Source organism: Aedes aegypti, chromosome 1 (assembly GCF_002204515.2).
Source record: "Aedes aegypti strain LVP_AGWG chromosome 1, AaegL5.0 Primary Assembly, whole genome shotgun sequence".
NCBI lineage: Eukaryota > Metazoa > Arthropoda > Insecta > Diptera > Culicidae > Aedes > Aedes aegypti.
In genome coordinates, this window is record NC_035107.1 from 62387606 (window position 1) to 63541038 (window position 1153433).

Here is a 1153433-nt window from a genome sequence, read left to right on the forward strand (position 1 = left end):
TGCACTCTGTCTCGAAAAACACCCAGAATCCGTGTATAAATTTCTCAAATTGAGTAATATTTCCATATGCATTTTGATGAGTCTGGAAAGCGTGTGCAAGTTTCTTTGAGGAAAACAAAAACAAACTGTGTATGACGAGCGTATGCTAGTCTACGTGTGTTCAAATGTCACTAAGCTCTGTAGCTGTGGTATGGTTTTCAATGCCCCACAGTTATGAATCAACGCTTCTGGGAACACGGTTAGCATTTTATTTCCTACGGTCGGAAAAAATATGTTTAAGCATATTATAATTTATTGCGATGCTGTACATGGTTCACATAGGTAAAATGCGTTCTCCATAATTGCAACTATATTTGATGAGATATTCCTGTTTCAATCCAACTCTGATCCATATGTGTGTGCTAATAGCACACTGTGCTATCCATAACTGTGGGGTGACTGTACGGTGATTACTGATAGGTTAATGTAATTTTTTATTCGTGTATGAAATGAAATGCTAAGCAGGTAGTGAATTTTAGACGAAAAGTACATAGAGAATAATCTCTCTACCACCACTTACCAAAATCAACAGAAACTTAGAGTTGTCCTATTGTCACTTCCTGATTGTGTGAAAAGACAAAACAAAATTCGATCGTTGTGGGAAACTACACATCCACTGTGTGAACTGTTTTAACAGTGCAATGTGAAACGTCAGTTACTGGGAAAGTCCGGAAAATCGGAGAGAGCAGCATATGCATGGGATCGGTGAGTGCGTTGTTTACGACTCTCCCGCCGCTTGTGGGTGGTGATTGGGTGAACGGGCGGGAAGCTCCTATGATGCTCTTGCGCGCCTGCATGTATGCGTGTTTCGTTTTCGAGTGAAGCCACGTGCGCGTTGCCGTGCGATATGATTCGCGCCATCACGTGGCTGCCAGTGTGTGTTGGATGGAATGCGTGCTTCGGCCCCGGAGACGATTGTTTGTTGATATGGTTTGGCGCTCATCTCTCACGACATTGCTGGTTGGTCCATGTGTAAGTGCAGCTGAGATGAGAAGATGCTGTGCTGCTGGATGCTGCATTTAAATGTTGTGGGGTACATTAGGGTTCAGTTCCGTTCGTCGTCATTATTCTCGGAAGGGAGCGGTTCGGTGAAGGTTGTTTCGATTGTTGCTGACATTTGGGCGCTTGGTTGGTTAGTGCGCGCCCTTCCCTGTATGAGTTAGGACCGCGTTCGGTACGTCGGATGCTGCATTTCGGGAAGTTTACTCTCCCTCTCGCTAGATGACGCTGCTAGCGATACTTTAGAGTTACATAATTTATATTTTTGCTTCGGTGAAGGATCTGCTCCTCGCACTGCCAGACGGAGGTTGTGCGTCAAATAAAGGCAACGACGAGAGACGCTGGCCGTTCTCAGCCGTTCATCACGGTCGGTGCTATACGACTTGGTTCGTCCTAGAGGAAAGACATTTTTGACAGTCAACTGATAAGGGAGAGGCCGTCATTGTCGTTCGACGACGATACAACGGAACTGTGTATATGCAAGTACATCTCTTTACACGGGGACGACGAGTGTGTCTGGTATAGTTTGAGGCGTTTGCACAGTGTCTTTTCTCAAGGCAGCAGCATTTTGGGCGAAGAAGAGCAGGTGACTTTGCGGAGCCGAGAAACACGACTGGATATCGAAGTATAGGGAGGGACACGAACGCGCAACCAAAGGCACAAGGAAACTCGAGAAGGGCAAACGAGAAGGAGAAATTTTCGCCTTTCAACTTTCTTTTCTCAAGTATACAAAAGAAGATTTTCCTTTTCTCGTGCGAAATCGTGCAGAAAATCTCGAAAAGAAGCATTTTTGTCGTTCCGTTCACGCCTGGAGCCATCGGGGAGTGTGATTTAACAGAGTGCGGTTAGTGCAAAATGGTTGTGAAAAACGTAATCACCGTGTAGAGAAATTCGTCGTCAACAGCAGTAGCAAATAGTCTTGTTTCGAGGGCAGGGGGAGCGCCAGCCAAGATGAATTTATAAGTGAAAAAGGAAATACGCCCATTTCTGATATTTCCGTTTTTTGCCTATCTCCTGACGGGGCGGATGCTGGATGCTGGTGTCGGATGCAAATCTAGGTGCCGTTGTGTTGTGTATCGGTGAAAATTGGAATCAAATTAGCAGGGAAAATGAATTTATTGGTTGCTTCCGTGCTGTTGCTGTTTGGTTGCCTAATATCGGGCGTAGAGCTGAAAAGCTACAAATCGACAAACCGAGGCAGTGGTATCAGCATAGGTGGCAGCAGCAGCAAAGGCGCTGCCGATAGTAAAGGCAGTGGTGGCAGTGGGACCACTTCCGGTACCAGTCCGACCCGTGTCACACGGAATCAGCTGAACGTCGGCCTGCTGGTTCCGCACACAAATTTCGGTCGACGGGACTATCTGCGTTCGATCAATACCGCTGTCATTGGTTTGCAGAAGGGGCGTGGACCAAAGCTGACCTTCCTGAAGGACCATGAATTTCAAACAAGCAACATACACTTTGACATGATGTCGCTCACGCCAAGCCCCACAGGTAGGCCATTTAAGCGTTCAACCGAAGGTTGAAGGTTGCACTTTTACATGCTTCATTAACCACCATTATTCCCCACCCCTGACCACTCCAACCCCACCTTCGTCACTTGCACTTCCCTCCCAAGTGCATCTGTCTTCCACGTAACTTGTCAACACACATACACACCTCAACCCCTCTCCAATAACCGCTCCTTGCTCATCGTCCCCCAGTTCCTTTTTGGTCCCTCATCTGGATTCCATCTCCGCTCATCACAAACATAATTACTCTAATTTAACCCCACCTCGTTCGTTGTTCCCCTGTCTCTCTCTCCGGTGCAACCCTTATCAATCTGCGCCTCCCTTTCATCGCGATCGTAGCAAATTTATGAAAGATTATTAAAAACAGCAGAAAAAAAGTACAGGTGCAAACCGAGCTACCTATGGGACACATGGATGTAGGTCTCCCCTGCCTGCCTATAGTGTGTTTGCTATGTTGTCATAGAGGGTTCAGTGAGCCATGGGGTTCTGTGGATAATAACGGCGATTCGACATTGATTGTTCAGTAAGCTGCGGTTAATCGTAGTGGATCAGCCACTTAGTTAAGTTTTACTAACGTTGACACGGTAGTATATACCTAGAAATATGACGGGATGAGCTTCATATTGCGATGGTGTATTCCTATGTTACTCTGCATCAGATAAAATCCTGAAATAGGGGCCATGCACAAATTGTGTCACGCTCCACGGGGGGAGGGGGTAAAGCCAGGTGTGAAAGCCTTTCAATATTCTCGAAACACATAAATAGTATGGCAATTTTCAGCTTTTTCGGTGGTGGTTTATAAGGAAATTACTATGGAGGCATTTTGAAAAATGTTCCAAACACTTTACTACTGGAATGTAAATGCAAACTTATCATCTCATGGTTAAAACTCATTCTTCAAATCTCAATGAAGAATGTTGCCATTGGCGTAGCTAGGATTTTTTTTTCTGGAGGGGGCCTAGGGGGGGCCTAGCATATACCTGTTTTACAGATGTATTATTAGTATTATCTCTATTAGGGAGATTTTCAGCCCTAGGCTGATTGATCTCCAATTTACAGATGTAATGTAGGTCGCAATAATCACGATTATCACAAATTTCGTATATTTAACAGATTTGTATTGATTTTAATAATTTGTGATTTTGTCTCATTTCGCAGCACATCAGTATCAACCCCCCCGCGAAGTGACAGATAACGCAATTTTCACGTACCTACTTTCAACGTAAACAATGGGGCCATCCACCGCTGCCGGCACAATTTTTCACTATGCAGGGTGTCGACTACCTGGAAAAACCTGGAAAGTCAGGGAATGTCAGGGAATTTATTTTTGACCTGGAAAGTCAGGGAAAATCAGGGAATTTCACTTGAGGTCAGGGAAAAAATATCAATACTACAACATCAAACGAGTTTATTGTCTGCAAAGTAATTGATTATGCTAAATCAATACACCTTCAGCATGGCTTTGATTTGCAGCCGTGGACTTTAACCACTCGACCAGGACCAGGAACCAGGACCCAGAAAATTCTGAGGATGATTCTCAAAGTTCCTCGATTATTTTTAGTAATCCAGAAAATCATTGAAAAGCAGAAATTTCAGGAATATCATTTGAAATAGTCTTGATAACCTATTGGACCAGTACTGGGAATGGTAATAGTAGTAGGCTTGAATTTCACGAAAATCACGTGGCTCTTCCCAGCTCTTCCATGGTCACATAAATAAGACGGCACCGCTAAAACGTCAAATAGTGAACTCGTGCATTGGTCCATTGCGGAAAATGCAGCGGAAAATAGAACATTTTTCTAAAGTAATTTTGGATGGCCCTTAGCAATGCGTGTTATGCAAATTTCAAGGCTTTTTGCCTACAGCAGCGATGGGCGTGAGTTTCACTGGCTTCGCTGACTGTGATTGGCTTTGTTTGGCTACTGTAGAGTGAATTTCAGAATTTTTCCCAGCCCTGCTATTGACAATTTTTTATATTACTTAGAGATACTCGTAGATGAGTTCTTAGAAGAGTTCCTCGGAGCATTGCTGAAGGTACGACAAGTACAAGAGAAACATTAGAAACCTACTAATCAGCGCATTGTTCAAGCCCAGAATGCATTCCGTAAGGAATATTTAGATATTGCTGTTTGCGTTTGACGTGCAAATCTAGTCTAACTGAGCTTGAAATGCGGTAACACAAAGTAACCAAAGGATACTTAGCAACCATGGTGCATATCACCGCCAACCTAGCATAGAAAATCAAATTTTGACTTCGCCTTCCTTGTTGAAAATCTTACCGCATTTGGTGTTCCCGCATTTGATATTTGCAATTCAAACGCACACAGCAATATTTTTTCCGTGGAGAGAAGCTAGGGGTACTTCATATCGAAATCCTAAAATATTAACTGTAACTAATCATCGTGAAGAATTATCAAAGATATTCTAAGGAAAAAATAAATAAAAACAATTTGGAATAAAATATGTTATCCTGAAACATATTTTTAAAAGCATTCCTGGAATAGTTCTAGGAAATCAAAATACTATTTTTAGAAATATTTAAGACTGAAAGAAATTCTCTAACAATTTTTAGAGAATCTTGGAGATGAGGAGCTTCTGGAGGAAATCTTTCAAGAGTTCATTGAGAAGTATTGAAGGAATATCTGGAAAAAAATCTTAAGAATTTCTGAGCAATCTATGTGGAATTTCTTGAAGCAATTCTCCAAGAAAGTTTTATGGCAATGGCTAGAATTTTGCCTGGAAGAAGCCAAATTTTTGGATAGCTTTCTTCCAATAAAAAATGATGATGAATGATCGTAATAGCATCATGTACGCCCAATGCTAAAAACACTGTAGTTGGCCGATGGACCAAATGTGGCGGTAGTGTGTAAACGTCAAACACGAACAAAAACGATGAGAGCGCTGCGGGTGGTCGATTGACCACCTACCCAATATTTGAATCGATCGTTAAAAAGTTGGTCGATGGACAGCGATGAGAGTGTGACGTCTGTTTGTCTGTGGTAATAGTGTTGCCTCTTGTATAAAAAAGGAAGGAGGACCAAACTTTTAGGCATAATTTTAAATTAGGTCTGAGGTAGTTCACTACACGCAGAAAATTCTTGCACGATTGACATAACTTTTCCGATAATTGCTTTAACATGCCTGGATACAATAATTGTTACAAGCATATTATCGGTGCTTCTAAACTAACAGTATGGTTTGTCCAATCGTTTTTGCTTTTGTTTCTGTCTTCCATCACATGATTATTTCAATTATATTATTGTTGAATTAGCTTTCCGCACATTTTTACCTTGAAACGTTATGAGCTGTACCGCGAAAAACCGCTGTTTACCAACAAGCGATGTTTAAGTAGATGTAAATTAATGCGCTCTCACTCTCAAGAGCTTCTGCTCGCATATTTATTTACATTTTGTCGCATTTTTGCAATGTCGATAAAGAAGATTCGTGCCGGTTTTGACAACACAACATCAACAATAATACCATTGTCATGATTGTATATATTGAGTCAATCATATCTATGGTTGATTCAATTATTTTGTGTAGTTGAACCAATCATACCAAATAGTTAAACCTAGCATAGATATTGTTGAATCAATTTTAATGTATGGTTGACTGAAATCCAATGTCAAATATGATTGATCTACCAGCAAATATAATATAATGACTGGACAACTATTTTTTCTCCGTAATAGCCGAGAACATCATTGTTCATACAGATCTTTAAGTTTGAAATGTAAATAGATTCTCAATTGTTCAGTTTTATCATATCAACTTGAATAAACATTCAAGAATGTCATCTGGCAGGTACATACATCTCAATAAAGCAAAAGCTTTTGATCAGTTTATTCATACGACCTATAACATAACGAATATGTATCTTCTTGTAAAAATCTTTCTTATTTCGGTTCAAATTAACCAACTCAGTGGTCTGAAACTTTTCTGGAAAATGACTGGAAGGTCAGGGAAAGTCAGGGAATTATATTTTCAAAATTGAGTCGACACCCTGCTATGGCAGATCGGAATTTTGTTTCGTTGTTGACGGGTGCAAAACAACGAATGGAATGAAATGAAATAAGGGCGAGTCTGATATTTTAATCTGCCAATGGAAATAAATTTAATAAAATCATCAAGTTTAAGCACCAAATGAACTTAAGAGCGTACCAATTCGTTCGGTGAAAAGATTAAATGACGTGTTAGTGCTTTGTTTTACGGAAAAGTAACAGCCTGATTTTTGGATCGCTTTTATGCCCTCAAAAGAAAGTGCTGGCCGTAACATAAAATAAAATAAGATATTGTGGGCCTCGTGGCCGTGCGGTTAGTGTCGTTAGGCATTTAAGCGCATCGTGTCATTGGGTGTGGGTTCGATTTCGGCTTCAGCCATTGAAAATTTTCGTCAGGAATGTTTCTCAACTGTGCCACTGGAGCATCCTTATCCATTGTCTAGTGTAAAGAAGACCGTGGATAAGTCCATTGGATGAACTATCCAGCTTTTTAAAAGCGGTAATGGCCGTAAAAAGTTAGCTTACTTTCTGGTAGGGATCCAACATATTGACGTTTGGCTTTGGTCCGGTCAATTGACTTGTCCACCGGTGTGATAAATTCACTCGGTTAACCCGTATAGGCCTGAGTGAAAGAAAAATTACTAAAACTCTCACCGCTCAGCGAATACTTAACGGATTTCAATTATGTTTTGGCAGTATTCTCGTACATATATCTAGTTTATAAAAGTGGTCAAAGAATCTCGGGAATGTTCCTGTGGCTGGAGTTATTGCGGTGAATCTCTGGGTCAGGTCGGATGACAAGGGTTTTGTGCTTCTGTGCCCCTGGAGGAAGGCAAATTTCAAGTCACAGATAATTTCTAGAATCGGCCACTATATCAAGAAGTTTTAAGAAAAACGCATCAGCGTAAACCTTCTGATAATCGATTTAATTTATTAATTATGTCAACTGCATTTGATTGATCCTACATTCGGGTCCTCGGGATGCCTAAAATTTATGATAAAGTGCACAACTTGTATCTTAACATCTGTGTCAAGCTTATGGGAATGCATTTGAGTGAACTGTTATGTTCGATCTATTCTTTTAGAGATTTGAAACGGTTTAATACCTAACAAATCTAGAGCCGGTTCTTCAGGACATTAAGCCCGAGTGGCCGCATCTGGTTCACTCTAAATGGTGCAGAACTATTTTTTTTTATTTTGAATATCAGATCTTAATGATTTATGCAAAATAAAATAAATGTAATTGGAAATAAATAATGATAATTTAGAATGTCCCAAAAAATCGCCTTTTTCTACCCGACTTGACCCAGTGACCCACCGCAATAACTCCGGCTACAGGAGTATTCTCGAATTTCCCCGGCCATTTCTAGAATTTAGATATGTGGGCCAGTATACTGACAAAAAAATATTTAAATCTGTTAAGTATTCGCTGAGTGTTAAGGGTTTTAGTATTTTTTCTTTCACTCAGGCCTATACGGGTTAAAGAATTTTGACACTTTAACGGGTCACGTAGATGCTTTCCACGTGTTTCACTCAAGTGTCAAAATTCTTGGACTGAGTAAATTTAGTGCACCGGTGGATAAGTCCATATTAAGCGACCCAAGTCAAACGTCAGATCACTAGATCCCTTTTTGTAAAAGTGGGCTAATTTTTGGTGATATTAGCGTTCGTAAAAGCGGGATACTTCATCCAATAAGCTTATCTGATTGAAACTTAGACATCTGGTGGTGAGTATGAGAAAAAAAGTGTTCAAATCCGCAAAAGAAAATGTACTGCGAGTTTATATGATCTCAGATTGATTTCAAGCTTATAACTACAGTCAATTTCCCATAAATTAATGATTATCGTAAATATCTAAGGGATGATTCAAATATTACGTAACGAAGAAATTTGCCAATTTTATCCCCCTTTCTCCCTGAGGTAACAGGTTTTATATGAAAAATTTCAATTTATTGTATAGATCGAAACACTACAAAATATCCCTTACCTCCCCTTGTTGTGTTACGTAATATTTGAACGATCCCTAACAAATTTATCTTGCTTTGAATTGACAAGTGGTCAAAAAATAATTTCGTAGACAAAGGAACGGTTACTATAAGCACCTTCAGCATGCGGACCACATCACACCACTATTCAAAACTCGCTCGTGGGCCATACAAAATCTTCCCGATGACCATACAAATCCTTTTAAAAGAATCGCTATTTGGTGATCACTCGTTTATAATGATGTTACACATGCCAAACAAAATGTAAAACTATTTTTATGTCAATCAAGCATAATTCTAGTTTACGCCCTATTTTGAGCACACTCCATGATTTCATTGAGTTTGACAGTACCACGGACCAAAATTTTTCGGTACATTGACGTTGTACTGCAGCTGTCATGATGCTCCCGGGTTGATCAGTATTAAAATATACAAATTCATTCTTTTTGTAATCCTTCAAGACTACTAGCGTAAAAATCACAAGGAATGTCCTTTGTGATTCTTCCACATTTTTTTTCAAGTATTCAGTCATGTTCTTTGAAGAGATTCTTCTTAGAATTCCTACGGAAATTTCTTTATGAATTATTTTCATAATTTTCAGTGCTTTCATCAAGAACTCTTTTACCAGTTTTCACGAAGTTCGTCCTGGGCTTTCCACAGAAAATCATTCCCAGACTTTCTGTTCTCACCAGAAAAATTCTCGAAGAATCTGTATCGAATTGCTTAAGGTGAGTATAAAACGAAACCAAACTTTGAATTTTAAATTGCACAAGACGAGATTATCTGACAACAACGGGTTCATTTACAAACTCCATTACGTTGATGGGGGTGGGTGTCTTTAAGATGTAACAGCTCATAAAAATAGTGGAAAATTCACACAAAAAGCGATATGAGGGGGTGGGTTAATTGGTTGATTATAAATTGCAATTTCCGGTGTTATGAAATTTGACAATGAATCGATTATCGCAAGATATGGAAGGTGATTGTTATCATGGTCATTTTAAAGTCCAGTTCAATCCATTTTGTAAGTATCCATTGTTATTTGCAATGTGCAAGTGTTATTTATTTCTAGGGATGTTTAGTTTGGTGAGTATACGCCATTTTTTACATTTCTCTTACATATATGCGTTAATTCTAAAGAATTACATATAATTATTAGTACTTATAATGCAAATAATTAACTTGAAGACAGCAATCTAGGGTCAAGCGAAAAATTCATGTTATGATAGGAGACATTATCTTCAACAATAATATTCTGGTAGTGTGACGCCAATAAGCGCGTTACATTCCCACTCCGAGTCTGCTCGTTAATTTAATGTGGTGAAAACAGTTCTTTTGCATCTTCTGCCAACAATTTTCGATGGGTTTCAAACAATTTTGATCAGCCACGTTTGAAATCATTGCCAAAAGCACCTTGGAAATATTTGAAATTCGTCGCTTTCAGCATTAAGCATGGCGTTCATTCTTTAATGGAAATATTTACATCTACAATTCCAATAACTATTAGAACAGAAAGAATCCACAAAACAGCACACTATTGGAAGAAGGTGTCTTTCTTACAGTCATTAAATTGACCGTGAAAGTATAAAGAACAGCCTATGATTAAAAGAAGGGAAAATGTATGATGAAAGTAATAAGAGCAATAGTGATAATAATTTTTGAATAAGTTAGTCTCGAAAGAACAGTTCAATTATAAAAGAAGAAAAATTTCCTGATTTAAACATTAGCAGCACTAACTCCAATAATTTTGTCGACAGTATAACTATAAAGAACAGCCTCCAATTTAAAGAAGGGATAATCTCTGATGAACACGTGTGCACTTCATGGCCAAGGACAGGGATCGACTTGAAACTGAACTAAAATACCTTCAGCATAGCTTTACTCTATGGTCACAAAAGATACCACAAAGCTAATGAAGGCAATTCACAGCATTTTCATGCTAATCATTTTATCAAGTTTTCTTCTAAAAATTGACCTTAAAGGATTCACAATTATAGGACGACTGCAAGGCAATCGTATTTCAAAGGACACAATTTTGATCTTTGAAGCCCTCCACAATTACCAAAAAAAAATTAGCTCACTTTTCACACAAAGAATTTCATTTTTTGTATTTAGAGAATTATGCCTATCGTCCATTATGCCTAATATCCATTAGGCCAAACATCCATTATGCCAAACGTCCATTATGCCTATCGTATTTATGCCTATCGTATTTATGCCTATCGTACTTATGCCTAACGCCGTGCACCCGCTTGCTGGTTGTGACCAGATTTTCAACGCGGAACGCTGTTTGGTTATCAAGTCTTGTGCTCTTGAAAATTTGAGGTGTGGCTTCGTTCTATAATCACCTTAAACAATCTCTTGAAGAATTCGGCCAGAAAATGCATTAGAAATTCATCATTTCTCCTGGAAGGTCCTCTACGTACTTATTATATATAAACTGTTAGTTTAAAGTGTCCTCCAGCTGCTCAATAATAATTTGTTCAAAATTTTAATCAATTACTGTGTATTTCTCAAAAAAATAGCATAGAAAAATCACCAAAAATGTCTTCAAGATCACCAAGCATGGATTCATTCCACGAATTCCTCAGAACAGTTCGCTTTTGAAGCTCTACAGTAGACTGATGCAAATTTTGAAGTTTTTGCTCCCCTATGCTTAAACGGTGTCAATTATGATGAAAATCATTCTCCCAAAACTTGAAGTGATTTGGAAGAAATTTGGTTGTGCACACGCCATTTGAAGTTTATATGGAAATTACTATGGAAAAGCCAAACCTTTTGTGTTCAGTCCTTTATCTGCTCGTCATAATAATATATGAAAAAGCGAACACACTCTTCCCATGTAATTTCTTCCCAGCTACAACTTTGCCGAAGACCACATTTTGTTGGGACGTAAGGATAATTAGTTATTCTTGATTCCAAAGTCTAAACCATGCTGAGATGATCATTCAATTACTTTCAGAGCAACACTGCTTTTTTGCTGTAGAACATAGTAGCCTGGATTACTTTGATCTATTCTTCCCGCCAGGAGCAGCACTGTTGCCTGCCGAATAGTTGGTGAAGCTTACTGAAGGCAAACCCACTTTATGATGATGAATAACAATTTTTCCTGACATCCAATCAAAATGTGGTCTTCGGCAAAGTTGTAGCTAGAAGAATTTCACATGAGAAGAGTGTATTCACTTTTCCATAAAATATTATAACAAAGAGATAGAGGGCTGAACACAAAAGGTTGGCGATTTCCATAGTAATCTCCATATAAACTTCAAATGGCGTGTGCACAGTCAAATTTCTTTCAAATCATTTAAAATATTGGGAGGATGCTTTTTACCATAATTTAAATCGTTTAAGCATAGGGGAGCAAGAATTTCGAAATTTGCATCACTCTAACTCTACAGTACTATCTGAAAAATATCACAACAAAAATTATCCAGACTTCCCACAAAAAAATCTTCTGCGTGTTCCTAAATATTCCTCGTAATATTCCACAAAAATGTCATGAACAATCAAAAATAATTCAATTGGGAAATTGTTATTCTCATGATTTCTCAAAGTAGTTCTCCGCAGATCTATCTGGAAGCAAGAACTGTTAAAAGTCAAGACTGAAAAGCCAATCTATCATTAACGCAGATCTACCTGCATTTTTTTTATATTTCTCTAAAATCAAAGAGCAACATCCCTCAACTTCCTCGGCATTTTTGTTTTATTTTCTTTGCTTTGCTTATCTAAGAAATGTATAAAAAAATCTAACATTATAATAAAGTTCCTAGCGGAAACCGTTGAACTGTTCGTTCAAAAACTCTTCCACGAAAATACTCAAATATTTCCCGAGTAATTTGTTCAGGGATGTTTTAGAGAATTAAATTGTTGTTTCCCTAAGATTCTCCCGAACAAAATACCAGAGATTCATCTTAATATTTTCCAAACATTTTTTTTTCTTCAAACCACACTAACGAAATTCCCAAAAGAAAATCCTCCAAAAGAATATCTTTGAAGAAATTTTTCATCGATTTACTAAAATTATGCAATTCATTCTTGAACTTCTCAAAAAATCTCCAGAAATTCCATCAAGTATTATTTTAGGATCTAGAAATAATTCCATTTTTATTGGTGATCTCATGATTCTTTCATAAATAACATTTAAAAATTTATCTTCTCTCCATATTTTGGTCCAAAAACTACTTTCTGAATATCTCAATACTTTTAGGAATTGCTTTACAAATTCCTTATCGAATCACTCCATATTAGATATCAAGAGAAACACATACAAAAAAGGTTTGAAAGAACTTTGCAGGTATTTTTTTTTAATAATTGCAGCTGACATTTAATTCGGAAAAATTTACTACATTCGTGTCGTAAAATTCATAATCGTTTTTCAAAACTCCTATAATTTACCTTTTTACGATTCCATCAGAATCATCTTTAGAAATTATCCTTGAAATCTAACTTTCCTTGACTTCTGGTATGGTAGAATTCCACCAGAAAGCCTCTAGAAATTCCGGCCTCGTATTGCCAAAAAAATATAGGAATTTGGAATCAAACAATAATTGGAAAACTATTTCTAAGGAAGTGTTTTAGGAAAGAACAATACAAATTTCTTCATGAATATCTTAAAACATCCTTTCGTCCTTCCCAGTTATTTTGCTACATGTTTCTCTACAAATTCCTTTTCCGCTGTGCTAACTTTGGGAGCAAAAGTTTTTCTGGGGTATTTCAACAAATTTCTTTTGAAGATTCGAAGGCAAGAGATGTTTCAAAAACAATTGTCTTTCAATTCATGAATCTACCGGGGATTTGAAGCAAAATATCTAGAAAAAAAGCGAAGAAGAATTTGACGCAACTTGTGATGTATTTTGGAAACATTTATTAAGGATCATTGATGAGCGACGCAGAAGAATTTGCAATAAAATTTTTGAAAAAAATATTGAAAGAAATTCATAGTAGAACTTTCAGTGAAAATCCCAGCATTAGATTTGACATAAGTAACATTTTTTTTGGCAAATTCGGGAATGTACTCCGAAATCAACTTTATTGTGGTGGGGAAGATTCTTCAGCTTCTTAACAGCAAACCGAATACCAGTATCTTGGTGAGAGTAAGCTTTAAGCTAAAACGATCCTTTGATTAATATTGTTTGGAGAAATCGAGCTAATTGTGACTTACATTTTTAGCTGACCCTTGGATCTCAAGATTGTATCACGACTTGTCGGTCAACTGGTTTGGATCACTATATCAATTGAAGTTCTTTTAACTATGGTTATTACAAGAATTTTATCGTACTTTCAACTCGATTTCCTGTGTACACGAATGGGTAGTCAACTTAAGTTTTAATTTGTAGCTTTGTATGTCCTCCCTTGTAGCCTAAAGTTAAGAATACATAAGATCATAGTTTTTTTTCATTGATTTCACTATTGCATGTATAACAACCGTACTATTTCAATAAATTCGTTTGTGTCTTGTCACTAATTCAACTTTAGGCACAAATAGATGTAGTATAAGCTTACGAATATTAACTTTTAGGCTTTAATTCAACAGATAATAATCGATGTGAATATCAAAAATGCATGATCTTTGTTGTTGGTTTATAACTAGGTATTGTTCAACAGACGTTTCCTCGAACAAGGTGATATTCGCTTTGAAGATATGAACAAGTCCCACAATATTATTTGAATAATTTCCACGAGATTTGCAAGAGTTCTGAAGCCACCCTTCAATATTCCTTAAGGAATTTGATAATACTAAAAATCTATATCGAAAAGTGGATGATTGTGGAGGGGGCCAGGGGGGCCTACGCCAATGAATGTTGCTGAAGAAACAAATCCCATTTGAACTAATTTTGTTTGGGATTTGTGCAGATGTTGGCAGGGCTATACTACCGTGAATCGCAAGTCAGTCCCATCTGCATTTTCGTCAAAATTAAAATGAGTTCAGTTTTCAGCATATCTTCCAATGCTCTCTCAACTACACAAATGAGATAATATGATTTGTTCGGAAAAAAATTGAAAAAAAAAACACCAAGTCAAATTGTCCCATAATGCAAAGTAACCGCATATCGGTCCCACTACAGATTTTCGCACCGTGTAACACGAAAAAGAACAGTGTTTTGATCATCTTTATTTTTTTTCTCGGAATGATATGGTAGTGAAAGGCAAATTGTGAAAGCTTCATTAGGATTTGAACATGTTTCAATCGTATGGAATTTTTGAATTTTTTTTTTATGGAAAACGAGTTTGGAAACATCATAGCCCGTTTTCTCAATGCCTACCTTTGACAGATGGGACTGACTTTCGATTCACGGCAGCACAATCCAATATTAAGCAAAATAATGGCAATCAAACTCATAAATAACTCTTCTCCCATTCGTCGAATTGAATGGCTCTCTTCAGCGAATTTCTTTATTATTTCTTTATTGGATCGGGTAACCAACCCTGGTGGGACCTTGGTCGTATGCTGACAGGGAAAGGGGGGCTCCTCTCTTCTGAGGGTGTAGCTTATCAGAGCGTCTGTTCTCCATGTTAGGGGCGGCTCAAAACAGCGTCTGTTCTCCATGTTAGGAGCGGCTGATCATCGTCGTAGTGCCTGCGTGGGACTCTAAACAGTGCTGTGCACGATGATCCTCCGACGAGACAGGGGGTTGGTGCAGGCCTTACAAGCCAGCCGTAAAAATCATCAGTACAGGAAGCATACAATGTAAATTCGGACCGGAACAATCGGCATAGAACCAGGCATCGAAAACGGACTAACGATTGGAAACTCCGATCATGGAACTGTAAGTCCCTTAATTTCTTGGGAAGTACCCGCATTCTTTCCGAATTATTGAGGGTCCGCAAGTTCGACATCGTAGCGCTGCAGGAGGTTTGCTGGAAAGGGTCGACGGTACATACGTATAGGGATGGTTATACCATTTACCAGAGCTGCGGCAACAGACATGAGCTGGGCACAGCTTTTATCGTGATAGGCGAAATGCAGAGGCGCGTGATTGGGTGGTGGCCAATCGACAACAGAATGTGCAAGTTGAGGATCAAAGGCCGTTTCTTCAATATCAGCATAATCAACGTGCACAGCCCTCACCTAGCAAGTGACGATGATGATTTCTACGCGCAGCTGGAACGTGAATACGACGGCTGCCCAAGCCATGATGTCAAAATCGTTATCGGAGATCTCAACGCTCAGGTTGGCCAGGAGGAGGAATTTAGACCGATTATAGGGAAGTTCAGCGTTCACCAGCTTACGAACGAAAACGGCCTTAGACTGATTGATTTCGCCGCCTCCAAAAACATGGCCATACGTAGTACCTACTTCCAGCACAGCCTCCCGTATCGGTATACCTGTAGAGCACTCCAACAAACTGAATCGCAAATCGACCACGTTTTGATTGATGAACGACACTTCTCGGACATTATCGACGTCAGAACTTATCGCGGCGCAAACATCGATTCGGACCACTACCTAGTGACGGTTAAAGTGCGCCAACGACTCTCCAACAACATTCGGTACCGACGCCCGCCACGATACAATCTGGATCGACTTAAGCTACCCGAAGTCGCAACTGATTACACGCAAAGCCTTGAAGCAGCGTTGCCGGAAGAGGGAGAGCTCACCGAAGCCCCTCTTGAGGACTGCTGGAGTAGTCTCAAAGCAGCCATAAACAAAGCAGCGGAAGGTGCCATTGGGTTCGTGGAAGCAAATCGACGGAACGGTTGGTTCGACGAGGAGTGTCAGACGGTTTTGGACGAGAAGAATGCAGCGCGGGCGATTATGCTGAAGCAAGGCACCCGTCAAAACGTGGAACGATACAAACAGAAGCGAAGACAGCAAACCCATCTATTCCGGGATAAAAAGCGCCGCCTGGAAGAGTTGGAGTGCGAAGAGATGGAGCAGCTGTATCGTTCTCAAGAAACACGAAAGTTCTACAAGAAACTAAATGCATCCCGCAAAGGCTTTGTGCCGCGAGTCGAAATGTGCCGGAATAAGTATGGAGGTATCTTGACGGACGAACGTGAGGTGATTGAAAGGTGAAGATATCGGGTGCATTATCGGATCAAGACAGCAGGAGGAATGGCTTCATCAGTACGGCGGATGAGGGAGACGTGCCAACTCCCACAATAGGTGAAGTTAAGGATGCTATCAAACAGCTCAAGAACAACAAAGCAGTTGGAAAGGATGGTATTGGAGCGGAACTTATTTAAATGGGCCCGGACAGGTTGGCCACTTGTCTGCACCGATTGATAGCCAGGATTTGGGATACAGAACAGCTACCGGAGGAGTGGAAGGAAGGAATAATATACCCAATATACAAAAAGGGTGACAAGTTAGAATGTGAGAACTATCGAGCGATCACCATTCTTAATGCAGCCTATAAAGTGCTTTCCCAAATCATCTTCCGCCGTCTATCGCCACTGGCAAGTAGATTTGTGGGAAGTTATCAAGCCGGTTTTGTGGACGGGCGAACAATCATCGAGGAGTATATTTTTTTTATGAAAAGTGTTCCTTGTGTTCATCTAAAAATTCTTCATAAAAATGTTCAATAGCATGGCTAATGGAAATAAATTTTAAGGATGGATTTTGAAAATATGGCCTCCAGCTTTTAAGTTATGAAAAAGATAAAATGTAGAATTGCGCCAGGATAAACTTTTTGGATAATTTTTAGAGACCAAAAAAATCAGATTCCAGCCAAAGATCTTACCAAAAATCATTGAAAAGATATATCAATAGTCCGTAATGGATATTGTGAAGATTCTGCCAAAATTTTGTTATGGAATTCAAACAGTTTTTGATAAGCATCTTGAAGTATCTTGAAGCAAGTGTGAAGCAAGTATCTTTCATATCTCACATACCGTGGATTCGGGTGAAATTGATCAGTAGGGTGAAATTGATCACTGTGTCACACGATTTTATTTCCCTCTAATAGAGCACAGAATGCAATGCAACCTATGTAAACGAACGTTGTTTGTCTAAACTATTGTCGAATTGCATGTTGTGAAGCTTTTTGTGTTAAGGAATGTTTATTTCTATGAAAATAATAGAAAATTCCATAATCGTGTTCTGTGTGGTATTGGCAGACATCAATTAACTTATTGTTTTAAACAAGAATTTGGACATGGTGTCAACCTGAAAATTTGTAAGGATGTTTGAAATATATCCCCAAAACGAATTTTATTTTCAAATTTCGTACCAATTAGTTCATTTTGTTGTAATAATTGATTTTTTTATAGATATCAGAAGATTCCTTCGGAAATTGCCTACATTTAGGCATTTTCTGCGGTATTGTTGAAAAGTAATTGTTTATTATTTCCACGAAATTTGCATTGTTAAGAATTTGGCAAGCATATTTGGATTCAGGAGGCCCAAATTAAATAAGTAAAGTTGTTTTCAAAACTAACAGTAATTGTTTTGACAGTTGATCAATTTCACCCCGAAATGGAATTTTAAATTCTGAGATCACCATCAGAAAGCTGAGGAAAAATTGCGTAAGATAGGCTACAGAAACTAGGTGAGCGATGGTATTTACCCTATGAAATGAACGATTTTCTAAATCATGTTCTACGATTTTAACGTATATGGCGAGTGCAATCGATGAAAACATTATTTTTTGTACAACAAAGAAACAAGTTTTCAATCGTTGGTGTTTTATTCGAGTCGAGTGAAGAAAAGATTATTATTTTGAGTGAAAAAATCTGGCGGCCATCTTGGTTTTGACGCCATCTTGGTTTTAAGTAGTAGAATGAATTTTTTACCTTGATAGCACATGTAGCATGTCGAATTCAGCGGCTACCAATAAAAACAAGGTTACATATACTCTTCTTCTTATTACTCTTTATTTTCCTGACGTTACGTCCCTACCAGATCCGAGCCTGATACTAAGCTTTATTAGTTATAAATACAGATTATACAATAAGAATTCTCTTTTAAAATGCGATTTTTAAAATCAGAATAATAATTCTTCGGCAATTTTTTTTTTTGAATTCAGTAATCTATATAAATAAAAATGGAGTGGTGTTTGTATGTCACGAAATGGCTTGAGAACGGGTCAACGTATTCGAATGATAATTGCTCCGTTTTGTTCCACAAGAATTCCGACGTGTTTGCATGTATAAAAATCCCAGGATATTCACCGGAAAAGTAGGGAAAACGGGAGTGAACGGAACTGCCATTTTGTATGGAACGATCCATAGCGTTTTTCAACAGCCTACTTGATGGCAAGACGAAGTTTGCCGGGACCACTAGTAATAAATAAATAATTTCATTGAATAGAAACCGTCCCAAAACACTGATTGAAATAAACAAACATTTTTATCCCATATGCATTTTTGTCATTGAATGAAGTTTATAAATTGCGTGTTTGGACATTAGCAGGTTTTATGGTAATATCTGTAGTTTTAACGTAAAACGTTGCCAAAAGTGCATTAATTAAGAATAGATATCTTAAATTTTTAAGCAAAAAATAATCCTTGATTTTCTGAACCATATAGTTCGTTTTTACTACCGTCCAACATGCATGTAAAAAATAGCGAAATTGAAAGATGAGAATCAGGCTTTGTTCTAATGTGGACGTAATGCCGAAACGCAGGTGTATCATCTTGAGGTTGGGAAATATGGCGGCCATCTTGGATTTAGACGCCATCTTAGTTTTTAGCAGTTGAATGATTTTTACCATCTCAATTAATTAAATTATTAGGCCTCCGTTAAGAAAAAATCAGATTCTTTATTTCATAGATTTTAGACAAAATAAATGAAAGAATTAATGCTGTTTTTCAAATCGAAGATATGCAGAATAATCATTCAGATAGCAAATAAGCATTAAAAAATCCTTCTTGATAATTTGCTAGTTAAGCTGAGGGGCTGGCTCTGTTCCAGTAGGGACGTAATGTCAGGAAAAAGAAGAACAAGAAGAAGAGTAAGTGTAACGGTAGCATTAAAATTCAACATGATGAGTGCTAACAAGGTGCAATCTCATTCTACTACTTAAAACCAAGATGGCCGCCAGATTTATTCATTCAAAATAATACTTTTATTCTTCACTCGACTTGAATGAAACACCAACGATTGAAAACTTGTTTCTCTGTTGTTCAAACAATAATGTTTGCATTGATTGCACTCACCATATACGTCAAAATCGTAGAACATGATTTAGAAAATCGTTCATTTCATAGGGCAAATACCATTGCTCACCTAGTTTCTGTAGCATATCTCACGCAATTTTTCCTCAGCTTTCTGATGGTGATCTCAGAATTCAAAACGAGCGGTGCGCTAATGGTGAAAAAACGATTTTTCTAACAAAATTCAAGATGGCGACCAAATTCAAAATGGCCGCCAACATTTTTTTAACTTTAAATGAAAGTTATATCCTTTCTCTATACGATGCCACTAAGTTTGCTATGTGTTCCAAGCGAAAAAGGAGACATATCACGTGAAGAAATACCCTGTATATATTAAAAATGGGATTTTTCCCAAACTGTTTAGCTAGCTGGCGTACGAGGGGTCCACCAATTTGAGAAAACAAAAAGGACCACCCTTAAGTTTTATCGAAAACTAGCGATCAGTGACATAAAATTGGAATTCTAACGATGGGTGCCGATGGCGGCCTGGTTTCAGCGAGAATTGCTCCTATATATTTTTAGAAATTTTCTTCGTGGATTCCCTCTTCAATTTGATCTGAAATTAAAACCATAATTACGCTTTTATATATTTTCAACACTTTTTTTGTCCATTGTAAAATTCGTCCATTCTTTTAGAAATCTGTCTTGATAATTCTATCGGGATTTTATTTTTAATTGTTTCTTTATTAAGGTAAATTTTAGCACATTGACGAATGGCTAGTTCTTCACCTGACTGGGAATGCCAGATGGGCATCCCACGAAAAATGAGTAAAGAAGGATGGTCAGAGGGGCCAGCCTTTGGGTCCAACCATGGGGTCTCACCATACGTGCGCCTTTGCTGGGCCAACGTCTTCTGCAGCTGAGAAAAAGAGAAAGGATCGTTGGCGTGGTTGCGATTGATGACTTTGTTGTTGGGTCTTATCCCCGAAAACGGATTCTTCCGGGGAGCCCACCGGTCGCGGCGGTGTGAAGATTCTTGCAGGTTCATTGAAATGATGGTGCGGCTGCGTTAGGAGTTACCTTGGTTGGATGGGACTTACCACCGAAGGAGAGGTCTTCAGGGAGCCCAAATCGGGATTTTAGTCTTAATGCATCCCTTCAAAGATCGCTTCCTTAACATTTCCTTAAAATATTCTTTGGAAATCCAAGATGGAATGCAATTTTAGGCTATTCAAAAAGTTTGTTCAATTCTTCCCGAAATTACATTTCCCTTTTGGAACTAGTACAGAATTCATACCAAACGAGTGTGAGATCCAAACAGTGCATTGTTCGTTAGGCACGTTAGGCACCCAGACAACCAATATGTACGTATAATGAAATCACCTGGAGGCTTCGTATGTGCAACATTTCACTTAAAAGATGTCGCGAAAAGGCGTTCTACGTACAAAAGTGGATATTTATAATAATATAATACTTTATATTTATATAAAGTGATATGCGTGCATATATTATGTAATACTTTATATTTAGAATAATATAATACTTTATATTTATATAAAGTGATATGCGTGCATATATTATGTGATGAATGATGGCATACAATGCGAGTGTATACATTTTCCACCGAACTAACCTGTGATCTTATGCGACTTACCTTATGATAACAAATGTAGATTTGACAGCTGCTACGGATTGATTCGACTTACTTTGTACGAGTGTACAGGACGAAACAAAATGTACAAATGAACTCAGAAAAAAGCGTTTTATGCGAGGAAACTTATCAATCTGACGATTTTATCCACCGTGTTTTGCGGGTTTGATGTGATTTGCATCAATAAACGAGTTATTACGTGAACTTTTTTGCGACTTCTAGTTGTCTGGGCAGGGATTCCCCAAGAAATTGCTTCTCGGGATATTCTAGAAAGTACTCCAGCTATCACATAAATAGGATTTTGTACAGGTTTCTGCAAGAATTTCTAAAGAACTCTTTTCTCTTTGATTCCAACGTTGGTTTTCCAGAAATTATCACGGATTTATCCCTGGACATATTTTCGGCATTACTTAAAAAAGTCTTCAAAAATTCATATTGATATTTCTGGAATTTAAAGGTCTCCAAGAGTTCCAAGAATTTAACCAGAAGTATTTAAAGTGTTATGTTTTGATTTTCTCCAGATATTGTAACAAAGATTATCTAAAACATCTTGCATTGATTTCGCCAGGGAATTTAAACGCCCTCAATTGTCTATCATTTCCTAACCGCTGAGCCTTGATGTCCACTATCTTTTGTATATAATTCACCTCGCTTGTTTTCTAAAGGGAAGGTTTTCCGCCATCACCCAATTTCCTCACCGGAGTTATTTTGAACGACCCTGAGTCTCTAAGAAGGCCACATTAGGCTGGCCCAAAAAGAGTAATTCTAACACGGTTCATATAAGTACGTTGCGAAAAGAACATAACTCGTCATCTAGAGATATAAATTCTGCACTGGGCACTGTAGCATTTCTGAAAATGTTCTGATTGCATTCCTGAACCGAATGTATTTAGTTCACGCGTAGAAGTCAATTATGTTAGGGCTAATTCACAAACTTTATCACGCTGAAGAGGGTGGAAGGAGGGCTTTCGGATGTTACAGCTCATACAAAATTTGTAAAACATTTATTCAAAAAGCGTTACATGGAGGTGCGTAGGTGTAATTTTCAGCGCATAATCAAAACAAAAGCGAAAAAAGATAGTTTCAAAGCATGTTGTCGTACTCAAGGTTTTTATAATGACAGGTTTACCGATCAAAGCACTCAGTAGGGGCGCGATGTGATTGGTTGCGGGGAAGGTGGAAGTGACAGCTGGCGAGTTGGCTAGCTGGCGGGTTTCAGTACACTGTTTTTCACTCTACTGTTTCTATGGGGATGTTGGGGAATGTTTACACATGAATGTTTACAGTGAAGTGAAAATTTTCCAGCATTGATGAGTTGTTTAGTCGCGAATCTAATTTTCGTTGTTAATGTAGTATTCCGGTATTTTGAGTCGCAGAAAACTTTATTACAAACTTGAAAAGTTGGTTAACAATTGCATGTAATGCATGTAATGTGAAAATTTCGAATTGTTCTGTGGGTGAGAGCGATCCCCTACCGACAGTCCACCAATGAAATAAAAGATGTGCCCACGGTGTTGCCGTCTGACGGTGACGGTTGTATTATAACTTTAACTCGTAAGTTCATAGTCATTCTATTATCAGTGAATTACACAGTAAAGGAAATTCAGATACTTTGCGCGTATACTACACAGATGTGGGTGTGAAGGAAACATTATACCTACTTTGTCACACCATGCACCTGAACCAAACAACCAAAACAAACTCGCCAGCTATCAATTGCCATTTCAAAATGGCGTAATGCGAAAACTGATACATTAGGCTACCTCCCTTCTAGATACCTTGGTCGTACTGATGTTTGAGGTGAGCAAATCTCGCGAAACATTACTAAAGGACCTATGTACAAATCTCTTCTCTCTCGCTCTCTTTCGATTATAACAGTGGAATACCAAAGCTTTTGGGATTTTTTTTCACTACAGATCGAAAGGCAATTTCCTTGACTAGCGTTTCATACAAAAAACGCAATAGAAGAGGTTAATGTGACTCAGTTATTGATCAAAGAGAAAGTAAACAAAGAGAGCCTCTCATTTGTACATAGGTCCTTTAGTAATGTTTCGCGAGAAATGTTCACTGTGCATAAATTTTCTGCACAGTAGGCTAATAAGGTGCAAACAGCTCAATATTAAGCCATTTTTTTCTTAAATACAGTCGACACTCCACATCTCGATGTTCTACATCTCGATATCTCTCCCTATGTCGATGATTTCATAAGTCCCTTCAGTCTGCATACATTTTCACTCTCCAAATCTCGATATCCTCCTTATCTCGATATCTCCATATCTCGATGTGTTACTGTTGATCTTTCGTTCTCAATTTTCTCTCCGTATGTCGATATGACCAATATCGAAGGTTACTAGACCAAAGTTTTGGGATTCAAAACAAATTAGGAGCGCAAAATGACGTCTGTTTGTGTATTACTTTCTTGGCAACGGAGTGTTTTTCAATCTAGTATTCATCAAAAACTTGTTCTTTGTCTCGATCTCTCCCTATCTCGATGATCCCTTCGATATCGAGATGTGGAGAGGCGACTGTATATAGGATAACACGGAATACTGAATTCTGCATATAATTCATAGACCAAATATTTAATATCGAGATGTGGAGAGTCTTAATTATTTTTCCAATGCTTTTCTTCATAAATTGCTCCATAAAAACTTGCAAGATTGTATTTCCATTAAATGTAGCAGCTCTGCTTCATTCACGAATTAAACCTGAATTTCTATCGTTAATGCTTCAAAATTGTTGTTGTGTGGTACCATGTTGATTTATTATCCGTTATTTCATATGGTACGGTCACAGACAATCGGATGGATACATCACTTTCGTTACATTTTGATATAAAGAGAATCTTTAATGCCACCTAAGGTCAGAAGCGTTATTAGAACAGGTTTACTCATGGTCGATGTTTTCTATACAAACTTCAAGCTCATTGGCCCCTCTTTTGCTTTGATGGATTCTGCTCAAACTTTCACAGTAGCATGAACAATTTTGGAGGGTGTAACATAAAATTTATATAATTAGCTTTTCTCCATATAAAAAGGATCGTGTCCAGAGCCGTAGCGTGGCCTCATGGCGCCCTTGGCGAACCAACATTTGGGCGCCCCTTTAAAGCTCAGTTTTTTTTTTCATTATACTGCATTATATTATAATTTTTTTAAGTAGTTTCTCTTTGGTAATTTCCCTTTTATGTTTCATGCTTAATGTTCTGAATAAAGTTTCAATTACCAGAAGTTAGGTTTAAACTGCTTTAAAAACCATCAGAAGCGCAAGTTGGGATCAATGGATGTAAGTGACCAAAACTTGCTTTCCAGGAAATCAGTTTTAAAGTTTTCAGCAATATTTTACTTTGTACAAATTGTATGGGATCTGTAAAAAAAAAACAAGTCAATCTTCTACGATTTATGATATATTTTGAGATGGAAATACCACTCAAAATTACTGTTGGAAAGCTTGAAAAAAGTACAATATTTCACCTAACATAATATCTATCGAAATGTAAATTTCACTAACATTGGACTCCTCAATTGTAATTCAATGTTACTTATTTTATATATATATATATATATCAAATAAATGTTGGATTTCCTTACTTTTTGACGTACGTACCCCCGCTAATTTGAACGATACCTCATGCAAACCGTCGGGCTTTATTTTTAATTTGAACTTTTAGTCACCTTACGAACAGTAGAAAAATGTGTTTCTGATTACTTTTTAGCCTAGTTTGTTTCGATTCTGAGTTTTATTTCACAACGTTACATTATGTTTTACTTCGTTCCACGAGCTGAATGACGTTTGAACCATTTTTAATTTGTGCAGACTAGCGGGGTTCAAATGAAAAAGTGTTCAAATTAAAAGTGGTCAAACCACTTGCCCTGTACCTGTTCTCTACAATTCAAGAAATGGGTTACCGCAGTGATCCAACATTATTTTTAATTTACATTTATTTTTAGATACATTTGAAAAAAGTACCAGACAAATCTTTTAGAAACAAACAAAAACTGAAACTTAGATCCAAAACAGTAGGGCGAATGTACTGCACACTACAGACAAGCCCAAAAATCATTTAGATTGCAAGTCAAAGGATTATAGGTACTCTAATTTAAAATTAGAAACTTTGAAATTTTCAAATTTTTCGATGTGATTCAATATATAGGCACCATTTATCGCTTTCTATAGTTATTCTTAAATGTTCAATAGTTATCAATTGAGTCGTACTTTGTGGGGGCCCCTTGGACCTTGGACCCCCTGTAAATACCGCCCTGCTTAGGAGGACTGTCTGATAGCTCGGAGGTTATTGAATTTTCTAAAACATTTCCTGTTTATATTGCCAGGGATGAATCTGTAGAACCTACTGGGAGCTATCAATTTTTTTTAAATTTTAGTGTAGTGCCTTTTCTTAAAAAAAATGCTAGACAATTGTTTAGATTTTCAAATAAATGCCATCAATACAATGAACAAGCCATATTTTGGTAATTAAAAAATGCGAGAACAACTGCTGAAGAATATGTCAACTATTCCTTCCAAAAATTTTTCGTATATTTTCGCCTAGAAATATCTAACAATTTGAAGAATATGTGTCGAAGTAGCTCGAAAAATTTATGTTGAAAATTAAAAAAAAAACTTTTTAGAACATTCTCAAAGTGATTAACAGGTCACTTCAAAGTCACTTTTGCTAGAGATCCCCTTGCAGTCTCTAGAAAAATGGTAGCATAAATTTAATTGGCTCATTATATTATAATTCAATAAAAGCTTCCTTGAAATATTATTAAAAATTCGTTTTAGTTTATATTTTTGTTGAATTAAATTCATGTAAGTGAGTAAGAATCATAATTGAAAGTATTGCTCATGTAACGAATAATATTTAGTATTATGGCTTTTAACCTACCGTTTTGATTCATATTACGGACACTTAAGGCCTCAGTGAAGTATAACCCAGCTTGGACCATACAAAATAAATCATTTTGTATGATTTTTTAGCGTTATCGAGCGTCGGAAGCCGTTAACTTTCGGATGGTGGGTAAAGAATACGCGTCCGCAACTTGAATAATTTTAAATAAATCAAAACGTGTGGCCTTTTCATGATTCTTATTCCGGACGCTCCCTCACTTTTGCCTCATATTCCGGACGCTTTGATTGGAATTACGGACAGCTCATGATAATCATTAATGGAACAGTCAAATCATCAATTGCAATCTTTCAACCACTTAAGAGACATCTAAGGTAGTTGGGCATTATAAATTTGCAATGATATTTATGGAAAAAACCTAATAAAACGAGCCTCGAAAATGAGAACTTTTGGACGGCAAAAATTGAAACATTTCGTGTGAAATGTTACCCATACAAACGAGAGTGTCCGGAATTTGAAGCTGTCCGTAATATGAATCAAAACGGTACATTGTTATTTTTTTTTTAAATTTTATCATCAAATAATTCTTTAATGACCTAGCGTGGAGTTTTTTGAGAATTTTTATTGGGATTCTATGAAAATTCGTCAAGTGAAAACACCGTCCAAAGCCACGTGATGGCACCGTCCCTAAAATTCTGTCAAAACATTTCTGGTATGACTATTTGGAAATTTTGACCAAAATTTTCTAGTAGGGATTAAATTTTACTAAAATATTACTGATTGTTCTGTGAAATCCTGTTCTTTTAATGCGAATCATCTCAGAATCCAATTATGGCCGACATCTACCCAAATCACCGTTGGGGTGCAAATGCATTTAACGGAAGAAATAGTTGATTAACAATCCAAATTTTCTTATTTTAATCTAGTGCACAAATCTCTCAAATGAAAACTTTTATTGTGTGTAGCTTATTTTTGACGACTTAAATAATATATACTCTAAGCTGATTCACCTAAACTTCGAACTGCTGATGCTTTATCTTTGTGTTTTCTAGATAATGATGAAGTATTCTACAAATCATTGCAAGTATTGCATATTTTTTAATTATGCATGGTGATAAGTCTGAGATTTCTCACTGGAGGTTTAAATTACCGAACTAATTTTTCAGTATCTTTCAAGATATTGTGTTGCAAATAATTCAATGGTGAATCGAGAAAATTTCCAACCCAAAATGTTTCTCGATCGGCAGGTTTTGAACCTGTGACCCTCGTTATGCCTATCTAGAGCCCGCAATCATGATTTTTATATTTATGTTTTTTCAGGAGCACCAGTTTTAAATATGTATCTTCTAAAATTTTACCAAGTATGTCACGCATTTTGGCGCCCCCTGAAGGCTGGCGCCCTTGGCGGGTGCCAACCTGGCCAACCGCACGCTACGGCACTGATCGTGTCACTGAACATGTTAGAAATGATTGTGTGGCAACGAATCGGGTAAAATTTATCCTCAAAACGCGGTTGGTGAAAATTTCACCAGTGGAATTCTGCACTGTTCTATTTTATCATACCGTTCCTTATACCTCAGCGATAACCCAGTCATAATTATTCTCCACTAATTCCAGCGATCCTCAACACCTTGTGCAAGGAATTCCTGCACGCAAACGTGACCGCCATCCTGTACATGATGAACTACGAATCGTACGGCCGTAGCACGGCCTCGGCCCAGTACTTCCTGCAGCTGGCCGGTTACCTTGGCATTCCGGTTATCTCCTGGAATGCCGACAACTCGGGCCTGGAACGGAGAGCTTCTCAATCTACACTTCAACTACAGCTGGCACCCAGCATCGAACACCAGGTAATGTTGTCTCAAAAATTCACAGTCGAGTACCATTTCATCTTGAAAAATCTCTCGTTTTAGAGCGCTGCCATGCTGAGCATCCTGGAACGGTACAAGTGGCACCAGTTCTCGGTGGTAACATCGCAAATTGCCGGACACGATGACTTTGTGCAGGCCGTACGAGAACACGTGGCCGCAATGGTAAGTCCTAAAATTTCCCATGCAGGCAGACAGACGAGTGCCTCCGTTATGACAATGAGGGCAATTCGCATAGAAGAGTGGGAGCTTATCGCCGGCGGCGGCACTGCTGCTTACAGTGCAGGGTTTCCCAACCGGTGATTCCTTGTGCGATTCTTGAAATGTTTTCTGGAAGTTCTTTGGAGGAGAATTAAAAAACTTTGGAATTCTTCAGCTAGACGCAAGAAATTTGTAATTTTTCATCGATTTCAATCAAACCATTGAGTATCACTGCTGCTTATGCTGCTTTCCCAACCGGTATTTCCTTGTGTGGTTGTGTTTGGCAAACAACTAAAAAACTTTGAAATATTCAAGATTTGTTTTTAATTTCAATCATACCATTGAGCGGCACTGCTGCAGAATTTCCCAACTAGTAGTTCCTTGTGCGAAATGTTTGCTAGGAGTTCTTTGATGAAAATTTGAAATACTTTGCAATTTTCCAGCTATATTCAAGAAATCTGAAGTTGTTCATTAATATCAATTGAACTATTGAACCATTAATAACTGATTTCTGACAAGATAACAGTCGAAAGTTCGTTATGGTTGAGAACTACCTTTATAGTGGTTCTTCCTATGCTTTTACGTATACCACTCTGTATATGCTTATTTGCATTATAAGTGAAGCATTGTACATATTGCATTGACTAGAAGAGGAGAAGACACACAAGCATAAGAAGTGGAGGGTGAAGCTTCCCTTGTCACAACCTTGGTAGGTCCTTTCTTATTAAATGAAGGCTGCCGAATGCCGATGTAACTATACGAGTTACCTCCACCCCACAGCACAAAAGATTCTTTCCGAGAATAAAAGCTCGACCTCGGAGGACAATCGTTTGCGGGTTTTCGGTTTGAGGTTTGACACATCACACAGTTCTGTGTGATTTGAATTTTCGGGATTGTAACAAGGTAAATGCACTAGTGGGTTACATTGTGGTTTGCGGTGAGATACTTATGAAAGGATTTTTCTTTTGCTTTTTTTTTGTACCGATCGGACCAGTATGCTGCCCGTATTTACATATCTGTCGCATATGCATTTTCGTCATTATCGAATTAAAGTTGGCTTTTGGACATTTATCGATTCGAGTTGTTATAAAACAAAATGTACTTACTTACTTGCAATCTAGGTTATCAGGTATCGGTAGGTATCCTGAGGCAAGCCAGTTGATCGTTGCGTTCTCAACAATTTTCTGGGAATTTTGCGGCGCTGAAACGCTGAATTTGAACTACTTACTTATGTAACTTACATGTACATATTTCAACTTAAATGTCGAGTATTGAACAATATAGGCATATTTAGTCGAGAATCCATTCTATCCTAAATCCAACACAAAGGAAACAAAAACAAAACAAAAACTGGAGAAGACAAGCGAATGGAATCGTAAATGATGACCAATAAACGTATCTTTAGATTTTTTTTGGAATCAATCACGTTGAAAATCAGAAAAAAACATCAATATTCAAAACATTATAAAAATGTCATTAGCAGATATGAAAAATGTTAAGAAACGTGGAAATTTTTTATTACAGGTGTTTGTCTTCCGACGAAAAACATAAAATATGGATGTTATATATGTAGCTATTGCTTTGTTCTTGAAACTAAATTAAAAAAGAGATGAATTTACATACGGCGTTTTTTCCGAAAGCTATCCGTTTAAGGCCAATAGCTATTTTTTTTCTTTATTAGTATCATTCCAAACATTACATTCATTTCTTAAATCTAGGTGTTCTGTGTTATTAGACAACACTATCATCCTAATTTGGTAAAACAAATTTAAGATTTTATTAACATTTTGTTAACAACATATTACATTTCATTTGCCGTAGCAGTTCAGATTTTTTACAGGTGAGTTGATTTCACCTGCTTATAAGAGAAAAAAAACGCTTTGAATATACTTAACCTAACTTAACCTAAACATATAACGCATTAATCGTGGCAATAGAAGATTGTAACGATTTTTGCCTGAAATTATTAATTATTTTATTTGACATTTGTCCCAATGTTTCAACATTGGATATTCTATGTAACTCATTGGTACTATACCAGAGAGGAAGCTTCAGAATCATTTTCAAAATTTTATTTTGAATTCTCTGCAGAGCTTTCTTCCTGGTATTACAACAGCTAGTCCATATTGGTACAGCATACAACATGCCTGAAAATTTGTTTGAATATCAAAAGCTTGTTCTTAAGACAAAGTTTTGATTTTCTATTAATAAGTGGATAGAGACATTTTACATATTTATTACATTTGGCTTGAATGCCCTCAATGTGATTTTTGAAAGTTAAATTCTTATCTAGCATGAGCCCTAGATACTTAACTTCATCTGACCAATTTATTGGAACCCCTCTCATCGTGACAACATGTCTACTTGAAGGTTTCAAATAAAGAGCTTTTGGTTTATGTGGGAATATTATTAGTTGAGTTTTAGAAGCATTAGGGTAAATCTTCCATTTTTGCAAGTATGAAGAAAAAATATCCAAACTTTTTTGCAATCGACTACAGATGACACGCAAGCTTCGTCCTTTGGCGGAGAGGCCTGTGTCATCCGCAAACAAAGATTTTTGACATCCCTGAGGTAACTCAGGTAAGTCAGATGTGAAAATATTGTATAATATTGGTCTCCCCCCCCCCTGCCTTGAGGAACACCAGCTCTTACAGGAAGTCTTTCAGATCTGGAGTTCTGATAATTAACCTGAAGTGTACGATTTGACAGATAACTTTGAATTATTCTAACAATGTATGTTGGAAAATTAAAGTTTTTTAATTTTACAATCAAACCTTCATGCCAAACACTGTCGAATGCTTTTTCTATGTCTAGAAGAGCAAGACCAGTAGAGTAGCCTTCAGATTTGTTGGAACGGATCAAATTTGTTACACGTAAAAGTGGATGAGAGTTCGAATGTCCATGGCGGAATCCGAACTGTTCATTGGCAAAAATTGAATTTTCGTTGATGTGGGCCATCATTCTGTTCAAAATAACCTTTTCAAAAAGTTTACTGATGGAGGAAAGCAAACTGATTGGACGATAGCTAGAAGCTTCTGCAGGATTTTTGTCTGGTTTTAGAATTGGAACAACCTTAGCATTTTTCTATTTGTAAGGAAAATATGCTAATTGAAAACATTTGTTAAATATATCAACTAAAAATGATAAGCTACTTTCTGGAAGTTTCTTGATGAGGATGTAGAAAATTCCATCATCGCCAGGAGCTTTCATATTTTTGATTTTTTTAATAATAGTTCTCACTTCTTCCAAATCAGTCTCCCAGGCATTTTCGAAAACGTTCTCTTGATTGAGAATATTTTCGAACTCCTGAGTAACTTGATTTTCAATTGGACTAGTAAGTCGTAAATTAAAAATGTGCGCGCTTTCAAACTGCATAGCAAGTTTTTGAGCTTTTTCGCAATTATTTAGTAATAATTTGTTTTCCTCTTTGAATGCCGGTATTGGCTTCTAAGGTTTTTTCAAGATTTTAGATAATTTCCAAAAGGGCTTAGAGCCAGGGTCCAATTGAGAAATCTTATTTTCAAAATTTTTGTTTCTTAATTGAGCAAAACGTTTCTTGATTTCTTTCTGCAAATCCTGCCATATAATTTTCATAGCAGGATCGCGAGTGCGTTGAAATTGCCTTCTCCTCACGTTTTTAAGACGGATCAAGAGTTTAAGATCATCGTCTATAGTCACGGATTCAAATTTTACTTCACATTTTGGAACTGCAATGCTCCGGGCTTCAACAATGGAATTTGTTAAAGTTTCAAGAGCATTGTCAATATCAAGTTTAGTATCTAAAGAAATGTTAACATCAAGATTAGAGTCAACATACGTTTTATATATATTCCAGTCGACTCGTAAATAATTGAAAGTGGAGCTGATAGGATTGAGAATCGCTTCTTGGGATATTTGAAATGTAACAGGGACATGATCAGAATCAAAATCAGCATGAGCAATCAGTTGGCTACAAAGATGACTAGAGTCGGTTAAGACCAAGTCCATCGTAGATGGATTTGGAGAAGAGAAAAAACATGTAGGGCTATCAGGGTATTCAATTGAGAAATATCCTGAAGAGCACTCATCAAATAAAATTCTGCCGTTGGAATTACTTTCAGAATTATTCCATGACCGATGTTTGGCATTAAAGCCATCAATGACAAAAAAAAATTGACTTATTGCGAGTCAATTTTCGCAAGTCAGTTTGGAGCAAATTAACTTGCTGTCCAGAGCATTGAAAAGACAAATAGGCAGCTATGAAAGCATATTTACCAAACTGTGTTTCAACAGAAACACCTAAAGTTTCAAAAACTTTAGTTTCAAATGATGAAAACAGTTGATGTTTTATACGCCTATGAATGATGATTGCAACTCCCCCACATGCCTCATCAAGTCGATCATTACGATAAACAAAAAAGTTCGTAACGGATATTATCTTTCATCTGCCTGGCACGAGCCTCAATGACTCTTTTGCGTGAAGGGCAATTCCAAAAATTTGACTTGTGATTAGCTCCGCAATTACAGCATATGAACTTGGTGGTATCTTCCTTCACTGGACAGACGTCCTTGGCGTGAGAAGAACCTCCGCAAATCATGCATTTAGCATCCATGCGACAATTTTTTGTACCATGACCCCACTTTTGGCACCGACGGCACTGAGTGGGGTTCTGGTTTAAAACCCACTTTTTAGGAAGGAAGTAGTGAATTAAGAGATTCACCCTTCCTTTTGTTTGTTGTTGATACCATGTTAAATTAATAAACGAAAGAAGACGTGACCTTCGAGAGGTTTTTTTTCCCAAGACGGTGTCCAAGAAGGATTACCACCGCTAGCTTTCGCCAACGGGTCTAACGAAAAATCGAAGACACGGGTCCAAACAAGGATCGTAAAGGGATCAATAGTAGAAAATAGTACTGAAAAGTACTGTTTTGCAATCAACTTTTCATTGAGAAGATGATCAACATAACGGCCTACTTTCCCTATCGAAAAAAGCAGTGCTGAAAAGTGCTACTTTTCAGCACTCTTTTCGGTGCTGAAAAGTGCTACTTTTCAGCACTCTTTTCGGTGCTGAAAAGTGCTACTTTTCAGCACTCTTTTCGGTGCTGAAAAGTAGCACTTTTCAGTACTGTTTTGATAGGCGTCAACTGAATAACCCAGTCTCTTCATGCCATATGTGTTTATTCTGCGCAGCGTGAGAGTCGAGATCTGTCAAGATGAGTCGTTCTCACCTCGGGTGACTTGAGGTGACTAATGTTAATCAAACGGGAGTGAGTCGACAATTGTCACTTCATGCGATTCATCTCACCTAACACTGCGCACAGTATAAGCACAATTGCATCTGATTCATGGATTTATTCTACGTCTGGCGTCAAATGCTGGACGATCCGATCCCACATAAGAATCGCCAGCCTGTGTCGGAACCAGACCGCACAACGGATATAAATGGGTTTATTCTACGAACGGCTTTAAGTCAGAATTGTCAGTCTCTTATAGCTAGGTGACAATTCTCGACTCTAGTGAAGTGACTTTCCTTTTGGTTTACACGGCAAATCACTTCACTCGAGTCGAGAATTGTCACTTCGCTATACGAGACCGACAATTCTGAGCTCAAGCCGTTCGTAGAATAAACTAATCTATATCCGTTGTGCGATCTGGTTCTGACACTGGCTAGCGATTCTGACGTGGGATCGGATCATCCAGCATTTGTAGTCAGCTACTGATGGGAGCGAGAAAATTTGTGACATTCATTGGTACTACTGTATCACAGCCTACGTGATTGAAAAATACTGAATTGAAAGAACGAATGGCTGTATGACCATGTGGGTTCTCTTGAAATGTTTGTTTGTGATTTTAAAGTTCATCCAGCTGAAACGGCATTTTTCGAAATAGCAAAAAATGTTGTATGCAACTCGTTGCAAAACTCGATTTTTTCAGCACTCGTTTATATTTTACTTTATTCTAACTGGCGCCCTGTTTGATTGAACAGTGATTTGTGAAAATAAGTCATCAATTAATCATTTGGAAAAAAAAACTGGGGTGGGTAATGTCTGTTACATTACCGCGGGGTTGACGTAGAACTACTATGGACACAACTTCGATCAATTCTGGGTCAGACTCTTACAACAGTGCGGTAGCTTTTTGCAGGTGATGGGATGCTTGATGATAGGTGCTGTGATTGTGAATATTCAATAAGGGAGATCTGTCATTTGGTTTGGAAGCTTTTTCAGAGTTTAGGATTTCAAATTTCGGATTTTAAAAATAATTTGATTTGATTATGATGTTTGAATGATACTGAAGTTTGAGTATGAGTGTATTGAAAGATTATTAATAATTTGTCATGTATATGAATTTGTATTTTGAAACTATACTAGTTTTGTGTTGTTATTGGTCGGAAGAAGTTTTCAGAAATTAACTCTTTTTTGACTCATTTTGGTGGTCCTGAAAAGGACCATTTGTCGTTCTGTGGTTCCGAGAACCAGTGTTTGGTGTTCCAGGTATAATCCAGTGTTGTACCAGATGATTGAGTTTGTTTGTTTGGTCGTCGCTTCCTTGTGTTGTTTGGTTGGGTGACCGGATTCAGATCTAGCTCCAGCTATAGTTCGCCAAACTCCTCCAGTAGATTAGATGTTTGATAGCTCGGGTGCTTTGATCGTGATAATCGGTCTATGCTACGAAAAGTATGATCAATATCGACTGCACCCTACACTTATATTTTTAATAAACATTAAATCGTACAAGAACCAGCTAATGTGGTCGCTTCATTTGGACGATTTGCCAACTTCAAATTTATGAAATAGACAAATTTAATATTTTCTTGTTTGGAAACGTCAATATTAAAGTAACCGGTGACTACAATAGGAGTATCTTGTTTTACATAATTGAATAAATTACGGGTCATGAACATTTTCGTATCTTGCACAGTATGTTGAAAGCCGTATCCTTCTGGTAAATCGCCACACCTTCAGCTCTTATGCCTGAGCGTTTGAACTGGTTCTGCCAAAAATTGGCCAAAAAATGTTGTGGGCTTCGTGGCTTTGCGGTTAGCGGCGTCAGTCGTTTAGGCGTATTGTGCCATGAAGTGTGGGTTCGATTCCCGCTCCAGTCGGTGGAAACTTTTCGTCAAACGAAAAATTCATCACTGGGCTACTGGGTGTTCTGTGTTGTCCGTTGCCTAATGTTCGTGATTGTTCAGTCTGTGCAGCTTTTGGCTGAAGACGGTGTAAAATGTCTCTTAAATTGTCTCTTTAAAAAATGCTAGGTCCAGACGCTGCCTTGGGAGAATTGCTGCCTTTGGCGTGATGGAACTTGAAAGAATTGGTAGAGTTTGTCAAAAATAGTCCTTGCAGTGAAGTGACCCGCGACACACCAACATATACCAATTGCTGATCCTGGCTTTTGTCATAGGCGTACACGACTTCGGGGAAAGTTCCACCTTGGGACTTATGAACAATAAAAGCACAGGCACTAACCACCGGAAACTGAATGCGTTTGCATTTGATTATGCCGCGCAGTTTGATACTCAAATAATAATTCTCTATACAGAAGTGGAATTGGAATTTCAAAACCAAGAGCGTTACGTTGGCATACGTTTATATCTTTTTGCTGGCTTAACGAAGTTCCTTGATAAGCACCTCAATCGAAACACAAGGCAAGGTCGTTTACTTACTGAATCCAGTTTATATATAGTTTAATAACTGTTTTAAAAGAGAACGTTGATTTCAAGCAAATCTATAAATAGGGGTGCTAGAGAAAAGTTGACGTCTTTTACATTTCACTCTCCGCTGATCGCGTCTCAGCAGGCAACAGATCGGCTTGCTCTGACCAGGCGTGCTTCTCAGACACAGACATCGATAGCAAAGGACCCCCCGTTTGTCGTGCTTCGCCTCAAATCAAACTGCCGTACGAGAGAGAGAAGATGCCGTCCGAAGCCAAAGCCATCACCGCTGCCGCCGCCAAGAAGAAGAAGAGGAAGCAGTTCACAGGAGAATGAAATGGTTGTGACCGCCATCGCAGTTCTAAACTGTGATTGTGGCTGAGAAGAAGGAGGAGAAAAAGAAGGCAATTCCTAAGCAAAACCCCTTTAAGTTTCAAAGACCGCCGTGATGAAGAAGACCCCGGAGAAGCCGCCACCGCAAACCTCATCGGGCGAGAAGGATTTCAACCAGTGCGCCAATCAATAAATGTGTCCGTGTGACTCGAATTCAACAATTCAATCGGCCCTTTTCAGAGCCAACAAATGTGTTCTAAAGGGTTATTTGTGCAATATTTCCTAATATGTTTACCACATGCTTGCTATAATCTCTTAATTCATCACGTAGCATCACACAATATCTGATTCATTACGAATAATTGACAATACGATAATTTGAGGATGTTTCCGAGGACGATGCTGCAGTGCCGTCGGAATGCAATAACAGCATGATACTCATCTTGTAGATCCCTTGCCAAGACATGAATTTCATATAGCTTATTTCCTATTTGGGCGGCATCCATTTATTACGTAACGCTGAAATTGAAAATTTTTGAACCCCTCTCTCCCCTCCGTAACGCTTTTTGTATGAATTTTTTTAATTTTTTGTATGAGCCGTAACGCTTGAGCCTAATTTCCCCTCCCTCAAGAGCGTTACGTAATTTGTGGACGGCGCCTTAGCCTATTTCTTCGCTTCCTGATCTGCGAAGTAGACTATATGACAACCACAGGGATTAAGTCGAAATCTGACGTAGCTTAATCTTGAGCAATTCCACATATCCGAAGATTGCCAGCTTTTCAGATCAGCCGATCATAAGGCTTCTTGTAGTGGTGCCTAATGGGATACTGTACCGATGCTGCAACTTTCACGAGGAGCTCTTACTAGCTCGGAAGTTTAAATGAAATGACCCGAATCAGTCGAAAGTAGTATGTTTTACACAATTTGAATAGCAGATTCTTCGCCTTCTTCTGATCGTCCAATCTGGGACATGGTATATAAAGTTGATGTCTTGGTTAGGGATTCACATATCTTTGAAAATTCATGGACGCGTTCGGATGAACAATAAAACATTATTTCAATAGTTAACAATAAATAAAAAACACGAATGTTTATCCTTCGAGCAAATTTTAAATATTTCTGATAAATTCTGATAAATATTCTGATTTGTAAAAGTTATGGAAATCGGAATTCGAAACCCAATACAAGCGTTAATATGAGTGCTCTGCTTAATATAATATGACATTTGCAATGCATTTCTTCATTGAAACTAACATTCAGATCAATAGATGCTTATTACAACTGGTCAAGAATCAGTTTAGTGAACAGTATTGAAAAACTGTTGCAATTTTAATACATTTCCGAATTTTCGTACTCGAGAATTTAGGAAGTGTTTCCCCATTATATGATAAATCAACGATGCTGTTAGAAATGCCATACAATGCTGAGTACTATGATATTCCCAACAAACATTTTTGCTGAACAAGAGTTTGGCAAATGACTCTCAAGCGTACTTCAGCTGAATAAACTATTATTCAGCTATTAATGTTTCTTGGGTTATTACGGTCCGACGGCGCTGCAGCGGCGTCCTTTGATGTCTTGGCTTTCGATTGAGGTGCTAATCAAGGAATTTCGTTAATCCACCAAAAAGTTATAAGCGTTTAAAATATTTCATGCCAACGTAACGCTCTGGGTTTCGAAATTCCAATTTCACTCCTGTATAGAGAAGAAAGACGTAGTTGTACGTCAAAATCTAGTCGTAAACTGATAAATCCATTTCTTGCTCTCTCTCTTCATCAGGACCACTTTAAGTTCACCATCCTGAACTCGGTCATCGTGTCCCGGCCGATCAATCTGGTCGAGCTGGTCAACAGCGAAGCGCGCGTAATGCTCCTCTACTGCACCAAGGATGAAGCCGTGGACATCCTGAAGGCAGCCGAAGACCTCAACATTGTCGGCGAGAACTACGTCTGGGTGGTGACACAGAGTGTCATCGAGAACATGCAGGCGCCGTCGCAGTTCCCGATGGGCATGCTGGGGGTTCATTTCGACACCTCGTCCAGTGCGCTGTTGAATGAGATATCCAACGCTATTCGGGTGTACGCATATGGGGTGGAGTATTATCTGAGTGATCCGAAGAACGCCGGACGGGGTCTGGATACGCATCAGCTGTCCTGTGAGGACGAGGGGAGAGGCCGCTGGGACAGTGGAGAGATGTTTTTCAAGTACTTGAGGAATGTGTCGCTGGAGGGTGAGCCGAACAGGCCAAATATTGAGTTTACCACCGACGGGGATCTGAAGTGGGCTGAGCTGAAGATTATGAATTTGCGACCCAGTGTGAACAGCAAGGGACTGGTGTGGGAAGAAATTGGAATGTGGAAATCGTGGCAACAGCAGAAGCTCGATATTAGGGACATTGCGTGGCCGGGGAATTCACATACGCCACCGCAGGGCGTGCCGGAGAAGTTCCATCTGAAGATTACGTTTTTGGAGGAGGCGCCGTACATAAACTTGTCACCGGCGGACCCCGTTAGTGGAAAGTGTCTGATGGATCGGGGAGTGCTGTGTCGGGTTGCGGCAGATCACGAAATGACCGATATCGATATGGGCCAGGCGCACAAGAATGGATCGTTCTATCAGTGTTGTAGTGGATTCTGCATCGATCTGTTGGAGAAGTTTGCGGAAGAGTTGGGTTTTACGTACGAGCTGGTGAGGGTTGAGGACGGAAAGTGGGGAACGCTGGAGAATGGGAAGTGGAACGGATTGATACATGAGTTGGTGAACAGAAAGACCGACATGGTGCTAACGTCGTTGATGATCAATGCGGAGAGGGAGGCAGTGGTAGATTTTAGCGAACCGTTCATGGAGACAGGCATTGCGATTGTGGTGGCAAAGAGAACGGGTATTATTTCGCCGACGGCGTTCTTGGAGCCGTTCGACACGGCTTCGTGGATGTTGGTGGGAATCTTCGCCATCCAGGCGGCAACGTTTATGATATTCCTGTTCGAATGGCTTTCGCCGAGCGGATACGACATGAAGACGGTGCTGCAGAATGCGAACAATACTCCGTACAGGTTTTCGCTGTTCAGAACGTACTGGCTGGTATGGGCAGTTCTGTTTCAAGCCGCGGTACACGTGGATTCACCACGTGGTTTTACGTCTCGCTTCATGACCAACGTTTGGGCCATGTTTGCTGTAGTGTTTCTTGCTATCTACACTGCCAACCTTGCGGCGTTCATGATAACCAGAGAAGAGTTCCATGAGTTTACCGGCCTTGATGATACGCGATTGTCGCATCCGTTCTCACACAAACCCACCATCAAGTTTGGCACGATTCCCTGGAGTCACACGGATTCCACCATTTCCAAGTACTTCAAGGAGATGCACTACTACATGAAGCAGTACAACAAGTCCAGCGTAGCGGACGGAGTGGCTGCGGTACTGAACGGTCAGATGGATGCTTTTATCTACGATGGAACGGTTTTGGATTACCTGGTTCAACAGGATGAAGATTGCCGGCTTCTTACCGTTGGTCAGTGGTATGCTATGACTGGCTATGGCCTGGCGTTCAGCCGTAATTCCAAATACGTCCAAATGTTTAACAAGCGGCTGCTGGAGTTTCGTGCAAACGGTGACCTGGAGCGGCTTCGTCGATACTGGATGACTGGAACGTGTCGCCCGGGTAAGCAAGAACACAAATCCTCCGATCCGCTTGCCTTGGAACAGTTCTTATCGGCATTTCTGCTACTGATGGCCGGAATACTGCTCGCAGCTTTACTCCTTCTGCTGGAACACCTCTATTTCAAGTACTTCCGCAAACGACTAGCGAAAAAGGATCACGGCGGATGCTGTGCTCTGATTTCGCTGTCCATGGGCAAGTCTTTGACTTTCCGGGGAGCCGTCTACGAGGCAACAGAAATTCTTCGACGACATCGATGCAACGACCCTATCTGCGATACGCACCTGTGGAAGGTAAAGCACGAACTGGACATGAGCCGACTGCGGAACACTCAGCTGGAGAAGGCACTGGACGCACACGGAATTAAGCCACCGCAGATTAGGATCGCTTCGACAAACGACATCATCGGAGCGGGACGGCGAGAGAACCTCAACCAACGGCCGACCATTCTCGGCAATCTGAGTCTGGGCGGCAGTGCGCAGGACTTGTATCGCTGGTCGTACAAGACGGAGATTGCTGAAATGGAAACGGTTCTGTAAGAAGAGCGTGGAGCAGGCGGAGATACCACGACGACGAACACGGAATTGTGTGGCAAGCCACCCAAATGTGAGTACTAATACGTGAATACTGAATCTACCAACTATAAATACTACACTCTACCACTTACAACCACCAATTGACTAAGAAGAGAAAATACTAAAGAAACCCACCCCGACCAGTTGTGTGCAAAGTCGAATGGCTATTTAAAAACGCGCAAAACTAAAAAAATAATTGCGATTAAACTTAGGAACAGGTGTGAGGTCGTAACTAGAAACACACTACTCATTCAATAATGGTCAATGTCATCCGCGGTTTACCAGTTGTTCAGGAAACCTATATCGCCGCTGGTGCACAACGTATAGAACTGAGGTAGATAGGATAATAGGAAGGAGAATCAATAGTGAAGAAAACTGCCAGACTGGTCAGCAAATGTTCGCAAGGGTATAGGAACAAGATTGATTACGTTTGGTTGATGTTGAACAAATCCCTTCGCAATTCCACAGTTATTCCTTTCGCAATTTTGTGGAATCTCTCACAATAATAATCTCAAGAATCTTCGAAAATGGCTCAGAAATTGCTAGAGATATGTTCCTCGGAATCTTTGTAGCGAGTTTTTTCTTCGGAATTTCGTGGGATTCTGAAGAAATCACTTCACTATTCTTCCTAATGTCTCCTTCGCTCACACACTATACATTCTCTCCCGAAATTCTCTCATTGTTCTCACCAACCCTCTCACGAGTTTTCGAACATTTTCTCGCGAATATTTACGAATGAATTATAATAATCCCTCTAGTGATTCTTCGGAATCACAAGTTGTTTGTTTGAAGTAGATGCTTCCAAAGTCTTTCATGATTCTTCCGTAAACCTTCTTGCTATTCTTCAATAGAAAGAATGTGAGATTGTGGGGATTATTTTAATTCACTCAATTATCCTAAAGATTGTTTCGCAATAAGCATTCTTCTGAAATCTCTCCTAGCAATTTCATAGAAATCCCACCATAGTTTCTCCTGTAATTGCCAACACTTTTTTTTTTTTCATCTTTATTAACGTGTTTTTTAACATTATGCTAGTTCAACACGAGTTGCCAACACTTCTCTCCCACAAACCATCAAAGATCTTTCAATGATGCTTCCAGTATCTTTCCAAAATGCTTCTGAAATCCTTCCAGACTACATCCCATCTAAAATACTTCCTGAATGCTTTCAAAATCCTGCCTTCGGTATGCTTTCGGGATGCTTCCTCAATACTTATGAGATGCTTCCGGAATCCTTTCGTGATACTTCCAAAGTAGGTTTTGAATACTTCCAGAATACTCGCTAAATGCTTTTATAATGCTTACGGAATCTTTCAGAAATCTTCAAGAATCCTTCAAATGGTTCCAAATCTTCACGAAATAGTTCGGAATCTTTCCGAAATGCTTCCGAAACCCTTCAAGTGTACTTCATAAATCTTTCTGGGATGCTCCCAAAAACCTTCCGGGATGTTTCGAGGATCCCCAGGTAACATCAGTAGCTGAATAACAGTTTATTCAGCTAAACTATGCTACAGGATGATTTGTTCAACTCTTATTCAGCAAAAATGTTTGTTGGAAGGCCATACTTTATGAATCCTTCCGGAATACTTCCAGAACCCTTACTGGGTGCATCTACAACCCTTCCGGGATGTCCCAGAATCCTTTCTTAATAGTTCCTGAAACCTTCTGAGATGCTTCCAAAATCCTTCCTGGATGACCTGCAGAATCTCTTTGGGATACTTGCAGAATCCCTCGGGGATGCTTGTAGAAATCCTTCAAGATGTTTGCGGAATCCCTCCAGGATGCTTGCAAAACCCATCTGGGAGACTTGCAGAATCCCTTCGGGGAGGGCTAGTAGAATCTCTCCAGGATGCTTGCAGAATCCCTCCGAAATGCTTGACGAATACTTTCAGAATACTCGCTAAATGCTTTTAGAATGCTTACGGAATCTTTCAGAAATCTTCAAGAATCCTTCAAATGGTTCCAAATCTTCACGAAATAGTTCGGCATCTTTCCGAAATGCTTCCGAAACCCTTCAAGTGTACTTCATAAATCTTTCTGGGATGCTCCCCAAACTTTCCGGGATGTTTTGAGAATCCCCAAGTAACATCAGTAGCTGAATAACAGTTTATTCAGCAAAACTATGCTACAGGATGATTTGTTCAACTCTTATTCAGCAAAAATGTTTGTTGGAAGGCCATACTTTATGAATCCTTCCGGAATACTTCCAGAACCCTTACTGGGTGCATCTACAACCCTTCCGGGATGATCCAGAATCCTTTCTTAATAGTTCTAGAAACCTTCTGAGATGCTTCCAAAATCCTTCCTCCGGGAGGCTTGCAGAATCCCTTCGGGGGGGGCTTATAGAATCTCTCCAGGATGCTTGCAGAATTCCTCCGGGACGCTTGCACAATCTGTAGAATATCTCCGGGATACTTTCAAAATTCCTTTGAGATGTTTGCAGAATCTATCTGGATGACCTGCAGAATCTCTCTGGGATACTTGCAGAATCCCTCGGGGATGCTTGTAGAAATCCTTCAAGATGCTTGCAAAACCCATCTGGGAGGCTTGCAGAATCCCTCTGGGAGGCTTGCAGAATCCGTTCGGGGAGGGCTAGTAGAATCTCTCCAGGATGCTTGCAGAATCCCTCCGGAATGATTTCAGAATCCCTCCGAAATGCTTGTCGAAATCCTTCAGGATGCTTGCAGAATCTTTCCGCGATGCTTGTAGAATCTCTCGGAATGCTTGCCAAATCTCTCCGGGATGCTTGCAGAATCTCTCCGGGACGCTTGCAGAATCCCTACGAGATGATTGTAGAATCTCTCCGGGATGCTTGCAGAATCCCTTTGAGATGTTTGCAGAATCCTTATGAATGACCTGCAGAACCCCTCTGGGATACTTGCAGAATCCCTCGGAGTGTAAAAATCCTACAAGATGTTTGCTGAATCACTCCAAAATGCTTGCAAAACCGATCTGGGATGCCCGCCGAATCCCTCCGGAATAATTTCAGAACCTTTCCGAAAAGCTTGTAGAAATCCTTCAGGATGCTTGCGAAATTCCTCTGGGATGCTTTCAGAATATCTCCGGAATGCTTGCCGAATCTCTTCAGGATGCTTGCCGAATCTCTCCGGGATACTTGCAGAATCCCTCCTGGATGCATGCAGAATCCCTCCGGGATGCTGCAGAATCCTTCAGGGATGCTTGCTCTTATTACTTGTTCATCACAACCAAACGTAATCAGGATCTATGTCTACAACTATACTCGCATGGTATGTTACAAACACAAGCAAACACAAATTGAGCCACAATGATGGAAGACACATCCACTGTTCACTGTTTTACACAGATAAAACCCAAACTGTCCAAACCGCGAAAGCAAATGCAAAGCGAAGGAAATGTGCTAGTAGTGAAATAACCAGAAGGATAACGTTGTTATATTTATTTACCAATTTTACTATTTACCGTTGTTGTCATAAGGAGGAAAAGAAAAGTTTATTATACCAATATACGTAGGAAATATTTGAGTGACATACCGACAAACATGAAAAAAAGATAAATTCAAAACAGTAACCACTCAATTTTAAAAACGAGAAAATACAAAAGCATTGCTTGAAATCACAAAAAATACAGTTGTCCCATCGGAAGAGACTCAACTCTTGACAAATATTTTTTACTTTCTATTTTACCAATGAAGCATTTATTTTAACGAAAGTATTTATTTTTATACAGACCGAATTTTGATAACCGAAAACAAAGAAAATCAGGTTTTGCACTTTCGACTATCGCAGTAACCACATTGGAAAACCCATTCGCGCCAATCTTCGATCGATTTGTCACAGCACACTATGTTCATGTTCATGTTTTAGGACACAGCCGAAGCACAATAATCGCCCGAAATGGCACCACTCTGAGTTGGAATGTTATAAGAAATGAAATCCGAAAAAAGGGAATGGAAGCAAACGGGTGTGCCAAAAATGGAATGCAAAAGCTAACTATCGATGAAATAAATAATACTTTGACGTTTTACGCTTATTACATATATAGAGAAAGAAGTCGGAAACGGAGAAGGAAGTGAGGTTAGGAACTTACACAAGACACATTGCGAGCAAAATCCATAGGCAGGCATACATAGAAAAGGCGAATTCAGAAGCATTACTAACATTTAAAGTTTGAAATCTACACTACAGAAACAGAAGAGAACCTAAATCATTGCATTGTAATTTACTAAACTAACAAACAACATCACACTCAAAAACACACACACACACACACACATACAGAGAGACAAACAGAAAGTACTAAACTGATATAATTGAGTGGTTTTTAATAAGAGGTAAAAAAATGAAAATAAACAGTTAACTTTATAGAAAACGTATAAATAATTGAGCAAAAAAAAAAAAAGAATCGACGAAACACTAATCTGGATTGCGTTCAAGCATTTTGAAGATTTCAATAAACGTACACAGGTTATGTTTAGCAAAACAAGGAAAAATACTAACTGTAGCGATAATGTGCAAGTGGGAGAAAATTAATTATTACAAAAAAGGCCTAATAATTACAGAGAAGAGGATATAAGCCAAAGAACATTTTTTTAACCAAAAGTAAGAAAAAAAAACTAAGTAAGCAACAAAAAAATAAGACACATAAAACAAAACAAAGACGAGCTGACGTAGGAAGATAAACGACTCGGACAACGGACTGGGGAAATGGAACGATGGAAATCGGTGCAACTGAAATCAAAATCATAATAAAAAAAAAGAAACAACAACAAAAACTAATAAGACCTGAACGGGAAAGTGGGAATGCGACTGCTGTAGATGACGGAGGAACAGAATACTACTTTTCAACCTAGAACGAAATAAAAAAAAAAACTTTATGGGAGGATTTTCCTGAGCAGAATTTGTTTCCTCAGTGTTGTGTACGTGAAATTGTTACGTTACTAAATAGCGAAATGGGTTAACATGTTTTTAGGAAGCTACAACCATTATCAATGGCAGTGTCAAGCGTGTTGTTCTTTGGGTTAATTATCGGGTGCATGTTGTGAAAGTGTGAGTGCGAGCGAGAGAGACATACAATTAATTATGAGCATGTCATTGATTGAACATATATTGTTATTACAAAAGTGTAGGAATTGCAGGAAAACAGTAGTGAAACGGATTAACAAGAAAATGGAAACTATATTGCTCGTTGACATATACACGTGCCAAACAGCGTAGCTGCACTGTATAAGTAAACATTGGTATTAGAGAAAAGAAGGTTAACATGACACAAAACGTAAAACAGCAAGAAATGTAGTGTTTGCAAAATCACACAACGTCGTCGTACACACAACACATAAACACAAACTTGGCAGCACAGGGCAACACGAAAATACACACAGGCGTTTAATTGACAGCTTCGGTTTCATAAGTGTGTTCATGTAGCGATATATGTGTGCGATATATATGATGTGAAAGATGGCAACGATAACAGCAACAAAAGGAACAAAACAATACCGCAGTGTGGCACAGTAACCCATTGTGTTTAGTAGATTAAAATTTCGTAAATGTGGTTGGAGCGCGCAGATAATCGCAATCAGTACGCTTTTCAGTGTCATGATGCTTTAATTGTTTTGAAAGTTTGTGCTAGGGGACTAGTTTGAAGGGCAATGTCATATCTAAGTAGGCTTATGTTTGGCATAGGATTATTCGATTACAATTTCTCAATTCAGGTCAAAATCAGCATAACCATTTCGATGAAATTCAATGTTAATTTAAGTTATAGAATCTCCCAATTTTTGAACATAGATACTTTAGACAAGGAAATGTGCGAACCGTATCCGAGGTAACCTTTATCAGTTTTTTTATCTCTCTTGAATTATTTATTTGTAATTACAAACATTCGATAGAATGGAAAACAATTTTACCGCAGACTAACAGGCGTAACACTCAAACGTAAAGCCTGACTTGCTGCTGATAAGTAATTCCTTGGCATATCTTGATGCATGACAAATTACTGCAAGGAATCGACATGCTTTTTTATGATCGCAGTAAGCAGCTGAAAAGAAATGTGAGTTGAAACGGTAGGCTCTGTAAAAAAAATCTGCAAAGACGCTGAGAAATTTCATCAGCGGTTCCTTTTCAGCAGCAAATTAGGCTTAAAGCCTAAACATTAGCTAATTTTGTCAGTATAACGTCTGCTTATCTGTGGAAATTCGTCAGTTGCAAAGCAAACATGTTGCACTTACAGGGATCCTACTGCATTCTTAGCACAGTACGCATATGATAATTGGAATCCTTGTTAGATATGTACTTCTAGAATCCTGCAAGATTGGTATTGGAATTCTTCCAGGGTGTTTCTGAAATCTTTCCAAGTTGATTTTGGAATCCTTCCCGGATGCTTGCAGAATCGTTCACGAATGTTCGTAGAATCCTACCTGGATGGTTGCAGAATCCTTCCCAGATGCTGGCAGAATTCTTCTTGGATGCTTGCAGAAACCTTCCCTGATACTTTCAGAATCTCTCTCGGATGCTCGCAGAAATTTGAATCGGATGCTTGCAGAATCCTTCCCGAATGCTTGCAGCATCCTTCCCAGATGCTTGCAGAATCGTTCACGAATGTTCGTAGAATCCTAACTGGATGGTTGCAGAATCCTTCCCAGATGCTGGCAGAATCCTTCCCGGATGCTTGCAGAATCCTTCCAGGATGATTTTGGAATCATTCCAAAATACCTCTGGAATACTTCCCGGATTCCTGCAAAATGGTAGAATCCTTCCTGGATGCTTGCAGAATCCCTCCTGCATGCTTGTAGAATTCTTCCATGGATGCTTGCAGAATCCATCTCGAATGCTTTCAGAATCCTTCCCGAATGCTTGTAGAATCCTTCTCGGATGCTTGCAGAAATTTTCCCGAATGGTTGCAGAATCCTTCCCGGATACATGCAGAATGCTTCTTGGATGCTTGCAGAATCCTTCCCGGATGCTTGCAGAATCCTTCCCGGATGCTTGCAAATCTTTCTAGGATGCTTGCAAATCTTTCTCGGATGCTTGCAGAGTCCTTCTCAGATGCTTGCAGATTCTTCTCGGATTCTTGCAGAATTCTGCTCGAATGTTTGCAGTATACTTCCCAAATGCTTGTAGAATCCTTCCCGGATGCTTGCAAAATCCTTCATGAATTCTTGCAGAATCCTTCCCGAATGCTTGCAGAATCCATCCGGGATGCTTTTGGAATATTTCCAAGATGCTTCTGGGATTCTTTCCTGATGCTTGCAGAATCGTTCCCAGATGCTGGCAGAATTTTTCCCGGATGCTTGCAAAATCTTCCCCGGAAGCTTGCAGAATCCATCAAGGATGCTTGCAGAATCCTTCCCGGATGCTTGCAGAATCTTTTCAGGATGCTCGCAGAATCCTTCCCGGATTCTTGCAAAATCCTTCCCGGATTCTTGCAAAATCCTTCCAGGATCGTAGAATCCTTCCTAGATGCTTGCAGAATCCTTCCTGCATGCTTGCAGAACTTTTCCCTGAATGCTTGTAGAATCCATCTCGAATGCTTGTAGAATCCATCTCGAATGCTTGCAGAATCCTCCCCGGATGCTTGCAGAATCCATCCGGGATGCTTTTGGAATATTTACAAGATGCTTCTGGAATTCTTTTTTGATGCTTGCAGAATCCTCCCCAGATGCAGGCAGAATTTTTCCCGAATGCTTGAAAAATCCTCCCCGGATGCTTGCAGAATCCTTTCAGGATGCTCGCAGAATCCTTCCCGGATTCTTGCAAAATCCTTCCAAGATAGTAGGATCCTTCCTGGATGCTTGCAGAATCCTTCCTGAATGCTTTCGAGATGCTTCCCGGATGCTTGCAGCATCCATCTCAAATGCTTGCAGAACTCTCCCCAGATACTTGTAGAATCCTTCCCTGATGCTTGCAGAATCATCCCCAGATACTTGTGGAATCCTTCCCTGATGCTTGCAGAGTCCTTCCCGGATGCTTGCATTATCCTTCCCGGATGTATGCAGAATCCTTCCCGGATACTTGCAGAATGCTTCTTGGATGCTTGCAGAATCCTTCCCGGATGCTTGCAGAATCCTTCCAGGATGCTCGCAGAATCCATTCCGGATTCTTGCAAAATCCTTCCTGCAAGCTTGCAGAATTTTTCCCTGGATGCTTGTAGAATCCATCTCGAATGCTTTCAGAGTCCTTCCCGGATGCTTGCAGAACTCTTCCCGGATACTTGCAGAATGCTTTTTGGATGCTTGCAGAATCCTTCCCGGATGCTTGCAATATCCTTCACGGATGTTTGCTGAATGCTTCCCGGATGCTTGCAGAATCCTTTCAGGATGCTTGCAGAATCCTTCCTGAATGCTTGCAGAATCCTTCAGAAGCTGAGAAATAGCTTTCAATAACTAAATAGATAATGCACCGCATTCCCAATACCAACTTTTAAGTGCTTTTAACCTTCCGTAAAACATTGATAAATGTTTTGAGACAAGATAAGACTGTTTATTTGAGTATCTGTAAAACGGATTTTTTGTTTCCAAAACTTCGAGCATATTTCGGTAACAGGAGAGAAATTAGACATATATTACGAAAAATCTGGTCACAACTTCTAAGGAGAGAGAAAGAATAATACGAAAAAACAGAACGGTTGTCAATTTAGTAGAAATTTTGTTTAGATTCGATTTTTATACGAGTATTTTTCTTAGGTAGCATCTTTTTCTCGGTTCTTTACCCACCAAGAACTTGCGTAGCATGATATTATAAGTAGACAAAGAAGGACTGGTTTCGTACATAAAATTTGCTCATTACCACCTTAGAAGGTAGAAAGAGATCGATTGACTGCAAGCAACAGTATGAGTGAGCATTAGGACCCAACGCGGACTTACTTTGACATTGTTTCACGAGACAATAGATGTTAAATTTGGCATATAATTCCCATAGCGTCACACCTTGCGTTGTCTTTTGCGAAGGGTGAGATCATTCCATTCCAAGCTTTTATGTTTTCACGGATTCAACTAACGAAATGTAGTATGATAGCAAGAATGAATGCGAAGTGTGAATACCCTTTGACCGTATTGTCGAAAAAAAAATGTATTTTTGACTTATTTCAAATAAAATACTTTCTAAAGTTGAGAAGCAACACAAAAGCGATAACTAGAAGGAAATATTTAGCAAGTGGCGTAACGTTGTTATTAGATTTATACAAAATATCATTCAATTGCTCATAATTAGTGTGGCCATCTTTTGTATTCTGTTAAGTTTAATCGCTCCCATCAAGCAGACAAAAAATGAACAAACAAGAAGTAATAAGAAAAGAATTGTATAGACAAAAAAGCACTTGGAACCTTATAATAAATGTTAACATTATTAGAATAAAGTAACATTATTATTGAAATTGAATTAAAGAAGCATATATTGAACATAGGATAATTTAAATAACTAATTTAAATACAAATAAAAAAAGGAAAGGTGTCTACCGCCGAGAAACCAAGACAGAAAGGAACGAAAAAGGGGAAGGGAAATGTCACAGGAAGCAGAGGAAAGTAGGTGTAATAGTTTGATAAATTGTATTTAAACCAATGAACGAAAACGTCGTCAACTAAATAAAAAGAAACATTGAGAATATAAATTAACGTAAACAAAGCATGGCCTGCTGTTGTCCCCGTTGGCAACGGTGGGCTACTAATAACCGAAAAATAAAGATAAACTATGTTTGTGTATTTAATTAAACCCAAACTTAATAAACAAAACGAACGAACCCGAACGGTTGGAAAATGTTACGTGACGTGTACAGAACGGAAACCTTTTTCTACACGCTCTCAACACCGCAGAAGAATGTTTAAAAGAAAACACAAAATTTCCGAGTTCCATCAACCATAGCTCAAAGCATGTATCTGGTCTAAGAGATGGGAATAAAACAAACAGATCTCATGCGTAGTTGAAAAAGCAATTTGCAAAGAGGAAAGTTACACGAAATTATATACATAAAAAAAACTTTCCCTCAGATGGAACGAACCAGAGTGGGAAAATAAGTGAGGAAAATGAACGCCATCTCCCCCTCCGAAGAAGAACTCGAGGAAAATGTACACCCGAAAACGAAAACATACACACACTACAATGAAACAACAACACATTTGAGATGAAATAAATGAAAAATAACATATAAATGTTAATATTTTGGGCGGTTGGTTGTGTTTCGATTCTAGAGAAAGAAATGAACCTTTTTTTCCTGTTGAACCTCAAGTTCTTTGGTCGAAGAGACAATAAGAAAAAAATAATTAAATAAGTAGATTAGGGTGACCTAGCCCCGGGTAAACTAAGTACCGTAAAATGGGGTTACATTAATCAGAATGTCCCTCCTAGTAAAAAGTTGGAATCAACATTTGTCGATGGAATATTTTCAATGCATGAATAGTGCTTCTGCTTTGTATATTCGAAGAAATTGAGTTTGGCTCATGCGTAAACTTTTAAACTTTTTGAAACAATGATTTTTATCATTATGGATTAAACATTAGCGAAGATTCAGCTTTGCCAATGATTTAATGATTTTATTCGCTGAACTAATTTAATGTTCAGCCTACGGAGTTGTGTCAAGATACAACTGTATCACGAAACCCGATCACACTGAATATTATGGTGATATTGTTGGACAGCAGATATTGTTACTTAGCTTCTTCATATTCTGACCTGATTTTATACCATTATATTAGCTAAAATCTTACAGCTTCGGAAGTTCCTCTAGGAAGTTTTTTTTTCTAAAATTTTCCACCTCAAGATGTTTATCGGAAAAGTTTGTACCGTAATCCGGGGGCTTATTGATCACTGGGGCGAATTTGATCAGATCGGTACCAAAAAATATTTCCTCCCAAATGTTTTCTAGTTCATAAATGTTTCATGATGATTTTGAACTATTTCATTTTTATTAGGGTCAGTTTTGCATTGAAATATTCACACTTTTTGAAGGTGTAAGCAATACAGTTGGAAATGTCGGTGCTGAACAATCCACTGGTGCTATGCCTACATCTCAACTTTGAGTGTTTAAAATGGATTGTACGCTTAAGTATGAACTACTGAACTTATTTTTGATACCATACAGCATAGCAAGTATAGTTTTTTGTTCGTGAAACCGTTTATTCTCAAATAATGTGTTGGTTTCAAGGAAAATTGCCTACAATTAGGCGTATTAGGCAGATTTTCAAAGTTTAATTTTGCAATAAAATGATCAAATACTCGAGCTGTAAGAAATTTGACCCAAATTTAGTAGTAGGTTTTTTTTTATTTTTCAACCTGCTTTGTTATATGGTGATCAATTTCGCCCCAATGTATCATTTTAATTTTTTGATAATAAAACTATTTGTATGATATGTTAAATATTATTTCATGAAAAGTCGATTACATAAGCTGAAAAAGATCAGTGGAGTACTAATTTTGTCGAAATTTATTTGACAATATTTGAATTCCGAAACACAACAAAAAGTTGTAAAATAGTGATCAATTTGCCCCCGGATTACGGTACTGGTAGTTTCATCAGGAAGTTCCTCCGGAAGTTCTTCTGGTAGTGTTTCTATCTCTGTTCTCTGAAAGTTCTTGAAGGAAATTCCTTCGGGAAGTTTTTTTGGTATGTTCCTTCGGAATTTCCTTTGTAATTTCCTTCGGAGTTCCCTGTGGAAGTTCTTTCAGAATTTCCATTAGATATCACTGCATAACACGTTTTTGTCTCGAGCACCAAAATACCGCTATTTGTTCAATAAAGGGTTGCAGAAGCCATAACCGTTTTCTAAAATATCATAGCACGTCTAGTTTTTGAGATATTGACTGTTGAAAATGCAAAATTTGACTATTTCAGCAAGTTTGCCAGCTTGTATGGCAATTTATTAGCTTAATTTGTCACAGAATAGGGTCCTAAAGCCCTGTCCCAATTTTAGTGCCAAACGCTTAAGTTTAGGCCAATAACACATGTTTACTCAATTTTCTAATGTCTTCCGTTGGTTTGAGTCCAAAAAACATTTTTTTAGATTTTGTCACACTCCTTGGCTTAAACACAAATTTTGGGTGTATTTTGTTTTCCGTGTCCCTTCCGAAATGTCAGATAGGAACAACCCCAGTGGTAAAACTAAAACCCCTGTGGTGTTTTTGTCGACTAAGAGAGGCATGTCCAAAGATATAGCCGTTATTTGAGCGGGAAATATTGCTAAAGTAGTTGCAGTAAGATGCTCTTTCGTGTTATTGAATAAAAACAAGATTTCATTAAAAATTTTAGGACCCAATTTAAACTTAATTATTATTATTTATCTTTATTAGAGAGATTTTCAGCCAGAGGCTGGTTCATTTCTTAAACTTAATGTGTGAAACAAAACTTATCAACAAAGTTTGTAATGCTTTTGATGGTAAAATGTATTTTTTTGGTGGTTTTGAAAAGTATTGTATTTTGCCATATAAGAGAAATAAAGCATTTTATATGGAAGCTGCATGCATGTTGAAAAAATCGTTTTAAATTAAATTTCATCGTGAAATTTCAATTAAATTACATCTAAATTGGAAGTTTAAATCCTATTTTGCATGCTTGGTGAATTATGTCACTAAAAAGTTTCATACATAAAATCTTATGTAAACATCAATGAAACCAGTGTTTTATACAAATTTGGCGACCTGTAGCTAAAGAACACTAAGCTGAGAAGCAGGCTTTGTCCCAGTTGGGACATAACGCCAGAGAGAAGAGAAGAAGCTAAAAATTGTGACGTGCTGGAACATTTCTAAAAACGGCATCAGATTCAGTGACCCAAAATATACTACACACACATAATTTGATCCTTGAGACACGCAAAAATGTCATTTTTATTGCGCTGTGTATTCGTTGGGAATTCATTGTGGAATTTATTTCAGAAATTTCCTACTGAATTTCTTTCGAATTTTCCTTTGGAATTTCCTCCGAAATTTATTTGGAAATTCCTTTAAAATTTTCTTTGAAATTTCTTAAGGAATTTCCTTTAAATTTTCCTCCGGCATTTCCTTCAGAATTCCTTTGGGATTTCCTTCGGAATTAACTTTGAAATTTACTTCGGAATTACCTCTGAAATTTTCATCGAAATTTCCTTTGAAACATCCTTCAACACTTCCATCGGAACTTCTTTCGGAATTTTCTACGGAATTTCCTCAGGGGTTTGATTCGGCATGTCCATCATTTCCTTGGGAACATCCATCGGAATTTCCTTTCTTTTGGAATTGCCTTCGTCATTTCCATCGTAATCCATTGGGATTTCCTATGGAATTTTCTTTGAAATTTCCTTCGGAATTTCTGTTGGACTTGCCTCTGGAATTTCCTTTGGAATTCCTTTTAGGATTTCCTTCGGAATTTCTTTTGCCTTTGGAATTTTCCTCGGAACTACCTTCTTCATTTCCTTTGGATTTGTTTTGCCTGTGGAATTTCCTTCAAAATTTTCTTTGGAATTTCCTTTAAAATTTATTTGGATTTCCTCCAAAATTTTCTTTGAAATTTCCTTAGGAATTTCCTTTGGATTTTCCTCCGGCATTTCCATCGGAATTGCTTTGGATTTCATTCGGAATTTTCTTCGGAATTAACTTTGGAATTTTATCTTTGGAACTTTAACATCAGGAATTTTCATCGGAATTTCCTTTGAAACATCCTTCAACATTTCCATCGGAATTTCTTTCGGAATTTTCTTCGAAATTTCCTCTGGATTTGCTTCAGCATATCCATCCCAATTTCCTTGGGAACATCCATCGGAATTTCCTTCAAAGTTTGTGGATTATTTTTCGGAATTTTCTTTGGACATGCCTTTAAATGTTTTTTTGGAATTTCCTTTGGGATTTCCTTCGACATTTCCACCGTAATGTCCTTTGGGATTTCCTATGGAATTTTCTTTGAAATTTCCTTCGGAATTTCTTTTGGACTTGCCTTTGGAATTCCCTTTAGGATTTCCTTCGGAGTTTCTTTTGCCTTTGGAATTTTCTTCGGAACTACCTTCTTAATTTCCTTTGAAATTTCCTTCAAAATTATCTTTGAAATTTCCTTTAAAATTTATTTGGAATTTCCTCCAGAATTTTCTTTGAAATTTCTTTAGGAATTTCCTTTGGATTTTTCTCCGACATTTCCATCGGAATTCCTTTGGGATTTCCTTCGGAATTAACTTTCGAATTTTAGGGGCCTATTTTTCAATCGAACAGATTCATGTGACTCGTCTGTATTCATTGTCGATCAAAGCAAGCATGCATATTTCAGAAGTCACCTGTCGACTACCATAGTGATCCTGTCACATGGAGTGACAGCTGTCGAAAAATTCGAATGACAGAGTCGTGTCGAGTGAAATTTTTGGTCGACAGTGACTCGAGTCGAGTCGTTTTTGATCGACTCGACTTATAAAATAGACCCCTTAACTTTGAAAATTTTACCTCAGGAATTTTCATCGGAATTTCCTTTAAAACATTCTTCAACATTTCCTTCGGAACATCCTTCGGAATTTCTCTCGGAATTTTCTTCAGATTTTCCTCTGGATTTTGCTTCGGCATATCTATCTCAACTTCCTTTGAAATTTCCTTGGGAACTTCCATCGGAATTTCCTTCAGAATTTGTGGATTTTTTTTCGGAATTTTCTTTGGACATGCCTTTAAAATTTCTTTTGGAATTGCCTTCGTCGTTTCCATCGTAATTTCCTTTGGGATTTCCTATGGAATTTCTTTTGGACATGCCTTTGGAGTTTCCTTTGAAATTCCCTTTAGGATTTCCTTCGGAGTTTCGCAAGAACTACTCTTGAATTTATGCTCTTGTGACTATGACATCGTAGTACTCACCGAAACTTGGCTACGCCCAGATATTTCTAATGACGAATTCGCCTCAAGCTACAACGTATTTCGATGCGATCGGAGCTCGGCTACTAGCAGCCTTCAACGTGGTGGAGGAGTGCTAATTGCAGTTAAGGCGGAATTGAATTGCAGATCGGTGGAACTAGAAAACTGCGAATCCCTCGAATAAGCCGTCGTTCAGATCAAGCTTCAAAGTTTTCAGTTTACGTTTGTGGAATATATCTACGACAAAACTCGCAGCCCGCGCTTTATTACTCACATTCCATGGCAGTGCAACAATTATGTGAACGAACTGCGAGTGCCGGCAAGGTTATCGTCATGGGAGACTACAATCTTCCCCAGTTGATCTGGCAGAACGACGAAGATATTGACGGTCTACTGCCTTGTAATGCATCATCCGAACAAGAAATCGCCTTGGTCGAAACAATGGTTGCTTCAGGACTGCGTCAGATCAATTGCCTACGAAACTTGAACGGCCGCTTACTGGACCTTGTTTTTGTCAATGAAGCAAGGGACATTGAGGTAATCGAACCACCGTCACCGCTCCTCAAAATTGATTATCACCATAATCCGCTGGTTCTTCGTATGGACTTAAACGATGCTCGTATGCAGTTTGCCGAGGATTCGAGCCAACAGCGTGACTTCTATTTTCAACGCTGTGATTTTGCGGAGTTGAACGATGCTATTTCAGCCATTGACTGGGAGATAGCGTTTGACGGTAGGGGCACCGACGAGACGGTATGTATTTTTTACGACATTCTGTACGGAATTTTGGACGAGCACGTCCCTCGTAGACGACGCACGCGTTGTTCTTACAAACATCCTTGGTGGACATCCGAGCTGCAACATCTTCGCAATGTTGTTCGCAAATCTCGAAGACGTTATTTTCGAGCGCGAACTGATGAAAATCGAAACAATTTACGTCTTATCGAAACCAGTTATAATGAGTGTCAAACTGCTGCATTTCGAAGCTACGTCGCTCGTTTGGAGACGACCGCTAAGCACGATCCCACAGCCTTTTGGAATTTTATTCGAAATCGCAAACACTCAACTCGATTTCCTGCTGAAATGACTTACAAAAAAACTATCGCTAGCTGCCCTGAAGATGTTGCTAATATGTTTGCCGACTGCTTTAAGAACGTGTACAGTTCGAATCCACCAACGTTTTCATCGGACAACCTCAGAAATTGCCCAACTTACGATCTGAATCTCGCGCCTTTTGATATTTCGCGGCAAGATGTATATTCAGCTTTGAAAAATCTGGACGTAACCAAAGGAGCTGGTACTGACAATTTGCCGCCGTTAGTCTTAAAAGAATGTGCAGAATCGTTGCAAATGCCGCTGGAGATTATCTATAATAAGTCGCTTCGTAATAGCACTTTTCCGTCGATATGGAAGAAAGCCTCAATCACTCCTATCTTCAAAGCTGGTTCTTCTCATGCTGTCGAAAACTACCGTGGCGTTTCAATTTTATGCTCCGTAGCTAAAGTTTTTGAAGGTTTAGTACACAATGTTCTCTACGCTGCATCTACCCCAATAATTTCGGAACTCCAGCACGGCTTCGTCAAAAAGCGATCAACGACAACTAACCTTATGATGTTCACTAACTTCCTATCGACAGAAATCGAAAAAAGGAGCCAAGTAGATGCCATATACTTTGATTTCTCCAAAGCGTTCGACAAAGTGCCACACCAACTAGCAATAGCGAAGCTAAGACACTTGGGCTTTCCGGATTGGATAACGGAGTGGTTGCGATCGTATCTGACGCAACGCGTAGCATTCGTCAACATTAATGGCACACACTCTAGCGTTTTCTCCATTGCTTCTGGTGTTCCTCAGGGAAGCGTTCTGGGGCCACTGATTTTCATATTGTTTATAAACGACCTGTGCTTCCGACTGAAATCGGGAAAGCTGTTCTACGCTGACGATTTAAAAATATACAGAACTATAGCATCTCATCTGGATTGCTGTGCGCTACAAGCAGATATAATGGAACTCGAGCTGTGGTGCATGGAAAACGGCATGGAGTTGAACATCAAAAAGTGTAAGTCCGTTGTATTTTCCCGTCGACAATCGTGCATCGAATTTGGATATTCGATTGGATCAGAACCATTGGAACGCGTGGAGTCAATCCGAGACTTAGGTGTTATTCTGGACAGTAAACTGCGGTTTAATGAACACGTCAATGCTACAACTGCGAAGGCGTTTGGATTTGTTCGACGAAATGCTAGCTGCTTCAAGGACATCTATGCTCTCAAGGCGTTATATTGCTCGCTTGTTCGTAGTATTTTGGAGTATGCTGTATGTGTATGGTCTCCACAACATACTACCCACATTATCCGGATTGAAAAGGTCCAGCGTAGCTTCATCCGCTTCGCCCTTCGTCAGCTGCCATGGTCGGATTCGTTTAACTTGCCTGATTACACGTCACGCTGCAGACTCATTGCTTTGCAAACACTTTCTTCGAGACGCAGTAACCTACAAAGGCTTTTTATGTTTGACTTGATCAGAGGAAATCTTGACTGTCCATCGCTCCTGCAAAATGTTTCGTTCTACGCACCAAACCGACATCTGCGACAACGTGATTTGCTGCTCATCAGACGGCATAGAACTTCCTATGGTTTCAACAATCCGTTATGTGTATGTTCTCGATTATTCAATAGTGTGAGTGACTTGTTTGACTTTAATGTATCCAAATCTGTGTTTAAAAGTAGAATTAGAGTTTTAGAATAAGAGACAGTCTGAGGAATCGTACTAGATTCAAGACAGTGAATAAATAAATAAATAAAAATAAATAAATAATTTCCTTTAAAATTTATTTGGAATTTCCTCCAAAATTTTCTTTGAAATTTCTTTAGGAATTTCGCTTGGATTTTCTTTTGGCATTTCCATCGGAATTCCTCTGGGATTTGCTTCGGAATTAACTTTGGATTTTTCTTCGGAATTGCCTCTGGAATTTTCATCGCAATTTCCTTTAAAACATCCTTTAACATTTCCATCGGAATGTCCTTCAAAACATCCTTCGAAATTTCTTTCGGAATTTTCTTCGGAGTTTCCTTTGGATTTTGCTTCGGCATATCCATCTCAATTTTCTTTGGGATTTGTTTGGAAACTTTGATCGGAATTTCCTTCAGAATTTGTGGATTTTTCTTTCGAAATTTTCTTTGGACATGCCTTTGGAATTCCCTTTAGGATTTCCTTCGGAGTTTCTTTTGTCTTTGGAATTTTCTTCGGAATTACCGTCATTATTTCCTTTGGAATTTTTTGCTTTTGGAATTTCCTTCAAAATTTTCTTTGAAATTTCCTTCGGAATTTCTTTGGAATTTTATTTAAAATTTATTTGGAATTTCCTCCAAAATTTTCTTTGAAATTTCTCTTGGAATTTCCTTTGGATTTTCCTCCGGCATTTCCATCGTAATTCCTTTGGGATTTCCTTCGGAATTTTCTTCGGAATTATCTTTGAATTTTCTTCGGAATTAACTTTGCAATTTTCTTCGGAATTACTTCTGGAATTTTCATCGGAATATCCTTTGAAACATTCTTCAACAATTTTCTTGGAATCTCCTCTGGATTTTGCTTCGGCATATCCATCTATTTGAATTTCCTTTGGGATTTCCTTGGGAACTTCCATCAGAATTTTTTTTGGAATTTTCTTTGCAATTCCCTTCAGAATTCGGAACATTATGTGTTTTTTTTTTGATTTCACTTTGGAATTTTCATCGACATATCCTTTGAAATTTTCTTCGGAATTTCCTTTAGAATTTTCCTTTGGCATTTCCATCGGAATTCCCTTTGGAATTTTCTTCGGAATTCGCTTTGGCATTCCCATAGGAATTTCCATTGGAATTTTTTTCGGCATAACCTTGAATTTTTATCAGAATTTCTTTTGGAATTCCCTTTGTATTTTCCTTTGCCATTTCCATCGGAATTTTCTTTGGAACATCCATAGAAATTTCCTTCAGAATATTATTTGAATTAAACTCTTGTGAATCAATAATCCGGAGTTCTTACGGAATTTCCTTTGAAATTTTCCATTCCTTTGTAATATCCTGCGGAATTTCTTTTTCCTTCGGCATTTCCATTGACATTTCCTTCGTGATTAACTCCATTAGAACTTCCATCGGAACTCGCATGATTCCCTTCAAAATATTTTTTGGGTTTCCCTTTGGAAAAAAATAAATTCCGAAAAAAAAACCTAAGGAAATTTCAATGAAAATTCCAAAGGATATTTCAATAGAAATTTTAAAGGAAATTCCAAAAAAAAATTCCAAAGGAAATTCCAATGTAAATACCAAATCAAATTTCTAAGGAAACTCCAAAACAAATTTCCGATAAAAATGCCGAAGGAACTTTGGAAGGTAATCCAAGAAAATTCGAAAAAAAAATCCTCAATGAAAATTTCGAAGGAAATTGCAAAGCAAACACCGAACGAAATTTCAAACAAATTTCTGAACGAAATTTCAAAGGAATTTCCGAACGAAATTGCAAAGGAAATTCCTGTGTTAATTTTAAAGAAAATTTCCTATGTTAATTTCAAAGAAAATTTCTTAGGAAATTCCATAGGAAATTCCTAAGATATTCAAAAAATTAAAAAAAAATCCGTTGCAAATTCATAAGGATTAATTTTAATGAAAATTAAAAAAGAAATTTCAATGGAAATTCTATGAGGAATTGCGAAATTCTGGACATTCTGAAGAGACTTCCAAAGGAAATTTCGAAGAATGTTTCAAAAGAAGAATCCAAAAGAAACTGCGTAAAATTCCAATGAAGATTCAAAGAAATTTCCTCAGTGAATTCGGATAAAATTCTCCCAGTTCCATTCTCATTAATTGAAAAACATCCTGAAGAATACGCGCTTACGTTGACTATGCGAACATGAGTAGTTATGCAGTGCTCTTTCATACCTTATTCAGGTGATTAGTATTTAAAATTATCTGGTATGCGTATGGAATACCTTAGTTTAGTATTCTGCAGCAATTTTCTTCTCCAGTATTCACAGCTTAAATGTCAGTTTAAATAAATAGCTTTGATTCTGAAGATAAAAATCACATTTGAAAAAAAAAACATCTGAAAAAAAAACTTCCAAATACCAAAAAGCTATATCTGTCAGTGTGTATTGGTTAACGTTTCGTTTAATCAAATCAAATAAAATTAACATAACATTAACATTTTACTTTTTTAAATCAATTGGCACTCTTGCATTGCTATCAAGTAGACAATTTACGATTAACGAATGTATTCATTGAACAAACTATCTATAAACGATCATCCACTTTCCAACGACCAGTCAGTTGCTTTTCCGTTCGTAAAACTTCTTCTTGGCTGAAAGAAAAACAAAACAAACCGCACATTTAGACACCACACTCATCGTAGTACTATTACGTCACCCAAAACCAATCCACCCACCTGTGATCAACGTGTCCGGATCTTCTTGGACGCGAGCCGCTGCTCCCGCGTCAGCTTCCGATCCCTTCCCTGGCACAGTCTTCAACTTGACCTTACCGTTGTTGGCGGCCGCCGACAGTTGCTGGTGTCTCAGGTATGCCCTCCGGTACTCATCCCCGGTCAGCAGAGAGCCCTGCTCGCCACCTCCACTCACACTCACGCGGTATTCGGCCAGCGGTATGACCGTCGATGACACCGGCACCCAATCTGCGCAGTTCGATACGAGATGATGAGTCAACTTTTACCTTAAGACTGGCGTCTCAACAAAGACGAAATAGAGACATAGTGTTCGGGCTCAGAACAGGCATTATTTCTAGTACTACACTTGGTGCCAAAGATCGACAGATCGTAGTACACTGCTTTACTACCTCATGTGCCATAAAATCTTGGGCAACTGCAAGGGACATGTACGTCTTTATTTCGTCTTTGGTCTCAATCCAACTTACCAGGTTCGTACTTTTGTCCGGAGACCTTCTTGTAGTACATTGGACCTGCATCGACGGTGACCAGCAGCACTAACGCCACCAGTAGTGCAATGGCCAGCACTTTCAAACCCATTATCGCCAATTCGGCAGTCACACGTTGCCAGGTTCACGCGATGTCGAAAGAGGCGCCAAAAAGCAGCGATGATGTCGTCAAGAAGAGAGCACAAGTGAAACTACCTCGCTGGCGGCTTGGAATGAACTCCGAAGACCAGTTTTCTCCATACGCGTGGAGGTGGAACCACGCTATAACTACAGTTGTTGATCGTGCGGGAGGTTTCTCTCTGCCGCATGATGAATGGCGACACCTGATGCGGAGAAGAAAGATCGTGCGAACTCTCCTAGACTCCCATAAGTCGTGGACATGAATGGTGAAGTGATCGACCTTTGCGGTGTGGAGACACACTTTCGGTGGACCACTACTGAACCGATCCAAAAATGGTAAAAACGTGACCATTCGGAACGATAGGCTTAGAGGGGCCTAAAGACAATAATGTCACAATTCTTCGGAGGATTGATCTCTAGAAGCTGGCAGCACTGTCGCCATTTAAATAAAGAATCACAATCATCGTAATGTTTGTGGTTTACAATGCGCTTCTTCGGACAACAATGTTGCAATGTGAGAGAGCTATCACCACTTTGCGTATATTTAAGCGCAAAATTATGAAAATTATCCCTCATTTGCATTTGTTTACATTTGAAATCGAATAGTGAGCGTTGGTGCTTGGATGGAAGGCTCTGATCCCCGAAGAGCACGCAGCTTCTTGGAGACGCATTATGCTGCATTAATTGGTATGGGAAAAAAAACATAATGAATGGCTTATTAAACTGTTTGATTGGCAGCCAAGAGGGCAAGACGTGAGGTAATATCAACGGGTTGGCAATTTAGTGAAGTGTATGTGTATCGAATGGCGGTCATATGCAAATGTGTTTTTTTTTTTGGATCAAATTAGGACTGCCAAACGTTTACAACTTTATTTTGTGCGACCCGTGAAGAATTCTGAGACTCTAATCATGTCGTGCCCGTTGATTTTTCTACCAATCAGAGCGTTAATGATTAACGAGTACCGTAAAACTAGGTAACTTTTCCTAGTTTTTTTCAAAGAAAACTTGAATATTTATGCTGTTTCAAATAATTATGATTTATATTTTTAAAACAAGTACTGGCAACCTAGCTATCGATTGCAGTAGATAGATTGCCAAAAGATTTATTTTGAATGGATATATATTGTTTCATATAATCGAAAGTCGGTTTTCTGTGTTGGGGTTACTTTGATAATGGAGTATGGATCGAACAAAATTGAATGAATTACGATTGTCTTGGGGTACAAAAAATTGGCCACATCATCCATTCAACGGATATCTCAAGACCCAGATGAGCTAGAAGGTTGGTGTCTTCGGCAAAGTTGTTTAGCAAATCAAGGACTGCCTGGCAGTAACAAATCTAATCGGGAATTTATCCGCTAGATGGCGTTAGTAACAAATTATCTTTAGTCTTATGTATCCCGACCCGAGATACTGATAAACTAGTCTTTGGCAAAGTTATTCAGCAGATCAAAAGTTAACAGGCAGTTCAATGCTAGGTGGCACCAGTTTGTCTTCGGCAAAATTGTTCACAAAGTTGCGAAAATTTTAAATTCTCATATCTCGAGATTTTACACGCTTGGGTTGCACCCTGTCGATATACGAATACAAAAATGGCAACTTTGGCTAAGAAAGCTCTCAGTTAATAACTGTGGAAGTGCTCATTGAACCCCGAGAACGAGATTTTTAGCTATGGGCTAGTTCATCTCGGGACTTACGACTTTACTTCCTTTCAGAAGTAAGTCGTCACTGAAATTTTTAGTGACTATCTCGAGGATGGGTCCGATCCCAGGTCCTCGACGTGAGAGGCATATGTTCTAACCACTACATCAGGTCCGTCCCCGCATAAAGGCCTTATTGTTTGATTTTATGCTAGAATTATAACGAACTGTTCTAATATAAACAATAACGTACAGCAGATCTCAAATGATCAGTTTTTCGGCAAATAATTTTGGATGGCTCAAATCTTCCTAATAGTGATCAAGTTGGTTTGAGTTTTAGTGGCTCTTCCGTATTTTTTTTAAGAAGTATTTTATCCCAAGACCCTCGTACGCTATAATTTCGGTCTTTTAGGCATTTTTTTTCAGGCAACAATAATCTTTCTTATAACAATCCAACCGAAATGTTATAGACGACGGTTGAGATGCAATTGATTTCACAAATTTTCGGTGTAAGTGATGACATTTTGAGTTTCTCCGTACTGTATGTTAAGATTTTACAGAATTTTGTAATATTGTTACCTTTATCCGGTAAAGGTGAATTTTTGACAGCTATGTGTGAAACTGTTTTGTTTCACAGAAAAATCTGTGAAATAATGTTTCACAATTTAAATTCTGTGAATTTTTTTTACAGAATTTTGTGTCTTTGAGGAAACAGGAAATATTGTAAAATTTGTTGAATTTTGATTTCAATTCAATTGATGATTGATATAATATGTTAAACTTATGATTAACGTTCAGGAATCCGTCATCAAAATCGAAAAAGTTAACATGAAAACTGCCCTCTTAAGGTTATGATTACTGAATAATATTAGCAATCTTTATGATTAGCGTGTTGACATTGTCACCTCATTCGACTCGTCTCACCTCACAAGCCACGCAGAAAAAGCACAAATGAATAAATATTGATTTAAACATAATATTGCATTGATTATGATACATTTTCGGGCCCGATGACAAATTTGGGGGCCATGCACTGCACAGCCGTATGGTATCGTAGGGGATGTCCATTGAACACGTGATAATTTTTATTTTCCAGATTTGCTGACCTCCCCTATCGTGGTCTTTTGTCCATACAAAAAAATAAATTTTGCTTGGTCTTTGGCTAGTCAATGTTGTGTTTTTTATGTTATTCTACCTGTCAATCAAGATTAAATCCTTGAAGGTATAGTTGATTTTATGAGATATCCCCAGTGATACTCATAGAGGTATTATAAGAGGATCGTTGGTCAAATTCTGTAAGGAATTCTAAAACAATATCTGCTGGAAGAAACTTCGAAATAAAACTCACTGAGAAGTAAATATATATTTTTTGGAACACTAGGAATTCCCTAATTTCTTAGAATATTTTCTTGTCAAACTTCTGGGCTTTTGAAAGGACCCCTGCATTAATATTAAAAATGAAAATCTGGTGGAATCACTCAGAAAAATCTGAAGAAAATAATCTGTATGTACCGCTTGAAGAACTGATCCTAATAATGCCTGAAATAAGTCCAGGACTCAAGAAGGACTGTCTGGAAAAAATAAAATACAGATTCAAAAAGATTTTCAATGGCCTGAAGATATAATCGCACACTACTAAAATAAACCAGTGCGAAATCTTCAGACAAATCTGATGGGTCATATTTAAAACAACAAACAAATCGTGAGAGAATCCCTGGCGTTGTTTGTGAAGGAATAGTTGGGAAAACTCCTGAAGGGATTTCTTAGCGTAACCTTTGGGGCAAAATGTTTGGAGGTCTCTTCAGAGGGATTTTTGGTTCAACCTTTGAAAGGTTTCCTGTAGAAATTCTTGAAGAACAAATATTTTCTGAATCTCTGCTGTAATTTCTCGAAAAATCGTTTAAGGAATTGATGAGCTTTCCATACAGAAACGCCAGATAGATAATTACACGAACTAAGATGAACTGAATGGCTAAAGTAGTTGTTTACTTAGGTGAATTTAGAGTTATAATAACATAAATTGGCTCTCGAACAAACATGATTATGTTAATGGTAGTTTCTTTTTTCTAACAAATCAACAACTCGGAGTTATTGGTTTGTCGCATTGTCGCATTTAAGTGTCTGTATATGGAACAAATGTGCATGTATATGTAGGAATCATGACGATTTACTCTCCAGATGCGTGAGTCTAGAGCATTTTTACCAGCTGTCAGTCGTTGCAACTAACGGGTCGGATTCGCTAGCTGGAAGGCAGTCGTGTTCCAATCAGCGAATCCCCACTGTATTAACTTTTATTTTAACTATCCAGCTTTTTAAAAGCGCTAATGGCTGCCGCAAACGGCCTCGCTTTCTGGTAGGGATAAGTCGATTCGACGTTCGGCTTGGGTCGTTTTATATTCAACGGACCAAAGCCAAACGTCATATCGACTGATCCCTACCAGAAAGCGAGCCTACTTGCGGCAGCCATTAACGCTCGTATGCTAAGTATGCTGTTTCGCTCAAGAAAAGTAAAGAAATTCCTTGACGAAATGGGTCAAGAAATTTCCTACAGAGAGCCCCATTTGAAATGACATTTCTTCTCAACTGCGTATTGTGCTCTGCAAGATAAATCCACGTAATGCGATTATCTGAAAATGTCGATATACCGTCGCAGTGATAATGAAAATCACCAAATGTTTCAGATTGGGCAAATTTGAAACATTTGTGTCCTTGAAGGACGAAAAAATCCAAGCCTACTTGAATTTTGACGTTGCGTTTAAATTGCGCGCATATCTTCTGCGCGTTACCGCCGCCGCTGGATGTGGATTTAATATAAGCGCCGCAATACTGCGATCAGAAAAATGTGATTTTCTGGACCATTTCTGGGAAGAAATTTTCCACGCATCGAGATAGGCGATTCCTTTTCTAGACAGTAGCAAACCAGCCTTTAGGCTAGGTATGCTGTTCTGCTCAAGAAAAGTAAAAATTTCTTCTCAAGAAATGGTCAAGAAATTTCCTACAGTGAGCTCCATTTGAATTGACATTTTTTTTCAACTGCGTACTGCGATCAAAGAAAAATGCTTTTCTTGAGCCTTTCTTGCAAGAAATTTCCCACGCATCGAGACAGGCGATTACTTTTCTGTTGAAGTGCATACTTCGCTTTACAGTGAACCATGGAGCAAAAGAGATAGTCAGGGATGACAGAACATGGAGAAGTCTATATCTAGCTATTGACTGCTTAACGATAAACTTGCGACGATCGACGCGCCACCATGTTTCATATAACGGAAATTATTAGAAATAACTTGGAGGTGATGTTTTGGAGGTTATTTGGCAATTTGGAGGTTAAAATCACCTCCAAACACTAGCGATTTTGCGGTGGGATGTTGACGTTTGATCACGAATATGAATATAAAAAAACAACTTAAGTATCATTCGCACTTCCAACTATCAAATAAAACGAATTGTTTAATCAAAATTCTATATATTTTTGTTTTGTTCTTTTCTATTTAACTAAATTAGAGTTCTAAAACTCTATGCAGATCCACTCAATCAAATAAAAGTGTCGGCAGCTCAGTGATATAGAAGCGTTCCACCAAAGACAAATTAAAGACCACCATGTCCCTTGCAGTTGCTCAAAATTTTATGGCTCATAAGGTGATCTAGAATGCCGTGAAAGGTGTACTGCGATTTGTCAAACTTTGGTACCTTTTGCCAGGGTCGGGAAAAAATCTGAAATTCACTCTACAGTAGCCAATTAAAGCCAATCACAGTCAGCGAAGCCAGTGAAACTCACGCCCATCGCTGCTGTAGGCAAAATGCCTTGAAAATAGCAAAACACCCGTTGCTAAGGGCAACCCAAAACTACTGTAGAAAAATGTTCTATTTCCCGCTGCATTTCCCGAATTTAGAGCGTTAAATGACACTCATGATTTAGAAAATTCGTGCACCCAACATAGGCTACTTGATAAGATTCACGTTTTTGAACTACTGTACTGGGAGAGCCACGTGATTTTCGCGAAAATTCAAGCCTACTACTATTACCATTCCCAGCACTGCCTTTTGCACTACCGAGGGACAAAATGCAGTACTAGAAGTGGTACCCAATCTGAGCTCGAGTGGGACGGACCTGGTTCCACCTTCAGTAGGGCGATCAAACTTCACATACTGTTGGCTTGCCAAGGAGATTCTATCTACCCCTGCTTGCAAGTAGTTCCGTTTTCTACATGGACGCAGAACATCACTTATGGCAAAAATATTCCTCAACATAATGCTTCGAAGATCCGTTGGAAATCCTTTTTGGATAAACTGAAATAAACAACTAAAAAAGGGAATGAATTAAAAAGAACAAACCATTTCAAAATATTCACAATAAACAACGCGTTGCTATAGATTCGTTGATAAGGTGGTGTTGTTAATGCCTAAGCTATGTTGATTCGAACGCCGAAAAAATGCATTTGATGCAAATGGATGTACATCCGATGTACATTGAACAAGTGATCCACCCCTTGGATCATGCACAAATTACATCACGGTCCAAGGGGGGAGGGGGTCGAGCCAAGCGTGACAAGCCTTACAAAATTTTCGGAGGGGGGGAGGGGGTCGGAAAAGTTGAAATTTAGCGGGACATAATTTGTGTACCATCTCCTAGGTGATGAGAAGCTACTTTGAAAAAAAAAAATCAAATCGGTTAAGTATTCTAGGAGATATCTGAAAATTATGACATGATGTTTTTTGAAGTTTTAAAGGTCTTTATTTGGCTAACGTTGTACCAGACACATGAATGCTCATTACTAAAAGACGGCTACACCAGATTGCTTAATTTTTTCATAACGTACTCTCATTAATGTATTGTTTTGAAGAGTGAATATCCGAATACGATAAAAAATCCGTAGTCTGAGATATTTACGTGGGTTATAGCTACGCGTCAATCCCCCGATGAATTTCGGAATATCTCGGGATTCAGTTGACCAATGAACAATATTTACACAGATTCTAAAACTAGAAGAGTTTTTTGAGAACTAGTGAAATAATGGTGCAAAAATATCGAGAAACAAAAAAGTTATCGAAGTTTGAATATTTTTATTGCGGTAACATATGAAGATGCCAGTAGAGGGGTTAACGTTCAGGTTCCGGGCCAATGGTGGATATTTAGTAATATTCCTAGCCATAATCTTTCAAGTTCAAAATCGCCTCATTCTAAACCAGATGAACATTTTTAGCGTGTGGACGCCGAGAGCTTTTCGTGTGCTTTTAAGATTTTTTTTCCGAGATGGCGCGCTTGCGTCCACTGCCGGTGTTCGAATTTCGAACATAATTTTCGAATCACCCATCCACCCACTTTCAAACGTCAGTGTAGTTATCAACAAACCGCATCGCAGTGTTTACGAGAGTGATTATAAATTTGGTTCATCTCCGCTCGAGATTGTTTTGTAAAAGAAATTCCTGTGTCTAGATAGCCATGTCCATTCCGAACGATTCCCTGGACGACGACGATCTGTTGGCCAATTTGGATCTCCCGTCGCCACCGAAAAAGCCATCGTTAGTGAGTGAAACCTCCGAAGCTACCGGCAGTACATCCACCGCAACCGTCGTCCGTTCCGTCAACAAAGGCAACTGCGTCCTGGTGAACCCGAAACAGCGCGGGAATCCCCTACTCAAATCCATCCAGAACATCCCGTGGGAATACGACGACATCGTGCCGGACTATGTGGTCGGGGCAACGTCCTGCATTCTGTACATCTCGCTGCGGTATCACAATCTCAACCCGGACTACATCCATGGCCGGTTGAAGCAGCTGGGCAAGATGTACGAGTTGCGGGTGCTACTGGTCCAGGTGGACATCCAGGAGCCGCACAACGCCCTGAAGCACCTGACGCGCATCTGTCTGCTGGCCGATTTGACGCTGATGTTGGCGTGGAACGCGGAGGAAGCCGGGAAGATCGTCGAGACGTACAAGATGTTCGAGAATAAGCCGCCGGACTTGATCATGGAACGGGCCGAGCAGTATCCGTATCAGAAGGTAAGATTCGTGTCGCAGGGCTGGTAGCAGGTCTCTTTTTAGAGACTTGGTCTCTTATTTTAATGCAAGAATCTAGAAAGCCTCTATTCTCATAGTTTTTGAAGAAAGTCTTTAAAAGATTTTTACAGGAAATCTTCTAAAAATTATTCGTTTCTTGCCGTTTTTTTCAGTTTTTCTTCAGCAATTTTCTTTTGGATGAGGGCAACTTTAAACTTATAGCAGTTTTCTGATGAAATTCCTGGTAAAATCTTGCGCAAATGCATATGGCAATAATTCCATAAAGAGGTGTCTGACCGGCTTACCTAAAAAAAAAACATATAAAAATCTTATCTTACAGTTCTTTTATGGTCTCTATTTGGTTTCAGTTCGGTCTCTTTTTTCAAGCATTAGGTTTCTAGAGTTCCTATTTTTATGACACTGAGTCGATACCAGCCCTGATTTGCACGGTAAAAGGATTTCAATAACGTCACTTTCTCATTTGCAGCTCGTGAGTGCCCTGACCAACATCAAGCCGGTCAACAAGACGGATGCGATGACGTTGATACAGAACTACGGCACCCTGGCCAATATGATCAACAGCAGCGAGGAGAAACTGTCGCTTTGTTCGGGGCTGGGCCCTCGCAAGGCGAAAAAGTTGCACAAGACGTTCAATGAGAACTTCCTGAAGTCGTGATTTGCGAATGAATTGTTATAGTTAAGATTATTGTATAAGTTGTCTATAATATTGTTACGATAAAGACATCGCTGTTCCAATCAAATTTGCTCACCGCTACCATTTAATTCGAGATGTTCTTCGTGTTTTCACCTTTGTGATCATTGTGAAAAAATCGCTGTTTAAAATTAACGGTAATTTTCCTTCAACTCGTATATCATTTCGCAAAACGAACACTGTTCGCAGATTCTCGCTACTGATAGGTCCATCATGTCCGCTGATTCCCAACGTTCGGAAAAGTGGAGTTATTTCGTTTGCATGTTGGTCGTTCAGTATTTCCTTGGTGGTTGGAAAATGACCTAAGGGCACCACTTTTTCTTTGATTCCATTGATCTCGGATGCTAATTTCACATTGCTGATATACAAACGAGGAAAAGTTAGTTTCGCAGGCTTCGGCAATTTTCGATAAGCGATCCCAGTTGCTCACTTCCTCCTTGATGTCGTCCAAGGTCGAGTCTTTGGCGATATCGGAAATATCTTAAATCCTTCGTGTTCGTTTAAAAATGATGTGCCGGTTGGAACCCAATAATAAAATGGCAAAGAAAAAAACCGGAAAAAGGAGAAATCCGATGGTGGACAACGGGACGATGTTTTGTTGAAAAGTGTTATTATTGTTTCTCGTTTCGTTCTCGAATTATCAGCGGATAACACTCAACGACTTCAGGTGTACATTACTACACTCAGGCAACTGGCCTAGCGAAATTCATAGTTTTTGCCTTATGAAGCTGTAGAATAACTCAAAATCTGAACTTCATAACACAACTATGATTTTCATACGTTACTTATGATTGTGTTCGGTATGACGTAAGAATTGCTTACGTCATACATTCGATTTTCATAACCTCGCCTTAAGAAATTCAACATTGTCACTTGTGCGAAAAAGTCATACCGCAAACTTATGAAAAAGTAAATATGGCGCCTATCGTGGTGGACGAATTGAAACTTATCGCAGATTTTTTGAACGGTGTGCCGGGATTCGATCTCAATATATTCCGACGTAAGTAATAATTAATTTAACTACAATTATTGACCGGCAACAGACCCGGCAACGAATAAAGGACAACGATTGGAAAGTTGGATCTTGGAACGTGAGAACGTTGAATGAACCCGCGCGTGTTGGGCTCCTGGCGCGTGAACTGCGGAATGTCGGCGTGAACGTGGCAGCTATCTAGGAAATACGCTGGCCGAGAACCGGAGAACGCGAATTCCGAGCGGTGGACCCCATCGCCAACACTTCATTCAAGTACCACATCTACTACAGCGGTGGCGACAGAGCAGAACGTGGAGTTGGCTTCATAGTGATTGGGAAGCAGATGAAGCGAATTATTCGGTGGAAACCAATAAACGACCGAATCTGTGTGTTGAGAATGAAGGGCAAGTTCTTCAACTACAGCCTGATCAGCATATATGCGCCAACGAACGATAAGCCCGATGACATGAAGGATGAGTTCTATGAAAGCCTGGATAAGGCCTACGGAGAGTGCCCAAAACAAGACGTCAAGATAGTCATCGGCGACGCAAATGCGCAGATGGGGAAAGAAGATTTCTTCCGACCCGTCATTGGAACGGAAAGCGTTCATTCCGTTACCAATGATAATGGCCTGCGGCTAGTAACCTTCGCTGCTGCTAGAGGGATGGCAATCAGCAGTACCTACTTCGCACGAAAGAATATCCGCAAACACACCTGGCGACACCCGAGTGGCGATGCCTGTTCCCAAATAGACCACGTGCTGGTTGATGGGCGACATTTCTCAGATGTCATTGATGTCAGGACCTTCCGAGGCCCTAATATCGACTCGGATCATTATCTCGTTGTAGCTAAAATTCGGGCGCGGTTATCCAGCGTCACGAGTTCCGCAACACACAGAACGCTACGCTTCAATATACAACGCTTGTCGACTGATGGAGTAGCTGCGCAGTACCGTCAGCAACTAGACGAGCAGTTGGGAAGAGTCAACGTTGCTGGAGACGTCGACAGCCTGTGGAACCCTATCCACGAAGCTGTGACAACAACGGCGCGGGAAGTGATTGGCACTGGTCAACGACGAAGACGGAACGACTGGTTCGATGAAGAGTGCCAGAGGGTGACAGACATGAAGAATGTCCCCAGAAGCCGTATGCTTGTGGCCGGTACCCGACAGAACAGAGAGCGGTACAGGGCAGCGAGAGCCGAAGAAAAGCGAATCCACCGCAGAAAGAAAAGGCAACACGAAGAAAGTGTGGTAGCTGACGCACAAGAAAGCATGAACCGGAATGATATGCGGAGATTTTATGCAACGGTCAATGGTGCGCGGCACAATACCGTACCAGTGCCCGCCATGTGCAATGACCGAGAAGGGAATTTGCTGACCGATAAAACGGCGGTGGCTGCCAGGTGGAAGGAGCACTTTCAGCAATTGTTGAACGGTGAGAATGGAAATGTAGCGAGGAACAGGATGAACATAGATGATGACGATCAAGCTGTGGACCCATCGACCATAGGAGAGGTTAAAAAGGCTATCAGCGAGCTGAAGAACTGTAAGGCTGCTGGGAAGGACGAGATCCCGGTCGAGCTTCTCAAGCACGGAAGCGAGCAGCTTTACCAGTCGATCCACCGAGTACTTCTGAAGGTATGGGAGGACGAAGAATTGCCCACCGACTGGTTGGATGGTCTCATCCGCCCTATCTACAAGAAAGGGCACAGACTGGAGTGTGCCAATTACAGAGGAATTACCCTGCTGAATTCGGCGTACAAAATTCTGTCGCGCATCCTGTTTAACAAACTGAGACCGCTCGAGGAGTCCTTTGTCGGCGAATACCAAGCTGGTTTTCGTGAGGGCCGTTCGACAACGGACCAGATGTTTAGCTTGCGAATGATCCTAGACAAATTCCGGGAGTATAACTTGCAGACTCACCATCTGTTTATTGATTTCAAGGCGGCGTACGACTCAGTGAAAAGAAATGAGCTTTGGCAGATAATGTCTGAAAATGGTTTTCCGGCGAAACTAATTAGGCTGATACGTGCTACGCTGGATGGTTCGAAAACAAGTGTTCGGATCGCAGACGAGGTGTCAACCTCGTTCGTGACGTTAGACGGATTGAAGCAGGGAGACGCACTTTCGAATTTACTGTTCAACATTGCACTCGAGGGTGCTATTAGGAGATCTGGCGTGCAGAGAAATTGCACTATTATCACAAGGTCGCACATGCTCCTTGGCTTTGCGGACGATATAGACCTGATTGGAATCAATCGCAGGTCAGTGGAAGAGGCCTTCGTGCCTCTGAAGAGGGAGACAGCGAGGATAGGCCTGACCATCAATTCTACCAAGACGAAGTACATGGTTGCAGGTAGAGATAGAGTCAGGCATGGTGGTGTAAGTTCTGAGATAGTGTTTGATGGGGATGTGTTTGAAGTTGTTGAAGAATTTGTTTACCTTGGAACACTTGTGACATGTGACAACGACGTTTCCCGCGAAGTGAAAAGACGTGTTGCGGCTGCGAATAGGGCCTTTTACGGACTACGTAACCAGCTTAGGTCCCGCAACTTGCAAACCGAAACAAAATTCGCCCTGTATAAAACATTGATTCTTCCGGTGGCTCTCTACGGGCACGAAGCGTAGACGTTAAAAGAGTCAGACCGGAAAGCTCTCGGTGTTTTCGAGCGTAAAGTGCTGCGGACAATACTCGGTGGGAAACTCGAAAATGGTGTGTGGCGCAGACGCATGAATCACGAGTTGTATCAAGTGTACAAAGATGCGAATATTATCAATCGTGTAAAATACGGCAGACTTCAGTGGGCTGGTCACTTAGTGCGAATATCGGAAGAAAGAATTGCGAAAATAATATTCAGCAGGGAACCAGGTAGAGGTCGGCGGCTTCGGGGAAGACCACGAATACGCTGGCTGTACGCAGTGGAAGAGGACCTGGCGACCCTAAACGTTCGGGGCAACTGGAGAAGTTTCGCCCAAGACCGACGAAGATGGAGCTCTACAATACGCCCGGCAATGGCGTGATGCTACGCTGTAGCCATCAAGGTATCAAGGTAGGTACAATTATTGATTGAACTACATAAAACTGAACCAAAATAACGACCATCCAGCTGCTGGTGTTAAATGAAGACAAATTGTCGGCAGCAATCAGAGCGGTTCATCCAAATTTCGACACCAAGAAGCTTTGGACTTGGATAGTACTTTGGCGAAAGAAAAACGTAAGAATTTTCATTTAATTTCAAAGGGAAGAAACAACTAATTTAGATGTATTCCATAGGGCCTCGAAAACGTAACTTTGTCAGCAAAACCAGCAGTAGGCGTACCAGATTTTCAGCAAAGTAAATTCCCCCAAACTAATCAAACATCTTTTAAAGAGGTTTGTTTTATATGTTGTCAAATCGTAGCATTTGATTTATTTCTCTGTTTTGCTAGGAGACAACTTCAGACGTATCTCCGGATGAAAGCTCTGATGCTGATAACAGCCAACCGATTGATGAAACCGTGAATGAGCATGAAACGCCATTAAATTTGAAATTGGTAAGTTCCGCACGAGCGGAAGTATTTATTGAGGTATTTGCACTAAACTTCACACGATTTTCCCTGGAGAGAACGAAGCGCCGCACTTTTTGCACCCTGTTTACTTGATTCTTATGGGAGAATAGCATTGCGGTGCATCCTCAAGTGCGGCGCTTCGTTCACTCAGAGGAAGGCCGACTGAAATTTTGCAAGTGCCCTATGGGGAGCAAACCAATCACCTCGGGGTGTTTACTGTCCAAGGAATCCAACAATATCATTGTCGCTTTACAAATTGTATCTTTACAGAATCCTCTGACATATGATCTGACTCAAGGTATCGTCGAACAACAACCGACTTGTAGCAAACTATTAGATCTGAAAGAAGTACCGACTGTAGACATCCGTGCATCATATTACGGTGAAAATGTAATAGTTCAGCATCAGGTATATATAAACACAACTCAATAATACAATAATGCAAACACAATATTTTTTCTAATAATTTTTAATATATTCCGTTGTTAGTAACCAACTGAACAAAACGCGGAAGACAAAGTTGACATCACGCCACCAAAGTGCGACGCTCCGGCTACTGAACAAGCAAGTTCATCTCGTTTATCTCCAAATGTGCTGAAAGAACTTTTGCAACGAACTATATACGGAAAACAGCTGCTGCAGACCGCTGATACGCATTGCTTGTCGGATTCAGGAAGGAAGTTAGTCGTAGATACCGTAGCCAGGTACCATCTGACTCTGAACCGCAAAACCTCGGCCGAAGCTGTGGAAGATCTAAGCGAAGTCATTGTAGGATTGTTTACGAAGGAAAAAAAGGTAGTGAATAATATGTGCTAATGCCCGTATCATATAATATCTGACAAACACAAACACACCTCATTTCACCTCAGAAAATTAATCAATATACAGTGACCATTTTCGTCACTGCATAATGGTTCAAATCGACAATTTAGCAGGAAAAACTTTTTTCTCTTTTCTCGTTGATTCTAGACTATGTTGTCCTAAGTGAAGTTATTCTTAATTGAGATTTGTATCTTCTTAGAAGAAAGTTGAATAGGCTGATCCTCATTAGGTTTTAATTTTGAACCACTTTGTTTTTGTTCGAGAAAATTTGTGGTTGCGTTTTTTGGTAAATTTTTAGAAAATGTTATTTTGAACAACTTTGCTGAAGACACTTTTTATCTAACTCTTCATTTGAGCTTAGTAATTCAATTTTAAAAGTTTTAACTTTGGGCGAATCCAAATAATCAGATTTGTTGTCTAAACTTTAAGGGCCGATTTCTTCACCTTCGCTTAACCCGTAAACCACGTTTACCCATACGATTAAACCAGGTTTAAGACCTAAGCGGTGGTGAAGAAACCGCTTATAAGTGAATGTGGTCTTCAGAAGAGTTGTAGAAAAAGTAATGATAGGGGTGATCGGGGCAATATGGGCCGCCTAAGGAAAACGTCATGGAATGCATAGAAAAACAGCAAAAAATATGGTTTAAATGCAAGTGACTTGTACTATAAAATGTTATCTTCCATGTTACGTCGATAAATAATGTTAACATCAACTTGCAAATTATTTCAGGAACTTTTTGGAAAACCATGTTTTTCTACGTAGTCACCAACCATATGGGGCATTATGAGCCACCCTACGGGGCAGTATGAGCCACCTCATTGAATCGAATGATTTTTATTTGAAACAGTATAGAGAAGAGTTAGTGGTGAAGAGTACATCATTGGAAAGGAAATTGTATTAGCTTTGCTTAAAATTATTGATTCTAGCGGCTTATTTTTTAAAGATAAATAATACATAGTAAACAGACCATGTTGTACTAGTACTAAATTGCGCTACTTGGTTCAACGTGTTTTCTAGCAAAGTGTTCCACTTGTAATGGTGCATAAAGATGACTATGCAGTAAAAAAAATAATCTGGTATATTTAGGCAATGCATTTTTATGTTCAAAACATCGCTTGTTTTGCTTAAATCTAGGTGGCTCATTTTGCCCCGCCCCTTCATCTTGAAAATAATATATTGTTTTTCAATAATTTTGTTTACGAACAAATCTAATTTCGCTCACGAACTGTTCATTATGATCAGAAGTTTCAATGGATTGGTAAAATTTACCAGAATTATAAATATAATTGTCTTATAGGCTTAATTAAAAACTGCCAAAATTATAAGCTTTTCATGACGAAGAACAAATTCGTACATTTTTGTAAATATCTTGAGTGTTTAAACGAATATTCTTACGGTTTTTATTGTGGTGGCTATTTGAGGCATCCTTTAGCAGATCGTAACGACACTAGACATTAAAAAACTGTTTTTGAGGTCAAAACCGGGGTGGCTCATATTGCCCCGTATGTTCATATTGCCCCCATTGCCCCTACACATTTTTTCTATACATTTCAAGTTTGTAATTCTTGTCATTTTGTAGTATTAAGCAAAATTAAGTGAACTCGTTATCAAACCAACTCAATAAGTTATGTTTCATAAATTTTCACTCAATATTGCTTTCAAAACGGCAAGAATTGCAAACTTGAAATGTTAAAAATATACTTCTCTACCTCCTCTACAACTCTTCTGAAGACCATATTCACGTAAAACAGAAAACAAAAAAAGTTAAACAGTACAAAACTGATTATTTGGGTCCATTCTAAGTTAAAACATTCAGGATTAATTTACTAAGCTCATATGATGACTTAGATCAAAAGTAAATTAATCAAAGTTGTTCATAATAAAATTTTAACAATTTTCTTCACACAAAACAGTTTGGTTCGAAATTGAAACCTGAACACGGAGCAGCCTATTAACTTTTAATTAAGCCTAACTTTTTTTCTAGGAAGATGCAAAACTCAATTAAAAACAACTTCTCTGAAATCAGCATTACGTCTAAAATCTACGCGAACAGAGAAACACCTTTTTTCCTGCTAAATTGGTTCGAGTAAAAATGTTTCTAAGTGTCATATGTCTGTTTGTCTGTACTAAATTTCGCTCACATGTTCTTGGTGGTTGTACTGATGACATTTTTTGTCTTCTATAGGAAACGTATTACATTCCAAAGGCCAAAAATCGTGGCAATCCCGCTGGAAAATTATACAGTCGTATAAATTACATTAAGCAGTCTGAGCGTAAGCGCGACCAGAAGGAAAAACAGCACACAGCTCCGAACAGCAAGGATTGTGATAGCGCAGATGTTTTGCCTGAGGTAGCGTCATCATTAGCTTGGTTGGAGCTTAACAGTAGTCCTTGGGCGACTGTTCTGACACAGTGGGAAATTAGTTTTCCTGCTCGAAAGTTTTCTCTACGACAGTTTTCCAAGTCCAGTCAACTCACCAATAGCTATCCGCATCTGAAAACCAAATGTGGATATCAACTGGTAATATATTTTGTCTAATTATATTTATAGATTGTTATTTATTAAACTGTTTATAATGAATTCCAGCTGGATATTGATTACAGACTGCTGAGGCTGGGGAGTCCAGGAGAGTTACTCAAGAAGTGAGACTCATTGTTCGAGCCAATTGCAAGATACGTTAATAAAAATGCTAAAGACCCATCGGCCAAGGATTTGAGTCTTGCTCTTAGAGATAACACGCTTTCTATCGGTAATATATTAACAATGTCATGCATCGTAGAAAATATTAAACAACATTTATTTTTAGGTTGTCGGTTGTTGCACTTACTCAGAACGTTGAATACTGTACTGATTCCTGTTAAAGCATCGACGGGATTTAAACCAACCGTAGCAACAGGTCAGCAAGATACGTTTCTGTTGGTCGAAAGCAAAGATCGCGCTCTCGTTGAGTTGCACAAGGTGGTTCAAATATACGAGGAGCAACACTTTGCCGTACCACCAAAGCTAATAGTTATTGGAAATAGTTTGACCACCGCTGCTGAGGAATGCATGGTAGCGTACAAGGACATACTTTACATTCTTCCAACCATTGTGCGAGGCATTGACGTTTTGGCGAAACTTCAAATAGTCTTGGGATTACCCGTTTATTTGTTTATTTGTGTACGTCAAATCAACAGGCTCTTTTGGCCCCAATGATTGAATCTTATATCTAGTTAACAAAAAAAAAAGGTCTATGACAAACAACAACAAAACATAAGTAAAAACAATCGAACTTCTACTGCGTTTTCATAATTAACATTGAATTTTAAGTGCACTCTCAATTTTGTCCATTCCTAAGGGCTCCATACAATCCTTTGCTGGTTGATGAATTCGCGGCATTTCACTTCGCGTGGCCAAGTATCGGTGCTTATTGCTGCCTTTCTCCACCTCTCGTCGAGATCTACTTTGAATGATATGTAGTCTAGCTCCTCGTATGCCTTCCATTTCGGTACAAGTTTCGTAACTTTGAAACATTCATCGTTTGAAATACCGAGCCGCTCAAACACAAGCCTATCAATGTCTTGTTCCGTTACTCGTCGATCGACATTAGACAACAGTAATGAGAAAGAATGATCTCTGCCATGATCGCGACACGAGCGATTCACATAGCTAGTACTATTGTTCGCTGAGTTGGTTGCGCCATCGCATTCAGGAGATGATATCGGTGTTGAAGACTGTTTCGGCGGTGTTGACTTCTGCAATCCATCAGCAAGCGATAATATTTTAACTATCTCAGCCACTTGTGCTTTCAATTCGTCCACATCCTTCATGATTTTAGCTTCACGATCTTCAGTTTGGACCTCTACGGTCTGTTGTGGAGCATCCATTAAGTCACGAAAACAATCGTTACAGAACATTTGTAAGCAATCATCGCAGAGCCAGATTATGTTTTTGGATAACACTCTCAGTGCATTTTCTTTCAAGCCTACACAGCCGGCGTGGAATGCATTGCAACATTTACCGCATACGACGAACAATTCTTGTTTTACAGTGATAGAATTTGAGCAGCTTTCACAGTACATGTTTTGTCCGAGATTACAAAGAACAATGGTGTCGATGATTGAAGCAGACTCGAGTCTTTTAGTTTTGCAGTAGTTAATCGGTTAACTTGCGATGTTTATTACGGTTTAATCACTCAATTTAAAGCGGATAGTACTGATTAATATGAATAGCCGGAAGATAGAATTTTTTCTTCGATTTTTCAACAATTTTCAACGAAAAACTTGAGAGCAACAATATGCGTATTCAATGCGTACACAATCACCTTCAACTCAACGTTTCTAAGTATTCCAAGTTGGTGTGGATATTCATCGAGCAATTCGTGTACGGCGTGGCATCTGATCACGGGGGCTATTTGTGCATTAACAAGTTAATTCAGTTCTTGAATGCCCAGCCAAGATAATCGCGTGTTGCATAACAGAATGTTCTTCAAACTTCAAGACAGCTGATGAACTGATAGAACATGTAAAAGTACATAATCCGCCCGTTGAATATTTATATAAATGTACATTTCCAGGATGCGTACAAATATTTTCTAAAATGTATGGTTTTAAAAGGCATTTGAAAAATCACATTTTTTTATTATTGTATTATGTTATTTTATTATAGTATTGAATATTTTATACCTAAACTGGATAATCCTAAAAATTCTTCGGCTAAGCTGATATAATCTGTACAAGATTCCTCTAAGCAATCTATGTATTGATCATAACAGCATATACGACGGATAAGAATTTTTCAGTATAAAATCCGAATCACTAGGGTGATCAAAGTATTTTGGACAGACCGTTACGCGTATATAGTTTGGCCATTTACGACTAAATCAAATAGAGGTGGCCAAATTATATACACGTAACGCTATGTCCAAAATACATAAAACACCCTATTGTCCCTATAGTCCGAGACAAGATTATAGTTTAAAATATTGAATTCCATTAGAGATCACTAAGAAGTTCATAAGGCCATTTTTCACTTTTCATTATACAGTAATACCTCCATGAGTCGATGTTCCATGACTCGATATCGACTCATGGAACCATACTAAAAACATAATTTCATGGTTACTATGATGGTCCCTAGAAGCAGCTTTCCAAAGAATTGCTGTTCCATGACTCGATATTTCCATGAGTCGATGGTCCCTTCAATATCGACTCATGGAGGTTTCACTGTATCAAAATTAAAAATTTCTCAAGGCTGCTCTATGAAATGCATAAGAAATCAATTTATTATTATTTTCATCAGTTTCATAAGGCATCTGTATGAAATTCAAACTGATTTCTTGTGGCTAATATTCATAAGGCTTTTTAGTGAATTTCGCTGGTACAGTTTCCTCGGTGATACAATAACTACAGCAATCAGGGAGTGGGAGTGGAGATAGATCGATCACATCATCGAAGGGGCGGAAACGAACTCTTCATGCAAGCGTTGCACTGGAACGCAGGAGGACATCTTTTGCTGTGGCATACATAGTGAACATGGTTTTCCGGTGAAACTAATTAAACTGACACGTGTTAACGATAAATCAAGCTTTCGGATTACAGTCGAGAGCACAACTTTTTTGTGACGCTAGAAAGATTGGAAAAAAGCTATGCACTTTAGAAGTTACTGTTCATAAATGCATTCAATATGACATGGATTTTAAAGCGAAGTACGGACTTCAAAAGTAAAGCACTCAAATAAAATTTCTCCTTTTTACCAAAGTAATTTTGACAGCTGATCCAGTATGAGCGAAATGTCACTTGCGGAATAATTGAGCGGCACATTTTTCGTACCGATGTGACAGCGCCATTTCATTTGCATGGCAGGCGTTACGGACGTGATAAAATCAGCTCTACATCTCAACAACGTATACAGCTCAAGTTAGGGTGCTGCCATAGTAAACGCGTCATGCGAGACCGCAAAGCAGAATATCAACAATAAGAAATCCTTCGATCGCAACGCGTTCGTGCACGCACACGTGTTACGAATTCTTTGACCGTTTCTTGTCCTATTCGTTTGCAATATCCCGTTGTTTTGATGAAGCTACAAATAATGACACACAAGCCTTTTTGTGCCATACTGGAATAGCGAATATTTATTAAAGCAATAATTTTACTTTACATAAAAATAATGTATCAACAAACTAGTCAATTCCAACAAAAATAATATAAGTATTATTATATTATGCTTAGCCAATTCAATATTACGAAACGAAAAAAAGTAAAATAAATCTACGGCAATGGTATCTGCTTAAATACATGCGCTAATTGCTTGGTCAACATGCAATGCTTGAAGTCAACGTAGTTAAATATTGTAAAAGACTGTAAAACCAACCAAAACCAGAATACGCTGCGTTACTTCCCCTACAGGAAGTAGAGCTTCTTCTCGAGCAGATTGCTCGGCGCCTGGTGGATAAACTGCCCGATCAGGAAGGACAGTTTGTGGGCGTACTGGCAAACCGCTGGTACCCGCGTTGTTCCGGACCAGTTGTAGTACAGATGGCACTGCTTGTAGGACAACATCTGCAGGTGGTCCACTTTCAGCCCGGACGTGTCGTAGAGAACGTTGTACGCCGTGGGGGAAACCGTTCCCTGGCGGACCGACTGCGAAACAATGTAGAAATCGGTACTGAAAGTAATCGAACGAGTTATTACAACAGAGCTGATTGGGTTGAGGACATCAATCACTTACCGTTCCGGGTTTGTCACCACATCATCGACCACCGTTCCTGGCCTTGGATTCTGTTTGCGATCGAAGAATCTCGTATTGATGCGCTTGCTCACGATGATGAAGGTGAACATGACGTCCTGCTCGGCTCCGGCGGATTTGTAGATCTCGTTCAGCTTGTCCACGATCGATTTGACCTCGTGTTCGTACACGTAGTGCAGTTGACCCTCTCCGACACCATCCCGGTAGAAGAAGATACGCTTCGGCAGTTCGTTGTACTCCTTGCGATACTCGTTCAGAGCCTTGATCGTGTTCAGAGGAAGATAGTTGCATATTTCTTCCCCGTGTCTGTGCTGACTCACGGTTGAAAAGAACTTGGGAGTACCTCGGTTATCGTGATCGAACGTGGCCACCATCGCTCCGTAAGATTTCGACTTATCGTTCGTGTCGTGACACACATCGAAACCGATGGTCATCATGCCGCTGAGCGGAATCTTCACCTTCCACGGTACTCCGCCCAGTTTGCAATTCATCTGGATGACAACCTTGGTGGCAACGGACATCAGCGTCCGCACATTGCCTCCCTTCGGTGTGATGGTCTTCTGGCAAATGACCTGCGTTGGAACGGCGCGATCAACGCAGCACTTCTTTTTGATGGCCGTGTACCGATCGGCCTTTTGATTCGTCACAACGCACATGATCAGTTGGGGATCTTTGTTCACAACATTGTCCAACATTCGGACATAGGTTCCGGGACTGTCGTCCGGGATGGTAACAAACTCACATCGTTTGACATCAAATCGCATTCCCTGGGCAGCCTGCATCAAGCAGCCAAGGAATTCGTTGGCTTCTCGCTGGGCCCGACTCGGTACAATAATGTACCAATGGTCTAACCGAACGGTTGACAGCATCGGATTGTTGCGGAAGTGCATGGTCCAATCTGCATTATCACCCGCTGGGACCCCTCTAGAATAATCAATCGATAACTTGAGAAAATGTCATCGTACAAACCAAAAGGTCAAAAGCACTTACGTCGATGTCGTGGAAAACTGGATCATTTCCTGGGGCAGCAGTCGGCCCGGGAGTTCAACCAGACGTTTGTCCAGCTCCATCTGCCATACCTTGAACACTTCCATGCTCTCCGGTGTGGTCTGAAGACGGCGGTTGAACGTTTCCAGCCGCTCAATGCGCCGATCCGGGTTGAGGCGAGTGTAGTCGGACATGGCGCGCATCATTCTGTAAAGTTCACAGATGTTATTTTATTCAGAATTTGAATGAGGTATTTGCCCAAAGTTTCCTTCAGACATTACTACGACAATTTCTCCAGGAGACCATTTGTTGAGTGATTCTTTCACAAACTTTCTTCTCTCCAAAAATTTCGACTCAGATACCTTCAAAAATTCAACATCGGTTTTATCTTAAAATATCTCAAGATTTCAAATATTTTATTCCAAACATTTATTCTCAAATGTTTTAAGAAAGTTGTGTAAGTACTCCATGAATTCATTCAGTGATTCTTCCAGCGATTTCTCAAAGATTTTAAGAGTAAATTTAGTTGTGCTTCAAATCAATTATGTGTTTTTGGGCTATTTTCAAGCTTTCAAAAATCATAACTACCCAACGAAACATCAAAATTTATCAGAAATACTTCTACATAGTAGTTTATCCAATTCTACGAACTTTTGCCGAACACAATTTTATGATTGGAGCAAGTTTTAACATAGTTTGGTTGAGGTTTGTATCTCGAGGTTCTTGAAAATCTCTTTTTTCGGGAATTGTTTTCACTGAACTGCATGAAAATTTCGGATTTTTAATTTCCAGACATGATGACAATGCATATCTAAAAGTCAATCCCGTTCAAAGTAACCATTTATCTTACGAAAATAAATTGTAAAAAATAGGTAATTATGAAGCACATTTGTAAATTCACTGTGGGTGAGCCAAGAGCACCACCGTGAGCTTCAGTGAATACAAAAAATGAACACGTTGCCTTTTCTCAGTCGATGATGATGATTGTTTTCAAATCGTTCTAAATGATCAGTGAAATGCGATCAAAACAATCATCACTCGGAAAGAAAAAGCAATGCTAACTTGTTCAATTCATTCGTTTCCGGTACATGTGTCATGCATGATTTAACTATCATCAGGTTGCGATGCGGTGCTCGATCTTTGGGCATTTATTATAATTTATTGCCTTTAGCAACATGTAATCTGTTGATGGTCAATGAATTCATAAATGTATTATATTTGATTCCCGTTGACTAGGGGCTGAACAAATAATACCACTGCATGCTTTATATACCATGTATATTGAGAAAACTGTAATTTCTGGGTACAGCGGAGTACAAATTTGGATCAAACAATGTTAAAACTCACTTTAATCACAATAGCGTGTTCGACAAACTTTAACAGAATAGAATTAGCTTTCAAATAGTGGTAAAAGCAAGTGTGTGTTTTGATTTTCCACATGCTAGTTATGATTTTTCAAACCTTGAAATAAGCCCAAAAACACATTTTCAACTTGAAGCATACTAAAATCTTTATCAAATGAGCTGAAAATTTGACCAGACATTGTTCTTAGCATGAGAATTCCGAATACTGCTAGACCGGTAGATTTCCAGACATTTTTTTTAAATACGAACAGGTCTAGTGCATAGTGGAATGAAAATTTGATTTCACGTCTAATTCCCATGGCTTACTACAGATAGTTTTCTTAAACGTGGATTACTTCGATCCATTACTCCGCCTTAATGCTAGATGCCTATTAGTAGCTTCATCGTCTTCAAGTTCAGGTGCGTCAAAGGTTTGGTGAAACCACCGGCAGCTTGTTGTTTGGTATTAACGTACTTTAGCTCGATCAGACAATTTTTCAGCGAATCGTGCACGAAGTGGTATCGTAAATTCACGTGCTTCGTTGGAGGATTATACGATCCGTTCTTGGTAACGCAGATTGATTGTCGCACAGGATATTCATCTCCCGCTGGCCGAAAATCCATCATACCGTGCCACCACAACGCTTCTTGAGTGGTCTTCGTCATTGTCATGAACTCGGCCTCGCATGACGATAACGCAACGGACGTTCCAGGAAATGGCCCCACCCTGCAACAAAAACACGCAGCTTGTCGTTGATTTCCTGGTGTCGACGTCTCCTCTCCAATCTGCATTGTGGAGCCAACTATTTCTTGATTTTCATCCTTCTGGTAGCACAAACGATTGCCAGCGGTGCCTCGAAGATATCGGAAGATTCGTTTTACCGCCTCCCACACACTTAAACGGATTCGCCGAGCTGATATCTCGGTAATAATTTGACGATTCTCGGTAAAAAATTTACCGAGATCTCGGTAAACGTTTACCGAATCTCAGTAACGTTTGCCGAGATGTCGGCGAAAAATTTGGGTTGCCGAAATCTCGGTAAAATATGTACCGAGATTCAGCATTGAATATTACCGAATTCTCAGCTGTTGAGTTCTCGGCGAAAAGTTTTACTGAGGTCGGTGAAATAATTTAAGTGTGCAGTGCTTCCGTCCAGGATTGCTGCTGTACTGGCTTGCTGCATTTGCCGCGAAGCTGACGTCGGGTCTCAAAACCTTGGAAAGGTACATCAAACTTCCGATGGCTTCCTTGTTCCGTACATTCTTCATGTCAAGTCGATGTGTCCAACAGGTCTTAGTCCGGGTTCAAACGGCGTAGCCATGGCATAGTAATTCGCCAGCTCCAGCATCGCTTCTATATAATTTTCTTGGTCAAGATACAACTCACCTTTAACTCGATCTCTTCTAATCCGCAGGCCCAAGCAGTACTTCGCCTCGCCAAGGTCCTGCATACGGAATTGTCCACATAGACACAGGAACTTCTTCAAGTACACGTACACAGTCAATAAAATCATTGTGTCGTCTTCAATATTTAAGTAAAGGCACGCATCCACTTTCGACCATTCAAGACCGAATTCTCGTAGGGCTTTATGAAGCACTGCCCAGCAAAACACGCGAAACGAAACCAAACTCCCGGCGCCCCGAAAACGAACCGTCTTGCTTGGGCTTTTCGAAGCACTCTATAAGCATCCCTTGGAAATATACTGAAACAATTTCTGGGAAAATCTCTAAAGGAATTTCTGAAGGCGTCCCTGAAACTAGAAAACATCTGCCAACGTGCCAATCTGCTAATATCAACGCATCCCCGAGAATTCCAAAAGACATATCTGGAGAAATCATTACCCCGTTGGTTTGACTACATTTAATCTGTACCGTAAAGTGCCCTAATTCAGCGCATTCCCTAGTTCCGCGTATTTCATACAAAACGATTTATATATGGAAATACACATCAATATTGCAATAACTTTCAATGCCATTTGATGCTACTACTATTTAGAATAAGTTCGAATCATCAATAAAAGCAAATAAGGCATTTTTCGCGGCGTAAAAAAATAATCAGTGGAGGCCCGTCGAAGTTGACGCCATTTTTCTAATTTCCTTAGCGTCCGTGCTAAGACTGTAGGACAAAAACAAAAACGATTTTTTTATTGAAAATGTTTTATTTTTTGTGCAATTTTCTATGGAACTACTTGCTACAGATGTGTTTCATGGTGCTTCTATGAAATCTTATCAAATATTAGCATAATTATTGAGTCTCATCCCAAAAAGTAATGCACGGAATTAGATCACGTTTTTTTTATAATGCCGTAATTCCGCGCACTATTCTTCGCTGAACAATAAACAAGTTAAACATGCTATATTCGTCTTCACATCTAACTATTTCAATGAAAAGTCTCTTCATGCATAAATACGTTTCACGGGCAAGCAGAATCTCGGGAAAGCTCACTTACAGGGAAACTAAAAGCGACAGTCCAGAAACCACGTGGTCATTCATGGTGAGAGGAAAAGTTTATCCAAAGACCAAAGCCCATAAAAATTTTAAAATTGTTGTCTGAACAATATACCACAAGAGGAGAGAATCTATACATCTGTGCACACAAAATTTACTTACCTTTATGAACCACAAATAACAAAAAGTATGATATACGGGGAAGAGAGATTGCAAATGGCCATATTTTGTGAGACGTAATATATGGATAAACTTTATGGATCTTCTGAGGTTTCTAGTTTGCTTAACAGATTTAAGTTTCAGGTACCCGTGGCATTAGCGGATACAATTGATTGAATGTTTTAAGACATATCGATTCCAAGCAATAATGCGAAGTGGTTCTTGTGTTGTATGAACAATGCAGAATACAAATACCTATAGGGATAGTCGGGGCGGTTTCGCCAATGGATTGGAATGAGCACCTCTTGAAAACTGCATAAATTTTTGAAATATCAACTGAAGTAAAATGCAACTCCAAAGCTGGCAAGGTAATTAAGCAATATGTATGTTATAAGTCAGTTTTCTAAAGTAATAGAAAAATGAATAAATTATACTCGAAATACCATCAACGTATTTACCAGTATCCGCTCATGTTCCAGTAGTCCGCTCACGAGTTCAAAAAGTAAGGTAATTTGAGTGAATACACAAAAAAATGTCCACAGTATGATTCTATTTGTCGATTTCAATTGTATAGCGGCTAAAGTTTTCAAATTGACGTTGTGTAAACTTATCATTTTTCAGTGTGAACGGGCTACTGGAACATGAGCGGAAACTGGTGCACTGATGGTAGAATGTTGATGATTGATTGTTACAATGTTCTTTAAAATTTAATCTTTTTGCAAAAAGTGTTTTTAAACACTAATTACTTTCCAGTTGAGTGAACAAAATAATAAATTACATGATTCTATGAGATAATTTCACTAAAATAGGGTGCTCATATCATCCCATCATTAAAAAATCGACACGAAAAATTACAAATTTTGAAAAATCATTCATTCATTCGTAAACTTTATAGGACAACGGAAATCGTGCGGATCTAAAAATTGTTGGAAATAGTACAAAGAACTGATAATTCTATAATATTTTCTGCACTTCTATCGAATTTCTTTAAGGTCTCCAAACTGCCCCACATTCCCCTATACGAAATTCACAAGTATCAATGCCACGGTAATAAAAAGACCATAACAAATGTTTATCTTTGTTTCATGTGATAGTCATAAAACTAAACGGCTCATACAAAAATTTACTTTTTTGGAGACGCATTATTAAGCGGAAATTCGTCCATTATCGAAGCAGTTGATTGAGATTTGCCTCAGAAAAAGATCACTCATGAAACCGAAGCGGTATGCAATGTCAAGGTCAAACGAAAAAGGAATATCTAAACACTAACTTATACATTACAAATACATCAATGGTCTAAGTTCAGTAGATAATGTAATTAAGAAGAAAAAGAAAACTCAAATTTCAACTTCAAAGAAGCCAAAACTAGAACTATCTCAACCACCATCAGCGTAACAAATATTGTGAATGATAATAGCATAGCATAGCATAGACTGACTGTACATGTCAATGGTTGCTACTCCGTGATTGATCGGAACTGGTAAGAATTGCACTTCGATCCAAATGAATAAGGAATGGGAGTTTCCGCTTACTCTCGAAGTGCAATTTTAGCAGATCTAATATTATTGATCAATAACGGCGCCGGCCAAGTCCTTACAGTCAGTTGGGATGGGGAAGGAATGTTAGGGTGTAATGATTGTTGCTTCTAGAGACCGAGAATACCTCTGCATCTCCACAATCACCACGGGAAGGGTGTTTATTAGTGAGGGAGGAAAAGATCTGGGAGTCACCTTTGGTCGGTGATGCGATCCATGGACAAGGGGGAAATAGACGACTTATATTTAATGCTAGTTTTGTATTTTTTGTCTCGAGAAGTTTTTGGTAGAAGATTTATAAATTACGTCAACATGTATAATGTCGAACAATTCAAAAGAATGAAAAATGAAGAAATTACATGTATATATTTCAAATTTTATGAAACAGGAATAATGCCAACACTTGTAGTGACGAACCATACATAATTTGTTCTCGAACAATTCAAAAGATATTTTTAATAATGTCAAAAAGAGAAAAATATATGTATATTGAAATTGTATAAAACAAGCATAATGCTGACAATCATAGTGACGAACCATACCAAGTTTGTTTTGATATTACATAAAAGTTACGCTTTCAAGAAACATGTGTTGTCATAAGCATGAAACGAACTCACCAGTTTTTTCATCCATCCTCGACTGAACACAAATATCTCTTCGCACTCACACAGTGCGGACAGCAAAACTTCTTGGCTTCCCGAAAACAAACCGTCTTGCGCGAAAACAGGAAAAAAAAGGAGTTCTCCGGCGACGAAAACACGCGCAACACCGAGAACAAAACCTCTCCGACAACAGCAACAAAAGTAACAGGCCCCAATGGTAGCTCCAACAACAGCAACAGCAAAATCCGTGGTCCGTGGTTTTTCAACAGCTGACTTTTAGGAGTGGATGGACTCAATAGAGCTTAGTGACATTTGAACACACGTAGACTAGCATACGCTCGTCATACACAGTTTGTTTTTGTTTTCCTCAAAGAAACTTGCACACGCTTTCCAGACTCATCAAAATGCATATGGAAATATTACCCAATTTGAAAAAATTATACACGGATTCTGGGTGTTTTTCGAGACTGAGTGCATATTGTTTTCCTCTAAGGTTCACAACTACATCTACACTAGGTCACCCATACCATCGGGCGTGAAAACCACTATGGGATAAATTAAGGAGGGAAGCACGGATGAGCTTAGGCAGGAGAGAGAGCGAATTGTGGGTAAGTTCATTTGATCAACGGTTTGAAGCTATCTTTCAGGAGCGGATGGAAGCACGGAACCAGTTTAAGGAAGGCTGCAGGAAGGAGAAGAGAAGCTATGAGGAAAGGTTTGATGAGAATTCAGCTCTAAGGTGACTGATGTCGTTGATCGGCTCGGCTGCAGATCCTTCTCTACGCAGAACTCCATTCTTTTTCATTTTGATTGCTTCTGTTCGTATGGCTCTGGCTTGCAGTGTTAGGCTCTCGTTGACGTAAACTCTCTGGTCGCTGTCGAATCCAACGGTGCGAAGGGTCATGTTTCTTGTTTTGAGGTACGGCTTGTAGAATTCTTCTCTGGCATTTCTGAAGGCGAACTGGCAGACAATCGGTAGAGAGTATCCAACTGTGATGGGAGGGCGCATCAGTCTCTTGAGGTCCACTAGGGGCATATTTGAATCTGTGTATGCTAGACTAGCAGCAATGTTTCGGAATAATTGATGTAGGTTTTCGTTGACAACATAAGGTACTCCAGAAATGAGCAGATCGTTGGATTTTTCAAACATGTCAATACGTTGCGTCGTATTATTGATCAAAAACGGCGCCGACAGTCCCCAAAGTCAGTTGGAATGGGGAAGGAATGTTAGTGTTGTGTAATGATAGTTGCTTCTAGAGACCAAGAACACCTCTGCATCTCCACATAATCCGTCATGAGGAGGGTGTTTATCAGTGAGGGAGGAAAAAAAACTGTGAGTCATCTTTGGTCGGGAATACGAGTACGTCAAAATTCATAATGATAAACCGTTCAAATTATTTAGGGATTATGCCAACACTTGTAGTGACGAACCATCCAAACTTTGTTTGAAAACTACATACTTATGACATTGCCACGACAAAAATGTGTTATCATAAGCATGAAACGAGCTCACCAGCGGGTAATCCATCCTCGTCTGAACAGGAATGCAAAATATTCTAGAACATTTCTAGAGGACCCTCATGAGGAATCCCTGTTGATTTTTTTTTAATTCTTGAAATAGTTCTTTTCAAAGATTTCTTGGGATAATCCCTGTAGTAATTGTTAAGGCAATTAAAAGGAAAACGTCTTCAAAAATCGACACAGAAACACATTTTTTTTGGTTTCCTTAAAAAATTCTTAAACCAACTGGCGCAAAAGTCATCCAATGACAAAAAGTGTTAGTTTGTGTACTCACCGAAAATCGTTTCTCATCTGGTCGGTAAGCCCCGTCATCTGGCACAGTTCCGGAACGAGTGCCATCAGTTCGTTGCCCCCTGCTCGCAGATCCCGCTTCTTCGCTCGGGACAGCAACATCGGCTGGTTCGGATCCCGGATCCGAATGTTGTACTTCTGCTGGTAGTACTCGACGAAGGAAATTTTCCCATTCTTGGTCTCGAAAGTGCTGGACGGCGTCGTTTCAAACGACACGTCATGAATCGTGTAGGTCTTATTGTTGTAACCGGTCAAAACGACGACCCCCAAGACGGATCGGGTGAAAGCATCCTTATAGTTTCGATCATTGTTCCGACAATCCCGCAGAACGTCGTAGCAGGTTTGCATCCGCATGGTCTTGTGAGCAATTTCACAGCACACCAGAATGTCCTGCTCGTGCTGACGGATGCTGGTAACGTAACCCGGCCACAGTTCAATGTGAAAGTCGCGGATAGCGATTTTGGCGGCCGCATCGTACAAGTTTCGGCCGACCAGTTGAAGATTCAGTCCTCCCATGGCGCGACGAAGGATCAAATTCAGTACCTGGATGCCGGTTTCGTTGGTCATGTCGACGGTTCCGGTGTGGACGATTTTTACCTGATAAACCTCCCCTGTCCGCTCGTGGCGACATTCCAGGGACAGCTGCTCGCTCCTCAGTTTGTTCACCATAAAGAGCTGCGTTCCGTCGAACAGATATCCTCCGAAGGTCTTCTTGTGCTGACTAATCAGCCCTTGCATCAACCGGATACTGTCACAGGCCGGAGCGAAATCTACCCGATACTGGTACAGTGTCCATTCGATGTGCTTGAGCAGCTTGAAGTAGTTCGCTTGCAGCTGAAGCGGTTGGCCAGCGGTTCCATGTTTTGAAGGAGCATCCAGAGCACGAGTGCGAAGGGTATCTCCAACGGGACGTCGACCTCGCATTGCCCCGCGGCTAGCCACTGCAGCCGCTCCATTTCCGTTACCATCCCCACCGTTACCGTTGCCGTTCCCTCCACCACTAGTGGAAGCACTAACGGCGCCACGTCCGGCGGAACCTTCGTGGTAAGTTACGGCACGTCCCTCGGCTCCAGGATGTTGAAACGATGGGCGTGGCTGAAAATGAAAACATAAGCATTATCACCTGCTACCAGCCCTGTTATTCCTTCGTCTGTCGTTTCCGATTTTAGTAACTGGGTTGAGGTTGAAACTGTGATACAGACCGGGTTTCGCCAGTTCCGAAATCGAAATCGACATAATAATGCCTTCTACTTACCCCGGACACTGCAACGCCACTTCCCCGGACAGGGGGTTGACCACGACCTTGTCGGGACTCATGAGACACGCTAACGGCCGTGTATCCACGAGCTCGAGCTCGCCTTACCGGTTGTCGATCGGCCATTATTCTGAAAGAGGAAAATTCGCATAATTACCATCGACTTCGAAATAACTGTCGAAAATTATTGTTGAATATCAGGATATCGCACAGAAAAGGAATTCTAAATTAAATTTCACCGCCGACGCTTACTTCTTAAGGTTTTTTTTTCACAACTGGAATGACTTTTTTCCGACGTCTGCAAGTCGAGTCGCGTTTTCGATCCACTCTCAGTGTTGCCACAATATGAGAAACAAAACAACCGGAAATGCAGCAAGTGAAACCATGATTGAAACATTTCACGGCAGACACTCTCGAAAAAATCTATTCGGATGTGCACAGTTGTGAATCAATTCAAATCAATCAAGAGTAGCTTTTCAAAAGGACTCAAACTAATAAAATTCGCATGGTAATAGAAATTATTTCGGGAGTTCTATTGAAACTATTTAACTATGGTGAAGATAGCCCCTATAAATGTCAACGCGAAAATGTTTGCAGTTTGACACTTATGTACCCATGCGAGAATGTATTGTAATCTCAACAATAAAAATAATATTGGTTAGTAATGTATAATCTTCCACATCAGGAGCTTTATTTATCAAATCGGTGGATGTGATCGAGTAGAGTGCGCATTGAATAAAGTGAAAGCGTTTGAGATGCTGACGCCATCAGAATCGTTACTTTCAATGTTATTCGGTTTGATACTAGGTATCGAGTTTATACCTCTTATTTGCCCACCTTGTTGATTGAGTGAATATGTTACAGCTGGAATAAACCAACCCACGATGAAACCCAAAGTCAAAGTCATCATTAACACTTGAGCCACATAGAGCGGAGAATAACATTCATCGGTAAACGATAGAAGTTAACATGATCCTTCAAAGTGTTTCTTCGGAAACCTTTGAACGAACACCACATTGTAATCCACAGGCACAGTGACATGAGAAGGGAATAGATCCATACATTCTCGCAGACTGACTTTTAGCCGACTTCAAGATATTCATAAACACACTTTGAGAAAGTCATGTGAACTAGAACGCATTCAAGCTCTCCAGAGAGAGAACAGAGAGCGAAATTGAATAAACAGAGAATAAAAGTGACGTTTGAAGGACTAATACGGCAAAGGGTTCATTCATTTATTTCATAACGCCAAAAATGGCCATTTTCGACACCCACTCACCCCCTCGTAACGCTTTTTGTATAAACTTTCTACAAATTTTGTATGAGCCGTAACAGATTGAGGACACCCACCTACACTGAAATCAAATCTCCATTATATTTTATGTGCAGAAATCAGATAGATGCAAATTTTTTACCTCGCAGTAGATTTTATGTGCCGCATATCAATCTTATTTGATACCAATGAAATAAAATGTTCATGCACATATTTTTCACTTGCATTGTAATGCATTTTGAAGGTCACGTTGTTACAACCTATTAAGGTTGCAAATTGAATTCAAGAATAGAAACTCGTAGAGCAACGGACACAACAATATGACGCCTTCTTGTTGGAGGCTGGTTGGAGGTAATCCCATTTTTATTATAAGTTACTAAGCATTTATGGTTCCCGTTTTTCAACAGATTCCGAGAAGTAATAGGACTGCATCGGATTAAACTCTACGATGGTGAATGCCATGAACTGCCATGGAATCAGTGCCACGTTCCTAAGAATTAACAAGATTCTGCGACTCGGGACAAATTCTAGCGCAAACACCTATCGCTAATCCCACCTACAGCATACAGTTCATTTCATCACTATTAAGATCACAAAAATGCAGCCGAGAGTTCAATAAACGCAAATGAGCCTTCTATTAGCTTTTGATTTATTTTTTTATCTAAAGAAATGGTGAAAAATAAACATTTTGGTCACAGATTATTTATATTGGCGTGATTACTTAAAATTATGTGCAATCGCATTTATTTTATAAAGGCACTGCATTTAAAAGCTAAGCGTTACCGAGTCGTAACTTTTATGTGCAGAATTAATAAAGTGCAAATGCGAAGCTTGATTGCAAAAATATATGTGCGCGGCACATACAATCTAGATGCAGTTTCAGCTCAGTGTACCCCCTTTAGCGTTATGACATTTGTGAATGAGCCCAAACCCAATTCATAACAAGAAACATGTTTCAAGATTTGCTTGAAAATACAAAGGGATTTAGTTCACAGCACCCAGGTATTGAGCTTCTCGAGAAATTTTAACATTTCGATCACTTCCTCTATACTTCGTGTGTTACGCGTCACGGTCTGGTATTAGTTGGGCACTTTGCGAATCTTTTCTCAAAACCGCAGACCACCAAATAAGTTGCGCGCCGATCGGTTATGCGCCGAGTTGTGGGTCATGAAAACGATTTAAATTGAAAGCAAGAATGTGCGAACAATTTTATTCCAAACGTTTTTTATCTATTAAAAAATTATGCTCACTCTTCAGTTTAGGACTCGAGCCCTAAAAGTGATTCACTTACACGGCGAGATATTTTGACACTTCTTCATTTACTTTTTGGCTGGCGCACAACTCGGCGCATGGGCCACCGGCGCGCAACTTGTTGGACAGTCTGCAGATTTAAATAAAGATTCGCAATAAAAACCTCTGCAACAGTCCAGTGGTGAAAGAAATGCGTAATAACAAGCCAATTGGGTCCTAAAATTTGTAATGAAATTTTGTTGTTATTCAATAACACGAAAGAGCATCTTACTGCAACTAATTTAGCAATATTTCCCGCTCAAATAACGGCTGTATCATGTTTAAACTTTAATTTAAAAATTGGGTCCTTAAATGAACCTTGACACTTAAGATCATGTTTGACGTTCGCTTAGTCGACAAAAACACCACAGGGGTTTTAGTTTTACCACTGAGGTTGTTCCTATCTGACATTTCGGAAGGGACACGGAAAACAAAATACACCCAAAATTTGAGTTTAAGCCAAGGAGTGTGACAAAATCTAAAAAAATGTTTTTTGGACTCAAACCAACGGAAAACATTAGAAAATTGAGTAAACATGTGTTATTGGTCTAAACTTAAGCGTTTGGCACTAAAATTAGGACAGGGCTTTAGGACCCTATTTTGGATTTAAAAGCCTCATTTTTGGAGTTACTCATTTTTTACGTGTGGAGAATCGCGTTCCGTGCACGCTAGCATAAAAGTACCCATTAATGGGTAAAATAATACCCATTTCCAAGAAAAGTGGCTTAACTCATTAAAAGAGTAAAATCGATTTACTCATTAAAGAGTATTCGCATTGAACTGCAAAAAATGGGTATTTTTCACTCTTGACCTTTTATGTGAACATGGGTAATAAAAACCTATTATCACAGACAAACAGACGTCACACTCTCATCATTGGCCATCGACCACCTTTTTAACGGTCGAATCAAAAATACAGTAGGTGGCCAATCGACCACACGCAGCGCTCGCATCGTTTCTGTTCGCGTTTGACGTTTACACACTAACGCCATCTGTTGGTTTGTCGGCCAAACACACTAATTTTAGCATTGGGCGTACATGTCCTCGTGACTATGATTTTCATCGAAATTTGTTCTAAGTGTTACGTCTGTTTGTCTGTGCTATTATTTTAAGAGCGATGCTGACGATTGAGGTTATGGCAAAGGTATTGAATTGAAAAGTTCTGTATAATGATGAAAAGCAAAAGAGACTTAATAAAACACAACGTATTGACCACCCGCATAGAAAATTACGGTTTGTCATACATTTAAAACAACAAATATCTTGTATTGGTTAAGGTTAACGTTCCATGAACAGTTTTTAATATGTTGAACAATATGAAAGTTACAGACTTATACCACAGACAAACAGACGTCACACTCTCATCGCTGTTCATCGACCAACTTTTTAACGATCGATTCGAATATCTTGTAGGTGGTCAATCGACCACCCGCAGCGCTCGCATCGTTTTTGTTCGTGTTTGACGTTTACACACTACCGCCACCTGTTGGTCCATCGGCCAACTACAGTGTTTTTAGCATTGGGCGTACATGTTTTCGCAACTATGATTTTGATCGCGATTTGTTCTAAGTGTTACGTCTGTTTCTCTGTGCTTATACTATAAAGAATGGTATGAATAACCTACAGCAAACTGTAACAATATATTTAAGTGTTCAGATATTGCAAAACATTTTGAGGAGGGAATTGGTCTCACAATTTATTACTTATTTTCAACAGTTTGGCGAACGGTTGAACGCATTCGTTCGTGAGCCGATGGAAATTGAACACACTTAAGAAATAATCAACACAGAAGCTGTGTACAAGTTGCAAATCCGTGATGAAATGTTTCTGTTTTTTTCAACATAAGGTCTGAATTTATAACTTCCAATACTTTCTGAATCGCAAAATTAATATCATCGACATTTGTTGATCAAGTTATGTGAAAATACTATGGTCGCGACTTAAAGATTTGGACTATCTTTTGTGCTACTTTTTTCTAGCGTGCAGGTTGTTGTGTTTATTTTGCTAGAGAAAAAAAGTAAAAAAAACTTCCAAACTGCCTATTTTTTGGTTCCCGTTTTATCGTCGTCGGACAAAAACCAGCCGAAAGTTATATTAAACATTGTTTAATTGCGTTTTCGTTCCGGTAGTGTACCCAAGTAACCAGTAAGCACGATAATGCGGCACGGTAACAGCATTATATGCGCATATAGGGTAATCATTTGATGCTTGTCAGTTTTATATACGCATATAATGCTATTATAATGCCAGAAAAGGCGAAATAGCGTGCCATTATAGTGCCAAGATATAACCGTGCTTCTAGGCATCACTAGTGCTGATATAAGACCACGTGAGAAACGTCAGTTGTTTTCGCCAGGTTTTTCGGGCGAATATTTTGTGCTTTCGCGTACGCAGCCAGAGAGCTTTCGCGTATGCGGCCAAGCAGCTGGTACACGAGGTAAATAAATAAATGAATGAAAATGGAAACCTCGAATAGTATGCAAAATGTAATAAAATGATTGAGATAGTACTTCTTCGTATCAGACTTATTCATTTTGGTGGTTTTCATCCTTTTGAGGACTTGAAATTGCCACATATTGATCCTTGTTTTATGATGATGAAATTCCTAATTTTGCGTCTCGAACCTGCGACACCTGTATTGTTGAGTTGTTGAAGTTCTGCTCCTTTGCTCCTTCGCCCATATAAGATGAATAGTATTGGAAAGAAAAGTGACCAATTTAAACCACCACTTTTCCTTGTCATAAAACCTGCAATTGTAGTAGTGAGAAGACTTATGTTTGACTCCCTCTCACCACTATATGTAAACACAAAGCACGTGGTATATCTGTCAAAACACTGGATGGCATTTAAACAGGCCCTGTATGCGAATATAGAGCCAATATAGTGCTTATTTAATGCCCGTATGCATCAGGCTTAGAAGCATTAATGATGCTGTAATAGGGTTTCTATGCAGCGGAAGTGCTGTTATAAGGTGTGTAAGCATTTGTGGTGCTATTATAATGCATGTACGCATTTATGATGCTGATTAAGGGCTTATTATTAGTGCTAATGGTTACTTGGGTAGTGTGTTTTAGTCAATGTGGCTTTCCGGTCTTTTGGATTACCTGTCCTCCAGCAGTCGGATCCTGACGGATCGATTCTGATGAAAGGAAGTGTGTAATCTTGAAGTTCCTTGGTTCCTTCATATTAACAGAATGTATTCTTAGATTAGCGGAAACCGAAGACGAGGTGTAAAAAGCCATCCGTGAGCGGATGAAGAAGCGCCAAAGTCACCGAATGTCGTTCCACGAGCGACAAACAAGTTCCGATGTTAGTTCGGACGAAAGCGACGGCGACAATAAGAAAGGGGAGAAAGTCCCGATTGCAAGTAACGGGGACACAAACGAGGAGGAAATAAAAGATGAAAGTCGGGCCATGTCTCCGGCCAATCGTTTAAGCCTATCCGGAATTGCCCCGAAAGATCTCAACGAAGATGATGATTATGAAGATGTGGTTCTGGTGGGAAATTATTTGAAAAAGTGGACGATACTTTCAAAGATCCACAGAGGCACAATGTCTGATGGCCCAACACCGGTGAAAAGACGAGGCCATTTAAGAATAACATTAGTGTTCTGAAGGTGATTATAAAACGAAGCCAAACTTTGATTTTTCAAGTGCACAAGACGAGAGAATCTGACTACAGTTCACGTTGAAAACCAATCAAATTGCTTGCTTGATGGTGGTGACCAATTAGATAAATTTCCAACGCGGTACGCTGTTTGGTTCTCAAGTCTTGTGTTCTTGAAAATTTGAGGTGTGGCTTCGTTCTATAATCACCTGAACGTAGCTCTGACATAATAAATTGATACGATCTACGAATCAATCCGTTTGTTAGTGCATAAATAGTTTTTTTTTTTAGAAGAAATACAATAAAAGATAAAATTATAACATTGTGTAATTTTTTTTATTGAGAATGATTTGCAAAAAGTGCGTTTAAAATACATAAGGTACAAGCATAACATTACAATATAGCGTAGGGTTTAAAAACCATAACACACCGTAAATGAGTCATTATACATACATTACTAGTTTTATGCCATTTTTATTGGTCAACAATTTCACTACTGTTTCCGATACGGTGAATTGGGTATAACATGGATAATATATCGACCGTTCCACATACTATCATTGAAAAAATTTGTTCGAAAAAATCGGCGTTTTCAAATGGTGACATTACTTAACCGCCTATTCCCCACATTGTTATTTGTTCAATTACAATTCGCCAAACTGTCAAAATTGTTCCGGGTAAGGTTGATTTATTGTTACTTTGGATGTTGTACGAAACTGTGTATAAATTGTCGCAAACAGTTGCGGATAGTTTGGGAAACAGTAGCTGTATTGTTCCGGTTTATGCGGGCATTGCATGAATTTTTAGATTCTAGTGAAATTGTTCATTTGCTAGATACAATTTGCACACTCACTAACGCCAGTAGGCGTTGGCTTTGAAAGCTGTGACGTTTCAAAACAATTCAAATAGCAATGAGATTGATTTCATCAAAACTTTTTTATTTCCGTGCACGTTTTATTGTATCGACCTCATAATTGGCCAAAATATGTATTGTAATAAGATTGATATATTACGATTGTTAAGAAAATTTTCCGTTTTGCGGTAGCCGCCGAGTTCTACCGCAGCTGTCAAAGTTCTACCACAGGCTTCGGAATCATTCTATCATTGAAGCAAACTATTCAATCATAGTATGCTTGAAAGAGAAAGCGCTATGAAAAACACCATCAAACAACAATCATCAATACGGTATCCAAGGTATCATTGAAGCCTGCTGATGCTTTACCAGTGCAAAACAGTGATGTGATAGCTGCGGTAGTTTTCCTTTGAATTGTAAAACGGAAAGTTTTCTCTGAAATTGCAATATGCTGGGAATGTCGTACTTTTGGTATCTCGTGGCGGCATTTCTGGCAATATTTGGATCGCGTTCCGGAATTTGATTATGATGATGGCTAAAACAAAATGATTTGTGAGAGTCAGAAATCGCGTTTGATCACTCAAAACACTTCAAATTTCAAACGAAACACTTACCAGGGATAAGTGGTGGACAAGCCACTTTATTCTTGATGGAAATCCTAAGTACTTCACTAGTTTTGACAAAAAACAATGTCTTCTTTAAGCCTGATTCGCTGCTGACAAGTAATTTCTCGGCCTATCTTGATGCATGGGAAATTTCTGCAAGGAATCGATCAAGAATGCGCTTTTTTCTGATCGCAGTACGCAGTTGAAAAGAACTGTCAGTTCAAATGGGAGTCGCTGTAGAAAATTTCTGCAAGGAATCGGCGAGACATTTCTTTAGCGATTCCATTTCAGTAGCAAATCAGGCTCTAAGCTAAGTATGCTGTTTCGCTCAAGAAAAGTAAAGAAATTCCTTGACTGAAAGGGTCAAGAAATTTCCTACAGAGAGCCCCCTTTGAAGTGACATTTCTTCTCAACTGCGTACTGCGATCAGAAAAAAGTGATGTTCTTGACCATTTCTTGGGAGAAATTTTACACGCATCGAGATAGGCGATTCCTTTTCTTGTCAGTAGCAAACCGGCCTTTATGTGGTAAAAATCGTTCACACAAAGAAAAACAAAAACAGAGACGGAAATCGATGGTATCGAAGAAGCTGTCAAACTATCACGCAAGTGTATGTGTGAGGTGTGAAAATATTCACTGTGCCAAAATTTTTTGCACAGTAGTCTAATAAGGTGCAAATTGCTCAATACATTCATTCCATAGTTTAACAAACAAATTCTACATCTTTGTGATCATTTCAGTGAATATTTAATAGACAAACCAGGCGCTACGGGAATAGGGTCGTAAAGACCTGTCCCAATTTTAGTGCCAAACGCATAAGTTTAGGCCAAAAATACATGTTTACTCAATTTTCTAATGTTTTCCGTTGGTTTAAGTCCAAAAAACCTTTTTTTATGTTTTTTTAGATTTTGTCACACCCCGTGTCCCTTCCGAAATGTCAGATAGGAACAACCCCAGTGTTAAAACTAAAACCCCTGTGGTGTTTTTGTCGACTAAGCGAACGTCAAACATGATCTCAAGTGTCAAGGTTCATTTATGGACTTTACCGGTCGGCCAAAAAAAATAATTTAATTTTAAAATTAAAGTTAAAACATGATATAGCCGTTATTTGAGCGGGAAAAAATGCTAAAGTACTTGAAGTAACATGCTCTTTCGTGTTGTTAAATAAAAACTAGATTTTATTAAAAATTTTAGGACCCAATTGCTGCAGTCGGCAGTGAAATCAACTGCAGTCGTCCAAAATTCTGCAATCAGAAAAACAATTAATAATGGATCATCTTCTTCTTTCTGGCTTTACGTCCCAACTGGGACAGATCCTGCTTATCAGATTAAAGTTCTTATGAGCACTTCTACAGTTATGAAAGCTTTCTTTGCCGATTGACCATTTTTGCATGTGTATATCACAGACAAACAGACGTAACACATAGAACAAATCTCGTTAAAAATCATAGTCACGATGACATGTACGCCCAACGCTAAAATCGGTGTGTTTGGCCGACAGGCCAACAGATGGCGGTAGTGTGTAAACGTCAAACACGAACAAAAACGATGCAAGCGCTGTGGGTGGTGGATTAGCCACCTATCATATTTTTGAATCGACCGTTAAAAAGGTGGTCGATTGACAATGATGAGAGTGTGACGTCTGTTTGTCTGTGTGTATATCGTGTGCCAGGTACGAAGATACTTCTATGCCCTGGGAAACGAGAAAATTTACTTTACGAAAAGATCCTTGACCAGCGGGATTCGAACCCACAACCCTCAGCATGGTCATGCTGAATAGCTGCGCGTTTACCGCTACGGCTATCTGGGCCCCTCTGGATCCACTTACCGGAAAGTATCCACTGATGTTACTTAGGGCCTGTTCACAAATTTCATAAAGCTGGAGGGGGTAAGTTTTATGTCCTTAAAATGTTACAGCTCATAAAAAATTTGTAAAACATTCATACAAAAAGCGTTACGAGGGGGAGGGTGGGTATCCAAAATGCTCATTTTTGGCGTTATGAAATTTGTGAATACGTGTCAGAAAATGGCACGTGCAATATTTTCTTCCATAATTGATATCGAATAAATAAAAACTATATGAGTTTTTCACAACACCGAGCGGTAAACAAACTAAATGGATCGTTGAAGGTAGTTTTTGCAAGTGCTTACCGCTTCAAAACAAAGGTGCCACTGTATATGGGATTTAGCATTGTGACAGCATTGCTGTTCTGTCAAACACACAAGGCTACGGTGGCGCTATCTATGCTTTCCATAGCGGCCGTTTTGGTTAATTTAATGATCCATTGGAAAATGGCGCTATTGACTATCATGTGCACTATTTACCCATTTATATTGCCAAGAAGGATACTTCATAATGAGGTTAAAATACCCCTATTTATGTCACTGAAAAGTACCCCTTTCCTGACATTTCCACTGTCCATAAAAATGGGTACAAGAAACCCATTTAATGAGTACTTTCAAGTTAGCGTTTGTGCACGTGTTTCACCTCCTTGAAATATTTCGCGTCTGCTCGAATTAATTGCTCAAGCTCGCTGGGCATTTTACCGCGCGGTCGCCGCGACGCGACGCATCGCACAACCTCTTGTGCGTGCTACTTCCGGTTACAGTTGTGATGAATCGCCGCACTCGAATGGAGGCTTGGCCTAAGGTTGCGATAAAAATTGTTAAATATATGCCAGTTTGAGGAAATAATTTACGATTGTGAAAAAGTTTTGTTTATAGTGTTTCTGGTCTTTAGTATCTGGGTAAGTAAAATTTATGGTTTGCTACTCTACATATTATTAATATCATTGGTTTGGAATGGAGAAATTGAAATTTTGAATTTATCGATACGATGGGGCGGAGTCCCTTCACATAACCTCAATGATCATATTTTGATACGCAAGTCCAAGGTACAGGTATACCTTGCTAGTATGTACAACTTTGTGAACCATCACTAACAAGATCGCTTTTGTACTTACGTTTAGTATGTTCAGGGTCTCCAACTATCAATAATTATTAACTCACATTTTCAAAGATATCCTGTTTGCAGTACTCTTTTTCCTTTTGTCTTTTCCATTGATCTAATTGATAGATGATTCTAAAATAGAATTTCAAAAACAAAATTTTCAGAATCATGTCCGACCGTCAATCGCAGGGACGCGCCCGTGCCCGCGGGTACACCGCCGTCAACTTGTCACATGAAAGCCGGGAAGGTCGCGGCCACGCTCCGGTCAGAGGAAGCGGCGTCGGTATCTCAGGGGTAATATAAAATGAGTCTTTGATATTGCGGAACTAACTAGCTCATTGTCCACTTTTAGCCCCGTCCCACTTTCCAGCACCCGGGAGCCGAAGGGCGCGCCATGACCCATCGTGATGCCTCTGCCGGTCGCGGGGCATCGAGTTCGACCAGCGGCAACGGAAATGGCAATGGTAGCAGCGGATCAGCTGCAGGGACAAGCCGTGGAGCGATGCGTGGCCGTCGTGGCGTTGCAGATACGCTTCGCACTCGGGCTCTGGACGCTCCATCGAAACACGGAACCACGGGGCAACCGCTGCAGCTTCATGCCAACTACTTCCGGCTGCGGAAGCACATCGAATGGACACTGTATCAGTATCGTGTGGACTTTGCCCCGACCTGTGACAGCATCCGGTTGATGCAGGGATTGATCAGTCAGCACAAGAAGATCTTTGGCGGATATCTGTTCGACGGAACGCAGCTCTTCATGGTGAACAAACTAAAGAGCGAGCAATTGTCCCTGGAGTGCCGCCATGAACGAACCGGGGAGGTGTACCAGATCAAGATCGCCCACACCGGAACCGTTGACATGACCAACGAAACCGGTATTCAAGTGCTAAATCTGATCCTTCGTCGCGCCATGGGAGGACTGAATCTTCAGCTGGTAGGCCGAAACTTGTTCGATGCGGCCGCCAAGATTGCCATTCGGGACTATCAGATTGAACTGTGGCCGGGATACGTGACCAGCATCCGTCAGCACGAGCAGGACATTTTGGTGTGCTGTGAAATCGCTCACAAGACCATGCGGATGCAAACCTGCTACGATATCCTTCGAGAATGTCAGAGACACGACCGAAGCTACAAGGACGCCTTCACCCGATCCGTCCTGGGAGTCGTTGTTCTGACCGGGTACAACAACAAAACCTACACCATCCATGACGTTTCGTTCGACACGACGCCGTCCAGCACATTTGAAACCAAAAACGGGAAAATCTCCTTCATCGACTACTATCAGCAGAAGTACAACATTCGGATCCGGGATCCGAATCAGCCTATGTTGCTGTCCCGAGCGAAGAAGCGCGATCTGCGAGCAGGTGGTAACGAACTGATGGCCCTGGTTCCGGAACTGTGCCAGATGACGGGACTAACCGAACAGATGAGAAGCGATTTCCGGTAGGTATCGTAGGGAGCGGGTCATTTGGCAAAAGGTTGTTGATAATGATGTTATTTGGCATAATCCACGTTTGGTATAATGGACTTCGACAAAATGATCTTCGTCATCCTTTGTCGGTATCCATAAATTATGTAACGCTCTAAGGGGAGGGGGAGTAGGCTCAAGCGTTACGTTACGGCTCACACTAAAATTTTAAATTTTTCATACAAAAAGCGTTACGAAGGGAGGAAGGGGGTCAAACAAATTCAATTTCAGCGTTACGTACCGTAAAATGGGGCGAATAGAAACACTTTCCGACATGTTTGAATGTGTACAACTTAAACCGTGTGGATAAAATCCAATTTTATTAGTCTTAAATATGGGTCGCGTCTTCCTTTGCTAAGACCCCAATCGCTGTTAAAAAATAAAAATTATATCGTACAAAGATTTTTGAAAATGTTGTATGTTTCTATTCACCCCGCAATGGGGCGAATAGAAACATTGTTCAGTAAATATCAATACTTTTTTATTTAAATGGGAAAATAAACACATTTTTAACTACATCTTGAAGAAATATCAACATGTATTTACTTAGTGAAGAAAAAAATTGAAAATTTTGAAACCAAGTTTAGATCATTTTTGAAATCAGCCAAAATGGCGGATGTTTCAAGCTATCAAAAATGATTGAGATTTCAATATTTTCTTCTCAAATTTTTAATGAGAAATGTAGCAAAATTTTTAATTTGAAAATAGTTTAGCGATACTCTGTTGTTATTGAACTAATGGAAAAAATATATTTCAGTAGGTTTCTAAACTTTAGCATTGCATAATAGTGCATTTTTAACTAAAGGTCGCTTTGTTTCTATTCGCCCCACTTTTTCTATTCGCCCCGTTTTACGGTAATAAATGGACGTAGCAGGTCTCTTTTAAGTGACTTGGTCTCTATTTCATTCCCTTAGCTTTGTGTTTAATGGGGTAGGCGGTAGGGTATTTTTTTTCTCGTTTCGGAGAGCGAGTAATGGCGCTAAGTGTCCATATGTCAAGAAATAACTCAAACCTTGTATCAAACGAACTAATAGTTTTCATTTCTTAATCTAATGATATGTACGAACTTTTCAGAATGATGCGCGCCATGTCCGACTACACTCGTCTCAATCCGGATCGGCGCATTGAACGGCTGGAAACGTTCAACCGTCGTCTTCAGACCACACCGGAGAGCATGGAAGTGTTCAAGGTATGGCAGATGGAACTGGACAAGCGTCTGGTTGAACTTCCGGGTCGGCTGCTGCCCCAGGAGACGATCTTCTTTTCAACGACGGCGGCGTAAGTTCCTTTTTGACGCTTTTGGCTTTGATGATGACCCAGATAACATGTTTGTTTCATTGTTCTCCAGGGGAGTTCCAGCAGGTGACAATGCAGATTGGACGATGCACTTCCGCAATAATCCCATGTTTGCCACGATTCGGTTGGACCACTGGTTTGTGGTGGTTCCGAACAGAGTACAGCGAGAGGCAAACGATTTCCTCGGCTGTTTGATGCAGGCTGCACGGGGAATGCGGTTTGAGATTCGGCAGTGTGAGTTTGTTGCCATCCCGGACGACAATCCTGGCACTTATGTTCGGATGCTGGACAACCTGGTGAACAAAGACCCGCAGCTGATCATGTGCGTTGTGACGAATCAGAAGGCCGATCGGTACACGGCCATTAAGAAGAAATGCTGTGTTGATCGCGCCGTTCCAACGCAGGTCATTTGCCAGAAGACCATCACCCCGAAGGGAGGCAATGTGCGGACGCTGATGTCCGTTGCAACCAAGGTCGTCATCCAAATGAACTGCAAACTGGGCGGAGTGCCGTGGAAGGTCAAGATTCCTCTCAACGGACTGATGACGGTAGGATTCGATGTGTGTCACGATACGAACGATAAGTCGAAATCCTACGGAGCAATGGTGGCCACGTTTGACCACGACAATCGAGGAACCCCGAAGTTCTTCTCCACCGTGAGTCAGCATGGCCACGGCGAAGAAATTTGCAACTACCTGCCCCTGAACACTGTCAAGGCTCTGAACGAGTATCGCAAGGAGTACAACGAACTGCCAAAGCGTATCTTCTTCTACCGTGATGGTGTCGGAGAGGGCCAGCTGCACTACGTGTACGAACACGAGGTCAAGGCCATTGTGGACAAGCTGAACGAGATCTACAAATCCGCCGGTGCCGAGCAGGACGTCATGTTCACCTTTTTCATAGTGAACAAGCGCATCAACACGAGATTTTTCGATCGCAAACAGAATCCAAGGCCAGGAACGGTAGTCGATGACGTGGTTACGCTTCCGGAACGGTAAGTAACTTTAATTTGTCCAAATCCTTCGTGCTAACATGATCCATTTATTTCAGTACCGATTTCTACATCGTATCGCAATCGGTCCGCCAGGGAACGGTTTCCCCCACGGCTTACAACGTCATCTACGACACGTCCGGACTGAAAGTGGACCATCTGCAGATGTTGTCCTACAAGCAGTGCCATCTGTACTACAACTGGTCCGGAACGACGAGGGTGCCAGCGGTTTGCCAGTACGCCCACAAACTGTCTTTTCTGGTCGGGCAGTTTATCCATCAGGCTCCGAGCAACCTGCTCGAGAAGAAACTTTACTTCCTGTAGCGAAGTATCCCATCTGTGTTGGAACCGCTCCTCCCTGGAGCAGCGCTTCCGTGGAACGATATTTATTATTTTGTTTTTTGACTGGTTAACAGCCTGAGAGGAATTATTACTGAGTATTTATGTGTGCGTTTTGGATTTACCAATTGATCCAATTGCCAAGGTTTTACGTTTTTATATATCTGACTTATGATATGTTCCTACCGCGTCGTATGAATTATATAAACATTGGAACAACATATTTTTACGTTTCGCAATGTTATGATAATGTAAATAGAGACAATAAAATTATCATTGTTACCTTAAATTGATTTTCGGAAATCTTTTGATTTTCCTTTCTGGATGATGTACTTACATGCTTAAACGAAGTTACACGAAATTTACTATGTCTCGCTCAAAATCGAACTTTTCTGGACCAACACATTAGGTGAAAAGATTCAAATATGATGTCCATCCTTTTGCAGGATTCATAGATCTCCTGATCATCGATAAAACACATCCAACAACAACCATATAGTAGTCACCCCACAGTAATGGATCAACTAAGGGTCGTTTTTCAGAACAAAAGATGATTAAAAATGATGGTGACGCTATAGAAACACTTGGCACTGCAGAATATAGTTGTTTCCGAGAATACACTTCTGAATTTGCGAATATTCATGTAAATTTCTGTCTATTCGCATAAAAATTTCAAACGTTGCTCATTCCACAGATGTGTGATCAGTAGGAGAGAATAGGGTCCTAAAGTCCTGTCCCAATTTTAGTATCAAACGCTTAAGTTTAGGGCAGAAACAAATGTTTACTCAATTTTTAAATGATTTTCATTGATTTAAGTACAAAAAACATTTTTCTATGATTTTCGAGATTTTGTCACGCCCCTTGGTTTAAACTCAAATTTTGGGTATATTTTCGTGCTTATTCTGCGCGGCGTGTGAGTCGAGAGGAGTCGCTCTCACCGCGAGTGACGTGAGACGACTAATGTTAATCAAATGGAAGCGAGTCGACAATTGTCACCTCATTCGACTCGTGTCACCTCACACGCCGCGCAGAATAAGCACATTTGTTTTCCGTGTCCCTTCCGAAATGTCAGATAGGAACAACCCCAGTGTTAAAACTATAAGCCCTGTGGCAATTTTGTCGAAAAAGTGAATGTCAAACATGATCACAAGTGTCAAGGTTCATCTTTGGAACTATTTTTAAAATTAAATTTAAAAACCTGACTTAATCCACCGATGGTGAGACTGAACCCTTCTTACATTTCCATACAGGTATGAGATAATTATTATTCATCATTCATTTGGAACCTTGTACCAGTACAGTGGGGATTCGCTCGTTGGGGTTCCGCTACATGGAATGACTCGATGGTTGGATGTTCGCTGGTTGGAAAATATTCCAACTAAAAGCACTCAAATGTCAACAGAAAATGTCAAACTGACTTTGACGTCTGAGTTTCGTCGCTTTGAAGTCTCCATATATAGAACAAATGCGTATGTATATGTGCGTTTTGTGGCGATTTGCTGTCCAGATGCGTTCGTGTGGAGCATTTCCACCTGCTGTCAGTCTTTCCTACTAACGGGTCGGATTCGCTAGATTGAAGGCAGTCGTGTTCCAACCAGCGAATCCCCGGTGTATAACTAAACTTTAGGATGTTGTGACTATGTTCTATCTGCCCTAATAGTTTAATGGTTTGCGAAAAAGTCCAGGAAACTGCACGTCAAAAGGCGGATATCGAACTTTATTAGTTTTCATACGCTTATTATCATAGTTTAAGAGGGTCTACAAACCCATGTTGCCATCCTGTAAAAAATATCGAGAAATGAAAAATTGATGTCCTAAAATGATTTTGCCAGTGATTTTTTTAAGATTAATGTGCAGGTTTAAATTAAAAAAAGGGGAATTTTAGAGATTTTTGAAAATAATGATTTTTATCTCTGTAATTTATAATTCGATTGCAATATGGTTGTGAATGATATTCGAGCTTTCAATCGACGAAAAAGAGCTTAAATTGGATTTAAAATAGCTGAGAAATTGATCAAAATGTAAAAAAATGAATATTTCAGAGAATTTTTTTTTCCAGTACAGTGGGATTCCGTTTTTGGCAACAAAATCGAAATTTTCAGTTGCCAAAAACGGAACCGTGCCAAAATCGGAACCCTTTTTTTTCAATTTCAAGAATAGCATTTGGACGTAATTACATCATGATTGTAGACCCCAATGATGGCCCGACTTCTAAACGGTCCATTTCGAAACGGATTTCCGTAGGAAACCTGTCATATTAATTATGACAAATGCTCCACACACTTTTGATTGCTGAAATAGCTTCAATGATGTTTCATAAGCTGCATGTATACTATTTGTATACATAAGCCGTGTAAAACAATAATCGCATAAGTGACCTTTATTCTAGAACTGGACAACTCCACAAAGCAGTGAAAAGATACAGAAATACAATACTTTTTATTAGCAACGTATCTACAAAAAAAAGTTCTAGGTGTTACAAAACATAATGATTTTTATAATTCAATGAACAATAACAATAACAGTTCATCTTTTAAATCTAAGCGTCAAATTTTACATTGACGGAGTTGGTGGTCTAATGGCTAGCGCTTCTATTGCCAAATTTGACAAAATTCGATCATTGGCTCTTCAAAATTATGTTCTTTGCATAGTATGGCATCTTATATAAAATGCTTTATTGCAGTCAAAAAGACACAGAAACAGTTGAAATCAATCGGAATATACGAAAACTATAATATTTTTGAAACAGAATATTGACTAAGCATTCATTTGGATTTTTCATTGAAATATGGATGAAAAATTCCTCTAGAAATAATGGAAAAATGGTAAAAAACCGTGATGCTCAACATGCGACCCACAAGTCGCATGAGAACCCCAAGATCCATAACTATGGCCCACAATTTTGTAAAATACATAAATAAGCTTCTCATCACTTTATTTTGAAATGAGTTTCGATTGTGCTTTAGAAGTTAAGCTTTCATATTATAAATCAATCATATGAATTTAACAGATATTCGCAGGATCCCGCTATGGAACCTTAACAGCCCGATAAGAATCTTCAAGTGTCCGTTAAGAATCCACAGAAATCTACTAGAACTCTGAAGTAGTCTACCCTTGAGCTTGCTAGGAGTTTTGAGGATATTGCTTAGAATGATTTCTAAGATTCCGCTGCGATATTGCTGAAAACTCTCAAAAGTTCATAAGGACTTCCCAGACTAACAATAGGAATCTCCATATTCCGCTGGAAACCTATCCAAAATCCTCAAAATTCTGCTAGAACTATTCAGAATATAACTAATCAATCACAGCTTTCAGGACGCCTGAGACCTTAAGAACTTACAAAGAATCGATAGATTTTGCACGGCATATCAAGTAACTAATTATATCTCTTCAGAATCCCGCAAAAAAACACTTATGTCCGACAGGAATGCCCAGATTTTGCTCGGTATCTTCAAGAATCCATTGAAAATTCTCAGAAGCTCACCATTAGAATATAGGATCCTATAAAGATTCTCCAGAATCCAGTTTGAAAACATCTAGACCTAGCTAAGTATTACCAGAATAAAGTCGTTAGGAAAATTTTGATTTACCATGCCTAATTAAAAGCTTTATATTGTACTCACTATACTCCAGCCCGAGCAACATTGGATCGTTTCTTCAAATGTCAAACATTATTGAAAATAAAGTGTAGTTTCGACTGTGTTTGCATTTGTCATGGTGGCGAAACAGCGTATAGAAACAGCTTTCATTAATTTATCTAAGTATTGTCAAAATTATGGATTATATGTTGACACTGTACTTAAATAAAAAATTGCTTGGAATACGTAATTTATTTTATGAATTGCTATAAAAGGCTAAGATACCTGACATTTGGCTTGGTTTGTTTATATTGTTATGGTATGCTTTTACATACGCTATGTATTAATAAAAGGAACAGGGAGCTGAATAGGCGAGACGAAATCAATGATAGCAACTTTGTTCAAACGAGCTTTTCCAAATTCGAAGAAAAATGTGTATCAATGTGTCAATTTTACCGGCATACTCAAGTGGGCTGGCTATACAGCGTGAATGCCTGAAAAAATATATTGGAACTCTAGTTGAGATACTCATAGAGATTAATTATTTTATGAAACGTTGCAAACACACGACCATTTAGAAGTAAATAGGCGTGTACGTTAATACTAGCAGTTGGTGCAGTTTGGGGGAATAGAAACGAAAATTTAGGTCTGGAATGCGGTAAGCGTGAAGCTGAATTGCTTTTCAAATGACTAAAACAAAACACACACAGATATATACAAAAATTTACAAATTTTAATGGTTTCCCAAAATGTTGCCAAAAACGGATCCATTTTGTTGCCAAAATCGGGGGGTGCCAAAAATGGAGCATGCCAAAAACGGAGCATGCCAAAAACGGAATCCCACTGTACTTTAGAAAATTCTTCCAATGATATCTCTGAAACTAGTAATCCGATTTCAATGAAAATGTGAAGGCTTATGATTGAATTTCAGAGTTTTCATTAGCCGATAAAAGAACTTAAATCGGTTCAAAAATGGCTGAGATATCGATCAAAATGCAGACAGTTGAAAATATTAGAATATGCTTTTTCTAGTACTTCACGATACTGTTTGAATCATAACTCTGTAACGAAATGTCCGATCGCAATGAAATTCAATAGCGTTCTATGGGAATGTTGTAGCTTTCTTTTAGAGCTAAAAGTGTTTAAATCGGTTGACAAACGGCTGAGATAATTGAGTGACATTTTTTGTAACACACACACACACACATACACACACACATACGCACACACATACACACACACGGACATGTGCTCAGTTCGTCGAGCTCTATCGATTGGTATATGAGACTTGGCCCTCCGGGCCTCGGATCAAAAGTCGGTTTTTCAAGCGATCTTTATACCCTTCTTATGGTTGTAAGAAGGGTAAAAAGGTTATAGTTATTATTTGAGCTAGAAAATTGCTTAAGTAGTTGCAAGAACATGCTCTTTCGTATTATTAAATAAAAACAAGAATTCATTAAACATTTTAGCACCCAATTAAGGATCCTTATAATAGAAGATTTAAGGTGAAACAGTTTGGAATCAACTTCTAAGATTGCACTGAAACTTCAAAGGCACAAATCTCGCGAAGAAAGCATCCATCAGCAGTGAACTTTTTATTTTGGCTTTGTGCACTAGCAGAAAGCTTAAAATAAGAATATCAGACATGTTCGCCAATTATTTTTCCAATTTTGTGCCTTTGAAAACGTGAGTAGGGGCACAAGTCGGCCATTGTGACGGCCATCTTTGGATTCCGAGATGTTTCACCTTAAACAATAAGGTTTGCCAGGAGGAGGACTTCCAGGACTTCAGGCCGACGATAGGAAAGTTCAGCGCAGATCACAAATCGACCACGTTTTGATTGTGAACGGCACTTCTCTGACATTATCGACGTCAGGACCTATCGCTGCTCTAACATCGATTTTGACCACTATCTGGTGATGAATTGGATAGACTCCCCCTCTGGGCTCCACGGGCACTTCAACCCGTGTGATAAGTCCCCCTCCATCATTAGCGGTCTGACAACCAGGCCTTCCGAAACTGCCTGCTTGGCCACCTATGTTGCAGCGGCAGCTCATTCTCAGCACACCAACCTGGCTGACAGATCCTTTCCACGGCTAACGTCTCAGAACTCCAGCGGAACCTCATCGATTTCCCGAAATTCTTTTCCCATGCCAACTCTGCCAAAACCAATTACCTTTCTTCTTCAATGGAACATGATTGGTTTCTATAATAACCTCGCAAACCTCGAACTTCTAGTTCATGACACTGCACCGTGGTGCTTAGCTCTGCAGGAAGTGAACAGGGTATCGGTTGAGCAGCTCAACCGCTCGCTTCGTGGCCAATATCGTTGGACTATGTTCCGTGGCAGTAACTTGAGACACTCAGTCGCCCTGGGTGTATTAACGTCGATCCCTTTTGAGGTCCTCAGGCTCGACTCAGACCTACCCGTTGTCGGAATACGCCTTAATGGGCCTATCAGGATTTCCGTTTTAAACGTCTATCTCCTCTGCGGAACCTTACCCAACCTGCGTGAGCGGATTGATCGAATACTTGAGGTGATATCCGGACCTACCCTTTTCGTTGGCGACATGAACGCTCATCACCCTAGTTGGGGCGGGCACCGCTCTGATGCCAGAGGAATCGCCCTCCAAAATATTTTCGAGGAACATGACCTTATTGTCCTTAACAACGGTGCAAATACCTTCTTTAACGGGCATACCTCCTCAGCCATCGACGTAGCTGCAGTAAGTCGCTCCTTCGTTAACCGTCTTCAGTGGAGTGTGGACTCCGATATGTACGGCAGCGATCACCATCCTATTCGAATAGGCTCATTTGCCTCTCCGCCGGCTTTGGCCCGTCGGCCTAGATGGATGTACGAGAAGGCAGACTGGAACGAATACACTCAAAGCTTTCGCTATCTTTCCCGAAATCGCGCACCCACCAATTTAACCGATTTGGCCAAAGTGATCCACAATGCCGCGGAATCATCCATACCTCGTACTAGCAATCGACCGGGCAGGAAGGCTCTACACTGGTGGACGGATGACACCAGAAAAGCAGTCAAATCTAGGAGGAAAGCACTACGCACGGTCAAGCGTATTCCCTTTGGCCACCCTAACAAGGAAAATGCACTGAACCTATATCGGCGGCGACATATGGAATGCAAAAGGATAATCGCGGACGCCAAGCGCGCCAGCTGGGAAAATTTCCTGGACAGCATCAATCCAACACAAACTTCCTTTGACCTCTGGAGCAAGATAAATGCGTAAAGCAACACCACTTACACTTCAAATTCAAGGCTCTGATATTTCGGATCCTCCAGCAGTAGCAATGGCTCTAGGCGAATATTTCGCAAAGCTAGCAGCCATCGACAGCTACAGCGATTTCTTCAAACGCCGTATTCAACCAATTCTCAGTTCTGTGGCTGATTTTTCCGTTCCTGATGATCATGATAACGCGCCAATCAACAATCCATTCACTCTCAGTGAGCTAATATTCGCAATCAAATGTAGTACCGGTAAATCTGCTGGCCCAGATGGCATCGGTTATCCTCTCATAAAAAATCTTCCTCCTTCCGGCAAACTACAACTCTTGGATCTCATCAACAAAACATGGCTCACGGGCTGTTTTCCGTCAGAATGGAGCGAAAGCCTTATCATCCCCATACCGAAGACTAACAGTGACTCTCGTGGCCCATCCAAATTCCGGCCAGTAGCACTCACGTGCTGTATGTCAAAGGTGATGGAGCGGATGGTGAACCGTCGACTTAAACAGTTCATGGAATCTCATGACCTCTTGGACCATAGACAACACGCCTTTAGAGCAGGGCACGGGACTGCAACCTATTTTTCTCAACTTGGTGATGTCCTACATACGGCTTACTCTAGTGGCATGCATACTGAGATCGTTTCCCTAGATCTATCGAAGGCGTTCAACCGGACATGGGGTCCATTAGTTCTCCGTCAACTAGTTCAATGGAATCTGTCGGGGCACATCATGCGTTTCGTGCAGAATTTTTTACAACAGCGTTCCTTCCGAGTCCTTGTTGGTGACTTCCTATCCGACTCATATCGGGAAGAGACCGGCGTTCCACAGGGTTCCGTGTAGCAGTCACCTTATTTCTGGTGGCAATGAACGGAGTGTTTAGCTACCTTCCCAGTGGCATATATGTATTTGTATACGCTGACGACATCCTTCTTGTCGTTAGCGGTAAAACACCAGTTCGTGTCAGAATTAAAACCCAAGCAGCTGTCAACGCGGTATATACACGCTCGTTCAAATCTACTCAAAAGAGATTAACTTTGACTCACTTTTGAAGTTTCAAGTTAGCTGTCAAAAGTGAGTAACATTATTTTATCAAAGTGAGTAACTTTTTACTCAACCATGAAAGAAAACGACCTTACTCACTTTTGAGTAAACACAAACATATTCGACTCACTTTGTAAACGTCAGACTTGTGAAAATTTCGCGCGCTCGAACTGACAAATCCTCCGTTGTGGTGAAAATTTTTCCGTCGACGTGATGTCGGACTGTTTTCAAAAACAGTCGAGACAAAAGCCGATCCGGCAGAGCAATGGCAGTTAGTTTGCTTGAAACTTCGCTTCGGAAGTCCAACCGGCGAATTCCAGATTAGTGCTGCGAAGTCAATAATCCTGATATCAAGTGAAGCGAGGTAGAAGTGAAAATGACCAAGTCCTGGTTTTGATCGAACAACCACAAGAAAAAAATATAAACAGTAAGTTTTACCGTCGTACTTTTTATTGGGCTAATTATCAATTCTTTACAGTTCAACCGGGAAGGCTACTGGCACGGTCAAACTACATCCTCCATGGTTTCATCAATCCCCCAGAGATTTATAACATCCGGGGATCCATTCCAGAGCAGCGAAATTTTCAACACAAATATCATTTTTTTTACTTGTTTTACTTTTATCATGTATTATTCATATAGTAATGTAAGGGATAATAAATAAATGTTATGTTTTTTGTATATTTCTCCTGATTTTATGAATAACATAATAAATTTACTTCCAAAAATATTATTTCCTGAAGTGAGTGACATCTACTCACTTTCGCAAATTTCAGATCAAACGAAGTGAGTAAGTGTTACTCCCATATTGACATTTGACAATGTTACTCTAAAGTGAGTAACGATGGTGTTACTCACTTTTGAGTAGTTCCACTTTGTTCCGAAGTGAGTCGAAATCTACTCACTTGTGAGTAGATCTGAACGAGCGTGTAAGTGGGCCTCTGCAGTCGGCTTCGAGCTGTCCGCATCGAAAAGCGTTAGATGTCATGTGTGCCCATCTAATCATCGTAACCCCGTCCCAATTATGGTCAATGGGGCAGTTATTCCTAACAAAAAAACCGTCAAGGTGCTTGGAGTCACTGTTGACCATGGGCTCACCTTCCGGCATCACTTTGACTCGGTGAAGCAGAGTTGTCAAACCCGCCTAAATATAATCCGGACGATCTCACGCCCCCACCGAACGAACAATCGGGCAGTGCGCTTCCGGGTTGCGCAAGCCATAATCGATAGCAGGCTAACATACGGGTTAGAACTCACCTGTATAGCGTTAGATCGACTCGTTAGCACTCTCGCTCCCGTATACTACGGGTATATACGCATAATATCAGGGTTGCTCCCTTCAACTCCGGCGGACATAAGCTGCGTCGAAGCAGGTCTTCTACCCTTCCGTTTTTTTCATTTACACGGCCGTCTGCAGAAAAGCTGCCGCTATTACCGAAAAAACATCCGGAGACGACAGGATTTTTATCCTATCTGAAGGGTGCAGAATCCTCCAGTCGGCCGCCAACGTGGACCTCCCCCCAGTGGCCAAGGTTCACTGGTACGGAGATATTTGTTGGCACTCATCGAAACCAAACATAGACAACGCAATTGCAAATCAGTTTCGCGCAGGTGACAATTCATCGTTTCTTAGAGCTACCGTCCTCGATTGGCTACATAACAAGTATCCCAGTCATGAAAAACGCTACACCGATGGGTCACTATCGAACCTTGGCGTCGGTTTGGGAGTTTCGGCCTCCGACATTTCACTAAGCCTTAGTCTTCCTCCTACATGCTCCGTTTTTTCCGCGGAAGCCGCTGCTATTTTCATAGCAGCCACCATACCATCCGACCGACCAGTATTAATCTTACAGATTCAGCAAGCGTGGTTTCTGCCTTGCAATCTGAAAGGCCCACACATCCATGGATTCAGGGGACGCTGGCGAATGCTCTGCCGAACACAACCTACGCATGGATTCCCGGACATTGTGGGATACCCGGAAATGTAGCTGCCGATAACCTCGCCGGGACCGGCCATTCTTCTCCTCGTTTCGAAGAAACGGTTCCTTTCGATGATGTGAAAAATGGATTTCGAAAACCTTCAAGAACGTATGGGGTACTGAATGGGCTCAGTCTTACTCCCCGCACCTGCGAAAAATCAAACTCTCAACCGAAAACTGGATCGATTGTCCTCTTCTCCACGATCAACGAGTCATCTCCCGTTTAAGAACCGGGCATACGCGGGTTTCTCATAACATGGATGGACGTGGTCCTTTCAGACGGATGTGTTCAATCTGCGGCGTTCAGAACTCCGTCGAGCATTTTATATGTACATGTCCGCAATACGAATCAGCCCGGAGATCCTTCGGAATTTCGGGAAGTATCCGCAGCGCCCTAGGAAACGATGCGGCCACCGTGTCAACTTTAATAGGGTTCCTAAAAGCTATCAACCTGTACGGACAAATTTGACCCAACACTACAAGCCATCTTAGTCCGGCTAAGTAGATGTCCACCGACAAAGTCGGCGGCTATAAGCAATTAGGTTATCAAATTTTTCAAAATAAGGAAGTTCCGCATTATGCGGTGCGCATTTACAATTAGGATATTTCAAATCAAGACTGTCTGTGGGTGTTACATGTAAAACAACGACAGGTCGACTGTCCAGTGAGTCATCTACAATAGCGTTACTCTGTGTTTGGCGAGACCCCTTGGTTGGGCTCGAACGAGGCACCCCTTAAGGGTCCTCTTCCTCTTTTTTGAGGCACCATTTCGGTGACCTCTTCTGACGAGTGTTGAATTAGCTTTAAGTTAAAAAACACTAATATAAAGAAAGAAAAAAAAAAGATGAATTGCGACCAAAACTATCCGTCATCAACCATATTCGGTACGGACGGTCGTCTCGGTATACCTAGCGGCTAAAGCAATCGGATGTCGCATCTGCATACGCGCAGCATCTCGAGGCTGCCTCACTGGAAGATGATGAGCTTGATAAATCTCCTCTTGAGGACTGTCGGAGTACAGTGGAAGCAGCCATCAACGATGCAGCTGAGAGCATATGATATGGATATGACGGAACGATTGGTTCGACGATTCTGGAGGGTAAGAATGCAGCGCGGACCCGACAGAACTTGGAACGTTATAGACGGAAACGGCAACAGCAGACCCGCCTCTTTCGGGAGAAAAAACGTCGGCTGAAGGAGACGGCGTGCGATGAGATGGAAAAGCTGTGCCGGTCTTAAGAAACGCGGAAGTTCTATCAATGCATCCCACAATGAATTCGTGCCGCGAGCTGAAATGTACGGGGTTAAGCATGGGAGCATCTCGACTGGCGAACGTTAGGTAATCGAAAGGTGGAAACAGCACTTCAATGAACTCTTAAATGGTGCTGAGAGCGTAGTCAAAGAGAGTCAAGACAAAAGAGGAAATGTTTTCGTTAGTACTGCGGACGATGGAAATTGACCACCTCATACTTTGAGGGAGTTCGCCTGGATTCCGTCTCAGCTGAATAAGAAATTAGATTCCAAAAGTAGAATGGCAATAATGATCGGACATGCACCAAGTGGTTACCGGTTGTGGGATATCGAAAGAAGGCAACTATTTATCGCAAGAGATGTCAAGTTTAATGAAAACTGTTTTCCGTTTGCTGAAGTACAAGATGTCCAGTCGGCAGTTCCATTGGTTTTCGTACCTTACGATCTTGAAGTCAATTCAGATGCTAATGAAAATCGTGTTCTCCAATGTATCGAACAAGAGGGGGAAGATCAAACTGGTGACGTCGAACCTGTTCAAGAAAATGAGATACCTTTAAAAATTGAAAGCAGCATCACACCAGCGCTCCCTTCGCATTTAGAACACGGTTCCAATCATGATGAAGAATCCGTGAGGCGTAGCTAACGGGAGCGCAGACCTCCGGGTAAGTGGAAAGACTATCTTGTTGGGACAATCGTTACTGCCGTGCAATATTCTTCAGATAATAACTTGTTGCCTGATCCACCTGAGACGTTTCGAGATGTATCTGGGCGCCCCGATGAGGAACACTGGATGAAAGCGATTCAAGAAGAATTGATGTCGCTTCGTACGAACAACGTTTGGAAATTTGTGAAATGTCCCAGTAGCGTTACTCCGTTGAAGTCGAAGTGGATCTTTCGTGTAAAAAAGGATGCAAATGGAAACCCCGTTCGTTATAAAGCCCGCTTAGTTGCAAAAGGATTTCTACAGCAGGCTGGCGTTGATTATGAAGAAACTTATGCACCAGTCGCGAAATTGGCTACCATCCGTACGGTGTTGGCAGTTGCGGTTTATAGGAAAATGCACATCCACCAGCTTTATGTAAAAACAGCGTTTCTATATGGTGACCTGAAAGAAGACGTATATCTAGCAGTTCCTGACGGTGTGTTAGCCAATTCAAATGTAGTCTGCAAGTTGGAGAAGTCATTATATGGATTAAAACAAAGCCCAAGATGCTGGAATGAAAAACTGAATGAACTACTAATCAAAAATGGGTTCACTCGATCAAGACATGATTATTGCCTCTACACTAGAAGTACAAGCAATCGAAGAATTTACGTAATTATATATGTTGACGATTTTTGTTGTTGGTAGGAAACGATCTTTTGCAAATTGATGAAATCAAGAAAATTTTATCGCAGACATTTGAAATGTCGGACTGTGGTGAAATCAAACATTTTCTCGGAATCAAGATATCTTACAAGAGAGAAGACCGCACTATGGAGTTATCGCAAGTAGCAGGAATCAATCGAGTGTTGGAGAAATTTGGACTGAAGGATTGCAATCCCGTCAAGAATGCAATTGAGAAGGATACTACTCTGGTAACTGAATCAAGAGATTGTCCTGGTCATCCATATCGCGAACTGTTGGGAAGTTTAATGTACTTGATGCTTTGCGTAAGACCTGACATTTGTTATGCAGTTGGTTACCTGGGCAGATTCCAGCAGAAACCACAAGACGTACATTGGCAGATGCTAAAAAGAATTGTTCGTTATTTGAAGGGAACAAAAGCTCTAGTACTCATTCAAGCCAAGAAACAATGAGGTTCCATTAACAGGTAACGCTGATGCTGATTGGGCGTCGGATAAAACAGATCGAAAATCTGTAAGCGGTTATGTATTTGAAGTATACGGTTCTGTAGTGTCCTGGAGCAGCAAAAAGCAGAAGACCGTTGCAACATCATCGAGTGAAGCTGAGTATATAGCTTTAAGTGCTGCTACATCTGAAGGCCTGTGGCTGAAGGGAATTTTAGAAGATTTAAAGGAGATCGATGAAAAAGATTCGTTTGTTATTTTTGAAGACAATCAAGGTTGTATAGCAATGTCCAAGAATACCGAGTGTAAACGTGTCAAGCATATAGACATTAAGCATAATTTTATTAGAGATCATATAAACAACGGTACACTGAAGGTTGAACCTATTGGGACCACCGATCAATTAGCAGATATCTTCACTAAAGGTTTGGATGCTGGACGCTTCAAGATTCTGAGGTCCCGTTTAGAATTGGCCGATTAAGAGGGGGTGTTGGTAATCGTAGTAATCGGCGAAAAACTGACACAACCCTTACAACTACTTTTTCTTTTTATTCGTTCTCTGACTCTCAACCAATAAGGAAGTCAATAAAGCTCATTAGTCGTTAACCCTCAAGTTATTTTTATTACAAAAGATAATATCGACCGCGTGAGCTATGGGATGAACGAGAATAGCTTTCCCGGGAGGATCACAAAACTGACAAGAGTAACGATGGAAGGTGTGCAATGTTGGAACTACAATAAGGTGAAAAACTTTTGTGCCTGTTGTTCAATATTGCGCTAGAAGGTGTTATGCGGAGAGCCAGGCTTAACAGCCGGGGTACGATTTTCACGAGATCGGGTCAATTTGTTTGCTTCACGGATGATATGGACATTGTTGGCCGAACATTTGAAAAGGTGGCAGATCTGTACACCCGCCTGAAACGCGAAGCAGCAAAAGACTGTGGTGAATGCGACCAAAACAAAGTACATGCTAGCTGGTGGGGCCGAGCGCGACAGGGCTCGCCTAGGTAGCAGTGTTACGATAGACGGGGATACGTTCAAGGTGGTCGAGTTAGTCTACCTTGGATTCTTGCTGACGGCTGACAATAACGTTAGCCGTGAAATACGGTGGCGCATCATCAGTGGAAGTCGGGACTACTATGGCCTCCACAAGAAGCTGCGGTCAAAAAAGATTCACACCCGCACCAAATGTACCATGTACAAAACGCTCATAAGGCCGGTCGTCCTCTACGGGCATGAAACGTGGACGATGCTCGAGATGGATTTCCTTATTTTTTTAAAACACATCAACAGGTAAATTGTAGCCCCAATGATGTCTGAAATATATGTAAAACAATCAGAAGACAAAAACTTAACAAAAGCACTAAACAGTCAAGAGATAAAACTTAAACTCTTCGTTTGTGAAAAAATGATAAAAAACCTTCGGCGAAGCATCTCTCGGGTGGTATTGAAGTCGAACATTGATGCGACTTCATTGAATACTCGCTGCAACCCACTAAGTGCTCCGTGAAGTCCCTAGTTTGTTCGAGTTAGAGGCAATCTCAGCATGACACTGTTCCGGTGGGAGCGTGGACGGGCAATTAGATGGACCTGCTCCAGGATTGTCCCACAGTCGATACGACCCAGTAAAACGTCTGCAATAGTTAAAGCTCTGATTGGATCTTTTCTGTTCCGGAGGAGGTCTATCAGGAGTCTATCAGTCTATCATCGACTCTCATAGCTCGGCAAGTGGAATGGATCTCTCCAAGGTAGCTTACGGAGTGCGAATCGGAGAAATCGGCGTTGAACAGATTCGATCCTTTCTGATGAATCCCAAAGTCGTTGACGCTTTACTGACGGTATACGAGATATGCTGTTTATACGTTAACTGTGAATCAAGGAACACGCCCAAATCCTTGATGTGTTTCACACGTTCAATTTTCGTGCCAAGCAAACTATAATCGAACGTGATTGGTTGCTTTTTTTCTGGAATACGTGATGATGGAGCAATTTGTAGGGTTATCAACCATTCCAACGGGATTGGCGGCTTCCATTGCAGTGATTGACTGACTGAGTCACAGTGCGCCTCTATGAGCTCATTATCACGAACTCGATCAGGAGCAATGTAGAGCGGGCACAACCAAAGAGATCGATCGCCAAGCTTGATGCACACTCAAACTTGTTCCAGACATTTCCACGATTCTTTTTCGATTATCTTCGCTTTCAATCTGGAACGAACAGCTACGAGTACGCCGCCTCCCGTGAACTTCCTGTTGTTGTTAGGATTACGATCGCAGCGAAACACTTCGTAATCAGTTCAAAACACCTGACTAGATAGCGTTCGCGAGTCAAGCTAAGTTTCTGTCAGGACGATAATGTCGAAACAGGAGTCCGACACGGCCATTCGGTAGTCGTTTACGCGCGAGTTCATACCGCCGACGTTCTGGTAGTAGATAACGATGTCTTCTTTCCGCCACACTTTGGAGACGCCAATATTTCTGGAAGGCGCGTGTGCATCAGGCATTGATTGAGATCTAACATAAGTGGAGTGCCACTTGGGGCCTTTAATATTTCTGCTTTTCTTACACCGTCAGATAGAGGTCCCCCGGTTGTCTTATGCAGACGATCTTAAGATTTTTCTTGAAATCCACTCAATCGAGGATTGCGACCTTCTCCAACAACAACTCTCTAGTTTTGCAGATTGGTGTACTATCAATCGCATGATTGTTTTTTTTTTTTTTTTTTTTTAATTTCTTTATTAGTATCATTCCAAACATTACATTCATTTCTTATATCTAGGTGTTCTGTGTTATTAGAAAACACTATCATCCTAATTTGGTAAAACAAATTTAAGATTTAATTAACATTTTGTTAACAACATATTACATTGCATTTGCCGTAGCAGTTCAGATTTTTTACAGGTGAGTTGATTTCACCTGTTTATAAGAGAAAAAGAAACGCTTTGAATATACTTAACCTAAACATATAATGTATTAATCGCGGCAATAGAAGATTGCAACGATTTTTGCCTGAAATTATTTATTATTTTATTTGACATTTGTTCCAATGTTTCAACATTGGATATTCTATGTAACTCATTGGTACTATACCAGGGAGGAAGTCTCAGAATCATTTTCAAAATTTTATTTTGAATTCTCTGCAGAGCTTTCTTCCTGGTATTACAACAGCTAGTCCATATTGGTACAGCATACAACATGGCTGGCCTGAAAATTTGTTTGAATATCAAAAGCTTGTTCTTAAGACAAAGTTTTGATTTTCTATTAATAAGGGGATTAATAGAACATATTTATTACATTTGGCTTAAATGCCCTCAATGTGATTTTTGAAAGTTAAATTCTTATCTAGCATGAGCCCTAGATACTTAACTTCATCTGACCAATTTATTGGAACCCCTCTCATCGTGACAACATGTCTACTTGAAGGTTTCAAATAAAGAGCTTTTGGTTTATGTGGGAATCTTCCATTTTTGCAAGTATGAAGAAAAAATATCCAAACTTTTTTGCAATCGACTACAGATGACACGCAGGCTTCGTCCTTTGGCGGAGAGGCCTGTGTCATCCGCAAACAAGGATTTTTGACATCCCTGAGGTAACTCAGGTAAGTCAGATGTGAAAATATTGTATAATATTGGTCCCAAAATGCTGCCTTGAGGGACACCAGCTCTTACAGGAAGTCTTTCAGATCTGGAGTTCTGATAATTAACCTGAAGTGTACGATTAGACAGATAACTTTGAATTATTCTAACAATGTATGTTGGAAAATTAAAGTTTTTCAATTTTACAATCAAACCTTCATGCCAAACACTGTCGAATGCTTTTTCTATGTCTAGAAGAGCAAGACCAGTAGAATAGCCTTCAGATTTGTTGGAACGGATCAAATTTGTTACACGTAAAAGTTGATGAGTGGTCGAATGTCCATGGCGGAATCCGAACTGTTCATTGGCAAAAATTGAATTTTCGTTGATGTGGGCCATCATTCTGTTCAAAATAACCTTTTCAAAAAGTTTACTGATGGAGGAAAGCAAACTGATTGGACGATAGCTAGAAGCTTCTGCAGGATTTTTGTCTGGTTTTAAAATTGGAACAACCTTAGCATTTTTCCATTTGTCAGGAAAATATGCTAATTGAAAACATTTGTTAAATATATCAACTAAAAATGATAAGCTACTTTCTGGAAGTTTCTTGATGAGGATGTAGAAAATTCCATCATCGCCAGGAGCTTTCATGTTTTTGAATTTTTTAATAATAGTTCTCACTTCTTCCAAATCAGTCTCCCAGGCATTTTCGAAAACGTTCTCTTGATTGAGAATATTTTCGAACTCCTGAGTAACTTCATTTTCAATTGGACTAGTAAGTCCTAAATTAAAATTGTGCGCACTTTCAAACTGCATAGCAAGTTTTTGAGCTTTTTCGCAATTAGTTAGTAATAATTTGTTTTCCTCTTTCAATGCCGGTATTGGCTTCTGAGGTTTTTTCAAGATTTTAGATAATTTCCAAAATGGCTTAGAGCCAGGGTCCAATTGAGAAATTTTATTTTCAAAATTTTTGTTTCTTAATTGAGCAAAACGTTTCTTGATTTCTTTCTGCAAATCCTGCCATATAATTTTCATAGCAGGATCGCGAGTGCGTTGAAATTGCCTTCTCCTCACGTTTTTAAGACGGATCAAGAGTTTAAGATCATCGTCTATAATCACGGATTCAAATTTTACTTCACATTTTGGAATTGCAACGCTCCTGGCTTCAACAATGGAATTTGTTAAAGTTTCAAGAGCATTGTCAATATCAATTTTAGTTTCTAAAGAAATGTTAACATCAAGATTAGAGTCAACATACGTTTCATATATATTCCAGTCGGCTCGTAAATAATTGAAAGTGGAGCTGATAGGATTGAGAATCGCTTCTTGGGATATTTGAAATGTAACAGGGACATGATCAGAATCAAAATCAGCATGAGTAATCATTTGGCTACAAAGATGACTAGAGTCGGTTAAGACCAAATCAATCGTAGATGGATTTCTAGAAGAGGAAAAACATGTGGGGCTATCAGGGTATTGAATTGAGAAATATCCTGAAGAGCACTCATCAAATAAAATTCTGCCGTTGGAATTACTTTGAGAATTATTCCATGACCGATGTTTGGCATTAAAGTCACCAATGACAAAAAAATTTGACTTATTGCGAGTCAATTTACGCAAGTCAGTTTGAAGCCAATTAACTTGCTGTCCAGAGCATTGAAAAGGCAAATAGGCAGCTATGAAAGTATATTTACCAAACTGTGTTTCAACAGAAACACCTAAAGTTTCAAAAACTTTAGTTTCAAATGACGAAAACAGTTGATGTTTTATACGCCTATGAATGATGATTGCAACTCCCCCACATGCCCCATCAAGTCGATCATTACGATAAACAAAAAAGTTAGGATCTCTTTTGAGTTTAGATCCAGGTTTTAAATACGTTTCGGTAACAACTGCTATATGCACGTTATTAACCGTAAGAAAATTAAACAGCTCGTCCTCTTTACCATTCAGAGAACGAGCATTCCAATTTAAAATATTTAAATTATTATTTGGATCCATTAGAAAAACGTAATCCAATAACAATTTGATTAGTAAATTTTACACCTACTTGGACTGCTTCAGTCATAGTGGTGGCTTTGAACATTGCATCAATCATTAGATTCAATTGTTCAGTTAGAAAATTAAAATCAGAGGCAGACATGTCATGTGATTTCCCATTAGAATTTTCGGTAGACGAAGATGCGGAGTTACCTGTGGCGGTAGGGTTATTTCCATTTGATTTGAAACAAGTAGAATGGGTACCCATGGATCGAACAGGGGAGGAGTTCGAATTTCCTGCTACGATATCGGCAAAGGATTTACCGTGGGTAGATACATTCGAAATTGAAAGATTCGAACGGCTACCCGACGGATTAAAATTAGTTTGTGAATGAGCATGATTATGATCTTCCTGGTGGGTATGATTCATGATCAAGCGATCGTTAACTGAAAAATGAGAATTGTTCGATACTCTACCAGGCAAATTCCGGAAACGACCGTTATCGTAACGGATATTATCTTTCATCTGCCTGGCACGAGCATAATGATAATGATTACTTGAACTGGGGAAAATCCAAGTAAATCATTTATTCCATTTTTGATCTCTTCAGGTGACTTATAGTCACTTGAGAGACCTTTCAAGACAACTTTGAAAAAAACGTTCAGTTTTGTAGTCATAAGTAAAAAAATTGTGCTTCTTCTCTTCAAGATGTTTGAGAAGAAGTTCGCGATCTTTAAGAGTTTCCGGCAAAACGCGACAGTCTCCTTTCTTTGCGATTTGGAAGGAAACCTTGATTCCCCTAATGGAGTTCAAGATCTCCTGCCTAAATCCCGCAAATTCGGAACAACTGACCACGATAGGCGGCACTCTTTGCTTCCTCACTTGAATCAAAGAGCCTGGGCTAGAGGCTGCTTCGATTTGGTGTTCGGAAAATTTGTCTAGTGCATCGAACTGATTGCTCATTTCAATACAATTATTCATTTCACCCTTGGAAGAAAGTTCGCATTCCGGAGAAACGTCCTTTCTTCCATTCTTGCCACGTTTAGTGACAGTTTTAAATCCCACTTTTTTGGAAGGAAGTTGTGAATTCAGAGATTCACCCTTCCTTTTATTTGTTGTTGCAACCATGTTTAGTGAATAAGAAGACGTGACCTTCGAGAGGTTTTTTCCCAAGACGGTGTCCAAGAAGGATTACCACCGTTAGCTTTCGCCAACGGGTCCAACGAAAAATCGAAGGCACGGGTCCAAACAAGGATCGTAAAGGGATCAATAGTAGAAAAATAGTACTGAAAAGTACTGTTTTAGTAGCACTGAAAAGTACTGTTTTGAATTTTAGCACTGAAAAGTACTGTTTTTGTAGCACTGAAAAGTACTGTTTTATTGCTTTAGGTAGTTTTTAAGAAAACTTCCAAGAGCAGAGAGAATTCGTGTACGCACAGCACGAAGGTACGATGCGCACTGATCGCATGATTGTTAATCCCACGAAGTGCTCTGTGATCACTTTTTCCAGAAGGAGAAGTCCAATCCATTTCAGTTATCAGCTCATGGGTGCTGAAATCGAACGTGTCGACCACGTGAAGGATTTGGGAGTGGTCTTAGACACGACCTTAACTTTTAATCAACATGTGTCTTACGTGGTTGGTAAAGCGTCACGTGTTCTAGGATGCATTTTTAGGATAGCTAAAAACTTTACTGATGTGTATTGTCTTAAATCACTGTACTGTTTCTTGTCACGTTCTATTCTAGAATACTGCTCGGAGGTTTGGAGTCCAAACTACTCCAATGGAGTCGAGCGTATTGAGTCTGTGCAACGGCGATTCTTACGCTTCGCCCTCCGTAGGCTACCGTGGAGAGACCCTTTCCGCCTCCCCAGATACGAGAACCGTTGCCGATTGATCGATCTTGAACCCTTGCACGTTAGACGCAATACTGCCAGAGCTTTATTTATCGCTGACTCTCTGCAAGGCCGACTTGATTGCCCCACTATTTTGGAGCAAATCAACATAAACGTTGCACCCCGTCCACTGCGTAACAACCTCATGCTCCGCTTACCTTCGAGACGAACCAATTATAGCATGCACGGAGCTATTAATGGTCTGCAAAGAACATTTAATCGGATAGCCTCAGAATTTGACTTTGACACTCCCCGAAGCACCCTCCGCCGACGTTTTTCAAGTTTTTTTTGCAAACGCCGCTGGTGATAGTTGAATGTTTTGTGTAGTATTGACTTGTGTTCACTTTAAGTTTAATTTTGACCTTTTGTTAGTATTAAGACTAGAATTAAGTTGACATCATTGGGGCTGTTGATTGCCTGTTGATGTATTAAAGAATAAAGAATAAAGAATTGGAGTACTCGCCGTTGTTAAGTGGTTGGAAGACCCTCGCCCCACTTCCGACAGCAGGGCCGGAACGCCTATGGAGAACGACGGCGACAGGGGGCTGGAGGGCTTCCATATGGCTTTCTACGGTGCGTTCCGGGTGTCCGTGAGTAAGTGTTGAAGAAGCATCACTAGCGTCTGTCGAGTCCAAAATACTGAAATTTGGAATCGCATCAGGCATCGGGAAAGCGGACACTTGAGTGTACTTGCCTAGCAGAGCAGACTAGGATTTGCAAGCTCTTGGGGTTTTCGAACGTCGGGTGCTTAAGACGATCTTCGGTGGTGTACTGAAGAATGGTGTGTGGCGGCGAAGGATGAACCACGAACTCGCCCAACTCTACGATAAACCCAGTATCCAAACAGTAGCCAAAGCTGGAAGGATACGATGGGCAGGACATGTTGCAAGAATTCCGGACAACAAGCCTGAAAGTTGGAGTTCGCCTCGAGTCCAGTTGGTACAAGAAGACATGGAGCACTGCGAGCTTGGTGATTTATTTCGCAAGTGCACAACGTTTCAGTTTTCAGCTTGAGCGGCTATCTGGCTCTCTAGATTTGTGCTCTTGGATATTTCAGGTGTGGCTTTCATCCATCTTCACTCCATTTTTCTGGCATTACGTCCTTACTGGGACAGAGCCTGCTTCTCAATTAAGTGTTATTAGCAGTGAATCAAATTGTCATCAGAATAGACGAAAAACAAACAAAAAAGCAAGCTCACTCACAACCGTTTGTCACAACTGATGCGGATAAGGACACAATCAAATGCAAAATTGTCATGACAATATCAGAGCGCAACAATGTTGCAACCTATTCAACTCGCAATTAATCAGTTATTTTAAACATAAAACCAAATTTGTTTATAGATGCTGTGTGATAATGTGTCAATGTTTACCAACACGGAGAAAGTTCTCGAAAACTGCAATGCGAAGCCCAGAAAATCGCTGCGCACGTGGTGATTGATCTTTGTCATATTCTGTTCAAGTGATGACAAACTGATGTTGCGGAATAAAATTGTTGCAACAAGAATAGGAGGTGACAATGTCTTTGTAGCTGCGTGTTGGGTGACAATTGATTCACTGGTTATTAGCACTTCCACAGTTATGAACTATCAGCTTTCTTTGCCAAAAGTGATCATATTTTTTTTTGCGTTCGTATATCGATAGGCAGGTACAAAGATAATCTACACTCTGGCCAGTCGAGAAAATTTCAATTACGAATAAATCCTCGACCTGCGGGATTTGAAGCAGCTAGGTCTTGCTGAATAGCTGCGTGTTTACCGCTACGGCTATTTGGGTCTCATTTTAATATTCCTTCTCAAATGGCCTTAAAATTCAGAAAGCTTCCCCTCTGGTTTATTTTCCGCCTTTCGGTCTTTTCTGCGTTTTGGTAATTTTGCCGCCGGGTATTTTCGATCTTGTGATTTTTCAGTCTTGTAGTATTTCCGATCTTTTAGAATTCCGTCTAGAGACATTCTTCCTTTGCTATTAAGTTTTTTTTAAATTTTAGATTCCTAAAGTGAATTATGTACATGTTTCTCAAATTTCCTTCTACTTGAAGGTCTCTGTTTTATAATTGCAATGGTGGGTTAACACAAAGTAGCGATTATCATCAACCAGTGACTAAGTCGCGCCGTTGAAAGTGTTGATCTACGATAAATATGTAAGGTTCTGACGTGGTACTGTGCTAGGAAAAGGGAAAGGAAAGAATTTCCCCGTTAACAACTGTAAGTATACTTTGTCGATACCGTTTTCATAATAAATTATGTTTATATATCAATCTTTTCATAAATATGATCGGTATGGAATGAAACAATGTGTACAGAAAGCCTGCGGCGACCCCCACCATCATCTCCACGGCTAACAATCAGGCGGAAAGAAAGAGGGACTTGTCCATGGATGAATGGAAATTAATTATACGTAATTCATTGTGGTTTCAAGTGTGCAATGAATGACTGGCTGCGATGGTATGCTCATCATTTATATGAAACTGTATGTGTGGATTGTAATTATTTATATTTACTGACCGACCAATCGTTCAATTCAGACTCGACGTAATTAATGAATATTGTTGAAATACATTCGATTACTTTCCTAGCAGGGTCGACTTTTCTGGTGTCTTTGTTTCTCTGGCGATATTTCAACCATTTATTTCGTTGTAATTGTAACGAACAACTGGACTAATAAATAATTCGAAAACATTTCAATGGCTTATCCTGATCGGAATGTGTGCCTGAATGAGTATTTGTTTTATGGTAATTGGTTAATCAATAATTTGAATGATGGTTTACGGTAAACCGTTAACCATCCACAAATAAATTTGCTGTTTGAATTTTGATGAGCTTCCGATGATGGTCTAGATAGAGTGCGATTTATCGACTAATCGCCTAACACAATTTAAATTGTTCTTTTTTTTAGGCCTTACGTCCTCACTGGGACAGAGTCCGCTTCTTAGCTTAGTGTTCTATGGCCACTTCCACAGTTGCATTCTTTGTCAAAGTTATTTTTTTCGCATTCGTATATCGTGTGGGGCAGGTACGATGATATTCTATGGCCAGGGAAGTCGAGGAAATTTCCAGCACGAAAAGATCCTGGACCGATCGGGAATCGAACCCAGACACCTTCAGCATGGCTTGCTTTGTAGCCTCGAACCACTTTGCTAAGGAAGCCACTGGTACGTGTGTTCTGCATATTAGAAGTGGCTTACAGCAGCGTCATGCTGATCATCGTTCGAGTGCCAGCGTACGACTCTAAGCTAAACTGTGTACTATGGTCCTGTGGAAATCTAGAGGGTTTGTGTCAGGTGTCAAGAACGTCAACGAGAATAAACGAACCGGAACAATTGGTGAAAATCACAACAACAAAAATGGATTAGCGACTGGAAACTCGGTACGTGGAACTGTATATCTCTCAATTTCATCGAGAGAACAGGATGACGATGATGAAGAAGCCCAGGTATTGAACGATGAGTTGATCGCGGTGGCGGAAGCCTTAAAAACCAGGAAGACTCTGGGACCAGACGGTATCCCCAACGTAGCTCCGAAAGCAGGCCCTGTTCAGACGTTGTAAGTCGATGTTGGCGGCCAAGCAGAACCATGCTGAACTCATGGCGACTGTGGCAGCGGCAGAACCCGTGGAATTGAAGGTGCAGAAGTCCACCCAGACGGAGCCCTTCGTTTTCGCGCTTAGCCCCAAAAGTGCGGAAGCGAATGCTTACAACAAGCAATCGCAGAAGCGTGCGAGGCAGCCGTCAGGGGAGGAGCTACCCGGTGGCGCTCGCAAGGCCAGGCGGATATTAACCCAGAATGTGGGCAGAAGTGCCGGAAAATCGGACCCCAGCTAGGCGTCCCGGAAAGCCGAGAAGGGTGGGCCCGAAAAGGCTGGCCCCTCACGGAGTGATGGGAACAGGGGGTTGCGACCTTTAAGAGGTCCTCAATCACCACAGGTTAGGGCGGATCAGGGGGGGGGGGACGCCCCCTGGACAACCGTAGAGAGAAAGAAGAAAAAGAAGCAGGAAGTGCAGGAGCGCAGGGATACCAGGCCTAAGAAAGGTAGGAGGTAGGTGCGAAAAGGGTGATGCGATCATCATCAAGACGGAAGAGTCCAAGTACTCGGAAGTCCTGAAGGCGATACGCAGTGACGCGAAGCTCGCAGATCTAGGAGCCGACGTACGCAGTGTCAGACGCACTCGTACAGGTGAAATGATCCTCGAGCTTAAGCGCGACAAGGAGCGCAAGGGCGTCGCCTACAAAAGTTTGGCGGAAGAGGTCCTTGGCGATGGTGTCGAGGTGAGGGCTCTGACGCAATCAGTGACTCTGAAGGTGATGAACCTGGACGAGATCACCAACGCAGAAGAGCTCGTCACGGCACTGCGGTAACAGTGCGAGATTCAGGTGCCCACCGCTGCCGTTCAGCTACGGAAAGGTCCGGCAGGTACTCAGGTGGCCTTAGTACACCTACCTGTGGCGGACGCAAATAAGTCCGCTAAGGTAGGTAAGACCAAGGTTGGTTGAACAGTATGCTCACTGAACATACATGAGCAACCGGTGATCTGCTTTAGGTGTAGGGAACCACAAGTCCTGGGGCTGTAAAGGCCCTGATAAGACCAAGTTGTGTAGGCGTTGTGGTGAGGATAGTCATAAGTGCTTGATTTGTTCCGGGAAGTCCGTGAACAACATGGATGCTCAAGGTGCCTGACCTTCAAAAGAGCCATAAACGAAAAGTCACAGTGCAGGTAACGCAGCTGAACCTGAACCACTGTGACGCAGCTTAGCAACTGCTGTATCAGGCAGTTGCTGAGTGGGGGACGGATATCGCCATCATATCGGACCCATACCGAGTACCCGCCAGCAACGGCAACTGGGTCGTGGATGGATCCGGAAAATGGCTGCGATATGGACAACGGGTAAATACCCTGTCCAGCAGTTGGTGTCTACTATCTACGAGGGCTTCGTGATCGCCAAGGTAAACGGGGTCCTCTTCTGTAGCTGCTATGCGCCTCCGAGTTGGTCGACCGAGCGGTTCACGCAGATGCTGGACTGTATGACGACCGTGCTGACAGGGCGAAGGCCAGTAGTAATAGCGGGTGACTTCAATGCCTGGGCCGTGGAATGGGGAAGCCGTAACACGAATCAGCGAGGTCAAATCCTTCTAGAGGCACTGGCCGTGCCAAATGTCGATCTGGCTAATGTTGGTACCAAAAGTACCTTCAGCCGAAAAGGAGTGGAGTCGATTATCGACGTTACTTTTTGTAGTCCTGGCCTAACTAGTAGTTCGAACTGTAGGGTAGACAATGCCTACACTCACAGCGACCACCTGGCGGTTTGCTACAGTATCGACTACAACAACAGCAGGCAGCGGGTTGAGGAAGTGGCTAGGTCAAGGCCAAGCCCTCGTAGGTGGAAGACATCGTACTTCAATGACGAAGTACTTAGAGAGGCGCTCCGCCGTGACCGTAACCTACTCGGCCTAAGCGGGGACGAACTGGTAGCGGTGCTTTCGCGTGCATGCGATGCGACCATGCCTAGAAAAGTCCACCCTAGGAATGGGAGACCACCGACGTACTGGTGGACTCAAGCAATTGCGAACCTGCGCCGTGCCTGCCTACCCTACGGGCCAGGAGACGGATGTAGCGAGCATGTACCGAGTAGGAGCGTGAAGAACGACGGGCGGTGTTCACCGCTGCAAAAGTCGCGCTGAAGTCCGAGATAAGGGCAAGCGAAAAGGTCTGCTTTGAGGGACTCTGTCAGAGTGCCAACGCGAATCCGTGGGGTGATGCCTATAGGATCGTTATGGCATCATCCGTGGGGTGGTGCCTATAGGATCGGCAATGGCTCCTACAGAGCAATCTCCAGAGATGCTGGAGGGGATCATCGAGGGGCTCTTTCCGCGCCACAACCCTAGCCTATGGCCTCCTTTCGTAGGACAGCCGGGGATTGGGGCTGGCGATGAGGATAGGGTAACCGATGAGGAACTTGTAGGGATTGCAAAATCCCTAAGCATAGGGAAGGCACCAGGTCCGGACGAAGTTCCAAACGTGGCCCTCAAAGTCGCAATCTTGGAGGCTCCCGGTATGTTCCGATCTGCTATGCAGATATGCCTGGACGAGGGAGTATTTCCAGATGTGTGGAAGAGGCAGAGCCTGGTACTATTGCCAAAGGCGGAGAAACCACCCGGTGATCCGTCGGCGTATAGACAATATGCTTGATTGACACGGTGGGGAAGGTGCTCGAGAAATTCATCCTCAACAGACTGTTGAGGTACACTGAGGGTGTAAATGGTCTCTCAAGCAACCAGTTCGGCTTCCGGAAAGGGAGGGCGAGTTTGGCGAGTGGACTCGAGGAGTGACTAGTGCAGACGCTAAACAACAAGTGGTCCAAGGGTTCGCAGTCGGCTACGTAGGTCATACCGGTGCCCTACGGTCGAAATCGACCCTAACAGCGATTAAGTGGCCGCGGGGAGAACATCCTGGTAGTGCTGCTGTCGTGGCGCCGGCCTACTGGATGTATACGAGCCTCTGGTTGTTCGGGGCAGGTGGAGGCCCCTTCGTCAGCAATCCCAGCTGGTGCTAGCTGATAGGGCCTGAGCCTTCAGTAGGTCAAATTGCGAAACCAGCAGTATCAGTTCTTCAGCGAACAATGGGAGGTGAGGACCACCTGGGAAGCTGGCAATGCGCCAGCATGCTACCTTGGTGGACCCCCATAAGCGTGTCATCGATGTTCGTTGCTGCATGGCTACGCAGCTAACCTGGAGGATGCGATGTGCAATAGCCCCTCTCCTTCTCCTTCAATGCCTTCTTGGTGGTCCCGGAGAGGCGAAGGGTTTGGCGGCAATGGAAATGGTTTAGTGGGTCGGGGGTGTAGTCCTGTTTACTGCTTGCATGTAGTAAATGGTCCCCAACCCCACACTCCCGGACCTAGGTCCGGAGTCTGTTGAGCAGATTATCCCCCCATTGCTTAGAAGGAAAAAAAAATCGTGGAAGCTATGAAGACGGCGCGGAAGCAAAAGAGGAGAGGTAATCGGTACTGCGGAGTGGTCACTCTGGACGTAAAATGCCTTCAACAGTTCTAGTTGAGCTGTGATCGCCGAATTGCTGCACATATTGGAGGTCCCCGAGAATCTGTGTAAGATTTTGAGGAGCTACTTTCAGAATCGTACACTGATCTACGAAACAGACGCTGGAAAAATGTGCACGACAATTACGTCGGGCGTCCCATAGGGTTCTATTCTTCGTCCGACTCTGTGACGCTTGTATGACGGAGTGTTGAAGCTGAGCTTCTCCCGATGAATCGATGGCTTCGCGGATGACGTGGTGCTCGTAGTCATCGGCGAATCACTAGAGGAAGTAGAGATACTCGCTACTGATACAGTAGACGCCTTTAAAGTGTGGATGCGAGAGAAGAAGCTTGTGTTAGCCCACCACAATACCGAAATAGTGATGATTAGCAACCGAAAAACAGTGCAGCATATGAGAATCTCGGTTGGACATTGTACCATGGATTCATAGCGGGAAGTCAGACACCTAGGAGTGATGATCGTTGATCGGTTGAGCTTCAACAGCCATGTCGATTATGCATGTGAGAATGCCATGAAGGTGATATTAGCTCTATCCCGGATTCAGTGATCAGCAGCAGCAAGAAGCGACTACTGACGAGCGTGTCAACATCGATACGCTGGCCCCGTGTGGCTGACAGCACTGCAGACGAAGAGATATCGCTCTAAATGGCGAACACGAATTGGGTAAAAATAAACCAAATTTTGCGCACTTTCTCATTGATGTGTATTGTTTACATGCTGTCAATCTCGAAGTCGTGTTTTTCGATTCATCGAAAACGGAGGTGAACCAACGGGAGTCCAATCACCTGGAATTTCCTGACCTGTCGCACCGGCAGTTGGGAAAAATGTTTAAGATTCAACCGTCTTCATAGTGTTGAAGCGGTTCCAGGAGCGGTTGATGTTGGACCACGGCAAAGTAGCTGGAAGAAATCCGGGACCGGAGAACAAAAAGACGGAGGGAAAGGTGAAGCGGATGATTAAAGCAAATCCCAACGTCTCAAGCCGTGATTTGGCTAACAAGATCGGCATGTCGCAGAGCTACGTCCAGAATGAAAAGAAGAGAGCTGGACTACATACATACAAGGTACAGAACTTCCCAAACCGCGATGAGCGGCAACAGTCGACGGCTAAAACTCGGGCACGGAAGCTCTACGAGAAGATGCTGACAAAATATGGCTACTGTGTGATGGACGACGAAACGTATATAAAAGCCGATTTTAAGTAAATTTCGGAGTTGGAGTTTTTCACCGGCAAGAGCAAGTTTGATGTGGACGACAAATTTAAGAAGTTGAAAATGTTGAAGTTCGCCTCCAAATATCTCATGTGGCAGGCCATCTGCTCTTGCGGAGTGAGCCTTTCGTGACAAAGGGCACAGTAAATGGCGAGATCTACAAATCTGAGTGCCTCGAGCAGCGCCATTTGCCGTTCTTGCAGCAGCACGACGAAGCTCCGCTATTTTAGCCAGATTTGACATCATGCCACTATTTTAAAAGTGTCCTGGAGTGGTATGAGGCCAATTCTGTCCATTTTGTTCCAAAGGACATGAATCCGCCAAACTGTCCGAAGCTGCGCCCGGTGGAGCAGTACTGGGCAATAATGAAGCGGGAACTTTGGAAGAGCAAGAAAACAGTCAAAGACGAGAAGAACATGTTCAGAAAATGAAAAAAAAAAAACTGAGAAACTGGTACCGGATGACACTGTAAAGACTTTAATGAAGGACATCAATCCAAATAAAAACCTTCAATTTTACACTCAAGGCTCCATCGATTAACTTTTGTTTTGATTTTTGAAGTAAATATATGTATAAAACTACCCTAAAATTTTGGTTTGATTCTAAACATTACAGGGTGTCGACTACCTGGAAAGTCAGGGAATTCAATTTTTGACCTGGAAAGTCGGGGAATTTCACTTGAGGTCAGGGAAAAATATCAATACTACAACATGAAAAGACAGATATTAGTTAGTAATCATTCCGAGATATGGAAAAATGTGCAATCAATCTTTTTAAAATAGCAGTTCACCGTTGAGAAAATGCTCTTATGCGTATTAGAGTATTGCGGCGCTTATATTAAATCCACATCCAGCAGCGGCGGTAACGCGCAGAAGATATACGCGCAATTTAAACGCAACGTCAAAATTCAAGTAGGCTTGGATTTTTTCGTCCTTCAAGGACACAAATGTTTCAAATTTGCCCAATCTGAAACATTTGGTGATTTTCATTATCACTGCGACGGTATATCGACATTTTCAGATAATCTCATTACGTGGATTTATCTTGCAGAGCACAATACCCAATTTTAGCGCTATAAGCCAAGATTATTTGCTTTGTGCTGTATAACAGTTGAATTGAAGCAGCGAACGCAGCTGAAAGCTGTCAAAAATTGAACGATTAGCGTTAATACAGCTGTAACGCAAACGTTTTGCAGCTACAAATCTTAGCTGAATAAATTTCGTCAGTTATCGCTTTTGCTGCTTTCACTAAGCTGTAACTCAACACCGTAAAAGATAGCAACCCAATGATGTAGAATAAAACTTGCCAGCATCAATCCGGCTGCTTCTATACAATATGATTTGTTATGCTGCTCAATATATTGTCTGTCTCAAGATAAATCCAATTATGGCGATAATCTGCCCATGTCTTCAAATATAAGCGCAGCAGTCACTGATCATACAGAACCTCCAACTTCCAAACACGGTACATGCACTAGACAGTAAGCACACTCATCGTGTTCAGTTGCTCCTGATATTTATCACTAATACATAGATACACTTCTGTCATTTTGCGAAAACCACGTGCTTTCAATTTGGGTGGGAAAATTTTTCCATTCATTTCACCCTGCGGGTGTCAGTTCGCTGTAACGGCTGCGGGCGTACGACCGCCGCCGGACTCTAAAAAAACATAAGATGATCAATATATTTAAGAAGCGCTTTGTCGTCAGTTATACAGCGAGCATACAGCAGTAAGCTGTAAAACAACAACTTGATGCGCGTCTACACAGCCTGTTGGATGCAAACATTACGTTTGATGTTTCACACCCTTTTGAAGCCTGATGAAGTGCTGTAAGCATGTCTATAACATCTTTTACCATCATTATAAAGTATTGTGTGAACCGTTTTTGATGTTGAACAAAACGGTGTGTTTACTTCGCCTTCGATATATACTGTGGTGGAATTAAGGACAGCGTCGAGATTTGCGGATGCAGAGATCGTGAGTTCGATCCCAAGCGGTGACAGGTACTTTAATTGTGTAACGTTGGGAACATCCCAAGTAACCAGTAAGCACGATAATGCGGCACGGTAACAGCATTATATGCGCATATGCGCATTTGATGCATGTCAGTTTTATATACGCATATAATGCTATTATAATGCCAGAAAAGGCGAAATAGCGTGCCATTATAGTGCCAAGATATAACCGTGCTTCTCTGCACCACTAATGCTGATATAAGACCACGTGAGAAACGTCAGTTGTTTTCGCCAGGTTTTTAGGGCGAATATTTTGTGCTTTCGCGTACGCAGCCAGAGAGCTGCGGCCAAGCAACTGGTACACGAGGTAAATAAATGAATGAATGAAAACGGAAACCTTTAATAGTATGCAAAAAATGTAATAAAATGATACAGATAGTACTTCTCCGTATCAGACATATTCGTTTTGGTAGTTTTCATCCTTTTGAGGACTTGCAATTTCCACATTTTTATCCTCGTTATGATAATGAAATTCCTCATTTTGCGTCTCGAACCTGCGGCACCCGTATTGTTGAGTTGTTGTCCTGCTCCTTTGCTCCTACGGCCACATAAGATGAATAGAATTGGAAAGAAAAGTGACCAATTTAAACCATCACTTTTCCCCGTCATAAAACCTGCAATTGTAGTAGTGAGAAGATTTATGTTTGACTCCCTCTTACCACTATATGCAAACACAAAGCACGTGGTTAATCTGTTAACACTGGATGGCATTTAAACATGCCCTGTTTTCGAATATAAAGCCAATATAGTGCTTATTTAATGCCTGTATGCATCAGGCTTAGAAGCATTAATGATGCTGTAATAGGGTTTCTATGCAGCGGAAGTGCTGTTATAAGGTGTGTAAGCATTTGTGGTGCTATTATAATGCATGTACGCATCTATGATGCTGATTAAGGGCTTATTATTAGTGCTTATGGTTACTTGGGATTAAATTCAGATACTCATGATATGAATTCCGGAAGCTGTGAAACAGCTTGGAAATAATATTTAATCGATGATACATTATTCAACAGTTGCGAAATGGTTGAGAAAGCGCCTTCCAAAGATGTTACACAGCTATTTGTCGTGCAGTGCGCATCGTACCTTCGTGCTGTGCGTACACGAATTCTCTCTGCTCTTGGAAGTTTTCTTAAAAACTACCTAAAGCAATAAAACAGTACTTTTCAGTGCTACAAAAACAGTACTTTTCAGTGCTAAAATTAAAAACGGTACTTTTCAGTGCTACTAAAACAGTACTTTTCAGTACTATTTTTTCTACTATTGATCCCTTTACGATCCTTGTTTGGACCCGTGCCTTCGATTTTTCGTTGGACCCGTTGGCGAAAGCTAGCGGTGGTAATCCTTCTTGGACACCGTCTTGGGAAAAAACCTTTCGAAGGTCACGTCTTCTTTCGTTTATTAATTAAACGTGGTATCAACAACTAACAAAAGGAAGGGTGAATCTCTGAATTCACTACTTCCTTCCAAAAAAGTGGGGTTTAAAACTGTCACTACACGTGGCAAGAATGGAAGAAAGGACGCTTCCCCGGAATGCGAACTTTCTTCCAAGGGTGAAATGAATAATTGTATCGAAATGAGCAATCAGTTCGATGCTCTAGACAAATTTTCCGAACACCAAATCGAATCAGCCTCTAGCCCAGGCTCTTTGATTCAAGTGAGGAAGCAAAGAGTGCCGCCTATCGTGGTCAGTTGTTCCGAATTTGGGGGATTTAGGCAGGAGATCTTGAACTCCATTAGGGGAATCAAGGTTTCCTTCCAAATCGCAAAGAAAGGAGACTGTCGCGTTTTGCCGGAAACTCTTAAAGATCGTGAGCTTCTTCTCAAACATCTTGAAGAGAAGAAGCACAAATTTTTTACTTATGACGACAAAACTGAACGTTTGTTCAAAGTTGTCTTGAAAGGTCTCTCAAGTGACTATAAATCACCTGAAGAGATCAAAAATGGAATAAATGATTTACTTGGATTTTCCCCAGTCCAAGTAATCATTATGAAAAAGAGAACCCAATCAGGCATTGTTTGGAAAGGGCTTTCTCAAGAATTTTATTTAGTTCACTTTAACAAAAAAGAACTAAATAATATTAAAGCTTTAGAAAAAGCAAAACTTTTGTTTGATGTCCGTGTGACATGGGAACATTTCCAGAAACCTGGAGGAAATTACCAGAACCCCACTCAGTGCCGTCGGTGCCAAAAGTGGGGTCATGGTACAAAAAATTGTCGCATGGATGCTAAATGCATGATTTGCGGAGGTTCTTCTTACGCCAAAGACGTCTGTCCAGTGAAGGAAGATACCACCAAATTCATATGTTGTAATTGCGGGGCTAACCATAAGTCCAATTTTTGGAATTGTCCTTCACGCAAAAAGGTCATTGAGGCTCGTGCCAGGCAGATGAAAGATAATATCCGTTACGATAACGGTCGTTTCCGGAATTTGCCTGGTAGAGTATCGAACAATGCTCATTTTTCAGTTAACGATCGCTTGATCATGAATCATACCCATCAGGAAGATCATAATCATGCTCATTCACAAACTAATTTTATTCCGTCGGGTAGCCGTTCGAATCTTTCTATTTCGAATGTATCTACCCACGGTAAATCCTTTGCCGATATCGTAGCAGGAAATTCGAACTCCTCCCCTGTTCGATCCATGGGTACCCATTCTACTTGTTTCAAATCAAATGGAAAAAACCCTACCGCCACAGGTAACTCCGCTTCTTCGTCTATCGGAAATTCCAATGGGAAATCACATGACATGTCTGCCTCTGATTTTAATTTTCTAACTGAACAATTGAATCTAATGATTGATGCAATGTTCAAAGCCACCACTATGACTGAAGCAGTCCAAGTAGGTGTAAAATTTACAAATCAAATTGTTATTGGATTACGTTTTTCTAATGGATCCAAATAATAATTTAAATATTTTAAATTGGAATGCTCGTTCTCTGAATGGTAAAGAGGACGAGCTGTTTAATTTTCTTACGGTTAATAACGTGCATATAGCAGTTGTTACCGAAACGTATTTAAAACCTGGATCTAAACTCAAAAGAGATCCTAACTTTTTTGTTTATCGTAATGATCGACTTGATGGGGCATGTGGGGGAGTTGCAATCATCATTCATAGGCGTATAAAACATCAACTGTTTTCGTCATTTGAAACTAAAGTTTTTGAAACTTTAGGTGTTTCTGTTGAAACACAGTTTGGTAAATATACTTTCATAGCTGCCTATTTGCCTTTTCAATGCTCTGGACAGCAAGTTGATTGGCTTCAAACTGACTTGCGTAAATTGACTCGCAATAAGTCAAATTTTTTTGTCATTGGTGACTTTAATGCCAAACATCGGTCATGGAATAATTCTCAAAGTAATTCCAACGGCAGAATTTTATTTGATGAGTGCTCTTCAGGATATTTCTCAATTCAATACCCTGATAGCCCCACATGTTTTTCCTCTTCTAGAAATCCACCTACGATTGATTTGGTCTTAACCGACTCTACCCAACAAACATTTTTGCTGAATAAGAGCTGATCAAATCAATCTAAAGTTCATTTCAGTTTGATAAACTATTGTTCATCTACTAATGTTACTTGGGTAGTCATCTTTGTAGCCAAATGATTACTCATGCTGATTTTGATTCTGATCATGTCCCTGTTACATTTCAAATATCCCAAGAAGCGATTCTCAATCCTATCAGCTCCACTTTCAATTATTTAAGAGCCGACTGGAATATATATAAAACGTATGTTGACTCCAATCTTGATGTTAACATTTCTTTAGAAACTAAACTTGATATTGACAATGCTCTTGAAACTTTAACAAATTCCATTGTTGGACCCCATTGCAATTCCAAAATGTGAAGTAAAATTTGAATCCGTGATTATAGACGATGATCTTAAACTCTTGATCCGTCTTAAAAACGTGAGGAGAAGGCAATTTCAACGCACTCGCGATCCTGTTATGAAAATTATATGGCAGGATTTGCAGAAAGAAATCAAGAAACGTTTTGCTCAATTAAGAAACAAAAATTTTGAAAATAAAATTTCTCAATTGGACCCTGGCTCTAAGCCCTTTTGGAAATTATCGAAAATCTTGAAAAAACCTCAGAAGCCAATACCGGCATTGAAAGAGGAAAACAAATTATTACTAACTAATTGCGAAAAAGCTCAAAAACTTGCTATGCAGTTTGAAACGCACAATTTTAATTTAGGACTTACTAGTCCAATTGAAAATGAAGTTACTCAGGAGTTCGAAAATATTCTCAATCAAGAGAACGTTTTCGAAAATGCCTGGGAGACTGATTTGGAAGAAGTGAGAACTATTATTAAAAAATTCAAAAACATGAAAGCTCCTGGCGATGATGGAATTTTCTACATCCTCATCAAGAAACTTCCAGAAAGTAGCTTATCATTTTTAGTTGATATATTTAACAAATATTTTCAATTAGCATATTTTCCTGACAAATGGAAAAATGCTAAGGTTGTTCCAATTTTAAAACCAGACAAAAATCCTGCAGAAGCTTCTAGCTATCGTCCAATCAGTTTGCTTTCCTCCATCAGTAAACTTTTTGAAAAGGTTATTTTGAACAGAATGATGGCCCACATCAACGAAAATTCAATTTTTGCCAATGAACAGTTCGGATTCCGCCATGGACATTCGACCACTCATCAACTTTTACGTGTAACAAATTTGATCCGTTCCAACAAATCTGAAGGCTATTCTACTGGTCTTGCTCTTCTAGACATACAAAAAGCATTCGACAGTGTTTGGCATGAAGGTTTGATTGTAAAATTGAAAAACTTTAATTTTCCAACATACATTGTTAGAATAATTCAAAGTTATCTGTCAAATCGTACACTTCAGGTTAATTATCAAAACTCCAGATCTGAAAGACTTCCTGTAAGAGCTGGTGTTCCTCAAGGCAGCATTTTGGGACCAATATTATACAATATTTTCACATCTGACTTACCTGAGTTACCTCAGGGATGTCAAAAATCATTATTTGCGGATGACACAGGCCTCTCCGCCAAAGGACGAAGCCTGCGTGTCATCTGTAGTCGATTGCAAAAAAGTTTGGATATTTTTTCTTCATACTTGCAAAAATGGAAGATTTCTCCTAATGCTTCCAAAACTCAACTAATAATATTCCCACATAAACCAAAAGCTCTTTATTTGAAACCTTCAAGTAGACATGTTGTCACGATGAGAGGGGTTCCAATAAATTGGTCAGATGAAGTTAAGTATCTAGGGCTCATGCTAGATAAGAATTTAACTTTCAAAAATCACATTGAGGGCATTCAAGCCAAATGTAATAAATATGTAAAATGTCTCTATCCCCTTATTAATAGAAAATCAAAACTTTGTCTTAAGAACAAGCTTTTGATATTCAAACAAATTTTCAGACCAGCCATGTTGTATGCTGTACCAATATGGACTAGCTGTTGTAATACCAGGAAGAAAGCTCTGCAGAGAATTCAAAATAAAATTTTGAAAATGATTCTGAGGCTTCCTCCCTGGTATAGTACCAATGAGTTACATAGAATATCCAATGTTGAAACATTGGAACAAATGTCAAATACAATCATTAATAATTTCAGGCAAAAATCGTTACAATCTTCTATTGCCACGATAAATGCGTTATATGTTTAGGTTAAGTTAGGTTAAGTATATTAAAAACGTTTTTTTTTCTCTTATAAGCAGGTGAAATCAACTCACCTGTAAAAAAAAACTGAACTGCTACGGCAAATGAAATGTAATATGTTGTTAACAAAATGTTAATTAAATCTTAAATTTGTTTTACCAAATTAGGATGATAGTGTTTTCAAATAACACAGAACACCTAGATATAAGAAATGAATGTAATGTTTGGACTGATACTAATAAAGAAATTAAAAAAAAAAAAAGCTATTTGTCGTATAACTGTCGAGATAGAACAATGATCGGTATGAATAAGAGCTGCTATCACAGCGCAAAAATAGCTGAGTAGATTCTCCAGATTTGTTGGTAAAATAATCTCATGGATGCTTTCGTTTGTATGTACAGCGCCTTTACTCAGCATAAAGTCGTATAAAGAGGGCTTAGAGAATGTTTACATTTGCACTAAATGTTAGTTGGGTAGGTTATTTTACGATGAAGAATATTGCCGAAGACCGCAAAGCAATTCGGCACTAATGAACCCTGGCGAACACTCCAATTCGCTCGAATCTCGCCAGAGACCATTATAGGGCGATGGACTTTTTTGCCTGTTTTTGCGCTTGAAAGTGTCATGCGGAGAGTCGGGCTCAATAGTCAAGGTACGATTTTCACAAGATCCAGTCAGTTTGTCTGCTTCGCGAACGCAATGGTTATTATTAGGAGAATATACGAACCAGTGGGACTCAGATAGCCGTAGCGATAAACGCGCAACTATTCAGCAACACCAAGCTGAGGGTCGTGAGCCGAATCCCGCCAATCAAGGATCTTTTTTCTAAAGGAAATTTTCTCGACTTCAGGGAGTACATAGAGTGTCTTTGTATCTGCCACACACATATATACACATGATAAAATGGCCAATTAACAAAGAAAGCTGTCAGGTAATAACTGTGGAAGTACTCTTAAGAACACGGCTAGCTAAGAAGCAGGATCTGTCCCAGTTGGGACGTAACGCCAAGAAGGAAGAAAGGAATAAGCAACATTTTGCAGCGAGAAAAATGCGCTCATAAATTTCCCATCGAGTTCTCGCATCTGCTTCACCGTTAAAAGTTATTGACCGTTCCCAAGAGCGTTTCGCTTGAATCAAACATCCACATGTTGCTTCCGACCGAAACGGTCCCCACGCGATAGTATCCGGAACAAATGCTTTCTGCACTCTCTCTCTCTCGTCTCTGTGTTTTGCTCGAGCTGGTCGTATATTTCCACGCAAACCGGCGTTTTTCCGTAGCAGTTCAGCAGCTGATTTTCCCGAACGTTTGCATTTTCCGTCCCGAACCCGACCACCAGGTTTTCCGAGTTCCGAAGGGCCTCTACTGTCGTCGTCTCGTCTCGTGCCGTGCCAACGCAGTCAAAACAAGCTTCCGCTGGCCACTTTGTCAACAGTCTAGCGAGTAGAGTTGAACCGTTCGGAACGCGGGAAGGCTTCGCTTTCGTTCGTCGGGTTGGTCAATCGCTGTTTGGTGGATAGTGCGTCTCCATCGATTAACTCGAGCGCTCGGTCCGGTGGATAGAGAGCTTTCGGTCTTCATAAGTGGAGCAGTTTGGATAGACACAACATTCGCTTGTTGAACGTGACCGCGAACGGATGTGTCCTGGTGAGCTTTTCGTCTTCGCCTGGAAGTTGTGTGTTGTGACGAGGGCCACGTTAGAGAATTCAAGCGCGGATATGGAACAACCTGTTGGCCGTTAGAATGTGGCACTTTTGTTGTGGATTATAGTTGCTACCGTGGTTACCAATACCGTCGAATACCTACATCGGCTTGAGGGAGGATAATTGCATCGGTAAGCACCGTTTAGTGAAAAGCTGGTGCCCTTCAAAGGAGTTCCTATCTAAGAAGATTTTTTGCATTGGGGAAGCAGAAAGTCAGTGAAGTGTAGCACCACAAACGGAAGTGTTGTGTCGGTATCGCGAAAAAATGGGGAAACCACATATTGCACAGTGAGCATACTCGGTGCCGATGAATAAGAATCTTGAAGTGACGCATTTTTCATGGAAAAATGCTCAATAAATCAATTGCAGGGTGTCCATCCATCCAGGAAAAGCAGGAAAACCCGGGAATTACAAATGACCGGAAAAACACTGTAAATACTCGGAAAATTATAGAACACACAGGGAAAAAGCGCTACAATATTTTGACAAGAGATGCACGACTGAGTTGCTAGAGAGATAATCAAAAGTAGATAGTAAATTTCAAGGCGAATTTTTATTCACAATTGTTAATAATTTCTTGTAAAATGCTTTGTGAATTTCTGGCTGAAGATATAAATCCTTGAAAAGTACTTAAGTTATTAAAGATTGTTAGCAAGGTTCTAGACGAGATTTTTTATGAATTTCTATTAATATCAATGGCACATTTCTCAAGAAATTTTTTCAGGAGTCCTCAATGGAATCGAAGCGATAATTGAATAGTTACTCTGGAAAATCACTAAAAACAATTAGTGCAATGCAAACAAGATTTTTAAGTAAATTCTTTAAAAGAAATTTGGCGGATTTTTCTTGAAATTTTGGACTTATTCCTAGCCGTTAGTACCGTAAAGTACCCATATTTCGCGCGGGCTCCTTACTTCGCTTACTGACACTGTAGTCCAATTTGTATCAAGAAATATGAAGAAAATGACAGTGAGCGAAATTAGGAGCGTGCGCGAAATATGGTAGCTTTACAATAAAAAGTAACAGATTTTTGGAAAATTCGTGCAATGAAATTCTGCACTCATCCATGAATAACTGATTTGGGCTGATTATCGCAGGAACTGATTCGGATTCTTGAAGAAGTGTTATTTGGATTATTAGCTTGAATCCGTGATTTACGACCATGATATATCTATCAGTCCTCGTGAGGTTCCTGGCGAAATTTTGAAGGGAATTTTTCAGATTTACAGCGGATTCTTGCAGCCATTCTCAGCGTATTAATTGAGAGATGTTCGTGTAGTTTTTTTATGGATAAATAAATGGCAAGGTCGATTTGGCTTTCTTGGACAGATTTTGGCAAAATCTTTGATGGATTCCTGGGAAGATGCTTGTTTGGAGTTATGTCATATATTTTTGCAAGCAATCAATCAAATGCTTTTGGCGAGAGCTAGTTTCTGTTGGAGTAAATCGGTAACGCAGTGTGCTGATGACCTCCTTGGAGACCGATGGTCTCCCTAGCAACCGAAGTTTTCGTTAATAAACAACGGTGCATTTTTTTTTATTCCTGTTCAAGTCTCCACTCAAGCTAGTTAAATAAAATTCCTTTCTACTCTTAAAACTTTGTTCCGGTTATTTCCAACCATCAAGAGGTTATGGGCGACTCACGCAAGGATTCGGTCCACGGGATTCCGCTATTCTCGGGCACCGGTTTCGATAACTGGCGTTTTCGAGTGGAGAAATATTTGAAGTCCGTGAAGCTTTTGGATGTACTCAAGAACGATCCTCCGGCGGAAGTGGCCGAGCTCACGAAGTTCCAGGAAGATGACGGTAAGGCGGCGTACCTGCTGATCTCATTCATCCATGACGATCTGCTGGATCTGGTGCGGGACAAGGAGACGTCCAAGGAGATTTGGAATAGCCTTGAAACCGTTTACGCTAAGAAGTCCGTCTCATCGCAAACGTTCGTCAGGAAGCAACTTGCGAAGCTGCGGATGTTGGAAGGTGCGTCCGTGAAAGATCACCTGAAAACCTTCGAAGAGCTGATCCGGCAACTGAAGCTGGCTGGAGCGAAGCTTGAAGAAAACGATATTGTGTCCCAGCTGTTTGCTACCCTTCCCGAGTCGTTCGATCCGTTAGTAACGGCGTTGGAAAATCTAGGTGAGGAAAATCTCAAGCTGGATGTTGTTCGCGAGCGACTTCTTGCCGAGGAGCTCAAGAAAACCGACCGGGCGGATTCCTACCAAGAAAAACCTGCAGCATTTCAAGGATCAAAGCAAAAGTCTGGTAAGTTCACCGGAAAGTGCAATCGTTGCCAGAGGAAGGGACACAAGGCAAAGGACTGCCGTGTGAAATTAAAGACGGATAGGCACGCTGAAGCTAACGCTGCTTCTGGAGGTAAGGCGGTGGCTTTCATGACCGGAAGATGTTCCCAAACGCAAGACAAGAATGTGGTTTCCTTCAAGCTGGATTCCGGAGCATCAGACCACATTGTAAATGTGAAGCATTGTTTCGCCGACCTCACGAAGCTGAAGCAACCTGTCGTCATTAACGTGGCAAAGGACGATCAATCCCTGATTTCCTGGCACCGAGGCACGATCAAAGGCGTCAACAGGGAAGGTAACTATATCAGCCTGAATGATGTCCTTTTCGTACCTGATCTTCGAGCGAACCTGATATCTGTAAAGAAGATGGCAAAAGCGGATCTGGATGTCACATTCACGAAAAAGGAAGCAATCCTCAAGCACGGTCGTGATCTGATTGCGAGATGTCCTATGCGGGGAGACTTCTACGAGCTCGATCTCCGCGTCAATACTGTGGCGGCCAACATGTGTGGAGCTGTGAACGGTAATCTGTGGCATCGTCGACTGGCCCATTTGGGGAGCAAGAACTTGCAGGCACTCGTCAAGCATGACATGGTAACAGGTATTCCTGAGGATCCAGGTAAATTTGATTTTTGCGATGTTTGTGTTCTCGGAAAGCAGTGCCGAGAACCATTCACGGGTACTAGAGTGCGTGCTGCAAGACCTCTAGAACGAGTGCACTCCGATGTGTGCGGTCCAATCACACCAGCGGCTTGGGATGGTTCTCGGTACTTTGTCACCTTTATTGATGATTACACGCACTTCGCAGTAGCATATCCCATCAAGAAGAAGTCTGAGGTGTTCCAGAAGTTCCGAGAGTATGAGGCCATGGCTAGTGCTGCTCTGGGGCATTCGATTTCGAAGTTGACTGTCGATCAAGGGCGCGAGTATTGCTCCAACGCTCAACGGGATTTCTACGTTTCCAAGGGGATCCAAATCGAGCCAACCGCAGCGTACACTCCACAGCAAAACGGGGTATCCGAACGGTTCAATCGGACAATTGTCGAGAAGGTGCGTGCGATGCTGATTGAAGCCAAAGTTCCGAAAAATTTGTGGAACGAAGCGGTCTTAGCGGCGGTATACCTGACAAACAGGAGTCCAACGAACGCGGTATCATGTTGGAAGACTCCTGCGGAAATGTGGACTGGTCACAAGCCGGACGTGAGCAAATTACGTGTTTTCGGCTGTAAAGCGTTTGCTTGGGTGTCCACGGCAAAGAGAGGCAAACTGGACCCGAAGAGTAAGCCTGCTGTGATGATCGGCTATGCGCCGAATGCCTATCGCCTGTGGGACAAAGAGAAGAAGTTATTCTTGGCCAGAGATGTCAAGTTTGATGAGAGCAATTTTCCGTTTGCCACTGAGATGCGTGACGAAATTCCTTTGGTTGTGGCTCCGTACGATTTCGAGGATCAAAATGATGTGGAATGCGTGCAACCCTCTGAACAGTCCGTTCAATCCGATGAGCCGCTGGTGGCTCAATATAATGACATCCTGACTGACGATGAAGAAAGCGAGGTTGAAGACGACGGAGTTGAAGCGACCGGAGCGCTCCCTTCGCAAATAGACCGTGGTTCAAACCTCGAAATGGAAACCCCGAGGCGCAGCGAACGGGAGCGCAGACTCCCCGGTAAGTTGAAAGAATTTCTGGTTGGAAAAATTTTCACTGCCGCGCAGTGCCATTCTACAGATAAAGTCCGAAACCTTCCTGATGTGCCATTCGACGGTTCTGTGGGACAAGATGAGGCCGAGCGTTTTATCTTCGATGTGCCTGAGGCGTACAAGGAGATCGCTGGACGGGCCGACGAAGCCCTTTGGCAACAAGCGGTCGGTGAAGAACTGCAGTCGCTAGCGGACAACCATGTTTGGCGATTGGTAAGATGTCCTGCTGGTGTGGTTCCGCTTAAATCGAAATGGGTCTTCCGAATCAAGCCGGACGAGCATGGCGAACCAGTTCGTTACAAAGCGCGCTTGGTAGCGAAGGGGTTCCAGCAGAAGCCCGGAGTCGACTACAACGAAACGTATTCCCCCGTAGCGAAGTTGCCCACGATACGTGTCGTTCTTGCTGTAGCAACCCACCGAAGGATGCACGTTCACCAACTCGATGTGAAGACCGCATTCCTGTACGGTGAGCTTGAAGAAGATGTCTACATGGCCGTACCCGAAGGAGTCACGGCCCCTCCGAATCTCGTCTGCAAGCTGGAGCGATCACTGTATGGACTTAAGCAAAGCCCTCGCTGTTGGAATAATAAGCTGAACGACCTTCTGCTAAATTTCGGTTTTACCCGTTCCCGGCATGACTACTGTCTGTATACCAGGATCGACGATCGAGGGGGGGTATACATCATCATCTACGTAGACGATTTGCTCATCGCTAGCGATCGGCTGGACCTGCTAAAGGAGATCAAGCGTGCTCTTTCCAAGAAGCTCCGGATGACGGATTGCGGCGTTGTTAATCATTTTCTCGGAATCAAGATCCGATACGATCACGCTACTGGATGTATGTACCTGACACAAGAAGCTGCTGTGGACCGTGTTCTGACGAAGTTTGGGATGCAAACCAGCAATCCCGTCAAGACCCCGATGGAGAAAGGCTGCTTACTGCCCGTACGAGCTGCGAATCCTGTGTCGCATCCCTATCGTCAATTGCTGGGCAGCCTCATGTACACGATGCTGTGTGTCCGACCCGACATATGTTATGCGGTTGGATACCTGGGTCGTTTCCAAGTTCAACCTGGTGAAGCCCATTGGCAAGCGCTGAAAAGAGTAGTCCGTTACATGCAGGGTACGAAGAAGCTGAAACTCAAATACAAGTTGAACGACGACGCTGAGGCACTGGTCGGTTATGCGGACGCCGACTGGGCATCGGATGCTGAGGATAGAAAATCCGTTAGCGGTTACATCTTTAAGGTTTTTGGGAACACCGTGTCCTGGGCCAGCCGCAAGCAACAAACCGTTGCACTGTCGTCATGCGAAGCTGAGTATGCAGCTTTAAGCGCCGCGGCCTCCGAAGGGCTATGGCTGCATGGAATCCTCGAAGACCTGAAGCAAGTCCGACCAGGCACGGCATTCAAGTTGTTCGAAGATAACCTTGGGTGTATTGCGATGGCCACAAACACTGAAAGCAAGCGTGTGAAGCACATTGATGTGAAACACCATTTTCTACGCGATCATGTGGCTCAAGGACGACTTAAAATCGAAGCAATTGGTACCGCAAACCAGATAGCGGACACGTTCACCAAGGCCCTGGAACCTGGACGTTTCCGCGAACTGAGGACCCTCCTAGGACTTACCGATTCAGAGGGGGTGTTGGAGTAAATCGGTAACGCAGTGTGCTGATGACCTCCTTGGAGACCGATGGTCTCCCTAGCAACCGAAGTTTTCGTTAATAAACAACGGTGCATTTTTTTTTATTCCTGTTCAAGTCTCCACTCAAGCTAGTTAAATAAAATTCCTTTCTACTCTTAAAACTTTGTTCCGGTTATTTCCAACCATCAAGAGTTTCTAACATAAATATCTGCTCGGATCCAACGAGAGTTGCACCAGATCAAGAATTTCCCCAGGACCAAGTCTAACGTATAATTTTGAATGAATTGTTAGTAGGAGATGGATTAGCTATAAGAAACATTGTTTATTTATGATCTGAATCAAGATACACTTTGTAGATTTTGTTGATACAATTCCAAAATTCCTCCGGATTTCCTACGAGTTCTAATGAGTGCACGGTGTTTTTCTAATTTTGGCCCTTCCGATTGAAAATAAATAACAAAAGGTTATTTCTACCATGCCAAATAAATCAAAATCATTCAAATGAAATCTGAGTTAATTTTGTTTTGATTATTCAAAAACGATGATCGTAGTAACCCGCGTGTAGATACGGATGTCAAAAATTTTCGCTCGCTTTTTTTTCTGCTGATTTCGATAAATATTTTAATAAATTTAGGCCGACTGAGCAGGAATAAAACCAAATTAACCAAACCATCCTAGTATGAAACACGCTCTTCAAAGATTTTGTGAAAATCTGTAGGATTGGTTTTAATATATTGCTAAATGTTAAAAAATATTGTTTGGATGCTCTGTTTGAGAGTAAAAATTTATAATACTTATCATAGAATTATCATGACTTTTTTCAAATTAAATCTTTAAAAATGACCGGATGGACCTTAACTAAAAACTGGAACGCGCAAAAATTGGTCAACTTCAAATTGATCTATTGAAAATGCATTTGAAAGCATGCAGCATTTGAAAGTTGAGTGTAATACGATGGTTGCTATGATGAGTTCTCACCTTTTGCTCTCCAGTTTTCAAAAAGGCTACCAAGTAAGAGGAGCAGCGTGTCAAAATTTTGCTCGGGCAGCAAGAGAATCCAACGTTCTCGCTCGAAATTTATGTGAAGGTGGATTTCAAGCAGCTTCCTGAACTGAAGGTTTATAACGTATCAGGAAAAGGGAAGGTAGCCGAAATTTTAAAAACCATCAATGCCATATACACATATGGTCTAGAAAGTGACATTTTTATCACTTTGGGAACCATCAATGAAGAGATCTACGTCTAGGAGTGTCTCGAAAAGCGGTTGCTACCATTCTGAAGTAACATAATAGACCTGTGCTGTTCTGGCCATACTTGGCAAGCTGTCAGTGCCACTATGGGATAAAAGTAATCGAGTGGTACGATGCGATCAACGTAGTTTTTGTACCCAAAGACCACAGCCCTCTCAACAGCCCAGAACTCCGCCCTATTGAACGGTATTGGGCCTTGGTCTGATGTAATTTTAAAAAATCTAATAAATCCATTGAAAATGAGCAGCAGTTAAATCAGCGTTCGGCAGCGAATTAGGTCGATCAGGTCGATGAGACCACTGTGCAACATTTTGTGGAAGCGGTTAACTTGATGGCACGTCAATTCAAATTTGGTAAACCAAAATAATGAATGAACATTTTTTTCCTTTATACAGTGGGATTCCGTTTTTGGCAACAAAGTTGAAATTTTCAGTTGCCAAAAACGGAACCGTGCCAAAATCGGAACCCATATTTCAAATTTTATTTTTCAACTATTGGTTTTGAAAGCATAATTGCAATGTTAATAAGGTACAGTGGGGGAAGTGTATCAGTGGGGTAAGTGGATCATTTGTCAATATTAAGCATAAATACTTGAATATGTTGAATGTTTTCGCACCATTGCTTCGTTTTAGGTTATATTCTTATGTCCACACTGATACTATTGCAAAACTGGTACTACACGCACACTAACACAAGCAAACTTGTTAGTTGCAAAAATTGATTAATTTCAAAATTGTTTTCCATCAATCAAAAATCCATTGTATCTCTGTCTAAAATCGAATTCTATTAGTTTTTTCGACACATTGTGAGCATTTAAGTTCTATTTGAATGAATCACAATGAAAAATATGTGATTTTTATAAATAAATACAGATATATTGTAGATGGTACACTTACCCCTACTTTTTAATGGGGAGGGGTAAGTGGATCAAGTATTATAATCATTTATTGGCAAATTGCTTACGAGAATTTTAATAAGTTTTAATATTCGAAAATGTTGTTTTCCTTTATTTTTTTCATTCCTAGCTTAAATTTGTCAAATTGACCATAGAGAATTCGAATCAATCTACCCAAAAGTTTTTTTTAAACTTTCTGGTATAAAAAAATAAATAAAATAATAATAATTACAAAACTCACACACAACTTTTCGTGGTTTATCTGAGCTGAGTTGCAAAAGTGCTTAATATACTAATTCTCCAATTGAAAACATATTGTCGTACCTTATCTGACCATATACATTATTCTAGACAGATGATACAAACGAATTCATAAATAGAATAAAAAGATTTCAGTTTGTTATTCAAAAATAATTGCAACTAATATGTTCAAACTACGAGTGTTCATCGAAAACATCGTCAGGAATAATCCTACAATGCTTCTGTATAACTTATATGTATAAGTGGATGAATTTTCTCCAAATTATTCTAGTTACAATGTTTTTTTGTTGTGCGAATTAGTGTAAACTAATATATACATATTTTTTTATATATTTTGATCAAATAAAGATACTTTTTAATTTTAAAGTATTGAAATGTATCATTACTAGCACTAACAATAAGAACGAGAGTAATATCATTCTTACTATACATAACTACATTACATTTGTTTTGAGAACAGATTTTTTTCTTTTGGTGATCCACTTACCCCACCATGGTGGAGCAAGTGGATCATTTGGCGCAAATTTTTAAGTCCCTCATACTCAATACATAACAATCAGAAAAATCGAAATAATCAATGATTTGAAGTATATTAGTCCCTCATTTGTTATCCACAGAAAAAAGTTTGAATTACATTATTCACGTTAGCTGTACATAACAATGAAGTTGACTATTGATTTTTCTGTATCCACTTACCCCACGGTACCTTACATCATTTTTATGGAATCATAAGGCGTTGAGACTTCGAAAAGGTTCACTTCAAAGCATTTTTCCGAAGGGTTATACTATGCTATGAATCTATCCAGCTTTTTACGCTAGCTTGCTATAAACTTTGAATCACCCCCTGCTGACATTTCTTGCCTGCACTATAATTTTTATAGCTGGGTCGCAGTAAGCTTTGCGATTTCCGATTATTGTTATGTTGTCAAGGAAACGTTAATGTTGTTACGTTGCTGTCTTAGGTTGTTAGCTTCGTTTGAAGAAAATTGCAAACATATTTTCTGTTTTCTTATTGTATACTAATGGTTCTTTTCTTTCAGGTGTGGTGAACACTTATGAGCTAACAATGCCGCTGAAAAAAATATTACTGAGATTGATAAACGCGGCCGTGACGATTACAGACAGCGCTCGAAACTGAGACGTATTATGACCCTGGAAAAATTATAGTGCGGGATTACGTTTGATCGATTTAGTATCTTCACCGTACTTGTTCGGCATGAAATGACATATAAATGCGGCGACATCTCGTCAAAATGGAATCATTCTGGCCAAAATGGCTGTTCTCATGTGTAGCATAATGCACGCTATGCGGAGAAAATCAATGCGAATGAGTGAGGATGGGCTTAACGACCCTTGGAGGAAACATAACTCGGCCGGGGCTGTTTTGTTTGGGCCGTTCCAAATATTTAAGTTTACTATGGGGCGCAAATTAATATACATATATCAAATATGCCAACATTCTCATTGAATTCTTTCTGATTCCTACTGATCTATGCATTTCGCCGAAGTTGGATATTTCTCGGAATCCATGCAAGATACCCTACTTCGGAAGTAAGGCGCATTCGAACGCATCCAGATTTCTAACCATTTCTAACTTTTTACTGCGCCTACAATAAAGGTTCTCCAATGGTTACTGAAAAAAAGTTAATCTTTAATTTAATTGATTTTTAATAAGTACAAGGAAATTAGAAATTCCAAAACAAATAAAGTGAAAATTATTGACAGTTCAATCAACATTAAGAAGGCATTGCCTACTAAGATCATGGTATAAAATGTGTATCCAAGAAATGTCAAAATCGATTCACCCCTCACAGTTTTATAGCCAGCGTAAAAAGCTGGATAGCTCCGTAATATTAAATCTGGCAAACGATTTTCTGGTCGCGTTTTTACGCCTCAACGTCTTCAATTATTTTTTAGAAGCTTTATGTATAATTTTTGTATAAGAGGGCCTTGTAAAACCAATAATCGCATAAGTGACTTTTATTGAAGAACTGGACATTTTCTTAAAACTATGAGATAAAACCAAAACAAAAATGTTTTCTTTTAAAAACGTATTTGCGAATCCAAAGCACTGGGTATTGCAAAACGGCATGACCTTTTTTTCTAATTAAATGAACATTAAAAATCTGTTTAACTTGTAACCTTGATTTTATGACCCAAAAGACGAAAAGAGAACCTAACCAACGTAAATGGTTACTCGTAGACAGTGACTTAAGCGCCACCTTCGGAAGAAGGGTCACTGTCACCGTTGAAATCCGGCTAGAGTTTTTAAACAGGGTAGGTTTTCCCAAATACGTAGTAAACCTCGACCAATCGAATTCAAGTCAACCAATCAATTATACTCATCGAAACCTAATCGAACCATAATAATTAGCAATTATAAACGACTACTCGAAACTGCTCGATGATGAAATTCGAGTTAATGGTGGAGACGCCTGGTCTTTCACGGTTGTTCGAAAGTAGACCGCTAAGTAGATGTAATTCAATTCAAAATACTTACTTTTATCAAACCTAATTCTAAAAAAATATCCAAAATAAATCAAATAATTCTCACGAATTCACGTTCTAATGATTTAATTATCGAAAGAGTGTGAAACAAAACTTATGAACTATTGGTACCTAACAACTATCTTTTTACGATATTTACAGGCCTCTTGAGCTCGAATCATGGAGTGCACTTAGGACAAGCTTACTTGGTCGCCAGAGGGCGTATGGCTTAGATTTCCAACGTAGGAAGCGCTTCAGGGACGGTGAGGGCTTGAAATACGGTCTTGGTTCCTATCGCCGTAGTCTAAGATGGCCGCACAGCGTATTCACGGGTTGTTTGGCGTCCCGGAATTATCATGCGGTGGAGTAGCTGCTTGCCATCTAGCGGCGACCGAGTGTCCCGACGGTATGGATCTTGGCAATCCAGTCCAAACACCCACGTTGAATGGGATTGTCACCTTATAGTCCAACCGATTTTGCCTGACACTCTTATTTTGACGTGAATGAACCACAAACCGAAAAACTAGCCAAATAGATTGCACCGTATTTCAGATGTCACATGCATGTACTTTGCTGTCGACACTTAGAACCACCTTTACTCAACAACGGTTTCCACCAGAATCAACTCAAATTTCATCAACAAGTCAATCCAACCCCCTTTTAGTGGAGCCAATGCCTATTGTTTTAATTATCTTAATTTTGATTGGTTCGATTTTGGTTTCCGGTTTTCTGTTCAGATTGGTGTTGAATTTTCATTGGTGGAAAAGGGTTTCCTGTTTAAGGATTTCAAATTTCTCAAATTGTCGAGCTGAACTTAAGTCGAGCTGAGTGGAGTACGCCTTTAGGTATGCAATCTGCAATCGTTTGAGTGATAGTTCTCAAACTCACCAGTAGGGAACCTATTCACATTGAACGGCAAGTTCAACATATGAGCCACATAATTAAGGACGGTATGCATCGTCTTGTCCGATATAACGAACAAATATAAAACACATATATTTTTGTTTTTAACATATAAACTGTGTTTACATTTATTACACAAATTCAACTCATGTAACGAAGACAATCGTTACAAACTGTAGCATAAAATCTGAAAAATTCGGAAGTTTAGAATTGCTTCTTCAATTTATGTTTCTGATAAAGTAAAGCATTTTATAATGAATGGTTGACTGTATCAAAAGGGCAAACATAAACATGAGAAGATGCATAAATGTCTTGTAATTGAGTAGAATTTAATTTTTACATTTTAAAATAAAAGTATATTATTATTAGGCTACCACTAGCACACCTTAAATTCCTCTGGGAACCTTTTCAAAATCCTCAAGCTTTCGCCGAAAATATTAAAAATATTACTAGAAATTCACATTATCCCGCTTAAAATTTACAAGACGCCCTAGAGTTTATTAGGAATCACCAGATTTTGGACATAATCCTCTACAGCCAGTTATACACTCTAACGATCCCTCAAGAAGCTCTCAGTGTCCATTTGGAATCTGCAGATATCCTCATGAATTCGTTAAAATTTCTGAAAAGTCCCACAAGAACGAAGAATCCCTTAAGGATTCGCCAGGGTACAGTTAGGAAACTCATAGACTCTGCTCGTAAGGAACATTTTGATGATGTTGAGACCCGTATCTTTAATTAACAATTTTGTACAGAATTCTGGATCGTCTCTTAACAAACCTAACGCCTTATAGAGTCTATCGAAAAGAGAGAACGTAGCTTTAAATAGTTGACGCAGAAAGATCAATATACACACCAATACCACAGACAAAAAGTAAAAACACTCTCAGTCGTATTCATCGCACGCTCCAATGGTATTATTGACAATAAATTGTAGTTTGGACTGTAGTCGCATTTGTCATGTTATTTAATAAAATTCAAAAAAAGTTATGATACACGACATTTTGCTGTACTTATTTGTATCTATTATTGCGGTGTGTTTTTACATACCGTAATTTCGGGTGAAATTGATCAATTTTTAACGGTTTTTCTAGTCTGTTTTCTATAATGTTAACAATGCCAAACAACTAAATGCAGGAAAACAAGTACGAAGGTGAACCTCATCGACTCATATACCGGAATTTTCTAACAAATGTCATTTTAGTGTTAACAAATATCTCTAAAATAAAAAATCAGGGGATCTCATTTCGGACAAAAATTGATCACTTGTCAATGCCATTATTGTTAGTTTTCAAAACAACTCTACATGATAAATTTGAGCTCCCTGAATCCGAATATGCTTGTCAAATTCTTAACAAAGCAATATTTATTTAAATAACGTATAGTCAAATATCAAGAATTACGCGGAAAACGCCTAAATGTATGCAATTTCCTAAGGAATTCTATGATATCTAACAGAAATTCAATTATTTCAACCATATGAGCTAATTGGTACGAGTTTTGGTGATGAAATCTGGTTTGGGGATATATCTCAAGCATCCTCACAAACTTTCAGGTTTATACCATGTTCAAATCCTTGCTTAGAAATAGAAGTTCATAGGTGTTTGTCGATACTGCAACGTGCATGATTTTGAAATTTTACATTATTTTCGTAGTTATAAACATTCTTTAACGCAAAAAACTTCACAATACACAATGCGACAATAGTTACGACAAACAATGTTCATTTACTGCAGCTTACATTGATATTTGTGCTCCATTACGCATAAATAAAATCGTGTGATACGATGATCAATTTCACCCTTCTGATCAATTACACCCGATTTTACGGTACCAAGGGACCAAATGCAGTACTACAAGTAGTACCCAATCTGAGCTCGAGTGGAATGGACCTGGTTTAACTCTAAAGAACAACCTATTAGGCCTATCATCTCCATGCTAAATGTCTATTCTGCCAAACGTACCTCCCATTCATAAAACAGACTGATGCAAAATTTCGATTTTACTCAGGTTAATTCAGCGATTTGCTTTCCCTTAATCGGCGTTCGAAGGAGGCGTCTATGGTACATTGGTTTTAAGAAGTATTTTAGTCATATTCGATCTTCTATCATTTAATTCGAATTATAGAATAACTACCAAATTTACATTTTCCGTAATCTTGATCTGATTACACAAAATATTGGCCTTATTAGGTAGAAGCGTTAATTGAGCAAGAACTTTTTAAGAGAATCTAATGAAGTTCTTGATGTTCTTAGTTTTAACTCCAATTCAGCTATTCAGCATGACCAAGCTGAGGGTCGTGGGTTCGAATCCCACCGGTCGAGGATCTTTTCGGGTTGGAAATTTTCTCGACTTCCCAGGGCATAGAGTATCTTCGTACCTGCCACATGATATACACATACAAAAATGGTCATTGGCATAGTAAGCTCTCAGTTAATAACTGTGGAAGTGCTCATAAGAACACTAAGCTGAGAAGCAGGCTCACTAATCTGCTAAATAATTATTTACTTTTTATTTGATTTATTTATTTATTTATTTATGATCTTTTTAAAAACAAACTTTGAAAATATTGTAAATCGGTAAAAAATATTAAATATTCACGAGAATATTCATTTATTTATTTATTTAGTTGGTGTTACATCAATTAATTTGATAAAACCTCGTTAACGATGTTACGCCAATTTACTCGGTCCAAGGCTGTGTCTCTCCAACCTCGATTTTGGCCCACGTTCTCCAGATCTTGTTGCACCTGATCAAGCCACCTCGCTCGCTGTGCTCCCCGCCTTCTTGTGCCAACCGGATTCGACGCGAACACCATCTTTGCAGGATTGTTGTCCGGTAGTCTTGCAACATGCCCTGCCCAGCGCACCCTTCCGGCTTTCGCAACTTTCTGGATACTTGGTTCGCCGTAGAGCCTAGCGAGCTCGTGGTTCATTCTCCGCCGCCACACACCGTTCTCCTGCACTCCGCCAAAGATCGTCCTAAGCACCCTTCGTTCGAACACTCCAAGTGCTTGCAGGTCCTCTTCCAGCATGGTCCATGCTTCATGTCCATAGAGGACCACCGGTCTTATAAGCGTTTTGTACATGGTACATTTGGTGCGGGGATGAATCTTTCTCGACCGCAGCTTCATCTGGAGCCCATAGTAGGCACGACTTCCACTGATGGTGCGTCTCCGTATTTCACGACTAACGTTGTTATCAGCCGTTAACAAGGATCCGAGGTAGACGAACTCATCAACCACCTCAAAAGTATCCCCGTCTATCGTAACACTGCTTCCCAGGCGGGCTCTGTCGCGCTCGGTTCCGCCTATCAGCATGTACTTTGTTTTTGACGCATTCACCACCAGGCCGATTTTTGTTGCTTCACGTTTCAGGCGGGTGTAGAGGTCTGCCACCGTTCCAAATGTTCTGCCGACAACATCCATATCATCCGCGAAGCAAACAAATTGGCTGGATCTTGTGAAAATCGTACCTCGGTTATTGAACCCGGCTCTCCGCATGACACCTTCTAGCGCGATGTTGAACAGCAGGCACGAAAGTCCATCACCCTGTCGAAGTCCCCGGCGGGATTCGAACGAACTGGAATGTTCGCCCGAAATCTTCACGTTATTCTGCACACCGTCCATCGTTGCTCTTATTAGTCTTGTGAGCTTCCCGGGAAAGCTGTACTCGTCCATGATTTTACATAGCTCTTCGCGGTCGATGCTATCATAAGCCGCTTTGAAATCGATGAACAGGTGATGCGTTGGGACTTGGTATTCACGGCATTTCTGGAGGATTTGCCGTACAGTGAAGATTTGGTCCGTTGTCGAGCGGTCGTTGATGAAACCAGCTTGATAACTTCCCACAAACTCATTTGTTATTGGTGATAGACGACGGAAGATAATCTGGGATAGCACTTTGTAGGCGGCATTCAGGATAGTGATCGCACGATAGTTTTCACATTCCAGTTTGTCGCCCTTCTTGTAGATGGGGCATATGACCCCTTGCTTCCACTCCTCCGGCAGCTGTTCGGTTTCCCAGATTCTGACAATCAGCCGGTGCAGACAGGCGGCCAACCTCTCCGGGCCCATTTTGATGAGTTCAGCTCCAATACCATCTTTACCAGCGGCCTTATTATTCTTGAGCTGGCTGATGGCATCCTTAACTTCCCTCAATGTGGGGGCAGGTTGGTTTCCTTCATCCGCCGTGCTGACGTAGTCACTTCCTCCGCTGTCGTGACCCTCGTCACCTGTGTTCCTCGTGCCATTCAGGTGTTCATCGTAGTGCTGCTTCCACCTTTCAATCACCTCACGTCCGTCCGTCAAGATGCTTCCGTCCTTATCCCTACACATTTCGGCTCGCGGCACGAAGCCTTTTCGGGATGCGTTGAGCTTCTCGTAGAACTTTCGCGTTTCTTGAGAACGATGCAGCTGGTCCATTTCTTCACATTCCGCTTCTTCCAGGCGGCGCTTTTTGTCCCGGAATAGGCGGGTTTGCTGCTTCCGTTTTCTTTTATATCGCTCCACGTTTTGTCGCGTTCCTTGCTGCAGCATTGCAGCCCGCGCTGCATCCTTCTCCTCCAAAACCTGCCTGCATTCTTCGTCGAACCAATCGTTACATGTCCTCGTTTCCACGTACCCGACGATGCTCTCGGCTGCGTTGTTGATGGCTGCTTTTATGTTGCTCCAGCAGTCCTCAAGAGGGGCTTCGTCAAGCTCGCCCTCTTCCGGCAACGCTACCTCGAGATGATGCGCGTATGCGACAGCGACGTTCGGTTGGGCCAGTCGCGCTAGGTTATACCGAGGCGGGCGTCGATACCGTACATTGTTGATGACGGATAGTTTTTGGCGCAGTTTCACCATCACTAGATAGTGATCAGAGTCGATGTTAGCGCCACGATAGGTTCTGACGTCGGTAATATCGGAGAAGTGCCGTCCATCGATCAAAACGTGGTCGATTTGTGATTCCGTCTGCAGTGGTGATCTCCAGGTGTATCGATACGGGAGGCTGTGCTGGAAGTAGGTGCTGCGAATGGCCATGTTCTTGGAGGCGGCAAAATCTATCAGTCGTAGGCCGTTCTCGTTCGTCAGCCGGTGGGCGCTGAACCTTCCAATCGTCGGTCTGAATTCCTCCTCCTGGCCAACCTGAGCGTTCAAATCACCTATGATGATCTTGACGTCGTGGCTTGGGCAGCGATCGTACTCGCGTTCGAGCTGCGCGTAAAATGCGTCCTTGTCATCATCAGTGCTTCCGGAGTGAGGGCTATGCACGTTTATGATGCTGAAGTTGAAGAACCGGCCTTTGAGCCTCAACTTGCACATTCTTTCGTTGATCGGCCACCACCCGATCACACGCCTTTGCATATCACCCATCACTATAAAAGCTGTTCCCAGCTCACGTGTGTTGCCGCAGCTCTGGTAGATGGTATGATTACCTCTAAACGTTCGCACCATCGAACCTGTCCAGCACACCTCCTGCAGCGCTACGATGTCGAAACCGCGGATCTTCAGTACATCGGAGAGTATGCGTGTGCTTCCGATGAAGTTGAGAGATTTGCAGTTCCACGTACCGAGTTTCCAATCGCTAGTCCATTTCCGTCGCTGTGGTCTTTGCCGATTGTTCCGGTCCGTATTCTCTCGTTGACGTTCCTGTGCTGATGTGTTTTTACGGCTGGCTTGCAGGGCCTGACACCAACCCCCTAGATTTCCGGAGGACCATTCCCCCTAAATGTTCGGAGGGCCATAGTGCGCAGTTTAGCTTAGAGTCCTTCTCTGGCACTCGGACGATGATCAGCCGCCCCTGACATGGGGAACAGACGCTGTTGTGAGCCGCTCCTAGCAAACCCCCCCTTCCCTGTCAGCATACGACCAAAGTTCCCACCGGGGGTTGGTTACCCGATCTTCCCTAAGGTTACTCGTACCCCGGTCAGGACCGCGAGGAGGTAGGGATAGGGGCTAAGAGGCTAAGGATCGCACAGAGGGGTCTATTTTATTCCTTCAGGTACGCGAGGTACCAATGGTACGCCATGCCCAGCCATTTACCAACGAGAATATTCATCTTTCTGTTATTTTTTTTAATCTGATTTTTTCTTAATATCTTGACATTTTGGAACACAGTTAATTCTCCCTTACTCGATATTCCGTATCTCGATATCGAGTAAGACAACCATAGTAAAAGTTAGTTTCCATGACTAACTCGATGGTCCCTTGGATTGCAGCTGCATTGGTTTTGTGTTCTGTAACTCGATACCTCCCTAACTCGATAGTCCCTTCAATATCTTGCCAAATAAACAAAATATGCAAAAAAAAATATTTTTGGCACAACTTTTTGCTACCAGCCCTGAGTATGTTTTATTACTGCATTCTTTCATCAGCAATCAGGTTTATCCGATCAATGAAAAAGGTGATTGCTTCTTCATATTGTGTTAAATTTTACCCTCTGTCTGGCATTTTATATTCTTTTTTAGATTTTTTCAACTACCGTAGGTTTATTCAGTTTCAAACGGGACTGTCCAAAATCCAATAAAAATGAAACCTTAAACATAATCATGTTGGTATCATGAAGTTCCAAGTCCAGTAAGTGCACGTTTTGCCATATTTTACCCTGTAGGGTGAAGAGCTACTTGGGCATCTCCATGATTCCCTTTCACGTGTGATATTTTACACAAAACATCTGAAAACTCACATATTTGGGGGAAAATTGTGAAAAATGAACCACTTCCAGAGGTCTACCCCGCGGATGGAACCGACACCAATCGATTTATTGATATGTTTTTCATCGAAAATGCGTCAATTCAAGATTCTAATTCAGCGGATTCTAAGCCAGATTAATCAAAGACGTCTTGCCTAGAATACGAAATCCGTCTTGAGGAAAAGGATATTTGCATCGATGAGCGCTGTTTAATCGAAAGCTGTTACCCTTAAAAGCAGCGTCCATTGAAAAAGAAATTTGCATTCGGAAAGGAGAAAATCAGTGAAGTGTAGCAAACGGAAGTGCTGTATCGTGAAAAAGGGGCGAGACACCCAAAGGCTTCAGTTTAATGGTTCTCTTCGTGTTTTTGAATCATGCTTTGAATGTGGTGTTGAATACAGCCGCAAGGCAAATCGGAGAATAAATCTGGGTCGGTGAGATCGAAGTGCTCTGTTGGTGGATTGCGATGAGAGCCGAAGCGGCGGAAGTCGATGGGAGCTCTAATCTGGGATAATGATTCCGCTGTTTCCGCGGGCGGTTCCCAAGAAAAGGAAGAATGCCGAAGTCTTGGCGGAAATTCCAAGTAAAAGTGATTACGGAAGTGTATTCTGATTGAAAAAAAAGTAGGCCGCGAAGGCTCAGTAGGTCGGTCGGTCAAGGCAGTGAAGACGTGATGCGGTCGTTTTTTTGGCGGTGGTGAATTTTTAAGCAAGGAAAAGAATAAAACAAGCAATAAAGCTGGAAATTGGCGGGAAAAAGTAGCCCCCCAGGTAAGGAGGCGCCAAAGTTAAAGTGTTTGTTCCGAGGACGAAACGCATCGCAGCGAAGCGAAAGCACTCCACGTGGAATAAACAAAACAAATAGGTGAGTTGTTTTAAAGGTTGTTGTTGGAGGTTGTGGTGTCTGATGATTGATTGCTGTGGGATGACTGCTGGAAGTCTCGTGAGAACCTGAAATTATGGGATAAGGGAATAGATGTCAAATGAGTCGTCAGAGTGAGTCGCCACTGCAATCTGTCCAAGATTAAATATATTTTAGTTACACAAAATTATTTTCCATCAATTCAATAACTGGTTCTAGAAATTGCGAGCTTATTTATGCGACATTCCTTGATTGATTGATTGATTTGACTTTATTTACGAGATATTTAGCCCTGGGCTAGTTCATCTCGGGACCAACGGCTTTACTTCCCTTCCGAAGGAAGTCGTCACTATAACTTTTTACGTCATAAGTGACTATGTCGGGGATGGGATTCGATCCCAGGTCCTCGGCGTGAGAGGCGAGTGTTCTAACCACTACACCAGGTCCGTCCCCATGCGACATTCCTGTAAACCCTACTAGAATAAAGTTTTCGAAGAAATTCACAGTTAAAATTGAGTGTTTCCTTAGGCGATGCATAATACCCCGTCTTCCGTTACGTAAATTGGGCGAATTGTTTCTTGGAATGGATGACGCAACGTTGTCGGTGTGGTATTGTGGCTTTCTTTGAAATTTCGATTAACAAGGTAAGGTAGGCAGCCGGATACACCTGTTCTACGAACAGGAGCTTGCAATTTTGAGTAGTAATCGACTATTAAGTGATTCATTTTATACGTCGATAATTTTGATTGACAATTTCAAAATCGGAATTCGAAATTGATGCTATAATTGTTTTTACTTCATTTTTGTTTCAAACTGCAACTTAGATGTGTGTCATAATGGTAAAAATGTCAATCTCACTACTTGTTCTGTTTGCAAAGATGGCAATCTCATATCGATTGAATTCTTTTCCGAAGAAACAGAGCTCATGGTAAAACTCATTATTGCAAAGCAAAAAAAGTGATCCTTCGTGAAGGTTTTCCTACATTAACGCTTAGATATCTAAGCCGGAAGATAAATGTTTACTATTGCTAGATGTCATTGCAAGCTTGACAGTGAACCGTAAAGCTCATCGCACGATTCGAACATATCGTATGACCGACCGACCAGTACATCCTTTATATAAACGAGTGAAGCGCACTTTGCGGAGATAGGGTAACCAATATATTTTGGACCTCCTGGGCCATTTTCCTGCAAATTTCCCAGTTTAAATCGAAAGACCAACTCAATTTGCATGCCATTTGGATAGATAGGACAACTCCGCACTTGCATCAACCGTTTGTACATAGAAAATGTGTTTATTTTATCAGAAATTAATTTAATTTAATCGGTTCATCCATGCAACCGTTACAACACGTTACACACAGAAATTTAAGCCGTCAGAAATTTTTCAGATGTAAACAAAAACTTTTTTCAAATTTCTGAACTAGTAGCGTAGAATTTCTTCGGTTTTCCATTGTCAATCGATTGATTAGACTTTGAGCAAGCATATTATACAACCAGTATCGCGGACTTTGTTGCCAAACGATAAAAAATGCCGGGGGTCCAAATTATATACTTTGAGGGTCAAAAATGTATTGGTGTGTCCAAAATAATGAAAAACAGTGCTTCATAATTCAATTATTGTCGACGTTTTTTGAATCCTACATGGCCGTATGGGCATTTTTATCTCGTAGAGGAAGTTTTTCTCTACATTTTGGCATGTTCTTTGACTTGATTACGCTGTGCAATTATTTAATTGGAATAAAAAACTAAAATCACGTCCTTAGGGGGTCCAAAATACGACCGTTACCCTATGTAGGTACTTGTGCTGATTGGGTATACCCGATATTGACAGCAACAAAAAAAAAGTAAAACTCAAGTAACAACACCGATGCATGTGACCACCAGCGCGTATGTTAGGGATAGAGAATGGATAGGGTAAGGTGGGGCCAAAGTTCGGCCTTTGTGGAAGAATCAACTTTTTCAGGAAAGCTGTAACAGTTGAAAATAAATTTATAGAATATAATGGAACTTTAACTTGTTGGCTATAATTTTGCTGAAAATGTCAGAACATTTATTACTAACTAAAAATTGAATTTATAACAGTTTTAAATTTGTTTTCCTCATTGATTTCTAAAACTAAAGGGTTAAAAACAGTGGAGCAGAAATTCGAAACTTGTGTGGTCCCCCACACTAGTAAAATAAGAAATATTGATGTTTTTATGACAGGAATATTTTGTACTAGCCATGGAATGATATTTGCATTGGAACTAAAATTTGATCGTAAATTTATCCAAAATAGGGTTACCAAAATGGAATGGAATGAACTTTAACTTTTTTCCAGTTTCATGTAATGGTGGAAATAATATAGAAAATGACAATTTTCACGTCAAAAACAACAAAAAGCCATACTTTCTTTTAAGTCCTAATGGATTTTTATAACATTTGTAGTAAAAATCTGTTACTTATAGAGCATTGGAGGCACAGTGACATTCATGACATTTGTTTTGCAATGATCTCTAATAGGCCTCTAAGAGAAACTTTTGCTTCAATTTACTTTATGATTCCAGTAAAACCTTATTTTTCTCGAACCCTCGTCATTGCCATCATCGTGGCCGATATATACGCGAAGCATGACGATGACGACAACGACAGGCATCCGATAAGTCCTCTTGAGTTATGAATTTTACGCTAGAAAGAGTCGTCCGCTTGTGCCAGACACCGCACCGGTCCCAAGAGCTAGGTTAGGTATCTTTAGCTGGTTGGGGATCTAATCAATCGAAGCCTGCTTGCTGCTCCTCATATGTATGGCTTACCGCAAACTCGTGCGGAAAACCGTTATGATGATATCATGCAGGGGATGATGATGATGGTGCCTTATCGATCGTGTGTGAGTGTTTTACGTACATAGAGGAGCGGAACAGTGCAATCTTTTCAAGTGTTTCGATGGATCAGCATGGTTACCGACGATGTTGGAAGTGTGCAAACTGAGTTTTTCTGATTAGTTTTCCGATTGGTAGCCTAACTGAGTACTATCTGGCTGGGGAAAATGCGGGAAATATGCGATTGCTGGGTCTTCCTTAGCCGAGTGGTTAGCGTTCGCGGCAAAGCCATGCTGAAGGTGTCTGGGTTCGTTTCCCGGTCGGTCCAGGATTTTTTCCCAAACATCAATATTATACAATGTATTTTGCACTAATAGAAATAATTTATTTAACATATCATCAGCAAATTGATAAAATTGTCAACCATTTGGAATGACAGTAGAAATATTACTCGTAAATAAATTTTATAAAAAAGGACTCAAATAAGAACCTAGGGGAAGTCCAGAATAACTATGTCGTATGAGCCATCGTGAAAAAAATGCATTATTTTAAAAGAGAATCCATTATATTAAAAAAATAGTAATAAAATTTGGAATTTTGAAACTATTAAGTTTATTAAACAGTATATCAACCAAACAAAATCATAAGCCCCAGAAAGCTACTGATTTATTTTTAAGTGCTAATGAACAATCATTATTCCACTAAAATGAAGGACGTCGATTTTTAATGCGAGAATTTGGAATGTTTTTAAATTTTTGATATTTAATTAAACAATGATTTAATAATGCAGGAAATTGCTCACAATTTTCAAGTGGAGGTGAAGAATTATCAAAATTAATTAATGAAAAATAAATGAGATCAGAAAACTTTATCCAGTCCACAATTTTTATATAAATCGGCAACAAATGGCTCGATAGATATATGACCATAATTAGAACGAGCAAATTCGATCAAAATAGGTAAATGATCACTACAATTAGGATCATTGATAATTTTTCAAAAAGAAATAAATGACAAGGAATTGGAGCAAAAAAATAAATCAATACATGAATGATGGGCAGGTGGAACACCAATTCTAGTGAATGAACCATCATTAAGAATATTCAAATTAATTCCATAGTCAAATTGTGTGCTAAAATCTCCTAATATATAAAATGGAGAAGGAACTCTATCCAAAATTTTTCTTATTTGTGTTAAAGAAAAAACAGTATTGGGAGAAATATAAAAACAAACAATCGAAAATTCCTTATTATATTCTTTAATAGTAACAGCAATATATGATGAATCAAGAGGTAAATCTAAATATTTATACTAAATACTATTACAAGGCCCAGATAGCCGTAGCGGTAAACGCGCAGCTATTCAGCATGACCAAGCTGAGGGTTGTGGGTTCGAATCCCACCGGTCGAGGATCTTTTCGGGTTGGAAATTTTCTTGACTTCCCAGGGCATAGAGTATCTTCGTACCTGCCACACGATATACACATGCAAAAATGGTCATTGGCATAGTAAGCTCTCAGTGAATAACTGTGGAAGTGCTCATAAGAACACTAAGCTAAGAAGCAGGCTCTGTTCCAGTGGGGACGTAATGCCAGAAAGAAGAAGAAGAACTATTACAAATATCAATAAGAACCCCTGTAGATGGAGTACGAATAATATTATATGAAGAAATATGCAATGTTTTACATTCAACTATGTTTCGTTTCAACAAATTATCCGTACAAACTTTGAAGACATGGCTCTATACAATCAAGCATAATAAATTCAATATTCTTGCATGGTTTTAAACATTGGTTAATTATATTCTTAAGAAGTAAGTTTGACACATTTCCGATTTCAAATATTTGCAAAACCAAGCCAAATGTATTGAGGTGTCTTAAAGGGAGCTGTTTTTCGAGCTTTATGACGGAAGAGAAATTTCCATAGAACTCACTGGATTTGAATCTTATAATTTTCTATTTCCAGTCTAACTTGAAGCCACTAAACTGTAGGTTCATCAAATAATAATAGTACATTTGGATTCATCTTTTTTAGATTTTAGAGATAACATATTTCCTGTGTAACTAGCGGCCCTCAGGAAACACGTCTTCGAAAAATTTAAATTCAGTCGAGTCTTCGGCAAAGCTGTTCAGAAGGTCAAGGACATCCGGAAAGCAAACAGATTAGTTCGCGATTTTGCCGCTAGGTGACGCGAATGTGAAATTGAGCATTTCAAACTAGTTCTAGCTTGTGATTCACAAGAGATAGAAAGTTAGAGTCTTCAGCAAAGTTGCTCAGGGGTTCAAGGACATCCGGAAAACAAACAGTTTAGTTCGCGATTTTGTCGCTTGGTGGCGCTAGTGAGCATGTGAAATTGAGCATTTCAAACTAGTTCTAGCTTGTGATCTGTAAGAGATAAAAAGTTCGAGTCTTCGGCAAAGTTGTTCAGAAGGTCAAGGACACCCAGGAAACAGTTTACATTGGGTCTGGAGGGATGACTGTACGTATTTTTTTATTTTTTCTTTCTGATTCCATCTAAATTCTCTTATGCTTTTTTTAAATACAAACAGGCTCATATTTGGATGTTTCTGTATACAGAATGCAATATAATGTACTGCTAACCAAGACACTGTTTTCTGACGAGGACACTCTAAATCAAAATTCCATATTCAAGTAATTTAGGTTTGACTTGAATATGGAGTAAAAAAAATCATGTCAAACTCACTCCATGTTCAAGTGACTCAGGATTGATTTTTTTTTTTCAAAAGATTCAAGATTATTCTTAAGTTAAGATTAAGATTAGGATTAGTATTAAGTGATTCAGAATTGATTCATTTCATATTCAAGTGATTCAGTTCGCTCCATATATTAGTGATTCTTATCTGATTCACTCATATTCGACTGTTTCAGGTTTGATTCACTTAATGTTAAAATGATTTCAAGTGATTCATGCTTGATTCACTTCATTTTCGAATGATTCAAGTTTGATTCAATTTGTGTACAAGTGATTCAGGTCTAATTGATTTCATATACAAGAAATTTAGGATTTATTTCCAGTAATTTATGTTTGATTCGCTTTATATTCAAGTGCTGCAGGTCTGAAGCACTTCATATTCACCTATTTCAAGTACGAATCCTCTCTTTTGAGGGTGTAGCTTATCAGAGCGTCTGTTCTCCATGTTAGGGGCGGCTCAAAACAGCGTCTGTTCTCCATGTTAGGAGCGGCTGATCATCGTCCTAGTGCCAGCGTGGGACTCTAAACAGTGCTGTGCACGATGATCCTCCGGCGAGACAGGGGGTTGGTGCAGGCCTTACAAGCCAGCCGTAAAAATCATCAGTACAGGAAGCATACAATGTAAATTCGGACCGGAACAATCGGCATAGACCCAGGCATCGAAAACGGACTAACGATTGGAAACTCGGATCATGGAACTGTAAGTCTCTCAATTTCTTGGGAAGTACCCGCATTCTTTCCGAATTATTGAGGGTCCACAAGTTCGACATCGTAGCGCTGCAGGAGGTTTGCTGGAAAGGGTCGACGGTACATACGTATCTACCAGAGCTGCGGCAACAGACATGAGCTGGGCACAGCTTTTATCGTGATGGGCGAAATGCAGAGGCGCGTGATTGGGTGGTGGCCAATCGACAACAGAATGTGCAAGTTGAGGATCAAAGGCCGTTTCTTCAATATCAGTATAATCAACGTGCACAGCCCTCACCTAGCAAGTGACGATGACGATAAGGACGCTTTCTACGCGCAGCTGGAACGTGAATACGACGGCTGCCCAAGCCATGATGTCAAAATCGTTATCGGAGATCTCAACGCTCAGGTTGACCAGGAGGAGGAATTTAGACCGATTATAGGGAAGTTCAGCGCTCACCAGCTTACGAACGAAAACGGCCTTAGACTGATTGATTTCGCCGCCTCCAAAAACATGGCCATACGTAGTACCTACTTCCAGCACAGCCTCCCGTATCGGTACACCTGGAGATCACCCCAACAGACTGAATCACAAATCGACCACGTTTTGATTGATGGAAGGCACTTCTCGGACATCATCGACGTCAGAACCTATCGCGGTGCAAACATCGATTCGGACCACTACCTTGTGACGGTTTAAGTGCGCCAACGTCTCTCCGTTGTGAACAACATTCGGTACCGACGCCCGCCCCGGTACAATCTGGAGCGACTCAAGCAACCCGAAGTCGCAACTGAATACGCGCAAAGCCTTGAGGCAGCGTTGCCGGAAGAGGGAGAGCTCACCGAAGCCCCTCTTGAGGACTGCTGGAGTAGTCTCAAAGCAGCCATAAACAACGCAGCGAAAGGTGCCATTGGGTTCGTGGAAGCAAATCGACGGAACGGTTGGTTCGACGATGAGTGTCAGACGGTTTTGGACGAGAAGAATGCAGCGCGGGCGATGATGCTGCAGCAAGGCACCCGTCAAAACGTGGAACGATACAAACAGAAGCGAAGACAGCAAACCCATTTATTCCGGGATAAAAAGCGGCGCCTGGAAGAGTTGGAGTGCGAAGAGATGGAACAGTTGTATCGTTCTCAAGAAACACGTAAGTTCTACAAGAAACTAAATGCATCCCGCAAAGGCTTTGTGCCGCGAGCCGAAATGTGCCGGGATAAGGATGGTGGTATCTTGACGGACGAACGTGAGGTGATTGAAAGGTGGAAGCAGCACTACGATGAACACCTAAACGGCGCAGAGGAGGAAGATCAAGACAGCAGGAGGAATGGCTTCATCAGTACGGCGAATGAGGGAGACGTGCCAACTCCCACAATAGGTGAAATTAAGGATGCTATCAAACAGCTCAAGAACAACAAAGCAGCTGGAAAGGATGGTATTGGAGCGGAACTTATTAAAATGGGCCCGGACAGGTTGGCCACTTGTCTGCACCGATTGATAGCCAGGATCTGGGATACAGAACAGCTACCGGAGGAGTGGAAGGAAGGAATAATATACCCAATATACAAAAAGGGTGATAAGTTAGAATGTGAGAACTATCGAGCGATCACCATTCTTAATGCAGCCTATAAAGTGCTTTCCCAGATCATCTTCCGCCGTCTATCGCCACTGGCAAGCAGATTTGTTGGAAGTTATCAAGCCGGATTTGTGGACGGTCGATCGACGACAGACCAAATCTTTATGTTGCGGCAGATCCTCCAAAAGTGTCGCGAATATCAAGTCCCTACGCACCACCTATTCATCGATTTCAAAGCGGCCTATGATACCATCGACCGCGAAGAGCTATGGAAGATTATGGACGAGAACGGTTTTCCCGGGAAACTGACTAGACTGATCAAAGCTACGATGGATAGTGTACAGTGCTGTGTGAAGATATCGGGTGCTTTATCGGACCCGTTTGAAACACGCAAAGGACTTCGACAAGGCGATGGTCTTTCCTGCCTCCTGTTCAATATTGCGCTAGAAGGTGTTATGAAACGGGCGGGCTTCAACATGCGGGGCACGATCTTCAATAAATCCAGCCAGTTCATTTGTTTCGCTGACGACGTGGACATTGTCGGAAGAACGTTCCAGGTGGTTGCTGAACAGTATACCAGGCTGAAACGTGAAGCAGATCGGGTTGGATTGAAGGTAAATACGTCGAAGACGAAATATCTGCTGGCTGCAGGAACCGAGCGCGATAGAGCTCGCATAGGCAGACGCGTGACGATCGACGGGGATGAGCTCGAGGTTGTGGACGAATTCGTCTATCTCGGATCATTGATAACGTCGGATAACAACTGCAGCAGAGAAATTCGAAGACGTATCATCGCCGGAAGTCGTGCTTACTATGGACTCCACAAGACCTTGCGGTCTGGTAAACTTCACTTCCGTACTAAGTGTACCATGTACAAGACGCTAATAAGACCGGTAGTCCTCTACGGGCATGAGACGTGGACAATGCTCGAAGAGGACCTGCAAGCGCTAGGAGTTTTTGAACGACGTGTGCTTAGGACGATCTTCGGCGGAGTATGTGAGAACGGCGTATGGAGGAGAAGAATGAACCACGAGCTTGCGCAACTCTACGGTGAACCCAGTATCACGAAAGTCGTCAAAGCTGGAAGGGTACGATGGGCGGGACACGTTGTGAGAATGTCGGACAACAATCCCGCAAAAATGGTGTTCAACTCAAATCCGGCCGGTACAAAACGAAGGGGAGCGCAACGAGCTAGGTGGTTTGACCAAGTGGAGCAGGATCTTGGAAGTGTGGGGCGATCGAGGAATTGGAGGTTAGCAGCCATGGACCGAGTTAGTTGGCGTAACATTGTGGCGCAGGTCATGTCTTGAAGGACGTAGCGCCAGCAAAAGTAAAGTAAGTAAGTACGAATTACTTGATATTTAAGTGATTCAGGTTTGATTTAAGCTGATTCACTTCATTTTCAAGTGATTCATGCTTGAATCACTCTACGTACGTGTTTCAGGTTTGATTAGTTCAATATCCAAGTGATTGATGTTCGATTTTTTAAGTAAATTTAAGGCATTTAGGTCTCATTCTCTTTATATTCAAGTGTTTCAGATTTGATTAGCTTCATATCCAAGTGACTCATGTCCAATTCACTTCATAGTCAAGTGTTTAAGGTAATATTCACTTCATATACAAGTAATTCAGGACCGATTGACTTCTTGTTCAATTTATTCAGATATGATTCGCTTTATATCCAAATGACAAAAATCATTTTTGTAGAATGCAGTACTGATTCATTTTATACTCAAGTGATTCAGGTCCGATTCACTTCATTTTCAAATGTTTCAGTTTTGATAAGCTCATAAGATTGGATAAGTGATTCTCATCTATCAATGCATACCTATTCAAGGGTTTTAGATCTAGTTTACTTCATATTCAAATGTTTCAGGGATAATTAGTTCCATATCGATTCATCCGACATCAAGATTCATCTTCATATTTTAGTGAATCGTGTCTGAGTTACTTCATATTCAATTGATTCAGGTGTCATACACCCAGACTACAGTTATTCTGGTTTGTTTCATCTCGTTATTCAATTATTAAGGTTTATTTTAATTCACGTCTCAGTACTTCAGACCTTTTCATTTCATATTCAAGTGTTTCAAGTTTGATTCACTTATTATTCAAGTGATTCAGGCCTGATTCACTTAATGTTTAACTAATGCTCAATTTAACGTGCTCACTAGCGCCACCTAGTGGCAAAATCGCGAACCAAACTGTTTGCTTTCCGGATGTCCTTGAACTCCTGAACAACTTTGCTGAAGAGCAATGTGAATTTACCTGTTTTGAGGTGATGCTAAATTTTTCAGGGTAATTCAATATTCAGCTGAGTGTTGCAATACTTATTTTAGTGAGTCCGTATTTATGACGGGTAGTGTACATACATCAGAATGTTTTTCACAATCTGATGAAAGATGGGGGTCTCCACATTTAGAACATTTAGATTTATTAGAACAATAACTTAAAGTATGCCCATTTTAACATCCTCTTTAGAATTAGGCGAATCCCCTTCGGTTTCTATAATTGGAAAACAACGGGGAAAACTAAGACACAATGAAGAGAGAACACCTACTAATAAGCAAAGCTAAGAAAATTATAGAGATAGAGGAAACAAAAACAATGTACTCAGCTGAATCCAAATGAAAATAAAAAAAAATGCAGAGGAAATTTCAAAGGTTTACTGCTTAGATATTCTTCAGGCTTAAAAATCGACCTGTCTGAATGAAACGCTTCACAAGGATCTCTCCACCTTAGATTTGAGATTTGACAAGTCGAGTCTAGTACACGACACTGAAGACGGCCTTACAGTTGAGGTCGAAATACGCGTATCTGTCAAAGGATACAAACTCTAGTGGAATTAAATGGTATAGTACTAAATTCGGTTTTTTCATCTACTTATAGGTATTTTACTAAACAGCTCGAAGATTTATTATCAAAAATTATAACCTTGAACACAATTCACGTTTTGGAGTTGCTATTTGGATTGAAAGTTCATATAGAGACTGTTATGCCTTTATTTTTCAATATGGGACTGCATCAGGCTCATATTTTTCCGAAACATTTTCAAATAATGTATATACATTTTGATATGCATAGTAAAGAATATATTAAACCATACATGTTACGATGAAAAAAGGTGTTGGTTCGAAAATCTAAATGGGACAGTTATGCTTTTATGGCAGTATGCACCTGAAAAAAAATTAGTAGTCTATCTCGATGCATGGGGAATTTCTTGCAAGAAATGGTCAAGAAAAGCATTTTTCTAAAGAGGGTGGCAGCCGATTAACGGAAGGATGTGCAAAATGAGGATGAAAGACAGTTTCTTCAACTACAGCTTTGTCAACGTACACTGTCCACACGAAGAGAAATTGTTGCCAACGATGCATCATCTTTGCAGCCTCTCTTGGTATGGGATTCCGAAGGCCCTCTTTCCTCGCAATCCTGGAGATCACTCGATAATCAAATCGACCACGTTCTAATCGACGGAAATGTTTTCCGTCATCACCAATGTCCGCACATCCCGACCAACCAGTCTTCATAATTCCTTATAGATCTTTGACCAACGATGGCGATCGCTAACGGTTCAAAACGAATCTATATCGATCGCTATCGAAAATCACTGACTGGTTGACCGGGATACCTCAGAGCGAATATTGATTCTGTTGCTGTATGTATACGCTCAAAACTTTCGATGGTGACCAAACCGCGTCGAAGCTGAACGTCGCGGCTCAACATCGAGCGGCTACGGGACTCAGAAGTAGCCCAAGAATATGCGCAGCAATAGGGTAATGACTGTTTATTTTGTTCTCAAACGCTAACAGTTGGCGCCAGCGGCATAAAGTACAGGCAACAACCTTTCGAACATTCAGTTTCTTTCACTGACCGCCGAGTGACGACACTGTTGTTTGTATTTCACCCACTGATCACGCTACGCTGGATTCTCAAATTTCTCAAACTTTCAACACAAGCGCATGGAAGAATGGTAGTTGGAGAACTGTCAAAACGTATGGAAAATGATGAAAATCGTGAGTTACTTGCAATTAGGAAACTGGATCGAAAAAGTAGTGATTAGAAATCAAGTGTAAAGTGAATACATAACTTTTTGTGTTTAGTTCATCTTCCGTGGTGCTTATTTTGCTTCAGGATTTCGTTTTTACTACCATTGAAAAAGAGCCATCTATTGCCTTTTCAGTTTTGAAGAGCAGCTTGGCGCCGCCTCTCTTGAAGATGACTGGAAGCACGTCCGATCCACCATAGGTAGCTGGTAAAGACCAATGGAGTACTGATGTTGTCGAATTTTTTTTTTGACAATATTTGAATTCCGATGGATAACACAACAAAAAATTGTAGAATAGTGGTCAATTTGCCCCCTGATTACGGTACTTGGAAATCGTGCCTACTTTGGACTCCGCAAAACTCTTCGATTGAGCATATAATTGTTAAATTGTAGAAAATTGATGACATTTTGTAAAACTTTGACGATATTGAATGTGTATAACCTGACGAAGAACGACCTTTTTCTGTAAGTTTTTCATTTCTTGTTTGTACATCTTTGTGACCTTTTTAATGTATAAATTTGTTTTCAATTCGTTAATAGAACCCTTGAGAAAGATGGCATAGACCATTGAAACGTCGGGCATAGAACAAATTTTGTCGTTTTAATTGCTCCTAAGACTGCATTGCCGAAAAAATCCCCCAGTGCGTTTATAACAACCTTATAACATAATACCATGTGCTGATATAATTTTGTTATGTATCCTTAGTCGGGATGAATTGCATGTCACTAGAATGCCGTATAACAACCCGGTGAAAATGGTTTTGCCACCGTGCAGCGAGCAAGATGGTTCGATCAAATTGAAGACCATCTGCGGACCCTTCGCGGAATGCGTGGCTGGCGACTTTCCAGTCATGGACCGAGTCGTCTCCTATGTACAGCAAAGGCCATCCAGACCTTAGCCTGACTGGTAAGATAAGTAGTCTTAGCATCATTATCATCGCGCTGTCTTCTTCTCCAGAATCATTCTACACTCAGTGCGCATCGTACCTTCGTGCTGTGCGTACACGAATTCTCTCTGCTCTTGGAAGTTTTTTTTTTTAAACTACCTAAAGCAATAAAACAGTACTTTCCAGTGCTACAAAAACAGTACTTTTCAGTGCTAAAATTAAAAACGGTACTAAACAGTACTATTCAGTACTATTTTTTCTACTATTGATCCCTTAACGAGGGTCTTTGGATCCGTGCCTTCGATTTTTCGTTGGACCCGTTGGCGAAAGCTAGCGGTGGTAATCCTTCTTGGACACCGTCTTGGAAAAAACATCTCGAAGGTCACGTCTTCTTATTCACTAAACATGGTTGCAACAACAAACAAAAGGAAGGGTGAATCTCTGGATTCACAACTTCCTTCCAAAAAAATGGGTTTTAAAACTGTCACACAACGTGGCAAGAATGGAAGAAAGGACGTTTCTCCGGAATGCGAACTTTCTTTCAAGGGTGAAATGAATAATTGTATCGAAATGAGCAATCAGTTCGATGCTCTAGACAAATTTTCCGAACACCAAATCGAAGCAGCCTCTAGCCCAGGCTCTTTGATTCAAGTGAGGAAGCGAAGAGTGCTGCCTATCGTGGTCAGTTGTTCCGAATTTGCGGGATTTAGGCAGGAGATCGTGAACTCCATTAGGGGAATCAAGGTTTCCTTCTAAATCGCAAAGAAAGGAGACTGTCGCGTTTTGCCGGAAACTGTTAATGAACGCGAACTTCTTCTCAAACATCTTGAAGAGAAGAAGCACAATTTTTTTACTTATGACGACAAAACTGAACGTTTGTTCAAAGTTGTCTTGAAAGGTCTCTCAAGTGACTATAAGTCACCTGAAGAGATCAAAAATGGAATAAATGATATACTTGGATTTTCCCCAGTCCAAGTAATCATTATGAAAAAGAGAACCCAATCTGACATTGTTCGGAAAGGGCTTTCTCAAGAATATTATTTAGTTCACTTCAACAAAAAAGAACTAAGTAATATTGAAGCTTTACAAAAAGCAAAACTTATGTTCGATGTCCGTGTGACGTGGGAACATTTCCAGAAACCTGGAGGAGATTACCAGAAACCTACTCAGTGCCGTCGGTGCCAAAAGTGGGGTCATGGTACAAAAAATTGTCGCATGGATGCTAAATGCATGATTTGCGGAGGTTATTCTCACGCTAAGGACGTCTGTCCAGTGAAGGAAGATACCACCAAGTTTATATGCTTGTTTCAAATCAAATGGAAAAAAACCCTGCTGCCACAGGTAACTCCTACTCCGCTTCTTCGTCTACCTAAAGTTCTAATGGGAAATCATCAGATGTACCCTCTTCAAGTGATATGTCTGCCTCTGATTTTAATTTTCTAACTGAACAATTGAATCTAATGATTGATGAAATGTTCAAAGCCACCACTATGACTGAAGCAGTCCAAGTTGGTGTAAAATTTACAAATCAAATTGTTATTGGATTACGTTTTTCTAATGGATCCAAATAATAATTTAAATATTTTAAATTGGAATGCTCGTTCTCTGAATGGTAAAGAGGACGAGCTGTTTAATTTTCTTACAGCTAATAGCGTGCATATAGCAGTTATTACCGAAACTTATTTAAAACCTGGATCCAAACTTAAAAAGATCCTAACTTTTTTGTTTATTGTAATGATTGACTTGATGGGGCATTTGGGGGAGTTGCAATCATCATTTATAGGCGTATAAAACATCAACTATTTTCGTCATTTGAAACTAAAGTTATTGAAACTTTAGGTGATTCTGTTGAAATACAGCTTGGTAAATATACTTTCATAGCTGCCTATTTGTCTTTTCAATGCTCTGGACAGCAAGTTAATTTGCTCCAAACTGACTTGCGAAAATTGACTCGCAATAAGTCAAAAAATTTTGTCATTGGTGTCTTTAATGCCAAACATCGGTCATGGAATAATTATCAAAGTAATTCCAACGGCAGAATTTTATTTGATGAGTGCTCTTCAGGATATTTCTCAATTCAATACCCTGATAGCCCTACATGTTTTCCTCTTCTAGAAATCCATCCACGATTGACTTGATCTTAACCGACTCTAGTCATCTTTGTAGCCAATTAGTTACTCATGCTGATTTTGGTTCTGACCATGTCCCTGTTACATTTCAAATATCCCATGAAGCGATTCTCAATCCTATCAGCTCCACTTTCAATTATTTTCGAGCCGACTGGAATATATATGAAACGTATGTTGACTCTAATCTTGATGTGACCATTTCTTTAGAAACTAAACTTGATATTGACAATGCTCTTGAAACTTTAACAAATTCAATTGTTGAAGCCCGGAGCATTGCAATTCCAAAATGTGAAGTAAAATTTGAATCCGTGATTATAGACGATGATCTTAAACTCTTGATCCGTCTTAAGAACGTGAGGAGATGGCGATTTCAACGCACTCGTGAACCTGCTATAAAAATTATATGGCAGAATTTGCAGAAAGAAATCAAGAAACGTTTTGCTCAATTAAGAAACAAAAATATTGAAAATAAAATTTCTTAATTGGACCCTGGCTCTAAGCTCTTTTGGATATTATCTAAAATCTTGAAAAAACCTCAGAAGCCAATACCGGCATTGAAAGAGGAAAACAAATTATTACTAACCAATTGCGAAAAAGCTCAAAAACTTGCTATGCAGTTTGAAAGTGCGCACAATTTTAATTTAGGACTTACTAGTCCAATTGAAAATCAAGTTACTCAGGACTTTGAAAATATTCTAAATCGAGAGAACGTTTTCGAAAATACCTGGGAGACTGATTTGGAAGAAGTGAGAACTATTATTAAAAAAAATCAAAAATATGAAAGCTCCTGGCGATGATAGAATTTTCTACATCCTCATCAAGAAACTTAAAGAAAGTAGCTTATCATTTGAGTTGATATAGTTAACAAATGTTTTCAATTAGCATATTTTCCTGACAAATGGAAAAATGCTAAGGTTGTTCCAATTTTAAAACCAGACAAAAATCCTGCAGAAGCTTCTAGTTATCGTCCAATCAGTTTGCTTTCCTCCATCAGTAATCTTTTTGAAAAGGTCATTTTGAACAGAATGATGGTCTACATCAACGAAAATTCATTTTTTGCCAATGAACAGTTCGGATTCCGCCATGGACATTCGACCACTCATCAACTTTTACGTGTTACAAATCTGATCCGTTCCAACAAATCTGAAGGTACTGGTCTTGCTCTTCTAGACATGGAAAAAGCATTCGACAGTGTTTGGCATGAAGGTTTGATTGTAAAATTGAAGAACTTTAATTTTCCAACATACATTGTTAGAATAATTCAAAGTTATCTGTCAAATCGTACACTTCAGGTTAATTATCAGAACTCCTGTAAGACCTGGTGTTCCCCAAGGCAGCATTTTGGGACCAATATTATACAATATTGTCACATCTGACTTACCTGAGTTACCTCAGGGATGTCAAAAATTGACAGATAGGCCTATTTCGTCTGCGACTTACAGACTTCTTCAGTGTCGAGTGCTCGACTTGAAGAGAACATCGCATGGATCTATTATTTATACTAGAAAAAGTGTGTGGGTATGTTAGAACTAGATTCTACCTGTAATCGTATACAGGAGGTCATTTTTTAATTGTGTACCTAATCAAATGAAAGGATTGTCAAAATTACAAATTCCTGCTTGTTTTGGCAGGTGGTCAATCAATGTGTTTATGTATTGTGTGTGTGAAGGTTAGGTATAAGTCTAAACAGCCAAGAGTACCCATTTCCTTGATCTTTGTTTAGTAATTTATTGTGGTTTTGTTTGAAAATTTCTATGCTTTCCGCTACGTCAAGCTTCCAAGGATTTGAAATATGTCGTAAGAGTTTGATATTTTTTGTGTTAAGGAAATGTTGTTCATTGTAAATATGTTCTGCAACTTTTGATTTGAAATGGTGTACATGTCCTTTTTCTGTGTCTTTGTGTGCTTTAGTAACTTCTGCTATGTGTTCTTTAAAACGTGTATTGAGAGTCCGTTTTGTTTGTCCTATGTAAATTTTATTGCAGTGGTCGCATGTAATTTGGTAAACGCCTGATTTATATAAACTGTCAATTGAGTCTTTTGTTGAACCTAGGAGAGTTTGGAGTTGGTTGTTTCTACTAGTAAAAACTAACTCGAAACCAAACTTTCGTAGGATTGGGCGTAGTTTTTTTTGTTTCATCGTTGTAATTGACGGCTATATGTTTGAGTGTTGGTTGTTCTTGTGTCAGAGTAGTAAGTGAACGTTTGTATTGTTCTCGTGTTCTTTTGTCGATGAGTTGTTGTATTGTTTGTCTTGTGTAACCGTTTAATTGTCCTGTTTCAAAAATATAGTTAAGTTCCTTTCTTCTACCAGTTTCACTGAGGGGGATTGTTAGCATTCGATGTATCATGTGATTGAAGGAAAACATTTTGTGTTGGTGTGAGTGATTTGATGTGTTTGGAATAATACGTTGAGTGTTAGTTGGTTTTCTATAGATTTCAAATGTAAGTGATGAGTGTTCCTTTACAATAAGTAAGTCCAAGAAAGGCAATTTGTTATCCTGTTCCACTTCGTAAGTAAATTCAATGTTTTTGTGAGCCTTATTAATTGTTTCTAAAGTTTGGGGTAAGATGTGTTTTTTAACTATGCTGAAAACATCATCAACGTAACGCCACCAGATTTCAGGGAGCTGGTTGTTATCTTCTAATCGTTTCTCTAAATTTGCCATAAAAATCTCACTTAAAAATGGAGAAAGAGGGTTTTCCATTGGGGCTCCATTTAACTGTTTATATGTTTCATCTCTAAAGGAAAAATAGTTTTCTTCCATGCAAAGTTTAGTTAATTTAATGTATGTACGTACTTGTTTTATCCAAATTGTGCCTTCATATTGACTAAGTAGCCAATCTTCTAATAGGCTTATGGCCTCTTTAACAGGAATGCTAGGGAATAAAGATTTGACATCGAAAGAAATCAAAACTTCATAATCGGCTATTTTTAAATTTTCAATTACTTCTGTAAAATGTTTGGAATTTTTAACTGTTTTACTATAAAACAGTTTTGGAAAAATTTGGAATTTCTGGACTAAATACTTTGCAATCTTGTGGGTGGGTGATCTAATAGCTGAAACAATCTCACGCATTTCATTACCAGGTTTATGAACTTTAGGAAGTCCTTTAATTCTTGGTAATGAAGGGTTAGATTCTTTCAGAGAGTTTACAACATTACCCAAAACCGGTTTTGCTTCTTTTAACGCTTTGTCAACACGTCTTATCATTCCTGGAAGAGGCCAGGATTGAGCAGGAATTTGTAATTTTGACAATCCTTTCATTTGATTAGGCACACAATTAAAAAATGACCTCCTGTATACGAGTACAGGTAGAATCTATTTATAACATACCCACACACTTTTTTCTAGTATAAATAATAGATCCATGCGATGTTCTCTTCAAGTCGAGCACTCGACACTGAAGAAGTCTGTAAGTCGCAGACGAAATAGGCCTATCTGTCAAGATGAGCAACACATATTAGAGTTTAAAGGTATTTGCTCACCTTAGTGATATTTTTTTTGCAAAAAGTGAAGTGTTAAAGTTCATTTGTAGTTTTAAGCATACTCTAATAATCCCTCTCAAAGTTTAATATAAAAAAGTGTACTGTCTAATTGATCTAATCCACCAAGCATGCAATACCGGGTACCCCCGTTGGTTTGACCACATTTAATCTGAACACTTTTTAATTTGTACCCCGCCCATCGTTCAGATTAAAAATGGTTCAAACGTCATTCAGCTTATGGAACGGAGTAAAGTGGAATGGAACGCTATGGAACGAAACGTAGAATCAAAACAAAACAGCGAAAGAGGTAACCAGAAACTCGTTTCTAGGATGACTAGATGTTCAAATTAAAAATGAACCCCGATGGTTTGCATGGGGTACCGTTCAAATTAACGGGGGTGTACGGTATATGGCTTCATCTTTCATTTCAGATGTAATTTGGTTGAAGTTGCATGATTGAAATTAAATTAAATTGATTTTTCTTACATGCTTGCAGTCTCCATACAATATGGAACAATACAAAACATTTCGAAACCATCTACAAATAACTTTTGAGCTTCGAAAATCTTATGAATTTTGTTGATGTTAGTTGCTATACACATGACGTTTGAATTCTGTGGCAAATTAGGCACATAAATTGCCATATAAGCTGGCAAACTTGCATGCAATTTGACTGAAATAGTCAAATTTTGCATTTGCAACAGTCAATACCTCAAAAATTAGACGGGCTATGATATTTTTTAAATGGATTCAGTAACTCTTATTTTAGTAAATAACGGTATGTTGGTGCTTGACACAAAAACGTGTTCCGCAGTAATATCAGAATAATGTTTAATAATCGAACAATTAGGATTGTTACCCAAGTGAAAGTTTTAATTCTATAGTATTTAACTGGTTACACCTTTTATTAAAGTAGGTATAATACATATCTACTTCACAATTCCTTCTGCTCGATGCAAAGATCTTCCACCGAACAACAACGCACCATCTTGATATGGCAAATTTCAAGCACAGGCAGTTTCCAAGCTTTGAGTCGCGCAAACAAGCACCGTGACAGTATCAAGAGATTATGGTACAAGCGTTTTTTTTCCTCTTTGGATTTCACCACGCACTTGGCTAACGAAGGCAGTAAGCACCAAATGTGGGCGACATATCTACAAAAATAGATCTTCCCAAATGTGTAGGTGGGTGGGTGTGTACTTCACCGTTGAGGCAGCTCAATGTTTGTTTGGTCGGTGGTTTTCGTCGGTAGGATTGGCATACAACAACCACCAACCACTCCACACCGCACCAAACATTGCTTCGGATAATCCAACCAGATTTGTAGTACTACATGTCAGGTTTAAGAGCTTTACGCGGAGGGTTGTGTCGTGTCTACTCTCGAGAATGACAACAGTCAGTAGCGACAATAATGGCAGCCGACCCAAAACCGAAAGGTGTGGTTTCACTTGGCTTTTGTCATTGAGCCGGGCCCCAATAATGTGTACATGGAGCGGATCGTTATAGTTCTCGAACGGGGGCGGAAGCAATCATGGTGGATTCCGGGGGTGGCAATCGGGTAAATTTGCGGTTTCAAGGGTTTAGTGTTGAGTGATGATGGGAACCCCAGGCCGAGGCTCTAGAAATTAACTATCTCAATGAATCGGCTTATTTTGTGGGTTGTGGGATTAGTATAATGTGGAAGTTTATCTCAACCATTCAGAGCTGAACCATTCAATGTCATAAAGTGGTGCTGCATTTGTTGGATAGTTGCTTTCTGCAGACGTAATATAGTTTTTATTTTCATGAAAAGCGAGGTTTCTGGTTCATTGGACATTGTTCATTTAACTAAAATGTATTTTTCCAGATCACTAACCTTGAACCTCTTAGAAATCTTCCGTGCACATCCCTTCCCAATTGGGTCCTAAAATGTTTAATGAAATCTTGTTGTTATTTAATGACACGAAAGAGCATGTTACTGCAACTATTTTAGCAATTTTTCCCGCTCAAATAACGGCTACATCATATTTAAACTTTGACGTTCGCTTAATCGACAAAAACACCACAGGGCATTTAGTTTTAACACTGGGGTTGTTCCTATCTGACATTTCGGAAGGGACACGGAAAGCAAAATACACCCAAAATTTGAGTTTAAGCTAAGGAGTGTGACAAAATTTAAAAAAATGTTTTTTGAACTTAAACAAAAGAAAAACATTAAAAAATTGAGTAAACATGTGTTTTTAGCCTAAACTTAAGCGTTTGGCATTAAAATTGGGACAGGCCTTTAGGACCCTATTACCCTGCTCCTTTGATCTTGCTATTGATTGATCCTTGAACGCCTCGTTTGAGTTAGATTTTCCGAATGGCATTTCATGCTTTTGGCATCTTTCTCAATAGTCATTTATTGTTGTCATGTTATGTCGACGTCATGCAGCTTTTAAGAAACATAGTTCCACAACATTACTTCAACTCTTCCTTTTTTATAATCTTTTATCGGTATCATTTCAAAAATTACATTCATTTGTAATATCCAGGTGCTCTGTGCTATCCTATCCTTATTTAGTAAAACTAAAATAACTTTTAATAACATTTTGTTAACAATAGTTAAAATCTCATTTACCATAGCACTTATGACCTTTACTGGTGATTTGAATTCACATGCTTATAAGAGAACCTTTTAATAGAAAAAACCTAAATATCTAAAGCAATTCTGTCTTCTTCTTTGTGGCTTTACGTCCCAACTGGTTTTCAGCTTACTGGTCTTAGAGCTTCTTTGATAATTGACAATTTTCGCATTCGTATATCATGTGGCAAGCACGAAAATACTCTATGTCCTAGGAAATCGAGAACATTTCCTTTATGAAAACCGGCAGGAATCGAACTTACGACCCTCTTGCTGAATAGCTGCGCGTTTACCGCTTATACACTACATTCAAAATATCGTGATATCTTCGAATACGTATAATACGAATAAGCCTTAAGGCCTATACTTTAGGATTTTTTGGACTATTGAATTCAATGCTTCATGCAACTAATTTCATGCAAGTAATTTACATAAGGTCAGAAAACAGATATGTGCGGATGTAATTTTCCGTATATAATGGGGATATTGGATATTTTCATTAGCAAATAATATTCATGACACTTAAAAGTGCCCGATACATTAATCGACCTCGGTTCTGTAATATTCACTTTATTTTTTTGTCTTCTATTTCCAGATTCAAATCAACAGCAACAGTGATTGAATTACAAAGCTCCGAGATTTCCATTATCGAAATGGAGTTACTATATATGTGAAAATTGTGTTCGTTTCCTGTTCCTTGTTTTTGTGCGTGTATATTCGCGTAGGAAGTGTTGCCATCGATTATTACAAGTTCCGTATACTACCACCGGCACAATGGGTGTCAACTCGTCGTCCCGGCAGGATGCCAGCTTGCTATCGGATGAAGACGGTGAGTATTGTTCTATTAAGGTGCGGTTAACCCTGCAAAAAATCTAGGATTGCTGTTTTTAGATTTTCTAGCTCTATGGTTTTCTTCATTAAAAATTATTGAAAGTTTTTGGACTTTACTAGTTTGCAGAGTACAACATGTTTTCAAAACTTTCGAGGTTATTTGTGACTATATTAAGGTTTCACAATGATCCACAACGTAAAATATATGTATTACAAGCACTACACTAGGTCCATCCAATTTGGGTTGCCATCAGAGGGTAGAGATGTATCATCGGCGTACGACTAGGTATACACAATCTCAGTCCATGATACTCGTAATCAGATTAATCGAAACCATATATCCAGACCTTTGGGTTATTTATTTAGGTTACGCACCACTTCTACTGTGTGTTGCCGCTGGGATGCATTGGAAGTAATATCTTTTGGAATAAGGTTATTTGATATAATTTTGACTGTTGAAGAGTGGACTTATTCGATTTCATTGCATGCTGCTGTAGGGAGTGCGACGGAATCGAGACCAATCGTGTTCGGTCCGCGTTGTACGAGTGCTAAAAAATAATTGCGTTTCTCAGGTAGTCTGTATGCTTCAAGTGAAGCTGAAAGTGGATTGTGGCTGCTCAATTAAGGATTCAGGATCAATTGATGAGCTCGTTTCATTCTTTTATTTTAAATCTGTAAAATATGTATGACTGCACATTTAATCTTTGCGACGGTGAGACGTAAATGAGATTTTCCAAGAAACTATGAACGGTTCGTCACTGTGAGTGTCGGCATAAACTCTTATTCATAAATAATTTATGCTTTACATTTTTTTCATAACGACACTTCCTTTTACCTTTATTTCTGCAATTTAAAAACAATCTACACTATAGTGTAGACTTGCAAAACGTTCACTTTATTCAACAAACTTTGAATGGTTCACCAATTCAAGTGTTGACATTATTTTCTTCTACTTGGAAATTTTTCGTACCTATTGAACATATTAAAATTTTAAGCATATTTATATCTCACAAATAATTGTTTATCATGGTCTAATCGCTCATCAAACTGAATCATGTGACCCAACGATCCTCCCCATTAACAAACATCTCTCCCAGTAAACTTTGGGGAGATGTAAAGGTGCAGAGTATTAGCACGGACAAACAGACGTAACACTGAGAACAAATTTCTTCAAAATTCATCGCCCAGTTTACACCACCATCATCTGGTGAGCATGATGCACGAAAAGGTGTTTCGTGCAACAAGACCGGCAGATGGCGATAGTGTGAAACGTCAAACGCAAAGAAAAGCGATGCGCGTGCCTCTGGTTGTGAGATTTGTAACATAGCGAATTTGAAATGATCGTTAAATGAGTGGTCGATGGAAATTTCGTCAGTGTTACGTCTGTTTGTCCGTGGTATTAGCTTACTCTACATGGTTTTGGAAATAAGTAAATAAACACGATCTCAAAATAGCAAAGGTTACACACTAACGTTCCTACCCCCAATCCTACCTGACTGCAAGGACGTAGCCGGCGCTGTTATTGACCCTGTATAAATAAAGGCACTGAATTATGCACACTGAAGAAGATAATGGCCAATCCCAGCCGCACTTCTAGTTGATTCTTTGTGCATCTTCACTGACTTCGGTCAATCGTGGAACAGCAACCATTGATAATGTGTAGTCAGTCTAAGCTAAGCTAAGGTTTTTTGACATCATTTTGACTCAATGAACATTTCAACATAGAGTATATCAAGAAAAATATGTTTTTAACTCTAGTATTTCGAACATTAATTACTCATCGATGCGGACTATGGATCAGAGTTAAGTCATACGCAAATTTTCATGCAAAACATGATTGATACCTATCTGTTTTAGCTCAAACGCCATAGACGTTTTTCTAATAAAAATGAATTTCATTGGAAATAGATAAATTAGATATATTCTAAACTAGTGGTCCCGGCAAACTTCGTCTTGCCATCAAGTAGGCTGTTGGAAAACGTCAAGAAATCCCCTATACAAAATGATACCATAGTCTTCTCCCGTTTTTCCCATTATTCCGGAGACTTTCCTGATCTTTTTCCTCGCACGAACACGTCGCATCCCTTATGGAGGGCAACAGTGAAAAACTTGCGTCAATCCGTTGACTCGTTCTCGAGCCATTTCGTGCAACACGTTATACGCGGAAATTGAAGACGTATGAATATTTTCGAATGTAAACAAAAACTTTTTTCAAATGTTTGTTCCAAAAGCGTAAAATTTCTTCGATTTTCCTCTGTTTTTCGATTGATTTCATTGAACTATGCACATGTATATTAAACAGGGTGTCTACTACCTGGAAAACCTGGAATTATCAGGGAATTTTATTCAACCTGGAAAAAAGCTGGAATTCTCAGGGATTTTTGGCCGTTATCAGGGAAATTATTTTGAATTAGTAATACATGGTAGAATATGTTCTCTTTGTAACACAGCAACTTTTCGGCTGCGCCGCTATTACAACGATGTTCTGTAGTTTAGTTTTATAGTCATTTTTTATTTATTCAACATAAAACATTTTTAAACAATGAAGTAGAACTTAAGATTTCCAAGTTGGAAAATGCAAGTACAGTTCTCAGTTCCAACAAGTTGTCGTTCATGTGCTTTTGAAACATCATTGAGAACATTCTACAAAAATAATAAACTTTGTGGAAAACATCAAAAATTTCAACAGGTACGAAATATTGTACTTTTCTTAGTCTCTATTTTAATCAAATTTTTTTTTAAGTTTTGCCTTAATCTGCTTGCAGTGTATTCTATCCTGGTGTAAAATTCTAGTGGCTCCGACAATCCTTCAAACACTATTACGCCACTATTCGTTCTCAATTTTTCCAGGAATTTCTACAGGAATGCTACCAGCGAACTCTCAAGTGATGCCTAGAGGAAATTCTTTGAAATTTGGTCCAGAAAATCCTATACTCTGAACTAAATTTCTGAATTACTCTGAAAAAAATCCTAGTGATTATCCAACGTTTTCTTGCATATAGTTCTTTCACCGATTTCTCCAGTTGTTACTTCTAGGAGATTTTCCACAGATCCTTTAGGAGTTCTTACACAAAGGTTTATTCCAATGTTTTGGAAAAAAAAAATGTTTGGATATTATTTTCTTCGATTATTTTTTCTTTGATGTCAGGCATTTTCATGAAAATTATTTTTAAAATTCATCTACGATTACTCTCAAGAATTGCTCCAAAAATCGGCATTTCTCCAGCATTTCATTGAAATATTATTGCTGCGATTCGAATATTTCTCAAATAATGTTTCAAATAAAATTTTCAAATCTCCATGGTTCTTAACAACTTAATTTAAGGATCCACACCCGGAACTACGTCAATTATTACGATCATCGATAAATGAATTTCTTCAGTGATTCTGTCAGAATTAAAAACAAAAAATCTTGTGCTACATTATTCAGAGATTCGATGTTAATTTATCAACAAAATCCAGAGAGATTTTAATTTATCAAGAAAATCATGGAAAGAATTTTATCAAGGAGTTCAGAGATCATCGTAAAAATTCATCAAGGCATATTCAGAACTTACACAAGTTTAATCAGCGATTACTCTAGAGTTTTTCTAAACAATTCCTTACGATTTCGTTTTTCAAAATTGTCGCCCGAAAATCCTGGAAAATTTCCCTGGAAACATCCCTTGATGAACGATTGGAAATTTTTCTTTGAAGACTTCCTCAGAAAAATCAATAAAACGGAGGAAGTTGAATTTTGAAAGATGCTCTAAACGAGAATATTAGAGAACATCCTAGGAAAACCAATGGAATAAAATTTCTTAAGAGCTTAGAATTTTCTTGAAGAATGTAATGAACTTTGAAGGGATCCTGATTCCTAGAAAAAATCCAGATTGAATCTGTGCAGGTATCTAAAGGGAAAATCATTGGAGAATTACTTAAAAACTCGCGAGAGACCTTTGGAGTAATATTTGAAAGCAATGTACAGCAAAACGAGCAGTTATACTTGTCGTTATGTCAGGAAGGATTCTAAAAATAGTCTTAGAAATATTCTTAAAGGATTGCCTCAAATAAGGAATCAAACTTTCATGTCGTGGTTCCTATAAGGTTTCTTTTTGTTTGTTCATTTTTTTCAGCTAAGAAGTCTTCAAAGTTGTTTTTTTTTCAAGACGGCCAGTCACTGTAAAGCCCTGATTACAGAGAAATTTTCTGGGTGCGATACTGATGTCCATAAATCTGAATCCTTCTTTAAGGAGAAAGCTATTTTATTTTATAAATTTCAAATAGACTTCTTCTTTTTTCTGACGTTACGTCCCCACTGGGACAGAGCCTGCTTCTCAGCTTCTTATGAGCACTTCCACAGTTATTAACTGAGAGCCTGCCAATGACCATTTTTGCATGTGTATATCGTGTGGCAGGTACGAAGATACTCTATGCCCTGAGAGTCGAGAAAATTTCCAACCCGAAAAGATCCTCGACCGGTGGGATTCGAACCCACGACCCTCAGCATGGTCTTGCTGAATAGCTGCGCGTTTACCGCTACGGCTATCTGGGCCCTAGACTATTTACTTCATATCTGACTTCGATTATTAAAGTCACTTTTAGATCATTTGATAAACACTCTTGGATTTCGGGGAAATCGCCATTTTTTTCTTAAGTTGTTTACACATTGAAAACAAACAAACAGTTTATTTTGATTGCAGTGAAAAATATTTTGAAATTATCATTCGATTTTTTGATTAAGTGTTTCAAGCTTACCCTGTAAGAACGACTTTGTCTCCAATCAAATGTAAATGCCGATGGTTCAAAATATATCCTTTGAGGGTCCAACATTTATTAGTGTGTCCAAAATGATGAAAAACAGTGCTTTTCAATTGCCATATTTTCGACGTATTTTGGACTATGCATGACCATGTGGGCATTTGTATCTTACAGAGGAAGTTTTCTTAGAGGGTTCAAAATACGACCGTTACTCTAGTCATACGCAAACAAAAAAAAAATTGATAATTGTTTTAGCTCTAAAGTTATTGAAGTTTTTCTGATCAAAGTTTTGTATGTTTGCCCCAATTCTTAAATCCTAATAATGTATTTTCAATACAAAAACAACAATAACTACCAAACGGAAAGGCAGCGTCCATTTATTACGTAATGGTAAAGAGATACCGAGTTTTTTTTTCTCACGCGTTTTCGGAGCTCTAAAAGTGCGCCAGTTCTAGACTACTTCGATGAGAAATTAGAACTGAAAACGATGGAACCAGAAAATTAGTTTTCTATGGACCGCCCTACACACTTAAATTATTTCACGACCTCAGCAAAACGTTTCGCCGAGAACCCTACAGCTGCGATTTCGGTAATTTTCAATACAGAATCTCGGTTCTTATTTTACCAAGATTTCGGCAACCCTATTTTTTCCGAGATCTCGGCGAACGTTACCAAGATTCGGTAGACGTGTCGACATAGAAAAAATGCTATAAATCGTTAGAAAAAAACTGTTTTTTTTAACAAAGTTGCTTGAACTATTCAATCTACAATTTTACTATAGCATGTATTTCTACAAAAAATATAGTAGGCTATTCCATTTCTATTAAAATGGGGCCCACCCAGTTTTAGTGAACCAATTTTGAATAACACCAAATAATGGACCTAACTAATACAAACAACTTCGAAGAAGATATTTTCGTCTAAAGTTTAATTCTAAATCTATAAATGCATCTTTCCGCGTACATCTGCTCTCTGAACTACTGAACTGAGTTACTAAAATAATCAGAAATTTCGAGAGAATGACTCTACAGGAATATTGTTGGTCGTACTTAGTTATGCTTTAACTAATACTATTTCATGAATGTTAAATGTCTGGGCGAGTGTGTTTGTGTCGTTTCGGGTCGATCGTTGCTCACCGATCAATCAGTCATAGTGGAGTAGATTACAAAGGAAGACGTGTATTGTAAAGTATTTGAGCAGCGTCCATTTATTACCTAACGCTAGCCTCATGTAACGCTTTTTGTACGGAACAGCCGTAACGCTTGAGCCTACTACCCAGGTGTGATTTGTGGACGACGCCTTAATGCGTGGTATGCACCTGAAACGTGGCGCTCAAATAAAATTTCTCTTATTTATCAAAGTAATTTTGACAGCTGATTTTTGTTTTTTTTTGTTTTTTTACAAGGGGGAAATCTGCAAACAGATCCCCTGAGAAGGTAACTCAGGGAATGCGGGGATGACGCACCAACGACGACCCGCTAAAACCAGCCTATGCACTGTGCTTGAGCAATTCTTTTAGAATTGCTCAAGCGGTGAACAGTGCATCGACATTACCCTTGGCCTCAGACTCTTATCCCCCCGGAACCACCTTACGGTATTTCTACGGGGAGGGGCCTGTGCATATAGCACAACACGTGTAGCAGAAGTAGCCTAGGCAAACTGCTACTCCTAGCCGACTTAAACAATGTTACAAGGGACCAGCCTCGGCAGGGCTAATCCTCTTCAGCCAACTCTTGGTCGGCGCGCCATAGGCGCTGCAATTCTAACATAATGTGAGTGACAGCCGTAGTTACTGCATTCCAGCACTCGGCATTCTCTCAATTATATTATCGGGGCACGTGTTCCCTCCGCATGTAGCGAGCATGCGACCTCTCACAACAATGAAACGGGGGCAATCGAACACGACATGCTCCGCTGTTTCCTCCACACCAGCACAATTGGGGCACGTAGAAGATTCTGAATGCCCGCACCTATGCAGGTACTGTCTATAGCAACCATGTCCTGACAGAAACTGCGTCAGGTGGAAGTTCACTTCCCCTTGGTTTCTACCATACCAATCTGACACATTTGGTATTAGCCGATGGGTCCATCTGCCCTTAGTGGAGTTATCCCATTCCTGCAGCCAGCTTCTAAGCGTTTCCTCTTTACACGTGTCGCGGACTCCTCTGGTACCCCTTTGGTTGAAGCATTGAACATCTTCCTTGATGATGAGCCCGATGGGCGTCATCCCGGCTATGATGCACACGGCCTCTTTAGATACCGTCCAGTATGCACTTGCTACTCTTAAGCACATTATCCTGTACGTGCTTTCCAACCGCTTTAGGTTTCTTCTCGTTCTAAGCGCTTTTGATGCCCTTTTACAGGCATATTCAACGTGGGTAGCGAAGCTGAGCTTGTCATCGATCATTACCCCAAGATGCCTAAGGGATCGCTTGGACTCTATGGTGCAATTACCTACCGAGATAAGCGCCCGTTGCTCGGACTTGCGGTTGTTGACCACCACCACCTCAGTCTTGTGACGGGCCAGTCCCAGTTTCCTAGACTTCATCCATTCCTCAACTAGGGAAATAGAGTGCGCTGCTGTCAACTCTACTTCCTCCATCGATTCACCATAGACCACTAGAGTGATATCGTCGGCGAAGCCAACAATCTTAACGCCCGTCGGAAGGGGCAGCCTCAGTACGTCATCGTACATCGCATTCCATAACAGCGGGCCCAGGATTGAACCTTGAGGTACTCCCGCGGTAATTCGAACGCTTTTCTGCCCCTCCTCTGTGTCATACAGTAGAATCCTACCATCAAAATAGCTTTCTAGAAGCTTACACAACTGCACCGGTACCTTGAGGCGATGAAGCGCGTGTGCTATTGCTTCCCAGCTTGCGCTGTTGAACGCATTCTTCACATTCAGAGTGACAACCGCGCAGTAACGGATGCCGCTCCATTTATGCTCGATTGCCACCTCGGCTGTCTGAACGACCGACTGGATGGCGTCCAGAGTAGATTTACCTTTTCTGAATCCAAACTGGTTGTTGGACAGGCCGTCCGCACTCTTTGTATACGGTACTAGTCTGTTGAGAATCAACCTCTCCAATAACTTGCCCGTCGTATCTAGTAGACAGATAGGTCTATACGCCAACGGGTTACCTGGTGGTTTCCCCGCCTTTGGTAGTAGCACCAATTTCTGTCGCTTCCATACATCCGGGAAGATTCCTTGATCAATGCAGCGTTGCATCGTGGTTCTGAACATGTCCGGATCCGTGTTCACTGCCGCTTTTAAGGCAACATTCGGGATACCATCGGGTCCCGGTGCCTTGTTTGACGCGAATGATTTCACGACTTCTGCCAGCTCTTCGTTCGTTACTCTCGCCACTTCTTCTCCTTCATCTACCGCATACGGCGCTGGGGGCCATGGGCTTATGGGATGGTGCGGGAAGAGTATATCGGTTATCGATCGCAGCAACTCGGGCGACTTCTCTTGGGGCGCTATGGCTCCTTTGGTCTTAGCCATTACCACTCTGTAGGCGTCACCCCATGGACTAGAATTGGCACTCTCGCATAGACTTTCGACCGTTTTCGCACATTTGCCAGCTCTACATTTAATGCGGCCAGGGATTCCAACAATAGCTGGCCTCTTTGATTGGTGCAGCGGCTACCCCACTCCACTGCCCATGCATTAAAGTCGCCAGCTATCACTACTGGCTGCCGATTAGCTAGTTCGGCTATCATCCTGTCGACCCTGTGGGAAAATTCCTCAATCGAGCTCCTTGGGAGCGCGTAACAACTGCAATAGAACACGCCGTTGATTTTTGCTATCGCAAAACCGTCATTTGAGCTAGAGATTACTTCTTGGATTGGGTATCGTCCAGTCGTCCCTATAGCTGCTAACTGTTGAGACCTATCCGCCACCCAGTTCCCGTTGTTGGCTGGTATGCGGTATGGGTCCGATAGTAACACCACGTCAGTCTTGGTTTCCGAGACTGACTGCCAAAGCAGCTGCTGGGCTGCATCACAGTGGTTTAAATTTAACTGTGTTACTTCCGTTTTGGCTGCTTCGATACTCCGCTTGTGCCCGGACATTTGGGTCCGCCCGTTAAGTGTCCGTTGTCTGCTCTGTCGACACATATTAGGCACTTAGCGATTTGCTTACAATCGCTTGCCCTATGGCCTTCGGTGCCGCATTTTCTGCACATCTTACTTCTGTCGGGACCATTGCAATTCCACGACTTATGGCCCTTCCCGAAACACTTGAAGCAAACTTCAGGAGGCTGTTGTATGCTCAGCCGGCAAACCGACCAGCCTACCTTGAGTATGCCCAAGTTCTTCGCTTTGTTGGCCTCTGCGACCGGCAGCCTGATCGCCGCCACCTGGGTGCCCTGCGGGCCCTTTCTAAGGTGGATGGCCTTACTCAGGCACTAGACATGCCCTATATCAACTGCAGCGATTTGCAGTAGACAGGATGTCCCGGGCCCGATCTATCTGACAAGCCAATCGAGCCCTCTGTCACCATAGAAGATGGTGTCTCCATCATGTCGATAGCCTGGCCTTACTGGATACGTCGATGTCACACTGCTCTTTGACAGCAGCCGAGACTTCCGCTGCGTCGGTGACCTCATCCAGATTTTTACACTGGAGAGTCGCTTCAGCAGTAAGGGATCTTACATCAACCTCGTCGCCAAGTACTTCTTGTGCCAGTTGTTTATAGACTGCACCCTTTTCCTTGGCGTCCTTCTTTAAGACTAGGATCATTTCGCCAATCCTAGTTCGCCTTATGCTCCGCACGTCGGCGCCCAATGGCGATAGCTTCTCTGTGCTTCGCATCGCTTTCAGAACTTCGGCGTATTTCGCTTCCTCCGTTTTGATAACGAGGGCTTCGCCTAAATTTCTACGTTTCGCTGTTTTCTGTTTAGCGCTTGGGCTTGGGCTCCGTTTTCGGTTTCCTCTGTTTTTTCTTATTTCCAACTCGTATCCACGGGTTGCTGTTGCCTTGCGCCCGTGGTTCCTGTGGATGCACTGCCTGGTTCGGGTTAACCCGTGGCTCCTTTTTCTTGGTTTTCTTGGCCTTAGGCTTGGTGATGGCTTCTCCTTTGTAACCATGTCCTCTTGATCGCGGGGCTTGGCTCGTGCCAGCTTTTCCGCGCTGGAGGATGGCCGCGTAGGTCACTTTTCCCTTAGCAAACATACGTTTTTTCGCCACATATTCATCCCCGGAAGCTCCCCTCTTCCGCATCGCGTATCGAATAATATCATCAGATATATTCGCGTTGCCTGTGAAGAAAAACACTTCGGCCTGACACGACCTAGTGTCTTTTTGGCCTTCTACCTTGCCAAGTTGTTCCTTGGCTTTCTCATAGTCCTGCTTTGCAGCTAGGACTGATTGTTGCAATTTCAGTAGACTTGTTTTCAAGTCTTTGTTGATATTGCTTTTGCTCTTAACAAACTCGATAATGACTTAGCCGGTTACTGATAGGTCCAGAAGCCTCTCCTCAAAAAAAAAATGTCACTTTTACTTGCGGAATAATTGAGCGGCACATTTTTCCGTACGGAAAAGTGACAGCTCCATTTTATTTGTACAGCAGGCGTTACCGACGTTATGATATCAGCTCTACTTCTCAGCATCGTACAGCTCAAGTAATTTCGGTAGTGAAATCATTCCTTGACCGTTTCTTGTCCTATCCTTTTGCACAGTACTTATGATCAGCGTACCGGCCATAATGCGTGGTATGCACCTGAAACGTAAGGCGCTCAAGTAAAATGTCTCCTTTTTACCGAAGTAATTTTGACAGCTGATCCAATATGAGCAAAATGTCACTTTTACTTGCGGAATAATTCGGAATAATTGAGCGGCACATTTTTCCGTACGGAAAAGTGACTGCTCCATTTGACTTGTACGGCAGGCGTTACCGATGTTACGAAATCAGTTCTACTTCTCAGCAGCGTACAGCTCAAGTTATTGCGGTAGCGGAAACATTCCTTGACCGTTTCTTGTCCTATCCTTTTGCACAGTACTTATATGATTAGCGTACCAGCCAGAAGGGTCAAACACAATGCAGTGGCATTACGACAAAACGGAAACACTGATTAAAATGACAGGTCAATGTTTTGATCAATATCGATACAATCAGAGTCAACATGGACTTGACAAGTAGAATGTAACGGGTGTTCAGTAAAAAATGATGATGATTTCAATACCTTTCTGTAATTAAGGCGAAGTAGGCCGTCATTGCAATTTATACGCGTCGTTGATGATTGTTGCTAATTCATCTCACGATTTCGAATTAAAGAAAATCAGTTAGTTTTGCACTGACACAGCTGATAAAGTATCAGCATACTTTATGCATGTTAGCGCGTACAGTGATATTTTTCAAATCAATATAAACTATCAAGACTGAGTTTTATCACTTTGAAATGCAAGCTGTAAAGTAATCATTGATGGCAAAACGAATGACGGGCTACTTAGGCTTAAAGTAAAGAGCATAATTGTTTTTCTCTACAAGAAAGATTGTTCTCTAAATTTTCTAAAAATGAGTGTCATGTTTCTTTTCATACGGGTGCTGTCAATTCTATTGAAGATGGCGTTGAAACAGCAAGCACTCCGCGAGCAAATTCACTCTACAGTAGCCAAGCAAAGCAAATCACAGTCAGTGAAGCCAGTGAAACTCATGCCCATCGCTGCTGTAGGTAAAAAGCCTTGAAAATAGCTAAACACCCGTTGCTAAGGGCAACCCAAAATTGCTGTAGAAAAATGTTCGATTTTCCGCTGCATTTCCCGCATTTAGAGCCTTCAATGACACAAATGATTTAGAAAATTCATGCACCCAACATAGGCTACTTGATGAGATTCACGTTTTTGAACTACTGTACTTGGAAGAGCTATGTGAATTTCTCGAAATTCAAGCCTACTACTACCGTTTTGATTCATATTACGGATAGCTTCAAATTCCGAACACTCTACTTTGTATGGGAAACATTTCACGCGAAATGTTTCAATTTTTGCTGCTCAAAAGTTCTCAATTTCAAGGCTCGATTTAGTAAACTTTTTCCATAAATATCTTTGAAAATTTATAATGCCCAACTACCTTAGATGTCTCTTTGGTGGTTTAACTATTTCGATTGATGATTTGACTGTTCCATTAATGATTATCAAGAGCTGTCCGGAATTCGATTCAAAATGTCCGGAATATGAGACAAAAGTGAGGAAGCGTCCGGAATAAGAATCATGAAAAGGCCACACATTTTCATTTATTTAAAATTATTGAAGTTGCGGAAGCGTATTCTTCACCCACCATTCGAAAGTAAAGGGCTTCCGACGCTCGATAGCGCTAAGGAATCATACAGAATGATTTATTTTGTATGCTCTATACTGGGTTATATTTCCCTGAGTCCTTAAGTGTCCGTAATATGAATCAAAACGGTATTACCATTACCAGCATTGACCGTACGTGCCGAAAGAAAGGAACCTGACCAACTTTCCCCAGTGCCGTTCCATTGAGGAGTTGACCACGAGGCTCCGGATTTGTATCCGGAAATGTACGACAGTGCCGTCCAGCGCTCTTGTGAGAGTATTGCGACTTAGTTGCGTCATACGGCTGATCAGATCAGATTTTCAATAAATAATACTTACTATACTATTTTTTTTGCTATATGACTGAACAAAAAAAAATCATTTTCATTGAACACCCGTTACTGTATAGAAATTTTAGGATTATTTCTTACGACTCTATACCAATCGGCTTTTACCGGACAAATCCAACGGTGTGATGGCCGACCAGTGGATCGTGCCCGGGATGCGTTGCTTGTGTATCAAAACGCGACGATTAGAGGTCTAGTCCCTCGAACTGGGGGTGTTTCACACAATTCCACAACCTGTGCCGCGAACATTGAGCTGAACATCGCACAGTCCATTGTCGTCCTGGTTTGCGGTTCGCTCTTTGTGGATTTTGGACCAGGTGGATATTGCAGTACATTCGGCGATGTGGAACGATTAGTTCTCTGTTGAGGAGCGATGCCCGCGATAGCATATTGGTAACGATGTACCATTTTGGGAGTGTGTGGTTGGGCACCAATTTCTGGGAATCTGTCAAACCACAACTTGCGCTGCTGTGTTTAGATTAATTGAAATTATTTATATGCGGTTGTAACTGTTCCGATATGAGGTTGCTGCTATTAATAGTTATGAAAATGTTAACTAATATAATTTGAGGAAATTCATCTCAAAATTTTGGTTGAATTAATTCATTATTCCGATTGAGTTGTACTTATGGTATCCTAATGTCTAACTTGGTTACTGTTACATAGTAATTTACATATAAACCTACTTTGTCTTTGGACCACTTTTAAATCACCACAGGAAAAGCTGAGCTGGGATTAAAAAAAAATTGTGATCTGAACCGCCCTGATGAGAAAACAAAGTTTCGCTTAAACTATTTTTAGAAATCTGCACCCAAAGCAAGACTGCCACCAAAGCACACGACAGTCTCAACAAGTATTAACCTACATGCAATTTACGTCACTCTAAGAAGTTTTGCAATGTCTACACATAAATTAGAGTCAGCATAAGTGTCAGTGACATACGACCTGTTGGAGCATTATTGCTGTCACAAGTTCCTCCAGAGCCATAAACACTGCAAAATTACAGCAAAACAAGGCCCTCACAGCTGCTTAGGTGTAAGTAGTACAAGTGTGCTGTTTTTCCGGAAATGACACTCGACGACAGCCTCCACTGAAAGACCCCATCATCAACAACGAAGGCAATCATATCGACGACGACACATGCTGCACTCTGCACACGTACCCAGCCCACGACCTTTGCCTCGAAAGCACTTTCACCACCACCACCGCCATCATCTTCACAAGAAGAAGAGAAACGTGTGTGTCACATGATACTCGGGGTGCCGTCATCATTGTCATCGGCAAGAGTTGCTGCACGTAAATAACTTTATTTACTAATTTATCAAAGTGATATCAGCCCTCTTCGGAACGTCACCACTTTGGCTCGGGCCGTAATTCTTTGCTGCTGCAGGGCGGTGTTGGGAACGTGACCTGAATCCGAGGATGCCCCCATCCCCATCCCACTAAAGTGTGATTCTTTTCGGAAAACGATGTCATGTGGTGACAAAAACATAATTGTTCCTTGTTCAACGAGTACTGATGGGAAGTGGGTGAAAGAGGTTTATTGTCATCAATTTCGAAGAATTTTATACTCAGAAATGCTGACGAACAAGAGAACTCCATTATTGCCATGAATTATCAAATAGACGGAAGACAGGGTGATCAGTAAGGCCAAAGCATTAAAAAGCGAATATTACGAACAAAATTAACTGCAGAATGAATAACATAATGAAAAACAGAACAACAAAACAAAATGTACAACAGAGTGAACAACATAACGAAATACAGAACAAAACTCAGACATAACGAAAAATCAAATGTAAAACTGAAGAAAATACAATGTGAACATCAGAGCAAACAACAGAACGAACAGAACAGCAAGCAGAGCAAGCAGAGCAAGCAGAGCAAGCAGAGCAAGCAGAGCAAGCAGAGCAAACAGTTGAAGCTAGCAGAGCAAATAGTTGAAGCTAGCAGAGCAAACAGTTGAAGCTAGCAAAGCAAACAGTTGAAGCTAGCAGAGCAAGCAGATGAAGCTAGCAGAGTAAGCAGATGAAGCTAGCAGAGCAAGCAGATGAAGCTAGCAGAGCAAGCAAATGAAGCTAGCAGAGCAAGCAGATGAAGCTAACAGAGCAAGCAGATGAAGCTAACAGAGCAAGCAGATGAAGCTAACAGAGCAAGCAGATGAAGCTAGCAGAGCAAGCAGTTGAAGCTAGCAGAGCAAGCAGTTGCAGTTAGCAGAGCAAGCAGTTGAAGCTAGCAGAGCAAACAGTTGAAACTAGCAGAGCAAGCAGTTGAAGTTTTGTTTTCGAATGGAAATATTTCATTATCTTAAATCGATATAAATGCATTTCACGTATTGATTGCTTTATATTCGTTATTTTTTAACTTTTAACATTTTGTTCCATATTTTCTTGATAGGTACATCAAAATATCACAATGTTGAATGTTGAAGTTGTGTTTCGTTAAAAAAATAAATAAATCATTTTTACAGGGCACATTTTTTATTTCGCCTCATACCATGAAAAATTACCAAATCAATATTTTTTCAAACATTTTAGTCAAAAATTATCTACTCTTTCAGGCAATGAACAAATTTCTAGGCTTATGAGCCTCGAAAAACATTCGAAAATGACCGAAAATTGAAAATTATATCATAATTTTGTATTAAAGTCGCTGTATCTTTAAAACGGTAGAAGTTAGACTGATGATACTGATCTCGTATACCTTTTTTGTTGTAAATTTTACGTGAAAGTACGTATCGAGTTGAAAAATATTTAAAAAGTTTATTATGACCATTTTCAAAAATTCACCTTTTTTTAAATCATAACTTTTTTGTCCATGATTTCTCCATCTAGATTCACTGTGCAAAAGACTTCATATTTTGTCTACTTTAACATATAAAAAAATAAAACAAAATCAGAAATACGATTTTTGAGAAAATTGATTTTAAGCTTTATTTTCGAAATATAAAAATTCAGCCATTCCATGAAAACCCGATCTAGTGGGTCACCGAATTCCGTGAAAATTTGCTATTTTGTTCCTTATCCGAAATAAAGATACACGCATTTTTTGATTTTTTGATTAGGGTGACCATTTCCAAAATAGGGTGACCAGAAAAATCGCGATTTAGCAAAATTTTTATTTTTAAAATAATTATAACTTTTGAACCGTTCGACCGATTTTCAATCTTTTTGGACGAAATGAATGCTAGAGATTTTGACTTTTCAGGAAAAATATAAAATTTCACAAAAATTGTGTTTTTTACATGAAAAAACTCTATAGTTTCCTTCTGTGGAACCGCTCAGTATAGAAATACGCATCTTTTTACTTTTATCAATAAAAATGAAAACTAAGTACACAGCCCATTTCCATGTTTGTCCGCCTCTGATTTGCTGCTGAAAAGAAATCGCTAAAGTTATTTTTTGCCAATTCCTTGTAGATTTTTTTTTCAACTGTGTATTTCGATCAGAAAAAAAAGCGCGTTCTTGATATATTCCTTGCAGGAATTTCCCATGCATCAAAAAATAAACTTTTCATCAGCGAATCAGGCTGAAAGATCGAAGGTACACGATAAAAGAAAACTATAGATTTTCATGAAGTCTGCCTTGATTGTCTTTGACAAACCTGAAGTTGTCTTGCAGTTGGGTTTCATATTTCAAGTGTCGTAGGGGGAGATCCCCCAGTGCCGGACAGCACCCAATACCGGACAAAGTCGAAACATTGAGAAATCACGGTCCAATCAAGATGGTGTATTAGTAGAAAAGAAAGCTATTATGTAGACTAATGTTTGCGTAGAATAACACATCCTTGAAATATGCATGCCTTTTTAAAAAAGTAGAAATGTTTGAAAATCTTTAAAAAATTGACGTATTCTCTTAATTTTGAGCCTATTTAGTAATTATTTTGAATATGAAAAAATACTTTGGATCACGCAAGCATGATCGAACATAATCCTTATTTGATAGCATGAATGTATTTTGTACCATAATTGAACTAAATATGGACAAATTACAATTTTCGTTGAGCACCTTCTGTCCCTCAGTATCGGACAGCTTGATTTGTTATATGATATATTTGTAATTAGTGCACCAGTGTCTCAAAATACTTTCATTTTTCATGGGTTCCGTCGATTATGGTATCAAACAGGAAATTAAATTAAGAAGAATGAACATTCAGAACAACATCGTAAAATGTGCTATTTTTCATCATATATGGAAGAGGTATTTGATAGGCATCTTTCAAACTAAGAAAAACGCAAATTATTATTGTAAATGTTGCAAATGCATTGAACTGGTAATTATAAACTATTCCTATAGTGTACACATTCAATAATGTTCATATTTGCAGAATTCGAGGCATTTCCAGATCGTGTCCGGTATTGGGTGCCACCTTTCAAGATCGATCAATTTGGTACTAAAATACATCATCAAAATGCATTGTCATAATTCGTAATTATATTTTCAAATTTATTTTTGTATACTATAAAAATGATAATATTTATCATAAATGGGTAACACGAGCCCATAAAATCAATATTTTTCGAATTATGAATTTAGTGGCTTAAGTGTCCGGTACTGGGGGATCTCCCCCTATATGTGCTTCCCTCCCAGGGTTTTATCATCGCTCTCTCTTCGTTCACTGCTGCCATTTATCAAGCTTGTTCCAACTTGCGAAACATTACATACAGATAGATAAAGATGGGATGTTTTTCTTCGCTTGCTTTGATCGTACTTCGAAATCAAATGAGAACGAATGGATCATTGCAGGTAACTCTTTCGGCACTCACTGTATCAAAATAGCGGCACCACCGTACGTGGGATTTAACATTGCGACAGCATTGCTGTAATGTCAAACACACAAGACGGTGGCGCTATCTATGCTTCTCTTCTTCTTCTTCTTTCTGGCGTTACGTCCCCACTGGGACAGAGCCTGCTTCTCAGCTTAGTGTTCTTATGAGCACTTCCACAGTTTTTAACTGAGAGCTTACTATGCCAATGACCATTTTTGCATGCGTATATCGTGTGGCAGGTACGAAGATACTTTATGCCCTGGGAAGTCGAGAAAATTTCCAACCCGAAAAGATCCTCGACCGGTGGGATTCGAACCCACGACCCTCAGCATGGTCTTGCTGAATAGCTGCGCGTTTACCGCTACGGCTATCTGGGCCCCTTCTATGCTTCTCATAGCGGCCGTTTTGATTATGTTAATGATCCATTCTGCAGATTCGATAAATGAAGAGTTGCGCAAATAATGAAACCAAATCCACTTACCGTGTACTTACCGGGCATACCAGCAAAATGGATAGTGACTATTTTGAAAGACGAAAGAGAACAAACATTCCAAGAAGTGTCTTCGCACAACTCTGTGTATATAGACTCTGGAATTCTGCAATGCCTTGTGTCTTGTGAAATTTACTTAGGAATGTAAGTTAGACTTCCAATGTTACTAGAGATCGAATATCTGTAGTAATCCCTAGAGAGTTTCTGTAAAGATCTATAACGATTTTCAGGTAAAAGTTTTACGAATTTTTGCCAAGAATGGAGGTTGACAGATTTCGAAGAGGGCCTTCCTTAGCCGAGTAGTTAGAGTCTGCGGCTACAAAGCAAAGCCATACTAAAGGTGTCTGGGTTCGATTCCCGGTCGGTCCAGGATCTTTTCGTAATGGAAATGTCCTTGACTTCCCTGGGCATAAAGTACCATCGTACCGGCCACACGATGTACGAATGCAAAAATGGCAACTTCGGCAAAGAAAGCTCTCAGTTAATAACTGTACAAAGTTGTTAGAACACTAAGCTGAGAAGCAGGCTTTGTCCCAGTGAGGACGTAATGCCAAAAAGAAGAAGTAGAAGCCAGCAAAATAGGACCTAAAATTTGTATGAGACATAGTTTGATTGAAATTGCACGATTTAATATAGATTTAATCGAATTTATGGACATGCTCCATAAAAATTTCGCCCTCTCTTTTATATGACCAGATACAATACTTTTAAAAAATCATCAAGAAGTACCTTTTCAATGACAAAAGTATTACAAACTTTGTTGATACGTATTTTTAGAACCTAAAAACTGATTTCTGCTGTAAATTATTCACATAAATCTGAATACAAGCTAGTAAACTTGCATGCAAGTCGACTTGCATGCAAGTCGACTGAAATTGATTGAAATCAATAAATAATGAATTTTCAACCATTAATATCTCTAAAACCAGCCGTGCTATGACATTTTTCAAATCAGCAATGGGCTCAGCGAGCCCTAATTAAGTTGATAGTGACGTGTTAGCGCTTGAAGCAAGAACTTTTTCCGCTATGTAGACATGATTGGGTTCTCTTCGAAAAATTGCGAACAAATGGAGACGCATTGTCCTTAATTTTGATTTTATTGGGCGTAATGCATATAAGTTTATAATGTGTGTTTATTCCATAGGATATACTGATCAAATTCTTGTGTGCTGTGCAATTTTCACTTCCTCGGAAAAATAAAGGATACTACCTCTCACCAGCCTTCGGTCAATCGCTCACAACGACGAAAAAAGTATTTTTTAAACAGTTAAATATCCTGAAAAACATTCATCCTACCATAAGCGATAAAAGCTTACCCCTAGCCTTGAGCAACGGTTAAAACCACCATCAACTTTTGCGGCTTTTTATTTGTACCGCCCGGCACCGGTTACTGTCAATTTCCGAGCTCGATTAATCCTTTTATCATGCTATTAACAATTAATTTATACGCAGACCTCATCCCGCATTTTGATTCTTATTCAACTTAAGCGGCGAAACAATTCGGCGGATTACAGCGGAAAAAACTGGCATTCCATTAAACGAGAAACCACACATTTCGCTTGTCTTGTTGAATTTCGGGGGCGATTTTTTGTTTTGCTCCGAGTATACCAGCATAAATCATCCGGCCAAATTGGCCAAATGGGGTCTGCCTCCGAAGTGTGTGTGTGCGGATGAACACCGAACGCCAAAAAAAGAAAACTTTGCCACGATCTGCGGCTGGCCGTGACTTGAACAGGGAGGATGCTGTTCCGTTTTTCCGGCGAATACTAATGGGAGCAGGGAATTATCATAAAATTTAATGTTCTTCCGTAACACGTGGTTTGGCGGGAAAAGGCTGAGTAACCAAACAGAGAGAGTCCGTCCAGGCCGGGAAACTGCGATGTAAATTAGGTGCTATCCTGGAAGCAGCTTTATGGTGATGAATGCTGAAATGGGGATGGTTGAAGTTGAAGGATGATACTGAATTCAGGCTAATTTTCACACGTCCTGCCTTCTACTGCTATCCGCCTCTGGTCCTCTCGGTTGACATGAAATGTAATCAAGCTCATAGCTGATTTATTCATGAGACCGCACCTGAAAGCTACCGACGAACGCTCTGCCGCACAGTAAACCATACTAAATAGAGTTCTCCCGGAACTGAATATGAAAGGATTTAGCCGGAAATAGAGTTACATAATTGCATACCTGTCGGACGCCATTTTCGTCGTCGTCGTCGAACAGCAGAAGAACGCTACTGTTAGATATAGTGTTGCTGTTTATTCGAGACTTAGTTACCGAACTAATTTTACTCTCTAATTGGATTAACCTATTCGAGACAATTTCTGGACCGGACCAAACGAACGAACGAAGCCAGGGCACAAATTGACTTCGTTGACCGACGTTTACTCGATGCAGTTGAATTATTTACTAGCAGCACTCACTCAAATTGTAATTGCTTATCATCACCGTCCGTTTTGGCTTCATCGTTTCCATCGCTCGGAATGGTCTTCGGTCTCAACTTGAATCTGCCGAGATTGGATCCGGAACGGTACAGTTTTGAGAAATCCCATCATAGAACAAAGTAATTGCATCTGCATTCATTAGATTAAATGTACGGTGCCGGAAGAGCAGAGTTCAATTCGTCTCGAGTTTGCATTGTGAGCATCCAAATGTTGAGCGAAAGAATTAAATTGCTGTTCAAGTGAAAGTGTTACGTTGATTTGCTCTCATTGTAATAATTGATCTTCTATTAATCGTTATTTACCTTATTTTTTCTTTACTCTTCAATTTGTTAGTTTTTTCTTATTTTCAAGTTTTTTTTATTGATCACTTAGTTCTACTTCTTTTCTTTGGCCACTTTTCTTCTGTTTGTTTCAAATTCTTCGTTTTATTTCTCTTCTTTTGCTCTGTTTTTGCTCTGTTTTTGCTCTGCTACTTGCTCTGCTAGCTTCAACTGTTTGCTCTGCTAGCTTCAACTGTTTGCTCTGCTAGCTTCAACTGTTTGCTCTCCTAGCTTCAACTGTATGCTCTGCTAGCTTCAACTGCTTGCTCTGCTAGCTTCAACTGTTTGCTCTGCTAGCTTCAACTGTTTGCTCTGCTAGCTTCAACTGTTTGCTCTGCTAGCTTCAACTGCTTGCTCTGCTAGCTTCAACTGTTTGCTCTGCTAGCTTCAACTGTTTGCTCTGCTAGCTTCAACTGCTTGCTCTGCTTGCTCTGCTAGCTTCAACTGCTTGCTCTGCTAACTTCAACTGCTTGCTCTGCTAGCTTCAACTGCTTGCTCTGCTAGCTTCAACTGCTTGCTCTGCTAGCTTCAACTGCTTGCTCTGCTAGCTTCAACTGTTTGCTCTGCTAGCTTCAACTGTTTGCTCTGCTAGCTTCAACTGTTTGCTCTGCTAGCTTCAACTGTTTGCTCTGCTAGCTTCAACTGTTTGCTCTGCTAGCTTCAACTGTTTGCTCTCCTAGCTTCAACTGTTTGCTCTGCTAGCTTCAACTGTTTGCTCTGATTGCTTCAACTGTTTGCTCTGCTAGCTTCAACTGTTTGCTCTGCTAGCTTCAACTGTTTGCTCTGCTAGCTTCAACTGCTTGCTCTGCTTGCTCTGCTAGCTTCAACTGTTTGCTCTGCTAGCTTCAACTGCTTGCTCTGCTAGCTTCAACTGCTTGCTCTGCTTGCTCTGCTAGCTTCAACTGCTTGCTCTGCTTGCTCTGCTAGCTTCAACTGCTTGCTCTGCTAGCTTCAACTGCTTGCTCTGCTAGCTTCAACTGCTTGCTCTGCTAGCTTCAACTGCTTGCTCTGCTAGCTTCAACTGATTGCTCTGCTAGCTTCAACTGCTTGCTCTGCTAGCTTCAACTGTTTGCTCTGCTTGCTCTGCTAGCTTCAACTGCTTGCTCTGCTAGCTACAACTGCTTGCTCTGCTTGCTCTGCTAGCTTCAACTGCTTGCTGTGCTAACTTCAACTGCTTGCTCTGCTAGCTTCAACTGCTTGCTCTGCTTGCTCTGCTAGCTTCAACTGCTTGCTCTGCTAGCTTCAACTGTTTGCTCTGCTAGCTTCAACTGTTTGCTCTGCTAGCTTCAACTGTTTGCTCTGCTAGCTTCAACTGTTTGCTCTGCTAGCTTCAACTGCTTGCTCTGCTTGCTCTGCTAGCTTCAACTGTTTGCTCTGCTAGCTTCAACTGCTTGCTCTGCTAGCTTCAACTGCTTGCTCTGCTTGCTCTGCTAGCTTCAACTGCTTGCTCTGCTTGCTCTGCTAGCTTCAACTGCTTGCTCTGCTAGCTTCAACTGCTTGCTCTGCTAGCTTCAACTGCTTGCTCTGCTAGCTTCAACTGCTTGCTCTGCTAGCTTCAACTGATTGCTCTGCTAGCTTCAACTGCTTGCTCTGCTAGCTTCAACTGTTTGCTCTGCTTGCTCTGCTAGCTTCAACTGCTTGCTCTGCTAGCTACAACTGCTTGCTCTGCTTGCTCTGCTAGCTTCAACTGCTTGCTGTGCTAACTTCAACTGCTTGCTCTGCTAGCTTCAACTGTTTGCTCTGCTTGCTCTGCTAGCTTCAACTACTTGCTCTGCTTGCTCTGCTAGCTTCAACTGCTTGCTCTGCTAGCTTCAACTGCTTGCTCTGCTAGCGTCAAGTGCTTGCTCTGCTACTTTCAACTGCTTGCTTCAACTGCTTGCTCTGCTAGCTTCAACTGCTTGCTCTGCTTGCTCTGCTAGCTTCAACTGCTTGCTCTGCTAGCTTCAACTGCTTGCTCTGCTAGCTCCAACTGCTTGCTCTGCTAGCTTCAACTGCTTGCTCTGCTAGCTTCAACTGCTTGCTCTGCTAGCTTCAACTGCTTGCTCTGCTAGCTTCAACTGCTTGCTCTGCTAGCTTCAACTGCTTGCTCTGCTAGCTCCAACTGCTTGCTCTGCTAGCTTCAACTGCTTGCTCTGCTAGCTTCAACTGCTTGCTCTGCTAGCTTCAACTGCTTGCTCTGCCAGCTTCAACTGCTTGCTCTGCTAGCTTCAACTGCTTACTCTGCTAGCTTCATCTGCTTGCTCTGCTAGCTTCATCTACTTGCTCTGCTAGCTTCATCTGCTTGCTCTGCTAGCTTCAACTGCTTGCTCTGCTAGCTCCAACTGCTTGCTCTGCTAGCTTCAACTGCTTGCTCTGCTAGCTCCAACTGCTTGCTCTGCTAGCTTCAACTGCTTGCTCTGCTAGCTTCAACTGCTTGCTCTGCTAGCTTCAACTGCTTGCTCTGCTAGCTTCAACTGCTTGCTCTGCTAGCTTCAACTGCTTGCTCTGCTAGCTCCAACTGCTTGCTCTGCTAGCTTCAACTGCTTGCTCTGCTAGCTTCAACTGCTTGCTCTGCTAGCTTCAACTGCTTGCTCTGCCAGCTTCAACTGCTTGCTCTGCTAGCTTCAACTGCTTACTCTGCTAGCTTCATCTGCTTGCTCTGCTAGCTTCATCTACTTGCTCTGCTAGCTTCATCTGCTTGCTCTGCTAGCTTCAACTGCTTGCTCTGCTAGCTCCAACTGCTTGCTCTGCTAGCTTCATCTGCTTGCTCTGCTAGCTTCATCTGCTTGCACTGCTAGTTTCATCTGCTTACTCTGCTAGCTTCAGGCTCGAGCGTGTTAACATTATCAGAATTCGGTGACACATTCTAGAGCAGCATACTGTCTTTGTCTCTTTGCGAGGGAGCGAACACTAAGCAGAGAAGCAACACGCTAAACTTCATCCGCTTTGAGTGCCGAGTACACAAAATCGGCCTCTCTTCATACAGCACAGATTCTGTGCAAAGGGGGCTGTACACAGTTTTGTGCAAACGATGATAAACAAACCAAATGAGTGAAATGCGCACAGAGGAGGAACGCTTGGAATGCGGAATTCACTTCCATGTTTGTTTTGCTTCTGAAAACATTAAAAAAAACTTTCTGATTTTAAAGTTTTTCCGAGATTTTTTCATTCGAATAGCCGAAGCGGAAGAAAATGGGGGAAAAACTTTCTCAAAGCCGGAATTTCGCTGGAAAAAATCCCTGAAAACTCCCCATCTTACCAACGGCCAACTGTTTGCTGCCGCGCGGGAGATGACTGACAGTTCCATTTCCATCGATCCGCGCACAGCCAATGGCCAACACATCGGTTTCACATAGCATGAGTGCGACTTACACAGAATTTTCACTCAGCCAGAGAGTCCTGCATTGTTTGCCTCATTCTGTGTAGTTTTAACACATGCGCTGCGTTGAGCAGGCTTAGCGTGTAGAAAAAAATCTCGCATCTTCGCATGAACGACGCTGTCATACACCTTTGGGACGGCCTCTACCTGGTATATGCAGATGATTTGAAGCTTTACATCCTGATAAATGGTATTGGAGACTGTCATAAGCTCCAAACTCTGCTTAACAAGTTCGCAACGTGGTGGCATGCCAATAGGATGCAGATTAGTATTTCCAAGTGCTTCGTTGTTAGCTTCCATCGAAAAATTAATCACGTGCTTTTTTGAATACACTATCGACGAACTCGAACTTTTTGACTACACTATGAACAGAACTCGAACTATTCGAGACCTCTTTCATTCAAGAATCACCATGAAGAGATCATCGACAAAGTACGTCGCCAACTAGTAAATTGAGTAAAGAGTTTATAGACCTGTACACACTCAAATCATTGTACGTTAGTCTTGTTCGACCGATCCTTGAAATCGCTTCAATTGTTTGAGATGCTTACCACAGCACTGTAGCAGCGTATAGAATCCATCCAAAGAAGGTTCATTAAATTTGCGCTACGGAACTTGACATGGAGAGACCCAGTAAATCTGATGCCGTTCGAGAGCCGCTGTCTTCTGATAGGACTAGAAACGGTGGAGCAAAGAAGAAAACGAGCTAAATCTCTTTTGCGTTGCGTAGTAACGTAGTATTTCATAGATTGCATACTGAAAACTGTCATGCTATTAACTTTACCATTCTTATTCCAATTACTTATGGAAAACAATTTTGGAAGAAATAGTTGTCCAATCGGAAGTCAGAGATGGAAAGACATGAGAATTTCCATTGCAGGCCTCGCCCATATTCTCCGTTACGAGGAAAGGAAAGAATGATGATGATATCACACTAGACTGGCCCAGATCAGTATGGGAGAAAAATGAAGTTGTATAATTCCACGGGGCACCCCCCAGAATTATTCCTTAGGCTTAGAGGAAGGCTTCCTGAAAATTTCAGCTCATTTGGTCGTTCCATGAGCTGGCGCATTTGAATTGAAGTTAATATGGGATTTCTAGCTCAAACATATGAAAAACAGTACATCATCTACTGTTTGATTCAATATAATTGTTGATCGCGTTCAATTGAACCCAGAATGTCAAAAACCCTACTTGATACCATAGCGAACAATATTGTAGAAGGTTGTATCATGATTAAAATTGATCAAGTTGGTGTTTTAACTATCTGAAGTAGATCTGCAATACAGCTCTGTATTTCTTCAACATAGCATGATGGTTACCTGAGAGAGACTCGCGAAGAGGAAAAATATCAACGTCATATGTAGCCCAGATTCCGCTGTCACGAAACGTCAAATGCTGCCCGCCGTTTTTACGGCTGCAAAAGTGAAAAGTATTGTATTAACAATAATCTGTTATTAAAAACCACAGTCGACGGAGCAGTTTTTTTTTCCAAAGTTGCTGATAAATCCTAACATAAGGTTAGTTATTTGTGTTTTTGTCATTCTAGGCCCAATTGAACACGATCAATTAGTATACAGAACAAAACCGTGACAAAGGGTCAATTTTCAATATTTTTGAAACGAATATCCCATACAAACTTCGAATTGAATGCGCCAGCTGGTGGCGCAACCAAATGAGTTGAAATTGTGAGAGACCGTTTTTCTTACCCTAAGGCACGGCACATATCTAGGGGTGCCCCGTTGAGTTTTACAATATCACACCTACTTCAAGAGAGGCCAGCGCCCCTTTTTGAAACATAGCGCTCAAATGGAGACGCATGGTGTATAATGTTGACATGTGAAACATAATGAAGAGCATATGGAGTAACCAGTATATTTTGGACCCCCTGGGCCATTTTGCTGCAAATTTCCTAGTTTAAGGACATATCCCCTTGAGTACCAAAATGGCCTTTATTATGGCACCTTACTTCCCCCTTCACTTTCCGCTCCCTGCTGCCATGCTTCTTACAGTGTTTTCGAGAGTGATCACAAAAAATGATTATTTGTTATAAAAAGATGGAAATTTAGGGGATTATGGGGCCAAATGTACAATGAAATATTTTTGAAGAGAAATTTTTGTTTTTAATTTTTTCAACGTGTTTTTATATTGAAATAAATTTTAAAATAGTCAAATAATCATGAATATAGCTTGCAGAAATAAGTTGTATTAAAATTTATAGAATATGTATGATCATTATTTATGCTCTATGCAAAATATTGTGAATAATTTACCTTCTTATGTCACAAATTCCAAACATTTCCAAACGATATGCGATAGTTTGGGTAAACGATATTGATCTAAATGATCGATTGCCGTTAGCCTCATTGATAGGAGATAGTGGGAGCATATAGTTTTTTGGCTATGTTTGCCCCAATTCCCCTAAAAACGATTTCTTTCATAATTAATTGAACAGATATCTCCGAATCAAATTTATTATGTACTAAATTGTTTATTCAGTAGTTGATACAGTATTTAAATCCTAAAACATAGGAGATTATGGGGATCTTTTACACATAAATAAAAAAAAAAACAAACAAATAAAAAAACTCAAAAATGGATCCATTAAGTAACCATCTGCAATTTTTTTTCTGATTGAAACAAATCTTTCAGAATTAAATTAGTTACACAATCATACCTGAAGAAATTTCATGAGAATAAAATTGCATTTTGAAGAAATTTCATGATAATAATATTGCGTGGAAGTGCCCAAGTAGCTCTGCCTGCACCCTACTACTGAAAAAGTGATCATAAACAAACAAAGTCTCATTACGCGTGGTAAAGATGGACAAATTATGGGTGAAATTATGAAAAAAATCCACGTGCTCGGCTGGGATTTGAACCCAGGACTCTTGTATGCTAGACGAGCGCTTTACCAACTAAGCTACCGAGCCACTTGGTGACCCAATAACTGAGTTGGTTACAAGTTCAGAATTCAAATCCCTACAGACCACGCGGACCCCTTTCACAACCAATATCCATCCATCTCATGTACCTACACACGCGGAACGAGCGAGTGCGATTTATTTAGTGTTGAAACTGTTTGCCTATCGTACCTACATCGCTTCCACAACAACTGTATTGTGGAAGAGTAAAGATGTGGGAAGGCTATCAACGTGTCGTTCTCACTCAAGTGACGACATGACTACTACAGAGCGGATTGGATTACCGAACAGCTCAATATAAGTGTCAATTTATATTAGAGTGTTACTACCTCTCTGTAGTAGTCATGTCGTCACTTGAGTGAGAACGACACGTTGATAGCCTTCCCACATCTTTACTCTTCCACAATACAGTTGTTGTGGAAGCGATGTAGGTACGATAGGCAAACAGTTTCAACACTAAATAAATCGCACTCGCTCGTTCCGCGTGTGTAGGTACATGAGATGGATGGATATTGGTTGTGAAAGGGGTCCGCGTGGTCTGTAGGGATTTGAATTCTGAACTTGTAACCAACTCAGTTATTGGGTCACCAAGTGGCTCGGTAGCTTAGTTGGTAAAGCGCTCGTCTAGCATACAAGAGTCCTGGGTTCAAATCCCAGCCGAGCACGTGGATTTTTTTCATAATTTCACCCATAATTTGTCCATCTTTACCACGCGTAATGAGTTAATTAATTTAATAACCATGCGGATTGGATTACCGAACAGCTCAATATAAGTGTCAATTTAAACAAAGTCTTCCATATGTTTCAATATGGTACATTTTGATTGAAGATGTAGTAGTTAATAATGCTTAACTCAAAATATTTTTCGATATCAGATATGCATTTTATAAGTATATTTTTTTGTTATTATGTTTGTTATGTTGGCTGCTTATTCAACCAAAATGAAAACAAATTAAGATATAACATGCTTGCTATCTGATGACGTTTATCTTTTTGTTATTAAAGTTTGCTCGGGCTTTTTTATGGAAATATATAAAATAAGAAAATAATTTCTTTATGAATTGACTCTTATATTGAGCTGTTCGGCAATCCAATCCGCATGTACGGTGCTTCTCTGACCGTTATTATCAGAAAAAAATCTCCATCAAATATGTGCTCAGCAGTCGTTTTCTACACTCAGGCAAATGGACTATCGATAAACATAGGAACCCCTTATGAAAATTCGCCACAAGGAATCGGGTTGAAATTCATAAATTTGCCTTATGAAACCGAAATTTGAAAACAAAAATAGTTTTCGCGGCAACCTGGAATCGAACCAAGGACCTTGCTATCGATAGACTCGTACGTACACCCCGCGCCTATCGACGCCTTGGTGTGGAGTGATGTTAAAACGATACATAAAGCGTTCGTATTGCGATAATCGTTCCATCTTTCATAAGGCAAAAAGTATGAATTTCGATAGTCCAGTTCGCTGCGTGTATAGTTAAGCTGCATGTCTGGGCAAAGTTCTAAAAAAATCGTAGAGCTCGTTTTGAAGTTACGCCATTTAGATGTATAAGTTCACAAATACAAAAAAAGTGGGATATTTCATCGGATTTGGTTCGAATTTGGTGTTTTTAGTTTTTTTGCAACTTCTAGGTGGAGGGTTGAATGAGAAGATCAACATAACATGGAGTTACGCCCTTTTGGAGGTGTTGAAGATACTAATTTTCAATATATTAGTTATGCATTATAATACCGCTAAGCATGTTCAAATGTTTTCAATGACACATAGATCTTACATGCCGCAAAAATCTTTCACAATTAACTGATTTTTCATAGGCTCAAGTGCTATAAGGCATTACGGAGACAATTTCATTATGTAACCAAATTAGTTTTTATACAACAATATTCTGAATAGTTTGATAAAGCAATGAACTCACGAACGAATACTTTCGAACTTGAGTTTTCGGTTATGGATAGCAGGGTATGGAATAAAATCAAATTAAAGATGTAGGAAGTAGCGATACAAAATGAAAAAAAAAATAATGCAAAGTTTAGAACATTCGTTATAATTTTGTTTATTGGAATTTTAAATCGTAGCAGCTTAATTCTAAATGTTTGTCTTTGTCACCTATGAACCTAACAAACTTAGCAAAGTATGATTTATTTTCGTTTGTCTTCACTGATTATAGCAGCGGGTGAGACATTACTTTACAGGCACAGTTTCCGAAAAAAAAAAATGAAAATTTACAGATATAACATCAGTTTCTGTAGGATTCAAACCCTGTCATGGTACATAGATTAGCAGGTCCAACAAGGCCACGAGCAATTTAATATTTTCCGGTAACAAAAACATGATGTGAAGTCTTTTTAAAACTATACCCCTTTGAATTTCATTACCCCGAATACCATGAACCTGAAGACCTCGTGTTCCAGTTCTTAGAATGGTATTACTACGAATTCCATTATCACGGGGTTATGTCATTCAAGGTAATTTGTGGGCAATATTCACCAACATTCACCATTATTATGCGTTCATGATGATGACTCTCGGAATATGACATTCGGGGTTATAAGGTAGAATCTTTTCAAGAGAGGTTTGATTTTTGTTTGGAGTTTTAAGGAAGATCTGTAAAATAAATTTAAAATCTTTGAATTCAAAAAATACCACATATTTATTACTAAGTTAAGTTCTGGGATAGTACAAAGTTGGGTTATAACAATATTTTATGACTAACAATAACATTACAAAATCGGCTCCGTAATGCCTTATTTCGCTTGAGCCTAATAAAAAACAGTCAATTGTGGAAGACATTGACGGCATGTAAGTGCAATGTGTCATTGAAAACATTTAAACATGCTTACTGGTATTAGAATGCCCAACTAATCTATTTAAAATTAGTGATTTTAACAGCTACACTTCAAAAAGGATGTAACTCAAAATTTCGATGATCATCTTCAAAACTCCGCCCAGAGGTTACAAATAACTGAAAACATCTACTTTGAACCTATTTTTCATGGTTTATTTCTTCTGATAATTAATGACATAAAAATTCGTTTAAATATCTCAGAATTTCTTTGAATTTGTGGACTTATACAATCAAAGGGCGTAACTTCAAAACGAGCCCAACGATTTTTTTTTAAATTTTGTCCAGACTTGCAGCTTAACTATACAAAACGACTGGTGAGCACAAATTCGATGGAGATTTTTTTCTTATAATAACGGTCAGGGGAACACCCCTGTCCTTTGGTTCCGAAAGGGGTATGGGCGCGTTCTGCCAACTCGGTCGAGGCAGATTTCTTGTGTGAACAAGTTACAACATGGTAGTTTTAAAGTGCCAGAATGAAGTGTTGTGCTTGTGGGGAGCACTTGAAGATGGGATGGAAGGTCATTACTTCGCGTTCGTGCTTTACTCCTGCTTATCTTAAAAGTTATATACAATAACCGACCCTAAGTTTAACTATCGAAATTAACAGTTGCAAATACAATAATCGTTCTGAGTTCACTAACATGTCGTCGCGTTAATTTTATCATAATGATCTTTTATCTACATCCGTCGAACCATTCTGAATGGCCGTTGTGAGAATATCACCAAGAACTTCTCACATGCATTAAAGCTGAATTGTCCTACATTGAAACATTGAGGTTTTCGCTCTTTTGGATTCATATTTTGTTGTTCGTCCTCAGTATTGTTGAGATGTCCTGAATGCCGCACATGGCGTACAGTGATCATTGCCATGGAGTTTCTCGTAAGCTGCATGGGGTTTGTTATCATGGGAACCCAAAGAGCGAATTTTCTATAATTTCATTGTAGGCCAATACAGCAATAAAGCATGTAACAATCACTCACATTTCTTCTCTCTTTATCCTTGTTTTCATATTTAACCCGCCATTACAACGAGGAAAAATCCATTGGAGAAAAAAGACATGGCAGTGTATTGGCCGAGAAAAGATAAGTATCATGTTTTTGTAAATATTATTACAGGTCGGACTCGATTATCCGGAGACTCGATTATCCGGGGACTCGATTATCCGGGATTCGATTATCCGGAATTTTAGACTCGATTATCCGGAATTTGTTTTTTGATGTTCTTGTTTTTCAATTTTTATGCATAAATCTGAGATAATTTGGTATTGCAATATACAATATGAATGTTTTTGCAGTTTAGAACATATTTGAGAAAAGGGGGTTTGAAAAAGTGTTTTTTTTGTATGCTGGACAACATTTTTTTTTTCTTGTATTGACCCCTACTGTTCCTAGAAAATATTTCTGGCTACGCCACCACATCATATAAATAAAATAACGAAAAAAGATAATATTTAAGTTCTTTTATACAAGATTTCAATATTTTTCTTAGTGATTCGATTATCCGGAGTGAAAAAAAAATTGATACTCCGGATAATCGAGTCCGACCTGTATTACTGATTGCAAGGTGAATCAGATTAACTAAATTTTTAACTAATAACAAACTTGTTCAACCGAGCTATTTACAAAACATCACCCAAAATCCCTCCTTTCCCATATCCTTAGGCAAAACACTTCACTACCGTTATATGTATGACTGATTCATGTTCTTCTGACCTTGTATCATTCATACGTGCATTGGAAGTCAAAAGTAGAAGCAAAACTTGAAGAACCTTCTGGTCAAAGATGTTGCGTTGCCTACTTCCCAAACTCCAAAACCCCACGGTGTATTATGGACGGTGTGAGTTTTCAAACTTATGCTGGAGACTTGGCCCCTGACCGCCTTGTACATCAATAAAATAAAATAAAATAAAATAAAATAAAATAAAATAAAATAAAATAAAATAAAATAAAATAAAATAAAATAAAATAAAATAAAATAAAATAAAATAAAATAAAATAAAATAAAATAAAATAAAATAAAATAAAATAAAATAAAATAAAATAAAATAAAATAAAATAAAATAAAATAAAATAAAATAAAATAAAATAAAATAAAATAAAATAAAATAAAATAAAATAAAATAAAATAAAATAAAATAAAATAAAATAAAATAAAATAAATAAAATAAAATAAAATAAAATAAAATAAAATAAAATAAAATAAAATAAAATAAAATAAAATAAAATAAAATAAAATAAAATAAAATAAAATAAAATAAAATAAAATAAAATAAAATAAAATAAAATAAATAAAATAAAATAAAATAAAATAAAATAAAATAAAATAAAATAAAATAAAATAAAATAAAATAAAATAAAATAAAATAAAATAAAATAAAATAAAATAAAATAAAATAAAATAAAATAAAATAAAATAAAATAAAATAAAATAAAATAAAATAAAATAAAATAAAATAAAATAAAATAAAATAAAATAAAATAAAATAAAATAAAATAAAATAAAATAAAATAAAATAAAATAAAATAAAATAAAATAAAATAAAATAAAATAAAATAAAATAAAATAAATAAAATAAAATAAAATAAAATAAAATAAAATAAAATAAAATAAAATAAAATAAAATAAAATAAAATAAAATAAAATAAAATAAAATAAAATAAAATAAAATAAAATAAAATAAAATAAAATAAAATAAAATAAAATAAAATAAAATAAAATAAAATAAAATAAAATAAATAAAATAAAATAAAATAAAATAAAATAAAATAAAATAAAATAAAATAAAATAAAATAAATAAAATAAAATAAAATAAAATAAAATAAAATAAAATAAAATAAAATAAAATAAAATAAAATAAAATAAAATAAAATAAAATAAAATAAAATAAAATAAAATAAAGTAAAATAAAATAAAATAAAATAAAATAGAATAAAATAAAATAAAATAAAATAAAATAAAATCAAATCAAATCAAATCAAATCAAATCAAATCAAATCAAATCAAATCAAATAAAATAAAATAAAATAAAATAAAATAAAATAAAATAACGGTCAGGGGAACACCGTGGCATGGTTATTAAATTAATTAACTCATTACGCGTGGTAAAGATGGACAAATCGTGGGTGAAATTATGAAAAAAATCCACGTGCTCGGATGGGATTTGAACCCAGGACTCTTGTAGCCAAGCACGTGGATTTTTTTCATAATTTCACCCATGATTTGTCCATCTTTACCACGTGTAATGAGTTAATTAATTTAAATTTCTTCATGTTATGCATTTTAGAAGGCTCTTGAAAATGCTTGAAATTCAGTCAAACAGGTGTAACCATAATTACTGTTTACAATATTAACAAAGTATGGTTCACCATGAGGAACATTGATGTCAACCAACAAGCAATCTGTTAACAGCAAATGTAGAGGCAACATAACAAACATAGTAACAATAAATTCTACTAATGAAATGAACGACCGATTTTGGAAAAATCTAGAATTGAGCATTAATAACAACTGCATTTTCATTTTTATGATAACTTTTTCTGTAGTGTATGATGGCAATTGGAATATTGTAATACCAAATATCCATAAAGAGATAAAATTATTTCCCGAATAATTTCTTGTAAAATGCAATTTGACTCTCACGAAATTGCTACAGTAATGATTAAGTAGCAAACCGCAATCAGAAGCAATCAGAAAAAAAACGGCTGATGGTTTCTTGATAGATTCATTTTTGATTTTTTATTTAGTTTTTTTTGTTTTTGTTTAAAAGTTCCCCAAAATCTCCTATGTTTTATGATTTAAATATTGTATCAGATACAGAATAAACAATTCAGTACATAATAAATTTGATTCGGAAAAAAAAGTTCAATTAATTACGAAAGAAATCGTGTTTAGGGGAATTGGGGCAAACTAGCCAAAAAACTATATGCTCCCACGCAGTGACCCCCAAAACCCCCCCCAGAGCCGAAAAATTATAAAGCTTGCCAAGTATATTTTTGAAATTCAACATTACACATTATACAACTACAGAGTAGTAGCTTAGTTAGACTCGTGTTATCACTAGGAATGTCTGTGGTTTTTCAAGTGAATTCTTCTAAGTTGTGTTTTTAACTCTTATACTCTTCAGGGAGTTTGATAAATATGAAATATTACTACAACAAGCTTATAAATAATCAAAATTACTAGCCTCTAAACGTGTTGTCTCAACAGTTTGGCTGCCTGTGGAAGTATTGCGGCCTCACTAGTAATTTCAAAAATTTTGAGATTTTGTAGGTGTGGATCATGAATTAAAATTCTGAAAAACCTTTTTTTGTGGATAATTCATGAAAACAGGGTGCTCATCTAAAAATGTAGGAAATGTTGTTGTGACTCGGATTTGTCCATTAGAAATATGAACGCATTAGCATTCCACTACAAAAGTAAAACGATAGGATTCCAAATTCATCCAAAAACAAAATTTAATGACCATTTTGGAAACTTCAAGGTGTCATCACATATTTTGTCATAAAATCTTTACAATGAAAGCAGAACTCACTTTTTAATTTTGGACTCGATTAACTAGATTGTAATATGTGACAATTACAAAGTTTTACATGAGTTTTCCAATGCTGATCTACTTTCGACCTACTGCAACAATAGTGGCAATGATTTCTATAGCAAATTGCTGCGCCTAAAGATTATTCCTGAAACCATTTTCATTGTTGAAGAACTCGAAAACATGATACAACACAGCAGAAGAACCATTCACGGCATCACACTAATAGAATGTAATATTACTTAATTCATTTTACTATGCAAAAAACAAAGCATATATTAATTTTGAACTAGATGTTTTTTGTATTAAAAATATCTTCTGACAAAGTATTTTGAAATTGGCAAAACCCCCCCCTAGAACTAAATCCTGGTTGCGCTACTGCTCCCACTATCTCAATGAGGCTAACGGCAATCGATCATTCAGATCAATATCGTTTACCCAAACTATCGCACATCGTTTGGAAATGTTCTTTTTTTTTTTTTTTTTTTTTTTTTTTTTTTTTTTTTTTTTTTTTTTTTTTTTTTTTTTTTTTTTTTTTTTTTTTTAATTTCTTTATTAGTATCATTCCAAACATTACATTCATTTCTTATATCTAGGTGTTCTGTGTTATTTGACAACACTATCATCCTAATTTGGTAAAACAAATTTAAGATTAATTAACATTTTGTTAACAACGTATTACATTTCATTTGCCGTAGCAGTTCAGTTTTTTTACAGGTGAGTTGATTTCACCTGCTTATAAGAGAAAAAAAAAACGTTTTTAATATACTTAACCTAACTTAACCTAAACATATAACGCATTAATCGTGGCAATAGAAGATTGTAACGATTTTTTAAATTTGGAAATGTTTGGAATTTGTGATGTAAGAAGGTAAATTATTCACAATATGTTGCATAGAGCATACATATTGATCATACATATTCTACATATTTTATACAGCTTATTTCTGCAAGCTATATTCATGATTATTTGACTATTTTTGAATTTATTTCAATATAAAAACACGTTGAAAATCTTTAAAACAAAAATTCCTCTTCAAAAATATTTCATTTGGCCCCATAATCCCCTAAATTTTCATCTTTTTAACGTTCTCTGTGAAACATTGTTGAATGGACTAGAAATGATGGGTTTCATGGGAATTCTCCACAATAAAATAGTTTTACTCAAAACAACATGGAAATCTAAAATTTTCAAGGAATTGGGGCAAAACGGGCACCATAGCTTATCTCAGAGTGGTCCCACATTCATAAAACAATCGCCAATTGAAAAAATCTTCTTTCGAATGAGCTATAAAACTTATTTTTTATCTTTCTATTGTGAAAGTTATCGATTTTTTCCACCTTTGGGTTTGGAATTCCCCAATGTGTCGTGGACTTTGTCGCCAAACGATGAAAAACGCTGGGTGTCCAAAATATGTACTTTGAGGTTCCAAAATATATTGGTGTGTCCAAAATAATGGAAAAAAGTGCTTCACACTTCAGTTATTTTCGGCGTTTTTTTTTTTTTTTTTTTGGATCCTACATGACCGCTTGGGCATTTTTATCTCGTAGAGGAAGTTTTTCTCTACATGTTGGCATGTTCTTTGACTTGGTTACGCTGTGCAATTAATCAATTGGAACTAAAAACTGAAATCCTTTCTTTAGGGGGTCCAAAATACGTCCGTTACCCTAAACTGTAGAGATGTAAAGAAATGTAGCTACTGAATCGTTATCAAGAACATCAAAACGTGCAGGAACAGAAAAGAAAACGTTTAATCGAATAAACCGTGAAGTGATCGAACGGTGGAAGCAGCACTACGACGAACAAATGAATGGCGCTGAGTTCATAGACACGGAGGTAAATACAGCGCAGCGGGAGAAATGATTACGTCGTAATATGGGAAAATAACAATCAAACAGTTTGATACGCGATCGATATGGTCTAGGTATTCCTGCGAGGTCCTAAACCGGGATTGGCCCAAGCCCCAAATTGGTGGTTTTGAGTCAACGGCAACTCCAGAGGCTTTTTTTGTGAACCTAAATCTCAGGATTGATTCACGTTACCACAGCTATACGGTAATCTGGGAATGGAATGATTATTAGTTAAACAACCATTGTTACAATACCTCTGCATCTCCACAGTTGTCATGGAAAGGATAGTGGGTTAGTGAGACAAGGTAAGGATATGGGAGTCGTCTTTGGTAGATATATTCACATCAAACCATTTTCACGATATTACTCGAGAAATGCATTGTATGCTTAACGAGTGTGATCTCGACTCCATCGCCATCCATTGTAAGAGCAAGCAACAGAATCAAACGATCAATAACTACTCGAACTACTTCTATCTGCTCGAATCTGCTAAAGAGGAAGTGTTAGATATAAGGATCTGCTCGAATAGAATCAGTCACTTTATACAATATTTTCATCATTTTGGCTCGTTTTAGCGATAGTTTTTTATACCGAGATTCAGCAAATAATTACCAAGATATCCGCTGTTGAACTCTCGAAAACTTTAATTTCTAGTTCTATATAACTTTTGTAAGTTGTGGCATATTCAATTTATTAGTTGTAGCATATTTTAACATTTCATTAAATTCACATTCGGAATCCCTTTTCATTCAATTCGCCATTTCAGTCCATCCATACCACATGCGATAAAAATGATGATCACAGAAAAAATATGATGTATTCCCGTTCAAACTTCCACCAGTTTATCACAATCGTTCCATCATCCGGCAGAAGACAGCAGAAAAAGAATTTTATGTCTATCCTAATCGCATTTTAATATTTTCCTTCCGCACGTTCCTCGAAGCATGGATGGCTCGAGGACAAATCCGGCGGAAACGCAACACATGACCGGCAGCCGATCCCCCAATCAATTTCGCCATTCATCCCATCTCGACGACAAGACTAAGCCAACAATGCTCCAGTTCGCCTGATAGTCAGTGTAGTAAAAGCGACTCCTCCTGCACTCGAGGGTACATTTATTAGCTTTGGGTCCATCTGTTCCCTCCCGGAGCTGACCCGACCCGTCTCTGGCCTCGATTCCACAAAGCGGTCCTGTTGCTCGGGGACGGCTGGCACAGTCGTAAATTCTCAGCTGTACACTGCTTTGATATGCTGTCTTCTTGTGCCACATCTACATAACTGAACCTACTTATACTCGGGGCGATTTCGCTTCCTACGCCATTGGCTTTATCCGGAGGACCTTTCCTGAAGGCGAAGCGGTCCATTTGCCCGTCACCGAAATGACATGGGTCGTATTTCCTCGGTTCTTCTAGTGGAGACGTTCCATTTTTAGTAACAGCCGGTAGGAAGCCGGCTGGGTATGGTAACTACGGGGAGGTCCAATTGTGAGACCCGAACGACGACCCCGGTGCTTGTGGTACGATTGGTCGACTGCTGGAGAGTTTTATGAAATCTTTTCGATGTTATGTCAACAATCGGCCCCCTCTTTCACTTGGCGGTTGGAATCCCTGTGGCTAGATTTCATTCGTTTGGGAAGTTTTCGTCCGCATGGGGTGTTTCATCTTTTCAGGGAGAGATTATTAGGGTGAGGAATTAATTTTGGTTCAAAATCGATACAAAGTAATGTTTTTTTTTTCAGTATTTTAAAACGATAACTTCGATAAAGCAAGACCCACAGCATACTAAATAAAGTAACATGTTTTTTGTTAATCGGATAACCAAAACGAATGCAAAATTAAAGAGTTTTAACATGATACCTCATGCTAGAGCTAGTTTTGTTAGAATCGGGAACATTTGTGGCTCATCACTTATCCTTGGCAGTCTCTTAGTGAAAAGCATTTTAAAAATTGGGGTCATTTTTGCAATACAAGTCAAAAACTTCCATGTAATCTTAAACGCCTAGAGGTATGCAACGCCCCATGAACCATGAATTATGTTGATTTTGTTCGAAATACATTTATTTATAATGCAAAAACGATTGATATATGTCGAATTCATTATTCTGCGCGGCGTGTGAGGTGAGACGAGTCGAATGAGGTGACAGTTCTCGACTCGCTCCTATTTGATTAACATTAGTCGTCTCACGTCACTCGAGGTGAGAGTGAATCGTCTCGACTCACACGCCGCGCAGAATAAGCACAAATGTCGAAACATGAGAATCAACCGATATCTATCCAGAGACAAAATTTGATACGCATTATTTTGTTTGTTTCAACTTAACCCCTCTACCAGCAGCTTCATTTATACACACAAAAAAATATATTCAAATCACGATAGGTTTTTTTTTCATATTTTTGCACTATTTTTTCACACGGACGGGGGGACGGACACTTGTTATTTAAAATTTCTTTGGTCATCATTTTGGTTTTAGCCAATTTATCAAAGAACTGAAACGTGGGCTATACAACCCAAGTAACATTGGTGACTGAATAGCAGCTTATTCAGCTAAAATGTTGTTTATACAGCCTCGTTTCGGCTGAATAAGTTGTTATTCAGCTACTAACACAGATAATAGACGTTGAAGTCCGATTGTTAAACTGTGTAAGACAACTAGCGGTAATTTTCAATGGCAACACAAGAAGCAACACTGTTGTGGAACTATCATCGCTAAGTTCCCATGACGATGTCAGTGTTGAATATGGAACATTTCAAGATACTGATATTCACCACTGATTGACGCAATTCGTTGTGTGGCAGCGCTAGTGATTGCAAGTAGTTTCAATTTGAATATTTACACAGGTTTTCAGAAAATGTTTGTTCCAGCATAAACATCTGTTATCTGTGCTATTAATGTTACCTGGGAATGTCAAGCAATAAGGGGTCTTCTGAAAATATCATTCGAATCGGTTGTGTTGTCTCTAAGAGATCTTTAAATTTCATTGCGATGTTTTGGAAGCGTTCAAGATCTTTTTACGGCCGGAGGGGTACCAGAAACATAACTGCCTATAAACGCATGTCAGTCCCATGTTTGCTGGATTTCCTATTCACATGGGACAATTATGCGTTTATGGGCAGATAAATACTCATTACTTAAAAATGGTTGCACCAATATGTTTCATCACTAATGTGAAAAAATCTGTAGCCTGAGATATTTACGTGAAATATGGTTATGCGCTGGTCCCTCAAGGAATTTCAGAATACCTTTGGATCCAGACGACCAATGATCAAAACCAACATAGATATCAAACTTCTACTTTTTTGAGAACTTGTGAAAAAATGGTGAAAACATATTTAAAAATAAATTTTATTGCGATGTCAATAATTTTAGTAGTGAAAAATTGATACTGATAGTAGAAGGGTTAAAACGCTTTTTTTTCATAAATTCTGTACTTTAATGCATATTCCTTATTAGGTTTTTCTTATCTAGTCCCAACCAAGATTTATTGAAGGGAGGTACAGCAATCAAAGCAGTCAGTGGGTGCCAGATGAGGTCAGCTACGGGGGAGGTGGAAGCTGGCGAGCTGACTAGCTGGCGAGTATGCAGTAGCGTAGCTAGGGGGGTGCGGTGGGTGCGGTCCGCACCGTGCCCCGAGCTCATAGGGGCCCCACAATTGCAGTGCGGATTTCTCATTGTATTGAAAGTTCGACCTAGCTTATAGGAAATTGACAATTTGTATGATCACAAACTAAAAATTTGTATAATAAGCACAGGTTTTGGAGGAGATTTGGATTAGCTAGCCCCTATACGCCCCTTGATTATCCATTACTTTAATATTAATATTACTTTCAATACTTTAGGGCTACATTTAGAACCAGCAGAGAGGCCCAGGGGGATCGTCACTTCGGGCCCCCACATTTTAGGGGCCTCCACAAATATTTGTTTAGCAAGTTATTTTCCTTGTTGTTGTTCAATCAATTGGGCGCATGAAAGAACTGAGCCTTCGAAAAAAGCCACGTTCAGCTAAACCTCATATGGAAACATAAGTAGGCTCAGATACTTTTTTTTTTAAATGTCGAGTCTAATCACGGCTTTGGATTTGTAAAAAAATAATTCATGAATTTTGATTTCCAATTAAATGAACCTTCATTTGTTGGCCTTCAAAAATATGGAGCGTTGGTGAGCTTTGAGCTTGAGGTAATCAAAATTCCTTATTTTGTTATCATCCAAAAATACTTATCAAAAATCATCTGAATTTATTCTCGGGTGGCCTTAAATAATAATTCAGGATATTTCTTTAAAAAATTCGCCTGGTAATTTATAATTTTTGTTAATCTTGTTTTGAGATTCTTCCAAGGTTTCGTTTAAAAAAAGGGAAGATTCTTTCAAGAATTCGTTTAGAAATTTCATGATTTTTTGCAGAAATCTTTATTGGATTTCTTCAGAATAAACAATTAATGAATTTCTGAAAGAATTGCTTCGGGCGTAAAACCGCTATAAAATAGCTAGTAATACTCGTTTTGACATTCCGATATGGACGGGTTTAAAAAAAAATGCCACAGATATTCCGACAATGATTATCCTGATTTGTTTCAACGATGCTTGAAGATTGCATACAAGAATCGTTCTAGGAATTTATCAAGGTTTCAAGCGAGAATTTCATTGAGGGGACTTCTCAAAATTTACCCTGAAAACCACTGAAGGGATTTCTTGGCGTACCCTTGGTCGAGTCCGACATTTTCCCAAGTATTCCTTTACCAATGCAATGACTCCAGGGATTCTTCCACGAATTATACCTTTTCAAATATACCCCTTGAGATTTATCTGAGGACTTTTTTCTGGTATTCGTTTTAGAACTTTGCGAGAATTTCTCAGATAATTGGAAATTTTTTTGGGTTCGTCCTTAATTTTTCACTGGGAGCCCTTCTTAAATTTGTTCATTACCACAGGATGTCCGTAAATTACAAAACAACAAAATTTGTGAAAGATTATCTCTCATTTAAAACAATAAAAAATCTATGTAGATGTATGGTTTTTTATACATCTATGAAATAGCGAAAGATACAATGATTGATAATTTCAAAATCAATGCTTCTTACTGAGATAATTCAATTTAAATTTATTTGAGACGTTTTCTTCTGAGGGGCGCTACCCATATTAGATATAATTTCTATAAGATGAATTCAAATATTCTATTTATTTTTGAAATTATCTACAGAATACTGGCTTTAAGATTGACTGGAAACAGAATATTATTCAGTTCAAATCCATTGAGTTCGAAGGGCATTTCTCTTCCATCATAAAGCTCGAAAAACGGCGTTCGTTAAGACAGTCCAACGCCATTGGGATGGATGTCACAAATATTTGACATCAAAAATTTGTTGCTTGAGAATATAATATTAAGCCATGTAGGAATGCTCAATGTATCTATTTCGGTTGCATAGAGGCATGTCTTCAAATTTAAGCGAAGTATGCACTTCAACAGAAAAGTAATCGCCTATCTCGATACGTGGAAAGTTTCTTGCAAGAAATGGTCAAGAAAAGCATTTTTCTTTGATCGCAATACGCAGTTGAAAAGAAATGTCATTTCAAATGGAGCTTACTGTAGAAAATTTCTTGACCATTTCTTGCGCAGAAATTTTTACTTTTCTTGAGCGGAACAGCATACTTAGCTTTAGTACGGATAACACTGCGGAACACGTTTTTGTCTCAAGCATCAAAATACCGCTATTCACTCATTTAAAGTGTAACGGTTCGTAGTACCCCCTCAGCATGTTATCGAGGTTTTGTCGCGGTTAGTGTAGTTTTCGTGTCATTTGAATGTTGATAATTCAGGAAAGTGTTTGTGTTGTGTGTTTCTGCTCTACACTGAGAACAGCGTTGCGGTTGAAAATACTATATCAGAGGGTTAAATTAAATACACAACGCCACTTGATTTGTGCAGACTAAATTCGCATTTATTTAGAATATTTTGTGCATTCAATTTTACCATGGCACCATTTCGACAGTAAATATTACTATATCATGTTTAAAAACTTGCAGCAGACCAGAATCGAACCGAGGATCTGGCGATTACCAAGCGCGAACGCTAGCCGCTCGGCTATCGACGCGGTTGGATTGAGAGGGAACAAAACGCAAATAAAAAGCGTTCATGATAGCTCAACCGTGGTTGGAATAGTAAATTTAAAAACACGTTCATGGTTCTCATTACTGCAACGCTTGTTTCAGTGTATGTTTGGTCACCCGATCGATCGGTACGCAGCCTGCCAAATGCTACCATAACTTGAAGCCACCGACCAATAGAGGACTCTGCCTAAATCCCATGGGAGCAACCATTGGTAGCAGGCCATGATGAATATTCTGGAGCTCCGCAGTAGCTAAGATCGGCCATTTGCCCAAGTATTCCCACCAGTGATAGAGGTGGGACAGTGAGTGTGGTGTAAGGGACACTGGTAAAAGTTGGAGCCCTAAGGCCAATACCGGAATTAACACCTGTACACCCCCCCCCCCTCTTCTACAGAACCCCGTGGTTATACCACAGAGCCGTGGTTTACCCCAAATGGGCAACAGATCCGGCCAATCGCTACAACAGGCCGAAGACCAGGAGTCAATCTCAGGCGCTCATCTCGTGGTCCAGCAATGGCGGCAAAGGTCGCAGGGAAGCCATGGATCGAGTAGCAACAGCGAGGACATCGGTAGAGGGGCCCCAAAGAAGAAAAGAAATGTGATAAGGTCAGACTAGTCTTAAGAAAGTGGTTGAAGTAGGGGGAAGGTAGCTAGCAAGGAGTATGAAAAGCCAACCCAAGTGTTTTCCTGAATCCGCGAAACAGCAAAGGATAAGCGTGCCGACCCTAGAGATGAGGGACGAATACAGAGTCTCGTTAGCCGCTAGGAAGGGTTACCTTCTGTGAACCCTCCCTAAGCTGACTGTAGCTGCCGGTGATGAGCCGTGAGTTCCAAAAGGTTGCTGAATCCATTGCCGTTGTCAAAAATATCATAGCACGTCTAGTTTTTGAGATATTGGCTGCTGAAAATGCAAAAAAATGACTATTTTAGCCAACTTGCATGCAAGTTTGCCAGCTTGTATGGCAATTTATTCGCTTTATTTGCCACAGAATTCAAACTTTATGCGTATAACAATAAATATCAACAAAGTTTATAATACTTTCGATGCGGAAATAGTTATTTATGTAACAAGTTGCAAAATGATGATTTTTTTTAGCACGAGTTGTACATTTATCCAACGAGGCTTGCCGAGTTGAATAAATACGACGAGTGCTGAAAAAATTGAGTTTTGCAACGCGTTGCATACAACATTTTTTGAAATTACGAAAAATGCCGTTCTAGTTGGATTATTTCTAGAAATAGAAGGCAACCCTCATGGACAAACATCCACGTGTAGTATCGACTCATAGTTTTCAATCACGTAGGCTATGATACTGTTCGCACAAGACTGTCACAAATTTTCACTCTCCCATCGGTATCACATTTAAGCTACACTCGGAACAGGTAAGACGCCGAATTCACATGCAATTTTCAGCCATATTTTACCCACAGTTGTTTCTCATGATGGCAGATGAGGTCCGCACGAGCCGCCGTAGGGAGATCCGGATTTTTTGTGAGCTTGACTTGCCAACTTTACTACATCTTCTACGTCCGCTAAACGATCCGAATTTTATTTAGAACAGCTCACCTGAGTCTGATTTGGTTCGCCCAATGGATGTGGAATAAGAAACTAGCTGAATGAGTTTTCAATAATTCAGAGCGATTAGAGAAGAGACGTGTGATAAGATTTATTCAATAGTTGACGACACCAAAAACAGTGTTGAAAAGTGTTACTTTTCAGCACCGTTAACAGTACTGAAAAGTAGAGCTTTTCAGCACTGTTTCATCTAGTAGGAAAAGTAGGCCATTACATTGTTCATTTCTTAGATGAAAAGTAGGCTCATATAGTACGGAATAGCAAAAAGTTATTTTTTGATGTTTCAAAAAAGTTTTGTATTTTCCCATATAAGAGAAACGAAGAATTTTGTATGTAGACAGCAAGCATGTTGAAAAAATAGGTTTAATCTAAATTTAATCGTGCGATTTCAACCAAATTATGTCTAAAATGAAAGTTTATGTGCAAAATGGCATGCTTGGTGGATAAGATCACAAAAAAGTTTGATAAATTATACCTTAAATTTTTTGTAAACATCGATAAAACCAGTGTTTTATACAACTTTGGCGACCTGTAGCTAAAAATTGTGACGTGCTGGAACATTTCTGAAAATGGCATCAGATTCAGCAACCCCAAATCTTCTCGAGACACATAATTTAATCCTTGAGACACGCGAAAATGTCATTTTTGTTACGTTTTGTAATATGCGGATACCCTGTACGAGAAGTTCTTCAAGTGATAAAATCAAAAATTTCCCTAGTAACTTCTGCCAGTTTTTTTTATCAAGAATTCTTTCAAATATTCCTGCAAAATGTCTTCTAAGACTTCTTTCCAAGGACTTTTTTATCCAAGAATTTAGAGAATTTCGGTAGAGTTCCAGCAGTTCCAGAAGCTCCAGAGTTTTACTTCAATCTGTTCTTTTTTTTTCTTCAAGGGCGATCCATTGATTACGTAAGACAATTTTCGGGATTTTCACCTCCGTCTTAAATATTAGCTGTATGGCGCGTAAGAATTCTTGAATCCAAAACCCCCCCCTCCCGCCATAACCCCTTACGTTATTAATGGTTGGCGCCCAAGGTATATTCTTAACATTTCTCTTAGGGTACCTCTATGAACTTTGCTGGGAGTTCGTCATAAAAAAAAAAACACATAAAAAATCAAGCACATTATCTTGATTGCCTCCTGGATCTGCACAAAAACCCACAACAAAGAATTTTTCAGTGATTTGCGCAATACTAGAATTTGTCCAGTGATTGCACCATGTATTTACCTATGAATTGTTCCATTTTTTCACGAGTTTTCAAAGAAATCAAATAGGAATAACCGTAAACATACTACTAAATACCGTACAACATACAGGAAGGTATCCAAGAATATCTTTAAAGATCTTTTTAATAGAAACATATAGAAGCTTTTGAAGCAATCGCTTCATATACACATAAATTATTTTGTCAACCTCAGCAAAATGAATAGCCGAGAATCCAACAGTTGAGAATTTGGTTATTTTCAATACAGAATCTCGGTTATTAGTTTACTTATATTTCCGCAATACAAGTTTTTTATCGAGATTTCGGCAATCGCTACCGATATTCGGTAAACATTTACGAGATCTCGGTAAAAAATATATTTTTTAGGTTCCACTAGAGTAGCAACAAAAGTATTTCTTGGCGGAAATTATTTTTTGAGCTTTTAATCACGATTTATCTTAACAAATACTGTAGGTACGTGTGAACTCGCTAATAAAAGACATATTTTGCAAACCTCTTTACGAGGGGTCCTCAAATCTACCTCCGCACCGGGCCCCCAAAACTCTAGCTACGCCACTGTGAGTATGTTTGAATGTATCGTTTCTATGGGGTTGTTGGGGATTGTTTACCACAGAAAACAAATCCTACCGGCAATGTGAACATTTTCTCCCACAATTCTGTGGAGCGGCCTCCACCATTTCTATTAGCACGTGGACAGGCCACGTGTGAAGCTTCCGACGATCCCCACCGTCGTCAACGGCGTCATATGTCACCGACGTATGTGATTACCAGCGTGCGAAACATCATTGTCTGGTAACACCAAAAGGCGCATTTTGTTTGCTGTATTTGGAATGCTAGTCACAATACCACCCGCGTCAATGCGTTAAAGGTGGAATTCTGCTTTGCCGTCTTATTCATCGTTCGGCGCTTCTGTTTTATCGTCGCTTTCATCACCGTCGCTTCTGCTTTGCCAACGGCATTCATCGCAGCTTTAGAAGATAGAAGTAAATTACAATCCGCACACACGTTGAGGAAAGCTAGGAATAATGAAGAGGAAAGGAACATGACACATGAATAAAAAAAACATACACACTTAAATTATTTAACCGTTATCCGTGAATTTCACCGTAATCTCAACAGCTTAATAGTTTGGTGGAATAAATTAAAGGAGTACGGTAAATTTTTACAGTTTTCGGTAAAATTTCACCGGAATCCGTTGAATTTTGACGGCATTACGATGTTGTATTTTACCGAACTGTTCAGCTGTTGAGATCACGGTGAAATTCACGGATTACGGTAAAATAATTTAAGTTTGTAGGTTATAACATTTTAATAAACTTCTAATATGTTAATGCTTTCCCTGTAACAGTTTTTTGGACTTCAAGATTACTCACGTTCGCGTCGTTTTACCTGTTTCTTTTTTTTTTGTACGCCAGGGTAGACTGTCTGGGAAATCAGTCTCTCACATGTAGTGGTGGAAATGTTCGCATCACGAAGCAACTCACACGAGAGTAAACCAACGCAAAACAAACATGACAGACTCGCAAACAAGCTTGGTGTGAGTACGGTCGTACCGGTCTGCTCGAGAGAGTATACCAAAACGAATAGCAAAAAGTTCGCGAATTTCTACTCGTGAGTAACTGAATCAGGTTTAATTTATTGTAGTTTTGCCAGACAAATCAATCATCAAATCGACAGTAAACTATCAATTTGTAGTCAAAAACCAAAACTCTTGGAGAAGAAATAGCTTTTTTTCCCCCGAAAGCGCAATTGATTCTGAACAGCTCTGAACACACTCACGAACAGCTTTAGCTTCGTTTACTCGCGAGCACGATAGACGCGAGTAAATCTGTAGTCTGATGCTCGCGAGCATTTTGTTTTGTTTTTGTTCCAGTTCAGCAAACATGTTCGCTACTCTCCATCACTGCTTACGTGTCTAGAGTGGACAGGGATACTTGAATTAGTTTTTCCAGTGATGATACTCGTGAGTGGTGTCTGTGTGTGTCGGTAGAACGACGGTCAGCATCAACTATTTTTGGGAATCGCTTAAGGCGACCTCTATATCTGAGAAATCTCGATCCACCATACCGCATGAGTTTTCTGTATCGGTTCCTAAACTGCTATTTGGATTCTTATAAAACAAACCCGCCCTGAGGTTGGGCCGCCAAGAAGCCCAAACATAACTCGACAGACAGTCCTCTTCGGAGGTGGCGCTCAAGCCGTCTGTTTTCGAGCCAGGGAACGGAGCAGGAGACGGAAAACCTTTAGCTGTATTTTGCGCGCTACGGAATGGGTTCCGTTCATATCAAATCTTTCAACGGATTCCATCTGTTAAAAATCCCTGAACAAGTTTCGTGCAAACGTAATCCTTGAAAGGATTCCGCCCGTAAAGAGTATCCCATCTGAAAGAAGTTCCTGAACGAATTCTGCGTAAAGATAATCCATGAACGGATTTCTGCTGAAGGGAATTCGGATTAAAAGAACTAAAAGAAATCCTTGAACAGATTCCATACGAAAAGAATCTTTTAATAGATTTCGTCCGAAACTTTGAATAGATTTCGTTAAGAAAGGAATTTTTGATTGGATTCTTATCGAAGGTAATCTTTGAATAGATTCCGTTAGAACCATTATAAAGGAAATCTTTGAATAGATTCCATTTAAAGGAATTACTTAAACGCATTCAATCCTTCTAGCATTCTTGAAGTGCAACCTAAAACGTATTCCATCTTATGGAAATCCCTGAACACATTGCGTCCGAAGGGAATGCTTCATCGAATTCTATCCGATGGAGATTCTTGACAAGGTTTTATTCGAAGAGAACCCTTGAATTAAAGGGATTTCATAAAAAAATCTCCATCGGACTTCGCCGAAAATTCTCAAAAATATTTGAAATGATGATCCTCTAATCTCCAGCGGATTTCGAAGGATTTCCTTGAACGGATATCAAAGGGAAATGGCGAACACATTTTGAAGAGAATCTTCTAAAGATCTTCGAATCTTTCAATGGATTTTTCGCGGAAATTTTCGAACGGATTTTGAAACTAATCTTCCTACGAATTTCGGTGGGAATCCTCTAAAATATTTCGAAAAAAACCTGTAACGGTTTTCGAAGGAAACTTTCTAAAAGGTGTCGTAGGGAATCAGTCTTCTTAGGGAAATCCTTCATCAGCTATAACGGATTTCAATGAAACATATTCTATAGTTTTCAAATTGAATTCTCTAACGGATTTCATAGTGAGTATTGGAATAAATTTCAAAGAGAATCTTTAAACGCGATTCGAAAAGAAATCCTTCAAAGGATTTCGAAGGATATATTCGAATGAATTTCAAATGGAATCCTCCAATCATAGCTGCAAAATTTCGAAAGTACTTTTGTGACGGCGAATATTTTTTTTTTCATTTTCCACATTCTTTCTGATTGTGTGTGTCTTTCATTCGCAAGAGCGGGAGAGAGGAAAACAAGAACACTAACTCACTTGATGCTGATGTTTGAAAGCTCTAAATTTCCTCTCAGTTTTCTGTGATTGATAGAAATTATCTCGGTTCAATATAGGATGCTCACTTTTAACAGCAAACGCTTGACACAAGTAGCTTGTCAGTGCGGCACTCAGTCTCTGACAGTTCTCAAACCGTGGAATGCTGTAGTCGTTCAGTTTCGCGTGAAATTTGGGCACTGAAATTCAAACATGTCAGTACTGCTTCTAATGGAATGCATAGAAAATCCGCGAATAGATTTCATTGAGAATCTTCTAGCGAGCTTCAAATTGAAATCCTTCAAAGAATTTCAAAGGTAATTTTTCAAAAATAATCTTCCAACGGATTTTAAAAGAAACTCTCTAAAAGATTTTGAAGAAAATAATCTTACGGATTTCGAAAAGAATTTTCGAATGAATTTCGAAGGATAATTTCGAATAGATTTCGTAGGGAATTCAACGGATTTCGAAGCCAATTCCCGAAAAGGTGTCGTAGGGAATCTTCAAACGGACTTCGTAGGGAAATTTTCTAAAGAGAAATTCCAAGTGAATCTTCAAACCGATTTCGAAGAATGTCTTCAAATGAGACGGATTTTGAAAGGAAATCCACGAAAAGATTTCGTAGGGAATCATCGGACGGATCTCGTTCGTAAAGGAATCTTCGACAGATTTAAAACCTTCAAATCCTCCAACAGATTTCATAGCGAATCTTTGAATAGATCTCCCAACAAAATTCGAAAACAGTCTAATGAATTTCAAAACGGAATTTTTGGACTTATTTTGTAGGGAATCCCCCAACGGATTTCGAAGGGAATTCTCCATAGGACTTTGAAAGTGGAAAGACTCTTTAGAATTCTAAAGGAAATTTTCAAAACTGCCTCTTAATGCGAAATGTTCCAATTCATCCAATTCTGCACCACCCTTACGATGGAGAACTTCATCAACATACCGTGTTCTAAATCCTCAGGTCTGGATGTCGGTACCGTAATCCGGGGGCAAATTGATCACTGGGGCGAATTTGATCAGGTCAGTACCAAAAAACATTTCCTTTTAAGGATGCTGAAAATTTCGTTGGCGCCACAGACATTCAATGTTTTCTAGTTTATAGATGTCTAATGATGATTTTAAACTATTTCATTTTTAGTAGGGTCAGTTTTGCATAGAAATATTCACACTTTTTGAAGGTGTAAGCAATACAGTCGGAAATGTTGGTGCCAAACAATCCACTGGTGCTATACCTTCAGGTCAATTTTGAGTGTTCAAAATGTTGTGTAAGCTTAAGTACGAACTACTAAACTCATTTTTGATATCATACAGCATAGTAAGTATAGTTTTTTGCTCAAAACCCCGTTTTTTCGTAAATAATGTGCTTATTTCAAGCGAAATTGCCTACATTTAGGCGTATTGGGCAGTTTTCCTAAGTTTAATTTTGCAATAAAATGATTAAATATTCGAGTTGTAAGAATTTTCACATCATTTTCAGATTCAGGAGACCCAAATTTAGTAGATAAGGGATTTTTTTAAATTCTTAAATCTGCCTCGTTATATGGTGATCAATTTCACCCCAAAATGACATTTTAATTTTTGGATAATAAAACTATTTTTATGATATGTTAAATATGTTAAATGAATATCATGAAAAGTCAATTACATAAACTGATAAAGATTAGTGGAGTACTGATTTTGTCGAAATTTATTTGACAATATTTGAATTCCGAAGGACAACACAGCCGAAAGTTGTGAAATAGTGATCAATTTGCCCCCGGATTACGGTACCTAGGTACATTCTCCTATGGAATGGCATTTTATTTGCAACTCATGCCGGGAGAGAAAATTAAATCAGGAATCTGGAAGTGGATGGATCAGAACCATATGCCGTCGTCGCCGTGCTTGAAGGGAAATTTTAAATGAATTCCACTTCCCCGGAAAAACATATAAATTGCAAAGTTCACCCCCCCCCCAGGAGGGAAATCTATCCGATGGAAAATTAATGTGTCGTACAACTTTTAACAGAGCCTAGCATGGATCGATTTCCCGTTGAATGCTTATTTCTAATTATAAATTCTCTTCTCCCTCTCTTTGCAGTCAATTTCGATCATTTCCAAATACTGAGAAACATCGGCAAAGGAAGCTTCGGAAAGGTAAGAAGAAATTCATTCAAGCATATACACTTACTCCCATTAGCATAGCAGCAAGCGTCCTAAATGTTATATAGGTTGATGCAGTAATGTGAACGTTTGTTCGTTATCCTAATTGAACCATCGACAACCCGGGACTGTGTGCCACCGTCAGTTATCGTCATCATCCGGGACGGTCGATGTCGTCTTGGTCCTTAATAATAGTGATCCGGTGTAGCGGAGACGACATAGGGGTTCCCGAACAACAAAACTGTAGAATAACCATATTGACTGTTGGAATATATGTACCATAGAAATTTTGGTGCATATAACGATAGAAAAACCATTAAAAAAAACGTTTTCAACCGTACAGAAAATATATAATGAAGATACGTTCTATGGTACCTATCACATTATATGGTTACGCAATGGTTGTTACTGAACCTCCAATGGTTTATTTTTACTCGGGTCAAAATGGAGCAAAATTCGTACGGCAAAGCGACGAACAATGAGAGTCGAGAGCTGCTTACATGTGTAGGTGTTTAATTTCCGGTGAAAAGCTGCCGGAAATCTGGAGAATGAACACCAGAAACGCTTGTCATAATTTGTATCCAGTTCGATCAGACAGACTGTCATATAGTGACAGCCAAGTTTACCCGAATGACATTACCCCGAAAAATCCATTACCCCGAATGACCCGTTATCCTGAATTCCATTAACTCGATATATTGATGTTAATATTAAAATTGACTTCGAAGGCGCTAGCATGGATAATTTCGAGCACAATTCGACTTAATGACTTGTAAGCTGTTAGCTTCCTTTTGTTTTGGCACTCGTTTGGGCCCCAATCCAAAAGATCGACTTGTTTACTCGGCACAAATCAAAGAACGTTAATTAATCTCTTTCAATCAACCATCCGACGACGCAACGAACTGAGATTCCTATTTCCCAGACGGATTCCTACCCCAAATGTAAATCCTTTTCATTGAAGTGCTGAGCTGATCCTAGGAAGCCTAACCCTCCATATTTCTCCCATCGCCTCCAGCAAACGGAATGGGTTATTTACCGTTATGGGAAAAAACGGGGAACGGGGATGCCGTCGAAAAGATGTATAATTAATAATCTTAATGAGATGGTTAGGCAACAAAATGAGCATTTTGCACTGTTTTTGGGGTGAAAGTTTTCTGCCACAATAGATTGGCTCTTTTGGGAGCGAAGACGAAACGCGTCGCTGGTGCCGAAAGTTGCCGTTAATACAATGTGAAATATTGCTGAAGTTTGATAACAAGCAACCGATGGGGTGTACTCTGAAAAGGATTAATTGGGAGTTTTTCGCGAAATATTTAGCTTAATTAACTCTCTTTTTTTGCTGTCAGTGCTCATCGTTTCCTTTGCGTTTACAGATTAATTAGTGCCTGCTTCTGTACAGCCACTGCGTATTGTTCAATCAAAGATAATGAGTCTCTCTAGTTACCATCAAACGCTACAGATAGTTAGGATTGAGGACTATTATAGATTGGTTCGGTTCTAGAACAATTATCTTGATAAATGTTCTTCATCCATAATATTCACGTTACGCGGGAAGCAAACAAATTGATTGGATCTTGTTAAAAATTTCCTTAGTAGTCAACTCTTTGTATGACACCTCCTATCGCAGTTTCGAATAGTGCGTAGGTTGCCACCACCTTGCGGCAGTCTTCGGTTAGAGCCATACAAAAACTGTCCATCGTAGATTTTTCAATCTTGTGCTCATCACATGGGAATCTTACTCATCCATAATCTTTCAGGGTCGTAAGCCACCAATCGTTGAACTGGTGATGAGTTGGGACCTGATATTTACGGCATTTTTTGACGATGAGATCTGACTTCGAACTTTTTTTCTTAGTCTACCTGCAGAAATTACTCTAGAAGCTTCTTCAAGAACCACTGTAATAAAGTAAATAATTCCTGCAAGAATTCAACTTGTAATTTCTATAACAATATTTCCAGAAATAACTTTCCATCGGGGTTTTTTTTTTCTAGGAGCCATCAAGGTCAAATTTTCCAGATATTCTACGAGGATTTTCTCCATAAATTTGTTCCGAAATTCATTAGGATTTGCATCTAAATTATCGTTCGCGATTAATTAAGGATTTTAACCATATTTTATTCAAGGATACGTCTAGTAATTACTCTAAGGATCACTTGTATGATGCTTTCAAGAATTATCCCAGATTTTCCAAAATCTATTACAAACATTCCTGTGTTGAGCGTACCCTAGAGTAATGACACTCCTAGAGAAATACCTAAAGAACTCCTGAAGAAGGCAACATCTACTACGATTACTAAAGGAACTACTGGTCGCTCAAGGAAGTATTGGCGAACTCACTGAATAAATGAGTTGATTTTTTGTATGTTCTTAGGATTTCGTCTCAAATTTTCCTTTTTGTAATACTCTATAAAAGGATAGGAAATCGTGAACATCCTACCCATTTCACAAAAATAAAACTCAGGATTTCTCCTATAAGGATACCTTTAGAAATTGTTTTTACTATTCTTCCAGGAATTTCTCAAGTAATTTGGCGATTCTTGCATGTATTTTCATAGGATTTATTTCTGGAGTTCAAACTGTAATTTCGACTCTATGACACTACCCTGAATGCTATTAACCCGAACGTCACAACCCCGAACGTCACTACCCCGAACAACATTACCCCGAATACACACACTTAAAATATATTCACGAGCTCGGCATTTGAAAGTGCTGAACTCTCTCGGCATTCAGATTGTTTGCTGATAAATCAGTTAAATAACAATCATAACTGAGTCTCGGCTTATTTTTAAACTGAAATCTCGGATAACATTATTTTTTACCCGAAACTCGGCATACCCGTGTGCCGAGCACCAACGTTTACAATATTTTCGCCGACTTCAGTTGTCTAAGATGCTGACATATCGGTTTATCACTGAGCGATGCCGAGATTTTCAGCATTTTGTTCTATCCGCCATACTGTTTTCATTTACAAGTGGAACATTCGTTAGTCGTGTGTTCTTATGTTAAAAGTGTAAATAATATTGTTGGTAAGGTTTTTAAAATGAAACAATTACTGAAACGAAAGAAAATATGTCAGCAGTGATTATGTTACAGTTTTTCTCTTCGTTCAGTGATTAATATTGAGTACAACTTGTTTCTTTCTTCACATCCGCCACAGGAACTTCGATCCGGTATCAAAACTCGGCTTTAGGAAAAATCATGACAAGCCTTCGAAACGACATCCTTAAGGATTGTCCAATTGTCCACTTCCTACTGAGCAACCGGAGTCGAGAACTACACTGAAATAACTTGTAAAAGACTCCAAAAAATCAACCGCGTGTAGAACGACAAACTCCAAATTGGACATCGTACCCTTTGACCAAATCAGGAGATATTTTGCAGATTGACAATAGTGGTTTTACTGCCACGGACATGCTAAAAATCGAAGCTTTAGAATTGAAGTATGACTGGATTTTTTTGTATCTAGTGATCCGGAATTCCGAAATTCATTACTTTCAAATAAAGGTTGGTTGTAACAGTAAAAATGTGAATTAAAGCATTATTTATTACAATCGTCGAAATTGCGTTAAAAGTTTCTTTGGCTCGCCAACAAAAACCAAATTTGAAAATATCTTTACCACATAAATAAGCCGAATACTCGGTATCGTCTAAAATGATTGTTTTGATTTTTTGCTGATATTTCAGTTTTAATTAACCGAGAATTTCAGTTAAACACATCAGATGACAGTTCTTGAACAAACCGAGTTTATCAGTTACAAATGGTAAACCGAGATCAATGCCGAGCGCTCGGTTTCCGAAAGCTGAGCTTCGGCATTTGATTCTAAGTGTGCATAACATTTTGAGATTATTTCTGATTAGTAGGTCAGCCATTCCAGGAAAAAACCGATCTAGTGGGTCTCCAAATTCCGTGAAAATTTGCTTTTTTGTTCCTTATCCGAAATAAGGATACACGTATTTTTGGATTTTATGATTAGGGTGACCATTTCCAAAATAAAGTGACCAGAAAAATCGCGATTTTGCAAAATTTTTATTTTTAAAAATATATAGCTTTTGAACCGTTTGACCGATTTTCAATCTTTTTGGTCGAAATGAAGGCTAAAGATTTTGACTTTTCAGGAAAAATATAAAATTTCACAAAAATTGTGTTTTTACATGAAAAAACTCAATAGTTTCCGTTTTTTCGTGTTTTGAAGGCCTCGGGACCAAAGGGGCTATCACTGTTCTCATTTTTTATTGATAGTTCAGAAAATTTTACGTATACTGTCAAATTTTCAGCGATGTATGTGTTTTAGTTTTTGAGATATATTTTTTTGAAAACAAAAAATCAGTCATTTTTATCGGCACACACTGTAGGTCTCAGCGCATTAGATTTGTAATGTTTAAAAAAAACTATAACTTTTGAACAGCTTAACCGATTTCCAATCTTTTTGTATGGAATGAAAGCTTAAAATTTCAACTATCCAGACAAAATTGAAAAATCTGATAAAAATATGTTTAAACGTGAAAAAATATAAAAATTCCTAGTTTTTTTTAGAAATTTTCATATATTTTAATGTGAAAAATTTTTTTTTTCAAAGTTTTCTATTTTTTTCTATTTATTTTGAACTGTTGAGACCTTGAGCTTTCATTGCATAAAAAAAGACAAATCTACATGCGCTGAGATCTACAGTGTGTGCCGATGAAAAATGACTGATTTTTTATTTAAAAAAAAATGTATCTCAAAAACTAAAAAACATTCATCGCTGAAAATTTGACAGTTTACGTAAAATTTTCTGAACTTTTAAGAATCTCCCCGCTTTCCCCTCCCCTAAATTCTTATGTAATTATTTATCGAACTCTAAAATGCAATTACTACATCTACATACGACGACTAATTAGCTCCAATTGTGATAACAATGCTTCAGTTTGACTGAAAATTTATGAAATCCATTACACACATTATCAATCATTATTGGAAAATAACGTTATTTTTATGGAAAGTTTACTTAAATATTGGAATTTTCTACAACATTTTCATGTATTGATTGGCATTTTGAATTGCTCAGCTGGGTTTGTTTATTGCAACTTTGCATTTACTGCTATTGCTCTTTTTGATTTTTTGAATAGAAATTTTTGATTTATTATGGGCGAAGTATTATTTATTTATTGCAAATTTTGGCTTTTTTGTGGAAAATTTATAATTATTTCTTGCTTTTTGTGAAGAAAATAGGGACATTTTGAGGTTTTTAAATGTAAAATTCGATATTTTTTAGTGAGATTATTGTCGATTCTACTGCATTTTTGAATCTATTTATTGCTCAAAATTTATTTATTTATGGAAAATTTTGTTTTTTCTATGCACTTCTTTATTTTTTTATGCAAATTTTTAACTTTTCTGTTGATTTTACCCTTGCTTCTTTACTGGCAAATTGTGCATTTTTTATGGAAATTTTATATTTTTTTATGGGACGTTAATATTTTAGCCATTAGCGATCGACTGAGCCACGCCACATAACGATTTCTATTTCTTTCAGCTCCCTGTATGACTTTCTTCACCGGCCAGTTATTTAAACTATGGAAAACCTTCGTGCATCTTCCCTGAAGGATTCCATTTCAATTACATGCCGTAAAACTTGTATAATACGCGAAATTTTATGAAATGTCCTTAACGAGCGCATACAATTGAGAACGTAAGCGGTGGTAGGTCATTTGGCATAAAGCCGTTTGGCATAAAGTCGTTTGGCATAATGGTCATTTGGCATAAAGTCGTTTGGCATAATGGTTGTTTGGCATAATGGTCGTTTGGCATAATAGTCGTTTGGCATAATGAGTCTGAAACCAAGAATTTCTCAATTTTCGTTTTTACGTTTCTATTGAATCTTTTTGATGACACAAGGCTTGTTTTGGAATCAATTGATACAAAATGGCACTCTATTCAACAATCATTCGCTTTTGAATAAATTTAAGCATATTAAGAAAGTTATTGCCAATAGTATTTTATTATTTATCTAGAAATTACCCTTCTTTCATATATTAATTCTTCTTTTGAGTTTCGCTATTGGAACAAATTTTTGCACTGCAGATTTTTATATATTTAGCACAAATTTACCCTTCTATTAATTGTTCTATTTTGTTTCCTAAATATGATGTTACCATTATTATAGGTATGAAAGCTGTTGATTTTAAATTTCAATAAATTTCTCCTTCTTTTATGCATAGGCTGTTCTTTGGAGCTATATTTTTTAAGTATTTTGGTATACAACTGACAAAAGGGCGGCAATCGATAACATTGATCTGCTCAAATTATCAGCGAAAAGAGAAATCGATTACTGCAGTTACATTGATGGGTTGTGCTACTTTTCCCCGAATGTCGTTTCCCCGAATGCCATTTCCCGAATATCCCGTTTCTTCGACTAGCCCACTCCCCCGGAAAATTTTTAGCACCCATAATTGTCGTAACTATATACATTTCAGGGGGGTGAACGAACTGACCATCTAATATGCACCATTCTTTATTTAATTGGCGGTTCTTTCGAGTTTTATCGTCTTCAGCATTTGTGCCAACATGTGTATAGCCGAGAATGACAGAATACTTCCTTCTTTTGACTGTTTATCGTCCTTTCTCGTCACCACTTTTTGGGGGAACCAGTCATTGCCGCAATAATTTTTGGTGTCAATTCTTGTATTGGTTTAATTGTAAATTTTGCCTTCTTTTAAAAGTAGGCTGCTCTTTATGTTTATACTGTTATAAATTTTATTATTTAGTAAAGCTAATTGTGAACCATTTTTATTATCAATTCTTGCCAGATATGTTTTTAGAATTATAATTATTTCAGAACCTGCCAATATTCAATATATACTTTTTTGGGGCAAATGCGTGATCTCCTTACGAGATATGCTGAAAAATATGTTATTTCAATCACAAATTTTCCCTTTTCTCGATAATAGACGGTGTTTTTGATGTACACTTCCAAAAATAGAATTTATATTGAACCGTTGAAAAGTTTTGCCACAAATATTTTCTTTTAAAGATGTGTTGTTCATTTGATCTGTGCTGTGAAAAGATTTTTTTTGCGTTTGAGTCTGAAACATTTTAAACGAAAAATAATCTGCTCTCGTATAAAGTCTATTTTTGCATTAAGTCGCATTAATAGATCTTTTGATTAGAGCTTTTGATATTTTGCAAAAAAATCATTCTTTTATCAGGTAATTTTCAGCGAGTGTTACGTCCAAAATGGGACAGAGCTTGATATGCAGCTTGAAATATTCTATGAGCGTTCCCTTGATGAATAACTGCGAACTTTCCTTGCCAATTTACTGTTTTCAAATATATATATCGCAACAAGCTCAAGGGTACTCTATGTTCTGAGATGTAGAGACCCGTCACGAGTTTTATTTAGTAATGCTCTATAATGTCACAACAATTTTTGAAATTCTTAGCTCGGATGATCTCTGAACGAACACCACGCTTGTTTAGAACCTACAAAAATTTTTTGCTGTGGGCTCGGTGGTGTTGATCTCGGTAAAAGCTTAAAAAATGCCGATATTTATTTCAAGTCAATCATTATGCCAAACGACCATTATGCCAAACGACTTTATGCCAAACGGCATTATGCCAAACGGCATTATGCCAAACGACCTTATGCCAAACGACTTTATGCCAAACGGGGTACAATCAACGTAAGCAAAGTTTTTAATCGGTCAGACTGAGTAAAACGATTCCTTTGATTGTTGTGTTTTCGTTGCAATTAGAACAGCGGTCAAGGAATTGTGCTTATATGTTTGGGCTGTATTATGATGGCGTCAATGAACTTTAAACGAAATCCATATTTTCATCATGCTGAAGGAACTACATCCATGTGAGCCGTTAGTTGTGAGATGAATCAAAACTGATTACGATCGAAATGAAAATGGATACGACGAATATAGGCAACGGTAAGTAATACTTTCATTGCAACTTTTCCAATAAACGATCAAGATTTATCAAAATCTTATTGCACGATGTGAAAGCCTTGGGAAAGTATTCTTTTTTGTTTCTATCTTTATTAACGAGATTTTTAGCCAAGGGCTAGTTTATCTCGGGACCAACGGCTTTACTTCTCTTCCGAAGGAAGTCGTCACTGAAATTTTTAGTGACTATCTCGGGGATGGGATTCGATCTCAGGTCCTCGGCGTGAGAGGCGTGTGTTCTAACCACTACACCAGGTCCGTCCCCTAGAAGTATTCTTTGCCATCGTTTTGTATTAGCACAATTCATGGTAAATGTTTTTCACCGTAAAAGTACCTATAGAGGGCTATTTCTAGAATTTTTATACAGGACAATTTGTGACTTCTGACGATTTTAAAGGAATTTAAAATCTAGGCACTTTTTTGTAAAATCCTCCGAATGGCATCTAACATAAAATTTCTCGAGTAAGGGGTCGTCCATAAATGACGTAGCATTTAAGGGGGGGGGGTCTTTACGGATTTGTGACGATGTATGACGAGGATGAGGGAGGGGTCCCGACTAGTGGACGTAGCATTTTGAATAGTTTCGGTAAAAAGAGTAGCGCTGGAAAAAATGAGAGTTTTTTTTATCAAACTTTTTTTTAACTTATTGAACTTGGGTTATAAAATGATAATTCCGCTTCAAAACATAAATACCTATGATAAAAATGAAAATTTTCTGAGAAATTAAATATTTTCTGACACATACAATCAAACAGCTTTTATGAATCTTTAAATAGTTATGCGATTAATAAACTGTATTCGTGTCTAAACTATTTTATTTATAAATCAAATAATTAGAAGTTTAATAAGTTCCTTGAAAATCAATGCTTAATCGACTTGGAAAATATTGTTTTTTTTTTCCATTTGTTAACAAGATATAGATATATTTTCTGTTGGAGCTTAAATTCTTCAAAAGAGTAAAATATGCTTTTTAGGGCAAACATTAACGTTATTACAGTAAAACAATATATTTATTCAATGCGTTCAATGTTACAGGAGATCTCCACTCAGTCATTTATTTAGTTAACATCTACACAGATAACACTGAATCAACAATTTCACGCCACAATACTCGGTTCGTGGCCGCATCTCTCCATCCTCGGTTCTGCCCCACGCTTGCCAAATCGATACGCACTTGATCCGCCCACCTAGCTCGCTGCGCTCTACGCCTTCTTGTACCAACCGGATCCGAAGCGAATACCATCTTTGCAGGGTTGCTGTCCGGCATTCTTGCAACATGCCCTGCCCATCGTATCCTTCCAGCTTTGGCCACCTTCTGGATACTGGGTTCGCCGTAGAGTTGGGCGAGCTCGTGGTTCATCCTTCGCCGCCACACACCGTTCTCCTGCACACCGCCGAAGATCGTCCTAAGCACCCGACGTTCGAAGACTCCAAGTGCTTGCAGATCCTCCTCGAGCATCGTCCACGTTTCATGCCCGTAGAGGACTACCGGCCTTATGAGCGTTTTGTACATGGTACATTTGGTGCGGGCGTGAATCTTTTTTGACCGCAGCTTCTTCTGGAGGCCATAGTAGGCCCGACTTCCACTGATGATGCGCCTCCGTATTTCACGGCTAACGTTATTGTCAGCCGTCAGCAAGGATCCAAGGTAGACGAACTCGTCGACCACCTCGAACGTATCCCCGTCTATCGTAACACTGCTACCTAGGCGAGCCCTGTCGTGCTCGGCCCCACCAGCTAGCATGTACTTTGTCTTGGCCGCATTCACCACCAGTCCAACTTTTGCTGCCTCGCGTTTCAGGCGGGTGTACAGGTCTGCCACCTTTTCAAATGTTCGGCCGACGATGTCCATATCATCCGCGAAGCAAACAAATTGACTGGATCTCGTAAAAATCGTACCCCGGCTGTTAAGCCCGGCTCTCCGCATAACATCTTCTAGCGCAATATTAAACAACAGGCACGAAAGTCCATCACCTTGTCGTAGTCCCCGGTGGGATCCAAACGAACTGGAGTGTTCGCCTGAAACCTTCACACAATTTTGCACACCTTCCATCGTCGCTCTTATCAGTCTCGTGAGCTTCCCGGGAAAGCTGTTCTCGTCCCTGATTTTCCATAGCTCTGCGCGGTCGATACTGTCGTATGCCGCCTTGAAATCGATGAAAAGGTGATGCGTTGGGACCTGGTATTCACGACATTTTTGGAGGATTTGCCGTACAGTAAAGATCTGGTCCGTTGTCGATCGGCCGTCAACGAAGCCGGCTTGATAACTTCCCACGAACTCGTTTACTACGGGTGACAGACGACGGAAGATGATCTGGGATAATACTTTGTAGGCCGTGTGTAGGTGATCGCTCGAAAGTTCTCACAATCTAACTTGTCGCCTTTCTTGTAGATGGGCAGATTACCCCTTCCTTCCACTCCTCCGGTAGCTGTTCTGTTTCCCAGATTGTGCCAATCAGCCGGTGCAGACAAATGGCCAGCCTCTCCGGACCCATCTTTATGAGTTCAGCTCCGATACCATCCTTACCAGCAGCTTTATTGTTCTTGAGCTGGTGAACGGCATCCTTAACCTCCCTCAAAGTGGGGGGTGGTTGGTTTCCATCTTCCGCAGTACTGACGAAGGCATTTCCTTCGTTGTCCCGTCCTTCATTGCCTGTGCTCTCAGCACCATTCAGGTGCTCGTCGAAGTGCTGCTTCCACCTTTCGATCACCTCACGCTCGTCCGTCAGAATGCTCCCATCCTTATCCCTGCACATCTCGGCTCGCGGCACGAAGCCGTTGCGGGATGCGTTGAGCTTTTGATAGAACCTACGCGTTTCCTGAGACCGGCACAGCTGTTCCATCTCCACGCACTCCGTCTCCTCCAGGCGGCGTTTTTTCTCCCGAAAGAGGCGGGTCTGCTGTTGCCGTTTCAGTTTATAGCGTTCCACGTTCTGCCGGGTCCCTTGCTGCAGCATGACCGCCCGCGCTGCATTCTTCTCCTCCAAAACCTCCTGGCACTCCTCGTCGAGCCAATCGTTCCGTCGACTCCGTCCCACGTACCCGACGTTGCTCTCAGCTGCATCGTTGATGGCTGCTTTTACTGTTCTCCAGCAGTCCTCAAGAGGGGCTTCGTCCAGCTCACCCTCTTCCGGTAATGCAGCCTCGAGGTGCTGCGCGTATGCCGCTGCGACATATGGTTACTTAAGCCGCTCTAGGTCATACCGGGGCTGCCGTCGGTACCGTACGTTTTTAACGATGGAGAGTTTTGGGCGCAGTTTGACCATCACCAGATAGTGGTCAGAGTAGATGTTAGCGCCACGATAGGTCCTGACGTCGATAATGTCGGAGAAGTGCCGTCCATCAATCAGAACGTGGTCGATTTGCGATTCTGTCTGCTGTGGTGATCTCCAGGTGTATCGGTATGGAAGGCTGTGCTGGAAGTAGGTGCTGCGAATGGCCATATTCTTGGAGGCGGCGAAATCAATTAGTCGTAGGCCGTTTTCGTTCGTCAGCCGGTGGGCGCTGAACTTTCCAATCGGTCTGAATTCCTCCTCCTGGCCAACCTGAGCGTTTAGATCTCCTACTATGATTTTTACGTCGTGGCTTGGGCAGCTGTCGTACTCGCGTTCGAGCTGCGACATTATCATCATCAGTGCTTCCGGAGTGAGGGCTGATGTTGAAGAACCGGCCTTTGAGCCTCAACTTGCACATTCTCTCATTGATCGGCCACCACCCGATCACGCGCCTCTGCATATCACCCATCACTATAAAAGCTGTTCCCAGCTCATGTGTATTGCCGCAGCTCTGGTAGATGGTATGGTTACCTCTAAACGTTCGCACCATTGATCCCTTCCAACACACTTCTTGCAACGCTACGATGCCGAATCCACGGTCCTTCAGCACGTTGGCGAGTATGCGTGTGCTCCCGATAAAGTTGAGAGATTTACAGTTCCACGTACCGAGCTTCCAATCGTCGCTGTGGTCTTCGCCGATTGTCCCGGTTCGTATTATCTCGTTGATTATTCGTTGCTTGATTTGTTTACGGCTGGTTTGCAAGGCCTGACACCAACCCCCTAGATTTCCGGAGGACCATTCCCCCTAAATGTTCGGAGGGCCATAGTGCGCAGTTTAGCTTAGAGTCCTTCTCTGGCACTCGGACGATGATCAGCCGCCCCTGACATGGGGAACATACGCTGTTGTGAGCCGCTCCTAACATGGAGTACAGACGCTCAAGGTTTGCAGAAGCAAAAGCAAAAGCAAACCCTCCCTTCCCTGTCAGCATACGACCAAAGTTCCCACCGGGGGTTGGTTACCCGATCTTCCCTAAGGTTACTCGTACCCCGGCCAGTACCGCGAGGAGGTAGGGATAGGAGTTGCTGGGCAAGAGGCTAAGGACTGCACAAAGGGGTCTATTTTATTCCTTCAGGTACGCGAGGTACCAATGGTACGCCATGCCCAGCCATTTACCAACCTTATCGAAATCGTCTTATCATTAAAAATAAGCATTTTTATTATGCTATTTGTTTTTTATTATAAGTTGTGCAAGAATATATCAGTTTGGGAAACGCTGATGAAGTTAAAATCTTAATAAAGATGATTGTATAAAAATCGCAGATTTTTTAAACATTCCAAATATAACAGTTGATATTTTATCACTACCTGACCACTGTTTGCTAAATGGATTTGAATTTAGAGAATAAAGACGAAGATCCATTTCAAAATAAGGCATTTTGTTAATCATATCCACTGAAATCTGTTTTTTAACCAAGAATAATTTCAAAAAATCATCAAATTAACAAAATTTCTGTTTAATATATTATTAAATATTTTGAACCCTTACTCATTGCTGTTAGCTTTATCAACCGGTGCAAGATTGAACGTTTTTTCTACATTTTCATCTGTAAATTTGTTTAAGGTTCCATCAACAGCAAAAGTACTACAAATTAAATTTAACCTGTACGAATTAGGAACTAAAATAATTAAAAATAAAACAGGAAATAAGTCGGTCATACTATCATTCGTCAGATTATCCTGACGTTTCCGACAGTAGTTGATATCAGTTAATAGCTAGCAATTAATATCAAATTTTGCTTTGAATTTCTGGATTTCAATGTTGAGTTTTAGCTCATTCGCTGAGGAACACAAATTAAAAATTTTGCCGGTGGGGGGAGGAGGGGGTGTTACTTGATATCCCAGACAACCAGAAATCGCATGAAAGTTCACGTTACAACTCGTTTATTCATACTAATTACATCAAACCCGCAAAACACCGTGGATAAACTCGTCAGATTGATGACCTTCCTCGCATAAAACACTTCTTTTCTGAGTTTACTTGTACATTTTGTTTCGTCTCGTACACTCGTACAAATAAAATCGGATCACTCCGTAGCAGCTGTCAAATAAACATTTGTTATCATAAGTTAAGTCCGATACGATCACAGGTTAGTTCGGTAGAAAATTTATACACTCGCATTGTATGTTATTATTCATCACATAATGTATGCACGCATATCGCCTCCACTTTTGTACGTAGAAGGCCTTTTCGTGACATCTTATAAGTGAAATGTTGCACATACAAAGCCTCCAGGTGATTTCGTTATGCGTACATTTTGGTTGTCTGGGATGCTACGTATTTTACAAGGGGGGCATCAGCATTTGTGACTAAATGCTACGAGGGAGAGGGGGTGTCAAAAATCAATGAAAAAATGCCACGTCATTTATGGACGGCCCATAATGAAACTTTGACTAGGCTGACCATAAGCTAATCAGATAAAAACAAAATAATCTTAAAAGGCGATACAAACTTCAATTGTTGTTGTCCCAATCTATTCCACTAAAATTTTAAATAAATATGGCTGAAGGTTAGTAAATATATTTTATGAGACAAGAACACCATAATTTGTCTTTGAATCTGAAGAATCAGCACGTTGATTTTGTTATGAAAACTAACATGTAATTGAATTATCGATTCAAAAAATTGTTCACATCGTTCACTCTAAATCATGCACAGACTTGTTTCTTAGTGTGTTCTTTAAGAGGTCTGTGATTGAAGGTTTCTCTGATCTAAGCTTAATACGATAGGTATTGGGGTCCTTCCTTAGCCGAGTGGTTACAGTCCGCGGCTACAAAGTAAAACCATGCTGAAGGTGTCTAGGTTCTTATCGTAATGGAAAATTCCTTGACTTCCCTGGGCATAAAGTATAATCGTACCTGCAACACGACATACGAATGCGAAAATGGCAACTTTGGCATAGAAAGCTCTCAGTTAGTAACGGTGGAAGTACTCATAAGATTACTAAGCTGAGAAGCAGGCTCTGTCCCAGTGGGGACGTTAATGCCAAGAAAGAGAAGAACAATAGGCATTAATAAGCACATCCCAATCTATTTGTTTTTTTTTTTTTTTTTTTTTTTCAATTTTAGCTTTTTTTCAATGTTAGCTTTTTTTCTGGTTTATTGATCTTGAAAGTTAACTATAGAAGTATACACAGGACTCTCAACAGAAGCTCTTCACAAAAATCTACATGAAAGTCTCTACAGTTTCGACATTTGATTTTTTGTTTGAAATCTGTAATATAAAAAAATATATTTCTCCTTCCAAGATAGATGAAAATTTCACATTACCGATAAAAAACACTGACATTATGTGCCATGTCAGTAAATTATGTGGTAATCAAAATATAATAGCATTTGATAATTGGAAGAAGAAGATGAAAGTAAAAAAGGGTATCTCTGAAGCCGGAAAGGGGACAAACGTCCATTTTTGTCACTGGAATTTTAATTATAACATCTTTCAGGCTTCGAACCGATCCCAAGATAACAACGCACAAAAAACGTATCCGCCGTGCCAGCGTGTTTCATTATCAACATTGTTAATGAGAGTTTATTGAGGGTGGCCACGAGCCACGAGCTGATGATTTCGCATGTAGTTAAACACGAAATATCCATTGCGTCGACGGAACGAAAAGTAAAAAAAAATCGTTTGGGACGGGCGCTACTACGGTCCTATGCGAAAAGGGATCCCGAGAATTTCATCAACACTTACATTATTTTCCGCATTCCGGTTTTTCATTGGTTTCCAGTTTTTTTTGTGCGGATTTTGTTTTCCCATTTTTCGCAGTCGCACCATCGTCATTCGTGCTGCTATGTAATCAACTTAGACGGAAATCGGACGGCGGACTATGGAGTATTTGGACAATCTTGCTGGCCAAAAGAATTACGATACATTATTGGCATTTTTTTGGTCAGTTAGTAGCGAAACTCGTTTTGAACGTCAATATGGTAATGACTGAACGATGTAAACGTTCTATTTATATATAAAATATACAAATAAAAATATAGTCTATTAAATATTTAACATCAACGTTTATTACGTTAGAATAAAATAACTTTTGGCGAGCTAGATTCGCCAACCATCCCCTAGTGCGGCGCGAGGTGCCAACCGGCCGTTACTTTTCCAACCGCACCCAGGTCGGAGGTTTTCTTTTTTTAGAAAAAAAAAGATTAATTCACAACAACGACGACGACGACGAGGCCAAACGGGATCCTTGTTTTGTGAGAAAGGGTTCTTTTTCAATCTGATAACGGACGGATAAAAGTGAATGAAAAGTTCTTGGGTCGGGTCGGTGTTTCATGATCTGCACTGACGTAATCATAAAGGGGAGGTTCAATTTAAACATTTAAAAATCTTCTACTGAAAGAAATCAATGGGTTTTGGTTGCCCTTTTTTGGGCTTATTGAGCAACTGCACGGCTTATATAGAGCATGTTAATCCTATTACAGCATTTTATTAACATGCAAATCGAATTAAAGTGCTATACCATTTATTCAGTAAATCACGGTCGCCATATAAAGCCACATTTGAAATGACGGTCGCCATGTCGTCATCCGCGTTGAAATAAACGAAATCAGAAATGAAGTCTACTCTTTTTTTCCATGTGTTTTAATCATAAAGTTAGAGGTGTATAATTTTTAACTTTAAAATTTAAGCATCTAGAAATGTGCTCCACGCTTATACGCCTGAACACGTCATTGGAGTCCAGTCGCCTTCGTTGACCGCAGTAATTTCCTAGGATTAAGATAGCGAAGTTATATCTCCTCAATCACCCTGCTTGTATTATAAATTCATTAAGGATAAATTCATTTTCGGAAACTTTTTTTTCTCAAAAAAAGATTAAAATTGTTGCCCACGCATAAGGCAGCAGCGAAAGTGCTATACCTCTCTGAAAAATCGCCCTGAATTGTTTATGAGACCACTCAAAGAAACTAATAACTTTCCTTTCAGAAGAATGGACCATCGTTTCTCACACCGGCAACAGCTCTAGATTGCTGTCTAATTAAAACTGCATATTTCATGTGCAGCAGATGAGGATGATTCTTCCCGTTGTTGATGGGTATTCCTGGAAAGAGGGGTCCAGCAGACCGGCACAGATCAAAAGCAAATCTCACCAGATGGTTTTAAAATGTGTTTAATCAAGGATATAAAGGCCACAGAGCCATTTGGTCGGAATCGTAATTTTATTTGAATGGCAAAGCAATTTGCTGTCGGTTATTGTCCCACTCCAAACAAACACAGCACAGATCCACATAAATACATCTGTTTGCGTTGCCAAATCCCCACTCCCCACTTCCCCAATTTCCAGTTCCGGTGGTTTGGCAGCAGTGACGCAATCAGTGCCGGAGAATGCCGAGCAATCATTGTGGTCTTTTCGGCTGGTTTGCTACATTTATTAGGCAGCCAAATGAAACGACTTGACCTCAAAGCCTTAAAACCCTTTTGCGGAAAAGTTGTTCGCAAGTGGCATACTAATGGGATTTGCTCCGACGTGCACCATATGATGTCTCGGGTGTGTGGTGATTGTTTCTCGAGCGATAAGATAGATCGTACGTGAGAAAGTCGTAAAAAAGGAACATAATTTCTCTGGAGAAGTATTTCAGCAACGAAAGATGTACAATATAGGTTTATGAAAGGGATCAAGATGACTTAAGGTTTGGATTGGATTTGGATTGGATTTGGATGGATTGGATTGGATTTGGATTGGATTTTGGATTGGATTTGGATTTGGATTTGGATTGGATTTGGATTGGATTTGGATGATTGGGATTGGATTTGGATTTGGATTGGATTTGGATTGGATTGGATTGGATTTGGATTGGATTTGGATTGGATTTGGATTGGATTTGGATTGGATTGGATTGGATTTGGATTGGATTTGGATTGGATTGGATTGGATTTGGATGGATTTGGATTTGGATTTGGATTGGATTGGGATTGGATTTGGATTGGATTTGGATTGAGATTTGGATTGGATTTGGATTGGATTTGGATTGATTTGGATTGATTGGATTGGATTTGGATTGGATTTGGATTGGATTTGGATGGATTTGGATTGGATTTGTGATTGGATTTGGATTGGATTTGGATTGGATTTGGATTGGATTTGGATTGGATTTGGAATTGGATTTGGATTGGATTTGGATTGGATTTGGATTGGATTTGATTGGATTTTGGATTTGGATTTTGGATTGGATTTGGATTGGATTTGGATTGGATTTGGATTGGATTTGGATTGGATTTGGATTGGATTTGGATTGGATTTGGATTGGATTTGGATTGATGGATTGGATTGGATTTGGGATTGGATTGGATTGGATTGGATTTGGATTGGATTTGGATTGGATTTGGATTGGATTTGGATTGGATTTGGATTGGATTTGGATTAGATTTGGATTGGATTTGGATTGGATTTGGATTGGATTTGGATTGATTTGGATTGGATTTGGATTGGATTTGGATTGGATTTGATTGGATTTGGATTGGATTTGGATTGGATTTGGATTGGATTTGGATTGGATTTGATTGGATTTGGATTGGATTTGGATTGGATTTGGATTGGATTTGGATTGGATTTGGATTGGATTTGGATTGGATTTGGATTGGATTTGGATTGGATTTGGATTGGATTTGGATTGGATTGGATTGGATTTGGATTGGATTTGGATTGGATTTGGATTGGATTGATTGGATTTGGATTGGATTTGGATTGGATTGGATTGGATTTGGATTGGATTTGGATTGGATTTGGATTGGATTTGGATTGGATTTGGATTGGATTTGGATTGGATTTGGATTGGATTTGGATTGGATTTGGATTGGATTTGGATTGGATTTGGATTGGATTGGGATTGGATTTGGATTGGATTGGGATTGGATTTGGATTGGATTTGGATTGGATTTGGATTGGATTTGGATTGGATTTGGTGGATTGGATTTGGGATTGATTGGATTGGTTTGGATTGGATTTGGATTGGATTGTTGGATTTGGATTTGGATTGGACTTTGGATTGGATTTGGATTGGATTTGGATTGGATTTGATTGGATTTTGGATTTGGATTTGGATTGGATTTGGATTGGATTTGGATTGGATGGGATTGGAATTTGGAATTGGATTTGGATTGATTGGATTGGATTTGGGATTGGATTTGGATGGCATTTGGATTGGATTTTGGATGGATTGATTGGCTTTGGATTGGATTTGGATTGGATTTGATTGGATTGGATTGGATTTGGATTGGATTGGATTGGATTTGGATTGGAGTTTGGATTGGAATTTGATTGGTATTTGGATTGGATGTGGATTGGATTTTGGATTGGATTGGATGGATTTGGATGGATGGATTGGATTTGGATTGAAATTTGGTTGGATTGGATGGATTTGGATTGGATTTTGAATTGGATTGATCGATTGGATTGGATTTGGATTGGATTGATTGGATTTGGATTGGATTTGGATTGGATTTGGATTGGAATTTGGATTGGATTTGGATTGGATTTGGATTGGATTTGGATTGGATTTGGATTGGATTTGGATTGGATTTGGAATTGGATTTGGATTTGGATTTGGATTGGATTGTGGATTGGATTTTGGATTGGATTTGGATTGGATTTGGATTGGATTTGGATTGGATTTGGATTGGATTTGGATTGGATTTGGATTGGATTTGGATTGGATTTGGATTGGATTTGGATTGGATTTGGATTGGATTTGGATTGGATTTGGATTGGATTTGGATTGGATTTGGAATTGGATTTGGATTGTATTTGGATTGGATTTGGATTGGATTTGGATTGGATTTGGATTGGATTTGGATTGGATTGGATTGGATTTGGATTTGGATTTGGATTGGATTTGGATTGGATTTGGATTGGATTTGGATTGGATTTTGCGATTGGATTTGGATTGGATTTGGATTGGATTTGGATGGATTGGATTTTTGGATTGGATTTGGATTGGATTTGATGGATTGGATTGGATTTGGATTGGATTTGGATTGGATTTGGATTGGATTTGGATTGGATTTGGATTGGATTTGGATGGATTTGGATTGGATTTGGATTGGATTTGGATTGGATTTGGATTGGATTTGGATTGGATTTGGATTGGATTTGGATTGGATTTGGATTGGATTTGGATTGGATTTGGATTGGATTTGGATTGGATTTGGATTGGATTTGGATTGGATTTGGATTGGATTTGGATGGATTTGGATTGGATTTGGATTGGATTTGGATTGGATTTGGATTGGATTGGATTGGATTTGGATTGGATTTGGATTGGATTTGGATTGGATTTGGATTGGATTTGGATTGGATTTGATTGGATTTGGATTGGATTTGGATTGGATTTGGATTGGATTTGGATTGGATTTGGATTGGATTTGGATTGGATTTGGATTGGATTTGGATTTGGATTGGATTCTGATTTGAATTTAAATTGGATTGGATTTGGTTTGCATTTGGATGAGAATTTGTTCGCTTTGTAATATTTTTTATGTTTATTCTGGCCATTATGATCATCTTGTGCTTTTGTGCGATCATTTCGATCTGTTCGTTCTGTTCGTTCTATCTGTTCAGTTTTTTCTATCGTTTTGTTTATCTCTTAGTTCTGTTTGTTTTTTATTCTGTTTGATATAATCGTTCTGTTTTTTTTTCTGTTCGTCCATTCCGTTCTGTTTGTTCTGTTCATACTGTTCTTCTGATCGTTTATTTGTTCGTTTTGTCCTCTATTTTGTCCTGTCCTTCTGTTCGTTCTTTACGTTGTATTCGTTGTGTGTGTTTGTTCTCTATTTCTGTTCGGTCTGTATTTCTGTTTTCTATCCTTCTGTTTATGTTTATTTCTGTTCGTTTTGTTTTTCTGTTTTTCCCCTTCCCTATTTCTTGTAATACTTATGTGTTCCGACTCTTTACCGCAATTCATGGAATTTTGCATACCGCCTTTCACTTGTTTAATTCTGAACGTGGCGCTATCGCCTGCAGATTATTTGTTCTGTATCATCCCGGCTGATATACAACATCGAAGTTGATAAATCAGTTTGCTCAATGGAATTGTGCCTGCAACAGTGCAATTGTGTACCACGACAACAACGAAGGTCAATTGAAATTAATGTATCAGAACAAACGATTTATTTGCAATTAAAAATGATACCCAACAACAACAGTTTCTGCTGCAAATTATACCATTGCAGCCAATACCACTTCCAAGTGGCGCACATTTCCCGTCTCTGATGAATTAAACCCGTGGTTGTGTGAATGTGTCAGCTTCTCGTCTCTCTTTCTCTCGCATCGTCACCCCTTTCATATCAACGATCTGTCATAAACCGACAACCAACATTTCACCACCAGACCCATGAAAAGGCACCCGTTCCCATCCGGCGCGCCATGTTCCCATGGACCAGGTTGCACCGGGCCACCGAAAAACCGCAGATCCATGAACGAGCATACAGCAGTTCCCGTGATGGCAGGTCGATTTAACTGCCATGGCTGTATGGTTAGGGTGTGGTTTTTTTTTGAAAGCTCTCAAAATCAAATGCCCTTCTGAATTTGAATCACATTTAGAATTAATTCAAAATCTGAGTCAAAAAATTTGGAATGGTCAAACACATTTTAACTATGTCGTGAAATAAGGAAAATTATCGATAAAATTATTAACAACTAGTTATAGTTTTTGAAATATTTGTTGTTGGTTGGAAAATAACAAATTTATGTGAACTTCACTCGTTTAATGTAGTAAGAGCTCAGAAAGACACAAGAAGTTTTGGTTTTGAGAGCTTTCAAAAAATAAGCCACATTCTACGGTACATCTGCTTACATCAGTGTTCGCAAGTGGTGGACTGGCATAACAGGGAGTGCGTGTGTGTATGAGTGTGTAAATGAGCATAATGAGCCTGGGGTATTCAACAGAACAATCAACCGAACCGAACCGCAAACACCGACTCCCATCGTCCCGACCTGCAATACCGAAGCGGTCCCACCCGTCGGGATTTGAGGCAGCAGTCGCAGTGGTCCTCCGCCGTAGAGCTTTTCTGATATGAGAAAGTATCGGCACGGACAAACAGATGTAACACTTGGAACAATCATCATCATTTGGTGAGCATGTTGCACAAAATACTATTTTATGCAACCAGATCACCAGATAGCGCTAGTGTGAAACGTCAAACACGAAGAAAACGATGCGCGCGCCTCTGGTTATGAGGATTGAATCCAAGTAAATTTGAAATGATTATTAAATGAGTGATCGATGGAAATTTTGCCAATGTTACTTCTGTCTGTTTTTCTGTGGTATCGCATGCAATATGGAGGATGGAAACAAAATAAGACGAATGTGCTTCCGGGAATACATTGTCGAGAACATGCAGAGCTCCGGTGGCAAACATACAAGCAGTGGTTCGGTTAGGTTCGTGCCATTTGTGTTACTTGTGAGGTGGTGGTTACTGACTGAGCTCTGGACACAAGAAGGGGGATCAGAATGAGTGACGCACAGTCAAATAGCAAGCATGTCTTGAGTGATTGCGCCATATTGCTTTAAGCTGTTTTGATGAAATTTATATGTTATGGTTCCAAATTATAGATTATTATATGACGAGGAATTTCATGCGGTTAACTTTGTATTTAATGTAGATTTTGTTTTTCGATTTGATTTACGGCTAAGTTTACTTATTTGTTTGTGTTCAAAATAGGTTTTAAACACCCAACCGACTAACCATGCATTGCAGAATTCACTCTCATTTGATTTTGAAGCACGATCAAAGCAAGCGAAGAAAAAACAGCTCATCTGTTGCGGTCCATGATCGGCCATGTATAACAAGTCTGATAAATAGGAGCAGCGAACGAGAGCCCCAAAGAGAGAGCGATGATAAAATCCATTTCCTCGCTTTTTTGCCGTTAGGGGTAGGTGTTATACTTGGTTCTACCCCGTTAGGCCGAATGCCGTTAAGCCGAAAGGGTCGTTAGACCGAAAATGTCATTCGGCCGAAAATGATCGATAGCTCTAATGAACTTAGAAGCCCACAATAACCGCTGTGAAAAATAACTTGAAAGAACAGCCTTTGACTAAAAGATGGAAAAAACACTGATGAATGTGTTAGCCATTTGAAATAGTAGTAAATGATCAAATGTTATTTCGGCCTAACGACCCTTTCGGCCTAACGGCCCTTTCGGCCTAACGATCCTTTCGGCCTAACAATATAGACATTTTAGGAATTATGCTACGGCAATTCCATTGCAAAATTTTCAAGTTACTCTTCACATTCGAAGCCATTACGACGAAAACAACGAAGCAATGAAGGGACCAAATGAATTCAACTTATCAAGTATAGAAGCTATAAATGGTAAAATCATTTTGATAATCTTTTTCCAAAAATCATTAAATCCCAAAAATTCAACTAATTCTTCCAAAATTCCTAAAATTGAAGTTTTATCATTGGCACTGGTATCATCATTTGCTTCTACGTTTGCGTTAAAATTACTGTTTGATGGATCCGAATCAACACGTTGAAATCCAGGTACTGTTCGCAATGTAGATAAATTTAAACGTGGAAAATGTTTATCAAATGATTTAGTATCAGGACTGAAATTATTTTGAGCATTTGTAGCAGATTTTTGAATGCGCTTTCTTTTAGAAGGGGGTTTGTAAACAAAATTGACTGAATCAGGAGAATCATCTTGCTCATCATCACTTAAAGATTCATATATATTGGGAGCAGAAATATCTTCGGAATTTTTTAAAATTTCTGAATATGATAATTGATTTCTACTTTTTAATTTCCGATTAATTTTGAGTTGGTTATTTATATAAACAGAGCAATCTTTCAATGAATTATGTTTTTGATTACAATAAATACAAATGTCTGTTTTTTTTATTACAATCAGAAACTAAATGTGATAATCCACATTTAGAACATTTAGGTTTATTAGAGCAATATTTAATAGTATGTCCAAAAAGAAGGCATCTCTCGCAGTGCATTAATTTTGGGAAATAAAGTCTTACATGAAAAATTACTCCATCTACCTGAACAAAATCTGGAAGAACTGATCCAGCAAAAGTAATTTTAATACAATTTGAATGAATATATTGCCCACCTTTGTCATTCAAGAGAAGCTTGGATAAGCGTTGGCAATCTAAAATGTTTACTGGCGATATAGATTTATTTTTAAAAATACCATTGCCATGATTTTTAATATCATCACATTCTAAAGATTCATCGTATATTACACCACTGATTTCACAGAAATCACATGGTGCATATACACGATATGACCCAGAAAAAAGCTGAGATTCAAGAAGGGAATTCGCTTCATCACGAGAACCAAAAACAATTCTCAATTTATCAAGAGAAATCTTTTTGATTTCCTTGACTGATGAAAATTTTTCATAAACTTTGGCAGAAATTAGTAAAACGTTAATCGGTTTCTCTTTTTTCCGAAAAAATACTACATACGGGCCAGAAAAAGAGGCCGGATAAATTTTAATACGAAATGACTTTTCAAATGAGGAAGATGTACCAGGAGGTGGATCACCTTTTAAAACAGAGTCATTTCCTTCAACATCCATAGTCGAGGAGCAAACAGAAAAAATACTACAAAAAAAAACAAGCTACACTAATTAAATAAAACGGAAAGATACTTAATATTTCAAGCTCGCAAAATCCTCTAGCTTCCGATGGATCGAATGCCACCAACGCTTGAAATCTTCTTCCGCGCCACACAGGAACTCCAATCACGCACCACACAGGATTACAATCGGACCACACGATCCAAATTCGACCAGCACACACACCAAATCTTCTTCCGCGCCAAATAACACCCGTTAAAACTTCTCCTACCGCGCCACACAGGAACTTCTAAACCGCACCACACAGGATCTCAAGATCCAAATCGAATCTTCACCTTCTTCTTCAAACACGCCGTTCAGGAAATCTTGTTTGTATTTCGCACAACACAGGAGTCGTATTTCCAGAATCTTGAAAAAATTCTCATGAAAAGAGAAAAATGTCAGATGATGGAAAAAAACGTCTTACCCGTTCAAAGCCTACTACAAGAATGTGACAGCGTAAATGATAAGTGACAAATCTCCTTCGTCATCTATAGCTTGTGTATGAGAATTTGTGAAATCTAATTTGTATGCATCTCAAAACTTTAATAAGTTGTAACAACAAAGTTTATTTACTATCAGCGAGAATTGGCACTACATATCATAACAGATTGTGAGTAAAACTAAATAGTACTATATACCATTGCTACAATCATTGAATAAACAATATTATTGAGGCGTAGCGTGCAGTTGACGATTTAGCTAGTTCCTAGCAACCAAGATTGGTAATAGTCTGTAAACAGATAAAAATAAATTCATTACTTGTTCAGACACTGCACTCTCAACACGCATTTATTTCCACTGCAAGTGGTTATGGGCCCTGGACACGATAAAAAGAAGCAAAGTACAGTAATACCTCGATATAACGTAACCTCTTTATAACGTAACTCGATATAACGTAATTTTTACCTCGATATAACGTAACTTTTTTTTGACCTCATTTATTTTTACAATTTTTATTAAAAACATGGTTTATGAACTGCTATAAACATTTTTCAAGATTCAAACACCAACCAATACTAAATCATGGCCGGTAGACTCACAGATGGCGGTAGTGTGTAAACGTCAAACACGAACAAAAACTATGCAAGCGCTGCCGGCGGTGGACTGACCACCTACAATATATTTGAATCGATCGTTAAAAAGGTGGTCGATGGACAACGGTAAGAGTGTGACGTCTGTTTGTCTGTGCGTTTACTATCACTGAATACAGTCATGAATTGATATCGAAATTTTACGACGGATTCTGAGGATGCCTCCAGATATTCCGACAATAATTGCTCCATGGACTTATCTTAAACTGTCCTGGTATTCATGTATAAACTTAAAACCTATTCTTAAAATAATTCCGACAGGGATATTCCAGAAATTCTACAAGTTGAACCTCCAGATATTCATGTGTTGTTTCTCCAGGATACAAAGTGGATTCAACTATGCATTCTACAAACAATTCCACATATGATACCTTATACTTTTACGGAGTCTAGAAATTTATAAATTATTTCAGCATTTTTTCATGAATTCTTCCTTTTTAAAGAACAATCCAGTTATGATTCTTGGAATGCTCTACAAACAATTTAAAAAATCGTGCAGGTATTCGTCCAAAAACCTGAAGAACAATTTTCTTGGCATTTCTCCACCAATTTAATTATGATTTTCTGCAGAACTTTTTACAAATATTTATGCAGAAACCATTCTATATACTACTTTAGGTTCTTCAAGGATTCTATGTGAAATGAAATCTTTCATTGATTCCAACACGAATTTCTAAAGAAAGATTCCAATGATTTCATTGGGTTCTTCAAGAAATTCTGAAAGACGATAAGTCTAGAAATTTTTCTATGGATTTTTTTTTATTACAAAAATATATTCAGGGATTCCAAAAACTGAGCATTCTCCTCCGGAGATCCTCCAGAAATCTCTCCTAAAATACTACCGAAAATTCACAACGTATTCGTTCAGAAACTTTCACATGAAAAATTGCTCGAAGATAGTTCTTGTTTTTGACAGTTTTCTAGTGATTTCTTCATGAATTCTAAAAAAAAACATTTTTTCAAAGAATTCTTGGGACATTCATTCTAAAATTCTGTCCAGAAATTACAAAAAGATTTGCTTTAAGAGCTTTACCACGAGTTCCTCATAACAAAATTCTTGAAATTCCATAACTGCTTGCTAGAAATGTTCATGGATTGCTCAACATTAACATTTTTAAAGATTTCTGAAAGATCTCATTTATGAATTTATTGTATAGTTTTCTCCGAGTGTTCAAGGATTCCTCCAAAGTTTTTTCCTGAATACATTTCATTAGGAAATACTGAAATAAAAAGGTAAAAGTAAAAAATAAAACAAAAAGAAAAATATAAGAAAATTTTATACGTAAAAATATTTTAAAAAAATATGTGAGATAAACTGAAAATGCCTGCTAGTTCAATAATATCAATGTAAGACCCATTTTCTCACCAAACAATACATGATGAACGAAATTCAGAAAAAAAAAATTTGCTTCGATATAACGTAACCTCGATATAACGTAACGAAAATAAAATTCGAGTTACGTTATATCGAGGTATTACTGTATTATACTCCGAAAAATGACATTTGGCAGTGACGTCATTCCTATCGCAAACTCAAACGAGTGCAAAAGAATGCAAGGCTTGCTCTCTTTTACTATCCTGTAAACCTCATGCTTGACGATAGGAATGACGACACATGTTTTGATTGAAAACCGTTGTTTACACGTGGGAATAGCCTACCTTGTTGTGTCTACCGTGGGCCCAGGAGTGCTGGCAGTTAGAAATCTGAAGTTCACGAGAAGTTACATAAGAAAATGGGTTTCCCAAGAGACAACGAACCCAACCCAAGTGGACAAGGTGACGGAAGTGGAAGTAATAGGACGACATCTGTGAATCCCGAAGCAGCTGCAGGAGGCAGTGGACGTTCTGGTGGAAATGGGCGTGCCTTTGGAAACCCAGTGAACCTACCGGCCATTGAAAGATTGCGAGAGCGTCAAAACTACACATCATGGGCGTTTGCGATGAAGATGACGTTGATACGAGAGGGTTCTTGGCGAGGGGTGAAACCGGAACAAAACCAGGCGGTCAACCCGGTTTGGACGAAAGGGCGGTGGCGACAATATGCCTAAGTATTGAGAAGAACAACTACAGCTTAGACAGTGCGCATCGTACCTTCGTGCTGTGCGTACACGAATTCTCTCTGCTCTTGGAAGTTTTCTTAAAAACTACCTAAAGCAATAAAACAGTACTTTTCAGTGCTACAAAAACAGTACTTTTCAGTGCTAACATTAAAAACGGTACTTTTCAGTGCTACTAAAACAGTACTTTTCAGTACTATTTTTTTTTTCTACTATTGATCCCTTTACGATCCTTGTTTGGACCCGTGCCTTCGATTTTTCGTTGGACCCGTTGGCGAAAGCTAGCGGTGGTAATCCTTCTTGGACACCGTCTTGGGAAAAAAACCTTTCGAAGGTCACGTCTTCTTTCGTTTATTAATTAAACATGGTATCAACAACAAACAAAAGGAAGGGTGAATCTCTGAATTCACTACTTCCTTCCAAAAAAGTGGGTTTTAAAACTGTCACTACACGTGGTAAGAATGGAAGAAAGGACGCTTCCCCGGAATGCGAACTTTCTTCCAAGGGTGAAATGAATAATTGTATCGAAATGAGCAATCAGTTCGATGCTCTAGACAAATTTTCCGAACACCAAATCGAAGCAGCCTCTAGCCCAGGCTCTTTGATTCAAGTGAGGAAGCAAAGAGTGCCGCCTATCGTGGTCAGTTGTTCCGAATTTGCGGGATTTAGGCAGGAGATCTTGAACTCCATTAGGGGAATCAAGGTTTCCTTCCAAATCGCAAAGAAAGGAGACTGTCGCGTTTTGCCGGAAACTCTTAAAGATCGCGAACTTCTTCTCAGATATCTTGAAGAGAAGAAGCACAAATTTTTTACTTATGACGACAAAACTGAACGTTTGTTCAAAGTCGTCTTGAAAGGTCTCTCAAGTGACTATAAAGTCACCTGAAGAGATCAAAAATGGAATAAATGATTTACTTGGATTTTCCCCAGTCCAAGTAATCATTATGAAAAAGAGAACCCAATCTGGCATTGTTCGGAAAGGGCTTTCTCAAGAATTTTATTTAGTTCACTTTAACAAAAAAGAACTAAATAATATTAAAGCTTTAGAAAAAGCAAAACTTTTGTTTGATGTCCGTGTGACATGGGAACATTTCCAGAAACCTGGAGGAAATTACCAGAACCCCACTCAGTGCCGTCGGTGCCAAAAGTGGGGTCATGGTACAAAAAATTGTCGCATGGATGCTAAATGCATGATTTGCGGAGGTTCTTCTCACGCCAAAGACGTCTGTCCAGTGAAGGAAGATACCACCAAATTCATATGTTGTAATTGCGGGGCTAACCATAAGTCCAATTTTTGGAATTGTCCTTCACGCAAAAAGGTCATTGAGGCTCGTGCCAGGCAGATGAAAGATAATATCCGTTACGATAACGGTCGTTTCCGGAATTTGCCTGGTAGAGTATCGAACAATGCTCATTTTTCAGTTAACGATCGCTTGATCATGAATCATACCCATCAGGATGATCATAATCATGCTCATTCACAAACTAATTTTAATCCGTCGGGTAGCCGTTCGAATCTTTCTATTTCGAATGTATCTACCCACGGTAAATCCTTTGCCGATATCGTAGCAGGAAATTCGAACTCCTCCCCTGTTCGATCCATGGGTACCCATTCTACTTGTTTCAAATCAAATGGAAAAAAACCCTACCGCCACAGGTAACTCCGCTTCTTCGTCTACCGGAAATTCCAATGGGAAATCACATGACATGTCTGCCTCTGATTTTAATTTTCTAACTGAACAATTGAATCTAATGATTGATGCAATGTTCAAAGCCACCACTATGACTGAAGCAGTCCAAGTAGGTGTAAAATTTACAAATCAAATTGTTATTGGATTACGTTTTTCTAATGGATCCAAATAATAATTTAAATATTTTAAATTGGAATGCTCGTTCTCTGAATGGTAAAGAGGACGAGCTGTTTAATTTTCTTACGGTTAATAACGTGCATATAGCAGTTATTACCGAAACGTATTTAAAACCTGGATCTAAACTCAAAAGAGATCCTAACTTTTTTGTTTATCGTAATGATCGACTTGATGGGGCATGTGGGGGAGTTGCAATCATCATTCATAGGCGTATAAAACATCAACTGTTTTCATCATTTGAAACTAAAGTTTTTGAAACTTTAGGTGTTTCTGTTGAAACACAGTTTGGTAAATATACTTTCATAGCTGCCTATTTGCCTTTTCAATGCTCTGGGCAGCAAGTTAATTTGCTCCAAACTGACTTGCGTAAATTGACTCGCAATAAGTCAAAATTTTTTGTCATTGGTGACTTTAATGCCAAACATCGGTCATGGAATAATTCTCAAAGTAATTCCAACGGCAGAATTTTATTTGATGAGTGCTCTTCAGGATATTTCTCAATTCAATACCCTGATAGCCCCACATGTTTTTCCTCTTCTAGAAATCCATCTACGATTGATTTGGTCTTAACCGACTCTAGTCATCTTTGTAGCCAACTGATTACTCATGCTGATTTTGATTCTGATCATGTCCCTGTTACATTTCAAATATCCCAAGAAGCGATTCTCAATCCTATCAGCTCCACTTTCAATTATTTACGAGCCGACTGGAATATATATAAAACGTATGTTGACTCCAATCTTGATGTTAACATTTCTTTAGAAACTAAACTTGATATTGACAATGCTCTTGAAACTTTAACAAATTCCATTGTTGAAGCCCGGAGCATTGCAATTCCAAAATGTGAAGTAAAATTTGAATCCGTGATTATAGACGATGATCTTAAACTCTTGATCCGTCTTAAAAACGTGAGGAGAAGGCAATTTCAACGCACTCGCGATCCTGCTATGAAAATTATATGGCAGGATTTGCAGAAAGAAATCAAGAAACGTTTTGCTCAATTAAGAAACAAAAATTTTGAAAATAAAATTTCTCAATTGGACCCTGGCTCTAAGCCCTTTTGGAAATTATCGAAAATCTTGAAAAAACCTCAGAAGCCAATACCGGCATTGAAAGAGGAAAACAAATTATTACTAACTAATTGCGAAAAAGCTCAAAAACTTGCTATGCAGTTTGAAAGTGCGCACAATTTTAATTTAGGACTTACTAGTCCAATTGAAAATGAAGTTACTCAGGAGTTCGAAAATATTCTCAATCAAGAGAACGTTTTCGAAAATGCCTGGGAGACTGATTTGGAAGAAGTGAGAACTATTATTAAAAAATTCAAAAACATGAAAGCTCCTGGCGATGATGGAATTTTCTACATCCTCATCAAGAAACTTCCAGAAAGTAGCTTATCATTTTTAGTTGATATATTTAACAAATGTTTTCAATTAGCATATTTTCCTGACAAATGGAAAAATGCTAAGGTTGTTCCAATTTTAAAACCAGACAAAAATCCTGCAGAAGCTTCTAGCTATCGTCCAATCAGTTTGCTTTCCTCCATCAGTAAACTTTTTGAAAAGGTTATTTTGAACAGAATGATGGCCCACATCAACGAAAATTCAATTTTTGCCAATGAACAGTTCGGATTCCGCCATGGACATTCGACCACTCATCAACTTTTACGTGTAACAAATTTGATCCGTTCCAACAAATCTGAAGGCTATTCTACTGGTCTTGCTCTTCTAGACATAGAAAAAGCATTCGACAGTGTTTGGCATGAAGGTTTGATTGTAAAATTAAAAAACTTTAATTTTCCAACATACATTGTTAGAATAATTCAAAGTTATCTGTCAAATCGTACACTTCAGGTTAATTATCAGAACTCCAGATCTGAAAGACTTCCTGTAAGAGCTGGTGTTCCTCAAGGCAGCATTTTGGGACCAATATTATACAATATTTTCACATCTGACTTACCTGAGTTACCTCAGGGATGTCAAAAATCTTTGTTTGCGGATGACACAGGCCTCTCCGCCAAAGGACGAAGCCTGCGTGTCATCTGTAGTCGATTGCAAAAAAGTTTGGATATTTTTTTCTTCATACTTGCAAAAATGGAAGATTTCTCCTAATGCTTCCAAAACTCAACTAATAATATTCCCACATAAACCAAAAGCTCTTTATTTGAAACCTTCAAGTAGACATGTTGTCACGATGAGAGGGGTTCCAATAAATTGGTCAGATGAAGTTAAGTATCTAGGGCTCATGCTAGATAAGAATTTAACTTTCAAAAATCACATTGAGGGCATTCAAGCCAAATGTAATAAATATGTAAAATGTCTCTATCCCCTTATTAATAGAAAATCAAAACTTTGTCTTAAGAACAAGCTGTTGATATTCAAACAAATTTTCAGGCCAGCCATGTTGTATGCTGTACCAATATGGACTAGCTGTTGTAATACCAGGAAGAAAGCTCTGCAGAGAATTCAAAATAAAATTTTGAAAATGATTCTGAGGCTTCCTCCCTGGTATAGTACCAATGAGTTACATAGAATATCCAATGTTGAAACATTGGAACAAATGTCAAATACAATCATTAATAATTTCAGGCAAAAATCGTTACAATCTTCTATTGCCACGATTAATGCGTTATATGTTTAGGTTAAGTTAGGTTAAGTATATTAAAACGTTTTTTTTTTCTCTTATAAGCAGGTGAAATCAACTCACCTGTAAAAAAAACTGAACTGCTACGGCAAATGAAATGTAATATGTTGTTAACAAAATGTTAATTAAATCTTAAATTTGTTTTACCAAATTAGGATGATAGTGTTGTCAATAACACAGAACACCTAGATATAAGAAATGAATGTAATGTTTGGAATGATACTAATAAAGAAATTAAAAAAAAAAAAAAAAAAAAAAAAAAAAAAAAAAAAAAAAAAAAAAAAAAAAAAAAAAAAAAAAAAAAAAAAAACTACAGCTTAGTACAACGTGCAAAAACTTCAAAGGAGGCATGGCGCTTCAAAAGCCATTTCAGGATGTCGGTTTTCTGCGAATTTTGGCCTGCTGGACAAATTAACATCCGTGAAGCTTGAAGAATGCGCTTGTGTGGAGGAATATGTGGACGAACTTGTCACCACAACGTACACCTTGAGCGAGATCGGATTTAAAGTTAATGACCAGTGGCTTGCGTCGTTGCTGATGAAAGGACTTTCGGAATATTACAACCAATGATAATGGGACTTCAGGCATCCGGAATCGAACTATCGGCAGACGTCGAGAAGGCGAAGATATTGACGGATGTTAAGTGGCCATTGAGAAAGTCAAACAAAGGTGCGTTGTTCACGAAGCAAAAAACCACGGTAGCCCAAGACAGAGAAGAAGTCTGGAGCGTGTTTTACGTGCAAGAAAGTTGGGCACTTTGCTGCGAATAATTGCCCCCAGATGTCGGGGTTGTGGGGTTGGGGACCATTTACTACGTACAAGCAGTAAACAGGACTACACCCCCGACCCACTAAACCATTTCCATTGCCGCCAAACCCTTCGTCTCTCCGGGGACCACCAAGAAGGCATTGCTTCGGAGAGGGGCTATTGCACATCGCATCCTCCAGGTTAGCTGCGTAGCCATGCAGCAACGAACATCGATGACACGCTTATGGGGATCCACCAAGGTAGCATGCTGGCGCATTGCCAGCTTCCCGGGTGGTCCTCACCTCCCGTTGTCCGCTGAAGGCGGGCAGGGTCGACCACTAAGCCCGCGCCCAGCTGCACCGCAGGTATCAAGAACTGATACTGCGGGCTTCGCAATTTGACCTTCATATTCCGGACGCTTTGATTCGAATTACGGACAGCTCATGATAATCATTAATGGAACAGTCAAATCATCAATTGAAATCGTTCAACCACTTAAGAGACGTCTAAGGTAGTTGGGGCATTATTAAATTTGCAATGATATCTATGGAAAAAAACCTAATAAAACGAGCCTCGAAAATGAGAACTTTGGATGGCGAAAATTGAAACATTTCGTGTGAAATGTTTCCCATACAAACGAGAGTGTCCGGAATTTGAAGCTGTCCGTAATATGAATCAAAACGGTATATACTGTCTAAAGCAACCATGGCCCGAAAGGACCTGTGTCAGGTGGAATGTTAGTTCCCCATGGCGCCTATTGACCCAGATATCTAACCTCGGAATCAACCTGTGAGTCCACATTCCCTTGGTGGAACTGTCCCACGCACGCTGCCATTTGACCATAGAGGCCAGTCTGGCAGTCCTGCGTATGCCTCTTGTGCCGCGCCTTTCGAAGCACTCCATGCCTTCCATGATAAGGATACCAAGAGGTACCATACCGGTGATGACGCAGAGTGTATCGTGTGACATGGTACGGTACGTGCTCGCAACCCTCAGGCACATTTGCCTATAAGTACTCTCTAGCTTGCTACGGTAGCTATAGGTAATTAAAGCCGTGCCCAAGCCGGGCCACCATACCTCAGTACTTTTTCAATCTCAACACCTCGTCGTACATGACATTCCATAACACCGGACCCAGGGTGGAATCTTGCGGGACTCCTGAGGTTATGTGAAAGCACTTCCGACCCACCTCTGTTTCATAGACTAATACCCGATTCTGGAAAGTAACTTCCGAGAATCTTGTACAGGTACTCGGGTATCCCCAGACGCAGGAGCGCATCAGCAATAGCCGCCCAACTGGCACTATTAAATGCGTTCCTTACATCCAGAGTCACCACTGCGCAGTAGCGAATACCCCTCTTCTTACGCTGGAGTGCTATCTCAGCGGTTTTCTGAACCGTCAAAATAGCGTCTACGGTGGACCTCCCTTTCCGGAAGCCGAACTGGTTGCTTGAGAGACCATTCACACCCTCGGTGTACCTCGACAGTCTGTTGAGGATGATCTTCTCGAGCACCTTCCCCGCTGTGTCAATCAAGCATATTGATCTATACGCCGACGGGTCACCGGGTGGTTTTCCCGCCTTTGGCAATAGTACCAGGCTCTGCCTCTTCCACACATCTGGAAATACCCCCTCGTCCAGGCATATCTGCATAGCAGATCTGAACATTCTGGGAGCCTCTAAGATTGCGACTTTGAGGGTCAGGTTTGGAACTCCGTCCGGACCTGGTGCCTTCCCATGCTGAGGGATTTTGCAATCCATACAAGCTCCTCATCGGTTACCCTATCCTCATCGCCAGCCCCAATCCCTGGCTGTCCTACGAAAGGAGGCCATGGGATAGGGTTGTGGCGCGGAAAGAGCCCTTCGATGATCCTCTCCAGCATCTCTGGAGATTGCTCTGTAGGAGCCATTGCACCTCTTGTCTTCGCCATAACGATCCTGTAGGCTTCACCCCACGGATTCGCGTTGGCACTCTGACAGAGTCCCTCAAAGCAGGCCTTTTTGCTTACCCTTATCTCGGACTTCAGCGCGACTTTGGCAGCGGTGATCACCGCCCGTCGTTTCTTCACGCTCCTGCTCGGTACGCGCTCGCTGCATCCGCCTCCTGGCCCGTAGGCAGGCACGGCGCAGGTTCGCAATTGCTTGAGTCCACCAGTACGTCGGTGGTATCCCAGTCCTAGGGTGGACTTTTCTAGGCATGGTCGCATCGCATGCACGCGAAAGCACCGCTACCAGTTCGTCCCCGCTTAGGCCGAGTAGGTTACGCTCACGGCGGAGCGCCTCTCTAAGTACTTCATCATTGAAGTACGATGTCTTCCACCTACGAGGGCTTGGCCTTGACCTAGCCGCTTCCTCAACCCGCTGCCTGCTGTTGTTGTAGTCGATACTGTAGCGAACCGCCAGGTGGTCGCTGTGAGTGTAGGCATTGTCTACCCTCCAGTTCGAACTACTCGTTAGGCCAGGACTACAAAAAGTAACGTCGATAATCGACTCCACTCCGTTACGGCTGAAGGTACTTTTTGGTACCAACATTAGCCAGATCGACATCTAGCACGGCCAGTGCCTCTAGCAGGATTTGACCTCGCTGGTTCGTGATACGGCTTCCCCATTCCACGGCCCAGGCATTGAAGTCACCCGCTATTACTACTGGCCTTCGCCCTGTCAGCACGGTCATCATACAGTCCAGCATCTGCGTGAACCGCTCGGTCGACCAACTCGGAGGCGCATAGCAGCTACAGAAGAGGACCCCGTTTACCTTGGCGATCACGAAGCCCTCGTAGGTAGTAGACACCAACTCCTGGACGGGGTATTTACTCGTCGTCCATATCGCCGCCATTTTTCCGTATCCATCCATAACTCAGTTGCCGTTGCCGGCGGGTACTCGGTATGGGTCCGATATGATGGCGATATCACATCCCCAATCGGTCTCTCCCTGGATCCTTTCCATGCATGACCTTCTCTCGTTCTTCTTATCTCTTTATTCATGCTCTCTTGAGCTTCTTCGGATAGTTTTCCGATTGGAACCGAAGATTGGTCTATGATATCGCATCCGTGTAAAAGCAATTAATGCACAGTAGTGGGCATGTGATACCAATTATATAGATTCACATAATGATAAGCGGTTTCTATAGCATATGATTTGAATTTTCCAACATTTACCTTTTCGCCACTGGAAATAGCTGTTAGCAACGTTCGAAATCTTATTATCAACTCCAAATCGATTCCTGTAATTTCTGAGGAAATTTCTGCCTTTGCGAAAAATTTCCTAGCGGTGTTTCCGTTATTGCTATTGCCTGATCCTGCACGAGGCTTATCAATATGTAGACCCAAGTTCTGGAAAAAATCATTTTGAATGCGCTTTTTGGTACTGTTAAATTCTTCAATGTGAGCCGTTTTAGTCCATTTACAGAAACTGAGCCTGTAAGCAATGTTGCAACAGGCATTCAAAACATCTGATCCAACAATGAAGAATGCATATTCCAAGATCTAGATAATCTCTGATGATAGGTTTTTTCAAAATGTCTTCTATCTTTTTGAACTCCGCTGAGGTTGATTTACACAGATAACACCTTTTAGTGGATGCTGTGTGCGTTATGGCATTGATGGTTTTTCCACCAATCATGCTCAAAATAAATTCGAATGTTACGGTTAATGTCGTGTCTTCTATTTCAAGAGCAAATGGATGCAGCCTCGAAATCTCTGTATTCATCCGATCATATTCCTCACGTGTCTTGTCGGTAGTTTCTTTCGTCAATTTCATAGAAACAGGGCGACAGTACCGTGTTGATGCTGGGTAAATATTTTCCCAAACAACGAATTCTCCTTGCATCAATTTCAACGGCACTAATGATGTTAAAATAACATTTGCATCTGAAATGTTGGTATCTTTAAACTTTTGATTATACTCATTCAAAGTAGTGCCATCCATTCCCAATTTCAAAATAAGGCACAAATTATTACTATTTAATTTTAAAGAATTGAAATCAACTAGCTGAGCTAGTCGGGACACAGTATGGTTCAGAAGCTCTTGTAAGTTGATTTCGCAAAGACCTTCTGAAATCACGAAATATTCGCTTGAAGGATAACACTTCTTTTTGGCAGCCGTTATTGCTTCATATCTTGGATAAATACATTTTGCTGGCTTTCTAATGATGTTGTAGCTACGTTTAGACAGTTTAGCATCAACAAAAATAGCTAATGCTTGTTCATCACACAGTTTTTGAGTAGTGACACCAGTTTTCAAAATGTCTGCTAGTTCTTTCTGTCCTTCTTCTCTTAGAACCACTTCGGTAGCAAACTGCAATTCACCTTCGGTCGATAATAGATCAATCATTAAGATGTAATGGGCTTCAAAATAATAGTAATAAAATAACGTACGTGGATGAAATGTTTTACGCAAATCGTTTGTTCTGCGGCGCTTACTTCGGTTGGAGCAATCGACAAATTCCTTCAATGGCCGTCCGCCTTTATTGGTCTCAAATGACGATGAACTAGGTTTACAAACTACGAAGAAGTCTTCAAGCCACTCAGCATTCTTTTTTGAGAACTGATCCTTCATCCGTTTGACCTTATTCAATCGGATCAAAAATTGTTGAAACAGAATTTCAATTTGTTCTTTTAGTTCATCGTCAATCCATCCTACATGTGCTGCAACGTAGTTTTCCACTGCAATTCGTTTTTCTCTCGAATCGGTAACACCGAGGACTGGTTCTAATATGTCCTTTCTTTTTAAGATAATTTCTAAACGAAATATATCGAACGGGTATATAAAACATGTATTTAATTAAACAGTTATTTCATTACCATTTTGCCTGGAACACATTTTTACGGTAAATCTGACACTAATCGAATATCACTGAACGAAGGATGCGACACGCCGGAACTTCCGATGTAAACAACCTATTTGTTTGGGCGTAAGTAATTGATTGATACTTGGCTTCTAATATTGTAAAAGCTTCTCATGAAGCTTCTTTATTAGTTTTTGTGACGTTTCTTCACACAATTGATATAATCACGCACACCATCTACCATCTATGTTATTGTTACACAAATGCTTTTATGCTCACGTACCTTTTGTTAATGAAGATATTATTCACGTTTAAATATAATATGAACGTCGTAACGCCCGCAGCTATAACGCAAAGGTATGCAGAATACGATTTTTTAACGGTCCTGGATGTCTTCGTAAAGGAAATATCCTCGTGTCTGCCACATAAAATAAGAAAGCACAAATGGCAACTTTGGCGACTGAAGCTCTCAATCATTATCTAAGGATGCATTCATAGAACACTAAGCTGAGAAGCAAGTTCTGTGCCAATAGGATCGTAAATAAGCGGAAGCAGTAAAGGAAGATAAAAGATAATGTTCATAGCAATTCAAATTCACCTCAAATGGTTGTCAAGCTAATGAAAACCCAAGATACATTCAAGAGATGCATATATATATTTTTATATTCCAAGCCTTATGACAATAACTATGCACTTATAATTCACATATTAGTGAAAAGTAAGCTAAACAAGTGATTTTTAGATGAATTCAGTCGTAATTTAGGTTTTGTCCGACATTTGTTCGGAGAGCCGCCACTGTGCCTCGTAGGTAGTAGACACCAACTCCTGGATACCTAAATGTGTCTGGCAGCATTTAATCAACCATTCACTTTCACTGGATTGGACTATTTTGGCCCGGTGCACGTTAAGGTAGGACGAAGTAACGTCAAGTGGTGGGTGGCTCTCTTTACCTGGCTGACCATCAGAGCTATCCACCTAGAACTGGTGCATACTTTGAGCACGGAGTCATGTTTCATGGCCGTTCAACGCGGTTTGCTGAGGGAATTATTGACGGACAACATCACTGGAGAAGTTCTTCCTGCAGTTTGCCACAGAATTTGAAAATCTGTAAATGTTTTTTAGCTACAGTGCTGTTCTGAATAATAGCAGCGCATGTCGATTTTCATACAAAATGCTCAACTTTGACATGCTGTAGTTTTGTTCCCTTTCAAGCAATCGAGTTGAAATTTTCTCCACAGAACTACAAATATGCCCAATTTTGTAAACACAAAATTTTAAAATTTTCTAAGCCCCTGCCGGAAAGTGAGATACTAGGTGAAATTGTTCGAAAAAATAGCAGTTTTAAAAAATTGAATTTCGGCTTGACATTATAGTTTTAAACTGTATATCACTTACCATTGGAACAATCTCCTCCTACTTATCAAACCTACACCTAAACCGAAAACGTTTAAAATATTTGTAGAAGAAAAGTTTTAAAATGAAAAACTGCTATTTTTTCGAAAAATTTCACCTAGTGTCTCACTTTTCGGCAGGGACTCAGAAAAAACTGAAATTTTGTAGTTACAAAATTGATCATATTTGTAGTTCTGTGGAGAAAATTTCAGCTCGATTGCTTGAAAGGGAACAAAACTACAGCATGTCAAAGTTGAGCATTTTGTATGAAAATCGACATGCGCTGCTATTATTCAGAACAGCACTGTACTTGACGAGATGAGCTAGCCTTGGGTTGCAAATTCCTGACCTTCCATGAAATGCCGACCTCAACCTAATTCTTTGCTAGATATTATTTTCTCAATTCTTTCTTTCGGAATTTTCACTAACTTACCAGCCCATTGAAGTCTGCCGTATTTTACAAAGTCAATAATATTCGCTTCTTTATACACTTCTATGAATAACTCGTGATTCAAGAGACCTTAGTTATGACAAAGTTCGATAACTCTATATCAAAATACGGAGTACGGAGCTGATTGAAATTTGTGTCTAGTGTCTCAAATAAAAGTGTTCCATGTGATGTGTTTTTCTTGTAATTCAATTATCTGGATGAATCCGTTTAAATCAGCTCTCTAATGTGTGGTGGAAGTGCAAAATGTTATCACAGTTGATGTCCGCTCATGCTTTGAAATTCTAGGAGATGAGTCGCATTTATCCAACCAGATACCTCCAGTATAGCCCGAACAACGGAAATCAAAAAAACCATTTCGTATTTCCCCGTCCGGAGTGGTTGTAATGACAATGCTAAGCTTTTCTAAAAGTCATTCTCGCTCGGTTTACCGGATTCAACAGCGAGTTGCCAGCCCCAGATGATATGTATCCTTCTGCTTTGTCTCGTCCGAAAATGTGTGCTATTTCTTCCGCCCTAACGACCAGCAATCCCATCACCAGTACCGGAAGAGAGTGCAGTTTCCTGTCTGGAAGCGGGTTGAAATTTGACACCCTCGGGGAAGGTTATAGAGATTCAGTGCATTGTCTACACTGTAGTAAACCTCAACGACCACACGTTTCCAGTGTAATACTCTTGAAATAGTGGAAACACACTGAACGTCCTAAGCTCTCCGGCAGCTGGCGTAACAGTTGGCATCCCTTCCTGGAAGTAACGAATGTTCTGGAACGGATTTCCCTTTTGCTCATTAAACGACAGCGGCAGCTCCCAACAGCGCCAATGTTTCCATGGCAGCTCAGAAGAGAAAAAAAAAAAATAGTGCACAACCATCTGTGAACTTTCGAGACAGGGAATTTTGCTTCGTGAAAATGTTGCAGTATGTGTTTCTGAACTGTTGGACCGTTGGTGGATAACATCACCCATTGGTTGTTTAGGCGGTCCCCGAAGAAATGGAAATGCCAATCGAATCGAAATCGAATCGAAATCGAATCGAAATCGAATCGAAATCGAATCGAAATCGAATCGAAATCGAATCGAAATCGAATCGAAATCGAATCGAAATCGAATCGAAATCGAATCGAAATCGAATCGAAATCGAATCGAAATCGAATCGAATCGAAATCGAATCGAAATCGAATCGAAATCGAATCGAAATCGAATCGAAATCGAATCGAAATCGAATCGAAATCGAATCGAAATCGAATCGAAATCGAATCGAAATCGAATCGAAATCGAATCGAAATCGAATCGAAATCGAATCGAAATCGAATCGAAATCGAATCGAAATCGAATCGAAATCGAATCGAAATCGAATCGAATCGAATCGAAATCGAATCGAAATCGAATCGAAATCGAATCGAAATCGATCGAAATCGAACGAAATCGAATCGAAATCGAATCGAAATCGAATCGAAATCGAATCGAAATCGAATCGAATGAATCGAATCGAATCGAAATCGAATCGAAATCGAATCGAAATCGAATCGAAATCGAATCGAAATCGAATCGAAATCGAATCGAAATCGAATCGAAATCGAATCGAAATCGAATCGAAATCGAATCGAAATCGAATCGAAATCGAATCGAAATCGAATCGAAATCGAATCGAAATCCGAAACGAATCGAAATCGAATCGAAATCGAATCGAAATCGAATCGAAATCGAATCGAAATCGAATCGAAATCGAATCGAAATCGAATCGAATCGAATCGAAATCGAAATCGAAATCGAATCGAATCGAATCGAAATCGATGAATCGAATCGAATCGAACGAATCGAATCGAAATCGATCGAAATCGAATCGAAATCGAATCGAAATCGAATCGAAATCGAATCGAATCGAATCGAAATCGAATCGAATCGAATCGAAATCGAATCGAAATCGAATCGAAATCGAATCGAAATCGAATCGAAATCGAATCGAAATCGAATCGAATCGAATCGAAATCGAATCGAAATCGAATCGAAATCGAATCGAAATCGAATCGAAATCGAATCGAAATCGAATCGAAATCGAATCGAAATCGAATCGAAATCGAATCGAAATCGAATCGAAATCGAATCGAAATCGAATCGAAATCGAATCGAAATCGAATCGAAATCGAATCGAAATCGAATCGAAATCGAATCGAAATCGAATCGAAATCGAATCGAAATCGAATCGAAATCGAATCGAAATCGAATCGAAATCGAATCGAAATCGAATCGAAATCGAATCGAAATCGAATCGAAATCGAATCGAAATCGAATCGAAATCGAATCGAAATCGAATCGAAATCGAATCGAAATCGAATCGAAATCGAATCGAAATCGAATCGAAATCGAATCGAAATCGAATCGAAATCGAATCGAAATCGAATCGAAATCGAATCGAATCGAAATCGAATCGAAATCGAATCGAATCGAATCGAAATCGAATCGAATCGAATCGAAATCGAATCGAATCGAATCGAAATCGAATCGAATCGAATCGAAATCGAAATCGAATCGAAATCGAAATCGATCGAAATCGAATCGAAATCGAATCGAAATCGAATCGAAATCGAATCGAAATCGAATCGAAATCGAATCGAAATCGAATCGAAATCGAATCGAAATCGAATCGAAATCGAATCGAAATCGAATCGAAATCGAATCGAAATCGAATCGAAATCGAATCGAAATCGAATCGAAATCGAATCGAAATCGAATCGAAATCGAATCGAAATCGAATCGAAATCGAATCGAAATCGAATCGAAATCGAATCGAAATCGAATCGAAATCGAATCGAAATCGAATCGAAATCGAATCGAAATCGAATCGAAATCGAATCGAAATCGAATCGAAATCGAATCGAAATCGAATCGAAATCGAATCGAAATCGAAATCGAATCGAATCGAAATCGAATCGAAATCGAATCGAAATCGAATCGAAATCGAATCGAAATCGAATCGAAATCGAATCGAAATCGATCGAATCGAAATCGAATCGAAATCGAATCGAAATCGAATCGAAATCGAATCGAAATCGAATCGAAATCGAATCGAAATCGAATCGAAATCGAATCGAAATCGAATCGAAATCGAATCGAAATCGAATCGAAATCGAATCGAAATCGAATCGAAATCGAATCGAAATCGAATCGAAATCGAATCGAAATCGAATCGAAATCGAATCGAAATCGAATCGAAATCGAATCGAAATCGAATCGAAATCGAATCGAAATCGAATCGAAATCGAATCGAAATCGAATCGAAATCGAATCGAAATCGAATCGAAATCGAATCGAAATCGAATCGAAATCGAATCGAAATCGAATCGAAATCGAATCGAAATCGAATCGAAATCGAATCGAAATCGAATCGAAATCGAATCGAAATCGAATCGAATCGAATCGAAATCGAATCGAAATCGAAATCGAATCGAATCGAATCGAAATCGAATCGAATCGAAATCGAATCGAAATCGAATCGAAATCGAATCGAAATCGAATCGAAATCGAATCGAAATCGAATCGAAATCGAATCGAAATCGAATCGAAATCGAATTGAAATTAGTTCTCAAATGTTATTCTCTTGTTATCAAACAGCAATCGGGATCCGTTATAGCCAATATCACGGTTCATCCAATTTCAAGAGTGCACAGTTTCTCTGCTCTATGAACCTACTTCCTGAAGTGCAATCGAGATGCCCTCGGAGCGATTGCCTCCGCAGGCTAGTTATTTGGAGCATTGAATTTCATTTTCATGGTCTAGAATGTCGGTTAACCACCGTTTCTTGTCGGAAATGATTTAGATGAAATTACTCGGAAAGCAATCAGTTTTTATTGCAATCAAAAACCGTTTGGGAGAGAACAGGAAATTATATGAAATTCAGAAGCAATATTTATATAATGAATGCTTAAAGTTACCATGGTCCGTTTCTGCAACTTTGAAAGTTTCCCAACACTCCGTCAAGCGCAGAAAGTCCGATTTTTCACATCCCTTTTCAAACAAGCGGAAACCCATCACAGCAGTGTGTCCTCTGATGACTTTTCTGTGTTGAAACTTTCATGCTTCAACAATCGGGAAAAAGAAACCGAAAATATCTCATCCCGCGATAGAGCATTTCTAGCTCATAACGCAAATTATGCCCGATGGATTTTTTTCAATTTTATATCTGTTTTTCTGTGCTTTGTTGCTTGATCACACTTTGCAATGCAGCCAAGGAAATCGTCGTGGCCTAAAACGAAGGTATGTATTAAGTAGTCAAGTACTAAAGATGTATATTTTATACTGAAATTCGTAATAATTTGAGAATGGACAGAAATAATAGAAAAAAACCTATCTATATGAATCAAAATGGAATGGTGTTTACATGTCACGAGTTGGCTTGATAACGGGTCAACAGATTTACACAATTCTTCCACTGTTGCATTTGACAAGGGATGCGACGTGTTCGTGTGTATAAAAAGTTTAGGAAATTCGCCAGGAAATGTCATATTGGATAATACACGCAATAATTACATCTAAGTTGATAAAAGTTCGTCGAGAAATCTAATTTTTATTTGCGTTTCGAACTGGAAATACTCCCTACGCAATAATGGTGACATCGACGCAAATCAGACGCAGCATTCCATTTGGCAAGATTGGAAACCACTCTTCGCCACAACTGCCTCCGGGATGACTTGAGGTTCGCTTTGTGAAAAGTCAAAACAGCGAACTTTTTGTCTTTGGCAGAAATGGCGCTGAGGACGGATTTGGGCACTAGGGTCTCCCCTCACAAAACCGGGAAGGAGAGGATGATTGTGATGAAAATTTTCAGTCCATCAACCAAGTTTTCCCGCTTTTTCGGTTTTCGCTTTTGCATACTTTTCGGCGCAGTAGTTGTTTCCTTCCATTTATTTCGAAAACTGACGTCGGTGGTCCTGCCGGTTGACGGAAGTGGCACGAATAAATGCCCGTTTGCGCGACAGCAGATGGTGATGTGGCTTACCTGAATTGTAGTCAATCTACATTTTCGTTGTTTTTTTGCTTCGAGTTGCTTCTCGAGTGAAAAGTTTTGCAAAATAATTCTTGTTTCGCCGGTGTTTGTTTGTTCGGAATGGTAGATTTAGCGTGAGTCACGGTATACTTTCGTTTCACGGTTCATGAAGAAAGTTAATTTTTGTTTTTATAATGTTTATAAGGGATTGAAGAATCAGCACTTGATTTACCGTCTATAGTTACCGGTTTATTATTAGTTTATTTCTGTGCTGTTTGATCTCAATGAGGTTATGAGAATATTTTGAGCATCAAGTCCGCCTTTACAGCCGCAGAACGCGGACAGATGGAATTACGGATTAGAGCGGAAAAAGCCGAAAAGGCATTGATGCAACAGCCGGTTCACAGGAGACGCCTAGAAGCAATCCAACCACCCGCTCGGAGAAAAGAACGAGGGATACACCAGGAGCACAGAAAGATCCCAGAAAGCAGAGAAGCGACAATGCGTGCGTCAGCGAGCAGAATATCGGCAATGAATGGCGCACCGTGGAAGGGCAAAAGGAGAAGAATGCAGCACGCAAGGAAAGGAATAGGAAAAGAAAGGAACCGAAGAAGCAAGAAAAACGACGGTCACCTCGTGAGAGGTTCCAGGGCGATGCTCTTGTCATTGAGGCAAGTGACAAGCCAAGCTACGCGGAGATTCCCAGGAGAGTGAGGGAGAATCAGGAGCTGAAGGAGCTGGGTGAAAACGTGGTGAGAGGCGCACCCAGTAAGGTGATAAGCTCTTTGAGCTCAAAAAAGATCCGGCGATCAAGAGTTCGGCCTGCCGGGAACTCGTCGCGAAGTCGCTGGGCAACGAGACAAGTGTGAGAGCCTTATCCCAGGAGGCTGTGATCGAATGTAGAGCACAAGACGAGATCACAACAGAAGACGACGAAGCACTGTGGTCTCAATGCAACCTGGAAGAAGCTCCGCAGTCAATTCGGCTGAAAAAAGCATACGGTGGTATGCAAATAGCGACGATCCGATTGCCAGTCGCAGCAGACAAAAAAAATCGTCGAGGCTGGTAAGGTCAAAGTGGTCGATCTGCCCGCTGAAACAGATTCCTCGGGAGACGAATTCAGTGAAGAGATGCTTAAGATGCATGAATTTCGGCCATCGGGCAATCAACTGAAAAGGCCCGGACTGGTCCGAACACTGCAAGAAATGTGGTGGAAATGGTCACGTTGGCAAGGACTATCTGAAGACCCAAGGTACATGCTGTGCAAAGCGGAGGATGGTAACGCCCATACGACGGGTGGCTTCAAATGCTCCAAATATCAGAAGGCGAAGGAAGAACAGTAATGATTATAAATATAACGCACGTGAACCTCAATCATTGCGACGGAAACAAAGTGCGACGTTGCCATCATTGCAGAACCGAATCGGGTTCCTCTCGATAACGGCAATTGGGTAGCAGACAGAGCAGATTAGAGCCAAGGAATCAGCGGCGTCCTCTATACTGGTGGAACGACAGACTCAGCACCCTCCGTGCAGCCTGATTAACCCCTCTACCGGCAGCTTCACTTTTTACCACTGAAAAAATATTCAAATCGCGATAATTTTTTTGTTTCTCAATATTTTTGCACCATTTTTTTCACAAGACCTCAAAAAACTCTTCTAGTTTAGGAATACGTATCGATATTAATCATTGGTGATCTAGTTTTGAGGATATTCCGATGTTCCTTGGGGGACCGACATTCTCCATGTAAAATGTCTTTGGCGGCCATTTTGTTTTTGGTTAATTTATCAAAAAAAAAATAAAATGCGTTCTATACAATGCCAGGTAATAAGGAGCTACTCTGAAATAATCATACAAATCATTTCGGTATTCTTGGAGAAATCTGAAAATTACGATATTAGGTATTTTAGAGTTTTAAAAATCTTTATTTGTTCAGGGTGGTACCAGGAACATAAATGCTCATTAATCAAAGACGGCTGCACCAAATTGCTTCATTTTTTCACAACATACTCGCATTAATGTATCATTCGGAGGAGTGGATATTCGAATACGATAAAAATTCTGTAGTCTGAGATATTCACGTGAGTTATGGCTACGCGTCGGTCCCCCAACGTATTTTGAAATATTCAGATGGCTAATGATCAATATCGACACATATTTTAAAACTAGTAGAGTTTGTTGAGAGTTTGTGAAAAAAATGGTGCAAATATATAGAGAAACACAAAAGTTATCGCCGTTTTAATATTTTTTCAGTGGTAAAAAATGAAGCTGCCTGTAGAGGGGTTAAGAGCCAGTAGACGCGTGCAAAGAGCTAGTTCGGAAGCCAGCATGGAAGAGCGTTAGGTGACCTGCCGGTTGGCCAGAGAAGCGTTCAAACGGGAGATAGCGATGAGTAAATCGAACTGTTTTAAGGAGTTGTGCCGAGAAGCTGACGCAGTGATTGCGAAGATTATGGGTCCAGTAACACCAGCTGAAATGTGCCCCGACCAACTGAAATTTATTGTGGACGGTCTCTTTCTTACGCATGCTCTCACCGCGTGGCTACCCACACTGTACGCTGACGTAGACGAAAAAAAATGCCGATATCCAAGTTTCTTACACCGAGCGAAAGGATTGAAGTTGAACAAAGCTCCCGGTCCAGATGGCATCCCCAACGTAGCGGTAACCATCTAAGGGCAGCAATCTTGGCGTTCCCAGATATATTTAGGACAGCGTTGCAGAAGTGCTTAGCGGAAGACTGCTTCCCAGACATATGAAAGCAGCAGAAGCTGGTGTTGCTGCCAAAACCGGGAAAACCGCCTGGAGATACTACTTCATATAGACCAATATTCTTGCTGGATACTCTTGGTAAACTTCTGGAGGTCATTCTCGACAAGCTGACAATCTACACGGAAGGCGAGAACGGATTGTCAGAAACGGCAGTTTGGAAACCCATCAATGCATCCGATTTCGAGATTTCTGACGATGCGGATGAAGATATGACCAGCATCGCTGCAGCTAAGAAACAACGACCATCGAATACACCAGACATCAATGAAGCCCCATTTGAGGAAGTGAAACGCAAGAGAAGGAGTAAGAGCAAGCATCATTCGTCTTCTCGGTAAGATTAGCAATGGGTATATGTCCTGCCGAAGCATCCCTAGATACTACCACATGTTTCAAGGAACCTCCACCCTTATTTCTCTCATCACAACCATCTCATTCATCGGATCATCGCAAAAATCATCAGCATCAACGAAACTCACCAGCATACAAGAACACTGCTTGTATCTAAACGCCATTCAAAGCTTCCAACTGCATCAATGAAACCGAAGAACGAACCGTTCAGTAGCACTAACGTCAGCGAGGGCTCCCTTTTCCGTGTGGTAAGCCCAAGTATATGTCTTGTCGAAGCCTACACAGTTACTGCCTCTCTGCTCAAGCAAAATTTATTTATACCTTTCACAACACCAAAACGTTGCAACCCGTACCGCATCCTGGATCCATACCACCGGAGAGAAGGCGATCAACATTTCTCCGAAGAGTCAACGCCGGCTGGACACACGAAAACAACCCTATTGCTCGACGATCATTCATCAACAATCCTGCGACGATACAGCAAAAGCAAATCACGTAAACTATATTCGACAACCCAACCCATTGATCAACAGGTGAGCCAAAACAACAACACTATACACTCGTCATTACCCTTTAAAGAATAAAAAATGCCCATTTTTTGCTGATATATGCAGCTGTCAAAATAATGGATGCTTCAAAAATTTCAATAAAGAGTAATATTTGTCCATTTCCAAGTTTCATGAGTTTACCCTTTAATGGGTAAAAATTGTATTGGGTATGTATGCTCAGTCACAATCGAAACTTTCCGAAGAATGTTGTTCTGTGATCTTAGAAGCATCAATAATGATGGGAACATTGAAAACAAGTAAGTATAATATATTTGAGTTGTTTTGAAATTGTATCCGAGGGTAGCATTGCCATGTATTTGTAGGATAATTAGTCAAAAAAAAAACCTTCCGGGTGCTTGGTTCCCGATCAGCTCGAAATGTGAAGTTCCAGCATTCTAGGATCCGGTCAATGTCGTGAACAATCCCGTTGAGTTTAACCTGTTTTTGAGTGTGCATTATTTATGATTTTTCTATTCAATAAATCCGTTTTACATGTAAAGCTATGCATCATTTATTTTGATAATTTGAAATACAATTTTTGATTAAAATCTGTTTTGGAAATCGTCAAGAATCAACCAGAAAAAGGAGTAAATTTTACCCTTTTTCCAATTTGGTTTCAATTCGGAAAGTGGGTAAAATTCACTCGTTGACTTGACGTACAAGCCACTTACTCTTTAATAAGTAAAGGCCCTTTACTCTTTTTATGAGTTAAACTAGTTTCTCTCAAAGAGGGTAGTTTTTTACTCTTTAAAGGGTACTTTGGTCTTACAGTGTACTATTTTCAATGACAAATGGCAATGGACCGATGCATGAGTTCACTGTTTGACGTTTGAGCGGTGCCGTGCTATTTACGTGACCATGGTAACGAGTGAAATTCGGCACCGCTCAAACGTCAAATTAGTAAACTCGTGCACTGGTCCATAGACCGATGCACGAGTTCACTATCTGACGTTTGAGCGGTGCCGTGTTATTTACGTGACTATGGCAACGAGTGAACTCGGCACCGCTCAAACGTCAAATTAGTGAACTCGTGCATCGGTCCATAAGCTACAGTACAGGTGAAGAAGACCATGATTTGCATATGTATTGGTAACCAAAAAAAGTGGTGACGTCACTATTTGGTTGCAAGCACGAGTAGATATGGGATATTTGAAACAAATTTAATGTAACATAAAAAAAATGTGATGCATACCATGAAATTTAATTCGAACTAGATGATTTATGATTATTGAATTTATCGTTGGACTATTTCAACACAATAGACATAAAAATATTCAAAATAATCATATATTTAATTGAGGTTTGCCTAGCACGAAATAGGGTATTCCATCTGTATAAATAACTGATGTATACTTTTTGATGACGCCGTAAAAACTATTAGTAATCAAGTGTGTAGCTTGTTGTTTCTGAGCAGATGAATTGATTAACACGTTATTAAACAACACTGTGGTGAAACAATGCTCAGAAACAATAAGGTACATACTTGGTTGTCATTGGCTGGATTATATATCTTGCTTGCGTTTAATCAGCGTTCGTAGTGTGTTCAGCATTATCACGCTTCCTCTAACATGGCATGAGTAAAATTGAGTCCATCATGACTGACGAACTCTGACCAACAGGAATCGTTCAGGATATCAACATCTGAACTTCGTAGCGGTAGGGTAGAGGGAAACATTGCAAGAAGATCCATTTTCAACTATTATCGTTTTTCGATTTCTCCGCCTCCAGTGAACAGTGATTTTGCAAAAGGTTAGGGTCTATTCAAAAATTTCATAACGCCAAAAATGGTCATTTTCGACACCCACTCACCCCCTCGTAACGCTTTTTGTATGAACATTTTACAAATTTTGTATGAGCCGTAACAGCACGAGGACACCCACCCACCCCCTTCGGCGTTATGAAATTTGTGAATGGGCCCTTAGCCACAAGTTCCTTCCGCTCGTTCCGTTGATAACGTTGGGAACGACCTCTACTCTCAACGCATGACGATTCCGGAGTACGAATGGTGGGAAAAGCTGTAATTGGCATTACGTTTCTTGGTACTGGACAAAGAAATCTTACCGCCTCGGACCAGACTATTTCGATCTGCACCTGTCAACGATTTTCGGATCGAAGCATTGAACACAAAATCGTCAGATGTGAAATGCTGGGAGCATACATAAAGCGATGTACCCGGATCTTTGATGAGCCCACAAAATTTCACCCATTTCAATCGCTTGCTAGGTTCTTTGGGGAAATTGTGAAAACTTATGCAAATATCACTGTTCTTCGCTTCCTGTGTCGTTATCTTGCACACATTGACTACACACTGCGGAATTCTATCAAAATTTACCAGAAATTGTTAAAACTGTACGAAATAAAGTGGAAAAACTTCTGAACTCGCGCACTTTTTGCTTTCGCGTCAAGGGATTTTAAATTGTAAACACAAATAGTGACGTAGGCAAGATCAGCGATGTATTGGTGTTAGGTGTCATTTTCAATTTTATACATCTATGAACGTGGTGTTTTCGGCCGTTGCAGTCTTTGAGAGCAGCAAGAACGGTTTTGCTTCAATATCCGACGGTTTCGGTAATATATTTTACCTTTTTCAAGGATTAGAAACTACGTTCTCTTGTACATATATGGTAGTGCTCTACATTCATTTGTCCATACATGAAATTGGAATGGCGCCCGCTTTGGTGCATGTGTGGCGATATTTTTGCCTAGTACTGTAACGTGGGCGGCTTTTTGCTATAAACCTACACGTTTTAGCTTACGCTTTGTGCTATAATTTCAGTTTTATCTCGGAAAGTTAGCGCGGACAGCTAAGAAGAAAAGAAAACTAAAATTATTAATTATTTATTACAAAATCATATTGATTGATATACTCCTATCAATCAATATGATTATATCAACTTTCATTACGAATGTATAGGAATAAACACTCTAAATGCTCCTCATAGGTCCTCATAAACATTAATACTGTGCATTTATATGATGAAAATGTGTATTGTCTTGACAAAACTATAATTTTATTTCCAAATTTGTAAAATATTTTGTCTAAGAAATTATTCCGTTTTTGTCACGGTTCCGTTTTTATCAACTGAAAATTGCCGATCGTGTTGATAAAAACGGAACATACCTGTATTGTATAGGAAAGTGGAGTACAATAAAAATTGAATTGTATTATTGAGGTTATTTTGCTATAAATATATAAACTAAATATTATAAGCAAAACAAAACAACAAAAAATCATCTTTATTGCTAACGAGCGTTCAATACACAATAACAGGATAAACATATACTATCGAAATCGTAAAAATGATTTTCTGCATGGGTTTCTATTCAGCACAATAACCAGAACGGATGAATGTTTGTTACTCGTCGTAACTGGTAGCGGCAATCTAGAAACATCCAGCTTGCATTGATTGTTGCTCTGATTGCACTCTGTGGACCGATGCGCCTCAACATCCCGATTGTTGGTTCTCCGTCCGAGCAGCCTCCGTCTCTTCCGATTACAGCAAGTTTAGGTCTTAGTTTGCAGCTGGCTTGTGAAGTATTGCTGTAAATGGAAGTAAACGAATTGTTTTAAAAACATAAATATGAATTGACCCGTGAAGCTTACCAGAAAACGATTTGGAATGGCGATTTTTTGTAACGAAGCGTTTCAATTCTAAGATAGTTTGAAAGGACCCTGAACGAGCACTTTATTCGACAACTTGTGTCTCTGGTCAACTGATACAATATCAAGACGTATCCGGGGACGAATGGCCACCAAATGAGAGCACTCCAGCATTTAATTTGGAGAATTATTCATTCCCTCTTGGTCCTGGTACAACATCCGACGACAACATGGAAAAAGCGGCAGCTGCAGGAAAGCAGCAAAACAATCAGTTTTTCGCACGGCTGAAAATAAAATAAGGATTACATTTTTGTACAATCAGGCAATATAAGGTAATTACTTACCACCGATTCTCGCGAGATCCATAATTACAGCTTACTAATCGACTTTTTTGGAATTAACTTAATGTTTTTACCGGAGCCTAATGACAATGTTTTGATTGCAGCCATTGGTATACACACTGAACAAAATACACTGGTGGTAATCAGGCTTAGTTTAGTTTTATACTCCAAAATAGCATACTCACTAAACCACACGAAGTATAAATCTTACAAATGATAAAAAAGATTGTACATTAGACTTTCAATGTTTTATTATAATTCTGAGTGCACAACAAAAATTGATGCGTTAAGATCGTTTATTAGATCTGCAGATTTAGATGTTATCTTCCTGCAGGAAGTGCAAAATGAGCAGTTGTTGACATTCATCAACGTGGTGCAGCTATTGCAGTGCGAGACCAATACAATGTACATCATATAGACAAGAGCTTGGACAGTCGAATAATATCTATGAGGGTTGGACAAGTCACCTTCATCAACATTTATGCTCCATCTGGCGCCTTAATGAGGAACGCGAGGGAAGACTCCTTTAACTCATCAGTTGCACACTATCATGCTACGGAGTATGTCGTTCTGGGAGGCGATTTTAATGCAATAGTCAATCAAAAGGATGGAACAGGTGTCAGCAATATTAGTCCAATGTGTAAAAGACTCATGACTGCTGCACGTTTAGTAGATTCATGGGAGATACTGAACGGAAAAAGAGTAGAGTTTTCCTATATCAGATCGAATTCAGCTTCTAGGCTCGATCGCATTCTTATCTCAAACATCATGAAGTCACAAATGCGAACAGTCTATTTTACTGTAACAGCATTTTAAGATCACAAGGCATATATCATTCGTATGCTTCTACCACACTTGGGGACTCCAACTGGGCGTGGTGTTTGGCGGCTTCAACCACAAATCCTAGACAGCGAAGACGTTATGAACGAAATGTTTAGGAAGTGGCAATATTGGCTACGTGCAAGACAAAACTACCGCAACTATATGGAATGGTGGATAAGCTACGCTAAGCCTTGAAATGGAAGACTTCGATTGTACATCGTGAATTTCGAGATGCAATAGAGCTTTACCGTTCTTTACTGAAAAATGCAAACGAAAACTATCTCAATAATCCAGAACAAATAAAAACCATAAACCACATCAAATCTCAAATGCTGCGTCTTCAACGTAACTTTTCGATGAACTTCATAAAATCAACCGAAACATTTTTATCTGGAGAATCTACGACTCTCTTCCACGTAGCACAATTACGTAGTAAGAAAGCAAAAAGCACTGTATCAGTGCTAGACACAAGTGATGGCGGCGAAATAAGGGAGCAACCTGAGATAAGGAACGCGATTAAAACTAATTTTGAAACACTATATGCTGATGTGGAAACGGTTCAACCGACAGACTTGTTATCAATCAAAAAGATACCGGAACACAACGATGTGAATGAAAATCTTATGCAACCGATAGCACAAGATGAGGTTTTTGCTGCTATCAAAGGTAGTTGTTCTCATAAATCTCCAGGATTAGACGGGTTGCCAAAATAATTTTTCTTGAAAACTCACCAGCGTGATAAACGATGCACTAAAAGGTAACTCTCTGAAAGAATTCCATGAAGGCATAGTCGTACTGGTCAAAAAGAAAAGTAACGACAATAGCGTGAAGGGATTCCGTCCAATATCCGTACTAAACTTTGATTATAAGGTACTGGCACGAATTTTGAAACAGCGAATACATGGTCTGCTTCCACTTGTATTGTCCGACCACCAAAAATGTTCTAATGGAAAAAGGAGCATTTTTGAAGCAACAAGCCGCATTTTTGATAAAATGTGTCAATTAAATCCCAACGGAAAATCGCATTACTTGTATCGTTTGACCTAGATCACGCATTCGACAGAGTAGACCACACATTCCTGAAGGAAACACTGATTAGGATGAACTTCAATCCACAATTTGTGCATCTTCTTGCTACAATTTGGAGTCGATCATTTTCAAAAATTTTGATCAACGGACATCTAACGCAAGAATTTCAAATAAAGCGCTCTGTTCGACAGGGAGACCCTCTGTCAATGCATCTGTTTGTCTTGTACTTGCAACCATTACTTGATGCCATCAAACAGAAGCTTCCGAGAGTCTTGATAAACGCTTACGCTGATGACATATCAATGTTCTTCGAGGACGAATGCTCGCTTGTGCAAGTGACACAAATCTTCATGGAGTTCGAAGAAGTATCCGGTGCGATTCTAAATAAGGGGAAAACAACAGCGATAATGATAGGAATCATGAACCTCTCTGCATATACAGAGTGGCTCAACATCGAGAACTTTGTAAATATTCTTGGAGTGCGGTATGGGAACAACATAAAAAAATCGCAAAAACTCAACTGGCAGCATGTTATAAATGGACTAAGATCACGATTATGGCTACATCACCCGTGGAAACTAAACTTGATACAGAAGATTATCCTGATAAACACGTACATCAACTCTAAGGTCTGGTACATAGCTTCAAATCTACCAATCAACAAGGGATTTGTCAGTAAAGACGGAAATAGGTAAATTCATTTGGCACGGCCAAACACTGCAAACAGTCGCATTTGCAAATTTGATATTACCCAAAAATCGAGGTGGATTAAGTCTACACTGTCCAGAAACGAAATCAAATGCACTGCTAGTGAAACGTTTGATTAACTTAGCTCCGCAGTTACCATTTTTAAGCAGTTTTCTCGAAAATAGAAGTATAGCTATACCATCGACATATAGCCACATAGCTGTAGTCTGTTCGGAGATGCAGCAGTTTCCAGATCAAATCCTCGATTCACCATCGTCGCAAGGAATCTATCATCATCTTCTCTCCATGTTACCGGATCCTGGATTTGTGTCTGCAGAACTACGAGACTGGAAAACTGTTTTCAAACACCTTCATAGCAAGTCACTTACTTCACGTCAACGTTCAAATTGGTATATGGTGATGCATTCGAAGATAAAACATCGAGAGTTGCTGTATCATCGAGGCGTCGCACAGTGCGTTGAATGTATGGAGCTGCGGGACAAAAATCGAAACTAGAAGATTAAGCCATTTGAGCACCTTGGTATGGAAGGGAAAGTTGTTTCTGGTCAAAAGAGCTACAATTTGCATAAATGACATATAATATACGCATTATCACAAAACTGTCCCAAGCGCCAATTCATATTTTTTTCCAAGAAAAACCGTGCCATTTGTACTTTTATTGCTCATAATGATGTAAGCAGTTTTTTGCAAATATGTCTCTTATCACTCGTAGCTGCAAAAGTGGCTTATACGCCTTTATGCAAAAAATCGCATTTGTTTTTAATTTTTCAGTTTTTTATATGAAATTTGATTGAAATCTTGGAAACTACATTTGAAATATATTATTTTAAGCATAAACTTACTCTGGTGTAATGTCTGGTTGAGCCGAGACCACATAGTGTTGCAAGATTTTCGGATTTTCCATCACAAACAACTCATTTTCATTCTTGTGCTGGTTAAGGAATACCCTTAAAAATAGTCAAAAATCTCGAAGATTTGCAGGGAGTTGCAGCTGTATCTTTCAGACCTTTTACATGACACTCTAAAAAACATGTCTGTGAGTGATTTAGGGTAGAACTCGGTGGAACTATTTTTGAATCGATTATCAAAGTTACATGTTAGTATTTCATAAGTTTGATTTCATAGCCAACTCGACGTGTCGATTTCTCATATTCAAAGTTAAAATTGGTGTTATTATCCCATCAAATATACTTTACCAACCTTCAGTCATGTTCTCTTTTGGATTTTGATTAAATACATTGGTTTCAAAACTCTCCGTACTAGTTGAAAGGAATTCTGAAAACATGCGACAAAATTTAGTTTTTCTGCTACTCCGACAATGGATGCTTTCGAAGCGTGTTGTAGTAGTTTTAGTGCTTTGTATGTCTTATAAATACTTGTTTCAATAGCGGATGCTATCTATAAACACTTGTGGATACTTATTATCGCAGAATAAAATAACTTGAAATTTGATTTTTGTCTATGGAGCAACGCACTGTGCGTCATTGACAACCCGTTTTGTGAAACATGTCCTGATGAACCAGAAACCGTTGTACATAAACTATTTCGCTGTCAGAGAACACAAGACATTTGGAGATACCAGCGAAGAGAGATATTAGCTAAGGAATCTAGTTTATCCAGACTTGAACCAAATGAATTCATCTATCCTATCTTAAGAAATAACAACAGAAATTCAAAACACTTTATTATAATCACACTTGGTCATTTCTACACATACTTAATTGAAACACCAGATGATGAAATAGGTTTAGATAATTTTGTATTTTACATGAATGTTAATTACTAACAAGACAAAATAGAAGGTTTTACAAAAAAAAGCAGCGGAAGCAGCTTACACTATAGCTTACTTTACTTTTGATGGCGCTATGTCCTTCGAGACATGACCTGCGCCACAATGTTACGCCAACTAACTAGGTCCATGACTGCTAGCCTCTAGTTTCTCGATCGCCCCACGCTTCCAAGATCCTGCTCCACTTGGTCAAACCACCTAGCTCGTTGCGCTCTTATTCGTCCTGTATCGGCCGGATTCGAGAAGAACACCATTTTTGCGGAATTGTTGTCCGGCATTCTCACAACGTACCCCACCCATCGTACCCTTCCAGCTTTGGCGACTCTCTGGGTACTGGGTTAACCGTAGAGTTGCGCAAGTTATACATGGTTTATTCTTCTCCTCTACAAGCCGTTCTCACATACTCCGCCAAAGATCTTCCTAAGCACACGTCGTTCAAAAACTCCTAGTTCTTGCAGGTCCTCTTCCAGCATTGTCCACGTCTCATTCCCGTATAGGACTACCGGTCTTAACGCCGTCTTGTACATGGTACACTTGGTACAAAGGTTAAGTTTACCAGATCACAAAGTCTTGTGAAAACCGTAGTAAGCGATTTCCAGCAATGACGCGTCTTAGAATTTCTCTGCTGCAGTTGTTATCCGACGTTACCAATGATCCGAGGTAGACAAATTCGTCCACCACCTCGAACTCATCTCCATCGATCATCGCGCGTCTGCCAATAAGAGCTCTATCGCGCTCGGTTCCTCCAGCCAGCAGATATTTCGTCTTCGACAAATTTACTCTCAATCCAACCCGTTCTGCTTCACGTTTCAGCTTGGTATACTGTTCAGCAATCACCTGGAACGTTCTTCCGACAATGTCCACGTCGTCAGCAAAACAGATGAACTGACAGAATTTATTGAAGTTCGTACCCCATATGTTGAAGCCTGCCCGTTTCGTAACATCTTCTAGCGCAATATTGAACAGAAGGCAGGAAAGACCATCGCCTTGTCGAATTAATTTGCGTGTTTCAAACGGGTTCGATAGCGCACCCGATATCTTCACACAGCACTGTACTCTATCCATCGCTGCCTCGATCATCTAGTCAGTTTCCTGGAAATCTATCTCGTCCATTATTTTCCATAGCTCTTCGCGGTCGATGGTATCATAGGCCACTTGGAAATCGATGAATAGGTGGTGCATAGGGTCTTGATATTCGCGACACTTTTGGAGGATCTGCCGCAACTTAAAGATTTGGTCTGTTGTAGATCGCCCGTCCACGAAACCAGCTTGATAACTTCCCACAAATCTGCTTGCTATCGGCGATAGACGGCGGAAGATGATCTGGGAAAGCACTTTATAGGCTGCGTTAAGAATGGTGATCGCTAGAAAGTTCTCACATTCTAACTTGTCACCCTTTTTGTATATTGGGTATATTACTCCGTCCTTCCATTCCTCCGGTAGCTGTTCTGTATTCCAGATCCTGGCTATCAGTCGGTGCAGACAAGTGGCCAACCTGTCCGGGCCCATTTTAATATGTTCCGCTCCAATACCATCCTTTCCAGCTGCTTTGTTGTTCTTGAGCTGTTTGATAGCATCCTTAACTTACCCATTGTGGGAGTTGGCACGTCTCCCTCATCCGCCGTACTGAGGAAGCCATTTCTCCAGCTGTCTTAGTCTTCCTCATCTGCGACATTCAGGTGTTCATCGTAGTGCTGCTTCCACCTTTCAATCACCTTACGTTCGTCCTTCAAGATACCTTCATGCTTATCCCGACACATTTCGGCTCGCGGAACAAAGCCTTTGCGGAATGCATTGAGTTGCTTGTAGAACTTACTCGTTTCTTGAGAACTATACAGCTGCTTCGCACTCCAACTCTTCCAGGCGGCGCTTTTTATCCCGGAATAGATGGGTTCGCTGTCTTCGCTTCTGTTTGTATCGTTCCTCGTTTTGACGGGTGCGTTGCTGCAGCATCATCGCCTCCGCTGCATTCTTCTCGTTCAAAACCGTCTGACACTCCTCGTCAAACCAACCGTTCCGTCGATTTCCTTCCACGAACCCAATGGCACCTTCCGCTGCGTTGTTAATGGCTGCTTTGACACTACTCCAGCAGTCCTCAAGAGGGGCTTCGGTGAGCTCTCCCTTATCCGGCAACGCTGCTTCAAGGGTTTGCGCGTATTCGGTTGCTGCTTCGGGTATCCTGAGTCGTCTCAGATCGGACGTCGGTACCGAAAGTTGTTCACAAGGCCATCATAGTAGCCTTGAATTTCAGTTTCAGAGCAGTTCCTTAAATTGTGGATGAAATAGTATCCCATGAAAAACTTGAGCGGAGATTGCTTCGGCTATGAGAACTGGTAGGTTGTTTAAGCTTTGTTTTTGTATAAATTCCGTTGATTTCCTTAAATAGAAAGCATCTAAAACTGTAACAGAGGAAAATCCAGATGCAATCCGAAGCCTGCTTATACTGTAGGCAGACATAATTCAGCCATTCCATGAAAAACCGATCTAGTGGGTCACCGAGTTCCGTGAAAATTTGCTATTGTGTTCCTTATCCGAAATAAGGATACACGTATTTTTGGATTTTTTGATTAGGGTGACCATTTCCGAAATAGGGTGATCAGAAAAAATGCGATTTTGTAAAATTTTTATTTTTAAAAAAATAATAACTTTTGAACCGTTTGACCGATTTTCAATCTTTTTAGACGAAATGAAGGCTAAGGATTTTGACTTTTCAGGAAAAATATAAAATTTCACAAAAAGTGTGTTTTTTAAATAAAAAAAAACTCAATAGTTTCCGTTTTTTTGTGTTTTGAAGGCCTCGGGACCAAAGGGGCTATTGCTGTTCTAATTTTTTCTTGAAAGTTCAGAAAATTTTACGTCTACTGTCAAATTTTCAGCGATGTATGTTTTTTAGTTTTTGAGATATATTTTTTCGAAAATAAAAAATCAGTCATTTTTCATCGGCACACACTGTAGGTCTCAGCGCATTAGATTTTTTTATTTTAAAAACTTTTGAACAGCTTAACCTATTTCCAATCTTTTTTATGGAATGAAAGCTTAAAATTTCAACTTTTCAGACAAAATTGAAAAATCTGATAAAATATGTTTAAACGTGGAAGAATATTAAAATTTCTATTTTTTTTTAGAAAATTTCATATATTTTAGTGGAAAAAAAATAACTTTTCAAAGTTTTCTATTTTTTTCTATTTATTCTGAAAAGTTGAAATCTTAAGCTTTCATTCCATAAAAAAAGATTGGAAATCCGTTGAGCTGTTCAAAAGTTATGATTTTTTTAAACATTAAAAATTTAATGAGCTGAGATCTACAGTGTGTGCCGATGAAAAATGACTGATTTTTATTTTCAAAAAAATATATCTCAAAAACTAAAAAACATACATCGCTGAAAATTTGACAGTAAACGAAGAAGGCCTTCAAAACACGAAAAAACGGAAACTATTGAGTTTTTCCATGTAGAAAACCCAATTTTTGTGAAATTTTATATTTTTCTTGAAAAGTCAAAATTTCTAGCATTCATTTCACCTTAAAAGATTATAAATCGGTCGAACGGTTCAAAAGTTATAATTATTTTAAAAATAAAAATTTTGCAAAATCGCGATTTTTCTGGGCACTCTATTTTGGAAATGGTCACCCTAATCAAAAAATCCAAAAATACGTGTATCCTAATTTCGGATAAGGAACAAAATAGCAAATTTTCACGGAATTCGGTGACCCACTAGATCGGTTTTTCATGGAATGGCTGAATTATTTTATGAAACAATAAAATATATTTTATCCCCCTGTTTTTAAATTATACTTAAATATTTGCCACGAAACTATTGATCGCGTAACGAAAAAAAAAAACGTAAAAAAAAAGAAAAATCATAAAAACACCGTAATATACCTCTCTGAAATTTTGACATCCGTTCCATCTAAAGATTGGATTCGAAAAAAATGCGACACAATTTGTTTTGGGCGTAAATTTTTATCGTGTGGGTAAAAATTAGTAAAATTTTGGGTAATACTATATTAGAGTGTTATGTTTATGTGTGCAAAATCGCGATATGGCTAGTAGTTTTCAAGATGCATTCGAAACTAAAAGAGCTACGTCAGCATATCTTGGGCGCGGGCTGTGCTACGTGTGTTTAGTATCAGGTAGGCGCCAAACCGGACTGACAAGCAAAACACGGTGGCCAAATTGCGTGCGCGGAAGCTGTACCGTGAGTGGCTGGTCAAGTTAGGCTGTCTCGTCATGGACGACGAGACATACATCAAGGCGGACACCAAACAAATTCCTGGCCTGGACGCTACAGCAAGCCGTTCGTTACAACCGGCACCATAATTGGGTAGATTTATCTAGAGTAATGCTTGATAAGTGCTTGCTTGCTTGCTATGTTTCGGTCATTATTATTATTCCAAACTCTGGTGTTTGTTATATTTTTATCATCAAAATATATTATATGACATGGTTCTTAAGAAAAATATCACACTCAGTGGAAGAACCTATTTTCACTTATTTGGTTTCATTTTACCAATAACTCGAAAACAGAAGGCTGTGGAATTTTGACGTCTTCGAGAGAGTTGTTTATTTTATCAAAATGAAAAACTTTGCCCAGCATGCCAAGTCTCTTGAACATCACAGTGAAAAGTTAGATTGTGGCGCCCCCTATACGGACGATTTACGAACTATTTGATTATGTCAGTAGATGGCCCTCGTTGTCACAAAAAACTTTGCCTAAGGACTGTTAATTTTATAAAGTGGGCAGTTTGTTTATGCTTTTTCTTTTTTATTTATTGATAAAATGGTAATCGGTTTTCTGTGTATCGTTCAACTATCAATATACAATGATATGAAAATATAAGATCTTAAAAAATGCTTTTGATTGAAGAGCGAAATAGTTTTTCCAAAAACTCCTAAGAAAAGCTGTTCGTCAAAGTTTAACATTATTTTTTCACAAAACAAAAATCCTTGTTTTTGTGAACAAATTGTATGTTTGTATCCTTTACTATTCTACTAAAGGTATAACTTAAAAAAAATCAATTATATTCCACCATTCTCTGCCATTGGGTAACTTTAGAGATTTACCCATTTATGGTCAAATTTGCTGATACACTATCCTTTCACTCCCAGCAAAAGAGAAAAGTAAAAGGCGTGTTCAAAACTAGTTTGGATTACTAAAGAAACTATATTTGTATAAAGGAGAGCTCAATCGTGAGATTGAACCACAGTCTTAAGTATAAATTTTACTGTTTATGGTAGTTTTACTAAAAAGTCTCATACTTTTAAAATCATGTACGCATATTTATCGACCTACAGCAAATTGTAAACGGCTTTCTCCGAATTTTTCATTTGGTTTTCTCAGAATAACATATTATGAAAATAATATGTGGAAAATAAAATGAATTTTATTACAGCAGTGTTGCCAATTTTGATGATTGTCAATGTAGTTTGATAGGTCTTCTAAGAATAAAGCAATTGTGTTTATATTGTGCTTTAAATGTGACGTGGGGTCTTAATAAGTAACTCTATGAAGGCGTAAGTTATTTTTTATATAATTACTATATTAACACTTCCGTCAGGACATACTTTTAACCAAAAAATACTACTCATATCAATTTCCTTCAAATTTAAAATATTTTTCTTTAAAAATATACGGGAAAAATGATTTTATTATATCTGTAAAATTGTTGCTCGAAAAATAACTTGATTTTTTCCATCAGGCTTCTGATTGATGATGCTTTCGAAGAACAAGCCTTTTTTGAAAAAAAAAAAAAAAATAGAAATAATCGAATTTTCCAGCCAATTTCTAACAATCATTGATTTTGATAACCTCCAAAAATCGACCATTCTAATCGTTGTTCCATATTCATGTGAAAAATCAAACCTTGTACAATACTAGTCGAACGATGTGCAAAAAATTGATCGAAATTTCATTGATAAATTAAAATGATACAGCATGCACAAGGTGTCCACTTTATAAAATGAACAGTCCTTAAGACACCAAATGCCGAAAATGATGCAAATTTTGAAGTTTTTGCTCCCCTATGCTTAAACGATGTCAATTATGATGAAAATGATCCTCCCAAAATTTGAAGTGAGTCGGACGAAATTTGGTTGTGCACACGCTATTTGAAGTTTATGTGGAAATTACTATGAAAAAGGCAAATCTTTTGTGTTCAGTCCTCTAACTGCTCGTCATAATAATTTATAGAAATGTGAACACACTTATCTCATGCGAAAACTTGCCAGCTAGAACTTTGCCAAAGACCACTGTTCGGACACAGAGCGGATACTAAGTTTTGAAGCAGCGCGTTTTATGGAATCAGCTCAAAATAGAAAGAAATTTATTTAAGTTCGATTAAGATTGTTCAAATAGCACAGTAATAACAATTCTAGTCTCACATAATTAGTTTGGATTAGTTGGATCTCAGAAATCGGCCTAAAATAGCTTGACACATTACATCATGTAACCTGAATCTTAATACCAGTCAACTTACAAGTACTACGTATTACAGCGGTATTCGTGAGTATTTGGGGATTACAACCCGTTTATAGAAGCTAACCTAAATTTACGTCTGCATATGGAAAAGGAAATAGTTTAACAAAATATAGCATACATTATGCCAGCTTAATTACCGATCAATATAATCACACTAGTTTATGAATATAATGCTGTTATTAACTATCAAATTCATATATAATTCACTTGCATAGCACATTAATCTACGTTTATCACCATGCGATCTCTATTACGGATTGATTCTTTAGTATACAATGGATATTGTTCGTCGCCGTCAGTGACCGCAACGTCGCTCAAAAAGTAGGTACGCCGTCCTTTGCTGGTGTTTGTAACAACCACATTTTGATGGGACATAAGGATAATTTGGTATTATTGATAACAAAGTTTATATCATGCTGAGATGATCATTCAATTACTTTCAAAGCAACACTGCTTTTCTGCTGTAGAACATAGTAGTCTGGATTACTTTGATCTATTCTTCTCGGCAGGAGCACCACTGTTGCCTGCCGAGCAGTGGGTTAAGCATGCAAAATGCAAACCCAGTTTATGATTATAAATAGCGATTTATCCAGACGTCCAATCAAAATGTGGTCTTCGGCGAAGTTGTAGCTGAAGGGATTTCACATGAGTAGAGTTTGTTCACTTTTACATAAAATATTATGACGAAGAGATAGAGGGCTGAACACAAAAAGTTTGGCGTTTTCCATAGCAATCTCCATATAAACTTTAAATGTTGTGTGCACAGTCAAATTTCTTCCGAATCACTTCTAACTTTGGGAGGATGCTATTAATTATAATTAAAATCGTTTAAGCATGGGGAGCTAAAATTTCAAAATTTGCATCACTCTATCGCACAATAATTTTCAGAAATGTGCAAAACAATATTGAACGCATCTAGATAAACTTTCTTATACACTCATGTGGTCTATAACGAAATTGGAAAAAAAAAATGTACTGTGCAGCTCATTGCAAAACTCGATTTTTGCAGCATCCTTCGCAATTATATGACTCAGGCTGCAAAAATCATCATTCTGCAACTTGTTGCGAAAACTACTATTGGTGTTTATCCTTCCTTACGAACCCTTTCAAGCACTCAGCTTCACATTTGTCCCAAATTTTCCTGAGGCAGCTGTTCCCCATTCGTCGGGATTAAGTTTACCCGTCTAAACAGCAAACGTTTCTAATTTCATTTGCTGCTACGTGCTATCGGCACTTTGCTTGTCCGCCGACCATTTGGATGCTTACTAGTGGGTAAGTCTCGCGCGGACGAACAACTTTCACCGCATTTGGCACCTCTCTGGCGACGCTGCGGTACGTGACCTGAGGGTATGAGTAGGGTACCCCACCCAAGCCTCCGACAGCGGTCCGTGTCCAATCCGTATACTGCCGATGACGGTGATGATGTTGTCCTCGTGGTTGAGCGGGGCTGAGTATCACTTGCAGCTCATTGAGGATTAAATTCGGTGGAAAAGTGAAACTTTTATCCACCCGGGTCACTGTCGCCGTCGTTGTCGTGGGTCGTGGTTTAATTGGTAATTACTATGCTGTATAGAAGCGTGGCATAAAGAGGACGAGGTGGATCCTGGGAGGGCTGTGGGTGCGTTTCCATCGTTGCGCCACAACAGCACTTTGTACTTAGTAAACTCTCACACAAACGACACGAGCTGGAGCGGTCCCTGTGAAGCACGATAACGGCAGGGTGGCAGTCATTAGAGGGATTAAGGATACATCATTTAACTGGCGACGGACGGCTTGACGCCATGATGATGGGCAGTTGTTTATACTCGAACTGTGATGGTGATTGTTAGATTGTTTGGAATAGGCTTTTAGATGGTTATTGTGCCCCCAATTCAATTCACACCGAATGAAGTCCGGGTTTCATGTCGAGTCACGATGAGCTAAACAGTTATTTCGGACAGAATCCCAAGAGGTTGTTCAGATATTCCGTCACATTTCTAAGGGAAAGAGGGGGTTGAGAAATGTGCAAGCTAATATGAAAGAGGATTTTAACGATGCGTTGCGGACTAAATTGGTGTTCCCCAACAAGCATTCCCAAAACGAACAAGAGAAACGATAAGAGAGCACAAATCACAATACAGCTCGACAATGACGAAGACAATTCTAACTTAGTTATTATTAGAGTGGAAGCCATCAAGCCGCACGTCAAAAGTTTTTGCACATAGCCTCTCGTGATGAAGGTACAATGAGGCAAGAACATGCCACGTACGGAATCTAAACTGAACGAATTTAATCAAAATTTCGCAAAGCAATTTTCATGAAGGCATCTTTTTATAACTCCTTCGAATACTAAGAAAATTGTTCACTCAGCAAGACAAAAGGGGCAGTTGAAACGAATAACTTTTCATGTTTTGAAATTTATAAAACTTGGCAAGTGGTTTTGCAAATGCTGATGTAATTGATATCAGAAATCCGAAATCCGAAATCCGAAATCCGAAATCAAAAATCAAAAAATCAGAAATCAGAAATCAGAAATCAGAAATCAGAAATCAGAAATCAGAAATCAGAAATCAGAAATCAGAAATCAGAAATCAGAAATCAGAAATCAGAAATCAGAAATCAGAAATCAGAAATCAGAAATCAGAAATCAGAAATCAGAAATCAGAAATCAGAAATCAGAAATCAGAAATCAGAAATCAGAAATCAGAAATCAGAAATCAGAAATCAGAAATCAGAAATCAGAAATCAGAAATCAGAAATCAGAAATCAGAAATCAGAAATCAGAAATCAGAAATCAGAAAATCAGAAATCAGAAATCAGAAATCAGAAATCAGAAATCAGAATCAGAAATCAGAAATCAGAAATCAGAAATCAGAAATCAGAAATCAGAAATCAGAAATCAGAAATCAGAAATCAGAAATCAGAATCAGAAATCAGAAATCAGAAATCAGAATCAGAAATCAGAAATCAGAAATCAGAAATCAGAAATCAGAAATCAGAAATCAGAAATCAGAAATCAGAAATCAGAAATCAGAAATCAGAAATCAGAAATCAGAAATCAGAAATCAGAAATCAGAATCAGAAATCAGAAATCAGAAATCAGAAATCAGAATCAGAAATCAGAAATCAGAAATCAGAAATCAGAAATCAGAAATCAGAAATCAGAAATCAGAAATCAGAAATCAGAAATCAGAAATCAGAAATCAGAAATCAGAAATCAGAAATCAGAAATCAGAAATCAGAAATCAGAAATCAGAAATCAGAAATCAGAAATCAGAAATCAGAAATCAGAAATCAGAAATCAGAAATCAGAAATCAGAAATCAGAAATCAGAAATCAGAAATCAGAAATCAGAAATCAGAAATCAGAAATCAGAAATCAGAAATCAGAAATCAGAAATCAGAAATCAGAAATCAGAAATCAGAAATCAGAAATCAGAAATCAGAAATCAGAAATCAGAAATCAGAAATCAGAAATCAGAAATCAGAAATCAGAAATCAGAAATCAGAAATCAGAAATCAGAAATCAGAAATCAGAAATCAGAAATCAGAAATCAGAAATCAGAAATCAGAAATCAGAAATCAGAAATCAGAAATCAGAAATCAGAATCAGAATCAGAAATCAGAAATCAGAAATCAGAAATCAGAAATCAGAAATCAGAAATCAGAAATCAGAAATCAGAAATCAGAAATCAGAAATCAGAAATCAGAAATCAGAAATCAGAAATCAGAAATCAGAAATCAGAAATCAGAAATCAGAAATCAGAAATCAGAAATCAGAAATCAGAAATCAGAAATCAGAAATCAGAAATCAGAAATCAGAAATCAGAAATCAGAAATCAGAAATCAGAAATCAGAAATCAGAAATCAGAAATCAGAAATCAGAAATCAAAATCAGAAATCAGAAACAGGCATCAAAATTATCAGATAGACGATGATACTATCATCTATCTGATAGACAACTGATACTATCAGTTCAGCCAGATGATACTATCACTTCATGTCTATCCCTGATAGTATCACTGAGAGAACGGTTTCCATCAGAGATAGAGGATAGAGAGATAGTATCCCTATCCCAAAAAATTCTCACGATGATACTATCAGTACAACATCTCTCAATTAATAATGATAGAGCTTCTATCTCTATCAGTTGATAATATTATAGAATAAAAATTGTTGGACTATGGGCATATAAAATGAACTAAATTCCATATTTAGCGGCTTCAGGAGTGTAAGAATTGTTGGAGACACATGCAAAATAAGTATTTTTGGAACGGGCACGATGAGGGGATGACGAAAATCGATGTCCGACGCCATTTTGAATTCCAAGATGGCGGCCTCCGGATTAGTAAAATCATTGAAAACCCATGCAATATGGGTATTTTCGGAACGGGCACGATGAGGGGATGACGAAAATCGATGTCCGACGCCATTTTGAAATTCAAGATGGCAGCCTCTAGATCAATACTATTATCGAAAACCCATGCAATATGGGTATTTTCGGAGCGAGCACGATGAGGGGATGACGAAAATAGATGTCCGACGCCATTTTGAATTCCAAGATGGCGGCATCCGAATTATTAAATTCATTGAAAACCCATGCAATATGGGTATTTTCGGAACGGGCACGATGAGGGGATGACGAAAATCGATGTCCGACGCCATTTTGAAATTCAAGATGGTGGCCTCCTGATTAGTGAAATCATTGGAAAATCCATGCAATATGGGTATTTTCGGAGCGGGCGCGATGAGGGGATGACGAAAATCGATGTCCGACACCATTTTGAAATCCAAGATGGCGGCCTCTAGATAAGTGATATCATTGGAAGCCCATGCAATATGAATATTTTCGAAACGGGCGCGATGAGGAAATGACAAAAATCGATGTCCGACGCCATTTTGAATTCCAAGATGGCGGCCTCCGGATTACTAAAATCATTGAAAACCCATGCAATATGGGTATTTTCGGAACGGGCACGATGAGGGGATTGTGATAATCGATGTCCGACGCCATTTTGAAATTCAAGATGGCGGCCTCCGGATTAACAAAATCATTGAAAACCCATGTAATATGGGTATTTTCGGAGCGAGCACGATGAGGGGATGACGAAAATCGATGTCCAACGCCATTTTGAAATCCAAGATGGCGGCTTCTGGAATAGTAAAATCATTAAAAACCCATACAAAATGGATTTGTTCGGAACAGGCACGATGAGGGGATGACGGAATGACGCCATTTTGAATTCCGAGATAGTGGCCTCCGGATAAGTAAAATAATTGAAAACCCATGCAATACATTAAAACCCTCAAATCCCATCCTTATCCCATCCATCTTATCCAATACAATGTCACACAATTATCTTATATTTCTTATCCTCAATCAGTTCTATAGAATGGGTTAGAATATAGTCGACTCTCCATTACTCGATGTTCAAGGGACCATCGACTTATAGAATTATCCAGTTATAGAACATACCGAGACAAAAAATCCAAAAATGAAAGTATGAAATTTCTGTATTTCCAATACTTTATGATCCCTTTTGTAAGAAAGCAATATTTTTTTGTTGCTGGCATTTAAAAAAAATATATTTGAAAACTTTTTTTCCAAATGGTCGAAAATCACTTATTTTTACTGAAAATCAAAATTTTTATTTTCATATTTGTTTACTCTTACTTAACTGGTTAAATGCTTCATTCACTTTCAAACCAGAAATGGACATTGTTTCCCTGTCGTCGGATATCGATTTTCGTCATCCCCTCATCGCGCCCGTTCCGAAAATACCCATATTGCATGAGTTTCCAATGATTTCACTAATCCGGAGGCCGCTATCTTGGATTTCAAAATGGCGTCGGACATCGATTTTCGTCATCCCCTCTTCGCGCCCGTTCCGAAAATACCCATATTGCATGAGTTTTCAATGATTTTACTAATCCGGAGGCCGCCATCTTGGATTTCAAAATGGCGTCGGACATCGATGTTCGTCATCCCCTCATCGCGCCCGTTCCGAAAATACCCATATTGCATGGGTTTCCAATGATTTCACTAATCCGGAGGCCGCCATCTTGGAATTCAAAATGGCGTCGGACATCGATTTTTGTCATTTCCTCATCGCGCCCGTTTCGAAAATATCCATATTGCATGGGTTTCCAATGATATCACTTATCTAGAGGCCGCCATCTTGGATTTCAAAATGGTGTCGGACATCGATTTTCGTCATCCCCTCATCGCGCCCGTTCCGAAAATACCCATATTGCATGGGTTTCCAATGATTTTAGTAATCCGGAGGCCGCCATCTTGGATTTCAAAATGGCGTCGGACATCGATTTTCGTCATCCCCTCTTCGCGCCCGTTCCGAAAATACTCATATTGCATGGGTTCCCAATGATTTCACTAATCCGGAGACCGCCATCTTGGATTTCAAAATGGCGTCGGACATCAATTTTTGTCATTTCCTCATCGCGCCCGTTTCGAAAATATCCATATTGCATGGGTTTCCAATGATATCACTTATCTAGAGGCCGCCATCTTGGATTTCAAAATGGCGTCGGACATCGATTTTCGTCATCCCCTCTTCGCGCCCGTTCCGAAAATACCCATATTGCATGGGTTTCCAATGATTTCACTAATCCGGAGACCGCCATCTTGGATTTCAAAATGGCATCGGGCATCGATTTTCGTCATCCCCTCTTCGCGCCCGTTCCGAAAATACTCATATTGCATGGGTTTCCAATGATTTCACTAATCCGGAGGCCGCCATCTTGGATTTCAAAATGGCGTCGGGCATCGATTTTCGTCATCCCCTCTTCGCGCCCGTTCCGAAAATACCCATATTGCATGGGTTTCCAATGATTTCACTAATCCGGAGACCGCCATCTTGGATTTCAAAATGGCATCGGGCATCGATTTTCGTCATCCCCTCTTCGCGCCCGTTCCGAAAATACTCATATTGCATGGGTTTCCAATGATTTCACTAATCCGGAGACCGCCATCTTGGATTTCAAAATGGCGTCGGGCATCGATTTTCGTCATCCCCTCTTCGCGCCCGTTCCGAAAATACTCATATTGCATGGGTTTCCAATGATTTCACTAATCCGGAGACCGCCATCTTGGATTTCAAAATGGCGTCGGGCATCGATTTTCGTCATCCCCTCTTCGCGCCCGTTCCGAAAATACTCATATTGCATGGGTTTCCAATGATTTCACTAATCCGGAGGTCGCCATCTTGGAATTCAAAATGGCGTCGGACATCGATTTTTGTCATTTCCTCATCGCGCCCGTTTCGAAAATATCCATATTGCATGGGTTTCCAATGATATCACTTATCTAGAGGCCGCCATCTTGGATTTCAAAATGGCGTCGGACATCGATTTTCGTCATCCCCTCTTCGCGCCCGTTCCGAAAATACCCATATTGCATGGGTTTCCAATGATTTCACTAATCCGGAGACCGCCATCTTGGATTTCAAAATGGCGTCGGGCATCGATTTTCGTCATCCCCTCTTCGCGCCCGTTCCGAAAATACTCATATTGCATGGGTTTCCAATGATTTCACTAATCCGGAGGCCGCCATCTTGGATTTCAAAATGGCGTCGGGCATCGATTTTCGTCATCCCCTCTTCGCGCCCGTTCCGAAAATACCCATATTGCATGGGTTTCCAATGATTTCACTAATCCGGAGACCGCCATCTTGGATTTCAAAATGGCATCGGGCATCGATTTTCGTCATCCCCTCTTCGCGCCCGTTCCGAAAATACTCATATTGCAATGGGTTTCCAATGATTTCACTAATCCGGAGACCGCCATCTTGGATTTCAAAATGGCGTCGGGCATCGATTTTCGTCATCCCCTCTTCGCGCCCGTTCCGAAAATACTCATATTGCATGGGTTTCCAATGATTTCACTAATCCGGAGACCGCCATCTTGGATTTCAAAATGGCGTCGGGCAATCGATTTTCCGTCATCCCCTCCCCTTCCCCCGAAAATACCCATATTGCATGGGTTTCCAATGATTTCACTAATCCGGAGGTCGCCATCTTGGAATTCAAAATGGCGTCGGACATCGATTTTTGTCATTTCCTCATCGCGCCCGTTTCGAAAATATCCATATTGCATGGGTTTCCAATGATATCACTTATCTAGAGGCCGCCATCTTGGATTTCAAAATGGCGTCGGACATCGATTTTCGTCATCCCCTCTTCGCGCCCGTTCCGAAAATACCCATATTGCATGGGTTTCCAATGATTTCACTAATCCGGAGACCGCCATCTTGGATTTCAAAATGGCATCGGGCATCGATTTTCGTCATCCCCTCTTCGCGCCCGTTTCCGAAAATACTCATATTGCATGGGTTTCCAATGATTTCACTAATCCGGAGACCGCCATCTTGGATTTCAAAATGGCGTCGGGCATCGATTTTCGTCATCCCCTCTTCGCGCCCGTTCCGAAAATACCCATATTGCATGGGTTTCCAATGATTTCACTAATCCGGAGGTCGCCATCTTGGAATTCAAAATGGCGTCGGACATCGATTTTTGTCATTTCCTCATCGCGCCCGTTTCGAAAATATCCATATTGCATGGGTTTCCAATGATATCACTTATCTAGAGCCGCCATCTTGGATTTCAAAATGGCGTCGGACATCGATTTTCGTCATCCCCTCTTCGCGCCCGTTCCGAAAATACCCATATTGCATGGGTTTCCAATGATTTCACTAATCCGGAGACCGCCATCTTGGATTTCAAAATGGCGTCGGGCATCGATTTTCGTCATCCCCTCTTCGCGCCCGTTCCGAAAATACTCATATTGCATGGGTTTCCAATGATTTCACTAATCCGGAGGTCGCCATCTTGGAATTCAAAATGGCGTCGGACATCGATTTTTGTCATTTTCCTCATCGCGCCCGTTTCGAAAATATCCATATTGCATGGGTTTCCAATGATATCACTTATCTAGAGGCCGCCATCTTGGATTTCAAAATGGCGTCGGACATCGATTTTCGTCATCCCCTCTTCGCGCCCGTTCCGAAAATACCCATATTGCATGGGTTTCCAATGATTTTCACTAATCCGAAGACCGCCATCTTGGATTTCAAAATGGCATCGGGCATCGATTTTCGTCATCCCCTCTTCGCGCCCGTTCCGAAAATACTCATATTGCATGGGTTTCCAATGATTTCACTAATCCGGAGACCGCCATCTTGGATTTCAAAATGGCGTCGGGCATCGATTTTCGTCATCCCCTCTTCGCGCCCCGTTCCGAAAATACTCATATTGCATGGGTTTCCAATGATTTCACTAATCCGGAGGCCGCCATCTTGGATTTCAAAATGGTGTCGGACATCGATTTTCGTCATCCCCTCTTCGCGCCCGTTCCGAAAATACCCATATTGCATGGGTTTCCAATGATTTCACTAATCCGGAGACCGCCATCTTGGATTTCAAAATGGCGTCGGGCATCGATTTTCGTCATCCCCTCTTCGCGCCCGTTCCGAAAATACTCATATTGCATGGGTTTCCAATGATTTCACTAATCCGGAGACCGCCATCTTGGATTTCAAAATGGCGTCGGGCATCGATTTTCGTCATCCCCTCTTCGCGCCCGTTCCGAAAATACTCATATTGCATGGGTTTCCAATGATTTCACTAATCCGGAGGTTCGCCATCTTGGAATTCAAAATGGCGTCGGACATCGATTTTTGTCATTTCCTCATCGCGCCCGTTTCGAAAATATCCATATTGCATGGGTTTCCAATGATATCACTTATCTAGAGGCCGCCATCTTGGATTTCAAAATGGCGTCGGACATCGATTTTCGTCATCCCCTCTTCGCGCCCGTTCCGAAAATACCCATATTGCATGGGTTTCCAATGATTTCACTAATCCGGAGGTCGCCATCTTGGAATTCAAAATGGCGTCGGACATCGATTTTTGTCATTTCCCTCATCGCGCCCGTTCCGAAAATACCCATATTGCATGGGTTTCCAATGATTTCACTAATCCGGAGACCGCCATCTTGGATTTCAAAATGGCGTCGGACATCGATTTTCGTCATCCCCTCTTCGCGCCCGTTCCGAAAATACCCATATTGCATGGGTTTCCAATGATTTCACTAATCCGGAGGTCGCCATCTTGGAATTCAAAATGGCGTCGGACATCGATTTTCGTCATCCCCTCATCGCGCCCGTTCCGAAAATACCCATATTGCATGGGTTTCCAATGATTTCACTAATCCGGAGACCGCCATCTTGGATTTCAAAATGGCGTCGGGCATCGATTTTCCGTCATCCCCTCTTCGCGCCCGTTCCGAAAATACTCATATTGCATGGGTTTCCAATGATTTCACTAATCCGGAGGTCCGCCATCTTGGAATTCAAAATGGCGTCGGACATCGATTTTTGTCATTTCCTCATCGCGCCCGTTTCGAAAATATCCATATTGCATGGGTTCCAATGATATCACTTATCTAGAGGCCGCCATCTTGGATTTCAAAATGGCGTCGGACATCGATTTTCGTCATCCCCTCTTCGCGCCCGTTCCGAAAATACCCATATTGCATGGGTTTCCAATGATTTCACTAATCCGGAGACCGCCATCTTGGATTTCAAAATGGCGTCGGGCATCGATTTTCGTCATCCCCTCTTCGCGCCCGTTCCGAAAATACTCCATATTGCACTGGGTTTCCAATGATTTCCACTAATCCGGAGGACGCCATCTTGGATTTCAAAATGGCGTCGGGCATCGATTTTCGTCATTCCCTCTTCGCGCCCGTTCGAAAATACTCATATTGCATGGGTTTCCAATGATTTCACTAATCCGGAGGCCGCCATCTTGGATTTCAAAATGGCGTCGGACCATCGATTTTCGTCATTCCCCTCATCGCGCCCGTTCGAAAATACCCATATTGCATGGGGTTCCAATGATTTCACTAATCCGGAGGACCGCCATCTTGGATTCAAAATGGCGTCGGGCATCGATTTTCGTCATCCCCTCTTCGCGCCCGTTCCGAAATAACCATATTGCATGGGTTTCCAATGATGTTCACTAATCCGGAGACCGCCATCTTGGATTTCAAAATGGCGTCGGGACATCGATTTTCGTCATCCCCTCTTCGCGCCCGTTCCGAAAATACTCCATATTGCATGGGTTTCCAATGATTTCACTAATCCGGAGGTCGCCATCTTGGAATTTCAAAATGGCGTCGGCATCGATTTTTCGTCATTCCCTCATCGCGCCCGTTCGAAAATATCCATATTGCATGGGTTTCCAATGATATTCACTAATCTAGAGGCCGCCATCTTGGATTTCAAAATGGCGTCGGACATCGATTTTCGTCATCCCCTCTTCGCGCCCGTTCCGAAAATACTCCATATTGCATGGGTTTCCAATGATTTCACTAATCCGGAGGTCGCCATCTTGGATTTCAAAATGGCGTCGGACATCGATTTTTGTCATTTCCTCATCGCGCCCGTTTCGAAAATATCCATATTGCATGGGTTTCCAATGATATCACTTATCTAGAGGCCGCCATCTTGGATTTCAAAATGGCGTCGGACATCGATTTTCGTCATCCCCTCTTCGCGCCGTTCCGAAAATACTCCATATTGCATGGGTTTTCCAATGATTTCACTAATCCGGAGGCCCGCCATCTTGGATTTCAAAATGGCGTCGGACATCGATTTTCGTCATCCCCTCTCGAGCCCGTTCCGAAAATAACTCATATTGCATGGGTTTCCAATGATTTCACTAATCCGGAGGCCGCCATCTTGGATTTCAAAATGGCGTCGGGACATCGATTTTCGTCCATCCCCCTCTTCGCGCCCGTTCCGAAAATACTCATATTGCATGGGTTTCCAATGATTTCACTTAATCCGGAGGCCGCCATCTTGGAATTCAAAATGGCGTCGGACATCGATTTTTCGTCATTCCCTCATCGCGGCCCGTTCCGAAAATATCCATATTGCATGGGTTTCCAAATGATTTCACTAATCCGGAGGCCGCCATCTTGGATTTCAAAATGGCGTCGGACATCGATTTTCGTCATCCCCTCTCGCGCCCGTTCCGAAAATACCATATTGCATGGGTTCCGGAGCCGCATCTTGGATTTCAAAATGTGCTCGGACATCGATTTTCGTCATCCCTCATCGCGCCCGTTCCGAAAATACCCATATTGCATGGGTTTCCAATGATTTTATAATCCGGAGGCCGCCTCTTGGATTCAAAATGGCGTCGGGACATCGATTTTCGTCATCCCTCTTCGCGCCCGTTCCGAAAATACTCATATTGCATGGGTTTCCAATGATTTCACTAATCGGAGGTCGCCATCTTGGAATTCAAATGGCGTCGGACATCGATTTTGTCATTCCCTCATCGCGCCCGTTTCGAAAATATCCATATTGCATGGGTTCCAATGATATCACTTATCTAGAGGCCGCCATCTTGGATTTCAAAATGGCGTCGGACATCGATTTTCGTCATCCCTCTTCGCGCCCGTTCCGAAAATACCCATATTGCATGGGTTTCCCAATGATTTCACTAATCCGGAGTCCGCCATCTTGGAATTTCAAAATGGCGTCGGGACAATCGATTTTCGTCATCCCCTCATCGCGCCCGTTCCGAAAATACTCCATATTGCATGGGTTTCCAATGATTTCACTAATCCGGAGGCCGCCATCTTGGATTTCAAAATGGCGTCGGGCATCGATTTTCGTCATCCCCTCTTCGCGCCCGTTCCGAAAATACCCATATTGCATGGGTTTCCATGATTTCACTAATCCGGAGGCCGCCATCTTGGATTTCAAAATGGCGTCGGACATCGATTTTCGTCATTCCCTCTTCGCGCCCGTTCCGAAAATACTCATATTGCATGGGTTTCCAATGATTTCACTAATCCGGAGACCGCCATCTTGGATTTCAAAATGGCGTCGGGCATCGATTTTCGTCATCCCCTCTTCGCGCCCGTTCCGAAAATACCCATATTGCATGGGTTTCCAATGATTTCACTCATCCGGAGGCCGCCATCTTGGATTTCAAAATGGCGTCGGACATCGATTTCGTCATCCCCTCTTCGCGCCCGTTCGAAAATACTCATATTGCATGGGTTTCCAATGATTTCACTAATCCGGAGGCCGCCATCTTGGATTTCAAAATGGCGTCGGACATCGATTTTCGTCATCCCTCTTTGCGCCCGTTCGAAAATATCCATATTGCATGGGTTTCCAATGATTTCACTAATCCGAGGCCGCCATCTTGGATTTTCAAAATGGGGTCGGACATCGATTTTCGTCATCCCTCATCGCGCCCGTTCCGAAAATACCCATATTGCATGGGTTTCCAATGATTTTACTAATCGGAGGCGCCATCTTGGATTTCAAAATGGCGTCGGACATCGATTTTCGTCATCCCCTCATCGCGCCCGTTCCGAAAATACCCTATTGCATGGGTTTCAATGATTTCACTAATCCGGAGGCCGCCATCTTGGAATTTCAAAAATGGCGTCGGACATCGATTTCGTCATCCTTCATCGCGCCCGTTCGAAATACCCATATTGCATGGGTTTCCAATGAGTTTCACTAATCCGGAGAGCGCCATCTTGGATTTCAAAATGGCGTCGGACATCGATTTTCGTCATCCCCTCTTCGCGCCCGTTCCGAAAAATACCCATATTGCATGGGTTTTCCAATGATTTCACTAATCCGGAGGCCGCATCTTGGATTCAAAATGGCGTTCGGACATCGATTTTCGTCATTTCCTCATCACGTCCCGTTCCGAAAATATCCATATTGCATGGGTTTCCAATGATTTCACTATCCGGAGCCGCCATCTTGGATTTCAAAAATGGCGTCCGGACATTCGATTTTCGTCATCTTCTCATCGTCGCCCGTTCGAAAATACCCATATTGCATGGTTTCCAATGATTTTCACTAATCCGGAGGACCGCCATCTTGGATTTCAAAATGGCGTCGGAATCGATTTTCGTCATCCCCTCTTCGGCCCGTTCCGAAATACCCATATTGCATGGGTTTCCAATGATTTCACTAATCCGCGCGACCGCCATCTTGGATTTCAAAATGGCGTCGGGCATCGATTTTCGTCATCCCCTCTCGTGCCCGTTCCGAAAAATACCCATATTGCATGGGTTTCCAATGATTCACTAATCCGGAGGCCGCCATCTTGGATTCAAAATGGCGTCCGGACATCGATTTTCGTCATCCCCTCATCGCGCCCGTTCCGAAAATACCCCATATTGCATGGGTTTCCAATGATTTTACTAATCCGGAGGCCGCCATCTTGGATTTCAAAATGGCGTCGGACATCGATTTTCGTCATCCCCTCATCGTGCCCGTTTCCGAAAATACCCATATTGCATGGGTTTCCAATGAATTCACTTAATCCGGAGGCCGCCATCTTGGATTTCAAAATGGCGTCGGACATCGATTTTCGGTCATCCCTCATCGCGCCCGTTCCGAAAATACCCATATTGCATGGGTTTTCCAATGATTTCACTAATCCGGAGGCCGCCATCTTGGATTTCAAAAATGGCGTCGGCACATCGATTTTCGTCATCCCCTCATCGCGCCCGTTCCGAAAATACTCATAATTGCATGGGTTTCCAATGATTTCAACTAATCCGGAGGCCGCCATCTTGGATTTCAAAATGGCGTCGGGCATCGATTTTCGTCATCCCCTCTTCGCGCCCGTTCCGAAAATACTCATATTGCATGGGTTTCCAATGATTTCACTAATCCGCGAGGACCGCCATCTTGGATTTCAAATGGCGTCGGACATCGATTTTCGTCATCCCCTCTTCGCGCCGTTCGAAAATACTCATATTGCATGGGTTTCCAATGATTTCACTAATCCGGAGGCCGCCATCTTGGATTTCAAAATGGCGTCGGACATCGATTTCGTCATCCCCTCTTCGCGCCCCGTTCCGAAAATAACTCATATTGCATGGGTTCCAATGATTTCACTAATCCGGAGGCCGCCATCTTGGATTTCAAAATGGCTGTCGGGCATCGATTTTCGTCATCCCCTCTTCGCGCCCGTTCCGAAAATACTCATATTGCATGGGTTTCCAATGATTTCACTAATCCGGAGACCGCCATCTTGGATTTCAAAATGGCGTCGGGCATGCGATTTTCCGTCATCCCCCTCTTCGCGCCCCGTTCCGAAATACTCCATATTGCATGGGTTTCCAATGATTTCACTAATCCGGAGCCGCCATCTTGGATTTCAAAATGGCGTCGGACATCGATTTTCGTCATCCCCTCTTCGCGCCCGTTCCGAAAATACTCAATATTGCATGGGTTTCCAATGATTTCCACTAATCCGGAGGCCGCCATCTTTGGATTTCAAAAATGGTGTCGGACATCGATTTTCGTCATCCCCTCATCGCGCCCGTTCCGAAAAATACCCATATGCATGGTTTTCCAATGATTTTCAGTAATCCGGAGGCCGCCATCTTGGATTTCAAAAATGGCGTCGGACATCGATTTTCGTCATCCCCTCTTCGCGCCCGTTCCGAAAATACCCATATTGCATGGGTTTCCAATGATTTCACTAATCCGGAGGCCGCCATCTTGGATTTCAAAATGGCGTCGGACATCGATTTTCGTCATCCCTCTCGCGCCCGTTCCGAAAATACCCATATTGCATGGGTTTCAATGATTTCACTATCCGGAGGCCGCCATCTTGGATTTCAAAATGGCGTCGGACATCGATTTTCGTCATCCCCTCATTGCGCCCGTTCCGAAAATACCCATATTGCCATGGGTTTCCAATGATTTCACTAATCCGGAGGCCGCCATCTTGGATTCAAAATGGCGTCGGACATCGATTTTCGTCATCCCCTCATCGTGCCCGTTCCGAAAATACCCATATTGCATGGTTTCCAATGATTTCACTAATCCAGAGCCGCCATCTTGGATTTCAAAATGGCGTCGGACATCGATTTTCGTCATCCCCTCATCGTGCCCGTCCGAAACTACCCATATTGCATGGGTTTCCAATGATTTCACTAATCCCGAGAGGCCGCCATCTGGATTTCAAAATGGCGTCGGACATCGATTTTCGTCATCCCCTCATCGCGCCCGTTCCGAAAAATACCCATATTGCATGGGTTTCCAATGATTTTCACTAATCCGGAGGCCGCCCATCTTGGATTCAAAATGGCGTCGGACATCGATTTTCGTCATCCCCTCATCGCGCCCGTTCCGAAAAATACCCATATTGCATGGGTTTCCAATGATTTCACTATCCAGAGGTCGCCATCTTGATTCAAAATGGCGTTCGGACATCGATTTTCGTCATCCCTCATCGCGCCCGTTCCAAAATACCCATATTGCATTGGGTTTCCAAGATTTCACTAACCAGAGGACGCCATCTTGGATTCAAAATGGCGTCGGACATCGATTTTTCGTCATCCCCTCTTCGCGCCCGTTCCGAAAATACTCATATTGCATGGTTCATGATTTCACTAATCCGGAGGCCGCCATCTTGGATTTCAAAATGGCGTCGGACATCGATTTTCGTCATCCCCTCATCGCGCCCGTTCCGAAAATACTCATATTGCATGGGTTTCCAATTGATTTCACTAATCCGGAGGCGCCATCTTGGATTTCAAAATGGCGTCGGACATCGATTTTCGTCATCCCTCATCGTGCCCCGTTCCGAAAATACCCATATTGCATGGGTTTCCAATGATTTCACTAATCCGAGGACGCCATCTTGGATTTCAAAATGGCGTCGGACATCGATTTTGTCATCCCTCTTCGCGCCCGTTCCGAAAATACCCATATTGCATGGGTTTTCCAATGATTTCACTAATCGGTAGAGCGCCATCTTGGATTTCAAAATGGCGTCGGGACATCGATTTTCGTCATCCCCTCTTCGCGCCCGTTCCGAAAATACCCATATTGCATGGGTTTCCAACTGATTTCAACTAATCGGAGGCCGCCATCTTGGATTTTAAAATGGCGTCGGACATCGATTTTCGTCATCCCCTCTTCGCGCCCGTTCCGAAAATACCTCATATTGCATGGGTTTCCAAATGATTTCACTAATCGGAGACGCCATCTTGGATTTCAAAATGGCGTCGGGCATCGATTTTCGTCATCCCCTCTTCGCGCCCGTTCCGAAAATACCCATATTGCATGGGTTTCCAATGATTTCACTAATCCGGAGGCCGCCATCTTGGATTTCAAAATGGCGTCGGACATCGATTTTCGTCATCCCCTCATCGCGCCCGTTCCGAAAATACTCATATTGCATGGGTTCCAATGATTTCACTAATCGGAGGCCGCCATCTTGGATTCAAAATGGCGTCGGGACATCGATTTTTGTCATTTCCTCATCGCGCCCGTTTCGAAAATATCCATATTGCATGGGTTTCCAATGATTTCACTTATCTAGAGGCCGCCATCTTGGATTTCAAAATGGCGTCGGACATCGATTTCGTCATCCCTCATCGCCCGTTCCGAAAATACCCATATTGCATGGGTTTCCAATGATTTCACTAATCCGGAGGCCGCCATCTTGGATTTCAAAATGGCGTCGGACATCGATTTCGTCATCCCCTCATCGTGCCCGTTCCGAAAATACCCATATTGCATGGGTTTCCAATGATTTCACTAATCCGGAGGCCGCCATCTTGGATTTCAAAATGGCGTCGGACATCGATTTCGTCATCCCTCATCGCCCGTTCCGAAAATACCCATATTGCATGGGTTTCCAATGATTTCACTAATCCGGAGGCCGCCATCTTGGATTTCAAAATGGCGTCGGACATCGATTTTCGTCATCCCTCATCGTGCCCGTTCCGAAAATACCCATATTGCATGGGTTTCAATGATTTCACTATCCGAGGCCGCCATCTTGGATTTCAAAATGGCGTCGGACATCGATTTCGTCATCCCTCATCGCGCCCGTTCCGAAAATACCCATATTGCATGGGTTTCCAATGATTTCACTAATCCGGAGGCCGCCATCTTGGATTTCAAAATGGCGTCGGACATCGATTTCGTCATCCCCTCATCGTGCCCGTTCCGAAAATACCCATATTGCATGGGTTTCCAATGATTTCACTAATCCGGAGCCGCCATCTTGGATTTCAAAATGGCGTCGGACATCGATTTTCGTCATCCCCTCATCGCGCCCGTTCCGAAAATACCCATATTGCATGGGTTTCCAATGATTTCACTAATCCGGAGGCCGCCATCTTGGATTTCAAAATGGCGTCGGACATCGATTTTCGTCATCCCTCATCGTGCCCGTTCCGAAAATACCCATATTGCATGGGTTTCCAATGATTTCACTAATCCGGAGGCCGCCATCTTGGATTTCAAAATGGCGTCGGACATCGATTTTCGTCATCCCTCATCGTGCCCGTTCCGAAAATACCCATATTGCATGGGTTTCCAATGATTTCACTAATCCGGAGGCCGCCATCTTGGATTTCAAAATGGCGTCGGACATCGATTTTCGTCATCCCCTCATCGCGCCCGTTCCGAAAATACCCATATTGCATGGGTTTCCAATGATTTCACTAATCCGGAGGCCGCCATCTTGGATTTCAAAATGGCGTCGAGCATCGATTTTCGTCATCCCCTCTTCGTGCCCGTTCCGAAAATACTCATATTGCATGGGTTTCCAATGATTTCACTAATCCGGAGGCCGCCATCTTGGATTTCAAAATGGCGTCGGACATCGATTTTCGTCATCCCCTTCAGTCCGCCGTTCCGAAAATACCCATATTGCATGGTTTCCAATGATTTCACTAATGCCGGAAGGCCGCCATCTGGATTTCAAAATGGCGTCGGACATCGATTTTCGTCATCCCTCATCGTGCCCGTCCGAAAATACCCATATTGCATGGGTTTCCAATGATTTCACTAAATCCGGAGGACCGCCATCTTGGAATTTCAAAATGGCGTCGGACATCGATTTTCGTCATCCCTCTTGCGCCCGTTCCCGAAAATACTCATATTGCATGGGTTCCAATGATTTCACTAATCCGGAGGCCGCCATCTTGGATTTCAAAATGGCGTCGGAACATCGATTTTTCGTCATTCCCCTCATCGTGCCCGTTCGAAAATACCCATATTGCATGGGTTTCCAATGATTTACTAATCCGGAGGCGCCATCTTGGATTTCACAAATGGCGTCGGACATCGATTTTCGTCATCCCCTATCGTCGCCCGTGTCCGAAAAATACCCATATTGCATGGGTTCAATGATTTCACTATCCGGAGGCCGCCAATCTTGGATTTCAAAATGGCGTCGGACATCGATTTTCGTCATCCCTCATCGCGCCCGTTCCGAAAATACCCATATTGCATGGTTCCAATGATTTCACTAATCCGAGGCCGCCATCTTGGATTTCAAAATGGCGTCGGGACATCGATTTCGTCATCCCCTCATCGTGCCCGTTCCGAAAATACCATATTGCATGGGTTTTCCAATGATTTTCACTAATCCGGAGGCCGCCATCTTGGATTTTCAAAATGGCGCGGACATCGATTTTCGTCATCCCCTCATCGTGCCCGTTCGAAAAATACCATATTGCATGGGGTTTCAATGATTTCCACTAATCCGGAGGCCGCCATCTTGGATTTCAAAATGGCGTCGGACATCGATTTTCGTCATCCCTCATCGCGCCCGTTCCGAAAATACCCATATTGCATGGGTTTCCAATGATTTCACTAATCCGGAGGCCGCCATCTTGGATTTCAAAATGGCGTCGGACATCGATTTTTCCTCATCGCGCCCGTGTTCCGAAAATACCCATATTGCATGGGTTTCCAATGATTTCACTAATCCGGAGGCCGCCATCTTGGATTTCAAAATGGCGTCGGACATCGATTTTCGTCATCCCCTCATCGCGCCCGTTCCGAAAATACCCATATTGCATGGGTTTCCAATGATTTCACTAATCCGGAGGCCGCCATCTTGGATTTCAAAATGGCGTCGGACATCGATTTTCTGTCATCCCCTCATCGTGCCCGTTTCGAAAATACCCATATTGCATGGGTTTCCAATGATTTTACTATCCAGGAGGCCGCCATCTTGGATTTCAAAATGGCGTCGGACATCGATTTTCCGTCATCCCCTCATCGTGCCCGTTCCGAAAATACCCATATTGCATGGGTTTTCCAATGATTTCACTAATCCGGAGGCCGCCATCTTGGATTTCAAAATGGCGTCGGACATCGATTTCGTCATTCCCCTCATCGTGCCCGTTCCGAAAATACCCATATTGCATGGGTTTCCAATGATTTTACTAATCCGGAGGCCGCCATCTTGGATTTCAAAATGGCGTCGGGACATCGATTTTCCGTCATCCCTCTTCGCGCCCGTTCCGAAAATACCCATATTGCATGGGGTTTTCCAATGATTTCACTAATCCGGAGGCCGCCATCTTGGATTTCAAAATGGCGTCGGACATCGATTTTCGTCATCCCCTCATCGCGCCCGTTCCGAAAATACCATATTGCATGGGTTTCCAATGATTTCACTAATCCGGAGCCGCCATCTTGGATTTCAAAATGGCGTCGGACATCGATTTTTCGTCATCCTCATCGTGCCGTTCCGAAAATACTCATATTGCATGGGTTTCCAATGATTTCACCTAATCCGGAGGCCGCCATCTTGGATTTCAAAATGGCGTCGGACATCGATTTTCGTCATCCCCTCATCGCGCCCGTTCCGGAAAATACCCATATTGCATGGGTTTCCAATGATTTCACTATCCGGGAGGCCGCCATCTTTGGATTTCAAAATGGTGTCGGACATCGATTTTCGTCATCCCCTCATCGCGCCCGTTCCGAAAATACCCATATTGCATGGGTTTCCAATGATTTCACTTAATCCGGAGGACGCCATCTTGAATTTCAAAATGGCGTCTCGGACATCGATTTTCGTCATCCCCTCTTCGCGCCCCGTTCCGAAAATACTCATATTGCATGGGTTTTCCAATGATTTCACTAATCCGGAGGACCCATCTTGAATTTCAAAATGGCGTCGGACATCGATTTTCGTCATCCCCTCTTCGCGCCCGTTCCGAAAATACTCATATTGCATGGGCTTTCCAATGATTTCACTAATCCGGAGGCGCCATCTTGGAATTTCAAAATTGGCGTCGGACATCGATTTTTGTCATCTCCCATCGCGCCCGTTTCGAAAATACCATATTGCATGGGTTTCCAATATATCACTAATCAGAGGCCGCCATCTTGGATTTCAAAAATGGCGTCGGACATCGATTTTCGTCATCCCTCTTCGCGCCCGTTCCGAAAATACCCATATTGCATGGGTTTCAATGATTTCACTAATCCGGAGGCGCCATCTTGGAATTCAAAATGGCGTCGGACATCGATTTTTGTCATTCCTCATCGCGCCGTTTCGAAAATACCATATTGCATGGGTTTCCAATGATTCATTATCAGAGGCCGCCATCTTGGATTTCAAAATGGCGTCGGACATCGATTTTCGTCATCCCCTCTTCGCGCCCGTTCCGAAAATACCATATTGCATGGGTTTCCAATGATTTCACTAATCCGGGAGGGCCATCTTGGAATTCAAAATGGCGTCGGACACGATTTCGTCATCCCCACGTCGCACCCGTTCCCGAAAATACCATATTGCATGGGTTTCCAATGGATTTCACTAATCCGGGAGGCGCCATCTTGAATCAAAATGGCGTCGGACATCGATTTTCGTCATCCCCTCTCGCGCCCGTTTCCGAAAATACTTCATATTGCATGGGGTTTCCAATGATTTCACTATCCGGAGGTCGCCCATCTTGGAATTTCAAATGGCGTCGGACATCGATTTTGTCATCCCCTCTATCCGCCCGTTCCGAAATACCATATTGCATGGGTTTCCAATTTTTCACTAATCCGGAGGCCGCCATCTTGGATTTCAAAATGGCGTCGGGCATCGATTTTCGTCATCCCCTCATTCGCGCCCGTTCCGAAAATACCATATTGATGGGTTTCCAATGATTTCACTAATCCGGAGGCCGCCATCTTGGATTTCAAATTGGCGTCGGACATCGATTTTCGTCATCCCTCACGCGCCCGTTCCGAAAAATACCCATATTGCATGGGTTTCCAATGATTTCACTAATCCGGAGGCCGCCATCTTGGATTTCAAAATGCGTCGGACATCGATTTTTCTCATCCCTCTCGCGCCCGTTCCGAAAAACCCATATTGCATGGGTTTCCAATGATTTCTTATCCGGAGGCCGCCATCTTGAATTTCAAAAGGCGTCGGACATCGATTTTCGCATCCCTCTTCGCGCCCGTTCCGAAAATACTCATTTGCGATGGGTTTTCAATGATTCACTAATCCAATCTGAATTCAAATGGCGTCGGACATCGATTTTCGTCATCCCCTCTTCGCGCCCGTTCCGAAAATACTCATATTGCATGGGTTTCCAATGATTTCACTAATCCGGAGGACGCCATCTTGATTTCAAAATGGCGTCGCGACATCGATTTTTGTCATTTCCTCATCGCGCCCGTTCGAAAATATCCATATTGCATGGGTTTCCAATGATATTACTTATCTAGAGGCCGCCATCTTGGATTCAAATGGCGTCGGACATCGATTTTCGTCATCCCCTCATCGCGCCCGTTCCGAAATACCCATATTGCATGGGTTTCCAATGATTTCACTAATCCGGAGGCCGCCATCTTGGATTTCAAAAATGGTGTCGGACATCGATTTCGTCATTTCCTCATCACGCCCGTTCCGAAAATACTCATATTGCATGGGTTTCCAATGATTTCACTAATCCGGAGGCCGCCATCTTGGATTTCAAAATGGCGTCGGGCATCGATTTCGTCATCCCCACGTCGCACCCGTTCCGAAAATACCCATATTGCATGGGTTTTCCAATGATTTCACTAATCCGGAGGACGCCATCTTGAATTTCAAAATGGCGTCGGACATCGATTTTCGTCATCCCCTCTTCGCGCCCGTTCCGAAAATACTCATATTGCATGGGTTCCAATGATTTCACTAATCCGGAGACCGCCATCTTGGATTTCAAAATGGCGTCGGACATCGATTTTTGTCATTTCCTCATCGCGCCCGTTTCGAAAATATCCATATTGCATGGGTTTCCAATGATATCACTTATCTAGAGGCCGCCATCTTGGATTTTCAAAATGGCGTCGGACATCGATTTTCGTCATCCCCTCTTCGCGCCCGTTCCGAAAATACCCATATTGCATGGGTTTTCCAATGATTTCACTAATCCGGAGACCGCCATCTTGGATTTCAAAATGGCATCGGGCATCGATTTTCGTCATCCCCTCTTCGCGCCCGTTCCGAAAATACTCATATTGCATGGGTTTCCAATGATTTCACTAATCCGGAGGACCGCCATCTTGGATTTCAAAATGGCGTCGGGCATCGATTTTCGTCATCCCCTCTTCGCGCCCGTTCCGAAAATACTCATATTGCATGGTTTCCAATGATTTCACTAATCCGGAGGCCGCCATCTTGGATTTCAAAATGGTGTCGGACATCGATTTTCGTCATCCCCTCATCGCGCCCGTTCCGAAAATACCCATATTGCATGGGTTTCCAATGATTTCACTAATCCGGAGACCGCCATCTTGGATTTCAAAATGGCGTCGGGCATCGATTTTCGTCATCCCCTCTTCGCGCCCGTTCCGAAAATACTCATATTGCATGGGTTTCCAATGATTTCACTAATCCGGAGGTCGCCATCTTGGAATTCAAAATGGCGTCGGACATCGATTTTTGTCATTTCCTCATCGCGCCCGTTCGAAAATATCCATATTGCATGGGTTTCCAATGATATCACTTATCTAGAGGCCGCCATCTTGGATTTCAAAATGGCGTCGGACATCGATTTTCGTCATCCCCTCTTCGCCGCCGTTCCGAAAATACCCATATTGCATGGGTTTTCCAATGATTTCACTAATCCGGAGACCGCCATCTTGGATTTCAAAATGGCGTCGGGCATCGATTTTCGTCATCCCCTCTTCGCGCCCGTTCCGAAAATACTCATATTGCATGGGTTTCCAATGATTTCACTAATCCGGAGGTCGCCATCTTGGAATTCAAAATGGCGTCGGACATCGATTTTTGTCATTTCCTCATCGCGCCCGTTTCGAAAATATCCATATTGCATGGGTTTCCAATGATATCACTTATCTAGAGGCCGCCATCTTGGATTTCAAAATGGCGTCGGACATCGATTTTCGTCATCCCCTCTTCGCGCCCGTTCCGAAAATACCCATATTGCATGGGTTTCCAATGATTTCACTAATCCGGAGGCCGCCATCTTGGATTTCAAAATGGCTGTCGGACATCGATTTTCGTCATCCCCTCATCGCGCCCGTTCCGAAAATACCCATATTGCATGGGTTTCCAATGATTTCACTAATCCGGAGACCGCCATCTTGGATTTCAAAATGGCGTCGGGCATCGATTTTCGTCATCCCCTCTTCGCGCCCGTTCCGAAAATACTCATATTGCATGGGTTTCCAATGATTTCACTAATCCGGAGGTCGCCATCTTGGAATTCAAAATGGCGTCGGACATCGATTTTTGTCATTTCCTCATCGCGCCCGTTTCGAAAATATCCATATTGCATGGGTTTCCAATGATATCACTTATCTAGAGGCCGCCATCTTGGATTTCAAAATGGCGTCGGACATCGATTTTCGTCATCCCCTCTTCGCGCCCGTTCCGAAAATACTCATATTGCATGGGTTTCCAATGATTTCACTAATCCGGAGGCCGCCATCTTGGATTTCAAAATGGTGTCGGACATCGATTTTCGTCATCCCCTCATCGCGCCCGTTCCGAAAATACCCATATTGCATGGGTTTCCAATGATTTCACTAATCCGGAGACCGCCATCTTGGATTTCAAAATGGCGTCGGGCATCGATTTTCGTCATCCCCTCTTCGCGCCCGTTCCGAAAATACTCATATTGCATGGGTTTCCAATGATTTCACTAATCCGGAGGTCGCCATCTTGGAATTCAAAATGGCGTCGGACATCGATTTTCGTCATCCCCTCTTCGCGCCCGTTCCGAAAATACTCATATTGCATGGGTTTCCAATGATTTCACTAATCCGGAGACCGCCATCTTGGATTTCAAAATGGCGTCGGGCATCGATTTTCGTCATCCCCTCTTCGCGCCCGTTCCGAAAATACTCATATTGCATGGGTTTCCAATGATTTCACTAATCCGGAGGTCGCCATCTTGGAATTCAAAATGGCGTCGGACATCGATTTTTGTCATTTCCTCATCGCGCCCGTTTCGAAAATATCCATATTGCATGGGTTTCCAATGATATCACTTATCTAGAGGCCGCCATCTTGGATTTCAAAATGGCGTCGGACATCGATTTTCGTCATCCCCTCTTCGCGCCCGTTCCGAAAATACCCATATTGCATGGGTTTCCAATGATTTCACTAATCCGGAGGTCGCCATCTTGGAATTCAAAATGGCGTCGGACATCGATTTTTGTCATTTCCTCATCGCGCCCGTTTCGAAAATATCCATATTGCATGGGTTTCCAATGATATCACTTATCTAGAGGCCGCCATCTTGGATTTCAAAATGGCGTCGGACATCGATTTTCGTCATCCCCTCTTCGCGCCCGTTCCGAAAATACTCATATTGCATGGGTTTCCAATGATTTCACTAATCCGGAGGTCGCCATCTTGGAATTCAAAATGGCGTCGGACATCGATTTTTGTCATTTCCTCATCGCGCCCGTTTCGAAAATATCCATATTGCATGGGTTTCCAATGATATCACTTATCTAGAGGCCGCCATCTTGGATTTCAAAATGGCGTCGGACATCGATTTTCGTCATCCCCTCTTCGCGCCCGTTCCGAAAATACCCATATTGCATGGGTTTCCAATGATTTCACTAATCCGGAGACCGCCATCTTGGATTTCAAAATGGCATCGGGCATCGATTTTCGTCATCCCCTCTTCGCGCCCGTTCCGAAAATACTCATATTGCATGGGTTTCCAATGATTTCACTAATCCGGAGACCGCCATCTTGGATTTCAAAATGGCGTCGGGCATCGATTTTCGTCATCCCCTCTTCGCGCCCGTTCCGAAAATACTCATATTGCATGGGTTTCCAATGATTTCACTAATCCGGAGGCCGCCATCTTGGATTTCAAAATGGCGTCGGACATCGATTTTCGTCATCCCCTCATCGCGCCCGTTCCGAAAATACCCATATTGCATGGGTTTCCAATGATTTCACTAATCCGGAGGCCGCCATCTTGGATTTCAAAATGGTGTCGGACATCGATTTTCGTCATCCCCTCATCGCGCCCGTTCCGAAAATACCCATATTGCATGGGTTTCCAATGATTTTAGTAATCCGGAGGCCGCCATCTTGGATTTCAAAATGGCGTCGGACATCGATTTTCGTCATCCCCTCTTCGCGCCCGTTCCGAAAATACTCATATTGCATGGGTTTCCAATGATTTCACTAATCCGGAGGTCGCCATCTTGGAATTCAAAATGGCGTCGGACATCGATTTTTGTCATTTCCTCATCGCGCCCGTTTCGAAAATATCCATATTGCATGGGTTTCCAATGATATCACTTATCTAGAGGCCGCCATCTTGGATTTCAAAATGGCGTCGGACATCGATTTTCGTCATCCCCTCTTCGCGCCCGTTCCGAAAATACCCATATTGCATGGGTTTCCAATGATTTCACTAATCCGGAGACCGCCATCTTGGATTTCAAAATGGCATCGGGCATCGATTTTCGTCATCCCCTCTTCGCGCCCGTTCCGAAAATACTCATATTGCATGGGTTTCCAATGATTTCACTAATCCGGAGACCGCCATCTTGGATTTCAAAATGGCGTCGGGCATCGATTTTCGTCATCCCCTCTTCGCGCCCGTTCCGAAAATACTCATATTGCATGGGTTTCCAATGATTTCACTAATCCGGAGACCGCCATCTTGGATTTCAAAATGGCGTCGGACATCGATTTTCGTCATTTCCTCATCACGCCCGTTCCGAAAATACTCATATTGCATGGGTTTCCAATGATTTCACTAATCCGGAGACCGCCATCTTGGATTTCAAAATGGCGTCGGGCATCGATTTTCGTCATCCCCTCTTCGCGCCCGTTCCGAAAATACTCATATTGCATGGGTTTCCAATGATTTCACTAATCCGGAGACCGCCATCTTGGATTTCAAAATGGCGTCGGACATCGATTTTCGTCATCCCCTCATCGCGCCCGTTCCGAAAATACCCATATTGCATGGGTTTCCAATGATTTCACTAATCCGGAGACCGCCATCTTGGATTTCAAAATGGCGTCGGGCATCGATTTTCGTCATCCCCTCTTCGCGCCCGTTCCGAAAATACTCATATTGCATGGGTTTCCAATGATTTCACTAATCCGGAGACCGCCATCTTGGATTTCAAAATGGCGTCGGACATCGATTTTCGTCATTTCCTCATCACGCCCGTTCCGAAAATACTCATATTGCATGGGTTTCCAATGATTTCACTAATCCGGAGGCCGCCATCTTGGATTTCAAAATGGCGTCGGGCATCGATTTTCGTCATCCCCACGTCGCACCCGTTCCGAAAATACCCATATTGCATGGGTTTCCAATGATTTCACTAATCCGGAGGACGCCATCTTGAATTTCAAAATGGCGTCGGACATCGATTTTCGTCATCCCCTCTTCGCGCCCGTTCCGAAAATACTCATATTGCATGGGTTTCCAATGATTTCACTAATCCGGAGGCCGCCATCTTGGATTTCAAAATGGCGTCGGACATCGATTTTTGTCATTTCCTCATCGCGCCCGTTTCGAAAATATCCATATTGCATGGGTTTCCAATGATATTACTTATCTAGAGGCCGCCATCTTGGATTTCAAAATGGCGTCGGACATCGATTTTCGTCATCCCCTCATCGCGCCCGTTCCGAAAATACCCATATTGCATGGGTTTCCAATGATTTCACTAATCCGGAGGCCGCCATCTTGGATTTCAAAATGGTGTCGGACATCGATTTTCGTCATCCCCTCATCGCGCACGTTCCGAAAATACCCATATTACATGGGTTTCCAATGATTTCACTAATCCGGAGACCGCCATCTTGGATTTCAAAATGGCGTCGGACATCGATTTTCGTCATTTCCTCATCACGCCCGTTCCGAAAATACTCATATTGCATGGGTTTCCAATGATTTCACTAATCCGGAGGCCGCCATCTTGGATTTCAAAATGGCGTCGGGCATCGATTTTCGTCATCCCCACGTCGCACCCGTTCCGAAAATACCCATATTGCATGGGTTTCCAATGATTTCACTAATCCGGAGGACGCCATCTTGAATTTCAAAATGGCGTCGGACATCGATTTTCGTCATCCCCTCTTCGCGCCCGTTCCGAAAATACTCATATTGCATGGGTTTCCAATGATTTCACTAATCCGGAGGCCGCCATCTTGGATTTCAAAATGGCGTCGGACATCGATTTTTGTCATTTCCTCATCGCGCCCGTTTCGAAAATATCCATATTGCATGGGTTTCCAATGATATTACTTATCTAGAGGCCGCCATCTTGGATTTCAAAATGGCGTCGGACATCGATTTTCGTCATCCCCCCATCGCGCCCGTTCCGAAAATACCCATATTGCATGGGTTTCCAATGATTTCACTAATCCGGAGGCCGCCATCTTGGATTTCAAAATGGTGTCGGACATCGATTTTCGTCATCCCCTCATCGCGCACGTTCCGAAAATACCCATATTGCATGGGTTTCCAATGATTTCACTAATCCGGAGACCGCCATCTTGGATTTCAAAATGGCGTCGGACATCGATTTTCGTCATTTCCTCATCACGCCCGTTCCGAAAATACTCATATTGCATGGGTTTCCAATGATTTCACTAATCCGGAGGCCGCCATCTTCGATTTCAAAATGGCGTCGGGCATCGATTTTCGTCATCCCCACGTCGCACCCGTTCCGAAAATACCCACGAGAACATACTTTGAGCTATTTTTATTAGCTTTTTCCCATTATGCGCAAGATTTTGGTTTCGTTTTTTTGTTTCAATGATAGGATAGATAGGGATAGCTATGGAAATTTGCTGATAGTATATTTTTCCCCAAAGATAGATGATAAAGATAGGCTTGATCCATCTGTGATGAAAGAATGCTGATAATATCTCCATCCGTCTATCAATCGATAGAGATAATAAAGTCTATCTTCTATCCATCATTTTTCAAGAAGTGTGTAACGAGCATGTCGTTAAGTTATTTTCGTAGATGTTTATCCTTGTTGAAATTATTATCAAACTATTAATAGAATGTAAAATATATAAAACTTTGAGCCAGCCTAATATGAATTCACCGCATAAGCGTTCATTTAGTTCATCCCACCACGCTCCGCTGGATTTATTTTAAATGAGTTCCACTGCAAAGCGCGCAAAATCACCAACCAAAAGCGGATGCAAATATGCTGGGTTTCTTGCCATGCACGCTATCGGCAGCGTACATCGACCTGTTGAGAATCCTTTGAGGATTTATTGACCTTTTCCCGATTCCTTCCTCCCATCATTTTGGCCGAGCAGCGAGGTGGTTGATTGAGGCTGTTCGTGGAATGAGAAGCGAAAATGCGCGAATATGACTGTTGGGAGCGTGAGAGCGGTTTTCGGGATCACGAACTTACCTTCGTGATTTCCGGTGACGAAACCAAATTATGACGCTTGATCTGAGGAGTCCCAAGTCATGCAAGATCACTTCGAACTGATCTGTGGAAGAGGCAGGAGTGGCCCAAAATTGTTATCGCGCCGTGGTGTTGAGTAGAAGGTAGAAACGACTTGAGAAGAATTCGATCAGTGGATCTTTAATTAATTATAATTCCTTTCCCATAGTTTTTGCGAGTATAGTATTGTGTGCGTATAGTAGTTTGGCGGTGTGTTATCGTGTGTTGCTTGTGTCCAGAATAAGGTAAATTGTGCATTTGTTATCTGTGGTATAATTTGTGCTGACACGTGCTATGTGCAATGAATGTCATTTAGATTCGTGGCTAAGATCGTCATCACGCCCGAAACACCACCACCCAACCCTACGTGGCCATTTCTGACCCCACCATCAGGCTCAGAAGTTTTCCCGGAGCACGCCGGAAGAGGGCCGTCCGTTATTCACGCGCCCTAGGCAGGGCATATCGGCGAGTTCATCGCCAAGCGAGCACGTTTTCCGTTCCGTTGGTGACGACCAGCGGAACTCAGACGCACGTGCCGCGTCATCACCAGCATCGATGAACCAGTAGAGGACCATCGGTTCACCCCCATGACGAGCAGCAGCGATTAGAAGCAAACCGCTTTCTCCCGCCGGCGCAAGGTGGAAGAGTTCACCGCCACCCCTTCCCGTTCATGCGTCGAACGGGCGCCGTCACCGTCATCGTTGAAAGGTCGCGAGTACTCACTTTATATGTTTTATCCATGCGCATGTGATTTTTCCCGCCGCAACATAGTTACCGTTGCTAGGCGTCAATACGGCATATTTATGCGAGCCGTGATTTAAAAGTTCAATTGCACGAAACCGTTTTGCGTTTGCTTTGCAAACGAGTGATATGCACGTAAACCACACCAAGCCAAGCACACGATAGGTAGTCAGGGACCGTAGAAGGGAAAGGTAGAGAGAGTAGAGAGCGATAGGCGAAAGAGAGAAATGAACACTTTGCTGTAGTAGGAGAAATGAAATAAAAAGCTCAAATGAAAGTTCCGTTTTATGGCAGAAGGGAAGAAATGTTTCAATAAACACTGCGGGTAATGAAAATTGGAACATGTAATTTTATTTGAGGTCCCGTAGAAGTGAAGTTGGTCGAAGGTTTCTTCATGTCGTTCGTGTTGCGTCTGTAATTTTCTCTGTTGTTTATTTTACTGGGGAGGTTGGCTCCGAAACCAACCGGGCAACTTTTTATTCGGACACATTTTGGTTCGAAGGGAATTTGTAGGCTTGGCCAGTGATGATAAAAACCGTCATCACTGTTTTGTCACCGACCGACGATTGTTTTCACGCTTCTGGCAGTTATACTCAGAAGTCGGTATTAGTAGTGGAATTTCTGCGAATCGTTTCAGTCAGCCACCTTACTTCCCGTCCAAATCTGGAAAACCGAGCCTTATTCCCCCTGAAAGGTCTCAACGGTCGGGCAACCCTAATCTTGGTGGATAGTCTCCCTCGGGAGTGGCGCTTAAGCTATCCCACTTTATAAAAAGGGAAGTCCAGGAGGCTGACCGTTACATTTGGCGCCCAACGAAAAAAAAAGGGCTTCTATTAGAGTAGTTTTCGATATTTATATATTTTCAGATTTTTTCATATACAATTGGCTTATTTATTTATTTATATATTTATTTATTTATTTGTTTATATATTTATTTATTTATTTATTTATTATTTATTTATTTATTTGTTTGTGTATTTATTTATTTATTTATTATAGTTATTTATTTACACATCCTCATATTTATTCGGTTATATCCTATATTTATTTACATATTTATTTATTTATTCATATACATATACAAATTTGGATTGAGAATCGAATCTGTTTGTGCTAACATTACTTGTTCATTGTAATTCATTGGAAAAATTGTTGGATAATCGATTATTTTCTTATTGGATATTTCAAATCTAACGACTTGCTCAAAATGGTGCGCACATTCCCTCGCGCTGAAGATCTCAACCAAGAAGAGATCGAATATGAATTCTTGATACGCAATCAACCACAAGATATATACACACTCGATTTGGCAGGAAAACAGAGACATTTGAGGAGTTTGTTCAAAAATGATGCAAAAGAAGGTGTGTCGTATCGATCACCTTTATCAATATCAGAGGAAGCTCAACATATTCAGGGCCGAATCGAAAACCTCGAGAAAGCTCTAGAGAAAAAAGTGGAATCAAAATACGAATCTAGGGTGTTGCACTATTGGTATCGAGTGAAATGGAGTAGGGCAAATGGGGAAGAAGAGAAAAGAATTCGCAGAGAGTTAAGTCAGAGGATTGAGTCGATCATGAACCGGTTTCAATTTGGACCACCCCAAACCCTTTTAATAAATCAAGGCAATTGCATGCTTACGGAACCAGATGGAGCGTTAGGTGGTCTAAGAAGTTTATCACCAGTATCCCACAGTGGGAATTATACCGAGAAAGCGTCTTCGAATAACAACGACGAGAATACAACTGGAACAAAACCCAAGCAGGTATTGGTACCAGTAGATAACAACCCTTCAGTAGTCACTGTTAGTCGAGTTGAATGGGAGGAAATGCAAAGAACTTTGGCGGAGTTAACAGCTAAGTTAGCAGAAGTTAATTTGTCGAAATCAACAGCTAACACGATAAACTGTGGTATTCAAACTGGAATGATAGAACGTCCAATTCCACCAACTAATTCAGTGCAACGACACTCGCTGCCAAACAAATATGGGCATGTCTCAGGGCAACCTCAACCACCGAATTCTAGGAGAGCTCCAACAGAACATTCAGACCGGGATAGAAGACAGTTACCAATGCAACAACGAACTTCGAATGATTTTCGGTGTGTCGAACAGGAGACGAGTAGTGATGACGAACCTGACAGACAACCCTGGGTACCACGACAGCATTATGCTGACTTTAGAGTGCCGCGTGAGACGACAGGGTTCGATCAGCAGGCGGGTCCGTACGACATGTATAGTAGGAATAGGAACCTTGGATTTAGGGGGAGCGAGGTAGATGATTGGACCTGCTCCGATTATGATGACAGGTATCGAAACCGACGTTACACACGTAACTTTAACAATTCCTATCAAAGCCGTATTGAGAAGTGGAAATTGAGATTCTCAGGGGATCAGAGGTCGGTCTCTGTTGAAAATTTCTTGTATAAGGCTAAGAAACTGGCTGAACGTGAGGGGATTCCGAGAGAGATATTATTAAGAGATATACATATGCTACTCGAAGGATCAGCATCAGATTGGTTTTTTACGTTTGTAGATGAACTACGAACGTGGGAAAATTTTGAAACGTCGATCACCTATAGGTTTGGAAACCCGAACATGGATCAGGGTATTCGATCCAAAATCCATGAACGGAAGCAATTACGGGGAGAGTCCTTTATTGCCTTTGTCTCCGAGATTGAAAAGTTGGATCGAATGTTATCTCGACCACTTTCAAAACGACGGAAGTTTGAAGTAGTGTGGGATAACATGCGCCAACACTACAGGTCCAAGATTTCCCTGGTCGAGGTGAAAGACCTTCAACAGTTGATCAGGTTGAATCACCGAATCGACGCAGCTGACCCACAGCTTCAGCAGCAAGCTGGTGAATTTCCTAATCGGCGTCCAATCCACCAGATTGAAGCTGACTACAGCGAATACGAGAGCGACCAGTCTGCTTCGATCAACGCGATTGGAAGTCGGAATGGTAGAAATCCCAGACAAGGAAACCAACAGACGAATGCTAGAGAACCACGGCAGGTTCCAGCAAACGCGAACCAGTTAGGTTGTTGGAACTGTCAGGAACCAGGACATAGTTGGCGTCAATGTCAGAAACCAAAGGTTGTCTTCTGCTATGGGTGCGGAAATTTAGGACGAACCATTCGCAACTGTGAGCGATGCTCCAGACCAGCGGAAGGAGGACACCAACAGGGAAACGAATGAAGGGGTGCGACGTTGGGAATTCGTTCATCCCTCGCCTAACCGACATTCCCAAACCACTACCATCGAACGAAACTTATAACCCATTTTCCCAAATCTATCATATTAGAATTCAACATACAAAATGTCCCCATATCAGAGTAAGAATCTTTGATTCAGAATTTGAGGCTCTTTTAGACTCGGGGGCGGGAATAAGCATATTGAATTCCCTAGACGTAGTTGACAAATACAGGCTAAAAATTCAACCTGCAGCAATTCGGGTAACAACGGCCGATGGGTCTGCGTACGGTTGTCTGGGTTACGTTAACGTACCTTTCTCCTACAAAGGACTAACTAAAGTAGTACCAACGTTAGTGGTCCCAGAGATCGCTCGTCACCTGATCCTTGGTGCCGACTTTTGGAAGTCTTTTGGGATTAAACCCATGATAGACCTAGGCCAAGGATTAGAGGAGCTAGAAACAGTAGAACACCGGAATGATCGACCACAATGTTTCACGATTGAACCGACTGGTGAACTTCCAGGTCTGGAAACAGTCGAGGAAGACGAAACCCTTGAAATACCCGTATACGAGGGACCAACTGAATCAGATCCCAATGTAGACACGATAGAAACCGAACACGATCTCACGGAGGATCAGCGGAAACAATTGACAGACGTCGTGAAGCAGTTCGAGCTGACTTGTGTGGGGAAGTTAGGGAGAACGAGCTTAATTGAACACGAGATAGAGCTCAAAGAAGGTGCCAAACCTCGGAACACACCCATGTACAAATGCTCGCCGTATGTACAGCAAGCAATTAACGACGAAGTAGAGCGTTTCAAAAGTCTTGATGCTATAGAGGAATGCTATAGCGAATGGACAAACCCCCTTGTTCCCGTCCTTAAAAAGAATGGAAAAGTAAGGGTTTGTCTGGATTCGCGAAGAATAAACAAGATGACCGTAAAGGACACGTATCCAATGCGGAATATGCAGGATATATTCCGACAATTGGGCAAGGCGAAGTACTTCACGGTCATTGATCTCAAAGACGCCTATTTTCAAATTCCTTTGAAACAGGAAAGCCGAAATTTAACAGCGTTTCGTACGACAAAGGGCGTATTCCGTTTCAAGGTACTTCCATTTGGACTAACGAACGCACCGTTCACAATGGCCAGACTTATGGACAAGGCGATAGGTTTCGACCTGGAACCATATGTGTTCGTATATCTGGACGATATAGTGATCGCGTCAAACACATTTGAGGAACATTTACGGCTGTTGAAAATTGTAGCGGACAGACTTCGTAAGGCAGGGTTGACAATCTCTCTGGAGAAATCCAGATTCTGCCGAAAACAAGTTGTCTACTTAGGCTACCTGTTAAATGAGAACGGAGTTGCTATAGACACGTCCAGAATCCAGCCGATTCTCGATTATGCGCAGCCTAAGTCCCAAGAAGACGTTACGAGATTGATGGGCCTCGCAGGCTTTTACCAACGATTCATTCAGAATTACAGTAAAATAACGGCTCCGATTACTGATCTGTTGACGAAGGAGAATAAGAAAAGGTTCAAGTGGACTGAGGAAGCCGAAGAAGCATTTCGGGAATTGAAATCCGTGCTGACATCGGCACCAATTCTCGGTAACCCAGACTTTTCAAAAATGTTCACGATTGAGTCGGATGCCTCAGACCGAGCGGTAGGGGCAGCCCTCGTCCAAGAACAAGACGGCGTTACACGAGTGATAAGCTATTTTAGCAAGAAATTAAATCGCACCCAACGCCGGTACTCAGCCGTGGAGAAGGAGTGCCTTGGCGTCCTCTCGGCAATACAACATTTTCGCCACTACGTAGAAGGCGCCAAGTTCCGTGTGGTCACTGACGCCAGAAGTCTATTGTGGCTTTTCAATGTGGGTACGGAAACAGGGAATGCGAAACTCCTTCGATGGGCCCTCCGTATTCAGGCATACGACTTCGACCTTGAATATCGGAAAGGGAAGGCCAATATTACAGCAGATTGTCTGTCACGTTCCATTCAGGTCGACGCGATCGTATTGACCGAACCGGACTTTGAATACGAAGACTTGATAGACAAAATTCAATCGGACCCTGGGAAATTCACCGATTTTAGGGTGGTCGATGGACAGGTGTACCGATACGTAAAAAGTCAGAGTCGCCAATCAGACCCTCGTTTCGAGTGGAAACTAATCCCTAATGCATCCCAACGAAAGATTATTGTGCGCAAAAAACACGAGAAAGCTCATCTGGGATATGAGAAGACGTTAGCGACAGTGAAAGAGCGTTATTTTTGGCCTCGTATGAATGAAGAGGTGCGTAGGTACTGTAGAAGTTGTCTAAAGTGTCAGGTTAGCAAATCCGGGAATTCAAATGTTACGCCACCAATGGGAGCCCAGAGACCAGTCGAGTACCCGTGGCAATTCGTCACCCTCGATTATGTCGGACCGTTGCCGCCGTCTGGTCGTGGAAGACACACGTGTCTCCTAGTTGCAACGGACGTCTTCAGCAAGTTTATCTTGGTGCAGCCTTTCAGAGAGGCGAAGGCACAATCACTGGTGGAGTTCGTAGAAAATATGATTTTTCGGTTGTTCGGTGTCCCCGAGATAGTGCTGACAGATAACGGATCCCAGTTTGTGTCGAAACAGTTTAAAGACTTGTTGAAAAGCTATAACGTTTCGCACTGGCTGACTCCTGCATACCATCCCCAGGTTAATAACACCGAGCGTGTTAACCGGGTTGTCACGACTGCTATTAGAGCAACTCTAAAAGGGGAGCATAACCATTGGACCGATAACCTGCAGGAAATCGCTGATGCTATCAGGAATGCGGTACACGACTCTACGAAACATAGTCCGTATTTCGTGGTGTTCGGTAGGAACAAAATCTCTGATGGTTCCGAATACTCACGCATTCGAGACAATCAACCAGCCGCTAGCGACAACAACTAGACTACGACGGAAAGAAGACAGAAACTATTTGACCAAATCAAACAGAATTTGACGACCGCCTACGCAAAACATTCGAGGACCTACAATCTCAGATCAAACCCAAATTGTCCAACTTACTCTGTGGGAGAAAAAGTGCTGAAGCAAACGTTTGATCTGTCCAATAAGGGTAAAGGGTTCTGTAGGAAGTTAGCTCCAAAATACGAGCCTGCAATTGTAAGGAAAGTTTTGGGGACTAACACTTACGAACTGGAGGACCAGGACGGAAAACGTTTGGGAGTCTACTTTGCCAACAGGCTGAAAAAGATGCAGGCTCATCTAAACCATTGAGTGGTAACCGTTTTTTCAAGCTATGAACCTCCTAGTAAGTTTTTCACACCGTGAATCTACTAGCGAGCGACCACTAACTACGATGAGAAAAAATGCCTACGGGTTAATTGCATCTAGGACAATTTCGACGGACTCGTGGGAGGAAAGTTTTCGAACGAACCGAGCACTGAGGGTACCGAAATTGATCCGAAAACCAGCTATGAACAACTTTTTCGAAGTGACTACAAGACTACGCGTCGATTCAAATACCAAATAGGGCAAAACTTAGTAGACTTACGACCCACTGAGGCGTACGCGACTGTAAATATGTAAATAGTTAGTTGTTAGTCATCCTAGTTCCCTAACCCTTAAGATTATTGTTAGTAATTAGCCTAATTGTTAAAGTAAATTAGTTCAATCACTCACGATTTTCTTTCGTTTGGTATGTCATCTTTGTAAATATAGATTTAGATAGTTTGTTCTGAATTTTCCTTCATTCGTCATATATTTCCTTTCCGTTACATAGTTTTGTTATTTTTTTTTACCAGTTTTCGTTGATTTTCGTTCCTAAAAGTGAAATATAGCATAAGATTGTTGTTTTTGTATGCACTTTGCATATCGGTACGATGTTTTACCTGTTTTGTAGTCGTTTCGTAGTTGTAGTGCAGTAGTCCTCTCGATTCTCAATCCTTAGCCTTCCTTTTCGTCTTCCAGCCATCCTTCTTGTTCCGTTACTGTCCCACAATTGCGTATATCCGTAATTCCGCACTCTAATCCTTTCCGTTGTCCTGATTTAGTCGTCCATCCAGTTTCCGTACCGTTATAGTCCGTCTCGTCCTCCAGTGCAGTGTACTGTTGGGGTCGGTCCACCTGTGAAAAAAGTAATCAAACGCAAACAACTTACATCCGATGTTTTGGAACGATAATGATCGTATACTCTCCTCAAATTTCTGCCAGCTATAGCGAAACTCTTCCTCGATACTCGAAATAGCATTTTCACTAGCTGCAAACCCGGAAAAACTTAAATTTTCACAAAAAATCACGATTCTAAACGCACTTTTCTCGCCGCGAGCTTTTTGATTTGCTGTGGTGATTCACTTTGACGTTTCGTTTTGTTGATGACCTGGAATGCATGATAGACTGGTATGAGTGCGAGATGAACTGAGCGATAAAATTCATCGCGTTCATGTTGATTTGAATGCGAGGGGTGCTTGAATGGTATTTTGTGTCAATGTTTTTTTTTATAATTTCTTGAAGAATTTTGTTGTCGGGTAAATCCCGGTGGGTAAAAATTCTTTTAAGAGCATAATTTGCGTTTCTATGTCACAATAAGCGTTTATCGCGGATCATTATCCGTGGCTGCGAATTGTGAGAAGGAACAGTTATTTTTGATGAGAAAGAGTTGCATCTCGCGCGCTCGCTTCGTGTTGGGCTAGAGATTGTAATTCTAACTCATCGGTTTACGTCCACTTTGGTGGAAATTTTCGTGTACGTTGTCTTCGTTTATCGGCATTGTGTCCTGGTGTAGAAGATAGCGTATCGTTCTGTGTCAGTTTACCGTGTGAGCTCACTCAATGATGTCAACCACATTGAGTAGATGCCTTTTAAATGTTGTCAAGTTTTCGTGTTGAATATATTTTTTTTTTCAATTTTGCGTGTTTGAGGGTCATCAGCAACAACAACAACTCTTCTTCAAAAATGCTTTCCTTTTCTTGTCAAATCGAGATTTAGTAGTAAATGTAAATACAAATTAATTGTTTAGTTATGAATGTTCAAGTTGATTTTCGCTGGAGACTGGAGACTTAATGTCGCTGATAGTCAGTAGCAGGCAGGTTCCGTGATAGAATCTGTGCTGTAAACAGAGATGGAGTCAACTGCGATTGACGATGAATCTATATGACCCCGAAAATTTAAACTGAATGTTTTGTAGTTATTAGTAGTGTTTGTATATATGTAAATATAACTTGTGTTGATTGTTTGGCCTACGAAAATTTGATTGGTGATTGTAATCTCTATTCCAATGCCAATCAAATTTTCGTACTTTTAGTGCGGAATGATGTAACGAGCATGTCGTTAAGTTATTTTCGTAGATGTTTATCCTTGTTGAAATTATTATCAAACTATTAATAGAATGTAAAATATATAAAACTTTGAGCCAGCCTAATATGAATTCACCGCATAAGCGTTCATTTAGTTCATCCCACCACGCTCCGCTGGATTTATTTTAAATGAGTTCCACTGCAAAGCGCGCAAAATCACCAACCAAAAGCGGATGCAAATATGCTGGGTTTCTTGCCATGCACGCTATCGGCAGCGTACATCGACCTGTTGAGAATCCTTTGAGGATTTATTGACCTTTTCCCGATTCCTTCCTCCCATCATTTTGGCCGAGCAGCGAGGTGGTTGATTGAGGCTGTTCGTGGAATGAGAAGCGAAAATGCGCGAATATGACTGTTGGGAGCGTGAGAGCGGTTTTCGGGATCACGAACTTACCTTCGTGATTTCCGGTGACGAAACCAAATTATGACGCTTGATCTGAGGAGTCCCAAGTCATGCAAGATCACTTCGAACTGATCTGTGGAAGAGGCAGGAGTGGCCCAAAATTGTTATCGCGCCGTGGTGTTGAGTAGAAGGTAGAAACGACTTGAGAAGAATTCGATCAGTGGATCTTTAATTAATTATAATTCCTTTCCCATAGTTTTTGCGAGTATAGTATTGTGTGCGTATAGTAGTTTGGCGGTGTGTTATCGTGTGTTGCTTGTGTCCAGAATAAGGTAAATTGTGCATTTGTTATCTGTGGTATAATTTGTGCTGACACGTGCTATGTGCAATGAATGTCATTTAGATTCGTGGCAAAGATCGTCATCACGCCCGAAACACCACCACCCAACCCTACGTGGCCATTTCTGACCCCACCATCAGGCTCAGAAGTTTTCCCGGAGCACGCCGGAAGAGGGCCGTCCGTTATTCACGCGCCCTAGGCAGGGCATATCGGCGAGTTCATCGCCAAGCGAGCACGTTTTCCGTTCCGTTGGTGACGACCAGCGGAACTCAGACGCACGTGCCGCGTCATCACCAGCATCGATGAACCAGTAGAGGACCATCGGTTCACCCCCATGACGAGCAGCAGCGATTAGAAGCAAACCGCTTTCTCCCGCCGGCGCAAGGTGGAAGAGTTCACCGCCACCCCTTCCCGTTCATGCGTCGAACGGGCGCCGTCACCGTCATCGTTGAAAGGTCGCGAGTACTCACTTTATATGTTTTATCCATGCGCATGTGATTTTTCCCGCCGCAACATAGTTACCGTTGCTAGGCGTCAATACGGCATATTTATGCGAGCCGTGATTTAAAAGTTCAATTGCACGAAACCGTTTTGCGTTTGCTTTGCAAACGAGTGATATGCACGTAAACCACACCAAGCCAAGCACACGATAGGTAGTCAGGGACCGTAGAAGTGAAAGGTAGAGAGAGTAGAGAGCGATAGGCGAAAGAGAGAAATGAACACTTTGCTGTAGTAGGAGAAATGAAATAAAAAGCTCAAATGAAAGTTCCGTTTTATGGCAGAAGGGAAGAAATGTTTCAATAAACACTGCGGGTAATGAAAATTGGAACATGTAATTTTATTTGAGGTCCCGTAGAAGTGAAGTTGGTCGAAGGTTTCTTCATGTCGTTCGTGTTGCGTCTGTAATTTTCTCTGTTGTTTATTTTACTGGGGAGGTTGGCTCCGAAACCAACCGGGCAACTTTTTATTCGGACACATTTTGGTTCGAAGGGAATTTGTAGGCTTGGCCAGTGATGATAAAAACCGTCATCACTGTTTTGTCACCGACCGACGATTGTTTTCACGCTTCTGGCAGTTATACTCAGAAGTCGGTATTAGTAGTGGAATTTCTGCGAATCGTTTCAGTCAGCCACCTTACTTCCCGTCCAAATCTGGAAAACCGAGCCTTATTCCCCCTGAAAGGTCTCAACGGTCGGGCAACCCTAATCTTGGTGGATAGTCTCCCTCGGGAGTGGCGCTTAAGCTATCCCACTTTATAAAAAGGGAAGTCCAGGAGGCTGACCGTTACAAGTGATAGTATCCCTATCACTACCCATAGGGATAGTATCATTTGATAGTATCAAAAGATAGACGTGATAATGATAAATGATAGGGATAAATTTGAAGCCTGACAGAAATCAGAAATCAGAAATCAGAAATCAGAAATCAGAAATCAGAAATCAGAAATCAGAAATCAGAAATCAGAAATCAGAAATCAGAAATCAGAAATCAGAAATCAGAAATCAGAAATCAGAAATCAGAAATCAGAAATCAGAAATCAGAAATCAGAAATCAGAAATCAGAAATCAGAAATCAGAAATCAGAAATCAGAAATCAGAAATCAGAAATCAGAAATCAGAAATCAGAAATCAGAAATCAGAAATCAGAAATCAGAAATCAGAAATCAGAAATCAGAAATCAGAAATCAGAAATCAGAAATCAGAAATCAGAAATCAGAAATCAGAAATCAGAAATCAGAAATCAGAAATCAGAAATCAGAAATCAGAAATCAGAAATCAGAAATCAGAAATCAGAAATCAGAAATCAGAAATCAGAAATCAGAAATCAGAAATCAGAAATCAGAAATCAGAAATCAGAAATCAGAAATCAGAAATCAGAAATCAGAAAAAAAATCCAAAATCCAAAAACCAAAATCCAAAATCCAAAATCCAAAATCCAAAATCCAAAATCCAAAATCCAAAATCCAAAATCCAAAATCCAAAATCCAAAATCCAAAATCCAAAATCCAAATCCAAAATCCAAAATCCAAAATCCAAAATCCAAAATCCAAAATCCAAAATCCAAAATCCAAAATCCAAAATCCAAAATCCAAAATCCAAAATCCAAAATCCAAAATCCAAAATCCAAAATCCAGAATCCAAAATCCAAAATCCAAAATCCAAAATCCAAAATCCAAAATCCAAAATCCAAAATCCAAAATCCAAAATCCAGAATCCAAAATCCAAAATCCAGAATCCAAAATCCAAAATCCAAAATCCAGAATCCAAAATCCAAAATCCAAAATCCAAAATCCAAAATCCAAAATCCAAAATCCAAAATCCAAAATCCAAAATCCAAAATCCAAAATCCAAAATCCAAAATCCAAAATCCAAAATCCAAAATCCAAAATCCAAATCCAAAATCCAAAATCCAAAATCCAAAATCCAAAATCCAAAATCCAAAATCCAAAATCCAAAATCCAAAATCCAAATCCAAAATCCAAAATCCAAAATCCAAAATCCAAAATCCAAAATCCAAAATCCAAAATCCAAAATCCAAAATCCAAAATCCAAAATCCAAAATCCAAAATCCAAAATCCAAAATCCAAAATCCAAAATCCAAAATCCAAAATCCAAAATCCAAAATCCAAAATCCAAAATCCAAAATCCAAAATCCAAAATCCAAAATCCAAAATCCAAAATCCAAAATCCAAAATCCAAAATCCAAAATCCAAAATCCAAAATCCAAAATCCAAAATCCAAAATCCAAAATCCAAAATCCAAATCCAAAATCCAAAATCCAAAATCCAAAATCCAAAATCCAAAATCCAAAATCCAAAATCCAAAATCCAAAATCCAAAAATCCAAAATCCAAAATCCAAAATCCAAAATCCAAAATCCAAAATCCAAAATCCAAAATCCAAAATCCAAAATCCAAAATCCAAAATCCAAAATCCAAAATCCAAAATCCAAAATCCAAAATCCAAAATCCAAAATCCAAAATCCAAAATCCAAAATCCAAAATCCAAAATCCAAAAATCCAAATCCAAAATCCAAAATCCAAAATCCAAAATCCAAAATCCAAAATCCAAAATCCAAAATCCAAATCCAAAATCCAAAATCCAAAATCCAAAATCCAAAATCCAAAATCCAAAATCCAAAATCCAAATCCAAAATCCAAAATCCAAATCAAATCCAAAATCCAAAATCCAAAATCCAAAATCCAAAATCCAAAATCCAAAATCCAAAATCCAAAATCCAAAATCCAAAATCCAAAATCCAAAATCCAAAATCCAAAATCCAAAATCCAAAATCCAAAATCCAAAATCCAAAATCCAAAATCCAAAATCCAAAATCCAAAATCCAAAATCCAAAATCCAAAATCCAAAATCCAAAATCCAAAATCCAAAATCCAAAATCCAAAATCCAAAATCCAAAATCCAAAATCCAAAATCCAAAATCCAAAATCCAAAATCCAAATCCAAATCAATCCAAAATCCAAAATCCAAAATCCAAAATCCAAAATCCAAAATCCAAAATCCAAAATCCAAAATCCAAAATCCAAATCCCAAAATCAAATCCAAAATCCAAATCCAAAATCCAAAATCCAAAATCCAAAATCCAAAATCCAAAATCCAAATCCAAAATCCAAAATCCAGAATCCAAAATCCAAAATCCAAAATCCAAAATCCAAAATCCAAAATCCAAAATCCAAAATCCAAATCCAAAATCCAAAATCCAAAATCCAAAATCCAAAATCCAAAATCCAAAATCCAAAATCCAAAATCCAAAATCCAAAATCCAAAATCCAAAATCCAAAATCCAAAATCCAAAATCCAAAATCCAAAATCCAAAATCCAAATCCAAAATCCAAAATCCAAAATCCCAAAATCCAAAATCCAAATCCAAAATCCAAAATCCAAAATCCAAAATCCAAAATCCAAAATCCAAAATCCAAAATCCAAAATCCAAAAATCCAAATCCAAAATCCAAAATCCAAAATCCAAATCCAAAATCCAAAATCCAAAATCCAAAATCCAAAATCCAAAATCCAAAATCCAAAATCCAAAATCCAAAATCCAAAGAAGGTCAAGAATGCTAGAACTAACATGGCCAAAAACAATCAAAAATGGTACAAAAAATAGTCAAAAATGGTCAAAAATTGTCCAAAATGGTCAAAAGTAAAACCCAAATTAGTGGCAAAAGAGGAATAAATGGGGTAAAATTGGACAAAAATGATCATAACAGATAAAATATGGTCAACATTTTTTAAAAGGGTCAAAAATCTAACAAATGGTTAAAAATAGTCAAAGAGGACAGAAATGATCACAAATAGTCAAACGTGGTAAAAATGCAAAAAAATGGACCAAATTTGTCAAAAAATTTCGAAGATGGTCAAAAATAGTCGAAAACGGTCTTGAACGGTCGAAAAAGACCAAAAATTATCGAAAATTTATAACAATGGTAAATAATTCACAAAAATGGTCAAAAATTGTCATACATAATGATAAATGGTCAAATGTGGTGAAAGTTAGTCAAAAAATAGGTCTTAAAATGGCCAAAAAGGAAAGATATAGTCAAATATAGCAGAATACATGCCTGACTCGATAATCCGGAGTATCGATTTTTTTTTTGATCCGGATGATTGAATCACTAAAAAAAAATTAAAAACTGCGATAAAAGAAATTAAATATTATATATTTTGTTGTTTTATTTATATGACGTAGTGGCGTAGCCAGATATTACTTCTAGGAACATTAGGGGTCTTAAGGGAAAAAAATTGACCAGCATACTCAAAAAACCTATTTTACAACCCCTTTTTCAACGTCGAAAGCTGCTAAATCAGCTGCTAAAGTTGTATATTGCAATTTTTATTTATCTCAAATTTATGCATAAAAATGAAAAACAAGAATATCAAAAAACGTACTCCGGATAATTGAGTCCGACCTGTATTACCAAAAATGCCCAAGAATGGCCAAAAGTGGTCAGAAATGTATCAAAAGTGGTAAAACATGCCAGAAATTGGCCAAAATTTGTCAAAAATGTAAAAAAAAATTGTCAAAAATAGTCGAAAATGGTCGAAAATTATCAAAATTTTTAAACAATGGACAGATATGGTCAAAAATTGTGAAAAATGGTCATAAATGATGAAAAACGGTCAAATATGATAAGAAATTGTTATTAAAGAGGTCAAAATATGGTCCAAAATGGTCAAAATTACCAGCATATTACCAAAAATGCCCAAGTATGGCCTTAAGTAGCCAAAAATGTTTCAGAATTTGGCAACAATGGTCAAATTTGGTTGAAAATAAACAAAATTTTTAAACATTTGATAAAGATGGTAAAAAATTGTGAAAAAAGACCAAAAATGGCAAAAGAAAATATCAAGAAAAAATTGTCAAAATTTGTCAAAAATGTCAAATTAGGTAGGTCAAAAATGAATGGACAAAAAGGTCAGAAATATTTAATGGTGGTCAAATATTGTCAAATATGGTCAAAAATAAACAAAAAGGTCAAAAAATGATCTAAGCGGTCAACAATTGTTGAATATAATCAAACGTTTTACACATTGGTAAAATATGGTCGAGAATAACCAAAAATAATAAAAAAATGTTAGAAAATGGTGAAAAATCATCAGAAATGGTAAATAGTTTTAAAAAATGCAAGAAAATGGTGACAAATTTGTCAAAAATGAACAAGAGGGTTCTAAATTGTTCTAATTTTCAAAATAGTCGAAAATTATTACCAGCATTGAACTATGATCAGAGATGGTCAAAAATTATCAAAAAAATAAAAACAATATGGTCAACAATGATGCAAAATAGTCAAATTTGGTAAACAATTGTCAAAAAAGGTCAAAACATGACCAAAAATATGGTCAAAAATGGTCTAAAATAGCCCAAAATGCCCGAAAATTGCCAAAAGTGGCCTTGACAAAAATGGAAAAAAAAGTCTAGAATGATCAAAAATTGTCGAAAATCACAAAAAAAAAAAACAGTCATGGTAAAAGTGGCCAAAAAAGACAGAAAACGATCAAAAACACTCAAAAATTGTCAAAAGTGGTCAAAAAATGGATGGACAAAGAGGTCAAATATGGTGTAACATATTCATTGATGGTCATAAATTGTCAAACATGGTCAAAACTGGTCCGAAATGGTATTAAATGATGATAAATGGTCAAATATGGTAAGAAATTGTCAATAAAAAGGTCAAAATATGGCCAAAAATCGGCAGATATGGTAAACTGGCTACAAATGTATCGACAATCAGCAAAAAAATTGTCAAAATTGGTAGAAAATTATATTTTTTTAAAATAAGTGTCTAAGATGGTAAAAATTGCCAGAAAATGGTCTTAATATGTTAAAAATAGTCAGAGAGGTAAAAAATGCTCAAAAATGGTCAAACTAGGTCGAAAAATTGATGGACAAAGAGATAAAATATGGTCAAAAATGTTCAAAGATGGTCATCAATGGTCAAAAATAGCCGAAAACGATCGTAACGGCCGAAAATCATAAAAAAATTAAACAATCGTCAGAGATGGTCAAAAATTATCAAAATAGGTGAAATAGAATAAAACAAATTGTCAAAAATAATGAGAAATGGTTAGGGGGAGATCCCCCAGTACCGGACACATAAGCCACTAAATTCATAATTCGAAAACTATTGATTTTATGGGCTCGTGTTACCCATTTATGATAAAAATTATTATTTTTATAGTGTACAAAAATAAATTTGAAAAAATAAATATGAATTTTGACAATGCATTTTGATGATGTATTTTAGTACCAAATTGATCGATCTTGAAAGGTGGCACCCAATACCGGACACGATCTGGAAATGCCTCGATTTCTGCAAATTTGAACATCATTGAATGTGTACACTATAGGAATAGTTTATAATTCCAATTCAATACGTTTGCAACATTTACAAGAATAATTTGAGTCTTTCTTAGTTTGCAAGATGCCTATCAAAAACCTCTTCCATATATGATGAAAAAATAGTACATTTTACGATGTTGTTCTGAATAATCATGGAAAAAAAATGTCAAAATAAGGTCAAAACATTGCCAAGCAGAATATTACCAAAAATACCCCAGAATTGCCGAATATGTCCAAAAATTTATCAAAAACGTCAGAAATGGTCAAAAATGGTCTGAAGCGGTCAAAAAATGTAAAAAATCATCAAATATCAATCGTCAATGATCGTCAAAAATAGTCAACAAATGACCAAAAAATACCATGTCATGGATTTGGCAAATTGTCAAGCATGATCAAAACAGGTAAAAATGGATGGACAAATATGTCAAATATGGTCTAAAATATTCGATGGTATTCATAAATTGTCAGATATGGTCAAATACGGTCTAAAGTGATCGAAAATTGTGAAAAACCATCAAAAAAAATAAACAATCATCAATGATGGTCAAAAATGGCCAAAAAATACCAGAAAAAGGTCAAAATTTGTCAAAAAGTTAAAAATAATAAATAATTGTCAAAAATTATCAATAATGGCTAACAAACGGATGGACAAAAAGGTCAAATATGGTCTAAAATACTCGATGGTATTCATAATTTGTCGGACATGGTCAAAAATGATGAAAAACTGTCTGAAGCGGTCTAAAATTGCAAAAATAAATCATCAAAAATTTTAAACAATCGTCAATGATCAAAAATGGCAAAAAAAAAAACATAAAATGGTCAAAATTTGTCAAAAAGTTAAAAATGATAAAAAATTGTCAAAAATGATAAAAAAGGTCAAAATGGATGGACAAAAAGGTCAAATAAGGTCTAAAATACTCGATGATATTGTCAGACATGGCCAAACATGGTCAAATATGGTCAAAAACGGTCTTAAACGATAACAAATTGTTGAAAATGGTCATCTCCACGGTTATCATGGAAAGGATATTGGGTTAGTGGGATAAGGTAGACCCAATGTTTGGTGATGTGATCAATGATATAATCACGCTTAACCGGATTCGCGAAATAATTCGATAATCGCATTGTACGCCGAACAAGTGTTCGTCACTTGCCCACGCAAGAGCAAGCGACGCGATCAATAGATCAAACACTACTAACGTTCCGCGGCGTTTTTTTCTTTCTCTGAGCGAACGACGCGCGACATGTTTGATCGTCAAGGTCGAAGAATCGAACGCTACTTAAAAAAATATTGAAAAAGGTTAAAAATTAAAAAAAAAATACTACTCGGGAAAAATTACGCAAAATGGGTGAAAATGCATGAAAATGAGCTGAAATGTACAAAAATGTGCAAAATCGGACTTAAAGGTGCAAAAATTAATGCAAATAGGCAATATTAGCTAAATTGGATAGAAATGTGAAAATATGGGCAAAAATGTATTCATGCGACGGTGTCTGAATTCAGCGAGACACATCACAACCTGAAAAGATCTTATCACATTACACTGCACTGGCTCCTGCTACTTTTTCATTCCTAAGATGCGAGTTTTATCTTTCAATGCATGTTAGCAACCACTCAGGTTGATAAATCCTAATACGACAACAAAGTCGAACTTTGAAACCGAATTCCAAACATGCATAACAAAGTTTCCCTACCGTTTCAAAAACTTAAATCTCATCAGTTTTCACTAGTGTGCACTTTAGTTTGACTAGAGTTAAAACACCCATCCACACACACCATAATCAGCAGAGCAAATCGCAAAAGGGACGCCAAACACTGTCATTGACGTTGTTCTACCTATCCCAAACGAAAGAACAAGGTTGCAAAACTTTATCCATCACATTTGTAAACATATATTGCAACGGAGATCTGACTGATGCTTATTCTACTACTAAGAAAAAACTGAGCATGCAACAAGCTAACAAAAAAAAAAAAAAATAATGGAAGAATGGAGAAATAGGAGAATGGAATAATGGAAGAATGGGAGAATGGATGAAAAGAAGAATCGAAGAATAGAAGAATTAGAAGAGTAGATGAATAAAAGAATAGAAAATTTTAAAATTGAAAAAAAAAAACTAAGAGAGTGACTGAAGATAAATCAAAATTTAATTATTTAGTAGGGAGGATGTTAGGAAACGATGTGCCTATAAGCCAATTAAAAATGCCTTCCTAACCGTCATCACATTACAGAAATGCTTTGACATGGGTCAAACTATTTCATAGTGCTTTATTTATTTCATTTCGAACCCCCAAACAGAACAGTATAAGCTCTCGGCTGACGATGTTTCTACCCAGATCAAACCTAAATTCGATGATCCCGAGACTTTCAATCTGATTTGGCTCTTCTTCCAGTCAGATGCGGTTTCGGAACAAACAACAGTGCCGTCAACAAGTTGATCTACTCTGCCAACTTCGAATATGTGCTTCGTACATGTGTGGATGGTGTCCGGGAAATGGTGCATGGGTAGCTTATTCCTAAAAGTTCATTTCAGTTTCAAGCTACATATACCTTCCAACTTTCCAACTATGAGAGCCGTATTTCGGAGCCATAGTTGTCAGCGTGTGAGTGAAACGAATTCCGCCTTCCTCTCACAGCTGAGGGAACTTCTAGGATCACAGCTCATGCCTGTTGCCCTCCCAAGTGTGGAAAGGGGTTGTGCAATGTTGTTCGTTTGTTGTCGGGTATTGGGTTTTATTTGCTTGTTTTACGCTCGATTTGTTGCTCCAAATGAAGCAATTTGCGTCAATCTCCTGGTCCGTTGTTGTTTCTGACTGAGGTCTTCTGATCTGCCCAAAACCCCATTCCGGTATCGGTGTCTTCGGTTGATGAATTTGTGGAATTAGGGGCGGATACGTGGCGGAAAATTTTACGATGCAATCAAGCCATTATTGGTTGGGCTTTACTATGGTAATTAACGTAGATAAATCATTTAAGGTGATATCTCACCTCAAATCTACAGGAGCAATGAATCTAGAGAACCAGACAGAGATTTAGAGTGCAAATTTGAAAGTTTGATCATCACCAACGAGGGACCAATCGATCAAATTTTCAGTTTGATTAATCATCTGGTTCTCAAGATTCATGCTCTTGAAGATTTTAGATAAGGCTCGATTCATATTTCACCTTAAACAGTAAAATTTTGCGATACTTTTAGTATTCTGCTCACGTACCAAAAAGCTATTGGTGCAAACTGAACAAATTCATATCGAAGTTTTTGCCACACGCCAAGGTTTAATGAGCCATCAGTCATAAGCTCAAATCAAGCGTCAGAAATTCGGAAACCATGTCAAGAAAGCCAAGAAATGGAAAACATTTGAAACCATCGTACAACTTTCCAACCATTTATTCGATTTGATTATCCTTCCTCACCACCTTACAGGTATCGTATGCTAGTTTGGCTTGTTGCATGCTCAGGTTCTTCTTAGTGATAGAATAAGTATCAGTAGGAACTCCGTTGGAAAATGTGTTTAAAAATGTGATGGATAAAGTTTTGCAACCGTGTTCTTTCGTTTGGGATAGGTGGAACAACGTCAGTGACAGTGTTTGGCGTTCCTTTTGCGATTTGCTCTGCTGATTATGGTGTGAGTGGATGGATGTTTCAATTCTAGTCAAACTAAAGTGCAGACTAGTGAAAACTGATGAGATTTGAATTTTTGAAACGGTCGGCAAACTTTGTAATTTTTGTGTGGAATTACGTTCCAAAGCTCGACTTTGTTGTCGTATTAGGATTTATCAACTCTCATCTTAGGAATGAAAAAAGTAGTAAGAGCCAGTGCAGTGTAATGTGATAAGATCTATCCAGGTTGTGATGTGTCTCGCTAAATTCATACGCCGTAGCATGAATATATTTTTGCTCATATTTTCACATTTCTATCCAATTTGGCTAATTTTGCCTATTTTCATTAATTTTTGCACCTTTAAGTCCAATTTTGCACATTTTTGTCCATTTCAGCTCATTTTATTTATTTATTTCGTCAATCAAATTGTAGACTACATGTTTGCTTAATACTATGTTGTATTATATCTAAGGGAATTAAAATATTGCCTAAGCTTAGTTCGCGACATGGTCAAATCAATTTCTGTGTAATGCTGGTTATAAAGAGACATCATTTGATTTATTGGTCCGAACTTGGCATAATTAGTTCGATGATTGTTTGATGCGAACAAATTCCGATTCCTCAACTGTCTGGCGGGCGTGTAGAAATTCAAACTAGATAAGAGATTGGTGGAATCAATACGATGCGATACTATATCATTGACAAATGAAATCATGGCTAATTCGCGACGCTCCTTTAAAGTTTGGATGTCAATAAGCATGCATCGAGCCTCGTATGATGGCAGTGGAAACGTTGTCCAGCCTAATTTGCGTAAGGCATATAAAAGAAATTGCTTCTGTACTGATTCGATTCTATCCTCATGTGTTTTCATATGTGGGGACCACACAATACTACAATATTCTAAAACTGATCTTACATAAGCAATGTACAAGGTTTTAATCGTATATGGATCCCGAAAATTGAAGCTAAAACGCTTAATAAAGCTTAACATATTGGTTGCTTTATGGACAATAGTATTATAATGGTCAGTAAATGTAAGTTTAGAATCTAATATAACACTTAAATCTCCAATCTTATCGCACCTTTGAACGTCTTGATTTTCTAAAAATACAGTAATCTGTGGTGTATTACGTTTTCTGCTATATGTGATTAGATTACATTTTTTGACGTTTAATTTAATTGAGCTTTTACTACACCATTTATCAAATATACTTATTTCATTCAGATAAATGTCGCTCTCTTTTTTGCTATTGATTTCCATAAAAAGTTTCATATCGTCAGCATAAATAAGAATTTTAACATGTTTTATCACATATGAAATATCATTAACAAACAATATGAATAACAATGGGCCTAAATGTGAACCTTGGGGAACTCCTGATGTAACATGAACAGGTTTAGATAGTTTTCCCTCAAATCTTACTATTTGTTGGCGATCTGTTAAATACGATTCAATCCAGTTGAGGAGTTTCATTGCAATTCCCATTTTATTTAGCTTAAAAATCAACATAGGAATATCTAATCTGTCAAATGCTTTACTAAAGTCGGTGTAAAGTGATTCGACGTGGTTACCTCTATCCATTGCATTTAAAGTGTAATTAACAAATTCCAAAAGGTTCGTTGTAGTAGAACGACCTTTAAAGAAACCATGTTGTACATTCGTTATCCTATGTTTTATTTGGCTAAATACTTTTTTATTAATGATTGATTCAAATAGTTTTGGAATGGATGAAATAATTTTCATGCATTTTCACCCATTTTGCGTTAATTTTCCCGAGCTTTTGCAAATTCCGTATTTTTTTTTTCAATTTTTGACAAATTTCTGACCATTTTCTGTAGTTTTAAAAAAATTATCATTTTTCACATTTGATCAATTTATGTCATTTTTTACCATCCTTTTACCATTTTTAGTCATCCTTGACAATTTTTTTTACCATTTTTTGATCATTTTCAACAATTTGTGACCGTTTCAGACCGTTTTTGACCATATTTGACCATGTTTGACCATGTCTGACAATACCATCGAGTATTTTAGATCATATTAGACCTTTTTGTCCATTCATTTTGACAATTTTTTGATAATTTTTGACATATGTTTTATTTCATTTTTAACTTTTTGACAATTTTTGACCATCATTGACGATTGTTTAAAATTGATGACTTTTTTGCAATTTTCGACCGCTTCAGATCGTTTTTGACCATTTCTGACAGTTTTTTTTATAAAATTTTTGGTCATTTTTGGCAATTCTTGGGCAAATGTTCTGCTATTTTCGACCATGTTTGACCACATCTATTTTTGGCAATTTTTTTACCTTATTTTGAAAATTGTTTTTCCATATATAACCATTTCTCATTATTTTTGACAATTTTTTGATTCTATTTGACTTATTTTGTTTATTTGTGACCATCTCTGACCATTGTTCAAATTTTTAAATAATTTTCGACCGTTAAGACCGTTTTTGGCTATTTTTGACCATTGATGACCATCTTTGAACATTTTTGACCATATCTTATCTCTTTGTCCATCAATTTTCTGACCTAGTTTGATCATTTTTGAGCATTTTTCCCCTCTCTGACTATTTTTAACAAATTTAGACCATTTTCTGGCTACATCTTAGACCATTATTTTAAATTTTGGATAATTTTCTACCAATTTTGACAATTTTTTTTGATAATTATACATTTGTAGCCACTTTAGGCCATTCGTGGGCATTTTTGGTAATATTCTGCTATTTTTGACCACATCTGTCGATTTTTGGCCATATTTTGACTTTTTTATTGACAATTTCTTACCATATTTGACCAATGATGATATTTTAGCCCTTTTTTGACCAGTTTTGAACATGTTTGACAATTTATGGCCATCAATGAATATTTTACACCATATTTGACCTCTATGTCCATTCATTTTTTGACCTTTTTTTGACGATTTTGAGTGTTTTTGACAATTTTCTGGCTATTTTTTGCCATGTTTACCATTTTTGACCATTTTTTTTGTGGTTTTCGACAATATTTGATCATTCTAGACTATTTTTGACAGTGTTCGAGTTCTAAACCCCATTGAATATCCTCTCAATGCAACATAAGCATCATCGTCTAGAAGGATGAAAACGAAGTGACGAGTGACTTCGTTATCCACCTACCAAAAATAGTGTAGAATACGTCGGCATATGGCTCGGATGGGCCGAGAACCCAACTTATGGAATCGATCCCAAATACAAGTGTTTATAGTTGTTAAGTGTAATAAATGTACTTTGTGTGTTAGAAATAAACTTGTTATGTAACATTACACATTACTGTCGAAAATAAATTGTATAATTGTGAAATACTGTGCTGAGTTTGTGGATGAAACCTAAGCAGAAACCCACCAAAGTGCCCTAGAAGGTCTGCCGACCCCCGAACGTCCACTTCAGCCACCCAAAGGATTCGCTACCCCGAAGCATAAAATACAGTCCACTCTGGAAGAAATATAAAAACCTGCAACCAGACAATTTTTTTTGAAAATTTTTGTCAAGGTTACTTTTGGAAATTTTTTGGCATTTTTGGGCTATTTTAGACCATTTTCGACCATATTTGGCTTGACCTTTTTCGTCATTTGTTCACCATATTTGACAATTTCTCATCATTCTTGACCATTTTTTTTGACAATTTTTGACCATCTCTGACCGTTGTTCAATGTTGGTAATAATTTGCGACTAGTTTCGTCTATTTTTGAATTTTTTTTACCTTCTTATCCATTTTTGACAAATTTGTCACCATTTTCTTCCATTTTTTTAACACTTTTTACTCAGTAATGGTAATTAATTTTTACCGTTTTCTAGCATTTTTTAAATTATTTTTGGTTATTCTAAACCAAAAATACTCGGACTCGATTATTCGGAGACTCGACTATTCGGCGACTCCATTATCCGGCGACTAGATTATCCGGCTTCGATTATCCGGAGTCTTAGACTCGATTTCGGAGTAAATCAAGTACGATCCGGAGTACGTCTTTTGATTTTGGGTTGGATAATAGTTTTTTTGAGTATGCTGATGTTGATTTTGGACTTTTTACCATTTTTTGATATTTTTTGATACATTTTTGGCCACTTTAGGCCATTCTTGGGAATTTTTTGGTAGTACAGGTTGGACTCGATTATCCGGAGTATCGATTTTTTTTTCACTCCGGATAATCGAGTCACTGAAAGAAAATTTGAAATTTGCGATAAAATAACTTTAATATTATCTTTTTTCGTTGTTTTATTCATATGATGCAGTGGCGTAGCCAGAAAAAAAAATCTAGGAGCACATGAGGTCCTTATAAGAAAAAATGTTTTTGACTAGCTTCTACTTCTTCTTCTTGGCAGTCCTCACTGGGACAGAGCCTACTTCTCAGCTTAGTGTTCAATGAGCCCTTCCACAATTATTAACTGAGAGCTTTCTTTGTCAAAGTTTTCCATTGTCGCATGCGTATATCGTGTGACAGGTATGACGATACTCTGTGCCCAGGGAAATCAAGCAAAGAACGCTATTAAATTTAATTGCGAACGAACTTTTCGTTACAGAGATATGATTCAAACAGTATCGTGAAGTACTAGATAATTCATTTTCTAATATTTTCAACTGTCTGCATTTTGATCAATTTCGCAGCCATTCGAGAACCATTCTTTTATCGGTTAATGAGATATCAATGGAAGAATTTTGTAAGGTACTGGAAAGAATAGTAAGTTTATTCTAAAATATTCAACTTTTTACATATTGATCAATTTCTCAGCTAATTTTTCATTGATTGAAGGCTTTGACATCATTCACAACCATATTGCAATCGGTTTATAAGGTACAGAGATAAAAATTGATTTTTCAAAAGTCTCTTAAATTCCTCTTTTTTAATTAAAAATGCACATACATTAAACTATTTGAAAAGGGCTGATAGAACATAGTCACAACATACTAAAGTTAAGTTATTCTATTTTTTTTTTGACAAGTTTTGGCCATTTTTGAGCATTTTTTTAAATTTTAGACTATTTTTGATCATGTTTGATCATTAGCCTGGGACACGGTTATATGAAAAATTTAGATTCTCGCTCCAGTCCACTTTTTGGATTGCATTTGGGTCCCATAACAACTGTGCAAAATTTCAGCTCGATCATTGAAACTATATTTTAGCGGCAGCCGTTCAAAGTTTGTATGGGATTTACTATGGGAAAACTTACTTTTTCAAAGAAAAATCGCCAGAGGTCGCCCATTGACCTCTATAAAAATTCCTAACGCGGACCACGATAGGTATTTTTACGATGAACAACATTGTCCAAGACCGCAAAGCAATCCGATGCTTGTGAAAAAAGTTATTAAGCATCTACTATTCGGAAATTTTGCCCAATTTTGTTATTATTGTTATTCCTTTTCATTGAATAACTTTCTTCACAAGTGTCGGATTGAATCACAGTCTTCGACAATATTCTTTACGGTAAAATTACCTATCGAGGTCTGTGTTAAGAATTTTTATACAGGTCAATGGGCGACCCCTGGTGATTTTTCTTTGCAAAAGTAAGTTTTTCCATAGTAAATCCCATACAAACTTTGAACGGCTGCCGCTAAAATATAGTTTCAATGATCGAGCTGAAATTTTGCACAGTTGTTATGGGACCCAAATGCAATCCAAAAAGTGGACTGGAGCGAGAATTTAAATTTCGTCCCACGCTATTGACCATCTTTGATCACTTTAAAAAAATTGTTTACCTCTTTTTTTGACAATTTTTTACCTTTTTCTGGCATTTTTTTTTCAGTTTTGGCCATTATTGACAATCTTTTACCATTGTTTGATCATTTTCAACAATTTTTGACCGTTTTTTAGTCGACTTTTTGTTCATCCATTTTTATACCCTTTTTGACCATTTTGACAGTTTTTGAGTGTTTTTCCTTTTCGACAATTTTTGACCTTTTTCTGGCATTTTTTGGCCGTTTTTACCATCATTGACCATTATTTAAAATTTTTGATGATTTTTGACAATTTTCAACCGTTTCAGATCGTTTTTGACCAATTTTGACAAGTTTTGGAACATTTTCCACTTTTGGCTGTTCTTGAGAATTTTTGGTAATGCAGTCAACTCTCCATAACTTGATATTGAAGGGACCATCGAGTTAGAGAGGTATCAAGTTATAGAACACAAATCCAGTGCAAATGCGATCCAGGGGACTATCGAAGTAGCCATGAAAACCAAATTTTACTATGGTTCTCTAACTCGGTATCGAGATACAAAATATCGAGTAAGGGAGAGTTAACTGTATTCTACTATTTTCGACCTTTTATGATCATATCTGTCTATTTTTGGCCGTTTTTGACCTTTTTTGACATTTTCTTTTACCATACATGATCATTTCTCATAATCTTTGACCATTTTTTGAGTATTTTTTACCATTTTTGATAATTTTTGACCATCTCTGACCATTGTTTAAATTTTTTGATAATTTTCAACTATTTTTGCTGTTTTTAACTATTTGTGAACATTTTTGTCTTCTTTTGACCATTATTGACGCATTGTTTATTAATTAATTAATTTATTTCAACTCAAATTTTGCTCGAAAAGGCAACCTCTTCGTCTCTTCTAAAACGTTATAACAAATATTTTATGAACTCTAGGGGCATTCGGTTTGAACCATATCAGATTGATTGATTGACTCTTTATTAAGGGGAAATTCAGCCCGAGGCTGGTTCATCCCCGAGAACCATATCAGAGCCGATAAGACCTGGGGCATCATTTTTAGTAAGTGATAAAGCCAAATGTAATTCATTTGAAGAAAAAGGGACACAAAGTTCAGGAAAATGATTAAAAGTTTGATTTTTAAAATTGATAAATGCTGGTTCAAAATCTGTACTTTTTTTAGATGCAAATTGTTCAATTCATTCTCTTAGAGTATTCTAACCGTTGCGTTAGAATGATAATTTTTTGCCACAGACCTTAATTTAGATAAAGAAGTCTCTTTATCAAGACTTTCGACAAAGTTTTTCCAATAATTTCTGTTTTTGAATTTAGTAATTCTTGTAAATCAGCCTTACAGTATAAAAAATAATCTTTTCTACGACCAGATCTACGAAATAATTTGAATGCAATAGATATATTTTTCAAAGTAATTGAACATTCATAATCCCACCGAAAGAGAGGCCTATTTTTCTTTAAGTTTGCAGTAATTTTTCTTGTATTTATGATATTGGATTTCGGGTTTTGGATTTTGGATTTTGGATTTTGGATTTTGGATTTTGGATTTTGGATTTTGGATTTTGGATTTTGGATTTTGGATTTTGGATTTTGGATTTTGGATTTTGGATTTTGGATTTTGGATTTTGGATTTTGGATTTTGGATTTTGGATTTTGGATTTTGGATTTTGGATTTTGGATTTTGGATTTTGGATTTTGGATTTTGGATTTTGGATTTTGGATTTTGGATTTGGATTTTGGATTTTGGATTTTGGATTTCTGATTCCTGATTTCTGATTTCTGATTTCTGATTTCTGATTTCTGATTTCTGATTTCTGATTTCTGATTTCTGATTTCTGATTTCTGATTTCTGATTTCTGATTTCTGATTTCTGATTTCTGATTTCTGATTTCTGATTTCTGATTTCTGATTTCTGATTTCTGATTTCTGATTCTGATCTGATTTCTGATTTCTGATTTCTGATTTCTGATTTCTGATTTCTGATTTCTGATTTCTGATTTCTGATTTCTGATTTCTGATTTCTGATTTCTGATTTCTGATTTCTGATTTCTGATTTCTGATTTTCTGATTTCTGATTTCTGATTTTCTGATTTCTGATTTCTGATTTCTGATTTCTGATTTCTGATTTCTGATTTCTGATTTCTGATTTCTGATTTCTGATTTCTGATTTCTGATTTCTGATTTCTGATTTCTGATTTCTGATTTCTGATTTCTGATTTCTGATTTCTGATTTCTGATTTCTGATTTCTGATTTCTGATTTCTGATTTCTGATTTCTGATTTCTGATTTCTGATTTCTGATTTCTGATTTCTGATTTCTGATTTCTGATTTCTGATTTCTGATTTTCATTTCTGATTTCTGATTTCTGATTTCTGATTTCTGATTTCTGATTTCTGATTTCTGATTTCTGATTTCTGATTTCTGATTTCTGATTTCTGATTTCTGATTTCTGATTTCTGATTTCTGATTTCTGATTTCTGATTTCTGATTTCTGATTTCTGATTTCTGATTTCTGATTTCTGATTTCTGATTTCTGATTTCTGATTTCTGATTTCTGATTTCTGATTTCTGATTTCTGATTTCTGATTTCTGATTTCTGATTTCTGATTTCTGATTTCTGATTTCTGATTTCTGATTTCTGATTTCTGATTTCTGATTTCTGATTTCTGATTTCTGATTTCTGATTTTCTGATTTCTGATTTCTGATTTCTGATTTCTGATTTCTGATTTCTGATTTCTGATTTCTGATTTCTGATTTCTGATTTCTGATTTCTGATTTCTGATTTCTGATTTCTGATTTCTGATTTCTGATTTCTGATTTCTGATTTCTGATTTCTGATTTCTGATTTCTGATTTCTGATTTCTGATTTCTGATTACTGATATCTGATTTCTGATTCAACAGATGATTAGATTACACTTGTTTCATTATTATGTTAGATGCTTTCTGTTCATCCAATTGCAGCTTATCCCGTTCCGTTTAATTTATCAGTAGTTCAGTTTTATGTTGCGCGTTTAGCTTCTGACCACTCTGAAGCGTCTAGTTTTCATTAGAAATTTTATCTGGAAATAGCAGCTCGGAGAACTCGTGCTCAGCATCCAGCAATAAGCAAGGAATGTTCTGAATACAGTCATACAATATGTGTCATTCGTTACTTTACGACCGTGTCTGTGGTCAAGTGATGGTGATATTATCAGCGTATCAATATGTCACCATCATGGGCGTAAAAGTTTTCTTCCGTGGGGTCACGTTTTTCTGAAATCTTTGCCCCACTGGGCAAACCAACAAGAATGTTTTAGTCTCGACCTAACTAGGCATGTTTATTGGCCTGCATCACCCCACAAAACCCAACTTCCAGTGCCTGAAATCAATGGCAAATCTGGTAAAACGATTAGAAAAGAAATAACTTTTCCATCCTTCAACCGATCCGGACAAGAACTCCCCTTCGAAGCTGCGCTATTTCGATACGATGCTTGATTAGAAAAGTTACGCACATCTGTCCTTGGGGACGAAGACTGAGATGAAACCGAAATTGTTGGTCGTTTCCGGACAGTCAGCTGGGTCCAAGTTGATGGAATGTGTTGCCTCTGGGCTTCGCTTCTCATGAATATAGTAATTTTGTTCGATTGTTTCGAGATGATTTCTCCTAGGGTCGTTTTGCTTGCAAAATATTCAATTTAGTGTCTCAATTTACATTCTTCATTTTCTGACAATACTTTTCCTTTTTTGCTTCCAGGTAATGCACCGTCTTACATTATCCATACATTTCTCAATGCTGTCGAAGGTAAGTGAAACGAGTTCATGTTCGAAATTCCATTTTACCACCGCACAACAGTATGCAAGGGAAAGTGCTCAGCAACTAACGAAACGAATTACGGTTTCCGTACACGTGTAAGCCCGCATATTTTACTTATCTTTCGGGGAGGGAAAGAACGGAATAGCGAGGAAGAAACTACACAGCCAATATGTTCCCAGAAGAAACCATGAGTGGATGCAAGGTGAAGAAAAAGAGACAACTACTCCGGTTGTGCATTATCTTACCGAATACTTCCATGTCCTTTCCATACAACTTTCACAATGTGCTTCCCCCTAGAAGCCCTTACCTAACTTCCGTCGGTGGTATTTCAACTTTCAAGCCGTACGTCTTCCCACCGTCGCGAATCTTCTTGCACTAGTAACGTGACGGCGAAAGGTATTCAATTTCGCGAGACACATTCTGGGGAAGTAACTGAGCGTGACCCAGTTCCGAGCAAGTGCTCGGGAAGATTGCGATTCCTCGCCAAGTCGCGCGGGAATCAAGGTGCTCTTTTTCCAGACCTAGTTATGTGGGAAGCTTCCGCTTCTTGTGGGAAGATTTGCCCCGAAGGTGGTTAGCTAGGTAGTGATAGCTGATTGAAGGTTTTATGTGGAGGAACTAAAATGTAGTGATGATAATTGGATTATCATGGCTTTCAACTAGGAAGGTAACGTTGCTCAAATCGTATCTGAACTGGATTTGGATTGGATTTGGATTGGATTTGGATTGGATTTGGATTGGATTTGGATTGGATTTGGATTGGATTTGGATTGGATTTGGATTGGATTTGGATTGGATTTGGATTGGATTTGGATTGGATTTGGATTGGATTTGGATTGGATTTGGATTGGATTTGGATTGGATTTGGATTGGATTTGGATTGGATTTGGATTGGATTTGGATTGGATTTGGATTGGATTTGGATTGGATTTGGATTGGATTTGGATTTGGATTGATGGATTTGGATTGGATTTGGATTGGATTTGGATTGGATTTGGATTGGATTTGGATTGGATTTGGATTGGATGGATTTGGATTGGATTTGGATTGGATTTGGATTGGATTTGGATTGGATTTGGATTGGATTTGGATTGGATTTGGATTGGATTTGGATTGGATTTGGATTGGATTTGGATTGGATTTGGATTGGATTTGGATTGGATTTGGATTGGATTTGGATTGGATTTGGATTGGATTTGGATTGGATTTGGATTGGATTTGGATTGGATTTGGATTGGATTTGGATTGGATTTGGATTGGATTTGGATTGGATTTGGATTGGATTTGGATTGGATTTGGATTGGATTTGGATTGGATTTGGATTGGATTTGGATTGGATTTGGATTGGATTTGGATTGGATTTGGATTGGATTTGGATTGGATTTGGATTGGATTTGGATTGGATTTGGATTGGATTTGGATTGGATTTGGATTGGATTTGGATTGGATTTGGATTGGATTTGGATTGGATTTGGATTGGATTTGGATTTGATTTGGATTGGATTTGGATTGGATTTGGATTGGATTTGATTGGATTTGAATTGGATTTGGTGGATGATTTTATGATTTTATGATTTTATGATTTTATGATTTTATGATTTTATGATTTTATGATTATATGATTTTATGATTTTATGATTTTATGATTTTATGATTTTATGATTTTATGATTTTATGATTTTATGATTTTATGATTTTATGATTTTATGATTTTATGATTTTATGATTTTATGATTTTATGATTTTATGATTTTATGATTTTATGATTTTATGATTTTATGATTTTATGATTTTATGATTTTATGATTTTATGATTTTATGATTTTATGATTTTATGATTTTATGATTTTATGATTTTATGATTTTATGATATTTTGATTTTATGATTTTATGATTTTATGATTTTATGATTTTATGATTTTATGATTTTATGATTTTATGATTTTATGATTTTATGATTTTATGATTTTATGATATTATGATTTTATGATTTTATGATTTTATGATTTTATGATTTTATGATTTTATGATTTTATGATTTTATGATTTTATAATTTTATGATTTTATGATTTTATGATTTTATGATTTTATGATTTTATGATTCTATGATTTTATGATTTTATGATTTTATGATTCTATGATTCTATGATTTTATGATTCTATGATTTTATGATTTTATGATTTTATGATTTTATGATTTTATGATTTTATGATTTTATGATTTATGATTTTATGATTTTATGATTTTATGATTCTATGATTCTATGATTACATTCTACGATTCTATGATTTATGATTTATGATTTTATGATTTTATGATTTTATGATTTTATGATTTATGATTTTATGATTTATATTTTATGATATTATGATTTTTATGATTTTATGATTTTATGATTTATGATATATTATGATTTTATGATTTTATGATTTTATGATTTTATGATTTATTTTATGTTATTTTTATGATTTTATGATATTATGATTTTATGATTTTATGATTTTATGATTTTATGATTTATGATTTTATGATTTTATGATTTTATGATTTTATGATTTTATGATTTTATGATTTTATGATTTTATGATTTTATGATTTTATGATTTTATGATTTTATGATTTTATGATTTTATGATTTTATGATTTTATGATTTTATGATTTTATGATTTTATGATTTTATGATACAGGTCGGACTCGATTATCCGGAGACTCGATTATCCGGGGACTCGATTATCCGGGATTCGATTATCCGGAATTTTAGACTCGATTATCCGGAATTTGTTTTTTGATGTTCTTGATTTTCAATTTTTATGCATAAATCTGAGATAATTTGGTATTGCACTATACAATATGAATGTTATTGTAGTTTAGAACGTATTTAAGGAAAAGGGGGTTTGAGAAAGTGTTTTTTTGTGTATGCTGATAAAATTTTCGTTTTTCTTGTTAAGACCCCTACTGTTCCTAGAAATACTTTCTGGCAACGTCACCGCATCATATAGTCAAAACAACGAAAAAAGATAATATTTAAGTTCTTTTATCGAAGATTTCAATATTTTTCTTAGTGATTCGATTATCCGGAGGATTTGATAATCCGGAGTGAAAAAAAAATCGATACTCCGGATAATCGAGTCCGACCTGTATTATGATTTTATGATTTTATGATTTTATGATTTTATGATTTCATTGGAGTTCGAATAACCTTTAGGGAAATCCTTCAGGAGTATCTTCAAGAATCCCTTCAAGAGTTCCTTCAGAAATTCCTCTAGAAAATCTTTCAGGTAATCCTCCAGGGTTTCTTTCAAGAATTCCTCCAGGAGTCACTTCGGGAATTCCACCATGCATTCTTCCAGGAGTTAGTTCAGGGTTTTCTTCAGGAATTCCTCCACGAATTCCTTCAGGACTTACTCCTTCAGGAATTACTCCAGAAATTCTTCTAGGAGTTTTTCAGGAATTCCTCCAAGAGTTCCTCTTGGAAACCTTTCAGGAATTGCTCCAGGAGTTTGTAAGAGGTTCGTCCAGAAATCTTTCCAGGAGTTTCTTTAGGAATTCCTTCATAAATTCCTTCAAGAATTTTTTTTCCAGGAGATCCTTCAGGAATTACTCCAGGCGATCTTCGAGGGTTTACTTTAGAAATTCTTCCACAAATTACTTCAGGCATTGCTTCTGGAGTTACTGCAGGGTTTTCTTCAGGAATTCATCCAAAAATTCTTTCAGGAATTCCTCCAAGAGTTCCTCTAGGAAGATCCTTCAGGAATTCTTCCAAAAGTTCTTCTAGGAATTCCTCCAGGAGTTCATTCAGGAATTCTAATGGAGTTTCTCCAAAAGTTCCTCTTAGAGTTCCTCCAGGATTTCCTCCAGGATTATTTTCAGGAATTCTTTCAACAGTATCTTCTGGATTTCTCCAGTAGTTTCTTCTGGAATTTATTTAGGAATTACCATCAGGATTTTCAACAGGAGTTTCTTCAGGAATTGTCCCAGAAGTTCCTTCGGGATTTTCTCCAGGGGTTTCTTCAGGAATTCTCGCAGGTTTATCTTCAGGAATTCCTCCAGGAGTCCTAAGAGATTTTTTTCAGGATGTTTTTCAGGATTTTCTCCTGGAGTTCTCGTAGGATTTTTTCATAGTTCCTCCAGAAGGTCTTTCAGGAATTCTTCCAGGAGTTTTTTCAGCGTTTCCTCTAGGAGTTCCTTTGAGAATTACTCCAGGAGTTTCTCCAGCGATTCCTTCAAGAGTTCCTCAAAGGATTCTTAAAGAAGTTCTAATAGAGATCTTAAAGAATTTCTTTCAGGAATTCCTCCTGGTATCCCTTAAAGGATTCCTCAACGATTTCCTCTATGGACTCCTTCAGGAGTTCTTCTAGGAGTTCCTTCAGGGATTATTTTAGGCGTTCCTTCAGGAATACCTCCAGGAGCTCATTCATGGATTTCTATCAGGGATTGCCCCAAAAGTTCCTTCATGAGATTTTTTTAGGGATTCCTTCAGGAGTTGCCCCAGGGTTCCTTCAGGAATTCCTCCAGAAATTCCTCTAGGAGTTTTTTTCTCAGGAAATTTTGCCAACAGTTCCTTTGGGAAATCCTCCAGGAATTACTCCAGGAGTTTTCTCTAGGAGTTCCTTCAGATATTCCTCCATGATTTCCTTCAAGAGTTCTTCCAGGATTTCCTTCAGGAATTACTCCAGGCAATCTTCAAGGATTTAATTCAGGAGTTCCTCCACGAATTCCTTCAGGAGTTACGAGAAGATTTTCTTCAGGTATTCCTCCAGAAATTCCTCCTGGAGTTTTTTCGGGAATTTCTCCAATAGTTCCTCTAGGGAACCCTTTAGAAATTACTGCAGGAGCTTCTTAGATATTCCTCCAGGAATTCTTCAAGAATTCCTCCAGGAGTTTTTTTTTCAGGAATTCCTCTAGCAGTTCCATAAGAAATTTCTCCAGGAGATCTTTCAGGATTCCTTTTAGAGTTTCCTTCAAGAGTTCCTTCAGGAATTCTACCAAGACTTCGTTTAAGAATTCCTCCAGGTATTCCTTCAGTAATTCTTCATAAATTTCCATAAGGAATTCCTTCAGATGTTCATTCAGAAATTCCTTCAGGACTTACACCAGAAGTATCTCCAAGAGTTCATTCAGGAATTCCTCCAGCAGATCTTTCAGGAAATTCTCCAGGGGTCCTCCAAGAGTTCCTCTAGGATCTCGTTCAGGAATTCCTCCATAAATTCCTTCAAGAGTTTTTCCAGGGGTTCCTTAAGGAATTACTCCAGGCAATCTTCAAGGATTTACTTTAGAAATTCTTCCAAAAACTCCTTCCAGTGTTGCTTCAGGAGTTACTCCAGGCTTTTCTTCAGGAATTCCTGCATAAATTCCTTCAGGAATTCCTCCAAGAGTTCTTCTTGGAAGATCATTTAGGAATTCTTTCAAGAATTCTTTCAGGAATTCCTCCAGGAGTATCTCCAGGAATTGCTCCAGGAGTTCGTTCAGGAGTTCTCCTGGAGTTTCTTAGGAAATTCCTACAGGAGTTCCTCCAGGTATTCCTTCAAATATTACTCCAAATATTCCTCCAGAAGTTACTTCAAGATTACCTCCAGGATTATTTTCAGAAATTCCTCGAACAGTAGCTTTAGAATTTCTCTAGGAGTTTCTTCTGGAATTGTTCCACAAGTTCCTTCTGAAATTTCTCCTGGAGTTTCTTCAGGATTTCTCGCTGGTTTATTTTTAGGAATTCCTCCAGGAGTTCCTATAGGATTTTTTTTTTCAATAGTTCCTCCAGAACTTCTTTCAGGAATTCTTTCAGGAGTTCCTTCAGGGTTTTCTCTAGGAGTTCCTTTGGGAATTACTCTAGGAATTCCTTAAGACATTCCTCCAGGAGCTCCTTCAGGAATTCGTTCAGGATTTTCATTAGGAATTTCTCCAGCGATTCCACCAAGAGTTCCACAATGTAGCTCTACAATAAATCTCTAAAAATTTCTTTCAGGAATTCCTCCTGGTATCCCTCTAAGGATTCCTTAATGATTTCCTCTAGAGCTTTTTCTTTATGGATTCCTCCAGAAGTTCTTCTAGAAATTCCTTCATGGATTTCTCCTGAAGGAATTATTTCAGGAGTTCTTTCAGGGATTCTTTCCAGGATCTCCCTGAGGGATACCACCAGGATTTCTATCAGGGATTCCCTCAAGAGCTCCTTCAGGAATTCCATCATGAAATTTTTCAGGGATTCCTTCAGGGATTCCATCAATTGTTTCACCGGAAATTCCTTCGGAAATCGCTCAACGAATTTCTTCAATAATTATTCCGGAAAATGCTGGAGAAATCCATGAAGAAACTCTTGTAGAAATTCTTGAAGGAATCCTTCCAGCGACTCAAACAGGGATTCATCCCGAAATTCCTCAGGGAATTCCCCCAGGAATTCCTCCATGTAGTTCTCCGGAAAATCCTCCAGATCTACTTGTATGATTTCCTGGTGTTATGTGTGGATAGAATCCTGGACGAACCGCTGGAAAAATTCTAAAATTTCAGGGGAAAATTCTGCACGAATTTCTGGAGAAATTTCCAGAAGAATCCTTGGAGTAATTATTGGAGGAATTCCTGATGGAATAAGTAGAATAATTCCCAGATAAATTACTACAAAACCCGTAGAGAAATGCGTGCAGAACATCATGAAAGATTCTATGAAAGAATTCATAAAGAAATCCTTAGAAGGAAATCCGCAAAAATAACCTAAAAAAAAATTCTGGAAGAATTTCTCTAGGAATCTTTGGAAGAACGCTTTGAGGAATTCCGTGAGCAGCCCTGGATTATCATGTAGGAATAACTGGAGGAGGAAATCTCTGGATAATATTCCGTAAGAGTTCCACAAGTTTTCCTATCTTAACGAATCTGCTCACGAATTTTCAAAAATCCTGGATTAATATCTGAAGAAACTTCCGTAGGAATCCTCGAAGTCTTTGAGGAGTCCTTTCCGCGATGCAAAAGGAATTCATGCAAACATTGAGTAAGTTATTTCTCAAAGGACTACTCCAGAAATTTCTCCAAGTAGCTCTCCGGGAAAACCTCCAGATATTTAAATAGGAATTTCTGTAAGGTATCCTGTAGGATTTTTTGAAATCCTGAAGGACTCCCTGAAGAAAATTCTTGCATTCCCGGAGGAAAATCTGGAAGAACCTCTGGAGGAATAATTGCAGGAATCCCTGAAGGAATAAGTGGAAACAAATTCCAAACGAAAAACTGGAAAACCCCAAGAGAAATACCTGTAAGAACTACTGAAGGAAAGCTTGGAAGAATTTATAAAGGAAAAATGCCCCTGGACATATTACTAGGAAAATCTCTGGAGTAATCCATAGGATAATTTCTGTATGAATCCGTGGATGAGTGCTTGGAGTAATTCCTTGATTCTGAAATAACCTGGAGGAATATGGATTGGATTTTTATGATTTCATGATTTTATTATTTCATTATCTTATGATTTTATGATATTATGATTTTTGTTTTATGATTTTATGATTTATGTTTTATGATTTTATGATGTATGTTTTATGTTTTTATGATTTTATGATTTATAATTTTATGATTTTATGATATTATGATTTATGTTTTATGGTTAATGTTTTTATAATTTTATGATTTTATAATTTTATGATTTCATGATTTTATGATTTTATGATTTATGTTTTATGATTTTATGATGTATGTTTTATGTTTTTATGATTTTATGATTTATAATTTTATGATTTTATGATATTATGATTTATGTTTTATGGTTAATGTTTTTATAATTTTATGATTTTATAATTTTATGATTTCATGATTTTATGATTTTATGATTTTATGATTTTATGATTGTATGATTGTATGATATAATGATTTTATGATTTTATGATTTTATGATTTTATGATTTTATGATTTTATGATTTTATGATTTTATGATTTTATGATTTTATGATTTTATGATTGTATGATTTTATGATTTTATGATTTTATGATTTAATGATTTTATGATTTATGATTTTATGATTTTATGATTTTATGATTTTATGATTTTATGATTTTATGATTTTATGATTTTATGATTTTATGATTTTATGATTTTATGATTTTATGATTTTATGATTTATGATTTTATGATTTTATGATTTTATGATTTTATGATTTTATGATTTTATGATTTTATGATTTTATGATTTTATGATTTTATGATTTTATGATTTTATGATTTTATGATTTTATGATTTTATGATTTTATGATTTTATGATTTTATGATTTTATGATTTTATGATACAATGTTTCTTGCTTCAGAGTATCAAAACGTGACAATTCACTCACATACATTTTCTCTTTCTCATCCTCGGCCTTCAAACGTTCCCAGCAATTATTTTGAAGTGCTCATTTCTGTAATGAGACTTTCCGAGCCCTTCAAAGTTGTAGTACGGGAAAATTTCACGTCCCTATTTCCCAGAATTGCATAACTAGCGATCCACAGAAATTCCTTCTTCGATGTCTGTTCATCAAACAGAGTGATACCAGCAAAAAATTCTCTACCTTCTGTCTCTCCTCACATATGATGCAACAGTTTCGCCATTAGTGATTCCCTTCCAGCACTTTGCCAGTGTTTAAAGAGCTCAAAGTAAATACACTATGTTGCCATTTGAAACCACCTTCGCCATATCAAATGGTTTCCTATATGGCCATAGTTGGCGAATCTTATCGTCGGAGCCGCCATCAGTTGTGTCGCCACCGTAACAGAGCACTTTAGACAAGCGGCTTTTCCCGGAACTGTTCGTGTTCATCATGCATAGAATTTCGCAAATTAATTAGAACCGACGAGCTCTCGGGCCCTCTCTTGAACGTACGCGGCAAAGGTACACAATTTGTACCAGGAATCCAAAGTATGCCGGCTGATAGCGACCTTCGTTGCCGACATGGCCCCTTGTTGTCGATTGTAGGCTTACGGAATTTACGCAAGCAGCTCTCTGAAGTAGCATTCAGCAGTGCCTAAGGCAGCGGTTCTCAGATCGTGCTCCACGGAGCACAAAGTGCACGAAGCCTTGGCTTGACCTGACGATCTGATAAATAAGCATCTATTCCCAGAACAAGATTGTTAGCTCAGCAAAAACTTTTGTTGATCCAACAAAAAAAAATTGTTGATTTGATAAACCTGTCAAAGTGAGTGACAACTACCATTATTGTAGAACCAAAAAACATTTCGGGTTGAATTCAACAACACGAGTTTGACCGAAAATTTAGTTAAAGCACAATCTATATCTGCGTGTTGTTTCAAATACATTATTTACAATACAGAATCAGATTCTATTTACTTTAGAAAAATTGAACCTGAAGGAAGTTTTCAATTAGAATCAACTTTTTTTTGTGAAAAAATAACATTGCAACTGTAATCAAAGTCTTTAATTTCTATTATTGAATATATGATAATCAAAATTAAAGCTTTGTTGTTGTTTAACCTATATTTCTATGTCTTGAATGAAATGTGTAGGTTTTCTGCGAAACCATTGAGTTCCTGAAAGTGCTCCCCAACTAAAGAAATCTGAAAACCCGTACCATAGAGAATTCAATTCGAACTCTGTTCGCCCGACAAGGAGGGGCATTAGCGCAACATTTAATCATGTTTCACCTATTCAAAGGGGATTTTCACCGGTTCGCTTCAGGTGACAATGTAATGAGATCCGAAAGGTAGGTGGGGGTTCTTCCTCGAGGGAAACTGTGTTTATCTGCCGCTGACGTGCTCCTGATTGATACCGAAAGGCTTACGCGATTCGCCTCCTTCTTTCGGGGGTAATTTATTTGATTAGAACCGAAAGCTGGCGAAACAAGAGAGCTCTTAGCAAATCTCATTAGGAGAATGCGTTTCGGATGTAGCTTCCGGTGGATGGCATCGTCCCTCATTCCCTAGCTCCAAAAATGCGAAGAGACAGGAGAGTCTGATTCCGAGGAACCGTATAGCAATCAACTCCAAGGCCATTCACATTCGCATTGATTTTCAGATGTTATCCAAAAGAAGACACACAGAGTCTGGACCAGTGCAATGCCCCAATCAATCTTGTACCGTTCACCTAATCAATCAAGATAGCTCCCAGTGTCTGTCTGATGGTTTGCTTTATTCATGGCAGAGGTTTCCAAACTTGGATTTGGATTCGGCGTCATCCCGGCTATGTTGCACACGGACTCTTGGAGACGGAGATTGTGCTATTTTTCCCCGAATGTCGTTTCCCCGAATGTCGGTTCCCCGAATGACCCGTTTCCCCGAAAAGAGAGAGCAGTTCAAATAGGTGCTATAATCATTTTCAGTGGCAGGATGGTGAATTAGAAAGAACGATAAGCAATCAAAAGAAGGAGGTATTTGGTAATTCTCGAATATACACATATTTCCTAAAATTCTGAAGACGGTAAAGCTCGTAAGAACTGCCAATTAAAAAAAAGAAGGGTGCATATTAGATGGCCAGTACGTTGACCACCCTGAAATGTATAAAGTTATGACAAAAATGAGTGCCAAAAACTTTTCGGGGAAGTGGGCTATTCGAGGAAACGAGATATTCGGGGTTAACTGGTATTCGGGGAACTGGCGTTCGGGGAAACGACATTCGGGGAAAAGTAGCACAACCCTTTAGATATCATCTGGTATGCACTTGCGACTCTTAAGTACATTATCCTGTACGTGCTTTCCAACCGCTTTAGGTTTCTGCTCGTTCTAAACGCTTTTGACCAGATTGGTCCTCTAATACCTTAGTATGTATAGCACCAAGCCTGCCAGGCGCTTGCGTTTTCTGGCATTTACTGCAGAGCTGTTAGACATTATCCTCGATAGCGCCTCTATGGCCTGTAACTGTTTAATCAACCGGGCTATCTCTCAGTAACAAGAGACCCCTCGAGCTGGGTCTCAGGGTCGGCTTGCTACTGGGTAAGCTGAAGGGCTACGCGACCAGAGTTGTGCAGCGTAGTCACCTGACTAGGGCTATTGCAGTGTGTGAATTGAAAGAACTCTAACTTTGTGGGAATCTTTAGGATTTTATTGGGCAAGCAGGACTATGTGGGTTTTAGGGTTATCTGGTACTGGTTTATTGCAAGCTATTGTTCTTGTGCGGGTGTGAGTGTTAATGGATTTTCACGTACCGGTACGACTAGCTGCTTTTGGTTGCTGCTGCCGACGACCTCTTGATGTCCTGCGAGCGCTCGCCGATGCTGCTAACAGGCTGATGATATTCTGCGGCTGGACAGGTGGTAACGACGACACCGTAGACGTAGTGTGTACCCCGATCTGTGGACCTCCTTCACAGTTATGACCGAAATGGCCAGAGGTCAGCAATGATCCTTGACGGGTTAGGCACAGCAGACTTCCGTCTACTAGGCCGAAACGTGTGCTGCTGGTAGGCCACGCCGCACCAGCCAAGATTTCGTAAAAAGACTTCGACGGTGGATGCTATTCGGACAGTCATCGCGTGCGCAAAGATAGCGTCCAAGCAGAAGAGGAGAGGCAATCGATACTGCGCAGTAGTAACAATAGACTTCAAGAACGCTATCAACAGTGCCAGTTGGAAGGCTATCGCCGCAGCCCTACACAGAATGCGAGTTCCCGGATATCTGTGTAAAGTTCAGCAAAGTTACTTTCAGAACCGGGTACTGGCCTACGACACAAACCAGGGACGGATGTCAATTGAAGTCATGGCGGGAGTTCCATAGGGATCCATACTTGGTCCAACATTGTTGAACATGATGTACGATGGAGTGCTAACCTTGTCACTGCCGAATGGAGTCGAGATCGTCGGATTCGCAGATGACGTCGTTCTTGAGATTGCGGAGGAGGGGGAGATGCTGACGGCGGAATCGCTAGACACCATTCAATCGTGGATGACTGGAGTCGAGATGCAGTTGGTTCATCATAAAACGGAGGTGGTGCTGGTCAGCAACTGCAAGGCGGTTCAGCAGTTGAAGATCAACGTCGGAGAGCACGCAATCCCATCGAAGCGCTCTCTGAAGCATCATGGAGTAATGGTCGACGACAGGCTAAACTTCAACAGTCACGTAGACTATGCCTGCAAAAAGGCAGCGAAAGCTGCTAACACCGTAGCTAGGATCATGCCCAACATTGAAGGACCAAGAAGCAGCACGAGGCGTCTGGCGACCGTATCATCGTCTATACTGAGGTATGGAGTGAGGAATACTATTAGGTTGGACACAATGGCCAGGTGGCAGCAGGAGTGAAATAACTCGGAGAAAGGAAGGTGGACCCACAGGCTCATTCCTAACGTGTCGGTGTGGACGACCAGAAAACATGGAGAAGTTAACTTCTTCCTGACCCAGTTTTTGTCAGGCCATGGATGCTTCCTGAAATATCTGCACAGATTCGGACACGCAGAATCTCCACATTGTCCGGCCTGTTCAAATATCGAGGAGACACCGGAGCATGTTATATTCGACTGCACTCGATTCAGGGATATACGAAGCGAGATGATGCCAGAAACCGCAAGCGTCCTAAATCCGGACAACATAAAAGCACCTAGAATGCGGTGAACAGGGGATTAACGGCGATTATGTCGTTGCTGCAAAGGAGATGGCGTGAAGACCAGAGAGCTCCGGGTCGCGATCGGCTAGATCCTCCGTCGGGGACTAGACCGAGTAGAGCGGGCGTAGCGTAGTATCGGTTAATAGTCGTCGGGGCGCCTGCAAACCGGAAACCAGCCTCTAACCGGAATTGCAGAACCGACACTGGCACTTGGCCGACCAACGTCGAGTCGGAGTAGGCTGAGTCCACCGCCGGGGTCTAGCTAAGTCAGTGGTCCTCAGCTTATATGCTTATGCGGGCCATCTAGGTGTTTTCAAAACATAGCGCGGACCACAACGTATTTGAGATTTTTTTTAAATTTTCAATGAAAATGCAAAAAATATCAACTTTTTTCTATTAACACGGAAATGATTTTTGTGGTCCTTCGGTTATCTGTTGTTGAAGAAGTTCTTGACCGAAACAATACAGAAAATATTGTCCCATAACAACAAAATCAGACTCCTAATTAATACGGATTGGAGCTGAGATCCCTGAAATCTTTCCTTAAATTTGGATGCTTATGAATCTTGAAGATTACACTGAAAGAAAGCTGTCCAAAGCCCCGGTGAGATCTTCAACCGCCAATTGGGCAAAACGAGTTATTGCAGAGACACCGTAGAAATGTCGCAGTGAGCATCGTTTTTGACGACTTTAAGCTCCAACAGCGAACTAGCAGAACAGCTAGAGGCTGAGATTGACGAAGTGCATGAGCACAGCCCTCCCACGATGAAGTTGCCTGATGTACCGTTTTGATTCATATTACGGACAGCTTCAAATTCCGGACACTCTCGTTTGTATGGGAAACATTTCACACGAAATGTTTCAATTTTCGCCGTCCAAAAGTTCTCATTTTCGAGGCTCGTTTTATTAGGTTTTTTCCATAAATATCATTGCAAATTTATAATGTCCAACAACCTTAGACGTCTCTTAAGTGGTTGAACGATTTCAATTGATGATTTGACTGTTCCATTAATGATTATCATGAGCTGTTCGTAATTCGAATCAAAGCGTCCGGAATATGAGGCAAAAATGAGGGAGCGTCCGGAATAAGAATCATGAAAAGGCCACACGTTTTGATTTATTTAAAATTATTCAAGTTGCGGACGCGTATTCTTTACCCACCATCCGAAAGTTAAGGGCTTCCGACGCTCGATAACGCTAAAAAATCATACAGAATGATTTATTTTGTATGGTCCAAGCTGGGTTACACTTCACTGAGACCTTAAGTGTCCGTAATATGAATCAAAACGGTAAATCCGGGGTGGATCGAGGCACAGGAGCAGTAGGGAAAGTGTTTTAGTGGTTAAGCACGCCTAACGTGAGTCCCACACCGTGCCAACACACAACAGGCCAGGCTTTTGAAGCTTTTTTGTACCCCACTATAAAAAAAAACAACAGCCAAGATGGCGAAATTTTATCGATAATATAAAAAGGTCCTGTGAGGGTAATAGGAGGAGTTATCTAGCCAAAATACACTTTCTCTCCCAAATCTGTACGGTTACTACTCACTTTTCTTAAAACTTGAGAACAATTTCAAAATTGTACTTGAGCACACGAACACCTTTTACAGAGCGAAGCGATGGCGACTCTTGAATTTGGCTTGACTCTCTTGTGTCTTGTGTCTTGAGTCTTGTCTAGTTTTCCTCCCCTCCCCAATTTCCTCAATAGTGGGCTGGGCTGTTGCGTACTTGTACCCACAGCTTGCATGCAATTTTTCCATGTTTATAATTTGAATTGCACTGGCTGTATTGTTTGAGTAGGCTGGGATGTTTCGGTGGATTGGATTGGTTGCTTGATTTGGCCTTCTGGTAATTGCTTTATGTTCAAGAGAACCATAAGTTTTTCAATTTTTTCGTCCTTTTTTTCATCTCACCTAAGATATGCGCTATGTATTCATCTTTCTGTTCCATTCTCTTCTCTAGTTCTTCCAATTATAACGTATATGGCGAGTGCAATCAATGTAAACATTACTTTTTGTACAACAAAAAAACAAGTTTTCAATCGTTGGTGTTTTATTCGATTAAGATGAAGAATAGGATTATTATTTAAGGTGAAAAAATTTGGTGGCCATCTTGGATTTTGACGCCATTTTAATTCTAAGTAGTAGAGTGAGGTTTCACCTTGTTAGCACTCAAAATGTTGAATTTAAATGCTGCCGTTACCCTTACTCTTCTTCTTGTTCTTCTGTTTCTTGACCTTACATACCTACTGGAACAGAGCCAGCCCCTCAGCTCAACTTGCTTTAAAAAGAAATTATCCAATAAAATTTTTTACACTTATTTGCTATATGAACGATTCTTCTGCATATCTTCGTGTTGAAAAATAGCATTATTTCTTTCATTTATTTGGTCTAAACCCATTGATAGAAATGAACAACCAGTTGAACAGCTGAGATAAGATAGTAAAGAATGAATCTGATTGCTTTTAACGGAGGCCTCATAATTCAACATGATGAGCGCTGAGATGGTAAAAAATCATTCAACTGCAAACAACCAAGATGGCGTCGAAATCCAAGATGGCCGCCGAATTATCTAACCCTAAAATTATACACCTGCGTTTCGGCATTACGTCCACATTAGAACAAAGCCTGCTTCTCATCTTTTAATTTAGCTATTTTTCACATGTATGTTGGGCGGTAGTAAAAACGATACTTATGGCTCAGAAAATCAAGGATTTATTTTTGCTCAAAAACTTTTGATTTCCATTCTAAATTAATGCACTCTTGGCAATGTTTTACGTTAAAACTACAGATATCACCAAAGGACTAACTAATGCCCCAACGCGCAATCTATAAACTTCATTCAATGAACCATAATGCTAATGGTAAAGAAAAGTATATTTATTTGAATCAATGTTTTTGAACGGTTTTCATTTATTGAATTTGTTTAATCATTATTCCTGAATTCAAAGATATGCCGAAGAATTTTTCTGATATAAAAATTGCATTATAAAATGAGATTCCTATTTTATTACCTGTATTTATAATAAAGCTGAGTATCAGGCTCGGTTCCGGTAGCGACGTAACGTCAGGAAAATGAAGAATAATAATTAGAATAGTATACGTAACCTTGTTTTTAATGGTAGCCTCTAAATTCGACATGTGCACCTTGAGTGCTATCAAGGTGAAATATTAATTCTACTTCTTAAAATCAAGATGGCGTCAAAATCCAAAATGACCGCCAAATTGTTTTAACTTCAAATGAAAGCTATATCCTTTCTCTATATTATGCCACTAAGTTTGCTATGTGTTTCAAGGGAAATATGAGATATATCACGTGAAGAAATAGCCAAGATTTATCAAAAATGGGCTTTTTCGCAAACTGTTTAGCCAGCTGGCATACGAGGGGTCCACCAATTTGAGAAAACCGAAAGGACCACCCTTAAGTTTTATCGAAAACTAGCGATCAGTGCAGTGACATAAAATTGAAATTCTAACGATGGGTGCCGATGGGGGCCTGGTTCCAGCGAGAATTACTCAATATAATGTCTAGTACATATTAAAAAAAATAAGCTTAACCATAGATTAAATCAACTATTTTATAAAAAAATCGATGTATCGGCTACGAAATGGTTACAACTAACTAAAATTGACTAATAAATCGTGGGTTTTGTGTCTAATCAAAGAAAAAAAAAATGGCCATTGTACACTGTTTAAAGTCTTTTTCTTAAATCATCAGCGTTATATTTCAGCTACATACTATCTTTTTTATTGGCTAAAACGTGATGCAATATGTTAAAGTTTTGTACTGTACGGATTAAGATTAAATTTGGAATTATGAATCAAACCTGTACAACACAATAATCCTCCCAAACAGTTATTGTACTGTTCAGAAATAGCATTTACTCCTGCGGAATTACAAACACTCACTATAAGAAGTCATCGTGATCAACAGTTGGTTCATAAAAAGTGCGCATTTGACTATTACTTAGTATGTTGGAAACTATTCTCACTCTTCTTAGCAAATCACTAAGAAAGCACACAAACCAATCATCACAATAATGAGCGGTCACATTTTGATTTTTACAATTTTCAAATAATGGACTACTTGTTTCAAATTATCATCAATAACAACTTATAACTTTATTGTAATTAAATGTGTAATTTCAAAACTGTATATTTATTCAGTTTAATATTAATATAATGAAAATTCAATCAAGTGTACGGATTTCGGTCCCACACGGTACAAGCTGTTCATTAGTGCGGAAACGTCAAACCCCTTTGTTCTCGCCGTTGGCTGGTGAGAAAAAGTAGTGAATCGGTATTTCTACAAAGAAAAATATTGTAACAAAACCATGTGTTTTTGACAGAGTTGCTTATCTATCAGTTTTACCATGGGCTGCAAAAAACATTGCTTGTACAAGTATTTCTGCCAGTTTAAAAAGACTTAGCTGACCATAATCAATTGTACCATAATTGTGATGCAGTCGAGTGTTTATCTACATATCGATAGAAAAACTTCTTTCGGGTAAATGTGCACGTGAAGGACTTTGGGTATGAATTTATTTACGTGGGATAATATTTGTAGCTACTGCTTTGTAACTTTTAACCTGGGGGATGCGAATTGAGTATCAAGCTTAAATGTTCATAAACTTAATCCGAGTATGCTTAGGAGTGTACGATCATCACTTCGATGCGCTAAAATAGGTTATACATTTTATGTAACGCAAAAAACTGGCAACTATTGAAGAAACGTTATACTTGGTATTATTTATACGTATATTTTTTATCTTTTGTAAAATATATTTCTAACTAACATTCGGTTAGAATCCAACCGAAACAACCGATTTATTAAACTTATTGTCAACATCAAACTGCACCAGGTTTGTGTAAAGTATTTTAGCCCGTATAGGCCTGAGTGAAAGAAAAATTACTAAAACTCTCACCGCTCAGCGAATACTTAACGGATTTCATTTTTTTTGTCAGTATGCTGGCACACATATCTAGTTACTAAAAGTGGCCAGAGAATCTCGGGAATGTTCCTTTGGCCGGAGTTATTGTGGTGGATCACTGGGTCAGATCGGGTGACAAGGGTTTTGTGCTTCTGTGCCCCTGGAGGTAGGCAAATTTCAAGTCACAGATAATTTCAAAAATCGGCTATAATGTGGCCACTGTACCAAGGAGTTTTAAGAAAAACGCATCAGCGTAAACCTTCTGATAATCGTTTAAGTTGAACAATTATGTCAACTGCATATGATTGATCTTACAAATGACCATTTTCGGGTCCCCGGGATGCCTCAAATTTATTATAAAATGCACAATATGTAGCTTAACATCTTTGTCAAGCTAATGGGAATGCATTTTAGTGAACTTTTGTTTTGCTTTGCTCACATGCACGGTGAGATGCATTTTATCATAAATCTCATAACGCAGACTCTGTACACAACACTATTATGTTCGAACTATACTTTTAAAGATTTGAAATGGTTCAATACCTAACAAATCTAGAGCCGGTTCATAAGGACATTAAGCACGAGTGGCCGCATGTAGTACACTTTAAACGGTGCTAAACTGTTCATTTATAATGTTAAATATCGGATATAAATGATTTATGCAAATTAAAATGAATGCCATTAGAAATTAACAAAGATAGCTTGACATGTCCCAAAAAATCGCCTTTTTCTATCCGACTTGACCCAGTGAACCACCGCAATAACTCCGGCTACAGGAGTATTCCCGAGTACCTCCGGCCATTTCTAGAAACTAGATATGTGGGCCAGTATACAGACAAAAACTTATTTCAATCCGTAAAGTATTCGCTGAGTGGTAAGGGTTTTAGTATTTTTGCTTTCACTCAGGCCTATACGGGTTAAGTGTGAACCTCAAAAATGGTTTCCTGCGAGACAAGCAAACATACAACGGGTAGCACTGGTGGATTAGTGATCAAATTGAATGATCAAAGTGTTTGAGACCGCACCCCTATTTACGTTTTATCGTGTTCATTACAATGATTGCCACATATTGTTATATGCATTGGCGTAAATAGGGAGGGGCCAGGGGGGGCCTGGCCCCCCAGAATCATGGACTTGGCCCCCCCGAAATAAAACGGAGAAGAAATGAGAATATAGTTAAAACTAGATTTTAGTATAAAACATGCACTTATGAAACTAAACGCGTTAAATGCATTTTGAATATAAATTTCTGGATGATCATTGTTTGACAGGCAATAGCAATATGTAATTTTAAAACGTCACATACTGCCATATTGTTCCCTTTTTGCCCTTTCCCGATTTTGAAATTCATTGAAGCATGTTTTAGAATTAGCAGAACTGGCTTGATCTATTTGTAGTGGTATTATTAATTAGAAAACCAAAGTCTCTTCATATTTTAAAACAAGCTGTGATATTTTGTGATCAATTATCTAGAATGAATCGTTGCTACTAGGAAATGTTTGTGTATGAGAATTATGGTAAAATTTTACAAAAAAAATCTCAAAAATAAACAATGGTGCAGCAAGTGAACTATAGTTTCTTCACATTTTTCGCGAACCTTTAAATGTTTCATATTAAAATTTATGAGTCATTCGATGTATTTGTCTACAAAACGTCGGGAACAGATATGAACTGCTAGTAAGTTGACGACAGTGAAGCAGTTGCATTCAATAGTGACAGCTAAACTGTTAACATTGATATTCCTTTACGTATAGTAAGATAGTGGCGGATTCGTAGAAAAAACAACATCTAACCGTGTTAAGGCGTAGATTACACAATTTTTTTTTTAAATTTTCAATTGACAAAAATGTTCTGAAGTGTTCAGATTGAAAAAATAATTAGATCATGTTACTATTTGTTTCTTTAGAACATGCGTAAAACCTAGTTCATACTGAAGATTGTTTTTAGACACGCTTTTAATTTTCCTATAAGTGTTTATAATATGACTTTTTTTTATTAATTTTTATTAATTTTTCTTACGCAACATTTTTTGGCGTCTTACGTAGGTTATATGGACATTACATTAATTCTTTTTTTGTCTTTGTAAATGAGATTTTTAACCCTGGGCTAGTTCATCTCGAGACCAACAGCTTTACTTCCCTTCCAAATGAAGTCGCCACTATAACTTTTTTAGTCATAAGTGACTATCACCGGGATGGGATTCGATCCCAGGTCCTCGGTGTGTACGGTTATCGGTTAGACTACACCAGTTCCGTCCCCACATCAATTTGGTTCAGAGATTTTTTTTTTCGTTTTAAACATATATGCATTCATGTACAATTTCTGTAATAGGAAGACTTTACGTTATTTGTAAGAAAAATAGTAAAGAGGTGAACCAGCGTTCGGCTGAAAGCCTCTTAAATAAAGACAAAAAAAAAACGAGAAATAGAAAAAACTTATTTCTAGAATAATGGGGAGATATCGATGATGTACTGCTTTGGTTTTATATGTTTTTATTGCAAGTATGAACAAATCTAGAAAGCCTAACTGCAATCAATTTTATTTAAGTCAAACTAACATTAGAATTTTATACGTGCAAAATCAAAAAACATTCTTAAATTTGTCTTGGCTCAGATTGCTTATTTTACCAAGTCCAATGAAACAGTCGTTTGTTAGGCGACCTTTACTAACATCTATGTCAATATACTGTAACTGGAAAACTGATTGTTTTCCAAGCATGAGCTCATGATTTTTCAATAAATATGTATTTCTCAGTCGTACATATATATTTTAAGACCGGCCGGATTTATTTTTAGATTTTTAGTAGCCCAAAATTAAACATTACTAGAGAGACGGACAAAAGTGCGAGTGAGACAAGATTTTGTTTTTAAGATTTTTAGCTCGATCCAAATCAAAGCTAATAAAAACTAGTAATCCTCTATACGAGAGATTCGCGGAAGCTGACATTTCTGTCAAAATGTGAGCCAAACGAACATGCGTTATGTTTGTTTTGAACTTTTCTTGAAGAGTAATGTAATCCGCTTTAAATTATTTCGGTAAAAGTAATTTTTGTCAATGCGATTTGTAGTTGTTGTTTTTTTCGGCTGTTTATTAGTTTGGATATGTAGCTCAAAGATCTATAACGAAACAAAATACACTTTTTAGCAATGAGGAAGTCATATCCGTGTTACAATATTATTCTCGACGCCGAGCAAAATCAGCACTGCTGGTCTGTTACCAAATCATTCCATTTTACTTCCGCTTATCTCTCTATAAAGGATCACTAATAAAAACCTTAGTGTTCAAGAATTGTTTTTTTAACGTAAAAATTAAAATTTTTGGTCAAACTTTCATTGCATGGAAATGAATAAGGATAAAATCTTCTTTTATTATTTATGTAAGGCGATTCTATACCATTACCCGGAATACCATTACCCGGAATGCAATTTACCGGAATACCACTTACCGGAATGAACCATTACCCGGAAAGCCAAATCTTCCATTTTCGACGACCTTTTTCAGTACATTTGTATACAATTTTATCCTCTTTCAATGATGCTCAGCACAAATTAGCTCATCCACAGTTAATAGTTGAGAGCCTCTGTCAATCGACCACTTCTGCATTTGTTCATAGTTTGACAAGTATGTTAGTACTCTAGCTTTGAAACGTCGTCAAATTTTCCAACCAGAATTAATTTTGAACCGGCGGTATTCAATTCTATCAATCTCAGCTTGATCTTTCTGAATAGCTTCACTTTACCGCAACGAATATTACGATGATAAAATAACTAAGTAGCTTTTAAAAACCCCACTGCCGAAGTGAATTAAAAGTGCCAAGAATAGGATCCGGCTCCCTATAGATCGAAAAACTATGTCTCCAAATGAAGGCTATATAACTAAACATTTCGGGCAAGGATGAAAAAATGAAAAGAATTATTTTTGATATGTATATTTGATGTCAAATATTAACGAGGTCAATATAAATAAAAAAAACGCCTAACGATTAAGGTAGGGTGCATTGGAGTAAAAAGATCTCAGCATTTGAAAATGTTTGGATTTATGATGGTTTTCTTGTTCCCTTCAAATAACAGTTTAGAATTCAATTTAAATATTGTACCAAAAAAAATGACACTAATCTTGCGAGGGAAGTGTCACACAACAGTGCAATTCTCATTTTAGCTTTAACCCGTATAGGCCTGAGTGAAAGAAAAACAACCAAAACTCTCACCGCTCACCGAATACACAACGGATTTCAAGAATTGTTTTGTCAGTTTACTTGTACACATAATAATTTACGAAAAGTGTCCAGAGAATCTCGGGAATGTTCCTGTGGCCGGAGTTATTCCGATGGGTCACTGGGTCATGTCAGGTGAAAAGGGTGCTGTGCGTTTGTGCCTCTGAAGGTAGGAAAATTGCAAGTCTAGACCGACACGACGAAAATCGCTGCGAAATTACGTCGCTGTGGCTTAGACACGCTCATCAAACTGTGCATGCAGCGCATGTGTATGTCACTGTCACCGTAAAAAAACCGCCTTGATTTAGGGGAGTCTTTATGGTTTGAGGAAATCTACAAAATCCAGACGAAACTATTGACTATTGACGAAATATTGAACCTCAATAGATATACTTTTCCTTTTAATTTGCTTTATTGTGCTATTTTTCTACGAATTTCATAACTCTGAATGTCTGTACCCCGAATCCAATGCCAATATAATATACTAGAAAGAACAGTAAGCAATCATAAGAAGAAGATATTCAGTCATTTTCGATTAAACACATTTTGCCAAAAATGCCGAGATCGGAGGAACTCGAAAGAACCGCCAACCAAATAAAGAAGGATGAATATCAGATGACCCTAAATTGGGTCATTCTAGAAAAAGGGATATACGGAGGATTTTAATTCGGTTAATTGACGTTTACAGAAACGACATTCGATGAATTGACACTCGGCGAAAAGTAGCACAACAATTTGAATACAAAAAAAAATCAATTCTTCAATATGATGGTAGCCAAGCAGCTTTAGGTTTTAAAGTTTTTAACTCTAAAAAGGTATTATTCAATCCTATGTTCAAATTTAGGTTTCGTGAGGTTTAGAGAAATGAATCGTTCGCTACAGAAATTCTGAGCAACAATAATCCATATTTTCAAACTAGCAAGCGTTATTTTTTTTTCAAAGGCTTGGTTTTTTTGACTTGTCTGCTTCAAAAGGTTTGAATTTCACATTGATCATGAACTGATACATTTAAATCTTTATCTTGTTTTATAACTTTGAAAAAGTTCTAGTTCAATTCTAATTGGAAAGGAAAATCCTGATTATAGTCTGTTTTTTTAATTCTTGTTTTCTATTCGAGATCATTAGATTGGGTTGAAATCGTCATCTTGGCAATATAAAACGATAAAATAGATTTAAAGATGAAAGTGAAATTTGGTATCTAAGAAAGTTGATCAATCGGTTTTGAACGATTTTTAGGTTTTGATCTACCTCTGTATGAAAGTGCGCGACTCGGTTCACAAATATTATCGAAACAAGCATTGTTAAGTTATCTAAATCCCTTATGACTTTTATCTCTCATGAGAAGGGGCCGTGGCCCCCCTCAAGTCTGATGGCTATTTACGCCCATGGTTATATGCTGATAAAAATTCCTTATTTGCGTCGCGAACCAACGACAGCCGTAATGTAGGATTCTTGAAATCCAGCTCTTTTGCTCATTCGGTCACAGAAAATGAATATTGTAGGGAATTGGAATGGAATGATTATTTCCATCTTACCAATATATGCAAACATTAAACATGCGGTATGGTTGGTAAATGGCTGGACATGGCGTACCGTAATTTCGGGTGAAATTGATCACTTCTCACTGTTTTCCATATCTGTGTTCAATGATGTTGCAAATTCCAAACAACTTAATGCAGGAAAACAAGTACGACGGTGAGCCTCATTGGTTTATATACTCAAACTTTCATACAGTTTTAATTTTAGTGCTGAAAATCATCTCTAAAATAAAAAATCGAGAAATTCCATTTCGGGGTGAAATTGATCACCTGTCAAAACAATTATTGTTAGTTTTGAAAACAACATTACTTACTTTATTTGGGCCTCCTGAATCCAAATATGCTTGCCAATTTCTTAACGATGCAAATTTTATGGAAATAATAAACAATTGATTTTCAACAATACCGCAGAAAACGCCTAAATGTAGGCAATTTCTGAAAGAATCTTCTGATATCTATAAAAAATTTAATAATTACAACAAAATGAATAAATTGGTACGAATTTTGATGATAAAATTCGATTGAGGGATATTTTTCGAGCATCCTTATAAATTTTCAGGTTGACACCATGTCCAAATCCTTGTTTAAAACTATAAGTTTATTGATGTCTGCCAATACCACACAGAACACGATTATGGAATTTTCTATTATTTTCATAGGAATAAACATTCCTTAACACAAAAACCTTCACAACATGTAATTCGACAATAATTAAGACAAACAACGTTCATTTACATAGGTTGCATTGATTTATGTGCTCTATTAGAGGGAAATAAAATCGTGTGACACAGTGATCAATTTCACCCTACTGATCAATTTCACCCGAATTCACGGTACCATTGGTACCTCGTGTACCTGAAGGAATAAAAATGGGAAGGGTCTGTGCGGTCCTTAGCGTTTTGCCCAGCAACCCCTATCCCTACCCGAGTAGCACACATGTTATATTTGAGCATTTTCGACTGCTTTATGACCAGATCAGGTCATATATAAGTTGATAATGCTCAATTATAACATGTGTGTTGCTTGGGTACCTCCTCGTGGTACTGGCCGGGGTACGAGTAACCTTAGGGAAGATCGGGTAACCAACCCCCGGTGGGAACTTTGGTCGTATGCTGACAGGGAAGGGCGGGTTTGCTTTTGCTCTTGCTTCTGCAAACCTTGAGCGTCTGTACTCCATGTTAGGAGTGGCTCACAACAGCGTCTGTTCCCCATGTCAGGGGCGGCTGATCATCGTCCGAGTGCCAGAGAAGGACTCTAAGCTAAACTGTGCACTATGGTCCTCCGAACATTTAGGGGGAATGGTCCTCCGGAAATCTAGAGGGTTGGTGTCAGGTCCTGCAAGCCAGCCGTAAAAAAATCATGCTACGAATAATCAACGAGAGAATACGAACCGGGACAATCGACGAAGACCACAGCGACGTAAAGGGACTAGCGATTGGAAGCTCGGTACGTGGAACTGTAAATCTCTCAACTTCATCGGGAGCACACGCATGCTCGCCGACGTGCTGAAGGACCGCGGATTCGGCATCGTAGCGTTGCAGGAAGTGTGTTGGAAGGGATCAATGGTACGAACGTTTAGAGGTAACCATACCAGCTACCAGAGCTGCGGCAACACACATGAGCTGAGAACAGCTTTTATAGTGATGGGTGATATGCAAAGGCGCGTGATTGGGTGGTGACCGATCAATGAGAGAATGTGCAAGTTGAGGCTCAAAGGCCGGTTCTTCAACTTCAGCATAATACACGTGCACAGCCCTCATTCCGGAAGCACTGATGATAATAAAGTCGCTTTTCACGCGCAGCTCGAACGCGAGTACGACAGCTGCCCAAGCCACGTCGTCAAAATCATAGTAGAAAATTTAATCGCTCAGGTTGGCCAGGAGGAGGAATTCAGACCGACGATTGGAAAGTTCAGCGCCCACCGGCTGATGAACGAAAACGGCCTACGACTAATTGATTTTGCCGCCTCCAAGAATATGGCCATTCGTAGCACCTACTTCCAGCACAGCCTTCCGTACCGATACACCTGGAGATCACCACAGCAGACAGAATCGCAAATCGACCACGTTCTGATTGATGGACGGCACTTCTCCGACATTATCGACGTCAGGACCTATCGTGGCGCTAACATCGACTCTGACCACTATCTGGTGATGGTCAAACTGCGTCCAAAAATCTCTGTCGTTAACAACGTACGGTACCGACGGCCGCCCCGGTATGACCTAGAGCGGCTTAAGCAATCAGTCGCAGCAGCATACGCGCAGCACCTCGAGGCTGCATTACCGGAAGAGGATGAGCTGTATGAAGCCCCTCTTGAGGACTGCTGGAGAACAGTAAAAGCAGCCATCAACGATGCAGCTGAGAGCAACGTCGGGTACGTGGGACGGAGTCGACGGAACGCTTGGTTCGACGAGGAGTGCCTCGAGGTTTTGGAGGAGAAGAATGCAGCGCGGGCGGTCATGCTGCAGCAAGGGACCCGGCGGAACGTGGAACGCTATAAACGGAAACGGCAACAGCAGACCCGCCTCTTTCGGGCGAAAAAACGCCACCTGGAGGAGACGGAGTTCGAGAAGATGGAACAGCTGTGCCGGTCTCAAGAAACACGTAAGTTCTATCAGAAGCTCAACGCATCCCGCAACGGCTTCGTGCCGCGAGCCGAGATGTGCAGGGATAAGGATGGGAGCATTTTGACGGACGAGCGTGAGGTGATCGAAAGGTGGAAGCAGCACTTCGACGAGCACCTGAATGGCGCTGAGAGCACAGGCAATGAAGGACGGGATAACGGAGGAAATGCCTTCGTCAGTACTGCGGAGGATGGAAACCAACCAGCCCCCACTTTGAGGGAGGTTAAGGATGCCATTCACCAGCTCAAGAACAATAAAGCTGCTGGTAAGGATGGTATCGGAGCTGAACTCATAAAGATGGGTCCGGAGAGACTGGCCATTTGTCTGCACCGGCTGATAGGCACAATCTGGGAAACTGAACAGCTACCGGAGGAGTGGAAGGAAGGGGTGATATGATTGTGAGAACTTTCGAGCGATCACCATTTTAAATGCGGCCTACAAAGTATTATCCCAGATCATCTTCCGTCGTCTGTCACCTGTAGTAAACGAGTTCGTGGGAAGTTATCAAGCCGGCTTTGTTAACGGCAGATCGACAACGGACCAGATCTTTACTGTACGGCAAATCCTCCGAAAATGTCGTGAAAACCAGGTCCCAACGCATCACCTTTTCATCGATTTTTAGGCGGCATACGACAGTATCGACCGCGAAGAGCTATAGAAAATTATGGACGAGAACAGCTTTCCCGGGAAGCTCACGAGACTGATAAGAGCGACGATGGAAGGTGTGCAAAATTGTGTGAAGGTTTCAGGCGAACACTCCAGTTCGTTTGGATCCCACCGGGGACTACGACAAGGTGATGGACTTTCGTGCCTGTTGTTCAATATTGCGCTAGAAGGTGTTATGCGGAGAGCTGGGCTTAATAACCGGGGTACAATTTTTACGAGATCCAGCCAATTTGTTCGCTTCGCGGATGATATGAACATCGTCGGCCGAACATTTGAAAAGGTGGCAGACCTGTACACCCGCCTGAAACACGAGGCAGAAAAAGTTGGACTGGTGGTGAATGCGAGCAAGACAAAGTACATGCTAGCTGGAGGGGCCGAGTGCGACAGGGCTCGCCTAGGTAGCAGTGTTACGATAGACGGGGATACGTTCGAGGGGGTCGACGAGTTCGTCTACCTTGGATCCTTGCTGACGGAGGACAATAACGTTAGCCGTGAAATACGGAGGCGCATCATCAGTGGAAGTCGGGCCTACTATGGCCTCCACAAGAAGCTACGATCAAAAAAGATTCACGCCCGCACCAAATGTACCATGTACAAAACGCTTATAAGGCCGGTAGTCCTCTACGGGCATGAAACGTGGACGATGCTCGAGGAGGACCTGCAAGCACTTGGAGTCTTCGAACGTCGGGTGCTTAGGACGATCTTCGCGGGGTGCAGGAAAATTGTACGGCGAACCCAGTATCCAGAAGGTGGCCAAAGCTGGAAGGATACGATGGGCAGGGCATGTTGCAAGAATGCCGAACAGCAACCCTGCAAAGATGGTGTTCGCTTTGGATTCGGTTGGTACAAGAAGGCGTGGAGCGCAGCGAGCTTGGTGGGTGGATCAAGTGCGTATCGATTTGGCGAGCGTGGGGCAGAACCGAGGATGGAGAGGTGCGGCCACGAACCGAGTATTGTGGCGTGAAATTGTTGATTCAGTGTTATCTGTCTAGATGTTAACAAATAAATGAAAAATGAAACACGAGGTATATCTGTCAAAACATTATTGGATAGCATTAAAACATGCCCTATGTGCGAATATAGAGCCAATATAGTGCCTATTTATTTGCATCAGACTTAAAAGCATTGTTGATGCAGTAATAGGGTTTATATGCGGAAATGCGGATTAACTGCTGTTATTAGGCGTCCAAGCATTTGTAGTGCTATTATAAGGCTTGTATGCATCTATGATGCTGATTTAGAGCTTATTATTAGTGGTTATGGTTATTCGGTTTATTCATCCCCGGATATGACTCTGGATTAGGTATTATATTATTTTTAGCTTTGGATATGACTCTAGATATTACTCTGGGTTTAGTTTTGAAATTTAATTTGGATTCTTTGGCTTTGGCTTTCGACCGATTTGATTCGACGATTTGGCTTTGAAGTTCAGCTTTGCGTGTCATTAGTGGAAGAGTTTTGGAACCCCTGCTTCACAACGTCAGCAAACAGACAGGAAATGGAAGATTTATGACCCGACTGGTTCGAGGAGAAAGCCTGTTGCCCTCGTTATGTCGCAAACAACCAGTAGGTACATACCATGTAGATTTTGGAGAATGGAAGCACACAACATGTTTTGCTAGGTTCAGCTACTAACGGACTTCCGGTCTGATTTCCAGAAACAAATCTTGACGATGAGAAACAACAGATTATTCGAGATTTTCCGAGCAAATTTGTTTTTCCGAATCGATCGATCATTCAAATAAGAAGATGCGAACCTAGTTTCGCATGGTCTTCTGCTTCCGGAACAGCACTTCGAGCGTGTTGTTTCCGTATGTCCCTACTCAATCATTTTTCGGTACAACGGTGGGCACCAGTTGCATGTGTCGGATTAGGACTCAGATTATTCGGAAGCAATTGATACACTTGCGGTGTCACTCCTGATGCGAAAGGATTTGTCAATGACAAAGTTTTCCCCCAAACAAATTCATGGATGTCGTAAAACTAGCTTTACTACCCATTCATGCATGTGGGGTTGGTCATGTAAGAGTTGCCCCAAAAATGCTATCGTCAAAACGAGCAATCCTCAAAAGAGAAAGTTTAAAGCACTGATACGGTTATGGGTGGCGATCATATTTTACAACCGTTTCACCCTCCCGATATTAAGATTTAATCCCTGGCATTAGAATCGAGATTATGCATGCACGGTCCGTGTGGTTAGACGACGTTGGATATGGGAACGATGATGATAACTGTGGAAAACGAAACGAGTGCAGCTTTTAGAAGGATCTGCTAGTTCTAAGTGGAAAGCTATAAAATATTACTGTTCTTGAAAAAATGCAAACTCTGCAGAAGTTTTACGCCGTAAAGTATACTTTTGTGACATCATAGGAAAATTTATGACACAATCACCAGTGAACTGTCAAATAGTGGTTATAGTGACTTCCAAAGCTGCAACGAGAAGCAAATTGCATGCTATGAAATTTCTAATATGATGGATCTTGGCATTCAGAAGTGCATGAGTGCATTTGAAATTGCACTTTGCCATAAAATCTTTATCATATCAGAAGTACGGCTTGCTTTCATCACTTCGTAGAAACTGGTTCCGTTTTTCAATGTGGCATGATGTTGTAGTTATGGTACTTAGATAGCTGTGGTTATTCATTTGAAATGAGTTTTATCAGTTATTCACCTTATCCATCATTCAAGATTCAACCATATCATGCCAGAGTGGAATAATTAATTGATCAACATTAAGATGAAACCCAAATTGACTCCATTCGATTGAGATTGGATTTTGAATCGGATGCGATTTGATTTCGATTCTATTTCGATTCTAGTCGTCAAATAACTTAGAACACATTCTTAAACTGCGTTTTGTCTTTAAACTTAATATATTCCTTACAACTGGTGCTTCCTTTTCAGAGAATTACACCCTTCATGATCAAATTTCACTTGCAGCAAAACTTGCAGGAACTAATTGCTGTAACATTTCAGACTTTCAAAGTTTCTCCTCGTATGCTGTATCCAGTTCGAAAGATCACCTATATCACCTTTCAGCAGCTTGATGAGTTAGTACAGTTTTATTACTGTCCTGCAGATACCACGTGCCTCATGACAAAGTGCAAAACATCCGAAGAAAAGTTGTTCCACCTTGGCACATGTTCCGTAGAATACCTGTCGCATGACAAGGCTTAACGATGGAACACTGTTAAGAAACTTGCAGGTTTAGAAAGGCAGTGGGACGATGTTTGAAAAAGGCTTGAGGGTTTCAGTTTATAAATAGATCATTTGTATCCACTAAAATATGTGTCTATTTTTAATTGAAACATCAAATAAAGAAATTTCGTTAAACTCTTACAGTAAAAACGCTGAGCTTTCCAAAAAATATTGTGCCATAGGTGTAGAATAAACGCATTGTCGGTTTTCTCACCATTGCATTTCAACAACTGCCACAAACTTTGTCCCTTGAATCGCATTCTCCCTGACTACGAAATAACTGCCAGTTTTCATATAAATCTTTCGGATCCCAAATAACGAACGTGTCATATCTTGAAAACTTGTTTTCTCAACGTGGCAAAACGATGCCCTTTCTCTGGTTCACTTCTTCTACTGGTTTCAAGGACAGCATTTTCCTTGGCGTCATCATCCAAAATGTGATTGAACGTTCCTTTTCCTCCACCAAAACACAAACACACACAGTGGAACAAATCTCAAATGCACTTTATAGTCCTCCCCCAAACAAATCCACCCTTTCCTTTTTGTAGAGCAGGGGAGCAGCATCAGCTCATAAAATGTATTCCAATCCGAACGTGTCGGAAATGCATTCTGCTCTATGACACGGTGACAGCTTTATATTGCAATATTCTTTCGATTTCAAATTCCTTCCTAAGGAGGATTGTGTCACCAGCGTTCGCACACTCTCAAACACATTCATACACACACATACACATGGACATTCACACCCGTGGAAAACACTCGACGAGAGTGGGGATAAAAATTTTATTTCACTTTCCGCATTCAACAAAGCGAGCGACGTTTCAGGAAATTGTTTCAATAAATCCATAATTCGTTTCAAGTGTCACAAACAGATGATGGATTTGCTGCATGATTTTTTTTTCTCGCGCAAGCGAATATGAGAGATAAAAATGCTATGATTATCACAGCTGAAATAACAAATTGATTTCGAATAGAATGCATTACCTAGTGGGGAACATTGTCGTTAAGAGCACGATTAAATCGGTGGCAAAAAAATACACAACCGATATGGAATCTAAATTAAAGACCTGTCACGGTCGCCATGTAGAACATGCTCTGCGAAATGTCATTTATTTATCAGTACTCATAGGAATCAATGTGCTACATCCGTTTAAGCTGAAAACTGGTCACTAGCTGGTGGTGACCAATCGATTAAGTTTTCAGTTCAAAGAAGTGTTTGGTTCTCCAGATTTGTGCTCTTGAAAATTTGATGTTTGGCTTCGATTCATCTTCATCTTATTCCAAAATCATAAAATCATAAAATCATAAAATCATAAAATCATAAAATCATAAAATCATAAAATAAATCATAAAATCATAAAATAAAATCATAAAATCATAAAATCATAAAATCATAAAATCATAAAATCATAAAATCATAAAATCATAAAATCATAAAATCATAAAATCATAAAATCATAAAATCATAAATCATAAAATCATAAAATCAAAATCATAAAATCATAAAATCATAAATCATAAAATCATAAAATCATAAAATCATAAAATCATAAAATCATAAAATCATAAAATCATAAAATCATAAAATCATAAAATCATAAAATCATAAAATCATAAAATCATAAAATCATAAAATCATAAAATCATAAAATCATAAAATCATAAAATCATAAAATCATAAAATCATAAAATCATAAAATCATAAAATCATAAAATCATAAAATCATAAAATCATAAAATCATAAAATCATAAAATCATAAAATCATAAAATCATAAAATCATAAAATCATAAAATCATAAAATCATAAAATCATAAAATCATAAAATCATAAAATCATAAAATCATAAAATCATAAAATCATAAAATCATAAAATCATAAAATCATAAAATCATAAAATCATAAAATCATAAAATCATAAAATCATAAAATCATAAAATCATAAAATCATAAAATCATAAAATCATAAAATCATAAAATCATAAAATCATAAAATCATAAAATCATAAAATCATAAAATCATAAAATCATAAAATCATAAAATCATAAAATCATAAAATCATAAAATCATAAAATCATAAAATCATAAAATCATAAAATCATAAAATCATAAAATCATAAAATCATAAAATCATAAAATCATAAAATCATAAAATCATAAAATCATAAAATCATAAAATCATAAAATCATAAAATCATAAAATCATAAAATCATAAAATCATAAAATCATAAAATCATAAATCATAAATCATAAAATCATAAAATCATAAAATCATAAAATCATAAAATCATAAATCATAAAATCATAAAATCATAAATCATAAAATCATAAAATCATAAAATCATAAAATCAAATCATAAAATCATAAAATCATAAAATCATAAAATCATAAAATCATAAAATCATAAAATCATAAAATCATAAAATCATAAAATCATAAAATCATAAAATCATAAAATCATAAAATCATAAAATCATAAAATCATATATAATACAATATAAAAATTTAAGTAGGGAAGAGGATGAATAAGGAAGTAGGAAAGAAGATTTTAAGGAAAATTGGAAAGCGGGAGAAGAGGAAAGAAGGAAAATAATTAAGTAGGAATCAAGGAAAGTAGAAAAGCAGGGAAGCAGGAAAGTCATTAAAAGCAAAATTGGAAAGTAGAAAAATAGGAAGGTAGGGAAGTAGGGAAGTTGAAGAGTTGGAAAATTGAAAAGTGGGAGAGTAGAAGAATAGGAAAGTAGGCAAGAAGCAAAGTAGGAGATATGAGAAAAAGGAAAGTAGGATAGAAGAAAAACTGTAAAGTAGGAAAACTGGAAGAAAACTGGAAAGAAGAAATGTAGGAAAATAGGAAAGGAGCTGTCCGTTAACCACGTGGACAGTTTTTTGGGATTCCAGACCACCCTCTTAAGAGCCAAATCCAGGGCCGAATTTAGACTTTAATCTATAGTTACATCTAGAACCGAATCCAGAACTTAAACCCGAAAAAAACAGAGCCAAATCAAGAGATAAATCTAGAGCCACATTAATGATTGATTCAGAGTCTCAACGGAAGCAAAATATAGAACCAAATTCAAAAGCAACACTTGGGCAAAATTCCAAGAACAATACATGGGCTTATGAAAAAACGAATTCAGAGCCTAATCCAAAACCATATATCCAGAGCTAAATCCAGAGGGATCAAATATAGAGGTAAACCCAAAACCAAATCCATGGATGTGAATCCAAAGCCAAAAATAGAGCCAAACACAAAGTCAAATCTATATGTCTTAAAATAAAATATAGATATGCAAGGATTTGCGTAATTTCAGATAGCCAGGTGGGCCTGGACGCATTAGAATCCTACACATGCCACACATACACAATACACAATAGATCAACTTAATGGTCGCATTGCTTCAAATCCTAAAAAAGTCAAATCTAAAATCTAATCTATAGCTAAATTCAGTGTTAAATACAGAGTCAAATCCAGAGCCAAAAACAGGGCCCAATTCAGAGCCAAATTCAGAGTTCAATACAGAATGCAATCGTCATCTCAATGGCAAATAGAAATGCAAATTCAATCGCTTTTTTAATCCCATATCCAATCGCTGATTGAATCATAAATTCAAACCCAATTCAATCGACACTCTATTCCCAACTCCAATCCAAATCCAATCACAAATCATAAATACACTCACAAATTCACTCGCAGATCTACTCGCAAACACATTCGCCAATTCACTCGCAGATCTACTCACAATTATACTCGCTAATACACTCGTAAATACACTCGCAAATCTACTCACAATTTCACTTGCTAATATACTCGCAAATATATTCGCAAATTCAATCGCAAATCCACTCTAAAACCTACTCGAAAATCCACTCGCAAATTCACTTGCAAATTCACTCGCAGATCTACTCGTAAATACACTCGCAAATCCACTCGAAAATCCACTCGAAAATCCATTCGAAAATCCACTCAAAAATCCTCTCGCAAATTCACTCGCAAATTCACTCACAGATCTACTCGCAAACACACTCGCAAATCCACTCGCAAATTTACTCGCAAATTCACTCGCAGTACAACTCACAATTACACTCACTAATATACTCGCAAATACACTCGCAAATTCAATAGCAAATCCACTCTAAAACCTACTCGAAAATCCACTCACAAATTCACTTGCCAATTCACTCGCAGATCTACTAGTAAATTCACTCGCAAATTCACTCGCAAATTCACTCGCAAATACACCCGCAAATACAATAGCAAAACTATTCGTAAACACACACGAAAATCTACTCGCAAACCTACTCGCAAATAGAATCGCAAATACACTCGCAAATTTAATCGCATATCCATTCGCAAATCCACTCACAAGTTCATTCGCAAATCTACTCCCAAATTCACTCGCAAATCTGCTCTTAAATACACTCGCAATAATACTCGCAAATACTTTTACAAAGCCATATCTAGGAAGCCAAAATATTTGTGCCCAAACCATCAGTTTTAGAAACATGGTGACTTCGGGAAGGTTTCTCCATATTTTTGCAGACATTTTTTCAGTGATGTAAAATAAGGTTCGGGAGTTATGCGATTTTTTAAGGAATAAGTTAGGATGGTCCTGAATTTGTGGATAACTTTTTATACGATAATTTCTCAGGAAAACTTTGTTGCGAGCACTTTTAGAACTTTTGATTGTGATTATGGATTAATCTTCCATGGATGAACAATATTAAAATTTAAGTAGGAAAGAGGGAGAATAAGGAAGCAGGAGAGTAGGAAAGATTTAAAGGAAAGTTGGAAAGTGGAAGAAAATGAAAGAAGGAAAGTACTTTAATAGGAATGTAGGAAAGTAGAAAAGTAGGGAAGTAGGAAAGTTGGAAAATAGCTAAATTGGAAAGTTGGAAAATAGGAAGGTTGGGAAGTGGGAAAGTTGGAAGTTTGGAATGAAGGAAAGTAGGACAGTTGAAGAGTTGGAAAATTGAAAAGTGGGAAAGTAGAAGAATAGGAAAGTAGGCAAGTAGAAAATCAGGAAAGTAGGAGAGACGAGAAAAAGGAAAGTAGGATAGAAGGAAAGTTGTAAAGTAGGAAAGGAAGACAACTGGAAAGAAGGAAAGTAGAAAAATAGGAAAAGGGCTGTCCTTTAACCACGTGGAAAGTTTTTTGGGATTCCAGACCCCCCCTCCCCTAACGTGGTCATCGTCCGTACAAATTTTAAAATTTGTATGAACCGTGGTCTTTGGCAAGACCCCATGAATAACCACATGGTATATGTAACTTTTTTGACCCCAAAGTAGAAGTAAGAAAGCAGGGAAGTAGGAAAGTTGACAAATAAGAAAATAGGATGGTAGAAAAGTGGGAAGGTAGGAAAGTAGGAAAGTTGGAAGGTGGGAATGAAGGAAAGTAGAAAAGAGGCAAAGTAGGAAAGTAGAAAAGTAGGCAAGTAGAAAAGTATGAAATTAGGAGAGATGGAAAAAGGAAACTAGTAAAGTAGGCTAGTTGGAAAGTAGGAAATTTGGAAAGTGGGGAAATAGAAAAGTTGGGAAGTTGGAAAGTAGGAGAGAAGAAAAGTAGGGAAGTAGGACAATAGAAAAATAGGAAAGACGGAAAATAGGAAGGTTGAAATGAAGGAAAATAAGAATATAGAAAAAATATAGGAAAGTAGGAAAGCTGAAAAAAAGAAAAGTAGAAAATAGGAGAGAAGGAAAGTAGGAAAGTAGAAGGTAGAAGAGTAGGCAAAAAGGATTATAGGAAAGTATGAAAGTGGGGTAGATGGAAAGTAGGAAAGCTGAAAAGTAGGATAACAGAAGAGTTGTGAAGTAGGAAAGAAGAAAATTAGGAAACTAGGAAAGTAGAAAAGATAGAAATTAGGAAAGTAGGAGAGCAGGAAAGTAGTAAAGCTGGAAAGAAGAAAACATGAAAAGTTGGAAAGTTTAAAATCTGAAAAAAATGATAAGTTGGAAAGGAAAAATAGGATTGAATGAAAGTAGGAAGAAAAGTTGAAAAGTATGAAAATGGAAAAGTGGGGTGGTTGGAAGGTTAGAAAATGGAAAGTAGGAAAGATGGAAAGTTTGAAAGTAGAAAAATAGATACATATAATGAAAGTAGGGAAGTTGGAAAACATTAAAATAAAAAAGTTGGACAGAAGGAAAGTAGGCAAGTAGTAAAAATTGGATAGTAGTAAGGTAAGAAAGTTGGAAAGAAGAAAAGTGGAGAAGTAGAGGAGATGGAAAGTAGGAAAACAGGAAAGTAGAAATATTGGAGAGTAGGAAAATAAGAAAGTCGGAGAGCTGGGAAGATAGGAAAGTGGGAGAGTAGGAAAGCTGGAGAGTAGGAAACAAGAAAAGTTGGAAGGTTGGTAAATTAACCTATGCACGAGTTCGCTATTTAACGTATTAGCGGTGCCGTGTTATTATTATTATTATTATTATTATTAATAATATGGTCCATTGGAGAGTTGGTAAGTTGGAAAGAAGTTAAGTAGAAAAATAGAAAAGTATGAAAGTAATATGGTGAGAAAATAAGAAAGAAGGAAACTAGAAAAGTAGGAATGTAGGAAGGCTGAGATGATGGAAGGTCAAGTAGATGGAGAGTTGGAAAAATGGAAAGTTGAATGGTTGAAAAGTTGGCAAGAAGGAAGTAGGATAGTATGAAAATAGGAAAGTCAGAAAGTAGGAAAGTAGGGGGGAGGGAGGAATGTAGTAGGAATGAAGAATTGTAGGAAAATTGAGAATTTGAAAAGTAGGAAAGGTGAAAAGTTGGAAATTTTGAGTGTAAGGATTGAAAGATTGGAAGGTTTGGATATTGGAAGATTGGATTACAGGTATGTTCCGTTTTTATCAACACGATCGGCCATTTTCAGTTGACAAAAACGGAACCGTGACAAAAACGGAATATTTTTTCTAGACAAAATATTTTACAAATTTTAAAGGAAAATTGCAGTTATGTCAGGATAAAACACATTTCATTACATAAATGCACAGTATTTATGTTTAGGAGCTGTGAGGAGCATTTTGATTGTTCATTCTTACAGGTTCGTAACGGAAGTTGGTAGCAGACTTCTATCAATCAATATGATTTCGTAATAAATTATTAATAGTTTTAATTTTCTTGGTTAGAATTTTATTAAATGTAATACAGAATATTAAAACGATAATCACATAAATGTCCTTTACATCATAAGGTGCGTCATATTTGTAAAAAAACTACAAGAAAGTGGGTCAAGCTGATCATAGTTTTTTTTCAAAAAAAAAAATGAACAACAAAAAAAACTTTTTTCTACTATCCCTCCTCATCCTTCCGCTTCTTCTTTTTAATATTCTTCTTCTGTATGGCATTACATCCCAACTGAGAAAGAGCCTTCTTCTCAGCTTAGTGTTCTTATAAACACTTTCGCAGTTAATAGGGGAATTTACGTATTCTCGGCAATCTAAGCCGACGCTGCGCTTGTTTTATAATTTTCGCGGCATTAGCAGATAAATTTCATATTTTTCTATTTACATTTATGCACTGCTCAACACTTTCACATCGACAGACATGTTAAATGCTTTTTGGAATCGTTTTTACAACGCTTCAAACATCTCTTGTCATTGTGACTATTGTTGGCAGCATCATTCTCTTCGGCAATTTTCCCATAAGCACTGTAGGCAAATCTTTTCGGCAGTTCCAAAGCAGTCGCATTTTGAGGCGCGTCCATTTGAACTGATGACATCTCTGGCGAAATTGTTTGTTCCTTCTCGGAAATCTCGTCAGCGGGAAGCTGAAAAAACAAATAATCATTTGAATGTTTTGAATGGTGTGTTTTGATAGGAAAATACTGTGTATTTGGCGTTTATAATTTTTGACTTATATATAGTCGAAACGTGCCAAAGCCGTAAATCACCATATTTAACGTTTCCTGTGCTTTGAATTGCCAAAATTTTATCAGTAAAATAATTGTGGTGATCTAAAGTTATTACTACCAACTTAAACAGGGATCGTTAATCTCGAATCATCGCCTTTTAGCTTCGCGTTTCACGAATAGACTGGCAATAAACTACCATAAAGTTCTATTTTTTTTTTTAAATAAACAAAACATTAAATACATGTGGTCCTGTCAAACTTCATTTTGCCATCAAGTAGGCTGCTGAAAAATGGCATGCAATCTCCCATACAAAACGACAAACTAGTTTTCAGTTGTTTTTCGAATTATTACAGAGAATTTTTCAAATCGTTTCCTTCACTCAAACACATCGGAACACTAGACCAATGCAACAGTGAAATAATCATGTAAGTCTGTTCTCAAGCCATTTTGTGACATACAAACACCATTCAATTTTTATTCATATCTCTAGAATTAATCCAAATTATAACTTTTTGGTGAGAAACTCTTTTGTAAAGTTTTATGAATAAGCGTATGGCTGTTGGTATAGGGCTCTTAATTAACCGTTTAGCCTCCATGTGGGGAAGGGGTTCATGTTTGCTGGAGATTCCAAAATTTTCTATAGATTGCTTAGTTTTGCTGGACCTCTTCTCCTACCCATTGGAACAGGATTTATTCAATGGCTGTTTGGTATAATTTGTGCTACGCTATCGAGTTTGAGAGATAGAAGATAATGTCCAAAATAAGAAGGAGTCAGTCTTATCCAAAAATAAAATCGATCATGTCTTTTGCCGTTGCCTCAACATTGTTGAAAAATAGTGCATTCGTTATAAAATAAAGAACTGAACAATCACGAAAGGGCTTAAGGGGGGAGGATGGGTCGAAAAACTGCCTTACGTAATTACGCTGTTCATTAATTACGTAAGACGGCGGTTTGTGTCTATCAAATTTACATAGAAAATTGATGCCATGTTCTTGCGTTGCGTTGCGTGGTAACGGAGTATTTTGAAGATTGCATACCACTCTTATTCCAATTGCTTATGGAAATCTATTTTGGAATGAATAGTTGTCCAATCGGAAGTCAGAGATGAAAAGACATGACAATTTCCATTGCCGGCCACGCCCATCTTCTCCGTTATGAGGAAAGCAAAGGATAATGATGGTATGACACCTACTTAAAGAGAGGCTAGCGACTCACCGACGCCCTCATAGATGTCAAGGAGTTGGATATAGGAAAGGGTGATGGCATTGGATTCACTATAAGCGAGTGATGCGACCGAATTCAAATTTAGCGTATGTGTAGATGAGTGTATCTTTTGTTATTTGGGGACAAGTGTGAATGAAGTATTTTTATCAACGTTGGGAGTGATGTAGCTAAGAAAGTTAATGTCACTCCATGCGCGCTTGTTTTCCAGGGATGGGGCACAGATGTTTCCACCTTATGTCCTAGCTAATTAGCTTTGATTGAAGCGCCATTACTCTCTGAAACAAGAAGATAAATTGACCCAACCCTATGACACAGAAATAGCCTAGATTGCATTGAAAAAAGCAGTTTAATCGGAACGAACTCGCCAAAGCCATTTGTTTGTCCTAACGCCGAATATAGGAGCAGTCTCCGTAAAAAGTTTCAACAAAATGATTTGTTGAAAAATCGAATCCACCTCCTCTGGATGATTCCGCATTTTAATTAACAGCATGGGTGCATCGTCGATAAAGCTCACGTAATGGACAGAGCAAAACTGGACATTTCATTTTGGTTTTAAATATTCTACGTAGAGGCACAATAATCGTAATCAAATGCGGTTTTATCACTTTTTTTTAACATTTATTTTGAGAAAGCACTAACCATCATCATCAGATCTCCTAACCATGAGAACTAGGCTTTATCATTATATTTTAACAGAATCACACTTTTCACTGACGAAAAAAAAACTATTAGGGTGGCGTAGTACCGGCCGAACCACCAGCGGAATCACGAAAAATCTAAGATGCAGAACGCCACAAGTCATGTTTGAATTCAATTTCCGCATAAATAAAACACTTCTACCATTTTACAAAACTTCTGTAAGAACATTTGCAATTGAAATAGCACCATCAGGCAATTAAATTTTCACATTATTCGATTTGAAAATTTGCGGAACCGAAATCAGAAAATTCTTATATGCCATGTTAAATAAGAAAAAGGCAAATTGCAGAGCTCTCTTGAGTACGTATTCAACTAATCATAAATTACAGTTGTTGCTAGGACGTGGCCAGAGCATCTCTCTATTGTTGAAGGATTGGTTAATCTTTTCCAACAGACCATGCTAAGTTTAAAAACTTCAATTGATTAGTGGATAGGAAAAAGTCAAACCTTATTTAATCGTATATGACTTGACACCTACCATGTATCGTATGTGCTCAACATTAACATAATGTTGAAAATTCAACTCTGAGGCTATTGAAAAGTATTTAAATTGTTTCAGAATAAGTATTTAGTTTATATTCCAAACATTTCGAAAACTAAAAAATATCAATTTTTGTGTGTTGATAAAAACGGAATAATTTGTTGACGAAATCGGAACGTGACAAAATCGGAGCGTGACAAAATCGGAACGTGATAAAAACGGAGCATACCTGTATTGGAAAATCGAAAATCGAAAATCGAAAATCGAAAATCGAAAATCGAAAATCGATAATCGAAAATCGATAATCGAAAATCGAAAATCGAAAATCGAAAATCGAAAATCGAAAATCGAAAATCGAAAAATCGAAAATCGAAATGAAATCGAAAATCGAAAATCGAAAATCGAAAAATCGAAAATCGAAAATCGAAAATCGAAAATCGAAAAATCGAAAATCGAAAATCGAAAATCGAAAATCGAAAATCGAAAATCGAAAATCGAAAATCGAAAATCGAAATCGAAAATCGAAAATCGAAAATCGAAATCGAAAATCGAAAATCGAAATCGAAAATCGAAAATCGAAATCGAAAATCGAAAATCGAAAATCGAAAAATCGAAAATCGAAAATCGAAAATCGAAAATCGAAAATCGAAATCGAAAATCGAAAATCGAAATCGAAAATCGAAAATCGAAAATCGAAAATCGAAAATCGAAAATCGAAAATCGAAATCGAAATCGAAAATCGAAAATCGAAATCGAAAATCGAAATCGAAAATCGAAAATCGAAAATCGAAATCGAAAATCGAAAATCGAAAATCGAAAATCGAAAATCGAAAATCGAAAATCGAACCGAAACCGAAAATCGATAATCGAAAATCGAAAAATCGAAATCGAAATCGAAAATCGAAAATCGAAACCGAAAACCGAAACCGAAAACCGAAAACCGAAAATCGATAATCGAAAATCGAAATGAAAATCGAAAATCGAAAATCGAAAATCGAAAATCGAAATCGAAAATCGAAAATCGAAATCGAAAATCGAAAATCGAAAATCGAAAATCGAAAAATCGAAAATCGAAAATCGAAAATCGAAAAAATCGAAAATCGAAATTGGAAGACTGAGAGTTTGAAAATTTAGAAGATCAATGTTGCTGAACAACGATCGGAAACGCGAGGCACGAATGAATTTTCGTAGGCATCAAAACAGAATCTGCGAATAAACACAAACAACCGTTCGGGCGCTTCATTCGTTCGTGTTTCATTTTCGGATCGCTGTTTCTCCCGACGCTATCATCGGGTGATTTTCCATCGCTTGGTAAATCGTGAACGGTACGATCCACGCCGCCTGCTCTTTCGCGAAGAACAGAAAAATATTCATTTCGATCATCTTCATGTGGGCATGTAACAATCACGCTAAACTTGCTCCGCTCAAAAATGAGTGCCGAGCGCACAAAATTGGCCTCTTTCGTGCAGCACAGATTCTGTGCAAAGGGGCTGTAGCACAGTTTTGTGCAAACGGTGGTGAACAAAACTGAAATGAGTGAATTGCGAACAGAGGAGGAACGCCTTGGAATGCGGAATTCGTTTCCATTTTTGTTTTGCTACTGAAAACATTAAAAAAAAAACATTCCAATTTTTAAGATTTTCAGAGATTTTTTTTATTTTCAATAGCCGAAGCGGAAGCAAATGGGGAAAAAACTTTCGCATTTGCGACCACCTTCCGGCTTTTCGCTTTGAAAACATCTCAGAAAACTCCCCATCTTACAACGGCCACTGTTTGCTGCCACGCGGGATATCATTGACAGTTCCCTTTCCATCGATCTCGGACAGCCGAAGGCGAAAAACGTCGGCAACTCACAGAATTAGTGCGACCCTACTCAGAATTTTCACTCACTCAGCCAGTTCTGCATTGGTTGCCTCATTCTGTGTAGTTTTAACACAATGCGCTGCGTGGAGTTGGCTTAGCGTGGAGTGTTTGCTTGACTTTACGAGAAGAAGCAACCTTGCAATGAAATCACGAGAATGAACAGCACGTGGATAAATGAATCCTACGAGGGGAGAGGCTTCGCGAACCACTTATCGGTGTGTTCATTTTGCTTCTTCGACGTTGCATCCGTTCGCTTTTTGCGATGCTCTTCGTGACGCAAAAATGAAAAATGAATTTTGGCGAATGTTGGATCGCGAAAGATGCGTCGATCATTGTTCACGAAGAAGATCCATCGCAACCCTGTAGAAGATCAGAAGATTCGAAGGTTAGAATACTGGAATATTAAAAGACTAAAAGATCGGAAGTTTGGAAGAAAAAACAAGTCTAATAAAAGCATCAAATGATAAGATGATCAAACTTTACTGTAGTGATCACTAATGTTTTATTATTATTGTGCTTGCATTTTTTAATCGGATTATGTGTGGCGGCCTGAAGATCCTGAAAATCTTTTCAAATTGTAGACTGGAAGATTGAGAGAATTGGAAGAAAAGAATCGAAGAACGAAAATCGAAAATCGAAAATCGAAAATCGAAAATCGAAAATCGAAAATCGAAAATCGAAAATCGAAAATCGAAAATCGAAAATCGAAAATCGAAAACCGAAAATCGAAAACCGAAAACCGAAAATCGAAAACCGAAAACCGAAAATCGAAAATCGAAAATCGAAAATCGAAAATCGAAAATCGAAAATCGAAATCGAAATCGAAAATCGAAAATCGAAAATCGAAAATCGAAAATCGAAAATCGAAAATCGAAAATCGAAAATCGAAAATCGAAAATCGAAAATCGAAAATCGAAAATCGAAAATCGAAAATCGAAAATCGAAAATCGAAAATCGAAAATCGAAAATCGAAAATCGAAAATCGAAATCGAAAATCGAAAATCGAAATCGAAAATCGAAAATCGAAAATCGAAATCGAAAATCGAAAATCGAAAATCGAAAATCGAAAATCGAAAATCGAAATCGAAAATCGAAAATCGAAAATCGAAAATCGAAAATCGAAATCGAAAATCGAAAATCGAAAATCGAAAATCGAAAATCGAAAATCGAAAATCGAAAATCGAAAATCGAAAATCGAAAATCGAAAATCGAAAATCGAAAATCGAAAATCGAAAATCGAAAATCGAAAATCGAAAATCGAAATATCGAAAATCGAAATCGAAAATCGAAAATCGAAATAAATCGAAAAATCGAAAATCGAAAATCGAAAAATCGAAAATCGAAAATCGAAAATCGAAAATCGAAAATCGAAAATCGAAAAATCGAAAATCGAAAAATCGAAAATCGAAAATCGAAATCGAAATCGAAAATCGAAAATCGAAAATCGAAAATCGAAAATCGAAAATCGAAATCGAAAATCGAAAATCGAAAATCGAAAATCGAAATCGAAAATCGAAAATCGAAAATCGAAAATCGAAAATCGGAAATCGAAAATCGGAATCGAAAATCGAAAATCGAAAATCGAAAATCGAAAATCGAAATCGAAAATCGAAAATCGAAAAATCGAAAATCGAAAAATCGAAAATCGAAAATCGAAAATCGAAAATCGAAAATCGAAAATCGAAAATCGAAAATCGAAAATCGAAAATCGAAAATCGAAAATCGAAAATCGAAATCGAAAATCGAAAATCGAAAATCGAAAATCGAAAATCGAAAATCGAAAATCGAAAATCGAAAATCGAAAATCGAAAATCGAAAATCGTAAATCGTAAATCGAAAACCGAAAACCGAAAATCGAAATCGGAAAAATCGAAATATCGAAAATCGAAAATCGAAAATCGAAAATCGAAAATCGAAAAATCGAAAAATCGAAAATCGAAAATCGAAATCGAAAATCGAAAATCGAAAATCGAAAATCGAAAATCGAAAATCCGAAAATCGGAAAATCGAAATCGAAAATCGAAAATCGAAAATCGAAAATCGAAAATCGAAAATCGAAAATCGAAATCGAAAATCGAAAATCGAAAATCGAAAATCCGAAAATCGAAAATCGAGAAATCGAAAATCGAAAATCGAAAATCGAAATCGAAAATCGAAAATCGAAAATCGAAAATCGAAAATCTAAAAACCGAAAATCGGAAAATCGAAAACCGAAAACCGAAAACCGAAAATCGAAAATCGAAAATCGAAAATCGAAAATCGAAAATCGAAAATCGAAAATCGAAAATCGAAAATCGAAAATCGAAAATCGAAAATCGAAATCGAAATCAAAATCGAAAATCGAAAATCGAAAAATCGAAAATCGAAAATCGAAATCGAAAATCGAAATCGAAAATCGAAAATCGAAAATCGAAAATCGAAAATCGAAAATCGAAAATCGAAAATCGTAAATCGTAAATTCGAAAACCGAAAATCGAAAATCGAAAATCGAAAATCGAAAATCGAAAATCGAAAATCGAAAATCGAAAATCGAAAATCGAAAATCGAAAATCGAAAATCGAAAATCGAAAATCGAAAATCGAAAATCGAAAATCGAAAAATCGAAATCGAAAAATCGAAAATCGAAATCGAAATCGAAAATCGAAAATCGAAAATCGAAAATCGAAAATCGAAAATCGAAAATCGAAAATCGAAAATCGAAAATCGAAAATCGAAAATCGAAAATCGAAATCGAAAATCGAAAATCGAAAATCGAAAATCGAAAATCGAAAATCAAAATCGAAAATCGAAAATCTAAACCGAAAATCGAAAATCGAAAATCGAAAATCGAAAATCGAAAATCTAAAACCGAAATCGAAAATCGAAATTGAAAATCGAAAATCGAAAATCGAAAATCGAAAATCGAAAATCGAAAATCGAAAATCGAAAATCGAAAATCGAAAATCGAAAATCGAAAATCGAAAATCGAAAATCGTAAATCGAAAATCGAAAATCGAAAATCTAAAACCGAAAATCGAAAACCGAAAACCGAAAACCGAAAATCGAAAATCGAAAATCGAAAATCGAAAATCGAAAATCGGAAAAATCGAAAATCGAAAATCGAAAATCGAAAATCGTAAATCGTAATCGAAATCGAAAATCGAAAATCGAAAATCGAAATCGAAAATCGAAAATCGAAAATCGAAAATCGAAATCGAAAATCGAAAATCGAAAATCGAAAATCGAAAATCGAAAATCGAAAATCGAAAATCGAAAATCGAAAATCGAAAATCGAAAATCGAAAATCGAAAATCGAAAATCGAAAATCGAAAATCGAAAATCGAAAATCGAAAATCGAAAATCGAAAATCGAAAAATCGAAAATCGAAAATCGAAAAATCGAAAATCGAAAACTCGAAAATCCGAAAATCGGAAAATCGAAAATCGAAATCGAAAATCGAAAATCGAAAATCGAAAATCGAAAATCGAAAATCGAAAAATCGAAAATCGAAAATCGAAAAATCGAAATCGAAAAATCGAAAATCGAAAATCGAAAATCGAAATCGAAAATCGAAAATCGAAAATCGAAAATCGAAAATCGAAAAATCGAAAATCGAAAATCGAAAATCGAAAATCCGAAAATCGAAAATCGAAATCGAATCGAAATCGGAAAATCGAAAAATCGAAAATCGAAAATCGAAAATTCGAAAATCGAAATCGAAAATGAAAATCGAAAATCGAAATTCGAAATCGAAATCGAAAATCGAAAATCGAAAATCGAAAAATCGAAAATCGAAAATCGAAAATCGAAATCGAAGAATCGAAAATCGAAAATCGAAAATCGAAAATCGGAAAATCGAAAATCGAAATCGAAAATCGGAAAATCGAAAAATCGAAAATCCGAAAATCGAAATCGACAAATCGAAAATCGAACAATCGAAAATCGATAATCGAAAATCGAAAATCGAAAATCGAAAATCGAAAATCGGAAAATCGAAAATCGAAAATCGAAAATCGAAAATCGAAAATCGAAAATCGAAATCGAAAATCGAAAAATCGAAAATTCGAAAATCGAAAATCGAAAATCGAAAATCGAAAATCGGAACAAATCGAAAATTCGAAAATCGAAATCCGAAAATCGAAAATCCGAAAATCGAAAAATCGAAAATCGATCCGAAAATCGAAAATCGACAAATCGAAAATCGAAAAATCCGAAAATCGAAAATCGAAAAATCGAAAAATCGAAAATCGAAAATCGAAAATCGAAATCGAAAAATCGAAAATCGAAAAATCGAAAATCGAAAATCGAAAATCGAAAAATCGAAATCGAAAATCGAAATTCGAAAATGAAATCGAAAATCGAAAATCGAAAATCGAAAATCGAAATGAAATCGAAAATCGAAAATACGAAAATCGAAAACCGAAAATCGAAAAATCGAATCGAAATCGAAAACCGAAAATCGAAAACCCGAAAACCGAAAATTCGAAAATCGAAATTGGAAAATCGAAAATCGAAAATCGAAAATCGAAAATCGAAAAATCGTAAAATCGAAAAAATCGAAAACCGAAAACCGAAAATCGAAAATCGAAAAATCGAAAATCGAAAATCGGAACAATCGAAAATCGAAGATCGAAAATCGAAAATCGAAAATCGAAATTGGAAGACTGAGAGTTTGAAAATTTAGAAGATCAGAAGATTCGAAGGTTAGAATACTGGAATATTAAAAAGACTAAAAAGATCGGAAGTTTGGAAGATTGGAAAAATTGAAGGATTTGAAGATTGAAAGATTGAAAGATTAGAAGATTAGAAGATTGGAAGATTGCAAGTTTGGAATATTTGTAGATTGTAAATTTGGAAAATTTAAAGATTGGAAATTAGGATGATTTGGAGATTGAAAAATTGGATTTGTTTAACAGAATAGATTGAACAATCGAAAATTAAATGAGTATATAATCAGAAAATCCATGTTGCTCGGCATATAATCTCATCTATCTGTGACTGTGAAGCACAACTTTCCGTCGTCGAGATGTCTTCACAAAACTACAGATGCATCCTCGATGTGGGGAAGATTAAAACTTCCAACGCAGTTTGAACGCGGTCTCATCTTCTCCCTCTCGTTAAAACATGAATTCCCACCACGAACCCATCTAAACGTCATTATATGTGCAAACATCAAGCTTTGCACTCATTTTCCGCATGTTTTCTTCTGCTGCCATTCGGCAAAGCGGTGGAACGTTTACCATTATCGCCACTTTTATCTCGCTATCTGGTGGTGGGTGTCTTGTTTTTCCGCGGTTGGAAACTCGTCGGATTGTGGGTTCTGCGTCTTCCTGTTTTGGCACGGACGGAACCGGAACAACATTGACGGCGAGAGAAAATTTGCATAAATTGCAAATTTTCTCACCGCGCTATGCTGTTTGATAGGGACGGGTTCGTTTGGCTCTGATGGTAAAATATAGAAGTTTGTGGAACGTTCAACCGACGACGGTTGAAGCGGATCGGTGAACGTATGCAAATTCCTCTTAGATGAAGACTTTGCGCAAACAAAGGATGTCTTTGAAGCAAACGTTCCATCAAGGTCTCATTCAGTGGATTTTGAGGAAGGATTCTCAAAATAATTTGAAGGATAGAACTAAATCTCCTGGGTCGTGAAAATCGAACTGATTTAAGAAAATTAAGTCAAATTGCTACCAATAAGTTGTTATAAGGTTTCCTTGTAAAAATAAGTTGTATGGAAGGTGACATGCTGTTTCAAATAATTTTTATAAATCGCAATGCAACTTATTCTTAGAACGATACAAATTTAAACCATTTGTATGATGCTTCAGCTATCATAATGTCAACGTTGCACAACTTTCCCTTCAATTAAACTTATAAAATTCATTAGAAAACCCTCGTCACAGATTGACAGACTCCCCTGCAACAGACCGCCAACGAAAGAATGCAGTTCGCGGTACACTCGCGTCAAATAGAAACAGGGAAAAATGCTACATGGCTGTAGAAAACAAACTTTTTCCTCCAGCAGATATTCCTCTGCAACTTGTTCTCGTTTCATCCACACTGCTACTATCCGCCGGCGGGATAAGGAATTTAATTAAACTTTTTTTTCGTATGATCCACAATGTTACTAGCTACGGGGAGCTGTTGCAAAAATCCAACGTCGCAGTCTTTGTCACAGGGCTTTGCCGTAGTAATTGGATGAATAGTTGGATTGTGTGGTGACGATGATGGTGCAATGCCAGTGCCATTTGTAGAGCTCCTGCTTCTTGGTTGGTATGAACAACTTTCAGGGTGTTGAAATAGGAAACATTGCTCGGGTCTGCTGTATATTACTGCAGGTTGCTACTTGTACCATCTGGTTCGTTTATACTACGATTCATTTAAGTTTTTCTCAGGACTATGTTTATCGTTCTTCTGACCTCTGGTTTTGATCATATTTTTTTATAGGTTTGCTCTTACTATTTTTTTTGTTTCCTAGTTCTTTATTGCATAATAAGATTTGTTCTTTTTTTGGATTTGTCTTCCTCTTCGTTCTCGTTGTTTTCGTTAGCTTCTTTCTCTCCCTTCCTGTTGTCTCATTCCTTCATTTATTTATCATACTTCTTGCCAATGTTGTTGTTTCTTGTGCTTTCTTTTTTCTTGACTGCCCTTGTTTCAAACAGATTTCTGGATTTCTTCATTATAATAAATGACTAAATTGTATATATTCATTTTAATTTTTTGGATCTCTTCGTTAATTGAAATTTTGCAGTTCTAGTCTGTCCCATTCTTCTCGTTATTTTAATTTTGTTTTGTTGATGTTTGCACATATAATGACGTTCAGATGGGTTCGTGGAGGGAATTCATGTTCTAACGAGAGCAAGAAGACGCATCCGTGTCATAGTAATAGAAAGATGAGATATATTTAAAACATGGCAGATTCATTTTTGATTTTCTGGTTACATGCTAATCTTATTTTCAATTTTTAAGGCTTTAGGACATTTCGTCGAATGACATTTGGTCGAATGACGTTTGGTCGAATGACATTTGGTCGAAAGTACATTTGGTCGAAAGGACATTTGGTCGAATGGACATTTGGTCGAATTGCTTTGGAACATTTATTTTAGTCGAATTGCGTTTAGTTGAATGGAAATTTGATGAAAGTTTATTTCCAAATAGATTGTTGAAAGATCATTTGGTAAAATTGATTATTGTTTGCAAAGTTGGGGGCCGTCCATTAATTACTTAAGGGTTTATGGGTGGAGGGGGAGTTTGAGATTTCTTCCGCGCCAATTAATTTATTTATACAATTTATTTTTCATTTTCGTACAAAACATTTTATTAAGGGGGAAAGGCCCAAGTAGCACGCGAAACATCTTTCAAAGAGATGCATTTTAAAAATGGTGTCAAACATGTATCAATAAAAGCATCTGTAACTTACCTAGTTCTAGTTCCGTTGCATATTAATATCGATAGCTCATAGTTTCATTATCGTTCCAATAAACTTGTATTCCACACCTTGTTTGACGTTTAACTTTATCGAAACAACTAGATTTGCTGCAAATGTTCTCTGTGAACAGCAATGAAGTCAAGTTTATCAAGATGTATTCAGTAACATTACAAATAAACTCTTGCAACTTCTTCCAAAATGTCTTTTTGAATGTTTTGTTTCAAATTACTTTCATTTAAAGCATCCGCAACTTGAGTTTATTGTTCCGTTTCGATGATTACTACTCAAGAAGTTCCATCCCAGTTGCGCGAAAGTTGCACTTTACTACGTGTTTGACAGTTAATCGTTTATTTGTTTCAAACCAGTTGCAGTTTCACATTATGCACCATGTAACTACAAAAACATGTTCTAGCAACACTTTGTCTGTTTAAATGATGTTTCTTATATGTTGCGCGAAAGTTTTTGCTTTAACTTTAGTGCATTTGAGGTGTGGGCTAATTTTGCTAGTACTGAGCTTGTATACCGAAGGGTGCAGTAAAGTAACATACAACAAGCCTTCATAAACAGGTAATGTAGTCGCTTATATAGTGGATTGGCGAAGCATTCCTTCGAAGAGCTGATGGAGTAGAGGAGATGATTTATGATCTTGAGGTCGAAAGTTCGATTCTCGTTTACATTTTTGTTTTCATTTTTTTTTCTCTTAAGTATTTTGCAACTAATAAGCAATTTCACTTTTCCATAAATATGTTGCAAACAGACTCCATCTCTTGCGCTTTTTGCGTTGCAATTCAGTGCAATTGTATGTGCTATTTTCAACAATTGACAACTCTGATTTGTTTCAAGAGATATTTGTTTTCTTGAGTTGAAACAAACTGTGCTGCTTGGGGGGGTTTGAAATATCCCGAAAATTACCTCACGTAATAAATGTACCGAAGGTATGGTAAGATAACGTCTTTTTTTGAATAATCTGAATCATTAACTGTTATTGAACAAGAAACGGGACACTTTATGTAGCCTTTGTTTTAAATTCCGTACATCTTTTTATTTGAAATTATGCGATTTTTTTTGTACATTGACTGAAATATTTAGCTCTAGTGAATTTATTATTCTTTGAAAATATCATCATTCTTTTAAAAACTGCCCAACAAGTTATTTTATTGCTCAACGATGTGAACATAATGTTTTATTATTTATTATTTTTTTTAAATGGCATCGTTCTTTGTAATGAACTGCTGATCTTCATCTGACGGAAGCATTCGGAGAGAGTTTTTGGGATTTTTATTTGAATTCCGGTTTTTGCAGCATACGGACGTGGGTAAGATTTTTAAATGCGGAAATCAGAATCAAAACGGCAGGAAAAAAATGATTTAAGGAAAACCTTTATGGCGAAGTGAATATTTGGTGTCGGTAACTCTACTTATGACCAATTGGCTTATAGTGACTTCCAGCTTATTAACATTCCTCAAGCAAATATATGGCTTTGCTGATAGTGTTGATGATCTCGGGTGAAAAACAGAATTTGCAGTAAAAGCTTTGAATTATTAAAAATTATAATTGTGATAATTCTATGTTTTAGGAAATAGAAGACGAGTTGACTGAGACGACAAAAGTTGGCTTGTTTCCATTTAAGATAAGCTTATCTTGAATCACAGAACATGCCTGAACAAAAAAGCAGCATGAAACCTTAAACAACGCAAGAGGTTGATCAAAATTTTGGGAGAGCGTCCATAGAAATGAATAACAAAATTTTGCTTATTGCATATAGATTGTTGATAAAATGCCTGATACTTTACAATTATTCAATCACTCTTGTATTAACGACAAAATGCTACTATCGACGATAGTCTGATCAAACGTAAACCTTTGTTTTCATACTATTAAGATTCACCACTATCCTTTCCACGAAACGTCGGTTCGACCAAATATCCTATGGTTTATTTTGTAACTAAACCTTTTCGACCAAGTGTCCATTCGACGAAATGTCCGTTAGACCAAATGTACTTTCGACCAAACGTCATTCGACTAAATGTCATTCGGCCAAATGTCTTTCGACCAAATGTCATAGATCCACTTTTTAAAACCTTCCAATCTTTCAATCTTACAATCTCACAAACTTAAAATCTTCTGATCATCCACTCTTCCTATTTTCAATTCTTCCAATATAAATACAAAGATTGGAAGGTTTCAATTTTCCAATCTTCCAGTTTCCATTTTCCATATTTTCGATTTTCGATTTTCGATTATCTATAATTATTTTCGTTGTAATTTATTTTGTTTGTATTTGTCTCTTTTTCGTCAACTCCCTTACTTATTTGTTTCGTATCCGCAATTTCATCGAACTTGAAAATTTCTTTGTTCTCGTCGGTTTTCCCATCTTTCTCGATTTTGATATGACCTATGAATGATAAACATTTAGTTATCAATTTGAACTCAGTAATAACAGAATTTATTACTACTTTGTTATTCGACGAACAAACTTATGTTCTAATTTTTGTTATGTTTGCTGTAAATTCAGCCAAGATGATAACAAAATCAGATATCAAACGATGATAATTGTTGATAAAGCCAATAATAATAATAATGATGGTAGGGTTACCCGACTAGAGGCTTGTAACAAAAATATAATAAGATTTTATCAGAATATGATATGCATATCATATTATGATATAATTTTGTTAGGCTCCGTTATCCATAGAACATAGTAAAACAGAAAAATAACATAATGTGTTTTATTTCCCTTTAAGATATTTTTTTGTTCATTTTTAACAACTTTATTACAAAATAAATAGATAGTTATGCATTTCAATAATATACAATATTATCGTATATCGAACAGTATTGCTGTATGGGTTTGAGATGCAAATTTTGACTAAACGTCCTCCAAATGCGGTAAAACAAAACAATCAAAGGACACCTAGCAACGTTTTTCAAAATCACCGCCGACCTAGCAAGAAAAATCTATCTTTGACATCGCATTTCTTGTAGAAAATCTTACCGCATTTGGTGTTCCCGCATTTGATATTTGCGTTTCAAATGCACACAGCAATATTATAATTTTGATACTTTGTATCAAACATTATAACTTGGTTTTATATGTTTTTGATAGAATCAAAACACATTTTGTTATGTTTATGTTACTATTCATACACTTTTTGTTATAATTTTAGTTATTTTAACAATATCCTGCATCAAGTTTGTAACAACCTATGTTCGAAAAAAACTTATAACATAATAACATATGCTGATATAATTTTGTTATGTACCCTTAGCCGGGTAGGGCAGTTCAGAATTCAAAAATGTTTGAAAATCCAATCTCCCATATCTTCCTTACCATCCTTACCATAAAAATAGTGTTCTGTGAAATTTTCAGCTTTTCAGGTGATGATTTAAAGGTGGCCCAAAGACAAAGTAGGATTATATGGAAATTATTATGGAGAAATTTTGAAAAATGTTCCAAACACGTCAGTACTGGAATGTAAGCATAAACTCATCATCCCATAGTGAAAACTCATTCTTCAAACCATATTAAAGAAATTTGTTGAAGAGAGCAATTCAATCCGATAGATAAGTAAAGAGATATTCACGAGTTTGTTTGCTATTATTTAGCTTAATATGGGATTATAGCCCTGAATACATCTTCATAGATCCCAAACAAAATAAGATCATAACTGATTTCTATCTTCAGCAACATCCTTCATTAAGGTTTGAAGAATGAGTTTTCACTATGGAATGATAAGTTCGTACTAACATTACTGTAAAAACGTGTATGGAAAATCTTTTAAAATTTTTCCATAGTAATTTTCATATAAACCTACTTTGTCTTTGGGCCACCTTTAAATCACCACCTAGAAAGCTGAAAATTTCACAGAACGCTATTTTTGTGGTAAGGATGATGAGGAAGGTATGGGATATTGAATTATCATACATTTTTGAATTCTGAATCACCCTAATAACCCATTTACAAAATTTCTTACCATTTTGTTGTTAAATTTCACTGGGGTATGGTATTACATTCCTTACAGCTCATTCGTTCTTCGCTCGTTGTTTTTTTCAATATTTTTGCTTCTGCTTTCGATTTTTATGGAATCTCACAGACATTTTTTTTTATTTGGTTTGATCTTTTATTTGTTGGAATTTTCTTAACTCTTGTAAAAATTTTTGTTTCTAAGTTTCTTTTCCTGTTTGCGTAATTCTTTCTTTCTTTTCGAATTTATCTTTTTTTATGCTCTTTCCATATCCGTTGGTCTGCTTGCTATCGTTTTTTGCTCAGATATTTTTCGTACTTTTTTATAACATATCTTATTCATCATGATCATTGTTTCTGTAATCCCCGTTCACTTATTTCTTGTTGTTTGTTTCAATTTAACCGTTATTAGATTCTCTTTTTACTTTTTTTATTTACTTTATTTTCTTCGATTCGTGGACCTTTTCCTTTTAGTCGTTCTTGTTGTCATAACTCCCGACGTTTAATCCGTTCTTATTGATTCTCTATTTGCTTCCGTATCATGCGCTACAAATCCATTGCTCTCTCCGTTCACGTCGTTTTTTGTCTACTCTTCCCGATCAGTAGATTGCATCAGAATTGAAGCACAATTGTATCAAGATTTGTTACAAATAACAAATTTTGCTTCACTTTTGTTAGAAGCACATTGAGTTGGTGAAGGAAATTATAACATAATTGTATCAAAATCAGTTCTAATAACAAAGTCTGTTAAAAATTTGTTTCAATTCAAAACATAATTATGACACAAGTTGTCATAAAAAATTTAAGACCAATTGCTTATAACAAATTTAGCTTTAATTCAGTTATGAAAATAAAAAAACGAGTTATATTTTTGTTATAATTATAACATATTTTGTTTCAATTTTGTTCAGTGTCAAGGAAATCGTGTTATAATGTTTGTTATTTTAACTACTAACCAGCCAAAATAATAACATATTTTGTTAGAAAAAAAAACGTAGCAAAATCTGTTACAACTGTTGTAATCCACTGTTCGGGTTCATTTGTTGTTCTTTAATTCCAATCATGCTTTTATATGCTTTGTTCCATTCAGGGTCCATTTTTGCATTTTCATTTTTTTATCGTTCGCTTGGGCATCGTTCTCATAGTTATTGACATTATTTCATTTGTACTGACAAAACTAGTCGCATTCATTTTGTCATTTTAGTCTTTCTTTTGTGCATTTTATTTCATTTCTCATCATTCTCATTGGTCGTCCCCTTTGTTCATCCATAATTCATATGGTTTTTGCTTTCTTCATACTCTTAGATTTTTAACTGTTCATTTTTTCCATTTTCATTGTTTCATTTTATTATTTAAGGTCTTGTGCTTTTTCATATATGTTAGTAATTTTTTTTTTCTAGATATCTTCTGTTTTCCGCTCTAAGTTTCCGTTATGATTGTCATTTTCTCTTGGTTTTACTTTAGTTTTTAATTTTATTTTTTATTTCATTTATTTTTCGACATATATTTCATTATTATCATATTAATCGTTTGATTCGTCGTATTGTTCCCGTACTTCTTTTTTATTCTTAATTTTGATCACTCTTTTATTTCTTGTTTTTGCCATTATCTCTATTATTGCTGTTTGATTCGTTGTCAATAAACCTAAATTCTGTTTATGGTCTATTATGTTTGTTCAGATTTATCTGTTACCATCTTTCTAGTCAATTTCATTCTTCTCTTCTTATCATCATTCTTGTTGTTCTCGCCACTTTTCTTGTTTCTTTTTACACGCTTGTTATACAGTACTGCTTATGTCTTAAGCAAAATAGTTCAACACAGGTTTTCTTCTTATACGCAGTAGGACACAAGGATGCTGGATAATGCAAGTTATCTTCATATATCAAAAAAATGTGAAAAGAAGAGGAAAACAGCATATGTGCTTTGTTAGGATGCTAGAAACTAACGCAAATTAAGTGTTGGGCCAGAACAGCCTGAATTATTGTGAGTCGTACCGTAATTTCGGGTGGAATTGATCACTTTTACAGTTTTTCTTGTCTGATTTCTATAATGTTGACAATGCCAAACAACTGAATGCAGAAAAACAAGCATGAAGGTGAGCCTCATTGACTCGAGTACCGACATTTTCTAACAAATGTACTTTTAGTGCTAAAAAATATGTCTAAAATAAAAAAAATCTGGAGATCTAAATTCGGGGTGAAATTGATCACTTATCATTGCGATTATTGTTAGTTTTCAAAACAACTCTACATAATGAATTTGAGCTCCCGGAATCCGAACATGCTTGCCAAATTTTTAACAATACAATATTTATAGAAATAATGCAGAAAACGCCTGAATGTATGCAATTCCTTAAGGAATTTCCTGATATCTTACAGAAATTCAATTATTTCAATTATGAAATCTAGTTTAGGGATATATCTTAAGTATCCTAACAAACTTTCAGGATTATACCATGTTCAAATCCTTGTCTACTACTAGAAGTTTATTGATGTTTGTCAATACTGCAACGTACAAGATTTTGATTACATTATTTTCATAGAAACGAATATTTTTGAACGCAAAAAACTTCACAACACACAATTTGGACTTACGACTAGCAACGTTCATTCACTGCGGGTTACATTGATATTTGTGCTCCATTAGAAAGAAATAAAATCGAGTGACACAGTGATCAATTTCACCCGAATTTACGGTACTCAATTTTGAGTAATATTGGTCATGTTGGCGAATCTACGCCAGCGCGCCTCTATTGTATCGGTGTCTACAGACGACCGATAGATTACCCCTCGTTAGGTAAGGTACGGACGGTAAGCACAGGAATGACAGATTCGCACTGTCATAGCTAGAGTTTTCAAATTTCCCGGGATTTGATTTCCCGGGAAACGGGAAATAAATTTGCCATTTCCCGGGAAATCCCGGGATCCCGGGAAATTTTCAAAAACGTGAAAATAAAGCAAATTTGATGATTTTTTTTATTAATTCGTATTTTTGTTATATATTTTTATACCAGTAAACTTGTATGGTACCCACATTCTCTTTTTTGTAAGTAATTGATTTATGTTTCTCAAAAAAATCTATTGATTTCGTTATGTACGCTAGGCTTCAGAACAACACAAATTATGATATTGAGTCCATGTGGAGATTATTCTTGACAAATCGTATGAAGTTCAAATAATATGTATAGGACAGACTCGATTATCCGGATTTTTAGACTCGATTATCCGGAGTTTGTTCTTTGATATTCTTGTTTTTGAGATTTGTTTGCATTAATTTGAGATAATTTTGTATTGCAATATACAATATGAATGGTTTTGCAGCTATGGATGTAGGGGTTCGATAAAGAGGTTTTTTGTATGCCGGTCAAAATAATTTCTTCCCAAGACCCCTAATGTTCCCAGAAATTACTTCTGGCTACGCCACTGCATCATATAAATAAAACAACGAAATAAGATAATATTTAAGTTCTTTTAATCCAGATTTTAATTTTTATTTTAGTGATTTGGTTATTAGGAAGATTCGATTATCCGGAGTGAAAAAAAATCGATCCAACGGTTAATCGAGTCCGACCTGTACCAACATTAAATCAAAACTTTCAAGCACTAGAATAAAAACCAACTAGAGTCTAACGATGGAAAATGTGATGGTTAAATCCATGAAAACTTTATGAGCGTACTCAATTCATGGATGATCCCTCGAAAAATCCTGTATTTTGTATAGCATATAATCTATTTAAAAAATATATATATCGTCAAAAAGCTATCCATTTTATCAACAACTATTTGATTACAAAAAATAGTCAATATCGAAGTATAGCTAGTCATTGGTTGGAATGATATGAAAAGTAAATTATACGATAGTTTTGGTTTGAAAATGGATGGTCAATCCTTTTTTAATAGAACTACCCGGAAATACTAATAATAAATCCTGGAAAATACGGGAATCCCGGGAAACAGGAAATCATTTCCCGGGAAACGGGAATCCCGGGAAATCTCATTTCCCGGGAAATGTTCCCGGGATTGAAAACTCTAGTCATAGCGGTGAGACATCTCATGAGAATAGAGAGAAGCATAAAATCATGATCATGCAAAATTAAGTAGGTTCCTTGAAGTGAAAGTTAAAATTAAAGTGGATTATTGCTTACAGCTGCTTATAGCCTTTTTATTTATACAATTTGAAAAATTCTAAGGTAGTATATATATACATGTTGAAGAAGTGAATTATCATCCTAATATATAATGTGAAATCTTAGAAAATTGTCGACTGAATAACTGCAGTGCCCTAACCAGAGTTGTTTGCTGAACTTACGATCTAAAGTGGTAAAATGTAATAACTAAAATGTAAACAAATGCTTAAATCTAACTTAAACATTACAGTACGGCTTATAAGTACAGGTGAATCACGATTACTAGCGAATCTCAGTAATCTACATCAGACTGACCCACAAATTAGACATTGACTAGACTCAGGACAGAAAAGGGACTAAACGTAAGTTAAAACTGACAATGACCTATGACTATACGATAACCCAATGATTGCTTAATTATATAAATAGTTTAATCACATATTATATACAAAATGAATTGATATGCTTTGCAGGAAAATAATAATCCTTTCATCAGTAAATCCCGTTCAACGATCGTTTAATTCTGAGATTATTATTTTGGAAATCATTCCCCCGGTTGGCAATTTCCAACAGGTCAAGCATGTGTGTTCTGTGGTTTTGTCGTTCTCTTCGTCATTTCCTGTTTATTCTGATCGTTTTTTTGTCTTTGTTTTACTCGCTTCTGATGTATATTACTGCAGGTTGCTGGTTGCATCTGGTTCATTTAAATTACGAGTTCCTTTTAATTAATTTCTATTATCCTAGTTTAATAATAAGTTTCGTTCAATTTATTTTGTCATTTTTCTTTGGTTTCGTCTTACACTTCGTTCTCAATGTTTTTTTCAACTTCTTTCTCTCCCTTCTTGTTGTTTCATTTTTGCTTCCTTTTCACCGATCTTTTTGTTTGTTATGCTCTCTAGTTTTTCTTGCTATCCTCTAATTGTTTCTAACAGATATTTGGGTTTTATCACATTGGTTGTTGTTTTCATTGTACATAGGGAAAGTGTACCAGTTATGGCTATAGTGGTTCCCAATTTGGCCATACGTGTTTTTCGAAAATTTTCACATTTTTAATGTTTTTGAATGTTTCAACATCAAGATATATTTGATATTAAACTACTTAAACACACAGAATGAATGAAAATTTGAAGATAATCAAATTATCACGTATGGCGAAATAGAGAACCATTACGTCCATAACTGGTACACCTACCTTAGTATTTGTCCTTCTCTACAGACTCTTCGTTCATTGGAACTTCATAGTTCACTTCTTTCTCATTTTATCTCATCATTCTGTAAGTTATAATAATTTTGTCCTTCATCTTATTTTTTTTCGTTCTAGTTTATTACTTATTTAGTTTGCTTCGTCTTCACCGTTTTTTCGTACTGGTCGGTTTCTTTGTTCTCGACGATATTGTCAGGTTCCGTATTCATTTCTTCGTTCTTTACATTTTTCATTGCCTTGGTTTTTTCCACGCATGACTTTTTTCTTCATATCTCTTCATTTTCGTTTTCTCGTTATTCTCAATGTTCTTATTATTCCGTTTATGTCGGTAATGCTTATTTTGCGATGACCAGCTTTGTTTTTACGTCGTTTTCACTCTTTTCGTTTTTGTTATTAGCTTTTTGTTATTATTGTGATTATATATTTATGGTCTTTATTTTCTTCATCCTCCTAGCTCATAATTATATTTGCTTCTTTGGTAATCATTGTTCTTATAGTAATTGTCGTTCAATTCTCACCTGTTGCTCTTTGCATTTTGTGTTTGGCTCCTGGTTGTTTATATTCTCTTCTTATCTTACTACTGTTCCTTCATTTTGTCTTCACAATGCTCTTCACTTGTGACGGTCGTATTGTTCTCATTATTTTTTATCATTTTCTGTATTTTTGTGAAATTCTTTGCTCTTTCGTTCACGTTAACATTGTTTTTTTTCTAATCCAATTCATTTTTTTTCTTGTTGCACCTGTTATTCTTCTCATTTACGTAGCTATTTTTTCTTTTTGTTGATTCCTTATATTTTTTATATATTTTGCCATCTCCGTACACTTACTTGTTGAGCTTGTTTTAATTTTAATGTTAGTACATTCTCTGGTCGCTATTGGTTTTTTTATTGTAATTATTTATTCGTCTTTTTCTTCTTCCTTGTCTTCATAGTCATTCTCTTCATTGTCATTATTCACGAAGTTATTTTACATTCTTGTTATATTTCTTTTTTCTTCCGTATCGTCATTCTGTTCGTTATCATCACTCTATTCGTACTCGTAATTTTATGGTGTTTTTTTTTCTAAGCATCGCTTGTTGATCGTCGTTCTAATAGTTATGGACATTAATATATTTTTACTAATCAATCTCGTCGTCATTGTTTATTACCATATATTTGTTCTTGATCTAGCAATCTTATCTTTCCTTATCCTTATTGTGGTCATTCTCCTCATTCTTTTGGCCATTCTCTTGTGTGTCGTTCTCCTCATTTTTGTCAGTTGGCTAATTGGCCTCGCGTTCTTTTCGTAGCCTTAGGCCGTTTTGCTCAGTTCATTTGTTTTATTTCTTTTTTTGTTCAGGTTATTCTTGTTGCTTTTTCTCTGTTTGTTCATCCATCATCTGTATAGTCATTTCCGTAATTCTCGAAGTTCCCCTCATTGGCGTAGGAACAGGGGGGCCAGGGGGGCCTGGCCCCCTCCAGAATCATCCAGGCCCTCCCAGAATTTTGATATGTATAATAAAAAAAAAAACAATTTAACATGACTCTTTTTATTATCAAAAATATCTTCAGTAGTTACGATATTTTATGTTGTTGTATCTATCGTGAGAAAACCTCGCTTGTCACACACAGCATCAGCGTCGTGGTTCTGACTTCGGTGAATCGCGTGACATCCGAAAGCCTATCTGTCCGGCTGTCGATCAGTTGGTTACTGTTAGAACTAGCATCTTCTTGAATGCGGTAAGTGCAATCTTTAGACATCTCCGTTGCAAAAAATACCGTGATATAAAAAGCATCAATATACTGGAAATTCGATTCCCAAATTTGTTTTTTTTTTCTGAATAATGCAAATAATGCTATTTCAGCAAAAAGCAACATATTCACTGCATTCTGATTTCTCATATTTTTTAGGGTACCCTGCTCGAAGTGTTCGGTGATGATGATTACCCTTATAAGAATTCACTAAAGAAACATTAACTTCAACTCCGCAACAAATAATTGAGAAAATAGACAAAATTACTAATGGAATTTCTCAGACAATTCAAAGTGGAAATTTTTAACAAAAAATAAGGCTTACCTTTAAAGGAAATTCGGCATAGCCCAGTTTTCTTCAGATCAATGGCTATTGTGGAAAAATGAAATGAAATCGGCAATTCGTTTGAATAAATTTATTGATTAAACAATATTTTTTCAAGAAATCTTATTATTTGTAGCCAAACTTTCAAAAAAATTTAACTCTTCGATGTTCTTTATAGAATTTTAGTATAATCAAATTAGTTAAGGAATATTAAAGGGTGGCTTCAGACCTTTTGCAAATCTATTGGAAATTAGTCTAATAATATTGTGGGACTTGTTCATATTTCGCTGGTGGACATCCATTCCTTCTATGTCCACTTTTTATTAGCAAATTTATTCCGAAATATATTCCTGGATTTACCTAAACAATGTTAGTTAATCATTCAAAAGTTCAGTTTCCCTAACAATTCCTCCAAAAAATCATAGATTCTGTCAAATCTTAAACTAAGATATTTCGCTGAAAGTTCTACTATAAATTCTGTGAATCTAGCGGTAAAGGAATCTGTAGAGAAACATGTAAAACCATGTAGGGAAGAGAGAAAAGATTCATTGATATTCATAAATAAACTTGTATTAATCTTCTGCTTCTCTAGAAGTAATGCTATCAATTGATGTCAGAATCCATATTTATGGTTTGATTTTTTGTGCGATACGAGAGTGGAATTTCTAGAGGTTTTCCGGTAAAATTTAGAAAACCCAGAAGTAAAGGAAGAATAGACTTCAAGGATAATTTCTGAACAAGATGAAAATATAACTTCTTGAGAAATTCAGTAATTTACTATCTATCCAGTAATTTACAGACTATCCAGTAATTTACCTCTATAGAAAAAATTATAAATTATCTTTCATTGTACCATTGCCCATCTATTGTTCTACCTACTTTAAAATTGTGTTGTTTCTTCTTCCTTCGCATGATGCTTTGAGGAACTTCGTACAAAAATCTTTCCATACTCCAAAAAGAAACATTTTAAAGAATCTCATGAAGGTAAACTATAAGAGTTTTGAAAAATTACAGAGCTCTTATACACGCAACGAACTGGTCTCTCGAAATTCATACATTTTGCCTTATGAAATATGGAACGATTATCACAATACGAACGCTTTATGTATCGTTTTAGTATCACCAATCACCAAGGCGTTGATAAACGCGGGGTGTACGCACGAGCCTATCGATCACAAGGTCCTTGGTTCGGTTCCAGTTTACCGCAAAAAAATATTTTTTATTTTTGTTTTCAAATTTTGATTTCATAAGGTAAATTTATGAATTTCAACCCGATTGAGGCGAATTTTCATAAGGGGTTCTTATGTTTATCGATAGTCCATTTGCCTGAGTATACGTATGGTTGCTGATTTCTGAAAGTCTATCAGAAACTCGTGAACAAATTTTTAAAGTAATGGAAAAGTTTCCCCTAAGATTTAAATTCTTAAAATCTTACAATACGAATTTTATCACAACATATTTTCGGTAATGTTCTTAAAAAAATGCCGTCAATATTTTCGCGTTAAACTTTTACAGTAGTTAAAAATATTTATTAATATACCCTTCAAAACAGTTTGTGAAAATTTCTAAAGGTAGGAAAAATGGGTACTTTCTGCATCAATATGTTTACCATCGTATCATGAAACTTCGGAGTTCAATCTTATCTAATATTGTAAGATTTTAGTTGCAAATACTTCAGTAAAAATTCCATTCGTTTCAACACAAATCATTTTTTATTATAAAAGACGAATACAAAAGAACAAGATTTTTTGTAGTGAATCCGACAAAGACCACTTAAGCTTTTCTGTGAGGTACATTGTCAACAAGTTTCAGAAATTCTTGCATTTTACGACAGGAATTTTGGTATTTTTTTTTCCGAATTATATATAAGCTGCAATTATTCAAAACATTTAAAACAAAGTACTCTCAAACCTTTTTTGTAAGTGTTTCTCTAAAAATTGGATATTGAGTGATCTGTAGAGGATTTTGTAAAACTATCCCTCAAAGTATTGAGATATTCCTGGAGTAGTTTTTGAACCAAAAAATGGAGTGGATATGTTTTTAAATGTTATTATGGAAGAATCCTGAGATTACCATTAGGAAAAAATGGAGTAATTTCTAGAACCTAAAAGAATACTTGATGGAACTCCTGAATAATTTATTTGTGATGTTCAAGAATGAATTCCAAAATCTTCGATCTGATCTGATGAAAAGTTCTTTAAAAAATTCATAAAAAAAAGTTACTGCGGTTTAAAGAAAAAAATCTCTTGAAAATAATTCTCTAAAAAATTTCTGAACAGGGAAATCTAAAACTAAAAACTGCGGAAGAGTTTTTGACAAAACAGTTCAACGTATTCCGATAGGAACTTTGTTGGAATGTTAGAATACCTCTAACATTTCTTAGTTTGGCATTTTTTGAAAAAAAAAAAAAAAAAAATAAAAAAAACATATATTCGAGAGAGCTTTGAAGGAATGCGGGATGTTGCTCCTTTTTTTAAGAGAAATCTCAAAAATAATTATCGGTGAAAAAAATGCACATAGATATGCGGAGAACTTCTGTGAGTAATTATGAATAACATTTTCCCAATTGATTTCTTTTCAATTGCTAATGAAATTCTTGTGGAATATTACGAGGAATCCTTAGAGTCCTTAGAGACCTGAAAGCAGTGCTGGGAATGGTAATAGTACAGTGGGATTAGAGACCTATCTCTTTCTTAGGCATTCATACTGAGTGACCAGCCCACTTGAGGTGATACACTAAAAACACTTTTCCTTGTGTTTGGAGCAGCTTGTTTGAGCACAAGAACCGCCATAAGAGGAACAAAAATTCTATTTGTCACACAGAGTTGCAATCATACATTCCATCTCAACTTTTTGGCTAACTGTTTTTATTATTATAGATTTACATACATAGCGTATGTAAAAACATACCGCAGTAATAGATATAAATACAGCACGGTAAAAGCGATTGACAATGTTGGTTAAATTTTTGTCTGTGGTATTGGTATGTATATTGACCTTTCTGCGTCAACTATCTAGAGTTATGTTCCCTCTTTGTTAGAAATTCTGTAAGACGATAGATTAAGAGACGACCCAGAATTCGATATTAGGTTTTCAATCAAGGATAAGGGTCTGAACATAATCAAAATATTCTTTACGAGCTGGGTCAGTGAGAAACCTTTGAGGATTCTCGGTTATTGGGGGACTTCTTCAGAAATTTTAACGGTTAATTGAGGATATCTCCAGATTCCTAACGTACACTGAGGGTTTCCGGCGGGATGCTGAGAATGTATTATTGGTTATTGGGGATTATGTCCAAAATCTAGTGATTCCTAATAAGCTCTTAGGATTGCTAAGGCGTCCTGTATTTTTTTACAGGGTAATGTAGATTTCTAGTGATATTTTAAGTTTCTGGGTTGGATGATTTTGAAAAGGTTTCCAGAGGAATTAGTGAAATGCTAGTGATAATAAACTTTTGAAAATTTTCATCGGAGACTTGAGAATTTTCAGCATTGTCGCAGCGCTAATTCCTAGAAAAATCCTTAGCGGTATTCTGAGAATTCTAGGCGAAATCTTATGGATTCCTAGCAAGATGCTTCAGAACCCCAGCGTTTTCCTGTAGATTCCTTACGAGCAGCCGAAGATTCCTATCAGGCCATTGACGTTTCATAGCAGGATCCTGTAAATTTCTGTTGATCTCATAAGGTAAATGTAAAACATATATCAAGTAAAAATGATATTCTACAAAATTATAAGCCGCATTTATGGATCATCTCATGTTTATGTTTGCAATTTTGACTGCAGTTATTCATTCATTATGAAATGCTTTACTTTATAAGTAATATAGATAAAAGGAGCCATTCTAAACTTAATGAATTTTGTCAAATTTTCCACTAAAGTCTAAGAGTTAAACTGATTTTTGATGTTCATCAAATTAATAATTAATTTTGCAATACTCAGCGCTTTTGTTTTGTAAATACGAATTTCATCAAGTAGCCTATGTAGGGTGCATGAATTTTCTAAATCATTAGTGTAATTGAAGGCTCTAAATGCGGGAAATCCAGCGGGAAATGGACCGATGCACGAGTTCACTAATTTGACGTTTGAGCGGTGTCGAATTCACTGGTTTCTATGGTCACATAAATAACACGGCACCGCTAAAACGTCAACGAGTGAACCCGTGCATCGGTCCATAGAACATTTTTCTACAGTTATGTTGGGTTGCCCCTAGCAACGGATGTTTGGCTATTTTCAAGGCTTTTTGCCTACCGTAGCGATGTGCGTGAATTTCACTGGCTTCGCTGACATTGATTTGCTTTGCAACTGAAGGTGCTGAGAGAAATTATTAAAATAATTTCTAAAGTATTCTCTGGAGTAATTCTTCATAAGATTTTTAAAGCAATTGGAAGAAAATTCTTCGTGAATTTTTTTAGTGGGATTAGAAAGTTTGTGAATGTTTTTCCATGGGAATCGCAAGACAAACTCAAAGGCTACTGGTAAAGTAATTTTTAAAGAAAGCACTGAAGAGTACGAAAATTATTCATGAACAAATTCCCACAGGAATTCAAAGCACATGGTTGAATACCTAAAAAATCGTGGAAGAATCACAAATGACATTCCTTGTGAGTTTTTTTTTTCTAGAACTCTTGAAGGATTTTTGACTGGATTACAAAACGAATGAATTTTTTCCTTAGCAAAATTTGATATTCACAAATATCACTCACGTGCCATAAAATGAGATAAAATAGTAAATATATAAAATCAATACAAATCTGATCAAACTTCGAAATTTGTGAAAAACGTGATTATTGCGACCGACATTACTTCTGTAAAGAAAGTATTTGCTAGGCCCCCCCTAGGCCCCCTCCAGAAAAAAATTCTAGCTACGCCAATGGTTCCCCTATGTTCTCTTTTGCTTTATCATTTGTTATTAATATTTTTGTTTTCGTTCGTTCCTTTTGTTGTAGCCGTCATTATTCATCCTCATGTTTGTTTATGGCTACATCCTGATCATTATCATCAAGAAAATAACACTGATCACTTCGTCTCTGTTCTCGTCGTTTTCTATGAATGTATTCTCTTCATTTTTCTTCATTTATCTTATAATGAAAGTTTCTTGTCTGCCAATCGCACCGATTTTTGCGATTGTTTCATTTTATAGGATTTCATTTTTTTTCAAATACATGCCATTATTTACATTATTTTCTTTCTTTTTTGTGTGTTTTGTTTTTGTTATTCGTTTACGCTTTTCTCTCTTGTGTTATATTAGGGGGATTCACTTAAAGTCGCGTAAAGTGCAATTCGGCATAACTTAAGCATTGGAATATTTCAAATGAAATATTCCTCATTTGATTCGATGGAATGTCAAACGAGATATTTATTATCTAGTTATCTATGGATCTAGCCGCCGTAATCGTCAATTATTTGCTATTGTCAGCTAGAAATTATTTTTTTTTTCGTATTTATGTTGCAATTTCAAAACGTTATTACGAGTTTGTATCAATGATGTAGCTAATTATTCAACTGAGGCAAAAGGTTGACGCACCTAGTTATTATCGAAAGCAGCCCAGATTGATGCTTAGAGAATTTATATATGATCGCCTTTATCAGCGCATCTCCAGCTACTTCCAGATCATTAGGAAGTAACACTCACGTCATACGGCGTGGAAATATAGCACAGTAATCTGTAACCGGTGTCTCGCATGATTTGAAAAGGAGAATATTTAAGTTTCATTTGAAATTGTCCCAGACCAGTCAGTTTTATTCTTTTATTAATTGGGGAACGTTTATAAACCAAGTGGTCATATAAAGGGGGAGGGGGTGTCTGGCTCAAGACCACGGTTCAAACAGTAGAAGCATTAACCTAAGAATGCTAATGTCGCTGCTGTTCGTGTTACCAACATCTAGTTTGCCACGAACTGACAGCGTGAGTACCGGGCTTCAAAGTGTCAGATTAATTTTCAAAACCAAAACAACAACATGGTATTGAACAAACAATAAAAACCCATAATTTAAGGCAATAATTATTAAAATCAATTTTGTGACAACAACGCCACTAGCGTTCTACTACTAATATTTCTATTGTTCAAACATATTAAAAAAATGTTTGCACTAAAGACCACAAAGGGAAGGGGGGATTTGGTAATATAAAAATACACATTGTTTATGGGCAGCTTCTTGATATGAAGTAAAATGACCTAGCTACTCCCGGAGACTATCACAACAATTATTTCACTTTTCCAATGGCGATGAATCGATCGTAAAAGAAATAGAAGCATTAATCTAAGAATACTAATGTCGCTGGTGTTCGTGTGACCAACATCTAGTTTGCTGCGAGCGTGAGCACCGGGCCTCAAAGTGTCAAAGGCCAAAACAAAACATTCTCTGTTGCGTGGGATCGATCAATTAATGAAAAATAACAATTTAAGGTAATAATTAGTTAAATCAGTTTTGTGACAACAGTGCTATTAGCGTTCTACTACTAATATTTTTATTGTAAAAGACTTCTCCCAAAATCAAGCTATTTAATCCTGCACCACTAGGACACATTATTTCATATAAAGATAAAGGCTCTTTTTGGCTATGTGAATTAGTAACTTTTTGATGTACGATTTGCGTCAAGCTGATTATCGAAATTTTGAAATGCTGTTTCCGCTTTCGTTCAAAGAAAACAAAATGTTGACGTTTGTCAGATTACCAAAGCGTTCTTGGATTGATTAACACTAGAATTTGATCATCCTGAAATGTTTCACTGGAAGTTTATGCAAAGTGTTGAAATATTTTGGATAATCGATTTAGCATGACTTACGCAGTGTTTTACGCTGTTAAGTGAATACCCCTATTATAATTTTGCAGAACCTTCTGATTGCTATTATTCTTATTCTTGTCTTATTCATCGATTGTAACGTCTCATTGTTTTTGTATTTCTTTTTTATTCATCGTTTTCTAGTTCTTGATCGCCTTTTAATTTTTTTTTGTTACTTGAGTTTTGTTATTATTGTTTCCTTAATTTTCAATAATTCTAATTTCTTTTCATGGTTCTTGACCCATTCATTCTATTCGTTTTCTTTTTATTTTCTTTAGTTTCTATCATCCTTTTCGTTCTAATCATTCTTGTGATTCACAAGAGCGATTTATCAGGATGTGTTAACCCATTAACGCCCGAATTATTTCACATTTGTAGTAATCACCTGATTCTTTCTGGAGTATCGCAATATGATAAGAGAATGCTACAACCGTCATTTAAATGGAAATCTACGGTCACATTTTGTTACAGTACACAGTGGGTCATATGTACGCAAAATATTGAAAAAATAAAAATACTTGATTATTTTCGCAAATGTTTGAAGGTGGTATGGTGCATTTAAAAGTGACAAGATATTATGACAAACATAATGTAAACGGTAATAACATGTTACCATAAATATAAATAACAAAACGAGGTTTATTTAAAAACTACACCACAAAACGATGTGATGTACGAAGCACACACAAGAACATACTCGTACATGCACAACACATACTCGTTGCACATACAAACATACATACATTCTTACACATATAGCCGCAGTGGTCGCATTCTCCTCCTTTAATTTACGCCAGCCTCGTTAATATCAGATGGTTACGGGGTACATACTTATAACTTTATACTTTCCGAGAATATTATAATTTTTGGTCGTAATAAAACCCACTAAGGATTTTGCAGGATAACCAAGGTATTTACATATTGTTTCTACAAGACTTTTGAAGGTTTCCCACAGGAATCCCTCAGGATTCTCGAAGAATATCACAGAATCCCAACTGGAATTTTTCCAGGATGCTCATGAAACAAAAAATACACAAACGGAATTCCCATAATGTTCATAATTCCCGCAGTATTTCTACACAATTCCCAAAGAATTCTTACAGGTTTCGCACAAAGTTCCCTGAGGAATACTAACTGTTTGACATATAACTATAAGATAAGATTTCCACAGGACCTTCACAAGAATCCAAACAATCTCGTAAGATTCCCAATGTATTTTTAAACTTTTTGCTCACTATTTCCGCAAAATTTTTACATCATTTGCACTGTCTTTCAACATAACAAATACAAGCATCTACACTAAAATCCGCACTGGAAATCCATGATCTATGCTGGAATCCAAGGATCCACACTAGAAACGCAAACTCTCCACTGGTATAGCACTGTAATCCTAGGATCCATATCTGAAATCAATACTAAAATATGCCAGGATGCGTGAATTCTGAAGAATCTTCCCTGGAAATGCAAAAAACTCACTGGTGTTCAAATATATACACGAAATCCTAAAATCGACTCTGAGATCCCAGCATTCATATTAGAAACCAAAGACCCATGTTCCAATCCTGCGATTCACACTAAAATCGCAAGATCCATACTGGAGTATCAATATACTGAAACCCCAAGGTCCCCACTGAAATCTCAGGTATCACTTAGAATCACACGGCCCATGTTACAATCCCAGGATATAAACTGGAATACCAGGAGTCACACTGGAATTTCAATATCCACAAAGGAATACCAAGATCTACACTGGCACACTATGATCTGATCTGATTCCCAGTATTCACACTGAAACCCTATGATCCACATTTCAATCCCAGAATCCTCACGGGATTCCCAGAATCCTCACGGGATTCCCAGAATCCTCACGGGATTCCCAGAATCCTCACGGGATTCCCAGAATCCTCACGGGATTCCCAGAATCCTCACGGTATTTCCAGAATCTACACGGGATTACCAGAATCCTCAAGGGATTAGAATAATCCTCAAGGGATTAGAAATAATCCTCAAGGGATTAACCAGAATCCACAAGGAATTACCAGAAATCCACGAAGGAATTACGCAGAATCTTTCACGGGAAAACCAAGAATTCCTCAAGGAATTACCAGAATCCGAAGAGGAATTACCAGAATCTCGGATTCCCACGGAAATCAGAATCCTAACGGAAGAATCCTAACCAGAATCCTAACGACCCAGGGATTCCCAGATCCTAACGGGATTCCCAGAATCCTAACGGGATTCCAGAATCCTAACGGATCCAGAATCCTAACAGAATCCTAACGGGATTCCCAGAATCCTAACGGATCCAGATCCAACATTTCCCAGATCCTAACGGATCCAGAATCCTAACGGGATCCCAGAATCCTAACGGGTTCCCAGAATCCTAACGGGATTCCCAGAATCCTAACGGGATTCCCAGAATCCTAACGGGATTCCCAGAATCCTAACGGGATTCCCAGAATCCTAACGGGATTCCCAGAATCCTAACGGGATTCCCAGAATCCTAACGGGATTCCCAGAATCCTAACGGGATTCCCAGAATCCTAACGGGATTCCCAGAATCCTAACGGGATTCCCAGAATCCTAACGGGATTCCCAGAATCCTAACGGGATTCCCAGAATCCTAACGGGATTCCCAGAATCCTAACGGGATTCCCAGAATCCTAACGGGATTCCCAGAATCCTAACGGGATTCCCAGAATCCTAACGGGATTCCCAGAATCCTAACGGGATTCCCAGAATCCTAACGGGATTCCCAGAATCCTAACGGGATTCCCAGAATCCTAACGGGATTCCCAGAATCCTAACGGGATTCCCAGAATCCTAACGGGATTCCCAGAATCCTAACGGGATTCCCAGAATCCTAACGGGATTCCCAGAATCCTAACGGGATTCCCAGAATCCTAACGGGATTCCCAGAATCCTAACGGGATTCCCAGAATCCTAACGGGATTCCCAGAATCCTAACGGGATTCCCAGAATCCTAACGGGATTCCCAGAATCCTAACGGGATTCCCAGAATCCTAACGGGATTCCCAGAATCCTAACGGGATTCCCAGAATCCTAACGGGATTCCCAGAATCCTAACGGGATTCCCAGAATCCTAACGGGATTCCCAGAATCCTAACGGGATTCCCAGAATCCTAACGGGATTCCCAGAATCCTAACGGGATTCCCAGAATCCTAACGGGATTCCCAGAATCCTAACGGGATTCCCAGAATCCTAACGGGATTCCCAGAATCCTAACGGGATTCCCAGAATCCTAACGGGATTCCCAGAATCCTAACGGGATTCCCAGAATCCTAACGGGATTCCCAGAATCCTAACGGGATTCCCAGAATCCTAACGGGATTCCCAGAATCCTAACGGGATTCCCAGAATCCTAACGGGATTCCCAGAATCCTAACGGGATTCCCAGAATCCTAACGGGATTCCCAGAATCCTAACGGATTCCCAGAATCCTAACGGGATTCCCAGAATCCTAACGGGATTCCCAGAATCCTAACGGGATTCCCAGAATCCTAACGGGATTCCCAGAATCCTAACGGATTCCCAGAATCCTAACGGGATTCCCAGAATCCTAACGGGATTCCCAGAATCCTAACGGGATTCCCAGAATCCTAACGGGATTCCCGAGAATCCTAACGGGATTCCCAGAATCCTAACGGGATTCCCAGAATCCTAACGGGATTCCCAGAAATCCTAACGGGATTCCCAGAATCCTAACGGGATTTCCCAGAATCCTAACGGGATTCCCAGAATCCTAACGGATTTCCCAGAATCCTAACGGATTCCCAGAATCCACACGGGATATCAGAATTCACACGAGATTCCCATAATCCACACAGGATTACCACAATCCTCGAACCACATTGGCATCCTATGGTATATTCTGCAATCTCAGAATTCACTCTGGAATACCGGAGTCCACACTGACTGCCGACACAGGATCCATTCTATAATTGTTCACGAATCTCTGGATTGCAAACCACGCTTAATGTTGTATAAGACGAGCGTGGTGATGCCGATAAGAGCTGGTGACGAAACAGATATATTTTATGCTGACAGCGCAACCTAGTGGAAGAAATCTGAATTAAAAAACCTGTCATTGGACTGCCCTTAAGGTCTGTCACAACTTTGCCAAAGATACCAACCATCCATTTTGTCTAAAAAAATAACTGTATTCGAAAATGTTACTGATCTCAAAATAGATCACTGGGCGTTCGAGGCATCTGATCTCAAAATAGATCACTGGGCGTTAATGGGTTAATAATTCTGTTTTGGTCAAGAATAGTCCGATTTGGTTTTAGTCTCACTTGATTCTGAATAACTAACTTTAAGCGTGTTTTTTCTTCCATAATGTCGATTTCTACTCGTTATTTTTTGGTGGGCCCTACGCCCACTTATCCCTCACAATATTTTTCATTTTAGTCGTTTTTTCGTACCTGTTCGTGTCACATTTTCGACCTGTTGTATTTTTCCTCGTTCAATTTATTCTGGTTTTCTTGTCTCCTTCTCAGTCTTGTCATCTTTTCGTTCCCGTAGATCTTCTTTTTCTGGACATTTTTTACCTTTTCTTGTTCTAAATGTTCATCTACCTAGTTATTGTTTATTGATTCTCATTGTTTTCTCTTCCCTCGTTCTTCTTGTTCTCCTTAATTTATTCCGTATCATCACTATCCCAAACTGTAATTTTTATTTTCTTCTTGTCATTTTATCCAGATTTTTGTCTTCATCATATGCTTCTTTTTTCTCGTATTCTTGTTGAAGTCATTATATCTGTTCTTGACGATTTATCATCTCTTTTTTGTTGTTTACGTTATTATATTTTTTTTGTCACACCACTTCTTGCATACTCGTAGTTCATTTTGTTGTTTAGTAATTATTTTCTTCTTCATTTTTTCAAAGCGTTTTTTGCTTCCCGAGTAACACACATGTTATAATTGATGCATATTAGCTCTTATATGACAAAATCTAGTCATATAAGTGTTAATATTCATCAATTATTACATGTGTGTTCCTTGGGTTATTTATCGTTGTATAAGTTGTATTTGAACTTGTGGCTTTGTTTCTTTTTCTGTCGTTTGTTAGTTCTTGTCTTCATGTTAGTTTTTCTTGTGTCTCTTCGTTTTCTAGTTTTCTAGTCTTCTTGTCTTCTGATAATCTCTTTTGGTGGTCTTTTGATTTTCTGATCTTATAGTCTAGTCCTAGTAGTAGTTCCAGTCTTCTGACCTGTTCTTCTGTTCTTCTGTTCTTCTGTTCTTCTGTTCTTCTGTTCTTCTGTTCTTCTGTTCTTCTGTTCTTCTGTTCTTCTGTTCTTCTGTTCTTCTGTTCTTCTGTTCTTCTGTTCTTCTGTTCTTCTGTTCTTCTGTTCTTCTGTTCTTCTGTTCTTCTGTTCTTCTGTTCTTCTGTTCTTCTGTTCTTCTGTTCTTCTGTTCTTCTGTTCTTCTGTTCTTCTGTTCTTCTGTTCTTCTGTTTTCTGTTCTTCTGTTCTTCTGTTCTTCTGTTCTTCTTTTATTACGGAAAGGGGCGAGCTACTCACAAGCTGTCCACCCTTTCGAGAAAGCTTTTCCACGTCCTTGCCAAACCGAAACAACAGTTGCCGAGCTCAGTTTCAAACATGCATGAAGCGTTAACATACAATATTCAACCATGTGTACTTACGTGCAGGCAAACCATAGACCAAGGCATTACGATGACCACGGCGGCGGCTTACATTGTCCCATATGCTCCAGGCAGTGGACGATGTTGTTACAGCTGCGACGACCGCTTCGAGCTTCACGAGCATGTGGCTTCACAAGTACCACACGCCCATACAAACACATCTTATTTGCTCATCCTTTGCATTCAAATGTTTGTTCAATATATGTACACCAGTGCGGGGCTCATTCTCGCATTCTGTCACACCAGCAACCGTCAACCGGCGATGCGATGGACAAATATAAACATATTGGACTACATCTGTGGGCTTTACTAGTGGAGTGCTTTCGAAGCCATTCGGAGTGGAATTCAATTGGAATCTATATTGACGAGCGAAAATTTTTCTTCGAGGGTCGAATCATTCATTCGCTGAAAAGTCCCAAAATCAATCAGAATCTCGAGATGGAAGAGCTCGAATCAGCCTAAATATGCCATCCAGGTTGATCAAACCGGAACAAATGAACTTTTGATTACTTAGGCAAATCAAATCGATCAATTTTTCATCCAGAAGAAAATGTATCCTTTCCAAAGATCCTTCCTTGTTGGGACTGTAGTATTCGAGCTTCCTCCTATTAGCTTTTGACTCCCGCTAAGGTTCATCGCAGGCACGTATATCACGCAAGCGACAAAAGGGTAGGAAAACCAAATCAGCCTCGTATCGGATTTCTCACAATCAGATCAAGACCGGAAGGTCGCAAGTCACTCCATTCTTCCACTTCGTATCTCGCTGTCTTGTCTTCTGCTACCAACCGAGGTTCGAACCGATTGGAAAAGTGGGTAAATATTTACAATCCCCTCGATTTGTGCGGTAAACAGCCATTCCGGGGCCTGGGCATCAGAGCCATCAAGTGGTCCGTTATCTCCATCTTGGAATCGATATTGAACAACAGCAATCTCGGAGAAAAATCTTCGCTTTTTCCCTGTTGTAAAGCTCGACACAAATCCGGGTGCTTTGCTTCCCGAGCAGGAACGGATAACTTGCAGCTATCTAATGAGCTTTTGGTTTGTGTGAGAAGATTATTAGATGAGTTTTGGAAGCATTAGGAGAAATCTTCCATTTTTGCAAGTATGAAGAAAAAATATCCACACTTTTTTGCAATCGACTACAGATGACACGCAGGCTTCGTCCTTTGGCGGAGAGGCCTGTGTCATCCGCAAACAAAGATTTTTGACATCCCTGAGGTAACTCAGGTAAGTCAGATGTGAAAATATTGTATAATATTGGTCCCAAAATGCTGCCTTGGGGAACACCAGCTCTTACAGGAAGTCTTTCAGACCTGGAGTTCTGATAATTAACCTGAAGTGTACGATTTGACAGATAACTTTGAATTATTCTAACAATGTATGTTGGAAAGTTAAAGTTTTTCAATTTTACAATCAAACCTGCATGCCAAACACTGTCGAATGCTTTTTCTATGTCTAGAAGAGCAAGACTAGTAGAATAGCCTTCAGATTTGTTGGAACGGATCAAATTTGTTACACGTAAAAGTTGATGAGTGGTCGAATGTCCATGGCGGAATCCGAACTGTTTATTGGCAAAAATTGAATTTTTGTTCAAAATGACCTTTTCAAAAAGTTTACTGATGGAGGAAAGCAAACTGATTGGACGATAGCTAGAAGCTTCTGCAGGATTTTTGTCTGGTTTTAAAATTGGAACAACCTTAGCATTTTTCCATTTGTCAGGAAAATATGCTAATTGAAAACATTTGTTAAATATATCAACTAAAAATGATAAGCTACTTTCTGGAAGTTTCTTGATGAGGATGTAGAAAATTCCATCATCGCCAGGAGCTTTCATGTTTTTGAATTTTTTAATAATAGTTCTCACTTCTTCCAAATCTGTCTCACAGGCATTTTCGAAAACGTTCTCTTGATTGAGAATATTTTCGAAGTTCCGAGTAACTTGATTTTCAATTGGACTAGAGAGCCCCATATTAAAATTAGCAAGTTTTTGAGCTTTTTCGCAATTAGTTAGTAATAATTTGTTTTCCTCTTTCAATGCCGGTATTGGCTTCTGAGGTTTTTTCAAGATTTTAGATAATTTCCAAAAGGGCTTAGAGCCAGAGTCCAATTGAGAAATCTTATTTTCAAAATTTTTGTTTCTTAATTGTGCAAAACGTTTCTTGATTTCTTTCTGCAAATCCTGCCATATAATTTTCATAGCAGGATCGCGAGTAGGGTTATCGCAAAATCTCAATTAATCGATTAGTTAGTAATGAATTACAGTCCAAGAATGCCGATTATTGATAACGATTAATCGACTGGAATTTTTCGATTAATCGAATTAATCGACATTTTTTCTGTAAATATGAGTTTTTAATGTTATAAGGTACACCGGAGTAAGCTAAATCGGGTCGGACAAAATGAAATACTAAGTTTTAAACATGATGACAATAAGTGTTAGCAGGTTCTTCGTTCCTCAAAGTTTGTTTCATTAGTTAGCACAATGTTTCTGTAGTAAAGTTTTACAATATTGCAAAAGCCGTTTTAACTTGCCCGAAATTTATTTGAAAAACAGTTTTGAGAATGGCAACCAATAGATAAACTTGAAAATACGGATTGACGTACATGATGAAATTATTCTAAAATTTAATAGAATTAATCCAATTTTCACACAACTTACTAAGCATGAAGCTGAGGTTCATGGCTTAGTAAATTGTTTAAGAATTTTTTTAAATCAAGATGAATTTCAGTATGTTATCAGTACACAACTTCGTTGAACAAATGGCCTACATTTACAGTTCTGAGTTTTGGTTCATTTTTCAAGAATTTTTAATACCTATTGAAAATATTTAGATTGATTCGGGAGTTAGTGCTAACTTCGGCGATATTCAGTTTTCTCATGTAAGCTTTGTTTAGGTTCCTTCAGAATTTCCTACCTTCTGAATATTTTTTAACAATTCCGCAATAAGCAAAATGGAAAAAAATAATCGAATTTATACTATTAATCAATTCCTTTGTTTTTTTTTACTTTACAACCTAGCTCTCTCGGTATACTGCGCGTTTATGGGCGTTCATTCTACAAATTATAACACACAATTTCCTAACTTTATCTTTAAAGTTAATGGCATTCGCCTCACACGAATGCGTCGGAGTCTTGAACAAATGTATCAGTGAAAAAAAATGCAAATCCGTTGACCCGTTGTAAAATAAGGAACCAAAAAAAAAAAAAATGAAAAAAGAGTTACTTTTTTGAATTTTTTATTTTAACGATAGTTGTTAAACTTTTTCCAATCGTCATCTGGATCATTATTTTACCTGGTTTTTACTCTAAAAATAAAAAAAAAACCTAACTGATGTCAAAAAATGATGATTTTTTTTCCCCTTCGAAATTTTCGGATTTTTGAAGGGGGGGGGGTTGACATTAAAGAAAATTTATATTTGTATTAGCCTTATTAGTAAATGGAAAAGCGAATTTAGTGCTATACCATTTAATTCCACTAGAGTTTATATTCTTTGACAAGTACGCGTATTTCTACCTCAACTGTAAGGCCGTCATCAGTGTCAGGTACTAGACTCGACTTGGAAACTATTAAATTATTTTTTGAAATAAATCTGGGGGTAAATTTTAAAGTAAAACGAAAACTAGACGCACGGTAAATAATCACATAGTCACATTGAGTATTTTTTTATTATGCATAACAAATTTTAAATTTTTCCCTGCGTGCGACGCTTTGTATTGGTATACTAGTTCGCTTTAAAATATTTGGAAAACATATGAACTTATTTGAAGTGCAGTTTTTTTAACACGGGAAATGGTAGTTTGACGGTAGTTTAAAAATAAATTTCTTGATACTTTTGACCCGTGAAAATGTTCAGGCAAAACAGCTGGAGAACTCTTCAAAGAAAACCCCTGAGGAAATGTTGGATAAATTTCTAGAAATGAATCCATTAAGAATTCATTTGAAGAATTTCAATAATAAAATAGGGGAGAATATTAATGGATATTAACTTCAGGCAGAATTCACCGTAGAATTCTTGGATATTTCACCTTTTCCTCAGGAAACCTGGATATTTTATTTGATTATCCTTTTTAAGGTTAAAATTTCACATCATGCATTAAGGGCGAAAATGGCCAATGACTTTGGAACAATTGCAGCAGGATTTCCACTAGGGATGCTACCGACAGGATTTTTTTTCTCCCATACTTGCACCATTATTCATGCTTCCAAAGATTCCTTCCAAACATATTTTAAATTATTTTTAGATCGCTTTCAAAGATTCCTCCATGCATCCTCCATGGAACAAGGATTTGTTCCAGATATTTCTCCCAGGCTCCTTGTCTTCATGAAACCCCTCCAGAGATGCATCCATGAATTCTTCATGAAATTTCTTTTGGAAATTTGCAGGGAATTATTCCAAATTTTGGTTCAGAAATTCTCAGTAGATTTTTCCAGTTATTTCCTTCGTGATTTTTTTTTAAGTCACCTAGGCATTTTGTGTCAGCAGTTTCAAATTTTTGCCATAAAGAAATATTCAAATCGCCATAAACGCTATAAACGCTTTGTTTCTCAATATATTTGCACCACCACAAGTTCTCAAAAAACTCTTCAATTTTAGTAATCTGTATTGGTTTTGATCATTGGTCATCTGGATCCGGAGATATTTCAAAATTCCTTGGGAGACCGACCCGTAGCTATGATCCACGTTAATATCTCGTTACAGTTTTTTTTTTCTCATGTTCGGTAATTGTCTTTGCATAACTATACTTTGACGAGAGTCTGTTGTGAAAAAATGAAACAATTCGGTGCAACCGTTTTTTGAATAATTAGCTTTTATGTTTTTGTTTTTTATTCTCCAGTTATTTCTTCTGTGTTTTCTTCAAAAATGTACTTCAGATTTTTTCCTGGAATTCTTTTAGTTAATACTTCAAGAATTTCTCCAAGAAATCCGAGGAAAAGTTTTTATTGTGTACCGCAGGAATGCAATTTTTGGGTGTTTGATCCTTTGCTCGCGTCGCTTGCTCCTGCGGGGGCGGATGATGTGAGCAGGATCAATCGTGTCGCGCGTCGCTCGCGTGGCATGATTTATTAGTGGCGCGGTTCGCGAAGCAGGTTGGTAGTGTTCGATCCTTAGCTCGCGTCAAATAATTTATCATGGTCTAATCGCTTATCAAAGTGAATCCTGTGACCCAACGATCCTCCCCATTAACAAACATCCCTCCCAGTAATCTTTGTGGAGATGCAGAGGTAAACACGGTCTCCATATAGCAAAGGTTACACACTAACATTCCTTCCTCCAATCCCACCTGACTGCAAGGACGTGGCCGGCGCCGTTATTGACCCTGTATAAATAGAAGCACTGAATTATGCACACTGAAGAAGATTATGGCCAATCCCAGCCGAACTTCTAGTTGATTCTTTGTGCATTTTCACTGACTTCGGTCAATCACGGAATAGCAACCATTGATATGTGTAGTCAGTCTAAGCTAAGCTAAGCTAAGCTGTACCGCAGGAATGCAATTTTTGTTAAACATTCTGGAGAAATTTTTGTAGCGCTATATGTACCGATTCCATAATCGGTTGAAGGGTCTAATTTTTTTTATTTTTGTACAAAAAAATACAAATTTCGTTTTATCTTGATGTTTTGTCGTCATAAAATGAAGGATTCGGATATAACCTATTAAATATTTGCTATGGTTATCTCTGAATGTGGATAAAAATCATAGATTTTGAGCTGTCGATGGTACAACATGATGTTTAGGAAATGTCCACACAATGATCTACCAGAATCGATATCACATGGCCAAAACCAATCGTCGATGACTTCATGCTCTTGTGAATCAGAATAAAAATGTGAGCCATACGCGCTTATGAAATTTTGACCATAGATGTATACCTTGTGTGATCAATTTTACAAAAACTGTTCATAACTCTATTCTAGGGTCTCATATCTTTTCATCAGAGCGAAAAAAAATATTAATTCGGTTCAAAAATGGATTTTTGAGGGCGTTTAAAAGTATTGTAGCGCCGCTCCCCGAGGTCAGTGATGCATTGCTTTCTTCTCCATGCTCCCTCTTACTCCGAGCAAAATAGACCGATATGCCGATAAACAAATTAAAAAAAAAAGATAAATTTTCGTATACAACTTTACACAACACAGTGTTTTATAGGAAAACATCACCGTAGTTTGAATTGACATTTTTTTTTTGGCAAAAATCGACAAAAAATCGACGTCAGTGAATCGATTATCTCGATTATTGAGTGAGCCAGGTATCGATGAAAAATTAATCGATTAGTTAGATGATTAATCGATTAATCGAAATAATCGATTAATTTGCGACATCCCTAATCGCGAGTGCGTTGAAATTGCCTTCTCCTCACGTTTTTAAGACGGATCAAGAGTTTAAGATCATCGTCTATAATCACGGATTCAAATTTTACTTCACATTTTGGAATTGCAATGCTCCTGGCTTCAACAATGGAATTTGTTAAAGTTTCAAGAGCATTGTCAATATCAAGTTTAGTTTCTAAAGAAATGTTAACATCAAGATTAGAGTCAACATACGTTTTACATATATTCCAGTCGGCTCGTAAATAATTGAAAGTGGAGCTGATAGGATTGAGAATCGCTTCTTGGGATATTTGAAATGTAACAGGGACATGATTAGAATCAAAATCAGCATAAGTAATCAGTTGGCTACAAAGATGACTAGAGTCGGTTAAGACCAAATCAATCGTAGATGGATTTCTTGAAGAGGAAAAACATTGAACAGGGTATTGAATTGAGAAATATCCTGAAGAGCACTCATCAAATCAAATTCTGCCGTTGGAATTACTTTGAGAATAACACAGCGCAACAAAAATGACATTTTTGCGTGACTCAAGGATCAAATTATGTGTCTCTAGTAGATTTGGGGTTGCTGAATCTGATGCCGTTCTCAGAAATTTCCCAGCACGTCACAATTTTTAGCTATAGGTCGCTAAAGTTGTATTAAACATTGGTTTTATTGATGTTAACCTAAAATTTGAAGTATATTTTATCAAACTTTTTTGTGATCTTATCCACCAAGCATGCTAAAAAGGACTTAAACTTTCGTTTTAGATATATTTAGGTTGAAATTTTACGAATAAATTTAGATTAAACCGATCATTTTCAACATGCTTGCAGTCTCCATACAAAATTCTTCGTTTCTCTTATATGTCAAAATACAATACTTTTCTAAACCATCAAAAAATAACTTTTCCGTATCAAAAATATTATAAACTTTGATGATAAGTATTGTTATCCACATAAGGTTTGAATTCTGTGGCAAATTAAGCAAATAAATTGCCTTACAAGCTGGCAAACTTGCATGCAAGTTGGCTGAAATAGTCAATTTTTGCATTTTCAACAACCAATATCTCAAAAACTATACGTGCTATGATATTTCTGTAAACGGCAGTGGCTTCAGCAACCCTTAAATAAGTAAATAGAGGTATTTTGAAGCTGGAGACAAAAACGTGTTCCGCAGTGTAATTCCATGACCGATGGCAAATGGGCAGCTATGAAAGTATATTTACCAAGTTGTGTTTCAACAGAAACACCTAAAGTTTCAAAAACTTTAGTTTCAAATGACGAAAAAAGGTTAATGTTTTATACGGCTATGAATGATGATTGCAACTCCCCCACATGCCCCATCAAGTCGATCGTTACGATAAACAAAAAAGTTAGGATCTCTTTTGAGTTTAGATCCAGGTTTTAAATACGTTTCGATAATAACTGCTATATGCACGTTATTAACCGTAAGAAAATTAAACAGCTCGTCCTCCTTACCATTCAGAGAACGAGCATTCCAATTTAAAATATTTAAATTATTATTTGGATCCATTAGAAAAACGTAATCTAATAACAATTTGATTTGTAAATTTTACACCTACTTGGACTGCTTCAGTCATAGTGGTGGCTTTGAATATTGCATCAATCATTAGATTCAATTGTTCAGTTAGAAAATTAAAATCAGAGGCAGACATGTCACTTGAAGTGGGTACATTATTTGATGATTTCCCATTAGAATTTTCGGTAGACGAAGAGGAGGAGTAGATGTTTTTTCTTCCAATTGATTTGGCGGTAGGGTTTTTTTTTTCAATTGATTTGAAACAAGTAGAATGGGTACTCATAGTACGAACAGGGGAGGAGTTCAAATTACCTGCTATGATATCGGCAAAGGATTTTCCGTGGGTAGATACATTCGGAATTGAAAGATTCGAGCGGCTATCCGACGGATTAAAATGAGTTTGTGAATGAGCATGATTATGATCTTCCTGATGGGTATGATTCCTAATCAAGCGATCGTTAACTGAAAAATGAGTATTGTTCGATACTCATTCCAGGGAAATTCCGAAAACGACCGTTATCGTAACGGATATTATCCTTCATCTGCCTGGCACGAGCCTCAATGACTCTCTTGCGTGAAGGGCAATTCCAAAAATTTGACTTATGATTAGCCCCGCTATTAGAGTATATGAACCTTGATTCCCCTGATAGAGTTCAAGCTCTCCTACCTAAATCCCCCAAATTCGGAACAACTGACCACGATAGGCGGCACTCTTTGCTTCCTCACTTGAATCAAAGAGCCTGGGCTAGAGGCTGCTTCGATTTAGTGTTCGGAAAATTTGTCTAGAGCATCAAACTGATTGCTCATTTCGATACAATTATTCGTTTCACCATTGGAAGAAAGTTCGCATTCCGGACACGAGGGTACGATGCGCACTGACTTCAAATGGGTATTCTGTAGCAATTTCGTCCTGCTCGGGTTCTGTTATTGGCTTCATTTCTAAACCGAAGACGACGACGGCTTCGTTTGGTGGTTTGGTTCTGTGCCCTGCCCACTCTTGACTGGTAGTCGACGACATCAAACGAAAGCCATCCTCGTCGTAACAGCCTCCGGTGTTTTCGCTTTTTCCTGATTCAAAATCATATTGAGATCTATCAGTATTGGGCGGTTTTGGATAACTGGTGCAAATGTTGATTCGATGATATAATAACGCCTGATTCGTACTCTTTTGCTCCTCAAGAAATGTTTGCCGATTGCAGTCTCTGTTACTCACGTGTGAAAAACACACCTGGTTAGGAATTATCAGATTCAAATCAACAAGCTGGAAACGCCCATTGCTGCCCAGATAATGATGGCCATCCATGGGCTTCTTTTGTTGACTCGTTTCACATTTCAAACTGAGAAGGGGATTATTGTTTCCAGAGTTGTTTTGCAACTTTGGCTTTCTACCCGATGATGTCTCGTGACGCAAAAGTTACTGGCTGACTCTTGTTTGTTTGGAAGCCATTTAGTTTAGAGAAAATCTGTTCTTTTTATAGCAAATATTAGGATTGGCTTCCGGGACATCCAGTTCATGACCCTGAGATTTCGTTTAATATATTCGCACTACAAGAAAAAATAAGCAATTTGAAGAAGAGTTGTGAAGGAACAAAACGTCGATGGAACAAGAGAAACAAGATTCGAATATGCAATAAGTAGTAGGAGTGCAAAAAAATAATTTCCAAAAGGCAAAAAATAATCTACGCTGTGTATGGAATTAAACGTCTAAAAGACGTAAAAAAAAACTTAAGATCGAAAGGAAAAACATGAACAAAAGGATTACAAGGTTCGAGATATAGAACAATAGGATACAAGTCAACAAGTCGAGGTGGAAACGTAAAACGTGCATAAATGAAAAAAATAAAATAAAAGTTTGAAGGAACAAAAGATAACTATAACATGCAAAAGATCGTAGGGATCCTTCTTTGCGTTTTAAAAATTAAAAGGATAGTCATTTTGACCTTGACAAATTTTCAACGTATAAAATTCATGAATGCATTGGAAGCTTCTCTTTAACCCATTTATTGAAAAGTTGTGATTCAAGCTCATCGATGTGAGAACAATGACTCTTGTTTTCGTTTAAATGATATTTTCCAACCAACTCTCTACCAAATGGTTCCACAAATGTCCTCAATCACAGTGCCGATCCCCACCAAACAAAGTTTCATCCCGCACACCAGAAAAAGTGAATTCTCAAAAACAGACACATTACTTTCCCTTCGTGGCACACAATTATTTCCAGTCACTGTGTGCGATCACAACCATCAGCAAACTATTTTGCACTCGTGTTGAGATGTTGTAAGAAGAGCTTTTGCACCGAAGTGCATACGTACCTACATATTCGAGCGGCAACTTTGTCGTGTAGTTTCCTCTGGCAATCTAGCTCACTCATCATCGTCATCATCGGAGTTTTCCGAGAGATTCAAGGTAGGAGTGGAAATTTCCTGCAGGAACTCTAAAAATAGAACCAACGGGGCGGTAAATGTAATTCCAGTCAGTAATCAACGTCGTTGTGGGAAGCTGACCTCTACTCTGTGACACCAGTCGCAACTATGGTCGATAACTTCGTGTGAGTCTTACTGTGTTGGTCGGGAAGATTATTTTCAATTGTAATATCGAAGTTCTAATAAGAGTTTGGTTACATTCTTATGCAATCTTGATGTATTTTTAGTTTGATATACATTTCGAAATGAGCACTTTAGATATCATGTTAAATTTTCTATTATTCTTTCTTCTTATCTTTTTATGTTTTATCCCTTCAAAAAAATTCTGCACGTTTTACCAGCCCGCTATATTGCGTCAAAAATAGATACAACGCTTCATCATTCTCGCTTGACAGTTAAACCACTCCGCAAAGATGATCTCTAGCTTTAGGCAACGGAAACTCGTTAGGCCGCGATTCGAAAAGCACGAACACATTCACTTACACGGTTTTCGCTGCAAGGCTTTCATTTATCATTTCCATTCGTGCGCTGATGAAAGTAGCTCTGTTAATCACGCTGAATTTGATGATACCGACCAGCCGGATGGCGTGGTGCAGTTTATAATGCTATAGGGCATATGATACTTATCGTTGGTGGTTTTGTGCAAGGAAGGCACAGCGCAAAATTGACTACCCAGACCACAAGAAGTCGCACGAGAGTTTACGTGAAAAGTCGTTTATGTATACAAATTACACCAAACTTGCATAACAAGGTGTATGAAATCGTATGATTGATGAATCTCCTCGTATAAAACGCTACTTTCTGAGTTCTTTCGTACAATTCGCTTCATCGCATATACTTGTATCAAGTTAGTCAAAACAATTCGTAGCAGCTGTCAAATCAAATTTGTTATCATAAATTAAGTCGCATACATGCGACTGCACACATGCGTTGCCGCTTCCAAGTAAAACTTTCATTGGCGTAGCTAGGATTTTTTTCTGGAAGGGGCCTAAGGGGGGCCTAGCGAATAAATGCTTTGCAGGAGTTATGTTGCTCGCAATTTTCACGATTTTCACAAATTTCGTTGTTTTAACAGATTTGTATTGATTTTATGTATTTGTTATTTTGTCTCATTTCGCAGCACATCAGCGATATTTGTAAATTTCAATTTTCGCTACGAAAAATATTCTTTTTTTTGTAAACCAGTCAAACTCCTACAAGGATTCTAACAAAAAACTCACAAGGAATGCCCATTGTGATTTTTCCACGACCTTTTCAGGTATTCAATAATAGGCTCTACAAAGATTCCTACAGGAATTTGTTAATGAATAATTTTTGTATTCCGCCAGAGAATGCATTAGAAATTCTTTCAATCATTTCTGCTTGAAGGTCCTCCATGTACACTCCCGTGCATAAGTTTGGGTTCACCCCCTAAAAAACATACAAAAGTGTTCAGTCCATATATCTGGGATTACACGTCCAATTGAAACTCTCTAACCCGCATTCGAAAGGCAACTTTGGCAGGGGTGAACCCAAACTTTTGCACGATTACTTGAATGACTGTTGCATTGATTTTGAATAATTTTCAGATTTTTCCGCAAAAATTTCGCGCCTATCAAAATATCAAATTATAAGATTACGATTCTAATGACACCTTGTTTTAAAATTTTGGTCGATCCAATGTTGAGGAAATTAGCTATATTTTTTCAATGTGTTTTTTGAAAAATGTCACGACTTTAAGAAAAAAATTAGTATACAAAATTCAAAAAATGTTTTTGGAAAAATACATACGAAGTAAGAATAACTCTTTGCCTTTCGAATGCGGCTTAGAGAGTTTCAATTGGACGTGTAATCCCAGAGATATGGACTGAACACTTTTGTATGTTTTTTAGGGGGTGAACCCAAACTTATGCACGGGAGTGTACTTATTAAACATAAATTCAAAATTTTAAGTTCAAAGTGTCCTCCTGTGTTCATCTTCTTCTTTCTGGCGTTACGTCCCCACTGGGACAGAGCCTGCTTCTCAGCTTAGTGTTCTTATGAGCACTTCCACAGTTATTAACTGAGAGCTTAACTATGCCAATGACCATTTTTGCATGCGTATATCGTGTGGCAGGTACGAAGATACTCTATGCCCTGGGAAGTCGAGAAAATTTCCAACCCGAAAAGATCCTCGATCGGTGGGATTCGAACTCACGACCCTCAGCTTGGTCTTGCTGAATAGCTGCGCGTTTACCGCTACGGCTATCTGGGCCCCCTGTGTTCATAATTAATTTATTTAAGATTTTCAGGAATTACTGAGGATTTCTCCAAAAAATTCTAAAGGTCTCATCAAAAATGTCTTCCAGATAACCAAGCATGGAATAATTCCACGAATTCTTCAGAAAGTTCCCCAACAGTTTTTCCAACTTTGCTTTTGAAGTTCTTCCTGAGGTTACTAAAGGAGTGTTTGAAAAAATCGCAGCAAAAATAATCCGGACCTCCCGAAAAAAAAAAAGATGGACTCTTCCAGGTGTTACGAGGAATCTTTTCGTAATAACAAGAATTTTACGAGCAATTAAAAAAACTCAATTGAGAAATGATTTTTCAGAGAAGTCCTTCGCAGATCTATCTGTATTTTTTACTGATAATTATTTTTTAGATTCCTCATAAATTTAGGAGCAACATTTAACCTTCCTTCAAAACTCTCTAGAAAATGTTTATTTTTATTTTCTAAAATGCTTAACCAAAAAAATTTAACATTCCTATGAAGCTCCTAGCGTAATACATTCTTTCAAACACCTTTCCGCGAAAACACAAATTTCCCGAGCAATTTGTTCAGGGATTTCTAATAGAATTATATGATTGTTTCCCTAAGATTCTTCCGAAAAATTTACCAGAGATTCATCTAAGTATTCTCGAGATTTTTTTTTCTTTAAACCACACTAACGATTCATTTGGGAAATTTTTGAAGAATTTTATCATCAGATTTACAAAGATTTTGCAAATTTTTCTGAACCTTGCAAAAAACTTCTCCAGAAGTTCCATCAAGTATTCTTTTAAGTTCTGAAAATAACTCCAATATTTAGCGCATGGTAATCTCAGGATTCTTCCATAAATAACATTTAAAATTTTATCCACTCTCCATTTTGGTACAAAAACTACTCCAGGAATATCTCAATATTTTTTAGAGATTGCTTTACAAATTCCTGTGGGTGGTAAATGACTGGACAATGCGTACCATTGGTACTTCGCGTACCTGCAGGTATAAAATAGACCCCATTTGTGGACCTTAGCCTCTTGTCCAGTAACTCCTATCCCTACCTCCCCGTGGTGCCGCCTGGGATACGAGTAACCGTAGGGAAGATCGGGTAACCAACCCTGGTGGGACCTTGGTCGTATGCTGACAGGGAAGGGGGGCTCCTCTCTTCTGAGGGTGTAGCTTATCAGAGCGTCTGTTCTCCATGTTAGGGGTGGCTCAAAACAGCGTCTGTTCTCCATGTTAGGAGCGGTTGATCATCGTCCTACACAGAAAAAAATATTTAATTTTCAATGTGATGTAAACTGAAGTCTACTGTAAAAATAAATCAAATTCGTGTGTTGTTACAGCATCATGTAAATTTAAATGAATAAACATTCAATTTTCAACTAAAAATGGTTGAATATTACATGATCGTGTAAATTTGAAGTGAATTCCATTGAAAAATAATGGATTGGTCGTTGAAATTTAGGTTTATTTCGATGCTCCAAATATGTGCATGAAAATAAACTTAAATTTACAACATATTTTTAGCTGTGTAGTGCCAGCGTGGGACTCTAAACAGTGCTGTGCACGATGATCCTCCGGCAAGACAGGGGGTTGGTGCAGGCCTTACAAGCCAGCCGTAAAAATCATCAGTACAGGAAGCATACAATGTAAATTCGGACCGGAACAATCGGCATAGACCCAGGCATCGAAAACGGACTAACGATTGGAAACTCTGATCATGGAACTGTAAGTCTCTCAATTTCTTGGGAAGCGATAGAGCTTGCATTGGCAGACGCGTGATGATCGACGGGGATGAGTTCGAGGTGGTGGACGAATTTGTCTACCTCGGATCATTGATAACGTCGGATAACAACTGCAGCAGAGAAATTCGAAGACGTATCATTGCCGGAAGTCGTGCTTACTATGGACTCCACAAAACCTTGCGGTCTGGTAAACTTCACTTCCGTACTAAGTGTACCATGTACAAGACGCTTATAAGACCGGTAGTCCTCTACGGGCATGAGACGTGGACAATACTCGGACCTGCAAGCGCTAGGAGTTTTTGAACGACGTGCTTAGGACGATCTTCGGCGGAGTATGTGAGAACTGCGTATGGAGGCGAAGAATGAACCACGAGCTTGCGCAACTCTACGGTGAACCCAGTATCACGAAAGTCGCCAAAGCTGGAAGGGTACGATGAGCGGGACACGTTGTGAGAATGCCGGACAACAATCCCGCAAAAATGGTGTTCAACTCAAATCCGGCCGGTACAAGACGAAGGGGAGCGCAACGAGCTAGGTGGTTTGACCAAGTGGAACAGGATCTTGGAAGTGTGGGGCGATCGAGAAATTAGAGGTTAGCAGCCGAGTTAGTTGGCATAACATTGTGGCGCAGGTCATCTCTTAAAGGACGTAGAGCCAGCAAAAGTAAAGTAGGTTCTCTACAGATTCCTTTATCGCTATGCTGATTTCGGAAGCAAAAGTTTTCCTGGTGTGTTCGACAAATTTCCTCTGAAAGTTCGAAGGCAAGAGACATTTCAAAAACAACATTCTTTCCAATTGTTGAATAATCCTAAATATCGAAGATTTTTTGTCGAAAATTGTGAAGTACTTTGGAAACATTTCAAAGTGACTTTTAATAAACTTAGCGGAAGAATTTGTTATATAGCTTTTGGGAAAACTATTTAAAAAAATTAACAGAAGAAATTCAGCGAACAATCTCATCATTAGATATGCCAGAATCAATGTTTTTCTTTGAGGAATTGCGGCAGTTAATTCGAAAAATTAAGTAACATTTTTTGAGTAAATCCTGGAACACTTTCCGAAATCAATGTGCCAATACAAGGTAGACATAGAAGAATGAATGTCCATCAGGAGAAATTCGCTTTGAAAGTGTGAACAAGTCCCACAATATTATTTGGCCAAGAGATTTGCAAATTTTCTGAAATCATCTTTCAATATTCCTTGAGGAATTTCAACATATTAAAATTCTATAAAGAATATCGAATAAAACACTAGTCGATTTAGGTACATTTTTCACACCAGGTTAAATTTCTGTCATTCATCTGAAAAAAAAGGCCGAAATTCCTTCCTTATTTTTTCCCAAAAATTCCCGCTATATATTTTCTGAGAAATTCCTTTAGACAAAATTCAATTTTTTAAATTATTTTTTTCTGACATTATACGAGTTGAAGTTGATATATGGAATTCTTTATGGATTCTCATTCCTCCAAACAACATGTAGAATCAGATTGCAGTGAATATGCTGCTTTATGTTTTATGCGAAAAAAAAACAATTTTGGGAACTGTACTCTCAAGATATTGACGTTTTTTTCATTCCATAGTGTTTATTTTTGCAACGGAGATGTTGAAAATTGCGCATATCGTATACAATTAGAAGCTAGTTCTAACAGTAACCCATCGACGGACGGTTAAACTTTCGGTTGTCGCGCAATTCACCGAAGTCTGAACCGCCACGCTGATGTTGTGTAAAACAAGCGAGGTTTTCTCACTATAGTTGTACAACATAAAAAAACGTAACTACTAAAGAGATTTTTGTCAATGACAAGAGTCATGTACATTGATTCGAAAGATGTTGCTTCATGTAAAATTAACTGTTGTTTAATTTTTATTTTTAATATCATCAAAAAAATCTGGGGGGGGGGGGTGTGTGCTGGATGATTCTGGAGGGAGCCAGGCCCCCCTGAATTCTTACAGTTATACTTCCAAGATGTTCATCTAGGAATTCCTCTTGGAAATTATTCTCATTCTATTTTTATCTCAAATTACTTTAGAGGTTCATTCAAAGATTCTTCTTGGGGATTTCTCAAGATATTTTTTTTGAGAGTTGTTCATTTGTTCTCCAAAATATATGCAGGACGGACTCGATTATACAGAATATGTTTTTTGATATATTTGGTTTCCAGTTAGTATGCATAAATTTGAGATAATTTAAAAATTGCAATATACAATACGCAGCTCGCTATGTCTGAACTAGACGATTATAAAAATCGAATGTACATCGGATTTTTTCTCGCTAGAGATTAGTATTAGATCTATATTTGCATATTCGGAAAGTTTTAAAATATTCCATCTGTGAAATTTTGATTTTTTTCATTTTTTAGTTATTTTTCGTACAAAATCCCATGAAACACACGTTTTCGACGCATTTCAGCCCATACAAAATGTATGGAAAAAATTTCACCGATAGAATATTTTAAAACATTTCTATTATGAAAATATAGACCAAATACTGATCTCTAGCGAGAAAAAATCCGATGTACATTCGATTTTTATAATAGTCTGGTTCAGACATAGCGTGCGCAGTTTTAGACGTAAGAAAGAAAAAATGGGTTTAAAAAAGGGTGCGTATGCTGGTCAAAACAAAAACTATCTTCTCAAGACCCCTAATGTTCTTGGAAATAATTTCTGGCTATGCCACTGCATCATAAGCTGATTTGCTAGAGTAAGTCCTGCAGAATACTTTGAGATATTTCTGAAAGAAAAGAATATCTGAAGGAATCTCTGCAAATATTGCTGGAGGAATTCCCGGAAGATTTTCTAGATGAATTTCATGGAAGCAGGAAGAAATTTCTTAAACAGAACTCTTGAATTCTCGTAGGTATCCCATGAGGAATTGCAGGAGATAACCCTGAAGGAACCCCAAGAACAAATCCAGGAGGGATTCGTGGAAAAAATTCTGGAGGAATTCTTAGATAAAATCATCTAGGAATCCTTATAGAAATGAATGAATCAATAGCTAGAGTATTTTCTGGAGGAATAAACATAGATAAATTGCCTGAAATGTCTGATGTAATTTCTAGAGCGATCTTAAAAGGAATTTCTTGAGAAATCATTTTTTCACTAGAGGAATGCCTGGAAGAACCTCTAGAGGAATTTTTAGGAGATCTCTTGAGGTTATTCTGAAAGAATAATTAAAGGAATTTCTAGACGAAACTCTGGCGTAATATCTGAAAGAATCTCTGAAGGAATTTGTTTCAAATATTCTCGAGCGATTTCTGAAGTGAACCCTTGAGCATTTTTTGGATATATACCTGTAGAAATTTCTGGAGGAACGTCTGAACGAATCAATGAGAAAAATCTTACAGGAATCTCTGAATGAACCCCTGTTGACACGTTTTAGGCAATTTCTAGAGGAATGATTACTAAATTAATTCCTTGTGGAATTTCTGAAAGAATAATTGGACGATTTTCTCACGGAACTCATGTACACATTTCTGCATAAATCTCTGGAAGAAGCCCTAAACACGTTTTGAGGAACTCGTCGAGGATGCCCTGAAGGAATAACTGGGAATAATCTTTGAAAGATTTCCAGAAGAAATCCAATGCGGAAATCTCTGAACTTGAATATTGAGGAATTTCTGGATTTCTTGGAAAAAAAAATCAAATGTGAGTATAGCCGTAGCGATAAACGCGTAGCTTCTCAGCCAGACCAAGCTGAGGGTCGTGGTTTCGAATCCCACCGATCGAGGATCTTTTCGGGTTGCAAAGTTTCTCGACTTCCCAGGGCATAGAGTATCTTCGTACCCGCCACACGATATACACAAGCAAAAATGGTCATTGGCAAAGTAAGCTCTCAGTTAATAACTGTGGAAATGCTCATAAGAACTCTAAGCTGAGTAGCAGGCTCTGTCCCAGTAGGGACGTAACGCCAGAAAGAAGAATAAAAGTATGAGCATGAGCATGATTGACCGCCCGCAGATGCTACTCCGTTATTGCATGAACTGCCGAATTTACGCAGCGACAACGTCATTGTGGTTTGGCAATTGTGCGCTCTTGAGTTGTTTCTAAGGATTTCACTAGCGTTCTCTCACAATCTTCAACCTATTTCTTTAGTAAATCCACTAGCTGTTCTAATTGTGCTTTCATCAAAAGTTCAACAAGGAATTCCTCTTGGAACTCCTACAAGGATTCCATCAGAATCTTCACCAGGAATTACTTCATGTGCTGCAGGAATTTAATAAGGAATTCTACCAAAATTTCTTTATAGATTTTATCGGTAATTCCTGCCTTGATTCCACCAGGTGTTTCTCCAGAAATTTAATCAAGATTTAGTCCAGTGATTTAACTAAGAATTCCTGTAAGAATTCCTTCTGAAAGTTCACTTGGAATTCCTCACAGGATTCTATCAGGAGTTCTTGTAGGGATTCCTTTAAAAGTTCTTCCAAGGATTCCATCAGGAGTACTTCAAAAGTTTCCATCAGAGGTTATGGTAAGGATTCCACCAGGAACTCCATCAAAAGTTCCTCCAAGGATTTCACCAGGACTTCATTAGTAGTTTCTCTAGGGAGTACTTCAAAAGGTTCAAACATGAGTTCCAGGAGTTCCTTCAGGGTTTTCATCAGAGGTCCTAGGGATACCATCTGATGTTCCTCGAGGGATGTCATCGGAAATTTTTCTAGGAATACCATCTAGGAATTCCATCTAGAGATCTTCTGGGGATTTCATTATAAGTTCTTCTAGGGATTTCATCAGGAGTTCTTCCAGGGATTTCATCTGCAGTTCCTTCAGAGATTCTACTTAGAATTCCTCCAGCAGATTCTATCAGGAGTTTCTCCAGGGATTCCAACAGAAGTTCTTCTAGGGATTTCATCAAGAATTCCTCCAAGGACTCCAGCAGAAGTTCCTCACGGGATTCCATCAGGAATTCTTATAAAGATTCTATCAGGAGTACCTTTCAGGCTTTCATCACAGTTCTTCTACGGATTTCATCAGGAGTTCCTCCAGAGATTACAACATTATCAGGATATCTTTTTGGGATATCATAAGGAGTTGCTCTAGCGGTTTTTATCCAGAGTCCAATTGGTAACATTGTAAGTAACATTGGTAGCTAAATAACAGCTTTTTCAGCCGCAAAGAGGCTGCATTAGCAGTGTTTTAACTGAATAAGCTGTAATTCAGCTACCAATGTTATTTGGGGAATCCTATCAAAAATACCTCCAGGGATTTCATCCGGAGTTCTTTCAGAGATTCCACCTGGTATTCCTCCAAAGATTATATCAGGAGTTACTCAAAAAAAAAAAAAAAATGCATCAGAATTTCTTTTACAGATTTCATCAGGAGTTTGTCCTGGGACTACATCAGAAGTTCCTTCAGAGATTCTACCTGGAACTCATCCAGGAATTACATAAGAAGTTCTTTTCCGGTTTACATCAAGAGTTCTTCTGGGGATTACATCAAAAGTTCTTTTAGGGATTTCGTCAGGAGTACCTCCAGGAATTTCATTAGCAGTTCTTATAGAATTCCTCGAGGAAACCCCAATCAGTAGTGGCTGGATAAATCCCCTGGATCCTGTAGAAATAAAATAAGAAAGAATCGCTGAAGAAATTCCTGGTGAAATTTAAGGAGGAATGCTAGGAGGAAACCTTGGAAAAAAAAACTCCTGGTGACATCTCTGGAGGAATTTCTAGTGATGAATATCATGAGAAATCCCTGGAGAAGTTTCTGAAGGAGTTGTGATATGATGCCTGAAGTAATTCGTGATGGAATCCTTGGAACTAATTTCCAGAGGAATTCCTGAATGAATCTTTGGAGAAAAAATGCCACGGAAAGCTCTGGAGGAGTTCTTGGAGGCAGTCTTGGAGTAAGCTCTGAAGAATTACTGAAGAAAATACTTGTTTTGGATTGATCTTTGAAGAAATTAGTGCAGGAAATCCTGAATAATTTGTAGAGGAAACCTTGAAGAAATCTCAGATAGAATGCCTGGAAGTATGCCTGAAGGATTTTCCCCGGAGGATTTTGTGGTTGATTCTGTGAATTAATTCCTGGTAGGATCACAGAAAGTTTTTCTGATGGAATTTTTAGTATAACCTATAGATTTTGGGAAAAAAACTTACTAGTAGAATATCTAGAGAAAAACACTTAAAGGTTCTGGACAGAATGTTTGGAGAAATGCCCATTTCCATAGACATTTCCATAACGCTGTCTTTTCAGCACAATCCCCGACAGAGACCCGTCATAATTTTAGAGTTTTTTTTCTGGAATACGCCGCGTGACTTTTAACTGGAACTCCTTATCAATATCCATTTCTTACGGTACTTAAATTGTAAATTATTCTGCTCTGACTTACTGCAATTATTGCCCAAAAATCCTAGAAATATTCTCCCCACAGCCACAGAATTCCAATAACCAACAATCATATATCCGCTTGACTTCCGAGATCATTCGAAACATGAGAAAAAATATAGTGTTGTTGCAACGAACTGGGACAGTCGATCAAACGGTTGCATCAACATCAATCGGTTTGACTAACTTGGGCACGGAGTCAATATTGGTCAAACCGTCAGAGCGTCAGTGGACTGCATTAGAACTATTATCCGTCAACCATTTGTCCGTTCGCCGTTTTGCCTCTTCTATCTTCTACATTTACGTTCTTCTATCATGTTCCTCAAATCTTTATTCATTTGGCTTTCTTAATGTTTTGTTTTTCGTTGATTTCGTCTTTCTTTTCGGATATTTGTTTCATTGTCTAGTTGATCTTTATATACTTCATATTTAGTACTTTCGATCCATGATTCTTTTATTTCTAGTTCCTTCGAATTGTTGTTCCTATCTTCTTTTCATTTCAATGCTTTATCATAGTTATTTTTCTACAACCTTATATCATCTCAACTTTTTGTTCTTTCAACCATACGTCTCTTTGACCTGTCTCTTTGAAATGTTGCCCTTTCAATCATTTTATTTTTCACCCTTCGTCTTACATGTTTTATTCTTTTAAATTTTTCTCTCTTCGAACTGTTGTCACCTTGACCTTCTACTGGTTTGAGCTATTGGTATTTCGACTTTTCACCCTTCGTAACTTTGTCTCTTATCTTTTTTCACATTTATATATTTACTTTTTGTCTCGCAATACTTAAGTCTCCTCTTCTACCCTTATCACTTTAACTTGCTGTTACCTTTTAACATATTTTTTTTTTCGTATTTGTATTTTCCTTCTTTGACTTTTTTATCGGCTACACTTACAGTTTTTCCGAATATAAACTCCTTTTCCTTCTTGTTATTAGAATCTTTGTTTCTTTAACCAACAATTATTTCTTCATTGATCTTATTTACTTTCGCAATTTTTGTTCTCTTGTCTTTTTGTCCATTAATCCTATTCTGTCGTTCTTGGATTGATGTTTCGTTGTTTTGTGTTTACTTTTGTTCTCCTTGACCTTTCGGTTTATTGTTAAACATTCCGATTTTGAAACTTGAAAACAATGATCTCACAAAATTTGTTGAAAACTTCTTCAACTCTACTTGTTTTCTCACTTTTCAATCTGGCAACAATGTCATACCACAATCTTGATGCCTTGTTCAGACTACGGAGTTGTATCATGATACAAGCAATGTGATACAACTGTATCACGAAACCCGTTCATACTGGATGTTATGGTGATATTGTTTGACAGTTGATATGGGCCTATTCACAAGACGTTTCAAATCAGCTGATCGGGAAGTTCTTTGACAGTTCTTCTATGGAGATGACAGTCCCGTGTTAGCACCGGTCCTCCACCGATGTAAACAGATGCATAGACGGACATGGCACATGCAAAGGCCTATTATGTTTTTACTTCTTCTTATTCTTACCACATTTAATTGATTACTTTGTCAAAATCTGACAGTTCCGGAAGTTCCTCTATGAAGTTTTAGCCACCTCCAAATGTTCTTTGGGAAAGTTCGTCCTCCTATCAGGTTCGTAGTTCTATCAGGAAGTTCCTCTGGAAGTTCTTCTACATAGTTTTTCCGGAAGTTCCTTCTGGGAGTATATAAATGATATTCCTCTGAATGTTCCTAGAGGAAATTCCATCGAAATTTCCTCCATGAAGTTGCTTCAGGAAGCTACTTGGGCAAGTTCTATCGGTAAATTCCTTCGCAAAATTCCATAGAGAAGTTGAAATTTTTTCCTCAGTATTTCCTGTGAAATTTTCATCGAATTGAATTGAATTGCTTCAGGAAGTTCATTATAGAAATTTCTTCGAAATTTCATATGGATTTTTTCGTTGGAGTTTTCTACGGAATTTTCTTTGAAATTTTTCATTGGACTTTTGTACGAAATTTCCTTTGAAATTTAAATCGTAATTTCCGTTGAATTTTTTTCCGGAATTTCTCATCAGAATTTTCTACGGAATTTTCATCAAAATTGGAAATTTGCTTCGGAATATCCTGTGGAGCTTTCTTCGGTATCTTTAGAAGTGCCCTTTTGAATTTCTTTTGAAATTTCCGAGTTTCCTTCAGATTATCCTTTGGATATACTATGGTACTTTGGAGTTTGCTTTGGAATTTATTTTGCAGTCCCCCCGGAATTTCCCTTAGGATTAAATTCGGAATTTAATTTGGAATTTTCTTTGAAATTTACGAGGATTTTCCTTCTGAATTTTCTGTGGAATTTCCTTCCAATTTTATATGGAATTCCCTTCGGAATTTTGTGCAGAGTTTCTATTATAATTTATTATTGCAGATTTCTACGGAATTTTCCTCGGCGTTTCCTTTGGAATTTTCTTCGGAAGTTCCTCTATAATTTTCGTTTCATCTGGAATTTTCTGCGGAATTTCCTCCGGAATCGGAAATTCCTCTGGCTTTGGAAATTATTCGGAATAACTACAGAATTATCTTGAAAATTTCCTTCGAAATTTATCTTGGATTTTCCTTCGGAATTTCTTTGGAATTCCTTACGGATTTTTTTAATCCCACTTGGACTTCCCTTAGGAGTATCCTTCGGAATTGCCTTTGGAATTTTATTCGGAATTTTTTATGGAATTTCTTTTGCAGCTCCCTTCGGAATTTCCTTTAGAATTAAATTCGGAATTTCATTTGGAATTTCGTTTGGAATTTTCTGAGGAATTTCCTTCTGAATTTCCTATGGAATTTCCTTCTTAATTTCATATGGAATTTCCTTCGGAATTTTGTGCAGAGTTTCTATTATAATTTATCATTACAGTTTTCTACGGTATTTTCTTCGGCGTTTCCTTTGGAATTTTCTTCGGAAGTTCCTCTATAATTTTCGTTTCCTCTGGAATTTTCTATGGAATTTCCTCTGGAATTTCCTTCGAAATTTCCTTCCGTATTTCCTCTAGAATTTCCTTCGGGATTTTCTCTGGAATTTACTTCCAAATTTTCTCTGGAATTTCCTTCGGACTTTCCTCTGGAACTTCCTTCGGAATTTCCTCTAGAATTTCCTGCGGAATTTCTTCTGGAATTTTCTGAGAAATTTCGTCAGGAAATTCCTTCTGAATTTTCTCTGGAATTTCTTTCATAATTTCCTCTGGAATTTCCTTCAGAATTCCCTTTGAAATTTCCTTCGGTATTTCCTCTAGAATTTCATTCGGAAGTTTCTTTGGAATTTCCTCTGGAATTTGCTTTGGAATTGTCTATGGAATTTCCTTCCGAATTTCCTTTGTAATTTCCTAAGGTATTTCCTCTAGAATTTCCTTCGAAATTTTCTCTGGAATTTCCTTCGAAATTTGCTCTGGAATATCCTTCGGAATTTCCTCTGGAATTTCCTTCGAAATTTCCTTTGGAATTTCCTTCCGTATTTCCTCTAGAAATTTCTTCGAAATTTTCTCAGGAATTTCCTTCGGAATTTCCTCTGGAATTTCCTTCGAAATTTCCTTTGGAATTTTCTTCCGTATTTTCTCTAGAAATTTCTTCGAAATTTTCTCTGGATTTTCCTTCGGAATTTCCTCTGTAATTTCCTTCGGATTTTTTTCTGGAATTTTCTCTGGAATTTACTTCGGAATTTCCTCTAGAATTTCCTTCGAAATTTCCCCTGGAATTTCCTTCGGAATTTCCTCTAGAATTTCCTTCGGAGTTTCCTCTGGAATTTCCTTCGGAATTTCCTCTGGAATTTCCTTCGGAATTTCCTCTGGAATTTCCTTCGGAATTTCCTCTGGAATTTCCTGAAAAATTTCCTCTGGAATTTCCTTCGGAATTTCTTTCAAAATTTTCACTGGAATTTCCTTCAGAATTTCCACTGGAATTTCCTTCGTAATTTCCTGCGGAATTTCCTTCAGAATTTCTTTTGGAATTTCCTTCGGTATATCCACTAGAATTTCCTTCGGAATTTTCTTTGGAATTTTCTTCGGAATTTCCTTTGGAATTCTCTAAGCAATCTCTTTTGAATTTCCTTTGAAATTTCGTTGGGAATTTCCTTTGGAATTTCTTTTGGAACTTCCTTCGGAATTTAATTTGTAATTTTCTATGCAATTTCCGTCGGAATCTCCTCTGCAATTTACTTCGAAATATACTTAGAAAATCCATACGGATTTTTTTGTGAAATTTCCTACGAAATTCCCTTAGGAATTTCGTTTGGAATTTCTATCAGAATTTCTTTTGGAATTTTTTTCAAATTTCCTTTAGTATTACTTTTGGAGCTTCCTTCGAAAATTTATTCGCAATTTCTTTTGGTGCTTCGGAATTTTATTTGGAATTTTCTATGGAAATACCTGAGAAATTTTCTTCGGAATTTCCTTTGAAATATATTTGGAATTTCCTTCGGAATTTCCATAAGGGGTTCCCATGTATTTTGATATTCTTATTGCCTGATTGTAAAATTTTCGCTGGAGAAAGCCCAGAATAGTTTTTGGAAAAATAATCAGTGAAGACCCTGGAAAAATATAGACATTTTAGGAGAAACTTCCGAATGAAATGCCGGACAGATTCTCGAAAAATTTTCGGAAATTTTTTCTGGAGAAATACATGGAGGATTTTATTTAAATGTTGAAAAAAAAAAAATCCGGAGGAACTCCTGGAATAATAGTTTGAGAAATTTTCGGAGGAAGTGTTATTTTCGGATTGATTTTCAGTTGAATTTCTGAAAGACTTTCTTGAAGAATCACTCCAAAAACTTGTATCGCTAGATGAAATCCTGGACAAATTTCTAGAGGAATTTACCGATGAATTCATGAAGGAATTTTCATATTAACATGTGGAAGAATTTATGGAGATAACGCTGAAGAAGTTTTCGGAGGAATTCTAGAAGTTTTTGGAGCAATCTGTTAAAGAATTTCTGAAATAACCCTCCGGAAAAATCCTGTTTTTCATTTCGAATTTCATTCGATACGATTATCGAATCGAAGTATCGATACCACCGATATATTGAATCAAAATATCGATATATCGCAATATCATTTGATATATTTGAAGGGCGCAGAATTCTAGTATCGCTTAGTTACCGGATTTTGAGTTTTCTACGATTCGCAAACAATTCTTTGAAACCTCAGTATTATCGGCATTTTGATCGATATGGACATGAATATCTTCATTTATGTTCCCGATCAACCAGTGTTACAATTTCTTTATAGATCTTTGTCCAGCGATGACGATCGCCAACGATTCAAAACGAATCTATATCGATCGCTAACGAAAATCACTGACTGGTTGACCGGGTTACATCATATAACAATTGGTATGTGAAGTGCTTTCAAATATTAGAAAATCTATTGTTTTACGAGAAAAACCTACAATTGTTATTCAAATATTGGTTTACGATATATCGGAAGGAAATATCGATACCACCGATATATTGAATAGGAAATATCGATACCAAAATATCGAATATCGAAAGCAAAATATCGATATTCCGATATATCGGAAGTATCGGAACGTCTCTAATTACGTGCAAGGCTAGGAATAGCCAAGTGGGCCTCAGCTAAATTTACACCTAGTATACAACTTTCCTCATCCGCCAGTAGATCCGTGAAAATACATGCCAAATGGATAGAGATCTCCAGCTCACTCTGCCATGGCCAACTCCAGCTCCGTCCCTAACTACCTGTGGTTCTCTCCAAAACTCCAGATTCATCGTTCAGCACTGTTCCGGCTGTTTCGGGCGCTCCGGGTGGAAAAATAAACAGAAAAGAAAAGAAAACAAATAGAATGACATTTCTGTCGAATGCCCGCAGGGTTGCCGCAAACTTTGATTTCGAGCAGCATATTCGAACAGTTTGTATCATGGTATTCAAAATATCACCTTCAAAAAGTGATATTGGGACTGTCAAAAATGTATGGAAGTATCACGATACAGGAAAATGATATTGGTCCAATATCACGAAAACGGCTTGTATCATGATACAACTCCGTAGCCTGAACATAGCATAACACAACATTTCTCTCTTCCTCCACTTGCAGGTCTGCATCGTCCAGAAGCGCGACAACGGGAACCTCTTTGCCATGAAGTACGTCAGCCGAAGTGCCTGCATCGGACGCGGTGCCCTCGGAGGAGTCCTCAAGGAGGTCGAACTGCTGGCCTCCCTGGAGCACCCATTTCTGGTTAACTTGTGGTTTTCGTTTCAAGGTGAGTTTGTGTTCATTTTCTACTCTTTGTATTGTGTCGGCCACAATTTTTGTAAAAGGGAATGCTACAGTAGTTTTTTAAAATCGAGTTGCACTGACCTAGATAGGGGCCATTCTTAGTCGAATGGTCAGAGTTCGCGACTACAAAGCCAAGCCATGCTGAAGTTGTCGAGGTTCAATTTCTGGTCGGTTCAGGATCTTTTCGTAATGGCGATTTCCTTGACTTCCCGGGGCATAAAATATCGTCGTATCTCCAATACGATATACTATTGCGAAATTAGCCAAGAAAGTTAATCTCAGTTAATGATTGTGGAAGTGCCCATTGAACGCTAAGCTGAGAAGCACGCTCTGTCCCAGTGAGGACGTTATGACAAGAAGAAGAAGAATAACTGACCTAGATTTCGGGTTGACCGCAGTTTAGTTATAGACAAATTTCGGTTGAACATTTGAAAAAGCAAAATAAGTATATAGCCTTTTCAAATGTTTGGCCTACAATATCCATGTTATCCGCGAAGCAGACCAATTGACTGAATCTGTTAAGAATGGTTTCTTGGCTGTAGCCCGCCTTAAACGTGAGGCATCATCAATTGGACTGGTGGTGAATGCGTCAAAGTACTCCCCAATTATCACTGTAGGTTCTGTTATGGTTTTATTACTGACTTAAAGCGTAAAATCGATCAATTAAACTGCAATAAAGCCAAATTGCTATTGTAAATTTTAGATCAGGAAAATCACTGCAAGAATAGATTGAATTGCATTGCGATCGGACATTTCGTTACAGAGTTATGATTCAAACAGTATCGTGAAGTACTAGAAAAAGCATATTTTAATACTTTCAACTGTCTGCATTTTGATCCATTTCTCAGCCATGTTTTAACCGATTCAAGTCCTTTTGACGTAGAAGTACGTCTTTCTTCTCTATACAGGAGTGAAATTGGAATTTCAAAACCAAGAGCGTTACGTTGGCATGAAATATTTTAAACGTTTATAACTTTTCGCTGGCTTAACGAAATTTCTTGAATCGCACTTCAATCGAAAGATAAGACATCAAAGCTTCATGTCATTCACTTACTGAATCCCACATACCTGTCCAAATAGTTTAATAACTGTTTTAAAAGAGAACGTAGATTTCAAGCAAATCTATAAGTAGGGGTGTCTAGAGAAAATTTGACGTCATTTACTTTACACTCTCCGATTGGCTCGCATCTCAGCAGGCGACAGATTGGCTTGCTCAGACCGGGCGTGCTTCTCAGGCACAGACATCGATAGCGAAGGACACGAAGTGACGAAAGAACCAAGCGAGAATCCCACCACTCGCCATCGGTGAACGGAGCTCGAGCAAAAAAAAAACACTGGTTGTTCTGCTCCCAGCTCATTCACAAATCGAACGGCATAACGAACGGATCAAGCAGCGGAGCAGCAAAGAAGAGCGCGTGAAAGCCACAGCAGTGTGCGAGTAGCGAACGGAACCAGAGAGCAACGAAGCGAAAGCAACAACTGAAAATCATTCAGTGGACGGATTAGTAGTCAGCGCCCAGGCTTCCGAATTCTCACTCACTCTCACGATAATGGATTTATCCCTCACAGCAATTTTCAGCGATTAGCTGCCTTGCGATTTTATCCGTCCACAAAACAAAGCGAAAATAGATAATTGCACATATCCGCAGCTGTGAAAAGTTTGTTTTCTCTTTCTCCGATCCATGGAGAACTTTTCCTGTATGCATCGCCACAAGCAGCAGTTGTTTTTATGCACCAAATTAACCACTCCTTTCGTCAAGTTGGTGTGGTAGTATGGTTAGCGTGCACGCATCGCGGTTGTTTTAACAATGTTCTAGGTTCGAATCCCGTCGCCGGCACTAGTTTTTGTTTATCCACATAGTGATTCTCGGGAGCAGTTGGTGAGCGAAAATATGATGGAGTGAAAAATATATTATCCCCGGAGTGGAGTGATTTTCGGTTATCCACCATCGTAACTCCAGGGAAAATTTGTGTGAGCGATAAAAGATGTTCACGTGAGGAAGCGAAAAAAGCATTCTCCTTACGTGCGAAAAATCATTGGTACGAAAATTCAGAACCCTGTCAGCGCCTACCGGCGACCTGTTGGAAAGTAACACCAACGAAATATACACCATCTGCCTCTCCTTACCATGCATATTCTTGTACTTGATGAAGTCAATGAAATGGTTTGGTTTGGCGATGGAGCAAAGAGTTATTAAGGATGATTTTACTTAACAAAGAGTTGTTGATAAATATTCCAATCAATAAGAGTTGTTTTGAAAAAGTTCACTTTTAGCAGAATTTTCCTCGGAAAATTTCTGCTTTACCAAAGAGTTGCTAATGAAATTCCTGTAGCAAAGGGTCGAGTTTCTCCCCACGAATATTTCCAGCCAGGACCAGTCATGGAGGACAATCCATCCCGAGCATCACGGCCCCCGCTTCCAAAATTCTCGAGTACGGAAATTGGAAAATGTATTAAAATTGCGACAGATTTTAAATACTGTTCAATAAACTGTTTCTTGACCAATTGTAATGAGCAACTATTGATCTGAATTGATTTGTCTACATGTTGTCTATTGCGTTAATCTGAGAAATAGGCTATATGAAATTGATGTCTTGGCAAGGGATGTACAAGATGAGAATTATGCTGTTATTGCTCCCGACGGCACTGCAGCAGCGTTCTCGTAACATCCTCAAATTATCGTATTGTCGATTATTTGTGATAAATCAGAGATTATAGCAAGTATGTGGTAAGCACATTAAGAATTATTACTAGCTAAACTGTGTTTATCACGAGAAGTTCTTACTAGCTCGAAAGTGTAAATGAAATGAACCGAATCCTGTTGTTGTTACAGAGGGATTTTAATCCGAAGGTCATTCGTCCCTTAAATGAACCGAATCTGTCGAAGATAGAATGTTTTACATAATTTGAATTGCAGAAAATGCTCCTCCCTTTCGTATTCTTCGCCTTCTTCTGATTGACCAATCTAGGATAAGGTACATGAAGTTGATGTCTTAGTTAGGGATTTACATATCTTGGAAAATTCACATGCGCGTTCGTATGGACAGTAAAAATATCAACATTATTTTAATAGCTTACAATAAATTCAAATCACGCATGTTTTGCTTTCGTGCAAATTTTAAATATTTCTGATCAATGTTCAATGTGTTCTGATTTATATACTATGACATTTGCAATAGACTAACATGTAGAAAAATTTCAGATCAATAGTTGCTCATTCCAATTGGTCAGGAAACAGTTTATTGAACAGTATTTAAAATCTGTCGCAATTTTAATACATTTTCCAATTTCCATATTCGAGAATTAAGGATGTTTTCCCACATTATATGATAAATCAACGATGCTGTTAGAAATACCATACAAGCTAAGTAGTATGATGTTATTACGGTCCGACGGCGCTGCAGTAGTAAATTCTCAAATTCATGTAATTATGTGGGGTAAATTATGTGAACCAAATTGTAGTATACCGCGATATTTAGATCATTATAGATAAATCAGTAGATATCATCCAATAAACCCTTTTATGAACGTATGTTGGCCCTGAAAAGGGCCGATTGAGCTTGGGTGCTGTGACTACGAGTTTACCACGAGTCGAAATCTAGAAGCGCGGATCGGTCAACCTAGAAATCTTGAGCGATTTCACAAACCAGATGCTGGATTGGCAGCTTGAAGATTAACGGCTCAGCAGATTTCTAGCAGCGAGGTACTTCTCGCTGAGCAAGTTCGGAGGAGCTCTTACCAGCTCGAAAGTGGAATTGGAATGAAACTGAATCCGACGAAGGAAGCATGTTTTATAACCTCAGAATAGCAGATGATGCTCCTCCCTTTTGTGCTCTTCGCTTTCTGATCGACCAATCTGGGAAATGGGTATGTGTCAATAATGTGTTGGGTTTAGAATTACTTGAAAATTGCGGAGAATGCTAATGCGTGAGAAATTGGTCGAACATGAATTGCTGGAAGGGTTGAAATTAACTAAATATTCAATACGAGCTATTGATAATCAATAGTTTTCTTTATTTTGAAGGTAAATTTCTGATCCATGGGTGCCAACATTATTACAATTGTTCAATGAGAATGTCTTTTCAAAAGCATTCTTAATATGTCGCAATTTTGTTACATGTGATAATTTTGCTAATCAAAGTGTTTCTATAAAATATGGAACATCAAAGACGCTGTTGGAAATGCCACTCTATTTTACAATTGTTGTGGAATGTTGAGCACTCACCCCGACGGCACTGCAGCAGCGTCCGCGATTACAGTCTCAAAATGTTCAGTCATAAATTATTCATGACAAATGAAATTTTGTATAAAGCTGTGAAATTGATTTAGGATTATAAGAAGTCATATATAAAGTCGGAAATATTTCTCTTTTAACGCTTTTCCACTAATTTGATGGCCCTGAAAAGGGCCGATGGCTGCGGGATGTTATCAGTTGATTGCCATGGTCAAACGGGGAATCCTCAACTCAAATATATAAATTTGAGTAAGTTATTTGCTTATACGACGAACTGAAAGTTTCGTGGCGTAGATGGCGCACAACAGTAACAGGTAGTGGATCACCGGGCTTAAGTCGAAATCTGATGATGGCGGCGATGACGATGGCTGGGTGAACGCAAACAAGCGGTGAAGCACAAAGCGAGAATGACTTGCCCGACCGTGTTCACAGTTCGACCGCAAATTCACCTGTGGACTGCTTCCTCTTCTTCTTCTTCTTGGCGACGGCAGCGGTGATGACTTTGGCTTCGGACGGCATCTTCTCTCGCTCGCTCGACAGTTTGATTTGAGCGAAGCAAGACACCCCCGTCCTTCGCTATCGATGTCTGTGCCTGAGAAGCACGCCTGGTCAGAGCAAGACAATCTGTTGCCTGCTGAGATGCGATCCAAGCGGAGAATGGAAAGCAAATGACGTCAAATTTTCTCTAGCACCCCTATTTATAAATTTGCTTGAAATCAACGTTCTCTTTTAAAACAGTTATTAAACTATTTGGACAGGTATGTGTTATTCAGTAAGTAAACGACATGACCCTTCGATGTCTTGTCTTTCAATTGAGGTGCCATTCAAGGAATTTAGTTAAACCAGCAAACAGTTATAAGAGTTCAAAATATTTCATGCCAACGTAAGGCTCTTGGTTTTGAAATTCCAATTTCACTCCTGTATAGAGAATTTTTATTCTACTTTCAAACTGTGCGGCATAATCAAATGCAAACATATTCAGTTCCCGATGGTTAGTGCCTGTGCTTTTACTGTTCAAAAGTCGCAAGGTGGAACTTTCCCCGAGGTCGTGTACGACTATGGCAAAAGCCAGGATCAGCAATTGGCATATGTTGGTTTGTCGCGGGTTACTTCACTTACCAAGCAACACAAGGAAGCAACGACCAAACAAACAAATTCAATCATCTGGCATTATTCCTGGAACACCAAACACTGGTTCTCGGAACCACAGAACGACAAATAGTTCTTTTCAAGACTACCAAAATGAGTCCAAAAAGAGTCAACTTCTGAAAACTTCATCCGATCAATAACTGTAGCGGTCCTGCCGACCGAAGGAAGCATTTCCCTCCCCGTATTGAATAATTCGAAAGATCAATGATCACCATTGATCTAAGAAAGAACCCTTTTATTTTTCGATGATGTTCCACGCAAGTTAGTGGATTACATCAGATGTGGGTTTTCACTAGGTTAACTAGAAACAAGCGATGTAAGCAGAAGAGAAGAACCTTACTGCTTGTTGCTCGTTAACGTGCTCCAATGCCGGAGAATGTTTTTGTTTTAATTTTGTTTGTGTGTCACCCGACAGCGCTGACTGAACGCCCCAACAAGGTCTCGGTCACATGGCTGCACTAACCGAGCCAGAGCGACGCTCGTTTTGGCTTTTCTCTCTTTATTTTCAGATTGGGAGATTGAGTTCCCCGCGGGAGCGCGATAAAACGCCCCGATCGCTGGCGGTGAGGTCCCCAGTTCTGACGGTCCGTTACAGGAGGTGTGGCGTTCGGATTAAACCTTCTTCTCTGATATTTGCGAAGAGGGACGATAATTTTTCGTTCAAAGTTCAGTGGGCATTTTTCTGCCAAATTGACGAGCGAGTCATTTCGGGTCGAGAGTGTTTGATAGTGATATAAGGTGGATAAAGTATATTTCGGGAAATTGGTGGAACCACCCACATACGCGATCAGAATCGAGGGAAAAGTGAAAGTGGCTCCATCGATTTCTTAAGAACGATTCTAAGGGCGGAAAGCTAGTGAATTGTGACGACTTTTAGTGTGAACATCTATAAAACTTACAACATTAACGAACCCGTCGACCTCCTACCTACAACAACACAAAACTAGTACACTTACAAATTCATACACTTGACAAATCAAATTATTAATCATCGTAGTTCTACGTCAACCCCGCGGTAATGTAATAGACATTACCCACCCTAAACTTTTTTCGTTTTATGAAAGTTTATGACATTCATTCATAACCCTTCAAATTTTCATTGAAATCGGATTACTAGTTTCAGAGATATCATTGGAAGAATTTTCTTAAGTACTGAAAAAAAAAATCTCTAAAATATTCAACTTTTTACATTTTGATCAATTTCAAGAAGAGGGAGAATGTCTGGTATCGATCCGCATTGTTGGAACCTTACACTGAACCAAGTAATCATGTCGGATTCATCTGAAAACACATATGGTTTTTTTCCATGTAGTTTTTCACATAAAGTTCATCAGATTACAACATGAACATTTGCGATTTAATTTTGATTACATTCATCAGATAAAACACATACATTTGATCTGACAAGTTAATATGAGTTAAAGGATTGTTACAATAAATTAGGGGGAGATCCCCCAGTGCCGGACAGCACCCAATACCGGACAAAGTCGAAACATTGAGAAATCATGGTACATTTAAGATGGTGTATTAGTAGAGAAGAAAGCTATTATGTAGACTAATGTTTGCGTAGAATAACATATCCTTGAAATATGCATGCCTTTTTAAAAAAATGGAAATGTTTGAAAATTTTTAAAAAATTGGCGTATTTTCTTAATTATGAGCCTATTTAATAATGATTTTGAATATGAAAAAATACTTTGGATCACGCAAGCATGATCGAACATAATCCTAATTTGATAGTATGAATGTATTTTGTACCATAATTGAACTAAATATGGACAAATTACAATTTTCGTTAAGCACCTCCTGTCCCTCAGTTTCGGACAGCTTGATTTGTTATATGATAGCTTTGTAATTATTGCGTCAGTGTCTCTAAATACTTTCATTTTTCATGGGTTCCGTCGATCATGGTATCAAACATGCAATAAAATTAAGACGAATGAACATTCAGAACAACATCGTAAAATGTGCTATTTTGCATCATATATGGAGGAGGTTATTTGAAAGGCATCTTGCAAACTAAGAAAGACTCAAATTATTCTTGTAAATGTTGCAAATGCATTGAAATGGTAAATATCAACTATTCCTATAGTGTACACATTCAATGATGTTCAAATTTGCAGAATTCGAAGCATCTCCAGATCGTGTCCGGTATTGGGTGCTACCTTTCAAGATCGATCAATTTGGTACTAAAATACATCATCAAAATGCATTGTCAAAATTTATATTTATATTTTCAAAATTATTTTTGTACACTATAAAAATGATAATATTTATCATAAATGGGTAACACGAGCCCATAAAATCAATAGTTTTTGAATTATGAATTTAGTGGCTTAAGTGTCCGGTACTGGGGGATCTCCCCCTATATGCAAAATTCAGATGGAAATTATTGGTTTTATTCGTGATTCTCATATGATCATTTAATACATTTTTTTATTATTAGGGATCCTTCTACTAAAATAGTCGAAAAACATAATTTGCGTTTCAAATTGTTTATTCAAAACATTATTACACAAAAAAAAATCTGTATATCGTGCATGTTGAAAACTGCGATTCAATGTTTTTTTTTTCATCCATGATCCATCGTCTACGACTTGCTAAAGTGCAGGTTTTCCTAATCCTTTGATCCTTCTTCCTTCTGTAAATTTTAAATTAAAATAACAAATTTATTTTTGATTATTTTGTATATAAACATTGAACTTACTTTTCTTTGTTGTTAATCAATGGCGTTGTAGAAATCCACTGAACGCGTTGTAATGATTTCTTAAAGAATAATGAACCTGCATAAAATTGAACAAACTAAATACGCCATCTTTAGAACACTACTAATTTTCACATCTGCGAATCACATGATAGTTATCGGATAGCATATATGGCTTTTGTTCATATACAGTTCACAGTACAAACCAATAAACATGATAGGGTATTGTAATGAGGTGTATGTACTTTCTACATAAATTGCAATGGATACATATAACATTGATAAGATTTCCATTATTGTAGATGTATGTGACGTTTTTAATACTTTTTATGATATTTATTGGTTCAGTGTATGCTTTCTGTGGCGTTCTGATAACTCTATGCGACAAACTACTGGTCGTACTACCCGATCTTGAATCAGGCAATCTAGTAGGCATTGCACAAACCATCAACCCACTCTTCAAGTAACGTCACAAGCAGGGTGTCATGCTTTTGATGGTGCTCCCGTTTGCCTACTTAAATTCCAAACTTCACAATTACTAAGGATTCGCTTACTTTGATATCGTGCACCTTGACACATTGTTGTTCAAGTTTACGATCGATTGCAGCAGTAGAAGCATTAACCTAAGAATGCTAATGTCGCTGCTGTTCGTGTTACCAACATCTAGTTTGCCACGAACTGACAGCGTGAGCACCGGGCCTCAAAGTGTCAAATTAATTTTAAGAACCAAAACAACATCATGGTATAGAACAAACAATGAAAAACCATAATTAAAGGTAATAAAAATTGAAATCAGTTTTGTGACAATTACGCCATTAGCGTTCTACTACTAATGTTTCTATTATTGCAGCTTTCAGTTATCAACTATCTTTCAATAGTTATAATGTCCCTTGAAGTTCTTAAGCTGTACAGTGGTGATAGTAAATGGGAAAATAATGAAGATTTCCTGAATTCAAATTAACCGTTGCGATCGGCCATATGGAAGGCTTGCTGAAATCACAGCACATGACGGGTGAAGGATTTGAAAACTATCAAAGAAAGGTGAATAGAACATGTTTTGGTCCACTTGATAAAGGCGTTCCCATGATATAGATAATCCTGATGAGAGTCAGGAGCTTTCCTGTTTCTCGGCGTTTGGTGCTGCAAACACTTAGTTTGGCCATGTAGATACTGGCGACGATGCTAGCGACGATGTGCGTAATCTTGCGGCGGCCAAACAAGCTTTTCACTTCTCGCTGTTGGACTTCAGCCTGCCGGAGATTCTGATAATGATTGGCTGCAGGAAGCAGTAGAATGAATGGAGCAGTAGAATAGTCTCAGGAAAACTATTTTTCTTTATTTTAATTTACAGGCAACTAGCCTGATTTGGTGTTAGTATTAATCGAAGAACAGAAGAAGTCGTTATGGTAAAACCTTTTTTGAACAAAAATATGAGTTTGTGATAATAGTTGATTTGTACTCTCCTGATTTGTTTAATTGTTTCTATAAAGAAATGAGAATCGAAATGCAAGCTTTCAGAAATGATCACAGGAATAGGTTTAGTTGAATTTCTTCATAATCGTCGAATGGGACTGTTTTGCGGGTACTTTCAATATGAGACGCACATGGTTTGGTATTTTTTTCACATTTTGTCCATACAAAGACACAATTTGGAGTTTTCTTTTAGAAAGTACACAAAAAATTAATACTATTTATGAAGCTAACTGAAAAGTGGCAAAAAATCAAATGGGACTGTTATGTGAGTATGGGCAGTATACTATTTGAAAATATGAAAAGTAGAGCCAGTTTTTTTTTCTTGCATATTGTATCAAAACCACGTAGCAACTTTTTTAGAAAGTTTCAATATTCAAAATTATTCAATTTTTTTCGAATTATGTGAAATGTCATATTTAAGTATACATTTTTGCAAAGAAATTTGTTGTGCTAATGTTCGAAATTAAACTCAAACATAAACTCTGTTTTTTTTCTCGATCTGTTATAATTGTCCTCTTAATATTTTTTTTTTAAATTTGCAGTCTCTTGCTGCAATCCTTAGTTTTGCTTGCCCAGGTAACATTGGTTGCTGAATTACAACTTGTTCAGCTGAAATGAAGATGTTATAAACAGCAATTCAGCTGATTAAGCTGACAGTAATCAATGTTACTTGGGTAGGATATCTAAAGTAACTAACATCGATGGCATTGATCATGTCACTTTTACTCCTTCTGTTTACAGATGAGGAAGATCTGTTCATGGTGTGCGATCTGCTGGCCGGAGGTGATCTGCGATATCACCTCAATCATCAGGTAAGAGCTCCGTCAGAAAGGTATTGGAAGTATCATCAATATCCTGCTCTATTTTTCATCACAGGTGGAGTTTTCGGAAGCCAGCGTTGCCTTACTGGTGTGTGAAATCGGTTCCGCACTGGACTATCTGCAGAAGCAGCGAGTTGTGCACAGGTTAGTGGTTAAATTTGATTAGAAATAAGTTCAAAGTTTTTTAAGGATTTAAGTTGAGGAATTTGCTATACAAGGTTTACATCTTCACTTTTGTTTTGAGCTCTAAAACAACACGATTATGACTTTATACTATATTACGATAAACTAACAGATGTTCTATCAGACAAAGTCGTTTGAAATCACAATAAAATAGAAGCTTCATATTTCAATATGAATGGGGCCCAGATAGCCGTAGCGGTAAACGCGCAGCTATTCAGCAAGACCAAGCTGAGGGTCGTGGGTTCGAATCCCACCGGTCGAGGATCTTTTCGGGTTGGAAATTTTCTCGACTTCCCAGTGCATAGAGTATCATCGTACCTGCCACACGATATTACGCATGCAAAAATGGTCATTGGCATGGTAAGCTCTCAGTTAATAACTGTGGAAGTGCTCATAAGAACACTAAGCTGAGAAGCAGGCTCTGTCCCAGTAGGGACGTAACGCCAGAAAGAAGAAGAAGAAGATATTTCAATATGTGACGATTTTTTCAATATTTCAATATTGACAATATTTTCATATTTCATATTATTAATTTAATCATCCTCAAAATGGTAACAAAAACTTATGAACAAAAAAAAAAAAAAAACGATTCGAATACATAATTCAATTTCCAGCAGTACTATTGTACGAGGTAGGAAACTACAAAAACATTAACACGGATACTTTAGTTACATGAAGAAATGAAGAATGGAAGGTAAAAATAAGAAGAATTACCAACAAGTAAAAGACTATCTAAGTATAAAAAATGAAATTAAGTGAGAAAAGTAAAGTAACAAATCAAGGAGTACGAAAGACCAAAGACTGGAGTTTGAACAATTGGAGATAAAAATAAAGCTAAATTTTGGTGGAGCCTTTAGATAAAGTATTTCACATTCATGTTCCTCTCTCCGGGGGTGCGGTTTGATTGACAGTCATATTGCAACAATGTTGTAAACCTACACTTGAAGAGAAGAGATATGGTACCGTATGCATGACCTTATGAATAATATATTGAATTACCTACCTATCGAGATCCTTCACAATGCCGCCAACGTTTTATTGATTTCAATAGCGTGTGGAGTGCGGTTTTGTTCGACTTTCATATATGCTTTTGGTGGAAAAGCGATGGTTGTTTGTAGGGACAAGTGCCACATCGAGAGGGTTGAAGTGATTGATGCAAATCGTTAGTATTAATCATTGAAGACTTGACAGGTGATGGATAGCAAGTACCCTCAGCATATCCTTAAATGCATAAATTTATAATATTTTAAATTGGTATAAAAGTGGTAAATAACTTGAATACTTCTTCAGAAATTCCAAACAATCATTACCAATTTGAAAATAGTTTGATAGCTTCTTTCATAAGCTTTACCAACTTTTGGAAGAAACTTTTCTAACTTATGACAGTAGCTTTTCCAACTTTTGGTAGAAGCCTTTTTAGTTTCTGGGAGAAGCTTTACCAGCTTCTGGGAGAAGCTTTACCAGCTTCTGGGAGAAGCTTTACCAGCTTCTGGGAGGAGCTTTTTCCTGATTTTGGGAGAATCTTTTCCTGATTCTGGAAGAAACTTTTGCAGCTTCTTAGGAAAAAGCTTCTGGGAGAAGCTTTTCAAACTTCTCTGAGAGATGCTTTTCAAACTTCTCTGAAAGAAGCTTTTTAAACTTCTCTGAGAGAAGCTTTTCCAACTTCTCTGAGAGAAGCTTTTCCAGCTTCTGGGAGAAGTTTTTCCGACTTCTGGGAGATGCTTTTCCAGCTTCTGGGAGAAGCTTTTCCAGTTTCTAGGCGAAGCTTCATCAGCTTCTGGGAAATTTTTTTCCAGCTTCTGGGAGAAGCTTTTGCAGCTTCTGGGAGAAGCTTTTCTAGCTTCTGGGAGAAGCTTCTCCAACTTCTCTGAGAGAAGTTTTTCCATCTGCTCTGAGAGAAAATTTTTCAGCTTCTCTGGGAGAAGCTTTTCCAACTTCTCTGAGAGAAGCTTTTCAAACTTTTCTGAGAGAAGCTTTTCAAACTTCTCTGAGAGATGCTTGTCAAACTTCTTTGAGAGAAGCTTTTTAAACTTCTCTAAGAGAAGCTTTTCAAACTTCTCTGAGAGAAGCTTTTCCAGCTGCTCTGAGAGAAGCTTTTCCAGCTTCTGGGAGTAGCTTCTCCAGCTTCTGGAAGAAGCTTTTCCAGCTTATGAAAGAAGCTTTTCCAGCTTCTGGGATAAGCTTTTCCAGCTTTTGGGAGAAGCTTTCCCAGTTTATGGGAGAAGCTTTTCCAGTTTCTAGGACAAGCTTTTCCAGTTTCAGAGAGAGATTTTTCAGCTTCTGAGAGAAGCTTCTGGGAGAAGTTTTTCCAACTTCTGTGGGAAGCTTTTCCAGATTGTGAGAGAGGCTCTTCCAGCTTCTGCGAGGAGCTTTTTCAGCTTCTGCGAGAAGCTTTTCCAGCTTCTGAAAGAAGCTTTTCTAGCATCTAGGATAAGCTTTTCTAGCTTCTAGGATAAGCTTTTCAGCTTTTAGAGGAAGCCCTCCAGCATCTGGAAGAAGGTTTCACAGCTTCTGGGAAAAGCTTTTCCAGCTCCTGGAAGAAGCTTTTCCAACTTTTGGGAGAAGCTTTTCAGTATCTGGGAGAAGCATTTCCAGCTTCTGGCAGAAGTTTTTCCAACTTCTGGGAGAAGCTTTTCCAGCCTATTGGTGAAGCTTTTTCAGCTCCTGGGAGAAGCTTTTCCAGCTTTTAAGAGATGCTTTTCCAGCTTCTTGGAGAAGCTTTTCCAGCTTCTGAGAGAGCAGTTTCTGGGAGAAGTTTTTCCAGATTTGGAGAGAAGCTTCTTTACCTTCTGATAGAAGGTTTTCCAGTTTCTGAGAGAAGCTTTTCCAGCTTCTGGGAGAAGCTTTTCCAGCTTTTTCAAGAAGCTTTTCCAGCTTCTGGGAGAAGCCTTTCCAGCTTCTGAGAGAAGCTTTTCCAGCTTCTGATAGAAGCTTTTCCAGCTTCTTTTCAAACTTCTCTGAGAGAAGCTTTTTAAACTTCTCTGATAGAAGCTTTTTAAACTTCTCTGAGAGAAGCTTTTCAAACTTCTCTGAGAGATGCTTTTCAAACTTCTCTGAGAGAAGCTTTTCCAACTTCTCTGAGAGAAGCTTTTCCAACTTCTGGGAGATGCTTTTCAAGCTTCTGGGAGAAGCTTTTCCAGTTTCTAGGCGAAGCTTCATCAGCTTCTGGGAAATTTTTTTCCAGCTTTTGGGAGAAGCTTTTGCACCTAAGATGGCAGCCCCATCACGGCGGATAGGGAACCTTAGGCTAACAACCTACTGTCCCCGAAACATCAAAAAAATGTTCAAGAAACCGATAGAGAAAGATTACGAACTGATTTAACGGCAACGACTTTTAGCGCGAAACAACGGACACGAATTGGAACATGGAACGTACTAACCCTAGCCCAGCAGGGTAAACTGGCACAACTCGCCAACGAGGCGTGTCGCATGAAGCTGGAGATCCTAGGACTGAGCGAAGTCCGTTGGCCAAACTTTGGAGAACACAGAATACCATCGGGACAGATTCTGCTATATTCTGGCCTGCGAGGTGAACACGCTCCTCGGCACCGTGGGGTTGGCTTTTTGCTCAGCGCCCAAGCTTACGCCGCGCTTATGAAGTGGGAGCCTATAAATGAGAGAATAATCGTCGCCAGATTTAGAACACGGGTCCGAAACCTTACCATAGTCCAATGTTATGCGCCAACCGATGCTGCCGAATTGCAGGACAAAGAGAACTTTTACAGTCAACTCAATGCTGTCGTGGATAAGATTCCGAAGGGTGATATCAAGATCTACATGGGCGACTTCAATGCGAAGATCGGATCCGACAACTCGAGCTATGAGCCTGTCATGGGACGCCATGGTCTCGGAGAAATGAGCGAAAACGGAGAACTGTTGGCAGAGTTTTGTGGCAATAACGACATGGTGATCGGGGGATCGCTCTTCCCCCATCGTCCGGTTCACAAGGTCACGTGGGTCTCCCGTGACGGCTTTACCGAAAATCAAATTGACCACATCTGTATCAGCCGAAAGTGGAAACGGAGCCTTCTTGATGTGCGGAATAAACGTAGCGCTGACATCGCATCCGACCATCACCTCCTCATCGGCGAGGTGCGTCTGCGCATTGCGCGGATTCGTCGACAGGAGGAAAGAGTCGGACGTCGATTTAACACACGCCGACTGGAAGATGCCACAGTGAAAAGGTCCTTCGTCGAAGAACTGGAGACTCTTGCTGCTAATATTTCGGAAGGTGGCAGCGTAGAAGAGCAATGGACCGCCATCAAGAATGCCTTCATCACTACCAGCGAAAATAATCTGGGTGAGCTACGCACTCAGAGAAAACAGTGGATTACCGATGAAACCTGGAGGAAGATAGAGGAGCGGAGAGAAGCCAAAGCCGCGATAGAGCGGGCGAAAACCAGAGGAGCCAAGGCACTTTCCCGTCAACGATACTCGGCTCTAGAAAGGGAAGTTAAGCGCTCATGTAGGCGGGACAAACGAGCGTGGGCGGACTCCCTTGCTGACGAAGGTGAGAAAGCCGCAGCAACCGGCGACATTCGTCTTCTCTACGATATCTCACGACGCCTTAGCGGGGCAAAGATGAATACGACGATGCCCGTGAAAGACACGACTGGACAACTGTTAACCGACCCCACTGACCAGCTAAAACGCTGGTTTGAGCACTTCGAACAACTTTTCCAAGTGTCAACCCGGCCACCAACACCTCAGCATGATCCGCCTAGGGTTCGGCGTATTAGTCGCGTTAACACCGAAGCTCCATCACTGCATGAGATAGAAACAGTCATCCAAAGTATGAAATCCAACAAAGCCCCTGGGGTCGATCGCATATCAGCCGAGATGCTCAAAGCAGACCCCGCAATATCCGCACAACTGTTGCATCAACTATTCCGCAATATCTGGGACACCGCGACTTTTCCGGCCGACTGGATGCAAGGCGTGTTAGTGAAGGTACCCAAAAAGGGTGACCTCACTGTATGCGATAATTGGCGGGGCATCATGTTGCTATGTATTGTTCTCAAAGTTCTATGCAAAGTGATCCTAAACCGGATCCAGGAGAAGATCGATGCGACTCTCCGTCGACAGCAAGCGGGATTCCGTGCCGGACGATCCTGTGTGGACCATATTGTCACGCTCCGTATCATCTTGGAGCAAGTCAATGAATTCCAAGAGTCCCTGTATATGGTATTCATTGACTACGAAAAAGCTTTCGACCGACTCAATCACGAAAATATGTGGGGAGCCCTGAGACGCAAGGGTGTTCCTGAGAAAATCATCGGCCTCATCGAAGCGCAGTACGAGGCCTTTACGTGCAGAGTATTGCACAACGGGGTCTTGTCTGAACCCATCCGGGTTGTAGCTGGAGTGAGGCAAGGATGTATACTATCACCACTACTGTTCCTCATCGTAATTGACGAGATCCTGATAGGCGCCATTGACCGTGAACAAAACCGTGGGCTGCTGTGGCAGCCTATTACTATGGAGCACTTAAATGATCTCGATTTGGCTGATGATATTGCTATACTAGCTCAACGGCGCTCTGATATGCAGAGTAAGCTAGACGATCTTGCCGAACGCTCCTCAGCGGCAGGTCTCAACATCAATGTCAACAAGACCAAATCGTTGGATGTAAACACGGCCGGCCCTTCCAGCTTCACAGTAGCCGGGCAAACAGTGGAGAACGTCGAAAACTTCCAATATCTTGGTAGCCAACTGGCGTCTGACGGCGGTACCAAGATCGACATAGGTGCACGGATCAAGAAGGCGAGGGCTGCTTTTGCGAGCTTAAGAAATATTTGGAAGAACAGTCAGATTAGTCAACGCACCAAAATTCGAATATTCAATTCCAATGTCAAATCTGTGCTGTTATACGCCAGTGAAACGTGGTGTGTATCAGCGGAGAACACTCAACGGCTGCAGGTGTTCATCAACAGATGCCTGCGGTATATAATTCGGGCATGGTGGCCACACAACTGGATTTCTAATGCTGACCTCCATCGTCGGTGCCACCAGCAACCGATACAAACCGAAATTCGACAACGAAAGTGGGGGTGGGTCGGCCACACTCTACGTCGGGGCGGAAACGAAATCTGCAAACAAGCGCTGGAATGGAATCCAGCAGGACATCGCAGCAGAGGCAGACCCAGAGGATCATGGCGGCGCAGCCTCAACAAAGAAATAAAAGAAGTCGACGGCAATTTGACCTGGCCGCAGGTCAAGGCGATAGCTGGTAATCGCCCAGGATGGAAATCTTTCACGTCGGCCCTATGCACCAGAATGGGTGCCCAGGACCCATAAGTAAGTAAAAGTAAGTTTTGCAGCTTCTGAGAGAAGCTTTTCTAGCTTCTGGGAGAAGCTTCTCCAACTTCTCTGAGAGAAGTTTTTCCATCTGCTCTGAGAGAAAATTTTTCAGCTTCTCTGGGAGAAGCTTTTTCAACTTCTCTGAGAGAAGCTTTTCAAACTTTTCTGAGAGAAGCTCTTCAAATTTCTCTGAGAGATGCTTGTCAACCTTCTTTGAGAGAAGCTTTTTAAACTTCTCTAAGAGAAGCTTTTCAAACTTCTCTGAGAGAAGCTTTTCCAGCTGCTCTGAGAGAAGCTTTTCCAGCTTCTGGGAGTAGCTTCTCCAGCTTCTGGAAGAAGCTTTTCCAGCTTATGGAAGAAGCTTTTCCAGCTTCTGGGATAAGCTTTTCCAGCTTTTGGGAGAAGCTTTCCCAGTTTCTGGGAGAAGCTTTTCCAGTTTCTAGGACAAGCTTTTCCAGTTTCAGAGAGAGATTTTTCAGCTTCTGAGAGAAGCTCCTGGGAGAAGTTTTTCCAGCTTCTGGGATAAGCTTTTCCAACTTCTGTGGGAAGCTTTTCCAGATTGTGAGAGAGGCTCTTCCAGCTTCTGCGAGGAGCTTTTTCAGCTTCTGCGAGAAGCTTTTCCAGCTTCTGAAAGAAGCTTTTCTAGCTTCTAGGATAAGCTTTTCAGCTTTTAGAGGAAGCCCTCCAGCATCTGGAAGAAGGTTTCACAGCTTCTGGGAAAAGCTTTTCCAGCTTCTGGAAGAAGCTTTTCCAACTTTTGGGAGAGCTATTGATGAAGCTTTCTCAGCTTCTGGGAAAAGCTTTTCCAGCTTCTGGAAGAAGCTTTTTCAGTATCTGGGAGAAGCATTTCCAGCTTCTGGCAGAAGTTTTTCCAACTTCTGGGAGAAGCTTTTCCAGCCTATTGGTGAAGCTTTTTCAGCTCCTGGGAGAAGCTTTTCCAGCTTTTAAGAGATGCTTTTACAGCTTCTTGGAGAAGCTTTTCCAGCTTCTGAGAGAGCAGTTTCTGGGAGAAGTTTTTCCAGATTTGGAGAGAAGCTTCTTTACCTTCTGATAGAAGGTTTTCCAGTTTCTGAGAGAAGCTTTTCCAGCTTCTGGGAGAAGCTTTTCCAGCTTTTTCAAGAAGCTTTTCCAGCTTCTGGGAGAAGCCTTTCCAGCTTCTGAGAGAAGCTTTTCCAGCTTCTGATAGAAGCTTTTCCAGCTTCTTTTCAAACTTCTCTGAGAGAAGCTTTTTAAACTTCTCTGAGAGAAGCTTTTCAAACTTCTCTGAGAGATGCTTTTCAAACTTCTCTGAGAGAAGCTATTTAAACTTCTCTGAGAGAAGCTTTTCCAACTTCTCTGAGAGAAGCTTTTCCAGCTTCTGGGAGAAGTTCTTCCAACTTCTGGGAGATGCTTTTCAAGCTTCTGGGAGAAGCTTTTCAAGTTTCTAGGCGAAGCTTCATCAGCTTCTGGGAAATTTTTTTCCAGCTTTTGGGAGAAGCTTTTGCAGCTTCTGAGAGAAGCTTTTCTAGCTTCTGGGAGAAGCTTCTCCAACTTCTCTGAGAGAAGTTTTTCCATCTGCTCTGACAGAAAATTTTTCAGCTTCTCTGGGAGAAGCTTTTTCAACTTCTCTGAGAGAAGCTTTTCAAACTTTTCTGAGAGAAGCTTTTCAAATTTCTCTGAGAGATGCTTGTCAAACTTCTTTGAGAGAAGCTTTTTAAACTTCTCTAACAGAAGCTTTTCAAACTTCTCTGAGAGAAGCTTTTCCAGCTGCTCTGAGAGAAGCTTTTCCAGCTTCTGGGAGTAGCTTCTCCAGCTTCTGGAAGAAGCTTTTCCAGCTTATGGAAGAAGCTTTTCCAGCTTCTGGGATAAGCTTTTCCAGCTTTTGGGAGAAGCTTTCCCAGTTTCTGGGAGAAGCTTTTCCAGTTTCTAGGACAAGCTTTTCCAGTTTCAGAGAGAGATTTTTCAGCTTCTGAGAGAAGCTTCTGGGAGAAGTTTTTCCAGCTTCTGGGATAAGCTTTTCCAACTTCTGTGGGAAGCTTTTCCAGATTGTGAGAGAGGCTCTTCCAGCTTCTGCGAGGAGCTTTTTCAGCTTCTGCGAGAAGCTTTTCCAGCTTCTGAAAGAAGCTTTTCTAGCTTCTAGGATAAGCTTTTCAGCTTTTAGAGGAAGCCCTCCAGCATCTGGAAGAAGGTTTCACAGCTTCTGGGAAAAGCTTTTCCAGCTCCTGGAAGAAGCTTTTCCAACTTTTGGGAGAGCTTTTCCAGCTTCTGGAAGAAGCTTTTTCAGTATCTGGGAGAAGCATTTCCAGCTTCTGGCAGAAGTTTTTCCAACTTCTGGGAGATGCTTTTCAAGCTTCTGGGAGAAGCTTTTCCAGTTTCTAGGCGAAGCTTCATCAGCTTCTGGGAAATTTTTTTCCAGCTTTTGGGAGAAGCTTTTCCAGCCTATTGGTGAAGCTTTTTCAGCTCCTGGGAGAAGCTTTTCCAGCTTTTAAGAGATGCTTTTCCAGCTTCTTGGAGAAGCTTTTCCAGCTTCTGAGAGAGCAGTTTCTGGGAGAAGTTTTTCCAGATTTGGAGAGAAGCTTCTTTACCTTCTGATAGAAGGTTTTCCAGTTTCTGAGAGAAGCTTTTCCAGCTTCTGGGAGAAGCTTTTCCAGCTTTTTAAAGAAGCTTTTCCAGCTTCTGGGAGAAGCCTTTCCAGCTTCTGAGAGAAGCTTTTCCAGCTTCTGATAGAAGCTTTTCCAGCTTCTTTTCAAACTTCTCTGAGAGAAGCTTTTCAAACTTCTCTGAGAGAAGCTTTTCAAACTTCTCTGAGAGAAGCTTTTTAAACTTCTCTGAGAGAAGCTTTTCCAACTTCTCTGAGAGAAGCTTTTCCAGCTTCTGGGAGAAGTTTTTCCAACTTCTGGGAGATGCTTTTCAAGCTTCTGGGAGAAGCTTTTCCAGTTTCTAGGCGAAGCTTCATCAGCTTCTGGGAAATTTTTTTCCAGCTTTTGGGAGAAGCTTTTGCAGCTTCTGAGAGAAGCTTTTCTAGCTTCTGGGAGAAGCTTCTCCAACTTCTCTGAGAGAAGTTTTTCCATCTGCTCTGACAGAAAATTTTTCAGCTTCTCTGGGAGAAGCTTTTTCAACTTCTCTGAGAGAAGCTTTTCAAACTTTTCTGAGAGAAGCTTTTCAAATTTCTCTGAGAGATGCTTGTCAAACTTCTTTGAGAGAAGCTTTTTAAACTTCTCTAACAGAAGCTTTTCAAACTTCTCTGAGAGAAGCTTTTCCAGCTGCTCTGAGAGAAGCTTTTCCAGCTTCTGGGAGTAGCTTCTCCAGCTTCTGGAAGAAGCTTTTCCAGCTTATGGAAGAAGCTTTTCCAGCTTCTGGGATAAGCTTTTCCAGCTTTTGGGAGAAGCTTTCCCAGTTTCTGGGAGAAGCTTTTCCAGTTTCTAGGACAAGCTTTTCCAGTTTCAGAGAGAGATTTTTCAGCTTCTGAGAGAAGCTTCTGGGAGAAGTTTTTCCAGCTTCTGGGATAAGCTTTTCCAACTTCTGTGGGAAGCTTTTCCAGATTGTGAGAGAGGCTCTTCCAGCTTCTGCGAGGAGCTTTTTCAGCTTCTGCGAGAAGCTTTTCCAGCTTCTGAAAGAAGCTTTTCTAGCTTCTAGGATAAGCTTTTCAGCTTTTAGAGGAAGCCCTCCAGCATCTGGAAGAAGGTTTCACAGCTTCTGGGAAAAGCTTTTCCAGCTCCTGGAAGAAGCTTTTCCAACTTTTGGGAGAGCTTTTCCAGCTTCTGGAAGAAGCTTTTTCAGTATCTGGGAGAAGCATTTCCAGCTTCTGGCAGAAGTTTTTCCAACTTCTGGGAGATGCTTTTCAAGCTTCTGGGAGAAGCTTTTCCAGTTTCTAGGCGAAGCTTCATCAGCTTCTGGGAAATTTTTTTCCAGCTTTTGGGAGAAGCTTTTCCAGCCTATTGGTGAAGCTTTTTCAGCTCCTGGGAGAAGCTTTTCCAGCTTTTAAGAGATGCTTTTCCAGCTTCTTGGAGAAGCTTTTCCAGCTTCTGAGAGAGCAGTTTCTGGGAGAAGTTTTTCCAGATTTGGAGAGAAGCTTCTTTACCTTCTGATAGAAGGTTTTCCAGTTTCTGAGAGAAGCTTTTCCAGCTTCTGGGAGAAGCTTTTCCAGCTTTTTAAAGAAGCTTTTCCAGCTTCTGGGAGAAGCCTTTCCAGCTTCTGAGAGAAGCTTTTCCAGCTTCTGATAGAAGCTTTTCCAGCTTCTTTTCAAACTTCTCTGAGAGAAGCTTTTTAAACTTCTCTGAGAGAAGCTTTTCAAACTTCTCTGAGAGAAGCTTTTTAAACTTCTCTGAGAGAAGCTTTTCCAACTTCTCTGAGAGAAGCTTTTCCAGCTTCTGGGAGAAGTTTTTCCAACTTCTGGGAGATGCTTTTCAAGCTTCTGGGAGAAGCTTTTCCAGTTTCTAGGCGAAGCTTCATCAGCTTCTGGGAAATTTTTTTCCAGCTTTTGGGAGAAGCTTTTGCAGCTTCTGAGAGAAGCTTTTCTAGCTTCTGGGAGAAGCTTCTCCAACTTCTCTGAGAGAAGTTTTTCCATCTGCTCTGAGAGAAAATTTTTCAGCTTCTCTGGGAGAAGCTTTTTCAACTTCTCTGAGAGAAGCTTTTCAAACTTTTCTGAGAGAAGCTTTTCAAATTTCTCTGAGAGATGCTTGTCAAACTTCTTTGAGAGAAGCTTTTTAAACTTCTCTAAGAGAAGCTTTTCAAACTTCTCTGAGAGAAGCTTTTCCAGCTGCTCTGAGAGAAGCTTTTTCAGCTTCTGGGAGTAGCTTCTCCAGCTTCTGGAAGAAGCTTTTCCAGCTTATGGAAGAAGCTTTTCCAGCTTCTGGGATAAGCTTTTCCAGCTTTTGGGAGAAGCTTTCCCAGTTTCTGGGAGAAGCTTTTCCAGTTTCTAGGACAAGCTTTTCCAGTTTCAGAGAGAGATTTTTCAGCTTCTGAGAGAAGCTTCTTGGAGAAGTTTTTCCAGCTTTTGGGATAAGCTTTTCCAACTTCTGTGGGAAGCTTTTCCAGATTGTGAGAGAGGCTCTTCCAGCTTCTGCGAGGAGCTTTTTCAGCTTCTGCGAGAAGCTTTTCCAGCTTCTGAAAGAAGCTTTTCTAGCTTCTAGGATAAGCTTTTCAGCTTTTAGAGGAAGCCCTCCAGCATCTGGAAGAAGGTTTCACAGCTTCTGGGAAAAGCTTTTCCAGCTCCTGGAAGAAGCTTTTCCAACTTTTGGGAGAGCTTTTCCAGCTTCTGGAAGAAGCTTTTTCAGTATCTGGGAGAAGCATTTCCAGCTTCTGGCAGAAGTTTTTCCAACTTCTGGGAGAAGCTTTTCCAGCCTATTGGTGAAGCTTTTTCAGCTCCTGGGAGAAGCTTTTCCAGCTTTTAAGAGATGCTTTTCCAGCTTCTTGGAGAAGCTTTTCCAGCTTCTGAGAGAGCAGTTTCTGGGAGAAGTTTTTCCAGATTTGGAGAGAAGCTTCTTTACCTTCTGATAGAAGGTTTTCCAGTTTCTGAGAGAAGCTTTTCCAGCTTCTGGGAGAAGCTTTTCCAGCTTTTTAAAGAAGCTTTTCCAGCTTCTGGGAGAAGCCTTTCCAGCTTCTGAGAGAAGCTTTTCCAGCTTCTGATAGAAGCTTTTCCAGCTTCTTTTCAAACTTCTCTGAGAGAAGCTTTTTAAACTTCTCTGAGAGAAGCTTTTCAAACTTCTCTGAGAGAAGCTTTTTAAACTTCTCTGAGAGAAGCTTTTCCAACTTCTCTGAGAGAAGCTTTTCCAGCTTCTGGGAGAAGTTTTTCCAACTTCTGGGAGATGCTTTTCAAGCTTCTGGGAGAAGCTTTTCCAGTTTCTAGGTGAAGCTTCATCAGCTTCTGGGAAATTTTTTTCCAGCTTTTGGGAGAAGCTTTTGCAGCTTCTGAGAGAAGCTTTTCTAGCTTCTGGGAGAAGCTTCTCCAACTTCTCTGAGAGAAGTTTTTCCATCTGCTCTGAGAGAAAATTTTTCAGCTTCTCTGGGAGAAGCTTTTTCAACTTCTCTGAGAGAAGCTTTTCAAACTTTTCTGAGAGAAGCTTTTCAAATTTCTCTGAGAGATGCTTGTCAAACTTCTTTGAGAGAAGCTTTTTAAACTTCTCTAAGAGAAGCTTTTCAAACTTCTCTGAGAGAAGCTTTTCCAGCTGCTCTGAGAGAAGCTTTTTCAGCTTCTGGGAGTAGCTTCTCCAGCTTCTGGAAGAAGCTTTTCCAGCTTATGGAAGAAGCTTTTCCAGCTTCTGGGATAAGCTTTTCCAGCTTTTGGGAGAAGCTTTCCCAGTTTCTGGGAGAAGCTTTTCCAGTTTCTAGGACAAGCTTTTCCAGTTTCAGAGAGAGATTTTTCAGCTTCTGAGAGAAGCTTCTTGGAGAAGTTTTTCCAGCTTTTGGGATAAGCTTTTCCAACTTCTGTGGGAAGCTTTTCCAGATTGTGAGAGAGGCTCTTCCAGCTTCTGCGAGGAGCTTTTTCAGCTTCTGCGAGAAGCTTTTCCAGCTTCTGAAAGAAGCTTTTCTAGCTTCTAGGATAAGCTTTTCAGCTTTTAGAGGAAGCCCTCCAGCATCTGGAAGAAGGTTTCACAGCTTCTGGGAAAAGCTTTTCCAGCTTCTGGAAGAAGCTTTTCCAACTTTTGGGAGAGCTATTGATGAAACTTTCTCAGCTTCTGGGAAAAGCTTTTCCAGCTTCTGGAAGAAGCTTTTTCAGTATCTGGGAGGAGCATTTCCAGCTTCTGGCAGAAGTTTTTCCAACTTCTAGGAGGAGCTTTTCCAGCCTATTGGTGAAGCTTTTTCATCTCCTTGGAGAAGCTTTTTCAGCTTTTAAGAGATGCTTTTCCAGCTTCTTGGAGAAGCTTTTCCAGCTTCTGAGAGAGCAGTTTATGGGAGAAGTTTTTCCAGATTTGGAGAGAAGCTTCTTTACCTTCTGATAGAAGGTTTTCCAGTTTCTGGGAGAAGCTTTTCCAGCTTCTGGGAGAAGCTTTTCCAGCTTTTTCAAGAAGCTTTTCTAGCTTCTGGGAGAAGCCTTTCCAGCTTCTGAGAGAAGCTTTTCCAGCTTCTGATAGAAGCTTTTCCAGCTTCTGTGAGAAGCTTTTCTAGTTTCTGGGAGAAGCATTTCCAGTTTTTGAGGAAGCTTTCCCAGTTTCTGGGAAAAGATTTTCCAGCTTCTTGGATAAGCTTTTTCAACTTCTGGGAGAAGCTTTTCCAGCTTCTGGGAGAAGCTTTCCCAGTTTCTGAGGTAGCTTTTTCAGCTTCTGAGAGAAGCTTTTGAAACTGCTCTGAGAGAAGTTTTTCCAGCATCTAGGAGAAGCTTTTTCAGCTTTCGGTAGAAGCTTTTCCATATGTGAAAGCCTTTTAAGTTTCTGTGAGAAACTTTTCCAGCTTTTCTGAGAGAAGTTTTCCCAGCTACTCTTAGAGAAACTATTCCAGCTTCTCTGAGATAGGCTTTTCCAGCCTCTAAGAGATGTTTTAACAGATTTTGGTAAAAGCCTTTTGCAGTTTCTGGGATTAACTTTTCCAGCTTCTGGGAGAGGCATTTCCAGCTTTTTTGAGAGAAGCTTTTCCATCTGCTCTGGGAGAAGCTTTTCCAGCTTTTAGGAGAAGTTTTCCAGCTTCTGAGAGAAGTTTTCCAGTTTCTTAAAGCGTCTTTTCCCGTTTCTCTGAGAGAAGCATTTCCAGTTTTTGAGGAAGCTTTCCCAGTTTCTGGGAAAAGATTTTCCAGTTTCTTGGATGAGCTTTTACAACTTCTGGGAGAAGCTTTTCCAGATTTTGGGAGAAGTTTTTTCAGCTGCTCTTAGAGAAGCTATTCCAGCTTCTCTGCGAGAGGCTTTTCCAGCTTCTAGGAGATGCTCTAACTGATTTTGGTAAAAGCCTTTTGCAGTTTCTGGGATAAACTTTTCCAGCTTCTGGGAGAGGCATTTCCAGCTTTTTTGAGAGAAGCTTTTCCATCTGCCCTGGGAGAAGCTTTTCCAGCTTCTGGGAGAGGCATTTCCATCTTTTTTGAGATAAGCTTTTCCATCTGCTCTGGGAGAAGCTTTTCCAGCTTCTGGGAGAGGCATTTCCAGCTTCTTTAAGCGTCTTTTCTCGCTTTTCTGAGAGAAGCTTTTCCAGCTTCTCTGGGAGAAGCTTTTTCAGCTTTTGGGAAAAGCTTCCAGCTTCTGAGAGAAGCTTTTCCAGCCTCAGGGAGAAGCTTTTCAGATTCTGGGATAAGCTTTTCCAGCTTCTGGGAGATTTTTTTCCTGCTTCTGAGAGAAGCTCTTCCAGCTTTTGGGAGAAGCTTTTCCAGCTTCTGGGAGAAGCTATTCCTGAAAAATCTGTAATTTGTCTAACAAAGCTCTCAGTTCATGAGTGTAGAAGGGCTTATTTCACTAGGCGGAGAAATAGACCGCCCAAAGCTTTAATATGTTTTAACATCCATCAATAGGATATTTATCTACGCTTCAAGCAAATTCGAGAAAACTAGTGATTTTTTTTAAACAAAAATAATTAATTAAATAAAATTCATGAATAAAAATCAACAAATCTATAAAATTGTTATCAACAAACTATTGAAAAGTTGAAAAATGCCAACTATTTTGGTGTCTGATTAATCACTATCCAGCTTTTGCCTAAGCTCATTGATATTCCCTGACACAGACATCATTTCCACATATCCAATGCTGTTCACGTCATTCGCTATGTTATTCAAACGAGGATTATTCATTTTTCTTTGGACTCCCGCTCATTTCGAGGGTATTTTCAGATTTAAAATTGTCTGTACATTCCTTGAAAGTGGAAACATGGAGAAGCGAACTTCTCAGTTAATAACTGTGCAGCTGTCTGTCAAACACCTGCCAGTGAAATACCAACCTCCTTCCTTGAATCCGTCGTCATTGTGCCAGACATCCAGATCCTCCCCCGGAAATTTATTGCCTTCTGTCTGTCGACGTGCCATCTATCGCGTTATATCACGCAACAAGGCTAAAAAGATGCCATCAAACCCATCACATTTCGTTTTTACTTTTACCGCCGTCACTTTTTTTTCTCGACGGTCGTTGAATTTGGGGGGGGGCTTGTGGATTCCAACACAGAAACCGACAATGCCACTCTGGAGTATATTTACTCATCATGTGCAAGAAAAGGCGATACCGACTTGGGTGGGGTATCATTTTCCAGTACGGAAGCCTTTCGATGGGCGACGTAAATATATTTCGCAAAATATGGGTGTATCGCGAAAACAACTCCTCAAGAAGCATTGAAACAGGTTAGGTGAAAGCCTTCAGAGATTCAATTTCTCATACGACTTCAGCAAATTCAAACCCAATTCAATCTTCTTTACTCTCTAAAAGTGATTCACAAATTTTCCATCGTTGCGAACCCCTGGTTTAATAATACGGCGCTGCTCTTTTGTTGTCAAGCTGGTTAACAGGCATCGAGAAGAGAACTCATTGGTAGTTCATCGATCTGTTTTTGTCACCATGCATCCAGCGGAAGACGACAATCCGACCTCTCTACAAGGCAAACGAACAAGACGACAAATGTAATGCGATCAGTTGATTGATGTGATTTCGTCACGTCAGCCTTATTGCTGCTGGTCGTCTGTCTGTGCACTGCTTATGGCACACCATTTTGGTGCTCGATAGGTACTTAGAGTGGTATTATTGATACTTTTTATACCATGGTTCAATCGTCTTGGCGGGTGGAAGTGTGAACATGGTGTTATTGGATTGCAATTTGTCATTATTGCACTTTTGGTTCTCTTTAGAGGCCATAGGGTTCAGGTTTCACGAAGGATATTTTTTTTTGAAAAAGCTTTTTCAACTCCCAGATACTGGCAGAAGCTGGAATAGCTTTTCTCAGAAGCTGGAAAAGTTTGTCCCGGTAGCTGGAAACACGATGTCCCGACAGACCGTTATTATAAAAAAAAAAAGTCCATTAAATCTGAGTACAGGGCTCGATTCCTGAGGTTATTCTGCACCTCTGGGCAAATTAAAAAAAAAATCTATCAAGAAATCTTGACTTGATGTTTTTGATTTGAAAATTCATTATAATCCATTTTAAAGTTTCTAAAAGTACTGAAAAAAAAACCTACATAAACGCTCAAAAAGTTGGCCAAACAATTCTCAACTAGTATATAATTGTTCCCGTTGTTATGATTAGAAATATTCACAACTGACTAAACTTACCAGAGTGGCTTAAGTATGTGTTTACATGGCTCAAGCCAGTAAGCCTAATTGAATAGAATGAAATCTAAAAATTAATTTCAATATAATATTGATCTTATGTTCGATTAACGCGAAACATTCAGTGCTGAATATTATTTATTCATAGCTTTTTCTCGACTTTCACACTAAGTGATCAGCCCACTAAAGTCTGCCGTATTTATTTTGCTAAATAAAATTTGCATTTTTGTACATCTGGTACTACTCTTGATGTTTATGTCTAGTTTTCCACCGAGCATTTTACGTTAAAATTATCATGTTCTACATTCTCAGCTACAACAGGATTTTAACAACATGGAAAACATAATTTTCATACGTCACAAGTGGTCAAAACTTAACAAAATCTATCCCCAATAAATACTACTTAACTATCAACATCACAAGAACTTCAATTCTGTATATCAGCAACCATTTACTTCGTTTTAATAGAATTCATCGTCAATCTGTCATAGGTCGCGTTTGAGTCAGTAACGAATATCGTTGACTTAAGAAGAAGCTAGGTAATATCATAGACTTAAAAAGAGGATGGTTATATCTTAACATGAACTGGAAAAGGAGATTAAGCTGATACAAACAATCAAGTGTAAGAATTGTATACGAGGTGCTTACAATAATTTTTGAAATATTACATGGCACGAAATGGAGATGAATTTCCAAATTTTACTGTTTAATATTGCGTTTTATCGCGTATATCGCTTGATTTTGCAGACGATGTTTTTATTGGAATCGATCGCACTGCAATAGAGCAGGGTTTCACTATTTCAAAATGTGACAACTGGGATAAGCTTGGTTGCTTAAGAACCTCCCTGACGTCGCGAAGAGGCGCTTATTGAACTTGTTTAATCAGTTTCTGGAGTGTAACATTATTCCGGATGATTGGAGGCAGGTGAGGGTGATAGCTATCCAAAAACCTGGGAAACCAGCGTCGGATCATAATTCGTACCGTCCAATCGCAATGTTGTCATGTCTTCGCAAGTTGTTAGAGAAGATGATTCTCTTTCGACTGGATAAATGGGTTGAATCGAGTGGCTTGCTGTCAGATACGCAGTTTGGTTTTCGCAGAGGCAAAGGAACGAACGACTGTCTTGCGCTACTTTCTTCAGAAATTCAGCTTGCCTTTGCTCAAAAAGAGCAGATGGGTTCAGTATTTTTGGATATTAAGGGTGCTTTTGACTCAGTTTGTGTTGATGTCCTTTCAGACAAACTCCACGCAAGTGGCCTTTCATCAATTTTGAATAATTTTTTGTACAATTTGTTGTCAGAGAAGCATATGAGTTTTGCTCATGGCGACTTGACAGTTTCACGAATAAGCTACATGGGTCTCCCCCAGGGCTCATGTCTGAGTCCCCTGCTTTATAATTTTTACGTGAGGGACATCGATGGTTGTCTCATGGAAAATTGTTCGTTAAGACAGCTTGCAGACGACTGTGTTGTTTCTGTCACAGGACCAACCGCAGCCGAGCTGCAAGGACCTTTACAAGATACTCTAGACAATTTGTCTACTTGGGCCTTAAAGCTGGGTATCGAATTCTCTCCGGAGAAAACTGAGATGGTTGTCTTTTCTAAAAAACACAAACCTGCTAAGTTTCCACTTACACTCATGGGTAAGACAATCTCTCATAGCATGTCTTCTAAATATCTCGGGGTCTGGTTCGACTCCAAATGCACCTGGGGGAAGCACATTGTGTATCTGACACAGAAATGCCATAAAAGAATCAACTTCATGCGAACTATAACCGGAACATGGTGGGGAGCCCATCCGGAAGATCTGATCAAGCTGTACCAAACAACCATCTTGTCGGTCTTAGAGTACGGTAGCTTTTGCTTTCAATCCGCGGCGAAAACACATATGCTGAAGATACAGCGGATTCAGTACCGCTGTCTTCGCATCGCGCTAGGCTGCATGAACTCGACTCACACAATGAGTTTAGAGGTACTTGCAGGAGTACAGCCCCTGACAGATCGTTTCGCGGAGTTAACACTTAGGTTCCTCATCCGTTGTGAGGTTCTCAATCCATTGGTTATTGAAAACTACGAAAAGCTGCTTGAACATAACCCTCAAACTCGTTTCATGAGTGTGTACTACTGGTACATGACGCTGGAGGTCAGTCCATCTTCGGTTAATACCACTCGAGGTGACTTCCCTGACTTCGACCGTTCCTCTGTAGTTTTCGATCTGTCCATGAAGCAAGAGATCCATGGAATACCAGATCATTTACGTTCAAAGTTTATCCCTCCCATGTTTGCAAGTAAATTCGGGCATGTCAGCGAGGACCGACAGTTCTTCACTGATGGATCAAAAATGGACGATATCACTGGTTTCGGTGTTTACAACATTTCCCATAGCGCCTCCTTCATGCTTCAAAAGCCATGTTCTGTATATGTTGCTGAACTAGCAGCTATACATTACACCTTAGAGTACATCAGTTCTCTTCCACCCGAGCATTTCTTCATTTTTACCGACAGTCTAAGTTCTCTGGAGGCTGTCCGGTCAATGAAACCGGTAAAGCACTCAGCGTACTTCCTGAATGGAATACGCCAAGCATTGAGTGCTTTGTCAAATCGCTCATACACTATTACCCTGGCTTGGGTCCCTTCTCATTGCTCCATTCCGGGCAATGAGAAAGCGGACTCTCTGGCTAAGGTGGGCGCAATAGAAGGTGATGTTTACGAGCGTCAAATCACCTTCGATGAATTTTTTGCATTGGCCCGTCAGGAGACCTTGATCAGCTGGCAACAGAAATGGAGAGACGGAGAAATGGGTAGATGGCTGCACTCCATATTTCCACAGGTGTCGAAAAATCCATGGTTTAAGGGATTGGACATGAGTCGTGATTTCATTCGTGTTATGTGTCGGCTTATGTCCAATCACTATTCGTTAAACGCGCATACCTACCGTATTGGGCTCTCGGAAAGCAATCTCTGTGTTTGCGGCGAGGCTTACCAGGATATTGAACATGTCGTATGGAGATGCGATGAGCACCGTGGCATCAGATCTGAACTGACTGAAACACTCCGGGTCCGAGGAAAACAACAGAAACCTGTTAGGGAAGTGTTGGCGAGCCTTGATTTAGAATACATGAATGCGATCTATATGTTTTTGAAACGTATTGATGTCAGAGTTTGATTGTCGTTCGTCCCCTGTCTATCGTTTTCCCGTTCAAATTGTCCTCGTCTTGTCGCTGTCTCCCCCGTTTAATACGTTTTTTAGTTTCGTTACAGTTCTGGACAACCTGTCCCATCGAACCTTATCAAGCTAGTAGTCTAAGTAGTTTAAGTATCACTATAAAAGTACAACAGAAACCCTAAGAAATCCTTTCCTTTCCTATTGTTCAAATGTAATCCCTAACCTCGAATCAACCGCGAGTACTTCGGTTACCCAAACTAACATAGTTTTAAAGTAATTACAAAATATAATATGTAAAAAAAAAATAAATGTAAAAGATTGAATGATTTCGGCTCTGTTATGCCCTATGGCGCCCGAGCCTACCAAATAAACGAGATAAGTAAAAAAAAAAACTGGGATAAGCTTGTAATGCCACTTACGCTTCCCAAACGTATATGGTTGCATGCAGAGAAATAAGTAGGTTCAGTTGTGTTGAGCGCTTGATGGAGGTGTAATTGAAGTTGTTGAAGAGCCATAGGACACTTGCGACGTGTGATAATAATGTTTCCCGTGTACTAAAAACACATGTTCTGGTTGCGAATATCTCCTCTTACGGATTATGTAACCAGCTTAGGGACCCGCAACTTGCAAAGGGAAACGATATATCTACACTGTTGCTTGATAAAGGCTTATCTGATTTCCTAGATCCATTCTTTTGTAAATAACTTCGCCAGAACACCTCGCAATCCGTTATCTCACAACACTGAAAAGTGTTTCGAAAAGTAAATCAGTTTTCAATAATAATGCAAAGAGAGCAACTATGAATGCAAGCATGCTCAAATGGAACATCACTGTCATTTTTTTTCATGAAACTAGAAGAAGCTGCGAAAGCTTGTTCCAGAAAATGCAAAAGCTTCTCCCAGAAGCTGGAAATGCTTCTGTCAGAAGCAGCAAAAGCTTGTTCCAGAAGCTGGAAGAGCATCTCCAAGAAGCTGGATAAGCTTCTCCCAGATGCAGGAAAAGCTTCTTCCAGAAGTAGCAAAAGCTTTTCTCAGAAGCTGAAAAAGCTTCTGCCACAAGCTGCAAAAGTTTCTTCTAGAAGCAGCAAAACCTTCTCCCAGAAGCTGGAAAAACTTCTTCCAGATGCTGGAAAAGCTGCTTCCAGATTTAGCAAAAGCTTTTCTCAGAAGCTGGAAAAGCTTCTACCGCAAGCTGCAAACGTTTCTTCTAGAAACAGCAAAAGCTTCTCCCAGAATCTGGAAGAGCATCTCTCAAAAGCTTCTCCAAGAATCTGGGATAGCTTCTCCCAAAATCTGGATAAGCTTCTCGCAAAAACTGGAAAAGCTTCTTTCAGATGCTGGAAAAGCATTTCTCGAAAGCTGGAAAAGCTTCTCTAAAAAACTGGAAAAATTTCTCCCAGAAGCTGGAAAACCTTCTCCAGGCAGTTGGAACAGCTTTTCCCAGAAGCTGGTAAAGCTTCTTCCAGATGCTGGAAAAGTTTCTCCCATAAGCTGGAAAAGCATCTTCCATATGCTGGAAAAGCTTCTCCCAGAAGCTGCATAAGCTTCTTTCAAAAGCTGCAAAAGCTTCTCCCAGAAGCTGCAAAAGCTTCTCCCAGAAGCTGGAAATGCTTCAACCAGAGGCAGCAAAAGCTTGTTCCAGAAGCTGGAAGAGCATCTCCAAGAAGCTGGATAAGCTTCTCCCAAGAGCTAGAAAAGCTTCTTCAAAATGCTGGAAAAGCTTCTCCCAGAAGCTGGAAAAGCTTCTCCCAGATGCTGGAAAAGCTTCTCCCAGAAGCAACAAAAACTTCTCCCAGAAGCTGGAAAAGCTTCTCCCACAAGCAACAAAAACTTCTCCCAGAAGCTGGAAAACCTAGTCCCAGAAGCTTGAAAAGCATCTCCCAAAAGCTGGAAAAGCTTCTCTCAGGAGCTGGAAAGCTTCTCCCAGAAGCTGGAAAAGCATCTTCAAGATGCTGGAAAATCTTCTCCCAGAAGCTGGAAAACCTTCTCCCAGAAGCAGCAAAACCTTCTCCAAGAAGTCTGAAAAGCATTTCCCAAAACCTGGAAAAGCTTCTTCCAGAAGCTAGAAAAATGTCTCCCACAAGCTGCAAAATTTTCTTCCAGAAGCAGCAATAGCTCCTCCCAAAAGCTGAAAAAATTTCTCCCAGAAGCTGGAAAAACTTCTCCAAAAAACTGGCTTTGTCCCAAAAACTGGAAAAGCATTAGCTGGAAAAGCATTTTCCAGATGCTGGAAAAGCTTCTCCCAGAAGCTGCAAAAGCTTCTTTAAAAAGCTGCAAAAGCTTCTCCCAGAAGCTGCAAAAGCTTCTCCCAGAAGCTGGAAATACTTCTGCCAGAGGGAGCAAAAGCTTGTTCTAGAAGCTGGAAGAGCATCTCCAAGAAGCTGGATAAGCTTCTCCCAAGAGCTAGAAAAGCTTCTTCAAAATGCTGGAAAAGCTTCTCCTAGAAGCTGAAAAAGCTTCTCCCAGATGCAGGAAAAGCTTCTCCCAGAAGCAACAAAAGCTTCTCCCAGAAGCTGGAAAAGCTTTTCCAAGGAGCTGGAAAAGCTTCTTCAAGATGCTGGAAAAGAACCTGCTTTCTCCCAAAAACTGGAAAAGCTTCTCCCAGCAGCTGGAAATGCTTCTGCCAGAGGCAGCAAAAGCTTGTTCCTGAAGCTGGAAGAGCATCTCCAAGAAGCTGGATAAACTTCTCCCAAGAGCTAGAAAAGCTTTTTCAAAATGCTGGAAAAGCTTCTCCCAGAAGCTGGAAGAGCATCTCCAAGAAGCAGGATAAGCTTCTCCCAGATGCTGGAAAAGCTTCTGCCACAAGCTGCAAAAGTTTCTTCTAGAAGCAGCAAAACCTTCTCCCAGAAGCTGGAAAAACTTCTTCCAGATGCTGGAAAAGCTGCTTCCAGATTTAGCAAAAGCTTTTCTCAGAAGCTGGAAAAGCTTCTACCGCAAGCTGCAAACGTTTCTTCTAGAAACAGCAAAAGCTTCTCGCAGAATCTGGAAGAGCATCTCTCAAAAGCTTCTCCAAGAATCTGGGATAGCTTCTCCCAAAATCTGGATAAGCTTCTCGCAAAAACTGGAAAAGCTTCTTTCAGATGCTGGAAAAGCATTTCTCGAAAGCTGGAAAAGCTTCTCTAAAAAACTGGAAAAATTTCTCCCAGAAGCTGGAAAACCTTCTCCAGGCAGTTGGAACAGCTTTTCCCAGAAGCTGGTAAAGCTTCTTCCAGATGCTGGAAAAGTTTCTCCCATAAGCTGGAAAAGCATCTTCCATATGCTGGAAAAGCTTCTCCCAGAAGCTGCATAAGCTTCTTTCAAAAGCTGCAAAAGCTTCTCCCAGAAGCTGCAAAAGCTTCTCCCAGAAGCTGGAAATGCTTCAACCAGAGGCAGCAAAAGCTTGTTCCAGAAGCTGGAAGAGCATCTCCAAGAAGCTGGATAAGCTTCTCCCAAGAGCTAGAAAAGCTTCTTCAAAATGCTGGAAAAGCTTCTCCCAGAAGCTGGAAAAGCTTCTCCCAGATGCTGGAAAAGCTTCTCCCAGAAGCAACAAAAACTTCTCCCAGAAGCTGGAAAAGCTTTTCCAAGAAGCTGGAAAAGCTTCTCCCAGAAGCTGGAAAAGCTTCTTCAAGATGCTGGAAAAGCTTCTTCCAAAAGTAGCAAAGCTTCTCCCAGAAGCTGGAAAAATTTCTCCCAAAAGATGGAAAAGCTTCTCCCAAACGCTGAATAAGCTTCTCTCAGAAGCTGGAAAAGCTTCTTCCAGAAGCTGGAAAAGCTTCTCCCACAAGCAACAAAAACTTCTCCCAGAAGCTGGAAAAGCTTCTCCCACAAGCAACAAAAACTTCTCCCAGAAGCTGGAAAACCTAGTCCCAGAAGCTTGAAAAGCATCTCCCAAAAGCTGGAAAAGCTTCTCTCAGGAGCTGGAAAGCTTCTCCCAGAAGCTGGAAAAGCATCTTCAAGATGCTGGAAAATCTTCTCCCAGAAGCTGGAAAACCTTCTCCCAGAAGCAGCAAAACCTTCTCCAAGAAGTCTGAAAAGCATTTCCCAAAACCTGGAAAAGCTTCTTCCAGAAGCTAGAAAAATGTCTCCCACAAGCTGCAAAATTTTCTTCCAGAAGCAGCAATAGCTCCTCCCAAAAGCTGAAAAAATTTCTCCCAGAAGCTGGAAAAACTTCTCCAAAAAACTGGCTTTGTCCCAAAAACTGGAAAAGCATTAGCTGGAAAAGCATTTTCCAGATGCTGGAAAAGCTTCTCCCAGAAGCTGCAAAAGCTTCTTTAAAAAGCTGCAAAAGCTTCTCCCAGAAGCTGCAAAAGCTTCTCCCAGAAGCTGGAAATACTTCTGCCAGAGGGAGCAAAAGCTTGTTCTAGAAGCTGGAAGAGCATCTCCAAGAAGCTGGAAAAGCTTCTTCAAGATGCTGGAAAAGAACCTGCTTTCTCCCAAAAACTGGAAAAGCTTCTCCCAGCAGCTGGAAATGCTTCTGCCAGAGGCAGCAAAAGCTTGTTCCTGAAGCTGGAAGAGCATCTCCAAGAAGCTGGATAAGCTTCTCCCAAGAGCTGGAAAAGCTTTTTCAAAATGCTGGAAAAGCTTCTCCCAGAAGCTGGAAGAGCATCTCCAAGAAGCAGGATAAGCTTCTCCCAGATGCTGTAAAAGCTTCTGCCACAAGCTGCAAAAGTTTCTTCTAGAAACAGCAAAAGCTTCTCCCAGAATCTGGAAGAGCATCTCTCAAAAGCTTCTCCAAGAATCTGGGATAGCTTCTCCCAAAATCTGGATAAGCTTCTCGCAAAAACTGGAATAGCTTCTTTCAGATGCTGGAAAAGCATTTCTCGAAAGCTGGAAAAGCTTCTCTAAAAAACTGGAAAAATTTCTCCCAGAAGCTGGAAAACCTTCTCCAGGCAGTTGGAACAGCTTTTCCCAGAAGCTGGTAAAGCTTCTTCCAGATGCTGGAAAAGTTTCTCCCATAAGCTGGAAAAGCATCTTCCATATGCTGGAAAAGCTTCTCCCAGAAGCTGCATAAGCTTCTTTCAAAAGCTGCAAAAGCTTCTCCCAGAAGCTGCAAAAGCTTCTCCCAGAAGCTGGAAATGCTTCAACCAGAGGCAGCAAAAGCTTGTTCCAGAAGCTGGAAGAGCATCTCCAAGAAGCTGGATAAGCTTCTCCCAAGAGCTAGAAAAGCTTCTTCAAAATGCTGGAAAAGCTTCTCCCAGAAGCAACAAAAACTTCTCCCAGAAGCTGGAAAAGCTTCTCCCACAAGCAACAAAAACTTCTCCCAGAAGCTGGAAAACCTAGTCCCAGAAGCTTGAAAAGCATCTCCCAAAAGCTGGAAAAGCTTCTCTCAGGAGCTGGAAAGCTTCTCCCAGAAGCTGGAAAAGCATCTTCAAGATGCTGGAAAATCTTCTCCCAGAAGCTGGAAAACCTTCTCCCAGAAGCAGCAAAACCTTCTCCAAGAAGTCTGAAAAGCATTTCCCAAAACCTGGAAAAGCTTCTTCCAGAAGCTAGAAAAATGTCTCCCACAAGCTGCAAAATTTTCTTCCAGAAGCAGCAATAGCTCCTCCCAAAAGCTGAAAAAATTTCTCCCAGAAGCTGGAAAAACTTCTCCAAAAAACTGGCTTTGTCCCAAAAACTGGAAAAGCATTAGCTGGAAAAGCATTTTCCAGATGCTGGAAAAGCTTCTCCCAGAAGCTGCAAAAGCTTCTTTAAAAAGCTGCAAAAGCTTCTCCCAGAAGCTGCAAAAGCTTCTCCCAGAAGCTGGAAATACTTCTGCCAGAGGGAGCAAAAGCTTGTTCTAGAAGCTGGAAGAGCATCTCCAAGAAGCTGGATAAGCTTCTCCCAAGAGCTAGAAAAGCTTCTTCAAAATGCTGGAAAAGCTTCTCCTAGAAGCTGAAAAAGCTTCTCCCAGATGCAGGAAAAGCTTCTCCCAGAAGCAACAAAAGCTTCTCCCAGAAGCTGGAAAAGCTTTTCCAAGGAGCTGGAAAAGCTTCTTCAAGATGCTGGAAAAGAACCTGCTTTCTCCCAAAAACTGGAAAAGCTTCTCCCAGCAGCTGGAAATGCTTCTGCCAGAGGCAGCAAAAGCTTGTTCCTGAAGCTGGAAGAGCATCTCCAAGAAGCTGGATAAGCTTCTCCCAAGAGCTAGAAAAGCTTTTTCAAAATGCTGGAAAAGCTTCTCCCAGAAGCTGGAAGAGCATCTCCAAGAAGCAGGATAAGCTTCTCCCAGATGCTGGAAAAGCTTCTGCCACAAGCTGCAAAAGTTTCTTCTAGAAGCAGCAAAACCTTCTCCCAGAAGCTGGAAAAACTTCTTCCAGATGCTGGAAAAGCTGCTTCCAGATTTAGCAAAAGCTTTTCTCAGAAGCTGGAAAAGCTTCTACCGCAAGCTGCAAACGTTTCTTCTAGAAACAGCAAAAGCTTCTCCCAGAATCTGGAAGAGCATCTCTCAAAAGCTTCTCCAAGAATCTGGGATAGCTTCTCCCAAAATCTGGATAAGCTTCTCGCAAAAACTGGAAAAGCTTCTTTCAGATGCTGGAAAAGCATTTCTCGAAAGCTGGAAAAGCTTCTCTAAAAAACTGGAAAAATTTCTCCCAGAAGCTGGAAAACCTTCTCCAGGCAGTTGGAACAGCTTTTCCCAGAAGCTGGTAAAGCTTCTTCCAGATGCTGGAAAAGTTTCTCCCATAAGCTGGAAAAGCATCTTCCATATGCTGGAAAAGCTTCTCCCAGAAGCTGCATAAGCTTCTTTCAAAAGCTGCAAAAGCTTCTCCCAGAAGCTGCAAAAGCTTCTCCCAGAAGCTGGAAATGCTTCAACCAGAGGCAGCAAAAGCTTGTTCCAGAAGCTGGAAGAGCATCTCCAAGAAGCTGGATAAGCTTCTCCCAAGAGCTAGAAAAGCTTCTTCAAAATGCTGGAAAAGCTTCTCCCAGAAGCTGGAAAAGCTTCTCCCAGATGCTGGAAAAGCTTCTCCCAGAAGCAACAAAAACTTCTCCCAGAAGCTGGAAAAGCTTTTCCAAGAAGCTGGAAAAGCTTCTCCCAGAAGCTGGAAAAGCTTCTTCAAGATGCTGGAAAAGCTTCTTCCAAAAGTAGCAAAGCTTCTCCCAGAAGCTGGAAAAATTTCTCCCAAAAGATGGAAAAGCTTCTCCCAAACGCTGAATAAGCTTCTCTCAGAAGCTGGAAAAGCTTCTTCCAGAAGCTGGAAAAGCTTCTCCCACAAGCAACAAAAACTTCTCCCAGAAGCTGGAAAAGCTTCTCCCACAAGCAACAAAAACTTCTCCCAGAAGCTGGAAAACCTAGTCCCAGAAGCTTGAAAAGCATCTCCCAAAAGCTGGAAAAGCTTCTCTCAGGAGCTGGAAAGCTTCTCCCAGAAGCTGGAAAAGCATCTTCAAGATGCTGGAAAATCTTCTCCCAGAAGCTGGAAAACCTTCTCCCAGAAGCAGCAAAACCTTCTCCAAGAAGTCTGAAAAGCATTTCCCAAAACCTGGAAAAGCTTCTTCCAGAAGCTAGAAAAATGTCTCACACAAGCTGCAAAATTTTCTTCCAGAAGCAGCAATAGCTCCTCCCAAAAGCTGAAAAAATTTCTCCCAGAAGCTGGAAAAACTTCTCCAAAAAACTGGCTTTGTCCCAAAAACTGGAAAAGCTTCTCCCACAAGCTGGAAAAGCTTTCTCCAGATGCTGGAAAAGCTTCTCCAAGAAGCTGGAAAAGCTTCTCCAAGAAGCTGGAAAAGCTTCTCCCAGAAGCTGCCAAATCTTCTACCAGAAGATGGAAAAGCATCTCTCAAAAGCTGGAAAAACTTCTCCCGGAAGCTGGAAAAGCTTCTTCAAGATGCTGGAAAAGCTTCTTCCAGAAGTAGCAAAGGCTTCTCCCAGAAGCAACAAAAGCTTCTTCCACGACCTGGAAAGCATCTCTCAAAAGCTGGAAATACTTCTTTCAAAATCAGGAAAAGCTTCTTCAAGATGCTGGAAAAGCTTCTTCCAAAAGTAGCAAAAGCTTCTCCCAGAAGCTGGAAATGCTTCTGCCAGAAGCAGCAAAAGCTTCTTCCAGAAGCTGGAAGAGCATCTCCAAGAAGCTGGATAAACTTCTCCCAGATGTTGGAAAAGCTTCTTCCAGATTCTGGCAAAAGCTTTTCTCAGAAGCTGGAAAAGCTTCTGCCGCAAGCTGCAAAAGTTTCTTCTAGAAGCAGCAAAAGCTTCTGCTAGAAGCTTGAAAAGCATCTCCCAAAAACTGGAAAAGCTTCTCCCAAAAGCTGGAAAAGCTTCTTCAAGATGCTGGAAAAGCATCTCGAAAGCTGGAAAAGCTTCTTTTAAAAACTGGAGAAATTTTTCCCAGAAGCTGGAAAACCTTTTCCAGGCAGCTGGAACAACTTTTTCCAGAAGCTGGTAAAGCTTCTTCCAGATGCCGGAAAAGCTTCTCCCATAAGCTGAAAAAGCACCTTCCAGATGCTGGAAATGCTTCTCCCAGAAGCTGCAAAAGCTTCTTCCAAAAGCTGCAAAAGCTTCTCCCAGAAGCTGGAAATGCTTCTGCCGGAGCATCTCTCAAAAGTTGGAAATACTTCTTCCAAGAGCTGGAAAAGCTTCTCCCAGAAGCTGGAAAAACTTATTCCAGATGCTGGAAAAGCTTCTTCCAGAAGTAGCAAAAGCTTCTCCCAGAAGCTGGAATAGTATCTCTCAAAAGCTGGAAAAGCTTCTCCAAGAAGCTTGAATAGCTTCTCCCAAAAACTGGATAAGCTTCTCGCAAAAACTGGAAACGCTTCTCCCAGAAGCTGGAAACACGGTGCTCCCCTGACCGTTATTATCAGAAAAAAATCTCCATCGAATCTGTGCTCACCAGTCGATTTCTATAGCCAAGCTACATGTCTGGGCAAAATTTAAAAAAAATCGTAGGGCCCGTTTTGAAGTTACGCCCTTTTGAATGTGTAAGTCCACTTATTCTAAGAAAATCCGAGATATTTAAACGAGTTTTTATTGGCCGTGATTATCAAAATAGATATAACATTAAAATTTGAATCAAAGTTGGATTATAAAGTTATTTGTAACTACTGAGAGTAGTTTTGAATGAGAAGATAGACGAAATTTGAAGTTACGTCCTTTTGGAAGTGTAACCATTGAAAACACTAATTTCCAATAGATAAATTAGGTATTCTTTTAGGCAGGCATTCCGTTAAGCTTGTTCGAATGTTTTCTATGCAACATTGCACTTATATGTCGCCAAAGTATTTCACAATTAATTATTTTTTCAAAGGCTCAAGCGCTGTAAGGCATTACGGAGCAATTATTATTATTATGTCATTATTATTATGTTATTATTATTCATAAAATATTGTTATGGCCCAACTAGCTACCTTGGGCCTTCCCTAACCGAGTGGTTAGAGTCCGCGACTACAAAGTAAAGCCATGCTGGAGGTGATTGGGTTCAATTCCCGGTTGGTCCAGGATCTTTTCGTAATGAAAATTTCCTTGACTTCCCTGGGCATAGAGTATGTTCGTACCTGCCACATGATATACGATGCAACAATGGCAAAGAAAGCTCTCAGTTAATAATTGTGGTAGAGAAGCAGGCTCTGTCCCAGTTGGAACGTAATGCCAATAAGAAGAAGCAGAAGCTACCGGCTATTGCGGCTAATTTTGTACTGCCCCAGAACATAAACTTCAATTGCTGAGTAATGCACAATTGGCCAAACTATTGATCCAAAGACACATTAAATAGCTCCATGTCCCTTGCAGTTGCCCAAAATTTTATGGCTCATAAGCTGAGACGAGACTCGCGAAGACGGTCTTCTTTTTCTGTGATTGCTGAGTTTTTTTCTTATTCCACTTTGTGCATACCAATTATGCGCATGCGCGTACCAATTATGCGCATGCGCATACCAATTATGCGCATGCTGTTGAAATCCTCACATGAACCTCTCAGCAAAAAATGATTAAGTTTGCATCACATCGAATCATAAATAGCCATTTGAGTGAAATTTCATGCCAGCAAACGTAGCAGACATTAGAAATAATTAATCTTCTGCTTAGATTTATCAGCAACTTTGGAAAAAACTGCTCCTCCGACTGAGGTTTTTAATAACAGTTTACTTTGAACACAATACTTTTCACTTTTTCAGCCATAAAAACGGTGGGCTGCATTTGACGTTTCGTGAGAGGGGAATCTGGGCTGCATATGACGTTGATATTTTTCCTCTTCGCGAGTCTCTCTCAGCTCATAAGGTAATCTAGAATGCGTGAAAAGTGTACTGTGATCTGTCAAACTTGGGTACCTTTTGCACTACCGAGGGACCAAATGCAGTACTAGAAGTGGTAGGGGAATTCGGGGTAAAACCGACACCCTAAGCTTATTAATAAAATTTGTGTACTTTCGCTTGTTAAACGAACCTAAATTTGTTGTAGAATCACATATTGGTCCTTGCGATCGCTGGATGATATATAGAGGTTATGTATTGATTTGAATCAAATTGATATTTCATCATTTTTAGCTGAGACAATTGACAGTGCGGGTAAGATCGACACCCTGTTGGGGTAAAACCGACACATCCACTTTGAGTAGATTTTATACGTTGTGAACATCGTCATCACAATGCACATTTAAAAGAATGCTTTGAACAGGACTTTCGACATTTATGACCCTTTCCTCCAAAGGATTTTTCACATATTACGTAAATTATTGAGGAGAGGCAAAAGATCCACTAAATATATGTGAAAATTTCAAATGTCCCATGCTAATATTTTAAAGTTGGGGTGAATACACATGGATATTATAAAATTGTGTTCATGGAGTGCTTACGAAGATGAAGTTGTAGCGAATGATTGGTTGTGGAACTATATACTGTTTTATTTTAACAAAACAGAGAAGTTTAATTATTTTTAGATAATAAAAATGGTCGAACCTCATGGTTTGTTAATAAACAATAAGATTAATTTATGTGAAAATATGTTTTTCCCTTGCATAAATTCTATTAGTTCTTCAGTTGAAATTGAGAAAAATTTCAAAGCTGCATCAAATAAGTTAAAACGTGATAACATAGAAATATATTTTTTTAAACTTAATGATAGCCTGTGGCAAGTCATATGGGTCATATTTTACATGTTAACAAGTTTGCCATCCGTGAACTTCACTGGAATTCGAAAATAAAGACTCACATAAACTACAGAGATAGTCTTTCGATTAGAAAGATTCCCTGAAGTTAGATTATGAAGCAAAGAAAGGTGTCGATTTTACCCCAAATGAAAGTGTCGATCTTACCCCGAGTGGACATTTATTTTTCAATAGCGTTTTCAGCTGTCGAAAAATCAAAAATTAATTTCTCCTTCATGTTGTATCAACGTAATAATAGTAAATGATGAGGTAGACGCAGAACAAATAATGATATTTTAAAAATTTCACACGCGAAATAGTTAAAGAATAACAGCGAAATATTGCAACTGCTGTTGCTTCTATGCTATCCAATATGATTTTGTTGTTTATTTTGGCAGTTTATTGGTAGCGTCAGTTGTAATGTCATTCGAAACACAACATTTTACAAGTTTAGATAGAGCGTGGTGGAAACTACATGAAAATCTGCTCAGAACATGAAAAATCAAAGGGTGTCGAGCTTACCCACAGTGTCGGTTTTACCCTGATTTCCCCTACCCAATCTGAGGCCGAGTGTGACGGACCTGATAGAACTCTAGACCACTGTCAATAGTTTTGTGATCAGTTGTATCATACATTACTACATTTATGTTTTTCAAAAATCTAAAATTTTACCATTGGGTTTCTCGGTTTTTTTTCGATTTCACAAACACGTAAGAGCTCTGTATAAATACAATAGTGAAAGAATTGTATAAATCAAACAGTCCATTCTCATGGTATGTCGTGAAGCAAAGCCTCAGTACTTGAAATATGCTTAAGAAAAGTGAGAAACATTCGATATTATTTGGTTTTATTGAATTTAAAATCATAACACTTTCAAAGCTTTATGTTATATGTCTCCCTTGAAAATCAAACTCTCTTGAGGAGATTCTATACCTTAACTCCGAATTTCATTAACCCGAGTGTCATCACCCTGAACGCACAATTACACTGAATGCTATTGTCCCGGATATATAATTACCATGACATGACCATGACATTGTCCCGTGATAATGGAATTCGAAGTATTGCCATTCTAGAAACTGGAACTTGCGAAGATGGTCTTCGGGTATTCAGGGTAATGGAATTCAAGTCAAGGGGTCTAATTTTGAAAAGATATATAAAATATGGTTATAACAGAGTTGTTCATGGATTTTACGTAAATTCCAGTTATGATTACCGGAAAATCGTAAATTGTTCTGTGGCCCTGTTGATAACCTGCTGAACTGTATACCAGAATATGGTTTCAATCCTACACGATGTACACTTTTATTAGTTTTCGATCGCAGACTGTGCTTTTGAAGTAAAGAGCTGCTATGAAAAAAAGCATACTTTGGGAGCCTCACAAAGTTTTCCAAATTGACAAAGACAAACATATAAGCTCTGTAAATGCCCCAATTTTGAACTCCATTAAACAAAATAATAACGGATGTTCTAAACTTTGCATTGTTTTCTTCCATTTTGTATCGCTGCTTTCTACGTTGTTAATATTATTTTATTCCATACACTGCTATCCATAACCGAAAACTTAACTCGTAAAGTATTCCTTGACGTATATTTCGCTTCGATGTACAACAGGTAACAATAATTGCGTGTAAAATAAACTGAATCGTGAGTACATGGGTTCACCAAGCTATCCAGAATATTGTGCTACAAGAACTAATTTGGTTACATGATGAAATTAGCTCCGTTATGCCTTAAAACACTTGAGCTTATGGAAAATCAGTTGATTGTGAAATACTTTGGCGGCATATAAGTGCAATGTGCCATTGAAAACATTTGAACATGCTCAAAGGTATAAGAATACCTAATTAATCTACTGGAAATAAGTGTTTTCAATGGTTACGCTTTCAAAAGGACGTAACTCCAAATTTCGTCTATCTTCTCATTCAAAACTCTCCCCAGAATTTACAAATAACTATATAATCCAACTTTGATTCAAATTTTAATATTATATCTATCCTGATAATCACGGCCAATGAAAACTCGTTTGAATATCTCGGATTTCTTTAGAATAAGTGGACTTACACATTCAAAAGGGCCTAACTCCAAAACGGGCCCTACGATTTTTTTAAAATTTTGCCCAGACATGCAGCTTGCCTATAGAAATCGACTGGTGAGCACAGATTTGATGGAGATTTTTTTCTGATAATAACGGTCAGGGGAGCACCGTGGGAAAAGCTTCTCCCAGAAGGCGAAAAAGCTTCTCCCAGAAGGTGAAAAAGCCTCTACCAGAAGCTGGAAAAGCTTCTACCAGAAGCTGGAAAAGCTTCTCCCAGAAGCTGGAAAAGCTTTTGGAAGTTTTTTCAACGTCCAGTGGAAGTTTGTTCAACTTCCAGAGGAAGCTTGTCTAATTTTCTGTGGATGCTTGTCCAACTTTCTTTGGAAGTTTGGTAAACTTCCAGTGGAGGTTCATTCAACTTTCAGTGGAAGTTTGTTCAAAATCCAGTGGAAGTTTGTTCATCTCTCAGTGGAAGTATGTTAATTTGCATTTTTGCAAATTTGTTCAACGTCCAGCGGAAGTTTATTAACCTTTCGGTCGTCGCGCGAATTTTTGTAACGCGAGAAGTCGCGCGTTGTACTTTGTACAACACCCTTGGTTTTGGGAATATCTCATGAGTCTGACCACTTAGATAGATGACGTCTTTGGCAAAATTGATCAGTAGCTTATGGGCTTTCATTACTATAGCCAAGAAATTCGGGATTTTGCCGCTAGGCGGCGCTAGTGAGCATCAAGCTTTTGTTTCCCAGATCTCATGATCCTGACCACTTAGAAAGATGGCGTCTTCGGCAAAGTTGTTCGGTAACTCAAGGATTATCATTGTTTGAGCTAGTTGATTCAAAATGTTGCCACTAGGTGGCACTAGTGAGCATAAAACATTGGTTTCGCAAATATCTCTGGAGCCTGATCACTTAGAAAGATGATGCCTTCGGCAGAGTTTACTGAACAACTCAAATTCTTTCTTTGTTTAATTCTTAAAGTTAAAGATTTATTAAAATAATGATAGTCCCTGAGCTTCTGAACAACTTTGCCGAAGGTGCCTTAGCTTAGCTTAGCTTAGCTTAGACTGACTACACATATCAATGGTTGCTATTCCGTGATTGACCGAAGTCAGTGAAAATGCACAAAGAATCAACTAGAAGTTCGGCTGGGATTGGCCATAATCTTCTTCAGTGTGCATAATTCAGTGCCTCTATTTATACAGGGTCAATAACGGCGCCGGCCACGTCCTTGCAGTCAGGTGGGATTGGGGGAAGGAATGTTAGTGTGTAACCTTTGCTTTTTGGAGACCGTGTTTGCCTCTGCATCTCCACAAAGGTTACTGGGAGGGATGTTTGTTAATGGGGAGGATCGTTGGGTCATAGGATTCACTTTGATAAGCGATTAGACCATGATAAACAATGATTTGTGAGATATATACATGCTTATACGTAAATATAATATTTTCATTTGATATGAACAATTTCTATGTAGAGGAAAATTATGCCGACACTTGAGGTGACGAACCATTCAAAGTTTGTTGAACAAATACCTCAATGTAACATTCCTACAGCTGTCAGGACGAAAGCATGTGTTATTATATTTTACTAATTTGAAAAGAAACAAAAAACTCGATTGGTTGGGACATCATAGAACACTCTTATTCTTATGCCGACACTTACAGTGGCGAACCATCCAAAGTTTGTTGAATAAAGTGAACCTTTCGCAAGTCTACACTTGTAGTGTCGAACCATTCAAAGTTTTTTTTAATTACAAAAATAAAGGTATATAAGAGGTGTTCTGAAAAAAAAAAAATGTTAAACATAAATAAATCATGAATCAGAGTTTGTGTCGACACTCACAGTGACGAACCATCCATAGTTTGTTGAAAAATCATATTTACATCCCACCATTGTAACGATTGAATGTGCAGTCATACATATTTTATAGATTAGAAATAGTATCATGAAACGAGCTCACCAATTGATCCGTTATCCTTGACTGAGCAGCCACAATCCACTTTCGGCTTCACTTGTTTGGTCGGCTATAAAAAAGCACTCAGGAAAAAAAAAATAAGCGCGCGACCCAAAAAGAATAAAAAAAAACCGTTCGGGCTTTCTTGACGCACTGCCCAGGAGCAAGCGTCAAGGTCGAAGGATCAAACAGAACTCTCCGTTTGACACCGGTAAATTGCGACTATAAACGTCAAATGTGAAGATGCACAGAATACACTGTATGAAAGTATCAATAAGGTGCCTTTCTGATGATAAATTAATCCAATTAAAAGTACATTGATAATCTAACCTTTATCGTCTTATTCCAGGCTGCAAGTTATCTTCAAGAAGGATCACACCAAATTTCTCCCAAAAATTTCAATATCCATCTACTTACCCTAAATCCAGCTCCCGTCGTCCTTGTCTTGCGTGATGGTAGTTCTTCCGGTAGAATCTACCGCCATTGTTGTCCCCATCGACACTATACATCGACCGGAACACCTGCCGCTCATTTGCAACATTCCCCGATGTCGCTGCTACTCCTCCGGAACCGGAAGTCTCGCCTCGATACCTCGGCATCTCCGAAAACACCCCAAAAAGACAAACCCTCCGCAACGAACTCTTCTGTCGTTCCTGCTGCGCCGGGATATCCGCCGGTCGTCCAAACAGAATGAACGGATCTCGGCGATGCATTTCCATGAAGTACTGCATACGGTTGGACGGGTTGTAACGGGGAGGTCCAATTGGGATGCAGGGCGCCAATTTGGGTAGGGTTGAACCGGGTGGATTCAGCACACTGCAACGAGCCGGTTGGCTGAAGAAGTTGAGTTTTTTCGGGTTGGTTGGAGACGTATCCGATTCGGTTTCATCTGAGCTTTGCGTGAGAACAGAAGGAGCTTGCAGAAGCTGAGAGGAGTTTGAGTTGTTCAGCTTCAGACGTTTGGAAGCGGTTTCCAAAGGAGATTTATCCAGGGTTGCGACTGCTTGGAACGTTGATAAGGATTTCTCTGGGGCGATACCATCAGATGGGTTAATCGTGTTTAGATTGAATCCCGGAATAGCAGGAATCTGAGGTTTGTGCCTAATTTCTACGATAGAGGCTCCAAAGAAGCCAAAGCTATTTCCATGAGATGAACAACTTTGCCGAAGGTGCCTGTCTAAAAAGTCGAGATCCTGCAGTATCCGCAAAACTAAAATTTCATGCTCACTAGCGCCGCCTGGTGGAAAAATACCCTATTTCTTGGCTCAAATAATGATAGCCCTTGGGCTACCAAACTACTTTGCCGAAGACACCATCTTTCTAAGTGGTCAGGCTCCTGAGATATCTGCAAACAAAAGTTTCATGCTCACTAGCGCCACCTAGTGGCAAAATTTTGAATAAACTGGCTCGAAAAATGATAGTCCTTAACTTACTAAACAACTTTGCCGAAGACGACATCCTTCTAAATGTCCAGGATAATGAAAAAATTTGCAAAACGAAAGTAAAACTTCCATGCCCACTAGTAACACCTAGCGGCTAAATTCCGAATTAAATGAGGTCCCATCAGATAGCGCTTCACCTCCAGAACAACTTTACTAAAGACCCCAAGTTTCTATATTATCTGGATTTCAAGATATGACGATTTCAAACTGTGGTTTTCTTGAACCGTACATAATGCATTCATTATTATGCGACTTCCATGTACATTTGTTGATTTTACCGTATTATAAAGGGTCATACTGTAAATAAAAACTGTCGAGTATTGTTCTTAAGAAGATTCTTGTGGAATACATTTTGGTTTGGTGTCGATAGATATCTTTGTTGCAAAATGCTAGAATATAAATCACAACTGTTGTACAAAGTACAACAACGCGACAGCCCGAAGGTTAAACTTTCAGTGGAAGTTCGTCCGACTTTCAGTGCAGTTTGTCAGACTTTCTGATCAACTTCTTGTGGAAGGCTGTCCTATTTCTTCTGACAGTTTGTCTCAAATTCCAGTGGAAGTTTGCTCAACTCCCAGTGGAAGTTTGTTCAACTTTCAATGGCAGTTAGTTCAACTTCCAGCGGAATTTCTGTCAATTTTCAGTGGAAGTTCGTCCGAATTCCAGCGGCAGTTTGTCAATCTTTTTGTTCAACTTCTTGTGGAAGGCTGTCCTATTTCTTTTGACAGTTTGTCTCAAATTTCAGTGGAAGTTCGTTCTACTTCCAGTGAGAGTGTGTTCAACTTCCAGTGGTGATTTGTTTATATTTTAGTGGAAGTTTGTTCATTTTCCAGTTGAAGTTTCTTTAACTTCCAGCAGAAGTTTTTTCAAGTTCGAGTGGAAGTCTTTTGTAAGCTTTCTGTGGAAATTTGTTCAAAATTCAGTTGAAGTTTGCTCAATTTTCAGTGGTATTTTGTTCAACTTCCAACGGAAGTCTGTTCAACTGCCATTGAAAGTTTGTTCAACTGCCAGTGGAAGTTTGCTCAAATTGTAGAAGTGAAATCTTATGGAACTATCTATGGAATTTTTCTCAACTTTCATAGGAAGCTAGTTCAACTTTCTGTGGTCGTTTGTTCAACTTCCAGTGGAAGTTCATTAATCTTCCAGTGAAAGTTTTATCAACTTCCAGAGAAAGTTTATTTAACTTCAAGTGGAAGTTTGTTCAACCTCCAGGGGAAGCTTGTCCAACTTTCTGTAGATCACTCAACTAGGGTTGTCATGTCTATTACGGCTTAACCAGCCGACGGTGTTTTGAAAATACCTGAAGGCTGTTGTTCGTAGGCACGCTTAGGAGAGTCGAATTGGGCATCTCAGAGAGCCGAAGGAGGTGTAGGGTTGTGAAGGAGAAAATGGGGTCGTGACGGACTTTGGTTTCAAGTTGGCCGATTGCGCTGCAGAATCGTTACCCGTTCTGTGGCGTAGTTGGTTAACGCGCCCAATCAAGCGTATAGGGAGTCGTGGGATCGAAGCCCACCAGAACGATTCTATTATTTTTCACAATCTTACATCTCAATTTGTTCAAATTGACTTTTGTGTCTACGACCTTCAGGTATTTTCTGTAGATGTTTGTTCAATTTCCAGTGGAAGTTCATTCAGCTATAACTTTCAACGAAATTTGTTTCAATTTCCTCTGCAAGTTTGTTTTATCTTATTTAGAAACTCGCCTTAATTATTTCTTGATTTTTGACTCAACTTTCAGTGACAATTTTGGTAATCCTCCTCTTGTATTTTGCTTCAAGTTTCTCATGGAAGACTGTCTCAATTCTTTCTTGAAGTTTGTATCAACGTCCTCTAGAAGCTGTCTCAACTTGCTCTGGGAATTCGTTTAAACTTGTTGCTCTCAACTTCTTCACGAGTTTCTTATCAGCTTCTTCTGGAATTTCTTCTCAACTTCTTCTGAAAGTTTGTTTCAACTTGATGTGTATGTTTGTTTAAACTTTTTTGGCAGTTTTTCTTATGCTTCCTAGGAAGTTTGTCTTAACTTTTTTTTTCTGGAAGTTAAGCTTAACTTCCTCTGGGAGTTAGTCTCAGCTTCTATTGCTATTTTGTTTCAACTTCTTCTAGAAGTTTGTTTTAAATTTTTATTAAGGTTTGTCTCATTTTCCTCTCGAAATTGTCTCAACTTCTTCTGAATGCTAGTTTCAACTTTTTCTGGGAGATTTGTCTCACCAGCTTCTGGAAGCATGTCCCAACTTTCTCTGGAAGTTTGTCACAAACTCCTCTGGCAGTTAGTTTAAACATGATTTCTAAATTTTAGTTCTTTCAAGTTCCTTTATATGTTAGTTTCAACTTTTTCTGGGAGATTTATCTTACCAGCTTCTGGAAGTATGTCTCAAATTCCTCTAAAAGTTAGTTTAAACTTCTTTTCGAAGTTTTTATAAACTTTCTCTGGAAGTTTCAATCAATCTTTCCTGGAAGTTTTCTGGAAGCTTGTTTTATCTTCCTCTGGAAGTTCGTCCAAATTTTCTTTGGAAGTGTGTTTCAGCTTCCTTTGAATGCATGTCTGAACTACTTTTGGATATTTGTCTAAACTTCTTCTGGAATTTGGTCTCATCTGTGAAAGTTCTGGATGTTTGTTTGAATTTCCTCTTACTTTTCAACTTCTTCAGCTCCCTTTTCCTCAACTTCTCAAAACAAACAAAACAAAAATGATTTTCCACTTTCCTCTGGGACTTTGTTAATTTTTGAGTTGCTTTTAAAGTTTCTTAAGCTCTTTTCGAATGCTACAGTTTTTTTTATGAAAGCATTTTGTCGCATTTCTGACAAACTCCACGATATGAAAACGATCCACAGGCTCACTTAAAATCATAATAACGATTAAATCAATTGCTGTGCATAATAGCGTGTAAGCTCGTTTATCCAGTAATAAAAGTACAGCAAATTAGCTCGATTAAAATTTAATATTTTTCCACATTTCATTTGAACTCTTTTACTGCTTTGCCGAGAAGCATACGTTCCACACGTGCCATTAATTTCTTACTAATTGCTCTAAAGCCACCTTTCCAAAGAGCCACAATTTATGCATGAAATGACTCCCTCCATGAGCATAATTCTCTAAACTCCTGTCAAGCTATTTCCTGACTCGCCTCTCCATCTACGACCCCCTTTCCCTCATATTGTTTATCGAAACAAGTATAATTTTGTGTAACACATCGCCTTTCACACAATTCCCCCTGGCTCCCAATGGGTGGTAGCGCGCGAAATGAAGCGACGCCGACGACGGATGGCGGAAGCGGAAAAAGAGAGCACGCCGAGTAATTAAAACAGCACAAAAACCCCAGCATAATAATGATTACACGCTTTCCGTCGGGCTCTGTTCTGATTCGCTTGTTTCCTGTTGTTTGCCAAACGCCAACGCCCAATCCGCCCCGGTCGCGTCCTGGTGAGAATTATTGCGAATGATGAGGATGATCATGATGATACGAAAGAGACATCGGGATCCATTTCTTTTCTTTGCTCGAGAGTTCGTCATAATTGTCGGCTATTAATATTTTCCGCTCGCGTCTCCTCTATCCTCAAGATATCATTAAGGATGTGTGATTTGTCATTGACCCCGTTTAGCCCCATGCTGCCTGACTGACTGACTAATGAGATAGAAGTGATAAAGGAGAAAATGCAAAAACGATTTGCTTTGAAGCCGTTTGACATCGAAAGGATTTAGGTTCAATGAAAAAGGGCAAAATTTCCCATGGAAATTCAGAAAAATTTCCAATGAAAACTTCAAAAGAATTTCCCAAGGACATTTCGAAGAATTTCCAATGTAAATTGAAAAAAATTCCGATGGAAAGTTCTCCTGAATTTCCATGAGAAATGCTTCCGAATTTCAATGGGAAATTCTTCTGAATTTCCATTGATCAAAAGAATGTTGGAAAAAAATATGTTGGACAAGTTCCCTGATGAAATTGAGCAAACTTCTACAAGGAGTTGAATACAACTACCGAGGAAGATGAACAAACTTTCGCTGGAATTTGAACAAACTTTCGGAGGAAATTGAGCACACTTTCTGAGAGAGTTGAAAAATCTGATAATAGTAGAAACTTCTCCAGAAAGTTGAAGAAACTTCTTTGAGACGTTGAATAGTTTTATCTTCCGTAGTACTTTCTTCGCTTCATTTTTTTTACTTTGCCACCACTGAAAAAAGTCAGGAAGCTGGTCAAATATCCTTACGAAATTGTAAAGTATTCCATTGAATTAGATATAGGAATTTTAACAATGTTCCTAACAAAGTTCGAAAAACTTGCTGAGGAAGATGCATATTTTTTGATCAAACTTTTCAAACTTGCTGGGTAAGTTGAGCAAATTTCTACATGAAGTTGAACACACTTTCCAAAGAAGTAAAACAAACATTCACAGGAAGCTGGAACAAAACTCTGTTCGACATTTAACAAATTGCTACAGAAAATTAGACAATCTTCCACAGGAACTTCAATATGGATTTAGGCAACCTTCCCGGTGAAAGTAAACCAACAGGAAATTGTATGCATCTTCCGGATAAGTTTGGTACACTTACTGAGGAAGTTGAAAAAACTTCCTAAGGAAAATTTTCAAACTTCCTGAGAAAGTAGAGTAAATTTCCACTAGCAAAGTAAATTTGGACAATCTTGAACTGGAAGTTGAGCACACTTCCAAACGATGTTGGTCAAACTTCGATATACGATGAACAAACTTTCCCAGGAAGTTGGACAAATTTCCAAAGAAAATTAAACAAACTTCCTTTGGAATTTGGCAGAATTATCCAAGAAATTGTGACAAATTTCTTCGAAAATTTCGAAAGGAAGTAGCGCAAAATTCTACAAAGTGCTAGACTGACATCAAATGGAAGTTGAACAAAATTTCATATAGCTGAGCAAACTTCCACTAGAAGTTGGACAACAGAGTGGCCAATGAAGATTAAACTCTAACTTGTGCATTGGGACCCCCAGAAGGGCTTACGCCATTAGGCATAACGACGTTTTGATATAAGTGTAGTGAACTGTCTTTTTCTCAGGCCTATTTTTCACACGGTTTCGGTAATACTTTTTATATTTCAAACACCAATTTTCACTCGTTTCACAGAAACACGTTTATTTTCCCCAAAACATATCAACAAACTGACTCCTGCTTCTCATACTCGGAAACAACTGCCTACTGTGATCTGAATCAGTATCTTTTCTTCAACATCGAGCAAATCCTTATTATATTTGAATTATTTTATTCCTTGCCTTTCACTATCCCTACATTTACCTCTTAGTTATATACTATGTTACTCTTAGTTATATACTATGATTGAAATCTGTTTAGTTAGATGTTACAAATTTATTTCTTCCTGTTCAAATGTTTCCTTTTTAGTTGAATCATCGATTTCAAGCTTCTTCATCGTTGTGCAACCAACATCTGTTCTAATATTTTTCAAAGATTCTCCATTGGGTTCTGAAAAGACAAAAGCATATTTAATTTTCTTTTCGCTTCCCATTTAATAGTTAATCGAGCGACGCTTATTTTCACCACGCTTATAGATGAAGATGTCATCAATGAGTTTGTCTTCTCCTTTGCAAATAGAGGAACCACTCCATTAAGTTGCAACGTTTCCTATAGATAAAATTAGAGCGTTTTCAATCCTCATTTGGTTTTATGCGCCTAGAAGAAATTGCTAAAATGATTATTATATAGACATACTGCAACTGTACGTTTTCAAGCTTTTACTGTTAAGCACTAGCAATTTACGCTATGTTTCCTCAGTATAGTGCTCCTTTTAAGAAGCTAATCATAACTGCAAATTTATATTAATGAGCATTCTTTGTTGTAGAACTATATCAGATATCGACCTGTATAAAATTGCAATAAAATTATGAACATATTTGTATATTTAACTCCAGATTATTCGTATTAATTTCTACATATTATCTCTACATATATCATTGATTTTATAATGCTGAATGGTATTAATTTTTAAATATTAACATAACAAAATCTTTTAAAGTTTCTAAGTTTTAAATTTCTTTGATTTGTAATGCTGCTTTTGAAAGAATATCAAAGTGAACATAAACGATTAAAATTAAAAATGGTTTAGGTCAACATCTCCCAACTCTGCATTATTGGCTTCACCACGGGACATATATAAATCAAAGCTACCAATGGCCAAGTGTTGTTTACCAGCAAAATTGAAGGTGGGGTAAGCTTCTGATTTTTGGCAGCAGCACCGCACACTTTTATTCTCTGTGTTACATCAACTGTCCCTATGTTTAAAGCTTGTTCTTTAACTTTTCTCTTAAATGCATTGATTGGAGTATTTCAAGATTTATAAAATCAAAATTTCAATGGAAACGAAATATTTTTTATTTATTTAGTTCCTTTCTATTTTCTAAATTTATCCTCAAAATGCCACTTTGAACTGAGTACACTAGGCGCACATGACCAGCATAAGCATGAGAATTCCAAATCATTCTAAGATTAGATTACACCGACCTTCTAAATGATTTCTGTCCTCAATGTGTTGCTTCGATTAGAGCTTTCCAGACTCAATATCAAAATAATATGAAAAGATTAACATTAATATATCGTCAGAAAACTTAAACTTTTAATGTTTTCTATGAATAAATTAAAAATGTACAATTTTCCAAGGCTCTATACATCTAGTGATTTCGTAATGAGACTTGTAGACTTCGAATACTATCAAAGACAAAATAAAGACCTCCACGTCCCTAACAATTGCCTAAATTTTATGGAATGTAAAGTAATAGAGAAAAATCTAGAATGCCATGGAAACTGTATTGCGATCTGTCAAACATGGGTACCTTTTGCAGTATCAAGGGACAAAATGCAGTACTAGAAGCGGTACCCAATTTGAACACGAGTAGGACGAGCAGCTATATTTGAAATTTTATAGACTTTTTGAATGAAAAAATACACTTAACATGTTCTACCTCTAGGCTTATGCTACTTCTAATGTTCTCAAAATACTACATTGGATAGAGCTTTCCTGGTTTAGAACATCAAAATCGGCATAAAAAGATGATCTATTTTTTATACATTTATTTTATAATATTTCAATACATGTTATAACTATACTTCATTGTATACCAGTGATCTCAAAATGCTACTTCGGATAGAGTTTTACAGGCTAAGAACATCGAAGACAATATAAGAGATCAACATTATATAGATATTCTTAGTCTACCTAATTATCTATCTTTGTTCTAAAAAAAACAACTACCGATATAGTTTTCCAGGCTCAGAACATCAAAGAGAGCATCAGAGATCAAAATTATTTGTTTTTTTTTTTAATTGTTAACACTTTACATGTTTTCATGTTGATCATGTATTTTCTTCAAAATGCATCTTTGAACAGAGTTTTTCAGGCTCTGAATATCAAGAGATCATAAAAGATAAAAATTATTTGTATTTCTATACAGCTAAAGTTTCTTTCCATGTTCTAACTCTACTTCATTATTATCTGTGTTCTCAAAATGCTACTTCGGATGGTTTTTTAATGGCCTAATATACTTATATGTTCTTACTCTGCATCATCGTAGATCTTTGTTTTCAAAATGCTAGTTCGGATTTTTCCAGACTCAGAACATCAAAGTGAGACATCAGAGATCAAAATTATAAGTTTTTTTTAATTGCTAAATACACATTACTTGTTCTAACTCTACTGCATCGTCTATCTTTGTTTTAAAATTCTACTTCGAATAGAGTTTTTCAGGTTAACATAGTGAATCTCTGATGTTGAAGTCATTTAAAATTTTAAACAGCTAAACGCATTATTCATGTTTCTATTCTACTTCATTGTTTATATTTGTTTTCAAAATGCATCTTTGGATAAATTTTTTCAGGCTCAGAACATCAAAGAGAATAGAATAGAAACATACTTTAAATGTTCTAATTTTGCTGCATCGTCTATCTTTGTTCACAAAATACATCTTTGGAAAGAGTTTTGTAAGATTAGGACATCAAAGTGAGCAAAAGAGATCAAAATTACTTGAAACAGCTATACTTATCACGTGTTCTAACTCTACTTTATCGTCTACCTTTGTTCTCAGCTTCTTCAAATTTTCTTCTCCAAGCTCAGATTATGAAAAAATATTTCAATTTTCAAATGACTAAATACACTTTACATGATCTCTTCCTTCATTGTTTCTTTGCGGAGAGTATGCTAAGAATATCGAAGTGATCGAAAATAAAAATTGTTTTTTTTTTAATGAACCAAACAGTTTAACAAATTTCTCTGTTTTATTGTCCACCTTTGCTCTCAAAGTGCTACTTCAGTTAGCTTTTTCCAGATGTTCTAATCAGAGCAAAAGATAAAAATTATTTATCTTTTTTTTAAATGGCTCAATACACTTTATTTGTTGTATGTCTACTCTATTGTTTATCATTTTGTTTGGTTTTGTTCAGCTACTGTATCCGGCGATATTTTTTTTATAAGTCGCCCTCTCATGTAACTCGCTTGTTATCCTTGCTATTTTGATTAATTATCCTATAAGGGGATACGCTTTTTGTAGACTAACCTATCAGGGGACTCTCTTTTTGTTACCTACCCTCTCAGGGAACTCACTTTTTGTAGACTACCCTCTCAGGGGTCTCACTTTTTATTAGATACCCTCTCATGGGACTCGTTTTTATTACCTACCCTCTCAGAGGACTCACTGAATGATTTTTTTTTTATTAGAGACACTTTACACTATTTAGTGCATTCGTGTCTATAGTAAAGAAAAATAAAACATTACAATTCATTTCGTTTTCAGTTTTTTCTAGACCGAGTTTGGTACACTTTCCACTCGTGCTCATTTTTTGCATCAGTTTTCTGGCCACCTTGACTACAAGATCGTTTCGGTTTATTGTTGTCTTCTGTTGTTCCACTACTAGTCTCAGTCGACAACCGTCTCTTCCCGTTAGCTTCTACTGTTGCATGTGCGTTGTCGTCGTCGTCGTTATCACTTTCGTCCCCATCGTCATCGTCGCTTGAGTCAACGGCGGGGTGAGCCGATGGTGCGTCGTCGTTTTCATTCTCTTTGCCATTGCTAGGTCCTCCTTGCGTTGCTGAATTTTTGCTTGTGGTTGATGATGTGCGTTGTTGTTGTCTCGTATCGTTTTTCAGGTAGCTAATGTAGCTGCGATGACCATCGACCACAACGTATGATGGCAGTGGTTTCTCAATCTGCAGCCGAAGAATTCTAACGCCGTTTGGAACCCCAGGGAAATAGTTCTTCCAAACGTCGTTTTGAATTGAGATAACCTTACCATACTGCTGCATATGGTTGGTGATCACCGTGTTTGGCATTTGTGGTGGCAGATCGTGGATCTTTATGATGGTATTGGGGCCATCCACATACACCGGTACGAAGTAATCAACTCCTTCGTAAACAAAGGAGTGTTTTAAGTGGTATAGTTTTTGCAGACGCGGTGCAACGCTTGCGTTGTTCATTTCTATGAACACGCAGTTCTCGAGGTGATGAAGCTGAATGCTTTTGACGTCGGCCATGTCGAGATCGATTCTATTTTTCAGGAACTCCTCCATCTGATCTAGAATCGGACGTTTTGGCAGGGTACTGAAATCCACTACCAAGGTGTTTTTCCTATGCGGCGACATTTTGCGTATAACACAAAATTCTATCGCAACAGGAACCACGAAAACTTGTTAAACGGGAGCTTCGGTGATAAACGTGTATCGCGAACGAAGAGCGGTTGCCAACTGTCACTGTATGAAGACTACCCTCTCAGGGGACTCGCTTTTAATTACCTACCCTCTCAGGGGACTCATTTTATATTAGATACCCTCTCAGGGGACTCGTTTTTATTACCTACGCTCTCAGGGGACTCACTTTTTGTAGACTAACCTCTCAGGGGACTCGCTTCTAATTACCTACCCTCTCAGGGGACTCACTTTTTATTACCTACCCTCAGGGAACTCACTGTATGAAGACTACCCTCTCAGGGGACTCCTTATTTGTTACCTACCCTCTCAGGGAACTAACTTTTTGTAGACTACCCTCTCAGGGAACTCACTTTTTATTACCTACCCTCTCAGGGGACTCGTTTTTATTACCTACCCTCTCAGGGGACTCGCTTCTTATTACCTACCCTCTCAGGGGATTCACTTTTTGCAGACTAACCTCTCAGGAGACTTGCTTTTTGTTAGCTACCCTCTCAGGGAACTAACTTTTTGTAGACTACCCTCTCAGGGAACTCACTTTTTATTACCTACCCTCTCAGGGGACTCGTTTTTATTACCTACCCTCTCAGGGGACTCGCTTCTTGTAGACTACTCTCTTTGGTGACTCGCTTTTTTATTAGCTACCCTCTCAGGGGATTTGCTTTTTATTAGGCACCCTCACAGGGGATCCACGTTTCTTATTAGTTACCCTAGCTGTTTTCATTAGTTACCCTATCAAAGGACTTGGTTCTTTGAGTAATCACCTTCTCAAATGACTCGTTTTTCTCGTTAGATGATCTATCAGGAGACTTACTTTCTAGTTAACTACTTGGACTTACTCCATCTGCTTATCTACAATCTCAGGGGACTCGCTCATTTTTATTTGTTACCCTATCAGGGGAGTCTTGAAACAGTTTAAAATTTTCAAAGAATCCACAATATTTAGTTTACTGGTTTTTACCATACTGCCAAGAGACGTTTTTTTAGTTTATAATCTGAGACTGCTCTATTTTTGTGACTACCTTTGCAGATGATATGATTTTGATCTTTACTTTGACTGTTTTCATTTTTTGAATGCATTCTTTGAAACCACATTTGCCACATAAGTGCACAAAATTTCTCATTCGCCAACTAGTAAATATATAAAGAGCATAATTGTTTTTTTTTTAATATATTATTTTGACACTCACTATTATAACTCTCATATTTTACTCGTATCCAGAGGAATTGGAATCTTAAAACCCAAGAATATATACATTTTTCCTCTTTTTTACTACTACTTTTTCAACTTTATGTTATACTCACATTTTCAATAACTGATCCAATATAAAAGGATGCATTACATTGCATAAACACTGCTTGAACTAGTTTTGCTTCATAATTTATGTATTTATTATATTCATTTTTTTTTATCTTTATTAACGAGATTTTTAGCCCTGGGCTAGTTCATCTCGGGACCAACGGTTTTACTTCCCATCCGAAGGAAGTCGTCACTGAAATTTTTAGTGACTATCTTTTGAATGAGATTCGATCCCAGGTCCTCGGCGTGAGAGGCGTGTGTTCTAACCACTACACCAGGTCCGTCCCCCTATTGTATTCGTTGTTTATTTTTATTATTATCATTATATTGAAATAAACCATTACGGCGTAAATGTCACTTTTGCAGTTACGAGTAAAAAGTGACATATTCGCATAAAACTTCTTACGTCATTCTCAGTAGATTAAGTACAAATCGTACTTTTCTCATGGAAAATAATCAAATTGACGCTTGATGTAGTTTTGCGATTATGTATACAACATATGTCATTTATGCAAATTATAGATCCTTTGATCAAGAACAACTCTTCCTTACATACCGAGGTGCTGATGTGGCTTGATCTTCCAGTTTTGATTTTTGTCCCGCATCTCTATACATTCAACGCACTGCGCGTCACCTACCTTAGACTGCGAATTATCATGCATCAATGGTTGCTATGCAACGATCTCCTTTTTATCGTTTTATTACCGACGTTGGCACTCCATAAAAATCCACGCGTTTCTGCACTTGCAAATGAAAGATAGTTGCACTATTTCTGTCCAAACTCATAACTCACTTCCAGTTTGGAGAAAGAAGCAGCATGAAATGTCTGGTGAGGCGATTCTGAACACTTGTTGATATAATTCACAGCAATTAAGGAAAACTATGCTAATACATGATTTAGCCACCCGCTCTTCTTGATACTTTATGTGTTTTTGGGAGCAGCTGCGCCATGTAGTAAACTGTCTTTTTCTCAGGCCTATTTTTCACACGGTTTCGGTAATACTTTTTATATTTCAAGCACCAATTTTCACTCGTTTCACAGAAACACGTATATTTTCCCCAAAACATACCAACAAACTGACTCCTGCTTTTCATACTCGGAAACAACTGCCTACTGTGATCTGAATCAGTATCTTTTCTTCAACATCGAGCAAATCCTTATTATATTTGAATTATTTTATTCCTTGCCTTTCACTATCCCTACAATAAGGACGTTAGGCATAATGATGATTGGCATAATGGACGTCAAGCATAAATATATTGAGATGTTTTCTAGAAATAAATCGAAAAAAAAAAATTCTCTTGGTGAATGATCTAAGGATAATTTTATTTAGTCACAACTCGTCAGGTCTTTAATAGTGAACATAATATTTTATCGATGCTTATATCAGTTCAGTACTAGCTTCTGCGTAGTTCATATGCAAGATAGCTCACATTTATATAATCAATGAAGGGGGTCGCATACACGCTGCAAAGCTTTAAGTACCCCTTAAAGCTCTCCATGCAACATTGCAAACAAGCTTACACGAAGGAGTGTATCGAAAAATAGTCGCAAACTTTCAAAACAGTCTCAAAAATAATGGGTTGAACCTACAAACAATGTTTTGATCAGAAATGCTTTACAATGTATTTAAAAATGATGATGCGGTGATATTATTTCAAGAAAGTGGCATTTTTCATGATAATTTTGCAAATAACTAACAGATGTCGATGAAAATCTTGCACACCTCTGATATGTTAATAAATGTGTTAAATTTTGAGAAAAAAATATTTTTATTTATGCTAATATATTCTGTGCCACAACTCTCATGACATAGTGTAAACAATATTTTGAAAAATTTATTAACATGCAACATGCACAATACAAAAATAAAAAAAAATCGATTTTTAATTACCTCGTTTTTATATTTTTTCTTTCTACACGTTAATGCTAATATCGAATGATTGTTATGAATAAAAAATTGTTTTTTGATCGGAAAAGTTTCTTTGCATATTTATGAAGTAACGTAAGCAAAAAATGTTACTCTATATAATTACCGCTGTATATGACAGAGCTTCAAAAGTTGATTAACCAAAAGTGACTTTCTAAAAACGACCCTGTTCCAATTATTGAGCTTTTTTAGAGCAATAATTTATTTTTTTGAATTTTTTTTACGTGCTGTGTGAAGTAAACATATTTTTCGATAGAATAAACTTTTCTTCCTATCTTGTTTGATATACATTTTGTTCAATACAAATCATCGAATCTTCAGAAGACACTTCAAAAATGTAATTTTGTGCAAGATTTTATGTTCCATGCTTCATAAACCTTGTTGTATTTATATTAAGACTGCATATTATTCAATATTTTTATAAATGCTTCAATTTTTGATGACATGATGAAGATTTGAATGAAAAAAGCTTTCAAAAAGATGAACTATGCTCTGAGATATACCGTTTTAAATGTTTGCGACTACTTTTCGATACACTCCTTACACTGTGTTGAATCTAAGTTAAAGCTAGCAGACGTCGTCAGTCAGATGATTAATGAATGGCAAATTGTTATTGTATACATTTCACTCTTTAGTTATGATCGACTAATTACCGAGTGAAATGTTATTCTCAACAAAATACGTCAGGCATAGTAGACGTTTGACATAACATACATTAGGCATAATGAACGTTTGATATTAAATATGTTGGGAGGCGGCTCCTATTCGTGGCACTTTTGATTCACTTCGGCAGTGTTTTTTTTTTTTTTTTTTGAAAGGTACATATCTCATATCACAGCGTAACAAAAATGACATTTTTGCGTGTCTCAATGATCAAATTATGTGTCTCTAGTAGATTTTGGACTGCTGAATCTGATGCCATTTTCAGAAATGTTCTAGCTTGTCACAATTTTTAGCTACAGATCGCCAAAGTTGTATAAAACACTGGTTCCATTGGTGTTTATATAAAATTTAAAGTATGATTCACCAATATTTTAAGAGATCTAATTCACCAAACATGCAAAATAGGGTTTAACATTTCATTTCACATACAATTTGGTTGAAATTTTACGATTAAATTTAGATAAAATCAATTTTTTCAACATGCTGGCATACCCCATACAAAATACTTTGTTTCTCCTATTTGGCAAAATACAATACTTTTCTAAACCATAAAAAAAACTTTCGAAAGTATTACGCATTCTCTTGATAAGTATTGTTATACACATGAAGATTGAATTCTGTGCTAAATTAAGCAAATAAATTGCCGTACAAGTTGGGAAACTTGCATGCAAGTTGCCTGAAATAGTCAACTGCCAATATCTAGAAACTTAGTCGTCCTATGATATTTTTGAAAGCGGCAATGCATTCAGCAACTCTTAATTAAGTAATTAGCGGTATTTTAATGCTTGAGACAAAAGACATGTTCCGCAGTGTATTTGGCCACAATATGCGTCGCATTGAAACGCTCCTTATTGCACAGCTTCAGACGATTCGGCCGAGAGAAGCCCCCAATCCAAAGTAAATCATGGCAGTGCCCAAGTAGCGTTGCGTCATAAGACGATGCCCACCAGTGCGTTCACAGATGCGTGCATAAAATGAATACGCTAAGCAGTTCTATTTTAGCTATTCTTTCATTTCTGCACCGATATCAAGGTTGGTAGCTACAGTGTTTGCACGACATAACGTGAAGTGTTTGTTCCGCATTGTTTGGACATTTAGACAAAAAGTAGGGTGCAGAACCACTTGGGCGCTTGTATGATTCACTTTGGCATGAGGGGTTTTTCTCGGCCGAATCGTCTGAAACTTTGCAATTAGAAGAGCCTCAGTACGATGCATATTTTTACCAAATATAAGCTCTGTAGCTTACAAAAACCCCTCTGCCGAAATGAATCAAAAGTGCCAAGAATAGGATCTGGTTCCCTATCGCTAATGAATTCCTTCGGTTATTTCCACCAGGAATTCCACCGTAATTTTCTTAAGAAAATCATCCGGCGATTTTTTCAAAAAAAATCCTCCAGGGATGTCCCAAGAACTCCTCTTAAGGTTTCCCCTCCGGGGCCGAGGATTTCCTCCATGGAGTTCCACCAAAAAATCCTCCGGAGATTTGTTTTTCAAGAACACTTCCGGGAATTTTTTTGGAGTTCCACCATAATTCGTCCTGATTTTTTTCGAAATATCGCCAGAATTTTCCAGAGTTCCTCAAGTACAGGCAAACTTCCATGAATCGATTACTGAAGTTCCCATCGACTCATAGAACAGAAATGCTTTGGAAAGTTGATTGAGAGGACCATCATAGTAAACATGAAATGGAATTCTTCTGAAGTTGCTTTGAATAATTCACTACATTCCCTCCGGAAGTTTGTCCAGAGTTCCTCAGAAAATTTCTCAAAAGTTTCTCCGGGAATTTCTCTAGACTTTTTCTGGGAATTCCTCTAAAAATTATTCCGGATTTCCATCGGCAATTCTTCTGGAACGTCCTTCTGATTCCACCGGCAATTCTCCTAGATTTCTTCTAAAAATTCATCCAGCGATTGATTTGGATTTCTAGAAAGTTCCTCCGAAGTTTCTTTCCAACTGTGAGAATTTGAATTTTCTCCTTAGTTTCTCCAGTAATTTCTTCGGAGTTTGTCAAGCAATTACTCCAGTGTTCCTCTAGAAACGCTTCCGGACTTCCTCCAGTAACACATCCGGAGTTTCTCCAGGAACGCCTCCTAAGTTTCTCCAGGAATTGCTTCGTAGTTACTCCAGGATTTTCTTTGGAGATTTTTTAGGGTTTTGTACAAAATTCCTACAGGAATTTCTTTAGCGTTCCTTCGGAGCTTCACCGGTGATTCCTCCTGAGTTGCTCCAGAAATTCCTCTGGAGTTCTTTCAGCAATTATTTTGGATTTTCTCCAGCATATGCTTCGAAGTTTCTTCAAAGCTTCAGGAAGAACTACGGAGAAATTTCTGAAGGAACGCTGGAAGAATAGTTAGAGCACCTACAGAGGAATTCATGGGGGAAACTCGGAAAATTCCTTGAAGAATACCCGAAAGAACTACGCAACAATTCCAAAGGAGCTAAGAAGGAAATCCAAAGTGCTTCCCGGTGGAACTTTGGAGGAACTTCGGAGGATATGCTGGATTTAATCCAGAAGAATTGCTGAAAAAACTCCTAAAGAATTTCAGGAACAACTCAGAAAGAATGAACGGTGAAGCACCGAAGGAATACCCAGAGAACTTTAAAGGAATTCCTGTAGGAACTCTGGACAAAATCCTACAGAATCTCCAAAAGAAAATTCTAGAAAAACTATGGAGGAACTCCGGATGTGTTTCTGGAGGAACTCTGAAGGCGTTTCTAGAGGAACTCCGGGGTAATTGCTTGACGAACTCTAGAGATATTCCTGAAGAAACTAGGGAGGAAATTCGAAGGAATTCCTTGTGGAGCTCCAAAAGAATTCCCGGAGGAATTTTTGAAGAATATCTCCGAAGGAAATCTCCGGATTATTTCTTGGAGGGAATTCTCGGAAAAGTTTTTGGAAGAAATCCCCGGGTACATTCCTGAAGAAAATCCTCTAAGAAATTCCATGAAAAAATCTTCAGAAAAAATCTTGTTGCAAATTTCCAGAAAAATTCTCTGAAAAAAATCCCAGAAACAATTTCTGAAGAAAATCCCCGTAGAAATTTCCTTACGATTTTTTTGGGTGAAATACCCAGAGAAAATTCTGGACGAAATCTCCTGAGGGATTGCTATTGGAAATCCCCTTGGTAATTCCTAGAGCAAATCGCCAGGGAAGTTTCTGGAGGAAATGCTCAGGGGAATTCCTGGACCAATCTCCGGAGGTGCTTCTGGAGGAAATTCACGAAGCAATTCCTGGAGGAAAGCACAACAAAATTTCTGGACGAAATCCCCTTAGGAATTGTTATTAGAAGTCCCTTGGGGAATTCCTGGAGAAAATTTTCAATAGAGGTCTTGACGAACATCCCCGAAGGTATTGCTATTTGATATTCTCGGAGAAATTCCTGGAGTAAATCCCCAGAGGAGTTCTATAAAACAATTTCCGGAGGAATTTTTTAAGAAAATATTCGGAGAACTTCCTTGATGAAATCCCCGGAGAAATTTCTTGTAGCAAATCTCCGAAGGAATTGCTATTGGGGATCTCCTGAAGAATTTTTGAAGAAAATCCCCGGAGGAGTTCTTGGGGGAATTCTCCGGAAGAAATGCCTGCAGCATATCATCAAAGAAGTTTCTAGAGGAATTCCTGGACGAAATCCCTGGAGGAATTTCTAGACGAATTTCTTAGGAGAATTCCTGGAGGATATCCCAGGAGATGTTTAGAGAAGAAAAAAATCTCTAAAAAATATCCCCAAAAAATTTTTTTGAAGAATGAATTTCTCAATGAATTTCTGGACGCAACCCCAAGAGAAAATCCTGGACGAAATCTCCGGAGGAATTGCTATTGGAAATTCCCTGAGGAATTCCTGGAGAAAATCCCGTGAGGAACTACTATTGTAAATCCCCTGAGAAATTCCTGGCGAAAATTCTCAGAGGAGTTCTTGGGGATATTGCCAGAGTAATCCTTGAAATCCTCGGAGGAATACCTGGAGAAAATCCCCGGAGAAATTCCTGGTTGAAAGCATAAGAGAAATTCCTAATTTAAATCACAAAAGAAATTCCTGAAGGAAATCTCCGGAAAAATTCTCTGAAAAAAAAATCCCCGACAGATTTTTTGAAGAAAATCCTGGACGAAATCCATGGAGGAATTGCTATAGAAATCCCCTGTTGAATTCCTGGAAAAAATCTCCAAGGAGAGGAATTCGTGGGGAAAATCTCCAGAGAAATTCTATGAAAAAATCTCCGAAGGAATTTCTGGAGAAAATCGCCGTAGAAATTCCTGGACGAAATCCCCTGAAGAATTTCTGGAGGAAATTCTCGGAGGTTTTTGTGGAAATACCCGGAGCAATTCCTGTTGAAAATCTCAGAAAGAGTTTCTAGACTAAATTCCCCGAAAAATTGCTGGACGAAATCCACAGAGTAATAGCTATTGAAAATCCCCTGGGAAATTCTTGGAGAAAACTCGCGGAGGGGTTCCTGAGGAAATCGCCGAAGGAATCCTTGAAACTCCTGGAGAAATCCTAGAAAAAAAATCCTGGAAAGAATTCTCTAATGAATTCCTGGTTTAAATCCCAACAGAAATTCTCGGAGGAAATCTCCGGAAAAATTCTCTGAAAAAATCCCCGAAAGTATTTATGAAGAAAATCATCCTAGAGAAAATCCTGAACCAAATCACCGCAGCTCTTGGAAAAATCTCCGGAGGTATATCTGGAGAAAATCCCCGGTGGAATTCCTGGACGAAACCCCCGGAAAAAATCGTGTCTCAAATCATCAAAGAAATTTCTTAAGAAAATCTCAAGAGGAATTTCTGGACGAAATCCACGGATAAATTTCTGAAGGAAATATATACCCGACGGGATACCTGGAGCGAGTCCCTGGAGAAATTCTTGCTGCAAATCCCCGGATGAATGCCTGAAAGATATCCCCTGAGGAATTCCTGAAGAAAATCCCTGAGTAAATGTTGGGGGATATCCCTGGAGGAGGATTTCTGGAGGACATTTCTGGAGATATTCCTGCTGAAAATCCACAGCTGGTTTAAATTCTCTGAAAAAATCCCCGAAATAATTTCTGGAGAAAATCCAAATAAGAATTTCTTTATGAATTTCTGGACGAAATCCTCAGAAAAAATCCTGGATGAAGAGGAATTGGAAATGCTATTGGAAATCCCATGAGAAATTCCTGAAGAAAATACCGGAGGAGTTCTTTGGAGAAATCTTCGGGAGGATTCTTGAAAAGAATGTCCCGATGTAATTTCTGGGCGGCTCTACTGGCAATTCTTTTCGAGCTACTCTGGGAACTCCTCCGAAAATTTCTTAGGGATTTTATTTGGATTTTCGAGATAGTTCCTCCAATAATTCAATCGGAGTTTCTCCAGGAATGCTCCAGTAATTCCTAGGAAATCCTCCGAAGCTCCATTAGGAATGCTTCTGGAGTTATTCCGAGATTTCCCTTAGATATCCTCCGGGAAATCCTGCAGAGGTTCTTCAATACATCCTCAAAAAAAAAAAAAGAAACAATAAAAATACCGACGCAACACGAGACTACACGTCACTTTGTTTTGAAGAATAGCAACGGTTTGATCGGTTGAATAGCGTTGCCAAATATACAAACGCACTGTTAACTGACAGGGTAGGTTGCTGTTTTCCATACGTGTTTAGCAACGACCGGTGCAATGCCGCGTTATGATGGTCGTTAGCAATTTGTGTTTATTCACGCTGCGGTGGGCAATTTGGAGGGGGTCTTCAAACCCCTAGAAATGATGGACGTCATTTTTCAACCTTCATTCTGCTGTGAATATTTACACTAACTGTAGTTTCGACTTGGTTTTAAGATTCAATCAACGTGAATTGACACATACTATAAAAATTTCCAGCAGAGTGGAAAGAGGCAGATAGACAATAATCAAAGATTACTAAAATTTTGTGATTCTGTGACTATCCGTGTTTCTGGTTGAACAGGAAGCTGGAGAATCTAATGCAGTAAGCTTGACAAACTTCCAAAGAAAAGTGGAAAAATTTCCATTGGAAGTTGGATAAACATCCCAATGAAGTTGGACAAATTTTCCCAAAAAATTGGCGAACTATCATGAAAATTTATAAACTTCCCGAGGAAGTTGAGCAAAATTTCCAAGGCAGTTTGGTAAAATTTCCGAGTAAGTTGGACATCTTTTGAGGAAATTCGGGCAAAACGAGGAAGTTGGACAAACATATCGATGAATTAAGAACAACTTTCCGAGGAAGTTTCATTAGCTTCTCAAGGAAGTAGGCCGAACGTCCACAGGAAGTTGGAAACACTTCTACAATAAGTTGAACAATCTTTCACAGGAAATTGGCATAAGCTTCCCGATGAAGTTGAACATGTTTCTGAATGAAGTTGAACTGTCTTTCCGAAGAAGCAAAACCTCTTAAAAGAGTTGGACGTACTTTCTGAGGAAGTTCGATAAATATCATGAGAATGTAGGACAAATTTATGTATATTGTAGGGAAAACTTCCCCAGGTTGTTGGACTAACTTCAACAGGAAATTCGACAAATTTTTAAAGGAAGTTTGATAAACTTCCACGCTGAAGTCAATTCAATTCTTTCATTTTTGTCTTGAAGGTATTGGAGCAAGAGGAGAAACAGTAACAAAATAAAAGACTTTTTGTTATGAAACAGAAAAGTCTAAGGAAATTTTAAATTCAGATTTCCTCCGAGTTGGGAGGACAAGAAAAATTCAATGTTGAAACTTTCTTAACCGGAACAAGAATACTTTTATGCCAAAGTCAATCACAAAAGATGAGTCTAATATTTTTGAGCAATGACTCGACTCACAAAATATGTAAGAAGCCGGAGCACTTTTTAAAAATAGAATATTTTGCGGAGAATTCACTCGACCTCGGGAAATACCGAAGTTCAGTTTACTAAGGGATGGTACACAAATTATGCCACGCTAAATTTCAACTTTCTGACCAAAACTGTAGTTGGAACAGTTTTTCCTATATATTTTATTGATTTTCTCTGTACAAACTTCAAACTCGTTTGGCCCACACATAGAGTTGATGGATAACACTCAAACGTTCATATTAGCTTTTGGGGGTTTAAATGAACATGGAGAATGTTAGCTAAGATTGTTGCAGTTTGGTGTTAAAAAAAGTTTTATTCGACAAATTTCTACAGATAGTTGGACAAAGTTTCATAGGAAGCTCGACAAACATCCATAGGATAGTTGGACACACCTTAATGGTAAATTGGATAAACGCTTAAATGAAGTTGGACAAATACAAGGAGTTGTACAGTTTTCCACCTAAATTGGACAAACTACTCTAGCAATCTGAATTAACTTCCCGAGGAAGAGGGAAATAAATGAATAAACTTTCACAGAAAAGTGGACTTTCATCGGACGTTGGGCAAGCAGCATAGAAATCTTGACAAACTTCCTGATGAATTTGTACAAACTTCCCGTGGAAGTTGGATTAACTTCTCGTAGAAATTGAACAAATTTTCAAGGAAATAAGACACAATCCCACTGGAAATTGGACAACCTTTCATAGTAATTTCAACAAATTTCACTCGGAAAAGTTCAAATCCATTAGCAGCAAATTTCTTTCGTGTGGACGAAACTGACGCATCCTCTAGCATGCAAACATTTTCCTGGCCATCTCCTTTTAACAGCTGTCTTACGAAAACATTGACACTGCGCTGCGAAACTTAACAAGTAAATAGAAAAATGATAAAAAAACGCTGGGAAATGCTGACATTGTGTAACATTGCCGGTATCAATTGAAAGAATCCAAAGCGCAAAAAGCACAGAGTACACTGTACTGTAACTATCGTAGCATATTGGATTTCAGACTGTTGGTTCCAATGCGGTGTAAAATTGGCACAAATTACAATGCTTTCACCTTAATGTTTACCTACAGGAACTTATGGAGACGCATGGTTGCTCACATTAAACGCAGGAGCAAATTAGCTTGAATCCCAGAAGCTACGTCGCCGTTTATGTGGTTATTGTTCCTTCATGGAACTACGACGATGAAGTATACATCATACATGGGGGAATTGCTATATTGATCGCACTCTTATCCGGCATCAAATTCTTGTTGCAAGCTTTAAACCACAGGGTGGAGTGTGGCCTATTGGAAACCAATTGCAAGGAAGCGCACTTTGGAACGGCTCCCGGAAAAGGGCCTGGCAGAAAACAACATTGGCATAGTCTCATTGCTGTTGCCCGTGTCGTCGCACCATTTGTCGTCGTCGATGCTGTATTCGTCTGAAGTAGGTACGATACGAAGCGACGACCGTCGTGATGGTGGTAGTAAAATAATAAACGAATAAAATAATCGCAATAAAATGCAATAACAGACTATGACACCATCCGCAACGATGCGGTTTTGCCCGTGTGTCAACCACCACGAGATGGCGATGCGGAGGTTTCGAGAGGTGTAGACATGCTCTAAGTTATGGAACAGTTGGCTATATACATACTATGGCAAGTGCTTTGTATTACGCAGTTGGGAAGTATAGGATCACAGTGATGCGATATCCTTTGCTGGTGCCGTGGGAGTAGCCAAACAAGGGTGGCCGACCTATTTCGCATAACGACGTTTTACATAATGGACGTTTGGTTTAAAGCAGTCTTATACAAGAAGTAGATGCATTTTGAAGAAGATGATTTCATTAACCTCATTATGCCAAACGTCCTTTTTGCAAAACGTCCTTATCCGAAATTTGCCAACCTTCTACGAAGATTTATATAAGCTTGAATTTTTCAGGTTATTTCTGCAGCATTTATGTAAATCCATAAAAAATTGCGTCATAACGGAAATCTTAAAGTCTAACCAAAAACAGAATTCGGCAAAAAATCATTTGAAAATATTGTAAAGAACCCGCAACGAATATTGCTACAGGAATTCCTGACGGAATTTTTCGCGACCTTCCTTGAAGAAAATCCTGACTACGTCCACTGCTGATGCGGAGATTTGAACGCGAAAGGGCTTCTCTATGTGTTGTACAATACAGTTTGGGGTCGTCAAAACTGACGACAAGTGCAGCTATTCAATTCACTGACATAGTCCTTTTACTGAACAGGGGACATAATGCTGTATTCCGCGGTTACGGTGGTGCATTTTGTGAGTGCAATCCGATGCAGTTGCGTTTGACGGTGTTTGCACGGTCCCCCTGGAAATCAGGACAAGCTTGAAATTGTATCAACTCTGATGCATCTCGGAGTAGGAAGCTTCGGTCACCGTGCTTGGGTTGTGCGAAAATGGTGTTATAAATCTATTAGTTGAATTAAATGGATTGCTATGCTCAAAGCTATACTTATAGGAAATCGAGACCAGCTTCAGGAATAGATGAGATTGATGCAATATACTCAATAAAATTTTCCATAGAAGTTCAAGAGAATTCCCCATGGAAATTCAGTAAAATTCCCCATGGAAATTCAGGAGAATTTCCCATGGAAACTCAGGAGAATTTCCCATGGAAATTCAGGGGAATTTCCCATGGAAAATCAGGGGAATTTCCCTTGGAAATTCAGGAGAATTTCCAATGGAAATTCAGGAGAATTTCCCATGGATATTCAGGGGAATTTCCCATGATAATTCAGGGGAATTTCCCATAGAAATTAAGGGAAATTTCCCATGGAAATTCAAGAGAATTTCCCATGGAAATTCAGGAGAATTTCCCATGGATATTCAGGGGAATTTCCCATGATAATTCAGGGGAATTTCTCATTGAAATTCAGGAGAATTTTCCATGGAAATTCAGGAGAATTCCCCATGGAAATGCAGGAGAATTTCCCTTGGAAATTCAGGAGAATTTCCCTTGGAAATTCAGGAGAATTTCCCTTGAAAATTCAGGAGAATTTCCCTTTGGAAATTCAGGAGAATTTCCCTTGGAAATTCAATGGAATTTCCCATGGAAAATCAGGGGAATTTCCCATGGAAATTTGGGAGAATTTCTAATGGAAATTTAGGAGAATTTCCCATGGAAATTAAGGAGAATTTCCCATGGATATTCAGGGAAATTTCCCATGATAATTCAGGAGAACTTCCAATGGAAATTCAGTAGAATATCCCATGGAAATTCAGTTAAACTTTCCCATGGAAATTCAGTAGAATATGCCATGGAAATTCAGTACAATTTAGGATTTCCCATAGAAATTCAGTAGAATTTCCCATGGAAATTCTGTAGAATTTTCCATGGAAATTCTGTAGAATTTTCCATGGAAATTCAGTAGAATTTTCCATGGAAATTCAGTAGAATTTCCCATGGAAATTCAGTAGAATTTCCCATGGAAATTCAGTAGAATTTCCCATGGAAATTCAGTAGAATTTCCCATGGAAATTCAGTAGAATTTCCCATGGAAATTCAGTAGAATTTCCCATGGAAATTCAGTAGAATTTCCCATGGAAATTCAGTAGAATTTCCCATGGAAATTCAGTAGAATTTCCCATGGAAATTCAGTAGAATTTCCCATGGAAATTCAGTAGAATTTCTCATGGAAATTCAGTAGAATTTCCCATGGAAATTCAGTAGAATTTCCCATGGAAATTCAGTAGAATTTCCCATGGAAATTCAGTAGAATTTCCCATGGAAATTCAGTAGAATTTCCCATGGAAATTCAGTAGAATTTCCCATGGAAATTCAGTAGAATTTCCCATGGAAATTCAGTAGAATTTCCCATGGAAATTCAGTAGAATTTCCCATGGAAATTCAGTAGAATTTCCCATGGAAATTCAGTAGAATTTCCCATGGAAATTCAGTAGAATTTCCCATGGAAACTCAGTAGAATTTCCCATGGAAATTCAGTAGAATTTCCCATGGAAATTCAGTAGAATTTCCCATGGAAATTCAGTAGAATTTCCCATGGAAATTCAGTAGAATTTCCCATGGAAATTCAGTAGAATTTCCCATGGAAATTCAGTAGAATTTCCCATGGAAATTCAGTAGAATTTCCCATGGAAATTCAGTAGAATTTCCCATGGAAATTCAGTAGAATTTCCCATGGAAATTCAGTAGAATTTCCCATGGAAATTCAGTAGAATTTCCCCTGGAAATTCAGTAGAATTTCCCATGGAAATTCAGTAGATTTTCCCATGGAAATTCAGTAGAATTTCCCATGGAAATTCAGTAGAATTTCCCATGGATATTCAGTAGAATTTCCCATGGATATTCAGTAGAATTTCCCATGGAAATTCAGTAGAATTTCCCATGGAAATTCAGTAGAATTTCCCATGGAAATTCAGTAGAATTTCCCATGGAAATTCAGTAGAATTTCCCATGGATATTCAGTAGAATTTCCCATGGAAATTCAGTAGAATTTCCCATGGAAATTCAGTAGAATTTCCCATGGAAATTCAGTAGAAATTTCCCATGGAAATTCAGTAGAATTTCCCATGGAAATTCAGTAGAATTTCCCATGGAAATTCAGTAGAATTTCCCATGGAAATTCAGTAGAATTTCCCATGGAAATTCAGTAGAATTTCCCCATGGAAATTCAGTAGAATTTCCCATGGAAATTCAGTAGAATTTCCCATGGAAATTCAGTAGATTTTCCCATGGAAATTCAGTAGAATTTCCCATGGAAATTCAGTAGAATTTCCCATGGAAATTCAGTAGAATTTCCCATGGAAATTCAGTAGAATTTCCCATGGAAATTCAGTAGAATTTCCATGGAAATTCAGTAGAATTTCCCATGGAAATTCAGTAGAATTTCCCATGGATATTCAGTAGAATTTCCCATGGAAATTCAGTAGAATTTCCCATGGATATTCAGTAGAATTTCCCATGGAAATTCAGTAGAATTTCCCATGGAAATTCAGTAGAATTTCCCATGGAAATTCAGTAGAATTTCCCATGGAAATTCAGTAGAATTTCCCATGGAAATTCAGTAGAATTTCCCATGGAAATTCAGTAGAATTTCCCATGGACAAATTCCAGGATTAGAATTTCCCATGGAAATTCAGTAGAATTTCCCATGGAAATTCAGTAGAATTTCCCATGGAAATTCAGTAGAATTTCCCATGGAAATTCAGTAGAATTTCCCATGGAAATTCAGTAGAATTTCCCATGGAAATTCAGTAGAATTTCCCATGGAAATTCAGTAGAATTTCCCATGGAAATTCAGTAGAATTTCCCATGGAAATTCAGTAGAATTTCCCATGGAAATTCAGTAGAATTTCCCATGGAAATTCAGTAGAATTTCCCATGGAAATTCAGTAGAATTTCCCATGGAAATTCAGTAGAATTTCCCATGGAAATTCAGTAGAATTTCCCATGGAAATTCAGTAGAATTTCCCATGGAAATTCAGTAGAATTTCCCATGGAAATTCAGTAGAATTTCCCATGGAAATTCAGTAGAATTTCCCCATGGAAATTCAGTAGAATTTCCCATGGAAATTCAGTAGAATTTCCCAATGGAAATTCAGTAGAATTTCCCAATGGAAATTCAGTAGAATTTCCCATGGAAATTCAGTAGAATTTCCCAATGGAAATTCCAGTAGAATTTCCATGGAAATTCAGTAGAATTTCCATGGAAATTCAGTAGAATTTCCCATGGAAATTCAGTAGAATTTCCCATGGAAATTCAGTAGAATTTCCCATGGAAATTCAGTTCAGAATATTCCCATGGAAATTCCAGTTAGAATTTCCCATGGAAATTCAGTAGAATTTCCCATGGAAATTCAGTAGAATTTCCCATGGAAATTCAGTAGAATTTCCCATGGAAATTCAGTAGAATTTCCCCATGGAAATTCAGTAGAATTTCCCATGGAAATTCAGTAGAATTTCCCATGGAAATTCAGTAGAATTTCCCATGGAAATTCAGTAGAATTTCCCATGGAAATTCCAGTAGAATTTCCCATGGAAATTCAGTAGAATTTCCCATGGAAATTCAGTAGAATTTCCCATGGAAATTCAGTAGAATTTCCCATGGAAATTCAGTAGAATTTCCCATGGAAATTCAGTAGAATTTCCCATGGAAATTCAGTAGAATTTCCCATGGAAATTCAGTAGAATTTCCCATGGAAATTCAGTAGAATTTCCCATGGAAATTCAGTAAGAATTTCCCATGGAAATTCAGTAGAATTTCCCATGGAAATTCAGTAGAATTTCCCATGGAAATTCAGTAGAATTTCCCATGGAAATTCAGTAGAATTTCCCATGGAAATTCAGTAGAATTTCCATGGAAATTCAGTAGAATTTCCCATGGAAATTCAGTAGAATTTCCCATGGAAATTCAGTAGAATTTCCCATGGAAATTCAGTAGAATTTCCCATGGAAATTCAGTAGAATTTCCATGGAAATTCAGTAGAATTTCCCATGGAAATTCAGTAGAATTTCCCATGGAAATTCAGTAGAATTTCCCATGGAAATTCAGTAGAATTTCCCATGGAAAATTCAGTAGAATTTCCCATGGAAATTCAGTAGAATTTCCTGGAATTCAGGATTCCATGGAATCATTCAGTAGAATTTCCCATGGAAATTCAGTAAGAATTTCCCATGGAAATTCAGTAGAATTTCCCATGGGAAATTCAGTAGAATTCCCATGGGGAAATTCAGTAGAATTTCCATGGAATTCAGTAGAATTTCCCATGGAAATTCAGTAGAATTTCCCATGGAAATTCCAGTAGAATTTCCCATGGAAATCAGTAGAATTTCCCATGGAAATTCAGTAGAATTTCCCATGGAAATTCAGTAGAATTTCCCATGGAAATTCAGTAGAATTTCCCATGGAAATTCAGTAGAATTTCCCATGGAAATTCAGTAGAATTTCCATGGAAATTCAGTAGAATTTCCCATGGAAATTCAGTAGAATTTCCCATGGAAATTCAGTAGAATTTCCCATGGAAATTCAGTAGAATTTCCCATGGAAATTCAGTAGAATTTCCCATGGAAATTCAGTAGAATTTCCCATGGAAATTCAGTAGAATTTCCCATGGAAATTCAGTAGAATTTCCCATGGAATTCAGTAGAATTTCCCATGGAATTCAGTAGAATTTCCCATGGAAATCATAATTCCCATGGAAATTCAGTAGAATTTCCCATGGAAATTCAGTAGAATTTCCATGGAAATTCAGTAGTAAATTTCCCATGGAAATTCAGTAGAATTTCCATGGAAATTCAGTAGAATTTCCCATGGAAATTCAGTAGAATTTCCCATGGAAATTCAGTAGAATTTCCATGGAAATTCCAGTAGAATTTCCCATGGAAAATTCAGTTAGAATTTCCCATGGAAATTCAGTAGAATTTCCCATGGAAATTCAGTAGATTTCCATTGGAAAATTCAGTAGATTTCCCATGGAAATTCAGTAGAATTTCCATGGAAATTCAGTAGAATTCCCATGGAAATTCAGTAGAATTTCCCATGGAAATTCAGTAGAATTTCCCATGGAAATTCAGTAGAATTTCCATGGAAATTCAGTAGAATTTCCATGGAAATTCAGTAGAATTTCCCATGGAAATTCAGTAGAATTCCCATGGAAATTCAGTAGAATTTCCCATGGAAATTCAGTAGAATTTCCCATGGAAATTCAGTAGAATTTCCCATGGAAATTCAGTAGAATTTCCCATGGAAATTCAGTAGAATTTCCCATGGAAATTCAGTAGAATTTCCCATGGAAATTCAGTAGAATTTCCCATGGAAATTCAGTAGAATTTCCCATGGAAATTCAGTAGAATTTCCCATGGAAATTCAGTAGAATTTCCCATGGAAATTCAGTAGAATTTCCCATGGAAATTCAGTAGAATTTCCCATGGAAATTCAGTAGAATTTCCCATGGAAATTCAGTAGAATTTCCCATGGAAATTCAGTAGAATTTCCCATGGAAATTCAGTAGAATTTTCCCATGGAAATTCAGTAGAATTTCCCATGGAAATTCAGTAGAATTTCCCATGGAAATTCAGTAGAATTTCCCATGGAAATTCAGTAGAATTTCCCATGGAAATTCAGTAGAATTTCCCATGGAAATTCAGTAGAATTTCCCATGGAAATTCAGTAGAATTTCCCATGGAAATTCAGTAGAATTTCCCATGGAATTCAGTAGAATTTCCCATGGAAATTCAGTAGAATTTCCCATGGAAATTCAGTAGAATTTCCATGGAAATTCAGTAGAATTTCCCATGGAAATTCAGTAGAATTTCCCATGGAAATTCAGTAGAATTTCCCATGGAAATTCAGTAGAATTTCCCATGGAAATTCAGTAGAATTTCCCATGGAAATTCAGTAGAATTTCCCATGGAAATTCAGTAGAATTTCCCATGGAAATTCAGTAGAATTTCCCATGGAAATTCAGTAGAATTTCCCATGGAAATTCAGTAGAATTTCCCATGGAAATTCAGTAGAATTTCCCATGGAAATTCAGTAGAATTTCCCATGGAAATTCAGTAGAATTTCCCATGGAAATTCAGTAGAATTTCCCATGGAAATTCAGTAGAATTTCCCATGGAAATTCAGTAGAATTTCCCATGGAAATTCAGTAGAATTTCTCATGGAAATTCAGTAGAATTTCCCATGGAAATTCAGTAGAATTTCCCATGGAAATTCAGTAGAATTTCCCATGGAAATTCAGTAGAATTTCCCATGGAAATTCAGTAGAATTTCCCATGGAAATTCAGTAGAATTTCCCATGGAAATTCAGTAGAATTTCCCATGGAAAATCAGTAGAATTTCCCATGGAAACTCAGTAGAATTTCCCATGGAAATTCAATAGAATTTCCCATGGAAATTCAGTAGAATTTCTCATGGAAATTCAGTAGAATTTCCCATGGAAATTCAGTAGAATTTTCCATGGAAATTCAGTAGAATTTCCCATGGAAATTCAGTAGAATTTTCCATGGAAATTCAGTAGAATTCATGGAAATTCAGAGAATTTCCTATGGAAGAATTTCCCATGTTAATTCAAGAGAATCTCCTACGGAAATTCAGTAGAATTTCCCATGGAAATTCAAGGAAATGTCCCATGGAAATTCAAGGGAATTCCCAATGGAAATTCGAGGAAATTTCCCATGGAAATCCAGGAGAATTTTCCATGGAAATTCAAGAGAGTTTTCCATGGACATTCAGTAGAATTTCCTATGGAAATTCAAGAAAATTGTCCATGGAAATTCTAGAGAATTTTCAATAGAAATTCAAAGAAATTTCCCATGAAAATTCAAAGGAAGAGAAGAGAATATCCCATGAATTTCCTGTGAAATTCAGAAATATTTCCCCTTGCAATTGTTGAAGAATTTCTCATGGAAATTCAAGAGAAAAAATTCTAAGAACTATTTCTTCCGGGTTCATTACCATTTATAACCTCAAATTGAGTAAAACTTTCACTCAAATTGAGTGAAGCTTTCATCAGGACCAGTGCAGAGCGGTCAAGTGCGGAAGTGTCCTCAAGATGAATGGTTATGTCCGATTGGGGGTGCATAAAGTGTAGAATTTCCCATGGAAATTCAGTAGAATTTCCCATGGAAATTCAGTAGAATTTCCCATGGAAATTCAGTAGAATTTCCCATGGAAATTCAGTAGAATTTCCCATGGAAATTCAGTAGAATTTCCCATGGAAATTCAGTAGATTTTCACATGGAAATTCAGTAGAATTTCCCATGGAAATTCAGTAGAATTTCCCATGGAAATTCAGTAGAATTTCCCATGGAAATTCAGTAGAATTTCCCATGGAAATTCAGTAAAATTTCCCATGGAAATTCAGTAGAATTTCCTTTGGAAATTCAGTAGAATTTCCCATGGAAATTCAGTAGAATTTCCCATGGAAATTCAATAGAATTTCCCATGGAAATTCAGTAGAATTTCCCATGGAAATTCAGTAGAATTTCCCATGGAAATTCAGTAGAATTTCCCATGGAAGTTCAGTAGAATTTCCCATGGAAGTTCAGTAGAATTTCCCATGGAAATTCAGTAGAATTTCCCATGGAAATTCAGTAGAATTTCCCATGGAAATTCAGTAGAATTTCCCATGGAAATTCAGTAGAATTTCCCATGGAAATTCAGTAGAATTTCCCATGGAAATTCAGTAGAATTTCCCATGGAAATTAAATTCAGTAGAATTTCCCATGGAAATTCAGTAGAATTTCCCATGGAAATTCAGTAGAATTTCCCATGGAAATTCAGTAGAATTTCCCATGGAAATTCAGTAGATTTTCCCATGGAAATTCAGTAGAATTTCCCATGGAAATTCAGTAGAATTTCCCATGGAAATTCAGTAGAATTTCCCATGGAAATTCAGTAGAATTTCCCATGGAAATTCAGTAGAATTTCCCATGGAAATTCAGTAGAATTTCCCATGGAAATTCAGTAGAATTTCCCATGGAAATTCAGTAGAATTTCCCATGGAAATTCAGTAGAATTTCCCATGGAAATTCAGTAGAATTTCCCATGGAAAATCAGTAGAATTTCCCATGGAAACTCAGTAGAATTTCCCATGGAAATTCAATAGAATTTCCCATGGAAATTCAGTAGAATTTCTCATGGAAATTCAGTAGAATTTCCCATGGAAATTCAGTAGAATTTTCCATGGAAATTCAGTAGAATTTCCCATGGAAATTCAGTAGAATTTTCCATGGAAATTCAGTAGAATTCATGGAAATTCAGAGAATTTCCTATGGAAGAATTTCCCATGTTAATTCAAGAGAATCTCCTACGGAAATTCAGTAGAATTTCCCATGGAAATTCAAGGAAATGTCCCATGGAAATTCAAGGGAATTCCCAATGGAAATTCGAGGAAATTTCCCATGGAAATCCAGGAGAATTTTCCATGGAAATTCAAGAGAGTTTTCCATGGACATTCAGTAGAATTTCCTATGGAAATTCAAGAAAATTGTCCATGGAAATTCTAGAGAATTTTCAATAGAAATTCAAAGAAATTTCCCATGAAAATTCAAAGGAAGAGAAGAGAATATCCCATGAATTTCCTGTGAAATTCAGAAATATTTCCCCTTGCAATTGTTGAAGAATTTCTCATGGAAATTCAAGAGAAAAAATTCTAAGAACTATTTCTTCCGGGTTCATTACCATTTATAACCTCAAATTGAGTAAAACTTTCACTCAAATTGAGTGAAGCTTTCATCAGGACCAGTGCAGAGCGGTCAAGTGCGGAAGTGTCCTCAAGATGAATGGTTATGTCCGATTGGGGGTGCATAAAGTGAATAGCCAACCAACTTGGAAACCAATGTGGGTTGATTTCGGTGTCATTCCCCAGAGTTTTGCTACGTGACGATAACGTTTGATATGGGTTTCCGTGCTATTAAGAACAGGAAAAAGGATGCTGGTCTGAGCTGAGAAGGCGTGCGAGTGTATGAAAGTATGACAATTTATATTCTCTTCTGTGACATGCTGAGTCATTCTGTTTCCTAATGACTTCTATTGCTGAAAGGGGTGTTAAAATGAATAATGATACTCAGAATTCAAGTCATAATTCATATCTCAAGGACAGCCCTCTTCACTCCCATTAAGGCGTAGACGATTTTTTGCATTCTTTTGCTCATATGTTGTGAATCAATTGTTCAAATCACAAAACTTTAACAGTTTTAAGCAGATTCTGATGAGGATCCTGGAAGAGTGCTGATAAGAATCCTGAGAGGAACCCTCTCTGGATACTCATCAGAATCCTCTCAAGCTCTTATCAGAATTCTCATCAGATAATCCTGAGAGAATTTTCATGAGAATCTTAAGAGAATTCTGATGAGAATTCTGACATGATTCTGATGAGAATCCTGGGAGGATTCTGATGAGTGTCATGAGAGGATTTTAAAAAGAATCCTGAGAGGGTAATGATGAGAGTCCTGGGAGTATTCTAATGAGAATTCTCAGAGGACCCTGATGAGAATCTTAAGAGGATTTCAATTAGAATGCTGAGAGGATTCCAACGAGAATCTTAAGAGGATTCTGATGAGAATTTTGAGAGGATTCTGATGAGAATCCTGAGAGGATTCTGATGAGAATTTTAAGAGGGTTCTGATGAGAATCTTGTGAAGATTCTGATGAGAATCCTGACAGGATTCTGATGAGAATCCTGAGAGGATTTGGTTTGGAAGGATGCTGATGAAAATCATGAGAATTCTGATGAAGATCCTGAGAGGATTTTTTTTTTGTGAGAAAATCCTGAGAAGATTGAGGATATGGTGAGAATCTTGAGAGGGTTTTGATGAGAATTCTGAAAGGATTTTTAATCTTGAGAGGATGCTGATCAAAATCCTGAGAAGATTGAGAGGATGATGACAATCTTAAGAGGATTCTGATAAGAATCTTGAAAGGAATTCAATGAGAATCCTGATAGGATTCCGACGAGAATCTTGAGAGAATTCTGATGATAATCCTGAGAAGATTGAGAGGATGATGCATAGCTTGAGAGGATGATGACTATCTTGAGAGGATTCTGGTGAGAATCTTGAGAGGATTTCGATGAGAATTTTGAGAGGATTCCGACGAGCATCCTGAGGGGATTCTGATGAAAATCCTTAGAAAATTCTGTTGAGAATCCTGAGTGGATGATGATGAGAATTTTGAGAGGATCTGATAAGAATCCTGGCAGGATTCTGATGACAATTTTGAGAGAATTCTGAGAGGATTTTTTTGAGAATCTTGAGAGGATGCTGATCAAAATCATGAGAAGATAGACAGGATGATGATAATCTTGAGAGGATTCTGATAATAATCTTAAGATAATTTCAATGAGAATCTTGAGAGGATTTCGAAGAGAATCCTGAGAGAATTCTGATGTGTATCCTGACAGGATTCTGACGAGAATTCTGAGAGGATTCCGATGAGAATCCTTAGAGGATTCCGAAGAGTATGCTGAGAGAATTCTGATGAGAATCCTGAGAGGATTCTGATGTGAATCCTGACAGAGTTCTGACGAGAATTCTGAGAGGATTCCGATGAGAATCCTGAGACGATTCTGATGAGAATCCTGAGCGGATTCTCATGAGAATTTTGAGAGGATCTGATGAGAATCCTGGCAGGATGCTGATGAGAACCCTGAGAAGATTGAGAGGATGATGACTATTTTGAGAGGATTCTGATGAGAATCTTGAGAGGATTTCAATGAGAATCCTGAGGGGATTCCGACGAGAATCCTGAGAGAATTCTGAAGAGAGTCCTCAGAGGATCTGGTGGGAACCTGGCAAGATTCTGATGAGAATTCTCAGAGGATTTTTTTTTGAGAATCTTGAGAGAATGCTGATGAGAATTCTGAGAAGATTGAGAGGATGATGACTATCTTGATAGGATTTCGATGATAATCCTGAGAGGATTCCGACGAAAATACTGATGAGAGGATACAGATTAGAATCCTGAGAAGATTCTGTTGAGAATTTTGAAAGATAAAAATATAAGCAAAAAAATGCAACAAAATCGTCTACGGATTTTAAGCGTTATTTCACCAAAGCATTTCCCAGAAATCACACTTGTGATTACTTTTCATTACTTCCTTTATGCCAATTATAGCATTCTCCTCGATGATGAGACGAATGCTTGCGGCTCTAGTCTTTGCTATCGAAGAATCGACAATCAAAGAGCTTATTGCCTCCCAGTAACGAGCTTAAGGGATAAAAACCCAAAGCGGAAAACTTTTACGCCCGGCACCGGGAAACAATTTCAATCATTTCCAATAGGAGAAAAAAAACCCTAGTTGTGCTTATTGACTTTTGCACTGGCCGTGGGATACTTTCCAACAATTGTGCTACTTTTCACCGAACGATCCATTTCCCCGAAAAGTTATGCCGTTCAAAAAGGTGGTAAATTGGAAAGAACATTAAGCAAATCAAAAGGAGGAGGATATATGATTATTGTCTACTTAACATATATTGTCAAAGATGTCGGTGAAACTCGAAACAACCACTAATCAAATTATGAAGGGTAATTATGAGTGCCAAAAACTTTTCGATGAAACGGAATATTCGGCAAAATGAGATATTCGGGGAAACGGGGTGTCCAACGGACTGGCGTTCGAGGCATTCGGGAAAACGACATTCGGAGAAACGACATTCGGGGAAATGAAGCCCAACCGTTTCCAACAGCTCTAAAAGGTGACCGAAGACTACGCTAAGGATGGACCTCGGGAAGTATTTTCTCACTTTAACTTGATCTCTGTACGGGTGGGGGGATCAATTCCCTTTTCTGAAGAAGAAATTGTGATTGAAGACGCTCTATATTTCACTGTATAACGCCACCAAGGGCAGGTTGCTCGCAAGTGTGGAAAAGTGCTTTCGCTCTTTTGCTCTTTGTTTAAGTATAAAATAATGGATAACTTTGCCGACTGACGGTGTAGTCGGGTTGAACGAGGGACCGTAATAAGCGTATGAGTGATTGCTGAAGTTAAACTTTGTGTAAAGTGGAGTGGTTTGGTTAGGGATGAATGCCTTATTGGCGTTCACTTTTAATAGCTTTTTTATTTCTATTCTTCTATATTTTTCAACGTTGGATGAAACCTTGCGATTCTGTTCTTTAAAATATTGTGAGATTATTTTTGAAACCTGTACTGGAAGGATTTTTATCGACTTATGCTATCTGGGCCGCTGCCAGTTTAACATGGATTAAATATATGTTTTTCTCTCAGTGTATTTTTTTTCAAAAGGTCCTTATTATTTACTAAATAATTCATTGAATCCACGTTTTCACCGTTTTTAAGTGTAATTTTTGAATTATAAAAACCGTCGTTTTTTTATATGTCGTTTTCCAAACGTAGTGTTGGAAATTCGTCAAAATTTCTATATACAAATTTCAGTTCTTGTAGCTACTTATACACGCAAAAAGTTCTAATAATATTAAAAATATTAAGTATGAGCCATTTTTGTTTGCGGTTCTGAGCTGGAAATGCTCTTTTGGAAGTGATCGAAATTGTTTCCCGGAGCTTAGCGTGAAAGTTTTCATCCCTTAAACTCGTTATTGCGAGACAATAAGCTCTTCGATTGTCGATTCTTCGATAGCATTGAACCGTATGCAATCATCTCATCTTCGAGGAGAATGCTATAATTGGCATAAATGAAGTTAGAAAAGTAATCGTAAGTATGATTTCCGGGCAACGCTTCGGCGGATGGTTAACGGGAGTGAAGGGGACTGCCCTTATGGTATGAATTATTACTGGAATTCTGAGGATCATTATATATTTTAACACCGCTCGTCATGCATTCGGAACCATTAGGAGAAAGAATGATTCAGAATGTCACAGAAAAGAATGTAAATTGTCATGCTTTTAACACTCGTACGCCTTCTCGGTTAGGAACGGTATCCTTTTCCTGTTCTTAAAAGCATGGACGCCCATATCAAACGTTTTCGTCACGTAGCAAAACTCTGGGAAAGGACACCGAAGTCAACCCACATGGGAGACCGAGTTGATTAGTTATCCACTTTTTGCATAACCATTCGTCATTCGTCATGAATTCGATGGAAATAGTTCTTATGAATTGTTTGCAGTTGTTGTGGGTTTCGTTTGAAGGATTCCTGAAAGCAATATTCATCTCTTATTGTGACACTTGTGTTAAAATAGTTTTTAGGTCAATCACAATTTGAAATTACGATCTGCTTGTGATTTTTAAGGCTCACCAGACCAAATGCTTCTGATTGAAAATCCAAAATTTCGACAGCGGAATTTCAAAATCATCATCTTGACATCTCAATCACAGAATCAAACTTCCGGAATCAAAATCAATCGAAATCTGTAAATGAATATTTGGAAATTTAAATCAAAACGAGATCTCGAAATCAAAATCCAAATCTGGAGATCTAAATCTTAAAATCGAATTCAAGGAATCAAAATCTTGAAATTCAAATCAAAATAACAGAAACAGAAACCTAGGTGTCAAGCCATTTGGCCGAACGCCATTTGGCCAAATGCCTTTTGGCCAAATGCCATTTGGCCGAATGGGTCGTTTGGCCGAATGCCGTTTGGCCGAATTAAGAACAAAACATTGTTTTTTCAGATCTTTATGATGTGGCGGGATGTCATGTTTTTCGCTTTACAAATGCTCTATGAGAACAATTGGGACTATTCGCTTATTCAACACAAAGTGGTGAACTCGCGTCAAGACTCTGAGCTCGATATTGGTTCGTCGCTGGACTACCAACGGTGTGCTAGGTTTGAAATGTTTTTGATAATTTCATAAGGAGTTTTTCCTTATTTTAAACATAGGCTATTTTTTCAACGGTTTAATTACTATTGACAATAATTAAGAATTTAACCTCCTTTAAATCATCGGCAGTTATTTATAGTTATTCTGATATATTAATTATTTGCATTACACTTGTTTAAATTTCCATAAATGATTTTTCCATCTTTTGATCATAGGCTGTTCTTTCATAAATGAATATTTTTCATAGTTATCGGAATTTAGGCTTATAACACGTACATAGATAGTTGTATCAAAAATTAAACCGAACAACTCGATGCACACTTACGTCAAAGAAGCTCACTGTTTCTTCGTTGTGAAGAGATGAAGCAAATCTTCCTGATATGTATGTTATATTATTGTAATTTAAAACCATTAAACTGGGTTGAGATTCTGTTTTATATATTATCACAAGCGTACCAAAAATTGTTCAAACTATCAAATTTACTTGTGGAGGAAAAATGTTGATCCTTTTTATTTTTAAGCATATATGGTCGGTGTTCAGAAAGACTAGACTTGGAGATATTCTGATCTTGCAAAGATAAGTCAAAGACTTTATTAATTCTGATCTTTCTGATGTTGATTTGATACAAAGGTGTTACCAAATAGATATGTTGAAATACTACAGGAAATAATCCAAATATTGTCTTGATCTAAGCACTTCAAAATGTATTGCTGATTAACATATTCATAAAAAATACATCGAATTTATAATTGCGAATTTTCAATTATCTTGCGATCATTACTGGCTTCTGAATCAGTTTTCACTAAACAGCGACCATCGATACACTGTCAGTCCACTTGCTGCTTTTCAAATCTTTTATAAATTTGTTACCATTTCATCTTCAATCACCTGTTATTTCTGACGTTGTTAAAATAAGATGCAGAAATTTTGGATATTTTTTATCATTACTTGAGTGGCTTTTCGACTAATATTCCTTTAAAATGAGTGTCTTCTGAAACGACTCATAATGTTGTTTTCAATTCCTCGTCCCTCATATTCAGTTTTACACTCCCCTGGATATGAAAATCGCCCCCAGGGGGGCGAATTCGCCCACTTTGGGAATCACTGCTATAAACTAATAAATTTACGCAAATCGATGCTACAGAAAGACGAAGAAGTCGTAAACCGTTTTATTAACTGTCAAAATCTGACAACACACGCAATGTGAAAATCTATGCTTGCAGCAGTTACCGCTAGCAGAGATGTGAATAATTGCTTACATTTAGGATGTTCTCCTCTAAGCAATGAGCAAAGAGCATGTATATCAATCAAATGGTTCTTTGAAATTCAGCTTTGAAATTCATTACAAATGCATGTTAACTGTAGTTCACTATTGTTCGGGCAAACGGCATTCGGCCAAATGACCCGGAACCCGAAATTTGACACCATGTTTTGAATTTGATTATATCAATATATTTGACGAATCGTAAAACGAATATAAAACAGAGCATCAATGATTAATGTCTTTTTTTCTATCTTTATTAACGAGATTTTTAGCCCTGGGCTAGTTCATCTCGGGACCAACGGCTCTACTTCCCTTCCGAAGGAAGTCGTCACTACTGAAATTTTTAGTGACTATCTCGGGGATGGGATTCGGTTCCAGGTCCTCGGCGTGAGAGGCGTGTGTTCTAACCCCTACACCAGGTCCGTCCCCAATGATTAACCCCCCAACGCCCAGTGTCACCTCTAGGTGACACCTGTTTTGTTTTACTTGTCAAAAATGTAATTCTTCTTTGATTTCCGTGAAATTAGTTGTAAATGAAAGCTATACTTATCTAGTTTGATTTTTGCTTAAAGTGGTCCACATCAATCCGGAGTGGCCACCGGGAATCGACTTTAAGTTTTCTATCATAACAGGGAATCAAAAGGACATTTTATTTCAAAACAAACGTGGTTTGCATTGCTTTCAACTGTGCTTCAAATATATTTGAGGTATTAAATTTTTGGACACAGTATGTTCTTTTTATTCCGATTTTTTCATCTCTGACAAATTTTCGTCTATGCATTTAACATGGCAATGGATTGCAATAATATTCAGAAAGTAACTGTAAGAAGCAATGAATAATAGTCGTAAGATGTCGAGAAAAATCACCGCGGTCTTTATTATGGTACCCAGAACCTGTTTTGGGAAGCATCACAGAGTCCCAAAAGACGACTTCTATCCAAAATGAGCCGAAAAAATATAAAAATCGTACTCGATAGCCTTCGATTTGGATGAGATTTTGCACATGTTTTTGATATAGTAGAATAAGTGTTTTCCATAGGAAAATTGATCATTTCGACTCAAGAATAACTTTTGAAAATGGCCTATAATTTTTTGCAAGCAAATTATTTGAAAAATTCTAACTCCGAAACTGTTGATTTTAGAGAAAAATGTTCTATGAAGAAGTTGTAGTGAACCGTTGGGACTATAAGAAAAAAAAAATACACTGAAAAAAATAGTTTATTTATTTACATAAAAAAATCAAAAATAAAACTTTAATTTTAAATTACACAAAACCCCATTTGTAATATTTTTTAAATTTTCATCATAGAATCCTGATAGTAAACAGATGTTTGGGACAAAGTTTCATTATGGAGATATTTTTGATAAACATTTTTTTCTAAGAAGCTTTTGAACAATTTTTTGAATTTTATTTTTTTGACAAAATAAATACGTTCTGATGATACAAAAAGAATCTTGAAATTATTGTGAACCACAATGATTATAGGGATAATTTCTCTGGAAGTAACAATTTTCGAATTATATCGAGTTTAATGCAAAAAAATATGGTTTAAATATTAAAATAGGCCATTTTTATTAGTTATTCGTGATTCTCCATCAAGGAAAATAAGTAAATGGAAAGATATATGGCCTTTACTCTTGAAACCGTATTATTAATGATGGAAACTCGCGAATAACTAATGAAAATTACTTATTTAAATATTTTAATAATTATTTTTTACATTAAACTCGATATAACTGGAAAATGGCTACTTGTACAGAAATTATCGTTGTAATTATTATGGCTTAGAATCATTTCAAGATTCTTATTATACCATCAGATCGTATTTATTTTGACAAAAACACAAAATTTTAAAAATTGAGCCAAAATGTTTTTTTTTTATGAAAAAACATCAAATATTTTTTTCAGAGTGTATTTTTTGTAGGCCAATCAACAATCAACTTTCCCTAACTGTATGTTCCGTAGCTTGATATCGAAGTAAAGAACAAAAGTAGTGGTAAGTTTACATGGCTACCTCGCTGGTCACTGCTCTGAACTGTAACTATATCTCCCTAGCTCGATCGTCCGTTCAATATTGTGAGTTGACTGTAGAATCATAAACATGATATGTTTGATTTTATGACGGCATATTTGTTCAAAACGTTTCATAAACAAATCAGTAACGCATTTCAGTACGCATTCTAGTCGTACAATCAAATTTTTATTAGCAAACAGAAAAAAAAATACCAATTCAAGAGTAAATTGGCATGGCTAATAAACCAGTTCATCAAATAACAAGATGTTACTACACTACGATGTTTACCATTATAAAAATACGTTCAACCGAAATAGAACCACAAACTGCACAACTTCCCTTAAATGCCGATATTGTTATTTTACTGGATCAAAAGTGAATTGGTAAAATGAACCGGTTCAAAAAGTTACACATTTCAGTTGTACCACTAAACTGCTTTCAAATTCTAACAGCAAACTTTAGCTGTCGTCTTTGAAACAAAAATGATTTTACTGGATCTAAAGGGAATCGGTAAAATGAACAGATCAAAAATGTAGCACGTTTCAGTTGTCCATCAAATAATGCCAGTAAACTATACCACTTATATTCTGAAAGAAATCTTCTGAAATAAGAAATGATTGGTTTCACCGGTTCAAAAGCGAACGGTAATATGAACCAGTTCAAAAAGTTACATATAAGATACATACTTCCATCACAATAAAACAGAAAACTTTACTGAGTATCTTAAAAACTAAAAATAAAAAATGTACAGGATCAAAAGTGATGAACTAATAGAAAGAGTACAACATTAAAGTTGTACAGTCAAACCTCCATGAGTCGATATCTGAAGGGACCATCGACTCATGGAAATATCGAGCCGTGGAAACAAAATCCTTGGAAAGTTGTTTGAGGGGACCACCATAGTAACCATGAAATTTTGTTTTCAGTATGGTTCCATGAGTCGATATCGAGTAATGGAACATCGACTAATGGAGGTTTCACTGTATGATTAATTTGATATTCAATGATAACAGTAAATTTTACGGGTTATCTTCCGAGAAAAAAAAAATCGGTTCAAAAAGTTACACATTTCAATTGTACGATAAAACGTACAGTGCACCCCCGTTAATATGAACGGCACCTCATGCAAACCATCGGGGTTCATTTTTAATTTGAACATCTAGTCACCCTAGAACCGTATTTCTGGTTACCTTTTTCGCCGTTTTGTTTTGATTCTGCGCACCGTTCCACAGCGTTCCATTTCACTTTACTCCGTTCCATGGGCTAGATGACGTTTGAACCATTTTTAATCTGAACGATGTGCAAATTAGCGGGGTACAAATTAAAAAGTGTTCAGATTAAATGTGGTCAAACCAACGGGGGTACCCGGTATACTAAATTCTTGAGATTTTTCACGAATGGATTGTAGCTCACGCAACTCAATAGCCAAAACGTAAAACATCACGGATGAGTTGGCTAATCCGCCTAACCTACCAACTCCTTAAAAGTAATCCGATTCAAAAAGAAAGATTTTTCTCAACATTTCACCTCCTGAAACGGTTCATCTAATAACAAGATTTCACATTATACTTCGATTTGCATCATTATAAACATATTTCATCATTATCGGCTAACTGAAGAATTACTAATTGCACAAGCTTTCTTATATGCCAGCTCAAAAGTGAATCGGTACAATGAACAGGTTTAAGGCTAAGTAGCCCGTCATTCGTTTTGGCAATAATGATGACTTTTCAGCATTTCAAAGTGATTAATTTCAGTCTTGATAGTTTATATTGACTTGAAAATGTATCACTGTACGCGTTTACACGTATAAAATATGCTGATACTTTTTCAGCTGTGTCAGTGCAAAACCAACTGATTCTCTTTGATTCGAAATCGTGATATGAATTAGCAACAATCATCAACGATGCGTACAAATTTCAATGACGGCCTACTTCGCCTTAAAAACAACACATTTCAGTTGTTCGAATAATCCACTATCAATTGATAACAGTTAACTTCACGGGTTATTTTCTGAAGTGAAAATAAATTATATTACCGGTTTACAAGTGCATCTGTGAAATGAATCGGTTCAAAAAGTTACAAATTATAGCAGCAAACTTTAGCGGTAATAATAGCAGGTTTCTGTTATTACAATTATTGATTTTACCGGTTCGAAAGTAAACCGGTAAACCGAGCGGTTTATCAAAAACACAAGATTTATTGTTTCACAAAACATCGAAGTTAAATTTTGATTAAATCAATATGTATAATTAACCGGCTCATCAAATAACAAAATATAACATTACACGTTGATTCTCATTATTATAAAAATACGTCCCAGTCAACATTTTGGTTGGTATATTTTTTGCTATACATCATTCTATATGAATTAAATCACTCGTATAAAATGCATGAAAATGCTATATACACACCAAAGTGGAGGCCATATACGCACTTCCCACGACTTTTTCAGACTTTCCATGGTCAGCAATACGATGCCACAAAATTCCGATAAAAATAAAAAAAAAAGTTTCCACCGAGACTCGATCACCGGACCTTTGAATCCCTAACCTGGTACCATACCACTACGCTACAGATCGCTTCATGAATGAGGTGTGATTATTTGCCAATACGAAAGGAAGTTTGCTATACAGTACATACGCTTTGTTGTTCTTTGAAGCCCACCGCCCGAAGATACCAACCTCGGGTCGGGTGGCAAATTTTGCAAAGCTATTGCGATTCCATTTCTTGCTAGTGTGCATTGATATATGATCTGTCAGTTTATAAAACTTGACGCGATTCTAGATTATACTATTTACGGCATGGTTTGTTGTCAACAAAGTTTGTCGACAATGAATCGTAGTGAAGAATTATATACAATTTGTGTAAACATTTATTCGTTTGGGTTTGGCATATTGTGCGATTCTGATTTTTGACGTATGAATATGAGATTTTTGGCGCACATTCTTATACGATACGTGGTTCACTGGGGTACAACTGAAGAAGAATCACTAACAGCATAAGTTTTCTTATATGCTGGCTCAAAAGTGAAACGGTAAAATGAACCGGTTCAAAATATGACACATTTCAGTCGAACGACTTTTCTTCCATCAAAATAAAACAGCATTTTATCTAATACGCTCCCAATCGCAAAACGCAACATACCGTTAGCCATCTATACTTTGGTAGCGCAACTAGTCAGATGATGAGAGATTTGATTTTTCACGCATCCATCACATGCCGCTGTGGGGAAAAATGTTTTATTTTCCTGACATAAGACGGTTCACAGTGAAACAGTTAGGCGGAAAAGGTAGGAATATCCATTCTCTATGTTCTACATACGTTTGTTTTTTGTATTATTGCACTACTTTCATAAAAATTGAGATCCAGCTGGTAGGAGCACTAGTTTGAGGTTGGAAAACCAGGATATGTGAGGTTAGTTTCATTGGAACTTTCGCCTGAGCGATTTTTGCGCTTGAATAAAACACGCTTCGGGACATTCTCCGCTCCCCTAAAAATACCATTGGGTAGATTAATGAATTCTCTACCATTGGATCTCATTCAATTTCATGCATAAGTAAAGTAAGCGGTGAAAATAAATATTTTGTTCCGAATGTTTTGGAACCATGAATGAGTTTAACATTGCTCTCGTCAACCATCATCATGACGACAGCAGCACACCCCACCGGACGAATCGTCGTATTGGGAGCGAATTATCTTGTATACAATATTTTACCGGTTCAAAAATGAATCGGTAAAATGAACCGGTGCAATAAGTTACACATTACATTTGTAGGATTAATCTTCTATCAAATGTTAACAGTTAACTTCACGGAATGTTTTCTGATATAAAAATAAATTTTTCAACCGGTTCAAAAGTGAATCGGTAGAATGAAACAGTTCAAAAAGTTACATATTTGAGTTTACGGTTAAACTGCTACCAAATTATAGCAGCAAACTTCAGCGGTTATCTTCTGAAATAAAAAAATGATTTTACCGGTTGGAAAGTGAACCGGTAAATTGAACCGGTTCATCAAAAAAGAAGATTAAGCATAACGTTTCACCTCCCGTTGGAATTAATTTTTTATCTATAACAGTTCTCTTTTGGGCGCTGGAGGGTTAATGTTTAATTTTATCATGATTAATGATTTTTATTAATCAGAATTGCCAATCATTAATCACAAAAAACAATTAATCATTGATCACTTATCACAATAGGCAAATATAATGCGCCACCATCATAGAGGTCGCTGGGGAAGAAGGGGAGAAATGTCACTGAAAATGTTTGTTTACGTCCAAAATTCAATTTTTCAACCCAGAAAATAGGTCATAATCAATCGATTATTGAACTATTTTCCATTGGCATAATCATTTTGAACCATTATTCTTGCGATACGCGTGATTTCACAACAAATTTAACCACTAACAAAGAATCCGGAAGTTTATAACCTATGTTGCCAAACACCAATTTTCCAATTTTATCTCTTTAATCGTACATGAGCACTGACCGGATCTGTACATTCTCGAAGGAAAAAAAGTTTATTATGTTTTTCAATCCTCTTCAATCGTCTACAAAACAACTATTCCGAGAAAAAGTGTAGATTGTGTGTTCCTTCCTATGCTGCACACGGTGCATTCTCAACCTGACCTCTTTTTCGACGGTTCTTCTACTAGCCACCAGATGTCGGAGTGATCGTTTAGCATTGAAAATATTTGCCTATAACTGCAATCTAATGTTTCAATCAATAATCATTAATCATAATTTGGACAAATTGAGATGTAAAATTGTGAAAAATAATAGAATCGTTCTGGTGGGCTTCGATCCCACGACTCCCAATACGCTAGACTGGGCGCGCTAGCTAACTACGCCACAAAACAAGTAACGATTCAGCAGCGCAATCGGCCAACCTGAAACCAAAGTCCGTCACGACCCCATTTTCTCCTTCGGCTCTCTTAGATGCCCAATTCGACTCTCCTAAGCGTGCTTAGCACTGTTGCCTTGTTTGTACCACACAGAATCGGTATCCGTTCTGTGGCGTAGTTGGTTAACGCGCCCAGTCTAGCGTATTGGGAGTCGTGGGATCGAAGCCCACCAGAACGATTCTATTATTTTTTACAATTTTACTTCTCAATTTGTTCAAATTGTCTTTATTGTCTACGACCATCAGGTTTTTGTTTTTTAGTGTTCGCAGTTCAGTGTGGAGTACATTTGAAATGTTGTTTGTAATTAGATCGTGAATTTGTGTGGAATTACAGTGCAGGTAGTATTCGCTATTGTTGTGCAATTTTCTCCGTCAGTTAGTCCCATGTTAGGTCGTAGTTGAACAGTTCGCCGTATCACCCCATCATCCACCATCCACGCTACAGGAGCTTTCAATACCCACCACTAGAGGGATGGTCATGATCAGTGTTGACAAAAATCTCAATCAATACGCTCTCCCGTGAGAGCAAACTCATTGGAGATCTGCTTCGCAAATCTCACGCTTGAGTTTTTGATGCAAAATCACTCAATTAACTCAAACCGTAAAAAATGATTCAGTCGCAAATCCCGTCAAAAACTCGTGAAACCTGAATGTTGTTGTTTACGTTAGAAAGGATTACTATAATTTTACCAGACTAACAAGAAATTATTGCCGTGTGTGAGTAAACTGTGGAAATACGCGACAATGAGTCAAAAAGGTGAGCCAACTCATCCATGATTTTTTGACTGCTGAGTTGCATTATTGACAACTCACGCATGAAAAATCTTAAATTAAGTCTTTCACAACACTGTCTGGGACCAGCCTTCTGATCATCATCAAATATGTTTAAGAACTTTATTAGCCTAATAAAGACAAAAAATATGAAGCCTGATTAGATATTCAAAACTCTCATAGGGAAACCCCAAAACCCAGTGGGAATTTTCTAGACGTCAGGAATTCTCAAGATTTCACTCAAAAACCATAGATCTCGCTGAGACTTTTGAAGAATCACTTTGAAATTTTCAAGTGCATTTTAAAATTCAAAATATTCTTCGGGATTTTGCAAGAGTTCGGTAGATTCTAATTAGAAACCTACAGGATCCCTCGTGGGGCCCAGATAGCTGTAGCGGTAAATGCACAGTTATTCAGCAAGTCAAAGCTGAGGGTCATGGGTTCGAATCCCACCGGTCGAGGATCTTTTCGGGTTGGAAATGTTCTCGACTTCCCAGGGCATAAAGTATCATCGTACCTGCCACACGATATACGCATGCAAAAATGGTCATTGGCATAGTAAGCTCTCAGTTAATAACTGTGGAAGTGCTCATAAGAACACTAAGCTGAGAAGCAGGCTCTGTCCCAGTGGGGACGTAACGCCAGAAAGAAGAAGAAGAAGGAACTCCTCATAAGTTATAACACCCTAGGGAAACTTTTGTTACCACTCCTGGAGGAGTTTCAGATGGAATATCTATGAAAAAAAAAAACACTAATGAAATCTCTAAAATGACTCCTGAGGAAATAATGTAGGAATTCCCTAAAGATATTCTTGAACCACCGGGATTACAAGTTCTTATTAACTCTTGCAGGAATTTTTGATAGTATAAGTAGAGGAACTCTATATGTAATTCCATGAAAATATTCTGATGGAATCTCTAGAGAAGCTCCTGATAAAATACCTGAAGGAACTCCAGGTGAATTCTCTGAAGTAACTCGATAAAATCCCCATAAAAACTCTGATGGAAGCCCTGAAGGTACTCCTAGTAGAATCTCTATAGGAACTCCTGATGGAATCCTTGGAGGAATTCTTTAACGTTCGAAATTTCAAAGGCAGTTTTTCTGTTCAAAACTGAACGTTATTTGATGAAAACGTGTTCACTTTGTTTTGGCTGGAGAATAGAACACAGTGAACATATTTTCCTGTAAATTTTCTTAATTTTGAACGAAAAAACTGCTTTCCAAAATTCCGAAAACAATTACGGATCCTGCCCCCTTAAGATATTCGTCAGCAATCCTGAGGAATTCCTGAAGGAATTCTCTGAAAGAATTCCAAGTAGAATCTCTGGAGGAACTTCTGGTGGAATTGCTAGAAGAAATCCTGATGTGATTCTTAAAGAAGTTTTAGGTGGAATCCTTGAAGGATCTCCTGATGGAATCTCTAGAAGAACTCCTGGTGAAATCCCCAGAAGACCATTAGATGGAATCCCTAGAGAAACTTCCGATGGAACTCCTAGAGGAACTTCTGAGGAGGAGGAACTCCCGATTTTGATTGAGTTCGTGGTGAAATCTCTGAAGGAATTCCTGGTGGAATCTTTATAATTACTTGTGATGTAAATTTTTCAAGTTTTCCTGATGGAATCTCTGGAAAAACTTTCAAAGGGAAAAAAAATAAATCAATGGACAACATTTTGAATCAGTTTCTAAAGAACACCCGGTGGAATCATGAAAGAATCAGCAATGAAATCCATGAAGGAATTTTGGTAGAATTCTTGAAGAAATTCCTGCAACATTGCCTAGAGAAATTCCTGGTGAAACTCCTGATGGAATTCCTGGTATAATCCCTGAAGGAATTCCATGTTGAATTGCTAGTGGATTTGCTATAAAAATTGAAAAAAAAATGTGGGAAAACGCTAGTGAAATATAAAGAAACAACTCAAGAACGCACCTTCACTGCGACACCATGGTGTCGTTGATGCGTGAATTTAAGTTTATTTTCCCGGTCGGTCCAGGACCTTTTCGTAATGGAAATTTCCTTGACTTCCCTGGGCATAGAGTATCACCGTACCTGCCACACGATATATGAATGCGAAATTGGCAATTTTGGTAAGGAAAGCTCTCAGTTAATAACTGTGGAAGTGCTCATAAGAACACTAAGCTGAGTAGCCGGCTCTGTCCCAGTGGGGACGTTAATGCCAAGAAGAAGAAGAACATCGATGTTCGTGCAACATCCGTTCAGATCAAGATACAGACAGTACGATCAGGTCGTCAATGGATTACCTAATTTGATGTTGCCCACAGTTGATCAGCAGGAGTTTTCTCATTTTTTTTTGTATGAGGAAAGGCATCTAACTTCAAATATCCTGTTGAAGAAAAATTCGATCGAAAAAATATTTGATAATATTTTTATAACATACCAAATTAGGCGCAAATTTATGTTGAAACTAACGGATTTGTAAGTCTGAAACACATTCTTATTTGCCATATGAGTCTGATTCTGCATTTTTCATTACTTTTTAAATATTCACGAACAGCTTCCATCGCTTCCCATATTTTTCTTTCTCAAAGCTTTCGCTTCATCTGCAACATACTGACCAAGAGGTGAATACTTAATACAAAAGCCAATCCCTGCCAGCAGCCCTTTAAGGCGACGAGAGTTTAGCCAGCTTCACATATGGTAGCCCAGAGCTCTTTAAATATTCATCTCGGTTAAAACGAAAACCGTAAATCCTTCCTCCCAGGCTAATATTTGCCGTTCCTTTAAAAAGGGCTTACCACAGTTTTAAGTAAGCTTTTTCTCCAGAAAGCCCTTCTGTTTTATAATCTCCAACGAATTCAGAAAGCATAAACGAATGGTCTTCTTTTGACTTGACGATAACGATGATGCCAATCATTGGGAGAGAGAGTTCATTTTTGGGATCCATCAATTCAAAACGCAACGCATCACCGGCTCGGAGACTGACTTCAGCACAATAACAATAAATAATGCATAGCGGATTCTTCATTTTATTACCTCGTTTATTTTCCGACATTCGTGTCTGTGCTGATGGAGCGCACTTTTTCATCCACAAAAAATATTCATGCGATTTTTTTTTTCTCGTTTTTCTACCGCATCGCATCCCATTCGATATGAACGTGGAAAACTACCGCACCAACCAACTGAAGGGATATCAAACCGGACAACATTCTGCTGGATGAGGAAGGTAAGTTGGTTTCGCTTTTTTTGTTCTACAGAACTGGACAGAATTAAGTTCGCATTTGACTTTTTTTTTATACAAAATGGTCAAGTTTGGAGGCAAAAGTGTCGGGCCAATGTACCTGAAATTCCAACCTCTGTTCAGAAATATCATTAATTTCACTCAGCAAAAAAAAAAAAACACCATATTTCGTGTACCGTAAAACGGTATTTTTTTAAGGAAATCTTATTATATCTGCATTCAGTCTTAATTATTTTTATTTCGTATTTTTAACAAGTACTGGTGTCTTTGAATCCATTGCGGATTTTTAAAATATCGTAACACGTCTGGATTTTGTGATAATGATTGTCAAAATAACGCATTTTTTATGAGGCCTTCCGCCGAGTGGTTAGAGTCCGCGGCTATCTTTTCGTAAAGGAAAATTTTGTGGAAAACTTTTTCCAGTTAACATTTTTTTATTTCTTAGAAAATTTGCTTTCATTTTCATAAATAAAAACTTTGTTTCTACGATGCTTCGTTCTTGAGTTATGATTTTTCAAAGTAAGTAGTGTCAGGGGGCGACCCTGAATTTTTCTCAATTTTTTTTTTATTCATATATTGATGCAGGGCTCATCAAAAAAAAAAAAGTGTGGAAAAAGTTTCATGAAAATCTGAGACCTTTCGGAAATAAAAAAAAAATCCCCTCCTTTTTTCCTACCATGTAAAAAAATGCACCCCTGTCATTCATAAATTGTGACAATTTTCTCACACTTCTTCATTTTTTGAAGTTTCCCCTTTTTATATTTATTTATTTAACGGTTGTAGGACATTTCCCAGAAAGCCAAACCCCAGAAACCCATTCCCCAGAATGGGACATTCCCCAGAAAACCATTCCCCAGAATAGGACATTTCCCAGAATGGGTTTTATACGTTTGTAAAGAGTGGAAAAAAAAATGGTAGTTTAGTTTTTTTGTCGTTAAGAAATGTACCTACTGAATTGATTCGAATTCCCAGAAGCTTCGAATTCCGGACACAGACGTCAACTCCCCTCAAAATATTATTTTGTCAAATTCATTATTATGGATCTCAAGCGAATAAAATCGAAATTGAGTTAAAAAATCTTTTGAACGGCGAGTGTTTGCTTCCTTTTTCTCAGGCAAACCATCTCAGCTGCCGTCCATAAATCACTTGGTCTTCTATGAAAGGGGGTGGCATACAAATTTCAAATTTCAAAAAGTTTGTACTATCAAAAAATCACGAAGGGGGAAAGAGGGTGGTTTTGTGGCTAAGTGGTTCATCGGCAGACCCAACCATAATCTTAGGAGGAAAAAGCTGTTTAAAAATTTTCTTAATTGTGTCTTAATTAATTTCATAATTGTGCTACTGTCGTTTCCCTGAATATCATTTCCCTGAATGCCACCTCTCCGAATGACCCGTTTCTCCGAATAGTGATGCAGTTCAAACAGGTGCAAGAATATTTAAGGACTGGGTGCTGAATGGGGGAATGATTAGCAATTAAAAGAAGAAAATAATATAGATTTTAACGTCATCCTCGACTAAATATATCTTGCCAAAAATGCCAATGATGGTGAAACTCGAAAGAACCGCCAATCAAGTGAAGAAGGGTGCATATTAGATGACCGGTTCGTTACCACTTCAAAACACAAAAGTTATGATAATTATAAGAGCTAAAAACTATGATAATTATAAGAGCAGAAACTAGGCTATTCGGGGAAACGGATTGTTCGGGGCACTGGCATTCTGGGAACTGGCGTTCGGGGAAACGACATTTGGGAAACCGACATTCGAAGAAAAGTAGCTCAACCGTTTAACATAAGCTGCTCCTACATATGCCATACTGTGTTTTATGATCAAACTTGATCCAAGCTATTGTTTTTTGTTTTCATAGTTATTCTTCCTTCTTTTAATATTGGCTGTTCTTTCTAATTGTTCTTCCAAAGGGAGATTGGTGTAGTGCAATATGTCATAAAGTAAATTAATGGAATTTGTTTTTCAGCTTTCATGGCATATTCTCCCTTCTTTTGAACATATGCTGTTCTTCCTAGGTATATTGTCTAAATAATTAGGTATGGTACACATATTATGTCACGCTAAATTTTAACTTTTTCGACGAAAAAATCGTCAAAAAATATAAAAATGGTTCGAATTACATTTCCGACCATAGCTGGTTAATTTGAAAAAATTTTTGATTTAAAGATTCTCCATTCAATGAATGAAAGACTGCAACAAACCGAAAGTCCTACCGTTAAAAATAAAAAAAAAGAACAATACGAAAATGTTTTACCTATGAAAATTATGGTTTTCCTCGAATTTTCCAGTTAGATGCATTCACTATTTACTATTTACCATTTTCCTGGATTTGAACACCTCAAAGATCTCTTGTTATTTTTTTTTTCTGGGGAATGTCCCATTCTGGGGAATGGTTTTCTGGGGAATGTCCCATTCTGGGGAATGGATTTCTGGGGAATGTCCAATTCTGGGGAATGGCGTTCTGGGGAATGTCGTTCTGGGGAACGTCATTCTGGGAAATGTCGTACAATCTATTTAACCCGTAAAGTGGCAGGACGGACCTTAGTGCACAAAAATGCTTCAATCTCAGTCAATAGTCATCCGAATCGAGTTCTTCAAAAAGTTATGGAAAGGGGATTAGTGTACCTACATTTTGGGGGGTGACCCATCCCTCCATACCCCTCCCCGCTTTTGTTTGACTCGAAAAACCTTGGCTCTTTAGTGTTTTTCTATAGCAATTTTACTAAGCATCATGATAACAAAAATGCCATGCAGATTTTCGTTCTCAAAACTGATAAAAATGATGAATTCAGACCAACGTAGGCATTTTGGACCATTATGGTCCTCTCGGAAGAGGACACCGGTGAATCCGGATTTATATAGGAATGTTCATGTGAAAATGGCTGTATCTCAGTCATATACGAATGAAATCGCATCAAATCGCGATTCAATAGGAAGTATCACATCCGTTGACGAATCTATGATTTCAAATTAGTTGAGTCCTGATATGTTGAAGAGATTACCAAGAATCCGGTAGAAGCTTTTAGAGTTACTATACAAATTTCTGGAAATTCTTGGAATACGAAATCCTGGGATTTCAGTAGGAATACTTCTTGCATGCATGTAGGTATTCCAGGGTATTCTTCGATTCTGGTAAGAAATATTACAATGAAAAGGAATTTTGGACTTTCGATAGGAGTTAGTTTTAGTGGGAGTTAGGGATTCTAGTGGTTTATGGTGCATGTTCTATATTTTTGAATTTTGACACCGGTATGAATTTTGAGATTGCAATGGAAGTTCTAAGTTATCAAAATTTCTTTGTTCTGAGATTTCAGTTGAAATTGTTGGTATTCTAAGATTAAGGCTAGGATTCCAGTGAGAGTTCTAAAATACCTATAGGAACTCTGATATTCCAATGAACCCTAAGATATATTGAAGATAATCTACGATTCCGGAAGAAATTATGAGGGGCAGTGTTGAGTTCCGGATGAAATCCATGATTTCAATGACAATTCCCCTGAGATTTCATGTAAGGTATGCTGGGACTCCAATTGGAAGTCTGTGCTTCTGGTTGGAGTTCTTAGGCCCTGAAAGCAATTCTAAATTTCTATGGGTGGAAATTTTTAAATTTTGCAAGGATTTCTGCAAATCGTGTAGGAACTCTCAGGATTCTTATATGAAATCTGGGTTTTCGATGAAAGTTATGGGTTTTTAGTAACAAATCCGGGATTTATAGGAACCTACAGAAACCGTGCAGGTTTTATGGGAGGTTTTACAAATTTTTGGTGCGAATGCTGGATTTCAATGGGCGATCAGAAATTTCGGCGCGAGTTCTGGGCATCTAGTTGAAATCTTTGGATTCCTGTAAGAATTCTGCGATTTTGATGGGAGTTCTGGGATTTCAGTAGAAATTGAGAGTTCTGATGTATTAGGATTTAGGAGGTTACTAGAGTTTTAGAAAATCGTAGATTTCGGTAAGAATTCGGGTGTTTTTGTGATAATTCTAGAATTCTGAAGATCATCCTGGAACATTGGAGAGAATCTTGTGATTCCGGAGAGAATCCTGTCTGGAAATTTTGGAAGGAATGATGGAATTTGAAAACACATCTTTTGATTTCTGATGTATTGGTATTTCGATAGAAATTTTTGGATTTCGGTAGGAAATTCCACGATTTCAGTATCATTTCTTACATTTCGGTATAATTTCTTGCAATTTATGGGGGAACTTTTGGAAGTCTTTATTCACTACCAATGAAAGCTCTTGGAATCTGAAAGAAATTTTGAGATGTCAATAGATTCTGGGATTCCCGTATGACGTCAAGGGATTCAGTTGAACTACACTGAAATTTAGAGTTTTAGTGTGGGTTTTCAAGAATTTCGGTGAGAATACTATAATGTCTATAGAATGTTTAAGAATTTGAGAAGAATCCTAAGTTTTCAATACGAATTCTCAGATTCCGAAAGCGAAAATGTTAGTTAGGATGGTTCTGCAAAAAAGGCAATCTGGATTTTTTTAGGGTATTTTATTATCCTGATCAGCATCTAGGGATTATGGGGGAATTACTAACATTACAAGGAGAATTCAGCCATTTCAATAGGAATCCTGGTATTATGGGAGAAACCCTGGGTTTTCAATGTGTGATTTCAATCTTCAATTTGTATATGATGGAATTCAGATAAATAGTGAATATAATATAATATCAGGTGTTGTGGTAGGAATCCTAGGATTTTGATAGTGATAGATAGGGAGAACTATAGTTGTGAGATTTCGATGAGAAGGCGATTGAAACTGCATTGGAAATTGAAAAATTGAAAGTGAAGGTGAGCTCGACTCAAACACACAAAATAAATAATATCAGTAATAAATACACATGTATAAATATTTTTGCAGGACCGATCAATGAAGCAAACTATTACAAAGCCAAAGGTAATTCTTCTGTACAATCGTTATAAAGGAGGAGTGGACCTAATGGATAAATGTACGAAAATATATTCATGTCAGCGTAAAACTCGTCGATGGCCCTTGGCCGTATTCCTCAATATGGTTGATCTTTGCGTGCACAATTCTTTTCTAATGTTCACGGCAGCCAACCCAGATTGACAAGCTAACAGTAATAGAAAAAAAAAGCTTTTTTTCTAAAGTAGCTAGCTAAGGAATTAACAATTGAATATGTCCGACAGAGACAAAGCGTGACAAAGTTGCATAAAAAAGAAAAGGAAGCACTTCAAGTTTTTATAGCTGATTTTGAGCAGCAATACGGCGTTCACAGCTACCCAGTTGGCATCTGTTACAATTGCCCACGAAAGAGAAAATTGGTTCAATGTGAGAAATGCTCCACGCTTTGCTGTGACCACCATAATAAGCAAAATAAAATGTACATCTGTTCCCCATGTAGTTTGTTGCCAAAAGTCAGGATAGAGCATGCTATAAAACGAGGAAATGTTAGACTTGCTGTGAGGGAGGCGCACGCATCAAAGATAAAAAACATTAACGTGTTGTCATAACTGTAACAATGTTGTATGTAAGCAGCATCGCACAGAAATTACGCGTAAACTATGTGCAACTTGTTATGTCAGTTTTAAGTTGAACCGTTAAAAACTGATTGAATTTCTGCCACTTGTTATAAATAAATGGAAGATCAAACCAACTTTGTGCTTTTATTTGCTTTGAAGCATATTTGTTAAACACTCATGGCATCTAGTTCGTCCACAAAAAATGCACATAATCTGAATCAAGATTATCCCTATCAGGTCTTGAGTGTTTGAACACCAACATTCCGAAAACACCAACATTCTAGCTCATCAAGATCTTGAGTTATAGAAACTTAAAGATAAAATGTTACTAGCGCCACTTAGCGGACGAATTCCCAAATAGATTTTTCACTACCAGGTAGCCCAAATTCTACTGAACAACTTTGCCGAAAACATCAACCGTCTAGCTCAGCAGGATCCTGAGATATCCGTTGAAGGGATAATGTGGCCAATTTTGGTACCCCAAGACAATCCGGTATAACTCCGGAACTACCTGGACCATATTTTCGAAACTTTCAGACTTTAAACTAGAAGAGTTTTTCGAGAACTTCTGAAAATGTCAGTAAAATCCATCAAGAAACAAAAAAGTTATGCAGGTTTTAGTGTGTTTTTCAGCATGCAAAAGTATGTTGGCTGGATGAAGGTTAACACCTCTTTTCAGCAACGGTAAACGCAGCTTCAAGCTGAAATTTATTTTTGATTTTAATAATTTTTGTTTCATTTGTTAGATTATTAATAATGAGTCTTACATTTTGGTGTACCTCGTTAGCTAACTCCATCCAACTAGAATTCTCAAATTCTCCCAGCAACCTAATTCCTGTTAGACCAGATAATTATAAGTATTATTCACTTTTTATTATTTCACTTCTTTACCTTCCGTTACGCTATTTAAATCAAATAATTCACAGTTTATTTTAGTTTTCCGCTACTTTCTGAACACCTGGCTTTTAAATTTCTTTTCTCGTTTTACTTCTACCTTTTAGTTTCTTGGTTTCCGTTGCCAATGTACGCCCTGTCAACGAGAGTTTCGTACATTGCGAAAGGGCGAAACCGGGACTCACCTAGTATGCGCAGTTTTCCCAGTTGGTTCGCGAACATCCCCCCTCCCGTGTAGTTCCGGTTCGCTTGAATTTTCATTTTCTGGAGCCCCTGTAGTACCTCGAACATCTAGGATTGCTAGCTTGGTCGCTGGCCTGCTGAGTATTCCCCTCGACGTCTTCACTACAGCTCTGCGGACTTGACCGTCCTTACCTTTCACAACTTCCACGACTCGTCCCCGCAACCAACCATTGCGAGTCCCTTCCTCAACTACCACCACCAAATCACCCGGCATCATTGGTTTTACCGGTTGAAACCACTTTTTGCGTCTTGTCAGGGTGGGCAAATATTCATTTACCCAGCGTCGCCAAAATGTATCTACCAGATACTGGGCCAATTTCCAGCTATCCCTTAATGTGCTGTGATCTACGGTCAACTCTTGACTAGGTTGGTTGATTCCCTGGGAACCATAAAGTAGGAAATGGTTCGGCAAAAGTGCTTCCTGGTTCACACTATCCAGGGGAATGTACGTTAGCGGTCTTGAGTTGACTATTGATTCGGCCTCAACAATTATGGTTTCGAGAACCTCGTCACTTGGATGTCTTGGATGATGTGCGATTGCTGCCATCGCAACCTTCACCGAACGGACCATGCGCTCCCATGAACCTCCCATGTGGGGCGCCAAGGGTGGGTTAAACAGCCGTTTCGTTTGGGAATTCGTGAAGCTCTGAGCGCAGTACTTGGAGATCTTCTGGAGCTACTCTTTCAACAGATTGTTAGCTCCGACAAAATTGGTTCCATTGTCAGAGCAAAACGTTATTGGTGAACCTCTTCGAGCCACGAAGCGCCGTATGGCCATGACACATGATTGTGTTGACAAACAATGTACAACTTCTAGATGTACTGCCCTTACTGACAGACACGTGAACAGTGCCATCCAGCGTTTGACTTGACTGCGTCCCTGTTTCACGTACACTGGACCAAAATAGTCTATCCCAGTGTGCGTAAACGGTCGTACAAATCCGGTTAGACGAAATTGAGGAAGTGCTGCCATGATGGGGACTTGTGGTGTTGCCTTTCCTATTCGACAGTGTTGACACTGCCTGGCTATTTTCGAGATTACTGTGCGAAGCGAAGGAATTCGAAAACGTTGCCGAAGCTTCATTATTCTGATGCAAAAAACGTTCATGGTAGCTCTCCACCAGTAATTTCGTGACCTGATTGTTTCTTGGCAGTAAGATAGGATATTTCATGTCCATCCTTATTACTCCATCTTCATCAATTTTCGGTGACAGTTTGTATAAAGGGCTTGATTTAACAATCAGTTTCTGTTCCCTGTCCGGATGCATCTGCACTTGACACCAGATCAGAGATTCTGCCTTCTGCAATTCTTCCTGCGTTAATGAACCTTCTGCTTTCCAACCGAGGAATAGCTTTACTGCCCGCACAACGTATCCCGCGGCCCTGTTGAGCCTCGACCATTTGGAGAAACGGCTGAAGTCAATCAATGGTGCTGGTAAAGTCCGATGGTGTAGGAAGACGTTTCGCAAATCTTCCGACGTCTCAAACATATGATCGGTTTGCTTCAGCCAACTGGTATCCGGATCCCTTAGAAACGTCGGTCCTGCGTACCACCAGTCTTCGGGGTCGAAACTGGGTCCATCTCTCCGATCAGGCTCGGCGACATTTATCTTGGAAGGGACTTTGCGCCATTCGTTGATAGTAGTTGTGCTCAAAATTTCTCCCGACAAATTGGTGGTATCGTCGAGTTTCGGATCTGAGCCAAGCAAGTACGGTCGTCGAGTGCGACCAAAGGTATCGAGCGACAACAGAGTTTGACGAAAAGTTGCGGATTTCCATTCCAGCCAAAGCATGAACATGCTTCACATCCTGTATTAGTTGAACTGCTTCCTCTACCGTGTCTACGCTGTCGAGGTAGTCGTCTACATAATGGTTCTCGATGATTGCCTTCGCCGCTTTGGGGAACTGTTCTGCGTGCTCCTCCGCATTCCGGTTTTTTAGATACTGTGCGATACATGGAGAGCAGGCAGCGCCGAATGTAGCGACATCCATCACAAAAATTTGCGGCGCTTGTCCTGGGCGTTCTCGAAACACGAACCTCTGCGCTTGTTGATCTCTCTGACGAATAAGGAATTGGTGGAACATTTCTCTAATATCTCCACTGAAGGCAATTGATTTTTGACGGAAGCGTAGCAGCACGGTTGGTAGTGCTGTTAGAAGGTCCGGTTCCTTCAGCATCCTATCATTGAACGACACACCCTTTACTCGTGCTGCAGCGTCCCAAATCAATCGGACTTTTTCCGGCTTCCGCGGGTTGCGTACTACTCCTAGGGGTAGATACCATACGCGCCCTGACTCCGTGGACTCTAATTCCGCTGCAGTGATTCGATGCGCATATCCTTTTTCGACGTACTCTGATATTTGTTCTCTCACCTTTCCGTCCAGATAAGGATCTTTCTCCAATTTTTTCTCTAATGCTTAGATCAATGTTCAACGTTATGCATTAGCATGAACAAAAGTTGAATCGCCACTTATTAAACGTTTCCAAAGATTCTCATTCGACTAGTCAAGATTGTTCTACAAATGAGCTGAACAAGACATGTTTCCCCCAATTAAAAAGCCAATATTCCACTAAACAAATGTATATGTATAAAAGGATATTCAGAAGACGAACTAACGTTTTACTTGCGTCGCACTTCAGCTATTCCCACATGTTTAACATAAGCATGAATAAGAGCTGAATAAGTATCTTATAAAATCCAAATTCAGCTTCAGTATATTATAAGAACAGTTGATCCAATAGAGGCCAAAATGACGATTAACAAACACATTGTTCAGCAATAAATAAGCGTTGTAAAAGCGATCACACTATAGCTAAATTTCATAAAATGGACAAAATATCCGAAATTCGTGTTGAGTTCCGAATGAATTTCAAAGCTCATAAATTATACTTTCTTAAAACTTTTGAAATAGCTGTTCAGAAAATAAACATGGTCAGTCTCCAGAAATGCAGAATTATTGTGACCAACAAAAATAAACATTTAAGCTAAGTATTTCGAGTAGGAGCAATTTACTGACAAACAAAGCGTGATATTGACTTGATTGACATAAGGGGCGGTCCATTAATTATGTAATGGTTTATGGGGGGAGGGGGGTTTGAAATTTCTTACACGTCATACAATTTATTTTTAATTTTCATACAAAAAATCTTACAATGGGGGGAGAGGGGGTTGAAAAACCCCGAAAATTGTCTTACGTAATTAATGGATCGCCCCTAAGAGATAAAATATCTGAAGACAATATCAAAATTTATTTCCTGGAACTTCTAAACCTATGAAAAATTGGATGTACGCAGATCTAATGAATAGCTCGCAGCTATTGGTAAAATCTTGCAGAATCTAAATATGACATGCCAATTTTGTTCTAGTAGTTTATTTTAGATATCATTTCCAGATATTTTATATCATATATCTATCAAGTTAATATCACTTTAAGCTATCCATATTATATTTTCTATTGCTAAGCTTTTTTCGCCTGCTCGGGATGTTTTTCCGTACAAGAAAAATGGAAATTTCTTTGACAGAATTGATTAAATAAATTTCTATAGCCAGCTACATTTGAACTGACATTTCTTCACAACTGAATAAATACTGCGCTCTAAGAAAAATGATTTACTTGGCCATTTCCGAAAATAAAAATCGCATCAAGATATTCGAATATTTTTCTATTCAGGTAAGTTCTGAGGACTAACCCTTCAAATGATTCAAATATATTCATACAGAGAACTTTTACTTCAATGCATATGTAATAGGTTTATGAAAAATACAAATAAAAAAAATAATCAAACTTTAATTTATAAAATTATTTAAGTTAATTAATCATTTTTGAACAAACTAAAACTTATTATGAAATTAGATTAATCTTTTCAGACTGTTTTTACTGTGTGTAAATAAACATTATTTTGACCAACATCGACATAAATTTTCTCACTGTGCGCTAAAAATAGCCGACTGAACTCAGCTTGGATCAGCACTAAACAGCAGCTGAATAATATGCTTGTTCAGTTGTAGATTAGCGTACCATGTGTAGCTGAACTAAATGCTTGTAAAACGTTTTTATAGCTGGAAAATAAAGTTGGTATTCAACGACCTGCTTTAAAGTTTCTCCGAATTTGTGTGAACAATGCTTTAACAAAGGTTGGCCATGGAAATTATTAAAATGTTATAAAACATGATGCTGGATAAAACTGCCATAATGGTGTTTGTTAAATGATGTTAGTTGGGTTGTCTTCCTCCGATTGTGGATTCTGCTTTATTGTAGCCTCTTCTACCGCCAAAAACTGTCTGAACAGATCGATGAAATCTGTGTCTTCTTGGCTTAGCTTCACGTGTGTGTTCACGTATCCGACAGATGTCTTATTTACCAGATGAGCGCCATAAACACTCCATCCCAGCCGGGTTTTTGTTGCGATGAGATCTCCTGCAGCACTTTCACGATTTTTAAGCGAGCTTATAAGTCGAGCGTTGTCTACGCCAATTATGAGCCGAGGAGAGACGCTGGTATAACTCTTCAGGGGGAGATGCCTTAGTTGCGGATGTGTTTCACACAGCTCTTCGTAGTCCACTGTCTGAGATGGAAGTTCGAGGGGGCCTACTGTTTTGGCTTTTAATAGGAAACATTTCCCATTATTTCCCCCGGCTATAGTGACTTCAATGCGTTGCGATTCCTTTTCGATCCTTGTGACATCTCCTGTCCATCCTAAGGCCAGAGGTTCATTAGGTCCTTCAATTCCAAGAAGATTTGCCACTTCCGCCTCCAGCATAGTCGACGACGAGCCGTCGTCTAGAAAGGCAAACAATTCAATGCTTTTGCCATTTCCATATAGCGTCACGGGAAGGTAGCGAAGTAAGGCATACGATGTAGTGGCGTGATGATGCTGGTAGGTCACATTTCTGACGGCCGAAGAAGGCGACTGAGACGCGCTGAGCTCAGCCTTTCTAGAGTGCATGATGCATTCGACAATCTCCGACTCCACATTCCTGTTTCGAGCGACACGGCCACGTACGGTAAGGGATCAAACAGATTCGGCAAAGTCCTTTTCGCCTCATAACTTTCCAGCGTCCATCGAGATCTAGCTGTTTGAACTCTTGACATTCTGCAATGCGATGAACGGTTTTGTTGCAGTATGTACAAGGCTTGAGAACTACTTCAGCTGGTTCCTTTTGGTGTGTAGAGCTGATGTGTTTTGATCCAGATGTCGATGGAGTTTGTTGATGCACGAACAGCTTCTCTCTTGATATTTTGTCCTTTTTCGGCTTCTCCAATCTGCTGGAACTCGACTGCGCTGGATGCATGTGTAAGGTAACGTCACTTGTCATCGTCACCAGGTCCGTCATGAAATCATTAAATGCTCCCAAATCAACAGTCTGATACATCCTTTTGTGGGATGCCCACTGTAGTTTCAAGTTAGGTGGTAGTCTGTCCACCATCTCCTGCAACAGCATAGGGTTACTGCTTTGCTGCCGTTGATCGGCTAGAATCATGTGTTCAACCAGGTTCCCTACTCCCATCCCAAATTTGATCAAGGTTTGGAGATCATCACCTTTAGGGGAGGGAATTTCACGCATTCGCTTTAACAGTGAATGAATTATAACTTCGGGCCTGCCATAGAGCCGGGCTAGTGTATTCATCACGTGGGGAACAGACTCAGGAATCAGCAAACGACTGCGAACACTTTCTAGTGCATGGCCACGGAGACATCTCTGGAGTCTTGCGAGATTCTCAGAATCATTATACCCACACGCTTCGGTCGAATTATTAAACGAGCTGAAGAATAGTGGCCAATCCTGTGGATCACCTGAAAACGTAGGCAACTCCCTCGGAATGACTTGACACGCAGCTAATTGTTCAGCAGTTGGTGCAGTTCGTCTGTTTGACGAAGGAGAAATTTGAACTGGTACTACCTCCGTTAAACTCGAAGATGGGATCGGATGCTGCCCTAGTGGTTGTAACGGCGCTGACGAAATTGGGACTTGATTCTGGTGAAATTCGGTACTGCTCAAAGGGTGCGGCTGCCGGGGATTTTTTTTATTACCGTACGGGTTTGGGCCGAAGGGTCTCAGATTTTCATGAAATTTTTTCCACAGGCAGGGCTCATGGATATATGAATAAAAAAATATTGAGAAAAAATCAGGGTCGCCTATTTTTCCGGAAAACTCAGGTGGAATTTTTTTGTTTTCCCTTGACACTACTTACTTTGAAAAATCATAATTCAAGAACGAAGCATCGTAGAAACAAAGTTTTTATATGAAAATTTAAGCAAATTTTCTAAGAAATAAAAAAAAATATGAACTGAAAAAAGCTAACCACAAAATTTTCCACCGTTGGGAAAATTCGTAAAGAAAAGCCGGAAAAACTATGCCCGAACTCGTGGAAAATTTTCAAAAAAATATTTTCGAGAAGGTAATTTTAAAAGCTTTAATCACTGAAATTTTTGGAATGCATTTTTTTTCGTTTTTGAGTTATGGCCAATTTTGTGAAAAATGTCCAGATGTGCCATATAAGACTTGAAAAATCTTTGAAAAATCATAACTCAAGAACAAAACATTATATAAACAAAGTTTTTATATGAAAATTTAAGCAAATTTTCTCAAAAATCCAAAAAAAATATGAACTGGGAAAAGTTTTCCACAATATTTTCCACCGTTGGGGAAATTCATAAAGAATAGCTGAAAACTTTATGCCCGAACTCGTGGAAATTTTTTAATAAAATATTTTTAAGAAAGAAACTTTATAAACTTCAATTCTGGTAACTTTTAGGATGTACTATTCTTAGTTCCTGATCTATGGTCAATTTTGTTAAAAATGCAAAGATTTGCCACACATGCCTTTTCGTTTAAAAATCATGACTCAAGACTCATCATGACTTGTTGAACCGGATTCAAATTATCTCAAATATATGACATTTTTGAAATGGAATCAGTTTCCCAGGACATTTTTCACTGTTTATGAAAACAAATAATGAAAACCCGATTAGCTATTCCAGCTTTCAAACAAAGTATATTTGAAAAGAGCGATCAATAAGATCCAATCCTACAATATTTTTCAATACGCTCATTTTTCGTTCCTAAAACATGATCAAATATTGCTAGGATGAGCTGTTTGAACCATATATTTACAAATGTATAAGTTCATAAACAAAATTTCTTAAGAACGAAACTACATAGAAACAAAGTTTTCTTCAACCAGAATGTAGGCAATTTTTTCCTGTTAGGTAACTACAAAATTGAAAGTTAAATAAATGGGTAGACAATATGACAAATAGGTATTTACCAATTCAAGTTTAAAGCGTTGAAATGGCTTGAGAATCATAAGTTTACCAAAAACTAACAAAGAGCAGTGAGAAAGTGCAAGTGTTGTCTATCAGCTGTATATTCCTCGTTATTAATTTTTGGAAAGTGAAAAAAGTTTTCCCGAAGCTGTTGAAATGGACAAAGTTCAATATTACGAATACAATTCTTTATGCTGTAACCCCTTCGAACTGGACGGTCACAAATCAGTAAGGACAAATCTACGATCGATCAGCCAAGGCCTCATCAGTAAGCTTCATTCGAATGAAGTTCGGTGGATTACGGAAAAGATGAAAATTTGCGTGAAGTGCTCCATTACCGGTGACCTCAGCTGTTACAAAAGCCGAACCTGACAAGCAAATTGAACTTCTAAAATTACTTCCTAGGAATTGGTCATATGCCAAAGTTAAAGCTCATTTTGACGTGTCTCAACACGTTATAACTGCATCAAAAAATACAATTTAGGGATTCAACCACTTTCAAAAGTAGGACGACCCTCGCATGGATCAGATGTCCAAGATATAGTTTCAAATTTTTACCTAAGGGATGATATCAGTCGGCCATTTCCTGGCTTGAAAGATACCATATCTATTAAGTTACCCAATGGAGTGCGCCAAAATGTTCAGAAACGCCTTTTGCTTGACCCTTTGGATACTTTATTAAACAATATTTGGAAACCTGTAAGAGTGAACAGGAATCTGTCTCATTCACATCGTTCTGGAAACTTAAACCAAATCAATGTGTTTATATAAAGGATTCATCGGCCATGAATGTTTAAGTTTGCATGATACATGAGAATATGAAATTCATGGTTGATGCATTGAAAAAACTAATTGCTTTGAAGTTCATAATACAGAAAAAAAAAACTTAACACCTTTTTTGACTAGTCAAATGATATGTCCAGATAGTACAGATGATTGTTACTTGAGGTCCTGTGAGAATTGTAAATTAAAGAAATTAGATTTTGTTGCCAATCGCTTAGATGAAAACAACGTTGAAGAAGTTAAGTATTGTTTTTGGATTATTTCTCCTCGTTGTGAAATTATCAACAAAGAGAAATATGTAAATGATTTTATAGAAAACTTGAAAAATCTCACAGAGAAGTTTCTTGTGCATCAATTCAAAGTAGATAAACAAAATAAATTTATAAGAGCTTAAAAGGAATCACTAGTTGAAAACAAAAAAATAATGTGCCAGATGGATTTCGCGGAAAATTATTCGTGCGTGATACAAGATTCCATTCAAAGCCATTACTTTGTACGACCTCAAGTAACAATACATCCATTTGTAATTTATTACAAAGACAAATCTTCGATCAAAGTCTTAAATTTTGTTGTAATTGCTGACATAAAAAAGCATAACACGACATCAGTTTATGCCTTTCAAACAAAACTAATTTCAAGATTGAAAAATAAATTTCCTGAGCTTGAAAAAATCATTTATCTTTCTGATGGTTGCGGAGAGCAGTACAAAAATAAATCAAATTTCAAAAATGTATGCAACCATGAAAATGATTTTAAAATTAGAGCAGAATGGCACTTTTTCCCAACCTCACATGGAAAAGGTCCATGTGATGGTGTATGTATGTATATTTATTAGAGACCGTTTAACCATTTGGTCATTCCGGTCGTCCATGTGATGGTATCGGTGGCAATATTAAGCGAATGGCTAGAGATGCTAGTGGGGATTTTTTTTTATTACCGTACGGATTTGGGCCGAAGGGTCTCAGATTTTCATGAAACTTTTTCCACAGGCAGGGCTCATGGATATATGAATAAAAAAAAATTGAGAAAAAATCAGGGTCGCCTATTTTTCCGGAAAACTCAGGTGGAAATTTTTTGTTTTCCCTTGACACTACTTACTTTGAAAAATCATAACTCAAGAACGAAGCATCGTAGAAACAAAGTTTTTATATGAAAATTTAAGCAAATTTTCTCAGAAATCCAAAAAAAAATATGAACTGGAAAAAGATTTTCACAAAATTTTCCACCGTTGGGAAAATTCGTAAAGAAAAACCGGAAAAACTATGCCCGAACTCGTGGAAAATTTTCAAAAAAATATTTTCGAGAAGGTAATTTTATAAGCTTTAATCACTGAAATTTTTGGAATGCACTTTTTTTTCGTTTTTGAGTTATGGCCAATTTTGTGAAAAATGTCCAGATGTGCCATATAAGACTTTTCTTTGAAAAATCAAAACTCAAGAACGAAACATTGTAGAAACAAAGTTTTTATGTGAAAATTTAAGCAAATTTTCTCAGAAATCCAAAAAAAATATGAACTGGAAAAATTTTTCCACAAAATTTTCCACCGTTGGGGAAATTCATAAAGAAAAGCTGGAAAATCTATGCCCGAACTCGCGGAAATTTTTTAATAAAATATTTTTAAGAAAGAAACTTTATAAACTTCAATTCTGGTAACTTTTAGGATGTAATTTTCTTTAGTTCCTGAGCTATGGTCAATTTTGTAAAAAATGCAAAGATTTGCCATGTCGGGCCTTCCTTAGCCGAGTGGTTAGAGTCCGTGGCTACCAAGCAAAGCCATGCTGAAGGTGTCTGGGTTCAATTCCCGATCGGTCCAGGATCTTTTCATAAAGGAAATTTCCTTGACTTCCCTGGGCATAGAGTATCATCGTACCTGCCACACGATATACGAATGCGAAAATGGCAATTTAGGCAAAGAAAGCTCTCAGTTAATAACTGTGGAAGTGCTCATAAGAACACTAAGCTGAGAAGCCGGCTCTGTCCCAGTGGGGACGTTAATGCCAAGAAGGAGAAGATTTTTTTTTCCAGATAGTCCCAACAATAACCTAAAACTTTGCGGAAGGCACCAAACTGATCGGACAAACCGTTTCTAAGTTATATTTTTTTGAAATTTATTAAGAATTTAGGCCCTTCTCAAAAGTAAGGCTAGAGTCAAAATGGCGAACCAATGATGCAAAAAGGCATTTTTGGGCATAAAGAAAGCATGTGCAAAATTTCATCCAAATCAAAAAATATAAAAATGAAATTTGGGAAAAAAGTCGTCATTTTCTGTGGAACCGCTCAGTTTTCTTCTTCTTTCTGGCGTTACGTCCCCACTGGGACAGAGCCTGCTTCTCAGCTTAATGTGGACTTCCACAGTTATTAACTGAGAGATTACTATGCCAATGACCATTTTTGCATGTGTATATCGTGTGGCAGGTACGATTATACTCTATGCCCTGGGAAGTCGAGAAAATTTCCAACCCGAAAAGATCCTCGACCGGTGGGATTCGAACCCACGACCCTCAGCTGGTCTTGCTGAATAGCTGCGCGTTTACCGCTACGGCTATCTGGGCCCCCTCAGTAGATAGGGAAATTTTTTATTCTTAAACCTACTTGCTTATATTATGATCAATTTCGCCCCAATGCGTCATTTTATTTTTTTGATATTTAAACTATTTTTATGATATGTTAAATATTATTTCATGAAAATTCAATTACATAAACTGATCAAGATCAATGAAGTACTGATTTTGTCGAAATTTATTTGACATTTGCATTCCAAAAGATAACGCAACAAGAAATTGTAAAATAGTGATCAATTTGGCCCTAGATTACGGTACCCTTCTTATACTTTTTACGTATGCATTCGTTCAGAGAGACGTTTTTGTCAAAATTAGAGAGGTTGCAGTGTAGACTGTATTGAAGGAACTTTCGTATTAAGGAGATAACGAGTTATAGAACACAAAGCTAGTGCAACTGCGATCCAAGCAAATGTCCAGGTAGCCATGAAAATCAACATTTTTTACTATGGTTTTCTAATTTGATATCGAGATACGAAATATCGAGTAAGGGAGCGTTGACTGTGCTTAAAAATGTTTTTGAAATGCTGTGAATTTTCCTGCTAAGCAATTCCATGTAATTTTCAAGCTTTGGTTAACATTTCAGGTCAAACGAAGTATTAGAAGCCAAGACCCAAGTCTGGAAGTATGGAAAAACGGCCAATTCGCCTTTTATTCTGTCCAGTACTGTACTGTCGATGAGTCCGTCCGATCCACGTGGATTGAATGCTGCGAAGGGAAGAAAATAACGTTGAGCAAATTCCACGCAAAGTTGTTTCTCCATCTGTATGGAATGTATATCATGTTTCGTAGAAAAGGTAAAACATGAATACATGATGCCGTCGTTGCAGTTCTGTTTTTTTTTTTATGCAAGGTTTGGAACTAGGGAAGAGCTTTTGTTGAGCTTATGGTTTTTAGATTAAATAAATCGGATCGATTAATATTAGGTTTATAAAAAACATCGTTCGCAGGTTTCCCGACGTGTGGACATCGCAGGTTTTGCTGCACAGCCATTCAACTGCGTGAATATGGAGTGAATAAACGATTTGGTTGGAATTAGGTATTCAATTTTGTCCACAATTTATTTATAAAACATTACACTCTATTGTGTGAATTATACATAAATATGAGCAGAAGAAAAATCCTTGACAGATCCAGCCAGTTTACGTGCTTCGCGGACGATTCTCAAAACAAACACTACATAGTTGTTACAACAAAATGGAGAATATTGGACAAAGCGACATTTCATTTGTACCAGTCTAAACTGCTCCGTCTTTCAACTCGTGACTGAATTCTCATCTTATCCATACTACATTTTTCCGAGCGCAATAAGTTGATCTGAATCGCATGTTTCACAACTGGTTAACCTGAGAGCTCCGACCGAAGGTTATTTCCCTGCACAAGGCTCGGAGGATGAGTGCCCCAAATTGGATTTACATTCGCCCGTTTCTCGGACTCTGGATGAAGCAAACGGTTCTCCGGTTTTCGTTTTCTGGGTCCAAATGCAGCGCGTTGTCGTCGCTTTTCGGATTGGAACGTGAAAACGAAACTCAGCCGGAGGAAATCTTCGTGAGTCATAAATATTTGGGATGTGATTTAATTTGCCATTTTCTCGATTCACTTCGTCAAAGAAAAGTGGAAGTGACAAACAGTTACACATGATATTGGATGGAAATCTATCAAATGTTCACGTCCATTTATCTGTGATTCTGCCATTGACAGTACACAATTTGCGTTCCTCGGATATTCAATACTGGGACAACAGGGGCAATGACTCTGATTGGATTTTCAAAGGATTGGAATGTGGGACATTAAAAGTGGCCTGTCGAATCTTTATTACACTTTTGGGAGAATAATGGTTTCAACTGTACAGTAGAATAAAGTTCCAATTGATTTTCGAACGAGCTGAGTTTCCCGAACAAATTTCAGTTAGAAATGAAAGATAAATATTTTGTATCAGCAGCTAAAAGCTTTGACTATCACCATCATCAACAGAGGATGGAAATACCCACGCTTAATTATCTTCTCAAACTATCATTACAGTACGTATTTTCCCAAAGCATTGCATTCGCAATTATCAGCATCGTTCAACGTTTGCACAAGCTGTCTACATATGGTTCATCAAGAAATATTGAGAAACCACAATTCCCACAGCTGGCATATATCTCAATCAGAGGAAACTATTTCTCAATTTAGACTTCAGGATATTCTCCACAGATTGGGTAGAAGAATGTGTAGGCAGACCTTGCTCGTATACGTTCACCGGAAGGCAGCTCTGTCGAGAGCTGTGTAATTCCTTGTTTGACTTGAGTCACGAGATTGCTGTCACAGACAAATGGAAGGAACTTCAATGTCAAACTGTTTGACCAGTCTAATAATTTTTCGATCATTTCAATATTTGTGAGGATTTTAAATTCGTTATTGTTCCTATTTATGTTTCTCATATCTACAAAGTGATACGTCTTCTTATCTTGCCCTTCTTCTTGGCTCCCAGCAAAACCACCCACCCATAGTAACCCATCTGCACCATTCCAGAGCACTCCTCCAGGCCGTATAGCCAGCCCACAGATTCATCAACATCGAACGAACAACAATGTTAGAGACAATGGGAATTAACTCGATGAAAAGCTGCTTCTTCTCTGTATGACTTTGATATTCGTGTTCCTCATTAGCTCGGGGATCGAGCCTGGTTACTCGAACCGGCAACCAGCACTTGAACTCTAATGCTCTCATTTCGGTAGAACGCATCGAATTGAAACTCTATGAGCTACCAGCACGTAGATGAGAAAAAGGATTTATTCTTAAGGCGAAGTAGGCCGTCATTGAAATTTGTAATTGTCGTTGATGATAGTTGCTAATTCATCTCACGATTTCGAATCAAAAATAATCAGTTTGTTTTGCACTGACACAGCTGAAAAAGTATCAGCATACTTTATGCATGTTAGCGCGTACAGTGATACTTTTTCAAGTAAATATAAACTATCAAGACTGAGTTTTATCACTTTGAAATGCAAGCTGAAAAGTCATCATTGTTGCCAAAACGAATGACGGGCTACTTAGCCTTAAGCTTCCATTTGAGCAACTAGTTTAAAAAAGCAATCCGTTTTCGAAAGCAAAAGGAACTGCAATTCACTAGCCAGCATTATATGCTAATCTGGTTTGAAATATGTGTTATTTAATAAATTCAAAAATTCATATTTAATTTTTTTTTTGATTTTATGATTTTATGATTTTATGATTTTATGATTTTATGATTTTATGATTTTATGATTTTATGATTTTATGATTTTATGATTTTATGATTTTATGATTTTATGATATTATGATTTTATGATTTTATGATTTTATGATTTTATGATTTTATGATTTTATGATTTTATGATTTTATGATTTTATGATTTTATGATTTTATGATTTTATGATTTTATGATTTTATGATTTTATGATTTTATGATTTTATGATTTTATGATTTTATGATTTTATTATTTTATTATTTTATTATTTTATTATTTTATCATTTTATTATTTTATTATTTTATTATTTTATTATTTTATTATTTTATTATTTTATTATTTTATTATTTTATTATTTTATTATTTTATTATTTTATTATTTTATTATTTTATTATTTTATTATTTTATTATTTTATTATTTTATGATATCCTTATCTCATGTGCATGATATTTCCAACACGTCATTTATTCCTTCCGGAAATTGTTATCTCACATGGGCAATCTGAGAACGAGTCACGTTCTTTTTAAACTTTTCGAGCCGCCTTCATAAGAGAAATCATTAAACCACAATTTGTAACCAAGTTGCGAAGGAGTTTTCCTTTGCCGCACCGCGCAAGTTATTCTGATGGCAGGCTCTGGCTTCATTTGGCAGCCAGGAAAAGTTTTTGGACGTGAAGAAATTCAATCCACGGAAATTGTTTATGCGCGGGAAGTTGAGGAAGGTAGAGTGCAAAAAAAAAATGTAAAACAATTTCCTCGGCAAATTTACGGCCCGAATTTTAACACTTAAGCTGCCTTCCGGGGAAACGAAGCGAACCTATGTTTTGGTTCATAGAGAAGACCCTTGGCTTTGGGTAGGAAAAATTTCAGGGAACAGTAATTTGGATGTAAATGAGAGTGTTTGGTAAAGTACGGCGGGATGCTCACAATTCCGTGAAAACAATCAAATATTTGCCAGGTGGCGCTCATCTACTTTCAGATAATACGTAGCGCTCAGTGAACTGAGAAGATACCAGTATACACTCCAACCTTTTTTATGACCACTTTCTTACGACCGAAATTCAGATTGACGACCGTTCTTATCAATAATCAATATCTTCTGAAATAATCAAAATAGTGGGTCATGATGTTCAGCAAAATTGTTCATAAGGGCTCACATGCTGTGATCATTGAAATGTGGGAATCTGCCAACAGGTGGTGCTAGTGGGCATCGAAATTTTGCTTTTTTGATATCTCAGGATCCTGACTACTTAGAAAGATGGCGTCTTCGGCAAAGTTGTACAGTAGCTCAAGGACTATCATTGTTTGAGACATAAAATTCTAGATTTTGCTACCAGGCGGTGCTTGTGAGCGTAAAACTTTTGTTTTGCGGTTATCTCAGGATCCTGAGCATTTAGAATGATAGCGTCTACACTTGCACTTCCTGGTGGTGGAATTTCACTTAAGCAGTGTAAACCCTTTTCGAAAAACTGCATTACAGAAAAGTATTCCTATGTTTCTAAGCATTCGGTTTTTCAATTTCGTTGAAGTTTTATGATTTTATGTTCTTTTGTTAATTCTTATTAAACAGTGTTGCCAGCAACATGAACATTTGTGCTTCGGCCGACTGTATGGCATGCAACACTTCCTTCAACTTTTGTGAGCATTCGGTATCGTTATCTTTAAAATTTATTGGTAGAGTAAGGTGGGGCAAAAGTTCGACCTTAGTGGTAAAATCAAAGTTTACACAAAAACAATAGCAGTTGCTACTAAATAAATACCATACAGTAAATCTCTTACAAATTGGCTATAATTTTGCTGAACAAACTTGTGTCAAAATATTCACCCATTATTAGTTTTAAAATTGTTTGTCTTAAACGAACTTTTGCCCCATCGGTGGGGCAAGATTTCCAATCAAGTGTGGGGCAATAGTTCGATGGCTTAACCACAAAATATCGATACTTTTATGACAGGCATACTTGATTTCAGCCGTAAACTCATGTTTGCAGAAAATGCACACTAAATGTTCATTAAAAATTTTCCCAAAACAGGATTAATTGTAATATACCCTAAAATTGCAATTTTTGGCAAAATTGAGTGAAAAAAAATAGCCATAACTTTTTTAAATCTCAATCGATTTTCATGATATTTGGTGTGGAAGTATCTTACTTGAATAGCATTCGAGCCACCATGACATTTATAAGTTTTGATTCGAATTGATCTAGACATCTTAAAAAGAAGCTCTTGCCCCAGTCGAACTCCCCACTTTGCTCTATTTGCATATAACACCCGCATATAATATATTTTGATATCAATCGAGAAATGTTGCCATTTATTATCAGAATATGAAAACTTGAATGGCCATTTGGATAGCTCTCAATCCATGCTTCAACTTTGCTGAATATATCGGATAAGTATTCCCACATTTAGACGTTGCATTTTTCAAAAACATAATTAAGGTACAGTGGGGGAAGTGTATCAGTGGGGTAAGTGGATCATTCGTCAATATTAAGCATTAAAACTTGAAGATGTTGAATGTTTTCGCACCATTGCTTCGTTTTAGGTTATATTCTTTCGCCCACACTAATACTATTGCAAAACTAGTACTGCACGTACACTAACACAAGCAAACTTGTTAGCTTCAAAAATTAATTATTTTGAAAATTGTTTTCCATCAATCAAAAATCCACTGTATCTCTGTCTAAAGTTGAATACTATTATTTTTTTGACACGTTGTGAGCATTTCAGTTATAATTGAATGAATCACAATGAAAAATGTGTGATTTTTATAAATAAATACAGATATATTCTACACGGTACACTTACCCCTGCTTTTTAATGGGGTGGGGTAAGTGGATCAAGTATTATTATTATTTATTGGCAGACTGCATACGATAATTTCAAAAAGTTTTAGTATCCGCAAATGTTGTTTTCCCTTAACTTTATTCATTCCCAGCTTGAATTTGTCAAATTGTCCAAAGAAAATTTGAATTAATCCACCTAAACGTTTTTTTAACCTTTCTGGTATATAAAAATAATAATTTTCAAATTTACACGAAACTTTCCGTGGTTTATCTAAGCTGAGTTGTAGAAGAGCGAAATATACAAATTTTCCAATTGAAAGCATATAATCGTACCTTATTTGACCATATAAATTGTTCTAGACAAATGATACAAATTTATTCATAAATAGCATAAAAGGATTTCAGTTTGTTATTCAAAAGTAAATGTAACTAATATTTTTAAACTACGAGTGTTTTTATAAAACATCATAAGGAATGATCCTACAATACTTCTATATAACTTATGTCTATAAATGGATGAATTTTCTTCAAATTATTCTAACTACAATATATTTTTGTACGAATTAGTGGGAATCAATGTATAACATATGTATATACATATATCTTGATTAAATAATAGTTATTTAGGCAACAAATTGCAAAATGATGATTTTTTCAGTACGAGTTGTACATTTATGCAACGAGTTGCCTACAACATTTTTTGCTATTTCGAATAATGCTATTTCAGCTGGATGAACTCTAAAAGCACAAACAAACATTTCAAGAGAACCCACGTGGGCACACATCCATGCATTGTATCAATTCAGTATTTTTGAATCACGTAGGCTGTGATACAGTAGTGCCTACCCATGAATGTCACAAGTTTTCACGCTCTCATCGATATCAGGTAAGACAGCACAGCACAAATGTTGGACTATTCGATTTTAAATCAAAATCACCAGCCTGTGTGGGTCGTCCATAAATCACATGGTCATTCATGGGGAGAGGGAGGGTCTGGCCAATGATCACGGTTCATACAAATTTTAAAAATTTGTGTATGGACAAATGACCACGAGGGGGGAGGGGGTGGCATGGAATCCCAAAAAAAACTGATCACGTGGTTAATGGACAGCCCCTGTCGGAATCAGATCGCACAACGGATCTAGAATCAGATGCAATTATGCTAATTTACCGCGGCATGTGAGGCGAGACGAGTCGAATGAGGGACAATTGTCTACTCGTTCCCATTGGATTAACATTAGTCGCCTCACATCACCCGAAGTGAGAATGACTCGTCTCGATTCACACGCCGCGCAAATAAGCACAAATGGCATGAAGAGACTGGGTTGTTCGGCTGATGCCTACCAAAACAGTACTGAAAAGTGCTACTTTTCAGCACCAAAAAGAGTGCTGAAAAGTAGCACTTTTCAGCACTGTTTTTTCAGTAGGAAAAGTAGGCCGTTATGTTGATCAACTTCTCAATGAAAAGTTGATTGATTTGAAACGGAATCGCAAAAAGATACTTTTCAATTTCAAAGTATTGAAATGTGACACTACACTAATTACAAGATCAATAGTAATATCATTCGTACTATACATAATTACACCACATTTGTTTTGAGAACAAAAGTTTGTTATTGGTGATCCACTTACCCCACCATGGTGGGGCAAGTGGATCATTTGGCGCAAATTTTCAAGTCCCTCGTACTCAATACATAACAATCAGAAAAATTGAAATAAATGACGATTTGAAGAATATTAGTCCCTCATTTGTTATCCACAGAAAAAAGTTTAAATTGCATTATTCACGTTAGCTGTACATAACAATGAAGTTGACTTTTGATTTTTCTGTATCCACTTACCCCACGCTACCTTATAGAGCAAGGTTGGACAAAAGTTCGACCTCTGTAGTATAATCAATGTTTCTAGGAAAACATTGGCAGTTGAAACAAAACAAATACCATACAGTGAACCATCAACTTGTGTCTAAATATTTACCCACTTTTAATAAACCCAGTTTCAAAATTGATCGTATTAAACAAACTTTTGCCCCACCGGTGGAGCAAGAGTTTGAATCTAGTGTGGGGTGAAAATTCACTGGCTAAACCACAAAAAATCGATACTGCAATGACAGGCATACTTTATACCACCCGTAAAATTATGTTTCCCGAAAAATACACACTAAATTTTCATCAAAAAATTTCCCTAAACAAGGTTAATTGTATTATACCCAAAAATAGCACTTTTTCGCAAATCTATGTGGAAATGCAAGATTTCAGTGACACTTTTCGCACGATCAAACAAATTTGCAAATTTTTCCGTGAGTTTATACATGGGTCGAACTCTTGCCCCGCTGATTCGAACTTTTGCCCCACTATGGGCCAAAATTTGTTTCCTAGCATTTATGCAAAAACTAATACACCTCAAAGCATCCTTATGATAGGTCTAGAAACGCCCTTACATAAAATATTAAAAAAAAAGGTTCCAGGTCATTTGGCCGAACGCCATTTGGCCGAATGCCGTTTGGCCGAACGCCATATGGCCGAAAGGGTCATTTGGCCGAATGCCGTGTGGCCGAAATTAAAAACGATAGTTAGCTACAGTCAGCATGTATTTGTAATGAATTTCAAAGAACTGATTTAGCTTATTTTAAAAACTGAAACTGAAACTCTGAAACGCTTACTGCTTTAAGAAGAACATTCTTAATGTAAGCAGATATCCATTTCTCTGCTAGCAGTAATAGCTGCCAGCAGAGGTTTTGGCATCGCGTTTGTAGTCAGCTTTTGACAGTAGCTAAAACGGTTTAAGACATGTTCGTACTTCTGCTGGATCGGGTTGCTTAGTTCTTTCGAATCATACTAAATAAAATATTTCTTAGTTCTAGCGACCACAAGTTTTGGCTTTTTTCACAACGGAGAAAGAATGAGCTTCTTTTACGTAAGTGTTTACCGAGTCGCTATACGCAAGGAATAGTGCAGAATTCAATTCATACGTTACTATCTTAATCTAGGTGAAGAATTACATCTCACCTAATTTAACAGCCGTGCTAAATTAATATTTTTAATAGGAAACTTACGAACGTATTAAAAGCCGCAATTCCAATAACTATGAAAAACACTTCACTCCTCAAAGAACAGCCTGAGAGCAAAAGAAGGAAAAATCATTTATGAAAATTTAAGCAAGCGTAATGCAAATAATCGTTTTGTCAGTATACCTACAAAGAACTGCCAATGATTTAAAGAAGGTAAACTTCTCAATAGAAATATAAGGTAAATTATTGCCAATAGTTATGAAACCAGTATAACTCGAAAGAATAGCCTATGTTTGAAAAAAAAAAAAGGAAATATTTCTGATGAAATCAGGTATGTGGTAAGCACATCGTTGGCAATCCAGATGCGAATTAACCATCAGCTTAGAATCTTACGCTACTTAGAGTCATCTTTGATGGTAATGGTGAACAGTGTTGTTTGTTTCTGCAGTGCAGTGATAAATAAATTAAATTACGTGTGAAATAGTGGACTTGCCGCGGAACAACGATTTCTATCGCGAGCAACATTGTATTTTGAAACAGGATAAGTAGGAGGCAAATTGTCTCTAACGCTTGTCCTCGTTTAATTTTGCATTTATTTTTGCCCCAGCAGCTGCTGGAGGCTGGTAACTTTTTTGTACACTGTATTGTTTCATCTGTGTTAAGTGTTGCATGCATGTTTCGTTAGGTGGAAGTGTATAGGTGCTAAGCAAAATGATTGAGTGCAAGCAATGTGGGGCCCCGGTATTAATTTCTGAAATACCGACCACATGTACAGGTTGTTTGAGTGTGTACCATTACAAGTGCACACCACTGATGAAAGCTGTTGCTAAGCTTGTCAGTGTCAATCTCGGACTCTTTAGCTCCTCTAGCTGCATCCACTTGGCACTTTGCTTGATATTTGTAGACCGCGTCTTTATCCTTGACCTCTTCATCTTGGTTTAGAACACTGGAAAGTTGGGGTATCCAGTCCTGAAACTGACGACCAAAGGCAAGTTCGGCAGGTGATCGCCCCGTTGCGGGATGAGGCGTTAGCGCATAAACGTAGTTGTGCTCCTCCAAATCTTGCTTTCAGTCCGTATGGTTTAATTCAGCAATCCTCAAAATCTTCAGCAGGGCGCGAATTTGGCGCTCCACCTCGTCGTTCGCCTGCGGCCAATATGGAGTGGTCCGTTTTAGCTGAATTCCAAACGCCTTGCAAAATTCCTCCAGTTCCTTGCTCGAGAAGTTTCGTGCATTGTCCGTCATCAAGATGGACGGAAGGCCCATTCTCATGAATAACGGCTTCAACTTATTGATGATATCGGCGGACGTCGTTTGCCTCAATATTTCCACGATTTTGAACCGATTGTGGCAATCGATGATCACCAAAAGCGATTCTCCGCTGGGTAGCGGGCCCAAAATATCCATGCTAAGATACTCCCAAGGGTGCTCAGGAAGTTTTCTTAACGCCATCCGTTCTGGTGGAGCGGCTCTGCCTACTATCTGACAATCCAGACATTTGCATACTGCATGCTCGACGTCCTTGTCCATAGACGGCCACCACACTTTGGAACGTAGTCTTTGCTTGGATCTTTCTATTCCGGGATGTCCAATATGATCTAGAGACAGGACGCGATTTGGAGATTTCCCGGAATAACTATTCTCTCACCTCGTAGTAGCATTTCACGACAGCCGTTCAGTTCATCCTTAAACGGTGCAAACTTCTTCACTCCTTCATTCCAACGGCCCGTGGTTAGAGCCTCCTTCAGCAACGCCAGCTCCGGGTCCGATTTAGTATGGTCAACGATGTTCTCCGTAGTCAATGCAGTAGGTCACCGAACTGGTCATACGTCTTGCACCTCGTGTATGTCGGCAACCTCGATAAGGAGATCGGCGATGTTCACCTTTCCTGGGATGTGGATAACCGTTAATCGGAAAGATTGAAGACGCATTGCCCACCGATCAATCCTGGGACAAGACACATGATTTGGTCCAAAGATTACTTTCAGTGGCTCGTGATCAGTAAGAAGAAGGAATGTCAAGCCCCGCAAGTAAATCTGCAGTCGTTCGGTGGCCCACACCAAGGCAAGCGCCTCCTTTTCATTCTGGACATACGATTTTTCGGCATCAGAAAGCCCTTTGCTAATGTAGCAAATAACTCTCTTGTGCCCTTCCTTCTCCTGAATTAGGACTGCACCGAGTCCTGTTGGTCCAGCGTCAGCAATTACGATGGTCTTGTCACGAGGAGAATAGTAATCAAGGTTCTTTGGGTTTTTCAGAGTATCCTTCAGTTTTTGAAACGCCACTTGTTGCTCTGAGCCCCAATTGAACACCGAATCCTTTATGAGCAGACCACGTAGCGGAGAAGTCAACTTAGACAACCCTGGAATAAACCTGCCAAGATAAGTGATCATCCCCAAGAAGCTTCGTAGTTCTGCAGTGGTCTTGGGTTCTTGCAATCGCTTGATCGTCTCCACCTTGTCCATCGTTGGTCAAATTCCATCCGCAGAAAGAATATGCCCCATAAATGTCACTTCTGCTTTTCCCAGGGAACACTTCTTCGGGTTAATGGTAATTCCGTACTCTTCCAAACGACACAAAACGGCTTTCAGTGTGATGTCATGCTGTTCCTTTACTGACCCGAAGACTAGGATGTCGTCTATGAAAACTTTGACTCCAGGAATCCCCTTCAACACTCGTTCCATGATGCTCTGGAACACTTCAGAGGCGCAGTTCATACCAAATGTTAGCCGTTTAAAGCGATAATAGCCATGAGCCTTGTTCAAATCTATTTTCGAAAACCACTTGCAGTCATGTAAGTGTGGAACAATGTCTTCGAAAGTAGGTAGAGGGAAATGTTGAGGAACGATGACCTTATTGGCGGCACGCATGTCCACACAAAGGCGTACGGCCGACGGATTTCCAGCTTTCGGGCTAAGAACCAGTCGCGAAATCCAGGGCGAATCAATCGGTGCCACTTCAATAATATCCTGCTCCAACAATGTGTTGATTTCCTTCTCGACCTTCTCTTGCAAAGGTATCGGGATGTGGCACTTGGTGATCTGGATCGGCTTCACTAGAGGATCAATCTGCAGGTTCACTTCGATTCCTTTGATTCTGCCAATTTTACTGTTCTCAGCGCTGATGGTCCACACAATCGTGTTGATTTTCAAGATTTGCAACTGTGTGACAGTGTTCTTACTCAGCAGACTCGCTCTTTCCTCCTGAACGTCGAACACATCAGCAACGACTTCATGTTCCTCGTGGCGATGCTTGTTTTAAACTGTCCGAGAACTTTGAGGCTATTGTTACCGTAAGCTTTGAGGGTTGTCTGGCACTGCTTGGATTGTGAAAGAATGTTGACTTTCTGTTCCTTGAGGTAGGTCCACGTGTTGTAATCAATTACATTCACACCTGCCCCTGAATCCACGACCCACTTGATTTTAATGCCTCCGACACTGCAAATCACCTTCTCACCGCCTAGACTTCCAGTTCCAGCGGCAAAAACGTAGCTTACTTCCTCCTGATCAGCATTACTGGCAGAGTCATCCGAGTCGTAGAGTTCTTCTTCTCCTCCTACCGCTGATTTCTTGTCCATTTGATTCACCTTCCTCTGCTTATTGCTTCTAACTTTAGTGTTGCAACAGCGTTTGAAGTGGCCGACCAATCCGCATTTCTCACAACGCTTATCCTTCGCCGGACACGACTCATTGTTGGCGAAATGTCCCACACGACCACAGCGAAAGCACTCCTGCTTGAATGAATTCACTTTGTTCACCTCCGCAGAACGTTGCAGCTGCTGACGGACACTCTCAATCAAGGTATTAAAAAGGGAGGTAGTTCAATGTGTCAAATAGGGCATTCCGACATATTGGAAAACAATCAGACAGCTGGCTGGTTTGTTATGCTTTATCAGGTCAGCAAGCCTTGAGATCCTAGCAACATGTTTCCAGCCCTGTCGTCGTAAAATTTGAGCTTCTTAGTCGTCCCTTTTTTAGGGGGGCGTTACTATAATCCAGATGGCGTTCCAAGGGGTGGGACAGCTTACTGATCTCGAGTTAAATCACGAGTTGTTTTTGAACAGCTCTGACCTAGGATAGGACGTGACAGCTCAACTAAGACTGCCCCGTTTTTTTCAGTCGATATCCTTGACGGTACAAAAGCCAGTGCTATCAGTATTCTTTTTTATGTAAATCTTGTGAACATATTCAAATATCAAGACTCATAATTTTGTTGTTTCTTGCACGTTTCACTCATACAGTGCAATAGAGGATGATAGCTAATTTGAAAATCAGGTTTATATTTAAAACCGGCGAGATTATTAGAGAGAATTTACATAATTTCTATTATTTTGCTTTCATTTATGTATTTTTTAATTATTGTTACATTGTAAGAGGACTTGCGGTAAACTTAACATCGAATATAAATGGATTTGGAACAAAAAGATTTCATGAAAAATTTCCAAACTTTTGATAAAAACTCTACCTTATAAACTAGCAACACGGCCAGGCTAGCAACAAAGTGCCCTGTTGTAATGCAACTCAACGATGTGAAAGTAGGCCTTTGCCAAACCGACCAATGAGAAGTGGTCTTTTTTGACAGGCAATTGGCTTCATTTTTGTACTTCGACCTGACACGTCTTGTTTTAGGCTTTGACTAACTCGATTTGCACGGCTGCATGTAAGCATAGCAACCATAAGCGTGGCCTTGTTTGTTTTGTAGTGAAAAATTTTCGCGTCTTGTCATACCGTTTTGATTCATATTACGGACACTTAAGGCCTCAGTGAAGTATAACCCAGCAGAGAGCATACAAAATAAATCATTCTGTATGATTCTTTAGCATTATCAAGCGTTGGAAGCCCTTAACTTTCGAATGGTGGATAAAGAATTCGCTTCCGCAACTTGAATAATTTTTAATAAATCAAAATGTGTGGCCTTTTCATGATTCTTATTCCGGACGCTTCCTCATTTTTGCCTCATATTCCGCACACTTTGATTCGAATTCCGGACAGCTCATGATAATCATTAATGGAACAGTCAAATCATTATTTGAAATCATCAAACCACCAAAGAGACATCTAAGGTAGTTGGGCATTATAAATTTTCAAAGATATTTATGGAAAATGCTTACTAAAATGAGCCTTGAAATCGAGAACTTTTAAACGGCAAAAATTAAAACATTTCGTGTGAAATGTTTCCCATACAAAGTAGAGTGTCCGGAATTTGAAGCTGTCCGTAATATGAATCAAAACGGTATGCAATCGGCAATCCTTATCAAAGGTTTAGCTTTGATAAGCTGAGTGGGATATTTGAATTTCTTCCAGAATAGTTAAAAAAAAAAAACAACTGAACTAGTACTAGAAATGTATTTGGACTAATGCTAGTAGAGCTTATGAACTTCAACTCTAATTATTTTAATCAGGATTACCCCAAGCCGAGACCAACTTTGCTACGTTTCTGGTCAAATGACGTTACGATTTCGCCATTGAACCATCTAGCACTTTCCTAGAGTTGTCACGTTGATCTTAAAGTATTAATAGAAAAGTAAATGCTATGCAGTAGATATGTTTATATAATGGGAAAGAATTGGGGAACGTATACATGTCGGTTTGGAGGAACCTATAATCTATTATTCGATTTAAGAAAAGTGTAAAGTATAATTGATAAAATGTAGCGGATATTTGTTTACGAACACCACTTTTTGTTTAAAACTTCTTCTTCATGATTCATCTAAGATTAAACAAAAATACCAACTTCCAGGTGTTAATGAGGTCGCCTTATAAGAAAATTTTATTAATACTTCAACTTATACAGGGGATAGGCAAAATGATTGAGAGGGGCAAAATTTTGCCCAAATTCAAATGCTTACAACTTTTTGAAAAATGGATGAAATTGGATGCATCTGAAAGCATTCGATGGCAAATTTTGTCTAGTTTCAGAAATTTACTTGGCCATGCATATTGGCCACCGGACACCGGAGATGTTCCGGATTTTCCGAAGTCACGTCCAAATCACATTTTTTCTGTCGCTTTTATTTTATGCGGTGTGACGTTCTATAGATTTTCAGATTTTTCCAAGAAACTAGATCCAATTGAATATTGAATGCAGATGAACGCAATAAGATTCGTTTGAAATCCTCCGTGATATGGCCAATTCCGTAAAACTTGTTCCGGAAAATATGATTAGTCACGTTTGTTTTTCCAATCATGTATATATCAAACTGTTTCCAAGTGGGCGTCAAATTTTAAGATGATGCTTCCGGGAATATATTCTGAACCATCAGATGCTCTGACCAATTTATAGTAGGTTTCAGGTACCCTGAGGGAAGTGGCCAATTATGAACATGTGCGATGCAATATCAATGTGGGTATAAAATTTTAAGATTTTTGAAGGTAATGCTTTCGAAAGCACTTCCAGAATCACTTGATGTCATGGCCACTCTATAGTAGGTTCCATGTACCCCGGGGGATGTGGTCAATTTAAAACATGTCCAGAACCATATTAATATTGACTACAAACTTCAAGATTTCTAAAGCTGAGGCTTCCGGAAGCATTTTCACAGTAGGTACGTAGAACCCCGGGAGAAGTGGTCAATCTCTTCCATGTCCGAAACCATATCAATATAGGCATCGAACTTCAAGTTCTTTGAAAATTATGCTTCTGGAAGCAGTTCAAAATTTCTTACATCCCCTTACTCAAACCTACTATAGATTAGTCATAGCAGCCGGTTGTTCTAAAAATGATTCCGGAAGCACATCCTTCACGAACCTTGAAGTTCCATACCCATCTGGGTATGACTCCGAACATGTTTTGAGTTGTCCACATCCCCCAAAGCACATGGAATCTACTATTGAGGGGTCATGGCAGCTTGTAGTTTTTAATTTGTTTCCATCACCTTAAAAAGTGTTAAAGTTTGATTAAAGTTAAAGTTCGATACCCATATTATATAATTACATATATAATATATAATTACGAACACGTTCGAAATTAGCCACATACCCCGGGGCACCTCGAACCTACTGTAGAGTGGCCATAGCAGCCAATGACTCTGAAAATTCTTCCGGAAAACTCAGCTTTAAAAATCTTGAAGCCAAGAAATTACACCGATATTGTCCATGCATCAGAATCCTAGTCCTTACTTCTTCAAACTAGAGAACGAAATAAATAAAAGATTAGAAAACAAATTGTTGAATTCGGCTCATTTTTTTCCTTTGTCTCAAGATCATTCTCGGCAACTGGGAAAACCGAGACTTGTCACTTTCAACAAGGTTTAAAATGTAACAAGGACTAAAAGTGTTCCTTTGATTACTATAATATCCTGTTCTCTTCGTTTGAAGCAGTCAGGACTAGGGTTCACTGGTAGATCTTTAGCCCATAACGCACCACGAAAAGGTGATCTACCCGCGTTATGGGGTACTTGGAACCTACTATAGAGTGGTCAAGACAGCAAGTGATTCTGGAAGTGCTTTCGAAAGCATTACCTTCAAAAATCTTAAAATTTTATACCCACATTGATATTGCACCGCACATGTTCATTATTGGCCACTTCCCTCAGGGTACCTGGAACCTACTATAAATTAGTCAGATCATCTAATGATTCTGAATATTTTCCCGGAAGTATCATCTTAAAATTTGATGCCATTTGGATATAGTTCTGGTTGGTTGATTGGAAATACAAACGTAGCTGATCATAATATCTCGGAGGATTTCCAACGAATCTTATTGTGTCCACCTGCATTCAATCTTCAATTGGATCTAGTTTCTTGGAAAAATCTGCAAATCTATAGAAAGTCACACCGCACAAAACTACAAGCGACAGAAAAAATGTGTTTTGGACATGACCTCGGAAAATCTGGAACATCTCCGGTGTCCGGTGGTCAATATACATGGCCAAGCAAATTCCTGAAACTAGACCAAATTTTCCATCGAATGCTTCCAGGTGCATCCAATTTCAGCCATTTTTCAAAAAGTTGTAAGCATTTGAATTTGGGCAAAGTTCTGCCTATCTCAATCATTTTGCCTATCCCCTGTATGCATTTGCACGAGGTCAGTTTGTATTCTAATTCGATTAAAATGTGGAACAAACAATTCAAGAAGGGGAAGTGGTGGTAAAATGAACACCTAGCCTTTAATCGAGAAAAAACAAATTTCGATAAATTTTTATCACGCACGGACGATTTATAGCATAAATCAGAGTGTTCGAGTTGATACGTAGGTCAATTGAATTGAGAATATCAACGAAAACTAAGATTCAAGAAAACCACGTTTGAAAATTAGAACCGACGTAACTTTTAGCTCGGAAGACTTAAGGTTTTTCAGTTAGGTGAATGTCGTTATAATATGAGGTCAAATCTGATACCTTTGGAATTCTCTTTGAATGGGTTACAATCATTAATGGATATATTTTCGGTGTGGCAATAAAAATTTTCAGAAATATTTGTTTTGCTCACGTTTTTTGAATGATGTTCATTTTACCACCAACAGCTGTTCATTTTACCAACATAGTGCAGGTAAAATGAACATTTACATCGTTTTTTGCTAGCGACAAAAATATGTGAAAATTCAGCTATTTTAGTCTGAATTCGTGTTGCTGCTATAGATAACATCCCTGTTTTTGATGTTGTGGAATAGAACTATACAGATTCCTCGTTTTTCTATAAGAAACAAGATGATTTCCTTAAGGTGCTCATTTTACCACCCCTTCCCCTACAAAGGATCGTTCAGTTCAATTTTTGTTTCTGAACTTGTACTATAATATAATATAATAATACAACTTGTACTATAATTCGGCTAGTAGTCCATCGGTTTGGAGAAGTAACCCGTACCCTTGTGTATGAAGTGTCAAGAAAGCCTAAATTCAGTTTGAAAAACTTTAAAGCTTTAGTGTGGTTCAATATAAAATATTTCGAAAATTAACACTAAAGCATATGTCAAAATTATAAAATAATTTTGTTTTACATACGAAACAGGTGATGTTTATACCAAGGGGCGATTTCAGAATTGATTGGTATCACGAAGGCAAAAGTCAGAAAAAGTTTAGAAAACACTGGTCTACTGCGTTCTTTTGCAAATTTGGGTAACGTTCAATTTTATGAAATTCACTTGCATTGTTTTTTTCGAAATAACATTGATAGCTGAATAACAATCTATGCAGCTACAAGGCTGTTTATAAAAACACTTTTCAACTAAATAAACCATTATTCAGCTAACAATATAACCTGGGTTTTCTAGTATATTTTCATAAATTGTCCTTGAATTGAAAATTTTTCAATTGCTTCCAAGATTTCTTTTTTCTGCACTCTTAAAAATAATGAGTTTTACAAGTGACGTAAACGTTATTATCCTGAATTATTTTGTGACTCAAATACAAATATGACTCAATTTTATGTTTCTGATGACGTATTATAAAATCTACAGGTTTAATAACCTATTTTTACATTACCATAGAAATTGAACAATGTGATGCTAAATTTCGACACTCCTCGCCGTGAAAGTTGAACGCAAAACTTAATTTTACGTTTATTAAGGCGTAAATAACACGTCCCTCCACCGCATTGACAGCGCCATGAAAATAATCAAGTTTGTTTTCAAACGTGGTATGTGCAAGACGTCGTCGCGGGTGTGATTTGAGAAAAACGATTAATTTAATGCGTATACTTCAATATATAGCCGTTTTCCACAGCATCACATGCAGCTTTAATCATTTCGTTCGGTTGGGTCGTGCGGCTGTCAATAGATTGATCCAAAAAGTGTGTGAATATTGTAATTTCTGTTAGAAATTTCATAGCAAAAGAAAACCTTAGATTTCGTGTTAGAATGCAAAATGTTACAAGGTGGTGAATTCATGTAGTGATCACAAGAAATGAATGTGTAGTGTGCTTGCTTTTCCCATCGTCAGTTCGTGATAGAATAAGCTGCTTGATTTAGTGAGAGTGTCTTATTAACATCATGGATTTAAATGATCTGAAGACGAAGTGTATAGTGGAGTAGATCTATTCTCCAAGACCAACACGAATCGAGAGTGGGAAATGGTAAGCTAGATGGTAAGTGAACAAAAATTCTATAACGATTCGTCTCATAGCCGGCACTGATGATCGTACATTCAATTTGCTCAACCATTTTTGCTTGACACAAGCCAATACACGACATGGCGTGAAAGTAGATCACTTTTAACTTACTTTCACGTCATGTCGTATTTTTTTTTTGTCTGGTTGAGATCATGTAATTTTCAGAATGGACTTAAATTCGTGTCAAAAGGTTCGCTTCTTTTATGTGCATCTAAGAAGATTGAATTTTACATGATATTTTCGAAGAGTGTAGGATAACTCATCATACTCCAGGGCGTTCATACAGCTTAAAATTTTCATTGTACGTCCAAAAGAACTCAATATGCAGTTGATTTACATGGGTCAAGGTAAAATTGCCTCAGGTAGCTGATACAGCTTGAAACTTTCAATTGATGTCCTTGATGGCGTTAAGATGCAATTGAACTACGTGAGACGAGATCAATTTACTCCAGGGCGTTGATACATCTTGACAATTTCTATTGATGTCAAACGATACGTTAAGATTCACCTGATCTAAACAGGATAAAGAAAAAAAAATCTTCAGGGCGTTTATACAACTTGTAATTTCCAATTGATATCCTTAAGGGCGCTTAAATGACTTGATCTACGTGGGACAAGGTCAGATTACACAAGGGCGTTGATACATCTTTACAATTTTTATTGATGTCATACAGGGCGTGAGGATGTAGCTGATGTATATAGGGCAAGGTCAAATTTTTTAGGGTGCTGATACAGCTTGGAGATTGATGTCCTAAAGGGCGTTAAGATGATCTGATGTATGTGAGATAAGGTCAAAGCACTTCAGAAAATTGATATATCATTACAATTTCTATTGATGTTGAACAGGGCATTAAGATGACATGGTCTACGTGAGACAAGGTCAAATACAACTGGACAATGTAAGGGTATGCGATATGGATTTTTTCCATGTCGATACGAAACGAAACGATACGCGGAATATCTTGCGCTGATAATGACGAAACGAAACGAAATTAAAAAATGTTTCGTGTAACTCGATACGAAATCAAATATCTCACGGAAATTTTTCGAAACGAAACGAAATTTTTGAATTTGTTTCGCGGAATACACGTTTAAGTTTTTTTTTCTTTTTAAATCCTCTATCATATGGAAACCTTAGCGTTGCTCAGCGGAATCCTTACATGTTTTGGTTAAACTTTTTTCTGTTTGTTTGAAATCTTCTTAATAACTTTATAAGGCTCCATTTCAATATATCTGACCCTCACACAAGGCAATGAGTGGGTTTAATTGAGCAATGAGTGGGTTGAAAAGCACTTACAAACATTTAAAACAATCTCAAAAATATTGAGAGGAGCCCAAAATTCATTTGATTTTAAGAAATGCCTTACAATTTTTTTAATCATGTGGATGTGATGTTATGCTAATATACACCATAAAACATGGAATAATGATATTCATTTTCTTTTGCTGTACTTTATGCTTTGTGGCTTGAATGAATGTGATTGGGAACACAAGTCGATAAGTGATCATGAACACACTAAACTGAGAAGCAGACTCTGTCCCAGTTGGAACATAACGCCAGAAAGAAGAAGAAAAGTAAGTAGAACAGAGGAATCACTGGAATATTTGCTTTAGTATTTGCTGGAGTATTGAATTAAATTAAATTTTAAAAAAATCCATCAACACATACCTAAGAAATCAATTAAGATAAATTCAAAAGAACTGCAAAAGTAATAAACTCCAAGAAATATTGCGACAGCAACTTAACCAGGATTGCTTGTTGGGGTTAATTTAGAAATTCCTAAAAGAAATTTCTGGAAAAGCCTTGCAAAAACTGTGAATTAATTCTTGGAGGGATCGAATCTGGATGAATGCAAACTTTTAGAGTAAACCTTGTAGAAAATACTGAAGGTATTTCTATTATTTTGTAGAGCAAATACTGGAGAAATAATCCTATTCCAAAATCTGTGAAGGAATTTCTGGACGATTTCTGGAAGAATTAAGAATTGTTGATATTAAGGTACCCCGGGGCAAGTGAGAATCCGGGGTAAGTGGGGCGTTTCGTCATAGCTCAACTAGGAAAAGTTTTTCATGGGGGTATTCTTCTAGAAAGTTGAAGATACAATGACATGGAATGTATTAAGTACAAAACATATTGTTATTTTTATTACCATGTGATTCATGTAACAGTTGTCAGTTCAGCGCCATTTTCAACTTGTATGATAAATTGTGACACGTTTCACGTCTTGCATTGACTCGCAAAATATAAATGTGTTTTAAATCGAATTTCCATCAGTAAGCTATAATTTTAAGTATTATTACAAGCTGCTAACGATAAACCAGTATTTTGTTTTCATTTCATATGAAATTTTCGATGGTCTATCTTACCCCAAAATATATTTGTACCTGGGGTAAGTGAGACCTATCAAAACAAAAACCAGAATCAAAACTTTTCGTACACGTTTCATACATTTTCCTAGAGAGTAGCACTAAAACATTCAAACAAATGATTTTTATAAAAAAAAGATCAACCTCAATTACGTAATTGCATAAAAGGGAGAAGAAAAGTGTTATTAATCTTTATTTTTTAATTTATTTTTTGTTTTTGAAATACGACTTCAAAATTGAACAAACACACAGCTGAAATTTGCAATGCATCATAATAACGATTACTTTTCTACTTTATTTGAACTTTATTTGTTATTTCTACCAAATTAAGTAGTGATGGAAAACAATTCCATCCCATAAGGTGGTTTTCTGCCATGCATATAAATAATAACAAAACATATTTATAATATTGTCAATTATTGATTGTGCTACATTTTAATTAACAACTTATAAATGATATATTTTGAACATGTTTAGTTCTTCTTTACGCTTTTATTGAGGAATTTTCAGTTAATATTAAATGTGAGGTAACATACTATTAAATAAAAGGTTTCTTCCTAAAACGTAACGTATTTTATGATTGATCCCTTATGTACATCAAATATGTACTTAAAATTAAAAATCTATGACTTATCAATCCTATTATTGTAATGCTTGACTTACTGATGTGGATTGACGCATGAAACTGGATGTGTCCCACTTGCCCCGTTTAGCGAGGCAACTGCATCCAATGGCTCATTCTAAAACTTTCTTCCGAGGTTTTCACAATTTCAAAATTATTCGATTAGTTTCATGCACACACCAGCAAATATGTTGCCAAAACGTGATTGTGTTGTTGGTTTTGAAAAATATTGACATTTGAAAATGTTATTGATCAATTTGTTTGAACTATCGTTTTTTTCGTTCCCACTTGCCCCGCGGTACCTTATCTCAATTTCAGATTCTTTATTTAAAACTGACTACAAAATCACATTTTCACTCAATTTTGAGCCTCGAGAGTATTTAAAAAAATATTTGAAAATATAAAAAAAAAAGTTTTGAACCTGGACTACCATGGGCGTAAATAGCCATCAGTCTTTGGGGGGGGGGATCTTAGCATTGGAGGTTCCCTATACTTGTTTCGAAATATGTGTGAATCGATTACAGCAGCACACATTCATACAAAGGTAGACCATAACCTTAAAAAAATGTCCAATATCGAATGATCATTATGTGTAGTGAACATTATTAGAATTTAATATTTTTGGTATATTTTGGCAAGATAACGTTTTTTTGTTCACAATCAGATGATGTGACATAAATTCAAATGAAGTTCAATTATTTGAAATAAATCGAAAAGGAATCCAAGTTCACCCACATAAATTCTGTTTGTACTAGAGTTTTAACCATTTCTTCCCACGTTTTTCATCGATAATTTCTCTACGTAATAAGTGTTTTTTAATGAAATGTAGTTGAACAAACCATGTTGCAATTGGAATTAATTTTTCAAAATCAGTTTTAAAAATAATAATTGTTGATTGTTTATCAATAGTTTCTCAACAGTTTACGCAGACCGTGAATTTGAATTCGAAAATTGTAATACTCTGAATTATTGGGTCACCAAGTAGCTCGGTAGCTTAGCTGGTAAAGTACTTGTCGATGATTCGAGCCCCATCTGAGCACGTACATTTTTTTCATAATTTAATTAATAATTTATCTATCTTTACCATGCATAATGAGTTAGTTAATTTAAAACCACGCGAATTAGATTCCGAAAAACTCAATATATGAAAACTGGAATAGATGTAGAAGGACGCTCACTTTACACAAGTTCAATCGGACTTGGCACAATAAAAAAAAATCTGAAAAAAACTAGGAAGAGAAATTTTAAACTTTTTTTTTTTGATTTTACATGCATATTTTTTTTTCAAAAACTTTTGAGACATTGAAAACCCTTTGTATTTATTCATTGAAAATTTTCTCATACTTGCATTAAAATACAGAGAAAACTATGAGAGTTTTCATCCCAAATTGTGGTGTTTGAACATAGTTTTAAAAATTATTCCAAATCTTCACAAACCTCTACATATCTCGTTAGCATAGAAGCAAGTTTTATATATTTTTCTTGAATATCTTCACTTTTTTAAATAACAGATAGTTTGCATGAATGCGGAAATATCGATAATGATAAGACACAGGACATTTGGAACAAATCTTTGGACAGAATATTAAATTCTTATACACTGTATTTTCCGGTAAGAACGATTCTTATTATCATTAAGATCATTGAATAAACAATCAAATTCTAGATATTCTAGAAATTCAACCGCAGGCTCATTTTATCATTGAAGCAAGCAATCCAATCATAGCATGTTTGAGGAAGAGATCGCTTTGAATAATAGCAACAAACAACAATTCTCAGGGTGGTATCCAAGGTATCGTTGAAGTCAACCGATGGGTCGCAAGTGCAAATCAATGATAATTAGCTTACAGTTGAACTGTATAACTACGTTAGCTGCTTTTAACAAGAAAAGTAAAGAAATTCTAAGATCGAAAGGGTCAATAAATTTTATAAAGCGAGCTCAATTTGAAAAGCCATTTCTTCTCAACTGCCTACTGCGATCAAGGAAAAATGATTTTATAGACCATTTCAGACACGCATCAAATCGGCGATTACTTTTCTTTTCAACAGCAAATCAGGGAAAATTTTATCTAATGGGGACTATGCACCAAATAAAGCTTGCTGTACAACATTTCTTGACCATTTCTTCACAGAAATGTTTACTTTTCTTGAGTAGAACAGTATACTTAGCTTAAATTACAATAATTCATCTTTAAATCTCCAAGCTTGTAATAAGATAGGAATGATACTTAAAAGCTTAATTATTTGGTTTTATGATTAACTATACGACTACACATAGATCAAACTAATTCAGCCTATTGTGAAACGTGTTTTGGTCAATTTCATCATCGAGAAACAAATGATAAAAAAGGGTTTGGTAGTAGACATAAGACGTTTTTAAACTACGTATTTCTGTTGCATGTCAAACAATGATCATTCAGAAATTTCGAAAGTATATATTCAATACGCAGTTTAATTATTATCTCATAATCTAATTTTCCAAAATTTTAGGGGGGGGGCAGGCCCCCCTTGGCCCGTTTCTATTTACGCCAATGTGGACTACATAGCATAGAGGAACCGCAAATAAGAGTGACAAGTTCACCTATGTTCGTTTTTCAATGAGCTAAATTTAATGTTTGACTTATTTTTTTCTCGAGATTTAGAAGTGCGAAAATCGCAAAAAAAAAGATAGTTGCGCTTTACCATTGTGAAATACCCTAGGTACCCCACCAAACTTGAATCTAAATCCGGAACCAATTTTGATGGTGCATGCAAATTTATAACTGATTTGTGATTTTTACTAAAACAAATCATCAAAATCGATCGAAAGATGGCGAAACTAGAGCATGTTGTAATGATAAATTATCAATATTCGCATTTTTTTTTTAAATTGGAGGTCGTGAGGAAATTATGTCACGTTAAAAGAGGAGAGAGGGAGTTGGTGGTGTGGTACAGCGTGAATAAACCTAGATTAATTTTTCAAAATAAAATAATGTAGGGGAACTGGGTGTAAAATGCGCCGTTGGGGTAAAACGCGCCACCCTTGTTTTGAACAAACGACGTGCTTCGGGACGATGTTTTTCACCAGAGATAATGGAAAATGTATTAAAATGCTTCTCTATATATATTTTTAAGTGTTTTCCTGGCAAAAATCGTGAAAAACTCAAAAAACGTTTTTCGCTGTTTTCGTTGTAATTTTGTGTTATTTTCTAGGCCATTTTTCAGGCCGATAAACAACAAAACTTTTGAAACTATCACCGAGAATCGACTTGTGCACTCCCATAGTTTGTATTCCATGCGAAAAAAGTGTTGAATTTATCCTTAAAAAGCGTATTGAAGGACTTAAATTTTAATCAACTCGTGGGGCAAAACGGCCACTCCTATTTCATAACACCAAAACAGTAGTTTGAATTCAAATTCCAGCAAACGTAATGCCAAGCTGTAGTTACGTGCCAATTTGAACCTTACAAATGCACATTTTTCGAATCAGCATGTATATTATATTCGAACAATAACATCTGATCAAACGCCCTTATGTATGCAACTTAATTGTAAGCATGATTGCGCATGCGTGCGCGCGAACGACTAACGCCGAGATCAGGTGGCTCGTTTTACCCCGCAAAAAATAAAAATGCAGATAAGCAAGCATTTTATAAAAATTGATTTATTAACTCCAGAAAAAAGAAAATGGATAGCTGTTTCTACTATTTGATAGAAAACATGTTTGTCTATGAGATAGTGAGTAAAACAAGGCTTGTAATAATGTTCTTCATTACTAAAAACGCTTCCTTCCTTAGAGGGCGCGTTTTACCCCCAGTTACCCTATGCATCTTCCTTGTTTAAGGTGAATATAAATCGAAGGCATATCTCAGAATTTCAAGAGCACAAATCTAACGTACCCGACAGCGGTTCAAGCTGAACACTTGATCGATTGGCCATCGATAGAGTTTTCATCTTGAATGGACGTCTAGTTCTTTATATTTGTGCTTTGAGGTGTGGCTTTGAATCACCCAAATCAACGCGATTTTTTACGGCGACATCGACAAACAATCGCTGCGGTTTCGCTGCTACATGTAGAATTTTATGACAAAACAACGAAATCGCGGAGAGCCTTTATCATTGATGCGTGCTATTAGTTTTTTCTTCTATTCTCTCGCTGTTCTTATGCAGAGTTAAAAGTGACGTCATAGTGGGAAAGCAAGAGAGAGAACTAATGCGCGCATCAATAATCTGCACCACCTGAATAAATCCAGAACATCAGGGACTCACGCTCCGCAGCTTTTTTGACATTTGTGTACAAATTTTTGCGTTTTGCGATATATTAACGGATTTGCTCAAAAGAACACGCGATGTTCCCCGGAGGTTTTGTTCTCTTCATTCTTATGGAAGATAACATTGCGGTAGTTCATCAAACGCAGTTGTTCCTTTCCTGGGCTATTCGCCGCGAGGAATTTAGGGCAAATGGGCGTTTTTGGAAACTTTACAACGGCAGTGCAGTTTATCATATCCTGCGGACCAGTCAATACTACAGTCATCCCACAGTTATGAATAGCACACAGATATGGATCAAAGTTGGATTAAACGGAGAATATCTCATCAAATAGAGTAGCAATTACGCAAAACCTATTTTACCTACGCGAACCATAAATCTATACAGCATCGCAATCAACAATAACATGCTTAAGGTGATTATAGAACGAAGCCACACCTCAAATTTTCAAGAACACAAGACTTGAGAACCAAACAGCGCTCCGCAGTTGAAAATCTATCTCATTGGTCACCACCAGCAAGCAAGCATTTTGATTAATTTTCAAAGCGAACTGTTGTCAGATTTTCTCGTCTTTTTATGATCACCTTAAACACATTTGTTCCATTCGTAGAAAATAAAATGTCATACTTATACCTAGAAGCGTTGATTCATTTTTGTGGGGCATTGAAACCCATACCACAGTTATGAATCTAAGATGAGACCATTCCTAAAGAAACGCCAAAACGTATGCTTTCACTAGCACACCATTAGTTCGCTTCGCAGATAATTTGCTGTTATAGTGTTCTGATCCATGATATGAGTCGATTTCATCCATAATACGGACCCATTTTTGACTGTAGCTAGGAGTAGAAGCGAATGCTTTGCTTTTTTTTGTTCGAAATTAAACTCGAATTTCGCGAAATTCCGTTTTATTCCGTTTGTTTTCAATTTTCCGTGGAAATATTTTAACAATTTGGCGAAACGAAACGAAATAGCAAAATACAAATTTCGCCTGTGCGAGTTCCGTGGAATTCCGCGGAATTTCGTTTCGAAGCGTATTTGACGGAATCATTCGGTATTTCGCATACCCTTAGGACAATGATATATCTCGACAATTGATGTCCTACAGGGCGTTAAGATGCTTTACTCCACGGCGTTGATACAGCTTGAAATTTTTAATGTATGACCTAAGGGGTATCTAGGTGAGATGAATATGATTTACTTCAGGGCGTTGATACAGGTTTATATAGTATAACGTTGATACAAGTGGATACAGTATGACAATTTCTATTGATGTTATACAGGGTGTTAACATAACCTGGTTTTAAAAGGATAAGGTCTAATTTATTCAGGGCGTTGATACTGCTTAGAGTTTTCCTTTGATCCTAAAGGGCGTTGAGATGACCTGATCAACACTAGATAAGGTCAAATTACTTCAGGGTGTTAAGAATCACCTGAGCTTGTAAGGAAAAAATAATCCAGGGCGTTGATATATCTTGGAATTTCCAATGCATCTGCAGCGCGTCAAGATGCACCTACATGCTACAAGGTAAAATTTCCCAGGAAGTTGATACAACTTGATGATTTTTATTGATGTTATTCAGAACGATTAGATCTGATCTAATTAGAACAAGGTCAGGTTTAGATTATTTTGGATAGATTGATACGAAGCTCTTTGGTCCAGGTATTTTTGCGAAGTCCCAGAAGGAGACCTGCCAAAGCCCCAAGCTACTGGTCTCGAGCCGACGGCAACTTCCGGGGTGGGCGCTCAAGGCCTCTTTTGTTCAACCTGGATCTCAGGGTCGTTTTAGGAGGGTTCCGGGAGAATTTCCGAACTAGGTGGTGCAAAGGCGGACAATACAAAAATGGAAGGACAACGGAAAACAAGATTTTTCTTTACACAACCTTAAATTCTAATAGCTGAGGTTCAGATGGGCCATACAGAATAATGAAACTGGAATATACAGATTTTTAACAATTAACACGTTTATTCAGAGACTTGGGAAAGGAAGGGGGGGGATTCAAGATGGATGGAGCTCACCGGTACGTTGCTGCCGTTGCTGCTGCGATGACGGACGAAACTTCGTTGGACGCTGGAGTTGTACGGAGTAAATCCTTTTCTTCTTCTTCTTCTTCATGCCGTTTCGTCTTACACAACTACTGGCTGGCTTTCACATGTAACAAGGGGGGGGGGGGGGGGGGCTGACGGTATAGGCCTTTATAGCGAATGGCCTTAGTTCCAAAATGTCCGGAGAGTGGTACAAAAGCGCGCATTACCACTTGGTCGGGATTCGAGCGAGCAGACACCGATAAATGTTCTGATAAGGTACAGATTTTGCGCAGCGTCACTGGGATTCCCTTATGCAAAGGTACCCTTCTTGTCACTTCCGACCATCACTTTCACTGCAGTTCTTTTTCACCACACTCGCTCGAATTATTGGTACATTACGATCAAAGGAGGCTAAACTTATTCTGGCACTAGCGTTTTTAGAAAATGGTGTCCTACTACCAGCTGAAGTGGTGCCATTCCTTGACCCGTAGCGGAACTAATCACCGGCTCGTTTTGTAACGGACGAAACCGGACCGTCTTCATCACTACTCCGGACCAAAATTAAAAGAGAGCTTCTCAAAGCTTGCCATCCCCTTTATATTAGTCCTAAAAAGAGGGGGGGGGGTTCCTTCCACTAACCCCTACCCTTATCCACCACCTATGTCCTTGTTAACAGATATCAAGATGTCGTCTTCCTTTTTAATGATGAGTGGGTCTTGGTAGCGATGAGTTCCTTACACGCTAAACATGTTTTAGTTTTAGTTATTATTTAGTGTCTAACAAAATTATTTAAATTAAAATTCCGATTGGGCTACATGCAAAGCCTTAACATTTCCTAACCTTACACTTGTTTTCCTTTTTTTTGTAAATAACGCAATATGAAATTTATGTAATATGAAAAATAAATAAACAATCTGAATAATAATGTAAATAAAAAATCTGGATAATAAATAAATTTGTGAATACAAAAATGAATGAATTTATAAATAAATAAATGACTTAATAAATAAATAAACAAAAAAATAAATAAATAAAAATAAAAATAAATAAATAAATACATAAATAAATAAATAAATAGATAAATAAATCAATCGGAATCAACAACAAAATTAATAAATAAAGACACCTTAAGCTACTAAGCGTAAAATAAACATCACTCAAACACTGAACCGTGGAGACAAACGTTTATCGTAAACTTAGACATTTAAATAAATAATTTATACAATACAAAATAAAAAAAAAAAAACAATTGAATTAATCTGAACCATTAGCTTGCCTTCCCACCACACAAATTCATTGTTACCCAAACGATTGGTTAGATACGGGGTGTTGATACTGCTTAGAGTTTAGAATTGATGTCCTTAAGGGCGTTAAGATGACCTGATATACGTAAAACAAGGTAAAATAATGTCATACAGGGCGTTAAGGTGCACTTTATCTCAATAGGATCACAAAAACATACTCCAGGGTGTTGATATAGCTTGGAAATTTTCAATTAATGGCCTAGAGGGCGTCAAGATGCAGCTGATCTATATGAGACATGGCAAATTACTCAATGGCTTTGATACAGCTAGGAATGTTTTATTGATGAAAAAGAGCCAAACTACTTCAGGGCGTGAACATTTTTTATTGATGTCATACAGGGCGTTAATATGTACCTGATCCCGCAAAATTATTTGATAAGGGTTTGGTAATTTTAATTGATGCCTTATAGGCAGAGCCGTAGCGTGGCTTCATGGCGCCCTTGGCGAGCCTCCATTTCAGCGCCCCTTAATCAAAGCTCAGCAGAAAAAAAAAGTGTCATAAAAGGTTATATTATTTCCTTGAGATCAGAACATATTAAATTATTGACTAAATCTCCTGCAAGAAAAAATGAGTATTCTTTTATTTTTTATTGAAAATTTTCTGAGTACTTTTGAATAATATCTGAAAGATGCATTGACAAATTCCGAAGAAATATAGAGTTTATATAGCTAAGAACAAATGTACAGTTTCTACTAGATGTTTCAAACAAAATTTGTAAATTTTGGTGAAATGCAAATTTTTAAAGAAATTATCCTGTACATGTCGGACCATTTGCTTTCAAGCAGAGTTTTAAAACTTTTCGCTCCGAATAACTGGAAAGAATTTTAGAGCTTATGCCAGAAATACAACTCGAAAGCCATAGCTATCCTTTACAAAATTATGATTCTTAAACAAAGACCAACCTCATAATAGTGATCGTATAGGAAATGGTCAACGGATTTGAATGATTTTTTCTCCGTTTTGTTCGTCAAGGGTTCCAACGAGTTTGTGTGTATAAAAATCCCAGGATATTCACCGGGAACGTTGAAAAAACGAGAGTGCACGGAACTGTAATTTTGTATGGAACGATCCATAGCGTTTTTCAACAGACTACTTGATGGCAAGACGAAGTTTGCTGAGAACACTAGTTAAAAATATATTACAAATTCTAGAATTATGTCTGGTGTGAAAATTTTCGTCTAGGTATAGAGCAGTTTACAAAATGATTAGAATTATGAAAAAATTACACAACATTATATCAGAATGACGCCTAGAATTATGTGAAAGACCGATCAAGATAAAGCAAGAGCCTGCTGCTTAGAATCGTGATTGATTCTGTGAGAATCTTGCCCAATTTTCTGTTGAAAATCTGCCAATAATTTCGTGGATCCCAGTCAGGATAATCTTAGATTCATGTTCAGTATTCTGTGAAAATATTTCTTGTAATTTTACTAAAAAAAACGAGTGATCGATACATACAGTCTAACTTTTACTATACATACAAATCTGAATGATACAAATCTTTGTTTCTTCTCATTAACAAACTTAATTTATGTGTTTTTATTTGTACTTCAAACTTTAAAAATATATATAGGAATGAACAATATCTTTTGAAATACTTATTGCATATTTTGTTAAAGCCTTTCAAAACTTGTTTTGTATGTTTCTTTATTACGTCCTATTTTTTTTTTTGAATTGTTACTAATAATAGGCCCTAATCTAATATGCACCTTTGAGAATTTTACCGAGTAATTCACGCATTTTGGCGCCCCCTTTAGGCTGGCGCCCTTGGCGGGTGCCAACCTGGCCAACCGCACGCTACGGCACTGCTTATAGGGCGTTAGATTGTAACTGATTTCAGAAACATTTTTGTTTTTGAAAAAGAAAAGCTTCTTAGTCGTCGACTAAGCGCGACTAAGCAGGACGACAGGGCTGCATGTTTCCCCTTAAACCACTTCGCTTTGTTTCCTGTCAATCAACCGCAGTTTGAGAATTCTGTTTTCGAATTACTTCTTTAAATTATTCAGTGCTGATCATACATTTTCATTACAAGAAGCTGACTCGATGGTGATGCAATTAAATACCTTAATATGTAATGATATTATTTCTCTCAGTAACATAAAGTGAAAACAGTTGTGGCCCAATAGTACACCGATGTCCATTGCAGTAACTGTAATCGCCGGTTGTACTGCCTATACCCGAAAAACAGTCCCATATTCTATGAGATTTCCTATATCAATGGAACTGTTGTGCGAGTATGGGCAGTGTATGTACGGTTACATACTATAAAAATATATAAACCTCATGATACATTTTTGCACGTTACAGCTGTTGCAATTCATGCAAGTGGGTAGAATTGAATTTTGTACTCATTAATCGAAGACTCAAAGAACAACAACTATATTTTGTAGCTTTTTCTGGTACAGCAAAAACATTTAAATTATCTGCAAATAAAAATCAGTGTTGACGAATATAGAAAATTGTTACTGGTTCGAATCAATGACATTTGGTCGAAAGACATTTGGTCGAATGACATTTAGTCGAATGACGTTTGGTCGAAAGTACGTTTGGTCGAACGGACATTTCGTCGAATAGACATTTGGTCGAAAAGGATTAGTTGAAATGGAAAGCAATTAATATTTGGTCGAACCGACATTTCGTGGAAACAATAGTGCTTGAGTCGAATCTATGACATTTGGTCGAATGACGTTTGGTCGAATGACGTTTGGTCGAATGACATTTAGTCGGAAGTACATTTGGTCGAAAGGACGTTTCGTCGAATGGACATTTGGTCGAAAAGAATTTAATTCCTGTAAGAAGAATATGACATTTGGTCGAACGGACATTTAGTCGAATTTTTCGTCAAATAGGAATTTTTCAGATTACTTTACAGAGTGATATTTTGATTTAAAACACAGCGTGTTTAAAATTGAAAGCGTGTATGGTTGGTGCTATTACTGGGAGTGGTATATGCTAGAACAACATGATAAAGTGCAAGGAATCTACATTGGTATACTGGTATTTCTTGAAGAAACTTCAAGCCTTCAGTAAGTGACGAGCGATATTTCGGGATTCAGTTGATCACCCAGATTCACCCACAAAAACGATTGACCCCTTGCGTTGTAGACGTTACATGATGTCATTTATTTTATTCCAGCTGATTCTGCGAATTGGATGAATCGCAATAAACAGATCTGAAATGGAAGCAAGTCAACTTTTGTCACCTAAGACTTAAATATAATATAATTATAATCGTCTTTGAATTAATCATCGATTGAAATAATTATCAACTTATCCCTGGAAATCATCGATTATGCCATCAAAGCTACATATTTTCTCAAAGAATTTCATTTGAATTTAAGTCATAATCACTACAATAATTCATCATGAGTAGGAAAACGTTTCCTACATACAAAGCTTTTGATGCATTTCGTCAAAATCTTTATTTAAAGCCATTCAAATTTGCCTCTTTATTCTACGTGTTAAAGTGAATTATATGCAGACAATTCTAGGTGACCAATTTATTCTATGCCTATCAGGTTTGTTCTTACGAACGGTCGAAGGCAGCAAAACTTTATACTTAATAAAGAATCCGAGCACTCACACTGGAAGTTGTTATTGGATAAAGATCAACAGTTATGTATGAAGAACGATGGCATTTTGAAAGAATAATAAACTCAACAATGTTTAAAATTCCAATAACTGAGCGACAAAAATATTTCTGAGGATATTTTCAAAAGAATGATGATATTCTGAAAGAATAATAAATTCAACAGTCCTTAATTACCTTTAACTTCTACCCGCTTTCAAATAAAAAATATTGATGAATAAGAAAATTTACAAGAATAATGTATCCTATATAGACACTAGAACACATATTAATCACGTTGTAGAGCGTAGGCACTAATAATCATGTAAATAGATGCATTATTGTCTTATGAAAAAAGTATGTTTGCCTAAAATACCGTAAAAAAAACATTCCGCAACAAATCTAGTTCGGTTCAATATCATTTGAACCAAACGACGTTTTGATCAATCATTTCAAAATAATCTTTCGATGAAAAAGTTTTAAAGCCATCCGACCAAATGTCTATTCGACCAAACGTCATTCGACCAAATGTCTTTCGACCAAATGTCCTAAAGCCGCTTGAGTCTAAATCGTATGTAGCATTATGTCACTTATGCTAGAGAGATTGAATAATTGAAAAAATATCAGCCATTTTACCAACAATCTATATCAGATTATCAAAACTTTGATATTCAATTTCAAGGTATTAGGTATTACTCTGCATCTATGTTGTTTTTTTTATGTTTCATACTGCTTTTTTGTTCAGGCATGTTCTGAGATTCGAGATAAGCTGATCTTAAATGGAAACAAGCCAGCTTTTGACGTAGAACTACGTCTTTCTTCTCTATACAGGAGTGAAATTGGAATTTCAAAACCAAGAGCGTTACGTTGGCATGAAATATTTTAAACGTTTATAACTTTTCGCTGGCTTAACGAAATTTCTTGATTAGCACCTCAATCGAAAGACAAGACATCAAAGCTTCATGTCGTTTACTTACTGAATCCCAAATACCTGTTCAAATAGTTTAATAACTGTTTTAAAAGAGAACATTGATTTCAAGCAAATCTATAAATAGGGGTGGCTAGAGAAAATTTGACGTCATTTGCTTTTCACTCTCCGATTGGCTCGCATCTCAGCAAGCGACAGATCGGCTGACCGGGCGTGCTTCTCAGGCACAGACATCGATAGCGAAGGACGCCCCCGTTTGTCTTGCTTCGCTCAAATCAAACTGTTGAGCGAGCGAGAGAAGATGCCGTCCGAAGCTAAAGCCATCACCGCTGCCACCGCCAGGAAGAAGAAGAGGAAGCAGTCCGCAGGAGAATTTGTGGTCGAACTGTGAACACGGTCGGGCGAGCCATTCTCGCTTTGTGGTTCACCGCTTGTTTGCGTTCACCCAGCCATCGTCATCGCCGCCGCAAATTTCATCGGCCAAGGAGCTGTTGACCCGCGCTTCAAGATTTCGACTCGTGATAAAATCAGCATTGGTGGTCAAGAAGCAATCCCGTTAGGAACAAATACCAGAAGCCCCCTGAGTTGCTGGTCCGAGGAACTGCTAATCGAGCGTCGGACTAATGTGATCGCTCTAGATTTCAAGAGTGAGCAACGTTTCCAGCAACGAAACATTCAGCTGGTTCGTCGTATAAGCAAATTACTTGCTCAAATTTAGCTAACAAAGCCATCGGCCCTTTTCAGGGCCATCAAATTTGTGGAAAAGAGTTAAAAGAAAAATATTTACGACTTCTTATATTCCTAAATAAATTTCACAGCTACATACAAAATTTCATTTGTCATGAATAATTTATGACTCAACAATTTGAGATTGTACTCGCAGACGCTGCTGCAGTGCCGTCGGGGTGAGTGCTCAACATTTCACAACGATTGTAAAATAGAGTGGCATTTCCAACAGCGCCTTTTATGTTCCATATTTTATGGGACCACTTTGATTAGGAAAATTATCACATGTAACAAAATTGCGACATATTTAGAATGCTTTTGAAAAGACATTCTCATTGAACAATTGTAATAATTTTGGCACCCATGGATCAGAAATTTACCTTCATAATAAAGAAAACTATTGATTATCAATAGCTCGTATTGAATATTTAGGGAATGTCAATCATTCCAACAATTCATGTTCGACCAAATTCTCACGTATTAGCATTCTCCGCAATTTTTAAGTAATTCCAAGCCCAACACATTATTGGCACATACCCATTTCCCAGATTGGTCGATCAGAGAGCGAAGAGCACAAAAGGAAGGAGCATCATCTGCTATTCTAAGGTTATAAAACATGCTGCCTTCGTCGAATTCAGTTTCATTCCATTTCCGCTTTCGAGCAGGTAAGAGCTCCTCCGAACTTGCTTAGCGAGAAGTACCTCGCTTCTAGAATCCTGCTGAGCTGTTATCCAGAATCTGGTTTGTGAAATCGCTCAAGATTTCAAGATTGAGCTACGTTTCCAGATTTCAACTAAATCCCTGTGATCCGCTACCCTGTTGCTGTTGTGCACTCATGAAATATTCAGCTGGTTTGTCGAATAAACGGAGAACTTATTCACATCTTATTCTTCTTCTTCTTCTTCTTGGCATTAACGTGCTCACTGGGACAGAGCCTGCTTCTCAGCTTAGTGTTCTTATGACACTTCCACAGTTATTAACTGAGAGCTTTCTTTGCCAAAGTTTCCATTTTTGCATTCGTATATCGTATGGCAAGTACGATTATACTCTATGCCCAGGGAAGTCAAAAAAATTTCCATTACGAAAAGATCCTGGACCGACCGGGAATCAAACCCAGACACCCTCAGCATGGCTTTGCTTTGTAGCCGCGGACTCTAACCATTTGGCTAAGGAAGGCCCCAACTTATTCACATGCATTTGCAACTTTTTCGGTTTTCCATACAAAATGACCAACATTAGTAAGTTAGATCTCAGTTATTTATGGACCGATTCGAATGAAACTTTCACAGAGCATCAGATATATCTTGAATTTTAACATATATTTTTGAATAATTTTTCCAATCACGAGTTTATAAGTAATAACGGTTTGACTAAAGTGTAATTTTCGACGAAAAATTCAAAACTTTTTATCTCAAAATCTGATAGCCCTACACAAAAACTGTCTTCAGCAAACTTATTCATGTCGTCAAAATCTACAACTTTGCTGAAGATACCATGAAGCTATTCCTTCAATATGTTTAGTTATGTCAATTATAAAAAAAATCGTCAAAAAATTCATTTTAGTCAAACCGTTACTGCTTTTCAACGTGTGATTGGAAAAATCACTCAAAAATATATGTTAAAATTAAAGTTATGTCTGATATTCTGTGATAACTTCCTTCAAATCGGTCCATAAATAACTGAGATATAATTTATCAAAGTTAGTCAGTTTGCATGAAAAAAAAAACCAAGAGCGTTACGTTGGCATGAAGTATTTTGAACGTTTATAACTTTTTGCTGGATCAACGAAATACCTTGATTAGCACCTCAATCGAAAGACAAAACATCAAAGGTTCATTTCGTTTACGTACTGAATCCCACATACATGTTCAAATAGTTTAATAACTGCTTTAAAAGGGAACGTTGATTTCAACCAAATCTATAAATATGGGGTGCTAGAGAAAAGATGCTTTTCACTCTTCGCTTGGATCGCATCTCAGTAGGCAGCAGGTCGGCTTGCTCTGACCGGGCGTGCTTCTCAGGCACAGACATCGATAGCGAAGGACCTCCCCGTTTGTCTTGCTTCGCTCAAATCAAACTGTCGAGCGAGCGAGAGAAGATGCCGTCCGAAGCCAAAGTCATCACCGCTGCCGTCGCCAAGAAGAAGAAGAAGAGGAAGCAGTCCACAGGTGAATTTGCGGTCGAACTGTGAACACGGTCGGGCAAGTCATTCTCGCTTTGTGGTTCACCGCTTGTTTGCGTTCACCCAGCCATCATCACCGCCGCCATCTTCAGATTTCAACTTAAGCCCGGTATTACTGTAGTGCGCCATCCACGCCACGAAGCTTTCGGTTCGTCGTATAAGCAAATAACTTGCTCAAATTTATACATTTGAGTTGAGGATTCCCCGTTTGACCATGGCAATCAACTGATAACATCCCGCAGTGTTATTTATCTGTAAAAGCATCAAAGCTAACAAAGCCATCGGCCCTTTTCAGGGCCATCAAACTAGTGCAAAAGAGTTGAAAGAGAAACATTTCCGACTTTATTTATGACTTCTTATATTCCTAAATCAATTTCACAGCTTCACTTTGTCATGAATAATTTATGACTCAACAATTTTAGACTGTAATCGCGGGCGCTGCTGCAGTGCCGTCGGGGTGAGTGCTCAACATTTCACAACGATTGTAAAATAGAGTGGCATTTCCAACAGCGTCTTTGATGCTCCATATTTTATGGGAACACTTTGATTAGCAAAATTATCACATGTAGGGGAACTTACGTATTCTCGGCAACTTAAGCAGATGCCGTGCTTCTTTTGGAATTTTCTCGGACATCAGCAGACAAATTCCGTGTTTGTCTATTTACATTTATGCGTTGCTCAATCCTCTATCGATTCACACCGACAGACTTGTCAAAATGCTTTTGGAAACGTTCTTACAAGTCTGCGAACATACCTTGTCGGTGTGACTATTGTCGGCAGCCCCACTCTCTTCGGCAACTTTCCCATAACAACTGCTGGTGAATCTATTCGGCAGCTCCAAATCAGTCGCATTTTGAGGCGTGCTCATTTGAATTTTTGACATCTCCGGCGATATCGTTTGAGACAATCTCGCCAGCGGGAAGCGGGCAGACTGAATGTTTCCACTGATGTGTTTTGATAGAAAAATACTGTGTATTCGGCGTTTGAAATTTGGTTGCCGATAATAGTCGAATGGTGCCGAAGCCGGTAGTCTCCCTAATAAAATTGCGACATATTAAGAATGCCTTCGATAAGACATTCTCATTGAACAATTGTAATAATTTTGGCACCCATGGATCAGAAATTTACCTTCATAATAAAGAAAACTATTGATTATCAATAGCTCGTATTGAATATTTAGTTAATGTTTACCCTTCCAGCAATTCATGTTCGACCAATTTCTCACGCATTAGCATTCTCCGCAATTTTCAAGTAATTCTAAGCCCAACACATTATTGGCACATACCCATTTCCCATATTGGTCGATCAGAAAACGAACAGCACAAAAAGGAGGAGCATCATCTGCTATTCCAAGGTTATAAAACATGCTGCCTTCGTTGGATTCAGTTTCATTCCAATTCCGCTTTCGAGCTGGTAAGAGCTCCTCCGAACTTGCTTAGCAAGAAGTTTTTCACTGCTAGAAACCTGCTGAGCTGTTAATCTTCAAGCTGCCAATCCAGCATCTGGTTTGAGAAATCGCTCAAGATTTCTAGGTTGACCGATCAGCGCTTCTAGATTTCGACTCGCGGTAAACTCCGCATCGGTAGTGCAGTCAAGAAACAAGCCCGCTATGCACCAATACCAGAGCCCCCTGAGTGGCTGATCCGAGGAGCTGCTTATCGAGCGTCTGGCTTATGAAATCGCTCAAGATTTCAAGATTGAGCTACGTTTCCAGATTTCAACCAAATCCCTGTGATCCGCTACCCTGTTGCTGTTGTGCACCCATGAAATATTCAGCTGGTTTGTCGTATAAGCAGAGTACTTGTTCAGATATACTCTTTCGTTGGTGATTCTCCGTTTTATCATGGCAACCAACTGATAACATCCCGTAGTGCTATTCACCTGTGACAGCATCCAAGCTCAATCGGCCCTTTTCAGCGCCAACATACGTTCATAAAAGGGTTTATTGGATGATATTTACTGATTTATCTATAATGATCTAAATATCGCGGTATTCTACAAAACTTGATTTGGTTCACATAATTTACCCCACATAATTACATGAATTTGAGAATTTACCGCTGCAGCGCCGTCAGACCGTAATAACATCATAGTGCTTAGCATTGTATGATTTTTTAACAGCGTCGTTGATTTATCATAATGGAGGAACACTTCCTAAATTCTCGAGTATGGGAATTGGAAAATGTATTAAAATTGTGACAGATTTTAAATACTGTTCAATAAACTGTTTCTTGACCAATTGTAATGAGCAACTATTGATCTGAAATTTTTCTACATGTTAGTCTATTGCAAATGTCATAGTATATAAATCAGAGCACATTGAACATTGATCAGAAATATTTAAAAATTGCACGAAAACAAAACATGCGCGATTTTAATTTATTGTAAGCTATTAAATAATGTTGATATTTTTACTGTCCATACGAACGTGCATGTGAATTTTCCAAGATATGTAAATCCCTAACCAAGACATCAACTTCATGTACCTTATCCTAGATTGGTCAATCAGACGAAGGCTAAAAATACGAAAGGGAGGAGCATCGTCTGCAATTCAAATTATGTAAAACATACTATCTTCGACAGATTCGGTTCATTTAAGTGACGAATGACCTTCGGGTTAAAATCCCTCCGTAACAACAACAGGGTTCGGTTCATTTCATTTACACTTTCGAGCTATTAAGAACTTCTCGTGATAAACACAGTATAGTTAGTAATATTTCCTAATGTGCTTACCACATACTTGCTAATATCTCTTAATTCATATCGTAGCGTCATACAATATCTGATCACGAATAATCTACAATACAACAATTTGAGGATGTTCCGAGAACGCTGCTGCAGTGCCGTCGGGATGCACTAACAGCATAATGCTCATCTTGTACATCCCTTGCCAAGACATCAATTTCATATAGCCTATTTTCCAGATCAATGCAATAGACAACATGTAGAAAAATCAATTCAGATCAATAGTTGCTCATTACAATTGGTCAAGAAACAGTTTATTGAACAGTATTTAAAATCTGCCGCAATTTTAATACATTTTTCAATTTCCGTACTTGAGAATTTAGGAAGTGTTCCTCCATTATGATAAATCAACGACGATATTGGAAATAAAATACAATGCTAAGCACTATGATGTTATTACGGTCTGAAGGCGCTGTAGCAGCGTACACGGGTAAATTCTCAAATTCATGTGATTATGTGGGGTAAATTATGTGAACCAATTCAGGTTTGGTATTATACCGGGAGATTTAGATCATTATAGATAAATCAGGAAATATTATTTAATAAACTCTTTTATGAACGTATGTTGGCGCTGAAAAGGGCCGATTGAGCTTGGATGCTGTTACAGATGAATAGCACTACGGGATGTTATCAGTTGGTTCCCATGATACGGAAAATCACCAACGAAAGTGTATATCTGAACAAGTACTCTGCAGATTATGTCGAAATGTCCGATTGTCGCCGGTAGTGGCCGCGGGAGCCGTAGTGCTCGACAGGATGGATTGTCCTCCATGACTGGTCCTGGCCGGAAATATTCGTGGAGAGAAACTCGACCCTTTGCTGCAGGAATTTCATTAACAACTCTTTGGTAAAGCAAAAATTTTCCGAAGAAAATTCTGTTAAAAGTGAACTTTTTCAAAACAACTCTTATTAAAAGGAATATTTATCCACAACTCTTTGTTAAGTGAAATCATTCTTAACAACTCTTTGCTTTGTTCGCTACTCGCACACTGTTGTGGCTTTCACGCGCTCTTCCTTGCTGCTCCGCTGCTAGATCCGTTCGTTACGCCGTTCGATTTATGAATGAGCTGGGAGCAGAACAACCACTGGTTTTATTTGCTCCAGTTTCATTCACCGCTGGCGAGTGGTGGGGTTCTCGCTTTGTTGCCTTGTCGCTCCGTATGATACTCGCACGCGATTGGTTAATGCTTTCGCGCTATTTTCGATTGCGTGTTTTGTCGCTGTCTGAACGTTCCGTCCGTTTTGATGTTCGATTGACGCATATTTTCAATAGTTTATTGTCGATAATCAACAGGGGGAGGGTTTTCAGACACTATTTGACATGAACAAAAGAGAGTCCATAGTAGTTCTACGTGAACCCCGCGGAAATATAACAGACATTACCCACCCCAATTTTTTCACTTCTGTCAACACTCGTCTTCCCTTAACCGATACAAAGAATCAGCACAGTTTTAATTTTTAATAATTCAAAGCTTCTACTGCAAACTCTGTTATTGACCCAAATGTTCTTAGGCCGGAAGTCACAATCAGTCAATTGGCCATGAGTAGAGTTCTGATTTCCGCCTTCAAAATTCTTATCCACGTCCGTGAGCTGCAAAACACGGAATTCAAAGAAAGAATCCTAGCACTCTCTCCGAATGCTTCCACCAGAGTTGATCTTCATTACGAAGAACGATGATATTTCAAAAGAATAATAAATGAAGAAAACATTATGTTCACATCGTTGAGTAGTAACATAACTTGTTGAGCAGTTTTTCAAAGAATGATGATATCTTAAAAGAATAATAAATTCACTAGAGCTAAAAATTTCAGTCAATGGACATAAAAACTACTAAAAGGTACATTCGAATAATCATTGAAATCCTAGATTTTGGCATAACTTCAAAATACATATTAAAAGGTGTATTGAATTTAGAAATGAGACTACATAAAATGTCCTATTATTTATTCAACAACAGTTAATTATTCAGATTATTCAAAGGAATACGTTATCTTATCAACTTTGCAAAACTTAGGAAACAATCATCAATTTTTCTAAATGATTCCGTTCAAGTAAACATCATTCGACGCAAATAAATTTTCCAAAGCCATTCGACCAAACGTCATTCGACCAAATGTCATTCGACGAAATGTCCTTAAGCCTACTGGTTCACCTCCTAAAAACGATCAAAATGACACACCATTTCAGCGACCTTCATGATCTAATGTGCCTGTCACCGTTGCAAGAAACAGTCTGAAAAGAAGAATATAATTTAGTTTTCAATCATAACCACCTCCATAGCTCAAAACTTCGTTCTCAATTCGAAATAAAACCGAGTAAAGTCTCAAACAGCAAAAGATTAGCAGCAACATAATTAATCCATGTAGGTCCTTTTTGAGTATGATTTTCATTTCAATGCACAATCACAACATTCTAGAACTAGATAATTGGAATAAGACATGGATTTAAACCAGAAAATGTGCTTACCAACCTCTCTACTCGGAATCTGTCTTTTCTAGAGCACATATTTTCAATCTGTTTTTGAAAACATACTGAAATAATAATTGTGCCATGGAAACGGGATCAATCAGCGGAGGGGAAAGGAAGTAGCCAGCCAGCCAACTCGCCAGCTGTCATTTTCTACCCCCTCGCTGCTTATCATTCCCCGCATCCACTGACTACTTAGATCAATGTACCTTTCTATAAATACCTTGGTTTTAACAATTCCTCTTGGGACCTTCCTCCAGTGCATCAGGCATACACTCAAGTAGTCTTCCAATAATTTCTAAAAAAAGAGATTTGTTCATAAACTTCTACGAGGGTTTTCATTGTTATTCTTGTTTGATTTTGTGTCTAGAAACTTCCAGATATTTATCTAGGGATTTCTGTTGAAATTTCTTAAGAAAATTCGGCAAGATGTTCTGTAAAGTATTGTGTGACAATTCCTGCAAGAATATGATTTGTTTCAAATTTCAACCAAGCACTTGAAGTGTCGAAATAAACCAGCCTAATCTATGGTCCTCATTTTCCCACCCTTATCGAAACCCTTCCCAGTGCCATCTGAAAGTCATCAGCTTGCCTTGAAAGCACATCACATTTACTGTGACAACGACCAGAACATCGTCATCTTCGCGCTTTACAGACTTTATATGCATAGTAAGAAAAAAAACAGCCAAATCCGATTACGGCCTTCCCGGAGTAAAACAGCTTTCCAACGGCGTCACACACATTTTGTTATTTCGACCCGGGAGCAAAGACTATATTTAGCCTTGTCCAGAACTTAGCACACAGTCGAGTGAACCATTCCAAATGGATGGAATGGATTTGTACGCTCCAGTAACGACCCGGACGGGGAATTATACATTGGCAGCCAAGTCATCAAGCATTAAAAAAAGGCTGGTAAATAAATAAAAATAAGCACTATAAACATATTTTCTACCGGTAAATTGATGAATTGATAAATGATAAATTGAAAACTAGCAATAAAAAAATCAATCAACAATCCTTGAAAAAACAAAAAAGTAAATAAGAAATCAAAACTAAATATAAACATTACGAAAATTAAGAAATGCATCAGAAAAAAAAATAAAGAAAAAGCATTTAATAACAAAGACAAAACCATTGAAAAATTGAAACTACGCTTTTTAAACTACTTAAAATGTCTAAAGAAAAATAATATTTAAAGATCAAAAAAATAAAACTATAGGTCTTGTATGCTAATTTTTGAATTTCATTGCTGCTTTTTGTAAAAAATATGTTGCCGAATGTTGTTTTGGTTATCTTTTTATTGGGGCATGATTATACTTTTGCCATTATACGTTTGCAGGCGACCCGTCGAATGATTTTTTTTTCTTTTCTCCCGCACAATGCTATTAGGGTAATCATCCGAAATCCATTTTGAATGCGAAGTTGATGCGGTGGCTGGCAGATACTTACGGGGCAGTATCATGATAATTGTATCTTGGTTTCCTTCGGAATATGAAGTAATTCCAAAGGCAGCACAATGGACTGGAAGGTGGCGATTGGAGAAGGAGACGGCCATGGGAAAGCATTTTATATTTCTATGAAATAGATACCGGGAAGACTGGCATTTGTAATCTCTTTCCGGCTGTGGAGATTACATCGTCTTTGTCTGGAAGCTTGCGACAGTTATTTCACGGAATTGAATTAAATTTTTCGTTCCAATATTTCCATTTTGCTTGATTCTGTTTAAGTTTCTTTAACACATTAGTGATTAACTTTCTGGAATGAATGTGTCTTCAGTGGAGCTTATATGTTGCAATAATCATGGGAGAAAATGTTTCTGGGAAGCTCCTACCATATGTGGAAGGTAGTTCCGATTATTTTGTTTGAAATCAATGATTAAAAAACAAACTAAAGAATTAAAAAAGAAAAATATTGATTCAGAAATGGCCTCTTAAATTTGCATCGAAATTGAATCGAAAATCAAAAATTTCCATTTTCTTTTCTCTGCTTTCATTTGTTTTTCTTCAGGATTTTTTACAAGAATCCCTCTATCACCACCGCCTAAAATACTGTTTAATGGGCTGAAACAAAGTTCAATGAAAACCAGTCAAACGTCACTCAACAAAGTCATACAATTTCATGATAGTGCTTTGACGAAAGAAACCCCATTCCCATAACGCTTCATTTGCGATTCGTTCGAAAATCGCCTCAAACTTTAAAATCCCTTCCGTTTCATCCAGCACTTTCCATGGACCAATCTCGAACAGCCCTCGTCTGAAATCGCCAATCAGCCAGGACCAACTTTTGTGCTGGAAATCAAATTTCCTGTCGGGGCCGAACAAATATACCAAACTTTGTTAGCTCTGTGGACAACCGGACAAACAAACTCCGGGTGCCCCCGGAAGAAAATCTCTTCAGTCAGCATTCGGGAGGGTGGGAACTCTACTTCGGTGCAGCCGGCCTCTTTTGTTTGCCGTTTCTCCACAGCAAACTTAAACTTCGTTACGTTTCCACTTTTGTCGGCTGCAGCTTCGAGGCTCGAAGATGCTGTAGCATCACTGTGGAATGCAGTGACAGGGGTTCTCAATTTGTGGGAAGCAATAGATCATCCATAAGATTTAAGAATAAACAAAGTTATTCAAAGCATTGATATCACGGTCGCCATATGTGATATTGTCACGGTCGCCATATACTACAATCATCGACAAAAATCACTGCTAGAGCCCTTCATGGGTAAAGCTTTGAATTGTAAAACATGAAAAATGCTTCCATCATCGATTCGATTGTGAGTTACTGTCGGACATTGCCAACCACATCTTCTTCTTTCTGGCGTTACGTCCCAACTGGGACAAAGCCTGCTTCTCAGCTTAGTGTTCTTATGAGCACTTCCACAGTTATTAACTGAGAGCTTTCTATGCCAATTGACCATTTTTGCATGTGTATATCGTGTGGCAGGTACGAAGATACTCTATGCCCTGGGAATCGAGAAAATTTCCTTTACGAAAAGATCCTCGACCAGTGGGATTCGAACCCACGACCCTCAGCATGGTCATGCTGAATAGCTGCGCGTTTACCGCTACGGCTATCTGGGCCCCTATTGCCAACCACATGGGCCCAGGAAATTGATTGGAAAATTGGATCAAAATTTGCCCAACAGACGTCGGCGTCGTTCTGCTAACAAACCCGCCTTCGGTTTGCTGTAGCAGTGCTGTCAGTGTTACTTTTATGTACCTTTCTAACTGCTTCGAGATGAAGACGGAATATTGAGTGAGGTTCCGGAAAGTTCTTGGGATGAATGGTGAACATACGATTGGAAGATTGTGAATGGACTATTTATGATTTACAATTTGATTTAATAGAAATGGTAACAAATAAGCATTCAGTACGATGAATGCTGATAAGCTAATGATATGTGCAGATTGTACGATAAGCAGATATCGTGTTTTTTTTTTAATTCTCAATGACATTTAAGCAGTATACTGCACAGTGGTTTGAGTCGACTGTTCACAGGACGCTTGATAACGAAAAAATGCGCAATTGTATCTTCCCAATTGAAAATTCGTTAGGGTGATATAGATCTCCGCAAAGAACTTCTTTGGAGGCTCCACAGAATTCTCCAGAAAAATCTCTAAAGAGGATTCCACAGAAATCTCCACAAAGAGCTTCGAGTAGTGTATGTATGTATGTATGTATGTAGGTAGTCACCATCTTAGCTTGGGACTTGCTCTGCATGCGGTTCCACTTAACAGTACAGTCAAATTTCATTATCAATCTGTATTCAACATACCATTGTATGAAAGGCTAAAATGGGGTGTGGCGGACCCGTAAGCCGAGACACTTACGCGAACCCCACGTTAAAGAGAGAATCTCCTCCCAATAATATGATCCTACGGAAAGTATAATGAAATTTGCAATACCTGTCAATTTTTCCACGAGAAGGGCGCGTTAAATCCATTGCAACTGTTGGAGATATGCACCCACTTACAAAAATGTTTCGGCGCATTCTCCTAGACTCCGGCTGGCACTCCACTCCATCGTCCAGCTGCAACTTCATGATGCCCTGATGCACCCTGCCAGTTCCCAACATTTTATTATATGAAATATTTATGATGAAATATTAAAAAAGGAAATAATGTTAATATATGATGAAATCAATCTCATAAAGTACACTTCGAAATAGGGACCACATTTTTAAGAGAATGATAAAGAGCAGGGATTTAGCTAGTACCTCAGATATGCTTACTTCAAGATACTCCTGGAAGCAACTGAAGTAGGATAATTAAACTGACACTTATATTGAGCTGTTCGGTAATCCAATCCGCATGGTTATTAAATTAATTAACTCATTACGCGTGGTAAAGATGGACAAATTATGGGTGAAATTATGAAAAAAATCCACGTGCTCGGCTGGGATTTGAACCCAGGACTCTTGTATGCTAGACGAGCGCTTTACCAACTAAGCTACCGAGCCACTTGGTGACCCAATAACTGAGTTGGTTACAAGTTTAGAATTCAAATCCCTACAGACCACGCGGACCCCTTTCATAACCAATATCCATCCATCTCTTGTTCCTACACACGCGGAGCGAGCGAGTGCGATTTATTTAGTGTTGAAACTGTTTGCCTATCGTACCTACATCGCTTCCACAACAACTGTATTGTGGAAGAGTAAAGATGTGGGAAGGCTATCAACGTGTCGTTCTCACTCAAGTGACGACATGACTACTACAGAGAGGCAGTACACTCTAATATAAACTGACACTTATATTGAGCTGTTCGGTAATCCAATCCGCATGGTTATTAAATTAATTAACTCATTACGCGTGGTAAAGATGGACAAATTATGGGTGAAATTATGAAAAAAAAATCCACGTGCTCGGCTGGGATTTGAACCCAGGACTCTTGTATGCTAGACGAGCGCTTTACCAACTAAGCTACCGAGCCACTTGGTGACCCAATAACTGAGTTGGTTACAAGTTTAGAATTCAAATCCCTACAGACCACGCGGACCCCTTTCATAACCAATATCCATCCATCTCTTGTTCCTACACACGCGGAGCGAGCGAGTGCGATTTATTTAGTGTTGAAACTGTTTGCCTATCGTACCTACATCGCTTCCACAACAACTGTATTGTGGAAGAGTAAAGATGTGGGAAGGCTATCAACGTGTCGTTCTCACTCAAGTGACGACATGACTACTACAGAGAGGCAGTACACTCTAATATAAACTGACACTTATATTGAGCTGTTCGGTAATCCAATCCGCATGGTTATTAAATTAATTAACTCATTACGCGTGGTAAAGATGGACAAATTATGGGTGAAATTATGAAAAAAAAATCCACGTGCTCGGCTGGGATTTGAACCCAGGACTCTTGTATGCTAGACGATAGGCAAACAGTTTCAACACTAAATAAATCGCACTCGCTCGCTCCGCGTGTGTAGGAACAAGAGATGGATGGATATTGGTTATGAAAGGGGTCCGCGTGGTCTGTAGGGATTTGAATTCTAAACTTGTAACCAACTCAGTTATTGGGTCACCAAGTGGCTCGGTAGCTTAGTTGGTAAAGCGCTCGTCTAGCATACAAGAGTCCTGGGTTCAAATCCCAGCCGAGCACGTGGATTTTTTTCATAATTTCACCCATAATTTGTCCATCTTTACCACGCGTAATGAGTTAATTAATTTAGGATAATTAGTCAAACATATAGAAGCTATTTACGTGCCTAGAATACAACAAATTAATTAAATGGACAATACAGTTGCGTTGAGTATGATGTCATAGAAAATAAACGATGTGAATCATATTGCTGATTTGTTGGTGGGTTCACATTTAATGCCAAAAAACTTAAGACGAGGAATGGCGTTGCTTTCGAAACATCATTTGCTGGCGGAGATGGGTGGTGCCAAATGTTTTAACGTAAAAATTTTACTTAAAAAAGGTAAGTAGGCCTTGACCGGCTTGGATGGTCTTTTTTCTGCTTGTCATTTTTTTTTCATTTTTCAGATACGATTTTTTCAATAATTTCCAATTGTGAGGAATTACCTGTAAGGACCTGGTAGATTTGGTAGATCGGTGTTAAGCTTCTCCTAACAGCTGGTTGGTGTTGGTTTTGAAGCAATATTTGGCGGTGTTTGAAGAAGTGAAAACAATTGGTCTTTCCGGTGTTTGTTGGATTTATTTTGGCGTTTGTTAAGTATTCCTTTCTATTTATTTGTTATTTGATAAGTTTGTTTTTGTTATTAGTTGAATCCCCGTTCAATTTCCACTATGGAAATTGACGGAGGCTTACAAAATCCAGATACTAATAATGATTTAGTACCTTCTACTTCGAAACCATTTCGAATAAAAATCTACCCTGCGACTTTTGCTGGTCCATTTCCTGTTTATTTCCGAAAGAAAGATCGACCCATAAATGTTTTGTTGATTTCATCGGAAGTTTACAAGAAATATAAATCAGTTAAGGAAATTAAAAAAATTTCCTTAGACAAACTCAGAGTTGTTTTTGGAGCTAGAGATGAAGCCAATTCTCTTTTAGAATCCAAATTATTTAATGATTCTTATCGTGTATATGCTCCGTGCGATTCTTGCGAAATCAGCGGAGTCATCTACGATGAATCATTAGATTGTGACGTTATTAGGTCCCATGGCTCTGGCATTTTTAGAAATAGATCGATTTCACCGGTCAAAATCTTAGATTGCGAACGTTTGTCGAAATTATCATTTGATGCAAATGGAATTTCTAAATATGTTCATTCCAATTGTATTAAAATTACTTTTTCAGGATCTGTTTTGCCAGATTTTCTGAATATTGATAATGTTTTTTATTTCGCGTGAGGCTTTATTTTCCAAAGCTCATGCATTGTAATAGATGTCTTCTATTTGGGCATACATCTGATTTTTGCTCAAATAAACAAAAATGTGGAGATCTTCATTCTACATCTGGATGTAAATTAAAATCAGATATTTGTATTTATTGCAAACAAAAACATAATTCAATTAATAATTGTTCGGTATACATATCCAATCAAAAAAAAAACTTAATGAAAAACTAAGAAATAAAAATAAATATTCATATTCAGAGATTTTGAAAACTTCTGGTAATTTTAGTTCACCAAATATATATGAAACTTTATCTGATATTGAAAATGATAATACATTTAATGAAAATGATAAATATATTTACAAACCTCCAAGTAAAAGAAAACGTCCTAATGTTTCTGCTGTTTATAATGATCCTAAAACATATACTCATTCTTCAAAATTATTTGAACAAAATTTTCCTCCTCTAAATATTGCATCTACTTCCAAAAATATTCCCGGATTTCAGAAAATTAATGATAAAAATGGAGAAAATAATAATGATAACAATATTTCAGGCAGTGAAAAAAATGATTTTTCCATTTTGAGCATTTTAGAAGAAATATTAAACTTATTAGGTATGAGCGATTTTTGGAAAAATTTAATAAAGAAGATTTTACCTTTTCTTGTGAATCTTTTTGAAAAACTCAACTCATTTGGACCCTTTTTGTCTTCATTATTTTCCTAATGGCTTCGGACAATTTCAAAGGATTGAATATCTTGCAATGGAATTGTCACAGTATTTCCCCAAAAATTGATAGGCCTGATTGGGGCCTGATTTTTTCCAAGAACTATTATACAGTTTTTTGAACGCCTTTCAATAGTTTTGGTGCTCAAAATGCTAAACATAACAAGAAATGATGACAAATATTTTTTTGGGAGGTGCTAGGTCTTCCAAACTGCTCTTGAGTTCATAACTTGAAGTCTATGCTTGTAATAACAACCTTGTTCATCATACAAGGTGATGAACTGTAATCTACCGTATATTCTGAACCTTCTGAGTGTTCAGCAAATATTATCAGATCATTTCGAATGTTCTAGATTATCTAACTTGTCGGGATGTTCAGTACATAAGATCTACAACGCGATGAGAGTCAGGATTTAGTGGTAATAAATTAATAACCACGAAACGAAGCACTTCCGAAACATGGTGTATTCGACAAAGTTTCCAGTCATAATTAGCGACATCTATTGGGAAGCATCCATAAATTATGTCACGTAAAAATATACTATTTTCAACCCCCCTGCTTTTCACCTTTTGTTTGAGAACAATTTGTGAAAACGTCAGTAAAGTCTAAATGCGTAAACGAGTAGAAACACGTTTTGAATATATGTGTTTGTCGACGAATCTTCTTCTTTTTTCTTGGCATATCGTTCCCACTGGGAGGAAGCTGGCTTCTCAGCTTAGTGTTAGTTTAGCACTTCCACATTTATTACCTGAGAACTTTCTCAGCTAATGACCTTTTTGCATGGATATATCGTGTGGCAGGCATGCGCCCATACTCTGTGCCCAAGGAAGTCAAGACTCTTTCCTTTACGAAAAGATCCGGTAATCGTCATACAAATCTCGAGCTCTACTTCTTTTTTGCAATCGTGCAACACGACTATCCGTGTAGAGGCGTCTGTACTGTCACAGACAAACAGACGTAACACTCTTGAGAAGCTCATGGTACATGCGTTTAACGATGAATTTGAATTTCAGTGTTCAATGAAGTTCAGTGAACCTGGTAGATTCTTCTTCTTGTTCTTCTTGGCGTAACGTCCCCACTGGGACAAAGCATGCTCCTCAGCAGTGTTCTTTGAGTACTTCCACAGTGTGGCAGGCATGAAGATAAAGGGTGTCCACGATGAAATTGCCACACACAAAATTGATTCGCAAAATTCGAGTTTTCATCCGATTGCCATCAATTTTTCAGGGATTGAGAAATAACTATTAAACTTCATTTAACCATTTTACTCGTATTTTATTTACAGTCCATACGGAAATGCCCGCACCTTGGCCTTAACCCCGGCCATAAGATTCTGCACAACCTGTGAATCAACCGTTTTTTGCATGTGAACCCATACTTTCTTCAGTTGCTCGACTGTCTTTACTACCTTAGGTCGTTTAAGAAGGTGCTGCTTCATAATCGCCCAGTACTTCTCGATGGAGCGGAGCTCCGGAGTGTTGGAAGGGTTGAACATTTTCGGCACGAAATTGACCTTATTATCCGCATACCCGCATATCCGCAAAAACAGGTTGCCGGGGATCTGTTTGAAGTCGGCCTTCACATATGTTTCGTTGTCCATGAAAGTATGGGTTTGCATGCAAAAAACGGTTGATTCACAGGTTGTGCAGAATCTCATGGCCGGGGTTGAGGCCAAGGTGCGGGCATTTACGTATGAACTGTAAATAAAATACGAGTAAAATGGTAAATTGAAGTTTAATAGTTATTTCTCAATCCCTGAAGTTTTGATGGCAATCGGATGAAAACTGGAATTTTGCGTATCAATTTTGTGTGTGGCAATATCATCGTGGACACCCTTTACTCTATGCCCAAGGCAGTCAAGAATATTTTCATTACGAAAAGATCCTGGACCGACCGGGAATCGAACCCGGAACCCTCAGCATGGTCATGATGAATACCCGCGTCTTTACAGCTTCGGCTATGGGGGCCCTATATAACCTGGTAGATTACATAACTGAACTCTGTTTAGCGAAAAAAAAAACACTGCCACAAGGGCAGATTTGAAGTTCTGAGCTCCAGGATAGTTTGGAAAAGCTTTTGAGATTCTCAGAGGTCAATAGATTCCGTTTGAGTTGAAAATATTATTATTTGCAGCGTTGCCAGATCTACGGAAATTTTCGTAGATCTACGGAATTGAGCACTTTTCACGAATCCGTAAGATAATTCTACGGAAAATGTATATTTTCTACAGAAAGCTATGGAAATTCTCATTATTCTACGGTAATTTACGGATTTTTCCAACGGAAATCTACGGAATTGCAATGCCGGGGATCTCTCCCCCCGCTTATCACTTTTCGTCTACGGAATGATTTCTAAAGAAATCTGGCATCGCTGATTATTTCTAGCGCAAGCAACTACTGCTGTAAATTTCGAGATTTGAGCTTCGGGATAGTATGAACGTCGTAGGATATCCCAGGACATGAAAAAGCATGTGAAGGAGCGTGTTTCTTGACATAATAGGTATGTATTACCAAGTACGAACATCAATTGTATTTACAAAAGGCATTTTAGGCTACTTTTATACTAATTATTCTATTTGTCAGATTCTGCATGTTCAGGATGTTCTAGGTTGCCAAGTAGGACATTAAGGCATACACCTATTTTTTTCCCTGACAGGGAAGTGTATTTGCAAGGACTTTTCCGAAGACAGTAAATTTTATTCATTGGTTCTTTTTATACAGCCATTTTCCGACTGCGGTCATAAATGACCGTGCCGGCCCCAAAGGGAAAACTTTGATCATATTAGCGAGAAAAGTTACTGGAACAAGGGTAGACCTGAACTTCTGAACTCCAGGGTAAATTGGAGGGCCTGGAATATCACCAACGTTCCTTGAAATTGGTCTGTGAGAAGGGTCAGTGAACATGGTAGATTATATAACTTCACTCAGTTTAGAAGGAAATATTACTGGAAAAATAATAGACCTGAAGTTCTGAAGTCCTGGGGAAATTTTGAAGGATCTGCAATACCTCAATCGTTCCTTGAAACAGCATATTGATCCATGAGAAGGCTCAGTCAACATAGTAGATTATATAACTTCACTCAGTTTAGAAAGAAAAATTACTGGAACAAGGGAAGACCTGTAGTTCTAAACTCCAGAATAGTTTGGAGGGCCTGGAATACTCCAAACGTTCCTTGAAATATCTTTTTGATTCGTGAGAAAGCTCAGTGAACATTAAATAACTTCATCGTTTAGTAAAAAAAATTACTAGAACAATTGTAGATCTGAATTTCTGAACTCCGGGATAATCTGGGTGGCTCGGAATACCCCAAATGTTCCTTGAAACAGCTGATTGATCCGTGAGAAAATTCAGTGAACAAGTTAGATTTTATAACTTCACTCAGTTTAGCGAGATAAATTACTTGAACAAGTGCACACCTGAAGTTCTGAACTCCAGGGTAATTTGGAGGGCCTGGAATATCCCAAACGTTCCTTGAAAGAGCTTTTTGATCCATGAAATGGTTTAGTGAGCATGTTAGATTATATAACTTCACTCAGTTTAGTGAGATAAATTACTGAAACAAATGTAAACCTGAAGTTACGAACACTAGGGTAATTTGGAGGGCCTAGAATACCCCAAACGTTCCTTGAATTAGCCTATTGATCCGTGACAAGGTTCAGTAAACTTGGTAAGTTATATATCTTTACTCAGTTTAGCAAGAAAAAATACTGGAAAAAGTGTAAACCTGTGTTCTGTACTCCAGGGTAATTTGGAGCACCTATAATATCCCAAACGTTCCTTGAAACAGCCTATTGATGCATGAGAAGGTTTAGTGAACAGGAAAGATTTTATAAATTCACTCAGTTTAGCGAGATAAATTTCTGGAATAAGTGTAGCCCTAAAGTTCTGAACTCCAGGGTAATTTGGAGGGCCGGAATACTCCAAACGTTCTTTAAAACATCCTATTGATACGTGCGAAAGTTCAGTGAACATGGTAGATTATATAACTTCACCCAGTTTAGCAAGAAATACTACTGGAATAAATGTAGACATGAAATTCAGATTTCCAGGGTAATTTGGAGGGCCTGGAATACCTCAAACGTTTCTTGAAGTAGCCTTTTGATCCGTGACAAGGTTCAGTAAACATTGTAGATTATATAACTTCACTCAGTTTAGCGAGAATAACTACTGGAACAAGTGTAGACCTGAAGTTCTGGACTCCAGGGTAATTTGGAGGGCCTGGAATATCCCAAACGTTCCTCGAAATAGCTCTTGAGATTCTCAGAGGTTGGTAGATTCTGTTTGAATTTGTAATGTTATTGTTTTTAACCCAAACAATTAGATTGTAGATTTCAAAGAGTGTGCTTCATGACAGTTTGGACGTCCTAGAACATTTCAGGATATAGCAAAGCTAGTGAAATAGTGTTTTTGTTAAAAGAGTAATTCTGTATTATCAAGCTTGAACATCATTTATGTTCACAAACAGCATTTCACGCTTCGTATGTACTTATAGTTCAATTTACCAAACTTCAGGATGTTCAAGATGTTCTAGGTTGTCAATTAGGTCATAAAGGCATATACTTCATATTTTTCTCTGATAAAAGAGTATATTTGGGACAACTTTGCCGAAGACAGTATATACATTTGTTCATTGGTTCTTTTTTTACAGCCTTTTTTGTACTGCGGTCATATATGACCGCGCCGGCCCCAAAGAGTTAAAGCCATGTTGACAAATTATGATTTAGATATATTTTGTTTGAATGAGACTTGGCTCACTAAGAATAAAGTTTTTCGTATTCCATCATACCATATGGTTCGTTGTGATAGAAATGTACCATTTGGAGGGGTATCCGTGATAATATTGAATTCAAATATTTGCATATATCTCTCAATACTAATATTGAATTTATTGCTATTTCCGTCAATTATGATGGTTTTAAGTTTTCAATTATTTGTATGTACATTCCTCCGAATGTTTCTTTTTCATTGTCTGAAATTAAAAATATTTTGGATAATGTGCCTTGTCCTTTATACATTCTTGGGGATTTCAATGCACATAATTTTGCTTGGGGAAGTGATAAAATTGATGGTAGAGGTTCATTAATAATGGACCTGATTGACGAATTAAATTTAAATGTTTTGAATGATGGATCATTTACCAGAATTGCTATTCCGCCAGCTCATAATTCAGTTATAGATTTATCATTTTGTTCCAGTAATTTATCATTTATTTCGTCCTGGAAAACAATTAATGATCCAAACGGTAGTGATCATTTACCAATTTTAATTCAAATTTATAGTTCTAAAAGCAATTCAAAATTTGCTTTAGTAAATTCTCCTGATTTATGTAAAAATGTTGAATGGAATAAATTTTCTGATCTAGTTTCTTTTTCTTTAATACATTTTGATTACTCCACAACTCCACTTGAAAATTATGAAATATTTTTGAAGCTTTTAATGGAAACTTTAATAAAATCGCAAACAAAAAAACATGTCTCTAAATCTCCTATTAAAAAACGTCCGACATTTTGGTGGGATGATGATTGTTCATTAGCTTTGAAAAATAAATCTGATGCATTTAAGAAATTTCGAAGGTTTGGTTCTAGGGATAATTACTTTTTATATTGCAAAGCTGAAGCACAATTTACTAGGATAACCAAATTTAAGAAAAGAAATTATTGGAAAAATTTTGTTCAAAATCTTGATAAAGAATCTTCATTATCTACTCTATGGAAGGTTGCAAGAAATTACGAATTTTCAACTCAACCTATTTTGGAATATTCTACAGAATGGATAGAAAAATTTGCATCAAAAATTTGTCCTAATTTTGTATCTCAAAATATTAATTTTAAAACTCATCAAACATTAACTATTTTCCTGAACTTTGTACATTATTTTCTCTGGAAGAAATGAATTTAGCTCTATCTGTTACTCATAATACTTCTCCAGGAATTGATAAAATAAAATTTATTGTACTACAAAATTTACCATTTGAAGGCAAAATGCATTTACTATCATTATATAATTCTTTTCTTTTTCAAAATATATTCCCACCAGAATGGCGTTTTGTAAAAGTTATTAGTTTATTAAAACCAGGTAAAAATCCTTCATTGGTTGACAGTAGAAGACCTATTAGTTTATTATCATGTGTACGTAAACTTATGGAATGAATGATTTTGAATCGCCTTGAATTATGGGCTGAGAGAAATAACATTTATGCTTCATCACAATATGGTTTCAGGAAAGGTTGCGGTACTCGTGATTGTACTGCTCTTTTAGCATCTCAAATTCATCTTTCATTCAATAGAAAACAAGACATGGTTTCCACTTTTCTTGATGTTTTTGGAGCATATGATTCTGTTCTTATTGATTTATTATATGAAAAAAATTTAAATTTCAAAATTCCAATTGTTTTATCAAATTTCATATGTAATTTGTTTACTTTCAAAATTATGAATTTTTTTCACAATGGATCTTCTAAAATGGTTCGTTATAGCTATTTTGGTCTACCTCAAGGATCTTGTTTGAGTCCTTTCTTGTACAATTTATTTACAAGTGATTTAGCATCTATTATACCAAATGGTTGCTATTTTTATCAATTTGCTGATGACAAGGTTTTATCTGTCAGTGGCAAAAATAGAGAAGTGATTCGTCATTTTATGCAATGTGCATTGGATAATATTTGTAGCTGGGCACATAAAAATGGTTTTACATTTTCAGTAGCGAAAACAAAATCTATAATATTTTCGCGTAAACATTCTGTTATTAACATTAATTTATGTTTTCATAATATTGAAGTTGAACAGGTTGATGAATATAAATACCTCGGAATATGGTTTGATTCCAAATTAACGTGGAAGTATCATATTCAGTATATTCAAAAAACGTGTTCAAAGCGAATGAATTTCCTTAAATCAATTACTGGTGCCTGGTGGGGTGCTCATCCTTCTGATTTAATAACACTTTATACAACGACAATACGTTCTGTACTCGAATATGGTTGTTTTACCTTTAGAAGTACTGCTCCTACACATTTTTCTAAAATTGAAAAAATTCAATATCGTTGTTTGAGAATTTGTTTAAAATTAATGAATTCCACTCATTCAAAATCTGTGAAAGTTTTAGCAGGGATTGTTCCATTGAAAATTCGTTTTCATGAATTAAATTGCAAATATATTACACAATGTATTTCGAATAATCATCCGATAATCACAATTTTAAAATCATTAGCTGAAATTAATCCAACAAGTAAAATTTAAGACTCCTTTAATCATTGTATAAATCAAAATATTATAGCTGATTCGTCAAACTTTTTTTATAAATATGAAATTCAAATCAACTCGTTCCAACCTTTAATTGATTTATCTTTACATGAAGAATTGAAACAAATGTCACACAATGACTATCCTAGGTTTGCTAGTTTGTTTTTTCATCGTTAATTTATTGGTGTAAATGTTGACCAACTTTATTTTTCAGATGGATCTTTAATGAAGGACATTGCAGGGTTGGGAGTATACAATCATTTTGCAGCACATTTTTTTAAATTACAATCTCCATGTTCTATTTTTATTGCGGAATTAACTTCATTATATTTTACACGCAGTTTGATAAAAAATCGTTCACCAAATATATTTTTTATTTGTTCTGATAGTATCAGTTGTCTTAAAGCCATTAGATCCGTAAATTTTCATGCTAAAACTCATCATCTTATTCTAATGATAAAACAATTATTATTTGAACTAAATTTACTAGGATTTATCGTTAAATTTGTATGGGTTCCATCTCATTCAAAAAATTATGGTAATGAACAAGCTGATTCTTTAGCTAAATTGGGTGTTCGTTGTGGTATTACATATAATCGTAGTATTTTTGCATCTGAATATCATACAAAATTTAAGAAATCTTCCTTATATGATTGGCAAACGTCTTGGGACTCTAGTGATAAAGGACGTTGGTGCCATTCTATTCAACCAAAAGTTTGTCTAAATCCATGGTTTAAAAATTTATCGGTTAGTCGAAATTTCATTTGTAGCATTTCAAGACTGATTTCAAATCATTATAATTGTAACAGTCATTTATATCGCATCGACATAAAAGATTCAAATTTATGTGATTGTGGACCATTCTATGAAGACATTGATCATATAATTTTTCATTGTTCAAGATACATTATACCAAGGAATAAATTTTTAAAACAAATTCAAAATTTAAATCATACTACTCCAATATCTGTTAGAGATATTTTAGGAAATATGTGCCTTCCAATATTGAAACTTTTGTTTCAGTTTTTTCAGTTCAGTTTTTTTTTCAGTTCGCTTGAGCCTTTTATTGTTAAGATTGTTTATTTTGTAATGTTTTTAGAAAAGATGAAGAGGTTTTGTGCCTTTTTGAGAAAGATGAGTACTATTTTGAAAGAAAGGCAATAATAATCAATGTTTATGTAAAAATGAAGTTCATTACCCCCTTCGTCTATTGGTTTGTTTTAGGTGTGCGTAGGGATTACCCGGAATAAAATATGGTTGTATGAATTCCAAGCGAAGAACTGCAAATCAGTCTCTATGTGAAAAGTAAGCCTTGAGAAAATAGGCTGAGCAGTTTAAAAACATTTTTCGACCTCATTGAAATTTGCACAAATGCTGTTTAATCTGATACCATTCAGATAATATTGTATGTCTTAAGATAAATTCAATTATCGCGATTATCTGCTCATGTCTCCAAATATAAGCGCAGCGGTCACTGGTTATACAGAGCCTTCAACTTCGAAATACAGTACATGGACTAGACAACAAGCACGCTCATCGTGCTCAGTGACTCCTGATACATATCACTAATACACAGATACAGTGCTGTCATTCTGCGAAAACCACGTGCTTCCAATTTAGGCGGGAAAGTTTTTCTATTCATTTTACCCTGCGGGTGTTAGCAGCCCTGTCGTCCTGCTTAGTCGCGCTTAGTCGACGACTAAGAAGCTTTTCACAGATATTTTTAAAGAATTTTTCAACCAAAGTCATAAAAAATAATGTGCGAAATCAACAACAATCGAATGCTCCATATGATATCAATCGGAATTTCCAACCTCTACCTACCAACGCTCTGGAGCAATTTTAGTCCATTTCATATAGAACTTCCTATAGAATAGGAGTATATTACCGCCCTGTAGAAAATCAATAGAAATTTACGAGCTGTATCAACGCCCTAGACTAATTTCGCCGTTTCTATAGGCCTGTAGAACATCGATTAAAAAATCCAGGCCTTATCAACGCCCTAGAGTAATTTGACCTTATTCCACGTAGATCAAAATTGAAAACTCCAAGCTGTATCAACGCCCTGAAGTAATTTTACTCTGTCCCATATAGATCCGTAGCATCCTAACGCCCTGTATGACATCAATTGAAAAAAATCAAGCTTTATCAACGCCTAGGAGTAAATTGACCTCCCTTATGTAGATCAAGTGTAACTTTACGTCCATTTTTACGCCCCACATCACTTGAATATTCCTAGCATTAACAACTCCCTGGAGTAATTTAGACTCGTGCCATGTAAATCAGCTGCATCTTAACGCCCTGTGAGACATATGTCAAGATGTATAAACGCCCTTGACTGATTTGACTTTGTCATACGTAGATCAGGTGCACCTCAATGCTCTGCATCGATTAAAAACTCCAATTTGTATCGGCGTCCTAGAGTAATTTGAACTTGTCTCATATAGTTCAGCTGCATCTTAACGCCCTGAAGGACATTATTAAAAAAAATCAAGCTGTATAAATGCCCTGGATTAATTTGACCTCATCCCATGTAAATCAAGTGCATCTTTACGCCCTGTAGGACATCAAGTGAATATTACAAGGTTTAATAACGCACTGGAGTGATTTGACCTTGTTCCATGTGCATTTTAACAACCTGTGGGACAAATGTCAAGTTGTATTAACGTCCTCCACTAATTTGACCTTGTCTTACGTAGATCATGTGCACCTCAATGCTTTGTATCAACTGAAAATTCTAATCTGTAATGACGCCCTGGAGTAATTTGACCTTTTCTTACGTAGATCTTAATTAAGGTACAAATTAACGCCCTGTAGGACATAAATTGAAAATTCCATGCTGCTGTATCAGCGTCCTGGAGTAATTTGGACTCGTGTCATGTAAATCAACTTCATATTTTTTATATCTATTTTCTTTGTCTTACGACCTTGTTTTACGTAGATCAGGTGCAACTTAATGCCCTATATCCATTGAAAATTCCAAACTGTATCAACGCCCTGAAGTAATTTGAACTCATACCATGTAGATCAGGTAGATCTCAACGCCCTATAGGACATCAATTAAAAAATGCAAGCTTTAGCAACGCTCTGGAGTAATTTGGCCTTATTGCACGTAGTTCAACAACATATTAACGCTTTGTATAACATCAATCGATCATGCTATATCAACGGTCTGAAGTAATTCGACTTTAGTCCATATTGATATTTGCGAGAGCTGGTGTATATTTACGCCCTGTTGAAAATCAATAGAAATTTCTTAGCAGTATCAATTCCAGGGCGTAATTTGACTTTATCCTTAAAAGATCAGGTGCATCATAACGCTCTGATTGATGTCATCGAAATTTTCAAAATATTTCAACGCCCTGGATTAATTTGCTCTTTTTTCACGTATATTAGATAGATCTTAACGTACTCTAGGACATTAATTTCAAATTGTAGCCTGTTGAACGCCCAAGCTTGTCTTATGTAAGTCAGGTACATCTTAACGCCCTTTACGACATCAATTGAATATTCCAAACTGTAGTACCGCCCTGGAGTAATTTGACCTTATTCTATGTAGATCAGGTGCAACTTAACGATCTGGGCATGAATCGAAAATTCCAAGATGTATCAATGCGCTGGAGTAATTTGACCTTAGGTGCATCTTAATGCCCTGTATGGCATCAATCGAAATTGTCAAGCTGTATAGTAATTGATCTTGTCTCATGTAGATCATATTAACGCTTTGTAGAACATTAATTGCAAGTTAAAATTTGCATGCATTCTGAGAAATACCAACACCCAGGAGTAATTTGACCTTATCCTATGAAGATCAGGTACATCTCAACGCCCTGTAGGAAATTATTTGAAAATTCCAAGCTCTATCAACATTCTGCAGTAACTTCACCTTAGTCCACATTAATGGATTGAATCGCAACGCCCTGTAAAAATCAATCAAATTTTTAAAACTGTGTCAACGCCCTGAAGGTATTGTACTTTATTTCACGTAGATCAGCTGTATTTTAACGCCCTGTCGAAAACCAATTAAATTGTGTTTGCTTTATGACCTTAACTAACGTAAATCAAGTGAAGAGTAGTATTTGCTCTTTTAGTTGCGTTATCTGCTCTTGCGGGAATGAGCGATGCAATCAGGATCAATGTTGATTAGCGTATCGGTTAGCCCAGCAATTTATGTCTTATATTGGTGAGTTCTTTCCGTTTTTAAGGTTGTTTATAATATCTATATTTTATCTCATATTATTTATCAAACGATTGTGCTACTTTTCCTTGAATGTCGTTTCCGCGAATGACAGTTTCCCCAATAACCCTTTTCATCGAATCCATTTTTTCGAATGACCTGTCTCTTCGAGAAGTGACGCAGTTCATGAAGATGCAAGAATAGTTCTCAGTGACAGTGTGTGTACTAAACGACTGGTCCGTTTACTACTCTGAAATGTAGGAAATTGTGAAACGGGATATTCGGAGAACAGACATTCAAGGGACTGACGTTCGAGGTAACGACATTTGGGGAATCTTTGTTTAGGGCAAAGTAGCACAATCCCTCAATTAAATGGGTATTACGATATAAAAGCATTTGCCTACAGGGCTTTATGTGCTTTATCCCTTATATTTTTGGTATTATTGAAGAAATTGTTGGTTAAATTATCTAGAGAGATCCTTCGATAAAAGCACGTGATCATTAAGAGGCCCAAGAACACTCTCGAAGTTTGATGAAATATGTTAAAGTTTAGAGCTGAAGAAATTTATTTGTTCTTAAGACAGTCAGCTGATTCCCTTGTTTATTTTGGACCAATAATTTTCATCTGATAGTGAAAACTTTCAAAATCAAGTATGCACCAAGAGCAGCATTTTCGTGTTTGTAAATTTAATGATATTAGTTTGAAACCCTTCTGTAATTGATACTTGACAATTCCAAGATTCCCTAATATATCTAACGTAAAACTACAAAAGATAAAACCATAGCGAAATATATTGAAAACCAGAGCAATTGTTGACTTCTTTCATTTTGATATCACCTCAAGATTTTTGATGCTCACCTCAACCGATATTTTATTTTTAATTTAAGCCATATATTTGGCTAACACTTTTTCTTAAAGTAAAAAAATAACAGTTCAAACGGTCTAGATGTCCTGCTTTTAAAAAATTCTAAAAACCCCAATTGTCACCACCAGCAAGCAAGTACCGTAATTTCGGGTGAAATTGATCATTTTTCACTGTTTTCTGTTTATGTTTTCTAGAACATTATCAATACCTGGAATACCTTAATGCAGGAAAGCAAGTACGACGGTGAACTTCATTGGCTCATGCACCGACATTTTCTAACAAATGTGATGTTAGTGCCAAACATCAGCTCTAAAATCAAAAATCGGGGAATCTCATTTCGGGGTGAAATTGATCACTTGTCAATGTGATTATTGTTTGTTTTGAAACTCACTTTACATACTTAATTTGGGCCTCCTGAATTCAAATATGCTTGCCAGTCTTATCGAGGCAATATTTATAGAAATAATCAATAATTAAATTTCAAGAATACCACGAAAAACGCCTAAATGCAGGCAATTTCCAAAGGATTTCCCTACTTTGTAGCAGAAAATCAAATTTTTCAACAAAACGAGCAAATTGGTAAGAGTTTTGATAGTAAAATCTGTTTGGGAGATATATTTTTAGTATCCTTTAGTAAACTGTCAGGTTTACACCATGTCCAAAACCTTGTTTAGAACTAGAAGTTTATGGATATCACACCAAACTTGATTCTAGAATTTTCTACATTATTTTCATAGAAATAAACATTCTGTTACACAAAAAACTTCACCATACACAATTCTACATTATTTAAGACAGACAACGTTTATGCACTATATGTTGCAATGAATGTGCACCAACGATAAGTAAGAAATTAAATCACGTGACACGGTGATCAATTACACCCGAATTTACGGTAATTTGATTGATTTTCAACGCGAACTGTTGTCAGATTCTCCAGTCTTGTGCACTTGAAAATTCAAAGTTTGGCTTCGTTTTATAATCACCTTAGGTCTACAGGTTTTCCTAGAATTAAGAATATACTTAATATTTCGTTGAAAAAATGTTTCGGGTTATGGTTGAGTAATTATCGCTAATACGCGGTTACCATCGGCATACATAATAAGAATTACAGTTTGCGTCGTAGTTCGCTTGATTTTTATAAAACTAGAGGAGAAGCCTTTTTGGTTTACTAAAATTGTTGGAATATAGCTTGACAGTTTGCTAAAGCTCTTTTTTATAAATTCTATGAATTTCCTCACGTATATTTCTTCTCATATATTCCTTGAAATACAAAGCAATCTTAAGGGCATCGCATGGAGGAAAGATGTAGTCTAATTTAAAATAATTTTGGCGACCATTATGAATTTGGCTTCGTTTTGAGTTTTATCAGAAAAACATGTTTCACCGTTGGCGCTTCGTTTTGAATTCTGAGATCAGCATCAAAAAGCTTAGAAAAAACTGACTTAGAGCAGCTGCAAAAACTGTCCAATAATATTTACCGAATGAGCAAATTTCTAATTGAACGCAAACATCATATATTGTACAGTGCCATTTTCTTTTTAGTCAATTTATCAAACAAAAATAAAGAAAATATCAAGTTATAAAAAAATCATACAGTTCAGTTGTATTGTAAAAACTATGAGCAGAATGGCACCAGAAACGTAAATAGTCGTTACTCGAAAACTGTTGCATCAATTTGCTTAAATTTTTCACAATTTTGTTTAAAAAGCGAAACGCAATAACAATATATTGTTTTAAAAACAAAATTCCGAACATAAGAAAAAATTTGAAATTTGAGGCTAACGTTTTCAAATAAACGGTCGGTGAGGTTTTTAGATTGACATTAAACAGTAGTATATAAAGCATTGCTATGGTAGATTCAATTGATACAAGGTCAAAATAACTTTAACTTTTTACATTAGCAAATTTTTCATATAAATAAGGTTAAAGCCTATGTACTTGATCTCTTCGTTCCATATTTTAATAGAAATGGAATACAAACTAAATACGTGCGAAAGCATATTGGTTTTCGTTTGTTAGAATTGTGTATTGCCGTATTTGTGATATTTGTAATTTTTATATATTAAAATGTTGGTTTTTTGATTTTCGTTTATGATCTGTATAGACTAAAAGTTGAAACCCCATAGCACTCGATAGCAACTTGCATCAAGAAGCTGTAGAAGCTTACTCCAAAAAGCTGGAAAAGGTTTCTCTGGGAAGCTGCAAAATCTTCCTTCTGGAAGCTGGAAAAGTTTTCTTCTGGAATCTGGGAAAGCTTCCTCCAGGAAGCTGGAAAAGCTTTCTCGTTAAAGCTGGAAAAACTTCCTCGTTTAAGCTGGAAAAATTCCTCTTGGAAGCTGGGAAAGCTCCCACTTCAAAGCTGGAAAAGCTTCCTCTAGGAATAAAGAAAAGCCTCTTCCAGGACGCTGGAAAAGCTTCCTCCAGAGAGATAGAAAAGCTTCCTCCAGTAAGCTGAGGAAACCTCATCCAGGATGCTGGAAAATCTTCATCCAGGATGCAGGAAAAGCTTCCTCCAAGAAGCTGGAAAAACTTCCTCCTGGAAGCTGAAAAATTGCCGTATAAAAGCTGAAAAAAATCCTCCTGGATACTGGAAAATCATATTTTTGAAAGCTGGAAAAGCTTTCTCTTGGAAGCTGGAAAAGCTTCCTCCTGGATACTGGAAAAGCTTCCTCCTGATAACTGAAAAAGCTTCCTCTTAGAAGCTGGAAAGGATTCGTCCTGGAAGTTGGAAGCTTGCTTCCTGGAAGTTGAAAGCTTGCTTCCAGGAAGCTGGAAAAGCTTCCTTTTGTAATCTGGAAAAGCTTACTCTTATAAGCTGGATAAGCATTCTCCCTGAAAGCTGAACAGGCTAAGTTCTAGTAGTTCGAAAAACTTCTCCCTGAAAGCTGAAAATCCTTCTCCCAGGAAGCTAGAAAACTTTTTTATGCTGGAAAAGCATCCTCTTATAAGCAGGGAAAGCTTCCTCCTGGAAACTGGAAAAGCTTCCTCCTGGAAGCTGGAAAAGCTTCCTCCTGGAAGCTGGAAAAGCTTCCTCCTGGAAGCTGGAAAAGCTTCCTCCTGAAAGCTGGAAAAGCTTCCTCCTGGAAGCTGGAAAAGCTTCCTCCTGGAAGCTGGAAAAGCTTCCTCCTGGAAGCTGGAAAAGCTTCCTCCTGGAAGCTGAAAAGCTTCGTCTTGGAAGCTGGAAAGCTTCCTCCTGGAAGCTGAAAAGCTTCCTCCTGGAAGCTGAAAAGTTTCCTCCTGGAAGCTGAAAAGCTTCCTCCTGGAAGCTGAAAAGCTTCCTCCTGGAAGATGAAAAGCTTCCTCCTGGAAGCTGAAAAGCTTCCTCCTGGAAGCTGAAAAGCTTCCTCTTCTTCTTTCTGGCGTTTACGTCCCCACTGGGACAGAGCCTGCTTCTCAGCTTAGTGTTCTTATGAGCACTTCCACAGTTATTAACTGAGAGCTTACTATGCCGATGACCATTTTTGCATGTGTATATCGTGTGGCAGGTACGAAGATACTCTATGCCCTGGGAAGTCGAGAAAATTTTCAACCCGAAAAGATCCTCGACCGGTGGGATTCGAACCCACGACCCTCAGCTTGGTCATGCTGAATAGCTGCGCGTTTACCGCTGCGGCTATTTGGGTCCCCTGGAAGCTGAAAAGCTTCCTCCTGGAAGCTGAAAAGCTTCCTCCTGGAAGCTGAAAAGCTTCCTCCTGGAAGTTGAAAAGCTTCCTCCTGGAAGCTGAAAAGCTTCCTCCTGGAAGCTGAAAAGCTTCCTCCTGGAAGCTGAAAAGCTTCCTCCTGGAAGCTGAAAAGCTTCCTCCTGGAAGCTGAAAAGCTTCCTCCTGGAAGCTGAAAAGCTTCCTCCTGGAAAAGCTTCCTCCTGGAAGCTGGAAAAGCTTCCTCCTGGAACCTAGAAAAACTTCCTCCAGGCAGCTGGAAAAATTTACTCCTGATAGCAAGAATAGATCCTCGTAGAAGCTGAAATAGCTTCACCCTGGAAGCTGGATAAGCTTCCTCTAGGAAGCTAGAAAAATTTTCTCCTGGAAGTTGGAAAAGCTTACTCCTGGAAACTGGAAAAGCTTTTTCCTGAAAGATGGAAAGCTTCCTGCTGGTAGCTGGCAAACCTTCCTCCTCGAAGCTGGAAGAGTTTCCTCCTGGTAGCTGTAAATGCTTCCAAAACCTTTCTCATAGAAGCTGTAAAAGTTTCCTCCTGAAATTGAGAATGCTCCCTTCAGGAAGCTGGAAATGTTTTCTCCAGGAAGCTCGAAAATCTTCTTCAAAGAAGCAGGTAAAAATTTCTCCCAAAATCTTGAAAAGTTAGCTCCAAAATTTCTACAGGAAGCTTTCAGCTTCTGGAAGCTAGAAAAGCTTACCAATAAACGATCAAGAAACATCATACATCTACTCCAAGTTGTCAAAATCTTATTGTGAAAATTTATTTAATTATAGATTTTTTCAGAATCTTCAATTGCAAAGTTGAGAAATCAGCGGGTTTTCACTTATCTAAGCTGATCATCACTTCAACCTAACCTAACTTTATTCAGCAGCATAAGCAAATTACACGAAATCCACCGTAAACATGAAGTTTCCTCAAAATATTTAAGATCATTAAAGCTATGTTCGAGACAAGACAGCATTTAAATCCTCGCAACATGCCTTATTGTATCCACCTTCAACATTTAAATACCATTCCACTTGCTAAGCTTATCTTTCTCTCCAACTGTCAGCAATAAACACTGCTCTTTAAGAACTTGTAAAGTTGCTCGCAGAACAGACGTCATCGCAGTGTCTTGGAAGTAGGTCGTAAAACTTCGTCTTCATGTCCCCAATTGAACTTTAAACGCTCGACTGGGGAGTATCACTTCTGCATGTACTGTGTTAAACACAAAGACACAAGCCTAGATAGATGCGAAGACTTTTCCTTCCGCCTGGGAAGGGGAAAATATTATCTTGTCATTCGAAACCAATAACCCTCACTAATTTGTCCGAAAACAGCATTGTAAACATTAAAAATAGGAAATAAAAAAAAACTGAAAAAACGCTATATTATTAGAATTTTTCAAAGAAAAAATAAAAACTTCAAATTTATAAATAGCAATAAATTTTGACAGTGTTAGTTTTTCTTTTTCATTGGCGTTTTTATTTTAATTTTGTCCCCTTCTTTAAATGCTTGTTAATCTGGCCACCGCCTTGGAACGGGGAGGGAAATTATGCTGGCGAACTTTTCCCGCTGTGTCGAGCCGTGTTTTAATTATTTTCCTCTCTTCCGCTCCGGTCTCATTTCAGGACACGCACATTTGACCGACTTTAACATCGCGACCCGACTACCGCCGGATGGGCTGGCCTGCAGCATGTCTGGCACCAAGCCCTACATGGCTCCGGAGGTTTTCATGTGTGCCTTAGAGGAGATCGGTGAGTTCCTATGTGTGGTGGTAAGGGTATGTGATATTTGGATAGATTCCGTCGAATATGAAAACATTTACATGTCAGTAATTAATCAAAGTTACCTTCAATCAATTTCAAGATGCAGATTAGCTACAAAGTTGGTTCCTTCAGCAAAGTTATTTGGCAAATTAAGGGCAAATCAGGCAGTGGCAAACCTGATTTGGAATTCATAATTTTTGGTCTGAAAAAAAAAAAGAAAATAACTATCACTGGCACCAACTAGCGGATGAATGAACAATCATATTTTTATCGCTCTCGATCTTCTTGATGTCCCTTGATCTGCTTAACAATTTTTCCGAAGACACCAACCTTTTTGCTTCTCAGGATCTCGAGATATAAGAATGAAAAGAATCCGTTACTTTTAGTTTATCAGGATCATGCGATTGAAGAGAATATGTTACTCGTTCCATCTAGCGGATGAATTCGCAATCATTTTTGCCATTGCACTGATAGCTCTCGATCTGCTGATTAGCGTAGCCGAAAACACCAACCTTCCAACTTACCAAGATCTTGAGATACAGAAGATTGAAGACAATTTTGGTACTAGAGCCAATCAGCTTTGTCAAAGTCTGATAGCCCTTGATCGGCTCAACCACATTACCGAAAATACGAACCTGTTTGCTCATCCAGATCTCGAGATACAAGAGATTGAAAGGAGTTCGAAATAGAAGAGAGATATATCGATTGGAGACAATCAAATAGATACAGAAGAGTGAAAAAAAGATACTATCGTTACCTAACTGATGAATTCTCAATCAGGTTTTACTGCCAGATAGCCTTTGATCTGCTGAAAATCTTTACCGAAGACAACAACTTATCAGAATCTCGAGATATAGAAAACTAAATCATTAGCATAAGCATAAGCATAGATGACCGTACAATTCGTAGTTGCTACTCCGTGATTGACCAGAACAATCGAAGTTGCACAGGGAATTAATGAATGGGGGCTTGGGATTAGCTTATCATTCTTCAATTCTTACGGTCATCGGGAAAGGGAAGGAATGTTAGTGTGACTACCGTTGTTACAAGAGACTGAGATCACCTCTGCATCTCCACGGTTGTCATGGAAAGGATATTGGGTTAGCGGGATAAGGTAGAGATCTGGGAGTCACCAATGTTTGGTGATGCGATCCATGATTTAATCACGCCTAACCGGATTCGCGAAATGATAATCGATAATCGTATTGTAAGCCGAACAAGTGTTCGTCACACGCAGGAGCAAGCGACGCGATCAATAGATCAAACACTACTAACGATCTGCGGCGCTTTTTCATTTCTCTGAGCGAACGACGTGCGACAATTTTAATCCTGCCCTAATCACCCGCCCCCGCAGGAGCAAGCGTCAAGGTCGAAGGATCAAACACTACTCAATTAATTATTAATTTTTTAATTAATTATTTTTTTACCAACGTTCAACTGCAATGATTTGTATCTTTCCATCACGTAACTCACAATATTGAGATATAATCAGCCCATAATATCCTGGCAAGCAACAAGCATTCTAGAAGAACAAGCACATGGTTGCATGTAGAGACAGAGGTAATCCTAGTTTTATCATACAATACGAAATTATTACATTTCCCAATGAAGAGTTACCTATATGCATAATGTTTTAAAATACGATTTCGAGCATAATTTTTCAAAACGACGTATCTAACACTCAAAGGGATTTGTTTGCATTTTTCGTTAGCTGTATCTACTAGAAGTTAAAAAAGAACACTGTTTCTAACCACTATTTAACAATGCTGATTTGTTTTGAATTAGATTGAAAATTTGATAAAATTAACAAATCAACCCTTTTGTTTTGTGCTTGTCACATACACCATGACGATTCGTCGAAATCATACCATTTTTGATACGTCATGTTGACCGTTAGTTTTGCACTTGCGTTACATCAGATACACCGGTATTTGTTTAAGCTCAAACGTCGGTTTGTGAATTCTCATGAAAACCTAATAAAGTTGGTTAATTCGACAGTTTCTATGTTCAACTACAACAAATATTGATTTTCGAATGTTTTCAATTTCAACTTGACTAAAAGGTGCAGCGGACGGTGCCGTAAGTAACAAAAGTAGATTGAGAACTAACATTTGTGAGATATATTACCGAAAACTGAATACTGATGAAGTTCCACATTTACGACCCAAACTAAGCAAACTAAGTCTTAAAAGGATGGTTTAAGGAATGTTTCCATGACTTGATCATATTTGCCTAAATGCTCGGAATATCTCAGGACTGGTAGCGACTAAGTGTTTCAAAAATAAGAACTTTAGAGCCCTCATGCTTGGAAAAAGAGACCAAAAAGACCGAACTGGAACCGAAAAGAGACAAAACAGGAACCAAATAAAGAGCATACAGAAACCAAAACATTTTCAAGGTTTTTCAGAAAATCCAGATAGACATTTATTTTAGATTTTTCGCATTTTTCTTAATTGCGGCAAACATGAATAGTAACATTACAAACATGCACTTTTAAATTATTTTTTTCCAATTATTTAATCAGGTCAAATTCAGGTCAGGTCACAGACGCTAAGACGGTTCGACGCCCCTCAAATTAGTCAAACTGATTTTTGTTGATGAAACCGTTTGACCGACTGTAAATTTGTTGGCTGTATTCCCCCCTACGATTTTTGGGCAATAATCGTAGTTAGGAAAAACAGAACTTTCAAAATTTAAGTTCTGGAATTCCAATAATAATTCACACGAAGTATTCCGGCCGAACTCCAAAATTATGAGGAGTCTCTGTCGATATGGGAATGGCTATGGCAATTTTTTTAAACATTCTATCCAAAATCTCTTAGTGGTTTCCTATAGTTATTCTGCTTTAAAGTATTTCCAGGAATCTATGGGTTCTACTGGGGATTCCACCAAAAATTCTTCCTGGAATTCAACCAGGAATTTTATCAATTATTCCTGTATAAATTCATTTACATATTCAATCAGAAATTCCTCTGGGGAAAATCCTTCAGGCATACCTTCAGATTCATTAAAAGGTTTCTCTACAAATTATTTAGGATTTCTTCCAATGACTCCTTCAAAGATCAATAAAAAAAAATCCTCAAGTAATTTCTTCAGTAATTATTCAGTGCTTACTCTAAGGCTGCCTCCAAGAATCCCTCCAGAGGGATGCTATAGAAATTTCTTTAAAGATTCCTTCAGGAGAAGTTAGTTCTAATGATTGTATCACGCATTATCCAGGAATCACATCTTTCAGATTACTTCTTAAGGGATACCTCGAAAAAATCATCACCAGAAATATCCCCAAAACTTCTACCTGGACTTTTTTCAAGGGCTTCTCACCAAATTCCACAAGAAGTTAATTCAGTAATTCTTTCTAAATAGTAGTTTGTCTAAAGATTCTTCAACTTATTCATACAAAAACTTACAGAGGAATTTCTTCAGGGATTCATTCAATACTTCCTTCAAGAGTTCCACTAAAAAAAATCCTCTAAAGATTTAGTTAAGAATTCCTCCAAAACCTCAGGAATTGCTAAACTGATTCTATCAGGATTTTTTTCCTGCGATTCCACCAGGATTTCCTCTATAAATTCATAAAGAGATTGCTCAAGAAATCCCTTCCACGATATTAATGCTAGACTTCAATAAAAAATAAAACCAAGAAATTCTACCAGGAATTGCTTCTAACAAAATTCTTCCTCTTTTTAAATCTTCTAGTAATTTCCCTAGTTATTCCTCCAAAAAATCCTTCACAGATTTTCTCCAGAAATTCCTTCAAAAATTCCTTCAGGAATACATTTAAAGATTTACTCCAGGAACTCTTACAATGGTTCTATCCAGAATTTCTCCAAGAATTCATCAAGCAGTTCCTCCAGGGATTCCACCAGGAAGCCTTCAGATGTTCCACGAGAAACACAGAATCTCGAGATATAGAAAACTGAAGACTAACTTTGCATGTGACAAAAAATAGTACTAGTACTATCTAGCGGATGAATTTCCAATCAAGTTTGTCAATATCAGATAGCCCTTGAACTGCTCAACAACTTTGCTGAAGACACCAACTTTCTAGTTCATCAGATTTCTGAAATATCAGTTGGATGAATGATATGTCCAATTTTGGTACCCCAAGACAATCCGGAATAACTCCGGGACCAGTTGGATCATATTTAGAGATCTGTGAGTTTCTATACATAGTCGTGAGGGTATGCGATATTTCGAATCATTCCGTAAAAATCGATCGAAACAAAATTCTGCCGAATTCTTTCAAACACAATAGACGAACTCCAACCAGAATGAGTCGAAATAATTAGAAATTAAATTAAAGATTTAATTTTACACTTGTTTTCGGTAAGGTAGAATAAGTGTTTTCCATTTTGACTCAAGCTGTCTTGGTAGTGTTATTCGAACAACTTACCAAACCGTTTCCATAGGGGACGTTAGCCAAAAAGAAGGACGTTTCAAGTAATACTGTTTCATATGGTATGTCCTCTTCAACATCCAATCCAATTTCTCTCGCCGATACCTATCCATCTAGTAATCGTAGCTTTCTTCTTCATGTTCCCTCTTACATCGAGCAATATAGACCGATATGCCGGTAAACATATTAAAATCAAGAATAACTTCAAAAAATTTCCCATGAGTTTTTCCATGAAAATTATTTTAGAAATTATAGCTCTGAATCTGTCGATTTTAGAGAAAAACGTTCTATGATGAAGTTGTCATGGATGGTTTGGAATTGATTAAAAATATATACACATAAAAATATTTTATTTATAATTATGAAAAATGCAAAAATAAAACTTCTATTTTAAATTACACTAAAGCACTATTTGAGATATTTTTAAATTTTCACCATAGAATCATGATAAGAAATAAATGTTTGATACCCAATTTCACGATGGATTCATTTTGATGAAAATGTTTTTTAAGAACAACGTTTTGGTCGATTTTCAAAGATTTGGTTTTTTGTTAAAATAAATACGCTAGAAACTAAAAAGCTTACTTCAGGAATTCAAAAAATCAGACCATTATTGATAAATGAGTTTCATTATAACTCAATGAACGATCAAGAAACATCATAATATTACTGCAAGAAATAAAAAACTTGTTGTGAAAAAAATGGTTGGGAATGGTTTTTGTAAAGATCTTTGATTGCAAAGCTGAGAAAACCGCTGGTTTTCACTAATTAAAGCTAAATATGACGGAAATCAGATCGTCACTCTTATTCAGCATAGTCATTCTAACTAAAAATTTAAGGAAATTCATTATATACACTAAACATCAGTAATATAATTCATACTTCATCGCTATTAAATTCTGCAGTTTCAAATTCACATCATTATGTTCAAGACAAGACTCTTCTATTGTAATAATAAATTAAACAATTTTCTTAATTTTGCATACTTTGGCTCTTCACTTCTTATGCTTCTTGGCATTGTGTGCCCAATTAACATTTAATGGTATGGTATTATACTTCAAGTCTCTTTGCATGCATTTTAGCAAAGATTCCTCCATTAACTTGTTCTGAGGGGATTCTTTTAGAATCATTCAAGAATTGCACAACGTGTCCGTCGAAAAATTTTGCTCATGAGCGGTTCCACGCCGTTTCGCAAACCCGATTATTTTTGTATATTATGAATTGCCTGAAAATTTGCATACAGATTCTTTATGATCAAAAATGCCATTTTGCACCTTCAGACCGCCATTTTGAACCTCGCCTTATTTTTGAGAAGGGCGTATCGGAAAATGCATAGCAAATCTTTAGAAAACTGTAACTCGAAAACGGTTTGTCCGATCGATTTGAGATTACCTACAAAGTTGTAGGTATTGCTTAGGACTATATGGAGAAAAATATGCACGGTAAAAAAAGTTACAGATTATTTTTTATTTCAAAAACAAAATTTTAAAATCGATTTTCTCCAGAAACGCAGTTTCGTTTTTTTTTATTTTTGGATATGTTTAGGGGACAACTTATGTGATTTATTGCACAATGTTTCAAAATGGAAGAATTATGGACAAAAAAGTTATGATTTTTAAAAAAAATACAGATTTACAAAAAAATCGAAATATAGGAAAACAATAATTTTTTATGTGATTATTTGAAAGTACAGAAAAATTGCAATCGAAAAGTACTTAAGTAAATTTTTTCTAGGTTGCATCAATTTTGAGATATACTCATATTTATATAAAATTTTCAAATAAAAAAGAAAAATAGGCCCTTTTCAAGCATATTTCGTGTTTCTCCATTACAGAAAAAAAAATATTTTGATTGAGCGAATCGTAGCTAAATCGTTTATCGTTTGATCAAAACATTTATGCTTAAGTATTGAAAAAAGAGTGCACGGTAAAAAATATAAACGATATTTTCAAATGAAAGTTTGAAGCTAATAGTTCTTAAAAATCGCAACATTGATGTTTTTAATAAAAAATATTAAATCGATTTTCTATGAAAATGCATCTGTGATTTTTATTATTTTTGGACATGTTTTAGGGGACAACTTATGTGATTTATTGCACAATGCTTCATAATGGAAGAATTATGGACAAAAAAGTTATAATTTTATAAAATAGTACAAATTTCGAAAAAAATTCGAAATAAAGGAAAACAATATTTTTTTATGTGTTTATTTCATAGTACAGAAAATGCATTATTTATTTATTTATTTAACAAAAATTTGGAAGAGGGAATAACCCCTTTGAGTGATTTCTTTAGAAATCTATCTTAAAGAGACACAAAACCTCTTCATCTTTTCCAAAACGTTATAATAAGAATATATAATCTATAGGCTCCAGAAAATGCATTGGAAGAATACTTAAGTAAAATTTTAATAGGTTGCATTAATTTCGAGATATACTCATACTTATATAAAATTGTCAAATAAAAAGAGAAAAATAGGCCCTTTTCAAACATATTTCGTGTTTCTCCATTCCGGAAAATTATATTTCGATTTCAACAACACAAACCATGTCAAGTCTAGTTTACAATATTGAAGACGGCTTTACAGTTGAGGTTGAAATACGCGTATCTGTCGAAGGATACAATAGTAGAATTAAAAGGAACAGTACTACTCATCTTTTTGTATATTTACAGGCATTCTACTAAACAGGCTCCACAAGGGTTTTCATCACTTTTGCCTGTGTTAGTAGGTATGATGATTTACCGTGTATATCTCGGAAGTGATGCATCTCAGCTAAATATTACTTGAGTATTTTTCGATAGAAATTTTTCATATTTAAAAATATATAGTTATTTTTCTGTACTCAAAAAAACGCACCAAAAATATCGTTTTACATAAATTCGTATTATTTATTTTTTTAAATAATTAATTTTTATCCAAAAATTTTCCGTTTTGAGGCATTGTGCAAGAAATTACAAAAAATATGCTGCAAAACATCCAAAAATAAAAAACATCAATTTTGCGGTTTTTAAGAACAATGAACTTCAAATTTTCATTTGAAAATTTCGTTTGTATTTTTTTACCGTGCATACTTTTTTAAATACTTAAGTAAGGTACCGTGGGGTAAGTGGCTAACGTGAATTATGTAATTCAAACTTTTTTCTGTGGATAACAAATGAGGCACTATTAAACTTCAAATCATCATTTATTTAGATTTTTCTGATTGTTATGTATTGAGTATGGGAGACTTCAAAATTTGCGCCAAATGATCCACTTGCCCCACCGTGGTGGGGTTAGTGGATCACCAATAAAAAAAATCTGTTCTCAAACAAATGCGGTGTAATTAAGTTTAGCAAGAATGATATTACTCTCGTTCTTGTTATTGCTAGTGCTTGTAGTGTTACTATTTTAAACTTTAAAATAAAAAAGTATCTTTATTTAATCAAAATATAATTTAAAATGTGTATACATTAATTCACACTAATTCGAACAAAAAAAAACATTGTAACTAGAATAATTTGGCGAAAATTCATCAATTTATAGACATAAGTTATACAAAAGTATTGTAGGATTTTTCCTAACGATGTTTTCGAAGAATACTCGTAGTTTAAAAATATAAGTTACATTTACTTTTGAATAACGAACTGAAATCCTTCTATTCTATCTATGAATATATTTGTATCAACTGTCTAGAACAATTTATATAGTCAAATAAGGTACGATTATATGATTTCAATTGGAAAATTAGAATATATTGCACTTTTTCAACTCATCCTAGATAAACCACGAAAAATTTCGTGATATTAGAAATTTTTATTTTTTTATTTAATTTTTTAAACCAGAAAGGTCAAACAAACTTTTAGGTGGATTAATTCAAATTTTCTATGGTCAATTTGACAAATTCAAGCTGGGAATGAAAAAAGTTAAAGGAAAACAATATTTGCGGATATTAAAACTTATTAAAATTTTTGTAAGCAGTCGGCCAATAAATGATAATAATACTTGATCCACTTACCCCACCCCAGTAAAAAGAAGGGGTAAGTGTACCATGTATAATATATCTGTATTTATTCATAAAAGTCACATATTTCTCATTGTGATTCATTCAATTAGAACTGAAATGTTCACCATGTGTCGAAAAAAGTAATAGTTTTCGATTATAGACAGAGATACAATAAATTTTTGATTGATGGAAAACAATTTTAAAATTAATTAATTTTTGCAGCTAACAAGTTTGCTTGTGTTAGTGTATGTGTAGTAGCAGTTTTGCAATAGTATCAGTGTGGGTGTAAGAATATAACCTAAAACGAAGCGATGGTGCGAAAACATTCAAAATATTCAATGATTTATGCTTAATAATGAAAAATGATCCACTTACCCCACTGATACACTTCCCCCACTGTACCTTATATAGGTTTTGATCAAACAATAAACAATTCAGCTACGATTCACTCAATCAAAATAAAATATTTCTGAAATGGAGAAACACGTAATATGCTTGAAAAGGGCCTATTTTACTTTTTTTATTTGTAAATTTTATATAAATATGAGTATATCTCGAAATTGATGCAACCTAGAAAAAATTTACTTAAGTACTTCTCGATTGCAATTTTTCTGTACTTTCAAATAATCACATCAAAAATTATTGTTTTCCTCTATTCCGACTTTTTTTTTCAAAATCTGTAATTTTTTTAAAAATCATAACTTTTTTGTCCATAATTCTTCCATTTTGAAACATTGTGCAATAAATCACATTAGTTGTCCCCTAAAACATACCCAAAAATTAAAAAAAAATCGTAACTGCGTTTATGGAGAAAATCGATTTTAAAATTTTGTTTTTGAAATAAAAAAAAAAATGTAACTTTTTTTACCGTGCATATTTCTTTCCATATACTCCTTAGCAATACCTACAACTTTGTAGAAGATCTCAAATCGATCGGACAAACCGTTTTCGAGTTACAGTTTTGTAAGATTTGCTATGCATTTTCCGATACGCCCTTCTCAAATATAAGGCGAGGTTCAAAATGGCGGTCTGAAGGTGTAAAATGGTATTTTTGGTCATAAAGAATCTGTATGCAAATTTTCAGGCGATTTAAAACATACAAAAATCAAATTTAAAAAAAATCGTCATGTTCGGTGGAATTGCTCTCATGGATTTCTCCGGCTTTTTATAAATTTTTCAGCGTTATTCCAATTAATTTTTTCAGGAAACATACTCAAAATTTTCTAGGAATTATCACAGGGATACTTCCTTGTTTTCCTCAAGAGTGTGTAGACATGTATATTCATGAATATTATATTCTCAGGATATGTCATTTAATCGAAGGACTGATTAATCCTTTTCCCGAAGAATTTCTCCCGAGATTCTCCAAGAAATGTTTCCTAGATTACATCCGAGTATCAGTCAAAAGAATCCTCTGAGAACGTTTTTTAGAGTTCGTATGGAGTTATCTTCATGAATCCATTCAGCATTAATACCAACAACACCTACAGTAATTTGTGTACAGGGCCATCCTGATTTGGGAAACAAGGCGTTAATTTTATGTGGCCAATTTTGGTATCTTTACTTAGTTTACTTTTTATCACTGTAACCTCTTAAATAAACAAAAAATCATCGCGTCTATTACAATTGGTGTAGAAAATGCACATGAGCATCTTTCACGGTAAATTATAGTGCTATTCAATTGCTTGGGTACTTCACGTGACAGATAAGTGGAACTCCACACTTAAATTTAAAAGGAAGTGATCCATTTCGCATAAAGAAGTTTTGCATAAACCAGTTTCGTATAAGAACAGGTATCATTTCAATGAAGGCATAGAATTTTCTTTATGCCAAAACGTACATTATGCGAAACGTCTCACCTCCAATTAAAAAATCAAACTCGGTAAACGAATCGCTAATAATTTCCTAGATAAGACCTTGATAATTATTTGCCCAGGTTAAACTAATACCGAGGGGGAAACCTCAAAAATTTAAGCAATGTTTTAAGAAATTATTATAAGAATTAAATTTCCTTCAAGAGTAGCGTTCAAAATGATTCCCTGTGTTGTTTAGCTGAAAATTATTGCTGAAGTTGCTTTAGAAGTACCTAACAGGAACCATTCACTGTTAAGGTAATCAATTTTAACAGAAGTACGGAAAATATTTTCAGTCCGTCAAATTTGTTGAACCTTGCACACCTCTTCAAAAGCTTGAAGAATTCCCAAAAGAATAACAACAATTGCATCACAATATAACTAACATTAGAAACGGTTTATGAATAAAAGGTCGAAAGGACAAAAGGTTGAAAGACGAGAAAGTCGAAAATGATTGGCTTGGCGGGATTTTTTCCCTTCTTTGAATAAATATTTTCTTTTCTATTCTTCGACTTTTTCTTTTCTATTCTTCGACTTTTTGTCTTTTCGACCTTTTGTCTTTCGACCTTTTGTCATTTAGACCTTTGGTCATAGATTCATTAGAAACTCTTGATATGCTTTATCTTGTACTTTCAATCCCATTTCATCAATTTATGAAGCATGTTTAACTGTGCAGCAACAATTATATTTGTACCAAGACATCCATCACTTAGAACAACATAAGTTCTGCTCTAAATTATTTTTTTTTCTTGCAATATACACCATACAGTTTCATTTTGATGTACTGTCATCTTGTTCCATGCCAAGATGTTAGATTTCAGCACTTAATAATCTTTTTCTATGTGTTGCCGAAATCGTAAAAAAATTGTAGCCAAAAACGAATGTTTTCAAAATCACTGTACTTCTAGCAGGTCAATTGAGTTCCTCTAAAGATGCCCCAAGGATTAATTTCGAAACTTCTTCAAAATACTAAAAGTAAGATGTTCAGAAACTTCTCTTGGGATTTTTTGAGCATACTCTCAAAAAGTCCAGCAAAAGTTCATTTAGTGATTTCTACATGAATTTTCTCAAGAAATCATAGAATATTTCAGAAATATCTACTAGAATTATGAATATTTATAAAAAAAGTTCATATTTGAAATATTTGTCGGATGCTTAAAAAATATAACATGAATTCCTGCGGAAGTCACTGAATTAGTAACTTATCCCAATAACGCCCAGTGATCTATTTTGAGATCAATTACTTTTATAAATACAGATTTTTTCTAGACAAATTTGATGGATGGTATATTTGGAAAATTGTGAAAGAGCTTAAGACAGAAAAACTGGAAGCTGAAAAAGCTTCCTCCAAGAGGCTAGAAAATATTCCTCCAGGAAGCTGACAAAGCTTCATTCAGGAAGCTGGAAAAGACTTCTCAAGAAAACTGCAAAAACTTCCTCATGGAAGCTAGAAAAGCTTCCTCTTCTCTTTCTTCTTCTTCTTCTTCTTCTTCTTCTTCTTCTTCTTGGCATTATGTCTTTACTGGGACAGAGCCTGCTACTTAGCTTAGTGTTCAATGATCACTTTCACAGTAATTAACTGAGAGATTTCTTTGCCAAAGTTGCCATTTTCGTATTCGTATCGTATATCGTGTGGCAGGTGCGATGATACTCTATGCCCAAGGAAGTCAAGGAAATTTTTATTACGAAAAGATCCCGGACCAACCGGGAATCGAATCCAAACACCTAAAAGCTAAGAAAGCTTCCTCCTAGAGCATGAGCATTAGCATGGGACACGGTTATATTCAAAATTTATATTCTCGCTCCAGTCCATTTTTTGGATTGCATTTAGGTCCCATAACAACTGTGCCAAATTTCAGCTCGATCGAAGAAACTATATTTTAGCGCCAGCCGTTCAAAGTTTGTATGGGATTTACTATGGGAAAACTTCCTTTTACAAAGAAAAATCGCCAGAGGTCGCCCATTGTCCTCTATACAAATTCTGAAGACAGTCCTCGATAGGTATTTCTACGATGAACAACACTGCCAAAGACCGCAAAGCAATCCGATGCTTGTGAAAAAAGTTATTAAGCATAGACTATTCGGAAATTGTGCCCGATTTTGTTATTATTGTTATTCCTTTACGTGTTAATCAACGTCGCCTTGCCAATAGGTTTTCATTGAATAACTTTTTTCACAAGTGTCGGATTGTTTCGCGGTCTTCGGCAATGTTCTTCATCGTAGAAATACCTATCGAGGACTGTCTTCAGAATTTTTATAGAGGACAATGGGCGACTTCCGGCGATTTTTCTTTGTAAAAGGAAGTTTTCCCATAGTAAATCCCATACAAACTTTGAACGGCTGGCGCTAAAATATAGTTTCTCCGATCACGCTGAAATTTTGCACAGTTGTTATGGAACCTAAATGCAATCCAAAAATAGGACTGGAGTGAGAATCTAAATTTTGTCCCACATCAATGAGCATGGGCATAAATGACCGTACAATTCGTAGTTGCTACTCCATGATTGACCAGAGCAATCGAAGTTGCACAGGGATTAAGTGAATGGGGCTTGGGATTAGCTTACCATTCTTCAATGCGCACAAAGTTTAGAAGTCAATTACGGCACCGGCCACGTCCTTACGGTCATCGGGGAAGAGAAGGAATGTTAGTTGGACAACCATTGGTTTTAGAGACCGAAGAATCTTCGGCATCTCCATGGTTGTCATGGAAAGGATATTGGGTTAGTGGGATAAGGTAAGGATCTGGGAATCATCTTGATTCGATCCTTGATATATTCACGCCTGACCGGATTCGCGATATTATTCGATAAATGAATTGTATGCCGAACAAATGTCCATCGTTCGCCCTCGCAAGAGTAAGCAACGCGACCAAAGGATCAAACACTACTGACTAAGAAAGCTTCCTCCTAGAAGCTCAAAAAGTTTCCTCCTAGAAGCAAAAATAGCTTCCTTCTGGAACCTGAAAAAGCTTCCTCCTGGAAGCTAACAAGCTTCTTACTAGAAACTGAAATAGCTTCCTCCTGGAAGCTGAAGAAGCTTCTTTCTGAAGCTAGAAAAGCTTTCACATGGAAGTTGGAAAAGCTTTCTTCTGGGTGCTAGAAAAGTTTCCTCCTGGAAGCTGGAAAAGTTTTCTCCAGGATGCGGGAAAAGCTTCCTCTTGGCTTCCTTAAAGGAGCTGGAAAAGTTTCCTCCAGAAAGCTGGAAAAGCTTCGTCCAGGAAGCCCGAAAAGCTTTTCCAGGAAACTGGAAAACCCCAAGAAGCTAAAAAAGCTTTCTCCAGGAAGCACGCAAAGCTTTCTCCAGGAAATCGAAATAGCTTCTTCCTGAAAGCTGAAAGAGCTTTCTTCGGAAATCTAAAAAAGCTTCATCGTTGAAGCTGAAAACGCTTCCTCCTGGAAGCTGGAAAAACTTCCTTCAGGTAGATGAAATAGCTTTCTCTTGGAAGCTGAAATAGCTTCCTCCTGGAAGCTGAAAAAGCTTCCATCTGGATTAGATAAGCTCTCTACTAGAGGCTGGAAAAGCTTCCTCCTGGAAGCTGGAGAAACTTCCACCAGAAAGCTGGTGAAGCTTCCACCACGAAGCCGGCAAAGCTTCTTCACGGAAGATTCGCAGGCTTCTTTCTGTAAACTGGAAGCAGCAGATGCTTCCTCCAGGAAATTGGAAAGGTTTCCTTCTGTGAGCTGGAATAGGTTTCTCCGAGAAGCTGGAAAAGCCTCATCCAGGAAGCTGAAAATCTTCCTCCAAGAAGCTGGAAAAGATTCCAGTTTAGGCCTTGGGATTCGTGTGTAGACCATGTTATTCCATTTTGGAGATTTCAGCGTGGATCCTGGGATTGGAACATAGATCCTTGTTTTCAAGGAAAATCCTGGGTTTGCAGTGTGGATTCTAGGATTTCAGTTTAGATCCCGAGATTCCCGCATGAGTTATATATTTCTGATGTGGATCATCGCAACTTTCTGGGGTAAGGAAGTAAATAATCTTTGAATTAGTTTTAAAGGAAATTCGTGTCGTTGTTCAATGTAGAATCTAAAAAACTAACAGGAACAATATCAAAATTTTCTGTAGATATTAATCAATATGTGACAAAAAGAAAAAGAGATCTATGAAGTAATTTCCTTACATTTTTGAAGAAAAAATTTGCATTATTTTTTAATGCAAGCTCCTAAAGATTTTTTTTTTTTTTTTTGGAAATATCAATTTAAACTTTTTGAAGGAATTCGTGGAAGGTTTCCTTGGAGATTTCTGAAAAGAGCTCCTGTGAAACAAATCAGGATGAGCTGATGATGACTCTCTGAAAAAAAAAAATAAATAAAAAAGGATAAAACATTGCTGTTATTATTTATGGATCAATTTCTAAAACGTCTGCAGAAAAACGTAGCAGGCCGTTTGGCTGAATGTCGTTAGGCCGAATAGGTTGTTAGGCCTAAAGGGTTGGTAGTTCGAAATAACATTTGATGAATTAAGGTTTATTCAGTGTTTTCTCTTTTTTTTAAACAAACGCTGTCGTGGGCTTCAATGTAATGCAGATAACTATGAAGAAACACTCAACAACCTATTCGGCCTTAAAATCCATTAGAGCTTTCAATTATTTTCAGCCTAATGACCCTTTCGGCCAATAATCCTTTTACAAACTTTTCGGCCTAACGGCATTCAGCATAATGGCCAACGCACTATGGTCCAGGAATCAGTTTTACGCGGAAAGATGCATTTTGAGCTTTGGAATAAAACATTAGACAAAAACGGTCTTCTACAAAGTCGTTTGTATTAGTTGAGCCCTTTGTTTGGTTTTATTGAAAATAAGGGTGGATCACATTTTCATAGAAATTGTGTAACTAACTTTCTTATTTGTAGAAATTATATTATACATGCTTCAGCAAAGCTGTAGACCATTCAATTTCAAGCAACTTTGCCAAAAAAGTTTTTTTGTATCTCTTAAATTGACTTATTTGAGCTTATTTCCTACGGTGACAAAGGGTGGTCCGAAAAAAACTGGTTTTCTGGCTCTAGAGTTTTCAATTCAAATTTCTCATCAAAGTAGTCTATGAAACACTTTTAGAGCTTTAAAAATGCGTAATTTGGTGAGTGAAGAAACTCGCTATCTCCTTCCGTTAAGGAGTTATTGTTGTTTTTCTTTCAAAAACATGCCTACTTTGATTGTGAATATCTCTGATTGGGGCAAATATAAAAAATATTTTTTGACAGCGTTCAAAAGACAAAATGAAATTGTATATAATATCAAAAAATTACAGATGTGTGATTTTTGTAACCCTATTAAAACGTCTTGAAAGTCAAATATTTTTTATCACAAAAAATTTAACAACTTTTCAACTGAAATATATATCAACAATCTTTTTGCATGAAAATTTGCGTTTCGTTAAGTTTTAATAGTCGTTCATAGACGACTTTGACGAGAAAATATATTAAAAAACTAAAGTTGAAAAACTTATTTTTGTTGGACCACCCTGCGCCAAAATGCTCTAGATTGGTCAAATTTTGAGCTACAGAAAAACTCTTTTCGGCAAAGTTGATCAAAATTTCATGTTCTACCGCTTTGTCTAAGAGTATATACCAGTATTTTGGCAAATAAAAAAGTTGATTATATTATTTGTGTGATATTTTGGACCACCCTAGATTCAAATGACACAGTATGAAAGCTTACATTTTTAGAAACAATTTTGTAGAAGATCATTTTTGTCTAAAATTTCATTTTCATGCTCAAAATGCAAAATAATAAAGAAATACTTACTATGAAAATATTCAAAACAGTTTTAGAGCCCTATCTTTCTTATTTTAGATTTCTTGTCAAAGCGGTCTATGAACGACTTTAAGAACTTAACAAAACGCAAATTTTCATGCAAAAAGATTGTTGATATCTATTTTAGTTCAAAAGTTATTAACATTTTTCTGCTTAAAATCCTTTGTTTTTCAAGACATTTTATTAGAGTTACAAATATAACACATCTGTAATTTTTTGATATTATATACAATGTTATTTTGTCTTTTGAATGCCGTCAAAAGATATTTTTTATGTTTGCCCCAATCAGAGATATTTACAATCAAAGTAGGCATGTTTTTGAGAGAAAAAAAACAATTACTCCTTAACGGAAGGAGATAGCGAGTTTCTTCACTCACCAAATTACGCATTATTTAAAGCTATAAAAGTGTTTTATAGATTTCTTTGATGAGAAATTTGAATTGAAAACTCTAGAGCCAGAAAACCAGTTTTGTTTGGACCACCCTATGTCACTGCAGGAAAAAAGCTCTAAATTTAAGAGATACAAAAAAACTTTTTTGGCAAAGTTGCTTGAAATTGAATGGTCTATAACTTTGCTGAAGCATGTATAATATAATTTCTACAAATAAGAAAGTTAGTTACACAATTTCTATGAAAATGTGGTCCACCCTAATTTTCAATAACACCAAACAAAGGGCTTAACTAATACAAACAACTTTGTATAAGACCGTTTTTGTCTAATGTTTCATTCCAAAGCTCAAAATGTATCTTTCCACGTAAAACTGATTCCTGGACCACTGTGCAACGATTAAGTGGCCTTCGGCTTAACGACATACAGCATAACGGTATTTGGCTTAACGGAATAAAACCAAAAAATAAAAATAAAACAATTTCTGGAGGAACACTAGATATATTTCTTGACAAATCACTCGTCCATTATTGCTTTACAGATTTATTTTGAGTAACTTATAGTTTTTCTGGTTTGATGGTTGGCAGAATTATGTGGAACGGAAGTTAAAGACAAAATCCTTTGACAGATTCCGTGCAAGATCTATTTTTGAGTATCGACACAATATCAACGTATTTTATGATAACTAGAAAATTCTCCAACTGAAACCTGATATTAAAATAAAAATCAAAAATTCTAAAAAATGTATTAAGGAATTTTTAAAGGATTTTCAGAAGTTTTAAGAAGTTCCTAGAGACTTCTAGTAAAAGCCTGAGGGTGTTCCAGAGTTTTGTGGGGCTTCCCAGAGCAAGGAGTATGTCAGAGGTGTCTAAGTGGTTACCAGAGATTACCAATCGACTGCCAGCAGTATCTGTGTGGTCATTACTTCGTCACGCTTAAAAAATGGTATACATTTTATGTGATACAAAAACTATCAACTATTAAAGTTTTTGAAGGAACGTTCTACTTGGTCTTATTGATGCGTATGTTTTTTTTTCAGATTTTTTGTAAAATATATTCAAAACTAAAATACGGTCAGAAACTATTCGATTCAGCTGATTCATTGAACTTATTGCCTGCATCAAACTGTAAAAGCTTTGTGTGAAATATTTTAAGTGTGCACCTTGAAAATGGTTTCCTGCGAGACAAGCAAACAAAAAACGGTTAGCACTGGTGGAAAAAAATGTGTACAAATTGAAAGTCCAAAATGTTTGAGTCCGCACCCCTCCGGTCACCCCTGGTGTTCTAAAAGTGTTCACAGAAGCTACCAGAGGTTTCCAAGAAGTTTTCTAGTGATTGCATATGGGTTTCCAACTGTTTCTGAAGCTTTTCATGAGATTTCGGATAGTTTTACAGCCCTGAGTTACCAAGACTTCTAGGAGCCTCTAAGAGGATTTTTGGGATTTCAAGTTTCCCATTAGTCTCAAAAGTCATCACAGTGTTTTCAGGAATTCACCAATAGTTCAAAAGGCATTGTCTGAGGTTTCCAAGGGGGCACTAGTGGTAGAAAAGCGTACAAGAATCCTTAAGGGGGTAGGATCCGTCATTGATTTCGGAATTTTCAAAAGCAGTTTTTTCGTTCAAAATAAAGAAAATTTACAGGAAAATGTGTTCACTGTATTCTATTCTCCAACTGATACACAGTGAACACATTTTCATCGAATAGTTTTCAGTTTTGAACAGAAAAACTACTTTGGAAGTTTCGATGATGACGATGATTACAATGACGGAGCGTTGGACGTTAAGAACATGAAATCTTTGTAAACCTTGTAAGTTATAGGGAAAACTTTGGGACCTCTTATGAATCTTTTGGAAGCCTCTAAAAACTTTTTTGGAATGCCCATAAAATTTTTTGGGTCCAATTATACATTTCACAAGTTTTTTTTAATGCTTATTTCTCATTCTTTAAGGTTCCTTAACTTAGCTGTCTCCTAAAATCATTTGATACACGTGTATCGTTTCGTATCAAAAATGCATATCGCATACCCTAAATTTTTAGTGCCTAGTGTAGAGAGGCGTGTGTAGAATGGAAAAACGGGTACCAACTGCTGCGGTGGTGCAAAATGTTATAAAAAGATATGATTAGGATCCCAACTGGGACGGCGCGGCGTAGGAGAGAAATAATATGCAGGAAAATGGAGACAGATGATAATGAGATCACCCTTACGGGACCACCACCCTTGTTGAGGAACAACTTAATACTAGGGTGCGGCTTATGTGACTCTACTGAACTTAAATCACTCAATGAGAAAATACTTAAAGTTTGGACCAAAAATATTTAGATTTAAACGTGCCACAAGCGGCTTGGAGGAGAATTTACATATTCATTCATTGATCCCCATTGAAGATAACGTAATTTTCTTGTTTTTCAACCAATATTAAATCTTTTAGCACAATTTTCTTCATAAAAAGTTTTTTCGAATGTTTGTCTAACATCAATTTTGTCTGAACCTATAAGTTAAAAGAAGTATGATCTAAATTTTCCATACAGGACCATAATATCATGTATACTCAATTGATTTCAAATATTTTTATATTCGTTTGGAGAAAATTCGATTCTTATCAACTGTTGTCACCGATTCCGAAAGCAATCCAAACGCTATAGTGTTTGTTAGTGTAGGCTTTAGCTGTAATTATTTATTGTTTTGTTTATGTTCTTACATGTTTACTTTCTCTACTTAGAATTTTTCAGTAACCTTTGCACCTCAAATTTTTTCCCTCTTAGTCTTAGGCAACGTTTAGGTTGAGTAAGCTACAAATTTCAAATTTTCGTTTTTATGTTTCTATTCGCTAATAAATTCATTGTAAATTTTTAACGCTTCTTCGGTCAGAGTTCCGTGTTTACCATTAAACTGCACACTTTCTCATTGATGTGTATTGTTTACATACTGTCAAACTCGAAGTCGTGTTTTTTCCATTCAACGAAAATGGAGGTGAACCAACGCGAGTCGAGGGAACAAATTTTTTCCAAACACCTGGAATTGCCTGACCTGTCGCATCGGCAGTTGATAAACATGTTGAACATTCACCATTCAACCGTCTCCAGAGTGTTGAAGTGGTTCCAGGAGCGGTTGACGTTGGACCACGGCAAAGGAGCTGGATGAAAACCGGGACCGGAGAACAAAAAGACGGAGGAAAGGGTGAAGCGGATGATTAAAGTAAATCCCAACGTCTCAAGCCGTGATTTGGCTAAAAAGATCGACATGTGGCAGAGCTACGTCCAGAATGCAAAGAAGACAGCTGGGCTACATACATACAAGGTGCAGAACTTCCCAAACCGCGATGAGCGGCAACAATCGACGGCTAAAACTCGGGCACGGAAGCTCTACGAGAAGATGCTGACAAAATATGGCTACTGTGTAATGGACGACGAAACGTATATAAAAGCCGATTTTAAGCAAATTCCGGGGTTGGAGTTTTTCACCGGCAAGAGCAAGCTCGATGTGGCCGACAAATTTAAGAAGAAGAAAATGTCGAAGTTCGCCTCCAAATATCTCATTTGGCAAGCCATCTGCTCTTGAGGACTGAGGAGTGCGCTTTTCGTGACAAAGTGTACAGTAATTGGCGATATCTACACATCTGAGTGCATTGAGAAGCGCCTTTTGCCGTTCTTGCAGCAGCACGACGAAGTTCCGCTATTTTGGCTAGATTTGACATCATGCCACTATTCTAAAAGTGTGCTGGAGTGGTGTGAGGCCAATGCTGTCCATTTTGTTCCAAAGGACATGAATCCGCCAAACTGTCCGGAGCTGCGCCCGGTGGAGCAGTACTGGGCAATAATGAAGCAGGAACTTCGGAAGAGCAAGAAGACAGTCAAAGACGAGAAGGACATGTTAAGAAAATGGAAAAAAAATACTCAGAAACTGATACCGGATGACACTGTAAAGATTCTGATGGAGGGCATCAAGCGAAAATGCCTTCAATTTTACACTCAAGGCTCCATCGATTATCTTTTCTTTTGATTTTTGAAGTAAATATATGTATAAAACTACCCTAAAATTTTGGTTTGATTCTAAACATTGTTAGAAAATTGGCGACATTTTCGGTGTCGCAATAATTTCGTGTTCGCCCTTTAAAGACATCTATTTTATTTTTTCATTTGAATCCAGAAGAGCATACTTTTGATTTCGAGAGTTTTCAAAGTATTAGCCACACCCTACTGAGTAAGGAAGGCTAACGAGGATCCTGGCCGAATGGTTGAGATGCATGATGAGGGTGCCTAACAGAGGGGACGATATTAAAATGTTCGCATTTTAATTTAATAAACAAGCGAAGCAGCACGACCAAGTTAACAATACGGTTTGCGATAGGCACACAGCTTCCACTTCAGTTAGTGTCTATTTATATGGGTACAATATGTGTAGGCAACGGACATTAGATGGGATGGATGCTTTGAAGTTTCTCTTCTAAATCAATCAGCGGGAGTGGGGGAAGTAATTTATTGGATATTAGATTTACGAAGGAGGGTAGTCAAGTTCTTTAGAATGTTGCAACGATGAAAATCCGAATAATTCAATAACTAGCGTGAAGAATTTTCTTTTCAAGTGTAAACCATTCTAACTGTGAGAAATTTCCGGACGTTTGATCTCGTGAAAACGATATTTTATTATGTAATAAAAACAATTGGCATTCCTCGATAACCTGACCTCTCGTTTTACTGGATTAATTTTCTAAACTGTTCAAGCGAATGAAAACAGATTATTTGTGCAGTACCCTGGAACTAATGTGATTATCGACATTTCTCGAGATGGCAAAAATAGCTTATTCGGTAGAACGCAACATCACGTATCAATTTCCTGATAGACAACAAAAATGATCAACCATGCGTCTCCATTTATTCACTCTGAAATAGGGTTTCGTTGATGTTGCAGAGCTTTGGATACGAAGAACAAAACGTGTTTGAACTAATACAGATCCAGACTATTTTGCAATATCGTAATGATCTCCTGTATGGAGCATGTGGTGGAGTTCCTATCATCATTCATTATTCATAGGCGTATGAAACATCAATTCTTTTGACACCATTTTTTTGTAACATTATAAGCTTCAAATACTTTGTGTTCAAAAAGTTTTGCTTTTCAAACATATATACTCTCATCGCTGCTTATTTGCATTTTAAATGCATTGGCCAGCAAATTAATTTGCTTCAAACTGATAAATTAACAATGTTTTTCTCAACAATTTTAAACACAAATCGTTGCTGCACATCCCTCAATATAAATTTGTTTTTCTCTTCAGTCCATTTCACTTCGCTCAACAAGTGATGGCATTTTAAATTGAAAATTCAATTCATACCACAGAACAACTTCAAACCACTGAAAAGTCCAACGGAGCCACCGCCGCCGCCGTGCCCAAGAGCCGCTCCACAAACGGTAATCAAGTTCAGTTTACCGGCACTCGGCACTTGAAGCACCACTACAACAAATTCCCCCGAAACCCCTTCCGGATAGTGATACCCGTCCTGTTCTGTTCTCTGAACACCATGCTCAACACACGGATCCATTTTTCATCCGCTCCGAAGTCTCGCTGATATTATTGTTGTCCAAAGCTGTTATGCTAACTAATCTTATTTGGGGGGCTGCTCTGTTCAGTCGTTCGCACTGCTGCCAACATCATTTGCATTGGCATTGCCTTCACACGATGCCCCAATATTGCAAAACCGACACCCCGCTCACAGAATGGAAACAAACGACTATCCTGAGCTATGCGTTGGCAGTTGGGGGGGGGGGGGTGGGGGGGGGGGGGTTCAGATCCTGGAAAAATGCAACGTTTGCTGGCACTTCGGCACACGACCGGCACGATATATCCACCGTATACGGTGCTCTTCTTGTTGCCAGCATAGAGATGAAGCTTTTTTGCATAGTTTTTGTGTACTTCAGAGGCGTCACACAATGGTTCTCTAAAAGGGTCATAATTCCAGAAATTCGACTTTAACAAAATCGTAATATTTAACTAGAAGAAAATCGATCTTATTACGGTTATATTGAATTTTACTAGAGTTTGAATTCTCTGGCAGATATGCGTTGTGCATTTCGACCTCAACTGTTTACAATTGAAATCAAAATATGCATATTTTTCAAAAGATACTCTAGTGAAATTCAATGGTTAAGTACGGTGAGATTCCGGTTTTGGTGTGCTCCATTTTAGGCACCCCGATTTTGGCAATAATATGAATGTGTTTTTGTCAAAACTTTTGGAAACCATTGAAATTTGTATTTTATTTTTCTTTTGCTTCAGACATTCAAAATACAATTTCACACCGTACACATTCCAGAGCACCATCTTCGTCTATATTCCCCGAAATTTCAGCAATTATTAGCGCTCCCAATCGAGCTTCAAAGAGTTCCAACATCTTTTCTCAGGCATCCATACTCTGTGGCCAGCCCACTTGAGTGTGCCAGTAGGTACCCTTAATAAACCCTCTTTTCATCAGATTTGAAACAACCCGTTCGAACATTGCACAAGCATTGCCTCACCACAAAGCAATTTTGCCTTGGCTTTTAAGTTTTGTTTTACCATTGTGAAATTACATGCATTGCATTTGTAAAAGAATACCGCAAAAATAGCAAAAAATTAAGCAAAAAGTTGTGTCTATTAACTTTTCGTGAAAAAAAGGTGTTATTCGAGTAATTTTCAGAAGGATCAAATATCAGTAATTTTCAAGTATCAACACATAATCTATAACTACCGAATAACTAAACATTACATCTACTTTGCAATTCACCGTTTTGTATTTGAATTTGGACTAAAGGGTATAAGCCCGTTACCCTTACTTCAAATTAACAAATATATCTTAGAAGTCTCTTAAAAATATCCTTAATCTACTACGAATTTCATCACTTGTCTGGAACTTGTAAAACGACAAATTGATGTGAAGTTTTGCGAAAAAGTTACCGTCATGCTATCATTCACCGTGCATTTAAGAAAAATTTGCACTTCAAAAAATTCTATAACTTTTCCAAATAATTTTAAGCGTACTAGAATAGCACTACGTAGCGTGCAATTATATCATAATTCAGGGAAAAATCTAAAACTAGTGATATACAACAAATAATTAATCAAAAATTATGTTTGCAACTCCCGCATAATTATGAACCATACTTGTACTGTTTCTCATATTGTTCACAACAATTTGAACCCATATCTGAACAATATCGTGAACCATGAGTAATAACAATAAAGCAACAATCACAGAAACGGTTTTGACAGTTTGGCGAACGGTAAATGAGAATATAACAATGTGGGAAATAGGCGGTTAAGTTATGTAACCATTTCAAAACGACGATTTTCTCGAACAAAATTTGTCGTTCACAGTTCGCCAAATGGTAGATATATTATCCATTTTTTGACAAATTAATTGTAAGGCAAACAGTTTAGAAACAGTAAAATCATAAAATCGTAATTAAAATAAATAATGTTTGAGTAATTACAGGTATGTTCCGTTTTTATCAACTCGATCGGCAATTTTCAGTTGATAAAAACAATAGAAATATAAGTAGTAGAACGCTAGTGGCGCCGTTATCATAAAATAGAATTATTTTATTATTACTTACTGTTAAGGTTTTTGATTGTTTGTTTGGTGCCATGTTGTAGAGAATGTTTTATTTTGGTCGAAAAAATTGATTTGACACTTATAGACTCGGTACTCAAGCTGTCAGAGCGTGGCAAACTAGATGTTGGTCACACGAACAGTCGCGACATTAGCCTTCTACGGCTAATGCTTTTACTATAAAAACGGAACCGTGACAAAAACGGAATAATTTTCTTAGACAACATATTTTACAAATTTGGAAATAAAATTGCAGTTTTGTCAGAATAATACACATTTTCATCATATAAATGCACAGTATGGATGTTTAGGAGCTGTGAGGAGCATTTAAATTGTTTATTCCTATAGGTTTGTAATGAAAGTTGATTGACGACCCCTATCAATCAATATAATTTTGTAATAAATCATTAATAGTTTTAGTTTTCTTGGTTATAACTTCAATAAATGTAATATAAAATCTCTTTTTCTTTCTGGCATTACGTCCCAACTGGGACAAAGCCTGCTTCTCAGATTAGTGTTCTTATGAGCACTTCCACAGTTATTAACTGAGAGCTTTCTTTGCCAATGACCATTTTTGCATGTGTATATCATGTGGCAAGTACGATGATACTCTATGCCCTGGGAATCGAGAAAATTTCCTTTTTTATGAAAAGATCCTCGACCAGCGAGATTCGAACCCACGACCCTCAGCATGGTCATGCTGAATAGCTGCACGTTTACCGCTACGGCTATCTGGGCCCCTACAATATACAATATTAGAACGCTAATCACATAAATGTCCTTTTTATCAAAACGTGCGTCATATTTGTAAAAATAACTACAAGGAAGTGGGTTAAGTTGATCATTGTTTTTTTTTAAGAAATATACAAGAAACAACTTCTTTTTCCACTGTTCATCCCAAGGGGTGGATCACTTGTTCGATGTGCATCAAATGTACATTTAATTGCATCAAATGCATTTTTTCGACATTCGCATCAACTTAGCATTGGTGTTAGCAACACCACCTTATCAACGTAGCCTTCTATAGCAACGCGTATTTGTTTGTGGTATATGTTTCAAAATGTTTGTTCTTTATTATGATGATTCATTGCTAATATTTTTTTATTTCAGATAATCCAGCAAGTACTTTCATCGGATCATTGAGGCATTGCATTAAGAAATATTGTAATTATAAGTCTCGCGTGCATATAGAAATGGAACAGGAGCAGGAGTAGTTAGAAACTCTTTTTTGGTAAACCCGTATTCAGTAATGCGACTCAGTGGATGTGGACCGGAACACCTTTTTTTTTCCTTTGCGTGTGTCACTGGTGTGACAGGCTAAGGCCAGGGTTGGCCCATTTTGCCCGGAACACCTTTATTCGATTGGGCGGATCGGCTTGTAAATCTGACATTCAGGAGAATTGGAAAGCACAAAACAAAAACATGAAATTGTTTTGACCAAATAAATAATTCATTTTATTTCCTATACTGGTAGTAATCTCTCCGGATCGAGCCATGCCTTGAATCTGTCACATTTTTCTTTGTTAAGTCCACGCGTGTACTACTGTCAGTGGAAAAGATTCTTGACTGGAATTAGTGTACAATCATCCAGATGACGATACTGGCCAGCCTTCGGGTCTCCAGACTTCAGGGGCACTAGAATGGGCCAGAAGCGATTAAAATGAGAATTACTGAAACTGTCACTGTATATGAAGGGTGTTACTTTTTAACGTGATAACGAAAACTCTTGAACGAAGAGAACTCAATCCACCATTCCACTTCTGGACAAATTTTCTTCCTTGTTGAGCACACAGACAGCCCACAATCACGGTGATTATCTTAAGCTTGATCTTGTTACAGAAATCCTCCTTGTCCAATTTCGTACCTACAGTAATCCCGACAGGATGGAAAACCAGAACAACATGGCTGATGACTCTGGACCTAAGCATCGAACGGAATACGGGGAATTAGTCTAACAAAAAATAATAAAAGTGTTTTACATATTACCTTAGACACTCGCTCCTCTAGTTCAATATGTTCTCGGGCTTAACTGTCCAGGAAAAGGTTTGGAACTTCGTTATCTAAGTATTCGAAGTCCAATGGCCGACCATCAGAAAGCGCTATAAGGCTTTTGATTCAACTTATTTTGGTCGAGGCAGCAAGTTTGTGGAATGACAAGTTTGACACTTTGACAAAGACAATCGTTTGAGCAAGCCATGATTCGCAAATTTGCAAGAAGTGTACATTTAAATGCATTTGAATGCATCGAATTTTCTCGGAATATCAGATGCATCAGAAGTGATCCACCCCTTGGTTCATCCTCATCATTCTGCTAATTTATCTTGTTGTGTTCTTATAAACACTTTCGCAGTTATCAACTGAGAGCTGCCAAGGTACATTTTTTTTGCTTTTTTGGCCACACCCGATTGGCGATTAAGGGGTCTATTTTGTAAATCGAGTGGATTTATGTGACTCGCCTGTAATCATTGTCGATCAAAGTAAGCATGCATATTTCAGATGTCACCCGTCGACTCCCATAGTAATCCAGTCACATAGAGTGACAACTGCCGATAAACTCGAGTGTCAGAGCCGAGTCGAGCAAAATTTTTGGTCGACAGTGACTCCAGTCGAGTCGTTTTTGGTCGACTCGACTTATAAAATAGGGCCTTAAATGTGGACTTATGTTACGAAAGTTTTGCAAACTGAAATGAATATTGCATATTTAATCTGCTTTGAATTTCCAAAATGTTATCAGTAAAATGATTGTGGGGATCTTTATTTTAAAGTTATTACCTACTACCAACTTCGCAGGGATGCACTAGTAGCCAATCACGAACGGCGTCATCGTCACCTTTTAGCTTTACGTTAGAACGGCAATAAATTAACCTAAAGTTCTAGTTTTTTGTTAAGTAAAAATAACATTAAACACTTCTGGTCCTGTCAAGCTTTGTTTTGCCATCGAGTAGACTGCTGAAAAATGGCACGCAATCTCCCATACAAAATGAGAGATTAGTTCTCAGTTGTTTTTTCAGTTATTCCAGAGAATTTTCCAAATCGTTTCCTTCAATCAAAAACGTCGGAACACTAGACCAATGCAACAGTGAAATAATCCTGTATTAGCCTATTAGCCCGTTCTTCAGCCATTTCGTGACGTACAAACACCATTCCATTTTTAATTTATTTAGAAGTTCATAAAAAACACAAAAGTGTATGAACTCTAGAACAAGCATCACCAAATAACAGTTTTTTGGTAAGAAACCCTTTTGTAAAGTCTTATGAAAAAGCGTATGGCTGTTGGTATAAGACATTAATTTATTAATTAACATTTTAGTCTCCATGTAGGAAAGGGGTTTCATGTCTGCTCAAAGATCAAGATCCCAGTAAATTTGGGATGGTAACGTGCGTGATGTGGGAACGTCCAGTATCAGAAGTTTCTCAAATTGTTAGCCATTTCAGCCCTTCACCCTCTTCCTCGATGCAAACTTATTAAGTATATGGAGACTCCAAAATGTTCTATAGATTGCTTAGTTTTGCTGGACCCCTTCCAGTACCCCTTGAACAGGATCTAATCAATGGCTGTTTGCTATAATTTGTGCAATGCTACCGATTTTAAGAGATAGAAGATAATGTCCAAAATATGACGGGGTCGACAGTCTTATTAAAAATAAAATAAGCTCGATCATGTCTTTTGTCATTGCTCCAACATTCTTGAGTTTATTCCCAAGTGCATCCTTTATAAAAAAAGAACTGAACATATATGGGTTAGTCCATAAATTACGTAAGAAGGAATTATGGGGGAGATAGGGGTTTGAGATATTTTACGAGCCATACAATTTTTGTTTTATTTTCATACAAAAAATCATACCATAGAGGAAGGGGTCGAAAAACCGCCAAAATTGTCTTGCGTAATTACACCCTATGTCTATCAAATTTTCATAGGAAAGAAAAATTAGAAAAAGGAGAGGTTTCTGCAACTCTATAAGGTACCTAAGATTTCAACTAATCACAAATTCCAGTTGTTGCTAGGACGTGGCCAGAGCAACTTTCGATTGTTGAAGCCAAGCCCAATTGTTGTTGGGTTAATCTTGTCCAACAGACCATGCTAAGTTTTAAAACTCCAATTGATTAGTGGATAAGAAGGAGTCAATCCTTATTAAATCGTATATGGCTTGACACCTACCATGTATCGTAGGTGCACATCATTAACATAATGTCAAAAATTCATCTCTGAGGCTATTGAAAATCATTTAAATTACATAAAAATACGTATTTAGTTTATACTCTAAAGATTTTAAAATTAAAAATAAATTATGTGTTGATAAAAACGGAACAATTTGTTGACGAAATCGGAACGTGACAAAATCGGAGCGTGACAAAATCGGAACGTGATAAAAACGGAACATACCTGTATTGATTTACGGTACAATATAGTGAATTAACAGTATGATGTACTGTTCTGTTATATTGCTAACATAATGTGATATTTGGTGGATAATTTCAATAAAAAACAATGAATCAAGAAAATGCGTGCAAGACAAACTCAATCCGTCTCATTGTCTAATTTAGTTAAACAGATAACAATGATTCTTGACAGTAAATTATTGAGGCGGTAATCATTTCAATCAGAATGAATCTGTATTACACGTATTTCATGTTTCACTGTTTATGATGAAAAAAAAAACAAACACAATCATTATTAGTATCACTATAATCATATTGATTAACATTATTATGCAAGATTTTTTTTATTTTTTAAGATAGTCTTTAGGCTACCACACAATTGCTCAAAGTTTAATAATAAATTTTCGCGTTTATCCATGAAATTTATAGGTTTCACTTCGGTATTTTTTGTTCTGAGTAAGCAACAAATAATCACTCCACTGAGACTAATTCCGCAGCTGCAATTCTAGAAGATGTGTTCCTTCGACTCCAACGGTGCATCAAGATCCATTACGTGGGCTGAATCGGATTCTAAACATCCTTATTCCGGTCTTGTAGAATGGTGTGTAACATCCCTTTTGCCGGTAAATCCGTTGCCTTTTTCGCTCGATTTGATCGCCACAGCTTCACGATTCTCATGGGAAAAGGCAATTAGTTACATGTTTGTTTTTTATAAAGTCTGATTACATACCTGCTGTTCTTAATTTTAATACCCAGTTTTTTCACCCAGTTATTCCGCAAATAAATATATTTTCACAAAACTGGAACAAAAAGTAACTCGCAGTGATGATTTTTCATTTTTTCTTTTCGTTGGTAAACAGTGCAAAGACAAGCATGCTGTCTGCGGTGCACCCACAAAAATACGATTCACGATAGTTGAATAAATTTCTTTCAGAAATTAATATTTATTCTCTTCTTTTCACAAATCTCAACAGAAAGTGGGGGCAACTCAAATTTTGAGTTACGGATCATTTTATTGGACGAGTTGTGTGCAAGGATTAAGATTTGTGAACATTTGTGTGAAATTTAAATAGTGGCATTTTCGTGTTAATTTTTGAGCGTGTAATAAAATCGCTCACCAATGGACCAATGCACGAGTTCACTAATTTGACGTTTGAGCGGTGCCGAATTCACTCGTTGCCATGGTCACGTAAATAACACGGCACCGCTCAAACGTCAGATAGTGAACTCGTGCATCGATCCATTATGACAATTTGTCAAACTGTCGAATAAAGGTTGTGTATAGTAATTTTCACATGTGCAAGTGTGTTGCGCGTATATAATAACAAACAATTTGGCGAAAGGGTGTTTTATATTGCTACTATATCCGCTAGTTTGACACCTATATTGTTGAACTGTATCGATACACTGTAATAAATTGTCATTACTTGGAATGGATTAACCAAAATGTTATTTATGGTCTATAGGTTTAGGGGTTTTATTGTTCAACATAAACACAACTGTTTCGGATGCATTTACCATTTCTGTTAGAAGATTCTTATTGTTTGGAGAATTGAGCAAACTGTATATTTCTATGCAGGCTGTCATGTTAAGGTCGCCTCGTACCGTTCAATGTCACCATTTACCGTGCACACTAGTGCACCATTCACCGTGCGTATAGTTTTCGTCATGATTTTATTTCGTATCTTGAAGAAACGTTGTTGATGGAGCAACTATGTTGCTGGTAGTGTGCGCAGTCATTTTTAAGTTTATTCAAATCATCATTTACAATAAAAACATAAGAAGTTAAAAAAATGGAAAAATATTTATTTTTTCACTAAAATCGTTATAGGAGGTTTGACTGTATTGTCCAAACCATTCCATATTTACTCAAAAACTAAATATGAAGAAGTTAAATCACGACATAACAATATATCTAATATTATCGAATAATTTCATGCCTTTTACACTAATGCACGGTAATAGAAACCATATATACCGTAATTTCGGGTGAAATTGATCATTTTTCACTGTTTTCTTGGTATGTTTTCTAAAATGTTATCAATATCATACAACAAAATGCAGGAAAACAAGTACGACGGTGAACCTCATTGGCTCATGCACCGAAATTTTTAAACAAATGTGATGTTAGTGCCAAAATCTGGTCTAAAATTAAAAATCGGGGAATCCCATTTCGGGGTGAAATTGATCACTTATCATTGTTATTATTGTTATTATTGTTAGTTTCGAAATCAACTTTACATCCTTAATTTGAGCCTCCTGAATCCAGATATACTTGCCAAATTCTTAACGAGACACTATTTATGTAAATAATCAATAATTAATTTTCAAGAATACCGCGAAAAACGCCTAAATGTAGGCAATTTCCAAAGGATTTCCCTACTTTGCTGCAGAAAATTGAATTTTTTAACAAAACGAACAAATTGGTAAGAGTTTTGATAGTAAAATCTGTTTTGGAGATATATTGTTAGCATACTCACAAACTTTCAGGTTTACACCATGTCCAAATCCTTGTTTAGAACTAGAAGTTTATAGATGATGATCAATTTCACACTAAACTTGATTCTAGAATTTTACATTATTTTCATAGAAATAAACATTCTATGGCAGAAAAAACTTCACTATACACCATCAGACATTATTTAAGACAAACAACGTTCATTTACTATAGGTTGCGATGAGCTTGGTGCACTATTAGTAAGAAATAAAATCGTGTGACACGGTGATCAAATTCACCCTACTGATCAATTACACCCGAATTTACGGTACTGAAATGGGTCCATTCACCGTGCATTTGGGTTTCCAGTGAGACACAATAAAAAATTCTTCACAGTGAAAACTTGTTGAAATTTTGAAAAATTTCATAATCTAACATTAAAACGAAAAATGTGAATTTTTGGTGTTTCTACTAAGAGTATTTAAAAATCTCATTATCAAACAGAATTCACATGATTTTGACTGCAAAAACTAGGTTTTTCAAAATGCTTTGTGACAAAAACTACTTCATTTCATCAGTTTTATCTTATTTTGCTGACAAAAGAATAATTTGTGAAAATTGTATGAATATTCTGTAAGAATTGTATATATGCACGGTGAATGGAGGCCGCACGGTGACTGGTGACTTAACGGTACACGTCTTCACGGTGAGCACGTCTTCAGTCAGCACGTCGTTGGCGAGTGTGGTGTGGTATTTCAATACTTAAAAAATAATGCGCTCTTGGGCTAGGCATTGGATATAAATAGAAAGCGTTGTGTTTGTGTGTTGGATGGGCATCTAATTCTTCCGAAAGAGGTGCGAACTTTGCGAAAAAGGAACACGTGATTATTGAGCTGAAATCGAATTCAGGGTAACTTCTGCGACCTTGAGTGCTCTTGTGGCGTAGAGGTAAAGCGCCCTAACTAGAGACCGAAAGAGAGCAATACAATAGTTTATTTACATGTGAGACCATTCAGATCGTTATATTAAAACACGACAATATATTAACAAGCGTTACAGCATATATTCATCAGAATATTCGAGAACTTTGCGTGACCCTTCCATTCGTAGAAAGGTCTGGAGCTTTAGAAATATTTCACAGTAGAAGAAACCCTACAACAGCATTTGGTGTTGCGATTATTTGAGATGGAACGTTACAACAGCATTCAGGGAACTGAGTCCATGGAGACCTCATAGCATAAATTTAGGCGATTTTGCTTCATATGTATCACGCATGTGTCGACATCGGGTGATGTGACCAAAATTATAACCACTTCTTTGACATCACATCTCCTTCAGACCGGAGACTTCTTCTCAGCTTTGTGTTGTTTGAGTATTTACACAGTTGTTAAAAGATACATTTACTTACCCAAGCTACCATTTTGCATTCGAACATAGAATTTATCAATCGATGGAAAGTCAAACACTTTTTCGCTTCCAAATTTCGTAGGAACGTGGCTAGCCACGTTGGGTATTCTAGTTGCAGAATAAAAGCAATTATTCATTGCACTTGTTGAATTAAAGTTAAAATACGGTAATACCTTAATGCTTGTGGCTACTTGGGAAGGTTCCAATTGAATCGTCAAACGTGGTTCCAATCGCAGGGCTGGTAGCAAGTCACTTTTTAGTGACTTGGTCACTTTTTTCGACCTGGTCACTAAAAAGTCACTATTTCCAACAAAAAGTCACTAAAGTCACTTTTTTCAGAAAAATGGTCACTTAAGTCACTATTTTCGTGATCTGATGATCAACCAGATTATCGCATATTTCTTAAACCTTAATGCCAGTCCAGCAATGTCTTACTGGTTTCTATTATTCTAATGCAAACATTTTCTAAGATCAGTGTCGAAATCAATGAAGTGTCTTAAGAGGACAGGATTCTGTGCTAACTTTCTGGAAGAATTCAGGTGTATACTGCACAGACATTTTTGACAGAATATCTAGAATTTATTTGTTGAGTTTTGTGAAAAAAAAGTTATGATTTTTTTTAAATTTGAATGACGGCTCAATTACTGACAGACCTGCTGAGTATATTTAGATGAATTTCTGGAGAAACCAACGGACAATAGACTGAAGAGATCTTTAGCCTACCTTTGAAGAAAGCTCAACAAAAGTGATTCAATATAGAAGCCTGAAACTTCTCTGAAAATTTAAATAAAAATAATATAGGGGAACCTGGTCCAATTCGGACCCTGTTCTAAATCGGACCATCAAGCATTTCTCAATACTGGCGCTACTGTAAAGACCGTGGGTACAGTTTTCCTGCTCACCGTTTGGCTTAGATCTAACACAATAAATTTGACGCCTTTCAGTTATCACGTATGCTTTTTATATCAGTTTATTGTTTTGAAGTGCTCATGTGTAATGTCGGTTGGCGTTATTTCCAAGCTTCTATAAGCGACAATAATTATCCAATCTCTCTGTGTTATTTTATAATCGACTCACCCTAGCCTAAGCTTTCATCTGACCATATGGTTTTGATATGTCTATGCACCGTTTGTGCTCAACGAGTTTGAAAATCTCAAAATGTGTGTTGGTCCAATCTGGACCTTTTGATATGGTTCAATACGGACCTCTTGATTTTCAACGTGTACTCAGTCTATTCTAAGAGCTTCACCCCGTGAAAATCTTCCCGACTCGATCGAAAATAACAGAAGTTGTAATATTGATTAATAGAGCCTAGGTTTCTGTTGCGGTCAAGAAAATAGCTTCGCAAAAAATCTAAGAAATGAGGTAGATTACCAAAAACTAAAGGAATCAATAAATCAGCTACTTGAAAAGCATCCCCATCAATACCACAGCCAAGCTTTATCCAAAATAGTTTGGCAATAAGCTATAAAAAAACGTTTACGAGTACTACATAAGAACAATACAGTCAACTATCCCTTATCCGATTTACTGTGTTTTTGTTCACAAGCTCGTAGGAAAGCGCAGTCCCTTCAATATAGTGTACATTAATCCATAAATATAAGTAGGTACTTCTCAAAATTGAATTACCGAGACTTCGAGTCTGTTTGTTGTCTGTTTCAGTTTCCCATACAGTTCACCTTTTCAACCCGATATTTCATAGCAAAGTTTCAATGTGTGGAAAATTTTACAATATTCAACTTCAAAATTACTTTTTCGAATGTATTTTGTAAAAATAAATTAAAAAAGCTCTAAAATTTGAAAATATGTGTACTTCATCTCGATAGCTCCCATACACGATAGTCTGTTCAAAATCGAGTCAGGAAGAATTGACTGTACCCAATTTTGAACAAATTTCCGATATATTTTTTAATGAAATTCATATTTCACTTGAGCTTCTTCTGACTCGAATTAGTTTGAAATTTCTAACACATTGAGTTTATTTTTTATGCTTGCGCTTGCAGAAAAAGTTCAATAAGCTTTAATACCAAACAAAACTGAGTTATATATTGTTACTAACATTGCAAATAACGATGAAATATAGGGTGGTCCGAATTAGAACATGGGGGGTCCGAATTGGAACAGGGTTGGTCCAATCCGGACCTTTTGGAGAAGTTGGTTCAAACATGTCTAGCCATGTCCTGGTAAGAGCTATCACAAAACTCTCTGAGAGAAAAATGTGCGCGCTGAATTGCGCTCTCACGAAAACTTAAAACTTTTCATGCCGTTCATCGTGCTGAAAAGATATGGCCAAAAAACTGTTACTAGGTCCGAATTGGACCATGTTCCCCTAACAAATTTGTCAGAAACTTGTTCAGGAATAAGATTCAGTTTATCTCCAGTTATAGATAAAGCTTCGAAGCTACCTTTGGAAAGTGAGGGTTAAATTTTAAATGATTTCTTGCTGGGATGCCTTTCTCTTCTATTTTAAATTCTCGATTCTGCCAGAAATTAAACAAGATTTCGCTAAACAATCTTCCTTTATCATCGTAAATTTATTCTCGAACTCTTCCTGACATTTCCCAGGAAACAACTTTTAAGAATTTTGGCGATCGAGTTCGCCATTACTGACAAAGAATTTTGCCATAATTTCTTTCTTCTGAATTGATGAATTTTGAATTTCCAGGAAATTTTCTGTACTGACCTGAATCCGAGTTTAAAGTTATAGCATATGCCTAACTCTGCGGCCTAGCGTTTATGCGCCCCGTACAAGATTTACCAGAATTTTTGATAGGCACGTTCTGTCCCTTGATGATGTTTCATATCTATTGTAATTCGGTGAAGTTATTTGAATTACTTAAGCTCATTTTACAAAATGTGTAAATGTGGTAATATTCTTAATTTTTCGCTTTTGAACTTCAATTTTGCACTTATGTTTATAGTTATGTAGTCATCATTCCAGAAAGTACATTTGTGCTTATTCTGCGCGTCGCGTGTGTTGAGACTAGTCGCTCTCACCTCGGGTGACGTGAGACAACTAATGTTAATCAAATGGAGCGCAGAATAAGCACAACTAGAAATTCCAAAAAATAAGCAATCACGACTTTGGCCTACTATTTCTATACAAAAAACTCGTTTATGTAATGAATGCTTTAACATTGTTAGCTATTCTCTAACGTCAAATCTACCTGTTCATGAATTTCAGCATTTCTATCGTTTACTGCATGCTTTATAATCTAAGTATTGCGGCGCTCATTTTAAATCCACATCCAGCGGCGGCGATAACGCGCAGATAACATGCGCGCATTTCAAACGCAACGTGAAATTTCAAGTAGGCTTGGATTGTTCCGTTCTGCAAGGACGCAAATGTTCCAAATTTGCCAAATCTGAAACATTTGATGATTTTTATTATCCCTGCGACGGTATATTGAGATTTTCAGATAAACGCATTCCGTGGATTTCTCTTGCAGAGCACAATATGCAAAATTAGTCATTGTGCCGCCGATAAACATTCCAATGACTTCGCCGCTAAAAATTCTATCACGGTTTGTTTACCAGAGTTCATGTATTTGATTTTTTTTGTTTAGTTTTTTGACTGAAATCAGAAATATAACATACAGTTAACTCTCCCTTACTCGATATTCCGTATCTCGATATCGAGTTAGAGAACCATAGTAAAAATTGGTTTTCATGGCTAACTCGATGGTCCCTTAGATTGCAGTTGCACCTCTTTAAGTCTATGGTTGCACTGGTTTTGTGTTCTGTAACTCGATACCTCCCTAACTCGATGGTCCCCTCAATATCGAGTTAGGGAGAATTGACTGTATTAAAATATATGAAGCCAATGTTCGTCTCGTAAAAAAGGTAATAATCTAAAATACGACATCTTTTTTAACCATTCATGACAATTAATTCTTATCTCGGACAGATAACTGTTAGGAAATATTTGAAATTACTGCAGTTTCCTACATTCTACATTCGCGTACGTATTTTCATTTCTTGTCATTTTTATGACTAAACTTGTTGTTTTTAGGTCACTTTTTGGTCACTTTTTTGATCATTTTGGTCACTAAAGTCACTATTATTTTGCTGTCTGACTGCTACCAGCCCTGCAATCGAGCAAATTCAATTAGACTCAAAAAGTTGTTAAGCAAAGGAGACGATGGATGTGAGTGTGATAAGCGATATGTAAGTGACGTCATTGATAAGCTTGGTTTCTTATGGCGACTGACAGGATGACACGCACACTAAAATATCGTTTGAATGACATCAATTATTGATTGTTGTTTATGAACAAAGTAAAAATCCTCTCCGCGTTTCTCTAGTTGGTTCCAGAGAGAGAATATGATTATACAGTATGGCCCATAAAAAATGCGAAAATTGTCATATCATGTTTTATGGAAGTTTTTGCATATAAAATGTGATGAAACATAAATATTATTCATTATTTGTATTGTTTAATAGACAGTTTCACAAAAATCAAAATTTCTGGGATTCAACCAGTCACCCCCAAGTCCTAGTTGCAATACTAAAACAAACTACCAGACAAATTTTCATCCAATTTGGAGAAGATTAGGAGGTGCCTCAAGTCGAATTTGTGTTTTTTGGCTATTTTTTACATTCCAAAAATTCTAACGAGAATTTGGAAAAAGGAAAATCAAAATAAATACCACTAGCTGAACGTATTATTAGTACTTTACAACTTTTGAGAACACTGTATGCCGATTAGAGATGGTTTTGACCTCATAAAATTGATTTCTGTTCATTAAAGTACCTGTAAAACATACATTTCTCTACAATTTTTGTTCTACAAGATTCTTAACCGCATGCCTAATCATAAAAGTTCAACCGTAGTATCATTCCTTTGTTATTTCTGAACATTATTGTAGTACATCATTTTTGTATCCGAATTACAGATAAATTGTAAAAAATCGTCGGAAATACGACATTCCTCATTCCCCTGCATTTAGAGCTGCTGCCAAATGGCGCAATTGCTGACATGTTACAAAATTGAACATAGTAGCTTTGCTTTTTCAATGATAGATGATGATTGCAGAAAACAGCTATCAAATGTCATCAACGCAGTCGTGTTTCAAACAACATTCGCATTTTGATGCCAAGTAATTACATATGTGATATAGCCCCGAGGTCAAGCTTCTCGACTACCGATCTTGAGGATCGGAGTTCAATTATGATTTTTTTTTTCGAGTGAACCAATGTTTACTATATGCAGCATAGGAAAAGGACTAAAGGCGCAAATCACTACTTGAGCATTTCTCTTCATTCACTTAGGAGTGGGAGATTTTTGTGAGTCCTATTGATTATCTGAGTCACAAGATACACTTTTGAACAATGAATCGTGATGAATTTTTTTTGGCTCAAGTCATTTGGACCATGGCAAAAAACAACACTCTAAATGAACTCCCGTAATCAAAATCTGATCCTCAAGATCAGTAGTCGAGAAGCTTGACCTCGGGGCTATATCACATATGTAATTGCTTGGCATCAAATGCGAATATTGTTTGAAACACGACTGCGTTGATGACATTTGATAGCTGTTTTCTTCAATCATCATCCATCATTGAAAAAGCAAAGCTACTATGTTCAATTCTGTAACATGTCAGCAATTGCGCCATTTGGCAGCAGCTCTAAATGCAGGGGAATAAGGAATGTCGTATTTCCGACGATTTTTTACAATTTATCTGTAATTCGGATACAAAAATGATGTACTACAATAATGTTCAGAAATAACAAAGGAATGATACTACGGTTGAACTTTTATGATTAGGCATGCGGTTAAGAATCTTGTAGAACAAAAATTGTAGAGAAATGTATGTTTTACAGGTACTTTAATGAACAGAAATCAATTTTATGAGGTCAAAACCATCTCTAATCGGCATACAGTGTTCTCAAAAGTTGTAAAGTACTAATAATACGTTCAACTAGTGGTATTTATTTTGATTTTCCTTTTTCCAAATTCTCGTTAGAATTTTTGGAATGTAAAAATAGCCAAAAAACACAAATTCGACTTGAGGCACCTCCTAATCTTCTCCAAATTGGATGAACATTTGTCTGGTAGTTTGTTTTAGTATTACAACTAGGAGTAGGGGGTGACTGGTTGAATCCCAGAAATTTTAATTTTTGTGAAACTGTCTATTGTTCAATCTATTTACACACAGTTTTTCGTTTTGGACATGATTTTTATCTGTTACTTTCACCTTACCAGAGAGGAATTGGAAGCATACCTTCAAATAATGATCATGCGGACGTCGAGTTCAATATCTGTGTAATGACAGCTTCTAAAACATCAACGATGGCGTGAGATTCTACACAGGCCTTCTCTCCAGCATACGCCCATATCAAATGATAAAATTTGTTCATACCTGGGTCAACTTTTTATTTTTATGTTTAATAATTATCAGGCAATGGTAACTAGTTTACGATTCATTTTGAAATAAAAATCATTGTTGAAAGAAAAAGTTATCATTAAATTTAAACTCATATTTGATTATATAACCTTTAATTAGTGAATAAGATCAAAGTGTCCGGATATTGATACCGTCCGGATTTTGATTCACCATGGTATAAAATCTTGAACCAGATTTTGACATAATCATTTTCCGTAGATCTTGACGAATTTTGTTACAGGGTCATTAACAGGATTTTGCATAATCACAATCTTAATGATAGAAATAATGCATGTTGATTAGAATGACTGTTTCATTGATTTTGAATAGTTTTCACATTTTTCCTCAAAAATTTCGTGAAGGCTCTTCAAAGAATATTAGATTACGATTCTAGTGACACATTGATTCAAAATTTTGTAATTTTTTCAGTTTGTTTTTTGAAAAATGTCACAACTTTATGTAAAAATTTAGTATACAAAATTCAAAAAATGGTTTTGGAATAAGAATAATAAATTCTTGCATGCATTCGAACCCGACCCGAACCCAGGTTTGCAAATTCAAAATTTTTCGAGTTCGGGTCGGGTTTGAAGACTACAAAATTATCGGGCACGGTTCCGGTTCGGGCTTGAAAAAAGTCGGGTTTGGTGAGCAGAGCATTGTGAAAAGAATAACAACTTTAAAGCTTCCTCCAGGCAAATGGACTATAGAAATACACAGGAACCACTTATGAAAATTCGCCAGAATAAATCGGGTTGAAATTCATAGCTTTACCTTATGCAACCAAAATTTGAAAACAAAAAACGTTTTCGCGGCAACCGGGAATCGAACCAAGAACCTTGCGATCGATAGGACCGTGTGTACACCACGCGCCTATCGACGCCTTGATGTGAGGTGATGCTTAAGCGATACATAAAGCGTTCTTATTCCAATAAACGTTCAACCTTTCATAAGGCAAAATGTATGTATTTCGAAGGTCTAGTTCACAGAGGGTATGCATTAGAAGAGATGAATTGATCATCTCTTAGAATTCGGGTTTTTCTTGCAAAACAATTTCGCGTTTCGGATCGGGTTTGGGTTTGAAAAAAGTGAAACCCGGCCATCTCTAGGAATCATCCAAGCTATTAATGTTTTTCGATGACCAACAAATAGCTGCCATCCATCCACAGTAGGGTAAAGGCATAAAAGCACCTGTTTTGGCCAGCCTAAGAGAAAATGTCAATAAAAAATGTATAGGAAACCCTATCTTTACTACAAATATGTCAAATACAAGCTTTCAATTCATCTTATGTATGTAAAATATCAGAATTGTTTTGGCATTATTTCGCTTTGAAAACCTCGTTGGTCAATATAGGCAACCAGAACCAGTTTCGGTCAGAGATTTAGTTTCAGTTATTAATTGTTCAGTTAATTAAGTATTCAGGAATTAATTGTTTTTTTTTATGTTTATGCAATTTGGACGATTAAATGAATTTTCTGTATAAATGTATTTCTATTACCTAAATGAATGTTATCTACTGAACACAAAAGGTTTCATGCCGATTGGCTATGTAAAACGGTGTATAATCCACTATGGCTACAATTAGCGTATGGCCAAAACCGGTGCTTTAACCCTACTGTCAGAAATAAAGTACCGTCGGACGGGTCTACTTTTGATTCCGGGAGCTACTTCGGACGCTCACCATTAGTATTTATTTGCAGCGTAAATATTAATCTGAGCAATTTTGTGTCTTCAGCTCTTTTAGTAATCAATGTATGCTCTACCACTAGGCATGAATTTTTTTTTGGAACAACATCAACAATAACAGAATATATAAGAAAACATTTCGAAAATGTCCGAATAAATATTCACAAGGTATAAAACATTGGCTTTTTTTTGCAAACATCCCAAGTAACCACAAGCATTAAGGTATTACCGCATTTTAACTTTAATTCAACGAGTGCAATGCATCATTGCATTTATTCTGCTATATGCGTGCAGTAATGCTTTAATCCCATTTTATGAATGCAATGTAGCATTGTTCTATTGTAGCAATGAAATGTACATTAATGGATGATATACGGTCACCATTCAATGCTTCATTGCATCATCTTACTCAATGCTTCATCGCAACAAAACTATTAAGAATTTATTGCTCTATTTATTGTCAATCTTTTCCTCACTCAGGAAAATAGACTATAAAAATACTTAAATATTCCTAATGAAAACTCGCCACGAGAAATCTTGTTGAAATTCGTAGATTTGTCTTACGAGAAACCAGAATTTGAAAACAAAAAATAAGCAAGAACCTGGTATCGATCCAAAAACCCTACGATTGATAGGCCCGTGCGTACACCACACGGCTATCGACAATTCAATGTGCCGAGATGCTAAAACGATACATAAAACGTGAAGATTTAGTCCCACACAATGAAAACAAAACAAAATCTCAACAGCAAAAAAGCGACAGCCGTGGTAAACTTGCGGAAGTGCAACAGTCGTGTCCACTTATTTATTGCGCACTTCACCCCAAATTGGACTATCACATAATTCGTAGAGTGCAAAAAAAGTGTGATAAAGGTTCACGCTTGCATCGGATCATTAAAACGTATTCGGTACACTTGTTTCTTGAACCCCAAAGAATAAGTGCACTAAAAACACCATCATGATTCGACGTAATCCTGAGCTGCTTACACACTTTGAAGGAGCTTACACACTTGGGACGGTCCAACTTGGAGTGAAATCGACAATATTTATCACTGGCAACGAAAGGCCGCTGCTTGAAATTGCACAATTTTCCCGGCCAAGACATGCAGCTTTCATGGTCCGGAGGATATGCGCGGCAAGTCATCGAAAACATCACACAATTAATTTGGGTTCAAATCCCAGCAAAAGGAAGTAAACAAAATACACATATGATTCGTACCAAAATAAGCAACATCCAACGAATACAAATATTTTTGTGTTTCTATTTTCATCCTTTCTTTCATGCATTAAATACACTTTGGCTAAAGCTTTTATACGGCACAGACAGTAACTATACTTTAGCAATTGCCAACATAGAGCTAGGAAATGTAGCCGTATTTACACTTTAATAGCGCCCTTTTCCACTTTAATACTGCATTAATGAGACATGTAATGCAGTATGACTTTATATGCCATATTTTATAGAAGCATATAAAGCAGTGATTCCCAAAGTGGGCGTATTCGCCCCCCTGGGGGCGATTTTCAAGCTCAAGGGGGCGAAAATTTGTAAAACAGAATTTGGGGGGCGAAAAATTCAGAAAGGGGGCAAAAAGGTTAACACGGGATCATTTGAAAATAATTACGCATAACCTTTACAGGACACATCTGAAGGCTAATCAATTCCAAAGTTAACAATTTCCAGGAATATTTTACCTTAGATCGATATATCTCCAATCAGGGTTATGATTAGAGTTAACATTATGATAGAATACACTTGATAATTGTCAAACACATGTTATGCATTTAGTTTTTTTCATATCATGTAAGCTTTAAGAATGGTTGGTATTTGAGATTTTCACAAGGTCGGATAATTGGTCACAGATAACATTTAAAACACAACATATTTTGGATGTACGAAACACTTATCTGAGAATTTTTATAACTTTTTGCAAATGCCCAGTATTTTATATAAAGATTTATTCATGAGGGAACTTTGAGGTTAGGAAGCTAATATTTCTTGCATTGGCATCCAGCTTTTTTACAGAGAAAAAATCTACAGTAAGTACCCATTTTGAAGTTTCGGTTGCACCCAGTCTTATCATTTCTAGTACAAATCATTTAAGAGACAATTTTTTCTTGGTTTTAGAAAAAATATAGTTGTAGCATTGAAATATGTATTGAAAACATTCTGGATTTTCAACTACTTGTTCAATGTTTTTGGAAACGTTCCCAGAAACGTCAAACATTTATTATACACAATTTCTGAAAATTATTGCAGTAATTTTAGAAATAAAAGATGTACGAAATCACCATTAACGAATCATCCTCCAACTACGTCAGAAGTTGGCGCCTATGCATATATTACACTTAAATAGTTTAAACTGGGCCGAACTTGTATCGAAAACTGATTCAGTAGCCTATAATACACGTAAAACATTGTTAAAATTGCTATTATATATTGAAATCTAGTAAATCATTCCTAATTGTTTTGGGATATCGATTTTTAAGAAAATATTTTTAAATGTACATAATAGTTATTGTATCATGATTCTGTAGATAAGCGAGTCGGAGACATTTTTTGACGTACAGCACTTAAATAAAATATTGAAATCACATATAAGGGGGGCGATTCCAGATGAATGTTGGCCTCAAGGGGGCGAAAGTTGAAAAAGTTTGGGAAGCACTGATATAAAGTGATATTGATGCAACTATATACAGCTGTACGGTTACTTGGGATTGTTTGAATTTATCCCATGTCGAGGAAAATTATTGGGATCGTCACAAAACTATCGAATCGTCATGTTTCATAAAAATCTTGTGGTTTGTTTTGCTTAAAATTGTTGTTTTATTAAAATAATTAATCAAAGGTTTTATTTTAAAGCCTTTTTCTTTATTATAATGTTTTGGTTTATATATTTTACAAGACAAAAAAAAAATGTTTGGGAATGTAAATAGACATGAAACACACATATTTCAATACGCACTAATGACAAGTTGTGGGGACGGGCCTGGTGTAGTGGTTAGAACTCACGCCTCTCACGCCGAGGACCTTGGATCGAATCACATCCCCGAGATAGTCACTTATAGTGACGACTTCCTTCGGAAGGGAAGTAAAGCCGTTGGTCCCGAGATGAACTATCCCAGGGCTAAAAATCTCGGTTATATAGCTTAGCTTAGCTTAGCTTAGCTTAGACTGACTACACATATCAATGGTTGCTATTCCGTGATTGACCGAAGTCAGTGAAAATGCACAAAGAATCAACTAGAAGTTCAGCTGGGATTGGCCATAATCTTCTTCAGTGTGCATAATTCACCGGGGGATTTTTCGGCTTTCAGTCTAGTGATAGCGATTAAAACGTAATGTTTTTTCTACGCCCGACGTTTCAATGGGGCGTAGAAAAAAACATTACGTTTTAATCGCTATCACTAGACTGAAAGCCGAAAAATCCCCCGGTGTTAACTATAATCAGTCGAAAGCATCAACATGTGCATAATTCAGTGACTCTATTTATACAAGGTCAATAACGGCGCCGGCCACGTCCTTGCAGTCAGGTGGGATTGAGAGAAGGAATGTTAATGTGTAACCTTTGCTATTTGGAGACCGTGTTTGCCTCTGCATCTCCACAAAGGTTACTGGGAGGGATGTTTGTTAATGGGGAGGATCGTTGGGTCGAAGGATTCACTTTGATAAGCGATTAGACCATGATAAACAATGATTTGTGAGATATATACATGCTTATACGTAAATATAATTGTTCATATAATTTCTATGTAGAGGAAAATTATGCCGACACTTGAGGTGACGAACCATTCAAAGTTTGTTGAACAAATACCTAAATGTTACATTCCTACAGCTGTCAGTACGAAAGCATGTGTTATTATATTTTACTCATTTGAAAAGAAACAAAAGACTCAATTGGTTGAGACATCATAGAACACTCTTATTCTTATGCCGACACTTACAGTGGCGAACCATCCAAAGTTTGTTGAATAAAGTGAACCTTTCGCAAGTCTACACTTGTAGTGTCGAACCATTCAAAGTTTTTTTAATTACAAAAATAAAGGTATGTAAGAGGTGTTCTGAAAAAAAAAATGTTAAACATAAATAAATCATGAATCAGAGTTTGTGTCGACACTCACAGTGACGAACCATCCATAGTTTGTTGAAACATCATATTTACATCCCACCATTGAAACGATTAAATGTGCAGTCATACATATTTTATAGATTAGAAATAGTAGCATGAAACGAGCTCACCAATTGATCCGTTATCCTCGACTGAGCAGCCACAATCCACTTTCAGCTTCACTCGTTTGCTCGGCTAGCACTCAGAAAAAAAAAATAGGCGCGCGACCCGAAAAAAAACACGGACGACAGCTCGGGCTTTCTTGACGCACTGCCCAGGAGCAAGCGTCAAGGTCGTCGAAAGATCAAAAAGAACGAACCGATCGCGGCACTTTTTAACTTACTCCAACCGAACTCCCCGATCACGCCACTTTTTCACTTACGAAATCGACGCGCGACATGTTTGATCCTGCCCTCGTCGCCCGCTCCGGCAAAAGCAAGCGTCAAGGTCGAAAGATCAAACAGAACTTTTTTGAACTGCTGACCACATTTTCTTGAAAAAATCGATGGAGCTTGCTTCTCTTCCATCCTTCTTAAGATGCCGTTTGATTATTGCCCAATATGTGGTGGATAAAAACTAGTTGCTCGATCACGTTTTGATCGATAAATGGCACTTCTTCGACATAACTGACGTCAGAACCTATCGTTAACATTGACTCCGACCACTGCCTGGCGATGGTTAAACTGCGCTCCCAGGGCTAAAAATCTCGGTTATATAGAAAAAAAAAATGACAAGTTCACAACATAATCTCAAACAAAATGTTTTTCGTCATATTTTATTCTTAAGCCAGCTCTTAACTGCTAAGAAGCTATAACCTTATTACAAAAGCAAATTTTACTACGATCTTGCAAAACTTTACTTCATATATTGCGTTTTAAATGATTTTTTTTTTAGTTATAGATATTAATGTGATCATTCCACATATCGTTCATGTAACAGTAAGAATAGAAAAGACAGTTTTTGTACATTACTTATTAATCATCGCACTACCTAGTAGTTACATCTAAGCATGGGAAAATTCACTCACTCACCCAAACGCTACCGATAAAATATCTGCAAAGTATCTGCTGCCACCGAATGTTCAGTGACTGCCGAACGCTACTAGGGTGAGCGCAATCCCGACGAATCGGAAACGATTGAGATAAACCGAAAATGAAAAGATATACGGCGCGGAGAGAACACCTATCCGCTCTTAAATGGGAGACACGAAAGAACGCGTTCGCCATTCAATCACTGAATGCTTCCTACGATATGTACAGATTTTGCTTTCACTGAATTATTTCGCCTTGTGTATAGGCCAGGGAAGTGAGAAAACCCTGAGTGAATTTATAGCAGAGAAAAAGTAGATTTTGTATGAAAATTGACAGGAAAATGAATGACAAGTTCATCCACTTCTCCTGGCCTATTCCCAGTCAGTGAACGCTCTTTAGCTCTCAAACACGAATGCCACTCGTGCGGAGTCGGAATGTAAAGAATCATTCGCTGCAGCAATCGAAAGCCTTCGGCATAAGGAGTCGGTAGTGAATCATTCTGTTGCCGTTTTTGTCTAACTTGTCGCTCGGCGAACAAGAAGAAAGCGCATTGGAAATTGAAACACTCAGCTTGGTTGGAGAAACAGCAATCTCGCTCTTGACCGCTTGTGGAAGTGAGCGAGAAAAACGCAATACTCGAGTGAATGTTTCCCATGCTTGGTTACATCGTTTGTTTATGTCAACCTAAAAATCAAGCATTCGTAACTGATAGTTCCATTTAAGAGGACGTTGAAAGTTTTAGTTTCATACTGCAAACTGAAAATAGTAGATAGCATGTTTCACTGAAATTTGTTATTTATGTGTAATTGTTTCGAGCTTTGTAATTTTCTAATTTATGTGTATTAATGAAAAAAGTTCAATAACATCACAATGGACGATAATGCATAGAATTTGTTTGAAATTTATATGAAAAAATCATTTCATTAATAAATTGTGAAAATGTCCAAACTAGCCCCTTTTTTTGTCTTGACGGACACACTTTTTTCGCTATTCAAGCATTTTTGTTATTTCTTGATGGATTTTCCTCATATTTTGCACATTTGTTACGTACATATACAACTTAAATATATGCAAGAATTATCAATATCTATTCATAATTCTAAGAGTTAAAAATCCTCAAAGCTGAAGAATGTGGAAATAATGTCACAAGAAGCCCCGTTTGACGGGTGCACGACGTTAGGCATAAAGACGTTAGGTATAAGTACGATAGGCATAATGGACGTTTGGCATAATAGATGTTTGGCATAATGGACGTTAGGCATAACGGACGATAGGCATAATTTTCAAAATGAAAATAAAAATCGTTTACTGGAAAAGTGTATTGACTTTTTTGATATTTTTTATTTCCTATCTTCATTAACGAGATTTTTAGCCCTGGGCTAGTTCATCTCGGGACCGACGGCTTTACTTCCTTTCCGAAGGAAGTCGTAACTATGAGTTTCACGTCATAAGTGACTATCTCGGGGTTGGGATTTGATCCCAGGTCCTCGGCGTGTGTTCTAACCATAGAGCAAAGCCATGCTGAAGGTTAGTTCGGTTCCTAGTCGATCCAGGATCTTTTCGTTTTCTTCACTTTCATGGCCATGAAGCATGATCGTGTATCGTGCACACATGATAAAGCCAAGAATAAGAACGACGCTGCACATGATCTGTTGCTCATCTTTGGGTTTGGTTCTACACATATAACTGGCAAATTTTTCATCAGAGATTATCCCTTCTTTAAATTGAAGGCTGTTCTTTATAGTTTTGATGTCAACAAAATTATTGGAGTTAGTGCTGCTAATGTATTAATCAGAAAATTTCCCTTCTTCTATAAATAAGCTGTTCTTTCGAGACATTAATATCATTATTGCTTTTAATATTTCCATCATACATTTTCCCTTCTTTGAATCAAAGGCTTTTTTATATTTATTACGGTTAATTAAATGGTTGGAGGAAAATACTGTTTGAGAAATCACCTTCTTCCAATATATGTTGGTCTTTATATTTTTATTTTTCTAATAGTTTTTGGAATTGTAGATGTAAATATTTCCATCCGAAATTTTCGTTTAGACTTGCTGTTGATTGATTATGAGTAACACTGGGTAATCAAATAAGTTGTTGGAGCTCTAAGATATAAAATAGGCTATTTCGCTGAATGTTTACAACCCCTCGCACGCCAGCTAGCTCGTTTCAGTGTCAAACTATGTTCCTTTTTTGTAGGACATGTAGAGTGATGTGCTAATTTCCATCGTATTAGGCTTTGATCAGTGAGAACCTGCAATTTACCTCAGTGAAACAAACCGATGCCAAACCGTCTTTGGAAAGAGGTTTAGCATTGTGGAATAAGAATTTGATAAATTTTGTTCGGTTATTGGAAATAATGCAATTAAATTATCACTTTCCGTTGCGTACATCCATCAAATCTATTTTTATTTCGGTCGCAATAAGTTTTGATTCGTCTTACAACTAACGGTTTACTGTAATACAATGACAGCTAAGTTGCAGAGATAAATATAGAAATAATTTCGAAATTTATTCGGCTCCGTAATGCCATATGCTGCATGAGCCCTCAGTTTAATGTTATAACATGCTCGATTTTGGATTTCTTAAAATCTTATTTAAATAGAAAAAAACCTGAAATTCGTAGGCACTAGAAGGACAAATTGAGATGCAAAACTGTTAGAAATAAGGCAACAGTGCGACGCTAAAAATAAAATCTCTAACTGTTGTTCGTAGGCACGGACAAGGACAGGAGAGTCGATTTGGGCTTCTAAGAGAACTAAAGGAGATGTAAAGTTGTGAAGGAGAATATGGGGTCGTGACGGACTTTGGTTTCAGGACGGCGCTGCAGAATCGTTACCCGTTCTGTGTGCGAAGTTGGTCAACGCGCCCAGTCTAGCGTATTGGGAGTCGTGGGATCGTAGGCAACAAGAACGATCCATTATTTTTCACAATTTTAAATCTCAATTTATCCAAATTGAATTTTGTGTCTACACCCTTCAGGTTTTTTTTTTCTCAACCCCCCTTTATTTGCCAAAAGATGCGCTTCAAACTTAGAACACAAAAAGTATGATGTTTTATTGAATTGTCGAGTTTTGCATTTATGACCGTCCATCTATGTAGCAGGAACCACTGTGCCATTCGTGGGTTGAGAGCAGCAGACGAAAAGCGCATTTTTCATCACGGTAGCCAGTCGAAGAGATGTAGTGGAAAAAAAGTTTATTTTAACAGGTGAAAATGCAAATGAAGTCGTTCCGAATCGACTACGTTGGCGGTTGAAACCCCCGTTATTCATTCTCTTTGCGTACCGATTGGACTGCTCTTGAACATTGAAGTAACGATCTTGGCGAATGGTTATGGTTAAATTTTCCGACGATTTCCATACTCTTCAAGAGCGAAGGAAAATGGCGTAAAAACACCGGTTGGGAAATCTGTTCTGTCAGTTTCGCATTTTCCTTTGGGAACTTTCGAATCTTCCGAAACGTCGAACGAGATGAGAAACGAGCGATAAAGTGAATTAAATGGAATGAAATCCGTTGGACCAGGTTTTAAAGTGCATTAGGAAATGGGGTCTAATGGATCTAGTTTGCAATTTGTTTGCAGTTCAGAAATGTTACGTCGGCCTCCGGGCAGCCCGGCCTTGTGGTGGCCTCCCCTTTTTGTACGGCTAACGAACAACTTTTCTCTTTTGTTCCACGCTTGTTTCAGAAGTATGATGAGAGCGTTTTGTTTTTGTCGATTCTGGTTTTTATGGAAAACTCAACACACCATTGTCGATTTGGCGGAAAAAAGTCCCAACAATTGCCAGATGTTCAACTATGCCAGACGCAATAAGAGTATTGGACGTGCTCTGTAGATGAGCATTGGTTTTGATGCCTCGTATTATTATTAAAAAAATCAAAAATGTGAAAGCCCCTGGCGATGTTAGATTCTAGCTTACAGAAGATTCTAGCTAACAAATATGTAAAATGTCTCTATCCTCTTATTGATAGAAAATCAAAACTTTGTCTTAAGAACAAGCTTTTGATATTCAAACAAATTTTCAAGCCAGCCATGTTGTATACTGTACCAATATGGACTAGCTGTTGTAATTCCAGGAAGAAACCTCTGCAGAGAATTCAAAGCAAAATTTTGAAAATGATTCTGAAGTTCCCTCCGTGGTATAGTACTGATGAGTTGCATAGAATATCCAATGTTGAAACATTGGAACAAGTGACAAACAAAATCATTAATAATTTTAGGTAAAAAATCGTTGCAAGCTTCTATTGCAACGATTAATGCGTTGTATATTTAGGTTAAGTTAAATGAAAACATTTTTTTCTCTCTAATAAGCAGGTGAAATCGATTCATTTGTGACAATTCTGAACTGCTAAGGCAAATTAAATGTAATGTTGTCAACCAAATGTTGATGAATTTTTGATTTTGTGTTACCAAATTAGGTTGATAGTGTTGTCTATCATAGAACACAGAAATGAATGTAATGTTTTTAATTATACTTATAAAGAATTAGAAAAAAATACGTAACCAACAGATTGTCGTTCATCGACTTTTTTTTGATATTTGAAAACTTTATTTAAATAACTCAAGCGAACAAACCAATATCGAATTTTGCAATAATAACTTATTTTACTATTTTTTTTTCTCTGACAGAATTATTTAATTTTTTTTATTGTAAAATAATAAGTACAGTTCGCAATTGGATTACATGGTAGCTTAACTCTACAGCTTAAGATGAAGATGAATCGAAGCCAAACCTCAAATTTTCAAGAGTACGAATCTGGAGAACCGAACATCCGTTCAGGCTGAAAACTTAATCGATTGATCACTAGCTGGTGGTGACCAATAAATTAGGTGTTCGGTTTTCCAGATCCGTGCTCTTGAAAATTTAAAGTTTGGCTTTGATTCATCTTCACCTTAAACATAACGCCTGCTCTAAGTTTCCATTTCAACAAACGTTTAAATAATTTCCAAAATGCTTATCAAAAACTTTTCGATTGTTCCATCGTAATTCTCTAAGCTGTCGTTTAACCTCAAATAAACTAAGCTCTGGCTCTGGCCCTGCCAAATTTAACGAAATCACTCGCACCGTCAACCATAATGCAGCTTTTTGTTTCTGCGATCTCAAACATACTCTTTGTTAAAGGAAATTTTCCAAATCATACGTTCGTTTTCATTCGCATCCGAATGATCTCACTACATCATTGCCATACTCGCTTAGCATTTGGGCACATTTTAAATCTGTGGGACACGTCATCTACGGTCCCGCATTATCCACACAAGTTAGCATTTCTTCGAACATTGTAGGCTGAATTTTTTTCTCGTGTAGGGATCAAATTGTTCACAAAACAAAACATCTTTGATCGGTCATTAAGCGTAATAAAATTATAATAAATATTCTCCCACAAAGTTGCCCAATCAATGTTAACTTTCTCTTCAATCTTCGGAATACAGTTGTTCATGTCAACGAAATAGTCATAAAAACGCTTTGTTGGGTTTAAATCTATTCTCGCTTTTAAGGAAACTGCACTTGCTATCCATTCTCTTGCGTTCTTCGTCAGCCTTTGCGATGTACTTAAATCAAGTAAATACTTCTCTTCAAAAAAGCATTCTGCAGCGTCTTCATTGTAAAGCAAATTTTTCATGAAAAGTGCTTTCATTTTTACTTTTGGATCAATCAACCTTAATCCGCTTTCAAATAATCTAGATATAATTGATTGCGTTCTACCCTAAAAATCGACCCGTTCCAGATAAAATTTCCACAATGTTTCTTACTTTCTGCTATGTGTCGATTCAGAGGTGAAAAATTTGCGCAACATACCAAATCTTTGACAAAATGAATGTATTTAGTACTACACATCTTTCAAACAGATTTAAATTCCTAATTTTATGTTTTTGCATTGTACTTTTAATGTTGATTATCATAGAATCGTAATTAGCTACAACTTTCTGATTCCAAGTTTTATAAAACATTACTCCTAAAATTTTGATACTGTCTACTTCCTTGATTTTTTGTGGTTCTAACTGAGCTTCATTTATACGCATAAATGAAGATTTATTAAAGTTTATTTTTATTCTCGCATATTTTGAATAACACTCAAATATATTCAAAAGTAAATCAAACTCTTGCTCACTTCTCACTATCACATTAAAATCATCTGCAAAAACTAAACCCTGCAAATTTTCAGCAATTGTCCTGACTAGAAGCTCTAAGTAAAGCACAAATAAAACCATGCTCAAAGAACAACCTTGTCTCACCGACCTCGTTATCCTGAAAGCATCCGTTAAAAAAACCATTCACCAATACACGAGAGGATGCAATATCATAGAGATTTTTAACTCAATTGATCAAAATTGGAGGACCCAAATTTCTCCAGCATTTTCCACAAGTACTCATGGTCTAAACTATCAAAAACTTTGTTCAAATCTATGCTTATTAAACACCCTTTGAATTTTTTGTTTTCGCAAGATTTTGTAAATATGCTTCTTAGATCCTTCAGGTTGTCAATACACGATTTTTTGGGGAGGCACGCTGTCTGAGCAATTACAACTTATTTATATAGCTTGCTTTTAATCCTTTCTGCAAAAACTTTTGTGAATAATTTATAATTGCAATAAGCTGACACTTATATTGAGCTGTTCGGTAATCCAATCCGCATGGTTATTAAATTAATTAACTCATTACGCGTGGTAAAGATGGACAAATTATGGGTGAATTTATGAAAGAAATCCACGTGCTCGGCTGGGACTTGAACCCAGGACTCTTGTATGCTAGACGAGCGCTTTACCAACTAAGCTACCGAGCCACTTGGTGACCCAATAATATCCTTCCCACATCTTTACTCTTCCACAATACAGTTGTTGTGGAAGCGATGTAGGTACGATAGGCAAACAGTTTCAACACTAAATAAATCGCATTTGCTCGCACCGCGTGTGTAGGAACATGAGATGGATGGATATTGGTTATGAAAGGGGTCCGCGTGGTCTGTAGGGATTTGAATTCTAAACTTGTAACCAACTCAGTTATTGGGTCACCAAGTGGCTCGGTAGCTTAGTTGGTAAAGCGCTCGTCTAGCATACAAGAGTCCTGGGTTCAAGTCCCAGCCGAGCACGTGGATTTCTTTCATAATTTCACCCATAATTTGTCCATCTTTACCACGCGTAATGAGTTAAACAAACTATTACTTTTGCCTTTCGGTATCAGCGTAATCACTCCATCAGAGAAACCTTTCGGAGGCAAAACGGCGCCAGAGAGATAAGCGTTGAAAATCTCTAAAATATCATTTTTCATAACCTCGAAGTTTTGCAGGTAAAACTCATAGGTAAATCTATCAGGCCCTGGGGATTTTTTTCTTTTTAGCTGTTTCTAACACTTTCTTCAATTCATCTATGGTGATCGGGGTTACAAGCTGTTCTCTATCTTCATCATCTAAGCAATTAGTAAGGAAGTTTAATGAGTCATTTTTCTCTTCTAGATCCGAAACTGTTTCTTTCTGGAATTGATTTGAAAAATGTTCAAAAACCATTTTTCTAAGCCTTGTTGAATCACTGGTTACAACGTTATCTTCTTTCAACTTTAAAATACTGCTTTGTTCTTGACGATTAATCTGCGCGGCTATTTGAAAGATATTCATGATTTCAATGTTTCTCATTCGTTATTCTAGTTATCAGCTCCCAGTTTTTTGATTTACAAAATTGTTTGCACTTAGTTTTGAAAACATCATTCCACCATTTACTTTTATCGATATTATGAACTTGTAGTAACTTCCACGTATCGCACGCTTCAGCAAATTCTTCCAATACATGTTCGTCCTTCAGAATAGTGGGTTTTATTTTCCAATATCCTCTCAGTCGGGGAGACAATCATTTCTCTATTCACTTTAATCTTCATCATTATACCACAGTGATCAGAAAAGGGAAGTACTTCCGTTTTAAAATCAAGGATGTTATCGCAAAACTTACGTGGAACATAGAATCGGTCCAGTCGGGAGGCTGAACTCATTCTATGGGAAGTGAATTGATTCTGTTTAAGCTCGCAGGCTACATCTTTCCATTTTAAAAGCTTCTACCAACTGTCGAAGACCAGTGCAGTAATTTTTCGAATCACCCACGCAATCGGAACTATTGATAATACAATTGAAATCCCCTCCCACAATGTTCACAGAAACGTTAGCCTTTGCCAAATGTGTTGTAAGATCATTCAGAAATAAATTATCTCTCTCTTTTCTACGGTTTGCCCCGGAAAAAGCGTACACATTCACAAAGTTCATGTCCTCAATCACTATGGATGTAATTCTTCCATTCAAGCTGAATAAAGGTTGACCAGTATCAAATGAATTTCGCACTAATATAGCAGACCCAGATTCCTTCTCATTCAAATTGACAAACGGTATAAAAATGGAACAAAAGAAAAGTTCGAGTAACATACTTCTTGCAAGAAGACAATATTTAAATCGTTGTTGAAAATAAAATCTTTTAAAAGACATTTGTTCACTAAATTTGAGCTACTGTTTAAATTAACGCTCGCTACCCTAATTATATGATTCATCATGAAGTCGCTAAACTTCAGCTAGCTGAAACCAAAAAAATCAACTCATACAGACATAAGCGCTCAGCATCAACCAAAACTACTTCATATTTCTGATACCTAAATACTATCAACATCGTTGTTTAAGCAATTTAATGCCGCAGACACATCTTCGACCACAGTAATAGGCTTCTCACTACCACTAATTTTTCACTGTTTCGACTTGCTACGCGTGATACGATCAAGGGACTCACTTAAAGTGCCTGACTTGTTCCCTGGCTGAGTGTATCACTCTCGATGAACTTTTCCCGAAGCAGATTCATCCGAATCCGAAGTACCCTCTTTATTTGTACCCGATCGCTGTTGTTTACGTCTTTTGCCCGTGACCTTGGTGAAATCGCTCTCTGCTACTACGTTCGACTCGACATTGTCTACGCCTCGCTCTCCTAGCCCCATTGTTACTGGAATACTCTCATTACCGTTGTCTGTGGCTGTTTGACCTTCATCTACACTGCTGTTCTCCCTCCCCTCTGTTTTCTCCTCACCACCGAGTTCACTTTGATCTAATTGCAGCTGAGCTGTATTCAATCGTTTCGGCAGACCTTGACCGAGTTTGATCATCCCTTCGCTATCGGTATTACCTTGATTAGACTGGAGCTGTCTCACCCACCTTTCTCCGCCCTTCAGGATTCCACTGTAAGACGTACCCTGGTTTTCTCGCAATCGATCGTTGACCGATTTCTTTTCGGGACACTCCGCTTTCAAGTACTCCTTACTACCGCACAGTGGCGCGGGAAGTGGGTAGGACAGGTAGGACATGTACTATGCACAAAAACACCTGGGTAGGACAGTCAAAGAATTGTCCTACCCTCAGGCAAATGGTGCACAGTATTTCGATCGGCCGAAATCGTGAACTTAATTCTGTAGCACCTTTAAACGTGATTTTTTCGGAATGGTGTCTTCGGACGAAAATTTTCTAAAAATATAGCGCATATATTGACGGTAAATGTTAGTTCGCAACTTTGCCACGGGCGGCGCTGCGAAAATATGTTTTTTGAAATGACGATCTTTAAATATGATGTCTTCGGCAAAGTTGTAGATAATTCAAATACAAATAACTTTGCCAAAGACACCTAGTGTGTATTCAGCCGCATTTCCAAAATACGGGAGTATTTTATGAACGACCCCCTAAAACTAGTTTTTCTCGTATATTTTGAAAATGTGAAGTTTCCGGTAGCAACAATGTTCTACAAAATTGTGTAAACAGTCAAAATGAATCATTCTCTAGAAAAAACTAGGTTTCTAAAGACCAAGGAAAAGCAGTTATAACCATTTAAGTGCAAAAATCAGTCATTTTAGGGGTCCGTGTATATATTCGGGTGGCAGCTGGTGGCAGATGAAACCTAGTAGGGTTAAAAATACACCATTAGTAGTTGTAAATGTCGATAGTGTCATTAGTATCCACGAGTATCCCTTTTACTTAGAGGAAGTTTCATCAATGACTCTTATTACCCTGAAGTACTTAGTTATGTGATGGGTAGAGGGCTATGTGACTCCAAACTTCTCTTTCTTCTCCTTGACACATTTTTCATCTTTATACACACACTCAATAGGTTCCAAATACTTTTATGAAGAAAGTTCTCAATTAGTCTTTACAAAATGACTCGCCATGCAACTATTTTTCGCTTGCAGTTTTAGCTATTTTTCGTACATAGACCCTATACTAAGTGCAAGCTATGCAAATTTGGTGAAATATTCTGTTGAGAAAAGAATAAATCATTGAATCACTATTATGTGAATCAAATCAGTGTTTAAATGTTAACGCAGTTCTTATGGCTGCGACACTCATTTACAAAATGATCTGATATTGAGGCACTTGCCTGATTTTGGATTTGAATTTGATACATCACTTAATTTGCTACTCACCGCATCGTTCTTGCACGTGTCATGTAGTAAACACTAGCCTGCTAGTTTATCTTTTTGGTCTTTTAGTGCTATTATTCGACCAATTAAGCGTGTCAGCTGTATAATGCTAGCACGCAGAGCGAATTAAAGTGCTATTTGGTTACTTGGGATGTACAAAAAAACGCAAAAATCTCAAGTGAAATATAGTTGTAGGGCAAGTCATTTCGTAAAGCGTCTTTTCAGGAGATTGAGAACTTTCTTCAAAAATGTATTCGGAACCTATTCGTTGTGCGTAATGATGAAGAATGTGTCAAAAAGAAGAAAGAGAAGAAGTATGGAGCCACATAGCCCTCAACCCATCATATAATTAAGTACTACAGGGTAATAAGAGTCATTGATGAAACTTCCTCTAAGTAAAAGGGATACTCGTGGATACTAATGACACTATCGACATTTACAACTACGAATGATGTATTTTGAATCCTACTAGGTTTCATCTGCCACCCGAATATATACACGGACCCCTAAAATGACTGATTTTTGCACTTAAACGGTTATAACTGCTTTTCCTTGATCTTTAGAAGACTAGTGTCTTGCAGAGAATGATTCATTTTGACTGTTTACATAATTTTGTAGAACATTGTTGCTAGTTGCTACCGGAAACTTCGTATTTTCAAAATATCGAAGAAAAACTAGTTTTAGGGGGTCGTTCATAAAATACTCCCGTATTTTGGAAATGCGGCTGAATACACACTAGGTGTCTTTGGCAAAGTTGTTTGTATTTGAATTATCTACAACTTTGCCAAAGACATCATATTTAAAGATCGTCATTTCAAAAAAAATTTTTTCGCAGCGCCGCCTAACTAACATTTACCGTCAATATATGCGCTATATTTTTAGAAAATTTTCGTCCCAAGACACCATTCCGAAAAAATCACGTTTAAAGGTGCTACAGAATTAAGTTCACGATTTCGGCCGATCGAAATACTGTGTGGTGTATCGAAATACATAAGAACCCCTTATGAAAATTCACCACAAGAAATCGGGTAGAAAATCACAAATTTGCCTTATGAAACCAAAATTTGAAAACAAAAAATCTTTACGCGGCAACCTGGAATTGAACCAGGAACCTTGCGATCGGTAGGCCCGTGCATATACCACGCGCCTATCGACGCTATGATGAAGATTGGTGCTAGAACGGTACATAAAGCGCTCGCATTGCAATAATCGTTCCACCTTTCATAAGGTAAAATGTATGAATTTCGATAGTCCAGTTCGCTGCGTGTGATTTTCAACCAAAAAATCTGCAGAAAGCTTGGAAGTAATTCTTGAGAAGTTTCTGGAACATCCACATAGAATTCTCAGAAAATTATTAAAGAATCTTTGGATAATGTAATGAATTGATCTAATACCAGTCATATCGTGTTATACACAGCACGATTGTGATGGTGCTAGCGATTTCTGAACGTGTGCTCACTCTTGATATAGTCTATCAAAGCATTGCTGATTCTCTTGGACGATTTTCAGAGCAATTTTTAGAACTCCCTCAACACACTCTCTAGATGTTCTTGACTGATTCAGAATTGACGTAGACATTTCTGGAAGTAATTCATAGTTAATTCCTGATTTTTTTTTATAAAATCCCGTCTGATATTTTGTGGCATTATTCATAAAATATTTGGAGCATATTGAAAGATTTTAGTTTGCAAAATTTTTGAAGAAAATCTAGTGAAATATTTGATGGAGTTTCTGCACGATGAAACATTTTTCAAGCATTTTTAGTTTTTCCGAATTTTTGCGATTAGCCGGGTCACTTCAGTGCAAAGACAAAAAACTAAACAAATTCAAAGAATTTGTACTGTTCATCCATTTATTATCTAGAAATAGATAAGGAAATTACAACTCACTGGTTGTAAATGCTTGCCATTTGATCTTTTTTTGTCAAATTTGTGTACTAAATGTATTTCAAAAGGAAATGAATATGCAGGATACTCATATTTTTTTTTTAATATGAATGCTAACAAAAATTTATCCAATGAATGATCCTAAAGATAAGGCTGGTAGTAGCTACTAGTTTCTCTTTCTAGATACTTGGTCTCTATTTTAATGCAAGTCTCTGAGAAGGTTCAATTTTTATTGGAAGGTTTCAAAAGTATCTTTTTTAACCAAATGGTCTCAGAAGTATATTTTTACTTATTCTACTTGCTTTGAATCCTGACAAAAAAATGAACAGACTCCAATAAAACCTTCAAAGACTATAACGGGTCCAGTCTCTTCAATAATTTCAAGTCTTGGATTCCCTGAGGAAAAAATTTAAGAATTATCGTAGTGATTTTATTTACAATACTTACAAGGTCAACTACAGGGATCTCTTTTACCGAAATCCTACTATAGAGTTCTCTACCAATTCTTTCAGAAATTCTTCCAGCTTAGAAGAATTTCTCCAGAATTTGCTCCAGGGATTACTTTGATATTGTTTTCCCAAAACTTTAAAAGAGTTTCACCCACTTATTTTTTCACTAATCTTTCAACCGAATACTTCAGTTGATACTCAAGGAAATCTTCCAAGCATTTCTACAAAATTTCTTCCTATCAAATCCACAAAGGTTTATTCCAGAGTGCTTAAAAAATAGCTCAAGGGTTACTTTTTTTCAAGAAACCCTGCAAGAATTCCTTCGTCTATTCATGTAGGCTCCTTCAAGAGTGCATCCACGTTTCCTCCCAGAAATCAAAATTTCCTTGAGGGAATCTTCGAACAAAGCTATTTTTTCTAGTATTTTTCAGTATTTCATCCAAATATTACTCCTGCAGTTTGATCAAATATTGCGTAAAAAGTTACTCAAAATATTTCTAAAATAACAATAACTACTAGGTTATACCACAGAAATATTTTTTCGATCATGCTTACACAAATTCCTATAGAAATTTTGTCCAATTTAAAAAAAAAATCACGAAAAAAAATCTCAAAATTTTTTTGCAGGAATTCAGATGATTTCTGAAGAACATTAAGGAAATTTCATTTCTATGGTTTTTTTTTGGTAAAATTCAGACTGAATCCTTGAGGTATCCTTAACAAAATTCTTAGAAAATTTTCCCCTCAAATATAGTAACTTTCAATTTTTAGTCCAGTGTTGAATGTTTTTAACTTCATTGTGCACAAAATGTTCACCAACGTTTGTCCTACCCATGATTTCGAACGTGGACGCGCCTCTGCTACCGCACATGTAACACTTGTTAATGATACCTTCATACGAAACTCGGGCACGCATTTTTCTGATGTAAATCGTGGCTGGTATTTCTACCCCTTCTCGCAACTCCAAATACACTCCACGGACCAAAGTCCAAATAGGAAAGCCCGTTTCCTCCCCATACTTCTCGCGTATCATCCGGACAATCTTCCCGAACCTCTGCATTACAACCGAAATCTCCTTATCATCTATCTCCGGCGGCAGATTGAAAAGTCTGATGTATCGCATTATAGCGTTCGCTGATGATAACCTAACTTCAGTACTGTCATATTTATTATACTCGAAGAGCATTTTTCCCGGTAGATCGCTCAACGTGTTACGCATGTCTTCCTCCTTCTTGAACTTTATGATAACCGACGTTTCGTTTTTATCCTTGTATATCGACAGTAATTTGTCGAAGATGAAGACTCCATAAACTTGAAGATCTCACTATCGGCTGGTTTTGGTACACCACGCTCAAACTTGATTCGCAGGGAGTTAGCTCTTAACTCTGTATGGTTTTGTTCTACTTCGTCGTAAGCGCTACTATTCGTCGTATTAAACTTTAAATGTTCCACTACGGCGGATATTCAAACTTACCTGAGGGATTCCACGGAGGCATGCAAGTCGATTCTGATCGACCATTTCAAAAATATCTGAAACTTTGCATAGTTTTTCAACTCTTTCAAGACATGACAGGTATACTCCTCTCGAAATTGTTTCCTAGGTAGTTTGATTGTGTAGGTACTTATCTGGTGTTAGTATTTAAGGTAGAGAGATGCGACGATTTCTTCAGTGGATACGAGTAACTGACACTGAAGAAGACTGCAAGTGGTAGTCGAAATACGCGTATCTGTCAAAGATAAGCATTTAGGAGCGGAATTAAAAGGTACACGGTACTCCATCTACTTTAAAGTTTCTCTATATAGTTTTTCAGTTCCATCTAAATCGTCATTTTCCGATATCAAATCTTCAAGTTGAGTCACGACTAACTTTTCAAAAGGTTGTATGTGAAAATGGTTCAAAAATATTCAAAAAGCTGCACAGCAAAAACGGTTCGTTCGATTGTTAGACAACTAAAGAAACAAAGTTAGACAACTAAATAAAGATTCCAAAAAATACACACAGTAAAAAAAAATTTTTTTTGCATCATTTTTGTCACAAAAACTCAAATATCTCAAAACCCTATCGGAATACCAACGTAATTTTTGAGGGAAAACGGTCCATTATATTAGCTATCTACCATAAAAATTTGGTGATGGTAAGCCAATAAACAAAAAAGTTATGACATTTCAAATATTTCACAAATTTGACACTTAGTGAATTTTTTTTTTTTGCATTGTTAATTTTTTTTAGGACCGCAGTTTGTTGCTGAATTTTTTGTTAAGGGTACCACATGAGGTTAACAAGTTGTTTTCATGATATTTTATTTGATTATTCATAACTATTCTGCAACATAGATTCATTATCCAAGTGTAATTTTGTGAAAGATGTTATGGTTTGTACACTAGTACACCAAAAATGCAATAAAACTACTGTATTTCGGTAAATCACTTCAGTTCAATTATCCACTTTGCACATTTCACCGAAATCGCATGGACGAACACGATTTGAGAGAAATGCTTAGCGATCGACTGAGTCACACCATTTTCCAACACAAGTTTCTTCTCGCCCCCGTGGGTGACTTACTTCGCCGGGCACTTATTTTCACTATGGAAAACCTTCGTACTTCTTTACTGAAGGATTTTATACCAATCACATGCCGTCAAACTTCAATAAATCACCAAATTTTACGAAATTTCCTCAACCGCCGCGTATAATTGAGAATGTAAACAAAGTTCAATCCGTCGTACTGAGAAAAAAAGCTTATGCGCATCAATGTGTGCGCGACGCTCGACGTAAAAGTACGGTTCCCTTTGATTGTGTTGTTTTCGCTGTACTGTGAGCAAATGCCATTATTGTATGGTCAAAAGGAATTGTGTTCATATGTTTGGGCTGAATTTCGATGACGAACAATTAATTTTAAAGGAAATTAGCATATTCCATCATGCTGAAGGAGGGAGATGCCCGTAGATCTATATATTCTTGTAAATTATTTTATTATATCGTTGATATGTTGTGTTTTAACCATTCAATACACACAGTGAGCCGTAAGCTGTGAGACGAATCTGGAAACTGGTTGCGACGGAGTTGAAAACGATACGACGGACTGAGAATACGGTAAGATGCATTTTCTTTGCATTATTTCCAAAAAGAGATCAAGATTTATCAAAATGTTATTGTACAATGCAAAAGCCGTTTTGAGAAAGAATTGTTTAGCATCGGTTTGTATCAGCATCATTCACTGCAATACTGGGAAAATTGCAGTTCTCACTGACCAATGTTTAATACGATGGATACTAGCACTCTCCAGCACCCACTATCGCACTTTTATCACATGTGGCTTCAGCTCCGCTGAGAACCGACTCACATGATTTGATTTCTTTTTCTGCTCTATCTATCGAACGTCTGTACAGCACGAAATCCAAGCGCGAACTGAGAATCTATCTATATAAATAAAAATGGAATGGTGTTTGTATGTCACGAAATGGCTTACGAACGGGTCAACGGATTTGAATGATTCTTCCTCAGTTTTTTTCGTCAAGGGTTCCGACGTGTTCGTGTGATAAGAAAGTTTTGGGAGGTTTTCTCAAAATTTGGTAAAACGGGGGAGTACTTATACGTTATTTTGTATAGGAGGTTCCATGACATTTTTCAACAGCCTACTTGATGGCAAGACGAAGTTTGACGGGACCGCTAGTTCAAAATAAAATTTTGAAAATGATTCTGAAGTTCCCTCCGTGGTATAGTACTGATGGGTTACATAAAATATCCAATGTTGAAACATTGGAACAAGTGTCAAACAAAATAATTAATAATTTTAGACAAAAATCGTTGCTATCTTCTATTGTCACGATTAATGCGTTATATATTAAGGTTAAGTTATGATAAGTTAAATGGAAACTTTTTTTTCTCTCTAATAAGCAGGTGAAATCGATTCATTTGTGATAATTCTGAAATGCTAAGGAAAAATAAATGTAATATTGTCAACCAAATGTTGATGATTTTTTGATTTTGTTTCACCAAATTAGGTTGATATGAATGAATGTAATGTTAATTCCAAACATTATATGCAACTTATAAAGAATTAGAAAAAAATACGTAACCTACAGATTGTCGTTCTTCGACTTGGCCCTTAGGGCCTTGGATCAAATCACGATTTTCAATCGGTATTTATACTGTAACCTAAATATAAGAAGAAGAATAAAAACGTTTCTTACGCATGTAACAATACCATTGCGATGGGGAAACTATGAACCAGAACAACCAGAAATAGTATTCTTGATAATTTCTTAGACATTGATAACACTCTGTTTCCATCTGATTTGTCTAATTCTAGCCGGCTACAGCTACCCAGTGGACTGGTGGTCCCTCGGCGTCGTGGCATACGAGATGCGTTCCGGGATGCGCCCATTCGTGGTCCACTCGTCGACGCCGCTGGTCGACGTGAAGAACCTCCTGAACACCCAACCGCACTTTCCCCGCACCTGGAGTGACAACTTCATCGATCTGCTCGGCAAGGTAACGTACAGGAGAAAAGTTCTCTTCTGGTAATTGATTGATTATAAATAAACCGTCGCTCAATGTCGCCTTACTCCCACTCACCCAGAAGTTGAACGACCAATTATCTACTTTTCAACCAATTATATCCGGAAGCGGAAGCGAATTCCGAGTAGGTCCCTGATCCGCGTGCTCACGCTACATGGAAATGCAATTATCTGCAATTATTTCCCCAGGTTTCGTAATCCAAGAACCCGCCTCCTCTTCGGGTCGCTTATAACCCCTGGCATTTATTTTCATTCGATGCACCTGAGGCGAAAGGACGAGATAACAATAAATTTTGCCACACCAAAGCGGCGCCCTTCATTGTGTATTTAAACTTTATCGTCGAGGTGGCTCCGGAAGGAGGATAATTGTTGCAATATTGATTCATCGGTATAGCTGGATGTTTGCAATCGATGCGAAGCAAGGGAATAAAATGAGTAGCCAATTATGATTCTTAACTACATAAAAAGTATTTTTAATTTAAAAGCAAGAATTCAAGTTATTGCATATGCCAATCTTGCAATTATTGTGATCTTATTGTGAGAATTATATAAAAAGAATTTTTAATTTATAATTGCTTCAGTTGTTTGCTTGTTGTAGATAATTGCCTCTAAGAAAAAAGGGAAAAGTTTACATTGCCATTAGAAGTGATGCAGTCCAGGCTTTACCGGGTGTGCTGGCTGGCAATTTCCGGAAATTGCTTGCTAAGTTTTCCAGTTGGATGTTGTCATGCACTTAATAACTCATTGTTGTTCTGCGAGATAGTGTTTGTTTGAATAGATGGTGTGTGGTATCAATCCACATTGTTGGAACCCTATGCTTTCTGTGGCGTTCTGATAACTCTTAGCGACAAACTACTGGTCAAATAAAGTGAAGATGAAACCCAATCTTAAATCAGGCAATCAAGTAGGCATTGCACAAACCAACATCTCACTCTTCCAGTAACGTTACAAGCAGGGTGTCATGCTTTTGGTGGTGCTCCCGTTTGCCCACTTCAATTTCAAACTCCACATTTGGCGAATCCTGCCAGTTATTTTATTCGAGTTTTTTTCACGGAACCATTATAATTATCTGTGAGCAAACGGGAGTCCACTATTTTTTCAGATACCACCTAAAAAAATATACTTAGTATTTCGAATAGAGAAAAGTGAGCCGTGTTTTAAAGAAGAAAGGAAAATAAGTGAAAAAATTGTGATTGAAGTCTTCCGGAGTGCTGTTAAGTGTGGATTGAAGATTATTGGCACTGTGCTTGGTTTTTGGCATGTTGGCTGCTAATGCTCTCATCCTGGGTAGGTTATTACCGATAAACCGGAATGTGGTAGCTGATTTCCGTAAATAAAATAATGTTTTCCCGTATGTTTGTAAGAAGAAGTGTAGGGAGAATATGGCAATTTTTGTTTTCAGAATCAAAACAGTAAATGTTTCGTTTTGCCATGTTTTCTGAAAAGCAATTAAAAACAAAACGTCAAGTAGTGAAAATAAACGCAACAGATACTTGTGCGTGCAAGCGGTCTACTTGGATGCGTTTTTCTAACACGGCATGCCAACACACGTGTTATCAAAGTTCGCTGGAAGGTAGAAAAAAAAAACAGATTGTTTGCGGTCACACTACGAACTTCTTCGTTTACTCTTCTGCACCTACCGAGCGCACAGTGGCCGAACTCCATGCATATGTTTGTCAAAAGTACAAATCTTTTAAAAAAAATTTAATTTCATTGACAAAACATTATTTTTGAAGGCAATTCGGTGGAAATGGTTGCTTAAACAGAAAAATCGATATTTCCGGTACATTGGACTTTTTGCCGTCACAGAATTTATTTGGCAACTGACGATGAAAAAAGTTATCTTTAAGACAAGTCTGATAAACTGATGGACTAATTCACTGTTCTAAAAACAAATTCTTTTCTTCGCACAAAAAGATAGATCTTACGCATTTTTTCAACAAGATGCATATTTCACACTACTTTTTTGAAACCGGTTTTGCTAGAATTTGAGATTTAGTGCAGAAACAGCAGATTCAAATGAACAATATCCACGAATTTTGAAAAAATGGTCAATTTTTTTACTGACATCTCTACAGTTCAAAAAAATCGAAATATTCACCGATCAATCTGAAACTTTGGAGAAGTCATATTTAGTACTGAAGAAAGCCAAAACAAAAAATCAGGTAAATAAATGACAAACTTTATCTTGACTTTTGGCCAGCCTCGGGCCACTGTGGAGTGCCATGCTTACGAAGGTTGATTCATTCATCACGTATTATTCGCTCCCACCTACTCGTTTGCATCAGCCTAATCTATCGAATTGCACGATGCTTCTTTGCTTCGGCGCCAGCCTGGCAGCGAACCAAAGTATAGAAACGGCAATACGCGTGGTACAAACAAATTGAACAACAGTTTGTGCTCAACTTCCGAGCCGATCAGACGCATTCCGCGTTTCATAAGTCGTCTGCGGAAGCCAACCGTCGGTTTATATCGATTTTCAGTGATTCTGTAGAAGCACCGAAGTACCGCCAGTTTCTTTAGTTTTCGTTTCGCTGGCATCGTGTCACGATGGCCACGAAAAACCGTTGCGAGAACACTTTCCGCATTGATTATGGAAACGTGCCGAAGAAGCCATCCTCCGAAGAGGTTCACCAATTCGTCGGAGAGACGCTTAAGCTGAAGCGAGATGAGGTGCAACGTATCCAATACAGTCGCAACCTTGGAGTCGCCTTCGTCAAAACTACTTCGCTCGAAGTGGCACAAAAGGTAGTCGAAAACAACGATAATAAACACGAGCTCATAGTAGATGGAAAGTCTTTCAAGCTACGTCTAGCTATGGAAGACGGAGCGGTTGAGGTCAAGCTCTTCAACCTCTCTGAGGACGTCACGAACAGCAAAATTGCTAGATTTCTGATGTCGTATGGAGAGTTACTCTCAATTCGAGAGGAGGTTTGGGATGAGAAGCATCTTTTTGCTGGACTCCCGACCGGTGTCCGAGTCGTACGGATGATCGTCCGCAAAAATATCCCATCCTACGTGACAATCGACTCTGAAACCACGCTCGTGTCTTATTATGGGCAACAACAAAGCTGTCGTCATTGCGGCGAATCTGTACATAATGGTGTTTCATGTGTACAGAACAAAAAATTGTTGGTGCAAAAGTTGGCGACAAGCGGCACGTCATACGCTGATGCCGCCAAAAACCCGCTCCCCTCTCGAACTCAAATCGGTTCGAAACAACAGCGCACGAAGCTAGCCCTCCCGAAATCTACACCTCCAAAAGATTCGCTCCCTACTAACGCAGCACCAAGCCCGACACCCTCGACTAGCACCACCATGCCTCCTCCTGCTAGTGTAATCCATCGTGCTACCGAAGTCGCCGAAATGACAAATCTGCCACCCGATCAACAACAAGATGCAGAAGCGTGGGTGAGAGTAACGCGCCGTTCAGCGAAGAATTCTGATGGCAACGAGACCGACACTTCCAACTCCAGTCGGTACTCTGATAGACGCCCGATTGGTAAAAAAAATGAGACACGACAAAAGCGAAACCAATCATGTCACCGACCTGAAACTCTGAGCCGCTCTCTTCACTAGCTACAATATTGCTACCATCAACCTAAACACCATCACGAACAACAACAAAATCAACGCGCTGAGAACATTCGTCCAAACAATGCAACTGGACATTGTTTTCATGCAAGAAGTTGAGAACGAGCAACTCACTCTCCCCGGCTTCAATGTAATTGCCAACGTCGACCATTCCAGAAGAGGCACAGCAATCGCATTAAAAGACCATATTCAATTCTCTCATGTGGAGCGAAGTTTGGATGGCCGTCTAACCGCAGTCCGCATCCTCGATACAACCCTTTGTTGTATTTATGCTCCGTCTGGCACAGCGTACCGTGCGCAGCGAGAACGATTTTTCAATAGCACTATTGCATACTATCTCCGTCACCGAACTGAGCATTTGTTACTAGCGGGAGACTTCAACTGCGTACTGCGACAGAGCGACGCAACAGGGTCTAATTCGAGCCCCTCTCTGCAATCTACTGTCCAGCAGCTACAGCTCAACGATGCTTGGATAAAACTACGCTCTCGAGACGCCGGACACACCTATATTACAGCGAATTCATCATCACGTCTAGATCGCATATACGTAAGCGGAGGGCTATGCGAACAGCTACGTAGGATAGAAACTCACGTCTGCTCATTCAGCGATCACATGGCTGTGACCCTTCGAGTATGCCTGCCTCATCTCGGTCGACCTCAGGGGCGAGGATTTTGGTCGCTCCGTCCCCACCTTCTCACCGAAGAAAATATCACAGAGCTTCAAATTCGTTGGCAGTTCTGGACGCGCCAAAGAAGAAACTTTGCCAGCTGGATGGATTGGTGGTTGGAATTTGCCAAGTCGAAAATTGTCAGTTTCTTCCGCTGGAAATCTAAACAGATATACGATGAGTATCATCATGCACACGAAAATCTGTACAGCCAGCTGAGACGTGCCTACACAGAAAAAAATATTTAATTTTAAATGTGGTGTAAACTGAAGTGTAGTGTAAAATTAAATCAAATTCGTGTATTTTTACAGCATCATGTAAACTTAAATGAATATACGCTCAATTTTCAATCAAAACTGGTTAAATTTTACATGATCATGTAAATTTAAAGTGGATTCGATTGAAAAATAATGGATTGGTCGTTGAAATTTAGGTTTATTTTGATGCTCCAAATATGTGCATCAAAATAAACTTAATTTTACAACATTTTTTTAGCTGTGTACAACGGGTACTATCAAAATCCAAGAATGTTGTCTACGATAAACCGCCTGAAAGGGGAGTTACTGGCACTACAACGTCGTTTCACTCATACTTTCACGCGGATAAATGAGCCAATACTAGCGGGAGAGCCTCTCTCGACATTTCAGCTGGGCGATAGGAGAAAGAAGCGTACCACTATTACACGACTCGATGATGAACAAGGTGGAACCATAAACGACTCGCAAACGATTCAAAACGAAATACTGCAATACTTCTCCGAACTATATAGAGAAACGAATGGTGAGACGGAGCGACTTGATGATTTTCAGTGTGACCAGATTATCTCGCAAAACGACGCAACGAACGAACGAACGATGCATGGAAGAGATTACCACTGCGGATGTTTGGGCCGCAATCAAATCAAGTGCGTTAAAGAAATCGCCTGGACCGGATGGAATTCCCAAAGAATTTTACCAGCGAGCTTTCGATGTCATTCATCGAGAGATAAATCTGATAATGAACGAAGCCCTAAATGCACAATTTTCTCACAAGTTTGTTGAAGGCGTTATAGTACTTGTGAAAAAGTCAGGAACTGGCAACACTCTTGCTTCGTACAGACCCATTTCGCTTCTAAACTTCGACTATAAACTGTTTTCCCGCATACTGAAAGCGCGTTTGGACAGCGTGATGAAGGCCAACCACATACTAAGCAATGCTCAAAAGTGTTCAAACGGACACAACAATATCTTTCAAGCCACCCTAGCGCTAAAGGATAGGATTGCACAGCTGGCGGCGACGAAACGGGTGGGCAAGCTTGTGAGTTTCGATCTAGACCACGCTTTCGATCGGGTGAGACACTCGTTTCTGTACAGTAATATGCGTTCTCTCGGCATCCATCCCCAACTCGTGGATCTGCTATCTAGAATCTCTGCTCTCTCATCATCTCGTCTGCTTGTAAACGGATACCTAACAACTGCCATTCCCATTCAACGATCGGTGAGACAGGGAGATCCAATCTCGATGCATTTATTTGTGTTGTATTTGCATCCTCTCTTGACCTCTCTCGAAACGGTCTGCGGCACTGACTTGATCGTCGCATATGCCGATGATGTAAGTGTGGTTGCCACATCGGCGCAAAAAGTTCATGCCATGCGTGACTTATTTCAACGCTTCGGAAGAGTTTCAGGTGCCGTATTGAACCTTCGAAAAACAACTTCTGTCGACGTCGGCTTCATCAACGGCAACCCTATCATTGTGGATTGGTTGAAAACCGAAAATCACATCAAAATACTAGGCGTTTTGTTTGCAAACTCAATACGGCGCATGATAACCCTTAACTGGGACAGATTAGTTGGGAAAATAGCACAGCAAGTTTGGCTTAATTCGCTTCGCACACTTACCCTACATCAGAAGATTTTTCTTGTCAACACTTACATCACGGCCAAAGCTTGGTATCTTGCATCGATTCTACCAACCTACTCTGTACACTCAGCTAAGATAACGGCAACCATCGGAACATTCTTGTGGAGAGGGCAACCTGCACGCATACCGATGATACAGCTTGCAAGACTGAAGGAACAGGGTGGGCTCAAACTCCAGCTAATATCTATGAAAGCGAAATCTTTGCTAATTAATCGTCACCTTAGAGAGATTGGCTCAATCCCATATTACAATTCCGTCATTTCCCAAGCAAATCCTAATGTCGCTGCTGACCTTCCTTGCTTAAAAACTATCCTGCAGGCGCGCCAAAGCCTGCCCACCCAAATTCTACAAAACATGTCCTCCGATCAATTACATCGCTATTATGTCGATCAAACCGATCGGCCAAGGGTCGAATTGCGGTATCCTGCAGTAAACTGGCGACGCGTGTGGTTCAATATAGGAAATAACAACTTTACTCCAGCTCAACGCAGTCACTGGTATCTCCTAGTGAACGAGAAAGTGGAACACTAACAGCTGTGGTGTACTATTCGTCGAGCGGACAACGACCAGTGCGTTCACTGCAATGCAGCGATTGAAACTCTCAAGCATAAGTTCAATGAGTGTCCTCGAGTGGCTGCAGCATGGGAACATCTGCAAAACGTATTGATGAACATCCTGAATGGCCGGAGAATTCCGTTTGAACAAATGCTACACCCAGAATTACATAACACGAACAGAACACAAAGATTATATGCAATGAAACACATAATTAATTACGTCGCTTTTATCAATAAGTGTGATAACAGAGTAGACGTAGATGAATTAGAGTTTTACTTGAATGTTGAATTATGATTAATTGCAAAATATTCAATGTAATTAGTTTTTAAACAAATCAACTGAAATAAACAATACTTTTACAAAAAAAAAAAAAAAAAAAAAAAAAAAAAAAAAAAAAAAAAAAAAAAAAAAAAAAAAAAAAAAAAAAATTCATTTTGGTACATACTGTGTGCCTAGAAAAGGCGCATCTAAATCTTAAACAATTTTGCAGTATAGTTTCTAATCACCCCACCGAGTAGGCTCATTGCATCTTGGTGGCAACGTGTAGCGTTGCTTTTTGTACCTTACATTGAGAGTTTTGATAACTTTCTTCAGAATTATTATATTTGAATTCTAGTCGATTTTACAAGTTTAACCATTTACAAACCCTGACATTTACCGTTTATGTATAGCTTAAATAAAATTCCTCCTAAGTATAGATATTGCTGTGTGCGTTTTAAATGCAAATATCAAATGCGGGGACATCAAACGCGGTAAGATTTTCCACAAGAAATGCGGTGTCAAAGATAGATTTTTCTTGCTAGGACGGCGATGATTTAGATAATCTTTGCTACGTGTCCTTTGATTGTTTTGTGTTAACGCATTTGGAGGACGGTTAGTCAACATTTGCACCTCAAATGCAAACAGCAATATTTGATTGTGTATCGTGGGCTTCATGACCGAGCTACCAGTATCGTCAGACAGCGAAGTGCATCATGTCATCGGATTTTAATTCCTGCTTCAGCCATTGAAATTTTTCGTAAGCAATGCTTCTCGACAGTACCATTGTCTAGTGTTAAGTTCTACAGTCTGTGCAGCTAAATGGCTGAAGACGGTGTTCAAGTCTTTTATTATACTTTTTCTTCGTTTCCATACGTATTTCAAGAATCAAAACAACATCGAATGAAAATGAAAAACAAATAACAGATGTATTATTATGTAAAATCAAAGTCAGAATCGCGTCTTATCAAAAAGAAACAGTTTGCTATATTATGTGGTCTATTAAGTCTAACTAAAAGTGTGGAAAAATAAATACTCGTTTTTTTTTGTACACAGCCAATCACGCAACAAACGTTGGATTTTAAAGTGCGTTGCAGATTTTTCAGGTAGATTACCAACACAATAAAGCAATATTGAAAAACAAATGGTAAATATGAAAATGTTCAAGAAGATACATGATATGAAAAAAATTGACTGAAAAGTAAAAAAAGGAAAAAAATTATGTTCAGATCTTTTCTGTAAAAGAATGACATAATTTTATTGTTGCGACGAGTACCACAAGATTGTTTCTGAAAAATGTGTTGTTCAAATTGCTATTGAGACTGGTGGTCGCAAATATATTCCTTGCATGTGTTGTAGACTTTGCTACCGCGACTGGTGGTCGACAATTTATTCTTAGCATGTGCTATAGACGTTGCTAGCGCGACTGGTGGTTGCAATTTTGTCCCAAGCGATGGTGGTATACACTCGCTACCACGACTGGTGGTCGCAAATATGTTCCTAGCATGTATTGTGAACGTTACTAGTGCGACTGGTGGTCGAAAATTCGTATCAAGCAATGGTGGTGTTCACTTGCTACCGCGACTGGTGGTCGTAAATATGTTTCTAGCATGCGTGGTAGACGTTGCTAGCGCGACTGGTGGTCGAAAATTCGTCCCAAGCAATGGTGGTGTACACTTGCTTTCACGACTGGTGGTCGCAAATATGTTCCTAGTATGTGTTGTATACGTTGGTAGTGCGACTGGTGGTCGATAATTCGTATCAAGCAATGGTGGTGTACTATCGCTACCGCGACTGTTAATGTTGCTAGCGCGACTGGTGGTCGCAAATTCGTCTCAAGCAATAGTGCTACCGCAACTGGTGGTCGCATAATTATTCATAGCAAGTGTTGTTGACGTTGCTAGCGCGACTGGTGGTCGTGAATGTATCTAAAGAGTATAATATGTAAGGCCAATGATGTTTGTAGTAATTTAAATTTACCATCAAACAGATCAAGATGTGATAATCCAAAACAAGTAAGAAAATGAAACATTGATTCGAGTGAATATTTCCGTGAAATTACTGCGGATTATGCTAAGAAGATGAAAATCAAATGCTGACTTTACTTTGTTGAACATGCTTTGCTATCCATAATAGAAATGTCCAAACTTAGTTCGTCTTCGAGGGAGTCGTAACATAGAATTAGCTCTCAGGTTTCGGAGACAAGCACTTATATCTACCTGTTCAAGAATAGCGGGGCAGTCGGAACCACCCCATCCAACAAATTTGTTCACATACCTGAGATTCAACTCAGGAAAGTGAACGCTTATTCGGAAATAGGAGATTGTTTAAAATGCATAGATTCCCTCTATGTGTACAAAAGTGGAGGCCATATACGTAAATTTTCGAAAATTCAGTGTAGTAAATACAACTTCGTTTGAATTCGTTTGGTGCTTTCTGTGATTTTGTATATAATAATATTTTGCATTTTATCTTCTTCTTCTTTCTGGCATTACGTTCCCACTGGGACAGAGCCTGCTTCTCAGCTTAGTGTTCTTATGAGCACTTCCACAGTTATTAACTGAGAGCTTACTATGCCAATGACCATTTTTGCATGTGTATATCGTGTGGCAGGTACGAATATACTTCTATGCCCTGGGAAGTCGAGAAAATTTCCAACCCGAAAAGATCCTCGACCGGTGGGATTCGAACCCACGACCCTCAGCTTGGTCTTGCTGAATAGTTGCGCGTTTACCGCTACGGCTATCTGGGCTGCATTTTATGTGACTTTGTTTTAACAAACAAAAAATAAAAAATGTAAAAAAAGTAGGATCAAGCCTCCATGCAATGATCTTCAAATCGCTAATCATATAGGCTACCACTATGCCGTTCGGTCGCTCTTGAATGACAGGGAAATTTGGCAAATATAATTCTAACAATATAGCTCATCTGCACGTACTTCTACCCATCCATACTACAAAGGCGGCAGGGCCACCCACGTTCAAGAGAATTTGGCGTCGGCACATTTCTTCCTCGTTTGATTATGATGCATTAGCAATTATATTCTTTATTCAGCCAAAAAATATGTTTACAAATTGAGATAACAACTCAATAGAGTAATCGCATATTCGGTAAAAACAAATGGTTTAGAATACATACATTATAGACAATTTATCTTGGTCAATACAACTCTAGACAAGTTGATTTGGCGTTCACTACAACCAACTAGTATGATATTGTCTTGCAGTTTATATGACTTAATTTTTACAAACAAACCAAAGCAAAGAGAAGAAAACAGAGTGAGACAAACCGCGAATTTCTGACCATTGGTTATTGAATAAATACAACTAGAAATCTTATAAGAAGCCAGTGAAACCCTGAAGGAACTTTCTGTGTTATAGACCATATTCATCGAATAACATTATGCAGCTGTAACAGCACTGTTAGAATGAGAAATAAATACGGTCCGATTTGGGACCTCAGTCGATCCCCTAGTACGTTCTCCACAAAGTGAAGTGATTACGGAGGAAATTAAACAGAAATTCGTATACAAAGTGATGATATTGTGTTTCTGTAAGTTTGTGACGTTTAATTATCCAATATGTAAGTTTATTCAAAAAATTCGGTTTATGCCTGTTTTTGAGAAGCATAAGGCGACGTGTAATCTTCCCCTGTATGATTTTATATTTACATCAAATGAACATATATCTAATCACACATTGAAGATTATAATAATAACCTAATCAAGTAAAGTAGAAATCGTAAAGGAATGACAACTTGAAGTTACATATTTTGCCAAATGAAATTTGATAAGATGCAAATTCAAATATGCTCCATAAACAACTTGTAACAACTCAGTTTTGCATCGTATCCAATTACAACGCAAACTGAATAGTTATACAATTTTACAATAACATTCTTATATGATCACTGGTTTGCTGGGACACCCCCCTTGTGTCAGATCAGCAACTATCATCGCGCTATTTATGTTTTAACGTGAGTGCAACGTTTCAATGTTTGGTAATCCGTCTAAATTGCGTCAAGGAAGTAGGCGAAGTGCGAAACGAATAAAACGACGTTTAACCGATAAAATCATTTCGACGCCGATCTGATAGTGTGGGTACCATACAGCAGAACAATATTGTAAAGTTGCATGTACAAATAAAGTATAGAAAGATTTAAGTATTTGAAAATTCAAAATGATACCCACGTGATTAATTCGTTGAAACAATTTACCAAACAACTAGTAGTTAAAATTGACTGGCTATTTTCTCCGAGAGAACGATAAAACAGTACTTTTCACAGGATTCCCCACTATGCGATACAAACTTGGATTCAAACTACACCATCCAACAAAGACTAAATCGCTTTGCAGTACGACAGATAGAGATATATATATTTCGAAATGTGTTTATATTAGCTAAGTCGTAGAGGTTTAATTTATAGTCGCCATCAGTTGAAATAAAGAAATGTATTCGATCTGTAGTAAAGCGGTCAGATAACTAACATTGCTTCCCTTGACTTTTAAATTTGGTCAATTACAAAATAGCAATTAAGAGTACGGTTATCTGCGCATGATGCTTTTCTCTCCGATTCAAACATAGCCGTCAATATTTATCCCTACGTCAAATTTTTCTCCGCACACGCGATGACTCTCCGCATAGCATCCACCGTTGAAGTCTTTTCCGGAATCCGAACTGCCTTTTCGACAATCCGTGCAGATCGTCAGCCTACCGAGGATGACCTTCTCCAGAAGTTTGCCAAGAGTATCCAGCAAGCATATTGATATTGGTCTATATAAAGCAGGATCTTATGTTTTTGGGGTTTTCGGCTTTCAGTCTCTAGGGATCATAAACGGATTTCCGTTCTACACCTGACGTTTCGGTCACATTTATTGTGCCTTTTTCGAAGGATAGACAACGATCACTCCGTTTACTCGTTTCATGTATGTCTTAAACATAATTGTACGTCGGACCATAAGTGTTTCGAGTTCCCTTCTTCTACGCTCGTTTTAAATCTACCGGTTGAATTTTGTTGTACCTCCTACGATAATTCACTACCGTCACTTTCGCGCCAGATATCGATATGGAAATCGAAAACCCCAAAAACATAACCTCCATCACAGTCGATTCCTGTACATTAAAGCAGGATCTCCTGGCGGTTTTGGCAGTAACACCAGCTTCTGCACCTTCCATCTGTCTGGAAAGCAGCCTTCCGCTAGACACTTCTGCAAGGCTGTCCTGAACATGCCTGGGAACGCCAAGATTGCTGCCCTTAGTGCTACGTTAGAGATACCATCTGGTCCGGGAGCTTTGTTCAGCTTCAATGTTTTCGCAACCGTTATCAGCTCGGCGTTAGACACTTGTATATCGGCATATTCTTCATCTAAGTCTGCGTACGGTGTGGGCGGCCACACGGTGGGAGCATGCGTAGGAAAGAGACCGTCCACTATCACCTCCAGTTTGGTGGGGCACATTTCAGCTGAGGTAACAGGGCCCTTGATCTTCGCCATCACTACTCGATAGGCGTTGTAGCCAGTCGGTAGGTCACTTTACGCTCTTCCATGCTGGTTTCAAATCAAGCTCTCTGCACGCGTCTTCTGGCTCTTAAGCAGGTTGCGCGAAGGGTGCTGAGTCTGTCGTTCCACCAGTATGCAGGACGCCGTTGATTCTTTGGCTCCAATTTTCTAAGCATAGTTGCGTCACACGCTCTCGCCAACGCTTTTCTCAGCTCTCCTGCATCCATGTTTGGAGCGTCGCTAACTGCTCGGAGTGCTTTGACGAAAAGATCGTTCTCGAAATGCTTCATCTCCCACCTGCGTTTTCCATTCCTCCTCTGCCATCCTGCACAATTTATCTGACCAACGCAGTAGTGGATCGCTTGATGGTCACTGTGGGTGTATTCTTCGCTAACTCTCCAGTTCATATAGGGGATCAACGACGGGCTGCAAAAGGTCACGGCGATGATGGATTCCCTACTGTCTTTGCGAAATGTGCTAACGAGACCGTCGTTGCACAGCCTTTCGTATAGCTTCGCTAGAGCTTCCAGCAAGCTGTATCTTCTCGCGTTGGTCAGTCTGCTACCGCACTCCACGGCCCAATCATTGAAATCTCCTCCGATGTCCTAGAAATAAGGCTACCTTGTACCTAAAGGATTTCGTCGAACTAAATAAAATTACATTACATTACCGGCGTACGAACGATCAGCTTGTCGGTTAATACCTTCAACAACTGGGTGTACTGCTCCGTCGTTCACTTCGGGGGGGTGCTCGTACGAGCGTTCAACTACTTCTTGGATAAGGAATCGGCCCATTACTCGGATCGCCGTCGCCTCTGCTACCCAATTGTCGTTATCGGGAGGAACCTGATACGATTCTGCAATGCTCGCAATGTCGCACTTTGTTTCCGATGTAGACTGCCACCACAGTTGTTGTGCGGCGTTACAATGATTGAGGTCCACCTGCGTTATCGTCATCATCATTACTGCCCTGCCTTCGCGTTCTGATATTTGAGGCGTTTGAATCCACGATACCATGGGCGTTACCATCCTCCGCTATGTAACATGCCTCTAGGTGTCTTCAGACAGTCCCTGCCAACGTGACGTTTTTCACCACATTTCCTGCAGTGTTTGCAATTTCAGCGAGCAGACCGACCATCGCACCTTGAGCTTACAAACTTCAACGAGTTTTTTGGCTGCGGCGACTGGTAATCGGATCGTCGCTATTTGCATAGCGTACGGGGGGCTCTCCTCAGCCGGATGGACTGCGGTGCTTCTTCCAGGTTGCATTCAGATAACAGTGCACCCCTCAAGTCGTCTTCTGTTGTGATCTCGTCCAGTTCTCTACATTCGATCACTGCCTCCTGGGATAAGGCTCTTACGCTTGCCACGTTGCCCAGCGACATCGCAACGAGCTCCCGGCAGGCCGAACTCTTGATCGATGGATCTTTTTTGAGCTTGAAGAGCATGTCACTCTTCTGGGTGCGCCTGGTTCTCACCACGTTTTCACCCACCTTCTTCAGCTCTGGATCCTCCCTCACTCTCCTGAGAATCACCGCGACTTGCCTCAATGAGAAGAGCATCGCCCTTGAACCTCTCACGAGGTGACCGTCGTTCCCTTTTTCTTCGATTCCTTTCTTTTCCTATTCCTCTCCTTACGTGCTGTATTCTCCTCCTTTTGGCCTTTCACGGTGCGCCATTCACTGCCGTTCTGCTCGCTGACGCACTCGTTGTCGCTTCTCTGCTTTTTGAGATCTTCCTGTTTTTTTGGTGTATCCCTCGTTCTTTTTTTCCCGACCGTATGGTTGGATTGCTCCTAGGCGTCTCATGGTGGAGCTTATCGTATATTTTCCAGAGGAATTTACGATACGCTAGGGGAATCTTGGAGAATTCCTGGGAGCATTCCTGGAGGAACACCTGGCGCGATTCCTGGAGGAACTCTGGTAGAATTTCTGCTGGAACTGCCAGCGGGATTCTTGAAGCAACTCGCGGAGAAATTTCAGAAGGAACTCCGTAGAAACTTGCGGTGCTACTCAGGAGGAATTTTGGAAGGAACTTTTCAGGAATTTCCGGTAGAGCTCCAAAGGAATTCCCAGAGGAATTTCAAAGGTTTTTGCGGTGCAGCTCCAGAGGAACTCCCGGCGGATTCATGAAGGAATTCTCGGTGGAGCTCCGGAGAATATTCCGAAAGAACTGCTGAGAAACTCCCGATGAAGCTTCAGAGGAATTTCGGAGGAACTGCTGAAGGAGCTCCAAAGAAATGTGTAGAGGAGTTCCGAAGGAATTCTTGGAGGAACTCTGGAGGAATTCTCAAAGGAACTCTGGAAGATTTCCAGAAAGAACTCTGATATATTTTCCGGAAGAAGTCTGCAAAAAGCTCTCATAGAAAATCGAAGGGATTCCTGAAGTAACTCAGAAGGAATTACTGGAGGAGCTGCTGGAGGAACCATGAAAAAAATCTGAGGGAGTTATCGGTGGAGTTTCGAAGGACTTCCCGGAGAAACTATGAGTGATTTTTTTTTCTAGGAATTCTTGGAAAAATCTCTGGAGAAATTTCTGGAGAAAACTCTTGGAGGAAGTCCTAGAAGAAATCCCAGGATTAATTTCTGGATCAAATCGCCAAAAAAGTTTCTGGAGGAAATCCTCGGAGTAATTCCTGGACCAAATTCTCGGAACGATTGCTTTTGACGATCTCCTGAGGAGTTCCTGGTGAATATCCCCGGAGGAGTTCTTCGGGATAACTCCGGAATAATCCTTGAAATCTTTAAAGGAACCTGGAAGAAGTGCTAAGTGGAATTTCTAAAGTAAATCTCCGGAGAAATCCCTGGTGCAAATTCCCAGGGAAATTCCTGGAGGAAAACTCTCGATAAATTCTCTGAAAAAAAAATCCACGAAGGAATTTCTGGAGAAAATCCCTAGAGGAGTTCTTGGAGAAAATCCCCGGAGGAGTTCTTGGGAGAACGGGAAATCCTTGGAGGAATTCTCGGACAAAATCTTCGGAGGAATCTATGGAGGGAATCTTTGAAGGAATTATTGGTGAAAATTCCCGAAGGAATTTTTGGAAAAAATCTCCGGAGGAATCGTTGGAGGAAATCTCCGAAAGAATTGATGGCATAAGCCTCCGGTTCAATTTCTTGAGAAAATCTTCTGAAGGAACTCCTCGGAGCAATTCCTGGAGGAAATCCCCGGAAGAAATTCTGGGCGAAATCCTCGGAGGAAATACTATTGAAAACCTACTGAGGAAGTCCTGGACAAAATCACCGGAGGAGTTTTTGGGGGATATCCCCGAATTAACCTCTGAAGGAAAACTCCGGAGGAAACGCCCGGGGGAGTTCCTGGAGAAAATCCTCGGATCAATTTATACAGCAAATTCACGGGTGAATTGCTGGATGAAAACCCCGGAGAAATTCCTGGTGCAAATCTCCAGAGAAATCGCTGGAGGAAATTCCTTAAAAAAATTCTCTTAAAAAATACACTAAGGAATTTCTGGAGGAAATCCAATAAAGAATTCCTGGTGGAATTCCTGTTAGACACAACGGAGGAACTTCGGTAAAATTACTGGAAATGTTTCTGGAGATTTCTGTAGGATTACTTCGTTTAGGAATCTCGAAAATTCCCAAGATGTATTCCCGTAGAAATTCGTGATGGAATCCATGGACGAATTCTAGCAAGAATTCCTAATTAAATATACACAGTTTCGTAAAATTTGAACTCCAATTATTCGTTTAAAAATCGTAAATTGAAAGATTTATCTTAAAATGTAACCGTTGTATCCCTCTCTCCTTCTTTCCAGCTACTCAACGTCCACCCGGGTGCCCGAATCAGCAGCCAGCGCGAACTCCAGCAAACGAAGCTTCTCCGGGGCACCAACTTCGAGCGTATCCTCGCCAAGCAGACAAATCCCCTGTTCAAGCCCTCGAAGGATCACCTGAACTGCGATCCCAGCCTGGAGCTGGAGGAGATGATCATCGAAACCAAACCGCTGCACAAGAAGAAGAAACGCCTTGCCAAGCAGCGTTCCATCCATCGGGACAACCAGAACGCTAGCCAGGATCAGCTAAGTGCGCTGGACAGTCAACTGTTGAAGGAGTTTCTGGTTTATAACAGGTTCAAGGAGCAGAAGCGGAAAGCGATGGAGAAGAAGGAAACCGAGTGGCAACAGGAGCTGGATCAGGCTATGGCCAGCTCCGAGGTGGATGGATTGGCGGTGGGCCGATCGGAATCGGTGCCGGCACGGCTTGCTACGATCAGCGAAGGGCAGCCGGAGAATGCGCCGGCGAATGGGAATACTCATGCGAGCAATAACGGAGCGAAGTCGGTATCCAAGCAGGCCGACAACTTGGACTACATCGATCGAACGCCTTCGCCGAAGCCAAGCATCTAGTAGTAGTGGTGTGCTTTTCGTTCGGTGTGTACGAGTGTTTGTGTTTTGTACTCGGGGTCGGGGTCAAGCCGTTTTGACAGATGTTTGTATACAGCGTTGCTATCGGTTGCAACGGGTATTGTGATATATCAAAGTTGTCTCGTGTGTTTTTGGATTTTCGAATTTTGGAGTTTATTCGATGTGTTTGGCTATCTTTGTCGGTGGATATCGTTGGTAGAGTGCTCTTGAATATATTGTGTTTTGTCTAGAATTAGAAATGACGTTCAGCGCGGGAACAGCTATCGTTTGAAAGTACCGATGGAAATCACGAGAAAATCACACAGAAATAACGAGACTGAGTACATTTAGTGAGATTACCAAACAAACAAAAGTCGTCATGGGTAGGCAATTATTAACAACAACTGAAACAACAACCGATTAACAAAATTTTCCACTAGTGTAAGAAACAACTCTTAGCATTGGCACATGAAAATCGCCGCCAACGCAGCTAGCATTTAACAATAGCAACAGATACAATCATCACTCGCTACTTTGCACATAGACTCACTAACACTCACACGCACATAGCGCGCGAAAAGCTGTAGACGTCACTTCTGAAATAGTCGAAAAAATAATCAAAAGCGTAGCATTCAATTAAAGGAACCCAATAGTTCGTAGAGTAAAATGCAAACATCCAGCTTACTGCGATTGCATCGCAGTAGGCTGCCAACCGTCGTCGTCGACGGAAAACTGGTTCGAGTGGAATCGTCAATTTGTTTTACAGATAACCAAATGAAAATCGGATCAAATATAGAAAGAAACACTGTTGACATTATTTAAATCGATGAAATTATTTTTTCGGGCAGCAGTTTTTCCGATAGAACGCGAAAGAACTCCAATACGGGAAAAAAACAAATTCGAAGTTTTTTTCACTTCGAATGGTCGTGAATGGTTGTAGTACACTGAAACTTCCATTTACGTACGGTTACGTAAAATTGATTTTTTGCGTTTGAGTCAACTCAGCATAAGTTTAGCACATTCATGTTTTATATACATCTAAACCTTAATTTACGTAAATTATACTCAAGTAGTTTGCTTACAATTTATTTAATACTTCGTTTATGGAATTTATATGCATTAGAGACTACAAAACATTTGTTCAGGACATTTTGATTAATTTCGGAACATTAAAACTTGTACTGAACCAACGAAATAACTAAAAGGTAACAACTGTAATCTTCCTGATGATTTAAGATATGTTTTCTTAAATTCACAAACTCCTTGGAGTACAGGTAATCATATTTAATAAGGTAATCAGTGGTCAACGGAAGTTTTATCATTGCTGTTCTAACTCACGAAGGATCAAACAACTTCGATCTGTTATGTTTTGAATTCCACGCCTATCTAAGGTTATTCAAATATTTATTCACATAAAACGATTCAGATTTACATGCGTAACCAGTGATGTTTCTAACGGTAATTAACAAGGTTTACAACCAAGTATCATCAAGAGAATATGTCCTATCAAGTTTTGAGTTCAACAATTATTTGGAACAAATAACAAAACTTCTTCGAGTAATGGTCTTCAAATCTACAGGCTTAACCAGATATCACTCGTAGGGTCATGATAAGGCTCGCGAAGACTGATACAAACAAAATCTACCCAGCTTTGAGTCCAACAGCTGGTTATCTGAAAGCTTTGCTGAGTACAGCCTTCGGATCAACGAGTGACGAGCGGTCACGTTGCTAAGTAATCTTTTCAACATAAATAAAAAAGGTTTACAGTCATATAGGCTCTTACAATTTAATAAGACCAGGGTTTAGGACTACGCTCTCAAGCTCCTAAAGTAAAGGACTCCAGAATTACAGGCATAACTAGTGATCTATTGAATGTTAATGAGTAACTATTTGAGGACAGGAATGTGGATCTATGGATATGGACATTATCTTGAAGGTTATTGAATAAGAATCATACCCGACAAAATCACACAGTGTAGCATGTCTCAGTGAACTTCGAGTTCAACAAATGCTTACGATTATCCAAAAACTACGTTGATTAGTGGCCTTCATGTCTACAGGGGACAACCAAAATGCTATAAGGCAATTTCAGGACAAGGTTCATACTCAAGCTAACTCAAACAAACATAATGTATCATGTTTGAATTCCAACGGCTGTCTGCGGTTATCCAAGAACTTTGTTGAGGTAAGTCAACAAGGACTATATTCATGCAACCTAATAAAATAATGGTCTACCTCGTTTTGATTTCAAATACGCTTGAAGATTACCCATGAATTCCAAAGAATATATACCTTCAGATTCGAGTTCAAGTGCATTATTGAATCGTAGTTTCGCTTATTGACCTGAAGACCTGAACCAAAAAGAGTTCTTGGATTACCCTAAATAACTTTTGAACGCTTAACTTGGTAGAGCTGAGCTATATGAGCTCATATGGATAACATGTTAATTCGAAAGCTACTGATACGTTTACGGTCTGATGAACTGTACTTCATGTTGTTTTCGGATAACCGTAAACAGTCATTGTACTCAAAAACTAGCCCACATGGGTATACATTTAATTCATAATTTTACGAAAAATCATTAGTTATTCTTGCCATTCTGCAGGTTTGAATTCAAAGGAGCTCTTCTGAAATTATAAACGGTTGTTGAGCTCATAGTTTGACATGCGATGTTTTCATGGGTCTATGCGGGTTTAAATGTTGATCATGAACCTTCTGGAGAACAGTAATTGTGTTTGTTGATCTGAAGACCTATTTATCTCTAAGTTAGAGGTTGGCTTTAATTGTCAAGACAAACAAGCATATAACGGACATAGCATTCCACAAGGTTGTTATACAATATATCCTATCCACATTTGAGACCAACGCGAGGATGTTGAAGATCTCTAATGAGAACATGGTTTCAAATCTACAGCTGTAACCAGCGATCTCTCAAAAGGTTATTGAAAAACTTACGACCCTTAGCTTGGTCTTACTAAATTGCTGAACGTTTACCGCTACGGCTATCTGGTACGGCTTGGTAATTGAACCAATTGCCTTCCGCTTATGAAGCAAAAGTGTAACCTCGAGGCTACGGGAACCTCCTTGAATATACTCCTGGAGCAGTTTAGACCCGCTTGACACTTTTCTTTGAAGAATCTTGACTTTTAAAGACTTCAATTTAAATAATTCCTAATGGAATCGCCGAATAATTGTTGTGCTAATTCTTAGGAAAAATCCAGATTGATTTCTTGAAATTATTCAGAAAAGTCTTGAAGTCTGGATCTCCTGTTTCCTGTAAAGTTTCGTCTTGTTCTCTTTGTTCCTGTTTCGTCTCTTTTTGGCAAGAGTTTTTTAAAGCTTATATTTTCATTCAGACATTCAGCCCTACCAGCCCAGGTAAAAATTTTAAGTCGGTAAGTGGACGCTAAGTGGTCCCCCAAAGGCCTTGAAGGTGTCAGGTGTAAATGACCTCCTTGCGTAAATCTAGCTCGCTGCTCTAGTGCGCGCTTCGTGAGAACGAAAAGCCACTAGTAACAAGTTACGCTGCGCACGTTGATAGTGAGCATAGAAGTTAGGTTTATTTGTACTTGTTAATTTTACGTCAGCGTGCACTGTTATGAACATGCACTTAGTAGAAATTATTATTTTAGTTAGTTAGCTCCGGTCAATTTCTCAAATTGGGTAAAAATAATTTATTTTTCCTTTATTTTTAACATTTACCCAACTACGTGGTACTGGCCAAGCTGGTAGTGCAGCCTGGATGCTGTCGTGGATAAGATCCCGAAGGGTGATATCAAGATCTACATGGGTGACTTCAATGCGAAGATCGGATCCGACAACTCGAGCTATGAGCCTGTCATGGGACGCCATGGTCTCGGAGAAATGAGCGAAAACGGAGAACTGTTGGCAGAGTTTTGTGGCAATAACGACATGGTGATCGGGGGATCGCTCTTCCCCCATCGTCCGGTTCACAAGGTCACGTGGGTCTCCCGTGACGGCTTTACCGAAAATCAAATTGACCACATCTGTATCAGCCGAAAGTGGAAACGGAGCCTTCTTGATGTGCGGAATAAACGTAGCGCTGACATCGCATCCGACCATCACCTCCTCATCGGCGAGGTGCGTCTGCGCATTGCGCGGATTCGTCGACAGGAGGAAAGAGCCGGACGTCGATTTAACACACGCCGACTGGAGGATGCCACAGTGAAAAGGTCCTTCGTCGAAGAACTGGAGACTCGTGCTGCTAATATTTCGGAAGGTGGCAGCGTAGAAGAGCAATGGACCGCCATCAAGAATGCCTTCATCACTACCAGCGAAAATAATCTGGGTAAGCTACGCACTCGGAGAAAACAGTGGATTACCGATGAAACCTGGAGGAAGATAGAGGAGCGGAGAGAAGTCAAAGCCGCGATAGAGCGGGCGAAAACCAGAGGAGCCAAGGCGCTTTCCCGTCAACGATACCCGGCTCTAGAAAGGGAAGTTAAGCGCTCATGTAGGCGGGACAAACGAGCGTGGGCGGACTCCCTTGCTGACGAAGGTGAGAAAGCCGCAGCAACCGGCGACATTCGTCTTCTCTACGATATCTCACGACGCCTTAGCGGGGCAAAGATGAATACGACGACGCCCGTGAAAGACACGACTGGACAACTGTTAACCGACCCGACTGACCAGCTAAAACGCTGGATTGAACACTTCGAACAACTTTTCCAAGTGTCAACCCGGCCACCAACACCTCAGCATGATCCGCCTAGGGTTCGGCGTATTAGTCGCGTTAACACCGAAGCTCCATCACTGCATGAGATAGAAACAGCCATCCAAAGTATGAAATCCAACAAAGCCCCTGGGGTCAGCCGAGATGCTCAAAGTAGACCCCGCAATATCCGCTCAACTGTGGCATCAACTATTCCGCAATATCTGGGACACCGCGACTTTTCCGGCCGACTGGATGCAAGGCGTGCTAGTGAAGGTACCCAAAAAGGGTGACCTCACTGTATGCGATAATTGGCGGGGCATCATGTTGCTATGTATTGTTCTCAAAGTTCTATGCAAAGTGATCCTAAACCGGATCCAGGAGAAGATCGATGCGACTCTCCGTCGACAGCAAGCGGGATTTCGTGCCGGACGATCATGTGTGGACCATATTGTCACGCTCCGTATCATCTTGGAGCAAGTCAATGAATTCCAAGAGTCCCTGTATATGGTATTCATTGACTACGAAAAAGCTTTCGACCGACTCAATCACGAAAATATGTGGGGTGCCCTGAGACGCAAGGGTGTTCCTGAGAAAATCATCGGCCTCATCGAAGCGCAGTACGAGGCCTTTACGTGCAGAGTATTGCACAACGGGGTCTTGTCTGAACCCATCCGGGTTGTAGCTGGAGTGAGGCAAGGATGTATACTATCGCCACTACTGTTCCTCATCGTAATTGACGAAATCCTGATAGGCGCCATTGACCGTGAACAAAACCGTGGGGTGCTGTGGCAGCCTATTACTATGGATGGAGCACTTAAATGATCTCGATTTGGCTGATGATATTGCTATACTAGCTCAACGGCGCTCTGATATGCAGAGTAAGCTAGATGATCTTGCCGAATGCTCCTCAGCGGCAGGTCTCAACATCAATGTCAACAAGACCAAATCGTTGGATGTAAACAGAGGCAGACCCAGAGGATCATGGCGGCGCAGCCTCAACAGAGAAATAAAAGAAGTCGACGGCAATTTGACCTGGCCGCAGGTCAAGGCGATAGCTGGTAATCGCCCAGGATGGAAATCTTTCACGTCGGCCCTATGCACCAGAATGGGTGCCCAGGACCCATAAGTAAGTAAGTAAGTGGTACTGGCCAAACTTATAACTTGTTTTAAACAATGGAAATGAATTGAAAGCTAGTTGATATAACATTTATAATTACAAAGGAAATAAACTTTTATGATGACTACGCATGGATGTCCACGTGGGTTTTCTAGTGACTTGTCGGTGATCCTAGAAACAATCCAATTGAAATGGCATTTTTCGTAATTGCAAAAAATGTTGTATTCAACTCGTTGCAAAACTCGAGTTTTTCAGCACTCGTCGTATTTATCCAACTCGGCGAGCCGACTCGTGCTGAAAAATTTATCATTTTGCAACTAGTTGCATAAATAACTATTTCGCGTGTCTCAAGGATCAATTTATGTGTCTGTAGTAGATTTGGGGTTACTGAATCTAATGCCGTTCTCAGATATTTTTCAGCACGTAACAATTTTGAGCTGGTCGTTAAATTTGTATAAAATACTGATTACATTGATGTTTGTATTTAAAGTATGAATTATCGACATTTTGGGATCTTGTCCACCAATCATGCGCAATGGAACTTCAACTTTCATTAAGGATATAATCAGGCTCAAACTGCAAGGTAACCTTCACATTAAATCGACTTTTTCAACATGCTTGCAGTTTCCATATAAAATTCTTTGTTTCTCTTACATTGCAAAATACAATACTTGTCTAAACCGTGAAAAAATAACTTTTGAGCATCGAAAGTATTATGAACTTTGTTGATTAGAATTGTCTTGTGTATTTTGCAGCAAATTAAACAAAAAAAATGGCATACAAGCTGGTAAACGTGTATGCAAGTTGTCTGAAATCGTCAAATTCAGCATTTTCAACAGCCGATACCGCAAAACTAATCATGATGTGATATTTTTGAAAACGGCAGTACATTCAGCAGCCTCAAATTAGTAAATATAGCGGTATTTTGGTGCTAGAGACAAAAACGTGTTCCTCTGTGTAGTTCACGTACCCCCGACACATCGCGTAAATGGAGCTTCTAGTGCACTGAAATCTAGCTCCAGAGAAATTGAATAAACCAAACGTGTCGGGTGGTCCCCAGCATGGAAATGTTTAATCGCTTCCAGTAAATCTGGGACCAGTTTTGCGGAGTAAATGGAACCGCCCACCATAGAGGGGGGGGGTGGGGGCGGAGATGCTTCTCCACCGAAGCCAAAATCGAATTCACGCCAGCACCGGGTTCTCTCGCTTCGATGGCCATACGTTCGATTATTCCGATCTCTATGGTGTGTAAATAACGAGTAAATTTGCAGCGTGGAAATTTATCGGCGTTTGTGCGTGAAGGATTTTTTTTTTCGTGAGTGTAAACAGTGAGGCTTCAGTGAATCGATATTCGAAGTGGATTCATGGAACCATATGTGAAATACAGGTTTATAATGACTATAAAAGATTCCATGAACTGAGAAATTTTCTTTCCTTAACTCAATATTTTTAAAAGTCAATGCTCCTATCGAAATCGACTCTTTGAGGTTTGACTGTATTTTCAGCATGGGCAAAACTTCCAGATGGAACGACTTTTTTATCGGGATAGTTAAATAAGTTCAAATCTGTGAATATTGTTTAATGAAACGAAATCCGAAAAGCGGCCGAACTTGATGGATATTGATAAATATTTGGCATTTCATGAAAACTGAATTATTCCGGCCAGGAATTGAATTTATTTGCCTAGCTTTTGCGATTCCGAAGAATTTTGAACAGTCGAAGTTTAATCTATTTATTTGGTCCATTTTCATCAATTTTTAATCCGACTAGAATGGAAATTTGACTGTTTGATTATTGACATTTCATTTATTATCGTGATTCGGCAAGTTGGATGACCTTAACCGTATTTATACGGCATAGCTTTGATTTCGGGACAAAGCTCGAAAGACCAAACTGTGCTCATAATCCGTTTAGATGTTGGTGTAATGAAAATCCGAAAATTTATCTTCCGCTATCAAGAAGTTCTAAAAATCAAGACCATAAATCTGAATTACGTGGATCTGTTTGAATAATTTTCAATAGAGAATAAGGCTATGGACAATGTATTCGCAAAAATCAGTGCCTTTAAATAATGTTCCTTGTTTTGCACACGTTCATACAGAAATAGCAAAACTTTTTGAAGAAAAGGTATGAATAATGATCTAAAAATATGAAAGGCCTATACAAAAACTATCTTGTTTATCTAGTCTACATTTTTGAATACCATTAAAATCTGTATTTTTTGTAAATAAAATTGTGTCTCTAGGTTAATTCATCTGAACCGCAAGCCAGCTTCATGCTGACCGCATTTCAGAGTTCATGGTCGTGTGTTTACAACGTTTCATGAAGTCATTAAGTATCTTAAATAGAGTTCCAACCTCTCAAGCAGTCACGTTATATGTCCAGCCCACTTGAGTGTGCCGGTAGGTGAAAAAAACATTTTTTTTTCTCTAGATGTTTCAAATCGTTTGAACAAAGCACAACCATTGACACAAAAGCAACAAAACGTAAATAATTCACAGAGTTGATAAAATAAATTTTGTTTCGTCCCTTCAGCTAGTGTGGAATTACAAGCATTGTTTATGTAACAGCATACATCACACTTAAACAGACTCTATGAGTTCGGTAAATGAAATTACCGAAAAAGATGGTGATCAAAAAAATTACAGACGTTTCGGTATATTCCGGCTTGATTACTGAAATCTGCGAAAAAAATTACGGAATTTCGGTGAATTGATTCAATATTAACGATATCGGTGAAAATATTTACCGATAAATCGTTAAACAAGCTAAAGTGCGGACGTCGGTGAAATATTCTGCTGAACTGTCGGTAATGAATACCGTAGTCGGTAACTTGGAACAAGAAACGTCAAATCCGCCATAATGGTTCCATTCCGTTCCATTCCGTTTGTTTTTGGGAAATGTTCTTTAATATTTGCTCGGAAGAAGTGATTGGGAGGTGACTTTACAGGTTAGTCATTTATTTTTTGGCCCACATCTGAGCATGATCTGCAAGGGATCTGTACATATATACTTGTTGTTGTAGGAATGAAAGAGCACGACGAATATGAACCCTTCAATGATGCGCCTGAAGTCAGCAGAATTTCGTGATGGTACAGAGCATGTCGAGAGAGGGAACGTGTCCCACCAATGGATCATTAAAACAACAAAAACGGCCGCTATGGAAAGCATAGATAGCGCCACCGTAGCCTTGTGTGTTTGACAGAACAGCAATGCTGTCACAATGTTAAATCCCATATCCAGTAGCGTCTTTGTTTTGATGCGGTAACGCTCACAAAAACTACCTTCAATGATCCATTAAAAGAATTGTGCCAAAAAGAAGATTATGTGTGCCATGTAAATAAATTTTTGTTGTAAAAAAAAGCGTATGCATTGATTTATTACATTGCAAAAATATCTGCAATTTCGCTGCCTCAATCCAAAATAACCGATGATTACATTACAGAGTAGAAACGGAACTTCGGTAACCACTACCGATCTACCGGTAATTTTGACAGCTCATCCGTCAGGTTCAAATTACAGTCCTTTCGGTAATTTTTTTGTTTATCGAACGGATTACCGACCGTTCAGCTGTTGAGATTTCGGTAAACGAATTAACGACGTCGGTGATTTTTTCTAACTGTGCACAACAAGAAAACCGAGCAATAAGTCGTGTCTCTAAAATTTTATGGAATTTCATGAAATACATTCCGTATTCAAGTAAATTTCAGAAGTGTCAACATACATATAATCCATAACTTAGACAATAGCTAGAGAAATTAATACGCCACCTGCTTTTTCTATAAGCCATTTATAGCGCCACCATGAAAAATTGCATACACAGTCTAAACTACACTTTATTTTGAATAAGATCGTTCGAGTGTGACTTTGTATGACGCATGATATAATCAAAATGTTCCTTAAGATATCTTGGTGATCCCTAGCTGGGTCTAGAAGTTTCCTGACTGGATTCTGCTGATTTTTTTACAAAATCCTATATTCTTTTAGTGAGTTTCTGAGAATTTTCAGCGAATTCTTAAGGATACTATGCAAAATCTGAGTATTTCCACCGGGCATTAGGGTTTCTCCTGAAAATGTAAAATTTGATACTAGAGATGATATGCAAAATCTGGCGATTCCTTGTAAACTCCTGAGACTTCTAAGGCATCCCTGTGAATCAAGGCATACTGTAGATATTTGGTTGTATGTTGAAAAATGCTGGCATACGGGTTCCGGGTCATTTGGCCGAATGCCATTTGGCCGAATGCCATTTGGCCGAATGCCGTTTAGCCGAACGCCATTTGGCCGAAAGGGCCATTTGGCTGAATGCCATTTGGCCGAATGTCGGAATTAAAGTTAGCATATTATTGTAGTGAGTTTCGAAGCTGAATTTCAAAGAAATTATGCAGCTTATTTTTAAAGAAGGTTATTATCATTGATATACACATAATTAGCTCTTTGATGTTAGTTCAAAAAACAGTCAGTGCTGAAAGAAGAACATCCTTAATGTAAGCGAATATTCACTTCTCTGCTAGTGGTAATAGCTTTTGACAGTAACTAAAACGGTTCACGACTTATTAGTCCTGCTGCAGGACTGGATTGCTTCGATCCCTCGAATCGTATTAAGTAAATTATTTCATAATTCTAGTAACCGCAAATTTTGTTTCTTTTTTCACAAAGGAGAAACTGTAAGCTTTTTCCACGTAACACCGAGTTAATCGGCTTACTGCTATACGCAAGCAACGGTGCAGAGCTCAGTTCACATGTTGCAATCTTATTATTGGAGGAGAAACAGAAAGAACAGCCTATGATCAAAAGAAGGAAAAATCTCTTATGAAAATTTAAGCAAATGCTATGCAAACAATTTTTATATTAGTTTAATTACAAAGAACTGCCGATGATTTAAAGAAGGTAAAATTTCCAATTAACATATAAGCTGAATTATTGCCAACAGTAACGAAACCAGCATAACTCGAAAGAATAGCCGATGCTTAAAAGAAGGAAAAACTCCTAATGAAATCATTAAAAAACTGTAACCCCATCATACCGGTGGTAGCCCCAGATGAAACAACCATGAGCTTTGAGTCTTGATGCCATGACTGGAGCTCACAACTTCGTCCTAAATTAACGGGTCAATTTTATCATTCTCTTGGAGCACTTATATAGTGACAAACATAACGTTCCGTCACATCATCAAAGTCAATTAATTAGCTGAACAATTATTGGGCAACACCTAACAACTTTACACAAAAGTGTTGTAGTAATTTGATATTTTTTTGTTCGTAATTCGGCCAAACGGCATTCGGTCAAACGACCCGTTCGGCCAAATGGTATTCGGCCAAATGGCGTTCGGCCAAACGGTATTCGGCCAAACGGTATTCGGCCAAATAGCCGGGCACCATCTTGAGGATTCTTAAAAAGCTTTCAGCGGAACTTTGAGATTGGTAGTGGTAATCTGGAAATTCCTTATAAACTTGTGAACTTTAACAAAGGAGACTTGAGAATTTTTAGCGATATTCCAGCGGATTCTTTTAATTCTAAGCGCCAATCTCAAAATAACTAGAATGTCTTGGTAGATGTCAATTCCTATCTTATTCTTACGCAACATTTAGTGGATTCCTAGCAAGCTTCTTCAAAATTCTAGCGGGTTTTTGTGAATTCTTTACGGACAACTGAAAATTATCATCGGTATCTTGGGCATTCACAACGGGATCCTGCGAATTTCTGTTGAATTAATATGGTTGATTAACATACAAGCTAAACTTCTAAAATACAACGTGTTTAGCAATTTTTTTGACGAGTCTATAAGTTTGTAGCATAGCCCTATCCTGCGAAAATCTGCTTCGAAGTGGACCGTTAGGAAGTCTGGCCATCATTTGGTTCTGTAATGATGATATAACAACGTTCAAATGATGATTTTAAGTGGTAATTTTAAGAAAAAATTGGGTTCCAATTTGGGCACGGTTCCGTTTTTGGCAACTGAAAATTTCGACTTTGTTGCCAAAAACGGATTCCCACTGTATTTCAATTAGGCATGGTACACAAATTATGTCACGCTTAATTTCGACCCCCTCCGCCACCCTTTGTCAAACGTATTGTATAAGTCCTCCAAAAAAATTGTTAGAATTGTCATGCTTGGCTCGACCCCCTCCCCTTCCTTGGAGGGTGACGTAATTTGCACATGACCCATTATTAAAATTTTACACAAAGCTCATTTTAGTCAAACAGTTATTGTTTTCGAACTCATAAGGTGCTGATTGCGAGTGTCCCACGTGCAATCAGCTCGTTAGGATGGAGCGTAGTTTACAATGCCAAAAATGCGAAAAATATTTTCATCTTACTTGCACCAAAGTGAGTATGGAACCACCAGAACAATTTACGTGCGAGGCTTGCATTTTACGTTATTCTGTACCAAAACCGCCGTCCAGTTGCGGACGTTCCAGCAATTCAAGCATAAGAAGAGCCCGGTTAGCCCGAGAGCTGGCTCTGTTAGAGGAAGAGCGAAGATTGGAAGAGGAGGGAACAACTAGATCGTGAAAGGTTGATGAATGAAAAGGCCGCTCAGGAGAAAATCGAGCGCGACAAGCAGTATTTGGCGCGAAAACGTGATTTGTTGATACAGCAGGACGAGGAGGATGATGTGGTCAGCATCAGGAGTCATCGCTCCACCCATTCAACTGGAAAACGTATTGAGGATTGGATAGACAAACAGGTGAAGACAACCAGTAGTATTGGAATTGACGTCGTTGGAGAGACGTCGAAGCCATCCGAGCCTGCTCATCATACGCCAGTGAGGTCTGTGGATGCACATGGCCAGCAATGTACTTCTACTCCTATTCGAGATGAGCAAATCATAAGTAAGAAGTTGTTTGCCGTTAAGAGCGAACCCTCGAATTTCATGAAAATGGACCTAATATCACCGACTCGAACAACCGGTAGCATAACAATCGGGGACAGCGATCCTGGAGAAGCAGCCGGTGGAAAGGATCAGATGGATGGAAATTCAATTTCACCTGCGATTCCGTTAGTGAACCTCAACTCTTTACAGAATCTTCTGGATGATTCTAGACAGACTGTGGAGAACACTGGGACTCTACCAAAACTGGCAAATAATCTACTCCTTCCGTATGGTCAATGGCAAAGAGATACAGCTTCCGGCGCACGACAACCGATTTGGAGCAGCGTCACCAGAGCGAGATTGACACACGCCGCAGACGGGAGCTAGATCTGGTGGAAGAAATCAAGCGCTTGCAGATTCAGAAAGATACTGACACAGAACGATTTCGAAAACACGAAAGTGACACAAAGAAGAGACTGCAGGAATTCTCAGACCGTCAGGCAGCCTATGGAACTACGGCGGTATGAGGAATTGCAGCAACGGGATGCAGAAATAGGTCGCCTGAAAGATGCAGAAAGAAGACTAACGGGTCAACTTCATCTGTATAGTCAAGCACACCAGAGTGAGCATGTTGTCGGTATGGTTGGTGCTACTCCTCAGTTGGGACAACAGAGGCCAACACAACCAGGGCATTCGAATTCGGCAGCAGTACCGTTGGAAGATTTTGCTACAGCCACAGGGTTTGTATTTAATCCAAATCCGGTAAGTGCGATCCCACTTATTCCCAGTAAAACAAACTCTTCCTTGTGAGATCATGGAACACGTCAGAATCATGATCCTCACTTTCCGACATTTCCGGCATCGGACAGAGATCGGCCATCGTATTCGGAACATATTTCACCCTCTCCGATAAACCAACCTACAGCTACCTCTAATGCGCCGAATGTCGGAAACTCGAGGTTGTCGTCAGCAGGTTATCAACAAGTGTTTCCTCCATCTCCAGAACAGTTAGCTGCCAGACAGGTGCTCTCCAAGGAATTACCCTATTTCTCTGGCGATCCTACCGATTGGCCATTGTTCTTTAGCAGCTACAGTAACTCAATTAGTGCTTGCGGATACTCCGATGCAGAAAATTTGCTTCGACTCCAGCGAGCTTTACAAGGACCGGCTAAAGATGCTGTAAGCAGTTTCCTGCTACATCCCTCTATGGTCCCACAGGTGATGTCAACTTTGCAAATCTTGTTTGGACGTCCCGAACAAATCGTCCACATCATGATCGAAAAGCTTCGGACTACCCCTTCACCGAAACCGGAACGTCTTGAGACGTTGATATCATTTGGACTAGTTGTGCAGAACTTTTGTGCGCATTTGAAGGCCGTTGGATTAGATTGGCACCTATCAAATCCTTCTTTGCTACAAGAGCTTGTCGACAAGTTACCCGCGAATGTTAAATTCAACTGGGCACTATATCAACAGCAGTTGCCAGTGGTTGACCTTAATGTTTTCAGTGACTATATGACTCGAGTTATCTCTGCGGCTAGTAGCGTCACACTTCTCAGTGCTCATCAGAAAACCGGTAAAGAAGACAGACCGAAACTTAAAGAAAAGGCATACGTTAACGCTCATACAACCATGGATGAATTTTCATCTTCATCTAAAGCAAATCAAGATGGGGTGGTAGATGCAAGAAGCGGTAAGAATCCGTGCCCTGCGTGTGATAAACCAGGGCATCATGCTGGCGAGTGTTCGAAGTTCAAAGCGCTTAATTTGGACAGTCGCTGGAACATGGTCAAAGAGTTCAAACTTTGTCGACGGTGTTTGATTGCACATTTACGATGGCCATGTAAAGGAGAGGTTTGTGGCGTAAACGGTTGTCAGAAGCTGCATCATCGTTTGCTTCACTACGATTCGAGTATGGACACAAAGCAAATTGAGCGAAGCACCAACGCAACGGTTACCATCCATCGAAAGCCTGCTTCATCAATCCTCTTTCGGGTTCTTCCGGTTACACTTTACGGAAAACATGGAAAGGTTGATACGTTTGCTTTTCTCGATGACGGGTCATCTGTCACACTTATTGAGCGCGCCATTGCTGATACATTGGGACTGAATGGTCAAGCTGAATCGCTATGCATCCAGTGGACAAGCGGAATCGACAAAAAGATATCTGATGCTCAGATGGTACAGATGGAGATCTCTGCAATCGGTAGCAATAAACGGTTCAAAGTGGGAGAAGCCTATACTGTCAACGGACTAGGACTACCCAAACAATCGTTAGACTTCGAGCAACTTGCTGATCAGTTCAAATACCTAAAGAAGTTACCAGTACAAAGCTTTCAATCGGCAACTCCAGGAATATTGATAGGGATCAACAATGCGCATCTACTCACGACGTTAAAGCTACGAGAAGGTCGCATGCGAGAGCCAATCGCCACAAAAACCCGCATTGGTTGGGCTGTTTTTGGTCGAATTGAAGGGGAACATCAACTGGAACATCGTCTTATGCATATCTGCACTCGGAACTCTTTAGATGACCTTCACGAGTACGTCCGAGAGTTCTTTACGCTAGAAAACCTTGGTATAGCAATTTCACCAGCCCAGGAAGGCGTTGAGGAGCAGCGGGCTAAGGAGATATAAGAGAAAACTACAACCCGAACAGACTGTGGCAAATTTGAAACAGGACTCTTGTGGAAGAATGACTATATCGAGTTGCCTGATAGCCTTCCAATGGCGGAAAAGCGTCTGAAATGTTTGGAGAAGCGTCTTCAAAAAAATCCGGAGCTGTACGAAGCCGTTCGCAAGCAAATAAGTGAATTCCAGCGGAAAGGGTATATCCATGAAGCTTCAAAGGAGGAGCTTGATACCTTTGACTTGCGGCGTATATGGTACCTACCACTCGGAGTCGTGACAAATCCCAATAAACCTGGTAAAGTCCGCCTAATCTGGGATGCAGCTGCCAAGGTCGAAGGAGTATCGCTAAATGATCATCTTTTGGAAGGACCAGATCTCCTAACACCGCTGTTAGCGGTTATGTTTCAATTCCGAGAGCGTGAAGTGGCGATATCGGCGGATATAATGGAAATGTTTCTACAAATCCTGATTCGTCCTGTGGATCGCAGCGTTCTCCTGTTTTTGTGGAGAGATTCAGTTGATCAACCGATCAAAGTTATGGTTACCAACGTAGCTATCTTCGGCGCAACCTGTTCGCCTACTCAATCCCAGTTCGTTAAAAATCTAAACGCATTGGAATACGAGATGGATTTCCCGAGAGCATCATTGGCAATAACTAAGAGGCATTATGTCGATGACTACCTCGACAGCGTCGATACTACTGAAGAAACGATTACACTAGCCAAGGACGTAACAATGATTCACGGTAAAGCAGATTTTTTCATACGCAACTGGATATCCAACAAGGTGGAAGTACTCGAACAAATCGGAGAAACACATCCAGCTGCAGTAAAACAGTTTTCTGCGTCCAAAGACTGTAAATTTGAAAGACTTTTGGGAATGATCTGGCTGCCCGAAGAGGATGTCTATTCATTCGATTTGTCCTTACGAGAGGATACGCAACGCTTGTTGGTTGGTGATGTCGTTCCAAATAAACGCCAGTTGCTTAGCGTTGTAATGAGTTTCTATGATCCTCTTGGATTAGTTTCTGCCTTTGTCATACAGGGCAAAATACTTATTCAGGAAACCTGGCGAGAAAACATTGGATGGGACGATAAAATTTCTTCCAAGATATTCTTATGATGGAAACAATGGTTAATGGGTTTGAGAGAAATGAGCAAAGTCAAAGTCAGCCGTTGTTATTTTCCAGGATACGATAGAGACAGCTATAATTCTCTCCAGCTTCATATTTTTGTTGACGCAAGCGAAGAATCCTATGCTGCAGTTGCCTATTTTCGGATTAAAGATAAAGGGGAAATAAGATGCTCTCTAGTTGCATCGAAGACAAAAGTTGCACCATTACAATCCCTCTCAATACCTCGATTAGAGCTGATGGCAGCCCTGATAGGAGCTAGACTGAGGAAAATTATTGAGGAACATCATTCTGTGAAGGTCGCTCGTACTTTTTTGTGGAGCGATTCTACGACGGTAGTTGCATGGATAAAATAGGCAGTTTGTAGCATTTAGGGTTAACGAAATCCTGAGTTTATCATCGTTAGCTGAATGGAGATGGATCGGCACAAGACAAAACGTAGCCGATGAAGCTACAAAATGAGGTAAAGGACCATCCACTAATCCAGAGTGTCGATGGTATCGTGGACCTGCATTCCTGTATGAAGGAGATGGTGACTGGATGGAGGAACAAGTGGATGTTACCAGCGAAGAGCTAAGATCTGCCTTTGTTTGTTCACATTTTGTCATTAAACCAACGATCAAATATGAACGCTTTTCTAAATTTGACCGACTGAAAAGATGTTTAGCATACGTTCTGAGATATCTTGAAAACCTGCGTAGAGCTGTTAATGGTAATCCACTCAAATTTGGACGGGAATTTAACAGTGAGGAGTTGCAGAAAGCAGAGCACTCATTATGGCTTCTAGTACAATCAGAATGTTTCCCTGACGAAGTAGCCGTGTTGAAGCATAACAAACAACCAGAATCGTCGCAGAAATCGCTTGAGAGTTCGAGCAAACTAGCAAATCTACCACCGCTCATGGACGATCAAGGAATCCTTCGAGTCGACGGACGGACCGATGCAGCAGAATATTTGCCTGTCGATGCAAGACGCCCAATAATACTGCCTCGAGAACATCGTGCAACAGAACTTCTTCTGGATTGGTACCATCAAAAGTATAGACATGGTAACGATGAAACTGTGTTGAACGAGATACGTCAAAGATTCTACGTGGCGAAACTACGGACGTGCTTGCGTAAGACAAAAACCCGATGTATGTGGTACAAGGTTTACAAGTGTGTTCCGGTGCCGCCAAAAATGGCCCCTTTGCCTCGAGTACGGTTAACTCCATATGTTCGTGCCTTTACCTTTGTTGGGATCGACTACTTCGGACCGTACATGGTGAAAGTAGGAAGAAGCGCTGTGAAGAGGTGGGGAGTTGTGTTTACGTGCTTGACTATCAGAGCAATTCATATCGAGGTAGCGAGAAGCCTGTCTGCCGATTCCTGTAAGAAGGCGATTCGCAGATTCATTGCCAGACGGGGAGCGCCACAGGAAATATACTCCGATAATGGAACCAACTTTATCGGCGTAAGTCGAGAACTACAGAGCAAAATTCGTGCTATCAGCACCGAACTTGGTAGTACGTTCACAGATGCTTATACGCAGTGGCGATTCAACCCTCCCTCAGCACCGCACATGGGTGGGTGCTGGGAACGAATGGTAAAATCCATTAAGTTGGCTTTGGGAACAATTCCTGTGGATGACAAGCTCGACGATGAGTCACTGGAAACACTTTTCGCTGAAGCAGAGATGATGATCAACTCTCGTCCACTTACATTTGTATCTTTGCAAACAACGGATGAAGAAGCAATAAGCCCCAACCATTTTCTGTTACTGAGCTCTACTGGAGTGCAACAGCCGATTAAGAGCCCCGTAACTGATGGAATCCGCATAAGAGATAGTTGGACCACAATGCAGAAGATCTTGGACAAAATCTGGAAGAGATGGATTATCGAATATCTTCCGTTGATTACAAGAAGAACGAAGTGGTTCCAACAAGTTCGTCCGATTAGCGAAGGTGCGTTGGTGATCATTGCAGATGAGAAAGTGAGAAACCGATGGATAAGAGGTCGAGTAGTGCGCACCTACCCCGGAAAAGATGGCATAGTTCGTCAAGCAGATGTGTCTACAGTAAGAGGAGTTTTACGAAGAGCTGTCGCTAAACTCGCATTGTTGGATGTAGTAGCTGATAATAGTGGCTCCAAAGAGGATGACGTACTTGGTGAATCAAGTGCGACATGTGGGGGAGAATGTAACCAACAAGCCCCTCGTTAAGAGAGCCAAAACTGAGACCCAAAAATCACAAATACGGCGAACGTCAGAGGAGAGAGATGAATTAGTTTAACGTCACTTTCTAACTCAATACAATACTACCTAAAACTAAACGAAGTACACTTTTATGAACTAGCCAAATTGAATTAGTTATCGACTGTAATTGTAAGTTTATTTAATTTCTTAACTACTTAAATCTAAATTTATTGAATTGTAGATTATAACCAGGAAATTGATTTAACCGTTTTTGTTCGCTGATAAATCTGTTCGGACACTAAATTGTAAGTGATGCAATATGCTAAGAGAGAGTGAATTAATTAATAAATAAAATTTGTAGCTTGAGCTGTCCAGAATTCAAAACAAACGACTTTGCTTCGAGACTGCCGAACATCACGAACAGTGCATTTTCACTGACTTCGGTCAATCACGGAATAGCAACCATTGATATGTGTAGTCAGTCTAAGCTAAGCTAAGCTAAGCTGGGTGAAATTTGGCATATGCATTCTTTATACCCGAAAATGCCTATTTGCATCATCGGTTCGCCATTTTTAGCCTAGCGTTACTTTTGAGAAGGGCCTTAGAAAAAACTTAACAATTTTCAAAAAATTAAAACTCAGAAACTATTTGTCTGCAGTTTGATGTCTTCCGCAAAGTTTTAGGTTATTGTTGGAACTATCTGGAAAAAATATACACTGTAAACAAAATGTTGTATTTTTTTTTTGTTTCGAAAATAAAGCTTAAAAATCCATTTTCTCAAAAATCGTTTTTTTGTTTTTTTTTTTTATTTTTTAATATTTTAAAGTAGACAAAAATGGAGTCTTTTGCACAGTGGGTCAAGATGGAGAAATCATGGACAAAAAAGTTATGATTTTTTTAAAAAAGGGTTGATTTTTCAATATGGTCTAAATAAACTTTTTGAATGCTTTTCGACCCGATTTTATGAAAGTTCGCAAAATTTGCAACAAAAAAGGTGCAAGAGAAAATTTTGCTTATTGCTACCGTTTCCGAGATACAGCGATTTTAAAATTAAATTTACTTAAAATTCACTACTTTTGGTTGTTTTCGTATATTTTTCGAGTTGATAAAATAAAGAATATTTTTTTTCTGAGAGCATTTTATTTCATGTTCTTATACAATGATGGAGCGTCCTATTTTGATAGAGATTTCTTACTTTTTCATAATGTTTACATTTTTTTTAATACATATCATTACAGTTTGAAAATTGCCTAACTTATGTTTTATCTACGGAAACTGGAATAAATGAATGGTATTTTTGTGTTCCCTGAATAGTTATTGCTTTCGAATATTGTTCATTAAGCTGCTCCTTGCTATGTTCATACTCTGTTGTAGTTGCATAAGAAAAGAAAATTTGTGTTAGTTGCTCCTCCTTTTGCTTTTGAGCCCAATCAAATAATTCCTTGGCATTTTTGATGGGATGTTCACGTTCTTTAGCTAGACTAGCCCTTGTAGCCATGCGTTTTATTGTTCCCCCTAATGCATCGCAGGGCTCTTTGTGTTCCGAATAGAGGAAAAATATTTTTGATCAAAATAATAGGGAACTTACAAACACCTACAGCATAATTCGCAAGAACAACTGGCATATCTTTTTTGTCCTATCTTTTGAACTATACGGAGTAATGACTTATTCGGAGTAGTAGCGTTTGGGATACTGGCTTTCGGGGAAGTGATTCATTCAGGGTAGTGGCATTCGGGTTAATGGGGTGGACAAGACCTTGCGGTCTGGTAAACTTCACCTCCGACATACGTGTACAATGTACTAGACGCTGATAAGACCGGTAGTCCTCTACCGGCATGATACGTGGACGGACCTTGCTCGAAGAGCGCCTACAAGCGCAAAAAGTTTTTGAACGACGTCTGCTTAGGACGATCTTTGGCGGAGTACGTGAGAACGGCGTATGGAGGAGAAGAATCCTTCAGTATCCAAAAAGTCGCCAAAGTTGGTACCCTTCGGGCGGGGCACGTTTTGAGAATGCCGGACAACAATCCCGCAAAAATGATGTTCATCTCGAACCTGACCAGTACGAAGAGGAGTACAGCGAACTAGGCGGTTTGATCAAGTGGAGCAGGATTTTAGAAGTGTGGAGCAATCGAGAGACTGGCGGCAACCAGCCATGGACCGAGTTTGTTGGCGTTACATTGTGGCGCAGGTCATGTCTTAAAGGACGTAGCGCCATCAAAAGTAAAGTAAATAAGATTCAAATGTAAAACTACAGGTCATTGGAAAACAAACTTGGTCAAACGAAACAAAAAACGGAAATCGTAACAGCTAAGAAATTGAAAAGATTGAAGACTGAATAAGATAAAATAATGTATTAGAAACATGCTGATAAGATGAAATGAGAAAAAAAATCATCGATTTCAGCGCCACTTATGACCGAAAAAGTAATAGTATTTTCAAATCAAGCGTTTGGAGCAATAGTGGAAATGGGTTTATCATTATACATATTTATTAATCAACAACACATTTTTTTTCGTGCTGATTTAAACCATGATTGAAGTCACTGATCAATGTATTGTTAGGTAATGAAGGTCAATGAAATTTTTGGTAATGTTGAAGGCAGCCATTATATTTGGTTGTATTTTTTGTGCTCCTGAAAAATGATTGCAACAAGTTTCGATGGAGTAAATTTTTAATGAACTTGTTAATTACGCTTTTGGCGGCTGTGGATGGATTCTGCACCTTGTTTTTTCGCACCGATGCTGTAAATGAGCATCATACTCATTACGGTTATGAGTTTGACTGTTTCATCATTTAGTCAACGATAAACTTTTTCATTGTCCAAAAATGATTCATTGCCTGTCCAAATTGTGCATTCACCTCGAAAAACAACGCAGAAGCTCGAAGTTAAAATCGATAAGTAAGAAGTAAAGTTTGTTTCAGGTAATATACAATATGAGTTATGGCAAGAGAAGAATCTGTTGAACTAGAGTTTAAAAGGCTTACTCAGGAGTTTTTTTTTTCTGAATTTTCTGAAAACAAAATTTGAAATATTCAAAATACTTTCAGTGGGCAGTGCCGCCCAAAAAGTTTGTTTAATTACAATTACAAATCCACCGTAAATTGAGACGAGTGCCATATTACATCAAACGACCGTCCACCATATGGGAGTACATCCTCCAAAGGGAAACACAATCAATTATGGATTCCTTTCGTGGTTGTCGGTCACGTCTAATTAAAGCGGGAAAATTGTGGCATTTGTGGCGTGTTTGAGCGCCAGAAGCTCCAAAGGCGCCATTAAGCCATTGATCGCAAAAGCAATTAGTGTCGACCAGCGAGCGAAGGCTTAGGATGTTTGCCCTGGAATGCGAAGCATTTAGCTAACAAAACCCCACACATGTTGACTTACTCGCTAAATACTCGGTAATAACGGGCGCTGGTGTGCTTAGTGATGTGTAGATGAGCGTAGCCAGAGGGTTATAAAAGGGGGGAAGAGTTCATGATAAATTTCTTGGAGTGTTTTTTGTTGTACCAGAAGTTATTCGATTGTTTTATTAAGGATCTTGCGAGGAACTAGCCAAAAAATCTGAACATTTTGAAACCCTTCTGGTTTTATGTAATTTTATTGTGATTTATATGTGCAACATTGTAACTATTTTAGTCTGAATCCATGTCGCTGCTATAAATAACATCCCACTGTGCGGTAGAACTATACAAATTCCTCGGTTTTCTACAAGAAACAAGATGATATCCTGAAGGTGTTAATTTTACCACCCCTTTCCCTACTTGCTCTCTTGAAGCCGAGGGGTCCTCTGCACTTCCACAAGACAACACTAGGAGTTTGAATACGAGAAAGGCACAGAACAGATAGGAAAGAGAACAACACAAACAGCTGCCAAAATTAACACGAACACTAGCGCACCTGGTGGCGGCGGGCAAACTTTTTACACTGTAAATTTTTCGAAAAATGTACAGAATTAGACAAGAAAACCCGTCGAAATCTTTTGTCAGATTTGCACTCCAAGGTTGTTGCAAAAGAGGTAATCTCCAGAAAGGATGGAACACAGACAAACCGACGTCACACTCTCATCGCTGTCCATCGACCAACTTTTTAACGATCGATTCAAACATTGAGTAGGTGGTCAATCGACCACCCGCAGCGCTCGCGTCGTTTTTGTTCGTGTTTGACGTTTATACACTACCGCCACCTGTTGGTCCATCGGCCAACTACAGTGTTTTTAGTATTGGGCGTACATGATTTCGCGACTACGATTTTGATCGAGATTTATTCTAAGTGTTACGTCTGTTTCTCTGTGGATGGAATATTCTTATAGAATTTAAGCAAAGACAAATTAAAGACCTCCATGTCCCTTGCAGTTGCCTAAAATTTTATGGCTCATAGGATAATCTAGAATGCGGTGAAAAGTGTACTGCGATCTGTCAAACTTGGGTACCTTTTGCACTACCGAGGGACCAAATGCAGTACTAGAAGTGGTACCCAATCTGAGCCCGAGTGGGACGGACCTGATTTAAGGTTAACGAAAAATGGTTTTGCATTTTCTCCCCATTTGATAGATCAATTCCTACAATAGTGTATTTGAATGAATTTAAATATAAATAAGAAAAATGTTTGTAAAATGGTCTAGTTTGGAGGTCTGACCCTCGGCTTCTAGTGCTAGGATTAACAAGAAATTTTCATCGCAGTTCAGACATAGCTTGAATTTTACTTAGCGGAAAATTCACAATATTTTGCACTTTTTTTTTAGTTACAGAAGCTGTCACACGGTAAAATAAGGCATGACAGATTTACATTAGCATGCAGGACGAATCATTTGGTTGGCTATTTGGTTATTTGTAATGTAGTGTAGTTACTTGTCAAGTGTACCTAAATTTACAAAAACTCTATTCGATGGATTTCACGCCAACTCGACAAAGGGATTGGCAGCACCCCTTCAGAATTCAACGAAATTTTCTGGGTGTCAGCAATTGTTCTCTGGCTGTATAGCGGATCTGATGCGCTTTGCAACGTGCCATGGTATCTAAGGATCTGAAGAAATTAGAATTGTATTCATTTAATTCAATGCAATAGATAACATAACACCGCGACAAATTAATCAACCTTGCACTCGTCTAAAAGTTTGCACATCGGACTGACAGCTGTTTTCCAGTTTCACTTACATCATACACGGAGAAATATTTTTACCTAATTTTTGAGTTTACTTTACCCAAAATTAGGTATATCGATTATAGTTTCAACCCAAAATCTCTCGGTTTTCTCTTTCTCCCACACGAATGTTGTCAAAAATAGAGAGAGCTGCATCTACCCAATGGGGGTACTTTGGCCCAATAAGCCAAATTTGGGTAAATGCAACTTTTCTTATGTTTGGGTCAAAAGAACTCAATTTTGCGTTAAATCAACCCAAAATTGAGTATATTTTTCTAATGGAATTAGAGCCAAACTACCTAGTGGGGACCTTGGAAATTTAGCCAAAATTGAGTTATTGGGCTCAACTACGGAATTGCGTTGATACAACCCAAAATTGAGTTGAATTCCGTCTCCGTGTAGCAATCCTTTGTAGGAAAACAATAAACAAACCTCGATACAGTGGAATTGAACATTGAATAATTTCAACCACATCGTTCATGAAAGCTTTACTGCGATCGTGTTGGACAAGCCGTTGCGTAAATGCGTTTTTGTTGGAACTAGTCAAGCAAAAACTGTGTCCCTCATCATGTAGAAAGCTTTCTGATCTATTTATTGTCTTAAACGATGGATGAAAATGTGCACATGATTGAAATCAGCTTTATTTTCGATATAAGTTTAATGGCAAATTCAAGGCAAGGGCAATGGCAAGGGGGAGGGAAAGGTTGATAGTTTTTGTTGCAGGTTGAAAACTCCAGTCGAACGTAAAGGATGTTACCAGTTACCACACAATTTTTCTTATACATCTCAAAAGATAATTTGAGCTCAAAAGGATGTCAATTATTTGCAATTCAAAATGTGTTGGGCTTTTGTGGGCATTTTTTTGATATAGGTGCACTCCAAAGCTGCAAAGCTAACTGTGCTGGCGAATCAATGGTGTTGACATAACGTCAAACACATTATACGAGCGAAACAGATCATTTTAGACGAGACTAACGTCAATATCTTGCACTGTTTATTTCCATAGGGTAAGCAATGTTTTATTCGCCTACTCATCTTCACATATTCTTGCACTCTAGGCGAAAATTACTTATTGTTCTGTGGATAAAAATATAATTTGACATGAATATGTGAGCATGTACACCGATAGTACGATCACTACGCAAACCGGACACGATCATGATTTTGTCGCTCGCTCTACAGCAGCATGCAACAGATTCAGCGGATGTACAACAATTCCATAGTCGTTACCACAGGCTCAGTTGGTATAGTAGAGCCGCTATTGTATGCTGAAGAATGCTTTAGAAGTATTAAGAAGAATGCCTAATGCATAATTTTGTCTTGTTTTTCTGTGTTTTGGATTGTTGTTATTGTTTCAGCCAAAAGTTCTCATCGTCCTTCTTCGTAATCCATTGCAAAATCTTACGAGAATTTTACGTAAATTCTCCGGGAATATCTATCTAGACTACTCCCACCAATACTTTATTGAGTCTGATGGAACTTTAAAAATACACACAATGTATAGTTCAGTGGGAAAAAAAATTCGACCTTATAGGGTAAAAGCACCGGTTTTGGCCAGTCTAAGAGAAAATGTCCATAAACATTAAATGGAAAGCCGTATTTATACGACAAATATGTCAAATGCAAGCTTTCAATCAATATTTTGTGTGTAAAATATCAAAACTGAGCTAAAACCATTTTTTTGCTTTGAAAATCCCGTTGGTCAACGGAACCAGCTTCGGCCAGAGATTTAAATTCGGTTCCTGAATTGGCCAATCGCATTGATTTCTCATAAGAGTGGCCAAATTAGGAGTGCCCTGGCCAAATTAGGTGTATGGGAGTTAAAATTATAAGGAAAATGAATTGTTTTTCTTATGTTTTGAATCAATTTGGACGGGTAAATTAATGTAGCTCTATCAAGTGAATAAAGCTGATCTACTGAACACAAAAGGTTTCATGCTGGTTGGCTATGTAAAACGATGTATAATCTTCTTTGGCTACAACTGGCGTATGGCCAAAGCCGGTGCTTCTACCCTATAATCAATATTTCCAGAAAAACAACAACAGTTGAAAAGAAGTGAATAAAAGTTTGACACGACCGATTGGTTTGTGAACAAATAGCAGTACACATATGTATAACTTCGCTGAGGAAGGCTCCAATCACGATCCGAAGCGTTGGAAGTGAATGACCGGAATGAATGCCACACGGTGAATCTCAGAGGCGTAGAGTTTTCGAGGCCTGGTGCGGAAGTAAATTTAGGAGCCCCTCAAAACAGAGCTATGTACCGCCTACAACATGTCAGAATCGGTTCTGAGGTCAACTATTAAAAATCAGTAAAATTTATTTTCCGGAAAATGCTTTGAAGAATAAGTACCATGAAGTAAAAATATAGTTTTGGAACTTTGTCGGAATTCTTTAAATTCCTGGAAGATTTTTTTTGAAAAACACATGGAAATGCACTTAGACGAAGTTTCTGGATGAATTAGGCAGCGTCCATTTATTACGTAATGCTAAAATTGGGAAATTTCGACTCCCTCCCCCCCTCCGTAACGCTTTTTGTATGAGTCGTAACTCTTTAGCCTTCTCTCCCCTCCCCCTAGAGCGTTACGTAATTTGTGGACTGCGCTTTACTGCATGTGCCACTTGAAGAGCTCATTGCAGTTATGCCCGGATTAAAACCTGGTTGAGTCCAAGATGAACTGCCTTGAAAAAATTGAGGACGAATTCAGAACGATTGCAAATTATTTGAGGAATTCACATAAACACAATTTTCACTTATAAGATGTTGTATATATATATACATGCAAAAAGTTACTGTATATTTTTAACCAGGGTTCGAAAGTATCAATGTTAATAAAGGGTGTCGCGCGATTTTTACATAGATGGTTCCCTCACTGTCATCGGACGGCAAAACAATGACAGAGATTTTCTCCAAACTCTCTTTAATTTTTCCGTCGCCACGGCCTGTAACGGAATTACAAACTTGACAATTTTAACATTATCTGGTGTAATTGTTATTTAGCGCTGGAATCATGGAATGATATCTACTCAACGTATCAAACATATTTACTTCCCGAAATTCTCCAAAATAGGATAAAAATTTTAGTGGCAAAACAACATTAAAATTGCTCTCGTGAGAGATCCGGCTGCGACTTGACGAAGTGAGCACTTGAAATATTGCTTCGACTAGTGACAGTGAATAGACTTGTTCCGTCAGTGTTGCAAGCCGGTCATGATGCTTAACAGCCCTATTTTTAATATGAGTGACATTGGGACCAGCTTGGTTCAGAGTTCACTTTAAGGCCTACAAAGCAGAATTTATGAATTCAAAGCCGTAATTGCTATTCTGTACTCTATAAAATTAACCTGAATCTATCTGAGGTGTAGAGCCATATCATACTTGAAGTTGATTAAACAACACCAGTTTAATTGGAAATCATTTACATAACTATGTTTGTTTCCTTTTCCCTGGTCCTCTTGGCCCACTTTGAATTTGACCTTGAATAATCAAAAATTGTAAATAATCACGGGGCCCTTGTACATCGTCGATCAAAGTAATTTGTCACTAAATTGTAGTGACATTCGAGAGCATAACTAAATTAAACTCGTGACAGGTCTGGTGGAAGATCTTTTTGGAATTATAATTTTCTCCACATCCCCGAACATCTTTGAGCTTGTTGCGATTTACATATTGAAAAACAGTAAATTGGCAAAGAAAGTTCGCAGTAATAATAAAGGGACAGCTCATAGAATATTTCGCTGCAGATCAAGCTCTGTCCCAGTTCTGACCATACATTTGATGAAAATTACTTGGTTAAAGAAGGGAAAATTTATTTGCAAAATCTTATCCCTAGATCTTTAATTACAGCATAATGCAAAACTAGCTTATTTACTAGAGAAGATTACTTTTCATTTAAAATGTTAAAGACTCTAACGCAAAATAAAAACTCACAGCATAATTCAAATGAATAACACATTTTTGAAAGAAAATATTTGTGGCAATACATTTGAACGATTCAATATAAATTTTAATTTAGGAGTGTACATCGAAAACACTGTCTATTATTGAAAGAAGGGAAAATTTGTGATTAAGATAATATTTTTTCCAACATATTGCAATTTCAGAGAAAATTTACCGTTTTACGGTACAACGGAAAGCTACCGCAGCTGTCACATCACTGATTTGCACTGGTAAATCATCAGTAAGCTTCAATGATACCTTGGATACCGTCTTGATGATTGTTGTTTGTTGGTGTTTTTCATAGCGCTTACTCTTTCAAGCATACTATGATTGAATTGTTTGCTTCAATGATAGAATGATTTCGAAGCCTGCGGTAGAACTTTGACAGCTGCGGTAGAACTCGGCGGCTACCGCAAAACGGAAAATTTTCTTAACAACCGTAATATCTCGAAAGGAGATCATGTGTTTGCAAAAAAAAATACGTTGGACATTGGCAAATTGTAAAGTAATTATCATTCTAACAGCACGTCTTGCAAGAATTGATAAAACAGCAAAATATAAAAATAGTTAACATTTAGCTTAAATATATAATAGAATATAAAAAAACAGTATAAATATAAAGCCTAGTTTTAAAAGAAGGCAAAATTTATGATTAAACCAATAGAAGATTGGACGCCAACAAAAATTGCGGCATAATAAAACGAAAAGACATCAAAAATTGCGTTCATCGAAGTGATTGTGCTACTTATCCCGGATGTGATTTATCCGAATGTCAGTTCCTCGAATGCCAGTTCCCCGAATAATAGACTTCAGTGGCTGGATGGCGAACGAGAAAGAACGATAAGCAATCAATAGAAGGAGGTAAGGTGATGTGCTAGTATCCATCGTATTAAGCATTGATCAGTGAGAACTGCAATTTTCCCAGTATTGCAGTGAATGATACTGATACAAACCGATGCCAAACAATTCTTTCTTAAAATGGCTTGAGCATTGTACAATAACATTTTGATAAATCTTGATCTCTTTTTGGAAATAATGCAAAGAAAATGCATCTTACCGTATTCTCAATCCGTCGTATCGTTTTCAACTCCGTCGCAATCAGTTTCCAGATTCGTCTCACAACTTACGGCTCACTTTGATGTATTGAGTGGCTAAAACACAATACATAAACGCTATAATAAAATGTTTTACTAGAAAGTATAGATCTACGTGCATCTCCCTCCATTCCTTCAGCATGATGGAATATACTAATTTCCTTTAAAATTAATTGTTTCTCATCAAAATTCAGCCCAAACATATGAACACAATTACTTTTGACCGTACAATTCTGGCATTTGCTCACAGTACAGCGAAAACAACACAATCAAAGGAACCGTATTTTTACGTCGAGCGTCGCGCACACATTGATGCGCACAAGCTTTTTTTTTCTCAGTACGACGGATTGAACTTTGTTGACATTCTCAATTATACGCGGCGGTTGAGGAAATTTCGTAAAGTTTGGTGATTTATTGCACTTTTACGGCGTGTGATTGGAATGAAATCCTTCAGTGAAGAAGTACGAAGGTTTTTCATAGTGAAAATAAGTGCCCGGCGATGTAATTCACACAGGGGGCGGGAAGAAACTTGTGTTGAAAAGTGGTGTGACTGATGTCGATCGCTAAGCATTTCTCTCAAATCGTGTTAGTCCATGCGATTTCGGTGAAAAATTGTAAAGTGGATAATTGAACTGAAGTTTTTTATCGAAATATAGTAGTTTCATGCATTTTTGGTGTACAGGTGGACGAATCATAAAAGCTTTCACAAAGTTACATTTGGAAAATGAATCTATGTTGCAGGTAAGTTAGAATATCCGACGTAGTGGAACATTTTAAGTTTGATACGACGAAGAGTAGCTCTTACGACGAAGTAGAACGAAACCCTCTTCTGTCATTCTCGACTACACACATGTTGGCAAAATTGCTGAGGACGGTAAAAATCTAAAGAACCGCCAATTAAATAAAGAAGAGTGCATATCAAATGGCCAGTTCATTGACCACCCTGAAATATATAAAGTTATGACAATTATGAATGCCAACATTTTTTCGGGGAAGCGGGATATTCGGGAAACTGGCATTTGTGGAACCGGTAGAAAGTAGCATAACCCATCGAAGTTACTGCAGTCATCGATTTCTCGTTTCACTGATAACTTAAACAGATCAATGTTATCGATTGCCGCCCTGTTGACAGTTGGAAACAAAAAAATAACTAAAAATAGAGCTGCAAAGAACAGCCTATGTATAAAACAAGGTGAAATTTATTTAAATTTTAAATCAACAATTTTGTACCTTAAATTTTTTTTATATCATATTTAAAAAACAAACATAGAATGTTTGAAAGAAGGGTAAAGTTGTGCTAAATATATCAAAATCTTCAGTGCAAAAAATCATTCCAATAGCGAAAATCAAAAGAAGAATTCATAATTGAAAGAAGGATAATTTCTAGATATATAACAAAATACTATTGACGGCAATAACTTTCCTAATATGTTATAGTTTATTGAAGAGCATATGATTGTTGAATAAACTGACATTTTGTATGTATCAATTGACTCCACAACAAGCCTGTGGATGAATTTTTGGTCGCTGTTCAAATTACACACATCAATTGTGTTTGTTTAGTATAGAGTGCAGATGCATAAAAATCGAAAAAAGCGAATGGCAGAGAGAGGGAAAGAGTGAAAACAAGTGAATGCCTCTCATAAAGGATGTCAAAGCAAGTATATTTTCTCCAGCGCGCTGTCAAAACTTGCCTAAATAGACACTGACAAAAATCTCGTTAACTGAAAGGGATACTCGTGGATAATCATGGCACTATCGACATTGACAACTGCTTATGATATATTTTAAATCCCAGTGGGTTTCATCTGCCACCACTTGCCACCTGAAAAAAATATATGAACTCCAAAAGTGACTGATTTGTGCACTAAAATTACTATAACTGCTTTCCCTTACATTTTAGAACCTTAGTATTCTCAAGAAAATGATTAATTTTGACGGTGTACATAATTTTGTAGAACAATTTTGCTACATGCGACTAGATACAGGCTAGATGTCTTTGGAAAAGTTGTTTCTATTGAAATTATCTACAACTTTGCCACAGACACCATATTTAAAGTTCGTCGTTTCAGAAATTTTAATTTTGCAGCGCCGCCTACGGCAAAGTTGCGAAATAACATTTACTGGCAATATATGTGCTATATTTTTCGAAAATTTTCATCCGAAGACACCATTCCAGAAAAATCACGTTCAAGAGTGTTACTGAATCAAGTTCACGATTTCGGCCTATTGAAATACTGTGCGTTGGCTCTATCCAAACGCAAATCTTACATTTGACAGCTCTAGCTTACTGCGAGGCTTTGCAAACACAATCATCATTGGTTTTGGGATGTACTGCACGCTAAACTTCATCCGCTCAAAAATGAGTGCCGAGTACACAAAATTGGCCTCTCTTCGTGCAGCACAGATTCTGTGCAAAGGGGGCTGTACACAGTTTTGTGCAAACGGCGGTAAACAAACCGAATGAATGAAATGCGCACAGAGGAGGAACGTTTGGTTTGTGGAATTCGCTTCCTTTTTTGTTTTGCTTCTGAAACATTAAAAATTCCAATTTGAAAGTTTTTCGAAGATTTTTTCATTCGAATAGCCCAGGCGGGAGCAAATGGGGAAAAAACTTTCGCATTTGCGAGCATCTTCCGGCTTTTCGCTAGAAAAAAATCACAGAAAACTCCCCATCTTACCAACGGCCAACTGTTGGCTGCCGCGTGGGAGATGATTGACAGTTCCGTTTCCATCAATCCCCGCACAGCCGAAGGCCAACACGTCGGCTACTCACGGAATGAGTGCGACCTACACAGAATTTTCACTCAGTCAGCCAGTTCTGCATTGGTTGTCTCATTCTGTGTAGTTTGAACACATCCGCTGCGTGGAGCGGGCTTAGCGTGTGAGGTCGGTTTCTCCGCCGAATGATGCGTGATTTCGCGTCCTTTTTGCCCTTTTGAGCTACAAAGAGACAACTAAGAGCTGTCTGGAAATGCTCTTCCTCGAACTGAGAAATGGGAAAAAATGCTCTCCCCCTAACTGAGAATTCACGCTAAGCCTGCTCAACACAGCGCATGTGTTAACCCTCTAATACCCAAATTTTTATTTTCGATTTAAATATTATTTTTCGTTATCTAAAATCGTTCTAAACACGTTCTGGGCAATTATTTATTTTTATTCGCAAATTTTTGAATTTTGGTTTTTGATTTTTATAATTTTTATTTTTGAACATCCCTAACTTTTTTCATTTTTTCTTGAAGCCTTTTCTGGTTGTTGATTTTTGGCAATAATAAAAATTTAAATTTTTGTGATACTTTTAAAAATATTATATTTTTAATTTTTTTCGGAGCGTATTTTATTTTCCGTGTAACTAACGGAAAAACAGGTTTGAAATTATTTTGATACCACCTGGCTCTTCTTTTGTGATAGGTCGATCGTATAAAAATATAAAAGGTACGATTTTTTATATTACACGTTAAATTAACCCCGGGCATTTATAGGTTATATAAGAATACAATTTTTCAAACAATTTTTAATAATACAAAAAAGTTCCAAAAGTCATAAAAAACTTTTCTTATATGCGTGTTATGAGTCAAGGTTTAAGCCAAAAATAAAATAATTTTGATTTCCGAGCTACGAAAAAATACACAAAATTCCAAAGTGTACCCCGTCTAAAGGCGGGGTTGGGTATTAGAGGGTTAAAACTACACAGAATGAGGCAACCAATGCAGGACTCTCTGGCTGAGTGAAAATTCTATGTAAGTCGTACTCATGCTGTGTGTAACCGATGTGTTGACCATTGGCTGTGCGCGGATCGATGGAAATGGAACTGTCAATCATCTCCCGCACTGCAGCAACCAGTTGACCGTTGGAAGGATGGGGAGTTTTCTGGGATTTTTTCCAGCGAAAAGGCTGAAGATGGTCGCAAATGCGGAAGATTTTTCCCCATTTGCTTCCGCTTCGGCTATTCGAATGAAAAATTATCTGAAAACTTTAAAATTTGAATGTTTTTTCATGTTTTCAGAAGCAAAAACAAAAAAGAAGCGTATTCTGCATTCCAAGCGTTCCTCCTCTGTGCGCATTTCACTCATTCGGTATGTTTACCACCGTTTGCACAAAACTGTGTACAGCCCCCTTTGCACAGAATCTGTGCTGCATAAAGAGAGGCCGATTTTGTGTACTCGGCACTCATTTTTGAGCGGATGAAGTTTAGCGTGAAAGGGAGAAAATAATCTCTTTCTCTTTTAAGCACTGAGATTGTCAAAACAAACTCTTTACCACTGTGGGAATGAAAATAAGCAAACAAAAATGTGTAAACTCTTCATCCCGCAGATCACGTACGCTCAGTTTGTGTGTGGGTAAAATCGCTTCTCTATTGTAGCTGATCATTAAGAGGAGGAGAAAAAGGATAAGTCAAGAGCAAGGAAGAAGCCTGCTTGTGGGCAAGCGACGGAACACGGTTCAATTGTGTCCGGTTCGCGTTGTACGAATGAAAAAAAGGAAAGAAAACGAAGCATGCGAATGCGAGTGCATAACAAAGCTTGACAATAGTGTTTGATCCGTTCAATCTGTGAGTGCACTTCGGAAGTCCAAGCATGCGGTTTCGTTTTTTCACCGCCGGAGTGATTGTTTGTTTTTCAGTTTCCGCATTTCGCTGCCCAATGCGGAGTGCTTCGTGGAAGCCCAAAGAATTCGTGTTTTTGTTTTGTGTCATCAGAGCGATTTTTTGCCGAAAATCAGAGTGATTTTTTTTCACTCATAGATTCATGCTTGTATGAATGCCTTGAGTGATCGTTACTCATGTACAGTCAGTGACATAAGTTAGTAACCGAATACTATTTTCCAAACAAAATGCCCAAGTTTGGGGTGCTGTATCTCAGCTTCTGGTAGTCCGAATTGGCTGAAATTTGGATGACGAACTACAAATAACTTGAAATTTTGCCTGTAAGGGAATTATAAAATTGCAGTCATTTTACATAGAGTTTCAGAAAGTTTTTCAGAGACAAAAGCAAGTAACCGAGAGACATTATAATTGAATTCTAAAACAATAAGTTGTGGGTTGTTGGTGTGTTCCACAAAGTTGTTCAATTTCAAAAATCACACAAATTTGCAAAACATACCGACTTTCCATGACTCACTGTTTTCGAATTAAATTAAAAAGTCTCTCGGTTACTTACAAAGACAACTTTGAACAACCCTCTGAAACTCTATGTAAAATGACTGCAATGTTGTAATTCCCTCACAGGCAAAACTTAAAGTTTTTTTGTAATTCGTCATCCAAAATTCAGACAATTCGGACTACCAGAAGCTGGGATACAGCACCCCAAACTTGGGCATTTTGTATGGAAAATGGTATTCGGTTACTTTTTCAAATTGATTGTGCCGATATTTTTTGTTGAGTGGGTAGGGGAATTGGTGGTAAGCGAGCAGTCGAAGTCAGGTGATTATATGAACTGTCACTGAACTGTGGCAATTTGTTTCTACGGTAGAATTTACACAGAAAATGTGAAAAAATGTGTTCTTGCTTAAACGTCTGTCTGATGATGAATGATCAATTGGTGAGTTCGTTTAATGCTTTAATTTAAAATCTATAAAATATGTATGACTGCACATTTAATCGTTACAACGGTGTCGCGTAAATATGATATTTCAACAAACTGTTACTGTAAATGTCGGCATAAACTCATGTTCTTATTTTCGTTTTTCTGTTCATACGAGTAAAGTATGATAACATATGCTTTCGTGCTGACAGCTATAGGAATGTTGCGTTTAGTTATTTGTTCAACAAACTTCGAATGGCTCGTCACTTCAAGTATCGCCCTTATTTTCTTCTTCTTGATTTTTTTTTCATATCAACTAAAAATATTATATTTATTAGCATGTTTTTTCATGGCCTAATAGCTAATAAAAGTGAATCCTGTGACCCAACGATACTCCATTTTAACAAACATCCCTTCCAGTAACCTTTGTGGAGATGCAGAGGAGAACACGGTCTCCAAATAGCAAAGGCTACTCACTAACATTTCTTCCCCCAATCCCACCCTGTATAAATAGAGGTACTGATTTATGTGCAGTGCCTGGGTTCGATTTCCGTCGGTCCAGGATATTTTTGTATTGGAAATTTCCTTGACTTCCCTGGGCATAGAATAGCACCGTACCGGCCACCCGTTATACGAATGCGAAAAATGACAAGAAAGAATCTAAAGTTTTATCGGCTCTATCAGTCTTAAGGCAGCTAAAACGACTTTTGCTTCTACTTCTCCGACGTTTCGGCGTATATTTTGCCTTCTTCAAGGGTTTCTACAAACATAAATAAGTGTGGTGATTTATAAAGTACAAAATAAAATTAATGCAAATTTTCGAAAAAACGGTGGTTTTGTTGTGTGACTTACAGAGGCTGCGTTTTGTTGTGTGTATTGGTGTCTTGTCGGACTTGTGACCGTCTAAAATTTCTAATGGCGTCCCATTATGATTGATGTTTCGAAAATTAACTTCAAAATTGATCGTTAATATTTCACCTTTTCAACTTACTCTGTGCGTATCATTCTTCGTGGCTCTCACTGTATTACGAAATGTTTCACAGGGATTTTTTAAACTAGCTTTCGCCTGCACCTACGCTTTTCGATAAAAGCTCTACGCGATAATCGTCCGCGCACAGTTGCTTTTGCCTCTCCTAACTGATGGAAATGAGATTAGTATGTGTATGTTCTTGCTTGATGTTGTGTGTGTTTATTGTGTTTGCACATTTTGTAATTGTGTTGGTGGTATATTTTGTTTTAGCTGCCTTAAGACTGAAAGAGCCGATAAAACTTTAGAAAGAAATTAGTCATCACAGTCGAAAGCATTCACCGAAAAATGACAACTTTGGCAAAGAAAGCTCTCAGTTTATAACTGTGGAAGAGCTCATAAGAACACTAAGCTGAGAGCAGAGAACTTTTCAAGGGATACCTGAAGGTATTCGGAAGTTATCCCTGGATCAAATAGAAAAATCTCCAAGGGTGAGAAGCCGCCACGTATAATAAAGACAATACTGATTATAACTGAATTAAATAGTGACGGAATCTATCTTAGCAAGTTCATAACGGAACTGTATGAAAATATTATAAAATACAATAGTCTTGTACAACAAAGAAGCTCGAAACAATCCCGGGCGTCTAGATGGAAAACCGAGCTACGCCCATGGTTGTGTGAATTCATGATGTATGTTCTTTGCTAGTCATACTGAAAAACTAATGCGGTGAACTAGCGAATTACATTTTCAATAAGCAAAAGTTCTACGAAAATTGCACAATCATTAATGCTAAACATTTGAATTTCCAAACCGTTCGTTACTGCAACCACACCAATTCAGTTATGGAAACTCTAACCGTTCTGTTGAATTTAAAATAAATACTGGGAACGGAAATTCATTCAGAATCAAATCAAAAGTGGGGTTCGATCAAATTTACCCCCAGACTTACAGGGAAAGCTCCTGCTCCTGGTTACTATACAGTCAGTTCGAAAACAATAAATCAAGTTTTCGCAAGAAATGGAACTCATTTTGAATATGATCACATTTGATTGAAATGCCCACTGCAAAAGGCATCACTCTCCAATTGGGAGCTCATGAATGAAATGTACATTTTCTACCCCCCATTTATACATAGGCTGCTGAATGGGATGAAAGTTGATGCTCGTGTACCACGCCAGACCTGTGCGCCGAATTTCAATAAATGCTTAAAATAATGCAGCAATTTGTAATCTAAGGTATTTATTTGTTAAAATCGGAAATAATCCCTGAAAGGGTCCTCATTGAAATCTGTATGAAAATTAAAAAAACCCAGAAACTAGCAGGAATCCTCGGACCTTGGAGAATGTATGGAGTAATTCTAGGAAAATTGATTCAATAGTTTCTGGACAAAGTTTGGAAATAGTTTGTGGAACGATCCTTGCAAAATCGAAGGATTTCGTCAAGAAACGTCCAGAGAAATTTCCAGAAATCAAAAAAATATCTGCAATGCAATAAAAATTACAACTGGAAGAGTATGAAAAATATATCCTTGAATTGATATATTCGTAATGAGTTATTTGGAAAAAAATATTGAGGGCATACACTTGGAATCCGTGGTATAACTCCTCGACAATATGCTGGTTGAATACTTGTACAAATTTTTGCAAGAATCCCCTGAGAAATCCGTAGAAAAATTTCTGAACGAATCAATCATACCAATTCTTGGAAGAATCTCTAGAGGTATTCCTTAAAGAACTTATAATGGAGTCTAAGCCTAGTGGAAGTCCAGGAACTAAATAAGAAAAAATTGTATGTACAGAAAAAAAATACTGGAACGATCTATCTATAGAAATATGTCAGCGACTGTCTAGTAGAATATCCAAAGAAAACCTTGTTGTAATTCCTCCAAAAACACGTGGCGGAATATTTAAAGATATTTCCGGAACAATCTCTTGAGCAACGCATGCAGAAATTCTTAAAGATATTCTGAAAGGTTCTATGTTCAAAAGAGTCGTAGCGGGAAATCGTTGATGGGTTTATGAAAGAGTCCTTGAAGATACACCAGGATAAATTATTGGAAAAGTGCTTGAAGAAAAGCCAAAAATTGTTTGTCAAATTTCCAAATGAATTTCTTTAAGACTCTTTGTAGGAATTTTCCAAACAATGCCGGCGCCCAGATCTGATTCCCGTCCTGTAATTGCACTTATGGAAATTTTGAGCCTCGCTTCGATGCATGCCGAGCAACACAAGCACTTTTCGCAGCAGACCTCGTTCGGCTGCTTGGACAAAGGGCCTACCGGTCGTAATCAAAACTGTGACGCCTACACATTCACATACATGTGTACATATATACGCAGAGGGAGAACACGGCTCGAATCACGAACCGGAGATGAAGGCTCCGGTTTTGAATGAATAGTACTTTCCTGTTTAAATAACTCGAGCACTTATCCGCCAGTTACCAGTATGAATACGAATGAACTCTTTATCAAGTACCGTAGAGCGGGGTTTCTTTGATAGCAAAATTTTTGTTTACCAGTAAAGCATTATTTTTAAAATGCTCACAAATAATTTGCTTAACATTTCCTGTTAGATGATGTTAGAAACAGTTCGTCACTTATTCTAGACAATATTTTACAAATCAGTTCCATCTCTGTAATCAAAGTCGAGAATTTTAACATGAACATTGTACGCCTAGAAGTATGCAATGCCCTATATATATCTCCTTCATTTTTGAATTACGTCCTCACTGGGACAAAGCCTGATTCTTAGCTTAGTGTTAAATGAGCACCTTCACAGTTATTAACTGAGAGTTTTCTTTGTCAAAGTTGCCATTTTTGCATTCGTATATCGTGTGGCAGGTACGATGATACTTTATGTACCCCAAAACAGAAAATCTACATACTCAATTGCAAGAACTTGTTTTAAATTATAAAATACATAAATTAAAACGAAACGCAAAAATTTCCGTATCTTCTCCCAAAAAACTATCAAAGCTACCTCGGTTTATGGAACCTAAGTAAAAAGCGTGCGAAGTGAAATGGTTTCAAGATCTGCTAGCAAATATGAATCCTAGTGTTTCGAGAAACCACCAGCAAGCTTACACCAGAAACCGAAAATTATATCCGGGTATGAAATTAATGGATCTGAGCGACGATTGAGCTTTATCACTAACATTCAGCAGGAGAGCTGCTGCAATCAAACGAGACTCAATGTGCTGTGGGAAATAGTCACTTAGGTGCTTGTTCAAAAATAGCACCGTATTTCTTGTCGTTGATTGCAAATCTGAGATTTGGGGGTGGTTAATGAAGGTTGACAGTAAAGTACCACCGAGTTGCGGTGACCTTATGTAGGTGTTTAGGCTTTTCATTACAGGTTTTGAGCTCTTTTTCTTCCAAACCTTTGTTTTCTAATATCTTTGCTCACTTGATTTTCAGACACCTGAATTTTATTCTCACATATATCACAGCGTAACAAAAATAACATTTTTAAGTGTCTCAAGGATTCAACTATGTGTCTCTAGTAGGTTTGGGGTCGCTGAATCTGATACCATTCACAGAAATGTCGCAGCACGTCACAATTTTTAGCTACAGGTCACCAACAAAAAAAATGTTCACATGAAATTTAAGGTATTATTTATCAATTTTTTGTGATCTAAGCATGCAAAAAAGGACTTTAACTTTTATTGTAGATATAATTTGGTTGAAATTGCACTATATAATTAAGATTCAATCAATTTTTCAACATGCTTGCAGTCTCCATACAAAACTTTTCGATTCTCTTATATGGAAAAATACAATACTTTTCTAAATCACCAAAAAAATAACTTTTGAGCATCGAACGTATAATGAACTTTGTTGATAAGTGTTGTTATACACATGAAGTTTGAATTCTGTGGCTAATAAAGCAAATAAATTGCCGTACTAGCTGATAAACTTGCATGTAGACTTACCAGAAGAATATTTCAGAAAGGAGCACATTTTGCTTTACTGGTTTTGAAAAAGGAGGACATTTTAAAAATTTGACAAATCTGAACAAAAATTTATTATTTTTAAATTTAATAAAAGAAATGATAACGATAATTGAACCATTTGTTCAAGAACCAGTAAAATTCAATAAAAAGAAAGGTTCAAGGAAGCAAACATAAAAAAGATTCTGCATTGATAAAATCTTAGTGGTGGATTTTCCTATGCCACTTACAACAATGACAATGATCTTAGTTTTTTACTTTTTAAACAAAACTTAAGTAACACATATGTCATTTTACTCTGAAAAGTGCAAGGATTTTACAATTTTGTTTTTTTTGGAATAAAGATCTCTTGTATTGTTAAATAAATGAACTTGTATTCTGTTTAAGACCTAAAATTAAATTGATGCATTGTAACGTTTTCGAAAAGATCGAAAGATGGTGTGCTTCTTTCAGAGAGATTTCCATAGAAACGATTATTTCTAGATTATATAAAAAATACTCTTCCAGAAATTCCTCTTAAAATTTGACCTGGGATTTCTCTAAAGATTTCTCCCACATTTCATGCGAAATTACTCCTACAGTTCTTCCAAACAATTTCCTCATGGCTTTTTCAAATATTCATCTGAATTTCCACAATACAGCTGATACTACAGTAAACATTCTAGTAATTCCAATCATTTTAGCAATTCAATTACGAAATTTTTCAAGACATCCTCAAGGGGCTTCTTTCAGAGAACTTTCTGGGAGTTCATCAAGGTTTACTTTCAAACTGATTCGAGTTTTATCAGATGTTACTTGGAGATTTCCTTCTGAAATATCTCTCGAATTTTTGAAAAATTTCACCGATAGTTTCTGAAAAAAAAATCCTTGATCTCTTTCTGGAGATATTTCTGAGAAAATGAATGGGGAAGTTTTTGAAGACATCATAGTGGAATTTCTCTGTAATTTCTAGAATAATTGTTGCAGGAATCTTAGCAATAAACATTGGTGTAATTCCTGAAGGATTTGTCTTGTTGAAATCTGAACGATAATTTTGAAGGAAATACTAGAAAATCCCTGGAGAAAATAATAGGTGAAATCTCAAAGGTATGGTAAACGAGAATCTTGATGGAAGTTTTAAGAAACTTGACCGCCATTCTTCGTATATTTGTCCCGCAGTCCTTATGGTTTACAAAGAGCATGGGACAAGTAGGCGTAGAAGCACAGTTAAGGCGCAAGAGAAAATGGCACAAAAGTCAGAACTGAAAAAGCAGTTTTCTCCTTTTAAAACAACAAATTGATGAAAATAAAAACACACAGCCTTTTTGTTTGGCAAATAAAAAACCTGTGTGTTTCTATTTTCTTCGATTTGTCTATTTGAAAAAAGAAAACTTCTTTTTCAGTTTTGACTTTTGCACCATTTTTACTTGGGCCTTAAGCACTTTTGATTTTCTTGAAATATTTTTGAAAAAATCTTTGAAGGCATTCATGATGGAATCTCTGAGGTAACTTCTATGGTTACCCTAAGAAAAATTCTTTGCTGAATTTTTGAAGGTGAATTCCTGAAGAAATCTTTAAAGTTCATTTGGTAATTTATTTTAAGCAAACCTTGGGCAAATTTATCGATCTCAAAGGCATTTTTTTCAACAAGAATTTCAAAATCAAACCTTACTCAAAAACAATAGAGCTAACCTAAATTCCAAACTTTCCTAAAATACCTCATTAAAGCTGTAATGAATCATTGCTTTCATGCGCTACTTCACCAGCTAATATTTCCACTTCTAATTCAATTCACTGAAAGTCCTCTCGATAATGTTCAGTAAAATAAAGTGTTTCTGAACAAGAATTATGAAAAGAAGGACTGTAGGCTCATTAATCGACATTTTTGCCGTTAAACTATTTCAACAACATATCAACATTAATTCCATCACTTTAGTCATAATCCTACAAAAGCTATTTGTTCAACGTTTATTTCAACAGTCGATTTCACATTTACGTCTTACATTTAGACGACGTTCGCATTAATTTTGAAAGCCCCCAAATCGAACTCCGCACCGGACCCCAAAAACCCTAGCTACGCCACTGGTTTGGCATCGGTTTGTATCAGCATCATTCACTTAATCATTCACAATTCACTATTCCTATCAAAATGCTGAGGGTCATATGAGTTGGAACAATCCGAAAGAGGCTAACCTCCAAACAGCAAAGTGTCAAATTATACAACTTTCAATAATGTACAGATTATGTTTTCAATTACATCAAATCCCAGGTGAAGCCCTCATGATGCCAAATGATCGGCTTTGGATTAAAATTATTTTATTAAATGAAAACATGTTTTCCTGTGGTCGATCGGGAGCTGCTCCTGTAGGTGCCGATGCGAGAAATGCTGAGGGGAAGCGGAGGTAATTTCACTTATTGGCATCGATTGAGTTTTCCGTTGTGGGGCTTTCCGGCGCTGATGAGATTAAATTCTAACCGATCGGGTACTCGGCCGATGACCACAGACCGCCAAATGTGTAATTTAATTCGATAAATTGAATGATTGATTGATGATATCATCGTGAATATTTACCCATAACGCGGGTAGATCACCTTTTCGTGGTGCGTTATGGGGTAAAGATCTACCAGTGAACCCTAGTCCTGACTGCTTCAAACGAAGAGAACAGGATGTTATAGTAATCAAAGGAACACTTTTAGTCCTTGTTACATTTTAAACCTTGTTGAAAGTGACAAGTCTCGGTTTTCCCAGTTGCCGAGAATGATCTTGAGACAAGGAAAAAAAATGAGTCGAATTCAACAATTTGTTTTCTAATCTTTTATTTATTTCGTTCTCTAGTTTGAAGAAGTAAGGACTAGGATTCTGATGCATGGACAATATTTCTTGGCTTTATCGGGGGATCCGATTTTTCCTGATAAAGGGGTGCGCCTGTGGAGAGTGCATGCACCACACTCTTCGAAGGGTAGGAACCTTTCAGTTAGAATCCTTTCCTGTGATCAAGTTAAAAATTACAACTGTAAGAAAACCGAATGCTTTATCACTTCTTGATAGTGACAAAGTAAAACGACATGCACTACACAAAGGACTCGGGATATACTACATTAGATCAAATATTGGTCGCAGTGGTTTATGTTCCGAACAGAAAAAAAAGGAAGGGTAAAGCATACGCCAATTGCGGATCAAAAGAAGCAAAAAAAGCTTAGCGCCATGGAGCAGAAGATGAACGATTTCGAATTCAGGAGGCAAGCTGTGGCTTCGAAACTGCAGCGAATAAAGAACGTACTTGCAAACCCAGAGGAAATTACAGTTCACCATTTGGAGACTAACCTGCGTCGGGTTGATGCCTGTTATGACGAGTATAATATCATACAAAACGAGATTTAAACTGCGTTTCCTGATCAACGTGTCGATCAAGAAGGCTATTTTATAGTTACCGAACAACTTTATGAAGAGATACGAGTAGTGATTTGCTCTACCATGGATGAATATCGAATGCGACAGGTTGTTGATCCCCGGATGCCTGGTGCCCTGTAGCCGCCGAACAACAGCAAGTTATCGTTAATCAACCGGCTGGACTACCCACGGTTCCTCTCCCGACCTTCGATGGGACCTACGAAAGGTGGTTCAGATTCAAACAGCTGTTCCAAGATTTGATGCAGAAACATCCCGGGTTATCTGATGCAACGAAATTGCACTACTTAACGCAGTCGCTGAAAGGTAAAGCGTTGAGTAGTGAGCAGATACTCAACGAGAATAACTTCCAAGCGGCTTGGAATCTATTAGAGGAGCGGTTCGAGAACAAAAGGACGATCATCGATATACACGTTGGTGGTCTTCTCAATATGAAGAAAATGAATAAGGAGTGCTCGTCGGACTTGAGGCAGCTGATTGAAGAGGCTTTGGAGTTCCATGTCAAATTTCAAAAATGTATGCAACCATGAAAATGATTTTAAAATTAAAGCAGAATGGCACTTTTTCCCAACCTCACATGGAAAAGGTCCTTGTGATGGTATCGGTGGCAACATTAAGTGAATGGCTAGAGATACTAGTATTAGAAAGTCAGCAGAAATTAGTAACGCCAAAGAATTTTTTGACTAAGCTGTGTCGCAAAAGGTGAAAGACCAATTTAAAAAAGATTGGGAATTTATTTATGCAACTGAAAATGACTATTCAGAGGCAGAAAAATTTCTTCAGGAAAGATTTTCTAACCTTGTTCCAACAAAAAACAACATGAACAAAAAAAAATGTAATTCATTTATACCAAAAGACGAACGAAGCATTTTTGTTAGTGAATTCTCAGATGCACATGAAAACCAAGAAAATACAGCATGCTTTGTTCTTTATAATACAAAGAAACGAAAATCTTCTGGTGTTAGCAACCAAAGACAATCTTCCCGGTTGAAAAAATAAATAGTATTAAGATGGAAATGTAAGTTATACACTGAATAATTGAATAAAAAAAAATAATAATAATAATAATCTTATTTGTTCCAAAGAAAAGAAAGAATCCCTTTTCAGTGTAATGAAAAATTGAGGCAGAAACAGTTTTTCTTAGCGTTGTAATTTTTCATGAAAAATATCATCCATTCCGACTTATACTTCATTAAAACCAATCCCAAAGCTTCTAGCTATCGTCCAATCAGTTTGCTTTCCTCCATCAGTAAACTTTTTGAAAAGGTTATTTTGAACAGAATGATGGCCCACATCAACGAAAATTCAATTTTTGCCAATGAACAGTTCGGATTCCGCCATGGACATTCGACCACTCATCAACTTTTACGTGTAACAAATTTGATCCGTTCCAAAAAATCTGAAGGCTACTCTACTGGTCTTGCTCTTCTAGACATAGAAAAAGCATTCGACAGTGTTTGGCATGAAGGTTGAATTGTAAAATTGAAAATCTTTAATTTTCCAAAATACATTGTTAGAATAATTCAAAGATATCTGTCAAATCGTACACTTCAGGTTAATTATCAGAACTCCAGATCTGAAAGACTTCCTGTAAGAGCTGGTGTTCCTCAAGGCAGCATTTTGGGACCAATATTATACAATATTTTCACATCTGACTTACCTGAGTTACCTCAGGGATGTCAAAAATCTTTGTTTGCGGATGACACAGGCCTATCCGCCAAAGGTCGAAGCCTGCGTGTCATCTGTAGTCGATTGCAAAGAAGTTTGGATATTTTTTCTTCATACTTGCAAAAATGGAAGATTTCTCCTAATGCTTCCAAAACTCATCTAATAATATTCCCACATAAACCAAAAGCTCTTCATTTGAAACCTTCAAGTAGACATGTTGTCACGATGAGAGGGATTCCAATGAATTGGTCAGATGAAGTTAAGTATCTAGGGCTCATGCTTGATAAGAATTTAACTTTCAAATATCACATCGAGGGCATTCAAGCCAAATGTAATAAATATGTAAAATGTCTTTATCCCCTTATTAATAGAAAATCAAAACTTTGTCTTAAGAACAAGCTTTTGATATTCAAACAAATTTTCGGGCCAGCCATGTTGTATGCTGTACCAATATGGACTAGCTGTTGTAATACCAGGAAGAAAGCTCTACAGAGAATCCAAAATAAAATTTTGAAAATGATTCTGAGGCTTTCTCCCTGGTACAGTACCAATGAGTTACATAGAATATCCAATGTTGAAATCAAATAAAATAATTAATAATTTCAGGCAAAAATCGTTGCAATCTTCTATTGCCACGATTAATGCGTTATATGTTTAAGTTAAGTTAGGTTAAGTATTTTGAAAACGTTTTGTTTTCCACTTATAAGCAGGTGAAATCAACTCACCTATAAAAAATCTGAACTGCTACGGCAAATGGAATGTAATATGTTGTTAACAAAATGTTAATAAAATCTTAGATTTGTTTTACCAAATTAGGATGATAGTGTTGTCTAATAACACAGAACACCTAGATATAAGAAATGAATGTAATGTTTAGAATAATACTAATAAAGAAATTAAAAAAAAAAACATTCCCATGTCTTTTTTCCAGATGTTCTAGAAAATTTGCAATTGCTTTGATAAAAAATCTTTGTTTTTCCGATGCTTCGATTGAAATATGGATTTTCAAAGAAAAGGCTTATATGGTCACTTTTTACAAAATTGGCCATAACTCAAAAACGAAAAAAAAGTACATTTGAAAAATTTCAGCGATTAAAGCTTATGAAATAATCTTCTCAAAAATATTTTTTTGAAAATTTTTCACGAGTTGGAGCATAGATTTTCCGGCTTTTCTTTACGAATTTTCTCAACGGTAGAAAATTTTGTGGAAAACTTTTTCCAGTTAATATTTTTTTTTATTCCTGAGAAAATTTGCTTTCATTTTCATAAAAAACTTTGTTTCTACGATGCTTCGTTCTTGAGTTATGATTTTTCAAAGTAAGTAGTGTCAGAGAAAAACAAAAAAAAAATCCGACTGAGTTTTCCGGGAAAATAGGCGACCCTGAATTTTTCTCAATTTTTTTTATTCATATATTGATGAGCCCTGTCTGTGGAAAAAGTTTCATGAAAATCTGAGACCATTCGGCCCACTTTGTACGGAAATAAAAAAAAATCCTCATAGCTGAACAAGAAGATGTTTTCTGTGTTACTTGGGTATCAGCATCATTCACAATTCACTATTCCTATAAAAATGCTGAGGGTCATATGAGTTGGAACAATCCGAAAGAGGCTAACCTCCCAACAGCAAAGTGTCGAATTATACAACTTTCAATAACGTACAGATTATGCTTTCAATTACATCAAATCCCAGGTGAAGCCCTCATGATGCCAAATGATCGGCTTTGGATTAAAATTATTCCATTGAATGAAAACTCGTTTTCCTGTGGTCGATCGGGAGCTGCCCCTGTAAGCAACGATGTGAGAATTGCAGAGGGAAGACAGGGACGGAGGTAATTTCACTTATTGGCATCGATTGAGTTTTCCGTTGTGGGGCTTTCCGGCGCTGATGAGATTAAATTCTAACCGATCGGGTACTCGGTCGATGACCACAGACCGCCAAATGTGTAATTTAATTCGATAAATTGAATGGTTGATTGATGATATCATCGTGAATATTTATGAGCGTTGTTGATTCGATCTGCTTACATTACAGCACCAGAATGGGAAATGGGGTTTCAATCTAGGTCAAACATCTGAGCGTTCCGACCCAACTTTAAATATTTACCTCTGCTGTGAATAATTAGTTGTTAGAACAGCAAAAGCAGCACTAAAGTGCACGAAACAAAACCATCCAAGAAAAACAGTACCATTACAATTGAATAACACTGGGAAGCCCCATGGCGTCCTATTGTCCTTTCGCAGATTAATCCTACCCAGAAAACAAGAGTAAAAGCGCTGTGTGCCCTACTCTAGCAGAGAAGCGAAAGCCACAGACAAACAGACGTACGTAACACTTAGAATAAATTTCATTGCTATCTATCGCTCACTTCATCTAATCATCATCTGGTGACAATGTTGAACGGCATACGATTAAGTGCAACAAGTCCTGTAGAAGGCGCTCGATGGAAAAATCCCTCAGTGTTAAGTATGTTTGTCTGTGCGGAAGCTTTCCGCGTTTTTTTTTTCAAGAAGCGAGCCTTGTTCGGCCATATTTCAATTCTCACTGAAACAGGTCGGAGAAAAGCACTGAATCTTCGTCTTCAAGTGGACCAGTAGCGGCGAAACAGAACCCCTATTGCGTCCGGCTGGGAAAAACGCTATTTATAATTACTCAACTGAAGGTAGAGAACCATAGATGGCGTGCGGTTGACACAGTAGAAGTCGACTAGGCACAATGCCAGAGCTCGGAAAGTTCAAGAAGAGGCTGAAAAACAAAGTCCGAGGGCTCGAAGTCCTGCTGCGTTTGCTCGGGGAAGTCCAGGAACAAGGAAGCTAATAAATTTATTGCACTTGTCGTTTTCAGTGAGATGCATCACCGGATGGTTTGCGTCACGGTCAAAGAAGGTTGATGGTCGGCGAATGAGATGTTTATTTTCCACCAGCTTCCGGTTGTCGGCGATTCTTTGCCCTTAATGGCATCTAAGGAGGAACTTGTAATGTGTGGTAATAAATGTTTGTGGATCTTTTGTTATTCACGATAAAAAAAACGTTGCCTAGTAGCAATTTCCCCCAAATCTCCGTGTGTGTTTGCCATTCAGATGTTCGAAAATAGTACTGCTTCCGCCATTCAATCACCTCACGTTCGCTCGATTCGACATTCTGGTTACATGTCCGGCCCACCGCAACTTACCAATTTTTGCGAGGTGAACGATAGTTGGTTCTCCCAGCAGCTGGTGCAATTCATGGTTTATCCGTGTTCTCCATGTTCCGTCTTCCAACTGCACTCCGCCGTAGATGGTCCGCAACACCTTCCGTTAAAAAAACACCTAGGGCGCGTTGATCCTCTGCACATAGGGTCCATGTTTCGTGCCCATAGAAGAGTACCGGTCTAATCAGCGTTTTGTAGATGGTTAACTACGTGCGATGGCAAACTTTATGCGATCGAAGATTTCTGCGGAGTCCGAAGTAGGCACGATTTCCAGCATTTCCAGTCTCTGGATTTCTCTGCTAGTGTTTTGTCGGCGGTCAGCAGTAAGCCCTAGTACACGAGTTCTTCGACCATCCCGATTTCTTCACCATCAATATGAACACAAAGTGGAGGGCGTGCCGTGTCGTCTTTTGAACCCCTCGCTATTGTTTATTTTATTTTCGATGCATTGATGTTCAGTCAGATTCGCCAAGCTTCAGCCCTTAGTCAGGTGTACGTACTTGCCATCGTCTCAAAGCTCCGTGCTACGATATCTATTTCGTCGGCGAAAACGAGTAGCTGGACGCACTTTCTGAAAATCATGCCACACGTGTCTATCCTCGCTCTTCTTATCACACCCTCTAAGACAATGATGAACAGTAAACACGAAAGGCCATCACCTTGCCGTAACCCTCTGCGAGATTTGAAGGGACTCAAGAGTGTCCGTGATACTCGGACTACGAACAACACTCGCTCCATCTTTGCCTTGGTCAAGCTTATCAGTTTATCTGGAAAACCGTATTCATGAGCATGAGCATGATTGACCGCCCGCAGTTGCTACTCCGTGTTTGCAAGAACAGCTGTACTTACACAGGGAACCAACAGAAGCTACTCAGGATCAGTAGCATCTTCAATGTGTAAGTACTGGTGCTCTCATTATTATAACAAACAATACCGGCGCCGGCTGCGTCCGAAAGCAGGTCAATTTGGGAATGCGAGGAAAATGTTGACGTGATACTTGCTTTATGAAAGCCAATGAGTTCTCTGCACTTCCACAAGAAAACACTGGGAGTTTGGATATGGGAAAGGATTCGTTTTGGTAAACGATAAAGATATGTGTTTAAATGAATACGTGAACATATACACGAATGATCGATACCGATAGTCGCTCACCCACAAAGGAGCGTGCAACAGGTTCAACGAATCAAACACTACTCAGTTTAGACAAAGCTTTGATTTTCTATTAATAAGGGGATAGAGACATTTTACATATTTATTACATTTGGCTTGAATGCCCTCAATGTGATTTTTGAAAGCTAAATTCTTATCTAGCATGAGCCCTAGATACTTAACTTCATCTGACCAATTTATTGGAACCCCTTTCATCGTGACAACATGTCTACTTGAAGGTTTCAAATAAAGAGCTTTTGGTTTATGTGGGAATATTATTAGTTGAGTTTTGGAAGCATTAAGAGAAATCTTCCATTTTTGCAAGTATGAAGAAAAAATATCCAAACTTTTTTGCAATCGACTACAGATGACACGCAGGCTTCGTCCTTTGGCGGAGAGGCCTGTGTCATCCGCAAACAAAGATTTTTGACATCCCTGAGGTAACTCAGGTAAGTCAGATGTGAAAATATTGTATAATATTGGTCCCAAAATGCTGCCTTGGGGAACACCAGCTCTTACAGGAAGTCTTTCAGATTTGGAGTTCTGATAATTAACCTGAAGTGTACGATTGGACAGATAACTTTAAATTATTCTAACAATGTATGTTTTTAAATTTTCCGATCAAACCTTCATGCCAAACACTGTCGAATGCTTTTTCTATGTCTAGAAGAGCAGGATCAGTAGAATAACCTTCAGATTTGTTGGAACGGATCAAATTTGTTACGCGTGAAAGTTGATGAGTGGTCGAATGTCCATGGCGGAATCCGAACTGTTCATTGGCAAAAATTGAATTTTCGTTGATGTGGGCCATCATTCTGTTCAAAAAAACCTTTTCAAAAAGTTTACTGATGGAGGAAAGCAAACTGATTGGACGATAGCTAGAAGCTTCTGCAGGATTTTTGTCTGGTTTTAAAATTGGAACAACCTTAGCATTTTTCCATTTGTCAGGAAAATATGCTAATTGGAAACATTTGTTAAATATATCAACTAAAAATGACTTTCTGGAAGTTTCTTGATGAGGATGTACAAAATTTCATCGTAGCCAGGAGCTTTAATATTTTTAATTTTTTTTTAATAATACAGTCGACTCTCTATAACTCGATATTCGAGGGACCATCGACTTATAGAATTATCGAGTTATAGAATATACCAACGCAAAAAATCCCAAAATCGAATAAACAAATTTCTGTTTTTCCAAAACATATATGATTACTTCTGTAAGAAAACAATAATATTTTGTTGATATTATTTTATAAACAATTCTTTGAAAACTTTTGGCGAAATGTTCGAAAAATCCCATATATTTACTTACAATTTTTTTTTATTTTAATGTTTTTAAACATTTATTACAACTTGCAAGTATTTATTCACTTCCAAACAAGAATAAGTCCAAGTTTCCCAGTATGAGAAGGATTTTGAAATGGATGTCGAGTTATGGAGGGAAATTTTCCTCTCACGTGACATCGACTAATGGAGATATCGAGTTATAGAAATATCGACTTATGGAGAGCACGATGTATGGGAATTTGAAGGGACCGAAAAATCCATCGAGTTATAGAATATCGAGTTGTGGAGAGTCGACTGTAGTTCTCACTTCTTCCAAATCAGTCTCCCAAGCATTTTCGAAAACGTTCTCTTGATTTAGAATATTTTCGAAGTCCTGAGTAACTTGATTTTCAATTGGACTACTTACTTTTACTTTTGCTGGCTCTACGTCCTTCAAGACATGACCTGTGTCACAATGTTACGCCAACTAACTCGGTCCATGGCTGCTAACCTCCAATTCCTCGATCGCCCCACACTTCCAAGATCCTACTCCACTTGGTCAAACCACCTAGCTCGTTGCGCTCCCCTTCGTCTTGTACCGGCCGGATTTGAGTTGAACACCATTTTTGCGGAATTGTTGTCCGGCATTCTCACAACGTGTCCCGCCCATCGTACCCTTCCAGCTTTGGCGACTTTCGTGATACTGGGTTCACCGTAGAGTTGCGCAAATTCGTGGTTAATTCTTCTCCTCCATACGCCGTTCTCACATACTCCGCCGAAGATCGTCCGAAGCACACGTCGTTCAAAATCTCCTAGCGCTTGCAGGTCCTCTTCAAGCATTGTCCACGTCTCATGCCCGTAGAGGACTACCGGTCTTATTAGCGTCTTGTACATGGTACACTTTGTAAGTCTCGGTCAGCCAATCGGGAGCGTCTTAGAGACTCCCCGACTCAACTGCCTCAGGGTCGGCACGTTCACCTAAGTCTACCGCGGACAGGGAATCTTCGCACTAGAAATTTAGGCAAACCCACAGCACTACACTATTTAAAACTCCTACTTTATTTTCCTTCACTAGGTACAGTTTTATTGGGCTACAACCCTCTCTCTATCCACTTCTTTTCTACACTTTCCTCCCACTTTCTAAAGTTCTAATCTGACCTGTTAGGGGTCCCTTCTTCTCGCAGCTACCACCAAACTCCTTCTTCACGACCTAGTATCGGCCTTCGGCGCTCTCCTGCTTCGGCCACGTCTGGCCACGCTCTTCTCGGGTTGGCTTGGGGACTTCGGCCGCAGCTTGCTGGGACCCTCCTACGCGTCCTAGTCTACCGATTTGGTGACGGATCGGTCTTCGGCGCTAATATTGAGGCCGGAAAGTACCCGGAATTGGGCTCTAGGACGTCGTAGGGTGGTAATAGAAATGTGGTGGTTTCTATACCAAAAAAACGGCGGGGTCCTGGTGTCTACTTTCCACTCACTTCTTCCTCACACAACTCTTTGTTGGCTCTCTCTTAACTTTACTTTTCCAATATCAACTTTGGGTTTTGCGACTAGCTTCTTCAGCAGTATCCGGGCAAGTGAACTCCAGTAATTAAATTTTCAACCATAAAGGTTCTTGACCTAGGTCGTCGGTCATTACCCTTTTCCATTCGGGTTTTCAATGATGGCCCCTATTTCGCCACCCCTCATGGCCGCCCGAACGTTATGCTACCAGACATCTGGTGGTGGGTTTTGGGAGCTCGGTGGGTGGTAGCCTGCATGGTTATGGTTAACTGACATACATTTGCCCTAGTTGTATGCCTAGTGCTACTGGGGAAAAATCTAGACAACTACTACGAATACTTCCTGTCAATTTAACGTACAAACAAAATACAAAATCCCCTTAACACTATCAACTGACAAACCGAACACTTACACTCTCCCCCAGCTTGGGTAAAAAATATTTACAACGTAAATATTTTTTGTCTACAATTCACACTAGTATACACCGGTTACACTTAACTCTGAACCTGCACTTCACATTTCAATTAACACACCCGGACAAAATCACATTCACTGACGGTAGTTCGCGAAACATTTCACCTGTAACGTACTAGATTAAGACAGACCCACGTAACAGTAAAAAGATGTGAAATTGGCTATTATTGTAATCGAGTATCGGGGTCATAGGTATTCATTGTCGAACTAAATCAACTCCTCACTATTTGGTGACATTAAGTCAGTACTGACCATCAATGTCTACTGACTCCAGTCTCCAGCGATCAAATACTCAGGATTGTACTCCTAGTAACCTCGAAACAATAAGCATTTGATTCCACCGATTGTTTAAAAAGACATTTAATAAATTTATTATATTTAATTTAAAACATGCAAAACAAATTAAAAATACAAAATAAAATTGAATAAAAAAAAATGGAGCATATATATACAATAATAAAGTCATGCAAATGGTGCATGAAACATTTCACACGATTTGTCGGAGTCATATTCTATTACTTCATTAACGATAACGGTTATCAGCGCTTTATCAATGTGTGTGGATTCGGTAAAGATCGAGAAAAAAAAAACTGTCAAATGTCTGTCAAAAGTGATACTGATGGGCTGGTGATCACATGTGGATTTTGTGACAATAAGGTTTTAGTAAGGAATTTTTAATAAGATCGCAATACGAAACCCTAATTATATCATGGTTTTAATCCGCGGATTTTATAGGCCTAATTGATCATTGATAGATTTTGGTTTCGTTTGAGTTCTTTAAATATAAATCCTTGCTAGAAGCTTATTGGTTCTCAGGGGGTAAGTAAGGTTACCGATGACTGGAAATGCAGTCATCTTCGTAAGCATTAACGGTATTGTGGGTTGGATAAAAGGTGATTACAGTGTTTCTTCAAGTTAATATTTTACAATTTCTATACGATACGATAATGACCTTGAACTTGACCTTAATGACTACACACGACATCCAATTACTCCTACACATCAACGACTTGTTCCCTACTTGACTATGACGAAGTTAAAAAAAACTTGTTTGCAACCTTGCGTACAAGACAAGTGAGACATACATAAAACACATACGATGCATTTATGCTTTTTCGACTCCGACTCATGATTACTCATACAAATAACGAATTAAAAGAAACAAAATAAAACTTGACCAATTGATAACAAGACTACTTTTAAAATTCTAGGTAAACATGCAAATTTCTTGACTATACGGCCGTATCTATATACAAAATCTACAGATTTGCTGGACGAACTCATTCAATACACCCACGCAATGGTTTCCCGGGAAAATTCATCGGTATGACTTAGTAGGAGACGATAAGTACTTTGAGACGAACTTTGAACAAAAATACTACCTAACTCACTATCTAACACCGACTAATAAGACGTTAAAATGTTTATGCTAGCTCTGATGAAAATTATGTTTTTAGGTACCTCATGCTTTTAAGTCAGCAGCAGAAAATATGCCGAGTGACTTTCCCTGTTAGTCGGACACCTCGTAAGAGCTAGTACCGACCTTTCTGACGATGATACAAGGCATGTACTGCGGACCCAGTTTCGCGTTAAAATGATCCCCAGCGGACGACTGACGGAAGCTTCGTTTATAAACGCGTTGACCCACATCAAACGTAGGTGAGTACCTTTTATGGCGAAGATCGTACCGCTTTTTCGTGTCTTCGTGAACTTTTTTGAGATGTTCTCTCACTAGCTCTCCGACCTTCTTGTTAACTCCTTTCAATCTCTCCACACGTTTTTCGTCACTCAGTTGATCACTGCAGTCCTGCTTGTGCTCTGGACCTTTGCAAATGATCTCGTGACCATAAATCACGCAGTGTGGGCTGAATTTGGTCGTTGAATGAATCGTGTTGTTAAGCACGAATTCAATCTCCGATATTTTCGAGTCCCAAAGCTTCTGATCCTGTTTCACGTACGATCGAATCATTGAGTTAATGGTTCGATTGAGACGTTCAGTTGGATTGGCTTGGCTTCTGTGACGCGCATTTGCCCAATGTTGTACTTCGTACTTTTCGAGCAGATTTTGAAAATCTCTCGACATAAAAGTGGTCGCATTGTCGGAGATAACAATTTGTGGTACGAAGAGACGCCTGAACCACTGCTCTTCCAAAATTTTGCATAAGGATACAGTCGATATCTTCTTTACAGGAGCAAGCAGGCAATACTTAGAGAACAGGTCCATGACCACTAATAAGTGAGCGTTGCCCTGCTTGCTTCTGGGAAGAGATTGAATATAATCCATGTAAATAATTTGGAATGGGCGATTTGCGACTCTCTGCTTTCCCATTTCAGGTGCGGTTGACACGGTAGAGTGTTTGTTCTCTTTACAGGACTCACATGACCCGATGTACTTTTTTATATCGGCGCTCATGCGAGGCCAATAAAAGCGTTGTTTAATTTTCTCAACACATTTGGCGAATCCAATGTGGAGGTTTTCGTCGTGTTCCTGCTTCAGTATTTGACTACGGTTCGAGTTAGGAACACACTGTTTCCACTCGAACTGATAGTCTAACATATCAGATTTGGCAGCGACGAACTTATAAAGAATACCGTCCTTGTTTTTGAAGTCCAAGTACTTCTCAGGGTCATCCTCTACAGCTGCGTACAACTTCTTGTACCACCCGTCCTCAGGTTCTTCATCGAGAGCCTCGATGGAACGGGAGAGTGCATCGGGAACAATGTTTTCCTTGCCCTTACGATGTCGAATTTCCATATCGTATTGTTGCAGCTCTATACTCCAGCGACTGAGTCGAGAAGAGGATCGCCACTTTGCTCGCATTATAAAAGTTAAGGCTGATGAGTCAGTCACCAAGGTGAGCTTTGTTCCTTCAATATAGCCCCTGAACTTTTCGATGCAACGAAGCGCAGCAAGTCCTTCTTTCTCTGCCGCGTGGTAGTGTAGTTCTGCACCTTTCAGTTTCTCCGAATGGTAGGCGATAACTTTCTCTTCTCCATTTTGCACCTGCGTCAATAGACCTGCAATTGCGTTATCGCTTGCGTCTGTTTGGACCGTGAATGGAAGCAAAAAGTTTGGGTTGGCCATCACCGGAGCTGCAATAAGCTTTTCCTTGATGACCTCAAATGCCGTGTCTGCTGCTGAGTTCCATGGCACCCTCTTTGGCTTATTTTTCAATAAGTCAGTGAGAGGTGCTGTAATCTCACTATAGTTCGCGATAAACCTTCGGTAGTAATTTATCATACCGAGGAAACGCCTTAATTGTCTCACCGATTTCGGAACCTGATAGCCTAAGATCGCTTTGACACGATCTGGATTAGGTCGTAATCCATCTTGCGATAAAATATATCCAAGATACGGCAATTCTTGGCAACAGAACTTGGATTTGCTTAAATTAATGCTTAAATTTGCTTGACGTAAACGCCTTGCAAGATCTTCAAGCTTTTGAAGATGCTCGTCAAAAGTTTGGCTGGCGATAACAATATCGTCTAAATAAACGAAAATTGACGGTTCTAAAGCGCCATGGCCTAAAACACGGTCCATTAGCTTGCTCAGCGTAGCAGGACTGTTCACTAATCCAAACGGAAGTCGTGTAAATTGGAACAGCCCTCTAGCTGGTATAGAAAAGGCAGTGTATCTTCGCGACACAGGGCTCAATGGAATCTGGAGAAAAGCCTGTGATAGGTCAATTGTCGTTAGGTATTTTACCTGTCCCAAATGACTCAAGATTCGGTTTTGGTGCGGTAACGGATATGCATCCCTCTTAGTTCTTTCATTCAGTTTTCTGGCGTCTAAGCACAGCCTAACTTCCTGACTATCCCGTTTTGCAACTGGTACTACCGGTAACGCCCAGTCCGAATCAGACTGTTCAATTACACCTTCTTGAAACATATTGTCCACCGCTCCATGTATTTTCCGTTGAATTTCCGGACTCCACGGATAAGGATTCTTCCTAACCGGGTCGGCATCTTTGTACTCCTCTTTCATCTCGATTTTATGGACGATTAAATCAGTCATTCCTAGCTTTCCTGGCTCTGCGACTAGAAATAGCTTTTTCACATTCTTTAATTTATCTTTCTGCTCATCCGTTAACTCTTCTTCTTTTTCTAGCTCCTCACTAACACCATCATCTAATAGCTCGATAGGTTGACTCCGTATGGCTGGCGTAATTCCAAATTTTAGCCAGAAATCATACCCTTGCACACATCTCCGGTTAAGTTTCGGAGCGATTAGCACGGGTAAAATTTTTGTGTTCCCATTGAATGTGATCGGAATATCCGCACATCCAAGGACCTCTAAATCTTCTCCAGCAGCAGTTGTCAAATTAACTACAGCTGGTCTGACACACAGATTAAGTTTTTGAATGATTTTTCTCGCTCCGATTCCTAAAACCGTCCGTGCAGCTCCACTGTCCAGAAGACCAATCAGCTCAATCCCCATCAACTCGATCTTCGTAAATGGCCTTGCATCTCCACTAAGTTTGACGAGCAAAGTTGCGATCTCGTCTCTCTTTTTGGGTTGTTCAACCACTTTCGAATACCCCAACTGATGAAGAATAGCTTCTGGATCCTCTACGTGAATCTGGGGACTTATGGAATCAATAGGACTGCTCTGCCTCATTGAGCAGTCTTTTTGGCGTTTTTTGATTGGCAGAAAGGGCAATTATTTGTTTGAAAGCCTGGAAAACCACAGTTCTCACAAAAGACGTGTTTTTCTTGCTCACAATTTTTTGAATTGTGGCCTTCATCATGGCAATTAAAGCACACACCACGTTTGATTGGAATGTAGGCATTCACAATCCTCTGAAGTGCGCTTGTACCTGACGTAGAAGGTTTTGGGTCGGACTGACGATTTTGTTGTTGATTGCTCTCTGGTCTTGGTTTAGGTTTTTGTGGGAATTTTTGTTCTGAATTTCTTCCCTGAATTCCGGGCTTTCCCTGAGGAAATTGTTTATTAGGGGGATTATAGTTCGGATTAAAATTCCGTCCCTGGTAACCCCCTTTATAATCGGACTGATTTCTGACGTTGGATTCCGTACCTCTCCAGTTCTGTCTTTGCTGATTAATTTCCTCTATTTGAGAATTTGGTCTACTAAATCTGTTTTCCCTCTTAGCATACATTTGCCAGTTTATGGAATCAAATCGTTTACCAAATTCCCTCATTTTAGGAATGGATGTCACATTAGCAGCCAACATTGCCGTCCTACAATCTGCCCTGGTGTTTCGGAACAGTACGTCAAATTTTCTGGCGTCATCCCATTGCCTGGACATGCTCCGGAAAATTCTCACCATGTCCAAGTAGAAATCTTGAAATTTTTCTCTTGGACCCTGCCTTCGCGAATTAGCCAACCGTTCATACTGGTAGTCAATATCTGCAGGTAAGAATTCATTTTTCAACTCCCTGACTAGATTTTTCCAAGTACCTAACTCATTGTTCCCATTGACTTCCATAAAACACGATCTTGCCTTTCGCGTAAAGAGATGGTGCGCAGATACGAACAATTCAGCCTCTGTGAAACCCTCCGATCTTGCATTGAACTCTACTTCCTTAAGAAATTCATTCAGTCTCCTACCATTGTCAGTTCCGTCGTACCTCACCGACCATTTGTGTACCGGTAATCGATTACCTTTCGGCAAATCGACCTCATTTCTCTGTCTAACGTTTGGCTTTTCAGTACGCGACGATGAAATAATCTTATTTACGTCCGCCATACTCTCTAACGAACCACATCTCGCTTTCATCCATTCATAAAAATTTTGTTGACCTTGACCCTGCTCTTGCTCATCTATATTCTGTCGCGATCTATCGTCTACCGGCGTACTCTGCTTAATTCGCTCAATCTCTCTCTGCTTTGTCGCATTCGCAGATTCGAGTGCCTGTATTCGTTGAAGTAACTGATTAACGGCTACCTTCAAACGTTCATTCTCATCCGAAAGCTTTCCTACTACATTCTCCGCGTCATCATCACCATCATCATCCTCATTTTCTCTAATTTGCTCTCGGTTATCATCATGCTCATCATTTTCGTTTTCACCCGTTTCTCTCCTATGATCATCGACTCCTGACTCACTCACACCGATTCCTACTACATTACCGTGATCGATTCCACTAGCTCCTACAACTCTATCAGAGTGTGCTCTATTCTCTAGTGCTTCCTCACGCATCTGTCGAATGGTTTCATTCAATATCGCCGTTTCCGCTTCTCTCACTTCTAACAGGGGAAAAGTGATTGAGAAAAATGTGTTTAACAACGCGGTACAAACTCCTGCAATGATTGCGATGCTATTTAAGTCTTCTTCTTCTTTGGTATGGGACTTCAGTCGTTCCATTCTAAAGAAAATATGAAGAAGCTTAGTTTTGAAAATTTGATCAGGTGCTTTTCGCGATTTCCTTTCCTCTAACGTTTTCTTCACTCCTAAAAGCTTTTCGCCACACCATTTCAGTTCGTCTACTACTGTAACCCAATATGGTTTGAAACTAATCGCTTTTCCTTCTTTTTCAGCCTTCAACAAACTACGTAAAGATCTCTCCTGCTTACTTCGGTTTTCACCAATCATGTTCACATCACGGATCTGTAGTTCATGGTCAAGTTCGTCATCCGCCAGATGGGCAGCATTCAACGAGTAATACAGCGACTGTAATCGTGCCAACTCCATCGCTCACGTTTGCGTATAATTACAGCAAAATTAGAAAATTAAAAATTTAAAAAGAACTACCTAGATTTGTAAGACGCGGTTTTGCACGCTGAAAAAAAAATTGAAAATTCTAAATTTGAAATCCTAAATTTGAAAATCCTAATTCATGAATCCGCAAATAAATTACGATTCTTTCTCGTGTTTTCAATTACTCCTTCCGAATCACACCACACGATTCCACACTTCGCTCCTTTCAATTCAAAAGCACTCCGATTCACTTTTGAAACAATCGTTCTTTGTTACTGATCAATGGACAATCAGAACCCCTCGGTAGCAAAATGAAATAATTTCCCGCTCTGTGTCAGATAAAAGGAGTAAGCCCAAAATGGCAACTGTCCTATGAAGGCCTGGATGTTTTCCCAGAGACTTCGGTAGAAACCAGCTATCTCAAGTGCGAATTTCCAAACTGAGCCTACAACAAACTGATGGTAAGTCAATTTTATGTTGGGCGCCAAAGTGTAAGTCTCGGTCAGCCAATCGGGAGCGTCTTAGAGACTCCCCGACTCAACTGCCTCAGGGTCGGCACGTTCACCTAAGTCTACCGCGGACAGGGAATCTTCGCACTAGAAATTTAGGAAAACCCACAGCACTACACTATTTAAAACTCCTACTTTATTTTCCTTCACTAGGTACAGTTTTATTGGGCTACAACCCTCTCTCTATCCACTTCTTTTCTACACTTTCCTCCCACTTTCTAAAGTTCTAATCTGACCTGTTAGGGGTCCCTTCTTCTCGCAGCTACCACCAAACTCCTTCTTCACGACCTAGTATCGGCCTTCGGCGCTCTCCTGCTTCGGCCACGTCTGGCCACGCTCTTCTCGGGTTGGCTTGGGGACTTCGGCCGCAGCTTGCTGGGACCCTCCTACGCGTCCTAGTCTACCGATTTGGTGACGGATCGGTCTTCGGCGCTAATATTGAGGCCGGAAAGTACCCGGAATTGGGCTCTAGGACGTCGTAGGGTGGTAATAGAAATGTGGTGGTTTCTATACCAAAAAAACGGCGGGGTCCTGGTGTCTACTTTCCACTCACTTCTTCCTCACACAACTCTTTGTTGGCTCTCTCTTAACTTTACTTTTCCAATATCAACTTTGGGTTTTGCGACTAGCTTCTTCAGCAGTATCCGGGCAAGTGAACTCCAGTAATTAAATTTTCAACCATAAAGGTTCTTGACCTAGGTCGTCGGTCATTACCCTTTTCCATTCGGGTTTTCAATGATGGCCCCTATTTCGCCACCCCTCATGGCCGCCCGAACGTTATGCTACCAGACATCTGGTGGTGGGTTTTGGGAGCTCGGTGGGTGGTAGCCTGCATGGTTATGGTTAACTGACATACATTTGCCCTAGTTGTATGCCTAGTGCTACTGGGGAAAAACCTAGACAACTACTACGAATACTTCCTGTCAATTTAACGTACAAACAAAATACAAAATCCCCTTAACACTATCAACTGACAAACCGAACACTTACAACTTAGTACGGAAGTGAAGTTTACCAGACCGCAAGGTCTTGTGGAGTCCATAGTAAGCACGACTTCCGGCGATGATACGTCTTCGAATTTCTCTGCTGCAGTTGTTATCCGACGTTATCAATGATCCGAGGTAGACGAATTCGTCCACCACCTCGAACTCATCCCCGTCGATCGTCACGCGTCTGCCTATGCGAGCTCTATCGCGCTCGGTTCCTCCAGCCAGCAGATATTTCGTCTTCGACGTATTTACCTTCAATCCAACCCGATCTGCTTCACGTTTCAGCCTGGTATACTGTTCAGCAATCACCTGGGACGTTCTTCCGACAATGTCCACGTCGTCAGCGAAACAAATGAACTGGCTGGATTTATTGAAGATCGTGCCCCGCATGTTGAGGCCCGCCCGTTTCATAACACCTTCTAGCGCAATTTTGAACAGAAGGCAGGAAAGACCATCGCCTTGTCGAAGTCCTTTGCATGTTTCAAACGGGTCCGATAAAACACCCGATATCTTCACACAGCACTATACACTATCCATCGTTGCTTTGATCAGTCTAGTCAGTTTCCCGGGAAAACCGTTCTCGTCCATAATCTTCCATAGCTCTTCGTGGTCGATGGTATCATAGGCCGCTTTGAAATCGATGAATATGTGGTGCGTAGGGACTTGATATTCGCGACACTTTTGGAGGATCTGCCGCAACATAAAGATTTGGTCTTCGTCGATCGCCCGTCCACAAATCCGGCTTGATAACTTCCAACAAATCTGCTTGCCAGTGGCGATAGACGGCGGAAGATGATCTGGGAAAGCACTTTATAGGCTGCGTTAAGAATGGTGATCGCTCGATAGTTCTCACATTCTAACTTGTCACCCTTTTTGTATATTGGGTATATTATTCCCTCCTTCCACTCCTCCGGTAGCTGTTCTGTATCCCAGATCCTGGCTATCAATCGGTGTAGACAAGTGGCCAACCTGTTCGGGCCCATTTTAATAAGTTCCGCTCCAATACCATCCTTTCCAGCTGCTTTGTTGTTCTTGAGCTGTTTGATAGCATCCTTAACTTCACCTATTGTGGGAGTTGGCACGTCTCCCTCATCCGCCGTACTGATGAAGCCATTCCTCCTGCTGTCTTGATCTTCATCCTCTGCGCCGTTTAGGTGTTCATCGTAGTGCTGCTTCCACCTTTCAATCACCTCACGTTCGTCCGTCAAGATACCACCATCCTTATCCCGGCACATCTCGGCTCGCGGCACAAAGCCTTTGCGGGATGCATTTAGTTTCTTGTAGAACTTACGTGTTTCTTGAGAACGATACAACTGCTCCATCTCTTCGCACTCCAACTCTTCCAGGCGGCGCTTTTTATCCCGGAATAGATGGGTTTGCTGTCTTCGCTTCTGTTTGTATCGTTCCACGTTTTGACGGGTGCCTTGCTGCAGCATCATCGCCCGCGCTGCATTCTTCTCGTCCAAAACCGTCTGACACTCCTCGTCGAACCAACCGTTCCGTCGATTTGCTTCCACGAACCCAATGGCACCTTCCGCTGCGTTGTTTATGGCTGCTTTGAGACTACTCCAGCAGTCCTCAAGAGGGGCTTCGGTGAGCTCTCCCTCTTCCGGCAACGCTGCCTCAAGGCTTTGCGCGTATTCAGTTGCGACTTCGGGTTGCTTGAGTCGCTCCAGTTTGTACCGGGGCGGGCGTCGGTACCGAATGTTGTTCACAACGGAGAGTCGTTGGCGCACTTTAACCGTCACAAGGTAGTGGTCCGAATCGATGTTTGCGCCGCGATAGGTTCTGACGTCGATAATGTCCGAGAAGTGCCTTCCATCAATCAAAACGTGGTCGATTTGTGATTCAGTCTGTTGGGGTGATCTCCAGGTGTACCGATACGGGAGGCTGTGCTGGAAGTAGGTACTACGTATGGCCATGTTTTTGGAGGCGGCGAAATCAATCAGTCTAAGGCCGTTTTCGTTCGTAAGCTGGTGAGCGCTGAACTTCCCTATAATCGGTCTAAATTCCTCCTCCTGGCCAACCTGAGCGTTGAGATCTCCGATAACGATTTTGACATCATGGCTTGGGCAGCCGTCGTATTCACGTTCCAGCTGCGCGTAGAAAGCGTCCTTATCGTCATCGTCACTTGCTAGGTGAGGGCTGTGCACGTTGATTATGCTGATATTGAAGAAACGGCCTTTGATCCTCAACTTGCACATGCTGTTGTCGATTGGCCACCACCCAATCACGCGCCTCTGCATTTCGCCCATCACGATAAAAGCTGTGCCCAGCTTATGTCTGTTGCCGCAGCTCTGGTAGATGGTATAACCATCCCTATACGTATGTACCGTCGACCCTTTCCATCAAACCTCCTGCAGCGCTACGATGTCGAACTTGCGGACCCTCAATAATTCGGAAAGAATGCGGGTACTTCCCAAGAAATTGAGAGACTTACAGTTCCATGATCCGAGTTTCCAATCATTAGTCCGTTTTCGATGCCTGGGTCTATGCCGATTGTTCCAGTCCGAATTTACACAGTACGATGATTTTTACGGCTTGCTTGTAAGGCCTGCACCAACCCCCTGTTCCGCCGGAGGATCATCGTGCACAGCAATGTTTAGAGTCCCACGCTGGCACTAGGACGATGATCAGTCGCTCCTAACATATTGAACAGACGCTGTTTTGAACCGCCTTTATCATGGAGAACAGACGCTCTGATAAGCTATACCCTCAGAAGAGAGGAGCCCCCCTTCCCTGTCAGCATACGACAAGGTTCCACCAGGGTTGGTTACCCGATCTTCCCTACGGTTACTCGTATCCCAGGCGGCACCACGGGGAGGTAGGGATAGGAGTTACTGGACAAGAGGCTAAGGGGTCATGCACAAATTACGTCACGGTCCAAGGGGGGGGGGGTCGAGCCAAGCGTGACAACCCTTACAAAATTTTCGGAGTGCTCATACAAAAAGTGTGACAAGGAGGGGGAGGGGGTAGAAAAAAATGAAATTTAGCGTGACATAATTTGTGTACCATCCCTAAGGAACACAAATGGGGTGTATTTTATACCTGCAGGTACGCGAAGTACCAATGGTACGCATTGTCCAGTCATTTACCACCCACTAGTTTAGACTAGTTGGACTAGTAAGTCCTAAATTAAAATTGTGCGCACTTTCAAACTGCATAGCAAGTTTTTGAGCTTTTTCACAATTAGTTAGTAAAAATTTGTTTTCCTCTAACAATGCCGGTATTGGCTTTAGAGGTTTTTTTTTTCAAAATTTTCGATAATTTCCAAAAGGGCTTAGAGCCAGGGTCAAATTGAGAAATCTTATTTTAAATTTTTTTGTTTCTTAATTGAGCAAAACGTTTTTTGATTTCTTTCTGCAAATCCTGCCATATAATTTTCATAGCAGGATCGCGAGTGCGTTGAAATTGCCTTCTCCTCACGTTTTTAAGGCGGATTAATCATGGATCCAAATTTTACTTCACATTTTTAAATTGCAATGCTCCCCGCCATCTTTCTAAGTGGTCGGGCAACTGACTATGCGCAAAACAAAAATTCTTGCTCACTAGCGCCGCCTAGTCGCAAAATTCGAAACTTTCGGCTCAAATAATGTTAGACCTTGTGATACAGAGCAACTTTGCCAAAGACGCCAACTTTCTAAGTGGTCAGACTACTGAGCTATCCACAAATAAAAATTCCTTGCTCATAGCGCCGCCTAGTGGCAAAATTCCGAAACTTTCGGCTCAAATAATGTTAGCCCTTGTGATACAGAGCAACTTTGCCAAAGACGCCAACTTTCTAAGTGGTCAGACTACTGAGCTATCCACGAAATAAAAATTCCTTGCTCACTAGCGCCGCCTAGTGGCAAAATTTCGAAACTTTCGGCTCAAATAATGTTAGACCTTGTGATACTGAGCAACTTTGCCGAAGACGCTATCTTTCTAAGTGGTCGGGCAACTGAGCTATGCGCAAAACAAAAATTCTTTGCTCACTAGCGCCGCCTAGTCAACAATGGAATTTGTTAAAGTTTCAAGAGCATTGTCAATATCAAGTTTAGTTTGTAACGAAATGTTTACATCAAGATTACAGTCAATATACGTTTCATTTATGTTCCAGTCGGCTCAAAAATAATTGAAAGTGGAGCTGATAGGATTGAGAATCGCTTCATGGGATATATGAAATGTAACAGAGACATGATCAGAATCAAAATCAGCATGAGTAACTACCCAAGTAACAATGAAAGCTGAACAGCAAGAGTATTTGCTGAACATTGGCTGGTTACAGATGTTAATGGCTGAATACGGTGATAACTGAACACTAATATGAATAAAAGCTTATTCAATCCTCGTATTCAGCGATCCACTCAACGCTGAATACCAAGTCGAATAGACCATTTCCGTCAGAACTTACCCCCAATTTTTATATTTTTCTTCGAAAGACGGTAATTTTTAATGATTATTGACGCTTTTAGATTTTATTTATATGCAGTCCTGATTTTCTTACAATTTTTTAAAAACTTGAGAATTCACCACATTTTGAGCTGAAAATCGTCGTGCGGCACAGTTGTTTCAACCCTATGGGTATACAAAGTGGAGATTTTTCCACAATGTCCAATAACACCCCTGCATTGCATGTTTGTAGACATAATCATCAATGATCATCAAATCAAAGGCTTCTCGCCCTGGCCAGGTCGTATCTCGGAGCCCCCGGCAGAGCTCCGCCGTCTTACCGTCAAGAAAAACATTCCCGATCGATGCATTTTCTCCTTTGGTTCCAACAACTATGCATGGATCGAGGAAACACAAATCAAGCCATACCAGGAGTTCAAAGAGAAGCTGCTCTCGTCGTACAAGTCGGCCGGCTTCAAGGAGGCCGTCCAGCAAATCGAAGAGTTCATCGCCTCGCCGGAAAACTTCCAGCATCTGTTCGCCTCGGAGTAAGACAACCGCCCCGATCCGGACGTCGAGTTCAACAAACTGCGCGAAGGTGGCACCGAAAGCGGCGAGGAAACGACCGTCAACAACACGTTCACCCCGGCAGCGCTGGAATCGGTCGAAACGAAACCCGTAACGGCCAAGAAATCCGCCGCCAAAAAGAAAGCTGTTTCCACAACCAAAGCCCGCGCGATAGGCAACAAAGCGAAAGCTGCAACGGCCCTGAACGACACTTCATCGCCCAAGCTCAAACGGAAAATCCTCGACGATACCCCCGGCGATGTGTCCTCACTTGATCTCGACACTTTCTCCCCGGTGCGTCGCAATGTACTTGTATCACATCTGTTGAACCGACCAACGGTAGCCCGCCCAGCCACGCCGGAAATCGATATGACCAGTGCACAGTGGCCCAAAGCTGGCCAAAAGTCAAAAGAATGAAGTTTGAAAATTCCTTCTCGAATATTATTTCTTGATTTCTTCAGTATTGAATTCGAAAGAATATACCTTGGGCTATGTTTTGAAGATATTTTGAACCATATTTGACATTTTTACCATTTGAGAATGTCAAGAAGTGTATGTAGAGCTCCTTCAAATATAAGACATTTTTTCAAAGGTAGTGCAAGATATCTGGGAAACGCTCTAAAATGATCATTTACCCCTCAATGTGTGGCAAATATTCCATAGTATTCGATGTACTATGGCTTCACTTGCGTTTTTTTGTGCCAAGATAAGAAAAAAATATTTTTAGTTACACTGCGAATCAGTCTATAAGACCATCATACTAGTTATAAATATCGCATTTTTCTACCATTTTAAGCTCCCGAATAGATTCAAAAACCACCTCGAGCTTGCCCACGATATTGAACTTTAAATTGGCATCGGAATAATGACGTTTCATTCGATTTTGATCTGGATACGGATTTAATTGATTGAATTAAAAAAATGTGCTATTTTGAACTAATTCTGTCAAATGTACCGGAAAAATAGATTTCTTGTTTCAACGACGATTTCTATCAAATAACCTCTAAAAATCATGTTTTGTTAAATAATTAGCATTTTTGAACATTTTTAGTGAAAATTGTACTTTTGGCCAGCATTTGTATTGGCTGCGGCCACTGTGCAGCGTGTCGAACGCGCTCCAGTCGCGCAACATTCAGGCCTCGAATCTGAAGTTCGGGTTCCTCGGACTAGGCATCATGGGCTGCGGCAAGGTCAAGAATCTACTCAATTCCGGCCACTCGATTGTGGTTTGGAACCGGAAGTTCCAGGAAGCGGGCGCCGAAGTCGCCGACACCCCGTCGGACGTGATCGAAATGACCGATGTGACGTTCTCGTGCGTTGCCGATCCCCAGGTTGCCAAAGAGTTGGTATTCGGAAATTGTGGCGTCATGTCGGCCAATCTGGTCGGCAAAGGCTACGTTGAGATGACCGGCATCGGTCCCGAAACGTCACATGACATTGCAGAGCAAATTATCGCCAAAGGAGGACGATATCTAGAAGCACAAATTCAGGGATCCAAGAACCAAGCGGAGGAAGGAACGTTAATAATTCTGGCCGCCGGAGAACGGTTGCTGTTCGAGGAATGCTAGACCTGCTTCGAGGCCATCTCGCGCAACTCGTTCTACATGGGCGACGTGGGCAATGCAACCAAGATGAATCTGGTCCTGCAGATGATCTCCGGCGTGATGCTGGCCGGTAGTGCCGAGGGGCTGGCGCTGGCCGATCGAGCGGGTCTTCAACAGAAGGATGTCCTGGAAGTGCTGGAACTGACAAGCATGTCGTCAGAGCTGGTCATGCAAAAGGGAAATGCAATCATCAAGGGCGAATTCCCGCCCCAGCAGGAACTGAAGCACATGCAGAAGGACCTCAACCTGGCGCTGAACATGGCCGAAGGTCTGGAGCACCCCCTGCTCATCACGGCCGCCTCCAACGAGGTGTACAAGCACGCGAAACGCCTCGGCTACGGTTCCCACGATTCCAGCGCAGTTTACGTGCGGGCAAGGTTTTAACAGCGACTCGGTCTAGCGCTGAAAGGAGGAGATGTGAGCTTGAAGAATTGAACGGCGACGACGAAGAAGGAATGCATGTAAGAGCGCGGGGATGGACCAAGATGGACGGAATAACGCATCCCTGCTGGGCACCACCGAAATGTTGGGGTGGGCAGGGACGGCGTGGACGTTTGGAAAAAAGTTGAAGGATTTTTTTTAGTAGCTATTTTTTGTTTTCTTTTAGTAGCAAAATACAAATAATGTCAACGAGTCCTGCAGTGAAGATCAACTCTATATAAAAATGAAAACAATTCCTGCACGAAATGTCAAAGAGCAGGACCGTCAATTGAATATGATGAGAGAGCAACAGAGATAGCAAATTCTCCGTCACCAGGCAACAAAGTGGAGACGGCGGAGGAACAGCTGATCAATATTCACCACAACGTGGAGATAAATTCATAGGAGAAAAAGGGGTTCTCAAAACCTTCGGAGAGATATAAATTGTAGGGGACCGTGGGGTGAACTAGTGTGCCGCCAGTTTTTCGTTGTTTTTCAATAGTTAGAGGCTTGAAAACATATGGGTTCCTTGGGAAAGTTTGTTCAGTAAATTAAAAGAAAGCTTATGAGCAATTAAAAAATTTTCACGGAAATGGTCTATTATACCTTATCTATGTTAATTATTTACTTTAGTTCAGCTATCCTGCATAGAATTTATTGGTGATTGTTTAACAGTTTATTGAACCATTCTACAGATATTATACCGTCACTTAACCTCCCACACTTTGTTGTTCATAAATGATTGAATTTTCTACAACACAAAGCATATTTTGACCTACCTGCTTCAAACGCACAGAGTCCATTCATTGATACATTGATAGAATGGTACAACTGGAATTCATCCATAATTTTCCTCTTTGTGAGTAGTGAGCACGCAAAAAAAAGAATTACTATTGTGTGATCTGAAGGAGCTCCCCGCAAATCATTGGAATAATAGATATTTCAGTTATCGATAATATATTGTGACAACAACAAATAAGTGCCAAATTGACTTGATAAATTACTATTTTTGTTTTACAACTTCACAGATAGCTGACACTTCACAACTGACAGCTAACCTAAGAGAATTTGCGGAGTGCTGGTATCGCTTCTCCAGCCTGTAAGCGTTCGTAGTTCAGTGTGGAGTGTTTCTGAGATTTTGTTTGAATTTGAATCGTAAATTTTGTAAAAAGACAGTGCAGGTAGTGTCCGCGTGTGTTGTGCAGTTTTCTCCGTCAGTTAGTCCCATGTTAGGCCATAGTAGAACAGTCCACCGTATTGTACCATCATCCACCATCAACTTCATTAAAGCAATTTCCAATACCCACCACCAGAGCGACGAACAGGATAAGATTGGTAGCCAAAACGGGAAAAGAGACATTAAACCATTATGGACCGTCTAACGGATACGATGTTTCCCAAAATGTCTAGGTCACTGACCGTACGTCTAAGGACAGAGACCTAAAAAGCATCACGTCACTAATCAAGTAACCATCGACCGATAAGGTGAAAGTGGAAGATGGTGGAAGAAGAGGGGCCCCGAAAGAAGTGAAGTAGTGAGAAGAAAGGACAGGTTAGAGTAGGATTAAGAAAGTGGGAAAATGAAGGAAGTATGAGCCGGAAAAGTCCGGAGTAAATAAGTAGTTTGTGTGTCGAAACCAATAAGACGTGAGTTTTTATGTGTGACAGTGCGAACATTCCCTGCCTCGCGAAAATTGTAATGAGTAAGCATGCCGACCCTGAGGTCATGTTTCAGGGAGTCTCAGGAAGGCTCCCCTCTGAGCCAACCGATAGTTACAAGCCACAATGCAACCTTAAATCAAAATGGTTATAGCTATTATTCAGACACGACAATGATTTATGCTCATGCTACTAATACTAATATAATAATAATACTCGTACAAGCCCACGTGGAGCAGATGGTAAAGTTAGCGGCCGTAAATCAGTGAATCCAGGTTCAATTCTCAATCACTTATAATTATTTATCTACACATTTAAATCCCACCATATAGCTTTACAGTGTATTTCAATTCGTTAGCATCAATCAATACCCTCGGGTTAAGAAACATGTATCTTTTCCATTTTTGATTAATTGTTGAATTAAAGTTGTATAAGCGATTGTTAAGTTTTACCTGGTTACATTGTGTACCAAAAATAGAATTTTGACATTTGCAGCAGAGTAATAATAGCGCTTATTCAACCATAAATCAGCTCTCCAAACAGCTCTAGGCCAACTTGAGGCTGATTAAAATCGCCAAAATGAGATGTTTAGGAGCTGAACAATCGAGTGTGGCATCTGTGCACAGCTTTTATTCAAACTAAGGCTGCTTTGGATAAGTTATAAAAGCGTTTATCCAGCATCAAATTGTTACCTGGGTAATTGGCTACAAAGATGACTAGAGTCGGTTAAGACCAAGTCAATCGTAGATGGATTTCTAGAAGAGGAAAAACATGTTGGGCTATCAGGGTATTAAATTGAGAAATATCCTGAAGAGCACTCATCAAATAAAATTCTGCCGTTGGAATTACTTTGAGAATTATTCCATGACCGATGTTTGGCATTAAAGTCACCAATGACAAAAAATGTTGACTTATTGCGAGTCATTTTTCGCAAGTCAGTTTTGAGCAAATTAACTTGCTGTCCAGAGCATTGAAAAGGCAAATAGGCAGCTATGAAAGTATATTTACCAAACTGTGTTTCAACAGAAACACCTAAAATTTCAAAAACATTAGTTTCAAATGACGAAAACAGTTGATGTTTTATACGCCTATGAATGATGATTGCAACTCCCTCACATGCCCCATCAAGTCGATCATTACGATAAACAAAAAAGTTAGGATCTCTTTTGAGTTTAGATCCAGGTTTTAAATACGTTTCAGTAATAACTGCTATATGCACATTATTGGCTGTAAGAAAATTAAACATATCGTCATCTTTACCATTCAGAGAACGAGCATTCCAATTTAAAATATTTAAATTATTATTTGGATCCATTATAAAAACGTAATCCAATAACAATTTGATTTGTAAATTTTACACCAACTTGGACTGCTTCAGTCATAGTGGTGGCTTTGAACATTGCATCAATCATTAGATTCAATTGTTTAGTTTGAAAACTAAAATCAAAGGCAGACATATCACTTGAAGTGGGTACATTATCTGATGATTTCCCATTAGAATTTTTGGTAGACGGAGAAGCGGAGTAGGAGATACCTGTGGCGATAGGGTTTTTTCCATTCGATTTGAAACAAGTAGAATGGGTACTCATAGTACGAACAGGGGAGGAGTTCAAGTTACCTGCTACGATATCGGCAAAGGATTTTCCGTGGGTAGATACATTCGAAATTGAAAGATTCGAACGGCTACCCGACGGATTAAAATTTGTTTGTGAATGAGCATGATTATGATCTTCCTGATGGGTATTGGGTATGGACAAATTCCGGAAACGACCGTTATCGTAACGGATATTATCTTTCATCTGCCTGGCACGAGCCTCAATGACTCTATTGCGCGAAGGGCAAGACCAAAAATTGGACTTATGATATCACTTGCAATTGGCGCAAAAGAACTTATCGGTATCTTCCTTCACTGGATAGACGTCCTTAGCATGAGAAGAACCTCCGCAAATCATGCATTTAGCATCCATGCGACAATTTTTTGTACCATGACCCCACTTTTGGCACCGACGGCACTGAGTGGGGTTCTGGTAATTTCCTCCAGGTTTCTGGAAATGTTCCCACGTCACACGGACATCGAACATAAGTTTAGTTTTTTTTCTAAAGCTTTAATATTATTTAGTTCTTTTTTGTTAAAATGAACTAAATAATATTCTTGAGAAAGCCCTTTCCGAACAATGCCAGATTGGGTTCTCTTTTTCATAATGATTACTTGGACTGGGGAAAATCCAAGTAAATCATTTATTCCATTTTTGATCTCTTCAGGTGACTTATAAAATTTTACTTATAAATTTTACTCTCTTCAAGATGACTGAGAAGAAGTTCGCGATCTTTAAGAGTTTCCTGCAAAACGCGACAGTCTCCTCTCATTGCGATTTGGAAGGGAACCTTGATTCCCCTAATGGAGTTCAAGATCTCCTGCCTAAATCCCCCAAATTCGGAACAATTGACCACGATAGGCAGCACTCTTTGCTTCCTCACTTGAATCAAAGAGCCTGGGCTAGAGGCCGCTTCAATTTGATGTTCAGAAAATTTGTCTAGAGCATCGTACTGATTGCTCATTTCGATACAATTATTCATTTCAACCTTGGAAGAAAGTTCGCATTCCAGGGAAGCGTCCTTTTACCCATTCTTGCCACGTTTGGTGACAGTTTTAAATCCCACTTTTTTGGAAGGAAGTTGTGAATTCACCCTTCCTTTTGTTTGTTGTTGATACCATGTTAAGTAAATAAACGGAAGAAGACGTGACATTCGAGAGGTTTTTTCCCAAGACGGTGTCCAAGAAGGATTACCACCGCTAGCTTTCGCCAACGGGTCAAACGAAAAATCGAAGGCACCGGTCCTAACAAGGATCGTAAAGGGATCAATAGTAGAAAAAATAGTACTGAAAAGTACTATTTAAGTAGCACTGAAAAGTACCGTTTTTAATTTTAGCACTGAAAAGTACTGTTTTATTGCTTTAGGTAGTTTTTAAGAAAACTTTCAAGAGCAGAGAGAATTCGTGTACGCACAGCACGAAGGTACGATGCGCACTGATGTCCAATCATTATATTTGCAATTGTTATCTATATCGTATGAATTTAAATGATTCCAATCTTTGTGAATGTGGTAGATTTTATGAAGATATTGATAACATTGCATTAAAATGTTCTCGTTACGTATTACCTAGAAACAAACTTTTCAATAAAATAATAAATTTGGGATATGAAATTCCAAATTCAGTAAGAGATGTTTTGGCTCAGAAATGTTTTCTGATAATGAAAAATAGATTTGAATGTTTAAACGAAATTTCTTATCATGTTTGATACCTCATTCCCTACAACCATGGGGATTTGCATCCATTATCTGACGACTTCGGCTCTGCAATGGATCCTTTCTGGATGGGCCTTTAGTATTAAGTTATTTTTCTTTTTATAACGTTTTTGAAAAGATAAAGAGGTTTTGCGCCCTTTTGAGAAAGATTTTAAAATAAAATCACTCAAAGGGATTTTTCCTTCTTTCTAAAAGAAAAGTTAAAAATAAATAAATAAATAAATAGATATGGGTTTTCAAAGAAAAGGCTTATATGGTCATTTTTACAAAATTGGCCATAATTCAAAAACGAAAAGAAGTACATTTCAAAAATTTCAGTGATTAAAGCTTATGAAATTATCTTCTCAAAAATATTTTTTTGAAAATTTTCCAAGAGTTGGAGCATAGTTTTTCCGGCTTTTCTTTACGAATTTTCTCAACGGTGGAAAATTTTGTGGAAACTTTTTCCAGTTAATATTTTATTTTTATTTCTGAGAAAATTTGCTTTCATTTTAATAAAAAAAATTGTTTCTACGATGCTTCGTTCTTGAGTTATGATTTTTCAAAGTTAGTAGTGTCAGAGGAAAACAAAAAAAATCCAACTGAGTTTTCCGGAAAAATAAGCGACCCTGAATTTTTCTCAATTTATTTTTTATTCATATATTGATGAGTTTCATGAAAATCTGAGACCCTTCGGCCCACTTTGTACGGAAATAAAAAAAAACTCCCCTGATGTCACTTCCGAAACCTACTACTCGCTCACGGAACTTCGCTAGAGCATGAGGAAGCGGAGTCAACATGTTCGGCACCTTCAACAACTCCGAGTTCAACGACACTCCGTTGACCGCCGCCGCTGCGTCCCACACCAGACCTACTTTCTCCGGCTACTTGGGATGCACCATTACGCTGGTCGGCAAGTACCACACCTCTTTCGGCTCGAATTGTTTCAACTCCCCTTCTCTCGCTACATGTATGTATCCTTTCATCTCATAATCTGTAATCAACTCGTCCCCTTTCCAGGCAACGGAAACGCTTCATCGGAGAACCGTACTTCGTCCTCCGTCCACAACAACCCCTTCCACGAAACGGTGAACAATTCGCACAGTCGCAATGCTGAGAATCGCCTTCGCTCCTGCTTCGAAACCGCTTCGCAGTTGCGATGGTCGACTGTTCTAGGCTCGGTACGGCTTGAACACGTAAGCCCGTAGATCGTCCAACCACGCTTGGAGCGGACGGCGATTGGTTCATCCGGTTTACCAATCCTGGATTCAAGAGTCGCGTACAGATGGATGTCCTTCAGTGCTATCAAGATTTGCGGGACTCCTTGATGGAATTCGGTCACCGGCAGACTACGCAAGCAACCGTTTGCTGCGGTAGCTTTAGACGTTCTGCCGTATGGGCGGCTTTAATACGGAAACTCTGCGTCGATCCTCAGGCTGAAACAAAGATCTCTCCCTTTTGCGAATCCTTCTCCACTCGGACACGCCCAGAACTTTCGGCTCAAATAATGTTAGACCTTGTGATACTGAGCAACTTTGCCGAAGACGCCATCTTTCTAAGTGGTCGGGCAACTGAGCTATGCGCAAAACAAAAATTCTTTGCTCACTAGCGCCGCCTAGTCGCAAAATTTCGAAACTTTCGGCTCAAATAATGTTAGCCCTTGTGATACTGAGCAACTTTGCTGAAGACGCCATCTTTCTAAGTGGTCGGGCAACTGAGCTATGCGCAAAACAAAAATTACTTGCTCACTAGCTCCGCCTAGTGGCAAAATTTCGAAACTTTCGGCTCAAATAATGTTAGACCTTGTGATACAGAGCAACTTTGCCAAAGACGCCAACTTTCTAAGTGGTCAGACTACTGAGCTATCCACGAAATAAAAATTCCTTGCTCACTAGCGCCGCCTAGTGGCAAAATTCCGAAACTTTCGGCTCAAATAATGTTAGCCCTTGTGATACAGAGCAACTTTGCCAAAGACGCCAACTTTCTAAGTGGTCAGACTACTGAGCTATCCACGAAATAAAAATTCCTTGCTCACTAGCGCCGCCTAGTGGCAAAATTTCGAAACTTTCGGCTCAAATAATGTTAGACCTTGTGATACTGAGCAACTTTGCCGAAGACGCTATCTTTCTAAGTGGTCGGGCAACTGAGCTATGCGCAAAACAAAAATTCTTTGCTCACTAGCGCCGCCTAGTAGCAAAATTTCGAAACTTTCGGCTCAAATAATGTTAGCCCTTGTGATACTGAGCAACTTTGCCGAAGACGCCATCTTTCTAAGTGGTCGGGCAACTGAGCTATGCGCAAAACAAAAATTACTTGCTCACTAGCGCCGCCTAGTGGCAAAATTTCGAAACTTTCGGCTCAAATAATGTTAGCCCTTGTGATACTGAGCAACTTTGCCGAAGACGCTATCTTTCTAAGTGGTCGGGCTACTGAGCTATGCGCAAAACAAAAATTCCATGCCCACTAGCGCCGCCTGGTGGCGTAATTCCGTATCAGAATGACCACCACATGTCAGCCCTTGAGCTACTGAACAACTCTTCCGAAGACACCAACCTTCCAAAACATCAGGATTCAGAGATATCATATGTTACAAAATTTTGCATTCTTATCCCTCATGGTTCATATAGTGCAAATCAGAAAAAGCGCCCCTACCGGCCAAGTTCTCAACTAAAAGGATGATCCTCAACTCCTAAAGGTAGATCGTACTTAGTACTGAAACTTCGCCGAAGACAGTACTGTACTATCTCTTTTAGCATACGAGATATTCAACGACACCCCCAAAGTGATGAAATCCCATAAGCCCTGGGTCTCCTATAACGTAGATTCCTATTACGCCCCTCAACCATGTGTCTAATAGGAGACCTGACTGTATTTCAACCGCAACTGCAAGGCCGTCTTCAGTGTCGTACACTAGACTTGACTGAAACTCTACTGATCGAACTTTGGAATGGTTACATAGAAGAAAATATAATATAACTGCTGTAAATTGTAATGCTATTAGTATTGTATGTTGATTGTAAAGTGGTTAAAAACAGTGGGGCAAAAGTTCGAGTGGGCCGAGTGCTCCTGCAAATCTGGAGCGTCTGTACTCCATGTTAGGAGCGGCTCACAACAGCGTCTGGTCCCCATGTTAGGGGCGGCTAATCATCGACCAAGTGCCAGAGAAGAACTATAAGCTAAACTGTGAACTATGGTCCATGGAACATTCAGGGGGAATGGTCCTCCGGAAATCTAGTCGGTTGGTGTCAGGCCTTGCAAGCCAGCCTTAAAAACATCAAGCAACGAATAATCAACGAGAGAATACGAACCGGGACAATCGGTGAAGACCACAGCGACGTAAAGGGACTAGCAATTGGAAGCTCGGTACGTGGAACTGTAAATCTCTCAACACTATCGGGAGCACACGCATATTCGCCGACTTACTACTGAAGGACCGCGGAATCGGCATCGTAGCGTTGCAGGAAGTGTGTTGGTAGGGATCAACGTTTAGAGGTAACCATACCATCTACCAGAGCTGCGGCAGCACACACGAACTGGGAACAGCTTTTATAGTGATGGGTGATATACAGAAGCGCGTGATCGGGTGGTGGCCGATCAATGAGAGAATGTGCAAGTTGAGGCTCAAAGGCCGGTTCTTCAACTTCAGCATAATAAACGTGCACATCCCTCACTCCGGAAGCGCGCTGATGATGATAAAGACGCTTTTAACGCGCAGCTCGAACGCGAGTACGACAGCTGCCCAAGCCACGACGTCAAAATCATCATTTGAGATCTAAACGCTCAGGTTTGTCGGGAGTAGTCGTTCAGACCGACTATTGAATGTTCAGCGCCCACCGGATGACGAACGAAAACGACTTTCGACTAATTGATTTCGCCACCTCCAAGAATATGGCCATTCGTAGCACCTACTTCCAGCACAGCCTTCAATACCGATACACTTGGAGATCACCACAGCAGGCAGAATCACAAATCGACCACGTTCTGATTGATGGACGGCACTTCTCCGATATTATCGACGTCAGGACCTATTATCCTGATGATGGTTAAGCTGCGCCCAATACACTCCTTCGTCTACAACGTACGGTACCGACGGCCACCCCGGTATGACCTAGAGCGGCTTAAGCAACCAGCTGTCGCGGCTGCATACGCGCAGCACCTCGAGGCTGCATTACCGTAAGAGGGTGAGCTGGATGAAGCCCCTCTTGAGGACTGCTGGAGAAGAGTGAAAACAGCCATCAACGATGCAGCTGAGAGCAACGTCGGTCTCGTGGGACGGAGTCGACGGAACAATTGGTTCGACGCGGAATGAAGGCAGATACTGGAGGAGAAGAATGCAGCGCGGGCGGTCATGCTGCAGCAAGGGACCCGGCAGAACGTGGAACGCTATAAACGGAAACGGCAACAGCAGACCCGCCTCTTTCGGGAGAAAAAACGCCGCCTAGAGGAGACGGAGTGCGAGGAGATGGAACAGCTGTTCCGGTCTCAGGAAACGCGTAGGTTCTATCAGAAGCTCAACGCATCCCGCAACGGCTTCGTGCCGCGAGCCGAGATGTGCAGGGATAAGGATGGGAGCATTCTGACGGACGAGCGTGAGGTGATCGAAAGGTGGAAGCAGCACTTCGACGAGCACCTGAATGGTGCTGAGAGCACAGGCAATGAAGGACGGGACAATAGAGGAAATGCCTTCGTCAGTACTGTGGAAGATGGAAACCAACCAGCCCCCACTTTGAGGGAGGTTAACGTGAAGATGCATCGAAGCCAAACCTCAAATTTTCAAGAGCACAAATCTAGAGAACCAGACAACCGTTTGTACTGAAAATGCTACTCACTGGTCACTTGCTGGTGGTGACCAATCGATTAGATTTTCAGCACGAACGGTTGTCAGGTTCTCTAGATTTGTGCTCTTGAAAATTCGAGGTTTGGCTTTGATGCATCTTCACCTTAAGGATGCCATTCACCAGCTCAAGAACAATAAAGCTGCTGGTAAGGATGGTATCGGAGCTGAACTCATAAAGATGGGTCCGGAAAGGCTGGCCATTTGTCTACACCGGCTGATAGGCACAATCTGGAAAACAGAACAGCTACCGGAGGAGTGGAAGGAAGGGGTAATCTGCCCCATCTACAAGAAAGGCGACAAGTTAGATTGTGAGAACTTTCGAGCGATCACCATTCTAAAAGCGGCCTACAAAGTATTATCTCAGATCATCTTCCGTCGTCTGTCACCTGTAGTAAACGAGTTCGTGGGTAGTTATCAAGCCGGCTTCGTTGACAGCCGATCGACAACGGACCAGATCTTTACTGTACGGCAAATCCTCCTAAAATGTCGTGAATACCAGGTCCCAACGCATCACCTTTTCATCGATTTCAAGCCGGCATACGACAGTATCGACCGCGTAGAGCTATGGAAAATCATGGACGAGAACAGCTTTCCCGGGAAGCTCACGAGACTGATAAGAGCGACGATGGAAGGTGTGCAAAATTGTGTGAAGGTTCCAGGCGAACACTCCAGTTCGTTTGGATCCCACCGGGGACTACGACAAGGTGATGGACTTTCGTGCCTGTTGTATTGCGCTAGAATATCTAATGCGGGTAGCTGGACTTAACAGTCGAGGTGCGATTTTTACGAGATCCAGTCAATTTGTTTGCTTTGCGGGTGGCCGGTGCGAAGGTGGTAGACCTGAACACCCGCCTGAAACGCGAGGCAGCAAAACACAAGACCAGGCCTGCCCAACCTTTTTGAACCGCGGGCCAAATCGCAGAAATAATTTTGTGTCGCGGGCCACATTTTTAAACGCACAAATTTAGCGTAGTTGCGGTATACTTTGTAGATTGGATACTAGCAATATTCATGTTTCTTTTTAATATTCTCATCCTGATTGCTTTCAGGAACAAGGCAGGGGAGTATACCTTGTTCTAATAATAAACAAGAATACTAAAAGCATGAATATCGCTATTCCCGGCCACGTCCATCTTTACCGTAACTTGGGATAGGAGAAGGAAATGTTGATGTAGCACTTACTTAATGAGAGGCCACCGACTCAGTGACATCCTCATAAGTACTACGGAGTTGGAGGTATATGGTCAGGATTAGCCTAGAAAGCTGGCGATAGACCGTGGGCATTTGCTGTTTAAGTGTTTTCATTTTAATCTTTTGAATGCCGGCAATCAAAAGGGAAACATTAGTTTATTTGATGTATAAATAGTATTTCTTGTAATGCTTGTTGATTGTGCAGTAATATTTTTTGCTCAATAGCCAGTAAAAAGCAAAACCGATCCCTCCAGGGTCATCGGATTATAAAACACAAGCATTCAAAACCGTCCGTAAGTAAAAAAAATGAAAAGATGCCCGGCGGTACGGTATTTCCGGACAGTTGAAAAAAAAGCGCGTTTGAAATAAACACCCGAGAATAACACAGCATGTTTTTTTGCTCAGAATTCTACGAAAAGCAGAATCGATCCCTCTAGGGTCATCGAACGGTTAAAAAGCACCCACAACCGATTGTTAACGTCGTAACACCCGACCGGACAGAACGTGCAATCTGAACATAAATGTCAACCTCCGAAATGTAAAATATTTTCCGTCCAAGAAACAACCAGAAGTCCCACGACGCGAAAAAAGAATACGATCCGGATGGATTACAAAAGGAAAAGTGTCATACTGGAACAAACTCACCGGATTGATTCACTCAAATCATGTCAACTTCCGGATGCTTCGTTGAGCTTGGGGCAGCCAAAAACCAACTGTTTCACAGTACCGAGGACACAAGTCAACCATATCACTTTTTCATTTTTCACTTTCCACCAGCCCTGTCGTCCTGCTTAGTCGCGCTTAGTCGACGACTAAGAAGCTTTTCTCAGTTTTTTTTTAGAATTTTTCACCCGAAGACATTAAAAATAATGTATGAAATCAACAACAATCTAACGCCCCATAAAATATCAATCGATATTTTCAACCTGTACCTACCAACGCCATAGAGTAATTTAAACCTATTTGCATAGAATTTCATATATATCATGAGCATATCACCGCCCTGTAGAAAATCAATCGAAATTTACGAGCTGTATCAACGCCCTAGAGTAATTTCTCCACATCGAATGGAAATTGCAGGCATAATCAACGCCTTAGAATAATTTGACCTTATTCCACATATATCAAAATCGAAATCTCCAAGCAGTATCAACGCCCTGGAGTAATTTGTCCCATATAGAGCCGTAACATCCTAACGCCCTGTATGACATCTATTAAAATTTCAATCTTTTTCAAAGCCTTGGAGTAACTTGACCTCACCTTATGTAGACCAAGTGCATCTTTACGCACCACCTCACTTGAATGGTCCGAGCATTATCAACGCCCTAGAGTAATTTGGACTCATGCCATGTAAATCAGTTGCATCTTAACGCCCTAAGGGACAAATGTCAAGATGTATAAATGCCCTTGACTAATTTTACCTTATCTTACGTAGATGTGGTGCACCTCAATGCTCTGCATCGATTGAAAACTCCAATCTGTATTGACGCCCTAGAGTAATTTAGACTTGTCTCATATAGATCAGCTGCATTTTATGACCCTGTAGGACATTATTCAAAAATTTCAAGTTGCATAAACGCCCTGGATAATTTGACTTCATCCCTTGTAAATCAAGTGCATCTTAACGCCCTGTATGACATCAATAGAAACTCCAAGCTCTATCAACGCCCTGGAGTAATTTGACCTTATCCCATATCGATCAAATACATCTCAAAGAATTGTACGACAACAATTGAAAATTTAAGCTTTATCAGTGCTTTGGGAAAATATGACCTCATTTTTCGTAGACCAAGTGCACATTTAAGCCCTGTAGGACATCAATCGAATATTCCAAGATTTAATAACGCCCTGGAGTGATTTGACCTTGTTTCATGTAAATAAGTTGCATTTTAACGCCCTGTGGGACAATTGTCAAAATGTATAAACGCCCTCCACTAATTTGACTTTGTCTTACGTAGAACGTGCACCTCAATGCCCTGTATCGATTGAACATTCCAATCTATATTGATGCCCTGGAGTAATTAGACCTTGCCTCACGTAGATTTTAGATAAGGTGCATATTAACGCCCTATAGGACATAAATTGAAAGTTCCATGCTGTATCATCGTCCTGAAGTAATTTGGACTCGTGTCATGTAAATCAAGTTTATGTTAACGCCCTGTTCGATATCGATTTTCCTTGTATTTTGACCTTGTTGTCCTATTTAGGTCAGGTGCAACTTAATGCTCTGTTTCCATTGAAAATTCCAAGCTGTATCAACGCCCTGGAGTATTTTGACCTCATTCTATGTAGATCAGGTACATCTCACCACCCTGTAGGACATAAGTTAAAAATTCCAAGCTTTAGCAACGCCGTGGAGTAATTTGGCCTTCTTTCACGTAGTTCAGAAACATATTAACGCTTTGTATAACATCAATCGATCAAGCTATATCAACGGTCTGAAGTGATTTGACTGAATTCCATATTGATCTTTGTGAGATCTAGAGCATATTTACGCTCTGTTGAAAATCAATGGAAATTTCTTAGCAGTATCAACGCCCTGCAGTAATTTAACTGGAGTGACTGACTTATTCTAACGGGGCCCAGATAGCCGTAGCGGTAAACGCGCAGCTATTCAGCAAGACCAAGCTGAGGGTCGTGGGTTCGAATCCCACCGGTCGAGGATCTTTTCGGGTTGGAAATTTTCTCGACTTCCCTGGGCATAGAGGTATCTTCGTACCTGCCACACGATATACGCATGTAAAAATGGTCATCATCAGTTAATAATTGTGGAGCTGAGAAGCAGGCTCTGTCCCAGTGAGGACGTAACGCCAGAAAGAAAGAAAGAAGACTGACTTATTCTATGATGATCAGGTACATCTCAAAGCCCTGTATGACATTAATTGAAAATTCCAAGCTCTATCAATATCCTGCAGTAATTTAACCTTAGTCCACATTAATGAATTGAATCGTAACGCCTCGTAAAAATCAATCAATTTTTTTAATCTGTATCAACGCCCTGAAGTGATTATACCTTGTTTCACGTAGATAAGCTGCAACTTAACGCCCTGTAGGAAACCAATTAAATTTGGTTTGCTTTGTGACCTTAACTAATGTATATTAAGTGAAGAGCAGTGTTTGGTTCTCTCCGTTTTATATGTTGTTTATAATATCTATAGTTTGTCTTTACTATTTATAAAACGATTGTGCCACTTTTCCTCGAATGTCCTTTCCGCGAATGACAGTTTCCAGAATAACCCTTTTCCTCGAATGCAATTTTTACGAATGGTTTGTCTCTTCGAGAAGTGATTCAGTTCATGAAAGTGCAAGAATAGTTCTCAGTGTGCGTACCAGATGACTGGCCCGTTCACTACCCTGAGTTGTGAAACGGGATCCCTTAATTTAATGGATATTACTATGGCTGTATGCGCTTGATCCCTAGTATTCGGTATTGTTAAAGAAAATGTTGGTTAAATTATCTCGAGAAATCCTTCGATAAAAGCACGTGATCATTAAGAAGCCCAAGACCACTCTCGAAGTTTGATGAAATATGGTATAGTTTAAAAATGAAAGAATCTTCAACTTATATGTTCTTATGACAGTCAGTTAATACCCTTGTTACTTAAAATCAAGTATGCACCACGAGAAGCATTTTTGTGTTTTTAAATTTGATGAAAAAGGTTTGAAACCCATCTGTGATTAATACTTGGAAATTCCAAGATTCACTAATATATCTATCGTGGAACTACCGTTTTGCTTCGACATCCGGACACCTAAGAGGCAGTGCAACTTCAAACTTGAATTGCATAAGCAAATTCTTGTATATCTTGAACATATAAAATATTTCCCCACCGTACATAGTTCAATTTTTGTTGCTGTGCAAAGAAAAATATAATGTTTGAGGAAAATCTCACTACCGTGGTGAATCAAAATCCGGACGGTACCAATATCCGGACATTCTGGTAACTTCTACTGAATACAATGTGAATTTGAATAATTATGTGGTTTTAATGATTCACATCTGAGCTTTATAACATTGTTCATGATTTGACTACAATTTGATCTAGTAGCTATTGTCATATAATTAAAAAAAATAAAAACCATACATCAGTTTGACACCATTATATCGTAGTGCAGTTTTCGTAGTTCAAGTCATTCAGCAAAACAAAGAGCGGTCAAGTTAACGATAATTAATTTCATTGACATTGTATGCGAATTGTTGCAAACCGTAGTTTGTGTTTAAATATGTTAGATAAATGATTGCAACACTTTAAAACTGTGAAAACAAGTGTAAAATGACATTTTTTCGTGTGATAAGTGAGTGTCCGGATTTTTGAACCATGGATTTGAAATCCGAACGCTATACGTTTAACTTGTAGTTTGCTTGAGTGAACATCTATTTTGCAATAAAAATGCACCGAAAACTGAAATAAATGCAAGAAAAAGTGGATGGTCGTGTATGAATTTATATTGTAATTATATTGTTGCAGATTATTTGCTAGCAGCTACAACCAAAAGATATGAGTAACCGAAATACAGAATAATCTTGATTATTCATTTTTAAAAACATTCCCTGTATTTAACAACAAAAATATGATAGAATAGCCACATTTAAATTTAATTTTCTTAATTTTATTTGAATTAAGCTGGCTTAAACACGGATGTCCGGAAATTGACTCAAAAATGTCCGGTTTTTTGATTCACATTTTTTTTTGAAAATAGGACATGTGTAATAAAAACATTATTTCCATATTATATTAGTTATTTTAACTAGAATATTTGCAATTATCATCAAGATAAAAGTCGAAACGATTCGTGACACGGTAGTGCGTTAATCAAATCTAATGCAAATATATAGATATTGGAATTAGATCATGCTGCACCGCTTAAGCGTCCGGGTGTTGATTCATCAGGGTAAAATCTATATAAATAAAAATGGAATGGTGTTTGTATGTCACGAAATGACTTACAAACGGGTCATCGGATTTGAATGATACTTTTTCAGTTTTGTTCGTCAAGAGTTCGTGTGTATAAAAATCCCAGGATATTCACCGGGAAAGTTGAAAAAAAAACCAGCGTGGACGAGACTGTCATTTTATATGGGACGATCAAAAGCGTTTTTCAACAGCCTACTTGATGGCAAGACGAAGTTTGCCGGGACCACTAGTAAAAAAATAGTTCCATTGTATGTATTACTTCGAAATCCGGACATCGCTTTCTAGCTGATTCAAATTCCGGACACTTTTGCTTCGGATTCCGGACACTCTTATTTAATTAAAAACTCAAAGATTTTGAAAGTATTTCATTCGAATTGAATTTTTAGCACTTTATTTGAGGTTATATCAAGGTTCAGTATTGACTATTAAACAGTCAAAACTGATGTGAAAAACAAAGACAAATCACACAACTGTCTTCTATCGCCGCATAAGATTCAGTGACGTGCGACATCTGGAACTTAACGAGACACATTCTTTTCAAATTATTTTTCCGAAACGGAAGGTAACAATTTAGTTTTTTTTTACCGAATGTTCTCTAAATCACTTTTACAATCATTAATTGTCCATTTTGATCATTATGATTAAAATAGAGGCACATTTTAATTCACATTCTCGGATGTCCGGCTTTTGAAGCAGCTGGAAATCATGCTCCGTAATCCGGACACTTGAATTTAACCAATAATAAAGAAATGCCGGTAAATTTCACTAGCTGGCAACAAAAACACACTTTTTTCTTCCTGTTAGTCACGTTTAACAACACAGAAACGTATGTTGACTATAAAAACTTCGAGCACATATCCGAGCACCAACCTTAAGAAATTGTTTATCAGACGGAAAATCAACTGACGATTTTACGCGCAGTTTATTTTTATTTTTGTTTTTATGGTTTTAAAGCCTACTGCGATACGTTGACATTCACAATAAACATTTAAAATCAAAGAATTGAACTGAGTGTCAACATGGCAGTTATACTTTCTTAAGCATGGCAAAAAATAAGAAAATGTTCAAGGTGTCCGGCTTTCGAAGCGTCCGGCAATTCGATGCAAAACGATACAAAATATAAAACCATTGTGAAATATATTGAAAACCAGAGAAATGGCTGACTTTTTTCCATATTGTTTGTAATTTTATTTTATTTGTAATTTAAGCCATATATTTGGCTGAAAATCGAACACTTCTTATTTATGTAAAAAAATAGTTCAAATTTTTTAGATGTTCTGCTTTTGGAAAACTCAAGAAAATCTTAGTAAACTTAATTATTTGATTCAGTTTTTTGAAAGAAAAAATATCATAATTTCTCTAAGTATGCTTCATATATTACTTTTCGTACAAACATAATCAAACATTCGAAACATTGAATCATAGGTATTGATTTATTTATGTTTAACCTTAAAACTTTTCTTCGCATTCTAGTCAAGTCTACATTTTTTCTGGTCTGACATGACTGAGAATATGCATAATATTTCGTTGAAAATGTTCCGAATTATGGTTGAGTAATAATCGCTGAAACGCGGTTACCATCGGCATATATAATTAGAATTACAGTTTGCGTCGTATTTTGCATAAAACTAGAGAAGCATTTAGGTTGTTTCAAATTGCTGGACCATAGCTTGACAGTTGGCAAAAAAGCTCAGTTTTTGATAAATTCTATGTATCTCTTCTCGTATCTTCTTCTCATATATTCCCTGAAACAGAAACAATCGTAAAAAAAATAAATTTGAGAGAGACAGTAAAACGGTTTTATGTGGCTTTTAGATTGGCACTAGATGATTTCTTTTACACTGAGTGATAGGTTCTAGAAAACTAAGTTTATTTCATGGATTATGATTTCTATTTGAATGGTACATCGTAATAGTATGACTCTAGGAAGTAGTCACATAGCATATAAATAAGGTATTGTTAAGTTAGATTCAATTGATACTAGGACAAAATAACATTCACTTTTTACATCAGCAAACTTTTCAACTAAATAATGTTTCAATAAAAATGGAACACAAACTAAATACGTGCAAATGCATTTTGGTTTTCGTTCGTTAAGAATTAAAGTATTTGTGATATTTGCAATTTTTATACTACCCGTCATAAATACGGACTCACTGAAATAAGTATTGCAACACTCAGCTGAATAATGAATCACCCCCAAAAAGTTTAGCATCACCTCAAAACAGGTTAATTCACATTGCTATATCTCGAGATCCTTACGACTTGCAAAGAAGCGATCTTCAGCAAAGTTGTTCAGGGGATCAAGGACATCCGGAAAGCGAACAGTTTAGTTCGCGATTTTGCCGCTAGATGGCGCTTGTGAGCATGTAAAATTGAGCATTTTGAACTAGTTCTAGCTTGTGATCCATAAGAGATAGAAAGTTCGGGTCTACGGCAAAGTTGCTCAGGGGTTCAAGGACATCCGGAAAGGGAACAGTTTAGTTCGCGATTTTGCCGCTAGGTGGCGCTAGTGAGCATGCAAAATTGAGCATTTCAAGCTAGTTCTAGCTTGTGAATCGGCAAAATCGCGAACTAAACTGTTTTCTTTCCGTATGTCCTTGAACTCCTGAGCAACTTTGCCGAAGACCCGAACTTTCTATCTCTTATGGATCACAAGCTAGAACTAGCTTGAAATGCTCAATTTTGCATGCTCACTAGCGCCACCTAGCGGCAAAATCGCGAACTAAACTGTTCGCTTTCCGGATGTCCTTGAACTCCTGAGCAACTTTGCTGAAGATCGCTTCTTTGCAAGTCGTAAGGATCTCGAGATATAGCAATGTGAATTAACCTGTTTTGAGGTGATGCTAAACTTTTTGGGGGTGATTCATTTTTCAGCTGAGTGTAGCAATACTTATTTCAGTGAGTCCGTATTTATGACGGGTAGTGTATATTAAAATGTTGCCAAGGGTTTTTGGATTTCCGTTTATGATCTATATAAACTGAAAGTCGAAAACCCATAGCAACATAACCTCCATCACAGTTGATCCCTATATAGGTATCAAAATATTTGTGATATTTCTTACGAGCCGACATCATTAACGCCTGGGAATAGAAGCGCCATCTGGGCTATAGCAACGCCCCCCTCAAAAAGGGACGACTAAGAAGCTCAAATTTTACGACGATAGGGCTGCTTTCCACTATTACATTTAAGAACATGAAATTGTATTCTTATATTACTAGATATTAAAAACGGGTAGAAATTTTATTTTTCACTTTGACGGCTGCAAAAATATTTTCGCGTCCGATTTGAAGCACCTTTACATTTTTAAACGCACAAATTTCCCCATGAAGTTTAACAAAAGTCAGTAAATGATGTTCAAAAAATCAGTGAATGGAGTAAATTTTATTTAATGAAATCGAAAAAAAAGAGTCCCTCTCAAAATGATATGATAATCAGGTCCAGAATTTGTTTTAATAATCTGCACCACAAATTTTGATTCTGTGAGAATAATACTCAGGATTTTTTTAAATCGTATTCCAAATTCTGTCAGAATCCGATCTAATATTATTAGCATGAATAGGAATGTGCTAAAATCCTGATCAAACTTTTATGAAAAAATTGTCAGAATGTGCAAGGTTCTACAAGAATCGTGCCTAGGATTTTTTCAGAATCTCACTCAAAAATTGTTTTGAAATGCTAGCTATAAATCATTGAAAATGCTGAAAAGAATTTCAAAAGAAATCAGCTCAAAATTTTACTATAAATTTGTTTAGTGTTCTGGCAAAAGGTTACATAGCATTACGTTGGATTCTAGAAAATTATGTATTGAATTCGTTAAAAATCCTGGCTTTGGAATCCTGGTAAAAAAATCTGTGAATATCTTGCGAATGTTAAGGTCTTATTTGCTGCTGACAAAAAAATTAATTGCCAATCTCGATACGTGGGAAATAATTTACATGAAATGGTTAAGAGAATCACATTTCTTTGATCCCAATACGCACTTGAGAAGAAATGTAATTTCAAATGAGACTATCTGTAGGAAATTTGTTGCCTCATTTAGTCTTTTCTTTAGCGATACAGCATACTTAGCTTTATTCGTAAAAGGCATGTCCAGAATTCTTAAAAAAAACCTGTTCAAGATTTTGTAAAATACCACCCTTGCTTATAATCCTGTCAAGAATAAATGTCGAAGGATGTCATGGTAGAAACATTGTTGAAACACCCAGAGTTTGAGATTTAGAATTTGATTCATTCATAAAATGAAATATGTAAGAAGCTTAAAAAAAACAAAACAATTTAAATAATGACTAAGCTGCCCATAACTGCATATTTGTAACATTCGACAAAAGTAGGCATTGAGTAAATGGGATACCAAGTTTGCATTTTACTGCAGTATGGGAGGAAACTACAATTTCAAAAAATCATTAAGAATTCAAAAGAGCTTATTTGAGGCTGAAATTTTGTACAACTCATTTCGCATATTGGGTGAATAGACAGAAAATAATTCTGATAGAAATTTCGTTGCTACTACATTATGAGGCTCATGTGTAATCTCAATGTGACTGTTATGCGGTTACATTTGCCAATGTGACAAAACAACTTGGAATTTTTTTCGAATTTCCTAGAACAATCTTACAGATTTTAGTAAGTTGATCGAAAGTATACATCATTTGATGACTCTCCATGGTATTAACTCCAAATTGTCAAAAATGTCGAATGTGACTGTTATGCAGTTATGGGCAGTAAGCTAGAATATTAGTTTGAAACTAATTGTAAATTAAATATGCTTAGTATGTTCTAACTTCGGGTTGGTAGAATATTTAACGGGTAAAATATGAGAAGAATCTTCGAAGCCTCCGCGGCCGCACAAAATGACGTCGTGGGCCGGATGCGGCCCGCTGGCCGTACGTTGGCCAGCCCTGCACTAGACTATATCCTTCATAAATTCTGAAGCTTACGTTCATCTATTTTTCGTCAAGAAGATGTGAATTGAAGAAGGTAAACAAAATCATGAGTTTTTGCCCAATTTGTAGTAACTTGAGTGATCTGAAAGGTATAAAAACTGGACTGTTTGCATGTTTCAAGTGAATGGACATTTGACCAGAATTTGTTTGAAATCAGTGATTGTCGATTACACGAGCTGCGGGCACTTGGCATGGATTTTCCACAACGAACCAATACAGGTTGATGGTGAAATATTTTTCCACAATTCATCCAATCCGGGAAGCTTTTTCTCAATCCAGGATAAGCCATGGGTTTCCATGTGCCATCCGTGCGCATACTATTTATACGTCTCGGAAAACCCATGCATGCCAAAGTGAACAAATATTTGCATTTTGATGCACTTTGATGCATTTTGCTTGCGTTCTCTTTGGGCCTGGCTGAAGGTAGGAAGTTTACCAAACAGCTTCCCCTTTTTTACCTTTCATGTGATGCTGCTATGTTTTATGCAACAAGGATGAGAGTTGTGCTCGTGGCCTTAGTCAACCATCAGCCCAAAGCCTATCCGGCAAACAGTTGGGACGAAAGCCGGGTTGTCCACGGCAATCAGATGCACATTTTATTTAAACGAAGCTAGCGTGTGACACAGGAGGCTCTTTCACATAGATGGGCATGTGACATCCTGTGTCCAGCACCGGATGTAGCAACTTACTGTTTTCAACATTCCGTGGAATTTTGAATAAATATACTCGGACGCTTAAAGTATTAAAACTTAAGCGGATTCAGTGTTTTGAAGAGCAGGGGAATCGATCCCGCTTCCGACCGGTTGCTCTTAACCTCAATCCCGTTCCGATGGCAAATGCATGGGAGTTCACCTTCAACAGAATAAAAAGCTCTTGACGAGCATAAATGATTCAAAGCGGAGCTAGGTAGGTAGGTGCCAACTCGACATTCCACTTTTGCTCTCCGGAGTTTCAACTTTTGCCCTACTTGACACATGGTCTGATGGTTGGTTGGTTGGCCCAGTTTCCCTCAATGCAACCCGGGTGTGGTGACGCCCGGAAGTGCACTTGAAAATTTACCATTAATATCCCACTTGACACTCCTCCGGGTCTTGTTTCCGGGCGCTGCCTGCAGTCTGTGTAGTGCAGTCGATCCAGTGGAACACGATGACATCATCTCCGGCAGAGTGAAACCATGAAGGTTTGTACTGTACAAGAAAGAATGTTGTTAGCTAAAAATCCCTATGGTCTGCTGCGCTCACTGTTGTAAAGATTCTATCCCATTACCCCGAATGTACCATTACCTCGAATGCACAATTGCTTGGCATTACTCAAGTTTATTGGTTCAGGTCTATGGAATTCGGGAAAAAGGAACTCAAGGTCATGCCATTCGGGGTAAAGTATTTCGGGGAAGTGGGGTAGAGTCGTTTCAAATACATTGTTGTACGATGTAATGTTCCACATAGAGAGCCGGATGAGCTTGATACACGAAACTCCACATCTTGAGCAGCAACGAGGGCTGCCATTTGGGGAACTTTAATGACACTTGGTGTCGATGTGCAGCAAGGGGATGACTTGACAGACAGGAAAAATGTTGGGTATCTTGTAATGCCACGGGTTTTTGGTCACCATCCTAGTGTCGGAAGAGAAAGTCATTTGCAGTCATGGTCCATCAAAGACTGGGGACAGGGATGCAACTCTACAGAGTGCGGTGGCTTTGATCGTGGTGCACCTCGTTGGTGAGGGCTTAAAGGCTGGCACTGTTGAAGTTTAACAGCAAGATTAAAATAATCAGCAATTATGTAGGAAAATTGTTGTAGAGTGCTTGCAATATGGAATTATATAATAATTATACGTATACAACAGCATAAAGAATAGTAAAAAGTTCTCCAAACTATGCCACCCACTCTTCATCACTAAGAATTGTTGATTGAAGCATTTAAGAAAATGGAAGACAATTAACTGAGCCATTGCTCATCAACAAGTTTGAATTTAAACTTTCCAAAAACGAAAAGTAACTGCAACGGCATCAATCCTTAAATTTTCCTTTGGATATATTTATCTTATTTCCATCCGAATACCAACCTAAAGCGACATAATCTATGTTTTCTTCCATTCATCATTCACTTTCCAGACTCGAATCTGTCTGCAAAAAAACAAAATCAACGAACCCCACATTACAAACTCTGATCGATCTTCGTCAGTCTCCTGGGGCGAAGGAAAAAAGTCACTCCCCAAATCCAAGGCCACAAATCACTGCTTCCCGAGCAACTGGGCCAGAGCAAAGTGAAATCCCTGCCAAGTCGTCGATGTCCATTATCCGGCCAAATGACGGTCAATAAGGTGAATCCGGTGCACATTTGTCTTCCTTTCATTCCAAGCTTCCGGACTTGGAGACTTCGAGCCTGTCAGTTTCATTATTCATCCTCTATTTCCTCCTGCTTCTGGTCCGGGATGGATTGAAAATTGAATGAGGGGAAAATCTCATGCACATCCCTTTTGGTTCTAGTAGGAGATGGATGAGACTTTCAGTCTATTTCGAGGAACATATTTTGTCTCAAATGTCAAAATACCACTATTGACTTCATTTAGGGATGCTGAATTCATTGCTGTATTATAGTGTACGCTGTGTAATAGTATGCCATACGTTTTTTTTTTGAAATTGCAGTCAATGTAACTTTGAAATCTTACAAAGAACATGTGACTTTTATGTATTGGAGCAGATCATTAGAAAAACAAAATTTTGGAACCTGAAATCTGAAATTTGAAAACAGAAATTAAAAGTCGAACCCCTGATAACCCCCGATCATTTCAAACTTTGCCATCGAACAACCCTTTCGTTTTTCACTAGAACCAGTTGATCCCAGGAAAGGATTTTCCTCTCTGTTTGCAGCATTGTCTTGTGAATCTGAGAAAGAGGAAAACTTCGACTATTGTCGGTCGCAGACGCAGCACCGAAAGCCCTCTGGTAAGGGAACTGACACGATTTCGTTCCTTCCATTCATCAATCTTATTTTATGGATTGATAAATCAGCACCTAGAGCTATCGGAGATTCGTCTCGTAGTAATAGTTAGTTGGGAGGGTGGTCGGTATTAGCAGGAGTCAGACGAAGAAAAATACACTGCTTGTTTTCTTACGGACACTATTTGGAAGCTTATGGGCTTCCGCGTGAAGAAACACCCGTCTGGAAGCCATAGGAAAATTATTTGTCTCAAATCATGATTGTGGCCGAAAAGGTGACAATTCTTCTTCTTCTTTCTGGCGTTACGTCCCAACTGGGACAGTGCCTGCTTCTCAGCTTCTTATGAGCACTTCCACAATTATTAACTGAGAGCTTTCTTTGCCAATTGACCATTTTTGCATTCGTATATCGTGTGGCAGGTACGAAGATACTCTATGCCCAGGGAAGTCGAGAAAATTTCCAACCCGAAAAGATCCTCGACCGGTGGGATTCGAACCCACGACCCTCAGCTTGGTCTTGCTGAATAGCTGCGCGTTTACCGCTACGGCTGTCTGGGCCCCATATCCCATAAGGTGACAATCTAGTTTCTGGGTAATGGATTGATGATTATGGGGAAGATGTAAAGATTTGTTAACAAAGTTTGACTGGACTTTGAGGATGATAATTGGATTTCGGCTTTCAGTCACGAATTAAGCGTTGATGATTTAAAATAATCAACGCTTAATTCGTGACTGAAAGCCAAAATCCAATTATCATCCTGAAAAGATTTGTTTTACAAGGTCCGACATTCAAAAATGCCTTGTCGAGGGTTTGGGACGTAAAAATCTGTGAAGAAATTCTCATGAATACCTTTGTGGACATGAAAACTTCAAAAGAGAGTTCTATGAAAACTTCTGTAGAGATTTCGATATCTTGTGAAGACTTCTTAGAAGATTAATGTAAAATTTTTACATAAACGTTTAGAGACTCTTGTGACTTCTGTAAAGACTTATGTACGGAACTCCAAGGACTCAAGGATGCAACTTTGGTGACCTCTATGGAGACTTATGAGGAGATTTCGGTGGAGATTTCTGCGAAGACTTCTTTGAAGACTTGTGAAGATAGTTTTTAAAAGATCATTTTTGAAACTTCTTTGGAGACCTCTAAGACGTGTTGAAACACCTGTTGGCAACTCCCATAATAGCTTCGGCAGTTTTTGTTAAAAACTCTATGGAGTCCTCTGTGAAGACGTTTGTAAACACTTATGTGGAATTTTTTATGGAGACTGCTGAAAATACCACAGAGGAGAGCTGTTTGTTTATTTGTTGAAAACACTGTGGTGATCTATGTGAAGCTCCCTTCAAAGTGGCAGACTGTTTGGAGGCTTCTGTAGAGACAGCTGTGTGTAGATATTGTGGGATATTCTGTGGCCACTATCAAGACCATCGGATAAATCTAACCAGACATCTGTTGAGGTCACTGTGAAGACTCATGTCGAAAGCCTAGAGTAGCAGCTGTTGCGACCTTTATGGCGTCCCATGTAGAAATGTCTGTTTAAATCATTTCTGTCGATGCAATATTTACGAAGCTTTAACACTCTAGAGTTGTTTCTTTATATTTCACAATATTTTATCGATTTCATTAGCAAATTCACCAGGAATTCTTTGAAAAATTCCTCAAGGTAATCCTCCAGAATTATCTTCAGAGAATCCAACATTGGTTCTACCTGTGATTCCATCAAATGTTCAATAAGGAATTCCTCAAGGGATTGCACCAGTAATTCCTACAGATGATGCTCCTGGAATTTCTTTATAAATTTCACAAAAAAAATCCTTATTTTATCGGTAATTTCTTCCTTGATTCCACCAGGTGGTCCTCCAGATATTTAATCAAGATTCAGACCAGTGATTTAGCTTGAAATTCCTTTAGGAATTCTTCCCGAAATTTTAGCTGGGATTCTATCACGAGTTCCTTCAGGGATTTAACCTGGAACTCCTCTAGGCATCAGTTCCTTTAGCAATTTTAAGTCTAACAACAGGTGTTCTTCCATAGGAATTTCACCCGGAGCTCCTCAAGAGATTCCATCAGGAGTTTCTCTAGGCTCTTCCAGGGATTTCATCAGAAGAACTTCGAAAGTTTCCATCTGAAGTTCTTGTAAGGATTCCACCAGGAATACCTTCAGAGATTCCATCAGGAACTTCATCAAAAGTTCCTACAAGGATTTCATCAGGACTTCCTCAAGGCATTCCATCGGAAGTTTCTCTAAAGATCAAGAGTTCTTCAAGAGATTTCATCAGGAGTTTTTCCAGGGATTCCATTAGGAGTTCCTCTAGATATTACTTTTAAAGTTTTTCCAGGGATTCCATCGGAAGAACTTCAAAAGTTTCCATCTGAAGTTCTTGTAAGGATTCCACCAATAATTCTTTCAGAGTTTCCATCAGGAATTCCATCAAAATTTCCTCCAAGGATTCCATCAGGAGTTTCTCTAGGGATTCCATCAAGAGTTCTTCGAGGGATTACATCAGAAGTTCTTCTAGAGATTCCATCAGGAGTTCCTCCAGGGATTCCATTAGAAGTTCCTCTAAGGATTCCTTTAGAAGTTTTTCGTGGATTCCATCAGAAGAAATTGAAAAGTTCCCATTAGAAGTTCTTGTAAGCAATCTACCAGGAACTCCTTAAGATGTTCCAGCAGGAACTCCATCAAAAGTTCCTACAAGGATTCCATCTGGAGTTCCTCAAAGCATTCCATCGGAAGTTTCTCTAGGGATCAAGAGTTCTTCAAGAGGTTTCATCAGAAGTTCCTTCAGGGATTTCACCTGGAACTTCTCTATGGATTCCATCAGGAGCTCTTCTAGCTATTCTAAATATTTCAACAGAGGTTCGTTCTTCTAGGGATTTCATCCGGAGTTTCTCCAGGAATTCCATCAAAAACTCCATCAAATGTTCCTCAAAGGATTCCATCAGGAGTTCCTCAAGGGATTCCATCGCAGGTTCCGCTAGGAATTCCATCATGAGTTCTTCAAGACGTTTCATCAGAAGTTTTCCTAGGGAATCTATCATGAGTTAATCTTGCAATTCGAAGTATTTCTACAGAAGTTCTTCTAGGGATTTTATTCTGAGTTCCTCCATAAAAAGGATTCCAACAGGAGTTCTTCTAGGGATTCCATTTAAAGTTCTTTCAGGGATTCCATCAGAAGAACTTCAAAAGTTTCCGTCTGAAGTTCTTGTAAGGATTCCATCAATAATTCCTCCAGAGATTCCATCAAGCACTCCATCAAAATTTCCTCCAAGGATTCCATCAGGAGCTCCTATAGAGATTAGGAGAAATTGTATGGATTTAATCACGAGTACGTCTAGGAATTCCATCAGCAGTACTTCTCAAGTTTCTATTATGAGTTTAACGAAGGATTCCACGAGGAGTTTTTTCAGGGTTTCCATTAAGAGCCCCTCTAGGGATTCCATCGGAAGTTCCTCTAGGGATTCCATCAAGAATTCTTCAGGAGATATCATCAGAAGTTCTTTTAGGGATTCCATCAGGAGTTTGTCTAAGTCTTTCAACATGAATTCTACTAGAGATTTCATCAGAAATTTCTCCAGACATTCCGTCAGGAGTTCCTATAGGGAATCGATTAGGAATTCCTCCAGAGATTCCATTAGGAGTTCCTCCAGAGATTACATCGAGGTTCTTCAGGGAGTTCTATAAAGAGTTCCTTCATAGATTGCACCTTGAATTCCTCTAAAGATTATATGAGGAGTTCGTCTAGGTATACTGTTAGAAATCACTCCAGGGAGCTAATTGGTATTCCGTTAGTCGTTCCTTCAGAGATTTCCTTAGGAGCATCTACAGGGAATAGATAAGAAGTTCTTATAGCGAATACAGCAGGAGTTCCACAAGGGATTCCATCAAGAGTTTTTTCTTGGGATTTTGTCAGGAGTTCCTGCATGGATATCATTAGGGGTTCCTTCAGAGATTCTACCTGGAATTCATATAAGTATAGAGATGCCCTAGGAATTTCATCAGGAGTTCCTCCAGGGATTACATCGGAAGTTCCTCAAGGGATACCATCAAAAGTTCTTTAAGGGATTTCATCATAAACTATTCTAGGGATTTCATCTGGAACTCCGCTAGGGATTCCATCATTCCTCTAGCAATTCTAAGACTTTCAACAGAAGTTCTTCTAGCGATTTCATCCGGGGTCCCTACAATCAAGAGTTATTGTAGGGATTTAATCACGAGAACGTCCAGGAATTCCATCATAAATATTTTTAAGATCATATTATGAAGCCCACGAAGAATTCCTTCAGGGTTTCCATCAGGAGTCTCTCTAGGGATTACATCAAAAGTTCTTCTGGGGATATCATCAGAAGTGCTTCTAGATATTCCATATGAAGTTCCTCTAAGCCTTCCATCAGCAATTCTTCTAGGGATTTCATCCGGAGTTCCTCCAGCGATACCATCAGGAGTTTCTCAAGGGATTCCATCAGGAGTTCCTACAAAGTTTTTATCAGTAATTCATCTAGGGATCAGGAGTTATTGTAGGGATTTGATTACGAGTACGTCCAGGAATTCCGTTAGAAGTACTTCTAAAGATTTGATCATGAATTTAACGAAGGATTCCATTGGGTGTTCCCTAAGGGTTCCCACCAGAAGTCCTTCTAGGGAATCCATCAAGAGTTCGTCTAAGGCTTTCAACTGTGTTTCTTCAAAGGATTTCATCCGGAGTTTCTCCAGAGATTCCGTCAGGAGTTCCTATAGGGATTTCATTAGGAATCTCTACAGGGATGCAATTAAAAGTTCCTCCTGAGATTGCATTAGAAGTTCTTCGAGGAGTTCCATCAGAAGTTTCTAATGGAATCCCGTCAAGAGTTACTTCAGGGAATACATAAGAAGTTCTTCTAGGGATTAGAGGAGGAGTTCCTTTTGGGATTCCATTAGGATTTCTTCTAGAAATTTTATCAGAAGTTCCTGTAGGGATTTCATTATGGGTTTTTCAGATATTCTGCCTGGAATTCATATAGGAATTCCATCAAGAGTTTCCCTAGGTATTCCATCAGGAGTTCAGGAATTACATCGGAACTTCCTCAAAGGGTTTCACCAGGAGTTCGTCCATAGATTGCGTTAGAAGTTTCTGCAGGGATTCCACTATTACGAAATCCTGGGATTCCATAATGAGTACCTTCTGAGATTCCATCACAAAATCTGACAGGGATTTTATGGGGAATTCTTCATAGGTTACTTCAGGAATTTCAGGAAGAATTTATGAGGAATTCTGGGTTCCATCAAATTATTTACTATGAACTCGTCCCGGAATTCAATAAGGGAGTCTACCAGAATTTTCTTCCGAGGGTTTCATAAGGGAATTCTTCAAGGGAGTCCTTCTAAAATTCCTCAAGGGATTCTTCCCGGAATTTTTCAAGGGATACCTTCCAGAATGAATCAAGTGATTTTTTTCTCCCGAAATTCCTTGAGAAATTAATCCCGGAATGCATCAAGAAATTCCTCCCGAAACATCTTCAGGGATTCTCGGGGGTCATCAAGAATTCATCCAGGGATTTTGCCAGAAAACAGTGACCCTATCAGGAGTTCCTCCTGGGATTCAATGAAGGAATTTCTTCAGGGTTTCTTCCGGGAATTCATTCAAAAACACCGCTATTATTTCCTCTAAAGATTTCACCTAGAAATCCCCCACAATAATCCTCCAGGGATGCCACCTTTTTGATATTTTTCCGGTGATTTTGTCAAGAATTTAAAACTTCCATCTGAGGTTCGCCTGAAAAAAAAAATCTTGAAAAAATCCTCCAGGGATTCCATCAAGATGCTTTCCAACGATCCTATCAGGAATTTCTCTATGGATTCGACAACAATTTCCCAAAAAGATTTCAACAGTAATCCCTTCGGAGACTTCAGCAGTATTTGAAAGAAAATCCAAGAGGAATGAAGCACTTGAAATTCCACCAGAGCTTTAACAGATTTTGACCAGATGTTCCACCAGAAAAATATACCAGAGTTTCTCCAGAAGTAACATCAGAAAAACCTTCAAAAGTTTTACAGGGATTTCCCTTCCAAGAATTTCTCCAGTGAATTGACCAAAAAATAGAACTAGGAGTCCAGAAGGGTTTTTTATTCAGAAAAACCATAAATATTTCCGCAAACGTATCTACCAGGAATTTCGCGTAGGATCAAACAAGAAAATCGTCCTTTTTCTACTCTATGTACCTACCTAGGTATGCAGAAAGATTCTACAAAATTCCAAAAGATATTCCTCCAGGATAAAGCTGATGTTTTCTCAGGGGATTAAACAAAGCATTTCTAGATCAGGTGAAGTTCCTGAGGTAAGAATTTTAGGGAAAATTTTTGAAAAAATCCATGGAACAGTTTCTTTGGAGAATCACCATAGAAATCGCTGGAGAAATTCACATAGAATTTCCAGGAGAAATTCCTTAATATATCCCAGAGAGTTTTTTTTTTAAGCAATCCGAGTAATCAAAGAGCACTTTAATTCGGCCTGCGTGCTTAAATAGTGCTAATATACAGCTGCCATACCCGTTATAAGCCCTAAAAGGCGAATTAACGGGCTAGTGTTTACTTGGGAACCCCTGAAGGAGCACTCGAGGAAACCTTTAAACTAGTTCCCAGTGATATCCCTAGAAAAATTACTGCAAGAAATATTGAAAGAAATTTCCAGAGGATCCTCAGAGAAACTTCTAGTAGATTCTTGAAGTAATTCCTGGTCCCTTCACGGATATCAGGAGGAATCTCTGAAGAAATCACTGCAGAAATTTAGAAAATATTTTATCAAAAGTTCTCTAGAGGAATCTCTGAAATAAATGCATGTGGATTCTCTAAAGTAATTTCGTGGAGAATGTTTTTGATGATTCTTTTGAAGTATTTCTTGTGGAATCCCTGAAGGAATTGCTTGATAAATTCTTGGAGGAATTCTGAGTAGAATCACTGTATGAATTCCTGGAATTAATCTCAGCAGATATTTTTTAGGAATATCCAGAGAAAATCGTGATGGAATACCAGAAAGAATCCATGGAAGAATGAATTCCTGAAGTCATCGCTAGAGGAAATCCTCATTAAATCTCTGGAGGATTTGTTGGTGGAATTAAGACTTACACAGATAATTCAAAACATGCGATGAAATAGCCATCAAGATCAATCTGAACCACTATGGCACAGCACAGCAGCTGCTGTGGTAGTCAACGACAGAAAATATGTGTGACATCGCTATTATTGCAGAGCCGTATCAATTTCTTCCTGATAATGATAACTGGGTGACGGATAGAACGGGAACGGCTGCGATACATATTATGGGCATATTCCCCATCCAGGAAGTTTGGGACAATTCAGATGAAGGCTTCGTTTTCGCCAAAATTAACGGTGTCGTTGTATACAGACACCAATCCGTGGGGTAATACGTATCGAGTCGTGATGGCAAAGACCAGCTGAGATGTGCCCAGACAATCTGAAGTTGATCGTGAAGAGCACGACTCAACGTCCTGGCCACTAACGCCGTACGGTGAAGACGCAGAAGCAATCGCCGAGGATCGACAAGTGTCTAGCGACGAGCTTGTTGAAGCGGCGGAACGACTAAAATCAAAGAAAGCCCCTGGTCCAAAAGTAATAGCGAACGTGGCGCTAAAAGTTGCCATTCTGGAATATCCGGACATGTTCAGGAAGGTGTTGCAGAAATGTCATGAGGAAGGTAACTTTTCAGGAATATGGAAAATCCAGAAGCTGCCAAAGTCAGGGAAGCCTCTGGGAGATCCAGCCTCGTTTATTTAGGACCATTTGCCTGATGGATACGCTTAGAAAACTCCTGGAAAGAATAATCATTAACAAGCTGATGAAGTTTACGGATAGTGAGCGTGGGTTGTCGCAAATAAAACTTGGTTCTGTGAAGGTGTATCGAAGGTAGACGCAATTCGAGCAGTACTCGATTGTGCTGACAAGAGAAGGTCACGATGGTGTTACACGGGGTTTTCAACCGGACAATTTTTGTTAGATTCTACATGTCGAAATATGGAAAAATCTCAAAGCCTTTCGGGTGATGGAAGAGTCTTGAGCTCTGAAAGAGACAATTTTGTACGAATATAATATTATTGTTCGGACGAGTGAAAGCAAAACTCCTTTTTTGTAGCAACCTTTTACAGTGTAGCTCAAAACTAAAAGTAAAGCATTTTATTAGAATTATTTGTTAGTTAGTGGATCAATTTCAATATATTTTTACCACTCACATAAATGGTTTTCTTTTCCCTCTTCCAACTCCGAACAATAAATTTGCGCTATATTTCGCTTAGAACCTAAGAATTCATTCCATTAGTGTTACAAAATTAAATTCAGTTGATTATATCACTTACAATCGTTGATAATAATTATTTATATCAATAAAGTAGCGAATTCACTCAAATAACGAAAATATAATCTAGCACGCTCTCAAGATCACTTCCAATTCCCTTTCTTTTTCATAATCTATCATATAACCTGTTGACGAACAAGGTATCTGCCCTGAACGAACGCAGCCAAGCAAGGGAATCTGTCGGACAAGGCGAGTTCCGTATTGGTCACTCAAGCGGTCACTCAGATTACCCATACCCATATGAGCATTGGACTGGACAGAACTTAGCGGAGAGATCGAGAGAAGTCAGTTGTCCACTACCACTGCTCGCGATCGGTCATCAGAGGGCGAACCTCCGCCCGAAACTTCGTTTAGTGTTTTTTAGACGTTTAGAATAAATATTAATTTAAGCCAAATAAAGTGTACTGTATGTTTAGTAAATAAAGTGTGATTTTGTGTAATCTGTGTTGTGTGAAGAACTGTGTTGGAGAAGAAACCCACTGGGCCCATCAAGGACAATCCCTCCCAAATAATTGGGCTGACGACGATTCCGACCAGCAAGAAGAAGGTATCAGGTATCAGGTATCAGAAGGCCGGCTCCAGAGGCACGTTTCCCGCCATTTGGGAGATTTGTGCCATCGCCATATTTGAGCCTATTTCATCATCTACCCGATGGGAGAGGAAAGGGAAGGGGAAGATGGGAGAAAATAGGAGTGGGGTCCCTTGAAGAGGGAAAATCGCATAAGCGAATTAAGAGCATGTAGCTCCATACCACAATGGGTTCGAACAGCGCCCTAAAAAGGGCACTGCAAAACGCATGAGCGTAAAGAGAGCCTATAGCTTATTACCACAGCGGGTTAAGAATAACAGAAGGTCCTGAAGATTCAGGTTACTGAAATCAGTTTCACTTAATAAGTGTTTACCAAGTAATTGGAATCGCAACTACGCGAGAACTTGACAGTTACATATCAGGTGATAAGAAGTTCCATAATCGGAATCACAACTATCACACACAAATGTATCAATACACTGAATATTTGCCATGTGATAGTTGAGTCAGCAGTGGCCAGTTAAGGTTGTAACCAAGCGACTGCAATTCTGTTTTGACAGATTTGTTAAATACTTAGCCACTTTTGGGGTGGCTCAGTAATGTACAGACGTCCACTCGTCCCGCGAAGGGAGTTGTGAGGAACATTTCCTGTAAGCAAAGTGACAAGTAATTTTGAGATCACTCGAAGCAAGGACAATTGTGTCCCAATTCACCGGAAAGGGGGACAACCAAATCAATAGGATTTCCAATGGACGGAGAAAATCCATGGAATTTGGTCACAACCAATTCACAGTTTGTGAAGTATAACAAATGCAAAGTCTGCGAATTTACATTCTCATGTTCATATAGAGATGTAGGCAATTTCCTACTATAAGTAATCCTAGATTTGAACTACTTAAGCATTCCATCAGACTGGAGCTTCTCAAATTTATATCTGAGCTGCTCCAGATGATGTGATGAGCATCACTGCCCACAATCAGCAGAAGGCCTTTTCATAGACAGTGAACGATAACTCGTTTGAAATCATCCATTGGGGATGGTTCATCATGTGGTAAATACACCACAAAACGGAAGACGTATTTCCTATTGAGGTCACATACAGAAATATCAATTGTGACAGCACATACATCTCTAGTTGTTAACTCAGAAATGAGTGTAGCGACGTCAGCGCTATTTACGAGCACGCATGCACGAGGCATGGCACGCGAGTATGCCATTTCATGTTTCTGAAAGTAGCAAAAACTGGGTCCACTAGGTTACCTAGATAAAAGTTCACAAAAGTAAGGTTTTTGAACTAGCGCCACTTGAGCTGTACCATTTGTATGAGTCTACAAAGATTGATCGTTGCTGACATTTTATGCTGGAGATTGATCTAACTAAGCTATCCTAGCCGTAGCCACTACCCAAACTAGGCAAGATTAAGCTTTTCGCAATCTCAGAACGAAAAAGATCAGCAACAAACAAAAACCAGATCGGTATCTCTTAAAAGTTGCCAAAGGCGAAAAGCACAGATTACACTGCATAAAACGCATAATGCGAAACCATATAGGTGAAAATTTAAACTTAATTACAATGTATTAATAATCCCACCCTTATTTAGCCTCAGGCTTGAGACTGAAGAAGGGCAGCCGATTTTCTCGGAGAAACACAAGGTCACCTGCACCATTGCTCCGGGTAGCACAGGAAAGGCATAATACTGTAGAGGGCGCCCTGGAACTCCACAGGCTCCATTTGCGGCTAGGTTTTATTTAGACCCCCCTAGCCATTCATTCTTAGGCACGGTAAGCTTAAAGCCGTATGAATTAGAGGTCACCTGTGAGGTCGACTTTTACCACCGGAACAGGCTGTCCGTAGTGTTAATTCTTAGCCAGTTGAAACAACCGCTACCGACACTACGCGGCTATCTAGGCTGATCGGGAAAAGGAAGTTAACATTGATGATTAACTCCTGACGTGCCCAAACAGCCACACGTGCTGTGTTGTGTGAAGAACTGTGTTGGAGAAGAAACCCACTGGGCCCATCAAGGACAATCCCTCCCAAATAATTGGGCTGACGACGATTCCGACCAGCAAGAAGAAGGTCATCTGAAGGGCACCAAAGTAAGACGAGAGGAACGAAATTTTGAAGGTATCCCAACATAACCTGTCATCTCGGATGTCACTTCGCAGCAGGAAACCCAGTTGATGAGCGCAGTAGTGCCATCAATTATTGAGTCAATAGAAAATTTGTCAAAAAGGTTTTTCTCCGCATTTTTTTGTAATGGTAATGAACAGAATAGACATTAATGTATGCATATAATGTATATTTTATGCCATAGGCGTAACCAGAAGGGGTTCTTCTTGCCATACTATTCCAATAAAACCAAGTTTATATTAGTGTCAATACTCCGTGTATTTATAGTTTTCTTATTTCGTTCATTGAACAGTTCCTATCAGGTAATGAATGGTTCAGAAAGTATGTCCATAGATTCTGGCATGCAGAGTTGCCACACTGCCAAGATTGCTCAAACATTGAGGAGACATCGCATCGCATGAGATTTGGGGAAGTGTGGTACGAAAAAGATGATCCGCCGCCGGGAAAATCTTCGTCTGAGTAGGATAGATCCACCGTTGAGGACTATTCAGGGCAGTACGTAGCGTATCACCGACTTGAGTCGTCGGAACGCCAGTGAACCGAAAGCCATCCTCCAACCGGAATCGCTGGACCAACTTCGGCACCTGCCAACAACAAAGTAGAAACAACGTGTATCGTTACCGGTTTCGTCAGATATTCTTCCGTCGAAGATTCTTCATCGGAGTAGGCTAGCTTCACCGTCGGGAACTACGCCTAGTAGCATCGTCCTATGCTATCATAACTAGCAGTTTTGTCTTTCTTGGGTTGGTGGAATGCAAAAGTGCGAGCTGGTTGATTACAGCTTCCGCTCTTGACATATATTTCGCATATTTCGAAAAGCGTAAAGTCATACTCGACGTTGCTTTAATCTGTATCTTCAGATATCCTTCTAGAAATTATTCCAGGGATTTCTCCAGAAATTCCACCCAGACAACCAAAATGTACGTATAACCAAATCACCTTTTGCGTTATGCGAGGCTTACATGTGCGTATAAGATGTCGCGAAAAGATCTTCTACGTACAAAATCGGAGGCGATATACGTGCATATGTTACGTGATGAAAAATAACATACAATGCTAGTGCATAATTTTTCTACCGAACTAGTCTGTGATCTTATGCGACTTAACTTCCCGGGCAGAAGAAAATAACTACTGAATACCAAATTGAGGTATTCCATACCAGATAATTTCCAATACTTACAACCTGAATGAGGTGTGAATGAGCCCTGCATAAGAGGTAAAATACCTCAAATAATACCTTCTGCATATTCTACAAATACCAAGCTGATAATTAGATCAGGTATTGTAATAACTAAATAATACTTGATTGATTTTCATATAAAAGTGAAATTTTTCAATACTAGTTCAATACCTCCAGCAGTCCTCAATAGCTGTCGAATACCAAAATGAAGTATTTTTAATTGTTTTAAACATTTTTTTCAAATACCATTATAATACCAAAATGAGGTATTGATAACTGAACAATACCTAATTGTGGTATGATACCAAAATATGGTATGCATAAGTTATTGGCGAGTTATTCTTTCCTCCTCGGGTTATGATAACAAATGATGCTAATTTGATAGCTGCTACGGATTGATTCGACTTACTTTGTACGAGTGTACGAGATGAAACAGAATGTACAAATGAACTCAGAAAATAGCGTTTTATGTGAGGAAACTCATCAATCTAATGATTCCATGCACCGTGTTTTGCGGGTTTGATGTAATTTGTATGTAGGTATAAACGAGTTAATACGTGAACTTTTATGCGACTGAATAGCTTCCACAAAATTGATTCAAGGTCAGTTAGTTAGATGCACCTGGAAGTTCCAAAAAAAACAATCTTCTGTTCGACTTTAAAGAAGTTTGTTATCGATTTCACATACAAACAGACGTAACACTAAGATGGGATTTCGTACAAATTATTCATATTACGAACGAAGATAATCACAGCGTAATCACTTCCACAGTTAGTGACTGGCAGTTTTTTGTCAATTGCTCTTTTCATTCATATAGGCAAGCACACAAAAAAACTTCTGGTCCTAGGAAGTTGAGAGTGTTCTTCAATTGATCATTTTACGCTCTATTCATTGACAAAAACATCTCAAAGGAAACTATCACGCCCGAAAGTGCTTCTCTAGAATATTTTTTTTTTTCTTTTTTGTCAACGCATTCAGCTTCAATCGTTTCGTTCAGCTGTTTTTTTTTCTCCTATGCATGACACACATCTTAGGATTGATTTATACAAGCAGAAAGGATTCCATTGAATCGAGATTCCTTTTTATAACGACGACGTGTAGAGAAAGTGCTAGTTTGCCTTTGTGCTGCACTAAAGTCAGCCGCAACCCAATTACGATTGATGTGGTAACTTAATTGACCGCCGTATGTCGGTTTCCCGACTTTCTATCAAATGTATGTATGAAAGGATTTCCACTTGAGTGACAAAATTGTCTTCAAAGAAAATATAGCACTATTCAGTCGATTTAGTTAGAACGGCGTGCTGTCGTTAAAAATTCAGACGATCGCCACCCTGTTTGCGTCAGCTGCTCCGCATACAGGGCTGGTAGCGACTAAGTGTCCACAAAATAGGAACTTTAGACGAGGTTTCTAAAACAAGAGACCTCATCTATCTATTTCTCTATGATATTTCTAACAGTCTTTTATTAATTCCTCGTTACATATCGACAAGAATTACTGCTAGTATTCCAGAATGCAAAAAAAGATCAATAGACAAAGAAAGGTCTCAGTTGTTAACTGTCCAAGTTATGACGTAACGCCGGAAAGAAGAAGAAGTCTCCAAAACTAGGTCTGCTACCAGTCCTGCCTATCACAAACACGCGTGAATTCATATGCCAGCTCAATTTCCATAAATTCCCTCTGATTCGATTTCGCCATTCCCAACACGTACTACACTGCTTTAAATTCCGATTTGGCAATTTACGACCCAAAACATATAGCTCATATTTTGGCATTTTACCACCTCTAACCGTCGACGAACAAACCATTCTGCCGTATAAAAGAGATTGCAACATGTCTCTCACTACGACCCCACCGGGGAGAAACCCAAGCTGGTCCCTGACAGCCAACGGAGCATTAAAATTTAATAAAGCCCTTCGCCAACGAACGGGGTGACGCTGGCTGGTGACTTCATTGGAAAATCTTGCGATCCGCCGAGGAATATTCTCGATGGTTTACCTAATCAGAATAGTGGACTTTCTCACGGTTAATTCTAAGAAATTTTTCGGAATCAACATCCAAACTTATCATGTGGTAGTCTGTTCTTAGATATCCTGTATTACTGCTTTTAAATCTTGCGGTGTTTTAAAACGAGTACTACTTGTTTCACAAACACAAGATTATATTATATAACCCCTGAGGAAGGCTAAGTCCATTGACCGAAACGTCGGAGTTAAACAAGTGGTGCTTGTTTTAATCCACTGTTAGACTGAAAAACCAGTAGAAGTAGTTTTTGTTGGAAAAATGTTCTAAAAATGTACATTTTTCGCAAACATCTAACGATAAGTTGAAGCTAGGTTTCAAAATAAATTTAAAATAAAATAACTGTACAGCTATTGGGATTCAAGTATTGGCTCATGTGACGTTTCATGATCATTGAAAGTCTGTTACGTACAGTACTTCACAGTTTTTCAGCGCATTCTTTCGAATATAAGAAAGATAGATCCAGAACGCAGTTTAAGGGTGCCATGCCGTAGCGGAGAAGATGGGTTGCTGTTTTGCTCCAGAAGGACGACGTTCTGTCGATGATGGTGCCATTGGCTTTGTACATGAATTTTATAGGTTTGAACATGCTTTGCGCTTTTTAACACCGATTTGATGGAATGGAATAATACATTTTCAACAGTAGTGTTGGAACTATGGATTTGTTAGGGCGTATTACTCAGTTTTAGTTTGTGTGGTCTTAACCCGGAAAGCATAGTTGTGAATCGTGTCATGACGGAATTTTAAAGTATTGGAATAGCGCCGTTAAACGGGGCATCTTTAATAGCACGGGCCACACACGTACAAGACTTGAAGAAATAGATGGAGTTCTAGCAAACATTTTGCAGTTTTAATTAAAGCTTTTAACATCAGTAGTTTTATCATATAAAAAGACTTATGGAGCTCTTTATTTGAATAATTAAAATAAGTAATGGTTTAACGTTTCTAAAACATCCTAAATCAGCTTTTCCTTTGCTTTCCTTCGTAGCATTTCGTCTCCACTGGAATAGAACCTACTTCTCAGCTTAAAGTTCTATACGCATTTCTTCTTCTTCTTGGTATTATGTCCTTACTGGGACAGAGCCTGCTTCTCAGCGTAGTGTTCTTATGAGCACTTCCACAGTTGTTAACTGAGAGCTTTCTTTGCCAAAGTTGCCATTTTCGCATTCGTATATCGTGTGGCAGGTACGATTATACTTTATGCCCAGGGAAGTCAAGGAAATTTCCATTACGAAAAGATCCTGGACCGACCGGGATTCGAACCCAGACACCTTCAGCATGGCTTTGCTTTGTAGCCGCGGACTATAACCACTCGGCTAAGGAAGGCCCCGCCGGTAAACCATTTATATTGTATATTGTAATACTATATTATCTCAAAATTATGCATAAAAACTGAAAAACAAGAATTTTATAAAATATATTCCGGATAATCAAGTCTAAGATACCGGAAAATCGAATCCCGGATAATCGAGTCACCGGATAATCGAGTCTCCGGATAATCGAGACCGACCTGTGCTAGGAAAATTTGAACTTTTTTTTTCTGTTTTTGAGCCGGGATTAATTTAGAAATGCTTGACGAAAAAAAGGCCTTAAAATGAATAAATTTACCCAAAGTTTGCTTCAAACAAAGTTCAAACAAAATGAACACTGAAGAATTTTTTGGAAGTTCATTTTGTAATTTTCACGAACTTCCTAAAGATTTTATTCAAAAATTAAACGCAGAATTTTTCGAAGGCTAACCAAAGAAGTTACCTCATGAATTCTTTCAAAGGTTATTCCAGTTTTTTTTTTTTTTTTTCAAGAATACCATAAGTACTCCAAGTTTGTACTCAATGATTTCACCACCGTTTTCTTGAAATTTCTACCAAGGTCCCGTTTACAGCATCTTCAAGATTTCATCAAATATTTTTTCCATGGATTTTCTTGAATTTCCTTCAAAATTATCGTTCCGATTTCATCCAAAGAATTGCTTCAGGAATTACTCCAGAGATTGATCCTAAAATTCCTTCAGGAATTATTCTAGAAGTTCTTAGAGAAGTTTCTCAAAGATGTCTTCAAAAAATTTCCCCAATCATTTTCCCAGAAACGTCTCTAGAAAAAGATCAAGGATTTTTTAAAGGAATTATTGGTGAAATTTTTCAAAAAATCAGAAGATATTTCAAAATACAATCCCAACGTGACATCTGATAAAACTTGAATAAGTTTGAAAATAACCCTTGATGAACTCCCACATCCCAGACAAAAAAAAATGTACGCATAACGAAATCGCCTGGAGGCTTTGTATGTGCAAAATAACACTTATAAGATGTCGCGATAAAGCCTTTTGCGTGCATAAGTGGAGGCGATATACGTGCATATATTATGTGATGAATCGTAGCATACAATGCGAGTATATAAATTTTCTACCAAACTAACCTGTGATCTTATGCGACTTAACTTATGATAACAAATGTTGATTTGACAGCTGCTACGGATTGATTCGACTTACTTTGTACGAGTGTACGGGACGAAATAAAATTTACAAATGAACTCAGAAAAAAAGAAAACAGAAATATTCCTAGGATAAATGTGAATGAATCCTTGAACGAATTGTACAACCTGGCATAGATCTTCCTGTAAACATCCCCGAATGAATATCATTAAAAACAAAAAAAAATGGTATTCCGCAATTAAATGAGCAACATAACGGCCTACCGTAAATTCGGGTGAAATTGATCAGTAGGATGAAATTGATCACTGGGTCACTCGATTTTATTTCTTCCTAATGGAGCACAAATATCAATGTAACCTGCAGTGAATAAACTTTGTTTGTCGTAAGTATGTCCAAATTGTGTGTTGTGTAGTTTTTTGCATTCCAAAATGTTCATTTCTATGAAAATAATAAAAAATTTCAAAATCTTGTACGGTGCAGTGTTAACAAACATCAATAAACTTCTAGTTCTTAACAAGGATTTGGACATGGTATAATCCTGAAAGTTTGTTAGGATACTCAAGATATGTCCCCAAACTAGATTTCATAACCAAAACTCGTACCAATTCGTTGATTTGGTTGAAACAATTGAATTTCTGTTATATATCAGGAAATTCCTTAGGAAATTGCATACATTTAGGCGTTTAATGCGTTATTCTTGAAATTTAAACATTCATTATTTCTAAAAATATTGCATTGTTAGGAATTTGGCAAGCATATTCGGATTCAGGGACCTCAAATTTATTATGTAAAGTTGTTTTGAAAACTAACAATAATGGCATTGATGAGTGATCAATTTCACCCCGAAATGAGATCTCCCGATTTTTTATTTCAGACATATTTTTTAGCACTTAAATTACATTTGTTAATAAATTTCGGTACTTGAGTCAATGAGGCTCACCTTCATACTTGTTTTCCTGCATTCAGTTGTTTGGCATTGTCAACATTATAGAAATTAGACAAGAAAAACGTGAAAAGTTATCAATTTCACCCGAAATTACGGTACCGTTTTGACTCATATTCCGAACACTTAAGGCCAACAGTGACTTCAAATGCATCTGATAGGCATAAATTTGCTGATATTTGGAAAAATTTCAATTTATTCGCTAAGTCTAACTGTTAGTTGTTGGGTGTGCCGATAAAATTGTTTATTTTAGCTTATTTAGTTTTGTTTTTACGTTAAAGTATGAAACACCATTTTGATTCAAATGCCGAACACTGTGTTCATTCTATCTCATATTCCGAACACCTTGATTCAAATTCCGAACAGCACGAATAAATCGTATTCAAATGAATAATTTCGCAAATAAATTTATCTGAGCTAGTTCTACTGGTCTCAAACTAGAGAATCATCACTACTCCAGAGGTATAAAATAGATTTGAAGACGTTAAAATTGAATTGCAATTGACTGCCTTTTCCTTTTAATTTGATGACATATTTCAGCGAAACATTTCAGCCACATCGCCATACAAAAAACAAGTGTTCGGAATATGAGTCTGTTCGGAATTTGAGACAAAACGGTACTTTTCCTAACAAAAGAAACAGAACTGTAAAGTGCTACTTTTCAGCACTGTTTTGGGTGCTAAAAAGAACACTTTTCAGTAATGTTTTTTGAATCGCCAACTAGCTATCTGAATGGTTCAGCCTGTCTTCGGAATACTTTGTGTTTTTCAATGACTTGCTACTTGCTCTACATTTATTAGACGATCCGATATTCGTATTTGCGATTCTGGTTCGTCATCGGGTCGTCTAGCAAGACGTAGACGATGCAGTAGAATCATCTACAGTACTCCCAAAAATTCCGGTGCGTGCCAACAATTTGGCTATGTGTCATTTGTACAATTTGGTATAAAATTACATGCAGCACCTGGCCTGTCCTCGAATATCTGTTGAGTCTTGATCACTTCCATGCATCTATCAATAAAGCGTGAAAAATTGTGACAGTCATGTAGTCGGTATGTATCACAGCCTACCTGATTGGAAAATATTGAGGCTCTAAGACTCAAGGATATCCACGTGGGTTCTCTTGAAATATGTTTATGATCCTAGATAGAAATCGATTAAATGTTTTTTTTTGTAATAGCAAAAAATGTTGTATGCAACTCGTTGCCAAACTCGATTTTTTCAGCACTCATCGTATTTATCCAACTCGGCCAGCCTCGTTGGATAAATGTACGACTCGTGCTGAAAAAATCATCATTTTGCATCTTGTTGCATAAATAACTACTTTTTTTAAAGAACTCCTGTAGGAAACTTTGGATATCTACTAAATAAATTGAAGATCCACCTCTTCAAGCAGAATAAAGAAAAAAGTGACTTCAGAGACCATTTTGGTTAAGAAAAGACTTTTTTGCAATTCCGTTGCAAATCAGCCTAGTTTTTATCAAGAAAATGGACAACATAACGGCCTACTTTTCCTACCGATAAAAACAGTGCTGAAAAGTGTAGGGTAGTGTAATGACTATCACTTGATATAGGTAGACATGACACTACTTTTCAGCACTAATATCAGTATCGAAAAGTAGCACTTTTCAGTACTGTTTTGGGAATTATCAAAGTGAAGTCGGATTGCATCCATACGTCATTTATTCAATTGTTCTGAATCTCTCAATGACTGAGTCCACTAGGTTCTGATTCAACATCCGTTTGACGAACCGAATTGACTCAGATTCGAATCGTAGATTCGGATGTAGAAGCAGAAGTTAGTTGACTGTGACGGATTCTGAGTTGAAATGGGACGTAGAGGAGGCAGTAGAATATGCAAGTTCACTACAAAAAAAACGGGAGCTTTATGGGGCGATAAGCGTTCACGTAGACAATTTTGTGTGTTTATATACAATTCAGCACCTGAATGACTTATAATATGACTGAAAATTGTATATAGGTTCTGATTCTCCGACGATCCGAATTGAGCCGGGTTTGGAGAGTGTAACGGATATAGAATCGGAAGCCAGTTGACTGTGAGGTATTTTATGTTGGAGCACGATCGTCTTGCGGACATAGAGGAGGCAGTAGAATTTGTTGATTCATTCTCAAGAAAGTTCGGAGGTTTATGCGGCGGTTCGTGTATGCGATCCAGCTCATGAAAAATAGATTTCATATTATTAGAAAATTATAAGCGGCGTCTTACCTGATCAGCCTGAAAAAAGTGTCGGAAATGTGAACATTTGTGACAATCATTTCACAGCCTACCTGATTGAGGAATACTGAGTTGTTACTGATGCTCATGTGGGTTTTCTTGAAATATGCTCCATAAATTAATCTAGCTATAACGGCTTTTTTCGTAATCGCAAAAAATGTTGTATACAACTCGTTGCAAAACTCGTTGCATTTTTTTCAGCACTCGTCGTATTTGTTCAACTCGGCAAGCCTCGTTGGATAAATGTACAACTCGTGCTGAAAAAAAAATCATCATTTTGCACTTGGTTGCATAAATAACTAGTAAGACCTTCCGTTGAAAATATAGAATTGCATTAAAATAGAGACTGAGCTGTAGCGAACAGAGTTGTTATAGATTGAAATATAAAAAAAGTAAATTGATTTCGATTTTACTTGTATTATGCTAAGCGTGTACAGGAGATGTCAATCAACGAGCGAAAGAAAACGAAAAGCGGATGAGGCGAAACGGGCGAAACGAGAACTGTGGGAAAGAAGCCAGCTTTGAAAGTAACCGATCAGTTTGGTGACAACTTTTGTAGCAAACGGACGGTGTTTACAATAGAGTGTTTATTTGTCGGTTCGGCTCAAGTTTGACCGATCAGTTGGGTTTCGGTTACAACATAAGCCTCAAAAAAGAGATCTGTTTTCAGTCCCAAAGATGGTAACTGGTTGATTGTTTCAATTATAATTGAAATTAAAACCGGTTTGTTTAAGAATATAGTCTGTAACATTAGAGTGATGCAAATTTTGAGAATTTGGCTCCCCTATGCTTAAACGATTTATATTATGATAAATAGCATCTTCCCAAAGATTGAAATGAATCGGAAGAAATTTTACTGTGCACAAGCCATTTGAAGTTTATATGGAGATTACTATGTAAAATGCCATCCTTTTGTGCTCAGCCCACTATCTCTTCGTTCGATTTGTCTTTTTCATAGTAATTTCCATATAACCTTTAAATGGCGTGTGCACAACCAAATTTCTTCAAAATCACTTCCAATTTTGGGAGAATTATTTTTATTATAGTGTCAATTATCGTTTAAGCATAGGGGAGCAAAAATTTCAATTTTTTTTTTCTTGAGTGATCCTCCGCTCTCCCCCATACCAAAAAGCTCATGACGAGCCCCCTGGTAATGGACACTCAATTCTCAGCCACAGGCAACACTAAATTAAGAAAACAAATATTTATAAGAGGCTGAGAATAATTAAAAATGACAACAACAGGGAGTTTGAAACAAAATAACTAAGCTAAGTGCTTCTAGTGGATTTTAAATCCTTTTAAAGAAGCACATATGGAAAAGAAAATTTTACACTACAAATACGAAATTATAAATAAATACTAATTATTATTATTATTGAACAGTTAAACTAATTGTTTGGAGACGATTAACAATATTTTGTTTTTACGACATAGTTTCAATTCAAATAAGTTAATGTGGAATTCTTCGCCGCAGGAATTCTTTAAGGTTAGTTTTGAAGGACAAGCTGTTAGTAATTTGTTGGAGATGTCTAGGTAAGACGTTATATATCGAAGGACCAAGGAAGGAAAAACGTTTTTGACCAAAATTGGAATGCGCTCTAGATCGAGAGAGAGTATTGAATTGTCTAGTATTATGAATACGAGAAGCAATGTTGAGGGTTATGTTATGATGTAATAACGGATTGTGGAGAACATTATGAACCATTTGCAGCGTTTGCTGTTCGCGGATTCCTAAAATTGGTAAAGCGCTATGGGGTAACTCAGTATACAAACGGATAGTTGAAAACAGGATTGGTAAATTGAAGATAATTTTGAGGCAGCGATTTTGAAGGGTTTGAAGTTTTTTGAGCTTAGATTTGCATGCTCTACCCCATGAGAGAGTAAGATAATTCAGATGAGAATGAATATGGGCATAATAAAACAGAAGTAAAGCTTTGCGTGGAAGGTAGGATACTACTCGTTTAAGGACTCCACACATTGCTGAAATTTTATTGCAGACCGTTTTGATATGTTGATCCCAAGATAATGTGCAATCAAAGGTAAGACCCAAATATTTAAAGGAATCAACTTTTTCGATAGTAGCAGTACCAATAATGAGGCTAGGTGTATTCGGTTGAGCTTTTCTTGGTGATCTGAAAATCATATACTTTGTTTTTTTTTCAGGTTCAATGAAAGGAGATTGCAGGCAAAATAACTTTGAAGTAAACGCAGATCTTCACACATATTTGTTGTTATTAGTTCGGGATTTATATTAGGGTAAAACAATGCCGTATCGTCAGCAAATAGCCTCGGAGTACTTTTCAGATTAATATTGCAAATATCATTTATGTAAATTTGAAAAAGAAGAGGCCCAATGTTGCTCCCTTGTGGAACTCCTGTAGATATTTCCTTTAGAGAACTGTTCACCCCATCAACTGATACCAACTGTTTTCTATTGTTCAAGTAGCTACGAATAATATTATTAACGACACCTCTTATTCCATACAGATCTAGCTTGCTAAGTAATATGTTGAGGTCCAAAGTATCATATGCCTTTTTCAAGTCAAGAAACAGAGCACCGACAAACTTTTTAGAATCAGTTTCTTCAAGAATTTTTTCGACTAGTTCAGTTATGGCTATTGAACTGCTGCACCCAGAGCGAAACCCGTATTGCATGCTGTATAATACATTACTCCTGTCGAAAAACTTCATTAAACGTGTCACCAAAAGCTTTTCAAATATTTTGTTAAATACAGATAAAGGTGATATAGGCCGATAATTATCTGCTAAACAGCGATCTCCTGATTTAAAAATTGGTATGACTTTAGCAACCTTGAGGCATTCAGGATATAAACCTGTTTCAATTATTAAGTTAAAAGAATCAGTAAGTATACGAGAAAAGGCTACAACATTGTTTTTGATTATTTTTGCCGGTATGCAATCTGGGCCGGAACTTTTCTTCGAATTCAAGTCGTTGATAAGAAGTGTAACCTCATTTATAGAAGCAGGCTGTAGAAAACATGATTCCGAAATCGGATTTATGTACTGCAATGGGTTTTCAAGTGTAGATGGAATTTGTTGGGCCAATTTACAGCCAACTGTTGGAAAATGCTCATTAAAGGCTTCGCATACCATTTTTGCATCAGAAGTGTATTGACCATTCACATTTAGTGTCAATTCGGTATTGGTTTTCGATTTACCTAATTTGCGTCAGTCTACTGTAGTATACCTCCAAATCAATTTCAGACACGATTATGGGTCCTGCATATTTAAGCCTGAGTTACAAAATTGAACCGATTTATCGAGAAATAATTTTAAATAGGTATTTTGGCTACTTTAATCATTATACCATTAATCATGGGGTCCCTACGCATTGCCGATCAATGTCACCTTCAAACTGAATTTTTATCTACTTCTTAATGTGTTAGTTTTCCAGGAATCAAATGCATAATATTAAATGAAATTCTTTTCACCATTTGGGGGCCCCTACGAACTCGAGGCTCGGTGCGGACCGCATCTACACCCTCCTAGCCACGCTACTGGGAAAGGCCCCAATAATGTCGAGATAGTGTTACAAATTATAGCTTCATTATGGCTCTGATAAAACCCTTTTCCTCATTAAATCAACTTTAATTACACTTATACAGTAATGCTTGCTCAATATACACCGTTGATACGTCTTTGGTGGATATGCGAACATTGCTACTGGAGCAGCAGATGCTGCAAGGTTGCTTGGGAATCAATTGTTCCGTTGACTCCGTTCAATGTATCCGACAACGTTCTCGCCCGCGATGCAGATGGCTGCTTTTACTGTACTCCAGCAGTCCTTAAGAGGACCTTCAGCAAGCAAATCATCTTCCAGCAATGTTTATTTGAGATGTTGGTCGTATTCTGTGGCGACATCAGTTAATCATGGTCATGCCGAGGCGGGCATCGGTACCGTACGCCTTTTTTCGACGGAGAGTTTTGGACGTAGTTTTGCCATACTAGGAAGTGGTTTTTGATCAAGTTTTTAACATAAACGGATATTTGATTCTCCAGATTAGAGCCAACTGAAGGTTGAGGTTAGTTATTACATGTTGAGCTCAAATTTAGGAACTGAATTCAGTCAACTCGGTATTACCTTGTATGAATACCTGAAAATTATTCCACCGTTGGAACCGAATAGGAATTATACAAATTTCATAATTCAATGCGCATACTTGATTAAGTCAACTTACTAATTTATTGAGAATCACTTATTATTCAGCGCATCACTTTTAAAAATGAAAGTAATCCATTCAATCCTCACATATCACTTAACAGCATCTCATATTTCAGGCTCGTTCCATCTTTTAAATTTATACATATCGCATAACTTATTCAGCATGCTTTTTCCGCTTCGTTTGAAGAAACAAATTATATGCATATGTATGCAGGAGACACGACCCCAGCCACCTCCCAAAGACCCACCCCTTTCTCCTTTCGGCAAAACCCCATCTATTAGGAATCACGTCGATTAGGCGACGTTCGTTGTTTCGTTTGTTCGTGACATCGGCATTGGCTCCCTGTCGTCATCCGAATTTTGTCCACTACGACACAAACCCGCAGCATCATCATCAGCCATATTCAATAGAACGGTAAACCTCCGCTCGGCTTTGGCTTTGGATGATGCGATGGGGTTTCCCCTCGAGAGAACCGTACTCAAAACGCCGCATCGAATGCAAAATGTGGAACAAACGAGGAGGACGCCAAAAAATGGGGAAAATATTATCATGCCCTAGGAATAAGATAATCATCACTATTTTATCCGATAACAAACAATAAAATAATAAATTACAAGCAATATTTTGGTATAAATTACTGAAACTTAAAATTTCCAAATAGCATTTTGCATGGAATTTATTTGAAAAATTCTTGAATCTCATAAATAGAAATTTTAGACATTTCACTGCTATTATTATTATTTTTAGATTGGCGTTTTTTTATTACTTGCTATCAATTTTTCATTGGATTTTTTTGTTATTTAGTTCTAATCATATTTTTTGTCCTGGATTATCAAAGTATTTTAGCGCTTTTCTTTATTTTTTGTTCAGTGCCATTTTATATTGCTTATTAACATCAATTATTAGTTTCCAATTCATCATTACTTATTATTATCTATTTGTCTTTGAAGTTTTTAGAATAAAGCGAAGTATGCACTTCAACAGAAAAGTAATCGCCTATCTCGATGCGTGGGAAATTTCTGACAAGAAATGCTCAAGAAACACATTTTTCTTTGATCGCAGTACGCAGTTGAAAAGAAATGTCAATTCAAATGGAGCTCACTGTAGGAAATTTCTTGACCATTTCTTGGGCAGAAATACTTACTTTTTTTGAGCGGAACAGCATACTTAACTTAACACATAAGCACAAATTATTTCATTAGCTTTTTTTTACAAAACACAAAATGTTCTTCTTTTTTTAAAGCTTAGTGTTTTGGCTACCACCCGAAAAAAATGCAAGGGATGAAAAAAGATCATTCTGACAGCTATTGGCGACGGGGTCATGCTGAGCCATGATGGGATTTTGGCCCCGATCCAACAATCCAAGCAATAAGTGGTTATTTTGGATTTTTCCGAACGCAATTGTGGAAGGAAGCAAAAGCTTGAAAATCCTCTCGTTTTTTTGCACAGAATATAGGCTTCATGGGGTGAGACACTCTGTCTGTCTGTCTTTATGTCTACTTATGCTGCTCTGCGGTGAACCGATCTGTCGGAAATAATCCAACCCTGTCGTCAATCTTCATTTTTTTTTGGCTCTGCGACGTGCTAAAATGCGGTGGAATGATGAGGTGGATGTCGAAACGCGTGGATCTAGTGTATTGAAAGGGCGGAGGAAGCTGGAAGAATGATGTATGGCCCAATTTCGGGGGTACTGACATCTGTCAACTTATCCGATAAGAGATACTCAATTGGGTGAAAAATGTCGAAATCGATTTTCGGAAGGGTCGAAGGATGAGATGGGTTTATGAATACAATTATTGTTAGCTGAAATGGGCGATACAGGTTGCCCAACTGAATCGAAAAGCACAAGTATTCTTTTTTTATATATATTTGAACGAATCTTTGGAATTAAACTTAGGTAGCGCTCTATTTAAGAAGAATAAAATTTTGAAAAATCAAGCTTTTTGAAAATTTCTTCTAAAACACAAAAATTTTAGAAGAAATTTTCAAAGAACTTGATTTTTCAAAATTTTATCCTTCTTAAATAGAGCGCTACCTAAGTGAAATTCCAAAGATTCGTTCAAATATAGAAGTAGGATATCTGTAAACTCATCAAAGGTCTCAGCCAATATTTTTTGGATAATTCAAAAATATTTAGTTAAACAAAAAAGTAGATTGTATTGTATCTTTTAACTCCGCCCTTATTGCTTATCTATGACAGATACGCGTATTTCGACTATCTCTTGCAGCCTTTTAAATCGTTGTCATGGAATCAGTGATATTTGATTGATTGATTTGACTTTATTAACGAGATTTTTAGCCCTGGGCTAGTTCATCTCGGGACCAACGGCTTTACTTCCCTTCCGAAGGAAGTCGTCACTATAACTTTTTTTACGTCATAAGTGACTATGTCGGGGATGGGATTCGATCCCAGGTCCTCGGCGTGATCAGTGATATTGCTTTCCATGATTTTATTCAATTTAAACCAATGATTTTATAAATTCTGTCACAACAAGAATGCTCTTCCCAGCATTTTGTGAAAACGTTGTCGCAGATTCGTTGTTCTTCGTGAAAAAGATTTAGCTGAAGATACTGTCCAACGCTATCTAAGGTTTTTATAAAATTCACATGAATGACTCTTGTAAGAATTTTTCCTAATATTCTGAGAAAACCTCCCTTAATGGTTTGAATATTATATAGGGTTTTGTTCTACTTCGTCGTAAGCGCTACTATTCGTCGTATCAAACTTTAAATGTTCCACTACGGCAGATATTCAAACTTACCTGCAACATAGATTCATTATCCAAGTGTAATTTTGTGAAAGCTTTTATGGTTTGTACACTTGTACACCAAAAATGCAATAAAACTACTGTAGTTCGGTAAATAACTTCAGTTCAATTATCCACTTTGCACTTTTTCACCGAAATCGCATGGACGAACACGATTTGAGAGAAATGCTTAGCGATCGACCGAGCCACACCACTTTCCAACACAAGTTTCTTCTCGCCCCCGTGGGTGACTTACTTCGCCGGGCACTTATTTTCACTATGGAAAACCTTCGTACTTCTTCATTGAAGGATTTCATTCCAATCACACGCCGTAAAACTTAAATAAATCACCAAATTTTACAAATTTTCCTCAACCGCCTTGTATAATTGAAAATGTAAAAAAAGTTCAATCCATCGTACTGAGAAAAAAAAGCTTGTGCGTATCAATGTGTGCGCGACGCTCGACGTAAAAATACGGTTCCTTTGATTGTGTTGTTTTCGCTGTACTGTGATGCCATTATTGTATGGTCAAAAGGAATTGTGTTCATATGTTTGGGCTGAGTTTTGATGACGAACAATTAATTTTAAAGGAAATTAGTATATTCCAACATGGTGAAGGAATGGAGGGAGATGCCCGTAGATCTATATATTCTAGTAAAACATTTTATTATAGCGTTGATATGTTGTGTTTTAACCATTCAATACACACAGTGAGCCATAAGCTGTGAGACGAATCAGGAAACTGATTGCGACGGAGTTGAAAACGATACGACGGACTGAGAATACGGTAAGATGCATTTTCTTTGCATTATTTCCAAAAAGAGATCAAGATTTATCAAAATGTTATTGTACAATGCTAAATCCGTTTTGAGAAAGAATTGTTTGGCATCGGTTTGTATCAGCATCATTCACTGCAATACTGGGAAAATTGCAGTTCTCACTGACCAATGCTTAATACGATGGATACTAGCACATCACCCTAGGGCGTCTGTACTAGTGATAGAGGTAGTAGTAACGGGCTGAGAAATAAAAAATCGCCAAATAATAACGGAAGGTCGTTTTACATATTTGAATAGGGGAACTTACGTATTCCTAGCAGTCTAAGCCGATGCCGCGCTTCTTTTGTAATTTTCTCGGCCATCAGCAGACAAATTCCGTGTTTGTCTGTTTACATTTATGCGTTGCTCAATCCTCTATCGATTCACAGCGACAGACTTGTCAACATGCTTTTGGAAATGTTTTTACAAAGTTGCGAACATCTCTTGTCAGTGTGACTATTGTCGGCAGCCTCAATCGCTTCGGCAACTTTCCCATAAGAATGATGAATCTCTTCGGCAGCTCCAAATCAGTCGCGTTTTGAGCCGTGTTCATTTGAATTGATGACATCTCTGGAGATATTGTTTGTTCAGTCTCGGAAATGTCGTCAGCGGGAAGCGTGTTTCCATTGGTGTGTTTTGATAGAAAAATACTCAGTATTTGGCGTTTGAAATTTGGTTGCCGATAATAGTCGAATGGTGCCGAAGCCGTAAGTCTCCCTACGTCATTTGAAAGCTATTCTATTCTATTTCACGTAAAAAATAATCTTACATTGATAAAATCATTGAATCTTCTAAAAAAACATTTCCTTCATTACTGGAACATGTTCCAGTAATAGTGGTATTTGCTAATTTATGTTCCTATAATAGTGGTTTACATTGATTTCCCATTGAGACTCATTATTATAGGAACGACCCACTACTACTGGTGCAAGGGAGCAAAAAAGTTAAGGTTTTTGATTGTTTTCTACTATTTTCATACTGATATTGAAGATTTTTTATACACATTCATATTATTTCAACAAGGGCCATGCTATAAAAATACACATAAAAATATAAATTGCATATAACACGCTAAAAACAGCACTACCACCATTATTGGGACACACACTACCACTGGATCAGCCGGAGCGATCGTAGCAGGCTGTGCGCGCGAGCGGCTGCGTTTTTGAATTCGCTGTCACGTTTATCTCGGTTCCGCCAATTCGGCCGATGAAAGAGCAAAACGGCTGGTAGTGCTATGCCACCCGACATACATTTAGAAGAAAAGTGCTGCTTTGTGAAGTTTTACCGGCGTAATCCGTGCGAAAATAGTGAATATGTGAAGATTTTAATTATCGTACTTAGATGGTTTTGAAGGTACTATGCACCCGATGGAACCGATGAAGCTTCGCAGTGTTTGATGCAAATTGTGTATCACGTTTGATGTTTGCCTCGATGTTTCTGAGTTAATCGCGACAAAATTTGCACAGCAATACCGCTTGGGCCTGCGGTCTAGCGATGACCGAATGTCTTGTTTGTCTAAATGAAAATATGAAGGAAGTGCTTCGAATTATTGAGTCGACAGCGTCGTAGTCAAGAAATTTGGTGAGATTGTTTTGATCTGTATTGTTACCTTAATATACTAAATACGTGCCAGTTCCAAAAAAGCATATCTTTGGATTTGGAAGTGTGTTTGTATTATCATTATCCATTTGATAACGGTAATGCACACATGCGGGGCTTATTGTTGGTGAAAGTGACTTCTGAATGGACGTGTCTCTCCAGCCATTCTGAAATGGGTCACTGGATCTGCAATAGAGCTATCACCTTCTAACTCCTGGACTAAAGCTATCTGCAATAGCATCAAAAAACATTGCAGAAAGATTTCTTCCATAATATCACTGCCGGACAGTGGGTGTTAGTTGGATTACACACACACACACACACACACACACACACACACACACACACACACACACACACACACACACACACACACACACACACACACACACACACACACACTATTCTACTCCCTTAGTAAGGATGGGTGACACTTCCCTGAAACGGCGGGTGGGCCAATAGTGCGGTTGCCCCCGTCCCGTTAAAACCGTGGCAGGCCTTCAAGTACGTTCGACGTCTGTCCATCAAGCGTGATGAGTACATAGGTTCGGATGTAGCATCCCCGATCTACGCCGATCTGGCACTGTACCCGGCCCCCATAAGGGTCCGTGTCAACCCACGCATGGCCTCACTGCCTACAACGCTCATAGGCACGAGATAACCATGAGATCGCGAAGGCGACTATGTACGACGGATGAAGATAGCGGCTCGGAGGGGGGACCCACTAAAATGGAGAGTATTGATGACACCAAGGCAGTTGGAGAAGACGCGAACGCGTTCGCAAGAAGTGGTAGGGTTGCGAGATCACCAGTTACACCACTGGACACCGTAGCGAGTACTAGCCAAGTACATAGTGAGCCACAAGCAACACAGCAGGAGAGGACGTTGCTAAACCGCGTGTTCACATCTAATTCGAGTAGCAGCACTACCCACAACGAGTCGCGACTGGAGAAGTCGAGTTTGGCAGACATTAGGAGGAAGGTTAACGAGCTCTACGAGTTCGTGAAGGAGAGAAATAATGTGCACTTGAAAATTAAGCACATGGTGACGAGCATTAGGTCCGCCGTATCAGCAGCTGAGCGTGAGCAAAATGCGCTCAGAATGCGAGCGGAAACGGCTGAGAAAGCTCTTACGGAAGCAGCGGAACGACCTTCGACGGATGTTCAGGAGACGCCGAGAAGTCACCAAAATACCCGCTCGGAGAAAAGGATCAGGGAATCACCTGGCGATCAAGAGGATGCAAAGAAGCACAAAAACGAGAAGAAAGGCGTCAACAACCAGAGAGATGCTGGAAGTGAAGGTGAATGGCGTATCGTCGGAAGTCAGCAGAAGAAGAAGAAACACCGGAAAGTGAAGGAAGGAAAGAAGCCGGAACAGAAGAAGAAAGAAACACGTCAACCTCCTAGGCTGAGGTACAAGGGTGATGCTCTGGTCGTGGAAGCGAACGACAAAACAACGTACGCTGCGCTCCTCAAAAGAGTGAAGGAAGATCCGGAGCTAAAGGAACTGGGCGAAAACGTTGTCAAAACGCAGCGCACGCAGAAGGGCGACATGATCTTCGTTCTGAAGAAAGACCCCTCTGTCAAGAGCACGGTGTACAAGGAGCTCATCGCCAAATCCTTGGGCGACGAGGCCAACGTAAGAGCTCTTTCGCAGGAGGCAGTAGTCGAGTGTAGAGATCTGGATGAGATCACGACGGAAGAAGACCTGAAGTGGGCACTGGCCGAGCAGTGTAACCTAGAAGGACAGATGTCTATGCGGATAAGGAAGTCGTATGGAGGCACACAGACGGCGGCAATACGATTGCCAGTGGATGCTGCCAACAAACTGGTGGCGTTAGGCACGATCAAAGTTGGTTGGTCGGTGTGCCCGCTGAGATTGGTACCTAGAGTCGCCAAGCAAATGGAGAGATGCTTCAAATGCAGGGGATTCGGCCATCAGTCGAGAAACTGTAAGGGCCCGGACAGGTCCGACCTATGCTGGAATTGCGGCGGAAATGGCCACGTTGCTCGGGACTGTACAAAGCGGACTAGGTGCCTGCTATGCATGCCGGAGGACGGAAACGATCATCCGACGGGAGGCTTCAAATGCCCGGCGTATAAAAAAGCGAAGGCGGGCCAATAAGGATGGAGATCACACAAGTGAATCTCAATCATTGCGACACTGCACAGCAACTGTTGTGGCAGTTCACGACAGAAACCAAGTGCGATGTAGCAATAATTGCGGAGCCATATCGGGTTCCCCTCGAAAACGGTAATTGGGTGGCTGATAGAGCAGGTATGGTGGCAATACAGGTGATGAGCAGGTTCCCCATACAAGAAGTAGTCGATAGCTCACACGACGGCTTTGTTATTGCCAAAGTCAACGGAGTCTTCGTATGCAGCTGTTATGCGCCTCCGAGATGGACAGATGAAGAGTACAATAGTATGTTGGATTTGCTCACAGATACGCTGGTGGGAAGAACGCCGGTAGTCATAGCAGGAGATTTCAACGCCTGGGCCGTAGAGTGGGGCAGCAGATTGACCAACGCCAGGGGGTACAGCTTACTCGAAGCTCTGGCGAAGCTAGATGTGAGGCTGTGCAACGAAGGGGCTGTCAGTACATTCCGTAAAGACGGTCGGGAGTCCATCATCGATGTTACGTTCTGTAGCCCATTGTTGTTGGATGACATGAATTGGAGGGTGAGCGAGGAATATTCCCACAGTGATCATCAGGCGATTCTCTACAGCATCGGCCGGCGAATCTCCCCAGCGCCGATGGGAATGAGGACATACGAGCGGAAGTGGAAGACAAAGGACTTCGACAAGGAGGTGTTTATTGAGGCGCTTCGAACATACAGCAGGGCGAACCTTGACGCAGAAGAGTTGACAGAAGTGGTAGCAACGGCTTGTGATGCATCGATGCCGAGAAAGTTGGAGCCTAGGAACCGAAGGCGCCCAGCGTACTGGTGGAATGAGACGCTTAGTACCCTCCGTGCTGCATGCTTCCGAGCCAGAAGACGCGTCCAGAGAGCAAGAACCGAAGTAGAGAGGGAGGAACGGAGAATCGCTTTCCGTGAAGCTAGAGCTGCTTTCAAACAAGAGATTAAGCGGAGCAAGTCCAGCTGTTACAAGGAGCTATGTCGAGAAGCCGAAGAAAACCCTTGGGGCAACGCCTACCGTATTGTGATGGCGAAGTTTAAGGGTCCGGCGACACCAGTCGAAACATGTCCAGACAAGTTGAGGATTATCGTGGAAGGTCTGTTTCCGCATCATGACCCAACAGTGTGGCCGCCTACGCCATACGAAGACGAGGAAGAAGAACCCGGAGGTGTGCGAATCTCTAATGAAGAGCTACTAGCAGTGGCGAAGGGTCTGAAGGTGAAGAAAGCTCCCGGTCCGGATGGGATCCCCAATGTAGCACTAAAAACCGCGATATTGGCGTTCCCGGATTTGTTCAGGACGACGCTGCAGAAACTCCTGAATGAAGGCTGTTTCCCAGACAGTTGGAAGGTTCAGAAGCTGGTGTTGGTGCCAAAACCAGGGAAGCCACCAGGGGACCCAGCATCGTATAGACCTATATGTTTGCTGGACACACTTGGTAAGCTCCTGGAAAGGATCATCCTTAACAGGCTGACACAATGCACAGAGAGCGAGAGTGGCTTATCGAAGAGACAATTCGGATTCCGGAAAGGGGTCTCGACGGTGGATGCAATCCGGACAGTTGTGCAGAATGCGGAGAAGGCATCCAAACAGAAGAGGAGAGGCAATCGGTTCTGCGCCGTAGTGACGATTGACGTCAAAAATGCTTTCAACAGCGCCAGCTGGGAGGCTATAGCCTTAGCACTGCATAGAATGCGAGTTCCTGGCTACTTGTGCAGTATGCTAAAAAGCTATTTCCAAAACAGAATCCTGGTATATGAAACGGAGTTGGGTCAAAAGTCGATCAGGATCACGGCAGGAGTGCCACAAGGCTCAATCCTTGGTCCAACGCTTTGGAACGCGATGTACGATGGAGTATTAATGCTGGAGCTACCTAACGGAGTGGAAATCGTTGGATTCGCAGATGATGTCGTTCTAACGGTGACTGGCGAGACGTTGGAAGAGGTCAAAATGCTGACGACGGAAGCGATTGACACGATTGAAGCGTGGATGACCGGAGCAAAACTGCAGCTGGCTCATCATAAGACGGAGCTAGTGCTGGTTAGCAACCTCAAAGCTGTTCAGAGGGTTGAAATCAACATCGGTAGACAAGACATTTCATCAAAACGTGCTTTGAAGCATCTGGGGGTGATGGTAGATGACCGTCTAAACTTCAACGCTCACGTGGACTACGCCTGCGAAAAGGCGTCGAAGGCGGTCAACACGATAGCGAGGATCATGCCGAACGTCGGAGGACCGAGAAGTAGTAAAAGGCGTCTCCTAGCGAGTGTAGCGGTGTCTATTCTCAGGTATGGAGTCCCAGTTTGGGCCGCAGCGGTAAAAACCAAGCGTAATCGGAGGATGTTGAACAGCACATTCCGACTCATGGCCATACGAGTAGCGAGCGCCTATAGGACGATTTCATCGGAGGCAGTATGCGTTATCGCTGGCATGATGCCCATCTGCATCACCCTGGCCGAGGACGTGGAGTGTTATGAGCGAAGAGGCACCAGAAATGTGAGAAGGATCGTCAGAACGGACTCGTTGGCTAAGTGGCAGCAAGAGTGGAACAACGCGGAGAAGGGAAGGTGGACTTACCGTCTAATTCCAAATGTGTCACTGTGGGTTAATAGGAAGCATGGAGAAGTGAACTTCCATCTGACGCAGTTTCTGTCCGGACACGGCTGTTTCCGGAAGTATCTGCATCGGTTCGGACATGCTTCTTCACCTTGTTGCCCGGAGTGCGAGAATGTGGAGGAAACACCGGAGCACGTAGTCTTCGAATGTCCTAGGTTCGAAGAAGTGAGGAGGGACATGCGAGGAGTCACTGTCGATAACGTTGTCGAAGAGATGTGCCGAGAAGAAAGCATTTGGAACGCTGTCGATAGCACGGTATCGAGAATTATGTCCGAGCTTCAGAGGAAGTGGCGTAGTGACCAACGATCTGCTAGCTAGAGTGAACACACGAAAAGGAAGAATGGCTGCTCGGTTTCGGGAGACATTCCTTTGCCGGGGAACTCTCTGACGGAGTAGGCTAGATCCACCGTCGGGGACTAGCTGAGTAGACGCGGCGTTGCACCGGTCCCGGGTCGTAGGAGCACCAGTGTACCGGACGATAGGCTTCACCGGAATCGCTGGACTGACTTCGGCACCCTACCGGTCGTCCTGTAAAAAAGTGAAGATCAGCAGTAGCAGCAGCAGCAGCAGCAGCAGCAGTAGGAGAATCGGTCTCGGGAGAACTTCCATCGCCGGGGAATTCTTCGTCGGTGTAGGCTAGGTCCACCGCCGGGGACTAGTTGAGTAGACGTGTCATAGCGCCGGTTTTAGGGTCGTCGGGGCACCAGTGAACCGGAAGCTAGGCTCCACCGGAATCGCTGGACTGACTTCGGCACCCTTCCGGTCGGCTCGAAACGTAGAAAAAGAAGAATCGGTCTCGGGAGAATTTTCACCGCCGGGGAATTCTTCGTCGGTGTAGACTAGGTCCACCGTCGGGGACTAGTCGAGTAGAGTACGTCGGGACGCTGGTAATGGGTAGTCGAGGCGCCTACGAACCGGAAGTTATGCTCAACCGGAATCGTTGGACCGACCTCGGCATCCTACTAGCTGAACAAAGAAAAGGAGAAGGTCGTCGTAACTGTGTGAGTACGCGCCCTGAATGAGTGCAGAGTAGTGTACAAACTGGAGCCGAAGGGCTCAGAATGTTGCATGTAGGTACTAACAAATTGACGGGTCGCCAATGGGCGAAAATAGGTACTAATAAATTACTAACGTGAGGAGCCGAAGGGCTCAGCATGAGGCACAACGTTGAACGGTTTTAAAACTGCTAACAGGAGCCGAAGGGCTCAGGAGCCAAAGGGCTCAGGAGCCGAAGGGCTCAGGAGCCGAAGGGCTCAGCATGTAGAGTAACAAATTGAAGAGGTGCGCTCAGCACGTTAGCCTCCCCTCCGAAGTAATACTGGAAGGTGGTTCCGGAGGGTTATGGTACTAAACCTAGGAGAGTGTTTTTAGTGGGGAAGGCACATTGTGGATCCCACACCGCGCCAAAAATTACACTGGCATGAGCATGAACATATACAGGCCAGTCTATGAAGATTTTTAAACTCCTAGTTGCATGAAAAAAAAAAAAAAAAAAAAAAAAAAAAAAAAAAAAAAAAACACACACACACACACACACACACACACACACACACACACACACACACACACACACACACACACACACACACACACACACACACACACACACACACACACACACACACACACACACACACACACACACTACCACTGGATCAGCCGCCCTATAGGATTTTGTAATAATCTTGCCTAGCATTCAGTGAGATTTTGTTTGACCAATTTGGCCAACAACTCAACTACAAATTTTGTCAGAGCTTGATGAAAATTTACTTATATCTACAGGGTGATTACTAATTCCTGTCAGTAAAGTAAATGTTCGTAGATAAAAGATGTATGTATGAATTTTTATTTCCGGTGTACATCCTGTTTTGCACATCTATAAAATTTGTTTTGACAAAGTAAAGATTAAATCTTTTTTCATTTACCTTAGTTTTTAGTCATATGTGTTGTTTGAAAGACATTGCACCTGGCACGCACGTTTTCCACAGATATCTATTTTTGACTAAACTTCGCTGAAAAAATTGCCTGATTGAAACAGCATGTTACCACAATCTTTTAGACTTACTAGGGAATAGAATGAGACTGATTATGGAAAATTTTAGCGAAAAAATATGTATTTTTTGATTAAAATATATGCTTTTGAATAACGTGCGTGTTAACTGTAATGCTTCTGAAACAATGCATGTGGCTGGAAATTGAGGTAAATAAATTAATTTGTTATCTATTTGCTATACATAGACAAATGTTATAGATGTCCTAAAATGGATATTCACTGGTAATTAAATTCATTTAACCTTTTTTTTTCTTTGATTACTTATTTTACTGACAGGATATAGTAATCACCCTGTATAAAGTAGTTAAAAGGGCCTTGGGAGACAAATTGATCTTGTACTTCTAATACAATTAAGTTTATTAAATGAAGTTTCGGTTTTTACCAAGGTTTCGTTTAATGACTGGTTTACCGATCTAAGCAGTCAGTGGGTGCGCGGTGTGGTTGGCTGCGGGGAAGGTAGAAGTGACAGCTGGCTAGCTAGCGGGTTTGTGTATACTGCTTTTCTCTCTACCGTTTCTATGGGGTTGTTAGAGAGGTTGTTTACTCCAACAAACACAAATACAATGAAGTGAAAATTCCCTCGCTTCAAATTTTCGTCGTCGATGTGGTATTCCGGTGTTCTGGATCGTAGAAAAGTGGATTACAAACCTAAAAACTTGGTTAATAGTTGCATGTAATGCGCATCTATTGAAGAAATTCCAAATAGTTCATTGGGTGAGAGCCACCCACCACCGATGGTTCACCGATGAAAGAGAGGATGTGCCACGGTGTTGCCGTCTGACGGTGACGGTTGTATTCGACGATGATGATATGAAATGATGAAATGAAATGAAATTCAGGTACTTTGCCGCGTAAACTACACACATACGGGTGTAAAAGAAACATTGTATACATACTTTGTCACACCATGCACCTGATATCCAAGCAACATAAACAAACTAGCCAGCTGTCACTTGGCATTTCAAAATGGCGGAATGGGAAATCTTACATATTGAACTACCCCCCTTCTAGATACCTTGGTTTTTATATGAACCTTAAACGATCTTATTATGCTAAGATTTCAGGTAGAATAATTCTGTTTTTGAAATTTTTAAAAAAGAGTTCTCGCTATCTAGCTAATTATATATATTTTTTAAACTGAAATTCATAATTTTGATAAAAATAAATGGATGAACTTTATGAGTTCTAACTTTAAGTTGGCAGAGCAATCCACAAGCTAGATATGCGAAAATTTCATAGAGAAAAAGCATTAATTTTCTTCAACAAGATTTCTGTGCTGATTTGCAGATTCTCATACGAAGCAGAAATCAAAAAACTATAGTACTATTACCTCTTGTATTACCCATTATTTGCAATTCTGCTGGGGTTTCAATGTTTGGGGCTTTCCGTTGATAACGTAAGACAATTTCAGGGATTTTCAATCCCTTTCCCTTTTTTTCATGGTAATAAAAAAAACGGTATGGTGCGAAAGAAATCTTAATTGAAATTGGTTTCAATCTTGCTGAACATTCAGCAATAAACATATTATATACTTTGTTGTACACCATGACACAATGGTCGGGCTCCATATAAAGTTGCGGCCAAAACTTCCTGAAATGATTTTGAGATTTTAATATTTTTATCATTTTAATGTATTAAATCAATATGATTCTTGATTGAAACAGTACTAAAATTCAAATTTCTTTGATTTTTATGCCGTCAAATTGGCTTGAGTCAAAAAATTGAAAACAGTGATAAAAAGTACTAATTAAACGCATAAATTTGGGAACGCTCAAATATCAGATTAGTGAACTTGTACATTCATTAAAGCGAATACCAATAATAATGATTGTGCGATATTTGCCAGAAAACCATTCGCCAGAAAACTATTTGCCAGAATGACATTCGCCAGAAAGTACCATATGCCAGAAAACCATTTGCCACAAAATACCATTCGCCAGAAAACCATTCGCCAGAATGTACCATTCCCCAGAATTGACCATCCCCTAGAACTTTTTTGTTTTTTTTTTTTTCAGGTGAATCAAGTTTGCAATTGTAGAGCATTAAAAAAATGTGTGAGATTATTTTGGTTAATATACTCAAAAAATTACAGGGTCTCTTGGACACAACCTACCGTTGACTTCGTGAGCCAGCTTCGAATATCCATATTCTAATTGTTGGACTAGGTACATATAATAAAAACATCGATTTCTCGAGCATTCAAAGATCAACAGCAATATTTGAAGTTTTATGAAAATGAATTGAAAAAGCAACACTTAATACTGGGGGACCGTGGAACTAGAAAAAAAAATACAGTAGAATAACGATTGCATTCATTAAAAGCTGCTTCACTATGTATGAAAGATACTGCTTACTGATGTAAAGAATGGATATTTAGCATGACGGATAGTAAAGTAAGTTTTTTTTAATATATGTTGTCCCTGTAAAATGGTATTATGGTTTGAAAGCATAAGCTGTTCTTCAAAGTTTTGTTGCTTCTTTTCGATATACGTTGCAACTATCATTCTACAGATGTTATAGCATGAGATTATGCTATTTTATAATTATTAAATTCCATCTTCCTGTTTTTTCAGTTTCAATTAAATGTTTTTTTTTCTAGATAATTAAGTTTACAGGAAATTATGATTTGAAATATTTCACAAGTGGTGCTCCCTTCTTTTCATCATAAGCTGTTCTAAAAAGTATTGTTGCTTCTTAAGAGCTAGTTTATTGGATATTTACAAGATTTCGATATACGTTTCAACTATTTGTGCCGTCCGTTCGATGAAGTAATGAATGCCTCCATTCGCAAACCAAAGTTACATTTACTATAACAACTTCAGGAGCTTTTAGACAAATAAGACAGTTGTAAAATCAAGAAGAACATCATATACATGGGGAATGAAGAATTCTTATTTGCCAAAAACCATGTCAAGTAGCGGTAAGCAAATACTCTTTTTTGAATATTTTTTCATGTACTGATATTTAGGTGACCATTATTAATAAAAGCCTTTTGGTCTATTGTTACCCGAATGTTGTTCCCACGAATATCATTTCCCCGAACGCCAGATACCCGAATGACAATTTTTCGTGCTATCCATTCTCCCGAACACGGGAAGAAATTTGAATCCAAAAACAAGATTATGACTCATGTTATCATGATTCCAGCGTGTTTTCATCTTATGAAAATACAACATAATTTGAACTCATGATATCATGAGTCAGATTGCCGTAACACAACACACGCGTTATGTTTTTTGTTGCTGATTGCACGAACTCATGATTCAAATGCCAAAAATGCTGAATCGCACATCCGTTTATGATCGACGAAATAAAAAAAATAAAAATAAAAAAATGGCATGCACTGAGATTTGAGCCAAGAACCTTTCGATTAAAGGCACGTACTCTACCACTGAACCACTTCGTTATCTTGAATTATGGATGATCGATACGAATGAGTTGAAGCAAAGCGTACCGGTTTGTGTTTTCAACCTGGATGTTACGCTTATGAAGAATCATGATTTTGACTCCAGGAACCATGATTTGTGATCCTGATATTATGACCTAACCTATTTATGAACTTCATGATTTGTAAATCATGATTTGGGGATCAGATTTTTATCCGTGAATGACCCAAAATTTATATGGATCGTGGTATTATGATAGAACCACCCACTTCTACTCCTTCTTGAACGACCACGTGGTTCATGGACGGCCCCAAAATAGATGCAATTCAAAATGGATAAGAAACAATCTTCAGAGACAGAGTGGTGAACTAGAAAGAACGATAAAGAAAACAAGAAAAAATGCTGAGTTCGGAGAAACTTTAAAGAACCGCTGATCAAAACAGAAGGGTGCATTTTTATGAACCGTTCATCAGCCTGAAATAATCAATAAGTTCTGAGAATTATGAGTGCCAAAACATTTTCGAGGAACCTATTTCCTTGAGAAAACGGGGTATTCAGGGAAGTGGTTTTCAGGGAAACGACATTCGGGGTATCGATATTCGGGACAAAGTAGCACAACCCCAATAAACTGTCCATTGAAAAGCATAAACTATCTGGTAGTTGTACGAGAAATTCTGTACAATACAATATTCTGATAAAGAACAGCTCGCGGTGACAGGAAATGAAATTTTCTTAAAACTAGGTAAAACAGCTTAGAATATTGTATCAAAATCTCATAGCCAAAAAAATCTCGCAAGAGATGTAGAATAACAGTGTTATATTGTCTTCGCTCTGTGCACTAGCAGAAATTTTAAAATGAGAAGAACGAGATAGTTACCGTACTATTTGTTCAATTTAGTGCTTTTGAACATGTGAGTCGTGGCACAAGTCGAATATTGTGACGGCAATCCTTGGATTCCGAGATATTTCATGATCAAAATCGACAAGAAAAATAATTCTGGGCAATGGTACTTTCTGGCGAATGGTACATTCTGGCGAATAGTTTTCTGGCAGATGTCATTCTGGCGAATAGTTTTCTGGCAAATATCGCACAATCATAATAATGATACATCTTCGAGTTGTTTAGTGGACTGATCCAATGCACTTGTTCACTGATCCGACATTTGAAACCATTTAATTCCACTAGAGTTTGTACCGTGCGGGATCGAAATTTGTACATCTAAGAAATGAATCTAAATCCGTCCACTTCATATAAAACTCCTACTATCTGTACGAAGTGTACGGATTTTGAGCCTTTACGGATTTCGGTCCCTCACTGTATCCTTTAACAGATACGCCTATTACGACCTCAACTGTAAGGCCAGGCTCAGCAGGACTGTTGTTAATCCAGCCTAACGTTTTCTGGTGAGTTGCAATTTTGATTGCAGTGATGATGATGCGCTAAGTGTTCATCTGCAGCAATCTGGGTATAAATATGTCAAATTTGCTAATATTTCAGATTCGTGAGTTCAAATGTCACTAAGCTCTATGAGCCTCTGCATGCTATAAAACGTTTGACTTTTACTGTGCGCCCTGTTTTCAAGTTGACCGTAAGAGAGAGCGAGACAGCACCAACACACGGCGCACAGTAAAAGTCAAAAGAATTTATGGCATGTACAGAGGTTCAAAGCAGGTCCGGCTCTTAGTATGTGTTTGTTTGTATTAGTCGCAAAAAAGATGTAAACAAAACGAACAGCTGATGGTGACCTGAGAGCAGGGATGGGGTGCGACTCAATTATCTTTCGGTACTGCACGCGCTGCTACAAGATAGCACCCTGAATTCGAATGAAACGTACACGAGTATTTTTTTTTCTGGACTGCACCCAGTCAGTGCTGACTCACAATGTGCTTTGGGCTGCGTGGTATCGAGTTGTCTTATTTTCACTCTTTACGTTTCTTACACCCGTAAACAAATTCATTTCAATTTATTTCATTAATATGTGACTGTCAAAACCAGGGTTGGGAAAAAATCTGAAATTCACTCTACAGTAGCCAAACAAAGCCAATCGCAGTCAGCGAAGCCAGTGAAACTCACGCCTATCGCTGCTGTAGGCAAAGAGCCTTGAAAATTGCAAAACACCCGTTGCTAAGGGCAACCCAAAATTACTGTAGAAAAATGTTCTATATACCGCTGCATTTCCCGCATTTAGAGCCTTCAATGACACTAACGATTTCGAAAATTCATGCACCCAACATAGGCTACTTGATGAGATTCACGTTTTTGAACTACTGTACTGGGAATGCCTCGTGATTTTCGCGAAATTCAAGCCTACTACTATTGCCATTCCCAGCACTGGTCAAAACAGGTAAACACGATGAACATAATTCATCACCACCTTATGCTTCTGACTTTACCCAAGGGGGTGGTCACTCTGCAAAGAAAACTCGCAATAACTTATGCATACCATATTTTGGTATCATACCATAATTAGGTATTGTTCAGTTGTCAATACCTCATTTTGGTTTTATAATGGTATTTGAAAAAATGTTTAAAACAACTTCATTCATTCATTTTGGTATTCGATAGGTATTGAGGACTGCTGGAGGTATTGAACTATTATTGAAAAAAAAATCACTTTTATATGAAAACCTATCACGTATTATTTAGGTATTACAATACCTGATCTAGTTATCAGCTTGGTATTTGTAGAATATGCAGAAGGTATTATTTGAGGTATTTTACCTCTTATGCAGGGCTCATTCATACATCATTCAGGTTGTAAGTATTGGAAATTATCTGGTTTGGAATACCTCAATTTGGTATTCAGTAGCTATTTTTTTCTGCTCGGGTATGCATGCTTTAAAACGTTTGACTTTTACTGTGCGCCCTGTTTTCAAGTTGCCCGTGAGAGAGAGAGCGAGACAGCACCAATATACGGCGTACAGTAAAAGCCACAAAAGAATTTATGGTACGCACAGAGGCTCATGGCACATTCCGGCGCACTGACTGGCACTTTTTTATAGTAGGTTGCTATAAAAATCACAGTGAACTAAAATTTGCATCTCAGCAATCATTGAGATTTCTGAGATTTGTTTCCTCTCCCTTATGAGCCTCTGTACGTGACATAAATCCATTTGTTCTTTTGACTTTTACTGTGCGCCGTGTTTTGGTGCTGTCACGCTCTCTCTCTCATGAGCAACATGAAAACAGTTAAGTTAACAGTACACAGTTAAGGCCGGTTTGCTACTGACAAGAAAAGGAATCGCCTATCTCGATGCGTGGAAAATTTCTCCCAAGAAATGGTCAAGAAAATCACTTTTTTTCTGATCGCAGTACGCAGTTGAGAAGAAATGTCACTTCAAAGGGGGCTCTCTGTAGGAAATTTCTTGACCCTTTCAGTCAAGGAATTTCTTTACTTTTCTTGAGCGAAACAGCATACTTAGCTTTAAAGTCAAACGTTTAATACTATGCATAGGCTCATTGTGACACAGACCTATGAGCCTCTGTGTATCATCCAGGGTGGCTCATTGTGGCCAAATATCAACTATAGCTGTCAAAAAACCCCACTGCCGAAGTGAATCAAAAGTGCCAAGAATAGGGGATCCGTCTCCGTTTTCATTGAACTGCGATTAATAACCCCGCTGAAGACACTGACTCAATTTGATGCAATCGCGCGTTTGTAAAAACTTCTGCGATAGTACAGTGGTGTAAGAAATGCGCAAGTTTTATTTTTGTGATTATTATTGATTTCTCGCGATTCAGATGAGATGTGCAAAACTTCAGAAATAAAATTCGACAACTACAGTGGGATTCCGTTTTTGGCATGCTCCATTTTTGGCACCCCCCGATTTTGGCAACAAAATGGATCCGTTTTTGGCAACATTTTTGAATACCATCAAAATTTGTTTTTTTTTTTTTGTAAATATTACTGTATCTGTTGGAGCAGGTCAACTCCACAAGAACTATATTCCAGAGCTCCATTTTCGTTGATATTCCCCAAAATCCCACCAACTACTAAGGGCTCTCGTGTACGCGGCTGTTTACTGCGGGATGGTGATTGGGCATGCATTCGCAACGTTTCATGAGGCCATTAAACTAGAGAACAAACTCTCTTCTTAGGTATTCATACTGAGTGACCAGCCCACTTGAGTCTGCCGGTGGGTGATACACTGAATAAAACCATTTCCTTCAGATTTTTTTTTGTAAAAACTCCTCAGTAATAGAAACAAATAAAACAATATGTCGTGCATCATAACTTTAAGGATTTTTTTAAAATAAATTGCGTTTTCTAGTGAATTACAGAAGTGTCAACATATAATCCATAAAAGATGTGCATATTATACTACATTTTATTTTATTTTTTTTTTTAAGAACTCCAATACTGCCACAATGACAACAAAAATCGAACGCAAACCAAACTATACTTTATTTTCAATCAAATAATTAGAGCGCGCGATAAATACGATTGAAAGTGTTTAAACTTTTTGTCTGTGGTATTAGTGTGTATATTGATCTTTCTGCGTCAACTTTTTAGAGTTACTTTCCCTCTTTGTTAGAGCTTCTGCTAGACGTTAGAATTGTTAAGAGACGATCCAACATTCTAACAAGATTTTTAATCAAGGAAATGGGTCTCATGAGATAATCATTAAGTTTAGAAGACTTCAGAAATTTCAACGGATTATTGAAATTGTCTGCAGAAGCGGACACTGAGAGTTTCTTGTGGGATTCTGAGAATGTATAATTGGTTATTGGGTGGGGATTATGTCCAAAATCTGGTGATTCCTAAGAAACTCTTAAGAATTCATTTCTCTTAGGATTTCTCAACTGTGAATACCTAGCGGGATAATAAGGATTGGTTTGGTTTGACTTTATTAACGAGATTTTTAGCCCTGGGCTAGTTCATCTCGGGACCAACGGCTTTACTTCCCTTCCGAAGGAAGTCGTCACTATAACTTTTTTTACGTCATAAGTGACTATGTCGGGGATGGGATTCGATCCCAGGTCCTCGGCGTGAGAGGCGAGTGTTCTAACCACTACACCAGGTCCGTCCCTTATAATATAATAAGGATTTCTATTTTGAGTATTTCTGGAGAAATTTTCAGATGAATTTGAAAAGTACTAGTGGCAGCCAAAAAATATAAAAACTTTTGAAAATTTTCATTGGACACTTGAGAATTTTCAATATCACAACGAAATCCAAGGTGGGTTTTTGTGGATTCCTAGCAAGTTACTTCAGAGTCCTAGCGTGTTTCTTTAGTTTCCTTACTAACACCCGCAGATTCATATCAGGCTCTTGAGGTTTCATAGCAAGATCCTGTAAATTTACATGAATTTCATAAAGTAGGTTCATAACATATATCAAGCTCAAATAAAACTCATTTTATACAAAAACTATAAAAAGCTTGTTAGTGTATTCTACAAAATTACGAGTCGCATTTATGGATGATAAGATGTAGTTGTTAATATTTGTCTTTCTGCTTGCAGTCATTCCTTCATTATGAGATGCTTTGCTTTATCAGAAGCATATATTAAAGGAGAACTTCTCAACTTACCAAATTTTACGCTACAACCTAAAAGTTGAACTTATTTTTAATGTGCATTAAATTGAAGAGTTCATGCAGTTTTGTAACACCCAGCCCTTTTTTTAAAAGGCACTACACGTTAAGGCCCAAGTAAAAATGGTGCAAAAGTCAAAACTGAAAAAGCAGTTTTCTCTTTCTAAATAAACAAATTGACGAAAATAAAAACACACAGCTCTTTTATTTGCCAAATAAAAAGGCTGTGTGTTTTTATTTTCATCAATTTGTTGTTTTGAAAGGAGAAAACTGCTTTTTCAATTCTGACTTTTGTGCCATTTTTTCTTGCACCTTAATGCTTCCAGTGAACTATTTGCCCTTTGAAGGAAGCATCACACTAAGTCGGAAAATATTCCTCTCGAAAAGTTTTTCGGCCTGAGGCGGGAATCGAACCCACACTCCTTAGCACGATGCGGATAAATGCCTCGGTGACACTAACCGCACGGCTACGAAGCCCACAAGCTTTTGATATGCAAGTATATGTTTGTAAGAATACAGTAATATATTTTGTTTTTGTATTCTTTCAAAGGAAATGTTCAGTACTTGAATACAGGTCACTTTTGCGATTATTGATTTTACATGACCCACACATACAAATAGTGTAAACAATGCTCATACATTTAAGTGTTAAAAAGTATGCAGAAGGTTTGGCACAATCAATATTACGGGAATATAGATTCATAGCATATTCCAAACCCACGGAAATCTGCTTCGAAGTGAATCATTCCGAAGTCTCGATGCCATATGATTCCATAAGGATGATGTAATAACTTTCTAATAATGTTTTAAAAACCAATAGTTGAAAAATGAAATTTAAAAAATGGGTTTCCGTTTTTGGCAACTGAAAATTTCGACTTTGTTGCCAAAAACGGAATCCCGCTGTATTGGAAAAATCCGGAAACCCAATTGTCCCAATTTGAAAACGGGGTATTGAAGCCACAGAAAAGTTTTAATGAGTTCAAATCAGGAAGGCCTAAACCGACACACAATGAAAAAACTCTCCCCATAAAGCGCCACCTTCACAGTTTTATGCGCGCTAGTTAAACGTCAATTTGCATCCCTACAAAAACCAAACTAGTCACATCTCTCAACGGCACGACGGAGACAATCGTTCTCTGCACGTGTGTTTGTCTTCACTCAGCTGGGCGTGATTGATTTTCGCATTTTCATCCCCAGCCAGTGGAAAAATAAATAATGACATCGATTTCCGCCAGGAAAAGCTTGCTAGAGCATCATGCGCCAATTTCCCGGTCCAGAGCCAGCAGACAACGAGTCCTGAGTCCGATGTGAATTTCACAGCGTCACGTTCTTCGCAGCAGCAGTCATAAATCAAATCACATCATCAACAGCTTCATCGCGCTACTATGACTATGACTATGGCTATTCATTCAGTCGTTCATTCATTCATTCATTGGACGATTCGAGTTGTTTTGTATCAATCGGAGCGTGATGAAATCATTGTTGGAGGAGGTATTGTTGGGATACTTGTGCGTGTTGGTGATCCGAGAGGCTCCAAAGTCATTAGGAAAGGTTCTGGTTCTGGTTTCTGAATTGCGCTTTCCACAGTGACTGTGGTATAGCAGGTACTCTCTGAATAACTTGTATGGATTTCAGATGACAAGTCATCAGAATTTTTTCAATAGTCGCAGAATAAGAAAAAATTCTACACACTAATAATCAAGTTCAAGTTTTCTAAGGGACATTTTGAAAGTCAGGTGAGAAAGCTATGAATTTCTCCAAGTGAATCAATCCGGCACTTTTCCCATTTGTTAGACGTGCAATATTTGTGAAAACGATTTATTTACGAATTCAGCACAATAGCTCCCCGGGAGGATTCCAGTTTATTTCGCAGCAGATGGCGTCCTGCTTGTTTGTTACGCACGTGACGTGCTGCAATTTAACGTCAACACAATTTGTTGTTTGTTGTGATGTCCTTGCGTCGTCCAATGGAATGAATGATGGAATGTCGACAGGTTCAAATTGCGTTAAGTGATTTATGACAGCATTGTTGTGAATTTTGTTTTGTGATGCTTTACATTCTAATGAAGACGAGATTAGATAATTATTCAAACCCGTCAAGTGCTCTTCAAAGTATTTCTCAATTTATAATCTTGAACGGAATCGGTCCTCAGACGACGGACTTAAGCTTTTGATCCGTCTTAAAATCGCGAGAAGATGGCAATTTAAATTTACTCGCGATTCTACTATGAGAATTATATGACAGAATCTGTTAAAAAAAATGAATTGAGAAATAAAAATTTTGAAAATAAAATTTTTAAATTGTATTACAGTTATCAAAACATCTGTGATCGAAAAGCAGAAGCCAATTCGTATCTAATTTTCGGAGCCTTTTTACGACGTTCTTAGAACACGAGAAATCGATCTATAGTGTTCGGTCGTTATAAAAACATATTTGCGTGTTTTGAACAGTGGAGTATAATGAAAATTGCAGCTAATTGGTGCATTTTAAACGGATTTAGAGTTGCCGAATATAACCAACGCCATTGAAAACAGTTTTGCTTGACAAACAAAACCTACAGTCGATAACGCTACCCCGGTTCAAAACCGACTAGCAATAGCAAGCTTGTGTACTATTTTGCACACAAGATTTGCTACGGGAGTTGCTCACTGCTAGGCGCAATCGAAAGCTCTACCATCTCAGCACACTACCCGCTTGTAGTGGGGCAATAACTGTTTCGAGCAGCGGTAGAGGACACATTTTGCTAGCTGGACCTTTGGACGTTTAGCTAGCAAAGGTCTAGGAAGAACGTCCCTTTCACGGTTGGACCTTCAAACGCTTGATCGTGTTAGTATGGACCAATGCACGGGTTCACTATTTGACGTTTCAGCGGTGCCGTGTTATTTATGTGACTATGACAACTAGTGAATTCGGCACCGCTCAAACGTCAAATTAGTGAACACGTGCATAGGTGTATAGGAAAAAGCGTAGTCGCCATCCACTTCGGTGGAGTCGCAAAACTTGTTGCCTGGACCTTAACCCTTGGGCAATCAAGTAACAGCAGGTAAAAGGCTAGTCGTTACTTGCCTAGGCAAGAGCGTGAAGTATTTCTTCGACCGGCACATCAACACTCACAGACATCTGACGCACGCAGCGTGGTTTAGGCTGATGGCCAATATGGCCACAGCAAAAAATCATCCCCCGGACCCCCCTCCTGAAGGTTTACCTGGCCCTAGCTACGTTAACTACAATGATCGAACAGTTCCTGAATGGATGGATCGATTGGGAATGCACGGCCAAAGAATAATTTTATCGCTACGCCCGGCCGGAAACACACCCCTACCAAACCCATGGATAATAGGAAAATCTATCGAGAATGCAGAGATCGAAGAAAAAGGGACCAAGTACATTCTCAAAACAAGAAATGCAGAACAAGCTAAAAAAACTGATGCAAATGACAGAATTGATCGACGGGACAAAAGTGGAGATCATTTTGCACCCTTTTTTGAACTCGTGCCGATGTGTAGTAAGCTGTCGTGAAGTCATAGATGTGACTGAAAGTGAATTGCTGAACGAACTTACTCCACAAGGGATAAGCGGTGTCAGGCGAATTTCACGCATGGACGGAAATCAAAAAATCAATACTCCAACTTTGATTTTGACTGTTTGCGGAACTGTTGCACCGAAGCGCATTTTCTTTGGACCTTTGAGTGCTCCAACAAGGCTTTTCTATCCGCGTCCTATGATATGCTTTAATTGTTGTGAGTTTGGTCACACTAGAGTAAAGTGCCAAAAAGTGCCTGCAAGCATCAACTGCTCTGGAAACGCACACGTAGAAGAACAGCAATGCAACCAAGTACCTTACTGCAAGATCTGTCAAGGATATCACGCGCCAGTTAGTCGGAAGTGCCCGTGGTACGCGAAGGAAGAAAAAATTATTAAAATTAAGGTCGAAGCTGGGGTATCTTTCGGCGAAGGCAACCTTTAGCACAGTGATTCCCAAAGTGGGCGAATTCGCCCCCCTGGGGGCAATTTTCAGGCTCAAGGGGGCGAAAATTTGTAAAATAGAATTTGGGGGGCGAAAAATTCAGCAAGGGGGCGAAAAAGCTAACACGAAAGCATTTGCAAATAATTACTCATAATTGTTTTAGGAGACACATCTGAAGGTTAATCAATTCCAAACTTAACTAATTCCAGGAATATTTTACCTTGGATTGATATATCTCCAATCAGGGTCATTTTAAAATTATAATAGGCAACACTTGATAAATGTCAAACACATGCATTCAGGTTTTTTAATATCATAAGAGTTTTAATAATGGTCGGTATTTGAGATTTTCAAGGTCGGATGATTAGTCACAGATAACATTTAAAACACAACATATTGTGAATGTACAAAACATGTATTTATGAATTTTAAAAACTTTTTGCAAATTCCAAATAGTTTAAATAAGGATGTTTTCATGCATGAACATTGAGGTTAGTAAGATAATATTTCTTTCATCAGCTTTTTTTACAGCAAAAAAGAAGATTTAGTTGCACACTTTCTTATCATTTCTCATGATACAAATCCTTTTAAAGACATATATTTCTTGGTGTTAGAAAAATACCCGTTTTTATATTGCATTGAAGGTACAGCTTCCGTGCACACAATATGAGTTGAAAAACATTCTGAATTTTCATATATTGGTTCAGTGTTTTTGGACTGAATGAAAAAAAAATCGTTCCCAGAAACGTCAAACATTTATTTTTCATAATTTCTGAAAATTATTGAAATAATTTTATAAATTAAAATAAATCAGTATGTAATTACCATTAACGAATCATCCCCCTACTACGTCACAAGTTGGCGCTTATGCATATATTACATTTAAATAGTTTAAACTGGGCTGAACTTGTATCAAAAACTGATTCAGTAACCTGTAATGCACGCAAAATATTGTTGAAATTGCTGTTATAAATTGCAATATAGTAAATCATTCCTAATAATTTTGGGACATCGATATTTAAGAAAATGTTTTTAAATTTACTCTATCATGATTCTGTGGACATGCAAGTCAAAGACATTTTTTGACAAACAGCTTTTAATTACAGAAAATATTGAAATTACATATCAGGGGGGCGATTCCAGATAAATGTTGGCCTCAAGGGGGCGAAAGTTGAAAAAGTTTGGGAAGCACTGCTTTAGCATATTGCCTCCAAGAAACAATGTGCTCAACAGAAGATCAAGCTCGAATCAGGGGATTTGTAACATTCCATCGAAAGCGTACTGGAGGTAGAAGAGCATCGGGAGGCGTATTGATTGCGGTCAAGGTTGGCTTAGATTGTCAGGAGATTGATGTTGAGAGCGAAATTGAAGCAGTAGCGGTTAAAGTGGGGCACACGTTAAATACGTCCATCCTTAACGTGTATATTCCGCCGGGAAAACCTATTGAAGAATCGGAAATCGTTAACTTGATTAATCAAGACCAAGCTCCTTTATTAGTGGTTGGAGATGTCAACGCAAAACACCCTTTGTGGGGTTCACCTTCAAGTAATGCCCGAGGACGAGTGTAAGAAGCAGCTTTCAACGAATGTAATTTAGCTATCTTGAATAACGGAGAAGCAACTAATATTCACCATGCATTGACCATTGCATTGCACCATTGCATCGACATAGCATGCAGTACGAGCGATCTTGCTGGATCGCTAACATTCGAAGTAATTGCTGATTCGCACGGTAGCGACCATTTGCCACTGATTATTACTTTCCCAGCGACAGAACGGCCTATCAAGAGTAGGAAAAGATGGAAAATAGATGAAGCAGACTGGCAAACTTATCAAAATATGGTACATTTTAAAAACCTTCCTAATGTTGACGATCAAATCGGAGAAATCGCCAGAGCTATTTTGGATGCAGCAGAAAGTTCCATACCAAAAACGAAAGGAATCAAATCTGGAAAAACTCCGGTTCCGTGGTGGAATCGTAAAGTAGCAGATGCAATTAAGAACCGCAGAAAAGCTTTGCGAAACTTAAAATCAAAAAGAAAAAAACATTCAAACAAGGACGAACTGTTGAAAAAGTTCCAAGAAGCGCGTAAAACTGCAAAAGAAACGGTATCAAGAGCTCAACATAATTCGTGGCAAAATTTCGTCAATGGATTTTCAGTACACACACCAACAAAAGAAATGTGGTCTAATTTCCAACGTGTTCAAGGAAAACGAACAAACTCCAGAATATTCTCCATAAAAGCTGATGGAAATACGGTCACTGAAGGCGGGGAAATAGCAGACGCCTTGGTACAGGCCTTCCAAACTGTATCCAGCAATAACAGCTATTCAAAAGACTTCCAAACCTACAAAACGACAGTGGAGAATCAACCGTTGCAGTGTCCTGAGAACAATGACGCTGAGTACAACAAACCATCTTCAGTGTACGAGTTAGAGTAAGCTCTCGAAGGACTAAGAGGATCGACACCAGGAGAAGATCAGATACACTACAAAATGATTTCCATGCTTCCTTACGACTGTAAAACTACCCTTCTGAAGGCATACAATCAGCTTTGGGGGGAATCTAAGTACCCCGATAGCTGGCGTCAATCAACCGTTGTTCCAATATACAAGGAGAAAGGTGATAGATCGAACGCCAACAACTATAGACCAATATTCCTTAACAGTTGCTTGGGGAAAGTAATGGAAAGGCTAATAAACAACCAGCTCATCCACATCCAAACTGGATTCAATATATCCCCCGGAAAAAGCGTTTTGGTTGTTTTCAGAAAACATCGAAAAAGGAAGCCAAAGACCCAAAATTACCTTAAGTCTTAACAACCGAATCATCCCGCACAAGAAGTATCACAAATGCCTTGGTGTAATATTCGATGAAACCTTGCAATTCGATGAACACGTGGAAGAAGTCAAAGCAGCATGTAAGCAACGGATTCTTATTCTTCGAGCAGTCGCTGGTAGATCGTGGGGAGCAGACAGGACTACACTCGTCAAACTCTATCGGGCAACGACCGTAGAAAAAATATTATACGCAGCACCGATCGTCTCAGCATGCAATAGCAATACTAGAAAAACTAGAACTAAAAAAAACTAGAAACGGTACATAATGCTGGTTTAAGGACAATTTGTGGAGCTTTCAGAACTAGCCCTATCTTAAGTCTACATGTTGAAACAGGAATCCCCAGTATCAATACTCTGTTGAAACAACGCACAGCTATACATGCAGTCAAAAATACGGACGTATGCTCGACCGAAACGATTAATTCATCAGTAGGATCATCATGTTGTACAACTAGCAGCGAGGAAAGTTCAGGTGAGATGTGGGGAACAAATACAGTGGAATTTCCTGAAACAGCGCAGTTGAGAGGGCAGCGAGTAATTGATGAAATGCAGCTTGATCTACCTCCAGTGAGTAGGTACACTACACCTAAGATTCCACCATGGGAAAGGATAAAAATACCACTTGACAACGGTATACTGAATGCTGCTCGAGAAGGTATACCACAAGTAGCGATGAGAAACCTGTTCACTAGTATCAAGTCAACAAAATACCGAATATATAATGTCATCTACACAGACGGCTCAAAACACGAAAACCGCTGCGGATATAGCGTGGTATGTGATGAACACATCATAAGAAGGCGAATTTATGGGAACAGCAGCATATATGCAGCCGAATGTGCAGCTCTAAAAAAAGCGTTCCAATGGATAGTCAACAACGAACACGTTGGAGCATACTTAATATGTACTGATTCGCTCAGCGCAGTTTCAACTTTAGAAAAACACAAGATTAAAAATAAGTGGCATGATGAAATGATCCAACTTTATCGTAGTATCAGGGAAACAGGAAATGACATTAAAATTATGTGGATTCCCAGCCACATTGGAATAATAGGCAACGAGAAAGCAGATTGCGAAGCAAAACGTGAACTGGGTGACCGTTACGAAACTGTTACATCGATTGACTACAAAGAAATCAAAACCGTCATTAAAAACCAGATCATTCTTCAGTGGCAGGCCCTCTGGTCTGCGACGAGGGACAATAAGTTACGCGAAGTGAAACCCTCTGTTAAACCCTACTCATCAGCATTCATCGGGAATCGAAAGGATGATGTAGTTCTGGCTCGCATTCGTATCGGACACACCAAGATTACTCATCAATACTTAATGAATAAGGAGCCTCCACCTAACTGTCAGTTCTGTAATGCGTTATTAACAGTGAGACATTTAATCACAGATTGCCCAGTATTAGACGAAGAAAGGCAAAAATTAAACATATCCACCAGCCTCCAAATTGTTTTGGAAGATAATTTAGACAAAGCGAAAAGTGTTATTCAATATCTTAAAAACATCGACATGTAAAAACAAATTTGAAATCCCTAACGATATGTCCAAGATGTTTGTAATTTTATACTACAGTGGATCCGAATGACAATAGTTAGAAGATCCACTTTAACCCTTTGGGGCCGGCGCGGTCATATATGACCGCAGTACAAAAAAGGCTGTAAAAAAAGAACCAATGAACAAATGTATATACTGTCTTCGGCAAAGTTGTCCCAAATATACTCTTTTATCAGAGAAAAATATGAAGTATATGCCTTTATGACCTAATTGACAACCTAGAACATCCTGAACATCCTGAAGTTTGGAAAATTGAACTATAAGTACATACGAAAATACGTGAAATGCTGTTTGTGAACATAAATGATGTTCAGGCTAGATAATACAGAATTACTCTTTTAACGAAAACACTATTTCACTTGCTTTGCTATGTCCTGGGATGTTCTAGGACGTCCAAACTGTCCTGAAGCACACTCTTTGAAATCTTCTACCGTAACAGTAATTGTTTGGGTTAAAAACAATAACATTACAAATTCAAATAGAATCTACCAACCTCTGAGAATCTCAAGAGCTATTTCAAGGAACGTTTGGGATATTCCAGGCCCTCCAAATTACCCTGGAGTTCAGAACTTCAGGTCTACACTTGTTCCAGTAGTTATTCTCGCTATACTGAGTGAAGTTATATAATCTACAATGTTTACTGAACCTTGTCACGGATCAAAAGGCTACTTCAAGAAACGTTTGAGGTATTCCAGACCCTCCAAATTACCCTGGAAATCTGAATTTCATGTCTACATTTATTCCAGTAGTATTTCTTGCTAAACTGGGAGAAGTTATATAATCTACCATGTTCACTGAACTTTCGCACGAATCAATAGGATGTTTTAAAGAACGTTTGGAGTATTCCGGGCCCTCCAAATTACCCTGGAGTTCAGAACTTCAGGGCTACACTTATTCCAGAAATTTATCTCGCTAAACTGAGTGAATTTATAAAATCTTTCCTGTTCACTACACCTTCTCATGCATCAATAGGCTGTATCAAGGAACGTTTGGGATATTATAGGTGCTCCAAATTACCCTGGAGTTCAGAACTTCAGGTCTACACTTATTCCAGTATTTTTCTTGCTAAACTGAGTAAAGATATATAACTTACCAAGTTTACTGAACCTTGTCACAGATCAATAGGCTAATTCAAGGAACGTTTGGGGTATTCTAGGCCCTCCAAATTACCCTAGTGTTCGTAACTTCAGGTTTACATTTGTTTCAGTAATTTATCTCCCTAAACTGAGTGAAGTTATATAATCTAACATACTCACTGAATTTTCTCACGGATCAATTAGCTGTTTTAAGGAACGTTTGGGGTATTCCGAGCCACCCAGATTACCCCGGAGTTCAGAAATTCAGATCTACAATTGTTCTAGTAATTTTTCTTACTAAACGATGAAGTTATTTCATGTTCACTGAGCTTTCTCACGAATCAAAAAGATATTTCAAGGAACGTTTGGAGTATTCCAGGCCCTCCAAATTACCCTGGAGTTCAGAACTACAGGTCTTCCCTTGTTCCAGTAATTTTTTTTTTCTAAACTGAGTGAAGTTATATGATCTACTATGTTACTGAACCTTCTCATGGATCAATATGCTGTTTCAAGGAACGATTGAGGTATTGCAGATCCTTCTAAATTTCCCCAGGACTTCAGAACTTCAGGTCTACTATTTTTCCAGTAATATTTCCTTCTAAACTGAGTGAAGTTATATAATCTATCATGTTCACTGAACCTTCTCACAGACCAATTGGGTATTTCAAGGAACGTTGGTGATATTCCAGGCCCTCCAATTTACCCTGGAGTTCAGAACTTCAGGTCTAGCCTTGTTCCAGTAACTTTTCTCGCTAAAATGATCAAAATTTTCCCTTTGGGGCCGGTACGGTCATTTATGACTGCAGTCGGAAAATGGCTGTATAAAAAGAACCAATGAATAAAATTTACTGTCTTCGGAAAAGTCCTTGCAAATATACTTCCCTGTCAGGGAAAAATTTTAGGTGTATGCCTTAATGTCCTACTTGGCAACCTAGAACATTCTGAACATGCAGAAGTCTGACAAATAGAATAATTTGTATAAAAGTATCTTAAAATGCCTTTTGTAAATACAATTGATGTTCGTACTGGTAATACATACCTATTATGTCAAGAAAAACGCTGCTTCACAAGCCTTTTCATGTCTTGGGATATTCTACGACGTTCAGACTATCACGAAGCTCAATTCTCGAAATTTACAGCAGTAGTTGCTTGCGCTAGAAATAATCAGCGATGCCAGATTTCTTTGGAAATCATTCCGTACACGAAAAGTGATAAGCGGGGGAGAGATCCCCGGCATTACAATTCCGTAGATTTCCGTTGGAAAAATCCGTAAATTACCGTAGAATAATGAGAATTTCCGTAGCTTTCTGTAGAAAATATACATTTTTTCTATCTTACGGATCCGTAGAAAGTGCTCAATAATAATATTTTCAACTCAAACGGAATCTATTGACCTCTGAGAATCTCAAAAGCTTTTACAAACTATCCTGGAGCTCAGAACTTCAAATCTGCCCTTGTGGCAGTGTTTTTTTTTCGCTAAATAGAGTTCAGTTATATAATCTACCAGGTTATATAGGGCCCCCATAGCCAAAGCTGTAAAGACGCGGGTATTCATCATGACCATGCTGAGGGTTCCGGGTTCGATTACCGGTCGGATGTACCATGAGCTTCTCAAGAGTGTTATGTCTGTTTGTCTGTGACAGTACAGTAGTGACGCCTCTACACGGATAGTCGTGTTGCACGATTGCAAAAAAGAAGTAGAGCTCGAGATTTGTACGACGATTACCGGATCTTTTCGTAAAGGAAAGAGTCTTGACTTCCTTGGGCACAGAGTATGGGCGCATGCCTGCCACACGATATATCCATGCAAAAAGGTCATTAGCTGAGAAAGATCTCAGGTAATAAATGTGGAAGTGCTAAACTAACACTAAGCTGAGAAGCCGGCTTCCTCCCAGTGGGAACGATATGCCAAGAAAAAAGAAGAAGATTCGTCGACAAACACATATATTCAAAACGTGTTTCTACTCGTTTACGCATTAAGACTCTACTGACGTTTTCACAAATTGTTCTCAAACAAAAGGTGAAAAGCAGGGGGGTTGGAAATAGTATATTTTTACGTGACATAATTTATGGATGCTTCCCAATAGATGTCGCTTACTATGACTGGAAACTTTGTCGAATACACCATGTTTCGGAAGTGCTTCGTTTCGTGGTTATTAATTTATTACCACTAAATCCTGACTCTCATCGCGTTGTAGATCTAATGTACTGAACATCCCGACAAGTTAGATAATCTAGAACATTCGAAATGATCTGATAATATTTGCTGAACACTCATAAGGTTCAGAATATACGGTAGATTACAGTTCATCACCTTGTATGATGAACAAGGTTGGTATTACAAGCATAGACTTCAAGTTATGAACTCAAGAGCAGTTTGGAAGACCTAGCAACTCCCAAAAAAAAATATGTGTCATCATTTCTTGTTATGTTTAGCATTTTGAGCACCAAAACTATTGAAAGGCGTTTTAAAAAACTGTATAATAGTTTTTGGAAAAAATCAGGCCCCAAAGGGTTAATCAATCAATAAATAAATAAAAAAAAATATTATGACACTAATTCCTCTACCCCATTACCCCGAATGCCGTTACCCGGCATGTCATCACCCGGAATACTTCGAACACAGACGAAATTAAACGATTTAAAATTAGGAATCTTAGTTTTCATATCTCACAACTAGAGGTGCGCGAATCGTTTTTCTTTGCGTTTGACGTTTCCCACTATCACCATCTGCAGGCCTTGTTACCCATAGTCGTATTTCGTGTAACATGACCACCAGATGATGATGGTGTGAAGGGAATTTTAAAGGATATCGTTTCAAGTGCTATGTCCGTTTATTGGTGATTAAAGGATTTAAGAAAATTTTAACAAAAATAATCAATATGTTAAAACTGCACAGATACGTCAAGGGTCAATGTTATAGTATTTTGTTCCGAATCCGCTGCACAAGATTTTCTACGCATCCCATTAGCCAATGGAATTCATTCTGCGACAACTTCCATTGCAACTGATAATGCATAGCAACTCCACCAACCTCTCTAAAGCTGCTATCTCACGTGTCCCTTCCAAGGACAACATTCACAGCTTCCATCCGTTCATCGCCATCCCCCCCACGAATATGAAAGTTACAACGTGCCAAAGTGTACCGAACGGGAACGCGCGCGCCACGTGATAATGATCATTAGGAGAAGGATTCTCGTCCCGGTCCTGGCTGTCTTTGAACCGAGTCGAGCTCTTTTTTTCTGTGTTTTCAACACAAAATCTCATCCGAACAAACGAATCGGGGTCACAGGCAAACATACGTAACACTGACGAAAATTATCATCGACCACTCATCACTTCGAATTCGCTTTGTTTTAAACCTCACAACCAGAGGCGCGCAGATCAAGTTGCATAAAAGAGCATTTTGTTGAACATGCTCACTAGATAATAATAATGTGAATTGGGTTGGAAAATTTATTGTTTATTAGCTCACTCAAATCAATATATGAGTTCAATGAAATTTAATTTCACACAACGACAGCGCGGGGCCTTCCTTAGCCGAGTGGTTAGAGTCCGCGGCTATATAGCAAAGCCATGATGAAGGTGTCTGGGTTCAAATCCCGGTCTGTCCCGGATCTTTTCGTAAAGGAAATTTCCTTGACTTCCCTGGGCATAGAGTATCATCGTACCTGCCACACGATACACGAATGCGAAAATGGCAACTTTGGCAATGAAAGCTCTCAGTTAATAACTGTGGAAGTGCTCATAAGAACACTACGCTGTGAAGCAGGCTTTGTCCCAGTGAGGACGTATATGCCAAAAAGAAGAAGAATGACAGCTCGTATGGTAATAAAATTTGTTGAAGGGTGATTCAAGAGGGATTTTCAAATTAATTTCAAACGCATTTTAAAAAATATTTCGAGACCACCAAAATTTTTGAAAATTTGTATTCTTGTATCCCTAAACAAACATGAAACTTGTTTTGACTGTTTCGTCTGTTTGCCTGTGGTATTATTCTGCGGGACCGAGAGTGAATGTGTTTCCTCGCCATTACGCAAAGTGACACTCACAAATATCGAGCAGTGAAAGCAAACCAAGCCAAAGAGTCGCTGCTGAGTGAAAATGCTAAATCCTGACGTGTTCCTTGCTCCTTACCCTTCCGAATTTTTCCTCGACGGACGAATCAAAATGGCAAAACATGAACACAAACCTTCAGTATTATTCTGATCAATTCGACAAACACAAACACAGAGCGGAGCACTATAGCCGTCCATCCGTTTGTGCATGGCTCAGAATCGGGTTCAGACTTTTCCCAGGTTTTTGTTGGATGCAAGGGATGAACAACATAAAAGTCATGCAAAGTCGTCAAAATCGTAATCGGATTTAAATCAAGGTAGGTACTTATACATTTCCGATGACGTGTGTGTGTGTTCCAACCAAATGTAGATATTCCTATGAGCAGTGAGGGTATGTGATGTTTCAAATGATTCCGCTGAATTCTATAGAATCCATAAATGCTATTTTTTGGGGTAATAAATGGAATTTCTTAAAATATCAGTTTAAGTTGTCGACAAAAGTTAATTTCAAAAATTCGAGATCCATCAAATCTGAGCTCACCAGTCGTTTCCCATGCCTAAGCTACATGTTTGGACAAAACAAAAAAAAGAATTTTGTAGGGCTCTTATGGAACTTACGCCCTTTTCAAAGTATAAATCTACAAATTCAACGAAAAGTAGACATTTAAACAGTTCCCCATTTGCCTTGATTATCAAAAACAATGTACCATCAAAACTTGGTTCAAAGCTGATTTGTTTGATTGTTTGTAAACTCTGGACAGAGTTTTGTATACAACAACCAACAACATTTTGAGTTACGCTATTTTGCGGCGTAACCATCAATATCTAAATTGAAACATTACACGCAAACAAATTTTGTTGTATTATCTACCGAATCCATGGTAGAATTAAGAACTGAACCAACGATTTTCAACCGACAACAAAAATTTGTTAAGTTTACTATAATCTGGTAAAAATCACTGAGCAGTGCAGTAAATATGACTATGTCCATAGACGAATTCCATCCAGAATGAGTCGAAAAAAATAAAAATCGTGCTGATAGTCTTCGATTTGGATTAAATTTTGCACATGTTTTTGGTATATCAGAATAAGTATTTTCCATAGAAAAATTGATCATTTTGACTCAAGTGTAACGTATGAAAATGGCCTATAAATTTTTGCCTACAACTTATTTGAAAAATTCTAACTCCGAAACTGTTGATTTTAGAGAAAAATGTTTCATGAAGAAGTTGTAATGAACCGTTTGGACTATAAGAAAAAAATATACACTGAAAAAATATTTTATTTATTTTCATAAAAAAATCAAAAATAAAAATAAAATTTTAAATTACACATAAACCCCATTTTTAATATTTTTTAAATTTTTACCATAGAATCTTAATAGTGAAAAGATGTTTGGGACAAAGATTCATGATGGAGAAATTTTTAATAAAAAAGTTTTTCTAAGAACAACTTTTGGTAGATTTTCAAAATTTTGATTTTTTTGTCAAAATAAATACGTTCTGATGATACAGTAAGCATCTTGAAATAATTCTAAGCCATAATGATCATATGAATAATTTCTCTAGAAGTAGCCATTTTCGAATTATATCGAGTTTAATGCAAAAAATATTGTTTAAATATTTAAATAGGCCATTTTTATTAGTTATTCGTGATTCTCCATCAGGGAAATTAAATAAGTATAAAGAAATATGTTCTTTACTCTCGAAAACGTATTATAATTAATGGAGAAACGTGAATAACTTATGAAAATGGCCTATTTTAATATTTAAACAATATTTTTTGCATTAAACTTGATATAATTCGAAAATAGCTACTTCTAGAGAAATTATTCATATGATCATTGTGGCTTAGAATCATTTCAAGATGCTTACTGTATCATCAAAACGTATTTATTTTGACAAAAAATCAAAATTTTAAAAATCGACCAAAAGTTGTTCTTAGAAAAACTTTTTTATTAAAAATTTCTCCATCATGAAACTTTGTCCCAAAAATCTGTTTACTATCAAGATTCTATGGTGAAAATTTTATAAAATATTAAAAATGGGGTTTTTGTGTAATATAAATTTTTTTTTGATTTTTCTATGAAAATAAATAAAATATTTTTTCAGTGTATATTTTTTTCTTATAGTCCAAACGGTTCACTACAACTTCTTCATAGAACATTTTTCTCTAAAATCAACAGTTTCGGAATTAGAATTTTTCAAATAAGTTGCATGCAATAATTCATATGCCATTTTCAAAAGTTACACTTGAGTCAAAATGATCAATTTTTCTATGGAAAGCACTTATTCTGCCATACCAAAAGCATGTGCAAAATAAATCCAAATCGAAGATGGTCGAGTTCTGTGACTGACCGATTTGACATGGAATCCGTCCATAGTAACTTCGAATACACAGCATTGTATTTCGATACGTGACATTCACCGTACAACACAGTGTTGTCAAATGTATAATGCCAAACTTGTCAAATCTAGAATGTTTCTAGTCATTAATACTACAATTGTGGTTAAATAAACTGAATATATTTTCTTATGTAGTGATGTTGACTATGTTTTGGTAGAGTTAACAGACTACCCAAGTAACCATGAAGCTATATATGCATACTTTATTTTTGCTCTAGAGAGCACTATACAATTTTATTATAAAGTGACAAAACCCTTCAGAGCCATATAAAGCAGATTTAAAGTCGAAAAGGGCCCCACTATAATCAAATTAAAGTAATACGAACTGGCATGACTGTCGCATTGCTAATGCAATATTAGTGCACATGCTTCATAACAGCATTTGAGTATGCACAGTTAGAGTGTACATTATATATGCATTATATATGCATTAAACAAAACAACTTCTTCACACATCATTTCTATTTTTCGCATCTGGTTTCGTTTTTTTTTGCATTTGAGCGGGATTTGAACCTGTATTGCAGATGGTGTTGGTGATCCGTGAATTGCAGACGTCCTAATCCTCTGAACCGTAGAAGCTTCCAAAATTGCAAGATATAATAGCTTATAAAAAGGAAGCATTGTGATGCGATATCAAAGTTGGTTCGTTTATTGGGTGACGAGACGGCTATTTTATTCTCATTTTTTACAACTGCTGCTGGGCACACGAAAGAGTCCACAACGAAAATATATAACTTTAGGAAGTGCGCTATCATTTAGAAAAGCTCAGCGAGAAACAAAATAGAATTCCAAAGGCTATGCTTATTTAATATATATTTGTTTTGGGGGATATTCTGTGTGCTCCAGAGTCTAAACAAAAATTTAGATTTTTAAACAAATCTATCTTCAACAGTGGCTGAATGAATGGTTCTTACGTGAAACAATGGATTCTGGAAAATCAACGAATATGTTATACATCCTATTATTGTACAGTTTTTGGGTTTGTAGAGCATCGAATTGCAAACAAATCATCCAATATTTGTTTCGTTTCGTTTAATTATCAATGTTCGTTAACATGACCTAGGTTTTGCTTAAGGTGTGGCTTCTATAGTGCTTTAAATGTTTGCCCTTTAGTGTGCAATGAAACATTTGGCGAGGCAATGCAATCAGGCAAAATTAAAGCAATTATAAAATATGCAGTAATTTGAAGCTTGCATAACGCCACTATAATGCGTCTTGCCTTAACAGTTGTTACTTTAGGGTTAATGTGCATTAGCAATGTTGATTATCTATTGAATTAGTGCAATTATTTAATGCTTGTGGTTACTTGGGTAATGTAGTCAGTTGAAAATCGTTGGTGCAGTTCTTAATTTTACCATGGATTCAGTAGTTTCTACAATAAAATTCATTTCAGTGTAGGCATTCTAAAGGGTGTACGGAATCAAATTGCACCACTTTTAAATGACTGTAACTTTTTACTAGTTGGATATTTTATATTGAAATTTTGATATGTTCAACGTGTATTTGTTTACGCTGTGCAGGGATGCCAAGTCAATTTTTCAAAAATCTGGAAGATTTTAAAAATTTGTCTGGAAAAGTCTGGATCGCTTATGTCGTATATGGAGAACCTTACAAATTATTTAAAAAACCTTACAAATTCATTACTAATTTTATCTGGATCTTCCAGATTTTTGTAAAATGGGGCCTCAAAAGTCTGGAATATTCCAGACAAATCTGGAAGGTTGGCAACGCTGACGCTGTGGAAGTTTCACTAGCAGATGTGCAATCGTTGTGAAGATGGACTCGGAAGAACAGCAGCGGCGCAAACAAATTTTGCACACATATCTCGAAAATTCGGATCTATCTCATCGTGTCATCAACAGAGAGCTGGGAATGGTACATTCTACGGTGTATCGTGTTGAAAATCGATACCACGAACGTTTGACCATCGATCGGATAGAAAAAAAAAGTGGCAAAAATGGATCTTCGTATAGTGTTAAGGATCACAAACGGGTAGTTCGAGCTTTCAAGAGGAATCCCAACAGTTCAGTGCAAGATGTGGCAAAGAAACTGAATCCATCCAAAACATTCGTGCAAGATGCGAAAAAATGTGAAGGATTACATACGTATAAAATCCAAAAGGCGCCTTTACGGTAGGTAAAACACGTCCACGGAAGCTCTTCACCCAGATGTTGACGAAACCACATTGTCTCGTTATGGATGATGAGACCTATGTAAAAGCGAAATTCCGGCAACTTCCGAGGCTCCAGTTTTTCAATGCTCATCATTAATTCGACGTCCCTGAGGACGTTAGAAAGCAGAAGATGTCAAAATTTGCCAAAAAATATATTATTTAACAAGCAATTTTCTTGTGTGGAAAGCGTAGCACCCCATTCGTGACAACTGACACGACACTGACAATTCCCTCTTGGATTTCATCCAGAGACTTCTTTCAGGAATCCATCCGGGGGTTTGTTTCAAGTATTCCTCTAGGAATTTCTGTCAGGAATTCTTTCAAGATTTTGCTCCTAGAATGCTTTCGCGTATTTCGTCCAGGAATTTATCTGGGGATTTCTCCAGGCATTTTCTCTATAAATTCTTTCGGAGATTTTTTCAGAGAATTCCACGATATTCTCTGGGGATTTTCGCCAGGAATATCTCCGAAGATTTACTCCAGGAATTCTTCCGATAATTTACTTCAGGAATTCCTCCGGAGATTTTCTCTCTCTTTCATCCAGGGATTGCTCAGGGGATTTAAAGGATATCCCCCAAGAACTCCTCCAGGGGTTTGCTCCAGAAATTCCTCCAAGATTTTTTTCCAGGGATTTTCTCTAAGCATTCATCCGGGGATTCCTCCATATTTGTTTTTTCCAAGGAATCCATTCGGGGATTTTCTCTAAGAATATCTCAAAGACATTCCATTAGCAATTACTCCGGGGATTTCGTCCAGGAATCTTCTACAAATTGCTTCGGGGATTTATTCAGATAACTTATCCGGGAATTTCCTCCTGGAATTTTTATGGGGATTTGCACTACTTTGCTTAATCAAGGAATTACTCCAGGAATTTTGAAGATTCTTCCGGGGATATTACTCTCGAACTCCTCCGGGGATTTTGTTCAGAAATTCATTAAGAAATTCCTTTGAGGATTTCCTTCACAAAATTCTTCGGTTTTTTTCAGAGAATTTTTCCGGAGATTTTCTCCAAGAGTTAGCATCACGAAAAACCCCGGAGGTTTCCTCCAGGATTTTTTCCGAAAATTTCCTCCAGGAATTTTAGCGGGGATGTTCTTCAGAAGTTTCCCCCAAAGGTTTCCTCCAGGGATATCGTCCAGAAATTGCTCCGGAGATTTCCTCCAAAAATTCTGCTGGGGTTTCGCTCCAGAAATTGCTCCGGGGATCTCCTCCGGAGATGTTTCCAAGAATTCCGAAGTTTTCCCTCATGTACTCCTCCGGAGACTCTTACCAGGAATTTCTCATGGGATTTCCAATAGCAATTTCTCCGCGGATTTTGTCCAGAAATTCTTTCAGGGATTTTCTCCAGGAATTCCTCCCGAGATTTTTCAGGAATTAACCTGGAGATTTGCACGAGGAATGCCTCCGGGATTGCCACCAGAAATTAAAGTTCATCCCTCCCTTCCTGGAGGGGATTTCCAATAGCAATGTATCTGAAAATGTCTTCCAGCAATTTCAAGGATTCCTCCGGGGATTTGTTCCAGTAATTCTTCTGAGGATTTCCAATATCAATACCCCCAAGGATTTCGTCCAGAAATACACCCAGGAATTCCTCGGAATTTGCTCCAAGTAGCTCCTCCAGGAATTTCTTTGGACATCATCTAGGATTTTCTTCAGATGTCCTCCATAGTTTCATCAGGAATTTCTCCAGAGTTTCTCTAAAACAAATATTCCGCAGTTCTCCCTGCAATTCCTTCAGAGTCCCTGCAGGAATTCCTTTGGTGGTCTTACAAGAATTTCTTCAGAGTTTCTCGTGGAATTTCTTCGAAGTATCTCCGAGAATTGCAGGGAGCTCCACCGGCAATTCCTTCGGATTGTCTCCATAGTTCCTCCTGGAATTTTTTTCAGAATTTACTCAAGGAATTCTCCAGAGTTCTTCTAGAAATTGCTCCAAAGATTTCCTCCCGAAATTCTTACAGGGTCTTGCTCCAAGGATTCCTCCGAAGATCTTTTGTTATAATTCATCCGGAGTTTCCCCTACTGAACTTCTCTGGGGATTTTTTCCAGGAATTTCTCATGTGATTTCCAATAGCAATTCCTCCGTGGATTCCGTCCGAAAATTCCTCTGGAGATTTTGTCCAGAAAATCTTTCTGGGATTTTTTCCAAGAATTCCTCCTGGAATTTTTCAGGAATTTACCTGGGGATTTGCAAGAGGAAGGTCTCCGGGATTTCCTCTAGATATTAAAGTATTTCTCCGGGGATTTGAGGGATACATTTGAGGTTACTTTTTCCTCCAGGAGTTTCTCAGGTGATTTCCAATAGCAATTTATCTGAGGATTTCTACCAGGAATTTCAAGGATACCTCCGGGATATCCCTCAAATTCAATTCTTCTAGGAGTTTCCAATAGCAATTCCTCCAAGGATTTTGTCCAGAAATTCTTCCAGGGATTTGCTCCAAGTAGCTCCTCCAGGAATTTCTTTGAACATCTTTTAGGATATCCTTCAGAGTTCCTTCAGGAAAACAATCTCTAAAAACATATTCCGCAGTTCCTTCAAAGTCCCTGCAGGAGTTGCTTTGGAAGTTCTAAAAGAATTTCTTCACAGTACCTCATTTTCCGAAGTTTCTTCGGGAATTGCGGGGAGCTCCACAGGGAATTCCTTAGGATTATCTACATAGCTTCTCCTGGAGTTTTTTTTCGAAATTTCTCCAGGAATTCTTCAGAGCTCCTCTAGAAATCCTTCGGAGCTTTGCTAGGTATTTCTGGAGTAACATCGAAAAATTTCCTATACTTCCTCCGGGAATTCCTCCAGAAATCCTCCGGAAATTTCACCCGGTTTTCCTGGAATTCCAGAGTTCCTCGTGTGATTTCTCCGGATTTTCTTTCAAGAATATTTTGTTTTGATTTCTTCCCGAAATTCTTTCGGGATACCTCCAGAAATTCCTCGCAACTTTCTCCGCAATTCCACCACGAATTCTTCCAGAAATTCCTCTGTATTTCATCCAGTATTTGCCTGAAAATTCCTCCGGAGCTCCATCGGGAATTCCTTCGAAATTCCTAAGCAGTTTATCCAGGAATCTCTTCGGAGTTCCTCAAGCAATAACCCCGGAGTTTCTCCAGAAACGCGTCCGGAGTTTCTACAAGAATTGCTTCTGAGTCCCTTCAGAAATTCCTCTCAGGTACTTTCAGCAATTTTTCTGGATTTTATCCAGTATTTCCTTCGAGGAGCTGTACCGGGAATTCCTTTACATCTCCTTTTGAATTGTTTCCGTAGTCCTTTCAGAAATTCCTCCAGAGTTCCTCTAAGATTTTTTTTCCGGATATTCTCCATGAATTCTTCCGGAATTCCTCCAGAAATTTCCTTTTCTTCTTCATTTCGGTGTTCCTCCAGCAATTCTTCCAGAGTCCCTTCAGAATTTTTCCAGAGCTCTTCCAGCAATTCATTCAGTATTCCTACAAGAAATTCTTATGTGTTGCTCCAGAAATTCCTTCAGAGTATCTCCGGAAATTCCTATAGAGTACCTCCGGGAACTCCTTCAAGACTTTTTTAGAGTTCATCCAGCAATTTCTCCGCGTAGTTCCTATAGACTTCATCCGGAAAATCCTCCAGAGTTACTCCAGGAATTCAGCATTGCTTTTTTTTTTTCATAAAGGCTTATCTGCATTCATCGATTTCTTCTCATCGTTGCTCTCTTTGCGTTTCTGCAGAAAACTGATCCTCTTTTCGTAAAATATGTTCGTGCTGTCACTAGAGAATAATATAGGATAAAGAATCACTATATATCTTGCTTCATTAACAAGAATTATTACAGATCAGGGAATAAATTGTCACCCAACACGCAGCAACAAAGACATTGTCACCTCCTATTCTTGTTGCAACAATTTTATTCCGCAACATGAGTTTGTCATCACCTGAACAGAATATGACAAAGATCGATCACCACGTGCGCGGCGATTTTCTGGGCTTCGCATTGCAATTTTCGAGAACTTTCTCCGTGTTGGTAAACATTGACACATTATCAAACAGCATCCATAAAACAAATTTGGTTTTGTGTTTAAAATTACTGATTAATCGCGAGTTGAAAAAGTTGCAACAATATTGCGCTCTGTGATTGTCATGACAATCCTATTTTTAATTGTGTCCTTATCCGCAACAGTTGGGACAAACGGTTGTGAATGAGCTTGCTTTGTTGTTTGTTTTTCTTCTATTTTGATGATAATTTGATTCACTGTTACAGATTTACAGATCTAGTTGAGCGAAGGTATTAGTGATAGAGAGCATCGATGAAGCGAAATCTAAGGTTCTTATGCAGTAACAGAGTCGAATTACTTCGGAGGTTCTCCGGGAATTCATTCGGAGTTGCTCTAAAAATTCCTCTAGGAATTCTTTCGAGTTCTACTAGAAAACCCATATTTGAGTATTTTTCAACTAAATTTTGAGTTATTTTTCTATTGCTTCTATTGCTGTCAGAGAGCGAAGAGCAAAACAACTCAAAAATCATACCTTAAATTTGAATAAGCGGCACAGTACTGAAAGTTGAGTTATTTAATCTGCCGGTTGAGTGAAAATAACCTAGCCAGTAGGTATTTTTCGCATGGATGTTAATGTAAAAAACTTGCACCCCATTAACTGAATGTTAGATTAACGCACGAACCCCTTGAATTGAGTGGAAAGAACTCACTTTTGAGTACTTCACTTTCTCCGTGTAGCGATCCTACACGCAAACAAATTTTGTAGTATAATCTACTGAATCCATGGTAGAATTAAGAACTGCACCAATGATTTTCAACCGACTACAAAAATCTGTTAAGTTTACTATAATCTGGTAAAAATCACTGATAAGTGAAGTAAAAGTGATCATGTCCATAGTAGTCTCGAATACATAGCATTTCAATCCGTGACACTCACCTTACAACACAGTGTGGTCAAAAGTACAATGCCAAACTTATCAAATCAAGAATGTTTCTAGTCATAAATGCTGCAACTGTGGTTAATTAAACCGAAAATATTTTCTTGTGTGGTGATGTTGATTATGTTCTGGTAGAGTTAACAGATTAGTGTAGTCGGTTGAAAATCGTTGGTGCAGTTCTTAATTCTACCATGGATTCAGTAGTTTCTACTATAAAATTCATTTCAGTGTACATAATAGAGATTAACAGAAATAAAAGGAAAGATTTGGCAACAGACAGGCAGTACTGAGCTTGCTTAGCATAAAAAATAATGTTGTAACACATGCATGACTTCCAAATATCAACGACTTAATATCACAATAACACAATTGTATAAAGGCGAGCATGTCATATTTTTGCGCTATACAAATAAAAACTTTTAACCGAAACAATTCCAATGGGATTACATTACTCCACGTGAAAAGGCTGTTCGTTTGGCACATGCTTTGACAGCTCTAGCTGTTCGATAGGCCTTTTCATGAGACGTTTCAAATCGGCTGATTCGGAAGCACTTTGACAGTTCATCTTTGGAAACGGCAGTCCCGTATATGCACCGGTCCTTCACCGAAGTAAACACATGCAAACACGGACCTGTCACCTGAAAAGGTCTATTGGCTCACACTTTGACAGCAGTGTCAGTTTCCGCGAATCTCTCTCACATGAAGAAATCAGACTATCCAAAAAAATAAGTTCTTTGGACTCCAATTCGGGTCAACTGTATTCAGTTTTTACCCATGGTTGGGTTGTTTTGCCTCTCTCGCAAAAGCAATATTGTCAAAAACAAAGAGAGACGCATCGACCCAGCGTCGCAGTTCAATTGAATTTGCCAAATTTGGGTTCTTTCGAGTTTACCTAAGCTTAAGTTGTATTAAACCACTACTGTGACTTCGGAAGCTAACGCTGGGTAGATTTTTTGCACTACGTTGTTTTTTTCGCTGTTGTCAAACGAAAACTACCTAAAGATAGCTATATGTCTGTTAACCCAAAATTGGGTTATCCCACGGAAGAGCCGAATTGAATCAAAAGAAGTTGAAGTTGGGTCGATTTGTGACTCCGTGTATCGCTAGAGTAAAGCGGCCATCTTGATACAAGATTAACTTCCATAAAGTGACCAATGAGTTTTTGCATGCAATTTAATAATATGCGAGTTAGACACGAAGGATGAGGCTGAGCAGGAGACAAACTACGCGTACGCCGCGTTCGAGAAGCAGTACTACGTACTCGTGCTGCATTACTGAGTAAATTGGCGAACGACCCACAGCCGGTAGGAGGAAATCCGGACAACACTTTCCGGAACAACAGTGTGTTGGGAATGCATACAGGAGTTCGTTTGCCGCAGATTTCGTTACCAGAGTTTGATGGGGACTATAAGGGGTGGCTTTGCTTCAAGTCAACTTATATATCGTTGGTTGATTCATGAATCCCAGGAACTCTGCGACGTGCAGAAATTTCATTATTTGAAATCTGCTATGAAGGGGGAGGCGGCCAAGCTGATCGAATCCTTGACGATCACTAACGACAATTATGCCATAGCATGGGACACTATCACCAAACGCTACTCAAACGAATACCTGTTGAAGAAACGGCATCTTCAGGCGTTAATGGACTTCCCACGGATCAAGAGGGAATCAGCGGTAAGAATACATGGATTGGTGGACGAATTCGATCAACGATTGAAAATTTTGAAGCAGCTGGGCAAAAAGACGGAGCATTGGGGAGCTATGGTTGTCCATTGGATGTGTTCAAAGCTGGATACGCACACCCTTCAGCTGTGGGAGGACCATGCATCATTGCGAGATCCCACTTTTACTGCATTGGTGGATTTTTTGGAAAAACGCACGAGGGTTTTGGATGCTGTACAATCCAACATTGGCAAGGTCAGCAGCTTAATTCCAAAGGCACCAATCAAGCCCAGGGAACGATTGGCAGTGTATGCTGCAACGGAAAACAACAGAAAAGATCCAGCATGCCAGTGTTGCGGCGAGCAGTATTATTTGGTTCGGTGCGGTAAGTTCCAGAACTTTGGGTTGAAGGAAAAGCTGGATTTCGTCAACGGCAAGCGTCTTTGCAGCAATTGCTTCAAAGTTGGTCATTGGGTGCGTGAATGCAGCTCAAAATTCAGCTGCAAGACATTTGGGAAGAAACACAACACTCTCATTCATCCAGCGTTCCAATCCAGTAGCGGTGGCAGCAACAATAGCGGATCGGAAGGCAGTAGTTCATCAAGTGGCACTGTAGTGCACTGGAAGGAAGGGCGACGCAGCAAGGTCACACGTTGTATCGGAAGCAGTGGAAGATGATCAACTCGAAGCAGCAGAACTATCGACAGTAGGATCATACAGCGTAGGAGCAAAACAAGGAAGTTGTCGGTCAAGTGCATTTCTGTCTACAGTGGTCGTGTGGATACGGGATCAGTTCGGAGGGCGGCAGCTAGCTCGTGCCTTGCTAGATAGCGTATCAGAGGTTAATGTGATGAGTGAACGTCTCGGTCCTGGACTATTGATGCTCATAGATTCGGTGTTCGGATGGATTGTGTCTGGCAGAGATGCAAGTCTACAACAAACGAGATCGGTCCGATGCTGTACGGTGACTGCTACGGAACCCCTCGAGGAGCTGTTGGAAAGATTCTGGAAAGTGGATAGTTGCGACGATCAACCGGCATGGTCCAAAGAAGAGCAAGACTGCGAGAAGAATTTCAAGCGGACACATTCGAGGGCGGATGATGGGCGATACATAGTCCAGTTGCCGAAGCATCCAAATTTCGGTCGGATGTTGGGTGATTCAAGGGCGGCAGGTACGGAAAACTGGAGAACCGCCTGGAAAGGAATTCGGACATGAAGGAACAGTACCACGCCTTCATGAAAGAATATTTGGATATGGAACACATGCGAAGGATGACGGAAGAGGAGCTGCAAGCAGAGGCCATGGAAACGGAAGAGATACATCAAAGAAAGGCCTTCTACTTAACGCGTCAAGCGGTGCTCAAAGAATCGAGCACAACAACTAAGGTGCGCGTCGTGTTTGATGCTTCGGCGCGCTCGGACACCGGATACTCTCTCAACGATGTCCTGTTGAAAGGGCCAGTAATGCAGGAAGAGTTGCTCAATCTTCTGATTCGTTTCCGCAAACACGAAGTGGCACTTGTTGGAGATGTAGTAAAAATGTATAGGCAGGTGCTACATGATGCCAATGACGCTCTACGTCTGAGAATATTTTTTCGCTTCGAGAAGGATGAACCAATCGACGTCTACGAGCTGCTTACTGTGACATACGGGCTAAAACCATTATCTTTTCTTGCCACACGTGCACTACAGCAGTTGGCAGAGGACGAAGGATCAGAAAACTCCCCAGCTAGCACAGCGTTGAAGAACGATTTCTACGTGGACGACTATATTGATGGAGCCGCAAGCGTAGACGAATCTATCGCTCTACGTAAAGAGCTGACGTCGTTGATGGCCAAAGGAGGATTCCCAATACGGAAATGGTGTTCAAATCGCCCGGAGATCCTGGCTGGTATTCCGGGGGACCAATTAGGAACAAATCTTACAATCACATTCGACCTAAGCCCAGAAGAAAGGGTCAAAACCCTGGGAATTACTTGGGAACCGAAAGCCGACCAACTTCGGTTCCTGTTCAACATTGATGACGATCAGAATGAATGGACTAAGAGACGAATACTGACTGCAATAGCAAAGCTATTCGATCCTCTTGGACTGATATCTCCCGTCGTGGTAACCGCAAAAATCATGATGCAGGAGATAGCAGTACTGAAAACTGGTTGGGATGCTGCAGTACCTGCACCGCTAGAACGAAAATGGAAAACCTTTCATAGCAGTTTGTCCAAGCTAGCAGAATTCAGCATCTCTAGATTCGTCTTTGTTGTATATTACGTCGACGTACAGCTACACTGCTTTGCCGACGCCTCGGAGGTATCATACGGAGCTTGCATATATGTGCGCTCTGTGGATTGCCATGGCACCGTCCGAATCGAACTTCTATCTGCAAAATCTCGAGTGGCTCCACTACAAAGGATGACAATTCCAAGATTGGAACTATGTGCCGCTCAAGAAGCTGCACATCTTTATCAGATCGTAATCAAAGCCCTTGCACTGAATGGCATCGAGGCTTATTTCTGGTCGGACTCAACTCTGGTTCTTCACTGGTTGAGATCTCCGCCAAATACGTGAAAAACTTTCATTGCGAATCGTGTGTCCACAATTCAAACCGAAACTTACGGACATCCATGGCAACATGTGGCGGGTAAGGAGAACCCTGCCGATTTGGTTTCTCGCGGAATTCCTGTAGACGATTTCCTGAAAAATGATCTCTGGAAAAAGGGGCCTTATTGGCTGAAGGAATCACCCTCTAGTTGGTTATCAGAAAATGTGGAACCAATTCCTGATGATGCGGATCTGGAACACCGAATCGTCGTTCAAGCAAACATCGTAGCAGTGGAGCCGAACTCCATTTTTTCTCTCCGATCTACGCTACTTCCTCTCATCAGAATAGTCGCCTTCTGTTTACGGTTTTTGAACAACTGCAGGCGAACATCCCAGCGGAAAAATGCAGTATTAGGGTGGGGCTTATTTCCAAAAATCTTCCGTAGTCAGGATTTACAAAGTGGAAAATGATCATCGGTCCCAAAATAACAGCCTGTGAAAAAATGAGAATTTTCGGTGAAGGTTTAGAGGTGGCGTAAAGGGCGTAAGTGCAATTTTACCATTTTAGTGAACTCTGAAAAAATTTGGTATGCTTTTCAGCTTGTTTTGGTGATTTTAGGACCCTCAAGGGCAAAAAATCACCTCAAAATTGCGATATCTCTACTCCTTTAGATGATATTTGACGAAATATATTTATGCATGCGATTTTTGGCCCTTGTATAGGTTACGCTGACTGATTACTATGAACCCGAAAAAGCATATGATTAGCTGGGGAGAATTCCTATGCTAGTAAAATGGAGCGAAGAGCAAAGAAGAATGAGAGAAAGAACAAAGAACACAGAAGAATGTAAGGTAACCCACCCCGGGTTAAACAGTTGGGAGGGTGAAAATAGTGATGTGTTGAGTGTAAATGAGGAATCTTGTAAAATCTCGATTTTACGCAATGGAGAAAAGTTCCAGTAGAAAACGGTGATTATATTGGCTTCTATTTAATTTTACCTACTTCAGAAATATTTCGAGCAATGTTTCTTCAAGTAGGGGAAGAGCACCAATTTTTGACCCATCTCTAGTTCTCGACCCATGCATACGATTTTAGATTACTCTTAATAGAAAAATAGTAACGGCTGAAATGTCCTCAACTCCATGCGAAGTTTAATCATTATTCTCCTGGTAGGTATAGATAAATGCATGTCCACTTCACTGCTTTAGTTCAATAATCGTTCGGTTTTTTTTTCTGGATGTTGATAGCAATTTATCGAAATGGACCGTTGCAAAATATACATTCTGGAAATTCAGCCTCACACAGTAATTATTAAGTTCATAACAAATTTATATAAGCATTTATATATACAAAGGACATCCTGTGAAAATTCCTTCATGTAGCTCTGTCGCAATTCCTAAAAAAATATGTTTCAGAACTGTGAAGCTTTCATTTTGTTTTAATTCGAGAGGTTTTCAACCTGAAGTGCTTTATCTCTTGCACCCTATAGAAGCTCGTGCAGTAATTTGAATTTTGACTACCGATTTTTTCCTTCTGTTGTTGTTTATATACATCGATTTCATATACCGATGTAGAACGATGTATCAACTGCATTTTCGTTTGTCCGAAGTTATGTTGAAGGTATTGTGGCAAAAAGTGAAGTATTGGAAGCCCAAACGCAATTAATTGTTGAAATGGCATCATAATCCAGAAATTCCTGTGGAAATTCTAAGAGGAAGTGTTACTGCTAGAAAGCAGACAGGATATATCGTGCGGGATCAAAATCCGAACACTTATGAAATGAATCTAAACTCTTCCACTTCATATAAAACTCCTTCTATTTGTATGAAGTGTACGGATTTTGAGCCTGTAGTACTTTCTTTCAGATTATAAAAGCAATTGCTGGAGTTATATCAAACGGGCATTCTAAAATACAAATTTAGTGTTAAACTTGATTATATGCATATATCTCATACATCCAACCGAGATATGTTCACGGTTCCGTAGTTCATTCTAATATAATATCATCAGTTACACCATCCCTTGTTTAACTCACCCCACCTTACATTCTTCTGTGTCCTTTGTTCTTTCTCTCGTTCTTCTTTGCTCTTTGTTCCATTCTACATCCTCCCCAGCTATTCATATGCTTATTTGGGTTCATAGTAATCAGTCAGCGTAACCTATACAAGGGCCAAAAATCGCATGTATAAAATATATTTCGTCAAATATCATCTAAAGGAGTGGAGATATCGCAATTTTGAGATGATTTTTTGCCCTCGAGGGTCTTAAAATCACCAAAACAAGCTAAAAAGCATACCAAATTTTTTCAGAGTTCACTAAAATGGGGGAATTGCACTTACACCCTTTGCGCCACCTCTAAACCTTCACCAAAAAATCTCATTTTTTCACAGGATGTTATTTTGGGACCGGTGATCATTTTCCACTTTGTAAATCCTGACTACGGAAGATTTTTGGAAATAAGCCCCACCCTAATGCAGTATTTCTCACTGCGCCAGAGATCAACGCTGATAAGATGTCTCGCGTACGACTTTTGACTCATATTCCGAACACTTAAGGCCAACAGTGACTTCATATGCCTCTGATGGGCAGAAATTTGCTGAAATTAATGAACATTTTATTTTCTCCGCAAAGCCTAACTGTTAGCTGTTAGGTGTGCCGTAAAAAATATTTATTAAAACTTGTTTAGTATTGTTTTAACGCAAAAGTATGGAACAACATTTTGATTCAAATGCCGAACACTGTGTTCATTCTGTCTCATATTCCGAACACCTTGATTCAAATTCCGAACAGCAAGAATAAATCGCATTCAAAAAAATAATTTCGCAAATAAATGTATCTGAGCTAGTCCTACTGGTCTCGAACTAGAGAATCATCACTACTCCAGAGGTATAAAATAGATTGGAAGACGTTAAAATTGAATTGCAATTGACTGCCATTTCCTTGTAATTTGATGACATATTTCAGCGAAACATTTCAACCAAATCGCCATACAAAAACCGAGTGTTCGGAATATGAGTCTGTTCGGAATTTGAGACAAAACGGTACAGCAAGAAATCTTCTCTGAGGAAATAAAATCCTTGAAGAAGACCTACCAAGTTTCGCCTAAATCTCTGTTGAAACTTCTAAGCCCATTAATCGACAAGGAAGGAATCATAAGAGTAGGAGGCCGCCTACGCTATTCCCTCGAAGACTATGCCACCAGGCATCCAGCAGTCCTTCCGCAGTCACATGTCTTCACCCGTATGCTCATTGAATACTACCATCTTCAAACCCATCACGGAGGACATCAAGCGACCCTCGCTGTAATGAGACATGAGTTCTGGCCAATTCATGGTAAAAGAGCTGTCAAATCCGTCTTTCGAAAATGCTATCGCTGCTTTCGCTTCAATCCCAGACCAATTGAGCAGCCGATGGGTCAACTACCCTCCGCCAGAGTACGCCCTGCTCGAGCCTTCGATAAAACTGGTGTCGATTACTGCGTTCCCTTTTACCTTAAACCTCCTCATCGACGAGCAGCCCCGCCAAAGGTTTCCATCGCAGTGTTCATCTGTTTCACCACCAAAACGATCCACCTGGAGCCAGTGATGGAAAGTGGCGAACGCTTCATCTGAACTGGAACAAAAACAAAAGCAAACGCTCCCGAGCGTCAGAGCGCTGGCTTACTCGCATCTGTCGACTCCCGAGTAACTGAAGCTAAAAGTGATTCGCGAACGTGTTCGGAGCTGCTCAGAGTCATATTGTGCTTTTGGGAAAAAAGCTGCTTACCCTCCGAGATTTATGGTTTTCATGGGCATTTGACTACAAACTAGTAGTTTACTGTCGATATGATGGTTATACAATTAATTTGACTGTCAAAACTATAATAAATCACACCTTGGTCGGTAACTCGCGAGTAAACGCTCGCGAGCTTGTTGCTACTTATTTTGACATGTTCTCCCGAGCAGACGGGTGCGGGCTTACTCACACCTAGCCAGATCCCGAGTCTGTGATGTTTGTTATGCGTTGGTATACACTCGTGAGCTGCTTCGTGATGCGAACTTTTCCAGCACTGCCTGGAGCTCGTCATGGACCTCTCTTCGGTTGGATTCATCTCTGCGTTGCGTTGATTCCTCGGTACTCACGGAATCCCAAGTGAGATTCATTCCGACAATGCGACAAATTTTCAAGGAGCAAAGCATGAGTTACACGGATTGTACAAGAGCCTCAACAGCAAGACTGGTCAACAGACGATTGGATCCGAGCTCGCACACCAAGGAATATCGTGGCACTTCATACCACCCCGTGCTCCCAACTTTGGAGGATTATGGGAGGCAGCAGTCCGCTCCGCCAAAACGGCCCTGAAAAAGGACATCGGTGCCAACCAGCTTACTCACGAGAACTTCTGCACTTTGCTCGTGCAAATCGCAGCTGCCCTCAATTCAAGGCCTCTTTCCCCGTTGTCAGATGAACCAGTGGATCTGAAAGCCCTCACCCCAGCTCACTTCTTGATAGGGACCTCCATGCAAGCCCTCCCCGTACCCGATCTGACAGCCATACCCTCGAACCGCCTTACCCACTATCAGCAACGGCAGCAGATGTTCCAACGATATTGGCAGCGCTGGAGCCAAGAATATCTCACCGGACTTCAGCAATCCAGCAAGAATCTTCAGCCAAGTCTCATCCGCATTGGTAGCGTCGTAGTTCTTCGGGAAGACAATCTACCACCACTGCAGTGGCCCTTAGTGAAGATCACCGAGCTTCATTCTGGCGCAGATGGAGTCGTGAGGGTAGTTACAATCGAGACGGCCAAAGGGACGTACAAGCGTCCTGTCAATAGAATTTGTCCCTTGCCCACTGAATGAGACATGAAGAAATAATTAGCTAGCTAGTAAGACAATCTAAACTTATATTGAAACAAGTTCAAGGGGACCGGTTATGTTAGCGACTAGTGTGAATTATTATCTTACCTAAATTGAATTTGAATAACTTAAGCTAAACATGCAAATTTGAACTTTATTGGCCACCCTAAAGCAGCTGTAACTGTTCTAAAATAAGGTTGACTCAAATATTATTTGAACACACTATTGTAAAATGAACACTTAACACAACACATGCAACACGAAGTACAACGATCGGTTCGTAATAACATGCAGATCGAATATACAACCAGTATTTAACCGATAGCCAACCAATAAAGAAGACAACCACACGCACGCGTGCTTTGGAATCTCTCAATAAATTTGTAGTTTATTTTGTGCGGGAATAAAGCGAAGAGTTTTCACTACAAATTATTCAAAGTGAAGGATAAGGATTGTCTACAAGGATTGGAAGGAGATTTAAAGTGCAAAGGGAAGTATTCAGGAGCTTGGAAGGAATTGAACTTCGGAACGGAAAAGAAAGTGGATTCAACATCTCACGGAGCACACAACTCGACACTACACAACGTAGGGAATTTTGGAGGTAAATTTGCTCAACCCCAGAACCACCATCCCCCAACATTTATGTGGCATCCCTTGGTAAATTGGCGTTCAAATAATATTTGAGTCACCCTTATTTTAGAACAGTTACAACTGTTTTAGGGTGGCCAATAAAGTTCAAATTTGCATGTTTAGCTTCAGTTATTCAAATTCAATTTAGGTAAGATAATAATTCACACTAGTCGCTAACAGTAATCTAAGGACCTCTTAAATAACCTTGAGAACCTGAATGAAACAATATACCAAGTTTTGTTTCTGATTCGATTTACTTAAAACGAAAACGGAGTTTAAGTTGATTTCGCATGTCTTATGGAAAACGAAGCCTATCCCAAAAATATGAAAAATTCTGAGCATTCTGGGTTTTGAATCGAGTTTTACGAAACATTTTCACATTTGGTTTCGTTTTGTCATCAACAATGCTACATATTCCGTATCATCTTTCATCTCATCTCATATCATATACCCTCAATAATTAAACAGAGGTACACACAGCTGGTTTGTTTTCCATAACTCCGCATTTGGGTTCCAGTTCCCGTCAGATTCTGAGCGAATCGTATCGACGAATGATATTTCCGATTTATCTTGTCACGTCCCCGTCACGTACCGAATTGCAAGGAAATATGTACATACTCATGAAGCAGGCACCGAATGGCAATTGGGTAACGAAAATTCCGGATGTTAAATTGAAGCTTGATTGGAAGCATCAGCAGTGAAGTGAATTTTGATTTGATGTGTTTAACGAGGTGGGGATTTCCGAACTCGATGATTGAGCTTTCAATAGCTCTGCTTAGTAAACGGGGGAATTACTTTATTATTACTTTTTATTTTTTTCCACTCCAGGAATATCAAACAGATATTCCCTAATGCATGACTCTAGGATTTATTTTCTATAACGATTCTCCAGGAGTTTTTAAGGAAATTTTCTACCAAGGAATCTTTCTACCAAGAGTTTCTCTGGGGTTTCCTTCGCGAAATCCTGCCAACAAACCCTTGGGAATCGTTCCAGATGTTCGTTCAGTGCATTCTTCGAGAATTATTTTACGGATTGCCGCTTGAAATTTCTCAAAGATGGCGTCATGAATTACCGTTGAATTTGTCTAACGATTTTTTATTTGTAAATCCTTCATGTCTTTTGCCAGGAACTAAGGGAGTAGCGTTAGATCCGTTGAATCTGTTGCATGGTCCTGTGGAACGAGCAACGAAATCAGGATTGTGTTCGGTTGGCATAGTAACCACTCATGCTCAAATCCGCTGATATTTGAAGAATTCCTTGCCATCCCTAGAGAAAGACGGTTAGATAATTTTCTGATTAAGTCTTAGAGAGGAAAGGAAGCTCACAAGTATCAATTTGTGTCCCTCGTAGTTTATGAGGGAAGTAAAAAAATCTTGGAGATAATCAAACAGTTTTCCCCCACACAGCTCAATGGCCTATAGATGAAAACAGCCCTGTCGTTCTGCTTAGTCGCGCTTAGTCGACGACTAAGAAGTTTTTCTCAATTTTTTTTTTTAGAATTTTTCACCTGAGGTCATAAACATAATGTGCGCCCATAATCATAAACATGCGGTCATAAACATAATCTAGCGCCCATAAGATATCAATCGAAATTTCCAACCTGTTCCTTCCAACGCTTTGGAGTAATTTGACCCTATTTCATATAGAACTTCATATAGAACATGAGTATATTACCGCCCTGTATCAACGCCCCAGAGTAATTTCACCATATCTATCGGTCGGTAGAACATCGATTGAAAATTTCAGGCTTTATCAATACCCTAGAGTAATTTTACCTTATTCTACGTAGATCAAAATTGAAAACTCTAAGCTGTTTCAACACCCTGGAGTAATTTTACTTTGTCCCATATAGATCCGTGGTATCCGAACGCCCTGTATGACATCATTAAAAATTCAAGCTTTATCAACGCCTAGGAGTAACTTGACCTCCTTTATGTAGACGCCCATCTTTACGCCCCACATAATTTGAATATTCCAAGCATTATTAACGCCCTGGAGTAGTTTGGACTCGTGTCATGTGAATCAGCTGCATCTTAACGCTCTGTGAGACAATATCAAGATGTATAAACGCCCTTGACTCATTTGACCTTGTCTTACGTAAATCAGGTGCATCTGCATGGATTAAAATCTCCAATCTGTATCGATGCTTTAGAGTAATAGATCAGCTACGTTTCAACGCCCTGTAGGACATTATTTAAATACTTCAAGCTATATAAATGCCCTGGATTAATTTGACTTCATCCCATGTAAATCAAGTGCAGCTTGACGCCCTGTATGACATCAATAGAAACTCCAAGCTCTATCAACGCCCTGGAGTAATTTGACCCATATCGATCAAATATATCTCAACGCCCTGTAGGACATCGATTGAAAATATAAGCTTTATCAACGCCCTGGAGTAATGTGATATCCTTTTACGTAGACCAAGTGCATCTTTACGCCCTATTGGACATCAATTGACTATTCTAGGATTCAATAACGCCCTAAAGTGATTTGACCTTGTTCCATGTAAATGAGCTGTATTTGAACGACCTGTGGGGCAAATGTCAAGCTGTATAGACGCTCTCGACTAATTTGACCTTGTCTTACGTGGATCAGGTGCACCTCAATGCCCTGTATGGATTGAATATTTCAATCTGTATTGACGCCTTGGAGTAATTTGACCTTGTCTCATGTAGATTTAAGATCAAGTGCATATTAGCGCCCCGTAGGACATAATTTGAAAATTCCATGCTGCATCAATTTGGACTCGTGTCATGTAAATCAACTTCAACGCCCTGTTCGATATCTATATTCCTTGTCTTACGTAGATCAGGTGCAACTTAATGCCCTGTATCCATTGAAAATTCCAAGCCATATAAACGCCCTGGAGTAATTTGATCTCATCCCTTGAAGATCAAGTACATCTCAACGCCCTATAGGACATCAATTAAAAATTTCAAGCTTTAGCAACGCCCTGGCCTTATTTCAGGTAGTTCAGAAACATCTCTATGCTTTGTATAACATCAGCCGATCAAGCTAGATTAACGGTCTGAAGTAATTTGACTTTGATCCATATTGATCTTTGCGAGATCTGGAGCATATTTACGCCTTGTTGAAAATCAATAGAAATATCTTAACAGAATCAACGCCCGGGAGTAACTTGACTATATCCTTTGAAGATCAGGTGCATCTCAACGCTCTGATTGATGTCATTGAAATTGTCAAAATATATCAACGCCCTGGATTAATTTGTTCCTTTCTCACGTATATTTGGTAAATCTTAACGTCCTCTAAAACGTCAATAGAAAATTCTAGCCTTTTCAACGCCCTCAAATTATTCAAGCTTATCTTATGTAGGTCAGGTGCATTTTTACGCCCTTCAGGAAATATTCCAAACTGTGTTACCGCTCTGGAGTAATTTGGCCTAATTCTATGTAGATCAGGTACAATTTTACGATATGTATGGCATGAATCGTAAATTCCGAGATGCCCTGGAGTAATTTGACCGTATTCCACATTGAGCAAGTGCAACTTAACGCCCTGTATGGCATCAATCGAAATTGTCAAGCTATATAGTAATTGATCTTGTCTCATGTAGATCATATTAACGCTTTGTACAAAATCAATTGCATGTTAAAATGTGCATACATTCTGAACATTATCAACACCCTGGAGTAATTTGACCTTATCCTATGAGTATTTTTCAATCTGTTTTAACGCCCTGAAGTGATTATACATTGTTTCACGTAGATCATCTGCATCTTAACGCCCTCTAGAAAAGCAATTAAATTGTGTTTGCTTTATGTCCATAACTTACGTATATCAAGTGATGAGTAGTAGTAGTTTGGTCCTTTAGTTACGTCGTCTGCTCTTGTGGGAACGAGCGATGCAATTAGGATCAATGTTGATTAGGGTATTGTGTATGTCAAGCAATTCATTTATTATATTGGTGAATTATATCCGTTTTATCTATATTTTATCCGTTTATTCTATATCTATATTTTGTTTCATATTATTTTCCCATACTATTTATCAAACGATTGTGCTACTTTTCCTCGAATGTCGTTTCCGCGAATGATATTTCCCCGAATAACCCTTTTTTTTCGAATCTTTTTCGAACCCTTTTTTTCGAATCTGCAGTCCATGAAGGTGCAAAAATAGTTCTTAGAAACAGGATGCGTACCAGATGATTGGTCAGTTCACTACTCTCTCACTAGCGTCGCCTGGTAGCAAAATGTCTAATCTCTTGGCTAGAATAATGATAGTCCTTGAGCTACTGAACAACTTTACCGAAGACGCCATCTTTCTAAGTGGCCAGGATCCTGAGATATCCGCAAAACAAAAGTTTCATGCTCACTAGCGTTACCTGGTGGCAAAATTTTGAACCTCATAGCGTTTTTAATGATAGCGCTTGAGCTACTGAACAACTTTGTCGAAGACGCCATCTCTCTAAGTGGTCAGGATCCTGAGCTATCCGCAAAACAAAAATGTTATGCTCACTAGCGCCGCCTGGTGGCAAAATCTCGAATCTCTTGGTTAGGATAATGATAGTCCTTGAGCTACTGAACAACTTTGCCGAAGACGCCATCTTTCTAAGTGGCCAGGATCCTGAGATATCCGCAAAATAAAAGTTTCATGCTCACTACCGCCGCCTAGTGGCAGAATTCCGCAATTCAATGACCACCATATGTTAGCCCTTGAACTACTGAACAATTTTGCTGAACATCATGATCCTCTATTTTGAATAGTTTTTAAGATAATGATCATTTATAAAAACGGTCGTTAATCTGAATTTCGGTCGTAAAAAAGTGGTCGGAAAAAGAACCGTCGGTAAAAAAAACGGTCGTATAAAGAGGTTGGAGTGTAGTAGATTCAATTGATACAAGGACAAAATAACTATCACTTTTTACATTAGAACATTTTTCAACTAAATAATGTTTAAGCCCATGTACTTGATCTCTTGATTCCATATTTTAATATAAATGGCACACAAGCTAAATACGTGCAAATGAATATTGGTTTTCGTTTGTTAGGAATGTATATTGAAGTATTTGTGATATTTTTAATTTTTATATATTAAAATGTTGCTAAGGGTTTTTGGATTTCCGTTTATGATCTGTATAGACTGAAAGTCGAAAACGCATAGCAACATAACCTCCATCACAGTTGATCCCTATGTATTAAAATAGTTGTGATATTTCTTATGCGAAGACATCATTAACGCCTGGGAGTGAAAGCGCCCTCTGAACCATAGCAACGCTCCCCTTAAAAAGGGACGACTAAGAAGCTCAAATTTTACGACGACAGGGCTGGATGAAAATTCCACTGACGACGACGCACAGTGCGTTGCTGCATAGACAAAAATCAAATTTCAAGTTATATTTTTCGGCGATAATAAGTATCCACAAGTGTTTATAGATAACATCGGCTATTGAAACGTGTATTTATAAGATTTATAAAGCACTAAAACGACTACAACAAGCTTCGAAAGTGACAGTTGTCAGAGTAGCAGAAAAACTTAATTTTGTCGCATGTTTTCAACATTACTTTCAACTAGTACGGACGGCGTTGAAACCAATATATTCAATCAAAATTTAAAAGAGAACATGTTTGAAGGTTGGTAAAGTACTTTTGATGGGATAAGCAAACCAATTTTGACTTTGAATATGAGAAATCGGCACGATGAGTTGGCTATGAAATCAAACTTATAAAATACTAACATGCAAATTTGGTAATCGATTCAAAAAAAGTTCCACCGAGTTCCACTCTAAATCACTCACAGACATCTTTCTCAGAGTGTCCTCTAAGAGGTCTGAAAGATACAGCTGCAACTCCCTGCAACTCTTCGAGATTTTTAACTATTTTTCGGTATACTCCTTAACCAACACAAGTATGAATATGAGTTGATTGTGATAAAAAATCAGAAATTCTCGCAACGCTATGTGGTCAAAGCTGAACCAGGCATTACACCAAAGCAAGTTTATGTTTGAAATAATATATTTCAAATGATGTGTCCAAGATTTTATTCAAATTTTATGTTAAAAACCAGAAAATTTTAAAAATTTGCGCATTTTTTGCATACAGGCGTATAAGTCACTTTTGCAGCTACGAGTGTGAAGAGATATATTTGCAAATAACTTCTTACATCAATATAGGCAATAACAGCACAAATTACAAGGTTTTTCTTGGAAAATACTGGAATTGGCGCTTAGGACAGTTTTGCGATTATGCGTATACTCTATGTCATTTATGCGAATTGCAGCTCTTTTCACCAGAAAAAACTTTTCCTTTCATACCAAGGTCCTTAAATGGCTTGATCTTCCAGTTTTGATTTTTGTCCCGCATCTCCATACATTCAACGCACTGTGCGACGTTCTAATTCAGTGCCTTTTCAATCTCCCGAATCACGTCGTTAATATTCATGAGGCATGTGAGACGAGATTATGCGATAACGATTATGAGCATACTAACCGGCCGTAGTTGATAAAATCCGATAGACTGGAGGCGCAAAAAGCCATTCAAGCTCGAAAGGAAAGTTAATCGAAGCGGTGTTTATTAGATTGAAATTTTCGGCCCATGAAACCTGAACTGCCATTAATCGATCCTAGCTTCCCGCTGATTTGTGCAAACCCATGCTCTACAAGCCACTTGATCCCAGAACTACTGTTTGATTTATGGCCGCTCGATTTATCACGGATTTTATATCGCACCTCAATCGACAAATTATTACCCACAGAATGATTGATGATGCCCGTAGTAGAGTCAGCGCTCAATAAATCAATTTGTTAGAGGTGAAAAGTCGTTCTTGGAATAAAAAAAAGCTTTGCGGCTCCTCGTTAATTTTGCCAGATGAAACAGATCGGAAGTTCGGATTGGCTTCCCAGACCTCCAAACGGCGATAGAGATACAATTTCACATTTTTCCCAGGGCAACCACAGTTTATCCTCTGATGCCGAATTGATAATCGGAGAGCAAGATAAATCATTTTTTCTCCCCTCCCAGTAGACGAACGCGAAAGCACAAGCGAAATCATGGAATTCAAGTTACTCAACCGTATACTCAAATCCAAACGATCCACATCCTTATGAGGGGGAAACGAGACCGCTCCAATCCGCCGCCACATTTGCCGCTTGGTTGCCGGAGGGGAACAGAGCGATTCCAGGGCTGGTAGCGACTGACCCTCTGCATGAAAAATAGACAAATCAGGATTTCTCATTGAGGAGAGGAGAGGATTTCGTAGGGTAGTGTCCCCCAGGTTTGGAGCTGGTGATATGAGTTTATTATGTACTATTATACTCCCGATCTAATCAGAGCTGTAGCAGAAGATGATAAACAGACTCTCATGATGTGTTGCGGATCATACTTGTTACAGAGAGCGATAAGCGACAATTTCTCGGAATTCGATTCCTGCAGTAGGAAAAAAATAATACTTTGAGACCATTTGAAGAGCTTCAATTGAAATAGGGACTTCTTAGAGACTTGTCCTAGAAGAAACCCGCTACCAGTCCTGGGATTCGCGAGTCGCTGCTGGAATGTGATTTGAGCAAGTGGATTTCGTTCGTCAAAATGCTGCGGCTGATTGGATTACCCGCTGAGCTGGATGAGCTTCCGAAAATTCGATTGCAATCCATCACGTGCGGTACGAAAAAGGTAGCAGGTGTGAGAGCTTCCGAATCAGTGGTTGGTGGTTTGGATTCATTCATCAAAAACTGGCGATCGAACAGGTTCGGGTCATAATGGCGACCAGATGGCTAATCACCGCAACTTCAGAATATTTTTTTTATTTCAGAATGGATTTTCAATCTACAGCACCCAAATTCATGCTGTGTTCGGCACTCAGCACCAGTTCTGCAATTGATAAATGAGCTTTCCCATTCTGAACGAGAGAGTATTGAGAGTGCTTTTCCACTTTGGGGTGCAAAGTGCTACCATGTTCCTATCAAATGCATACGCTTTCAGAAAGTATGGGAACCTATTTTTGTGCTGCTGTGCAAAATTAGCACTCTTCGGGTTGGCCATATGCCACCCTTGAACGACCAATGCAATGGTGCTGCTGACCGAGTTTTGGAACAAAAAGTTGGGGTTTGAGGTGGGGAAACACATCATTATGGGTATCACTGAGGATAATTATTATTATTGGCTGTGTTTAATTTATACACTGAATCAGATTAAGTGCTTGGCGACAGACTGGTTCGTTGAGTTGTTTGTGCAAATGGACGATTAAAGATTTGGCATTTGAGATGTTTTCATTTTTAATTAATATTACAAAAATCAAATCAAAATCAATCAAAAACACTTGGCATAGCACAAGTTATTCAGTGTAAATCAAATCTCAAACAACTTCAATCACATCCTCATCCAGAACTACTTAAGCACTTACGCCATTAAGACTTGCTCTATGCCTACCTGCAACCATGTACTTTATTTTGATAGAGTTAGGGAAATCTCGCAGTTTTCCTTTGAAGAGTATCCCACATTTGCTTAGGAAAATCTCTCAGATTATCTTATGGAAATTCCCCAAGATTTTTTCTGCGAAATCTCTCAAATTTTCTCAGGAAAATCACTTGAATTTCGTCTGGGAAATCTCCAAGATTTTCTCTGGGGAAATGAGAAATATCCCAGATTTCAACTGGGAAAATTCCCAGATTTCAACTGCAAAATCTTCCACTGGGAAATCTCCCAGATTTCCTCCGGGAAATCTCCCAGATTTCCTCCGGGAAATCTCCCAGATTTCCTCCGGGAAATCGCCCAGATTTCCTCCGGAAAATCGCCCAGATTTCCTCCGGAAAATCGCCCAGATTTCCTCCGGAAAATCGCCCAGATTTCCTCCGGGAAATCACCCTGATTTCTTCCGGGAAATCACCCTGATTTCTTCCGGGAAATCGCCCAGATTTCCTCCGGGAAATCTCCCAGATTTCCTCCGGGAAATCTCCCAGATTTCCTCCGGGAAATCTCCCAGATTTCCTCCGGGAAATCTCCCAGATTTCCTCCGGGAAATCTCACAGATTTCCTCCGGGAAATCTCACAGATTTCCTCCGGGAAATCTCCCATATTCCCTCCGGGAAATCTCCCATATTTCCTCCGGAAAATCTCCCAGATTTCCTCCGGAAAATCTCCCAGATTTCCTCCAGGAAATCGCCCAGATTTCCTCCGGGAAATCTCCCAGATTTCCTTCGGGAAATCTCCCAGATTTCCTTCGGGAAATCTCCCAGATTTCCTTCGGGAAATCTCCCAGATTTCTTCCGGGAAATCTCCCAGATTTCCTCCGGGAAATCGCCCAGATTTCCTCCGGGAAATCGCCCAGATTTCCTCCGGGAAATCGCCCAGATTTCCTCCGGGAAATCGCCCAGATTTCCTCCGGAAAATCGCCCAGATTTCCTCCGGAAAATCGCCCAGATTTCCTCCGGAAAATCGCCCAGATTTCCTCCGGGAAATCACCCTGATTTCTTCCGGGAAATCACCCTGATTTCTTCCGGGAAATCGCCCAGATTTCCTCCGGGAAATCTCCCAGATTTCCTCCGGGAAATCTCCCAGATTTCCTCCGGGAAATCTCCCAGATTTCCTCCGGGAAATCTCCCAGATTTCCTCCGGGAAATCTCCCAGATTTCCTCCGGGAAATCTCCCAGATTTCCTCCGGGAAATCTCCCAGATTTCCTCCGGGAAATCTCCCAGATTTCCTCCGGGAAATCTCCCAGATTTCCTCCGGGAAATCTCCCAGATTTCCTCCGGGAAATCTCCCAGATTTCCTCCGGGAAATCTCCCAGATTTTCTCCGGGAAATCTCACAGATTTCCTCCGGGAAATCTCACAGATTTCCTCCGGGAAATCTCACAGATTTCCTCCGGGAAATCTCCCATATTTCCTCCGGGAAATCTCCCATATTTCCTCCGGAAAATCTCCCAGATTTCCTCCGGGAAATCTCCCATATTTCCTCCGGGAAATCTCCCAGATTTCCTCCGGGAAATCTCCCAGATTTCCTCCGGGAAATCTCCCAGATTTCCTCCGGGAAATCTCCCAGATTTCCTCCGGGAAATCTCCCAGATTTCCTCCGGGAAATCTCCCAGATTTCCTCCGGGAAATCTCCCAGATTTCCTCCGGGAAATCTCCCAGATTTCCTCCGGGATCTACCAGATTTCCTCCGGGATCTCCCGGATTTCCTCCGGGATCTCCCAGATTTCCTCCGGGAAATCTCCCAGATTTCCTCCGGGAAATCTCCCAGATTTCCTCCGGGAAATCTCCCAGATTTCCTCCGGGAAATCTCCCAGATTTCCTCCGGGAAATCTCCCAGATTTCCTCCGGGAAATCTCCCAGATTTCCTCCGGGAAATCTCCCAGATTTCCTCCGGGAAATCTCCCAGATTTCCTCCGGGAAATCTCCCAGATTTCCTCCGGGAAATCTCCCAGATTTCCTCCGGGAAATCTCTGAGATTTCCTCCGGGAAATCGCCCAGATTTTCTCCGGGAAATCTCACAGATTTCCTCCGGGAAATCTCCCATATTTCCTCCGGGAAATCTCCCATATTTCCTCCGGAAAATCTCCCAGATTTCCTCCGGAAAATCTCCCAGATTTCCTCCAGGAAATCGCCCAGATTTTCTCCGGGAAATCGCCCAGATTTTCTCCGGGAAATCGCCCAGATTTCCTCCGGGAAATCGCCCAGATTTCCTCCGGGAAATCGCCCAGATTTCCTCCGGGAAATCGCCCAGATTTCTTCCGGGAAATCTCCCAGATTTCTTCCGGGAAATCTCCCAGATTTCTTCCGGGAAATCTCCCAGATTACTTCCGGGAAATCTCCCAGATTTCCTCCGGGAAATCTCCCAGATTTCCTTCGGGAAATCGCCCAGATTTCCTCCGGGAAATCTCCCAGATTTCTTCCGAGAAATCTCCCAGATTTCCTCCGGGAAATCGCCCAGATTTCCTCCGGGAAATCGCCCAGATTTCTTCCGGGAAATCTCCCAGATTTCTTCCGGGAAATCTCCCAGATTTCCTCCGGGAAATCGCCCAGATTTCATCCAGGAAATCGCCCAGATTTTCTCCGGGAAATCGCCCAGATTTTCTCCGGGAAATCGCCCAGATTTCCTCCGGGAAATCGCCCAGATTTCCTCCGGGAAATCGCCCAGATTTCTTCCGGGAAATCTCCCAGATTTCTTCCGGGAAATCTCCCAGATTACTTCCGGGAAATCTCCCAGATTTCCTCCGGGAAATCTCCCAGATTTCCTCCGGGAAATCTCCCAGATTTCCTTCGGGAAATCTCCCAGATTTCCTTCGGGAAATCTCCCAGATTTCTTCCGAGAAATCGCCCAGATTTCCTCCGGGAAATCGCCCAGATTTCCTCCGGGAAATCGCCCAGATTTCCTCCGGGAAATCGCCCAGATTTCCTCCGGAAAATCGCCCAGATTTCCTCCGGAAAATCGCCCAGATTTCCTCCGGAAAATCGCCCAGATTTCCTCCGGGAAATCGCCCAGATTTCATCCGGGAAATCACCCTGATTTCTTCCGGGAAATCACCCTGATTTCTTCCGGGAAATCACCCTGATTTCTTCCGGGAAATCACCCTGATTTCTTCCGGGAAATCGCCCAGATTTCCTCCGGGAAATCTCCCAGATTTCCTCCGGGAAATCTCCCAGATTTCCTCCGGGAAATCTCCCAGATTTTCTCCGGGAAATCTCACAGATTTCCTCCGGGAAATCTCCCATATTTCCTCCGGGAAATCTCCCATATTTCCTCCGGAAAATCTCCCAGATTTCCTCCGGGAAATCTCCCATATTTCCTCCGGGAAATCTCCCAGATTTCCTCCGGGAAATCTCCCAGATTTCCTCCGGGAAATCTCCCAGATTTCCTCCGGGAAATCTCCCAGATTTCCTCCGGGAAATCTCCCAGATTTCCTCCGGGAAATCTCCCAGATTTCCTCCGGGAAATCTCCCAGATTTCCTCCGGGATCTACCAGATTTCCTCCGGGATCTCCCGGATTTCCTCCGGGAAATCTCCCAGATTTCCTCCGGGAAATCTCCCAGATTTCCTCCGGGAAATCTCCCAGATTTCCTCCGGGAAATCTCCCAGATTTCCTCCGGGAAATCTCCCAGATTTCCTCCGGGAAATCTCCCAGATTTCCTCCGGGAAATCTCCCAGATTTCCTCCGGGAAATCTCCCAGATTTCCTCCGGGAAATCTCCCAGATTTCCTCCGGGAAATCTCCCAGATTTCCTCCGGGAAATCTCCCAGATTTCCTCCGGGAAATCTCCCAGATTTCCTCCGGGAAATCTCCCAGATTTCCTATGGGAAATCTCCCAGATTTCCTCCGGGAAATCTCCCAGATTTCCTCCGGGAAATCTCTGAGATTTCCTCCGGGAAATCGCCCAGATTTTCTCCGGGAAATCTCACAGATTTCCTCCGGGAAATCTCCCATATTTCCTCCGGGAAATCTCCCATATTTCCTCCGGAAAATCTCCCAGATTTCCTCCGGAAAATCTCCCAGATTTCCTCCAGGAAATCGCCCAGATTTTCTCCGGGAAATCGCCCAGATTTTCTCCGGGAAATCGCCCAGATTTCCTCCGGGAAATCGCCCAGATTTCCTCCGGGAAATCGCCCAGATTTCCTCCGGGAAATCGCCCAGATTTCTTCCGGGAAATCTCCCAGATTTCTTCCGGGAAATCTCCCAGATTACTTCCGGGAAATCTCCCAGATTTCCTCCGGGAAATCTCCCAGATTTCCTTCGGGAAATCGCCCAGATTTCCTTCGGGAAATCTCCCAGATTTCTTCCGGGAAATCTCCCAGATTTCTTACGGGAAATCTCCCAGATTTCCTCCGGGAAATCGCCCAGATTTCCTCCGGGAAATCGCCCAGATTTCCTCCGGGAAATCGCCCAGATTTCCTCCGGAAAATCGCCCAGATTTCCTCCGGGAAATCGCCCAGATTTCATCCGGGAAATCACCCTGATTTCTTCCGGGAAATCACCCTGATTTCTTCCGGGAAATCGCCCAGATTTCTTCCGGGAAATCTCCCAGATTTCCTCCGGGAAATCTCCCAGATTTCCTCCGGGAAATCTCCCAGATTTCCTCCGGGAAATCTCCCAGATTTTCTCCGGGAAGTCTCACAGATTTCCTCCGGGAAATCTCACAGATTTCCTCCGGGAAATCTCCCATATTTCCTCCGGAAAATCTCCCAGATTTCCTCCGGAAAATCTCCCAGATTTCCTCCAGGAAATCGCCCAGATTTTCTCCGGGAAATCGCCCAGATTTTCTCCGGGAAATCGCCCAGATTTCCTCCGGGAAATCGCCCAGATTTCCTCCGGGAAATCGCCCAGATTTCTTCCGGGAAATCTCCCAGATTTCCTTCGGGAAATCTCCCAGATTTCCTTCGGGAAATCTCCCAGATTTCCTCCAGGAAATCGCCCAGATTTTCTCCGGGAAATCGCCCAGATTTCCTCCGGAAAATCGCCCAGATTTCCTCCGGAAAATCGCCCAGATTTCCTCCGGAAAATCGCCCAGATTTCCTCCGGGAAATCGCCCAGATTTCATCCGGGAAATCACCCAGATTTCTTCCGGGAAATCACCCTGATTTCTTCCGGGAAATCACCCTGATTTCTTCCGGGAAATCGCCCAGATTTCCTCCGGGAAATCTCCCAGATTTCCTCCGGGAAATCTCCCAGATTTTCTCCGGGAAATCTCCCAGATTTCCTCCGGAAAATCTCCCAGATTTCCTCCAGGAAATCGCCCAGATTTTCTCCGGGAAATCGCCCAGATTTTCTCCGAGAAATCGCCCAGATTTTCTCCGAGAAATCGCCCAGATTTCCTCCGGGAAATCGCCCAGATTTCCTCCGGGAAATCGCCCAGATTTCCTCCGGGAAATCGCCCAGATTTCTTCCGGGAAATCTCCCAGATTTCTTCCGGGAAATCTCCCAGATTTCTTCCGGGAAATCTCCCAGATTTCTTCCGGGAAATCTCCCAGATTTCTTCCGGGAAATCTCCCAGATTTCTTCCGGGAAATCTCCCAGATTACTTCCGGGAAATCTCCCAGATTTCCTCCGGGAAATCTCCCAGATTTCCTTCGGGAAATCTCCCAGATTTCCTTCGGGAAATCTCCCAGATTTCCTTCGGGAAATCTCCCAGATTTCTTCCGGGAAATCGCCCAGATTTCCTCCGGGAAATCGCCCAGATTTCCTCCGGGAAATCGCCCAGATTTCCTCCGGGAAATCGCCCAGATTTCCTCCGGAAAATCGCCCAGATTTCCTCCGGAAAATCGCCCAGATTTCCTCCGGGAAATCGCCCAGATTTCATCCGGGAAATCACCCTGATTTCTTCCGGGAAATCACCCTGATTTCTTCCGGGAAATCACCCTGATTTCTTCCGGGAAATCGCCCAGATTTCCTCCGGGAAATCTCCAGGATTTCCTCCGGGAAATCTCCCAGATTTCCTCCGGGAAATCTCCCAGATTTCCTCCGGGAAATCTCCCAGATTTCCTCCGGGAAATCTCCCAGATTTCCTCCGGGAAATCTCCCAGATTTTCTCCGGGAAATCTCCCAGATTTCCTCCGGGAAATCTCCCATATTTCCTCCGGGAAATCTCCCATATTTCCTCCGGAAAATCTCCCAGATTTCCTCCGGAAAATCTCCCAGATTTCCTCCAGGAAATCGCCCAGATTTTCTCCGGGAAATCGCCCAGATTTTCTCCGGGAAATCGCCCAGATTTCCTCCGGGAAATCGCCCAGATTTCCTCCGGGAAATCGCCCAGATTTCTTCCGGGAAATCTCCCAGATTTCTTCCGGGAAATCTCCCAGATTTCTTCCGGGAAATCTCCCAGATTACTTCCGGGAAATCTCCCAGATTTCCTCCGGGAAATCTCCCAGATTTCCTTCGGGAAATCTCCCAGATTTCCTCCAGGAAATCGCCCAGATTTCCTCCAGGAAATCGCCCAGATTTTCTCCGGGAAATCGCCCAGATTTTCTCCGGGAAATCGCTCAGATTTCCTCCGGAAAATCGCCCAGATTTCCTCCGGGAAATCGCCCAGATTTCCTCCGGGAAATCGCCCAGATTTCCTCCGGGAAATCGCCCAGATTTCTTCCGGGAAATCTCCCAGATTTCTTCCGGGAAATCTCCCAGATTTCTTCCGGGAAATCTCCCAGATTTCTTCCGGGAAATCTCCCAGATTACTTCCGGGAAATCTCCCAGATTTCCTCCGGGAAATCTCCCAGATTTCCTTCGGGAAATCTCCCAGATTTCCTTCGGGAAATCTCCCAGATTTCCTTCGGGAAATCTCCCAGATTTCTTCCGGGAAATCGCCCAGATTTCCTCCGGGAAATCGCCCAGATTTCCTCCGGAAAATCGCCCAGATTTCCTCCGGAAAATCGCCCAGATTTCCTCCGGGAAATCTCCCAGATTTCCTCCGGGAAATCTCCCAGATTTCCTCCGGGAAATCTCCCAGATTTCCTCCAGGAAATCGCCCAGATTTTCTCCGGGAAATCGCCCAGATTTTCTCCGGGAAATCGCCCAGATTTTCTCCGGGAAATCGCCCAGATTTTCTCCAGGAAATCGCCCAGATTTCCTCCGGGAAATCGCCCAGATTTCCTCCGGGAAATCTCCCAGATTTCCTCCGGGAAATCTCCCAGATTTCCTCCGGGAAATCGCCCAGATTTCTTCCGGGAAATCTCCCAGATTTCTTCCGGGAAATCTCCCAGATTACTTCCGGGAAATCTCCCAGATTTCCTCCGGGAAATCTCCCAGATTTCCTTCGGGAAATCTCCCAGATTTCCTTCGGGAAATCTCCCAGATTTCTTCCGGGAAATCGCCCAGATTTCCTCCGGGAAATCGCCCAGATTTCCTCCGGGAAATCTCCCAGATTTTCTCCGGGAAATCGCCCAGATTTTCTCCGGGAAATCGCCCAGATTTCCTCCGGGAAATCGCCCAGATTTCCTCCGGGAAATCGCCCAGATTTCCTCCGGGAAATCGCCCAGATTTCTTCCTGGAAATCTCCCAGATTTCTTCCGGGAAATCTCCCAGATTACTTCCCGGAAATCTCCCAGATTTCCTCCGGGAAATCTCCCAGATTTCCTTCGGGAAATCGCCCAGATTTCATCCGGGAAATCACCCTGATTTCTTCCGGGAAATCATCCTGATTTCTTCCGGGAAATCACCCTGATTTCTTCCGGGAAATCGCCCAGATTTCCTCCGGGAAATCTCCCAGATTTCCTCCGGGAAATCTCCCAGATTTCCTCCGGGAAATCTCCCAGATTTCCTCCGGGAAATCTCCCAGATTTCCTCCGGGAAATCTCCCAGATTTTCTCCGGGAAATCTCACAGATTTCCTCCGGGAAATCTCCCATATTTCCTCCGGGAAATCTCCCATATTTCCTCCGGAAAATCTCCCAGATTTCCTCCGGAAAATCTCCCAGATTTCCTCCAGGAAATCGCCCAGATTTTCTCCGGGAAATCGCCCAGATTTTCTCCGGGAAATCGCCCAGATTTCCTCCGGGAAATCGCCCAGATTTCCTCCGGGAAATCGCCCAGATTTCTTCCGGGAAATCTCCCAGATTTCTTCCGGGAAATCTCCCAGATTTCCTCCGGGAAATCTCCCAGATTTCCTCCGGGAAATCTCCCAGATTTCCTCCGGGAAATCTCCCAGATTTCCTCCGGGAAATCTCCCAGATTTCCTCCGGGAAATCTCCCAGATTTCCTCCGGGAAATCTCCCAGATTTCCTCCGGGAAATCTCCCAGATTTCCTCCGGGAAATCTCCCAGATTTCCTCCGGGAAATCTCCCAGATTTCCTCCGGGAAATCTCCCAGATTTCCTCCGGGAAATCTCCCAGATTTCCTCCGGGAAATCTCCCAGATTTCCTCCGGGAAATCTCCCAGATTTCCTCCGGGAAATCTCCTAGATTTCCTCCGGGAAATTTCCCAGATTTCCTCCTCCCAGATTTCCTCCAGGAAATTTCCCAGATTTCCTCCTCCCAGATTTCCTCCGGGAAATCTCCCAGATTTCCTCCGGAAAATCTCCCAGATTTCCTCCGGGAAATCTCCCAGATTTCCTCCGGGAAATCTCCCAGATTTCCTCCGGGAAATCTCCCAGATTTCCTCCGGGAAATCTCCCAGATTTCCTCCGGGAAATCTCCCAGATTTCCTCCGGGAAATCTCCCAGATTTCCTCCGGGAAATCTCCCAGATTTCCTCCGGGAAATCTCCCAGATTTCCTCCGGGAAATCTCCCAGATTTCCTCCGGGAAATCCCAGATTTCCTCCGGGAAATCTCACAGATTTCCTCCGGGAAATCTCACAGATTTCCTCCGGGAAATTTCCCAGATTTCCTCCTCCCAGATTTCCTCCGGGAAATTTCCCAGATTTCCTCCTCCCAGATTTCTTCCGGGAAATCTCCCAGATTTCCTCCGGGAAATCTCCCAGATTTCCTCCGGGAAATCTCCCAGATTTCCTCCGGGAAATCTCCCAGATTTCCTCCGGGAAATCTCCCAGATTTCCTCCGGGAAATCTCCCAGATTTCCTCCGGGAAATCTCCCAGATTTCCTCCGGGAAATCTCCCAGATTTCCTCCGGGAAATCTCCCAGATTTCCTCCGGGAAATCTCCCAGATTTCCTCCGGGAAATCTCCCAGATTTCCTCCGGGAAATCTCCCAGATTTCCTCCGGGAAATCTCCCAGATTTCCTCCGGGAAATCTCCCAGATTTCCTCCGGGAAATCTCCCAGATTTCCTCCGGGAAATCTCCCAGATTTCCTCCGGGAAATCTCCCAGATTTCCTCCGGGAAATCTCACAGATTTCCTCCGGGAAATTTCCCAGATTTCCTCCTCCCAGATTTCCTCCGGGAAATTTCCCAGATTTCCTCCTCCCAGATTTCTTCCGGGAAATCTCCCAGATTTCCTCCGGGAAATCTCTCAGATTTCCTCCGGGAAATCTCCCAGATTTCCTCCGGGAAATCTCCCAGATTTCCTCCGGGAAATCTCCCAGATTTCCTCCGGGAAATCTCCCAGATTTCCTCCGGGAAATCTCCCAGATTTCCTCCGGGAAATCTCCCAGATTTCCTCCGGGAAATCTCCCAGATTTCCTCCGGGAAATCTCCCAGATTTCCTCCGGGAAATCTCCCAGATTTCCTCCGGGAAATCTCCCAGATTTCCTCCGGGAAATTTCCCAGATTTCCTCCTCCCAGATTTCCTCCAGGAAATTTCCCAGATTTCCTCCTCCCAGATTTCCTCCGGGAAATCTCCCAGATTTCCTCCGGAAAATCTCCCAGATTTCCTCCGGGAAATCTCCCAGATTTCCTCCGGGAAATCTCCCAGATTTCCTCCGGGAAATCTCCCAGATTTCCTCCGGGAAATCTCCCAGATTTCCTCCGGGAAATCTCCCAGATTTCCTCCGGGAAATCTCCCAGATTTCCTCTGAGAAATCTCCCAGATTTTCATTGGGAACACTCACAAATTCTTCACGGGATATCCCCCAAATTTTCTCTGGAAAATCTCTCGGATTTCCTCTGGTAAATCTCCCAGAATTTCGTTGGAAAATCTCCCAAATTTTCGTTGGAAAATCTCCCAGATTCCCTCCAAGAAACCTCCCCAATTTTCTCTGGGAAATCTCCCTAACTTACTCTGGGAAATCTCCCATATTTTCTCTGGGAAATCTCTCATATTTCCTTTGGAAAATCTCCCAGATTCTAATTGGAAAATCTGTATGATTTCCTTTGGGAAATTTCCTCAGGGAAATCTTCCACATTTTCTCTGAGAATTCTCTCAGATTATCATTGGGAAATTTCCCACGTTTCCTGTGGGAAACCTCACAGATTTCCTCTGAGAAATCTCCCTGATTTTTATTGGGTTCACTCACAGATTCTTCACAGGAAATCCCCTAGATTTCCTCTGGGAAATCTCTCAGATTTCCTCTGTAAAATCTCCTAAGATTTTTGTAGGAAAATCTCCCAGATTTTCGTTGAAAAATCTCCCAGATTTTCGTTGGAAAATCTCCAAGATTGCCTCTGGAAATTCTCCCAGATTTTCGTTGGAAACTCTCATAGATTCATCACGGGAAATTTTCCAGGTTGCCGCTGGTTCTTCTTCCCAGATATTTGTTGGAAAATCTTCCAGATTTTCGTCGGAAAATCTCCCAGATTCCCTCCAAGAAATCTCTTAGAATTTCTCTGGGAAATCTCCCATATTTCCTCTTGGAGATGTACCATATTTTCTCTGGGAAATCTCCCATATTTCCTTTGGAAAATCTCCCAGATTTTCATTGGAAAATCTCTCCCAGATTTTTATTGGAAAATCTCTCCCAGATTTTCATTGGAAAATCTCTCAGATTTCCTCTGGGAAATTTCCTCAGGAAAATCTTCTACATTTCCTCTGGGAAGTCTCTCAGATTTTCATTGGGAAATTTCCCACGTTTCCTGTGGGAAACCTCACAGATTTCCTCTGAGAAATCTCACAGATTGTTATTGAGAACTCTCACAGACTCATCACGGGAAATCCCCTAGATTTCCTCTGGTGAATATCTCAGATTTTCTTTGGAAAAGCTCCTAGATTTTCGTTAGAAAATCGCCCAGATTTTCGTTGTGAAATCTCCCAGATGGAATCTGGGAAATCTCCTCTTGGACATCTCCCAGATTTCCTCTGGGAAATCTTCCAAATTTCCACTAGTGAATCTCCCAGATTTCCTTTGCGAAATCTTTCAGATTTACTTTTTGAAATCTCACAGATTTGCTTTGAGGAATTTTCCAGGTTTTCTTTGAGAAATCTCTAAGATTCTTCCAGATTTCCTATGAAAAGTCTTTCAGATTTCCTATGAGAAATCTGCAAGATTTCCTATGAAAAATCCTCCAGATTTTCTCCGGGAAATCTTCCCTTTTTGATTCGGGAAATCTTCCAGATTTTTCTTCTCCCAGATTTCACTTAAGAAAATCTTCCAGATTTTCTTTTCCTCATTTCCTAGATTTACTTTGGGAAATTACCCGGATATGCGATGAGAAATCCTTCAATTTCTTTTGAAATATTTCCCCTGTTTTCGCTGGAAAATCCTCCAAAAAAGGGTCAAAGCACAAATGTATAGTAAGAGATAATCATCTTAATGAGTTCGAAGAATTTGTTTTGAAGTTGGTTCATTGCTTCACAAATCAACCTTAACCCTTTCTTTCCCACAACTTTGTTCGACAATTTAACTGTCAAAATGGCGTTACTTAAAAAAGTGCTTGAACAAAAGTTGTTGCAAATAAGCTAAATTATTCAAAATCGCTTTAAAAAAATGATTGTTTTTCAATAGTTTGACCCGTAGGTCACTTATTTCGATGTTTGATGAGACAAATGAGCGCATAAATTTATTCCAATCATTATTGAGCTAATAGTACCAATTCGGTTTAGCTAGCGTTCGACGAAAATCGGTGGATCACCTGTGCTACCATGGGAAAGAGAGGGTTAAGTGATTAATCTATCTTCTATCTATCTTCTATATATAAATAAATATGGAATGGTGTTTGTATGTCACGAAATGGCTTACGAACGGGTCAGCAGATTTGGATAATTCTTTCTCCATTTTGTTCGTCAAGGGTTCCGATGTGTTTGTGTGTATAAAAGTTGCAGGATATTTACCGGGAAAGTCGGAATAACGAGAATAAACGGAACTGTCATTTTGTATGGGACGATTGAAACCTTTTTTCAACAGCCTACTTGATGGCAAGACGAAGTTTGCCGGGACCACTAGTAAACTATAAAAAAAGAGATATTTTACAATTTAGTTATTATTGACCAGTTCCATAGTCAGCCGGCACATGCGAATTCGGTTCTTTGTGTCGAATGACTCTGGGATGCCACGCAGTTCCACGCTGATTCATGCTCCAACTTTTGCAATTAAAATTAAGTTCATTTTAACAGCCACCCGTGCACCAACTGGAATCCACAGTATGCGGGGAGGAATCCTGTCGCCTCCACCACTACCCGATCAGAAAGGTATAACAAAATTAAAACAACATCGACCTAACTGCATTTTATCACCGACCCGACTTTTACCCGATGTCAACCTGACATTCGTTTGACATAGGGTTCAATTTAACCTGACTAGAACCCGACAGAGAAGCCAAGACGAATGAATCAGAAATGGTTGTGAAAATGTAGAATTGCTTTGATTTATATCAGTTCCTTCCTCGTATACGTTACTAGCCTCATTGGTAGAGTCGCTGACTAAAGTATTACACAGATAGCAGTTCAACCTCCGTCGTTGGAAGATATTTTAAGTTGTTTTTTTTTATTTTATTTTTTAAATTCTGTTATGCGCTTCAGGTCGGGTAGGTACTGCACTGCATCGATGAGGTGGTGTGCATTCGAAGAAAGGACCAACATAAATTACTCATCCAGGCACGGGGAACCCAACAAGTTTGCAATTTATTTCGGAGCTGCTCCACCACACGAAATGCAGCGGGTGGCTTGAATTGGCACTGATTTCCCCGCACAACCATTTTCCAGATCTGAAGTGCATTACGTCCAACTTTCTGGCAGCCAATCGGGAAATTTATGATGCAATCGAAATTAATCATGTCCGAAAACGAGCCCCAAATTGATGATGGTGTGTGCCTGGTAAGTGCACTGTACTCGTTCAAGCTCCTCTTAGCTGCTCGCGATTCGAGTGGTGGTGGTGGAGAGAGTGGCGAAAAGAGTCACAAAGTTATTCACTGGCACTGCTTTCAGGATTGCCACACACAAAAGTGATGCAAGGATGATTAAGCTTTGTTTGGGAATTGATGAAAAGTTTATGGAAGATATAACGGAGCCAAGAAAATCATTAAAACTTTTTGGGACATATGCTCATGTAAATTATTTATTAAAAAAAATCTACATTAATGCCTTGAGAAACCGATAAAAAAAAATCTTCTGATCACGGAATCGATGCTCAGCCAATCTGGCAGCACTGCTCGCTGATGGAATTATACTCCCGGTTGCCATTCGGGAATAAACTCTCCGCCAGAAACAACTTCCGACGGGTTCATTTCTATTTTTGTTCCGTTTGTTTCGTACGCGGGTGGTGGATATTAAGCTCTCGGAGTACAGTTTCCGACACGTAATTAACTTGCCGCAGTATTTTCGCCTGGTGGCGAGTGGGTTTTGTGTCCGCAGTAAGAACCCGGAGAAAATCTCTGCTGGCAATCATTCGCAGGTTGTTTGGAGAGCTAATGAGCGTAGTGAACGTAGAATGGGAGGTTCTCGCAGTGCCTGCCTTCCTGTAGTTAACAAGTAGGGAATGGATAGTATTTTTTTCTTTTGATTCACAATGTTGCAAGTCCACAATTCAATTGTAGCACTGTTTTAGACACTCGGGGTTACTGCATCTATCTCCCGTTGCTAATTAGCGAGATTTTACAGAGGATCTACTTCTGATTTGTTGAAGGTTAACTGCACAGTGTATTTTTCTTAAGCCCTGTATTGACGTCTTGGGTTATAATGCAATGGCTTGCAGAAAGTTTCTAAGTTCGACTCACGAACTGTCGAGGTCGTTCCGATTTGTAAATTATCTTAAAATCTTCAGGACATCATAAAGATTTCCAAAGGGAAGATTTCTCTTCTGAAATTTGGAGATTTTCCACTGCAAATGTGGGAGATTTTCCAGAGGAAATCGGAAAAATTTCTCAGGAGAAATCGGAGATATTTCCCAGAGTAAATGTGGGAGATTTTCCAGATTTCTCAGGGGAAATCTGGGAGATTTCCCAGAAGAAAAATGAGAGATTCACATCACATGTGGGTCACATCAATTCCACTAACAATTTCAAACAGTAGAGATGTGTGAAGATTTCGGGCGAACATTCCAGTTCGTTCGAATCCCGCCGGGGACTTCGACAGGGTGATGGACTTTCGTGCCTGCTGTATTACGCATATAGGGTAATCATTTGATGCATGTCAGTTGTATATACGCATATAATGCTATTATAATGGCAGAAAAGGCGAAATAGCGTGCCATTATAGTGCCAAGATATAACCGTGCTTCTCTGCACCACTAATGCTGATATAAGACCACAGCCAGAGAGCTTTCGCGTATGCGGCCAAGCAACTGGTACACGAGGTAAATAAATGAATGAATGAAAACGGAAACCTCTAATAGTATGTAAAAAATGTAATAAAATGATACAGATAGTACTTCTTCGTATCAGACATATTCGTTTTGGTAGTTTTCATCCTTTTGAGGACTTGCAATTGCCACATTTGGATCCTTGTTTTATGATGATGAAATTCCTCATTTTGCGTCTCGAACCTGCGACACCCGTATTGTTGAGTTGTTGTCCTGCTCCTTTGATCCTACGGCCACATAAGATGAATAGTATTGGAAAGAAAAGTAACCAATTTAAACCATCACTTTTCCCCGTCATAAAACCTGCAATTGTAGTAGTGAGAAGATTTATGTTTGACTCCTTCTTACCACTATATGCAAACACAAAGCACGTGGTATATCTGTCAAAACACGGGATGGCATTTAAACATGCCTTGTATTCGAATATAAAGCCAATATAGTGCTTATTTAATGCCTGTATGCATCAAGCTTAGAAGCATTAATGATGCTGTAATAGGGTTTCTATGCAGCGGAAATGCTGTTATAAGGTGTGTAAGCATTTGTGGTGCTATTATAATGCATGTACGCATCTATGATGCTGATTAAGGGCTTATTATTAGTGCTTATGGTTACTTGGGTTGATTCAAACTTTTACCCATCTCCAGGATAATACGTCATTAGGTAGTTTAATCCATAATGGAAAAAACTTTTAAGTCCGATAAATGCTAAAAAAAATCAGTATCACTCAAAACATCTATCTAAGAAAAAAAACGTCGTCGTAAACATTAATATTTTTTAACTCTTAAGCATATTTTTCAACCAAATTTTTACTTCATGGAATATTGTGACATTTATATTTTTAACTTATTAAATGTTGCTGGAAAATTATTGCATTTATGAAGTCAAGCATTGTGATTATGTCGGATTGGTTGGGGATCTAAACCGCGTTCATTCGTCATCTCACGCTCAAGTGCAGTTAAGACACCTAATCGATCCGACGTAATTCCTCACTTCGACCCGCACTATTTAGGAAATTCGTAGAAATATATATGACCAAAGAATAGTGTAAATTTCATCAAATAAAGATACAACAACTAAGAAATTTATTAATTTTTTCTGCTTTTGTAAAACGCGAGTCTGGTTGAACGCCGGAATTCGGTAATCGTTTCTCCTCCTCAAACGTCAGCCATTGCAATGAGTTTTATTTCATGCGCATTTTGAATGGCGCCCAAACCGTTGATTTTAGCGATATAGTTTGTTTGGAGAAATTTCTTGGTATATTAAAGCGCATCTCCAGATGAAAAAAGTTTTGTGATCAATCCACCTAGCAGTGAGATAGAAAAACTATGTTTTCAAAACATAGACATATGGTGTCTTCGGCAAAGTTGTAGAATTGGCAATTTGAAACAACTTTGTCGAAGACATGATTTTTCTATCTCTTATACTTTTTGAGATATATGCCGTTGTATGTGAATGTCCCCTTAGAATCATCCCAAGTAACCACAAGCATTATACCATTGCATTAATTTGATCGAAAGTCAACATTTTTTGCATTAATAATGTTATCATGCATTTATTCAATAACTGTCAAGCAATGATGCATTTGATTAACATTGAAAATGCTTTGTAGCATTATTTTAATATAGCATTATGCTAAGCGTTTAGAGTGAATATACAGTTATGCTGTCATACAAGATAACATAACCTCATTAAACGCACTCGAATCTGTAATAAATAAGTAAGACGATCGAGCACGTTCGCACTCGCTCATTACGTTTTGTGGGATATGGAATAATGAAATGACTTTCTTTCAACTCGAACCCCCATTTCGTGATCTAAGGATATATGTATTCATTCAGAATTGTTGTATTTTATCTATGAGACTCTTTTATTCATAAGGAGCGAGAGGAAATCTCGATCAATTTCTCTCCCCTGAAATCTGTTTAATACGCTAGAGCTTTGTTTTGTGGGTTAAGTTCTGTTATTTCCTCTACGAGAAAGAATGGTGATCAAATTATTTCTATTGATGTTTCATTTGGTGAGGAAAGGACACACAGGGGCTTCGTTTATAAGGAACTTTTATCCTACCTTATTACATTAGCAGCTTTAGCACAGGACACCAACGCGCCAGGCATCCAGCACACCATCATCCTAGTTGTGGGTTCGAATCCTGATTCCAACAAAAAAGAATTAAGCTGGTAAAGAAAACCATTGAAAAGTAGTCAATGGATTCATTGTTTTGTTTATTTTTAACGCAAGCCCTAAACATACATTATTTTAAGCTAATATACATCATGAACCCTAAATATACAAACATAAATGCTTTAGTAGGGCTTGTGCATTAAAACTGCTTTACCAAGTATTGCATTAATTTGGTTGTTGTGGGGCCCTTTCCCACCTAAATTATGCTTTATAAAGCTCTTAAAGGTTATGTCACTTTAAAACAAAATCTGATAGTACACTATAGAGCAAACATAAAGTATTCATATATAGCTTCGTGGTTACTTGGGATATTTTTAATAATAACTTTTTTCCAAGAATTTTGCCATTTTTTGTGTTTTCTACAAAGTTACGCTATCTTTGGAAGTAACAAAGTTATTAATGAATTACTCTTTTTTCAAGGGGTAGTTTAGGCCCCTATAACTGCCTTCGGCGCAAAATGGCACAGACAACTCTTACAAATCATAAAAGAGCCATATCTTCCCTTTCGGCAGAAAATAAAAACATTTATTTATAAGCGTCTTTTCGTGGGTTCTAACTATTGAACAAACAAGCCTTATTAAAGCGTTTTCTACCGACAATTCCTTTACTTTAAGAGATAGAGAGGTGCAATGCTCATCAAAAACACGCGTCTTAAGATATCTAACAACTTTGTAGAAGACATGCAAAATGTTATCATGTTGTCAACGACGAAATAAAACACAGTGCTGGATAGCGGATCTGATGCGCTCTAGAACGTGTTATGCCGGGCATTAAATCTAAGGACTAGGAGATGAATCTTTTTATGTATTTCAAACTATGATGCCAAAGCAGACTAGAATTGTATTAATTCAATTCAAGGAAACTAAATAGCATAACACCGCGATAAACTAATCAACCTTGCACTCGTATAAAAATTTGAACATCAGACGGAGGTTTCTGCTTCATTTACATCATAGCAATCCTTTGGTGGAGACAAAAAAAAACCTCGATACATTGGAATTGAATATTGAGTCCATTCACTAATTTCACAACGCCGAAAATGGCCATTTCCGAACCTACCCATCCTCTTGTAACGCGTTTTGTATGAGTAATCAAAAAAATGTATGAGCAGTAACATCTTAACGACACCCACCCACCCCTCCAGCTTTATGAAGTTTGTGAAAAGGCCCATTGAAAAATTTCAACCGTATCCTTCACGAGAGTGTTAGTGCGATCGTGTTGGAAAAGTCGTTGCGTGAAGGCGTTTTTGTTGAAAAAAGAGCATGATCAAGCAAAAACTGTATGCCGCAACATGTAGAAGAACTTTATGTTTGACATTTATTTATTGCTCTAAACGGTGGACAAAATAGGTGCACATGATTGGAATTTGCGTTATTTTTTTCGATATGAGTTTCACAGTGCACCAAGGTGGCGGGGGAGGATAGTAGTTGTTACCACATCATTTAGCTAACACATCCCCAAAGAAATCCAAAAGAACGTCAAAAGCCAATAAACAGCGGAAAAATGTTCAAGTTTGCTGTTTAAAGCGTGTCGGGCTTTTGTTGACAAATGTTTTGATTCAGGTGCAGTGTAAGGCTTACTGTGCTGGCGAATCAACGGTGTTGACATAACGTCAAACAAATTATACGAGCGAGGCAGATCATTTTTGACGAAATTAAGGTCAATATCCTGCACTGTAAATTCCAGTGGGGCAAACAGTGTTTTATTCGCCTACTCTTCTCCACGTTTTCTTGTACTCTAGATGAAAAATACGTTTTGTTCTAAGATGGCTATCTGTTCTGTGCCTATCTGCTAGATTTTTTTTTCGAGTATTCTGCACATTTTTTCGGAGAATATATTGTTTTTAAAACTTGAATACTTCCTACTGGATGTCGTGTTCAATTTTCAAAGATATTTTTTAAATATTCTAGATTTCCTCAAGGATTTTAGCAGATTTCCTCTGAAATGTTCTCCAGATATGAACTGAAACATCTCCTAGATTTCCTGAAAAATCTCCCTGAAAATCTCCCATACATGGGATTCCTTTGGATTCGGGAAATTTTCAAGGCTTCGATATAAACATTCCTGAGATTTCCACACAGAAATATTCCAGACTTCCGAAGTGGAATTTTCACGATTTCCATAGGTCTAATCTCCAAGAGCATATGGACAAACACTATGACCGATTGAATGATTTGCTTGCATTTCCCATAGTGATTCCCATATAAACCTTGAAGGGCTTGTGCAGTCTCAATTTTCATCCGAATGAGTTCAAATTTTGGGAGAAAACTCAAAATTTGATCTTGAATCGAATAAGCGGTGTGGAGCAAAAACGATTTTTTGAACCACTCTATTAGGTAGCGTAATACCACGTTAATATATGTGATTTTTCGGCTTCCAACAGCGAAACTTTTTAATCTTTGAATCAAACGGCCTCAGCTTAAGTGTCATTGCAGCACATTAGAAATTTTTCCACCATCAGGAAGCCTCATACATATATCCTCAATTAAACTGGCTTCCATCTTCGTTCTAGTCAAACTCTCAGTTTCTCTTCGTTTCACGACGCCACCAGTATGACTATACCGGAAATAGCAGACCATTTTGAAAGCAAACGTTTCCCCCTCACACTTGGTTCAATCGATTCGGATGTTCGATGTGGGAGTATGACAGGACGTTTTTTATACATATTCGAAAAAAAACCTTCAATTTAGATGGAAAGTTGAGAAAAAAGAAATGATAGAGCAAAGAGGACCTGACAAAAAGCGTTCCCCATAAAGGAAGCACTTTGAAAGATGATAGTTTTCCTTTGAAAGCGGTCTTCAGATGAAGCGTGACGTTCGTTTTTTTCCGCTCTCTCTGTTTAAACTCCTATGATTTCCCTCGATAAGAATGCTTAATTGGAAGAGGCATTTTCCGCGTTTCTTTTTCCCCTGTGCAAGCGGGGAAACATTGAACTCGAAAGGGACTCGAAATATGAGTCCCTCAGCGCCGCCGTCATCAATTTGCTCCTCTTCAAACTTCAATATGGGATGAAGGGACTTTTCTCGACTGAGCGAACTTTGAATGAGGGAATTGGAGGTCTAACTGAACGCACATAGGAGTAATAAGCTTTAAAAGCACGAAATATGTTGTTTTACAAATATTTTGAATTTAAAAACACCATTTAGTTCCATATTAGGTCATTAACTTACTTTACGAAGAAAAAATTTCTTTCAGAAAGTATCTTATTATTCTAAGACAAAAAAAAAACCTGCCAGAACTTCTAGCTATCATCCAATCAGTTTGCTTTCTTCCATCAGTAAACTTTAAGAAAATGTCATTTTGAACAGAATGATGGCCCACATCAACGAAAATTCCTTTTTTGCCAATGAACAGTTCGGATTCCGCCATGGACATCGACCACTCATCAACTTTTACGTGTAACAAATTTGATCCGTTCCAACAAATCTGAAGGCTATTCTACTGGTCTTGCTCTTCTAGATATAGAAAAAGCATTCGACAGTGTTTGGCATAAAGGTTTGATTGTAAAATTAAAAAACTTTAATTTTCCAACATACATTGTTAGAATAATTCAAAGTTATCTGTCAAATCGTACACTTCAGGTAAATTATCAGAACTCCAGATCAGAAAGACTTCCGGTAAGAGCTGGTGTTCCCCAAGGCAGCATTTTGGGACCAATATTATACAATATTTTCACATCTGACTTACCTGAGTTACCCCAGGATGTCAAAAATCGGTGTTTGCTGATGACACAGGCATCTCCGCTAAAGGACGAAGCCTGCTTGTCATCTGTAGTCGATTGCATAAAAGTTTGTTTCTTCATACCTGTAAACATGTCAGGTTTCTCCTAATGCTTCCAAAACTCAACTAATAATATTCCCACACAAACCAAAAGCTCTTTATTTGAAACCTTCAAGTAGACATGTTGTCACGATGAGAGGGGTTCCAATAAATTGGTTAGATGAAGCTAAGTATCTAGGGCTCATGCTAGATAAAAATTTAACTTTCAAAAATCACATTGAGGGCATTCAAGCCAAATGTAACATATATGTAAAATGTCTCTATCCCCTTATTAATAAAAAATCAAAACTTTGTCTCAAGAACAAGCTTTTGATATTCAAACAAATTTTCAGGCTAGCCATGTTGTATGCTGTACCAATATGGACTAGCTGTTGTCATACCAGGAAGAAAATTTTGAAAATGATTCTGAGGCTTCTTCCCTGGTATAGTACCAATGAGTTACATAGTATATTCAATGTTCAAACCTTGGAACAAATGTCAAATAAAATAATTAATAATTTCAGGCAAAAATCGTTACAATCTTCTATTGCCACGATTAATGCGTTATATATTTAGGTTAAGTTAGGTTAAGTAAATTGAAATCGTGTTTTTTTTTCTCCTATAAGCAGGTGAAATCAACTCACTATTCTACTGGTCTTGCTCTTCGACTTGTGGCCAAGAACTTGGCCCAGCTACTCCTATGTGAAACCATGGGAAATACTCTCGATAATTAATGAGCTTTTCTGCCCAGCACGTCGTGGTGAGTGATCGATTGAAAGCGAAAGCGCCGGGAAAATTCGCGCATCATTAGTCAACAGAAGGGGTTTACTTTCTATTGAAGATGCTTCTTTTCCCGCTTTTATTTTCAATGAATCTATGATGGTGCTTCAAAAGGAGTCGAGATTCAAAAACGCTAGAATCGAATTTTTGCTCAATTTAAGCTTCTTACCAACATTCAATCAGCATTGGTTTTTCGCACCTCGCCCCCACTACTGAGATTGATTCGTCGTTCTTCGGAATTGTCTCTCGGTTTGGCGAATTCTGTCTATCACCAATCAACTGGAAAAGGAGCACCAAGCGAAAGGTGAACGTTTTTCTTTACCAAGTTTGTGGTTGACTTTATGGGGATTTTTTTTTTATTACCGTACGGGTTTGGGCCGAAGGGTCTCAGATTTTCATGAAACTTTTTCCACAGGCAGGGCTCATGGATATATGAATAAAAAAAATTTGAGAAAAAATCAGGGTCGCCTATTTTTCCGGAAAACTCAGGTGGAAATTTTTTGTTTTCCCTTGACACTACTTACTTTGAAAAATCATAACTCAAGAACGAAGCATCGTAGAAACAAAGTTTTTATATGAAAATTTAAGCAAATTTTCTCAAAAATCCAAAAAAAATATGAACTGCATAAAGTTTTCCACAAAATTTTCCACCGTTGGGAAAATTCGTAAAGAAAAGCCGGAAAAACTATGCCCGAACCCGTGGAAAATTTTCAAAAAAATATTTTCGAGAAGGTAATTTTATAAGCTTTAATCACTGAAATTTTTGGAATGCACTTTTTTTTCGTTTTTGAGTTATGGCCAATTTTGCGAAAAATGTCCAGATGTGCCATATAAGACTTTTCTTTGAAAAATCATAACTCAAGAACGAAACATTGTAGAAACAAAGTTTTTATATGAAAATTGAAGCAAATTTTCTCAAAAATCCAAAAAAAATATGAACTGGAAAAAGTTTTCCACAATTACTTTGTACGACCTCTAGTAACAATACATCCATTTGTTATTTATTACAAAGACAAATCTTCGATTTAAGTCTTAAATTTTGTTGTAATTGCTGACATAAAAAAGCATAACACGACATCAGTTTATGCTTTTCAAACAAAACTAATTTCAAGATTGAAAAATAAATTTTCTGAGCTTGAAAAAATCATTTATCTTTCTGATGGTTGCGGAGAGCAGTACAAAAATAAATCAAATTTCAAAAATGTATGCAACCATGAAAATGATTTTAAAATTAGAGCAGAATGGCACTTTTTCCCAACCTCACATGGAAAAGGTCCATGTGATGGTATCGGTGGCAATATTAAGCGAATGGCTAGAGATGCTAGTATTAGAAAGTCAGCGGAAATTAATAACGCCAAACAATATTTTGACTGGGCTGTGTCGCAAAAGGTGAAAGACCAATTTAAAAAAGATTGGGAATTCATCTATGCAACTGAAAATGACTATTCAGAGGCTACTTCAGGAGAGATTTTCTAAGCTTGTTCCAATTCCTGGAACAAAAAAATATCATTCATTTATTCCAAAAGACGAACGAAGCATCTTTTAGAAAATTTGCAATTGCCTGGATAAAAAAAACCTTGTTTTTCTGATGCTTCGATTGAAATATGGGTTTTCAAAGAAAAGGCTAATATGGTCATTTTTTACAAAATTGACCATAACTCAGGAACAAAAAAAAAGTACATCCTAAAAGTTACTAGAATTGAAGTTTATAAAGTTTCCTTCTCAAAAATATTTTAATAAAAATTTTCCGCGAGTTCGGGTATAGATTTTCCAGCTTTTCTTTATGAATTTCCCTAACGGTGGAAAATTTTGTGGAAAACTTTTTCCAGTTCATTTTTTTTTGGATTTCTGAGAAAATTTGCTTAAATTTTCATATAAAAACTTTGTGTCTACAATGCTTCGTTCTTGAGTTATGATTTTTCAAAGAAAAGTCTTATATGGCACATCTGGACATTTTTCACAAAATTGGCCATAACTCAAAAACGAAAAAAAAGTGCATTCCAAAAATTTCAGTGATTTAAGCTTATAAAATTACCTTCTCGAAAATATTTTTTTGAAAATTTTCCACGAGTTCGGGCATAGTTTTTCCGGCTTTTCTTTACGAATTTTCCCAACGGTGGAAAATTTTGTGGAAAACTTTTTGCAGTTCATATTTCTGAGAAAATTTGCTTAAATTTTCATATAAAAACTTTGTTTCTACGATGCTTCGTTCTTGAGTTATGATTTTTCAAAGTAAGTAGTGTCAAGGGAAAACAAAAAATTTCCATCTGAGTTTTCCGGAAAAATAGGCGACCCTGAATTTTTCTCAATTTTTTTTTATTCATATATCCATGAGCCCTGCCTGTGGAAAAAGTTTCATGAAAATCTGAGACCCTTCGGCCCAATTTGTACGATAATAAAAAAATCCCCTTATCTCACGTTCTGCATGATTATTTTTGCGCCATTGTTTTTTGCTTGCAAGAGTTTGTTAGAAATTCGCGTCTGCATAAAGCATAATCATATTATAATGATGATGAACTTAGCGTGGTGAATCCTTGCGTAAAGTTTCTTTTTTTAGTTAAATATCGCAAACTGTAGAAGATCGGTCATGTTGTACCCTAAAAAAGGTGATTTATGTCTTGATTGTGTCTTGATTTCAAGTTTTTTTTACCAAAACATTCATTTATTAAACTCTCAGTGTGCTTCGAGAAGGCCAGCAAGTGGATTCGGTTCTCGCTTCGCCGGAGTAGAAGTTTTTTTTTCGGTTCTAGAGCAGTGCTTCGTGGAAGCCCAAGCATTCGTGATTTTGTTCTGTGTCATCAGAACGATTTTTTGCATGAAAAGCAAAATTGATATTTTTCTCCCGTCTCCTGAATAATTGCTTTCTCAGTTGATCTGTATGCGTTAAGTGAAGCTGAAAGAGGATTGTGGCTGCTCAGTTAAGAATGAAGGATCAATTGGTGAGCTCGTTTCTGGCTTTTATTTTAAATCTGTTAAATCTGCACATATAATCGTTACAACAGTGAGACGTCCGAGCCTGCCAAATAAACGAGGCCCGATTCACGTTCGGATCAAAAATGGTATACCGGAAGGCAGCTCGCGCAATAAAAGCTTTCATTCAAATCTTCTAATAGTTATGACTTTGTTTTGCGAACATTTGATCGTAAGCACACATGCCGAGCGATTCATTTGTTGCCGAGCGGAGTTTGTTGTGATGGCTTGACGACTAAGGGTTTATCGTTGTTGCTATGATCGCATGATAAAGAACAACCACGATGCATCATTTGTTTTATCATTATCACTAGATTTCCATCCTTGCTCATGTGCCAAAATTTTTTAACAAATGTGTTTTTAGTGCTAAAAATCATCCCTTAAATAAAAAATCGGGGAATCCCATTTCGGGATGGAATTGATCACATGTCAATGCGATTATTGTTATTTTTTGAAACGACTCTACATAATGAATATGAGCTCCCTGAATCCGAATACGCTTGCTAAATTCTTAATAATGCAATATTTAAAGAAATAATGAATATTTAATTATAAGAATTGCAATGAAAACGCCAAAATGTAGGCAATTTCGTAAGAAACTCCCTGATATCTAACAGAAATTTAATTATTTCAACCGTATGAGCTAATTGGTACGAGTTTAGAATATGAAATCGGACTAGGGGATATAGTTGAAACATCCTTACAAACTTTCAGGTTGATACTATGATTAAATCTTTGTTTAGAACTAGAAGTTTATGGATGTTTGTCAATACTACACCGTACATGATTTTTAAATTTATTTTCATAGAAATAAACATTCTTTAACACAAAAAAAAACTTCATAACACACAATTCGACAATAGTTACAACAAACACCGTTGGTTCTCTGCAGGTTGCAATAATATGTGTGCTCCATTAGGTAGAAATAGTATCGTGATCAATTTCACCCGAATTTACGGTATCCTCAAATAAACCGACCAGTTGGGTCACGCTCGCTTCCGGCAGGGCCATGACGGCCGAGCTCTGGCATCACAGATCGGTCTTGATCAGGAAGTCCTGAGCGATTTCACGGCCAGGCGCTGGATTTACAACTTGCGGATCCGCAGCTCCGCAACAACGATGGCTGTGGCGCACACGATTCGCAAACTCTGCACCTGTTATGATGTATAGCTGGGCTTGTCAGATGATTATGGTGATATCTGCGCTGCCAAGATCACTATAATGAATTGTCGAGCACTACTGATAGATGTAGAGGTACATAGGGTGATGTGCTAGTATCCATCGTAATAAGCATTGATCAGTGAGAACTGAAATTTTCCCAGTATTGCAGTCAATGATGCTGATACAAACCGATGCCAAACAATACTTTCTCAAAACGGCTTTAACATTGTACAATAACATTTTGATAAATCTTCATCTCTTTTTGGAAATAATGCAAAGAAAATGCATCTTGCCGTATTCTCATTCCGTCGTATTGTTTCCATTTATGTCGCAATCAGTTTCCAGATCCGTCTCACAACTTACGGCTCACTGTGATATATTGAGTGGTCAAAACACAACATATCAACGCTATAATAAAATATTTTACTAGAATATATAGATCTAAGAACATCTCCCTCCATTCCTTCAGCATGATGGAATATACTAATTTCCTTTAAAATTAATTGTTCGTCATCAAAATTCAGCCCGAACATATGAACACAATTCCTTTTGACCGTACAAATATGGCATTTGCTCACAGTGCAGCGAAAACAACACTATCAAAGGAATCGTATTTTTACGTCAAGCATCGCGCACACATTGATGCGCACAAGCTTTTTTTTCTCAGTACGACGGATTGAACTTTGTTTACATTCTCAATTTGACGCGGTCGTTGAGGAAATTTCATAAAATGTCCTGAATTATAGAACTTTTACGGCCTGTGATTGGAATGAAATCCTTCAGTGAAGAAGTACGAAGGTTTTCCTTAGTGAAAATATGTAAGTGCCTGGCGAAGTAAGTCACATAGGGGGGCGGGAAAAAACATGTATCATAAAGTTGTGTGACTGGTGTCGATCGTTAAGCATTTCTCTCAAATCGTGTTCGTCCATGCGATTTCGGTGAAAAAGTGTGAAGTGGATAATTGAACTGAAGTTATTTAACGAAATACAGTAGTTTTATTGCATTTTTGGTGTACAAGTGTACAAACAATGACAGCTTTCACAAAAATACACTTGGAAAATGAATCTATGTTGCAGGTAATTTGGAATCTCCGCCGTAGTGGAACATTTTAAGTTCGATACGACGAATAATAGCGCTTACGACGAAGTAGAACGAAACCTTATCCCCGTATACCACGACGAAGCAGAACAAGTTCTTTATGGCGCTTCGAGTATCAAAAGGAGACCATGCCAATCATCGTGACAGGCAACTTCAACGTCGATATGAGCAAACAAAAGAACATGGAGTTCGCGGACTTCATGGAGAAGTACCTCAACCTCAAACTGGCTTCGGAACCAACGAAAGCAACCAATCTTAGTGAATAATTCGTGGACCTAACGTTCAACTGGAATATTTGTTTGGAGAGCAAGAGTTTCCATTCATGCTTCTTCTTCTTCTGTCGACCAATTCTATCGGTCTTGAAGTGTTAACTGAACTAACCAAATAATAACACACAATGTCCAATACGTCAAAATTGACATGCAACAAATAGTGTGAAAATTTATTAGATTTTCAGCAGTACAAATCTTACATAGGTTCGAAACGGTCTCAAACCACGAAATAAAAGAAGCTAACGTTATCCAACGTCAACTTGGCGGTCGTATCTCGGAAACAACCTCTTACTTTTTTCATATGAGTAAAATGTAATAACACATGCTTTCTTCCTGACAGCTGTAGGAATGTTGCGTAGAGCTATTTTTTCACAAATTTTGGATGGATTTCCACTTCAAGTGTCGACATTATTTTCTTCTACTTGGAAATTTTTCATATCAATTGAAAATATCACATTTATAAGCATGTTTATATCTCACAAATAATTGATTATCATGGTATAATTGCTTATCAAAGTGAATCTGGTGACCCAACGATCCCCCAAATAACAAACATCCCTCCCAGTAACCTTTGTGGAGATGCAGAGGTAAACACGGTCTCCAAATAACAAAAGTTACACACACTAACATCCCTTCCCCAATCCCATCTGACAACAAGGACGTGACTGGCGCCGTTATTGACCCTGTATAAATAGGGGCCTTCCTTAGCCGCGGCTACAAAGCAAAGCCATGCTGAAGGTGTCTGGGTTTGAATCCCGGTCGGTCCAGGATCTTTTCGTAAAGAAAATTTCCTTGACTTCCATGGCCATAGAGTATAATCATACCTGACAAACGATGTACGAATGCGAAAATGGCAACTTTGGCAAAGAATGCTCTCAGTTAATAACTGTTGAAGTGCTCATAAGAACACTAAGCTGAGAAGCAGGCTATGTCCCAGTGAGGACGTAATGCCAAGAAGAAGAAGATTTATCACATTCCATAGCACCAATCTTGGCAACCCAAGAAACCATTAGCCCGTAAATTGGCCTTTTTGGACTTATACGGCTATTAAACGGTTAATCTTAGCGGTATAATAGCACTATATTGGCAAGCATTGCGAGTTCAAGTACTATTTTGTTACTTCGGAAGTGAGTCCACTTTCTCATTATCCGGAATAGAGCAATGAGATGGGACCCAAAGCAAGTTGATAGTAAATGCGGAGTGTGATTTTTTGATCAAAGTCAAAGTGAAAGGCTGTTTTTATCAAACAGCCGTTCGTATGAACATATACAGAACAAGGTTTCTGAAGCTTATGGTGGCGATATGTACTTCTTTAACCCTTCCGTTACCAAGTGTTGGAAAAAGTGTTGGAAAAGACGTTTTGGGCTGTAACTATTTTGTTTTAGGATATTTTCAAACCAAATTTTGACACAAGAAGCGGATATCCTTTTAGTTTGAGGGAATTTTAGGATTGGTCACCTGGTTCCGGTATTTCAAAATGGCCACTTTCAAAAAAATGAATTTGCAATGTGAAAGACACGGACACTGTCCTCAGCCATTTAGCTGCATAAACTATAACCTAACACTAGACAACGGACAAGTATGCTCCAGTGGAACTGCCGAGAAACATTTCTGACGAAAAGTTTCAATTGGCTGAAGCGGGAATCGATGCGCTTGAATGCCTGACGACACTAACCGCACTGCCACTAGGCCCACAAAATCAGCTGGCTTTTTACAATTATTAGCTGTATAATGATGGGGACGGATGTCTAGAAGGTCGTCATGGTCACTGCATGCCACGGATCACAATTTTCGGATGTTCCGGGGCCATTTTTGAAGCGAGTAAATACGATCATGCGACGCATCAAACTTCATGATTTTTCAAATGATTGCATTCTATGACTGAGCTTCACAGTTCAGAGCCCATTTGGCCACTTTGGAACCGGTATCCGGGTTTCCGAGGAACCGGATCCGGGATCAATTATTAAAAATCAGTAAACATTGTCATGCACATTGTGACACATCAAACTTCGTGATTTTGAAAGATATTACGTTGTACGGATGAGCTACAATGCATGGGACCTGTTTGTTCACTCTGGAACCGGTATCCGGGTGTCCCAGTTACCGGTCCTGGGGTCAATCTTTAAAGGTGACTAAATACTGTCATGTGGCACTTCAAATTTCATGATTTTACGAATAATTGCATTCTAAGACTGAGCTGCACTGTACAGAATTCATTTAGCCACCTGGGAACTGGTATCCGGGTTCCCGAAGAACCGGGGTCTATTATTGAAAATTATCATTATCATGTGACATGTGAAGATGAGTCTTTGAAGGTATGTAACTACTGCCATGCGACACATCAAACTTCAAGATTCTGCATTACCTCTTATGGGGCTATAACCTACCTAGAACCAAGCAAACAACCTTTTCTGACAAAATTTACTTTGTCAATGTTGGTCGCCCTGAATTTCTTTTGTTATAGATTATTTGAAAGTCCAACTTAGCCCAATCAGTGAAAGTTATTCACTAGGTGGGTTACAGCTTTAGTGCAATGAACGAAAGTTGATTGTAATAGTTTTAACGTAGCATAGTGTAGGGTGTGTATGTTTAATACCTTTCCCCTTACTGGCTGACAGCTGTGACGGAAATGTATGCGTATGCTATGATCGTAATATTAGTGTGTTCGAGATATGCACCTCAAGTCAGTCAGTGTTGGATCTCCGATGAAGTAGGTCGCATTCCGGGTGATTCTTCCAGTGTTATAAGATGGTTGACAGTCTCTCAATTTGTGATTGTTGAGTATTTACACATAGTATTTATTAATTTTCTTTACAATCACGGTCTCTGGTAGAACAACATTAATATAAAAAAAATCAGTATCGCTAAAACATCCACCAAATGAAAGCTTAGGCTTTCCCCTATCATTTGAGACCTGTTTGGAAATGTTCTATCGAGGGGTCCTGAACATTTTTTTTTCAAAAGAGTACAATGCCGTTTTTTCAGTACTGATTTCTAAATTATGGTTCAACAGTCATTTTCTTTCATGCTTATCTAGGTAGCCATGAGAAATTTTACTACGAATAGTTAATAAAAAGGATTTAGCATTATGCCATTCTATTTAAACCAATTACAAACACGACATATCGATAAAGTAAATACGGTTAATACGGCTTACAAATGCTCACTATTGTACATTACTACAGCTAAAAGAAGCTATGCTTCGGAGTTCTCCGGAACCTTAACATGATTCCAAGCAACTTGCTCAAACCACTTCCTGTGATTTTACAAAACTCCGGGATATGATAGCGCAAATATGGAACTTCGAGCTATCCACGTTTTTGAAAAGTTCTCAACCTTTTCTGCAAAATCATCATCCAGACTCGTTTGAAAACAACTTTTATGTACCTGATCAATATGATCAAGCGCCTGAAATACATTTTTTCATTGGAAAGAGATGATTTACAGAACAGTACGATTAATTACAATTGCTAGCAAACTTGGATCCCATTTCACTTCCAACACATGCCGAATTTTCAAAAGCTTCTGACAGTTTCAGCTTTTGAATCCACATTTGCTGTGGCGTTGGCAACTGATGATCCTCACCTGTGATAAAAGAAATAATTTTAAGGTCATCTTTATCTAGGACAGGACGTGACAGCTCAACTAAGACTGCCCAGTTGTTTTTCGGCCGATATCCTTGACGATACAAAAGCCAGTGCTACCAGTATTCATTTTAAGCAAATCTTGTGAACAAATTCAAATATCAATGCCCATAATTTGGTTGTTTCTTGCACGCTTCATTCATATAGTGCAATAGAGGATGCTTTATTTTAAAAAATTCAAGTTTATATTAGAAACCGGCAATACTTGTAGAGAAAATTTACACAATTTCCATTATATTGCTCTCAATTAAGTATATTTGATTGATTTTAGTATTGTAGGAGCACATGCGGAAAAGTTAACATGGAATATAAATGGATTCGAAACAAATAGACTTCATGAAAAATTTTCAATCTTTTTATGAAACTTTAATTTATGATCTAGCAACACGGCCGGGCTAGCAACAAAGTGCCCTGTTGAAAGCCAACTCAACGATGTGAAAGTAGGCCTTTGCCAAAACGACCAATCAGAAGTGGTTTTTTTTGACAGGCAATTGGTTTCATTTTTGTACTGTGACCTGTCACGTCTTGTCTTAGATCTTTATGAATCACACAATCAAACTGCTGATGCTTACCCATTTCTCGACATTATTTGGATCAATGTATTATACTTTTTTGTCAATTTGATTTACAACCACTAGTGTTATATGCAAGAAAAGTGGTGGGCAATTTGTTCGTCAGTGGATAGTAAATATAATTGAAGAAACTGCTTCGCCAGTTTATGGTCCGAGCCGAGACTTTTCCATTTTCGCGGACGCGTATGTGACCAAGTATTCGTGGATGAGCAGCTACATTGGATAGATCTTTTGTGCGGTACAGTATGGGCAAGGAAATGTTGAACTATCTCCCATTGTTACGCAAAACAGATTGACGATTTTCAAATCTGAAGCAATGAAGCACCTAAAATTATTCCAAAGCAACAGTGTCTTACAAATTTTCTCAATATTGCCATATTTTTCTGCAACGCCAGAAGCAACAGCAAGCAGCAACAGTGTTTTTACGCCAGTATCCTTACATCGGCCTTGACTCCCGATGACGTCGGAATTATGCTCAATAATCGTGAGGGTAACCTTAAAGGACCCTTCTCCATCGCTTGCAGATCGAACTGCCCAGGCCAACCCCCCTGTTTGGACGTCACATAATCAACTAACCTCTGAACGTTATGACAGTATATTACAGGTTTTAATTCAGTTTCTGAATTATCGTCCAAATCAAAGTGCAGATGTATTACCTCTAAAAACCCCTGAACTGATTGGTTAAGTCTCCTGATTTTGAAGCGATTTTTTGGGACGATTGCAACATCCAAACCCCTTAGACAGCTGCTCTACTGCAACGTTCATCTGGTGCTCAAATCAATTTTTTTTAATCAAAAACAAATCAGCAGCAAACAAATGTTTTTTTTTTGTTTTTTTACTGTGTCTACTACGTTTTCCCTTTAGTTTTGGTGAGATTGTTGTTCTCACATCATGTCATGCTTCGAGTGGTAGGTTTTAAATTGTATTTTTATTTGGACAGTGCTATATTCAAAAATTTAAATTGGTTACTGAACGAATAAACGTGCAAGCTCGACATATTTTTGTAGGACAATACCAGACACATATTCTTTAAACACAATACGCAAATCTTCGAACGATTGTCTTCGTGGCTTTTCGGTTTCATGTTTCAGGTCTCCTGACAGAGTGTAGTGTAAATATAGTAAATGTGAAATTGGGATATATTTATTGTAATTATTAACAGGCGTACCTCTAATCAGCAAACCAAAATGTTGACCCAAAACAATGAATTTTTAAACTTATCACGCGACCCAATCACCAATTTTTCGCTATACCACCTAAGAACGCGACAATTTACGCAATGCAGCGTTATAACGCATCGCCGATTTCCCTACCAATTGATGCCAATTTAGTTGTTTGTGCAATCTGTGAAACCATTTGTATTATAATGATCTATGAGTAAATGTTTTCTCAAACGCTTTATTTATTACTAATCGTAACAAGCAATATCTTATGGAAACATATTTGAATTTTAAGACGGTAGCATACAACTAAATCTAAATAAGGGTTATTTATTTAAAAACTTTTAAATCTCTAAACATTTTTTATTTAAAATTTTAAATACTATTTACAACCATTTTAGTTTTGTATAAATACATAAATTTTGATTAAAAATATACTATTTTACTATTTACTGAATTTAAAATCAACTGAACAGCAACACTGACAAAACAAAAACAACCTTGTTTTATGGAAATCTGGACAAACATTTTTAAAGGGCACATCGACATTGGTAAACAATGGCTTTGTAAGATGCTGTTGAGCCCAATTCAACTCGATCACACTCACCAATACTACTATCAGGAAGAGCTAACACTAATCTTTCTGATAGTGGTATTAGTTTGCATGGGCGAGCTTAAAAGGGCTCAACAGCACAGTTTCTGAAAAAAGGCTGAACACCTCTCCAGCACTTTTCAAACGTTTGTCCAGAAATATTTGTTATGGCCCTCTACGATTCGATTGAGTTGTCATATGGTACAAACCTGAGACGAGACTCGCGAAGACGGTCTTCTTTTTCTGTGATTGCTGAGTTTTTTTCTTATTCCACTTTGTGTTTATACCAATTATGCGCATGCTGTTCAAAACCTCACATGAACCTCTCAGCAAAAAATGATTAAGTTTGCATCACATCGAATCATAAATAGCCGTTTGAGCCAGCAAAAGTAGCAGACATTAGAAATAATTAATCTTCTGCTTAGATTTATCTGCAACTTTAGAAAAAACTGCTCCGCCGACTGAGGTTTTTAATAACAGTTTACTTTAACCACGATACTTTTCACTTTTTCAGTCTTAAAAACGGTAGGCTGCATGTGACGTTTCGTGAGAGGGGAATCTGGGCTGCATATGACGTTGATATTTTTCCTCTTCGCGAGTCTCTCTCAGGTACAAACGATTCATTGTATCATACTATTGGTGGAAGAAGATCACCTATGGTACGCATCTCTTACTAAAATAAAAAAAATGTTCAGATAGAAAAGCCTAAGCTTTCATTTGGTGGGTGTTTCAGCGATACTGTTTTTTTTTATATTAATGTTTTCTATCAGAGACACCGTGCGTCTAGTTGTTGAGATATTGGCTGTTGAAAATGCAAAAAATGACTATTTCAGCCAACTTGCATGCAAGTTTGCCAGCTTGTAAGGTAATATATTGGCTTAATTTGACACAGAATTTTAACTTTTTGTATATAACAATACTTATCATCAAAGTTTGTAATACTTTCGATGCGGAAAAGTTATTTTTTATGGTTTAGAGAATTGTTGTATTTTGTCATTCAGAAGAAACGAAGAATTTTATATGGAAACTGCAAGCATGTTCAAAAAATCGGTTCAATCGAAATTTAATCGCGCAATTTCAATCAAATTATGTCTGAAATGAAAGTTCAAGTTCTATTTTGCATGTTTGGTGGATTTGATTACAAAAAAATTGATAAATTGTACTTTAAATTTCATGTAAATATTAATAAAACCAGTGTTTTATACAACTTTGGCTACCTGTAGCTAAAAATTGTGACGTGCTGGAACATTTCTGAGAATGGCACCAGATTCAGCAACCCCAAATCTACTAGAGACACATAATTTGATCCTTGAGACACGCAAAAATGTCATTTTTGTTACGCTGTGTAATTTATTAATTTATCTGATCTGAAAACTAATCTAGAAAACCGACAAAAAGCCATCGATGATCTTACCAAAAGAGGCCCAGATAGCCGCAACGGTGAACACGCAGCTATTCAGCAAGACCAAGCTGAGGGTCGTGGGTTCGAATCCCACCGGTCGAGGATCTTTTCGTAAGGGACATTTTCTAGACTTCCCAGGGCATAGAGTATCTTCGTACCTGGCATACAATATATGCATGCAAAAATGGTCAATCGGCAAAAAAGATATTAGTTGATAACTGTGAAAGTGCTCATAAGAACACTAAACTGACAAGCAGACTCTGTCCTAGTTGGATTGTAACGCCAGAAAGAAGAAGAAGAAAAAGCTGACCAAAGGTGAGTCATGATGTGAAGTAATCAATGTGCGATAACAAGCAGTCGTATTCTCCTTAGCAAACGTATCTAGTTTAACCCAAGCTTGTCATGGAGAAATCTCACTAGTTAAATTTAAATATCAGCAGAAGTCAATGGCGTGAAAATATATGAAAAATGTCAATTTTGTTTTTAGGTGTTGTTCAATGGCAACTATTTTTTAAGAGAGATTTATAGAAAAGTCGTGTACAGGTAGCCTTCAAATAAATCTCTCTTCAAAACAAAAATCTTTATACTTCAACTATGTATTCCTAGATTTCTTCCTACAGTTGAGTCTCATCTGTGCAACAAATGGATAACGAGCACACCTCTTGACTAAACTCCTGTCCGCACCAAACACCACACACAAACATCATACATCATCTTCCATTTGCTCTGTCGCCACAGAATGACAAACCGAGAGCCAAGAAGAGCCACGTTCCTGTCCTGATCCCAGAAGCACCTTCCCAAATCCTTGAAAGTCGCTGACACAATATCGTTTTTCTTCCCTTCCCGACATCCGTCGTCGTCGTCGTCGTCGTCGTCACAAACAACAAAGACTGGCTGCTGTCCTTGTTGCTGTTGTTGTAGTAGGTGGATGGAAAAATATGGAATATCTGTTTTCCGTTTCGAACTTCTCCACTTTCTGGGACCACTACCGGCTGTCACCACTGACCACTTCTCTGTGGCACTGTGTCCGGCAGCCAATCCATCTTGCAACGCTTACCGGCTCTTCGTCACGGGAGACCCATCCGACCCGACTAGCGAATCATACCAAATGATATTGAAAATGTGTCATATTGAGTTATAATTGTCTCCCGTTTTAGATATGGCAAAATTTATTTCCAATGTGTTACAATAAAATTATATCAAAATATATTAAAATTTGTTCTACAACAAATTCTTTTACGTAACTTTATAACTGTTGGTTACAAGCTTGTTATAATAAGAACAAGTTGTTATGATAACAAGATATGATATAAATGTGTTTTATTATACAAAGATCATTCACCAAGAACGCCCGGTTTGCCATTTACCCCTAATACTCAAATTGATTTTAACATAAAAAAAATCGTATTTGTAACCAGCCCTGACGTCCTGCTTAGTCGCGCTTAGTCGACGACTAAGAAGCTTTTCTCAGATTTTTTTTTAATTTTTCACCCGAAGTCATAGAAAAAAATGTGCCAAATCAACAACAATCTAACGCCCCATAAGATATCAATCGAAATTTCCAACCTGTACCTACCACCGCTCTGTTACCCTATTTCTTTCAGAACTTCATATAGAACATATTAACGCCCTGTAAAAATTCCATCGAAATTTTTGAGCTGTATCAACGCCCTAGAGTAATTTCACATTATTCCACGTAGATCAAAATTGAAAACTACAAGCTGTATCAACGCCCTGGAGTAATTTAACTTTGTCCCATATAGATCCGTAGCATCCTAATGCGCTGTATGACATCAATTAAAAATTCAAGCTTTATCAACGCCGAAGAGTAACTTGACCTCTCTTATGTAGACCAAGTGCATCCTTACGCCCATCTTTACGCCCCACATCACTTTAATATTTTAAGCATTATCAACGCCCTGGAGTAACTTGTAAATCAGCTGCATCTTAACGCCCTGTGGGACAAATGTCAAGATATACAAACGCCCTTGACTGATTTGACTTTGTGTCACGTAAATCAGGTGTACCTCAATGACCTGCATCGATTGAAAGCTACAATCTATTGACGCCCTAGAGTGATTTGACCTTGTTACATGTAAATAAGCTGCATTTTAACGCCCTGTGGGTCAAATGTTAAGATGTATGAACGCCCTTCACTTATTTGACCTTGTCTTACGAAGATCAGGTCCACCTCAATGCCCTGTATCGATTGAAAATTCCAATCTGTATTGACGCCCTGGAGTAATTCGACCTTGTCTCACGTAGAACTTAGATAAGGTGCACATTAACGCCCTGTAGGACATCAATTGAAAACTCCATGCAGTATCAACGTCCTGGAGTAATTTTGACTCGTGTCACGTAATCAATTCATATAAACGCCCTGTTCGATATCTATTTTCCTTGTCTTATGACCTTGTCCAATGACCTTGTCTTACGTAAATCAGGTGCAACCTAATGCCCTGTATCCATTGAAAATTCCAAGCTGTATCAATGCCCTGGAGTAATTTGAGCTTATTTTATGTAGATCAGGTACATCGCAACGCCCTGTAGGACATCAATTCAAAATTCCAAGCTTTTGCAACGCCCTGGAGTAATTTGACCTTATTTCACATAGTTCAGAAACAGAATTCTTTGTATAACATCAATCGACTAAGCTATATCAATGGTCTGAAGTAATTCTGTTTTATATATCTGTTTTATATGTTTGCAAGATCTGGAGGATATTTACGCCCTGTTAGAAATTTCTTAGTAGTATCAACGCCCTGGAGTAATTTGACTTTATCCTTTGAAGATCAGGTGCATCTCAACGTTCTGATTGATTTCATCTAAATTGTCAAAATATATCAACGCCCTGGATTAATTTGTTCCTTTCTCACGTATATCTTAACGTCCTATATGTCATCAATTGGAAATTCTAGCCTTTTCAACGTCCTGGAATATTTCAAGCTTATCTTATGTAGTTCAGGTGCATCTTAACGCCCTTTAGAACATCAATTGAATATTCCAAACTGTATTACCGCCCTGGAGTAATTTGACTTTATTCTATGTAGATCAGGTAGATCTCAATGCCGTGTAGGTCATTACTTGAAAATTCCAAGCTCTATCAACATCCTGCAGTAATTTAACTTAAGTCCACATTAATGAATTGAATCGTAACGCCATGTAAAAATCAATCAATTTTTTCATTCTGTATCAACGCCCTGAAGTGATAATACTTTGTTTCACGCAGATCAGCTGCATCTTAACGTTCTGTAAAAAAAAACATTGAATTTTGTTTGCTCTATGACCTACTTCTTCTTTCTGGCGTTACGTCCCAAATGGAACAAAACCTGCTTCTCAGCTTAGTGTTCTTATGAGCACTTCCACAGTTGTTAACTGAGAGCTTTCTATGCCAATTAACCATTTTTGCATGTGTATATGTGTGGCAGGTACGATGATACTCTATGCCCTGGGAAGTCGAGAAAATTTCCAACCCGAAAAGATCCTCGACCGGTGGGATTCGAACCCACGACCCTCAGCTTGGCCTTGCTGAATAGCTTCGCGTTTACCGCTACGGTTATCTGGACCTCTAAACAAATCAAATATAAATTGGAGAGTAGTATTTAGTACTTTGATTGCGTCGTCTGCTCTTGCGAGAACGAGCGAAAATTGACCATTTTGGACACCTACCCATCCTTTTGTAACGCTTTTTGTATGAACATTATTCAATTTTTGTATGGGCCGTAAAATCCTTAGGACCCCCTCAAGCGTTATGGTATTTGTGAATGGGCCCATACGTTGTTTATAATATCTATATTTTGTCTCATATTATATTTCCATACTATATGTCAAACGATTTTGCTATTTTTTCTCGAATATTGCTTCGGCAATAATCCTTTTCCTCGAATCCCATTTATCCGAATGACCTGTCACTTCGAGAAGTGATGCAGTTCATGAAGGTGCAAGAATAGTTCTCAGTGACAGAGTGCTACCAGATGACTGGTCCGTTCACTACTCTGAAATGTAGGAAGTTGTGAAACGGGATATTCGGAGAACAGACATTCAAGGGACTGACGTTCGAGGAAACGACATTTGGGGAATCAATATGTAGGGCAAAGTAGCACAATCCCTTAATTAAATGGGCTGTACGCGCTTTATCTCAAATATTCGGTATTATTAAAGGAATTGTTGGTTAAATTATCTTGAGAGATCCTTCCATAACAGCACGTGATTATTAAGAGGCCCAAGACCACTCTCGAAGTTTGATGAAATATAAATTAATAAAAATGTTCAACTTATATGTTCTTAAGACAGTCAGTTCATACCCTTGTTTATTTTGGACCAATAATTTTCAAGTGAACTTTCATAATCAAGTATGCAAAAAGAGCAGCATTTTCGTGTTATTAAATTTGATAAAATTCTGTAATTGATACTTGACAATTCCAAGATTCACAAATATATCCATCGTAAAACTACAAAAGATAAAACCATAGCGAAATATATTGAAATCCAGAGCAATTGTTGACTTTTTTTTCATTTTGATATCACTTCAAGAGCGATATTTTATTTTAATTTGAGCCAGCCATAGTGGTAAACGCGCAGCTATTCAGCAAGACCAAGCTGAGGGTCGTGGGTTCGAATACCGCCGGTCGAGGATCTTTTCGGGTTGGAAATTTTCTCGATTTTCCAGGGCATAGAATATCTTCGTACCTGCCACAAAATATACGCATGCAAAAAATGGTCATTGGCACAGTAAGCTCTCAGTTAATTACTGTGGAAGTGCTCATAAGAACACTAAGCTGAGAAGCAGGTTTTGTCCCATTGGGGACGTCATGCCAGAAAGGAGATTTGGCTGAAATTTGAAAACCTCTTCTTAAAGTTCCTGCTGTCCTGTGTGTGTCCTGCTTTTAGAAAACTCAAAAAAAGCCTTTGGTAACTTAATTATTTGATTTATTTTTTTAAAGAAAAAAATATAATATTTTTCTATATGTATGTATAATATATGAATACTTTAAGTTCAAATATAATCAATCATTTGAAACATTGAACCTTAAGTATTAATTTATGTATGCTTAACTTTAAAACTTTTCTTTGCTTCCTAATCAAATTTTCTTAGTCTGACAGGACTGAGAATACGCATAATACTTCGTTAAAAAATGTTTCGAGTTATGGTCGAGTAATTATCGCTAAAATGTGATCACCATTGGCATACATAATTAGAATTACAATTTGTGTCGTATTTCGCTTCAATTTCATAAAACTAGAGGAGAAGCGTTTTGGTTAATTAAAATTGCGAGGCGAATGAACTGGCTAATCAAGTTTAAACCCTTAAAATAAATAAAATAAATAAATAAAAAACAAAAAAAATAACTCAAAATGCTTAACCCTAGGCTTGGCAGTTTGCAAAAAGCTAAGTTTTTTTTAAATAAAAAAAACACTATTTATTTCTTCACGTATCTTTCTTCTCATATATTCCTTGAATCACAAAGCAATCTTAGGGGCATTTCGAATTCGACTCCATTTTGAATTTTATCAGAAAAACGTGTTTCAACGTTAGCGCTTAATTTTGAATTCTGAGATAAGCATCAAAAAGCTTATAAAAAACTGAGTTTGAGCAGCTGCATAAACTGTCCAATAATATTAATGAACGAATTTCTGATTAAATCCAAACATCATATTTTGTACAAGGTCATTTCGTTCTTAGTCAATTTATCAAACAAAAAGATATACAAGAAAGTCAAGTAATAGAAAATATCATACTATTCAGTTGTATTGTCAAAATCATGCTTTTGACTTTTGACTGTTGCATTAATTTGCTTACATTTTTCACAATTTTGTTTAAAAAGCGAAATGCAATAACAATATATTCTTTTAAAAGTAAAATGCCGAACATAAGAAAAAAAATAAATTTGAGGCGGACACAAAAACGTATTTAAACAAACGGTTCGATGAGGTTTTTTGATTTGCACTCGATGATCCGTTTTACATTGAGTGATAGGTTCTGAAAGACTGAGTTTATTTCATGGATTGAGATTAATTTTAAAGTGCACATCGCAATAGTCTTAGTTGTTAGACTCTAATAAATATCACAGGCATTGTTATGGTAGTTTCAATTGTACAAGGAGTAAATAATTTTCACTTTTTACATTATCAAATTTATCAACTGAATCATTTTAAGCTCATGTACTTGATATCTTCGTTCTATATTTTAATAGAAATGGAATACAAACTAAAAACGTGCAAAAGCATACTAGTTTTCGTTTGTTAGGAATGTGTATTGAAGTATTTGTGATATTTGTAATATTTATATATTAAATGTTGCTAAGGGTTTTGGATTTCCGTTTATGATCTGTACAGACTAAAAGTCGAAAACCCATAGCAAATATAACCTCCTTCATAGTTGATCCCTATATACTAAAATATGTGTGATATTTCTTATGAGAAAACATCATAATGCCTGGAAACAGAAGCGCCCTCTGGGCTATAGTAACGCCCCCCTAAAAAAGGGACGACTAAGAAGCTCAAATTTTACGACGACAGGGCTGTTTGTAACAAAATAAGTTATAATTTGATATTTGTAGTGTAAAATTTTAGTTATTTTAACCATTCTTCACCTAATTTATAGTAACAGTTGATACTAAAACTGATTCCAATCAAATAACTCATCGAGTTATAATTCGGCAGACAATTAATCGTTCCATAAAAAAATAAAAAATTTCCATAAAAAATGCAAAATTTGCCAGTAAAGAAACAAGGGTAAAATCAACAAGCTTCTACCATCAATGTAGTTGGACATAACCCAAGCAGTGACATAAATGTTCCTAATATTCGAAGATTAGATATCCCATGTTACATGTTTCATTTCAATTTTGCCGATATAATTAAAATTGTAGCGCTAGCGATGGGGTGTATTAAAAAACAATTTTTTGTGATTTTTCGAAACCTCGCCTCCCCTCCATGTATGATTTTTTGTATGAAACATTATTTTTTTCTATATGGCAAGAAATATTTTTTCAAACCCGGCCAATCTTCCCGCTCTCCCCTCCCCTAAATTCTTACGTAATTAATTATCGAACTCTAAAATGCAATTACTACATCTACATACGACGACTAATTAGCTTCAATTGTGAAAACAATGCTTCAGTTTGACTGAAAATTTATGAAATCCATTACACACATTATTACTCATTATTGGAAAATTACGTTATTTTTATGGAAAGTTTTACTTCAATATTGGAATTTTCTACAACATTTTCATGTATCGATTGTCATTTTGAATTGCTCATTTGGGTTAGTTTATTGCAACTTTGCATTTACTGCTATTGTTCTTTTTGATTTTTTGAATGGGAAATGTTTGATTTATTGTGGGCGAATTATTATTTATTTATTGCAAATTTTGTCTTTTTTTGTGGAAAATTTATAATTATTTCTTGCTTTTTGTGAAAAAATAGGGACATTTCGAGGTTTTTAAATGTAAAATTCGATATTTTTTAGTGAGTTTATTGTCGATTCTTCTGCACTTTTGAATCTATTTATTGCTCAAAAAAATTGTTTATGAAAAATTTTGTTTTTTATATCCACTTCTATATTTTTTTATGTAAATTTTTAACTTTTCTGTTGATTTTACCCTTGTTCCTTTACTGGCACATTTTGCATTTTTTATGGGAATTTTATATTTTTTTATGGGACGTTAATATTTTAGCCGTTATAATTCTGTTAGTTTCACCTACTCAGGAAGCTTGACAATGCACTGCAGACTGCGGTCGTCAAAAGAGACCCAGGGCGGGCAACGGATTAATTTCCTGTGGATCTAGTTTTTGTTTGCGGAATTGTTTGTGCTGGGTTTGTCGTTTTTTTTTTTTTGTCTGCCGTGCCATGAGTCAAATTGGTATGCGGACAGGAACAAAAATGTTACAAAACAACAACAGCTCCAGAATGGGGAGGAGTGGGAATGGACACGGGATGCCTGTTGATTTCACAATAACGACAGCGCTGTGACCGCCTCGAGAATGAGGGACCTGGTCTTTAGTACAGTTTAAGACATTTGTCGGGTCAGAAAGCAGGATGATAAATTGGTTTCTCCATTGATTTGTAGTTATGCTCAACAAATGGCGGACAACCGGTATTTTGTCTTACAAAATTACAGTAATTATCAGTGCTGGGAATGGTTATAGTAGTAGGCTTGAATTACGCGAAAATCACATGGCTCTTCCCATTATGCTGTTTGCAATTTCCCATCTTCCATCCTTACACCGTTCCGGGCCCAAGTAGCCGCAGCGGTAATCAGCAAGACCATTCTAAGGATCGATTTTTTCATAAAGGAAATTTTCTCTCCGTTTCACCTTAAGAAATAATTATGATTTGTGCCACAACTATTATTTTTTCAATGTGTAAATTTTACTTATGATTTCGGTGAAAAATATCTGATTTTCAGAAGCCATTCAATTAATTTTTCTAATCATCGCAATGATAATTACGATATTTAAATAATAACGCGTAAATAACGATATTTAAATAATAACCTATTGCTTCAAGCGTGCACAAAAAATTGTCCTGTTTTGAAAACATGTGATCCAATATCGCTTAATTTGTACCCAACTTCAAAATCGGGTCTTCTAGCGAATACTAGGAAATTATATAATGATCTTGATTTATAAGGAATGCATTGCTAAAATAACTTAAAACGACCTTATATGGCTACAAATTGAATAACGGCCATTTAAAGCCGTTATAAATTTTTTAAAGCCATTTTAAGTCGTTTTAGACAGTTTTAAGCTGTTTAAAGCTGTTTAAGCCGTTTTAAGCTGTTTTAAGCCGTTTTAAGTCGTTTTAAGCCGTTTTAGGCCGTTTTAAGCCATTTTAAGTCGTTTTAGGCCGTTTAAAGCCGTTTTAAGCTGTTTAAGCCGTTTAAAGCCGTCTTAGGCCATTCTATGCCGTTTAAAGCCGTTTTAGGCCATTCCAGGCCGTTTTAAGCCGTTTAAAACCGTTTTAAGCTGTTTTTTGCCGTGATAAGCCGTTTTAGGCCGGTTTAAGCCGTTTAAAGCCGTTTTAAGCTGTTTTAAGCAATTTTAAGCAATTTTAAGCCGTTTCAAGCCGTTTTAAGCCGTTTTAAGGCGTTTTAAGCTGTTTAAAGCCATTTTAAGCCGTTTTAGGGCATTTGAAGCCGTTTTAAACCGGTTTATGCTATTTTAAGATGTTTTAAGCCGTTTTAAGCCGGTTTAGGCCATTTTAGGACGTTTCAAGCCGTTTAAAACCATTTTAGGCCATGTTAAGCCGTTTTAGGCCGTTTTAAGTCGTTTCAAGCCGTTTTAAGCCGTTTTAATCTATTTTAAGTCGATTTAGGCCGTTTTAAGCTGTTTTAAGCTAATATAAGCCATTTTAGGCCGTTTTGAGCCGTTTTAAGCCGTTTTAAGCTATTGTAAGCCGTTTTAAAGCGTTTTAAGCTGTTTTAGGCCATTTGAAGCCATTTCAAGCCGTTTTAAGCCGTTTTGAGCCGTTTTAAGCCATTTTAAGCCGTTTTAAGCCATTTTAAGCCATTTTAAGCCGTTTTAAGCCATTTTAAGCCGTTTCAAGCCATTTCAAGCCGTTTTAAGCCGTTTTAAGCTATTTTAAGCCGTTTAAAACCGTTTTAGGCCATTCCAGGCCGTTTTAAGCCGTTTAAAACCGTTTTAAGCTGTTTTTTGCCGTGATAAGCCGTTTTAGGCTGGTTTAAGCCGTTTTAAGCCGTTTTAAGCTGTTTTAAACTGTTTTAAGCCATTTTTAGTCGTTTTAGGCCGTTTTAAGCCGTTTTAAGCTATTTTAAGCTGTTTTAAGCCGTTTAAAGCCGTTTCAAGCTTTTTTTAAGCCGTTTCAAGTCATTTAAGGCCATATTAAGCCGTTTAAAGCCGTTTTAAGCCGTTTTAAGCCATTTTAAGCCGTTTTAAGGCGTTTTAAGCTGTTTTAAGCCATTTTAAGCCGTTTTAGGGCATTTGAAGCCGTTTTAAACCGGTTTATGCTATTTTAAGATGTTTTAAGCCGTTTTAAGCCGGTTTAGGCCATTTTAGGACGTTTCAAGCCGTTTAAAACCATTTTAGGCCATGTTAAGCCGTTTTAGGCCGTTTTAAGTCGTTTCAAGCCGTTTTAAGCCGTTTTAATCTATTTTAAGTCGATTTAGGCCGTTTTAAGCTGTTTTAAGCTAATATAAGCCATTTTAGGCCGTTTTGAGCCGTTTTAAGCCGTTTTAAGCTATTGTAAGCCGTTTTAAAGCGTTTTAAGCTGTTTTAGGCCATTTGAAGCCATTTCAAGCCGTTTTAAGCCGTTTTGAGCCGTTTTAAGCCATTTTAAGCCGTTTTAAGCCATTTTAAGCCATTTTAAGCCGTTTTAAGCCATTTTAAGCCGTTTCAAGCCATTTCAAGCCGTTTTAAGCCGTTTTAAGCTATTTTAAGCCGTTTAAAACCGTTTTAGGCCATTCCAGGCCGTTTTAAGCCGTTTAAAACCGTTTTAAGCTGTTTTTTGCCGTGATAAGCCGTTTTAGGCTGGTTTAAGCCGTTTTAAGCCGTTTTAAGCTGTTTTAAACTGTTTTAAGCCATTTTTAGTCGTTTTAGGCCGTTTTAAGCCGTTTTAAGCTATTTTAAGCTGTTTTAAGCCGTTTAAAGCCGTTTCAAGCTTTTTTTAAGCCGTTTCAAGTCATTTAAAGCCATATTAAGCCGTTTAAAGCCGTTTTAAGCTGTTTAAGCCGTTTCAAGCCGTTTTAAGCCATTTTAAGCCGTTTTAAGCCGTTTTAAGCTATTTTAAGTCGTTTTAAGCCGTTTTAAGCCATTTTAATCCATTTAAAGTCGTTTAGGCCGTTTTAAGCCGTTTTAAGCTAATTTCAAGCCGATTTAAGCCGTTTTGAGCAGTTTTAAGCCATTTTAAGCCGTTTCAAGCCATTTTAAACCGTTTTAGGCCATTTGAAGCCGTTTTAAACTGTTTTAAGCCTTTTCAGGCCGTTTAAAGCCGTTTTAAGCTATTTTAAGCTGTTTTAATCCGTTTTTTTCCGGTCATTTTAGGCCGTTTTAAGCCGTTTTAAGCCATTTTAAGCCGTTTTAAATCGTTTTAAGCCATTTGAAGCCGTTTTAAGCTGTTTTAAGCCGTTTCAGGCCGTTAAAAGCCGTTTTAAGCTATTTTAAGCTGTTTTTTTCCGGTCATTTTAGGCCGTTTTAAGCCGTTTTAACCCATATCCGCCCAGCGTCCTAAAAATAGGACAGAAGCCCCGAACGCCCAGCGTCCTATAAATAGGACAGTACTTGTAGTGCAAATATCTTGAGAATAAAGAGGTTTAGGAGAAAACTGTCTTCTGCAAAGTTGATCACAGGACTGCTGACTTCCACTTGGTAACTATTTTAATTCAGAATTAACTCACCAGGTGGCGCACAGACGCCAACAAATGTCGCATTTATAAGCAACATATGAAACAACTTTCCAGCGTACAAATATTTGCTTCGTTTATATCTCAGTCCAGCGATGAGATACAAAATTGGTGTCTTCGACAATGTTGAACAACTAAATAATACCTATTTGCATAGAACCTTACAAATTCGGAAAACACTCCCAAGATGGCGCTAGTGAGCCAAAACTTTATTCACTTATATCTTAGCCCAGTTATGAGATACAAAAATTGTGTCTTGGACAAAGTTGAACAACTAAATAATACCTATTCGCATAGAACCTTATAAATTCGGAAAACACTCCCAAGATGGCGCTAGTGAGCCAAAACTTTATTTGCTTATATCTTAGCCCAGTTATGAGATACAAAAATGGTGTCTTGGACAAAGTTGAACAACTAAATAATACCTATTCGCATAGAACCCTACAAATTCGGAAAACACTCCCAAGATGGCGCTAGTGAGCCAAAACTTTATTTGCTTATATCTTAGCCCGGTTATGAGATACAAAAATGGTGTCTTCGACAAAGTTGAACAACTAAATAATACCTATTCGCATAGAACCTTATAAATTCGGAAAACACTCCCAAGATGGCGCTAGTGAGCCAAAACTTTATTTGCTTATATCTTAGCCCAGTTATGAGATACAAAATTGTTGTCTTCGACAATGTTGAACAACTAAATAATACCTATTCGCATAGAACCTTATAAATTCGGAAAACACTCCCAAGATGGCGCTAGTGAGCCAAAACTTTATTTGCTTATATCTTAGTTCAGTTATGAGATACAAAAATGGTGTCTTCGATAAAGTTGATCAACTAAATGAGAACTATTCGTCTAAAACCTTATTTGTTCGGAAAACACTCAAAAGATGGCGCTAATGGTCGAACATTTTGATTGTTTATATCTCAGTTCAGTGATGAGATACAACATTGGTGTCTTCGACAAATGTGTTCAACTGAATGAGATCTATTCGCCTGAAAACTTATTAGTTCGGAAAACATTCACTGGATTGCGCTAGTGGGCAAATATTGTATTTGCTTGCATCTAAGTTTTGTTATGAGATACAAAATTGTTGTCTTCGACAATGTTGAACAACTAAATGATACTTAGTCACATAAAACCTTATAACACTCACAAGATGGCGCTAGTGGGCAAAGATTTCATTTGCTAATATCTCAGTCAAGTGATTAGATACAAAGTTTATGTCATGGACAGTGTTGAACAATTAAATGAATCCTATTCGCCTAAAACCATATTAGTTCGGAAAACACTCACAAGGTGGCGCTAGTGGTCAAATATTTTATTTTTTTATATCAGTCCAGCGATGAGACTGAAAAAAATCGAACTCTCGAAATTGGTATCTTCGACATAAAAGGAGATATTTTCGCTAAAAAACATATTAGCTGGGTATTGTTATTATGTGCGAAACATCAAGGAAACAACCAATAAGAAATTGGTCAGCTTAGATCAAAACAATGGATACTTACTATCGATCCGAGCAACAATCGCTTATTTCGGATGCAATGCTCCTTACGTTTTTAGATGAACCTTGACACCATTTAGATCTTTTGATCTTTTGAAGGGAGTAATGAACGAAAAAAACGACAAATTGACTTATCCATCCATGAACTGAACTCCAAGGGTGAAGGGCGGCTGTCAAATGAGAGTATGACTTAAACGTGGAAAAGTAAAAATTATTTTTCGCAAAATTAAAGGTAATAAATGCGCTTGAAAGATATTGTTTACCAGCAGTTATTTACTACGCGCTACTGCAGTGCGTTGTTGCCAATTTAATCAGAAAATTCTACCTTATTCCCAAAATGAATGTTTTCGAGAAAATTGATTACGCCTTCACCATTGTTTGATCGTAGTTTTGTATGGTTGTTTGCTTTTTATAACCAGCGACGCGTTGAGGTAGCAGTAAAGAGCCTTCCTTGCTGAACTCACTAAGACCAAGAATTGTGACCCAGGTATTCTGGTCAGCTCTAGTGTCAAAAATCTTGGACCGCGTGGATTCGGTTCTATCGGTAAATATGTGAATATATGCATCAGTGATGCAGTAACTTCAACGTTATAGCCGTATAATGTTGGCTTCAAGTATTCACATCTGTAAAGCATGTAATAGTTGGAGTCCAATATTTGACTGTCATTGGACTGCAGAACTAACTTTTGATCAGCACTAACGAAACTCTGATATTGCCAAATATATATTTCAATCACTGTCAGATCCGAGTCACATTGTATACTAATAACTTGACCCAGAAAAAAATATTTTGATAGTTATGTTTCCATTATCAGCTGGCAAGATTTATATAATTTATATAAATCTGAAACATATGTAGGGTTTTTTTCTAAATCAAAATATTTGATGTAAGATTTTATTTTGTTTTTGGTATAAATGGTTTAAGTGTGCATAATTGTACATGTACATGTATGGAAATGTATGTATGTCTGTATCTTTCTTACGTGGTAGAGCAGAAATTGAATTGAAGTCACTAAATGATTTAGTTCTGGCATGAACCTTTCGCCTCTGAAATTTTTATTCTTTATGGTGCAATTTCTTTATCAAGGTACGTCCATAAATTACGCCACGCAAAGTTTTGCCATATTCATCCTCCTCAATTTTCCTCTGTTTTACACTTTTTGTATGGATTCCAATTTTTATACGGGTAGTCACGTTTCATTGTAACCCCCTCCTTCCTCTTCTGTACGTGACGTAATTTACGAATTACCCCTCACCAGCAGTTTTTTTTCCAACTTGTTTACATTGTAATGGGTCGAACTGCATGAAAATATATTTGATTAATCTCGAAAATAAACTTATAGAACAGCTAGCTAGGGACGACACACTTTCAAGAATTTTTTTGGATCCCCACCATAGACTTGAATTTTTTTGGTGAATTAAGGTTTAATTTATGGGAATACGACTATGAATAACAAAAACGGAGCTGAATTCCAATTGTGAGATACCTTGGGCGTTAACGGGTTAAGCCATTTTAAGGCGTTTTAAGGCGTTTTAAGCTGTTTTAAGCCATTTTAAGCCATTTTAGGGCATTTGAAGCCGTTTTAAACTGTTTTAAGCCGTTTTAAGCCATTTTAATCCATTTCAAGTCGTTTTAGGCCGTTTTAAGCCGTTTTAAGCTGATTTCAAGCTGTTTTAAGCCATTTTAAGCCGTTTCAAGCCATTTTAAACCGTTTTAGGCCATTTGAAGTCGTTTTAAGCTGTTTTAGGCCGTTTCAGGCCGTTTAAAGCCGTTTTAAGCTATTTTAAGCTGTTTTAATCCGTTTTTTCCGGTCATTTTAGGCCGTTTTAAGCCGTTTTAGGCCGTTTAAAGCCGTTCTAAGCTGTTTTAAGCCGTTTAAAGCCATTTTAAGTCGTTTTAGGCCGTTTTAAGCAATTTTAAGCTGTTTTAAGCCGTTTTAGGCCATTTTAAGCCATTTTTAGCCGTTTTAAGGCGTTTAAAGCCGTTTTGGGTTGTGTTGAGGCCATCAGCAAGCTGCCGGGGTGTTTTCATTACAACGCGCCGGCAGACGAACGTGCCTCATGCTGAGGCCCCAAATCGTGCTCTTCACATCCGCACTATTCTGCTAAACACTTTACTTACCTGTTTCTTATCATTCATTCAGCATACCTGAAACAAAACAACAACACATTAGTTAAACATTAGGGTTTCATCATAAACAATCAACTTACCTTTCGATCTTTCCAGACCGAACACAATCCAACGATTGTTTATTTATCATTTTCAATCTCTCTATTGTCTGACAGTTCCAGAATATTCATTCCGTAAATAGTATAACAGTTTAGACACAACACATTATTGTATACAACAATGCACATCGAGAATATTCTATGCAAGTACAATAGGGTAGAGGACTATAAATACAACACCATGTAATGTACCAAATCAGTCTGAAATAAACCGTGAATTCGAAAGTATCTCTCTCGTAATAATTATTCCCTACCGGATCGTATCCGCGGGAACAGGCTGTTTAAGCTGTTTTAAGCCATTTTAAGCCGTTTTAGGCCATTTTAAGCCGTTTTAAGCTGTTTTAAGTCGTTCTAAGCCTTTTAGGCTGTTTTAAGCTGTTTAAGCCGTTTTAAGCCGTTTTTAGGTGTTTTAAACTGTTTTAAGCCGTTTAAAGCCGTTTTGACATTTTTAGATGTTTAAGCTATTTTAAGCTAGTTTAAGCTGTTTTAAGCTGTTTTAAGCCGGTTTAAGGCGTTTTGAGCCGTTTTAGGCCGTTTAAAGCCGTTTTAAGCCGTTTTAGCCGTTTAAGGCCGTTTTAAGGTGTTTTAAGGTGTTTTAAACTGTTTTAGGCCGTTTAAAGCCGTTACAAGCCGTTTTAAGCCGTTTTAAGCTGTTTTAAGCTGTTTTAAGCCATTTTATGCCATTTTATGCAGTTTTAAACTATTTTAAGCTGCTTTAAGCCGTTTTAAGCCGTTTGAAGCCGTTATAAGCTGTTTTTTGCCGTGTTAAGCCGTTTTAGGCCATTTTAAGCCGTTTTAAGCCGTCTTAAGCCGTTTTAAGCCGCTTTAAGCCGTTTTAAGCCATTTTAAGTCGTTTTAGGCCATTTTAAGCTATTTTAAGCTTTTCTTCTTTTTTTTCTATCTTTATTAACGAGATTTTTAGCCCTGGGCTAGTTCATCTCGGGACCAACGGCTTCACTTACCTTCCGAAGGAAGTCGTCACTGAAATTTTTTGTGACTATTTCGGGGATGGGATTCGATCCCAAGTCCTCGGCGTGAGAGGCGTGTGTTCTAACCACTACACCAGGTCCGTCCCCTATTTTAAGCTGTTTTAAGCCATTTTAAGCCGTTTTAAGCCGTTTTAAGCTGTTTTAAGCCGTTGTAAGGCGTTTTTAGTTGTTCTAAGCCGTTTTAGGCCGTTTTAAGCCGTTTGAAGCCGTTTTGAGCCGTTTTAAGCCGATTTAAGCCGTTTTAAGGCGTTTTAAGCTGTTTTAAGCCATTTTAAGCCATTTTAAGCCGTTTTAAACCGTTTCAAGGCGTTTTGAGCTGTTTTAAGCCATTTTAAGCCATTTTAAGACGTTTTAAGCTATTTTAAGCTGTTTTATGCCGTTGTAAGGCGTTTTTAGTTGTTTTAGGCCGTTTTAAGCCGTTTTAAGCCGATATAGGTCATGTTAGGCCGTTTTCAGCCGTTTAAAGCCGTTTAAAGCCGTTTAAAGCCGTTTTAGGCAGTTTTATGCTGTTTTTTGCCGTTTTAAGCAGTTTGAAGCTTATTTTTAAATTTCTCCTGTGCAAAAAATCACGCATGAACTTTAACCTTTATCGTTATAGTGGTGGAAGGTTGAAAGCCTTTTCATTATATTTCACACGTATTTTCCGGAACCTATTTGATTTTTCCACAAAAAAATCATTTTTTTGGTACGGTGTCTAAAACATTAAAAATGGGGGTGAGATTGGGTCAAGTAAGAACGATAGTAAATGAAATTGCAAGTCCACTTTTTTGACATTCTTCGGTGCCGGATGTTATCTTTTTTCATTAAGATGTGTTTATTCTTTCTAAATACAGCACTTGAGGATTCCGTGCATTGAATAACAATGCAATGCATTTTGACAACTTCTCAAACCAGCAACTGTGTTTCGTGCGCAGCAACATCGTAAAATTTTATCAAATGGATTTTTTCTTGTAAATTAATTATATATCAGTGTTTCCATATTATAGAAACATTTCACGGAAGTAAAAACGAGTTGGATCGCTGAAATACCGGGATTATGACGACAACATCTGCCTGAAATGTATTGATCGTGGAAAGTCGCACCGCGAAGGTTTAGAATAATAAGTCGCATTTGCGAAGGTTTAGAATAATTACTGTTTCAGTACACCTTTGGAGAAACTGATTAGGCTTTATGGCAATGGGGATGAGATTTTGAAGACAATTAGAGGGAAAAAAAACAAGAAAATTTATATAAACTTGACGATAAATGTTGGGTTTACATATTTTTTCTCATAGCTCTTCAATTTTTTAGTATAATCATTGTTTTAAGTTGCTTTATCATACTTGCGAAACATCTTATACATCTTTTCGTCTTGTTTGCATCGTATTTCATCAATATTTATCAGCTGTGAATGGTTTTGTAATCATATTCTCAAAAACAAGTTATTTCAATCACAGTGACCCAATGTCACCCCCTCTATGGGGTGAGATTGGGTCATTTTTCGTTCACTTGTGGTGCCGCTGTGAATAAATATTTTTCTTTAATTTTTTGAACAGTTGTTATTGTACCATCAAAGTACATACACACCAAATTGAAGTTAATTGGAGTTAAATTGCGATACCGTAAAATGGGGTGTTAAGGACTCGTGGGGTTTTAAGGGATTGAACTTCTCAGTCAAGTTTGACAAATCACAGAAACATGGAAAATCGATATATAAATCATCTGAAATGCTCAATTTGTTCGGAGGATTGTGAGCTGCATTATGTAATAGGAGCTATCTAATAATATGAAGTATTGTGGTTGCTAGATATTGAAAACTTTTCAAAACATTTTTGTTCGAATTTTATGGGCTTAATAGATTCATCTACAAAACCATGAAATATATTTGAGAAAAATTCGCGAGTAACGTAGAAGAAAAGTGAATTTAATTAAGATCATAGTGCAGACAAAAACTTCTTAAAATTATATCTGGGTTTCGATTTTGAGAAACTTTTATGAAAAAAGTCTCGTTTTGATAATTAGTGGGGTGTTAAGGGATTATTTATTCTAACTTTTCTAAGTTACTAAACTCATTTGTTTTATGCCGTTATGTATTTCAATATAGCTTTGGGTTGTTCCGTGAAGTTAACCTGCATGGAAAGTTAAGGGATCTATTTCGTAAGTCACTGAATATCACCAGAAAAGACTTATCTCAAAATTTGGTAAAATTGTTAGGAAAATGTAGATTAAAACTGAATTGGGGATACGACTGTGATAGTTATGTTCTAGGTTATGGCTTTCACTCTATTATGCTCAAAAACGGTGTCAAAAACATGTCCGAAACGTCGGATGAAAACTTAAAATCCGTTTTGAGCATAATAGACTGAAGGCCATAACCTAAAAGATAAAAACTGATTAATCTAAATATGGGGTTTTCATGATATTTTTTTCAAAAGTTGTTCCATCGCATTGGTGAAAAGTTTGGAAATAGGAATGGTTATCTTATATGAGATGGTTTTGGAGCTATTGATTTTTTAAAAACTACCTACGTCCTAGATAAACAATAATAATATAAGGTTATTCCGATCTCTTTTTGGAAAACTTTTATTCGTGGTCATGTATTAAGTGTTGTCGAGCATTGAGTACATTGTTGTTTAGTGTGTGCGATTTCCGCTTTATATTGGAAACTTTTCGTTAAGATTTTTTTCGATTATGCCATTGGGTGTTACATGCAAATCCGTTATTTGGGGTGGTACTTTATTGAAAAGGCAAATTGGACACTTACTCTATTCAAACTGAAAGCTTGTTGAAATTATCCTTCTTTTGACAAGTCATGACAAGGTTGCTCTGCACTATTCTAGGATACGAATACTGCATATAAGTATACAAATCCTTTCAAGACAATTGTGCGATGCACTTATAGCTTGGTTGAAAAAAGAATCAATATGTGAGTAGAGATTTAGTAGGTAAATTAAAACGGTTAACGTTTGCAGGAGTTCCAATTTGAATTATATTGAAGTAATTTCATCTTTAGATTGAACACATCATCGATATTGACCAAAATAATATTTGTTTTGCTGTTGGCAAATTTTAGTTTTACTTACAAAGCTCAAATTCCTTAACACCCCATTTTGAATTTTCGACAAAAATCACACATTTTTATGATTATCTCATAAATCTGCCATAGGATCATCTTCATTGTAATTGGCTTTTGATATATACGTCGGGAGAATGGTAGGACTGTATTTTGTTCAATTATTGACATACTAGAAGTTGCTCAAAATTTAGGTAGAATATTTTTTTCATCCCTTAACACCCCATTCTACGGTAGTTATTCAATAAATAAATCGTACATATCCATTTTTGACCCATTGTCACCCCCAACGACGGTAGTTCAAAAACCCAGTTATTTTTACCGAACAGATTAAGTGTGCACAGTTACTAACTGAGAGCTTTCTTTGCCAAAGTTGCCATTTTCGCATCCGCACATCGTGTGGCAGGTACAATTATACTCTATTCCCAGGGAAGACAAAGAAATTTCCATTACGAAAAATTCCTGGACCGACAGGGATTCGAACCTAGACACCTTCAACGTGCCTTTGCTTTGTAGCCGCGGACTCTAACCACTCGGCTAAGGAAGACCCTTTATTTAAATTTGAATTTTGAACTTTTAGATTTTTCGACTGAGATTATATATAAAAATAGTTGAGCCTCGTAGAACTGAAATTTATGGAAATAAACCTTTTTTTGAACGTTTCTATCCATGAATCCGGATAAACTTCTCCCATAGATATTCACTAGAAAACATCCAGTGCCTCCATTGAAGGTCACTGCCGATATGCTTCCGACGCGTCATGCGTCCTAACCATGCTCCTCCATCACACATGAGGGCTTCCAAATTCCACGAAAACCAGAGGAGCAGTAAAAGAAACATTATCCTTCGATGTTTCTGTTTTCCAACCGTTCATTACAGCCATCAACTCCGGCCGGCATTCCGTATCCATGGAAGAGAAATGCTGTAGACTCCTGCAGTCAGCAGCAGTGGCAGCAACATATTTCATGCCGATCCTTCGGGACTATCCGTCTTTTCTCCTGGCAGGAACCCAACCATTAGAGCTACTCGGGACAGAAGAAATATCGATTTTCTCACTTTTCCTCCCCGATTATCTCTGTGCGCTTTTCTTCCGGGTTCTCCAGGAATCCTACATTGCTGCATCGACTGACTTACAAAAGCATGGCTAGAGCTTGAAGTCGCACAGAAGGGTGACTGGAACAAACTCGTGCCCATAATAATAAATTTGAAAAATTGAGGTTTCGATCCCGCTATGTTTTTTAAACTAGGTAATAGTGTGGACCGTTCGTGCTTCACGATAAAAATATACACTGGAAAAATCTTTCTGTCTGTTCGTTTTGTTCGTTCTGTTCGTACTTTTCATGCTATTCGCTTTGTTTGTTCTGTTCTTTCTGGGTGTTTGCTCTGTTCGTTATGTTTATTCTCTTCGTTTTGTCGTTCTGTTCGTTCGGTTCGTTTTGATGATTTTGTTCTTTCTGTTTATTCTGTTTATTCTGTTCGTACTGTTCTTTTATTTTTCTTGTTATTTTTGTTCGTCTATCCTTCTCTTCTTGAAACACATTTCTGACAACAATTTTTGCTCAAAAGTAACAAATCAAACACATCATTATATTTATCCTTTACCTTTCGTCGTGCTCTACCTTCTCACATCAATCGATTACCTTCTTTTTCAAGCTTCCTTTGTTGGTCCATCCCTGTGACCTCCAAAATATTTCATTCTTCCATCGAAAAGGGAAAGGTTGGCTCACTTATCCATTCAGCTCCTTAAAGGGACCATTCTACAGCCCATTCCACTCTTGGTTTCTGAAAGCGACCTACGTACCAAAACATTCAACTCCCAACGTCGCCGCTTCGTGCCTCCCTTAAGTCTATTTTTTGCCATCCTAGGATCACCGTCGGCAATCAGCTGATTTCCCCACCTTCGTTAGCAGTTCTTTGGCATGCATACACTCCATTCACATCCGAGATTCATACACGAAGCTATGTGGTAATACGTGGCTGTGTGGAACTTGAAATGTGTCTTACATAGCTACATTCATACTTCTAGCTAATGCCTATGCACACTGGAGTAATTTGGGTTCATCAAGGCCAAAATAGAATTCAACTCTTAATGACCTGTTCAGCCTCTGATGACCTTACGACTAAAAAATCGTTATAGGGTGGCTGATCCAGTGGTAATAATAGTGGTGTATTTCTTGACAAACAGAACGAACAGAACGACAAAACGAAAGGAACGAAGAAAACGAACAGAGCAAACAGACAAAACGAACAGAACGAAGAGAACGAACAGAAAGAACAGAGAAAACAGAACGAATAAAACATAAAGAATGAACATAACGAACAGAACGAAGACAGTAAACAGAGCGACAAAACGAACAGAACGAACAGTCCAAACAGAACGAACAGGACGAAAGAATAAACATAACGAACAGAAAGAACAGAGCTAACAGAACGAACAGAGTGACAAAACTAACATAACGAAGAAAACGAACAGAACAAACAGACAGAACGAACAGAACAAAAGAACGAACAGAACGAACAGTACTAAGAGAACGATTAGAATGTACAGAACGAAGAGAACGAACATAATAAACCGAACATTCAGAATGAACAGAACGAAAGAACGAACAGAAGGAAGAGAAACGAACAGAAAGAAGAGAACAAACAGAGCGAACAGAACGAACAGAACGAGCAGAACGACCAGAACGATAAAACGAACAGAACGAAAAGAACGAATAGAATAAACAGAACGAAGAGAACGAACAGAGCAAACAGAGCGAACAGAACGACAAAACGAACAGAAAGAAAGAAAATGACCAAAGCAAACAGACAGAACGAATTGAACTGATCAAAAGTTAGACAGTGTACAGAACAGCAATCAGTGTTAAGTGTCGTGTAGCCAATCAGAATGTGCAATATCCATAAACCAGAAAGTCAAGAAATACAGAATACAGTGAAGCGAAGTTTGCATAGCCGTATTAATACAGAAGACTTTGTGTGCCAGTTCTCCGTCAAATAAACGTTGTGTTGTAATTCAGTAATTTCGTGTGCCAATTCTGCTACAGTTCCAATTATCACCGAGACCATGGGTCAAAGGTGTCCGACAAGATTCCGACTACCACACAGACGCTATTGTGTGCGATAACATAAATGGTTAGTAAATTATAACTTTTGAACCGATCGACCGATTTTCAATCTTTTAAGCTAAAGATTTTGACTTTTCAAATAAAAATTCCACAAAAATTGTTTCTTCACATGAAATTTAAAATCAATCACTTTCGTTTTTTCGTGTTTTGAAGGCTTTGAGACCAAAAGGGAAGAAGAAAGTTTAGTAAATTTTACGTTTACTGTCAAATTTTCAGCGATGTATGTTTTTTAGTTTTTGAGATATATTTTTTTGAAAATAAAAAAATCAGTCATTTTTCATCGGCACACACTGTAGGTCTCAGCGCATTAGATTTTTTATTATAAAAATATCATAACTTTTGAACAGCTCAACCGATTTTCAATCTTTTTTGTATGGAATAAAAGCTTAAGATTTCAACATTTTTTCGTTCAAAATGATTGAAAATCGGTCGAACGGTTCAAAAGTTACAATTATTTTTAAAATAAAATTTAAGCAAAATCGCGATTTTTTGGTCACCCTATTTCGGAAATGGTCACCCTAATAAAAAAATCCATAAACACGTGTATCCCCATTTCGGATAAGAAACAAAATAGCAAATTTTCACGGAATTCGGTGTCCCACTAGATCGGTTTTCCATGGAATGGCTGTATATACAGTTAGTTTGTGGGCTTCGTAGCCGTGTGGTTAGCGGCGTCAGTCGTTTAAGCGTAAGTATTGTAACACGGAGTGCGGGTTCGATTCCCGCCCCAGTCGGAGAAAACTTTTCGTCAAACGAAAAATTCTTCACTGGTCCACTGGTCGTTCTGTGTGTCCGTTGTCTAATGTTAGTTATGTTCAATCTGTACAGTAGGGTGCGGCTTATTTTTCAAAAGTTCTCAAAATAAAAAATTCGTGTGCTCTAATGAATTCAAATCACATTAAAAGAGAAACCTCAACATCTGAAACAAAAATATTAACATGTAGAGGTGGCGCATGCGTCTTGAGGGTGAATTTCCAGGTTATGAAAAGTGACCTTCAGTAAAGTAAACATAACTTTGTTATTTTCTAACCGATTTTAATTTTTTTAGCATCAATACCTTCAAAATTAAATTTATGGGAGCTTTGTAGAACAAAAAAAAACAAGTTTAACTTTATTCCAAATTTTTCCTCATTTTACTAAAAAACTCACTTTGTTTGACCATAACTTCATGATTACTCAACCGATTCCGAATCTTTTTACACGCTTTTGAAGCTAATTCAATTGTTTTCAAACCTTTCATACATCACTTTTCACTAAAAAATGTCTTGACCAAGTTATTCAGCAAAAACTGCAAAACACATGATTTTTAACCGAAAAATAACAGTTGTTTTTAATTTTGCCAGTTAAATATTATATCTAAAGCTGAAACTGGTTTTTGTCACTTATTAAACTTTTGAAACGAACTTTGCAACAATTTTTAAATAATTTTGAAACAAAAATATGTTTGCATATTTTAAAAACTATATGCACTGTTCAACTTGCAATTAAGGCAAGATACTTTATATATTTAAGTTTTATAGAAAAAATGCAATTTCCGGCAAAAAATCTTAAATAATCCAAAGAAATTTTATTTTTTCATTAGAAAATCATATTTTTGAGTAGTTTTTGTTCAATAACTAAGTCAAAACCATTTTTAAGAAAAATGTGTTGTATGAACAGTTTGAAAACAACTAAATTTGCTTCAAAAATATGTCAAAAGATTTGGAATCGATTGAGTATTTATGAAGTTATGGTCGAACAAACATATTTTTTTTAGTAAAATCAGGAAAAAAATGGATAAAAGAATTGTTGACTAAGACTAGTTTTAATTTTAGACAAATTTGATGTTCTACAAAGTTTCCATAAATTTAATCTGAAAGATAATGGTGCTAAATTTTGATTTGAATTCAGTAGAGTACACGAATGTTGGGTTTTGAGAACTTTTGAAAAATAAGCCGCCTATGGCTGAAGACGGTGTAAATTGTCTCTGAACGAAGAGAACGAACCAAACGTACAGAATGAACAGCACTAAGAAAGTGACGTTGAGGTGCAGCGAACGGGAAGTTGTTGAATTTTTTCATCAGTTGCTCTGTAACTTCTGTTGTGTCGTATTCCACAGATGCTCCTTAGTGCAACAGCGATATCCAGAAACGGGATGATCGAATCAAATGGTTGGAGGCTATCGTTGACGAACTGAGATCCATGGACGCAAACGGTGTGTGGAAGCTGGCGTCCTGCTCGCGTGGTGTGGAAGATGATCGAACTGTTTGTAATAAGGCCAAATTAGTAGCGAAGGGTTAGCTGCAACATCATAACGTGGACTTTGAGGACATCATGCTGTATGTCAATGACCAACTAATTGCGGGGAGGAAATTGAAGTTCATTTTTTGATTAAAGAAGCAATGTTCACATATTTTCCGTATTTTTTTTTTTTATTTATTCTTCTTTGACTTCAACTTAATGGTTGCATAGACTGTAGCTTAAATTAATTATCTTATCCTACATTTAAATGTCGTCTTTGTTATATTAAAATCGAGCTTGCCATGCACTTCATTTAAATATCTACAGCAGCTATGGAGAGGATTATTATGACCGTAAAGAGTACGATGCGTTGGTAGATAAAATAACGTATTTTGTCGTAGACGACGAACCGGAGCATGGAAATTCATCTGTCGAAGAAGATTTGCGCAGTCGATGATTCCTGTCAGTAAGTCAAAGCAGAAGATTCGTTGTGCCATAACTCTTCTCGACGCTAACGTGTCCAATCCTATTAGCCTGCAACGGTGATCGTAGGAAGGTAATCTGATGGGATCATTCCACGGTAATTGACGCAAAACATAACGCACAAAAGATCGCTGCACCCGTTCGATTCTGTCAGCTTGAACTTGATGATACGGTTCCCAGACTTGTACGGTGTACTCCAACACACTGCGAACTACTGCACAATAGATCGATTTCATCGCATAAACATCCCAAAACGATTTTGTGATCCTTCGAATCCTAGTAAGGAGAACGCTTTCGCCGTAGTAGTAGCAATATGCTCATTAAAGTTCATCCTGCTATCGACAATCACCCCTAGATCCTTAATAGAATTGACACGTTCAAGTGTTTGAGATGCCATTTCGTAATTTTGTTGCAGCGGGGAACGTGAGCGTGAAAATGAAATACATTTACATTTGTCTGCATTTACTTCCATTCCGTCGTGACACCACTTCACGATCGTATCCAAATCTCTTTGTATAATACAACAGTCGATACGGGATAGTATCGCTCGGAAGATTTTCAGGTCATCGGCGAAAAACAATTTTTCTGATTGAATTAGACCACACAGATCGGCAGTGAACAAAATGAAAAGCAGCGGTCCCAGATGACTTCCCTGAGGAACACCTGAAGGTATCCTGAAACGGGATGACTTAATACCATCAATTTTGACGAAAGCCCAGCGTGCAGTCAAATATGAGCGTAACCAAGATGTTGCCCACTCGGGAAGGCCCATTTTTTGTAGCTTTGCAATAAGTAATCCGTGAGGTACTTTTTCGAAAGCCTTTGCAAAATTGATATATACGGCATCGACTTGACGATTTTTTTTCCATTTTGGTTCTAACACTAGTTACAAACGTCATTAGATTCGTCGTTGTAGATCTGTTTTTGACAAAACCGTTCTGTACCTCCGGAATGACTGGCAAAACGGCTCGATACAAGGCCTCATGGAAGAAGCATTCGAGAATTTTGGAAAAACAGCTCAGAATTGAAATACCACGGTAATTTTCAGCATTTGTTATGTTGCCCGATTTGTGAATTGGAGTAATAGACGCTTCTTTCCATAAAGCAGGAAAAACGCGATTCGTCAACGATCGATTAAAGAGAATTGATAAGGGTAGGGCAAGCGATTCAGCGCACTGCTTAATAAACAGCGGTGGAATTTCATCGGGACCTGGACCTTTAGTGGTTTCCAAGTCAGATAAACGCTGGTAAACTTCGTCTACAGTTACCTCCATGGGTGGCATACGCAAATCATACGACAAAACACCATCGAGCACCTCGTGAGTAACTTGAGTCGAATTTTCGTTAAACACACTTTTGAAAAATGCGACTAAAAGATTGGCTGAGTCTGTTGCGGAACTAGCATGCTCATTGTTGAAAGATATCTCACGAGGCACACTGTTTGGTTTGCGTTGATTTTTCACAAACTTCCAAAATGACGAAGGATCGCTTTTTGCTTTGTGTTCCAAGCCTGATATAAACTCAAGGAAAGCTGTACGACGCATGGAAGAAAATTCCCGTTCCATTGACTGAAGTGTAATCCAGTTCTCTTCGGATCTATGTTTAAAATACCTTTTACGGATTTTGCGTAGCCTGTTTTGAAAGTGTCGAAGATCGTCGTTCCATGACGGTTGATTGAAGCTGCGAGCTGCTTGGTTGTTTTTGCACGGCATATGTTCACGGATGATGTCGTGAATTAGATTGTAAAACTCGATGACTGCGTCGTCCACAGAGTTCTTATTCAGAGTTACATTCCAGTTGATGAAGGTTATACTCCTACAGACAGCACTGACGTCATAATGACGAAAATCGAGTCGGATGTCGTAATAATCCGTATCGTCACTTTTCAACGGTAGGTGAAAATTTAGGAGGATCGGCTTGTGGTGCTGGTCAACTTTTAACAGAGGCATGGGTGGCTCCAATACTTCCACACTATGAGCATCATTTACAAACGCCAAATCGAATAAACGACCGTTTTGATTAAGGACGTTCAGCACTTGAAAGAGTCCGACTGAAAGCATTGATTCCGTCAAGTGATCTCTGATTCAGAAGATGCATTTGTCGGTAGGTACGCGTTGATTTCGTCATCATAACTCCAAATGAGATGCGAGAGGTTGTTTTTGCGAGAGTCGCCCAACAAAACTATGGTGTCGTTGATCGATTCTTTCTCGCAAATCTCTCGAATGCAGGAAGCATGTTGTTCATAGATTGATGAATCGGAGTTGGGACTAATGTAGATACAGCAAACATAGACCGATTTTGATGGAAGCTTAATACGTACTGCAACTTACTCAAGGCCGAACCCCTGACCGAATGAAACTATCTCGCATCGATGGTGCTTCTTAACAGCTATCATAACGCCACCCCCTCGTTGAAGATTGCTTGTCGAGGCGTTCCGATCACACCGATACAAATTGTATGCAGAGGTCAGCTCTGAGTTGGCAATACCTGGATGCAACCAAGTTTCCGTAAAAGCCAGAACCTCATAATCGCAGTCACTTAATTGTACAAACAAATCGCTCGTCTTTGTTCTTAGACCACGAACATTTTGGTAATACACAAGAAAGGAGGACAGGACAGACGACGTACGTGGTGGTTCGGTATCGGAGTTCAGCATTAACCCATGCTCGGTTGCTGATGATCGTTTGTGGAACCGTAATCACGGGAACAGAATTCCTCTGGGCCAGGTATCAGCAGACATTGCCTTTTCCCTCAAATCAGCAGAGACTCCAACTTTGAAAGAGACAAACGATAACGTTCAAAGATCTCTATTCCTTGGAATCAGCTTCACTACTTTCAGGTAATTCGTCGCTAGGCTCTCCTGCACCATGTGACGTACCTGATCCTCTTCGACGTCGGGTTGAATACCAGACAAATACAACCAAAACTCTGGTGTTGCGCTCGTGGGATTAATTGCCAGGGAACCAACCTCTGAGTAGCGCGTGCCAGTTGCACACGGCTGCTTTGATGGGCGCCCATTAGTACTATCGTCATCCACATCGGTGTCGCGTTGCCTCTTGCATCTTGAAGATGGACGAAACGGTGGGGGTTGGATTGCGAGAGGTGTAGAGGGTACCGCTTCAACCAAGGTTTTGAAGTTATCGCGGATTTCAGTACGAATATCTTGAAGAATGCTGTCTTTTATTTCCGTTTTCAGCGCATCGATGTTTTTTTCATTGGCCATTTTACGGATGCAACGGATTTATGGAAACGTGATTTCGACAAAATGTTGCAGCAAGCAAAACACATCCAGACGAGATGATTATTTGTGTCGATCAAGCGCTGGGTTTCATTAGTCATTCCAGAGCATTTCTTACAGAAAAGGCTTGAGCAGAAACCCATGCATTTCACTGGCGTGCCGGTAAATTCATGTGCACACTGCTCACAAACTGAAAGCATTTTTGCGGCAAAGAATTTGAGTCACCCTAATATCGGAAAGAGTTACGATGCTCAAAAACTAGATGGCACAGCGAATAGTTGGAAGACAGCAAACGGCGATTTGTCAGCGGTGGCAGTGACAGCAGAAAATAGAAATATTAGTAGTAGAACGCTAGTAGCGCTGTTGTCACAAAACTGATTTTAATTATTCTTACCTTTAATTATGGTTTTTCATTGTTTGTTCAATGCCTTGTCGTTGTTTATGTTTTTATAGTTAATTTGAAACTTTGATGCCCGGTACTCAGGCTGTCAATTCGTGGCAAACTAGATGTTGGTAACACGAACAGCAGCGACATTAGCATTCTTAGGTTAATGCTTCTACTCAGCAGAACGATAGCGAGACAGCAACAATGGAGCAGCAACGATACAACAACAATTCCACTCGACTTACTCTGATGGCGCACGGATTGGTGGCGAAAGATGGTCCAATGATGAAATGGGATGGTTCCTGAGGTTGAATCTATGCTGGTGGTTTTCGGATTGTTGAAATGATGACACAGGGCAGTACACGGTAGTATATGAGCCTCTGTACGTGCCATAAATTCTTTTGTTCTTTTGACTTTTACTGTGCGCCGTGTGTTGGTGCTGTCTCGCTCTCTCTCACGGGCAATTTGAAAACAGGGCGCACATTTAAAGTCAAAGGTTTTATGGCATGCATAGGCTCATTACATAAGACGAAGCTCCAATACTGTACTGACGTTCCAGCACACCGATGCTCCGCCCGTAATTACATAGAGATGCCGACTGGGCGGCTGACAACGAGGACCAGAAGTCGGTTTCCGGAAGGACGAACCCAAGTGAATACGCTGATAGTTAGCAGATTTCAAGAGTTGCGATAGAATCTAGAGCTGAACGATTGAGAGGGGATGTCATCGAAGAAACCTGTTGGTTTGGAGCTGAGAGAGACTCGCGAAGAGGAAAAATATCAACGTCATATGCAGCCCAGATTCCCCTCTCACGAAACGTCAAATGCAGCCCACCGTTTTTATGGCTGAAAAAGTGAAAAGTATTGTGTTCAAAGTAAACTGTTATTGAAAACCTCAGTCGGTGGAGCAGTTATTTTTCCAAAGTTTCTGACAAATCTAAGCAGAAGATTATTTATTTCTAATGTCTGCTACGTTTGCTGGCATGAAATTTCACTCAAACGGCTATTTATGATTCGATGTGATGCAAACTCAATCATTTTTTGCTGAGAGGTTCATGTGAGGATTTGAACAGCATGCGCATAATTGGTATAAACACAAAGGGGAATAAGAAAAAAACTCAGCAATCACAGAAAAAGAAGACCGTCTTCGCGAGTCTCGTCTCAGGTTTGTCCCATCTCAGTAGGCTTGGTTTCTATGACATTTTGTAGTTATGGACCGATGCACGAGTTCACTTTTTGACTTTTGAGCGGTGCCGTGTTATCTACGTGTCCATGGTGGTGAATATGGCACCGCTCAATCGTCAAATTAGTGAACTCGTGCAAAGGTCCATTATCATTCTCAAACTTACATCTGAATAAACCACACGTTATATTTACGAGCTCTGCGTTCATTCATAAAAAAATCCAATCCAAATCCAATCTGAAACCAATCCGAATCTAGTCGAAACCATACTGCAGCCAGTACTTATATCTTAGAAATCCCGTAGGTATGAACAGATAAAAGGTACCAAGTCAAAAGGTAGAATAATTAATATCACTTGAGATAGGTTGACATGACAATAATGCTACAAACTCATTCGGATTCTTAAACGGACATCTCCATTTGCAATCTATTCGGCTCTTGAATGGATTCGTATCATCATCGCTTGAAGTGCCTAGCTCGTCCAAAATCAATTTCCGCTGGTTTCCACTACATATATGAGCCACTTCCGTTGTGTGGTATTGTGGCTTTCTACTCTTCACAGCAGATAGTATCCCATTTTTGTCCGACTAAAAAATCAGCTCGAAACCATTTTATTGTCTTTCAGCTACATTTGCTTCGTGTAGTTTTTTGCAGACAGTTGATTGTCGGTTAACCGAAAAATGAGAGGAATCATTTGAGGTAAGAATGAGCGAACATCAACGAGGATATGATTTCAATTTTGGGGTGTTCTGTTGTAGCTTTTTTTCTTATCTAAATTCAGTTCGTTGTTTGCATGTTTTTGATGGTTTGCTCTTTTTCTTTTATGTTGTATTTCAATCTTCTGTTTTTTTTTGTTCTACGACTGTTTTTGTGGTATTCTATAAACAGTCCCAATTACAATATTGAATGGCAATGATTGTTCACAGTTCAAGGTTAGGTTGAAATGAGATTTCTCATAGCTTCTCAGCCATTTCCAATGAAAACGAGCAAAACTTTTGCACCATTGGCTCTGCTGTAATTTGTTTTAATCGTATCGGATTATGGTTATCGGTGTAATCCGCTACTGGGAATTTGTTTAACGAACTCCTCCCCATCTTGTTTACTGTTTATATTTGCGTGCAATTTACTCTGTTTAATGCTTATGACCGTGTAATCGTGAAATCCTCCCAACAACTTCATCAGAGCTAACCTCACTTTGCGTTTCATAATACGCAGCCGCCTAATCCCGAATTAATTCGTGACCGTGACCATGCGTCTCCATTAGGGCGGTTCGAATTCCAAATAGGAATTGAATCTTCATCAATGTTCGTTGTTTATGCTTATGTAACAAGGATTGAAAATTCATACTAGCATCAATATAGATATTATGGTTTTATGGGTGAAATACGAGCCACCCTAATCTCCATTCCCACCCCAAAAACCGTAAAGTGGACCCCTCGTCCCCCGTCGGTTAAATACGTTGTAATTTTCGCCACTCATGCTTGCTGCTTATGATGAGATGTTTGCCTTTTCTCATTATCCTTCCTTTTGTGTATTGTGCAAGAGTAGCAAAACCCTTACGACTCGCTATGAATGAGGTCTACGTGAATGGGAAACGTGAAGCACACGTAACATTTTCACATTTAACGTGAATCGCACAACACAAAAGCCGCTTTCGAACTGAGTAGGGAAGGTGGTTCAAAATGGCAATTTGAGCTCAGTCACATTCAACAGAGATACAATAAAGTTTTGCCAGAAAATTGTAACGACGATAAGAATATTTCCTATCGTCGATCAATTTTCTATCTCAAGTACCAAAATATCACTATTCACTCAAATTTTACCGCAATGAGTACATTGTGAATCACTTTGCCCTATCTGTGACCCCTCGCTGAACGTCGTCTTCGTCGTCCCATACGATAATGCCAAAAGTGGAGAATAATGGCGAAAAAAGGTTCATAATCATTCCCCCGGTACGACAGTAGCAGTAGTACCTAGTAGTCCTCTGTGTCAGCTTCGTTGAGGTTAGTACCTCTAGCCTACATTCTTACCTTTCCCTTAGCAAAAAGGCCGTTATTTTGCAATCCAACCAGAAGAGGTACCAGCGAGTGTGCTAGTTTTCCCTTCACCTGATACGAGAATAGAGAAATGAAAATTCAGCTCTTTTTTCTGCGTCAGTTGCTACTTGTAAGCTCCTTTCCGGCGTGAAAGAAGGCGAGCCAAACTGGGGATTTTTTTTCGCACCTACACTTGACGACATTTGTGCATTGTTGGCACGTGGACGATTTCTGCTGAGGAACGAACGATGTGATGACGACCCTTCGTCGCTCGCTTCGGTGATGATGACGGAACAATGGAGCAATTTTCGTGGTCTTTCAGGTGTAATTTATATACCGAGCTCGTTTCTTCGTTTGCTTGCTTGTTACACTGAATGGAGCTGCTCGCTGTAAACTATTCCCAAAAGAACGATAATGAAGTGGTTTTTGTTGCATTAGGATTCAAATGTGAAAAAAAAATATAGAAACATAAACTTAGCTAAGATGTGTAGGACTAAAGATAAATCACTCACTATTAATCAAATATTAGCCACATTTCGTAATATGTTCAATTACACAGCTTCACGTAAAAAACTTTTTTGTTAAAATTCTGTTCGTTTTGTTGTTTCTATTTATTTACTTCATTTTGTTTTTTTTTTTTTCAACCCCCGCACCAAAAAGCTCTACAGAGCCCCCTGGTAGCGGACACCATTTATTAGATATTAATAACGATAAAAACAAGACAGAGTAACATTGAAATAGCAGTAGTAAAGTGAGGTGAAGTTCCAGTGGATAAAAATCCTTTGAAGGAACTCCGGAGATTTATAGGGATACAGTTATGATTATGGTAATTAGATCACACTAAACAAATTCATGAATTCTTTTAAATGCATTTTCAATCTGCTTTTGAAGATGTTTCTGTTATTTACTGATTTTAAATAATTAGGCAGTACATTGTATTTTTGTGGACCAATGAAAGTAATCTTTTTTTGTCCAAGAGTGGTTTTTGCCTAAGTTCGCAATAAGTAATGTGCTTGCCGAGTGTTTTGCAGCTGATTATTTAACATGATTGGTAGATTATTATGCGTATTATCATTATATAGGTACTACATCATAGACAAAAAGGCAAATTTGAAGCTCACATAAACCACGAATAGGAAGAATGCAATGATTTCTATTTGTATAAAGATTGACTGTGGAATACAAAGGAGGGAAATTGAATATATGTTTTAGGCAACGATTTTGCAAAGTTTGCAGTCTTTTGAGTTTAGATTTGCAAGCCTATCCCCACACTATATTCAAATACTGTAATAAGGAATGAATGCAAGCTTAATAATACTTTAACAAGGCAGCCTGAGATACAAATGATTTAACTCTTCTGATAGAACCACAGAGAATTGCAACTTTCTTCTCAATGCTCTTGATGTGTTTATCCCATGAGAAAATTGGATCCAAAACAATTCCCAAATATTTAAATTCCGAGACCAGCTTAGTAACTATGTCTTTTAATTTTGGATGATTTCTTGGTACGAGTTTCTTCCTTGGTGAGTGGAATAACATATATTTGGGTTTGGCTAAATTGAGCGAGAGAAGGTTCAAACAAAAATAATCATTGAGTATACAAAGATCATGTTCAACGTGCGAAACAATTTCATCAATGGATGCTCCAGGGTAAAACAAAGCAGAGTCGTCGGCAAAAAGTCTTGGTATACCTTTTAGATCGAGCTTCCCAATGTCGTTGATGTATACAAGAAACAAAAGTGGACCGATGTTGCTCCCTTGTGGCACTCTTGTATTTATTCCTAAAGTTTTGCTAGTTTTGCCTACAAATTGCTTCTTATTGATTAAATAACTACCAATGAGACGATTGGGAAGACCGCGAACACCACAGTATTCCAATTTTTTCAATAAAATGTTATGGTTCAGAGTATCGAAAGCCTTTTTCAAGTCAATGAAAAGTCCTCCAACTATTTTCTTCGCCTCTATTTGTTTTATTACATAGTCGAATAACTCTACCACTGCAGAAGTGGTACTGCAACCTTGCCGAAATCCGTACTGGAGTGGATATAGAACATTATGCAGCTTGAAGAATTGTATTATCCTGTTCACGATAAGCGTTTCGAAAATTTTGTTAAATAAACGGATTTCACGCCAACTCGACAAAAGGATTGGCAGCACCCCTTCAGAATTCAATGAAACTTTCTGGGTGTGAAGACTATGTGAAACTAAGATACTTTACATACTTTGTTTTTTCAAAATCGATCTAGACTAACATTTGGAAAGGGTCAAAGTTTATTTTCACTTTTTTTTATAAACCCGTATAACTCGAAAACGGTAAGACCTACAAAAAAGTGTTGTATGGGGGACTGTCGTCAAATTTCCTGAAAAATATTGAAAAAATAAAAACACATTTTCTACACTGAAAAAAAAAATATTCAAAACTTCAAAGTCGATTTAAAAAAACGGCCACTTCAGATTTTGATCATCCTTAAGCAAAAATTTACGTAATTAAATTTACTAAAAGTCGTCCATACATTGCAAATTGGGCATATTTTAGGGAAATAAGTTTTTCTAACATCGAATTTTTTAAGTCCCAAAGTTTTGTTTTACTTTTTTTAAAAACCCGTATAAGGCCGGAACAAATTTGAAATTTTACTTTTGTCTCCCCCCCCCCCCTTCAAAATTTTTAAAAAGTCAGAAGGGGAAAATAAATAAATTATCTTATTTTCAGTGTTGATTTTCATTATTTTCCGTGGTTTTTGCTAGTTTTGTTTTTCGTCTTTACTGTATTACATGAGATAACATGTGTTATTGGATTACAAGACCTCAATTTGTTTGTTTTACTGTAACAGTGTGGCCTATGAAAATAGGTTTTTTTTTATGATTTACATGGATTCTTCTTCTTTTTGGCATTACGTCCCCACTGGAACAGAGCCTGCTTCTCAGCAGTGTTCTTATGGAGTGGAGCACTACCACAGTTATTAACTGAGAGCTTTCAGTGCCAAAGTTGCCATTTTCGCATTTGTATATCAAGGAAATTTCCATAACGAAAAGACCGGGAATATTACATACATGTTGGACCAAATTGAAATAATCCAAATATGATTTCAAGTTGCATATAAGTGCAACATTTTCGCAGTCTTCTTAAAATTGTTAATAGCTAGAGTACAATAGGGTCCTAAAGGCCTATTTTAATGCCAAACGCTTAAGTTTAGGCTAAAAACACATGTTTACTCAATTTTTTAATGTTTTTCTTTTGTTTAAGTCAAAAAAACATTTTTTTAGATTTTGTCACACTCGTTGGCTTAAACTCAAATTTTGGGTGTAATTCGCTTTCCGTGTCCCTTCCATAATGTCAGATAGGAACAACCCCAGTGTTAAAACTAAAAGCCCTGTGGTGTTTTTTGTCGATTAGGCGAACGTCAAACATGATCAAAAGTGTCAAGGTTCATTTATGGATCTAATTTTTAAATTAAAGTTTAAATATGATGTAGCCGTTATTTGAGCGGGAACAATTGCTATAATAGTTACAGTCAGTGTTGTGAAAAACTCAATTTCTCACAACTCACGCTTGAGATTTTTCATGCGTGAGTTGTAAATCATGCAACTCAGCAGTCAAAAAATCATGGATGAGTTGGCTCACCTTTTCGACTCATTGTCTCGTATTTCCACAGTTTACTCACACACGGCAATAATTTCTTGTTAGTCTGGTAAAATTATAGTAATCCTTTCTAACGTAAACAACAACATTCGGATTTCACTGAATCATTTTTTACGGTTTGAGTTGATTGAGTTGATTTTGCATCAAAATCTCAAGCGTGAGATTTACTAATGAGTTTGCTCTCACAGGAGGGCGTATTGATTGAGATTTTGAGTATGAGTCTATCAACACTGGTTACAGTAACATGCTTCGTGGCCGTAAGGTTAGTGTCGTCAGGCAATGAGCGTATCGTGTCATGGGGTGTGGGTTCGATTCCCGCTAGAGCCATTGAAACTTTTCGTGAGAAATGATTCTCGGCTGTACCATTGGAGCATGCTTGTCCGTTGTCTAGTGTTAAGTTACAGTCTGTGCAGCTAAATGGCTGAAGACGATGTCCGTGTCTTTTTTTTTTGACAGTAACATGCTCTTTCGTGTCATTAAACAAAAACAAGATTTCATTAAACATTTAAGGACCCAATTTGAAAGCCGTTTTATGACAAATGTTATGCGATCGATGTTAAGAATAATAAAATGTGTTTATTATTCAAACATTTTGATTTGACGGATATATGAATTGAAAAATGATGACTTTTCTTGAATTTATATTTTATTACACAGTCCCCCATACAACACTTTTTTGTAGGTCTTACCGTTTTCGAGTTATACAGGACTATAAAAAAAGTAAAAAAAAACTTTGGGACTTAAAAAATTCGATGTTAGAAAAACTTTTTTCTCTAAAATATGCCCAATTTGCAATGTATGGACGACTTTTAGTAAATATAAAAACCAAACTTTTTGCTTAAGGATGATCAAAATCTGAAGTGGCCGTTTTGTTTAAATCGACTTTAAAGTTTTGAATAATTTTTTTTCAGTGTAGAAAATGTGTTTTTATTTTTTTGGCAAACGAGTGAGGCCGAGAGTGGATTGTGGCTGCACAGTGAAGGATAAAGGATCAATTGGTGAGCTCGTTTCATGCTACTATTTCTAATCTATAAAATATGTATGACTGCACATTTAATCGTTACAATTGTGGGACGTAAATATGAATTTTCAACAAACTATGAATTGTTCGTCACTGTGAGTGTCGACACAAACTCTGATTCATGGATTATTTATGTTTCACATTTTTTTATTTTCAGAACACCCCTTTTTACCTTTATTTTTGTAATTAAAAAAAAAACTTTGAATGGTTCGACACTACAAGTGTAGACTTGCAAAAAGTTCACTTTATTCAACAAACTTTGGATTGTTCGCCACTGTAAGTGTCGGCATATGAATAAGAGTGTTCTATGATGTTCCAACCAATCAAGTTTTTTGTTTCTTTTCAAATAAGTAAAATATAATAACACATGCTTTCGTCCTGACAGCTGTAGGAATGTTACATTTAGGTATTTGTTCAACAAACTTTGAATGGTTCGTCACCTCAAGTGTCGGCATAATTTTCCACTACATAGAAATTGTTCATATCAAATGAAAATATTATATTTACAAATAAGCATGTATATATTTCACAACTCATTATTTATCATGGTCTAATCGTTTATCAAAGTGAATCCTGTGACCCAACGATCCTTCCCATTAACAAACATCCCTCCCAGTAACCTTTGTGGAGATTCAGAGGCAAACACGGTCTCCAAATAGCAAAGGTTACACACTAACATTCCTTCCCCCAATTCCACCTGACTGCAAGGACGTGGCCGGCGCCGTTATTGACCCTGTATAAATAGAGGCACTGAATTATGCACATTTAAGAAGATTATGGCCAATCCCAGCCAAACTTCTAGTTGATTCTTTGTGCATTTTCACTGACTTCGGTCAATCACGGAATAGCAACCATTGATATGTGTAGTCAGTCTAAGCTAAGCTAAGCTAAGTGTAGAAAAAGTGTTTTTATTTTTTCATTATTTTTCTCTAAAACGTCAGGAAATTGCACGACGGTCCCCCATACAACACTTTTTTGTAGGTCTTACCGTTTTCGAGTTATACGGGTCTATAAAAAAAAGTAATAAAAAAACATTGGGACTTAAAAAAATCGATGTTAGAAAAACTTTTTTCTCTAAAATATGCCCAATTTGCAATGTATGGACGACTTTTAGTAAATTTAATTACCAAACTTTTTGCTTAAGGATGATCAAAATCTGAAGTGGCCGTTTTATTTTTAAATCGACTTTAAAGTTTTGAATATTTTTTTTTTCAGTGTAGAAAATGTGTTTTTATTTTTTTAATATTTTTCTCAAAAACTTCAGGAAATTTCACGACGGTACCCCCTACAACACTTTTTTGTAGTTCTTACCGTTTTCGAGTTATACGGGTTTATAAAAAAAAAGTAAAAAAAACTTTGACCCTTTCCGAATGTTAGTGTAGATCGATTTTGAAAAAACAAAATATGCAAAGTATCTTAGTTTTACATACTTTTGACATCCAGAAAGTTTCATTGAATTCTGAAGGGGTGCTGCCAATCGCGTGTCGAGTTGGCGTGAAATCCGTCAATTACTGAAAGTGTGGAAATTGGACGATAGGTGTTAGGATCACCGGAATATCGGAGTTACCTTGGCTATTTTTAGACAATCTGGATATTCTCCTGATGCAATAATTTCGTTGAACATGTTGGATAAAATTGTTGAAAATTTGGCATAGTTTATCTTAAGTATTGATGGCGGAATATTGTCTGCCCCGGGACATTTGTTAGAATCTAGATCGTTAATAAGCGAAATCACTTCGTTGGGATTAGTGGGACGCAGGAAAATGGAACTATTTATAGGTGTTAGATGATTAAATGGACTTGTTCCTGGGAGTCTGGGGATTTTCCTAGCCAACTCCTCTCCTACTGTCGTGAAGTAATTATTGAGAATTTCACAAGATTCCTCTACAGAGCTTGATGGAACATTTTGTGCATTATTGATACAAATTTTCTGTTTTTTTTTGTTCTTCCAAAAGTTTGATTGATATTGCTCCACAATTTCGAATGGCATGTTGTGTTCAATAACTTTTCAAAGTATTGCTTTTTACAGGCAATTTTGGTATACTGCACCTTTTTACTTATATGACTCAACATTGCTTTAAGATTTGCGTCGTTCGGGTTGCGTTTCACCTTTTTTAGGTAACTATTTTTAATCCTTATCAACACCGAGAGATCAAAGGACATCCAGGGACAATGGTTTTTTATTTTAATTTTCCGCGACACAGTTTTTGTGCAACGATGTAAAATGTCGTTGTAAACATTTTGTATTCTACTCAGTGTAGCCGATACATTATCAATAACATCAATTGTATTTAGGAATGTTTCAAATTCAAACTCTACTTACCGATGGTTTACTATGGTTTTTGTAACTGTTGTTGATTTTCTATACACAGATGTTTTTATAGATGAAATAATTTGCGTGTGATCACTTTTATCTGAAAATATCGTATCATTTCGAATGCGTTCTACGTCTTCCAACCGACAAAGTACGTGATCCAGCAGATCGTTACTAGACGGTCTTGATGTGAAGGTGTTTGAACAAACCAAGCCGTACGATTCTATTAAACTTTTATATTCCACGACAATATTATTATGCGTGAGGTTAATCGGAATGTTGAAATCACCTAGCATGAAACATACATGATTTTGATTAGTATTATTGATCCACTCTTCGATTTTGTCCAAAAAACAGTTCACATCATATGACGGAGGTCGATAGACTCCATGTATTTCATATTGATGTTCATGAACTTTCAGCTCAATATGTATATGGTGTAAGCCATCCAAAGTTTCTGATGTTATCAATCTGTAGTTTATTTGATTTGAAAAATACATTGCCAAACCACCACTCGAAGAGTTTCTACAAGAGAAAATAGGCTGATATCCTGGTATACCATATTAACACGTATTTTCCGCTTTAAGCCATGTTTCGCTAATGACAAGTACATCCAAAGGGACATCACATTGGTCCAAAAATTCAAGAATAGAATCAAATTTGCCTAAATTATTCATCTCTGTTATATTCCACTGAAAAAACTTCAAGGATTTTTCTGTTTTGTTAGAATAAAGTTTATTAACCTTTCGGTCGTCGCGCGAATTTTTGTAACGCGAGTAGTCGCGCGTTGTACTTTGTACAACACCCTTGGTTTTGCGAATATCCCAGGAGTCTGACCACTTAGAAAGATGACGTCTTCGACAAAATTATTCAGTAGCTTAAAGGCTATTATTATTAAAGCCAAGAAATTCGGGATAGAGCCGCTAGGCGGCGCTAGTGAGCATAAAACTTTTGTTTCTCAGATCTCATGATCTTGAACACATAGAAAGATGACGTCTTCGTCAAAGTTGTTTGGAAACTCAAGGACTATCATTGTTTGAGTTAGTTGATTCCAAATTTTGCCACTAGGCGGCGCTAGTGAGCATAAAACATTTGTTTCACAAATATCTCAGGAGCCTGATCACTTAGAAAGATGGTGTCTTCGGCAGAGTTGTTCAGTAGCTCAAATTCTTTCTTTGTTTAATCCTTAAAGTTCGAGATTTAGCAAAATAATGATAGTCCCTGAGCTTCTGAACAACTTTGCCGAAGGTGCCTGTCAAAAACCTGCAGTATCCGCAAAACTAAAATTTCATGCTCACTAGCGCCGCCTGGTGGAAAAATACCCTATTTTTTGGCTCAAATAATGATTGCCCTTGAGCTACTGAACTACTTTGCTGAAGACACTATCTTTCTAAGTGATCAGGCTCCTGAGATATATGCAAACAAAAGTTTCATGCTCACTAGCGCCGCCTAGTGGCAAAATTTTGAATCAACTAGCTCGAAAAATGATAGTCCTTAACTTACTAAACAACTTTGCCGAAGACGACATCCTTCTAAATGGTCAGGATCTTGAAATATCTGCAAAACAAAAGTAAAACTTCCATGCCCACTAGTGCCACCTAGCAGTCAAATTCCGAATTAAATGAGGTACCATCAGATAGCACTTCACCTCCAGAACAACTTTAAAAAGGATCACATGTTTCTATATTATCTGGATTTTAAGAGTTGACGATTTGAAACTATGGTTACCTCAAACCGTACATAGTGCGTTCATTATTATGCGACTTCCTTGTACATTTGTTGGTTTTACCGTATTATAAAGGGCCATACTGTAAATAAAAACTATCGAGTATTGTTCCTAAGAAGATTCTTGAGGAATACATTTTGGTTTGATGTCGATAGATATCTTTGTTGCAAAATGAAAGCATATAAATCACAACTGTTGTACAAAGTACAACAGCGTGACAGCCCGAAGGTTAAAATCATCTATTGAGTAATGGAAATAGTTTTGTAATGAATTAGCCATTGTAATTGACATGAATATGATAACTGATAACAACATAGGCACATCGAAATTTGATGAAACTATTTGAGCAACTTGTTCAAGTCAACTCTATTGCGAATTTCATGGGGTTTAGAGTTTTCAACTGTTTTTGCCAAAATGGCGCCACCTCTACCTTGCCAGACATACTTTAGATTAAGTTTTCCTTGAGCCTGTCGCAATTCATTTAGTAAGTAAGTTGATAATGGAGTGAGCTCATCGCGAATTGTAACGGTAGTAGTTTTGCTTTTACACATTAGCTTGGGATCAACCATAGTTGAAACCAGTTGACCAAACTGTTTTTTTCTTTTCTAGAACTACATCTTTCGATTTTTTTACCTTTAAAAACTATCCTGATTGGTGACATTGCATTTTTATCATTTGCCTGAATTCTGGCTACAGAAACTATCGAGTGGTTGTATGATTCAACTCCTATTGTTTCAAATATTTTCGTACAGATGCCGGGTAGGTCTAGTTTTTTTAAAAGGGACACCCAAAATAACTGCATTATTCATTACGGATATTTTGTTTTGCTTATCCATTTCCACCTCCGTTTCGTAAACTAGAGCCGTCAAGGCTTTGTGACGATCTCATCTCTACAATTTCCTGTCTTAATCGAATGTTTTCTTTCTTAAGAACATCGAAATCAGTCAAGATAGCTTCGAATTTTGAAGAAAGGAATTTCTGAGACGATTCGATTGCACAAGTAACAGCTTTTACTTGCTCTACAACAGTCTGCATATTGGCACGCACAGCACTTTTAAGTTCTTCTAATAGCTTGGACATGTCCATACTATTTTGCATTCGCGAACTGATAATGCGTTCGTACATGCTTGAGCATTTGCTAGAACAAAAATGCAATTTGCTCTCATTTTGCTTGATAGATCTGCCCAAGTTTTGGGATATTTAATGTGTATTTTTGTGAAGCAATATTTGCACGCAATCAATTTATTGTCATCTGGCTCGATTTTGTGACAATTGTTGCAAAGATTTTCTGAGTTCATCTTTAAAAACAAATACTTAAAAAGACAAAAATAAACAAAAACAAAGTGGAATGTGCACACACAACACATGCAATATTAAATACAAAAATCAAAAGGAATGTAATATATATGACCAAAACACAAACGCGAGCATCACTTGGTGTACACAGCTGCAAATATCTGCGATCTAAATTGCAAAAACAGTATCTCTGACTGAGTGTGACTTCAATGTGTTTTCTGAGTGGTTATAGGATCTCTACTATAAATTATCAATCTAAGGTATGTTCGGTGTACTCACTAAGATCGCACGAAGCTACTCACTACTAAAGTTTCAATGTATAGCTAGGCACACCCTTTCCATTACTTACTTTACTTTTGCTGGCTCTACGTTCTTCAAGACATGACCTGCGTCACAATGTTACGCCAACTAACTCGGTCCATGGCTGCTAACCTCGAATTCCTCGATCGCCCCACACTTCCAAGATCCTGCTCCACTTGGTCAAACCACCTAGCTCGTTGCGTTGCCCTTCGTCTTGTACCGGCCGGATTTGAGTTGAACACCATTTTTGCGAGATTGTTGTCCGGCATTCTCACAACGTGTCCCGCCCATCGTACCCTTCCAGCTTTGGCGACTTTCGTGATACTGGGTTCACCGTAGAGTTGCGCAAGCTCGTGGTTCATTTTTCTCCTCCATACGCCGTTCTCACATACTCCGCCGAAGATCGTCCGAAGCACACGTCGTTCAAAAACTCCTAGCGCTTGCAGGTCCTCTTCGAGCATTGTCCACGTCTCATGCCCGTAGAGGACTACCGGTCTTATCAGCGTCTTGTACATGGTACACTTAGTACGGAAGTGAAGTTTACCAGACCGCAAGGTCTTGTGGAGTCCATAGTAAGCACGACTTCCGGCGATGATACGTCTTCGAATTTCTCTGCTGCAGTTGTTATCCGACGTTATCAATGATCCGAGGTAGACGAATTCGTCCACCACCTCGAACTCATCCCCGTCGATCGTCACGCGTCTGCCTATGCGAGCTCTATCGCGCTCGGTTCCTCCAGCCAGCAGATATTTCGTCTTCGACGTATTTACCTTCAATCCAACCCGATCTGCTTCACGTTTCAGCCTGGTATACTGTTCAGCAAGCACCTGGAACGTTCTTCCGACAATGTCCACGTCGTCAGCGAAACAAATGAACTGGCTGGATTTATTGAAGATCGTGCCCCGCATGTTGAAGCCCGCTCGTTTCATAACACCTACTTGCGCAATATTGAACAGGAGGCAAGAAAGACCATTGCCTTGTCGAAGTCCTTTGCGTGTTTCAAACGGGTCCGAAAAAGCACCCGATATCTTCACACAGCACTGTACACTATCCATCGTTGCTTTGATCAGTCTAGTCAGTTTCCCGGGAAAACCGTTCTCGTCCATAACCTTCCATAGCTCTTCGCGGTCGATGGTATCATAGGCCGCTTTGAAATCGATGAATAGGTGGTGCGTAGGGACTTGATATTCGCGACACTTTTGGAGGATCTGCCGCAACATAAAGATTTGGTCTGTCGTCGATCGCCCGTCCACAAATCCGGCTTGATAACTTCCAACAAATCTGCTTGCCAGTGGCGATAGACGGCGGAAGATGATCTGGGAAAGCACTTTATAGGCTGCATTAAGAATGGTGATCGCTCGATAGTTCTCACATTCTAACTTGTCACCCTTTTTGTATATTGGGTATATTATTCCCTCCTTCCACTCCTCCGGTAGCTGTTCTGTATCCCAGATCCTGGCTATCAATCGGTGCAGACAAGTGGCCAACCTGGCCGGGCCCATTTTATTAAGTTCCGCTCCAATACCATCCTTTCCAGCTGCTTTGTTGTTCTTGAGCTGTTTGATAGCATCCTTAACTTCACCTATTGTGGGAGTTGGCACGTCTCCCTCATCCGCCGTACTGATGAAGCCATTCCTCCTGCTGTCTTGATCTTCCTCCTCTGCGCCGTTTAGGTGTTCATCGTAGTGCTGCTTCCACCTTTCAATCACCTCACGTTCGTCCGTCAAGATACCTCCATCCTTATCCCGGCACATTTCGGCTCGCGGCACAAAGCCTTTGCGGGATGCATTTAGTTTCTTGTAGAACTTACGTGTTTCTTGAGAACGATACAACTACTCCATCTCTCCGCACTCCAACTCTTCCAGGCGGCGCTTTTTATCCCGGAATAGATGGGTTTGCTGTATTTGCTTCTGTTTGTATCGTTCCACGTTTTGACGGGTGCCTTGCTGCAGCATCATCGCCCGCGCTGCATTCTTCTCGTCCAAAACCGTCTGACACTCCTCGTCGAACCAACCGTTCCGTCGATTTGCTTCCACGAACCCAATGGCACCTTCCGCTGCGTTGTTTATGGCTGCTTTGAGATTACTCCAGCAGTCCTCAAGAGGGGCTTCGGTGAGCTCTCCCTCTTCCGGCAACGCTGCCTCAAGGCTTTGCGCGTATTCAGTTGCGACTTCGGGTTGCTTGAGTCGTTCCAGATTGTACCGGGGCGGGCGTCGGTACCGAATGTTGTTCACAACGGAGAGTCGTTGGCGCACTTTAACCGTCACAAGGTAGTGACAGTGTCAAATCTACTCAACAAATACAACGGCCGATCGCTAGTAATGGAGCCAGAACCATACATGCGTATCGTGTTTTTCAACGACACCTCACGATGTACATGCGACGTACTAAGGTATAGCTTTTCCGTAACAATGTTAAATCTACCCCGATGGCGACATTGGCTACTTGTCCGTAGAGCCAGAACCTCCTAGAATATTGTTTTGGTGGACAACACTACGAGAAGTACCTGTGACGTACCTGGGCAGGGCTAGCATCAATCGAACCTCTTTCGTTTTCACAACACGGAACTAATACAAAGTGTATTCATCGAAGCTCCATCAAAAACAGCAACAGTAACAACAACCCGTTTCAGCCAGAATGCACTACTACTAATTGTACATTGTTATCAACGTTTTCAAGAAGATTTAATTTTATTTTGCATTTTACATCACTTTAAGTGGCAACATGCATAAATCATTAACATCATTGATGCGCTTGACCATTTAACGATCAACGCTCCGTCATCGTAATCAACGTTATCATCAAAACTTGAAAAGCAGTTTTTCTGTTCAAAACTAAAAATTATTCGATGAAAATGTGTTCACTGTGTTTCGGTAGGGGAACAGAATACAGTGAACACATTTTCCTGTAAATTTTCTTGATTTTGAACGAAAAAACTGCTTTTGAAAATTCTGAAATCAATGACGGATCCTGCCCCCTTAACTTCACTATTCAACACCAATATTAAATTTAGGACGAATTTGAAACTTATAATATAAGCAAAAGGACTGGAAACTAAGGAGACCGATCTATCACAATAACCACACACACACACAGTAATTCATCCTTGTTCATTCACATTATTGTTTTCTTTTGCTGCTGGTTTTTCTTTTCGTTTTGTTAATTTTTTCGTTACTATCATCCTGTTGGTTCGTTCTTATCTATTGATTCTGTTAATTCTGTTCGTTCTATTGGTTCTGTTCATTTTGATCATTTTGTTCGTTCTTTGATGAAAGTTTTCCGTCTATTTGTCTGTGCCTCGAGTGTTCCCTAGTCTCCGTTTCATCGATTCCCCTTCCTAGTTCCTGTCAGTCCTGTTTCGTATTTCATTACTTTCTCGCAGTCGTAAATTGTAACTCCGTCAGATGGTCAGTCGTGATTACCAGCGACGAAGAAGCAAAGGCCGCCTCCCCTGTCAAGGACGTAAAAAAGGGCGAAGCAAGGGAGCAGAAATTCGATTTCCGCTTCCTTAATTAGAATGCTGCATTACTAATGGCCGCGGCTGTTGGCGCGAGAACGTTGTTGACGGGGACCAAAGTGTGTACCCAGAAGGTGACTTGGTTTTGTATTGCGAAGGAAAGCAGAAATGGAAGAAAAACCGTGAAAACAACAATAAACATAATAATGGAAATCACTTCCTTCTCGTTTCTGCCTCGAAGAGAAGTTTTGTAGTGTCCCTCTGTGTCACTCGAGGCACGTCTCCGCTTTAAGGGCTCTACAATGTCGAATAAATAAAGGCTGGAAAAACAAAAGGAAAACTCCGGCTAGCGCCTGGAGGGTTTGGGAGGAATGTTGAACAACATTCGTTACAGCTATATATTTATATCAGCAGCCTATGGTGTTTTCTTTGCTTATCGCCAGAGTGGAAGCGAAGAACTAAACAACATTTTAAAAATGGTCGACAAAACGATAGACAAAACTTAAGCTTAACAACCAAAATTTTAGAAGATATACGATGCAAATAATGAGCTATGTACTGAACGAACCATTTAGATCGCCAAATTTCGAGGAATATAAAGATTGGGTAGACTTTATAGATTCTGACTTCTCCAAGAAGCTTGTAAGGCTTCTCAAGAAGCTTGGAAGGCTTCTTCAAGCAGCTTGGAAGGCTTCTTCAAGCACTTGGAAGGCTCTCCAAGAAGCTTGGGGGCTTCTCCAAGAAGCTTGGAAGGCTTCTCCAGAAGTCTGGAAGCTTTTTCAAGAAGCTTGGAAGGCTTCTTCAAGAAGCTTGGAAGGCTTCTCCAAGACTTGGAAGCTTCTCCAAAAGCTTGAAGGCTCTCCAAGAAGCTTGAAGGCTCCAATAGAAATTCTCTTCTAAAGCTTAATCTTCTCCAGAAGCTTGGAAGGCTTCTTCAAGCAGCTTGGAAGGCTCTTCAAGCAGCTTGGAAGGCTTTCCAGAACGGAGGCTCTCCAAGAAGCTTGGAAAGGCTCTCCAAGAAGCTTGAAGCTTTTTCAAGAAGCTGGAAGGCTTTTTCAAGAGCTTGAAGGCTTCTCAAGAAGCTTGGAAGGCTTCTCCCAAGAAGCTTGGAAGGCTTCTCCAAGAAGGCTTGGAAGGCTTCTCCAAGAAGCTTGGAAGGCTTCTCCAAGAAGCTTGGAAGGCTTCTCCAAGAAGCTTGGAAGGCTTCTCCAAGAAGCTTGGAAGGCTTCTTCAAGCAAGCTTGGAAGGCTTCTTCAAGCAGCTTGGAAGGCTTCTCCAAGAAGGCTTGGAGGGCTTCTCCAAGAAGCTTGGAAGGCTTCTCCAAGAAGCTTGGAAGGCTTCAAGAAGCTTGGAAGGCTTCTCCAAGAAGCTTGGAAGGCTTCTCCAAGAAGCTTGGAAGGCTTCTCCAAGAAGCTTGGAAGGCTTCTCCAAGAAGCTTGGGAAGGCTTCTCCAAGAAGCTTGGAAGGCTTCTCCAAGAAGCTTGGAAGGCTTCTCCAAGAAGCTTGGAAGGCTTCTCCAAGAAGCTTGGAAGGCTTCTCCAAGAAGCTTGGAAGGCTCTCCAAGAAGCTTGGAAGGCTTCTCCAAGAAGCTTGGAAGGCTTCTCAAGAAGCTTGAAGGCTTCTCCAAGAAGCTTGGAAGGCTTCTCCAAGAAGCTTGGAAGGCCTTCTCCAAGAAGCTTGGAAGGCTTCTCCAAGAAGCTTGGACGGCTTCTCCAAGAAGCTTGGAAGGCTTCTCCAAGAAGCTTGGAGGCTTCTCCAAGAAGCTTGGAAGGCTTCTCCAAGAAGCTTGGAAGGCTTCTCCAAGAAGCTTGGAAGGCTTCTCCAAGAGCTTGGAAGGCTTCTCCAGAAAGCTTGGAAGGCTCTCCAAGAAGCTTGGAAGGCTTCTCCAAGAAGCTTGGAAGGCTCTCCAGAAGCTTGGAAGGCTTCTCCAAAGGAAGCTCCTGGAAGGCTTCTCCAAGAAGCTTGGAAGGCTTCTCCAAGAAGCTTGGAAGGCTTCTCCAAGAAGCTTGGAAGGCTTCTCCAAGAAGCTTGGAAGGCTTCTCCAAGAAGCTTGGAAGGCTTCTCAAGAAGCTTGGAAGGCTTCTCCAAGAAGCTTGGAAGGCTTCTCCAAGAAGCTTGGAAGGCTTCTCCAAGAAGCTTGGAAGGCTTCTCCAAGAAGCTTGGAAGGCTTCTCCAAGAAGCTTGGAAGGCTTCTCCAAGAAGCTTGGAAGGCTTCTCCAAGAAGCTTGGAAGGCTTCTCCAAGAAGCTTGGAAGGCTTCTCCAAGAAGCTTGGAAGGCTTCTTCAAGAAGCTTGGAAGGCTTCTCCAAGAAGCTTGGAAGGCTTCTCCAAGAGCTTGGAAGGCTTCTCCAAAGTTGGAAGGCTTCTCCAAGAGCTTGAAGGCTTCTCCAAGAAGCTTGGAAGGCTTCTCCAAGAAGCTTGGAAGGCTCTCAAGAAGCTTGAAGCTTCTCCAAGAAGCTTGGGAAGGCTTCTCCAAGAAGCTTGGAAGGCTTCTCCAAGAAGCTTGGAAGGCTTCTCCAAGAGCTTGGAAGGCTTCTCCAAGAAGCTTGGAAGGCTTCTCCAAGAAGCTTGGAAGGCTTCTCCAAGAAGCTTGGAAGGCTTCTCCAAGAAGCTTGGAAGGCTTCTCCAAGAAGCTGGAAGGCTTCTCAAGAAGCTTGGAAGGCTTCTCCAAGAAGCTTGGAAGGCTTCTCCAAGAAGCTTGGAAGGCTTCTCCAAGAAGCTTGGAGGCTTTCCAAGAAGGCTTGGAGCTCCAAGAAGGCTTGGAAGGCTTCTCCAAGAAGCTTGGAAGGCTTCTCCAAGAAGCTTGGAAGGCTTCTCCAAGAAGCTTGGAAGGCTTCTCCAAGAAGCTTGGAAAGGCTTCTCCAAGAAGCTTGGAAGGCTTCTCAAGAAGCTTGGAAGGCTTCTCCAAGAAGCTTGGAAGGCTTCTCAAGAAGCTTGGAAGGCTTCTCCAAGAAGCTTGGAAGGCTTCTCAAGAAGCTTGGAAGCTTCTCCAAGAAGCTTGGAAGGCTTCCAAGAAGCTTGGGCTTCTCCAAGAAGCTTGGAAGGCTTCTCCAAGAAGCTTGGGAAGGCTTCTCCAAGAAGCTTGGAAGGCTTCTCCAAGAAGCTTGGAAGGCTTCTCCAAGAAGCTTGGAAGGCTTCTCCAAGAAGCTTGGAAGGCTTCTCAAGAAGCTTGGAAGCTTCTCCAAGAAGCTTGGAAGGCTTCTCCAAGGAAGCTTGGAAGGCTTCTCAAGAAGGAGTCTCCAGAGCTTGGAAGGCTTCTCCAAGAAGCTTGGAAGGCTTCTCCAAGAAGCTTGGAAGGCTTCTCCAAGAAGCTTGGAAGGCTTCTTCCAAGAAGCTTGGAAGCTTCTCCAAGAAGCTTGAAGGCTTCTCCAAGAGCTTGAAGGCTTCTCCAAGAAGCTTGGAAGGCTTCTCCAAGAACTTGAAGCTTCTCCAAGAGCTGGAAGCTTCTCCAAGAAGTGGAAGGCTTCTCCAAGAAGCTTGGAAGGCTTCTCCAAAGCTTGAAGTCTTCCAAGAAGCTTGGAAGGCTTCTCCAAGAACTTGGAAGCTTCTCCAAGAAGCTTGAGGCTTCTCAAAGCTTGGAAGCTTCTCCAAAGAAGTTGGAAGCTTCTCCAAGAAATTGGAAGCTCTCCAAGAAGCTTGGAAGGCTTCTCCAAGAAGCTTGGAAGGCTTCTCAAGAAGCTTGGAAGGTTCTCCAAGAAGCTTGAGGCTCTTCAAGAAAGCTTGGAAGCTTCTCCAAGAAGCTTGGAAGGCTTCTCCAGAAGCTGGAAGGCTTCTCCAAGAGCTTGAAGGCTTCCCAAGAAGCTTGAAGGCTTCTCCAGAAGCTTGGAAGGCTCTCCAGAAGCTTGGAAGGCTTCTCAAGAAGAAGTGAAGCTTCTCCAAAACTTGGAATGCTTCTCCAAGAACTTGGAAGCTTCCCAAAGAAGCTTGTGAAGGCTTCTCCAAGAAGCTGAAGCTCTCAGAAGCTTGAAGGCTTCCAAGAAGCTTGGAAGGCTTCTCCAAGAAACTGGAAGCTTCTCCAAAAAGCTGGAAGGCTTCTCCAAGAGCTGGAAGGCTTCTCCAAAAGCTTGGAAGGCTTCTCCAAGAACTGAAGGCTTCTCCAAGAAGCTTGGAAGGCTTCTCCAAGAGCTTGGAAGAGGCTTCTCCAAGAAGCTAGGAAGGCTTCTCAGAACTTGAAGTTTCAAGAAGCTGGAAGCTTCTTCAAGAAGCTTGGAAGGCTTCTCCAAGAAGCTTGGAAGCTTCTCCAGAAGCTTGGAAGGCTTCTCCAAGAAGCTTGGAAGGCTTCTCCAAGAAGCTTGGAAGGCTTCTCCAGAAGCTTGGAAGGCTTCTCCAGAGCTTGGAATGCTTCCAAGAAGATTGGAAGGCTTCTCCAAGAAGCTTGGAAGGCTTTTTCAAGAAGCTTGGAAGGCTTCTCAAGAAGCTTGGAAGGCTTCCTCCCAAGAAGCTTGAAGGCTTCTCCATAAGAAGCTTGGAAGGCTTCTCCAAGAAGCTTGGAAGGCTTCTCCAAGAAGCTTGGAAAGGCTTCTCCAAGAGCTTGGGAAGGCTTCCTTCCAAGAAGCTTTGGGAACGGCTTTCTCCAAGAAAGATTGGACGGCTTCTCCCAAGAAACTTGGAAGGCTCTCCAAGGAGCTTGGAAGAGTCTCTTCAGAAGCTTGGAAGGCGAATCTACAGAACTCTGAAAGGCTTCTTCCAGGAAGAAAATAAAAAAAGATCCAAAGATCTATTCTTGGCACCATTTTTGTGCAAACAATTGACGGTATTTTGAAGATTACCATTACATTCCCTGGACGCACTTGGCACCCCATCGTTCGTAATTCCACGTATTTCTTTTCCACAGTAGCACCATTGAAAAATAAATTTTCCACGGAACAGCTTCTCTTGACCACCAAGTTAATGAAACCATCAAAGTATAAACCGAATAAATTCCACAAAATTGGTTTTCAACGAGCAGAGGAGCCACTCAACTCTAGTGCCCATTGGTAGCCAAGCCAAGCCAAACCATCGGAACACGGTTCGTTTGTGGACATTCCCCTTCGAATGTAAAAGTCTGCCATTTCGAATGCGCTGTTCGAGCTTTTTGATGATGGATTTTAGCGGCGTCAATTTTGGGGAATCTATTTTCCATCGGGGCAAACACAAGCCGGTGTCATTTGCTCTGATGATGGTTTGTTAATCACTTTGGTCTTGGCAAATTGTTCCGCAAATTCTGAGGAAAGTTTTGCGCTTTTCTGGACCTTGTTGCTACTAGTACCCTGCCTGCATCCCGTAATAAATTTAATACTTTAAAAGTTATATATGTAATTATATGCAAGTGCAAAAATGGATTTCAGCTCCGTAAAACGTAAAACGCGATTGAGCATCAGATAAATGAAAAGAAAATTACTCAATCCAATTATCTGTTCAAAAGAAATTTTCTTGTGGAAAAAATCAAGAATCAGCTGCAAAAATGTGCTGTGAGAAATTGTCCAAAATATCATTGAACGGTTCAAGCCTCAATATAGACCATTAAGTTGCTTTTCAGTTGCATAGTACACAATGTAAGTGTGCACTTTCCCGAAGAAAGTTCTTGGCTGAATCGGTCAATAAAATTTCTGCAGTGAAATGACCTCCCTCTTCCCGAGTGGCTGCCCTTTTACTGCGATCAAAGAGAAACGATTTCTAGAGTGTTTATTTTCCTGAAATTGCACGCTTCGAGCTAAGTAGCTAAGATTTTTTTTCTGGAGGGGGCCTAGGGGGGGCCTTGCATATACCTGTTTTACAGATGTATTATTATTATTATCTCTATAAGGGAGATTTTCAGCCCACGGCTAGTTCATCTCCAATTTATAGATGTAATGTCGTTCGCAATAATCACGATTTTCACAAATTTCGTATTTTTAACAGATTTGTATTGATTTTAATAATTTGTGGTTTTGTCTCATTTCGCGGCACATAAGTTTCATTTGTTTATTTAAAAATACAAATTCATTCTTTTTGTAATCCTTCAAGAATTCTAGCGAAAAAAAAAACACCAGGAATGTCCTTTGTGATTCTTCCACGATTTTTTCAAATATTCAATCATGTTCCTTCAAGAGATTCCTCTTAGAATTCTTACGGAAATTTATGAATTATTTTCGTAATTTTCAGTGTTTTTATCAAGAAATCTTTTACCAGTTTACAAGTTAGTCCTGGGCTTTCCACAGAAAATCATTCCCAGGCATTCTGATCTCACCAGAAAAAATGTCGAAGAATCTGTATTGAATTGCTTAAACAATCTCTTGATAAATTCGGCCAGAAAATGCATAAGAAATTCTTTTAATCATTTCTCCTGGAAGGTCCTCTACGTACTTATTATATAGGGTGTCCTAGAAAGTATGGGCACGACTTCACCATACTGCCATTTCAAAACTAGTGAAGATAAAAATCTGATTTTTACACATTTGATTACTGTATCCAACAAGAGTAGATTGCGATTTTTTAATGCATAATTTAATTATTAATGTGTTGATTACGTAACATTTCTTTGAAGCATCTCTTATCAGTCTTTTGCTGGCTCTACGTCCTTCAAGACATAACTTGCGCCACAATGTTACGCCAACTAACTCGGTCCATGGCTGCTAACCTCCAATTCCTCGATCGCCCCACACTTCCAAGATCCTGCTCCACTTGGTCAAACCACCTAGCTCGTTGCGCTTCCCTTCGTCTTGTACCGGCCGGATTTGAGTTGAACACCATTTTTGCGGGATTGTTGTCCGGCATTTTCACAACGTGTCCCGCCATCGTACCCTTCCAGCTTTGGCGACTTTCGTGATACTGGGTTCACTGTAGAGTTGCGCAAGCTCGTAGTTCATTCTTCTCCTCCATACGCCGTTCTCACATACTCCGCCGAAGATCGTCCTAAGCAAAAGGACGGAAGAGGAGGGGAAGAGAATGCATCCCCAGTAGGCTCCCTGGCAGAATAATAGTGGAGTAGGCTGGAGGGTTGGTTTTGGATCAACTTCCCGATGATTTAAAGGGAAAAATAGCGTCCCAGTAGGCTCCCTGACAGAAGGGCAATGGAGTAAGCTGGAGGATTGTGGTTGGATCAATGGATGATGATAATGATGATGATGATGATGATGATGATGATTTTTTTTACAAATAAAAATGCATCAAGAGTAGAGAAGTGGGCGAATGTGGTAGCCAAAGTTGGTAGAATTTGATTCGGATTCATTCTTAATAAATAATACGTTACATGTTCTTATCTGAGTATTCATCGATAAATGCTGATTGCTTATTTTTCAGAGTGTCTGAGTAATGCCAGCGTTAACCTTATATAAACTATATTCAAAGTGTATGACTGACAGCCGAACGGAACGAACGCAATGATGCCTGTCACGTGATACCAGAGAGTCAGTTTTGTGAACATTTTTGTGGCGAATGGATGTGCCGGTTTGAATCCGGTGTTTTCGTTATCAATTGATAGAATTCTCGGATACTACACTCTCCAACATTAAATCCAAATATTACCTCTGCATTTTTTCTAAATATTTCTTAAAATGTTTATCAAAGCATGTAATCTTTTAAAGTTTATCCAAGTTTTCACAACAATTCATACTGCAGTATTTTTCTTCCCAATAATTCCTCCAACCATTCCTGCACAATTTCTTTCAAGATTCTGTCCAATGTTTTTCGAGAAATTCCTTTAGCAAATCCTGCGGAATACTATCCCGAAATTGAATTTATTTTTTTTTTCGACTATCTCAGCAAATTATCTATGAAATCTTCTAAAACTTGCTCGTTAGTCCAGGAGCTATTGCAGAGGTCCTTGTTCGTTGAGGATGACTTTAACCCTTTGGGGCCGGCGCGGTCATATATGGCCGCAGTACAAAAAAGGCTGTAAAAAAAGAACCAATGAACAAATGTATATACTGTCTTCGGCAAAGTTGTCCCAAATATACTCTTTTATCAGAGAAAAATATGAAGTATATGCCTTTATGACCTAATTGACAACCTAGAACATCCTGAACATCCTGAAGTTTGGAAAATTGAACTATAAGTACATACGAAGCGTGAAATGCTGTTTGTGAACATAAATGATGTTCAGGCTAGATAATACAGAATTACTCTTTTAACGAAAACACTATTTCACTTGCTTTGCTATGTCCTGGGATGTTCTAGGTCGTCCAAACTGTCCTGAAGCACACTCTTTGAAATCTACAACCGTAACAGTAATTGTTTGGGTTAAAAACAATAACATTACAAATTCAAATAGAATCTACCAACCTCTGAGAATCTCAAGAGCTATTTCAAGGAACGTTTGGGATATTCCAGGCCCTCCAAATTACCCTGGAGTTCAGAACTTCAGGTCTACACTTGTTCCAGTAGTTATTCTTGCTAAACTGAGTGAAGTTATATAATCTACAATGTTCACTGAATCGTTTCACGGATCAAAAGGCTACTTCAAGAAATGTTTGAGGTATTCCAGGCCCTCCAAATTACCCTGGAAATCTGAATTTCATGTCTACATTTATTCCAGTAGTATTTCTTGCTAAACTGAGTGAAGTTATATAATCTACAATGTTTACTGAACCTTGTCACGGATCAAAAGGCTACTTCAAGAAACGTTTGAGGTATTCCAGGCCCTCCAAATTACCCTGGAAATCTGAATTTCATGTCTACATTTATTCCAGTAGTATTTCTTGCTAAACTGGGTGAAGTTATATAATCTATCATGTTCACTGAACTTTCGCACGTATACATAGGATGTTTTAAAGAACGTTCGGAGTATTCCGGGCCCTCCAAATTACCCTGGAGTTCAGAACTTCAGGGCTACACTTATTCCAGAGATTTATCTCGCTAAACTGAGTGAATTTATAAAATCTTTCCTGTTCACTAAACCTTCTCATGCATCAATAGGCTGTTTCAAGGAACGTTTGGGATATTATAGGTGCTCCAAATTACCCTGGAGTTCAGAACTTCAGGTCTACACTTATTCCAGTATTTTTTCTTGCTAAACTGAGTAAAGATATATAACTTACCAAGTTTACTGAACCTTGTCACGGATCAATAGACTAATTCAAGGAACGTTTGGGGTATTCTAGGCCCTCCAAATTACCCTAGTGTTCGTAACTTCAGGTTTACTTTTGTTTCAGTAATTTATCTCACTAAACTGAGTGAAGTTATATAATCTAACATGCTTACTAAACCATCTCATGGATCAAAAAGCTCTTTCAAGGAACGTTTGGGATATTCCAGGCCCTCCAAATTACCCTGGAGTTCAGAACTTCAGGTCTGCACTTGTTCAAGTAATTTATCTCGCTAAACTGAGTGAAGTTATAAAATCTAACTTCTTCTTCTTGGTATTACGTTCTTACTGGGACAGAGCCTGCTTCTCAGCGTAGTGTTCTTATGAGCACTTCCACAGTTGTTAACTGAGAGCTTTCTTTGTCAAAGTTGCCATTTTCGCATTCGTATCTCATGTGGCATCAACGATGATACTCTATGCCCAGGGAAGTCAAGGAAATTTCCATTACGAAAAGATCCTGAACCGACCGGGATTCGAAGCCAGACACCTTCAGCATGGCTTTGCTTTGTAGCCGCGGATTCTAACCACTCGGCTAAGGAAGGCCCCAATATAAAATCTAACATGTTCACTGAATTTTCTCACGGATCAATTAGCTGTTTTAAGGAACGTTTGGGGTATTCCGAGCCACCCAGATTACCCCGGAGTTCAGAAATTCAGTTACTAAACGATGAAGTTATTTAATGTTCACTGAGCTTTCTCACGAATCAAAAAGATATTTCAAGGAACGTTTGGAGTATTCCAGGCCCTCCAAATTACCCTGGAGTTCAGAACTACAGGTCTTCCCTTGTTCCAGTAATTTTTCTTTCTAAACTGAGTGAAGTTATATAATCTACTATGTTGACTGAACCTTCTCATGGATCAATATGCTGTTTCAAGGAACGATTGAGGTATTGCAGATCCTTCAAAATTTCCCCAGGACTTCAGAACTTCAGGTCTACTATTTTTCCAGTAATATTTCCTTCTAAACTGAGTGAAGTTATATAATCTACTTATCATGTTCATTGAACCTTCTCACAGACCAATTGGCTATTTCAAGGAACGTTGGTGATATTCCAGGCCCTTCAATTTACCCTGGAGTTCAGAACTTCAGGTCTACCCTTGTTCCAGTAACTTTTCTCGCTAAAATGACCAAAGTTTTCCCTTTGGGGCCGGCACGGTCATTTATGACCGCAGTCGGAAAATGGCTGTATAAAAAGAACCAATGAATAAAATTTACTGTCTTCGGAAAAGTCCTTGCAAATATACTTCCCTGTCAGGGAAAAATTTTAGGTGTATGCCTTAATGTCCTACTTGGCAACCTAGAACATCCTGAACATGCAGAAGTCTGACAAATAGAATAATTAGTATGAAAGAAGCTTAAAATGCCTTTTGTAAATACAATTGATGTTTGTACTTGGTAATGCATACCTATTTCAAGAAACACGCTGCTTCACATGTCTTTTCATGTCCTGTGATATTCTACGACGTTCAGACCATCCCGAAGCTCAATTCTCGAAATTTACAGCAGTAGTTGCTTGCGCTAGAAATAATCAGCGATGCCAGATTTCTTTGGAAATCATTCCGTAGACGAAAAGTGATAAGCGGGGGGAGAGATCCCCGGCATTGCAATTCCGTAGATTTCCGTTGGAAAAATCCGTAAATTACCGTAGAATAATGAGAATTTCCGTAGCTTTCTGTAGAAAATATACATTTTCCGTAGAATTATCTTACGGATCCGTAGAAAGTGCTCAATTCCGTAGATCTACGGAAATTTCCGTAGATCTGGCAACGCTGCAAATAATAATATATTTTCAACTCAAACGGAATCTATTGACCTCTAAGAATCTCAAAAGCTTTTCCAAACTATCCTGGAGCTAAGAACTTCAAATCTGCCCTTGTGTCAGTGTTGTTTTTCGCTAAATAGAGTTCAGTTATATAATCTACCAGGTTATATAGGGCCCCCATAGCCGAAGCTGTAAAGACGCGGGTATTCATCATGACCATGCTGAGGGTTCCGGGTTCGATTCCCGGTCGATCCAGGATCTTTTCGTAATGAAAATATTATTGACTGCCTTGGGCATAGAGTAAAGGGTGTCCACGATGAAATTGCCACATACAAAATTGATACGCAAAATTCGAGTTTTCATCCGATTGCCATCAAAACTTCAGGGATTGAGAAATAACTATTAAACTTCAATTTACCATTTTACTCGTATTTTATTTACAGTTCATACGTAAATGCCCGCACCTTGGCCTCAGCCCCGGCCATGAGATTCTGCACAACCTGTGAATCAACCGTTTTTTGCATGCAAACCCATACTTTCATGGACAACGAAACATATGTGAAGGCCGACTTCAAACAGATCCCCGGCAACCTGCTTTTTACGGCCAAGGATAAGTTCAGCGTTCCGGAGCATGTCCGTACTCAGAAGAGGTCCAAATTTGCGAAGAAATTCCTGGTTTGGCAAGCCATCTGCACGTGCGGGAAGCGGAGTGCACCTTTCGTGACCTAGGACACGATGAACGGACAAGTGTACATGAAAGAGTGCCTCCAGAAGCGGCTGCTCCCTCTCCTGAAGGCCCACAACGTCCCAACAATCTTCTGGCCGGATTTGGCCTCATGCCACTACTCCAAGGACGTGCTGAAGTGGTATGCGGATAATAAGGTCAATTTCGTGCCGAAAATATTCAACCCTTCCAACACTCCGGAGCTCCGCTCCATGGAGAAGTACTGGGCGATTATGAAGCAGCACCTTCTTACACACTTAAATTATTTTGCCGACCTCAGCAAACGGATTGCCGAGAATCCAACAGCTGAGATTTCGGTAAAAAAAATTGCCGAATCTCGGTAAACTTTTTTCCGAAATATCGTTAAAATTTTACCGAATCTCGGCAAACCAAATTTTTTACCGAGATTTCGGCAAACGTTACCGAGATTCGGTAATGGTTTACCGAAATCTCGGTAAAAGTTTTGCCGAGATTCAGCAAATATTTTACCGAGATTCGGCTGTTGGATTCTCGGCAATCCGTTTTACCGAAGTCGATTTCGGAAATTAAGTGTGTAAACGACCTAAGGTAGCGAAGACAGTCGAGGAACTGAAGAAAGTATGGGTTCACATGCAAAAAACGGTTGATTCACAGGTTGTGCAGAATCTCATGGCCGGGGTTAAGGCCAAGGTGCGAGCATTTCCGTATGGACTGCCTTCTGTTGCAAGAACCGCGCGAAGCGCTGTCTGCCATGATGGATTTTTAGTTGACGTTTGCCTAACACGCACACTACTACACGAATTGCCTGTAAGTTTTGTTCGCATCATTCAGCAACGTGTACACTATCAAAAAACAAAGCGGTCGAACACTAGCGCCTCTGGTGGAACGATCGCGTCGGTCAAATGAAATTCTTCTCAAGAGTGTTACGTCTGTTTGTCTGTGACAGTACAGTAGTAACGCCTCTACACGGATAGTCGTGTTGCACGATTGCAAAAAAGAAGTAGAGCTCGAGATTTGTATGACGATTACCGGATCTTTTCGTAAAGGAAAGAGTCTTGACTTCCTTGGGCACAGAGAATGGGCGCATGCCTGCCACACGATATATCCATGCAAAAAGGTCATTAGCTGAGAAAGATCTCAGGTAATAAATGTGGAAGTGCTAAACTAACACTAAGCTGAGAAGCCAGCTTCCTCCCAGTGGGAACGATATGCCAAGAAAAAAGAAGAAGATTCGTCGACAAACACATATATTCAAAACGTGTTTCTACTCGTTTACGCATTTAGACTCTACTGACGTTTTCACAAATTGTTCTCAAACAAAAGGTGAAAAGCAGGGGGGTTGAAAATAGTATATTTTTACGTGACATAATTTATGGATGCTTCCCAATAGATGTCGCTAATTATGACTGGAAACTTTGTCGAATACACCATGTTTCGGAAGTGCTTCGTTTCGTGGTTATTAATTTATTACCACTAAATCCTGACTCTCATCGCGTTGTAGATCTTATGTACTGAACATCCCGACAAGTTAGATAATCTAGAACATTCGAAATGATCTGATAATATTTGCTGAACACTCAGAAGGTTCAGAATATACGGTAGATTACAGTTCATCACCTTGTATGATGAACAAGGTTGTTATTACAAACATAGACTTCAAGTTATGAACTCAAGAGCAGTTTGGAAGACCTAGCACCTCCCAAAAAAATATTCATCATCATTTCTTGTTATGTTTAGCATTTTGAGCACCAAAACTATTGAAAGGCGTTCAAAAAACTGTATAATAGTTCTTGGAAAAAATCAGGCCCCAAAGGGTTAAAACTTACACAGGTTATATCACAGGTTACTTTAGGATTTTCTTCAAAAAATACCTCACGGATTCATTTTTCGAAATAAAAAATTCTTGGCGTTTCCCTGGAGAAATTCCTGAAACTAAAAAGGTTTAAGACATACTTTAGAAAATCAAAAAAAGACAGCTTCAAAGGAAACCTTAGAAATTCCTGGAGGCATTTCTTGAGAAGCTATTGATTGAATTTCAGAAGATGTTCTGACTAGGAATTTGGGAGGATGTTCCAGGGAAACCTATGTAAGAAGCACAGGAGAAAACCTCGGAGAAATAAGGACTTTTTTGAAAAAAAAGTCTGAAGAATTTTTGGAGGAATTTTAATGATTTCCGAAATAATTGTAATTTTATGGCTTTCTCAGTGTTATAAATTAAAACGGCTTGTTTGGCTAAGCCCGACGTTTCGGCTTAGCCAGTCAAGCCGTTTTAATTTATAACACTGTGAAAGCCAAAAAATTACAGTTATCCTCCCAGTCGCAACAGCATCGTGTCCGAAATAATCTTGAGAGAAATTCCATTTCTGTAGTACTCCCTGGGAAATCCAGGTTTAATTTTTTTTGGCACCCCAGGGTGGCCACCGAACCGGAAAAAACGAGAAAAGCGGAAAAAGACGGGAATTTGAGATGGTCACCGGGTAAATAATGTTGAACGAGCATCTTCAAACTCTAAATCTACAAACTACCAAAAATAAGTTGTAGAAAGATGTTATGGCTAATGATATTGCCATTAAGCATTTGTAATTTTGGACAAATAACTTTCAAATATAATTTTATTTATTGGTCATTGATTTAATTTAATTTAGAAATGCTCTATTTTTCTACACTATACTTCTCAAAAACATTTCTCATTGGTTAGCAATGTTTGGAAATATTTTATAAATTTTTTCTCCTACTATCAGCGATTGAATTTTTCTACAACTTATTTAGCTCGAAGTTTTGAATCAGAGTTTCAAAACTTATTGCAGAAGGATCAAGCTCTGAAACATATTGGATTTTAAAATTTCTTTAGTTACTGGAAAATAAATCAATAAATCCGAAAATAATCCTTTATTTATAAAAGTTTCTAATGTGTCTTCAGTTATCAATTTCTATGTCGAATATTCGATAGAATAAGTAAGGTGAGATACATATGTACTTTAACATGTGTGGCTTCGTTTCGTCCTTATCTTAAACTTAGGAATTATATTAGGAATTGAAATTATTTCAATTGGGGTACATAAAAGGAGCATATTGTTGATTAATATAACCCTGCTAGCTTTTAAAACAAATCCCTGTCGAAGTGAATCGAAAGTGTCAAGAAAAAAACCGCTCTGTTAGTGGTGAAGCACTAATTTTCAACCTACAAGAATTCTGTGCTAATTTTCGGATTTTCATACAAAGTCATCGCAAAGTCAGGCCAAAATCGTATGGATGGGTCGAAAATTAGTACTGGGTCGAAAATTGGTGCTCTTCCCCTAGCATAATTGAAGTGATTAGGAGCAAAAGGGTGTAAATAACAAAAACCTAGTTTTAGAATATCGACTTTTAAGATTTTTCGGCAATTTTTCATTCTTCTACGCTGCCGTTCTTCACATATTTGTACCACTGTCGATATGTTTTACATAAAACATGGGACAAGTAGGCGTAGAACAACAGTACGAATTATATTATTTTTCCTACTAGTGGTCCCGGCAAACTTCGTCTTGCCATCAAGTAGGCTGTTGAAAACCGCTATGAATCGCCCCATACAAAATGACAGTTCCCTTCAGTCCCGTTTCTCCTACTTTCCCGGTGAACATCCTGAAACTTTTATACACACAAACACGTCGGAACCCTTGACGAACAAAATGGGGGAAGAATTATCCAAATCCGTTGCCCCGTTCGTGAGCCATTTCGTGACATACAAACATTATTCCATTTTTATTTATATAGAAGATTGAACGGAAAAATACCTCAAAATATCGTTGTAAAGCTTCAAAACAGTAGTTTTATAAGTACATTCAACGAAAAAATCGACCAAAATGTCACCCCTTTGCGTTTGGGCTGCTGGTATCTTTTTTCGGCCTCTTATTTATCAATTTTAGGTCTTTTTTCAGGCAACAGGTCTTTAATATCTTCTTAATTTTGTGGTAACGACTGGTACCCTTTGTGTTTGAGCTCCTAGGGTAAGTGTTCCCTTAGTTGTGGGTGTTCCTATAGTTGCGGTAGTGCCGGTTTCACTGATTTTATTACACTAGCCACAGAACCGACACTGCCAATCGACGTATTGGCTTGTTGATACACGGAATCGTTGAAAAGAACGTTCAAATTGCTTTAAAACTGGTGAAATATCACTAAAATTGCTAAAACTATTCTTGCTTGTACCAATAGTTGCGGTAAAGTGTTCCTATAGTGGAGGATCCCATAAGAAAACAACGAATACCGCAACTATAGGAACACTAATTAAAAATATACCGCAACTAAAGGAACAGTGTACCAGTAGTGGAGGTATTATTTTTCACTGACATGCCGTGGAATACTGCGATGAAATCATTTTTCTCATTAAGTCAATGGGCGTTAGTTTCCGTTACAACATAGACATGTACATTAATTGCGGTTCTTGAAATTAGGCGGTTAAATGAAGTTCAATCATGCTTATTACCTCCACTATTGGTACATCTACCCTAAATAAAGTTACTTTCAATTTTCAGTTTCGGAATCCATAGAGTTAAAACTTTTCTTAGCTTCACTGTGCGCAAAATATTTGCCAACGTTTGTCCTACCCATGGTTTCTAACGTGGACGCGCCTCTGACTAGAAGGTTTCTGATCCTGGTAGGATTCTGATGAAAATCTTTATAATGAGAATCCTAGAAGAATGTTTTTAAGAATCGCGGAATTTAAGATGAGATTTCATATTGCGATGAGAATTCTAGAAAGTTTGTATATAATTGTGGAAAATATAATACGAATTCTGGAAAAAATATGATGAAAATCAAGGAAGAGTAGAAATAAAAGTCCAAAAAGATTTCTGGTGAGAATCCAGGAAGGATATGCATACAAATCCTAGAAGGATTTTGTTGTGAATATTTATCCTGGAAGGATTCTGATGAGATCCCTGGAAGTATCATGTAGAAAAACTTGGAAAGGTTTTGATGAGACTTATTAAAGGATTCATATAAGAATACTGTAGAGATTCTGATGAAAATGCTACAACTATTCTGATGAAATCCTGAAGGATTCTGATGAGAACTTTGAAAAAAATCTGATGAGAATCCTGGGAAGATTTCTTATTTCTAGGAGGATTCTGACAAGCATCTCGAGAGATGATCTCTGATGAGAGTCCTGAGAGGATTCTTATGAGAATACTGAAAGGATTCTGACAATAACTCTGCGATAATTTTGTAACAATCCTGCGAGGAGTCTGATATGACCTGCGATGATTTTGATGAATTCTGGATAGCCTCATGAACATATTTTGAAAAGAATCCCACGAGGACACTGATGAGAATATTGTGAGGATTCGGAGAGATCCCTGAGAGGATTCATCAGAAACTTTCAAGGATTCTCATTCTTCGTTCCAGGATACTCAATGAAATCAAAATTTCAACAATAAATCATTGGAGCTTTCTTACTTATCTTGAGTTTCAGCACAATGATCGAATAAATCTAAAATACTCTAGAAATACTCCATATTTCTCGTAATAAGAATTTTCTTCAAGTCTTAATGTATGTGCCTTTTCAAATATTGTTGAAAATATTTCTGGGAATACGACTGTGATGATTATGTTGTAGGTTATGGCCTACATAAAAATAAAAGTGGCGATAAACAGGCAACTTTATCGAAGTTCTGCGACCCGGATCGTTTTTCGGATTCTACGCCCGTGTTAAGACCAGAACGGGCAAAATTCTGTATGTTGACTTATGCTGCTTATGCTGTGGGTAAGTTAACGAGAAAGCGGAACCCAGTTAACTCCTCGAAAAAGGCTCAATAAATGTGTCCGAAACGTCGGATGGAAACTTAAAATCCGTTTTTGAGCATAATAGACTGAAGGCCATAACCTACAACACGTTGAAAATATTAATATAAACTCCGAAACCCAGTAGGGTGCGGAACCACTTGGCTACTTCCATAATTCACTTCGACATTCTCGGTCGAATTGTCTGCAATAAGAAGCGCTTCAGTACGGTGCACATCGTGGCCAAATATAAGCTCTGTAGCTTTAAAAAAAGCTTTGGGGGCCCAGATAGCCGTAGCGGTAAACGCGCAGCTATTCAGCATGACCATGCTGAGGGTCGTGGGTTCGAATCCCACTGGTCGAGGATCTTTTCGTAAAGGAAATTTTCTCGATTCCCAGGGCATAGAGTATCTTCGTACCTGCCACACGATATACACATGCAAAAATGGTCAATTGGCATAGAAAGCTCTCAGTTAATAACTGTGGAAGTGCTCATAAGAACACTAAGCTGAGAAGCAGGCTTTGTCCCAGTTGGGACGTAACGCCAGAAAGAAGAAGAAGAAGAAGCTTTAAAAAAAACCATTGCCGAAGTGAATCAAAAGTGCCAAGAATAGGATCCGACTATCGGGGCTACTAAACAAAGCCCAAAATGGCTTTTTTACGTCCCAACTTTACTTCTAAAAGTTTCCATTTGCTAAAACAGAGTTATTTGTTGTTTCGCATAATGTGTGTTTTCTTATGATAAAAATGGGTATTTAGGAACCAAAAACAGGGTTGCGAAACTGAACTTAAAATTGTCACCAGAAAGGCTTCCGATGTTTTACTTTTCTCGAATAAATATGATTATACTTGGCACAGTATGAAAATTATCATTTGATTTGGATAGATCCCCCGGGATCACAAACTAAGACTTCCGGTCTCCTGTATCTGAAAATGTCAAGTGGCCAAGCAGTGCCGGATTTGGGCTTCGGTGGGCCCGGGTCTGAACTCTTGAGGGGGGCCCTTGGTACAAAATGAGTGGAAATGCTAAGTACAGTCAACTCTCCCTTACTCGATATTAAATGGACTATCGAGTTAGGGATGTATCGAGTTGCAGAACACAAAACCAATGCAACTGCGTTCCAAGGGACCATCGAGTTAGCCATGAAAACCAACTTTTACTATGGTTCTCTTACTCGATATCGAGATACGGAATATCGAGTATCTCGAGGGAGAGTTAGCTGTAATACGGAAATGAAATATTCGGAAAAATTCAAAAAAAAATTGTAATACTACACGAATTTTACTATAACCACATTACTTCGTAAATGTTACGTAAAATAAATCATATGTATCAATTAATTGAAAAGTCTTACACAATAGATGTTAAGATTGAATTTCAACTGAATCATTCTCAATGAAATTAAAAATATTCCTTTTCCAATCAAGACAATATGATTATCGAGATATTTTTTCAATGTTATTTATTGAACTTCAATGTCATTTGTTATTGAAAAAATAAGCGAAACGGTTAGCTTTGGTATTATATCGTGAGGTAATTTCTGATTTCCTACCTTCATTTTTAGAAAAAAAAAAAAAAAAAAAGATCATATCGTGACTCGATTAAACTATAATCTTTGAAATACTCAATTTGTTTTGCGTAACGGTAAAACAACAAACCATTATCAAGCTTTATTTCAATCAGAAATTAAACTAGTCTTTGAGTACAAGGAGCAATTGCTTTCAGAAAAACACATGAGCATTAATCGCGGTGTAATAACAACTTCCAGAATTAGCTACATAAGCTTTCTCCAAGGCTCATGTTTTAGTTCCTTACTATATAATTACTGTTCGAGATATTGACAACAGTTTGGAAAAAAACGCTGAAAACAACCTGCAGATGGTGCTATAGTTTCTGTAAATAGCTCTCGAGCCGAAATTTTGCAAAGACCATAGCAAAATAACCACTGGGGCTAGTAATAGGGATCGGTTTATATATAGTTGTATTAAAATTCTGTAGATTTCAGTCAAAACTAAGGTCAATTTTAAACTTTTATCTACATTAAAAATTGCAATATTTAAACAAAACCATGAAAATAATAATGCAAAATTTAAAAAAAAAAACAGACACAAATGGAAAAGAGTCAGTAAAATATGAAAACATCAAATTTCTGGTAGCATTCGATGTGTTTGATAAGTTGGTAGTTTTAGTACTCTGACAGTAAAATCAAGAAGATGTATGAATTACCGAGTATCTTCGATTTTACAGGATCATTCCAGAACATAGAGCACTGTAATTTAATTCAAAAGGCTGTTACTTGCTTTATATTAAGCATAGAAGATTTTCAAAGTTTTTGATGGTTTTCATTGGATCAAGGTTTTTTTTCCTAGCCTTGTTTTTGAAAGCAGTCTCGATGAGATTATCAAACAAAATATTAATGTTGCTAGTATTCAATCTACGAAGTATACCGTATCTACGCTAACGCTAACTTGGATGGTTTTTATTGCCGAATAGAAGGATTTTCATTAAAACTGAAAAATACAGATGAAAATCGTATGAAGTTCAATGCTAACTATAAAACAATATCTCCGATGCATTTTAAATTAAAGATCATTAATGTAAAGAATAATTCATCTTTCACTCTTTTTTTCAATTCTCGGGGGGGGGGCTCAATCGGGGGGCCCGGGGCATTTGCCCCCTCGGCACCCCCCCAAATCCGGGCCTGTGGCCAAGTGATTGTATACTATTTTCATATACTTTTATATAAATACATTTGAAATACAGTTATCTTTCCCTTACTCGATATTGAAGGGACCATCGAGTTAGGGAGGTATCGAGTTACAGAACACAAAAGCAGTCCAACTGCGTTCCATGGGACCATCGAGTTTGCCATGAAAAGCAACTTTTACTATGGTTCTCTAACTCGATATCGAGATACGGAATATCGAGTAAGGGAGAGTTAACTGTATATTGGAATTTTATCAAGAATCATATGTGGAATAGCAGGTGTACACTACATATCCGGCAGTGCTTGTTTGATCATTTTGCCATTTTTCATACAAAATGGCCAAGTTTGAAAACTTGGATCTTGACTCCTAGAGCTCCGATTCATCTGAAAGTTCGGTCGCCACTAGGAAATAACTTTAAATTTGTGCAGTAACAAACTCACACCATTTTGATCACACACTTTGAAGTTGTCGCAAAAAAAATTGTTTTAAATTCTTGTTTCTTTTGTAAAGTCAAACATTTTTCACAACTAGGGTTGTCATGTTTATTACGGCTTAAACCAGCCGACGGTGTTTTGAAAATACCTGAATGTCGTAGACACAAGTCAATTTAGACAAATTGAGATGTAAAATTGTGAATACGCAATAAGCCATTTTACGAAGCCTGGTCAAATGACAGGAGACCTGGGATTTTTCAATCATCGTCGTCAGTTTTCGCGATGATGATGGTTCATGACTGTGCGCATCTCTAGCGTAGCTTTTCATCCAGGCGAAAACTTAAATGGAGAAAAATTATTAAAATATTTCTGATCAGAAAAGTGCTTTTTTATGTGCAATATGGGTAACAAAGAGGTAGCTGATACAATAACTAGGTGTAATGTTGCAGTAACGAACATTTTTGGATCTCATTTTTGTCATTTTCTCCATGTCCACGTTTGGTAAGATGAAGCGTTGTTGAAAATCACGCTGGATTTAATCCCAGGTCTCCTGTCAATTGACGCCGTTTCGGCGATCAGCTGTTTCCGAAACGTCTCGTAAAATGGCTCATACGCTAGACTGGGCGCGTTAACCAACTATGCCACAGAACGGGTAACGATTCTGCAGCGCAATCGGCCAACCTTAAACCAAAGTCCGTCACGACCCCATATTCGCCTTAACAACCCTACACCTCCTTCGGCTCTCTGAGATGCCCAATTCGACTCTCCTAAGCGTGCCTACGAACATCTCAGACTACATGTTACAGTTTTACAGGAAATACGGTGATATTTTTTTGGATTTTCAATATAAAATCAACTCATTTTCATAACAAAACAAACAAAAGGACTACCACTTAGTCGGACGAATTTCAATGAAAGCCTATTTCGCCTTAAACAACATTCTTAAAAATAACATTTGATTAGTCTACATTAAATATTCATTCAGAAGATCAAAAAGCCTAAACCATTTCGAAAGCGTGAAACTTTGTGTCATGCGATCTACCTAATGATGTTTCTCTACTTATGTCAATAGAACTATAGAACTACCAACCCCGAAAGTTGACTTATCCAAATAATCAAAATGCTTACAATTCCATTATCACCTCCAAGCCCAAGAAACCATTCGGTTCAATTATCCACCATCATTCTCCACTCCGGCGAGTCGCCACGCCCAAGTTAGTGATTGTTTTGTTCCGGCTCGATACTCCACCACCAGTTCCGGCAGGGGGCCGGGCGGTGGTGGGGGCAAACCTCACACATGACGACGAGCGAGCTCTCGTGCAGTCCAAGTCCTGACTAAACGGCTCTTATTCGCTTGTCTGTTCCGCCACGTCAGCCATGACGGCAAATGATGAGGTCGTCAAACAACCGGGCAGGCTATTTAATGTACCTATAAAAAAAAGTGCAAAAGCTCCATAGAATATTAAAAACTGGTGCATTATAAAAGCAAATATTCACAATTACAATTTACGAAAAACTCCATAAATTAATGAGAATGCACATTTTGTATTTTTAAGGGGGCAGGATCCGTCATTGATTTCGGAATTTTCAAAAGCAGTTTTTTTGTTCAAATGTGTTCACAGTAGACTGGCCCTTAAACAAAAAAGTTGTAAAACTCAACGGGGCACCTCCTAGATATGTGCCTTAGGATAAGAAAAAAGCTCTCTCAAAATTTCAGCTCATTTGGTTGCTCCCCCAGCTGGTGCATTCAATTTGAAGTTTGTATGGAATATTCGTCTCAAATATATTGAAAATTGACCCTATGTCACTGTTTCGTTCCGTATACTAATTAATCTCGTTCAATTGAGCCCAGAATGAAAAATTCACTAGTTGATACCCTGATGAATATAGTTGCAGAAGGTTGTATCTGAATTTAGGCTCATTTTCATTAACCTTTCAGTTGTTTAAAGTTAGGCTTAGATCAGCACTCCCGTACAATCACATTTGTGCATACACCTTGTTCCGCAGCTCGCTCAGCGTCATAGGTGGCTTTGATACGCTTAGTGGCTACCACCCAGCTAAGTTGAAGAAATACTAAGCAATATTGCAAATCAACTGAAGATAGTTAAAACACCAACTTTCTCAATTTTAATCATCATACACCCTTCTACAATATTGTTCGTTATGGTATCAAGTAGTGTTTTTGACATTATGGGTTCAATTGAAAGCGATCAAAAATTTTCCTGACCCAAACAGGAGATGAAGTGCTGTTTCCCATATGTTTGAGCTGAAAATCCCATATTAACTTCAATTCAAATGCGCCAGCTCATGAAACGACCAAATGAGCTAAAATTTTCAGGAAGGCTTCCTCTAACCCTAAGGAATAATCCTTGAGGGTGCCCCGTGGAATTATACAATTTTATTTTTCTCCCATACTGAGCTGGGCCAGTCTAGTGCACAGTATCCTATTCTCCAACCGAAACACACTGAACACATTTTCATCGAATAATTTTCAGTTTTGAACAGAAAAACTGCTGTTGAAGTTTCGATGATGACGATGATTACGATGACGGAGCGTTGAACATTAATGGTCAATTTTTGTAATTCTTCTTCCTCTTTAAGGCGAAGTAGGCCGTCATTGAAATTGGTACGCGTCGTTGATGATTGTTGCTAGATCATGTCACAATTTCAAATAAAATAAAATCGGTTGGTATTGTACTGATGCAACTGAAAAAGTATCGGTTGTATGACATTTGCCAGAAAACCATTTGCCAGAAAGCCGTTTGCCAGAATCAATTTGCCAGAATGGATCATTTGCCAGAAAACCATTTGCCAGAATGGACCATTCCCCAGAAAGTCATTCCCCAGAAAGACCATTTCCCAGAAAAAATATTACTACATTGCTTTGCTTTGTGTAGCAATATTTGGGTGTGTAAAATCTTTCGAATCATTATGATTTTCAGCGTACGATACATAATTATATGCAAAATAGTTGTGACGTAAGTTTTTATGCTTTTTGTTTGATAAAATGTTTTAAACTAATAATGATATCATAAACTTATTATATAGATAGCTGTAGGGGTAAACATGCAGCTTTTCAGCAAGCTGACGGACGTGAGTTCGAATCCCACCGGGCGAAGATTTTATTGGATTGAAAATTTTCTCGATTTCCCAGGGCATAGAGCATATTCATATCGGCAATACGTTATTCACATGCAAAAATGATCAATTGGCAATAAAAGTTCTCAGTTAATAACTGTGGAGGTGTTCGTAAGAACACAAAGCTGAGATTTGGCTCTGTCCCTGTTGGAACGTAACACAAGAGAAGAAGAAGAAGGTGTAATAGATTTCCGAGGTTTTCATAGTTTCTGAGAAATAACTGTTTTTTTTAATGTTAAAATAGTCATCAATTTTATACAAGCTATTAGGGGTCGTCCATTAACCATGTGATCATTTATGGGAGGATGGAAGGGGGCCTGGCCAATGACCACGATACAAACAATTCTTTTTAAATTTTTGTATGGACGAAAGACCCCGTGGAGGTAAAAAATCCGAAAGAATTGACCACGTTGTCAATGGACAACCCCTTATAGGCAACTGTATTTTCAACATTCTATTAATGATTTTCCCTTCTTTGAAGATTAGGCTGTTCTTTAGGGCTAACTAATTCAAGGACTTATATGCTTCATAGGAGATTTACCATTCTTTATATTATTGGCTAGTCTGTATAATTGTACTGTGTGTTTCTGCCTGCAGTTAACAGAAGGAATGGAAGTAATGTAAACAAGGTTATGTCATAACAATTTTAAATGATTACAGCTAAAAAAAATCAATATTGGACTGCTGTCAATAAAAATGTCTGTAAAAAGGATTTATGTAAAAAAATGCAAATATCTGGAAATGGACAATCAATATATGTACTCAAATAAAAAAAACTTTGTTGAAAGTGATTCAATAATGGAATATTTACCATGACCTTCATCTAATTTCTCATTGAAGATTACTCGAGTGATTCCGAAAACATTAATCTTCATAACCGACTTGTTTCGTAGAGTAAGCGACAGAATATGAGAAACCAATATATGTGTGTTTTTTTTGGTTTCCACCATTAATCATGGCCACGTAGCAGTCCTGCTAAGAATTTCAAAATATCTCCGGTTCCAGATAGCCAAAACTAGCAATCAGGGTAAACACTGAAGATTGAAGAGTTTTCCGGCAGCCTGTCGCAAATGTTGTGAAACTACTTTAAAACAATAAATAATGCGGTTCAAATTACTATTAAGAGTAAAACAGTTCAACGTTCTTTTCAAGGACTGAATAATGTATTTAAATATATGACCGAAAGAACATTGGGTAGTCATTTGAGTTATATTGTTCCAATGATTATTGGCGCTAAATTGATCATATTTCAAACACAATTTTCCCTTCTTTCACTCAAAGGCTGTTCTTTTTAGTTGTTTTGCAATTTTTTACCACAAAGATACACTATTTATATTTCAGAAATTATTCAACTAAACTAATTTGTGGCAAACGTTTCAGCTTTTTTGTTCTCAGACCAGCTATGTAAGTAGTGAAAATTGCATAAAATTGTTTGCGAAGGATTTTAACAACATAGACTAAATAACACGGATCGATCAGTTGCGTTGTTTTATACTTGTTATAATACTACAAAGATATAAAAATTATTTGGAGCAATATTTACGATGCGAGTGAAGTACTGTAGAAGTGACGCTAAATTTTAATTAATTTTGCGCTGCAGCTGTGCAGTGCTAGTAGTCCAATGCTCTTGATGTAAATAATGTGAAAGTTGACTACACAATGTTTCATGCTATAAGTGCAAATAATATGAGTATATTCAAGACACAAAAATGACAAAAATCGAAAATTTTGGTAGGCTTGAGGTGAAGATGCATCGAAGCCAAACCTCAATTTTCAAGAGCATAAACCTCGAGAACCAGCCAGCGGTTTGAGCTGAAAACTTAATCGATTGGTCACACGTTGGTGGTGACCAATCGATTAAATTTTCAGCTGGAATGGCTGTTTGGGTCTCTAGATTTGCGCTCTTGAAAATTTGAGTTTTGGCTTCGATGCATCTTCACAAATATGTCGATCAATTGATATCAAGGTTGAAAACGAATTACAAAAAATGATTCTGGGGAATGGCTTTCTGGCGAATGGTACATTCTGGGGAATGGTTTTCTGGCAAAAATCATTCTGGCAAATTGATTCTGGCAAATGGTTTTCTGGCAAATGTCATACAATCTAAGTATCAGCATAGTTTGTCAAAACGAATGACGAGCTACTTAGCCTTAAATTTCGAATATTTGTAGTTTTATCGATGCAACTGAGGGTATTTATGGACCAATTTTGTTTATTTGTGGAACATGATATAAACTTGTTGTAATAAACAGCTTCATTAACCATGGGGCAGTTTTTGATATTCCTTTAATTTTCTATGAAGCATTTTTATTTTCTTATAATCTCCGAAACCTTTTGCCGGGCGATAATGATGGGTAATGGGCAGGATGACGCCGATGACGATGATAGCGGAAGAAAGTCTATTCTCATCGTTGGCTTGCGGCGGCATTGCCGAAGGAGCGAACTAAATTGACCCAGTCATGGACGAACATCCATCCCAAAACCCAAACAAATGATTGTGGGTCGTTCGGTCGGTGGTGGGACGGTCTGTCGCTTGGGGGTAATGGGTTGTGAAATGTGTCATTACCCGATGACAACGGGACCGGGCGATCGAATCTCTTTGCCGCGTGTATGTGTGCTTGTGGGCGTATGTGTGTGTATGTGCGTTAGTGCGGATGACAAACTGCAAAGAGTTGTCTTTTATTGACTTTTATCTGTGATAGGTCGTCGTCGTAGTCCAAGTTGGTCGACTGTGCGGAGGATGTCTTCATCTCCAGAGTTACGTACGTACGGTTGCTTCGATGGCGAAAAGGGGGCAGATGACTGGTTGGGTGTTAGAATGGAACAGCAGTGCGCACGGCATAAAAATGAACAAGGCAGGCTCTTTACTGATGTAAATATCAAGTTTGATTGTAAACATGTGACGTCACTCCTATCGTACCATATATCTTCCGGACCACTAGATCATTTTTTCGCAAATTTGTTCGAGGTGGATAGGAATGACGTCGTCAAGTAGCTGTCAGTTTTCGGAATATATCACCATCTTAATTTTGTCCACCGTGAGCAGTGCGCATCGTACCTTCGTGCTGTGCGTACACGAATTCTCTCTGCTCTTGGATGTTTTCTTAAAAACTACCTAAAGCAATAAAACAGTACTTTTCAGTGCTAAAATTAAAAACGGTACGTTTCAGTGCTACTAAAACAGTACTCTTCAGTACTATTTTTCTACTATTGATCCCTTTACGATCCTTGTTTGGACCCGTGCCTTCGATTTTTCGTTGGACCCGTTGGCGAAAGCTAGCGGTGGTAATCCTTCTTGGACACCGTCTTGGGAAAAAACCTCTCGAAGGTCACGTCTTCTTTCGTTTATTAATTAAACATAGTATCAACAACAAACAAAAGGAAGGGTGAATCTCTGAATTCACAATTTCCTTCCAAAAAAGTGGGTTTTAAAACTGTCACTACACGTGGCAAGAATGGAAGAAAGGACGTTTCCCCGGAATGCGAACTTTCTTCCAAGGGTGAAATGAATAATTGTATCGAAATGAGCAATCAGTTCGATGCTCTAGACAAATTTTCCGAACACCAAATCGAAGCAGCCTCTAGCCCAGGATCTTTGATTCAAGTGAGGAAGCGAAGAACGCCGCCTATCGTGGTCAATTGTTCCGAATTTGGGGGATTTAGGCAGGAGATCTTGAACTCCATTAGGGGAATCAAGGTTTCCTTCCAAATCGCAAAGAAAGGAGACTGTCGCGTTTTGCCGGAAACTTTAAAAGATCGCGAACTTCTTCTCAGATATCTTGAAGAGAAGAAGCTCATTTTTTTTACTTATGACGACAAAACTGAACGTTTGTTCAAAGTTGTCTTGAAAGGTCTCTCAAGTGACTATAAGTCACCTGAAGAGATCAAAAATGGAATAAATGATTTACTTGGATTTTCCCCAGTTCAAGTAATCATTATGAAAAAGAGAACCCAATCTGGCATTGTTCGGAAAGGGCTTTCTCAAGAATATTATTTAGTTCACCTTGAGAAAAAAGAATTAAATAATATTAAAGCTTTAGAAAAAGCAAAACTTTTGTTCGATGTCCGTGTGACATGGGAACATTTCCAGAAACCTGGAGGAAATTACCAGAACCCTACTCAGTGCCGTCGGTGCCAAAAGTGGGGTCATGGTACAAAAAATTGTCGCATGGATGCTAAATGCCCGATTTGCGGAGGTTCTTCTCATGCCAAGGACGTCTGTCCAGTGAAGGAAGATACCACCAAGTTCATATGCTCTAATTGCGGGACCAATCATAAGTCAAATTTTTGGAATTGTCCTTCACGCAAGAGAGTCATTGAGGCAGATGAAAGATAATATCCGTTACGTTAACGGTCGTTTCCGGAATTTTCCTGGTGGAGTATCTAACAATACTCATTTTTCAGTTAACGATCGCTTGATCAGGAATCATACCCATCAGGAAGATCATAATCATGCTCATTCACAAGCTAACTTTAATCCGTAGGGTAGCCGTTCTACCCACGGTAAATCCTTTGCCGATATCGTAGCAGGTAACTTGAACTCCTTCCCTGTTCGTACTATGAGTACCCATTCTACTTGTTTCAAATCAAATGGAAAAACCCTACCGCCACAGGTAACTCCTACTCTGCTTCTTCGTCTACCGAAAGTTCTAATGGGAAATCATCAGATAATGTACCCACTTCAAGTGATATGTCTGCCTCTGAATTTAATTTTCTAACTGAACAATTGAATCTAATGATTGATGCAATGTTCAAAGCCACCAGTATGACTGAAGCAGTCCAAGTTGGTGTAAAATTTACAAATCAAATTGTTATTGGATTACGTTTTTCTAATAGATCCAAATCATAGGGCCCTATTACGGATATCACTTTCACGTTCACTTACACTTCGCCTTCCAATCACTTCACTTGTTTTGGTCTATTCCCGTTGTCACGGACGGTGAAGTGATTGAAAATGAACTCAGTGGAGTGACAACTGCAGTGTAGTGGTATTCATAATCGCAATGTTTATAGTGCAACATCGGAAGCCACAAACTGTCACTTGCTGCGTTCGTTGTTCTTTCTAACATATGAAAGTAGAAGAGTATTCATTACTTATTTGCTTAATTGTTGCTAAAAAGGTGGGATAGTTCAGTTTTTGTTTCAATCATGAGCGTGGAACTTTGGTTTGTACTGACAGTGAAGACGACGAGGAGTTTGCCAATCTTACCGTAGAACGTAGGCGTATAAGGGATTACTCTAATCCACTAGATCAAACAGAAAAATCGTAAGTTTATTTCTCGAATATATATTGATCGACATCTATGTTTAATGGCATATTTCTTAGTTTTGTCAAATTGTTTAGAGTGTCAAAAGACATTTTTTCACACCTGCTGGAAATCATTGATACGAAACTGAAACCATCTAGTCATTCAACTGCAGTTTCTACATTGATTATGCTAGCGGCTTCTTTGAGGTTCTTTTCCGAGGGAAGTTATCAGAAGGGTGTTGGAAAATGATCGATATGTTGGATTGGCGCAACCTACGATGTCAAAAGTATTGCAGTTGGTTTTGGACATACTTGAGAAGGAAATATGCCCCGTCGAAATCGTTTTCCCAACCGACGAACGTGAAAAGCATATCATAAAACAGGGCTTTTACGAACAAACGTGATTTCCAGGAGTCATCGGTTGCGTAGACGGAACCCATAGCTCCAACTCATGACAAACACCTATTTTACAACCGAAAAGGGTTCTACAGTCTAAATGTTATGTTGGTAAGTTGTAAAATTTAAACAGCAGTTCGTTGAATTAACTCATACATTATTATTGCAGGTATGTGATCACAATCTGTTGATCCGATATGTGGACGCCAATCACCCGGGTTCCTCTCACGATTCATTTGTTTGGAATGGAAGTGTACTAAATCAATTATTGCAACAGGAATATACAAACGGAGAGAGAAATTCTTGGTTACTTGGTAAAAATGTAACTTAAGTCATATTGCATTTATGTTGAAATGCAAATTTTCATTGCAGGTGACGCTGGCTACCCCCTAACACCATTTCTGATTACACCTTTTCGTACTGAAGATCAAACCGATGAACGACATACAAGATTCAACGGAATACATTCTAAGACCAGGATTACTGTGGACAGATCAATCGGAGTGTTTAAGAATACTTTCAGATGTATGTTGAAAGAACGACAGTTGCATTACCAGCCGGAAAAAGCAACTCAAATCATCAACGTGTGTGTTGCGCTACATAACCTCAGAATCAGATATAAAATGGATTTGGATGAACCGGAGCTGAATGACGAAGCGGATGAGGATTTTGTAGATATTGACGCGAATTATGAAAATGCAATTAGAATCAGGGAAGAAATCATGCATAATATTCTGTAAATGGTTAAAGTCATAAAATAAATCTGCACTTGAAAACTAGATCCACAGACAAGCAAATGTAACCCAAAAGAAGTCTCAATAAATGTAAACGAAAATTTTATTTCTCAGTTTTAAAATTAATTTTACTTTAAAAAACACAAAAAGTTTAAAATATCTTCAAAACAAAGACGTCTTGTATTACACTACAAGAAACCACGTTTCGGTTAACATTCTGAAAAACTTAAAGGTTTATACATGTACGATTTCTACTCTGACTTCAGCAGCGGTTGAATTTCGACGCTATCGAAGTTCCACAGGATCGAGCAGCTATTCAAATCATGGCCCTCATATCTCTTCGTTGGAACAACATGTGTCGTAACGCTTTTCAGTTTGATCGGTAGTTGCCCGTCCCATCTTGAAATCCAGTTTCTGCTTTTTATAATCCAGCATTTGCAATTTTAACTGTAGTTGTTTGCATCGCAGTTCTTGTTCCTCCAAACGCATTTGCCTCTCAAATCGAAACTTTTCTTCTTCCAATTGAAAGCGTTTTTCATCCACAGCCAATCGTTTCTGATGTACTGCGAAAGATTTACGTGAATATCTAGCGCAATCTGAAACATATTCCATCATCTTGTTGAGGTCATGAGTCTGTTTTTCGAGAAGAGGTTTGCGATAGTTGCGCTTCTTTATATGTCCACGGTTGATAGTAGGCCGACGATTTATTTCAGGTTCATGTTCTCGTGCTGTTCCGGTCAATATTTGATTGGCTTGTTACTGCTGATCAGAGTGTGGTTCGTCAGGATGCGGCTGCTCAAGATTCGCAGATTCCCCTTCATCCGCTTGCAGATCCTCATCGCGAGGAAGTGATCGGCCAGTACTTCCATTTTCAGTGCCGGAAGCAGGAGGCGGTGTTCCGAATACGGCTCCTTCATTCAGAAATGAAAATACAAGTTATCATACACTACGATTAATTAATGAATTTTTACCACTGTGATTAACCAATCTATCCAGAGATAAAAGGCGAATGATAGCCTCTTCCAAATCCGTAAAGGAGTGCTGCGTGTTTTGCCCCCCTCCAGTAGCTCTAACCTCGTTTCTATTATGCTGCAATTTCTTTTTTAATTGCAGTTTTTTGTCGGTCCAAACCTAATATAAAATGGGAATATATTTAATTTAAATATGTAAGTGGATACAGGAACTTCTACTTACTTTTTGCCACTTGACAACGGACCGTGTTGGAGGTCCCAAACTGTTAAGGGAACTTTGCGCTGTCGCCCACAACGTAGAAACTGATTCTCGAGAATCTGTAAATTTGACGCCTTTTGCTAACTCTGGATTTTTCTCCATGAACGAAACAAGCCAAGCGAGTTGTCGCTTGTTTGTTTTCTGCTTCCTAGGATGACGAAAATATACGATTTATTACATAAAAGCCGAAAATAATGTTGTTTTTAACGCACTCCATCTCACGCGACAACTTTCCACCTTCAGAAATGACAGTGAAAAGTTTCCACCTCAAGTGACGGCTTTTGTCGATCTTCACCGTTAGCGTGCTATTCGTAATGGACCGATGCACGAGTTCACTATCTGACATTTGAGCGGTGCCGTGTTATTTACGTGTCCATGACAACGAGTGAATTCGGCACCGCTCAAACGTCAAATTAGTGAACTCGTGCATCGGTCCATAGCTCGTGTTCATGCGAGTTGTCACTTGCGATGAACTTCTCCACATTTTCTCACTTAGGTGGTATCCGTAATAGGAAAGTGATCACTTCACCTATTCGTCACCGTGAGTGAAATCCGGAATAGGGCCCATAATTTAAATGTTTTAAATTGGAATGCTCGTTCTCTGAATGGTAAACAGGACGAGCTGTTTAATTTTCTTACAGCTAATAACGTGCATATAGCAGTTATTACTGAAACGTATTTGAAACCTGGATCTAAACTCAAAAGAGATCCTAACTTTTTTGTTTATCGAATGATCGACTTGATGGGGCATGTGGGGTAGTTGCAATCATCATTCATAGGCGTATAAAACATCAACTGTTTTCGTCATTTTGAAACTTAAGTTTTTGAAACTTTAGGTGTTTCTGTTGAAACACAGCTTGGTAAATATACTTTCATAGCTGCCTATTTAAAAGTGACAGCTGGTGAGTTTGTTTTGGTTTTGAAATAATACCATCATTCATACTACTATACCGCGTAGAAATGGTAGAGTGAAAGCAAAACCGCCAGCTAGCCAGCTCGCCAGCTGTCACTTCTACTTTCCCCGCAGTGTACTTCACCGCGTTCCCACGGACTGCTTAGATTGTCGTACCTTCCTTCAAGATACCTTGTTTGGAGACCATAGGCCTTTTCACAAGACGTTTCAAATCAGTTGATCCAGAAACTCTTTGACAGTTCTTCTATGAAAATGACAGGCCCGTGTTAGCACCGGTGCTCCACCGATGTAAACAAATGCATAGAAGGACACTGTCACATGAAAAGGCATATTGTCAATATTAACTTTCTGGTGCAGAGAAATGAGAGTTGTCAAATTTCTCAAACTTCCGCAACAAGCCAATGGAAGAATGGTACCTATACAATACAATACAACGATACAATTCGAATCATTCTATACCAAATCAACATCATGCTGTCTACTTTATCTGCATTGTCTGACGATAGACTATGGATTAGCCTATGGGACACGGTTATATGAAAAATTTAGATTCTCGCTCCAGTTCACTTTTTGGATTTAGGTCCCATGACAACTGTTCATAATTTCAGCTCGATTGGTGAAACTATATTTACGCGCCAGCCGTTCAAAGTTTTTATGGGATTTACTATGGGAAAACTTACTTTTGCAAAGAAAAATAGCCAGAGGTCGCTCATTGTCTCTTATAAAGATTTTTAACACGGTTCTAGGTAGGTGTTTATACGATGAACAATAATAATAATTGAAGAGATTTATTACAGGAATTATTACAATGATTCAACTCAGAATTTCTCCAAGGATTCATCAAGGAATTTGTCCAGTGATTTCACCAAGAATTCTTCCAAGGATTCCACTAGAAATATTGCACAATAATTCAACAAAGCCTTCTTTATGGGATTCCACTACGACTCCACTACCATTTTATTTTAGAGATTCCTCTAGGTAATGTTCTTTAGATTCTTAAAGGGAATCTTCAATAAATTCATTCATAAATTTCTCGAGTTTTTTCTCCAAAGCTTTCTTTGTTATCCATGAAGCTACAAGCCATTCCTCCTGAAATTTCTTCACGAATTACTTTAAGAATCTACCAGATTTCCACCGAGGATTCCTCAAAACAATTATCCTTCAATTCCTCCAGAAATCCGTTCCCGTATTTATTGCAGGAATTACCTTAGAGAACTTTTTCAGGAATTACTTTAAAAATTCTTTCAGGGATTTATTTAGGATTTAGGACCAGAGAATTTCTCCAACGATTTCTGAAAAAAAAACTGCTCCATGGATTTTTCCAGAAAATTTCCCAAAAACTCTTCCAGGTTGTACTTTAGATATTCCACTTGGAAACATCTACAGAGAAGCTTTGTTTAACCCTCTGAGGAGGGGGCCTTCCTTAGCCGAGTGGTTAGAGTCCACGGCTACAAAGCAAAGCCATGCTGAAGGTGTCTGGGTTCGATTCCCGGTCGGTCCAGGATCTTTTTGTAATGGAAATTTCCTTGACTTCCCTGGGCATAAAGTATAATCGTACCTTCCACACGATATACGAATGCGAAAATGGCAAATTTGGCAAAGAAAGCTCTCGGTTAATAACTGTGGAAGTACTCATTAGAACAATAAGCTGAGTAGCCGGCTCTGTCCCAGTGGGGACGTAATGCCAAGAAGAAGAAGAAGAACCCTCTGAGGAGTGGAATTCCTGTAGGAATATCTTTTGGAATTTTGTAGAAGCTCTCTGATCGAATACCTAGAGTTGAGAAAGGATGGTTTTCAAGTTGAAAGCTTTGCAAAATTCCCGGTAGATTCTCTCGCGGATATATTGGTGTTTTTTCAAAAAAAAATCTTGTGGACTCCTTGGATTTTTTTTTGTTGATTCCCTGGAAGAACTTCTGATAACTCTGAATGAACGCTAAGAAGGAAATCCTGGTATGTTGGGAATCCGTATTGAAATTCTCAGAGGAAAACCTAGCGAAGTTTTAAAAGGAATTCCTGAGGGAATCCATGACATAATTCTTGGTAAAATTCCTGAAGAAATTCCTTTTAAGAATCCCAGGAGGAACTCCTGATAGAGTTACTCGAGGAAATACTTGTGGATTCCCTAATTTCTTGTTAAATCACTATAATAACTTTCTGGTAAAATGTCTGCAGGAATTGCTGATAGCCTCCGAGAATTCCTGGAGATATTACGGGAGAAATCCTTTTAGGAATTTTGTACTTATATTCCGCACGGAACGTCATTATGATCACCCCATTGATTTGAAGAAGTAAATCTCAAGAACCACTCCATATATCGATGTGTATATAATTCTATACATGTGGTGTACAACCCATTAAATTTTCAGCTTTCTTGGTTCACTAAAGCGCGAGATTTGCTTCTGCAAAGTTGTGATGGGAATTGTAAGAGTGAGACAAATATAGGGAAAACAATACGGTCTCCCGGGTTACCTTAATGAATTTTGAGAGGAGTCCCTTGATGAATTTCACGAGGAATCGCTTGAAGAATTCCGGGAAGACTCTCTTAAAAAAATTCCGGAGAAATCCTTTGAAGAATTCCCTCGAGAAACTCCTAGAAGAATATTTGTATAGAATCCCTCAATGAACTCCAAGAGGAATCCCTAGGAAATAACCACATGAAGCCCAGAATAACCCTGAACGAACCTTTAGAAGAATTTCGGATAGAATCCCTGACAGAAATTCTGATGGAACCCCAAAGGTACTCATGATGGAATCCCAGGGGGATTTCATAATGAAGTCTTAGAATTATTCCTAATGGAATCCATGGAAGAACTTCAGATGGAATCCCTGCAGAAACCCCTAACGAAATCTTTAGCAGAATTCCTGATAAAATCTCTTGACAGAATTCCTGTAGAATCTCTGAAGGAACTCCTGATGGAATCTCTAGAGGAACTCCTGATAGAACCCCTGGAGAAATTCGAAGTGGAATCGCTGAAGGAGCTCCTGATGGAATCCATGGAGAATCTTCTGATGGAATTGCTTGAGAAACTCCTGATGGAATCCCTAGAGGAGTTCCGAGTGAAATCCCTGGATGAATTCCAGATGGAATCCCCAGACGAACTCCTTATGGAAGCCCTGGAGGAGCTACTGATGGAACCCTTCGTGGAATTCATCATAGGGTGTATAGAAGTACTCCTGCTGGAATTCCTGGACAAACTCGTGACTAAATCACTAGAATAACTACTGCTCCTTCGAGGCACTACTGATGGAATCCCTGTAGGAACTCCTGAATCCATGAAGGAACTTTTGATGGAGTTCCTGGTGGAATCGCTTAAGGAGTTCCTGATGGTCCTTACAAGAACTTCTGATGGAATCTTTTTAAGTTCTCTTGATGGAATCCCCGGAAGAAATTTTAAAGGAATCCCCGGAGGAACTGCTGATGGTATGCTTTGAGGAATTCCAGGTGAAATTTCGGAAGGAATTCATAAAGGAATCCTAACAGAAATTTCTAGTTAAATCACTGGACAAAATCTGAATTTAATTTCTGGAGGAGCACCTAATGGAATCAAGGATGGAATAACCGATAAAATTGATGAAGGAATTGGGGACGGACCTGGTGAAGTGGTAAAAACACTCGCCTCTCACGCCGAGGACCTGGGATCGAATCCCATCCCCGACATAGTCACTAAAAATTTCAGTTGCGACTTCCTTCGGAAGGGAAGTAAAGCCGTTGGTCCCGAGTTGAACTAGCCCAGGGCTAAAAATCTCGTTAATAAAGACAGAAAAAAATGAAAGAATTATGGTAACATTGCTAAACAAATTCCTGGTGCATTACCTGGAGGTATATCTGGTGAAATTTCTGATAGAATCCATGGAGGAATTTTTTATTGAAACCTCGATCCTCTAGAAGAGTTCAAGAATCCTTTCTAAATACACTTAATTCGGAAGTACTGACCACGATTGGCGTCACTCTTTGCTTACTTGGATCGAAGAAGCTTAGATTTACTGCTCGGAAAATTTGTCTAAATCGTCGTACTGCGCTTCTGTCATTGAACACGTTAAAGATAATTGGGTAAAGTCACAATACTCCCACAAAGTCACAAAACTAAAGCAGCAGAAGTCTGAATTCCTATCCATTTGCCAATGTTCCACTCTGGATCCCATCGGCACAAATAGTGTGCAAAGTGATGTGCATTATTATCGCCGTTATCGTCGCCCAAGCGTGGTGTTAAGCTTTAATCTTATCACTTTGCCAGCCAGAGCTCCCACCACCAGTCGCAAAGTCACAAGCAGAAGTGACTGAACTGTCGAAATGGGATTTCATTGTTTGTATTGCTCGGTGTTTATTGAATTGCCCGGGCGAAAATGGGTGGATTAGACGATAAGCCGGGAGATTGACACAGAGGCCTCGTCGGATCAATTGTTGTTGGCAGCAGCAATCTGGGAGTAATTAATTTCTAATTTAAATTCGAATATGATTACCATTAGGAATATATGCACCTGGCGCCAGACGACGAACGGTAAACATTAATTTCCCCCGCCGAGGATGTAAATTTTAACCCAGCTTTGGAGCAGATAGCGACATCTGGAGTAATTTAGGATCCTAATTTTCATTTAAATTGCAGCTGAAGCTGATGCATCACATAAATTGCCATTCAAATTGGAGACAATCCAAACGAACAGGGAGAACTCGAGATTGCAGTGGTGAGTTGGAATGTGTCCTGAGACGTGATTGTGCTGGGATCTCCAAGAGATGGCTCCCATTCGTTGACTAATTGGTGTGTCATGTGAAATTCTAGATGCAATCAAGAAACCAAAACACGTCCACAACAACTGGCTGCTCTCATCAATTTGGAAGGGTTTGACTTTGGGGATGAACGGACCATCAGCACAGTCTTTCTAACGAACGAAGTTCTTCTCAATATTATATCAATGTTGCCAGTAAAACGTTTTGCCCAACATTCCCCTATTTCACAAATGCGTTCCATCGGTTGTTCACTAGCTATCCTTTGCCTGCATCCGATGGGACATTGATAACGGATGCCACAAACCACAGGCATGTAGGCTGAGCAAAATTATGCGCCATTATTGAAATCTCTTGCATGCCACACAAGTCGAACAAAGTTGAAAAATAACATAATGTATTTGAATGTACATTATACCCTAGAGAGGGGTTCTTTCGAATTCCCTTTAAGAGCGATTTTCTGGATCTACTTTAAGGGGAATTTCTTCAAATCCCTTGGAGAGAGATTCTCTTGAATCCCCCTTGGAGAGGGATGCCTCCTCGCGGAGGGATTCCTCGAAACCCTCAGAGGTATTCCTCCTAATCTCGAAGAGAGATTCCTCCGAATCCCGGAGAGGAATACCTTAAATCCCGAAGAGGGATTCCTTCGAATCCCGGAGAGAGATTCCTTCGAATCCCACAGAGGGATTCCTCCGAATCCCGCAGAGGGATTCCTCTGAATCCCGCATGGGGATTCCTCCGAATCCCGCAGGGGGATTCCTCCGAATCCCGCAGGGGGATTCCTCCGAATCCCGCAGGGGGATTCCTCCGAATCCCGCAGGGGGATTCCTCCGAATCCCGCAGGGGGATTCCTCCGAATCCCGCAGGGGGATTCCTCCGAATCCCGCAGGGGGATTCCTCCGAATCCCGCAGGGGGATTCCTCCGAATCCCGCAGGGGGATTCCTCCGAATCCCGCAGGGGGATTCCTCCGAATCCCGCAGGGGGATTCCTCCGAATCCCGCAGAGGTATTCCTCCGAATCTCGAAGAGGGATTCCTTCGAATCCCGCAGAGAAATTCCTCCGAATCCCGCAGGGGGATTCCTCCGAATCCCGCAGGGGGATTCCTCCGAATCCCGCAGGGGGATTCCTCCGAATCCCGCAGGGGGATTCCTCCGAATCCCGCAGGGGGATTCCTCCGAATCCCGCAGGGGGATTCCTCCGAATTCCGCAGAGAGATTCCATCGAATTCCGACGTAGGATTCCTCTGAACTCTGCCGTGAGATTTCTCCGAATCTCACCGTGGGATTCCTTCGAATCTCGCCGTGGGATTCCTCTGAATCCTCAGAATCCCGCAGAAGGATTCCTCCGCATTGTGCAGAAGGATTTCTTTGAAACCCGTAGAGGAATTTGTCTGAATTCCGCAGGGGATTTCTCCGAATCCCGCAGGGGATTCCTCCGAATTGCGCAGAATGATTTCTTTGAAACCCGTAGAGGAATTTGTCTGAATTCCGCAAGAGATTCCTCCGAATCCCGCAGGGGATTCCTCCGAATCCCGCAGGGGATTCCTCCAAATCCCGCAGGGGATTCCTCCGAATCCCGCAGAGAGATTCCACCGAATTCCGCAGGGGATTCCTCCGAATCCCGCAGGGGATTCCTCCGAATCCCGCAGGGGATTCCTCCGAATCCCGCAGGGGATTCCTCCGAATCCCGCAGGGGATTCCTCCGAATCCCGCAGGGGATTCCTCCGAATCCCGCAGGGGATTCCTCCGAATCCCGCAGGGGATTCCTCCGAATCCCGCAGGGGATTCCTCCGAATCCCGCAGGGGATTCCTCCGAATCCCGCAGGGGATTCCTCCGAATCCCGCAGGGGATTCCTCCGAATCCCGCAGGGGATTCCTCCGAATCCCGCAGGGGATTCCTCCGAATCCCGCAGGGGATTCCTCCGAATCCCGCAGGGGATTCCTCCGAATCCCGCAGGGGATTCCTCCGAATCCCGCAGGGGATTCCTCCGAATCCCGCAGGGGATTCCTCCGAATCCCGCAGGGGATTCCTCCGAATCCCGCAGGGGATTCCTCCGAATCCCGCAGGGGATTCCTCCGAATCCCGCAGGGGATTCCTCCGAATCCCGCAGGGGATTCCTCCGAATCCCGCAGGGGATTCCTCCGAATCCCGCAGGGGATTCCTCCGAATCCCGCAGGGGATTCCTCCGAATCCCGCAGGGGATTCCTCCGAATCCCGCAGGGGATTCCTCCGAATCCCGCAGGGGATTCCTCCGAATCCCGCAGGGGATTCCTCCGAATCCCGCAGGGGATTCCTCCGAATCCCGCAGGGGATTCCTCCGAATCCCGCAGGGGATTCCTCCGAATCCCGCAGGGGATTCCTCCGAATCCCGCAGGGGATTCCTCCGAATCCCGCAGGGGATTCCTCCGAATCCCGCAGGGGATTCCTCCGAATCCCGCAGGGGATTCCTCCGAATCCCGCAGGGGATTACTCCGAATCCCGCAGGGGATTCCTCCGAATCCCGCAGAGAGATTCCATCGAATTCCGACGTAGGATTCCTCTGAACTCTGCCGTGAGATTCCTCCGAATCTCACCGTGGGATTCCTTCGAATCTCGCCGTGGGATTCCTCTGAATCCTCAGAATCCCGCAGAAGGATTCCTCCGCATTGTGCAGAAGGATTTCTTTGAAACCCGTAGAGGAATTTGTCTGAATTCCGCAGGGGATTCCTCCGAATCCCGCAGGGGATTCCTCCGAATCCCGCAGGGGATTCCTCCGAATCCCGCAGGGGATTCCTCCGAATTGCGCAGAGGGATTTCTTTGAAACCCGTAGAGGAATTTGTCTGAATTCCGCAAGGGATTCCTCCGAATCCCGCAGGGGATTCCTCCGAATCCCGCAGCGGATTCCTCCGAATCCCGCAGAGAGATTCCACCGAATTCCGCAGGGGATTCCTCCGAATCCCGCAGGGGGATTCCTCTGAATCCCGCAGGGGATTCCTCCAAATCCCGCAGGAGGATTCCTTCGAATCCCGCAGAGAGATTCCACCGAATTCCGACGTAGGATTCCTCTGAACTCTGCCGTGAGATTCCTCCGAATCTCACCGTGTGATTCCTCCGAATCTCGCCGTGGGATTTCTCTGAATCCTCAGAATCCCGCACAAGGATTCCTCCGCATTGTGCAGAAGGATTCCTCCGCATTGTGCAGAAGGATTTCTTTGAAACCCGTAGAGGAATTTGTCTGAATTCCGCAGGGGATTTCTCCGAATCCCGCAGGGGATATCCCGCAGGGGATTCCTCCGAATTGCGCAGAATGATTTCTTTGAAACCCGTAGAGGAATTTGTCTGAATTCCGCAAGAGATTCCTCCGAATCCCGCAGGGGATTCCTCCGAATCCCGCAGGGGATTCCTCCAAATCCCGCAGGGGATTCCTCCGAATCCCGCAGGGGATTCCTCCGAATCCCGCAGGGGATTCCTCCGAATCCCGCAGGGGATTCCTCCGAATCCCGCAGGGGATTCCTCCGAATCCCGCAGGGGATTCCTCCGAATCCCGCAGGGGATTCCTCCGAATCCCGCAGGGGATTCCTCCGAATCCCGCAGGGGATTCCTCCGAATCCCGCAGGGGATTCCTCCGAATCCCGCAGGGGATTCCTCCGAATCCCGCAGGGGATTCCTCCGAATCCCGCAGGGGATTCCTCCGAATCCCGCAGGGGATTCCTCCGAATCCCGCAGGGGATTCCTCCGAATCCCGCAGGGGATTCCTCCGAATCCCGCAGGGGATTCCTCCGAATCCCGCAGGGGATTCCTCCGAATCCCGCAGGGGATTCCTCCGAATCCCGCAGGGGATTCCTCCGAATCCCGCAGGGGATTCCTCCGAATCCCGCAGGGGATTCCTCCGAATCCCGCAGGGGATTCCTCCGAATCCCGCAGGGGATTCCTCCGAATCCCGCAGGGGATTCCTCCGAATCCCGCAGGGGATTCCTCCGAATCCCGCAGGGGATTCCTCCGAATCCCGCAGGGGATTCCTCCGAATCCCGCAGGGGATTCCTCCGAATCCCGCAGGGGATTCCTCCGAATCCCGCAGGGGATTCCTTCGAATCCCGCAGGGGATTCCTCCGAATCCCGCAGGGGATTCCTCCGAATCCCGCAGGGGATTCCTCCGAATCCCGCAGGGGATTCCTCCGAATCCCGCAGGGGATTCCTCCAAATCCCGCAGGAGGATTCCTTCGAATACCGCAGAGAGATTCCACCGAATTCCGACGTAGGATTCCTCTGAACTCTGCCGTGAGATTCCTCCGAATCTCACCGTGTGATTCCTCCGAATCTCGCCGTGGGATTTCTCTGAATCCTCAGAATCCCGCAGAAGGATTCCTCCGCATTGTGCAGAAGGATTCCTCCGCATTGTGCAGAAGGATTTCTTTGAAACCCGTAGAGGAATTTGTCTGAATTCCGCAGGGGATTCCTCCAAATCCCACAGGGGATTCCTCCGAATCCCGCAGGGGATTCCTCCGAATCCCGCAGGGGATTCCTCCGAATCCCGCAGGGGATTCCTCCGAATCCCGCAGGGGATTCCTCCGAATCCCGCAGGGGATTCCTCCGAATCCCGCAGGGGATTCCTCCGAATCCCGCAGGGGATTCCTCCGAATCCCGCAGGGGATTCCTCCGAATCCCGCAGGGGATTCCTCCGAATCCCGCAGGGGATTCCTCCGAATCCCGCAGGGGTTTCCTCTGAATCCCCCTGACGGATTCCTCAGAATCCCGCAGATGCATTCCTCTGAAACCCGCAGGATTCCTCTGAATCCCGCAGAGAGATTCGTCCGAATCTCGCAGAGGGATTCCTCCGAATCCTGCAGAGGGATTCCTCTAAATCCCGCAGAGAGATTCCTCCGAATCCCGCAGACGGATTCCTCAGAATCCCGCAGACGGATTCTTCTGAATCCCGCAGATGGATCCCTCTGAATCCCGCAGAGGAACTCCTCTAAATCTCGCAGAGAGATTCCTTTGAATCCTGCAGAGGGATTCCTCCGAATCCAGCAGGAGGATTTCTTCGAATCCCACAGGGGGATTCCTTCAAATCTCGCAGGGGGATTCCTTCGAATTCCTCAGAGCGATTTATCATAATCCCGCTAGAATTCCACTAATGTGCTCAAGGACTTTGGACAGAATGTTTAAACTCAATCGAATCCCTTTTCTCCATCCCATTTATTTCATACTACGATTTCACTATCGGTTGCGTCTGTTTGCCCAGCCAGACGTAGGCATCGTTGGCATTCTGCTCCAGCAGCAAGGCTCCCACCTCTCGCAGAACCCTCTCATGATACTTATTCACCAGTTGCACCTCGTGGTCACTCATCAACGACACGTCCATAAGCTTGGTCTGCAGCGGCGCCACCGTATTGGTGTAGAACGTGAGTGCCCCTCGGCCTCCAAAGTCGTGCGCCACGTTAGTCTTCACCACCTGGACAATGTCCTCCAGTCGGATGCCGAACTGATTCGCTTCGTAGTATCCCGGCTCGTTGGAGGTGAACATGTTCTCCTGAAGACCTTGATTACCCGGGGATGCAGTGTTCGACACTATGGACGGCGGGTATTCGTGAACTCCCAGGAACGATCCAATACCGTGTCCGGTTCCGTGGCCGTAGTCAAGCCCAACGTCCCACAGCGATCGACGTGCCATGGCGTCGAAGAACGTTCCGGATGTCTTTGTTGGAAATACGGCTGATCCGAGACTTAGGAAACCCTTGAGGACGCGAGTGAAGGCCTCCTTCTGGAAGGCAGTTGGTTCGCCCATGTGCACCGATCGGGTAATGTCCGTCGTACCATCAAAGTACTGACCACCGGAATCGATCAGGTAGATGTTATCTCTTGTAATCAGGGTGTCCGTCTCTTCAGTTGGACTGTAATGAACGATGGCCCCATTTGGACCGAAGGCACTGATAGCGGTGAAACTCAAATCAACGAAGTTCTCCTGCATACTTCGGAACTCACGCAGCTTCGCCGCTCCCGACAGCTCCGTTATATTCTCTGAGTCCACGTTCTCTTCGAGCCAATGCAGATATCGAACCACGGCCGCTCCATCCCTCACGTGAGCTTTTCGCATACCTTCCGCTTCGACGGCGTTTTTGACGGCCTTCATCGAAGCCACTATGCTGTACAGTTGGATTCGTTGCTCGGCCGGCACCTTGGAGTAGATCGCTTGACTGCACGAGGTAGCAATGATCAGCTTGCCACCGTCCTCCGCCAGGGTTTCAATACCATCCAGTATGTCTCCATAGTCTCGAACGACTACGGAGATTCCCTCCTCTCGGAAGTGCTCCTGGATGGTTTCGTTAATTCGATCTGGATTGGTGAATAGTAAGATCTGACTCTTGGATACGATCACGTAGGCGAAGAACACCGGATTGTATCGAATGTCCGTTCCGCGGAGATTCAGCAGCCCTGAGAGTTGATGGAATTTCTATTGATTAGTAAGTCATCTAAAGGTCGCGAAGTTACATACAAGCAATCTCATCCAGTCCGTTGATTACAATAGCCGAGGCCTTATGGGTGTCCAAGGTATCCCGGAGCTCAGCCATCTTCTCGGAAGATCGTTTACCTACGAAGATAAATCACGTTGAACCAATTTGAATAAGATAATCCAAGAACCTCACCAGAAAACCGAATATCCAGTCGGATCAAATCTCCGCTGGTCTGCGTGGGACGATTGTTCCACACGATATCCACTGGATTGCGCTCCAACGTGACCAACCGATGACCACCAGCGATCAGAACCCGTCCCAGTCGATCGAACTCGGTGCTCGCGATCAGGAAAGGGTCCGTGCCGACCTGAGAACCCGAGGGTAGATTGTCCAGCAGCCATTGGTCACGTGTCGGTACGCCGGAAAGGCCTTCCTTCATCAGGGTCCAGTAGGTGGAGTCCAGTTGGTTTTCCGCCTGCAAATGGTACCGAGAGTCGGTCCAAAGAAGCGCCTTGTCCAGGGTTATAATGGCCGTTCCTGCAGAACCGGTGAAATTGGTGACGTACTGCAGTCGGCGATCATGCTGGGAGATATATTCGGTCTGGAAATAGAAGAAAGGGAATTAAAAGAAGAGCTTGTGAAGGATTTATATCGAATGTCGTACGTTGTGGGCGTCAACGGAAGGAACGATGTAGGCTGCCACGGAATAGTCCTGCATGTGACTGCGGATATCCGTCAGGATTTGGTCCATCGTTTTTGGGGTGTCATCGAACATATAGTCGTCATCGTTGTTGAGCGCTCTGCAGACAGAGAAAGAAAAATAATGTATAATGATGACATTTCATACGTAAATGAGCCTTGCAATTGATGATCTTCATGAAATTAATCCAGGTAGATCTAAGTCATTTTACATCTACTCCATGAATAACACCAGAACCTGATGCACCTACTTTCTCAAGGCAACCTTCAGTGTTGCTTCTGTAATGCTAAAAACCTTCGATCACTTGTTTTCCAAAAATGTTTCAAAGTGGCTCTCAATTGATATTCTGTCTAGCTGTACTGGAGTAGCTACTGAGTAAAATTGAGAGAATTCTCAGTTTTGCCGAGGAATACTTGAAGTAATCTCTGAAGAAATTCCTGAAGAAGAACATGGTCTACTCCTACATGAACCCAAAAGACTTCCACAATTATCTATGGAGGAAATCTTTGGCGCACGATTAAAATCTTGAAGGATTCTTTGGAGCGATCGCTAATACAATCATAAGGAAAAGTAGTGAAGTAATCCCTTCCGGATACTGCAGGAATTTCTGAAAGAATCACTACAGAAACACCTGGGGATATCTAGCTAGCATCATCTGGCGGAAACATTAAATGTACGCCAGGAAAAATCGTTGAATAATTTACAGGAGAAATAAGTGGAAAATCCCTCATTTAATCTTTGTAATTTATTCCTAATTATTCTATTTTCTGAATATCGCTGGAGGAATCAGTTGAGCATTCTCTGAAAAAATCACTTCTGAAGTAAAATTTTTTACGGTATATTTAGGTAAGTCCTGGATGAATTCTTTGAATAAATCTGTATGAATTTTCGTAGAAATCCTATGACGAGTAGCAACTGAATAAATTGGCAGAAGAATTCTTGTAAGAAAACTGGAAAGATTCTTGTGAAGAACACTTGTAGTGACCTCAAAAGGAACCTCTGGAGAAATGCATAGTCAACTCCTACAGGAGTCTTTGAGAAATTTCCCGCAAATATCTAGGACATCTCCTGAACCCTTGTGGACATCTTGGAGGATGGTAACCGTTGAAAAAATAATAAGAAAAATATTGGAGAAACACCTGAACAATTTGAAGAATATTGTTCAGGTATTTCTCCAATACTTTCCCGAGGTATTCCTAAAGAGTGATCTTGTGAGAACCTTGAAGGAGCTTCCTGAACCACGTTTCTCAACCGGAATGCCATGGAACCCGACCAGTTGAAAAACTCGCTTCAAACAGTATCCCTATAAGAAGTAATCCCTGAAAGATATTTTTTGAAGGACTCGATGGTAGAATACCCGGAAGAATCCATAAGGAAATTTCTTCAGAAATCCTCTTAAAAGGCAGAATATTCATAGAAATTACTGCGGATTTTTGAAAACCCCTGTAATGTTTTTGGATTTCTGGAAAAATCATCGTAAGAAATTTTGAAGGTAATACTTTTGAAAACTCTGACGAATAACTGGAAGATCTGTTTTTGAAATCCTTGGAAGAACACCTGCTGAAATCCGTGGTAAAAACTTCTATTGAAAATGTCTTCGAGGATTTTCTGGAGTAATTTCGGAATGGGGCCATGGATGATTTGTTGGAAGAACTACTGGAGGGTTCCCTGAAAAACCATCCTATGTAGTAAAGCTATTGAAGGAATTATTGGAACAACTACTATAAAAATTCTAAAAGAAGCTGCCACAATAATCTATCGATAAATTCCTGTAAGTATGCCTTGATCTTTGTTGCTCATCCGACGGATGCCAACACAAATTATTCGAGGCGGACACTTCACCGGTGCACTGGATCCACTCCAACCACTAAGGGCACTTTTTCGTTTCTTCCGGTGGAAAGAAAAACACGTTTTGATCACTTTAACACTTATTTTATTTAAAAAGAAAACTTAACAGAAACTTCATCACTTCACTCGACGACCTATCGCGTTACAATAATCATACGCAACTCTTTCTACAAAGGTGGTAGCACTACTTGCTGTGTTGCCAGGGGGAGCATAAAACGCAATCGCAGTAGTCGGAGAAACACACTCAAAAAAATCAGCTATGAACCGATGCACGATTTCACTACTTGACGTTTGAGCGGTACCATGTTATTTACGTGACTATGGCAACGAGTGAATTCGGCACCGCTCAAACGTCAGATTAATGAACTCGTGCATCGGTCCATGGATCAATGCACGAGTTCACTAATTTGATGTTTGAGCGGTGCCGAATCCACTTGTTTCCACGGCACCGCTCAAACGTCAAATAGTGATCTCGTTCATTGACCCATGCATGAGTTCACTAATTTGATTTTTGAGCGGTGCCGCGGTGCCGAATTCACTGGTTTCCATGGCAACGAATGAATACGGCGCCGCTCAAACGTCAAATTAGTGAACACGTGCATTGGACCATAAAAGCTGTCAACTCAGCGAAGACTGTACAATCTTTTTAAAACACCTGAAGAAATACTTAAACGCTAAACTGCCTGATAAACCGTGGTGCTTTTTTCCTGCAGGAATTTCTATAGGAATCTTTGAATAAGTCCATAGAATAATGACTGGAAAAATCAATGTAGAAATTACAGAAAAAAAATTATGAAGGAAATCCCAAGACAAATTAGGGAGGAAATTTTTAGAGATTTTAATCTTTTTGAACTATCTTTTCTAATGTTCGGTATTTCTTCAAAATTGCTGAAACATTTACAAGAGAAATCGCTGGTAGTATAAATTCAGAAATTCATAGACCCTTAGAATCCATAGAAACTGCTATAGTAAGCCCTAGAGACATTTTCTGACGAATTAGTGATAATTACGTGTTTCCCTCTGAATCGTTATTATTCTTTGGAATTTCTGGGAAACTAAGCTAGAAGCTGGAATTCCTAATACCCCTGAATTCAAAACATAATCTAATAATGATTACAACAGATATGCGACCTCTTCTGTTCAAAACATTCCTGAAATAATTAGCGGGAACGCACGCCGTATTGCATTTAAAGCACATTTTTTTCCAGAAAGTTTGAGGTATCAGCTTCTTTTCGACTGTATGCATCCAACGTACTCTCACCCTTTACGAGTTCGTTGACATCTGCCTGATCACCCGAATTTTTAGTATCCTCACTAAACGAACTGCCCAGTGCAGTCTTTTATATTCTTGACAGTATAGCAAACGCTCCATAACTTGATACTGAAAGAACAGTAATTCGAGAAATGCCTCTTTTTATAATGGTTTCAAATCTCATTAGGCTAATATTTTCAAAGCTGAATGATCACTTCGACATCTGGTGGCTAGTAGGAGAACCGTCATAAAAGAGGTTGGGTTGAGAACGCACCGTGTGCAGCATAGGAAGGAGCACACATATTACACTTTTTCTCGAAATAGTTATGTTGTAGACGATCAGAGAGCATTGAAAAACATGATAAACTTTTTTTCCTTCCAAAATGTACAGATCCGGTCAGTGCTCATGTACGATTTGTGGGATAAAATTGCAACATCGGTGTTTGGCTACATAGGTTATAAACATCCGGATTCTTTGTTTGTGGCTAAATTTGTTGTGAAATCATGCGTATCGCAAGAATAAAGGGTCAAAATGATTATGCCAATGGAAAACAGTTTAATAATGAATTGATTATGAGCTAATTTTTGGGTCGAAAAATTGAATTTTGGACGTAAACAAACATTTTCAATGACATTTCTCTCCTTCTTACCTAGCGACCTCTATGCTGGTGGCGCATTAAATTTGCCTATATCGAAATATGCAATATGGAGTTATAGAAAGTCAAAGTTAAGTCACCAGTCACCGTGCGGCCTCCATTCACCGAGCACATATACACACAGCAAAAATTTGTGAATATTAAACAACACGCAATTATGAGCTTTATTCGATTAGCATGATAAACACAATCCCCAAACACGAATCTATGACAAAAGGTCGAAAGACAAAAGGTCGAAAGGACAGAAGGTCGAAAGACAAAAGGTCGAAAGGACAAAAGATCGAAGAACAAAAAAGAAGGGACAAAAGGTCGAAAATATATATGCAAAGAAGGAAAAATTTCCCACCAAGCAAATCATATTCGACCTTTTGTCCTTTCGACCTTTTGTATTTCGACCTTTTGTCCTTTCGACCTTTTGTCCATAAACCACCTCCAAATTGCCAAATAACCTCCAAATCATCACTTCCAAGTTAGTTCTAATAACCTCCGTTATATGAAATATGGTGGCGCGTCGATCGTCGCAAGTTTATCGTTAAACAGTCAATAGTTTCCCCCAGGTTTGGAGCTTGTGGGTTTCATCCCCCTGATCTATTCAGAGCTGTAGCAGAAGATGATAAACAGGTGCTCATGATGTGTTGCGAATTATGATTGTTACGGAGAGCGGTAAGTGAGAGATACTCTCAATTTTCTTAGGATTTAATTCAGGCTATAAGTTTTACCCTCGTGCAAAAGTTTGGGTTCCCCCCCCCCCCTAAAAACATACAAAAGTGTTTTGTCCATATCTCTATGATTACACGTCCAATAGGGCGTAATTCAAAACTGAAAATGCAATAGATGGCTCTTTTTCAGTGGTAGTAAAAACGAAATCCTAAAACAAAGACACCACCATGGAAGATGAACTTTAATCAAAAAGTTATCTATTCAAATTACGCTTGATTTCTAATCACTATTTTTTCGATCCAGTTTCCTTATTGCTAGTAATTTACGTTTTTCATTATTTTCTATATGTTAAAGGCATCGAGCTCCATTTGGTCGTTTACCGTGAGAAGTGAGAGCATCAACGAAATAAGTGATTTGCGCGACCGGTCAACTGCAGTAAGGTCATTGATGATGATGTATTGTCAAATGAAAAATACCAAACATAAACAAAAACAAACTAGTAGGAAGAAAGTTGATGAGGAGCTTTGGTGTGTTTTTTAAAAATTAAGTAGTTTTCCGTGTGAATGTATATCACGAAGAAGGAGGTGAGAACAGTAATTATTCAAAAAGGTTTATTTCAAGAAATTTAATGGGAAGGTCTTGTGATCGAAATCAGGCCGATACCAATTCGCATGTTACATTTATAACTAAATGTCCCATATAATTAAATCCAATATTATACTATTGAATGTTTAGGAGTTAGGACCTGTTAAATTTGTTAATAAAAACCTTGTGTTCCGGAGTACCGCAAACGCCAACCCCACTCCGACAGAACACAATTTCCCAAAAAAACGCAAAAATGCCATCCTTCGGGCGTCGTCTTCCGCCCGAGAAAACACGAGCATGAGCCCTAAGGGGTTCATAGGAGACCAAGCGACCCGAGCTAGGTCTCTTCTGTTTGAGTCGTAAACCAAGTCAGTTGTGTGTGCGGAAAAGATTACCAAAAAAAAAAGTGGTTTGAGCGCGTGTTAAGTCCGGAGGAGACGAAAGTGTCCGCTCTTTGGGAGCGTAGTTGACCGGGTATAAGGTGGAAGAAGAACTAGTGACCTCACCGGCAAGATTATCGGTTGAGTTGGCCCCGGGGGAATTATTAGACACCAAGTAGTGCCATAGTGCTCACTGAAGGGGAGAAGACCTCGTGGCAGTGTGTGACATTGTGTTGCCCAGTGTGTGGCCAGAAGTTCCACGGACAGAAGTTTGGCCATATCCGCGGTGGTCCGGTCCGTATCTTGTGATCTTGTGAAATCCCGCGCGAAACCATTTCGGCATCCCTCCCCACCGGGAGACACCCCTTACGGGTTGAGGTGGATGCTGGGAAAGTGAGTGTGACTGACGGTGGCGATCGGCGGCGGTTAGGAGAGACCCCTCTCCCCAACGAAAGAATCCTCTCGGCTAGGGAAGCTAGGCGCCCCTGAGTTGAGTCGCATGCTCTAAATAGTAAGCAAACGCAAACTTACATATTGTCGCTCCAACAAAAAAATAGGCTTCGATTTTTCGAGAATTATTTTTTCGTTGGAGAAGGGAAATATATTTAGGTGGTTGAATACCGAACCTTTAAAGAAAGAAATAATTCTCTTAAAATAACCTAAAAAATTCTGAACCGGTCTAATTTCTTTCTGGCGGGGTACCGGGGTACTCAAACTCACGATCGATTTGTTGGCTAGAGACAAAGTAGATAGCACGTGCTGGAGGTAGGAGATGTTGGTTTATTTGCAACCGCACGCTGCTTGGTAGGGTAGAAGACACACCATTTGTGCCGTCGATCGGAAGACAATAGTTGTTTATCCATATTCCATATCCATCTATATTCGTATACGTTTTGTGCATGCTTGTTTTTTTTCGTTTGATCGTATTAATAGGCACGCAGTGAACGAGAGTGTTAGAGTTTTGTAGATTTAGACTTTGCACTTTGCGTCAACCATGAACATGGATAGGAAGTATGAGTGCTTCGTGAAGCCCAAGCAAGACAGTTCGGTTTTGCGTCGTCCGATTGACTGTTTAACGATAAACTTGCCACGATCGACGCGCCACCATATTTCATATAACGGAGGTTATTAGAACTAACTTGGAGGTGATGTTTTGGAGGTTATTTGGCAATTTGGAGGTTAAAATCACCTCCAAACACTAGCGATTTTGCGGTGGGATGTTGACGTTTGATCACGAATAGATTTAGCTCACGGCAGTAGCGCAACCAGGATTTGGCTCTGGGACGGGTTTTAAAAAGTTGGATGGAAATACATTTTTGAAAGGACCTTGTTAATAAAAAAAATCAAGTTGAAGTAATGAAATATTGTTTTATCACGCATAGCAACAATGGATTAAACAAGATTACGAACTGAATTGTTCGTTAAATATGTTTTAAATTTTCAAACTTTTCTAAGCACAGCTATTTCTAATATATATCATTGCATAACTGTCACATGTTACAGAATTGACAATCCAGAAAATCGATTCAAGGTCAAAAACTTGTTTTACTTGCATTGTAAAGATTTCATGACCAAATATGTGTTGACACCTGAAAATTTTCTAAACGATCATTAAACTTTTTTTGAATAACTTTCTGTAGTGTGGCTGTGGCTCATTTGCTCATTTTTCGACAGGGGCCTATCCGAGTTTGGTTTTTCCAAAAACTCTGTTTGTTTTTTGGAGGATTGAATATAATTGATTTATTTGAAATTTTCACTACAGTTGAGAACTAACCTGAACTTCACTCAACAACAAATCTTGATATTTCAAACACTAACTTTCTAAATATCGCAAACTTTTTATTTCGAAAAATAAGGGCATTTTTCTTCAATTTTTATTTAATTTCAAAACAATAATTTTCAATGAAAAAACATTTCTCCTAAAACTTGTTTGACTCACCAACTTTATTAATTTTGCAGAAAGTGTTTTGCTGTCAAAATGTCCTCTTGAAAATAATTGCTAAATCAAAATCTAGCAATTTCTGTCAAAATTTGAGATTCACTATTAGTTAAAATTTGTAATTCTAACATCTGTGAATTTCTTGCTGAGCAAATTTACAGATCTTCCTTTGCAACAATGTAAATTTCAGGTCAATCGGTGCACCAGAAGCCAAAATTGACGTCTCCAAATGTTTCCATTTCGTAGGGAAAACGTTTAATGCGTAGATTATTCTGCCCAGTGCTGTTTTATAGAAGGAACTTGATTTCTGTTCCATAGTTGTAGAATATGATATGAATTTTAAAAATATACTTGGTAGAAATTGTTCAAAAACTATACTTCGCCTTTAATTTTTTCGGTTCTAGGGGGGGTTTTAACCCCCAAAACCCCCCCTTGGTTGCGCCACTGGCTCACGGTTTCGCGCATGTTTTCGTCGCCGGAGATTTTTTTTTTCCTGTTTTGGAGCGTCTTGCTGGGTAGTGCTTCGTGAAGCCCAAGCAGGACAGTTCGGTTTTGCGTCGTCCGATAGATTTGGCTCACGGTTTCGCGCATGTTTTTGTCGCCGGAGATTTTTTTTTTACGCGTATCGTTATTTTATACAATCCGATGACCCTGGAGGGATCGGTTTTGCTTTTTACTGGTTATTGAGCAAAAATATTACTGCACAATCGACAAGCATTTCGCGAAATACTATTTATACTATAAATAAGCTATTGTTTTCTCTTTTGATTGCCGGCATTCAAAAGACTAATTTGAAAATGCTTAAACAACAAATATTTATGGTCTATCGCCGGCTTTCTAGGCGAATCCTGACAATATACCTTCCCCAACCTCCAACTCCGTAGCACTTATGAGGGTGTCGCGGAGTCGGTGGCCTCTCATTAAGTAAGTGCTACATCAACATTTCCTTCCCCTATCCCAAGTTACGGTAAAGATGGGCGTGGCCGGGAATAGCGATATTCATGCGTTTAGTTTTCTTGTTTATGATTTGAACAAGGTATACTCCCCTGCCTTGTTCTTGAAAGTAGTCAGGATGAGATTATTAAAAAGAAACATGAATGTTGCTAGTATCCAATCTACGAAGTATACCATAACTACGCTAACGCTAACGCTAACGCTAACCATGAACATGGATAGGAAGTATCAGGTGGAGATGAGTGTTACTTATCTAACCCCTGATGAAGTTGTTTTTGAGCTCGAGATCAGGAATTTGACGAAGGAGAGAGAACGTAGTTTGAGCGTGAACCGTAGGAAGCTCAAAAATGCGTTGAGAGAAGAAGCGGATGGATAGATTCGGATCTTTTCGTACAAACGAGATCCAAAAATTGAACTCGTTGTATGTAGAGAGAGATTAGAGCAGGTGTATGACGAGTTAAATGATAGTTCACTCTATAGGCAGATGTCCAAGACGGCGCTCTTGCATTTGTATCATCGTTTGAAGCTTTTCAAACGAACGTTTGGTGTTGGCAGTTATGCTAACGATGCAACTTGGTTGTTTTCGAAGGTGATACAAACTTATGTATCATTCTTCAACGAGAATGCTTTGTACTCTCCATATTCGGTCACTGTGCAGAACACGGTTCCTCTGGAGAAGGCAGGGAGCAGCTAGTTTAGCAGCTCAAACGGCAGAACAGTCGCACGACTTAATCAATTTGGAGCAACCGATTTTGACTTCGTTGGTGGCTGCAACGGTAATATCAGCACCAACGGATACACAGCCCGCCTCTAATCCGATTCTCACTGCAGCGGAAAATGACCCACAGTTAAAGTTCCACAATTTATCTATTTCTGCCACCTCAGTGTCAGTGCCTAACGTAACACCCGTGATTACCGCGCCAATCGTCACCATAGCGTTAGGGAGTGATTTACACATGACGTGGGCAACACCACGATACCAGGTCGCGGCGCGGGTACAGTCTAGACAAGTTAGATTCGATACGGTTCGCGAATTGCCTAGTGATTTTCGGGAGCCATCTGTGAGTATTGCAACGGTACAAACGAGCGCAGTGAACACAGTAAGCTCGATACGTGCGTCGATTGTGAACAGTGTATCAGGTGTAAGAGCCCATGCAATGGGTAACCATCCGGAGTCACAACCAGTTTTCGATCAATATGCAACGCTTCAACAGCTTCCACAGAACACCGGCTCTTCAGTACCCAATACACAGTTGATGACGTCATTATGGTCAATCCCATACGACTATTCTCGAACCCAACTCCAGGTTAATTTTTCAAATCCCAACACTGGATATGCGAATATCCAAACACATAAATACGCAGACTTCGATAACCCTTTGCATTCAGTCCCGATTAATCATCGAGACTCGATGTACCAACGAACATTCCCACAAGCTGACAATCCAATCAGGGAACACAGTCCTGTACAGTTATCCGATACAATCCCACTGAGATATACTCCCACATCAGTTGATTTTGTAGGTTTGGATCCGCGTAGGAGTAACCCGACTGCGCCGAACCACACGCCAAATCCTTACGCTTCTTCAAGGAACAATTTCCCCAAATCAAATGTTAGGGCTCACACCTCAGCACCAACTCCTTCCCTCAACCCTTTCAAAGATTTGGATTTTGTACCATTGGCAAACCGATCGAAAACCATTCCGGTTGTTAAATGGCCGATGCGTTACGCAGGAGAGGTGCAGGACTCAATACGTTCCTGTGGGAGGTTAATGACTGGACACAATCGGAATTGATTTCTGAACCGGAATTGCTGAGATCATTTGGCAATCTGCTTACTGGAAAAGCAAAGATGTGGTTTATCAGTAACAAACACCGGTTCACTACCTACTCTGATCTGATTGATAGTCTTAAGGCTACGTTCCGTCATCCGGACCTGGATCATGTTGCTAGAAATCTATCAACGTAGGCAACAGAAAAATAAAAGCTTTCTGGAGTTTTTCCTTGATGTCGAGAGGAAGTTCAAAAGTTTGACCAAGTCAGTATCTGAGGAGCAGATAGCTCAAACGGTGCGGCAAAACTTGCGCGCCGACTACAAACGTGCTCTCATCGGTCGAGAGTTTCCAGATTTGTACTCGCTACAAATGGCGGGTCAAGAAATCGATGCGACAAACACCTATCTCTTCACCAAACCACAGGGGAATGTTCAAACCAATGCAATTCAGGCGACAGGGAAACCTGCGACGTTCAACACGACGTCCCGTGAACCCAGTCAAGGATCGCAAAAATTCGGAAACAAGGGTTTAAGCCAACAACAGGCTACACCTCAACAGTTCCAACCCAAGCAAGGAGCCAATCCAGGAAAACCTGGAGGAAAACCGTTTTTCAAAAAGGATCAATCAAACTTCAAACGGATGACAAGACTAAAGGAGATTCCAGACCGGAGAAAAGCGACTCCAGTGAAGGTGAGGCGCCGGAGAGTCAGAAAGGAAATAATGGATTGGAAGGCCAGCTGCGAACACATGTGCCGTTGAACGATAAGTTTGTGTGCTTCAACTGCCTAAGTCAACAGCATCTCACCGGTCAGTGTACGCAACCCTATAAAGCTCACTGCCAAGTATGCGGATTTTTAGGTTTTCCTACGCATAGGTGTCCGTTTTGCTCAAAAAACTCCCAGCGCCGGAAGGACAGGAGTCCTTCCAAGTAACTGTTTCTAGCTTGGCCGATTCTCTTATTGCATTAGGGTACGTGCCCTTACCCGAAAGCGAGGATAATACTGATGTAGATTTTCAATGTTCCTCAGTTTTATCAATAATCGATTATATTAGACCATACATAAAACCTAAAATGTTCGATACAGTCATCCGCACACTGTTGGATTGTAGAAGTCAGAGAACATTGATCTCTGACACAACCACACCGCTTTGGAAAACTTCTACCACAAAGATATTTCCAAGCAATTTGACTCTCACTAGCGCATCAGGGGACTCTCTGGACGTCGTGGGACGTGTGTTTCTTCCATTTTGGTTTGAAGGGCAAACCAAAACAATAGAGACTACGATTGTTGAAGACTTACCCGTCGAATGTATTGCCGGAAGTCCATGCACGGCATTTGATCTTCATATAACCAGAGGAGAAGAAATTCTCTTCTTGATAAATAAAGAGGAATGTTCTAATAGTAACCCACCTCGTATCGTTGAGCTAAGCTCCGAACAGGTTGCGGCACTAGAAAAAGTTAAGAGAATCTTCAAGCCAGCTATGTCTATGTCGAACACTCCATAGAACTGCCCATCAAAAAACCCAATGGGACTGTACGATTATGTTTAGACGCGCGAAAGCTCAACGCCCGAACAAAACGAGACAGTTACCCATTGGCTCACGTCGGCCGTATACTGGGACGTTTAGGCAAGACGAGGTACCTTAGCACTATCGATCTGAAAGACGCTTTTCTACAGATACCGCTAAGTGAAGATTCGAAGCCTCTTACCGCTTTCTGCATTCAAGGGCGGGGAATGTTTCAGTACACTCGCCTCCCGTTTGGCTTGACCAATAGTCCGGCAACCTTATCTCGGTTGATGGATAAAATCCTCGGAGCTGGAGAGCTAGAACCCTGGGTGTTCGTCTATTTAGATGACATCATAGTGGCTAGCGACAGTTTCGAGGAACATATCCGACTTCTCGATGAAGTTGCACACCGACTAAGGAAAGCAAACCTATCGATAAATATCGATAAGTCGTAATTTTGTAGGTCTGAAGTACCATTTCTGGAATATTTGTTGTCATCTGACGGACTCCGACCCGATCCTTCCAAAGTGGTCTATTTCATCAGTGATAAGTAGACTGGCCCAGCTCAGTATGGGAGAAAAATAAAGTTGTATGATTCCACGGGGCACCCCCCAGGATTATTTCTTGGGGTTAGAGGAAGCCTTTCTGAAAAATTCAGCTCATTTGGTCGTTCTATGAGCTGGCGCATTTGAATTGAAGTTAATATGGGATTTTCAGCTCAAACATATGAGCAACAGCACATCATCTACTGTTTGGTTCAGGAAAATTGATGATCGCGTTCAATTGGACCCAGAATGTCAAAAATACTACTTGATGTAATAGCGAAGAATATTGTAGAAGATTGTACCATGATCAAAATTAATAAAGTTGGTGTTTTAACCATCTGAAGTATATCTTGCAATACTGCTTGTATTTCTTCAACATAGCTTGAAGGTAACCACTAAGCGCATCATAGCCACCTATGACGCTGGGCGAGCTGAGGCACATGTCGCATGCATATAAGTGACTGTACAGGAGTGCTGATCTAAGCCTAACTTTCAACAACTGAAAGAGTAATGAAAATGAGATTAAATCCGGATACAACCTTCTGCAATTATGTTCATTAGGGTATCAACTAGTGTGTTTGCCATTCTGGGCTTATTTGAACGCGAACAATTAGTATATGGAACGAAACAGTAACATAGGATCAATTTTCAATATATTTGAGACGAATATCCCTTACAAATTTCATATCGATTGCGCCAGCTGGTGGAGCAACCAATTGAGTTGAAATTTTGAGAGAGCGTTTTTCTTACCCTAAGGCTCATATCTAGGGGGTGCCCCGTCAAGTTTTACAACTTTTTTGTTTAAGGGCCAGTCTAGTGATAAGGTACTATCATCGAGTGCATGTTGATGTAAAAACGGAAAACCAAATCCTGGTACCGTAATCCGGGAGCAAATTGATCACTGGGGCGAATTTGATCAGGTCGGTTCCAAAAAACATTTTTCCCCCAAGGATGCTAAAGGTCTCGTTAGTACCATAGACATTCCATATTTTCTAGTTTATAGATGTCTAATGATGATTTTAAACTACTTCATTTTTATTAGGGTCAGTTTTGTATAGAAATATTCACACTTTTTTAAGGTGTAAGCAATACAGTTGGAAATGTCGTTGCTAAACAATCCACAGGTGCTATGCATACTTGTCAACTTTAAGTGTTTGAAATGTTATGTAAGCTTAAGTATGAACTACTAAACTCATTTTTGAAATCAAACAGCAAAGCATAAAACTGTTTATTCTCAAATAATGTGCTTATTTCAAGGGAAGTTGCCTACATTTAGGCGTATTAGGCAGATTTTCAAAGTTAAATTTTGCAATAAAATTATCAAATACTCGACTTATAAGAATTTTGACATCATTTTCAGGTTCAGGAGACACAAATTTAGTAGACAGGGATATTTTTTATCCTTAAACCTGTTTTGTTATAAACTGAGCAATTTCGCCCCTGTTTGTCATCTTAATTTTTTGATATTAAAACTATTTTTATTAAATATTATTTCATGAAAAGTTGATTACATAAACTGATAAAGATCAATGGAGTACTGAATTTGTCAAAATTTTTTGACAATTTTTGAATTTCTAAGAATAACACAACAAAAAGTTGTGAAATAATGATGAATTTGCCCCCGGATTACGGTACATCTCTTAAACACTGCTTTCGAAAGAAGCTATCGCGTTGTAAATCAACCGGTATCACATTGATGCGAGTAAATTACCAATGTATTCAGACATCAATATTTAAGAGTTTAGCATTTCTCTGTATTTTATCTTGACGAGTCAACTGCCAATCACAAATTTTCGTACAGACTGGAATTCCCTTCGATTCCATCGCAATCTAATCAAAGTCAATATCATCCTTCTTCCATTGAGACTCGAGAGGATGCTGCTGCTGCTGCTTTTGGATGTGTAATCTCACAAGAACAATGCTAAAATTGTTGCTCTGATATTGACATTATCAGGAACGTCGTCATCTTCAATGCCGTCGTCGCCGTCACTCGTCTTCAACACTAATACGATGGATGTCATTATAGCGGGAGAAGAGGCCCATTATGGCTTATATTGCTCGTTCGACTGATGATAACCGCGCTTCGGGGCATAAAGAAAATTTCATTATCACCGTTCTTCGCGAGCGCGAAATATTTCGCATTATTTTCGCTTCTACAGCCGGATCAGCGCTTTACCGCACATAGAGGTCCAGAAAGTTCAACCTTTTTATACAATGTTAAATAATAATCAAGCGCGGAAAATGGCTGGGCATGGCGTACCATTGGTACCTCGCGTACTTGCAGGAATAAAATAGACCCCTTTGTGCGGTCCTTAGCCTCTTGCCCAGCAACTCCTATCCCTACCTCCTCGTGGTATTGGCCGGGGTACGAGTAACCTTGGAGAAGATCGGGTAACCAACCCCCGGTGGGAACTTTGGTCGTATGCTGACAGGGAAGGGGGGGTTTGCTTTTGCTTTTGCCTTTGCAAACCTGGAGCGTCTGTACTCCATGTTAGGAGCGGCTCACAACAGCGTCTGTTCCCCATGTCAGGGGCGGCTGATCATCGTCCGAGTGCCAGAGAAGGACTCTAAAGAAGCTAAACTGCGCACTATGGCCCTCCGAACATTTAGGGGGAATGGTCCTCCGGAAATCTAGGGGGTTGATGTCAGGCCCTGCAAGCCAACCGTAAAAACACATCAGCACAGGAACGTCAACGAGAGAATACGGACCGGAACAATCGGCAAAGACCACAGCGACGAAAAAGGACTAGCGATTGGAAACTCGGTTCATAGTGATGGGTGATATGCAAAGGCGCGTGATCGGGTGGTGGCCGATCAATGAACGAATGTGCAAGTTAAGAATCAAAGGCCGATTCTTTAACTTCAGCATAATCAACGTGCATAGCACTCCGGAAGCACTGATGATGACAAGGACGCATTTTACGCGCAGCTCGAACGCGAGTACGACCGCTGCCCAAGCCACGACGTCAAGATCATCATAGGAGATTTGAACGCTCAGATTGGCCAGGAGGAGGAGTTCAGATCGACGATTGGAAAGTTCAGCGCCCACCGGCTGACGAACGAGAACGGCCTACGACTGATAGATTTTGCCGCCTCCAAGAATATGGCCATTCGTAGCACCTATTTCCAGCACAGCCTCCCGTATCGGTACACCTGGAGATCACTTCAGCAGACAGAATCGTAAATCGACCACGTTTTGATCGATGGACGGCACTTCTCCGACATAACCGACGTCAGAACCTATCGTGGCGCTAACATTGACTCCGACCACTACCTGGTGATGGTGAAACTGCGCCCAAAACTATCCGTCATCAATGGTGTACGGTACCGACGCCCGCCCCGGTACAATCTCGAGCGGCTGAAACAACCGGATGTCACCAATGCGTACGCGCAGCATCTTGAGACGGCGTTGCCGGATGAGGGCGAGCTCGATAGGGCCCCTCTTGAGGACTGCTGGAGGACAGTCAAAGCAGCCATTAACGACGCTGCCGACAGCATTGTCGGATATGTGGAACGGAGCTCAAGAAACGATTGGTTCGACGAGGAGTGCCAGGAGGTTTAAGAGGAGAAGAATGCAGCGCGGGTTGCAATACTGCAGCATGGTACGCGGCAAAACGTGGAACGATACAGACTGAAGCGGAAACAGCAAACCCGCCTATTCCGGGACAAAAAGCGTCGCCTGGAAGAGGTGGAATGCCAAGAGATGGAGTTGCTGTACCGTTCTCAAGAAACGCGGAGGTTCTATCAGAAGCTCAACACATCCCGCAATGGCTTCGTGCCGAAATGCTGAAATGTGCCGGGATAAGGATGGGAGCATCTTGACGGACGGACGCGAGGTGATCGAAAGGTGGAAGCAGCACTACGATGAACACCTGAATGGCGCAGAGAGCACAGGCACAGAAGATCAGGACAACGAAGGCGATGGCTACGTCAGCACAGCGGACAGTGGAAACCAACCAGCTCCCATGATGGGGGATGTTAAGGATGCCATTCAACAGCTCAAGAACAACAAGGCCGCTGGCAAGGATGGTATCGGAGCCGAACTCATCAAGATGGGCCCCGGACAGGTTGGCCGCTTGTCTGCATCGGTTGATAGTCAGAATCTGGGAAACGGAACAACTACCGGAGGAGTGGAAGCAAGGCGTTATATGCCCTATTTACAAAAAGGGCGACAAACTGGAGTGTGAAAATTATCGTGCAATCACCATCCTAAACGCCGCCTACAAAGTGCTATCCCAGATTCTCTTCCGTCGTCTATCATCTATAGCAAACGAGTTCGTGGGAAGTTATCAAGCAGGTTTCATCGACGGCCGCTCGACAACGGACCAGATCTTTTCCGTGCGGCAAATCCTCCAGAAATGCCGTGAGTACCAGGTCCCTACGCACCATTTGTTCATCGATTTCAAGGCGGCATACGATAGTATCGACCGCGTAGAGCTCTGGAAAATCATGGACGAGAACAGCTTTCCCGAGAAGCTCACAAGATTGATCAGAGCAACGATGGACGGTGTGCAAAACTGCGTGAAGATCTCGGGCGAACACTCCAGTTCGTTCGAGTCTCGGCGGGGACTACGACAGGGCGACGGACTTTCGTGCCTGTTGTTCAATATTGCGCTTGAAGGTGTCATGCGGTGATCCGGACTTAACAGTCGAGGCACGATTTTCACGAGATCCGGACAATTTGTTTGCTTCGCGGACGACATGGATATTATTGGGAGAAAATTTGAAACGGTGGCAGATTTGTTCACCCGTCTAATACGCGAAGCAACAAGAGTCGGGCTAATGGTGAATGCGTCGAAAACAAAGTACATGCCGGTTGGCGGAACTGAGCGCGACAGGACCCGCCTAGGAAGCAGTGTTACGATAGACGGAGATACCTTCGAGGTGGTGGACGAGTTTGTCTACCTCGGATCCTTGTTGACGGCTGACAACAATGTTAGTCGGGAAATACGAAGGCGCATCATCAGCGGAAATCATGCCTACTATGGGCTCCAGAAGAAACTGCGGTCAAGAAAGATTCACCCCCGCACCGAATGTACGATGTACAAAACGCTCATAAGACCGGTAGTCCTCTATGGGCATGAGGCGTGGACTATGCTCGAGAAGGACTTGCAAGTTCTTGGGGTTTTCGAACGCCGAGTGCTAAGGACAATCTTCGGCGGCGTACAGGGGAACGGCGTGTGGCGGCGAAGGATGAACCACGAGCTCGCTCAACTCTACGGCGAACCCAGTATCGTGAAGGTAGCTAAAGCTGGAAGGATACGCTGGGCAGGGCATGTTGCAAGAATGCCGGACAACAACCCTGTAAAGATGGTGTTCGCTACGAATCCGGTCGGAACAAGAAGGCGTGGGGCGCAGCGAGCTAGGTGGATTGACCAGGTGCACCAGGACCTGGAGAGCGTGGGTCACAGTCGAGGATGGAGAGAAGCGGCCATGAACCGAGTGAATTGACGAATTATTGTTGGCGAGGCTTTATCAAGATAATTGATGTAAAGCCAAATAAGTAAGTAAGTAAGCATGTGCATATCCTGTGGCAAGCACAAAGATACTCTATGCTCTGGGTAGTCGAGAATGTTGAACAGCTACGCGTTTCCACTAAGGCTATCTGGACTTCTTTTTCCTGATTAGTTCAAGTTTCTCCTAACGAATCGATAAGTGAAGATTCCGTTTCCCTAAGTATTTGTAAGCATTAGTTTATGAAAAAAATAGGTTCTAAAAATATATGTAAAACAGCATTTCTTAAGATTTTTTTTTCTATGGAATCCAAAAAAGGCGACTATGCACAAAACAGGGTCTGAAGTAGCAGAAAAAGTTAAATATTAGGAATGCTTAATTTTTGCAATTTTTTTTTAATCTGAACCACTGTGCCACGATGGCGAGGTTTACAACCCTCGTCCGACCGTATTGTCATCCCGATAATCCCTCATAACGATTTGGAGAGCATCAACAGTAAAAACAAAAAATTCCGACCGTTAACGAGTATCGAAGCGAGTGATACTTAAACTCGCCCTACGTGGTGATGGTGGTGGAGGAGACATTATCTTCACGGCTTCAATTGCTCATTATTGGAGAGCGACAACGACAGCGGCTTGACAGTCAAGTAATGGGCGGGTTGTAAAATGATTTACGTGAACTAGACGATGATAAGAGCTTAACCGGGGATTGTTGGGAATAAAGATTGGAACTTCAAGTATTGATGTTTCTTTGTTGTTCCATCAAGCTTTAGCTTATATTTTAAGAACTGCGGAATCATCCAAAATTCCCACACTCTTTGATAAAGAGCCATTAATCGAAGAGGGAACGAGTTATGTTTGGCATTAACGTCCTCACTAGGATAGAGCCTGCTTTTCAGCTTAGTTTTCAATGATCACTTCCACAGTTATTAACTGAGAGCTTTCTTTGCCAATATTGTCATTTTCACATTCCTATATCGTGTGGCAGGTACGATGATACTCTATGCCCATGGAAGTCAAGGAAATTTCCATAACGAAAAGATCCTGGACCGACCGGGAATCGAACCCAGACACTTTCAGCTTGGCTTTGCTTTGCAGCCGCGAACTCTAGGATAGCAGCTTCTGAAAGGTTGGGAACCACTGATTTAGGGGTAGTGTCTGATTTAGTCATAGTGTCATACTCGTCATAAAGATGTCAGTGTAAGCTTCTAGAGTGTTGTTTTACGGATTACGTAACCGCCAATTGCAAACGGGTACGAAATTTGTTACTATTATGTCGCTTGTGCCTTTTATGGCCCTGCAACATTATTAAGGTTGCAGGAGGCATTTCGGAAAGCTATTACACTAAACTGTTTGACCGTGCTAAAGTGCTAAGGCGTCGTGCAGGAAGCTATAACAGCGAGGAATTTATTCAGCAGTTGATACTATAAATTATGCGGTAGTATACTGTCGACCCGTTGACATACCGACTAGGGACCTTGAAAAATCTAAACCTTTAGCCTTGAAATGCTCCAATTCGTACCCGTGATATATGATAGCACATGCAACATTACGAGTTTCTCTTTCTTTGCAATATGTTTCTAAACTCGAGTCTAGTACACAGCACTAGAGACTGCATTACAGTTGAGATCGAAATACGCCTACAAATTACAAGATTTTTAATTTACTTAGGATATTTTCTGAAACTCCAGCGGCGTGGTTGAAAGGAAACCCAAAAGATTCGAATCAAGGAACAACTTTCCCTTAAGGCATAACTCAATGGAATAATAACAGAAGCTAAAGTAGTTATGCTAATGTAACATATTCATAGCGGCCATGTACTTCCGGACTACTTCTTATTCCACCGAAAGACACAACAAATCGATTGTCCTCCAAACGCCAACGATGTCACGATTCGTTCTCGAGAGCAGATTGACCTAGTCCCGTCCTCTTGCACTTAGTGGATCGTCCAGTGCAGGTCTTCTAATTGTATAATGAGCCCACCACCCTCAACCATTCCTTCCATCACAGCTGGGATTGCGGTTCTACTCGCTGTTCCGTTATACTTCCACAAAGCCTTATGATTGACCATAATTTGCATATGAATCGCCTGGGAGTCGCTCGACAGCGTCTTCCGCTCCATCAACATAAAAAAAACTGCATTCCCGTCACGTCTCTTGCGCCTTCACAAACGCACACGGACATTGTAATTTAGGGGAAGATGGTTCAAGATGCCTACTAAAGCGCAATCGCATTTTACAGAGATATAACAAAGTTTTACAAGAAACTAGTAATTAATCACATACTCGATCAAAACAGTTTCTTCGTTATAGAATAATGATTTGTATGTATTCAAAAACAGTACTAGTTTGTAAATGCCAAAAAACGGGGTAGAACGCACCTGAACATTGGGGTAGGACGAAAGTATCCCAATTTGCTTCGAATAAAAATTTTAACATAAAACAAAAGCCGTGTAACACTTGAAGCACAAATCAAATCCAACCGGAATCTGGTTTGCTTCACCTGAAAAGGGGGTTCATAATAGAAGTAGGGGGTATTCATATAAGATTTGTAAGGAATTTAAGGATGTATGAGCTAAAAAGAGGATAAAAAGATATAAAAAATTGTACAATAAGCCTACACCTCATCTACTGGAACTTGGAATCCCAACATCCCCGTACCAGAAAGGAAACATCCTTGAGCTAAATGTCTGTCCACCTAATGCCCTATCAGACATTTATGAACTACCCTTTAACGTAAGGGAGTATAAAAAGGGGATCGTATAAAGGGATTCAAAGAGATTTGATAGACATTTAGGATAGGATTCTATTCATATATGTTTATATTATTAAAATATATTATATATTGTATTTATTCATATAGATATATGCCTTAAAATCACAAAATTAACGGTGGTTTGAAAAAAATACAGTTTTTCGGCATAATGGCCATTTGGCATAATTTGAAGAATACATTTCGGCATTTTGAGCTACTGCAGTATTGGGAATGAAATTGAAATTCCCAGATTTTCCCAGATGTTTCGGCACAGAATCGAGTCTTTTCCACCTTTTAATTCTTAACTTTGGGCTCGATAATGATCTGCTTAAAATAAATGTATGTCATCTTCGACGGTAGATTTGCATCACTTCCTAGTTCCAGTCTAGCCTAAAAATAAACAAGTACACGCTTGAATCAGAATGCCAATCTCAGCTATGCAAATCTCAATTAAAGTTCGTTTCCTAACATCTCAGCAGAAGTGACGTTTGATTATAGCGGTACCCAAACGTGTTGCTTTAAAAAACTCCATTTCGTAACTTTTTCTGTGTAAGGATAGCTCTTTAGCGCGTTATTTACACGAGACTATCCTAAAGTATATGGAAATTTTCCGTGATACACTCAAAAAAGCAACGAGTCACTCCTGAAGTTTTTCCTTGTACTTCACATTAAATATTTTTTTCTAAAAAAAAACCATGGCTATTATAGGCCTTATCTCCCAGAAAAAAATATTTGTTTAACATTATTCCAATTTCAAGCTTTGAAATTCATGTTTTTGAATTGCATTTTACATTATGTCAAATGGCTTTATGCCAAATAGGGTAGAGCCGTTAAGAACAAACTGGTTGCTCGCAATAAGGCTAGTTGGGCTGAATGAGCCATTTCACGAAGCTGGTCAAATGACAGGAGACCAAGGGGTGGGACAGCCTACTGATCTTGAGTTAGATCACGAGTTGATTTTGAGCAACTCTAAGTAACTCGATTTGCTCGGCTGCATAACAACCATAAGCTTGGAATTGTTTGCTTCGTACTGAAATGTTTTCGCTTCGAGTCGTTTGCAATCGGCAATCTGTGTCAAAGGTCTTTAGCTGAGCGCACGATAAAAAGAAACAAGGTATTTTATTCCGAAAAATGACATTTGGTAGTGACCTCATTCCTATCGCAATCTCGAACGAGTACAAGAGAATGCAAAGCCTGCTTTCTTTTACTATCCTTCTAGCCCCATGCTTGGCGATAGGAATGACTACACATGTTTTTATAGAAAATCGTTGTTTACACGTGGGAATAGCCGACCTTGTTGTGTCTACCGTGAGCTGAGTGGGGTGTTTGAAAATCTTCCAGCATAGTTCAAAAACAACTGAACTGGTACTAGAAAATATATTTGGGCTAGTGTTAGTAGAGCTCACAGAGCTTCAACTCTAATTATTTTTGTTAGGATTCTCCCAAACAGAAAAAAATGGGACGAATATACAAGTCAGTTTGGAACTAATGATCTCGTATCTTTTGAAGCTTTTAACAATACAATAGAACGGGATAGCGCTTTATTCGAAACAATGATCGATATGAGCTGCGTTTATCAAATGACAAAAAAAAACATCTCTACCCAACATTTGTTGAAACCAGATTGTTTGAGCTCGGCCGTGAACCCAACGATTTATTAGGCGGAGCACTGAACTGGGGAAATTGGTTACCCGGACCAATACCAGGGCAGGGAATACAGGAACACAACACACTGTACTGCTGCTAACAACTAAACTTTATTAATAATGGCTTGCAATGATATTCACTTGTTGGCTTCCGAATTGGTACTGACTATCTCGAGCTGGGTGCCCTCCTTTTATAGTGCTCCGGCTTCTATCCAGAAACTTCGGAGCCCATCTGTCGCGTGGCTGTTGCTAACGTGGTTGTTGACTTGCTTAGTCGCTACATAGGTGGCTACGATCAGAAAACTCCTTGCCGCTCCTTGCCGATTAGCGCGCGAACATACTGCCCCCGTTGGAATAGAATTCCAACACTGGTTGAAGATCTTTGCTGTTGTCGCCAACAACTCGTTCGATGCAATCCTTTCTCTAACCGCAGAAATGGCTTCAATGCCAATGATCTGGAACTCTTCAGCTGATCCACTGAATCACGGGAAGGCAGCTGGACCATGAATCGCCCATCTTCATTTCGACGGTAGGTTCGTTGAAAATGTTCTTCGTTGTCTTCTTCCACACTCGTCATTAATGCTGACTCAGCGATTTTTTCTTGTTGTAAGTATGTTAGCATTCCATCGGATACGGCCAGGTTGGAGCACACTGTAGGATCCTCTTCGATTTCTTCATAAGAACCCGCAACTACCCATCCGAATTGAGTTTCGTACAAAGTAGGCAGGTGGTCCGCCAGCTTGATCTGGCCGCGTTTCAGAACTTCAAAAAAATGTTCGGCACCTATCAGCATTTCCAATTCACTTGAATAGTTGAATGAATCATCAGCTAATTCGATACCGGCGGGAATACGCCAAGAATCCACTTCGACATTCACGGCCGGAACAGTACCAGTCACTTTCGGTGTAACGAGACAATCAATGTTAGCAGTAAAATTGCTTGTCTTGGATGTAACTTCCGCTGCTACTCGATGTCGTATCTGGAATCGCCGACCACCTACACCGACTACAGGAACGTTGGCTGGATATTTGGGAAGGTTTAACTTCTTAACCACAGACTCCGACAGAAGGTTGACCTGCGACCCTGAATCCAGTAGCGCTCGAACTTGCTGGGTATGGCCGTTTTCGGAACGGAGAATGACCATCACTGTCATGAGGAATACTTGCTTGGTTGGTGGACGATACACACTAGTATAGGAGGCATTCACAGGTCGCTCTGACACAGCTGGTAAAGGATTCACTTCACCCGAGTTGTGTGTCTCACTTGCTCTTGCATCTAATTGTTTTCGCTGCTCGTAATGTATCAGGGTATGGTGCTTTTTGGAACACCTTCCACAGGATTTGTTACTAAAGCATGCTGCACTATGGTGGCCCTTTCTTAGGCAGTTGTAGCACAAATTAGCCGATTTCAGTTTGCCTTGCCGCTGCTCGATGCTCATCTGCTGGAAGGCTGGGCATTTGAAATTCTGGTGCTGGCCGGAACAAAAGTCGCACGAATATTCTGATGCCATTGTTATGACATGTGACTTGTATGGTTCACTTTTGGAAACGACCTTCGGGTTTGGATTCTTGGAAGCTGAAATTGGAGTAGCATTTTCACACCGTTCCAAAATCACACAACGTTGCTTCAGGAAATCGATCATCTGTTCGTATTCTGGGAGTTCGGATTGGTTGAAAGAAGCTTCCCAAAGCTCACGGGTTTGTTCGTCCAAAACACGCGCCAACAATGTCACCACGAATAGCTGAGACATTCCGGTTAAGTGCTGATCCAGCTTGATGAGATTATCAACGTGACGGGAACACTCATCTACCAGATTGCGCAATTCCTTTGAAGACCTTTTGGAAATCTTTTTCATACTCAGGAGGCCAAGTATGTGGGACTCGATGATCACTCGCTGGTTGCCAAAACGTTCTTCCAGAATCTCCCATGCTCTTGCGTAATTGTTATTCTGCAACGTTTCTATATCGATGACACCTTCAGCGTCGCCTCTTAACGAAGTTTCCAAATGGTACAGCTTCACGGCATCAGAATCGTTGGATCGTTGCATCATGTCTTGAAACATGGCTTTGAAGCGTGGCCATGCTTCGTAACGACCATCAAAGGTCGGTAGGGGAATACGATAGGATTGGGTGTTCACAATAATTGGTTGGCCCGACGATTGATTCGCTGTGGACGATGACGATGGCACGGGCATATGCAAGGTGGTTTGGTTCTCTTTCTCAATCGCTTCTATCATCATTTCCACCTTGATCAGGGTTCCATTGTAGACTTCTTCAAACTCAACGTACTTTTCTTCTTGGAACTCGACATTTTCTTCGTCGACGGAGGCGATGACGGCATCATGGATGTTGTTGAATTCTTCGTAGATCACCTGGAGATTTTTCGCAAACACTCGCAGGACGGGAAGGGGTAATCTTCTGTCTTCTTCTCCTGCTGCATCCAAGGAGTTGGAGATCCGAGTGACCTTTGCCTTGATTTGGCCTCGCTTCTTCGTTAGCAACCTCACATCGTCCGTATTATCTGTCCTCCGGGGCGGGGTACGGCTAAACGACATCTTTGACACGAAAGCTTCGACTTGTTGGACAGGTACAAGGGTCACGTTCGAGTTTCAATCGCGGAGGTGGAACACACGCACGGAATATCCTTCCGATAAACTATGACACGTGACGAAAAAAGCGATTTTCGCGCAAGTCGCAGTGAGCCACGCAAAACGGAATACCAACGAAGCACACTATGGGTTTTTCGCGTTGTCAAAGCCACGCGAACGCTTTACTTTCTTAGCAGCAGTACTCCAGTCCAGATCCGGTTCGAAGGACCACTGTTTGAGCTCGGCCGTGAACCCAACGATTTATTAGGCGGAGCACTGAACTGGGGAAATTGGTTACCCGGACCAATACCAGGGCAGGGAATACAGGAACACAACACACTGTACTGCTGCTAACAACTAAACTTTATTAATAATGGCTTGCAATGATATTCACTTGTTGGCTTCCGAATTGGTACTGACTATCTCGAGCTGGGTGCCCTCCTTTTATAGTGCTCCGGCTTCTATCCAGAAACTTCGGAGCCCATCTGTCGCGTGGCTGTTGCTAACGTGGTTGTTGACTTGCTTAGTCGCTACATAGGTGGCTACGATCAGAAAACTCCTTGCCGCTCCTTGCCGATTAGCGCGCGAACACAGATGCAACGTCGAAGCATATCTGATAGGGTAGAAGCACTAGATTTCGCCCCCCTAAACCATGTAATCGCAGGAATAATAAATTTCTGACTCTATTAATCAATATCAAATAATGTTATTGGGTTTATTCAACTATTCATCTATTATTTTAGGATGATCAAGCTGCAAAGTTATCCAAAACAAAGTTTTACTATTGAAAAAAGTATAATTTTTGGATTGATGGTGTGCTTTAATTTTCGTCCCCCCAAATTCAATTTTCGCCCCACCCATGCTCTAATCTTCGCCCCCATTAATTGAAGTACAGGTTTTCGATAGTTTAATCAAGTACTTATTATCTTCTCACTTTTCATCTTCACTGGTACTTATCCTGCCTATTTCCACTATGTCTTTTTCTTTTTGGCATTACGTCCACACTAGGACAGAGCCTGATTCTCAGCTTAATTTTCAAAGAGTACTTAGTTCATAACTAAATGGTTTCTTTACATAAGTTGCCATTTCTACAGTCGTACCGTGTGGCAGGCACGATGACACTTCATGGACAAGGAACTCAAATAAAAATTCCATTACAAAAATATGGATTTGCTTTGTAGCCGCCTACTAACGAAGGCTATGGAAGGTCCTGATTTCCACTATGTATTGTTTTTATTTATTGCAAATTAATTATTTATGCTCTTGTAGCATTTATGTGATATATGCAGGGTTCTGAATTTTCGTATCAATGATGCGAAATCTACGATTTTTCTCACGTAAGGAGAATGCTTTTTTCGCTTCCTCACGTGAACATCTTTTATCGCTCACACTAATTTTCCCTGGAGCTACGATGGTGGATAACCGAAAACCACTCCACTCCGAGGATAATTTATTTTTCACTCCATCATATTTTCGCTCACCAACTGCTCCCGAGAATTATCACTATGTGAATAAACAAAAACTAGTGCCGGCGACGGGATTCGAACCTAGAACATTGCTAAAAACAACCGCGATGCGTGCACGCTAACCATGCTACCACCCCAACTTGACGAAAGGAGTGGTTAATTTGGTGCATAAAAGCAACTGCTTGTGGCGATGGATACAGGAAAAGCTGCTTGTGGCGATGGATACAGGAAAAGTTCTCCATGGATCGGAGAAAGAGAAAACAAACTTCTCACAGCTGCGGAAATGTGCAATTATCTATTTTCGCTTTGTTTTGTGGACGGATAAAATCGCAAGGCAGCTAATCGCTGAAAATTGCTGTGAGGGATAAATCCATTATCGTGAGAGTGAGTGAGAATTCGGAAGCCTGGATATATGTTATTATTCCCAGGAAGTCGAGAAATTTCCCAACATGAAATAATCCAATATCAGAATATCGGAATCAACCCCGATATGTCATACATAAAAGTTCTCCAATATTTTTTAAATAATTATATCAAGTACCGTTATTTCGGGAGAAATTTATTATATTCAGCGTTTTCAATCATGTTAGCAGTGCCAAAAACTGAATGCGGAAAAAAAGTACTGCGGTAAACCCATTAACTCATGTAGTGGTAAAAATAATATTTAATATTAAAAATCGGTTGATCATATTTCGTTTCTATTCCATTCTTGCTGAATATGGTGGGTTATTTGATTGACAATAATAAGTTCAATTTGTTCTTCGTCACAGACTATCAGTATAATGATGAGCAACAAATATCATACACTGAAATGAATTTTATTGTAGAAACTACTGAATGCATGGTAAAACTAAGAACTACACCAACAATTTTCAAGACTACATAAATCTGTTAACTTTTTTGAAGTGTAGTCAACATCAATACACAAGAAAGTTTATTTATTTAACCAGAGTTGCAATATTTATAACTAGAAATAAACTTGATCTGAACTACACTGTGCTGTACGGTAGGTGTCACGGATTGAAATGCTTCGTAGTTAATGCTACTATGGAAATGGTCACATTTACTGCACAGGATTTTTACCAGATTATGGTAAACTAAACAGATTTTAGTAGTCGGTTGAAAAACGTTGATGAAGTTCTTAATCCCACCTAATTCTAGTGGTAACGTCCGCGTCTACAAAGTAAAGCCATGCTGAAGGTGTCTGAGTTCGATTCCTGGTCGGTCGAAGATCTATTCTTAACGGGAATAATATTGACTTCGTTAGGCATAAAGTGTTTTTGTGCTTACCACAGAATAAAAGAATACGAAAATGGCAGCTTATGCAAAGAAACCTCTCAGCTAATAACTGTGCAAGTGCTCATATGAATACTGCTGAGAATATATTGCTAAGAACAGGCTCTGTCCCAGTGAAACGTAATACCAAGAAGAAGGAACCATTCGGTACATTTAGAAAATCCTTTAAACTTCCTGTAACCTCCTGTAAACAGTTAATAAATCAATGAGTTTGTTTTGTTTTTCGAACAATTTCGAGGAGGGGCGAAAATTAATGCACGCACCACTGAAAGAACGTTACAGGTAGTTTCGCCAGGGGCGAAGATTAGAATCGTACGAAAACGTGCTTTAGTTTTCGCCACCCTGAAAAAATAGTTTAAAACTGGTTATAATTGCTGAAATAGTTGAAAAAATCTATTCGTGTCTCTTGCTGATGCATGTCTTATCAGAACTATTCATTTTTTAAAGATGAAATAGTTATCTTAATATGTTTTCCTTGCCTTTTAAAATAGACGCTTTTCTCAATGAACGCAAAAAATAGCGTATCATTTTTCCCACATTTTTATATGTGATTATTTGGCGGTTTAGAAGATTACTTTAATTAGTAACATTTGGAAACTAAGTATATTTTATTCCAATCTTTTATATAAGTTAAAAAGTAAAACATTTTTATTTTATTACAATCTAGAACAAGCTAATGTTCTACCAGGGGGGCGAAAACTAGGGAGGGGGCGAAGATTAATACATCTACCCTAGCAGGAATGTGTTTCATACATTGATTACTTAGATTTGCGCATAGCCTGCTCAGAGCAAAGCTATCTTCCCCTTATGCAGCCCACAGACGGTCAGACGGTTTGACCAACATTGACTCCGCCCCCAAGTTAGTCAAACCAGTTTATGTTGATACAACCGTTTGGCCAACTGTCAAGGTTGGTTGCAGCAACACGATATTTCTTCGCATGTTTTTAGACTTGCCGAGAGTGTAGTGAATGTGTGATTGTTATTTTTTTTGAATGCTATGGCTGTGAGGGAAAATCTTTTAGCGATTTTCTGGCAATCGCAGAAAAGAAGAGAAGAACTTTTAACATTACAGTACCGGAAGAAATGAATATTTATGAGGAATTTCAGTTAAAATTCTTACGAAATATTCCGGAAAAACTCTGAAATTATCTCTTTCGGGAAATATTCTGAGCAGTCATTGATATGGGAATGGCTATTGGATTTTTTTCAACATTCTATCCAGAATCTTTTAGTGGTTTCCTCTTGTTATTCAGCTTTGAAGTTTTTCCAGGAATCCATAAGTTATACTAAGGATTCCACCAAAAGTGGTTCTTGGGATTCTACCACGAATTTTGTCAATTTTGTATCTCTGAAGGGACCTTCGAGGCATTCGTCCAGGAATTACTTCAATAATCTAATATAAATTTCTCCGAGGATTCCTAAAGGAAATTATCAATCAATTCCGTACAATATTTCTTAAAGGTTTTTTCCTAGGAATCTACCAGAATCTTTAAAAAACTCCTTCAAGGATTGCTTCGAAAAATATAATAAAGAATCGAAAATAGGAAATTCTCTGGAAATTTCTCCGATGATTTCTTTGGTGATACCTCCTAGGAATTCTAAAAAAAATACTCCATGGATTTTTTTCAGAAATTAAAAAAAAATATTTTAGGTATACTTTAGGGATTCATCCTGAAGGCATTCTGAGAAACGTGTTGTTTGATCCTCTGAGTAAATATCACTTGGAGGAATTTCTGATCATCCTGAAGCACAATCCTAGTAACATCTTTGAAGTATTTTATGGTTGAACTTCTGGCGAAACTCTGGTAGATTTTGGTGGTAATTCTAGCGAAACTCTGGTGATATTCCCAGTGTTAACTCTAGAAGAACTACTTGTGGTATTCCTTAAAAAACTTCTCCCGCGAAAAATTACAGGTGATATAATTAGGGAAAATACTGTTGAAGTATCTGAAGGAATTACTAGTGGAATCTATATAGAAAATTGTGGTCAAATCGCATAGGAAATTCGTTATTGGCAGCATTCACGAAGGAACCTCTGGTGAAATTCCCAGTGGAATCCCTGAAGGAATTCCTGTTTTGAATCCCAAGAGGAACTCCTGATAGAGTCAATGGATAATATACTGGTGGATTAAATGAAAGAACTTCACCACCACCACTCCAAATGAAATATATTGAAGAACTCCTTCGGATGGAATCATTAGAGAAACTCTTGATAGAATCCCATGAAGAATTCCAGGTGGAATATCTAAAGAAAATGCTAATGAAACCTCTGAAGGAACCCTTCTTGATATCTTTGATGTAATTAACAGAAGAGATCCTGATGTTATCCCTCAAAGAAACTTCTCATGTAATTCCTGGAGGATGAAGGTAAAATCTCTGAAGAAACTTCTGATATAATCTCTAAGGAAACTCCTGTTAAAATTTCTGAAGAATTTAATTATAATTCCTTTTTATAACATCAGGAATTCCCTGATGGAACCCTTGTAGGAATTTCAAAAGATATTCTTGCAGGAACTCCAGATGAAATCATTTGAGGAAATTCTGTTGAAATCCCTTTGGAATCGCTACAGGAACTACTGATAAAATCCCTGGAGAAGTTCCTGATAAGATTCCTGATGGAACTCCTGATGGAATGCCTAGAGAAATTGCGTATGATATCCCTAGAAGAAATCCTGATGGAATTCGTAGAGGGGAACTCCTGATATAAACTCTGGAGGCACTTCTAACAGAATCTCAGAAGAACTCTAATGGTAGCCCTAAAGGTACTCCAGATACAATCCCTATTGGAATTTCTGATAGAATCCCTGGAGGAACTCCTGATGGAATCCTTGGAGTAATATAAGGAAATTGTTGAAGGAACTCCTGATAGAATCATTGAAGGGACTCCTGATGAAATCTCTAGATGAACTCCTCATGAAATTTCTCAAGGAACTCCTGATAAGTTTCCTGAAGGAACTCCTGATAGAATCTATGGAGGAACTCTTTATGATATTCCTAGAAAAAGTATTGATGGAATTCCTCGAAGAGTTCCAGAAGAAACTCTTAATGGAATCCCTGGAGAAATCCTTGGAGGAAATCCTAAATATATTGTTGAAGGAGCTCCTGATGGAAGCAATGGAGGAATTTCTGATCGAATTCATAGAAAAACTAGTGATGGAATCCCTAGAGGAACCCCTGATAGAATCTATGGAAGAATTTCAGGTGGAACTACTGATGTAATTGCTGGAGAAACTTCTAATGGAATTGTTAGAGGTATTCTTGATGGAATCCCTGGAGGATTCCAGTTGCAATTACTAAAGGAACTCCTGATGAAATCCCTGAAGGAAATCCAGATGGTATTCCTGTAAGAATACCTAGAAGAATTCCTTATTATTATTATTATTATTATCATCTTTATTAACGAGATTTACAGCCCGAGGCTGGCTCATCTCGGGAAGAATTCCTTATGATATCCCTAGAAGGAGTCCTGTTGGAATTCTTCAAGGAATTCCTGATATAATCTCTGGAGGAACTCCTGATTGAATCTTTGGAGGAAATTCATGTGGAATCTCTGAAAGAACTCTGGAGGAACTCCTGATGCAATCCCCAGAAGAACTCTGATGGAAGTCCTAAAGGTATTCCTGATAGTATCCCTATAGGAACTCCTGATGGATTCCTTGGAAGAATATCTATAGATATTCTTGCAGGATCTCCTAATCATTGGAGGGACTCCTGATGAAATCCATAGATGAACTTCCGATGGAATCCCTTTAGGAACTTGTGATGAAATCCCTGAAAGAATTCCTGTTTCTAGATAGAATCCCTAGAGGAATTCTTGATAATACTTCTAGAAAAAAAAATGATGGAATTCCTCGAGGAACATCTGATTTAATCTCTTGAAGAATTCCGGGTGAAATCTCAGAAGGAACTCTTGATGGAATCTCTACAGGAGTCCCTGATGAATTCTCTGGGGGAACTCCTGAAGGAATCCTTGGAAGAATTTGAGAAGATATTCTTGAAGGATCTTTTGATGGAATCATTGAAGGAATTCGTGATGAAATCCCGAGAGCAACTACTGACAGAGTCCATGGAGGAATTCCAGTTGGAATCGCTGAAATACCTCCTGATAGAATCCCTAGACGAACATCTGATGAAATCCCCAGAAGAACTCTTGATGGAATTGCTAGGGGAACGTCCAATGGAATCCCTAGAGGGAGTCCTGATAAAAAAAACCCTAAAGGAACTCCTGAATTAATCCTTCGTTAAATTTATGATTGAATCTTTAGAAGTTCTCCTGATGGAATGCCTGGATGAAATCGTGTTTAATTGCCTGCCAATAACTCCTGATTCTAGAGGCCTTCCTTAGCCTTCCTTAGTTAGAGTCCGCGGCTACAAAGCAAAGCCATGCTGAAGGTTTCTGTGTTCAATTTCCGGTCGGTCCAGGATCTTTATGTAATGGACCTTGACTTCCCTGGGCAGAGAGTATCATCGTACATGCCACACGATATACGAATGCGAAAATGGCAACTTTTGCAAAGAAAGTTCTCAGTTGAAAACTGTGAAAGTTCTCATTGAACACATTATAACTGTTAGCATTATAGCAAACTAAGAAGCAGGCTCTGTCCCAGTGAGGTCGTAACGCCAAGAAGAAGAAGAACTCCTGATTCTCAGAGGAATCCCTGATGGAATCCCTGTAGAAACTCCTGATGGAATTCCAGGTGAACCTTTGGAAGGATTTATAAAGGAATTCTTATAGAAATTTCTTGTTTAATTACTGGACAAAATCTTGATTAAATTTCAAGAAGAACACCTGGTGGAATCATGAAGGAATTTTGGTAGAATTCCTAAAGATATTCCAAGAGGATTACCTGGAAAAATTCCGGGTAAAATTCCTGATGGAATCTCTGTTGTACAGATCCTGGTACAATTTCTGGATGGATTTTTTTAGTTTAACTTTTGATGGTATCACAGGTAAAATTGCTGATTGATTCTCTGAAGATATTTCTGGAAAAATGGTTGAGGAATAGATAAAGAATCCCTGGTGAATTTGATAAAAAACGGTAAGAGATTGTTGGAAACGATAGTGAAATATATAGAAAAAACTCAATAGTGCGCATTTGATATGGCACCGACGCTGCGTAAATTCACGCATTTTGACTTTGCACCCATCTGCATCGGCAGTTCATGGGACGTCAAAGCTTCAATTTGACATGATGACGTCGATGTTTGTGCAACATCCCTACAGACGGTACGATCGGTTCGTCGAACATTTGGCTCCGCCCACCGGTGGTTTGAGCAAAATCAAACTCGTTTGATTTTGGCCGACCGATTCGTCAACCGTCAAATTGGTTTCACAAACTGTCAAATTGGTTCGTCAAACAGCATCACACACGGTCAAACATAGCACCAACATGAGAGCATCAACCTGGGGGCGGAGTCAATGTTGGTCAAACCGTCTGAGCGTCTGTGGGGTGCATTAGCAGCAGACCTATGGGAGAATTCAATCATCGTCTCAGTTTTCGCGATGATGATGGTTAATGGGGGCCCAGATAGCCGTAGCGGTGAACGCGCAGCTATTCAGCATGACCATGCTGAAGGTGTCTGGGTTCGAATCCCGCTGGTCGAGGATCTTTTCGTAAGAGAAATTTTCTCGATTCCCAGGGCATAGAGTATCCTCGTACCTGCCACACGATATACACATGCAAAAATGGTCAATCGGCAAAGAAAGCTCTCAGTTAATAACTGTGGAAGTGCTCATAAGAACACTAATCTGAGAAGCAGGCTTTGTCCCAGTTGGGACGTAACGCCATAAATGGAGAAAAATTATTAAAATATTTCTGATCACAAAAGTGCCTTTTTATGTGCAATATGGATAACAAAGAGGTATCTGATACAATAACACCTAGTTACAGTAACGAATAGTTTTGGATTCCTTTTTTGTTATTTTCCCCACGTCGCCGATTGGTAAGATGAGGCGTTGTTAAAAATCACGCTGGATTTAATCCCAGCTCTCCTGTCAATTGACGCCGTTGCGGCGATCAGCTGTTCCGAAACGTCTCGTAAAATGGCTTATTGTTCAAAGCAGTAAACGATCCTTTCTTTACGTCAAATATGTTCACCCCGCTCGGAAATGAGTTTGAGCATTACTTTCAAACTCAATCACATTGTAGTTACAGAACACCTTGATTCTGTGGCAACGAATAATAGAATCGTGTCGTAGTCGATGGTAATTTGTTCAGAATTACGTATGTTTGTCCGTGACAATACTGTGCTAACTCTTAACGCATGAGAGATATTGAACAACACCCCCAAATTGATAAAATTCTACAAGCCCTGGATCTCCTATAGCTAGGATTTTTAAGTATAATAAACTTATTTTGAGATCTGTGAACAATTCGAATTTACCAAAAACCTAATTAAATAATTTAAAGCGGAATAGCAGGAGATTACATTAAGCGGAATAGTATTATACTACCAGTGGAGTGTTTTTAGGTATTGCCTAGGCAGTAAGTACTTTATATATTACCAATATATATGAGTGCATTTTGAACTACTTTGCCCTACCCACCTTCCGACAGCAACTCCGCATCCGACCAGAATGATGAGCAGTGCCGACGCTCCGATGATGTACTTCTTGGCGTTCTTCATGGTGCTTGTGTACTATCGCTCGCAGCAAATCAGCATCAACGCCAAAATATTTCGCCAACTCACACCGAGTAAATTACAGCCGGGGCTGTAGCACTTATAATGACAACAAACTGCTGTTCTGGTTCTCTGCACGAACCAGAATCTACCACGAGGACACGTGTGCCTCGTAAAAAATCTACCACGCGTTACCGCACCACGTAACGTTCAGTCATAAATTTCAATCTTCTCCAGAAGTGACAACGCGCGCCAAAACCGTCAGTGTCTTCCTTCTAACACACAAACCGAGTTATTGGGAAGGATCGCACTCCTGTCCGGAACCGAGCGATAACTTACAATAACGCGAATGAACGACGACGACGAGGACGAGAACAAGGACGACGACTTGCCACCACAAGTATGTCACCGACCGCACTCTCTGAACCGACGTCCGAAAGCTCCAAACCGAAACTGACCGGGCGGGCATCGGTTTCTCTGCTCTGATTTGGACTCCCCCTTTTCTTACGGAACGAACAACAAACACCTCGCACAGGCAATCAGGCAGTAGGTGTACACTGAAAGCTCGTTTTACGAAATCTTGCTCTATGTAAAATCAATTTAAGCGGAGATGGGGGAGGCAAATTCCCGAACCCCCATTCAAGGTACACCGGAGAAATCGAAAAAGCTAGTGTTTTTTCGATACATTTATTAAGCATAAAATAAAATGTTGAAAACTCGAATTAGTATATTGTTAAAATTTGTAAATTTATAGTAAGATACAAAGGAAGATCGAAATAGCTCGTAAATGGTGGCTCCAGTGTAGTGCGCGGATGTATGAGGGGGACAGATACGGGGACGGGGAGGTCGTAAAAGCGAATAAATTCACACACCCACCGACATCGAGCGGTTCGCGTCCCCAAGTTTGGGTCAAGAAGACGTTTTTGCTCTGCTCTAGCGGGTGCCCCCCCGGAGCTGTGTTCTTTCCACCATCACCCACAACGCCACTAAGTGGGCCAAGATGGCCAGAATGGGGCTAAATTGGAGCCGGGGGGTGTTTTATTGTCGTGATGCTTTGGCCGTTCTCTTCGACAAACTGCCATTACTTATGTAGTGTTTGTAGAATTGTACTTCCTCGCACAGTGAGGGTGTACTGCTTTACTGAGTGCGCTGAAGAGGGATAAGGGGGTACGTAGCGAAGACAAATCTTCATGATGGCTTGACAATTGTTATCACGTTCCGTAAGGAGAAGACAGCTCAATGGAGTGCATGGGCTATCTTCGGAGTGGTGGATGAGGTGTCGTATTGATATCGCAAGTACCATTGAATGTATTCGATGAATTGAAATCTAAGTATCAGATCAAATTTACTGACGTGAGCGGTATTCCCACAATCGTTCTTCTTATTACTGGCGTTACATCACAACTTGAACAGAGCCTGCATCTTAGTTTGCGTTCATAAGCTACACTATGGCAAATATTTGGCTTGGATTGGTGCTGAGCCACACAAATCTTTGACATTGCAAAGATTTTGTCAGAGTTGAAACCAACGTTGCATTTGGCAAAGCGTGTACTGATAGCTTTATAAACACTTCCGCAATTATTAATTGAGAGCTTTCTTTTACAAGTGACCACTTTTGCATGTGCATATCGTGTACCTCGACACTTAATTGACAAAATACACACAATTTGCTCATAAAATATCACAAAAAAACATTTGCTCACAAATTTTTAATTTTTAGGTTCTCAAATAAATTTTCATGCAAGCCATGTTGTATGATGTACTAATATACCAAGCAGCAAACAATGTTACAAGTGAGTCACAGTAACGGCTGCTTGACTTGTTTTATAAATATAACGGGTACTCAAATTCCGACACTCGACTTTTTATAGCGATTTACCAAGACAACCACTCGATTTTCTTCACAGGATAACCTAAGTAACATTTTTAGTTTTTTTTTTTTCATTACTACAACTTGTTGCTACCATCATATCCTTAAAACTCATAAACCTAATAAACCTTTGATAAAACTCCATTAAACCCCAAAAGGCCTACACTACAGGAGGTTGTTAAGACTATATTTTAAAAACGTTTCTAAACTTCTTAGTTTCGTATCGTATGAATGCATCTACTCTTGTAGTGATCTATAAAACATATATTTATTTATTTATATGTATTTCTTCATCTGACCTGGGTCTTAATGAAGTATGGCTGAGAAAGCCAGAAATAGGCATAAAACTCGCATCTTTTTGAAACAAGTAACACAACAAATTACAAGAAATAACACTTATAGTCTAAAACTAACAAACAAGGTGTTAAAAACCTAATATTACAAGATAAATACATTCAATAAAATCAAACTGTTCGAAAACTTCATTGAAACGAGCAACCATGTGTCTAATAGGATCATGTTGCCCGTATCGGCTATTGCGCGCATCCATACTGAGAAAGTTGCGTCGTCTCAAACGTCGTTCTGGGGCATATATAGGCAGCTCGTGGATCCGAGGAACCTTCTGCGATCTTCAACATAAAACCAAGCTGCTTGTTTGCTCTAGAAAGAACGTCCTCATAGTGCGGCCTGAATGTCAGCTCTTTATCCAGTGTCACTCCAAGTTCCTTAACTTTGTTTTTACGTTTCAATGTTTGACCAGACAACGAATAAGAGCGGTTCCATTTGAATTCGAATGTCGGTTTACTTTTGTATTTTTTGATTTGGCTGAAATTTGGCATATGCTTTCTTTATACCCAAAAATGCCTATTTGCATCATCGGTTCGCCATTTTTACCCTAGCGTTACTTTTGAGAAGGGCCTAAGAAAAAAAGCCTTAACAATTTTCAAAAAATTAAAACTCAGATGATATTTGTCTGATCGGTTTGGTGTCTTCCGCAAAGTTTTAGGTTATTGTTGGAACTATCTAGAAAAAATATACACAGTAAAAAAAAATGTATTTTTTTTTATTTGGAAAATAAAGCTTAAAAATCCATTTTCACAAAAATCGTTTTCTTGTTTTTTTTTATTTTTTTTATTTTAAAGTAGACAAAAAATGGAGTCTTTTGCACAGTGGGTCAAGATGGAGAAATCATGGATAAAAAAGTTATGATATTTTGAAAAAAGGTGAATTTTTGAAAATGGTCATAATAAACTTTTTAAATATTTTTCAACTCGATTTTATGAAAGTACGCAAAATTTACAACAAAAAAGGTTTACAGAAAAATCAGGCTAACTTTTACCGTTTTAAAGATACAGCGATTTTAATACAAAATTATGATATAATTTTCAATTTTCGGTCATAATATAACTTAGAAACGGTTTGTCCGATCAGTTTGGAGTCTTCCGCAAAGTTTTAGGTTATTGTTGGGACTATCTGAAAAAAAATACACTGTAAAAAAATGTTGTAATTTTTTATATATCGAAAATAAAGCTTAAAAATCAATTTTCTCAAAAATTGTATTTTTGATTTTTTTTTATTTTTTTATATGTTAAAGTAGACAAAAAATGAAGTCTTTTACACAGTGGGTCAATATGGAGAAATCATGGACAAAAAAGTTATGATTTTTTAAAAAAGGTTGATTTTTCAATATGGTCTAAATAAACTTTTTGAATGCTTTTTGACCCGAATTTATGAAAGTACGCAAAATTTTCAACAAAAAAGGTATATGAGAAATTTTTGCTAAGTGCTACCGAAACATTTGAAAAGTATATTATGACCATTTTCAATAAATTCACCTTTTTTTAAAATCATAACTTTTTTGTCCATGATTTCTCCATCTTGACCCACTGTGCAAAAGACTTCATTTTTTGTCTACTTCAACACATAAAAAAATAAAAAAATCAAAAATACGATTTTTGAGAGAATTACAACATTTTTTTTTACAGTGTATAGTTTTCCAGATAGTCCCAACAATAACCTAAAACTTTGTGGAAGACACCAAACTCATCGGACAAACCGTTTCTAAGTTATATTATAATGACCGAAAATTGAAAATTATATCATAATTTTGTATTAAAATCGCTGTATCTTTAAAACGGTAAAAGTTAGCCTGATTTTTCTGTAAACCTTTTTTGTTGTAAATTTTGCGTACTTTCATAAAATCGAGTTGAAAAATATTTAAAAAGTTTATTATGACCATATTCAAAAATTCACCTTTTTTCAAAAAATCATAACTTTTTTGTCCATGATTTCTCCATCTTGACCCACTGTGCAAAAGACTTCATTTTTTGTCTACTTCAACACATAAAAAAATCAAAAATACGATTTTTGAGAGAATTACAACTTTTTTTTTACAGTGTATAGTTTTTCCAGATAGTCCCAACAATAACCTAAAACTTTGCGGAAGGCACCAAACTGATCGGACAAACCGTTTCTAAGTTAGAACCGCTCATAATCGAAATGGATTGGATTATGTTTTCTGCTAAAAGTGATTGAGTTGTGTTTCCTTACGCACAGGCCAAGTTCATTACGCCCGTGAAGGAAACAACTTCTTTTCAGTTTGGTGGTTATTTATTGAATGTCAATCCTTTTACATATTCAGTCATGTCTCACTAAGTCACTGCCTACCTTGATGATATTAATTATATTATTCTTTATCAGAGTTGGGAAAAGTTCTGAGCAGAGTTGGGAAAAAATCTGAAATTCATTCTACAGTAGCCAAACAAAGCCAATCGCAGTCAGCGAAGCAAGTGAAACTCACGCCTATCGCTGCTGTAGGCAAAGAGCCTTGAAAATTGCAAAACACCCGTTGCTAAGGGCAACCCAAAATTACTGTAGAAAAATGTTCTATTTCCCGCTTCATTTCCCGCATTTAGAGCCTTCAATGACACTAACGATATAGAAAACTCATGTACCCAACATAGGCTACTTGATGAGATTCACAATTTTGAACTACTGTATTAGGAGAGCCACGTGATTTTCGCAAAAACTCAAGCCTACTACTATTACCATTCCCAGCACTGTATTACAACATTTCGGCCATCCTGATTAACCGGCTGTTTCATTTGTTGAATTTAGATCTACTAGATTATTAGGAGATAACCATAGTTTCATATTTCCTGGTGAACATACAGATTGAAAGGGAAGGCTAGATGCTTGAAAACCTTCTATATCCGTAACTCATTTGGTAAAACTTTTTGGATAACATAAGGACCTTTGAATTTTTCTGACAATTTTGATGGTGAAACTGTTTTAAGGACAATAAAATCACCTACCTTATACTCAGTTACTTTTTTGCGTTTTCTATCAGTTGCCGATTTACTATACATTTGATTTTTTTGAATGATCTCCATTGCCTTATTTCTTTCAGATTATAAATCTATTCTTCTATAATTATTATTGTAATTTTTTACAAATGCCTCCAAGTTATTATCAACAAAATTCAAATTTCTTTGAAGTGATCCAAATAATAAAACACTATGATAATTTTTGATAGACCTATCATATGTATTGTTAAAAATATACTCCATTCTATTTGAAAGATGATTCCATTTCAGACCAGTATCAATAATTAATTTCGATAGCATAGGTGTAAGTGTTCTATTTACACGTTCTGCTTGTGGTATATGACTGGACAATGCATACCATTGGTACTTCGCGTACCTGCATGTATAAAATAGACCCCATTTGTGGTCCCTAGCCTCTTGTCCAGTAACTCCTATCCCTACACTGAAATGAATTTTATTGTAGAAACTACTGAATCCATGGTAAAATTAAGAACTGCACCAACGATTTTCAACCGACTACATTAATCTGTTAACTCTACCAAAACATAGTCAACATCACTACACAAGAATATTTCTTCTGTTGATTTAACCAGAGTTGTAGTATTTTTGACTAGAAACATTCTTGATTTGAGAAGTTTAGCATCATACTTTTGACCACACTGTGTTGTATGGTAAGTGTCACAGATTGAAATACAATGCTTTGTAGTGGATGCTACTATGGACATAGTCAAATTTACTGCACTGCTCAGTGATTTTCACCAGATTATAGTAAACTTAACAGATTTTTGTAGTCGGTTGAAAATCGTTGGTGCAGTTCTTAATTCTACCATGGATTCGGTAGATTATACAACAAAATTTGTTTGCGTGTACCTCCCCGTGGTGCCGCCTGGGTACGAGTAACCCGATCTTCCCGGGTAACCAACCCTGGTGGGACCTTGGTCGTATGCTGACAGGGAAGGGAGGCTCCTCTCTTCTGAGGGTGTAGCTTATCAGAGCGTCTGTTCTCCATGTTAGGAGCGGCTGATCATCGTCCTAGTACCAGCGTGGGACTCTAAACAGTGCTGTGCACGATGATCCTCCGGCGAGGCTGGGGGTTGGTGCAGGCTAGACCTGTTCATATTTTAAAAAAATGTCTGGAAATCTACCGGTCAAGCAGTATTCGGAATTCTCATGCCAAGAACAATGTCTGGTCAAATTTTCAGCTTATTTGATAAAGATTTCAGTATGCTTCAAGTTGAAAATGTGTTTTTGGACTTATTTCAAGGTTTAAAAAATCATAACCAGCATATGGAAAATCAAAACCACTTGCAATTACCACTATTTGAAAGCTAATTTTATTCTGTTAAATTTTGTCGAACACGCTAATAAGATTAAAATGATTTTTAACATTGTTTGATCCAAATTTGTACTCCGCAGTATCCGGAAATTACAGTTTTCTCAATATACGTGGTATATAAAACACTCTTTGGCATTATTTTTTCAGGCCCTAGTCAACGGGAATCAAACATAATACATTTATGAATTCATTGACCATCAACAGATTACATGTTGCTTAAGGCAATAAATTACAATAAATGCCCAAAGATCGAGCACCGCATCGCAACCTGATGATAGTTAAATCCTGGGAGGGAGGCACCGATACTACACACGAAATATGACACCACGTTTTTCTAAATTGCAAGATAACTCCCGCTCACCAACGACAATCAAGGCAGGCTTGGGGTAAATCGCTAGTTTTCTTTTATTGTGTACCTTCGATCTTTCTGGACAAACTTGGAATAAGGGCCATAGTTTTATGTGCATTCAATTTTAATGATGATTGGAAAACAGTAAAAAGATGCGTGTTTCATTACTTTATATTGGATCAAATTAAAAGGTACTATCGTGGCATTGCTTTTGGGTGTTGCAGGAATTGATTTTCAACCGACTGTTGTCAACTTTGTTGGAATGCAAAAATTTGTTTTGATCAATTACGCGCTTTTATCAAGTTTGTCCATTCTTCAAGATCTGGGCTCACAGTGACAGTTCGTGACAGCAGAATCTCGGCTCACTATGACGTACATAAATTTTGTATCGGGTTCTCCCTCCCAGGTTAAATCATGCATGACACATGTACCGGAAACGAACGAATTGAACAAGTTAGCATTGCTTTTTCTTTCTGAGTGATGATTGTTTTGATCGCATTTCACTGATCATTTAGAACGATTTGAAAACAATCATCATCATCGACTGAGAAAAGGCAGTGCTAACGTGTTCATTTTTTGTATTCTTTGAAGCTCACAGTGGTGCTCTTGACTCACCCACAGTAGACCTATTCATATTTTCAAAAATGTCTAGAAACTCTCCAGTCAACCTATACTTTGATTTTCCATTGCGAAATAAACTTCTAGCCAAAATTTCACTCAATTTAGAGTAAATTTAGTTGTGCTTCAAATCAATTATGTGTTTTTGGGCTATTTTCAAGCTTTAAAAAATCATAACTACCGAACGAAACATAAAAATTTATCGGAAATACCTCTACATAGTAGTTTATTTAATTCTACGAACTTTTGCTCAACACAATTTTCTGATTGGAGCAAGTTTTAACATCGTTTGGTTGAGGTTTGTATCTCGAGGTTCTTGAAAATCTCTTTTTTCGGGAAGTGTTTTCACTGAACACTGCATGCAAAATTCGGATTTTTAATTTCCAGACATGATGACAATGCATATCTAAAAGTCAATCCCGTTCAAAGTTACCATTTATCTTACGAAAATAAATTGTAAAAAATAGGTTATTATAAAGCACATTTGTAAATCCCCTGTGGGTGAGCCAAGAGCACCACCGTGAGCTTCAAAGAATACAAAAAATGAACACGTTAGCACTGCCTTTTCTCAGTCGATGATGATGATTGTTTTCAAATCGTTCTAAATGATCAGTGAAATGCGATCAAAACAATCATCACTCAGAAAGAAAAAGCAATGCTAACTTGTTCAATTCGTTCGTTTCCGGTACATGTGTCATGCATGATTTAACTATCATCAGGTTGCGATGCGGTGCTCGATCTTTGGGCATTTATTGTAATTTATTGCCTTAAGCAACATGTAATCTGTTGATGGTCAATGAATTCATAAATGTATTATGTTTGATTCCCGTTGACTAGGACCTGAAAAAATAATGCCAAAGGGTGTTTTATATACCATGTATATTGAGAAAACTGTAATTTCTGGATACTGCGGAGTACAAATTTGGATCAAACAATGTTAAAATCATTTTAATCTTATTAGCGTGTTCGACAAACTTTAACAAAATAAAATTAGCTTTCAAATAGTGGTAATAGCAAGTGGTTTTGATTTTCCATATGCTGGTTATGATTTTTTAAACCTTGAAATAAGTCCAAAAACACATTTTCAACTTGAAGCATACTGAAATCTTTATCAAATAAGCTGAAAATTTGACCAGACATTGTTCTTGGCATGAGAATTCCGAATACTGCTTGACCGGTAGATTTCCAGACATTTTTTTAAAATATGAACAGGTCTACTGTACATGTCAATGATTGCTACTCCGTTATTAATCGGAACTGGTAAGAATTGCACTACGATCCAAATGAATAAGGGATGGGAGTTTCCGCTTACTCTCGAAGTGCAATTGGGTCCTAAAATTTGTAATGAAATCTTGTTTTTATTTAATAACACGAAAAAGCATGTTACTGTAATTACTTTAGCAATTTTTCCCGCTCAAATAATGGCTATATCATGTTTAAACTTTAATTTAAAAATTTGGTCCATAAATGAACCTTGACACTTTTGATCATGTTTGACGTTCGCTTAGTCGACAAAAACACCACAGGGGTTTTAGTTCGACCACTGGGGTTGTTCCTATCTGACATTTCGTAAGGGACACGGAAAACAAAATACACCCAAAATTTGAGTTTAAGCCAAAGGATGTGACAAAATCTAATAAAAAATTTTTTGGGCTTAAACCAACGGAAAACATTAGAAAATTGAGTAAACATGTGTTTTTGGCCTAAACTTAAGCGTTTGGCACTAAAATTGGGACAGGGCTTTAGGACCCAATTTTATCAGATCTAATATTATTGATCCTTACGGTCAGTTGGGATGGGGAAGGAATGTTAGGGTGTAATGATTGTTGCTTCTAGAGACCGAGAATACCTCTGCATCTCCACAATCACCACGGGAAGGGTGTTTATTAGTGAGGGAGGAAAAGATCTGGGAGTCACCTCTGGTCGGTGATGCGATCCATGGACAATGGGGAAATATACGACTTATATTTAAAGCTAGTTTTGTATTTTTGTCTCGAGAAGTTTTCGGTAGAAGCTTTAAAAAATACGTCAACATCTAATGTCGTACAATTCAAAAGACGTTTTTATTAATGACGAAAACTGAAAATTACATGTATATATTTTCAATTATATGAAACAGGAATAATGCCGACACTTGTAGTGACGAACCATACATAGTTTGTTTGAAAATTACATATGAGTATTACTGTGCATTTTGTCTCGATATGGTAGAAGTTTTAGAAAATACGTCAACATTCACAATGTCGAACAATTCAAAAGATAATTTTTAATAATGTCAAAAAGAGAAAAATATATGTATATTAAAATCTCGTTAATAAAGATAGAAAAAAAAATATATATATATATATATATGTATATTGAAATTGTATAAGAAAAAAGCATAATGCCGACACTTATAGTGACGAACCATACAAAGTTTGTTTTAATATTACATAAAAGTTACGCTTTCAAGAAAAAATGTGTTATCATAAGCATGAAACGAACTCACCAGTTGGTAATCCATTCTCGACTGAACACAAAACTGACACTGACAGCAAAACTTCTTGGCGTCCCGAAAACAAACCGTCTTGCTTGGGCCTTCCCAAATACCTACCCAGCAAGACGCTCCAAAACAGGAAAAAAAAATCTCCGGCAACGAAAACACGCGCGAAACCACGAGCAAAATCTATCGGACGACGCAAAACCGAACTGTCCTGCTTGGGCTTCACGAAGCACTCTGAATATTTATTGTTGTTATGGAATATATAAAAAAAATTGTTGCACTGAACATGTCTGTTATCCAATGACATCTCAAACTTCCCAGAAAGTCGAGCGATCACCATTCTTAACGCAGCCTATAAAGTGCTTCCAGCCTATCTTCCGCCGTCTATCGCCACTGGCAAGCAGATTTGTGGGAAGTTATCAAGCCGGCTTTGCGGACGTGGACATTATCGGAAGAACGTTCCAGGTGGTTTCTGAACAGTATACCAGGCTGAAACGTGAAGCAGATCGGGTTGGATTGAAGGTAAATATGTCGAAGACGAAATATCTGCTGGCTGGAGGAACCGAGCGCAATAGAGTTCGCATTGGCAGACGCGTGACGATCGACGGGGATGAGTTCGAGGTGGTAGACGAATTTGTCTACCTCGGATCATTGATAACGTCGGATAGCAACTGCAGCAGAGAAATTCGGATACGTATCATTGCCGGAAGTCGTGCTTACTGGGGACTCCACAAGACCTTGCAGTCTGCTAAAATTCACTTCCGTACTAAGTGTATGACAATGCTGAAGAGGACCTGCAAGCGCTAGGAGTTTTTGTGTGTGTGTGTGTGTGTGTGTGTGTGTGTGTGTGTGTGTTTTTTTTTTTTTTTTTTTTTTTTTCATGCATCTCTAGGAGTTAAAAAAATCTTCTCAAGACTGGCCTGTATTTGTTCATGCTCATGCCACAGTGTATGGTTTGGCACTGTGTGGGATTCGCAATGGGGCGCCTACCCACTAAAAAACAGTCTCCTAGGTACACCGTCACCGTAAAGAATTCTTCTCCGGCACCACCTTGCGGTATTACTTCGAAGAAGAGGCGACACATGCTACGCGCACCCTTCATTAAGCCCTTCGGCTCCATCATTAATTTGTTAGTTCCTAATCCATGCCATGCTGAGCCCTTCGGCTCCCATTAATAATTTGTTAGTATTCCTAGTTTGTGATCTACACATGCCATATTCAGCCATTCGGCTCACGATACCATGGGTGCCAGAAACTCCCTGACGAAGGAAGTTCTCTCGGTGCTGGACGCATGCCATTTAGCACTCCAGGTTCTCGCGCACTATTCGGATAGTCCCCGGCGGTGAATCTACCCTACCCCGACGAAGACTTCCCCGGAGGTGGAAGTTCTTCCGGTACCGATGCTGCCCGGATAGGTGCCAAGGTCGATCCTGCGATTCCGGTTGGTGGATGACTTCCGGTTCACAGGTGCCCTGACGACCAATTTGGCAAGACAATTTACACCGTCTTCAGCTCAAGGCTGCACAGACTGAACAATCACAAACATTAGGCAACGGACAACACGAAACACCCAGTAGCCCAATGATGAATTTTTCGTTTGACGAAAAGTTTCCACCGACTGGAGTGGGAATCGAACCCACACTTCATGGCACAATATGCCTAAACGACTGACGCCGCTAACCGCACGGCCACGAAGCCTACAATTTCCGGGGCTTTTCCACGATCTACTCGGTCTTGTCCCCGACGGTGGATCAAGCTTACCTACCGGTTGGGTGCCGAGGTCGGTTCGGCGATTCCGGTTGGAGACTGACTTCCGGTTCACCGGCTTGTTCCTCCCTCCACAAAGAGCTAACCGAGAGAGTCATGGGCGAAAAGGTGCAGGTGTGTGTGTGTGTGTGTGTGTGTGTGTGTGTGTGTGTGTGTGTGTGTGTGTGTGTGTGTGTGTGTTTTTTTTTTTTTTTTTTTTTTCATGCATCTCTAGGAGTTAAAAAAATCTTCTCAAGACTGGCCTGTATTTGTTCATGCTCATGCCACAGTGTATGGTTTGGCACTGTGTGGGATTCGCAATGGGGCGCCTACCCACTAAAAAACAGTCTCCTAGGTACACCGTCACCGTAAAGAATTCTTCTCCGGCACCACCTTGCGGTATTACTTCGAAGAAGAGGCGACACATGCTACGCGCACCCTTCATTAAGCCCTTCGGCTCCATCATTAATTTGTTAGTTCCTAATCCATGCCATGCTGAGCCCTTCGGCTCCCATTAATAATTTGTTAGTATTCCTTGTTTGTGATCTAAACATGCCATATTCAGCCATTCGGCTCACGATACCATGGGTGCCAGAAACTCCCTGACGAAGGAAGTTCTCTCGGTGCTGGACGCATGCCATTTAGCACTCCAGGTTCTCGCGCACTATTCGGATAGTCCCCGGCGGTGAATCTACCCTACCCCGACGAAGACTTCCCCGGAGGTGGAAGTTCTTCCGGTACCGATGCTGCCCGGATAGGTGCCAAGGTCGATCCTGCGATTCCGGTTGGTGGATGACTTCCGGTTCACAGGTGCCCTGACGACCAATTTGGCAAGACAATTTACACCGTCTTCAGCTCAAGGCTGCACAGACTGAACAATCACAAACATTAGGCAACGGACAACACGAAACACCCAGTAGCCCAATGATGAATTTTTCGTTTGACGAAAAGTTTCCACCGACTGGAGTGGGAATCGAACCCACACTTCATGGCACAATATGCCTAAACGACTGACGCCGCTAACCGCACGGCCACGAAGCCTACAATTTCCGGGGCTTTTCCACGATCTACTAGGTCTTGTCCCCGACGGTGGATCAAGCTTACCTACCGGTTGGGTGCCGAGGTCGGTTCGGCGATTCCGGTTGGAGACTGACTTCCGGTTCACCGGCTTGTTCCTCCCTCCACTTCCGCTGAAGCAATGACATTATTTTCGTCACCGCCATGTTCACCGCGTTCCACATCACCTCATCGCTACACATTCTATCCACTACGTTGTCTACGGTTACGTCAGCACCGCAGACCGCTGTCATCTCGCTACGTTCCGCAGCAAAACGTGGACACTCGAAAATGACGTGTTCCGGCGACTCCTCTACGACTGGGCACTCAGCGCAGAGCGGCGACTCTGCGTGGCCGAACCTGTGCAGATATTTCTTGAAGCAGCCGTGACCTGACAAGAACTGCGTCAAGTGGAAGTTGACTTCTCCATGGGATCTGCTCACCCATTTCGCCAGATTTGGAATAAGGCGATAAGTCCACCTTCCCTTCTCAGCGGTATCCCACTCGCGTTGCCATTTCACCATCGTGTCGGCTCGGGCAATCTTCCGGGCTCCTCTAGTACTACTAGCTTCGTAGCACTCCTTATCCTCTTCCAAAACGTAGCCGATAGGGACCATTCCGGCAATCACGCATACTGCCTCCGAAGATATGGTTCGGTAGGCACTCGCTACCCGCATGGCCATCAGCCTATACGTGCTGCTAAGCTTGACTCGGTTCCTCTTCGTCTTCGTTGCGGTTCCCCACGCCGGGCTAGCGTACCTCAGGATCGACGTAGCCACGCTAGACAATAGCCTCCGCTTACTGCTGCAAATCGCCGAGTTATTCGGCATGATCCTGGACAGCGCTGTGACTGCCCTTGCTGCTTTCTCGCACGCGTAATCGACATGGCAGTTGAAGTTCAGCCGATCGTCGATCATTACGCCGAGGTGTTTTAGCTCCCGCTTTGAGGCTATGGTGTGTTCTCCCACTGTAATCTCAGCCTTCTGCACCACTTTTCGATTGCTGATAAGCAACAGCTCCGTTTTTTGGTGGGCTATCACCAGTTTCTTCTCGTACATCCAGTTTTCGACTGCGTCCACTGCTTCTGTAGCGAGAACCTCCACCCTTTCCAGTGAGTCACCAATGACCACAAGCGTGATGTCGTCTGCAAATCCAACGATTTTGACGCCTGTTGGCAGCCTAAGCGTCAGCACTCCGTCGTACATAGCATTCCACAACGTTGGACCCAGGATAGAGCCCTGTGGAACTCCCGCATTTACCGACCTCGTCTTCTGTCCTTCGCTAGTGCTGTAGCTCAAGACCCGGTTTTCAAAGTAGCTTCCTAGTATCTTGCACAGATAATCCGGAACCTTCATTTTATGTAACGCCACAGCAATGGCTTCCCAGCTTGCACTGTTAAAGGCGTTTCTCACATCTATCGTCACGACAGCACAGTAACGGTTACCTCTACGTTTTTTTGTCCTTGCTTTGTCGGCTGTGTCAATCACTGTTTTGATGGCATCTACCGTTGACTTTCCTTTCCGGAATCCATACTGCCACTCCGACAGTCCACGCTCTCCCTCAGTGAACGCCATCAGTCTATTGAGGATGATCCTCTCCAACAGCTTTCCGAGTGTGTCAAGCAAACATATCGGCCGAAACGAGCCTGGTTCACCGGGGGGCTTACCCGGTTTCGGTAGCAGAACCAGTTTTTGCCTTTTCCACTGTGCTGGGAAATGTCCCTCATCTAAGCAGATCTGGAGTGATGTCCGGAACATATCTGGGTTGGCCGTGATAGCAGCTTTCAACGCTACGTTGGGGATACCATCAGGGCCAGGCGCTTTCTTCGGCTTCATTTTCTTGGCCGCCTCTATGAGCTCCTCATTGGTAATGATTGCTCTTTCTTCACCTTCCTGGCCATACGGTGTCGGTGGCCAGACCGTTGGCGCGTGTTGTGGGAACAACCCGTCGACGATAATCTGCAACTTCTCTGGGCATGTTTCAGCGGGTACGGCTGGACCACTGATCTTGGCCATCGCCACCCTGTATGCATCTCCCCACGGATTTGCATTGGCATCGCGACACAACTCCTTGAAGCACGTTCTCTTGCTCAGCGAAATTTCTCTTTTCAGATCGGCTTTCGCCACCCTCAATGTTACTCTTCGCTCTTCCCTCTCACCATCGGTTTTGGCTCTTTGCATCCGTCTCCTGGCTTGGAGACATCTTTTGCGGAGGTTGCCAAGTGTCTCATTCCACCAGTATACCGGACGACGTCTGTATTTCGGCTCGACCTTCCGTGGCATGGCAATGTCGCATGCTCGTACCATCGCAGCCGTTAACTCCTCCGATCTCAAGTTCAGAACCTGCTCTTCTCTTCTGAGGGCTTCCACGAAAAGCTCTTCGTTAAAACGTTTCGTTTTCCACATCTGCTCATGAGGTGTACTCGCTCTCTGTGAGCATTGTGTTCTTCCACCAATTCTATACCGGACCTCCTGATGATCGCTATGAGTGTACCCATCGCAGACTCTCCAGTTCAGGCCTCCCGTCAACACAGGACTACAGAAAGTGATGTCGATTATTGATTCCCGGCCATCTCTACGGTAGGTGCTGGTTGTTCCTTCGTTACCCAAGTCTACGTCCAGCCTTGCCAGCGCTTCTAGTAGACTACGCCCTCTTGGGTTGGTGAGACGGCTGCCCCACTCAACTGCCCAAGCATTGAAGTCGCCAGCGATGACGACTGGTCTCCGGTCGGCTAGCTTATCGGTTAGCTCGTCCAGCATCTCGTTGAACTGGTCCAATGTCCAGCGGGGGGGTGCGTAGCAGCTACACACGTACACATCGTTAAGCTTTGCAATAACGAAGCCTTCGTCCGCCTGGAACACTATTTCCTGGATAGGATACCTCCCCATCGTCCAGATTGCCGCTGTCTTCGCCTTATCAGCGATCCAGTTACCGTTTCCAGCTGGTACTCGATACGGCTCGGCAAGGATAGCTACGTCGCACTTCGATTCCGATACGGACTTCCACAGCAGCTGTTGCGCTGTGACACAGTGGTTGAGGTTTAGCTGAGTTACCTCCACTGCGGTTTAGAATTTCTCGCTTGCTTGAAGGCCGGACACTTAGGGCCTCCCGTCGCGTGTCTGTTGCGACTTTTGTCCTTGCAGATCAGGCACCTTTGCTTATTGTTGCAATCTTGCGCCTTGTGACCTTCGTCGCCACACCATCTACAGAGCTTACTTCTGTCTGGTCCTTCGCAGTTCCGTGCCAGGTGGCCGTATTCCAGGCACCTGTAGCATCCCTCCGGTCTCTGGGAGATCTTCAATGGACATACTGAACAACCGACTCGAATTTTCCCGACTTCCAGCGCTTTGTTGGCTGCGTCTACTGGGAGCTTTATGGACGCCGCCTGTGTACCAAGCGGTGCTCTTCTTAGCCGTACTGTCATCTGCACCGTTTCCAGATCGCACTGCTCCTTTATGGCGGTCCTCACTTCCTCTTCGGTGGTGATCCAATCCAGATCCCGCAATTGGAGTGTCACTTCAGGGCACATGGCTTTCACCTGCACCTTTTCGCCCATGACTCTCTCGGTTAGCTCTTTGTATGTCGAGCTTTTGTTCACCGAGTCTTTTTTTAGCTCGATGAGCATGTCTCCCGTCTGGGTGCGTCTGATCTTCTGAACGTCGGCACTAAACTCCTTTAGTTGAGGGTCCGTCCTCATGGCCCGCAAGACTTCAGCATAAGTGTCCTCGCTAGTTTTGACGACAACAGCTTCGCATTTTGCCTTCTTCCTGATTGGCCTTTGCTTTCTGGCACTCTCCTGTTTGCCTCTCTTCTTCTTGTTCCGGACCTCTTGCCATGGGATATCGCCAGGTCCCCCTCTGAGCACTTCATCCGCCGGTTTTGGATTTACGTTTTTCGGCTTCTTGGATACAGCCTGTCTTTCGTCTCCTGGTGACGACCTATGTCTTTTGGGGGTGAAACTTGGCGTAGTTCCTATTCCCGCTGACCTTTCTTTCCCCTTGCTGTCTTTCCGAGGGGCTATGCCGGTTTTTTCCGGCTGCACTACCGCAGCTGCCAGGGCCTTTTTGGTCGCCGCTAACTCGGTTTCAACAGCTTCAATCCTCTGCATCACTTTCCTCCAGTCCTTGACGGCGGATCCGAGGGTTCCTTGAATCCTTGCCACGAGGTCCTTAATGTCTTTGTGCACGTTGTGCCTCTTATCGACGAATTCCCGAAGCTCATCTACGACGGTTTTCGCCGCTTCCACCTTCGATTGCCTCGGGGGTAACTTCCACGCACTTTGCAGCTGATGTTGCTGCTGTCTCTCACGCTGCTCCTGCTCACTTTGCGACTTATCCCGCCGCTCCTGTTCACGTGTTCGCTGCTCGTGCAGTTCATCTTCGCTCTGCTGGTGTTCCAGCTGCTGCTGTTCCAGCTCCTGCTGTTGGCATTGCTTCGGTGGCGACCTCGGCAAGCCACTTTTTGCGAACGGATTCGCTGTTTCACCTACGTTGATGTTGTTAACTTCCATGCTTAAGGGTCCCCCCTCCAAGCCGCTATCTCCACCCGTCGTAAGTAGTCGTCCTTGTGATCCCATGGGTACCTTTGCTTGCAGTGAGGTCCACGCGAAGGCTGACACGGTCCTTCATGGGGTACCGGGTTCAGAGCCAGATCGACGCTAGTCAGGAATATCCATCTGAGCCTACTTCCACCAGCTAAGGTGGCGAGCTTTGAACGTACTAGGAGGCCTGCCACGGTTTTAACGGGACGGGGGCAACCGTTCCATTAGCCCACCTGCCGTTTCAGAATAGTGTCACCCATTCTTACTAAGGAAGTGGAATAGAGCGATTGTCAGCTCTATAACGTCGTGTTGATACAGTCCTTGACCTTGTCCTTGTCCTTGCAGCCAGTATGCCGTAATTAGGATCTTACTGGCATCGATCCTAATGTGCCGGTTGGCACTCCAATGGTTGGGCTAAGGCACTTTGAAAGCGGTACCTGGTCGCTTGTTCAGGGTTACTTACAGATATGTGGTTTTTTGTAGAGATTCACCAGAGCCCACTGATGAACCCCCGCCACATCCTAGGTAGACCATGCTTGAGCCCCTGGTCAGATGGACCAGACGCTCGGCCACCTCCCGAAGGAAGTACCAAAGGTGGTATTCCATACGGCTGTATGTATGAGTTTCGCTTGGAAAGGGTAAAAATCCCAAGCTTCCACCTGGCACCTCCTCACTCTAGCTGATGTCAGAAGGACAACAGTGCCCAGGTTGCACTACCAGCTAAGTACGCAACCCTTAGCTGGCGGTCTTTGTCATCGTTAGACCCGTGGAAGCGTGAGGTAGGGGCTTGTGAGGACCAGAGCTATGTTGGACGCTCCTTCCTGGTTGTCGACTCACCATTTTGCAACCCAGTGTGTGTGTGTGTGTGTGTGTGTGTGTGTGTGTGTGTGTGTGTGTGTGTGTGTGTGTGTGTGTGTGTGTGTGTGTGTGTGTGTGTGTGTGTGTGTGTGTGTGTGTGTGTGTGTGTGTGTGTGTGTGTGTGTGTGTGTGTGTGTGTGTTTTTTTTTTTTTTTTTTTTAGTTTTAGAAGGTGGTAAATTACATTTACGAACTAACCCAGCGTTTCACGTTCGATATGGAGGCTAGTCATATCGAATTCGTCCATCGTGCGCCAGAGTGTCGGACTCTTTTATACCGACTAAAGTCCACCTTCGCCCACGAGCCATTCCCCCCGGAACTGCCTCTTGGCATTACTTCATGGGGGAGGCTATTGTGCTAACCACTGCACTGCTCCTTGCTTCTTACGCTCCTGTACTTCCCTTGCTCTCTTCGTACTGCTGGCATCACGCCAGGGCCATGTTTCAGCTGCCGCTTCTGTCATTGCTACGCTTCGTTGCTCTACTGCGACGTGTTTGGGGCTGGCATCTCGCCAGAGCCCTGCGCAACTTTTGCGCCTGCTGCTAATCCGCCGATTCTCGAGTTCTCCAGGTTGGACCAGTTGGATGCCGAGGTCGGTCCACCGATTCCGGTTGGAGGGTAGCTTCCGGTTCACTGGCGCCCCGACGACCCAAAACTGGTGGTTGTCACGATCGCTACTCGGCATAGTCCCCGACGGTGGATCTAGCCTACACCAGCGGAGAGTTCCCAACGTAGGAATGTCTCCCGAAACCACTGCTGCTGACCGGTGAAGTGCCGAGGTCGATCCAGCGATTCCGGTTGGAGGATGGCTTCCGGTTCACTGGTGCCCCGACGACTTAAGCCGGTGACTCGCTACGGACTACTCAGAATAGTCCCCGACGGTGGATCTATCCTACTCCGACGAAGATTTCCCCGACGGCGGAAGATCTCCCGAACCGATGCTTTCCGGGCTGATGCCGAGGTCGGTTCTGCGATTCCGGTGGAGAGAAACTTCCGGTTCACAGGCGCCTCGACGACCATTTGCCGGTGCAACTACGCGTTCTACTCAGTTAGTCCCCGACGGTGAACTTAACCTACTCCGAAGCTGACCGGGCAGATGCCGAGGTCGGCCCTGCGATTCCGGTGGAGGGAAACTTCCGGTTCACAGGCGCCCCGACGACCATTTGCCGGAGCTGTTTCGCGATCTACTCGACTAGTCCCCGGCGGAAGGACATAGCCTACTCCGACGCGATGTTGGTCGGTAAGTGCCGAGGTCGGTCCTGCAATTCCGGTTGGAGGATGACTTCCGGTTTGCAGGCGCCTCGACGACTTATTACCGATATTACGTTACTCCCGCTCTACTCGGTCTAGTCCCCGGCGGAGGATCTAGCCTACTCCGGTCGCGCCCGTAGGTCTCCTTCATATGCTCGCTTCAACAGCCTGGCTTGTCAAGCGCCAAGGTCGGTCCGCCGATTCCGGCTGCCCCAACGATTCAGAGCCATGTGCTGTCCGCTGTGTTGGGTTCCGCTGCTCCTCTCGCCATCTTCGTTGTAAAAGAGACATCATCTGAACGATAGTCGTGTTTACCGCGTCCCATTTCTCTTCGTCGGCACACATTCGTTGGACGATATTGTGCACATTAACGTCATTGCCGACGACGGATGTCATCTCGGCTCGCTCATGCTCGAAGCGCGGACATTCGAAGACCACGTGTTCAGGGGTTTCGTCAGCATCGCCGCACCCGGTGCATAACGGCGATCTTGCATGTCCAAACCTATTGAGGTATTTCTTGAAACAGCCATGACCAGACAAAAACTGCGTCAAGTGGAAATTCACTTCTCCGTGTTTTCTGTTTACCCACGTCGACAGGCACGGAATTAGACGGTGGGTCCATCTACCGTTCTCAGCGCTATCCCACTGCTGTTGCCATTTCCTCATGGTTTCATCCCGGGCTCTTTTCCGAATTCCCCGCGTGCTTCGGTCCCTGTAGCACTCGCTGTCCTCTTCGAGTTGAAGGCTTATAGGGATCAATCCTGCAATCACACAGACTGCCTCCGATGAAATCGTACGATACGCGCTCGCCACACGCATGGCCATCAGTCTGAACGTACTGTTCAGCCGGGAGCGGTTCCTCTTCGTCTGCAGTGCTGTCACCCACACGGGGCCAGCGTATCTGAGTACCGACGTCGACACGCTCGCCAGTAGTCGCTTCTTGCTGCTGCTGATCGCTGAGTTGTTGGGCATGATCCGGGATAGAGCTGATATCACCTTCACGGCCCTCTCACATGTATAATCGACATGGCTGTTGAAGCTCAGCCGATCATCGATCATCACTCCTAGGTGTCTGACTTCCCGCTTTGAGTCGATGGTACACTGTCCAACCGAGATTCTCGCCTTCTGCACTGCCTTTCGGTTGCTTATCATCACAACTTCGGTTTTGTGATGGGCTAACGTAAGCTTCTTCCCTCGCATCCATTCTTCCACGGCGTCTACTGCTTCGGTAGCAAGTATCTCTACTTCCTCTAGTGATTCGCCGATGACTACGAGCACCACGTCATCCGCGAAGCCGACGATCTTCACACCCCGGGGGAAGCTCAGCTTCAACACTCCATCATACATAGCGTTCCAGAGAGTCGGGCCAAGAATAGAACCCTGTGGGACGCCCGCTGTGACTGTCGTGCACCTTTTCCCAGCGTCTGTTTCATAGATCAGTGTACGATTTTGAAAGTAGCTCCTCAAAATCTTACAAAGGTACTCGGGAACCTCCAATCTGTGCAGCGATTCGGCGATCGCAGCCCAACTGGCACTGTTGAAGGCATTTTTTACGTCTAGAGTGACCACACCGCAGTACCGATTTCCTCTCCTCTTTTGCTTCCGCGCCGTCTCCATAGCTTCCACGACCGTTCGGATGGCATCGATGGTGGATCTACCCTTCCGAAAGCCGAACTGCATGTCGCACAGGCCGTTTTCTCCCTCCGTGTATTTCGTAAGCCTGTTTAGGATTACTCGCTCCAGCACTTTGCCAACTGTGTCCAGCAGACATATCGGTCTATATGCTGAAGGATCTCCAGGAGGCTTGCCTGGTTTAGGCAGCAACACCAGCTTTTGTCGCTTCCAAATGTCGGGGAAGTTACCCTCCTCGATACATTTTTGCAGCACGGTCCTGAACATATCCGGGTTTTCTTGGATTGCTGCTTTCAGAGCTACGTTGGGGATACCGTCTGGTCCCGGAGCCTTCCTGGTTTTTAAGGCTTTTGCCACCGCGATCAGCTCATCGTTCGTTACCTGGGCTTCTTCTTCGTCGTTCTCTTGTGCTCCGTAAGGTGTGGACGGCCAGCTCGTCGGTTCATGCCGGGGGAACAGCACTTCAATGATGGTCTTCATCTTCTCCGGACACCTATCGGGTGGTACAGCTGGGCCCCTCAACTTCGCCATTGCAACTCTGTAGGCGTCACCCCACGGGTTTGAATTGGCGTTGCGACAGAGCTCCTCCAGACAGGCTTTCTTGCTGAGCCGGATTTCCCTGTTGAGAGCGGTTTTTGCCGCCTTGTACGCTGGTCTTCGATCTGCTCTTTCAGCGTCGTTGCGGGCTCTCTGCATCATTCTCCTAGCCCGAAAGCAGCTTGTACGCAGATCGGCAATCGTCGAGTTCCACCAATAAGCTGGGCGGCGACCATGTCGCGGTTTACCTTCCCTCTGCATGGTTGCATCGCACGCTCGTGCTAATGCCGCTGTCAACTCATTCGCAGTAAAGTGCTGAGCATTGCGCTCCAGTCTCAACGCTTCAACAAACACCTCCTTGTCAAACTGCGACGTTTTCCACCTTCGCTCCTTTGATGGAATCGCACGCGCTTCCAACTGCCGTCCGCTACCAATATTGTATCGAAGCGCTTGGTGGTCACTGTGCGTATACTCCTCACTCACTCGCCAGTTCAAACTTCCTGAAAGCCCAGGGCTACAGAAAGTTACGTCAATAATTGACTCTCGACAATCCCGACGGTATGTGCTGGTGGTACCATCGTTGGCGACATCGACGTTTAGCCTTGCCAAGGCCTCCAGTAGACTGCTCCCTCTTGAGTTGGTGAAGCGACTGCCCCATTCTATGGCCCACGCGTTGAAATCGCCGGCTATGACGACTGGTCTGCGGTCTGTGAGCTCTTCCGTCAGCTTGTCGAGCATCTCGTTGAACTGGTCAATAGACCATCGCGGGGGTGCGTAGCAGCTACAGAAGAAGACTCCGTTAATTTTGGCTATAACAAAGCCTTCATCTGCACGATGTACCACTTCCTGGAAAGGATATCTTCCCACCGTCCATATCGCCACTGATTTTGCGTTGTCTGCTATCCAGTTCCCATCGCCGGCCGGGACACGGTATGGCTCCGAGATGATAGCCACATCGCACTTGTACTCCGCCACAGATTGCCTTAGCAAGTGTTGTGCTGTGTCACAGTGGTTGAGGTTAATTTGAATTACCTCCACTGTGGTTTGGTAGCAGTCGCCTTTATGAAGGCCGGGCATCGTAGGCCTCCTGTAACGTGGTTGTTATTCTCTCCGTTAGCGCAGATCATGCACTTTGGAGGCTTCCGGCAGGCTTGCGCCTTGTGGCCTTCTTCTCCGCACCTTCTGCATAAATTACCTCTGTCAGGCCCCTTGCAGAATCTAGCAAGATGGCCGTACTCGTGGCATCTATAGCACGCTTCCGGTTTCTGAGAGACGCTCAGTGGACATACCGACCAGCCTACTTTAATCTTCTCCGTTTTTAGTGCCTTGACGGCCGCTTCAATCGGAAGCCTAATTGATGCTATTAGCATTCCGGATGGCCCCTTCCTTATGCGGATCTGCATCTGCACTTCCCCTAGCTTGCACTGCTCTTTCATGGCAACCCTTACATCGTCGTCCGTAGAGATTGCGTCCAAGTTCTTGCATTCAAGGACTGCCTCCGGACACACGGCTCTCACTTCTACCGTATTACCCATGGCTTTCTCGGCGAGCTCTTTGTAGGAAGAGCTGCTGGCCATCGGGTCTCGTTTTAGCTCCAGGATCATATCTCCGGTGCGGGTGCGCCTGACTTTCCGCACGTCTGACCCCAGCTGTTCGAGCTCCGGGTTTGTCCGCATTGCACGGAGAACCTTCTCGTACGAGTCATCGCTTGCCTTGACTATAAGCGCCTCGCCTCTCTTCCGGCCCTTGAAGAGGCTTTGTTTTTCGGACCTGCTCTTGGTTTTCGTCTTCAAGTGTGTGTGTGTGTGTGTGTGTGTGTGTGTGTGTGTGTGTGTGTGTGTGTGTGTGATCCATCTAACTCCCACTGTCCGGCAGTGGTATTATGGAAAAAAGTTTCTAGCAAAAATATAGTATATTTTTGCAAAAAGCTTCAGTCCGGGAGTTAGAAGGTGATAGCTCTGTTGCAGATCCGGTGACCCATTTCAGAATGGCTATAGAGACACGTCCATTCAGAAGTCACTTTCACTAACAACAAGCCCCGCATGTATGTATTACCGTTATCAAATAGATAATGATAATACATACACACTTCCTGTTTCAAAAATGTTAGCTTTGAAACTGGCGCGTATTTAATGTTTAGGTACCAATAAATATGTAATCAGAACAATCTCACCAAAATCGATCCAAGGCGGCGTTGTCATTAAATCCAATCAGCAATCGAACCTTTTTCTTCTTCTACTTCTTCTTCTTCTCATCTGGATGGCATCCAATTCCTTCTCCATGTGACGCATACAATTTGTCATTACTAGACCACTTAGTGTGCATGTTTTAGCACTTCCATTTATAATTCTTACTTAAAAACCTACCCACTTTACATGTTCACAAAAACATAAATTTATTTTTAAATTCTCAGAACCATCCGTCCAGGTGGCGTAGTATTACGGTTGTTAAGAAAATTTTCCGGTTTGCGGTAGCCGCAGAGTTCTACCGCAGCTGTCAAAGTTCTACCGCAGGCTTCGAAATCATTCCATCATTGAAGCAAACAATTACATCATAGTATGCTTGAAAAAGAAAACGCTATGAAAAATAGCAACAAACAACAATCATCAAGGTAGTATCCAAGGTATCATTGAAGCCTACTGATGATTTAGCAGTGCAAATCAGTGATGTGACAGCTGCGGTAGCTTTTCGTTGAACCGTAAAACGGAAAGTTTTCTCTGAAATTGCAATAGTATCGGCCGAAAAACAAGCGCAGTCTCGAAAAAATATCACGTGGGTGCACAAATCTTAACAAAACCAATTAGAATCGGCCAAAGAATATCACACTGAAGGCGTTTTAAAGAATTTTTCACTGTTTAATATCGACATTTTTCCAATATTCACTTCCAAATTCAAATGCGGATGGCGTCGCACCAGCCAATTCATCGGCGACATCGCGGAAACGAAAGCACGAAAAATAACGTGGAGCAAAACAAAACACGACCGTTCGCGGGCAACGCTTACTGCCAGCTCCAGTGACTTCAAATGCACCTGCTGGGCATAAATTAGCTGATATTCATGAAAATTTTAGTTTCTTTACAATGTCTTACTGTTAGCTATTGGGTGTACTGATGAAGATATTTATTTAAACTTGTTTAGTATTGTTTTTACATAAAAGTATGGAACAACATTTTGATTCAAATGCCGAACACTGTGATAATTTTGTCTCATATTCCGAACACCTTGATTCAAATTCCGAACAACACAAATAAATCGTATTCAAATGAATAATTTCACAAATAACTTTATCTGAGCTAGCTTTACTGGTCTCGAACTTGAGAATCATCACTACTCCAGAGGTATAAAACAGTTTGGAAGATGATTAAATAAAATTGTAATTGACTGCCGTTTCCAGGTAATTTGATGATATATTTCAGTGAAACATTTCAACCTCATCGCCATACAAAAATACAAGTGTTCGGAACAAGGTATCTAAAAGGGAGGTAATACGGTGTGTCAAATTGGTTGATCCGCCATATTGGAAAACAATATGACACCTGGCCACTTTGTTTTCGCGAAATGAACCAGCATGCCATGAAATGAAATTCACTATTTCACCGATCACTTTGTTTTGTTTCGTACGTGTACTGAAATGTCATTAATAGCAGACCATGAAAAGGAAAGAAATTTCGTTTGAATGGTTCTATGGTCTAAAATATGTATGAGTAATGAACCTGGGGTGCCTCAAATCGTAAGCATGTTTAGAACAAGACCACAAAATAGAAGACAACGAAATTGGATATATGACTAACGAACGGACCTCAGAATATCGAGGCGTTGGATTTGCAAAATTGTGATGAGATTGCGTATACTGAATCTTTCAAAGCAGCCTCAATTGAAACACTTGTATGAGTTCTACAGTTAATTTGTTTCAACATCGTGTCATTCACACAGTTGAAAATCGGAATTTTCGACACGAAAAAATGGAGTTTCTCCAAATCTATGCGTAGGAACTAAGTCGAGTAAGGTGCCCTGTGTAGTACACCAGCGAACTATGCCTGATATTATGTTTTCTTACGATATGAAGAGTATTTTGAACTATTCCGAAAATGAGTAAAAAAAGAAAACAACGGGTTGATTCTTAAAGTATATAATAATTAATCATCTCGTATTTATGGTGGTAACAAATAATAAGGACTAGAAACTATATCTTTATCTACAAACAAATCATAATGAAATTTACTTCAACTACGACTTATGCTACTTGGAGGATAGCTGTTTGTACTTTCTTATTAAATAACTCTTATTAACGGGCTTTTCCTTCTTCTCGTTAATATTCGAGCGTTTCGAGTTCTTTGAGCTACCATCATCTTCGTGTAATCGTTTTAACGTTCCAGTATCGGCAGATGAGTTTATGGACAGTAAGTCTTCTGCTCTTAGATTCTCAAACCGCATCCGGGCAATTGTTCTTATTTTGATGTAGGTTTTCACCACCACTGCATCAAAATTTGGATACTCTGCTAAAACAGCTGCCACAAGATTTTCTGCTGTGGTGACCAACCATCATGTTGGCCACAGAACGTGACCCACGATTAGCGTCGCTCTCCATCTTTTGGAAATCGATGGAATCGTATTCCCGCAATACTTCACTGCACAAAATGATGACATCTGAAATTCAAAATAAATTTTACCTTTAGAAAATAACTAAACTTTATTCCACTTACCTTCACTATTGAGTCACACGCAACAATTTTCAATAACACAAATATCTCTATGGATACGCTAGGAACCATCGGTGGAGAAAATACATAAACATATTGGCCAGCTCGCCGACTCACCAGCTGTCACTTTTCACCCCCTCGCAGCTGACCACACCGCGCACCCACTGACTGCTTAGATCACTGAACCTCCCTTCAATTAATCTTGGTTCGGAATATGAGTCTGTTCGGAATTTGAGACAAAACGGTATATCAAATCAAATATATTTAACCATAAGCCATTAAGTAGAGCTCAATTCGCTTATCAAACTGGTTAGTCAACACTTTCGGCTCTCCATCACTGGTTTCAAATTAAAAAAAAAAAACTGTTGATACTACGGAGATAATACTGGCTGCTTTTCTTGATGTCGAAGGCGCGTTTGACAACGCTAGTTTTACATCGATGAGATCGAGAAATCGAGAAATCGGCTTGCCTGAAAAAATAATTGAGCGGATAGAAGAGATGCTATCTAGAAAGAAAATATCAGTATATCTAGGAGATTCAGTTTTGAAGGTAACAGCTGTTCAAGGCTGTCGCAAGGGTTCTATCCCATTAGGCCGAATGCCGTTAGGCCGAATGTCGTTAGGCCGAAGGCCATTAGGCCGAATACCGTTAGGCCGAAAGGGTCGTTAGGCCGAAAGGGTCGTTAGGCCGAAAGGGTCATTAGACCGAAAATGGTCGATAGTTCTAATGAACCTAGAATCCCACAATAACCGCAGTGAAATATAACTAGAAAGAACAGCCTTTGATTAAAAGAAGGAAAAAACACTGATGAATGTGTTGACCATTTGAAATCGTAGTAAATGATTAAATGTTATTTCGGCCTAACGATACTTTCGGCCTAACGGCCCTTTCGGCCTAACGACATTAGGCCTAACGGCATTAAGCCTAACGACCCCCTCTTCTCTGGTCGCTGATTGTTGATGATCTACTTATAAAGCTAAAGCATCAAGGATTCGAAATAATTGGGTTTGCAGATGATATTGTTATTATAGTCCGTGGTAAATTCGATAAAACTGTTAGCATATTTCTACAGTACGGCAAAGAGGATAGCACCACAATAGATCAATTAAATGGTCGCAGTGGTATCATGTCCTCACAAAGGAAAAAAAACTCCTATTCTAACACTATGGATTCCAGTAAATGTTCTCCTTAAAAGGGTAAGGGTAACTGTTTTATGAATTTTTGGCCAGTCTATATACTTAACAACTAGGGCTGTGATATCTCTGTTGATCATAAATCATGTTTTAGCTGAGAAAAAATAATTTGCTTTATTTTCACTTCCATCAGTTTTCGATTTAATACAAAAAAGCGTCTCTTACCTACTAGTAGAAAAGCTACTACACTAAAACCTAGCGCAAAATAAAAGTTAATAAAAAGAAGATCTAGTCGTATAAGGCATCTTCGTATAACACACTTGTACTACTACTGTTTCGGGCCAGGGTAGGGCACCTTCGCGCTCCTTCCATGTCCTTTTCGTCTCCAAAGGGTCAAAGCCGTTTGGCACCAAAATGATCACCGGAGCGCGAATTGCACCCGCTTAACGCAGGCCCTTCGGAAACTTAGTTTCCCTACTAAACCGAACAAATTATTCCTATTTACAACCTGGAAATGCACTTTTTTCGTTTTGTACGACAAACTACTGCTTTCGGGTTCCGCGAGTGGTTTTGGAATAACATAATTTACAGAACATAAAAATTCGAAAAATGAAACTAAAAAACATACATATGTAATTTTAATGTGGTTAATGTAAAGTGTGAATTCTACCTGAGCTTTGCGAAGAGGGCAACCGAAGTCTACATCGCCAGATTCACGCGCAAAACACACCAAAATGATTATAGAGATAATGGTTTTTTTTATTGTAACGGTAGAGTTAATAAATGCCATTTTGTCAATTTCGTATTTGCTTTAAAGTTAAAGTTATCACGGTCGTAGCAAGCTGTGCTTTTATTGGATCAAAGCACCCAGTGCCACGTGTCGCTTCTCACGTTTTGCGCGCGCCAACGTACCGCTGCAAATCAACTGTGTACTGTACCGCTTGCAAATTGCTTGCAAGCCATCATGGCGGCTGGTGGGAGAAACATTTCAGTGAAATATTTCCGATTCGAAAGCACAGCGCAGATGCGGCGGTGCTTTCGCAGTATGATTCGAAGCGCGCAAGGGCGCTTTCGCCGGTTGTCGCATCTCGTGTGATAATCGTTATCAATCATTTTTCTTCATAGAGATATGCAACAACTTTTGCGGGAAGAGGGTTAATTTGGTTCTGTCCGATTTCAATCATCTGCTGGGATTGGGAAGCAGAGGTTTTACGTTTTTTGAGGTTTCGTTCTGATACTGGGTTGAGGTGGGCGTTTGGAAGATTTTTTTGTGGGCTGGGAAGGGGTCTGCCAATGGGATAAAATGTGACAACCACTGAAATCTTTTCCCACGCTTTCCTGAGTTCTGTTCACATTGTTTGCGGCATACTTCAAAGTCTGATTATCACTGTTCTATACCTTATGCGATCTAAATATTGGAAGTCTTGCTAAATATTGAGCTTGATAGGTTGAACATAACCTAGAAGCGGTACGTATTCTAGTAAATGCCTGCACGCAATTTTGATATGTTAGTTTCTTCGGATGGTTCCATAGTTCCGGTATTCGATGTTCAACGTTAACATTAAGTAGATCTATTTGTGAACAAATAACTTGTATTTTGTCTAACTATAGAATAACAACTTTAGAAACAAATAAATCACAATCGGTTTGCTTCCATCGCCTGAAACCTTCCGCGGTCTTCCACTCGCCCAAATCACACAACGACTTGTGTGCGTGTGTATTTGAGAGTAATCTTACTATCAACGCAAAATTCAAGGAACAAACTTCCTTCACTGCGTCTAATCCTAACCTTACCTCATACTAACATGCATTCTTACCTGTCCCGTTCTCTCACCTAAAAGTGTCTTTTTCCTCTCCTAAACTGTATTCTTGTAACGTGCACTATCATGCGATAGCGCACAACTCTACCTAACCTGGAAGACTCGTCTACGCACTCATTCAGTCACTCACTGTCACTCATTCGTTCCACAGAAAATAGTACTGATTCACCTATAGGATCGTAGTAGAGAAGTAGTTTAAGGGGGAGGGGGGTGCTTATGCTATAACTGGAGCCCACTCGTGCTCGATCTTGCCGTACTGGATGCCGGTCAGGGTGTCGTACAACCGCCGGTAGATGGGTGCCTGATGGCTCTCGGTCGGGATGTGGATCTCATCGCCCATGTAGGCGATGTGCTCGATCGGGCTGATGACGGCGGCCGTACCAGCGCCGAACATTTCCAGCAACTGAATGGGGAAGAAAGGAAGAGAAAAGAGATTTACGTTAGGTTATGTTATGGATGTGAAAAGGGTTTTGCAGCGGGATTCATTACAAATGTTAGAGCTATGATTTTCGGTCAGGATTCCGCCTAGTTCTCTAGTTCTAGTTCGACCAAAATCCGGCTAGAGATTTCAACTTTCGGTCAGCATTTCGAACAAAAGTCGGTCAGGATTTTGACCAAAATTTCAGCTGAAATTCGACCAGGAGCTTGATTGAAACACGGTCAGGATTCCAACCGAAATCCGGTCAGCATTTTTACCGAAATCCGGTTTAAATTTAGACAGAAATTTCGACTATAAATTGGTTGGGATTTCGACCAAACTTTGGTCACGATTTCGCAATTGGATCAAAATTTCGACCGAAATTCAATAAGTATTCCCACAGAAATAAGGTCAAATTTTTGACTGAATCCGGTCAGGGTTCCGATCGAAATTTGGTTAAATTTTGAATCGAAATTTAGTCAGGATTCTTACGACCCGACTTTTGTAAATATTCCAACCCAAATCCATTCAAGATTTTGTCCGAAATCTATTGAGGATTTTGACCAAAATACGGTTCAGATTTCGACCGAAATTTGGTCAGGATTTCGACCGCAATATGATTAGCATTCTGGCCTAAATGCAGTCATGATTTCTATAGAAATTTGGTGAAGATTTCGATAGAAATTTGATCAGGAGTTCAATTGAAATTCGGTCAGTATTTTGACCGCAATTTGATTAGAATTTCGATCCAACCAAAATTCGGTCAGGATCATGATTTTGAATTTTTTTCAGTACTCCGATCGAAATTTGATCATATTTCCATCCGAAATATGGTTGAGATTCTGAACGGAATCCGGACAGTATTTAGACCAAAGTCCATTCAGAATTTCAAAAAAAATATCGAACTTCGACCGTAAAGTGATTAAGATGTCGACTGAAATGAAATCCGGTCAGAATTTCGACTGAAATGAAATCTGGTAAGGATTTCAACTGCCATCAGATTCAGATTGCAATGATCAGAGTTTCGGCCGAAATCCGTTCAGAATTTTGTATGAGCTCTAGTCAAGATTTTGAATGACATTTGATCAGAATTTCATTCGAAATCTGGTTGGATAATTTCAAATGAAATCCGGATAACATTCCGAACGCAATCTTGAAAGGGTTTCGAACGAAATCTAGTCAGGTTTTCGAACGAAACCTGGTAGAAACACGGTCAGAACAATCTAATAAGGATTTGTAATCCAATTGAGATTTCGAACGAAATTAAATGGGAAACGCAATTCAGTAGAGATTTTGAATGAAATCCAGTTGACATTTCAAACGAAAGTTTGTCAGAAAGTAAACAAATCTGTTTGGGTTTTTCGAACCAATTTCTCCGGAGATTTTAAATGAAAGTCATTTGAGCATCCTAACGAATTTGTTTTAGAATTTGATTGTAATCCGGTTAGGCTTCCAACCGAAATCTGGTCAGGATTTTTATTGAAATCTCATAAAAGTTCTGACCGAAATCCGGTTTGCTTTCTGATACATCATCCCAATCAAATTACGATCAAAATTTCTTATAGATTCTGGTCAGAATCGCGCCTAGAAAAAAATATCCCGCAACATCTTCCAACGCTTATCGATCGACACTTACCCGTCCCTCCTTGGCCAACTGCTGCACCATCGTCATCGTGAACTTCTGCTCCTTGACGCTGAACTCTCCCCACTGGCGACATAACCGGAGGATCGAATCGCGAGTAATTCCCGGCAGAATCAGGCCATCCAACGGCGGCGTGAGCAGTTCCCGTTCTGAAACCCAAAAGCAACGATTAGAGTCTTCTCCGAGATTGCCTTAGAAGCGTCCATCTTACCTCCATTCTCCTTGACGTACAGCATGAAGATGTTCATCACGCCGACCTCGGTCAACTCGTGCTGATCGCCGTACAGCCACAGCACCTGGTGGCATCCCTCCTTCAGGGCTTCCTTCTGGACGTGGATGGTCGGTCCGTAGTTGGATCCGACCTTACGATCGCCGACCCCTCCGTGCCAAGCGCGGGTATAGTTCGGGTTGGCGTACAGCTTCAGACCGCCGCTTCCCGGCTTGAAGTACGCTCCAACGGGGGACAGTATCGTGTAGAGGAGGGCAGAGTCTGAGGAGGCCACGCCCAGCGTGGGCTCGATACCGATCAGGGTAGGGCGAATGTACAGGCTGGCCGATTCGGTGTGCGGTACCCACTCCGAGTCGATCTGGATCAAGCGGGACATGGCTTTGATGAGTTCGCCGCCCTCGAAGGTCGGTAGGCCGGAGCGGTACGCGGTGATGTTCATGCGGGCCATGTTCATGTTCGGACGGAAGAGACGGATCCGGCCGTCCACTCCGCGGTACGCCTTCATGCCTTCGAACAGCTGGAATGGGAAGGGATTGATAGGATGAGAGAGTGAGCGAGGCTTGATTTGAGCAGTGCGAGAGAGTGTGAGATCGAGTAGGCGGAGCTATAGAATAGGTGGAATGAAATCCCAATCGGAATCCCAGACAACGTGCATTAAGTTTTAAAGCAATTGTCGAAAGTGACAGCAGTGTTGCCAATTTGAAGAAGTAATTAACCAATGACAACTGAAGTCGAATATTCAGAATCAGCTGATTCCATCGAACAAGTAAACGGTTGATCTGATTCCAAAAATAAAGTTTCTTGATGATCAGTAACGGTCGATCCGCAGATCGACCACTATCGCCGCTCAATCAACCCATTGATAATAATTAATGTGAAAAAAACAACAACAACATGTTTATCGCCAATCGATCCCCATTCATCTCGCTCGCAGCTCTCGGTCGGGGTCAAAAGTTTCCATATCAGCACCGGTAGTTCCCTTCAATTGCCGCCCATTTGACATGCTAAACGATCACCACACCAATTAGCACCGTTACCGATGCTAATGCTTACCTCGACGGCATAGTGGAACACCTTGGCGGCAGGGTGCAGGTTCAGCGTTTCCATCGGGGTGATTTCCGGCTTCTGCCAGCCGCCCAGTCGCTTGTGGTACGCAATTTTGAGCATGTGGTCGGTGAAGTACTTGCCGAAGGCCATATCGTCGGTGTCCGGTTTCGGGGAGAGCTCGTGCGGGGCGGCCAGACGCACCGAGAGATCCGCATACTGAGGAGAAATGGAAGAAATAAGAACATGAATTAATTAGAATGCACCGCTTTCGCTGATCGCAGCAAACCATGACTTGATTATGGGTTAGTCGCTGAACTGAAGTTGTTACGCAGGCCACGTCCTTACAACGATAGTTCAGATCGTTGATCTACGCAGTTAAAGCGTAGAACAAAACGAATTGAAACCAGCGTAATGGGAACGAGGCACGCGAAGCTCGTTAATTGTATTCAAATAAGCTCAACAGCTCTACAAAGTTCATTTACTTTCTAAGGTAGTGATGTCACCACGATCACCCGCTTAGCACAACTCAGAGTTACAAACAGGTCAACAGCTTCGACAAAGGTTTCGCTTCGGAAACGTCACAGTTTGGCGTAGTTGTACGCCTATGAATTAATTCGTAACAACAACAGCTAGCTGCCGAATGCAAATGCAGCCACAATCAAGTTCAGGGTCATTACGCCGTCGCCACCCTATCTAGAGTGTGGCGTCGTAGCTTCTAACTACTAGCTTCTCTGTACTTACCCGGAACTGTTCGCCGACGTCCGGCGCGTGCTCAAGCGTCATCGGAAACGGGGCCGCTACCGGAGCGGCCTGCGAAATCTTCGGCATATCATCCTCCTCGACGCGCAGCGCTTGCTGGATCTGCTGCGAACCACCGCTGCACAGCCGGATCTGCAGTTGCTGTGTTTGCAGCAGTTGCTGAATCAGTTTGTGCTGGTTCTGGAAGATGTAGCGGGCAAAGCTCTGCAAAGAAACCACGAATGATAGAAGCATTGAAAAACTGGTTAGAAGTCGTCGGTGTAATCGGCGAGATAAGAGCCCGGTGGCATTTTATGGGCCTCGAGCGAATTCAGTAACAGCAGGTTACTGGGTTGATAAGGTCGGCACCTTTTTTGCTCTTGAAACCACCGGTTGTCGGTCAGACTATGGTTACAGTTGCCTAATTTGCGTTATCGCTCAAAGTTTCCATCGCGCGACACGGCTACATGTGACGCACGAGACTAGGTTGTGATAACACAGCCGCAGCCAATCCTCCTGGTGACGTTGCGCTTGCAAATCTGTCCTTATCTTCCCCTACATAAGCCACACAGCAGCAAATCAAAGCACGCGCAGAGATTGACAGCTTTGCTGACGGAAACCAATCTCAGTAAGCCGGCTTACTTGACTCCCGCAAACAAAAAGGTCAGCAGCAGCCATTTTCTGGCGAAAAACTGCCCCCCTGATAACGGAAGGCGCGGTTGATTCCATCATCAAAGCAAGCGCAACAAAGCCACAGCTTTGTTGCCATGGCAAAAAAAAAATTGGAACTGATAGGATGCTTATTTTCGTTCGAACGATTACAAAAACAACAATCGTTCGCTTGATAAGAGCAGCCCTGCCCGTCGTACGGCACACCCCTGCGCGTGCTGTTTGACAGCTAACGCACGATTCTGTTTTCGTCCTATAACTTTACGCAAAACACGCCTCCCCGGGGCGTAACGCAACAACAGAAAACAAGCTGTTATTTATAACGAAACTATCACAACAACTCAATTGATGCTTATTTTCCTTTTCCGCCATTAAGAACGGACCACAGCAACGATCGCGCCGATGACGAGCATGGCGACGGCCTACTGAGATAGCCCGAGAGTGATGGTTGACATTGACCCGCCGCTGATCGGCCTACTGCTCTCTTCGCCGCACAAAGATGTCGGACCGTACATAGATATTGTTGTTGCACACAGGCACAGGGTTTGATTGGAAAAGTGCACTTATTCTGCCCATTGGAGACGTTTAAGTGAGGTAAATTGCTATTCGCAACTAGGTAGCCCGGCCCGGATGGCAACCCCCAATTGCAGCGCGCTCCAAATTGGATTATTGACGAACACCTTCGGCTTCAATTGGGAGTCAAGTGGTTCATGGCTTTCGGGAAGGAAAGTTCCATGGTTTCATGTTGGTTGGAAAGTTCTTTATGATGGAGGAAATGTGAAGATAAAGTTCTAGCAGAACTACATGGATAAGACAGAAATTCTTGGATTCCAGACAAGGTTCTAAACATTTACAGAATCCGTCTGAAACCCTACAGTATACCAACCAATCTTATAACCTCTACTGAAGGTTATGGATCTTAGAAGATGTCAAGAGATTCTTACAGAAATTCACGATTACGAGAAGATCTGAAAGCAAGATAAGGCAGCAAAAATTACTAAAATCTAACAAAAATGTTTAGATTGATATGAAGCAAATAGAAAAAAAGCTTTTGGTTTCAAAGATCAGTTTATCGCAGTGCTTACAGAGCCCAAGAAAACTGCATTCCTACACTGCTCAAGGGTGTAAACTGCATTCCTACACTGCTGTTTTTACCCAGGAGGACAGTGTAAGCTGTTCAGAATATCCTAGATCTTCAGAAACATCAAGACCTAAGCGAAACTCTGGAGTACGACAGAAAGACTGAATCAGCGAAATTTCTATAGAACTTCCATGATTCTCGGACTGATTTCAACATAAATCTCATCACAATAAGTATTACAATCTGGTAGAATAACTTGGAGAACTGTAGAACCCTCTGAACTTCCATTTCCAATTCCCATTTTTGTCTATGGACACTCGTCACCATAGGCAGCCTTGAATCTCATGTATCGACTGAAACATATTCTGACAGCAAATAAATGGTTCCAGTAGAACTCCCTAGAGTACGACAGATATACCTAAGATTCAAGCGTTATCGAAATTACTGTAGAAGTTTTAGGACAACCGAGAATCCCTGTAGAACATTATAGAGTTGTCACATGCACTTCAAGATACCAACAAAGTTCTTGCAATCAGATAGAGTCACTTGGACGATTGTACCCCGTTTGGCATAAGGTCGTTTGGCATAAAGCCGTTTGGCATGAAGTCGTTTGGCATAATGGTCATTTGGCATAATGGCCGTTTGGCATAATGATTGACTTAGAATAAATATCGGCATTTTTTATGCTTTTAACGAGATCAACACCACCGGGCCCATAGAAAAAAAAATTGGTGGTGTTCGTTCAAAGATTTTCCAAGCTATGAATGTCAAAAATTGTTGTGACATTAGAGAGCATTACTAAATAAAAATCGTGATGGGCCTGGATAAAGATCTTTTTGGAATAATAATTTTCACATATTTGAAAATAGTAAATTGGCAAAGAAAGTTCGCAGTTATTAGTGAAGGGAACGCTCGTAAAATATTTCGCTGCAGATCAAGTTCTGTCCCAGTTTGGACGTAACACTTAACAAAAATCAATTGATAAAAGAAGGGAAAATATATTTGCCAAATATTAAAAGCTCTAATCCAACGATCTATTACTGCAGCATAATGCAATATTAGCCTATATACGAGAGCAAATGGTTTTTCGTGCTCTAAAGCAAAAAAATCTTCTCATAGCATAATTCGTGTGCAAAATAAAATATGTTGAATATAGGCAGGTTCTGAAGTAATTATCATTATAACAGCACGTCTTGCAAGAATTGATAAAACAGCAAAATATAAAAATGGTTAACATTTAGCTTTACTAAATAACACAATTTTAAAAAGTATAAATATTTAGAACAACCTATTTTTAAAAAAAGGCAAAATTTATGATTAAACCAATAGAAGATTGGACGTCAAAAATTATTGCGGCATAATAAAACGAACAGACATCAACAATCGCGATCAGAATCTTCGAAGTGATTGTGCTCCGTTTCTCCGAATGTCGGTTCCCCGAATGCCAGTTCCTCGAATGACCTTTTTCCTAGCAAGGCTGGTTCATTGCACTTTGTAGCCAAAACTGAACTGAACGGGCTGAACCTGCCTTGTTCCTTAGAAGCTCACGATATGCTCGGCCGATTTCCCCTACCCGAACCAAAAGCAAGAGGCAAAATGTGATTTGTTATAAGATCATCCACTGGTGTACTAAACTCTTTCGATTCAAGAATCTTGACACTTGAGCGGGTCCGAAACACGTGGAGAGTATACAGAAGCGTGCCCCGCTCAAGTGTCACAATTCTCAGACCGAGCGAATTTAGTACACCAGTGGATTAGGCCATTGTTCATGTCACGGCAAAATTTTCTCTCTTTCGCTCTACAAGAAAATTTTAGAACAACGTTTCCAGTACATGTCAAGTTTGACATGTACCATTATTTTCGGTTCTCTCATAAGAGAGAAGGAGAACGATTTTCTTGTTCTCTTTATCTTTCATCTGCCTGTATACAAACGGGCGGGGAAAATTAGTTGTTTGGTTGTGTATGCTGAGAGTGCAGTGCTGCAGCAAACTGTGTTTGCTGTGTTCACATGTGTACCGTGGCGCGCAAAGCAAGACACGTGTCAAGCGTTATAATAAAGATGAAAAAGGAACAAAGGAGAATGGGGGCAAAATCGGTTCGTTCTTTTTCCGGGTCACTTTCGGTCTGATCCGTGCTGAAACGGTTGAAACGGATAGCCTGGTTGTTAGTTAGTTCAATTCCGATTGGTTATGGGCCCAAAAACGCATGGAGGACGCTGAGGTAACATCGATGATGAACCAAGCCGAAGAACCTGGACAAGGTGCTGACATGGTAGCGAAATCAGTCAGTATCCTGCAGTTGGAACGGATAGCTTGGTTGTTAGTGAGTTTGATTCCAACAGGTTATGGACCCAGAAACTCCTGAAGGACCTGGACGAGGTGACAGGACCTAGATGAGGAGGCAAGACCTGGACGAGGAGACAGAACCTCAACGAGGGAGTAAAGCCTGGACGAGAAATGGAGTCTGGACGGGAGGTGGCTGAAGTGGAACCAAGAGTCGGAGGCCAAGATGCTGAGAATGAAGCTGGACATGGCCGCGGATGATCGGAGGACGTGCTCGGAAGAGCTGGAGGAACTCGAAAGTCAGGAGGAGCTTGAAGGTCGGCGCAGTTGACCAAGAGGAGGATGGCGCAGCTGACCAGGCTAGCAGGAGCTCGGTGCAGGAGGCCAAAAAGAGCTCGGTGGCAGATGTTCGGTTCGGTGGAAGCGCCTGGATGAGGAGACAGGATGGAGTGGAACCAAGAGTCGGAGGCCAAGATGCTGACAACGAGGCTGGACAAGTGCGGCGCTAGTTGATCAGAGGACGAGCTCGTAAGAACTGGAACTCAAAAGTCAGGAGGAGCTTGGAGGACGGCGCAGTTTATCAAAAGGAGGACGGTGCAGCTAACAAGCAGAAGTTCGAGGCTTGGAGGAGCTCGGTGCCAGAATGAGCTTTGACTGTTGTTAGTGTAGTTATTTCGCACCATGTTTCACAATCAACCTCTGGAGAGGAAGATTGGAATTATTGCAACCATTTCCTGGAGAACCAATCAAGAGTTCTTGATGATGGTGGAAATTTCCAAGAAACTAATGGATTTTTTTATAGAAACGAAAAAGTTCGTAAGGAATGGTTAAGAAAATGTGAGGCAAATCCGTTAATAATTTTGGATTTAACCAGCTTGAATTTAGATCCATAAAGAAAGCTGAGTAAATCGAAGTGAAACCAGATATAAGATAAAGATTTTGCTAGGAAGCTGGAGTTTGCAGAGGAAAAGCTTAAACTTAGATAGAAGGTTTAGGAATTTCAAGGGCGGTCGAGTATTTGAGAATAGCGTTGAGAGAGCGTGAGGAAATTAAGGATTGAAAAATGGGTATTCTATGAGAAAACTAGTACAAGTACGAACTTCAGAATAAATCTGAAAATTTCAGAATAATTTTGAGCTTTCCAAAAGGAATCCAGTTATCTAGAATAAAGTTTGCAAAATTGAACGAAAACTGACGGTTTCTGGAGAGATGCAGGATTTTTCAAGGAAGCTTATAATTATGAAAGAAAGTTTATACATTTGGAGAAAAAGACAAGAATTTTCGATACAAGCTGAGAGTTTCGGAGGAAGCTAGATATTTCATAAACAAAGTGAGGGAACATGAGAGTGGAAGATTATAGGAGGAATTTCCGTATTTTTGAAGTAAAAGAGGTTAGGTATAAAGTAGTGTTTTACAACATAATTTTAAGATTTCAGAAGGGAGCAGAGGAATTCAAACGGATGCTGATGGTCTTAGAAAGAAAACAACTGGGTGCCTTCGAGAGAATTTCGGGATGAAGCTGTGACAATGTTAGGGGTTCAAGAGAGAAGCTTGAATTCAAGAAAAGTAAACTGGAAACTTCAACAGAGAATTAAAGATTTCAGAGAGAAATTAAGGATTTGGCAAGAAACCAAGCATTTTGAAAGTATGCTGAAGATTCTTCTGTGAACTCCAGAGAGATTTTGGGACTTCGTAAAATAACTGGGGATGGAAGCTTATGAGTCTAGAAGAAAGGAAGATTGATGTGTTACTGAGAATTTCTGAAAAATATTCCGCGAGAAAGCTGAAACCTAAGTAACTTTAGTAGCGGAACAATAGTTTATCGCACTAAAATAAGCTTCAGAGTGATTCTTTTTCAGCAAAATGTTTTTTGGAGAGTAAAAAAATACAGATTTCAAACAGGAAGTTGAAATTCGTAGAGGAACCTGAAGATTTTAGTGGACAGATGGAGAATTTCAAAAGTAAACTTTGAATTTTGGAAGCAAATTAGGGATTTTGGGTGAGGGAAGAGAAGCTTATGGATCTGATGGGAAGGACATTACAGAAAACTTGGGGATTTTGGAAGGATGTTGGTAGTGTTCGAAGGATGCTACGGGTTTGGATGGAAGCTGAATATAATCTCAAAAGAAAAAGCTGTGTATAGTAAAATATAGCAAAATATTTCAGAAAAAGATAAATCTTTCTATACAATGCTGAGGACTATAATCTTAAAATTGGTTAAGCTGCAACTTTTGGAGCAGAGTGTTACAAAAGGAAATTAAACATATGCAAAGAAATCAAATGATTCAGAGGAAGCTCGGAGTCATAGTAATAGGTTATAGAATTAAGAAGTAAGCTGAATATGCATAGAGGAATTGGGGAGTTAGAAAGAAGCTGAATACTCCGAAGAGTAGAGAAGAATCCCGAAAGAAGCTGAAGATTGGTAGATTTTTTGTAGGAATCAGACGTTTTGACGTTTGTTTTGGGTGCGTTCAAGGTCTTTAACAGTTCTTGTACGGAAATGACAGTCCCTTGTAGGCACCGGTCCTCAACCAATGGAAACAATTGCAAACACGGGCCTGTCTCATGAAAAGGCCTACTTATATAGGCCTTTGCAAGTGACAGGTCCGTCCATGCATCTGTTTAAATCGGTAGAGGACAGGTGCAAACAAGGGACTGTCATCTCCATAGAAGAACTGTCAAAGTGCTTCAAAATCAGCTGATTTGAAATGTTTCGTGAAAAGGCTTATCCAGCTTTTTAAAAGCCGCCACAAAAAAGCTCGCTTTCTGGTAGGAACTAGGCGATCTGACATTTGGCTTGGGTTGTTTGATAGCCAATCGATAAGATCGATAAAAAACTTATCGATTGGCTGTCAAGCGACCCAACCCAAATGTCGGACCGTTTGATCCCTACCAGAAAGCGAGCCTGATTGTGGCAGCCATTAGCGCTCGTAAAAAAACTGGATATAAATTACCCCAAGCCATACGTTAAATTGACTGGTCCCTACCAGAAAGCGAACCTGTTTGCGACAGCCATCACTGCTCGTTAAAAGTCATCTGGATAGAAATTGAGGATTTTGGAAGGAAGCTTGTGATGTTGAGAGGAATTCAAGAGTGTACGTTTAAAAAGTTAGAAAAAGTGGTCACAGACTAGTAACTATTTAAGGAAGAAAGCTTTCGTGGAATACGAAAAGAAGTTGAAACCTTCCATAGCCGAGTGGTTAAAGTCCGCGGCTACTAAGCAAAGCCATGCTGAAGATGTCTGGATTCGATTCCCGGTCGGTCCAGGGTCTTTTCGGGTAGGAAATTTTCTTGACTTCCCTGTGCAAAGAGTATAATCGTACCTGCCACACGATATACGAATGTGAAAATGACAACTTAGCAAAGAAAACTCTCAGTTAACTTTTAAACTGAGAAGCAGGCTCTGTCCTAGTGAGGACGTAATGCCAAGAAAAAGAAGAAGTTGAGAATTCACAGAAAAAACTGGGTTTAAGAGACAATATTTCAAAAATAACCGAATAATTTGGGAGCAAACTGATAATTTCATGAAGAATCTGAAGGTTTGAACTAGAGGTAAAGAGTCGCGACTGAAATTTTGCCAAAAAGTGAAAATATTTGGCAAGGAAAAGCTGAGGGTTCTTAGGGAAACCTGCGAATATTGATAGAAGCTGTAAGATATCCAAATTTTTCTAAACATTAGGAGGAATCTGCATAAACACGTTATCCACACAAAACTATCAATTAACAGATACAATTTTGCGACTAAACTGATTGAACTTCACACGCATTATGGCCGGTACGCTGATCATAAGTACTGTGCAAAAGGATAGGACAAGAAACGGTCAAGGAATGATTTCGCTACCGAAATTACTTGAGCTGTACGCTGCTGAGAAGTAGAGCTGATTTCATAACGTCGGTAACGCCTGCTGTACAAATCAAATGGAGCTGTCACTTTTCCGTACGGAAAAATGAGCCGCTCAATTATTCCGCAAGTAAAAGTGACACTTTGCTCATACTGGATCGGCTGTCAAAATTACTTTGGTAAAAAAGAGAAATTTTACTTGAGCGCATTACGTTTCAGGTGCATACTACGCATTACCAACTAGCGTCGTCTAGACGATGACGCGTTATCTGCGTTATCTGTCAAACCCAAAATCCAGAAAACTAACTGTCACGCATCTGCTGATAAGCCGTATCCGTCCACACCATTCAGGCGATAACGATTGTCATGTGCACCAAGAGTGGAAGCGGTGGGAGTGTCTCTCAGGGGCCAAACCCATATTGCATAACGGGGCACGTCACAGTTAGAACGTAGTAGGCGCGCGACATTCGAGCCGAGAGTGCAACAAACTGCCGCGATGCAAAGCAACGCTTCCGAAGGTCGCCACTTAGGGATACGATCACTTCCCGATGGTCTTGAAAGTGAGAACCCGATTCGAACCGGGTTATCTCGATCGAGCCGGTTTGGTGCAGCAGAAACTGCAGATCGCAGTAGGCACACTGCCGGGAAAAAACAAGCTATGTTTAGCTGGGATGGGCTGATTATAGACGAAAAAACAAACGCAGGGAATGGGGGAAAAAGTGTTATTTTGGGAAAAAAGCGGAGAATTGCGTTGTACCTTAGCCGTGCCTTGATAAACACTGAAGTAAACAATGTTTTAACGTCCTTCAACCGCTAACTATTTACTCAATTTCGTCAAACAAAAGCTTTATCAAGATACCATTAAGAATGTTTGATTGCCGAGTGTTACGAGAAGTTGAAGGAGGTAACAAAATTTTGGCGAAAAAACCTCCGAGAAGTAGTTAGGTTTTGGACAACTATATCAAAGACAAAATAAAGATGTCCATATTACTTGCAGTTGCCCAAAAGTTAGTGACACGTGAGATAATAGAGCGAAATCTAGAATGCTAAGAAAAGTGTACTACGATCTACCATCCAGCGTAGTATGCAGCGTAGTATCGAGGAACCAATGATGAAATAAAGACCTTAAAGTCTCTTGTAGTTGTCCAAAATATTTTGGCACATAATGGAATAGAAATCTAGTATGCCGTGAAAAGTGTAACTTGGGTAGCGAATGTAGTACCAAGGGACCAAATGTAGTAATATAAGTAGTATCCATGTGATGACATGTACTACGGAAGAAACTTCTGGATCAATCTCGATTCATGCAGGTGAGAATATGTTAAGAAAGAAGCAATCTTTGGTGAAAAGTCTCTTGGGAAACCTGTTTCAAACTAAACTTTAGCTTACTTCGAGAAAGTCTTCAGTGCCCCTAGTTGACTCGATCAGCCCTGTGATATGGAAATGTTGAAAACAGAATCATTAGTCCTGCAGTGCCGGTAGGTAAACAAACAAATTTAATCGTCCCTCACGCACTCCGCTATTACGCTGTTTACGTTTTTCATTTTCAACCTTAGACATTGCCCCAAATTTAAAGTCCAAAAATAAAACGTTCTAGTTTACCACCTTATAAAAAAACGTAAACAACAATATTGACAGAACAAAGCCAAGCTCCGCGTCCAAGGGTACGATCGCCAACCCAGTAGGCCAATTGACAATTACCATATCCATAGCAGCAGAGCGGTATCGTTTCATGTGATCGATTATCAATCGCTCAAACGGCCTACTTTCACGCCCACCACGCCGAACCGATCTTGCAAATCTTGACCTAAGCAGGCCGCGGATCATTCTAGAAGCATTGAACCCGGCGGCCCTTTCTCTTTCTCTCCGGTGGGCGCCGCCAGACGCTGGCTGATATCTCGCGACAAAGCACGTGTTCTCTCGCGTTTGGCAGTTCGCTCCCGCTCAACGGCTCCGGCCACGTGCGTATCGAGTGATAGCCGAAAATGCCTGCGCTTCCATATCAACCAACACAGCCGAACGCCCGACGTCAACTCGGTCATCGCCGTCTATCGTAGAGCTGTCTAACCGATAACGCTTTTTAACAAGCTCGGTTGCCCATTCGATTCTGAATATGTAAACAGCAGTTTACCTCCCAACCTTCTTCATCGCCCTGCCCTCAACCAATCATCGACTTGTGCTGATCTACATTGAACCTTTTTTTGTCATTGCTTCAGCTAATTTATGCTTGAAAACCCCGAACCACTGACCGACCGACTTGCAAAAAAACGAGGTAAGCCAACTCGGCGAAAATTAAATTAATTCAAAACTGAACCCTGCTCACCTTGCTTCTTAGAACCATGTTTGCAACCTTTCCTTTTCGTTAACGAACACTTGATCACTCACGAACGCGCGCACTCTCACTGCTTATCGAATCTCGTTTGCGATCACCTCCGCAAATTGATTGTTCTCTTCTTGTGTCGCTATCGCAGAGATCGTTTCCTCGTGTCGACACACCGATACAAGCCGGTTTCCAAAATACTTCTTCTTTACCGATACTACAGATCTCACAGTTCGCACTCTTAACCAAGTCCTTTTGGCCTTGACTTTTTTGCAGATTTTTGCTCCGTTTAACTCTCAGAAAACACTCCCAGTAAGCACTTATTCAACAAAAAAAACCTCAAGTTCATAAAACTCTCTCTCAACGCAATCGATTACTCTTTCTGTTCGGTACAGGCAGCTATTGCTTTTTCGTTTGTACTTTAGTTTCAGCTAGTTTCCAGCTGATGTTGACTCCTCAAGAACCAAATTAACACTGAATTGAACGGGAGGATCGCAGCCGAAATTATAACTCGGCGAGTCGCCCAGAACCGAAGTATATAAGCGTGCGATTACGCAGGTACGGGCCGCGAGAGCTTCTCTAATCAGTGAGCGAGCCGCGTCATCAACGCGAGGATCGCACGAATCGCGAAGGAGAGCGCGCAGGAAGCGGGCGAGCGAAAACTCTTACCGTGTGAGCGCGAAGTAGGCGTCGTGAACAGTTTCGTCGCTGACTGCAATGAATGCCGCCTATTTACTGCACTGATAAGACGCTCGGAGATGAAATCAAAATGCAATCCATTTCAATCGGAATCGGATGTTTACTTGTTTTGAATAATTTTATAGGCGATTTACAGGCACGATCGAGTTATTGATTGTTATTCGCCATAAATGATCGGGATTCTCTCACACTCCTCAAAAACCAGTTTGCTACGATTCAGATTCCGAAGTAGTGTGCGAGTATCGGAAACGTTCGTATTTCTTATCGCGGGAGCCGAAAATTCGAAGACCGCACGAAACTGATTAATATTCGGTGCAGTTGGCCGTTTGGTTGGAGATATTTACCCACTAACCATAGAAGACTTGACTGCGACTTCTACTTGATTTTTTTTTTGCAAACGTATGCTGATGATCTACGTCATAGCCAGAAAAGTGTGTTTTTTCAAGTGTGGCGTATAGCGATTAGGCGGGCGGGCGCTACGCGGAAGACAATCTGTTTTCTAAACTTTTGAATTACTGCGTTGTCCGGGGAACGGGTTTGGCACGTAGCTTAAACAAGGATGACGATTTAGAGAGTATCAAATATGGGGTTCATCGAACTAATAATTTGTTAATTAGGTGCATATTTTATTCATCTTTCTATGATGCATTTTACATGCTATATGACCAACTCCTTAGATGTTTTAAACTCGATTATAATGCGTGCAGTTCTTAAAATTAACTAAATTAAAACAAAATGTGGTCAACATATTGCGAAAAATGATCGAGAAATTATCGTTAGGAGGAGAATGTGAAGTATACATAAAATTATAGAAATAAGAGCAAGAGGATCGAGTTGTTTTTGATAATCATTTCAAATATATTCTCAATGCCATTTAAAAAATTTCCATAAAAGTCTCGAAATTATGAGTATGAACGTGAACGCACTTTTTCGTTGTCGTATTGAATAAACAAAAATTAAAAAAAAATAGAAGACTAGGTAACACAAAGTTCTTCTTGAAAAATACACAATTTATAAAGCACCGTAAATCACAATTCTTTTCTCCCTCGAAGAAAATAAAAATATCTCTATTTCGTCTCTTTATTCAGGAAAGTAAAGTATTGTAAGAGCTTAAAACAATATTGTTTCTTACCTAAATGAAAAACAAATCCAAAAGATCTAGAATATTCTTCAAAGTTGGCATGATATCCCATACTACTCTCCTTGGATTAAACAATTTCGTATAAATCTCTAGATAAATAAATCTTGAACATTCTGCCCAGAAAAATGAAAAGTTCCAGAAAGTTCTACTATTTGGAAACATGAAAGACTCCAAAACTTCTCGAATGTTATGCCCAATTTACTCAGTCACTCGCCCCATTAATTCTCATCTTTTTCTCTTGTTGCTATTTGAGCGGACGACGTTTTCGGACCTCTTCAAGACAAACCCGTGCTAGTGTTTCTGAGTTAGCTTTAAGCTGGAATAATTTTAATTAGTTATTTGATGCATGTGTTTTATAATTTTAGGATATTAGGTTCCTTTACATTTGGTAGTCCTACATGTACAATTCATCCGTCTCGTTAGTAGCAATCGTGTAGTCCAATATTAATTGTCTGTGATATAATTTTAATGCTTAGAATAACAAATTCATTTAGGAATAGTTTTGACCTACACGCAACCGGCGTCTGTAAGATTTCAATACAATTCTACAAGATTCTAATGCGGAAATTGTATATACATAAATTGCAATAGTAGACAATTATAACTAGGAACATGGAAAGAAGCGAAAGAAAACGGAAAACGCTTGTTTTTGCGCAGATTTCGAGGTGCATGGGAAACAGCCATGACTCTCATGGCTGCGTAATGAGTTTAAATGAATATAAAATGGTTTTCCTGCCGCGGTCAGGAAAGGAACCGAGAGTCTAAGCCTTAACATCAACCACATGATGCGCGCCAGCCAACACGGCCAATATGGCTGGTACGCTGATCATAAGTACTGTGCAAAAGGATATGACAAGAAACGGTCAAGGAATGATTCCGCTACCGAAATTACTTGAGCTGTACGCTGCTGAGAAATTTAGCTGATTTCATAACGTCGGTAACGCCTGCCGTACAAATCAAATGGAGCTGTCACTTTTCCTTACGGAAAAATGTGCCACTCAATTATTCCGCAAGTAAAAATGACATATCACATTTTGCTCATACTGGATCAGCTGTCAAAATTACTTTGGTAAAAAAGAGAAATTTTACTTGAGCGCTTTACGTTTCAGGTGCATACTACGCATATATCAGTCGCTGTACGAGAGCATGACCATTATAAACAACACCCGGCTGCTGTTGGCAAAACCGTAGAGTGGAAATAACTACAGTCAGGTCTTCTAATAGACATACGGTTTTGTCAAAAATAGTACAGTACTGTCTTCAACGATGTTTTAATATGCAGTATGATTATATTATTAGAAAATGGCATCCACAAAGCTTCTTTGAAGAGTCGTCATTATTTAAGTCAATAAATTCAATATTTTGTCACCAAGTGATATGCAAGTGAGCATTCAAGTTTATCTTTCGCAGATTTCTAAGCATCCGGACTAATTTTAAAGATGGAGCCTTTGGCAAATTTTACTACTTATAACTAGAGTTACTGGGGCCTTCCTTAGTCGAGTGGTTAGAGTTCACGGCTAGAAAGCAAAGCCATGCTGAAGCTGTCTCGATTCGATTCCCGGTCGGTCCAGGATCTTTTCGTAATGGAAATTTCCTTGACTTCTCTGGGCATAGAGTATCATCGTACCTGCCACACGATATACGAATGCGAAAATGGCAATTGGTTGCAAGCGCACGTGTGAGACCTTTTTTGCTGCGCCTCATTTTTCTTGACATGTGTCTCACTGCGGTAAATTGTAACTCTTGGATCGCTGAGTCTTCGACCATTTCATGTAGACCGTCTATACACCTGTATAATGAAGCGACAATAGTTATAGGGGCTCTTCGTTACTAAGCAGTTGTTTCACAACATGGATACCGATGGCGAGCCATAGCTCCGAGCAGCGCATGAGACGAGTCACCCTGAGAGCACATCACCTAGCGCGCAATGAGAATATATACTAAGGTGTGGAAGAAGAAGCAATGGCTGTGTATTAGTAAAGAGAAAAAAATGTAAACAAAAATAACTACGTCACTAATTTACACGTCTTCTTATGGGAGCTCGCTCGCTTGTATTGGTGAAACATTTTGCTCCGTACACGGATGTCACGCACACTAAATGTCATTTCCTCACCTCGGTATATATTCTCATTGCCTAGCGCGCGCTATTAGAATTTTCGTGTGCATCTAGCGCAGCACACTGGGATTCCGATGAGCTGAGAGACGGTTTGGTTGGAGGCCCGTCAGTACATTTCTATGCTCTTGAGAAATATGCAACTCTACTTATAACCTTTGCTGTAGACATCATTTGTCTATGTTTTATTACTCTGAAACCAAAAAGCACAAACAATAAGGCAGAAAATACTGAATTTGAAGAGACCGAAAATATCATAAAAAATACAAGTCCGAAAATATTAGAAGGCAAAAATACCAAAGTCCAAAAATACCGCAATAGGCAGAAAAAACCGAAAGACAGGAAACTCTTTGAAAAAAATGTACCAAAAGGCAGAAAATCAGTCAATAGGCCTTTTCATGTGACAGATCCGTCTATGCATTTGTTTACATCGGTGGAGGACCGGTGCTAACACGGGCCTGTCATTTTCATAGAAGAACTGTCAAACTGCTCCCCGATCAGCTGATTTGAGACGTCATGTGAATAGGCCTATGGGCGTGTTGGATTTAGACCTGTGCGCCGAAATATTTTTAATCGGCGGCGGCGTGAGGGCATTTTTGTACCGGCGGCGGCGGCGTCATCGGCGTCGCGTCGTTAACAAGTTTCGGCGGCGGCGACAGCGACGTGTATCGGCGTGGAAATAATTGACCTCAAAATGTTTGAATTTATGTTCTTTTTTCCGGCGTTGCATTCCTAATGGGATAGAACTAACTTCCTAGCTTATTTTTCTACAAGCACTTTCACAGTTGTTTTCTTTGTCAAAGTTGCCAATTTCGTATTACTGTTTCGGGTGGCTGGTTTGATGTAGGCTGACCATAAGCCAACCAGATAAAAACGGGACAAATAAAAAACAAAAACGGGACAATTTTAAAAGACACAGATTATGCGATTGTTCTACTTTTCCCCGAATTCCAGTTCCCCGAATGGCCCGTTTCCCCGAATGACCCGTTCCCTTGTAAAGAAATGCAGCTCAAAAAAGTGCAATAATAGTCTTTACCCGAGCTGGCGAAAAAAGCTAAGTAATAGAGAATTTTGATATCGACATATAAGAATGATATTTACTTGAAAGATATAAGAGATAAAAGGTCCGAAAATATTATCTAAAATTTTCTCCTGGAATACTATTAGCAAATCATATTTAGCTTTTGTAAGATCTCACCAATATCAGCGAGCTATTCCTTAGATCTTCCAACATCAAATTTAGCTATGGCTCAGAAGTTCCAGGAATAAAATTTTTATATTATCTTCAGATCTTCTATCTCTTATGTACATCAAATCAATATCTCGCTTTAATGATCAGAACTTTGCTTTTGCTCGAGTAGTGAGATAGTGTTGAATTAGAAAGATCGATAAGCTACCAAAGAAGGAGATATTTGATCATTCTCGACTAAATACATATTGCCAAAAATGCATACATCACCTTGAAATGCAAAAGGTTATGACAATGAGTGTTAGAACTTTTCGAAGAACTGAACTATTCGGAGAAACGGGGTTTTCGGGAACTAGCATTCTGAGAACTGGCGTTGGGAGAACGACATTAGGGAAACCGCCATTCGAGGGAAAGTAAAGAACCAGATTATGCAATCCCAAGCTACATGTCTGTATGATTCAATAAAAATAACTTAAGAACCTTGAAACTCATTCTTTGATTTCGTTTTTTTTTTAGAATTTCCTAAAAAAAATCGTTACACTTTTCAATTTTTCAAATTCAAATGTAAATTTTTCTAATATTTCATTACTTTATTGAAATAACCACTTTTTAAACAGTTAATCCAATCAATTGCGTATCAGAAGTAAACACATAGTTGTTCTTTTTAATTTTAGGTTTCATAAGATTATTAATCTTATAATCCGTATTTTGGAATTTCATCAAAATTTTGCATAAAAAACGCAAAATGTTAAACAGAAGCATGTACGGATCAAGTTTAACTCTGTTTGAGAAACTAATAATTGCTTGCAAAATAGATGAGTAAGACAATATACTCAGAAATATTTCTAAAAACTGTTTGTTATGTTGTTATTTTTATTTTTTACTGGTGTTGAAAATATGTGCCAATTCTCCATTTTCTAAAATACGGGACAATTCGAGCATTTCCCATAAAACGACGGGACAGTCCGTCGAGGGGATGAAAACGGTACTGTCCCGTTAAATACGGTACGTATGGGCAGCCTAGTTTGATGATACTTTTTGCCCAAGGAAGACATTTCCTATTATACGAAAAAATAAATAAATCCGGAACTGGCCGGGGACCGAACCCAGACACCTTCAGCATGACGGACATTGTCAGTAGGCTAAGGAAGCCCTCCAAGATACACTATATCCTGAAATGTCGAGAAAATTACAAAAAAAAAAACCTTTAGCAGTGGGATTCAAACTCACAATCCAACACCTAAGGTCATGCTGAATGTTTTCGCGTATAGCGCTAGATAAATTTGGGTACATGAATTTGTAAACATGTAATTTGCAACAGACCCTGAAAAAAAAACTTGGACAAATTTAAGGTGAAATCCTTTCAAGAAAACTTATGGAAAAATTCTTGGTAGCAGATTCCTGAAACATCCCCTGATGGGATACTTACCGAATATATTTAAAAAAATCGTTGTTATTAATCTTCAGATAAAATCTTAAAATGGACGAGGATTTACCTCAGAAAAATGTGTATGACTTATCGGATAATTGTGTAAGAAGAATGTTTGGATTTTTTTTTTCTTACACGAATGTTAGAAGAATTCTAAAATCCTTAAAAAAAAAACAAGGACTAGTAACAATATATATGCTAATAAAGGGATTGCTTGGAAGACGTTCTGAAAAAAATTTGGAGGAACCCCTTCAGAAATACAAGAAAAAAATCTTATGAACATCATTGTAAGTATTACTGAAGGAGTTCTGAGATGAATCCTAAGAGCATATTTTAGAGAAAACTGTTGCAGAATCCTTAGAGAAGTTTTGGAACGAATCCCTTAAGAAATGCATTGAAAATTTCCTGGTAGACCTTCAGAAGTGTTACTTACAAATACAAAGAAGATTGTTTATATATTTCTCGTTGAAAAAGAAACTTGAAGAATACTTGGAAAAACTTTTAAAGAAAGAGTATTTTTAGAGTTTTCACTTTTTTTAAATAATGTGGAGAAATTCATGAACTAGTGCATTATGATCATTTTTGAACAGATTTACATGCGATATCATAGGCGATATTTTGCTTATGCTCATAAAAGGTGAAGAAATTTGTGAATTAGTAACATGAATCCTGGAAACAATTCTGAAGGAGCTCTGAATATCTAAAGTGCGCAGAACTCATTTTAGCACACCACTTTTCCAACAAATACAATACATTTTTGACAATTAAAATTAAGATTGTAATACTATATTAATTAGACAATAAATATTATGGAAAATAACCGAATCTCGAGCAAGGATGAACAACTGAACCAGTTACACTGCGGAACACGTTTTTGTCTCAAAGACCAAAATACCGCTATTTACTTTAATAAAGATAGCTGAATCCATTGCCGTTTTCAAAAATATCATAACACGTCTAGTTTTTGAGATATTGGCTGTTGAAAATGCAAAATTTGACTATTTCAGACAACTTGCATGCAAGTTTGACAGCTTGTATGACAATTTATATGCTAAATTTGTCACAGAATACAAACTTCATGTGTTTAACAATACTTTTTAACAAAGTTCATAGTACTTCCGATGCTTAAAAGTTATTTTTCGTTGGTTTAGAAAAGTATAGTACTTCGCCATATAAGAGAAACGAAAAATTTTGTAAGGAGACTCCAAGCACGTTGAAAAATTCGCTCTAAACTAAACTTAACAGTGAAATTTCAACCAAAATATTTCTGAAATGATGGTTAAAGCCCTATTTTGTAAGTTTGATGGATCAGATTACAAAAATGTTCGATAAATCATACCTTAAATTTACGTAAACATAAATGAAAACAGTGTCTTACACAACATTGGCAACCTGTAGCTAAAAACTGTGACGTGCTGGAACATTTCTGAGAACGGCAACAGATACAGCAACTCCAAATCTACTAGAGACACACATTTTGATCCTCGAGACACGCAAAAATGTCATTTTTGTTCCGCTGTGTTATTAACTTGGTTTTCACGTTAGGGGAAGTGGTGGTAAAATGAACAGGGGTGGTAAAATGAACACCGTGCCTATTACCGAGAAAAATACGGAGGTCAATTGAAGTGAAAATATCAACGAAAACTAAGAATTTAGAAAATCACGTCTGAAAATTAGATCTGAAGTAACTTTTTGCTCGGAGGTCTAGAGATTTTTCAGTGAGGTGAATATCGTTATGATATCATGTCAATTCTGATATTTTTATATTTCTTTTTGAATGGGTTACAATCCTTATTGGATATATATTCGAATATGCAATGAAAATTTTCAAAAATATTTGTTTCGCTCACGTTTTTTGCATGATGTTCATTTTACCACCAATTGATGTTCATTTTACCCACATAGTGCAGATAAAATGAACATTTGCATCGTTTTTTGCTAGCGATAAAAATATGTGAAAATTTAGCTATTTTAGTCTGAATTCGTGTCCCTGCTTTAGATAACATCCCTAACTTTGATGTTGTGCGATAGAACTATATAAATTCCTCGTTTTTCTATTAGAAACAAGATGATATCCTTAAGGTGTTCATTTTACCACTCCTTCCCCTATTTCATCTTTTCGAATTTTTTTGAAAGAATTCTTGTCGAAATTACCAAAGTACAGTATGGAAAATCGTGGAGAATTTACAAGATAATCCTGGAACAACCTTTAAGTATTTTCATTGGAGAAAAAAATGTGGTTGAACATTTGACGGGTAAAGTCAAAGAAGTATCTTCAGTAGTATTCCGGGAGAAGTCGACGGAGAAGATCCATGTGAAAATTTATGGAGAAACTCTAGGAGATTCGATTGAGAATGTTCCGAATGAATTTCAAGAGTAGTCCTTAACGAATGACCTACTCATAAATTCTATGAAGAAATGTAATCCTTTGAGAAATTCCAGACCGCTGGCTGGCAGAATCCTGAAGGAATCCTTGCAATAATTTCTCGATGAATCGCAATGACAACGTTCGAAGTAATTACCAACAGAATATTTGAAGTGTTACTTATACAAACGATATATCCTATAGGAGGAATAAGTGCAGAAACATATGAAAAAATCCCGGTAGGTTTATAGAATTCCGATTGTTTTCAAACAAGACTGTAAGGTAAATCTCTAAAGTAATTTATGAAAGAATATTTTGAAGAATTCTTATAGACTCCCGAAAAAACATATAAATTTCCGAGATGGAATGGAAAAAAGAATCTAAAATCAGTTCCCTTAGAAACAACAGAGGAATCTTAGAAATATTTATAAATTATTAAGGAGAAAATCACTAGAGGATTTCCTGATTATATGGGAGATAACTTTGAAAAAAAAAACTTCTCTAATTTGTGGGTAAACATTGACTCAATTATTTGAGGAATATTTGATGGACCTTCTATAAATATTCCTTGGTAGTGTCTTGGAGAAACTCATGGAGAAATATCAATTGATTTTATCGAGGATTCTTTTGAGATCCGTTGAGTGCATACTGAAGGAATCTCTGTAAGCATTCTTAAAGTAAGTACTGATGGTGTAGGCATTCTGAAGTATTATCTGAAGGGAGAGTTCAAGGATAAATCCGTGTAGGTATTCCAGGATAAATCCTTGAAGAGTCGCTGGAAGTTTTGAAGATGGTGTTGATAGAGAAATTCCTGAAGTCGCAAAAAAAATACATAAAGAAATTCTTGGATAAATTCTTTGATTAATTTTTGTGAGAATCCCTATAAAAAATCCTTAAGCATCATTGAATTGTTTTGTAGAGCATTTGAAAAAAAAAATCAAATTTTACGAGCTGAATTATTTATCGGCGTGAAAATACAAAATCGGCGGTGAAGTGCTGATCGGCGAATGGCGTGCCGCCGATGCCTCATTCGGCGTCGGCGTGACGGTAAATGGATCGGCGCACAGGTCTAGTTGGATTTTAAAGGGATTTGGAAACTGAATTTTCATTGAATGGATTACTGAAAAGTGTGTAATGAGTTCCAATCACATTACGCTCATACTGGAATACAGCATGCCCCTCTGAAAAACACCGAAAATAGGCTTGAAACTCAACTGGGTTTTTCAATTTTTCCAAAAGTTCATTTTTACCAAAAAAAAATGTGAGTGGTTTCGGTTTATCGTGCACAGTTTGTTTACGAATTGCAAACGAGGCATTCAGTGATGGGAAAATTGGTCACAAGGCCTGATTCACTACTCACATGCGCTAGTGTCTATGCATGCAAAATCGCTAAGATCGTGAAGAGTACTGAACTTCCGTTGAAGACAGTACAGCGCTATCTCCTACCACATATGAGATATTTAATAATAGCCCAAAATATGAAATCTCATAAGCCCTGGTTTGAAATTCGCGTAGTAGGAGTGCGCTCAATAGGAGACCAGATTGTATTCGAATGCCAACTTAAAACAAAAGAGGGATAGCATACTGTGGAGCTGATGTTTTTAATAATGCTATCCTGCTTCGTCCAAAAGAGAATCGAAGTTATTTTTAGACATGGGTGCGTGCGTGTCAGTTTAAAAGGCGATGTTTGTATGCACAGGTATATACCGTTTTTATCACGTTCCGATTTTGTCAACAAATTATTCCGTTTTTATCAACACACAAAAAATATGTTTTTGTTATTTTCAAAATGTTTAGAATATTAACCAAACACTTATTATGAAGCAATTTAAATGCTTTTAAATAGCCTCAAAGTTGAATTTTCGACTTTATGGTTATGTTGAGCACCTACGATACATGGTAGGTGTCAAGTCATATACAATTCAATAAGGTTTGACTTCTTCTTATCCACTTATTAATTGGAGTTTTTAAACTTAGCATGGTTCGTTAGACAAGATTGACCCATATTTCAACAATCGAGAGTTGCTCTGGCCACGTCCTAGCAATAACTGGAATTTGTTATTAGTTCAATACTTAAGATAGTTGCAGAGACCTCTCCTTTTTCTTATATAACATGGAATCAAATAATTTTTTATGTAAATTTGATAGACATAAGGGTCGTCCATTATTTACGTAAAACGATTTTGGCGGTTTTTCTACTCCCTTCCCCTATGGTATGATTTTTGTATGAAAATAAAAAATAATTTGTATGGCCCGGAAGGGCCTTCCTTAGCGAAGTGGTTAGAGTCCGGGTCTACAAAGCAAAGCCATGCTGAAGATGTCTGGTTTCGATTCACGGTCGGTCCAGGATACTTTCGTAATGGAAATTTCCTTGACTTCCCTGAGTATAGAGTATCATCGTACCTGCCACACGATGGCTTTAGCACATTTCGACGAATGACATTTGGTCGAAAGGACATTTCTCGCATAATCTGAGATAACCTAAAAGCCATTGGTAACCATCTGTGTAGCTCGTTGTTTCTGAGTAAATAAATGAATAAGCATCCAAATCAACACCACTGGCAGGTAGAGAATAATCCTTTCTTCACCATAGAGATGCCAAATAACGTGTAAATCCATTTAAATACTCAGAAATAATGAGCTAAACACATGGTTACTGTTATAAAGTTCGCATTAGAATGTGTTCACTGTAAGTGTCAACCACTCTAGAGTTCACTCATGTCATTGATCATTTCCTTTGTACCTCTTTTGTGTGGAATAAAGATTCATTCGTTGGTAAGTCAGCAAGAGTAAAGCACGTTGTTTTACTTCGCGGCGATTCCGCCATTCCCGAAATTATAACAGTTGGCGACGAATCGGGATTAAGTTGTACGTGAATCGATTAATCGGAAAATCATTGCGAAACTGCGTATTAAGTTGCAGTGAGGAAACGATTTGTGCCAAATCGGATGAGCTTTGGAGAGGGCTTCGTTGGCTGCTGCGAAAAAGTTGATTTATTTTCCTGGTTGTGGTGCTATGCGCTGGGGCCAACACCTGGCTACTTTGGATGAGAGGATTGTGCGATGTGCTACCGGTCTGCTGCTAAGTTATTGCTGCCTGTTGCTGTTGTTGTGCTGCTGCTGCTGTTTAGTCAAGATGACGGATCCAGTCAACCTACCAGCTGCTGCTGCTGGTACTGATGCTGCTGCTGCTATAACTGGTGCTGCTGCTGCTTTCCCACCGATGTTTACGGTTGAGCCGTTCGACCGAAATAAGTCCAAATGGTCACGGTGGGTGAAACGATTTGAAGGAGCGCTCAACATTTTTGCAGTACCTCCTGCCAACCGAAAGGAAATGATTCTCTATTATATGGGAGCCGAAACCTACAACCTGTTATGTGATCATCTTGCTCCAGCAGAACCGGAAAACAAAACGTATCAAGAGATTGTGACTGCGCTGGAGAAGTTTTTTGATCCGGAACCTTTGGAAATGGTCGAACTCTGGAAATTTCGATCGCGGGTGCAGAAAGAAGGTGAATCGGTAATGGATTTCGTAACGGCTCTTCAAAGGGAATCGAAATACTGTCATTTTGGAGATTATCTGGAGAAAGCTCTACGTAATCAACTTGTATTTGGTTTACGTAATCAGCGAGTCAAGACAAGGTTGATCGAAGAGAAGGAGCTTACTTTCGAGAAAGCAAAGGAAATAGCTGTGTCTATGGAAGCATCTGGAGAAGGCGTCGAGGTGCTCAACCGGAAAGTCCATGAGTTGAATCTAGTGGATAAATTTTGCAACCGGGATCAACGACCGACTTCGAAGGACCGACGGATGACTACAAGAGAATCAGGAACTGCGTCTAAGGTAACTAACACTACTACTAACAAGTGCTTCAGATGTGGAAGTGAGACACATTTGGCGAACAGATGCGTTCACAAGAACACCGTTTGCAACAATTGTAAAAAGAAAGGGCATCTGCAACGTGTATGTCTCAGTTCCACATCTGACGATCATTATGATAAGCGGAATAAGCAGAAGAAACAACACACAAACCTTCTTGAAGATGGTTCTGATACAAGTTCACAGATTGATGAACCGATATATTTGCGTTTTTGATGTATGCGAAATAAACGACGATAAACAATATTCCAAAATTTTTCTTAAACTCAAAACTGGGAATACCATTATAAAGTTTGAGGTCGATAGTGGATCGCCAGTTTCCTTAATGAGTATTGCAGACAAGAACAAATATTTGAAAAATATGGCATTACAGAAAACAAATCTCGAGTTGCGAAGCTATTGCGGAAATCATATAAAAGTTCTTGGAGTTCTTCACGTTAAGGTGCGACTAAATAAACAGCTTAATGATTTGCGTCTGTTTGTGGTTGAAGGAAATAGGCATCCATTGCTTGGCCGTGAGTGGATGCGGGCTCTAAAGCTAAACTGGAATGAGATTATGGGTCATAATAATTTCGTTGTTAGTAAAATAAGTTCTCGTACAACCCTGCCGAACCTCGTGAATGACTTGATAAGAAAATTTCCTACTGTTTTTGATGAATCGGTAGGAAAAATGGAAAATGTACAAGCATCTCTTACACTGAAGGCCAATAGTAAGCCTGTATTTCTTAAGGCTCGCGCATTGCCTTTTTCGATTAAGGACGTTGTAGAGAAGGAAATTGAATGTTTGGTGCAGAATGGTGTTTTGGTTAAGGTAAATCACAGTGAATGGGCTACACCCGTCGTACCTGTAATGAAATCACAAAACCGGGTGAGACTTTGTGGGGACTATAAATTAACCGTCAACAAAAATCTTCTAATTGATGAACATCCCCTACCGACAATCGACGAACTATTTGCAAACATGGCTGGGGGAATCAAATTTTCTAAAATTGATTTATCTCAAGCGTATCTACAGATGACAGTGCGAACCGAAGACCAACCAATATTAACCTTAAACACTCATCTCGGTTTATTTCAACCTACTCGCTTGATGTATGGAGTGGCATCGGCACCGGCTATTTTCCAGAGAGAAATTTCTCAGATTTTACAAGGTATTCCAGGGGTGTCCGTGTTCTTGGATGATGTAAAAATAACCGGTCCAGATGATGAAACGCATTTGGCCAGGTTGTCTGAAGTTCTGAGACGATTCCAAAAGTACAACATGCGTATCAATCTTGCAAAATGTGATTTTTTTGCTGATAGCATTGAATACTGTGGCTATGTTATTGATAGCCAAGGTATTCACAAGATTAAACAAAAAGTTGCTGCAATTCAAGAGATGCCACCACCGAAAAATAAGGAACAGGTCAGGGCGTTTATGGGTCTTGTTAATTATTATGGTCGTTTTATGCCAGGTTTAAGTTCGAAGATGTATCCAATCAACAATCTCCTAAAAGATAATGCACCGTTTGTGTGGGATGTAGCATGTGAGAATGCTTTCAAATGGGTTAAGCATGAGATGCAATCTGAGCGAGTTTTGGTTCACTATGACATGAATCTCCCATTAGTATTGGCAACTGACGCTTCTCCGTATGGAGTTGGTGCCGTTTTAAGCCACATCTACCCGGACGGTAGTGAACGCCCTATCCAGTATGCATCACAGACACTAAACTCAACTCAACAGAACTATACTCAAGTGGATAAGGAGGCCTATGCAATTGTCTTTGGAGTTAAAAAATTCCACCAATATCTTTTTGGTAGGAAATTCATTCTAATCACTGATAATAAGCCTGTTGCTCAAATTTTCTCCCCCGATAAGGGATTGCCAACACTGTCAGCGATGAGAATGCAACATTACGCTGTATTTCTTGAGAGTTTTGATTTCGAAATTAGATACCGGAATTCTAAACTTCATGCGAATGCAGACGGGATATCTCGCCTACCGATTTCAAATTCTTTTAGTAAATCGTATCTTGAGTTAGCTGATGTTTTAGAAATTCAGCAGATAGAAACGCTGCCTGTTTCTGTAGAAGAACTTGCTCAACACACAGCAAAGGACTTGACGGTACGTAACCTGATTCAGGCTTTACAAAACGGCAGATTTGTCGAGGGTAATGATCGTTTCGGTATTAATCAAAACGAGTTTTCAGTTCAAAAGGGTTGTTTAATGAGGGGAATCCGCGTTTACATACCATCCACGCTTCGTCGTAGGGTCCTCGATGAATTACATGCGGGTCATTTTGGAATCTCACGTATGAAATCGCTTGCGAGATCATATTGTTGGTGGTGTAATATTGACAATGATATTGCTGGTTTAGCTCAAAACTGTATTGATTGCGCACGTACAAGACCAGATCCAATTAAAGCAAGCATTCATACATGGGAGAGACCAGCAGAACCATTTCAACGAATCCATGTGGATTTTGCAGGTCCTTTTATGGGACAATATTTTCTCATAATAGTTGATGCTTATAGTAAGTGGCCTGAAATCAAAGTTATTCCAGACATGACAACTGAAACAACAATACAAAGATTGCGAGAATGTTTTGCTGCTTTTGTGATTCCTTCAGTTATAGTAACTGATCGGGGAACCCAATTTACATCTGATCAATTTAAGTCGTTTATGAAAAACAATGGTATTACACATAAGATGGGTGCTCCATATCACCCTGCCACGAATGGACAGGCCGAAAGATATGTTCAAACAATCAAAGACAAACTTAAAGTCTGAAGTAAATATGGCTCTGCTTGATATTCTTTCGGCTTATAGGCGCACTGTCCATCCATCAACAGGGAAGAGCCCGTCAATGCTCATGTTTGGCAGACAGTTGAAAACCCGTATTGATCTGATGATACCTAATGTTGATCAGAACAAACATTCCGTGGAGGAAAAGTGTGTACGCTCTTTCGAGGAGAATGATAGGGTTGCAGCGAGAGATTTTATGGCAGGCTCTGAAAAGTGGAAGTTCGGTATTGTCGCTGAAAAAGTAGGTAAACTACACTATTTGGTTAGGCTTGACGACGGTAGACTATGGAAACGCCATATTGACCAGTTAAGATCAAGACCCATAGCTCAAAGCAGTGTTGTTGATCCTCTCGATTCTCTGCTAGATCACATCATTCGCCACCGATATCATGAATCGCAGGACCAAGTTTCATCGGACAGTGTAGTTGATGGTTCACTGAGAAGTGTACCACCTGCTCAAACGGACCAATCGATTAGCTTGAATAATTCAACCACAGACATGACTTCAAACCGCAACTCCGTTACCCCTAACTGCAATACTCATTAAGATGCTGGAATAAGTACAGAAAATGAAAGTGTTATTAGAAGATCAAGCAGAATTAGGAAGCCTCAGTCAAGGCTTGATTTGTAAAGCAATCTAACACCACTAACATTAACAACCCATTCCTACGTCCTATCCTAAACAAATGTACCCCTAACCCCGAGTCGGCCACGGGTAATTATGGTCTTCCAATTACTAACGTTTCTTGAACAATTTGTGTGGGAGGAAAAGATGTTATAAAGTTCGCATTAGAATGTGTTCACTGTAAGTGTCAACCACTCTAGAGTTCACTCATGTCATTGATCATTTCCTTTGTACCTCTTTTGTGTGGAATAAAGATTCATTCGTTTGTAAGTCAGCAAGAGTAAAGCACGTTGTTTTACTTCGCGGCGATTCCGCCATTCCCGAAATTATAACAGTTACCAATGGCTTTTAGGGCGAGATCATAAGTTATGCGAGATTTGGTCGCATTGTTTTGGAACATTTATTTTGGTTGAATGACGTTTAGTTGAACGGAAATTGGGTTGAAATATAATTTTCAAATAATAGATTGAGAGATCATTTGGTAAAATTTGATATTGTTTTCTAAGTGTTGCAAAGTTGGCAAGATAACGTATTCTTTTGAATGATCTGAATTATTAAATGTTGTTGAATAGAAAATGGTGCCATTTTTTAGTTTTGTGTAGTTTTATTTTTAAATTTCATACATCTTTTTATTTGTAATTTGAAGTAACGCCAAAATCTAGGATTTTGATAATTATTCAAATGAACTTTTTAGAAGTAGTTGTTTTTTGTACAACGACTGAAATAATGAGCTGTAGTGAATTTATTATTCTTTGAAAATATCATCATTCTTTGAAAAACTTCAAAGTTCAATACGAAGAACGATGACATTTCAAAAGAATAATAAACACAGAAAGCATTATTCTCACATCGTTGAGTAATAAAATAAAAACTTGTTGAGCAGTTTTTATTTTATTACTCAATGATGTGAGAATAATGCTTTCTTTGTTTATTATTCTTTTGAAATGTCATCGTTCACCTGGCTCCGGCGGAAGCGGCTACGATGTTCCGGAACGGTCCACTTATTCAAATTATGTTGGAATGAGGACAATCGATCATTATCTCACGTTTTACATAAAAACTTCAGTGTTGTAAATGCATTAAATAAAAAAAACACTTTTCCCGAATTTGGCACCCTCGTGACACCAACCCGGAATATCTCCGGCATGGTTTCGAATGCAGCGTTGTCCATTTATAACAAATAACTGAAACCTTTTTAAAGTAAACTGAAAATGGTTTGAAAAAAAAATCGAATAGAAATTGGCGAAATGACAGCTATTTGAAAATGCCTTGTCGGAGGTCGGTAAAGTAAAGGTTAAGAAAGCAAATTAGGGATTCACATTCTTGTCGGAAAGATGAGCTATCAAAATTGTAGGCGAAACGGGTATGGACTTATCCACGGTCTTCTTTTATCCTCGTTTTTCTTTTTCTTTTCTGCTCTAAATGCGGGCAATGTTTACATAAAATGACATCCGGACCAACATCCGGAAAACGAATGTTCACCGGATGAACACGAAGTGGATGAATGCATAACGAAATCGTTCATTTTTTGTAAACACGGCCCGCAGTAAAAGGTTTTCTTCCCGGTGGAAGAAGCAGCGTGACGTCATTGTAAATTAGTTCATGAGCCTGTGTACGTGCCATAAATTCTTTTGTTCTTTCGACTTCTACTGTGGCCGTGTGTTGGTGCTGCCTCGCTCTTTCTCACGGGAAACTTGAAAACAGGGCGCACAGTAAAAGTCAAATGTTACATGGCATGCATAGGCTCATATGCCTTTTCATGTGACAGGTTCGTCTATGCATTTGTTTACATCGGTGGAGGACCGGTGCTAACACGGGCCTATCATTTTCATAGAAGAGCTGTCAAAAAGCCTCCGGATCAGCTGATTTGAAACGTCTTGTGAAAAGGCCTATGTCCGGTCCTAAGGCGTGAAATAACTCGCTGGTCGCGCAGCGAGGAGAGCTCCACCCAACTAGAGGTATCTACCTTTATCTTGCAAAGCTGTGCTGAGGTATTTTGATGCCACTCTTGGGCCGTTTCTATTGCTATTCCAACCTATTCCTATTGCTTTTGCTACTCCTGTTCATATCAAATTATATTTGATAATCTCTAACGTGTTTTTTTGTTTTCAAAAGTATTTAGCAAAGCACAAATTAAGAGCTTTGTCATGCAATTACTAAACCACTCTACATTAGGTGCCGAAGCTAAACACTGGGTGAAATTATTTGATAACACTGCGGAACACGGTTTTGTCTCAAGCACCAAAATACCGCTATTTACTAAATTAAGGGTTGCTGAGTTCATTGCCGTTTTCAGAAATATCAAGGCACGTCTAGTTTTTGAAATATTGACTGTTGAAAATGCAAAATATGACTGTCTTAGCCAACTTGCATGCAAGTTTTCCAACTTGTACGGTAATTTATTTCCTCAATTTGTCACAGAATTCAAACTTCATGTATAGAACAATAATTATCATCAAAGTTCATAATATTTTCGATGGTAAAATGTTATTTTTTGGTGGCTCAGAAAAGTATTGTATTATGCCATATAAGAGAAACGAACAATTTTATATGAAGACTGCAAGCATGTTGAAAAAAATCTATTTAAACTAAATTTTATCATTAAATATCAACTGATTTGTATCTAAATTGAAAGTTCAAGTCCTATTTAGCATGTTTGGTAGATCATATCACAAAAAAGTTTGATAAATCATACTCTAAATTTCATGTAAACACCACTTAAACCAGTGTTTTATACAACTTTGGCGACCTGTTGCTAAAAATTGTGACGTGCTGGAACATTTCTGATAACGGCATCAGATTCAGCGACCCAAAATCTACTAGAGACACATAATTTGATCCTTGAGACACGCAAAATTGTCATTTTTGTTACGCTGTGTAATTTAAATTAAAACATTGCAGTCGTAAAAAAAAATTGCAGTCGCATAAAAGCAGGGCTTACATGGGCTTTTCTTCCAACACATTTTGTGCGCTTTGACTACCACTGACATAAACGTCATGCAAAATTTCCCGCGAAAAATTAGTTTTATATGCGACACTTTTCTGACAGGTTGCATAAGCCGTCAGAGGTTTACACAAAAAGAACGCGCATCCGATCGCCACGTGAACCGCACGGTATTGCGGAAATGATTGGAGGAATTTTCTGCGTAGTAACACCGTAACCAAATACCTTTGAGCTGTTTTCTCCAAAAATAGTTCATTTTTTGTTTACGCCTGTCAAATTTTTGAGTGATTAGTCGCGCTGTAAGTAACGTGACGTCGATGTCAACGGTCGAAGATGACCAAGGCCGACTTTGGTTAGATATGGTTGTTGCCATGCCAATACAAAGTTTGCATATATTTTTGCTAGGTTAGGGTTACGTACTTCTCCGTCAGTGGCTTCATTATTATAGTAAAGATTCAAAACCTGTATCCAGAAAATTCTTGATGATAGACTGCTATTCACAACGTTACAGCAGTTAACCGTCTTCTTGAATCACTTAATTTTTGACTAACTTGCCTCCACTCACTATTTGATAAGCACTAACGTGATACGCCATGTAAACAAACTACAAAACCAAAATAAAACACGCATTCCAAAAATAGGGACAACAAGATGCGTCGTAGCGCAACAGACAGCATGCTGCTTTTCGACTGAGACGTAAAAACCCACCGTCTAGATTCATAAACAGCAGGAATCTTGCGCTTACAGTAGTGTAATTTCCGAATTAGATTTCGTCATCCCATTCACACGACAAACTACTAACTGGTCACGCACGCGACTTTCATCGACCGCCATAAATCGCGGCTCATCGAAAATATTTTTTTCCGATTGAGATCGACGAGACATCACGTGATTGTTGTTGTTTACATGCTTCAATCGTTCTTTAGTGGGAACCGTTAGCTCATTCTGACAATACAAGGAACGGTTATTAATCTTTTGTTTTCTCATGAAAAAAAAAACATAAAAGCAGAACTTATTTTGTCGTGTGTTTGACCCGTGGTAAGCATTATTTTATACTAAAGCAGAAAAGGAATATGAAAAGGAACAATAACTGGAACAGGAATAGTAATAGAAATAGGAATAGGAATAGGAATAGGAACAGGAATAGGAATAGGCATTGGAATAGGAATAGGAATAGGAATAGGAATAGAAATAGGAATAGGAATAGGAATAGGAATAGGAATAGGAATAGGAATAGGAATAGGAATAGGAATAGGAATTGTAATAGGAATAGGAATAGGAATAGGAAATCGTGAATCGAACATTTGTAATCATAAAACATAAATCGGAAATGGGAAACAGGAATAGACAATAGGATTAGAAATTGGACAGTGAATAGGAAAAGCAAAGATATAAACAAAAATTCTGTATTCCAGTTCATCCGGTTTGCCATGCATAGACTAGAATGTTTTCAATCTGATGTTAACTCTGGTGAAATCCTCATCATCGATTACGTTAGCAATAGCAATCAACATTTCTTATCGCCTGATATTGACGACAATCTCAATGACCGGGAAGCACGTGGTTTCCACACGATCTCGGAAGTGGATCGTCCACATGAGAATTGTTGTTCAAGAATATTTGAAACTTGGATTCGTTTATAAACTCTACGTGATACAGTGAAATGGAATGGAAATTTACGTTGGGTAATAAACAAGTTTTTCGCAGATTGCTGTTATCCCAATTTAAAACTATTTCAGAAGGAACAGATATACAATCAGAGAACAGAGTTGAAAAGACATGACAACTTCTATTGTCGGCCACGACGATGGCTCATTGGCACCCTCATAGAAAAGGGGATCTTCGTGCACATATATGAGCTACCTATCAGTGAAAAATCTTCCAAACATTCATTTTTGTAAATTTGAAAGAATAGATTGAACCAAATCCACATTGTCACCCGATCGGTGATCAAATCCCTTTTTAACCAATTATCACACAGTAAACACGAAACTCAGCAATGATGTAAATCGCCCTATTAGTTACAAGCCCTAATCAGTGGATCCGATGTTTTTTCACACCGACGACAAGCAATATTTCCCTTCGCACCGTGTGTAATCGGTCGGATCCGTCAGATCGAAAACAACAATCGTCACAGAACCGCGCACCGGTCTATTATTGCTGACTCGATCGGTTGTTTTCCAGTTCATCTGGTGGCCCGCTTGAACCGATGCCCATGAAGTTCCAAAACAATTCATTATCGGCCTAACAACTCAATCCGGTCGACAGGATTTCGTTCGAGAATTGTATGGGAAGGGATAACTTGGAATAGTGATGTTAATGTACGTAAATATTTTTAGTTCGGATTACTTGGAAATTTAGGTGGCAAGGTGGACGTCACTGAACTCTGCTTTAGTTTACACGAATTCATGACAACTACAGAAAATTTCCTATCTTTTAGGTTCGAGAGCTCACGAGAGCTTAACTATATGTTATGGCAACCAAATTGCTTAGAAAAACGAGCATGAATTTCTGCAAGTTCAATAATGGTTTTACATGACTGTGATTCATTCTTATCTATACTGGTATTCCCAGAGCACCGAAGCCAGGGTTCCTTCGCGAAGGAAAGCGAGGGATATTTTGCTCGAAAGATCTCCCGTTGCACAGTGGTCCATAACTGTCTCATATGGAAAAAGTAGTCATTGAGATAATAGCGCTCTTAGATTATAGTTTTTATTCTCATTTAGCACCACCGTACGATTAGCGTTGCGCAAATTTGCGCAAGTAAGACGTCAACATTTCATTTTCATCCCCAAATTGACCTGCATTCGGACGCAGCTGGCGCCGTTATTGTTTGTTATGATGAAAAAGTGTGTCAATTTGTATATGCGTAATACAATGCACATTGAAACGTGAATGCTGCGATGAAAAGAAGTTTGGGCTTGAAAATCCATTTTGGACAGTTATACATTGGGCGTAGCCAGGTTTTCTATTAGGTGGGAGCAAGTGACCTCAAAATTTAATTCACAAATGGTCGATTATCAGACATACCGGAATAGATGATTTTTTGATGGTCTAAAGATACGATAAATATTTCATAAATTTCAATTTTTTGAGACGAATCAGCTGAAATTCTCGATTATGGAGATAATATGTAATAGTTGATTTTTCCAGCACTATTTTGATAAGTCACAACAAAAAAATCCAGTGACGACTCCAGCGAAATTAAGCCGTTGTTCCCGAGATGAACAAGCCCAGGGCTAGAATTCTCGTTAATGAAGACAGAAAAAATAAAACAAACCTAACAGTTCTCAAAGTCGAAAAAATCTCCAAATTTATATTTTTGATCTGTATCCTCTGTTTCAAAACCTTCAAGGATCAACGCTCTTTCCGCTTAAAAACAAATCTACAAGCTCCAGTACAAGAGATCGTGCGCTTTGAAATTTTAGTATTCAAATATGCTTTATATTTTGATTTTCCGCATTAAAAATAACAGATTCACAAAATAATTTGCTGAGCTTGAGCCATGATGAAAACAATTCACTGACACAAGGTCAAGTTTTTCATGGCATACTATATCATATGAATTATTGAAAAAAAAAACAAACATGTACCCAGCTTCAATCTACACTTTCATCTTCATTACTACAACTACAAGTCAAGGGACTGCTCTTAAACTGAATTTCATGGCTACTATGACGGCTTATTTAAACATATTTCTGAAAGTTTTTGTTCCATGACACGTTATTTCTAAAAGTCGATCGTCCCTTCAGATTGACTCATGGAAATTTAATTGAATTGGAGTAATGGAAATTATTCACTTATTCCCGGGAATCCAGGATTTTTCGGTAACTTTTGTTTTCATGAATAATTAACCATATACATTCAATAAATAGCCACTGGCACGCGAACGGATGTGTTGAAAATTGATTTGTCACGATTTTATCGTCTCCGCAAATTATTAGATTCGGCTGGTGCAGTTTAAAAAAAAATGTGTCTATAGCGGAAAAAGTCGGTTTATTCTGCACGCGTTCTGCTGGGCAAGGCTTCGTTAAACCCCAAGCAGAAGTTGAAGATGCATCGTAGCCCTTAGACCTTAGATTTTCAGGAGTACAAGTCTGGAGAGCCGGACAGCGGATCAGGCTAAGGGCTTCATCGATTGTTCACTCGCGTGGTGATCAGGCGATCAAGTTTTCAAAAGTTCTCTGAATCTCTGTGCCACATCAAATTCCAAACTTATTCATCAAAACAAGTTTTCTGACCAAAAATGAGCCAATTTGGTGAAGCTTTAGAGGTGTATCAAATCGAATTTGGGGTTTATTTGACCTTTTCACTGAAATACGTTCCTGAAACCCAAAAATTTTAGTGTACAAGTTCTGGTGATCTTCTATTTCTAGGCAACAATGGTACCTGCCCGTCAGAATGCAGACCAATGAGGGGAAGGGGAAGGAGTTGATGATGCATTCAACTGGCTCCCACGGTGGACCGTATATACCACTGCATCTACGCCAGTTTATGCGGGAAGGGTGAAGGGGTGGGGTATTTTTCATGGCAGAGAGGCTTGCTGGTTTGGTTAGCAGACTGCCTATGTATCAGGCGTAAGGAAAGGCATGCTAATGATGAAAGAATGGAAGCGTAGGGAAATGGTTTATTTCTGTCCGTTTCGGGTTCTAGCAAATGCTATGAACTGTGATAGATCAGCTGTGATATATTAACCCCTCTACCGGCAGCTTCATTTTTTACCGCAAAATTCAAACTCAAATCGTAATAACTTTTTTGTTTTTCAATATTTTTGCACCATGTTTTCACAAGCTCTCAAAAAACTCTTCTTGTTTTAGGATCTGTGTCGATATTAATCATTGGTCATCTGGTTTTGAAGATCTTCGAAAATTCCTTGGGGGACCGACCCGTAACTAGAACCCCTCGTTAATTTCTCAGGCTACAGAATTTTTATCGTATTCGGATATTCACTCTTTGGAACAATACATTAATAAGAGCATGTTGTGAAAAAATGAAGCAATTTGGTGCAGCCGTCTTTAAGTTATTACCATTTAGGATTCTGGAACCACGCCGGCCAAATAAATATCTTAAAAATTTCAAAAAACATCATATTGTAATTTTCAGATATCTCCAAGTATACAGAACCGATTAGTATATTTTTTTCAGAGAAGCTCCTTAATATCTGGCATTATATAGCCCACATTTATTTTTTTGATAAATTGGTCAAAAATAAAATGGCCGCCAAAAACATTTTATATGGAAAATCTCGGTCCCCCAAGGAACATCGGAATATCGTTAAACCCAGATCACCAATAATTAATATTGACACTGATTTATAAACTAGAAAAGTTGTTTGAGAACTTGTGAAAAAATGGCGCAAAAATATTGACAAACAAAAAAGTTATGATGATTTGAATATTTATTTTGCGGCAAAAAATAAAACTGCAAGTAGAGAGGTTAAGAATGGTAGATAGAAGCAAGTGAAAGATACGACTACAAATATACGAGGAAAGGGACGGGCCTGGGATTGAACCCATGACCTTCTGCTTATGAAGCAGAAGCGGTAGCCATTAGACCACCAACCCCGTCATGTTTGTTAATCTTTCATTAATTTAATTAATTCTTTAATAAAAGAATTGATTTTTTTATTTCGATGTTGAACTATGACAATTAGGCATAAAAATAAAACAGTATTTGTTTTTTCGTCACATATTTCAAAATTCATGGCTAAAAAATGGAAGGTTTGCTTTGGTTAGGAAATTTTTCAGATTTTACTGTTTGTTTGAACAACTGAACGAGTTTTGGTGCCGATATTTTTCTTTTTAGGCCTCTGTCTGAATGTGTCAGGCACGATTTTTTGCAGCTGGAACTGTCACATGCAAAAAATTTTCACTGATAGAAATTTGTAACCTTCCAATTACAAAATCTTAGACCGAATGCTGCACGTAAAAGTTAAACAATTATCGAGATTTTAACACTGTGTGTAAGATTCGTTAAAACTCGTAAAAATGTCGAAACCGTCATATGGTAAAGATTAATTAGAACCACCTCTGATTTTTCAAGGGCACAAATCTAGATAACAAAGCTGTGATTTAAAGTGAAAATTCTATCGATGGATCGCAACCAAAGATTTATCGATCGATAAAATTTTCAGCGCGATCGGTCATTTGCTATTTGAATTTACTCTCTTGAAAACTCTAGATATGGCTTGGTTTAGTATAATTTAAGACATATTTTAAAGCAGAAAGTTGAGATATTTCAATACTGATCCTTTATAAGAGCTTAACTGACATGACATGATCGATTTCTCTTCATCAATCCTCTTTGTCTCGCTAATAACTTCACTAATTGAAGGAACTCGTAATATTTCTTGTTTATGGAACAAGATGAAGTGATTCTTTGTCTTACAGCACAAACACATTTTACGAAAAGTGAATCAGTTTTCTGCAATAATGAAAAAGCGACAATAAAGAGGAATCGATTAATTCAGATAAGCCCTTATGAAGAACCAATACTCATCAATGTCAATTTCAAGGCAATGGTACAAATTTTCGAAACTGTCGCAGAGCACCTGCCGAGACCTCGCGGAGCACGATATGAAATCCGATGCACTGTTTTGACCGCTTCCTCCTTATGCTTTTAACGTAATTGGTCAAAAAATCTCGAAAAAAGCAAAAAGTTTTTCAAATTTGTCATATAGATTGTTTGATTGCACATTGAAACCCCCTAAATTACGACCCTGTGCCTAACTGGAGGTCGTCAGCTTCTGCAGCCCTAAAGATCAGAAAAACCATCCATTCTACTGGCTACCTACAAGCAGCGATGCAGTGAGCCTAGCCGAATCACCATACGAAGAGCATGGATCTCCCAGGCATCCAATCTCCTACTCTCTAGGCGACCCCAACATCCATCATCATCATCATCATCACCATCATCACTGCCGTAGGAGTGATAAGGAGGACCTGATAAGAGCGGCGAGAATCGCTCTGAGAACCAGCGAGGTAAAACATCGCAGCGGGAGACCAGCGGATCGATAGCCCGAATAGTTGGAGCAACCTTCAGTCCAATTCTATCAGGTCACCAAGGCACACGGGCGGTGGACCCACGGCCGGTTAATTTTAATCCGTTTTTTATATGTGTTAGTTTAAGTGCAAATTTGATAGATAGTTTAAGCCAAATAAACCCCTTTGCATGTTCGTGATTAAGTTTTAATAAATGTAGTGTTTCAATAGTCGCGAGTGTTAAGTTTGGTTGGTGTAAACCCCGAAAAAGCTGTAAGAACAGCTAGAACGCCCCAATTGAAGACGATTGTGCATGAAAGGGCACCCTTTGTGTGGCTGTGAAGTAAATCCCATCGATGTTGGGGACAGGAACCGACTGAGCTATCCACCCAAGGTATTTGGACCTTCCCCATCATAGATTCAGACAAAAATCTCGTTATATTTTGTATCCAATTCAACCATCTATTTAATCTGAGGGTTGCGAATATATTTTTCATACATCATTGCCATGTGGAAATTGATTTTCACTGTGATATAATTGAAAATATATCACTCTATACTAGAGATGAGCAATACGGTTCATGTTAGTGAACGGATCCGATCCAAAACACTCATTTTAGTGAACCGGATCTTTAGAACGGTTCAGTGGCTCAATGGCTGAGCGGCTCGCAAAGGAAGAGCGAACTGAACCGAGCGAACGGGAAAAAGAGCGGTTCGCTCCCTATTGCGCGACATGCGTCGTACCTTTCATATCTTTCGCTCTCTCATTCTTCGTACATTATTTCTCCAACTCAAGATTACTCGGGCAATTTCTGCTACCCGACCAAGAGGAAGAAGTAAAAAGCGCTTGGTGACCACGTGGGCTTTCGCTTTTCTCTATCTATCATCTGCCTGTATAGAATTGAGCGTGGCTGAGTATGTTGAGAGTGCGGAGCTGCAACAAACTAAGTTTACATGTGTGCCGTGGCGTGCTGAACAGAGCGCGTGACAAGCGTTATAACAATGCCTAGAAACGAACGAAATAGAATAGGGAAAACAATAGGTTTGTTCCATTTCCGGGTCACTTTTTGTCTGATCCTTCTTCTTCTTCTCCTTTTTCTGGCATTACGCCCGCACTGGGACAGAGCCTGCTTCTCAGCTTATGTGTTCTTATGAGCACTTCCACAGTTATTAACTGAGAGTTTACTGTGCCAATGACCATTTTTGCATGCGTATATCGTGTGGCAGATACGAAGATACTCTATGCCCTGGGAAGTCGAGAAAATTTCCAATCCGAAAAGATCCTCGACCGGTGGGATTCGAACCCACGATCCTCAGCTCGGTCTTGCTGAATAGTTGTGTGTTTACCGCTACGGCTATCTGGGCCCCTTGTCTGATCCGTGCTGATCAAATGAACCGTCTCTCGCCAGAAAGAGCCAAAGATCACTCGTTCTTTTGAGTGATCCGGATCTTTCAAACGGCTCCGATTCTTTATGCCCATCTCTACTCTATACCCTAAAATCTCATAGGGTTGCCAACACGAATGCACTCTACGAGAACCACAGTTACCCATGATTTAGACGTCATGTCTTTGAATCCTACAGTCTATCACCATGAAGTAGAATGAAGTATCGGCGGCGCACCATACGCCGCCAAGTTTGTGTTTTCACGCCGATGAATTATTCGGTACGTAAAATTTGATACTTTAAATAAAATACACTACAAAATAGTTCATGATCGAAGCGTGCTGTGCTTAACAAAGGACGCGGAAAAATTTCCATCCGTCAAATTCAATAATTTTCTATTTTTTTGTAATTTTTAATATTTGGTTGTATTTTGCATTTATTACCTTATGAAGTCCAATATTAAAGTGTGTGCCCCTAGAAGTGAAAAATGCTGTTTTTGCTGACTTTTCCGCAACAGATGGTAACAGCGGGATCCACAATCCAGGAGTACAAACACACCAGACGGCGGTATACTACTGAAATTTGGTGAGATCGTTTTTAATACTCAACTTTTGTTCAAATTGCACACATGGTCTCATATTTGGTCAGATGAATCAAGAATTATATTTGGTTCCTTTATTGCGGGAAAGGGGCAACATAAGTTTTAATCTAGTTTCGGAGAGCGAGCAAAGGCGCTTAAACCAAGGCTCTGGAGCCAGGACATGAGGAAGAAATGCCTATGTCCCAACCCAGGAGAACAACAATGGAGTGTGCATTAACTTTCTTAGCAACGCCACTCCCAACGTTATTAACATTAACCCTGAATTGAAACGGTAGGTACGGTTGTCCCCGTTTCTTCTTTTCTGGAATTGATTTTTTTTTTGTCTATTAGTTTATTCATGCGTGGATAACCTAATTGTCATGATTGTTTCAACTGTCTTCAACCCCAAAGTCTGCACAGTGGGCCTGGACATTTTAATATTTGTATCATATTGCTGATATTCTGCAAATATTAATACTGACAAGAAAACATCTGAATAATTTTAGGTATTTCCAGGATGCTTTTCAATATTGGCTGTGCAAGCGCTTAGATTAGATTAGATTAGAATACACTACAAAATAGTTCATAAGGTTTCAGTTGTACCGGGTACCCCCGTTGGTTTGACCACATTTAATCTGAACACTTTTTAATCTGTACCCCGCTAATTCGCACATCGTTCAGATTAAAATTGGTTCAATGGTTAGCTCATGAAACGGAGTGAAGTGAGATGGAACTCTGTGGAACGGAACGCAGAATCAAATTAAAACAGTGGAAGAGGTAACCAGAAACACGTTTCTAGGGTGACTATATGTTCAAATTAACAATGAACCCCGATGGTTTGCATGAGATACCGTTCAAATTAGCGGGGATTCATGGTATTGTGCATCCTGATAAAATTCAGAAAAAGAACTTCGCTCAATTTCCTCCTCTTTATCAACAAATTTAAGGTAACACACGATAGACTCATCGTGGCATCCATGAAAAATTTATGTACAAACTATCGTTGAAAAGAGAATATTTCTGTTTTATATCATATCGGTCATTCGGTGATCTATCGGATCATATGCTTGCTGATAACAGACATGTTGATATACTTTCAGTTCATCTCTGTCCGGTAGAACCGATATCACATCCCCAAAACTACAAAATTGATCATCGTTTATGGATAGCAAACAGTTGCACCTTAAGCACCGCCAACACATTTTCAATCGGAAGGATTTTGGCGCGCTCGAATTGACAAAATTTGCCGGGAAGCATATTTATATGCTTGATCGACCATGCATCTGAATCAGATTGATACAATGACATATTGAGCACAAGATTGAGCATCAATCTTGTGCTCAATATTATTCCCCTATATGCACGCAATGCGCTAATAATATGAAAAAAGAAGTTGCAGCTGATCCAATCCAGCGAAACGGTAAAACATAGTTTGGCAAAAAGACCAAAATACAGTTTTGTGTAACTCATTCTCTTATTGTCACTTGAGCGTTTTCAATGTTGTGAGGCAGTGCGACTCTGAAAATATCGACAGAAATAATTGACAAGCAGTAGTGTCTCAGATACGCTTCTAAAAATCATTTTATCTTTTAAACTCCATTTCAAAGCTTTATTCAGGAATGTCCAATGTAACATTAGAATCGTGTTTATTCATATATGTTACATAGGACATGTGGTTGGTTCTCTGATCAAAGGCCCAATATAACAATTGATTAGAAGCGATACAGTTTTGAACATTGGTCATTTTGTTAAACTTTTGATAGATTAATTTATTGTTAATATATCAGAACGAGTGTTCTCGTGTGCTGCTAAGTGGTGCAACGCAAATGATTTGCAATGATAATCTCGATTTGTTTACATTTGTTACTTAGGACGTTTTGAAAAGTTACGCGAGAAATCTTCCGTTGTGGTGAAACTTCTTCCGTCGACGTGATGTTGGACTGTTTTCAAAAACAGTCGAGATAAAAGCCGAGCCGGCAGAGCAATGACCGTTAGTTCGTTCAAAACTTCGCTTCGGAAGTCCAACCGGCGAACTCCAGATTGGTGCTGCGAAGTCAATATAACCATTCCCAGCACTGCTTCAAATGCATTAATCTCGCGAAGGAAGCATCTAATAATAAAGCACTTTTTATTTTTGCTTTGTGCACTAGTAGGAGTAAGAGTAGTGAGTAGGAAGACAAGTCGGCTATTGTGATGGCCATCTTAAGATTCCGAGACAGGGTAACGGTAGATACATATTACATTTTAGTCGTCGATAAGTATGTACAGGCAGAAGAAAGAGTAAAATAAAAAATGAAAGGTAGGGTAGGTGTACCAGTTATGGCCATAAGGGTTCCCTATTTCGCCATACGTGATATCTTGAATGCCTTCACATTTTGAAAAATCTTTTGTGTTTTAGCAGTAAGATAAAGGATAAATCTTGATGTTAAAACATTCAGAAAGATTAAAAATGTAAAAGTTATCCATATTTTGCATATGGCCAAATAGGGAACCACTATGGCCATAACTGGTACACTTTCCCTAGTAAGTAAATCTAATCAAAAACCAATTATTCGGAACTTTCCGAAACTTCCACGAAAACTATCAACGATCAAGCAAACAAACAAACAAATGCACCAACATTCATATCGTGGAGTCAGATGATTTCCAAAGAATCATTGCAAACATCCGAACGCTTGTCGCACTCGCGCAAATCACAAATATCCGTTGACCATTGTACCGTACGTGTAGGATATTGTACCCGTCGACCTTGTCACCGCCTGAGTTCTATGTTGAAGCCATTATGAATCACATGCGTTTTTGCGTGCCTCGCAAAACTGTCAAAACAACATTCAATGTCATCGTCGTCGTCCATATGTCCATTGAGAATGCGAAAACACCGAATTTGCTCGCATCCTGATAAAAACAGGCCAAGTCGTAGTTTCCTCCACATATTGTCGTCGTCGCGTCGTTGCGCTTTCGGCTTCGTTCGCCATCACAACAAGTATCTATAGGAGCGCATTGATTGTTCCAAACCGACCAAAGAAGGCAGCAACAACAACGCGGAGAACAAGACTTTAATTTCGGATACTTGTACATACAGTGACCGGCATGTAAAGATGGTCGATTTGTTTTTCACGGAAAATTGCTTACAAAGCTACGACAAATCTTAATAAGCCCTTGCGCCCAATTTGGAGCCTTCCTTAGCCGACTGGTTAAAGTCCGCGGCTACAAAGCAAAGCCATGCTGAAGGTGTCTGGGTTCGATTCCTGGTAGATCGAGGATCTTTTCGTAATGGAAATTTCCTCGACTTCCCTGGACATAGATAGAGTATAATCGTACCTGCCACACGATATACGAATGCGAAAAATGGCAAACTTTCGCAAAGAAAGCTCTTAGTTAATAACTGTGGAAATGCTCATAACAACACTACGCTGAGAAGCAGGCTCTGTCCCAGTGAGGACGTTAATGCCAAGAAGAAGAAGAAGAAGAAGAAGAAGAAGAAGATTGAACCCAATTTGATATCAAGCATGATTTTCATTGCTGTTCCATATAATAATTAAATCGAATTTTATTAACGTATAGATATTAATAGTTGAATGAACATGTTCTCTTCATGCTGCTCAGCCTCTTATTTAGGGGAAAAGCATTAATTTTCGACCCACAAGGATTCTGTGCTAATTTTCGGATTTTCATACAAAATAGACCAAAATCGTATGAATGGATCGAAAATTCCCAGTAAACACACGATCGTATATAAAAGGGTATAAGGGTACAAATGTGGAGGCGATAAACGTACATTCCACATGCAGTCTAATGGAGTATGTACGTATATCGCCTCCACTTTTATACTCATATATGCTATCGTATACGAGTTTGTGTTTACTGGGTTAGTACTGGGTCGAAAATTGGTGTTCTTCCCCTATTGCATTTAAATCGTTAAGAGGTTCCGCGAGATCGATTTATTGTCGCACCGCCACCAAACCGGATCGCGCCAGTGAGACTCGCGACGCGCCTCAACTCGCGCGATTTTGAAATCAGTTTTTTAGTGTGGCGCTGCATTCTTACGATTTTTATGAACACAGCGAACTATTCACATATTAGCTGCGACGCACGGGGCCCAAGAAATCGATAATTATAAATAAATGCTGGTCTTGATTTCTACCGGATACATAATATAAAAATGTCAATTTTTGATGAAAATATTATATTGTATTATATTATATATTATATTATATATTATATTATATACGCTTAATGAAGTTTTTTAACATAAATATTTTTTTTCTATGAGTATTATTATTCCTTCGTATGGCATTAGTTTCTTAAATTATTCATTTATTATTACGAACATTTTCGCGAAAGCAGATTAATAATAAAAGCTGAGATATTTCCGATTGTATAAATTAAAAAATATCACTTTTTCAATTTCTCTGTTTACCTAGATTTAAGCATAGTCTGACACAGGTGCATTATTAATATCTAATTTGAAACAATATACTGTCAAGTCTAGTTCTATAGTTTTGTCATTTATTCTAGGGTTAAACACTATGACCATAGACTCGGCGCGGTAAATGGCTGGGCATGGCGTACCATTGGTACCTCGCGTACCTGCAGGAATAAAATAGACCCCTTTGTGCGGTCCTTAGCCTCTTGCCCAGCAACTCCTATCCCTACCTCCTCGTGGTACTGGCCGGGGTACGAGTAACCTTAGAGAAGATCGGGTAACCAACCCCCGGTGGGAACTTTGGTCGTATGCTGACAGGGAAGGGGGGGTTTGCTTTTGCTTTTGCCTTTAATTATACCATCTACCAAAGCTGCGGCAACACACGCGAGCTGGGAACAGCTTTCATAGTGATGGATGATATGCAAAGGCGCGTGATCGGGTGGTGGCCGATCAATGAACGAATGTGCAAGTTAAGAATCAAAGGCCGATTCTTTAACTTCAGCATAATGAACGTGCATAGCCCACACTCCGGAAGCACTGATGATGACAAGGACGCATTTTACGCGCAGCTCGAACGCGAGTACGACCGCTGCCCAAGCCACGACGTCAAGATCATCATAGGAGATTTGAACGCTCAGGTTGGCCAGGAGGAGGAGTTCAGACCGACGATTGGAAAGTTCAGCGCCCACCGGCTGACGAACGAGAACGGCCTACGACTGATAGATTTTGCCGCCTCCGAGAATATGGCCATTCGTAGCACCTATTTCCAGCACAGCCTCCCGTATCGGTACACCTGGAGATCACCTCAGCAGACAGAATCGCAAATCGACCGCGGCTGAAACAACTGGATGTCGCCAATGCGTACGCGCAGCATCTTGTGGAACGATACAGACTGAAGTGGAAACAGCAAACCCGCCTATTCCGGGACAAAAAGCGCCGCCTGGAAAAGGTGGAATGCCAAGAGATGGAGTTGCTGTACCGTTCTCAAGAAACGCGGAAGTTCTATCAGAAGCTCATCACATCTCGCAAAGGCTTCGTGCCGCGAGCTGAGATGTGCCGGGATAAGGATGGGAGCATCTTGACGGACGGACGCGAGGTGATCGAAAGGTGGAAGCAGCACTACGATGAACACCTGAATGGCGCAGAGAACACAGGCACAGAAGGTCAGGACAACGAAGGCGATGGCTACGTCAGCACAGCGGACAGTGGAAACCAACCAGCTCCCATGATGGGGGATGTTAAGGATGCCATTCAACAGCTCAAGAACAACAAGGCCGCTGGCAAGGATGGTATCGGAGCCGAACTCATCAAGATGGGCCCGGACAGGTTGGCCGCTTGTCTGCATCGGCTGATAGTCAGAATCTGGGAAACGGAACAACTATCGGAGGAGTGGAAGCAAGGCGTTATATGTCCTATCTACAAAAAGGGCGACAAACTGGAGTGTGAAAATTATCGTGCAATCACCATCCTAAACGCCGCCTCCAAAGTGCTATCCCAGATACTGTTCCGTCGTCTATCACCTACAGCAGTTCGTGGGAAGTTATCAAGCAGGTTTCATCGACGGCCGCTCGACAATGGAACAGATCTTTTCCGTTAGGCAAATCCTCCAGAAATGCCGTGAGCACCAGGTCCTTACGTTCGTTCGAGTCTCGGCGGGGACTACGACAGGGCGATGGACTTTCGTGCCTGTTGTTCAATATTGCGCTTGAAGGTGCTATGCGAAAAGCCGGACTTAACAGTCGAGGCACAATTTTCACGAGATCCGGACAATTAGTTTGCTTCGCGGACGACATGGATATTATTGGGAGAAAATTTGAAACGGTGGCAGATTTGTTCACCCGCCTAAAACGCGAAGCAACAAGAGTCGAGCTAATGGTGAATGCGTCGAAAACAAAGTACATGCTGGTTGGCGGAACTGGGCGCGACAGGGCCTGCTTAGAAAGCAGTGTTACGATTGACGGGGATACCTTCGAGATATAACGACCTTATAGATATAACGATCTAAGGTAAAATGATTCGGGAAATCGTTGAGTTTAGAATTGTTTATCCTTGAGATGCACTCGTATAAGCGTGTGTGTGACCTCCAATTGTTATGGGTAACTATTTTCAAATGGTCTTATGACAGCTTTTTCGCCCCCTTTTTGGATTTTTCGCCCCCTTTTTGGATTTTTCGCCCCCCAAATTCTGTTTTACAAATTTTCGCCCCCTTGAGCCTGAAAATCGCCCCCAGGGGGGCAAATTCGCCCACTTTGGGAATCACTGGCCTATAGGGATTGTTCTCACTCAGAAACACGGGTAGTCACAGAATGACTAAATTTTAGTAATTTATGACTATTTTCTATCTGCCTCTCTTTCATTCTGCAGGGAATTTCATTCCTGTTTGTCAATTCGCCTGGGTTGAAGCATTCTAAGCTTTAACCCAGGCGAAATGACATTTAGTGTAGAAATTCACAGCAGAATAAAAGAGAGGCAGATAGAAAATAGTCATTAATGCATAAACTTTAGTAATTCTGTGACTATTTTTATTTCTGAGTGCTAAGCATTTCCCCTTGAACTACACAAAAAATTACGTCAAGGATTCTTCTAGTACATTACATCATGTAGTTATTGAATACTATCCTAGAAATTTCTCCCGGATTCCTGAACTTCCTCCGGGAAGTAAACAGAATACCCAGATAAATGTGATGTATGGAAATTTGTCTTGAATATTTTTTCAACTGTCACCTCACGGTAATTTCACCTTCTTCAAACCATCTGCAGTTCTTTGTGGTTGGACTGATAGAATGATTATATGCAATACACTTATTTAGATTTTCATAAGAGATTTTTCCATCTTCTGATCATACGCTGTTCCTTCAAGAGAGAAATATTTTTCAGAACTATCGAAATTAAAGCTTATAATCACGGGCCCTCCAAGCTTGTCAACCTCATATACATGAACCGTGGCCAACACGATTTTGACATTTTTGGGAATCTGACACTTTTGGGAAATCTGACAATTTTGGGATGTTCACGTCAATTTACAACTACTCATTAATGTGGGTTTAAGCTGGGTAAGGCGCATAATGACGGAATTGATTTTAGTGTGCTATTACTAAAAAAATACACGATTCCTAGCAATAGGCAAGTAAATGAGTAAACAATTGTGTAAGCTACTAAATAAGAGGAGAAACTATCTTCAACGTGTTTATGTTGTGAGCTACGGAGCAATCGCCTTTTGATGCCTCCCTGCTTATAATACGTTTTATTCAAAACTAGTGGTCCCGGCAAACTTCGTCTTGCCATCAAGTAGGCAGCGGAAAAACGTCATGGACGTCCCATTCCAGTTCCGTTCGCACCCGTTTTTTCTAACTTTTCTGTGAACATCTTGAGTTTTTTATACACACAAACACGTCGGAACACTTCAGGATCATATTTATATGATAAATTTCAAAATCCGATAGCCCGTTCTCAAGTCATTTAGTGACATACAAACACCACTTCATTTTTATTTATATAGATAAATATACATGTTTTAGCTCAAGGGTTAAAATAGGTGAGATGTCATTCTCATTCAAAAATAAGATTACATGTGAACTGAACAATGCACCGTTGCTCGCGTATAGCAATAAACGACTCGGTGAACACTTACGTCAAATAAGCACACTGTTTCTCCGTTATTGAAGAAGAAGCCAAGACTTGTTGATGTCAGAACTAGGACATATAAAGCTTAGTACGATTCGAGGGATCGAAGCAACCCGATCCAGCAGAAGGACGAATAAGTCTTAAACCATTTTAATTACTGTCAAAAGCTAACTACAAAGGTGATGCCGATGTTTGCCGTTCGGCCAAACGGCATTCGGCCAGGTGTGCATTCGTCCAAATGACCCGGAACCATTATTTCAGACATTCACAAGAATATAAAAAAAATCAAGAATACAAAAAAAAAACTGTTAGGATTACCACACTAGATTTAAAAATGTTTGAAAATCCGTTCCCCCTTACCATCCTAACCATAAAAGAGTGTTCTGTGAAATGTTCAGCTTGCTAGGTGGTGAGCCTAAAGTGCCTGTAAAAAAAATGATGTCTCGTTCCAGTTTTGACAGGTCTCCTGCTCGATTGGAATGCGGATTTGTATGAAAATGACAGTTCGCCGCTGTTTCAATTTTGACACTGACGCTACTCTTATTTAAATTCATTCTAAGTTAACCGACAGTAAGGCTGTGAACCGTTTCACCAGTTCGTTTAACTATTAGTTAAAATTTGACATTTCGATAGTTATTTTCCCCTCACATGGTTAAATTGAACATCGCAGTCGACCCATTTGAGCTTTGACAGTCGAGTAGTTATTTCAGAACAAAGTTGACAGATGGTTAGTTATTTTCAAATTCACGGGAGCGAAAAATAACTTTCGAACTGTCAAGTTTAACCATGCTCCAGAGCAGGGTTATTTCCAACCGGAGGGGAAATAACTATCGAGCTGTCAAGTTTTAACTAAAAGTTAAACGAACTGGTGAAACGGTTCACAGCCTAAGGATGAGCTGTGGCAAATGATGGGGATAGGAAAATAGAGATGTGCATAGTATCGATACTTTTTTATCGATATTTTTGTAGATTTTCAAATTCAAATTTGTTTCTTTTTATTGTTTTTTTTTCACTCGAGCTCAATTTCATTTTACGTTAAATTCATTTACCGTAGTGTTAATATTAAAATGAAAAATAGGAAGACTATACAATAATAAAAACAATAAAAATGAGACCTTTTGGAAAAGTAACATGCCATCAATAATTATTGAAAACTGTCCAAACCCTCCTGATCTTGATTTTGATTGTGAGTTCTGATAAGTAGCTGGGAATATGGGTATCGAACCTTCAAAAATTGAATCAGCATTTTTTCTTGTTGCTTTGAGTTCTCTTGATGTGCAGTCCTCGCGATACCGCCATTTTAGAACAAGTTATCCGAAAGTTGAATGGTTAACTACCACCAGGAATTTTCATTGCCATTTCAACAATGTGAGTACCGTAATCCGGGGAAACATAGATCATTTTTTTTATATTAAATGAGTATTCAATAAAGTTTTCATAAAAAATGTTCTATGGTAGCGTCCATTTATTACGTAACGCTAAAATTGGCAATTTTGGATATCCTCCTTCGACCGGAACGCTTCTTTTATGAAAAATTTGAAATTTTTGTATTAGTCGTAACGCTTTAGCCTACTTAGAGCGTTACGTAAATAATTTGTGGACGGCGACTATGTTATTTTTTTGATTGAGCTGAAAAAGTCGATACTTACTGAAATAATGGCCCCTGAAACCAAATGCGAAGGACAAACACTTAAAAGTGATTTACTCTTCTAGTTATTTTAACCCGTATCCGACCGGGTTACGATTTTTTTATTCAAATTTTTACTGTAAACGTTCAGTTTAACTTATTTAGATGCAGTTTTCACAACGTGCAATCCAAAGGCTTCTAGTTTCATATTTCATTTTTGTATGAAGGCTCTGAACATTTTATAAGGGTTGTCACGCTGGGCTTGACCCCCTATCCCTTAGAGTGTGCAATTTGTGCATGACCTCAAATGTAAACTTTTCCGGATGTTTATTTGTTCATTCAAATTAACATTCAAGATCAGACCACAGTGACGACATTGATAATATGATTCCTGTTAAGTTTGAGGTGTTGATTTACTATGATTAAACTGTTTAGGAAAGGAAGTTGATCGAATTTTTACCCGACCTGACCCATGAGAACACCGGAATAATTTCGGCCATCGGAAATAAAATTGTCCACTCGTGCCAGTATATTAAAGTAAAGTGAAAAACCGCATCTAAATCTGATGATTTGAACGTTCACAATTTGAAAAAAAATCTTTACCTCGGTTGGATACGGGTTAAAATTTAAAACACCTTGAACCGTGGAATACTCCTAAAGGTAGGCAATTTCCTAGGGCAATTCTGCATTCTCCAAAGTAATTTGTAATTTCCTTACTTGAAAATACAACAGAACCGTTTTTGACGATGCCATTTTAAGTAAAAATCGTATTTTCCTTGCTTCTATCATTTGCAGAACTCATGTGAGACATGAATTTTTGGCAGTGTCATTCATAATCATTTTTACGTGATTGCAAATTGTTGCAAAAAATTGGAAAATTTACGTTTGAACCAAACTACAAGTTTATGGAAAAGCTAATTTTTATTAACTCATGAATACAAAAAAAGAAGCACCATTCATACATTGAAAATATTCCATTGATAATGTTGATTAGAGCTTCTTACTCACTTGAGGGGCATTCCGATCAATGTTACCCCGTTATTCAATCTTATCCCGGATTACGGTAATATAAATTGGAATGAAATTGGCTCAGGAGTTTGAGCTCAAGACCTCATCTGTGCCTCCCAGAAGATGTGGATATAAATCTTCTGGAAACTATCTAAAAAGTTTATATCTTGTCTAAAAGAGAACGATGCTTAACAAGTCCTTCAAGTGTTTATGGTTGGCCATAAGCACTTGGTTTCCGATCTATTAGGGACAAGTTGACCCAAGAGTGGTCATTCAGAAAAAGATTCCACGCCAGATCATAAGTGGCTTGTATTTGATTACGATAATATATATTTGAACTACAGTAATGACCTGATTTTGTCAGTCCAATGTTAAATTTAGGGTTGACAAAATCGGGAAAGAGCTAAATTCGGGATAACATTTTTCGACTGGTTTGAGTTTTATTATAACTTAAGGACTTAGTTTTATGATTTTGTTAATATAAACATTGTTTTTTCACTTCCATTTTCTATGTACCGTAATCCAAGGTAACATTGATAAGTTTCTTGGATAATTATTAAGAATTTCAAATTTCAAAAATTCGATCTTTAGATGATTGCATAGGCGTGGCCAAGGTCATAATTGACTTTATGCACCCAATATTGCCAGTATAGACGTGTTTAGTCTAATTAAAATGAATATAAATTTTAGGCTGACAAAATCGGACAAAAAAGGATGCTAAAATCGGGGGTAGACAAAATCGGGTCATTACTGTATGAGGGCTCACTCCAACAAACAGTTTTGTGGGATAAGAGTTGAACAAATCACTCTCCAGCAGATTTTAGCTTAATTAACTGTTGTTTAGCTACTAATGTTACTTGGGAACAAACTAGATTACTCTGTCAGATATTTATAATAATAAAAATATACCTTCTATCGTACCATAAGAAATCCATTAACAGAGAGCACCACTAAGAGTCTTCATTGGATTTCTTCAAATCTTGCTTCTTGGTATTAGGTCCCCACTGGGACAAAGCCGGCTTTTCTGCTAAGTGTTCTCATCGTACGAATTTCGTTTAAATTTTTACCTCTAAAAAGTTGACAAATTTGTGCGAAAATTCTCTCATTAGCTTGTTTTTTTTGCCAGTCCCTGTAATGTGAACTACATAGCATCAATGGAGCGCACGAAGACGCACAAGAAGACATCAATCGTCCGCATCACGCCACATGTGCATTCTTCTCCCCAATTACGCCATCTGACAAAAGCAAATGGCAAAAATATTTTGTGCCTTGTTCAGAATACCGTCGAACGTTCGGAGCAACTAAACTGAATGATGATGATAGCGTGCGAGTAAAATTTTTCCGTTTTCGCGCAATTTGGAGGCTGGTTCGCGGACGAACGCAAATCAGAAAATTCTATTTTTCATCGCAGCGACTGTCACTTACGTACGTTGTACGTCAACGCTTCGGTTCGATTCTCGATTGTGGCACCGTTCAGTATTCAGATTCTGAATATTGTGTAAATTGTTTTTTACAAGAAAATTTCCGCACAGGAAATGAGCTCAACGGGGAGCGCAGCAGGGAAGGGTGTGTCTTTTCTTATCACTTGTACCGTGAGGCGGGGTATCTTTGATAGTGCGGGACCAATAAATAACCTAACGAAATAATTTTAGGATTGTTCAATCTATTGTCGATTTCAAAAATATCACAGCACGTCTAGTTTTCGAGATATTGGCTGTTGAAAATGCAGAATTCGGAAAATTTCAGCCAACTTGCATGCAAGTTCACAAGCATGTCGGGCAATTTATTTGCAATTCAAATTGCATGTGTAAAACAATGCTTACCAACAATGTTAATAATACTTTCGATGCTCAGCAGTTATCTTTTGATGGTATAGAAAATTTTGCCATATAACAGAAAAGAAGAATTTAGTATGGAGACTGCAAACATGTTGAAATAGTCGATTTAATTTAAATTTAATCGTGCAATTTACACCCAATTATATCTGAAATAAAAGTTGAAGTCCTGTTTTGCATGCTTGGTGGATTAGATTACTAAAACGTTAATAAATCATAGTTTAATAAACCAATAGTAAATTTCATGTAACATCAAAGAAACCAATGTATTATACAACTTTGTCGACCTGTAGCATAAACTTGTGACGTGGTGGAACATTTCTGGAAACGGCATTAAATTCAGTAACCCCATATATAATAATCAGAATTCCTTTAAAGAAACTATCAAAGTTACCCATTTTACGGTACATATATTGACGAGAGAGTGCGAGGGGTAAAACTTTGCTAATTATTGACAGCTGACCGCCTCCGTGTTGGCGACAATGGCTCTCGGCGTAAAAACGACGACGGTCACATGCCGTTCCGTGACGAAGTGTTTCCCTGTTTATCGATGGAGATTATCTGAGGATATAGCATCTGGGATCAAAATTCCATCAACGGCACAGTAGGCGTGCGCGATATATGTGGATATCTCCGAGTGAGGCGAGCCCCCAAAATCGCAGTAGGCTGTAAATTCTTATCACGTGTGTGCGTAAGAGCGGAGATTACGGAGTTGTCTCGTATCCTTCGCAGCAGTGCGACAACAGCCCCAACAGTATTAAATTAACTGCGCAATAAACCGTATATTCGAGCGGTCGCAGAAACCAGTTCGAGTCTAATCGATCATGCTCGCGAAGGTTCTCGTACGATCGCAGATCGCTGACCTACAATGCATATAATAAATACATTCGTATTATGCTAACAACCGAGCAGAGACTTCCCATCATGGTGAAAGCATGTATTGATCTGTATTGATAACCAATTTTATGCTAGCCATTGACTAGTTTTAGTTTTACCTAATGATTGTGAATAGGCACTACTAATAGGGTCCTAAAGCCCTGTCCCAATTCTAGTGCCAAACGCTTAAGTTTAGGCCAAAAACACATGTTTACTCAATTTTCTAATGTTTTCCGTTAGTTTAAGCCCAAAAAACATTTTTTTAGATTTTGTCACATCCTTTGGCTTAAACTCAAATTTTGGGTGTATTTTGTTTTCCGTGTCCCTTACGAAATGTCAGATAGGAACAACCCCAGTGGTCGAACTAAAACCCCTGTGGTGTTTTTGTCGACTAAGCGAACGTCAAACATGATCTCAAGTGTCAAGGTTCATCTATGTACCAAATTTTTAAATTAAAGTTTAAACTTGATATAGCCATTATTTGAGCGGGAAAAATTGCTAAAGTAGTTACAGTAACATGCTCTTTCGTGTTATTAAATAAAAACAAGATTTCATTAAAAATTTTAGGACCCAATTATTTCGAGAGAAACATGCAGGTAACACCATACGCACACTGTAACCACTATTTAAGGCTGCCCCAGACTATTAGCCAAAAGTCAACGGAATTTGATCCTTTTGAAAGTTATGGAAAGAGTAACAGAAAGATTAGTGTCCCATATCTTGGCTTGTTATGCGATTCACGACTACAAAGAAAACTACCACTAGACTTTTAATATGCTTTAGAATCATGCCATGCCATTTATTAATAAAAAAATAGAGAGAAAAAAAAACGAAATAATAGACATAAGGTACACTAGGTAGAGTGGGACCTGAAAAAAGGATAGTTCAAACAAATTTTTCAATATTATTATGAAATGCAAATATTTTGCAAATCCATCAACACGGTCACATTTTGGCAACATATTTGCCGATGCTCATGTGCATAAATTTGATAATTTAGAAACTGAGAAAATCTTAGAAGAAAGTAGTAATATGAGTCATTAGACGCAGTTACCTCGCTAAACGAGGCAAGTGGGACTCATCCATTTTCATGCGTCAATCCACATCAGTGAGTCAGCAATAGACCATTTTCGTCAAAAAATTTTATTTGCTCATGAGCTTTCTTTCAATTTACTGAACAAACTTCCCTAAGGAACCCATATGTTTTGTAGCCCCTAACTATTGAAAAACAATGAAAAACTAGCGGCACGACAGTTCGCCCCACGGTGCTTTACATTTTATTTCTCTCCGATTTTTATCAGGCCCCTTTTTCCCCTATGATTTTATCTCCACGTTGTGGTGAATTTTGATCAGCTGTTCCTCCGTGGTCTCCACTCAAGCTTCTGGGTTTACTCCCATAATTGAGATTTAATCAGGTGGCGCAGATCATTGATGCGTGACATTTGTTCTCTTTTTCACTCATTCGTTATTCTTATGCAGAGCAAATAGTGACGTCAGCCGGCAAATAAAAGAAAGAAATAGTGGCATGCTTCAGTGATTTGCACCACCTAAGTGAATTTAGAACATTGGTCTCATCTTTGTTGATCTTTGGGTTTGGATGCACTACTTGTTCCTTTTTTGGTAATGGTGATGACTGCAAACCCCATATCTGTCCCGGGAACGACCTATCTATCTTAACAGGTTCCATCGTCGGAACCTTAATGTTAATTGTTTTATTTTCAAGACCCCAAACAAGTGGAAACTGGAACCATCAGGAAGAGAGCGAAGGCAGCCATCGTGACGGAATTCTTCACGAACAGATTAAAGATCCCCTTCTTATCCTTCGTAGGAAGTTGCCGTGGTGCTCAACCTGAAAAGGTTCCTACTCTATCCTGGGTATGCGGTCATTGGAAAATTGGCGACGAAAAATTTCACTGTGTGGCAGCATATCGTCTTTTAAGCTATTTGACCCCAATTTAAAATCAGTTCGATCAATATATTATTTGATTCGAATTCCACCGTGGCTTCCATGGACATCCAGGAATAAAAATGATATGCTCCCGCGCAATGGAATCTTCGTGCCAGTTTGCCTCCGGTCACATAACCACAAGAGAGCAGGAACCTATCGCGGATCATCCGGCGCACCACGGCAGATTCACGCAATGAGGTGAATGGGTTATTTGGAATGGGATTTCAAAGGTGAAGATCAAATTTGTCCAGCTGGTCCAGCTGCAACGACGGCCATTTTTCGTGGAGTACTTGTGATTTCGGTGGCTGAGCGCATAGAAGCAGCACGCTTAACCAGATTCACGCATCGCATGTGTTTTGTGATCTACAGAAAATAAGGCAACGAATGCAAAAATGTCTGAGAAAGTGAAAGATCTGTGCATTTCGCACTCCTTCGAACTGTCAGTCATCTTCAACGTGACAGCAAACAGTTAACCGTTGGCAAGATGAGGAGTATTCGGGGATTTTTTCCATCGAAAAGCTGCAAAATGGTCGCAAATGCGAAATTTGATTCCCCATTTGCTTCCGCTTTAACTATTTAAATAGAAAAAAACCTGAAAAACTTGCTTTTATAATCAAGAGAAAAATGGAAGCAAATTCCGAATATCGAGCGTTTTGGGCCTGTCTGTACTCATTTTTGAGCGGAACAAGTTTAGCGTGAGGTTGATAAGCAACAAACCAACGAGCGAGTCAATTTTGTTGTTACTGGATTTGACATTTTGTTGTGTCTACAAACATTCAATGCAGGGATGTTGTAAGTTTTGGCCAAATCTCCACTTTCTATACCCATAGGGTTGAAACAACTGTGCCGCACGACAAAATTCACCTCAAATTCCCAAATTTTCAAAAAATTGTAACAAAATCAGGAATGCATATAAAAAATATCTGAAAGCGTCAATAATCATAAAAAATAATCGCCTTTCGAAGAAAAATATAAAAATTGGGGGTTAGGTCTGACGGAAATGGTCTATTGCAACAATAGGATTGATAAATCATAGATTTGTAATTTTGAGTACATATTTGATGTACGTAAGGGATCAATTATAAAAAAAACGTAACACTTTAAGGAGAAAAGGTACATTTAATAAAATGTCACATCGCACTCAATATTAACTCAAAATTCCTCACTAAAGGCGTAAAGAGGAATATAACATGTTTAAAATAAATCAAATATAAGTTATTTATTAAAAAATAGCACGTAAACTTTCGATAATTGACGAAATTGTAAATATGTTCTGTTATGTTTGTTACGCTTGGTACAAAAACACTTAAGGGGATAGAATTATTTTTCGCAACTTGGTAAGAATAACAAATAAAGTTCAATAAAAATAAAAAAGTAAAGAGTGTACGGAATCAAATTGCACCACTTTTAAATGGCTGTAACTTTTAATCCGTTGGGTATCCCGCATAGCAACATACAGTTTGTCTTACTTTAAGAATAATAAACATCTTGTAACAGTTACTGTTAATGTATCAGAAATAGTTGCTTTGATGTATAACCATATGGACTTCAAAGCTGTTCACCATTTCAAACAGTAAGATCAACCCATACTTATCAGTAACAATATATGATACTGCTCTGATATTGTTAAATTATATGGGAATGGATTCAAGCAAGATATGGTGGAAATATACCGCCACCATTCGGCAAATTGTTTTTGTTTAAATTTGTGCAACACACTCACACATTTGCATTTGACAATATTGAACTACATTTCAACAGTTCGACAAATAGTTACATTTTGTTGGTATTTGTAGGCTACATTTAATCTAGCGTTGAGTGTAGAAAAAAAATCGAACAAGTGGAATATTGCGAGTGATTGCAGCGCTGCTTCCGGTTGCTGGATGCGTTCTTTTAAGGGAATCGATCAATACATAAATGCATTGAAAGGCGATACTCCGTGAATTTCAGAAAGAATGAAAGAATATCCTTGAGGTGATATTTAACTTTAATTGAATCATCGCAGGGCTGGTAGCGGGTCTGGTTTTCTATTTTAATTCGAGTCTTTAAAAAGTGCAAAATTACGTGACTGTTCATCTGATTCTTCAAGAATTTCTTCTCAAATTCTCCGAGAAAAAGCCTCAGGAATTATCCTAGTGCTTGCATTATATTACATAACAGAATAAGATAAGGTAAAAATACAATACAGCACCGTAATCCAATAATTATGCATACGTTATTTATTTCCCTTAGAAACATATGGTTCAAATGTATCAATTTGGCTTACATTGATTTTGCCGAAAAATGGACAGTATATCTACCTTTTGGAAAACTTTTGATGAGAAATTTTGTTCGAGAAAATCGACGTTTTCAAATTGTTACATAACTTAACCGCCTATTCCCCACATTGAGATTTTCCTATTTACCGTTTGTCGAATTGTTAAAAACGTTTCGGGTATGGTGGATATATTGTTATTTTTCATTGTAACCAAAATCATTCAGATATTGTTGCAAATGGTTGTGGATCTTTCGGGAAATTGTACTGATATAGTTTTTGTTTATGCGGGATTTTCCTTTGAAATTTTGGATGTGATTTGTTCAACGTGTATTTGTTTACGCTATTTAAGTTTCACTAGTAAATGTGCAATCGTTGTGAAGATGGAGACGGAAAAACAGCAGCGACGCAAATAAATTTTGCACACGTACCTCGAAAATCCGGATCAATCTCGTCGTGTCATCAGCAGAAAGCTGAAAATGGTACATTCTACGGTGTCTCGTGTGTTGAATCGGTACCACGAACGTTTGATCATCGATCGGAAATGGACCTCCGTATAGTGTTAAGGATCACAAACGGATAGTTCAAGCTTTCAAGAGAAATCCCAACAGTTCAGTTCGAGATGTGGAAGAAACTGAATCTATCCAAAACTTTTGTCCAAGATGCGAAAAAACGTGAAGGACTACATTCGGGCAAAGTCCAAAAGGCGCCTATTTGCGATGAACCGCAGAATACGGTAGGTAAAATATGTGCACGGAAGCTCTACACCCAGATGTTAACGAAACCACATTACCTCGTTATGGATGATGAGACGTATGTAAAAGCAGACTTCGGCAGCTTCCGTGGCTCCAGTTTTTCACTGCTCATCATAAATTCGATGTCCCCTGTGTTACTGTTTCGTTACTAACTCTAATAGTTCGCTTTGTAATTTCAATAATTTTTAAGAAGATGATGAAAAGAAAACTAAAAAACTAAGGAAATTAACACTAGAAAAAAAACTTCAAAAAACTTTAATTCAAAATTCATTAACTTGGCAAAACTTTTAAAAACTATTTACATTTCAGCCCTCTCAGGGTCTATCCGGAGAATCACTACTGGAGCGGACTCACTTCCCACACTTGTATCGCGACTTTAATTTACACAACTAAGAGATAGTAGAAAAGGAAATGCTCGTTAAATATTGATACTCTAACACTAAAATTTAAATTCATTACACTGGTTAGGTTTATTTCATTTATATGGGGAATTCAAAGGATTAAGGAAAGGGTATAAGAAGCTTAACTTCACCTGAAGATGACATTCAGTCGGGATGGCGTATCGACTTTTCGGCTTTCGACCTTTTGCCTTGTAGCGAATTTCTGGCACGTCAATCCTGTCGATATTAGGGTTCTGACCCAGAATGGTATCGAACGGACGCTGATGAGGAGTACCTACACTCTGGTACCACGAGAGGGGCGTCTCTTGCACAGGGCTGCGTCGATCCCTTCGTCCTGTAGGTAACCAGGAAACCACTGATCGAAAAACGGGTAACTTCACCAAGATCACACGGCGCGAACTAGAAATTTCTGTTCCTGAGGAATAGATTTTAGTTTGCTAATCACGGAACACTATTACTTGTGAATTTCTGTTACCTAAAGATCCCTTTTCCTACTCCAGCATACCTTTTTATTTGGTTTCATGACCGAACAGACTCCTTGTCGGCATGACGTCATCCTATATTTTTCTCTGCGCAGTTGTCATTCTGCAGAGAGGTGCTGACGGGCAAAGGATAAAAGGAGTGGATTTCAGGTATCAGGTATCAGAAGGCCGGCTCCAAAGGCACGTTCCCCACCAGTTGGGAGATTTGTGCCATCGCCATATTTGAGCCTATTTCATCATCTACCCGATGTGAGAGGAAAGGGAAGGAAAAGATGGGAGGAAATAGGAGTGGGTCCCTTGAAGAGGGAAGATCGCATAAGCGAAATGAGAGCATGTAGCTCCATACCACAATGGGTTCGAACAGCGCCCTAAAAAGGGCACTGCAAAACGCATGAGCGTAAAGAGAGCCTATAGCTCATTACCACAGCGGGTTAAGAATAACAGGATGTCCTGAAGATTCAGGCTTCTGTATTCAGTTTCACTTAATAAGTGTTTACCAAGTAATTGGAATCGCATTTGCGCAAAAACTGGACAGTTACATATCAGGTGATACGAAGTTCCATAATCGGAGTCACAACTATCACACACAAATGAGTCAGCACGCTGAATATTTGCCATGTGATAGTTGAGTCGGCAGTGGCCTGTCAACGCTCTGACCAAGAGACTGCAATTCTGCTTTGACAGATTTGTTAAATACTTCGCCACCTTTGGAGATGGCTCAGTAATATACAATTTTGTTTGACGACACGACTCCAAACTATTCCAATATTGCTTGTGCTGAGTTGCCGCCCAAGAGTTTATCTGAAGCTTCACCCAGCACTTCGAAATTGGAATAGCCGGCTCAGGGCCAATGAAGTCATGCGATGCTCCATCGCGAGCTAGCTCATCAGCCAATTCATTTCCAGCGATGGAAGAATGGCCAGGTACCCATACAAGGTTTACAGAGTTGACTGAATTCAGTTCCTCAATTTGAGTTCGACATGCGATAACAAGCTTCGAGCTTGAGTTGGCCGAAGCGAGAGCTTTTATAGCAGCCTGACTATCTGAACAGAAGTATATGACTTTACCCATTACGCGCTGTTGAAGTGCTGATTGCACTCCACACATAAGAGCAAATATTTCCGCCTGAAAAACGGTGCAGTTTCTACCAAGTGAGTAAAACTGATTCAGCCTTAGCTCACGAGAATATACTCCTGCACCAGCTCTACCTTCAAGAAGGGAGCCATCAGTGTAACATACTATATTGTTTGATATACTTCTTTCCAAATAGCCAGACGTCCACTCTTCCCGTGAAGGGAATTGTGTGATAAATGTCCTGTAAGGAAAGTTACAAGCAATTGTGAGATCACTTGGAACAAGGACAATTTTGTCCCAATTCACCAAAAGTGGAAACAACGAAGTGTGTGTAGATCTACGATTCACTGAATTTTTCTCCAGTAGATCCAGTACCCATAAACGGTAAGAGCAAGAAAGTGCTTCTTGTTTAAGATATATGTGTAGTGGCGCAACGTCGAAAAGGGCCTCGAGCGCTGCTGTGGGAGTTGTAGAGAACGCACCAGACATCGCCATCAAGCACATCCTTTGGAGATGGCCCAATTTTGATTGGATTGTTCTCACTTCGCCCTTTTGCCACCACACAAGACATCCATATGCCAATATTGGTCGAACAACTGTTGTGTAAATCCATTTGATATATTTGGGTTTGAGGCCCCAAGTTTTACCAAAGGTTCGCCGGCATTGACCGAAGGCCATGCAAGCTTTTTTGACTCTGAAATCAATGTGAGGTGTCCATGAAAGTTTGGAATCTAGAATGACTCCGACATACTTTACTTGATCAGTCACATTAATCTCAGTGCCAAAAAGACGTAAAGGTCGAATTCCATCGCGGTTTCGTCTTTCCGTAAAAAGAACAATAGATGTTTTATTCGGGTTAACCGAAAGGCCATATTGGCGACACCAACTCTCGACTACCTGAAGAGCACTTTGCATCAGGTCGAATAGGGTGCTTATGCACATACCAACTATCAGAGCTAGATAGTCGTCGGCAAATCCATAAGTTGGAAAACCGCAATTATTGAGTTGCCTCAATAGCGTATCTGCTACGAGATTCCACAAAAGTGGTGACAAGACTCCCCCTTGGGGGCATCCGCAAACACTCAATTTTCGAATCGCTGCTTGACGCAATGTCGAGAAGAGATGTCGGTTTTTGAGCATTTGATGAATCCAATTGGTAATCATTGTAGGTAGCCCATGGTTTCGTGCGGCTTCCAATATGGCATCGAAAGACACGTTATCAAAGGCACCCTCAATATCCAAGAAAACACCCAAGCACGATTGCATCTGAGCGAATGCTTTCTCGATATCGTATACAACTTTGTGTAAAAGAGTCACAGTGGACTTTCCAGATTGGTAAGCATGTTGATTCACATGAAGAGGCATGTTTGCCAAATAAACATCACGGATGTGATGATCGATAATCCGTTCCAGACATTTCAGAAGAAAAGAGGTCAGACTGATTGGTCTAAAACTCTTCGCTTCCTCATACGACGCACGTCCTCCTTTTGGGATAAACTTTACAGTAATATCACGCCAGGATTTGGGAATGTACCCGGTAGCAAAACTGCTTACAAGTAGCTTTTTCAAAACATGTTTGATAAACTCAAATCCCTTTTGGAGCAGAACAGGATAAATCCCATCCGCTCCTGGAGATTTGAAAGGAGCAAAACTATTAAGTGCCCATTGAATCGATTCAGTAGTTACGATACTGCGAGCCGATGCCAGAGACTCGTAACTACATGAAAAGACATTTGGTTCATCCGTAGATGCTATGTCCACACATCCGGGGAAGTGTGTATTGAATAAACATTCTAAAACTTCTTCATCGGAAGAAGTAAAGTCACCATTAGGTAAGCGAATTTCGTTCACTTGGAAATCCTTAGATTTTGCAAGAATTTTGTTCAACCGACTGACTTCACTCAAACTGGAAACATTTGTACAAAGGTTTTTCCAGCCGGATCGTTCAGCAGAACTAAGAGCCTTCTTGTAAGCCTTGCGAGCTGACTTGAACGACTCTGATCCAGCTGAACGGCGTCTGTTCCAACTCCTTCTACATTGTTTCCTGAGTCTAGTCAGATCGGAATTCCACCATGGGGTCCCTCTTGTAGTCTTTACAGACCGCAGAGGACATGCTTCTTCAAAAGCTTCCATAATGTAGGATGTTGTAGTATCAACGGCATCATCCAGATCACTTGGATTTTCAATGGACGGAGAATATCCATGAAATTTGGTCGCAACCAATTCAATGTAGAGTTCCCAGTTTGTTGACCGGGGATTCCTAAAACGCAAAGTCTGCGCAGTTACATTTGAATGTTCAAAGAAGATGTAGCGATGATCAGATAATGATTCCTCATCTGATACATGCCAATTCGTCAACTCGTGACTGATTCTATTCGAGCAGAGCGTTATGTCTAACACTTCTTCTCTATTAGAAACCATGAAGGTTGGGCGATTGCCTATGTTAAGTAATCCAAGGTCTGTACTACTTAAGTATTCCATCAGACTGGAGCCTCTCAAATTGATATCCGAGCTGCCCCAGATGATGTGATGAGCATTGGCATCACTGCCCACAATCAGCGGAAGGCCTTTTGTTACGCAGTGTACGACAACTCGTTTGAAGTCATCCGTTGGGGATGGTTCATCATGTGGTAAATATACCGAACAATAGACGTATTTCTTGTTGAGGTCACCAACAGAAACATCGATTGTGACAGCACATACATCTCTGGTAGTTAACTCAGAAATGAGTGTAGCAACGATTGCTTTATTAACGAGCACGCATGCGCGAGGCATGGAGCGCGAGTTTGCCATTTCAAGCTTGCTAAAAGTAGCAAAAACTGGGTCCACAAGGTTACCTAGATAGAAGTTCCCTCTACGAAAGTAGGGTTCTTGAACTAGCGCCACTTGGGCTGCACCATTTTGCATGAGTCTGCAAAGATTGATCGTTGCTGTTCTTTTATGCTGAAGATTGATCTGAGCTAACCTAACCGTAGCCACTACCCAAACTAGGCAGGATTAAGCTTTTTGCAATCTCAGCACGAAAAAGACCAGCAACGAAAAAACCAGATCGGTATCTATTTAAAGTCGCCAAAGGCGAAAGAGCACAGAATACACTGTGTAAAACGCATAATGCGAATCCATATAGGTGATAATTTAAATTAAATGTCAACATATTCATAATCCCACCCTTATTAAGCCTCAAGATAGAGACTGAAGAAGGGCAGCCGATTATCTCGGAGAAACACAAGGTCACCTGCACCATTGCTCCGGGTAGCACAGGAAGGACTCAATACTGTGGAGGGCGCCCTGGTACCCCACAGGCTCCGTTTGCGGTTAGGTTTTATTTAGACCCCCCTAACCATTCATTCTTACCCAGGACGGAAGAAGTTAGGCGGTTGCCATTGTTAGACATTTGTTAGATATGTTGCCCACCTAAAAAAATCGAAGAGCATAAATCATAAACCCGAATTTATGCTGCATGTTCGATTTTTTCGCACATTGTTGACGGTTGAGAAAACAGTGCGGACAAAACCTGCAGCTATCTTTGCCGCATCAGTTTGTAAAAAAAAAGTCGCGTGCGTCGGTCAGAGAAATAAAAGTTCCGCGTCGTTTTGTCAGCTGCCATCACCGTTTACGTTTTGGACTTAGCCATTTTTCTTCATTCGTATTCGTCTTGCGGTTCCTGCTTGTTGGTGATCGTCTAGTGAACATGGAGCAGGCTCCTAGTTGTTCGTTTTTCCGGCTATCCCTTGCAATACAGGAGTTGTCGGGTGTCGTAAAGAACCGATATTTAGAGAAAATAAGTGTGATCAATTCTATCGATCCTTACTGTGCCCGAACAAATGGTGTGGAAATTCCAACAACCGTAACAACCGGACACGTCGTGGACTATCTACTCAATCACAAATCGCCGTTTTCGGGAAACTTGATTCAATCTGAAAAAAGTTTTCATGCGTACAATAAATTTGAATCTGGTTTTGTTACTTCCGTTGAAGGCTGCTGCATTAATAATTTATATGTCGTTCGTGGGAAGGTAAGTTTTGGTTTCAGCTAACTACGAAGTGGCATACTACAAATGAATTCAAAAGTTGAACAAAAAAAACTATTCCGTTCTAACATCACAACTGTCTGCAGGTCCAACGATCTATGAATCTCTCAAAGCCACCACACACTCCCTGGATCATCGTCGAGAAACATGGTTCCATTAGAGTGCCTGTAAACAAGAGTGACGTCATGTTCCAGTTTTGACAGGTCTCCTGCTCGATTGGAACGCGGATTTGTATGGAAATGACAGTTCGCCGCTGTTCCAATTTTGACATTGACGCCACTCTTATCTAGATCCACTCTGGGTTCCATCAAATCCGCACACTGTAAATGCCCTGTAGGAGTTACCGAGTCTTGTTCTCACGTGGCAGCTGTATTATACGCGTTGGCCAATTTGCATTCTATTGCAATTAATCAAAAGGTGAGCTCAATATAGAGATAATTGGCATATCCTTTCCTTCAAGCCATCTTGTTAGGATTACCATACTTAGGTGGAATTTGCAATTATAGGCGAAGATTATAAAAGGCATGGAAATCTAGATAACATTTACAAAAAAGTAATTAATTTTATGATATTAGGTGTCCCAGAAGGTATGGGCACGACTTAACCATACTGCCATTTTGAGAATTGTGCAGATAGAAATCTGAGCAGATTTTGAATTTTAAGCTTTTCTTCGTTACCTGTTTGATAATGGTATTATATTTCTGGAAGCTCCTCTTATCATTCTTTCATAAATCGCATTTTATTTGAGCGGTTTAGTTGTAGGAAATTTGTGCAAGACCATAAAGTAATTACAATAAAAATCTGAAAAAAATACATTTACCATCTTCTTTTTTCTGGCATTACGTCCCCATTGGGACAGAGCCTGCTTCTCAGCTTAGAGTTCTTATGAGCACTTCCACAGTTATTAACTGAGAGCTTTCTATGCCAATGACCATTTTTCTATCAAACAAGATTAACACAGGCAGCATTTAAAATGCCCCAAATAAAAATATAAAAATATTCGTATGTTTGAAAAAATTGTCGTTACCAAAGTCGTGCCCATACTTTCTGGGATACCCTTTAGTATTAACAAAAGTAATATAAATTACTGGAACTACCTGTCTCAATTTTCGGTGATATTCCTAAAGGATGTATCAGAAAGTATGGGAATAATTTTGATAACGGAAATCATAGTATTTTTCAAACACAAAAATAATAATATGTTCTTTTTATTTTCCCATAACGTACTTAAAAAGCTAACTGAGATAATTTTATTTGGTCGAATAACATTTAACATCGAACATTGTGCTCTAAGAAGATAATTTCTTCTGCCGATCAAAACCTTTATTTATTTATTTTTTGTTGAAATATAACTATTAAAAAATTGTATATAAGATTGTATATAAGATTTGCCAAAATTGTAATTCTTGAAAATCAGTAGTTTTTCTCTCTACATAAGATAACACCACAAAATTATAACTTTTCGGGTATTTTCAAGAGAAATAAAATAACCAAACTTCAAATATCATTATTCTTTAGGGTAGGCAACATAATTTGCTTTTAACATAAATATTAGGGTGTATTTTTGACCGTTTTTAAATCAACCACAGCTGAAATATGATTTTTTGTTCTCATTCAGATTTTTTGCACTTGAATTTATAATTTCCAATAAAGTACATGATAGTCTGATCAATATTCGTATCAACGCTAATAAATACATTTTTTTTAGATTTATTTAATACGTATCTTCTGATTTAGCATTAATTTAATATAACAAATAAATCACTCGGAAATAACGGATTTCTTTGCAAAACTGTAATGATAACTAATAAATATAACGACAGGTACAAATTTAAATGAATATTCAAAATTTATAAGTAAATGAAAAACCGAATTTAGTACTTTACCATTTAATTCCACTAGGATTTTGTATCCTTTGACAGATACGCGTATCTCAACCTCAACTGTAAGGCCGTCTTCAGTATCGTGCACTAGACTCGACTTGTTTTCCACTAAACAGCTCGAATATCTATTATTATCAAAATTTATTCTGTACAAGAATCTAGGGAGCTAAAATCAGATTTTGATCTGCAAATGTCAAAATGGTGAAATTATGTCCATACTAAGACAACCTATGCTTTCAAAACTGCTGATGGAATTTGAGGAGTAATATCTGGATAAATTCATAAATTCCAAGAGAATTCAGAATTTAAAAATCATCCAATTGTATGCATATTGAAACATATACAAATTTGGGATAAACAATTAGAAGTTTTCATGGTATATATGGAAAATTTTCACATTAACGATATATTTGCTATATAATCTAAAACCAAAGTATTGTTTTAAAAAAAGTTGTACAGAATACGTAGGATCAGTGGCGCGGGAAGTGTGTAGGACATGTACTACGCACAAAAATACCTGGGTAGGACAGCCTATAGATTGTCCTACCCACGATTCAACAAAAAAAAAGATCAACAGAAAGTTTGAGAAATAAATTAAAATCTTTATCATCTGTTCAATATATCAACATCGTACTAATTCTGATTGAAAATGGAAGACATTATATGGATTTTAATTGTTTTCTCATATTTAGTGAAGCGTGACATGGCTTGTGCATGACCCCCAAAAATTGCTGGCTCGTGTGAAGAACGTTTGAGAATATCTATAGTGAAAATCATGGGAAACTAACTGTAGGAATTGTTACAAGAAATTTCTTTGACTATTAGACAAATTGATGAAGCAATCCTCTCCGGTATTTCTGAGACAATCAATAGATGGTTTCCCAAAAAAATCTACGCCCAACCCTGCATATGTTCTGGGACAAATTTCCGTCAGCATTCCTGGAAGTAATTCTTGAGAAGTTTCTGGAATATTCATAGAGAATTTTCAAAAGACTCTTGAAGAATATTTGGAAGAAGTACTGAATTAAAGACCAGTCGCAGTGATGGTGTTAGCGATTTCTAAATGGGCTGTCACTCTTGATAAAGTCTATCAAAGCATTGCAACACAAATTAACAGAACTTTTGCTGTTCTCATGCAAAACTGTACAAGCTTCAGGAATTGTCATAGTGATTTTATTTAAAATATTTTCAAGGTCTTTCAGAGGAATCCAATCCTCTTTTTTTTAAGATTTCTCTACCAATTCTTCCAGAAATACTACCAGCGATTTTTCAAAGGATGCTTAGGAGAATTTCTCCAGAAATTGTTCTAGGAAATCCATGAGAACTCCAAAGCTACTTTTTCCAGTAATTTCCTCAGGTATTATTTTGATTTTTTCCCAAACTATCCTAGAATTTCCTACTGATATTTTTTCACTATTCCTTTAACCTAATTCTCCAGTTATTACTCTAGGAGATCTTCCATAGATTTCTACATAATTTCATCCGCGGAAATCCAAAAATCAACCTTTTTTCAAAGTTAAAAAAATAGTTCATATGGTTTCCTTCAATTATTGATCCACATTTCCTCCCAGAAATCCAAAACTCTTTGCGGAGTTCTTCAAACAATTTTTTTTCTAGGAATTTCTCCAGCATTCCATTCAAGTATTACTCCTGCAGCTTTTCCAAAAATTTCTTCAAAACTTAAAAGAAAATCCCAAGCATTCTTCAAAAGTTTATTTAAGTTTTTACACCAGAAAATATTACAGATTTTTTTCCAATAGTTCCTCCAATCATTTCCTGCACAAATTCTACTAAAACTTCGTCATAAATCCAGTATTTCTTACAGAGATCCTTGCTGAATAAGGATGACTTTAAAACATGCACAGGTTTTATCAGAGGTTACTTTAAGATTTTCTTTAGAAATTCTCTACGGATTCATATTTCTGAACAAATTTCTTGGCATTTTCCTGGAGAAATTCCTGGAAGAATTCCTTTAAAATAAAGTTTTAAAACTTACTTTAGAAAATCTTAGTGTAGAAGACATCTCTAAAGAAATTGCAGACGGCATCTTGGCTAGATCAAATCATAAGAAATCCCTTGAAATTTTTGGATGTGTTTCTGAGGAAGATAAATTTTGATTGAATTTTAGAAGATGTTTTGCCCAGGAATCTTCGAATGTCTCAGAGAAAACGATGTATGAATCACTAGATAGAATCATGGCGGGGTTAAAAACTTTTTTAAACAAAACTTAAAGAATTTAATTTTAGGAGAAATTTCTTTTCTGTGGTACTCCTTGGGAAAATCCAGGTTGAATTCTTGGAGAAATTCCTTGAGAAATAGTTACTAAATGTACGCCTTTATACATTTCCGGAGTAATATCTGAACATACCTGAAATGATTTTTGATGAAATTCTTAGAGAAGATAAAAAAACACATACACAACACGAGCAGTAATACTTGAAGTAATGTAACGAGGAATTCTTAAGAAAATAGTGTTAGATCTTAAATAAATATGTGCTCTGATGGTATGGAGAATCAAACTTTTATCTCATGGCTCCTATAAGGTTTCGTTTTGTTTTCTTGATTCCTGTTCGGTCTTTTTTTTTACCTCTATTTGATTCCCTTTAGGTCTCATTTTTTCAGACTAAAGGTCTATAATTTTCTATTTTTAAGGTCCTCAATAGCTACCAACCATGTAAAGACGAAATACTTTCTTCGTCTTAAAGTAATGACTGACACTATTTGCGTCTAAACCCCTGAATAGAGTAATTTTCAATTTCCAGCCTAAGATTCCATAGGGTTAACATTTTTCTTTGTTTCACTGTGCACAAAATATTTGTTAAAGTTTGTCCTACCCATGGCTCAGAACGTGGACGCGCCTCTGCGTAAGATGTTATGCAAGTGAGCTGTTTTGGGGGTCCTTAATAAACGTGGTGTTAACTCCATGAGGGATATGATTATCTTTCATATTATGAGGGATACCATGAACTAGAATTTGTTACAGGAATTTCTTGAGCACTCCAATGCTTCTACCTCCAATAATTTCCTAAGGAATTACTTTGATTTTTTTTTCCAAGATCTATTGGATTTTGGAAAAAAATCCCCTGAACGATTTTTTTCAAAAACTGTGGCATAAACTCTTATAAACTCTTAATATTTTTTAGAAAATCTTTTACAAGAGTATCAACTGGATAATTAGTTTGAAGGGTGTGTTGATTAGTGGATCCTCAAGATATTTTTCCACTAATCGTTTTTTCATGCACAGTTGCTCCCATGAATTACTCAAAAAGTTTCTCATATGATTCATCATTGGGGACTAAAAGATTTGTTTTGCTTGGAAATTCTCCAGTCTTTTATCCTGTAGTTCATCTAAAAATGTCTCAATGATATTCTCTTCAAAATCTCCATGTAATCTTCAAAAGGTTATTTAAAGTTGCACACTTAAAAACACTACCCTCGTCGGGCGTGAGAATTTGTCAAATCGCATAAGTCCAAGTTTATTTTTAGATAATTCTCGTAATTTGACATGAAAAAATCTTCCAAATATGGTATTAAATACGTTTATAAGAAATGCATTTGGAAATGTTCAAAAAAATTTTGACATTACATAATTTTAAGGCCTGCATTCAAGCTTGACACTACTTATAAATAACAACTAATATGGTGAACAAGAATATGAGATATTGAAATTTTCCAGATATTTGCTAAGATATTTCAGATTATGTTTTGTCCGATGTATTTCAAGCATTTCCTTCAGAAAATTGTATGGGATATAATCCAGATATTCGATTGTTTCTTCTTTCAATTTGCTTAGCATGTTATTCAGATAATAAATCTTTGAGCAGTTAAGCGAAATATTTTTAAGTTAATTTTAATGAAAACCGACAGTTATCTAGGAAATCTTCTAAAACTTTCTCATAAAACCCATGATTTTTTTCAGAAATTCTTATTTGTCAACAATGAATTCATTACTTTAATAAGATTCTCCAAATGTTTAGACTTTTTTTAATTGCCTCATGGGTTATTATTTCATAAAATCTCCTAAAACTTTTCATAAATTTGCTTGTTATTTCTCTGGAGACATGCCTGGGAAGAAAAACGGGGAAAATGGCTGAAAAAAATCTTTGAAGACTACATTGGAAAATATTTGAAAGAATAACTGCAGGAATTTCTAAAGGAATCTTAGGATGAATATCTGGATTCATTCCTGAATGATACATTTATCTCCTAATCCCTGTTAGGGTTCGTTTCGTTTGCTGGATTCCTGCTTGGTCTTTTTCAAATTATATTTAAAGAGGTTTGACCTACAAAGTCAATCGCCTGTAATTATGGCATTGTGATTAATTTTTTGGCAAGTATTGTATGTCAGCCTCATTAAGGTTTTCTTTCAAATATTAAAATATTTATTATTTGGAATCCGAAACCGTCTGCTTATTTTTTTCAAAATTAAAAAAAAAAACCTCTAGTTCTACTGTTGTTATGAACTATATTATCACTTCAACTGTAATGCATAATGTTGTTTATATTATTTATTTCCTCTTATATAGATAACTCCGACGGAAGTTCCGGCATATTGGATCAGACCCTCT

The 1153433-nt window shown here is 39.1% G+C and overlaps 9 protein-coding genes and 5 long non-coding RNA genes across 23 annotated transcripts; 8 read left to right on the top strand and 6 right to left on the bottom strand.

The window, feature by feature from the left end:
- Positions 1-1119: 1119 nt before the first annotated feature.
- Positions 1120-45072, top strand: LOC5570106 (glutamate receptor ionotropic, NMDA 2B). Of its 2 annotated transcripts, none has more exons than XM_001653036.2 (4): positions 1120-2532; positions 27684-27916; positions 27980-28099; positions 37883-45072. In XM_001653036.2, the coding sequence occupies exons 1-4, from the start codon at positions 2148-2150 to the stop codon at positions 40298-40300; spliced, it is 3156 nt and encodes a 1051-aa protein (XP_001653086.2). In that variant the 5' UTR covers positions 1120-2147; the 3' UTR covers positions 40301-45072. The 2 variants fall into 2 exon arrangements, with proteins under 2 accessions (XP_001653086.2, XP_021693402.1); XM_021837710.1 differs by lacking the exon at positions 1120-2532 and adding an exon at positions 9099-9263.
- A 15141-nt stretch (positions 45073-60213) lies between these two features.
- On the bottom strand, positions 60214-61432 carry LOC5570103. The gene is made up of 3 exons (XM_001653035.2): positions 61001-61432; positions 60516-60761; positions 60214-60431 (listed from the first exon to the last, which is right to left on the bottom strand). Exons 1-3 carry the CDS (start codon positions 61110-61112, stop codon positions 60397-60399), a joined length of 393 nt encoding a protein of 130 aa, XP_001653085.2. The 5' UTR covers positions 61113-61432; the 3' UTR covers positions 60214-60396.
- A 6683-nt stretch (positions 61433-68115) lies between these two features.
- LOC5570104 (DNA excision repair protein ERCC-1) lies at positions 68116-69562 on the top strand. The gene is made up of 2 exons (XM_021837723.1): positions 68116-68782; positions 69267-69562. Exons 1-2 carry the CDS (start codon positions 68222-68224, stop codon positions 69453-69455), a joined length of 750 nt encoding a protein of 249 aa, XP_021693415.1. The 5' UTR covers positions 68116-68221; the 3' UTR covers positions 69456-69562.
- Positions 69563-77429: 7867 nt separating this feature from the next.
- On the top strand, positions 77430-79448 carry LOC110674104. The gene is made up of 2 exons (XR_002498671.1): positions 77430-77587; positions 77645-79448. It is a non-coding gene; the product is annotated as an uncharacterized LOC110674104 (long non-coding RNA).
- Positions 79449-80921: 1473 nt separating this feature from the next.
- LOC5578405 (protein aubergine) lies at positions 80922-92050 on the bottom strand. Its single transcript, XM_001663820.2, has 6 exons — positions 91959-92050; positions 91707-91836; positions 90435-91546; positions 82555-82758; positions 81547-82488; positions 80922-81483 (listed from the first exon to the last, which is right to left on the bottom strand). Exons 2-6 carry the CDS (start codon positions 91830-91832, stop codon positions 81219-81221), a joined length of 2649 nt encoding a protein of 882 aa, XP_001663870.2. The 5' UTR covers positions 91833-91836; positions 91959-92050; the 3' UTR covers positions 80922-81218.
- Positions 92051-97335: 5285 nt separating this feature from the next.
- LOC110674425 lies at positions 97336-97839 on the top strand. Its single transcript, XR_002498852.1, has 2 exons — positions 97336-97421; positions 97476-97839. It is a non-coding gene; the product is annotated as an uncharacterized LOC110674425 (long non-coding RNA).
- Positions 97840-101928: 4089 nt separating this feature from the next.
- LOC5570107 (protein aubergine) lies at positions 101929-106671 on the top strand. The gene is made up of 6 exons (XM_001653032.3): positions 101929-102081; positions 102449-102578; positions 102637-103727; positions 104827-105030; positions 105101-106042; positions 106099-106671. The coding sequence occupies exons 2-6, from the start codon at positions 102453-102455 to the stop codon at positions 106361-106363; spliced, it is 2628 nt and encodes an 875-aa protein (XP_001653082.1). The 5' UTR covers positions 101929-102081; positions 102449-102452; the 3' UTR covers positions 106364-106671.
- A 37373-nt stretch (positions 106672-144044) lies between these two features.
- On the top strand, positions 144045-717606 carry LOC5564358 (serine/threonine-protein kinase 32A). 9 transcript variants are annotated; one of them, XM_021837759.1, is made up of 11 exons: positions 144045-144614; positions 162573-163305; positions 184822-185055; positions 235406-235461; positions 456981-457146; positions 467466-467536; positions 467601-467689; positions 552491-552528; positions 637119-637244; positions 699728-699909; positions 716184-717606. In XM_021837759.1, exons 3-11 carry the CDS (start codon positions 185001-185003, stop codon positions 716772-716774), a joined length of 1374 nt encoding a protein of 457 aa, XP_021693451.1. In that variant the 5' UTR covers positions 144045-144614; positions 162573-163305; positions 184822-185000; the 3' UTR covers positions 716775-717606. The 9 variants fall into 9 exon arrangements, with proteins under 9 accessions (XP_021693451.1, XP_021693456.1, XP_021693464.1 ...); XM_021837764.1 differs by having other exon boundaries at positions 162577-163305; XM_021837772.1 differs by having other exon boundaries at positions 162588-163305.
- LOC110674118 lies at positions 286204-287064 on the bottom strand. The gene is made up of 3 exons (XR_002498684.1): positions 286936-287064; positions 286595-286875; positions 286204-286531 (listed from the first exon to the last, which is right to left on the bottom strand). It is a non-coding gene; the product is annotated as an uncharacterized LOC110674118 (long non-coding RNA).
- Positions 414577-414954, top strand: LOC110674121. The gene is made up of 3 exons (XR_002498685.1): positions 414577-414728; positions 414792-414858; positions 414916-414954. It is a non-coding gene; the product is annotated as an uncharacterized LOC110674121 (long non-coding RNA).
- LOC110674117 lies at positions 662651-663447 on the bottom strand. The gene is made up of 3 exons (XR_002498683.1): positions 663206-663447; positions 662922-663139; positions 662651-662854 (listed from the first exon to the last, which is right to left on the bottom strand). It is a non-coding gene; the product is annotated as an uncharacterized LOC110674117 (long non-coding RNA).
- Positions 717607-781340: 63734 nt separating the features above from the next.
- LOC5570838 (putative oxidoreductase GLYR1 homolog) lies at positions 781341-783839 on the top strand. Its single transcript, XM_021838533.1, is given in 2 exon segments — positions 781341-782050; positions 782767-783839. Coding segments are annotated over 2 exon segments (1596 nt in total). The 3' UTR covers positions 783653-783839.
- Positions 783840-1015108: 231269 nt separating this feature from the next.
- LOC5569755 (xaa-Pro aminopeptidase ApepP) lies at positions 1015109-1051501 on the bottom strand. Its single transcript, XM_001652929.2, has 5 exons — positions 1050937-1051501; positions 1017048-1017183; positions 1016576-1016984; positions 1016425-1016520; positions 1015109-1016363 (listed from the first exon to the last, which is right to left on the bottom strand). The coding sequence occupies exons 1-5, from the start codon at positions 1051014-1051016 to the stop codon at positions 1015138-1015140; spliced, it is 1947 nt and encodes a 648-aa protein (XP_001652979.2). The 5' UTR covers positions 1051017-1051501; the 3' UTR covers positions 1015109-1015137.
- Positions 1051502-1078592: 27091 nt separating this feature from the next.
- Positions 1078593-1095032, bottom strand: LOC5569753 (branched-chain-amino-acid aminotransferase, cytosolic). The gene is made up of 6 exons (XM_021837836.1): positions 1094535-1095032; positions 1084342-1084563; positions 1083607-1083816; positions 1082536-1083070; positions 1082319-1082473; positions 1078593-1080667 (listed from the first exon to the last, which is right to left on the bottom strand). The coding sequence occupies exons 1-6, from the start codon at positions 1094550-1094552 to the stop codon at positions 1080479-1080481; spliced, it is 1329 nt and encodes a 442-aa protein (XP_021693528.1). The 5' UTR covers positions 1094553-1095032; the 3' UTR covers positions 1078593-1080478.
- Between the last annotated feature and the right edge of the window lie 58401 nt (positions 1095033-1153433).

Excerpts from the sequence above, each read along its gene's own strand:
- LOC5570106 (XM_001653036.2), top strand. The coding sequence starts at position 2,148 with ATGAATTTATTGGTTGCTTCCGTGCTGTTGCTGTTTGGTTGCCTAATA. Across the intron at positions 27,917-27,979 it reads CACCCAGCATCGAACACCAG|AGCGCTGCCATGCTGAGCAT; the intron begins GTAATGTTGTCT and ends CTCTCGTTTTAG. Across the intron at positions 28,100-37,882 it reads GAGAACACGTGGCCGCAATG|GACCACTTTAAGTTCACCAT; the intron begins GTAAGTCCTAAA and ends TCTCTTCATCAG.
- LOC5569753 (XM_021837836.1), bottom strand. Across the intron at positions 1,083,817-1,084,341 it reads ACGTCGGCGAACAGTTCCGG|TATGCGGATCTCTCGGTGCG; the intron begins GTAAGTACAGAG and ends ATTTCTCCTCAG. Across the intron at positions 1,082,474-1,082,535 it reads GTACGTCAAGGAGAATGGAG|AACGGGAACTGCTCACGCCG; the intron begins GTAAGATGGACG and ends TTTGGGTTTCAG.
- LOC5569755 (XM_001652929.2), bottom strand. The coding sequence starts at position 1,051,016 with ATGAAGAACGCCAAGAAGTACATCATCGGAGCGTCGGCACTGCTCATC. Across the intron at positions 1,017,184-1,050,936 it reads TGCGGAGTTGCTGTCGGAAG|AGCGCTCAACAACGATGACG; the intron begins GTGGGTAGGGCA and ends CTCTGTCTGCAG. Across the intron at positions 1,016,364-1,016,424 it reads CGGACTGGATGAGATTGCTT|GGCTGCTGAATCTCCGCGGA; the intron begins GTATGTAACTTC and ends ATCAACTCTCAG.
- LOC5578405 (XM_001663820.2), bottom strand. The coding sequence starts at position 91,832 with ATGGCCGATCGACAACCGGTAAGGCGAGCTCGAGCTCGTGGATACACG. Across the intron at positions 82,489-82,554 it reads CAGTTTTCCACGACATCGAC|AGGGGTCCCAGCGGGTGATA; the intron begins GTAAGTGCTTTT and ends TGATTATTCTAG. Across the intron at positions 81,484-81,546 it reads GTGGTGACAAACCCGGAACG|TACCGATTTCTACATTGTTT; the intron begins GTAAGTGATTGA and ends GATTACTTTCAG.
- LOC5570107 (XM_001653032.3), top strand. The coding sequence starts at position 102,453 with ATGTCCGACCGTCAATCGCAGGGACGCGCCCGTGCCCGCGGGTACACC. Across the intron at positions 105,031-105,100 it reads TTCTTTTCAACGACGGCGGC|GGGAGTTCCAGCAGGTGACA; the intron begins GTAAGTTCCTTT and ends ATTGTTCTCCAG. Across the intron at positions 106,043-106,098 it reads GTGGTTACGCTTCCGGAACG|TACCGATTTCTACATCGTAT; the intron begins GTAAGTAACTTT and ends CATTTATTTCAG.
- LOC5570104 (XM_021837723.1), top strand. The coding sequence starts at position 68,222 with ATGTCCATTCCGAACGATTCCCTGGACGACGACGATCTGTTGGCCAAT. Across the intron at positions 68,783-69,266 it reads AGCAGTATCCGTATCAGAAG|CTCGTGAGTGCCCTGACCAA; the intron begins GTAAGATTCGTG and ends TCTCATTTGCAG.
- LOC5564358 (XM_021837759.1), top strand. The coding sequence starts at position 185,001 with ATGGGTGTCAACTCGTCGTCCCGGCAGGATGCCAGCTTGCTATCGGAT. Across the intron at positions 467,690-552,490 it reads AAGCAGCGAGTTGTGCACAG|GGATATCAAACCGGACAACA; the intron begins GTTAGTGGTTAA and ends AACCAACTGAAG. Across the intron at positions 552,529-637,118 it reads CATTCTGCTGGATGAGGAAG|GACACGCACATTTGACCGAC; the intron begins GTAAGTTGGTTT and ends GTCTCATTTCAG.
- LOC5570103 (XM_001653035.2), bottom strand. The coding sequence starts at position 61,112 with ATGGGTTTGAAAGTGCTGGCCATTGCACTACTGGTGGCGTTAGTGCTG. Across the intron at positions 60,762-61,000 it reads CGGACAAAAGTACGAACCTG|ATTGGGTGCCGGTGTCATCG; the intron begins GTAAGTTGGATT and ends CGAACTGCGCAG. Across the intron at positions 60,432-60,515 it reads TCCGGACACGTTGATCACAG|CCAAGAAGAAGTTTTACGAA; the intron begins GTGGGTGGATTG and ends TTTTTCTTTCAG.